Consider the following 1,153,433-nt stretch of genomic DNA (forward strand, 5'->3'; position numbering starts at 1 on the left):
GGGTCACCGCCACTACAGGGGTCAGCACCACTACAGGGGTCAGCACCGCTACAGGGGTCAGCACTACTACAGGGGTCAGCACCACTACAGGGGTCAGCACCACTACAGGGGTCACCGCCACTACAGGGGTCACCGCCACTACAGGGGTCAGCACCACTACAGGGGTCAGCACCACTACAGGGGTCAGCACTACTACAGGGGTCAGCACCACTACAGGGGTCAGCACCTCTACAGGGGTCAGCACCACTACAGGGGTCAGCACCGCTACAGGGGTCAGCACCGCTACAGGGGTCAGCACCTCTACAGGGGTCAGCACCACTACAGGGGTCACCGCCACTACAGGGGTCACCGCCACTACAGGGGTCAGCACCACTACAGGGGTCAGCACCGCTACAGGGGTCAGCACCACTACAGGGGTCAGCGCCACTACAGGGGTCAGCACCACTACAGGGGTCAGCACCGCTACAGGGGTCAGCACCTCTACAGGGGTCAGCACCACTACAGGGGTCAGCGCCACTACAGGGGTCAGCACCACTACAGGGGTCAGCACCACTACAGGGGTCAGCACCGCTACAGGGGTCAGCACCTCTACAGGGGTCAGCACCACTACAGGGGTCAGCACCGCTACAGGGGTCAGCACCACTACAGGGGTCAGCGCCACTACAGGGGTCAGCACCACTACAGGGGTCAGCACCGCTACAGGGGTCAGCACCTCTACAGGGGTCAGCACCACTACAGGGGTCACCGCCACTACAGGGGTCACCGCCACTACAGGGGTCAGCACCACTACAGGGGTCACCGCCACTACAGGGGTCAGCACCACTACAGGGGTCAGCACCACTACAGGGGTCAGCACCGCTACAGGGGTCAGCACCGCTACAGGGGTCAGCACCACTACAGGGGTCAGCACCGCTACAGGGGTCAGCACCACTACAGGGGTCAGCACCACTACAGGGGTCAGCACTACTACAGGGGTCAGCACCGCTACAGGGGTCAGCACCGCTACAGGGGTCAGCACCACTACAGGGGTCAGCACCACTACAGGGGTCAGCACTACTACAGGGGTCAGCACCACTACAGGGGTCACCGCCACTACAGGGGTCACCGCCACTACAGGGGTCAGCACCACTACAGGGGTCAGCACCAGAGGGGGCGCTGCGGCAGGGGTCAGCACCACTACAGGGGTCAGCACCACTACAGGGGTCAGCACCACTACAGGGGTCAGCACCGCTACAGGGGTCACCGCCACTACAGGGGTCAGCACCACTACAGGGGTCACCGCCACTACAGGGGTCAGCACCACTACAGGGGTCAGCACTACTACAGGGGTCACCGCCACTACAGGGGTCAGCACCACTACAGGGGTCACCGCCACTACAGGGGTCACCGCCACTACAGGGGTCAGCACCAGAGGGGGCGCTGCGGCAGGGGTCAGCACCGCTACAGGGGTCAGCACTACTACAGGGGTCAGCACCACTACAGGGGTCAGCACCACTACAGGGGTCAGCACCGCTACAGGGGTCAGCACCACTACAGGGGTCAGCACCACTACAGGGGTCAGCACCACTACAGGGGTCAGCACCGCTACAGGGGTCAGCACCACTACAGGGGTCAGCACCACTACAGGGGTCAGCACCAGAGGGGGCGCTGCGGCAGGGGTCAGCACCGCTACAGGGGTCAGCACCACTACAGGGGTCAGCACCACTACAGGGGTCACCGCCACTACAGGGGTCAGCACCACTACAGGGGTCAGCACCGCTACAGGGGTCAGCACTACTACAGGGGTCAGCACCACTACAGGGGTCAGCACCACTACAGGGGTCACCGCCACTACAGGGGTCACCGCCACTACAGGGGTCAGCACCACTACAGGGGTCAGCACCACTACAGGGGTCAGCACCACTACAGGGGTCAGCACTACTACAGGGGTCAGCACCACTACAGGGGTCAGCACCACTACAGGGGTCAGCACCGCTACAGGGGTCAGCACTACTACAGGGGTCAGCACCACTACAGGGGTCAGCACCACTACAGGGGTCACCGCCACTACAGGGGTCACCGCCACTACAGGGGTCAGCACCACTACAGGGGTCACCGCCACTACAGGGGTCAGCACCACTACAGGGGTCAGCACCACTACAGGGGTCAGCACCGCTACAGGGGTCAGCACCGCTACAGGGGTCAGCACCACTACAGGGGTCAGCACCGCTACAGGGGTCAGCACCACTACAGGGGTCAGCACCACTACAGGGGTCAGCACTACTACAGGGGTCAGCACCACTACAGGGGTCAGCACCGCTACAGGGGTCAGCACCACTACAGGGGTCAGCACCACTACAGGGGTCAGCACTACTACAGGGGTCAGCACCACTACAGGGGTCACCGCCACTACAGGGGTCACCGCCACTACAGGGGTCAGCACCACTACAGGGGTCAGCACCAGAGGGGGCGCTGCGGCAGGGGTCAGCACCACTACAGGGGTCAGCACCACTACAGGGGTCAGCACCACTACAGGGGTCAGCACCGCTACAGGGGTCACCGCCACTACAGGGGTCAGCACCACTACAGGGGTCAGCACCACTACAGGGGTCACCGCCACTACAGGGGTCAGCACCACTACAGGGGTCAGCACTACTACAGTGGTCACCGCCACTACAGGGGTCAGCACCACTACAGGGGTCACCGCCACTACAGGGGTCACCGCCACTACAGGGGTCAGCACCAGAGGGGGCGCTGCGGCAGGGGTCAGCACCGCTACAGGGGTCAGCACTACTACAGGGGTCAGCACCGCTACAGGGGTCAGCACCACTACAGGGGTCAGCACCACTACAGGGGTCACCGCCACTACAGGGGTCAGCACCACTACAGGGGTCAGCACCGCTACAGGGGTCAGCACTACTACAGGGGTCAGCACCACTACAGGGGTCAGCACCACTACAGGGGTCACCGCCACTACAGGGGTCACCGCCACTACAGGGGTCAGCACCACTACAGGGGTCAGCACCACTACAGGGGTCAGCACCACTACAGGGGTCAGCACTACTACAGGGGTCAGCACCACTACAGGGGTCAGCACCACTACAGGGGTCAGCACCGCTACAGGGGTCAGCACTACTACAGGGGTCAGCACCACTACAGGGGTCAGCACCACTACAGGGGTCACCGCCACTACAGGGGTCACCGCCACTACAGGGGTCAGCACCACTACAGGGGTCACCGCCACTACAGGGGTCAGCGCCGCTACAGGGGTCAGCACCACTACAGGGGTCAGCACCGCTACAGGGGTCAGCACCGCTACAGGGGTCAGCACCACTACAGGGGTCAGCACCGCTACAGGGGTCAGCACCACTACAGGGGTCAGCACCACTACAGGGGTCAGCACTACTACAGGGGTCAGCACCACTACAGGGGTCAGCACCGCTACAGGGGTCAGCACCACTACAGGGGTCAGCACCACTACAGGGGTCAGCACCACTACAGGGGTCACCGCCACTACAGGGGTCAGCACCACTACAGGGGTCAGCACCACTACAGGGGTCAGCACCACTACAGGGGTCAGCACTACTACAGGGGTCAGCACCACTACAGGGGTCAGCACCGCTACAGGGGTCAGCACCACTACAGGGGTCAGCACCACTACAGGGGTCAGCACCGCTACAGGGGTCACCGCCACTACAGGGGTCAGCACCACTACAGGGGTCAGCACCACTACAGGGGTCACCGCCACTACAGGGGTCAGCACCACTACAGGGGTCAGCACTACTACAGGGGTCACCGCCACTACAGGGGTCAGCACCACTACAGGGGTCACCGCCACTACAGGGGTCACCGCCACTACAGGGGTCAGCACCAGAGGGGGCGCTGCGGCAGGGGTCAGCACCGCTACAGGGGTCAGCACTACTACAGGGGTCAGCACCACTACAGGGGTCAGCACCACTACAGGGGTCAGCACCGCTACAGGGGTTAGCACCACTACAGGGGTCAGCACCACTACAGGGGTCAGCACCGCTACAGGGGTCAGCACCACTACAGGGGTCAGCACCGCTACAGGGGTCAGCACCACTACAGGGGTCAGCACCACTACAGGGGTCAGCACCAGAGGGGGCGCTGCGGCAGGGGTCAGCACCGCTACAGGGGTCAGCACCACTACAGGGGTCAGCACCACTACAGGGGTCACCGCCACTACAGGGGTCAGCACCACTACAGGGGTCAGCACCGCTACAGGGGTCAGCACTACTACAGGGGTCAGCACCACTACAGGGGTCAGCACCACTACAGGGGTCACCGCCACTACAGGGGTCACCGCCACTACAGGGGTCAGCACCACTACAGGGGTCAGCACCACTACAGGGGTCAGCACCACTACAGGGGTCAGCACTACTACAGGGGTCAGCACCACTACAGGGGTCAGCACCACTACAGGGGTCAGCACCGCTACAGGGGTCAGCACCACTACAGGGGTCAGCACCACTACAGGGGTCAGCACCACTACAGGGGTCACCGCCACTACAGGGGTCACCGCCACTACAGGGGTCAGCACCACTACAGGGGTCACCGCCACTACAGGGGTCAGCACCACTACAGGGGTCAGCACCACTACAGGGGTCAGCACCGCTACAGGGGTCAGCACCGCTACAGGGGTCAGCACCACTACAGGGGTCAGCACCGCTACAGGGGTCAGCACCACTACAGGGGTCAGCACCACTACAGGGGTCAGCACTACTACAGGGGTCAGCACCACTACAGGGGTCAGCACCGCTACAGGGGTCAGCACCACTACAGGGGTCAGCACCACTACAGGGGTCAGCACTACTACAGGGGTCAGCACCACTACAGGGGTCACCGCCACTACAGGGGTCACCGCCACTACAGGGGTCAGCACCACTACAGGGGTCAGCACCAGAGGGGGCGCTGCGGCAGGGGTCAGCACCACTACAGGAGTCAGCACCACTACAGGGGTCAGCACCACTACAGGGGTCAGCACCGCTACAGGGGTCACCGCCACTACAGGGGTCAGCACCACTACAGGGGTCAGCACCACTACAGGGGTCACCGCCACTACAGGGGTCAGCACCACTACAGGGGTCAGCACTACTACAGGGGTCACCGCCACTACAGGGGTCAGCACCACTACAGGGGTCACCGCCACTACAGGGGTCACCGCCACTACAGGGGTCAGCACCAGAGGGGGCGCTGCGGCAGGGGTCAGCACCGCTACAGGGGTCAGCACTACTACAGGGGTCAGCACCACTACAGGGGTCAGCACCACTACAGGGGTCAGCACCGCTACAGGGGTCAGCACCACTACAGGGGTCAGCACCACTACAGGGGTCAGCACCACTACAGGGGTCAGCACCGCTACAGGAGTCAGCACCACTACAGGGGTCAGCACCACTACAGGGGTCAGCACCAGAGGGGGCGCTGCGGCAGGGGTCAGCACCGCTACAGGGGTCAGCACCACTACAGGGGTCAGCACCACTACAGGGGTCACCGCCACTACAGGGGTCAGCACCACTACAGGGGTCAGCACCGCTACAGGGGTCAGCACTACTACAGGGGTCAGCACCACTACAGGGGTCAGCACCACTACAGGGGTCACCGCCACTACAGGGGTCACCGCCACTACAGGGGTCAGCACCACTACAGGGGTCAGCACCACTACAGGGGTCAGCACCACTACAGGGGTCAGCACTACTACAGGGGTCAGCACCACTACAGGGGTCAGCACCACTACAGGGGTCAGCACCGCTACAGGGGTCAGCACTACTACAGGGGTCAGCACCACTACAGGGGTCAGCACCACTACAGGGGTCACCGCCACTACAGGGGTCACCGCCACTAAAGGGGTCAGCACCACTACAGGGGTCACCGCCACTACAGGGGTCAGCACCACTACAGGGGTCAGCACCACTACAGGGGTCAGCACCGCTACAGGGGTCAGCACCGCTACAGGGGTCAGCACCACTACAGGGGTCAGCACCGCTACAGGGGTCAGCACCACTACAGGGGTCAGCACCACTACAGGGGTCAGCACTACTACAGGGGTCAGCACCACTACAGGGGTCAGCACCGCTACAGGGGTCAGCACCACTACAGGGGTCAGCACCACTACAGGGGTCAGCACTACTACAGGGGTCAGCACCACTACAGGGGTCACCGCCACTACAGGGGTCACCGCCACTACAGGGGTCAGCACCACTACAGGGGTCAGCACCAGAGGGGGCGCTGCGGCAGGGGTCAGCACCACTACAGGGGTCAGCACCACTACAGGGGTCAGCACCACTACAGGGGTCAGCACCGCTACAGGGGTCACCGCCACTACAGGGGTCAGCACCACTACAGGGGTCAGCACCACTACAGGGGTCACCGCCACTACAGGGGTCAGCACCACTACAGGGGTCAGCACTACTACAGGGGTCACCGCCACTACAGGGGTCAGCACCACTACAGGGGTCACCGCCACTACAGGGGTCACCGCCACTACAGGGGTCAGCACCAGAGGGGGCGCTGCGGCAGGGGTCAGCACCGCTACAGGGGTCAGCACTACTACAGGGGTCAGCACCACTACAGGGGTCAGCACCACTACAGGGGTCAGCACCGCTACAGGGGTCAGCACCACTACAGGGGTCAGCACCACTACAGGGGTCAGCACCACTACAGGGGTCAGCACCGCTACAGGGGTCAGCACCACTACAGGGGTCAGCACCACTACAGGGGTCAGCACCAGAGGGGGCGCTGCGGCAGGGGTCAGCACCGCTACAGGGGTCAGCACCACTACAGGGGTCAGCACCACTACAGGGGTCACCGCCACTACAGGGGTCAGCACCACTACAGGGGTCAGCACCGCTACAGGGGTCAGCACTACTACAGGGGTCAGCACCACTACAGGGGTCAGCACCACTACAGGGGTCACCGCCACTACAGGGGTCAGCACCACTACAGGGGTCAGCACCACTACAGGGGTCAGCACTACTACAGGGGTCAGCACCACTACAGGGGTCAGCACCACTACAGGGGTCAGCACCGCTACAGGGGTCAGCACTACTACAGGGGTCAGCACCACTACAGGGGTCAGCACCACTACAGGGGTCACCGCCACTACAGGGGTCACCGCCACTACAGGGGTCAGCACCACTACAGGGGTCACCGCCACTACAGGGGTCAGCACCACTACAGGGGTCAGCACCACTACAGGGGTCAGCACCGCTACAGGGGTCAGCACCGCTACAGGGGTCAGCACCACTACAGGGGTCAGCACCACTACAGGGGTCACCGCCAGTACAGGGGTCACCGCCACTACAGGGGTCAGCACCACTACAGGGGTCACCGCCACTACAGGGGTCAGCACCACTACCGGGGTCAGCACCACTACACGGGTCAGCACCACTACAGGGGTCAGCACCACTACAGGGGTCAGCACCACTACAGGGGTCAGCACCGCTACAGGGGTCAGCACCGCTACAGGGGTCAGCACCGCTACAGGGGTCAGCACCACTACCGGGGTCAGCACCACTACACGGGTCAGCACCACTACAGGTGTCAGCACCACTACAGGGGTCAGCACCACTACAGGGGTCAGCACCACTACAGGGGTCACCGCCACTACAGGGGTCAGCACCACTACAGGGGTCAGCACCACTACAGGGGTCAGCACTACTACAGGGGTCAGCACCGCTACAGGGGTCAGCACTACTACAGGGGTCAGCACCACTACAGGGGTCAGCACTACTACAGGGGTCAGCACCGCTACAGGGGTCAGCACTACTACAGGGGTCAGCACCGCTACAGGGGTCAGCACCGCTACAGCTTCCTGCCTGAGCCCGGAGCCGCCTGCAGAGGGGGTCAGCACCAGAGGGGGCGCTGCGGCAGGGGTCAGCACTACTACAGGGGTCAGCACCACTACAGGGGTCAGCACCACTACAGGGGTCACCGCCACTACAGGGGTCAGCACCACTACAGGGGTCACCGCCACTACAGGGGTCAGCACCACTACAGGGGTCAGCAATACTACAGGGGTCAGCACCACTACAGGGGTCAGCACCACTACAGGGGTCAGCACCACTACAGGGGTCAGCAATACTACAGGGGTCAGCACCACTACAGGGGTCAGCACCGCTACAGGGGTCAGCACCAGAGGGGGCGCTGCTACAGGGGTCACCACCACTACAGGGGTCAGCACCACTACAGGGGTCACCACCACTACAGGGGTCAGCACCACTACAGGGGTCAGCACCACTACAGGAGTCAGCACAGCTACAGGGGTCAGCACCGCTACAGGGGTCAGCACTATTACAGGGGTCAGCACCACTACAGGGGTCAGCACCACTACAGGGGTCAGCACCACTACAGGGGTCAGCACTACTACAGGGGTCAGCACCACTACAGGGGTCAGCACCGCTACAGGGGTCAGCACTACTACAGGGGTCAGCACTACTACAGGGGTCAGCACTACTACAGGGGTCAGCACCACTACAGGGGTCAGCACCGCTACAGAGGTCAGCACCACTACAGGGGTCAGCACCACTACAGGGGTCAGCACCGCTACAGGGGTCAGCACCACTACAGGGCTCAGCACCACTACAGGGGTCAGCACCGCTACAGGGGTCAGCACCACTACAGGGGTCAGCACCACTACAGGGGTCAGCACCACTACAGGGGTCAGCACCGCTACAGGGGTCAGCACTACTACAGGGATCAGCACTACTACAGGGGTCAGCACCGCTACAGGGGTCAGCACCGCTACAGGGGTCACCGCCACTACAGGGGTCAGCACCGCTACAGGGGTCACCACCGCTACAGGGGTCAGCACCGCTACAGGGGTCAGCACTATTACAGGGGTCAGCACCACTACAGGGGTCACCACCACTACAGGGGTCACCACCACTACAGGGGTCAGCACCACTACAGGGGTCAGCACCGCTACAGGGGTCAGCACCGCTACAGGGGTCACCGCCACTACAGGGGTCAGCCCCACTACAGGGGTCAGCACCGCTACAGGGGTCACCACCGCTACAGGGGTCAGCACCGCTACAGGGGTCAGCACCGCTACAGGGGTCACCACCGCTACAGGGGTCAGCACCGCTACAGGGGTCAGCACTGCTACAGGGGTCAGCACCACTACAGGGGTCAGCACCACTACAGGGGTCAGCACCACTACAGGGGTCAGCACCGCTACAGGGGTCAGCACTACTACAGGGATCAGCACTACTACAGGGGTCAGCACCGCTACAGGGGTCAGCACCGCTACAGGGGTCACCGCCACTACAGGGGTCAGCACCGCTACAGGGGTCACCACCGCTACAGGGGTCAGCACCGCTACAGGGGTCAGCACTATTACAGGGGTCAGCACCACTACAGGGGTCACCACCACTACAGGGGTCACCACCACTACAGGGGTCAGCACCACTACAGGGGTCAGCACCGCTACAGGGGTCAGCACCGCTACAGGGGTCACCGCCACTACAGGGGTCAGCCCCACTACAGGGGTCAGCACCGCTACAGGGGTCACCACCGCTACAGGGGTCAGCACCGCTACAGGGGTCAGCACCGCTACAGGGGTCACCACCGCTACAGGGGTCAGCACCGCTACAGGGGTCAGCACTGCTACAGGGGTCAGCACCGCTACAGGGGTCAGCACCACTACAGGGGTCAGCACCACTACAGGGGTCAGCACCGCTACAGGGGTCACCGCCCCTACAGGGGTCAGCACCACTACAGGGGTCAGCACCACTACAGGGGTCAGCACCACTACAGGAGTCAGCACCGCTACAGGGGTCAGCACCACTACAGGGGTCAGCACCACTACAGGAGTCAGCACCGCTACAGGGGTCAGCACCGCTACAGGGGTCACCACCGCTACAGGGGTCAGCACCACTACAGGGGTCAGCACCGCTACAGGGGTCAGCACCGCTACAGGGGTCAGCACTATTACAGGGGTCAGCACCACTACAGGGGTCAGCACCACTACAGGGGTCAGCACCGCTACAGGGGTCAGCACCACTACAGGGGTCAGCACCGCTACAGGGGTCACCGCCACTACAGGGGTCAGCACCACTACAGGGGTCAGCACTACTACAGGGGTCAGCACCACAACAGGGGTCAGCACCACTACAGGGGTCAGCACTACTACAGGGGTCAGCACCACTACAGGGGTCAGCACCACTACAGGGGTCAGCACCACTACAGGGGTCAGCACCACTACAGGGGTCAGCACCACTACAGGGGTCAGCACCACTACAGGGGTCAGCACTACTACAGGGGTCAGCACCGCTACAGGGGTCACCGCCACTACAGGGGTCAGCACCACTACAGGGGTCAGCACTACTACAGGGGTCAGCACCACTACAGGGGTCAGCACCACTACAGGGGTCAGCACCACTACAGGGGTCAGCACCACTACAGGGGTCAGCACTACTACAGGGGTCAGCACCACTACAGGGGTCAGCACCGCTACAGGGGTCAGCACTACTACAGGGGTCAGCACTACTACAGGGGTCAGCACCACTACAGGGGTCAGCACCACTACAGGGGTCAGCACCACTACAGGGGTCAGCACCACTACAGGGGTCAGCACTACTACAGGGGTCAGCACCACTACAGGGGTCAGCACCGCTACAGGGGTCAGCACTACTACAGGGGTCAGCACCACTACAGGGGTCAGCACTACTACAGGGGTCAGCACCGCTACAGGGGTCAGCACTACTACAGGGGTCAGCACCACTACAGGGGTCAGCACCGCTACAGGGGTCAGCACTACTACAGGGGTCAGCACCACTACAGGGGTCAGCACCGCTACAGGGGTCAGCACCCCTACAGGGGTCAGCACTACTACAGGGGTCAGCACCACTACAGGGGTCAGCACCGCTACAGGGGTCAGCACCACTACAGGGGTCAGCACTACTACAGGGGTCAGCACCACTACAGGGGTCAGCACCGCTACAGGGGTCAGCACCAGAGGGGGCGCTGCGGCAGGGGTCAGCACCACTACAGGGGTCAGCACCGCTACAGGGGTCAGCACTACTACAGGGGTCAGCACCACTACAGGGGTCAGCACCGCTACAGGGGTCAGCACCCCTACAGGGGTCAGCACTACTACAGGGGTCAGCACCACTACAGGGGTCAGCACCGCTACAGGGGTCAGCACCACTACAGGGGTCAGCACCACTACAGGGGTCAGCACTACTACAGGGGTCAGCACCACTACAGGGGTCAGCACCGCTACAGGGGTCAGCACCACTACAGGGGTCAGCACCACTACAGGGGTCAGCACTACTACAGGGGTCAGCACCACTACAGGGGTCACCGCCACTACAGGGGTCACCGCCACTACAGGGGTCAGCACCACTACAGGGGTCAGCACCAGAGGGGGCGCTGCGGCAGGGGTCAGCACCACTACAGGGGTCAGCACCACTACAGGGGTCAGCACCACTACAGGGGTCAGCACCGCTACAGGGGTCACCGCCACTACAGGGGTCAGCACCACTACAGGGGTCAGCACCACTACAGGGGTCACCGCCACTACAGGGGTCAGCACCACTACAGGGGTCAGCACTACTACAGGGGTCACCGCCACTACAGGGGTCAGCACCACTACAGGGGTCACCGCCACTACAGGGGTCACCGCCACTACAGGGGTCAGCACCAGAGGGGGCGCTGCGGCAGGGGTCAGCACCGCTACAGGGGTCAGCACTACTACAGGGGTCAGCACCACTACAGGGGTCAGCACCACTACAGGGGTCAGCACCGCTACAGGGGTCAGCACCACTACAGGGGTCAGCACCACTACAGGGGTCAGCACCGCTACAGGGGTCAGCACCACTACAGGGGTCAGCACCGCTACAGGGGTCAGCACCACTACAGGGGTCAGCACCACTACAGGGGTCAGCACCAGAGGGGGCGCTGCGGCAGGGGTCAGCACCGCTACAGGGGTCAGCACCACTACAGGGGTCAGCACCACTACAGGGGTCACCGCCACTACAGGGGTCAGCACCACTACAGGGGTCAGCACCGCTACAGGGGTCAGCACTACTACAGGGGTCAGCACCACTACAGAGGTCAGCACCACTACAGGGGTCACCGCCACTACAGGGGTCACCGCCACTACAGGGGTCAGCACCACTACAGGGGTCAGCACCACTACAGGGGTCAGCACTACTACAGGGGTCAGCACCACTACAGGGGTCAGCACCACTACAGGGGTCAGCACCGCTACAGGGGTCAGCACCACTACAGGGGTCAGCACCACTACAGGGGTCACCGCCACTACAGGGGTCAGCACCACTACAGGGGTCAGCACCACTACAGGGGTCAGCACCGCTACAGGGGTCAGCACCGCTACAGGGGTCAGCACCACTACAGGGGTCAGCACCGCTACAGGGGTCAGCACCACTACAGGGGTCAGCACCACTACAGGGGTCAGCACTACTACAGGGGTCAGCACCGCTACAGGGGTCAGCACCGCTACAGGGGTCAGCACCGCTACAGGGGTCAGCACCACTACAGGGGTCAGCACTACTACAGGGGTCAGCACCACTACAGGGGTCACCGCCACTACAGGGGTCACCGCCACTACAGGGGTCAGCACCACTACAGGGGTCAGCACCAGAGGGGGCGCTGCGGCAGGGGTCAGCACCACTACAGGGGTCAGCACCACTACAGGGGTCAGCACCACTACAGGGGTCAGCACCGCTACAGGGGTCACCGCCACTACAGGGGTCAGCACCACTACAGGGGTCAGCACCACTACAGGGGTCACCGCCACTACAGGGGTCAGCACCACTACAGGGGTCAGCACTACTACAGGGGTCACCGCCACTACAGGGGTCAGCACCACTACAGGGGTCACCGCCACTACAGGGGTCACCGCCACTACAGGGGTCAGCACCAGAGGGGGCGCTGCGGCAGGGGTCAGCACCGCTACAGGGGTCAGCACTACTACAGGGGTCAGCACCACTACAGGGGTCAGCACCACTACAGGGGTCAGCACCGCTACAGGGGTCAGCACCACTACAGGGGTCAGCACCACTACAGGGGTCAGCACCACTACAGGGGTCAGCACCGCTACAGGGGTCAGCACCACTACAGGGGTCAGCACCACTACAGGGGTCAGCACCAGAGGGGGCGCTGCGGCAGGGGTCAGCACCGCTACAGGGGTCAGCACCACTACAGGGGTCAGCACCACTACAGGGGTCACCGCCACTACAGGGGTCAGCACCACTACAGGGGTCAGCACCGCTACAGGGGTCAGCACTACTACAGGGGTCAGCACCACTACAGGGGTCAGCACCACTACAGGGGTCACCGCCACTACAGGGGTCACCGCCACTACAGGGGTCAGCACCACTACAGGGGTCAGCACCACTACAGGGGTCAGCACCACTACAGGGGTCAGCACTACTACAGGGGTCAGCACCACTACAGGGGTCAGCACCACTACAGGGGTCAGCACCGCTACAGGGGTCAGCACTACTACAGGGGTCAGCACCACTACAGGGGTCAGCACCACTACAGGGGTCACCGCCACTACAGGGGTCACCGCCACTACAGGGGTCAGCACCACTACAGGGGTCACCGCCACTACAGGGGTCAGCACCACTACAGGGGTCAGCACCACTACAGGGGTCAGCACCGCTACAGGGGTCAGCACCGCTACAGGGGTCAGCACCACTACAGGGGTCAGCACCGCTACAGGGGTCAGCACCACTACAGGGGTCAGCACCACTACAGGGGTCAGCACTACTACAGGGGTCAGCACCACTACAGGGGTCAGCACCGCTACAGGGGTCAGCACCACTACAGGGGTCAGCACCACTACAGGGGTCAGCACTACTACAGGGGTCAGCACCACTACAGGGGTCACCGCCACTACAGGGGTCACCGCCACTACAGGGGTCAGCACCACTACAGGGGTCAGCACCAGAGGGGGCGCTGCGGCAGGGGTCAGCACCACTACAGGGGTCAGCACCACTACAGGGGTCAGCACCACTACAGGGGTCAGCACCGCTACAGGGGTCACCGCCACTACAGGGGTCAGCACCACTACAGGGGTCAGCACCACTACAGGGGTCACCGCCACTACAGGGGTCAGCACCACTACAGGGGTCAGCACTACTACAGGGGTCACCGCCACTACAGGGGTCAGCACCACTACAGGGGTCACCGCCACTACAGGGGTCACCGCCACTACAGGGGTCAGCACCAGAGGGGGCGCTGCGGCAGGGGTCAGCACCGCTACAGGGGTCAGCACTACTACAGGGGTCAGCACCACTACAGGGGTCAGCACCACTACAGGGGTCAGCACCGCTACAGGGGTCAGCACCACTACAGGGGTCAGCACCACTACAGGGGTCAGCACCACTACAGGGGTCAGCACCAGAGGGGGCGCTGCGGCAGGGGTCAGCACCGCTACAGGGGTCAGCACCACTACAGGGGTCAGCACCACTACAGGGGTCACCGCCACTACAGGGGTCAGCACCACTACAGGGGTCAGCACCGCTACAGGGGTCAGCACTACTACAGGGGTCAGCACCACTACAGGGGTCAGCACCACTACAGGGGTCACCGCCACTACAGGGGTCACCGCCACTACAGGGGTCAGCACCACTACAGGGGTCAGCACCACTACAGGGGTCAGCACCACTACAGGGGTCAGCACTACTACAGGGGTCAGCACCACTACAGGGGTCAGCACCACTACAGGGGTCAGCACCGCTACAGGGGTCAGCACTACTACAGGGGTCAGCACCACTACAGGGGTCAGCACCACTACAGGGGTCACCGCCACTACAGGGGTCACCGCCACTACAGGGGTCAGCACCACTACAGGGGTCACCGCCACTACAGGGGTCAGCGCCACTACAGGGGTCAGCACCACTACAGGGGTCAGCACCGCTACAGGGGTCAGCACCGCTACAGGGGTCAGCACCACTACAGGGGTCAGCACCGCTACAGGGGTCAGCACCACTACAGGGGTCAGCACCACTACAGGGGTCAGCACTACTACAGGGGTCAGCACCACTACAGGGGTCAGCACCGCTACAGGGGTCAGCACCACTACAGGGGTCAGCACCACTACAGGGGTCAGCACTACTACAGGGGTCAGCACCACTACAGGGGTCACCGCCACTACAGGGGTCACCGCCACTACAGGGGTCAGCACCACTACAGGGGTCAGCACCACTACAGGGGTCAGCACCACTACAGGGGTCAGCACTACTACAGGGGTCAGCACCACTACAGGGGTCAGCACCGCTACAGGGGTCAGCACCACTACAGGGGTCAGCACCACTACAGGGGTCAGCACCGCTACAGGGGTCACCGCCACTACAGGGGTCAGCACCACTACAGGGGTCAGCACCACTACAGGGGTCACCGCCACTACAGGGGTCAGCACCACTACAGGGGTCAGCACTACTACAGGGGTCACCGCCACTACAGGGGTCAGCACCACTACAGGGGTCACCGCCACTACAGGGGTCACCGCCACTACAGGGGTCAGCACCAGAGGGGGCGCTGCGGCAGGGGTCAGCACCGCTACAGGGGTCAGCACTACTACAGGGGTCAGCACCACTACAGGGGTCAGCACCACTACAGGGGTCAGCACCGCTACAGGGGTCAGCACCGCTACAGGGGTCAGCACCACTACAGGGGTCAGCACCGCTACAGGGGTCAGCACCACTACAGGGGTCAGCACCGCTACAGGGGTCAGCACCACTACAGGGGTCAGCACCACTACAGGGGTCAGCACCAGAGGGGGCGCTGCGGCAGGGGTCAGCACCGCTACAGGGGTCAGCACCACTACAGGGGTCAGCACCACTACAGGGGTCACCGCCACTACAGGGGTCAGCACCACTACAGGGGTCAGCACCGCTACAGGGGTCAGCACTACTACAGGGGTCAGCACCACTACAGGGGTCAGCACCACTACAGGGGTCACCGCCACTACAGGGGTCACCGCCACTACAGGGGTCAGCACCACTACAGGGGTCAGCACCACTACAGGGGTCAGCACTACTACAGGGGTCAGCACCACTACAGGGGTCAGCACCACTACAGGGGTCAGCACCGCTACAGGGGTCAGCACCACTACAGGGGTCAGCACCACTACAGGGGTCAGCACCACTACAGGGGTCACCGCCACTACAGGGGTCACCGCCACTACAGGGGTCAGCACCACTACAGGGGTCACCGCCACTACAGGGGTCAGCACCACTACAGGGGTCAGCACCACTACAGGGGTCAGCACCGCTACAGGGGTCAGCACCGCTACAGGGGTCAGCACCACTACAGGGGTCAGCACCGCTACAGGGGTCAGCACCACTACAGGGGTCAGCACCACTACAGGGGTCAGCACTACTACAGGGGTCAGCACCACTACAGGGGTCAGCACCGCTACAGGGGTCAGCACCACTACAGGGGTCAGCACCACTACAGGGGTCAGCACTACTACAGGGGTCAGCACCACTACAGGGGTCACCGCCACTACAGGGGTCACCGCCACTACAGGGGTCAGCACCACTACAGGGGTCAGCACCAGAGGGGGCGCTGCGGCAGGGGTCAGCACCACTACAGGGGTCAGCACCACTACAGGGGTCAGCACCACTACAGGGGTCAGCACCGCTACAGGGGTCACCGCCACTACAGGGGTCAGCACCACTACAGGGGTCAGCACCACTACAGGGGTCACCGCCACTACAGGGGTCAGCACCACTACAGGGGTCAGCACTACTACAGGGGTCACCGCCACTACAGGGGTCAGCACCACTACAGGGGTCACCGCCACTACAGGGGTCACCGCCACTACAGGGGTCAGCACCAGAGGGGGCGCTGCGGCAGGGGTCAGCACCGCTACAGGGGTCAGCACTACTACAGGGGTCAGCACCACTACAGGGGTCAGCACCACTACAGGGGTCAGCACCGCTACAGGGGTCAGCACCACTACAGGGGTCAGCACCACTACAGGGGTCAGCACCACTACAGGGGTCAGCACCGCTACAGGGGTCAGCACCACTACAGGGGTCAGCACCACTACAGGGGTCAGCACCAGAGGGGGCGCTGCGGCAGGGGTCAGCACCGCTACAGGGGTCAGCACCACTACAGGGGTCAGCACCACTACAGGGGTCACCGCCACTACAGGGGTCAGCACCACTACAGGGGTCAGCACCGCTACAGGGGTCAGCACTACTACAGGGGTCAGCACCACTACAGGGGTCAGCACCACTACAGGGGTCACCGCCACTACAGGGGTCACCGCCACTACAGGGGTCAGCACCACTACAGGGGTCAGCACCACTACAGGGGTCAGCACCACTACAGGGGTCAGCACTACTACAGGGGTCAGCACCACTACAGGGGTCAGCACCACTACAGGGGTCAGCACCGCTACAGGGGTCAGCACTACTACAGGGGTCAGCACCACTACAGGGGTCAGCACCACTACAGGGGTCACCGCCACTACAGGGGTCACCGCCACTAAAGGGGTCAGCCCCACTACAGGGGTCACCGCCACTACAGGGGTCAGCACCACTACAGGGGTCAGCACCGCTACAGGGGTCAGCACCGCTACAGGGGTCAGCACCACTACAGGGGTCAGCACCGCTACAGGGGTCAGCACCACTACAGGGGTCAGCACCACTACAGGGGTCAGCACTACTACAGGGGTCAGCACCACTACAGGGGTCAGCACCGCTACAGGGGTCAGCACCACTACAGGGGTCAGCACCACTACAGGGGTCAGCACTACTACAGGGGTCAGCACCACTACAGGGGTCACCGCCACTACAGGGGTCACCGCCACTACAGGGGTCAGCACCACTACAGGGGTCAGCACCAGAGGGGGCGCTGCGGCAGGGGTCAGCACCACTACAGGGGTCAGCACCACTACAGGGGTCAGCACCACTACAGGGGTCAGCACCGCTACAGGGGTCACCGCCACTACAGGGGTCAGCACCACTACAGGGGTCAGCACCACTACAGGGGTCACCGCCACTACAGGGGTCAGCACCACTACAGGGGTCAGCACTACTACAGGGGTCACCGCCACTACAGGGGTCAGCACCACTACAGGGGTCACCGCCACTACAGGGGTCACCGCCACTACAGGGGTCAGCACCAGAGGGGGCGCTGCGGCAGGGGTCAGCACCGCTACAGGGGTCAGCACTACTACAGGGGTCAGCACCACTACAGGGGTCAGCACCACTACAGGGGTCAGCACCGCTACAGGGGTCAGCACCACTACAGGGGTCAGCACCACTACAGGGGTCAGCACCACTACAGGGGTCAGCACCGCTACAGGGGTCAGCACCACTACAGGGGTCAGCACCACTACAGGGGTCAGCACCAGAGGGGGCGCTGCGGCAGGGGTCAGCACCGCTACAGGGGTCAGCACCACTACAGGGGTCAGCACCACTACAGGGGTCACCGCCACTACAGGGGTCAGCACCACTACAGGGGTCAGCACCGCTACAGGGGTCAGCACTACTACAGGGGTCAGCACCACTACAGGGGTCAGCACCACTACAGGGGTCACCGCCACTACAGGGGTCAGCACCACTACAGGGGTCAGCACCACTACAGGGGTCAGCACTACTACAGGGGTCAGCACCACTACAGGGGTCAGCACCACTACAGGGGTCAGCACCGCTACAGGGGTCAGCACTACTACAGGGGTCAGCACCACTACAGGGGTCAGCACCACTACAGGGGTCACCGCCACTACAGGGGTCACCGCCACTACAGGGGTCAGCACCACTACAGGGGTCACCGCCACTACAGGGGTCAGCACCACTACAGGGGTCAGCACCACTACAGGGGTCAGCACCGCTACAGGGGTCAGCACCGCTACAGGGGTCAGCACCACTACAGGGGTCAGCACCACTACAGGGGTCACCGCCAGTACAGGGGTCACCGCCACTACAGGGGTCAGCACCACTACAGGGGTCACCGCCACTACAGGGGTCAGCACCACTACCGGGGTCAGCACCACTACACGGGTCAGCACCACTACAGGGGTCAGCACCACTACAGGGGTCAGCACCACTACAGGGGTCAGCACCGCTACAGGGGTCAGCACCGCTACAGGGGTCAGCACCGCTACAGGGGTCAGCACCACTACCGGGGTCAGCACCACTACACGGGTCAGCACCACTACAGGTGTCAGCACCACTACAGGGGTCAGCACCACTACAGGGGTCAGCACCACTACAGGGGTCACCGCCACTACAGGGGTCAGCACCACTACAGGGGTCAGCACCACTACAGGGGTCAGCACTACTACAGGGGTCAGCACCGCTACAGGGGTCAGCACTACTACAGGGGTCAGCACCACTACAGGGGTCAGCACTACTACAGGGGTCAGCACCGCTACAGGGGTCAGCACTACTACAGGGGTCAGCACCGCTACAGGGGTCAGCACCGCTACAGCTTCCTGCCTGAGCCCGGAGCCGCCTGCAGAGGGGGTCAGCACCAGAGGGGGCGCTGCGGCAGGGGTCAGCACTACTACAGGGGTCAGCACCACTACAGGGGTCAGCACCACTACAGGGGTCACCGCCACTACAGGGGTCAGCACCACTACAGGGGTCACCGCCACTACAGGGGTCAGCACCACTACAGGGGTCAGCAATACTACAGGGGTCAGCACCACTACAGGGGTCAGCACCACTACAGGGGTCAGCACCACTACAGGGGTCAGCAATACTACAGGGGTCAGCACCACTACAGGGGTCAGCACCGCTACAGGGGTCAGCACCAGAGGGGGCGCTGCTACAGGGGTCACCACCACTACAGGGGTCAGCACCACTACAGGGGTCACCACCACTACAGGGGTCAGCACCACTACAGGGGTCAGCACCACTACAGGAGTCAGCACAGCTACAGGGGTCAGCACCGCTACAGGGGTCAGCACTATTACAGGGGTCAGCACCACTACAGGGGTCAGCACCACTACAGGGGTCAGCACCACTACAGGGGTCAGCACTACTACAGGGGTCAGCACCACTACAGGGGTCAGCACCGCTACAGGGGTCAGCACTACTACAGGGGTCAGCACTACTACAGGGGTCAGCACTACTACAGGGGTCAGCACCACTACAGGGGTCAGCACCGCTACAGAGGTCAGCACCACTACAGGGGTCAGCACCACTACAGGGCTCAGCACCGCTACAGGGGTCAGCACCACTACAGGGGTCAGCACCACTACAGGGGTCAGCACCGCTACAGGGGTCAGCACCACTACAGGGGTCAGCACCACTACAGGGGTCAGCACCACTACAGGGGTCAGCACCGCTACAGGGGTCAGCACTACTACAGGGATCAGCACTACTACAGGGGTCAGCACCGCTACAGGGGTCAGCACCGCTACAGGGGTCACCGCCACTACAGGGGTCAGCACCACTACAGGGGTCACCACCGCTACAGGGGTCAGCACCGCTACAGGGGTCAGCACTATTACAGGGGTCAGCACCACTACAGGGGTCACCACCACTACAGGGGTCACCACCACTACAGGGGTCAGCACCACTACAGGGGTCAGCACCGCTACAGGGGTCAGCACCGCTACAGGGGTCACCGCCACTACAGGGGTCAGCCCCACTACAGGGGTCAGCACCGCTACAGGGGTCACCACCGCTACAGGGGTCAGCACCGCTACAGGGGTCAGCACCGCTACAGGGGTCACCACCGCTACAGGGGTCAGCACCGCTACAGGGGTCAGCACTGCTACAGGGGTCAGCACCGCTACAGGGGTCAGCACCACTACAGGGGTCAGCACCACTACAGGGGTCAGCACCGCTACAGGGGTCACCGCCCCTACAGGGGTCAGCACCACTACAGGGGTCAGCACCACTACAGGGGTCAGCACCACTACAGGAGTCAGCACCGCTACAGGGGTCAGCACCACTACAGGGGTCAGCACTATTACAGGGGTCAGCACCACTACAGGGGTCAGCACCACTACAGGAGTCAGCACCGCTACAGGGGTCAGCACCGCTACAGGGGTCACCACCGCTACAGGGGTCAGCACCGCTACAGGGGTCAGCACCGCTACAGGGGTCAGCACTATTACAGGGGTCAGCACCACTACAGGGGTCAGCACCACTACAGGGGTCAGCACCGCTACAGGGGTCAGCACCACTACAGGGGTCAGCACCGCTACAGGGGTCACCACCGCTACAGGGGTCAGCACCGCTACAGGGGTCAGCACCACTACAGGGGTCAGCACCACTACAGGGGTCAGCACCACTACAGGGGTCAGCAATACTACAGGGGTCAGCACCGCTACAGGGGTCAGCACTACTACAGGGGTCAGCACCGCTACAGGGGTCAGCACTACTACAGGGGTCAGCACCACTACAGGGGTCAGCACTACTACAGGGGTCAGCACCGCTACAGGGGTCACCACCACTACAGGGGTCAGCACCGCTACAGGGGTCAGCACTACTACAGGGGTCAGCACCGCTACAGGGGTCAGCACTACTACAGGGGTCAGCACCGCTACAGGGGTCAGCACCAGAGGGGGCGCTGCTACAGGGGTCACCACCACTACAGGGGTCAGCACCGCTACAGGGGTCAGCACCAGAGGGGGCGCTGCTACAGGGGTCAGCACCACTACAGGGGTCAGCACCACTACAGGGGTCAGCACCAGAGGGGGCACTGCTACAGGGGTCAGCACCACTACAGGGGTCAGCACCGCTACAGAGGTCAGCACCACTACAGGGGTCAGCACCACTACAGGGGTCAGCACCGCTACAGGGGTCACCGCCCCTACAGGGGTCAGCACCACTACAGGGGTCAGCACCACTACAGGGGTCAGCACCGCTACAGGGGTCAGCACCACTACAGGGGTCAGCACCACTACAGGAGTCAGCACCGCTACAGGGGTCAGCACCGCTACAGGGGTCACCACCGCTACAGGGGTCAGCACCACTACAGGGGTCAGCACCGCTACAGGGGTCAGCACCGCTACAGGGGTCAGCACTATTACAGGGGTCAGCACCACTACAGGGGTCAGCACCACTACAGGGGTCAGCACCGCTACTGGGGTCAGCACCACTACAGGGGTCAGCACCGCTACAGGGGTCACCACCGCTACAGGGGTCAGCACCGCTACAGGGGTCAGCACCACTACAGGGGTCAGCACCACTACAGGGGTCAGCACTACTACAGGGGTCAGCACCGCTACAGGGGTCAGCACTACTACAGGGGTCAGCACCGCTACAGGGGTCAGCACTACTACAGGGGTCAGCACCGCTACAGGGGTCAGCACCAGAGGGGGCGCTGCTACAGGGGTCACCACCACTACAGGGGTCAGCACCGCTACAGGGGTCAGCACCAGAGGGGGCGCTGCTACAGGGGTCAGCACCACTACAGGGGTCAGCACCACTACAGGGGTCAGCACTACTACAGGGGTCAGCACCGCTACAGGGGTCACCACCACTACAGGGGTCAGCACCGCTACAGGGGTCAGCACTACTACAGGGGTCAGCACCGCTACAGGGGTCAGCACTACTACAGGGGTCAGCACCGCTACAGGGGTCAGCACCAGAGGGGGCGCTGCTACAGGGGTCACCACCACTACAGGGGTCAGCACCGCTACAGGGGTCAGCACCAGAGGGGGCGCTGCTACAGGGGTCAGCACCACTACAGGGGTCAGCACCACTACAGGGGTCAGCACCAGAGGGGGCACTGCTACAGGGGTCAGCACCACTACAGGGGTCAGCACCGCTACAGAGGTCAGCACTACTACAGGGGTCAGCACCGCTACAGGGGTCAGCACCTCTACAGGGGTCAGCACCACTACAGGGGTCAGCACCACTACAGGGGTCAGCACTGCTACAGGGGTCAGCACCACTACAGGGGTCAGCACCACTACAGGGGTCAGCACTGCTACAGGGGTCAGCACCACTACAGGGGTCAGCACCACTACAGGGGTCAGCACCACTACAGGGGTCAGCACAGCTACAGGGGTCAGCACTACTACAGGGGTCAGCACCACTACAGGGGTCAGCACAGCTACAGGGGTCAGCACTACTACAGGGGTCAGCACTACTACAGGGGTCAGCACCAGAGGGGGCGCTGCTGCAGGGGTCAGCACCACTACAGGGTTCAGCACTACTACAGGGGTCAGCAATACTACAGAGGTCAGCACTACTACAGGGGTCAGCACTACTACAGGGGTCAGCACCACTACAGGGGTCAGCACAGCTACAGGGGTCAGCACTACTACAGGGGTCAGCACCACTACAGGGGTCAGCACAGCTACAGGGGTCAGCACCACTACAGGGGTCAGCACAGCTACAGGGGTCAGCACTACTACAGGGGTCAGCACCACTACAGGGGTCAGCACCACTACAGGGGTCAGCACAGCTACAGGGGTCAGCACTACTACAGGGGTCAGCACCACTACAGGGGTCAGCACAGCTACAGGGGTCAGCACCACTACAGGGGTCAGCACAGCTACAGGGGTCAGCACCACTACAGGGGTCAGCACCACTACAGGGGTCAGCACCACTACAGGGGTCAGCACTACTACAGGGGTCAGCACCACTACAGGGGTCAGCACCACTACAGGGGTCAGCACCGCTACAGGGGTCAGCACCACTACAGGGGTCAGCACCACTACAGGGGTCAGCACTACTGCAGGGGTCAGCAATACTACAGGGGTCAGCACCGCTACAGGGGTCAGCACCACTACAGGGGTCAGCACTACTACAGGGATCAGCACCGCTACAGGGGTCAGCACCAGAGGGGGCACTGCTACAGGGGTCAGCACCGCTACAGGGGTCAGCACCACTACAGGGGTCAGCACAGCTACAGGGGTCAGCACCACTACAGGGGTCAGCAATACTACAGGGGTCAGCAACACTACAGGGGTCAGCACCACTACAGGGGTCAGCAATACTACAGGGGTCAGCACCACTACAGGGGTCAGCACCACTACAGGGGTCAGCACCGCTACAGGGGTCAGCACCACTACAGGCGTCAGCACCGCTACAGGGGTCAGCAATACTACAGGGGTCAGAAATACTACAGGGGTCAGCACCACTACAGGGGTCAGCAATACTACAGGGGTCAGCACCACTACAGGGGTCAGCAATACTACAGGGGTCAGCACTACTACAGGGGTCAGCACCACTACAGGGGTCAGCACTACTACAGGGGTCATCACCACTACAGGGGTCAGCACCACTACAGGGGTCAGCACCACTACAGGGGTCAGCACCGCTACAGGGGTCAGCACTACTACAGGGGTCAGCACCACTACAGGGGTCAGCACTACTACAGGGGTCATCACCACTACAGGGGTCAGCACCACTACAGGGGTCAGCACCGCTACAGGGGTCAGCACCACTACAGGGATCAGCACCGCTACAGGCGTCAGCACCACTACAGGGGTCAGCACTACTACAGGGGTCAGCAATACTACAGGGGTCAGCACCGCTACAGGGGTCAGCACCAATACAGGGGTCATCACCACTACAGGGGTCAGCACCCCTACAGGGGTCAGCACCGCCACAGGGGTCAGCACCGCTACAGGGGTCAGCACCACTACAGGGGTCAGCACCACTACAGGGGTCAGCACCACTACAGGGGTCAGCACAGCTACAGGGGTCAGCACCACTACAGGGGTCAGCACAGCTACAGGGGTCAGCACCACTACAGGGGTCAGCACCACTACAGGGGTCAGCACAGCTACAGGGGTCAGCACCACTACAGGGGTCAGCACCACTACAGGGGTCAGCACAGCTACAGGGGTCAGCACCAGTACAGGGGTCAGCACCACTACAGGGGTCAGCAATACTACAGGGGTCATCACCACTACAGGGGTCAGCACCACTACAGGGGTCAGCACCACTACAGGGGTCAGCACTACTACAGGGGTCATCACCACTACAGGGGTCAGCACCACTACAGGGGTCAGCACCGCTACAGGGGTCAGCACCACTACAGGGGTCAGCACCGCTACAGGGGTCAGCACCACTACAGGGGTCAGCACTACTACAGGGGTTAGCAACACTACAGGGGTCAGCACCGCTACAGGGGTCAGCACCAATACAGGGGTCATCACCACTACAGGGGTCAGCACCACTACAGGGGTCAGCACCGCTACAGGGGTCAGCACCACTACAGGGGTCAGCACTACTACAGGGGTCAGCACCGCTACAGGGGTCAGCACCACTAAAGGGGTCAGCACCACTACAGGGGTCAGCACCACTACAGGGGTCAGCACTACTGCAGGGGTCAGCAATACTACAGGGGTCAGCACCGCTACAGGGGTCAGCACCACTACAGGGGTCAGCACCGCTACAGGGGTCAGCACCACTACAGGGGTCAGCACCACTACAGGGGTCAGCACTACTACAGGGGTCAGCACCACTACAGGGGTCAGCACCACTACAGGGGTCAGCACTACTACAGGGGTCAGCAATACTACAGGGGTCAGCACCACTACAGGGGTCAGCACAGCTACAGGGGTCAGCACCGCTACAGGGGTCAGCACCACTACAGGGGTCAGCACAGCTAGAGGGATCAGCACCACTACAGGGGTCAGCACCACTACAGGGGTCAGCACCACTACATGGGTCAGCACCGCTACAGGGGTCAGCACTACTACAGGGGTCAGCACCACTACAGGGGTCAGCACCACTACATGGGTCAGCACCGCTACAGGGATCAGCACCACTACAGGGGTCAGCACCACTACAGGGGTCAGCACTACTACAGGGGTCAGCACCACTACAGGGGTCAGCACCACTACATGGGTCAGCACCGCTACAGGGGTCAGCACTACTACAGGGGTCAGCACCACTACAGGGGTCAGCACCACTACATGGGTCAGCACCGCTACAGAGGTCAGCACTACTACAGGGGTCAGCACCACTACAGGGGTCAGCACCACTACAGGGGTCAGCACCAGAGGGGGCGCTGCTACAGGGGTCAGCACCACTACAGGGGTCATCACCACTACAGGGGTCAGCAATACTACAGGGGTCAGCACTACTACAGGGGTCAGCACCGCTATAGGGGTCAGCACTACTACAGGGGTCAGCACTACTACAGGGGTCAGCACCACTACAGGGGTCAGCACCAGAGGGGGCGCTCTTACAGGGGTCAGCACCACTACAGGGGTCAGCACAGCTACAGGGGTCAGCACCACTACAGGGGTCAGCACCACTACAGGGGTCATCACCACTACAGGGGTCATCACCACTACAGGGGTCAGCACCGCTACAGGGCTCAGCAATTCTACAGGGGTCAGCACCACTACAGGGGTCATCACCACTACAGGGGTCAGCACCACTACAGGGGTCAGCAATACTACAGGGGTCAGCACCGCTACAGGGGTCAGCACCACTACAGGGGTCATCACCACTACAGGGGTCAGCACCACTACAGGGGTCAGCACCGCTACAGGGGTCAGCACCGCTACAGGGGTCAGCACCACTACAGGGGTCAGCACTACAGGGGTCATCACCACTACAGGGGTCAGCACCACTACAGGGGTCAGCAATACTACAGGGGTCAGCACCACTACAGGGGTCATCACCACTACAGGGGTCAGCACCGCTACAGGGGTCAGCACCACTACAGGAGTCAGCAATACTACAGGGGTCAGCACCGCTACAGGGGTCAGCACCACTACAGGGGTCAGCACCACTACAGGGGTCATCACCACTACAGGGGTCAGCACCACTACAGGGGTCATCACCACTACAGGGGTCAGCACCACTACAGGGGTCAGCAATACTACAGGGGTCAGCACCACTACAGGGGTCAGCAATACTACAGGGGTCAGCACCACTACAGAGTTCAGCACCACTACAGGGGTCAGCAATACTACAGGGGTCAGCACCACTACAGGGGTCAGCAATACTACATCCCTTAGTAATCTTCAGGTATAAAAGCCATTGATTGCTGAAGAAGTATCATTGATATCCAGGAGGATAATAAAAAAAAACACATCACAGCAATAAAAGGGAAAAGATTACCTGACAAGTGCTGACAAATCCCTATACAATACAGATTGTGCATTTGTAACTAAATAGAGCAAAACTCAGATTTATTCTCAATAAAATAATATAACTATTATAATACTGCCCCTATGTACAAGAATATAACTACTATAATACTGCCCCTATGTACAAGAATACAAGTACTATAATACTGCCCCTATGTACAAGAATATAACTACTATAATACTGCTCCTATGTACAGAATATAACTACTATAATACTGCCCCTATGTACAAGAATATAACTACTATAATACTGCCCCTATGTACAAGAATACAACTACAATAATACTGCTCCTATGTACAAGAATATAACTACTATAATACTGCTCCTATGTACAGAATATAACTACTATAATACTGTGCCTATGTACAAGAATATAACTACTATAATACTGCCCCTATGTACAAGAATATAACTACTATAATACTGCCCCTATGTACAAGAATACAACTACTATAATACTGCCCCTATGTACAAGAATATAACTACTATAATACTGCTCCTATGTACAGAATATAACTACTATATTACTGCTCCTATGTACAAGAATATAACTACTATAATACTGCCCCTATGTACAAGAATATAACTACTATAATACTGCCCCCTATGTACAAGAATATAACTACTATAATACTGCCCCTATGTACAAGAATATAACTACTATAATACTGCTCCTATGTACAAGAATATAACTACTATAATACTGCCCCCTATGTACAAGAATATAACTACTATAATACTGCCCCTATGTACAAGAATATAACTACTATAATACTGGCCCTATGTACAAGAATACAACTACTATAATACTGCCCCTATGTACAAGAATATAACTACTATAATACTGCTCCTATGTACAGAATATAACTACTATAATACTGCCCCTATGTACAAGAATATAACTACTATGATACTGCCCCTATGTACAAGAATACAACTACTATAATACTGCTCCTATGTACAAGAATATAACTACTATAATACTGCTCCTATGTACAGAATATAACTACTATAATACTGTGCCTATGTACAAGAATATAACTACTATAATACTGCTCCTATGTACAGAATATAACTACTATAATACTGCCCCTATGTACAAGAATACAACTACTATAATACTGCTCCTATGTACAGAATATAACTACTATAATACTGCCCCTACGTACAAGAATATAACTACTATAATACTGCCCCTATGTACAAGAATATAACTACTATAATACTGCCCCCTATGTACAGAATATAACTACTATAATGCTGCCCCTATGTACAAGAATATAACTACTATAATACTGCTCGTATGTACAGAATATAACTACTATAATACTGCCCCTATGTACAAGAATATAACTACTATAATACTGCCCCTATGTACAAGAATATAACTACTATAATACTGCCCCTATGTACAAGAATATAACTACTATAATACTGCCCCCTATGTACAAGAATATAACTACTATAATACTGCCCCTGTGTACAAGAATATAACTACTATAATACTGCCCCTATGTACAAGAATACAACAACTATAATACTGCCCCTATGTACAAGAATATAACTACTATAATACTGCCCCCTATGTACAAGAATATAACTACTATAATACTGCCCCTATGTACAAGAATATAACTACTATAATACTGCCCCTATGTACAAGAATACAACTACTATAATACTGCCCCTATGTACAAGAATATAACTACTATAATACTGCTCCTATGTACAGAATATAACTACTATAATACTGCCCCTATGTACAAGAATATAACTACTATGATACTGCCCCTATGTACAAGAATACAACTACTATAATACTGCTCCTATGTACAAGAATATAACTACTATAATACTGCTCCTATGTACAGAATATAACTACTATAATACTGCTCCTATGTACAAGAATATAACTACTATAATACTGTGCCTATTTACAAGAATATAACTACTATAATACTTCTCCTATGTACAGAATATAACTACTATAATACTGCCCCTATGTACAAGAATACAACTACTATAATACTGCTCCTATGTACAAGAATATAACTACTATAATACTGCCCCCTATGTACAGAATATAACTACTATAATACTGCCCCTATGTACAAGAATATAACTACTATAATACTGCTCCTATGTACAGAATATAACTACTATAATACTGCCCCTATGTACAAGTATATAACTACTATAATACTGCCCCTATGTACAAGAATATAACTACTATAATACTGCCCCCTATGTACAGAATATAACTACTATAATACTGCCCTATGTACAAGAATATAACTACTATAATACTGCTCCTATGTACAGAATATAACTACTATAATACTGCCCCTATGTACAAGAATATAACTACTATAATACTGCCCCTATGTACAAGAATATAACTACTATAATACTGCTCCTATGTACAGAATATAACTACTATAATACTGTGCCTATGTACAAGAATATAACTACTATAATACTGTCCCTATGTACAAGAATATAACTACTATAATACTTCCCCTATGTACAAGAATATAACTACTATATTACTGCTCCAATGTACAAGAATATAACTACTATAATACTGCTCCTATGTACAGAATATAACTACTATAATACTGCTCCTATGTACAAGAATATAACTACTATAATACTGTGCCTATTTACAAGAATATAACTACTATAATACTTCTCCTATGTACAGAATATAACTACTATAATACTGCCCCTATGTACAAGAATACAACTACTATAATACTGCTCCTATGTACAAGAATATAACTACTATAATACTGCCCCCTATGTACAGAATATAACTACTATAATACTGCCCCTATGTACAAGAATATAACTACTATAATACTGCTCCTATGTACAGAATATAACTACTATAATACTGCCCCTATGTACAAGTATATAACTACTATAATACTGCCCCTATGTACAAGAATATAACTACTATAATACTGCCCCCTATGTACAGAATATAACTACTATAATACTGCCCTATGTACAAGAATATAACTACTATAATACTGCTCCTATGTACAGAATATAACTACTATAATACTGCCCCTATGTACAAGAATATAACTACTATAATACTGCCCCTATGTACAAGAATATAACTACTATAATACTGCTCCTATGTACAGAATATAACTACTATAATACTGTGCCTATGTACAAGAATATAACTACTATAATACTGTCCCTATGTACAAGAATATAACTACTATAATACTTCCCCTATGTACAAGAATATAACTACTATATTACTGCTCCAATGTACAAGAATATAACTACTATAATACTGCCCCTATGTACAACAATATAACTACTATAATACTGCTCCCTATGTACAAGAATATAACTACTATAATACTGCCCCTATGTACAAGAATATAACTACTATAATACTGCTCCCTATGTACAAGAATATAACTACTATAATACTGCCCCTATGTGCCAGAATATAACTACTATAATACTGCCCCATGTACAAGAATATAACTACTATAATACTGCCCCCATGTACAAAAATATAACTACTATAATACTGCTCCCTATGTACAAGAATATAACTACTATAATACTGCTCCCATGTACAAGAATATAACTACTATAATACTGTCCCTATGTACAAGAATATAACTACTATAATACTGCCCCTATGTACAAGAATATAACTACTATAATACTGCCCCCATGTACAAGAATATAACTACTATAATACTGCTCCTATGTACAAGAATATAACTACTATAATACTGCCCCTATGTACAAAAATATAACTACTATAATACTGCTCCCTATGTACAAGAATATAACTACTATAATACTGCTCCTATGTACAAGAATATAACTACTATAATACTGTCCCTATGTACAAGAATATAGCTACTATAATACTGCCCCTATGTGCAAGAATATAACTAATATAATACTGCCCCCATGTACAAGAATATAACTACTATAATACTGTCCCTATGTACAAGAATATAACTACTATAATACTGTCCCTACGTACAAGAATATAACTACTATAATACTGCTCCTATGTACAAGAATATAACTACTATAATACTGTCCCTATGTACAAGAATATAACTACTATAGTACTGTCCCTACGTACAAGAATATAACTACTATAATACTGTCCCTATGTACAAGAATATAACTACTATAATACTGTCCCTATGTACAAGAATATAACTACTATAATTCTGTCCCTATGTACAAGAATATAACTACTATAATACTGTCCCTACGTACAAGAATATAACTACTATAATACTGTCCCTATGTACAAGAATATAACTACTATAATACTGTCCCTATGTACAAGATTATAACTACTATAATACTGCCCCCATGTACAAGAATATAACTAATATAATACTGCCCCCATGTACAAGAATATAACTACTATAATACTGCCCCTATGTACAAGAATATAACTACTATAATACTGTCCCTACGTACAAGAATATAACTACTATAATTCTGTCCCTATGTACAAGAATATAACTACTATAATACTGTCCCTATGTACAAGAATATAACTACTATAATACTGCCCCTATGTGCAAGAATATAACTAATATAATACTGCCCCCTATGTACAAGAATATAACTACTATAATACTGTCCTTATGTACAAGAATATAACTACTATAATACTGCTTCCTATGTACAAGAATATAACTACTATAATACTGCCCCTATGTGCAAGAATATAACTACTATAATACTACCCCTATGTACAAGAATATAACTACTATAACACTGCTCCCTATGTACAAGAATATAACTACTATAATACTGCCCCTATGTACAAGAATATAACTACTATAATACTGCTCCTATGTATAAGAATATAACTACTATAATACTACCCCTATGTACAAGAATATAACTACTATAATACTGCTCCCTATGTACAAGAATATAACTACTATATTAGTGCCCCTATGTACAAGGATATAACTACTATAATACTGTCCCTATGTACAAGAATATAACTACTATAATACTGCTCCTATGTACAAGAATATAACTACTATAATACTACCCCTATATGCAAGAATATAACTACTATAATACTACAACTATGTACAAGGATATAACTACTGTAATACTGCTCCTATGTACAAGAATATAACTACTATAATACTACCCCTATGTGCAAGAATATAACTACTATAATACTACCCCTATGTGCAAGAATATAACTACTATAATACTGCCCCCTATGTACAAGAATATAACTACTATAATACTGCTCCTATGTACAAGAATATAACTACTATAATACTGCCCCCTATGTACAAGAATATAACTACTATAATACTGCTCCTATGTACAAGAATATAACTACTATAATACTACCCCTATATACAAGAATATAACTACTATAATACTACCCCTATGTGCAAGAATATAACTACTATAATACTGCCCCCTATGTACAAGAATATAACTACTATAATACTGCTCCTATGTACAAGAATATAACTACTATAATACTGCCCCCTATGTAATAGAATATAACTACTATAATACTGCCCCTATGTACAAGAATATAACTACTATAATACTGCCTCTATGTACAAGAATATAACTACTATAATACTGCTCCTATGTACAAGAATATAACTACTATAATACTGCCCTTATGTACAAGAATATAACTACTATAATACTGCCCTTATGTACAAGAATATAACTACTATAATACTGCCCCCTATGTAAAAGAATATAACTACTATAATACTGCCCCTATGTACAAGAATATAACTACTATAATACTGCCTCTATGTACAAGAATATAACTACTATAATACTGCTCCTATGTACAAGAATATAACTACTATAATACTGCCCCTATGTACAAGAATATAACTACTATAATTCTGCCCTTATATACAAGAATATAACTACTATAATACTGCCTCTATGTACAAGAATATAACTACTATAATACTGCCCTTATGTACAAGAATATAACTACTATAATACTGCCCTTATGTACAAGAATATAACTACTATAATACTGCCCCCTATGTAAAAGAATATAACTACTATAATACTGCCCCTATGTACAAGAATATAACTACTATAATACTGCCTCTATGTACAAGAATATAACTACTATAATACTGCTCCTATGTACAAGAATATAACTACTATAATACTGCCCTTATATACAAGAATATAACTACTATAATACTGCCCTTATATACAAGAATATAACTACTATAACACTGCTCCTATATACAAGAATATAACTACTATAATACTGCCCCCCCACGTACATGATAGTCTATGTATCCGGTGTGGGGCTTCTGATTCTCTACTGATTTTGTGTCTTTTTCCTCTTTCTGAAGAAGGTTATTAACCCCTTAGTGACAGAGCCAATTTGGTACTTAATGACCGGAGCCAATTTTTGCAATTCTGACCACTGTCACTTTATGAGGTTATAACTCTGGAACGCTTCAACGGATCCCGCTGATTCTGAGATTGTTTTTTCGTGACATATTGTACTTCATGTTAGTGGTAACATTTCTTCGATATTACTTGTGATTATTTATGAAAAAAACGGAAATATGGTGAAAATTTGTAAAATTTTGCAATTTTCAAACTTTGTATTTTTATGCCCTTAAATCAGAGAGATATGTGATGAAAAATAGTTAATAAATAACATTTCCCACATGTCTACTTTACATCAGCTCAATTTTGGAAACAAAATTTTTTTTGTTAGGGAGTTATAAGGGTTAAAAGTTGACCAGCAATTTCTCATTTTTACAACATAATTTTTTTTTAGGGACCACATCACATTTGAAGTCATTTTGAGGGGTCTATATGATAGAAAATGACGAAGTGTGACCCCATTCTAAAAACTACACCCCTCAAGGTTCTCAAAACCACATTCAAGAAGTTTATTAACCCTTTACGTGCTTCACAGGAACTGAAACAATGTGGAAGGAAAAAATGAACATTTAACTTTTTTTTGCAAACATCTTAATTCAGAACCATTTTTTTTATTTTCACAAGTGTAAAAACAGAAATGTAACCATAAATTTTGTTATGCAATTTCTCCTGAGTACGCTGATACCCAATATGTGGGGGTAAACCACTTTTTGGGCGCACCACAGAGCTTGGAAAAGAAGGAGCGCCGTTTGACTTTTTCAATGTAGAATTGGCTGGAATTGAGATTGGACGCCATGTCGCATTTGGAGAGCCTCTGATGTGCCTAAACAGTGGAAACCCCCCACAAGTGACCCCATTTTGGAAACTAGACCCCCATGGAACTTATCTAGATGTGTGGTGAGAACCTTGAATGCCCAAGTGCTTCACAGAAGTTTATAATGCAGAGCCGTGAAAATAAAAAATATTTTTTTTTTCCACAAAAAATATTTTTTAGCCCCCAAGTTTTTATTTTCACAAATGTAACAAGAGAAATTGGACCCCAAAAGTTGTCCAATTTGTCCTGAGTATGCTGGTACCCCATATGTGGGGGTAAACCACTGTTTGGGCGCACGGTAGAGCTCGGAAGGAAGGAGCGCCGTTTTGGAATGCAGACTTTGATAGAATGGTCTGCGGGTATTATGTTGCGTTTGCAGAGCCCCTGATGTACCTAACCAGTAGAAACCCTCCACAAGTGACCCCATTTTGGAAACTAGACCCCCCAAGGAACTTATCTAGATGTGTGGTGAGAACTTTGAATGCCCAAGTGCTTCACAGAAGTTTAGAATGCAGAGTCGTGAAAATAAAAAATATTTTTTTTTCCACAAAAAAGATATTGTAGCCCCCAAGTTTTTATTTTCACAAGGCTAACAGGAGAAATTGGACTGCAATAGTTGTTGTCCAATTTATCCCGAGTACGCTGATGCACCATATGTTGGGGTAAACCACTGTTTGGGCGCACGGCAGAGCTCGGAAGGGAAGGAGCGCCTTTTTGGAATGCAGACTTTGATAGAATGGTCTGTGGGCATTATGTTGAGCGCAAAATTGGCTGTCGTGTTTGGAGACCCCCTGATGTACCTAAACAGTGGAAACCCCCCAATTCTAGCTCCAACCCTAACCCCAACACACCCCTAACCCTAATCCCAACCTGACCCATAATCCTAATCACTAACCCTAACCATAATCACAACCCTTACCCCAAAACAACCCTAATGTCAACCCTAACCATAACCCTAATCAAAACCCTAAATCCAACACACCCCTAATCCTAATCTCAACCCTAACCTCAAACCTAACCCTAATCCCAATATACCCCTAATCACAACCCTAACCTTAACCCTAATCCCAAACCTAACCCTAATCCCAAGCGTAACCCTAATGCCAACCCTAACCCTAATACCAACCCTAATCCAAACCATAACCCTAATCCCAGCTCTAACCCTAACTTTAGCCCCAACCCTAGCCCTAACTTTAGCCCCAACCCTAACCCTAACCCTAAGGCTACTTTCACACTTGCGTCGTTTGGCATTCCGTCGCAATCCGTCGTTTTGGACAAGAAACGGATCCTGCAAATGTGCCCGCAGGATGCGTTTTTTGCCCATAGACTTGTATTGCCGACGGATCGTGACGGATGGCCACACGTCGCGTCCGTCGTGCACTGGATCAGTTGTGTTTTGGCGGAGCGTCGGCACAAAAAAACGTTCAATGAAACGTTTTTTTGTACGTCGCATCCGCCATTTCTGACCGCGCATGCGTGGCCGTAACTCCGCCCCCTCCTCCCCAGGACATAGATTGGGCAGCAGATGCGTTGAAAAACTACAGCACAATTTTCACAACGTGCGTCGGTATGTCGGGCCGACGCATTGCGACGGCCCCATACCGACGTAAGTGTGAAAGAAGCCTAACCCTAAATTTAGCCCCAACCCTAACCCTAAATTTAGCCCCAACCCTAACCCTAAATTTAGCCCCAACCCTAGCCCTAACCCTAGCCCTAACCCTACCCCTAACCCTAACCTAACCCTACCCCTAACCCTACCCCTAACCCTACCCCTACCGCTAACCCTACCCCTAACCCTACCCCTACCCCTAACCCTACCCCTAACCCTACCCCTAACCCTAACCCTACCCCTAACCCTACCCCTAACCCTAACCCTAACCCTACCCCTAACCCTAATTTTAGCCCCAACTGCTGTTCTCCTGCCGGCCGGCAGATGGAGACAGATGGCGGGCGCACTGGGCACGCGCCCGCCATTTTCTTCTGCCGGCGGCCAGGAGGAACAGGAAGAGGATCCAGGGACACAGGTGAGTATTGTAGAGTCCCCGAATCCCCCTATTTCTCTGTCCTCTGATGTGCGATCACATCAGAGGACAGAGAATTACACTTTACTTTTTTTTTTTTTTTGCGGTCGCCGGTAAACAGTTAATTACCGGCGATCGCAAAACAGGGGTCGGTAAAACCGACCCCGATCATGCTCTTTGGGGTCTCGGCTACCCCCGGCAGCCGAGACCCCAAAGATTCTCCCGGTGCCGGCCGGCGGGTGCACTGCGCATGCGCCTGCCATTTTGAAGATGGCGGCGCCCACCGGGAGACACGAGGAGCATCGGGGGAGATAGGTAAGTATTGGGGGGCCACCTGGGACCCCTTTTCTCTGTCCTCCGATGTGCGATCACATCGGAGGACAGAGAAATTAAAAAGAGATCGCTTTTTTTTTTTTTTTTTTGCGATCGCCGGTAAACGGTTAATTACCGGCGATCGCAAATGCGGGGTGGGTTAAAAACCCCCGAATCATGTTCTCTGGGGTCTCGGCTACCCCCGGCAGCCGAGACCCCGGAGAAAATCGGCCTCTGGGGGGCGCTATTGACTTTTTCCACAGCGCCGTTAATTAACGGCACTGTGGTTTAAGTACCCTTAGCGGCCGCCGTTAAAAGGCGTATCGGCGGTCGCTAAGGGGTTAATATTTCCAGGAATCCTTCAGGCAGAGGATGGAGATTTGCTGTCTGCCGCATGGTGTTGTCTCTTTTCCTAATTAGATATATTTCCTTTGTTTTCATTGAAAAATATTAATAATATAAAAATGCTAATAAGAAGATGTTGGGGACTGACCCGCCCCCAGTATGATCAGTAAAAACCCCGTGACCCTGTTAGGGTGCAGCCCCAGCGAGGGTCCGGCTCTTGGTTGCACCGTGCTGCCTCCATTTCCTTCTCTACAGGACATGTATATGTCTTCCATGATAAGCCCTGAAGTGTTATTTTCAGGAAGCACATTTTGTTAATTCATCAGAAAGCCCTGAGTGCAGCGAGCGCCTGCGACAATGAAAGTGAATGAACCATTCAGAGACACGCGGGGTGCAAATCCTCCCCGTATAAACATTATTTAAAGGGTACCTCTACTTACGAGGGGCGATCCAAAAGTAATGATAATCAATACTAAACACAATGAATATAGTCAAAAAATAAATTTATTTTTCTACATAGTCTCCTAACAAGTCTATACATTTAGTCCATCTCTTTTCTAAACTTAGAATTCCCTTCGAAAAAAATTCTTGATCTTGACCCTCAAAAAAATCCCCAACAGCGGTTATCACGTCGCTATTGTTGTCATATTTCTTGCCCCGGAGGTGTTCCTTGAGTCAAGGAAAGACAAGGAAGTCACTGGGGGCTAGATCTGGCCAATAGGGGGGTGTTCCACCAGTTCAAAGCCCGCTTCTTGAATGGTAGCCATGGCAACTGCAGCTTTGTGAGCCGGCGCGTTATCTTGGTGAAACAACACTCCAGCCCGCAGTTTGCCGCGCCTTTTCTCCTTGATAGTCTCCCGCAATCTTCTTATTTGTTCTGCGTAGTAGGAGCCCGTAATAGTGGCTCCCTTCTCCAAATAGTCCACCATAATAATTCCTTCATCGTCCCAAAAAATGGACGCCGTAACCTTCCCTGCTGAGCTTGACACTTTGAATTTCTTTGGCGTTGGTTCGTCGGCTCGTTTCCATGTCATCGATTGTTGTTTAGTTTCGGGATCAAAGTGGTGGATCCAGGTCTCGTCCATGGTCAAAAAAGTGACAAAAAAATTTCCTTGCTATTGAAATGTCAACTCGTTTCTTCTTTTGTTCGTCGCTTAACATTTTTGGCACCCAACGCGCGGAGACCTTTCTCATATGCAATTCTTTTGCAAGGATTCTTTGAATACTGCCATATGAGATCCCTGTGACCTCAGCTACATGCCTGATAGTCACTCTTCCATCTGCCAATACAACTTCTTCAACTTTTTTCACGTTTTCTTCATTGAGGGACGTGGATGGGCGTCCTTCACGATGTTCAACTTCCGTCGATGTTCTTCCCAGCTTAAATTCCTTGGCCCAGCGTGCAACTGTGGAATATGGAGGAGAAGAGTCCCCCAATGTTTCCACCAAGTCGCTGTGTATGTCTTTGGTAGTCATTTTTTTCAAGCAGAGGTATTTGATGACAGCTCTGAGCTTGTTTTTTTCCATTTTGATGTTCACTCCTCGGCAGTTCATATTCAAATGAATGTAGCTCCTGGGAATCGTGGTCTATTTAAGTGATTTTTTTTTCCTGGACTAGTGGGTACCTAAGAGAGAAGAAAACATTTTATTTTAATTTCTGTGTGCAATAGAAATAACCGATTATCATTACTTTTGGATCGCCCCTCGTAAAATATAGAAACCCCCATTCAATCTCTTTGTAGAGCTTGTTTCTTTTATATCACTTGCCAGTAAATTAGTTTGAGAACATTAAGGATCAAACAGCCTCATGAAAACCAAGGAGCCCACCAGACAGGTCAGGGACAAAGTTGCGGAGAACGGTAAAGCAGGGTTAGGTTATAATAAATAGACCAAGCTCTGAACATGTCACGGAGCACTGATCAATCCAACATCCAAAAACCTACCAAGACATGGCCGTCCACAACCTGACATCTAAAGCAAGGAGAACACTAAAGTGAGAAGGTTCATGGTCTCTGGAGGAGCTCAGGGGGAGGATCTCTCCACAGTACAATGATGAGGGTATGTGCCACAATCTGGAGTCGCTGCTGTGTACTTATGCTGCGTCAAACCCGCAGCAGCCAGCTGTGGCAGAAAGCCCATATGCACCATGCGTCCACAGACGCCCGCGGAGACGAATGCGCAGCGTTTCCTTCCAGACCGCAGCATCTCCGCAAGAAAAATGTCATGAATAGAATGCATTGAATGCGGTGAATCCACACGGTTCAGTGATCACCTGCAGATTCACCTGTGTTCAATAGACGGCAGCGCTCTGGACGCAGTGAACATGTCCTGCATCCATAGTGCTGCATGTTCCGGATTATGGGCACCCGACCTTGGTGGTACACTCCACAAATCTGGTCTTTATGGAAGAAAGACATTTCTGAAAGCCATAAAAAGTCCAGCTTGCATTTGAATAAAACCCTGTGACACAGCGAAGAAGGGGATCTGGTCAGATGAGACCAAAGAAGAACTTTTTGGGCTGAATGCAAAATGCTGTATGTGGAAGAAAACTAACCCTGCACATTAACCTGAAAACACCATCCCCACCATCACACATGATGGTGGCAGCATCCTGCTGTGGGGAGGCTTTTCTTCAGCAGGGGCAGGGAAGCTGGTCAGAGGTGATGGAAAGCTGGATTGAGCTAAATACAAGGGAATCCTGGAGGAAAGGCTATAAGAGGCTGTAGAAGAATTGAGCCGGGGGCGTATTTTTACCTTCCAGCAGGACAACGACCCTAAACATCCTGCCAGAGCCACAATGGTGGGTTTATATCAGAGCATATTCCTGTGTGTGAACGGCGCAGTCACCGGCCAGACCCGAACCCCAGAGAATCTGTGACAAGACGTGAAAATTACTGATCACAGACGTCTCCATCCAATGTCACTAAGCGAGAGCGAGGGTGCAAAGAAGAAGGGGCAAAATGTCACCTCTAGGTGTACAAACCCAGACCCCAAAAGACTGCAGAGAAAGGAGGGAGAGACAGACCCCAAAAGACTGGAGAGAAAGGTGGAGAGACAAACTCGAAAAGACAGCAGAGAAAGGTGGAGAGACAGACCCCAAAAGACTGGAGAGAAACGTGGAGAGACAGACCCCAAAAGATTGCAGAGAAAGGAGGAGAGACAGACCCCAAAAGACTGCAGAGAAAGGAGGAGAGACAGACCCCAAAAGACTGGAGAGAAAGGTGGAGAGACAAACTCGAAAAGACAGCAGAGAAAGGTGGAGAGACAGACCCCAAAAGACTGGAGAGAAACGTGGAGAGACAGACCCCAAAAGATTGCAGAGAAAGGAGGAGAGACAGACCCCAAAAGACTGCAGAGAAAGGAGGAGAGACGGACCCCAAAAGACTGCAGAGAAGGGTGGAGAGACAGACCCCAAAAGACTGCAGAGAAAGGAGGAGAGACGGACCCCAAAAGACTGCAGAGAAGGGTGGAGACAGACCCCAAAAGACTGCAGAGAAAGGTGGAGAGACCCCAAAAGACTGCAGAGAAAGGTGGAGAGACAGACCCCAAAAGACTGCAGAGAAAGGAGGAGAGACAGACCCCAAAAGACTGCAGAGAAAGGTGGAGAGACAGACCCCAAAAGACTGCAGAGAAGGGTGGAGAGACAGACCCCAAAAGACTGCAGAGAAAGATGGAGAGACAGACCCCAAAAGACTGCAGAGAAAGGAGGAAAGACAGACCCCAAAAGACTGCAGAGAAAGGTGGAGAGACAGACCCCAAAAGACTGCAGAGAAAGGTGGAGAGACAGACCCCAAAAGACTGCAGAGAAAGGTGGAGACAGACCCCAAAAGACTGCAGAGAAAGGTGGAGAGACAGACCCCAAAAGACTGCAGAGAAAGGAGGAGAGACAGACCCCAAAAGACTGCAGAGAAAGGTGGGAGAGACAGACCCCAAAAGACTGCAGAGAAAGGAGGGAGAGACAGACCCCAAAAGACTGCAGAGAGAGGTGGAGAGACAGACCCCAAAAGACTGCAGAGAAAGGTGGAGATACAGACCCCAAAAGACTGCAGAGAGAGGTGGAGAGACAGACCCCAAAAGACTGCAGAGAAAGGTGGAGAGACAGACCCCAAAAGACTGCAGAGAAAGGTGGAGAGACAGACCCCAAAAGACTGCAGATAAAGATGGAGAGACAGACCCCAAAAGACTGCAGAGAAAGGTGGAGAGACAGACCCCAAAAGACTGCAGAGAAAGGAGGGAGAGACAGACCCCAAAAGACTGCAGAGAAAGATGGAGAGACAGACCCCAAAAGACTGCAGAGAAAGGTGGAGAGACAGACCCCAAAAGACTGCAGAGAAGGGTGGAGAGACAGACCCCAAAAGACTGCAGAGAAAGGTGGAGAGACAGGACCCCAAAAGACTGCAGAGAAAGGTGGAGAGACAGGACCCCAAAAGACTGCAGAGAAAGGAGGAGAGACAGACCCCAAAAGACTGCAGAGAAAGGTGGAGAGACAGACCCCAAAAGACTGGAGAGAAAGGTGGAGAGACGTACCCCAAAAGACTGCAGAGACAGGTGGAGAGACAGACCCCAAAAGACTGCAGAGAAAGGAGGAGAGACAGACCCCAAAAGACTGCAGAGAAAGGTGGAGAGACAGACCCCAAAAGACTGCAGAGAAAGGAGGAGAGACAGACCCCAAAAGACTGCAGAGAAAGGTGGAGAGACAGACCCCAAAAGACTGCAGAGAAAGGAGGAGAGACAGACCCCAAAAGACTGCAGAGAAGGGTGGAGAGACAGACCCCAAAAGACTGCAGAGAAGGGTGGAGAGACAGACCCCAAAAGACTGCAGAGAAAGGTGGAGAGACAGGACCCCAAAAGACTGCAGAGAAAGGTGGGAGAGACAGACCCCAAAAGACTGCAGAGAAAGGAGGAGAGACAGACCCCAAAAGACTGCAGAGAAAGGTGGAGAGACAGACCCCAAAAGACTGCAGAGAAAGGTGGAGAGACAGACCCCAAAAGACTGCAGAGAAAGATGGAGAGACAGACCCCAAAAGACTGCAGAGAAAGGTGGAGAGACAGATCCCAAAAGACTGCAGAGAAAGGTGGGAGAGACAGACCCCAAAAGACTGCAGAGAAAGGAGGAGAGACAGACCCCAAAAGACTGCAGAGAAAGGTGGAGAGACAGACCCCAAAAGACTGCAGAGAAAGGAGGGAGAGACAGACCCCAAAAGACTGCAGAGAAAGGTGGAGAGACAGACCCCAAAAGACTGCAGAGAAAGGTGGGAGAGACAGACCCCAAAAGACTGCAGAGAAAGGAGGAGAGACAGACCCCAAAAGACTGCAGAGAAAGGAGGAGAGACAGACCCCAAAAGACTGCAGAGACAGGTGGAGAGACAAATCCCAAAAGACTGCAGAGAAAGGAGGAGAGACAGACCCCAAAAGACTGCAGAGACAGGTGGAGAGACAAACCCCAAAAGACTGCAGAGAAAGGAGGGAGAGACAGACCCCAAAAGACTGCAGAGAAAGGTGGAGAGACAGACCCCAAAAGACTGCAGAGACAGGTGGAGAGACAAACCCCAAAAGACTGCAGAGAAAGGAGGAGAGACAGACCCCAAAAGACTGCAGAGAAAGGAGGAGAGACAGACCCCAAAAGACTGCAGAGACAGGTGGAGAGACAGACCCCAAAAGACTGCAGAGAAAGGAGGAGAGACAGACCCCAAAAGACTGCAGAGAAAGGAGGAGAGACAGACCCCAAAAGACTGCAGAGAAAGGAGGAGAGACAGACTCCAAAAGACTGCAGAGAAAGGAGGAGAGACAGACCCCAAAAGACTGCAGAGAAAGGAGGAGAGACAGACTCCAAAAGACTGCAGAGAAAGGAGGAGAGACAGACCCCAAAAGACTGCAGAGAAAGGAGGAGACAGACCCCAAAAGACTGCAGAGAAAGGTGGAGAGACAGACCCCAAAAGACTGCAGAGAAAGGTGGAGAGACAGACCCCAAAAGACTGCAGAGAAAGAAGGAGAGACAGACTCCAAAAGACTGCAGAGAAAGGAGGAGAGACAGACCCCAAAAGACTGCAGAGAAAGGAGGAGACAGACCCCAAAAGACTGCAGAGAAAGGTGGAGAGACAGACCCCAAAAGACTGCAGAGAAAGGTGGAGAGACAGACCCCAAAAGACTGCAGAGAAAGAAGGAGAGACAGACCCCAAAAGACTGCAGAGAAAGGAGGAGAGACAGACTCCAAAAGACTGCAGAGAAAGGAGGAGAGACAGACCCCAAAAGACTGCAGAGAAAGGAGGAGACAGACCCCAAAAGACTGCAGAGAAAGGTGGAGAGACAGACCCCAAAAGACTGCAGAGAAAGGTGGAGAGACAGACCCCAAAAGACTGCAGAGAAAGAAGGAGAGACAGACCCCAAAAACTGCAGAGAAAGGAGGAGAGACAGACCCCAAAAGACTGTAGAGAAGGGTGGGGGAGACAGACCCCAAAAGACTGCAGAGAAGGGTGGGGGAGACAGACCCCAAAAGACTGCAGAGAAGGGTGGAGAGACAGACCCCAAAAGACTGCAGAGAAAGGTGGAGAGACAGACCCCAAAAGACTGCAGAGAAAGGTGGAGAGACAGACCCCAAAAGACTGCAGAGAAAGGAGGGAGAGACAGACCCCAAAAGACTGCAGAGAAGGGTGGGGGAGACAGACCCCAAAAGACTGCAGAGAAAGGTGGAGAGACAGACTCCAAAAGACTGCAGAGAAAGGAGGAGGGACAGACCCCAAAAGACTGCAGAGAAAGGAGGAGACAGACCCCAAAAGACTGCAGAGAAAGGAGGAGAGACAGACCCCTAAAGACTGCAGAGAAAGGTGGAGAGACAGACCCCAAAAGACTGCAGAGAAAGGAGGGAGAGACAGACCCCAAAAGACTGCAGAGAAAGGAGGGAGAGACAGACCCCAAAAGACTGCAGAGAAGGGTGGGGGAGACAGACCCCAAAAGACTGCAGAGAAAGGAGGAGAGACAGACCCCAAAAGACTGCAGAGAAGGGTGGGGGAGACAGACCCCAAAAGACTGCAGAGAAAGGTGGAGAGACAGACTCCAAAAGACTGCAGAGAAAGGAGGGAGAGACAGACCCCAAAAGACTGCAGAGAAGGGTGGGGGAGACAGACCCCAAAAGACTGCAGAGAAAGGTGGAGAGACAGACTCCAAAAGACTGCAGAGAAAGGAGGGAGAGACAGACCCCAAAAGACTGCAGAGAAAGGTGGAGAGACAGACCCCAAAAGACTGCAGAGAAAGGTGGAGAGACAGACCCCAAAAGACTACGGAGAAAGGAGGAGAGACAGACCCCAAAAGACTGCAGAGAAAGGAGGAGAGACAGACCCCAAAAGACTGCAGAGAAAGGAGGAGAGACAGACTCCAAAAGACTGCAGAGAAAGGAGGAGAGACAGACTCCAAAAGACTGCAGAGAAGGGTGGGGGAGACAGACCCCAAAAGACTGCAGAGAAAGGTGGAGAGACAGACCCCAAAAGACTACGGAGAAAGGAGGAGAGACAGACCCCAAAAGACTGCAGAGAAAGGAGGAGAGACAGACTCCAAAAGACTGCAGAGAAAGGAGGAGAGACAGACTCCAAAAGACTGCAGAGAAAGGAGGAGAGACAGACCCCAAAAGACTACGGAGAAAGGAGGAGAGACAGACCCCAAAAGACTGCAGAGAAGGGTGGGGGAGACAGACCCCAAAAGACTGCAGAGAAAGGTGGAGAGACAGACCCCAAAAGACTACGGAGAAAGGAGGAGAGACAGACCCCAAAAGACTGCAGAGAAAGGAGGAGAGACAGACCCCAAAAGACTGCAGAGAAAGGAGGAGAGACAGACTCCAAAAGACTGCAGAGAAAGGAGGAGAGACAGACCCCAAAAGACTGCAGAGAAGGGTGGGGGAGACAGACCCCAAAAGACTGCAGAGAAAGGTGGAGAGACAGACCCCAAAAGACTACGGAGAAAGGAGGAGAGACAGACCCCAAAAGACTGCAGAGAAAGGAGGAGAGACAGACCCCAAAAGACTGCAGAGAAAGGAGGAGAGACAGACTCCAAAAGACTGCAGAGAAAGGTGGAGAGACAGACCCCAAAAGACTGCAGAGAAAGGAGGAGAGAGACCCCAAAAGACTGCAGAGAAAGAAGGAGAGACAGACCCCAAGAGACTGCAGAGAAAGGAGAGACAGACCCCAAGAGACTGCAGAGAAAGGAGAGACAGACCCCAAGAGACTGCAGAGAAAGGAGAGACAGACCCCAAAAGACTGCAGAGAAAGGGGGAGAGACAGACCCCAAAAGACTGCAGAGACAGGTGGTCCTACATAGTACTGACTCGGGGGCTAAATACAAATGCAGGGAACAATGTTCAGATTTATATTGGTAGAATAATTATAAATTGTATCATTTCCTTTCTGTCACTAATCTTGTTACTTTGTGTCACTGTTTGTAGCTGTCTCTCTGGGGATGTTATTGTGACCGTTGTCATTGTCTATAATGGGAAGACTCGGGCTTAGTGCCTTGATGCGGCAGTGAATATTATGGGATCACTATATGGCGGTGTATTCCTGCCTGGTTGTTGGGGAATTGCTATTTGTGCGGTTTCCCTTGACTTATAATAGATCAGAACACCCATTTCTTCATACATTGGGGGGGGGGGGCGCGTTTACAATCCTCATGTGACTCTCACTCGCTGTAACAAAATGTATCTGACTGTTAGAAACATATTTTCTTGGAAGGAACGTCAGTGATTCCCATGGCTGTCGGGGTCCGCGCTGCAAGTTAGAGGGAATGGCTCTTATGTTATCAGGCCGGTCTCAGGAGGATTTATGCGGATTGTGTGAAATTAGAGGGTTATTCCCATAATATCCAGCTTTCCCCTATTGGCTATTTCTGGCAGTCCCGTAGACAATGAATGGAGTGAAGGTCGGGCAGTTCCGTGTAGGACCAGTCTGCAGCAGTCAGATCTCCGGGGTTAGAAGAGTTCCACTATCTGGTCGATATGGGACAACTTGATTTTTGGATGTTGCGGAGGGTTAGGGGTAATGGGAGTAATACAACCCCTGGCAAAAATAATGGAATCACCGGCCTTGGAGGATGTTCATTCGGAATGGAGCCAAAGAGGTCCCAAAGTGCAATGCACCATGGGAAAACCACACAGCTCTCACTGTGTCATCATTTTTCCCGCATAATTGAGTGATTCCATAATATTTCCCCTATGCTTGGTTTAAAAAAGTAATCATTACCGACTGCCACATTTGTTGTTCTTGATTTCTTTTTTTCTTAAAGCCAGAAAGTTGCCGTGTGAAATGACGTTTGTGTTTTGTGCGATGCGTAAAATTCACCTAAAATGTAAAGTGCTGCGGAATACGTTGGTGCTATAGAAATCAAATTATTATTATTCAGCAAACAGCAGATGAGGACGTCCATGTGTCACACTGAGGGTGAGATTGTGTCCCACAAAGCCGCAACAATGTTACTAATTCATCTACAGAGCCCTGTACTGTATATGGGGGGCAATGATGATGAGCGCAGGGTCACGGTGCACCACCCGCCGTCCTGCGGTGCACCGTGAGCCCATAGACATATGCCGGAGTCTGACGAATTCTATATCCCTTGGCTGAATCCGTTTACAGAAGTTGCTTCCTCCCCGGGGAGTTCCGCTTTCTGGGACAAAGAAACCCACACCAAAAAGTCAGCGACACCACGCTTAAAGGGGAACTCCACATCAAGAGCGTGCTTTACAAACCGCCCCCTCCACTATTTAGCTCCCATTCATCACATGGTATTTTTGACACCCTTTCTCAAGATTTGGATGTGAAACGGTAATTCTGCAAGGGTTAATAGGACTCACATCCAACGGTCCATAGAGAAGAGGTCCGGGGTGGACTAATATCGCAGGGCTTTACAGCAGCCTACTGACGCTATTATCACACATTGTATATAGGACATAAATCACACAGATCAGCCGCACTCCGCACAGAATGGAGCCAAAGAGGTCCCAAAGGGCAATGCACCATGGGAAAACCACACAGCTCTCGCTGTGACTGGAGCAGAAGCAGTCATGTGACCTCAGCTCCGACTAATGTAACGTTATTCCCTTCTATAAATAGGATATAAATCTATAGAATAAATCTATCAATTAATTCACCTGGATAAAATAGAATGCAGAATGTGAAAATAGTAAAGGAACAGATGGAAAGTCCATTACTGCTGTGTATGGGGGTCTAGGGCTGGATAGTGCTGTGTATGAGGGGTCTAGGGCTGGATAGTGCTGTGTATGGGGGTCTAGGGCTGGATAGTGCTGTGTATGAGGGGTCTAGGGCTGGATAGAGCTGTGTATGAGGGTCTAGGGCTGGATAGTGCTGTGTATGGAGGTCTAGGGCTGGATAGTGCTGTGTATGAGGGTCTAGGGCTGGATAGTGCTGTGTATGAGGGTCTAGGGCTGGATAGTGCTGTGTATGGGGGTCTAGGGCTGGATAGTGCTGTGTATGAGGGTCTAGGGCTGGACAGTGCTGAGTATGGGGGATCTAGGGCTTGATAGTGCTGTGTATGGGGGTCTAGGGCTGGATAGTGCTGTGTATGAGGGTCTAGGGCTGGATAGTGCTGTGTATGAGGGGTCTAGGGCTGGATAGTGCTGTGTATGAGGGTCTAGGGCTGGATAGTGCTGTGTATGGGGGTCTAGGGCTGGATAGTGCTGTGTATGAGGGGTCTAAGGCTGGACAGTGCTGAGTATGGGGGATCTAGGGCTTGATAGTGCTGTGTATGGGGGTCTAGGGCTGGATAGTGCTGTGTATGAGGGTCTAGGGCTGGATAGTGCTGTGTATGAGGGGTCTAGGGCTGGATAGTGCTGTGTATGAGGGTCTAGGGCTGGATAGTGCTGTGTATGAGGGGTCTAGGGCTGGATACTGCTGTGTATGAGAGTCTAGGGCTGGACAGTGCTGTGTATGGGGGTCTAGGGCTGGATAGTGCTGTGTATGAGGGGTCTAGGGCTGGATAGTGCTGTGTATGAGGGGTCTAGGGCTGGATAGTGCTGTGTATGAGGGGTCTAGGGCTGGATAGTGCTGTGTATGAGGGATCTAGGGCTGGATAGTGCTGTGTATGAGGGTCTAGGGCTGGATAGTGCTGAGTATGAGGGTTCTAGGGCTGGATAGAGCTGTGTATGAGGGTTCTAGGGCTGTATAGTGCTGTGTATGGGGGTCTAGGGCTGGATAGTGCTGTGTATGAGGGTTCTAGGGCTGGATAGTGCTGTGTATGAGGGGTCTAGGGCTGGATAGTGCTGTGAATGAGGGATCTAGGGCTGGATAGTGCTGTGTATGAGGGATCTAGGGCTGGATAGTGCTGTGTATGAGGGTTCTAGGGCTGTATAGTGCTGTGAATGAGGGATCTAGGGCTGGATAGTGCTGTGTATGAGGGTCTAGGGTAGGATAGTGTTGTGTATGAGGGTCTAGGGTAGGATAGTGCTGTGTATGAGGGTCTAGGGCTGGATAGTGCTGTGTATGGTGGTCTAGGGCTGGATAGTGCTGTGTATGAGGGGTCTAGGGCTGGATAGTGCTGTGTATGAAGGATCTAGGGCTGGATAGTGCTGTGTATGGAGGGTCTAGGGCTGGATAGTGCTGTGTATGGGGGTCTAGGGCTGGATAGTGCTGTGTATGTGGGGTCTAGGGCTGGATAGTGCTGTGTATGAGGGGTCTAGGGCTGGATAGTGCTGTGTATGGAGGGTCTAGGGTAGGATAGTGCTGTGTATGGAGGATCTAGGGCTGGATAGTGCTGTGTATGGAGGGTCTAGGGCTGGATAGTGCTGTGTATGGGGGTCTAGGGCTGGATAGTGCTGTGTATGAGGGGTCTAGGGCTGGATAGTGCTGTGTATGAGGGGTCTAGGGCTGGATAGTGCTGTGTATGAGGGTCTAGGGTAGGATAGTGCTGTGTATGGAGGATCTAGGGCTGGATAGTGCTGTGTATGGAGGGTCTAGGGCTGGATAGTGCTGTGTATGGGGGTCTAGGGCTGGATAGTGCTGTGTATGAGGGGTCTAGGGCTGGATAGTGCTGTGTATGAGGGGTCTAGGGCTGGATAGTGCTGTGTATGAGGGGTCTAGGGCTGGATAGTGCTGTGTATGGGGGTCTAGGGCTGGATAGTGCTGTGTATGGAGGGTCTAGGGCTGGATAGTGCTGTGTATGAGGGGTCTAGGGCTGGATAGTGCTGTGTATGAGGGGTCTAGGGCTGGATAGTGCTGTGTATGAGGGGTCTAGGGCTGGATAGTGCTGTGTATGGGGGTCTAGGGCTGGATAGTGCTGTGTATGAGGGGTCTAGGGCTGGATAGTGCTGTGTATGCGGGATCTAGGGCTGGATAGTGCTGTGTATGAAGGGTCTAGGGCTGGATAGAGCTGTGTATGAGGGGTCTAGGGCTGGATAGTGCTGTGTATGAGGGATCTAGGGCTGGATAGTGCTGTGTATGGGGGTCTAGGGATGGATAGTGCTGTGTATGGGGGATCTAGGGCTGGATAGTGCTGTGTATGGGGGTCTACGGTTGGATAGTGCTGTGTATGAGGGATCTAGGGCTGGATAGTGCTGTGTATGGGGGTCTAGGGCTGGATAGTGCTGTGTATGAGGGATCTAGGGCTGGATAGTGCTGTGTATGGGGGTCTAGGGCTGGATAGTGCTGTGTATGAGGGATCTAGGGCTGGATAGTGCTGTGTATGGGGGTCTAGGGATGGATAGTGCTGTGTATGGAGGGTCTACGGTAGGATAGTGCTGTGTATGAGGGATCTAGGGCTGGATAGTGCTGTGTATGGGGGTCTAGGGCTGGATAGTGCTGTGTATGAGGGTCTAGGGCTGGATAGTGCTGTCTATGGGGGTCTAGGGCTGGATAGTGCTGTGTATGGGGGTCTAGGACTGGATAGTGCTGTGTATGAGGGTCTAGGGCTGGATAGTGCTGTGTATGAGGGGTCTAGGGCTGGATAGTGCTGTGTATGAGGGATCTAGGGCTGGATAGTGCTGTGTATGGGGGTCTAGGGCTGGATAGTGCTGTGTATGGGGGTCTAGGGCTGGATAGTGCTGTGTATGAGGGTCTAGGGCTGGATAGTGCTGTGTATAAGGGTCTAGGGCTGGATAGTGCTGTGTATGGGGGTCTAGGGCTGGATAGTGCTGTGTATGGGGATCTAGGGCTGGATACTGCTGTGTATGAGGGGTCTAGGGCTGGATAGTGCTGTGTATGAGGGGTCTAGGGCTGGATAGTGCTGTGTATGGGGGGTCTAGGGCTGGATAGTGCTGTGTATGAGGGTCTAGGGCTGGATAGAGCTGTGTATGAGGGTCTAGGGCTGGATAGTGCTGAGTATGAGGGTCTAGGGCAGGATAGTGCTGTGTATGAGGGGTCTAGGGCTGGATAGAGCTGTGTATGAGGGTCTAGGGCTGGATAGTGCTGAGTATGGGGGATCTAGGGCTGGATAGTGCTGTGTATGAGGGGTCTAGGGCTGGATAGTGCTGTGTATGAGGGATCTAGGGCTGGATAGTGCTGTGTATGGGGGTCTAGGGCTGGATAGTGCTGTGTATGGGGGTCTAGGGATGGATAGTGCTGTGTATGGAGGGTCTACGGTTGGATAGTGCTGTGTATGAGGGATCTAGGGCTGGATAGTGCTGTGTATGGGGGTCTAGGGCTGGATAGTGCTGTGTATGAGGGTCTAGGGCTGGATAGTGCTGTGTATGAGGGTCTAGGGCTGGATAGTGCTGTGTATGGGGGTCTAGGACAGGATAGTGCTGTGTATGAGGGGTCTAGGGCTGGATAGTGCTGTGTATCAGGGTCTAGGGCTGAATAGTGCTGAGTATGGGGGATCTAGGGCTTGATAGTGCTGTGTATGAGGGGTCTAGGGCTGGATAGTGCTGTGTATGAGGGATCTAGGGCTGGATAGTGCTGTGTATGGGGGTCTAGGGATGGATAGTGCTGTGTATGGAGGGTCTACAGTTGGATAGTGCTGTGTATGGGGGTCTAGGGCTGGATAGTGCTGTGTATGAGGGATCTAGGGCTGGATAGTGCTGTGTATGGGGGTCTAGGGATGGATAGTGCTGTGTATGGAGGGTCTACAGTTGGATAGTGCTGTGTATGAGGGATCTAGGGCTGGATAGTGCTGTGTATGGGGGGTCTAGGGCTGGATAGAGCTGTGTATGAGGGTCTAGGGCTGGATAGTGCTGAGTATGGGGGATCTAGGGCTGGATAGTGCTGTGTATGAGGGGTCTAGGGCTGGATAGTGCTGTGTATGAGGGATCTAGGGCTGGATAGTGCTGTGTATGGGGGTCTAGGGCTGGATAGTGCTGTGTATGGGGGTCTAGGGATGGATAGTGCTGTGTATGGAGGGTCTACGGTTGGATAGTGCTGTGTATGAGGGATCTAGGGCTGGATAGTGCTGTGTATGGGGGTCTAGGGCTGGATAGTGCTGTGTATGGGGGTCTAGGACTGGATAGTGCTGTGTATGAGGGTCTAGGGCTGGATAGTGCTGTGTATGAGGGGTCTAGGGCTGGATAGTGCTGTGTATGAGGGATCTAGGGCTGGATAGTGCTGTGTATGGGGGTCTAGGGCTGGATAGTGCTGTGTATGAGGGTCTAGGGCTGGATAGTGCTGTCTATGGGGGTCTAGGGCTGGATAGTGCTGTGTATGGGGGTCTAGGACTGGATAGTGCTGTGTATGAGGGTCTAGGGCTGGATAGTGCTGTGTATGAGGGGTCTAGGGCTGGATAGTGCTGTGTATGAGGGATCTAGGGCTGGATAGTGCTGTGTATGGGGGTCTAGGGCTGGATAGTGCTGTGTATGGGGGTCTAGGGCTGGATAGTGCTGTGTATGAGGGTCTAGGGCTGGATAGTGCTGTGTATAAGGGTCTAGGGCTGGATAGTGCTGTGTATGGGGGTCTAGGGCTGGATAGTGCTGTGTATGGGGATCTAGGGCTGGATACTGCTGTGTATGAGGGGTCTAGGGCTGGATAGTGCTGTGTATGAGGGGTCTAGGGCTGGATAGTGCTGTGTATGGGGGGTCTAGGGCTGGATAGTGCTGTGTATGAGGGTCTAGGGCTGGATAGAGCTGTGTATGAGGGTCTAGGGCTGGATAGTGCTGAGTATGAGGGTCTAGGGCAGGATAGTGCTGTGTATGAGGGGTCTAGGGCTGGATAGAGCTGTGTATGAGGGTCTAGGGCTGGATAGTGCTGAGTATGGGGGATCTAGGGCTGGATAGTGCTGTGTATGAGGGGTCTAGGGCTGGATAGTGCTGTGTATGAGGGATCTAGGGCTGGATAGTGCTGTGTATGGGGGTCTAGGGCTGGATAGTGCTGTGTATGGGGGTCTAGGGATGGATAGTGCTGTGTATGGAGGGTCTACGGTTGGATAGTGCTGTGTATGAGGGATCTAGGGCTGGATAGTGCTGTGTATGGGGGTCTAGGGCTGGATAGTGCTGTGTATGAGGGTCTAGGGCTGGATAGTGCTGTGTATGAGGGTCTAGGGCTGGATAGTGCTGTGTATGGGGGTCTAGGACAGGATAGTGCTGTGTATGAGGGGTCTAGGGCTGGATAGTGCTGTGTATCAGGGTCTAGGGCTGAATAGTGCTGAGTATGGGGGATCTAGGGCTTGATAGTGCTGTGTATGAGGGGTCTAGGGCTGGATAGTGCTGTGTATGAGGGATCTAGGGCTGGATAGTGCTGTGTATGGGGGTCTAGGGATGGATAGTGCTGTGTATGGAGGGTCTACAGTTGGATAGTGCTGTGTATGGGGGTCTAGGGCTGGATAGTGCTGTGTATGAGGGATCTAGGGCTGGATAGTGCTGTGTATGGGGGTCTAGGGATGGATAGTGCTGTGTATGGAGGGTCTACAGTTGGATAGTGCTGTGTATGAGGGATCTAGGGCTGGATAGTGCTGTGTATGGGGGGTCTAGGGCTGGATAGAGCTGTGTATGAGGGTCTAGGGCTGGATAGTGCTGAGTATGGGGGATCTAGGGCTGGATAGTGCTGTGTATGAGGGGTCTAGGGCTGGATAGTGCTGTGTATGAGGGATCTAGGGCTGGATAGTGCTGTGTATGGGGGTCTAGGGCTGGATAGTGCTGTGTATGGGGGTCTAGGGATGGATAGTGCTGTGTATGGAGGGTCTACGGTTGGATAGTGCTGTGTATGAGGGATCTAGGGCTGGATAGTGCTGTGTATGGGGGTCTAGGGCTGGATAGTGCTGTGTATGAGGGTCTAGGGCTGGATAGTGCTGTGTATGAGGGTCTAGGGCTGGATAGTGCTGTGTATGGGGGTCTAGGACAGGATAGTGCTGTGTATGAGGGGTCTAGGGCTGGATAATGCTGTGTATCAGGGTCTAGGGCTGAATAGTGCTGAGTATGGGGGATCTAGGGCTTGATAGTGCTGTGTATGAGGGGTCTAGGGCTGGATAGTGCTGTGTATGAGGGATCTAGGGCTGGATAGTGCTGTGTATGAGGGGTCTAGGGCTGGATAGTGCTGTGTATGAGGGATCTAGGGCTGGATAGTGCTGTGTATGGGGGTCTAGGGATGGATAGTGCTGTGTATGGAGGGTCTACAGTTGGATAGTGCTGTGTATGGGGGTCTAGGACTGGATAGTGCTGTGTATGAGGGTCTAGGGCTGGCTAGTGCTGTGTATGAGGGGTCTAGTGCTGGATAGTGCTGTGTATAAGGGATCTAGGGCTGGATAGTGCTGTGTATGGGGGTCTAGGGCTGGATAGTGCTGTGTATGGGGGTCTAGGGCTGGATAGTGCTGTGTATGAGGGTCTAGGGCTGGATAGTGCTGTGTATGGGGGTCTAGGGCTGGATAGTGCTGTGTATGGGGGTCTAGGGCTGGATAGTGCTGTGTATGGGGATCTAGGGCTGGATACTGCTGTGTATGAGGGGTCTAGGGCTGGATAGTGCTGTGTATGGGGGGTCTAGGGCTGGATAGTGCTGTGTATGGGGGGTCTAGGGCTGGATAGTGCTGTGTATGAGGGTCTAGGGCTGGATAGAGCTGTGTATGAGGGTCTAGGGCTGGGTACTGCTGAGTATGAGGGTCTAGGGCAGGATATTGCTGGGTATGAGGGGTCTAGGGCTGGATAGAGCTGTGTATGAGGGTCTAGGGCTGGATAGTGCTGAGTATGGGGGATCTAGGGCTGGATAGTGCTGTGTATGAGGGGTTTAGGGCTGGATAATGCTGTGTATGAGGGATCTAGGGCTGGATAGTGCTGTGTATGGGGGTCTAGGGCTGGATAGTGCTGTGTATGGGGGCCTAGGACTGGATAGTGCTGTGTATGAGGGTCTAGGGCTGGATAGTGCTGTGTATGAGGGGTCTAGGGCTGGATAGTGCTGTGTTTGAGGGATCTAAGGCTGGATAGTGCTGTGTATGGGGGTCTAGGGCTGGATAGTGCTGTGTATGGGGGTCTAGGGCTGGATAGTGCTGTGTATGAGGGTCTAGGGCTGGATAGTGCTGTGTATGGGGGTCTAGGGCTGGATAGTGCTGTGTATGAGGGGTCTAGGGCTGGATAGTGCTGTGTATGCGGGATCTAGGGCTGGATAGTGCTGTGTATGGGGGTCTAGGGCTGGATAGTGCTGTGTATGGGGGTCTAGGGCTGGATAGTGCTGTGTATGAGGGTCTAGTGCTGGATAGTGCTGTGTATGGGGGTCTAGGGCTGGATAGTGCTGTGTATGAGGGTATAGGGCTGGATAGTGCTGTGTATGAGGGGTCTAGGGCTGGATAGTGTTGTGTATGGGGGTCTAGGGCTGGATAGTGCTGTGTATGAGGGTCTAGGGATGGATAGTGCTGTGTATGGGGGATCTAGGGCTGGATAGTGCTGTGTATGAGGGGTCTAGGGCTGGATAGTGCTGTGTATGAGGGGTCTAGGGCTGGATAGTGCTGTGTATGGGGGTCTGGGGCTGGATAGTGCTGTTTATGAGGGTCTAGGGCTGGATAGTGCTGTGTATGAGGGGTCTAGGGCTGGATAGTGCTGTGTATGGGGTCTGGGGCTGGATAGTGCTGTGTATGAGGGTCTAGCGCTGGATAGTGCTGTGTATGAGGGGTCTAGGGCTGGATAGTGCTGTGTATGAGGGGTCTAGGGCTGGATAGTGCTGTGTATGAGGGGTCTAGTGCTGGATAGTGCTGTGTATGAGGGGTCTAGGGCTGGATAGTGCTGTGTATGAGGGGTCTAGGGCTGGATAGTGCTGTGTATGAGGGGTCTAGGGCTGGATAGTGCTGTGTATGGGGGTCTATGGCTGGATAGTGCTGTGTATGAGGGGTCTAGGGCTGGATAGTGCTGTGTATGGGGGTCTAGGGCTGGATAGTGATGTGTATGGGGGTCTAGGGCTGGATAGTGCTGTGTATGAGGGTCTAGGGCTGGATAGAGCTGTGTATGGAGGGTCTAGTGCTGGATAGTGCTGTGTATGAGGGGTCTAGGGCTGGATAGTGCTGTGTATGAGGGTCTAGGGCTGGATAGTGCTGTGTATGAGGGGTCTAGTGCTGGATAGTGCTGTGAATGAGGGGTCTAGGGCTGGATAGTGCTGTGTATGGGGGTCTAGGGCTGGATAGTGATGTGTATGGGGGATCTAGGGCTGGACAGAGCTGTGTATGGAGGGTCTAGTGCTGGATAGTGCTGTGTATGAGGGGTCTAGGGCTGGATAGTGCTGTGTATGAGGGTCTAGGGCTGGATAGTGCTGTGTATGAGGGTCTAGGGCTGGTAGTGCTGAATATGGGGGTCTAGGGCTGGATAGTGCTGTGTATGAGGGTCTAGGCCAGGATAGAGCTGTGTATGAGGGTCTAGGGCTGAATGGTGCTGTGTATGAGGGATCTAGGGAAGGATAGTGCTGTGTATTGGGGGTCTAGGGCTGGATACTGCTGTGTATGGGGGTCTAGGCCTGGATAGTGATGTGTATGAGGGGTCTAGGGCTGAGTAGTGCTGTGTATGAGGGATCTAGCTCTGGATAGTGCTGTGTATGAGGGGTCTAGGGCTGGATAGTGCTGTGTATGGAGGTCTAGGACTGGATAGTGCTGTGTATGAGGATCTACGGCTGGATAGTGCTGTGTATGAGGGGTCTAGGGCTGGATAGTGCTGTGTATGAGGGGTCTAGGGCTAGATAGTGCTGTGTATGAGGGTTCTAGGGCTGGATAGTGCTGTGTATGAGGGTCTAGGCATGGATAGTGCTGTGTATGGAGGGTCTACGGTTGGATAGTGCTGTGTATGGGGGTCTAGGGCTGGATAGTGCTGTGTATGAGGGGTTTAGGGCTGGATAGTGCTGTGTATGAGGGTTCTAGGCATGGATAGTGCTGTGTATGGAGGTCTACGGTTGGATAGTGCTGTGTATGGGGGTCTACGGCTGGATAGTGCTGTGTATGAGGGGTCTAGAGCTGGATAGTGCTGTGTATGGGGGTCTAGGGCTGGATAGTGATGTGTATGGGGGATCTAGGGCTGGATAGAGCTGTGTATGGAGGGTCTAGTGCTGGATAGTGCTGTGTATGAGGTGTCTAGGGCTGGATAGTGCTGTGTATGAGGGTCTAGGGCTGGATAGTGCTTTGTATGAGGGGTCTAGTGCTGGATAGTGCTGTGTATGAGGGGTCTAGGGCTGGATAGTGCTGTGTATTGGGGTCTAGGGCTGGATAGTGATGTGTATGGGGGATCTAGGGCTGGATAGAGCTGTGTATGGAGGGTCTAGTGCTGGATAGTGCTGTGTATGAGGGGTCTAGGGCTGGATAGTGCTGTGTATGAGGGTCTAGGGCTGGATAGTGCAGTGTATGAGGGTCTAGGGCTGGTAGTGCTGAATATGGGGGTCTAGGGCTGGATAGTGCTGTGTATGGAGGGTCTAGGGCTGGATAGTGCTGTGTATGAGGGTCTAGGCCAGGATAGAGCTGTGTATGAGGGATCTAGGGCTGAATAGTGCTGTGTATGGGGGTCTAGGGCTGGATAGTGCTGTGTATGAGGGATCTAGGGCAGGATAGTGCTGTGTATGGGGGGTCTAGGGCTGGATAGTGCTGTGTATGGGGTCTAGGGCTGGATAGTGCTGTGTATGAGGGGTCTAGGGCTCTATAGTGCTGTGTATGGGGGGTCTAGGCCTGGATAGTGATGTGTATGAGGGGTCTAGGGCTGAGTAGTGCTGTGTATGAGGGATCTAGGGCTGGATAGTGCTGTGTATGGAGGTCTAGGACTGGATAGTGCTGTGTATGAGGGGTCTAGGGCTGGATAGTGCTGTGTATGAGGGGTCTAGGGCTGGATAGTGCTGTGTATGAGGGGTCTAGGGCTAGATAGTGCTGTGTATGAGGGTTCTAGGGCTGGATAGTGCTGTGTATGGGGGTCTAGTGTTATGAAAGGCAATTCAGAATCACAATGGACATGGAGGTCAGAGCACATACAGTGATCTGACAAAAACCCAAAATAATAGAACGAGCTCTGAGACGTGGGAACTCTGCAGACCGCAATCCCTGATCCTATCAAACCACACTAAAGGTAGCCGTGGAGCGCTCCTGACCAGAACCTAGGCGCCTCGTCACAGCCTGAGAAACTAGCTAGTCCTGAAGATAGAAAAATAAGCCTACCTTGCCTCAGAGAAATTCCCCAAAGGAAAAGGCAGCCCCCCACATATAATGACTGTGAGTAAGATGAAAACACAAACATAGAGATGAAACAGATTTAGCAAAGTGAGGCCCGACTAGCTGAATAGAACGAAGATAGGAAAGATAACTTTGCGGTCAGCACAAAAACCTATAAATAACCATGCAGAGGGGACAAAAAGACCCTCTGCACCGACTAACGGTACAGAGATGGTCCCTCTGTGTCTCAGAGCTTCCAGCAGGCGAGAAAAACCAATAAGCAAGCTGGACTGAAAAATAGCAACAAAATAACATAAGCAAACTTAGCTTTGCAGAGCAGCAGGCCACAGGAATGATCCAGGGAAAAACAAGTCCAACACTGGAACATTGACAGGAAGCATAGATCAAAGCATTAGGTGGAGTTAAGTAGAGAAGCACATAACGAGCTCACCAGATCAGCTGAGGAAGGAAACTCAGAAGCAGCCGAAGTACCACTTGTGACCACAGGAGGGAGCTTTGCCACAGAATTCACAACAGTACCCCCCCCTTGAGGAGGGGTCACCGAACCCTCACCAGAGCCCCCAGGCCGACCAGGATGAGCCACATGAAAGGCACGAACAAGATCGGGAGCATGGACATCAGAGACAAAAACCCAGGAATTATGTTCCTGAGCATAACCCTTCCATTTAACCAGATACTGGAGTTTCCGTCTTGAAACACGAGAATCCAAAATCTTCTCCACAGTATACTCCAACTCCCCCTCCACCAAAACCGGGGCAGGAGGGTCAACAGATGGAACCATAGGTGCCACGTATCTCCGCAACAATGACCTATGGAATACGTTATGTATGGAAAAAGAATCTGGAAGGGTCAGACGAAAAGACACAGGATTAAGAACCTCAGAAATCCTATATGGACCAATGAAACGAGGTTTAAACTTAGGAGAGGAAACCTTCATAGGAATATGACGAGAAGATAACCAAACCAGATCCCCAACACGAAGTCGGGGACCCGCACAGCGTCTGCGATTAGCAAAACGTTGAGCCCTCTCCTGGGACAAGGTCAAATTGTCCACTACATGAGTCCAAATCTGCTGCAACCTGTCCACCACAGTATCCACACCAGGACAGTCCGAAGACTCAACCTGTCCTGAAGAGAAACGAGGATGGAACCCAGAGTTGCAGAAAAATGGCGAAACCAAGGTAGCCGAGCTGGCCCGGTTATTAAGGGCGAACTCAGCCAAAGGCAAAAAGGACACCCAATCATCCTGATCAGCAGAAACAAAACATCTCAGATATGTTTCCAAGGTCTGATTGGTTCGTTCGGTCTGGCCATTAGTCTGAGGATGGAAAGCCGAGGAAAAAGACAAGTCAATGCCCATCCTACCACAAAAGGCTCGCCAAAACCTCGAAACAAACTGGGAACCTCTGTCAGAAACGATATTCTCTGGAATGCCATGTAAACGAACCACATGCTGGAAAAACAATGGCACCAAATCAGAGGAGGAAGGCAATTTAGACAAAGGTACCAAATGGACCATCTTAGAAAAGCGATCACAGATCACCCAAATGACTGACATCTTTTGAGAAACGGGAAGATCTGAAATAAAATCCATAGAGATATGTGTCCAAGGCCTCTTCGGGACCGGCAAGGGCAAAAGCAACCCACTGGCACGAGAACAGCAGGGCTTAGCCCGAGCACAAATCCCACAGGACTGCACAAAAGTACGCACATCCCGCGACAGAGATGGCCACCAAAAGGATCTAGCCACCAACTCTCTAGTACCAAAGATTCCAGGATGACCAGCCAACACCGAACAATGAACCTCAGAGATAACTTTATTCGTCCACCTATCATGGACAAACAGTCTCTCCGCTGGACAACGATCAGGTTTATTAGCCTGAAATTTTTGCAACACCCGCCGCAAATCAGGGGAGATGGCAGACACAATTACTCCTTCCTTGAGGATACCCACTGGCTCAGACAAACCCGGAGAGTCGGGCACAAAACTCCTAGACAGAGCATCCGCCTTCACATTTTTAGAGCCCGGAAGGTACGAAATCACAAAGTCAAAACGGGCAAAAAACAGCGACCAACGAGCCTGTCTAGGATTCAACCGCTTGGCAGACTCGAGATAAGTCAGGTTCTTATGATCAGTCAAGACCACCACGCGATGCTTAGCACCTTCAAGCCAATGACGCCACTCCTCGAATGCCCACTTCATGGCCAGCAACTCTCGGTTGCCCACATCATAATTTCGCTCAGCAGGCGAAAACTTCCTGGAAAAGAAAGCGCATGGTTTCATCACTGAGCAATCAGAACCTCTCTGCGACAAAACAGCCCCTGCTCCAATCTCAGAAGCATCAACCTCGACCTGGAATGGAAGAGAAACATCTGGTTGACACAACACAGGGGCAGAAGAAAAACGACGCTTCAACTCTTGAAAAGCTTCCACAGCAGCAGAAGACCAATTGACCACATCAGCACCCTTCTTGGTCAAATCGGTCAATGGTTTAGCAATACTAGAAAAATTGCAGATGAAGCGACGATAAAAATTAGCAAAGCCCAGGAACTTTTGCAGACTTTTCAGAGATGTCGGCTGAGTCCAATCATGGATGGCTTGGACCTTAACAGGATCCATCTCGATAGTAGAAGGGGAAAAGATGAACCCCAAAAATGAAACCTTCTGCACACCAAAGAGACACTTTGATCCCTTCACAAACAAAGAATTAGCACGCAGGACCTGAAAAACCGTTCTGACCTGCTTCACATGAGACTCCCAATCATCCGAGAAGATCAAAATGTCATCCAAGTATACAATCAGGAATTTATCCAGGTACTCTCGGAAGATGTCATGCATAAAGGACTGAAACACTGATGGAGCATTGGCAAGTCCGAACGGCATCACGAGATACTCAAAATGACCCTCGGGCGTATTAAATGCAGTTTTCCATTCATCGCCTTGCTTAATTCGCACCAGATTATACGCACCACGAAGATCTATCTTTGTGAACCAACTAGCCCCCTTAATCCGAGCAAACAGATCAGATAACAATGGCAAGGGGTACTGAAATTTAACCGTGATCTTATTAAGAAGGCGGTAATCTATACAAGGTCTCAGCGAACCATCCTTCTTGGCTACAAAAAAAGAACCCTGCTCCTAATGGCGACGATGACGGGCGAATATGCCCTTTCTCCAGGGATTCCTTCACATAACTGCGCATAGTGGTGTGCTCAGGTACGGATAAATTAAACAATCGACCTTTTGGGAATTTACTACCAGGAATCAAATTGATAGCACAATCACAATCCCTATGCGGAGGTAGGGTATCGGACTTGGGCTCATCAAATACATCCCGGTAATCAGACAAGAACTCTGGGACCTCAGAAGGGGTGGATGAAGAAATTGACAGAAATGGAACATCACCATGTACCCCCTGACAACCCCAGCTGGACACAGACATGGATTTCCAATCTAATACTGGATTATGGACTTGTAGCCATGGCAACCCCAACACGACCACATCATGCAGATTATGCAACACCAGAAAGCGAATAACCTCCTGATGTGCAGGAGCCATGCACATGGTCAGCTGGGTCCAGTACTGAGGCTTATTCTTAGCCAAAGGCGTAGCATCAATTCCTCTCAATGGAATAGGACACTGCAAGGGCTCCAAGAAAAACCCACAACGCTTAGCATATTCCAAGTCCATCAAATTCAGGGCAGCGCCTGAATCCACAAATGCCATGACAGAATACGATGACAAAGAGCAGATCAAGGTAACGGACAGAAGAAATTTTGACTGTACTGTACCAATGGTGGCAGACCTAGCGAACCGCTTAGTGCGCTTAGGACAATCAGAGATAGCATGAGTGGAATCACCACAGTAGAAACACAGCCCATTCAGACGTCTGTGTTCTTGCCGTTCAACTCTGGTCAAGGTCCTATCACACTGCATAGGCTCAGATTTAAACTCAGGTAATACCGCCAAATGGTGCACAGATTTACGCTCACGCAAGCTTCGACCGATCTGAATGGCCAAAGACATAGACTCATTCAAACCAGCAGGCATAGGAAATCCCACCATGACATCCTTAAGGGCTTCAGAGAGACCCTTTCTGAATATTGCTGCCAGCGCAGATTCATTCCATTGAGTGAGCACTGACCACTTTCTAAATTTCTGACAATATACCTCTATCTCATCCTGAGCCTGACAAAGAGCCAGCAAATTTTTTTCTGCCTGATCCACTGAATTAGGCTCATCGTACAGCAACCCAAGCGCCAGGAAAAACGCATCGATATTACTCAATGCAGGATCTCCTGACGCAAGAGAAAATGCCCAGTCCTGAGGGTCGCCGCGCAAAAAAGAAATGACGATCCTAACCTGTTGAACTGGGTCACCAGAGGAGCGAGGTTTCAAAGCCAGAAATAGTTTACAATTATTTTTGAAACTCAGAAATTTAGTTCTATCTCCAAAAAACAAATCTGGAATAGGAATTCTCGGTTCTAGCAAAGAGTTCTGAACCACAAAATCTTGAATATTTTGAACTCTTGCCGTGAGCTGATCCACACATGAAGACAGACCTTTAATGTCCATTGCTACACCTGTGTCCTGAACCACCCAAATGTCTAGGGGAAAAAAAAGACAAAACACAGTGCAGAGAAAAAAAAAATGGTCTCAGAACTTCTTTTTTCCCTCTATTGAGAATCATTAGCACTTGGGGCTTCCTGTACTGTTATTAAAGGCAATTCAGAATCACAATGGACATGGAGGTCAGAGCACATACAGTGATCTGACAAAAACCCAAAATAATAGAACGAGCTCTGAGACGTGGGAACTCTGCAGACCGCAATCCCTGATCCTATCAAACCACACTAAAGGTAGTCGTGGAGCGCTCCTGACCAGAACCTAGGCGCCTCGTCACAGCCTGAGAAACTAGCTAGTCCTGAAGATAGAAAAATAAGCCTACCTTGCCTCAGAGAAATTCCCCAAAGGAAAAGGCAGCCCCCCACATATAATGACTGTGAGTAAGATGAAAACACAAACATAGAGATGAAACAGATTTAGCAAAGTGAGGCCCGACTAGCTGAATAGAACGAAGATAGGAAAGATAACTTTGCGGTCAGCACAAAAACCTATAAATAACCACGCAGAGGGGACAAAAAGACCCTCCGCACCGACTAACGGTACGGAGGTGGTCCCTCTGCGTCTCAGAGCTTCCAGCAGGCGAGAAAAACCAATAAGCAAGCTGGACTGAAAAATAGCAACAAAATAACATAAGCAAACTTAGCTTTGCAGAGCAGCAGGCCACAGGAATGATCCAGGGAAAAACAAGTCCAACACTGGAACATTGACAGGAAGCATAGATCAAAGCATTAGGTGGAGTTAAGTAGAGAAGCACCTAACAAGCTTACAAGATCAGCTGAGGAAGGAAACTCAGAAGTAGCCGAAGTACCACTTGTGACCACAGGAGGGAGCTTTGCCACAGAATTCACAACAGTCTAGGGCTGGATAGTGCTGTGTATGAGGGGTCTAGGGCTGGATAGTGCTGTGTATGGGGGGTCTAGGGCTGGATAGTGCTGTGTATGGGGGTCTAGGGCTGGATAGTGCTGTGTATAGGGGTCTAGGGCTGGATAGTGCTGTGTATGAGGGGTCTAGGGCTGGATAGTGCTGTGTATGAGGGATCTAGGGCTGGATAGTGCTGTGTATGAGGGGTCTAGGGCTGGATAGTGCTGTGTATGAGGGGTCTAGGGCTGGATAGTGCTGTGTATGGGGGTCTAGGGCTGGATAGTGCTGTGTATGGGGGGTCTAGGGCTGGATAGTGCTGTGTATGAGGGGTCTAGGGCTGGATAGGGCTGTGTATGAGGGGTCTAGGGCTGGATAGTGCTGTGTATGAGGGGTCTAGGGCTGGATAGTGCTGTGTATGAGGGGTCTAGGGCTGGATAGTCCTGTGTATGAGGGATCTAGGGCTGAATAGTGCTGTGTATGGGGGGTCTAGGGATGGATAGTGCTGTGTATGGGGGTCTAGGGATGGATAGTGCTGTGTATGGAGGGTCTACGGTTGGATAGTGCTGTGTATGAGGGGTCTAGGGCTGGATAGTGCTGTATATGAGGGGTCTAGGGCTGAATAGTGCTGTGTATGGGGGACTAGGGATGGATAGTGCTGTGTATGGGGGTCTAGGGCTGGATAGTGCTGTGTATGAGGGTCTAGGGCTGGATAGTGCTGTGTATGGGGGTCTAGGGCAGGATAGTGCTGTGTATGGGAGTCTAGGGCTGGATAGTGCTGTGTATGGAGGGTCTAGGGCTGAATAGTGCTGTGTATGAGGGGTCTAGGGCTGAATAGTGCTGTGTATGAGGGGTCTAGGGCTGGATAGTCCTGTGTATGAGGGATCTAGGGCTGAATAGTGCTGTGTATGGGGGGTCTAGGGATGGATAGTGCTGTGTATGGGGGTCTAGGGATGGATAGTGCTGTGTATGGAGGGTCTACGGTTGGATAGTGCTGTGTATGAGGGGTCTAGGGCTGGATAGTGCTGTATATGAGGGGTCTAGGGCTGAATAGTGCTGTGTATGGGGGTCTAGGGATGGATAGTGCTGTGTATGGGGGTCTAGGGCTGGATAGTGCTGTGTATGAGGGTCTAGGGCTGGATAGTGCTGTGTATGGGGGTCTAGGGCTGGATAGTGCTGTGTATGGGGGATCTAGGGCTGGATAGTGCTGTGTATGGGGGTATAGGGTTGGATAGTGCTGTGTATGGGGGTCTAGGGATGGATAGTGCTGTGTATGGGGGTCTAGGGATGGATAGTGCTGTGTATGGAGGGTCTACGGTTGGATAGTGCTGTGTATGGGGTCTAGGGCTGGATAGTGATGTGTATGAGGGGTCTAGGGCTGGATAGTGCTGTGTATGGGGGTCTAGGGCTGGATAGTGCTGTGTATGAGGGGTCTAGGGCTGGATAATGCTGTGTATGGAGGTCTATGGCTGGATTGTGCTGTGTATGGGGGGTCTAGGGCTGGATAGTGTTGTGTATGGGGTCTAGGGCTGAATAGTGCTGTGTATGGGGGGTCTAGGGCTGGATAGTGCTGTGTATGGAGGACTAGGGCTGGATAGTGCTGTGTATGAGGGATCTAGGGCTGGATAGTGCTGTGTATGAGGGATCTAGAGCTGGATAGTGCTGTGTATGAGGGGTCTAGGGCTGGATAGCGCTGTGTATGGGGGTCTAGGGCAGGATAGTGCTGTGTATGGGGGTCTAGGGCTGGATAGTGCTGTGTATGGGGGTCTAGGGCTGGATAGTGCTGTGTATGGAGGGTCTAGGGCTGAATAGTGCTGTGTATGAGGGGTCTAGGGCTGGATAGTCCTGTGTATGAGGGATCTAGGGCTGAATAGTGCTGTGTATGGGGGGTCTAGGGATGGATAGTGCTGTGTATGGGGGTCTAGGGATGGATAGTGCTGTGTATGGAGGGTCTACGGTTGGATAGTGCTGTGTATGAGGGGTCTAGGGCTGGATAGTGCTGTATATGAGGGGTCTAGGGCTGAATAGTGCTGTGTATGGGGGTCTAGGGATGGATAGTGCTGTGTATGGGGGTCTAGGGCTGGATAGTGCTGTGTATGGAGGGTCTACGGTTGGATAGTGCTGTGTATGGGGGTCTAGGGCAGGATAGTGCTGTGTATGAGGGGTCTAGGGCTGGATAGTGCTGTGTATGGGGGTCTAGGGATGGATAGTGCTGTGTATGGAGGGTCTACGGTTGGATAGTGCTGTGTATGGGGGTCTAGGGCAGGATAGTGCTGTGTATGAGGGGTCTAGGGCTGGATAGTGCTGTGTATGAGGGGTCTAGGGATGGATAGTGCTGTGTATGGGGGTCTAGGGATGGATAGTGCTGTGTATGGAGGTCTACGGTTGGATAGTGATGTGTATGGGGGTCTAGGGCTGGATAGTGCTGTGTATGGGGGATCTAGGGCTGGATAGTGATGTGTATGGGGGTCTAGGGCTGGATAGTGCTGTGTATGGGGGATCTAGGGCTGGATAGTGCTGTGTATGTGGGTATAGTGCTGGATAGTGCTGTGTATGAGGGGTCTAGCGCTGGATAGTGCTGTGTATGGGGGTCTAGGGATGGATAGTGCTGTGTATGGGGGTCTAGGGCTGGATAGTGCTGTGTGTGAAGGGTCTAGGGCTGGATAGTGCTGTGTATGAGGGTCTAGGGCTGGATAGTGCTGTGTATGGAGGTCTAGGGCTGGATAGTGCTGTGTATGAGGGGTATAGGGCTGGATAGTGCTGTGTTTGAGGGGTCTAGGGTTGGATAGTGCTGTGTATGAGGGTTCTACGGCTGGATAGTGCTGTGTATGGGGTCTAGGGCTGGATAGTGATGTGTATGAAGGGTCTAGGGCTGGATAGTGCTGTGTATGGGGGTCTAGGGCTGGATAGTGCTGTGTATGAGGGGTCTAGGGCTGGATAGTGCTGTGTATGAGGGATCTAGGGCTGGATAGTGCTGTGTATGAGGGGTCTAGGGCTGGATAGTGCTGTGTATGGGGGTCTAGGGCTGGATAGTGCTGTGTATGAGGGGTCTAGGGCTGGATAGTGCTGTGTATGAGGGATCTAGGGCTGGATAGTGCTGTGTATGAGGGGTCTAGGGCTGGATAGTGCTGTGTATGGGGGTCTAGGGCTGGATAGTGCAGTGTATGGGGGTCTAGGGCTGGATAGTGCTGTGTATGAGGGGTCTAGGGCTGGATAGTGCTGTGTATGGGGGTCTAGGGCTGGATAGTGCTGTGTATGAGGGGTCTAGGACTGGATAGTGCTGTGTATGAGGGATCTAGGGCTGGATAGTGCTGTGTATGAGGGATCTAGGGCTGGATAGTGCTGTGTATGAGGGGTCTAGGGCTGGATAGTGCTGTGTATGGGGGTCTAGGGCTGGATAGTGCAGTGTATGGGGGTCTAGGGCTGGATAGTGCTGTGTATGAGGGGTCTAGGTCTGGATAGTGCTGTGTATGAGGGATCTAGGGCTGGATAGTGCTGTGTATGCGGGTCAATGGCTAGATAGTGCTGTGTATGAGGGGTCTAGGGCTGGATAGTGCTGTGTATGGAGGTCTATGGCTGGATAGTGCTGTGTATGGGGGGGTCTAGGGCTGGATAGTGTTGTGTATGGGGTCTAGGGCTGAATAGTGCTGTGTATGGGGGGTCTAGGGCTGGATAGTGCTGTGTATGGGGGTCAATGGCTAGATAGTGCTGTGTATGAGGGGTATAGGGCTGCATAGTGCTGTGTATGGAGGTCTATGGCTGGATTGTGCTGTGTATGGGGGTGTCTAGGGCTGGATAGTGTTGTGTATGGGGTCTAGGGCTGAATAGTGCTGTGTATGAGGGATCTAGGGCTGAATAGTGCTGTGTATGGGGGGTCTAGGGCTGGATAGTGCTGTGTATGAGGGTCTAGGGCTGGATAGTGCTGTGTATGAGGGATCTAGGGCTGGATAGTGCTGTGTATGAGGGGTCAAGGGCTGGATAGTGCTGTGTATGGGGGTCTAGGGCTGGATAGTGCTGTGTATGGGGGTCTAGGGCTGGATAGTGCTGTGTATGAGGGATCTAGGGCTGAATATTGCTGTGTATGGGGGGTCTAGGGATGGATAGTGCTGTGTATGGGGGTCTAGGGATGGATAGTGCTGTGTATGGAGGGTCTACGGTTGGATAGTGCTGTGTATGGGGGTCTAGGGCTGGATAGTGCTGTGTATGAGGGGTCTAGGGCTGGATAGTGCTGTGTATGGGGATCTAGGGCTGGATACTGCTGTGTATGAGGGTTCTAGGGATGGATAGTGCTGTGTATGAGGGGTCTAGTGCTGGATAGTGATGTGTATGGGGGTCTAGGGATGGATAGTGCTTTGTATGGAGGGTCTACGGTTGGATAGTGCTGTGTATGGGGGTCTAGGGCTGGATAGTGCTGTGTATGAGGGGTCTAGGGCTGGATAGTGCTGTGTATGGAGGGTCTAGGGCTGAATAGTGTTGTGTATGAGGGTCTAGGGCTGGATAGTGCTGTGTATGGAGGTCTACGGTTGGATAGTGATGTGTATGGGGGTCTAGGGCTGGATAGTGCTGTGTATGGGGGATCTAGAGCTGTATAGTGCTGTGTATGAGGGGTCTAGGGCTGGATAGTGCTGTGTATGGGGGTCTAGGGCAGGATAGTGCTGTGTATGGGGGATCTAGGGCTGGATAGTGCTGTGTATGGGGGTATAGGGTTGGATAGTGCTGTGTATGGGGGTCTAGTGCTGGATAGTCCTGTGTATGAGGGATCTAGGGCTGGATAGTGCTGTGTATGAGGGGTCTAGGGCTGAATAGTGATGAGGATGGAGGGTCTAGGGCTGAATAGTGCTGAATATGGAGGGTCTAGGGCTGGATAGTGCTGTGTATGAGGGGTCTAGGGCTGAATAGTGCTGTGGATGGAGGGTCTAGAGCTGAATAATGCTGAGGATGGAGGGTCTAAGGCTGTATAGAGCTGTGTATGAGGGGTCTAGGGCTGGATAGTGCTGTGTATGAGGGGTCTAGGGCTGGATAGTGCTGTGTATGGAGGTTTACGGATGGATAGTGATGTGTATGGGGGTCTAGGGCTGGATAGTGCTGTGTATGGGGGATCTAGGGCTGGATAGTGATGTGTATGGGGGTCTAGGGCTGGATAGTGCTGTGTATGAGGGGTCTAGGGCTGGATAGTGCTGTGTATGGAGGTCTACGGTTGGATAGTGATGTGTATGGGGGTCTAGGGCTGGATAGTGATGTGTATGGGGGTCTAGGGCTGGATAGTGCTGTGTATGGGGGATCTAGGGCTGGACAGTGCTGTGTATGGGGGTATAGGGTTGGATAGTGCTGTGTATGGGGGTCTAGTGCTGGATAGTCCTGTGTATGAGGGATCTAGGGCTGGATAGTGCTGTGTATGAGGGGTCTAGGGCTGAATAGGCTGAGGATGGAGGGTCTAGGGCTGGATAGTGCTGAATATGGAGGGTCTAGGGCTGGATAGTGCTGTGGATGGAGGGTCTAGGGCTGAATAGTGCTGAGGATGGAGGGTCTAGGGCTGTATAGAGCTGTGTATGAGGGGTCTAGGGCTGGATAGTGCTGTGGATGGAGGTCTAGGGCTGGATAGTGCTGTGGATGGAGGGTCTAGGGCTGGATAGTGCTGTGGATGGAGGTCTAGGGCTGGATAGTGCTGTGGATGGAGGGTCTAGGGCTGGATAGTGCTGTGTATGGGGGGTCTAGGGCAGGATAGTGCTTTGTATGAGGGTCTAGGGCTGGATAGTGCTGTGTATGAGAGTCTAGGGCTGGATAGTGCTGTGGATGGAGGGTCTAGGGCTGGATAGTGCTGTGTATGAGGGGTCTAGGGCTGGATAGTGCTGTGGATGGAGGGTCTAGGGCTGGATAGTGCTGTGTATGGGGGGTCTAGGGCTGGATAGTGCTGTGTATGGGGTTCTAGGGCTGGATAGTGCTGTGTATGAGGGATCTAGGGCTGGATAGTGCTGAGTATGAGGGGTCTAGGGCTGGATAGTGCTGTGTATGGGGGTCTAGGGCTGGATAGTGCTGTGTATGAGGGATCTAGGGCTGGATAGTGCTGTGTATGAGGGGTCTACGGCTGGATAGTGCTGTGTATGAGGGGTCTAGGGCTGGATAGTGCTGTGTATGAGGGTCTAGGGCAGGATAGTGCTGTGTATGGGGGTCTAGGGCTGGATAGTGCTGTGTATGAGGGATCTAGGGCTGGATAGTGCTGTGTATGAGGGGTCTAGGGCTGGATAGTGCTGTGTATGAGGGGTCTAGGGCTGGATAGTGCTGTGTATGAGGGTCTAGGGCAGGATAGTGCTGTGTATGAGGGGTCTAGGGCTGGATAGTGCTGTGTATGAGGGTCTAGGGCAGGATAGTGCTGTGTATGGGGGTCTAGGGCTGGATAGTGCTGTGTATGAGGGATCTAGGGCTGGATAGTGCTGTGTATGAGGGATCTAGGGCTGGATAGTGCTGTGTATGAGGGGTCTAGGGCTGGATAGTGCTGTGTATGAGGGGTCTAGGGCTGGATAGTGCTGTGTATGAGGGTCTAGGGCAGGATAGTGCTGTGTATGAAGGGTCTAGGGCTGGATAGTGCTGTGTATGAAGGGTCTAGGGCTGGATAGTGCTGTGTATGAGGGGTCTAGGGCTGGATAGTGCTGTGTATGAGGGGTCTAGGGCTGGATAGTGCTGTGTATGAGGGGTCTAGGGCTGGATATTGCTGTGGATGGAGGGTCTACGGTTGGATAGTGCTGTGTATGGGGGTCTAGGGCTGGATAGTGCTGTGTATGAGGGGTCTAGGGATGGATAGTGCTGTGTATGGAGGGTCTACGGTTGGATAGTGATGTGTATGGGGGTCTAGGGCTGGATAGTGCTGTGTATGGGGGTCTACGGATGGATAGCGCTGTGTATGGAGGGTCTACGGTTGGATAGTGCTGTGTATGGGGGTCTAGGGCTGGATAGTGATGTGTATGGGGGTCTAAGGCTGGATAGTGCTGTGTATGGGGGATCTAGGGCTGGATAGTGCTGTGTATGGGGGTATAGGGTTGGATAGTCCTGTGTATGGGGGTCTAGTGCTGGATAGTCCTGTGTATGAGGGATCTAGGGCTGGATAGTGCTGTGTATGAGGGGTCTAGGGCTGAATAGTGATGAGGATGGAGGGTCTAGGGCTGGATAGTGCTGAATATGGAGGGTCTAGGGCAGGATAGTGCTGTGGATGGAGGGTCTAGGGCTGAATAGTGCTGAGGATGGAGGGTCTAAGGCTGTATAGAGCTGTGTATGAGGGGTCTAGGGCTGGATAGTGCTGTGTATGAGGGGTCTAGGGCTGGATAGTGCTGTGTATGGAGGTCTACGGTTGGATAGTGATGTGTATGGGGGTCTAGGGCTGGATAGTGCTGTGTATGGGGGATCTAGGGCTGGATAGTGATGTGTATGGGGGTCTAGGGCTGGATAGTCCTGTGTATGAGGGATCTAGTGCTGGATAGTCCTGTGTATGAGGGATCTAGGGCTGGATAGTGCTGTGTATGAGGGGTCTAGGGCTGAATAGTGCTGAGGATGGAGGGTCTAGGGCTGGATAGTGCTGAATATGGAGGGTCTAGGGCTGGATAGTGCTGTGGATGGAGGGTCTAGGGCTGAATAGTGCTGAGGATGGAGGGTCTAGGGCTGTATAGAGCTGTGTATGAGGGGTCTAGGGCTGGATAGTGCTGTGGATGGAGGTCTAGGGCTGGATAGTGCTGTGGATGGAGGGTCTAGGGCTGGATAGTGCTGTGGATGGAGGTCTAGGGCTGGATAGTGCTGCGGATGGAGGGTCTAGGGCTGGATAGTGCTGTGTATGGGGGGTCTAGGGCAGGATAGTGCTGTGTATGAGGGTCTAGGGCTGGATAGTGCTGTGTATGAGAGTCTAGGGCTGGATAGTGCTGTGGATGGAGGGTCTAGGGCTGGATAGTGCTGTGTATGGGGGGTCTAGGGCTGGATAGTGCTGTGTATGGGGGTCTAGGGCTGGATAGTGCTGTGTATGAGGGATCTAGGGCTGGATAGTGCTGAGTATGAGGGGTCTAGGGCTGGATAGTGCTGTGTATGAGGGGTCTAGGGCTGGATAGTGCTGTGTATGAGGGGTCTAGGGCTGGATAGTGCTGTGTATGAGGGATCTAGGGCTGGATAGTGCTGTGTATGAGGGGTCTAGGGCTGGATAGTGCTGTGTATGAGGGGTCTAGGGCTGGATAGTGCTGTGTATGAGGGTCTAGGGCAGGATAGTGCTGTGTATGGGGGTCTAGGGCTGGATAGTGCTGTGTATGAGGGATCTAGGGCTGGATAGTGCTGTGTATGAGGGATCTAGGGCTGGATAGTGCTGTGTATGAGGGGTCTAGGGCTGGATAGTGCTGTGTATGAGGGGTCTAGGGCTGGATAGTGCTGTGTATGAGGGTCTAGGGCAGGATAGTGCTGTGTATGAGGGGTCTAGGGCTGGATAGTGCTGTGTATGAAGGGTCTAGGGCTGGATAGTGCTGTGTATGAGGGGTCTAGGGCTGGATAGTGCTGTGTATGAGGGGTCTAGGGCTGGATAGTGCTGTGGATGGAGGGTCTACGGTTGGATAGTGCTGTGTATGGGGGTCTAGGGCTGGATAGTGCTGTGTATGAGGGGTCTAGGGATGGATAGTGCTGTGTATGGAGGGTCTACGGTTGGATAGTGCTGTGTATGGGGGTCTAGGGCTGGATAGTGCTGTGTATGGGGGTCTACGGATGGATAGTGCTGTGTATGGAGGGTCTACAGTTGGATAGTGCTGTGTATGGGGGTCTAGGGCTGGATAGTGCTGTGTATGGGGGTCTAGGGCTGGATAGTGCTGTGTATGAGGGGTCTAGGGCTGGATAGTGCTGTGTATGGAGGGTCTAGGTCTGAATAGTGCTGTGTATGAGGGTCTAGGGCTGGATAGTGCTGTGTATGGAGGTCTACGGTTGTATAGTGATGTGTATGGGGGTCTAGGGCTGGATAGTGCTGTGTATGGGGGTCTAGTGCTGGATAGTCCTGTGTATGAGGGATCTAGGGCTGGATAGTGATGTGTATGGGGGTCTAGGGCTGGATAGTGCTGTGTATGAGGGGTCTAGGGCTGAATAGTGATGAGGATGGAGGGTCTAGGGCTGGATAGTGCTGAATATGGAGGGTCTAGGGCAGGATAGTGCTGTGTATGAGGGTCTAGGGCTGGATAGTGCTGTGGATGGAGGGTCTAGGGCTGAATAGTGCTGAGGATGGAGGGTCTAAGGCTGTATAGAGCTGTGTATGAGGGGTCTAGGGCTGGATAGTGCTGTGTATGAGGGGTCTAGGGCTGGATAGTGCTGTGTATGGAGGTCTACGGTTGGATAGTGATGTGTATGGGGGTCTAGGGCTGGATAGTGCTGTGTATGGGGGTCTAGGGCTGGATAGTGCTGTGTATGGGGGGTCTAGGGCAGGATAGTGCTGTGTATGAGGGTCTAGGGCTGGATAGTGCTGTGTATGAGAGTCTAGGGCTGGATAGTGCTGTGGATGGAGGGTCTAGGGCTGGATAGTGCTGTGTATGGGGGGTCTAGGGCTGGATAGTGCTGTGTATGGGGGTCTAGGGCTGGATAGTGCTGTGTATGAGGGATCTAGGGCTGGATAGTGCTGAGTATGAGGGGTCTAGGGCTGGATAGTGCTGTGTATGAGGGGTCTAGGGCTGGATAGTGCTGTGTATGAGGGGTCTAGGGCTGGATAGTGCTGTGTATGAGGGATCTAGGGCTGGATAGTGCTGTGTATGAGGGATCTAGGGCTGGATAGTGCTGTGTATGAGGGGTCTAGGGCTGGATAGTGCTGTGTATGAGGGGTCTAGGGCTGGATAGTGCTGTGTATGAGGGTCTAGGGCAGGATAGTGCTGTGTATGGGGGTCTAGGGCTGGATAGTGCTGTGTATGAGGGATCTAGGGCTGGATAGTGCTGTGTATGAGGGATCTAGGGCTGGATAGTGCTGTGTATGAGGGGTCTAGGGCTGGATAGTGCTGTGTATGAGGGGTCTAGGGCTGGATAGTGCTGTGTATGAGGGTCTAGGGCAGGATAGTGCTGTGTATGAGGGGTCTAGGGCTGGATAGTGCTGTGTATGAAGGGTCTAGGGCTGGATAGTGCTGTGTATGAGGGGTCTAGGGCTGGATAGTGCTGTGTATGAGGGGTCTAGGGCTGGATAGTGCTGTGGATGGAGGGTCTACGGTTGGATAGTGCTGTGTATGGGGGTCTAGGGCTGGATAGTGCTGTGTATGAGGGGTCTAGGGATGGATAGTGCTGTGTATGGAGGGTCTACGGTTGGATAGTGCTGTGTATGGGGGTCTAGGGCTGGATAGTGCTGTGTATGGGGGTCTACGGATGGATAGTGCTGTGTATGGAGGGTCTACAGTTGGATAGTGCTGTGTATGGGGGTCTAGGGCTGGATAGTGCTGTGTATGGGGGTCTAGGGCTGGATAGTGCTGTGTATGAGGGGTCTAGGGCTGGATAGTGCTGTGTATGGAGGGTCTAGGTCTGAATAGTGCTGTGTATGAGGGTCTAGGGCTGGATAGTGCTGTGTATGGAGGTCTACGGTTGTATAGTGATGTGTATGGGGGTCTAGGGCTGGATAGTGCTGTGTATGGGGGATCTAGGGCTGGATAGTGATGTGTATGGGGGTATAGGGTTGGATAGTGCTGTGTATGGGGGTCTAGTGCTGGATAGTCCTGTGTATGAGGGATCTAGGGCTGGATAGTGATGTGTATGGGGGTCTAGGGCTGGATAGTGCTGTGTATGAGGGGTCTAGGGCTGAATAGTGATGAGGATGGAGGGTCTAGGGCTGGATAGTGCTGAATATGGAGGGTCTAGGGCAGGATAGTGCTGTGTATGAGGGGTCTAGGGCTGGATAGTGCTGTGGATGGAGGGTCTAGGGCTGAATAGTGCTGAGGATGGAGGGTCTAAGGCTGTATAGAGCTGTGTATGAGGGGTCTAGGGCTGGATAGTGCTGTGTATGAGGGGTCTAGGGCTGGATAGTGCTGTGTATGGAGGTCTACGGTTGGATAGTGCTGTGTATGAGGGTCTAGGGCTGGATAGTCCTGTGTATGAGGGATCTAGGGCTGGATAGTGCTGTGTATGAGGGGTCTAGGGCTGAATAGTGCTGAGGATGGAGGGTCTAGGGCTGGATAGTGCTGAATATGGAGGGTCTAGGGCTGGATAGTGCTGTGGATGGAGGGTCTAGGGCTGAATAGTGCTGAGGATGGAGGGTCTAGGGCTGTATAGAGCTGTGTATGAGGGGTCTAGGGCTGGATAGTGCTGTGGATGGAGGTCTAGGGCTGGATAGTGCTGTGGATGGAGGGTCTAGGGCTGGATAGTGCTGTGGATGGAGGTCTAGGGCTGGATAGTGCTGTGGATGGAGGGTCTAGGGCTGGATAGTGCTGTGTATGAGGGTCTAGGGCAGGATAGTGCTGTGTATGAGGGTCTAGGGCTGGATAGTGCTGTGTATGAGAGTCTAGGGCTGGATAGTGCTGTGGATGGAGGGTCTAGGGCTGGATAGTGCTGTGTATGAGGGGTCTAGGGCTGGATAGTGCTGTGTATGAGGGATCTAAGGCTGGATAGTGCTGTGTATGGGGGTCTAGGGCTGGATAGTGCTGTGTATGAAGGGTCTAGGGCTGGATAGTGCTGTGTATGAGGGTCTAGGGCAGGATAGTGCTGTGTATGAGGGTCTAGGGCTGGATAGTGCTGTGTATGAGAGTCTAGGGCTGGATAGTGCTGTGGATGGAGGGTCTAGGGCTGGATAGTGCTGTGTATGAGGGGTCTAGGGCTGGATAGTGCTGTGTATGAGGGGTCTAGGGCTGGATAGTGCTGTGGATGGAGGGTCTAGGGCAGGATAGTGCTGTGTATGGGGGTCTAGGGCTGGATAGTGCTGTATATGGGGGGTCTAGGGCTGGATAGTGCTGTGTATGGGGGTCTAGGGCTGGATAGTGCTGTGTATGGGGGGTCTAGGGCTGGATAGTGCTGTGTATGGGGGTCTAGGGCTGGATAGTGCTGTGTATGGGGGGTCTAGGGCTGGATAGTGCTGTGTATGGGGGGTCTAGGGCTGGATAGTGCTGTGTATGAGGGGTCTAGGGCTGGATAGTGCTGTGGATGGAGGGTCTAGGGCTGGATAGTGCTGTGTATGGGGGGTCTAGGGCTGGATAGTGCTGTGTATGAGGGGTCTAGGGCTGGATAGTGCTGTGGATGGAGGGTCTAGGGCTGGATAGTGCTGTGTATGAGGGGTCTAGGGCTGGATAGTGCTGTGTATGAGGGGTCTAGGGCTGGATAGTGCTGTGTATGAGGGTCTAGGGCTGGATAGTGCTGTGTATGAGGGGTCTAGGGCTGGATAGTGCTGTGTATGAGGGTCTACGGCAGGATAGTGCTGTGTGTGAGGGGTCTAGGGCTGGATAGTGCTGTGTATGAAGGGTCTAGGGCTGGATAGTGCTGTGTATGAGGGGTCTAGGGCTGGATAGTGCTGTGTATGAGGGGTCTAGGGCTGGATAGTGCTGTGGTTGGAGGGTCTAGGGCTGGATAGTGCTGTGGATGGAGGGTCTAGGGCTGGATAGTGCTGTGGTTGGAGGGTCTAGGGCTGGATAGTGCTGTGGATGGAGGGTCTAGGGCTGGATAGTGCTGTGGATGGAGGGTCTAAGGCTGACTAATGCTCTGCATGGGTGTTATGAGGAGCATCTTCCCCATACCCTCTTTCTTGGCCCGTGTCTCGGAGGACGCGCGTCGATCATTAGTGTAGTTGATCAGTGGTGGTCACGTGGCCACAAGGGCCTCCTGTGATTGGTCCTGTGCTGACATCAGTTCTCTGTGTGTTACATAGTATCAGGAATGACGGCCACAAGGACAAAGACTGACGGGGAAATGAATATCAGTGAACCAGTTGTAGGGAATCTTTAGTCATCTGTGTGCAGTCTGTAGTGGGGTCTCTGTGTGCGGGGTCCCATCGGCCGCCCTTTATACCTTGTGTATCACTCTGTTAGGAATTGCCGTTTATTATGGAATTTGTGACATTCTCAGAATTCCCGGGAACCACCGGGGGGGGGGGGAATGAGGAGAAATGCCTCCGCTCCACCAGCGCCCCCTAAGGTTTGGGTCTGGTAATGAGATCTCTGCGCTTATAGAAATGTGCGGTCACTCCAGTGGGGTCTCTGCCCTCTGTGACTGGTAATAGTGGGGTCCCCAGTGAGGGATAACGGGAAGTTCTGCTGATTTTTGACTTCACGTTTCGTTTTCCCTTATTTCCTTCCAGATCTCTGAATTCTGACAGTGAATGGAATCCCCTGACCTGACCATGGAGTGCGCACAGCAGAAGGTTTGTTACTGTGTATTCAGGTGACACCTCAGCAGCACAATCCTCGCTCCTGTCCTATGAGTTTGTTACAATGTATCAGTGCAGGTGACAATCTGGAGATCGGAAGTTTCGTTCACAGGAGTTGGGAAACATTTAATTTATTGTCACTTTTTACTTCTAGTGATTTTGTTCACATTTTGCATTTTTGCTGTTTTTTTTCTGTAGGCAAAATCAGCTCAACGCTGCAACAAAAAAATAGTAGGTTTTGCTGGATTTATTTGCGGCATTTTTGCTGTGTCTCGTGCAACGCTGATAAAGTTTATTGGCCAGAAAAAATTCATGATGCAACTTCCTTGAGTTTTTTGCACCAAAAACGCAGCAAAAAACCTGATACCTGTGATTTTTGCTGCATTTGTACTGCGTTTTTGCACTAACGCATTGTTTTCATGGGTGAAAAAACACTGAAAGAGGTGACATGCTGCAGTTTTCAAACTCACAGCAGTTTTGTAAATCAGTCAGGAAAATAAACCCAATGTGTGCGCAGACTTCTGAAATCTCATAGACTTTGCTGTTACTATAAAACGCAGCTTAATATTTGCTTTAAAAAAAGCAACAGAATGCAACGTGTGAACACGGCCTTAACGTGTCCATAATCTGCACAAATCCAGAAATATCTGACATCATTTTGAAGGGCAAATAAATATTTACAATTAAAATACTGTGGTTGCATAAGTGTGAGCACCCTCTATAATTAGGGGTGTATTGTGTTCAGAATCACATTCCCCCATGCTACATAGTAGTCAGCGCTCGGCCACCGTCATGTTCAGTGATTCTGATTAACCCCAGAGAAAGTGTCGCTGCTCCAGAACGATTTTCCTGACATTTTTTGGTCTGTAAACAGCTGACAACACAGCAAAAGGATCTGATTGAGGAAAGTTGTCAGTAAGGAGAAATATAAAAAATAATTTCCAATTAATTTAGATCTAGCATAGTCACCGTGAAGACGTCATCAAGTAGGGAGTGAAATTTTGGCCCAACAGTAACATGCATTACATAGAACTGGTGCCAGAGCCAGAGAACAACAATAAAGGAGCTGCAGGAATTTCTGACCAGCTCCGGTTGTGTCCTGCTTGTGACAACAATCTCCCGTATTTTTCATATGTCCGGCCCGTGGGGTCGGGGGCAAGACGGAAACCTTACTAAGCAAAATATCCCGTCCGGCGATGTGTTTCTGCTTTATGAGACCTAGGGGGAACTTTTATGGCTATAATTCCAAAAGGTACAAATCCAACACTGCGCACCACCATTAATGTAAGGGTGTGAAAATTAATACATTTGTATTATTTTAGGTGTTTTTTTTTCCCTAACCGAAGAGATTTTAGTTTATTTCTCAATTAATTAGTGCAGATGGTTAACATTAACGGCGCAAAAAGTTCTCAAATGGTTTCTTATCGGTAGGATTTGTTTCCAGGGGCATGTTGAGTTTTCATATCCGCCATATGCTCTGTAAAGCTGGGTCATATTGGCACAATGTAATGTGTCTGGTGCAGGTGCAATATTATGTGGTCACTGTATGGCTGTATAGTGTCGGGTTCACATGGCGGTATTATCTCACTGCAAACATCCAGTGACAGGCCGTGTTTTGTGCGCACTTTATGACGGCGTCATGTGGACATCATAGGGCAGCGATGTTTGGGCGCCGTATGGAGGAGTTTTGGGGCAAGGAATGACTGTATTTTTTGGACGTTATATGGCAGTATTATTATATATGACAGTATATGGAGTATTGTGTGGATATTATATGGGAGTATTTATAAGGCGGTGTCACGTGGGGCACAATATCCGGAGGGGACCGGCCCTATGTGCTGATGACTATCGCTATGGACGGCGCCTGATATGGAGCTAAGTAGCGGTCATCAGTGAGATGTGTATATACCCTGATGAGCCTCATATACACATATCTCTATGAACCTCTAATTACTGTATACACATACAGTGGGGCATAATGTTGAATGAGGGGTTGATAATAGATGTGAAGCATTGTCTTTAGATAACCCTTTGTCTCAAGGAGGTGGAGGTGGAAGGCGCCATATATGAATTATCAATCAGTACCTATGTATCATTATTAATGCTGTATCGTATGGTTACAATTGTCTGAAGCCCAATCTTTCCTGCATTGCCCTTGCAGGCCTTGCTGTCCCTGCACTGTAGCGCTTTATATCCCTCTGTAGGGTCAGCCCTAGGGCTAGCCGTCGAGTATTGGGGCGCCAACCCCCGCTGTGACATAGGGTCGGAATATAGGGTCAGCATTTACCCTTCCTGGCCCTGAACAATCTTTATCCACTACATTGATTTTATTGATTCTTTTTCTTCCTTACCCGTTGTCCCATAGGGATTTTAAGATTAGAAACGACAACTGACGGTGAGTGTGGGCGCCACGGCGTAGGTTGTAGGGTGAGTGGGGGCGCCATGGCATAGGTTGTAGGGTGAGTGGGGGCGCCATGGCATAGGTTGTAGGGTGAGTGTGGGCGCCACGGCGTAGGTTGTAGGGTGAGTGGGGGCGCCACGGCGTAGGTTGTAGGGTGAGTGGGGGCGCCACAGCGTAGGTTGTAGGGTGAGTGGGGGCGCCACGGCGTAGGTTGTAGGGTGAGTGGGGGCGCCACGGCGTAGGTTGTAGGGTGAGTGGGGGCGCCACGGCGTAGGTTGTAGGGTGAGTGGGGGCGCCACGGCGTAGGTTGTAGGGTGAGTGGGGGCGCCACAGCGTAGGTTGTAGGGTGAGTGGGGGCGCCACGGCGTAGGTTGTAGGGTGAGTGGGGGCGCCACGGCGTAGGTTGTAGGGTGACTGGGGGCGCCACGGCGTAGGTTGTAGGGTGAAAACCTCCGCTGCTAGGTAGGGTGAGGATTAGATTACAGGGTCAGCCACCTCCTAAGGTCTCTAGCAGTTTCTCTATTAATGTTTTTCTTGTGTTGGTGATGGTTTTGTGAGCACCAGTTTTTATAATAATGAATAATAAAAAGGTAATTATTCAATATTGGGGTTTTTCTGTGACTTAGTCTAATAAATCTACATTTACTGTGAACAGCAGAATAGTGACTGCAGCTCTGGGGGTGAGTGGAGTGCCCGGTGTGGTGACAGTCTCTTTTCACAGAGAAAAAATATAAACTTGGGTATAAGTACAAAAGCTCACAGAAAAATCCCAAGAATTAAAAAAATTAACCTTTATTAATATAATCTTATAAAAAGTATTAGATGCCAACTATGTGCACAACCACACCATCACCAAGATTAACAACATCCCATAGGAAAGGCCAAGTTGGTGCCAATCCCTACACTAAACTACAATGACCCTACCTGACCAGCGGAGGTTGGCACCCTATAACACCTGCGCAATGGCGCCCCCGCTCCTCGTCGACTCTCCCTGCTAACCCTAGTGGGCCCTACTGGGGTCAGGGAACCGAAAACGACAAGTATACAGTGCAAATCAGAAATGATGGGTCAATAGCAGTTACCCAGAAACCCTATTTTGCTAGCTGCACTACACCTTCCTAGTCGCAGGGGTCGACACCCTAATTGCCAATGGTGCCCCCGCTCCACGATGGCTACACTTATCTTACCCTATAATAACAACATGAAGGGCAGGCAGGATGTTAAACAAAAATTTAGAGGCATATATCCCGAGGATATGCGATGTCTGTTTGATAATGGGGTGTACTTCCTCTCCTTATACCTATAGACCGTGCTGATCATTCATACTCCATATATTCCAAAGTCATCTGAATTTAGCATATACATAGATCAATACCAAAACAAAACAATAAATAATACAAGAGATCATAAAGTTCAATGACTTCCAAGTAACATGACCTCTCACATTGCAGATGTTAAAGGTATAAGTAAAAGACAACAATAATCCTAGAGTATGAGCACATACTGGAAAGACACAATCCTCCTACGGCCTAAACCACATCAGTATGGTCAATAGAACATAAATAACCATGATACCCCCTTTTTAATGAACTCAACGCGTTTCCCCTCCGCATATAACCGGAGGTTCATCAGGATTTTATCAAATAAAACATAGGGTTACTTAGCTTCCTTCATAGATGGTGCCGGTGAATGAAATGATCTGTATCACCATCAGGCCAATCCCTCGTGGATGAACTCCTGATGAACCTCCGGTTATATGCAGAGGGGAAACGCGTTGAGTTCATTAAAAAGGGGGTATCATGGTTATTTATGTTCTATTGACCATACTGATGTGGTTTAGGCCGTAGGAGGATTGTGTCTTTCCAGTATGTGCTCATACTCTAGGATTATTGTTGTCTTTTACTTATACCTTTAACATCTGCAATGTGAGAGGTCATGTTACTTGGAAGTCATTGAACTTTATGATCTCTTGTATTATTTATTGTTTTGTTTTGGTATTGATCTATGTATATGCTAAATTCAGATGACTTTGGAATATATGGAGTATGAATGATCAGCACGGTCTATAGGTATAAGGAGAGGAAGTACACCCCATTATCAAACAGACATCGCATATCCTCGGGATATATGCCTCTAAATTTTTGTTTAACATCCTGCCTGCCCTTCATGTTGTTATTATAGGGTAAGATAAGTGTAGCCATCGTGGAGCGGGGGCACCATTGGCAATTAGGGTGTCGACCCCTGCGACTAGGAAGGTGTAGTGCAGCTAGCAAAATAGGGTTTCTGGGTAACTGCTATTGACCCATCATTTCTGATTTGCACTGTATACTTGTCGTTTTCGGTTCCCTGACCCCAGTAGGGCCCACTAGGGTTAGCAGGGAGAGTCGACGAGGAGCGGGGGCGCCATTGCGCAGGTGTTATAGGGTGCCAACCTCCGCTGGTCAGGTAGGGTCATTGTAGTTTAGTGTAGGGATTGGCACCAACTTGGCCTTTCCTATGGGATGTTGTTAATCTTGGTGATGGTGTGGTTGTGCACATAGTTGGCATCTAATACTTTTTATAAGATTATATTAATAAAGGTTAATTTTTTTAATTCTTGGGATTTTTCTGTGAGCTTTTGTGGTGACAGTCTCCCGGTGTCCGCGCTGGTTTCTCGGTGTTTCTTTCTCAGGTCCTGATGTCGGTGTCGGTCCTGGCGGCGCTTTCTTTGCTCAGCATTAGTCCCGCAGACAATGAGTCCCGCAGTCTCCACCGCGGTAATGACAATAATGCAGATAATCTGCTGCTGAACCCTCGGAGTGCAGAAGCCGAGGAGCGGGGAGACCTCACCGGCCCGGGGGCCACAGGCTCCACTGCGCCACCACACGAGGGAGGGGAATCAGGGACACAACATGACACAGCTGATAACAGAGAACAACACACACTCTGTATCCGTCTGTCTCTCTCTCTCTCTCTGTCACTATCTCTGTCTATATATCTCTCGCTCTCTTTCTCTCTCGCTCTCTTTCTCTCTCGGTCTCTGTCTCTATCTCTGTATCTCTCTGTCTCTCAAATTCAAATGAGCTTTATTGGCAGGACTAAGTACATGTTAGCATTGCCAAAGCATATGGTAAAAATACGGGGGTGGGGGAGGGGGGCATATAGAGGTCCAGGGAATATCAAATTCCTTTTAGAGGATAGGGGATGTTTCCAGGGTGGGGTATAGGAGTCCATGACATATCAGGCTCTTTAGTCGGGGGATAGGGACGTGTCCAGTGTTGGGGTACGGGAGTCCATGACATATCAGGCTCTTTAGTCGGGGGATAGGGATATGTCCAGTGTTGGGGTACGGGAGTCCATGACATATCAGGCTCCTCTTAGTCTGTGGCAGGCACTGACATATTCCGCTGCTACGGCCGCTGCACTTTCCTCTTCCCCCAGTATTATCGGCAGTTTCTCTTCCTCCTCCTTGGAGGTGAAGTCTGGGAGGAGATCAGACAGCCTCTTGAAGTGAGTGTCCCTCACTGCGGAGTATTTGGGAAGTGGGACTCATCCTCCACGGCCTCCTGGGGGCACTGCTGGCAGAGTCTGTTCTCTCGGGGCTTGTAGTTCTGTCGGTGCCGCCCGGATTCGATGAGTAGGCTGTGGGCGCTCAGTCTGTACCGGCTCAGGATCTGTCGATCTTTGGGGTTTTCTAGTTTCTCTAGATATGGGGCCAGTTTGTACTCCCTCTGTAGATTCCGGTATATTGTCAGTTTCTGGGATTTGTTTATGTCATTCCTCCAGATGCTGAGATATTCCTCTTTGACTTTGTGGATCATTTTCTGGATTTCACCTTTTGTCAGGCCATGGAGGTTGATGGCTTGGTCAGACTGGCTTTGGGTACTTTTTCTTGGGAGGCTTCCTGAGGCTTCCTGGTGTAGGAGGGCTTTGTGATGGTAGGAGCTGGGACTGCTACTTTGTAGATGAGCCTTGAATGACAGCGCCTTCTTCCTTATTGCGATGTGTAGTGGGAATCTGCCCAGCTCTGCTCAGCAGGCGCTATTTGATGTGCTCCGATGGACTTGGAGAAGATGCTTGCAGAACTCTAGGTGGAATATTTCTGTCGGCCCAGCGTCCCACTTTGACCAGTTTGGGTATGAGACTGGGCCCCAGACCTCACTACCGTATAGAAGAATTGGGGCAATGATGGAGTCAAAAATTTTTAGCCATACGGTTACTGGTGCCTTGAGGTGGTACAGACGCCTTCTGATGGCATAGAAGGCTTTGGATGCCTTGTCTTTTAGTGACTCTATGGCTTGCTTGAAGCTCCCTGACTGGCTGAGTTCTAGGCCCAGGTAGGTGTACCTGTTGGGTTCAGTAAGTGGACGGTTGTCTATCGTAAAGGTAGGATTGCCAGTGGGTTTCTGCTTTCTTTTCTGGAACACCATGATATTAGTTTTTTTCTCCTTGATTGGCAGTGCCCATGTGCTGCTGAAGGTCTCTAGGATTTTCAGATGATCTTGGAGGCCTTTCTCAGTTGGTGATAACAGCGAGGTCATCTGAATACAGCAGAAATTTCACCTGGGTGTCATGGAGGGTGAGTCCTGGTGCTGAGGAGGACTCTAGGGCCACCGCCAGCTCATTGATGTAGATGTTAAAGAGCGTTGGACTGAGGCTGCAGCCCTGTCTCACTCCTCGACTTTGTTGGAAATAGGCCGTCCTCCTTCCGTTCACCTTCACACTGCAACTGTTCTCTGTGTAGGAGCTTCGGATGACATCATATGTTTTGCCTCCTATTCCGCTCCCCAGCAATTTTAGGAATAGTCCTGGGTGCCACACTGAGTCGAAGGCCTTCTTGAAGTCCACAAAACAAGCGTATATCTTCCCGTTCTTTGTATTGTGGACGTGGCTCTTGATGAGGCTGTGCAGAGTGTAGATGTGGTCAGTGGTGCGGTGGTTTGGCATGAACCCTGCTTGGCTCTTGCTGAGGATGTTGTGCTCGGTGAGGAAGGTGAGGATCCTCTTGTTCAGGATGCAGTTGAAGAGTTTACCCAGGTTGCTGCGGACACATATCCCTCGGTAGTTTGCTGGGTCGTACTTGTCCCCATTTTTGTGTATAGGGGTTATGAGGCCTTGGTTCCAGTTTTTGGGGAAGCAGCCGGCCTGCAGTACAATATTAAATAGTTTTGTTATCGCAGCCTGGATGTCTGGAGGGCTGTATTTCAGCATTTCTGGAAGGATCCCATCTGGACCACTGGCTTTTTTACCTTTTATCTGTGTGATCCTTTCTGTTATTTCTGTCAGTGTGATTGGTGTATCCAGAGGATTTTGGAAATCTTTGAACTTTTCCTCCATATCTTTCAGTTTTTTCACAAGCTCTTTTTGTGCCAAGTTCAGGTCTTCACTTGGGATGTCATTGTAGAGGTCCTTGAAGTACTGGAGCCAGATGTTGCCGCTCTGGATGTGGAGGCTGTTGCTTTTCTGGTTGGATCCAAGGTGATTCCACAGTTCCCAAAATTTGTTGTCTTCAAGGGCATCTTGAGTTGGAGGAGTTTGGTAGAGATATCGTTTTGCTTTTTCTTTCTGAGGGTGGCTTTGTAATTTCGTTGTACGGTGTGGTAGGCTTCTCTCAGAGTGGGGTTATTGGGGTCTCTGTGTTTTTTATTTGAGGCCATTCTTAGGGCCTTCCGTATGGTCTTGCATTCTTTGTCGAACCAATTGTTGGGATTTTGTTTACTCGGTCTCTTGTTGATGCTTCTTTTCAGGTCAGACATTTCTGCCATGGCATATAGAATGTCGTTAAGGTCTCTTACCGCTAGGTGTACTCCTTCTGGGTTGAGTTCATACACGTTATTATGGAAACATTGGAGCTTCTCCTTGATCTCTGGTCTGTTGATGGCATCTTTGTATTTTGGGGCCGACATCTTGGACCATTTGAAGGATGGTGGCAGGCTAAAGAGGCCGGTCATTTGCGGGGTTTGTGAGGGTGATTTCTTTGTGAATTTGATGTATAGGAGCAGTTGGTTATGGTCTGACAGATGTGTTTGTGGGGTGACTATAAGGGCGCCAATATTTGTAGGGTCCATATCTGTCATGGCATAGTCTATCACACTGCTGCCCACATGGGAGTTTAGGGTATGTCTTCCCAGTGAGTCTCCCTTGGTGCGGCCATTGAGGATACGAAGTCCAAGGCTTCGGCATAGGTTCAACAGCGTTCTGCCACTTTTATTAACTGTGCAATCATAGCTGTTCCTGTCGGTGTGTACTGGGTTGTCACAGTCGGTATCTGCTCCAAGTATATAGATGTTTCCATCAGTGGTCAGGTAGTCACTTTCTCTTCCCGTTCTTGCGTTGAGGTCTCCGTAGATGAGAACGTTCCCAAGAGTCTGGACATAGGCAGCTTCAGTCTTTAGGGTCTCAAAGCTGTCTGGGTTGAAGTATGGAGACTCTGGAGGAGCTACGTACACTGCACAGAGGTAGATGTCGGCCACGGATGTGAGGATGGAGCAGCTTATTCTTATCCAGATATGGCTGTCTCCTCTCTTCACTGCTCTGATATGTTCATGGAGCTCTTCTTTGTACCATACTAATATTCCTCCTGAGCTCCGGCCCTGTTTGATGTTTTTGTTTTTCAGGGCGGAGACAGAGAATTCCCTGTATCCGATGGGGACATAGGATTCATTATTGGCCTTAGTCCATGTTTCAAGGAGGATCTGTATATCTCTCTCTGTCTCTATCTCTATATCTCTGTCTCTCTCTGTCTCTATCTCTCTCTCTCTGTCTCTCTGTCTCTATCTCTCTCTCTCTCTGTATCTCTATCTCTCTCTCTCTCTCTATCTCTGTATCTCTGTCTCTATCTCTCTCTCTCTGTATCTCTGTCTCTATCTCTCTCTGTCTCTCTATCTCTGTATCTCTGTCTCTATCTCTCTCTCTCTCTCTGTATCTCTGTCTCTATCTCTCTCTGTCTCTCTGTATCTCTGTCTCTATCTCTCTCTCTCTCTCTGTATCTCTGTCTCTATCTCTCTCTCTATCTCTGTATCTCTGTCTCTATCTCTCTCTCTCTGTATCTCTGTCTCTATCTCTCTCTCTCTATCTCTGTATCTCTGTCTCTCTCTATCTCTGTATCTCTGTCTCTCTCTCTATCTCTGTATCTCTGTCTCTCTCTCTATCTCTGTATCTCTGTCTCTCTATCTCTGTATCTCTGTCTCTATCTCTGTCTCTATCTCTGTATCTCTCTGTATCTCTCTGTCTCTCTCTCTCTGTCTCTATCTCTGTATCGCAGTCTCTATCTCTCTCTGTCTCTATCTCTGTCTCTCTGTCTCTATCTCTTTATCTCTGTCTCTCTGTCTCTGTATCTCTGTCTCTCTCTGTCTCTATCTCTGACGTGGATCTCTGTCTCTATCTCTATATCTTTGTCTCTATATCTCTGTCTTTATCTCTCTCTGTCTGTCTCTATCTCTCTCTATCTGTATCTCTGTCTCTATCTCTGTATCTCTCTCTCTGTATCTCTGTCTCTCTCTGTCTCTATCTCTGTATCTCCCTGTCTCTATCTCTCTCTGTCTTTCTGTCTCTGTGTCTCTATCTCTGTATCTCTCTCTGTCTCTATCTCTGTATCTCTGTCTCTATCTCTCTGTCTTTATCTCTCTCTCTGTCTCTATATCTGTCTCTATCTCTCTCTCCGGTCTCTATCTCTCTCTATCTCTATATATCTGTCTCTATCTCTCTCTGTCTCTCTCTCTCTCTGTATCTCTGTCTCTCTCTATGTCTGTATCTCTGTCTCTATCTCTCTGTCTGTCTCTCTCTCTCTGTCTCTATCTCTCTCTCTCTGTCTCTCTCTCTGTCTTTATCTCTCTCTGTCTCTATCTCTCTCTGTCTGTCTCTATCTCTCTCTGTCTGTATCTCTGTCTCTATCTCTCTCTCTCTATCTCTCTCTCAGTCTCTATCTCTCTCTGTCTCTATCTCTCTCTGTCTCTATCTCTCTCTCTCTGTCTCTATCTCTCTGTCTTTATTTCTCTCTGTCTGTCTCTATCTCTGTCTTTATCTCTCTCTGTCTGTCTCTCTCTCTCTGTCTCTATCTCTCTCTGTCTCTGTCTCTCTGTCTCTATCTCTGTATCTCTGTCTCTATCTCTCTCTGTCTCTATCTCTCTCTCTGTCTCTATCTCTCTCTGTCTCTATCTCTCTCTGTCTCTATCTCTGTCTCTCTGTCTCTATCTCTCTGTCTCTATCTCTATCTCTCTCTGTCTCTATCTCTGTATCTGTCTCTCTCTGTCTATCTCTCTCTCTGTCTCTATCTCTGTATCTGTCTCTCTCTGTCTATATCTCTCTCTGTCTCTATCTCTCTGTCTTTATCTCTCTCTGTCTTTATCTCTCTCTGTCTGTCTCTATCTCTCTCTGTCTATATCTCTCTCTATCTCTCTCTCTGTCTCTCTCTCTCTCTCCGGTCTCTATCTTTCTTTCTCTATCTCTGTCTCTCTCTCTCTCTCTCTCCAGGTCTCTATCTCTGTATCTCGGTCTCTGTCTCTATCTCTCTCTCTTTCTCCGGTCTTTATCTCTCTCTCTGTATCTCTGTCTCTCTCTGTCTCTATCTCTCTGTATCTCTCTCTCTCTGTCTCTCTCTCAGTCTCTATCTCTCTCTCAGTCTCTATCTCTCTCTCTAGGTATCTCTCTCTCTCTCTCTCTCTGTCTCTTTCTCCCTTGGAGACATTTACTCTGTTTGTCTTCTCGATTTTAGCAACTTTACTTTGCAAAGAAAGTCTCTCTCTCCGGTCTCTATCTCTCTCTGTCTCTATCTCTGTATCTCTGTCTCTATCTCTCTCTGTCTCTCTCTCTCTCTGTATCTCTGTCTCTCTCTCTGTCTGTATCTCTGTCTCTATCTCTCTGTCTTTATCTCTCTCTGTCTGTCTCTATCTCTCTCTGTCTGTATCTCTGTCTCTATCTCTCTCTCTCTGTCTCTCTCTCTGTCTGTCTCTATCTCTCTCTCTCAGTCTCTCTCTCTCTCTGTCTCTCTCTGTCTCTATCTCTCTCTGTCTCTATCTCTCTCTCTCTGTCTCTCTCTCTGTCTGTATCTCTGTCTCTATCTCTCTGTCTTTATCTCTCTCTGTCTGTCTCTATCTCTCTCTGTCTGTATCTCTGTCTCTATCTCTCTCTCTCTGTCTCTCTCTCTCTGTCTGTCTCTATCTCTCTCTCTCAGTCTCTATCTCTCTCTATCTCTCTCTCTCTCTCTCTATGTCTCTCTCTCTGTCTGTCTCTATCTCTCTCTCTCAGTCTCTATCTCTCTCTGTCTCTATCTCTCTGTCTCTATCTCTCTCTCTCTGTCTCTATCTCTCTGTCTTTATCTCTCTCTGTCTGTCTCTATCTCTGTCTTTATCTCTCTCTGTCTGTCTCTCTCTCTGTCTCTATCTCTCTCTCTGTCTCTCTCTCTGTCTCTATCTCTGTCTCTCTGTCTCTATCTCTGTATCTCTGTCTCTATCTCTCTCTGTCTCTATCTCTCTGTCTCCAGCTCTATCTCTCTCTGTCTCTATCTCTGTATCTGTCTCTCTCTGTCTATATCTCTCTCTGTCTCTATCTCTGTATCTCTGTCTCTATCTCTCTGTCTTTATCTCTCCCTGTCTGTCTCTATCTCTCTCTGTCTTTATCTCTCTCTGTCTGTCTGTCTCTATCTCTCTCTGTCTCTATCTCTCTCTGTCTATATCTCTCTCTATCTCTCTCTCTGTCTCTCTCTCTCTCTCCGGTCTCTATCTCTCTGTCTCTATCTCTGTCTCTCTCTCTCTCTCTCTCTCTCTCTCCAGGTCTCTATCTCTGTATCTCGGTCTCTGTCTCTATCTCTCTCCAGTCTCTATCTCTCTCTCTGTATCTCTGTCTCTCTCTGTCTCTATCTCTCTCAGTCTCTATCTCTCTCTCTGTCTCTCTCTCTCTCTCTCTCTCTCTCTCGGTATCTCTCTCTATCTGTCTCTGTCTCTTTCTCCCTTGGAGACATTTACTCTGTTTGTCTTCTCGATTTTAGCAACTTTACTTTGCAAAGAAAATCCAAATACAGATCGCCACCTGGAGGCGAACACAAGAAGTGCACATGGTTACTTGTTAATAATCCATACACTGTAACAGAAGTTTAGTAAATGACCACATGCAAAATATCACACGGTATTAAACAAAGTATCACGCCGTATAATAGAATGTATCACGCGGTTTTATATAAAGTATCACACGGTATAATAGAATGAATCACATGGTATAATAGAATGTATCACGCGGTATTATACAAAGTATCACGCGGTATAATAGAATGTATCACGCGGTATTAAACAAAATATCACGCCGTATAATAGAATGTATCACGCGGTATTATACAAAGTATTACACTGTATAACAGAATGAATCACGCGGTATTATACAAAGTATCACGCGTATAATAGAATGTATCAAGCGGTATAATAGAATGTATCACGCGGTATTATACAAAGTATCACACACTATTATACAAAGTATCACGTGGTATAATAGAATGTATCATGCGGTATTATACAAAGTATCACGCGGTATACAAAGTATCACGCAGTATTATACAAAGTATCACGCGGTATAATAGAATGTATCACGTGGTATTATACAAAGTATTAAGCGGTATAATAGAATGTATCACGTGGTATTATACAAAGTATCACGCGGTATAATAGAATGTATCAAGCGGTATTATACAAAGTATCACGCGGTATAATAGAATGTATCACGCGGTATTATACAAAGTATCACACGGTATAATAGAATGTATCACGCGGTATTATACAAAGTATCACGTGGTATAATAGAATGTATCACGCGGTATTATACAAAGTATCACACAGTATAATAGAATGTATCACGCGGTATTATACAAAGTATCAAGCGGTATAATAGAATGTATCAAGCGGTATTATACAAAGTATCACGCGGTATAATAGAATGTATCAAGCGGTATTATACAAAGTATCACGCGGTGTCACGATATGGTATGAAATATCATATAAGTTTAGTTGCTCTTCAGCTCATGAGGTGGGCTAAACCCCCCCTTCACTAGCTGACTCTCCTTGTTTCTCTCTGGGCTACGGACTGTATGCTAGAAGGGGGTTTTATTGCCCTGGGGTCATAAATTCCAGGCTCGGAGGAAAGTCCCTCGCCCCTCCCACCTGCACTAGTTGGAACTGGAAAAGTGGCTCCAAAATTCATGAAAGATTCTTTGTTTGGTTTTTATACGATATTATGCACCATGTTTACGGTAAGAACACGAAAATATATATTCGTATTCCCACTCGGTGTATGTACCCATCCCTTGAAACTCGGGCTTCTAACTCCGTCTGGTAAAGAAGTAGGGTTTTCTCTGTAAATATGTATCCCAGATAGGACATATTTGATCTCATTAGAATGCTCACGTTAATCCGAGATGATTGATGGGTTTGTTAGAACTATGACGTGTTTTGTAGTGAAGTTATAGAAATTAGAGAAAATAGTTTAAAGTTTACTCAGAATGTAGAGAGAGGAGGGTCTAGATAAGCCAGCCTTTCTGTGATGTCACAGCCTTAAGGTATTAAGTTTGTGGCAGGCTTCCCCAGCTCAGATTGCTTCCTGACTTCTTGTCTTCTCCTGAAGCCAGCAGCACATCCAATGAGTTGGGACGTATGGAAAACTGCCCTAGCCTGGTTGCCTGTCATTCTGTGAACATGTAAGTGTTATCTTTTCTCCTTTATTCCCTTTATGTTATAATTACCCTTGTACATATTTGCAATTGTCTCATTTGTAACTTCTTTATAAAATATTTTTGATAAAGCACTGCCTAATTATTTTTATGGGATATAATATTTAATATTAGTTCATTCATCCTGCTCTAAACTTACCCTGTCTTCTGAAGGGAAATACGCTACTGTGTTGGGTTAGCTTCGGACCCGTTTAATCGAAGCTGGTGGCAGTGATACCGATAGTGTGCAGACTTTTGGGTTATGTTGTAGCGGCTGCGGCGTTAATAATTATTGTTCCTGCCTGAGTGGGAGTAGTTATCGCGTCGCTGCAGCGTGCCCAATAGCCAGTACATAGCAGGTAGTCTGTCTGGCGACTAATTACCCAGGGTGCAGTACCTAATCTGACCTGAGAGTAAGGGGGCGCCAGAGAGCTGCAAGTGTTAAGTGGTACCAGGCTCGGACTGGCCCACCGGGGAACCGGAGGATCCTCCGGTGGGCCCTGGCACTGACACCTACTGGCAGGGCCCCCACTGCTCCAGGGCCCCCTCCCCCCGCTCCAGGGCCCCACCCCACCCCCGCTCCAGGGCCCCCCCCGCCGCCCGCCTTGAATACTCACCCTGTTCCAGCGATGGTCTCGGCGTCTGCACTGCAGCTCGTCCTGAACGAGCGGTCACGTGACACCGCTCATTAAGATCATGAATATGCGCATATTCATGATCTTAATGAACGGTGTCACATGACCGCTCAAGCAGGAAGAAGCTGCTGCGCCGGCGCCGCCGCCTGGAGTTGGGACAGAGCGCGAGGGATGTCGGCACGGCCGTGCAGTGGAACAGGTGAGTATGAGGGACGGGGGGTACGGAGGGGATGAAGGAGGACATAAGCCGGTGCGCCGAGCAGGAGCGGGTGCTGGTGCAGAGAGATAAGCCGCCATGCAGGGGGAAATATGAGCCATACAGGGGGGAATATAAGCCATGCAGGGAGGAATATAAGCCATACAGGGGGGAATATAAGCCATACAAGGGGGAATATAAGCCATGCAGGGGGGAATATAAGCCATACAGGGGGGAATATAAGCCATACAGGGGGGAATATAAGCCATGCAGGGGGGAATGTAAGCCATGCAGGGGGGAATATAAGCCATGCAGGGGGGAATATAAGCCATGCAGGGGGGAATATAAGCCATGCAGGGGGGAATATAAGCCATGCATACAGGGGGGAATATAAGCCATACAGGGGGGAATGAGCCATGCATACAGGGGGGAATGAGCCATGCATACAGGGGGGAATATGAGCCATACAGGGGGGAATATAAGCCATGCTTACGGGGGGGGAATATGAGCCATACAGGGGGGAATGAGCCATGCATACAGGGGGGAATGAGCCATGCATACAGGGGGGAATATGAGCCATACAGGGGGGAATATAAGCCATGCTTACGGGGGGGAATATGAGCCATACAGGGGGGAATATAAGCCATACAGGGGGGGAATATAAGCCATACAGGGGGGAATATAAGCCATACAGGGGGGAATATAAGCCATACAGGGGGGAATATAAGCCATACAGGGGGGAATATAAGCCATACAGGGGGGAATATGAGCCATGCAGGGGGAATATAAGCCATACATTATACAGGGGGGGTAATATGAGCTATGTATATGGGATAGGAGGGAGATGAGCCATGCATACAGGAGGGGGGTCATTATACAGTATTCAGCATCATGTGTGGCCGTTATACAGTATGGAGCATCATGTGTGGCCAATGGACCTAATACAGTATGGAGCATCATTTGTGGCCATTATACAGTATTGAGCATTATGTGGGATCATTATACAGTATGGAGCACTGTCTGGCCATTATACAGTATGGAGCAATGTGTGGCCATTATACACTATGGAGCATCATGTGTGGCCATTATACAGTATGAAGAACTGTGTGTGGCCATTATACAGTATGCAGCATCATGTGTGGCGATTATACAGTATGGAGCATCATGTGTGGTGGCCGTTATACAGTATTGAGCATCATGTGTGGCCATTATACAGTATGGAGCACTGTGTGGCCATATTTTTGTTTTATATACAATAATTATAAGCAAACAGTGTGATCAGCAGTGCTAAACGGCTGCGGTTGGGACGTGGATATGGGTGTGACTAGTTGTGAGATGGGTGTGGTCAGAGGCGTGGCCTAAAATTTGCTGCGGCGCACTACGCGCGCCGGAAACGTTATACCTCCTTCCCTTCTTCAAAAGTTGAGGGGTATGGTACCACATTTGCAAGATCACGGCAAGTGCCGCAAATCCCATAGGGAATGAATGAGGCCGAACGCAGTGTTGCCGTAAGTGATCCGGTACGCGGCAGATGCAGAAAAACTGTAGGATCTGCTGCAAAAGGCGACTTTCACATCAGCGATTCTTGCCAAAGTCACTGCCGATAGTGTCATACTCACCAAAAGGGGAGGCAGCGCCAAAAGTGCCTAGGGCAGCAGAAACTCTAAATACGGCCCTGGGGGGCTACATTATATTCTGTGGGGGGACTGCATTATACTCAAGGTACTACATTATATTATGGGGGGCTACATCATACTATATGAGGGGTTACAGTATACTCTATGGGGGGCTGTATTATATTCTGTGGTGGAACTGCATTCTCTCGGGACTACATTATATTCTGTGGTGGGTGGCATTATACTACATGGGGGGGCTGCATTATACCCTATGGGGTGCTACATTATATTCTATGGTGGGGACTGCGTCATACCTGAGAGGGTTGCATTATATTTTGTGGGGTGCTGCATTATATTCTATGAGAGGGGACTGCATTATATTTTATGAGGGGGCTACATTATATTCTGTGAGGGGGCTACCCCAACCCTTGCTACATTATTAAGACGTGAACTACCTTATATTATACCCTGATAATAGCGCTTTTTACCGCACAATTGGTGGTCTTGTATCTATTTCTATGTAGCTACATAGTGGGCCCCAAGAATGATTTTCTCTGGTGGGCCCAAGGTGCTCCAGTCCGACGCTGAGTGGTACTGTAAGTGGGATATACATAAATCCCTGCAGTTCGTGGTATATAGAAAAGCAGTGGGATACCTAGAATAAGCCCCTGCTGTAAACTAAGAGGTCAATAGCCTTGTGTGTGGTTTTTCATCACATCATGGAGTGGAGGGATAACTAAGATAAGCCCCCCTGCACATGTGATAGCCGTCTGTTGGCCTAAAGTCACCTCAATCCGTGACGTAGGGGTGACGGTCACGGTGGGAATCCTGACCAATTGGTGACAGCGGTCAGGGGATTTGTGACATTTGGTGGCAAGGCGGTGGGATATCTTAGAGCATTAGTGATTTGGTTTGAGTAATCATTCCTCTCACTAAAAACTTGCAGAAAGTTCTTGCGAGGACTCTGCGCAAATAAGTTTGGAGAACGAACTCAGTGTTTTATTAGTCTTGAGACAATTGTGTACGGGTAATTATCCCTTCCCTTTCTCTTCATTTTTCTATCCTATCTTTTATTTGGCAACCATGGTTGTGCGGGGAGAAACCTTCTATGAGCAGCAGACAAGAGACATCCTTGTTGCCTTATGCAAGTCACAGCACATTGACTTTGCGGGCAAAAACAAAGCCCAACTGGTCGCAGTTCTGGTGCAATGGGAAGCCGACCAAGCCAGGTCACAGAGCCCAGAGGCCGCAGAAGCCAGCACCAGCGAACATGGTGCTGTAGCAGAGGTCCAACCACTGAATGCTGGCCCTGTTAGCAATCCGGGCGAATTGGACCCCCACCTGCAGGCGGCCTTGAAAGAATTCCCCACTGACGACCATGAGGGACGTCGGCAGCTGATTCAGCAATACCGGCAGGAGGCCCAGGCCCAGCAAGCCGAGAGAGAGGCCCGAGCTGAGCGAGAGGCCCAGGCCCAGCGAGCCGAGCGGGAGGCTGAGAGAGCAGAGCGGGAGGCTGAGAGAGCCGAGCGCCAAGCCCAGCGAGAACATGAACTGGAGATGCTCCGGCAGGGGGGGATGCCCTCCACCGCCCAGAGACGTGAGCCCAGCAGCGCTCAGATACCTAAGCCCCAGCCCGATCACTTTCCTGTTATGGAGAAGGACGGGGACTTGGACACTTTTCTGCGGGCCTTTGAGAAAGCCTGCAGACAGTACCGGCTGCCTATAGATGAATGGGCCCGATACCTGACACCAGGGCTGAGAGGTAAAGCTCTGGAGGCGTTTGCTGCCCTCCCTCAAGAACAAGATGGTGACTATGAGGCCATCAAGCAGGCTCTGATAGCCAAGTACCAGCTTACACCCGAAGTGTACCGTAGAAAGTTCAGGACCCTCCAACGTGGCCCACACGATAGTTACAGTGATGTGGTGCATGGACTGGGGATCCACTTTGACCAGTGGACCCAAGGACTGTCAGTGACCACCTTTGCACAGCTGCGAGACCTGATGATCAAAGACCAGTTCTTTCATCTTTGCCCAGCTGAGGTGCGACAGTTCATGATGGACAGAGAACCCAAAGACGTGACGAAAGCAGCGCAGATTGCCGATGCCTATGAGGCCAACCGTAGATCGGAAGTGCAGAAGCCAGTCACCACCAGCTGGAGAGGGGGTAAGCCTGCAACCAACGCCAGTACCCCTGCCAGCCAGCACACCAGAGGTCCTGTCCCCGTGGCCAACAGCGCCAGACCTACCACCGAACCTCGCAAGTGTTACCACTGCAATCAGACTGGTCATATCAGTACCTACTGCCCAGCCAAGCAGAAGAACACCCCAGCCAAGGCCCCAGGGCCAAATGCAGCAGTTCTTTTGGTGGGTGGTGTGGTTGGGAGGGTGTGTGACAACGTACAGCCCGTCACTGTGGGAGGCCATGTTGCTACAGGCCTCAAGGACACCGGGGCTGAACGAACCCTCATCCGACCCAAACTGGCGGCCCCTGAAGAAATCATTCTGGGGAAAACCCTAACTGTCACTGGGATTGGGGGCATCAGCTGTCCCTTACCGATGGCCCGGGTTTTTATTGATTGGGGTGCCGGGAGCGGGGTGAAGGAAGTGGGGCTGTCTGATAATTTGCCCACTGATGTTTTGTTGGGGACTGATTTGGGGAGGTTGGTTGCATACTACATCACTGATACCCCTCCCCAATCTACTAATAAGGGTAATGTTAACCCTGATGATGATGATGATGGGAGATCGCATGTGTTACCTGACCATGCTTTATCTTGTAATGATGCATCTATTAACCATTTTTTTCCTAGGATTGATGGTGAAAATGTTGTACCTGTGCCAGCTGAACCTGATAATGATTTTTCTGTGAAGGTTAATGTGTCCATAGGTACAGGCGTGCCCAGCCACGTCGCTCTGCGGAGTGAGACGGCTGAGGAACCCCTAACAGGGGCAAGTGTCGGTGCTACAGGAAATGGGGAGATGCATGGGAACCGTGAGGGAGGTGATGCCATGAAAGTGACCAGTGCCACCGAGGAAGGTAACTGGCCCATAAGTAGCACTGCCCCTGAAGTGTTGGGGGTGGATGGGGAGGTAGAGCCCATAGCAGCGCCGGCTGATTTGTCTGTAGAAACCCCCGGGGAGACAGCCTACGTAGCTGCTGTCACCCGCAGTCAGAGTGCCCGGAACACAGATAACTGTCTGCCTTCCGGACCCTCCTCAGTCATCACTGTGACTGAACCAGAGGTGGACCCAGAGCAGGTCCAAGAGGGTTCCCGTGGGGAAGGGACCCTGACGTCGCTTCTGGCTTCCCCTAGCCAGGAGTTTCAGGCCGCTCTGCACACAGATGCGAGCCTAGAGAGTTTGAGACAACTCGCCGGGACGCCCTTCTCCGAGACTGATAAGGAGAAGGTGTTCTGGGAACGAGGAAGCTTGTACCGGGAGACAGTACCCGGAGAATCACAAAAGGAGTGGTTGGGGGAAAGACAGCTGGTCGTCCCGCAGCAATTCCGGGGTGAGTTGTTGCGGATTGCCCATGAGATCCCGCTAGCTGGACACTTGGGAATCAGCAAAACTAAGGCCCGGCTGTCTCAACACTTCTATTGGCCTAAGATGGGGACAGATGTGTCAAACTACTGCCGCTGCTGTATCACTTGTCAAAGAGTGGGGAAGGCGGGGCCTGCTCTTAAGGCTCCCCTGATCCCTTTACCAGTGATAGAGGAGCCTTTCCAGAGGATCGCGGTGGACATTGTGGGCCCGCTGGCCGTCCCCAGCAGCTCTGGAAAGCAATATATCCTTACTGTGGTAGACTACGCTACCCGGTACCCAGAGGCAGTAGCTCTGTTGTCAACTAGGGCAGATAAGGTGGCGGATGCCCTGTTGGCTATCTTTTCACGTGTAGGGTTTCCCAGGGAAATGCTTACTGATCAAGGGACCCAATTTATGTCTCGCCTAATGGAGGCTCTCTGTAAGAGAATGCAGGTGAAGCACCTGGTATCGAGTGCGTATCACCCACAGACCAATGGCTTGTGTGAACGCTTCAATGGTACCCTCAAACAGATGCTACGCATGCTGGTTGAGACTCAAGGGCACGACTGGGAGCGGTACCTCCCACACCTGCTGTTCGCTTACCGAGAGGTTCCGCAGGCCTCGACGGGGTTATCCCCCTTCGAGCTCCAGTACGGCAGGCAAGTCCGGGGACCCCTTGGGTTGGTAAGAGAATCCTGGGAAGAGGAGCCGAACCCTTCTGAAGTGTCCATAGTGGAGTATGTCATGCGCTTCCGTGACAAGATGCAGACCTTGACGCAGTTGGTGCATGACAACATGACGCAGGCTCAGGCTGATCAGAAGCACTGGTACGACCAGAACGCCCGGGAGCGGACATACCACGTGGGTCAAAAGGTGTGGGTGCTGGTCCCCGTACCAACGGATAAGCTTCAGGCAGCCTGGGAGGGCACGTACGTCGTCCACCATAAGCTCAACCCGGTCACTTACGTGGTCACGCTTGACCATGCTCGGGGTAGGCGAAAGGCCTTTCACGTCAACATGATGAAGGCTCATCACGAACGTGAACCTTTCGTCCTACCGGTCTGCAGCTTGCCCGAAGACGGTGAGGAAGACACCCTCCTGGACATGCTGGCCCAAGCCAAGGCCAATGGGTCCATTGAGGACGTGGAGGTAAGCGCCTCGTTAACTGAATCCCAGCGGTTGCAGTTGCAAACCACACTGGAATCCTTCCGGGTCGTGTTCTCCAACCGACCTGGGAGGACTCAGTTAGCAGTCCATGAGGTGGACACCGGGAATCACGCCCCACTACGGCGAACACCCTATCGAATCTCTGACCAGGTGCAGCAGACTATGCGCCAAGAGATCGATGAGATGTTACAGCTGGGGGTGATTCGACGGTCAAAGAGCGTGTGGGCATCACCTGTAGTTCTCATGCCAAAGAAGGACCGGACCACCCGGTTCTGCGTGGACTACAGGGGGCTCAACGCCATCACAGCCTCGGATGCGCACCCAATGCCGCGCATCGAGGAGCTGCTTGAGAAGTTAGCTGGCGCAGATTACCTAACAATAATGGATCTGAGTTGAGGATACTGGCAGATTCCCCTGAGCCCCGAGGCGCAGGAGAAGTCCGCCTTTATCACACCCTTTGGACTGTACGAGTCCACGGTCATGCCCTTCGGCATGAAGAATGCCCCTGCCACTTTCCAGCGGATGGTCAACCTCCTGCTTCAGGGACTGGAGACGTACGCCGTGGCGTACTTGGATGACATTGCCATCTTCAGTCCCTCCTGGAAGGAACACCTGCAGCATCTCGAGGAGGTGCTCAGGCGAATTCACCAAGCAGGACTGACTATCAAGCCGGGAAAGTGTCAGATGGGCATGAGGGAGGTTCACTACCTGGGGCACCGGGTAGGCGGGAACACCCTGAAGCCAGAGCCTGACAAAGTGGGAGTGATCGTGAACTGGCCCACTCCCGTGACCAAGAAACAGGTGATGTCCTTCTTGGGCACTGCAGGGTACTATAGGCGCTTCGTACAGCACTATAGTAGCTTGGCAAAACCTTTGACGGACCTCACCAGGAAGAAGCTACCCCACATCGTCAACTGGACAGATGGCTGTGAGGGGGCCTTCCAGGCGTTGAAAACCGCACTGTGCAACGCCCCTGTGTTGAAAGCAGTCGACAGCAGTCGACCGTACTTGGTGCAGACCGACGCCAGCGAGTTTGGCCTTGGTGCTGGGCTCAGCCAGGTTGACTCGGAGGACCAAGAGCACCCCGTGTTATACCTGAGCCGGAAGCTTTTGCCGAGGGAAGTGACCTACTCCACCATCGAGAAGGAGTGCCTGGCCATAGTCTGGGCCCTGCAGCGCTTGCAGCCCTACTTTTACGGTCGCACCTTCACTGTGGTGACCGACCACGACCCTCTGCGCTGGCTAAACACCATGTGTGGAACCAATGGCAGGTTGCTACACTGGAGCCTTGCCCTTCAGCAGTTTGACTTCACCATTGAACACAAAACGGGCAAAGAGCATGGGAATGCAGATGGACTCTCCCGCCAGGGTGAACCTACTGAGGTGCCCATGAAGGCGTACCGTGGGGTACTGCCTCCCTAGCGCACACCAAAAGGGGGAGGTGTCACGATATGGTATGAAATATCATATAAGTTTAGTTCTTCAGCTCATGAGGTGGGCTAAACCCCCCCTTCACTAGCTGACTCTCCTTGTTTCTCTCTGGGCTACGGACTGTATGCTAGAAGGGGGTTTTATTGCCCTGGGGTCATAAATTCCAGGCTCGGAGGAAAGTCCCTCACCCCTCCCACCTGCACTAGTTGGAACTGGAAAAGTGGCTCCAAAATTCATGAAAGATTCTTTGTTTGGTTTTTATACGATATTATGCACCATGTTTACGGTAAGAACACGAAAATATATATTCATATTCCCACTCGGTGTATTTACCCATCCCTTGAAACTCGGGCTTCTAACTCCGTCTGGTAAAGTAGTAGGGTTTTCTCTGTAAATATGTATCCCAGATAGGACATATTTGATCTCATTAGAATGCTCACGTTAATCCGAGATGATTGATGGGTTTGTTAGAACTATGACGTGTTTTGTAGTGAAGTTATAGAAATTAGAGAAAATAGTTTAAAGTTTACTCAGAATGTAGAGAGAGGAGGGTCTAGATAAGCCAGCCTTTCTGTGATGTCACAGCCTTAAGGTATTAAGTTTGTGGCAGGCTTCCCCAGCTCAGATTGCTTCCTGACTTCTTGTCTTCTCCTGAAGCCAGCAGCACGTCCAATGAGTTGGGACATATGGAAAACTGCCCTAGCCTGGTTGCCTGTCATTCTGTGAACATGTAAGTGTTATCTTTTCTCCTTTATTCCCTTTATGTTATAATTACCCTTGTACATATTTGCAATTGTCTCATTTGTAACTTCTTTATAAAATATTTTTGATAAAGCACTGCCTAATTATTTTTATGGGATATAATATTTAATATTAGTTCGTTCATCCTGCTCTAAACTTACCCTGTCTTCTGAAGGGAAATACGCTACTGTGTTGGGTTAGCTTCGGACCCGTTTAATCGAAGCTGGTGGCAGTGATACTGATAGTGTGCAGACTTTTGGGTTATGTTGTAGCGGCTGCGGCGTTAATAATTATTGTTCCTGCCTGAGTGGGAGTAGTTATCGCGTCGCTGCAGCGTGCCCAATAGCCAGTACATAGCAGGTAGTCTGTCTGGCGACTAATTACCCAGGGTGCAGTACCTAATCTGACCTGAGAATAAGGGGGCGCCAGAGAGCTGCAAGTGTTAAGTGGTACTGTAAGTGGGATATACATAACTCCCTGCAGTTCGTGGTATATAGAAAAGCAGTGGGATACCTAGAATAAGCCCCTGCTGTAAACTAAGAGGTCAATAGCCTTGTGTGTGGTTTTTCATCACATCGTGGAGTGGAGGGATAACTAAGATAAGCCCCCCTGCACATGTGATAGCCGTCTGTTGGCCTAAAGTCACCTCAATCCGTGACGTAGGGGTGACGGTCACGGTGGGAATCCTGACCAATTGGTGACAGCGGTCAGGGGATTCGTGACACGCGGTATAATAGAATGTATCAAGCGGTATAATAGAATGTATGACGCGAATTGTTAATGTTGTACTCTGTATTGTACTTAGGTTTGTATTTAGGGTGAATGTGGTGGTGTAAAGGGGGCTGTAAGGTGAGGCAGTGGGACCAGCAGGGTTTTGTTGTGTTTGTGGTGTTGTATAGTGTTTGGTTTAGTATAATGTGTTTATAGTGTATATATTGTATATAATATTGTATATAGGACGGGGTGAATGTAGCTGGGGTTGTATATAGTAGTATGAATGAAGCTGGGTGGGGGTCTTACATGATTTTATACTATTTTTTATAATTTTTACAGGTATTCACGTAAGTTATGAGTATTTTGTTTGTTGTCTTTTAGTTTTGCTTTCTTTATTTTATTGGAATTTGTCTTTCTTGTTCCTGATTTGTAGGTCATGAACTTTCTCCATTTTGTTTCCGTTTCTGGTTTATTTCTTTGTGATTTGTGTCGTTTGTCATGTGATTGGAGTTTTGTTCTTGTTTTGTTCTGTTGTGTTTTATTTTGTAATGTATCACAGTTGTGTCACGTGAAGAATTTTATATAATAAAAAAGACCTACAATGTATCACGCGGTAGTATACAAAGTACCACGATGTATAATACAATGTAGCATACGGTATTATACAATGTATCATATGGTAATATACAAGATATCACAGTGTTATAAATGACTGGGTATTATATGACATAACAGAATTATATACAATGTATCACACGGTAATATAAATGACTGGGTATTATACGACATAACATAGTATTATATATGATGATATCACACGGTATTATACATTATATTACACGTTATTCTGGCTATTTTTATGATGATTTTTTTTTGCCACAGAGTCTCCACTAATGATTACTCCCCGTACTCGACGCCCCGGCAGAATCCTCGCGAGCCTGTGATGTGCTGCCAGGAGCCTGGGAAGCTATATTCTCCTCCGGAGGGACCGGCCCGTGCCAGGACTCTGCCGTCAGCTGCTGCCATCTGCCTCCACTCAGTGATCATATAAGGCAAAAAGAAGCCAGATGGAGGCCGGTGACATCAGGACCGTCTCCAAGCAGAAGAACACAACGGGCCAGAAGGTCCTCGCTGCTGCAGAACCTCCCTGGATTGGGGTCTTCACCCTCCGGAACACTGAAGGGATAATAATAATAATAATCTTTATTTATATAGCGCCAACATATTCCACAGCGCTTTACAGTTTAACAGTTTCAAACACAACAGTCATAAGTAACAACGTTAACAATACAATAATTAAAGCGAAATAAGCCGCCCCTGCTCGTGAGAGCTTACAATCTACAATGAGGTGGGGGAGATACAAAGTACAGGTGTGTATTTACAATGATGTATTTACAATGAGGGTCCGGCCATCTTCAGGGGGTGGGGGATAGATGGGGATAGTGAATGGGCTACACATACACAAACATAAAATGACTTTGATTAGTGAACGTGATAGGCCGCTCTGTACAAATGTGTTTTGAGCGAGCGCCTAAAACTATGCAAATTGTGGATGGTCCTAATATCTTGGGGTAGAGCATTCCAGAGGATTGGCGCAGCACGGGAGAAGTCTTGGAGTCGGGAGTGGGAGGTACGGATTAGTGCAGAGGTTAGTCGGAAGTCGTTTGCTGGGGGAGATCTGTGCGGATCATGATGCCATATGAAGGAAGGGTCTTCTGTAAGGGTCGGAGCAGTCAAAGGGTCCAAGGTTTATTTCCAAGAAAAAGAAGTTTGAAATTGTCCTGTAAGACTGACGGAGAGGACAATTCAGGGGAAATACATTTTGAACTGTTTCAAATAAATTTGAGCTTTGTGGAACCTATGAGGACATGGTGGGTGGGAGACAGGGTCCTCCTGATTCCACCAAGGGTCCAAGCTCATTTACTGCACGTCTGCCTAAAGCTCCCCCCGTACACGAGATGAAAGTTATCTAATGAGAATGTGGCAGACGGGACAGAAACGGATCGGAAAAGTGAAGTTTAAAGCCTGAGCCTTTTGATTTTCTGAAAGATAATTGGCCCCTATTGGAATCTGGAGGGGACAGAGGTGGCTAGAGGCTACAGAGAGGTGTGGAGGAGGAATCAAAGGTGTCTGGAGAGGACAGAGGGGTCTGAAGGGGACAAAGATGTCTGTAGGAGGGCAGAGGTGTCCGAAAGGGACAGTGGGGTCTGGAGGAAGTGACAGAGGAGTCTGTAAGGGACAGAGGGGTCTGAAGGAGACAAAGATGTCTCTAGGACCGCAGAGGGTTCTGTAAAGGATGGAGGGGTCTGAAGGAAGTGACAGAGGAGTCTGTAAGGGACAGAGGAGTCTGGAGGAGACAAAGATGTCTGTAGGATGGCAGAGGGTTCCGTAAAGGATGAAGGGGTCTGGAGGAAGTGACAGAGGAGTCTGTATGGGACAGAGTAGTCTGGAGGAGACAAAGATGTCTGTAGGATAGCAGAGGGTTCCGTAAAGGATGGAGGGGTCTGGAGGAAGTGACAGAGGAGTCTGTAAGGGACAGAGGGGTCTGAAGGAGACAAAGATGTCTGTTTGACCGCAGAGGGCTCTGTAAAGGATGGAGGGGTCTGGAGGAAATGACAGAGGAGTCTGTAAGGGACAGAGGAGTCTGGAGGAGACAAAGATGTCTGTAGGATGGCAGAGGGTTCTGTAAAGGATGGAGGGGTCTGGAGGAAGAGACAGAGGAGTCTGTAAGGGACAGAGGGGTCTGAAGGAGACAAAGATGTCTGTAGGACGGCAGAGGGTTCAGTAAAGGATGGAAGGGTCTGGAGGAAGTGACAGAGGAGACTGTAAGAGACAGAGGAGTCAGTAAGGGACAAACAAGTCTGGAGGAGGATGGTGACTTTTTTAAAGGAACAGCGGGATGATAGGTTCGGTAGCCGCTTCCTCCCCTCCCCATCTTTAGGTATTAGTGGTTGAGATGCTGAACATCACCTTGGCCAAAACCATATACCGTAATCTGTTCTGGAACCTTTTGTACCCTTTTGCGAGACTCTTCTCTTTCTTACGAATCCATATTTTGTGAAATTGGCAGAGATTGGCTCACCTAAGGCGGAGTATTAGAAAAGTGGAGAAGAGCTTCCAATCCCGCAGAAGATGAGTCTCGTATGGACCGGCCACGAGGATTCTCATCAACAATAGAAACATTTTGGATTTTCTGGACACTAATAATGGCCATCATGTGATTTCAGGCTTGGGAGGTCCTGGTGGTCTTGTGAGGTCAATCATCGTTACACTTGTCTCTTTCTCCACGATTGTAACCATTGCTGTAAATAAAGAGGCGTCTTGCAGCGACATTCCATTAGACACTGCTCCTCGCAGATCCGTGCGTCGCTCACGGGCAGGAAGCGATTGTCACCATTTACACTAAAGTGGTCCTGGGAGACGTTTTCTCTGTCAATTCCCCCTTAGAGCCGTGCTGGATTATTGGCTTTGTGCAATGTGTATTGATCCCAAGAGTAAACCATCGAGGAAGCTTCTCAGGACTGACCTTACCACTGTGTACTTTACACTTGATCCCATCATAACTTCTCCTCAACAAATAGGAAAAGACAATTATCCTATAAAACAATGTGTAATATTGAAGCATTAACATCATTCACGTCTTCATCTCCCACAGAGAAGGAAATTGAGATGAAATGTGCAAAAGTATTCGGCGAGATGTTTACTCTGATGGGGGAAAGCTTTCTGGTTGACATCACAAAAGGCTCCTGGACTTTCTCTGGGAAACCGATAAAATCTGTAATAAAAGAATAAACCAGATGGAGTAATGATTGTTGGCGGCAGGAGGTAAGAACATTTCTAAAACAATCCACAGTGAGGAGATTGGAACAAAACAAAATCCTCTAAACTGCATGCTCGCAAACGCCAGAAGCCTGACAAACAAGATGGAAGAACTAGAAGCAGAAATATCTACAGGTAACTTTGACATAGTGGGAATAACCGAGACATGGTTAGATGAAAGCTATGACTGGGCAGTTAACTTACAGGGTTACAGTCTGTTTAGAAAGGATCGTAAAAATCGGAGAGGAGGAGGGGTTTGTCTCTATGTAAAGTCTTGTCTAAAGTCCACTTTAAGGGAGGATATTAGCGAAGGGAATGAGGATGTCGAGTCCATATGGGTTGAAATTCATGGAGGGAAAAATGGTAACAAAATTCTCATTGGGGTCTGTTACAAACCCCCAAATATAACAGAAAGCATGGAAAGTCTACTTCTAAAGCAGATAGATGAAGCTGCAACCCATAATGAGGTCCTGGTTATGGGGGACTTTAACTACCCGGATATTAACTGGGAAACAGAAACCTGTGAAACCCATAAAGGCAACAGGTTTCTGCTAATAACCAAGAAAAATTATCTTTCACAATTGGTGCAGAATCCAACCAGAGGAGCAGCACTTTTAGACCTAATACTATCTAATAGACCTGACAGAATAACAAATCTGCAGGTGGTCGGGCATTTAGGAAATAGCGACCACAATATTGTGCAGTTTCACCTGTCTTTCACTAGGGAGACTTGTCAGGGAGTCACAAAAACACTGAACTTTAGGAAGGCAAAGTTTGACCAGCTTAGAGATGCCCTTAATCTGGTAGACTGGGACAATATCCTCAGAAATAAGAATACAGATAATAAATGGGAAATGTTTAAGAACATCCTAAATAGGCAGTGTAAGCGGTTTATACCTTGTGGGAATAAAAGGACTAGAAATAGGAAAAACCCAATGTGGCTAAACAAAGAAGTAAGACAGGCAATTAACAGTAAAAAGAAAGCATTTGCACTACTAAAGCAGGATGGCACCATTGAAGCTCTAAAAAACTATAGGGAGAAAAATACTTTATCTAAAAAACTAATTAAAGCTGCCAAAAAGGAAACAGAGAAGCACATTGCTAAGGAGAGTAAAACTAATCCCAAACTGTTCTTCAACTATATCAATAGTAAAAGAATAAAAACTGAAAATGTAGGCCCCTTAAAAAATAGTGAGGAAAGAATGGTTGTAGATGACGAGGAAAAAGCTAACATATTAAACACCTTCTTCTCCACGGTATTCACGGTGGAAAATGAAATGCTAGGTGAAATCCCAAGAAACAATGAAAACCCTATATTAAGGGTCACTAATCTAACCCAAGAAGAGGTGCGAAACCGGCTAAATAAGATTAAAATAGATAAATCTCCGGGTCCGGATGGCATACACCCACGAGTACTAAGAGAACTAAGTAATGTAATAGATAAACCATTATTTCTTATTTTTAGTGACTCTATAGCGACAGGGTCTGTTCCGCAGGACTGGCGCATAGCAAATGTGGTGCCAATATTCAAAAAGGGCTCTAAAAGTGACCCTGGAAATTATAGGCCAGTAAGTCTAACCTCTATTGTTGGTAAAATATTTGAAGGGTTTCTGAGGGATGTTATTCTGGATTATCTCAATGAGAATAACTGTTTAACTCCATATCAGCATGGGTTTATGAGAAATCGCTCCTGTCAAACCAATCTAATCAGTTTTTATGAAGAGGTAAGCTATAGGCTGGACCACGGTGAGTCATTGGACGTGGTATATCTCGATTTTTCCAAAGCGTTTGATACCGTGCCGCACAAGAGGTTGGTACACAAAATGAGAATGCTTGGTCTGGGGGAACATGTGTGTAAATGGGTTAGTAACTGGCTTAGTGATAGAAAGCAGAGGGTGGTTATAAATGGTATAGTCTCTAACTGGGTCGCTGTGACCAGTGGGGTACCGCAGGGGTCAGTATTGGGACCTGTTCTCTTCAACATATTCATTAATGATCTGGTAGAAGGTTTACACAGTAAAATATCGATATTTGCAGATGATACAAAACTATGTAAAGCAGTTAATACAAGAGAAGATAGTATTCTGCTACAGATGGATCTGGATAAGTTGGAAACTTGGGCTGAAAGGTGGCAGATGAGGTTTAACAATGATTAATGTAAGGTTATACACATGGGAAGAGGGAATCAATATCACCATTACACACTGAACGGGAAACCACTGGGTAAATCTGACAGGGAGAAGGACTTGGGGATCCTAGTTAATGATAAACTTACCTGGAGCAGCCAGTGCCAGGCAGCAGCTGCCAAGGCAAACAGGATCATGGGGTGCATTAAAAGAGGTCTGGATACACATGATGAGAGCATTATACTGCCTCTGTACAAATCCCTAGTTAGACCGCACATGGAGTACTGTGTCCAGTTTTGGGCACCGGTGCTCAGGAAGGATATAATGGAACTAGAGAGAGTACAAAGGAGGGCAACAAAATTAATAAAGGGGATGGGAGAACTACAATACCCAGATAGATTAGCGAAATTAGGATTATTTAGTCTAGAAAAAAGACGACTGAGGGGCGATCTAATAACCATGTATAAGTATATAAGGGGACAATACAAATATCTCGCTGAGGATCTGTTTATACCAAGGAAGGTGACGGGCACAAGGGGGCATTCTTTGCGTCTGGAGGAGAGAAGGTTTTTCCACCAACATAGAAGAGGATTCTTTACTGTTAGGGCAGTGAGAATCTGGAATTGCTTGCCTGAGGAGGTGGTGATGGCGAACTCAGTCGAGGGGTTCAAGAGAGGCCTGGATGTCTTCCTGGAGCAGAACAATATTGTATCATACAATTATTAGGTTCTGTAGAAGGACGTAGATCTGGGTATTTATTATGATGGAATATAGGCTGAACTGGATGGACAAATGTCTTTTTTCGGCCTTACTAACTATGTTACTATGTTACTATGTTACTATGATTATTAGTCTTTTACCTGATTTAATGGATATCAGTTTTGAAGTCCACAAGATGGTGGCACATGGATGAAGACACCAAACCAAGAGCAAAGAACCGAGGCTGCCGACTATATTTCAGAAACTGGAGACGATGAAGTGCTCTCATTTATACCTCAGAGGTTTAAGTGATCGGAGGTATAGAGACAAAGCTGGAAAACTATGGTCAAAATCAGTATAGAGTCCAAGGGCAAACACACGAGATGATAGACAAGAACAAGTCAAGGTGTAATGTCACAGAGGAGATCATAGGCTAAAACAAGTCAAGGTCTTGATTAAAGGCATTAGACCATGGTCAAGAACACTCCATCCAGAGAAAGACAAGAGAATATAGTCAGGAACCAACCGAGGTCACAGTAAGCAGATGATAACCAAAAACTAGTCAACGTCTGGAGTAAAGGCAGTAGACCACGGTCAAGGACACATCATCCAGAGAAAGACATGAGATTATAGTCATGAACCAACCGAGGTCACAGTAAGCAGATGATAACCAAAAACTAGTCAATGTCTGGAGTAAAGGCAGTAGACCACGGTCAAGGACACATCATCCAGAGAAAGACATGAGACTATAGTCATGAACCAACCAAGGTCACAAAAAGCAGATGATAGCCAAAAACAAGTCAAAATGTCAAGTAAAGGCATTAGACCACGGTCAAGGACACATCATCCAGAGAAAGACATGAGATTATAGTCATGAACCAACCGAGGTCACAAAAAGTAGATGATAACCAAAAACAAGTCAAGGTGTCAAGTAAAGGCATTAGACCATGGTCAAGAACACTCCATCCAGAGAAAGACATGGGAATATCGTCATGCACAAACCGAGGTCACAGTAAGCAGATGATAGCCAAAAACTAGTCAATGTCTGGAGTAAAGGCAGAAGACCATGGTCAAGAACACTCCATCCAGAGAAAGACATGAGAATATAGTCATGCACCAACCGAGGTCACAAAAAGCAGATGATGGCCAAAAACTAGTCAATGTCTGAAGTAAAGTCAGTAGACCATTGTCAATTACACTTTATCCATAGAAAGACATGAGACTATAGCCATGAACCACCCGAGGTCACAAAAAGAAGATAATAGCCAAAACTAGTTAAGATCTGAAATAAAGGCAGTAGTCCACAGTCAAGGACACTGCATCCAGAAAAAGACATGAGCTTATAGTAATGTACCAAACGAGGTCACAGAAAGAAGATGATAGCCAACAACTAGTCAAGATCTCGAGTAAAAAAACACCAAAACATAGGCAAAGATGCTTACCTGTCAAAGCCTCTAAACAAATGCACTATGAGGGTGCAGCGGAGCGAGTAAAGATGGCGACTACACAGGTGCAGTAATATCGATGAGGCAGCCCGCCTACAATCAGGGATTGGCCACTTGGCACACCATGCTAACAACAGAAGAGATGCAGAGCACCTGGCTCACAGCCTATTAATGACGCCCTATGGCGGGCTGACCAGTGCTAACTATAATGCGTCCTGTGTGAACAGAGGGCACAGTTTACAGAACTATCTGGGCCCATCTACACCCCGAAAAATAAAGTGCACAAAAACACTTAACAATATACGTATATGTAAGGTATTAGTTGACATTATGGCCACAACGCGTAAACTGGCAGCCCACGTCAAGGGTCCTCACACTTGCCAGTCCTACTCTAACAACAAAAACACAAAGCTCCTCATGTGGCCATAGGTAGGAGCGTTTAATGGTGAAGTTGTCGAGAAGACAAAGGACAAGATGTAAAGATTATGGCTGAAAAGAGGATTAAGTCTGATGTCCAGAAGACCAAAACCCAGATGTAAGGTTCCAGACGGGAGACCATAACCACCAAGATGAGTCTAGAGTCACAAGACTTTGCACGATGAAACTGCTCTGCCCAGGATCCAACCTGCAGAACCTAGAAGAAAAGCATTAAAATTTCCAATAACACTGACACTAAAAACTATTCAGAATAGAATACAAGTTCTAGAAATGTTTGTGGAATTCTGGATCATCTTTGATGATGGTGGGCACCATATGCAGACCACAGAAGGTGCAAACACTTTGTTGTTAGGAGACATGATCTTTTTCGATTGTGCCTAAGTGGAGCAAATTCAAGGCAGGCAGACAACGTAGGAAACGTAAAGTCCTTACAGGAAATCTGTCTCCAGGTTTTTGCTATCTTGTCTGAAAACAACTTGATGTAGGGGCAGAGCACCCAATTCTAAAAATGTATCAATTACTAGGTTGCAATTTTAATAAAATCACAGTTTTCTCTGCTGCAGATCTGGCAGTTCTCTGAATGCTAAACTCTGCATAACCCCACCCACACCAGTGATTGGCTGATATCTGTATACACTGTGCATAAGCAGAAAGCTGCCAGTCAGTGGTGAGCAGGAGGACTGCATGGCAGCAGGGTTACTGGCCCTCCAGTAATAATCTCCTGCTGTTAAAACTGTAATTTTATCAAAACTATAGCAAGCAGCCCGGTAAGTGACACATTGCTGGAATCAGGGTCTCTGCACCTACATTATGCTGCTCTAAAATTAGATGGCAAAACTGATGACTAATTCTCTTTAAGATGTTCATCAGCATGAAAAAATCCTCTCTGATCTTCAATTCTGACCAATGATAAGATTGGCTTCAGAAGAAGAACCTTAACATGTGTCCAGAAGCAATGAATTTTAATGAAATGCGAAATTCAGGGCAAAACAAGCACATTTCTTAAAAAAAAATAAAAATAAAAAATAGAAACAGTCTTAAGCAATGTAGATGTTTTTTTCAGAGACATGGCCTCATCAGTTCCATGGAAGGTCAGTGGGGATCATATATAGTATGGCACATTTAGACTCGACAATTACCATCATGGTTCATTATAATGAAGATTGTAAATCAAGATGTTTCCAGCCACAGACAAGTGGGAAATTGTGGTCACGGTCTCTACAGATCAACTCAACCAGGGGAATTTAATGATAAGGAATCTAAGGCAGAAGATTTTAGGCAAGAATATTACAAGATTTAAGGTCACAAACAGGTGATCATATCCAAGAAGAAGGGCAAGTCTAATGTCCAAAAATACTATGGCCAATAAGAAGATTAAATGTAATATCTAGTAAACTATGACCAAGAATATAAAGCCCATCATCAAGGTCAATCCAAGGTCTAAGATCACAGATGGAATCATGACCAAGAAGATAAAGCCCATGATCAAGGTCTAAGATCATAGACGAGATCATGACCAGCCCATGATCAATGTCAATCCAAGATCTAAGATCACAGACAAGAGATCATGACCAAGAAAATAAAGCCCATGATCAAGGTCAAACCAAGGTCTAAGATCATAGACGAGATCATGACCAGTCCATGATCAATGTCAATCCAAGATCTAAGATCACAGACAAGAGATCATGACCAAGAAAATAAAGCCCATGATCAAGGTCAAACCAAGGTCTAAGATCATAGACGAGATCATGACCAGTCCATGATCAATGTCAATCCAAGATCTAAGATCACAGACAAGAGATCATGACCAAGAAAATAAAGCCCATGATCAAGGTCAAACCAAGGTCTAAGATCATAGACGAGGTCATGACCAGTCCATGATCAATGTCAATCCAAGATCTAAGATCATAGACAAGAGATCATGACCAAGAAGATGATAATGTCTAAGGTGTAGAAGACTGTGGCAAAGAAGATAAAACCTAATTGTTAGGAACTCACATGGTGAGGTGGATTCCTTAACCCCCTGGTCAAAGTAAACAACTTTAACCAAAGGTGGTGGAGCAGCGGAGCCGAACAGGGAATTTGCAGGGTACAAAGGACAACAGGTGGACAAGGGGAGCACAAAACACCAGAAGGCACAAAGGCAAGAGTGTGGATATACGCAGGAACCGTAGATTGGACTCGCAGCAGACAAATGGTTACTGGTAGCTGTATGCTTTCGGCAGATATCTCTGACATATACAGTACAGACCAAAAGTTTGGACACACCTTCTCATTTAAAGATTTTTCTGTATTTTATTGACTATGAAAATTGTACATTCACACTGAAGGCATCAAAACTATGAATTAACGCATGTGGAATTATATACTTAACAAAAAAGTGTGAAACAACTGAAATTATGTCTTATATTCTGGGTTCTTCAAAGTAGCCACCTTTTGCTTTGATGACTGCTTTGCACACTCTTGGCATTCTCTTGATGAGCTCCAAGAGAAATGTACAATTTTCACATAGAAATGACAGAAAAACGACTGGCACATCCAAACTAGTGTGAATATGTGCATACCAGGAGCAGCTACCTCCGTATACAAAAAAAGGTTGCACTCTATCGTGCCAAAGCATGTCGAATACGAAATACATGAAATATGAATAGCAAAATGGCTTTTTGAACATTAGGAAAAAATATTTATGAAACGCTTTGCACAGATGTAATTAAAAGCCACATGGTGAAGGGAGGAGTGCTTAGTTTTTAATTACATCTAATCACACTTGGTTCCGGCCAACCCATATGTAGGCTTTGCTGAGAGAGGTGTCCATATTCACCCATGCATTCAGACTTTAGCCTTTGGTAAGTGTTCACAATTGGACAGGGAGGTCAGGGATCCATCAGATTAATGAGACCACTTTGACGATGGTTGATGGGCTCACACTATTTGGCCAAATTGTGCGCAAAGCGTCTCATAAATATTTTTCCTAATGTTCAAAAAGCCATTTTGCTATTCATATTTCATGTATTTCATATTCAACATGCTTTGGCATGATAGAGTTCAACTTTTTTTGTGTATAGTGTACAATTTTCACAGTCATGAAAATACAGAAAAATCTTTAAATGAGAAGGTGTGTCCAAACTTTTGGTCTGTACTGTATGCAATCAGCGGCAGTGATGAACACTCACGATACAGCAGATTCTTGATTGCAGAGATGATTGCTTGTTGTTACGCCGCACCAGAAATAGGAAAGAAGAGGTTGTTATGTGTACTATGGCCAAGAACTCTCAAAGAACACAAGTAATCGACCAGGGATCATAGCAAAGAACGTGCCATGGTCTAGAGCAGTGTTCCCCAAGTTCCATCCTCAAGAGCCTCCAACAGGTCATGTTTTCAGGATTTCCTTAGTATTGCCCAGGTGAGAATTCCATCACCTAGACAGGCAGCAAGTCCATCACCTGGGCCATACTAAGGAAATCCTGAAAACACAACCTGTTGGGTGGCTCTTGAGGACCGGAGTTGGGGAACACTGGTCTAGAGTCACAAGCAGTACATTATGCTCAAGAAAAAAGGCACTGATGGGGCTCCTCCATTTTGATCATGAAGAAGAAAAAGGTCAACCTTTTTTAAGCAGGGAAATTGTAGTCAAGAAATGGTGACAAGAAATTTTCCAAAATCAAGTGAGGAACAATCGATGGTCGAGAATGACAAACAGATCTGACAGTCGGCCCACTTAGCTCTTGAGCCCCTTTGCGGCTGCACATGTTGCACCAATGATACATCGATCCGTGATTGTCATTTATGGCTTCATAAAGGCCCTATGTGGCCAAAAAGTTGCATGTAATTGTTACCCTGTGTATGCTGTAACTAATAAAGTAATTCATTGGAGGAGAACATGTGGTAAGTTGGATTTTGGAATCTTAGTGAGAGTTGCATCAAGATGGCACAGACTAGAGTGGTGACTGGGAGCAAAATGACATCAAGCCTCTCATGCAGGAGACTATGCAGGAGTAAGACATCTTGGCGGCTAAGGAAGAGGTAGTCCTCAGAAATACTCATCTCTTGCTTTGGTGAGACCATCGGCCTTTTCAATAAATGTTGCGATGTCATTAAGTTGGCGACACAATCTACATGAAGAATAAAGAAGGTGGTGGACACAAAGATGGGAGGACATGTAGACGCCTGTATGTGGATGTATGGCCTGATGAAATGGATTGTCCATGAAGGGCTTTTTATGATAATATCCAGTTGAGTTTCATTTCGATTTCATCTTTATGGCCTAATTTTGAATTTACTAAAGCACCAAGAAGATTCTTGCAGGTTCGTTCAGAGTTATCGATCCCAAAAAAGACAACAGTAAGACATCAGCCGGCTTCCCAGAAGACGCGGTAATTGGAATGAAGGTTTCCCTTTTCTACAATCCATCTCTCATTAGCGGGGTGAGGAGGACTCAGAAATTCTCACTTCACTCATCTTCCCGAAATGAGCTAGAAATGACTTTCCAAGTAAAGACCTCGTTGGCCGTTAATATTAATGAGGCCTCGAGATGCTCTGAAACGGGACCGGAGGTGAAAAGCAAAAGAGGAAGAAACACACATGGGATGAAACTCTGGAAAATATAACATAATTACAAGTCGTCAGTCCAGGAGGTGACCACTGATGGCCAACAGGTCCATAGACTCCGGAATGGATTAAGGCATGGTAGGAGGTGGCCATATAGTTAGGACATATGGTTCGACCAGGTAATAGCTGGATATTTATACGGTGTCCTCCCTCATATCCATGACCTCACCATCAATTACTTAAGTCGTTCACTTTCATCTCGATGGATATTGGTCATTTCGGCCACTATACGGCACAAGTATTTAGCCAACATATTGCACGGCACTAATATTTCCTAGCAACATTATTTGGACTTGTGATGGCACAGTATAGCAGTATTATTTTTCCCCCTCTACGGTAACATAATTCGAGCTTCGGATGGCGAGATCAGTACATAGTATAGCAGTGGTTTTTTTCAGCACTGCACGGTATCATTATATGAGTATGAGTATATTATTTGGGCACTATATGGTACACTACTTTAGTTTGGAAGATGGTAGGATTTCGGCAGAGCTCGGCAGTATTCTAAGAAATGTATGCTAGAGTTTTTTAAACATTATAAGCTAACTTCACTTTGGTAGTATTTGGCGACATTTGGCCTTGGGAAGGCAGTATACATGTAAGGTATAGCAATATTACATATTAGCACCATACGGAAATATCTCAGCATGCTAGGTTATGGAATTGGTCCTGCACAGGCTGGGCTGGATATGGTTTGGCATGGTATAACAATATCACTTTGAGCATTGTTTGGCGACACAACATTATGTGAGTATGGAGAGATAATTAGACATAGTATGGTGGGATTGAAGCATGACATAACGGCATTATTTGTGTATTGCACAGCGCAAGACTTTCATGGTATCAGTATTTGCAGTATGTAAGAAGCGCGGACAGTCCGGCTGTTCTTACCATGTGACTTATATATACAACCACGAGCGACTCGATATGTCCGATCACCACTATCGATAGACAGAAATCATACATTATTATATTGGCCTAGAATAACCTCAATTTTCCAGAAACGATTTATCAATCTGAGCACAGGGCTGGTGAGTGGGCGGATATTCTGGGAGTGAAGACACAGATGCTCCAGATCTATAATTTATGAGATAAAAAAGCATTTCTGCCGTCATTAGTCTTTTTCCAAATCTTTATTATTTTATAGCAGAATGTGAACCGATCTTACTTATACAAGAAGAAAAACAAGAAATGAATTATTATCCGTCTCTGGGGGATAGATAGGAGATACAGACAGCAAACATCTGGATAGATAATAGATACATAATAGATAGATAATACACAAATAATACATAGATAATAGATAGATAATAGATACATAATAGATAGATAATACACAAATAATACATAGATAATAGATAGATAGATAGATAATAGATACATAATAGATAGATAATACATAAATAATACATAAATAGATAGATAATAATAGATAGATAGATACATAATAGATATATATAGGTAGATACATGATAGATGTCCACACGGCCAAAAGTACCAATACCTGGTTTATAAACAGCAGTATCACTATGTTTGGTAGCAAACTCGCCTGACCTTAACCCCATAGAGAATCTACGGGGTATTGTCAAGAGGAAGATGAGAGACACCAGACCCAATAATGCAGACGAGCTGAAGGCTGCTATCAAAGCAACCTGGGCTTCCATAACCCCTCAGCAGTGTCACAGGCTGATCGCCTCCATGCCACGCAGCATTGATGCAGTAATTGATGCAAAAGGAGCCGCGACCAAGTACTGAGGGCATTTACTGAACATACATTTCAGTAGGACAACATTTCCAATTATAAAATAATTTTTCAAGCCGGTGTTATAAAGTATTCTAATTTACTGAGATAATGACTATTGGGTTTTCATTGGCTGTAAGCCATAATCATCAACATTAACAGAAATAAACATGTGAAATAGATCACTCTGTCTGTAATATCTATAGAATATGAGTTTCACTTTTTGTATTGAAGAACTGAAATAAATTAACTTTTTGATGATATTCTAATTTTGTGAGAAGCAACTGTAGATAATAGATAATAGGAAAAAACAGAGCAGAGAGCAGAACCTGAACAATAAGCAGTAGTTGGGTGCAGGGCTTCACAGGTACATACCAGTCCTTATATTAGAAAAATCAAAGAAGCAGCAGCATCATTTTACTGCAAAAAAAAGCTGTTTTAATAGCTGATTTATGTGAGTGCTGGAGAAAGGCTCATATACAGAGCCGAAATATCGCGCTCAAATGGGCTAGTAAAATAGCTTTTTTCCACTAAAATGATGGTGTGCTGCTTTGATTTTTCTTAGATAGATAATAGATAGATAATGGATAGATAATGGATAGATTATAGATAGATAATATATAAATGATAGATAATAGATAGATGATAGATAATAGATAGATGATAGATAGATAGATAGATAGATAGATAGATAGATAGATAGATAGATAGATAGATAGATAGATAGATAGATAATGGATAGATGATAGATAATACACTGGGGAACACAATTTTTTAAGAGTTAGGTCAGACAACTGTTCTTAATTAATTTTTGGATGCTGAATCCAGAAATGATCTCAGTTTTTCTCTATCACGTCAAGTTTTTGAACTATAGGATTTTTGTCTTCTCAAAACTATGTAAACTACTGTACCTAAAAAGTGTTTTTTTTTAATAGTACAAATATGAACAAAAAATGAAATATATAAGAAATAGGCATGACAAAGTTGTGACTACTCTTACAAGTTGCCACGTAGCTCTATATGAGTCGAATTGTAATCAGATAACAAGTCTTATTACAGATATCAGTGCAATTGTGCTTCTCTGGCAGGTAAGTTGTGGAGGAAAAACTTGACGTGCTAGAAAAAAACTGACTACATTTTTGGAATCAGCATGCCAATTTTAGTATAAATCAGCTCAAAAACCTAACTCAACAGAAAATGTTTTTCAAATTGTTCCCCTGTGAATAGATAATAGATAGATAGATAGATAGATAGATAGATAGATAGATAGATAGATAGATATAGATAATAGAGAATATATAAATGATAGATAATAGGATGATAGATAGAAGATAGATAGATGATATAGATAATATATAGATAATATATAAATGATAGATAATAGGATGATAGATAATAGATAGATGATAGATAATAGATAGATGATAGATAGATAGAGAATAGATGATAGATAGATAATAGATAGATAACATGATAGATAATAGATAGATAATAGACAGATAATAGATAGATAATGGATAGATAATAGACAGATAATAGATAGATAATGGATAGATTATAGATAGATAATATATAAATGATAGATAATAGATATAGATAATATATAAATGATAGATAATAGGATGATAGATAGAAGATAGATAGTTAGATAGATAATAGATGATAGATAGATAGATAGATAATAGATAACATGAGAGATAATAGATAGATTAATAGATGATGGATAATAGACAGATAATAGATAGATAATAGATGATAGATAATAGATAGATAGATAGATAATTTCTTCTGAGATGTATGAACACATTACTTCTGTATTATAATCCAGAGCAGCCATTACACTGTGCAGCCTGGATTTCGATGTGGACATTATGGGCCCCTGGGGACTGAAGGGCCCATATTCTGCTCACCCAGCTAATTGCCTCTGCCTGTAATGGGTCTGAGACTGGGGCAATAAATCTCCGGCACTTATCTGCTGAGCTCCATGTAGCGCATATTGTATCTGTGTGTGATGGTCATCAGGAGACCCCCGGAGCGCCGCCGCTCCGTGTCCGCAGCCGCCACACACTGGAAACTATAGATCGATGGAACAATGTGAGGTCAGCGTCTCACAAAAGAGAGAACATGAATCCATCCCGAACATACTAATGATATACGTCTCCCCTCTCCGCCATACTGCTCCGGAGCCCGGGAAGGAGACAACCCTGCGAGAGCAGTCGTGGCCAACCAAGAGGTTGATACCTAGCTTTAGATCTCGGCTGTGCCACCGCTTACTGATCAGGACCCCACTGATCCTTAGGATGATTGGGGTTGCAGCACTTCTTCCACTATTTCAGGAAGAGCGTGTATGGAGCAAGCTGAGCAGCTGAGCGAGCGCCATACCGGGCAGATGTTAGCTGTGTTATGCAGCCGGCACCTGCCTCTAACTGCAGCGACTGGCGTCAGCTCTGATCGCTGCTGTCAATCTATGACTGAAGAATTTAAGGAGCACGATCTTGGATGTCGAACTTGAGATGACCTGGAAGGATATAATTAAACCGTGTGATTGGGATTAAGGATCTAGAGCCCTTGAGGATGCCTGGCTGGGCGAAACTGGTTCAGTCAGAGTAAGAGCCACACCAGAGACAGGCATGAAGCGGTTTTTCTCCTGTTTATTTTGTATGTACAGTAAATAAAGTAGGTTGGAAGCTGTTTTATATAGACCTACGCGGCTTCTTCCTAACTCACACAGGCGGTATTTGCACATCCATTTGTGGTCTTTTTTTTCTCGGACAGAACAGGAACGTAGAGTTTATTACACATGTAAGGAGAAGGAGAACCAGGCTGCACGTACCTGTATTAAGCCGGGTCTGGAACTGTTGAGGCTGCATCCTCTGTTCCCAGGGGGAAGCAATAGCAAGCTGGACCTTCCTCCTGACCAAGGGGGCGGGGATATAAAAGGGGAAAGCTGCGCACCAGTGGTTGTCGGAGCTTCAGTCTTGGCAGGAGCCGGCAGCGCGCAGCATAGAGAGAAGAATGCAGCGCGCCCCATAGCTGACAGAGATCGAGGTGCCGTGTGCTCCATGACCGCGAGTACAGCGCATCGGGTACTGGACAGACTTGTGTAACCCACCTTACCAGCATATACTGTACTTTCCCGCTCACGGGAGACCCTGCCTTTGCCAGTTTATATTTGCAGAGCCACGTTGGTCTCGTACAGGACTGTGGCCCGCACCCTTGTCAGCCACTGCAGCATACAGACTAGGGGCAGCGAAAGGTATCGGACACCGATTGGGGAACGTGGCCGAAGCCGGGAGGATTTGTGAAAAGGTTTACTGAAATGAACAACCTCGAGCCCTTGAGGATGCCTGGTTAGGCGAAACTCGTTTGGGCAGAATAACAATCAGACCAGAGACTTGTGTGGATTTGTTGCTTTTAATCTGTTCAATTAATAAGGAAATATTGTCAAATAGGGAAGAGTCTGTTTTGTATGGACATACGCATTGTTTTCTTATCATTTGCTCATCCGTGTGCTTTTTTTTTTTTACATTCCGTGCACCCAGGAGTTTCGCTAACAACTTTTTCCACCAAATTCTTCAAAATGTCGTACGAAGTTCTTGAATTTTGTGCAAAATTTTAAAAAATATATATATTTTTTCTCAAAATATTTAGAATTGAGAGCCCTCCGTGGTTGATACCCTTTAATGGCTAACTGAAAAGATGGTAACAAATTGCAGCTTTGGGGACTACACAGGTCTCTTCATCAGGCAAAGACTAAAAGAAATTCTGAAGAATCACATATTTATGCACAACATAGCACAGAAAAAAAAACATGGATAAGGTAGGTGACATGAGGCAGAATTACCATGAGTGATAAACAGTTATGTCCATAAATATTGGACCAGTTCTTAGATAAGGAATGTTTTATTGTCCTCTGATTAGGGTCTCTGTTATGATGACCCCACACGGACTGAGGAGCAAATTCCTTAGTTAATGTAAAAATACATAAATCCATGCGACACATTCATTCCTGCACTGAGAGTGTCAAAAGGTCGTCAGCAGTTTATATTCCCAAACTCTTCTGTCTCTCTGAGATTTGAAGTTACCTTTTAACACAAGTAATTTCATGTCCATAATGTTATGATTTGGCAGACAGAAATGTATTGCCACAGGTAGATCCATTCTTTTTTTCTCTTATTGTGTGGCAGTGAGAATTCATTCTTGTTCTAAGCTTTTGCCCTGTCTCCCCCACATACAGACCCCCAGTTGGACATTTAGTACAAATAATTAGGTACACCACATTAGAAGTGACGCAGCTGAAGGTAACTGGGATCTTGTAGTCCTAATGTGAGTTGGGGATCTTTATCTTGTCCGTGGTCATTATAAATGGACAGGTTTTACATTTTTTCTGGTTGCAAGGAAAGGTTCATGCAGCTGTTGGAGAGGACAGGGAGCTTCTGACAATGATGCTTCTTAGATTTGGGGGCTGCCTAAAACACAGTAGTGGGGGATCTGGAAAAATGGATTGTAATCGGCATCTTTTTGTAGTAAAGGTTGTAATTTCCGTGCAGCTCCCCTTAGCACCTCCAGATTTGGATTATTGGTGACCACTAGAGGTACCCGGTTATTTTCTTCTTTAGCTTTGTAATGTGGCAGGTGATTCCTTGATATTCTGGTGGCTCTTGTAATGTGGTTTTCAATTGTTCTTGGATTTCAAGTTGGTATCTTCTTGTCTGCCCGACGAATCCATAAGAGCCGATGACCTGATACCAGAAAGTCCAAGAACAGGGACATTCTACCTGCTTCCCAAAATCCACAAATCTGGAAACCCAGGAAGACCAATTATCTCATGTGTGGGCACCTTACTGAGCAGGTATCTGGATGGGTAGAGGGTATTCTTAAACCCCTGGTAAAGGATACACCCAGCTTCATTCAGAACACAACTGACCTATTGAATAAACTATCAGCAATAGGTCTTCTACCAGAAGGAACCATCCTGGCCACCATGGATGTGGAATCTCTGTACTCCAATATCCCACACCAGGATGGATTAAATGGCTGCAAATTCTTCCTGGAAAACACAGGGACTGATGCGGATTCTGTGGTGAAACTTATAAAATTCATCCTCACCCACAATTACTTTGAGTTTGACAAGAAGATCTATCTACAGGAGACTGGTAGAGCGATGGGAAGTAAAATGGCCCCACAGTATGAAAATCTTTTCATGGCCAAGCTTGAAAGTGACTTTCTGTCCTCATGTCCCATCAGGCCTCTGGCGTACTACCGCTACATTGATGACATTTTAATCATCTGGACGGAGTCTGAGCCGCAGCTAAAGACGTTCCATGAACAGTTTAATCAATTTCATCCCACCATCAACTTGACACTCAAGAGACATCCCTGTATCAGAAGCCAATCGACCGCCCAACATACCTTAAACGGGACAGTTTCCATCCAAAACACATATAAAACTCCATTGTCTACAGCCAAGCCATCAGATACAATCGTATATATTCCAACCCAATGGATAGAGATGAACACCTTGGTCGCCTTAGAAAGACCTTTTTGAATCAGGGCGACCATCCAAGAACAATTGAAAACCAGATCACAAGAACCACCAGAATATACCGGATTACGTACCGGTAATGCTCTTTTATAGAGCCCACGACAGCACCCACTAGAGAGAGGGGATCCGCCCCTAGGAACAGGAAACCTACAGAGAGATAAAATGGGCGGCCCCCCCTCGCTCCTCAGTTGTTTTACAGAGAATAGGAGGAACCGCCGCCAAGTTTTAGTTAACAGGTTCAGGTATATACATATATACACATATTTACAACCTCATATTATATCTTTCTAATATTTACACCTCACCAAACAAGCACCATGTGCAACTATATACAGAAAAGGGAGGGATGTGAACGGGTGCTGTCGTGGGCTCTATAAAAGAGCATTACCGGTACGTAATCCGGTATTTTCTATTCGCCACGACAGCACCCACTAGAGAGAATTGCAGAGACTATAGACTGGGTGGGTTTACTGAGTCAAGGACCGATACACCAAAAGTTAGATCAGAAGCAGAGGATAGATCTAATCTATAATGCTTATAGAAGGTATTTGGTGAAGACCAAGTTGCAGCCTTACATATAAGGTCTATTGGCACATTCGCCCTTTCTGCCCAGGAAGTCGACAAGGCTCTTGTAGAGTGCGCTCCCACATGCATTGGAGGATCTTTCCCTCCAGCTTTATACGCCAAGATTATGGCCTCTCTGATCCAGCGAGATAATGTGTTCTTTGTGACTCCGGCACCCTTGGTTTTACCCTGGAAAGACACAAAGAGAGCCCTACTCTTCCTCCAGTCCCTAGTTCTCTCTAAATAGGCTAGGACAGACCTTTTTACATCTAGGGTGTGAAGTCTTTCTTCTTCTGGAGTTGAGTGGTTCTCATAAAAGGTGGGTAACAAGATCTCCTGGGATCTATGAAAGGTAGAAGCCACCTTAGGGAGATAACAAGGATCTGTTTTTAAAAGTATCCTATCTGATGTTACCGTTAAAAAGGGAGGATCTATAGATAATGCATGGAGATCGCTCACTCTTCTGGCAGAGACTAATGCCACTAGCAAAACAGTCTTCAAAGAAATGTTCTTTAGTGAGGCTGTATGGAGAGGCTCAAAAGGTGGTTGTGTTAATGCATTCAAAACTATCGAAAGATCCCACTGAGGAACCCGAGGAATGTTAATTGGTTTTGATCTTTCACAAGCGGATATAAACCGGGATATCCATTTATTTCCTGCAATGTCATGATTAAAAAGAGCTCCTAATGCTGAAACCTGCACCTTCAGAGTGCTCACGGAGAGCCCTAATTCCAGCCCTTTTTGTAGAAATTCTAATATTTGAAATATAGGAATCTCAGAGGAAAATTGTGTAGTATGAAATTGAAGGAATTTCCTCCAAATTCTAACATAAATCCTGGTAGTTGAAGGTTTTCTGCTCTTCATAAGAGTATCGATTAACCCATTAGAAAACCCCCTGAGATTTAGTAACCGCCTCTCAAACTCCAGGCAGTTAAGTTCATGCCCTTTGCCTGAGGATGGAGGAATGGACCCTGAGAGAGCAGGTCCTTGGACTGAGGCAGAATCCATGGATCTGACACTGACATCGCCCTCAGCCATGAGAACCATGGCCTCTTGGGCCAAAATGGGGCTATCAACAGAACTTTTGCGCCCTCCTCCCTTATTTTTCTTATTACTATAGGTAATAGATTCCATGGAGGGAAAGCATAGGCCAGATCGAATGTCCATGGCGTCTGGAGGGCATCGAGTATGTCTGGCTTGTCCTCCCTGTTTAGAGAGGCAAACATCTTGACTTGACGGTTGGCTCTTGTGGCAAACAAGTCTATTTGAGGAACACCCCATCGAGCTGTTATTGCCTTGAAAATCTTCCTGCTCAGCATCCATTCCCCTTGATGAAGAGTATGACGGCTCAGGAAATCGGCACGAAAGTTGTCTGTGCCTCTGATGTGTACTGCCGATAGTGATAGTAGATGACGTTCGGCTAATTCCATGATGTCTGATGCCACCTCCCTGAGTTTGTCCGACCTTGTACCTCCCTGATGGTTCAGATACGCCACCGCAGTGGTGTTGTCGGAGAATACTCTTGTATGAGAGCCGCTGAGCTGGGGAAGAAAGTGGAGAAGGGAGTAATATACCGCCCTCAACTCCTTGACATTCGAGGAATTATTAAGATCTGAGCTGGACCAAAGATCCTGAACCCATTGATCCTGAAAATGTGCCCCCCAGCCTTCAGGACTAGCATCTGTGGTCACAACACTAGAAGGAGTGATTACCCATAGAACCCCCTTTGAAAGATTATTCTGATCCAACCACCACCTAAGGCAGTGTAATACTTCCGATGTTAGAAAAACTGTTCTATCCAGACATCCTCTATTCTTAATGTCCTCCTCCAATACAAATTTTTGTAGCTGCCTAGTATGGAACTGTGCCCACTGTACCACAGGAATGCACGATGTTAGAGAGCCTAGCAATGACATGACCTGTCTTAGTGACATACTACGTCTTTTTATTGCTGAGGACACCTTATCAACTATGGAGAATTTCTTATCCTCAGGCAGTTTACAAATCTGGTCAACGGAATCCAGAAGGAGCCCAAGGAATCTTTGACACGTTACAGGCTGAAGTCTAGATTTTTCCCAATTAACTAGCCAACCCAGGGATTGTAAGGATATGACTACTTCCCGTAATCTCTGCTCACACTGTAGGGGGCTCTTTCCTACAATCAACAGGTCATCTAGATATGGAATGACCAAAGTATCCTTTACCCGTAAAAAGGACATTACTTCTGATAGTAACTTAGTAAAAATCCTTGGGGCCATAGATAACCCGAAGGGCATTGCTCTATATTGTAAATGACGAATTTGCCCCTCTATACAAACTGCTACCCGAAGAAATTGTTGGTGTGAATTATGAATGGGAATATGGTAGTAAGCATCTTTTAGATCCAATACTACCATGTAACAATTTGGAAATAGATTTTTTATAGCTGAACGAATGGATTCCATTTTGAATGTTTTAGGTTTTATAAAGGAATTCAGCTTCCTCAAATTGATTATAGTTCTGAAAGAGCCATCCGGCTTACTAATCAGGAACAAGGGAGAGTAAAAACCTCTCCCTATCTGAGAAGATGGAACCTCTACTAGGACATGTTTGCGTAGGAGGGTTTTAACCTCGGTTTCAAGTGCCTCTTGCTGAGGCTTGGATCTTAAGGTGGTAAGAAGGAAAGAATCCGGAGGAGTTTTAATAAAGTCTAGTGTGAGGCCTGAGGATGTTAATTTAATAGCCCATTGATTAGTTGTTATTTCTTTCCATTGATGACTGAATTGTTTTAGTCTTCCCCCCACCGGAGAAATATCACTGATGGAATTTATCGGTTGGCTTGAAGGGGCGTTTATTAAACAGATTTCCTTTTTGTTTGAAATCCTTATTATTCCACCTGTCTCTGAAGCCTCCCTTTCTTCCGAATGGTGGCTTCCTGAACGCCCTTCTGTAAGACGGAATAAAGGGATTAGGGAATCCTTTCTTCCTCTCGCCCGCCTTAGTGAGAATATCATCAAGGACTGTGCCAAACACGTACTCACCCTGACAGGGTATGGAACATAATTTGGATCTTGACTGGGCATCCCCCTTCCAGTTTTTTAACCATAAAGCCCGCCGAGCCGTATTAGCGAGATTAGCTGTCCTGGCCGCCAGGCGGAGGGAATCAATTGAGGCATCTGAAATAAAAGCCGCAGCACCTTTAATCAAAGGGATAGATGCCCTTAATTTTTCTCTAGATACGCCACTTTTAATCTTCTGATCCAGCTGATCCAGCCAGACTAGCATTGATCTGCCAGTACATGTGGCTGAAATAGCCGGCTTGAATGCCGTGACACAGGCCTCCCACGATTTTTTAAGGAGTGCGTCTGATTTCCGGTCCATAGGATCTGATAGGGAACCTGCATCCTCTACTGGTAAGGAGAAACGGCGAGATGTAGACGCAACTGCCACATCGACTTTTGGTATCTTGGCCCAGGTATTCAAATCCTCATCATCAAAGGGGTAGCGCCTCTTACAGGATATTGGGACCAACCCCTTTTGACCTCTACTCCATTCTTTTTTAACGAGATCTTTTATGGCCTGATTTATTGGAAATACGTGGTCTTTCTTCTGAGAAAGACCAGCGAACATAACTTCTTGTGGCGTCTGGGGTTCTTTTGATTCAGACACCCCCATCGTATTTCTCACTGATTTTACTAGGTTGTTTATGCCCTCAGTTGGAAAACAGACGAAGTCCTCTTCCTCTGAGGAATTAGATTGCTGAGAAATATCAGAGTCGACCTCCCCACTCTCCGCTGATGTGTCAGCTCTAGGAGAGGATGTTTTCCTCCTTCGTTTCTCCATATTTACTGAAGAAGTAGAACCACCTCCCAACGACTGGAGTTCTTCCCGAATTATGAGACGTATCTCATTCATTTTAACCGATTCCTCCTGCCGTAAGGTGTTGTCTATACATGCCTGACACAGACTTTTAAGATAGGAGTCAGGCAGGGGTTCGGTACATATGGCACATTGTTTGTGCTTACTCTTCCCCGTCCTCTTTGCCTAGAAATAATATAAGCAAAGGAATCAATATAAGCTTCCGTGAAGCTATATACGCACTCACCCAGCGTAATATTTATACCGGCTGCGGAGATGCCTTAGCTTGGGGTGTGGAACGGGAGGATTTTCTTCCTGATTTATCAGTGGAGTCACTTATTTTAGAGTGTCCACTATTCCTTTTCCTGGCTTCACCACTAGGGACTAATCGCTCTTCCATAGGGTGCACCCTGACCTCCTCTTGGGACGACATAATGGCACACTGACTGCCTTAACTGACTACACTTTATAGTGTAGTAATGTACACACCCCTTGCTTTGTCTCCACTTTTTTTTTTTTTTTTTTTTGTTAACTTACAGATCCGGCGTTTAGAGTAATGGCACCACATGGGGGAATCCAATATGGCGGTTCCCCCGGAAATGACCTCCAACACCGTGCCCCGGAAGTTCCTCTCCATTTCCGGGACGCCGACGCTACTGCGCATGCGCCCGCGTCCTGTATGCCGGGAGACGCCGCTGCCTGCTGCATCCCACCATGTCACCTCTTACCTTGGAGGGACAGGAGGGCCTCGTATCGTGGAACCGTCTCACCGCTGCCCAGACGCACACCGGAGGACGTCGCACCAGGTACCCGCACTGTCGGCGTCTCCACAACGGTGTCCCAGCAGGGAGACCGTTGGATAACTTCAGGCTGCCTGTCAGCCGCACCAGATGAGGGGGGAGCCCGCAGGATCATTCCCCCGACTCTGTCTACCTGCTTCTGGAACCCCTGCCGCTCAGCAGAGTCGTACAGGCGGTAGTCCAGGCAGGTCTTCCTCTTCCTATCCATAGAGTCTTCTCTGTGGGTCTCCATCTAGGAACAGGAAACCAACTGAGGAGCGAGGGGGGGCCGCCCCTTTTATCTCTCTGTAGGTTTCCTGTTCCTAGGGGCGGATCCCCTCTCTCTAGTGGGTGCTGTCGTGGCGAATAGAAAATCAAGGAATCACCTGCTACATTACAAAGCTAAAGAAGAAAATAACCGGGTACCTCTAGTGGTTACCTACAATCCAAAATCTGGAGGTGCTGAGGGGAGCTGCACGGAAATTACAACCTTTACTACAAAAAGATGCCAATTACAATCCATTTTTCCAGATCCCCCACTACTGTGTTTTAGGCAGCCCCCAAATCTAAGAAGCATCATTGTCAGAAGCTCCCGGTCCTCTCCAACAGCTGCAGGTACATTTCCTTGAAACCAGAAAAAATGTAAAACCTGTCCATTTATAATGACCACGGACAAGATAAAGATCCCCAATTCACATCAGGACTACAAGATCCCAGGAACTTTAAGCTGCGTCACTTCTAATGTGGTGTACCTAATTATTTGTACTAAATGTCCAACTGGGGGTCTGTATGTGGGGGAGACAGGGCAAAAACTGAGAACAAGGATGAACTCTCATCGCCACACAATAAGAGAAAAAAGAATGGATCTACCTGTGGCAATACATTTCTGTCTCCCAAATCATAACATTATGGACATGAAATTACTTGTATTAAAGGGTAACTTCAAATCTCAGAGAGACAGAAGAATATGGAAATACAAACTGAGGATAATCTTTGACACTCTCAGTGCAGGAATGAATGTGTCGTATGGATTTATGTCTTTTTACATCAACTAAGGAACTGTTTATCACTCATTGTAATTCTGCCTCATGTCACCTGTCATCCATGGTTTGTTTTTTTTCTATACTATGTTGTGTATTAATAAGTGATTCTCCAGAATTTCTTTTAATCTTTGCCTGATGAAGAGACATGAGTAGTCTTGAAAGCTGCGATTTGTTACCATTGTTTCAGTTAGGCCGGGTTCACATTGCATTAATGGCGTCCGTTAGACGGACTACGTTACACCGTTGCATAATGCGTTGTAAACGCAGTCCGTTAACGCCGCCATTAATTCCTATGTCGGACGCATCACTAGCACACGCCCACAATGCGTGTGCGCTAGGGATGTGCCGTCATTGAGTGACGGACCCTGAAACGCGGGATGCAGCGTTTCTGGGTCCGTCACTGCTAGCGCAGATAGAGCTAGCAGATGCTCTATCTGCGCTAGCGCGAAGGAATGTCGGCACTTGCATTAACAGCAGCCCGTTAACGTATGTGTTGAACGGGCTGCTGTTAACGCAATGTGAACCATAACAACCAGCGCACAGCTTTTATTTTATCACAGCAACCAGCGCACAGCTTTCATTTTACCATAACAACCAGCGTAGTTTTCATTTAACATAGCAACCAGGGCGAAGCTTTCATTTTACCATAATAACCACAGCACAGCTTTCATTTTACCACAACAACCAGAGCACACCTTTCAATTTACCATAGCAACCAGAGCACAGCTTTCATTTTACCATAGCAACTAGCACACAGATTTTATTTAACCATAGCAACCAGCGCACAGCTTTTTTCCATAGCAACCAGCTCAAACCACCTTCATTTTATCATAATAACCAGAGCACACCTTTCAATTTACCATAGCAACCAGAGCAGAGCTTTCATTTTACCATAGCAACTAGTACACAGTTTTCATTTTACCGCAGAAGTATAGCTAGGGTTTTGGTTCAGGGGGGGCGAAACTTCTGAGTGGGCCCCTAACCAGGTAACCTTGATTACAACTGGGTGACGCACCCTAATAGTGGAGGAGAACCTCAGCAGATGACCGCGCTGTTACTGAAGATAATGTCTTACCGCTGACGTCCTTTCTGATGGAATCGTTTATTTTTCCCGTCTTTTCCATCTGGCCCAGACCGACATGACAACTTCTGCCAGCAACGACTCACCTGCAGAGATTACAACAAAGACACATTCCAACCCCATCATCATCATCTATTCCAAACCTGCACAAACTCCTCATCCTACTGATACTCCAATACTGAGCCTCTGCTGCCGTGTGTGTCCCCATTACTACCCCTGATACCCCAATACTGAGCCGCTGCTGCCGTATGTGTCCCTATTACTGCACCTGATACCCCAATACTGAGCCGCTGCTGCCGTATGTGTCCCTATTACTGCCCCTGATACCCCAATACTGAGCCGCTGCTGCCGTATGTGTCCCTATTACTGCACCTGATACCCCAATACTGAGCCGCTGCTGCCGTATGTGTCCCTATTACTGCACCCGATACCCAATACTGAGCCACTGCTGCCGTGTGTGTCCCCATTACTACCCCTGATACCCCAATACTGAGCCGCTGCTGCCATATGTGTCCCTATTACTGCCCCTGATACCCCAATACTGAGCCGCTGCTGCCGTACGTGTCCCTATTACTGCCCCTGATACCCCAATACTGAGCCGCTGCTGCCGTACGTGTCCCTATTACTGCCCCTGATACCCCAATACTGAGCCGCTGCTGCCGTATGTGTCCTTATTACTGCCCCTGACACCCCAATACTGAGCCGCTGCTGCCGTATGTGACCCTATTACTGCACCTAATACCCCAATACTGAGCCTCTGCCGTATGTGTCCCTATTACTGCACCTGATACCCCAATACTGAGCCTCTGCCGTATGTGTCCCTATTACTGCCCCTGATACCCCAATACTGAGCCGCTGCTGCCGTACGTGTCCCTATTACTGCCCCTGATACCCCAATACTGAGCCGCTGCTGCCGTACGTGTCCCTATTACTGCTCCTGATACCCCAATACTGAGCCGCTGCTGCCGTATGTGTCCCTATTACTGCACCTGATACCCCAATACTGAGCCGCTGCTGCCGTATGTGTCCCTATTACTGCCCCTGATACCCCAATACTGAGCCGCTGCTGCCGTATGTGTCCCTATTACTGCACCTGATACCCCAATACTGAGCCGCTGCTGCCGTATGTGTCCCTATTACTGCCCCTGATACCCCAATACTGAGCCGCTGCTGCCGTATGTGTCCCTATTACTGCACCTGATACCCCAATACTGAGCCGCTGCTGCCGTATGTGTCCCTATTACTGCACCTGATACCCCAATACTGAGCCACTGCTGCTGTATGTGTCCCTATTACTGCACCTGATACCCCAATACTGAGCCGCTGCTGCCGTATGTGTCCCTATTACTGCACCTGATACCCCAATACTGAGCCGCTGCTGCCGTATGTGTCCCTATTACTGCACCTGATACCCCAATACTGAGCCGCTGCTGCCGTATGTGTCCCTATTACTGCTCCTGATACCCCAATACTGAGCCGCTGCTGCCGTATGTGTCCCTATTACTGCACCTGATACTCCAATACTGAGCCGCTGCTGCCCTATGTGTCCCTATTACTGCACCTGATACCCCAATACTGAGCAGCTGCTTCCGTATGTGTCCCTGTTACTGCACCCGATACCCCAATACTGAGCCGCTGCTGCCGTATGTGTCCCTATTACTGCACCTGATACCCCAATACTGAGCCACTGCTGCCGTATGTGTCCCTATTACTGCTCCTGATACCCCAATACTGAGCCGCTGCTGCCGTATATGTCCCTATTACTGCACCTGATACCCCAATACTGAGCCGCTGCCGTATGTGTCCCTATTACTGCTCCTGATACCCCAATACTGAGCCGCTGCTGCCATATGTGTCCCTATTACTGCCCCTGATACCCCAATACTGAGCTGCTGCTGCCGTATGTGTCCATATTACTGAACCTGATACCCCAATACTGAACCGCTGCTGCCGTATGTGTCCCTATTACTACACCTGATACCCCAATACTGAGCCGCTGCTGCCGTATGTGTCCCTATTACTGCACCTGATACCCCAATACTGAGCCGCTGCTGCCGTATGTGTCCCTATTACTGCACCTGATACCCCAATACTGAGCTGCTGCCGTATGTGTCCCTATTACTGCACCTGATACCCCAATACTGAGCTGCTGCCGTATGTGTCCCTATTACTGCTCCTGATACCCCAATACTGAGCCGCTGCTGCCATATGTGTCCCTATTACTGCCCCTGATACCCCAATACTGAGCTGCTGCCGTATGTGTCCCTATTACTGCTCCTGATACCCCAATACTGAGCCTCCGCTGCCGTATGTTTCCCTATTACTGCCCCTGATACCCCAATACTGAGCTGCTGCCGTATGTGTCCCTATTACTGCTCCTGATACCCCAATACTGAGCTGCTGCTGCCGTATGTGTCCCTATTACTGCACCTGATACCCCAATACTGAGCTGCTGCCGTATGTGTCCCTATTACTGCTCCTGATACCCCAATACTGAGCCGCTGCTGCCGTATGTGTCCCTATTACTGCACCTGATACCCCAATACTGAGCTGCTGCCGTATGTGTCCCTATTACTGCTCCTGATACCCCAATACTGAGCTGCTGCTGCCGTATGTGTCCCTATTACTGCACCTGATACCCCAATACTGAGCTGCTGCCGTATGTGTCCCTATTACTGCTCCTGATACCCCAATACTGAGCCGCTGCTGCCGTATGTGTCCCTATTACTGCACCTGATACCCCAATACTGAGCTGCTGCCGTATGTGTCCCTATTACTGCTCCTGATACCCCAATACTGAGCCGCTGCTGCCGTATGTGTCCCTATTACTGCACCTGATACCCCAATACTGAGCTGCTGCCGTATGTGTCCCTATTACTGCTCCTGATACCCCAATACTGAGCTGCTGCTGCCGTATGTGTCCCTATTACTGCCCCCGATATCCCAATACTGAGCCGCTGCTGCCATATGTGTCCCTATTACTACACCTGATACCCCAATACTGAGCCGCTGCTGCCGTATGTGTCCCTATTTCTTCCTCCGATACCCCAATACTGAGACGCTGCTGCCATATATGTCCCTATTACTACACCTGATACCACAATACTGAGCCGCTGCTGCCATATGTGTCCCTATTACTGCACCTGATACCCCAATACTGAGCCGCTGCTGCCGTATGTGTCCCTATTACTACACCTGATACCCCAATACTGAGCCGCTGCTGCCGTATGTGTCCGTATTTCTTCCCGATACCCCAATACTGAGACGCTGCTGCCATATGTGTCCCTATTACTACACCTGATACCCCAATACTGAGCCGCTGCTGCCATGTGTCCCTATTTCTTCCCCTGATACCCCAATACTGAGCCGCTGCTGCCGTATGTGTCCCTATTACTGCACCTGATACCCCAATACTGAGCCGCTGCTGCCCTATGTGTTCCTATTACTGCACCTGATACCCCAATACTGAGCCGCTGCTGCCGTATGTGTCCATATTACTGCACCTGCTGTGTGCCCTCTAAATTCTAAAGCAACTCTCTATAATATAGTAATGCCAGGTGCAAGTGCCCTAGAAAACAGTGCCAATATTTTGCCCCTAGAAAGTAATATTGCCCTGTGTGCCCCTTTGATAGCCACAGTAACCCGAGTTCCCCTATAACAATAAGTGCCCACTTTACATTTAATAATGTCCCGAGTCTCCCCCTGTACAGCTCCTGTATACACAGCATGATGCTCTCTTATACACAGTATAATGCACCCACACAGTATACTGACGCCTTAGTAGCCCCCAAACTGTTTGATGGCTCCAACAATGTATAATGACCCCCACACTGTAAACTCCATACTGTATGATGGCCCCCTAGATAGCCTCCATATACAGTAGCATAATGCACCAAATAGTCCAAAATTTTGCACAGTCACACGTCTGGACCCCGAGAGCGTCATAGGCTATGTTGTGAGGTGAAATTTTAACCCCGCGCTTTCCAATTCACCAATTTTGCCCCTATCTACATAATGGGGAAAAAAGTGAAAGGAAAAGTGTTGGAGGCAAATTGACAGCTGCCAGATGTGAACAAGGGGGACTTAAAGAGTGAGAGCGATGGCGCCAAAGAGTATATACCGTACAGATGCTAAGGTGGGGCCCCGACATGGGATACTCACCACACACGGGGATATGAACACACACACAAAATGCACCACACACTACCACGTGCTTGAATACATATACCATCCTCAGCACATATTTCACCACACATACACCAACCTCGCCACATAGAAGTCAAAACACAAAAGTCGCCACTCAAAACTCGCCACGCGCAAAATACGTCACATGCAAAACTTGCCACATGTGCAAAACTCACCTCATGGAAAACATGCCATGCGGAAAAATTACCACATGCACAAAAGTTGCAACACATGCAAAAGTTGCCTCACACAAAACTTGCATACTCAAAACGCACCACACATAAAACTCGCCATGTGCAAAACTTGCTGCACACAACTTGCTACACTAACCTGTCACATGCAACTCGACACACAAAAAGTCGCTACGTGCATGTCGCCACACGCAACTCAACACACAACTTGACACACGAAACGCGCCCTAAAACACACACAAGTCTGGTATCCTTCAAAAATAAAAATCTGATTAATAAGCAGACAAACTACAAGAGCAACAAATGTACCATATAGGAAATACGGCAGCTGTCAGTCACATGACCTGTCTATTATGTGTATGTGTGAGCTAATATATACTGCCAGGGGGGAGGGCTTCCTGTTGGCGGGGGATTTATCAGGCTGCCAATAGCAACCAATCACAGCTCAGCTTCTATTTTGCTACAGTTAATTAATCTGAGCTCTGATTGGTTAATATAGGCAACAAAGGACATCCTCAGTATAACATAGCTTGTGTGAGGTAATAGCATGTCAGTTAGGGTGTGTTGGTGGAAAGGCTGATGTCAGTCACATTACCTCTATGTGAGAGGATATAGAAACTGCCAGTTAGACTATTTTTACCACAATAATGCCTCATAAGAAAAGGAATTCCATGGCACGAATGTCAGCTGATGCAAAAAAAAAGCGGCATTACGGGCCAATGAAAAATGTTAAGACCGAGAAACAAGGCTGACACATGAGAACAGCAGCTGCTTCCTCAAGGGCCAATGAACTTTCTGAGCAGAGGGAAGAGGCTTGCGGACAAGAGAACAAGAGCTGCTTCCTCAAGAGCCAATGAAGCAGTTATTAACCCGAGTGAAGCTGGGTAGTACAGCTAGTATAGTATAATGCACTCCCCATAGGCAGACTCTGTAATAAGGCAGCACCCCCATAGTCAGGCCCTATAGTAAGGCAGTCCCCCATAGGCAAACCCTGTAATAAGGCAGCAGCACCCATTAAAAAAAATTCAATACTCACCTCTCTTCTCCCTGGTTCCTGCGCTGCTCCTGCTGTTCTCCTGACGTCATCGCGCCCGCTGTCAGTGTTGGCGACGTCAGACGCCGGCACTGACAGGGGGATGATGGGAGGAGCGCAGCGCTCCTTCTCCCCTCATTGCTATCAGCTGTATCGGCTAAATGCAGGTACAGCTGATCTTCCGATGACGGCGGGGGGCCACTGCTGGCATCGGCCCCCACCCCGCCTGCTCAGGGGCCCCATAGCGGCCGGCGGCAGAGAAGGGAGATCAATTCTCAATGCTCTGCCGCAGAATGCAACTGTATCAGCCCGCTGCACGCCTATACAGTTACAGTAGCAAAGCTCTGGGTGGGCCCCCTCAGAGCACCGGGCCCGGGGCGCCCGCACCCTCTGCCTCCCCGGTAGCTACACTACTGATTTTACCATAGCAACCAGAGCCCAGCTTTCATTTTACCATAGCAACCAGAGCACAGCTTTCATTTTACCATAGGAACCAGAGCCCAGCTTTCATTTTACCACAGCAACCAGAGCACAGCTTTGATTTTACCACAGCAACCAGCGCACAGCTTTCATTTTACCATAGCAACAGCACACAGCTTTCATTTTACCACAGCAACCAAAGCACAGCTTTCATTTTACCACAGCAACCAGCGCACAGCTTTCATTTTACCATAGCAACCAGCGCACTGCTTTCATTTTACCATAGCAACCAGTGCACAGCTTTCATTTTACCATAGCAACCAGCGCACAGCTTTCATTTTAACACAGCAAACAGCGCACAGCTTTCATTTTACCACAGCAACCAGCGCACAGCTTTCATTTTACCATAGCAACCAGCGCACAGCTTTCATTTTACCATAGCAACCAGTGCACAGCTTTCATTTTACCATAGCAACCAGTGCACAGCTTTCATTTTACCATAGCAACCAGCGCACAGCTTTCATTTTACCACAGCAAACAGCGCACAGCTTTCATTTTACCACAGCAACCAGCACACAGCTTTCATTTTACCACAGCAACCAGAGCACAGATTTCATTTTACCACAGCAACCAGAGCACAGATTTCATTTTACCATAGCAGCCAGAGCATAGCTTACATTTTAGTGTCTGTCAGCCATATCCTCCTTCTTCACCTCTCGCTTCCTAAAACAATGTAGACAAAACCGAACTCATCATCTTTCCTCCCATCTCGTGTATCCACGCTACCTGACTTGTCTATTATGGTAAATGGCATCACGCTCTCTCCCACACCTGGAATCCGCTGCCTCGGGGCAACTCTCCACTCTGCCCTGTCCTTCAAACCGCACGTCCAAATTCTTGCCACCTCCTGTCACCTCCATCTCAAAAATATCTCCAGAATTCGTTCCTTCCGCAGCCCACAATCTACTAAAACTCTTGCGCCCTTCATCATCTCCCGCCTCGACTACTGCAACACCCTCCTCTGTGGCCTCCCCGCTAACTCTCTTGCACCACTCCAGTCTGTCCTCAACTCTGCTGCCCGGCTAATCCACCTCTCTCCTCGCTACTCCCCTGTTTCACCCCTCTGCAAATCCCAACACTGGCTCCCATCGCCACCGCCAGAGCTGCCCCTTCACCAACCACCCGAGCCGCTGCCGCCTCACTACCACCAGAGCTGCAGCCTCACCAACCACCCGAGCTGCCGCTTCACCATCCCCAGAGGTGCAGCACCGCTCTCCCCTCTGTATCAGGCTGTCATTGTAAATTTGCTTAATGTAAATGATATCTATAACTCTGTACGTAACCCCTTTTCTCATTTACAGCACCATGGAATTAATGGTGCTATATAAACAATAATAATAATAGTAATGATTTTACCACTGTAATCAGTGCACAGCTTTCATTTTACCATAGCAACCAGTGCACAGCTTTCATTTTACCATAGCAACCAGTGCACAGCTTTTATTTTACCATAGCAACCAGTGCACAGTTTACCATAGCAACCAGTGCACAGCTTTCATTTTACCATAGCAACCAGTGCACAGCTTTTATTTTACCATATAACCAGTGCAGTTTTCTTTCATTTTACCATAGCAACCAGCGCACAGCTTTCATTTTACCATAGCAACCAGTGCACATCTTTTATTTTACCATAGCAACCAGTGCACAGCTTTCATTTTACCATAACAACCAGTGCACAGCTTTCATTTTACCACTGTAACCATTGTGCAATTTCACTTTAGAGCATGTAGCTCATTTTACGTCATTGGTGTGAGGGGTTTCATGAGGCCCATTGTCAGTTGCGCCCTCACCCCCACCGTCGTTGCAGGTAAAGAATATAAACAGCCCAGAGAAATCAAGGTGAATATCACCGCTGGCGCACGTCAGCGGGACAACATGGCGGCACACTGTCCTCCTGTAGAAATCTCATCCGCTCACTACACAGAATAACACATGATGACGCCCGCCCATCTGCGGCGCAGCACATCGCACCCGCGGGTGATAATCTGATTTACACTTACACAACCAGAATACATTAGTATAATGAGGGAAGAAATCCGCGGATGTGAAGGAAGACGACCTCCATTATCCAAATCACCAGCTGTAGCTCGATGAATCTGATCCAGCGTCCTACGCTCCAGTCACAGCCGGAGCTGCATGCACACTTTTGCTCAGCGAGCCCCCGTAATGCGCTGCACTCTTATCCATCGTCTGGATGGCAGGAACACGACATCCTCCATGATGCTGTGCGGCAGCGCTAATCAGACCAACTACCCGCAGCTACGGACTGTACAATTATCACTAATCCGATGCTACACGAGACACCGAAAAGAGGACGAGGCAATAATAAAAAGAAGAGCTTTATGGTAATGATAAAGTGCAAACCCGCCTCGCCGCCCCACCCCCGAGCTGTGAATGGCTATCAGAGGTTAGATTATAGAAAGGGGAGGAGCATAGACTCAGCCACACCCACTGGACTACTCGTAGGGGTCATGAGGACACAGGAGAGAAATCCTAACACTTGGCCTAACGAGACAGAGCCGATTGTGACACCACGTGTTATCTGTTACATGGGACTGCAGGTAATATCTAGTCTATTATCTGTGCTCCAACGTATCTTTGCGTAGGTACAGATCATGTGTGTAACCTGCAGTCCCATGTAACACGTTCAGCTCTGCTACATCAGTTACAGTTATAAAGGCAGATATCCGGTCCAGGGTCTGGTGGGCGGCCAGTCCTGGGAGCAGTAAATGCCGGGCATCCGCGGGTCGGTGCGGTTGCCCAATGTCCGATCTGGTTGCCCGATGTCCGGTCGGGTTGCCCAATGCCTGGTTGGTAGCAGGATTCATACAGCAGGAACAGGAAGCCATCGTCAAAGGCGACAACAAGATCCAGGGCGTCCAGGTGTCGTGTAGGTCCTCAGTATTCACTCCACAAGACGGCCTTCTTCCCACGGTCCACGCTGACCACGTATTCCCCGGACACAGACCAGGCCACGGCGTTCACGGCCACACTGCGGGGAGAAAGCACAGGATAAATCACTATCTAGAATGTGATAGAAGGCGGTCCTGAAATACATGAAGACATGGGCCGGAGCACGGTGGCTCAGTGGTTAGCACGGTGTGGTGGCTCAGTGGTTAGCACGGTGGCTCAGTGGTTAGTACTGCAGCCATGCAGCGCTGGGGTCCTGGGTTCAAATCCCACCAAGGAAAACATCAGCAAAGAGTTTGTATGTTCTCTCCGTGTTTGTGTGGGTTTCCTCTGGGTTCTCCGGTTTCCTCCCACATTCCAAAGACATACTGATAGGGAATTTAGATAGTGAGCCCCATCGGGGACAGTGATGATAATGTGTGCAAACTGTAAAGCGCTGCGGAATATGTTAGCGCTATATAAAGATTATTATTATTAAATACTCTGTGCTGCTGGTGGGCCGTGACACCATCACACCATCACGTGACCCACATCTAAGCAGAGCCAACCGCAGACCCCCCACACAACAGTGTAATGGAATAAAATCTGCTGTTCTCTGTTATCACCCATTTCAGGCTGACCAGAAGCTGAGCAATCCTGATCATACTGCTCCAACTTGACATCATGGAATCTGCAGCTCTGGAAGTGACTGGAGGATAAGACATGATGTAACAGCAGAATAGTGACTGCAGCTCTGGAGGTGACTGGAGGATAAGACACGATGTAACAGCACTAGTATAGTGACTGCAGCTCTGGAGGTGACTGGAGGATAACGCTATGTATCTGTACATTTAGAACTGCAGCTCTTGCTGTGACTAGAGGATGGTGGTGATCTCACCTGTGCTCCCCAGTCAGACTCCGCTCCAGGACTCCAGTCCGTGTGCTCCAGATGAAGATGGTCCCATCGGAGGAGCCGGCCATACTGTAACTGGCGTCTGGGCTGCGGAGATAAAGGAGCGGCGGTGTTCATGAAGGAGACGGGCGTCACATTTAGTCACAAGTTCCTGGGATCAGAGGATCCGCTGACTTCTGCATTACCGCGCTGCGCTCACCTCAGGATCGCCTTGGTCCAGTCGCAGCCACATTTGAACCCGTCAGCTCTGCACAATGAAGAAAGGCCATTATAGTATTATTACAGGTGTGATAGAATCACAATCCCCCACAATCCTCTATTGTACATTCAGTTTATTGGTAACATTCCAGAACATTCTGCAGTGTGCAATAAGCAAAGAATGTAAATATCTAAACAACTCACAACAAGTGGTGGCTCCAAATTTTGCACAAAATGCCACTTTTAGTGACTCCGGCAGTTACAGGATTCAGCCCTTCATAACCAATGTCTTTAGCACTTAGTAGAGCACCTCTGGCTGATATGACCTGCTCTGCTGCCCCTCTGGCTGATATGACCGGCTCTGCTGCCCCTCTGGCTGATATGACCGGCTCTGCTGCCCCTCTGGCTGATATGACCGGCTCTGCTAGCCCTCTGGCTGATATGACCGGCTCTGCTAGCCCTCTGGCCGATATGACCGGCTCTGCTGCCCCTCTGGCCGATATGACCGGCTCTGCTAGCCCTCTGGCTGATATGACCGGCTCTGCTGCCCCTCTGGCCGATATGACCGGCTCTGCTAGCCCTCTGGCCGATATGACCGGCTCTGCTGCCCCTCTGGCCGATATGACCGGCTCTGCTACCCCTCTGGCCGATATGACCGGCTCTTCTACCCCTCTGGCCGATATGACCGGCTCTTCTACCCCTCTGGCCGATATGACCGGCTCTGCTAGCCCTCTGGCCGATATGACCGGCTCTGCTGCCCCTCTGGCCGATATGACCGGCTCTTCTACCCCTCTGGCCGATATGACCGGCTCTGCTAGCCCTCTGGCCGATATGACCGGCTCTGCTGCCCCTCTGGCCGATATGACCGGCTCTGCTGCCCCTCTGGCCGATATGACCGGCTCTGCTGCCCCTCTGGCCGATATGACCGGCTCTTCTACCCCTCTGGCTGATATGACCGGCTCTTCTACCCCTCTGGCCGATATGACCGGCTCTGCTAGCCCTCTGGCTGATATGACCGGCTCTGCTACCCCTCTGGCCGATATGACCGGCTCTTCTACCCCTCTGGCCGATATGACCGGCTCTGCTAGCCCTCTGGCCGATATGACCGCCTCTGCTAGCCCTCTGGCCGATCTGACTGGCTCTGCAAGCCCTCTGGCCGATATGACCGCCTCTGCTAGCCCTCTGGCCGATATGACCGCCTCTGCTAGCCCTCTGGCCGATATGACCGCCTCTGCTAGCCCTCTGGCTCATATGACCGGCTCTGCTGCCCCTCTGGCTGATATGACCGGCTCTGCTGTGTCCTCATGACCCCTACGAGTAGTCCAGAGGGTGTGGCCAAGTCTCTGCCCCTCCCCTTTATATAATCTAACCTCTGACGGCCGTTCACAGCTCAGGGGTGGGGCGGCGAGGCGCGGGGTTTGCACTTTATCATTACCATAAAGCTCTTCTTTTTATTATCGCCTCGTCCTCTTTTCGGCGCATCGGATTAGTGATAATTGTACAGTCCGTAGCTGCGGGTAGTTGGTCTGATTAGCGCTGCCGCACAGCATCATGGAGGATGTCGTGTTCCTGCCATCCAGACGATGGATAAGAGTGCAGCGCATTACGGGGGCTCGCTGAGCAAAAGTGTGCATGCAGCTCCGGCTGTGACTGGAGCGTAGGACGCTGGATCAGATTCATCGAGCTACAGCTGGTGATTTGGATAATGGAGGTCGTCTTCCTTCACATCCGCGGATTTCTTCCCTCATTATACTAATGTATTCTGGTTGTGTAAGTGTAAATCAGATCATCACCCGCGGGTGCGATGTGCTGCGCCGCAGATGGGCGGGCGTCATCATGTGTTATTCTGTGTAGTGAGCGGATGAGATTTCTACAGGAGGACCGTGTGCCGCCATGTTGTCCCGCTGATGTGCGCCAGTGTCTATACATCGTCCCCCCCGATCCTCCGTCTATAACGTCCCCCCCGATCCTCCGTCTATAACGTCCTTCCAGATCCTCCGTCTATAACGTCCTTCCAGATGCTCCATCTATAATGTCTCCCCGATCCTCCGTCTATAACGTCCCCCCCGATCCTCCGTCTATAACGTCCCCCCGATCCTCCGTCTATAACGTCCCCCCCGATCCTCCGTCTATAACGTCCCCCCCGATCCTCCGTCTATAACGTCCCCCCCGATCCTCCGTCTATAACGTCCCCCCCGATCCTCCGTCTATAACGTCCCCCCGATCCTCCGTCTATAACGTCCCCCCCGATCCTCCGTCTATAACGTCCCCCCCGATCCTCCGTCTATAACGTCCCCCCGATCCTCCATCTATAACGTCCCCCCGATCCTCCATCTATAACGTCCCCCCGATCCTCCATCTATAACGTCCCCCCGATCCTGGGAGAAGCCAACACACGATTGTCACGGATGCGGAGCCCTCCGTATCTACAGAGAATGTCGGGTGAGGTCTATAGACTGACAAAGACCATGGAGGTCAGAACGGCGTCTTCTGGAGGAATCCAAGAATTAAAGATTCTCTACTTTCCCAGACCCCTGCATGGGCAGCGCGGCTGTTACACTGCGTGGATATCTACCACAGGGATGCCGCCACCACCAGTGATCTGTGGACAGTGTTAGTGATGCCTGGCCACACACCTGAAGAACATCCTCCTCATGGGCTATGGCTCCAGATCACTAATATTCCGGGATTTGCTGCAGCCGCTTTCTTCACGTGACAAAGATTTTCACCTCTTTACAGACAGGAAACATTTTCTCCAAGGATTCCCTGACGCGGAATTCAATTCATCTTCCCATCCACATGCTGCAGGTTTCCAGTGCCTTATCTTTGCCGAGCACCCGCCGTGCTTTACCCTAGGCAGCAGCGAGCCCCCGCCGTGCTTTACCCTAGGCAGGGCCGAGCTCCCGCCGTGCTTTACCCGAGGCAGCGCCGAGCCCCCGCCGTGCTTTACCCTAGGCAGGGCCGAGCCCCCGCCGTGCTTTACCCTAGGCAGCAGCGAGCCCCCGCCGTGCTTTACCCTAGGCAGCGCCGAGCTTTACCCTAGGCAGCAGCGAGCCCCCACCGTGCTTTACCCTAGGCAGGGCCGAGCTCCCGCCGTGCTTTACCCGAGGCAGCGCCGAGCCCCCGCCGTGCTTTACCCTAGGCAGGGCCGAGCTCCCGCCGTGCTTTACCCGAGGCAGCGCCGAGCCCCCGCCGTGCTTTACCCTAGGCAGGGCCGAGCCCCCGCCGTGCTTTACCCTAGGCAGCAGCGAGCCCCCGCCGTGCTTTACCCGAGGCAGCGCCGAGCCCCCGCCGTGCTTTACCCGAGGCAGCGCCGAGCCCCCGCCGTGCTTTACCCGAGGCAGCGCCGAGCCCCCGCCGTGCTTTACCCGAGGCAGCGCCGAGCCCCCGCCGTGCTTTACCCGAGGCAGCGCCGAGCCCCCGCCGTGCTTTACCCTAGGCAGCAGCGAGCCCCCGCCGTGCTTTACCCTAGGCAGCAGCGAGCCCCCGCCGTGCTTTACCCGAGGCAGCAGCGAGCCCCCGCCGTGCTTTACCCGAGGCAGCAGCGAGCCCCCGCCGTGCTTTACCCTAGGCAGCAGCGAGCCCCCGCCGTGCTTTACCCTAGGCAGCAGCGAGCCCCCGCCGTGCTTTACCCGAGGCAGGGCCGAGCTCCTGCCGTGCTTTACCCGAGGCAGCGCCGAGCCCCCGCCGTGCTTTACCCTAGGCAGGGCCGAGCCCCCGCCGTGCTTTACCCTAGGCAGCAGCGAGCCCCCGCCGTGCTTTACCCTAGGCAGCGCCGAGCTTTACCCTAGGCAGCAGCGAGCCCCCACCGTGCTTTACCCTAGGCAGGGCCAAGCTCCCGCCGTGCTTTACCCGAGGCAGCGCCAAGCCCCCGCCGTGCTTTACCCGAGGCAGCGCCGAGCCCCCGCCGTGCTTTACCCTAGGCAGCGCCGAGCCCCCGCCGTGCTTTACCCTAGGCAGCGCCGAGCCCTCGCCGTGCTTTACCCGAGGCAGCGCCGAGCCCCCGCCGTGCTTTACCCTAGGCAGCGCCGAGCCCCCGCCATGTACTTCACTGGTCTGAGCGTATTGGATCTGATGTTTCTTGTGCTTCGGGTCAGGAGAGGCGACATCTTGGAGTTTGACCGTGTAGACTTTCAGCACTTCGTATGTGGCTTACGGTGTATACAGAACCCGCAGCGTCAGCCGCCACCAGATCTCCTGCAGGTCTTTAGGGGTTACTCGAGGACTGCTCCGGGATCTGGTGGCAGCCGGTGACAGCGCCCTCCTCCTGCCACGTCCAGGTATCCACCAGTCTCCAGCCGCAGCATACAAGTAGCCCCTAATGGGACTCCAGCACCTCATGAAATATTTCCTCTCCTTGCCTTTCTACTATGAGTAAGGTTTGATAAAGATCCAGTGGGTCGAAACGTTACCTTATACCATTGGAATAACTTATTGTCTCAACTGCAGTGAATCATTTCATTTTGGCGTTTTGAAAATAAAATTCTAAATTGTTTGCGACTTAAAAGAATTCTGAGTGCGACACAGGGGCAGCTAGTTACGACAGCCAGGGGGGCGGCTGGTCACGACAGCCAGGGGGACGGCTGGTCATAACAGCCAGAGGTGCTCTGCTAAGTACTAAAGATGCTGCTCACATAGGGGTGAATTCTGACTCTGCAGTAGTAGCATTGTGCTGAATCACAACACACGGGGTCCACAGACGATACCTGAACACCAGGCGAACACTTCCCATCCGCAGGTCGATCAGGCTGAGCGCATCGTCCCGGGAGCAGCTCAGAAGCTGCGTCTGCTCCGGCTCCATGAACAGAGATGTCACCTTCTCCTCCAGCGTCACCTCCCGGATACAGTGCTGAGACCTGGAGACATAAAACATTCCTCAATGACAGCTGGCAGCTCCGGCTGTGACTGGAGATGTTGTAACCTGACATCACACTGAGGAGCAGAGGTCGGGCAGCAGAGATCAGAGGAGGTTGGGCAGCAGAGATCAGCGGCTGTCGAGCAGCAGAGATCAGCAGCAGTCGGGCAGCAAAGATCAGAGGAGGTAGAGCAGCAGAGATCAGCGGCGGTCGAGCAGCAGAGATCAGCGGCGGTCGGGCAGCAGAGATCAGCGGCGGTCGGGCAGCAGAGATCAGCGGCGGTCGGGCAGCAGAGATCAGCGGATGTCAGGCAGCAGAGATCAGCGGCGGCTCATTACCTGCTGTCCCAGAAGCGGATCTTCTTGTCATGATGTCCGCTGACCATATAGGAGTCGGAGCAGACGACGTCGCTGCAGTACGAGGGCACCGGGATCCGCCTGATACCTGTAACCACAACAGGGTGACACTGGCGCCAGCCAGGAAACATGGCGGACGGGGTCAAGTGACTGCGAGCAACAAACACAGGCACTGGATGGAGTACATGGTGATGGACGGCACTCTGGCCACTGGGGGGCGCCATGATGTGCGTCAACAACACCTAATAATCCAGATAATCTGCTGTTACCGGCATATATAGAATAGGATTCCAGACCACTGGGTGCCGGACTATCAGAATTTAGTGGAACATAGTATATAACTCCAACTACCGGATTATCAGACGTTACCGGTATAAACACTACATAGCCATGCGATTCCAGATTACTGGATGCCAGATTATCTGAATTTATTGATAAAGATAGTATACAGCCTTATAATTCCAAACTACTGGATTATCAGACGTTACTGGTATACAGACATGTGATTCCAGACTACTGGGTGCCGGATTATCAGAGGGGTCAGCATATGGGCATATAATGGAATACCGCTGGGTGCCGGATTATCAGAGGTGTCAGCATATGGGCATATAATGGAATACCGCTGGGTGCCGGATTATCGGAGGTGTCAGCATATGGGCATATAATGGAATACCGCTGGGTGCCGGATTATCGGAGGTGTCAGCATATGGGCATATAATGGAATACCGCAGGGTGCCGGATTATCAGAGGTGTCAGCATATGGGCATATAATGGAATACCGCTGGGTGCCGGATTATCGGAGGTGTGAGCATATGGGCATATAATGGAATACCGCTGGGTGCCGGATTATCGGAGGTGTGAGCATATGGCCATATAATGGAATACCTCTGGGTGCCGGATTATCGGAGGTGTCAGCATATGGGCATATAATGGAATACCGCTGGGTGCCGGATTATCAGAGGTGTCAGCATATGGGCATATAATGGAATACCGCTGGGTGCCGGATTATCGGAGGTGTGAGCATATGGCCATATAATGGAATACCTCTGGGTGCCGGATTATCAGAGGTGTCAGCATATGGGCATATAATGGAATACCGCTGGGTGCCGGATTATCAGAGGTGTCAGCATATGGGCATATAATGGAATACCGCTGGGTGCCGGATTATCAGAGGTGTCAGCATATGGGCATATAATGGAATACCGCTGGGTGCCGGATTATCAGAGGTGTCAGCATATGGGCATATAATGGAATACCTCTGGGTGCCGGATTATCAGAGGTGTCAGCATATGGGCATATAATGGAATACCGCTGGGTGCCGGATTATCGGAGGTGTGAGCATATGGCCATATAATGGAATACCGCAGGGTGCCGGATTATCAGAGGCGTCAGCATATGGGCATATAATGGAATACCGCTGGGTGCCGGATTATCGGAGGTGTGAGCATATGGCCATATAATGGAATACCGCTGGGTGCCGGATTATCAGAGGTGTCAGCATATGGGCATATAATGGAATACCGCTGGGTGCCGGATTATCAGAGGCGTCAGCATATGGGCATATAATGGAATACCGCAGGGTGCCGGATTATCAGAGGTGTCAGCATATGGGCATATAATGGAATACCGCAGGGTGCCGGATTATCAGAGGTGTCAGCATATGGGCATATAATGGAATACCTCTGGGTGCCGGATTATCAGAGGCGTCAGCATATGGGCATATAATGGAATACCGCAGGGTGCCGGATTATCAGAGGCGTCAGCATATGGGCATATAATGGAATACCGCAGGGTGCCGGATTATCAGAGGCGTCAGCATATGGGCATATAATGGAATACCGCAGGGTGCCGGATTATCGGAGGTGTCAGCATATGGGCATATAATGGAATACCGCTGGGTGCCGGATTATCGGAGGTGTGAGCATATGGGCATATAATGGAATACCTCTGGGTGCCGGATTATCAGAGGTGTGAGCATATGGGCATATAATGGAATACCGCTGGGTGCCGGATTATCAGAGGTGTCAGCATATGGGCATATAATGGAATACCGCTGGGTGCCGGATTATCGGAGGTGTCAGCATATGGGCATATAATGGAATACCGCTGGGTGCCGGATTATCGGAGGTGTCAGCATATGGGCATATAATGGAATACCGCTGGGTGCCGGATTATCAGAGGTGTCAGCATATGGGCATATAATGGAATACCGCTGGGTGCCGGATTATCAGAGGTGTGAGCATATGGGCATATAATGGAATACCGCTGGGTGCCGGATTATCAGAGGTGTCAGCATATGGGCATATAATGGAATACCGCTGGGTGCCGGATTATCGGAGGTGTCAGCATATGGGCATATAATGGAATACCGCTGGGTGCCGGATTATCGGAGGTGTCAGCATATGGGCATATAATGGAATACCGCTGGGTGCCGGATTATCAGAGGTGTCAGCATATGGGCATATAATGGAATACCGCTGGGTGCCGGATTATCAGAGGTGTCAGCATATGGGCATATAATGGAATACCGCTGGGTGCCGGATTATCAGAGGTGTCAGCATATGGGCATATAATGGAATACCGCTGGGTGCCGGATTATCGGAGGTGTCAGCATATGGGCATATAATGGAATACCGCTGGGTGCCGGATTATCAGAGGTGTCAGCATATGGGCATATAATGGAATACCGCTGGGTGCCGGATTATCAGAGGTGTCAGCATATGGGCATATAATGGAATACCGCTGGGTGCCGGATTATCAGAGGTGTCAGCATATGGGCATATAATGGAATACCTCTGGGTGCCGGATTATCGGAAGTCACCTGTGTATGTAACGTGATAGGGGCCGATACTACGGTGATTACGGGGATGCGGAGATCACTCACACGTGATGTCTGATGAGTGACTGGACGATCGGCCGCACCGTCTCACCCGTCCTCTGAATCAGGCGAAGCAATAAAGTAAAGAGGAAACTAAATATCAGCCGCACAGTGCACATCACAGACCAGCATGGGAGGAGTGACCAGGGTCCAGCCCACCCACAGGTATATTAGGTGGACTTCCCCTTTAAGGAATGAACACGGATCACGACGCTCTGAATACATTGTTTCTTCTGAGAATATTCCCTATGGGTCCACGTCCCCCGGGGGGCGCCAGCAGCTGCCCCCGAGCCCCCCGCAGTAAGGCGTCACCTACAGGCGGCTGCGTGCAGATCCCACTCCATGACGCTGCGGTCCATGCTGCTGGTGACCGCGCGGGACGTCGACATCTTGAACCTGGCGGCCGTCACCTTCCTCGTGTGACCGGTCATCTTCACCTGCAGATGAGGGGAGTCAGGTTCAATAACAGAGACCCCAAAATCATCTGCGTCCCCGAACCCCTGCTGCCTGTACACGAGGACGAGCGGCTCCAGACAACGACCGGGATCTCTGCTTGCTGTCAGGGAATGGAGACTTCACAGATCACATCATAGTCCTGAGAGACTGTGACATCTCTATGTAGACACGTTCCCTGCACCGATACATTGTACCAAAAAGTCAGCACAGCAAATATGTTCCTACTGCCATGTAGCAATAGCTGGGTGCAGCCCCAGACCCCCGGCTACAAGGTAGCAGCCCCCCGGATAACACGGTGATACCAGACAACTCACTGCACATAGACCGACAGAGCGGACGACAGAGCGGACGTACGCTGGATTTACTGCCCAGATTCCACAGATGAGCAGAGCCATCATACGAGGCGGCCAAGACCTGAGCACCCTGAAAAGAAAGGAAAAGGGGTCCGATAAGACCCTCGAAACTCATCACAGCAGCCGGGACTGAGGAAGCAACAGTCAGACAGGTGCATGGCTCTACTGCCACCTACAGGAGGAACGCAGAACTACAAGAACGTCCGACACCGGGAGCACCCCGACACTGGGGGCACCCCGACACTGGGGGCACCCCGACACTGGGAGCACCCCGACACTGGGAGCACCCCGACACTGGGAGCACCCCGACACTGGGAGCACCCCGACACTGGGAGCACCCCGACACTGGTCACTATCAGGCAGCCACCCCCTCAGCCCAGCCTGGACTGGCTGATAACAGAGAGTAATATGTCAATAGACAGGAGACTACAATCTATTACTCCCTGTTATCAGCCATTGCCGCAGGGCAGGTGAGTACAGTCAGGTTCTACAGCTTGGAACGGCTGATAACAGAGAGCAATTGTCTGCACTGATCAGCTCTCTATGACGTCACATACGCACCGAGGGGTCGAGTTCGATGCTGGTGATCCCCCCGTTACTTCCGTGTAACACCTGCCGGCACTGGAGCTGTCCTAGGAGGAAACAAAGGAGAAAATTAAATGAATGAAAAAAATGTCTAAAGGACGACAAATAAAAAGGAGCATTAACCCCCGGCCTGCCATGGAGGATGCTCATCCATTTATTGATGCACTTCCTCGGGAAGCTTTAGGTTAACCCTGTAGGTGACAGCTGGGACGAGGCACTGCCTCCACCACCCCCCCCCCCCAGCACATCTCCTCCACAGCACACCGAGCTAATACCAGGAAAGGGTTAACTGAACACCTGGACACATTGTATCTGACCGTCCCACAGGAAAGGGTTAAAGGAACGCCTGGATACATTATATCCGACCATCCCGCAGGAAAGGGTTAAAGGAACGCCTGGATACATTGTATCCGACCGTCCTGCAGGAAAGGGTTAAAGGAACGCCTGGATACATTGTATCTGACCGTCCCGCAGGAAAGGGTTAAGGGAACGCCTGGACACATTGTATCCGACCGTCCTGCAGGAAAAGGTTAAAGGAACGCCTGGATACATTGTATCTGACCGTCCCGCAGGAAAGGGTTAAGGGAACGCCTGGACACATTGTATCTGACCGTCCTGCAGGAAAAGGTTAAAGGAACGCCTGGATACATTGTATCTGACCGTCCCGCAGGAAAGGGTTAAGGGAACGCCTGGACACATTGTATCTGACCGTCCCACAGGAAAAGGTTAAAGGAACGCCTGGACACATTGTATCCGACCGTCCTGCAGGAAAGGGTTAAAGGAACGCCTGGACACATTGTATCTGACCGTCCCTCCTGCTGGTCCTCAGGGCAGACCTCAGGCTTTACTTTCCTCCCATGATCCTCACCTCCAACAATGTCCCAGATCTTCACCACCCGGTCGGCCCCTCCGGTGGCCACAATCCTGGAGTTTGGGCTAAACTTCACCGCATCAATTTCAGACTCATGAACTTCCTGAAATAAAAAAAAAAAAAATCAACAGGATAAACATCATTGATTGGCTGACCCTCACTCTTAAAGGGGTTTTGGCACAAGACAACCCCTTTAAGGAGGGAATAAACTAGCAGTGATACTCAGGAAGTAAATGGTTAATATTTAGATAAATCATCTTCATGAGAAGTAAGTGACCCCCTGAGTCTATATAGAGTATTCCATAAGTATACGGCTGGGGGTCTCACCTTGCTGCAGAGCGCTCTATTAGGTGGGCTGCAGAAGACGCAGACGGAGGAGGGGTGGTACCAGTCACTGTTCACACCACAATCATCCGGCCGCCTCCGAAGCCTAAGAAAAAAGATGCATTATAACCAATGAGAAGCCCACCACCAAAAAGAGGGAGAGACCACCAGAGACAACTGGACATGTTTACAAAGAATGAATATTTCACTGCAGAAAAATGTATAAAATGTCTCCAACTACAGAATGCCGAATATAGTGAGACCCCCCATAAGTCACAGCACGAGGATCTCTGATATCTGTGACCACCAACAACCTACACACAGATCAGTCATCTTACACGACTCGCTGCGGAGACCCCAGAAAATGCACAAATAGACCACTATACTATACTCACTCAAACAAGCTTCTTAATGTTTCCAAGACCCTCGAAGGACCTAAAGCAATCATAGACTGCGACCTGCAAGACAGAGCGAGACCGAGGAAGAGAATATACAGAATCCTCTATATACAGCAGTATATAGCAGTTATAGTACTGTACGTAGGGGCAGTATTATAGAAGTTATATTATTGTGCATAGGAGCAGTATTATAGCAGTTATATTCTTGTACATAGGGGCAGTATTAAAGTAGTTATATTCTTGTACACAGGAGAAGTATTATAGTAGTTATATTCTTGTACATAGGAGCAGTATTATAGTAGTTATATTCTTGTACATAGGAGCAGTATTATAGTAGTTATATTCTTGTACATAGGGGCAGTATTATAGTAGTTATATTCTTGTACATAGGGGCAGTATTAAAGTAGTTATATTCTTGTACATAGGGGCAGTATTAAAGTAGTTATATTCTTGTACATAGGAGCAGTATTATAGTAGTTATATTCTTGTACATAGGAGCAGTATTATAGTAGTTATATTCTTGTACATAGGGGCAGTATTATAGTAGTTATATTCTTGTACATAGGGGCAGTATTAAAGTAGTTATATTCTTGTACACAGGAGAAGTATTATAGTAGTTATATTCTTGTACATAGGAGCAGTATTATAGTAGTTATATTCTTGTACATAGGGGCAGTATTATAGTAGTTATATTCTTGTACATAGGGGCAGTATTATAGTAGTTATATTCTTGTACATAGGAGCAGTATTATAGTAGTTATATTCTTGTACATAGGGGCAGTATTATAGTAGTTATATTCTTGTACATAGGGGCAGTATTAAAGTAGTTATATTCTTGTACATAGGGGCAGTATTAAAGTAGTTATATTCTTGTACACAGGAGAAGTATTATAGTAGTTATATTCTTGTACATAGGAGCAGTATTATAGTAGTTATATTCTTGTACGTAGGAGCAGTATTATAGAAGTTATATTATTGTATATAGGAGCAGTATTATAGTAGTTATATTCTTGTACATAGGGGGCAGTATTATAGTAGTTATATTCTTGTACATAGGAGCAGTATTATAGTAGTTATATTCTTGTACATAGGGGGCAGTATTATAGTAGTTATATTCTTGTACATAGGGGCAGTATTAAAGTAGTTATATTCTTGTACATAGGAGCAGTATTATAGTAGTTATATTCTTGTACATAGAGGACAGTATTATAGTAGTTATATTCTTGTACATAGGGGTAGTATTATAGTAGTTATATTCTTGTACATAGGAGCAGTATTATAGTAGTTATATTCTTGTACATAGGGGCAGTATTAAAGTAGTTATATTCTTGTACATAGGGGCAGTATTAAAGTAGTTATATTCTTGTACACAGGAGAAGTATTATAGTAGTTATATTCTTGTACATAGGAGCAGTATTATAGTAGTTATATTCTTGTACGTAGGAGCAGTATTATAGAAGTTATATTATTGTATATAGGAGCAGTATTATAGTAGTTACATTCTTGTACATAGGGGGCAGTATTATAGTAGTTATATTCTTGTACATAGGAGCAGTATTATAGTAGTTATATTCTTGTACATAGGGGGCAGTATTATAGTAGTTATATTCTTGTACATAGGGGCAGTATTAAAGTAGTTATATTCTTGTACATAGGAGCAGTATTATAGTAGTTATATTCTTGTACATAGAGGACAGTATTATAGTAGTTATATTCTTGTACATAGGGGTAGTATTATAGTAGTTATATTCTATTACATAGGGGCAGTATTATAGTAGTTATATTCTTGTACATAGGGGCAGTATTAAAGTAGTTATATTCTTGTACATAGGAGCAGTATTATAGTAGTTATATTCTTGTACATAGAGGACAGTATTATAGTAGTTATATTCTTGTACATAGGGGTAGTATTATAGTAGTTATATTCTTGTACATAGGAGCAGTATTATAGTAGTTATATTCTTGTACATAGGGGCAGTATTATAGTAGTTATATTCTTGTACATAGGAGCAGTATTATAGTAGTTATATTCTTGTACATAGGGGCAGTATTAAAGTAGTTATATTCTTGTACATAGGGGCAGTATTAAAGTAGTTATATTCTTGTACACAGGAGAAGTATTATAGTAGTTATATTCTTGTACATAGGAGCAGTATTATAGTAGTTATATTCTTGTACGTAGGAGCAGTATTATAGAAGTTATATTATTGTATATAGGAGCAGTATTATAGTAGTTACATTCTTGTACATAGGGGGCAGTATTATAGTAGTTATATTCTTGTACATAGGAGCAGTATTATAGTAGTTATATTCTTGTACATAGGGGGCAGTATTATAGTAGTTATATTCTTGTACATAGGGGCAGTATTAAAGTAGTTATATTCTTGTACATAGGAGCAGTATTATAGTAGTTATATTCTTGTACATAGAGGACAGTATTATAGTAGTTATATTCTTGTACATAGGGGTAGTATTATAGTAGTTATATTCTATTACATAGGGGCAGTATTATAGTAGTTATATTCTTGTACATAGGGGCAGTATTAAAGTAGTTATATTCTTGTACACAGGAGAAGTATTATAGTAGTTATATTATCGTATATAGGAGCAGTATTATAGTAGTTATATTCTTGTACGTAGGAGCAGTATTATAGAAGTTATATTATTGTATATAGGAGCAGTATTATAGTAGTTATATTCTTGTACATAGGGGGCAGTATTATAGTAGTTATATTCTTGTACATAGGAGCAGTATTATAGTAGTTATATTCTTGTACATAGAGGGCAGTATTATAGTAGTTATATTCTTGTACATAGGGGCAGTATTAAAGTAGTTATATTCTTGTACACAGGAGCAGTATTATAGTAGTTATATTCTTGTACATAGGAGCAGTATTATAGAAGTTATATTATTGTATATAGGAGCAGTATTATAGTAGTTATATTCTTGTACGTAGGAGCAGTATTATAGAAGTTATATTATTGTACATAGGAGCAGTATTATAGTAGTTATATTCTTGTACATAGGAGCAGTATTATAGTAGTTATATTCTTGTACATAGGGGGCAGTATTATAGTAGTTATATTCTTGTACATAGGGACAGTATTATAGTAGTTATATTCTTGTACATAGGGGCAGTATTATAGTAGTTATATTCTTGTACATAGGAGGCAGTATTATAGTAGTTATATTCTTGTACATAGGGGCAGTATTATATAGGAGCAGTATTATAGTAGCTATATTCTTGTACATAGGGGCAGTATTATAGTAGTTATATTCTTGTACATAGGAGCAGTATTATAGTAGTTATATTCTTGTAGATAGGGGCAGTATTATAGTAGTTATATTCTTGTACATAGGAGCAGTATTATAGTAGTTATATTCTTGTACATAGGGGCAGTATTATAGTAGTTATATTCTTGTACATAGGGGCAGTATTATAGTAGTTATTTTCTTGTACATAGGGGCAGTATTATAGTAGTTATATTATTGTATATAGGAGCAGTATTATAGTAGTTATATTCTTGTACATAGGGGGCAGTATTATAGTAGTTATATTCTTGTACATAGGGGGCAGTATTATAGTAGTTATATTCTTGTACATAGGAGCAGTATTATAGTAGTTATATTCTTGTACATAGGGGGCAGTATTATAGTAGTTATATTCTTGTACATAGGGGCAGTATTATAGTAGTTATATTCTTGTACATAGGGGCAGTATTATAGTAGTTATATTCTTGTACATAGGAGGCAGTATTATAGTAGTTATATTCTTGTACATAGGGGCAGTATTATATAGGAGCAGTATTATAGTAGCTATATTCTTGTACATAGGGGCAGTATTATAGCAGTTATATTCTTGTACATAGGAGCAGTATTATAGTAGTTATATTCTTGTAGATAGGAGCAGTATTATAGTAGCTATATTCTTGTACATAGGGGCAGTATTATAGTAGTTATATTCTTGTACATAGGAGCAGTATTATAGTAGTTATATTCTTGTACATAGGGGCAGTATTATAGTAGTTATATTCTTGTACATAGGGGCAGTATTATAGAAGTTATATTATTGTATATAGGAGCAGTATTATAGTAGTTATATTCTTGTACATAGGGGGCAGTATTATAGTAGTTATATTCTTGTACATAGGAGCAGTATTATAGTAGTTATATTCTTGTACATAGGGGCAGTATTATAGTAGTTATTTTCTTGTACATAGGGGCAGTATTATAGAAGTTATATTATTGTATATAGGAGCAGTATTATAGTAGTTATATTCTTGTACATAGGGGGCAGTATTATAGTAGTTATATTCTTGTACATAGGAGCAGTATTATAGTAGTTATATTCTTGTACATAGGGGGCAGTATTATAGTAGTTATATTCTTGTACATAGGGGCAGTATTATAGTAGTTATATTCTTGTACATAGGGGCAGTATTATAGTAGTTATATTCTTGTACATAGGGGCAGTATTATAGTAGTTATATTCTTGTACATAGGGGTAGTATTATAGTAGTTATATTCTATTACATAGGGGCAGTATTATAGTAGTTATATTCTTGTACATAGGGGCAGTATTATATAGGAGCAGTATTATAGTAGCTATATTCTTGTACATAGGGGCAGTATTATAGTAGTTATATTCTTGTACATAGGAGCAGTATTATAGTAGTTATATTCTTGTAGATAGGAGCAGTATTATAGTAGCTATATTCTTGCACATAGGGGCAGTATTATAGTAGTTATATTCTTGTACATAGGATCAGTATTATAGTAGTTATATTCTTGTACATAGGGGCAGTATTATAGTAGTTATTTTCTCGTACATAGGGGCAGTATTATAGTAGTTATATTCTCGTGCATAGGGAGCAGTATTATAGTAGTTATATTCTCGTACATAGGAACAGTATTATAGTAGTTATATTCTAGTACATAGAGGACAGTATTATAGTAGTTATATTCTTGCACATAGGGGCAGTATTATAGTAGTTATATTCTTGTACACAGAGCAGTATTATAGTAGTTATATTCTAGTACATAGAGGACAGTATTATAGTAGTTATATTCTTGTACATAGCGGCAGTATTATAGTAGTTATATTCTTGTACATGGGAGCAGTATTATAGTAGTTATATTCTTGTACATAAGGGCAGTATTATAGTAGTTATATTCTTGTACATAGGGGCAGTATTATAGTAGTTATATTCTCGTACATAGGGGCAGTATTATAGTAGTTATATTCTCGTACATAGGGAGCAGTATTATAGTAGTTATATTCTCATACATAGGAACAGTATTATAGTAGTTATATTCTTGCACATAGGGGTAGTATTATAGTAGTTATATTCTTGCACATAGGGGCAGTATTATATTAGTTATATTCTTGTACACAGAGCAGTATTATAGTAGCTATATTCTTGTACATAGGGGCAGTATTATAGTAGTTATATTCTTGTACATAGGGGCAGTATTATAGTAGTTATATTCTTGTACATAGGGGCAGTATTATAGTAGTTATATTCTTGTATATAGGAGCAGTATTATAGTAGTTATATTCTTGTACATAGGGGCAGTATTATAGTAGTTATATTCTTGTATATAGGAGCAGTATTATAGTAGTTATATTCTTGTATATAGGAGCAGTATTATAGTAGTTATATTCTTGTACATAGGAGCAGTATTATAGTAGTTATATTCTTGTACATAGGGGCAGTATTATAGTAGTTATATTCTTGTACATAGGAGCAGTATTATAGTAGTTATATTCTTGTACATAGGGGCAGTATTATAGTAGCTATATTCTTGTACATAGGGGCAGTATTATAGTAGTTATATTCTTGTACATAGGAGCAGTATTATAGTAGCTATATTCTTGTACATAGGGGCAGTATTATAGTAGTTATATTCTTGTACATAGGAGCAGTATTATAGTAGTTCTATTCTTGTACATAGGGGCAGTATTATAGTAGTTATATTCTTGTACATAGGAGCAGTATTATAGTAGTTCTATTCTTGTACATAGGAGCAGTATTATAGTAGTTATATTCTTGTACATAGGAGCAGTATTATAGTAGTTATATTCTTGTACATAGGGGCAGTATTATAGTAGTTATATTCTTGTACATAGGAGCAGTATTATAGTAGTTATATTCTTGTACATAGGAGCAGTATTATAGTAGTTATATTCTTGTATGTACATAGGGGCAGTATTATAGTAGCTATATTCTTGTACATAGGAGCAGTATTATAGTAGCTATATTCTTGTACATAGGGGCAGTATTATAGTAGTTATATTCTTGTACATAGGAGCAGTATTATAGTAGCTATATTCTTGTACATAGGGGCAGTATTATAGTAGTTATATTCTTGTACATAGGGGCAGTATTATAGTAGTTATATTCTTGTACATAGAGCAGTATTATAGTAGCTATATTCTTGTACATAGGAGCAGTATTATAGTAGTTATATTCTTGTACATAGGGGCAGTATTATAGTAGCTATATTCTTGTACATAGGGGCAGTATTATAGTAGCTATATTCTTGTACATGGGGCAGTATTATAGTAGTTATATTCTTGTACATAGGAGCAGTATTATAGTAGCTATATTCTTGTACATAGGGGCAGTATTATAGTAGTTATATTCTTGTAGATAGGAGCAGTATTATAGTAGTTATATTCTTGTAGATAGGAGCAGTATTATAGTAGCTATATTCTTGTACATAGGGGCAGTATTATAGTAGTTATATTCTTGTACATAGGAGCAGTATTATAGTAGTTATATTCTAGTACATAGGGGCAGTATTATAGTGGTTATATTCTTGTACATAGGAGCAGTATTATAGTAGTTATATTCTTGTACATAGGAGCAGTATTATAGTAGTTATATTCTTGTATATAGGGGCAGTATTATAGTAGTTATATTCTTGTAGATAGGAGCAGTATTATAGTAGCTATATTCTTGTACATAGGGGCAGTATTATAGTAGTTATATTCTTGTACATAGGGGCAGTATTATAGTAGTTATATTCTAGTACATAGGGGCAGTATTATAGTAGTTATATTCTTGTACATAGGAGCAGTATTATAGTAGTTTTAGTCTTGTACATAGGAGCAGTATTATAGTAGTTATATTCTTGTAGATAGGAGCAGTATTATAGTAGCTATATTCTTGTACATAGGGGCAGTATTATAGTAGTTATATTCTTGTCCATAGGGGCAGTATTATAGTAGTTATATTCTTGTACATAGGAGCAGTATTATAGTAGTTATATTCTTGTACATAGGGGCAGTATTATAGTAGTTATATTCTTGTACATAGGGGCAGTATTATAGTAGTTATATTCTTGTACATAGGGGCAATATTATAGTAGTTATATTCTTGTACATAGGGGCAGTATTATAGTAGTTATATTCTTGTACATAGGGGCAGTATTATAGTAGTTATATTCTTGTACATAGGGGCAGTATTATAGTAGTTATATTCTTGTACATAGGGGCTGTATTATAGTAGTTATATTCTTGTACCTGGGAGCAGTATTATAGTAGTTATATTCTTGTACATAGGGGCAGTATTATAGTAGTTATATTCTTGTACATAGGGGCAGTATTATAGTAGTTATATTCTAGTACATAGGGGCAGTATTATAGTAGTTACGTATATTCTTGTACATAGGGGCAGTATTATAGTAGTTATATTCTTGTACATAGGAGCAGTATTATAGTAGTTATATTCTTGTACATAGGGGCAGTATTATAGTAGTTATATTCTTGTACATAGGGGCAGTATTATAGTAGTTATATTCTTGTACATAGGGGCAGTATTATAGTAGTTATATTCTAGTACATAGGGGCAGTATTATAGTAGTTATATTCTTGTACATAGGAGCAGTATTATAGTAGTTATATTCTTGTACATAGGGGCAGTATTATAGTAGTTATATTCTTGTACATAGGGGCAGTATTATAGTAGTTATATTCTTGTACATAGGGGCAGTATTATAGTAGTTATATTCTTGTACATAGGGGCAGTATTATAGTAGTTATATTCTTGTACATAGGGGCAGTATTATAGTAGTTATATTCTTGTACATAGGGGCAGTATTATAGTAGTTATATTCTAGTACATAGGGGCAGTATTATAGTAGTTATATTCTTGTACATAGGAGCAGTATTATAGTAGTTATAGTCTTGTACATTGGAGCAGTATTATAGTAGTTATATTCTAGTACATAGGAGCAGTATTATAGTAGTTATATTCTTGTACATAGGGGCAGTATTATAGTAGTTATATTCTTGTACATAGGAGCAGTATTATAGTAGTTATATTCTTGCACATAGGAGCAGTATTATAGTAGTTATATTCTAGTACATAGGGGCAGTATTATAGTTGTTATATTTGTTTTTTCGCTCTTTGCTCACCTGGATTTCTTTGGTGCTGGTTTCTCCATTTTATGGCCCTCGGTCATCTCCAGACTTTTAGAGTCATGCCCATCTGTGTTTCGCCAGCTACTGAAATCCCTAGGACCAGACACAGATGTAAGTATCCGCCTGTGATATACGGTCGGTCTCACTCCATCAGTCGTGTGATCGGTGAGCAGCTTGTTGTCTCTTTTAGGATTAGACATTAATTTTTGACGATTAACTAGAAGAAACTTCCAGAATGATCTGATGTTGGGGCCTCCGGCACTGATGGTTGGGCTCCCACAATATGACCCCTGACTACGGTCCCCGGGTTGTCAGTCAGACCTTTTCATTAATTGAGGGGGTGGGGAAGTTTATTCTACAATCACAGGTCACAGAAAACCCATCGGGCAGTAATGTAAATCTCCAATATTCGGGCATTACAGCTGCACCGTAGGACGAGTCTGAAAACCGAGGCCGGATAACAGTGCGACCATATGGATAGGAGGATGGTCAACACCGCCAGAAAGGTCTGCGGGGAGCGGCCGGCCGCTAATCTGCCAGGAAAGCCATCAGAAACATTCAGTGCACACCGCAACCTGTCCTGACCCGTTGTAGACCCTGTATTATCCTCCAGTCACCTCCAGAGCTGCGGTCACTATTCTGATGGATGTCACCCAGTTTCTGTTAGCAGCCTTAAGATCCTGCCAGGCAGGCATTATGGATGCAGCTTTGGATGTGACTGGAGTACATGGTCTTGTTTTTATGTTTTCTTTTCTTGTTGTTAGTGACATTTTGTTTCATCGCAATGTACTAAAAAAGAGGAAAAAACTTTAAGTTCTGTAAAAAAAAAACCCTGTGATTGTGCTGTTGGGTTTTGTGGTGTTTGTGATCTGTGTGTGGTGACCGCCATTCTCCGGGTACAGGGTGGGGGGTGCGCCATTCTCCAGATACGGGGGTGGTGGCGGGGGGGGGGGGGGGAAGGGGTGTTCCATTCTCCGGGTACAGGGGGGGCGCCATTCTCCAGGTACGGGGGGGGGGGGGGGTTGGAATTCTCTGGGTAGAGGGGGGGGGGGGGGGTGGGGGGGTGCCATTCTCCAAGTACGAGGGCCGCCATTCTCCGGGTCCATTACCGGGGTCCTCGCACTTCACTTCTTTCTCCTTCATTTGTTCTGCGCTGATCAGGTCAAAGAATTGAAATGCAGAAAAGATAAACAACGTTCATTCTATTCTATTCTTTTTAAAGGGACAAAGACGAGAATCTAAGGTTTATATTTCTCTCTTTTTGTTGCCCTTCGGGGGCTGGATCCTGCGATTCTCTGACAAATCACAGACCGGACCCCTATGGAGGCGCCGAAGAGCCGGACTGCGCTCACACTGCACAGCTCTGACCATGGCATCTAAGTGGTTATCCAGCAGAGATCAGAGCGGCCCCCGTCGCTGCCGGCGGTGAATCTGAGCCGCTCCACAATCATCCACAGGTCGGGAAAGGGTTAAAGAGCAGGAAAGGAGAAGAAGGACGGGGGAAGATTCGGGGCCGGTGGCGGCACTCACCCCTCGGCGCTGAGCGTCTTGCAGAGCGCGGTCCTCACCATGCGGGAAAACATCTCCCCCCTCCGCCTGCAAAAAAGACCAGGATGTGATAAGTGGAGAGCACGGGGGTCCGGGAGCGGGGGGGACGGTACTGGATGTGGAGCACTGGGTTCCAGGAGCGGGGGGACAGTACTGGATGTGGTGCACGGGGGTCCCGGAGCGGGGGGGACGGTACTGGATGTGGAGCACTGGGGTCCCAGAGCGGGGGGACGGTACTGGATGTGGTGCACGGGGGTCCCGGAGCGGGGGGGACGGTACTGGATGTGGTGCACGGGGGTCCCGGAGCGGGGGGGACGGTACTGGATGTGGTGCACGGGGGTCCGGGAGCGGGGGGGACGGTACTGGATGTGGTGCACGGGGGTCCGGGAGCGGGGGGACGGTACTGGATGTGGTGCACGGGGGTCCCGGAGCGGGGGGGACGGTACTGGATGTGGAGCACTGGGTTCCGGGAGCGGGGGAACGGTACTGGATGTGGAGCACTGGGTTCCAGGAGCGGGGGGACAGTACTGGATGTGGTGCACGGGGGTCCCGGAGCGGGGGGACGGTACTGGATGTGGAGCACTGGGGTCCCGGAGCGGGGGGACGGTACTGGATGTGGTGCACGGGGGTCCCGGAGCGGGGGAACGGTACTGGATGTGGTGCACGGGGGTCCCGGAGCGGGGGGGACGGTACTGGATGTGGTGCACGGGGGTCCGGGAGCGGGGGGGACGGTACTGGATGTGGTGCACGGGGGTCCGGGAGCGGGGGGACGGTACTGGATGTGGTGCACGGGGGTCCCGGAGCGGGGGGGACGGTACTGGATGTGGAGCACTGGGTTCCGGGAGCGGGGGAACGGTACTGGATGTGGTGCACGGGGGTCCCGGAGCGGGGGGGACGGTACTGGATGTGGTGCACGGGGGTCCGGGAGCGGGGGGGGACGGTACTGGATGTGGTGCACGGGGGTCCCGGAGCGGGGGGGACGATACTGGATGTGGTGCACGGGGGTCCGGGAGCGGGGGAACGGTACTGGATGTGGAGCACTGGGTTCCGGGAGCGGGGGAACGGTACTGGATGTGGTGCACGGGGGTCCCGGAGCGGGGGGGACGGTACTGGATGTGGTGCACGGGGGTCTCGGAGCGGGGGGACGGTACTGGATGTGGAGCACTGGGTTCCGGGAGCGGGGGAACGGTACTGGATGTGGTGCACGGGGGTCCCGGAGCGGGGGGGACGGTACTGGATGTGGTGCACGGGGGTCCGGGAGCGGGGGGGACGGTACTGGATGTGGTGCACGGGGGTCCGGGAGCGGGGGGGACGGTACTGGATGTGGTGCACGGGGGTCCCGGAGCGGGGGGGACGATACTGGATGTGGTGCACGGGGGTCCGGGAGCGGGGGAACGGTACTGGATGTGGAGCACTGGGGTCCCGGAGCGGGGGGACGGTACTGGATGTGGTACATGGGGGTCCCGGAGCGGGGGGACGGTACTGGATGTGGAGCACTGGGTTCCAGGAGCGGGGGGACGGTACTGGATGTGGTGCACGGGGGTCCCGGAGCGGGGGGGACGATACTGGATGTGGTGAACGGGGGTCCGGGAGCGGGGGAACGGTACTGGATGTGGAGCACTGGGGTCCCGGAGCGGGGGGACGGTACTGGATGTGGTACATGGGGGTCCCGGAGCGGGGGGACGGTACTGGATGTGGAGCACTGGGTTCCAGGAGCGGGGGGACGGTACTGGATGTGGAGCACTGGGTTCCAGGAGCGGGGGGATGGTACTGGATGTGGAGCACTGGGTTCCAGGAGCGGGGGGACGGTACTGCATGTGGTGCACGGGGGTCCCGGAGTGGGGGTCCGGTACTGGATGTGGTGCAGGGGGGTCCCGGAGTGGGGGGACGGTACTGGATGTGGTGCACGGGGGTCCCGGAGCGGGGGGACGGTACTGCATGTGGTGCACGGGGGTCCCGGAGTGGGGGTCCGGTACTGGATGTGGTGCAGGGGGGTCCCGGAGTGGGGGGACGATACTGCATGTGGTGCACTGGGGTCCCGGAGCGGGGGGACGGTACTGCATGTGGTGCACGGGGGTCCGGGAGCGGGGGGACGGTACTACATGTGGTGCACAGGGGTCCCGGAGCGGGGGAAGATACTGGAGGTGGTGCACTGGGGTCCCGGAGCGGGGGGACGGTACTGGAGGTGGTGCACTGGGGTCCCCCGCCCGCTCCGCACCTCTCGTTGACGTTGTTCTGCCGTTCCGCCTCCAGCGCTTTCTTCTTGGTCAGTTCCTCTAGGAGCTCCCGCCCCTGCTCCTCCGCGATATGCAGCCGCCCCTCCACAAGGCGGCGCCGCGCCAGCAGCCGGTCATAGTCCTCCTTCACGTCAGCGTTGGCGCACAACATCTGGGCCACCGCACTCTCCAGGCGCTGACACTGCCGCCCGTGATCCTCCGCCAGGGCCGACAGGAAGGAGACGCTGCAGAGAGAGAAGAGCTAAGAAAGGCCGACACCGGGGACGGGCAACAGAGAGAAGAGCAGCAGTGTAAAGCACGGAGGAGACTGGGGGGGGGAACATGCCGGACCCTCAGACCAAAGGAATCTCTGCTCAGGGTTGTGCTGTAATATTAATAATACTAATAATAATAGAGCAGCGCTGCAGTGTAAAGCATGGCGACGGCCGCACCTGCTCCTCTGCTGCCTCAGCTCCTCGTCCCTCCTCTGCGCCTCCTTCTTCAGCTCGCAGGCTTGAAAGGCCAACTGTAAAGACAAGACGATCACAGAGTAATGGAGGGCCGCGGTGCCGGAGTATCGGAGAGACCAGAGTATCAGAATATCCATCATATACAAGAGGGCGGAGCCTCAGTCCCAGAGGCCGCAGCACTCACCTCCCCGTTATAGGCCCGCAGCTCCGCGATCTGTACAGTGGGAGGAGCCTCCGACCCCGCGGTACACAGCGACCCCGCCGGCACCCTGCAGTACCAACACAGAACACCAGGGGGTGAGATACACAGCTCAGCAGTATCACACAGGAGAGGATTAGATACACGGCTCAGCAGTATCACACAGGAGAGGATTAGATACACAGCTCAGCAGTATCACACAGGAGAGGATTAGATACACAGCTCAGCAGTATCACACAGGAGAGGATTAGATACACGGCTCAGCAGTATCACACAGGAGAGGATTAGATACACAGCTCAGCAGTATCACACAGGAGAGGATTAGATACACGGCTCAGCAGTATCACACAGGAGAGGATTAGATACACAGCTCAGCAGACAGTATCACACAGGAGAGGATTAGATACACGGCTCAGCAGACAGTATCACACAAGAGAGGATTAGATACACGGCTCAGCAGACAGTATCACACAGGAGAGGATTAGATACACGGCTCAGCAGACAGTATCACACAGGAGAGGATTAGATACACGGCTCAGCAGACAGTATCTCACAGGATAGGATTAGATACACAGCTCAGCAGACAGTATCTCACAGGATAGGATTAGATACACGGCTCAGCAGACAGTATCACACAGGAGAGGATTAGATACACAGCTCAGCAGTCAGTATCACACAGGATAGGATTAGATACACAGCTCAGCAGACAGTATCACACAGGATAGGATTAGATACATGGCTCAGCAGACAGTATCACACAGGATAGGATTAGATACACTGCTCAGCAGTATCACACAGGATAGGATTAGATACACAGCTCAGCAGTCAGTATCACACAGGAGAGGATTAGATACACAGCTCAGCAGTCAGTATCACACAGGAGAGGATTAGATACACGGCTCAGCAGACAGTATCACACAGGAGAGGATTAGATACACAGCTCAGCAGACAGTATCACACAGGATAGGATTAGATACACGGCTCAGCAGTATCACACAGGATAGGATTAGATACACAGCTCAGCAGACAGTATCACACAGGAGAGGATTAGATACATGGCTCAGCAGACAGTATCACACAGGATAGGATTAGATACACTGCTCAGCAGTATCACACAGGATAGGATTAGATACACAGCTCAGCAGTATCACACAGGATAGGATTAGATACACAGCTCAGCAGTCAGTATCACACAGGAGAGGATTAGATACACAGCTCAGCAGTCAGTATCACACAGGATAGGATTAGATACACAGCTCAGCAGACAGTATCACACAGGAGAGGATTAGATACACGGCTCAGCAGACAGTATCACACAGGAGAGGATTAGATACACAGCTCAGCAGACAGTATCACACAGGAGAGGATTAGATACACAGCTCAGCAGACAGTATCACACAGGAGAGGATTAGATACACAGCTCAGCAGACAGTATCACACAGGAGAGGATTAGAACACAGCTCAGCAGACAGTATCACACAGGATAGGATTAGATACACTGCTCAGCAGTATCACACAGGATAGGATTAGATACACTGCTCAGCAGTATCACACAGGATAGGATTAGATACACAGCTCAGCAGTCAGTATCACACAGGAGAGGATTAGATACACAGCTCAGCAGTCAGTATCACACAGGAGAGGATTAGATACACGGCTCAGCAGTCAGCATCACACAGGATAGGATTAGATACACGGCTCAGCAGACAGTATCACACAGGAGAGGATTAGATACACGGCTCAGCAGTCAGTATCACACAGGATAGGATTAGATACACTGCTCAGCAGTATCACACAGGATAGGATTAGATACACAGCTCAGCAGTCAGTATCACACAGGAGAGGATTAGATACACAGCTCAGCAGTCAGCATCACACAGGATAGGATTAGATACACGGCTCAGCAGTCAGCATCACACAGGAGAGGATTAGATACACGGCTCAGCAGACAGTATCACACAGGATAGGATTAGATACACGGCTCAGCAGTCAGTATCACACAGGATAGGATTAGATACACAGCTCAGCAGTCAGTATCACACAGGAGAGGATTAGATACACAGCTCAGCAGTCAGTATCACACAGGAGAGGATTAGATACACGGCTCAGCAGTCAGTATCACACAGGATAGGATTAGATACACGGCTCAGCAGACAGTATCACACAGGATAGGATTAGATACACGGCTCAGCAGACAGTATCACACAGGATAGGATTAGAACACAGCTCAGCAGACAGTATCACACAGGAGAGGATTAGATACACGGCTCAGCAGTATCACACAGGATAGGATTAGATACACGGCTCAGCAGACAGTATCACACAGGAGAGGATTAGATACATGGCTCAGCAGACAGTATCACACAGGATAGGATTAGATACACAGCTCAGCAGTATCACACAGGATAGGATTAGATACACAGCTCAGCAGTCAGTATCACACAGGAGAGGATTAGATACACAGCTCAGCAGTCAGTATCACACAGGAGAGGATTAGATACACAGCTCAGCAGACAGTATCACACAGGAGATGATTAGATACACAGCTCAGCAGACAGTATCACACAGGAGAGGATTAGAACACAGCTCAGCAGACAGTATCACACAGGATAGGATTAGATACACTGCTCAGCAGTATCACACAGGATAGGATTAGATACACGGCTCAGCAGACAGTATCACACAGGAGAGGATTAGATACATGGCTCAGCAGACAGTATCACACAGGATAGGATTAGATACACAGCTCAGCAGACAGTATCACACAGGAGAGGATTAGATACACGGCTCAGCAGACAGTATCACACAGGAGAGGATTAGATACACAGCTCAGCAGACAGTATCACACAGGAGATGATTAGATACACAGCTCAGCAGACAGTATCACACAGGAGAGGATTAGAACACAGCTCAGCAGACAGTATCACACAGGATAGGATTAGATACACTGCTCAGCAGTATCACACAGGATAGGATTAGATACACGGCTCAGCAGACAGTATCACACAGGAGAGGATTAGATACATGGCTCAGCAGACAGTATCACACAGGATAGGATTAGATACACTGCTCAGCAGTATCACACAGGATAGGATTAGATACACAGCTCAGCAGTATCACACAGGATAGGATTAGATACACAGCTCAGCAGTCAGTATCACACAGGAGAGGATTAGATACACAGCTCAGCAGTCAGTATCACACAGGAGAGGATTAGATACACAGCTCAGCAGACAGTATCACACAGGAGAGGATTAGATACACGGCTCAGCAGACAGTATCACACAGGAGAGGATTAGATACACAGCTCAGCAGACAGTATCACACAGGAGAGGATTAGATACACAGCTCAGCAGACAGTATCACACAGGAGAGGATTAGATACACAGCTCAGCAGACAGTATCACACAGGATAGGATTAGATACACGGCTCAGCAGTATCACACAGGATAGGATTAGATACACGGCTCAGCAGACAGTATCACACAGGATAGGATTAGATACACTGCTCAGCAGTATCACACAGGATAGGATTAGATACACTGCTCAGCAGTATCACACAGGATAGGATTAGATACACAGCTCAGCAGTCAGTATCACACAGGAGAGGATTAGATACACAGCTCAGCAGTCAGTATCACACAGGAGAGGATTAGATACACGGCTCAGCAGACAGTATCACACAGGAGAGGATTAGATACACGGCTCAGCAGTCAGCATCACACAGGATAGGATTAGATACACGGCTCAGCAGACAGTATCACACAGGAGAGGATTAGATACACGGCTCAGCAGTCAGTATCGCACAGGATAGGATTAGATACACTGCTCAGCAGTATCACACAGGATAGGATTAGATACACTGCTCAGCAGTATCACACAGGATAGGATTAGATACACAGCTCAGCAGTCAGTATCACACAGGAGAGGATTAGATACACAGCTCAGCAGTCAGTATCACACAGGAGAGGATTAGATACACGGCTCAGCAGACAGTATCACACAGCAGAGGATTAGATACACAGCTCAGCAGTCAGCATCACACAGGATAGGATTAGATACACGGCTCAGCAGTCAGTATTACACAGGATAGGATTAGATACACGGCTCAGCAGACAGTATCACACAGGATAGGATTAGATACACGGCTCAGCAGTCAGTATCACACAGGAGAGGATTAGATACACAGCTCAGCAGTCAGTATCACACAGGAGAGGATTAGATACACAGCTCAGCAGTCAGTATCACACAGGAGAGGATTAGATACACGGCTCAGCAGTCAGTATTACACAGGATAGGATTAGATACACGGCTCAGCAGACAGTATCACACAGGATAGGATTAGATACACGGCTCAGCAGTCAGTATCACACAGGAGAGGATTAGATACACAGCTCAGCAGTCAGCATCACACAGGATAGGATTAGATACACGGCTCAGCAGTCAGTATCACACAGGATAGGATTAGATACACGGCTCAGCAGACAGTATCACACAGGATAGGATTAGATACACGGCTCAGCAGTCAGTATCACACAGGAGAGGATTAGATACACAGCTCAGCAGTCAGTATCACACAGGAGAGGATTAGATACACAGCTCAGCAGTCAGTATCACACAGGAGAGGATTAGATACACGGCTCAGCAGTCAGTATCACACAGGAGAGGATTAGATACACAGCTCAGCAGTCAGTATCACACAGGAGAGGATTAGATACACAGCTCAGCAGTCAGTATCACACAGGAGAGGATTAGATACACAGCTCAGCAGTCAGTATCACACAGGAGAGGATTAGATACACGGCTCAGCAGTCAGCATCACACAGGATAGGATTAGATACACGGCTCAGCAGTCAGTATCACACAGGATAGGATTAGATACACGGCTCAGCAGACAGTATCACACAGGATAGGATTAGATACACGGCTCAGCAGTCAGTATCACACAGGAGAGGATTAGATACACAGCTCAGCAGACAGTATCACACAGGAGAGGATTAGATACACAGCTCAGCAGACAGTTTCACACAGGATAGGATTAGAACACAGCTCAGCAGACAGTATCACACAGGAGAGGATTAGATACACGGCTCAGCAGTCAGTATCACACAGGAGAGGATTAGAACACAGCTCAGCAGACAATATCACACAGGATAGGATTAGATACACGGCTCAGCAGTATCACACAGGATAGGATTAGATACACGGCTCAGCAGACAGTATCACACAGGAGATGATTAGATACACAGCTCAGCAGACAGTATCACACAGGAGAGGATTAGAACACAGCTCAGCAGACAGTATCACACAGGATAGGATTAGATACACGGCTCAGCAGTATCACACAGGAGAGGATTAGATACATGGCTCAGCAGACAGTATCACACAGGATAGGATTAGATACACTGCTCAGCAGTATCACACAGGATAGGATTAGATACACTGCTCAGCAGTATCACACAGGATAGGATTAGATACACAGCTCAGCAGTCAGTATCACACAGGAGAGGATTAGATACACAGCTCAGCAGTCAGTATCACACAGGAGAGGATTAGATACACGGCTCAGCAGTCAGCATCACACAGGATAGGATTAGATACACGGCTCAGCAGTCAGTATCACACAGGAGAGGATTAGATACACGGCTCAGCAGACAGTATCACACAGGATTAGATACACGGCTCAGCAGACAGTATCACACAGGATAGGATTAGATACACGGCTCAGCAGTATCACACAGGATAGGATTAGATACACGGCTCAGCAGACAGTATCACACAGGAGAGGATTAGATACATGGCTCAGCAGACAGTATCACACAGGATAGGATTAGATACACTGCTCCGCAGTATCACACAGGATAGGATTAGATACACAGCTCAGCAGACAGTATCACACAGAATAGGATTAGATACACGGCTCAGCAGTCAGTATCACACAGGAGAGGATTAGATACACGGCTCAGCAGTCAGTATCACACAGGAGAGGATCAGATACACGGCTCAGCAGACAGTATCACACAGGATAGGATTAGATACACGGTTCAGCAGTCAGTATCACACAGAATAGGATTAGATACACGGCTCAGCAGTCAGTATCACACAGGATAGGATTAGATACACGGCTCAGCAGACAGTATCACACAGGATAGGATTAGATACACGGTTCAGCAGTCAGTATCACACAGAATAGGATTAGATACACGGCTCAGCAGTCAGTATCACACAGGAGAGGATTAGATACACGGCTCAGCAGTCAGTATCACACAGAATAGGATTAGATACACGGCTCAGCAGTCAGTATCACACAGGATAGGATTAGATGCACGGCTCAGCAAACAGTATCACACAGGATAGGATTAGATGCACGGCTCAGCAAACAGTATCACACAGGATAGGATTAGATGCACGGCTCAGTCAGTATCACACAGAATAGGATTAGATACACGGCTCAGCAGTCAGTATCACACAGAATAGGATTAGATACACGGCTCAGCAGACAGTATCACACAGGAGAGGATTAGATACACGGCTCAGCAGTCAGTATCACACAGGATAGGATTAGATACAGGGCTCAGCAAACAGTATCACACAGGATAGGATTAGATACACAGCTCAGCAGTCAGTATCACACAGGATAGGATTAGATGCACGGCTCAGCAGTCAGTATCACACAGAATAAGATTAGATACACGGCTCAGCAGTCAGTATCACACAGGAGAGGATTAGATACACGGCTCAGCAGACAGTATCACACAGCATAGGATTAGATACACGGATCAGCAGACAGTATCACACAGGAGAGGATTAGATACACGGCTCAGCAGACAGTATCACACAGGATTAGATACACGGCTCAGCAGACAGTATCACACAGGATAGGATTAGATACACAACTCAGAAGTCAGTATCACACAGGATTAGATACACGGCTCAGCAGACAGTATCACATAGGATTAGATACACGGCTCAGCTGTCAGTATCACATAGGATTAGATACACGGCTCAGCAGACAGTATCACACAGGATTAGATACACGGCTCAGCAGACAGTATCACATAGGATTAGATACACGGCTCAGCTGTCAGTATCACATAGGATTAGATACACGGCTCAGCAGACAGTATCACATAGGATAGGATTAGATACACGGCTCAGCAGTCAGTATCACACAGGATTAGATACACGGCTCAGCAGACAGTATCATACAGGATAGGATTAGATACACGGCTCAGCAGACAGTATCATACAGGATAGGATTAGATACACGGCTCAGCAGTCAGTATCACACAGGATTAGATACACGGCTCAGCAGACAGTATCACATAGGATTAGATACACGGCTCAGCTGTCAGTATCACATAGGATTAGATACACGGCTCAGCTGTCAGTATCACATAGGATTAGATACACGGCTCAGCTGTCAGTATCACATAGGATTAGATCACGGCTCAGCAGACAGTATCACATAGGATTAGATACATGGCTCAGCAGTCAGTATCACACAGGATTAGATACACGGCTCAGCAGACAGTATCACATAGGATTAGATACACGGCTCAGCAGTCAGTATCACACAGGATTAGATACACGGCTCAGCAGACAGTATCATACAGGATAGGATTAGATACACGGCTCAGCAGTCAGTATCACACAGGATTAGATACACGGCTCAGCAGTCAGTATCACACAGGATAGGATTAGATACACGGCTCAGCAGACAGTATCATACAGGAGAGGATTAGATACACGGCTCAGCAGTCAGTATCACACAGGATTAGATACACGGCTCAGCAGACAGTATCACACAGGATTAGATACACGGCTCAGCAGACAGTATCACATAGGATTAGATACACGGCTCAGCAGACAGTATCACATAGGATTAGATACACTGTCTCGGTCCCCGCAGACCCTCCGCTCACCCTGCAGCATGGCGGCCGGCCGGTAATATCATGGGGTCAGTCTGGATCTTCTCAGTCAGATCCTTCAGGAACACGGATTTCTCCAGAAGTTTATTGTCTGGAAAAAAAATCATCAGATCAGAGAATATCGGAGCGGAGACCCCCGAATGAGGGCAGGAGAGGTCTGGGGGGAGTGAAGGCCGCACACAACACACCTGCCAATCTGACAACCCACAAGATGGTGGCGAGACCCCTGGGCTGAGCCATAGACTCCGGCATACCCCCATAATGTACCATAACGAGTGATTGGGGAGACCTCCGGAGCTGCGATCATCCACGGACCCCCCGCCCCACTCAGCTGCCAAAATGACAGAAGTTCAAGGCCAGAAACAAACACTGAGCAAAACTGCAGCGGGGGAGGGGCGTCCAGAATACAGGGATCACAATGGGGCAGGAGAAGCGCAGACAGGAGCCCACACAGGACGAGGCGACGAGCTGTGCTACTGGGGGGCGCAGAAGCCCACCCCGCCCTGCACGGAGCCGGGGAAATCTCCGGTCCAACCGCCGGCTACACTCATCTCATACACAACAGGCACATCCAGAGCAGCATTCAGAATTCTGCTGTCAATCACACTACAGAGTAACACATGCACTGTACAGCAGGGGGCAGCAGAGAGCACAAGAGCATCAAGGAAAGCAGCAGAATAGTGAGCGCAGCTCTGGAGGTGACTGGAGGATAAGACACAATGTAACAGCAGAATAGTAAGCGCAGCTCTGGAGGTGACTAGAAGATAATACATGATGTAACAGCAGAATAGTGTGCGCAGCTCTGAAAGTGACTGGAGGATAAGACACGATGTAAAAGCAGAATAGTGAGTGCAGCTCCTGGAGGTGACTGGAGGATAACACACGACGTAACAGTAGAATAGTGAGTGCAGCTCTGGAGGTGACTGGAGGATAAGACAGGATGTAAAAGCAGAATAGTGAGTGCAGCTCCTGGAGGTGACTGGAGGATAACACACGACGTAACAACAGAATAGTGAGCGCAGCTCTGGAGGTGACTGGAGGATAAGACACGATGTAACAGCAGAATAGTGAGTGCAGCTCTGGAGGTGACTGGAGGATAAGACACGATGTAACAGCAGAGTAGTGAGTGCAGCTCTGGAGGTGACTGGAGGATAAGAGACGATGTAACAGCAGAGTAGTGAGTGCAGCTCTGGAGGTGACTGGAGGATAAGACACGATGTAACAGCAGAGTAGTGAATGCAGCTCTGGAGGTGACTGGAGGATAAGACACCATGTAAGAGCAGTATAGTAACCGCAGCTCTGGAGGTGACTGGAGGATAAGACACCATGTAACAGCAGATTAATGAGTGCAGCTCTGGAGGTGACTGGAGGATAAGAGACGATGTAACAGCAGAGTAGTGAGTGCAGCTCTGGAGGTGACTGGAGCATAAGAGACGATGTAACAGCAGAATAGTGAGTGCAGCTCTGGAGGTGACTGGAGGATAAGAGACGATGTAACAGCAGAGTAGTGAGTGCAGCTCTGGAGGTGACTGGAGGATAAGAGACGATGTAACAGCAGAGTAGTGAGTGCAGCTCTGGAGGTGACTGGAGGATAAGACACGATGTAACAGCAGAGTAGTGAGTGCAGCTCTGGAGGTGACTGGAGGATAAGACACGATGTAACAGCAGAGTAGTGAGTGCAGCTCTGGAGGTGACTGGAGGATAAGACACGATGTAACAGCAGAGTAGTGAGTGCAGCTCTGGAGGTGACTGGAGGATAAGACACCATGTAACAGCAGTATAGTAACCGCAGCTCTGGGGGTGACTGGAGGATAAGACATGATGTAACAGCAGATTAGTGACCGCAGCTCTGGGGGTGACTGGAGGAAAAGACACCATGTAACAGCAGTATAGTAACCGCAGCTCTGGAGGTGACTGGAGGATAAGACATGATGTTACAGCAGAGTAGGGAGTGCAGCTCTGGAGGTGACTGGAGGAGTTCTCTCGGAGGTGATGGGGTCTCCTCCTCGCGTCTCTCCGGACACTCAGGTGTGACATTCCCCATCAGGGCTCCGGCGCTCCCGGCCTCGGTGTCCGGTGTTGTGGCAGTAGATGGCTGATAACAGAGAGCGCTAGTTGTCAGCCGGTGGATGGAGCGGACTCGTGCAGCTTCCTCCCCCGGTGCAGAGTCCGCGGGCATCTACCGTGCAACACACACACACACACACACACACACACACACACACACACACACACACACACACTCGTCTTTGCTACTGTCTGTGGACACCCGTCACAAGCAGCTGTAGAACTACAACTCCCGGCATGCACAGAGCCCCCTCTTGCGCTGGACTGATTGGAGCCTGCTGGGATTTGTAGTCCGCCGCCGGTACTCACAGGACTGGATGAGCTCCAGGAAGGCGCCGTGCTGGGAGCGGTCCCGGTGCCGCAGCTGCCGGATGATGTGCAGCTTCCAGGCCGCTCTCCCCCCTGCGGCTCCGCGCTCCACAGCCTCCTCCATCCCGCCGCGACCGGAGCCACCGCCGGGGGCGGGGCCACACGTCACTAGCTGAGCCCCGCCCCGCCTTGCCCCGCCCCGCCTTGCCCCGCCCCGCACGTCACATGACCCGAGAAGTGATACATTGTGTCCGGGACTTCCGCTCTGTTATCAGCTGATGTCTGACAGGAGGAGGAAGAAACGGTGGGAGCGGCTGAGGGGCCACACCGGGGTCCTAACGTTATACCGGCAGGGGCCACACACCGGGGGTCCTAACATTATACCGGCAGGGGCCACACTCCGGGGTCCTAACGTTATACCGGCAGGGGCCACACACCGGGGGTCCTAACATTATACCGGCAGGGGCCACACTCCGGGGGTCCTAACATTATACCGGCAGGGGCCACACACCGGGGGTCCTAACATTATACCGGCAGGGGCCACACACCGGGGGTCCTAACATTATACCGGCAGGGGCCACACTCCGGGGGTCCTAACATTATACCGGCAGGGGCCACACACCGGGGGTCCTAACATTATACCGGCAGGGGCCACACCGGGGTCCTAACGTTATACCGGCAGGGGCCACACACCGGGGGTCCTAACATTATACCGGCAGGGGCCACACACCGGGGGTCCTAACATTATACCGGCAGGGGCCACACACCGGGGGTCCTAACATTATACCGGCAGGGGCCACACTCCGGGGGTCCTAACATTATACCGGCAGGAGGCCACACACCGGGGGTCCTAACATTATACCGGCAGGGGCCACACACCGGGGGTCCTAACATTATACCGGCAGGGGGCCACACACCGGGGGTCCTAACATTATACCGGCAGGAGGCCACACTCCAGGGGTCCTAACATTATACCGGCAGGAGGCCACACTCCAGGGGTCCTAACATTATACCGGCAGGAGGCCACACTCCAGGGGTCCTAACATTATACCGGCAGGAGGCCACACTCCGGGAGTCCTAACATTATACCGGCAGGAGGCCACACACCGGGGGTCCTAACATTATACCGGCAGGAGGCCACACACCGGGGGTCCTAACATTATACCGGCAGGGGCCACACACCGGGGGTCCTAACATTATACCGGCAGGGGCCACACACCGGGGGTCCTAACATTATACCGGCAGGGGCCACACTCCGGGGGTCCTAACATTATACCGGCAGGGGCCACACTCCGGGGGTCCTAACATTATACCGGCAGGAGGCCACACACCGGGGGTCCTAACATTATACCGGCAGGGGCCACACACCGGGGGTCCTAACATTATACCGGCAGGGGGCCACACACCGGGGGTCCTAACATTATACCGGCAGGAGGCCACACTCCAGGGGTCCTAACATTATACCGGCAGGAGGCCACACTCCAGGGGTCCTAACATTATACCGGCAGGGGCCACACACCGGGGGTCCTAACATTATACCGGCAGGGGGCCACACACCGGGGGTCCTAACATTATACCGGCAGGGGCCACACTCCGGGGGTCCTAACATTATACCGGCAGGGGCCACACACCGGGGGTCCTAACATTATACCGGCAGGGGGCCACACACCGGGGGTCCTAACATTATACCGGCAGGGGCCACACTCCGGGGGTCCTAACATTATACCGGCAGGGGCCACACTCCGGGGGTCCTAACATTATACCGGCAGGGGCCACACTCCGGGGGTCCTAACATTATACCGGCAGGGGCCACACTCCGGGGGTCCTAACATTATACCGGCAGGGGCCACACACCGGGGGTCCTAACATTATACCGGCAGGGGCCACACACCGGGGGTCCTAACATTATACCGGCAGGGGCCACACACCGGGGGTCCTAACATTATACCGGCAGGGGCCACACCGGGGGTCCTAACATTATACCGGCAGGAGGCCACACACCGGGGGTCCTAACATTATACCGGCAGGAGGCCACACTCCGGGAGTCCTAACATTATACCGGCAGGAGGCCACACACCGGGGGTCCTAACATTATACCGGCAGGAGGCCACACACCGGGGGTCCTAACATTATACCGGCAGGAGGCCACACACCGGGGGTCCTAACATTATACCGGCAGGGGCCACACCGGGGGTCCTAACATTACACCGGCAGGAGGCCACACACCGGGGGTCCTAACATTATACCGGCAGGAGGCCACACACCGGGGGTCCTAACATTATACCGGCAGGGGCCACACCGGGGGTCCTAACATTATACCGGCAGGAGGCCACACACCGGGGGTCCTAACATTATACCGGCAGGAGGCCACACACCGGGGGTCCTAACATTATACCGGCAGGAGGCCACACACCGGGGGTCCTAACATTATACCGGCAGGGGCCACACTCCGGGGGTCCTAACATTATACCGGCAGGAGGCCACACACCGGGGGTCCTAACATTATACCGGCAGGGGCCACACTCCGGGGGTCCTAACATTATACCGGCAGGGGCCACACTCCGGGGGTCCTAACATTATACCGGCAGGGGCCACACACCGGGGGTCCTAACATTATACCGGCAGGGGCCACACACCGGGGGTCCTAACATTATACCGGCAGGGGCCACACACCGGGGGTCCTAACATTATACCGGCAGGGGCCACACCGGGGGTCCTAACATTATACCGGCAGGAGGCCACACACCGGGGGTCCTAACATTATACCGGCAGGAGGCCACACACCGGGGGTCCTAACATTATACCGGCAGGGGCCACACCGGGGGTCCTAACATTATACCGGCAGGAGGCCACACACCGGGGGTCCTAACATTATACCGGCAGGAGGCCACACACCGGGGGTCCTAACATTATACCGGCAGGAGGCCACACACCGGGGGTCCTAACATTACACCGGCAGGGGCCACACACCGGGGGTCCTAACATTATACCGGCAGGGGGCCACACACCGGGGGTCCTAACATTATACCGGCAGGAGGCCACACACCGGGGGTCCTAACATTATACCGGCAGGGGGCCACACACCGCGGGGGTCCTAACATTATACCGGCACGAGGCCACACACCGCGGGGTCCTAACATTATAGCGGCAGGGGGCCACACACCGGAGGTCCTAACATTATACCGGCAGGGGGCCACACACCGCGGGGGTCCTAACATTATACCGGCACGAGGCCACACACCGCGGGGTCCTAACATTATAGCGGCAGGGGGCCACACACCGGGGGTCCTAACATTATACCGGCAGGGGCCACACACCGCGGGGTCCTAACATTATAGCGGCAGGGGGCCACACACCGCGGGGTCCTAACATTATAGCGGCAGGGGCCACACACCGCGGGGTCCTAACATTATAGCGGCAGGAGGACACACTCCGGGGGTCCTAACATTATACCGGCAGGGGCCACACACCGGGGGTCCTAACATTATACCGGCAGGGGGCCACACACCGGGGGTCCTAACATTATACCGGCAGGGGGCCACACACCGCGGGGTCCTAACATTATACCGGCAGGGGGCCACACACTCCGAGCGTCCTAACATTATACCGGCAGGGGGCCACACACCTCGGGGTCCTAACATTATACCGGCAGGGGGCCACACACTCCGAGCGTCCTAACATTATACCGGCAGGGGCCACACACCGGGGGTCCTAACATTATACCGGCAGGGGGCCTCACACCGCGGGGTCCTAACATTATATCGGCAAGGGGCCACACTCCAGGGGTCCTAACATTATACCGACAGGGGGCAACACAACGCGGGGTTCCTAGCATTATACCAGCAGGGGGCCACACAACCCGGGGGTCCTATCATTTTAACGGCAGGGGGATAGCAGAGGGCCACACAGATATAGGGGAGCCAAAGCACCTGCAGGGGGGCATCAGGGGGCCAAACTCCTAACATTATTCTGGCAGAGGTATATTAGGGGGTCACACACCCCGCGAGGCCTCACAGCACCTGCAGGGGGATATCAGGGGGCCACACAGCACCTGCAGGGGGATATCAGGGGGCCACACAGACCCCTGGGGGTCCGAACATCAATGGCAGGGGGATATCATGGGGCCATACACATACCAGCGAGTCTCAACTCACCGGCGCATCTCCCCCTGATGAAGATGCTTCGATAGCATTGATACGCGTGGGGCGTGTTATCCCCTTTGGAACAGGGCATGGGTAACCCACTTTTGCACATGTTGTAAGACCGTCCTGGTATATTGTTTTATGGCTGCATTTTGTGTTCATGCTTCATGATGTCTGGTGTAGACCCCTGTATGGGGATTTGGTGTACACATATAGGCTGACTCACTAGGTAGGACGCCACAGTATTGCTATATCATTTCTTTCTGGTGGGGAATTTTTAGATCATAATATGTGCGGGTTGTTTACATTCTTTTCGACCTGTATGTGTACATGTCATGAAATGCTGCATTATTGGTGAACACAGTGTGCACTTGTGTGGGTTACTCTTACGGGCTGTTTTTTTCATTTTCTCATGGGGCAGTTGACAGCAAAAATTTGGTATTAGTGCTGATATATATATAATCTTTTTCAACTTGCCGTGTGACAATGTTTACAAACTTGATCGATATTTTGTAACCCGTCCTGGTTATTGTCTAATGGGGATTTTTTTCATGGCTCCTTTACCCTTTTGGTGTGTTTTTAAATGGTCTTAATTGTGTGTTTTGCTCTGTCTTTTTTGCATTTATTATATCTAATAAAAATTATTGAAGGTTGATCCCATTACATAGTTACTACATTTATTATTATTATTATTATTATTTATTGTTATAGCGCCATTTATTCCATGGCGCTTTACATGTGAGGAGGGGTATACATAATGAAAACAAGTACAATAATCTTAAACAATACAAGTCATAACTGGTACAGGAGGAATGAGGACCCTGCCCGCGAGGGCTCACAATCTACAATACATAGTTATTAAGGTTGAAGGAAGACTTTAAGTCCATCTAGTTCAACCCATAGCCTAACCTAACATGCCCTAACATGTTGATCCAGAGGAAGGCAAAAAAAACCATGTGGCAAAGAGTAAGCTCCACATTGGGGAAAAAAATCCTTCCCGACTCCACATACGGCAATCAGACTAGTTCCCTGGATCAACACCCTATCAGGGAATCTAGTGTATATACCCTGTAACATTATACTTTTCCAGAAATGTATCCAGTCCCCTCTTAAATGTAAGTAATGAATCACTCATTACAACATCATACTGTTATTATGCTTAAACCTTCTTTCCCCAGATTACCGGCTTTTGCTTTCTCCTTCCTAAACCCGACATGATATGAGACATGATTACATACAGTAAACCATCTCATATCCCCATTTTTTTTGCATATTCCACACTACTAATGTCAGTAGTGTGAATATGCAAAATTTGGCCGTTCTATCTACTAAATTAAAGAGTTAAATGGCAGAGAAAATTTGCGTGGGCATCCGCACAATTTTCTCCGCCAGAGTAGTAAAGCCAGTGACTGAGGGCAGATATTAATAGCCTGGAGAGGGTCCATGGTTATTGCCCCCCCCGGCTAAAAACATCTGCCCCCAGCCACCCCAGAAAAGGCACATCTGGAAGATGCGCCTATTCTGGCACTTGGCCTCTCTCTTCCCATTCCCGTGTAGCGGTGGGATATGGGGTAATGAAGGGTTAATGCCACCTTGCTATTGTAAGGTGACATTAAGCCAAATTAATAATGGAGAGGCGTCAATTATGACACCTATCCATAATCCAATAGTAGTAAAGGGTTAAAAAAAAAACACACATTATTAAAAATTATTTTAATGAAAAAATCACAAAGGTTGTTGTAGTAATTTATTCTACGCTCAATCCACTCACTGAAGACCCTCGATCTGTAACATAGTAACATAGTAACATAGTAACATAGTTAGTAAGGCCGAAAAAAGACATTTGTCCATCCAGTTCAGCCTATATTCCATCATAATAAATACCCAGATCTACGTCCTTCTACAGAACCTAATAATTGTATGATACAATATTGTTCTGCTCCAGGAAGACATCCAGGCCTCTCTTGAACCCCTCGACTGAGTTCGCCATCACCACCTCCTCAGGCAAGCAATTCCAGATTCTCACTGCCCTAACAGTAAAGAATCCTCTTCTATGTTGGTGGAAAAACCTTCTCTCCTCCAGACGCAAAGAATGCCCCCTTGTGCCCGTCACCTTCCTTGGTATAAACAGATCCTCAGCGAGATATTTGTATTGTCCCCTTATATACTTATACATGGTTATTAGATCGCCCCTCAGTCGTCTTTTTTCTAGACTAAATAATCCTAATTTCGCTAATCTATCTGGGTATTGTAGTTCTCCCATCCCCTTTATTAATTTTGTTGCCCTCCTTTGTACTCTCTCTAGTTCCATTATATCCTTCCTGAGCACCGGTGCCCAAAACTGGACACAGTACTCCATGTGCGGTCTAACTAGGGATTTGTACAGAGGCAGTATAATGCTCTCATCATGTGTATCCAGACCTCTTTTAATGCACGCCATGATCCTGTTTGCCTTGGCAGCTGCTGCCTGGCACTGGCTGCTCCAGGTAAGTTTATCATTAACTAGTGATTACCTTGACACTAGGATCCCCAAGTCCTTCTCCCTGTCAGATTTACCCAGTGGTTTCCCGTTCAGTGTGTAATGGTGATATTGATTCCCTCTTCCCATGTGTATAACCTTACATTTATCATTGTTAAACCTCATCTGCCACCTTTCAGCCCAAGTTTCCAACTTATCCAGATCCATCTGTAGCAGAATACTATCTTCTCTTGTATTAACTGCTTTACATAGTTTTGTATCATCTGCAAATATCGATATTTTACTGTGTAAACCTTCTACCAGATCATTAATGAATATGTTGAAGAGAACAGGTCCCAATACCGACCCCTGCGGTCCCCACTGGTCACAGCGACCCAGTTAGAGACTATACCATTTATAACCACCCTCTGCTTTCTATCACTAAGCCAGTTACTAACCCATTTACACACAATTTCCCCCAGACCAAGCATTCTCATTTTGTGTACCAACCTCTTGTGCGGCACGGTATCAAACGCTTTGGAAAAATCGAGATATACCACGTCCAATGACTTACCTTGGTCCAGTCTATAGCTTACCTCTTCATAAAAACTGATTAGATTGGTTTGACAGGAGCGATTTCTCATAAACCCATGCTGATATGGAGTTAAACAGTTATTCTCATTGAGATAATCCAGAATAACATCCCTCAGAAACCCTTCAAATATTTTACCAACAATAGAGGTTAGACTTACTGGCCTATAATTTCCAGGTTCACTTTTAGAGCCCTTTTTGAATATTGGCACCACATTTGCTATGCGCCAGTCCTGCGGAACAGACCCTGTTGCTATAGAGTCACTAAAAATAAGAAATAATGGTTTATCTATTACATTACTTAGTTCTCTTAGTACTCGTGGGTGTATGCCATCCGGACCCGGAGATTTATCTATTTTAATCTTATTTAGCCGGTTTCGCACCTCTTCTTGGGTTAGATTGGTGACCCTTAATATAGGGTTTTCATTGTTTCTTGGGATTTCACCTAGCATTTCATTTTCCACCGTGAATACCGTGGAGAAGAAGGTGTTTAATATGTTAGCTTTTTCCTCGTCATCTACAACCATTCTTTCCTCACTATTTTTTAAGGGGCCTACATTTTCAGTTTTTATTCTTTTACTATTGATATAGTTGAAGAACAGTTTGGGATTAGTTTTACTCTCCTTAGCAATGTGCTTCTCTGTTTCCTTTTTGGCAGCTTTAATTAGTTTTTTAGATAAAGTATTTTTCTCCCTATAGTTTTTTAGAGCTTCAATGGTGCCATCCTGCTTTAGTAGTGCAAATGCTTTCTTTTTACTGTTAATTGCCTGTCTTACTTCTTTGTTTAGCCACATTGGGTTTTTCCTATTTCTAGTCCTTTTATTCCCACAAGGTATAAACCGCTTACACTGCCTATTTAGGATGTTCTTAAACATTTCCCATTTATTATCTGTATTATTAGTTCTGAGGATATTGTCCCAGTCTACCAGATTAAGGGCATCTCTAAGCTGGTCAAACTTTACCTTCCTAAAGTTCAGTGTTTTTGTGACTCCCTGACAAGTCCCCCTAGTGAAAGACAGGTGAAACTGCACAATATTGTGGTCGCTATTTCCTAAATGCCCAACCACCTGCAGATTTGTTATTCTGTCAGGTCTATTAGATAGTATTAGGTCTAAAAGTGCTGCTCCTCTGGTTGGATTCTGCACCAATTGTGAAAGATAATTTTTCTTGGTTATTAGCAGAAACCTGTTGCCTTTATGGGTTTCACAGGTTTCTGTTTCCCAGTTAATATCCGGGTAGTTAAAGTCCCCCATAACCAGGACCTCATTATGGGTTGCAGCTTCATCTATCTGCTTTAGAAGTAGACTTTCCATGCTTTCTGTTATATTTGGGGGTTTGTAACAGACCCCAATGAGAATTTTGTTACCATTTTTCCCTCCATGAATTTCAACCCATATGGACTCGACATCCTCATTCCCTTCGCTAATATCCTCCCTTAAAGTGGATTTTAGACAAGACTTTACATAGAGACAAACCCCTCCTCCTCTCCGATTTTTATGATCCTTTCTAAACAGACTGTAACCCTGTAAGTTAACTGCCCAGTCATAGCTTTCATCTAACCATGTCTCGGTTATTCCCACTATGTCAAAGTTACCTGTAGATATTTCTGCTTCTAGTTCTTCCATCTTGTTTGTCAGGCTTCTGGCGTTTGCGAGCATGCAGTTTAGAGGATTTTGTTTTGTTCCAATCTCCTCACTGTGGATTGTTTTAGAAATGTTCTTACCTCCCTTCTGAGTATGTTTTCCTGGGTCGTCTTTGTTCGAGTCTAATGTTTTTCTTCCCGTCCCCTCTTCTTCTAGTTTAACGCCCTCCTGATGAGTGTAGCGAGTCTTCTGGCGAATGTGTGTTTCCCAGGTTTGTTGAGGTGTAGTCCGTCTCTGGCGAGGAGTCCATCATACCAGTAATTCACACCGTGGTCCAGGAATCCAAATCCTTGTTGTCTGCACCATCGTCTTAGCCAGTTGTTTGCATCAAGGATCCTGTTCCATCTCCTGGTGCCATGCCCGTCTACTGGAAGGATAGAAGAAAAAACTACCTGTGCATCCAGTTCCTTTACTTTCTTCCCCAACTCTTCAAAGTCCTTGCAGATTGTCGGTAGGTCCTTCCTTGCCCTGTCATTGGTGCCAACATGTATCAGAAGAAATGGGTGGACGTCCTTGGAGCTGAAGAGCTTTGGTATCCTATCGGTCACATCCTTGATCATCGCACCTGGAAGGCAGCATACTTCTCTTGCAGTTATGTCCGGTCTGCAGATGGCTGCTTCGGTGCCTCTCAGTAGTGAGTCTCCCACCACCACCACTCTTCGTTGCTTCTTGGCTGTACTTTTTGCTGTCACTTGTTGCTGTGTGCCCTTTTCTTTTTTGCTTGCTGGTATTGCTTCATTCTTAGGTGTGCCATCTTCATCCTCTACAAAGATTTGATATCGGTTCTTCAGTTGTGTGGTTGGTGATTTCTCCATGGTCTTCTTGCTTCTTTTGGTCACATGCTTCCACTCATCTGCTTTTGGAGGTTCTCTGACACTTTTTGCACCTTCTGTGACCAGTAGAGATGCTTCTGTTCTGTCTAGAAAGTCTTCATTCTCTTTGATGAGTTTCAAAGTTGCTATTCTTTCTTCCAGACCCCGCACCTTTTCTTCTAAAAGGGCCACTAGTCTACACTTCTGACAGGTGAAATTGGATTCTTCTTCTGGTCGATCTGTGAACATGTAGCACATGCTGCAGCTCACCATGTAGGTTGTCACATCTGCCATGTTGCTCCTAGATCCTGCTGACTTGCTGTGTGTTTTCCTTCTTGTGTAATCTACTCAGCCAAGCTCTCTTGCAATAATGTCCTACAGGCAAAAATTCTTACGGCGCGCGGTTTGGTGATGCTTTCGAAGCAGCTGGTCCCGGCTGTACCCAACGATCTTCTAGCTTAGGGAGACTTCGCTTCTCCCAGAAGGCACCTGGAATATGCAAATTAGCCTCCTGACGCTTGAATCCCTGGTTTGGTGATGCTTTCGAAGCAGCTGGTCCCGGCTGTACCCAACGATCTTCTAGCTTAGGGAGACTTCGCTTCTCCCAGAAGGCACCTGGAATATGCAAATTAGCCTCCTGACGCTTGAATCCCTGGTTTGGTGATGCTTTCGAAGCAGCTGGTCCCGGCTGTACCCAACGATCTTCTAGCTTAGGGAGACTTCGCTTCTCCCAGAAGGCACCTGGAATATGCAAATTAGCCTCCTGACGCTTGAATCCCTGGTTTGGTGATGCTTTCGAAGCAGCTGGTCCCGGCTGTACCCAACGATCTTCTAGCTTAGGGAGACTTCCTTCTCCCAGAAGGCACCTGGAATATGCAAATTAGCCTCCTGACGCTTGAATCCCTGGTTTGGTGATGCTTTCGAAGCAGCTGGTCCCGGCTGTACCCAACGATCTTCTAGCTTAGGGAGACTTCGCTTCTCCCAGAAGGCACCTGGAATATGCAAATTAGCCTCCTGACGCTTGAATCCCTGGTTTGGTGATGCTTTCGAAGCAGCTGGTCCCGGCTGTACCCAACGATCTTCTAGCTTAGGGAGACTTCGCTTCTCCCAGAAGGCACCTGGAATATGCAAATTAGCCTCCTGACGCTTGAATCCCTGGTTTGGTGATGCTTTCGAAGCAGCTGGTCCCGGCTGTACCCAACGATCTTCTAGCTTAGGGAGACTTCGCTTCTCCCAGAAGGCACCTGGAATATGCAAATTAGCCTCCTGACGCTTGAATCCCTGGTTTGGTGATGCTTTCGAAGCAGCTGGTCCCGGCTGTACCCAACGATCTTCTAGCTTAGGGAGACTTCGCTTCTCCCAGAAGGCACCTGGAATATGCAAATTAGCCTCCTGACGCTTGAATCCCTGACAAAGTCAAAATAATAAACCAACAATATACATACCTTCCGAAGAGCTGTAATTTCCAACGATGTAAATCCATCTGAAGGGGTTAAAATATTTTGCAGCCACGAGCTTTGCTAATGCAACGTTGTTCGTGGCTGCAAAACCCCGGAGAATGAAGGTAAAGTAGGTCAATGACCTATATTTACCTTCATTTGCGGTGAGGCGCCCTCTGCTGGTTGTCCCTAGATCGTAGGAACTTTCCTAGAAAGCTCCCAGGCTCGAGTTCATATGACGACAACCAGCAGAGGGCGCCCTCTTATGAACTCGAGCCTGGGAGCTTTCTTTGTGCGTGAGGTTTCTGAAATCTCATACACTTTGCTGAAACTGTAAAATGCAGCTAAAATTTGCATTAATAAAATGCAATGTGTGAACGTAGCCTGATTATTTTTCTGTCCCTCACACTTAGTCATCATCATATCTCCTTGGTCTGACACCTTGTTTTTGGGCCGCATGTCCGTGGGACTCAGGTGGAACCTCCCCCCGATGGGGTCATTGACGTTGACCAGTTGCATGTAGTCGCTCTGTGCACTCTCGCCTCCGTTTTGCATCTGTTTTTTAAAATGGAGGATCAGTTAATAACTGATGGAGAAATTCAGTAAAAGTTTTTTCTCATCGATCCGAATTCGTCTTAGGCTGTGTTCACACAGCGGTTTTTCTCAGAATGAAGTCACATTCCCTTCTGATCATTTACACCATCCTGCTCAAAATGGTAACAATGGACGGCCAGAAAACTGCAGCAAATCCTATCAAGTCTGACCTCAGTAGACAGAACATGACGCCTAGAATATGTCACTAAATGTTCTTATTGGTAGAAAAACGTCTTGCAGTAAAAGTTCAAGACCATGAAAATCCCATAGAACATCATTTCTCTTCAGGCACATTGTGTGTTAACTGCCATTAATCTGTGAAAAAAATGCTAAAAAAATATACGGTAAATCATTTTAGAAAAAAACAAATTAAAATCCTGTACCTAGATAGGTATTAGAGGGGTGAAGGCAAACAATCATGAAGTGATGTGAGAAGTAGCTCATCATTCTGGGTGAACAAAACATTTAAGAACTGTGCACTGGTCTCAAGGGGGAATTAATGCTAATTGGTTTAAGAACACATGGAAAAGCTGCAGTTCTGCTAAGGTAACAGACCATAGGAAGAAGAAGATGCCATCTATGCATCTCCACCACCTCAAAGCCTGGCCAAAATGGTGAGACAAACATGCTGGCACCATGCTAGTACCCATGGCGGTACCACATGCCTGTAAATTGTAATAATCTCCAAATAAAAATAATTGTCTCAGAACAGTCTCAAGAAGTGTAATCAAAAGATCATTTATCTTATTTATCTTATATTCAAGTCTCTTTTTTATTTGTCTGTTTTCTATAGATCTATAAAAAGAAATAACATCAAATGATGCCATACAGCTTAATTTCTTAGCTGTACCTGCTGTAATTTAAATAGGAATTTTGTCATATCCTTCAATATTTCACCAAGAAAAATCCCAATTGTATCGACCTAATAGAGTCCATTTTTTTGCACAAGATAATTTATTTGAGTCCTGCCTCTTTTTATAAGACTTTTCTTCTTTAGTATATGTCTTGGAGGCATGCCACCCTGAATTGGTATAACCTATTTCTGCTTCACTATCTGTTGTCTATTATCTATTATCCATCGATCTATTATCTATTCATTTATTGTCTATTATCTATTTATTATCTATCTAATATCTATCATCTAGCTATTTATCATCCATCATCCATCCTATTATCTATCGATATATATCTATCTATTATCTATCTAATATCTATAATTTATTATCTGTCATCTATTATCTATCAATTATCTAATTTATCTATTATCTAATCTATCTTATATATCTTCTATTTATCTATCATCTATCTATTATCTATCTATATATTATCTAACTATAATTTATCTATTATCTGTCTATTATCTATCTATCTATCAATCACTTGCATGACATTATGTAACCTGATGAGCTGATATGAGTAGTAACCGTGCTGTAACTGAGGGATGTTACGGTGTTATTTCCCAGTACACAGGTACCTGGTGCCGCGCCGCCTGGTCACCGCTTCCTGGTGCTCGCGCTCTGGTACAACGACCACTTCCTCCTCCCGGATGAGCAGCGATGATTTAAAAAAACAGAATCCTACAATCTGTGAAAATGTCTGATGAAGGTCTGGCCTGAGAATCTATGAGAATGTCATCTGGATGTGAGATGTAACAGAAATATTTGCTGCCATTCAGCTGCAGATTACTGGGTGCCGGATTACCTCCATCTCTGGCTCATTCTCTGCTCGCCGTGACATCATAGTTACATAGTTATTAAGGTTGAAGGAAGACTTTAAGTCCATCTAGTTCAACCCATAGCCTAACCTAACATGCCCTAACATGTTGATCCAGAGGAAGGCAAAAAAAAACCCATGTGGCAAAGAGTAAGCTCCACCTTGGGGAAAAAAATTCCTTCCCGACTCCACATACGGCAATCAGACTAGTTCCCTGGATCAACACCCTATCAAGGAATCTAGTGTATATACCCTGTAACATTATACTTTCCCAGAAATGTATCCAGTCCCCTCTTAAATTTAAGTAATGAATCACTCATTACAACATCATACGGCAGAGAGTTCCATAGTCTCACTGCTCTTACAGTAAAGAACCCGCGTCTGTTATTATGCTTAAACCTTTTTTCCTCCAAACGCAGAGGATGCCCCCTTGTCCCTGTTTCAGGTCTATGATTAAAAAGATCATCAGAAAGGTCTTTGTACTGTCCCCTCATATATTTATACATTAACATAAGATCACCCCTTAGTCTTCGTTTTTCCAAACTAAACAGCCCCAAGTGTAATAACCTATCTTGGTATTGCAGACCCCCCAGTCCTCTAATAACCTTGGTCGCTCTTCTCTGCACCCGCTCCAGTTCAGCTATGTCTTTCTTATACACCGGAGACCAGAACTGTGCACAGTATTCTAAGTGTGGTCGAACTAGTGACTTGTATAGAGGTAAAATTATGTTCTCCTCATGAGCATCTATGCCTCTTTTAATGCATCCCATTATTTTATTTGCCTTTGTAGCAGCTGCCTGACACTGGCCCCTGAATATGAGTTTGTCATCCACCCATACACCCAGATCTTTTTCATTGACGGTTTTGCCCAGAGTTTTAGAATTAAGCACATAATTATACATCTTATTACTTCTACCCAAGTGCATGACCTTACATTTATCCCCATTAAAGCTCATTTGCCATTTATCAGCCCAAGCTTCTAGTTTACATAAATCATCCTGTAATATAAAATTGTCCTCCTCCGTATTGATTACCCTGCAGAGTTTAGTGTCATCTGCAAATATTGAAATTCTACTCTGAATGCCCCCTACAAGGTCATTAATAAATATGTTAAAAAGAAGAGGGCCCAATACTGACCCCTGTGGTTCCCCACTGCTAACCGCTACCCAGTCCGAGTGTGCTCCATTAACAAACACCCTTTGTTTCCTATCCCTGAGCCAGCTCTCAACCCACTTGCACATATTTTCCCCTATCCCCATTATTCTCATTTTATGTATCAACCTTTTGTGTGACACCGTATCAAAAGCTTTTGAAAAGTCCATATACACTACATCCACTGGGTTCCCTTGGTCCAATCCGGAACTTACCTCTTCATAGAAACTGATCAGATTAGTCTGACATGACCGGTCCCTAGTAAACCTGTGCTGATACTGGGTCATGAGGTTATTCCTCTTCAGATACTCCAGTATAGCATCCCTTAGAATGCCCTCCAGGATTTTACCCACAGTAGAGGTTAAGCTTACTGGCCTATAATTTCCGAGTTCAGTTTTTGTCCCCTTTTTGAATATTGGCACCACATTTGCTATACGCCAGTCCTGTGGTACAGACCCTGTTATTATGGAGTCTTTAAAGATTAAAAATAATGGTCTATCAATGACTGTACTTAATTCCTGCAGTACTCGAGGGTGTATCCCATCCGGGCCCGGAGATTTGTCAATTTTAGTGATTTTTAGACGCCGCCGCACTTCCTGCTGGGTTAAGCAGGTGACATTTAATTGGGAATTTTTATCACTAGACATTTTGTCTGCCATGGGATTTTCTTGTGTAAATACTGATGAAAAAAAGTCATTTAGCATATTGGCTTTTTCCTCATCCTCATCCACCATTTCACCCAGACTATTTTTAAGGGGGCCAACACTATCATTTTTTAGTTTCTTACTATTTATGTAGTTAACCCCTTTACCCCCAAGGGTGGTTTGCACGTTAATGACCGGGCCAATTTTTACAATTCTGACCACTGTCCCTTTATGAGGTTATAACTCTGGAACGCTTCAAAGGATCCTGGTGATTCTGACATTGTTTTCTCGTGACATATTGTACTTCATTATAGTGGTAAAAATTCTTTGATAGTACCTGCGTTTATTTGTGAAAAAAACGGAAATTTGGCGAAAATTATGAAAATTTCGCAATTTTCCAACTTTGAATTTTTATGCAATTAAATCACAGAGATATGTCACACAAAATACTTAATAAGTAACATTTCCCACATGTCTACTTTACATCAGCACAATTTTGGAACCAACATTTTTTTTTGTTAGGGAGTTATAAGGGTTAAAAGTTGACCAGCAATTTCTCATTTCTACAACACCATTTTATTTTAGGGACCACATCTCATTTGAAGTCATTTTGAGGGGTCTATATGATAGAAAATACCCAAGTGTGACACCATTCTAAAAACTACACCCCTCAAGGTGCTTAAAACCATATTCAAGAAGTTTATTAACCCTTCTGGTGCTTCACAGGAATTTTTTGAATGTTTAAATAAAAATGAACATTTAACTTTTTTTCACAAAAAATTTAATTCAGCTCCAATTTGTTTTATTTTACCAAGGGTAACAGGAGAAAATGGACCCCAAACATTGTTGTACAATTTGTCCTGAGTATGCCAATACCCCACATGTGGGGGTAAACCACTGTTTGGGCGCATGGCAGAGCTCGGAAGCGAAGGAGTGCCATTTGACTTTTCAATGCAAAATTGACTGGAATTGAGATGGGAAGCCATGTTGCGTTTGAAGAGCCACTGATGTGCCTAAACATTGAAACCCCCCACAAATGACACCATTTTGGAAAGTAGACCCCCTAAGGAACTTATCTAGAGGTGTGGTGAGCACTTTGACCCACCAAGTGCTTCACAGAAGTTTATAATGCAGAGCCGTAAAAATAAAACAACATTTTTTTCCCACAAAAATTATTTTTTTAGCCCCCAGTTTTGTATTTTCCTGAGGGTAACAGGAGAAATTCGACCCCAAAAGTTGTTGTCCAATTTGTCCTGAGTACGCTGATACCCCGTATGTTGGGGGAAACCACCGTTTGAGCGCATGGCAGAGCTCGGAAGGGAAGGAGCGCCATTTGGAATGCAGACTTAGATGGAATGGTCTGCAGACGTCACATTGAGTTTGCAGAACCCCTAATGTACCTAAACAGTAGAAACCCCCCACAAGTGACCCCATATTGGAAACTAGACCCCCCAGGAAACTAATCTAGATGTGTTGTGAGAACTTTGAACCCCCAAGTGTTTCACTACAGTTTATAACGCAGAGCCGTGAAAATAAAAAATCTTTTTTTTCCCACAAAAAATATGTTTTAGCCCCGAGTTTTGTATTTTCCCAAGGGTAACAGGAGAAATTGGACCCCAAAAGTTGTTGTCCTATTTGTCCTGAGTACGCTGATACCCCATATGTGAGGGTAAACCCCTGTTTGGGCACACGGGAGAGCTCGGAAGGGAAGAAGCACTGTTTTACTTTTTCAACGCAGAATTGGCTGGAATTGAGATCGGACGCCATGTCGCGTTTGGAGAGCCCCTGATGTGCCTAAACAGTGGAAACCCCCCAATTATAACTGAAACCCTAATCCAAACACATCCCTAACCCTAATCCCAACAGTAACCCTAACCACACCTCTAACCCAGACACACCCCTAACCCTAATCCCAACCCTATTCCCAACCGTAAATGTAATCTAAACCCTAACTGTAACTTTAGCCCCAACCCAAACTGTAGCCCTAGCCCTAACCCTAGCCCTAACCCTAATCCTAACCCTAGTCCTAACCCTAGTCCTAACCCTAGTCCTAACCCTAGCCCTAACCCTAGCCCTAACCCTAGCCCTAACCCTAGCCCTAACCCTAGCCCTAACTCTAACCCTAGCCCTAATGGGAAAATGGAAATAAATACATTTTTTAAATTTTTCCCTAACTAAGGGGGTGATGAAGGGGGGTTTGATTTACTTTTATAGCGGGTTTTTTAGCGGATTTTTATGATTGGCAGCCGTCACACACTGAAAGACGCTTTTTATTGCAAAAAAATATTTTTTGCGTTACCACATTTTGAGAGCTATAATTTTTCTATATTTTGGTCCACAGAGTCTTGTGAGGTCTTGTTTTTTGCGGGACGAGTTGACGTTTTTATTGGTAACATTTTCGGGCACGTGACATTTTTTGATCGCTTTTTATTCCGATTTTTGTGAGGCAGAATGACCAAAAACCAGCTATTCATGAATTTCTTTTGGGGGAGGCGTTTATACTGTTCCGCATTTGGTAAAATTGATAAAGCAATTTTATTCTTCGGGTCAGTACGATTACAGCGACACCTCATTTATATCATTTTTTTATGTTTTGGCGCTTTTATACGATAAAAACTTTTATAGAAAAAATAATTATTTTGGCATCGCTTTATTCTCAGGACTATAACTTTTTAATTTTTTTGCTGATGATGCTGTATGGCGGCTTGTTTTTTGCGGGACAAGATGACGTTTTCAGCGGTACCATGGTTATTTATATCTGTCTTTTTGATCGCGTGTTATTCCACTTTTTGTTCGGCGGTATGATAATAAAGCGTTGTTTTTTGCCTCGTTTTTTTTTTTTTTTTCTTACGGTGTTTACTGAAGGGGTTAACTAGTGGGCCAGTTTTATAGGTCGGGCCGTTACGGACGCGGCGATGCTAAATATGTGTACTTTTATTGTTTTTTTTTTTATTATTTAGATAAAGAAATGTATTTATGGGAATAATATTTTTTTTTTTTCATTATTTTGGAATATTTTTTTTTTATTTTTTTTTACACATTTGAAAATTTTTTTTTTTACTTTTTTACTTTGTCCCAGGGGGGGACATCACAGATCAGTGATCTGACAGTTTGCACAGCATTCTGTCAGATCACTGATCTGACATGCAGCGCTGCAGCCTTCACAGTGCCTGCTCTGAGCAGGCTCTGTGAAGCCACCTCCCTCCCTGCAGGACCCGGATCCGCGGCCATCTTGGATCCGGGGCTCGAGCAGGGAGGGAGGGAGGTAAGACCCTCGCAGCAACGCGATCACATCGCGTTGCTGCGGGGGGCTCAGGGAAGCCCGCAGGGAGCCCCCTCCCTGCGCGGTGCTTCCCTGCACCGCCGGCACATCGCGATCATCTTTGATCGCGGTGTGCCAGGGGTTAATGTGCCAGGGGCGGTCCGTGACCGCTCCTGGCACATAGTGCCGGATGTCAGCTGCGATAGGCAGCTGACACCCGGCCGCGATCGGCGGCGCTCCCCCCGTGAGCGCCGCCGATCGCGCTGGACGTACTATCCCATCCATGGTCATAGGGGCCCACCCCACATGGACGGGATAGTACGTCCGATGTCAGAAAGGGGTTAAAGAATATTTTGGGATTATTTTTACTCTCTCTGGCAATGAGTCTCTCTGTCTCAATCTTTGCTGCCTTGATTTGCTTTTTACAGAATTTATTTAATTTTCTGTATTTATTTAATGCCTCCTCACTACCTACTTCCTTTAATTCTCTAAATGCTTTCTTCTTGTCACTTATCGCGCCCCTTACAGCTCTATTTAGCCATATTGGTTTCCTCCTATTTCTAGTATGTTTATTCCCATACGGTATATACTGAGCACAGGTCCTATCCAGGATGCTAATAAACGTCTCCCATTTTCTTTGTGTATTTTTGTGTCTCAGGATATCGTCCCAGTTAATTGCACCAAGATCCTCTCTCATCCGTTGGAAATTTGCCCTCCTGAAGTTTAGTGTCCTTGTAACCCCTCTACTACACATCTTTTTAAAAGATACATGAAAACTTATTATTTTGTGATCGCTATTTCCCAAGTGACCCCCAACCCTTATATTTGCTATGCGGTCTGGCCTGTTGGTTAATATTAGGTCTAGCAGTGCCCCCCTTCTTGTTGGGTCCTGAACCAGTTGTGAAAGGTAATTGTCTCTCATAGTTGTCAGACACCGATTACCTTTGCTGGAACTGCAGGTTTCTGTTCCCCAATCTATTTCAGGGTAGTTGAAGTCCCCCATAATAATGACTTCTCCTTGAGTCGCAGCTTCATCTATTTGCTTTACGAGGATATTCTCCGTTGCTTCCATTATTTTTGGAGATTTATAACAAACCCCTATCAGTAATTTATTATTTTTTCCCCAAAACTTTTTTCCCCCAAACATCACCACTGTGCTCTGCTTTACGGCCGGCGCTGACACAGTCAGTGCAGGGAAACTCTCGGCAGCAGCACGTGCATTAGCAGCGCTCTTGCCGAAAGCAGTTTTAACCCTGTGGACGCCGGCGGGGGACGTGACAGACATCAGAATGTGAGTATGTAGTGTTTTTTTTTTTTTACTTTTACAATGGTAACCAGGGTAAATATCGGGCCCTGCACTTAGTAACCCGATGTTTACCCTGGTTACCCGGGGACTTCGGCATCGTTGAGGACAGTTTCAATGATGCCGAAGTCGTTCCCCTGATCGTTGGTCGCTGGAGAGAGCGGTCTGTGTGACAACTCCCCAGCGACCACACAGTGACTTACCAACGATCACGGCCAGGTCGTATCACTGGTCGTGATCGTTGGTAAGGTGTTTAGTGTAACGGTACCTTTACACCTTCCTTCCATCAGATAAGATCTACACTGATCCCAGTCATGGATATGCAACAGTGAGTTTTAACTACAATGCACCAAATGAATTATACCGATGAATTAGCAAACACATTAAATTATGCTTCTAGATGGTGAAGCAGCAAATGACTGACAGCAAGCAGAGGTGGGAAGTTATACCATAAGAGTCTATTGCAGCAGACTATTAATATCAGCCTGCAGCGGCCTGCATAGCCTTTGCTGGTTATTAATTATAGAGGGACCCCACGTCATTTTAATAGCAAGAAAGGCTAATTATACAGCTGTGAACTGATGTTAATAGCATGGGAAGCTCCATGGGTATTGCCCCTTTTCCAGGGTATAAACATTGGCCCCCACCCGTAGGCTTTCCCTCTGCTGGTTGCAAAAATTGTGCGGGATAATAATCTTTTAGTAATTAAATACATGTCCTCTAAGCTGCACACACACTGAACTAATTGTATATGTCACAAACATCTATATATCTATCTATTCTAGGTGTATTTACTGTATGTAATCCATCTCTTCTATCGTGTTGGCTCTTGCAGTGATTTTACACTACCCGGCACATGAATTACCATCTTTTCTATCTATGTAATATAAATACATATATATATATATATATGTGTGTGTGTCACTGACATCTTTATATATATTCTATGTGTATATATCCATTCTATCTATTCTAACCTGTCAGTGTGATTTTACTGCATGCAGCACATGAATTGACGGCTTGGTCCGATTTTTTTCTCACAGCCATAGGCTTGCATTGGCGAGTCTCGGCGACAGTCGCAGCATGATGCGATTTTACATGCACACTGAATACGCCCGAGAAAATAAACGCTGATGTGAGCTGCCCCATAGATTAACACTGGGCCGAGTGCTGTGATGTTTTCTCACATAGCACTCGCACGTATTCTACGGTAGTGTGACCCCGGCCTAAGCTGCAATGCTCCTCTGGGAAAAAATGCAATTTGTCACTAGGACTCTAGTGCCACCTATAGGAAGTAGTCATGTAACAAGGCTCGTTAAAGGGTCGACATTGACTTTTAGGATTGCTACTTCCTATAGGGGGCACTAGAGTTCTCGTCCTCTTCCTCTCTGAAGAGACAATTTGCATTTTTATAGGATCTAGAATGCTACAATGACCCTTACATCTCGCCAGCATGAAGGTGGGGACCAGGCCGAACCTTTGCCCCAGCCCATAGGACTCTGGTTACTGCAGCAGGTCCTTGCTGCTCATCATGGAGACACAGATCTGTAGCTGTGGACAAAGAAATTGTGTTGCTTCATTCCTTATAGCGTACCTGAGGTGTGTACAGGGGCGGATTACGAGTTGCCAGGGCCCGGGCAGTTTGGAAGATGTGATGCCACTTACATTTTTCTCTTATGTACAGAATATAGCGCTATATATAATAGCTCCAGCCGCAGACCCCAGACAGTCGCAAGTCCCCCGAGATCCAGGTCCTGAAGCTACGGGCGGAGGACTTCCCCCCTGCTGGACCAAGGAGGGGACTTGAACACTTTCTTGCTGGATTTTGAAAATCTTGCCATCAGTACCGTCTGCCGGAAGATCAATGCGTCCCTGAGCTATGAGGACATCAAGCAGGCTCTGGTCCAGCAGTAGAAGCTCCGCAGTCTGCAGCGGGGTCCTGCAGATAGCTGGGCCGACCACATGCGGGCCTTACTGAGAGCAGTTGACCAATGGACCACAGGACTGGAGCTCACCACTGTCCAGCAGCTGAAGGAGCTCATCGCGACTGAGCAGTTTGTGTGGAACTGTCCTCAGGACCTCCAGCAGTATCTCTATGACCAGAAGCCAAAGGAGGCGACTACAGAGACAGCTACACTTGCCGACAAGGACTCCAACAACCAGACTCTAGAGGCCAAGAAACCTGCCAGCTGGAGAGGGAGTAAGACGAACATGGAGCCTTCTGTCCGGACCCCAAGGCCAAGGTGGCACCTGACCATACTTCCCTCTCCATGTCGGTGGGGGAACTCCAACTATGTCACCTTTCCAGACAGCCAGGACACTTCAAAGCCATGTTTCCCTAGCATCAGAAGTGCCCGTCTCCGTCCCAGAAACTGTCCACTGTTTTGTGTGTGGGTGGTGGGGGGTCCCTTGACAACTTTTTGATTGTCACCATAGGCCAGGCCATGGGATTATGGGACAGCGGCACTGAGATGACCATTGGGTGGCCTAAGCTGGTGTCCCCACAGAATTTGGTAACCGGGAAATCACCATCTCTAGGATTGGAGGCGTCGAAGCAGCGCTGCCCATCGCCAAGGTGTATTTGGACTGGGGTGCCAGGAAGCGAGTGCTGGAGGTGGGGGTAACCTCGAGTATTCCCACAAGTGTTTTACTTGGGACGGCTAGTGTCCCATCCTCCAGATAACCTAATGTCCAGCCCTGTTGATGTCAGCCATTAACATGCCTACTGATGGAGATGCAAGGTGTCCATCTCCTTTCGTAGGGAGATCAATCAAGCCCGCTGTAATAATGCCTCAGAATGTGGCCAGCCGGCACACTGGAACCAATTGTCCTGTGAGGTGGTCCCAGAAGGGACAGATATGGGGCAGACAGCTACGGAGAGGAGCGTGAAATTGAGGGCATGGCTCCCAGGTAAGGCTTCATTGCAGGGTTCCTCCATGAACGGGATGTCAGAGGGCCAGGTTAGTCAGTCTGGACTGGCAATGTGGCCGGAAGTAGAGAAATCACCAACCACACAACTAAAGAACCGATATCAAATCTTTGTAGAGGATGAAGATGGCACACCTAAGGATGAAGCAATACCAGCAAGCAAAAAAGAAAAGGGCACACAGCAACAAGTGACAGCAAAAAGTACAGCCAAGAAGCAACGAAGAGTGATGGTGGTGGGAGACTCACTACTGAGAGGCACAGAAGCAGCCATCTGCAGACCGGACATAACTGCAAGAGAAGTATGCTGCCTTCCAGGTGCGATGATCAAGGATGTGACCGATAGGATACCAAAGCTCTTCAGCTACAAGGACGTCCACCCATTTCTTCTGATACATGTTGGCACCAATGACACGGCAAGGAAGGACCTACCGACAATCTGCAAAGACTTTGAAGAGTTGGGGAAGAAAGTAAAGGAACTGGATGCACAGGTAGTTTTTTCTTCTATCCTTCCAGTAGACGGGCATGGCACCAGGAGATGGAACAGGATCCTTGATGCAAACAACTGGCTAAGACGATGGTGCAGACAACAAGGATTTGGATTCCTGGACCACGGTGTGAATTACTGGTATGATGGACTCCTCGCCAGAGACGGACTACACCTCAACAAACCTGGGAAACACACATTCGCCAGAAGACTCGCTACACTCATCAGGAGGGCGTTAAACTAGAAGAAGAGGGGACGGGAAGAAAAACATTAGACTCGAACAAAGAAGACCCAGGAAAACATACTCAGAAGGGAGGTAAGAACATTTCTAAAACAATCCACAGCGAGGAGATTGGAACAAAACAAAATCCTCTAAACTGCATGCTCGCAAACGCCAGAAGCCTGACAAACAAGATGGAAGAACTAGAAGGAGAAATATCTACAGGTAACTTTGACATAGTGGGAATAACCGAGACATGGTTAGATGAAAGCTATGACTGGGCAGTTAACTTACAGGGTTACAGTCTGTTTAGAAAGGATCGTAAAAATCGGAGAGGAGGAGGGGTTTGTCTCTATGTAAAGTCTTGTCTAAAGTCCACTTTAAGGGAGGATATTAGCGAAGGAAATGAGGATGTCGAGTCCATATGGGTCGAAATTCATGGAGGGAAAAATGGTAACAAAATTCTCATTGGGGTCTGTTACAAACCCCCAAATATAACAGAAACCATGGAAAGTCTACTTCTAAAGCAGATAGATGAAGCTGCAACCCATAATGAGGTCCTGGTTATGGGAGACTTTAACTACCCGGATATTAACTGGGAAAGTGAAACCTGTGAAACCCATAAAGGCAACAGGTTTCTGCTAATAACCAAGAAAAATTATCTTTCACAATTGGTGCAGAATCCAACCAGAGGAGCAGCACTTTTAGACCTAATACTATCGAATAGACCTGACAGAATAACAAATCTGCAGGTGGTTGGGCATTTAGGAAATAGCGACCACAATATTGTGCAGTTTCACCTGTCTTTCACTAGGGGGACTTGTCAGGGAGTCACAAAAACACTGAACTTTAGGAAGGCAAAGTTTGACCAGCTTAGAGATGCCCTTAATCTGGTAGACTGGGACAATATCCTCAGAAATAAGAATACAGATAATAAATGGGAAATGTTTAAGAACATCCTAAATAGGCAGTGTAAGCGGTTTATACCTTGTGGGAATAAAAGGACTAGAAATAGGAAAAACCCAATGTGGCTAAACAAAGAAGTAAGACAGGCAATTAACAGTAAAAAGAAAGCATTTGCACTACTAAAGCAGGATGGCACCATTGAAGCTCTAAAAAACTATAGGGAGAAAAATACTTTATCTAAAAAACTAATTAAAGCTGCCAAAAAGGAAACAGAGAAGCACATTGCTAAGGAGAGTAAAACTAATCCCAAACTGTTCTTCAACTATATCAATAGTAAAAGAATAAAAACTGAAAATGTAGGCCCCTTAAAAAATAGTGAGGAAAGAATGGTTGTAGATGACGAGGAAAAAGCTAACATATTAAACACCTTCTTCTCCACGGTATTCACGGTGGAAAATGAAATGCTAGGTGAAATCCCAAGAAACAATGAAAACCCTATATTAAGGGTCACCAATCTAACCCAAGAAGAGGTGCGAAACCGGCTAAATAAGATTAAAATAGATAAATCTCCGGGTCCGGATGGCATACACCCACGAGTACTAAGAGAACTAAGTAATGTAATAGATAAACCATTATTTCTTATTTTTAGGGACTCTATAGCGACAGGGTCTGTTCCGCAGGACTGGCGCATAGCAAATGTGGTGCCAATATTCAAAAAGGGCTCTAAAAGTGAACCTGGAAATTATAGGCCAGTAAGTCTAACCTCTATTGTTGGTAAAATATTTGAAGGGTTTCTGAGGGATGTTATTCTGGATTATCTCAATGAGAATAACTGTTTAACTCCATATCAGCGTGGGTTTATGAGAAATCGCTCCTGTCAAACCAATCTAATCAGTTTTTATGAAGAGGTAAGCTATAGGCTGGACCACGGTGAGTCATTGGACGTGGTATATCTCGATTTTTCCAAAGCGTTTGATACCGTGCCGCACAAGAGGTTGGTACACAAAATGAGAATGCTTGGTCTGGGGGAAAATGTGTGTAAATGGGTTAGTAACTGGCTTAGTGATAGAAAGCAGAGGGTGGTTATAAATGGTATAGTCTCTAACTGGGTCGCTGTGACCAGTGGGGTACCGCAGGGGTCGGTATTGGGACCTGTTCTCTTCAACATATTCATTAATGATCTGGTAGAAGGTTTACACAGTAAAATATCGATATTTGCAGAGGATACAAAACTATGTAAAGCAGTTAACACAAGAGAAGATAGTATTCTGCTACAGATGGATCTGGATAAGTTGGAAACTTGGGCTGAAAGGTGGCAGATGAGGTTTAACAATGATAAATGTAAGGTTATACACATGGGAAGAGGGAATCAATATCACCATTACACACTGAACGGGAAACCACTGGGTAAATCTGACAGGGAGAAGGACTTGGGGATCCTAGTTAATGATAAACTTACCTGGAGCAGCCAGTGCCAGGCAGCAGCTGCCAAGGCAAACAGGATCATGGGGTGCATTAAAAGAGGTCTGGATACACATGATGAGAGCATTATACTGCCTCTGTACAAATCCCTAGTTAGACCGCACATGGAGTACTGTGTCCAGTTTTGGTCACCGGTGCTCAGGAAGGATATAATGGAACTAGAGAGAGTACAAAGGAGGGCAACAAAATTAATAAAGGGGATGGGAGAACTACAATACCCAGATAGATTAGCGAAATTAGGATTATTTAGTCTAGAAAAAAGACGACTGAGGGGCGATCTAATAACCATGTATAAGTATATAAGGGGACAATACAAATATCTCGCTGAGGATCTGTTTATACCAAGGAAGGTGACGGGCACAAGGGGGCATTCTTTGCGTCTGGAGGAGAGAAGGTTTTTCCACCAACATAGAAGAGGATTCTTTACTGTTAGGGCAGTGAGAATCTGGAATTGCTTGCCTGAGGAGGTGGTGATGGCGAACTCAGTCGAGGGGTTCAAGAGAGGCCTGGATGTCTTCCTGGAGCAGAACAATATTGTATCATACAATTATTAGGTTCTGTAGAAGGACGTAGATCTGGGGATTTATTATGATGGAATATAAGCTGAACTGGATGGACAAATGTCTTTTTTCGGCCTTACTAACTATGTTACTATGTTACTATGTTACTAGAGAAGTGGGCAGTACCCATGGTTGCTGTGGCCATGGCCACTGTAAAATGCAGTGGAAACACCCGGGCCCCAGGTTTCCCTCCGGAGTCCGATGGCTTCCTTCCTTTCGACCATGTGGCTGCCGGGTCAGATAGAGGCAAGGAGACAGAACTGGCAAAAGACGTGGCGGTCTCGTCTATTCTTGCCACATCCAGTCAGGGGTTTCAGGCAGCATTGGAAGCTGACGACAGCCTAAAAGCTCTCAAGGAGCAGGTGACACAGCCTCCCTCGGACTCAGACCCCGAGCGGGCGGTCTGGGACCAAGGGCGGCTGTTCCAGGTAACGGTCAAGCAGGGCCTAGGGACTGATGTTTAGTGGTACCCTATCCGCTCAGGGTGGAGTTGTGGATTGCACACGAGATTCTGATGGCCGGACACCTAGAGAACACCAAGACCAAGGCCAGGCTATCCCAGTATTACTACTGGCCAAGGATAGGGGCCGATGTACAACAGCAGTCAGAGGTTGGGGTAGGCAGGGCGGCCTCCCAAAGCCCCACTGGTAACTCTACCCATCATTGGTGTGGGTTGTGGCCCCCGTACCCCAAGACAAGCTTCAGGTGGCCTGGGAGGGCCCGTATTTCGTGCACCAGCAGCTCAACGCTGTAACATACCTGGTCACCCTGGACTACACCTGGGGATGGCGGGAGGCCTGTGCAATCCCCTTATGCAAAATACTAGAAGAGGGAGAGGCAGAGACCCTCCCGGATATGCTTGTCTAGCCTAGTGCGGGTCGGACCATCAAGGACGTGAAGGTTTGCAATCAGCTCCTGTAGGACCAGCGTTCTCAGCTGTGGACAACCCTACACCCCTTCCAGGAGTTGTTCACCAACAAGCCGGGAAGGACTAAGTCGGCCATCTATCATGTAGACACCATGGGATCAGCCCCGCAATCCGGCGTTCAGCATTTCGGGTCTCCCTAGAGGTAATGCAGCACCTTTGCCAGGAGATTGACAAAATGTTGAAGCTGGGGGTCATCCAAACATCCAGAAGCTCTTGGACCTTGTCCGTAGTCCTCGTCCCAAAGAAGGACTCGTCAACCCGATTCTGCATGGATTACAGGGGGCTCAACGCTGTCACCGTCACTGATGCATACTCAAAGCCGTACATCGATAACCTGCTGGATCACGCTACTCAAGGCACGTGAAGGGTACACAGCTGCATACCTCCTGGATGACATTGTCATCTTGAGTCTCTCCTGGGAAGATCATTATGATTTAAAAAATAGATAACACAGTAGTTTGACAATAAATGGCTTCACCCAACCACTAACCATGAGTGGAGAAAAAGTTTTGGTGTTATCATTCATTTTCTCTGAAAAAAGGCCAAGAAAGCAAACATTCTGCTGAGGCATGTAAACTTTTGAGCACAATTGTACGTATTGATGGTGGTTCTGGTGCTGAATTCATGTAGTGATGGTGGTTCTGGCACTGCATTCATGTACTGACTGTGGTTCTGGTGCTGCATACATGTACTGACGGTGGTCCTGATGCTGCATACATGTACTTGACCGGTGGTCTTGATGCTGCATTCATGTACTGACGGTGGTCTTAATGCTGCATTCATGTACTGACGGTGGTTCTGGTGCTGCATACATGTACTGACGGTGGGCCTGATGCTGCATACATGTACTTAACCGGTGGTCTTGATGCTGCATTCATGTACTGACGGTGGTCTTGATGCTGCATTCATGTACTGACTGTGGTTCTGGAACTGTATTCATGTACTGACGGTGGTCCTGATGCTGCATACATGTACTGACGGTGGTCTTGATGCTGCATTCATATACTTACAGTGGTTCTGTTGATGTTTGCATGTACTTAGGGTGGTTCTGATGCTGCATTAATTTACTGATGGTGGTTCTAACAATGCATGCATGTACGGACGGTGTTTTATTTTTTAAATATACAGTATGTAATCTCACATCACATCCCGGAAAAAAATGTAGAAGCAACTTCAGCGTATGAAATTTATTAGGAAACAAGAAAAATAAAAACAGACTTTGCCCTGTTCCTCTTCATCAGACGACATCAGAAGTGACGCTATTAGCCGAAATTCACACATTAGCGGATAGGCTCCTACGATCACACTGCTTTACATCATCTACAATTATATACACACAGTGAACACACAGCAACGGCGACACCAGGCGCGCTCCGTCCTCTGGCCGATGTCCAGGCTCCGCCCCTGCTTATGATACGCCATTATCCGGGGTCTCACCCACTGCACCAGGTCCACACAACATACAGTGATATCAACAAGTGGTTATGTCCATAGAGTAAAAGGTATTATTAAAAATAGATTCCATCCGACTGTAAAAATGAGGACATTGTATCTCCCTAGCAGTAAAATGGTTAAAACCTGGATTAAAAAAGGGCATGCTGGGAAATGTAGTTCCACAATATCTGCAGAGTCATAATGGTGTAAATACGAAAGATCATGAACTGTATTATGTCTTCACCTTCAGTCATATCATCAATCTGAAAAAGCTGGTACTGCACCTTTAAGATAAAATATCAAAAGTAACAAAATGTTGCCAGTGGGTGCAGAAAAAGGAGAAGGGGGTGGGGCGATGTCCTGCGGTCTCCCTCACTGTTCATGGTATAGAGATGTCGAAAAATGTCCGTCAACTGGAGGGACGAGCGATGTTACAAAGTATAAAGTACAGAATTCACAGCCCCCAACACCGGGTGTCACATTAGAAAGAGCTGAGTCACATTGTAAATAAATCACAACATTCCATCCATGGATTCTCAGCAACGTCCAGTGTTATCCACAACGAGGGACGAGCCGAACCAATCTCTATGTCAAAGTTCAGATCGGCTACCAGAAATGTACCAGAACCAGAACCCGAAACCCGTTGAAAATAATGGGAACCCGAAGTTTAGAGCTGGAAAAACTCTCTCTCCTCCCGGAACTCCGAACATCGCGACAGTTCAGGGAAAAGTCCAGCTGTCTGGTACGAACCCCCAACTGTTAAATTTGGGTTCACTCATCTCTATACATAACCCAGAGCTGCACTCACTATTCTGCTGGTGCAGTCACTGTGTACATACATTACATTACTGATCCTGAGTTACCTCCTGTATTATACTCCAGAGCTGCACTCACTATTCTGCTGGTGCAGTCACTATGTACATACATTACATTACTGATCCTGAGTTACCTCCTGTATTATACTCCAGAGCTGCACTCACTATTCTGCTGGTGCAGTCACTGTGTACATACATTACATTACTGATCCTGAGTTACATCCTGTATTATACCCCAGAGCTGCACTCACTATTCTGCTGGTGCAGTCACTGTGTACATACATTACATTACTGATCCTGAGTTACCTCCTGTATTATACCCCAGAGCTGCACTCACTATTCTGCTGGTGCAGTCACTGTGTACATACATTACATTACTGATCCTGAGTTACATCCTGTATTATACTCCAGAGCTGCACTCACTATTCTGCTGGTGCAGTCACTGTGTACATACATTACTGATCCTGAGTTACATCCTGTATTATACTCCAGAGCTGCACTCACTATTCTGCTGGTGCAGTCACTGTGTACATACATTACATTACTGATCCTGAGTTACCACCTGTATTATACCCCAGAGCTGCACTCACTATTCTGCTGGTGCAGTCACTGTGTACATACATTACATTACTGATCCTGAGTTACATCCTGTATTATACCCCAGAGCTGCACTCACTATTCTGCTGGTGCAGTCACTGTGTACATACATTACATTACTGATCCTGAGTTACCTCCTGTATTATACCCCAGAGCTGCACTCACTATTCTGCTGGTGCAGTCACTGTGTACATACATTACATTACTGATCCTGAGTTACATCCTGTATTATACTCCAGAGCTGCACTCACTATTCTGCTGGTGCAGTCACTGTGTACATACATTACTGATCCTGAGTTACATCCTGTATTATACTCCAGAGCTGCACTCACTATTCTGCTGGTGCAGTCACTGTGTACATACATTACATTACTGATCCTGAGTTACCACCTGTATTATACCCCAGAGCTGCACTCACTATTCTGCTGGTGCAGTCACTGTGTACATACATTACATTACTGATCCTGAGTTACCTCCTGTATTATACTCCAGAGCTGCACTCTCTATTCTGCTGGTGCAGTCACTGTGTACATACATTACATTACTGATCCTGAGTTACATCCTGTATTATACCCCAGAGCTGCACTCACTATTCTGCTGGTGCAGTCACTGTGTACATACATTACATTACTGATCCTGAGTTACCTCCTGTATTATACCCCAGAGCTGCACTCACTATTCTGCTGGTGCAGTCACTGTGTACATACATTACATTACTTATTCTGAGTTACATCCTGTATTAGGCTGGGTTCCCATTGCGTTATGGGACCGCGTTAAACGGACAGCGTTGCACGGCGAAATTAACGCTGTGCAACGCGTCCGTTAACGCGCCCATTCACGCTAATGTGAACGCGCTACACTAGCGCGTGCCATGTTCGGCACGCGCTAGCGACGCGCCGGAGATTCCTGGCGCGCCGCGGACGCTGCTTGCAGCGTCTGAGGCGCGCCCGCGGTCCGTTCCCCGCTCTCGCAGATCGGGGATCTGCGAGAGCGGGGACGTTACCGCGACCCCGAACGCGGCCCCATAAAAAACATTGCGTTAGCGCAATCCGCTAGCGCTAGCGTTAAACGGATTGCACTAACGCAATGTGACCCTAGCCTTATACCCCAGAGCTGCACTCACTATTCTGCTGGTGCAGTCACTGTGTACATACATTACATTACTGATCCTGAGAGTTACATCCTGTATTATACTTCAGAGCTGCACTCACTATTCCATGGGGCCTCGATGCAAAATTTGGACCTGGGCCCCCCACCTGCATATTAGTCAGATGTATGGGCCCTTGAATAACATCCTGGTATAATGCTTCCATTCTGGCCCATTATTTAATAATGTCCCCATCCTAGACTCCTTCCTGTGATGATGTCCCCAATCCTGGGCCACTTCCTGTATTATTGTCCTCCATCTTAGCCCCTTCAATAATGTCCGCCATCCTGGGCCATATCTTATAATAATGTCCTGCGTCCTGGCCCCTTTATTTAATAATGTCCTCTGTGATGGGCCCCTTCCTATAAAATAATGCCACCCATCCTGGTATCATGTCCCCATTCTGGCCCTTTCCTCTAATAATGTTCCTCATCCTATAGATGTGTCCTCCATCCTGGCACCATCTCCTAGGAATGTTTCCCATTCTAGGCCCCTTTATTCTCCATCCTGGCCACCTCCAGTAATAATGTCCTTCATCCATCGCCCTTTCTGGTAATAATGCTCCCCCATCCTGGACCCTTCCTATAATAATGTCCCCCATCCTGGACCCTTCCTATAATAATGTCCCCCATCCTGGACCCTTCCTATAATGTCCTCCATCCTGAGCTCCTTCCTACAATGTCCTTCATCCTAGGCCCCTTCCTGTAATAATGTCTGCCATTCTGGGCCCGTTCCTGTAATGTCTCCCATCCTGGGCCCCTTCCTATAATAATGTCCCACATCCTGAACCTTTCCTATAATAATTTCCTCCATCCTGAGCTCCTTCCTACAATAATGTCCTTCATCCTTGGCCATTTCCAGTAATAATGTCTGCCATTCTGGGCCCCTTCCTATAATAATGTCCCCCATCCTGAACCCTTCCTATTATGTTTCCCATCCTGGGCTTCTTCCTATAGTAATGTTGGCCATCGTAAGCCACTTCCAGTATAATGTCTCCTATCCTGGGCCCCTTCCAATATAATGTCCCCCATCCCAGACCCTTCCAATAATAATTTCTTCCATCCTGAACCCTTCCTATAATAATGTCTCATATCCTGGGCACCTTCCTATAGTAATGCTGGCCATTCTAGGCCCCTTCCAGTATAATGTCTCTCATCCTGAGCCCCTTCCAGTAATAATACCTGTTGTGAATTCCGCTCTTGGGCTCCCTCCGGTGGTTGTAAGTGGCACTTTTGTGAGTTCTGCTCTTCGGCTCCCTCTTGTGGTTTCTAGTGGTATGGCTGCTCCTTGGAGTTAGCTGTCATCAGCTGCCTCCACTTATCGTCTCTTCTGCTCGGCTATTTAAGTCTGGCTCTTTCCTTCAGCCAGTGCCACTTGTAAATGGTTCCTGGTTGGATTCACATCTCTTTGGAGTTCCCTGTTATCCTGACCAGTTCAGCAAAGCTAAGTTTTTGCTTGCGCTTTTCTGTTCACAGGTTGTGGACTTATCTGTTCTGTGCTTTCTATGTTTGTCCAGCTTATCAGTGTGAATTCATTCTGTCTTGCTGGAAGCTCTGGGAAGCAGATTTTCCCTCCACACCTTTAGTCAGGTGTGGAGATTTTTTTTGTAAACTCTGCGTGGATTTTTGTAGTGTTTTATACTGACCGCACAGTATTCCATCCTGTCCTATCTATCAAGCTAGACTGGCCTCCTGTGCTCATCCTGGTTTCATTCTGTGTATGTCTTTTCCCTCTCCACTCACAGTCATTATTTGTGGGGGGCTAATCTATCCTTTGGGGATTTTCTCTGAGGCAAGATAGCTTCCTGCTTCTTTCTTTAGGGGTAGTTAGATCTTAGGCTGTGACGAGGTGCCTAGGGAGAGTTAGGAGCATTCCACGGCTACTTCTAGTGTTGTGTTGAGCTTAGGGACTGCGGTCAGTACAGTTACCACTTCCTTCAGAGCTCGTTCCATGTTGCTCCTAGACCACCGCATCATAACAAATACCCCCATCATGGACCCTTCCTATAATAATGTCTCCTATCCTGGGCCCCTTCCTATAGTAATATCCTCTGTCCTTACCACTTCCAGTAATAATATCCCCCATCATAGACCCTTCCTATAATAATATCCCCCATCCTGGGCCCCTTCTTATAGTAATGTCAGTCATCCTAAGCCCCTTCCAGTATAAAGTCTCTCATTCTTAGCCCCTCCCTATACTAATGTCCTCTTTTCTTGCCCCTTCCAGTAATAATATCCCCCACTTCTTCTATAGCCGGTGCAGGAGCCGGCAGATGACTTCAGCGCCCTCCATTGGTAGAGTCACCGCCATGCACGGCCCGTGAAAGGCACGCCGACGTCAGCTGCCTGCCCCTGATTGGGGGAGGGCAGGGATCCGATGGATCTCCACACTGCGATGCATTTCAGCTGAATGTGCATCTGAAGAGTGTCGCTGATGGACCCCTGGATCGGTGCCGGCCCGGGGCTAACGATGGTCATAATTTACTGCCCTAGAATCATTGACCATCGCCATCATCCAACCTGCTGACTGTCTCCATCACTGTAATCAGCCTCTGCAGGAAATTTCTCATTGTGTCCAGCACTAAAAAGGTTAATCCTTCAGTGGATTAAAGGAAACCAGCAAATGTAATTCTTCTCTTATACTGATCTTAAAGGGGTTGTCCATGTATTAAGTACTGGTGAGCGGTGGGATCGGTGGGGCTCCGACACCCGGCCCCCTGACAACAGAGACAACAGCTCCACTCCATGTGCAGAGGCCGCCGCAGGTACTGCAGCACATCGCGCATTCTCCAGTGTACTCTTCACTAGGAGACGTCCTGCAGTACCTGCGGCGGCCACTACACGCTGAGTGGCGCTGTGCTTAGTAGCTCTGTTCAGTGTGCGCATTTAGTGGCTGCTGATCAGTGGGGGTGTCAGAGCCCCTCCAATCCCAGGGATCGGTTAGCATAATGTTCTGCCTGGAAAACCCTTTTAAGTTCCATCAAGTCTTCTACTCCAACCACAGCAAGAGCTGCAATGAAAACTCTACTGTTCTGCCATGTCATAATCACCTACAGAGCTGCAACGACAGCTCAACTCTTCTATCGCCTATTCTCCAATCCCAGCCAGAGCTGGAACGACAGCTCATCACTACTCCATCATATTATACTCCAGTCACACCCAGATCTGTTATCATATCTGATCCTCCAATCCCAACCAGAGCTGCACCGACAGCTCAACTCTTCTACCACCTATTATTTTCCAATCCCGGCCAGAGCTGCATTGACAGCTCCATTCTTCTACCACCTATTATACTCCAATCCCAGACAGAGCTGCATCGACAGCTCCATTCCACTACCACGTATTATACTCCAATCCCAGCCAGAGCTGCTTCGACAGCTCAACTCTTCTATCACATATTACACTCCAATCGCAGCCAGAGCTGCATCGACAGCTCATCACTACTCCATCATATTATACTCCAATCACACCCAGATCTGCTGTCATATCTCATCCTCCAATCCCAGCCAGAGCTGTGTCTTCTCTCCAACCTCCCCTGGTTCAGTGTCCTGCATTGTGGTGTTTTTTTTTCTGGCACACAGAGAATCTGGATAAATTATAACCAAGAGAATAGTGAATGCAGCTTTGGCTGTGACTGGAGACGAGATGGAACGCTGAACCCAAAGTATAAAAGTGTCAAATATTTACAAAGATACTCAACATTATAACCGGTGTCGGGGGTGCGGTCCGGTCAGCAGCGGGGACCCCGGATAATGACTTACATGAAAAAAAAAAAAATCCCAACATTCAGTTCAGGAAAAATCTGCAGCAAGTATCCGCCCCCGCGAAGTTCTGCGCCTGCGGGGGCGCTGGGTGTGAATTTGAGGCGAGGCGCGCAGGAAGGATCGGTCCGCGGCTCCACAGCGCCATCTGGTGTAACATACATTGCACTGCACACTGACGGCAAAACAACCCGGAGCACGGCGCACAATCGACGGTCCTGACGCGGGACGTACAGATATGTGTGTGTACAGAGGGTCCGCGCGGCGTGGGGTCACTCCGCCTCCAGGGAGCCGTTCACCCCGTTCAGTCTGTTGTAGTCGTCGTCCAGGCTCTCCTGAATGTCGTACTCCTCGTCCAGGAAGTCCAGCGAGTTGTTACTGGGCAGACCCCGGATGGTGAACTTGTGGGAGACACGATTCCACTTCACGCGGTTAGAAGCCACGATCTCGTAGAGCTCCGCCGATCGCGGGAACAGGTCCTTCAGCAGCCTGGACACAGACAGAAGCGGGGATATAAAAAGTCTACACACCCCAGCAAGATCCTGCCTAGAAAACGCATTTCAGAACTCCCCCCCCCCCCCCAAGCTGTTGCCCGTAATCTGTACAAATCCATCGAGAAACAAACTTCAATCTCTTCAGATGGGAAAAGAAAGGAGTAAAATAATGTGGTTGCGTAAATCTGCACACCCTTATACTATTACTTATCTGACATTCAGTGTTTTAGGGTCGGGGTCTATCGCTGGGCCCATCTAGGACTGATGATATTTGCCAACTCCTCATGGCAGCAGCTCCACATCTGTCAGATTGCGGGGACATCTCCTGTGTACGGCGGCCTCTTCAGGACACCACAGATTGCGGGGACATCTCCTGTGTACAGCGCCCTCTTCAGGTCACCACAGATTGCGGGGACATCTCCTGTGTACAGCGTCCTCTTCAGGTCACCACAGATTGCGGGGACATCTCCTGTGTACAGCGTCCTCTTCAGGACACCACAGATTGCGGGGACATCTCCTGTGTACAGCGCCCTCTTCAGGGCCCACAGATTGCGGGGACATCTCCTGTGTACAGCGCCCTCTTCAGGACACCACAGATTGCGGGGACATCTCCTGTGTACAGCGTCCTCTTCAGGTCACCACAGATTGCGGGGACATCTCCTGTGTACAGCGCCCTCTTCAGGGCCCACAGATTGCGGGGGCATCTCCTGTGTACAGCGCCCTCTTCAGGTCACCACAGATTGCGGGGGCATCTCCTGTGTACAGCGCCCTCTTCAGGTCACCACAGATTGCGGGGACATCTCCTGTGTACAGCGTCCTCTTCAGGTCACCACAGATTGCGGGGGCATCTCCTGTGTACAGCGTCCTCTTCAGGTCACCACAGATTGCGGGGGCATCTCCTGTGTACAGCGTCCTCTTCAGGTCACCACAGATTGCGGGAGCATCTCCTGTGTACAGCGTCCTCTTCAGGTCACCACAGATTGCGGGGGCATCTCCTGTGTACAGCGCCCTCTTCAGGTCACCACAGATTGCGGGGTCATCTCCTGTGTGCAGCGCCCTCTTCAGGTCACCACAGATTGCGGGACATCTCCTGTGTACAGCGTCCTCTTCAGGTCACCACAGATTGCGGGGGCATCTCCTGTGTACAGCGCCCTCCTCAGGTCACCCCAGATTGCGGGGACATCTCCTGTGTACAGCGCCCTCCTCAGGTCACCCCAGATTGCCCCTTGGGTTCAGGTCTGGAGTTCGGCTTTTCCAGAACATCCATCTTCTCCTGGAGCCGTTCTTTTGCTGACCTGATCACTTAGGGTCGTTGTTGTGCTGAAAGATGAAATTCCTCCTCATCTCCAGCTTTTCAGCAGATACCTGAAAGTTTTCATACAACATTGACTGATATTTGAAGCTGTTCATAATTCTCCCCTCCTCACTAAAGTCCCAGTTGCAGTTTCTGAAAAACAGCCCCAAAGCACAATGTTGCCTCCACCATGCCTCACTGTGGGGATGGTGATCTTCTGGTGATGCAAAATGCTGCCCTCACCATGACTCACTATGGGGATGGTGATCTTCTGGTGATGCACAATGCTGCCCTCATCATGCCTCACTGTGGGGATGGTGATCTTCTGGTGATGCACAATGCTGCCCTCATCATGCCTCACTGTGGGAATGGTGATCTTCTGGTGATGCACAATGCTGCCCTCATCATGCCTCACTGTGGGGATGGTGATATTCTGGTGATGCACAATGCTGCCCTCATCATGCCTCACTGTGGGGATGGTGATCTTCTGGTGATGCACAATGCTGCCCTCATCATGCCTCACTGTGGGGATGGTGATCTTCTGGTGATGCACAATGCTGCCCTCATCATGCCTCTCTGTGGGGATGGTGATATTCTGGTGATGCACAATGCTGCCCTCATCATGCCTCACTGTGAGGATGGTGATCTTCTGGTGATGCACAATGCTGCCCTCATCATGCCTCACTGTGGGGATGGTGATCGTCTGGTGATGCACAATGCTGCCCTCATCATGCCTCACTGTGGGGATGGTGATCTTCTGGTGATGCGCAGTGTTAGTTTCTCACCATACATACCTTTTAGAATAATCGTCAGAACACATTTCCTGATTTTGGTAAAATGATGGAAGTTTTGGTAACACATTGACGGGCCTGGATATTTTTCTTTGTAAGGCTTTCGTCTTGACCCCGACACCACGGGCCGGATATATGAAGAATACAGGAGATTGTTGTGACATGCAGGACACAACCAGAACTGGTTAAAAATTCCTGCAGCTCCTTTACTGTTGCTGTCGGCCTCTTCTCATTTTCCTGGACCAATTTTCTTCTCGACTTTTCATTTGTTTTTGAGGGACGTCCACTTCTAGGTGATGTTACTGTTGGACCAAATTTCAGTCACTACTTGATGACATCTTCACAGTGTCCATGGTAGATCTAACGCCTTGGAAATTATTTTTTATCTTTGTCCTTTCTGACAACTTTCCACAATCAGATCCTTTGCTGTGTTATCAGCTGTTTACAAACGAGAAAATGTCAGGAAAATCGTCCTGGAGCAGCGACACTTTCTCTGGGGTTAATCAGAATCACTGTACATGACAGTGGCCGAGCGCTGACTACTATGTAACATGGGGGAATGTGATTGGATGCTTCTCAGCACAACCACAGCCCCGATTAAAAGAGGGTGCTCACACTTATGCAACCACAGCATTGTACTTTTGGTATTTGTATTTTTTTTTCCTCAATGGATTTGTACAACAACAAAAGGGGGAAAAAGTAGATGCAGACCATCCTGATAACACAGCTGAGGACATATCATCTTCACATCTAATACTCTAGTTACAGCCAGAGCTGCATTTTATTTCCAATGTAATTTTTCTATTCCGCTGTGATGCTTTGTGGTAATGCTGCAGAACCAAGCGTGCCATGCATATACACAGCCAGCAGGAGCAGCAGTGAGACATTCAGATGGCTTATGGTAAGAAGCTGAAGTATGAATGCAGCTCTGGATGTGACTAGAGATAACACATGATGTTAATCAAAGCAAATAATTACAAGGGGCTCATTGGTGCTAGTTGACACCCCTAGATCACTTCCTTGACTGCTGGGATAATCCCCTACACCCACTACTCTGGGCCGATCATCATGCTGCGGCTGCGACGCTCACTTGTAGATGGGCATGGCGATGTGCTCCATGAAGCTGATCTGCAGCTCGGGGATGTACGCCTTCTCCCGGTCCATCATCTCGCTCGGCCGGTTCCCCATGGCTTTCTCCTGCGGGCGAAGCAAAGTAAAGAGGTGACAAGTCAATAAGCAGGTGAGGAATGTCTACCAGCATCGTCTGCACATGGGATGCAGGTGGAGGTCGTGTATGTGCCGTACATGTGGTGGAGGTCGTGTATGTGCCGTACATGTGGTGGAGGTCCTGTATGTGCCGTACATGTGGTGGAGGTCGTGTATGTGCCGTACATGTGGTGGAGGTCCTGTATGTGCCGTACATGTGGTGGAGGTCGTGTATGTGCCGTACATGTGGTGGAGGTCGTGTGTATGTGCCGTACATGTGGTGGAGGTCGTGTGTATGTGCCGTACATGTGGTGGAGGTCCTGTATGTGCCGTACATGTGGTGGAGGTCGTGTATGTGTCGTACATGTGGAGGTCGTGTATGTGTCGTACATGCGGTGCAGGTCGTGTATGTGCCGTACATGTGGTGGAGGTCGTGTATGTGCCGTACATGTGGTGGAGGTCCTGTATGTGCCGTACATGTGGTGGAGGTCGTGTATGTGCCGTACATGTGGTGGAGGTCGTGTGTATGTGCCGTACATGTGGTGGAGGTCGTGTGTATGTGCCGTACATGTGGTGGAGGTCCTGTATGTGCCGTACATGTGGTGGAGGTCGTGTATGTGTCGTACATGTGGAGGTCGTGTATGTGTCGTACATGCGGTGGAGGTCGTGTATGTGCCGTACATGTGGTGGAGGTCGTGTATGTGCCGTACATGTGGTGGAGGTCGTGTACGTGCCGTACATGTGGTGGAGGTCGTGTATGTGTCGTACATGTGGTGGAGGTCGTGTATGTGTCGTACATGCGGTGGAGGTCGTGTATGTGCCGTACATGTGGTGGAGGTCGTGTATGTGCCGTACATGTGGTGGAGGTCGTGTGTATGTGCCGTACATGTGGTGGAGGTCGTGTATGTGTCGTACATGTGGTGGAGGTCGTGTATGTGCAGAACATGTGGTGGAGGTCGTGTGTATGTGCCGTACATGTGGTGGAGGTCGTGTGTATGTGCCGTACATGTGGTGGAGGTTGTGTATGTGTCGTACATGTGGTGGAGGTCCTGTATGTGCCGTACATGTGGTGGAGGTCGTGTATGTGCCGTACATGTGGTGGAGGTCCTGTATGTGCCGTACATGTGGTGGGGGTCGTGTATGTGCCGTACATGTGGTGGAGGTCGTGCATGTGCCGTACATGTGGTGGAGGTCCTGTATGTGCCGTACATGTGGTGGAGGTCGTGCATGTGCCGTACATGTGGTGGAGGTCCTGTATGTGCCGTACATGTGGTGGAGGTCGTGTATGTGCCGTACATGTGGTGGAGGTCCTGTATGTGCCGTACATGTGGTGGGGGTCGTGTATGTGCCGTACATGTGGTGGAGGTTGTGTATGTGTCGTACATGTGGTGGAGGTCCTGTATGTGCCGTACATGTGGTGGAGGTCGTGCATGTGCCGTACATGTGGTGGAGGTCCTGTATGTGCCGTGCTCGTGGAGTCACTCACCAGGTCTCCCTGAGAGAAGAATTCTTTGTAAATCAGCTCCTGAAACCACAGAATATTTTCAGTCTCTTTTATACAAGTTCTAGCAAATTCTAACCACTAATAAGAAGCAGAAACCGCAGCGTCACAGAGGATTTCAGGAGCGGACACTCACAGCAATCTTTCTGGTGGTTTTCCAGCCTTTGGTTTGATCAGAGAGGTCACATGAGGTCATGAGGAGGCAGAGCAGAAGGTCGTGGTGGTGCTTGTTTTTGGGATCATAACCGTCTGCAATACACACACATATCAACAAACAAAGAAAGAAGTGGGGGAGATGAAATGGGGTCTTCTCGTCTACTGGAGGTCGCAGGGTAATTTTGTCTCAACATTCAACTGGGATTACAGGCTGCATCCTCCAGACATGCTCTTGACAGCATCCTGAATTATACCCCAGAGCTGCACTCACTATTCTGCTGGTGCAGTCACTGTGTACATACATTACATTACTGGTCCTGTATTATACCCCAGAGCTGCACTCACTATTCTGCTGGTGCAGTCACTGTGTACATACATTACATTACTGATCCTGAGTTGCATCCTGTATTATACTCCAGAGCTGCACTCACTATTCTGCTGGTGCAGTCACTGTGTACAAACATTACTGATCCTGAGTTACATCCTGTATTATCCTCCAGAGCTGCACTCACTATTCTGCTGGTGCAGTCACTGTGTACATACATTACATTACTGATCCTGAGTTACCTCCTGTATTATCCTCCAGAGCTGCACTCACTATTCTGCTGGTGCAGTCACTGTGTACATACATTACATTACTGATCCTGAGTTACCTCCTGTATTATCCTCCAGAGCTGCACTCACTATTCTGCTGGTGCAGTCACTGTGTACATACATTACATTACTGATCCTGAGTTACCTCCTGTATTATACTCCAGAGCTGCACTCACTATTCTGCTGGTGGAGTCACTGTGTACATACATTACTGATCCTGAGTTACATCCTGTATTATCCTCCAGAGCTGCACTCACTATTCTGCTGGTGCAGTCACTGTGTACATACATTACATTACTGATCCTGAGTTACCTCCTGTATTATCCTCCAGAGCTGCACTCACTATTCTGCTGGTGCAGTCACTGTGTACATACATTACATTACTGATCCTGAGTTACCTCCTGTATTATACCCCAGAGCTGCACTCACTATTCTGTTGGTGCAGTCACTGTGTACATACATTACATTACTGACCCTGAGTTACATCCTGTATTATACCCCAGAGCTGCACTCACTATTCTGCTGGTGCAGTCACTGTGTACATACATTACATTACTGATCCTGAGTTACCTCCTGTATTATACTCCAGAGCTGCACTCACTATTCTGCTGGTGCAGTCACTGTGTACATACATTACATTACTGATCCTGAGTTACCTCCTGTATTATACTCCAGAGCTGCACTCACTATTCTGCTGGTGCAGTCACTGTGTACATACATTACATTACTGATCCTGAGTTACATCCTGTATTATACTCCAGAGCTGCACTCACTATTCTGCTGGTGCAGTCACTGTGTACATACATTATATTACTGATCCTGAGTTACATCCTGTATTATTCTCCAGAGCTGCACTCACTATTCTGCTGGTGCAGTCACTGTGTACATACATTACATTACTGATCCTGAGTTACATCCTGTATTATACTCCAGAGCTGCACTCACTATTCTGCTGGTGCAGTCACTGTGTACATACATTACTGATCCTGAGTTACATCCTGTATTATACTCCAGAGCTGCACTCCCTATTCTGCTGGTGCAGTCACTGTGTACATACATTACATTACTGATCCTGAGTTACATCCTGCATTATACCCCAGAGCTGCACTCACTATTCTGCTGGTGCAGTCACTGTGTACATACATTACATTACTGATCCTGAGTTACATCCTGTATTATACTCCAGAGCTGCACTCACTATTCTGCTGGTGCAGTCACTGTGTACATACATTACATTACTGATCCTGAGTTACATCCTGTATTATTCTCCAGAGCTGCACTCACTATTCTGCTGGTGCAGTCACTGTGTACATACATTACATTACTGATCCTGAGTTACATCCTGCATTATACCCCAGAGCTGCACTCACTATTCTGCTGGTGCAGTCACTGTGTACATACTTTACATTACTGATCCTGAGTTACATCCTGTACTATACTCCAGAGCTGCACTCACTATTCTGCTGGTGCAGTCACTGTGTACATACATTACATTACTGATCCTGAGTTACATCCTGTATTATACCCCAGAGCTGCACTCACTATTCTGCTGGTGCAGTCACTGTGTATATACATTACATTACTGATCCTGAGTTACATCCTGTATTATACTCCAGAGCTGCACTCACTATTCTGCTGGTGCAGTCACTGGGTACATACATTATAGTAGTGATAGTATGATAAATCCAAGACCTGTGAAAATATATATGTGCGAACATAGGCAAACAGGAAAAAAAAAAAAAAAAAGGATCTACTCGCTAGGAAATAGACAAACTCGAATATATGCATACAATGGCTAATTACCCTGTAAAAGCGATACACAAATTGCTGGGTATGAAAGGTATAAACCCGAAAGCTGAAACATTAACAACTCATATTACTAGCACTAAAATAGGTCACGGGAAATAGAATCTGAACAAGGGAAAGCCAGATGATCACATATACCCAGCGGCGCAATGCCGAGCATGAGTGGGCCAACAAGCGCATACGTAGCGCACGAACACGCAGAAGGCACACGGGAACACAAGGTACATATAAGGAGCAACAGGACTAATAGAAAAGCATGATATCTTTCTTTATGTTCAGGCCATTTGGTGTTCTGGTTCCCAATTTGAATATCCACCATGTCTCTCTATTTCTCAAAGTTACCTCAATGTCCCCCCCTCTAAAAGGTCTATGCGTTTTTTCAATTGCATAGACTCTGAGGGAATCAAGATTGGATTGATGGAGATTGATAAAATGTTGTGATACTTGCGATATGTTTCTGTGGATATTGACATTATCAATATCATAGATATGCTCGCGTATTCTAGTTTTTAATGGACGTATGGTGCTTCCCACGTATTTGAGATGACAAATCGTGCATTCCATAATGTAAACTACGTTGTTAGTATTACAATGAAGAAATGTTTTAATTTGACATGTATTCTGGTCATTCGCATCTGTAAAATTAGAACGCTTTTGTGCATATTTACAAGTTTTGCAAACTGAGGCACCGCATTTATGAAAGCCCTTTGTGCTAAGCCAGTTGTGCATAAGACTTATTGAGCGAGCTGGGAGAGACTATCACCTAGAGATGGCGCTTTTCTACATACAATTCTACATCCATATTTAAGTACAGCAGCGATGTCAGGATCCTCTCTTAATATGGTAAGATTATTTCTGATCAACTGGCTAATGGGAGCAAACTGATTACTATATTGGAGAACCAGAGTGATGGGATTAATGGCAGATGTTATTTTATTTTGTTGGGGTTTAAACCGAGATTTCTTTTCAACTATTTTTTCTGCCCTATGTAAGCACCATTTGCTATAGCTTCTCTGTGTGAGTCTCCCTTTGATCTCGGACATTGTTATTGTAGAGAATTATTATCGTTGCATAAATATATATATATGTAATGAGTTTTGTTATGTTCCACATTTTTCTATGTACAGCCAAAGTATACATGTGTGTTTTGTTTTGTTTTTTCTTTTGCTGCCTGTTCCGTGAATTTTTTATCTTTAGATGTCCAATTGGTGGTTCACATTCACCATCAGGTGTTTTCACCTTCAGCAGATTACCCTCCTCTGATTATTGCACCGGTTTTTACCGGGTGCCAATATAAAAAGCACGGAACAGGCCTTACACTAGATATCATGATTAAGGGTGCTTTGCCACCTGAAACGCGTAGATAGTGTTTTTATTACCTTGTGCTGATGTTTTATCCTCTGCTTCCAATATGAAGTGAATAAAGTACTCAATTTTACTTTTCACTGCCTCGTTGAGCTGGATTTTCCTTTTTTTGCAGTCACTGTGTACATACATTACATTACTGATCCTGAGTTACATCCTGTATTATACTCCAGAGCTGCACTCACTATTCTGCTGGTGCAGTCACTGTGTACATACATTACATTACTGATCCTGAGTTACATCCTGTATTATACTCCAGAGCTGCACTCACTATTCTGCTGGTGCAGTCACTGTGTACATACATTACATTACTGATCCTGAGTTACATCCTGTATTATACTCCAGAGCTGCACTCACTATTCTGCTGGTGTAGTCACTGTGTACATACATTACATTACTGATCCTGAGTTACATCCTGTATTATACTCCAGAGCTGCACTCACTATTCTGCTGGTGCAGTCACTGTGTACATACATTACATTACTGATCCTGAGTTACATCCTGTATTATACCCCAGAGCTGCACTCACTATTCTGCTGGTGCAGTCACTGTGTACATACATTACATTACTGATCCTGAGTTACATCCTGTATTATACCCCAGAGCTGCACTCACTATTCTGCTGGTGCAGTCACTGTGTACATACATTACATTACTGATCCTGAGTTACATCCTGTATTATACCCCAGAGCTGCACTCACTATTCTGCTGGTGCAGTCACTGTGTACATACATTACATTACTGATCCTGAGTTACATCCTGTATTATACCCCAGAGCTGCACTCACTATTCTGCTGGTGCAGTCACTGTGTACATACATTACATTACTGATCCTGAGTTACATCCTGTATTATACTCCAGAGCTGCACTCACTATTCTGCTGGTGCAGTCACTGGAGATTGTACTTTTGCATCTCTGCACCATTTATAACTGGTAATTTTTTCTTCTTTTGCGGTTCTCCTTTTTGTCACTAGAGGGCAGCATTTAACAACACAGCAGAAGTTCCTCCTCTTCCTCCTCTGACCTTCCTGAGATTTTGCAGATCACATTGGGACATTACATTGTGGATAAAGTGGAGTAACAGTAATATATCACTCAGTCCAGCTGTGATAATCTCTGCGCTGCCAATATCACACATTAATAATCCCCTCCTTATCGTGTATTATGGGGTGTGACACGTTCCTCCTTTCTCTGCACAGAGACGTCTCGTCTACGACTGTAGGACAAAATGACGACTTTGTTATTGGGGTGAGAACCGGATTTAGATCTTTTGTGCATAAAATGATCCTTAAACTGAGTGAGTCTTCATCATCTGCCTTTGCTGGTGGTGGAGAATGCGGGCAAATCTGCGGAGCATCTGTCAATCAAAGTGTCGGACGCGGTTACCTCCATAGTGCGCCAACTGTCAGCACTGACTGTGATAGCCGCCGGCATCATGGCTGAACGCTGCCAACTCCCGGCAGGAATAAAGGGAGGTTTGCCTCTGACTCCTGCCTCCAACTCCTGCCTCCAACTCCTGCCTCTAAAGGAAGGTTTACCTCTAACTCCTGCCTCTAACTCCTGCCTCCGACTCCTGCCTCTAAAGAGAGCTTTACCTCCTACTCCTGCCTCTGACTCCTGCCTCTGACTCCTGCCTCTGACTCCTGCCTCTGACTCCTGCTTCTGACTCCTGCCTCTGACTCCTGCCTCTGACTCCTGCCTCTGACTCCTGCCTCCAACTCCTGCCTCTAAAGGAAGGTTTACCTCTAACTCCTGCCTCTAACTCCTGCCTCCGACTCCTGCCTCTAAAGGGAGCTTTACCTCCTACTCCTGCCTCTGACTCCTGCCTCTGACTCCTGCCTCTGACTCCTGCCTCCGACTCCTGCCTCCGACTCCTGCCTCCGACTCCTGCCTCTAAAGGGAGCTTTACCTCCTACTCCTGCCTCTAACTCCTGCCTCTAACTCCTGCCTCCAACTCCTGCCTCCGACTCCTTCCTCTAAAGGGAGCTTTACCTCCGACTCCTGCCTCCGACTCCTGCCTCCGACTCCTGCCTCCGATTCCTGCCTCTTAAGGGAGCTTTACCTCCTACTCCTGCCTCTAACTCCTGCCTCCGACTCCTGCCTCCGACTCCTTCCTCTAAAGGGAGCTTTACCTCTAACTCCTGCCTCCGACTCCTGCCTCCGACTCCTTCCTCTAAAGGGAGCTTTACCTCCGACTCCTGCCTCCGACTCCTGCCTCCGACTCCTGCCTCCGATTCCTGCCTCTTAAGGGAGCTTTACCTCCTACTCCTGCCTCTAACTCCTGCCTCCGACTCCTGCCTCCGACTCCTTCCTCTAAAGGGAGCTTTACCTCTAACTCCTGCCTCCGACTTCTGCCTCCGACTCCTTCCTCTAAAGGGAGCTTTACCTCCTACTCCTGCCTCTAACTCCTGCCTCTGACTCCTGCCTCTAAAGGGAGCTTTACCTCCTACTCCTGCCTCTAACTCCTGCCTCTAACTCCTGCCTCTAACTCCTACCTCTGACTCCTGCCTCTGACTCCTGCCTCCGACTCCTGCCTCCGACATCTGCCTCCGACTCCTGCCTCCGATTCCTGCCTCTAAAGGGAGCTTTACCTCCTACTTCTGCCTCTAACTTCTGCCTCTAACTTCTGCCTCTAACTCCTGCCTCTAACTCCTGCCTCTAAGTCCTGCCTCTAACTCCTGCCTCTAACTCCTGCCTCCGACTCCTGCCTCTAAAGGGAGCTTTACCTCCTACTCCTGCCTCCGACTCCTGCCTCTAACTCCTGCCTCTGACTCCTGCCTCTGACTCCTGCCTCTAAAGGGAGCTTTACCTCCGACTCCTGCCTCCGACTCCTGCCTCCGACTCCTGCCTCCGACATCTGCCTCCGACTCCTGCCTCCGACTCCTGCCTCTAAAGGGAGCTTTACCTCCTACTCCTGCCTCTAACTCCTGCCTCTAACTCCTGCCTCTAACTCCTGCCTCTGACTCCTGCCTCTGACTCCTGCCTCTGACTCCTGCCTCTGACTCCTGTCTCTAAAGGGAGCTTTACCTCTAACTCCTGTTTCCGACTCCTGCCTCCGACTCCTGCCTCTAAAGGAAGGTTTACCTCTAACTCCTGCCTCTAACTCCTGCCTCTAAGTCCTGCCTCTAACTCCTGCCTCTAACTTCTGCCTCCGACTCCTGCCTCTAAAGGGAGCTTTACCTCCTACTCCTGCCTCCGACTCCTGCCTCTAACTCCTGCCTCTGACTCCTGCCTCTAAAGGGAGCTTTACCTCCGACTCCTGCCTCCGACTCCTGCCTCCGACATCTGCCTCCGACTCCTGCCTCCGACTCCTGCCTCTAAAGGGAGCTTTACCTCCTACTCCTGCCTCCGACTCCTGCCTCTAACTCCTGCCTCTGACTCCTGCCTCTGACTCCTGCCTCTGACTCCTGTCTCTAAAGGGAGCTTTACCTCTAACTCCTGTTTCCGACTCCTGCCTCCGACTCCTGCCTCTAAAGGAAGGTTTACCTCTAACTCCTGCCTCCAACTCCTGCCTCCGACTCCTGCCTCTGACTCCTGCCTCTAAAGGAAGGTTTACCTCTAACTCCTGCCTCCAACTCCTGCCTCCGACTCCTGCCTCTAAAGAGAGGTTTACCTCCTACTCCTGCCTCCGACTCCTGCCTCTAAAGGGAGCTTTACCTCTAACTCCTGCCTCCGACTCCTGCCGCCGACTCTTGCCTCTAAAGGGAGCTTTACCTCTAACTCCTGCCTCCGACTCCTGCCTCTGACTCCTGCCTCCGACTCCTTCCTCCGACTCCTTCCTCCGACTCCTGCCTCCGACTCCTGCCTCCGACTCCTGCCTCCGACTCCTGCCTCCGACTCCTGCCTCCGACTACTGCCTTCGACTCCTGCCTCCGACTCCTGCCTCCGACTCCTGCCTTCGACTCCTGCCTCCGACTCCTGCCTCTAAAGGGAGGTTTACCTCCTACTCCTGCCTCCTACTCCTGCCTCTAAAGGGAGGTTTACCTCCTACTCCTGCCTCCAGCTCCTGCCTCCAACTCCTGCCTCTAAAGGAAGGTTTACCTCTAACTCCTGCCTCCGACTCCTGCCTCCGACTCCTGCCTCTAAAGGGAGCTTTACCTCCTACTCCTGCCTCCGACTCCTGCCTCCGACTCCTGCCTCTGACTCCTGCCTCTGACTCCTGCCTCTGACTCCTGCTTCTAAAGGAAGGTTTACCTCTAACTCCTGCCTCTGACTCCTGCCTCTGACTCCTGCCTCTGACTCCTGCCTCTGACTCCTGCCTCTGACTCCTGCCTCTAACTCCTGCCTCTAACTCCTGCCTCTAACTCCTGCCTCTAAAGGGAGGTTTACCTCCTACTCCTGCCTCCAGCTTCTGCCTCCTACCCTCGCCTCTAACTCTTTTTAGTTTTTATTGGTAACATGTATTAGAAACATATTTTTTATTTCATATGTGAAGAACAGAAATTTCCATCTCCATAAACAGTGATGGGGCAGAGTGACCTCCGGGGGGCAGCAGTGCTGGGGCTGACTGCAGCCTGTGTCTGTGCAGTGTAAGATGTGGGGGGATGTGGTGACAGTGCGCCCCCTAGTGGGCAGAAGACGACACTTATCTGGCGCTGCGCTGCGCTCACCGGACGCCATTTTCTGAAGCTCTTTAAAGATACGCAGATGATGCGCCAAATCTGTGGCCAAGATGATTTCTCGCATGAGGTCCAGCATCCTCTGATAATCCTGTAGGGGGGACACAAGAAGAATGGCATCGCTGCTTACATCAGGACATAAAGGGGGCAGTATCCCCCCGCTGAGACCCACGAGGATTTCACGGGTTCATCATCCGCACTTTTATTCACCTTTCTGGAAAACTGTTCGAAGATGTTACACCCCTGTGAGTTGAGGATGGCGATGGCCTGAGCAAAGTGATGTCTCTGCCGGGAGGAAGACAGAATCCTCATTATGGTTCATATCATGACTCCAGTCACACCCAGAGCTGCAGCCAGAATTCTGCTGCTTTCCTATAACTCTCGGTTTGCAGGTCTCACATCTGGTTGCTGCCATTGACATCTCTGACAATGCAGAACCGCAGTGACCTGTGCATTATGGCATAGCAATGTGGATGCAGCTTTGGATGTGACTAGAGTAAAGCACAGCATTTAACTCAGCATTATAATGTGCCCTATAGGACTCATTACTGGGAGGGTTGCAGCCTACTCACCTCCATTACGGAGCCCTCGGAGCTGTACAAAGCCGCCAGAACCGATTTCTGGATGCAAAGAAGGAAATAATATTCGGTGAGATGTAGACACCGGCCAGGAGGACTCCGCTACGAGGAGCGAGCCCGAAAACTTACCGAGGCCACCTGGAAGGAATTGTTAGTCCCCCTGTGATCCAGATCGTGGCACATACACGACACAAACAAGGCAAAAATTTCAATATCCCTGAAAAAAGTAAAAAGAAAATCAGAGGAAAAAAAACAAGAAATCATGAAAATGACAAATAAATGGTAAAAAGCGGCATGTGCCACAGCGCCACCTAGTGGGACCTCTAGAATAACACTGTACAATGGCGCCATCTAGTGGTAGTACAGTATGTGTCACCTCTGGGATAATACAGCACTATGGCTCCATCTAGTGGTAGTACAGTGTGTGTCACCTCTGGGATAATACAGCACTATGGCTCCATCTAGTGGTAGTACAGTGTGTGTCACCTCTGAGATAATACAGCACTATGGCTCCATCTAGTGGTAGTACAGTGTGTGTCACCTCTAGGATAATACAGCACTATGGCTCCATCTAGTGGTAGTACAGTGTGTGTCACCTCTAGGATAATACAGCACTATGGCTCCATCTAGTGGTAGTACAGTGTGTGTCACCTCTGGGATAATACAGCACTATGGCTCCATCTAGTGGTAGTACAGTGTGTGTCACCTCTGGGATAATACAGCACTATGGCTCCATCTAGTGGTAGTACAGTATGTGTCACCTCTAGGATAATACAGCACTATGGCTCCATCTAGTGGTAGTACAGTGTGTGTCACCTCTGGGATAATACAGCACTATGGCTCCATCTAGTGGTAGTACAGTATGTGTCACCTCTAGGATAATACAGCACTATGGCTCCATCTAGTGGTAGTACAGTATGTGTCACCTCTGGGATAATACAGCACTATGGCTCCATCTAGTGGTAGTACAGTGTGTGTCACCTCTAGGATAATACAGAACTATGGCTCCATCTAGTGGTAGTACAGTGTGTGTCACCTCTGGGATAATACAGCACTATGGCTCCATCTAGTGGTAGTACAGTATGTGTCACCTCTGGGATAATACAGCACTATGGCTCCATCTAGTGGTAGTACAGTGTGTGTCACCTCTGGGATAATACAGCACTATGGCTCCATCTAGTGGTAGTACAGTATGTGTCACCTCTAGGATAATACAGCACTATGGCTCCATCTAGTGGTAGTACAGTATGTGTCACCTCTGGGATAATACAGCACTATGGCTCCATCTAGTGGTAGTACAGTATGTGTCATCTCTAGGATAATACAGCACTATGGCTCCATCTAGTGGTAGTACAGTATGTGTCACCTCTGGGATAATACAGCACTATGGCGCCATCTAGTGGTAGTACAGTATGTGTCATCTCTGGGATAATACAGCACTATGGCTCCATCTAGTGGTAGTACAGTGTGTGTCACCTCTGGGATAATACAGCACTATGGCTCCATCTAGTGGTAGTACAGTGTGTGTCACCTCTAGGATAATACAGCACTATGGCTCCATCTAGTGGTAGTACAGTGTGTGTCACCTCTGGGATAATACAGCACTATGGCTCCATCTAGTGGTAGTACAGTGTGTGTCACCTCTGGGATAATACAGCACTATGGCTCCATCTAGTGGTAGTACAGTATGTGTCACCTCTAGGATAATACAGCACTATGGCTCCATCTAGTGGTAGTACAGTGTGTGTCACCTCTGAGATAATACAGCACTATGGCGCCATCTAGTGGTAGTACAGTATGTGTCATCTCTGGGATAATACAGCACTATGGCTCCATCTAGTGGTAGTACAGTGTGTGTCACCTCTAGGATAATTCAGCACTATGGCTCCATCTAGTGGTAGTACAGTATGTGTCACCTCTAGGATAATACAGCACTATGGCTCCATCTAGTGGTAGTACAGTGTGTGTCACCTCTAGGATAATACAGCACTATGGCTCCATCTAGTGCTAGTACAGTATGTGTCACCTCTGGGATAATACAGCACTATGGCTCCATCTAGTGGTAGTACAGTGTGTGTCACCTCTGGGATAATACAGCACTATGGCTCCATCTAGTGGTAGTACAGTGTGTGTCACCTCTGGGATAATACAGCACTATGGCTCCATCTAGTGGTAGTATAGTGTGTGTCACCTCTGGGATAATACAGCACTATGGCTCCATCTAGTGGTAGTACAGTGTGTGTCACCTGTAGGATAATACAGTACTATGGCTCCATCTAGTGGTAGTGCAGTGTGTGTCACCTCTGGGATAATACAGCACTATGGCTCCATCTAGTGGTAGTACAGTGTGTGTCACCTCTAGGATAATACAGCACTATGGCTCCATCTAGTGGTAGTACAGTATGTGTCACCTCTAGGATAATACAGCACTATGGCTCCATCTAGTGGTAGTACAGTGTGTGTCACCTCTGAGATAATACAGCACTATGGCTCCATCTAGTGGTAGTACAGTGTGTGTCACCTCTAGGATAATACAGCACTATGGCTCCATCTAGTGGTAGTACAGTGTGTGTCACCTCTAGGATAATACAGCACTATGGCTCCATCTAGTGGTAGTACAGTGTGTGTCACCTCTGGGATAATACAGCACTATGGCTCCATCTAGTGGTAGTACAGTATGTGTCACCTCTAGGATAATACAGTACTATGGCTCCATCTAGTGGTAGTACAGTGTGTGTCACCTGTAGGATAATACAGTACTATGGCTCCATCTAGTGGTAGTACAGTGTGTGTCACCTCTAGGATAATACAGCACTATGGCTCCATCTAGTGGTAGTACAGTGTGTGTCACCTCTGGGATAATACAGCACTATGGCTCCATCTAGTGGTAGTACAGTGTGTGTCACCTCTGGGATAATACAGCACTATGGCTCCATCTAGTGGTAGTACAGTGTGTGTCACCTCTAGGATAATACAGCACTATGGCTCCATCTAGTGGTAGTACAGTGTGTGTCACCTCTAGGATAATACAGCACTATGGCTCCATCTAGTGGTAGTACAGTGTGTGTCACCTCTAGGATAATACAGCACTATGGCTCCATCTAGTGGTAGTACAGTGTGTGTCACCTCTAGGATAATACAGCACTATGGCTCCATCTAGTGGTAGTACAGTGTGTGTCACCTCTAGGATAATACAGCACTATGGCTCCATCTAGTGGTAGTACAGTGTGTGTCACCTCTGAGATAATACAGCACTATGGCTCCATCTAGTGGTAGTACAGTGTGTGTCACCTCTGGGATAATACAGCACTATGGCTCCATCTAGTGGTAGTATAGTGTGTGTCACCTCTGGGATAATACAGTACTATGGCTCCATCTAGTGGTAGTACAGTATGTGTCACCTCTAGGATAATACAGCACTATGGCTCCATCTAGTGGTAGTACAGTATGTGTCACCTCTAGGATAATACAGCACTATGGCTCCATCTAGTGGTAGTACAGTATGTGTCACCTCTAGGATAATACAGCACTATGGCTCCATCTAGTGGTAGTACAGTATGTGTCACCTCTAGGATAATACAGTACTATGGCTCCATCTAGTGGTAGTACAGTATGTGTCACCTCTAGGATAATACAGCACTATGGCTCCATCTAGTGGTAGTACAGTGTGTGTCACCTCTGAGATAATACAGCACTATGGCTCCATCTAGTGGTAGTACAGTGTGTGTCACCTCTGGGATAATACAGCACTATGGCTCCATCTAGTGGTAGTATAGTGTGTGTCACCTCTGGGATAATACAGCACTATGGCTCCATCTAGTGGTAGTACAGTGTGTGTCACCTGTAGGATAATACAGTACTATGGCTCCATCTAGTGGTAGTGCAGTGTGTGTCACCTCTAGGATAATACAGCACTATGGCTCCATCTAGTGGTAGTACAGTATGTGTCACCTCTGGGATAATACAGCACTATGGCTCCATCTAGTGGTAGTACAGTGTGTGTCACCTCTAGGATAATACAGCACTATGGCTCCATCTAGTGGTAGTACAGTATGTGTCACCTCTAGGATAATACAGCACTATGGCTCCATCTAGTGGTAGTACAGTGTGTGTCACCTCTGAGATAATACAGCACTATGGCTCCATCTAGTGGTAGTACAGTGTGTGTCACCTCTAGGATAATACAGCACTATGGCTCCATCTAGTGGTAGTACAGTGTGTGTCACCTCTGGGATAATACAGCACTATGGCTCCATCTAGTGGTAGTACAGTGTGTGTCACCTCTAGGATAATACAGCACTATGGCTCCATCTAGTGGTAGTACAGTGTGTGTCACCTCTGGGATAATACAGCACTATGGCTCCATCTAGTGGTAGTACAGTATGTGTCACCTCTAGGATAATACAGTACTATGGCTCCATCTAGTGGTAGTACAGTATGTGTCACCTCTAGGATAATACAGCACTATGGCTCCATCTAGTGGTAGTACAGTGTGTGTCACCTCTGAGATAATACAGCACTATGGCTCCATCTAGTGGTAGTACAGTGTGTGTCACCTCTAGGATAATACAGCACTATGGCTCCATCTAGTGGTAGTACAGTATGTGTCACCTCTGGGATAATACAGCACTATGGCTCCATCTAGTGGTAGTACAGTGTGTGTCACCTCTGGGATAATACAGCACTATGGCTCCATCTAGTGGTAGTACAGTGTGTGTCACCTCTGAGATAATACAGCACTATGGCTCCATCTAGTGGTAGTACAGTGTGTGTCACCTCTGGGATAATACAGCACTATGGCTCCATCTAGTGGTAGTATAGTGTGTGTCACCTCTGGGATAATACAGCACTATGGCTCCATCTAGTGGTAGTACAGTGTGTGTCACCTCTGGGATAATACAGTACTATGGCTCCATCTAGTGGTAGTACAGTGTGTGTCACCTCTGGGATAATACAGCACTATGGCTCCATCTAGTGGTAGTACAGTGTGTGTCACCTCTAGGATAATACAGCACTATGGCTCCATCTAGTGGTAGTACAGTGTGTGTCACCTCTAGGATAATACAGCACTATGGCTCCATCTAGTGGTAGTACAGTGTGTGTCACCTCTAGGATAATACAGCACTATGGCTCCATCTAGTGGTAGTACAGTGTGTGTCACCTTTAGGATAATACAGCACTATGGCTCCATCTAGTGGTAGTACAGTATGTGTCACCTCTGGGATAATACAGCACTATGGCTCCATCTAGTGGTAGTACAGTGTGTGTCACCTCTGGGATAATACAGCACTATGGCTCCATCTAGTGGTAGTACAGTATGTGTCACCTCTAGGATAATACAGCGCTATGGCTCCATCTAGTGGTAGTACAGTGTGTGTCACCTCTGGGATAATACAGCACTATGGCTCCATCTAGTGGTAGTACAGTGTGTGTCACCTCTAGGATAATACAGCACTATGGCTCCATCTAGTGGTAGTACAGTGTGTGTCACCTCTGGGATAATACAGCACTATGGCTCCATCTAGTGGTAGTACAGTATGTGTCACCTCTAGGATAATACAGTACTATGGCTCCATCTAGTGGTAGTACAGTATGTGTCACCTCTAGGATAATACAGCACTATGGCTCCATCTAGTGGTAGTACAGTGTGTGTCACCTCTGAGATAATACAGCACTATGGCTCCATCTAGTGGTAGTACAGTGTGTGTCACCTCTGGGATAATACAGCACTATGGCTCCATCTAGTGGTAGTACAGTGTGTGTCACCTTTAGGATAATACAGCACTATGGCTCCATCTAGTGGTAGTACAGTATGTGTCACCTCTAGGATAATACAGCACTATGGCTCCATCTAGTGGTAGTACAGTGTGTGTCACCTCTGAGATAATACAGCACTATGGCTCCATCTAGTGGTAGTACAGTGTGTGTCACCTCTGGGATAATACAGCACTATGGCTCCATCTAGTGGTAGTACAGTGTGTGTCACCTCTGGGATAATACAGCACTATGGCTCCATCTAGTGGTAGTACAGTGTGTGTCACCTTTAGGATAATACAGCACTATGGCTCCATCTAGTGGTAGTACAGTATGTGTCACCTCTGGGATAATACAGCACTATGGCTCCATCTAGTGGTAGTACAGTGTGTGTCACCTCTGGGATAATACAGCACTATGGCTCCATCTAGTGGTAGTACAGTATGTGTCACCTCTAGGATAATACAGCGCTATGGCTCCATCTAGTGGTAGTACAGTGTGTGTCACCTCTGGGATAATACAGCACTATGGCTCCATCTAGTGGTAGTACAGTGTGTGTCACCTCTGGGATAATATAGCACTATGGCTCCATCTAGTCGTAGTACAGTGTGTGTCACCTCTACGATAATACAGTACTATGGCTCCATCTAGTGGTAGTACAGTGTGTGTCACCTCTAGGATAATACAGCACTATGGCTCCATCTAGTGGTAGTACAGTGTGTGTCACCTCTAGGATAATACAGCACTATGGCTCCATCTAGTGGTAGTACAGTGTGTGTCACCTCTAGGATAATACAGCACTATGGCTCCATCTAGTGGTAGTACAGTGTGTGTCACCTCTGGGGTAATACAGCACTATGGCTCCATCTAGTGGTAGTACAGTATGTGTCACCTCTGGGATAATACAGCACTATGGCTCCATCTAGTGGTAGTACAGTGTGTGTCAGCTCTGGGATAATACAGCACTATGGCTCCATCTAGTGGTAGTACAGTGTGTGTCAGCTCTGGGATAATACAGCACTATGGCTCCATCTAGTGGTAGTACAGTGTGTGTCACCTCTAGGATAATACAGCACTATGGCTCCATCTAGTGGTAGTACAGTGTGTGTCACCTCTAGGATAATACAGCACTATGGCTCCATCTAGTGGTAGTACAGTGTGTGTCACCTCTGGGATAATACAGCACTATGGCTCCATCTAGTGGTAGTACAGTGTGTGTCACCTCTAGGATAATACAGCACTATGGCTCCATCTAGTGGTAGTACAGTGTGTGTCACCTCTAGGATAATACAGCACTATGGCTCCATCTAGTGGTAGTACAGTGTGTGTCACCTCTAGGATAATACAGCACTATGGCTCCATCTAGTGGTAGTACAGTGTGTGTCACCTCTAGGATAATACAGCACTATGGCTCCATCTAGTGGTAGTACAGTGTGTGTCACCTCTAGGATAATACAGCACTTTGGCTCCATCTAGTGGTAGTACAGTGTGTGTCACCTCTAGGATAATACAGCACTATGGCTCCATCTAGTGGTAGTACAGTGTGTGTCACCTCTGGGATAATACAGCACTATGGCTCCATCTAGTGGTAGTACAGTGTGTGTCACCTCTAGGATAATACAGCACTATGGCTCCATCTAGTGGTAGTACAGTGTGTGTCACCTCTAGGATAATACAGCACTATGGCTCCATCTAGTGGTAGTACAGTGTGTGTCACCTCTAGGATAATACAGCACTATGGCTCCATCTAGTGGTAGTACAGTGTGTGTCACCTCTGGGATAATACAGCACTATGGCTCCATCTAGTGATAGTACAGTATGTGTCACCTCTAGGATAATACAGCACTATGGCTCCATCTAGTGGTAGTACAGTGTGTGTCACCTCTGGGATAATACAGCACTATGGCTCCATCTAGTGGTAGTACAGTGTGTGTCACCTCTAGGATAATACAGCACTATGGCTCCATCTAGTGGTAGTACAGTGTGTGTCACCTCTGGGATAATACAGCACTATGGCTCCATCTAGTGGTAGTACAGTGTGTGTCACCTCTGGGATAATACAGCACTATGGCTCCATCTAGTGGTAGTATAGTGTGTGTCACCTCTGGGATAATACAGCACTATGGCTCCATCTAGTGGTAGTACAGTGTGTGTCACCTCTGGGATAATACAGTACTATGGCTCCATCTAGTGGTAGTACAGTGTGTGTCACCTCTAGGATAATACAGCACTATGGCTCCATCTAGTGGTAGTACAGTGTGTGTCACCTCTGGGATAATACAGCACTATGGCTCCATCTAGTGGTAGTACAGTGTGTGTCACCTCTAGGATAATACAGCACTATGGCTCCATCTAGTGGTAGTACAGTATGTGTCACCTCTGGGATAATACAGCACTATGGCTCCATCTAGTGGTAGTACAGTGTGTGTCACCTCTGGGATAATACAGTACTATGGCTCCATCTAGTGGTAGTACAGTGTGTGTCACCTCTGGGATAATACAGCACTATGGCTCCATCTAGTGGTAGTACAGTGTGTGTCACCTCTGGGATAATACAGCACTATGGCTCCATCTAGTGGTAGTACAGTGTGTGTCACCTCTGGGATAATACAGCACTATGGCTCCATCTAGTGGTAGTACAGTATGTGTCACCTCTAGGATAATACAGCGCTATGGCTCCATCTAGTGGTAGTACAGTGTGTGTCACCTCTGGGATAATACAGCACTATGGCTCCATCTAGTGGTAGTACAGTGTGTGTCACCTCTGGGATAATACAGCACTATGGCTCCATCTAGTGGTAGTACAGTATGTGTCACCTCTAGGATAATACAGCACTATGGCTCCATCTAGTGGTAGTACAGTATGTGTCACCTCTGGGATAATACAGCACTATGGCTCCATCTAGTGGTAGTACAGTGTGTGTCACCTCTGGGATAATACAGCACTATGGCTCCATCTAGTGGTAGTACAGTGTGTGTCACCTCTACGATAATACAGCACTATGGCTCCATCTAGTGGTAGTACAGTGTGTGTTACCTCTAGGATAATACAGCACTATGGCTCCATCTAGTGGTAGTACAGTGTGTGTCACCTCTAGGATAATACAGCACTATGGCTCCATCTAGTGGTAGTACAGTGTGTGTCACCTCTAGGATAATACAGCACTATGGCTCCATCTAGTGGTAGTACAGTGTGTGTCACCTCTAGGATAATACAGCACTATGGCTCCATCTAGTGGTAGTACAGTGTGTGTCACCTCTGGGGTAATACAGCACTATGGCTCCATCTAGTGGTAGTACAGTGTGTGTCACCTCTGGGATAATACAGCACTATGGCTCCATCTAGTGGTAGTACAGTGTGTCACCTCTGGGATAATACAGCACTATGGCTCCATCTAGTGGTAGTACAGTGTGTGTCACCCCTGGGGTAATACAGCACTATGGCTCCATCTAGTGGTAGTACAGTGTGTGTCACCTCTGGAATAATACAGCACTATGGCTCCATCTAGTGGTAGTACAGTGTGTGTCACCTCTAGGATAATACAGCACTATGGCTCCATCTAGTGGTAGTACAGTGTGTGTCACCTCTGGAATAATACAGCACTATGGCTCCATCTAGTGGTAGTACAGTGTGTGTCACCTCTAGGATAATACAGCACTATGGCTCCATCTAGTGGTAGTACAGTGTGTGTCACCTCTGGGATAATACAGCACTATGGCTCCATCTAGTGGTAGTACAGTGTGTGTCACCTCTGGGATAATATAGCACTATGGCTCCATCTAGTGGTAGTACAGTGTGTGTCACCTCTACGATAATACAGTACTATGGCTCCATCTAGTGGTAGTACAGTGTGTGTCACCTCTAGGATAATACAGCACTATGGCTCCATCTAGTGGTAGTACAGTGTGTGTCACCTCTAGGATAATACAGCACTATGGCTCCATCTAGTGGTAGTACAGTGTGTGTCACCTCTAGGATAATACAGCACTATGGCTCCATCTAGTGGTAGTACAGTGTGTGTCACCTCTGGGGTAATACAGCACTATGGCTCCATCTAGTGGTAGTACAGTGTGTGTCACCTCTAGGATAATACAGCACTATGGCTCCATCTAGTGGTAGTACAGTGTGTGTCACCTCTGGGATAATACAGCACTATGGCTCCATCTAGTGGTAGTACAGTGTGTCACCTCTGGGATAATACAGCACTATGGCTCCATCTAGTGGTAGTACAGTGTGTGTCACCCCTGGGGTAATACAGCACTATGGCTCCATCTAGTGGTAGTACAGTGTGTGTCACCTCTGGAATAATACAGCACTATGGCTCCATCTAGTGGTAGTACAGTGTGTGTCACCTCTAGGATAATACAGCACTATGGCTCCATCTAGTGGTAGTACAGTGTGTGTCACCTCTGGAATAATACAGCACTATGGCTCCATCTAGTGGTAGTACAGTGTGTGTCACCTCTAGGATAATACAGCACTATGGCTCCATCTAGTGGTAGTACAGTGTGAGTCACCTCTGGAATAATACAGCACTATGGCTCCATCTAGTGGTAGTACAGTGTGTGTCACCCCTGGGGTAATACAGCACTATGGCTCCATCTAGTGGTAGTACAGTGTGTGTCACCTCTGGAATAATACAGCACTATGGCTCCATCTAGTGGTAGTACAGTGTGTGTCACCTCTAGGATAATACAGCACTATGGCTCCATCTAGTGGTAGTACACTGTGTGTCACCTCTGGAATAATACAGCACTATGGCTCCATCTAGTGGTAGTACAGTGTGTCACCTCTGGGATAATACAGCACTATGGCTCCATCTAGTGGTAGTACAGTGTGTGTCAGCTCTGGGATAATACAGCACTATGGCTCCATCTAGTGGTAGTACAGTGTGTGTCACCTCTAGGATAATACAGCACTATAGCTCCATCTAGTGGTAGTACAGTGTGTGTCATCTCTAGGATAATACAGCACTATGGCTCCATCTAGTGGTAGTACAGTGTGTGTCACCTCTGAGATAATACAGCACTATGGCTCCATCTAGTGGTAGTACAGTATGTGTCACCTCTAGGATAATACAGCACTATGGCTCCATCTAGTGGTAGTACAGTGTGTGTCACCTCTAGGATAATACAGCACTATGGCTCCATCTAGTGGTAGTACAGTGTGTGTCACCTCTGGAATAATACAGCACTATGGCTCCATCTAGTGGTAGTACAGTGTGTGTCACCTCTAGGATAATACAGCACTATGGCTCCATCTAGTGGTAGTACAGTGTGAGTCACCTCTGGAATAATACAGCACTATGGCTCCATCTAGTGGTAGTACAGTGTGTGTCACCCCTGGGGTAATACAGCACTATGGCTCCATCTAGTGGTAGTACAGTGTGTGTCACCTCTGGAATAATACAGCACTATGGCTCCATCTAGTGGTAGTACAGTGTGTGTCACCTCTAGGATAATACAGCACTATGGCTCCATCTAGTGGTAGTACACTGTGTGTCACCTCTGGAATAATACAGCACTATGGCTCCATCTAGTGGTAGTACAGTGTGTCACCTCTGGGATAATACAGCACTATGGCTCCATCTAGTGGTAGTACAGTGTGTGTCAGCTCTGGGATAATACAGCACTATGGCTCCATCTAGTGGTAGTACAGTGTGTGTCACCTCTAGGATAATACAGCACTATAGCTCCATCTAGTGGTAGTACAGTGTGTGTCATCTCTAGGATAATACAGCACTATGGCTCCATCTAGTGGTAGTACAGTGTGTGTCACCTCTGAGATAATACAGCACTATGGCTCCATCTAGTGGTAGTACAGTATGTGTCACCTCTAGGATAATACAGCACTATGGCTCCATCTAGTGGTAGTACAGTGTGTGTCACCTCTGGGATAATACAGCACTATGGCTCCATCTAGTGGTAGTACAGTGTGTGTCACCTCTAGGATAATACAGCACTATGGCTCCATCTAGTGGTAGTACAGTGTGTGTCACCTCTGGGATAATACAGCACTATGGCTCCATCTAGTGGTAGTACAGTGTGTGTCACCTCTAGGATAATACAGCACTATGGCGCCATCTAGTGGTAGTACAGTATGTGTCTCCTCTGGGATAATACAGCACTATGGCTCCATCTAGTGGTAGTACAGTATGTGTCACCTCTAGGATAATACAGCACTATGGCTCCATCTAGTGGTAGTACAGTGTGTGTCACCTCTGAGATAATACAGCACTATGGCTCCATCTAGTGGTAGTACAGTATGTGTCACCTCTGGGATAATACAGCACTATGGCTCCATCTAGTGGTAGTACAGTATGTGTCACTTCTAGGATAATACAGCACTATGGCTCCATCTAGTGGTAGTACAGTGTGTGTCACCTCTGGGATAATACAGCACTATGGCTCCATCTAGTGGTAGTACAGTGTGTCACCTCTGGGATAATACAGCACTATGGCTCCATCTAGTGGTAGTACAGCATGTGTCACCTCTAGGATAATACAGCACTATGGCTCCATCTAGTGGTAGTACAGTGTGTGTCACCTCTGGGATAATACAGCACTATGGCTCCATCTAGTGGTAGTACAGTGTGTGTCACCTCTGGGATAATACAGCACTATGGCTCCATCTAGTGGTAGTACAGTGTGTGTCACCTCTGGGATAATACAGCACTATGGCTCCATCTAGTGGTAGTACAGTATGTGTCACCTCTAGGATAATACAGCACTATGGCTCCATCTAGTGGTAGTACAGTGTGTGTCACCTCTGGGATAATACAGCACTATGGCTCCATCTAGTGGTAGTACAGTGTGTGTCACCTCTAGGATAATACAGCACTATGGCTCCATCTAGTGGTAGTACAGTGTGTGTCACCTCTGGGATAATACAGCACTATGGCTCCATCTAGTGGTAGTACAGTGTGTGTCACCTCTGGGATAATACAGCACTATGGCTCCATCTAGTGGTAGTACAGTGTGTGTCACCTCTAGGATAATACAGCACTATGGCTCCATCTAGTGGTAGTACAGTGTGTGTCACCTCTGGGATAATACAGCACTATGGCTCCATCTAGTGGTAGTACAGTGTGTGTCACCTCTAGGATAATACAGCACTATGGCTCCATCTAGTGGTAGTACAGTGTGTGTCACCTCTAGGATAATACAGCACTATGGCTCCATCTAGTGGTAGTACAGTATGTGTCACCTCTGGGATAATACAGCACTATGGCTCCATCTAGTGGTAGTACAGTGTGTGTCACCTCTGGGATAATACAGCACTATGGCTCCATTTAGTGGTAGTACAGTGTGTGTCACCTCTAGGATAATACAGCACTATGGCTCCATCTAGTGGTAGTACAGTGTGTGTCACCTCTAGGATAATACAGCACTATGGCTCCATCTAGTGGTAGTACAGTGTGTGTCACCTCTGGGATAATACAGCACTATGGCTCCATCTAGTGGTAGTACAGTGTGTGTCACCTCTGGGATAATACAGCACTATGGCTCCATCTAGTGGTAGTACAGTGTGTGTCACCTCTAGGATAGTACAGCACTATGGCTCCATCTAGTGGTAGTACAGTGTGTGTCACCTCTGGGATAATACAGCACTATGGCTCCATCTAGTGGTAGTACAGTGTGTGTCACCTCTAGGATAATACAGCACTATGGCTCCATCTAGTGGTAGTACAGTGTGTGTCACCTCTGGGATAATACAGCACTATGGCTCCATCTAGTGGTAGTACAGTGTGTGTCACCTCTGGGATAATACAGCACTATGGCTCCATCTAGTGGTAGTACAGTATGTGTCACCTCTGGGATAATACAGCACTATGGCTCCATCTAGTGGTAGTACAGTGTGTGTCACCTCTGGGATAATACAGCACTATGGCTCCATCTAGTGGTAGTACAGTGTGTGTCACCTCTGGGATAATACAGTACTATGGCTCCATCTAGTGGTAGTACAGTGTGTGTCACCTCTGGGATAATACAGCACTATGGCTCCATCTAGTGGTAGTACAGTGTGTGTCACCTCTGGGATAATACAGCACTATGGCTCCATCTAGTGGTAGTACAGTGTGTGTCACCTCTGGGATAATACAGCACTATGGCTCCATCTAGTGGTAGTACAGTGTGTGTCACCTCTGGGATAATACAGCACTATGGTTCCATCTAGTGGTAGTACAGTGTGTGTCACCTCTGGGATAATACAGCACTATGGCTCCATCTAGTGGTAGTACAGTATGTGTCACCTCTGGGATAATACAGCACTATGGCTCCATCTAGTGGTAGTACAGTGTGTGTCACCTCTGGGATAATACAGCACTATGGCTCCATCTAGTGGTAGTACAGTATGTGTCACCTCTGGGATAATACAGCACTATGGCTCCATCTAGTGGTAGTACAGTGTGTGTCACCTCTAGGATAATACAGCACTATGGCTCCATCTAGTGGTAGTACAGTGTGTGTCACCTCTGGGATAATACAGCACTATGGCTCCATCTAGTGGTAGTACAGTATGTGTCACCTCTGGGATAATACAGCACTATGGCTCCATCTAGTGGTAGTACAGTGTGTGTCACCTCTAGGATAATACAGCACTAAGGCTCCATCTAGTGGTAGTACAGTGTGTGTCACCTCTAGGATAATACAGCACTATGGCTCCATCTAGTGGTAGTACAGTATGTGTCACCTCTGGGATAATACAGCATTATGGCTCCATCTAGTGGTAGTACAGTGTGTGTCACCTCTGGGATAATACAGCACTATGGCTCCATCTAGTGGTAGTACAGTATGTGTCACCTCTGGGATAATACAGCACTATGGCTCCATCTAGTGGTAGTACAGTGTGTGTCACCTCTAGGATAATACAGCACTATGGCTCCATCTAGTGGTAGTACAGTATGTGTCACCTCTGGGATAATACAGCACTATGGCTCCATCTAGTGGTAGTACAGTATGTGTCACCTCTGGGATAATACAGCACTAGGGCTCCATCTAGTGGTAGTACAGTGTGTGTCACCTCTAGGATAATACAGCACTATGGCTCCATCTAGTGGTAGTACAGTGTGTGTCAGCTCTGGGATAATACAGCACTATGGCTCCATCTAGTGGTAGTACAGTGTGTCACCTCTAGGATAATACAGCACTATGGCTCCATCTAGTGGTAGTACAGTGTGTGTCATCTCTGAGATAATACAGCACTATGGCTCCATCTAGTGGTAGTACAGCGTGTGTCACCTCTGGGATAATACAGCACTATGGCTCCATCTAGTGGTAGTACAGTATGTGTCACCTCTGGGATAATACAGCACTAGGGCTCCATCTAGTGGTAGTACAGTGTGTCACCTCTAGGATAATACAGCACTATGGCTCCATCTAGTGGTAGTACAGTGTGTGTCACCTCTGGGATAATACAGCACTAGGGCTCCATCTAGTGGTAGTACAGTGTGTCACCTCTAGGATAATACAGCACTATGGCTCCATCTAGTGGTTGTACAGTGTGTGTCACCTCTGGGATAATATAGCACTATGGCTCCATCTAGTGGTAGTACAGTGTGTGTCACCTCTAGGATAATACAGTACTATGGCTCCATCTAGTGGTAGTACAGTGTGTGTCACCTCTAGGATAATACAGCACTATGGCTCCATCTAGTGGTAGTACAGTGTGTGTCACCTCTGGGATAATACAGCACTATGGCTCCATCTAGTGGTAGTACAGTATGTGTCACCTCTGGGATAATACAGCACTATGGCTCCATCTAGTGGTAGTACAGTATGTGTCACCTCTAGGATAATACAGCACTATGGCTCCATCTAGTGGTAGTACAGTATGTGTCACCTCTGGGATAATACAGCACTATGGCTCCATCTAGTGGTAGTACAGTATGTGTCACCTCTGAGATAATACAGCACTATGGCTCCATCTAGTGGTAGTACAGTATGTGTCACCTCTGAGATAATACAGCACTATGGCTCCATCTAGTGGTAGTACAGTGTGTGTCACCTCTAGGATAATACAGCGCTATGGCTCCATCTAGTGGTAGTACAGTATGTGTCACCTCTGGGATAATACAGCACTATGGCTCCATCTAGTGGTAGTACAGTGTGTGTCACCTCTAGGATAATACAGCACTATGGCTCCATCTAGTGGTAGTACAGTGTGTCACCTCTGGAATAATACAGCACTATGGCCCCATCTAGTGGTAGTACAGTGTGTGTCACCTCTGGGATAATACAGCACTATGGCTGCATCTAGTGGTAGTACAGTGTGTGTCAGCTGTGGGATAATTCAGCACTATGGCTCCATCTAGTGGTAGTACAGTGTGTGTCACCTCTAGGATAATACAGTACTATGGCTCCATCTAGTGGTAGTACAGTGTGTGTCACCTCTAGGATAATACAGTACTATGGCTCCATCTAGTGGTAGTACAGTATGTGTCACCTCTGGGATAATACAGCACTATGGCTCCATCTAGTGGTAGTACAGTGTGTGTCACCTCTAGGATAATACAGCACTATGGCTCCATCTAGTGGTAGTACAGTGTGTGTCACCTCTGGGATAATACAGTACTATGGCTCCATCTAGTGGTAGTACAGTGTGTGTCACCTCTAGGATAATACAGCACTATGGCTCCATCTAGTGGTAGTACAGTGTGTGTCACCTCTAGGATAATACAGCACTATGGCGCCATCTAGTGGTAGTACAGTATGTGTCACCTCTGGGATAATATAGCACTATGGCTCCATCTAGTGGTAGTACAGTGTGTGTCACCTCTGGGATAATACAGCACTATGGCTCCATCTAGTGGTAGTACAGTATGTGTCACCTCTGGGATAATACAGCACTATGGCTCCATCTAGTGGTAGTACAGTGTGTCACCTCTAGGATAATACAGCACTATGGCTCCATCTAGTGGTAGTACAGTATGTGTCACCTCTGGGATAATACAGCACTATGGCTCCATCTAGTGGTAGTACAGTGTGTGTCACCTCTAGGATAATACAGCACTATGGCTCCATCTAGTGGTAGTACAGTGTGTCACCTCTGGAATAATACAGCACTATGGCCCCATCTAGTGGTAGTACAGTGTGTGTCACCTCTGGGATAATACAGCACTATGGCTGCATCTAGTGGTAGTACAGTGTGTGTCAGCTGTGGGATAATTCAGCACTATGGCTCCATCTAGTGGTAGTACAGTGTGTGTCACCTCTAGGATAATACAGTACTATGGCTCCATCTAGTGGTAGTACAGTGTGTGTCACCTCTGGGATAATACAGCACTATGGCTCCATCTAGTGGTAGTACAGTATGTGTCACCTCTGGGATAATACAGCACTATGGCTCCATCTAGAGGAAGTAAAGTATGTGTCACCTCTGGGATAATACAGCACTATGGCTCCATCTAGTGGTAGTACAGTGTGTGTCACCTCTAGGATAATACAGCACTATGGCTCCATCTAGTGGTAGTACAGTGTGTGTCACCTCTGGGATAATACAGCACTATGGCTCCATCTAGTGGTAGTACAGTGTGTCACCTCTAGGATAATACAGCACTATGGCTCCATCTAGTGGTAGTACAGTGTGTGTCACCTCTGGAATAATACAGCACTATGGCTCCATCTAGTGGTAGTACAGTGTGTGTCACCTCTGGGATAATACAGCACTATGGCCCCATCTAGTGGTAGTACAGTGTGTGTCACCTCTGGGATAATACAGCACTATGGCTCCATCTAGTGGTAGTACAGTGTGTGTCACCTCTAGGATAATACAGCACTATGGCTCCATCTAGTGGTAGTACAGTGTGTGTCACCTCTAGGATAATACAGCACTATGGCTCCATCTAGTGGTAGTACAGTGTGTGTCACCTCTGGGATAATACAGTACTATGGCTCCATCTAGTGGTAGTACAGTGTGTGTCACCTCTAGGATAATACAGCACTATGGCTCCATCTAGTGGTAGTACAGTGTGTGTCACCTCTAGGATAATACAGCACTATGGCCCCATCTAGTGGTAGTACAGTGTGTGTCACCTCTGGGATAATACAGCACTATGGCTCCATCTAGTGGTAGTACAGTGTGTGTCACCTCTGGGATAATACAGCACTATGGCTCCATCTAGTGGTAGTACAGTATGTGTCACCTCTAGGATAATACAGCACTATGGCTCCATCTAGTGGTAGTACAGTATGTGTCACCTCTGGGATAATACAGCACTAGGGCTCCATCTAGTGGTAGTACAGTGTGTGTCACCTCTAGGATAATACAGCACTATGGCTCCATCTAGTGGTAGTACAGTATGTGTCACCTCTGGGATAATACAGCACTATGGCTCCATCTAGTGGTAGTACAGTGTGTGTCACCTCTGGGATAATACAGCACTATGGCTCCATCTAGTGGTAGTACAGTGTGTGTCACCTCTAGGATAATACAGCACTATGGCTCCATCTAGTGGTAGTACAGTGTGTGTCACCTCTGGGATAATACAGCACTATGGCTCCATCTAGTGGTAGTACAGTATGTGTCACCTCTGGGATAATACAGCACTATGGCTCCATCTAGTGGTAGTACAGTATGTGTCACCTCTGGGATAATACAGCACTAGGGCTCCATCTAGTGGTAGTACAGTATGTGTCACCTCTGGGATAATACAGCACTATGGCTCCATCTAGTGGTAGTACAGTGTGTCACCTCTAGGATAATACAGCACTATGGCTCCATCTAGTGGTAGTACAGTGTGTGTCACCTCTGGGATAATACAGCACTATGGCTCCATCTAGTGGTAGTACAGTGTGTCACCTCTAGGATAATACAGTACTATGGCTCCATCTAGTGGTAGTACAGTGTGTGTCAGCTCTGGGATAATTAAGCACTATGGCTCCATCTAGTGGTAGTACAGTGTGTGTCACCTCTGGGATAATACAGCACTATGGCTCCATCTAGTGGTAGTACAGTATGTGTCACCTCTGGGATAATTCAGCACTATGGCTCCATCTAGTGGTAGTACAGTATGTGTCACCTCTAGGATAATACAGCACTATGGCTCCATCTAGTGGTAGTACAGTGTGTGTCACCTCTGGGATAATTCAGCACTATGGCTCCATCTAGTGGTAGTACAGTATGTGTCACCTCTAGGATAATACAGCACTATGGCTCCATCTAGTGGTAGTACAGTATGTGTCACCTCTAGGATAATACAGCACTATGGCTCCATCTAGTGGTAGTACAGTGTGTGTCACCTCTGGGATAATACAGCACTATGGCTCCATCTAGTGGTAGTACAGTGTGTGTCACCTCTGGGATAATACAGCACTATGGCTCCATCTAGTGGTAGTACAGTATGTGTCACCTCTGGGATAATACAGCACTATGGCTCCATCTAGTGGTAGTACAGTGTGTGTCAGCTCTGGGATAATACAGCACTATGGCTCCATCTAGTGGTAGTACAGTGTGTGTCACCTCTAGGATAATACAGCACTATGGCTCCATCTAGTGGTAGTACAGTGTGTGTCACCTCTGGGATAATACAGTACTATGGCTCCATCTAGTGGTAGTACAGTGTGTGTCAGCTCTGGGATAATACAGCACTATGGCTCCATCTAGTGGTAGTACAGTGTGTCACCTCTAGGATAATACAGCACTATGGCTCCATCTAGTGGTAGTACAGTGTGTGTCATCTCTGAGATAATACAGCACTATGGCCCCATCTAGTGGTAGTACAGTGTGTGTCACCTCTGGGATAATACAGCACTATGGCTCCATCTAGTGGTAGTACAGTATGTGTCACCTCTGGGATAATACAGCACTAGGGCTCCATCTAGTGGTAGTACAGTATGTGTCACCTCTGGGATAATACAGCACTATGGCTCCATCTAGTGGTAGTACAGTATGTGTCACCTCTGGGATAATACAGCACTAGGGCTCCATCTAGTGGTAGTACAGTATGTGTCACCTCTGGGATAATACAGTACTATGGCTCCATCTAGTGGTAGTACAGTATGTGTCACCTCTGGGATAATACAGCACTAGGGCTCCATCTAGTGGTAGTACAGTGTGTCACCTCTAGGATAATACAGCACTATGGCTCCATCTAGTGGTAGTACAGTGTGTGTCACCTCTGGGATAATACAGCACTAGGGCTCCATCTAGTGGTAGTACAGTGTGTGTCACCTCTAGGATAATACAGCACTATGGCTCCATCTAGTGGTAGTACAGTGTGTGTCACCTCTAGGATAATACAGCACTATGGCTCCATCTAGTGGTAGTACAGTGTGTGTCACCTCTGGGATAATACAGCACTATGGCTCCATCTAGTGGTAGTACAGTGTGTGTCACCTCTGGGATAATACAGCACTATGGCTCCATCTAGTGGTAGTACAGTGTGTGTCACCTCTAGGATAATACAGCACTATGGCTCCATCTAGTGGTAGTACAGTGTGTGTCACCTCTGGGATAATACAGCACTATGGCTCCATCTAGTGGTAGTACAGTATGTGTCACCTCTGGGATAATACAGCACTATGGCTCCATCTAGTGGTAGTACAGTGTGTGTCACCTCTAGGATAATACAGCATTATGGCTCCATCTAGTGGTAGTACAGTGTGTGTCACCTCTGGGACAATATAGCACTATGGCTCCATCTAGTGGTAGTACAGTGTGTGTCACCTCTAGGATAATACAGTACTATGGCTCCATCTAGTGGTAGTACAGTGTGTGTCACCTCTGGGATAATACAGCACTATGGCTCCATCTAGTGGTAGTACAGTGTGTGTCACCTCTGGGATCATATAGCACGATGGCTCCATCTAGTGGTAGTACAGTGTGTGTCACCTCTAGGATAATACAGTACTATGGCTCCATCTAGTGGTAGTACAGTGTGTGTCACCTCTGGGATAATATAGCACTATGGCTCCATCTAGTGGTAGTACAGTGTGTGTCACCTCTAGGATAATACAGCACTATGGCTCCATCTAGTGGTAGTACAGTGTGTGTCACCTCTAGGATAATACAGCACTATGGCTCCATCTAGTGGTAGTACAGTGTGTGTCACCTCTAGGATAATACAGCACTATGGCTCCATCTAGTGGTAGTACAGTGTGTGTCACCTCTGGGATAATACAGCGCTATGGCTCCATCTAGTGGTAGTACAGTGTGTGTCACCTCTAGGATAATACAGCACTATGGCTCCATCTAGTGGTAGTACAGTGTGTGTCACCTCTGGGATAATACAGCACTATGGCTCCATCTAGTGGTAGTACAGTGTGTGTCACCTCTGGGATAATACAGCGCTATGGCTCCATCTAGTGGTAGTACAGTGTGTGTCACCTCTGGGATAATACAGCACTATGGCTCCATCTAGTGGTAGTACAGTGTGTGTCACCTCTAGGATAACACAGCACTATGGCTCCATCTAGTGGTAGTACAGTGTGTGTCACCTCTGGGATAATACAGCGCTATGGCTCCATCTAGTGGTAGTACAGTGTGTGTCACCTCTGGGATAATACAGCACTATGGCTCCATCTAGTGGTAGTACAGTGTGTGTCACCTCTGGGATAATACAGCGCTATGGCTCCATCTAGTGGTAGTACAGTGTGTGTCACCTCTAGGATAATACAGCGCTATGGCTCCATCTAGTGATAGTACAGTGTGTGTCTCCTCTGGGATAATACAGCACTATGGCTCCATCTAGTGGTAGTACAGTATGTGTCACCTCTAGGATAATACAGCACTATGGCTCCATCTAGTGGTAGTACAGTGTGTGTCACCTCTAGGATAATACAGCACTATGGCTCCATCTAGTGGTAGTACAGTGTGTGTCTCCTCTGGGATAATACAGCACTATGGCTCCATCTAGTGGTAGTACAGTATGTGTCACCTCTAGGATAATACAGCACTATGGCTCCATCTAGTGGTAGTACAGTGTGTGTCACCTCTAGGATAATACAGCACTATGGCTCCATCTAGTGGTAGTACAGTGTGTGTCACCTCTAGGATAATACAGCACTATGGCTCCATCTAGTGGTAGTACAGTGTGTGTCACCTCTGGGATAATACAGCACTATGGCTCCATCTAGTGGTAGTACAGTATGTGTCACCTCTAGGATAATACAGCACTATGGCTCCATCTAGTGGTAGTACAGTGTGTGTCACCTCTAGGATAATACAGCACTATGGCTCCATCTAGTGGTAGTACAGTGTGTGTCACCTCTGGGATAATACAGCACTATGGCTCCATCTAGTGGTAGTACAGTGTGTGTCACCTCTGGGATAATACAGCACTATGGCTCCATCTAGTGGTAGTACAGTGTGTGTCACCTCTGGGATAATATAGCACTATGGCTCCATCTAGTGGTAGTACAGTGTGTGTCACCTCTAGGATAATACAGCACTATGGCTCCATCTAGTGGTAGTACAGTGTGTGTCACCTCTAGGATAATACAGCACTATGGCTCCATCTAGTGGTAGTACAGTGTGTGTCACCTCTGGGATAATACAGCGCTATGGCTCCATCTAGTGGTAGTACAGTGTGTGTCACCTCTAGGATAATACAGCACTATGGCTCCATCTAGTGGTAGTACAGTGTGTGTCACCTCTGGGATAATACAGCACTATGGCTCCATCTAGTGGTAGTACAGTGTGTGTCACCTCTGGGATAATACAGCGCTATGGCTCCATCTAGTGGTAGTACAGTGTGTGTCACCTCTAGGATAATACAGCACTATGGCTCCATCTAGTGGTAGTACAGTGTGTGTCACCTCTAGGATAATACAGCACTATGGCTCCATCTAGTGGTAGTACAGTGTGTGTCACCTCTGGGATAATACAGCACTATGGCTCCATCTAGTGGTAGTACAGTGTGTCACCTCTAGGATAATACAGCACTATGGCTCCATCTAGTGGTAGTACAGTGTGTGTCACCTCTGGGATAATACAGCACTATGGCTCCATCTAGTGGTAGTACAGTATGTGTCACCTCTGGGATAATACAGCACTATGGCTCCATCTAGTGGTAGTACAGTGTGTGTCACCTCTAGGATAATACAGCACTATGGCTCCATCTAGTGGTAGTACAGTGTGTGTCACCTCTGAGATAATACAGCACTATGGCTCCATCTAGTGGTAGTACAGTGTGTGTCACCTCTGGGATAATACAGCACTATGGCTCCATCTAGTGGTAGTATAGTGTGTGTCACCTCTGGGATAATACAGCACTATGGCTCCATCTAGTGGTAGTACAGTGTGTGTCACCTGTAGGATAATACAGTACTATGGCTCCATCTAGTGGTAGTACAGTATGTGTCACCTCTAGGATAATACAGCACTATGGCTCCATCTAGTGGTAGTACAGTGTGTGTCACCTCTAGGATAATACAGCACTATGGCTCCATCTAGTGGTAGTACAGTATGTGTCACCTCTAGGATAATACAGCACTATGGCTCCATCTAGTGGTAGTACAGTGTGTGTCACCTCTAGGATAATACAGCACTATGGCTCCATCTAGTGGTAGTACAGTATGTGTCACCTCTGGGATAATACAGCACTATGGCTCCATCTAGTGGTAGTACAGTATGTGTCACCTCTAGGATAATACAGCACTATGGCTCCATCTAGTGGTAGTACAGTGTGTGTCACCTCTGAGATAATACAGCACTATGGCTCCATCTAGTGGTAGTACAGTGTGTGTCACCTCTAGGATAATACAGCACTATGGCTCCATCTAGTGGTAGTACAGTGTGTGTCACCTCTGAGATAATACAGCACTATGGCTCCATCTAGTGGTAGTACAGTGTGTGTCACCTCTAGGATAATACAGCACTATGGCTCCATCTAGTGGTAGTACAGTGTGTGTCACCTCTGAGATAATACAGCACTATGGCTCCATCTAGTGGTAGTACAGTGTGTGTCACCTCTAGGATAATACAGCACTATGGCTCCATCTAGTGGTAGTACAGTGTGTGTCACCTCTGGGATAATACAGCACTATGGCTCCATCTAGTGGTAGTACAGTGTGTGTCACCTCTGGGATAATACAGCATTATGGCTCCATCTAGTGGTAGTACAGTATCTGTCACCTCTAGGATAATACAGCACTATGGCTCCATCTAGTGGTAGTACAGTGTGTGTCACCTCTGGGATAACACAGCACTATCGCTCCATCTAGTGGTAGTACAGTGTGTGTCACCTCTGGGATAATACAGCACTATGGCTCCATCTAGTGGTAGTACAGTATGTGTCACCTCTGGGATAATACAGCACTATGGCTCTATCTAGTGGTAGTACAGTATGTGTCACCTCTAGGATAATACAGCACTATGGCTCCATCTAGTGGTAGTACAGTGTGTGTCACCTCTGGGATAATACAGCACTATGGCTCCATCTAGTGGTAGTACAGTGTGTGTCACCTCTGGGATAATACAGCACTATGGCTCCATCTAGTGGTAGTACAGTGTGTGTCACCTCTAGGATAATACAGCACTATGGCTCTATCTAGTGGTAGTACAGTATGTGTCACCTCTAGGATAATACAGCACTATGGCTCCATCTAGTGGTAGTACAGTGTGTGTCACCTCTGGGATAATACAGCACTATGGCTCCATCTAGTGGTAGTACAGTGTGTGTCACCTCTGGGATAATACAGCACTATGGCACCATCTAGTGGTAGTACAGTGTGTGTCACCTCTAGGATAATACAGCACTATGGCTCCATCTAGTGGTAGTACAGTGTGTGTCACCTCTGGGATAATACAGCACTATGGCTCCATCTAGTGGTAGTACAGTGTGTGTCACCTCTGGGATAATACAGCACTATGGCTCCATCTAGTGGTAGTACAGTGTGTGTCTCCTCTGGGATAATACAGCACTATGGCTCCATCTAGTGGTAGTACAGTGTGTGTCACCTCTAGGATAATACAGCACTATGGCTCCATCTAGTGGTAGTATAGTATGTGTCACCTCTAGGATAATACAGTACTATGGCTCCATCTAGTGGTAGTACAGTGTGTGTCACCTCTGGGATAATACAGCACTATGGCTCCATCTAGTGGTAGTATAGTATGTGTCACCTCTAGGATAATACAGTACTATGGCTCCATCTAGTGGTAGTACAGTATGTGTCACCTGTAGGATAATACAGCACTATGGCTCCATCTAGTGGTAGTACAGTATGTGTCACCTCTAGGATAATACAGCACTATGGCTCCATCTAGTGGTAGTACAGTGTGTGTCACCTCTGGGATAATACAGCACTATGGCTCCATCTAGTGGTAGTACAGTGTGTGTCACCTCTAGGATAATACAGCACTATGGCTCTATCTAGTGGTAGTACAGTGTGTGTCACCTCTGGGATAATACAGCACTATGGCTCCATCTAGTGGTAGTACAGTGTGTGTCACCTCTAGGATAATACAGCACTATGGCTCTATCTAGTGGTAGTACAGTGTGTGTCACCTCTGGGATAATACAGCACTATGGCTCCATCTAGTGGTAGTACAGTGTGTGTCACCTCTGGGATAATACAGCACTATGGCTCCATCTAGTGGTAGTACAGTGTGTGTCACCTCTAGGATAATACAGCACTATGGCTCCATCTAGTGGTAGTACAGTATGTGTCACCTCTAGGATAATACAGCACTATGGCTCCATCTAGTGGTAGTACAGTGTGTGTCACCTCTAGGATAATACAGCACTATGGCTCCATCTAGTGGTAGTACAGTGTGTGTCACCTCTGGGATAATACAGCACTATGGCTCCATCTAGTGGTAGTACAGTGTGTGTCACCTCTAGGATAATACAGCACTATGGCTCCATCTAGTGGTAGTACAGTATGTGTCACCTCTAGGATAATACAGCACTATGGCTCCATCTAGTGGTAGTACAGTGTGTGTCACCTCTGGGATAATACAGCACTATGGCTCCATCTAGTGGTAGTACAGTATGTGTCACCTCTAGGATAATACAGCACTATGGCTCCATCTAGTGGTAGTACAGTGTGTGTCACCTCTGGGATAATACAGCACTATGGCTCCATCTAGTGGTAGTACAGTGTGTGTCACCTCTAGGATAATACAGCACTATGGCTCCATCTAGTGGTAGTACAGTGTGTGTCACCTCTGGGATAATACAGCACTATGGCTCTATCTAGTGGTAGTACAGTGTGTGTCACCTCTGGGATAATACAGCACTATGGCTCCATCTAGTGGTAGTACAGTGTGTGTCACCTCTGGGATAATACAGCACTATGGCTCCATCTAGTGGTAGTACAGTGTGTGTCACCTCTGGGATAATACAGCACTATGGCTCCATCTAGTGGTAGTACAGTATGTGTCACCTCTAGGATAATACAGCACTATGGCACCATCTAGTGGTAGTACAGTGTGTGTCACCTCTAGGATAATACAGCACTATGGCTCCATCTAGTGGTAGTACAGTATGTGTCACCTCTAGGATAATACAGCACTATGGCTCCATCTAGTGGTAGTACAGTGTGTGTCACCTCTAGGATAATACAGTACTATGACTCCATCTAGTGGTAGTACAGTGTGTGTCACCTCTGGGATAATACAGCACTATGGCTCCATCTAGTGGTAGTACAGTATGTGTCACCTCTAGGATAATACAGCACTATGGCTCCATCTAGTGGTAGTACAGTGTGTGTCACCTCTAGGATAATACAGTACTATGGCTCCATCTAGTGGTAGTACAGTGTGTGTCACCTCTGGGATAATACAGCACTATGGCTCCATCTAGTGGTAGTACAGTATGTGTCACCTCTAGGATAATACAGCACTATGGCTCCATCTAGTGGTAGTACAGTGTGTGTCACCTCTAGGATAATACAGCACTATGGCTCCATCTAGTGGTAGTACAGTGTGTGTCACCTCTAGGATAATACAGCACTATGGCTCCATCTAGTGGTAGTACAGTATGTGTCACCTCTGGGATAATACAGCACTATGGCTCCATCTAGTGCTAGTACAGTATGTGTCACCTCTAGGATAATACAGCACTATGGCTCCATCTAGTGGTAGTACAGTGTGTGTCACCTCTGGGATAATACAGCACTATGGCTCCATCTAGTGGTAGTACAGTGTGTGTCACCTCTAGGATAATACAGCACTATGGCGCCATCTAGTGGTAGTACAGTGTGTGTCACCTCTGGGATAATACAGCACTATGGCTCCATCTAGTGGTAGTACAGTGTGTGTCACCTCTGGGATAATACAGCACTATGGCTCCATCTAGTGGTAGTACAGTGTGTGTCACCTCTGGGATAATACAGCACTATGGCTCCATCTAGTGGTAGTACAGTATGTGTCACCTCTAGGATAATACAGCACTATGGCTCCATCTAGTGGTAGTACAGTGTGTGTCACCTCTAGGATAATACAGCACTATGGCTCCATCTAGTGGTAGTACAGTATGTGTCACCTCTGGGATAATACAGCACTATGGCTCCATCTAGTGGTAGTACAGTGTGTGTCACCTCTGGGATAATACAGCACTATGGCTCCATCTAGTGGTAGTACAGTGTGTGTCACCTCTAGGATAATACAGCACTATGGCTCCATCTAGTGGTAGTACAGTGTGTGTCACCTCTGGGATAATACAGCACTATGGCTCCATCTAGTGGTAGTACAGTGTGTGTCACCTCTGGGATAATACAGCACTATGGCTCCATCTAGTGGTAGTACAGTGTGTGTCACCTCTGGGATAATACAGCACTATGGCTCCATCTAGTGGTAGTACAGTGTGTGTCACCTCTGGGATAATACAGCACTATGGCTCCATCTAGTGGTAGTACAGTGTGTGTCACCTCTAGGATAATACAGCACTATGGCTCCATCTAGTGGTAGTACAGTGTGTGTCACCTCTAGGATAATACAGCACTATGGCTCCATCTAGTGGTAGTACAGTGTGTGTCACCTCTGGGATAATACAGCACTATGGCTCCATCTAGTGGTAGTACAGTGTGTGTCACCTCTAGGATAATACAGCACTATGGCTCCATCTAGTGGTAGTACAGTGTGTGTCACCTCTAGGATAATACAGCACTATGGCTCCATCTAGTGGTAGTACAGTGTGTGTCACCTCTAGGATAATACAGCACTATGGCTCCATCTAGTGGTAGTACAGTGTGTGTCACCTCTAGGATAATACAGCACTATGGCTCCATCTAGTGGTAGTACAGTGTGTGTCACCTCTAGGATAATACAGCACTATGGCTCCATCTAGTGGTAGTACAGTGTGTGTCACCTCTGGGATAATACAGCACTATGGCTCCATCTAGTGGTAGTACAGTGTGTGTCACCTCTGGGATAATACAGCACTATGGCTCCATCTAGTGGTAGTACAGTGTGTGTCACCTCTAGGATAATACAGTACTATGGCTCCATCTAGTGGTAGTACAGTGTGTCACCTCTGGGATAATACAGCACTATGGCTCCATCTAGTGGTAGTACAGTGTGTGTCACCTCTGGGATAATACAGCACTATGGCTCCATCTAGTGGTAGTACAGTGTGTGTCACCTCTAGGATAATACAGCACTATGGCTCCATCTAGTGGTAGTACAGTGTGTGTCACCTCTGGGATAATACAGCCCTATGGCTCCATCTAGTGATAGTACAGTGTGTGTCACCTCTGGGATAATACAGCACTATGGCTCCATCTAGTGATAGTACAGTGTGTGTCACCTCTAGGATAATACAGCACTATGGCTCCATCTAGTGGTAGTACAGTGTGTGTCACCTCTAGGATAATACAGCACTATGGCTCCATCTAGTGGTAGTACAGTGTGTGTCACCTCTAGGATAATACAGCACTATGGCTCCATCTAGTGGTAGTACAGTGTGTGTCACCTCTAGGATAATACAGTACTATGGCTCCATCTAGTGGTAGTACAGTGTGTCACCTCTGGGATAATACAGCACTATGGCTCCATCTAGTGGTAGTACAGTGTGTGTCACCTCTGGGATAATACAGCACTATGGCTCCATCTAGTGGTAGTACAGTGTGTGTCACCTCTAGGATAATACAGCACTATGGCTCCATCTAGTGGTAGTACAGTGTGTGTCACCTCTAGGGTAATACAGTACTATGGCTCCATCTAGTGATAGTACAGTGTGTGTCACCTCTAGGATAATACAGTACTATGGCTCCATCTAGTGGTAGTACAGTGTGTGTCACCTCTAGGATAATACAGTACTATGGCTCCATCTAGTGGTAGTACAGTATGTGTCACCTCTGGGATAATACAGCACTATGGCTCCATCTAGTGATAGTACAGTGTGTGTCACCTCTAGGATAATACAGTACTATGGCTCCATCTAGTGGTAGTACAGTGTGTGTCACCTCTAGGGTAATACAGGACTATGGCTCCATCTAGTGGTAGTACAGTGTGTGTCACCTCTAGGATAATACAGCACTATGGCTCCATCTAGTGGTAGTACAGTGTGTGTCAGCTCTGGGATAATTCAGCACTATGGCTCCATCTAGTGGTAGTACAGTATGTGTCACCTCTGGGATAATACAGCACTATGGCTCCATCTAGTGGTAGTACAGTGTGTGTCACCTCTGGGATAATACAGCACTATGGCTCCATCTAGTGGTAGTACAGTATGTGTCACCTCTGGGATAATACAGCACTATGGCTCCATCTAGTGGTAGTACAGTGTGTGTCACCTCTGGGATAATACAGCACTATGGCTCCATCTAGTGGTAGTACAGTATGTGTCACCTCTGGGATAATACAGCACTATGGCTCCATCTAGTGGTAGTACAGTGTGTGTCACCTCTGGGATAATACAGCACTATGGCTCCATCTAGTGGTAGTACAGTATGTGTCACCTCTGGGATAATACAGCACTATGGCTCCATCTAGTGGTAGTACAGTGTGTCACCTCTGGGATAATACAGCACTATGGCTCCATCTAGTGGTAGTACAGTATGTGTCACCTCTAGGATAATACAGCACTATGGCTCCATCTAGTGGTAGTACAGTGTGTGTCACCTCTGGGATAATACAGCACTATGGCTCCATCTAGTGGTAGTACAGTGTGTCACCTCTGGGATAATACAGCACTATGGCTCCATCTAGTGGTAGTACAGTGTGTGTCACCTCTAGGATAATACAGCACTATGGCTCCATCTAGTGGTAGTATAGTATGTGTCACCTCTAGGATAATACAGCACTATGGCTCCATCTAATGGTAGTACAGTGTGTGTCACCTCTAGGATAATACAGCACTATGGCTCCATCTAGTGGTAGTACAGTGTGTGTCACCTCTAGGATAATACAGCACTATGGCTCCATCTAGTGGTAGTACAGTGTGTGTCACCTCTAGGATAATACAGCACTATGGCTCCATCTAGTGGTAGTACAGTGTGAGTCACCTCTGGGATAATACAGCACTATGGCTCCATCTAGTGGTAGTACAGTGTGTCACCTCTGGGATAATACAGCAGTATGGCTCCATCTAGTGGTAGTACAGTGTGTGTCACCTCTGGGATAATACAGCACTATGGCTCCATCTAGTGGTAGTACAGTGTGTGTCACCTCTAGGATAATACAGCACTATGGCTCCATCTAGTGGTAGTACAGTGTGTGTCACCTCTAGGGTAATACAGTACTATGGCTCCATCTAGTGGTAGTACAGTGTGTGTCACCTCTGGGATAATACAGCACTATGGCTCCATCTAGTGGTAGTACAGTGTGTGTCACCTCTAGGGTAATACAGTACTATGGCTCCATCTAGTGGTAGTACAGTGTGTGTCACCTCTGGGATAATACAGCACTATGGCTCCATCTAGTGGTAGTACAGTGTGTGTCACCTCTGGGATAATACAGCACTATGGCTCCATCTAGTGGTAGTACAGTGTGTGTCACCTCTAGGATAATACAGCACTATGGCTCCATCTAGTGGTAGTACAGTGTGTGTCACCTCTAGGGTAATACAGTACTATGGCTCCATCTAGTGGTAGTACAGTGTGTGTCACCTCTAGGATAATACAGTACTATGGCTCCATCTAGTGGTAGTACAGTGTGTGTCAGCTCTGGGATAATTCAGCACTATGGCTCCATCTAGTGGTAGTACAGTGTGTGTCACCTCTGGGATAATACAGCACTATGGCTCCATCTAGTGGTAGTACAGTATGTGTCACCTCTGGGATAATACAGCACTATGGCTCCATCTAGTGGTAGTACAGTATGTGTCACCTCTGGGATAATACAGCACTATGGCTCCATCTAGTGGTAGTACAGTGTGTGTCACCTCTGGGATAATACAGCACTATGGCTCCATCTAGTGGTAGTACAGTATGTGTCACCTCTAGGATAATACAGCACTATGGCTCCATCTAGTGGTAGTACAGTGTGTGTCACCTCTGGGATAATACAGCACTATGGCTCCATCTAGTGGTAGTACAGTGTGTGTCACCTCTGGGATAATACAGCACTATGGCTCCATCTAGTGGTAGTACAGTGTGTGTCACCTCTGGGATAATACAGCACTATGGCTCCATCTAGTGGTAGTGCAGTGTGTGTCACCTCTAGGATAATACAGCACTATGGCTCCATCTAGTGGTAGTACAGTGTGTGTCACCTCTGGGATAATACAGCACTATGGCTCCATCTAGTGGTAGTACAGTGTGTCACCTCTGGGATAATACAGCACTATGGCTCCATCTAGTGGTAGTACAGTGTGTGTCACCTCTAGGATAATACAGCACTATGGCTCCATCTAGTGGTAGTATAGTATGTGTCACCTCTAGGATAATACAGCACTATGGCTCCATCTAGTGGTAGTACAGTGTGTGTCACCTCTAGGATAATACAGCACTATGGCTCCATCTAATGGTAGTACAGTGTGTGTCACCTCTAGGATAATACAGCACTATGGCTCCATCTAGTGGTAGTACAGTGTGTGTCACCTCTAGGATAATACAGCACTATGGCTCCATCTAGTGGTAGTACAGTGTGTCACCTCTGGGATAATACAGCACTATGGCTCCATCTAGTGGTAGTACAGTGTGTGTCACCTCTAGGATAATACAGCACTATGGCTCCATCTAGTGGTAGTATAGTATGTGTCACCTCTGGGATAATACAGCACTATGGCTCCATCTAGTGGTAGTACAGTGTGTGTCACCTCTAGGATAATACAGCACTATGGCTCCATCTAATGGTAGTACAGTGTGTGTCACCTCTAGGATAATACAGCACTATGGCTCCATCTAGTGGTAGTACAGTGTGTGTCACCTCTGGGATAATACAGCACTATGGCTCCATCTAGTGGTAGTACAGTATGTGTCACCTCTGGGATAATACAGCACTATGGCTCCATCTAGTGGTAGTACAGTGTGTGTCACCTGTAGGGTAATACAGCACTATGGCTCCATCTAGGGGTAGTACAGTGTGTGTCACCTCTGGGATAATACAGCACTATGGCTCCATCTAGTGGTAGTACAGTGTGTCACCTCTGGGATAATACAGCACTATGGCTCCATCTAGTGGTAGTACAGTGTGTGTCACCTCTAGGATAATACAGCACTATGGCTCCATCTAGTGGTAGTATAGTATGTGTCACCTCTAGGATAATACAGCACTATGGCTCCATCTAATGGTAGTACAGTGTGTGTCACCTCTAGGATAATACAGCACTATGGCTCCATCTAGTGGTAGTACAGTGTGTGTCACCTCTGGGATAATACAGCACTATGGCTCCATCTAGTGGTAGTACAGTATGTGTCACCTCTGGGATAATACAGCACTATGGCTCCATCTAGTGGTAGTACAGTGTGTGTCACCTCTGGGATAATACAGCACTATGGCTCCATCTAGTGGTAGTACAGTGTGTGTCACCTGTAGGGTAATACAGCACTATGGCTCCATCTAGTGGTAGTACAGTGTGTGTCACCTCTAGGATAATACAGCACTATGGCTCCATCTAGTGGTAGTACAGTGTGTGTCACCTCTGGGATAATACAGCACTATGGCTCCATCTAGTGGTAGTACAGTATGTGTCACCTCTGGGATAATACAGCACTATGGCTCCATCTAATGGTAGTACAGTGTGTGTCACCTCTGGGATAATACAGCACTATGGCTCCATCTAGTGGTAGTACAGTGTGTGTCACCTCTAGGATAATACAGCACTATGGCTCCATCTAGTGGTAGTACAGTGTGTGTCACCTCTGAGATAATACAGCACTATGGCTCCATCTAGTGGTAGTACAGTGTGCGTCACCTCTAGGATAATACAGCACTATGGCTCCATCTAGTGGTAGTACAGTGTGTGTCACCTCTGGGATAATATAGCACTATGGCTCCATCTAGTGGTAGTACAGTGTGTGTCACCTCTAGGATAATACAGCACTATGGCTCCATCTAGTGGTAGTACAGTGTGTGTCACCTCTGGGATAATACAGCACTATGGCTCCATCTAGTGGTAGTACAGTATGTGTCACCTCTGGGATAATACAGCACTATGGCTCCATCTAATGGTAGTATAGTATGTGTCACCTCTAGGATAATACAGCACTATGGCTCCATCTAGTGGTAGTACAGTGTGTGTCACCTCTAGGATAATACAGCACTATGGCTCCATCTAGTGGTAGTACAGTGTGTGTCACCTCTAGGGTAATACAGCACTATGGCTCCATCTAGTGGTAGTACAGTGTGTGTCACCTCTGGGATAATACAGCACTATGGCTGCATCTAGTGGTAGTACAGTATGTGTCACCTCTAGGATAATACAGCACTATGGCTCCATCTAGTGGTAGTACAGTATGTGTCACCTCTAGGATAATACAGCACTATGGCTCCATCTAGTGGTAGTACAGTGTGTGTCACCTCTAGGATAATACAGCACTATGGCTCCATCTAGTGGTAGTACAGTATGTGTCACCTCTAGGATAATACAGCACTATGGCTCCATCTAGTGGTAGTACAGTGTGTCACCTCTAGGATAATATAGCACTATGGCTCCATCTAGTGGTAGTACAGTGTGTGTCACCTCTAGGATAATACAGCACTATGGCTCCATCTAGTGGTAGTACAGTGTGTGTCACCTCTGGGATAATACAGCACTATGGCTCCATCTAGTGGTAGTACAGTGTGTGTCACCTCTAGGATAATACAGTACTATGGCTCCATCTAGTGGTAGTACAGTGTGTGTCTCCTCTGAGATAATACAGCACTATGGCTCCATCTAGTGGTAGTACAGTGTGTGTCACCTCTAGGATAATACAGCACTATGGCTCCATCTAGTGGTAGTACAGTATGTGTCACCTCTAGGATAATACAGCACTATGGCTCCATCTAGTGATAGTACAGTATGTGTCACCTCTAGGATAATACAGCACTATGGCTCCATCTAGTGGTAGTACAGTGTGTGTCACCTCTGGGATAATATAGCACTATGGCTCCATCTAGTGGTAGTACAGTATGTGTCACCTCTGGGATAATACAGCACTATGGCTCCATCTAGTGGTAGTACAGTATGTGTCACCTCTAGGATAATACAGTACTATGGCTCCATCTAGTGGTAGTACAGTGTGTGTCACCTCTGGGATAATATAGCACTATGGCTCCATCTAGTGGTAGTACAGTGTGTGTCACCTCTAGGGTAATACAGCACTATGGCTCCATCTAGTGGTAGTACAGTGTGTGTCACCTCTGGGATAATACAGCACTATGGCTCCATCTAGTGGTAGTACAGTGTGTGTCACCTCTAGGATAATACAGTACTATGGCTCCATCTAGTGGTAGTACAGTGTGTGTCACCTCTGGGATAATACAGCACTATGGCTCCATCTAGTGGTAGTACAGTATGTGTCACCTCTAGGATAATACAGCACTATGGCTCCATCTAGTGGTAGTACAGTATGTGTCACCTCTAGGATAATACAGCACTATGGCTCCATCTAGTGGTAGTACAGTGTGTGTCACCTCTGGGATAATACAGCACTATGGCTCCATCTAGTGGTAGTACAGTGTGTGTCACCTCTGGGATAATACAGCACTATGGCTCCATCTAGTGGTAGTACAGTATGTGTCACCTCTGGGATAATACAGCACTATGGCTCCATCTAGTGGTAGTACAGTGTGTGTCACCTCTAGGACAATACAGCACTATGGCTCTATCTAGTGGTAGTACAGTGTGTGTCACCTCTGGGATAATACAGCACTATGGCTCCATCTAGTGGTAGTACAGTGTGTGTCACCTCTGGGATAATACAGCACTATGGCTCCATCTAGTGGTAGTACAGTGTGTGTCACCTCTAGGATAATACAGCACTATGGCTCCATCTAGTGGTAGTACAGTGTGTGTCACCTCTAGGATAATACAGCACTATGGCTCCATCTAGTGGTAGTACAGTGTGTGTCACCTCTGGGATAATACAGTACTATGGCTCCATCTAGTGGTAGTACAGTGTGTGTCACCTCTGGGATAATACAGCACTATGGCTCCATCTAGTGGTAGTACAGTATGTGTCACCTCTAGGATAATACAGCACTATGGCTCCATCTAGTGGTAGTACAGTATGTGTCACCTCTAGGATAATACAGCACTATGGCTCCATCTAGTGCTAGTACAGTGTGTGTCACCTCTGGGATAATACAGCACTATGTCTCCATCTAGTGGTAGTACAGTATGTGTCACCTCTGGGATAATACAGCACTATGGCTCCATCTAGTGGTAGTACAGTATGTGTCACCTCTAGGATAATACAGCACTATGGCTCCATCTAGTGGTAGTACAGTATGTGTCACCTCTAGGATAATACAGCACTATGGCTCCATCTAGTGCTAGTACAGTGTGTGTCACCTCTGGGATAATACAGCACTATGTCTCCATCTAGTGGTAGTACAGTATGTGTCACCTGTAGGATAATACAGCACTATGGCTCCATCTAGTGGTAGTACAGTATGTGTCACCTCTAGGATAATACAGTACTATGGCTCCATCTAGTGGTAGTACAGTGTGTGTCACCTCTGGGATAATACAGCACTATGGCTCCATCTAGTGGTAGTACAGTATGTGTCACCTCTAGGATAATACAGCACTATGGCTCCATCTAGTGGTAGTACAGTATGTGTCACCTCTAGGATAATACAGCACTATGGCTCCATCTAGTGGTAGTACAGTGTGTGTCACCTCTAGGATAATACAGCACTATGTCTCCATCTAGTGGTAGTACAGTGTGTGTCACCTCTGGGATAATACAGCACTATGTCTCCATCTAGTGGTAGTACAGTGTGTGTCACCTCTGGGATAATACAGCACTATGGCTCCATCTAGTGGTAGTACAGTATGTGTCACCTCTAGGATAATACAGCACTATGGCTCCATCTAGTGGTAGTACAGTGTGTGTCACCTCTAGGATAATACAGCACTATGGCTCCATCTAGTGGTAGTACAGTGTGTGTCACCTCTGGGATAATACAGCACTATGGCTCCATCTAGTGGTAGTACAGTGTGTGTCACCTCTGGGATAATACAGCACTATGGCTCCATCTAGTGGTAGTACAGTATGTGTCACCTCTGGGATAATACAGCACTATGGCTCCATCTAGTGGTAGTACAGTGTGTGTCACCTCTAGGATAATACAGCACTATGTCTCCATCTAGTGGTAGTACAGTGTGTGTCACCTCTGGGATAATACAGCACTATGGCTCCATCTAGTGGTAGTACAGTGTGTGTCACCTCTAGGATAATACAGCACTATGGCTCCATCTAGTGGTAGTACAGTATGTGTCACCTCTGGGATAATACAGCACTATGGCTCCATCTAGTGGTAGTACAGTGTGTGTCACCTCTAGGATAATACAGCACTATGGCTCTATCTAGTGGTAGTACAGTATGTGTCACCTCTAGGATAATACAGCACTATGGCTCCATCTAGTGGTAGTACAGTGTGTCACCTCTGGGATAATACAGCACTATGGCTCCATCTAGTGGTAGTACAGTGTGTGTCACCTCTAGGATAATACAGCACTATGGCTCCATCTAGTGGTAGTATAGTATGTGTCACCTCTAGGATAATACAGCACTATGGCTCCATCTAATGGTAGTACAGTGTGTGTCACCTCTAGGATAATACAGCACTATGGCTCCATCTAGTGGTAGTACAGTGTGTGTCACCTCTGGGATAATACAGCACTATGGCTCCATCTAGTGGTAGTACAGTATGTGTCACCTCTGGGATAATACAGCACTATGGCTCCATCTAGTGGTAGTACAGTGTGTGTCACCTGTAGGGTAATACAGCACTATGGCTCCATCTAGGGGTAGTACAGTGTGTGTCACCTCTGGGATAATACAGCACTATGGCTCCATCTAGTGGTAGTACAGTATGTGTCACCTCTGGGATAATACAGCACTATGGCTCCATCTAATGGTAGTACAGTGTGTGTCACCTCTGGGATAATACAGCACTATGGCTCCATCTAGTGGTAGTACAGTGTGTGTCACCTCTAGGATAATACAGCACTATGGCTCCATCTAGTGGTAGTACAGTGTGTGTCACCTCTGAGATAATACAGCACTATGGCTCCATCTAGTGGTAGTACAGTGTGTGTCACCTCTAGGATAATACAGCACTATGGCTCCATCTAGTGGTAGTACAGTGTGTGTCACCTCTGGGATAATATAGCACTATGGCTCCATCTAGTGGTAGTACAGTGTGTGTCACCTCTAGGATAATACAGCACTATGGCTCCATCTAGTGGTAGTACAGTGTGTGTCACCTCTGGGATAATACAGCACTATGGCTCCATCTAGTGGTAGTACAGTATGTGTCACCTCTGGGATAATACAGCACTATGGCTCCATCTAATGGTAGTATAGTATGTGTCACCTCTAGGATAATACAGCACTATGGCTCCATCTAGTGGTAGTACAGTGTGTGTCACCTCTAGGATAATACAGCACTATGGCTCCATCTAGTGGTAGTACAGTGTGTGTCACCTCTAGGATAATACAGCACTATGGCTCCATCTAGTGGTAGTACAGTGTGTGTCACCTCTAGGATAATACAGCACTATGGCTCCATCTAGTGGTAGTACAGTGTGTGTCACCTCTAGGGTAATACAGCACTATGGCTCCATCTAGTGGTAGTACAGTGTGTGTCACCTCTGGGATAATATAGCACTATGGCTCCATCTAGTGGTAGTACAGTGTGTGTCACCTCTAGGATAATACAGCACTATGGCTCCATCTAGTGGTAGTACAGTGTGTGTCACCTCTAGGATAATACAGTACTATGGCTCCATCTAGTGGTAGTACAGTGTGTGTCACCTCTAGGGTAATACAGCACTATGGCTCCATCTAGTGGTAGTACAGTGTGTGTCACCTCTGGGATAATATAGCACTATGGCTCCATCTAGTGGTAGTACAGTGTGTGTCACCTCTAGGATAATACAGCACTATGGCTCCATCTAGTGGTAGTACAGTGTGTGTCACCTCTAGGATAATACAGTACTATGGCTCCATCTAGTGGTAGTACAGTGTGTGTCACCTCTGGGATAATACAGCACTATGGCTCCATCTAGTGGTAGTACAGTGTGTGTCACCTCTAGGATAATACAGCACTATGGCTCCATCTAGTGGTAGTACAGTATGTGTCACCTCTGGGATAATACAGCACTATGGCTGCATCTAGTGGTAGTACAGTATGTGTCACCTCTAGGATAATACAGCACTATGGCTCCATCTAGTGGTAGTACAGTATGTGTCACCTCTAGGATAATACAGCACTATGGCTCCATCTAGTGGTAGTACAGTGTGTGTCACCTCTAGGATAATACAGCACTATGGCTCCATCTAGTGGTAGTACAGTATGTGTCACCTCTAGGATAATACAGCACTATGGCTCCATCTAGTGGTAGTACAGTGTGTGTCACCTCTAGGATAATACAGCACTATGGCTCCATCTAGTGGTAGTACAGTATGTGTCACCTCTAGGATAATACAGCACTATGGCTCCATCTAGTGGTAGTACAGTGTGTCACCTCTAGGATAATATAGCACTATGGCTCCATCTAGTGGTAGTACAGTGTGTGTCACCTCTAGGATAATACAGCACTATGGCTCCATCTAGTGGTAGTACAGTGTGTGTCACCTCTGGGATAATACAGCACTATGGCTCCATCTAGTGGTAGTACAGTGTGTGTCACCTCTAGGATAATACAGTACTATGGCTCCATCTAGTGGTAGTACAGTGTGTGTCTCCTCTGAGATAATACAGCACTATGGCTCCATCTAGTGGTAGTACAGTGTGTGTCACCTCTAGGATAATACAGCACTATGGCTCCATCTAGTGGTAGTACAGTATGTGTCACCTCTAGGATAATACAGCACTATGGCTCCATCTAGTGATAGTACAGTATGTGTCACCTCTAGGATAATACAGCACTATGGCTCCATCTAGTGGTAGTACAGTGTGTGTCACCTCTGGGATAATATAGCACTATGGCTCCATCTAGTGGTAGTACAGTATGTGTCACCTCTGGGATAATACAGCACTATGGCTCCATCTAGTGGTAGTACAGTATGTGTCACCTCTAGGATAATACAGTACTATGGCTCCATCTAGTGGTAGTACAGTGTGTGTCACCTCTGGGATAATATAGCACTATGGCTCCATCTAGTGGTAGTACAGTGTGTGTCACCTCTAGGGTAATACAGCACTATGGCTCCATCTAGTGGTAGTACAGTGTGTGTCACCTCTGGGATAATACAGCACTATGGCTCCATCTAGTGGTAGTACAGTGTGTGTCACCTCTAGGATAATACAGCACTATGGCTCCATCTAGTGGTAGTACAGTGTGTGTCACCTCTAGGATAATACAGTACTATGGCTCCATCTAGTGGTAGTACAGTGTGTGTCACCTCTGGGATAATACAGCACTATGGCTCCATCTAGTGGTAGTACAGTATGTGTCACCTCTAGGATAATACAGCACTATGGCTCCATCTAGTGGTAGTACAGTATGTGTCACCTCTAGGATAATACAGCACTATGGCTCCATCTAGTGGTAGTACAGTGTGTGTCACCTCTGGGATAATACAGCACTATGGCTCCATCTAGTGGTAGTACAGTGTGTGTCACTTCTGGGATAATACAGCACTATGGCTCCATCTAGTGGTAGTACAGTATGTGTCACCTCTGGGATAATACAGCACTATGGCTCCATCTAGTGGTAGTACAGTGTGTGTCACCTCTAGGATAATACAGCACTATGGCTCTATCTAGTGGTAGTACAGTGTGTGTCACCTCTGGGATAATACAGCACTATGGCTCCATCTAGTGGTAGTACAGTGTGTGTCACCTCTGGGATAATACAGCACTATGGCTCCATCTAGTGGTAGTACAGTGTGTGTCACCTCTGGGATAATACAGCACTATGGCTCCATCTAGTGGTAGTACAGTGTGTGTCACCTCTAGGATAATACAGCACTATGGCTCTATCTAGTGGTAGTACAGTGTGTGTCACCTCTGGGATAATACAGCACTATGGCTCCATCTAGTGGTAGTACAGTGTGTGTCACCTCTGGGATAATACAGCACTATGGCTCCATCTAGTGGTAGTACAGTATGTGTCACCTCTAGGATAATACAGCACTATGGCTCCATCTAGTGGTAGTACAGTATGTGTCACCTCTAGGATAATACAGCACTATGGCTCCATCTAGTGGTAGTACAGTATGTGTCACCTCTAGGATAATACAGCACTATGGCTCCATCTAGTGGTAGTACAGTATGTGTCACCTCTAGGATAATACAGCACTATGGCTCCATCTAGTGGTAGTACAGTGTGTGTCACCTCTAGGATAATACAGCACTATGGCTCCATCTAGTGGTAGTACAGTGTGTGTCACCTCTAGGGTAATACAGCACTATGGCTCCATCTAGTGGTAGTACAGTATGTGTCACCTCTGGGATAATACAGCACTATGGCTCCATCTAGTGGTAGTACAGTGTGTCACCTCTAGGATAATACAGCACTATGGCTCCATCTAGTGGTAGTACAGTATGTGTCACCTCTGGGATAATACAGCACTATGGCTCCATCTAGTGGTAGTACAGTGTGTGTCACCTTTGGGATAATACAGTACTATGGCTCCATCTAGTGGTAGTACAGTGTGTGTCACCTCTGGGATAATACAGCACTATGGCTCCATCTAGTGGTAGTACAGTGTGTGTCACCTCTGGGATAATACAGCACTATGGCTCCATCTAGTGGTAGTACAGTATGTGTCACCTCTAGGATAATACAGCACTATGGCTCCATCTAGTGGTAGTACAGTATGTGTCACCTCTAGGATAATACAGCACTATGGCTCCATCTAGTGCTAGTACAGTGTGTGTCACCTCTGGGATAATACAGCACTATGTCTCCATCTAGTGGTAGTACAGTATGTGTCACCTGTAGGATAATACAGCACTATGGCTCCATCTAGTGGTAGTACAGTATGTGTCACCTCTAGGATAATACAGTACTATGGCTCCATCTAGTGGTAGTACAGTGTGTGTCACCTCTGGGATAATACAGCACTATGGCTCCATCTAGTGGTAGTACAGTATGTGTCACCTCTAGGATAATACAGCACTATGGCTCCATCTAGTGGTAGTACAGTATGTGTCACCTCTAGGATAATACAGCACTATGGCTCCATCTAGTGGTAGTACAGTGTGTGTCACCTCTAGGATAATACAGCACTATGTCTCCATCTAGTGGTAGTACAGTGTGTGTCACCTCTGGGATAATACAGCACTATGTCTCCATCTAGTGGTAGTACAGTGTGTGTCACCTCTGGGATAATACAGCACTATGGCTCCATCTAGTGGTAGTACAGTATGTGTCACCTCTAGGATAATACAGCACTATGGCTCCATCTAGTGGTAGTACAGTGTGTGTCACCTCTAGGATAATACAGCACTATGGCTCCATCTAGTGGTAGTACAGTATGTGTCACCTCTGGGATAATACAGCACTATGGCTCCATCTAGTGGTAGTACAGTGTGTGTCACCTCTAGGATAATACAGCACTATGTCTCCATCTAGTGGTAGTACAGTGTGTGTCACCTCTGGGATAATACAGCACTATGGCTCCATCTAGTGGTAGTACAGTATGTGTCACCTCTAGGATAATACAGCACTATGGCTCCATCTAGTGGTAGTACAGTGTGTCACCTCTGGGATAATATAGCACTATGGCTCCATCTAGTGGTAGTACAGTGTGTGTCACCTCTAGGATAATACAGCACTATGGCTCCATCTAGTGGTAGTACAGTGTGTGTCACCTCTAGGATAATACAGCACTATGGCTCCATCTAGTGGTAGTACAGTGTGTGTCACCTCTAGGATAATACAGCACTATGGCTCCATCTAGTGGTAGTACAGTGTGTGTCACCTCTGGGATAATACAGCACTATGGCTCCATCTAGTGGTAGTACAGTATGTGTCACCTCTAGGATAATACAGCACTATGGCTCCATCTAGTGGTAGTACAGTGTGTGTCACCTCTAGGATAATACAGCACTATGGCACCATCTAGTGGTAGTACAGTGTGTGTCACCTCTAGGATAATACAGCACTATGGCACCATCTAGTGGTAGTACAGTGTGTGTCACCTCTAGGATAATACAGCACTATGGCTCCATCTAGTGGTAGTACAGTATGTGTCACCTCTAGGATAATACAGCACTATGGCTCCATCTAGTGGTAGTACAGTGTGTGTCACCTCTAGGATAATACAGTACTATGACTCCATCTAGTGGTAGTACAGTGTGTGTCACCTCTAGGATAATACAGCACTATGGCTCCATCTAGTGGTAGTACAGTGTGTGTCACCTCTGGGATAATACAGCACTATGGCTCCATCTAGTGGTAGTACAGTGTGTGTCACCTCTGGGATAATACAGCACTATGGCTCCATCTAGTGGTAGTACAGTGTGTGTCACCTCTGGGATAATACAGCACTATGGCTCCATCTAGTGGTAGTACAGTGTGTGTCACCTCTAGGATAATACAGCACTATGGCTCCATCTAGTGGTAGTACAGTGTGTGTCACCTCTAGGATAATACAGCACTATGGCTCCATCTAGTGGTAGTACAGTGTGTGTCACCTCTGGGATAATACAGCACTATGGCTCCATCTAGTGGTAGTACAGTGTGTGTCACCTCTAGGATAATACAGCACTATGGCTCCATCTAGTGGTAGTACAGTGTGTGTCACCTCTAGGATAATACAGCACTATGGCTCCATCTAGTGGTAGTACAGTGTGTGTCACCTCTAGGATAATACAGCACTATGGCTCCATCTAGTGGTAGTACAGTGTGTGTCACCTCTAGGATAATACAGCACTATGGCTCCATCTAGTGGTAGTACAGTGTGTGTCACCTCTAGGATAATACAGCACTATGGCTCCATCTAGTGGTAGTACAGTGTGTGTCACCTCTAGGATAATACAGTACTATGGCTCCATCTAGTGGTAGTACAGTGTGTCACCTCTGGGATAATACAGCACTATGGCTCCATCTAGTGGTAGTACAGTGTGTGTCACCTCTGGGATAATACAGCACTATGGCTCCATCTAGTGGTAGTACAGTGTGTGTCACCTCTAGGATAATACAGCACTATGGCTCCATCTAGTGGTAGTACAGTGTGTGTCACCTCTGGGATAATACAGCCCTATGGCTCCATCTAGTGATAGTACAGTGTGTGTCACCTCTGGGATAATACAGCACTATGGCTCCATCTAGTGATAGTACAGTGTGTGTCACCTCTAGGATAATACAGCACTATGGCTCCATCTAGTGGTAGTACAGTGTGTGTCACCTCTAGGATAATACAGCACTATGGCTCCATCTAGTGGTAGTACAGTGTGTGTCACCTCTAGGATAATACAGCACTATGGCTCCATCTAGTGGTAGTACAGTGTGTGTCACCTCTAGGATAATACAGTACTATGGCTCCATCTAGTGGTAGTACAGTGTGTCACCTCTGGGATAATACAGCACTATGGCTCCATCTAGTGGTAGTACAGTGTGTGTCACCTCTGGGATAATACAGCACTATGGCTCCATCTAGTGGTAGTACAGTGTGTGTCACCTCTAGGATAATACAGCACTATGGCTCCATCTAGTGGTAGTACAGTGTGTGTCACCTCTAGGGTAATACAGTACTATGGCTCCATCTAGTGATAGTACAGTGTGTGTCACCTCTGGGATAATACAGCACTATGGCTCCATCTAGTGATAGTACAGTGTGTGTCACCTCTAGGATAATACAGTACTATGGCTCCATCTAGTGGTAGTACAGTGTGTGTCACCTCTAGGGTAATACAGGACTATGGCTCCATCTAGTGGTAGTACAGTGTGTGTCACCTCTAGGATAATACAGCACTATGGCTCCATCTAGTGGTAGTACAGTGTGTGTCAGCTCTGGGATAATTCAGCACTATGGCTCCATCTAGTGGTAGTACAGTATGTGTCACCTCTGGGATAATACAGCACTATGGCTCCATCTAGTGGTAGTACAGTGTGTGTCACCTCTGGGATAATACAGCACTATGGCTCCATCTAGTGGTAGTACAGTATGTGTCACCTCTAGGATAATACAGCACTATGGCTCCATCTAGTGGTAGTACAGTGTGTGTCACCTCTGGGATAATACAGCACTATGGCTCCATCTAGTGGTAGTACAGTGTGTCACCTCTGGGATAATACAGCACTATGGCTCCATCTAGTGGTAGTACAGTATGTGTCACCTCTAGGATAATACAGCACTATGGCTCCATCTAGTGGTAGTACAGTATGTGTCACCTCTAGGATAATACAGCACTATGGCTCCATCTAGTGGTAGTACAGTATGTGTCACCTCTAGGATAATACAGCACTATGGCTCCATCTAGTGGTAGTACAGTGTGTGTCACCTCTGGGATAATACAGCACTATGGCTCCATCTAGTGGTAGTACAGTGTGTCACCTCTGGGATAATACAGCACTATGGCTCCATCTAGTGGTAGTACAGTGTGTGTCACCTCTAGGATAATACAGCACTATGGCTCCATCTAGTGGTAGTATAGTATGTGTCACCTCTAGGATAATACAGCACTATGGCTCCATCTAATGGTAGTACAGTGTGTGTCACCTCTAGGATAATACAGCACTATGGCTCCATCTAGTGGTAGTACAGTGTGTGTCACCTCTAGGATAATACAGCACTATGGCTCCATCTAGTGGTAGTACAGTGTGTCACCTCTGGGATAATACAGCAGTATGGCTCCATCTAGTGGTAGTACAGTGTGTGTCACCTCTGGGATAATACAGCACTATGGCTCCATCTAGTGGTAGTACAGTGTGTGTCACCTCTAGGATAATACAGCACTATGGCTCCATCTAGTGGTAGTACAGTGTGTGTCACCTCTAGGGTAATACAGTACTATGGCTCCATCTAGTGGTAGTACAGTGTGTGTCACCTCTGGGATAATACAGCACTATGGCTCCATCTAGTGGTAGTACAGTGTGTGTCACCTCTAGGGTAATACAGTACTATGGCTCCATCTAGTGGTAGTACAGTGTGTGTCACCTCTGGGATAATACAGCACTATGGCTCCATCTAGTGGTAGTACAGTGTGTGTCACCTCTAGGATAATACAGCACTATGGCTCCATCTAGTGGTAGTACAGTGTGTGTCACCTCTAGGGTAATACAGTACTATGGCTCCATCTAGTGGTAGTACAGTGTGTGTCACCTCTGGGATAATACAGCACTATGGCTCCATCTAGTGGTAGTACAGTGTGTGTCACCTCTAGGGTAATACAGTACTATGGCTCCATCTAGTGGTAGTACAGTGTGTGTCACCTCTAGGATAATACAGCACTATGGCTCCATCTAGTGGTAGTACAGTGTGTGTCACCTCTAGGGTAATACAGTACTATGGCTCCATCTAGTGGTAGTACAGTGTGTGTCACCTCTAGGATAATACAGTACTATGGCTCCATCTAGTGGTAGTACAGTGTGTGTCAGCTCTGGGATAATTCAGCACTATGGCTCCATCTAGTGGTAGTACAGTGTGTGTCACCTCTGGGATAATACAGCACTATGGCTCCATCTAGTGGTAGTACAGTGTGTGTCACCTCTGGTATAATACAGCACTATGGCTCCATCTAGTGGTAGTACAGTGTGTGTCACCTCTGGGATAATACAGCACTATGGCTCCATCTAGTGGTAGTACAGTGTGTGTCACCTCTAGGATAATACAGCACTATGGCTCCATCTAGTGGTAGTACAGTGTGTGTCACCTCTAGGATAATGCAGTACTATGGCTCCATCTAGTGGTAGTACAGTGTGTGTCAGCTCTGGGATAATTCAGCACTATGGCTCCATCTAGTGGTAGTACAGTGTGTGTCACCTCTGGGATAATACAGCACTATGGCTCCATCTAGTGGTAGTACAGTGTGTGTCACCTCTAGGATAATACAGCACTATGGCTTCATCTAGTGGTAGTACAGTGTGTGTCACCTCTGGGATAATACAGCACTATGGCTCCATCTAGTGGTAGTACAGTATGTGTCACCTCTGGGATAATACAGCACTATGGCTCCATCTAGTGGTAGTACAGTATGTGTCACCTCTGGGATAATACAGCACTATGGCTCCATCTAGTGGTAGTACAGTGTGTGTCACCTCTGGGATAATACAGCACTATGGCTCCATCTAGTGGTAGTACAGTGTGTGTCACCTCTGGGATAATACAGCACTATGGCTCCATCTAGTGGTAGTACAGTGTGTGTCACCTCTGGGATAATACAGCACTATGGCTCCATCTAGTGGTAGTACAGTGTGTGTCACCTCTGGGATAATACAGCACTATGGCTCCATCTAGTGGTAGTACAGTGTGTGTCACCTCTGGGATAATACAGCACTATGGCTCCATCTAGTGGTAGTACAGTGTGTGTCACCTCTGGGATAATACAGCACTATGGCTCCATCTAGTGGTAGTACAGTATGTGTCACCTCTGGGATAATACAGCACTATGGCTCCATCTAGTGGTAGTACAGTGTGTGTCACCTCTGGGATAATACAGCACTATGGCTCCATCTAGTGGTAGTACAGTGTGTGTCACCTCTGGGATAATACAGCACTATGGCTCCATCTAGTGGTAGTACAGTGTGTGTCACCTCTGGGATAATACAGCACTATGGCTCCATCTAGTGGTAGTGCAGTGTGTGTCACCTCTAGGATAATACAGCACTATGGCTCCATCTAGTGGTAGTACAGTGTGTGTCACCTCTGGGATAATACAGCACTATGGCTCCATCTAGTGGTAGTACAGTGTGTGTCACCTCTAGGATAATACAGCACTATGGCTCCATCTAGTGGTAGTATAGTATGTGTCACCTATAGGATAATACAGCACTATGGCTCCATCTAATGGTAGTACAGTGTGTGTCACCTCTAGGATAATACAGCACTATGGCTCCATCTAGTGGTAGTACAGTGTGTGTCACCTCTGGGATAATACAGCACTATGGCTCCATCTAGTGGTAGTACAGTGTGTGTCACCTCTAGGATAATACAGCACTATGGCTCCATCTAATGGTAGTACAGTGTGTGTCACCTCTAGGATAATACAGCACTATGGCTCCATCTAATGGTAGTACAGTGTGTGTCACCTCTAGGATAATACAGCACTATGGCTCCATCTAGTGGTAGTACAGTATGTGTCACCTCTAGGATAATACAGCACTATGGCTCCATCTAATGGTAGTACAGTGTGTGTCACCTCTAGGATAATACAGCACTATGGCTCCATCTAGTGGTAGTACAGTATGTGTCACCTCTGAGATAATACAGCACTATGGCTCCATCTAGTGGTAGTACAGTGTGTGTCACCTCTGAGATAATACAGCACTATGGCTCCATCTAGTGGTAGTACAGTGTGTGTCACCTCTAGGATAATACAGCACTATGGCTCCATCTAGTGGTAGTACAGTGTGTGTCACCTCTAGGATAATACAGCACTATGGCTCCATCTAGTGGTAGTACAGTGTGTGTCACCTCTGGGATAATACAGCACTATGGCTCCATCTAGTGGTAGTACAGTGTGTGTCACCTCTGGGATAATACAGCACTATGGCTCCATCTAATGGTAGTATAGTATGTGTCACCTCTAGGATAATACAGCACTATGGCTCCATCTAGTGGTAGTACAGTGTGTGTCACCTCTAGGATAATACAGCACTATGGCTCCATCTAGTGGTAGTACAGTGTGTGTCACCTCTAGGATAATACAGCACTATGGCTCCATCTAGTGGTAGTACAGTGTGTGTCACCTCTAGGGTAATACAGCACTATGGCTCCATCTAGTGGTAGTACAGTGTGTGTCACCTCTGGGATAATATAGCACTATGGCTCCATCTAGTGGTAGTACAGTGTGTGTCACCTCTAGGATAATACAGCACTATGGCTCCATCTAGTGGTAGTACAGTGTGTGTCACCTCTAGGATAATACAGTACTATGGCTCCATCTAGTGGTAGTACAGTGTGTGTCACCTCTGGGATAATACAGCACTATGGCTGCATCTAGTGGTAGTACAGTATGTGTCACCTCTAGGATAATACAGCACTATGGCTCCATCTAGTGGTAGTACAGTATGTGTCACCTCTAGGATAATACAGCACTATGGCTCCATCTAGTGGTAGTACAGTGTGTCACCTCTGGGATAATACAGCACTATGGCTCCATCTAGTGGTAGTACAGTGTGTCACCTCTGGGATAATACAGCACTATGGCTCCATCTAGTGGTAGTACAGTGTGTGTCACCTCTAGGATAATACAGCACTATGGCTCCATCTAGTGGTAGTACAGTATGTGTCACCTCTAGGATAATACAGCACTATGGCTCCATCTAGTGGTAGTACAGTGTGTGTCACCTCTAGGATAATACAGCACTATGGCTCCATCTAGTGGTAGTACAGTATGTGTCACCTCTAGGATAATACAGCACTATGGCTCCATCTAGTGGTAGTACAGTGTGTGTCACCTCTAGGATAATACAGCACTATGGCTCTATCTAGTGGTAGTACAGTATGTGTCACCTCTAGGATAATACAGCACTATGGCTCCATCTAGTGGTAGTACAGTGTGTCACCTCTAGGATAATATAGCACTATGGCTCCATCTAGTGGTAGTACAGTGTGTGTCACCTCTAGGATAATACAGCACTATGGCTCCATCTAGTGGTAGTACAGTGTGTGTCACCTCTGGGATAATACAGCACTATGGCTCCATCTAGTGGTAGTACAGTGTGTGTCACCTCTAGGATAATACAGTACTATGGCTCCATCTAGTGGTAGTACAGTGTGTGTCTCCTCTGAGATAATACAGCACTATGGCTCCATCTAGTGGTAGTACAGTGTGTGTCACCTCTAGGATAATACAGCACTATGGCTCCATCTAGTGGTAGTACAGTATGTGTCACCTCTAGGATAATACAGCACTATGGCTCCATCTAGTGGTAGTACAGTATGTGTCACCTCTAGGATAATACAGCACTATGGCTCCATCTAGTGGTAGTACAGTGTGTGTCACCTCTGGGATAATATAGCACTATGGCTCCATCTAGTGGTAGTACAGTATGTGTCACCTCTGGGATAATACAGCACTATGGCTCCATCTAGTGGTAGTACAGTATGTGTCACCTCTAGGATAATACAGTACTATGGCTCCATCTAGTGGTAGTACAGTGTGTGTCACCTCTGGGATAATATAGCACTATGGCTCCATCTAGTGGTAGTACAGTGTGTGTCACCTCTAGGGTAATACAGCACTATGGCTCCATCTAGTGGTAGTACAGTGTGTGTCACCTCTGGGATAATACAGCACTATGGCTCCATCTAGTGGTAGTACAGTATGTGTCACCTCTGGGATAATACAGCACTATGGCTCCATCTAGTGGTAGTACAGTGTGTGTCACCTCTGGGATAATACAGCACTATGGCTCCATCTAGTGGTAGTACAGTGTGTGTCACCTCTAGGATAATACAGCACTATGGCTCCATCTAGTGGTAGTACAGTGTGTGTCACCTCTGGGATAATACAGCACTATGGCTCCATCTAGTGGTAGTACAGTGTGTGTCACCTCTAGGATAATACAGCACTATGGCTCCATCTAGTGGTAGTACAGTATGTGTCACCTCTAGGATAATACAGCACTATGGCTCCATCTAGTGGTAGTACAGTATGTGTCACCTCTAGGATAATACAGTACTATGGCTCCATCTAGTGGTAGTACAGTGTGTGTCACCTCTGGGATAATACAGCACTATGGCTCCATCTAGTGGTAGTACAGTGTGTGTCACCTCTAGGATAATACAGCACTATGGCTCCATCTAGTGGTAGTACAGTGTGTGTCACCTCTAGGATAATACAGCACTTTGGCTCCATCTAGTGGTAGTACAGTATGTGTCACCTCTAGGATAATACAGCACTATGGCTCCATCTAGTGGTAGTACAGTATGTGTCACCTCTAGGATAATACAGTACTATGGCTCCATCTAGTGGTAGTACAGTGTGTGTCACCTCTGGGATAATACAGCACTATGGCTCCATCTAGTGGTAGTACAGTGTGTGTCTCCTCTGAGATAATACAGCACTATGGCTCCATCTAGTGGTAGTACAGTGTGTGTCACCTCTAGGATAATACAGCACTATGGCTCCATCTAGTGGTAGTACAGTATGTGTCACCTCTAGGATAATACAGCACTATGGCTCCATCTAGTGGTAGTACAGTGTGTGTCACCTCTGGGATAATATAGCACTATGGCTCCATCTAGTGGTAGTACAGTGTGTGTCACCTCTGGGATAATACAGCACTATGGCTCCATCTAGTGGTAGTACAGTGTGTGTCACCTCTAGGATAATACAGCACTTTGGCTCCATCTAGTGGTAGTACAGTATGTGTCACCTCTAGGATAATACAGCACTATGGCTCCATCTAGTGGTAGTACAGTGTGTGTCACCTCTGGGATAATACAGCACTATGGCTCCATCTAGTGGTAGTACAGTGTGTGTCACCTCTAGGATAATACAGCACTTTGGCTCCATCTAGTGGTAGTACAGTATGTGTCACCTCTAGGATAATACAGCACTATGGCTCCATCTAGTGGTAGTACAGTGTGTGTCACCTCTGGGATAATACAGCACTATGGCTCCATCTAGTGGTAGTACAGTGTGTGTCACCTCTAGGATAATACAGCACTATGGCTCCATCTAGTGGTAGTACAGTGTGTGTCACCTCTAGGATAATACAGCACTATGGCTCCATCTAGTGGTAGTACAGTGTGTGTCACCTCTAGGATAATACAGCACTATGGCTCCATCTAGTGGTAGTACAGTGTGTGTCACCTCTGGGATAATACAGCACTATGGCTCCATCTAGTGGTAGTACAGTGTGTGTCACCTCTGGGATAATACAGCACTATGGCTCCATCTAGTGGTAGTACAGTGTGTGTCACCTCTGAGATAATACAGCATTATGGCTCCATCTAGTGGTAGTACAGTGTGTGTCACCTCTAGGATAATACAGCACTATGGCTCCATCTAGTGGTAGTACAGTGTGTGTCACCTCTGGGATAATACAGCACTATGGCTCCATCTAGTGGTAGTACAGTGTGTGTCACCTCTAGGATAATACAGTACTATGGCTCCATCTAGTGGTAGTACAGTGTGTGTCACCTCTAGGATAATACAGCACTATGGCTCCATCTAGTGGTAGTACAGTGTGTGTCACCTCTAGGATAATACAGCACTATGGCTCCATCTAGTGGTAGTACAGTGTGTGTCACCTCTAGGATAATACAGCACTATGGCTCCATCTAGTGGTAGTACAGTGTGTGTCACCTCTAGGATAATACAGCACTATGGCTCCATCTAGTGGTAGTACAGTATGTGTCACCTCTGGGATAATACAGCACTATGGCTCCATCTAGTGGTAGTACAGTGTGTCACCTCTGGGATAATACAGCACTATGGCTCCATCTAGTGGTAGTACAGTGTGTGTCACCTGTAGGATAATACAGCACTATGGCTCCATCTAGTGGTAGTACAGTGTGTGTCACCTCTAGGATAATACAGTACTATGGCTCCATCTAGTGGTAGTACAGTATGTGTCACCTCTAGGATAATACAGCACTATGGCTCCATCTAGTGGTAGTACAGTGTGTGTCACCTCTGAGATAATACAGCACTATGGCTCCATCTAGTGGTAGTACAGTGTGTGTCACCTGTAGGATAATACAGCACTATGGCTCCATCTAGTGGTAGTACAGTGTGTGTCACCTCTGAGATAATACAGCACTATGGCTCCATCTAGTGGTAGTACAGTGTGTGTCACCTGTAGGATAATACAGCACTATGGCTCCATCTAGTGGTAGTACAGTGTGTGTCACCTCTAGGATAATACAGTACTATGGCTCCATCTAGTGGTAGTACAGTATGTGTCACCTCTAGGATAATACAGCACTATGGCTCCATCTAGTGGTAGTACAGTGTGTGTCACCTCTGAGATAATACAGCACTATGGCTCCATCTAGTGGTAGTACAGTGTGTGTCACCTCTAGGATAATACAGTACTATGGCTCCATCTAGTGGTAGTACAGTATGTGTCACCTCTAGGATAATACAGCACTATGGCTCCATCTAGTGGTAGTACAGTGTGTGTCAGCTCTGGGATAATACAGCACTATGGCTCCATCTAGTGGTAGTACAGTGTGTGTCACCTCTAGGATAATACAGCACTATGGCTCCATCTAGTGGTAGTACAGTGTGTGTCACCTCTGGGATAATACAGCACTATGGCTCTATCTAGTGGTAGTACAGTGTGTGTCACCTCTGGGATAATACAGCACTATGGCTCCATCTAGTGGTAGTACAGTGTGTGTCACCTCTGGGATAATATAGCACTATGGCTCCATCTAGTGGTAGTACAGTGTGTGTCACCTCTAGGATAATACAGCACTATGGCACCATCTAGTGGTAGTACAGTGTGTGTCACCTCTAGGATAATACAGCACTATGGCTCCATCTAGTGGTAGTACAGTGTGTGTCACCTCTAGGATAATACAGCACTATGGCTCCATCTAGTGGTAGTACAGTGTGTGTCACCTCTGGGATAATACAGCACTATGGCTCCATCTAGTGGTAGTACAGTGTGTGTCACCTCTGGGATAATATAGCACTATGGCTCCATCTAGTGGTAGTACAGTGTGTGTCACCTCTAGGATAATACAGCACTATGGCTCCATCTAGTGGTAGTACAGTGTGTGTCACCTCTAGGATAATACAGCACTATGGCACCATCTAGTGGTAGTACAGTGTGTGTCACCTCTAGGATAATACAGCACTATGGCTCCATCTAGTGGTAGTACAGTGTGTCACCTCTAGGATAATACAGCACTATGGCTCCATCTAGTGGTAGTACAGTGTGTGTCACCTCTGGGATAATACAGCACTATGGCTCCATCTAGTGGTAGTACAGTGTGTGTCACCTGTAGGATAATACAGCACTATGGCTCCATCTAGTGGTAGTACAGTATGTGTCACCTCTAGGATAATACAGCACTATGGCTCCATCTAGTGGTAGTACAGTATGTGTCACCTCTGGGATAATACAGCACTATGGCTCCATCTAGTGGTAGTACAGTGTGTGTCACCTGTAGGATAATACAGCACTATGGCTCCATCTAGTGGTAGTACAGTGTGTGTCACCTCTAGGATAATACAATACTATGGCTCCATCTAGTGGTAGTACAGTATGTGTCACCTCTAGGATAATACAGCACTATGGCTCCATCTAGTGGTAGTACAGTATGTGTCACCTCTGGGATAATACAGCACTATGGCTCCATCTAGTGGTAGTACAGTGTGTGTCACCTCTGAGATAATACAGCACTATGGCTCCATCTAGTGGTAGTACAGTGTGTGTCACCTCTGGGATAATACAGCACTATGGCTCCATCTAGTGGTAGTACAGTGTGTGTCACCTCTGGGATAATACAGCACTATGGCTCCATCTAGTGGTAGTACAGTGTGTGTCACCTCTGAGATAATACAGCACTATGGCTCCATCTAGTGGTAGTACAGTGTGTGTCACCTCTAGGATAATACAGCACTATGGCTCCATCTAGTGGTAGTACAGTATGTGTCACCTCTGGGATAATACAGCACTATGGCTCCATCTAGTGGTAGTACAGTATGTGTCACCTCTAGGATAATACAGCACTATGGCTCCATCTAGTGGTAGTACAGTATGTGTCACCTCTGGGATAATACAGCACTATGGCTCCATCTAGTGGTAGTACAGTGTGTGTCACCTCTAGGATAATACAGTACTATGGCTCCATCTAGTGGTAGTACAGTATGTGTCACCTCTAGGATAATACAGTACTATGGCTCCATCTAGTGGTAGTACAGTATGTGTCACCTCTAGGATAATACAGCACTATGGCTCCATCTAGTGGTAGTACAGTGTGTGTCAGCTCTAGGATAATACAGCACTATGGCTCCATCTAGTGGTAGTACAGTATGTGTCACCTCTGGGATAATACAGCACTATGGCTCCATCTAGTGGTAGTACAGTGTGTGTCACCTCTGGGATAATACAGTACTATGGCTCTATCTAGTGGTAGTACAGTGTGTGTCACCTCTGGGATAATACAGCACTATGGCTCCATCTAGTGGTAGTACAGTGTGTGTCACCTCTAGGATAATACAGCACTATGGCTCCATCTAGTGGTAGTACAGTGTGTGTCACCTCTAGGATAATACAGCACTATGGCTCCATCTAGTGGTAGTACAGTGTGTGTCACCTCTGAGATAATACAGCACTATGGCTCCATCTAGTGGTAGTACAGTGTGTGTCACCTCTAGGATAATACAGCACTATGGCTCCATCTAGTGGTAGTACAGTGTGTGTCACCTCTAGGATAATACAGCACTATGGCTCCATCTAGTGGTAGTACAGTGTGTGTCACCTCTGAGATAATACAGCACTATGGCTCCATCTAGTGGTAGTACAGTGTGTGTCACCTCTAGGATAATACAGTACTATGGCTCCATCTAGTGGTAGTACAGTGTGTGTCACCTCTGAGATAATACAGCACTATGGCTCCATCTAGTGGTAGTACAGTGTGTGTCACCTCTGAGATAATACAGCACTATGGCTCCATCTAGTGGTAGTACAGTGTGTGTCACCTCTAGGATAATACAGCACTATGGCTCCATCTAGTGGTAGTACAGTGTGTGTCAGCTCTGGGATAATACAGCACTATGGCTCCATCTAGTGGTAGTACAGTGTGTGTCAGCTCTGGGATAATACAGCACTATGGCTCCATCTAGTGGTAGTATAGTGTGTGTCACCTCTAGGATAATACAGCACTATGGCTCCATCTAGTGGTAGTACAGTGTGTGTCACCTCTAGGATAATACAGCACTATGGCTCCATCTAGTGGTAGTACAGTGTGTGTCACCTCTAGGATAATACAGCACTATGGCTCCATCTAGTGGTAGTACAGTATGTGTCATCTCTAGGATAATACAGCACTATGGCTCCATCTAGTGGTAGTACAGTGTGTGTCACCTCTGGGATAATACAGCACTATGGCTCCATCTAGTGGTAGTACAGTGTGTGTCACCTCTAGGATAATACAGCACTATGGCTCCATCTAGTGGTAGTACAGTGTGTGTCACCTCTAGGATAATACAGCACTATGGCACCATCTAGTGGTAGTACAGTGTGTGTCACCTGTAAAATAATACAGCACTATGGCTCCATCTAGTGGTAGTACAGTGTGTGTCACCTCTAGGATAATACAGTACTATGGCTCCATCTAGTGGTAGTACAGTGTGTGTCAGCTCTGGGGTAATACAGCACTATGGCTCCATCTAGTGGTAGTACAGTGTGTGTCAGCTCTGGGATAATACAGCACTATGGCTCCATCTAGTGGTAGTACAGTGTGTGTCACCTCTGAGATAATACAGCACTATGGCTCCATCTAGTGGTAGTACAGTGTGTGTCACCTCTGAGATAATACAGCACTATGGCTCCATCTAGTGGTAGTACAGTGTGTGTCACCTCTAGGATAATACAGTACTATGGCTCCATCTAGTGGTAGTACAGTGTGTGTCACCTCTGAGATAATACAGCACTATGGCTCCATCTAGTGGTAGTACAGTGTGTGTCACCTCTGAGATAATACAGCACTATGGCTCCATCTAGTGGTAGTACAGTGTGTGTCACCTCTAGGATAATACAGCACTATGGCTCCATCTAGTGGTAGTACAGTGTGTGTCAGCTCTGGGATAATACAGCACTATGGCTCCATCTAGTGGTAGTACAGTGTGTGTCAGCTCTGGGATAATACAGCACTATGGCTCCATCTAGTGGTAGTATAGTGTGTGTCACCTCTAGGATAATACAGCACTATGGCTCCATCTAGTGGTAGTACAGTGTGTGTCACCTCTAGGATAATACAGCACTATGGCTCCATCTAGTGGTAGTACAGTGTGTGTCACCTCTAGGATAATACAGCACTATGGCTCCATCTAGTGGTAGTACAGTATGTGTCATCTCTAGGATAATACAGCACTATGGCTCCATCTAGTGGTAGTACAGTATGTGTCACCTCTGGGATAATACAGCACTATGGCTCTATCTAGTGGTAGTACAGTATGTGTCACCTCTGGGATAATACAGCACTATGGCTCCATCTAGTGGTAGTACAGTATGTGTCAGCTCTAGGATAATACAGCACTATGGCTCCATCTAGTGGTAGTACAGTGTGTGTCACCTCTGGGATAATACAGCACTATGGCTCCATCTAGTGGTAGTACAGTGTGTGTCACCTCTGGGATAATACAGCACTATGGCTCCATCTAGTGGTAGTACAGTATGTGTCACCTCTAGGATAATACAGCACTATGGCTCCATCTAGTGGTAGTACAGTGTGTGTCATCTCTGAGATAATACAGCACTATGGCTCCATCTAGTGGTAGTACAGTATGTGTCACCTCTAGGATAATACAGCACTATGGCTCCATCTAGTGGTAGTACAGTATGTGTCACCTCTAGGATAATACAGCACTATGGCTCTATCTAGTGGTAGTACAGTGTGTGTCACCTCTGGGATAATACAGCACTATGGCTCCATCTAGTGGTAGTACAGTGTGTGTCATCTCTGAGATAATACAGCACTATGGCTCCATCTAGTGGTAGTACAGTATGTGTCACCTCTAGGATAATACAGCACTATGGCTCCATCTAGTGGTAGTACAGTATGTGTCACCTCTGGGATAATACAGCACTATGGCTCCATCTAGTGGTAGTACAGTGTGTCACCTCTAGGATAATACAGCACTATGGCTCCATCTAGTGGTAGTACAGTGTGTCACCTCTAGGATAATGCAGCACTATGGCTCCATCTAGTGGTAGTACAGTGTGTGTCACCTCTGGGATAATACAGCACTATGGCTCCATCTAGTGGTAGTACAGTGTGTGTCACCTCTGGGATAATACAGCCCTATGGCTCCATCTAGTGGTAGTACAGTGTGTGTCACCTCTAGGATAATACAGCACTATGGCTCCATCTAGTGGTAGTACAGTATGTGTCACCTCTAGGATAATACAGCACTATGGCTCCATCTAGTGGTAGTACAGTGTGTGTCACCTCTGGGATAATACAGCACTATGGCTCCATCTAGTGGTAGTACAGTATGTGTCACCTCTGGGATAATACAGCACTATGGCTCCATCTAGTGGTAGTACAGTGTGTGTCACCTCTGGGATAATACAGCACTATGGCTCCATCTAGTGGTAGTACAGTATGTGACACCTCTAGGATAATACAGCACTATGGCTCCATCTAGTGGTAGTACAGTATGTGTCACCTCTAGGATAATACAGCACTATGGCTCCATCTAGTGGTAGTACAGTGTGTGTCACCTCTGGGATAATACAGCACTATGGCTCCATCTAGTGGTAGTACAGTGTGTGTCACCTCTGGGATAATACAGCACTATGGCTCCATCTAGTGGTAGTACAGTATGTGTCACCTCTGGGATAATACAGCACTATGGCTCCATCTAGTGGTAGTACAGTGTGTGTCACCTCTGGGATAATACAGCACTATGGCTCCATCTAGTGGTAGTACAGTGTGTGTCACCTCTAGGATAATACAGCACTATGGCTCCATCTAGTGGTAGTACAGTGTGTGTCACCTCTAGGATAATACAGCACTATGGCTCCATCTAGTGGTAGTACAGTGTGTGTCACCTCTAGGATAATACAGCACTATGGCTCCATCTAGTGGTAGTACAGTATGTGTCACCTCTGGGATAATACAGCACTATGGCTCCATCTAGTGGTAGTACAGTGTGTGTCACCTCTGGGATAATACAGCACTATGGCTCCATCTAGTGGTAGTACAGTGTGTGTCACCTCTAGGATAATACAGCACTATGGCTCCATCTAGTGGTAGTACAGTGTGTGTCACCTCTAGGATAATACAGCACTATGGCTCCATCTAGTGGTAGTACAGTATGTGTCACCTCTAGGATAATACAGCACTATGGCTCCATCTAGTGGTAGTACAGTGTGTGTCACCTCTAGGATAATACAGCACTATGGCTCCATCTAGTGGTAGTACAGTGTGTGTCACCTCTGGGATAATACAGCACTATGGCTCCATCTAGTGGTAGTACAGTATGTGTCACCTCTAGGATAATACAGCACTATGGCTCCATCTAGTGGTAGTACAGTATGTGTCACCTCTAGGATAATACAGCACTATGGCTCCATCTAGTGGTAGTACAGTGTGTGTCACCTCTGGGATAATACAGCACTATGGCTCCATCTAGTGGTAGTACAGTGTGTGTCACCTCTAGGATAATACAGCACTATGGCTCCACCTAGTGGTAGTACAGTATGTGTCACCTCTGGGATAATACAGCACTATGGCTCCATCTAGTGGTAGTACAGTGTGTGTCACCTCTGAGATAATACAGCACTATTGCTCCATCTAGTGGTAGTACAGTGTGTGTCACCTCTGGGATAATACAGCACTATGGCTCCATCTAGTGGTAGTACAGTGTGTGTCACCTCTGAGATAATACAGCACTATTGCTCCATCTAGTGGTAGTACAGTGTGTGTCACCTCTGGGATAATACAGCACTATGGCTCCATCTAGTGGTAGTACAGTATGTGTCACCTCTAGGATAATACAGCACTATGGCTCCATCTAGTGGTAGTACAGTATGTGTCACCTCTGGGATAATACAGCCCTATGGCTCCATCTAGTGGTAGTACAGTGTGTGTCACCTCTGGGATAATACAGCACTATGGCTCCATCTAGTGGTAGTACAGTATGTGTCACCTCTGGGATAATACAGCACTATGGCTCCATCTAGTGGTAGTACAGTGTGTGTCACCTCTGGGATAATACAGCCCTATGGCTCCATCTAGTGGTAGTACAGTGTGTGTCACCTCTAGGATAATACAGCACTATGGCTCCATCTAGTGGTAGTACAGTGTGTGTCACCTCTAGGATAATACAGCACTATGGCTCCATCTAGTGCTAGTACAGTGTGTGTCACCTCTGGGATAATACAGCACTATGGCTCCATCTAGTGGTAGTACCGTGTGTCACCTCTAGGATAATACAGCACTATGGCTCCATCTAGTGGTAGTACAGTGTGTGTCACCTCTGGGATAATACAGCACTATAGCTCCATCTAGTGGTAAGTACAGTGTGTGTCACCTCTGGGATAATACAGCACTATAGCTCCATCTAGTGGTAGTACAGTATGTGTCACCTCTGGGATAATACAGCACTATGGCTCCATCTAGTGGTAGTACAGTTTGTGCCACCTCTGGGATAATACAGCACTATGGCTCCATCTAGTGGTAGTACAGTGTGTGTAACCTCTGGGATAATACAGCACTATGGCTCCATCTAGTGGTAGTATAGTGTGTGTCACCTCTGGGATAATACAGCACTATGGCTCCATCTAGTGGTAGTACAGTGTGTGTCACCTCTAGGATAATACAGCACTATGGCTCCATCTAGTGGTAGTACAGTGTGTGTCACCTCTGGGATAATACAGCACTATGTCTCCATCTAGTGGTAGTACAGTGTGTGTCACCTCTGGGATAATACAGCACTATGGCTCCATCTAGTGGTAGTACAGTATGTGTCACCTCTGGGATAATACAGCACTATGGCTCCATCTAGTGGTAGTACAGTGTGTGTCACCTCTAGGATAATACAGCACTATGGCTCCATCTAGTGGTAGTACAGTGTGTGTCACCTCTGGGATAATACAGCACTATGGCTCCATCTAGTGGTAGTACAGTGTGTGTCACCTCTGAGATAATACAGCACTATGGCTCCATCTAGTGGTAGTACAGTGTGTGTCACCTCTAGGATAATACAGCACTATGGCTCCATCTAGTGGTAGTACAGTGTGTGTCACCTCTAGGATAATACAGCACTATGGCTCCATCTAGTGGTAGTACAGTGTGTGTCACCTCTGAGATAATACAGCACTATGGCTCCATCTAGTGGTAGTACAGTGTGTGTCACCTCTGGGATAATACAGCACTATGGCTCCATCTAGTGGTAGTACAGTGTGTGTCACCTCTAGGATAATACAGCACTATGGCTCCATCTAGTGGTAGTACAGTGTGTGTCACCTCTGGGATAATACAGCACTATGGCTCCATCTAGTGGTAGTACAGTGTGTGTCACCTCTGGGATAATACAGCACTATGGCTCCATCTAGTGGTAGTACAGTGTGTGTCACCTCTGGGATAATATAGCACTATGGCTCCATCTAGTGGTAGTACAGTGTGTGTCACCTCTGGGATAATACAGCACTATGGCTCCATCTAGTGGTAGTACAGTGTGTGTCACCTCTGGGATAATACAGCACTATGGCTCCATCTAGTGGTAGTACAGTATGTGTCACCTCTGGGATAATACAGCACTATGGCTCCATCTAGTGGTAGTACAGTGTGTGTCACCTCTAGGATAATACAGCACTATGGCTCCATCTAGTGGTAGTACAGTATGTGTCACCTCTGGGATAATACAGCACTATGGCTCCATCTAGTGGTAGTACAGTGTGTGTCACCTCTAGGATAATATAGCACTATGGCTCCATCTAGTGGTAGTACAGTGTGTGTCACCTCTGGGATAATACAGCACTATGGCTCCATCTAGTGGTAGTACAGTGTGTGTCACCTCTGGGATAATACAGCACTATGGCTCCATCTAGTGGTAGTACAGTATGTGTCACCTCTGGGATAATACAGCACTATGGCTCCATCTAGTGGTAGTACAGTATGTGTCACCTCTAGGATAATACAGCACTATGGCTCCATCTAGTGGTAGTACAGTATGTGTCACCTCTGGGATAATACAGCACTATGGCTCCATCTAGTGGTAGTACAGTGTGTGTCACCTCTGGGATAATACAGCACTATGGCTCCATCTAGTGGTAGTACAGTGTGTGTCACCTCTGGGATAATACAGCACTATGGCTCCATCTAGTGGTAGTACAGTGTGTGTCACCTCTAGGATAATACAGCACTATGGCTCCATCTAGTGGTAGTACAGTATGTGTCACCTCTGGGATAATACAGCACTATGGCTCCATCTAGTGGTAGTACAGTGTGTGTCACCTCTAGGATAATACAGCACTATGGCTCCATCTAGTGGTAGTACAGTATGTGTCACCTCTAGGATAATACAGCACTATGGCTCCATCTAGTGGTAGTACAGTATGTGTCACCTCTAGGATAATACAGCACTATGGCTCCATCTAGTGGTAGTACAGTGTGTGTCACCTCTGAGATAATACAGCACTATGGCTCCATCTAGTGGTAGTACAGTGTGTGTCACCTCTGAGATAATACAGCACTATGGCTCCATCTAGTGGTAGTACAGTGTGTGTCACCTCTAGGATAATACAGCACTATGGCTCCATCTAGTGGTAGTACAGTGTGTGTCAGCTCTGGGATAATACAGCACTATGGCTCCATCTAGTGGTAGTACAGTGTGTGTCAGCTCTGGGATAATACAGCACTATGGCTCCATCTAGTGGTAGTATAGTGTGTGTCACCTCTGAGATAATACAGCACTATGGCTCCATCTAGTGGTAGTACAGTGTGTGTCACCTCTAGGATAATACAGCACTATGGCTCCATCTAGTGGTAGTACAGTATGTGTCACCTCTGGGATAATACAGCACTATGGCTCCATCTAGTGGTAGTACAGTATGTGTCACCTCTAGGATAATACAGCACTATGGCTCCATCTAGTGGTAGTACAGTATGTGTCACCTCTGGGATAATACAGCACTATGGCTCCATCTAGTGGTAGTACAGTGTGTGTCACCTCTAGGATAATACAGTACTATGGCTCCATCTAGTGGTAGTACAGTATGTGTCACCTCTAGGATAATACAGCACTATGGCTCCATCTAGTGGTAGTACAGTGTGTGTCACCTCTAGGATAATACAGCACTATGGCTCCATCTAGTGGTAGTACAGTGTGTGTCACCTCTGAGATAATACAGCACTATGGCTCCATCTAGTGGTAGTACAGTGTGTGTCACCTCTAGGATAATACAGTACTATGGCTCCATCTAGTGGTAGTACAGTGTGTGTCACCTCTGAGATAATACAGCACTATGGCTCCATCTAGTGGTAGTACAGTGTGTGTCACCTCTGAGATAATACAGCACTATGGCTCCATCTAGTGGTAGTACAGTGTGTGTCACCTCTAGGATAATACAGTACTATGGCTCCATCTAGTGGTAGTACAGTATGTGTCACCTCTAGGATAATACAGTACTATGGCTCCATCTAGTGGTAGTACAGTATGTGTCACCTCTAGGATAATACAGCACTATGGCTCCATCTAGTGGTAGTACAGTATGTGTCACCTCTGGGATAATACAGCACTATGGCTCCATCTAGTGGTAGTACAGTGTGTGTCACCTCTGGGATAATACAGTACTATGGCTCTATCTAGTGGTAGTACAGTGTGTGTCACCTCTGGGATAATACAGCACTATGGCTCCATCTAGTGGTAGTACAGTGTGTGTCACCTCTAGGATAATACAGCACTATGGCTCCATCTAGTGGTAGTACAGTGTGTGTCACCTCTAGGATAATACAGCACTATGGCTCCATCTAGTGGTAGTACAGTGTGTGTCACCTCTGAGATAATACAGCACTATGGCTCCATCTAGTGGTAGTACAGTGTGTGTCACCTCTAGGATAATACAGCACTATGGCTCCATCTAGTGGTAGTACAGTGTGTGTCACCTCTAGGATAATACAGCACTATGGCTCCATCTAGTGGTAGTACAGTGTGTGTCACCTCTGAGATAATACAGCACTATGGCTCCATCTAGTGGTAGTACAGTGTGTGTCACCTCTAGGATAATACAGTACTATGGCTCCATCTAGTGGTAGTACAGTGTGTGTCACCTCTGAGATAATACAGCACTATGGCTCCATCTAGTGGTAGTACAGTGTGTGTCACCTCTGAGATAATACAGCACTATGGCTCCATCTAGTGGTAGTACAGTGTGTGTCACCTCTAGGATAATACAGCACTATGGCTCCATCTAGTGGTAGTACAGTGTGTGTCAGCTCTGGGATAATACAGCACTATGGCTCCATCTAGTGGTAGTACAGTGTGTGTCAGCTCTGGGATAATACAGCACTATGGCTCCATCTAGTGGTAGTATAGTGTGTGTCACCTCTAGGATAATACAGCACTATGGCTCCATCTAGTGGTAGTACAGTGTGTGTCACCTCTAGGATAATACAGCACTATGGCTCCATCTAGTGGTAGTACAGTGTGTGTCACCTCTAGGATAATACAGCACTATGGCTCCATCTAGTGGTAGTACAGTATGTGTCATCTCTAGGATAATACAGCACTATGGCTCCATCTAGTGGTAGTACAGTGTGTGTCACCTCTGGGATAATACAGCACTATGGCTCCATCTAGTGGTAGTACAGTGTGTGTCACCTCTAGGATAATACAGCACTATGGCTCCATCTAGTGGTAGTACAGTGTGTGTCACCTCTAGGATAATACAGCACTATGGCACCATCTAGTGGTAGTACAGTGTGTGTCACCTGTAAAATAATACAGCACTATGGCTCCATCTAGTGGTAGTACAGTGTGTGTCACCTCTAGGATAATACAGTACTATGGCTCCATCTAGTGGTAGTACAGTGTGTGTCAGCTCTGGGGTAATACAGCACTATGGCTCCATCTAGTGGTAGTACAGTGTGTGTCAGCTCTGGGATAATACAGCACTATGGCTCCATCTAGTGGTAGTACAGTGTGTGTCACCTCTGAGATAATACAGCACTATGGCTCCATCTAGTGGTAGTACAGTGTGTGTCACCTCTGAGATAATACAGCACTATGGCTCCATCTAGTGGTAGTACAGTGTGTGTCACCTCTAGGATAATACAGTACTATGGCTCCATCTAGTGGTAGTACAGTGTGTGTCACCTCTGAGATAATACAGCACTATGGCTCCATCTAGTGGTAGTACAGTGTGTGTCACCTCTGAGATAATACAGCACTATGGCTCCATCTAGTGGTAGTACAGTGTGTGTCACCTCTAGGATAATACAGCACTATGGCTCCATCTAGTGGTAGTACAGTGTGTGTCAGCTCTGGGATAATACAGCACTATGGCTCCATCTAGTGGTAGTACAGTGTGTGTCAGCTCTGGGATAATACAGCACTATGGCTCCATCTAGTGGTAGTATAGTGTGTGTCACCTCTAGGATAATACAGCACTATGGCTCCATCTAGTGGTAGTACAGTGTGTGTCACCTCTAGGATAATACAGCACTATGGCTCCATCTAGTGGTAGTACAGTGTGTGTCACCTCTAGGATAATACAGCACTATGGCTCCATCTAGTGGTAGTACAGTATGTGTCATCTCTAGGATAATACAGCACTATGGCTCCATCTAGTGGTAGTACAGTATGTGTCACCTCTGGGATAATACAGCACTATGGCTCTATCTAGTGGTAGTACAGTATGTGTCACCTCTGGGATAATACAGCACTATGGCTCCATCTAGTGGTAGTACAGTATGTGTCAGCTCTAGGATAATACAGCACTATGGCTCCATCTAGTGGTAGTACAGTGTGTGTCACCTCTGGGATAATACAGCACTATGGCTCCATCTAGTGGTAGTACAGTGTGTGTCACCTCTGGGATAATACAGCACTATGGCTCCATCTAGTGGTAGTACAGTGTGTGTCATCTCTGAGATAATACAGCACTATGGCTCCATCTAGTGGTAGTACAGTATGTGTCACCTCTAGGATAATACAGCACTATGGCTCCATCTAGTGGTAGTACAGTATGTGTCACCTCTAGGATAATACAGCACTATGGCTCTATCTAGTGGTAGTACAGTGTGTGTCACCTCTGGGATAATACAGCACTATGGCTCCATCTAGTGGTAGTACAGTGTGTGTCATCTCTGAGATAATACAGCACTATGGCTCCATCTAGTGGTAGTACAGTATGTGTCACCTCTAGGATAATACAGCACTATGGCTCCATCTAGTGGTAGTACAGTATGTGTCACCTCTGGGATAATACAGCACTATGGCTCCATCTAGTGGTAGTACAGTGTGTCACCTCTAGGATAATACAGCACTATGGCTCCATCTAGTGGTAGTACAGTGTGTCACCTCTAGGATAATGCAGCACTATGGCTCCATCTAGTGGTAGTACAGTGTGTGTCACCTCTGGGATAATACAGCACTATGGCTCCATCTAGTGGTAGTACAGTGTGTGTCACCTCTGGGATAATACAGCCCTATGGCTCCATCTAGTGGTAGTACAGTGTGTGTCACCTCTAGGATAATACAGCACTATGGCTCCATCTAGTGGTAGTACAGTATGTGTCACCTCTAGGATAATACAGCACTATGGCTCCATCTAGTGGTAGTACAGTGTGTGTCACCTCTGGGATAATACAGCACTATGGCTCCATCTAGTGGTAGTACAGTATGTGTCACCTCTGGGATAATACAGCACTATGGCTCCATCTAGTGGTAGTACAGTGTGTGTCACCTCTGGGATAATACAGCACTATGGCTCCATCTAGTGGTAGTACAGTATGTGACACCTCTAGGATAATACAGCACTATGGCTCCATCTAGTGGTAGTACAGTATGTGTCACCTCTAGGATAATACAGCACTATGGCTCCATCTAGTGGTAGTACAGTGTGTGTCACCTCTGGGATAATACAGCACTATGGCTCCATCTAGTGGTAGTACAGTGTGTGTCACCTCTGGGATAATACAGCACTATGGCTCCATCTAGTGGTAGTACAGTATGTGTCACCTCTGGGATAATACAGCACTATGGCTCCATCTAGTGGTAGTACAGTGTGTGTCACCTCTGGGATAATACAGCACTATGGCTCCATCTAGTGGTAGTACAGTGTGTGTCACCTCTAGGATAATACAGCACTATGGCTCCATCTAGTGGTAGTACAGTGTGTGTCACCTCTAGGATAATACAGCACTATGGCTCCATCTAGTGGTAGTACAGTGTGTGTCACCTCTAGGATAATACAGCACTATGGCTCCATCTAGTGGTAGTACAGTATGTGTCACCTCTGGGATAATACAGCACTATGGCTCCATCTAGTGGTAGTACAGTGTGTGTCACCTCTGGGATAATACAGCACTATGGCTCCATCTAGTGGTAGTACAGTGTGTGTCACCTCTAGGATAATACAGCACTATGGCTCCATCTAGTGGTAGTACAGTGTGTGTCACCTCTAGGATAATACAGCACTATGGCTCCATCTAGTGGTAGTACAGTATGTGTCACCTCTAGGATAATACAGCACTATGGCTCCATCTAGTGGTAGTACAGTGTGTGTCACCTCTAGGATAATACAGCACTATGGCTCCATCTAGTGGTAGTACAGTGTGTGTCACCTCTGGGATAATACAGCACTATGGCTCCATCTAGTGGTAGTACAGTATGTGTCACCTCTAGGATAATACAGCACTATGGCTCCATCTAGTGGTAGTACAGTATGTGTCACCTCTAGGATAATACAGCACTATGGCTCCATCTAGTGGTAGTACAGTGTGTGTCACCTCTGGGATAATACAGCACTATGGCTCCATCTAGTGGTAGTACAGTGTGTGTCACCTCTAGGATAATACAGCACTATGGCTCCACCTAGTGGTAGTACAGTATGTGTCACCTCTGGGATAATACAGCACTATGGCTCCATCTAGTGGTAGTACAGTGTGTGTCACCTCTGAGATAATACAGCACTATTGCTCCATCTAGTGGTAGTACAGTGTGTGTCACCTCTGGGATAATACAGCACTATGGCTCCATCTAGTGGTAGTACAGTGTGTGTCACCTCTGAGATAATACAGCACTATTGCTCCATCTAGTGGTAGTACAGTGTGTGTCACCTCTGGGATAATACAGCACTATGGCTCCATCTAGTGGTAGTACAGTATGTGTCACCTCTAGGATAATACAGCACTATGGCTCCATCTAGTGGTAGTACAGTATGTGTCACCTCTGGGATAATACAGCCCTATGGCTCCATCTAGTGGTAGTACAGTGTGTGTCACCTCTGGGATAATACAGCACTATGGCTCCATCTAGTGGTAGTACAGTATGTGTCACCTCTGGGATAATACAGCACTATGGCTCCATCTAGTGGTAGTACAGTGTGTGTCACCTCTGGGATAATACAGCCCTATGGCTCCATCTAGTGGTAGTACAGTGTGTGTCACCTCTAGGATAATACAGCACTATGGCTCCATCTAGTGGTAGTACAGTGTGTGTCACCTCTAGGATAATACAGCACTATGGCTCCATCTAGTGCTAGTACAGTGTGTGTCACCTCTGGGATAATACAGCACTATGGCTCCATCTAGTGGTAGTACCGTGTGTCACCTCTAGGATAATACAGCACTATGGCTCCATCTAGTGGTAGTACAGTGTGTGTCACCTCTGGGATAATACAGCACTATAGCTCCATCTAGTGGTAAGTACAGTGTGTGTCACCTCTGGGATAATACAGCACTATAGCTCCATCTAGTGGTAGTACAGTATGTGTCACCTCTGGGATAATACAGCACTATGGCTCCATCTAGTGGTAGTACAGTTTGTGCCACCTCTGGGATAATACAGCACTATGGCTCCATCTAGTGGTAGTACAGTGTGTGTAACCTCTGGGATAATACAGCACTATGGCTCCATCTAGTGGTAGTATAGTGTGTGTCACCTCTGGGATAATACAGCACTATGGCTCCATCTAGTGGTAGTACAGTGTGTGTCACCTCTAGGATAATACAGCACTATGGCTCCATCTAGTGGTAGTACAGTGTGTGTCACCTCTGGGATAATACAGCACTATGTCTCCATCTAGTGGTAGTACAGTGTGTGTCACCTCTGGGATAATACAGCACTATGGCTCCATCTAGTGGTAGTACAGTATGTGTCACCTCTGGGATAATACAGCACTATGGCTCCATCTAGTGGTAGTACAGTGTGTGTCACCTCTAGGATAATACAGCACTATGGCTCCATCTAGTGGTAGTACAGTGTGTGTCACCTCTGGGATAATACAGCACTATGGCTCCATCTAGTGGTAGTACAGTGTGTGTCACCTCTGAGATAATACAGCACTATGGCTCCATCTAGTGGTAGTACAGTGTGTGTCACCTCTAGGATAATACAGCACTATGGCTCCATCTAGTGGTAGTACAGTGTGTGTCACCTCTGGGATAATACAGCACTATGGCTCCATCTAGTGGTAGTACAGTGTGTGTCACCTCTAGGATAATACAGCACTATGGCTCCATCTAGTGGTAGTACAGTGTGTGTCACCTCTGGGATAATACAGCACTATGGCTCCATCTAGTGGTAGTACAGTGTGTGTCACCTCTGGGATAATACAGCACTATGGCTCCATCTAGTGGTAGTACAGTGTGTGTCACCTCTGGGATAATATAGCACTATGGCTCCATCTAGTGGTAGTACAGTGTGTGTCACCTCTGGGATAATACAGCACTATGGCTCCATCTAGTGGTAGTACAGTGTGTGTCACCTCTGGGATAATACAGCACTATGGCTCCATCTAGTGGTAGTACAGTATGTGTCACCTCTGGGATAATACAGCACTATGGCTCCATCTAGTGGTAGTACAGTGTGTGTCACCTCTAGGATAATACAGCACTATGGCTCCATCTAGTGGTAGTACAGTATGTGTCACCTCTGGGATAATACAGCACTATGGCTCCATCTAGTGGTAGTACAGTGTGTGTCACCTCTAGGATAATATAGCACTATGGCTCCATCTAGTGGTAGTACAGTGTGTGTCACCTCTGGGATAATACAGCACTATGGCTCCATCTAGTGGTAGTACAGTGTGTGTCACCTCTGGGATAATACAGCACTATGGCTCCATCTAGTGGTAGTACAGTATGTGTCACCTCTGGGATAATACAGCACTATGGCTCCATCTAGTGGTAGTACAGTATGTGTCACCTCTAGGATAATACAGCACTATGGCTCCATCTAGTGGTAGTACAGTATGTGTCACCTCTGGGATAATACAGCACTATGGCTCCATCTAGTGGTAGTACAGTGTGTGTCACCTCTGGGATAATACAGCACTATGGCTCCATCTAGTGGTAGTACAGTGTGTGTCACCTCTGGGATAATACAGCACTATGGCTCCATCTAGTGGTAGTACAGTGTGTGTCACCTCTAGGATAATACAGCACTATGGCTCCATCTAGTGGTAGTACAGTATGTGTCACCTCTGGGATAATACAGCACTATGGCTCCATCTAGTGGTAGTACAGTGTGTGTCACCTCTAGGATAATACAGCACTATGGCTCCATCTAGTGGTAGTACAGTATGTGTCACCTCTAGGATAATACAGCACTATGGCTCCATCTAGTGGTAGTACAGTATGTGTCACCTCTAGGATAATACAGCACTATGGCTCCATCTAGTGGTAGTACAGTGTGTGTCACCTCTGGGATAATACAGCACTATGGCTCCATCTAGTGGTAGTACAGTGTGTGTCACCTCTAGGATAATACAGCACTATGGCTCCATCTAGTGGTAGTACAGTATGTGTCACCTCTAGGATAATACAGCACTATGGCTCCATCTAGTGGTAGTACAGTGTGTGTCACCTCTGGGATAATACAGCACTATGGCTCCATCTAGTGGTAGTACAGTATGTGTCACCTCTAGGATAATACAGCACTATGGCTCCATCTAGTGGTAGTACAGTGTGTGTCACCTCTAGGATAATACAGCACTATGGCTCCATCTAGTGGTAGTACAGTATGTGTCACCTCTGGGATAATACAGCACTATGGCTCCATCTAGTGGTAGTACAGTATGTGTCACCTCTAGGATAATACAGCACTATGGCTCCATCTAGTGGTAGTACAGTGTGTGTCACCTCTAGGATAATACAGCACTATGGCTCCATCTAGTGGTAGTACAGTGTGTGTCACCTCTGGGATAATACAGCACTATGGCTCCATCTAGTGGTAGTACAGTGTGTGTCACCTCTGGGATAATACAGCACTATGGCTCCATCTAGTGGTAGTACAGTATGTGTCACCTGTAGGATAATACAGCACTATGGCTCCATCTAGTGGTAGTACAGTATGTGTCTCCTCTGGGATAATACAGCACTATGGCTCCATCTAGTGGTAGTACAGTGTGTCACCTCTAGGATAATACAGCACTATGGCTCCATCTAGTGGTAGTACAGTGTGTGTCACCTCTGGGATAATACAGCACTATGGCTCCATCTAGTGGTAGTACAGTATGTGTCACCTCTAGGATAATACAGCACTATGGCTCCATCTAGTGGTAGTACAGTGTGTGTCACCTCTAGGATAATACAGCACTATGGCTCCATCTAGTGGTAGTACAGTATGTGTCACCTCTAGGATAATACAGCACTATGGCTCCATCTAGTGGTAGTACAGTGTGTGTCACCTCTGGGATAATACAGCACTATGGCTCCATCTAGTGGTAGTACAGTGTGTGTCACCTCTGGGATAATACAGCACTATGGCTCCATCTAGTGGTAGTACAGTATGTGTCACCTGTAGGATAATACAGCACTATGGCTCCATCTAGTGGTAGTACAGTGTGTGTCACCTCTGGGATAATACAGCACTATGGCTCCATCTAGTGGTAGTACAGTGTGTGTCACCTCTGGGATAATACAGCACTATGGCTCCATCTAGTGGTAGTACAGTGTGTGTCACCTCTGGGATAATACAGTACTATGGCTCCATCTAGTGGTAGTACAGTATGTGTCACCTCTAGGGTAATACAGCACTATGGCTCCATCTAGTGGTAGTACAGTATGTGTCAGCTCTAGGATAATACAGTACTATGGCTCCATCTAGTGGTAGTACAGTGTGTGTCACCTCTAGGATAATACAGCACTATGGCTCCATCTAGTGGTAGTACAGTGTGTGTCACCTCTGGGATAATACAGCACTATGGCTCCATCTAGTGGTAGTACAGTATGTGTCACCTCTGGGATAATACAGCACTATGGCTCCATCTAGTGGTAGTACAGTATGTGTCACCTCTGGGATAATACAGCACTATGGCTCCATCTAGTGGTAGTACAGTGTGTGTCACCTCTGGGATAATACAGTACTATGGCTCCATCTAGTGGTAGTACAGTATGTGTCAGCTCTAGGATAATACAGTACTATGGCTCCATCTAGTGGTAGTACAGTGTGTGTCACCTCTAGGATAATACAGCACTATGGCTCCATCTAGTGGTAGTACAGTGTGTGTCACCTCTGGGATAATACAGCACTATGGCTCCATCTAGTGGTAGTACAGTGTGTGTCACCTCTGGGATAATACAGCACTATGGCTCCATCTAGTGGTAGTACAGTGTGTGTCACCTCTGGGATAATACAGCACTATGGCTCCATCTAGTGGTAGTACAGTGTGTGTCACCTCTGGGATAATACAGCACTATGGCTCCATCTAGTGGTAGTACAGTGTGTGTCACCTCTAGGATAATACAGCACTATGGCTCCATCTAGTGGTAGTACAGTGTGTGTCACCTCTAGGATAATACAGCACTATGGCTCCATCTAGTGGTAGTACAGTATGTGTCACCTCTGGGATAATACAGCACTATGGCTCCATCTAGTGGTAGTACAGTATGTGTCACCTCTAGGATAATACAGCACTATGGCTCCATCTAGTGGTAGTACAGTGTGTGTCACCTCTGGGATAATACAGCACTATGGCTCCATCTAGTGGTAGTACAGTGTGTGTCACCTCTGGGATAATACAGCACTATGGCTCCATCTAGTGGTAGTACAGTGTGTGTCACCTCTGGGATAATACAGCACTATGGCTCCATCTAGTGGTAGTACAGTGTGTGTCACCTCTGGGATAATACAGCACTATGGCTCCATCTAGTGGTAGTACAGTGTGTGTCACCTCTGGGATAATACAGCACTATGGCTCCATCTAGTGGTAGTACAGTATGTGTCACCTCTAGGATAATATAGCACTATGGCTCCATCTAGTGGTAGTACAGTGTGTGTCACCTCTAGGATAATACAGCACTAGGGCTCCATCTAGTGGTAGTACAGTGTGTGTCACCTCTGGGATAATACAGCACTATGGCTCCATCTAGTGGTAGTACAGTGTGTGTCACCTCTGGGATAATACAGCACTATGGCTCCATCTAGTGGTAGTACAGTGTGTGTCACCTCTAGGATAATACAGCACTATGGCTCCATCTAGTGGTAGTACAGTATGTGTCACCTCTGGGATAATACAGCACTATGGCTCCATCTAGTGGTAGTACAGTATGTGTCACCTCTAGGATAATACAGCACTATGGCTCCATCTAGTGGTAGTACAGTGTGTGTCACCTCTGGGATAATACAGCACTATGGCTCCATCTAGTGGTAGTACAGTGTGTGTCACCTCTAGGATAATACAGCACTATGGCTCCATCTAGTGGTAGTACAGTGTGTGTCACCTCTAGGATAATATAGCACTATGGCTCCATCTAGTGGTAGTACAGTATGTGTCACCTCTAGGGTAATACAGCACTATGGCTCCATCTAGTGGTAGTACAGTGTGTGTCACCTCTAGGATAATACAGCACTATGGCTCCATCTAGTGGTAGTACAGTATGTGTCACCTCTGGGATAATACAGCACTATGGCTCCATCTAGTGGTAGTACAGTATGTGTCACCTCTAGGGTAATACAGCACTATGGCTCCATCTAGTGGTAGTACAGTGTGTGTCACCTCTAGGATAATACAGCACTATGGCTCCATCTAGTGGTAGTACAGTATGTGTCACCTCTGGGATAATACAGCACTATGGCTCCATCTAGTGGTAGTACAGTGTGTGTCACCTCTGGGATAATACAGCACTATGGCTCCATCTAGTGGTAGTACAGTGTGTGTCACCTCTAGGATAATACAGCACTATGGCTCCATCTAGTGGTAGTACAGTGTGTGTCACCTCTGGGATAATTCAGCACTATGACTCCATCTAGTGGTAGTACAGTGTGTGTCACCTCTAGGATAATACAGCACTATGGCTCCATCTAGTGGTAGTACAGTGTGTGTCACCTCTAGGATAATACAGCACTATGGCTCCATCTAGTGGTAGTACAGTGTGTGTCACCTCTAGGATAATACAGCACTATGGCTCCATCTAGTGGTAGTACAGTATGTGTCACCTCTGGGATAATACAGCACTATGGCTCCATCTAGTGGTAGTACAGTGTGTGTCACCTCTGGGATAATACAGCACTATGGCGCCATCTAGTGGTAGTACAGTATGTGTCACCTCTGGGATAATATAGCACTATGGCTCCATCTAGTGGTAGTACAGTGTGTGTCACCTCTGGGATAATACAGCACTATGGCTCCATCTAGTGGTAGTACAGTATGTGTCACCTGTAGGATAATACAGCACTATGGCTCCATCTAGTGGTAGTACAGTGTGTGTCACCTCTGGGATAATACAGCACTATGGCTCCATCTAGTGGTAGTACAGTGTGTGTCACCTCTGGGATAATACAGCACTATGGCTCCATCTAGTGGTAGTACAGTATGTGTCACCTCTGGGATAATACAGCACTATGGCTCCATCTAGTGGTAGTACAGTGTGTGTCACCTCTGGGATAATACAGCACTATGGCGCCATCTAGTGGTAGTACAGTATGTGTCACCTCTGGGATAATATAGCACTATGGCTCCATCTAGTGGTAGTACAGTGTGTGTCACCTCTGGGATAATACAGCACTATGGCTCCATCTAGTGGTAGTACAGTGTGTGTCACCTCTGAGATAATACAGCACTATGGCTCCATCTAGTGGTAGTACAGTATGTGTCACCTCTGGGATAATACAGCACTATGGCTCCATCTAGTGGTAGTACAGTGTGTGTCACCTCTAGGATAATACAGCACTATGGCTCCATCTAGTGGTAGTACAGTGTGTGTCACCTCTGAGATAATACAGCACTATGGCTCCATCTAGTGGTAGTACAGTATGTGTCACCTCTGGGATAATACAGCACTATGGCTCCATCTAGTGGTAGTACAGTGTGTGTCACCTCTAGGATAATACAGCACTATGGCTCCATCTAGTGGTAGTACAGTGTGTGTCACCTCTGGGATAATACAGCACTATGGCTCCATCTAGTGGTAGTACAGTGTGTGTCACCTCTGGGATAATACAGCACTATGGCTCCATCTAGTGGTAGTACAGTGTGTGTCACCTCTAGGATAATACAGTACTATGGCTCCATCTAGTGGTAGTACAGTGTGTGTCACCTCTGGGATAATACAGCACTATGGCTCCATCTAGTGGTAGTACAGTGTGTGTCACCTCTAGGATAATACAGCACTATGGCTCCATCTAGTGGTAGTACAGTGTGTGTCACCTCTAGGATAATACAGCACTATGGCTCCATCTAGTGGTAGTACAGTATGTGTCACCTCTGGGATAATACAGCACTATGGCTCCATCTAGTGGTAGTACAGTGTGTGTCACCTCTGGGATAATACAGCACTATGGCTCCATCTAGTGGTAGTACAGTATGTGTCATCTCTAGGATAATACAGCACTATGGCTCCATCTAGTGGTAGTACAGTATGTGTCACCTCTGGGATAATACAGCACTATGGCTCCATCTAGTGGTAGTACAGTGTGTGTCACCTGTAGGATAATACAGCACTATGGCGCCATCTAGTTATAGTATAGTGTGTGTCACCTCTAGGATAATACAGCACTATGGCTCCATCTAGTTATAGTATAGTGTGTGTCACCTCTAGGATAATACAGCACTATGGCTCCATCTAGTGGTAGTACAGTATGTGTCACCTCTAGGATAATACAGCACTATGGCTCCATCTAGTGGTAGTACAGTGTGTGTCACCTGTAGGATAATACAGCACTATGGCTCCATCTAGTGGTAGTACAGTGTGTGTCACCTCTAGGATAATACAGCACTATGGCTCCATCTAGTTATAGTATAGTGTGTGTCACCTCTAGGATAATACAGCACTATGGCTCCATCTAGTGGTAGTACAGTATGTGTCACCTCTGGGATAATACAGCACTATGGCTCCATCTAGTGGTAGTACAGTGTGTGTCACCTCTGGGATAATACAGCACTATGGCTCCATCTAGTGGTAGTACAGTGTGTGTCACCTCTAGGATAATACAGCACTATGGCTCCATCTAGTGGTAGTACAGTGTGTGTCACCTCTAGGATAATACAGCACTATGGCTCCATCTAGTGGTAGTACAGTGTGTGTCACCTCTAGGATAATACAGCACTATGGCTCCATCTAGTGGTAGTACAGTGTGTGTCACCTCTGGGATAATACAGCACTATGGCTCCATCTAGTGGTAGTACAGTATGTGTCACCTCTAGGATAATATAGCACTATGGCTCCATCTAGTGGTAGTACAGTGTGTGTCACCTCTAGGATAATACAGCACTAGGGCTCCATCTAGTGGTAGTACAGTGTGTGTCACCTCTGGGATAATACAGCACTATGGCTCCATCTAGTGGTAGTACAGTGTGTGTCACCTCTGGGATAATACAGCACTATGGCTCCATCTAGTGGTAGTACAGTGTGTGTCACCTCTAGGATAATACAGCACTATGGCTCCATCTAGTGGTAGTACAGTATGTGTCACCTCTGGGATAATACAGCACTATGGCTCCATCTAGTGGTAGTACAGTATGTGTCACCTCTAGGATAATACAGCACTATGGCTCCATCTAGTGGTAGTACAGTGTGTGTCACCTCTGGGATAATACAGCACTATGGCTCCATCTAGTGGTAGTACAGTGTGTGTCACCTCTAGGATAATACAGCACTATGGCTCCATCTAGTGGTAGTACAGTGTGTGTCACCTCTGGGATAATACAGCACTATGGCTCCATCTAGTGGTAGTACAGTATGTGTCACCTCTAGGATAATATAGCACTATGGCTCCATCTAGTGGTAGTACAGTGTGTGTCACCTCTAGGATAATACAGCACTAGGGCTCCATCTAGTGGTAGTACAGTGTGTGTCACCTCTGGGATAATACAGCACTATGGCTCCATCTAGTGGTAGTACAGTGTGTGTCACCTCTGGGATAATACAGCACTATGGGTCCATCTAGTGGTAGTACAGTGTGTGTCACCTCTAGGATAATACAGCACTATGGCTCCATCTAGTGGTAGTACAGTATGTGTCACCTCTGGGATAATACAGCACTATGGCTCCATCTAGTGGTAGTACAGTATGTGTCACCTCTAGGATAATACAGCACTATGGCTCCATCTAGTGGTAGTACAGTGTGTGTCACCTCTGGGATAATACAGCACTATGGCTCCATCTAGTGGTAGTACAGTGTGTGTCACCTCTAGGATAATACAGCACTATGGCTCCATCTAGTGGTAGTACAGTGTGTGTCACCTCTGGGATAATTCAGCACTATGACTCCATCTAGTGGTAGTACAGTGTGTGTCACCTCTAGGATAATACAGCACTATGGCTCCATCTAGTGGTAGTACAGTGTGTGTCACCTCTAGGATAATACAGCACTATGGCTCCATCTAGTGGTAGTACAGTGTGTGTCACCTCTAGGATAATACAGCACTATGGCTCCATCTAGTGGTAGTACAGTATGTGTCACCTCTGGGATAATACAGCACTATGGCTCCATCTAGTGGTAGTACAGTGTGTGTCACCTCTGGGATAATACAGCACTATGGCGCCATCTAGTGGTAGTACAGTATGTGTCACCTCTGGGATAATATAGCACTATGGCTCCATCTAGTGGTAGTACAGTGTGTGTCACCTCTGGGATAATACAGCACTATGGCTCCATCTAGTGGTAGTACAGTATGTGTCACCTGTAGGATAATACAGCACTATGGCTCCATCTAGTGGTAGTACAGTGTGTGTCACCTCTGGGATAATACAGCACTATGGCTCCATCTAGTGGTAGTACAGTGTGTGTCACCTCTGGGATAATACAGCACTATGGCTCCATCTAGTGGTAGTACAGTATGTGTCACCTCTGGGATAATACAGCACTATGGCTCCATCTAGTGGTAGTACAGTGTGTGTCACCTCTGGGATAATACAGCACTATGGCGCCATCTAGTGGTAGTACAGTATGTGTCACCTCTGGGATAATATAGCACTATGGCTCCATCTAGTGGTAGTACAGTGTGTGTCACCTCTGGGATAATACAGCACTATGGCTCCATCTAGTGGTAGTACAGTGTGTGTCACCTCTGAGATAATACAGCACTATGGCTCCATCTAGTGGTAGTACAGTATGTGTCACCTCTAGGATAATACAGCACTATGGCTCCATCTAGTGGTAGTACAGTGTGTGTCACCTCTGGGATAATACAGCACTATGGCTCCATCTAGTGGTAGTACAGTATGTGTCATCTCTAGGATAATACAGCACTATGGCTCCATCTAGTGGTAGTACAGTGTGTGTCACCTCTAGGATAATACAGCACTATGGCTCCATCTAGTGGTAGTACAGTGTGTGTCACCTCTAGGATAATACAGCACTATGGCTCCATCTAGTGGTAGTACAGTGTGTGTCACCTCTGGGATAATACAGCACTATGGCTCCATCTAGTGGTAGTACAGTGTGTGTCACCTCTGGGATAATACAGCACTATGGCTCCATCTAGTGGTAGTACAGTGTGTGTCACCTCTAGGATAATACAGTACTATGGCTCCATCTAGTGGTAGTACAGTGTGTGTCACCTCTGGGATAATACAGCACTATGGCTCCATCTAGTGGTAGTACAGTGTGTGTCACCTCTAGGATAATACAGCACTATGGCTCCATCTAGTGGTAGTACAGTGTGTGTCACCTCTAGGATAATACAGCACTATGGCTCCATCTAGTGGTAGTACAGTATGTGTCACCTCTGGGATAATACAGCACTATGGCTCCATCTAGTGGTAGTACAGTGTGTGTCACCTCTGGGATAATACAGCACTATGGCTCCATCTAGTGGTAGTACAGTGTGTGTCACCTCTAGGATAATACAGCACTATGGCTCCATCTAGTGGTAGTACAGTATGTGTCACCTCTGGGATAATACAGCACTATGGCTCCATCTAGTGGTAGTACAGTGTGTGTCACCTCTGGGATAATACAGCACTATGGCTCCATCTAGTGGTAGTACAGTATGTGTCATCTCTAGGATAATACAGCACTATGGCTCCATCTAGTGGTAGTACAGTGTGTGTCACCTCTAGGATAATACAGCACTATGGCTCCATCTAGTGGTAGTACAGTATGTGTCACCTCTGGGATAATACAGCACTATGGCTCCATCTAGTGGTAGTACAGTATGTGTCACCTCTAGGATAATACAGCACTATGGCTCCATCTAGTGGTAGTACAGTATGTGTCACCTCTGGGATAATACAGCACTATGGCTCCATCTAGTGGTAGTACAGTGTGTGTCACCTCTAGGATAATACAGCACTATGGCTCCATCTAGTGGTAGTACAGTGTGTGTCACCTCTAGGATAATACAGCACTATGGCTCCATCTAGTGGTAGTACAGTATGTGTCACCTCTGGGATAATACAGCACTATGGCTCCATCTAGTGGTAGTACAGTGTGTGTCACCTCTAGGATAATACAGCACTATGGCTCCATCTAGTGGTAGTACAGTATGTGTCACCTCTGGGATAATACAGCACTATGGCTCCATCTAGTGGTAGTACAGTATGTGTCACCTCTAGGATAATACAGCACTATGGCTCCATCTAGTGGTAGTACAGTATGTGTCACCTCTGGGATAATACAGCACTATGGCTCCATCTAGTGGTAGTACAGTGTGTGTCACCTCTAGGATAATACAGCACTATGGCTCCATCTAGTGGTAGTACAGTATGTGTCATCTCTAGGATAATACAGCACTATGGCTCCATCTAGTTATAGTATAGTGTGTGTCACCTCTAGGATAATACAGCACTATGGCTCCATCTAGTGGTAGTACAGTATGTGTCACCTCTAGGATAATACAGCACTATGGCTCCATCTAGTGGTAGTACAGTATGTGTCACCTCTAGGATAATACAGCACTATGGCTCCATCTAGTGGTAGTACAGTATGTGTCACCTCTGGGATAATACAGCACTATGGCTCCATCTAGTGGTAGTACAGTGTGTGTCACCTCTAGGATAATACAGCACTATGGCTCCATCTAGTGGTAGTACAGTGTGTGTCACCTCTAGGATAATACAGCACTATGGCTCCATCTAGTTATAGTATAGTGTGTGTCACCTCTAGGATAATACAGCACTATGGCTCCATCTAGTGGTAGTACAGTATGTGTCACCTCTAGGATAATACAGCACTATGGCTCCATCTAGTGGTAGTACAGTGTGTGTCACCTGTAGGATAATACAGCACTATGGCTCCATCTAGTGGTAGTACAGTGTGTGTCACCTCTAGGATAATACAGCACTATGGCTCCATCTAGTTATAGTATAGTGTGTGTCACCTCTAGGATAATACAGCACTATGGCTCCATCTAGTGGTAGTACAGTATGTGTCACCTCTGGGATAATACAGCACTATGGCTCCATCTAGTGGTAGTACAGTGTGTGTCACCTCTGGGATAATACAGCACTATGGCTCCATCTAGTGGTAGTACAGTGTGTGTCACCTCTAGGATAATACAGCACTATGGCTCCATCTAGTGGTAGTACAGTGTGTGTCACCTCTAGGATAATACAGCACTATGGCTCCATCTAGTGGTAGTACAGTGTGTGTCACCTCTGAGATAATACAGCACTATGGCTCCATCTAGTGGTAGTACAGTGTGTGTCACCTCTGGGATAATACAGCACTATGGCTCCATCTAGTGGTGACAGCATGATGAGTACATTACAGGGGACAGTACTTACTCCAGATAATTGATGAGTTCCAGATTCTTGTAGAGCAGGTAGCAGAAGTGCGATACAGAGAATGCGTGCATCCAGTTGTGATACGGGGGGTCTCTGTACCCCTTCTTCACCATAAGGCAAAATCTAAAGACATAAAGATGTCCAATCATTAATCAACTGTCAAGCAGCATCAAACAGTAGACAGAGGAGAGTGTCCTGACCGTTCTCCTGGCCGCTCTCCTCACCCTCACCATTCTCCTCACAGTTTCTCATGATTGTTCTCATGACCGTTACATTGACAGTTCCCCTCACAGTTCTGCAGTCTGTTCTCCTGGCCGTTCTCCTCACCCTCACCATTCTCCTCACAGTTTCTCATGATTGTTCTCATGACCGTTACATTGACAGTTCCCCTCACAGTTGTGCAGTCTGTTCTCCTGACCGCTCTCCTCACAGTTACCCTGACAGTTGTCCTGACATGTCGGTACAGTACAGACCTGATCAGTGTCATCCGGTCGATCTTGTAGTTGCTGATGAAGCCCATGTCTTCGAACATGCTGAGAGTGGCCTGCAGGGGGCGACAAGAACATATAATAATCCATAGAAGACAGACCTGTACAGTCACGGTGTCACATATGACGGAGAACTGACCCAACAACTGGCAATCTAATAACCTGAGAAACCGTGCAATGCTAAAGCAACACGCGGGGGCAGACCCGTGAAACATCCGTCCCGCGGACAACAGGGGAGCAAAATTATTGGAGCACAGTATGGTGGTGTTATATGGGTATAGCACATAGTGCATAGTAATAGTACCACTTATTTGTGCATTTAATGGCGGTATTATCTGTGCAGTTTATAGTACTACTAGATTGTGGCCCGATTCTAACGCATCGGGTATTCTACAATATGCATGTCCCCGTAGTATATGGACAATGATGATTCCAGAATTCGCGGCAGACTGTGCCCGTCGCTGATTGGTCGAGGCAACCTTTATGACATCATCGTCGCCATGGCAACCATTATGACATCTACGTCGATACTGTGCCCGTCGCTGAATCAGAAACGTGGGATTTCTACGTCCTTTATGACATCATCGTCGCTGTGCCCGTCGCTGATTGGTCGAAGCCTGGCGGCCTCGACCAATCAGATACGCGGGATATCTACGTCCTTTATGACATCATCGTCGCTGTGCTTGTCGCTGATTGGTCGAGGCCGCCAGGCCTCGACCAATCAGAGACGCGGGATTTCTACGTCGATGCTGTGCCCGTCGCTGATTGGTCAAGGCCTGGCGGCCTCAACCAATCAGAGAGGTGGGATTTCCAGGACAGACAGACAGAAAGACAGACAGAACTAAAGACAGAGACAGACAGACGGAAAAACCCTTAGACAATTATATATATAGATACTGTGTCTACTGGATACCACTGATATTCAACACTTTATGCCCCTATATCGTATTTTATGCATTATATTCTATACACTGACATTGGACACTTTATAGTGGTATTATTTGCATTCTACACAGTATTGTTATGTGTGCACTCTATAGCGCTGATATTGGACACATTCTTGGGCACTTTATAGCATTTTTATGTGATATTAATAAATTATAATGACTAGTGAAGTTTGGAGGATTTCCACGAGGGGGCGATGCTGTATTCTTTGGTTATCTATATATATAATTGTCTAAGGGGTACTTCCGTCTGTTTGTCTGTCTGTAACTAACTTCCGTAATGGAAATCCCGCGTCGCTGATTGGTCACAGCCGGCCGCGACCAATCAGCAACCGGCTTAGTCCAGCCGCGAATTGGCCCCTCCCTACTCTCCTCCAGTCAGTGCCAGTGCGTCGTCCCATCCCGGACCAACTTTTTACTATTGATGCTGGCTATGCAGCCTGTGTGGCCTGTGCTATATACTACATGGCTGTGCTATATAGTACGTGGGCTGTGTTATATTCTATGTGGGTTGTGTTATATACTACGTCGGCTGTGTTATATACTACGTCGGCTGTGTTATATACTGCGTGGGCTGTATTATATACTGCCTGGCTGCTATATACTACGTGGGCAGTTATATACTGCATGGGCTGTGCAATATACTATGTGGGCTGTGCTATATACTACATGGCAGGTGCGGGCTGCCACGGGGCTCTCTCTACGGTTAGTATCCCACTGTATCTCATCTCTCTTTTGGTCATTATGACACTTTGTCTCTTTATGATGTATATTTATTAGTGAAAGACACAGATATATATGGGCATATTAGGGTATATTACTAACATTATACTCTATGTGTATTTTTTGATATGATGATACCCCCTAGTTTCTGGCTCATAGCTATATTGGGCATAAATATGCATACTATGGCTTTATAAACTGCTTTGGCACTTTATTGCACTATGACACTTTTGATTTATGGGTCTTATTCTTAATCTACCGTAATTTTAACATATATACTATGATGATACTATTGACCCATATAAATCCATCCCTCACTGCAATTTTTTGCACATTAGCTTTGTATAATTTTTGAGCCACGCTGCCCTTTAGTCACACAAGATCCTGTGTCTACTTTATGTGGGTATCTATATATATGAATTTTTATATGTTCTAGTGTTCCGTATATATATATATATATATATATATATATACATACATACATATATTTTCTCAGTATTCACAAATTATGATAGACTTTAATATGGGTCATTATGAACTATATATATTGTGATTAGTCCCTGTGTCATCTCGTTTTTATCCATCTGCTTTTGTTTTCCCTTATATTATGGATTGTGTTATGTTTTTATGATTAAATAAAATTACGTTAATTATAATTGCTGGAGTCGTGCATTATATTGTAGGTATATACTACATGGCCTGTGTTATATACTGCGTGGGTTGTGTTTATATACTACGTGGGCTGTGCTATATACTACGTGGGCTGAGGGTGTCCTGGTTATATATGGGGATGTACTGTTTATAGATGAGGGTGTATTGGTTATATATGGAGTTGTACTTGTTATTTATTGGGGTGTATTGGTTATATATGAGGGTGTACTGGTTATTTATGGTGATGTACTGGTTTTATATAGATTGTCCTGGTTATATATGGGGTTGTACTTGTTATTTATGGGGGTGTACTGGTTATATATGTGGTGTACTGGTTATTTATGGGGTACTGGTTTTATATGGGGTGTGCTGGTTATTTATGGGAGTGTACTTGTTATTTATGGGGGTGTACTGGTTATATATGAGGGTGTACTGGTTTTATATGGGATTGTACTTGTTATTTATGGGGGTGTACTGGTTATATATGGGGGTGTACTGGTTGTATATGTGGTGTACTGGTTATTTATGGGGGGTACTGGTTTTATATGGGGTTTTACTTGTTATTTATAGGGGTGTACTGGTTATATATGAGGGTGTACTGGTTGTTTATTAGGTTGTACTGGTTATTTATGGGGGTGTACTGGTTTTATACCAAGGTGTACTGGTTATTTGTGGGGGTGTACTGGCTATTTATGGCCCCCGGGTGTACTGATTGTATATGGGGGTATATTGGTTGTATATGGGGTGTACTGGTTATTTATGGGGGGTACTGGTTTTATATGAGGATGTACTGGTTTTATATGGGGTGTACTGGTTATATATGAGGATGTACTGGTTTCATATGGGGTGTACTGGTTATATATGGATGTGTACTGGTTATTTATGGGGGTGTACTAGTTTTATATGGGGTGTACTGGTTATTTATGGGGGGGGGGTACTGGTTTTATATGGGGTGTACTGGTTACACGCAGCGATCGCCTTGCTGGTTGTGTTCCCCCCTGACTCACCACAGCTGTGTCATCGTCGGGGAGGGATCGGGGGGTATAGCTGAAATTAGCAAAATTTGGATCGATTGTGGCGACACTGGGAATCCCGTCACTCTCCAGTTTCTTGGCTTCTTCATCACAGACCTGGAACAGATAACGACGGATAATTATGTGACGAGGAGCGAACGTGTCGCCGAAGACCCCACAGAACGTTCCCACTGATGATGTCACTGCTCCTCCTGCACAGGTCATGTGACCCGATGACATCACCACCGCCAAGTATCCCCGAAACCTTACAGTGCAGCGGACTGGTGCGTCCTAGGGACCCCTCCATCACATAAGCAGACCCCTGTTTTATAAATGGCACATGGTGGGTGCGGACCCCCGTACAGATCCTGCACTGACCGCTGTGTACACACAGGAGGTCTCTGTATGGCCGACTCGTGGCTCGGAGTCTCCCCGGGTCCTCCAGGGACCACAGGGCACTGTTATCTGACACAATCAGACCTGGCACCACCCAGCAGACATTCGCTCTGCCCATTACAGTAGAAGGGTCGTGACAATGTCAGGAGGCCGTAAATGCAAAGTACGACCCCTACCCGAAATACTGAGACCAAAAGTGACATTCTCTATTATAGCGATCTGGGTTTTATATTAATGATACTTAATTGCTGTTTAGTTGAAAAGTTTTGCAACTTTAGAATAAACTTTTTTAATTTCAGCCCAATTTTCTAGATCTCTGTGACTTGTCAGAGAAATTAATCCTGAACACAGCTGAGAAGTTGGTACAATTGTATCAGTGCAGACAATGCTCTGTAGACTCCGCACTGATACACTGCAACAATCCAGCAGAGATTAGAGCCACTGCGGTGGATGTGTTTAGCTCACAGAGCATTGTACAACTGTATCCAAGATGAGCTGTGGACAGGATTACTGGCTCTGAATGGAAACAGGAGAGTTCTCATTCACTGACAGCAACGGACCCTGGAGCAGCCGTGAGCCGGACCCTGGAGCAGCCGTGAGCCGGACCCTGGAGCAGCCGTGAGCCGGACCCTGGAGCAGCCACGAGCCGGACCCTGGAGCAGCCACGAGCCGGACCCTGGAGCAGCCGTGAGCCGGACCCTGGCGCAGCCACGAGCCGGACCCTGGAGCAGCCGTGAGCCGGACCCTGGAGCAGCCGTGAGCCGGACCCTGGAGCAGCCGTGAGCCGGACCCTGGAGCAGCCGTGAGCCGGACCCTGGAGCAGCCGTGAGCCGGACCCTGGAGCAGCCGTGAGCCGGACCCTGGAGCAGCCGTGAGCCGGACCCTGGAGCAGCCGTGAGCCGGACACTGGAGCAGCCGTGAGCCGGACCCTGGAGCAGCCGTGAGCCGGACCCTGGAGCAGCCGTGAACCGGACACTGGAGCAGCCACGAGCCGGACACTGGAGCAGCCGTGAGCCGGACCCTGGAGCAGCCGTGAGCCGGACCCTGGAGCAGCCGTGAACCGGACCCTGGAGCAGCCGTGAGCCGGACCCTGGAGCAGCCGTGAGCCGGATCCTGGAGCAGCCGCGAACCGGACCCTGGAGCAGCCGTGAGCCGGACCCTGGAGCAGCCGTGAGCCGGACCCTGGAGCAGCCGTGAGCCGGACCCTGGAGCAGCCGTGAGCCGGACCCTGGAGCAGCCGTGTGCCGGACCCTGGAGCAGCCTTGAACCGGACCCTGGAGCAGCCGTGAGCTGGAGCAGCCGTGAGCCGGACCCTGGAGCAGCCGTGAACCGGACCCTGGAGCAGCCACGAGCCGGACCCTGGAGCACCTGTGAGCCGGACCCTGGAGCAGCCGTGAGCCGGACCCTGGAGCAGCCGTGTGCCGGACCCTGGAGCAGCCTTGAACCGGACCCTGGAGCAGCCGTGAGCTGGAGCAGCCGTGAGCCGGACCCTGGAGCAGCCGTGAGCCGGACCCTGGAGCAGCCGTGAGCCGGACCCTGGAGCAGCCGGGAGCCGGACCCTGGAGCAGCCGCGAGCCGGACCCTGGAGCAGCCGCGAGCCGGACCCTGGAGCAGCCGCGAGCCGGAGCCTGGAGCAGCCGCGAGCCGGACCCTGGAGCAGCCGCGAGCCGGACCCTGGAGCAGCCGCGAGCCGGACCCTGGAGCAGCCGCGAGCCGGACCCTGGAGCAGCCGCGAGCCGGACCCTGGAGCCGCCGCGAGCCGGACCCTGGAGCATCCGCGAGCCGGACCCTGGAGCAGCCGCAAGCTGGACTGTTGTGAATTCTGTTGTCGAGCTCCCTCCTGTGGTCATGAATGGTACTTCGGTGAGTTCGGTCCGTGGGCTCCCTCTGGTGGCTGTGAGTGGAGCTGCTGCTTCTGAGGTTCCTTACACAGGTGACGTGGTTTATCCTTTGGTTGGCTTCTCTATTTAACTCCACTCAGATCGTTTCTCCATGCCAGCTGTCAATGTTTTAGCATTGGTTCAGTTCGCTCCTGGATCTGTCTGGTGTCCTGTCTTCTCCTGCAGAAGCTAAGTTCCTGATTGTTATTATTGTTCTTGTTTCTTTGTCCAGCTGGTTTTCTTGATTTTGTCTTGCTAGCTGGAAGCTCTGGGATGCAGGGTGGCACCCCCGCACCGTGAGTCGGTGCGGAGGACCCTTTTGCACACTCTGCGTGGTCTTTTGTAGGTTTTTGTGCTGACCGCAAAGATTCCTTTTCTATCCTCTGTCTATTTAGTAAGTCGTGCCTCCCTTTGCTGAAACCTATCTCATTTCTGCGTTTGTGACTTTCATCTTTACTCACAGTCATTACATGTGGGGGGCTGCCTATTCCTTTGGGGAATTTCTCTGAGGCAAGGTAGGCTTTATTTTCTTCTCTAGGGCTAGCTAGCTCTTAGGCTGTGACGAGGCGCATAGGGAGCGTCAGGAGCGCTCCACGGCTATTTCTAGTGTGTGCGATAGGATTAGGGCTTGCGGTCAGCAGAGCTCCCACATCCCAGAGCTTGTCCTGTATGAGTTTAACTATCAGGTCGGGTGCTCCTAACCACCAGGTCATAACACCGGACCCTGGAGCAGCCACGAGCCGGACCCTGGAGCAGCCACGAGCCGGACCCTGGAGCAACCCGTGAGTCGGAGCCTGGAACACCCGTGAGCCGGACCCTGGAGCAGCCTTGAGCCGGACCCTGGAGCAGCCACGACCCGGACCCTGGAGCAGCCACGAGCCGGACCCTGGAGCACCTGTGAGCCGGACCCTGGAGCAGCCTTGAACCGGACCCTGGAGCCGCCGTGAGCCAGACCCTGGAGCAGCCGCGAGCCGGACCCTGGAGCAGCCACGAGCCGGACCCTGGAGCAGCCACGAGCCGGACCCTGGAGCAGCCACGAGCCGGACCCTGGAGGAGCAGCCACGAGCCGGAGCCTGGAACACCCGTGAGCCGGACCCTGGAGCAGCCGTGAGCCGGACCCTGGAGCAGCCGTGAGCCGGACCCTGGAGCAGCCGTGAGCCGGACCCTGGAGCAGCCGTGAGCCGGACCCTGGAGCAGCCGTGAGCCGGACCCTGGAGCAGCCGTGAGCCGGACCCTGGAGCAGCCGTGAGCCGGACCCTGGAGCAGCCGTGAGCCGGACCCTAGAGCAGCTGTGAACCGGACCCTGGAGCAGCCACGAGCCGGACCCTGGAGCAGCCGTGAGCCGAACCCTGGAGCACCTGTGAGCCGGACCCTGGAGCAGCCACGAGCCGGACCCTGGAGCAGCCGTGAGCTGAACCCTGGAGCACCTGTGAGCCGGACCCTGGAGCACCTGTGAGCCGGACCCTGGAGCAGCCATGAGCCGGACCCTGGAGCAGCCGTGATACTGCACAATGGCTGCAAGTTCTGTAATTGTCCCTCTTGAGTCTTACAGTTGCTACTTCTCATTACTTTGGTGATATCTAGAAACAGTAAGGTGCCACCTAACGGGCATGGGCGATAGTAAATAACTTGGCAGCTTATATATAAAGTAGTAATGTAGTTGCGACATCCGGTGGCCACTTCTGGTACTGCAGTACCTTCATGTGATACATCATCATCTCGTTGGCCAGGTGACTCCTGAACTGAGCTTCATGGACCTGTTTATACAGCAGCGACTGATGGAAGGAAAGGGGACAGATTAGTACCAGCGAAATGCTTGAGATGTTCGTACATCGCAGAGATCGGATCTTACATGAGCGATGCTGATCCCACAGTAAATGGAGAAGGCAGTCGCCAAATCTTCATCGAATTTGGTGAATCCGGGACCGTTAATTTTGTTGACCAATTCCGCCACTCCGATGACCTCTGCGGGACAAGGGAATGGTTAGCAATTTTCTATAGTTCCATGGCAGGATATCTAAAGGCCTTAACCCTTCAGAGGAGAAAACTGGGGGTAGTAGTGGTTTCACACACCATTACTCTCATTCTTAATGGGGAAACACAGGATATTTCTGGTCCTGAATCCGGTGCTGTCGTCCACTCCGCGGTAAAACAAGGGATGTGAATAAGCATCTTTAATGTTCAGGATTTGGCCGGTTGTTGCTACGTGTCCGGCGATGCCCTGATCCGCTGGGATCCTTATCTCGTAGCTCTGGAAACAGAATGTAGAAAGGAATACTCTCATCATTGTCCTTAGGACCATACATTGAAGTAAGAATGCTAGGGCTCATCCTCATCTAAAGGGGGCGCTTTTACAATCAATGACGGATAATAGACAGATTGTATTATATCATCTGTACGCACCTCATCATCCACAACTCCTCCATCAAAGACCTTGGCAACGAGTTCATGGCTGTGTCTCTCGAGAAGGAAAACGGAACATCTACAGGAAGAGAGAAGTTATAATGCAAGGAAATCATCCCCCGATCCTTCATCATTGCAATCCAGGAGGGTTTTACTAGAAGCAGATCAACAGGGACCAGTCTGCAAGGACAGATTCCAATCCAGGTCGAGATTTATGAGACTGAACCATGTAAACATCTAAACTAATCGTCCAGGACAAGGTGGACGAGACCGATCCTGGACCAGATCTTCAAAAATGAACCTGGATGGGATATAGAAGGCTGATTCTACACTAGGTCTATGAGATTAATCTAAGCTAAGACTGGAGTGACCCCAGATGAGGCTGAACCCGGATGAGGTCCAAGAGGCCAAGCCAAGACGAGGTCCAAGAGGCCAAGCCCCGACAAGGTTCCAGAGGCCAAGCCCAGACAAGGTTCCAGAGGCCAAGCCCGGACAAGGTTCCAGAGGCCAAGCCCGGACAAAGTTCCAGAGGCCAAGCCCGGACGAGGTTCCAGAGGCCAAGCCCAGACGAGGTTCCAGAGGCCAAGCCCGGACAAGGTTCCAGAGCCCAAGTCCGGACAAGGTTCCAGAGGCCAAGCCTGGACGAGGTTCCAGAGGCCAAGTCTGGACGAGGTTCCAGAGGCCAAGTCTGGACGAGGTTCCAGAGGCCAAGCCCGGACGAGGTTCCAGAGGCCAAGCCCGGACGAGGTTCCAGAGGCCAAGCCCGGACGAGGTTCCAGAGGCCAAGCCCGGACAAGGTTCCAGAGGCCAAGCCCGGACAAGGTTCCAGAGGCCAAGCCCGGACAAGGTTCCAGAGGCCAAGCCCGGACAAGGTTCCAGAGGCCAAGCCCGGACGGGGTTCCAGAGGCCAAGCCCGGACGAGGTTCCAGAGGCCAAGCCATGACAAGGTCTATGAGACTCAACCCGAACAAGATTTACAAGATTGAGCCTAGGCAATGTCTACAAGAGATCTGGTCAGTTTTTAATGGAAGACCCTTAAGAAGTCCTAGTATACTGAGATGGGGCTAAGAGGCAAAATCCAAAACAAGACCTCCAAGCATGTATCCTGGAGGACGTCTACAAGACTAACTTATGACCAGTCTTAAAGATGAGATCTTAAGCCAAGCCTAGAAAACTAAACCCTGAGAGCTAAGCCTAGAAAACTAGACCCTGAGATCACATCCTAGTCAAGCCCCGCAAAACCAGATCCTGAATCAGGATTTGCAAGCACAAATCCAAAGCCATGACTATGAGACAAGATAATAGACCAGACTTAATAAACAGATTTTGGATAAGATCTTCGAGGTCGGATTCTGAGATAAGATCCTAGGTAAGATCTACAATACTAGATCTTGGATAAGGATCCGAGAACCAAATAATGGGCTAAATCTGCAAATCCAAATCCCTGATGAGGTCTACAAAAATTAACGAACCTCAACCCTGGACAAGATAAAGTTAAACTCAGGGCAACTTCCGCAAGACAAATTCATCGGGATCCTAGAAAGATCTACAAATGTTCTTGCGACACCTGGTAGTGGCAAAGGACAGAGGGGCCTGAGTGGATCACAGGGTCTACCGGACGATCGCGGCTGGAGCAGTACGTACATTTCCGCATTGCTGAGATTTCGAGCTTCTGTTATAATTTCCTGGAGTAGAACCGATACGTCATCTGGAAAATAAAGAAACTAAAATGTGTGACATCATCATTAACAGTGACAGCATCATGAACAGTGACATCATCAGTGTGTGAGGATCGCCTCCATTAATTTTCACAATCCATAATGGATCCACTCAAAATGTTACCATGCCCCAAACTCTAGCTGGAGTTATCGGATGGGATGCCCCAGTCAAGGTTGGCGCGGTTCAATTTAATAAGATTTATTTGGTCTATTCACAAACCAAAAATAACAGCTCCGAGCCAGAAATGTGCCGAATGTGCCACGAGTGGTTGTCATCTGCCCTCCCTCACGCTTCATATAGGGACCCTGAAGCTGTAAGATAATGTCACCAAATATCAGGGCCAGGAGAGTAAATGGATGAGTTGGGGAACCCTCGTGGGACGTGTCACCCCAGATCTTGACCGCAGCCAAGAAAGGTCTAATGCTTGTGGTGGAAAACCATTAAAGAGAACCGATGAAATCAAATGTAAGTGTGTGCAAGTGAGAAGAATCCTTACACAAATTACCCCCTTGAAAACAACTGGAAATAAAAAACTACAAACAAGTTACTATTTTCATTGAGAAAAATCATAAAAAAATAAATAAATCACAAAATCTAATATAAATAGACAAAGTGAAAAAAAGGTTAAAAAAATCATTAATTGGATATAAAAAAAATATAAAAAGTCAAACCGAAATCTCACTTTGTAAAGACGTGTTTTTGGGTGTTTGCCCCTCATCATGCAAAACATGAGATCGGATTTGGCTGTATGAGACACTAAGGAGGGGCAAACACCCCGGAACATGTGTCTGCATATTGAGATTCTGCTTTGACTTTTATCTTAAGTCATGTTAAGGCGTGTTAAAAGGGTCGTTATTGACTTTTAATATTCCTACTTCCAGTAGGCGGAAATAGAGTTCAAATCCTCTTCCTCATTGCATGGCCTATAAGTCTCCTTACACTGGCATGCCAGGCCTGTCACTCTCCAAAATGAGAGACGTTACCCTTTAAATTGTGTTGAAGATTTCTAGTCTGTCATGTCAGGTGGGCTTTGCTGCATCATGAAGCTTAAAAACCGGCAATGTCTCAGCTTACGAACCCTCCCCCCAAACTGCTGAGATTCCCCTTTAAGAACCCAAATTATTCAAATATGAGAAATGCCTCCTACGTGACGGACGTGGTGCGAATACCGGATATTTCCCCTAAAGACATATGTGCGCCCCGACCCTCCGCAGCTGCAGATCGCACGTCACACGGGAAGATCCCACCGGATTTATGTGGGAACTGGATCTAGGAAAGCTCCTCAGAAAATGTCAGTAATTGTCTTAAATTACAGGTGAGACAACGTGTTCTGTTTAGGAACTCTTCTTATCAGACAACTCTGCTCAGGGTCCAGGTTTACAGCTTTGTGTTTCCTGGTGCAGAGCTCCAGATCTTCTGCTTCCCTTCACGATGCCATGAACACACTTGACAAACTTTGGAAAGTCGGTGGTCATGAGAGGGTTATCCCTGCAGGTATATCCCGCCATAAACTTTTGGCACTGACCAGTTCACACCCGTCCAAGACTGTTCTCCACCTCCTCAACGCCCGAAACACAAGAAGCCTTCTACAATTGCTGATTCGTGGAAGGATTCGTTGGGCCGTAGAGGAGAGGAGATTTGCTCACACTTCCAGGAGTCCATGACCCTCTCGAATAGTTTTGGAGAACTGGGTCATATGAAGTTGTTGGATCAGTGCTGCACAGTCCTGTCCACCTCTTGGTGAAGATGCTTCATCCTTCATGGCCATGGCGGGACCTTGGGCCTTGGGATGATGCTGAAGAGGTGCCAACGGATGGGTAATGACCCCGCTACATGTCAGCGGTGGTGCCTTGCTATATCCCCAGTCTAAGTCCCATCCAAGTGGTGCAGGCGATGATGGATGACTCGGTTGCCGGACTGGTAGATGAGCTGCCAGGACATATTATGGTGGACCTGTTCCCCCGGGTGTCTTGACAATGACTGGACTGGGTGACACGATGTGGGAGGACAGGGAATCCGATGGCCTTGCTCCATTCCCCCACCACGTGTATATGTGACCAGCGAGGCCTACAAGCCTCAGAGGGGTCTTCCTACTGACTTCACCGGTGAGCCAGAACTTTTATTTTTGTCCTGGATTTCAGGCTCTGTCCTGGAGGGAGGTCTACAGAAGTCCTCCTGAAGTCTGAAGTCCTCTCTTGCTCTTTTACCGTCAGACTCAGACCCAGTTTTGGGCTTTCAGAAAATTCCTTTAAGTCACTCATGACTTCAAGTGGCCAATCACGAGCCACAATGACACACGACAGGTGTTCTCCAGGTGTTGTAGTGCAGACCTCGGTGAGGAGCATTCTCCTCGGTGTGAGCGCAGCTCCGGTATGTGACACGCTACCATAAAGCCGAGCAGCGGTGTATGAGGAGCGGAGGCTGAAGGCTCATTACACCGAGAGCTGAAAACCAAACATCAGCTCAGATTAAACTTTTCCAATAAACTGTAGACTGCAGAGCAAATAACAACCTCCAATGAGGGCGTCGGAGAGCAGCCGCGGCCGGCAGAGCGTCGGGAAGTGTGAAGGACATCGGAGCCTCCATGCGACCGTCAATAACGAGAAGCTCCGTGTGTGAAAGGTCAAATCTCCACAAGTTACTCCATCATTAGTCACATCATTGTCTTATACTCCAGTCACTGCCAAAGCTGCACCGATGACTCTGCTACTATATTATGTCTACACTCCAGCTCTTGTGTAATCACTGTTATGTTTGCTAATGACAGGTGTTATGAAGGCAATCCAGAGACACAGTGTGCCTAGCGATCAGAGCGCACACAGTGATCTGACAAATACCCAAAAATACAAGAACGAGCTCTGAGACGTGGAAACTCTGTAGACTGCACACCTGATCCTATCCTAAACACAACTAAAAGTGGCTGTGGATTGCGCCTAACAACTACCTAGGCAACTCGGCACAGCCTAAGAAACTAGCTAGCCTGAAGATAGAAAAATAGGCCTGACTTGCCCCAGAGAAATTCCCCAAAGGAAAAGGCAGCCCCCCACATATAATGACTGTGAGTAAGATGAAAAGACAAAACGTAGGGATGAAATAGATTCAGCAAAGTGGGGCTCGATATTCTAGGACAGAGCGAGGACAGTAAAGCGAACTTTGCAGTCTACAAAAAAACCCTAAAGCAAAAACCACGCAAAGGGGGCAAAAAAAACCCACCGTGCCGAACTAACGGCACGGCGGTACACCCTTTGCGTCTCAGAGCTTCCAGCAAAAACAAAAGACAAGCTGGACAGAAAAAAAAAGCAACAAAATAGCAAAAAGCACTTAGCTATACAGAGCAGCAGGTCACAGGAACAATCAGGAGAAGCTCAGATCCAACACTGAAACATTGACAAGGAGCAAGGATAGCAGCATCAGGCGGAGTTAAGTAATGAAGCAGTTAACGAGCTCACCAGAACACCTGAGGGAGGAAGCTCAGAAGCTGCAATACCACTTGTGACCACAGGAGTGAATTCAGCCACAGAATTCACAACAGTACCCCCCCCTTGAGGAGGGGTCACCGAACCCTCACCAGAGCCCCCAGGCCGACCAGGATGAGCCGCATGAAAGGCACGAACAAGATCGGAAGCATGAACATCAGAGGCAAAAACCCAGGAATTATCTTCCTGAGCATAACCCTTCCATTTAACCAGATACTGGAGTTTCCGTCTAGAAACACGAGAATCCACCCAAATGACTGACATCTTTTGAGAAACGGGAAGGTCAGAAATAAAATCCATCGAAATATGTGTCCAAGGCCTCTTTGGGACCGGCAAGGGCAAAAGCAACCCACTGGCACGAGAACAGCAGGGCTTAGCCCTAGCACAAATCCCACAGGACTGCACAAAAGTACGTACATCCCGTGACAGAGATGGCCACCAGAAGGATCTAGCCACTAACTCTCTGGTACCAAAGATTCCAGGATGACCAGCCAACACCGAACAATGAAGTTCAGAGATAAGTTTATTAGTCCACCTATCAGGGACGAACAGTTTCTCCGCTGGACAACGATCAGGTTTATTCGCCTGAAATTTTTGCAGCACCCGCCGCAAATCAGGGGAGATGGCAGACACAATGACTCCTTCCTTGAGGATACCCGCTGGCTCAGATAAACCCGGAGAGTCGGGCACAAAACTCCTAGACAGAGCATCCGCCTTCACATTTTTAGAGCCCGGAAGGTACGAAATCACAAAGTCGAAGCAGGCAAAAAATAACGACCAACGGGCCTGTCTAGGATTCAAGCGCTTGGCAGACTCGAGATAAGTCAAGTTCTTATGATCAGTCAATACCACCACGCGATGCTTAGCTCCTTCAAGCCAATGACGCCACTCCTCGAATGCCCACTTCATGGCCAGCAACTCTCGATTGCCCACATCATAATTACGCTCAGCGGGCGAAAACTTCCTGGAAAAGAAAGCACATGGTTTCATCACTGAGCAATCAGAACCTCTCTGTGACAAAACCGCCCCTGCTCCAATCTCAGAAGCATCAACCTCGACCTGGAACGGAAGAGAAACATCTGGCTGACACAACACAGGGGCAGAACAAAAACGACGCTTCAACTCCTGAAAAGCTTCCACAGCAGCAGAAGACCAATTAACCAAATCAGCACCCTTCTTGGTCAAATCGGTCAATGGTTTGGCAATGCTAGAAAAATTACAGATGAAGCGACGATAAAAATTAGCAAAGCCCAGGAACTTTTGCAGACTTTTCAGAGATGTCGGCTGAATCCAATCCTGGATGGCTTGGACCTTAACTGGATCCATCTCGATAGTAGAAGGGGTAAAGATGAACCCCAAAAATGAAACTTTCTGCACACCGAAGAGACACTTTGATCCCTTCACAAACAAAGAGTTAGCACGCAGGACCTGAAAAACCATTCTGACCTGCTTCACATGAGACTCCCAATCATCTGAGAAGATCAAAATGTCATCCAAGTACACAATCAGGAATTTATCCAGATACTCACGGAAGATGTCATGCATAAAAGACTGAAACACAGATGGAGCATTGGCAAGTCCGAACGGCATCACTAGATACTCAAAATGACCATCGGGCGTATTGAATGCAGTTTTCCATTCATCTCCTTGCCTGATTCTCACCAGATTATACGCACCACGAAGATCTATCTTAGTGAACCAACTAGCCCCCTTAATCCGAGCAAACAAGTCAGATAACAATGGCAAGGGGTACTGAAATTTAACAGTGATCTTATTAAGAAGGCGGTAATCAATACACGGTCTCAGCGAACCATCCTTCTTGGCTACAAAGAAGAACCCTGCTCCCAGTGGTGATGACGATGGGCGAATATGTCCCTTCTCCAGGGATTCCTTCACATAACTGCGCATAGCGGCGTGTTCGGGCACGGATAAATTAAATAATCGACCTTTAGGGAATTTACTACCAGGAATCAAATTGATAGCACAATCACAATCCCTATGCGGAGGTAGAGCATCGGACTTGGGCTCTTCAAATACATCCTGATAATCAGACAAGAACTCTGGGACCTCAGAAGGGGTGGATGACGAAATCGACAAAAATGGAACATCACCATGTACCCCCTGACAACCCCAGCTGGATAATCTCGTTATAAATGTACAAAAAATTCAAGATACTATTGATCAGAAATCTATGTTAGAACCAAGAATTCCTATTCCTGATTTGTTTTTTGAAGATAGAAAAATAGGCCTGACTTGCCCCAGAGAAATTCCATCCTGGTCTGCTTTGTTCAGAAAGGGGGCTCCTTGTACTGTTATGTTTGCTAATGACAGGTGTTATGAAGGCAATCCAGAGACACAGTGTGCCTAGCGATCAGAGCGCACACAGTGATCTGACAAATACCCAAAAATACAAGAACGAGCTCTGAGACGTGGAAACTCTGTAGACTGCACACCTGATCCTATCCTAAACACAACTAAAAGTGGCTGTGGATTGCGCCTAACAACTACCTAGGCAACTCGGCACAGCCTAAGAAACTAGCTAGCCTGAAGATAGAAAAATAGGCCTGACTTGCCCCAGAGAAATTCCCCAAAGGAAAAGGCAGCCCCCCACATATAATGACTGTGAGTAAGATGAAAAGACAAAACGTAGGGATGAAATAGATTCAGCAAAGTGGGGCTCGATATTCTAGGACAGAGCGAGGACAGTAAAGCGAACTTTGCAGTCCACAAAAAAACCCTAAAGCAAAAACCACGCAAAGGGGGCAAAAAAAACCCACCGTGCCGAACTAACGGCACGGCGGTACACCCTTTGCGTCTCAGAGCTTCCAGCAAAAACAAAAGACAAGCTGGACAGAAAAAAAAAAGCAACAAAATAGCAAAAAGCACTAAGCTATACAGAGCAGCAGGTCACAGGAACAATCAGGAGAAGCTCAGATCCAACACTGAAACATTGACAAGGAGCAAGGATAGCAGCATCAGGCGGAGTTAAGTAATGAAGCAGTTAACGAGCTCACCAGAACACCTGAGGGAGGAAGCTCAGAAGCTGCAGTACCACTTGTGACCACAGGAGTGAATTCAGCCACAGAATTCACAACAAATCACCGACCAATGACGTCTCCATGTGCTCGATGAAGACAAGTCAAGAGACGCTGAACGCCAGCTCCTGTGTAATCACCGACCAATGACGTCTCCATTGTGCTCGATGGAGACAAGATGGGATATGCTGCCGGCAGCTCCTGTGTAATCACCGACCAATGATGTCCCCCCATGTGCTCAATGGAGACAAGTCCTGAGATGCTCCTGGCAGCTCCTGTGTGATCACCGGCCAATGACGTCCCTGATGTGCTCGATGGTGGCAAGTCCGGAGATGCTGCCAGCAGCTCCCGTGTAATCACTGACCAATGACATCCCCCATGAGCTTGATGGAAGACAAGTCCGGAGATGCTGCCGGCAGCTCCTGTGTAATCACCGACCAATGATGTCCCTGATGTGCTCGATGGAGACAAGTCAGGAGGCTCTGCAGTGAGCTCCTGTGTAATCACTGACCAATAACGTCCCTGATTTGATCGATAGGAAACAAGAACAATGGAAACAAGTCTGGAGCCACTGCAGCCACGGGAGCAGGTTCAGGTCACACAGGCTGCTCACAGTTGTATGAGGAACATGCGTCCTGGGGTGTCAAATGGAAACACGGCTCCTAGGACACTTTGCATCACTGAATCCACCACCAAATTGAGCTGTTAGTGACCTGGAATGAAGACACGAGGAGTATGCCTCTCTACATGATTACACAGGAGCTGCCGGCAGCATCTCCGGACTTGTCTCCATCGAGCACATCATGGACGTCATTGGTCGGTGATTACACAGGAGCTGCCGGCAGCATCTCCGGACTTGTCTCCATTGAGCGCGTCATTGGTTGGCGATTACCCAGGAGCTGCCGGCAGGGTCTCCTGACTTCTCTCCACCGAGCACATAGGGGATGTCAATGGTCGGTGTTTACACAGGAGCTGCCGGCAGCATCTCCGGACTTGTCTCCATTGAGCGCGTCATTGGTCGGCGATTACCCAGGAGCTGCCGGCAGGGTCTCCTGACTTCTCTCCACCGAGCACATAGGGGATGTCAATGGTCGGTGTTTACACAGGAGCTGTCAGTAGCGGATCGTACGTTCAGTGGCAGAATCTTCTTCAGACGACCATTAATGACCTCAGGTGCCGGGATTTTGGCACGTGGCTGAGACTCCGGACTGATCTGGGAAGTCTCCATCCTGAGATTTCCATCGTTCGCCATTTTCGTTCTTGGTGCTAGTCTCAATGTTGAGGAGAGCATCTGCACCTGTGACTAAATAATATTACCGCCATATAGAAATCACACCACTCTACGGCTGAAGACTCTCGGTCCCGGCAGATCCAGCGCCCCCTCTAGTGAGTGCTCTGCTATGTTTGCAGACCTCTTAAAGAGACAGCGCCTCGTTTAGAAGGGGCCTCGTTTTCTTGCCTCCCTAATATTCGGTAATTGCTGATATTTTGCTTGTGACAAAGTGCAGTTTAATCACTGGGAGAACGGTTATTATATGTCAGGAGCGGCGCTGACAGCGGCATTTGCTCCTGATAAAGCGGTTTGGCGTCTCCAGAAATAATTTCAGCCCGGAGTAATTTTTCCTCTTTTATGAGGCTGGATTCATATTTGTGATGGATTCTCGCAGCGTCGGAAGGTAAAGAGCAGACGACACCGTCCTGATGACTGGCGCTAATTATTTCCATCCTTCAGCGGATAAATACAAAGCAACGAGCAGCCGCTAATCATCAGTCTGCCAGGGGCTGAGGGTGGGGGCACGGGACACAGGGTGGAGGGGTCAGTAACGGGGGGGACACAGGGTGGAGGGGACAGTAAGGGGGGGCATAGGGTGGAGGGGTCAGTAAGGGGGGGGACATAGGGTGGAGGGGTCAGTAAGGGGGGGACATAGGGTGGAGGGGTCAGTAAGGGGGGGGCACAGGGTGGAGGGGTCAGTAAGGGGGGGGGACATAGGGTGGAGGGGTCAGTAAGGGGGGACGACATAGGGTGGAGGGGTCAGTAAGGGGGGGGACATAGGGTGGAGGGGTCAGTAAGGGGGGGACATAGGGTGGAGGGGTCAGTAAGGGGGGGACATAGGGTGGAGGGGTCACTAAGGGGGGGGGACATAGGGTGGAGGGGTCAGTAAGGGGGGGACATAGGGTGGAGGGGTCAGTAAGGGGGGGGACATAGGGTGGAGGGGTCAGTAAGGGGGGGACATAGGGTGGAGGGGTCAGTAAGGGGGGGACACAGGATGGAGGGGTCAGTAAGGGGGGGACATAGGGTGGAGGGGTCAGTAAGAATGGGGACACAGGGTGGATGGGTCACTAAGGGGGGGGACATAGGGTGGAGGGGTCTGTGAGGAGGGGGGACACAGGGTGGAGGGGTCTGTGAGGAGGAAGGACATAGGGTGGAGGGGTCTGTGGGGAGAGGGGACATAGGGTGGAGGGGTCTGTGGGGAGAGGGAGACACAGGGTGGAGGGGTCTGAGGAGGGGGGACACAGGGTGGAGGGGTCAGTAAGGGGGGGACATAGGGTGGAGGGGTCAGTAAGGGGGGGGACATAGGGTGGAGGGGTCAGTAAGGGGGGGACATAGGGTGGAGGGGTCAGTAAGGGGGGGCACAGGGTGGAGGGGTCTGAGGAGGGGGGGACACAGGGTGGAGGGGTCAGTAAGGGGGGGGGACACAGGGTGGAGGGATCAGTAAGGGAGGACACAGGGTGGAGGGGTCTGTGAGGAGGGGGGGGGAACACAGAGTGGTGGGGTCAGTAAGGGGGGGACACAGGGTGGACAGGTCTGTGTGGAGAGGGGGAAACAGGGTGGAGGGGTCTGTGAGGAGAGGGGGACACGGTGGAGGGGTCTGTGAGGAGAGGGGGACACGGGGTTGAGGGGTCTGAGGAGGGGGGGACACAGGGTGGAGGGGTCTGTGAGGAGGGGGGACACAGGGTGGAGGGATCTGTGAGGAGGAAGGACACAGGGTGGAGGGGTCTGAGGAGGGGGGACACAGGGTGGAGGGGTCTGTGAGGAGGAAGGACACAGGGTGGAGGGGTCTGAGGAGGGGGGACACAGGGTGGAGGGGTCTGTGAGGAGGAGGGACACAGGGTGGAGGGGTCTGAGGAGGGGGGGACACAGGGTGGAGGGGTCTGTGAGGAGGGGGGACACAGGGTGGAGGGGTCTGAGGAGGGGGGACACAGGGTGGAGGGGTCTGAGGAGGGGGGACACAGGGTGGAGGGGTCTGTGAGGAGGAAGGACACAGGGTGGAGGGGTCTGAGGAGGGGGGGACACAGGGTGGAGGGGTCTGTGGAGGGGGACACAGGGTGGAGGGGTCTGAGGAGGGGGGGACACAGGGTGGAGGGGTCTGTGAGGAGGGGGGACACAGGGTGGAGAGGTCTGAGGAGGGGGGACACAGGGTGGAGGGGTCTGAGGAGGGGGGACACAGGGTGGAGGGGTCTGTGAGGAGGAAGGACACAGGGTGGAGGGGTCTGAGGAGGGGGGACACAGGGTGGAGGGGTCTGTGAGGAGGAAGGACACAGGGTGGAGGGGTCTGAGGAGGGGGGGACACAGGGTGGAGGGGTCTGAGAGGGGACACAGGGTGGAGGGGTCTGTGAGGAGGGGGGGACACAAAGGAGGGGTCTGAGGAGGGGGGACACAGGGTGGAGGGGTCTGTAAGAAGATGAGTACATTTCAAAAACCTGACCTGCACATCCAAACATAAACTGAGTGTGAACAGGTGCTGAACCCAGAGTCGCCAACTCGTATATAGTTAAGTAAATAGGGCAGCACACTGCAGCGCCAAAACATGCAAACTTGAAAACACGAAATTTGAACTGCATTACTGCACTAGAAATATGAAAAATGAGAGCTTTTAGCGCATAAAAATGGCCAATTTTATGTGTACCTGGTAGCCCCGTTACGGCATCTCTCTTATACCAGGTCCTACGCTTGCCTTACCTCCACAGAGAGAGAGAATTTTAGTCTAGGAAGAGGTTTTCACATGTACCCATTCAGATGGAGACGTTTATTCTCAGCGAGGTAGGTCAAGCGTAGGACCTGGTATAAGAGAGATGCCGTAACGGGGCTACCAGGTACACATAAAATTGGCCATTTTTATGCGCTAAAAGCTCTCATTTTTCATATTTCTAGTGCAGTAATGCAGTTCAAATTTCGTGTTTTCAAGTTTGCATGTTTTAGCGCTGCAGTGTGCTGCCCTGTTCACTTAGCTGTAAGAAGATGAGGACACAGGGTGAGTAGTAATCCTGTACGCTGTGTGCAGGGTCCTCTCCCCTCTGCTCACTTTATGTACAGCATGTAGCATGGATACAATTTGTGTGATATCATCACAACAGAGACCCCAATCACAGGACAATAAAACATTCCTTATCTAAGAACTGGTCCAATATTTATGGACGTAACTGTTTATCACCCATGGTAATTCTGCTTCATGTCACCTGGCTTATCCATGGTTTTTTTCCCATCTTTTTTTTCCTGTGCTATGTTGTGCATAAATATGTGATTCTTCAGAATTTCTTTTAGTCTTTACCTGATAGAGACCTGTGTAGTCTCGAAAGCTGCAATTTGTTCCCATCTTTTCAGTTGGCCATTAAAAGGCATCAACCACTGAGGACTCTCAATTCTAAATATTTTTCTACAACTTGTGTATAATTTGTACGTCGCCTGCTTCACATTTGCCGCTCAATGGAATTAATGGGGTTAAAAAAAAATTATTAATAATAATAATAACAACAACACAGAACTCACCTAAATGTGTGAAGAGGTTTTTGGCAACTTGCAGCAGCGCCTGTGATTGGAGAACAGCTCATGAATATTGATGATGACATTTACATAACTCTGGATTAGTTGACACTTTATATAAACATCACATCTATATGGAGGAGGACAACACAAACTGTCTGCAGCCCCTGCACACAGGCTGACCACTAGGGGGAGACATACACCACTCATCAGCCTGTCACACGGGTGCCCACTAGGGGGAGACATACACCACTCATCAGCCTGTCACATGGGTGTCCACTAGGGGGAGACATACACCACTCATCAGCCTGTCACACGGGTGCCCACTAGGGGGAGACATACACCACTCATCAGCCTGTCACACGGGTGCCCACTAGGGGGAGACATACACCACTCATCAGCCTGTCACACGGGTGCCCACTAGGGGGAGACATACACCACTCATCAGCCTGTCACACGGGTGCCCACTAGGGGGAGACATACACCACTCATCAGCCTGTCACATGGGTGCCCACTAGGGGGAGACATACACCACTCATCAGCCTGTCACATGGGTGCCCACTAGGGGGAGCTGTGACTCCACTGCAGCACACAAGCTCTGGCACTGAGACTTGTTCTGCTCACAGACTATTGTCTGGACTGGATACATTGTAACAAACCTTCAGCAGTGAGAAGTAGTAAGCCAGGACAGTCTCTGCTCTATTCACTGTCAGCAAGCAGAGATCTTGAAGCTGTTGAGGGATTCTGGGGCTCTACTCCTGCAGCGGGCGCTCCCCCCGGGGTCATCTCCCATTAAAGGAGCATTATCTGGTTGCCGGCATATAATCGGTGTGAATCACTTCCTCGTTAATCTCCAGCTCCGCGCGTTTTAATTACTTTCCATTAATACCTTGATTAGAAAACTTTCCGCCATCGTTGTCTTTCTCTTTTTTTTTTTCACCTTCGCACTTTGAAATCACCTTACCTAGAAACAGCGCCGAAAGCTGAAAAGCTGAGGTCGGCGGAGTTAATTAGATAGAGACTTATGGTGCGTGGTGCGGCCTCGTATTCAACAGGTGTCGGGAAAAGGCAAAAACCACAACCCCCATCATCTTGTTTACATGCTCAACTAATTAACCAGAAATGTAGAGTAATCAGGGAGACGCTCGTTACTGGGGATATTAACCCGTCTGGTCCACGCGCAAAGTTATAGGAGACGCTGCAAACTTCACAGCTGGACAGCGGTTATAGGAGGTTCTGCAGGCCGGGCATTCACAACCGCCATGTCCTGACACTGTATCGGCGCCATGTACTGACACTGTGTACGAGCGCCATGTCCTGACACTGTGTATGAGCGCCATGTACTGACACTGTGTATGAGCGCCATGTACTGACACTGTGTATGAGCGCCATGTACTGACACTGTGTATGAGCGCCATGTACTGACACTATGTATGAGCGCCATGTACTGACAGTGTGTATGATCGCCATGTCCTGACACTGTGTATGAGCGCCATGTACTGACACTATGTATGAGCGCCATGTACTGACACTGTGTATGAGCGCCATGTACTGACACTATGTATGAGCGCCATGTACTGACACTGTGTATGACCGCCATGTACTGACACTATGTATAAGCGCCATGTCCTGACACTGTGTATGAGCGCCATGTCCTGACACTGTGTATGAGCGCCATGTCCTGACACTGTGTATGAGCGCCATGTCCTGACACTGTGTATGAGCGCCATGTCCTGACACTGTGTATGAGCGCCATGTGCTGACACTGTGTATGAGCGCCATGTGCTGACACTGTGTATGAGCGCCATGTCCTGACACTGTGTATGAGCGCCATCTACTGACACTGTGTACGAGCGCCATGTACTGACACTATGTATGAGCGCCATGTCCTGACACTGTGTATGAGCGCCATGTCCTGACACTGTGTATGAGCGCCATCTACTGACACTGTGTACGAGCGCCATGTACTCACACTATGTATGAGCGCCATGTCCTGACACTGTGTATGAGCGCCATGTACTGACACTGTGTATGACCGCCATGTACTGACACTGTGCATGAGCGCCATGTACTGACACTGTGTATGAGCGCCATGTGCTGACACTGTGTATGATCGCCATGTCCTGACATGGTGTATGAGCGCCATGTACTGACACTGTATGAGCGCCATGTCCTGACACTGTATGAGCGCCATGTCCTGACACTGTGTATGAGCGCCATGTACTGACACTGTGTATGACCGCCATGTCCTGACAGTGTGTATGACCGCCATGTACTGACACTGTGTATGATCGCCATGTACTGACACTATGTATGAGCGCCATGTCCTGACACTGTGTATGAGCGCCATGTACTGACACTGTGTATGAGCGCCATGTACTGACACTGTGTATGAGCGCCATGTACTGACACTGTGTATGAGCGCCATGTACTGACACTGTGTATGAGCGCCATGTACTGACACGGTGTATGACCGCCATGTGCTGACACGGTGTATGACCGCCATGTACTGACACTGTGTATGGGTGCCATGTCCTGATAGTGTGTATGACCGCCATGTACTGACACTGTGTATGACCGCCATGTCCTGACAGTGTGTATGATCGCCATGTCCTGACACGGTGTACGAGCGCCATGTGCTGACACTGTGTATGATCGCCATGTCCTGACACTGTGTATGATCGCCATGTCCTGACATGGTGTATGAGCGCCATGTACTGACACTGTATGAGCGCCATGTCCTGACACTGTATGAGCGCCATGTCCTGACACTGTGTATGAGCGCCATGTACTGACACTGTGTATGAGCGCCATGTACTGACACTGTATGAGCGCCATGTACTGACACTGTATGAGCGACATGTCCTGACACTGTGTATGAGCGCCATGTACTGACACTGTATGAGCGCCATGTCATGACACTGTATGAGCGCCATGTCCTGACACTGTGTATGATCGCCATGTACGGACACTGTGTATGATCGCCATGTACGGACACTGTGTATGATCGCCATGTACTGACACTGTGTATGAGCGCCATGTACTGACACTGTGTATGAGCGCCATGTCCTGACACTGTGTATGAGCGCCATGTACTGACACTGTGTATGAGCGCCATGTCCTGACACTGTGTATGAGCGCCATGTGCTGACACTGTGTATGATCGCCATGTACGGACACTGTGTATGATCGCCATGTACTGACACTGTGTATGAGAGCCATGTACTGACACTGTGTATGAGCGCCATGTCCTGACACTGTGTATGAGTGCCATGTACTGACACTGTGTATGAGCGCCATGTCCTGACACTGTGTATGAGCGCCATGTGCTGACACTGTGTATGATCGCCATGTACGGACACTATGTATGATCGCCATGTACTGACACTGTGTATGAGCGCCATGTACTGACACTGTGTATGAGCGCCATGTACTGACACTGTATATGACCGGCATGTGCTGACAGTGTGTATGACCGGCATGTGCTGACAGTGTATATGTACACCATAAACTGACGCTGTATATCATAGAATGTTAGAGTTGGAAGGGACCTCCTGTGTCATCGTGTTCAACCCCTGCTCACTAACCCTTCTCAGACAGATGTCTGTCCAGCCTCTGTGTGAAGACTTCCATTGAAGGAGAACTCACCACCTCTCGTGTTCCACTCATTGATCACCCTAACTGTCAAAAAGTTTTTTCTAATATCTAATCTGTATCTTCTTTCTTTCCATTTCATTCCATTGCTTCTCTTGTTTCCTTGTTGAAATGAGAATAATGATGATCCCTCTACACTGTGACGGCTCTTCAGATATTTGTAGACAGCTATTAAGTCTCCCCTTAGCCTTTTCTTTTACAAGCTAAACATTCCCAGATACTCTAACCATTCGTCATATGACATACTTTGCAGTCCACTCACCATCCTGGTCGCTTTTCTCTAACCTTGCTCCAGTTTTTCTGTTTCTTTTTCACACGTGCTGTTGCTTAGTTCTATTCCTTCCATTCTGTAGATGTAACTTTTGTTTTTCTTGCCCAGATGCAGACTCTTGCATTTCTCCTTGTTATTAAATACCATTCTATTACCGGCTGCCCATTGTAGAAGCTTATCTAGCTCCTCCTGAATCATTTCTGTCTTCTCTAGTGTTAGCTATACCTCCTAGCTTTGCATCATCTGCAAATTTCATTAGTTTACCTTAAGTTCCCTTATCTAGATCATTTATAAAATTGTTGAACAACACTGGGGCCAGGACAGAGCCTTGTGGTACCCACTTCTAAAACTGGGGCCAGGCAGGGCCTTGTGGTCCCCCACTTGAAACACTTTTCCAATTGGATGTGCAACCATTTATTACCACTCTTTGAGTACGATCACTGAGCCAGTTATGAATCCACCTAACCGTAGCCTTGTCAATCCCATACTTGGTCATTTTTTTTCAATAAAGATAGTATGAGATCCTTTATCAAATGCTTTGCTGAAGTCGAGATATACTAAATCTACTGCATTTCCCTGATCCACCCAGTCAGTGATTCCATTATAGAAGGACATGGCATGTCTTGTTTGCTACAAACCCATGCTGGCTCTGGTTAATTACTGTATTCTTATCCAAGTACTTACATACATGCTGTTTAATAATCTGTTCACAGATCTTTCCTGGTATAGAAGTAAGGCCCACTGGCCACTAATATACTCCAATATATGAGCGTCGTGTAATGACACTGTATATGACCAGTATGTATTAACCCTGTATATGAACGCCATGTACTGACACTGTATATGAACCCTATGTACTGACACTGTATATGAATGCCATGTACCCACACTGTGTATGATTGTAATTGTAAGACTCATGCTGGTGTGGTAGATGGAGGCAGGTATATCTCGCCCAGGTGTTTGTCCTATGTGAATTAGGCCACTCAGTATCTTCAGGGTGCTAATGGGTTAATAAGTGCAGGAATAAAAGATGACCAGCTGGGTGTTTCCAGTGTCTGCCTGGGGCACACAGATTGCCTGCCTGTGTGAGACAAACGTGAGTGAAGAGCTGTGCTCAAGATCTGTGTAATGTTAGCTGGGTGGGAGAAGCCCCCCTATTTGTTGAGATAGCAACGTATTTGTTTAGTTAGCGCCGGACAGGCTAGGATTTATTTTTATGTTTTGTTTTTCTATGTTGCTTTCACGTTAATAAATCTGACCTGAGGTCAGCCTGCTCAGAAACCTGCTGTACGCCTCAGATTCAATGCACAAACCACGTGTCCTTTGACCCCAGCAAAGGCGATCCCAGAGTGTTTCGTCACATTGTGGTGGAGAACGCGGGCATACCGTGGCACAGGCGACAGCATGGAAGACGTGGTGAAAGCCTTAGTACAGTCCACTGCCGTACAGCAGCAGGCCACTGCCGCACAGCACGAAGCTAATCGCTTGATGGCGGCACAGCTGAAGGAGTTAGTGGACATGACGGTTGCAGACCGCCAACTTCTCCAACAGGTGGCGCAGCGCCTGGTGAGCATGCCTGACGCTGACCCGGAAGCAGAGTCCAGAAGGATCCATGTGAGTCGATACTGGCAAAAGCTGACTGCAGAAGATGACGTCGAGGCATATCTGACAACTTTTGAGCGGACGGCATTGAGAGAGAAGTGGCCGAAGGCACGATGGGCCGATTTGATTGCCCCGTTTCTCTCCGGCGAGGCCCAAAAAGCTTACCATGATTTGGACCCGGAGGTCGCTCAGGACTTTGAGAAGCTGAAAGCTGAGATCCTGGCCCGGCTGGGTGTGACGACGGCTGTGCGGGCACAGAGGGTACATCAGTGGACATACCAGCAAGATAAACCAGCGCGGTCTCAGATGTTCGACCTGATCTACTTGACAAAGAAATGGCTGCAACCCGAGGTACTGACAATACCCGAAATAATCCAGCGGGTTGTGCTGGACAAGTACCTGAGAGTACTACCCCCAGCGCTGAAAAGGTGGGTAAGCCAAGGAAATCCCACGACAGCGGATCAACTTGTGGAGTTGGTCGAGCGTTATTCCGTGGCAGAAGGACTTCCCGACGACATCGCCAACCCCCGGTCTGTGCCTCCTCCTCGTGGAACCGGTAAGACTGTTCCAGGGACCACGGGTGAAGGAAAATCGCTTAAAACTGTGGGGGAGGAACCCGGGACTGCTCGCACGCCGAGACCAAGAGTATTGGACGGTGGTCTCAGTAGGGGACATGTTAGGTGTTTCCGCTGCCATGAGAAGGGTCATGTTTCTGCGAACTGTCCTGTTACCGCTGAACCCATGCAGTGCGACGTTATAGACTCTAGAAAACGCATGTCTTTGGTTAAACAGCTAGTGAGTGTGAATGCGGGTCAAAATGATACAGTGAAACACCTGTGTGAATTATCTGTTGATGGGAAAAATGTTGTGGCATTACTAGACTCTGGGAGTGTGGTGACTCTGGTGAAAGCTAGTCTGGTGGCACGTCCGTCTGGTCCGTCTGACAAGTTTTCTGTGACGTGTGTGCATGGTGACACCCGCTCGTACTTAACAGCGGTCATATGGATTTCCACTCCCTATGGGTCAGTGCAGCACAAAGTGGGACTCGTTCCCGCATTGTTACATGATGTAATCCTGGGCAGGGATTTTCCCTATTTCTGGCAGTTGTGGGAGAATCAGTTACTCCTTCACAGTAGCTGTACCCGTGAATCTTCTCCCATGCCATCTGGAGGTCCCGAGTCCCTAGAGGAGACCCCACAGGAAGATGTTGCTGGGGAGGTTAGTGAATCTAACCTTCAGTAACCTTCAGTTGGGCGGCACGGTGGCGCAGTGGTTAGCACAGCAGCCTTGCAGCGCTGGGGTCCTGGGTTCTAATCCCACCCAGGACAACATCTGCAAAGAGTTTGTATGTTCTCTCCGTGTTTGCGTGGGTTTCCTCCGGGCACTCCGGTTTCCTCCCACATTACAAACACATACTGATAGGAATTTAGATTGTGAGCCCCATCGGGGACAGTGATGATAATGTGTTCAAAACTGTAAAGCGCTGCGGAATATGTTAGCGCTATATAAAAATAAAGATTTATTATTATTATTCAGTACCCCTTCTCCGTCATGGCGGGGGAAACAGAGGAAACTGAGGAACCTCAGCGAGAGGCGGAGGCAGACAGCCATCCGGCACCCTGCCTGCCAGATTTGGGAGTCCAGGTGGATGACTTCCACAGCGAGCAAATGAAAGATCCTACCTCGACTCCGGCTAGGAAAAATGTAAAAATGATAGATGGGGTACCCGTAGAACCTGACACTAGGCTAGCGTACCCGTATATGGTTCTTGAAAATGATTTGCTCTACCAGGTAGAAAAAAAAGGGGAAGACACAGTGCAACGGTTAGTGGTACCCAAACCTTATCGGCGGAAGGTACTGGACTTGGCCCACGGACATATAATGGGGGGACATCTGGGGGTACAGAAAACCACAGAAAGGATATTGCATTGTTTTGTGTGGCCTGGAATACATTGTGATGTGCGTAACTATTGTGAGTCCTGTCCAGAGTGCCAAATCGCGGCCCCTAAATCTCAGTTCCGTAGCCCTTTGGTACCCCGTCCTATCATCGGGGTCCCTTTTGAGAGAATTGAGATGGATTTGGTTGGGCCCCTTCCCCGATCCGCACGTGGGCACCAACATATCCTCGTCATCGTGGACTATGCCACTCGTTACCCGGAAGCCGTCCCTTTACGTAACACAGCTACCAAGACGATCGCCAAGGAATTGGTACAAGTGTTTAGTCGGGTGGGAATTCCAAAACAGATACTCACCGACCAGGGGACTCCCTTTATGTCGAGGGTAATGAAGGAGCTCTGCAGGCTCTTACAAATAGACCCGTTGCGTACGTCTGTCTATCACCCTCAAACAGATGGCCTGGTTGAGCGCTTCAACAAAACCTTAAAACAGATGCTCCGGAAGGCGATAGACAAAGATGGGAAGAACTGGGATTACTTGTTACCCTATTTGCTGTTTGCCATTAGGGAAGTTCCCCAGTCTTCCACAGGATTTTCGCCTTTCGAACTGTTGTATGCCCGTCGTCCCCGGGGACTGCTGGACGTCGCAAAAGAAACCTGGGAAGGTCAAGTCACTCCCTTTAAAACGGTGATCGACCATGTAACACAAATGCAGGATCGTATTGCCGCTGTCATGCCCATTGTTAGGGACCATATGTTACAGGCCCAGGGAGCCCAGAGGCAAAGTTATGATAGAGGCGCTAAAGTCCGTACATTTGCACCCGGCGATAGGGTGTTGGTCCTAATCCCTACGGTGGATAGTAAATTCCTGGCGAAATGGCAGGGCCCATTTGAGGTCCGAGAAAGAGTTGGTGAAGTGAACTATAAAGTGTACCAGCCGGGTAAGAGAAAACCGGAACAGATTTATCATGTGAATCTGATAAAATCCTGGAAAGACCGCTCTGCCCTAACGGCGGATCTGCCCCGTCCGGTTTGTTCACCTACTGTACCAGAGGTGCAGGTTGCTGAGACTCTCTCAGAACGACAAAAATCTGAGGTTAAGCAATTTTTGTTACAGAACCGACAGTTTTTCTCCGAAAAACCTGGCCGGACGAAGTTGGTGAAACATGAGATTGTCACAGAGCCTGGCGTCACTGTTCATGTGAAGCCCTACCGGATTCCGGAAGCCCGCCGTGAAGCCGTCTCCCCGGTGTAACAGGCCAGATTATACCCCCAGGCCAGACTATACCCGGGGTTAAAGTGGCCTAGGCTAGATTATACCCCGGGTATACTTTGGCCTAGGCCAAACTATACCCCGGGGTATAAAATAGCCTAGGCCAAAGTATACCCCTCCAGGCCAGATTATACCCCCCAGGGTAAGCTGAGGGAAAGCTGCTCATTCTTCTAGGTAACAGCTCCCCCTCCCATCGGGCACTGCTCCTTTTCAAGCTCCTCCACCTCTGGTGACGCCAGGGATCTCCCTTTCTAAGCCCCACCCCCTCCCTATAGTCACATGTGACATGAAATCTTCAGCCCTGCTCGGGCCAGCTCGTTGTCTTGGCGCCTTGGATATGCTTGGAAAAGGGCTTTGTATACCTAGGGGGCACTGACGAGCACTGAGGGGTGGGTGGGGAACCCCTTTACTGGTTGCTATGGGATATAGCATGATCACTCTATCCTAGCAACACCTTGGATACGCTTGGAAAAGGGGTTTATCTATCTTGGGGGCACCATTGCAGCACTGCGGGTGGGTGGGGAAACCTTTTACTGGTTGCTATGGGATTTTACATGACCAATTTATCCTAGCAACGCCTTGTATACGCTTGGAAAAGGGGTTAATCTACCTTGGGGGCACTCTCGCAGCACTTAAGGATAGGTGGTTAACCCCTTAGGTGGTTGCTATGGGATTTTACATGACCACTTTATCCTAGCAACGGCTTGTATACGCTTGGAAAAGGGGTTTATCTACCTTGGGGGCACCCTTGCAGCACTGCGGGTGGGTGGGGAAACCTTTTACTGGTTGCTATGGGATTTTACATGATCACTCTATCCTAGCAACGCCTTGAATACGCTTGAAAAAGGGGTTTATCTACCTTGGGGGCACTCTCGCAGCACTTAAGGATAGGTGGTTAACCCCTTAGGTGGTTGCTATGGGATTTTACATGACCACTTTATCCTAGCAACGGCTTGTATACGCTTGGAAAAGGGGTTTATCTACCTTGGGGGCACCCTTGCAGCACTGTGGGGAAGCCGGGGAACCCTTTTACTGAGGAAGGAAACAGCACAAAAATTCAAAAGCTGACTTAGGCCATAGTATACCCCCGGGGGATAAACTTTATACCAGGGGGTATAAAATAGTTTTTATAGTATTTCTCTAGGCCATAATGTTATCACTTCACTGTTTTTCTCACCCTATTGCTTATTTGTTGAAAAGTGTGCAGATCTGAACTGACAGTAGATGGCGCTGTCCTGTCAGTGCATAGTTAATGATAACTTGTTTTGTATGTTCTCTATGACACCTCTCTGCTCTCTATGACACCAAATCTTTTCCAATTTTGACAACCATGGAAGATCAATTGTATGACCAGCTTTTGAGATTCTACACTGCAACAGAACAAAGGTACCCTCAGTATACCTACGATCTACCTCCTGAGAAACGTGCAAATGCCAAGTCCCAGTTTAGACAAACAGCAAAGCCATATCGAACCCAAGGAGGAATTGTTTATCATAGGGAAAAGGAGGTTCTTACTAAAAGTCGACTGCCAAATATCCTGAAGGCCTGTCATGACAACCCAATATCTGGGGGCCATTTTGGCAGAGATAAAACTTTAGCCAAAATCTCTGACCGGTTTTACTGGAAGGGAATGAAAAATGACGTTCACCAGTATGTGAAAGCCTGTCAAAAATGTTTTGTTATAAATCCCAAAATCACAAAGGAAGCTCCACCACTCAACAGTATATCAGTGCCTGGAAAAGTATGGAGCTTAGTTGGGATTGATATGATTGGCCCTCTTCAGGAAACATCAAATGGCAACAAATATATAGTTGCTGCCACTGATCATTTCTCCAAATGGACTGAAGCAACAGCTGTCCCAGATAAGAGTGCCAAGTCAGTGGCAAATTTTTTGTACTCCGTTATCTGTCGCCTTGGCTGTATGGAGACTCTGATTAGCGACCAGGGACGAGAGTTTGTAAACTCGATCATTGACAACCTGATGGAACATTTTCAAACAGATCACCGTATTTCATCTGCATACCACCCACAAACAAATGGCCAGCGGGAACGTGATAATCGGACACTTAAAGAAGCTCTTAGTAAGCTTGTCAATGACCAAGGAAACAACTGGGATCAATTCATCCCTGGTGTTCTGTTTGCCTATCACACATCTGTGCATGCTTCAACCAAGGTTACTCCATTTGAGGTCATGTATGGACGGAAGGCCAAGCTTCCCATGGACCTTAATCCCTCAAAAGATGATACGGTGGATCCCATGCCCATTTCAGATCATGCCACCCCTGATGTGCTAAATACACTGTCAAGCATTCTTAAAAAGCTGCACTCAGACGTCAGTACCAACATCCACTCTGCTCAAGAACACCAGAAGTGTGCCTTTGATCGCCGACACAAAAGTAACAAAGAAATCACTGCTGGTACCATAGTTTATATCAAGAATCAGCGCCGTATTCAACGCATAGGTTCAAAGATGGAACCACGCTGGATTGGACCTTATTTAGTTGTGGAATCCTTGACCAAGGGACGAGTAAAACTTAAGAACAACAAAACTGGCAAGATATTAAGCAACACATACCACACCAGCAACCTAAAGATTTACCAGGATAAAGAGGCTTCTCCACCATCCGATGATGATTATTCCAGTGACTCTGCCACACAGAAAAATAAGCAAACTAAGGCTTTCAACCTACTACCAAGTTCAAGAAGGAAGTATCTTAGCACCACTCTTGGCCTTACGTTTAGTAAGGTTGTATACTGTGGATGCAGACGAGACCTTGAACAACCACGGCGTACATATAAAACCAAAGGTGATGGAAACTGCTTCTTCCGGGCCATCAGCTACATCTTGACAGGAACAGAGGACAACCATTCCCTTCTCAGAGATAAAGTCATCCACCATATGAAAACTGACTTGACAAAAAAACTACAGGACTACTTGAACCAAAATGTGAATGAATATGTGAACATCTCTGGAATCTCTCGTGATGGAGTCTGGGCAACTGATGCAGAGATCATGACCACGGCGAATCTGTTGAGTTGCGACATAATAATCTACACAAACGTCGGTGACTCCATGGATTGGTTGACATATCCTGCAAGCTTCAATCTGCAGTCAACAACTGAACATGCACTGTATCTTGAAAATAAGCACGATCATTTCAATGTTGTTATCAGTGTTTAGCTTTAAACATTAATTTGGTAGCAAGGACATGCTAGACTAAATGTCATAATACACAGAATGACTGTTGGGCGATTTGTTGCCCCAGATAATTGCATTGCATGATAAGTGACTTATAGCTAATGAGAAATTATTGCCCCCCCTCCCAAAAGTTTTGTATAGTGGGAGGTACTCTTTAAGAATTGTCAGTTTGGTTTCTCAATAAAATGTTGAAGCATTAAGTAATTCTTGTGTATATCACTCAATGCAAATGATTTCATTGGGGTATAATATGAGCTGAGAGGTATAAATTGGGCTAGGCAACTTTAACCCCAGATTAGTTACATAATCTGGCCTGGAGGGGTATAGTTTTTTTTCCAAGCGTATACAAGGCGTTGCTAGGATAAATTGGTCATGTAAAATCCCATAGCAACCAGTAAAAGGGTTCCCCGGCTTCCCCACAGTGCTGCAAGGGTGCCCCCAAGGTAGATAAACCCCTTTTCCAAGCGTATACAAGCCGTTGCTAGGATAAAGTGGTCATGTAAAATCCCATAGCAACCACCTAAGGGGTTAACCACCTATCCTTAAGTGCTGCGAGAGTGCCCCCAAGGTAGATAAACCCCTTTTTCAAGCGTATTCAAGGCGTTGCTAGGATAGAGTGATCATGTAAAATCCCATAGCAACCAGTAAAAGGTTTCCCCACCCACCCGCAGTGCTGCAAGGGTGCCCCCAAGGTAGATAAACCCCTTTTCCAAGCGTATACAAGCCGTTGCTAGGATAAAGTGGTCATGTAAAATCCCATAGCAACCACCTAAGGGGTTAACCACCTATCCTTAAGTGCTGCGAGAGTGCCCCCAAGGTAGATTAACCCCTTTTCCAAGCGTATACAAGGCGTTGCTAGGATAAATTGGTCATGTAAAATCCCATAGCAACCAGTAAAAGGTTTCCCCACCCACCCGCAGTGCTGCAATGGTGCCCCCAAGATAGATAAACCCCTTTTCCAAGCGTATCCAAGGTGTTGCTAGGATAGAGTGATCATGCTATATCCCATAGCAACCAGTAAAGGGGTTCCCCACCCACCCCTCAGTGCTCGTCAGTGCCCCCTAGGTATACAAAGCCCTTTTCCAAGCATATCCAAGGCGCCAAGACAACGAGCTGGCCCGAGCAGGGCTGAAGATTTCATGTCACATGTGACTATAGGGAGGGGGTGGGGCTTAGAAAGGGAGATCCCTGGCGTCACCAGAGGTGGAGGAGCTTGAAAAGGAGCAGTGCCCGATGGGAGGGGGAGCTGTGACCTAGAAGAATGAGCAGCTTTCCCTCAGCTTACCCTGGGGGGTATAATCTGGCCTGGAGGGGTATACTTTGGCCTAGGCTATTTTACACCCCGGGGTATAGTTTGGCCTAGGCCATTTTATGCCCGGGTATAGTTTGGCCTAGGCCAGTTTATACCCCGGGGTATACTCTGGCCTAGGCCAAATTATACCCGGGGTTAATCTGGGACGGGGTTACTTTGGCCTGTTACACCGGAAATGATGGCAATGTTGGACTTAGGAGTCATTGAGGAGTCACACAGCGCCTGGTCCAGTCCAATTGTGTTGATACCTAAACCGGATGGCTCCATCCGGTTTTGTAATGACTTTAGGAAACTGAATGCAGTTTCTAAATTTGATGCGTACCCTATGCCCCGGGTCGATGAGTTGATCGACCGGCTTGGTAAAGCCCGATACATTACGACCCTGGATTTAACAAAGGGGTACTGGCAGATTCCTCTGGCCGAGGCGGCCAGAGAGAAGACGGCATTTGCTACACCGGAAGGTCTGTTCCAGTATGTCTATATGCCGTTTGGACTTCACGGAGCTCCCGCAACGTTCCAGAGATTGATGGATCGAGTCTTGAGGCCTCACAGACAGTACGCTTCTGCCTACCTGGATGACATCGTAATTTACAGCATGGACTGGGAAACTCATCTCCAGAAGGTACAAGCGGTGATTGATGACCTGCGAGATGCAGGTTTAACGGCAAACCCCAAGAAATGCCACATCGGGCTTGAAGAAGCCCGATACTTGGGCTACGTGATTGGCCGAGGAGTGGATAAACCCCAGATCGACAAAATACAGGCAATTCAGGGCTGGCCACAACCAGTGAACAAGAAACAAGTGCAGGCTTTCCTGGGGATTGCCGGCTATTATCGCCGGTTCATACCCAATTTTGCAGCCATGGCTACTCCCTTGACGGATCTTACCAAGGGGAAGGGTTCCGTCATGGTAAAATGGACCTCAGCTGCTGAAGAGGCCTTCCACAGCCTGAAACGGGCTTTGTGCTCTCAGCCCGTACTAGTGACTCCTGATTTCAGCAGCGAGTTTGTGGTACAAACTGATGCCTCTGATACTGGTGTCGGAGCTGTACTTTCCCAGGTGAGGGACGGAGTCGAACACCCGGTCCTCTATCTCAGTCAGAAACTGAATGTACATGAGCAGAGGTATGCCGTGGTTGAAAAAGAGTGCCTAGCCATTAAATGGGCTCTCGACTCCCTCAAGTATTACCTGGCCGGTAGGAAGTTTAGGCTGGTCACAGACCATGCCCCTCTCAAGTGGATGCACCTCCACAAGGACCGTAATAGTCGGGTAACCCGGTGGTTCCTTGCCCTGCAGGCTTACTCTTTTACGGTGGAGCACCGACCTGGGGTGCAGATGGGGAACGCCGATGCCCTATCCCGAGTGCACTGTTTCAAAAGCGTTCTTGCTCGACCGGAGTGGTCTGAGCAAGGGGGGGGGATATGTAAGACTCATGCTGGTGTGGTAGATGGAGGCAGGTATATCTCGCCCAGGTGTTTGTCCTATGTGAATTAGGCCACTCAGTATCTTCAGGGTGCTAATGGGTTAATGATTGCAGGAATAAAAGATGACCAGCTGGGTGTTTCCAGTGTCTGCCTGGGGCACACAGATTGCCTGCCTGTGTGAGACAAACGTGAGTGAAGAGCTCTGCTCAAGATCTGTGTGATGTTAGCTGGGTGGGAGAAGCCCCCCCAGTTGTTGAGATAGCAACGTATTTGTTTAGTTAGTGCCGGACAGGCTAGGATTTATTTTTATGTTTTGTTTTTTGTGTTGCTTTCACGTTAATAAATCTGACCTGAGGTCAGCCTGCTCAGAAACCTGCTGTACGCCTCAGATTCAATGCACAAACCACGTGTCCTTTGACCCCAGCAAAGGCGATCCCGGAGTGTTTTGTCACATAATGTACTGACCGTGTGTATGAGCACCATGTACTGAAACTGTATATGAGCGCCATATACTAACACTCTGTATGATTGCTATGTACTGACACTGCATATGAACCCCATATAGAGAGTGGTGGTGCCCCATCTATGATGTCAGGTCCAAGCATTCCTACATGAACAGTTTCCTGGAAAGTGGATTGGTTGTCGTGGGCCAGTTGAATGGCCACGAAGGTCTCCTGATCGGACCCCCTTCGACTTTTATCTTTGGGGTCATCTGAAGGCAATTGTCTATGCTGTGAAGATACGAGATGTGCAGCATCTGAAACAACGTATACTGGAAGCCTGTGCTAGCATTTCTTCTGAGGTGCTGCCATCAGTGAGTCAAGAGTGGGAGAAGCGGGTTTGCATTGACAATCCAACACAATGGGCAGCACTTTGAACACATTTTATACGTGGTCATAAACTTGTAAATAACTCATGAAGAAATACAGTTACGTTAAAACCAAGCACACCTTTGTTTTTCTTGTGAAATTCTCAATAAGTTTGACGTGTCACATGACCCTCTTCCCATTGAAAAAAATAAAGTCGGATCCAAAATGGCCAACTTCAAAATGGCCTCCATGGTCACCACCCATCTTTAAAAGTTTTCCCCTCCCATATACTAATGTGCCACAAACAAGAAGTTGATGTCACCAACCATTCCCATTTTATTTAGGTGTATCCATATAAATGGCCCACCCTGTATATGAGGGTCGTGTGCCTGGCACTGTATATGAGGGTGTCACGAATCTCACCGCATATGTCAGGGATCCCACCAATATGTCTCGATTCACGGGGAAGATATCTTTATCATCCCCACCACTCACACCAATTTGTCACGAACCGGGGTTGTTTGGTTGCCCCTGGTTCCTTCTGAAGGGGATTTATCTATATCCCACTACCCAGTACTGGTTTGGAACTTGCAGCTCTCTAGTGCCCCCTTACCCTCAGGTCAGTCAGGGTACTGCACCTAGGGTAATTAGTCGCCAGAAGGGCTGCCTGCTATGTACTGGCTATTGGGCATGCTGCAGCAAGGGCGATATAACTAGTCTCACTCAGGCGGGAACAATAATTATCAACGCCGCTGATCGCTATAAAGTCTCCCAATTGCACAGGACAAATTCTGCTGCCACCAGCTCCGATTTGAAAAGTATTAACGGGTCCTGAGCCAACCCAAATCAGTAGTGTAATTCACCTCAGAGGACGCGACAGTTCGTTATAGAGCATGGAGAGACAAGCTAGTAGTTTTATGTTTTACTCCAGAAAAAGGTAGGCAGTATTTACAGAGGTATAAAAAGATATTATAAAGGCGACAAATCATATGTACAGTACAATTACAAATAAAATGGGATTAAAATTGAAAAGAACACACACAGGTCGTTATATCATTGCATCATCATGGCTGGCAGTGTGCTCAGGAGACACATCAAGATACATATCACATCTGTAAAACAGCTAGAACCCAGACAAAAGACACAGAGGACTCCTGCTTCACACAGTTATTTCCTAGCCTAAAACCAAAGCCCTCCCACTATGGTGACCTCACTTAGAGGCTGAAACCTCCCCTTTACTTAGAAATATGAAAACTATTTTTATACTTAGCTTGCTGTATGAATCTCATATACGAAAGACACGATGATTAGAACGTGCCCCACATCATGGGGATTCTTTTAAGTGTAAACATGGAGTAATTACATGAACCGCTTATAGAGAAAGCAACGCTTTGCACTCATTGCGTTTAGCTGCTAGCGGTTTCGGTGAGTTATAGATCTATCGAGGGACATCCGGAAGATATAATTCTTATATCTCTAGCTTGGATCGGTGCCCCTATATATCACTTTAATAGAATAGAAGCTCATGGTCTCTCCACTAGTTTCAAGCAGTACCAGGTGGGAGGGGGGAACGAGTAGATTAGGAAGACTGGTCTGCCCGCAGCATAGAACCATATAAATTCTTGCGGGAGGGGTGAAATGAGGGGTTTAGGATTCACACACACACACACACACACACACACACACACACACGCAGAGTGAGAAGGGGGGTCGGAATGGCCCACATCGTGTGTCTGCCATGGAACCTTCTGGAACTAAACTCACAATATGACATTTTTACATTATCATTACAGAAGGCTGTGTCTGGCGCTGTATATGAGGGTCGCGCGGTGACTGTATTTGCGGTGCGGACACGAGCTGTATGTAAATCCTGGCGTGTTGTGTGTTATTTACTGCGGCTCCATCATTATCAGACGCTGTGGAGCGTTTGCTGGTATAATGGGGGCACTTGTTAATAAGATTTCCCCACGTGTCCTCTTCTCAGCCTTCATTAGACTCTTCTCTAACATCACCTAATTATATTCCGCCACCTAATTTGCATTTAAGGAAACGAAGGCATTAAAGGCACAGTAACCTGGCGGGTTTTGTAGATCATTAGGTAAATTCCTGCTGATGCCTCACAGGACTGCCAGCAGAACTGTGGAAGTATCGAGCCCCGTACATATCAATCACTGATAAATGTCAATGAAAGAAACCACCCCAAAGAGGTTCTGCAGCAGCTGCAGTCATTTTTGTGAGGAGCTTTTTTTCTCCATGTGATTGTGGCCGTATACCATTTCTCTCACTTTCTGCTGTTCTCAGGGTGTTTATTCCTATTCCCAGTGCCCCCATCAGTTTGCAATCAGCAGTGAGACCCCCGGGGTTTATGTGAGATGTGATCTAATTAATCCCTCTGCTGATCTGATCATTTCCAGCTACCGTGGAAGCAGCGGGGCTGGGGGTAGTTTGCTGCCAGTGATGGTCTTAGGGGGCTGGTGACAGTCTGTGATGTTCAGGTATCGGGGGTCTGATCATCACCCATCAGTATCTGGATGGCAGGTGGAGAGCAAGGGGTTAAACATGTCTGGGGGCCTTATGTACAGGCAAAATCAGAATTATTCACCTCCCTGCTCCAAATTCAGTTCAAGAAAGAATTTACACATTTCTGTTCTCTGCAATAAACTAATGAAACAAGAACAATGTAAGTTACTGAACAAAACTAACAGAACTGGGGGATTCTCTACATTCAGCACAAAAAGCCACAGTCACTGACTCCTGCAGTCTTGAGATTACCAACCTTCCATGACCAGCGTCTCTAGACCTTAGTAGAGCCCCTCTAACGGTTATAACCTGCTGCCCCTCTGGATGTTATAACCTGCTGCCCCTCTAACGGTTATAACCTGCTGCCCCTCTGGCTGTTATAACCTGCTGCCCCTCTGGCTGTAATAACCTGCTGCCCCTCTGGCTGTTATAACCTGCCGCCCATCTAACTGTTATAACCTGCTGCCCCTCTTGCTGTTATAACCTGCTGCCTCTCTTGCTCTTATATCCTGCTGCCCCTCTGGCTGCTATAACCTGCTTCCCCTATTGCTGTTATAACCTGCTGCACCTCTAGCTGTTATAACCTGCTTGCCTTCTGGCTGTTATAACCTGCTGCCCCTCTGGCTGTTATAACCTGCTGCCCCTCTGGCTGTTATAACCCGCTTGCCTTCTGGCTGTTATAACCTATTTGCCTTCTGGCTGTCATAACCTGCTGCCCAGGCTCGGACTGGCCCACAGGGTAACAGGGGAATCCCCTGGTGGGCCCCTGTGCAGGTCTGGGCCCCCAACCCCACTGTATGGGCAATAGTTGTCATAATTCACTTGATTCTCTCTGTACCGAAAAAATCAGCATCCCATCATTCATTAACCAAAATACCCAGCTTATTATTATATAGAGATATAGATAAAATTGTGAACCAGGGTCATGTAATATTTGCATGAAGGTGAAAAGTGGGCCCCCACAGTCATTGTTACTGGTGGGCCCTTGGCATCCCAGTCTGACACTGCTGCCCCTCTGGCTGTTATAACCTGCTGCCCCTCTGGCTGTTATAACCTGCTTGCCTTCTGGCTGTTATAACCTGCTGCCCCTCTGGCTGTTATAACCTGCTTGCCTTCTGGCTGTTATAACCTGCTGCCCCTCTGGCTGTTATGACCTGCTTGCCTTCTGGCTGTTATAACCTGCTGCCCCTCTGGCTGTTATGACCTGCTGCCCCTCTGGCTGTTATAACCTGCTGCCCCTCTGGCTGTTATAACCTGCTTGCCTTCTGGCTGTTATAACCTGCTTGCCTTCTGGCTGTTATAACCTGCTGCCCCTCTGGCTGTTATGACCTGCTTGCCTTCTGGCTGTTATAACCTGCTGCCCCTCTGACTGTTATAACCTGCTGCCCCTCTGACTGTTATGACCCGCTGCAGACATGAAGCGTCACCAGACACCAGATTTCGGCAGCAATCGTAAGGAATTTTATCCCGTCAGAAAAGTGAGTTGTCCAAAAAGTTAAGAGAAAAGATCATTGTACAAACAAGGAAGAGGACACTAAATGTTCCTGGAGATACAGGTGGACGCAGAACTCACATAGGAGCTCCGGCTGCAGTACTTGGATGTGGCAGGAGGAGGGCGCTGTCGCCGGCTGTCACCAGATCCCGGTTATGGCCGGTACTCGGAATCTCTCGAGTGTTGAGGAGGATTGAGGCAGTAGTGGATGCGAGGTGCAGGCGGACGGAGGTGCCGAGCCCCAGGAATACTCACCGCACACTCTTGTATCCAGTGCGATTTCTTTAATTTCAAGAACCAGGTGCAGGAAGACAAAGGCTCAGAAAACCATATTGTGCAGGACATCAGGGCGACCTAGGGAAGGTTCTGAGTAGTCCTGGGTCTTGTTCACACAGTGGCTCTTAGTATAGGAAGCTTCTTGTCCATCAGGAGGTTGTGAAACATTTGTAGCCCCAAGGCGCACACACGAGAGGCGCGGGAGTGCTCGAGACCCTGCTGGACCTTTGGCTTCGCCCCAGCGGGGGCAGATGTCCGAGCACATGTCTACCTGCACCGGGATTTGGAAATAAAAAGAAATCGCTTTTGACACAAAAGTCTGCGGTGAATATTCCTGACATGACTACAAAAAGGTGACTGCAAAGACCTGCAGCGAGGTCTGGTGACAGCAGGAGCTGAGGGGTCAGTTCGGTCAGAAAGAGACCTACTAAATACTGAAGGGGTGCCTTCCATGTCCGAACTCCAAGATGTCATCTACTGAGCAAAAGCACCAGAAAAGTTACCTCCAATATGCTCTAACCGTAAAATGACGAGAGATGTTCTGAGATTCTGTTCTGTGGGGCAAAGAAACAAAACTGGAACTTTCCAGACCTATAGATCAGAGGTATACGTTTAGGGAAAGATTGAATCATATCCTTAAAGAAATACCCTGCCTACAGTGAAGCATGGGAGGGGGCTCAATGATATCTACAGTAAAGTACGGCAGGGCCTCAGTGCCATCTGCAGTAAAGCAAGGTGGGGGCTCAGTGCTGTCTACAGTGAAACATGATAGGGGTTCGGTGGTGTCTACAGTGAAGCAGGGTGGGGATCATTGATGTCTATAGCATGATGGGAGCTTGGGAATGTCTACAGTGAAGCATGGTGGAGGCTCAGTGATGTCTATGGTGAAGTAGGGTGAGAGCTCAGTGAAATCTACAGTGTAGCATAAAGGGGGGATGGTGATATATACAGTGAAGCATAGGAAGGGCTCGATGATATCTACAGTGAGGCATGGCAGGGGCTCAGTGATGTCTACAGTGAATCACAATGGGGGCTTGGTGATGCCTCCAGTGAAGCATGGTGGGAGCTCAGTGATGTTCAGCAGCTGCTTGGCTTCTACTGAAACTGGAAACCTGTGGAGGACAAGATGGATTTAATAAAGAATCAGGAAATCCTGGAAAACATAATGCCTTCTGTGAGGAAGGTCCAGGCGTCTTTGGACTTTTCAACTGGACAATGATTCCAGCACCTTACAGTCCACAGGGTCTGGTTTCAAAAGATGTTCTGGAAGATTCCAGAGCGGCCGTCACCGTCAACTGACTTAACTCCAAAGAAAACCTTTGGTGGAATGCGAAGAAGGCGGCTGCCACCAATCCAAGAATATTAGTGACCTTGAGACATTGCACATGAGGATTTGGCTAAGATTTCTGAAGAACGCTACCAGAGGGGCAGCAGGTTATAACAGCCAGAGAGGCAGCCGGTCATAACAGCCAGAGGGGCAGCAGGTCATATCAGCCAGAGGGGCAACAGGTTATAACAGCCAGAGAGGCAGCAGGTCATAGCAGCCAGAGGAGCAGCAGGTTATAACAGCCAGAGGGGCAGCAGGTTCTAACAGCCAGAGGGGCTCTACTAAGTCCTGAACATCTGGTCATGAAGTGGTGAATAATCCTGAGGCTGCAGAATTCAGAGCCACCACTTGTTCTATTCCTCGTGTTCAGCGATTTCCATTGTTCTTGTTTCATTGTTCTTTGTTGTGAATGTTCCTAAAGTCTAATGTACAACGGGGGAGGGGGATTTATCGCAGATGTATGAGATTTCCTCAGTAATAAGACTCCATGGATCCATCTATGACACCAGGACGGCTGACACGATGATTGATACATTGTATCACTGCTGCCATATTGGCCCAATGTTTATCACCGCGCTGCTGCGCCACATTCTGTCAGTGACGGGAAGGTTTGTGTTTAAGCCGATGCAGGCAGTGCGGCGATTTGTCCGGACGGCGTCCGCTTCGCCCTTGGAAACGTTTATTAAGACTGATGGTGTTTTGCATATTAAGAAGTAGGTTAATGAGACGAAAATGAGGAAAATCCATCAGAAGTGAGAGCAGCAGCTGGAAGAGGAGGATCTACAGAGCATCGCTCCTGACAGATACATAGTGATACATCATGCAGACTATTACACCGCTGACCTGTCCAGAGTCTGCAGAGCATCGCTCCTGACAGATACATAGTGATACATCCTGCAGACTATTACACCGCTGACCTGTCCAGAGTCTGCAGAGCATCACTCCTGACAGATACATAGTGATACATCCTGCAGACTATTACACCGCTGACCTGTCCAGAGTCTGCAGAGCATCACTCCTGACAGATACATAGTGATACATCATGCAGACTATTACACCGCTGACCTGTCCAGAGTCTGCAGAGCATCGCTCCTGACAGATACATAGTGATACATCATGCAGACTATTACACCGCTGACCTCTCCGCAGTCTGCAGAGCATCGCTCCTGGCAGATACACAGTGATACATCCTGCAGACTATTACACCACTGGCCTCTCCACAGTCTGCAGAGCATCACTCCTGACAGATACATAGTGATACATCATGCAGACTATTACACCGCTGACCTGTCCAGAGTCTGCAGAGCATCACTCCTGACAGATACATAGTGATACATCATGCAGACTATTACACCGCTGACCTGTCCAGAGTCTGCAGAGCATCACTCCTGACAGATACATAGTGATACATCATGCAGACTATTACACCGCTGACCTGTCCAGAGTCTGCAGAGCATCACTCCTGACAGATACATAGTGATACATCATGCAGACTATTACACCGCTGACCTGTCCAGAGTCTGCAGAGCATCGCTCCTGACAGATACATAGTGATACATCATGCAGACTATTACACCACTGGCCTCTCCGCAGTCTGCAGAGCATCGCTCCTGGCAGATACACAGTGATACATCCTGCAGACTATTACACCACTGGCCTCTCCACAGTCTGCAGAGCATCACTCCTGACAGATACATAGTGATACATCATGCAGTCTATTACACCGCTGACCTGTCCAGAGTCTGCAGAGCATCGCTCCTGACAGATACATAGTGATACATCAAGCAGACTATTACACCGCTGACCTCTCCGCAGTCTGCAGAGCATCGCTCCTGGCAGATACACAGTGATACATCCTGCAGACTATTACACCACTGGCCTCTCCACAGTCTGCAGAGCATCACTCCTGACAGATACATAGTGATACATCATGCAGACTATTACACCGCTGACCTGTCCAGAGTCTGCAGAGCATCACTCCTGACAGATACATAGTGATACTTCATGCAGACTATTACACCGCTGACCTGTCCAGAGTCTGCAGAGCATCGCTCCTGACAGATACATAGTGATACATCATGCAGACTATTATACCACTGACCTCTCCACAGTCTGCAGAGCATCGCTCCTGACAGATACATAGTGATACATCCTGCAGACTATTACACCGCTGACCTGTCCAGAGTCTGCAGAGCATCACTCCTGGCAGATACATAGTGATACATCCTGCAGACTATTATACCACTGACCTCTCCGCAGTCTGCAGAGCATCGCTCCTGGCAGATACACAATGATACATCCTGCAGACTATTATACCACTGACATCTCCGGAGTCTGCAGAGCATCGCTCCTGGCAGATACATAGTGATACATCATGCAGACTATTACACCGCTGACCTGTCCAGAGTCTGCAGAGCATCACTCCTGGCAGATACATAGTGATACATCCTGCAGACTATTATACCACTGACCTCTCCGCAGTCTGCAGAGCATCGCTCCTGGCAGATACACAATGATACATCCTGCAGACTATTATACCACTGACATCTCCGGAGTCTGCAGAGCATCGCTCCTGGCAGATACATAGTGATACATCATGCAGACTATTACACCACTGACCTCTGCAGAGCATTGCACAATGAGTGTTGTAGGATTAGGACTCACTTGACATTCGCACTTGAGCTTCTGCTCCTTCTGGAAGGCCAGCGTGCTGGTGAGGACCGTGGACGTGTAGCAGAAGCAGTGCTGGATCTTGTGCTCATCCACCTCCGTGTAGCTGGAAACAGACAAGCGGTGGTCAGTATAACCCAGGAAGGGACCCAGGAAGGGACATGGTACATAGTAACAGAAGTCCTAGGTAGCAATGATCAGAGCGCCACCCCCGTGTACAGGTTGTGTCTGGTATTGCAGTTAAGTTCCATTGCACTGAATAGAGATTTTCTGCAGTACCAGACTCAACCTGTGGACTGGCGTGGCGCTGTTTTTGAAAGAAAGTAAGATAGCAGTCATGTTTTTCAAATTCTGGACAGCCCCTTTAAGAAATGAGAGCTCGGCTAAGGATAAGGCTCCTGCTGCCAGGACAGAACTAGTTTCCAGTGGCAGACAAGAGACGGGAGAATGCAGCTTTGGATGTGAGCAGAGAACAAAGATCAGCGACAAGCTGGGAAAATCCGAAGAGTCCAAGAATGAAAGGTGAAAGTAAAAAGCCGGCGGTGAGAGGGCACAGGACAGCCACTGCTGAGCACTCCCCGAGGCGAAACATCTGCGGCACCAACAGGGCAGAAGCAGATGAACATCTGCAGCTTCTGCCACAGCCGGACCGTCCATCCGGAGGACCGGGCGACCTGCTGGAGCGGCCCGGCAGATGGAGAGGAGGCAGTGACGGCGGAGATTCACGTATATAAAAGGTCAACGCTGCGCAAATATGCAGATAGCCGGGAAATACCACAGCAATGACAGCCCAGTGCTTCCTGTGTGGCAGCAATTCACATTATAACATTTGGACACGATGCTGCTTTATTTCCTATGGCAGCGGGCCGCGATGGCTGTCACCTGCCTGTCACCCAGACATATATGGGGTGACGAGCCCTATGGCAGCGGGCCATGCTTGTTGTCACCTGCCTGTCACCCATACATATGTGAGGTGACGAGCCCTATGGCAGCGGGCCGTGATGGCTGTCACCTGCCTCTCACCCAGACGTATGTGAGGTGACAGGCCCTATGGCAGTGGGTCGCCCTGGTTGTCACCCAACTGTCTCCCAGACATATGTGAGGTGACAGGGCCTATGGCAGCGGGCCGTGCTGGTTGTCACCCACCTGTCACCCCATACATATGTGAGGTGACAAGCCCTAAGGCAGCGGGCCGCGATGGCTGTCACCCACCTGTCACCCAGACATATGTGAGGTGACGAGCCCTATGGCAGCGGGCCGTGCTGGTTGTCACCCACCTGTCACCCAGACATATGTGAGGTGACAAGCCCTAAGGCAGCGAGCCGCGATGGCTGTCACCCGCCTGTCACCCAGACATATGTGAGGTGACGAGCCCTATGGCAGCAGGCCGTGCTGGTTGTCACCTGCCTGTCACCCAGACATATGTGGGGTGACGAGCCCTATGGCAGCGGGCCGTGTTGATTGTCACCCGCCTGTCACCCAGACATATGTGAGGTGACAAGCCCTATGGCAGCGGGCCGTGTTGATTGTCACCCGCCTGTCACCCAGACATATGTGGGGTGACGAGCCCTATGGCAGCGGGCCGTGTTGATTGTCACCCGCCTGTCACCCAGACATATATGGGGTGACGAGCCCTATGGCAGCGGGCCGTGCTGGTTGTCACCCATCTGTCACCCAGACATATGTGGGGTGACGAGCCCTATGGCAGCGGGCCGTGCTTGTTGTCACCCACCTGTCACCCAGACATATGTGAGGTGACGAGCCCTATGGCAGCAGGCCGTGCTTGTTGTCACCCATCTGTCACCCAGACATATGTGGGGTGACGAGCCCTATGGCAGCGGGCCGTGCTGGTTGTCACCCGCCTGTCACCCATACATATATGGGGTGACGAGCCCTATGGCAGCGGGCCGTGCTTGTTGTCACCCACCTGTCACCCAGAAATATGTGAGGTGACGAGCCCTATGGCAGCAGGCCGTGCTTGTTGTCACCCATCTGTCACCCAGACATATGTGGGGTGACGAGCCCTATGGCAGCAGGCCGTGCTTGTTGTCACCCATCTGTCACCCAGAAATATGTGAGGTGACGAGCCCTATGGCAGCGGGCCGTGCTTGTTGTCACCCATCTGTCAACCAGACATATGTGAGGTGACGAGCCCTATGGCAGCAGGCCGTGCTTGTTGTCACCCATCTGTCACCCAGACATATGTGGGGTGACGAGCCCTATGGCAGCAGGCCGTGCTTGTTGTCACCCACCTGTCACCCAGACATATGTGGGGTGACGAGCCCTATGGCAGCAGGCCGTGCTTGTTGTCACCCATCTGTCAACCAGACATATGTGAGGTGACGAGCCCTATGGCAGCAGGCCGTGCTTGTTGTCACCCATCTGTCACCCAGACATATATGGGGTGACGAGCCCTATGGCAGCAGGCCGTGCTTGTTGTCACCCACCTGTCAACCAGACATATGTGAGGTGACGAGCCCTATGGCAGCAGGCCGTGCTTGTTGTCACCCATCTGTCACCCAGACATATATGGGGTGACGAGCCCTATGGCAGCAGGCCGTGCTTGTTGTCACCCACCTGTCACCCAGACATATATGGGGTGACGAGCCCTATGGCAGCGGGCCGTGCTTGTTGTCACCCACCTGTCACCCAGACATATATGGGGTGACGAGCCCTATGGCAGCGGGCCGTGCTTGTTGTCACCCACCTGTCACCCAGACATATATGGGGTGACAAGCCCTATGGCAGCGGGCCGTGCTTGTTGTCACCCGCCTGTCACCCAGACATATGTGGGGTGACGAGCCCTATGGCAGCGGGCCATGCTTGTTGTCACCCGCCTGTCACCCAGATATATGTGGGGTGACGAGCCCTATGGCAGCGGGCCGTGCTGGTTGTCACCCATCTGTCACCCAGATATATGTGGGGTGACGAGCCCTATGGCAGCGGGCCATGCTTGTTGTCACCCGCCTGTCATCCAGACATATGTGGGGTGACGAGCCCTATGGCAGCAGGCCGTGCTTGTTGTCACCCGCCTGTCATCCAGACATATGTGGGGTGACGAGCCCTATGGCAGCAGGCCGTGCTTGTTGTCACCCGCCTGTCACCCAGACATATGTGGGGTGACGAGCCCTATGGCAGCAGGCCGTGCTTGTTGTCACCCGCCTGTCACCCAGACATATGTGAGGTGACGAGCCCTATGGCAGCAGGCCGTGCTTGTTGTCACCCGCCTGTCATCCAGACATATGTGGGGTGACGAGCCCTATGGCAGCGGGCCGTGCTTGTTGTCACCCACCTGTCACCCAGACATATGTGGGGTGACGAGCCCTATGGCAGCGGGCCGTGCTTGTTGTCACCCGCCTGTCACCCAGACATATGTGGGGTGACGAGCCCTATGGCAGCAGGCCGTGCTTGTTGTCACCCGCCTGTCACCCAGACATATGTGGGGTGACGAGCCCTATGGCAGCAGGCCGTGCTTGTTGTCACCCGCCTGTCACCCAGACATATGTGGGGTGACGAGCCCTATGGCAGCAGGCCGTGCTTGTTGTCACCCGCCTGTCATCCAGACATATGTGGGGTGACGAGCCCTATGGCAGCGGGCCGTGCTTGTTGTCACCCACCTGTCACCCAGACATATGTGGGGTGACGAGCCCTATGGCAGCGGGCCGTGCTTGTTGTCACCCGCCTGTCACCCAGACATATGTGGGGTGACGAGCCCTATGGCAGCGGGCCGTGCTTGTTGTCACCCAAACATATAGAAGGAATCAGTGGGGCTGTAAATCACAGAAGATGGCGGCTGCCGTGAAAAGTTTGGATTTTGCTCCTTCGGAAGGAGCGAAGCGTCAGCTCTGTGACAACTCGGATCCATCATGAGTGAGGACATGAGGTTGGAGCATAATCCGGGGTAAACCAACCCATCACCATAAACCAGATCCGTGTCTGCGGAAAGTCAGCCCGAGACACAAGGTCGGAGTCTCCGCTGTTCCCCTAATTATTTCAGTCAGCGACTAGACGTCTGCGTTTGATGAAGACTCGAGACATCTCCGCAGCCCAGAGAGGAGCTCACCCCCCAAATCCTAGAATCACTTCTCACAACTTCGCTGATCCTTCGGGATTAGGCGCATGCAAATTCCCAATCAGCGCCGGAGACAGAGCAGAGACAAGATCTCGTCTACTGAGACTCAGGAGGACACCACAAGTCACAGACCAAGGAGATGATCTAGGTCTACGTAGGAGATGCATCCCAATATGCCACCCACCCCTCCACCACCACGTGTCAGGTAACTTTCCAAAATAAGCTGTCCTGCGTGTACAAGAGGAATAACACTATTTCTGGCTGTTATGTGACCTCTATCTTACTTTATTCCTCAGTTTTATGCAGATGTTATCTCTGATTTCCAGTTGTCTCTGAGCTAGTGGGTGGAACCCAGCTGCTATGATGTTTCCCATACACAGTGCATGCAGACAGGAGTTCCTGCTTTTCTGTCTCCAGCTAGCTGCTCAGAAGCAGCATGGAGGGTGTTATACAGCAGAACTGAGCAGTATAGCTGTGAATCCAGCACTAGAGTGAGATAAGACACTTATAGGAAGCTGCATAATCATGGAGTATATTGTATAGCAGCATCAACAAGTGTAGCTGTGAATCCAGAACTTGGGTGAGATAGGAAACATATATCGGAAAGCTGCATGAGCATTGCGCATGTTATACAGTAGTATTGAACAGTGTAGCTGTGAATCCAGCACTAGAGCGAGATAAGACTATTATAGGAAAGCTGCATGAGTATCAGTATCGAGGATGATATACAGCAGTATCAGTGCAGTGTAGATGTGAACCCAGCACTAGGGTGAGATAAGACACTTCTAGGAAGCTACATAAGAATGGAGGATATTATGTAGCAGTATTGACAGTGTAGCTATGAAACCAGCTCTATGGTTTGATAAAACGCTTACTAGAAAGCAGCAGCAAGGATGAATTTCTACAGCACAATTCAACAGTATAGCTGTAAATCCAGCACTGTGATGAAATAAAAACACTTACTACAAAGCAGGAGCATGGGAAAAATAATACAGCAATATAACTGTGAACCAATCACTTAGATGAGATAAATACTCAGGAGAAAGCAGCAGCAGCATGGGGACATTATATAGCAGTACTGAGCAGTGTAGTTGTGAATCCAGCACTTGTGAGAGAAAATACTTCCTAAAAAGCAGCAGCATAGGGGAAATTAAATAGTACGGAGCAGTGTGGCTGAGATAAACTGTCACGCTCACGCCCTATCATAACGATTAACAGGACACACAGGACAGGGGTCTCCTTACTTACCTTCCCCCCTGTTTGTTGAATGCACAGGCGAGGGCGACCACCTGTGACGTTGCCCGACTTATCACTGGGACACAAAGCATCGAACGAACCTCAAAGCCCAACATGTTATTCAGCTGCTTGTGCTCCTCCTGGAAGAGAAGTGACAAAGAATCGGTCACACGTCCAAAAGGTAAATGTGGAGATCACAGGTTATATCACGAAGATTAGACACTGGTACACTGCAGCGCAAGAACCGGCACGGTAATGACACTGACGCTGGGGGTACAGGATAATGACACTGACACTGGGGGTACAGGATAATGACGCTGACACTGGGGGTACAGGATAAATACGCTGACACTCGGGGTACAGTATAACGACACTGACACTCGGGGTACAGGATAATGACGCTGACACTCGGGGTACAGGATAATGACACTGACACTCGGGGTACAGGATAATGACACTGACACTCGGGGTACAGGATAATGACGCTGACACTGGGGGTGCAGGATAATGACACTGACACTCGGGGTACAGGATAATGACGCTGACACTCGGGGTACAGGATAATGACACTGACACTCGGGGTACAGGATAATGACACTGACACTCGGGGTACAGGATAATGACGCTGACACTGGGGGTACAGGATAATGACGCTGACACTGGGGGTACAGGATAATGACGCTGACACTGGGGGTACAGGATAATGACGCTGACACTCGGGGTACAGGATAATGACGCTGACACTCGGGGTACAGGATAATGACACTGACACTCGGGGTACAGGATAATGACACTGACACTCGGGGTACAGGATAATGACGCTGACACTGGGGGTACAGGATAATGACACTGGGGATGCAGGATAATGACACTGACACTCGGGGTACAGGATAATGACACTGACACTCGGTGTACAGGATAATGACACTGACACTCGAGGTACAGGATAATGACACTGACACTCGGGGTACAGGATAATGACACTGACACTCGGGGTACAGGATAATGACGCTGACACTGGGGGTACAGGATAATGACGCTGACACTGGGGGTACAGGATAATGACGCTGACACTGGGGGTACAGGATAATGACGCTGACACTCGGGGTACAGGATAATGACGCTGACACTCGGGGTACAGGATAATGACACTGACACTCGGGGTACAGGATAATGACGCTGACACTCGGGGTACAGGATAATGACGCTGACACTGGGGGTACAGGATAATGACACTGACACTCGAGGTACAGGATAATGACGCTGACACTCGGGGTACAGGATAATGACACTGACACTCGGGGTACAGGATAATGACGCTGACACTGGGGGTACAGGATAATGACGCTGACACTGGGGGTACAGGATAATGATGCTGACACTGGGGGTACAGGATAATGACGCTGACACTGGGGGTACAGGATAATGACGCTGACACTCGGGGTACAGGATAATGACGCTGACACTCGGAGTACAGGATAATGACACTGACACTCGGGGTACAGGATAATGACGCTGACACTGGGGGTACAGGATAATGACACTGACACTCGGGGTACAGGATAATGACACTGACACTGGGGGTACAGGATAATGACGCTGACACTGGGGGTACAGGATAATGATGCTGACACTGGGGGTACAGGATAATGACGCTGACACTGGGGGTACAGGATAATGACGCTGACACTCGGGGTACAGGATAATGACGCTGACACTCGGAGTACAGGATAATGACGCTGACACTGGGGGTACAGGATAATGACGCTGACACTGGGGGTACAGGATAATGACACTGACACTCGGGGTACAGGATAATGACGCTGACACTGGGGGTACAGGATAATGACACTGACACTCGGGGTACAGGATAATGACACTGACACTGGGGGTACAGGATAATGACACTGACACTCGGGGTACAGGATAATGACGCTGACATTGGGGGTACAGGATAATGACGCTGACACTCGGGGTACAGGATAATGACGCTGACACTCGGGGTACAGGATAATGACGCTGACACTCGGGGTACAGGATAATGACACTGACACTCGGGGTACAGGATAATGACGCTGACACTCGGGGTACAGGATAATGACGCTGACACTCGGGGTACAGGATAATGACGCTGACACTCGGGGTACAGGATAATGACGCTGACACTCGGGGTACAGGATAATGACACTGACACTCGGGGTACAGGATAATGACGCTGACACTCGGGGTACAGGATAATGACACTGACACTCGGGGTACAGGATAATGACACTTGGGGTACAGGATAATGACACTCGGGGTACAGGATAATGACACTGACATTCGGGGTACAGGATAATGACGCTGACACTCGGGGTACAGGATAATGACACTGACACTCGGGGTACAGGATAATGACACTGACACTCGGGGTACAGGATAATGACGCTGACACTCGGGGTACAGGATAATGACGCTGATATGAGCAGCTTGGACGTAGAGATAATTGAAGCTTCCGCGGTGACAGTTCTATAAAAATCTTGACAATATAAAATCGTCAGCTAATTACCGCGTCCTGAACGTCTCACAGCCGGGAGCGATTCCTGCACAATCCTGATAATTAATGAGGTCATTTGTAAATCAGTCTAAAGAGGCCAAAACCTCCTCACCTAATGGAAAGTCTCCGACTGCAGAATCCAGCGCAGCACATAGAGTGTTTTGCATTAAGCCCAACATGTCTCCTTTGGTCTCATCTGACCAGAGCCCCTTCTTCCCCAGGCTCGATGTGTCCCCCACATGGCTTTTTGCAAACTACAAACTGGACTTTTTACGGCTTCCAAAAATGTCTTTATCGTCGCTCTCCCAGATTTGTGGAGTGTACGATTAATAATTGTCCCACCTGAGCAGTGGATCTCGGCAGCTCCTCCAGTGACCATGAGCTTCTTGGCAGCTTTTCTCATTAGCGCTCTCCTTGCTTGGGATGTCAGGTTAGGTGGACAGCCATGTCTTGGTAGGTTTGTAGTTCTGCCATACTCCGTCCATTTATCGATGATCGATTGAACAATGCTCCGTGAGATGTTCAGAGCTCAAGCTATTTATTACAACCTAACCCTGCTTTACTGTTTTCCACAACTTTATCCCTGACCTGTCTGGTGAGCTCCTTGGTTTTCACACAAACCTCTGAGGCCTTCACAGAACAGCTGTAGTTTTACTGAGAAGAAATCACACCCAGGTGGAAACAATGTACTAATTATGTGACTTCTGGGGCGATTGGTCTCTCAAGATTTTATTTAGGGGCATCGGACCACAGGGGGCGAATACAAATGCACCTTACAATTATCAGATTTATAGTTTTACAATATTAAGAAAACCCTGTATCATTTCCTTTACATGTCACACATACTTGCTACATTGTAAATAAAATACATTTAAGCTTGTTTATGTTGCCTGAAAAAAAAATGTGGAAAATTTCGCGGGGTATGAATACTTTTACAAGGCACTGTATATTCTTGTCCATGCTGTAGGGCGCGGTGATACGGCAGCATAGGCAGGTATAGTCACTTTTCTCCATTCTTAGGCTCAGTTATAGCAATATCTCCGTGTAGTAAGTCGTGATGATAAGTAGTAATAATTCCAGCACATTTCTTCTTATTTTCCGACTTCTTTCTTGGTGGATACACTGAATCTTCTCTGTTTGCTGTTTTTATCAGATAAGTGCAGGTGTTATTGGGATGGAGCAGATGCTTTCCTCCATAACTGCTTATTATAATCCCTTATTGATATCTTCTTTATATAGAATCTTCTTTCTGTTCCTTTTGGCTTCGGCTCTGTGCAGCCTCCCCTCCCCCCCGCTGCTCCTTATCTCCCTGCTCACAGCTTTGCCGGGGGTCACATCATTCATGGTCAGAGCTATTAAACCTTCGGTATCTGCCGACTTTTCCAACTTCGCTCATTTCAAAGCGCCAATTTACTGACATTTTTATCGGAAATATTCACATACGGCGCAGGAGACGTTCTACAAGCCGGAGGGCGAAGGGGGGGGATATGTGAGCGGCTCGGCTGCCGGCGGCACGCTGTATAGAACGTTGCGGCTCGTAACTTTGTTGGAATGTGAACTGACTTGATTTCGTGCAATAAGAGCGGTACGATCTGTGATTTGGGAGTAGAATTTAGCGTTGCACCATTTTAATATACAGATTGCCGGATATTTGACATTTCCAGTGATGTGAGCGGTGAGCCGGCAAATGTGACGGGTGCAGACGGGCAATATCCTGGTGACACTTTTAATATTTTACTTTTTTATTTTTCCGTCGCTATCGCCATCATATCGCTGAATGACACCTTTAATTTTACAGTAAAATGTACTGAAAAATGGGGAAAAAATCCAAAAAGGGTTAAACTCCATTTCTTCCATTATTTTTTTTTTTAATTTTCACATCGTTCATAAAACTGACGGATAACGCGATTCTCCTGGCGCCAAACTCATAGTTATTTATTTTTTAATTTTAATAGAAATTTGAAAATAATAATTTATTTCTCTGCGCCATTTTCTGAGTCCCAGAGTTTTTTTTTTTACATTTTTCTATTGATGGAGCTGGACGAGGGCTTGTGTTATGACCTGGTGGTCAGGACAATAATGGACCTGGTGGTTAAGAGCACACGGAATTACCTGATAGTTACTGATAATAAAGGACGAGCTCTGGGACGTGGGAACTCTGCTGACCGCAATCCCTAATCCTATCACACACACTAGAAATAGCCGTGGATTGCTCCTAACGCTCCCTATGCAACTCGGCACAGCCTAAGAAACTAGTTAGCCCTGAAGATAGAAAAATAAAGCCTACCTTGCCTCAGAGAAATTCCCCAAAGGAAAAGGCAGCCCCCCACATATAATGACTGAGTAAAGATGAAAATACAAACACAGAGATGAAATAGATTTAGCAACGTGAGGCCCGACTTACTGAACAGACTGAGGATAGGAAAGGTTGCTTTGCGGGCAGCACAAAAACCTACAAAAAGACCACGCAGAGGGCGCAAAAAGACCCTCCGCACCGACTCACGGTGCGGAGGCGCTCCCTCTGCGTCCCAGAGCTTCCAGCAAGCAAGACAACAATCAAAATAGCAAGCTGGACAGAAAAATAGCAAATCAAAGAAAAACAAGCAGTAACTTAGCTTCTGCTGGGAAGAAAGGTCACAAGAACGATCCAGGAGTGAACAAGACCAATACTGGAACATTGACAGGTGGCATGGAGCAAAGATCTAAGTGGAGTTAAATAGAGCAGCCAGCTAACGAATTAACCTCGTCACCTGTGGAAGGAAACTCAGAAACACCCACAGTCACCAGAGGAAGCACATGGACAGAACCAGCCGAAGTACCATTCATGACCACAGGAGGGAGCCCGACAACAGAATTCACAACAGTACCCCCCCCCCCTTGAGGAGGGGTCACCGAACCCTCACCAGAGCCCCCAGGCCGACCAGGATGAGCCAAATGAAAGGCACGAACCAGATCTGCAGCATGAACATCAGAGGCAAAAACCCAGGAATTATCTTCCTGACCATAACCCTTCCACTTGACCAAGTACTGGAGTTTCCGTCTCGAAATACGAGAATCCAAAATCTTCTCCACCACATACTCCAACTCCCCCTCAACCAACACCGGGGCGGGGCAGGAGGATCAACGGATGGAACCACAGGCGCCACGTATCTCCGCAATAACGACCTATGGAACACATTATGGATGGCAAAAGAAGCAGGAAGGGCCAAACGAAATGACACAGGATTGATAACCTCAGAAATCTTATACGGACCAATGAAACGAGGCTTAAACTTAGGAGAGGAAACCTTCATAGGAACATAACGAGACGACAACCAAACCAAATCCCCACCATGAAGTCGGGGACCCACACAGCGCCGGCGGTTAGCGAAACATTGAGCCTTCTTCCTGGGACAATGTCAAATTGTCCACCACATGAGTCCAAATCTGCTGCAACCTATCCACCACAGTATCTACACCAGGACAGTCCGAAGACTCAACCTGCCCTGAAGAGAAACGAGGATGGAAACCAGAATTGCAGAAAAACGGCGAAACCAAAGTAGCCGAGCTGGCCCGATTATTAAGGGCGAACTCAGCCAACGGCAAAAAGGACACCCAATCATCCTGAGCAGCAGAAACAAAGCATCTCAGATATGTTTCCAAAGTCTGATTAGTTCGTTCGGTTTGGCCATTTGTCTGAGGATGGAAAGCCGAGGAAAAAGACAAATCAATGCCCATCCTAGCACAAAAGGATCGCCAAAACCTCGAAACAAACTGGGAACCTCTGTCAGAAACAATGTTCTCCGGGATACCATGTAAATGAACCACATGCTGGAAAAACAATGGCACCAAATCAGAGGAGGAAGGCAATTTAGACAAAGGTACCAAATGGACCATCTTAGAAAAGCGATGACAAACCACCCAAATGACCGACATCTTTTGAGAGACGGGGAGATCCGAAATAAAATCCATAGAAATATGCGTCCAGGGCCTCTTCGGGACCGGCAAGGGCAAAAGCAACCCACTGGCACGAGAACAGCAGGGCTTAGCCCGAGCACAAGTCCCACAGGACTGCACAAAAGAACGCACATCCCGTGACAAAGACGGCCACCAAAAGGATCTAGCCACCAAATCTCTGGTACCAAAGATTCCAGGATGCCCAGCCAACACTGAACAATGAACCTCAGAGATAACTCTACTCGTCCATTTATCAGGGACAAACAGTTTCTCTGCTGGGCAACGGTCAGGTCTATCAGCCTGAAATTTTTGCAGCACCCGCCGCAAATCAGGAGAGATGGCAGACAAAATTACCCCCTCTTTGAGAATACCCGCCGGCTCAGGAACACCCGGAGAGTCAGGCACAAAACTCCTTGACAGGGCATCAGCCTTCACATTCTTAGAGCCCGGAAGGTACGAAACCACAAAATCAAAACGGGAGAAAAATAACGACCATCGAGCCTGTCTCGGATTCAACCGTTTGGCAGACTCAAGATAAGTCAAATTCTTGTGATCTGTCAAGACCACCACGCGATGCTTGGCTCCTTCCAGCCAATGACGCCACTCCTCGAATGCCCACTTCATGGCCAACAACTCTCGATTACCAACATCATAATTGCGCTCAGCAGACGAAAACTTTCTAGAAAAGAAAGCACATGGCTTCATCACCGAGCCATCAGAACTTCTTTGCGACAAAACAGCCCCTGCTCCAATCTCAGAAGCATCAACCTCAACCTGAAACGGAAGCGAAACATCTGGTTGGCACAACACAGGGGCAGAAGAAAAACGACGCTTCAACTCCTGAAAAGCCTCTACAGCTGCAGAAGACCAATTGACCACATCAGCACCCTTCTTGGTCAAATCAGTCAACAGTTTAGCAACACTAGAAAAATTAGCGATGAAGCGCCGATAAAAATTAGCAAAGCCCAGGAACTTTTGCAGGCTCTTCACAGATGTCGGCTGAGTCCAATCGTAAATGGCCTGGACTTTAACAGGGTCCATCTCGATAGTAGAAGGGGAAAAAATGAACCCCAAAAATGAAACCTTCTGAACTCCAAAGAGACACTTTGACCCCTTCACAAACAAGGAATTCGCACAAAGGACCTGGAACACCATTCTGACCTGCTTCACATGAGATTCCCTATCATCCGAAAAGACCAAAATATCATCCAAATACACAATCAGAAATTTATCCAGGTATTCTCGGAAGATGTCATGCATAAAGGACTGAAATACTGATGGAGCATTGGAAAGCCCGAATGGCATAACCAGGTACTCAAAATGGCCCTCGGGCGTATTAAATGCTGTTTTCCATTCATCGCCTTGTTTAATACGCACAAGATTATACGCCCCTCGAAGATCTATCTTGGTGAACCAACTAGCCCCCTTAATACGAGCAAACAAATCAGACAGCAACGGCAAAGGGTACTGAAATTTGACTGTAATTTTATTAAGAAGGCGGTAATCAATACAAGGTCTCAAAGAACCATCCTTCTTGGCCACAAAAAAGAACCCCGCTCCTAACGGTGATGACGACGGGCGAATATGGCCTTTCTCCAAGGATTCCTTTATATAACTCCGCATAGCGGCGTGTTCTGGCACAGATAAATTGAACAGTCGGCCCTTAGGAAACTTACTACCAGGAATCAAATTAATTGCACAATCGCAATCCCTATGAGGAGGTAGGGCACTGGATTTGGGGTCTTCAAATACATCCCGGTAATCTGACAAAAACTCAGGGACTTCAGGAGTGGAAGGCGAAATTGACAACAATGGAACAACCCCAGCTGGACACAGACATAGATTTCCAGTCCAATACTGGATTATGAACCTGTAGCCATGGCAACCCCAAAACGACCACATCATGCAGATAATGCAACACCAGAAAGCGGATATCCTCCTGATGTGCAGGAGCCATGCACATGGTCAATTGGGTCCAGTACTGAGGCTTATTCTTGGCCGAAGGTGTAGCATCAATTCCTCTCAATGGAATAGGATACTGCAAGGGCTCCAAGAAAAAACCACAGCGCCTAGCATACTCCAAGTCCATCAAATTCAGGGCAGCGCCTGAATCCACAAATGCCATAACAGAATAGGACGACAAAGAGCAAATCAGAGTAACGGACAATAGAAATTTAGACTGTACCGTACCAATGGTGGCAGACCTAGCGAACCGCTTAGTGCGCTTAGGACAATCGGAGATAGCATGAGTGGAATCACCACAGTAAAAACATAGCCCATTCCGACGTCTGTGTTCTTGCCGTTCAGCTCTGGTCAAAGTCCTATCACATTGCATAGGCTCAGGCCCATGCTCAGATAGTACCGCCAAATGGTGCACAGCTTTACGCTCACGCAAGCGTCGATCGATCTGAATGGCCAAAGACATAGACTCATTCAGACCAGCAGGCGTGGGAAATCCCACCATGACATCCTTAAGGGCTTCAGAGAGACCCTTTCTGAAGATTGCTGCCAGGGCACATTCATTCCACTGAGTGAGCACAGACCACTTTCTAAACTTCTGACAATATATCTCCGCTTCATCCTGACCCTGACACAGAGCCAGCAAGATTTTCTCTGCCTGATCCACTGAATTAGGTTCGTCATAAAGCAATCCAAGCGCCAGAAAAAAAGCATCAACATCACGCAATGCCGGATCTCCTGGCGCATGGGAAAATGCCCAGTCTTGAGGGTCACCACGTAACAAAGAAATAATGATCTTTACTTGTTGAACAGGGTCACCTGAGGAGCGAGGTTTCAAGGCAAGAAACAATTTACAAATATTTTTGAAATTCAAGAACTTAGATCTATCACCAAAAAACAAATCAGGAATTGGAATCCTAGGCTCTGACATCGGATTCTGAACCACAAAATCTTGAATGTTTTGTATCCTTGCAGTGAGATTATCCATCCAAGAGGGCAGACCTTGAATGTCCATGTTTACACCAGTGTCCTGAACCACCCAGAGGTAAAGGGGAAAATAGAGACAAAACACACTGCAAAGAAAAAAAAATGGTCTCAGAACTTCTCTTATCCCTCTGAGATGCATTAATACTTTGGGCCACCTGTACTGTTATGACCTGGTGGTCAGGACAATAATGGACCTGGTGGTTAAGAGCACACGGAATGACCTGATAGTTACTGATAATATAGGACGAGCTCTGGGATGTGGGAACTCTGCTGACCGCAATCCCTAATCCTATCACGCACACTAGAAATAGCCGTGGATTGCTCCTAACGCTCCCTATGCAACTCGGCACAGCCTAAGGAACTAGCTAGCCCTGAAGATAGAAAAATAAAGCCTAACTTGCCTCAGAGAAATTCCCCAAAGGAAAAGGCAGCCCCCCACATATAATGACTGTGAGTAAAGATGAAAATACAAACACAGAGATGAAATAGATTTAGCAAAGTGAGGCCCGAATTACTGAACAGTCAGAGGATAGGAAAGGTTGCTTTGCGGTCAGCACAAAAACCTACAAAAAGACCACGCAGAGGGCACAAAAAGACCGTGAGTCGGTGCGGAGGCGCTCCCTCTGCGTCCCAGAGCTTCCAGCAAGCAAGACAACAATCAAAATAGCAAGCTGGACAGAAAAATAGCAAATCAAAGAAAAACAAGCAGTAACTTCTGCTGGGAAGACAGGTCACAAGAACGATCCAGGAGTGAACAAGACCAATACTGGAACATTGACAGGTGGCATGGAGCAAAGATCTAAGTGGAGTTAAATAGAGCAGCCAGCTAACAAATTAACCTCGTCACCTGTGGAAGGAAACTCAGAAACACCCACAGTCACTAGAGGAAGTCCATGGATAGAACCAGCCGAAGTACCATTCATGACCACAGGAGGGAGCCCGACAACAGAATTCACAACAGGCTTTTTCTCTATGGGAAGAGTGGATGATTTTATTAATACCTTTTTTGGGGTACATACTGCTAGAATGACATTCGTCTTTGCAGCGTACATAGGCTGGGATCTTTTTTTTCCCTTAAATGCATGTATTTTGGGTTAAAAATCAGTTTTGGAATTCTGTCTCATTAAAAATGTAGCACCGTTTTTCTTCTACATCCTTTTTGTCTCCTTGCACATTTAACATTGAGGTGGTCTGTGGTCATAAATCAGCTGAGAGGAGCTCAGAAAAAAACAGACAAGGGTTACAAATTTTCCCCTTACATGTCAGAAAGAGCTCACTGATGGAACCTTAGTTAACTCCTTCTGCAGCCAGCAACGCACAGGCTATAGAAGGTAGATTGTATAACTGCAAAAAATTATTTTTAAGTAATAAAATAAAACAAAATGATCCCAAATTCTTATTGAATTATTCACTGGAGGAAAATTGTAATTGTGTAAGAATAAGACTATTGATACATATGAGGCAATGTACGTTCCGAAGTGTCCACCTACCGAACTGATGTCCTGGAGCGTGATGGATTTCTTTTTATCCACAACCTGTCCCAAATGTCCGAAGGTCAACTGCAAAGAATCCAAGAATGCATGACTAATTATTATTATTATTATTACTATTAATGTGGATGCAGCAGAGCCTGGCTTATTACTCGGCTTCTAGGACATCACTGCAGACATCACACAGACTCGGCTCTGCTACATCCGTAATGTAATCTGTTATCTCTTACCGGGAAACTGATCTCCTCTTCTAGAACTTTATCTCCAACAACCTGAAAAGATGAAAAGATGAATGATCCATCCAGCCAGAGGGAAGAAATGATACTTCTCTTAATAAAGTGACCTGTCTCTTCACAACCATTGCTGCTCCGCTTCACCAAACAGTAACATTGTCTAAATATCGGAATAATGAGAAGTTTTGCAACTTTCTAATGTGTCTTGTTTCTCAGTTTCCCACTATTTTGCTGTCAGTGGATGGAAACATTGTTGCTGCTCACATCTAGGCTGGTCTGGCTGAACCTCCCGCCTGTGACATGCTGCTGCACTGTGCACTGTCTGCTGCCTCTCCTGGGCCTTTCCCCTTATTTCATTGCTTCTTTCTGGATTTTACCTCCTTCTTGTGACATGCTGCTGCACTGTGCACTGTCTGTTGCCTCTCCTAGGCCTTTCCCCTTATTTCATTGCTTCTTTCTGGATTTTACCTCCTTCTTGTGACATGCTGCTGCACTGTGCACTGTCTGTTGCCTCTCCTGGGCCTTTCCCCTTATTTCATTGCTTCTTTCTAGATTTTACCTCCTGCTTGTGTTATTCTGCTGCACTGTGCACTGTCTGCTGCCTCTCCTGGGCCTTTCCCCTCATTTCATTGCTTCTTTCTGGATTTTACCTCCTGCTTGTGACATGGTTCTGCACTGTGCACTGTCTGTTGCCTCTCCTGGGCCTTTCCCCTCATTTCATTGCTTCTTTCTGGATTTTACCTCCTGCCTGTGACATGCTTCTGCACTGTGTACTGTCTGCTGCCTCTCCTGGGCCTTTCCCCTCATTTCATTGCTTCTTTCTGGATTTTACCTCCTGCCTGTGACATGCTTCTGCACTGTGTACTGTCTGCTGCCTCTCCTGGGCCTTTCCCCTCATTTCATTGCTTTTTTCTGGATTTTACCTCCTGCTTGTGACATGGTTCTGCACTGTGCACTGTCTGTTGCCTCTCCTGGGCCTTTCCCCTTATTTCATTGCTTCTTTCTGGATTTTACCTCCTTCTTGTGACATGCTGCTGCACTGTGCACTGTCTGTTGCCTCTCCTAGGCCTTTCCCCTTATTTCATTGCTTCTTTCTGGATTTTACCTCCTTCTTGTGACATGCTGCTGCACTGTGCACTGTCTGTTGCCTCTCCTGGGCCTTTCCCCTTATTTCATTGCTTCTTTCTAGATTTTACCTCCTGCTTGTGTTATGCTGCTGCACTGTGCACTGTCTGCTGCCTCTCCTGGGCCTTTCCCCTCATTTCATTGCTTCTTTCTGGATTTTACCTCCTGCCTGTGACATGCTTCTGCACTGTGCACTGTCTGCTGCCTCTCCTGGGCTTGTTCTTTCATTAGCTCCTTCCCAAATAATATATCCCCCCATGTTCATTTCTACCCCTCCCTTCAGGATCTGGGTGTATCCACTGCCCACGACATGCTACATGCCGCTGCCCGCCGCGCACAGCCTGCTGCCTCTCCTGGGCTTTCTCCTCCATTTGTGTCTCCTTCGTCCTGCTCACTTTTTGGAATCATCTATGTAACTGCACCATCTCCCTATGTGATCAATGGTGAAGACATGATGGTAAGCTCTTTCCACAACTGAGGTGGCAGACGGGGGGGGGGGGGCCGCCTATTAGAGGCCAAATATCGCTAACTGCACTGATTGTCAGCGGTAAAATCTGTCCATCCCTGCGGGACGGACCGGGACAGAAGATGACCCATGTGCAAGGACATCATGTGGACATAATTACTTTGGGACTGGTAGTGGCCCCCTCACCTCTTGGGCCCCCGTGCGGTTGCGCAGGTTACACCAATGCTATGTCCGCCCCGTGTCTAAGTTTGGTAGAAAAGTAAGAAATGCTCAGATTTCTCCTCCTCATTTCTCGTCTCCCAGAATGAAGCGTCAGTTTCCTGAAGACGCGGCTCCTCCGTGAATATGATCAGTATGTAACCGCCGCGACGACGCGCTGCGCGGAGAGACCACAGCCGGCTGACCTTTCCTCCTCAGATCTCCGGCATCTAACGCCGCTATAAACACTTCACGGAACATCAAAATGAATTTTTCGGCGACGTCCCGGAGGGCGAACGTTTCAAGTCGCGCAAATAATGTCAGAAAGAGAAGAAATATTATGTGGCTTATGGTTCCAAATGCAAAATTTCAAAGCCTGACATTTAACAGAAACGAAAGAGCTGACGATAAATGGATATTATGTATCACGTATAAATAACGTCGACGCTCCAGATCTGATACGTGCGTCTGCCGTACAGTGCGCTGCCTCTCTGCTCTGCACAGGCTTGTTTCCGTCCCTCCCACCCAGCGAGGATGAAAACAAGCAGGTGCAGGAGGAGCGATTGTTAGTTATGTGCCATAGTGAGACAATGCCACCGCCCGGCACGTTCCACCAGACAACCAGCTCCCACCATCTGCGGCCGCGCGCGTCTTCATGAAGCGTGGCATCGCGCCAGCAACACAAGGAGCCTTTAATGAGGGTCTGATTAGCCCTTGAGTCCTCGATGGAGAAGCAACTAGTGAATAAAATTAGGGAGGATTTCAACGAGTCTCCCAAAATAACAGAGAATGCGGGGGAGGGGGTAATGGAAACCATCAGGGTCACAGCATCATACCCCCTTACCCATGGCAGGCTGGCAGCACGTGCCCCCTATAGGAGAATGTGGCCATGTACAGGCTCATTAGCAGTACCACGACAGTTAACCCCTTCATGATTTGCAGTTTTTCCATTTTTTCTTCCCCTTCTACCAAGAGTCATAACTTTTTTTTTCCCCATCAATATCAACAGGACATATGACGTAAATGTACGTCATGTGTCATGAAGGCATTAAAGGGGCTTCTACTTAGATATTGCTAAATAAATCATCAATATAAGACTGGTGGGGATCGGACATCCCACACCTCCACTGATCGCATGTTGAGCTCCGTACGCCGAGTAGTGGCTGATCTTGGTACTGCAGCCCAGATCACCTGCACTTCAATAGGAGCCGAGCTGCAGTACCGATATCGACCACTATAGGGTGTACGGAGCTGTGCGATTCAGGATCATACACTGTATATATCCAGGTGCCTGTGCAAACACCGTATCAGCGGACTCCCACCGATCTGATGTTGATGACCTAGTCTAAGGAAATTATTATTATTTATTATTATAGCGCCATTTATTCCATGGCGTTTTACATGTGAAATGCCATTAATATCCAGGTAGTGGACAACCCCATTAAGTGAAGTCTTTAATAAAATAAGAAAAAGAAGCATATTTACCCCCCGCACCGGCTCCTACACCACTGCTGCCACCTGGTGAGCGCTGCAGCCCATCGGCAACCACTGATAGGCTGCAGCGCTCATGTGACATAAACAATGAGATCACCGGGAGATACAGAGCTTAGTGCGGAGCCGCTGCGGGCAGTCACTGGGGGCGCTCAAAAAAAGTTGTGCAGAGATCGACAAACCCTTACAGTATTCCATAAGGCAGATGTCCTAAATACTAAACGCTGCAGGCAATCAGTGACCACTGATCGACTGCAGCGGTCAAGTAATATAACAATGTCATGTGACGAAACAGCTTGGCGACGATCCAGGAGGTAAATACGAGAAGAACTTGAAGAGATTATGGAGAACCCCCTTTTGTGTCAATTTTAAAGATCCATTGTAATCGAATAAAATGACATAATAAAACATGGGAAAGCATCCAAGATGTGGAGAGGAGAGCGCTGCCACAGTCACCGGCACAAAGTAACGCGGCCGAGCAGTGAGAAGTGTCAGCGCCTGCTGACGGATGTGTGAAGTTCATTGTTGGCCGCTGACAGCAGCAGATTGATTCCCTGGATGACTGTTCCGCTGTCCAACCATTTATCAGGAGGAGATTAAAGATCGCGCCGCTCTGGACATCAATTCACATCAAATCTGAGCACCATGGCGGGAATAATGATCCGCAGGAGCCGTCAAATGTGGCCGGGGCGTTAATCACCCTCAGATCAGACATCTCCAGGCTCCCATTTGGCTCGCATTGAAAATTAAACATTTAATAAGCAAAAGCGACACTAAAACAATGGAAACAATTCAGAAAAAAAGTCAAATGTTTCTATGTATTGAAATGACTAAGACAAATCCTAAAATAAAGATGATAAAAGTGACCTATGCTGCAGGAAGTACATGGCTCTAGTAATGGAAACGTAGGACATTAAGGACACAAGGATTTCCTGCAGGGACACAGAAGGAAGGGTCTGACAAAGAGGAGGGTCTGACAAAGAGGAGGGGTCTGACAAAGAGGAGGGGTCTGACAAAGAGGAGGGGTCTGACAAAGAGGAGGGGTCTGACAAAGAGGAGGGTCTGACAAAGAGGAGGGGTCTGACAAAGAGGAGGGGTCTGACAAAGAGGAGGGTATGACAAAGAGGAGGGTCTGACAAAGAGGAGGGGTCTGACAAAGAGGAGGGTCTGACAAAGAGGAGGGGTCTGACAAAGAGGAGGGGTCTGACAAAGAGGAGGGTATGACAAAGAGGAGGGTCTGACAAAGAGGAGGGGTCTGACAAAGAGGAGGGGTCTGACAAAGAGGAGGGTCTGACAAAGAGGAGGGGTCTGACAAAGAGGAGGGTCTGACAAAGAGGAGGGGTCTGACAAAGAGGAGGGGTCTGACAAAGAGGAGGGGTCTGACAAAGAGAAGGGTCTGACAAAGAGGAGGGGTCTGACAAAGAGGAGGGTCTGACAAAGAGGAGGGGTCTGACAAAGAGGAGGGGTCTGACACATGGTCGAGATGAGGAAGGAGGAGTCTGAGAAAAAGAAGGGATGACGAAGAAAAAGAAAGGATAAAGAAGGAGGGGTCTGACAAAGAGGAGGGGTCTGACACATGGTGGAGATAAGGAAGGAGGGGTCCGAGAAAAAGAAGGGATGACGAAGAAAAATAAGGGATAAAGAAGGAGGGGTCTGAAAGAGAAGGGGTCTGACACATGGTAGAGATGAGGAAGGAGGGGTCTGAGAAAAAGAAGGGATGAAGAAAGAGGGGTCTGACACACAGAAGAGAAAAAGAAGGAGGAGTCTGAGAAAAAGAAGGGATGAAGAAGGAGGAGTCTGAGAAAAAGAAGGGATGAAGAAGGAGGAGTCTGAGAAAAAGAAGGGATGAAGAAGGAGGAGTCTGAGAAAAAGAAGGGATGAAGAAGGAGGAGTCTGAGAAAAAGAAGGGATGAAGAAGGAGGAGTCTGAGAAAAAGAAGGGATGAAGAAGGAGGAGTCTGAGAAAAAGAAGGGATGAAGAAGGAGGAGTCTGACATAGAAGAGATGACAAAAGATAAGTCTGACATAGAAGAGATGAGGAAGGAAGGGTCTTCAGGCTTCCAGTCTAGGTATTAGTTTCGTACTGATTAGTCTTCCATTGAACAAGTGTCGCCCCCCAGGAAGAACTCACCTGACAGAAGAGCTGGTGACTGTCCTCAGACACCAGGAGGAGGCAGCAGCTCGGGGACTGTGTCTGCTCTTCCAGCTGAAAGAGATAAGAAAGAATTGAAAAGTCAAAGAAAAGCAGTCAGAACTTTTTCAGATAAAAGCCACGTATTTCAATGATGGACATTCAGTTGGCCGTCTGCAGGTGATCACAACAGTGCGGGAAGACGCTGGGACACAAACAATGTAAAGGAAAATAAAAACCCCGAGCAGCCGGGAATCAGGAAGAAAACAAAGAGCTAAAGAGAAAGGAAAAAGGCCGAGAAACAAATCCATCTAAGAGGAGCGAGACGGAACAAAAGGCCACTGTCCAAACTATAGAGAAGGAGGTAAAAATAGCAAAATGCCATTGAGAAGTGTCTGATTCTAAATGATAGAAATTCTACCTCGGTCACATAACGGAGACGTGAAGAAGCCCTGCTAGAGCCAGTGGGGTCCATTATGTGACGCACCCGGCACTGCTATTACTTTAAGACATTTGATCCAATTATCAAGACACAGGAATCACAAACTCAATTCATCTGCTGCAGCTGTTGCCTAAATGGGTGTATACATTGTACCCCGGTCCTAGCGACTACGGGGTCTTGCACGGACCGACTTTCATTATCCGGCCAGTCAGTCTGTCTGATTTTATACTTGTTATGTCTGTCTGCAAATTGCTGCTTGTGAGTCCTGCACAGCTATGAATTAGGGAAGGGTCTGGGGATACAGCTGTATTCTTTGCTTTTTAGCTCCTAGGGGGTGGGGCTAAAACACCAAATTATCAAAAGACCCTCCCCTGCATTCCGAAAATGACATACAAAATGAAGATGTATTGCTCCACTGCTGATACAGCCCGGACTCCTCTGTGACCCCCGAGATACCGGCACATTCCTTCCAACGCTGGATCTATTACTGATTTCAGCAGGGCCGGGTGGCATTGGGAATTCCCTGGACACTTCTTGGCTTCTATCATCATTAGTCATTGGGGTCTGGAACGTACGGTGTAAATAATTCTATTCATCCCATAACATTGTCATTCTTATTTTTTGCCCGTATGCCAGCTTTCTATTTTACATGCAAAAACAAATTGCTTAAAACTTGTAATAAGCTCCTCGCCCAAAATACCGGGATTGTATTGGAGCAATAATCTGGTACCAACACAAAAAAAAAATAACACCAGACAAGGCCGACCCAATGATATCGTCAGGATCATACGACAGTGTAATTTGTACAGGGCACCCTGACATCTTCCATACAAACTGTACAATATTATAGTAGTTATATTCTTGTACATAGGAGCAGTATTATAGTAGTTATATTCTTGTACATAGGAGCAGTATTATAGTAGTTATATTCTTGTACATAGGGGCAGTATTATAGTAGTTATATTCTTGTACATAGGGGCAGTATTATAGTAGTTATATTCTTGTACATAGGAGCAGTATTATAGTAGTTATATTCTTGTACATGGGGGCAGTATTATAGTAGTTATATTCTTGTACATGGGGCAGTATTATAGTAGTTATATTCTTGTACATAGGAGCAGTATTATAGTAGTTATATTCTTGTACATAGGGGCAGTATTATAGTAGTTATATTCTTGTACATAGGAGCAGTATTATAGTAGTTATATTCTTGTACATAGGGGCAGTATTATAGTAGTTATATTCTTGTATATAGGGGCAGTATTATAGTAGTTATATTCTTGTACATAGGGGCAGTATTATAGTAGTTATATTCTTGTACATAGGAGCAGTATTATAGTAGTTATATTCTTGTACATAGGGGCAGTATTATAGTAGTTATATTCTTGTACATAGGGGCAGTATTATAGTAGTTATATTCTTGTACATAGGACCAGTATTATAGTAGTTATATTCTTGTACATAGGGGCAGTATTATAGTAGCTATATTCTTGTATATAGGGGCAGTATTATAGTAGTTATATTCTTGTACATAGGAGCAGTATTATAGTAGTTATATTCTTGTACATAGGAGCAGTATTATAGTAGCTATATTCTTGAACATAGGGGCAGTATTATAGTAGCTATATTCTTGTACATAGGAGCAGTATTATAGTAGTTATATTCTTGTACATAGGACCAGTATTATAGTAGTTATATTCTTGTACATAGGGGCAGTATTATAGTAGCTATATTCTTGTATATAGGGGCAGTATTATAGTAGTTATATTCTTGTACATAGGAGCAGTATTATAGTAGTTATATTCTTGTACATAGGAGCAGTATTATAGTAGCTATATTCTTGAACATAGGGGCAGTATTATAGTAGCTATATTCTTGTACATAGGAGCAGTATTATAGTAGTTATATTCTTGTACATAGGACCAGTATTATAGTAGTTATATTCTTGTACATAGGGGCAGTATTATAGTAGTTATATTCTTGTACATAGGAGCAGTATTATAGTAGCTATATTCTTGTACATAGGAGCAGTATTATAGTAGTTATATTCTTGTACATAGGACCAGTATTATAGTAGTTATATTCTTGTACATAGGGGCAGTATTATAGTAGTTATATTCTTGTATATAGGGGCAGTATTATAGTAGTTATATTCTTGTACATAGGAGCAGTATTATAGTAGTTATATTCTTGTACATAGGACCAGTATTATAGTAGTTATATTCTTGTATATAGGGGCAGTATTATAGTAGTTATATTCTTGTATATAGGGGCAGTATTATAGTAGTTATATTCTTGTACATAGGAGCAGTATTATAGTAGTTATATTCTTGTACATAGGAGCAGTATTATAGTAGCTATATTCTTGAACATAGGGGCAGTATTATGGTAGTTATATTCTTGTACATATGAGCAGTATTATAGTAGTTATATTCTTGTACATAGGAGCAGTGTTATAGTAGTTATATTCTTGTATATAGGAGCAGTATTATAGTAGCTATATTCCTGTACATGGGGGCAGTATTATAGCAGTTATATTCCTGTACATAGGGGCAGTATTATAGTAGTTATATACTTGTATATAGGGAGCAGTATTATAGAAGTTATATTCTTGTACATAGGGGCAGTATTATAGTAGTTATATTCTTGTACATAGGAGCAGTATTATAGCAGTTATATTCTTGTACATAGGGGCAGTATTATAGTAGTTATATTCTTGTACATATGAGCAGTATTATAGTAGTTATATTCTTGTACATAGGGGGCAGTATTATAGTAGTTATATTCTTGTACATATGAGCAGTATTATAGTAGTTACATTCTTGTACAGAGGGGCAGTATTATAGTAGTCATATTCTTGTACATAGGGGCAGTATTATAGTAGTTATATTCTTGTACATAGGGGCAGTATTATAGTAGTTATATTATTGTACATATGAGCAGTATTATAGTAGTTATATTCTTGTACATAGGGGGCAGTATTATAGTAGTTATATTCTTGTACATAGGGGCAGAATTATAGAAGTTATATTCTTGTATATAGGGAGCAGTATTATAGTAGTTATATTCTTGTACATAGGAGCAGTATTATCGTAGTTATATTCTTGTACATAGGGGCAGTATTATAGTAGTTATATTCTTGTACATAGGAGCAGTATTATAGTAGTTATATTCTTGTACATAGGAGCAGTATTATAGTAGTTATATTCTTGTACATAGGGGCAGTATTATAGTAGTTATATTCTTGTATATCGGGGCATAATTATAGTAGTTATATTCTTGTACATAGGAGCAGTATTATAGTAGTTATATTCTTGTACATAGGAGCAGTATTATAGCAGTTATATTCTTGTACATAGGAGCAGTATTATAGTAGTTATATACTTGTATATAGGGAGCAGTATTATAGTAGTTATATTCTTGTACATAGGGGCAGTATTATAGTAGTTATATTCTTGTACATAGGAGCAGTATTATAGCAGTTATATTCTTGTACATAGGGGCAGTATTATAGTAGTTATATTCTTGTACATAGGAGCAGTGTTATAGTAGTTATATTCTTGTACATAGGGGGCAGTATTATAGTAGTTATATTCTTGTACATATGAGCAGTATTATAGTAGTTACATTCTTGTACAGAGGGGCAGTATTATAGTAGTCATATTCTTGTACATAGGGGCAGTATTATAGTAGTTATATTCTTGTACATAGGGGCAGTATTATGGTAGTTATATTATTGTACATATGAGCAGTATTATAGTAGTTATATTCTTGTACATAGGGGGCAGTATTATAGTAGTTATATTCTTGTACATAGGGGCAGAATTATAGTAGTTATATTCTTGTATATAGGGAGCAGTATTATAGTAGTTATATTCTTGTACATAGGAGCAGTATTATCGTAGTTATATTCTTGTACATAGGGGCAGTATTATAGTAGTTATATTCTTGTACATAGGAGCAGTATTATAGTAGTTATATTCTTGTACATAGGAGCAGTATTATAGTAGTTATATTCTTGTACATAGGGGCAGTATTATAGTAGTTATATTCTTGTATATCGGGGCATAATTATAGTAGTTATATTCTTGTACATAGGAGCAGTATTATAGTAGTTATATTCTTGTACATAGGAGCAGTATTATAGCAGTTATATTCTTGTAGATAGGGGCAGTATTATAGTAGTTATATTCTTGTATATAGGGAGCAGTATTATAGTAGTTATATTCTTGTACATAGGAGCAGTATTATAGTAGCTATATTATTGAACATAGGGGCAGTATTATGGTAATTATTCTTGTACATAGGAGCAGTATTATAGTAGTTATATTCTTGTACATAGGAGCAGTGTTATAGTAGTTATATTCTTGTATATAGGAGCAGTATTTTAGTAGCTATATTCCTGTACATAGGGGCAGTATTATAGTAGTTATATTCCTGTACATAGGGGCAGTATTATAGTAGTTATATTCTTGTACATAGGAGCAGTATCATAGTAGTTATATTCTTGTATATAGGAGCAGTAATATAGTAGTTATATTCCTGTACATAGGGGCAGTATTATAGTAGTTATATTCCTGTACATAGGGGCAGTATTATAGTAGTTATATTCTTGTACATAGGGGCAGTATTATAGTAGTTATATTCTTGTACATAGGAGCAGTATTATAGTAGTTATATACTTGTATATAGGGAGCAGTATTATAGAAGTTATATTCTTGTACATAGGGGCAGTATTATAGTAGTTATATTCTTGTACATAGGAGCAGTATTATAGCAGTTATATTCTTGTACATAGGGGTAGTATTATAGTAGTTATATTCTTGTACATATGAGCAGTATTATAGTAGTTATATTCTTGTACATAGGGGGCAGTATTATAGTAGTTATATTCTTGTACATATGAGCAGTATTATAGTAGTTACATTCTTGTACAGAGGGGCAGTATTATAGTAGTCATATTCTTGTACATAGGGGCAGTATTATAGTAGTTATATTCTTGTACATAGGGGCAGTATTATAGTAGTTATATTATTGTACATATGAGCAGTATTATAGTAGTTATATTCTTGTACATAGGGGGCAGTATTATAGTAGTTATATTCTTGTACATAGGGGCAGAATTATAGTAGTTATATTCTTGTATATAGGGAGCAGTATTATAGTAGTTATATTCTTGTACATAGGAGCAGTATTATCGTAGTTATATTCTTGTACATAGGGGCAGTATTATAGTAGTTATATTCTTGTACATAGGAGCAGTATTATAGTAGTTATATTCTTGTACATAGGAGCAGTATTATAGTAGTTATATTCTTGTACATAGGGGCAGTATTATAGTAGTTATATTCTTGTATATCGGGGCATAATTATAGTAGTTATATTCTTGTACATAGGAGCAGTATTATAGTAGTTATATTCTTGTACATAGGAGCAGTATTATAGCAGTTATATTCTTGTACATAGGAGCAGTATTATAGTAGTTATATACTTGTATATAGGGAGCAGTATTATAGTAGTTATATTCTTGTACATAGGGGCAGTATTATAGTAGTTATATTCTTGTACATAGGAGCAGTATTATAGCAGTTATATTCTTGTACATAGGGGCAGTATTATAGTAGTTATATTCTTGTACATAGGAGCAGTGTTATAGTAGTTATATTCTTGTACATAGGGGGCAGTATTATAGTAGTTATATTCTTGTACATATGAGCAGTATTATAGTAGTTACATTCTTGTACAGAGGGGCAGTATTATAGTAGTCATATTCTTGTACATAGGGGCAGTATTATAGTAGTTATATTCTTGTACATAGGGGCAGTATTATAGTAGTTATATTATTGTACATATGAGCAGTATTATAGTAGTTATATTCTTGTACATAGGGGGCAGTATTATAGTAGTTATATTCTTGTACATAGGGGCAGAATTATAGTAGTTATATTCTTGTATATAGGGAGCAGTATTATAGTAGTTATATTCTTGTACATAGGAGCAGTATTATCGTAGTTATATTCTTGTACATAGGGGCAGTATTATAGTAGTTATATTCTTGTACATAGGAGCAGTATTATAGTAGTTATATTCTTGTACATAGGAGCAGTATTATAGTAGTTATATTCTTGTACATAGGGGCAGTATTATAGTAGTTATATTCTTGTATATCGGGGCATAATTATAGTAGTTATATTCTTGTACATAGGAGCAGTATTATAGTAGTTATATTCTTGTACATAGGAGCAGTATTATAGCAGTTATATTCTTGTAGATAGGGGCAGTATTATAGTAGTTATATTCTTGTATATAGGGAGCAGTATTATAGTAGTTATATTCTTGTACATAGGAGCAGTATTATAGTAGCTATATTATTGAACATAGGGGCAGTATTATGGTAATTATTCTTGTACATAGGAGCAGTATTATAGTAGTTATATTCTTGTACATAGGAGCAGTGTTATAGTAGTTATATTCTTGTATATAGGAGCAGTATTTTAGTAGCTATATTCCTGTACATAGGGGCAGTATTATAGTAGTTATATTCCTGTACATAGGGGCAGTATTATAGTAGTTATATTCTTGTACATAGGAGCAGTATCATAGTAGTTATATTCTTGTATATAGGAGCAGTATTATAGTAGTTATATTCCTGTACATAGGGGCAGTATTATAGTAGTTATATTCCTGTACATAGGGGCAGTATTATAGTAGTTATATTCTTGTACATAGGGGCAGTATTATAGTAGTTATATTCTTGTACATATGAGCAGTATTATAGTAGTTATATTCTTGTACATAGGGGCAGTATTATAGTAGTTATATTCTTGTACATAGGGGCAGTATTATAGTAGTTATATTCTTGTACATAGGGGCAGTATTATAGTAGTTATATTCTTGTACATAGGAGCAGTATTATAGCAGTTATATTCTTGTACATAGGGGCAGTATTATAGTAGTTATATTCTTGTACATATGAGCAGTATTATAGTAGTTATATTCTTGTACATAGGGGGCAGTATTATAGTAGTTATATTCTTGTACATATGAGCAGTATTATAGTAGTTACATTCTTGTACATAGGGGCAGTATTATAGTAGTTATATTCTTGTACATAGGGGCAGTATTATAGTAGTTATATTCTTGTACATAGGGGCAGTATTATAGTAGTTATATTCTTGTACATAGGAGCAGTATTATAGTAGTTATATTCTTGTACATCGGAGCAGTATTATAGTAGTTATATTCTTGTACATAGGGGCAGTATTATAGTAGTTATATTCTTGTACATATGAGCAGTATTATAGTAGTTATATTCTTGTACATAGGGGGCAGTATTATAGTAGTTATATTCTTGTACATAGGGGCAGTATTATAGTAGTTATATTCTTGTATATAGGGAGCAGTATTATAGTAGTTATATTCTTGTACATAGGAGCAGTAATATAGTAGTTATATTCTTGTATATCGGAGCAGTATTATAGTAGTTATATTCTTGTACATAGGGGCAGTATTATAGTAGTTATATTCTTGTACATATGAGCAGTATTATAGTAGTTATATTCTTGTACATAGGGGGCAGTATTATAGTAGTTATATTCTTGTACATAGGGGCAGTATTATAGTAGTTATATTCTTGTATATAGGGAGCAGTATTATAGTAGTTATATTCTTGTACATATGAGCAGTATTATAGTAGTTATATTCTTGTACATAGGGGCAGTATTATAGTAGTTATATTCTTGTACATAGGGGCAGTATTATAGTAGTTATATTCTTGTACATAGGAGCAGTATTATAGCAGTTATATTCTTGTACATAGGGGCAGTATTATAGTAGTTATATTCTTGTACATATGAGCAGTATTATAGTAGTTATATTCTTGTACATAGGGGGCAGTATTATAGTAGTTATATTCTTGTACATATGAGCAGTATTATAGTAGTTACATTCTTGTACATAGGGGCAGTATTATAGTAGTTATATTCTTGTACATAGGGGCAGTATTATAGTAGTTATATTCTTGTACATAGGGGCAGTATTATAGTAGTTATATTCTTGTACATAGGAGCAGTATTATAGTAGTTATATTCTTGTATATCGGAGCAGTATTATAGTAGTTATATTCTTGTACATATGAGCAGTATTATAGTAGTTATATTCTTGTACATAGGGGCAGTATTATAGTAGTTATATTCTTGTACATAGGGGCAGTATTATAGTAGTTATATTCCTGTACATATGAGCAGTATTATAGTAGTTATATTCTTGTACATAGGGGGCAGTATTATAGTAGTTATATTCTTGTACATAGGAGCAGTATTATAGCAGTTATATTCTTGTACATAGGGGCAGTATTATAGTAGTTATATTCTTGTACATAGGGGCAGTATTATAGTAGTTATATTCTTGTACATAGGGGCAGTATTATAGTAGTTATATTCTTGTACATAGGAGCAGTATTATTATAGTTATATTCTTGTATATAGGGAGCAGTATTATAGTAGTTATATTCTTGTACATAGGGGCAGTATTATAGTAGTTATATTCTTGTATATAGGGAGCAGTATTATAGTAGTTATATTCTTGTACATAGGGGCAGTATTATAGTAGTGATATTCTTGTATATAGGGAGCAGTATTATAGTAGTTATATTCTTGTACATAGGGGCAGTATTATAGTAGTTATATTCTTGTACATAGGGGCAGTATTATAGTAGTTATATTCTTGTACATAGGAGCAGTATTATAGCAGTTATATTCTTGTACATAGGGGCAGTATAATAGTAGTTATATTCTTGTACATATGAGCAGTATTATAGTAGTTATATTCTTGTACATAGGGGGCAGTATTATAGTAGTTATATTCTTGTACATATGAGCAGTATTATAGTAGTTACATTCTTGTACATAGGGGCAGTATTATAGTAGTTATATTCTTGTACATAGGGGCAGTATTATAGTAGTTATATTCTTGTACATAGGAGCAGTATTATAGTAGTTATATTCTTGTACATAGGAGCAGTATTATAGTAGTTACATTCTTGTACATATGAGCAGTATTATAGTAGTTACATTCTTGTACATAGGGGCAGTATTATAGTAGTTATATTCTTGTACATAGGGGCAGTATTATAGTAGTTATATTCTTGTACATAGGGGCAGTATTATAGTAGTTATATTCTTGTACATAGGGGCAGTATTATAGTAGTTATATTCTTGTACATAGGAGCAGTATTATAGCAGTTATATTCTTGTACATAGGGGCAGTATTATAGTAGTTATATTCTTGTACATATGAGCAGTATTATAGTAGTTATATTCTTGTACATAGGGGGCAGTATTATAGTAGTTATATTCTTGTACATATGAGCAGTATTATAGTAGTTACATTCTTGTACATAGGGGCAGTATTATAGTAGTTATATTCTTGTACATAGGGGCAGTATTATAGTAGTTATATTCTTGTACATAGGGGCAGTATTATAGTAGTTATATTCTTGTACATAGGAGCAGTATTATAGTAGTTATATTCTTGTACATCGGAGCAGTATTATAGTAGTTATATTCTTGTACATAGGGGCAGTATTATAGTAGTTATATTCTTGTACATATGAGCAGTATTATAGTAGTTATATTCTTGTACATAGGGGGCAGTATTATAGTAGTTATATTCTTGTACATAGGGGCAGTATTATAGTAGTTATATTCTTGTACATAGGAGCAGTATTATAGTAGTTATATTCTTGTACATAGGGGCAGTATTATAGTAGTTATATTCTTGTATATCGGGGCATAATTATAGTAGTTATATTCTTGTACATAGGAGCAGTATTATAGTAGTTATATTCTTGTACATAGGAGCAGTATTATAGCAGTTATATTCTTGTAGATAGGGGCAGTATTATAGTAGTTATATTCTTGTATATAGGGAGCAGTATTATAGTAGTTATATTCTTGTACATAGGAGCAGTATTATAGTAGCTATATTATTGAACATAGGGGCAGTATTATGGTAATTATTCTTGTACATAGGAGCAGTATTATAGTAGTTATATTCTTGTACATAGGAGCAGTGTTATAGTAGTTATATTCTTGTATATAGGAGCAGTATTTTAGTAGCTATATTCCTGTACATAGGGGCAGTATTATAGTAGTTATATTCCTGTACATAGGGGCAGTATTATAGTAGTTATATTCTTGTACATAGGAGCAGTATCATAGTAGTTATATTCTTGTATATAGGAGCAGTATTATAGTAGTTATATTCCTGTACATAGGGGCAGTATTATAGTAGTTATATTCCTGTACATAGGGGCAGTATTATAGTAGTTATATTCCTGTACATAGGGGCAGTATTATAGTAGTTATATTCTTGTACATAGGGGCAGTATTATAGTAGTTATATTCTTGTACATATGAGCAGTATTATAGTAGTTATATTCTTGTACATAGGGGCAGTATTATAGTAGTTATATTCTTGTACATAGGAGCAGTATTATAGCAGTTATATTCTTGTACATAGGGGCAGTATAATAGTAGTTATATTCTTGTACATATGAGCAGTATTATAGTAGTTATATTCTTGTACATAGGGGGCAGTATTATAGTAGTTATATTCTTGTACATATGAGCAGTATTATAGTAGTTACATTCTTGTACATAGGGGCAGTATTATAGTAGTTATATTCTTGTACATAGGGGCAGTATTATAGTAGTTATATTCTTGTACATAGGAGCAGTATTATAGTAGTTATATTCTTGTACATAGGAGCAGTATTATAGTAGTTACATTCTTGTACATATGAGCAGTATTATAGTAGTTACATTCTTGTACATAGGGGCAGTATTATAGTAGTTATATTCTTGTACATAGGGGCAGTATTATAGTAGTTATATTCTTGTACATAGGGGCAGTATTATAGTAGTTATATTCTTGTACATAGGGGCAGTATTATAGTAGTTATATTCTTGTACATAGGAGCAGTATTATAGCAGTTATATTCTTGTACATAGGGGCAGTATTATAGTAGTTATATTCTTGTACATATGAGCAGTATTATAGTAGTTATATTCTTGTACATAGGGGGCAGTATTATAGTAGTTATATTCTTGTACATATGAGCAGTATTATAGTAGTTACATTCTTGTACATAGGGGCAGTATTATAGTAGTTATATTCTTGTACATAGGGGCAGTATTATAGTAGTTATATTCTTGTACATAGGGGCAGTATTATAGTAGTTATATTCTTGTACATAGGAGCAGTATTATAGTAGTTATATTCTTGTACATCGGAGCAGTATTATAGTAGTTATATTCTTGTACATAGGGGCAGTATTATAGTAGTTATATTCTTGTACATATGAGCAGTATTATAGTAGTTATATTCTTGTACATAGGGGGCAGTATTATAGTAGTTATATTCTTGTACATAGGGGCAGTATTATAGTAGTTATATTCTTGTACATAGGAGCAGTATTATAGTAGTTATATTCTTGTACATAGGGGCAGTATTATAGTAGTTATATTCTTGTATATCGGGGCATAATTATAGTAGTTATATTCTTGTACATAGGAGCAGTATTATAGTAGTTATATTCTTGTACATAGGAGCAGTATTATAGCAGTTATATTCTTGTAGATAGGGGCAGTATTATAGTAGTTATATTCTTGTATATAGGGAGCAGTATTATAGTAGTTATATTCTTGTACATAGGAGCAGTATTATAGTAGCTATATTATTGAACATAGGGGCAGTATTATGGTAATTATTCTTGTACATAGGAGCAGTATTATAGTAGTTATATTCTTGTACATAGGAGCAGTGTTATAGTAGTTATATTCTTGTATATAGGAGCAGTATTTTAGTAGCTATATTCCTGTACATAGGGGCAGTATTATAGTAGTTATATTCCTGTACATAGGGGCAGTATTATAGTAGTTATATTCTTGTACATAGGAGCAGTATCATAGTAGTTATATTCTTGTATATAGGAGCAGTATTATAGTAGTTATATTCCTGTACATAGGGGCAGTATTATAGTAGTTATATTCCTGTACATAGGGGCAGTATTATAGTAGTTATATTCCTGTACATAGGGGCAGTATTATAGTAGTTATATTCTTGTACATAGGGGCAGTATTATAGTAGTTATATTCTTGTACATATGAGCAGTATTATAGTAGTTATATTCTTGTACATAGGGGCAGTATTATAGTAGTTATATTCTTGTACATAGGGGCAGTATTATAGTAGTTATATTCTTGTACATAGGGGCAGTATTATAGTAGTTATATTCTTGTACATAGGAGCAGTATTATAGCAGTTATATTCTTGTACATAGGGGCAGTATTATAGTAGTTATATTCTTGTACATATGAGCAGTATTATAGTAGTTATATTCTTGTACATAGGGGGCAGTATTATAGTAGTTATATTCTTGTACATATGAGCAGTATTATAGTAGTTACATTCTTGTACATAGGGGCAGTATTATAGTAGTTATATTCTTGTACATAGGGGCAGTATTATAGTAGTTATATTCTTGTACATAGGGGCAGTATTATAGTAGTTATATTCTTGTACATAGGAGCAGTATTATAGTAGTTATATTCTTGTACATCGGAGCAGTATTATAGTAGTTATATTCTTGTACATAGGGGCAGTATTATAGTAGTTATATTCTTGTACATATGAGCAGTATTATAGTAGTTATATTCTTGTACATAGGGGGCAGTATTATAGTAGTTATATTCTTGTACATAGGGGCAGTATTATAGTAGTTATATTCTTGTATATAGGGAGCAGTATTATAGTAGTTATATTCTTGTACATAGGAGCAGTAATATAGTAGTTATATTCTTGTATATCGGAGCAGTATTATAGTAGTTATATTCTTGTACATAGGGGCAGTATTATAGTAGTTATATTCTTGTACATATGAGCAGTATTATAGTAGTTATATTCTTGTACATAGGGGGCAGTATTATAGTAGTTATATTCTTGTACATAGGGGCAGTATTATAGTAGTTATATTCTTGTATATAGGGAGCAGTATTATAGTAGTTATATTCTTGTACATATGAGCAGTATTATAGTAGTTATATTCTTGTACATAGGGGCAGTATTATAGTAGTTATATTCTTGTACATAGGGGCAGTATTATAGTAGTTATATTCTTGTACATAGGAGCAGTATTATAGCAGTTATATTCTTGTACATAGGGGCAGTATTATAGTAGTTATATTCTTGTACATATGAGCAGTATTATAGTAGTTATATTCTTGTACATAGGGGGCAGTATTATAGTAGTTATATTCTTGTACATATGAGCAGTATTATAGTAGTTACATTCTTGTACATAGGGGCAGTATTATAGTAGTTATATTCTTGTACATAGGGGCAGTATTATAGTAGTTATATTCTTGTACATAGGGGCAGTATTATAGTAGTTATATTCTTGTACATAGGAGCAGTATTATAGTAGTTATATTCTTGTATATCGGAGCAGTATTATAGTAGTTATATTCTTGTACATATGAGCAGTATTATAGTAGTTATATTCTTGTACATAGGGGCAGTATTATAGTAGTTATATTCTTGTACATAGGGGCAGTATTATAGTAGTTATATTCCTGTACATATGAGCAGTATTATAGTAGTTATATTCTTGTACATAGGGGGCAGTATTATAGTAGTTATATTCTTGTACATAGGAGCAGTATTATAGCAGTTATATTCTTGTACATAGGGGCAGTATTATAGTAGTTATATTCTTGTACATAGGGGCAGTATTATAGTAGTTATATTCTTGTACATAGGGGCAGTATTATAGTAGTTATATTCTTGTACATAGGAGCAGTATTATAGTAGTTATATTCTTGTATATAGGGAGCAGTATTATAGTAGTTATATTCTTGTACATAGGGGCAGTATTATAGTAGTTATATTCTTGTATATAGGGAGCAGTATTATAGTAGTTATATTCTTGTACATAGGGGCAGTATTATAGTAGTGATATTCTTGTATATAGGGATCAGTATTATAGTAGTTATATTCTTGTACATAGGGGCAGTATTATAGTAGTTATATTCTTGTACATAGGGGCAGTATTATAGTAGTTATATTCTTGTACATAGGAGCAGTATTATAGCAGTTATATTCTTCTACATAGGGGCAGTATAATAGTAGTTATATTCTTGTACATATGAGCAGTATTATAGTAGTTATATTCTTGTACATAGGGGGCAGTATTATAGTAGTTATATTCTTGTACATATGAGCAGTATTATAGTAGTTACATTCTTGTACATAGGGGCAGTATTATAGTAGTTATATTCTTGTACATATGGGCAGTATTATAGTAGTTATATTCTTGTACATAGGGGCAGTATTATAGTAGTTATATTCTTGTACATAGGAGCAGTATTATAGTAGTTATATTCTTGTACATAGGAGCAGTATTATAGTAGTTACATTCTTGTACATATGAGCAGTATTATAGTAGTTACATTCTTGTACATAGGGGCAGTATTATAGTAGTTATATTCATGTACATAGGGGCAGTATTATAGTAGTTATATTCTTGTACATAGGGGCAGTATTATAGTAGTTATATTCTTGTACATAGGGGCAGTATTATAGTAGTTATATTCTTGTACATAGGAGCAGTATTATAGCAGTTATATTCTTGTACATAGGGGCAGTATTATAGTAGTTATATTCTTGTACATATGAGCAGTATTATAGTAGTTATATTCTTGTACATAGGGGGCAGTATTATAGTAGTTATATTCTTGTAGATATGAGCAGTATTATAGTAGTTACATTCTTGTACATAGGGGCAGTATTATAGTAGTTATATTCTTGTACATAGGGGCAGTATTATAGTAGTTATATTCTTGTACATAGGGGCAGTATTATAGTAGTTATATTCTTGTACATAGGAGCAGTATTATAGTAGTTATATTCTTGTACATCGGAGCAGTATTATAGTAGTTATATTCTTGTACATAGGGGCAGTATTATAGTAGTTATATTCTTGTACATATGAGCAGTATTATAGTAGTTATATTCTTGTACATAGGGGGCAGTATTATAGTAGTTATATTCTTGTACATAGGGGCAGTATTATAGTAGTTATATTCTTGTATATAGGGAGCAGTATTATAGTAGTTATATTCTTGTACATAGGAGCAGTAATATAGTAGTTATATTCTTGTATATCGGAGCAGTATTATAGTAGTTATATTCTTGTACATAGGGGCAGTATTATAGTAGTTATATTCTTGTACATATGAGCAGTATTATAGTAGTTATATTCTTGTTCATAGGGGGCAGTATTATAGTAGTTATATTCTTGTACATAGGGGCAGTATTATAGTAGTTATATTCTTGTATATAGGGAGCAGTATTATAGTAGTTATATTCTTGTACATATGAGCAGTATTATAGTAGTTATATTCTTGTACATAGGGGCAGTATTATAGTAGTTATATTCTTGTACATAGGGGCAGTATTATAGTAGTTATATTCTTGTACATAGGAGCAGTATTATAGCAGTTATATTCTTGTACATAGGGGCAGTATTATAGTAGTTATATTCTTGTACATATGAGCAGTATTATAGTAGTTATATTCTTGTACATAGGGGGCAGTATTATAGTAGTTATATTCTTGTACATATGAGCAGTATTATAGTAGTTACATTCTTGTACATAGGGGCAGTATTATAGTAGTTATATTCTTGTACATAGGGGCAGTATTATAGTAGTTATATTCTTGTACATAGGGGCAGTATTATAGTAGTTATATTCTTGTACATAGGAGCAGTATTATAGTAGTTATATTCTTGTATATCGGAGCAGTATTATAGTAGTTATATTCTTGTACATATGAGCAGTATTATAGTAGTTATATTCTTGTACATAGGGGCAGTATTATAGTAGTTATATTCTTGTACATAGGGGCAGTATTATAGTAGTTATATTCTTGTACATATGAGCAGTATTATAGTAGTTATATTCTTGTACATAGGGGGCAGTATTATAGTAGTTATATTCTTGTACATAGGAGCAGTATTATAGCAGTTATATTCTTGTACATAGGGGCAGTATTATAGTAGTTATATTCTTGTACATAGGGGCAGTATTATAGTAGTTATATTCTTGTACATAGGGGCAGTATTATAGTAGTTATATTCTTGTATATAGGGGGCAGTATTATAGTAGTTATATTCTTGTACATAGGGGCAGTATTATAGTAGTTATATTCTTGTATATAGGGAGCAGTATTATAGTAGTTATATTCTTGTACATAGGGGCAGTATTATAGTAGTTATATTCTTGTATATAGGGAGCAGTATTATAGTAGTTATATTCTTGTACATAGGGGCAGTATTATAGTAGTTATATTCTTGTATATAGGGAACAGTATTATAGTAGTTATATTCTTGTACATAGGGGCAGTATTATAGTAGTTATATTCTTGTACATAGGGGCAGTATTATAGTAGTTATATTCTTGTACATAGGAGCAGTATTATAGCAGTTATATTCTTGTACATAGGGGCAGTATAATAGTAGTTATATTCTTGTACATATGAGCAGTATTATAGTAGTTATATTCTTGTACATAGGGGGCAGTATTATAGTAGTTATATTCTTGTACATATGAGCAGTATTATAGTAGTTACATTCTTGTACATAGGGGCAGTATTATAGTAGTTATATTCTTGTACATAGGGGCAGTATTATAGTAGTTATATTCTTGTACATAGGGGCAGTATTATAGTAGTTATATTCTTGTACATAGGAGCAGTATTATAGTAGTTATATTCTTGTATATAGGAGCAGTATTATAGTAGTTACATTCTTGTACATAGGGGCAGTATTATAGTAGTTATATTCTTGTACATAGGGGCAGTATTATAGTAGTTATATTCTTGTACATAGGGGCAGTATTATAGTAGTTATATTCTTGTACATAGGAGCAGTATTATAGTAGTTATATTCTTGTACATATGAGCAGTATTATAGTAGTTATATTCTTGTACATAGGGGGCAGTATTATAGTAGTTATATTCTTGTACATATGAGCAGTATTATAGTAGTTACATTCTTGTACATAGGGGCAGTATTATAGTAGTTATATTCTTGTACATAGGGGCAGTATTATAGTAGTTATATTCTTGTACATAGGGGCAGTATTTTAGTAGTTATATTCTTGTACATAGGAGCAGTATTATAGTAGTTATATTCTTGTATATCGGAGCAGTATTATAGTAGTTATATTCTTGTACATAGGGGCAGTATTATAGTAGTTATATTCTTGTACATATGAGCAGTATTATAGTAGTTATATTCTTGTACATAGGGGGCAGTATTATAGTAGTTATATTCTTGTACATAGGGGCAGTATTATAGTAGTTATATTCTTCTATATAGGGAGCAGTATTATAGTAGTTATATTCTTGTACATAGGAGCAGTATTATAGTAGTTATATTCTTGTATATCGGAGCAGTATTATAGTAGTTATATTCTTGTACATAGGGGCAGTATTATAGTAGTTATATTCTTGTACATATGAGCAGTATTATAGTAGTTATATTCTTGTACATAGGGGGCAGTATTATAGTAGTTATATTCTTGTACATAGGGGCAGTATAATAGTAGTTATATTCTTGTATATAGGGAGCAGTATTATAGTAGTTATATTCTTGTACATATGAGCAGTATTATAGTAGTTATATTCTTGTACATAGGGGCAGTATTATAGTAGTTATATTCTTGTACATAGGGGCAGTATTATAGTAGTTATATTTTTGTACATAGGAGCAGTATTATAGCAGTTATATTCTTGTACATAGGGGCAGTATTATAGTAGTTATATTCTTGTACATATGAGCAGTATTATAGTAGTTATATTCTTGTACATAGGGGGCAGTATTATAGTAGTTATATTCTTGTACATTTGAGCAGTATTATAGTAGTTACATTCTTGTACATAGGGGCAGTATTATAGTAGTCATATTCTTGTACATAGGGGCAGTATTATAGTAGTTATATTCTTGTACATAGGGGCAGTATTATAGTAGTTATATTATTGTACATATGAGCAGTATTATAGTAGTTATATTCTTGTACATAGGGGGCAGTATTATAGTAGTTATATTCTTGTACATAGGGGCAGTATTATAGTAGTTATATTCTAGTATATAGGGAGCAGTATTATAGTAGTTATATTCTTGTACATAGGAGCAGTATTATCGTAGTTATATTCTTGTACATAGGGGCAGTATTATAGTAGTTATATTCTTGGACATAGGAGCAGTATTATAGTAGTTATATTCTTGTACATAGGAGCAGTATTATAGTAGTTATATTCTTGTACATAGGGGCAGTATTATAGTAGTTATATTCTTGTATATAGGGGCATAATTATAGTAGTTATATTCTTGTACATAGGAGCAGTATTATAGTAGTTATATTCTTGTACATAGGAGCAGTATTATAGCAGTTATATTCTTGTAGATAGGGGCAGTATTATAGTAGTTATATTCTTGTACATATGAGCAGTATTATAGTAGTTATATTCTTGTACATAGGGGGCAGTATTATAGTAGTTATATTCTTGTACATATGAGCAGTATTATAGTAGTTACATTCTTGTACATAGGGGCAGTATTATAGTAGTTATATTCTTGTACATAGGGGCAGTATTATAGTAGTTATATTCTTGTACATAGGGGCAGTATTTTAGTAGTTATATTCTTGTACATAGGAGCAGTATTATAGTAGTTATATTCTTGTATATCGGAGCAGTATTATAGTAGTTATATTCTTGTACATAGGGGCAGTATTATAGTAGTTATATTCTTGTACATATGAGCAGTATTATAGTAGTTATATTCTTGTACATAGGGGGCAGTATTATAGTAGTTATATTCTTGTACATAGGGGCAGTATTATAGTAGTTATATTCTTCTATATAGGGAGCAGTATTATAGTAGTTATATTCTTGTACATAGGAGCAGTATTATAGTAGTTATATTCTTGTATATCGGAGCAGTATTATAGTAGTTATATTCTTGTACATAGGGGCAGTATTATAGTAGTTATATTCTTGTACATATGAGCAGTATTATAGTAGTTATATTCTTGTACATAGGGGGCAGTATTATAGTAGTTATATTCTTGTACATAGGGGCAGTATAATAGTAGTTATATTCTTGTATATAGGGAGCAGTATTATAGTAGTTATATTCTTGTACATATGAGCAGTATTATAGTAGTTATATTCTTGTACATAGGGGCAGTATTATAGTAGTTATATTCTTGTACATAGGGGCAGTATTATAGTAGTTATATTTTTGTACATAGGAGCAGTATTATAGCAGTTATATTCTTGTACATAGGGGCAGTATTATAGTAGTTATATTCTTGTACATATGAGCAGTATTATAGTAGTTATATTCTTGTACATAGGGGGCAGTATTATAGTAGTTATATTCTTGTACATTTGAGCAGTATTATAGTAGTTACATTCTTGTACATAGGGGCAGTATTATAGTAGTCATATTCTTGTACATAGGGGCAGTATTATAGTAGTTATATTCTTGTACATAGGGGCAGTATTATAGTAGTTATATTATTGTACATATGAGCAGTATTATAGTAGTTATATTCTTGTACATAGGGGGCAGTATTATAGTAGTTATATTCTTGTACATAGGGGCAGTATTATAGTAGTTATATTCTAGTATATAGGGAGCAGTATTATAGTAGTTATATTCTTGTACATAGGAGCAGTATTATCGTAGTTATATTCTTGTACATAGGGGCAGTATTATAGTAGTTATATTCTTGGACATAGGAGCAGTATTATAGTAGTTATATTCTTGTACATAGGAGCAGTATTATAGTAGTTATATTCTTGTACATAGGGGCAGTATTATAGTAGTTATATTCTTGTATATAGGGGCATAATTATAGTAGTTATATTCTTGTACATAGGAGCAGTATTATAGTAGTTATATTATTGTACATAGGAGCAGTATTATAGTAGCTATATTCTTGAACATAGGGGCAGTATTATGGTAGTTATATTCTTGTACATATGAGCAGTATTATAGTAGTTATATTCTTGTACATAGGAGCAGTGTTATAGTAGTTATATTTTTGTATATAGGAGCAGTATTTTAGTAGCTATATTCCTGTACATAGGGGCAGTATTATAGTAGTTATATTCCTGTACATAGGGGCAGTATTATAGTAGTTATATTCTTGAACATAGGAGCAGTATCATAGTAGTTATATTCTTGTATATATGAGCAGTATTATAGTAGTTATATTCCTGTACATAGGGGCAGTATTATAGTAGTTATATTCCTGTACATAGGGGCAGTATTATAGTAGTTATATTCTTGTACATAGGGGCAGTATTATAGTAGTTATATTCTTGTACATATGAGCAGTATTATAGCAGTTATATTCTTGTACATAGGGGCAGTATTATAGTAGTTATATTCTTGTACATAGGGGCAGTATTATAGTAGTTATATTCTTGTACATAGGAGCAGTATTATAGCAGTTATATTCTTGTACATAGGGGCAGTATTATAGTAGTTATATTCTTGTACATATGAGCAATATTATAGTAGTTATATTCTTGTACATAGGGGGCAGTATTATAGTAGTTATATTCTTGTACATATGAGCAGTATTATAGTAGTTACATTCTTGTACATAGGGGCAGTATTATAGTAGTTATATTCTTGTACATAGGGGCAGTATTATAGTAGTTATATTCTTGTACATAGGGGCAGTATTATAGTAGTTATATTCTTGTACATAGGAGCAGTATTATAGTAGTTATATTCTTGTATATCGGAGCAGTATTATAGTAGTTATATTCTTGTACATAGGGGCAGTATTATAGTAGTTATATTCTTGTACATATGAGCAGTATTATAGTAGTTATATTCTTGTACATAGGGGGCAGTATTATAGTAGTTATATTCTTGTACATAGGGGCAGTATTATAGTAGTTATATTCTTGTATATCGGAGCAGTATTATAGTAGTTATATTCTTGTACATAGGGGCAGTATTATAGTAGTTATATTCTTGTACATAGGAGCAGTATTATAGTAGTTATATTCTTGTACATAGGGGGCAGTATTATAGTTATATTCTTGTACATAGGGGCAGTATTATAGTAGTTATATTCTTGTATATAGGGAGCAGTATTATAGTAGTTATATTCTTGTACATATGAGCAGTATTATAGTAGTTATATTCTTGTACATAGGGGCAGTATTATAGTAGTTATATTCTTGTACATAGGGGCAGTATTATAGTAGTTATATTCTTGTACATAGGAGCAGTATTATAGCAGTTATATTCTTGTACATAGGGGCAGTATTATAGTAGTTATATTCTTGTACATATGAGCAGTATTATAGTAGTTATATTCTTGTACATAGGGGGCAGTATTATAGTAGTTATATTCTTGTACATATGAGCAGTATTATAGTAGTTACATTCTTGTACATAGGGGCAGCATTATAGCAGTTATATTCTTGTACATAGGGGCAGTATTATAGTAGTTATATTCTTGTACATAGGGGCAGTATTATAGTAGTTATATTCTTGTACATAGGAGCAGTATTATAGTAGTTATATTCTTGTATATCGGAGCAGTATTATAGTAGTTATATTCTTGTACATATGAGCAGTATTATAGTAGTTATATTCTTGTACATAGGGGCAGTATTATAGTAGTTATATTCTTGTACATAGGGGCAGTATTATAGTAGTTATATTCTTGTACATAGGAGCAGTATTATAGCAGTTATATTCTTGTACATAGGGGCAGTATTATAGTAGTTATATTCTTGTACATATGAGCAGTATTATAGTAGTTATATTCTTGTACATAGGGGGCAGTATTATAGTAGTTATATTCTTGTACATAGGAGCAGTATTATAGCAGTTATATTCTTGTACATAGGGGCAGTATTATAGTAGTTATATTCTTGTACATATGAGCAGTATTATAGTAGTTATATTCTTGTACATAGGGGGCAGTATTATAGTAGTTATATTCTTGTACATATGAGCAGTATTATAGTAGTTATATTCTTGTACATAGGGGGCAGTATTATAGTAGTTATATTCTTGTACATAGGAGCAGTATTATAGCAGTTATATTCTTGTACATAGGGGGCAGTATTATAGTAGTTATATTCTTGTACATATGAGCAGTATTATAGTAGTTACATTCTTGTACATAGGGGCAGTATTATAGTAGTTATATTCTTGTACATAGGGGCAGTATTATAGTAGTTATATTCTTGTACATAGGGGCAGTATTATAGTAGTTATATTCTTGTACATATGAGCAGTATTATAGTAGTTATATTCTTGTATATAGGGGGCAGTATTATAGTAGTTATATTCTTGTACATAGGGGCAGTATTATAGTAGTTATATTCTTGTATATAGGGAGCAGTATTATAGTAGTTATATTCTTGTACATAGGAGCAGTATTATCGTAGTTATATTCTTGTACATAGGGGCAGTATTATAGTAGTTATATTCTTGTACATAGGAGCAGTATTATAGTAGTTATATTCTTGTACATAGGGGCAGTATTATAGTAGTTATATTCTTGTATATAGGGGCATAATTATAGTAGTTATATTCTTGTACATAGGAGCAGTATTATAGTAGTTATATTCTTGTACATAGGAGCAGTATTATAGTAGTTATATTCTTGTATATAGGGAGCAGTATTATAGTAGTTATATTCTTGTACATATGAGCAGTATTATAGTAGTTATATTCTTGTACATAGGGGGCAGTATTATAGTAGTTATATTCTTGTACATAGGAGCAGTATTATAGCAGTTATATTCTTGTACATAGGGGGCAGTATTATAGTAGTTATATTCTTGTACATATGAGCAGTATTATAGTAGTTACATTCTTGTACATAGGGGCAGTATTATAGTAGTTATATTCTTGTACATAGGGGCAGTATTATAGTAGTTATATTCTTGTACATAGGGGCAGTATTATAGTAGTTATATTCTTGTACATATGAGCAGTATTATAGTAGTTATATTCTTGTATATAGGGGGCAGTATTATAGTAGTTATATTCTTGTACATAGGGGCAGTATTATAGTAGTTATATTCTTGTATATAGGGAGCAGTATTATAGTAGTTATATTCTTGTACATAGGAGCAGTATTATCGTAGTTATATTCTTGTACATAGGGGCAGTATTATAGTAGTTATATTCTTGTACATAGGAGCAGTATTATAGTAGTTATATTCTTGTACATAGGGGCAGTATTATAGTAGTTATATTCTTGTATATAGGGGCATAATTATAGTAGTTATATTCTTGTACATAGGAGCAGTATTATAGTAGTTATATTCTTGTACATAGGAGCAGTATTATAGTAGTTATATTCTTGTATATAGGGAGCAGTATTATAGTAGTTATATTCTTGTACATAGGAGCAGTATTATCGTAGTTATATTCTTGTACATAGGAGCAGTATTATAGTAGTTATATTCTTGTACATAGGAGCAGTATTATAGTAGTTATATTCTTGTACATAGGGGCAGTATTATAGTAGTTATATTCTTGTATATAGGGGCATAATTATAGTAGTTATATTCTTGTACATAGGAGCAGTATTATAGTAGTTATATTCTTGTACATAGGAGCAGTATTATAGCAGTTATATTCTTGTACATAGGGGCAGTATTATAGTAGTTATATTCTTGTACATAGGGGCAGTATTATAGTAGTTATATTCTTGTACATAGGGGCAGTATTATAGTAGTTATATTCTTGTACATAGGAGCAGTATTATAGTAGTTATATTCTTGTATATAGGGAGCAGTATTATAGTAGTTATATTCTTGTACATAGGGGCAGTATTATAGTAGTTATATTCTTGTATATAGGGAGCAGTATTATAGTAGTTATATTCTTGTACATAGGGGCAGTATTATAGTAGTTATATTCTTGTACATAGGGGCAGTATTATAGTAGTTATATTCTTGTACATAGGAGCAGTATTATAGTAGTTATATTCTTGTACATATGAGCAGTATTATAGTAGTTATATTCTTGTACATAGGGGGCAGTATTATAGTAGTTATATTCTTGTACATATGAGCAGTATTATAGTAGTTACATTCTTGTACATAGGGGCAGTATTATAGTAGTTATATTCTTGTACATAGGGGCAGTATTATAGTAGTTATATTCTTGTACATAGGGGCAGTATTATAGTAGTTATATTCTTGTACATAGGAGCAGTATTATAGTAGTTATATTCTTGTATATCGGAGCAGTATTATAGTAGTTATATTCTTGTACATAGGGGCAGTATTATAGTAGTTATATTCTTGTACATATGAGCAGTATTATAGTAGTTATATTCTTGTACATAGGGGGCAGTATTATAGTAGTTATATTCTTGTACATAGGGGCAGTATTATAGTAGTTATATTCTTGTATATAGGGAGCAGTATTATAGTAGTTATATTCTTGTACATAGGAGCAGTATTATAGTAGTTATATTCTTGTATATCGGAGCAGTATTATAGTAGTTATATTCTTGTACATAGGGGCAGTATTATAGTAGTTATATTCTTGTACATATGAGCAGTATTATAGTAGTTATATTCTTGTACATAGGGGGCAGTATTATAGTAGTTATATTCTTGTACATAGGGGCAGTATTATAGTAGTTATATTCTTGTATATAGGGAGCAGTATTATAGTAGTTATATTCTTGTACATAGGAGCAGTATTATCGTAGTTATATTCTTGTACATAGGGGCAGTATTATAGTAGTTATATTCTTGTACATAGGAGCAGTATTATAGTAGTTATATTCTTGTACATAGGAGCAGTATTATAGTAGTTATATTCTTGTACATAGGGGCAGTATTATAGTAGTTATATTCTTGTATATAGGGGCAGTATTATAGTAGTTATATTCTTGTACATAGGGGGCAGTATTATAGTAGTTATATTCTTGTACATAGGGGCAGTATTATAGTAGTTATATTCTTGTATATAGGGAGCAGTATTATAGTAGTTATATTCTTGTACATAGGAGCAGTATTATAGTAGTTATATTCTTGTATATCGGAGCAGTATTATAGTAGTTATATTCTTGTACATAGGGGCAGTATTATAGTAGTTATATTCTTGTACATATGAGCAGTATTATAGTAGTTATATTCTTGTACATAGGGGGCAGTATTATAGTAGTTATATTCTTGTACATAGGGGCAGTATTATAGTAGTTATATTCTTGTACATAGGGGCAGTATTATAGTAGTTATATTCTTGTACATAGGAGCAGTATTATAGTAGTTATATTCTTGTACATAGGAGCAGTATTATAGTAGTTATATTCTTGTACATAGGGGCAGTATTATAGTAGTTATATTCTTGTATATAGGGGCAGTATTATAGTAGTTATATTCTTGTACATAGAAGCAGTATTATAGCAGTTATATTCTTGTACATAGGAGCAGTATTATAGTAGCTATATTCTTGAACATAGGGGCAGTATTATAGTAGTTATATTCTTGTACATAGGAGCAGTGTTATAGTAGTTATATTCTTGTATATAGGAGCAGTATTATAGTAGCTATATTCCTGTACATAGGGGCAGTATTATAGTAGTTATATTCCTGTACATAGGGGCAGTATTATAGTAGTTATATTCTTGTACATAGGAGCAGTATTATAGTAGTTATATTCTTGTACATAGGAGCAGTATTATAGTAGTTATATTCTTGTATATCGGAGCAGTATTATAGTAGTTATATTCTTGTACATAGGGGCAGTATTATAGTAGTTATATTCTTGTACATATGAGCAGTATTATAGTAGTTATATTCTTGTACATAGGGGGCAGTATTATAGTAGTTATATTCTTGTACATATGAGCAGTATTATAGTAGTTATATTCTTGTACATAGGGGGCAGTATTATAGTAGTTATATTCTTGTACATAGGGGCAGTATTATAGTAGTTATATTCTTGTATATAGGGAGCAGTATTATAGTAGTTATATTCTTGTACATAGGAGCAGTATTATCGTAGTTATATTCTTGTACATAGGGGCAGTATTATAGTAGTTATATTCTTGTACATAGGAGCAGTATTATAGTAGTTATATTCTTGTACATAGGAGCAGTATTATAGTAGTTATATTCTTGTACATAGGGGCAGTATTATAGTAGTTATATTCTTGTATATAGGGGCAGTATTATAGTAGTTATATTCTTGTACATAGGGGGCAGTATTATAGTAGTTATATTCTTGTACATAGGGGCAGTATTATAGTAGTTATATTCTTGTATATAGGGAGCAGTATTATAGTAGTTATATTCTTGTATATCGGAGCAGTATTATAGTAGTTATATTCTTGTACATAGGGGCAGTATTATAGTAGTTATATTCTTGTACATATGAGCAGTATTATAGTAGTTATATTCTTGTACATAGGGGGCAGTATTATAGTAGTTATATTCTTGTACATAGGGGCAGTATTATAGTAGTTATATTCTTGTATATAGGGAGCAGTATTATAGTAGTTATATTCTTGTACATAGGAGCAGTATTATCGTAGTTATATTCTTGTACATAGGGGCAGTATTATAGTAGTTATATTCTTGTACATAGGAGCAGTATTATCGTAGTTATATTCTTGTACATAGGAGCAGTATTATAGTAGTTATATTCTTGTACATAGGGGCAGTATTATAGTAGTTATATTCTTGTATATAGGGGCAGTATTATAGCAGTTATATTCTTGTACATAGAAGCAGTATTATAGCAGTTATATTCTTGTACATAGGAGCAGTATTATAGTAGCTATATTCTTGAACATAGGGGCAGTATTATAGTAGTTATATTCTTGTACATAGGAGCAGTGTTATAGTAGTTATATTCTTGTATATAGGGAGCAGTATTATAGTAGTTATATTCTTGTACATAGGAGCAGTGTTATAGTAGTTATATTCTTGTATATAGGGAGCAGTATTATAGTAGTTATATTCTTGTACATAGGAGCAGTATTACAGCAGTTATATTCTTGTACATAGGGGCAGTATTATAGTAGTTATATTCTTGTACATATGAGCAGTATTATAGTAGTTATATTCTTGTACATAGGGGGCAGTATTATAGTAGTTATATTCTTGTACATATGAGCAGTATTATAGTAGTTACATTCTTGTACATAGGGGCAGTATTATAGTAGTTATATTCTTGTACATAGGGGCAGTATTATAGTAGTTATATTCTTGTACATAGGGGCAGTATTATAGAAGTTATATTCTTGTACATAGGAGCAGTATTATAGTAGTTATATTCTTGTACATAGGGGCAGTATTATAGTAGTTATATTCTTGTACATAGGGGCAGTATTATAGTAGTTATATTCTTGTACATAGGAGCAGTATTATAGTAGTTATATTCTTGTACATAGGGGCAGTATTATAGTAGTTATATTCTTGTACATAGGGGCAGTATTATAGTAGTTATATTCTTGTACATAGGGGCAGTATTATAGTAGTTATATTCTTGTACATAGGGGCAGTATTATAGTAGTTATATTCTTGCACATAGGGGCAGTATTATAGTAGTTATATTCTTGTACATAGGAGCAGTATTATAGTAGTTATATTCTTGTATATCGGAGCAGTATTATAGTAGTTATATTCTTGTACATAGGGGCAGTATTATAGTAGTTATATTCTTGTACATATGAGCAGTATTATAGTAGTTATATTCTTGTACATAGGGGGCAGTATTATAGTAGTTATATTCTTGTACATATGAGCAGTATTATAGTAGTTACATTCTTGTACATAGGGGCAGTATTATAGTAGTTATATTCTTGTACATAGGGGCAGTATTATAGTAGTTATATTCTTGTACATAGGGGCAGTATTATAGTAGTTATATTCTTGTACATAGGAGCAGTATTATAGTAGTTATATTCTTGTACATATGAGCAGTATTATAGTAGTTATATTCTTGTACATAGGGGGCAGTATTATAGTAGTTATATTCTTGTACATATGAGCAGTATTATAGTAGTTACATTCTTGTACATAGGGGCAGTATTATAGTAGTTATATTCTTGTACATAGGGGCAGTATTATAGTAGTTATATTCTTGTACATAGGGGCAGTATTATAGTAGTTATATTCTTGTACATAGGAGCAGTATTATAGTAGTTATATTCTTGTATATCGGAGCAGTATTATAGTAGTTATATTCTTGTACATAGGGGCAGTATTATAGTAGTTATATTCTTGTATATAGGGAGCAGTATTATAGTAGTTATATTCTTGTACATAGGAGCAGTATTATAGTAGTTATATTCTTGTATATCGGAGCAGTATTATAGTAGTTATATTCTTGTACATAGGGGCAGTATTATAGTAGTTATATTCTTGTACATATGAGCAGTATTATAGTAGTTATATTCTTGTACATAGGGGGCAGTATTATAGTAGTTATATTCTTGTACATAGGGGCAGTATTATAGTAGTTATATTCTTGTACATAGGGGGCAGTATTATAGTAGTTATATTTTTGTACATATGAGCAGTATTATAGTAGTTATATTCTTGTACATAGGGGGCAGTATTATAGTAGTTATATTCTTGTACATATGAGCAGTATTATAGTAGTTACATTCTTGTACATAGGGGCAGTATAATAGTAGTTATATTCTTGTACATAGGGGCAGTATTATAGTAGTTATATTCTTGTACATATGAGCAGTATTATAGTAGTTATATTCTTGTACATAGGGGGCAGTATTATAGTAGTTATATTCTTGTACATAGGAGCAGTATTATAGTAGTTATATTCTTGTACATAGGGAGCAGTATTATAGTAGTTATATTCTTGTACATAGGAGCAGTATTATAGTAGTTATATTCTTGTACATAGGGGGCAGTATTATAGTAGTTATATTCTTGTACATATGAGCAGTATTATAGTAGTTACATTCTTGTACATAGGGGCAGTATAATAGTAGTTATATTCTTGTACATAGGGGCAGTATTATAGTAGTTATATTCTTGTACATATGAGCAGTATTATAGTAGTTATATTCTTGTACATAGGGGGCAGTATTATAGTAGTTATATTCTTGTACATAGGGGCAGTATTATAGTAGTTATATTCTTGTACATATGAGCAGTATTATAGTAGTTATATTCTTGTACATATGAGCAGTATTATAGTAGTTATATTCTTGTACATAGGGGGCAGTATTATAGTAGTTATATTCTTGTACATATGAGCAGTATTATAGTAGTTACATTCTTGTACATAGGGGCAGTATTATAGTAGTTATATTCTTGTACATAGGGGCAGTATTATAGTAGTTATATTCTTGTACATAGGGGCAGTATTATAGTAGTTATATTCTTGTACATAGGAGCAGTATTATAGTAGTTATATTCTTGTATATCGGAGCAGTATTATAGTAGTTATATTCTTGTACATAGGGGCAGTATTATAGTAGTTATATTCTTGTACATATGAGCAGTATTATAGTAGTTATATTCTTGTACATAGGGGGCAGTATTATAGTAGTTATATTCTTGTACATAGGGGCAGTATAATAGTAGTTATATTCTTGTACATAGGGGCAGTATTATAGTAGTTATATTCTTGTACATATGAGCAGTATTATAGTAATTATATTCTTGTACATAGGGGGCAGTATTATAGTAGTTATATTCTTGTACATATGAGCAGTATTATAGTAGTTACATTCTTGTACATAGGGGCAGTATTATAGTAGTTATATTCTTGTACATAGGGGCAGTATTATAGCAGTTATATTCTTGTACATAGGGGCAGTATTATAGAAGATATATTCTTGTACATAGGAGCAGTATTATAGTAGTTATATTCTTGTACATAGGGGCAGTATTATAGTAGTTATATTCTTGTACATAGGGGCAGTATTATAGTAGTTATATTCTTGTACATAGGAGCAGTATTATAGTAGTTATATTCTTGTACATAGGGGCAGTATTATAGTAGTTATATTCTTGTACATAGGGGCAGTATTATAGTAGTTATATTCTTGTACATAGGGGCAGTATTATAGTAGTTATATTCTTGCACATAGGGGCAGTATTATAGTAGTTATATTCTTGTACATAGGAGCAGTATTATAGTAGTTATATTCTTGTATATCGGAGCAGTATTATAGTAGTTATATTCTTGTACATAGGGGCAGTATTATAGTAGTTATATTCTTGTACATATGAGCAGTATTATAGTAGTTATATTCTTGTACATAGGGGGCAGTATTATAGTAGTTATATTCTTGTACATATGAGCAGTATTATAGTAGTTACATTCTTGTACATAGGGGCAGTATTATAGTAGTTATATTCTTGTACTTAGGGGCAGTATTATAGTAGTTATATTCTTGTACATAGGGGCAGTATTATAGTAGTTATATTCTTGTACATAGGAGCAGTATTATAGTAGTTATATTCTTGTACATATGAGCAGTATTATAGTAGTTATATTCTTGTACATAGGGGGCAGTATTATAGTAGTTATATTCTTGTACATATGAGCAGTATTATAGTAGTTACATTCTTGTACATAGGGGCAGTATTATAGTAGTTATATTCTTGTACATAGGGGCAGTATTATAGTAGTTATATTCTTGTACATAGGAGCAGTATTATAGTAGTTATATTCTTGTATATCGGAGCAGTATTATAGTAGTTATATTCTTGTACATAGGGGCAGTATTATAGTAGTTATACTCTTGTACATATGAGCAGTATTATAGTAGTTATATTCTTGTACATAGGGGGCAGTATTATAGTAGTTATATTCTTGTACATAGGGGCAGTATAATAGCAGTTATATTCTTGTACATAGGGGCAGTATTATAGTAGTTATATTCTTGTACATATGAGCAGTATTATAGTAATTATATTCTTGTACATAGGGGGCAGTATTATAGTAGTTATATTCTTGTACATATGAGCAGTATTATAGTAGTTACATTCTTGTACATAGGGGCAGTATTATAGTAGTTATATTCTTGTACATAGGGGCAGTATTATAGTAGTTATATTCTTGTACATAGGGGCAGTATTATAGAAGTTATATTCTTGTACATAGGAGCAGTATTATAGTAGTTATATTCTTGTACATAGGGGCAGTATTATAGTAGTTATATTCTTGTACATAGGGGCAGTATTATAGTAGTTATATTCTTGTACATAGGAGCAGTATTATAGTAGTTATATTCTTGTACATAGGGGCAGTATTATAGTAGTTATATTCTTGTACATAGGGGCAGTATTATAGTAGTTATATTCTTGTACATATGAGCAGTATTATAGTAGTTATATTCTTGTACATATGAGCAGTATTATAGTAGTTATATTCTTGTACATAGGGGGCAGTATTATAGTAGTTATATTCTTGTACATAGGGGCAGTATTATAGTAGTTATATTCTTGTATATAGGGAGCAGTATTATAGTAGTTATATTCTTGTACATAGGAGCAGTATTATCGTAGTTATATTCTTGTACATAGGGGCAGTATTATAGTAGTTATATTCTTGTACATAGGAGCAGTATTATAGTAGTTATATTCTTGTATATCGGAGCAGTATTATAGTAGTTATATTCTTGTACATAGGGGCAGTATTATAGTAGTTATATTCTTGTACATATGAGCAGTATTATAGTAGTTATATTCTTGTACATAGGGGGCAGTATTATAGTAGTTATATTCTTGTACATAGGGGCAGTATTATAGTAGTTATATTCTTGTATATAGGGAGCAGTATTATAGTAGTTATATTCTTGTACATAGGAGCAGTATTATCGTAGTTATATTCTTGTACATAGGGGCAGTATTATAGTAGTTATATTCTTGTACATAGGAGCAGTATTATAGTAGTTATATTCTTGTACATAGGAGCAGTATTATAGTAGTTATATTCTTGTACATAGGGGCAGTATTATAGTAGTTATATTCTTGTATATAGGGGCAGTATTATAGTAGTTATATTCTTGTACATAGGAGCAGTATTATAGTAGTTATATTCTTGTACATAGGAGCAGTATTATAGCAGTTATATTCTTGTACATAGGAGCAGTATTATAGTAGTTATATTCTTGTACATAGGAGCAGTATGATAGCAGTTATATTCTTGTACATAGGGGCAGTATTATAGTAGTTATATTCTTGTATATAGGGAGCAGTATTATAGTAGTTATATTCTTGTACATAGGATCAGTATTATAGTAGCTATATTCTTGAACATAGGGGCAGTATTATGGTAGTTATATTCTTGTACATAGGAGCAGTGTTATAGTAGTTATATTCTTGTATATAGGAGCAGTATTATAGTAGCTATATTCCTGTACATAGGGGCAGTATTATAGTTGTTATATTCCTGTACATAGGGGCAGTATTATAGTAGTTATATTCTTGTACATAGGAGCAGTATTATAGTAGTTATATTCTTGTATATAGGAGCAGTATTATAGTAGTTATATTCCTGTACATAGGGGCAGTATTATAGTAGTTATATTCCTGTACATAGGGGCAGTATTATAGTAGTTATATTCTTGTACATAGGGGCAGTATTATAGTAGTTATATTCTTGTACATATGAGCAGTATTATAGTAGTTATATTCTTGTACATAGGGGCAGTATTATAGTAGTTATATTCTTGTACATAGGAGCAGTATTATAGTAGTTATATTCTTGTATATAGGGAGCAGTATTATAGAAGATATATTTTTGTACATAGGCGCAGTATTATAGTAGTTATATTCTTGTACATAGGAGCAGTATTATAGCAGTTATATTCTTGTACATAGGGGCAGTATTATAGTAGTTATATTTTTGTACATATGAGCAGTATTATAGTAGTTATATTCTTGTACATAGGGGGCAGAATTATAGTAGTTATATTCTTGTACATATGAGCAGTATTATAGTAGTTACATTCTTGTACATAGGGGCAGTATTATAGTAGTTATATTCTTGTACATAGGGGCAGTATTATAGTAGTTATATTCTTGTACATAGGGGCAGTATTATAGTAGTTATATTCTTGTACATATGAGCAGTATTATAGTAGTTACAGTGGGGCAAAAAAGTATTTAGTCAGTCAGCAATAGTGCAAGTTCCACCACTTAAAAAGATGAGAGGCGTCTGTAATTTACATCATAGGTAGACCTCAACTATTGGAGACAAACTGAGAAAAAAAAATCCAGAAAATCACATTGTCTGTTTTTTTAACATTTTATTTGCATATTATGGTGGAAAATAAGTATTTGGTCAGAAACAAACAATCAAGATTTCTGGCTCTCACAGACCTGTAACTTCTTCTTTAAGAGTCTCCTCTTTCCTCCACTCATTACCTGTAGTAATGGCACCTGTTTAAACTTGTTATCAGTATAAAAAGACACCTGTGCACACCCTCAAACAGTCTGACTCCAAACTCCACTATGGTGAAGACCAAAGAGCTGTCAAAGGACACCAGAAACAAAATTGTAGCCCTGCACCAGGCTGGGAAGACTGAATCTGCAATAGCCAACCAGCTTGGAGTGAAGAAATCAACAGTGGGAGCAATAATTAGAAAATAGAAGACATACAAGACCACTGATAATCTCCCTCAATCTGGGGCTCCACACAAAATCCCACCCCGTGGGGTCAGAATGATCATAAGAACGGTGAGCAAAAATCCCAGAACCACGCGGGGGGACCTAGTGAATGAACTGCAGAGAGCTGGGACCAATGTAACAGGGCCTACCATAAGTAACACACTACGCCACCATGGACTCAGATCCTGCAGTGCCAGACGTGTCTCACTGCTTAAGCCAGTACATGTCCGGGCCCATCTGAAGTTTGCTAGAGAGCATTTGGATGATCCAGAGGAGTTTTGGGAGAATGTCCTATGGTCTGATGAAACCAAACTGGAACTGTTTGGTAGAAACACAACTTGTCATGTTTGGAGGAAAAAGAATACTGAGTTGCATCCATCAAACACCATACCTACTGTAAAGCATGGTGGTGGAAACATCATGCTTTGGGGCTGTTTCTCTGCAAAGGGGCCAGGACGACTGATCCGTGTACATGAAAGAATGAATGGGGCCATGTATCGTGAGATTTTGAGTGCAAACCTCCTTCCATCAGCAAGGGCATTGAAGATGAAACGTGGCTGGGTCTTTTAACATGACAATGATCCAAAGCACACCGACAGGGCAACGAAGGAGTGGCTTCGTAAGAAGCATTTCAAGGTCCTGGAGTGGCCTAGCCAGTCTCCAGATCTCAACCCTATAGAAAACCTTTGGAGGGAGTTGAAAGTCCGTGTTGCCAAGCGAAAAGCCAAAAACATCACTGCTCTAGAGGAGATCTGCATGGAGGAATGGGCCAACATACCAACAACAGTGTGTGGCAACCTTGTGAAGACTTACAGAAAACGTTTGACCTCTGTCATTGCCAACAAAGGATATATTACAAAGTATTGAGATGAAATTTTGTTTCTGACCAAATACTTATTTTCCACCATAATATGCAAATAAAATGTTAAAAAAACAGACAATGTGATTTTCTGGATTTTTTTTTCTCAGTTTGTCTCCCATAGTTGAGGTCTACCTATGATGTAAATTACAGACGCCTCTCATCTTTTTAAGTGGTGGAACTTGCAGTATTGGTGACTGACTAAATACTTTTTTGCCCCACTGTATATTGTTGTACATAGGGGGCAGTATTATAGTAGTTATATTCTTGTACATAGGGGCAGTATTATAGTAGTTATATTCTTGTATATAGGGAGCAGTATTATAGTAGTTATATTCTTGTACATAGGAGCAGTATTATCGTAGTTATATTCTTGTACATAGGGGCAGTATTATAGTAGTTATATTCTTGTACATAGGGACAGTATTATAGTAGTTATATTCTTGTACATAGGAGCAGTATTATTGTAGTTATACTCTTGTACATAGGGGGCAGTATTATAGTAGTTATATTCTTGTATATAGGAGGCAGTATTATAGTAGTTATATTCTTGTACATAGGAGCAGTATTATAGTAGTTATATTCTTGTACATAGGAGCAGTATTATAGTAGTTATATTCTTGTATATAGGACAAGTATTATAGCAGTTATATTCTTGTACATAGGGGCAGTATTATTGTAGTTATATTCTTGTACATAGGAGCAGTATTATAGTAGTTATATTATTGTATATAGGAGGCAGTATTATAGTACATATATTCTTGTACATAGGGGCAGTATTATAGCAGATGTATTCTTGTACATAGGGGCAGTATTATAGTACTTATATTCTTGTACATAGGGGCAGTATTATAGTAGTTATATTCTTGTACATAGGAGCAGTATTATAGTAGTTATATTCTTGTACATAGGAGCAGTATTATAGCAGATGTATTCTTGTACATAGGGGCAGTATTATAGTACTTATATTCTTGTACATAGGGGCAGTATTATAGTAGTTATATTCTTGTACATAGGAGCAGTATTATAGTAGTTATATTCTTGTACATAAGGGCAGTATTATAGTAGTTATATTCTTGTACATAGGAGCAGTATTATAGTACTTATATTCTTGTACATAGGGGCAGTATTATAGTAGTTATATTCTTGTACATAGGAGCAGCATTATAGTAGTTATATTCTTGTACATAAGGGCAGTATTATAGTAGTTATATTATTGTACATAGGAGCAGTATTATAGTAGTAATATTCTTGTACATAGGGGGCAGTATTATAGCAGTTATATTCTTGTACATAGGAGCAGTATTATAGTAGTTATATTCTTGTACATAGGGGCAGTATTATAGTAGTTATATTCTTGTACATAGGGGCAGTATTATAGCAGTTATATTCTTGTACATAGGAGCAGTATTATAGCAGTTGTATTCTTGTACATAGGAGCAGTATTATAGCAGTTGTATTCTTGTACATAGGGGCGGTATTATAGTAGTTATATTCTTGTACATAGGGGCAGTATTATGGTAGTTATAATCTTGTACATAGGGGCAGTATTATAGTAGTTATATTCTTGTACATAGGAGCAGTATTATAGTAGTTATATTCTTGTATATAGGGGCAGTATTATAGTAGTTATATTCTTGTACATAGGGGCAGTATTATAGTAGTTATATTCTTGTGCATAGGATCAGTATTATAGTAGTTATATTCTTGTACATAGGAGCAGTATTATAGTAGTTATATTCTTGTACATAGGGGGAGTATTATAGTAGATATATTCTTGTACATAGGGGCAGTATTATAGTAGTTATATTCTTGTACATAGGGGCAGTATTATAGTAGTTATATTCTTGTACATAGGAGCAGTATTATAGTAGTTATATTCTTGTACATAGGGGGCAGTATTATAGTAGTTATATTCTTGTACATAGGAGGCATTATTAAAGTAGTTATATTCTTGTACATAGGAGCAGTATTATAGTAGTTATATTCTTGTACATAGGGGGCAGTATTATAGTAGTTATATTCTTGTACATTAGGAGCAGTATTATAGTAGTTATATTCTTGTACATAGGTGCAGTATTATAGTAGTTATATTCTTATATATAGGGAGCAGTATTATAGTAGTTATATTCTTGTACATAGGGGCAGTATTATAGTAGTTATATTCTTGTACATAGGAGCAGTATTATAGTAGTTATATTCTTGTACATAGGAGCAGTATTATAGTAGTTATATTCTTGTACATAGGGGCAGTAGTATAGTAGTTATATTCTTGTATATAGGAGCAGCATTATAGTAGTTATATTCTTGTACATATGAGCAGTATTATAGTAGTTATATTCTTGTATATAGGGAGCAGTATTATAGTAGTTATATTCTTGTACATAGGAGCAGTATTATAGTAGTTATATTCTTGTACATAGGAGCAGTATTATAGTAGTTATATCCTTGTACATAGGGGTAGTATTATAGTAGTTATATTCTTGTACATAGGGGCAGTATTATAGTAGTTATATTCTTGTACATAGGAGCAGTATTATAGTAGTTATATTCTTGTACATTGGAGCAGTATTATAGTAGTTATATTCTTGTACATAGGAGCAGTATTATAGTAGTTATATTCTTGTACAAAGGGGCAGTATTATAGTAGTTATATTCTTGTACATAGGGGCAGTATTATAGTAGTTATACTCTTCTATATAGGGAGCAGTATTATAGTAGTTATATTCTTGTACATAGGAGCAGTATTATAGTAGTTATATTCTTGGACATAGGGGGCAGTATAATAGTAGTTACAATTTCACCGATGGTACACCCATAGTATAAGATATATGTTCCATCTAGAGAACCAGTATAATGCTATAAGATGTAGAGCGGTTTCTGTAACACGTTTGGACCTCGTGTTTCCGTCTTGTTTTCTGCACTTGGGTTGATGGCGGCTGCCTTCGCTCTTTCAGGTAATGACACTGCAAGAACTTAAAGAGAAATCATGAGTCCGATTCTCCATTGTTCGATTCAAAGCCGTAAGCTGCAGAACAATGGAGTCTCGGTGTGTTGGCGGCGTAAGGAAACAATTCATGGCTTAATGGCGGGGAGGGAGAAAATAACACTTGAGATGTCTGTTTGCACGGCTCTGGAGATCGGCAGAACATCCTGGGGTCGGTCCATTAAAATGAGAAACTTTAGACTGTAACAATAGCAATTTCAGGTGAATAGCAGCAAATTGCACTAACAGATGCATCAGCCGCCGCGGGAACGTTCAGCTTTTTAATCCCAAGATATTAATTTGACATTATGTAAAGAAGAAAAGAATGAATAGACGTTCAGAGAGGGGCGCAATAGTGATTTATGTGATTGGCAGTTTTCAGGCGCTGGGTCCTCGCTCAGAACATTCTGTGATAGGAACTCCCATGGAGCAAGACCGGATTTCGACAGGTACCGAGATCTCATGGAGCACAATCGATCGCGTTCTTATTGGTTTTTTTTAATAAAAATATAATTATTCAGAAATGTTAATTGGTAATAAATTTAAGAAACCCCATCATTCTCCTAACAAAGTCTCATTTTTAGGGCAGGACTAATGAGCAGCAGGAAGGATCGGATTAATGTTTGGGGAAAGACGTCACTAATTCATAATGTGAAGTTGGAATTAAAAATTCAATCCCGTAATTTTAACTCCACATTGCCCAAGTCTTCTCAGGGGCTGAAAAACAATCCTGATCTAAGATTGCTCATGGCTGAGGCTTTGCTACAATTGCATCTTCTCTAGAGAATGTGTGAGCCTAACAGCTGATACATCACACTTGTACTGATACAATGTAACAAACGGTCAAGAAAGGAGAAAACAATTCTGCTGCTGTTGAGAATACGATCACACAAAGCACAGTCTAATCTGGACACAAATGTAACAAACCCTCAGCTGGGAAAAGTATTAGGTCTCACCAAGTTTTCAATCTCTGGGAGAAATAAATCGTTCTACCCAATGAAGGCCACAAGATTCCATGGAAGTGTTGAGGAATAGACGCACAAAATATATTGGAAAGTTGTAGAACTCAGAAAAAATGAAAAACTTTAAAGGGGTTTTCTCGACGCGAGTTCTCAGTAACAAATGGATACAACAGTTTTATTTTTTTTCCACATGTCCTAATAATAATTGTGATGTGGGGAGCAGAGGGAGAGGGAGCACCCACATCCTGGGCTCAAAGGGGTCCACATTGGTCCAGTGTAGAGGGGGTCACTGCGTTTTACATGACAACTCTGACAAGGAGCCTAAGAGAACAGATTATTGTCAGCGTTCAGGTCATGGAAAGATCAGACCGAGGATCCAAAAACCCGGCTGTTATCACTGGAGAAAATATCTGACCATTCGCTCCATTACAGACCAGGAGAACTCCAGAGCGGAATATGTTCACCGATGAGAGGAGGATAATCCAAGAGGACAGTTACACAGCAATACAATAAGAAAACTTATGGGCACAGTATCCATGGAGATATGGGATGTGTATCCATGCAACTAAAGAGGCAATACGGAAGTAACCATAGAAATGCACAAAATCGGAGCTCTAAATTATGTAGTTTTATGTCTTTTGTTTAACATGTTGTGAAAAGGATTCTAATTGATTTCTTATAGTTTTTAGAATATATCAGTCAGATAGTTATCTGTTACAGAATTAGAAATTCACTTTATGGACATAGAGCTAACAAGATAAGATTCTGTCTGCAGCCACCACTAGGGGGAGCTCCCTGTATACATAGATAAATGATAAGATCCTGTCTGCAGTCACCACTACGGGGAGCTCCCTGTATACAGAGATACATGATAAGATCCTGTCTGCAGCCACCACTAGGGGGAGCTCCCTGTATACAGAGATACATAAGATTCTGTCTGCAGCCACCACTAGGGGGAGCTCCCTGTATACAGAGATACATAAGATCCTGTCTGCAGTCACCACTAGGGGGAGCTCCTTGTATACAGAGATACATGATAAGATCCTGTCTGCAGCCACCACTAGGGAGAGCTCCCTGTATACAGAGATACATGATAAGAACCTATCTGCAGTCACCACTAGGGGGAGCTCCCTGTATACAAAGATACATGATAAGATCCTGTCTGCAGCCACCACTAGGGGGAGCTCCCTGTATACAGAGGTACATGATAAGATCCTGTCTGCAGCCACCACTAGGGGGAGCTCCCTGTATACAGAGATACATGATAAGATCCTGTCTGCAGCCACCACTAGGGGGAGCTCCCTGTATACAGAGGTACATGATAAGATCCTGTCTGCAGTCACCACTAGGGGGAGCTCCCTGTATACAAAGATACATGATAAGATTCTGTCTGCAGTCACCACTAGGGGGAACTCCCTGTATACAGAGATATATGATAAGATCCTGTCTGCAGCCACCACTAGGGGGAGCTCCCTGTATACAGAGATACATGATAAGATTCAGTCTGCAGCCACCACTAAGGGGAACTCCCTGTATACAGAGATATATGATAAGATCCTGTCTGCAGCCACCACTAGGGGGAGCTCCCTGTATACAGAGATACATGATAAGATCCTGTCTGCAGTCACCACTAGGGGGAGCTCCCTGTATACAGAGATATATGATAAGATCCTGTCTGCAGTCACCACTAGGGGGAGCTCCCTGTATACAGAGATACATGATAAGATCCTGTCTGCAGTCACCACTAGGGGGAGCTCCCTGTATACAGAGATATATGATAAGATCCTGTCTGCAGTCACCACTAGGGGGAGCTCCTTGTATACAGAGATACAAGATAAGATTCTGTCTGCAGCCACCACTAGGGGGAGCTCCCTGTATACAGAGATACATGATAAGATCCTGTCTGCAGTCACCACTAGGGGGAGCTCCTTGTATACAGAGATACAAGATAAGATTCTGTCTGCAGCCACCACTAGGGGGAGCTCCCTGTATACAGAGATACATGATAAGATTCAGTCTGCAGCCACCACTAGGGGGAGCTCTCTGTATACAGAGATACATGATAAGATCCTGTCTGCAGTCACCACTAGGGAGAGCTCCCTGTATACAGAGATACATGATAAGATCCTGTCTGCAGTCACCACTAGGGGGAGTTCCCTGTATACAAAGATACATGATAAGATCCTGTCTGCAGCCACCACTAGGGGGAACTCCCTGTATACAGAGATATATGATAAGATCCTGTCTGCAGTCACCACTAGGGAGAGCTCCCTGTATACAAAGATACATGATAAGATCCAGTCTGCAGCCACCACTAAGGGGAACTCCCTGTATACAGAGATATATGATAAGATCCTGTCTGCAGCCACCACTAGGGGGAGCTCCCTGTATACAGAGATACGTGATAAGATCCTGTCTGCAGTCACCACTAGGGGGAGCTCCCTGTATACAGAGATACATGATAAGATCCTGTCTGCAGTCACCACTAGGGAGAGCTCCCTGTATACAGAGATACATGATAAGATCCTGTCTGCAGTCACCACTAGGGGGAGTTCCCTGTATACAAAGATACATGATAAGATCCTGTCTGCAGCCACCACTAGGGGGAACTCCCTGTATACAGAGATATATGATAAGATCCTGTCTGCAGCCACCACTAGGGGGAACTCCCTGTATACAGAGATATATGATAAGATCCTGTCTGCAGCCACCACTAGGGGGAGCTCCCTGTATACAGAGATATATGATAAGATCCTGTCTGCAGTCACCACTAGGGGGAGCTCCCTGTATACAGAGATACATGATAAGATCCTGTCTGCAGTCACCACTAGGGGGAGTTCCCTGTATACAAAGATACATGATAAGATCCTGTCTGCAGCCACCACTAGGGGGAACTCCCTGTATACAGAGATATATGATAAGATCCTGTCTGCAGTCACCACTAGGGGGAGCTCCCTGTATACAGAGATACATGATAAGATCCTGTCTGCAGCCACCACTAGGGGGAACTCCCTGTATACAGAGATATATGATAAGATCCTGTCTGCAGTCACCACTAGGGAGAGCTCCCTGTATACAAAGATACATGATAAGATCCAGTCTGCAGCCACCACTAAGGGGAACTCCCTGTATACAGAGATATATGATAAGATCCTGTCTGCAGCCACCACTAGGGGGAGCTCCCTGTATACAGAGATACGTGATAAGATCCTGTCTGCAGTCACCACTAGGGGGAGCTCCCTGTATACAGAGATACGTGATAAGATCCTGTCTGCAGTCACCACTAGGGAGAGCTCCCTGTATACAGAGATACATGATAAGATCCTGTCTGCAGTCACCACTAGGGGGAGTTCCCTGTATACAAAGATACATGATAAGATCCTGTCTGCAGCCACCACTAGGGGGAACTCCCTGTATACAGAGATATATGATAAGATCCTGTCTGCAGCCACCACTAGGGGGAACTCCCTGTATACAGAGATATATGATAAGATCCTGTCTGCAGCCACCACTAGGGGGAGCTCCCTGTATACAAAGATACATGATAAGATCCAGTCTGCAGCCACCACTAAGGGGAACTCCCTGTATACAGAGATATATGATAAGATCCTGTCTGCAGCCACCACTAGGGGGAGCTCCCTGTATACAGAGATATATGATAAGATCCTGTCTGCAGTCACCACTAGGGGGAGCTCTCTGTATACAGAGATACATGATGAGATCCTGTCTGCAGTCACCACTAGGGGGAGTTCCCTGTATACAAAGATACATGATAAGATCCTGTCTGCAGCCACCACTAGGGGGAACTCCCTGTATACAGAGATATATGATAAGATCCTGTCTGCAGTCACCACTAGGGGGAGCTCCCTGTATACAGAGATACATGATAAGATCCTGTCTGCAGCCACCACTAGGGGGAACTCCCTGTATACAGAGATATATGATAAGATCCTGTCTGCAGTCACCACTAGGGGGAGTTCCCTGTATACAAAGATACATGATAAGATCCTGTCTGCAGCCACCACTAGGGGGAACTCCCTGTATACAGAGATATATGATAAGATCCTGTCTGCAGTCACCACTAGGGAGAGCTCCCTGTATATAGAGATACATGATAAGATCCTGTCTGCAGCCACCACTAGGGGGAGCTCCCTGTATACAGAGATACATGATAAGATCCTGTCTGCAGTCACCACTAGGGAGAGCTCCCTGTATACAAAGATACATGATAAGATCCTGTCTGCAGCCACCACTAGGGGGAACTCCCTGTATACAGAGATATATGATAAGATCCTGTCTGCAGTCACCACTAGGGGGAGCTCTCTGTATACAGAGATACATGATAAGATCTTGTCTGCAGCCACCACTAGGGGGAGCTCCCTGTATATAGAGATACATGATAAGATCCTGTCTGCAGCCACCACTAGGGGGAGCTCCCTGTATACAGAGATACATGATAAGATCCTGTCTGCAGTCACCACTAGGGAGAGCTCCCTGTATACAAAGATACATGATAAGATCCTGTCTGCAGCCACCACTAGGGGGAACTCCCTGTATACAGAGATATATGATAAGATCCTGTCTGCAGTCACCACTAGGGGGAGCTCTCTGTATACAGAGATACATGATAAGATCTTGTCTGCAGCCACCACTAGGGGGAGCTCACTGTATACAGAGATACATGATAAGATCCTGTCTGCAGTCATCACTAGGGGGAGCTCTCTGTATTCAGAGATACATGATAAGATCCTGTCTGCAGCCACCACTAGGGGGAGCTCTCTGTATTCAGAGATACATGATAAGATCGTGTCTGCAGTCACCACTAGGGGGAGCTCTCTGTATACAGAGATACATGATAAGATCCTGTCTGCAGTCATCACTAGGGGGAGCTCCCTGTATACAGATATACATGATAAGATCCTGTCTGCAGCCACCACTAGGGGGAGCTCCCTGTATACAGAGATACATGATAAGATCCTGTCTGCAGCCACCACTAGGGGGAGCTCCCTGTATACAGAGATAAATGATAAGATCCTGTCTGCAGCCACCACTAGGGGGAGCTCCCTGTATACAGAGATACATGATAAGATTCTGTCTGCAGTCACCACTAGGGGGAGCTCCCTGTATACAGAGATACATGATAAGATCCTGTCTGCAGCCACCACTAGGGGGAGCTCCCTGTATACAGAGATAAATGATAAGATCCTGTCTGCAGCCACCACTAGCGGGAGCACCCTGTATACAGAGATACATGATAAGATCCTGTCTGCAGCCACCACTAGGGGGAGCACCCTGTATACAGAGATACATGATAAGATCCTGTCTGCAGCCACCACTAGGGGGAGCTCCCTGTATACAGAGATAAATGATAAGATCCTGTCTGCAGCCACCACTAGGGGGAGCTCCCTGTATAGAGAGATACATGATAAGATCCTGTCTGCAGCCACCACTAGGGGGAGCTCCCTGTATACAGAGATACATGATAAGATCCTGTCTGCAGCCACCACTAGGGGGAGCTCCCTGTATACAGAGATAAATGATAAGATCCTGTCTGCAGCCACCACTAGGGGGAGCACCCTGTATACAGAGATACATGATAAGATCCTGTCTGCAGCCACCACTAGGGGGAGCACCCTGTATACAGAGATACATGATAAGATCCTGTCTGCAGCCACCACTAGGGGGAGCTCCCTGTATACAGAGATAAATGATAAGATCCTGTCTGCAGCCACCACTAGGGGGAGCTCCCTGTATACAGAGATACATGATAAGATTCTGTCTGCAGCCACCACTAGGGGGAGCTCCCTGTATACAAAGATACATGATAAGATCCTGTCTGCAGTCACCACTAGGGGGAGCTCCCTGTATACAGAGATACATGATAAGATCCTGTCTGCAGCCACCACTAGGGGGAACTCCCTGTATACAGAGATACATGATAAGATCCTGTCTGCAGCCACCACTAGGGGGAGCTCCCTGTATACAGAGATACATAAGATCCTGTCTGCAGTCACCACTAGGGGGAGCTCCCTGTATACAGAGATACATGATAAGATCCTGTCTGCAGCCACCACTAGGGGGAGCTCCCTGTATACAGAGATACATGATAAGATTCTGTCTGCAGTCACCACTAGGGGGAGCTCCCTGTATACATAGATACATGATAAGATCCTGTCTGCATCCACCACTAGGGGGAGCTCCCTGTATACAGAGATACATGATAAGATCCTGTCTGCAGCCACCACTAGGGGGAGCTCCCTGTATACAGAGATACATGATAAGATTCTGTCTGCAGTCATCACTAGAGGGAGCTCTGTGTATACAGATACATATGATAAGATTCTGTCTGCAGTCACCACTAGGGAGAGCTCCCTGTATACAGAGATATGTGATAAGATCCTGTCTGCAGCCACCACTAAGGGGAGCTCCCTGTATACAGAGATACATGATAAGATCCTGTCTGCAGCCACCACTAGGGGGAGCTCCCTGTATACAGAGATACATGATAAGATTCTGTCTGCAGTCACCACTAGGGGGAGCTCCCTGTATACAGAGATACATGATAAGATCCTGTCTGCAGCCACCACTAGGGGGAGCTCCCTGTATACAGAGATACATGGTAAGATCCTGTCTGCAGCCACCACTAGGGGGAGCTCCCTGTATACAGAGATACATGATAAGATCCTGTCTGCAGCCACCACTAGGGGGAGCTCCCTGTATACAGAGATACATGGTAAGATCCTGTCTGCAGTCACCACTAGAGGGAGCTCTCTGTATACAGAGATACATGATAAGATTCTGTCTGCAGTCACCACTAGGGGGAGCTCCCTGTATACAGAGATACATGATAAGATCCTGTTTGCAGTCACCACTAGGGGGAGCTCTCTGTATACAGAGATACATGATAAGATTCTGTCTGCAGTCACCACTAGGGGGAGCTCCCTGTATACAGAGATACATGATAAGATCCTGTCTGCAGTCACCACTAGGGGGAGTTCCCTGTATACAGAGATACATGATAAGATCCTGTTTGCAGTCACCACTAGGGGGAGCTCCCTGTATACAGAGATACATGATAAGATCCTGTCTGCAGTCACCACTAGGGGGAGTTCCCTGTATACAGAGATACATGATAAGATCCTGTCTGCAGCCACCACTAGGGGGAGCTCCCTGTATACAGAGATACATGATAAGATCCTGTCTGCAGTCACCACTAGGGGGAGCTCCCTGTATACAGAGATACATGATAAGAGCCTGTCTGCAGTCACCACTAGGGGGAGCTCCCTGTATACAGAGATACATGATAAGATCCTGTCTGCAGCCACCACTAGGGGGAGCTCCCTGTATACAGAGATACATGATAAGATCCTGTCTGCAGTCACCACTAGGGGGAGCTCCCTGTATACAGAGATACATGATAAGAGCCTGTCTGCAGTCACCACTAGGGGGAGCTCCCTGTATACAGAGATACATGATAAGATCCTGTCTGCAGCCACCACTAGGGGGGGCTCCCTGTATACAGAGATACATGATAAGATCCTGTCTGCAGTCACCACTAGGGGGAGCTCCCTGTATACAGAGATACATGATAAGATCCTGTCTGCAGCCACCAGTAGGGGGAGCTCCCTGTATACAGTGATACATGATAAGATCCTGTCTGCAGTCACCACTAGGGGGAGCTCCCTGTATACAGAGATACATGATAAGATCCTGTCTGCAGTCACCACTAGGGGGAGCTCCCTGTATACAGAGATACATGATAAGATCCTGTCTGCAGCCACCACTAGGGGGAGCTCCCTGTATACAGAGATACATGATAAGAGCCTGTCTGCAGTCACCACTAGGGGGAGCTCCCTGTATACAGAGATACATGATAAGATCCTGTCTGCAGCCACCACTAGGGGGAGCTCCCTGTATACAGAGATACATGATAAGATTCTGTCTGCAGTCACCACTAGGGGGAGCTCCCTGTATACAGAGATACATGATAAACTCCTGTCTGCAGCCACCACTAGGGGGAGCTCCCTGTATACAGAGATACATGATAAGAGCCTGTCTGCAGTCACCACTAGGGGGAGTTCCCTGTATACAGAGATACATGATAAGATCCTGTCTGCAGCCACCACTAGGGGGAGCTCCCTGTATACAGAGATACATGATAAGATTCTGTCTGCAGTCACCACTAGGGGGAGCTACCTGTATACAGAGATACATGATAAACTCCTGTCTGCAGCCACCACTAGGGGGAGCTCCCTGTATACAGAGATACATGATAAGAGCCTGTCTGCAGCCACCACTAGGGGGAGCTCCCTGTATACAGAGATACATGATAAGAGCCTGTCTGCAGTCACCACTAGGGGGAGTTCCCTGTATACAGAGATACATGATAAACTCCTGTCTGCAGCCACCACTAGGGGGAGCTCCCTGTACACAGAGATACATGATAAGAGCCTGTCTGCAGTCACCACTAGGGGGAGTTCCCTGTATACAGAGATACATGATAAGATCCTGTCTGCAGTCACCACTAGGGGGAGCTCCCTGTATACAGAGATACATGATAAGATCCTGTCTGCAGTCACCACTAGGGGGAGCTCCCTGTATACAGAGATACATGATAAGAGCCTGTCTGCAGTCACCACTAGGGGGAGCTCCCTGTATACAGAGATACATGATAAGAGCCTGTCTGCAGTCACAACTAGGGGGAGCTCCTTGTATACAGAGATACATGATAAGATCCTGTCTGCAGCCACCACTAGGGGGAGCTCCCTGTATACAGAGATACATGATAAGATCCTGTCTGCAGCCACCACTAGGGGGAGCTCCCTGTATACAGAGATACATGATAAGATCCTGTCTGCAGTCACCACTAGGGGGAGCTCCCTGTATACAGAGATACATGATAAGATCCTGTCTGCAGTCACCACTAGGGGAGTTCCCTGTATACAGAGATACATGATAAGATCCTGTCTGCAGCCACCACTAGGGGGAGCTCCCTGTATACAGTGATACATGATAAGATCCTGTCTGCAGTCACCACTAGGGGGAGCTCCCTGTATAAAGAGATACATGATAAGATTCTGTCTGCAGCCACCACTAGGGGGAGCTCCCTGTATACAGAGATACATGATAAGATCCTGTCTGCAGCCACCACTAGGGGGAGCTCCCTGTATACAGAAATACATGATAAGATTCTGTCTGCAGCCACCTCTAGGGGGAGCTCCCTGTATACAGAGATACATGATAAGATCCTGTCTGCAGCCACCACTAGGGGGAGCTCCCTGTATACAGAGATACATGATAAGATCCTGTCTGCAGTCACCACTAGGGGGAGCTCTCTGTATACAGAGATACATGATAAGATTCTTTCTGCAGTCACCACTAGGGGGAGCTCCCTGTATACAGAGATACATGATAAGATCCTGTCTGCAGTCACCACTAGGGGGAGCTCTCTGTATACAGAGATACATGATAAGATTCTGTCTGCAGTCACCACTAGGGGGAGCTCCCTGTATACAGAGATACATGATAAGATCCTGTCTGCAGTCACCACTAGGGGGAGCTCTCTGTATACAGAGATACATGATAAGATTCTGTCTGCAGTCACCACTAGGGGGAGCTCCCTGTATACAGAGATACATGATAAGATTCTGTCTGCAGTCACCACTAGGGGGAGCTCCCTGTATACAGAGATACATGATAAGATCCTGTCTGCAATCACCACTAGGGGGAGTTCCCTGTATACAGAGATACATGATAAGATCCTGTCTGCAGCCACCACTAGGGGGAGCTCCCTGTATACAGAGATACATGATAAGATCCTGTCTGCAGTCACCACTAGGGGGAGCTCCCTGTATACAGAGATACATGATAAGAGCCTGTCTGCAGTCACCACTAGGGGGAGCTCCCTGTATACAGAGATACATAAGATCCTGTCTGCAGCCACCACTAGGGGGAGCTCCCTGTATACAGAGAAACATGATAAGATCCTGTCTGCAGTCACCACTAGGGGGAGCTCCCTGTATACAGAGATACATGATAAGAGCCTGTCTGCAGTCACCACTAGGGGGAGCTCCCTGTATACAGAGATACATGATAAGATCCTGTCTGCAGCCACCACTAGGGGGAGCTCCCTGTATACAGAGATACATGATAAGATCCTGTCTGCAGTCACCACTAGAGGGAGCTCCCTGTATATAGAGATACACGATAAGATCCTGTCTGCAGCCACCACTAGGGGGAGCTCCCTGTATACAGTGATACATGATAAGAGCCTGTCTGCAGTCACCACTAGGGGGAGCTCCCTGTATACAGAGAAACATGATAAGATCCTGTCTGCAGCCACCACTAGGGGGAGCTCCCTGTATACAGAGATACATGATAAGAGCCTGTCTGCAGTCACCACTAGGGGGAGCTCCCTGTATACAGAGATACATGATAAGATCCTGTCTGCAGCCACCACTAGGGGGAGCTCCCTGTATACAGTGATACATGATAAGATCCTGTCTGCAGTCACCACTAGGGGGAGCTCCCTGTATACAGAGATACATGATAAGATCCTGTCTGCAGTCACCACTAGGGGGAGTTCCCTGTATACAGAGATACATGATAAGATCCTGTCTGCAGCCACCACTAGGGGGAGCTCCCTGTATACAGAGATACATGATAAGATCCTGTCTGCAGTCACCACTAGGGGGAGCTCCCTGTATACAGAGATACATGATAAGAGCCTGTCTGCAGTCACCACTAGGGGGAGCTCCCTGTATACAGAGATACATGATAAGATCCTGTCTGCAGCCACCACTAGGGGGAGCTCCCTGTATACAGAGAAACATGATAAGATCCTGTCTGCAGTCACCACTAGGGGGAGCTCCCTGTATACAGAGATACATGATAAGAGCCTGTCTGCAGTCACCACTAGGGGGAGCTCCCTGTATACAGAGATACATGATAAGATCCTGTCTGCAGCCACCACTAGGGGGAGCTCCCTGTATACAGAGATACATGATAAGATCCTGTCTGCAGTCACCACTAAGGGGAGCTCCCTGTATACAGAGATACATGATAAGATCCTGTCTGCAGCCACCACTAGGGGGAGCTCCCTGTATACAGTGATACATGATAAGATCCTGTCTGCAGTCACCACTAGGGGGAGCTCCCTGTATACAGAGATACATGATAAGATCCTGTCTGCAGTCACCACTAGGGGGAGCTCCCTGTATACAGAGATACATGATAAGATCCTGTCTGCAGCCACCACTAGGGGGAGCTCCCTGTATACAGAGATACATGATAAGAGCCTGTCTGCAGTCACCACTAGGGGGAGCTCCCTGTATACAGAGATACATGATAAGATCCTGTCTGCAGCCACCACTAGGGGGAGCTCCCTGTATACAGAGATACATGATAAGATTATGTCTGCAGTCACCACTAGGGGGAGCTCCCTGTATACAGAGATACATGATAAGATCCTGTCTGCAGCCACCACTAGGGGGAGCTCCCTGTATACAGAGATACATGATAAGATTATGTCTGCAGTCACCACTAGGGGGAGCTCCCTGTATACAGAGATACATGATAAACTCCTGTCTGCAGCCACCACTAGGGGGAGCTCCCTGTATACAGAGATACATGATAAGAGCCTGTCTGCAGTCACCACTAGGGGGAGTTCCCTGTATACAGAGATACATGATAAGATCCTATCTGCAGCCACCACTAGGGGGAGCTCCCTGTATACAGAGATACATGATAAGATTCTGTCTGCAGTCACCACTAGGGGGAGCTCCCTGTATACAGAGATACATGATAAACTCCTGTCTGCAGCCACCACTAGGGGGAGCTCCCTGTATACAGAGATACATGATAAGAGCCTGTCTGCAGTCACCACTAGGGGGAGTTCCCTGTATACATAGATACATGATAAGATCCTGTCTGCAGCCACCACTAGGGGGAGCTCCCTGTATACAGAGATACATGATAAGAGCCTGTCTGCAGTCACCACTAGGGGGAGTTCCCTGTATACAGAGATACATGATAAACTCCTGTCTGCAGCCACCACTAGGGGGAGCTCCCTGTACACAGAGATACATGATAAGAGCCTGTCTGCAGTCACCACTAGGGGGAGTTCCCTGTATACAGAGATACATGATAAGATCCTGTCTGCAGTCACCACTAGGGGGAGCTCCCTGTATACAGAGATACATGATAAGAGCCTGTCTGCAGTCACCACTAGGGGGAGCTCCCTGTATACAGAGATACATGATAAGATCCTGTCTGCAGCCACCACTAGGGGGAGCTCCCTGTATACAGAGATACATGATAAGATCCTGTCTGCAGCCACCACTAGGGGGAGCTCCCTGTATACAGAGATACATGATAAGATCCTGTCTGCAGCCACCACTAGGGGGAGCTCCCTGTATACAGAGATACATGATAAGATCCTGTCTGCAGTCACCACTAGGGGGAGCTCCCTGTATACAGAGATACATGATAAGAGCCTGTCTGCAGTCACCACTAGGGGGAGCTCCCTGTATACAGAGATACATGATATGATCCTGTCTGCAGCCACCACTAGGGGGAGCTCCCTGTATACAGAGATACATGATAAGATCCTGTATGCAGCCACCACTAGGGGGAGCTCCCTGTATACAGAGATACATGATAAGATCCTGTCTGCAGCCACCACTAGGGGGAGCTCCCTGTATACAGAGATACATGATAAGAGCCTGTCTGCAGTCACCACTAGGGGGAGTTCCCTGTATACAGAGATACATGATAAGATCCTGTCTGCAGTCACCACTAGGGGGAGCTCCCTGTATACAGAGATACATGATAAGAGCCTGTCTGCAGTCACCACTAGGGGGAGCTCCCTGTATACAGAGATACATGATAAGATCCTGTCTGCAGCCACCACTAGGGGGAGCTCCCTGTATACAGAGATACATGATAAGATCCTGTCTGCAGCCACCACTAGGGGGAGCTCCCTGTATACAGAGATACATGATAAGATCCTGTCTGCAGCCACCACTAGGGGGAGCTCCCTGTATACAGAGATACATGATAAGATCCTGTCTGCAGTCACCACTAGGGGGAGCTCCCTGTATACAGAGATACATGATAAGAGCCTGTCTGCAGTCACCACTAGGGGGAGCTCCCTGTATACAGAGATACATGATATGATCCTGTCTGCAGCCACCACTAGGGGGAGCTCCCTGTATACAGAGATACATGATAAGATCCTGTATGCAGCCACCACTAGGGGGAGCTCCCTGTATACAGAGATACATGATAAGATCCTGTCTGCAGCCACCACTAGGGGGAGCTCCCTGTATACAGAGATACATGATAAGATCCTGTCTGCAGTCACCACTAGGGGGAGCTCCCTGTATACAGAGATACATGATAAGATTCTGTCTGCAGTCACCACTAGGGGGAGCTCCCTGTATACAGAGATACATGATAAGATTCTGTCTGCAGCCACCACTAGGGGGAGCTCCCTGTATACAGAGATACATGATAAGATTCTGTCTGCAGTCACCACTAGGGGGAGCTCCCTGTATACAGAGATACATGATAAACTCCTGTCTGCAGCCACCACTAGGGGGAGCTCCCTGTATACAGAGATACATGATAAGAGCCTGTCTGCAGTCACCACTAGGGGGAGTTCCCTGTATACAGAGATACATGATAAGATCCTATCTGCAGCCACCACTAGGGGGAGCTCCCTGTATACAGAGATACATGATAAGATTCTGTCTGCAGTCACCACTAGGGGGAGCTCCCTGTATACAGAGATACATGATAAACTCCTGTCTGCAGCCACCACTAGGGGGAGCTCCCTGTATACAGAGATACATGATAAGAGCCTGTCTGCAGTCACCACTAGGGGGAGTTCCCTGTATACAGAGATACATGATAAGATCCTGTCTGCAGCCACCACTAGGGGGAGCTCCCTGTATACAGAGATACATGATAAGATCCTGTCTGCAGTCACCACTAGAGGGAGCTCCCTGTATACAGAAATACATGATAAGATCCTGTCTGCAGTCACCACTAGGGGGAGCTCCCTGTATACAGAGATACATGATAAGATCCTGTCTGCAGTCACCACTAGGGGGAGCTCCCTGTATACAGAGATACATGATAAGATCCTGTCTGCAGCCACCACTAGGGGGAGCTCCCTGTATACAGAGATACATGATAAGATCCTGTCTGCAGTCACCACTAGGGGGAGCTCCCTGTATACAGAGATACATGATAAGATCCTGTCTGCAGCCACCACTAGGGGGAGCTCCCTGTATACAGAGATACATGATAAGATTCTGTCTGCAGTCACCACTAGGGGGAGCTCCCTGTATACAGAGATACATGATAAGATTCTGTCTGCAGTCACCACTAGGGGGAGCTCCCTGTATACAGAGATACATGATAAGATCCTGTCTGCAGCCACCACTAGGGGGAGCTCCCTGTATAAAGAGATACATGATAAGATCCTGTCTGCAGCCACCACTAGGGGGAGCTCCCTGTATACAGAGATACATGATAAGATCCTGTCTGCAGCCACCACTAGGGGGAGCTCCCTGTATACAGAAATACATGATAAGATTCTGTCTGCAGCCACCACTAGGGGGAGCTCCCTGTATACAGAGAAACATGATAAGATCCTGTCTGCAGACACCACTAGGGGGAGCTCCCTGTATAGAGATACATGATAAGATCCTGTCTGCAGCTACCACTAGGGGGAGCTCCCTGTATACAGAGATACATGATAAGATCCTGTCTGCAGCCACCACTAGGGGGAGCTCCCTGTATACAGAGATACATGATAAGATCCTGTCTGCAGACACCACTAGGGGGAGCTCCCTGTATACAGAGATACATGATACGATCCTGTCTGCAGCCACCACTAGGGGGAGCTCCCTGTATACAGAGATACATGATAAGATCCTGTCTGCAGCCACCACTAGGGGGAGCTCCCTGTATACAGAGATACATGATAAGATCCTGTCTGCAGCCACCACTAGGGGGAGCTCCCTGTATACAGAGATACATGATAAGATCCTGTCTGCAGCCACCACTAGGGGGAGCTCCTTGTATACAGAGATACATGATAAGATTCTGTCTGCAGCCACCACTAGCGGGAGCTCCCTGTATACAGAGATACAGTGGGGCAAAAAAGTATTTAGTCAGTCAGCAATAGTGCAAGTTCCACCACTTAAAAAGATGAGAGGCGTCTGTAATTTACATCATAGGTAGACCTCAACTATGGGAGACAAACTGAGAAAAAAAATCCAGAAAATCACATTGTCTGTTTTTTTAACATTTTATTTGCATATTATGGTGGAAAATAAGTATTTGGTCAGAAACAAAATTTCATCTCAATACTTTGTAATATATCCTTTGTTGGCAATGACAGAGGTCAAACAATTCTGTAAGTCTTCACAAGGTTGCCACACACTGTTGTTGGTATGTTGGCCCATTCCTCCATGCAGATCTCCTCTAGAGCAGTGATGTTTTTGGCTTTTCGCTTGGCAACACGGACTTTCAACTCCCTCCAAAGGTTTTCTATAGGGTTGAGATCTGGAGACTGGCTAGGCCACTCCAGGACCTTGAAATGCTTCTTATGAAGCCACTCCTTCGTTGCCCTGGCGGTGTGCTTTGGATCATTGTCATGTTGAAAGACCCATCCACGTTTCATCTTCAATGCCCTTGCTGATGGAAGGAGGTTTGCACTCAAAATCTCACGATACATGGCCCCATTCATTCTTTCATGTACCCGGATCAGTCGTCCTGGCCCCTTTGCAGAGAAACAGCCCCAAAGCATGATGTTTCCACCACCATGCTTTACAGTAGGTATGGTGTTTGATGGATGCAACTCAGTATTCTTTTTCCTCCAAACACGACAAGTTGTGTTTCTACCAAACAGTTCCAGTTTGGTTTCATCAGACCATAGGACATTCTCCCAAAACTCCTCTGGATCATCCAAATGCTCTATAGCAAACTTCAGACGGGCCCGGACATGTACTGGCTTAAGCAGTGGGACACGTCTGGCACTGCAGGATCTGAGTCCATGGTGGCGTAGTGTGTTACTTATGGTAGGCCTTGTTACATTGGTCCCAGCTCTCTGCAGTTCATTCACTAGGTCCCCCCGTGTGGTTCTGGGATTTTTGCTCACCGTTCTTGTGATCATTCTGACCCCACGGGGTGGGATTTTGCGTGGAGCCCCAGATCGAGGGAGATTATCAGTGGTCTTGTATGTCTTCCATTTTCTAATTATTGCTCCCACTGTTGATTTCTTCACTCCAAGCTGGTTGGCTATTGCAGATTCAGTCTTCCCAGCCTGGTGCAGGGCTACAATTTTGTTTCTGGTGTCCTTTGACAGCTCTTTGGTCTTCACCATAGTGGAGTTTGGAGTCAGACTGTTTGAGGGTGTGCACAGGTGTCTTTTTATACTGATAACAAGTTTAAACAGGTGCCATTACTACAGGTAATGAGTGGAGGAAAGAGGAGACTCTTAAAGAAGAAGTTACAGGTCTGTGAGAGCCAGAAATCTTGATTGTTTGTTTCTGACCAAATACTTATTTTCCACCATAATATGCAAAAAAAATGATAAAAAAACAGACAATGTGATTTTCTGGATTTTTTTTTCTCAGTTTGTCTCCCATAGTTGAGGTTTACCTATGATGTAAGTTACAGACGCCTCTCATCTTTTTAAGTGGTGGAACTTGCACTATTGCTGACTGACTAAATACTTTTTTGCCCCACTGTACATGATAAGATCCTGTCTGCAGCCACCACTAGGGGGAGCTCCCTGTATACAGAGATACATGATAAGATCCTGTCTGCAGTCACCACTAGGGGGAGCTCCCTGTATACAGAGATACATGATAAGATCCTGTCTGCAGTCACCACTAGGGGGAGCTCCCTGTATACAGAGATACATGATAAGATCCTGTCTGCAGCCACCACTAGGGGGAGCTCCCTGTATACAGAGATACATGATAAGATCCTGTCTGCAGTCACCACTAGGGGGAGCTCCCTGTATACAGAGATACATGATAAGATTCTGTCTGCAGCCACCACTAGGGGGAGCTCCCTGTATACAGAGATACATGATAAGATTCTGTCTGCAGCCACCACTAGGGGGAGCTCCCTGTATACAGAGATACATGATAAGATCCTGTCTGCAGCCACCACTAGGGGGAGCTCCCTGTATACAGAGATACATGATAAGATCCTGTCTGCAGTCACCACTAGGGGGAGCTCCCTGTATACAGAGATACATGATAAGATTCTGTCTGCAGCCACCACTAGGGGGAGCTCCCTGTATACAGAGATACATGATAAGATCCTGTCTGCAGCCACCACTAGGGGGAGCTCCCTGTATACAGAGATACATGATAAGATCCTGTCTGCAGCCACCACTAGGGGGAGCTCCCTGTATACAGAGATACATGATAAGATTCTGTCTGCAGCCACCACTAGGGGGAGCTCCCTGTATACAGAGATACATGATAAGATCCTGTCTGCAGCCACCACTAGCGGGAGCTCCCTGTATACAGAGATACATCATAAGATTCTGTCTGCAGCCACCACTAGGGGGAGCTCCCTGTATACAGAGATACATGATAAGATCCTGTCTGCAGCCACCACTAGGGGGAGCTCCCTGTATACAGAGATACATGATAAGATCCTGTCTGCAGCCACCACTAGGGGGAGCTCCCTGTATACAGAGATACATGATAAGATCCTGTCTGCAGTCACCACTAGGGGGAGCTCCCTGTATACAGAGATACATGATAAGATCCTGTCTGCAGTCACCACTAGGGGGAGCTCCCTGTATACAGAGATACATGATAAGATCCTGTCTGCAGTCACCACTAGGAGGAGCTCCCTGTATACAGAGATACATGATACGATCCTGTCTGCAGCCCCCACTAGGGAAACACTACAACAATACTGCCCCCTATGTGTAAAGATATCATTAGTATAGTACTGCCCCTATGGGTGATGTTGTGTATTGCGGGTTGTCAGCAGTGAAGCAGTTAAGGTTGGGTGCTCTGTGATGTTCTGCCACAAGCTGAGCGCAGATTATAAATATCCTGACACCATTATAGGGAGATTAATGCTGCGCCGCTCTCGCTCTTCCTCCCGTACGATGCCCGTCTCTCTGCCGCGGCTCCGTACTCTCCGGCTATTTTTGCTATAGATAAAGCAGATTTTCAATTTCATTTAGTGACGCTCCAATCCCTTGTAATTGTCATCGTCCTGATTCTGCCTTGAACCAAATCTGGATTTTTTTTTTTTAGCTTCTATTGTCCTTTTTTACAATACGGTAAAAATAATCGCGTCTCGTGCCGCTTTGTCCTCCCTCTGATGCGCGGGCGACGTCGTCCTCTTTCTTTTTAAGATAATCTAAATTGTTTCTGCCGGAGAAGCGTCGAGCTGAACCCGGAGATTGTAGGAACCAGAATGAGAGAAATTCCTTTCTTGTGAAAATAAATATAATAAAGAAAATGTAGAAATCTGTATCCGCACAGAACGCTGATCTATCTCCACCGGATGGCGCCATCCTCCTGAACCCGCGGTGATACTGTACCGTCTGATACTGGGATACGTATCATGACATCACAGGATGGCGCCGGTTATCCGCGGGCGCACAGTCACCGGTCACAGCAATTCTTTACTATTGGTTTCTAATTTCACATTGTATATTTCACATTGTTTTCAAGATTTCTGCTTACTGTCAATTAAATATAAATAAATATACTGATTTTTATATTTATTTACTCAGGACTTCTTAGCTGATGCAATGTTTAATTTATTATATATATATATATATATATATATATATATATATATATATATATATATATATATATATATTTATATTTATTTTGGATATATTTATTTATATTTACTTTATAAATTTATTTATTTAGGACTTCTTAGCAGATGCAATATATATGTATATATATATATATATATATATATATATATATATATATATATATATATATATTTATTTAGATTTATTTTAGATATATTTATTTATTCAGGACTTCTTACCAGATGCAATATTCCAAGGAAAATGTCATGAAAATTGTTATTAAAAAATGTAGTGGTTTATTTTCCACTAAAAAAAAGTAATTGCAGCAAAATATAAAATGGACAATATAGTTACAAAGCAATTGTCCATTTGTCCTTCATTATCTCATTAGATTAGTTGCTAGACCATGAGTGTCCATCCAAGTTACAGTGGGTTGTAGTCGCACGTTTCAGCCGCTTACCCCGGATATTGTAGCCTCCGCGTGGGAAGGACGTGATCAACCGGATCATTAAAGTGGTTGTGTCCCACCTGGATAATTATGATACATAGATAGGACGTCCTATAGATCTTGTGTACGTTGCCCCATCGCCATCAGTTACTATAGGAGTGGTAAAATTGGGGCCATATTCTCAAGAATGGGGGGTCATGTGTAATCAAAAAAATGCTCCAGATGGGACACCCCCCTTCAAATAACAATTTTTGGGGAGAGATTGTTTTTTGGGAATACGGGCACAAGGGCCGAGCATGTGCTGTGCCGGTTTCGATATATAGATGATCTTTTATTTTTGTGGCGTGGAACTGTGCAGCAGCTTTGAGGATTTGATGGCTTTTCTCAACTTCAATTCGTATAATCTAAGTTTACCCTATAGATGTGATTTGAGAAAAATGGACTTTCTGGACATCGGCCTGGAGGTGGATGACCACTCGTTCATGCAGACTGAGGTCTATCGAAAGGAGACGTCAGTAAACGCTTTGATCGATGCGAAATCAGCTCACAACCAAGCCACCATTTGGGCCGTCCCTTTTGGAGAGTTCCTAAGGATGGGGCGGATATGCTCCTCGGATGATAGATTTGAAATACAAGCGGATGATCTCAAGGCCCAGTTTGAACAAAGGGGCTATAGTCGGAGGTCTATATGCCCCGCGATGCTCAGCGGCCCGGCGTGTTTCCGCTCATTCATACTGTGGCGCTACTGGGAGCGGTGTTGGCTGGCCGGGAGCGGTGTTGGCTGGCCGGGAGCGCACGTTTCGTTACATTGCTGCCGCATATGAACATGGTCACATGGAACCCTTGTGACAGAATATTAGGGATACATAAAGGTCCCATCGGGGAGTGTCACAATACCTCCCCGTATTGAACAAGCAAAACGCGCACTGGGGTTGTTAATTCCCGTGTGACCCCCCCATCCTCTTGAAGTGAGAAAAGAAGTTTCCGTCTATTGTGCATCCAACAAATGTTAAACAATTTCGGTCCACGATTGGACCTTCATCAGAACTATGAGACGCAGCGTTTCAATATTCCCTATAGAGGAACCCTGTGGTGTATACTGTCAATATTCCAGGTGAGGATTAAGTTGCCCGGATGCCGGAATGGAACCTGAATGGGGTTTCGAGTAAGTCAGCGCATGCGAGGAACGCGACCGCCGTCGCTAGGGAGAAGCGGATACTGATCCCGTCTGATACTGACATCCCCGGATCGCGTTGGTTATCAGGTCACAGCAATACTTTACCATTAGCTCCTAATTTCAAGATCTCCGCTTACTGTCAATTAATGGAAACGGTTAAATATACCGATTTTGTATGTTTATTCAGGACTTCTTACAAGATGCGATACTCCAACAATTAAAATATTGAAACAATTATATATGTTGTCTTTATTAATTATTATTTCTTTGCTATTAATAATAAAAGGCAAACCATAATAATAATAATAATAATGCAAAATTATTCACTGGAAATATGATCTCTGCTTGCTTTCAGTGATTTAAATATTTTAAAATAATTATTACTATTACGCTATTTAAAAACGTTTTAATTTATTGAAACCAAGCAGAGATCATGTTTTCAGCGACTGGATCCACATCTATTGTCCACTTGTGATATGTCCCATTGATGTGCTGGAGAAATTTCAAACCGGACAATCCCTTTAAATAATAATACTAGAAATGGGATGTTTCCATTCGCTGTGAGTAAGCAGACATCTTGCATACACTGGAGGCTTATTCTGCGTCCTATTGATGCTATACATGGGACAGATGACGCCTTTAAGTAATAAATGTAAAAGGGATGTTTCCATTCACTGCCAGCGAGCAGAGATCTTGGAAACAATGAGGATGTTTTTTGTTATTGTACATGTTTCCACTAACTCCATAATAGAATTCTTTTTTTCTAAATTGTGGGCAAAAAAAAACTAAAAAAATTCCTAGAAATGTGATGAAAACGTAGAAGTGGCCAACAGCGGCCTCCGCTCCCACCACCCCATTAAGGGCGCGTTCACATGACATATTGCTGGTCGTGTTTTGCAGCTGCTTGGTTCATGAAATACATTGGATTGGTTTTACAAGTACGATCTACACGGCCGCAAACCGCGGCAAAACACGGGAAAAACCGCGTGCATTTGTTAATATGTCCAGTGCAAGATGCGCAGCTTAAAGGGACAGTCCGGTCTCCTGTAAACAGAGCCGTGCGATGAAAGTGTCTACAACCTCCCCGCAGACTGCGGACGCGGCTCATCTGCGCTTTTGCGTCTTTTTTTCTGGAGTAAAAATTCTTGAACACAGGGAAAAAAAAACAATGAACAAGTAAAAGATAGGAAAAACAAAAACTTGAGAAATGTAGCGATGAATCGGCCCCTAAATGTTTCACTTCGAAAAAAAAAAAAGGAGCAAAAAATAGAAACAAATAGAACAAGATGAAAAAAAAAGAAAGTCACATAAAATGCAAATGATGAATCCGGGCCTTTGGGTTTCAATTAATCATCATCATTTTCAGGATCTCTGCCTGCTGTCAAGGAATAAAAACACCGTCAAGTCCAATCCTGAGCGGAGAGCTTCCCTCCAGCCAGAGCCTCACACTGATACATTGTATCTATATTGTACACAGATCTGGCCATGCACCGATACATTGTATCCACATTGTATCTACTTTGTATCTACATTGTATCTATATTGTATCTACATTGTATCTATATTGTATCTCTGTAGTCTCTACACTGTATCTATATTGTATCTACATTGTATCTATATTGTATCTATATTGTATCTACATTGTATCTATATTGTATCTACATTGTATCTACATTATATCTATATTGTATCTACATTGTATCTACATTGTATCTATATTGTATCTACATTGTATCTATATTGTATCTATATTGCATCTCCGTTGTCTCTACATTGTATCTATATTGTATCTATATTGTATCTACATTGTATCTATATTGTATCTACATTGTATCTACATTGTATCCATATTGTATCTACATTGTATCTATATTGTATCTCTGTAGTCTCTACACTGTATCTACACTGTATCTACATTGTATCTACATTGTATCTACATTGTATCTATATTGTATCTACATTGTATCTATATTGTATCTATATTGTATCTATATTGCATCTCCGTTGTCTCTACATTGTATCTATATTGTATCTATATTGTATCTACATTGTATCTATATTGTATCTACATTGTATCTATATTGTACCTATAGTGTATCTATATTGTATCTACATTGTCTCTACATTGTATCTATATTGTATCTCTGTAGTCTCTACACTGTATCTATATTGTATCTACATTGTATCTACATTGTATCCTGTAGTCTCTACATTGTATCTATATTGTATCTACATTGTATCTATATTGTATCTACATTGTATCTATATTGTATCTCCATTGTCTCTACATTGTATGTATATTGTATCTATATTGTATCTACATTGTATCCATATTGTATCTACATTGTATCCTGTAGTCTCTACATTGTATCTATATTGTATCTACATTGTATCTACATTGTATCTATATTGAATCTACATTGTATCTATATTGTATCTATATTGTATCTACAGTGTATCTATATTGTATCTACATTGTATCTCCGTAGTCTCTATATTGTATCTACATTGTATGTATATTGTATCTACATTGTATCTACATTGTATCTATATTGTTGCATGACAAACATAAAGATTGGAACAGCACCAGGGCTCGCCTTCTGGTTCTATGCCCCTTTGCTTATTTCACCGATATATACCAATTGCGTTTTCCAGATAAAGCTACTGGATACGGTGCTCTGCTCAATAAGTAACAGTAATCTTCATATCTCATCAAAGGATAATAAAAGAAGCGGCACTCACCAGTTTGCTGAAAAAAGTGTCTTTAATGCAGCCTTAATCCATGCTTACAGGCTATTCAGACACGTTGCAGGTGATTGTGAGGGTGCGGGGAGTGAAGGAGGACTTTTATTATCCTTTGATGAGGTATCTATATTGTATCTACATTGTATCCATATTGTATCTACATTGTATCTACATTGTATCTATATTGTATCCATATTGTATCTATATTGTATCTACATTGTATCTATATTGTATCCATATTGTATCTTCATTGTATCCATATTGTATCTATATTGTATCTACATTGTATCTATATTGTATCCATATTGTATCTTCATTGTATCCATATTGTATCTATATTGCATCTACATTGTATCTACATTGTATCCATATTGTATCTATATTGCATCTACATTGTATCTACATTGTATCTACATTGTATCCATATTGTATCTACATTGTATCTATATTGTATCCATATTGTATCTACATTGTATCCATATTGTATCTATATTGTATCTATATTGTATCCATATTGTATCCACATTGTATCTATATTGTATCCATATTGTATCTACATTGTATCCATATTGTATCTATATTGCATCTACATTGTATCTACATTGTATCCATATTGTATCCACATTGTATCTATATTGTATCTACATTGTATCCATATTGTATCTACATTGTATCCATATTGTATCTATATTGTATCTATATTGTATCTCTGTAGTCTCTACACTGTATCTACATTGTATCCATGTTGCATCTATATTGTATCTACATTGTATCTATATTGTATCTATATTGTATCTATATTGTATCTCTGTGGTCTCTACATTGTATCTATATTGTATCTACATTGTATCTACATTGTATCTATATTGTATCTACATTGTATCTATATTGTATCTACATTGTATTCATATTGTATCTACATTGTATCTATATTGTATCTACATTGTATCCATATTGTATCTACATTGTATCTATATTGTATCTACACTGTATCCATATTGTATCTACATTGTATCTATATTGTATCTACATTGTATCTACATTGTATCTACATTGTATCTACATTGTATCCATATTGTATCTATATTGTATCTATATTGTATCTCCATTGTATCCATATTGTATCCATATTGTATCTCCGTTGTCTCTACATTGTATCTACATTGTATCTACATTGTATCTACATTGTATCTATATTGTATCTACATTGTACCTATATTGTATCTACATTGTATCTATATTGTATCTACATTGTATCTATATTGTATCTGCATTGTATCTATATTGTATCTACATTGTATCTACATTGTATCTATATTGTATCTACATTGTATCCATATTGTATCTACATTGTATATATTGCATCTACATTGTATTCATATTGTATCTACATTGTATCTATATTGTATCTACACTGTATCCATATTGTATCTACATTGTATCTATATTGTATCTACACTGTATCCATATTGTATCTACATTGTATCTATATTTTATCTACATTGTATCTATATTGTATCTCTGTGGTCTCTACATTGTATCTACATTGTATCCATATTGTATCTACATTGTGTATATATTGTATCTACATTGTATTCATATTGTATCTACATTGTATCTATATTGTATCCATATTGTATCTACATTGTATCTATATTGTATCTACACTGTATCCATATTGTATCTACATTGTATCTATAGTGTATCTACATTGTATCTCCATTGTACCCATATTGTATCTATATTGTATCTATATTGTATCTACATTGTATCCATATTGTATCTATATTGTATCTATATTGTATCTCTGTAGTCTCTACACTGTGTCTACATTGTATCCATGTTGTAGCTATATTGTATCTACATTGTATCTACATTGTATCTATATTGTATCTATATTGTATCCATATTGTAGCTATATTGTATCTACATTGTATCTATATTGTATCTATATTGTATCTACATTGTATCTACATTGTATCTACATTGTATCCATATTGTATCCACATTGTATCTATATTGTATCTACATTGTATCTACATTGTATCTATATTGTATCTACATTGTATCTATATTGTATCCATGTTGTATCTACGTAGTCTCTGCATTGTATCTATATTGTATCTACATTGTATCCATATTGTATCTACATTGTATCCATATTGTATCTATATTGTATCTATATTGTATCTCTGTAGTCTCTACATTGTATCTATATTGTATCTACATTGTATCTATATTGTATCCATATTGTATCTACATTGTATCTATATTGTATCTACATTGTGTCTATATTGTATCCATGTTGTATCTACGTAGTCTCTGCATTGTATCTATATTGTATCTACATTGTATCTACATTGTATCCATATTGTATCTATATTGTATCCATATTGTATCTACATTGTATCTATATTGTATCTACATTGTATCTATATTGTATCTATATTGTATCTACATTGTATCTATATTGTATCTACATTGTATCTATATTGTATCCATATTGTATCTACATTGTATCTATATTGTATCTATATTGTATCTACATTGTATCTATATTGTATCTATATTGTATCTACATTGTATCTACATTGTATCTACATTGTATCTACATTGTATCCATATTGTATCTACATTGTATCTACATTGCATCTACATTGTATATATATTGTATCTACATTGTATCCATATTGTATCTACATTGTATCTATATTGTATCTACATTGTATCCATGTTGTATCTACGTAGTCTCTGCATTGTATCTATATTGTATCTACATTGTATCCATATTGTATCTACATTGTATCCATGTTGTATCTACGTAGTCTCTGCATTGTATCCATATTGTATCTACATTGTATCTATATTGTATCTACATTGTATCTATATTGTATCTACATTGTATCTACATTGTATCTATATTGTATCCATATTGTATCTACATTGTATCTACATTGTATCCATATTGTATCTACATTGTATCTATATTGTATCTACATTGTATCCATATTGTATCTACATTGTATCTATATTGTGTCTACATTGTATCCATATTGTATCTACATTGTATCTATATTGTATCTACACTGTATCCATATTGTATCTACATTGTATCTACATTGTATCTACATTGTATCTACATTGCATCTATATTGTATCTACATTATATATATTGTATCTACATTGTATCCATATTGTATCTATATTGTATCTACATTGCATATATATTGTATCTACATTGTATTCATATTGTATCTACATTGTATCTATATTGTATCTACATTGTATCCATATTGTATCTACATTGTATCTATATTGTATCTACACTGTATCCATATTGTATCTACATTGTATCTACATTGTATCCATATTGTATCTATATTGTATCTATATTGTATCTCCATTGTATCCATATTGTATCTACATTGTATCTATATTGTATCTCTGTGGTCTCTACATTGTATCTACATTGTATCCATATTGTATCTATATTGTATCTATATTGTATCTACATTATATATATATTGTATCTACATTGTATCCATGTTGTATCTATATTGTATCTATATTGTATCTCTGTAGTCTCTACACTGTATCTACATTGTATCCATGTTGTATCTATATTGTATCTACTTTGTACCCATATTGTATCTACATTGTATCTATATTGTATCTACATTGTATCCACAGTGTATGGAGGTCAGGCTCAGGTGCCATCCGGTGACAGCCGGCAGAGATCCCACAATGCACCGGGCTTATTAGGAAGTTGCAGAACTTTTGGCCGCATTACTCACGTAGTGAATGACTTTGATCTGCAGAGACGCCGCGTCCAGGTCGTAGAGTTCACCTGAGGACGAGACACAGGTTTATATCAAGTCCCTAAAGGGAACCCGGACCCAAAGAGCGGTGGAATCTTTCTCAGCTTTACAACAGGCACAAAGCTGTGTCGGTGTCAGCCGTCACTGTAGTTGTAAAATTCTATTCATGAAACAGGAGGCACAGGATGAACAGTAGCTTCGCGTACCACATAACTGCAGGATCTTCCTGTCCAGCTCATCGTAACTTTCATTGGGAGCGGGTTCGGATTTGACCAGTGATCTTTCTGAGGAGCCCGTTGACAGACTGACTTGGGGCCACGGCTGTAACTTCTGCACGGCCAGCACCCGCTTACACGCCACCACCATCTGCGGAACAAGAAAGGAGCGTTACACGATGGATCCGTCCACCAGCCAAGAGCGGCGCCTTATCTGAACCATCCCCACCTGCAATACCGGGTGCCACCACTAGGCTGCGCTGCACCGTCACTGACACCGGGTATTGCCACAAGTCAGTTGTAGACCACCAGGGAAAGCTTCAGGGGCATCAATCAGCTCTCCAGGGATGTGATAACCTACCCTAGACCACCAGGGACACTAGATATTAACCCCTGAACTACTTTACACTTCCAGGAATTTTCTATATTAGCCCCTGTACTTCCCTAGACCACCAGGGATATTAGATATTAACCCCTGAACTACTTTACACTTCCAGGAATATTCTATATTAGCCCCTGGACTTCTCTAGACCACCAGGGATATTAGATATTAACCCCTGAACTACTTTAGACTTCCAGGAATTTTCTATATTAGCCCCTGGACTTCTCTAGACCACCAGGGATATTAGATATTAACCCCTGAACTTCTTTACACTTCCAGGAATTTTCTTTATTAGCCCCTGGACTTCTCTAGACCACCAGGGACACTAGATATTAACCCCTGAACTACTTTACACTTCCAGGAATATTCTATATTAGCCCCTGTATTTCCCTAGACCACCAGGGATATTAGATATTAACCCCTGAACTACTTTAGACTTCCAGGAATATTCTATATTAGCCCCTGTACTTCCCTAGACCACCAGGGACACTAGATATTAACCCCTGAACTACTTTACACTTCCAGGAATATTCTATATTAGCCCCTGGACTTCTCTAGACCACCAGGGATATTAGATATTAACCCCTGAACTTCTTTACACTTCCAGGAATTTTCTTTATTAGCCCCTGGACTTCTCTAGACCACCAGGGACATTAGATATTAACCCCTGAACTTCTTTACACTTCCAGGAATATTCTATATTAGCCCCTGGACTTCTCTAGACCACCAGGGATATTAGATATTAACCCCTGAACTTCTTTACACTTCCAGGAATATTCTATATTAGCCCCTGGACTTCTCTAGACCACCAGGGATATTAGATATTAACCCCTGAACTACTTTACACTTCTAGGAATATTCTATATTAGCCCCTGTACTTCCCTAGACCACCAGGGATATTAGATATTAACCCCTGAACTACTTTAGACTTCCAGGAATATTCTATATTAGCCCCTGTACTTCCCTAGACCACCAGGGACACTAGATATTAACCCCTGAACTACTTTACACTTCCAGGAATATTCTATATTAGCCCCTGGACTTCTCTAGACCACCAGGGATATTAGATATTAACCCCTGAACTACTTTAGACTTCCAGGAATATTCTATATTAGCCCCTGGACTTCTCTAGACCACCAGGGATATTAGATATTAACCCCTGAACTTCTTTACACTTCCAGGAATATTCTATATTAGCCCCTGGACTTCTCTAGACCACCAGGGATATTAGATATTAACCCCTGAACTTCTTTACACTTCCAGGAATATTCTATATTAGCCCCTGGACTTCTCTAGACCACCAGGGATATTAGATATTAACCCCTGAACTTCTTTACACTTCCAGGAATATTCTATATTAGCCCCTGGACTTCTCTAGACCACCAGGGATATTAGATATTAACCCCTGAACTACTTTACACTTCCAGGAATATTCTATATTAGCCCCTGGACTTCTCTAGACCACCAGGGATATTAGGTATTAACCCCTGAACTACTTTACACTTCCAGGAATATTCTATATTAGCCCCTGGACTTCTCAAGACCACCAGGGATATTAGATATTAACCCCTGAACTACTTTACATTTCCAGGAATATTCTATATTAGCGCCTGGATATTAACCCCTAGATATTAACCCCTAAACTTCTTTAGACTTCCAGGAATATTCTATATTAGCCCCTGGACTTCTCTAGACCACCAGGAATATTAGATATTAACCCCTAAACTTCTTTAGACTTCCAGGAATTTTCTTTATTAGCCCCTGGACTTCTCTAGACCACCAGGGATATTAGATATTAACCCCTAAACTACTTTACACTTCCAGGAATATTCTATATTAGCGCCTGGATATTAACCCCTAGATATTAACCCCTAAACTTCTTTAGACTTCCAGGAATATTCTATATTAGCCCCTGGACTTCTCTAGACCACCAGGGATATTAGATATTAACCCCTAAACTTCTTTAGACTTCCAGGAATTTTCTTTATTAGCCCCTGGACTTCTCTAGACCACCAGGAATATTAGATATTAACCCATGAACTTCTTTACACTTCCAGGAATATTCTATATTAGCCCCTGGACTTCTCTAGACCACCAGGGATATTAGATATTAACCCCTGAACTACTTTACATTTCCAGGAATATTCTATATTAGCCCCTGGACTTCTCTAGACCACCAGGGATATTAGATATTAACCCCTAAACTACTTTACACTTCCAGGAATATTCTATATTAGCGCCTGGATATTAACCCCTAGATATTAACCCCTAAACTTCTTTAGACTTCCAGGAATATTCTATATTAGCCCCTGGACTTCTCTAGACCACCAGGGATATTAGATATTAACCCCTAAACTACTTTACACTTCCAGGAATATTCTATATTAGCGCCTGGATATTAACCCCTAGATATTAACCCCTAAACTTCTTTAGACTTCCAGGAATATTCTATATTAGCCCCTGGACTTCTCTAGACCACCAGGGATATTAGATATTAACCCCTAAACTTCTTTAGACTTCCAGGAATTTTCTTTCTTAGCCCCTGGACTTCTCTAGACCACCAGGGATATTAGATATTAACCCCTGAACTACTTTAGACTTCCAGGAATATTCTATATTAGCCCCTGGACTTCTCTACACCACCAGGGATATTAGATATTAACCCCTAAACTTCTTTAGACTTCCAGGAATATTCTTTATTAGCCCCTGGACTTCTCTAGACCACCAGGGATATTAGGTATTAACCCCTGAACTACTTTACACTTCCAGGAATATTCTATATTAGCCCCTGGACTTCTCTAGACCACCAGGGAAATTAGATATTAACCTCTGAACTTCTTTAGACTTCCAGGAATATTCTATATTAGTCCCTGGACTTCTCTAGACCACCAGGGGCACTGAGAGTCTCCCCAAAGCTTTATGGACATTAATGAAGAATTATCCTAGCTCTCCAGGGAAATGACTACTAACCTATACCAACAGGAATATTAGAAATTATGCTGTGAACGCCTCTAGACCAAGAGAAATATCTAAACATATTCACCCCAGAGCTTTATGAACATCAGACATTAAATTAACCAAGGATTACCCTAGCTCTCCAGAGATATGACTATTAAAATACCCTGGACCACCAGGAATATTACCCTAAAATTAACCTGTCCAAGACCACAGACATTAATTGATAATCTCTGAACCCCTCCAGACCACCAGGGATATTAAATATCTAACTACACTTACTTCAGAGCTTTAGGTATATTAGATATTAACCTACAATTACCTTATATCTCTGGGAAAAGGAATATTAACTTGTCCAAGACCCCCACAGACATTAGGTAATAATCTCTGAACCCCTCCAGACCACCAGGGATATTAAATATCTAAGTACACTTACTCCAGAGCTTTAGAGGTATTAGATATTTTCCCACAATTGCTGTAGACCTCTAGGGATATTACTGCAGACAGTGGATATTAAGCTCTAATTACTAGATATTGGCATACAATTATGCTAGCCCTCCTGGGATAATACTGTTATCCTACCCTAGACCCCGACCATTATTAGTTGTTAACCCTTAAACCTTTGTATACCACCAGTGAAAACAGATATTCACCCAGAGTCTCCCTAGAGCTTCAGTAATATTAATAGTAAGCCACCACTGACCGTTCTCCCCTGGAATCTGACCACCACAGATATTAGATGTTAACCCCAAAGAAATTCTTCGTAGCATTCTATATCCTATAAAGTCATGCTTATAAGTGTCCCCATCATAGCACCTACCTGTAATAACATCGTCCATTCTGGGCCCCTTCCTGTAATAATGTCTCCATCCTGGCCTTTTACTGTAATAATGTCCCCATCATAGCACCTGCCTGTAATAATGTCCACCATCATGGCCCCTTCCTGTAATAATGTCAGCCATCCTTGCCCTTTACTGTAATAATGTCCCCATCCTGGTCCTTTTCTGTAATAATATTGTCCATTTTGGGCCCCTTCCTGTAATAATGTCCCCCATCTACATCCATTTTCTGTAATAATGTCTCCCACCCATGGCTCTTTTCTGTAATAATGTCCCTCATCATGGCCCCTACCTGTAAAAATGTCCCCCATCATGGCTCCTACCTGTAATAATGTCCCCCATCATGGCCCCTACCTGCAATAATGTCCCCCATCCTGGCCCTTATCTGTAATAATATCCCCCATCATGGTGCCTTCCTGTAATAATATCCCCCATCATGGTGCCTTCCTGTAATAATATCCCCCATCATGGTGCCTTCCTGTAACAATGTCCCCCAACCTGGGCCATTTTCTGTAATAATGTCCCCCATCCTGGCCCTTATCTGTAATAATATCCCCCATCATGGTGCCTTCCTGTAATAATATCCCCCATCATGGTGCCTTCCTGTAACAATGTCCCCCAACCTGGGCCATTTTCTGTAATAATGCCACGTACTGTAGTAATGTTAATGTCTCACAACCTGAGCCCCTTTCTGTAATAATGTCCCACGTCTGGACCTTCATCCTGTAATAATGTCTCTCCTGCTAAGCCTCTTCCTGTAATAATGTCCCCCAACCTGGGCCCTTTTGTTATGACCTGGTGGTTAGGAGCACCCGAAAAGACCTGATGGTTAAACCAACAAAGGACAAGCTCTGGGAAGTGGGAGCTCTGCTGACCGCAACCCCTAATCCTATCACACACACTAGAAATAGCCGTGGAGCGTTCCTGACTCTCCCTAGACGCGTCTTCACAGCCTAAGAGCTAACTAGAGATAGAAAATAAAGCCTACCTTGCCTCAGAGAAATTCCCCAAAGAAAAAGGCAGCCCCCCACATATATTGACTGTGAGTTAAGATGAAAGTCACAAACACAGAAATGAAACAGGTTTCAGCAAAGGGAGGCCAGACTTACTAAACAGACAGAGGATAGGAAAGGTATCTTTGCGGTCAGCACAAAAAACTACAAAAAGACCACGCAGAGTGTGCAAAAAGACCTCCGCACCGACTCACGGTGCGAAGGTGCCACTCTGCATCCCAGAGCTTCCAGCTAGCAAAGCAAAATCATGATAGCAAGCTGGACAAAAAAACAAAGAACAAATAATAAACTAGCAGGGACTTAGCTTCTGCTGGAGTAGACAGGACACCCGACAGATCCAAGAGCGAACTGAACCAGTACAAGAACATTGACAGCTGGCATGAAGTAACGATCTGAGTGGAGTTAAATAGAGCAGCCAGCCAAAGAATAAACTACGTCACCTGTGGAAGGAACCTCAGAAGCAGCAGCTCCACTCACAGCCACCAGAGGGAGTCCATGGACAGAACTCGCCGAAGTACCATTCATGACCACAGGAGGGAGTTCGATAACAGAATTCACAACAGTACCCCCCCTTGAGGAGGGGTCACCGAACCCTCACCAGAGCCCCCAGGCCGATTAGGAAGGGCCAAATGAAAGGCACGAACTAGATCGGCAGCATGAACATCAGAGGCAAAAACCCAGGAATTATCTTCCTGACCATAACCCTTCCACTTGACCAGGTACTGGAGTTTCCGTCTCGAAATACGAGAATCCAAAATCTTTTCCACCACATACTCCAACTCCCCCTCGACAAACACCGGGGCAGGAGGATCAACGGAGGGAGCCATAGGCACCACGTATCTCCACAATAACGACCTATGGAACACATTATGGATGGCAAAAGAAGCTGGAAGGGCCAAACGAAATGACACAGGGTTGAGAACTTCAGAAATCTTATACGGACCAATGAACAGAGGCTTAAACTTAGGAGAGGAAACCTTCATAGGAACATAACGAGACGACAACCAAACCAAATCGCCAACACGAAGTCGGGGACCAACACAGCGCCGGCGGTTAGCGAAACGTTGAGCCTTCTCCTGGGACAATGTCAAATTGTCCACCACATGAGTCCAAATCTGCTGCAACCCGTCCACCACAGTATCCACACCAGGACAGTCCGAAGGCTCAACCTGCCCTGAAGAGAAACGAGGATGAAAACCAGAATTACAGAAAAACGGCGAAACCAAAGTAGCCGAGTTGGCCCGATTATTAAGGGTGAACTCAGCCAAAGGCAAGAAGGACACCCAATCATCCTGATCAGCAGAAAAAAAGCATCTCAGATATGTTTCCAAAGTCTGATTAGTTCGTTCGGTTTGGCCATTTGTCTGAGGATGGAAAGCCGAAGAAAAAGACAAATCAATGTCCATCTTAGCACAAAAGGATCGCCAAAACCTCGAAACAAACTGGGAACCTCTGTCCGAGACGATGTTCTCCGGAATGCCATGCAAACTAACCACATGCTGGAAAAACAATGGCACCAAATCAGAGGAGGAAGGCAACTTAGACAAGGGTACCAAATGGACCATCTTAGAGAAGCGATCACAAACCACCCAAATGACCGACATTCTTTGAGAGACGGGGAGATCCGAAATAAAATCCATGGAAATATGCGTCCAGGGCCTCTTCGGGACCGGCAAGGGCAAAAGCAACCCACTGGCACGAGAACAGCAGGGCTTAGCCCGAGCACAAGTCCCACAGGACTGCACAAAAGAACGCACATCCCGTGACAAAGAAGGCCACCAAAAGGATCTAGCCACCAAATCTCTGGTACCAAAGATTCCAGGATGACCAGCCAACACCGAACAATGAACCTCAGAGATAACTCTACTAGTCCATCTATCAGGGACAAACAGTTTCTCCGCTGGACAACGGTCAGGTCTCTCAGCCTGAAACTTCTGCAACACCCGCCGCAAATCAGGGGAAATTACCCCCTCTTTGAGAATACCCGCCGGCTCAGGAACACCCGGAGAGTCAGGCGCAAAACTCCTTGACAGGGCATCAGCCTTCACATTCTTAGAGCCCGGAAGGTACGAAACCACAAAATTAAAACGGGAGAAAAACAGCGACCATCGAGCCTGTCTAGGATTCAACCGTTTGGCAGACTCGAGATAAGTCAAATTCTTGTGATCTGCCAAAACCACCACGCGATGCTTGGCTCCTTCAAGCCAATGTCGCCACTCCTCGAATGCCCACTTCATGGCCAACAACTCTCGGTTGCCAACATCATAATTGCGCTCAGCAGGCGAGAACTTTCTAGGAAAGAAGGGACATGATTTCATCACCGAGCCATCAGAACTTCTTTGCGACAAAACAGCCCCTGCTCCAATCTCAGAAGCATCAACCTCGACCTGAAACGGGAGCGAAACATCTGGCTGGCACAACACAGGGGCAGAAGAAAAACGACGCTTCAACTTCTGAAAAGCCTCTACAGCCGCAGAGGACCAATTGACCATATCAGCACCCTTCTTGGTCAAATCAGTCAACGGTTTAGCAATACTAGAAAAATTAGCGATGAAGCGACGGTAAAAATGAGCAAAGCCCAGGAACTTCTGCAGGCTCTTCACAGATGTCGGTTGAGTCCAATCATAAATGGCCTGAACTTTAACAGGGTCCATCTCGATAGTAGAAGGAGAAAAAATAAAACCCAAAAAATGAAACCTTCTGAACTCCGAAGAGACATTTAGACCCCTTCACAAACAAGGAATTTGCGCGAAGGACCTGGAACACCATTCTGACCTGCTTTACATGAGACTCCCAATCATCCGAAAAGACCAAAATATCATCCAAATACACAATCAGGAATTTATCCAGGTACTCTCGGAAGATGTCATGCATAAAGGACTGAAATACAGATGGAGCATTAGAAAGCCCGAATGGCATAACCAGGTACTCAAAATGGCCCTCGGGCGTATTAAATGCTGTTTTCCATTTATCGCCCTGTTTAATACGCACAAGATTATACGCCCCTCGAAGATCTATCTTGGTGAACCAACTAGCTCCCTTAATCCGAGCAAATAAATCAGACAGCAGCGGCAAAGGGTACTGAAATTTGACAGTGATCTTATTAAGAAGGCGGTAATCAATACAAGGTCTCAAAGAACCATCCTTCTTGGCCACAAAAAAGAACCCTGCTCCCAACGGTGATGACGACGGGCGAATAAGACCTTTTTCCAAGGATTCCTTTATATAACTCCGCATAGCGGCGTGCTCTGGCACAGATAAATTGAACAGTCGGCCCTTAGGAAACTTACTACCAGGAATCAAATTAATAGCACAATCGCAATCCCTATGAGGAGGTAGGGCACTGGATTTGGGCTCATCAAATACATCCCGGTAATCCGACAAAAATTCAGGGACTTCAGAAGCAGTGGAAGGCGAAATTCACAGCAATGGAACATCACCATGTACCCCTTGACAACCCCAGCTGGACACAGACATAGATTTCCAATCCAACACTGGATTATGAACCTGTAGCCATGGCAACCCCAAAATGACCACATCATGCAGATTATGCAACACCAAAAAGCGAATATCCTCCTGATGTGCAGGAGCCATGCACATGGTCAATTGAGTCCAGTACTGAGGCTTATTCTTGGCCAAAGGCGTAGCATCAATTCCTCTCAATGGAATAGGATACTGCAAGGGTTCCAAGAAAAAACCACAGCGCCTGGCAAACTCCAAGTCCATCAAATTCAGGGCAGCGCCTGAATCCACAAATGCCATAACAGAATAGGACGACAAAGAGCAAATCAGAGTAACGGACAAAAGAAATTTCGACTGTACCGTACCAATGGTGGCAGACTTAGCGAACCGCTTAGTGCGCTTAGGACAATCGGAGATAGCATGAGTGGAATCACCACAGTAGAAACACAGCCCATTCTGACGTCTGTGTTCTTGCCTTTCAGCTCTGGTCAAAGTCCTATCGCACTGCATAGGCTCAGGTTTATGCTCAGATAATACCGCCAAATGGTGCACAAATTTACGCTCACGCAAGCGTCGACCGATCTGAATGGCCAAAGACATAGACTCATTCAGACCAGCAGGCATAGAAAATCCCACCATGACATCCTTAAGGGCTTCAGAGAGACCCTTTCTGAAAATAGCTGCCAGCGCACATTCATTCATTTGAGTGAGCACGGACCACTTTCTAAACTTCTGACAATAAATCTCTATCTCATCCTGACCCTGACACAGAGCCAGCAAATTTTTCTCTGCCTGATCCACTGAATTAGGTTCGTCGTACAGCAATCCGAGCGCCAGAAAAAACGCATCAATATTACATAATGCAGGATCTCCTGGCGCAAGGGAAAATGCCCAGTCTTGAGGGTCGCCACGTAATAAAGAAATAATGATCTTAACTTGTTGAACTGGGTCACCAGAGGAGCGGGGTTTCAAAGCCAGAAATAGTTTACAATTATTTTTAAAATTCAAAAACTTAGCTCTATCTCCAGAAAATAACTCAGGAATAGGAATTTTAGGTTCTAACATAGGATTCTGAACCACTAAATCTTGAATGTTCTGTACACTTATAGTGAGATTATCCATCAAAGAGGACAGACCCTGAATGTCCATGTCCACACCTGTGTTCTGAACCACCCTGATGTAAAGGGGAAAAGAAAGACAGAACACAGTGCAAAGAAAAAAAAATGGTCTCAGAACTTCTCTTTTCCCTCTATTGAGAAGCATTAGTACTTTGGGCCTCCAGTACTGTTATGAACAGGTAATTCAGAACCACAATGGACCTTGAAGTTCAGAGCACACAAAGTGACCTGACATTTACAAAAAACATAGGACGAGCTCTGAGACGTGGAAACTCTGCTGACCGCAATCCCTAATCCTATCACACCACACTAGAGGTAGCCGTGGATTGCGCCTAACGCTCCCTATGCAACTCGGCACAGCCTGAGAAACTAACTAGCCCTGAAGATAGAAAAATAAGCCTACCTTGCCTCAGAGAAATTCCCCAAAGGAAAAGGCAGCCCCCCACATATAATGACTGTGAGTAAAGATGAAAATACAAACACAGAGATTAAATAGATTTAGCAAAGTGAGGCCCGACTTACTGAATAGAAATAGGAATAGGAATAGGAAAGATAGCTTTGCGGTCAACACAAAAACCTACAAACAACCACGCAGAGGGGCAAAAAGACCCTCCGCACCGACTAACGGTACGGAGGTGCTCCCTCTGCGTCTCAGAGCTTCCAGTAAGCAAGAAAAACCAATATAGCAAGCTGGACAGAAAATATAGCAAACAAAAGTAACACAAGCAGAACTTAGCTTATGCAGGAAAGACAGGCCACAGGAACGATCCAGGAGGAAGCAAGACCAATACTAGAACATTGACTGGAGGCCAGGATCAAAGCAGCAGGTGGAGTTAAATAGAGCAGCACCTAACGACTTAACCTCATCACCTGAGGAAGGAAACTCAGAAGCCGCAGTACCACTCTCATCCACCAAAGGAAGCTCATAGACAGAACCAGCCGAAGTACCACTCACGACCACAGGAGGGAGCTTGGCCACAGAATTCACAACAACTTACTAAACAGACAGAGGATAGGAAAGGTAACTTTGCGGTCAGCACAAAAAACTACAAAAAGACCACGCAGAGTGTGCAAAAAGACCTCCGCACCGACTCACGGTGCGGAGGTGCCACTCTGCATCCCAGAGCTTCCAGCTAGCAAAGCAAAATCATGGTAGCAAGCTGGACAAGAAAACAAAGAACAAATAATAAACTAGCAGGGACTTAGCTTCTGCTGGAGTAGACAGGACACCCGACAGATCCAAGAGCGAACTGAACCAGTACAAGAACATTGACAGCTGGCATGGAGTAACGATCTGAGTGGAGTTAAATAGAGCAGCCAGCCAAAGAATAAACTACGTCACCTGTGGAAGGAACCTCAGAAGCAGCAGCTCCACTCACAGCCACCAGAGGGAGTCCATGGACAGAACTCGCCGAAGTACCATTCATGACCACAGGAGGGACTTCGATAAAAGAATTCACAACACCCTTTCCTTGTATAATAACGTCCATCATTGACCCCACTGGTATAATGACCCCCATCTTGAGCCCCATTCTGGTATACTGACCCCGATCCTGAGCCCCACTCTGGTATAATGACCCCCATCCGGAGCCCCATTCTGGTATAATGACCCCCATCCTGAGCCCCATTCTAATATAATGACCCCCATCCTGAGCCCCATTCTGGTATAATGACCCCCATCCTGAGCCCCATTCTAATATAATGACCCCCATCCTGAGCCCCATTCTGGTATAATGACCCCCATCCTGAGCCCCACTTTTGTATAATGACCCCCATCCAGAGCCCCATTCTGGTATAATGACCCCCATCCTGAGGCCCATTCTGGTATAATGACCCCCATCCTGAGCCCCATTCTGGTATAATGACCCACATCCTGACCCATTTTCCATGTATAATGACCCCTATCCTGAGCCCCATTCTGGTATAATGACCCACATCCTGACCCATTTTCCATGTATAATGACCCCCATCCTGAGCCCTACTCTGGTATAATGACCCCCATCCTGAGCCCCTTTCTGGTATAATGAGCCCCATCCTGACCCATTTTCTATGTATAATGACCCCCCATCCTGAGCCCCATTCTGGTATAATGACCCCCATCCTGAGCCCCACTCTGGTATAATGACCCCCATCCTGAGCCCCATTCTGGTAAAATGACCCCCATCCTGAGCCCCACTCTGGTATAATGACCCCCATCCTGAGCCCCATTCTGGTATAATGACCCCCATCCTGAGCCCCACTCTGGTATAATGACCCCCCATCCTGAGCCCCACTCTGGTATTATGACCCCCATCCTGAGCCCCACTCTGGTATAATGACCCCCATCCTGAGCCCCACTCTGGTATAATGACCCCCATCCTGAGCCCCATTCTGGTATAATGACCCCCATCCTGAGCCCCACTCTGGTATAATGACCCCCATCCTGAGCCCCACTCTGGTATAATGACCCCCATCCTGAGCCCCATTCTGGTATAATGACCCCCATCCTGAGCCCCACTCTGGTATAATGACCCCCATCCTGAGCCCCACTCTGGTATAATGACCCCCCATCCTGAGCCCCACTCTGGTATAATGACCCCCATCCTGAGCCCCACTCTGGTATAATGACCCCCATCCTGAGCCCCACTCTTGTATAATGACCCCCATCCTGAGCCCCATTCTGGTATAATGACCCCCATCCTGAGCCCCATTCTGGTATAATGACCCCCCATCCTGAGCCCCACTCTGGTATAATGACCCCATCCTGAGCCCCACTCTGGTATAATGACCCCCATCCTGAGCCCCACTCTGGTATAATGACCCCCCATCCTGAGCCCCACTCTGGTATAATGACCCCCCATCCTGAGCCCCACTCTGGTATAATGACCCCCATCCTGAGCCCCACTCTGGTATAATGACCCCCATCCTGAGCCCCACTCTTGTATAATGACCCCCATCCTGAGCCCCATTCTGGTATAATGACCCCCCATCCTGAGCCCCACTCTGGTACAATGACCCCATCCTGAGCCCCACTCTGGTATAATGACCCCCATCCTGAGCCCCATTCTGGTATAATGACCCCATCCTGAGCCCCACTCTGGTATAATGACCCCCCATCCTGAGCCCCACTCTGGTATAATGACCTCCCATCCTGAGCCCCACTCTGGTATAATGACCCCCCATCCTGAGCCCCACTCTGGTATAATGACCCCCATCCTGAGCCCCACTCTTGTATAATGACCCCCATCCTGAGCCCCATTCTGGTATAATGACCCCCATCCTGAGCCCCATTCTGGTATAATGACCCCCATCCTGAGCCCCACTCTGGTATAATGACCCCCATCCTGAGCCCCACTCTGGTATAATGACCCCCCATCCTGAGCCCCACTCTGGTATAATGACCCCCCATCCTGAGCCCCACTCTGGTATAATGACCTCCCATCCTGAGCCCCACTCTGATATAATGACCCCCCATCCTGAGCCCCACTCTGGTATAATGACCCCCATCCTGAGCCCCACTCTTGTATAATGACCCCCATCCTGAGCCCCATTCTGGTATAATGACCCCCATCCTGAGCCCCATTCTGGTATAATGACCCCCATCCTGAGCCCCACTCTGGTATAATGACCCCCATCCTGAGCCCCACTCTGGTATAATGACCCCCCATCCTGAGCCCCACTCTGGTATAATGACCCCCCATCCTGAGCCCCACTCTTGTATAATAACCAGTCAAACATCCAACTGAAGCCGGCGTTGGTAAGACACTATCTGACACGGCTCGCATCTAATCACTGCACATATCATATATTAACCCTTAAACGTCTGTGGGCCACAATGGAAACCAGATACTTGCCCATAGATGGTCCTGTTGACCTTCCGCAGACCAGCACAGATATTGTCAATGACTCCTGAACCTATACAGACCACCAAGCATAATCAATATTTAACCATTGCTACCCCTGAACTTTTGGGGTATTACGTACTCTGCAGCTTAAAAGTTTGTGGACCCTTGAGAATTTTCTATATTTCTGCATAAATTTGACCTAAAACTACATCATAATTTCATATAAGTTCTAGAAGTAGATAAAGAACCTAAATCAAACAAAGGAGTCAGAAATATGGGAGTCTGCACATTGTTTTTATTGTAGAAACTGATCCAATATCAGGTCTGTGAGTGGTAAAAGTAAGTGAACCCTTAGTATTAACAGATAATTAACGAGATGACAATCAAGTGTGAGTGGACGACTCGTTTTATTTAAAGAACGGGAATCTCTCATAGTCTGAACTTGAAGTTGTTAAGGATATCATGGCAGGAACAAAGGAGATTTCTACGGACCACAGAAGAAGGGCTCTCGATGTTCATCAAGCTAACAAAAAGTTACAAAACCATCTCTAAAAAGTTTGGACCACAGTCAGACAGATTATGCAAAAAATAGAGGAAATTCAACACGGTTATTACAATTCCTGGGAGTGGTTGACCGAAAGCAAGGCATATAATAGTCAGTGAGGTAACAAAGAAACCCAAGGTCGCCGCTAAGCATCCAAAGGACTCACTCACATTAGCTAATGTTAATATTTATGATTCTACCATCAGGAGAACACTGAAGACACAGAAGGACACGGCAGGATTGCAGACAGAAAGCCACTGCTCTCCAAAAAAAAACATGGCTGCCAATCTGCAGTTTGGTGAAGATCATGTGGACCAGCCAGAATGCTCCGGAACAATGTTTATGGAAGGATGAAACCATAACAGAGCTCAATGGCTTAAATGAGAAGTGCTATGTTGGGTGAAAAAAAAAACAGCATGAAAACCTCCTACCATCTGTGAGGCATGGTGGTGGAGGTAGTCATTGGGCGTGTTTTGCTGAATCTGGGCCAGGACGGCCGCTATCATTAATGGAACAAAGAATTCTGAATTTTATCTGCAAATTCTAAAGGAAAATGTCCGGGGACGTCTGTGTATGAGCTGAATCTCAAGAGAATGTGGATCCTGCAGCACGACAACAACCCCCCCAAAAAAAACAAGTAATTCCACAAACGAATAACGAGGAAGTTCTTGAGCAAACGGGTCACAGCATGGACCTCAATCCTAGAAATTCTGTGTAAGAGCCTGAAGAGAACAATTTATTGAGAAAATCACCAACGGGACAGAGCTGAGAATCGGGAAAATTCCGCCATCCAATGTGCAGGAATAATCAACAATTACTGGAAAGTGTAAAACTACCGTAAGTAATGGTCACACCAGATACTGAAGGCAAAGGTTCACATACTTTTGCAACTTGCAGAAATGTAATATTGGACTATTTTCCTTAATAGAAAAAAAAAAACACAAAGAACAGAAAATCTGACATTGTTACTCATTTGGTTCTTTATTTTGTGTCAAAATACGATGCCGTTTTAGATCAAATTTATGCAGAAATCTAGAAAATTCTAAAGGATTCGCAAACTTTCAATCATTACCCTGCAATGACCTGTGATACATCGATTGATCTGCTATGGACTATTAAAGATATTAGTCATCGTCTCTGAACCTCTAGATCACCAGGGAGGCATCTGGGAATCATCACTAACCTCTAGACCCTCTATGTAATAAAACATAATGCAGCCTGTCCCAAAGATACTCCCGCCGAAGCTACCCAAGGATTTCTTTCTTTTCTCTCAGATTCCAATTGGAGAGGCGGCAGATAAGAGAATAAACCGCGCAATCTCTTATTACAAATGTAGCCCGTTTCGCCCTAGTGCCGCTACCTGTGGGGGATGGGCTGCCCCTATCAGACTGAGTAAGTCCCCACATCCCCCAATCCCTACGCTCATTTGATTAACCTGTCAATCTGCTTTGTTGCAGTGGAAATGATTAATCTTATGACGTTTCTACAGAGACATTCCATCCTTCATTGCCGTTGATCACACAGATTTGGGAAACAATGACAAATAAGTGATGGGTGTGGCAAAATAAGAAGGAAGCCTAAAAAGGGCCGGTACTGATTACTTCATGATGACATGGGCATTACAATGCTAATCATGGCGATTAAGATGACGTATCAACCACTTCTGGGTGACAGTTACTGTTACCGTTATTAAAGATCAACGACGCCACTGATGAGTGACGACGCTGGAGGCGCTATTACATCGACTTCTATGGGAGGATTAAATAAACAGAAAACCACAATTCTCAGAGGAAGCAATTCATTTTAATCAGCAAAGTAGCACAATAATAAAAAAGCAACTTCCCTTTACGACGGGACACAAGTTAACAAACACAATTCATGTGTCTCCAAGGGTTAGAAAAAGTAGACCTTTAATTGAATATCTGTTACCTCCTGATACACATTTATCACTTACGTGTCTCTCCAGCGTCCTCAGGTTCTGCTCATCGTAATCGCTCAGCTGACTGCAGTGCATCTAAGATAAGAGAGGAAAGAACGGGAATATTAATAATAAGGCGAGTGATACACGGGAAAAGTGTCCAACAAAACAGGACAAGACCGGACATCTTACATTGTTGTACATAGGGACAGTTTTATAGTAGTTATATTCTAGTACATAGGTGCAGTATTATAGTAGTTATATTCTTGTACATAGGAGCAGTATTATAGTAGTTATATTCTTGTACATAGGAGCAGTATTATAGTAGTTATATTCTTGTACATAGGAGCAGTATTATAGTAGTTATATTCTTGTACATAGGAGCAGTATTATAGTAGTTATATTCTTGTACATACGAGCAGTATTATAGTAGTTATATTCTTGTACATAGGAGCAGTATTATAGTAGTTATATTCTTGTACATAGCTGCAGTATTATAGTAGTTATATTCTTGTACATAGGGACAGTATTATAGTAGTTATATTCTTGTACATAGCTGCAGTATTATAGTAGTTATATTCTTGTACATAGGAGCAGTATTATAGTAGTTATATTCTTGTACATAGGAGCAGTATTATAGAAGTTATATTCTTGTACATAGGGGGCAGTATTATAGTAGTTATATTCTTGTACATAGGGGCAGTATTATAGTAGTTATATTCTTGTACATAGGGACAGTATTATAGTAGTTATATTCTTGTACATAGGGGCAGTATTATAGTAGTTATATTCTTGTACATAGGTGGAGTATTATAGTAGTTATATTCTTGTACATAGGGAGCAGTATTATAGTAGTTATATTCTTGTACATAGGGGCAGTATTATAGTAGTTATATTCTTGTACATAGGGGGCAGTATTATAGTAGTTAAATTCTTGTACATAGGGGCAGTATTATAGTAGTTATATTCTTGTATATAGGAGCAGTATTATAGTAGTTATATTCTTGTACATAGGGGCAGTTGTTATGAACAGGTAATTCAGAACCACAATGGACCTTGAAGTTCAGAGCACACAAAGTGACCTGACAATTACCAAAAACATAGGACGAGCTCTGAGACGTGGGAACTCTGCTGACCGCAATCCCTAATCCTATCCAACCACACTAAAGGTAGCCGTGGAGCGCTCCTGACCAGTCCTATGCGCCTTGAGCACAGCCTGAGAAACTAGCTAGCCCTAAGAAAGAAAAATAAGCCTAGCTTGCCTCAGAGAAATACCCCAAAGGAAAAGGCAGCCCCCACATACAATGACTGTGAGTTGAGATGAAAATACAAACGCAGAGATGAAATAGATTTAGCAAAGTGAGGCCCAACTTACTGAACAGACCGAAGATAGGAAAGATTGCTTTGCGGTCAACACAAAACCCTACAAACAACCACGCAGAGGGGCAAAAAGACCCTCCGCACCGACTAACGGTACGGAGGTGCTCCCTCTGCGTCCCAGAGCTTCCAGCAAGCAAGAAAAACCAATATAGCAAGCTGGACAGAAAAAATAGCAAACAAAAATAACACAAGCAAAACTTAGCTTATTCAGGATAGACAGGCCACAGGAACGATCCAGGAGAAAGCAAGACCAATACTAGAACATTGACTGGAGGCCAGGATCAAAGCACTAGGTGGAGTTAAATAGAGCAGCACCTAACGACTTCACCACACACCTGAGGAAGGAAACTCAGAAGCCGCAGTACCACTTGTGACCACAGGAGGGAGCTCTGCCACAGAATTCACAACAGGCAGTATTATAGCAGTTATATTCTTGTACATAGGGGCAGTATTATAGCAGTTATATTCTTGTACATAGGGGACAGTATTATCTATATATATAATTGCCTAAGGGTTTTTCCGTCTGTCTGTCTGTCTGTCTGTCCGGGAAATCCCGGCTCTCTGATTGGTCGAGGCCGCCAGGCCTCGACCAATCAGAGACCGGCACAGCATCGACGTAGAAATCCCGCGTCTCTGATTGGTCGAGGCCGCCAGTCTGATTGACACTTCTATATTGTCAGTCCTCCTGACACTTCTATATTGATCAGTCCTCCTGACACTTCTATATTGATCAGTCCTCCTGACACTTCTATATTGATCAGTCCTCCTGACACTTCTATATTGATCAGTCCTCCTGATACCTCTATATTGATCACTCCTCCTGACACTTCTATATTGATCAGTCCTCCTGACACTTCTATATTGATCAGTCCTCCTGACACTTCTATATTGATCAGTCCTCCTGACACTTCTATATTGATCAGTCCTCCTGACACTTCTATATTGATCAGTCCTCCTGACACTTCTGTATTGATCAGTCCTCCTGATACCTCTATATTGATCAGTCCTCCTGACACTTCTATATTGATCAGTCCTCCTGACACTTCAATATTGATCAGTCCTCCTGAGACTTCTATATTGATCAGTCCTCCTGACACTTCTATATTGATCAGTCCTCCTGACACTTCTATATTGATCAGTCCTCCTGACACTTCTATATTGATCAGTCCTCCTGACACTTCTGTATTGATCAGTCCTCCTGACACTTCTGTATTGATCAGTCCTCCTGACACTTCTATATTGATCATTCCTCCTGACACCTCTATATTGATCAGTCCTCCTGACTCTTCTATATTGATCAGTCCTCCTGACACCTCTATATTGATCAGTCCTCCTGACATTCTACATTGATCAGTCCTCCTGACACCTCTATATTGATCAGTCCTCCTGACACTTCTATATTGATCAGTCCTCCTGACACTTCTATATTGATCAGTCCTCCTGACACTTCTATATTGATCAGTCCTCCTGACACCTCTATATTGATCAGTCCTCCTGACACCTCTATATTGATCAGTCCTCCTGACATTCTACATTGATCAGTCCTCCTGACACCTCTATATTGATCAGTCCTCCTGACACTTCTATATTGATCAGTCCTCCTGACACTTCTATATTGATCAGTCCTCCTGACACTTCTATATTGATCAGTCCTCCTGACACTTCTATATTGATCAGTCCTCCTGACACTTCTATATTGATCAGTCCTCCTGACACTTCTATATTGATCAGTCCTCCTGACACTTCTATATTGATCAGTCCTCCTGACACTTCTGTATTGATCAGTCCTCCTGATACCTCTATATTGATCAGTCCTCCTGACACTTCTATATTGATCATTCCTCCTGACACTTCAATATTGATCAGTCCTCCTGACACTTCTATATTGATCAGTCCTCCTGACACTTCTATATTGATCAGTCCTCCTGACACTTCTGTATTGATCAGTCCTCCTGACACTTCTATATTGATCAGTCCTCCTGACACTTCTATATTGATCATTCCTCCTGACACTTCTATATTGATCAGTCCTCCTGACTCTTCTATATTGATCAGTCCTCCTGACACTTCTATATTGATCAGTCCTCCTGATACCTCTATATTGATCAGTCCTCCTGACACTTCTATATTGATCAGTCCTCCTGACACTTCTATATTGATCAGTCCTCCTGACACTTCTATATTGATCAGTCCTCCTGACACTTCTATATTGATCAGTCCTCCTGACACTTCTATATTGATCAGTCCTCCTGACACTTCTATATTGATCATTCCTCCTGACACTTCTATATTGATCAGTCCTCCTGACTCTTCTATATTGATCAGTCCTCCTGACACTTCTATATTGATCAGTCCTCCTGACACTTCTATATTGATCAGTCCTCCTGACACTTCTATATTGATCAGTCCTCCTGACACTTCTATATTGATCAGTCCTCCTGACACTTCTATATTGATCAGTCCTCCTGACACTTCTATATTGATCAGTCCTCCTGACAATTCTATATCGATCAGTCCTCCTGACACTTCTATATTGATCAGTCCTCCTGACACTTCTATATTGATCAGTCCTCCTGACACCTCTATATTGATAAATCCTCCTGACACTTCTATATTGATCAGTGAGACCGGCACAGCATCGACGTAGAAATCCCGCGTCTCTGATTGGTCGAGGCCGCCAGTCTGATTGACACTTCTATATTGATCAGTCCTCCTGACACTTCTACATTGATCAGTCCTCCTGACACTTCTATATTGATCAGTCCTCCTGACACTTCTATATTGATAAGTCCTCCTGACACTTCTGTATTGATCAGTCCTCCTGATACCTCTATATTGATCAGTCCTCCTGACACTTCTATATTGATCAGTCCTCCTGACACTTCTATATTGATCAGTCCTCCTGACACTTCTATATTGATAAGTCCTCCTGACACTTCTGTATTGATCAGTCCTCCTGATACCTCTATATTGATAAGTCCTCCTGACACTTCTGTATTGATCAGTCCTCCTGATACCTCTATATTGATCAGTCCTCCTGACACTTCTATATTGATCAGTCCTCCTGACACTTCTATATTGATCAGTCCTCCTGACACTTCAATATTGATCAGTTCTCCTGACACTTCTATATTGATCAGTCCTCCTGACACTTCTATATTGATCAGTCCTCCTGACACTTCTATATTGATCAGTCCTCCTGACACCTTTATATTGATAAGTCCTCCTGACACTTCTATATTGATCAGTCCTCCTGACACTTCTATATTGATCATTCCTCCTGACACCTCTATATTGATCAGTCCTCCTGACACTTCTATATTGATCAGTCCTCCTGACACTTCTATATTGATCAGTCCTCCTGATACCTCTATATTGATCAGTCCTCCTGACACTTCTATATTGATCAGTCCTCCTGACACTTCTATATTGATCAGTCCTCCTGGCACTTCTATAATGATCAGTCCTCCTGACACTTCAATATTGATCAGTCCTCCTGACACTTCAATATTGATCAGTCCTCCTGACACCTCTATATTGATCAGTCCTCCTGACACTTCTATATTGATCAGTCCTCCTGACACTTCTATAATGATCAGTCCTCCTGACACTTCTATATTGATCAGTCCTCCTGACACTTCTATATTGATCAGTCCTCCTGACACTTCTATATTGATCAGTCCTCCTGACACTTCAATATTGATCAGTCCTCCTGATACCTCTATATTGATCAGTCCTCCTGACATTCTACATTGATCAGTCCTCCTGACACTTCTATATTGATCAGTCCTCCTGACACCTCTATATTGATCAGTCCTCCTGACATTCTATATTGATCAGTCCTCCTGACACTTCTATATTGATCAGTCCTCCTGACACTTCTATATTGATCAGTCCTCCTGACACTTCTATATTGATCAGTCCTCCTGACACTTCTATATTGATCAGTCCTCCTGACACTTCTATATTGATCAGTCCTCCTGACACTTCTATATTGATCATTCCTCCTGACACTTCTATGTTGATCAGTCCTCCTGACACCTCTATATTGATTAGTCCTCCTGACTCTTCTATATTGATCAGTCCTCCTGACACTTCTATATTGATCAGTCCTCCTGACACTTCTATATTGATCATTCCTCCTGACACTTCTATATTGATCAGTCCTCCTGACACCTCTATATTGATCAGTCCTCCTGACTCTTCTATATTGATCAGTCCTCCTGACACTTCTATATTGATCAGTCCTCCTGATACCTCTATATTGATCAGTCCTCCTGACACTGCTATATTGATCAGTCCTCCTGACACTTCTATATTGATCAGTCCTCCTGACACTTCTATATTGATCAGTCCTCCTGACACTTCTATATTGATCAGTCCTCCTGACACTTCTATATTGATCAGTCCTCCTGACACTTCTATATTGATCAGTCCTCCTGACACTTCTATATTGATCAGTCCTCCTGACACTTCAATATTGATCAGTCCTCCTGACACTTCAATATTGATCAGTCCTCCTGACACCTCTATATTGATCAGTTCCTCCTGACACTTCTATATTGATCAGTCCTCCTGACACTTCAATATTGATCAGTCCTCCTGACACCTCTATATTGATCAGTCCTCCTGATACCTCTATATTGATCAGTCCTCCTGACATTCTACATTGATCAGTCCTCCTGACACTTCTATATTGATCAGTCCTCCTGACACCTCTATATTGATCAGTCCTCCTGACATTCTACATTGATCAGTCCTCCTGACACCTCTATATTGATCAGTCCTCCTGACACTTCTATATTGATCAGTCCTCCTGACACTTCTATATTGATCAGTCCTCCTGACACTTCTATATTGATCAGTCCTCCTGACACCTCTATATTGATCAGTCCTCCTGACACCTCTATATTGATCAGTCCTCCTGACATTCTACATTGATCAGTCCTCCTGACACCTCTATATTGATCAGTCCTCCTGACACTTCTATATTGATCAGTCCTCCTGACACTTCTATATTGATCAGTCCTCCTGACACTTCTATATTGATCAGTCCTCCTGACACTTCTATATTGATCAGTCCTCCTGACACTTCTATATTGATCAGTCCTCCTGACACTTCTATATTGATCAGTCCTCCTGACACTTCTGTATTGATCAGTCCTCCTGATACCTCTATATTGATCAGTCCTCCTGACACTTCTATATTGATCATTCCTCCTGACACTTCAATATTGATCAGTCCTCCTGACACTTCTATATTGATCAGTCCTCCTGACACTTCTATATTGATCAGTCCTCCTGACACTTCTGTATTGATCAGTCCTCCTGACACTTCTATATTGATCAGTCCTCCTGACACTTCTATATTGATCATTCCTCCTGACACTTCTATATTGATCAGTCCTCCTGACTCTTCTATATTGATCAGTCCTCCTGACACTTCTATATTGATCAGTCCTCCTGACACTTCTATATTGATCAGTCCTCCTGACACTTCTATATTGATCAGTCCTCCTGACACTTCTATATTGATCAGTCCTCCTGACACTTCTATATTGATCAGTCCTCCTGACAATTCTATATCGATCAGTCCTCCTGACACTTCTATATTGATCAGTCCTCCTGACACTTCTATATTGATCAGTCCTCCTGACACCTCTATATTGATAAATCCTCCTGACACTTCTATATTGATCAGTGAGACTGGCACAGCATCGACGTAGAAATCCCGCGTCTCTGATTGGTCGAGGCCGCCAGTCTGATTGACACTTCTATATTGATCAGTCCTCCTGACACTTCTATATTGATCAGTCCTTCTGACACTTCTATATTGATCAGTCCTCCTGACACTTCTATATTGATCAGTCCTCCTGATACCTGTGTCAAGGTAAAAATATATGTCTTTATACCCTTTTGTACTTTTATATATTCTTATGCTGTGAAACAATAAGTTTTTCCCCTTTGCTTGCTAAATGCAAATTTAACTGTATTTAAGATGGCTGCCAGTGTTCACTTTTGCCTTAGTTTTTGTACTTGCCAAGAATCTACTTTCGTTTCTGAAGCTGAAGTATCGTCCCTGGAGAAATGGAAACTTAACAAGATGTGGACAAAGGAAGATTCATCAGATGATGTCATAGCCAATCAGAGGGACTGAATACTAGATACATTGCTTAAACCCCGCCTAACCCCGCCCTCTGCACACCTTCCCCCAATGGACTATATAATGTTATGTATATGAAATAAACAGTTCAGTTGCTGTGACGTTACACACGAGCGTGCAATGAGTTTGAACCAGCATTGTGTCTGACTCATTCTTATCCGGTACCAACATGCTCCTAATCTGATTTGGAATGACTGGTGGATGAAGGGTATTGTCGTGACGACCCCGACAATTTGGCGCCCAACGTGGGGCGTGGCCCGCGATCCGAGACCCCCTGGACCCATGCCTGGACGTCCGTGGACGACACCCGTAGTGGCTGACCTCGAGGACTGATCACCCTCCAAACACGGTAAGTGGAGATCGCATACTATGTATGTGTCACACTTGCTAGTGTTTCAGCCATTATTGGTTAGTCTGTGGTCTCCTTGGGTCTGGGGAGTGACTGGTCGAGTGGTGAGACCGAGCGCGATCCCGTGCCACGCTTCGAACCAGCAACTGAGAGACGTCGCACTCTGCGCGTCCTCGTGTACACCACACCTCCTCCACCGGTCATTGTACTCCATTCAACCACCCTACCCGTGACTGTTGCCTAGTAGTGATAGAGTGAAAGATTGAGAAGTTTGTGGATTGGGATAGGAGACGTAGCCTCTGTGATATTGCACGCACATACATCGGTAATTAAGACGTCCCAAGAGGGGGACCACCAGAAACACAGTGGAGGGGTCTCACTAGGAGACAGCCTCCCAACGTTTAGAATATCGTGACAGGACAGACTGTAATCACTGGTGTTCAGGTTAGGGAAAAATATTGAGCGCGAGGCTCTTTATTCATAACACGTGGAGCGCGAGGCTCCGTGTTAGGACACACGTGTTGCTGTCGCTGTCAGCGGCCTACTGCAGAAGGGCGTAGTATTCTGTGAGTCATGTTACGTCTCTTAAAGAAGAAGTCCGTGCCCCACGAGTTAGATGAGGATGCTGTGGAAGTCAAGACAATAGTAGAGTCACGGGAGGGCAAGAAGGCAGTCAAGAATGTCGAGAAGGTGTACGAGTATGTAGGATTGCCCTCGACAGGGAGATTGCAGCTGTCTACATGGCACCATCTCATAAAGAACGAGCAAAAAGGTTGATGGAGAGGAAAGATGAAAGGATGCAGAGCCCGTGTTTGGCTATAAAATACCTCAATCATTAGTTTTTCTAGGGTGTTCTGGCAAATGAGTTGTGTGAAGGTTTTGTAGAAATTAATTGAGTCTGAGAACTGCTGTATTTTGTCACTCTGTGTGGTTTTCCGAGACACCCAATGGGAGGGTGGAGTCAAATAGCTGCGTTATTGTCTTCTTTTGTGTTAAGGAATGCTGTAAATTCTTGTCTGTGTGTTCTGTGGCCGATGGGAGGGGTGAACCCCTGCGCGAATTTTTTTTTTTTTTTTTTTTGACTTCTCCTCTTTGTGCTGCCGGCCAGAGAAAGGGGGGCCAAAGTTTCCAGAAGAACTTAACCCAGTCTGTATCAGCAGCTGCAGCGATCCTCACTCGCTCTCTAGTCCCCCTCCCCTCGCAGCTTCAAGGACACAACTCGCAGCTCGCTTCCTTATCAGTGGCCCAAGAAGCAGAAGACTTCAGCTCCAGCTCCCCCTCCCTTACACAAATCTAGTCTCATATTCCAATATTCATTTTAACCCTGTGTCTGGAAATCTCTCTCGCCATGTTAATTCTCAGACCAAGATAGGACAGATGGATTTGTAAATATTGCGGTCAGACAAACCCAGACTGGAGAAATACTTGTATAATCTGTGCTGCAACCTAAGTGAATTACACTGATTCCTGTCCAGATAAGATCACATGTAGTGATAAGCTGACACAGGATAGTGGGTAGTGGGGACATTAATTTTGGGAGTAAGCTGACAGTAATCCTTTTGGGAAGGAGCTGTAGACCAGCATGTCATGTCACCCCCAACCGGTCATCTAGTCACCCCCACCATCAGAGAACCAACCACACCAGGTAGTGTAAGACAGATACAGGAGTATTATCCCTGAAAGCCCTCTGAATAATTGGCTGACCCTGAGAACAAACCTTTCCCATTATACAGACAAAGAGAATATGATGGACGTATAAGTGCACCTGAGCAGACCTAGAGAGTTGGTGAGCCAAGATGATGGTCAGATGGTATTTATGTTATATAACCCCTATGTAGATGAGTATAATGAGATGTATATCTTACATGCCCTTTCCACGGTTATGATGGCCCTGATAGGCCCAGATCCACCCTCAATAATGCCTGTAGAAAAAAAAAAAAATAGGGGGGATAGTGTCTCTAACCCTGTCAGTTAGAATATGCCTATGTCACGTTACTTCAGTATGTGGGTAATTTTTTTGTTTTTTTGTTGTGTACACAGACAGAGCAGGAAGCCATTGTTGCCACTGTTAGTTTTCGCAAGTATCTGGCAGATCTGAACTGTCGGGCTTCGGCCTTGAAACTTCGGTTCTGCCTTGGTCAAGTGATATTTTTGGGTCACTGTCTCCTTCAGGGTGCCAGACACCTCACAGAAGAAAGAAAAAAAATAGCCGTCAGCTCCCTTCCATTCCCAAAAGATGAGACTGAACTCCAGCGTTTTCTTGGACTATGTACTTATTGTTGTCAGTGGATACCGGACGCATCCCGCATAATGCAACCTCTCTACAAGGCCCTGAAAGACTGTTCAAGATATGGTGATGATTTTGGCAGATTTCACACATGATACGCTGTTACTACGGAAGACACTGTAGTGCACGGAGCTGCACTCACTCCCTTCCACCCTGTCAGCGCAAGAAGCAGAATGTCAGGATCTGTCTACTACATGTACTTTGGCCAAGGACAGGCGGGCTAATAAATACACAGACTCACAGTATGCATTTGGTATTGTTCATGATTTCGGAGCCCTATGGGCCAATCAAGGATTTGTTACTACTGCCGGGACTCAGTGAAGAATGTTGAAGCTGTTAAAGCCCTCATGGACTCAATCGAATTACCTACTCAAGTGGCCATTATCAAAGTTAGCACGGTACTATGGAACAGTCCACAGACTGTTGGTAATGCCTCTGCGGATATGCAAGTAAAAGCCGCTGCTCTCCTACCCGTTGAACTGACCATACCAGCTATGGTGACCACACGCTCTCAGTGTAAACAGTTACAAGAAACACTGACTCTACAGGAACCTGATGATCTATGCCAGACTGAGGTTTTCTGCCGGACCCTGCGAGACCGCTTAATGACGATGCAGAGAATGTCTCCAAAGGAAGAAGTGAAGCAGTGGAAAGCTGATGGAGCACGTATGGACAATGGTCGCTGGAAAAAGGACCAACTTGTGTGTCTCCCTAAGCAGATGTACCCTGCTATTGTCACGTGGGCGCATGGTCCCACACATCGAGGTATCTGTCAGACCTGCTAACCCGGTCAACTTCAACGTGTACCCCCGAAGCATCTTGCTAAGCCCGATTATCATTTCCAAAAGCTCCAGGTGGACCTCATCATGTTGCCGAAGTCTGGAAGGTATGAATATTGTCTGGTGGTTGTCGACATGTTCTCCAGTTGGCCAGAAGCATTCCCCGTTACCAACGTGACTGCAAAGACCACAGCAAAGAAACTGGTGATGAAAGTTATATGCAGATATGGGGTTCCAGAAGTTGCTGAAAGTGACCAAGGCCCGGACTTTCCTTCTCGTGTATCAGGAGGTTCTGACAATGCTTGGATCCACTGTAGCCCTCCATACTCCATACTCTCCACAATCCAGTGGGAAAGTTAAGAGGCTGAGGGGACAATTGACCAAAATGATGCAGGAGACTACGGCTCCATGGCCAGGGCTCTTACACATTCGTACTACCCTATTGCAAAATATGGCCTGTCCCCATATGAGATATTGTTTGGTGCTAGGTTCTCAGTTGCAAATTTTCAGTCTCAGTAGTTGTCAGAAGAAACTGACCGTGCTGTTCAATATGTTATTCAGTTTAGTAGAAATGTTGCTAACACCCATGTTTTAGTTTCTTTTTCCCTTCCAGATTCAGCAGAAACCGATATTGGTCACAATTTGATGCCTGGTGGTTTTATGGTCGTGAAAAGCTATGTCAGTAAAACTTGAAGGAAAGAGCACCTGGATCTACGCTTTACACTGCAAAAGAGACCGGACCAGCGCTTAGTCACAGTGGTGATCGAAGGAAAATGTTGCTGTTGTTTTTGGTCCTGAGGCTGGGGGCCATCCTCGCCCCTACCTCCCCGGCCCCTATTGTAAATAAGAATTCCGGTGCCACTATTCTCTGGGTAAATCTAACGGCCCCGGTAAATATCTGGTGATTTGATTTCTGCAATGTAGTCAAGTGCCCCAAGACTCAGCGGGTGGTAGAGGGAATCATTCAATATTATATATGTGTTACCAGAGATAACAATTGTGCTGGGAAGATATTTTCATAATGTGTTTAATAGTGGATACTATGGGAATTTAGGCCATATACAGCTCCAGGATATTAGCTTCAGACCAACCAAGGCCCCCGTTACCAGTACAGCTAAAACAGGCCCAGGTGAACGTTTGCAAAATATAGTTAACGAAGTAATCCCCATTCCAGGTCTTAGTTGGCAAGAAGTCTTCTCCATAGAAACACAAACAGCCCCAAGGACAAATTTATGGTTAGAATGGGTAAGATACAATGTAAGAGTCCAGAATATCTCTATAGGATGTGTTGCTTGTGCTGCAGCGAATACACATCTATACACACATGCATTGTTTTTTCCTGATGACAATACCACTGTCTGTGTTATGAATCTGTTGAAGGGTCTAAAGCCCACTGATTGCTCAGATTATGTCTCACTAATTCATGAAGCACCTAAATTAAAGGTCCCAGGAGGGATAACCGTATTAGCTGATAATTATACCTGCTATAATTCCCATGACACTACAGGTACATCAGTAGGGGTCTTCAAGACAGGTTTGTGTAAAGAGAACAGTTCCCTGGGTACTGATTTCCTAACTAAACATACACAGTACATGTACGACATTTATTGGTTATGTGGAGATGGTAAGCTCCGTCCTAGGTTGCCTAATGCCTGGACAGGTCAATGCACCCTTGTTAAACTAGCTGTGCAGTTCAAGATTTTACCTTGGGATCCAGAGACACCTGATGAATATACCAGAATGAGGAGAAGTCTCGATCAGCTCCACATGAGTTATGAAGAAAATCCATTGTTATATGTCGATGGCGTTGGAGTGCCAAGGGGGGTGCCTGACCAATTTAAAGCCCAGAACCAGATCTATGCTGGCTTTGCTTCTATAATCCCACAGGTGCAGATTAATAAAAATGTTGATGGGATCAATTACACATATTACAGTGAACAAAGGTTTGTCAATTTTACCTGTGATGCTTTCCAGGGTATAGTTGAGGAGTTGCGCCCTAACACTAGAATGACCCTCCAAAACCGACTAGCCCTTGATATGATTTTAGCTGAGAAAGGAGGAGTCTGTGGGATGGTGGGAGAGGAGTGTTGTACCTATATCCCTCAGAACTCTGGGGTAAATGGAAAGACCATGATAGCCCTTAAGAAGATAAATGGGTTAGTAGCAGAATTAAAATCTAATACTGGAGTAGACACATCTTTCTTTTCCGGTTGGTTGGGTGGGCTCAAAGGATTCCTTCAACAAGCTTGTCTAGTACTGATTGCCCTTCTTGTAGTTGGATCGATAATCCTCTGTTGTGTTATTCCCCTGTATAAAAAGGTTATCACTGAGGCAACTCCGACTGGCACCTTCCTCAACCAAGAAGTAGACCCACCAGAGTGCGATGGCACTGATCCAGGGGAGATCCCTAAGTACGTCCCCCTCAAGAAGATAGCACCTGAGAGTAAGGGGTATTGTCTAAGAGATTTAGTTTAGGGACAGCAGGAGAACTCCATGTGAAGCTAGTGAAGGGTTCAGCTGCCTGGAGGCCTCTCACAAGGGGAGAGCTTCTGAGGTGTCTGGATGAAGAAATCCACCTCCCCTTTCCCCATCACATGGACAGTCTCGAAGGATCTTTCTTCTTAGGGAAAAACTTAGTGTTTAGGGGGGATTGTCAAGGTAAAAATATATGTCTTTATACCCTTTTGTACTTTTATATATTCTTATGCTGTGAAACAATAAGTTTTTCCCCTTTGCTTGCTAAATGCAAATTTAACTGTATTTAAGATGGCTGCCAGTGTTCACTTTTGCCTTAGTTTTTGTACTTGCCAAGAATCTACTTTCGTTTCTGAAGCTGAAGTATCGTCCCTGGAGAAATGGAAACTTAACAAGATGTGGACAAAGGAAGATTCATCAGATGATGTCATAGCCAATCAGAGGGACTGAATACTAGATACATTGCTTAAACCCCGCCTAACCCCGCCCTCTGCACACCTTCCCCCAATGGACTATATAATGTTATGTATATGAAATAAACAGTTCAGTTGCTGTGACGTTACACACGAGCGTGCAATGAGTTTGAACCAGCATTGTGTCTGACTCATTCTTATCCGGTACCAACATGCTCCTAATCTGATTTGGAATGACTGGTGGATGAAGGGTATTGTCGTGATGACCCCGACACCTGCATATTGATCAGTCCTCCTGACACTTCTATATTGATCAGTCCTCCTGACACTTCTATATTGATCAGTCCTCCTGACACTTCTATATTGATCAGTCCTCCTGACACTTCTGTATTGATCAGTCATCCTGACACTTCAATATTGATCAGTCCTCCTGACACTTCTATATTGATCAGTCCTCCTGACACTTCTATATTGATCAGTCCTCCTGACACTTCTATATTGATCAGTCCTCCTGACACTTCTGTATTGATCAGTCATCCTGACACTTCAATATTGATCAGTCCTCCTGACACTTCTATATTGATCAGTCCTCCTGACACTTCTATATTGATCAGTCCTCCTGACACCTGCATATTGATCAGTCCTCCTGACACCTCTATATTGATCAGTCCTCCTGACACTTCAATATTGATCAGTCCTCCTGACACTTCTATATTGATCAGTCCTCCTGACACTTCTATATTGATCAGTCCTCCTGACACTTCAATATTGATCAGTTCTCCTGACACTTCTGTATTGATCAGTCATCCTGACACTTCTATATTAATCAGTCCTCCTGACACCTCTATATTGATAAATCCTCCTGACACTTCTATATTGATCAGTCCTCCTGACACTTCTATATTGATCAGTCCTCCTGACACCTCTATATTGATCAGTCCTCCTGACACTTCTGTATTGATCAGTCCTCCTGACACTTCTATATTGATCAGTCCTCCTGACACTTCTATATTGATCAGTCCTCCTGACACTTCTATATTGATCAGTCCTCCTGACACTTCTATATTGATCAGTCCTCCTGACACTTCTATATTGATCAGTCCTCCTGATACTTCTATATTGATCAGTCCTCCTGACACCTCTATATTGATCAGTCCTCCTGACACTTCTATATTGATCAGTCCTCCTGACACTTCTATATTGATCAGTCCTCCTGACACTTCTATATTGATCAGTCCTCCTGACACCTCTATATTGATCAGTCCTCCTGACACTTCTATATTGATCAGTCCTCCTGACACTTCTATATTGATCAGTCCTCCTGACACTTCTATATTGATCAGTCCTCCTGACACTTCTATATTGATCTGTCCTCCTGACACTTCTATATTGATCTGTCCTCCTGACACTTCTATATTGATCAGTCCTCCTGACACCTCTATATTGATCAGTCCTCCTGACACTTCTATATTGATCAGTCCTCCTGACACTTCTATATTGATCAGTCCTCCTGACACCTCTATATTGATCAGTCCTCCTGACACTTCTATATTGATCAGTCCTCCTGACACTTCTATATTGATCAGTCCTCCTGACACTTCTATATTGATCAGTCCTCCTGACACTTCTATATTGATCTGTCCTCCTGACACTTCTATATTGATCAGTCCTCCTGACACTTCTATATTGATCAGTCCTCCTGACACCTCTATATTGATCAGTCCTCCTGACACCTCTATATTGATCAGTCCTCCTGATATCTCTATATTGATCAGTCCTCCTGACACTTCTATATTGATCAGTCCTCCTGACACTTCTATATTGATCTGTCCTCCTGACACTTCTATATTGATCAGTCCTCCTGACATTCTATATTGATCAGTCCTCCTGACACCTCTATATTGATCAGTCCTCCTGATATCTCTATATTGATCAGTCCTCCTGACACTTCTATATTGATCAGTCCTCCTGACACTTCTATATTGATCAGTCCTCCTGATACCTCTATATTGATCAGTCCTCCTGACACCTCTGTATTGATCAGTCCTCCTGACTCTTCTATATTGATCAGTCCTCCTGACACTTCAATATTGATCAGTCCTCCTGACACTTCTATATTGATCAGTCCTCCTGACACTTCTATATTGATCAGTCCTCCTGACACTTCTATATTGATCAGTCCTCCTGACACTTCTATATTGATCAGTCCTCCTGACACTTCAATATTGATCAGTCCTCCTGACACCTCTATATTGATCAGTCCTCCTGATACCTCTATATTGATCAGTCCTCCTGATACCTCTATATTGATCAGTCCTCCTGACATTCTACATTGATCAGTCCTCCTGACACCTCTATATTGATCAGTCCTCCTGACACCTCTATATTGATCAGTCCTCCTGACACTTCTATATTGATCAGTCCTCCTGACTCTTCTATATTGATCAGTCCTCCTGACACTTCTATATTGATCAGTCCTTCTGACACTTCTATATTGATCAGTCCTCCTGACACTTCTATATTGATCAGTCCTCCTGACACTTCTATATTGATCAGTCCTCCTGACACTTCTATATTGATCAGTCCTCCTGACACTTCTATATTGATCAGTCCTCCTGACACTTCTGTATTGATCAGTCCTCCTGATACCTCTATATTGATCAGTCCTCCTGACACTTCTATATTGATCAGTCCTCCTGACTCTTCTATATTGATCAGTCCTCCTGACTCTTCTATATTGATCAGTCCTCCTGACACTTCTATATTGATCAGTCCTCCTGACACTTCTACATTGATCAGTCCTCTTGACACCTCTATATTGATCAGTCCTCCTGACACTTCTATATTGATCAGTCCTCCTGACTCTTCTATATTGATCAGTCCTCCTGACTCTTCTATATTGATCTGTCCTCCTGACACTTCTATATTGATCAGTCCTCCTGACACTTCTATATTGATCAGTCCTCCTGACACTTCTATATTGATCAGTCCTCCTGACACTTCTGTATTGATCAGTCCTCCTGACACTTCTATATTGATCAGTCCTCCTGACACCTCTATATTGATCAGTCCTCCTGACTCTTCTATATTGATCAGTCCTCCTGACACTAATATATTGATCAGTCCTCCTGATACCTCTATATTGATCAGTCCTCCTGACACTTCTATATTGATCAGTCCTCCTGACACTTCTATATTGATCAGTCCTCCTGACACTTCTATATTGATCAGTCCTCCTGATACCTCTATATTGATCAGTCCTCCTGATACCTCTATATTGATCAGTCCTCCTGATACCTCTATATTGATCAGTCCTCCTGATACCTCTATATTGATCAGTCCTCCTGACACTTCTATATTGATCAGTCCTCCTGACACTTCTATATTGATCAGTCCTCCTGACACTTCTATATTGATCAGTCCTCCTGACACTTCTATATTGATCAGTCCTCCTGATACCTCTATATCGATCAGTCCTCCTGACACCTCTATATTGATCAGTCCTCCTGACACTTCTATATCGATCAGTCCTCCTGACACTTCTATATCGATCAGTCCTCCTGACACTTCTATATTGATCAGTCCTCCTGATACCTCTATATTGATCAGTCCTCCTGATACCTCTATATTGATCAGTCCTCCTGATACCTCTATATTGATCAGTCCTCCTGACACTTCTATATTGATCAGTCCTCCTGACTCTTCTATATTGATCAGTCCTCCTGACTCTTCTATATTGATCAGTCCTCCTGACTCTTCTATATTGATCAGTCCTCCTGACTCTTCTATATTGATCTGTCCTCCTGACACTTCTATATTGATCAGTCCTCCTGACACTTCTATATTGATCAGTCCTCCTGACACTTCTATATTGATCAGTCCTCCTGACACTTCTATATTGATCAGTCCTCCTGACACTTCTATATTGATCAGTCCTCCTGACACTTCTGTATTGATCAGTCATCCTGACACTTCAATATTGATCAGTCCTCCTGACACTTCTATATTGATCAGTCCTCCTGACACTTCTATATTGATCAGTCCTCCTGACACCTGCATATTGATCAGTCCTCCTGACACCTCTATATTGATCAGTCCTCCTGACACTTCAATATTGATCAGTCCTCCTGACACTTCTATATTGATCAGTCCTCCTGACACTTCTATATTGATCAGTCCTCCTGACACTTCAATATTGATCAGTTCTCCTGACACTTCTGTATTGATCAGTCATCCTGACACTTCTATATTAATCAGTCCTCCTGACACCTCTATATTGATAAATCCTCCTGACACTTCTATATTGATCAGTCCTCCTGACACTTCTATATTGATCAGTCCTCCTGACACCTCTATATTGATCAGTCCTCCTGACACTTCTGTATTGATCAGTCCTCCTGACACTTCTATATTGATCAGTCCTCCTGACACTTCTATATTGATCAGTCCTCCTGACACTTCTATATTGATCAGTCCTCCTGACACTTCTATATTGATCAGTCCTCCTGATACTTCTATATTGATCAGTCCTCCTGACACCTCTATATTGATCAGTCCTCCTGACACTTCTATATTGATCAGTCCTCCTGACACTTCTATATTGATCAGTCCTCCTGACACTTCTATATTGATCAGTCCTCCTGACACCTCTATATTGATCAGTCCTCCTGACACTTCTATATTGATCAGTCCTCCTGACACTTCTATATTGATCAGTCCTCCTGACACTTCTATATTGATCTGTCCTCCTGACACTTCTATATTGATCTGTCCTCCTGACACTTCTATATTGATCAGTCCTCCTGACACCTCTATATTGATCAGTCCTCCTGACACTTCTATATTGATCAGTCCTCCTGACACTTCTATATTGATCAGTCCTCCTGACACCTCTATATTGATCAGTCCTCCTGACACTTCTATATTGATCAGTCCTCCTGACACTTCTATATTGATCAGTCCTCCTGACACTTCTATATTGATCAGTCCTCCTGACACTTCTATATTGATCTGTCCTCCTGACACTTCTATATTGATCAGTCCTCCTGACACTTCTATATTGATCAGTCCTCCTGACACCTCTATATTGATCAGTCCTCCTGACACCTCTATATTGATCAGTCCTCCTGATATCTCTATATTGATCAGTCCTCCTGACACTTCTATATTGATCAGTCCTCCTGACACTTCTATATTGATCTGTCCTCCTGACACTTCTATATTGATCAGTCCTCCTGACATTCTATATTGATCAGTCCTCCTGACACCTCTATATTGATCAGTCCTCCTGATATCTCTATATTGATCAGTCCTCCTGACACTTCTATATTGATCAGTCCTCCTGACACTTCTATATTGATCAGTCCTCCTGATACCTCTATATTGATCAGTCCTCCTGACACCTCTGTATTGATCAGTCCTCCTGACTCTTCTATATTGATCAGTCCTCCTGACACTTCAATATTGATCAGTCCTCCTGACACTTCTATATTGATCAGTCCTCCTGACACTTCTATATTGATCAGTCCTCCTGACACTTCTATATTGATCAGTCCTCCTGACACTTCTATATTGATCAGTCCTCCTGACACTTCAATATTGATCAGTCCTCCTGACACCTCTATATTGATCAGTCCTCCTGATACCTCTATATTGATCAGTCCTCCTGATACCTCTATATTGATCAGTCCTCCTGACATTCTACATTGATCAGTCCTCCTGACACCTCTATATTGATCAGTCCTCCTGACACCTCTATATTGATCAGTCCTCCTGACACTTCTATATTGATCAGTCCTCCTGACTCTTCTATATTGATCAGTCCTCCTGACACTTCTATATTGATCAGTCCTTCTGACACTTCTATATTGATCAGTCCTCCTGACACTTCTATATTGATCAGTCCTCCTGACACTTCTATATTGATCAGTCCTCCTGACACTTCTATATTGATCAGTCCTCCTGATACCTCTATATTGATCAGTCCTCCTGACACTTCTATATTGATCAGTCCTCCTGACACTTCTATATTGATCAGTCCTCCTGACACTTCTATATTGATCAGTCCTCCTGACACTTCTGTATTGATCAGTCCTCCTGATACCTCTATATTGATCAGTCCTCCTGACACTTCTATATTGATCAGTCCTCCTGACTCTTCTATATTGATCAGTCCTCCTGACTCTTCTATATTGATCAGTCCTCCTGACACTTCTATATTGATCAGTCCTCCTGACACTTCTACATTGATCAGTCCTCTTGACACCTCTATATTGATCAGTCCTCCTGACACTTCTATATTGATCAGTCCTCCTGACTCTTCTATATTGATCAGTCCTCCTGACTCTTCTATATTGATCTGTCCTCCTGACACTTCTATATTGATCAGTCCTCCTGACACTTCTATATTGATCAGTCCTCCTGACACTTCTATATTGATCAGTCCTCCTGACACTTCTGTATTGATCAGTCCTCCTGACACTTCTATATTGATCAGTCCTCCTGACACCTCTATATTGATCAGTCCTCCTGACTCTTCTATATTGATCAGTCCTCCTGACACTAATATATTGATCAGTCCTCCTGATACCTCTATATTGATCAGTCCTCCTGACACTTCTATATTGATCAGTCCTCCTGACACTTCTATATTGATCAGTCCTCCTGACACTTCTATATTGATCAGTCCTCCTGATACCTCTATATTGATCAGTCCTCCTGATACCTCTATATTGATCAGTCCTCCTGATACCTCTATATTGATCAGTCCTCCTGATACCTCTATATTGATCAGTCCTCCTGACACTTCTATATTGATCAGTCCTCCTGACACTTCTATATTGATCAGTCCTCCTGACACTTCTATATTGATCAGTCCTCCTGACACTTCTATATTGATCAGTCCTCCTGATACCTCTATATCGATCAGTCCTCCTGACACCTCTATATTGATCAGTCCTCCTGACACTTCTATATCGATCAGTCCTCCTGACACTTCTATATCGATCAGTCCTCCTGACACTTCTATATTGATCAGTCCTCCTGATACCTCTATATTGATCAGTCCTCCTGATACCTCTATATTGATCAGTCCTCCTGATACCTCTATATTGATCAGTCCTCCTGACACTTCTATATTGATCAGTCCTCCTGACACTTCTATATTGATCAGTCCTCCTGACACCTCTATATTGATCAGTCCTCCTGACACTTCTATATTGATCAGTCCTCCTGACACTTCTATATCGATCAGTGAGACCGGCACAGCATCGACGTAGAAATCCCGCGTCTCTGATTGGTCGAGGCCGCCAGTCTGATTGACACTTCTATATTGATTAGTCCTCCTGACACTTCTGTATTGATCAGTCCTCCTGACACCTCTATATTGATCAGTCCTCCTGACACTTCTATATTGATCAGTCCTCCTGACACTTCTGTATTGATCAGTCCTCCTGACACCTCTATATTGATCAGTCCTCCTGACATTTCTGTATTGATCAGTCCTCCTGACACTTCTGTATTGATCAGTCCTCCTGACACTTCTATATTGATCAGTCCTCCTGACACTTCTATATTGATCAGTCCTCCTGACACTTCTGTATTGATCAGTCCTCCTGACACTTCTGTATTGATCAGTCCTCCTGACACCTCTATATTGATCAGTCCTCCTGACACTTCTATATTGATCAGTCCTCCTGACACTTCTGTATTGATCAGTCCTCCTGACACTTCTATATTGATCAGTCCTCCTGACACTTCTATATTGATCAGTCCTCCTGACACTTCTATATTGATCAGTCCTCCTGACACTTCTATATTGATCAGTCCTCCTGATACCTGCATATTGATCAGTCCTCCTGACACTTCTGTATTGATCAGTCCTCCTGACACTTCTATATTGATCAGTCCTCCTGACACTTCTATATTGATCAGTCCTCCTGACACCTCTATATTGATCAGTCCTCCTGACACCTCTATATTGATAAATCCTCCTGACACTTCTATATTGATCAGTCCTCCTGACACTTCTATATTGATCAGTCCTCCTGACACTTCTATATTGATCAGTCCTCCTGACACCTCTATATTGATCAGTCCTCCTGACACTTCTATATTGATAAATCCTCCTGACACTTCTATATTGATCAGTCCTCCTGACACTTCTATATTGATCAGTCCTCCTGACACTTCTATATTGATCAGTCCTCCTGACACCTCTATATTGATCAGTCCTCCTGACACTTCTATATTGATAAATCCTCCTGACACTTCTATATTGATCAGTCCTCCTGATACCTCTATATTGATCAGTCCTCCTGACACCTCTATATTGATAAATCCTCCTGACACTTCTATATTGATCAGTCCTCCTGACACTTCTATATTGATCAGTCCTCCTGATACCTGCATATTGATCAGTCCTCCTGACACTTCTGTATTGATCAGTCCTCCTGATACCTCTATATTGATCAGTCCTCCTGACACCTCTATATTGATAAATCCTCCTGACACTTCTATATTGATCAGTCCTCCTGACACTTCTATATTGATCAGTCCTCCTGACACTTCTATATTGATCAGTCCTCCTGACACTTCTATATTGATCAGTCCTCCTGACACTTCTATATTGATCAGTCCTCCTGACACTTCTATATTGATCAGTCCTCCTGATACCTGCATATTGATCAGTCCTCCTGACACTTCTGTATTGATCAGTCCTCCTGACACTTCTATATTGATCAGTCCTCCTGACACTTCTATATTGATCAGTCCTCCTGACACCTCTATATTGATCAGTCCTCCTGACACCTCTATATTGATAAATCCTCCTGACACTTCTATATTGATCAGTCCTCCTGACACTTCTATATTGATCGGTCCTCCTGACTCTTCTATATTGATCATTCCTCCTGACACCTCTATATTGATCAGTCCTCCTGACACCTCTATATTGATAAATCCTCCTGACACTTCTATATTGATCAGTCCTCCTGACACTTCTATATTGATCAGTCCTCCTGACACTTCTATATTGATCAGTCCTCCTGACACTTCTATATTGATCAGTCCTCCTGACACTTCTATATTGATCAGTCCTCCTGATACTTCTATATTGATCAGTCCTCCTGACACTTCTATATTGATCATTCCTCCTGACACCTCTATATTGATCAGTCCTCCTGACACCTCTATATTGATAAATCCTCCTGACACTTCTATATTGATCAGTCCTCCTGACACTTCTATATTGATCAGTCCTCCTGACACTTCTATATTGATCAGTCCTCCTGACACTTCTATATTGATCATTCCTCCTGACACCTCTATATTGATCAGTCCTCCTGACACCTCTATATTGATAAATCCTCCTGACACTTCTATATTGATCAGTCCTCCTGACTCTTCTATATTGATCAGTCCTCCTGACACTTCTATATTGATCAGTCCTCCTGACACCTCTATATTGATAAATCCTCCTGACACTTCTATATTGATCAGTCCTCCTGACACCTCTATATTGATCAGTCCTCCTGACACTTCTATATTGATCATTCCTCCTGACACCTCTATATTGATCAGTCCTCCTGACACCTCTATATTGATCAGTCCTCCTGACACTTCTATATTGATCAGTCCTCCTGACTCTTCTATATTGATAAATCCTCCTGCCTCTTCTATATTGATCAGTCCTCCTGACACTTCTATATTGATCATTCCTCCTGATACCTCTATATTGATAAATCCTCCTGACACTTCTATATTGATCAGTCCTCCTGACACTTCTATATTGATCAGTCCTCCTGACACTTCTATATTGATCAGTCCTCCTGACACCTCTATATTGATAAATCCTCCTGACACTTCTATATTGATCAGTCCTCCTGACACTTCTATATTGATCAGTCCTCCTGACACTTCTATATTGATCAGTCCTCCTGACACCTCTATATTGATCAGTCCTCCTGACACTTCTATATTGATCAGTCCTCCTGATACCTCTATATTGATAAATCCTCCTGACACTTCTATATTGATCAGTCCTCCTGACACTTCTATATTGATCAGTCCTCCTGACACCTCTATATTGATCAGTCCTCCTGACACTTCTATATCGATCAGTCCTCCTGAGATTCTATATTGATCAGTCCTCCTGACACTTCTATATTGATCAGTCCTCCTGACACTTGACGATGATGTCATAAAGGACGTAGATATCCCGCGTCTCTGATTCAGCGACGGGCACAGTATCGACGTAGATGTCATAATGGTTGCCTCGACCAATCAGCGACGGGCACAGTCTGCCGCGAATTCTGGAATCATCATTGTCCATATACTAAGGGGACATGCATATTCTAGAATACCCGATGCGTTAGAATCGGGCCACAATCTAGTAGTAGTTATATTCTTGTACATAGGGGCAGTATTATAGTAGTTATATTCTTGTACATAGGAGCAGTATTATAGTAGTTATATTCTTGTACATAGGAGCAGTATTATAGTAGTTATAATCTTGTACATAGGGGCAGTATTATAGTAGTTATATTCTTGTACATAGGGGGCAGTATTATAGTAGTTATATTCTTGTACATAGGGGCAGTATTATAGTAGTTATATTCTTGTACATAGGAGCAGTATTATAGTAGTTATATTCTTGTACATAGGGGCAGTATTATAGTAGTTATATTCTTGTATATAGGAGCAGTATTATAGTAGTTATAATCTTGTACATAGGGGCAGTATTATAGTAGTTATATTCTTGTACATAGGGGGCAGTATTATAGTAGTTATATTCTTGTACATAGGGGCAGTATTATAGTAGTTATATTCTTGTACATAGGAGCAGTATCATAGTAGTTATATTCTTGTACATAGGGGCAGTATTATCTATATATATAATTGCCTAAGGGTTTTTCCGTCTGTCTGTCTTTCTGTCTGTCTGTCTTTCTGTCTGTCCAGGAAATCCCGCGTCTCTGATTGGTCGAGGCCGCCAGGCCTCAACCAATCAGCGACGTGCACAGTATCGACATAGAAATCCCGCGTCTCTGATTGGTCGACCAATCAGCGACGGGCACAGCGACGATGATGTCAAAAAGGACGTAGACATCCCGCGTCTCTGATTGGTCGAGGCCGCCAGGCCTTGACCAATCAGCAACGGGCACAGCGATGATGATGTCATAATGATGTCATAAAGGACATAGAAATCCCACGTTTCTGATTCAGCGACGGGCACAGTATCGACGTAGATGTCATAATGGTTGCCATGGCGATGATGATGTCATAAAGGTTGCCTCGACCAATCAGCGACGGGCACAATCTGCCGCGAATTCTGGAATCATCATTGTCCATATATTACGGGCACATGCATATTCTAGAATACCCGATGCGTTAGAATCGGGCCACAATCTAGTAGCAGTTATATTCTTGTACCTAGGGGCAGTATTATAGTAGTTATATTCTTGTACATAAAGGATGTATTATAGTAGTTATATTCTTGCACATAGGGGCAGTATTATAGTAGTTATATTCTTGTACATAGGAGCAGTATTATAGTAGTTATATTCTTGTATATAGGAGCAGTATTATAGTAGTTATATTCTTGTACATAGGGGCAGTATTATAGTAGTTATATTCTTGTACATAGGGGCAGTATTATAGTAGTTATATTCTTGTACATAGGAGCAGTATTATAGTAGTTATATTCTTGTACATAGGGGGCAGGATTATAGTAGTTATATTCTTGTACATAGGAGCAGTATTATAGTAGTTATATTCTTATACATAGGAGCAGTATTATAGTAGTTATATTCTTGTACATAGGGGGCAGGATTATAGTAGTTATATTCTTGTACATAGGAGCAGTATTATAGTAGTTATATTCTTGTACATAGGGGCAGTATTATAGTAGTTATATTCTTATACATAGGAGCAGTATTATAGTAGTTATATTCTTGTACATAGGGGGCAGGATTATAGTAGTTATATTCTTGTACATAGGAGCAGTATTATAGTAGTTATATTCTTATACATAGGAGCAGTATTATAGTAGTTATATTCTTGTACATAGGGGGCAGGATTATAGTAGTTATATTCTTGTACATAGGAGCAGTATTATAGTAGATATATTCTTGTACATAGGGGCAGTATTATAGTAGTTATATTCTTGTACATAGGGGCAGTATTATAGTAGTTATATTCTTGTACATAGGGGCAGTATTATAGTAGTTATATTCTTGTACATAGGGGCAGTATTATAGTAGTTATATTCTTGTACATAGGAGCAGTAGTATAGTAGTTATATTCTTGTACATAGGGGGCAGTATTATAGTAACATAGTAACATAGTTAGTAAGGCCGAAAAAAGACATTTGTCCATCCAGTTCAGCCTATATTCCATCATAATAAATACCCAGATCTACGTCCTTCTACAGAACCTAATAATTGTATGATACAATATTGTTCTGCTCCAGGAAGACATCCAGGCCTCTCTTGAACCCCTCGACTGAGTTCGCCATCACCACCTCCTCAGGCAAGCAATTCCAGATTCTCACTGCCCTAACAGTAAAGAATCCTCTTCTATGTTGGTGGAAAAACCTTCTCTCCTCCAGACGCAAAGAATGCCCCCTTGTGCCCGTCACCTTCCTTGGTATAAACAGATCCTCAGCGAGATATTTGTATTGTCCCCTTATATACTTATACATGGTTATTAGATCGCCCCTCAGTCATCTTTTTTCTAGACTAAATAATCCTAATTTCGCTAATCTATCTGGGTATTGTAGTTCTCCCATCCCCTTTATTAATTTTGTTGCCCTCCTTTGTACTCCCTCTAGTTCCATTATATCCTTCCTGAGCACCGGTGCCCAAAACTGGACACAGTACTCCATGTGCGGTCTAACTAGGGATTTGTACAGAGGCAGTATAATGCTCTCATCATGTGTATCCAGACCTCTTTTAATGCACCCCATGATCCTGTTTGCCTTGGCAGCTGCTGCCTGGCACTGGCTGCTCCAGGTAAGTTTATCATTAACTAGGATCCCCAAGTCCTTCTCCCTGTCAGATTTACCCAGTGGTTTCCCGTTCAGTGTGTAATGGTGATATTGATTCCCTCTTCCCATGTGTATAACCTTACATTTATCATTGTTAAACCTCATCTGCCACCTTTCAGCCCAAGTTTCCAACTTATCCAGATCCATCTGTAGCAGAATACTATCTTCTCTTGTATTAACTGCTTTACATAGTTTTGTATCATCTGCAAATATCGATATTTTACTGTGTAAACCTTCTACCAGATCATTAATGAATATGTTGAAGAGAACAGGTCCCAATACTGACCCCTGCGGTACCCCACTGGTCACAGCGACCCAGTTAGAGACTATACCATTTATAACCACCCTCTGCTTTCTATCACTAAGCCAGTTACTAACCCATTTACACACATTTTCCCCCAGACCAAGCATTCTCATTTTGTGTACCAACCTCTTGTGCGGCACGGTATCAAACGCTTTGGAAAAATCGAGATATACCACGTCCAATGACTCACCGTGGTCCAGCCTATAGCTTACCTCTTCATAAAAACTGATTAGATTGGTTTGACAGGAGCGATTTCTCATAAACCCATGCTGATATGGAGTTAAACAGTTATTCTCATTGAGATAATCCAGAATAACATCCCTCAGAAACCCTTCAAATATTTTACCAACAATAGAGGTTAGACTTACTGGCCTATAATTTCCAGGTTCACTTTTAGAGCCCTTTTTGAATATTGGCACCACATTTGCTATGCGCCAATCCTGCGGAACAGACCCTGTCGCTATAGAGTCACTAAAAATATAGTAGTTATATTCCTGTACATAGGGGCAGTATTATAGTAGTTATATTCTTGTACATAGGGGCAGTATTATAGTAGTTATATTCTTGTACATAGGAGTAGTATTATAGTAGTTATATTCCTGTACATAGGAGCAGTATTATAGTAGTTATATTCTTGTACATAGGGGGCAGTATTATAGTAGTTATATTCCTGTACATAGGGGCAGTATTATAGTAGTTATATTCTTGTACATAGGAGCAGTATTATAGTAGTTATATTCCTGTACATAGGGGCAGTATTATAGTAGTTATATTCTTGTACATAGGGAGCAGTATTATAGTAGTTATATTCTTGTACATAGGGGCAGTATTATAGTAGTTATATTCCTGTACATAGGGGCAGTATTATAGTAGTTATATTCTTGTACATAGGGAGCAGTATTATAGTAGTTATATTCTTGTACATAGGAGCAGTATTATAGTAGTTATATTCTTGTACATAGGGGGAGTATTATAGTAGTTATATTCTTGTACATAGGAGCAGTATTATAGCAGTTATATTCTTGTACATAGGGGCAGTATTATAGTAGTTATATTCTTGTACATAGGGGCAGTATTATAGTAGTTATATTCTTGCACATAGGGGCAGTATTATAGTAGTTATATTCTTGCACATAGGAGCAGTATTATAGTAGTTATATTCTTGTACATAGGAGCAGTAGTATAGTAGTTATATTCTTGTACATAGGGGGCAGTATTATAGTAGTTATATTCCTGTACATAGGGGCAGTATTATAGTAGTTATATTCTTGTACATAGGGGCAGTATTATAGTAGTTATATCCTTGTACATAGGAGCAGTATTATAGTAGTTATATTCCTGTACATAGGAGCAGTATTATAGTAGTTATATTCCTGTACATAGGAGCAGTATTATAGTAGTTATATTCTTGTACATAGGGGGCAGTATTATAGTAGTTATATTCCTGTACATAGGGGCAGTATTGTAGTAGTTATATTCTTGTACATAGGGGCAGTATTATAGTAGTTATATTCTTGTACATAGGAGTAGTATTATAGTAGTTATATTCCTGTACATAGGAGCAGTATTATAGTAGTTATATTCTTGTACATAGGGGCAGTATTATAGTAGTTATATTCTTGTACATGGTGCTGGGACATCATCAGTAGCTCGTATATTTCAGACTGATCACTATTCCAGATATAACGTCAGTAATATTTTTTGTGTCTATCAATATGTTTGTGAACATTCATTACATGAGGTTAATTATACTTTAGAAAGCTCTTCTCGGAGTGATTGCTATTACACTGGGTTCATTGCAATGTTTGCGGCGCAGCCGAGTCCCATTTGCCGTTAATAAAGACGATGAATTAGATGCACGGAGATTGGTGCCGCGCCAGAGACGTCTGTGTTATTACCCTGCGATCATAAAACTGGAGATATCAGGCATCGCTGGGAGATGATGGGAGATTTGTTTTCTTTTGAACAAATTGCTCATTAGGAAAACTCAGAAGCGTTTTTCCGTGTGGTCGTTATGTGCTGTGATTAATTTACACTGTATCGGATTTCCTGCTGATTGGTAAATAGTGGAAATATTCTACAAGTGTTATACAGCGGCGGATCACGGTGGCGGCAGAAAATGTCTCGTCCATAAGCACCAAATCTCTGTATGGGACCGAGTCTGAAAGAAATGTTTGAAAAAACAAGTGCGAGAAGTCTTTCTTACAGATTAAATCTACTTACAATGTTGTAAATCACGTCCTATCAGGTTAATTACACACAGCTGGACTCCAATGGAGGAGGAGATCCATCTCACGGAGGATCACAAGGAAATGGACAGTGTCTGAGCAAAGGGGCTGAAGACTTATGAAAATGTGATCGTATATAGTGGGCAACATTGGAGTCCTGGGTTCAAACCCCACCAAGGACAATATCTGCAAGGAGTTTGTATGTTCTCTCCGTGTTTGCGTGGGGTTTCCTCCGGGTTCTCCAGTTTCCTCCCACATTCCAAAGACATACTGATAGGGATTCTAGATTGTGAGCCCCATCGGGGACAGCGATGATAATGTGTGCAAACTGTAAAGCGCTGCGGAATATGTTAGCGCTATATAAAAATAAAGATTATTATTATTATGTGATATTTCAGTTTTCTTTTTTATTAAATTTGCAAAAATGTCTACATTTCTGTTTTTTTTTCAGTGAAGATGGGGTGCAGAGTGAACATTAATGAGGAAAAATGAACTTTTTTTTGAATTTACCAAATGGCTGCAATGAAACAAGGACAGCTTTCGAGACTACTCAGGTCTCTTCATCAGGCAAAGACTAAAAGAAATTCTGAAGAATCACATATTTATGCACAACCCATCACATAAATAATGCCATAGACAAGACAGGTGATGTGAAGCAGAATTACCATTACGTGAGTGATAAACAGTTATGTCCATAAATATTGGAAGAGTTCGTAGATGAGGATTGTTTTATTGTCCTCTGATTGGGGTCTGGTTCTGTTGTGATGACCCCACATGGTCTGAGGAGCAAATTCCTTAGGTAATGTAAAAAGACATAAATCCATGTGACACATTCATTCCTGCACTGAGACTGTCAAAGATCATCATCAGTTTATATTCCCAGACTCTTCTGTCTCCCTGAGATTTGAAGCTACCTTTTAATACAAGTAATTTCATGTCCATAATGTTATGATTGGCGAGACAGAAATGTATTGCCACAGGTAGATCCATTGTTTTTACTCTTATTGTATGGCGATGAGAGTTCATCCTTGTTCTCAGTTTCTGCCCTGTCTCCCCCACATACAGACCCCCAGTTGGACATTTAGTACAAATAATTAAGTACACCACATTAGAAGTGACGCAGCTGAACTAAGGAATTTGCTCCTCAGACTATGAGGGGTCATCACAACAGAACCAGACCCCAATCAGAGGACAATAAAACATTCCTTATCTACGAACTGGTCCAATATTTATGGACACAACTGTTTATCACTCACATAAAGGTAATTCTACTTCATGTCACCTGTCTTGTCTATGGCATTATTTCTGGGCTTTGTTGTGCATAAATATGTGATTCTTCAGAATTTCTTTTAGTCTTTGCCTGATGAAGAGACCAGTGTAGTCTCTAAAGCTGCAATTTGTTACCATCTTTTCAGTTCACCATTAAAAGGTATCAACCACTGAGGACTCTCAATTCTAAATATTTTTCTATCCACTGGCTAACACGGTACCAAGATATATATCTTTCCTGTATCAACTATATGAATTGGCAGCCAAATGAAAGCAATGTTTACGGCTCTGTCAATCAATCTCTGAAGAGACACAGAACCATTACAACACCACGAGATTGTGGAGCTTCCAAACTGACAGGAAATAATATAAATTATAGGAACAAGATAGAAAACGGAATCCTATAAATACCCAATGAGGTTGTTGTTAGTGGGAATTCTAATAGATGGATGAACACCGGTCATTAAGGGAAGAAAACCTCACATTCTCTTATCTCTAGTACATGCGCAATTCCTAGAATCCATCGTACGCTCCCTGGGAACTGATGTGATGGACAGAGGCAAATTATTATTCTCGTGAAAATTCATACCGAGTAATTCAGAGGAGATTGATACAAGAATAAATATGGTAATATTGTTCCTGCATACAAGAATATAACTATTATAATACTGCTCCTACGTACAAGAATATAACTACTATAATACTGCCCCTATGTACAAGAATATAACTACTATAATACTGCCCCTATGTACAAGAATATAACTACTATAATACTGCCCCTATGTACAAGAATATAACTACTATAATACTGCCCCTATGTACAAGAATATAACTACTATAATACTGCCGCTATGTACAAGAATATAACTACTATAATACTGCTCCTATGTACAAGAATATAACTACTATAATACTGCCCCTATGTACAAGAATATAACTACTATAATACTGCCCCTATGTACAAGAATATAACTACTATAATACTGCCCCTATGTACAAGAATATAACTACTATAATACTGCCCCTATGTACAAGAATATAACTACTATAATACTGCCCCTATGTACAAGAATATAACTACTATAATACTGCCGCTATGTACAAGAATATAACTACTATAATACTGCTCCTATGTACAAGAATATAACTACTATAATACTGCCCCTATGTACAAGAATATAACTACTATAATACTGCCCCTATGTACAAGAATATAACTACTATAATACTGCTCCTATGTACAAGAATATAACTACTATAATACTGCCCCTATGTACAAGAATATAACTACTATAATACTGCCCCTATGTACAAGAATATAACTACTATAATACTGCCTCCTATGTACAAGAATATAACTACTATAATACTGCTCCCTATGTACAAGAATATAACTACTATAATACTGCCCCTATGTACAAGAATATAACTACTATAATACTGCTCCTATGTACAAGAATATAACTACTATAATACTGCTCCTATGTACAAGAATATAACTACTATAATACTGCTCCCTATGTACAAGAATATAACTACTATAATACTGCTCCTATGTATAAGAATATAACTACTATAATACTGCTCCTATGTACAAGAATATAACTACTATAATACTGCTCCTATGTATAAGAATATAACTACTATAATACTGCTCCTATGTACAAGGATATAACTACTTTAATGCTGCCCCTATGTACAAGAATATAACAACTATAATACTGCCCCTATGTACAAGAATAAATCTACTATAATACTGCCCCTATGTACAAGAATATAACTACTATAATACTGCCCCTATGTACAAGAATATAACTACTATAATACTGCTCCTATGTACAAGAATATAACTACTATAATACTGCTCCTATGTACAAGAATATAACTACTATAATACTGCTCCTATGTACAAGAATATAACTGCTATAATACTGCTCCTATGTACAAGAATATAACTACTATAATACTGCTCCTATGTACAAGAATATAACTACTATAATACTGTTCCTATGTACAAGAATATAACTATTATAATACTGCTCCTATGTACAAGAATGTAACTATTATAATACTGCTCCTATGTACAAGAATATAACTACTATAATACTGCCCCTCACGTACTGGAATATAACTACTATAATACTGCCCCTCACGTACTGGAATATAACTACTATAATACTGCCCCTCACGTACTGGAATATAACTACTATAATACTGCTCCTATGTACAAGAATATAACTACTATAATACTGCTCCTATGTACAAGAATATAACTACTATAATACTGCTCCTATATACAAGAATATAACTACTATAATACTGCTCCTATGTACAAGAATATAACTACTATAATACTGCTCCCTATGTACAAGAATATAACTACTATAATACTGCTCCTATGTACAGGAATATAACTACTATAATACTGCTCCTATGTACAAGAATATAACTACTATAATACTGCTCCTATGTACAAGAATATAACTACTATAATACTGCTCCTATATACAAGAATATAACTACTATAATACTGCTCCTATGTACAAGAATATATCTACTATAATACTGCTCCTATGTACAAGAATATAACTACTATAATACTGCTCCTATATACAAGAATATAACTACTATAATACTGCCCCCTATGTACAAGAATATAATTACTATAACACTGCCCCTATGTACAAGAATATAACTACTATAATACTGATCCTATGTACAAGAATATAACTACTATAATACTGCCCCTATGTACAAGAATACAACTACTATAATACTGCTCCTATGTACAAGAATATAACTACTATAATACTGCTCCTATGTACAAGAATACAACTACTATAATACTGCTCCTATGTACAAGAATACAACTACTATAATACTGCTCCTATGTACAAGAATATAACTACTATAGTACTGCTCCTATGTACAAGAATACAACTACTATAATACTGCTCCTATGTACAAGAATACAACTACTATAATACTGCTCCTATGTACAAGAATATAACTACTATAATACTGCTCCTATGTACAAGAATATAACTACTATAATAGTGCCCCTCACGTACAGGAATATACTCGAGTATAAGCCGAGATTTTCAGCCCAAAATTTGGGGCTGAAAGTGCCCCTCTTGGCTTATATTCGAGTCACGGTGGGTGGCAGGGTCGGCGGGTGAGGGGGAGAGGGCGCTGAGGCATACTCACCTAGTCCCGACGCTCCTGACTCTCCCTCTGCCCGTCCCACGGTCTTCGGTGCCGCAGCTCTTCACCTGTTCAGCAGTCACGAGGGACCGCTGATTAGAGAAATGAATATGCGGCTCCACCCCTACGGGTACCGGCGGTGCCGGTGACCGCTGATAGAGGAAGAGGCTGCGGCACAGAAGACCGTGTGACGGGCAGAGGGAGCGGGTAAGTATGTAATATTCACCTGTCTGCGTTCTACACGCCGGGCGCCGCTTTGTCTTCGCATCCTCTTGCACTGACTGTGCAGGTCAGAGGGCGCGATGACGTATATAGTGTGCGCGCCGCCCTCTGCCTGATCAGTCAGTGCGGAGAGATGTCGGGACCGGATGCTGGGGAGTTGCAAGCAAGAAAGGTGAATATGGCATTTTTTTTTTATTGCAGCAATGGCAGAGCTTTATATGGCACAGCTTTATATGGCACAGCTATGGAGCAATAATGAACTGTGCAGAGCACTATATGGCACAGCTATGGGGCAATAATGAACGGTGCAGAGCACTATATGGCACAGCTATGGGGCAATAATGAACGGTGCAGAGCACTATATGGCACAGCTATGGGGCAATAATGAACGGTGCAGATCACTATATGGCACAGCTATGGGGCAATAATGAACGGTGCAGAGCACTATATGGCACAGCTATGGGGCAATAATGAACAGTGCAGAGCTCTATATGGCACAGCTATGGGGCAATAATGAACGGTGCAGAGCTCTATATGGCACAGCTATGGGGCAATAATGAACGGTGTAGAGCACTATATGGCACAGCTATGGGGCAATAATGAACGGTGCAGAGCACTATATGGCACAGCTATGGGGCAATAATGAACGGTGCAGAGCACTATATGGCACAGCTATGGGGCAATAATGAACAGTGCAGAGCTCTATATGGCACAGCTATGGGGCAATAATGAACGGTGCAGAGCTCTATATGGCACAGCTATGGGGCAATAATGAACGGTGCAGAGCACTATATGGCACAGCTATGGGGCAATAATGAACAGTGCAGAGCACTATATGGCAGAGCTATGGGACAATAATGAACGGTGCAGAGCACTATATGGCACATCTATGGGGCAATAATGAACGGTGCAGAGCACTATATGGCAGAGCTATGGGGCAATAATGAACGGTGCAGAGCTCTATATGGCACAGCTATGGGGCAATAATGAACAGTGCAGAGCACTATATGGCACAGCTATGGGGCAATAATGAACGGTGCAGAGCACTATATGGCACAGCTATGGGGCAATAATGAACGGTGCAGAGCACTATATGGCACAGCTATGGGGCAATAATGAACAGTGCAGAGCACTATATGGCAGAGCTATGGGACAATAATGAACGGTGCAGAGCACTATATGGCACAGCTATGGGGCAATAATGAACGGTGCAGAGCACTATATGGCACAGCTATGGGACAATAATGAACTGTGCAGAGCACTATATGGCACAGCTATGGGACAATAATGAACTGTGCAGAGCACTATATGGCACAGCTATGGGACAATAATGAACTGTGCAGAGCACTATATGGCACAGCTATGGGGCAATAATGAACTGTGCAGAGCACTATATGGCACAGCTATGGGACAATAATGAACTGTGCAGAGCACTATATGGCACAGCTATGGGACAATAATGAACTGTGCAGGGCACTATATGGCACAGCTATGGGACAATAATGAACTGTGCAGAGCACTATATGGCACAGCTATGGGGAAATAATGAACGGTGCAGAGCACTATATGGCACAGCTATGGGGCAATAATGAACGGTGCAGAGCACTATATGGCACAGCTATGGGGCAATAATGAACGGTGCAGAGCACTATATGGCACAGCTATGGGGCAATATGAACGGTGCAGAGCACTATATGGCACAGCTATGGGGCAATAATGAACGGTGCAGAGCACTATATGGCACAGCTATGGGGAGATATGAACGGTGCAGAGCACTATATGGCACAGCTATGGGGCAATAATGAATGGTGCAGAGCACTATATGGCACAGCTATGGGGCAATAATGAACGGTGCAGAGCACTATATAGCACAGCTATGGGGCAATAATGAATGGTGCAGAGCACTATATGGCACAGCTATGGGGCAATAATGAACGGTGCAGAGCACTATATGGCACAGCTATGGGGCAATAATGAACGGTGCAGAGCACTATATGGCACAGCTATGGGGCAATAATGAACGGTGCAGAGCACTATATGGGGCACAGCTATGGGGCAATAATGAACGGTGCAGAGCACTATATGGCACAGCTATGGGGCAATAATGAACGGTGCAGAGCACTATATGGCACAGCTATGGGGCAATAATGAACGGTGCAGAGCACTATATGGCACAGCTATGGGGCAATAATGAACGGTGCAGAGCACTATGTGGCACAGCTATGGGGCAATAATGAACGGTGCAGAGCACTATATGGCACAGCTATGGGGCAATAATGAACGGTGCAAAGCACTATGTGGCACAGCTATGGGGCAATAATGAACGGTGCAGAGCACTATATAGCACAGATATGGGGCAATAATGAACTGTGCAGAGCACTATGTGGCACAGCTATGGGGAAATAATGAACGGTGCAGAGCACTATATAGCACAGCTATGGGGCAATATGAAAGGTGCAGAGGACTATATGGCACAGCTATGGGGCAATAATGAACAGTATGGAGCATCTATTTTTATTTTTGAAATTCACCGGTAGCTGCTGCATTTTCCACCCTAGGCTTATACTCGAGTCAATAAGTTTTCCCATTTTTTTGTGGCAAAATTAGGGGGGGTCGGCTTATACTCAGGTCGGCTTATACTCGAGTATATACGGTAAGTACTGTGAGACGACATTATATAGTCTTTGCACAGGACATACAACCCCTGTCTCAGCAGTGTCCGTGCTGCAGTATTTGCGGCATCCAGTCCCTCTTGTGCTAGCTGTTTTCCATTCGACACTACACATGATATAATTCATCTTTTTGCGCTCAGATATGGGAATGTCTCTCATTCACGGTGTTATTGTTCTTACCAGTATGACGCAGAGAACTCGTCCACTGTCCTGTTCCAGCAGTGGGAGAATCAACACTGGAAATAAATAGGAGACAGGTGTGATCATTTCAGACTGGACATCATGGGGCCGCACATCCAGTTATTGGAGTCTTTGATATTTGACAACAGTTTGTGTTAGAAATGTTACATTTTTATTTATTAACCTGAAACACTAAATTGATGGTGACGTGAGATTTTGTAGGACCCAGCCATGGCTGGAAAATGAAGTATGGACCAGTAAGTTTCAGTGTTTCTGGTTAGGAACGTGACTTTGCTTAGATTATATTTAATTTATACTGAATGCAACCTGAGAGTTCACAGTGTGGCGGCATATTACTCACTGTTGTAGACCTTTCTTTTCTAACTACAGATGCCTAACATTTCATCACTGAAACTAGCAATGTGGATACCATGCCTGATCTCCTGATGTGCAGTTATCAAACTTTGCATAAGTCAACAGTAGAAGTAAGTATAAGATCTGGATTCACAGCTACACTGTTTAATAGTGCTGTCTATTGTCGCCCATGCTAATGCTGTTTTGAAGTATATGTTTTATCTCAGCACAGAGCGGCTAAGTAGTGTTGTATAATATCATCAATGATTCTACAAATACAAAATCATTATATACTCACCTTCCGTCGCGTTTTTTTCGCTCCTCAAGACGCTCCAGTCAATGCATTGCGGTCTCACGAGATGATGACTTGGTGGTCTCGCGAGACCGCTACATCATCATCTCGTGAGAAAGCAATGCATTCTTGGGACCGGAGCGTCGCGAGGAGGATCGCTAAACGCCTGGCCTGTATCTGGGGGCCGACGGAAGGCGAGTATATATCTATTTTTTATTTTAATTCTTTTTCTGTAACAGGGATATGATGCCCACATTGCTATATACTACGTGGGCTGTGTTAAATACTGCGTGGCCTGTGTTATATACTACGTGGGCTGTGTTATATACTATGTGGGTTGTGCTATATATTACGTGGCTGTGCTATATACTATGTGGCCTGTGTTATATACTGCATGGGCTGTGTTATATACTACGTCTCTATGCTATATATTACGTGGCTGTGCAATATATTACATGGCTGGGCAATAAACTACGTGTCTGTGCTATATACTACGGGGGCTGTGTTATATACTACGTGGGCTGTGCTATATACTACGTGGGCTGTGCTATATACTATGTGGCCTGTGTTATATACTGCATGGGCTGTGTTATATACTACGTCTGTGCTATATACTACGTGGCTGTGCAATATATTACATGGCTGGGCAATATACTGCGTGGCTGGGCAATATACTACGTGTCTGTGCTATATACTACGTGGGCTGTGTTATATACTATGTGGGCTGTGTTATATACTATGTGGGCTGTGTATTATACTATGTGGGCTGTGTTATATACTATGTGGGCTGTGACATATACTATGTGGGCTGTGTTAAATACTATGTGGGCTATGTTATATGCTACTTGGCTGTGCTATATTTCTCTGCTGTATCTGTGCATCATGAATCGTGGCATGTGTTAAAGAGGGGGGCCCACAGAGTCTTTCGCCCGGGGCCCTCAAAAACCTTGAGCCGGCCCTGGCTTCACTAATTGTTCGCAGCCGGCCGTGACCAATCAGCGACAGGCGCAGTCCGGCCGCGAATTGTCGTGGAATTTGAACCACGCTTCGCTAATTGGTCGCGCCCGGACAGCCGAATCCTGTGTATAAATTGCATTATTCTGAAAACTTCATAAATGAACTACATACATATTCTAGAATACCCGATGCGTTAGAATCGGGCCACCATCTAGTAGAATAATATTGAATTTTGCTTGTAATACCACTTCTGACCACTTGGTGTGCAGTTACATGCTAGTTACAACTGATTCTTCATACCTTTTCTTTCCACATGGTGCACTACTACCTATTAATAACAATTCACTTTTACTTGTAATACCACTTTTGACCACATGGTGTGCTGGTACATTTTACTAACAATTGAATTTTACGTGTAATGCCTTTCCTTACCACATGGTGCACTGTTATACGTTAATAACAATTGACTTTTACTTGCAATACCTTTCCTTACCACATGGTGCGCTGTTACATTAGTAAAGATTGATTTTTTGCTTGTGATACTACTTCTGAACACTTGGTGTGCTGTTACATGCTAGTAGCAATAGTCCTGTTATACAGTTAGGTCCATATATATTTGGACAGACACAACATTTTTCTATTTTTGGTTATAGACATTACCACAATGAATTTTAAACAAAACAATTCAGATGCAGTTGAAGTTCAGACTTTCAGCTTTCATTTGAGGGTATCCACATTAAAATTGGATGAAGGGTTTAGGAGTTTCAGCTCCTTAACATGTGCCACCCTGTTTTTAAAGGGACCAAAAGTAATTGGACAATTGACTCCAAGGCTATTTCATCGACAGGTGTGAGCAGTCCCTTCGTTATGTCATTCTCAATTAAGCAGATAAAGGGCCTGGGGTTGATTTGAGGTGCGGTGCTGCATTTGGAAGGTTTTGCTGTGAAGTAAACATGCGGTAAAGGAGCTCTCCGTATAGGTGAAACAAGCCATCCTTAAGCTGCGAAAACAGAAAAAACCCATCCGAGAAATTGCTACAATATTAGGAGTAACAAAATCTACAGTTTGGTACATCCTGAGAAAGAAAGAAAGCACTGGTGAACTCATCAATGCAAAAAGACCTGGGCGCCCACGGAAGACAACAGTGGTGGATGATCGCAGAATAATCTCCAAGGTGAAGAGAAAACCCTTCACAACAGCCGACCAAGTGACCAACACTCTCCAGGAGGTCGGCGTATCAATATCCAAATCTACCATAGAGAAGACTGCATGAAAGTAACTACAGAGGGTTCACTGCACGGTGCAGCCACTCGTAAGCATCAAGAAGAAAAAGGCTAAAAAACATCTAAAAAAGCCGCACAGTTCTGGAAGAACATTCTATGGACAGATGAAACCAAGATCAACCTCTACCAGAATGATAGAAAGAGAAAAGTATGGTGAAGGCGTGGTACAGCTCATGATCCAAAGCATACCACATCATCTGTAACACCCGGCGGAGGCAGTGTGATGGCGCGGGCATGCATAAACCCGGCGGAGGCAGTGTGATGGCGCGGGCATGCATGGCTGCCAGTGGCGCTGGTCACTAGTGTTTATTGATGATGTGACACAGGACAGAAGCAGCCGAATGAATTCTGAGGTCTTCAGAGCCGCCATACTGTGTGCTCAGATCCAGCCAAATGCAGCCAAACTGATTGGTCGTCGCTTCATACTACAGATGGACAATGACCCAAAACATAAAGCCAAAGCAATCCAGGAGTTTATTAAAGCAAAGAAGTAGAATATTCTGGAATGGCCAAGTCAGTCACCTGATCTCAACCCAATTGAGCAGCATTTCACTTGTTAAAGACTAAACTTCAGACAGAAAGTCCACAAACAAACAGCAACTGAAAACCACCGCAGTGAAGGCCTGGCAGAGCATCAAAAAGGAGGAAACACAGCGTCTGGTGATGTCCATGAGTTCAAGACTTCAGGCAATCATTGCCTACAAAGGGTTTTCAACCAAGTACTAAAAATGAACATTTTATTTAAAATTATTGAACCTGTCCAATTACTTTTGGTCCCTTTAAAAACAGGGTGGCACATGTTAAGGAGCTGAAACTCCCAAACCCTTCATCCAATATTAATGTGGATACCCTCAAATGAAAGCTGAAAGTCTGAACTTCAACTGTATCTGAATTGTTTTGTTTAAAATTCATTGTGGTAATGTCTATAACCAAAATTAGAAAAATGTTTTGTCTGTCCAAATATATATGGACCTAACTGTACCTTTCCTTTCCACATGGTGTGCTGTTATCTGTTAATAACAATTGACTTTTACTTGTAATACCACTTTTGACCACATGGTGTGCTCTTTCCTATTAGTAACAATTGACTTTCACCTGTAATACCACTTTTGACCACATGGTGTGCTCTTTCCTATTAGTAACAATTGACTTTCACCTGTAATACCACTTTTGACCTTATGGTGTGCTGTTACATTTTATTAACAATTGACTTTTAAGTGCAATGCCTTTCTTTACCACATGGTGCGCCGTTACATCAGTAATTATTGACTTTTGCTTGCAACACCCCTTCTGTGGACAGTGTGCGCTAATTAAGCAATGCAGCACACAGGTTAGGCGAGTCGATCCTCGGATATCTGGCTGTGTAGGACGCCGGCAGGATCTGGTTATCGCACCGTGGACTCATTATTGCATTGTATCAGGCAGTCGCTTATATTGCAATTCCTATTGGCCTTGTGATCTCCTCTCGGTCTCATTACTGACAGGTGGCAGTATACGGATACGTATCCAGTCTGATGACTGTTATTACCGCAGTGGACGCCCGCGCTTTGCGAGCGAGGAGCATCACGCGGTGATTATGGGGTCTGCAGCCAGGAGATTGGCACCCGGCCCTTAATCGGCAGCACCAGGCATCTGGGCTCTGCTACCCACCTTGTTTGTCCGGGGGAAGCGGCGCTGCCAAACTGCTCATCCGCTGGCCCAAGAGCTCGGACGGGGTCAGTCCACTGCATTCAATTCTCTTCCGGAGCAGAACAGAATCCCTAAAATTAAACACAAGAGTCAATCCAAAGCTCAGAATCATCACAGAGGTTATTACATGTTCTATTGGGTCATTTCCTCGTTTCTCAGAAAGCTGTGACAAGAAAAGTGACCATCACCCAGCTTTCCTAGAGTCCGGAATGGCACACAAACGACTTCCTTATCTAGCGCCGATAGAGGATTGTATCCATTATTAATCCTGATAATCCATTCATCTCCACAATTCCAGTTACATTACATCCTACAGTCACATCCAGAGCTGCATTCATAATTCTGTTCTTACATAACGTCATTCAGCCGAAATTAAAAAAAAAAAAAAAATTGGGCAGAAGTTTAAAACATTAATGAAAAAAAAAGAATGAAATGATCTTTGAATCTCTTGTAGCCATATTTTATTCACAGCAGAACATGGAACAGATCAGAAGTTGAACATTGGACATTTTTCCATTCATCTGAATTAATTAATAACCGATGGCAGCGACCCATCTCAAGAAGGTTGGATAAGGTTTAAAAAAAAAGGCTGAAAAAGTCATAATAATGAAAATCAGCTGGAGAGTCACAAGACTGAGGATAAACAGTGGGTGTTAGAGAGGCAGAGTCTCTCAGAAGCAAAGATGGTCGGAGGTCCCCAATCTGTGAACAACTGAGGCTATAATGGTGGAAGAGTTTCAGAAAAATGTTCCTCAATGTAAAATTGCAAAGACTTTGAATATCGTCCATATACAGGACATAACATCCAACGATTCAGAGATAGTGGAAAAATCTATGTGCACAAGGGACAAGACTGTCAATCAGTACTGGAGGCTCCTGATCTCTGGGCCCTTAGGCCACACTGCGTTAGAAACAGGCATAATCCAGTCGTGCAAATCAGTGCATGGGCAAATCATTGTCTGCGATCACAGGTCACTGTACAATCCAAAACTGTAAGTGACAGCTCCATCATGCAAGGAAGAAGCCAAATATCAGCACAATCCAGAAATGCTTCTCTGGGCCAAAGCTCTTTATAATGGAAGGAGGCAAAATGGAAACAATTCTGTGGTCGGAGGAAGCAAAATGTGAAATTTTTTAAGGAACCAATCTACCTTGTTACCAAGTGGAGGGACCATCCAGCTTATTATCGAGGGCAGGGACCATCCAGCTTATTATTGAAGAGGGAGACCATCTAGCTTGTTTTTGAGGAGATGAACCATCCAGCTTATTATCAAGGAGAGGGACCATCCAGCTTGTTATCGAGGAGAAGGACCATCCATTTTGTTATTCAGGACAGGGACCATGCAGCTTGTTATCGAGGAGAGGGACCATAGAGCTTATTATGATGGAGAGGGACCATCCAGCTTGTTATGGAGAAGAGGGACCATCCAGCTTGTTATCGAGGAGAAGGACCATCCATTTTGTTATTCAGGAGAGGGAACATTCAGCTTATTATCAAGAAGAGGGACCATCCAGCGTATTATCAAGGAGAGGGACCATCCAGCTGGTTATCGAGGATGGATCATTTGCCTGCAGTAAAGACCTTTTAGTAACAGAAAACATTTGCTGCATTATAAGAAGAAAATCCGGCAAAGACCCTGAAATGAGGAGCAGCAAGAATCCAACCTCAGACAAGAAGGAGACAATGGGTTAAACGGCCCGGGCACAATGAGGGACACAGCCTGGGCTTATCGGTGGAGACGGCCAGGGCACAATTGTGGAGATGGCCTGGGTATAATAGTGGACACAGTGATGGTACACTGGTGGACACGGCCTGGGAACAATGAGGACATGGCCCAGGCACAATGGGGGACACGGCTCAGACACAATGGGGGACATAGCCCAGGCTCAAAGGTGGAGACGGCTAAAGCACAGTGGTGGCCACAGCCCAGGCACAAAGTTTTTGAGATTTGTTGCTGCCATGAATTTCAAATGAAATAGAAGATCCAAGAAGTATCGTTTCTCCTTGCAGAGAGTGAAATGATAAGCATGTCGAGGGGAGGAGACTTAAAGCCGCAATGCTCCTCTGGGAAATATGCAAATTGTCTCTTCAGAGAGGAAGAGGGCTAGAACTCTAGTGCCACCTATTGGAAGTAGCGATCCTAATTACTTCCAATAGGTGGCACTAGAGTTCTAGTTCTCTTCCTCTCTGAAGAGACAATTTGCACATGAAATAGAAAAATGTTGAACCTTCAACTTATCATCTGTTCTACAATGAATAAAATATGGTGATAAGAGATCTCCAGATTATTGCACTTTTGCTTCCTTTATATTTAACACAGCAGCTCAACTTTTTTTTGGCACTAGGGTTCTATACTCCAGTCACATTCAAAGCAGCAAGTCACAATTTGTTATCACCGCATGTCTTGTACTGCAGTAACATCCTGAGCTACGGTCACAATTCTGCTGTTACATCGCGTCTTATTTTGCAGTCACATCTAGAGCTGCATTCACAATTCTGCTGAAAATTGATATGTTGCACTGCAATTACATCAAGAGCTGCATTCACAATTCTGCTGTCACCTGATATATTGCACTGCAGTTACATCAAGAGCTGCATTCACAATTCTTCTGGCAATTGATATATTGTACTGCAGTTACATCAAGAGCTGCATTCACAATTCTGCTGAAAATTGATATGTTGTACTGCAGTTACATTAAGAGCTGCATTCACAATTCTGCTGAAAATTGATGTATTGTACTGCAGTTACATCAAGAGCTGCATTCACAATTCTGCTGACAACTGATATGTTGTACTGCAGTTACATTAAGAGCTGCATTCACAATTCTGCTGAAAATTGATATATTGTACTGCAGTTACATCAAGAGCTGCATTCACAATTCTGCTGAAAATTGATATGTTGTACTGCAGTTACATTAAGAGCTGCATTCACAATTCTGCTGAAAATTGATGTATTGTACTGCAGTTACATCAAGAGCTGCATTCACAATTCTGCTGACAACTGATATGTTATACTGCAGTTACATCAAGAGCTGCATTCACAATTCTGCTGAAAACTGATATGTTATACTGCAGTTACATCAAGAGCTGCATATACAATTCTGCTGAAAATTGATGTATTGTACTGCAGTTACATCAAGAGCTGCATTCACAATTCTGCTGAAAATTGATATGCTGTACTGCAGTTACATCAAGAGCTGCATTCACAATTCTGCTGAAACTGATATGTTATACTGCAGTTACACCAAGAGCTGCATTCACAATTCTGCTGAAAATTGATGTGTTGTACTGCAGTTACATTAAGAGCTGCATTCACAATTCTGCTGAAAATTGATGTATTGTACTGCAGTTACATCAAGAGCTGCATTCACAATTCTGCTGAAAATTGATATGCTGTACTGCAGTTACATCAAGAGCTGCATTCACAATTCTGCTGAAAACTGATATGTTATACTGCAGTTACATCAAGAGCTGCATATACAATTCTGCTGAAAATTGATGTATTGTACTGCAGTTACATCAAGAGCTGCATTCACAATTCTGCTGAAAATTGATATGCTGTACTGCAGTTACATCAAGAGCTGCATTCACAATTCTGCTGAAACTGATATGTTATACTGCAGTTACACCAAGAGCTGCATTCACAATTCTGCTGAAAATTGATATGTTGTACTGCAGTTACATTAAGAGCTGCATTCACAATTCTGCTGAAAATTGATGTATTGTACTGCAGTTACATCAAGAGCTGCATTCACAATTCTGCTGACAACTGATATGTTATACTGCAGTTACATCAAGAGCTGCATATACAATTCTGCTGAAAATTGATGTATTGTACTGCAGTTACATCAAGAGCTGCATTCACAATTCTGCTGAAAATTGATATGCTGTACTGCAGTTACATCAAGAGCTGCATTCACAATTCTGCTGAAACTGATATGTTATACTGCAGTTACACCAAGAGCTGCATTCACAATTCTGCTGAAAATTGATGTGTTGTACTGCAGTTACATTAAGAGCTGCATTCACAATTCTGCTGAAAATTGATGTATTGTACTGCAGTTACATCAAGAGCTGCATTCACAATTCTGCTGACAACTGATATGTTATACTGCAATTACATCAAGAGCTGCATTCACAATTCTGCTGAAAATTGATGTATTGTACTGCAGTTACATCAAGAGCTGCATTCACAATTCTGCTGACAACTGATATGTTGTACTGCAGTTACATCAAGAGCTGCATTCACAATCTGGTTTCCTATGGGAAATTGTAGACATTGAACAGAGGCTAAAGATGGTCCTGAGCAAAAATATGACTTTTTTTTAAATGAAATTAATCTCCACCATTTCGGTGCTGCCGTCGTCTCGCTCTCTGCGCCATTGATACATTGCGCTTTCATCAGCTGTAAATCGTGGACGTTGCGGCCGTGAGGGAGCAGAGTTAATTAACATTACGCCCGTTGCGGCGCGCAGTTCGTCCCTGCGTATTATGTAACGAGGTTGTGATCTCATATATTTAATGGCCCTGAGTTTGGATAATTTGTCACTGACATTAAAAGGCCACGACTGGAGCCGGCGGCGCTCGCACAGGAAATCGCCATATTAAATATTACAATGTCTGGCGCGCGCTGATCTATTGTGGGGGCTACAGACTGGTGCACAGGTGGGAAATGTTTAGCACCTCAGCTTGATACTTCCCTGATCTCTGCTTAATGGTGCGAATGGCGGAAAACAAAACGCGGCTTAGTCATCTGTACGGGGTAAAGGCGAAACGTCAGCATGGATTATATTCTCAGAAATGAGCCAGAAGAAGACACGGAAGGAGGACAGAAAGTACTGACCTCCAAGAAGTAGGAATACAGAAAAAAAAATCAATAAAGAATATAAATAAAATAATACAGTGTCTTGAAAAAGTCTTCACACCCCGGGATCTTTTCCACATTCAGCCCCCTGTAGTCTGATAACCATAAATAAAATCCTGAATGACCAATCGCCTCCAGAAGTCACATAATTAGTACATTGTGTCCCCCTGGGTGTGATTTCTTCTCAGTATAACTACAGCTGTTCTGTGAAGGCCTCAGAGGTTTGTGTGAGAACATCATGAAAACCAAGGAGCTCACCAGACAGGTCAGGGATAAAGCTGTGGAGAAAGCAAGGTTAGGTTATAATAAATAATAAATAGGCCAAGCTCTGAACATGTCACAGAGCTCTATTCAATCCATCAACCAAAAATGGAAGGAGTATGGCACAACTACAAACCTACCAAGACATGGCCGTCCACCTAACCTGATATCCAAATCAAGGAGAGAACTAAAAGGAGAAGCAGTCAAGACAAGAGGCCCATGGTTACTGTGGAGGAGCTGCAGAGATCCACAGGTCAGGTGGGAGAATCTGTCCATAGGAAAACTGTTAGTTGCATATTCCACAAATCTGCCCTTTATAGGAGAGGGACAAGAAGAAAGACATTTTTGAAAACCGCCATACAAAGTAACATTTGCAGCTTTCAAAAAGTCATGCATGGCGCACAGCTGGCATGTGGAAGAAGGGGATCTGGTCAGATGAGACCAAAGGAGAACGTTTTGGGCTAAACGCAAAAACACTATGTGTGGCAGAAAACTAGCACTGCACATTACTCTGAAAACACCATCCCCACCGTCAAACATAGTGGTGACAGCATCTTGCTGTGAGGAGGCTTTTACTCAGCAGTGGCAGGGAAGCTGGTTAGAGGTGATGGGAAGATGGATGGAGCCAAATACAAGGCAATCCTGGAGGAAAACCTGTTAGAGACTGCAAAAAACTTTAGATTGGGGCATAGGTTCACCTTCCAGCAGGACAATAACCCTCAACATCCTGCCAGAGCCACAATGGAGGGTTGAGATCAGAGCATATTCCTGCGTGTGAACAGCTCAGTCACCGTCCAGACCCAAATCCCAGAGAATCTGTGACAAGAGGTGACCTACAAAAGGACTGGCAAATGGCAGCTGGGGTGAAGTTCACGGCAAGAACAGTTCGTAACAGTCTCCTAGAGGCAGGACTCAAGTCATGTAAAGCTAGAAAAAAAGTCTTTCATCAATGAGAAGTAAAGGAGAGCCAGGCTGAAGTTTGCCAAAGACCATAAGAATTGGACCATAGAGGACTGGAGTAAGGTAATCTTCTCTGATGAGTCTAATTTTTAGCTTTGCCCAACACCTAATGGTTAGACGGAGACCTGGAGAGGCGTGTACAAGCCACAATGTCTTGTATCCACTGTGAAATTTGGTGGAGGATCGGTGATGATCTGGGGATGCTTCAGCAAGGCTAAAATTGGACAGGTTATTCTTTGTGAAGGACATATGAATCAAGCCGCATACAAGGTTATCCTGGAAAAACAGCTACTTCCTTCTGCTCAGGCAATGTTCCCCAACTCTGAAGACTGTTTTGTCCAGCAGGACAATGTGCCATGACACACAGCTAGGTCAGTCAAGGTGTGGATGAAGGACCCCCACATCAAATCCCTGTCATGGCTGCCCAATCTCCAGAGATAGTCACAAGCCATCAAACAAAGAAGAACTGCTTACATTATTGTACCAGGAGCGGCATAAGGTCACCCAGAAGCAGTGTGAAAGACTGGTGGAAAGCTACCAAGACGCAGGAAAGCTGGGATTAACAATCATGGTTATTCCACAAAATATTGATTTCTGAACTCTCCCTGAGTTACAACATTAGTATTGTCGTTTCTAAATGATTATGAACTTGTTTTTTTGCATTATTTCAGGTCTGCAAGCAATGCATTTTTTTCTTATTTTGACCATTTCTCATTTTCATAAAATAAAAATGAAATTTATTGCTTGGAACTTCGGAGACATGTTGTCAGTAGTTTATAGAATTAAAGAACAGTTTACATTTTACTCAAAAGTATAAAGAGGAAATTCAGACAAACTGAACATTTTGCAGTGGTCTCTTAATTTTTGCCAGAGCTGTATAGTGCAGACTCTCGGGTGGATGTTAGTTGTGCGCTGTTATGTAACATGAGGGGTGAGCGACTCTCGGGTGGATGTTAGTTGTGTGCTGTTATGTGACATGAGGGGTGAGCGACTCTCGGGTGGATGTTAGTTGTGTGCTGTTATGTAACATGAGGGGTGAGCGACTCTCGGGTGGATGTTAGTTGTGTGCTGTTATGTGACATGAGGGGTGAGCGACTCTCGGGTGGATGTTAGTTGTGTGCAGTTATGTGACATGAGGGGTGAGCGACTCTCGGGCGGATGTTAGTTGTGTGCAGTTATGTGACATGGGGGGTGAGCGACTCTCGGGTGGATGTTAGTTGTGCGCTGTTATGTAACATGAGGGGTGTGCGACTCTCGGGTGGATGTTAGTTGTGTGCTGTTATGTGACATGGGGGGTGAGCGACTCTCGGGTGGATGTTAGTTGTGTGCTGTTATGTGACATGAGGGGTGAGCGACTCTCGGGTGGATGTTAGCTGCATGCTGTTATGTGACATGAGGGGTGAGCGACTCTCGGGTGGATGTTAGTTGTGTGCTGTTATGTGACATGAGGGGTGAGTGACTCTCGGGTAGATGTTAGTTGTGCGCTGTTATGTAACATGAGGGGTGTGCGACTCTCGGGTGGATGTTAGTAGTGTGCTGTTATGTGAAATGAGGGGTGAGCGACTCTCGGGTGGATGTTAGTTGTGTGCTGTTATCTGACATGAGGGGTGAGCGAATCTCGGGTGGATGTTAGTTGTGTGCTGTTATGTGACATGAGGGGTGAGCGACTCTCGGGTAGATGTTAGTTGTGCGCTGCTATGTAACATGAGGGGTGAGCGACTCTCGGGTGGATGTTAGTTGTGCGCTGTTATGTGACATGAGGGGTGAGCGACTCTCGGGTAGATGTTAGTTGTGCGCTGCTATGTAACATGAGGGGTGAGCGACTCTCGGGTGGATGTTAGTTGTGCGCTGTTATGTGACATGAGGGGTGAGCGAATCTCGGGTGGATGTTAGTTGTGTGCTGTTATGTGACATGAGGGGTGAGCGACTCTTGGGTGGATGTTAGTTGTGCGCTGTTATGTGACATGAGGGGTGAGCGAATCTCGGGTGGATGTTAGTTGTGCGCTGTTATGTGACATGAGGGGTGAGCGACTCTCAGGTGGATGTTAGTTGTGTGCTGTTATGTGACATGAGGGGTGAGCGACTCTCGGGTAGATGTTAGTTGTGCGCTGTTATGTAACATGAGGGGTGTGCGACTCTCGGGTGGATGTTAGTAGTGTGCTGTTATGTGAAATGAGGGGTGTGCGACTCTCGGGTGGATGTTAGTTGTGTGCTGTTATGTGACATGAGGGGTGAGCGACTCTCGGGTAGATGTTAGTTGTGTGCTGTTATGTAACATGAGGGGTGAGCGACTCTCGGGTGGATGTTAGTTGTGTGCTGTTATCTGACATGAGGGGTGAGCGAATCTCGGGTGGATGTTAGTTGTGCGCTGTTATGTGACATGAGGGGTGAGCGAATCTCGGGTGGATGTTAGTTGTGCGCTGTTATGTGACATGAGGGGTGAGCGACTCTCAGGTAGATGTTAGTTGTGCGCTGTTATGTGACATGAGGGGTGAGCGACTCTCGGGTGGATGTTAGTTGTGTGCTGTTATGTGACATGGGGGGTGAGCGACTCTCGGGTGGATGTTAGTTGTGCGCTGTTATGTGACATGAGGGGTGAGCGACTCTCGGGTGGATGTTAGTTGTGTGCTGTTATGTGACATGGGGGGTGAGCGACTCTCGGGTGGATGTTAGTTGTGTGCTGTTATGTGACATGGGGGTGAGCGACTCTCGGGTGGATGTTAGTTGTGTGCTGTTATGTGACATGAGGGGTGAGCGACTCTCGGGTGGATGCTAGTTGTGTGCTGTTATGTGACATGGGGGGTAAGCGACTCTTGGGTGAACCCCACTTGTACTTTCTTCTGCTGGTTTGTCCTCTGGGATGAGGACAGTTGACTCATTCTGTGTTGTCAGATCAGACGGATGCGGGGGGAGCGCGACATCTCGGATACTGATCACATAAAACAGATGATTCTCTCTCCTGACCAAATGATATGAGAAGCAGCGTCTGCTTCCTCTCCTCTCGCTGCATCCATCACACCAACGAGACATAATTGTATTCTAGGAAATCAATTCCATTCAGTGACGGCAGAATTGAGCTGGAAATAACAGCGCTCAGGACGCCACAATACACATCGGGGCCACAGGTGCCCGCTGGTCACTCAGACTCCTGCACGCTGGTGTCGCACTGTATATATATAGAAAGGCACAAGCTCTGAGATCCCAATACAATCCAGGCACGTTAGACACTCATGGGTGCAATGTAAATTAAGTGACACAATTCAATAATAATTATAATTAATATGTTCATATTAATATTGAGCAGAATTAATTTCAGCCTTTTTGTTCGGCCTCTGCAATAGTCACAGTCTCTCATGTGGCTCCTCAGGAAAATTAATTGCCCATTCTTGCACTATAGAGTTCACACTGAGTACACACAGATATATAAAGCCCCCACTAAGGGGAACTCAGCAGAGTGAGTACACTGCATACGGATATAGACAGTCACCACTAGTGGGAGCTTACCACATACAGATTTATACAGTCACCACTAGGGGGAGCTCACTACATACGGATGCATACAGTCACCACTAGGGGGAGCTCACCACATACAAATTTATACAGTCACCACTAGGGGGAGCTCACTATATACAGATTTATACAGTCACCACTAGGGGGAGCTCACTACATACGGATGCATACAGTCACCACTAGGGGGAGCTCACCACATACAAATTTATACAGTCACCACTAGGGGGAGCTCACCACATACAGATTTATACAGCCACCACTAGGGGGAGCTCACTACAGATTTATACAGCCACCACTAGGGGGAGCTCACTACATACAGATTTATACAGTCACCACTAGGGGGAGCTCACTACATACAGATTTATACAGTCACCACTAGGAGGAGCTCACTGCATACAGATTTATACAGTCACCACTAGGAGGAGCTCACTATGTACAGATTTATACAGCCACCACTAGAGGGAGCTCACTACATATAGATTTATACAGTCACCACTAGGGGGAGCTCACTGCATACAGATTTATACAGCCACCACTAGGAGGAGCTCACTACATACAGATTTATACAGTCACCATTAGAGGAGCTCACTACATACAGATTTATACAGCCACCACTAGGGGGAGCTCACTGCATTAAGATTTATACAGTCACCACTAGGAGGAGTTCACTGGTTACAGATTCATACAGTCACCACTAGGAGGAGCTCACTGCATACAGATTTATACTGTCACCACTAGGAGGAGCTCACTACATACAGATTTATACAGTCACCACTAGAGGGAGCTCATTACATACAGATTTATACTGTCACCACTAGGGGGAGCTCACTACAGATTTATACAGCCACCACTAGGGGGAGCTCACTACATACAGATTTATACTGTCACCTCTAGGGGGAGCTCACTACATACAGATTTATACAGTCACCATTAGAGGAGCTCACTACATACAGATTTATACAGCCACCACTAGGGGGAGCTCACTACATATAGATTTATACAGCCACCACTAGGGGGAGCTCACTGCATTAAGATTTATACAGTCACCACTAGGAGGAGTTCACTGGTTACAGATTCATACTGTCACCTCTAGGGGGAGCTCACTACATACAGATTTATACAGCCACCACTAGGGGGAGCTCACTGCATTAAGATTTATACAGTCACCACTAGGAGGAGTTCACTGGTTACAGATTCATACAGTCACCACTAGGAGGAGCTCACTACATACAGATTTATACTGTCACCACTAGGAGGAGCTCACTACATACAGATTTATACTGTCACCACTAGGGGGAGCTCACTACAGATTTATACAGCCATCACTAGGGGGAGCTCACTACATACAGATTTATACAACCACCACTAGGGGGAGCTCACTACATACAGATTTATACTGTCACCTCTAGGAGGAGCTCACTACATACAGATTTATACAGCCACCACTAGGGGGAGCTCACTACATACAGATTTATACTGTCACCACTAGGAGGAGCTCACTACATACAGATTTATACTGTCACCACTAGGAGGAGCTCACTACATACAGATTTATACTGTCACCACTAGGGGGAGCTCACTACAGATTTATACAGCCACCACTAGGAGGAGCTCACTACATACAGATTTATACTGTCACCTCTAGGAGGAGCTCACCACATACAGATTTATACTGTCACCACTAGGAGGAGCTCACTATATACAGATTTTTATATTACAGGAGATATGACTGTTTCTGTCATTCTTGTAGCATACAAGCACAGTATTGGCTGTTCTTACCAATTGCTGACTTTTAAAAGTAGGGTGACATGTGCCAACGTAATACCCAGCAACAGCATGATAGGTTCTTGGCCTCCTCTTATTGAACGCTTATCCACAGATCAAGAGTTACTTATCCCCAATACAATTTGCACATAGACCGATCATTTGCAGCCGCGTCTGATTTCCGTTATCTGCGGTGAAGTGCGCCGCGGCATAAATACCAATTAAGGGGCCGACGAGTTGTGTGAACATCTCTGAACACGTATCTGATGAGGAAACATTTCACCCTTTTAACGGGCGCGGAATACAGATGTCTGACGCCCGACTACCAAGCAGCAGCGGAAACGAAACACGAAGTGCGAAGAGACGAGAGGAAAACCGACGGTGATAATGCGATGCGCAATCATTGTGGCATAGAACGGATCTCACGATCTCTGCTTGCTGTCAGTAAATAGAAACAAGGGCTAAAAATCTGCCCTGAGCGTCTTTCTCACCACCTGTGGTCACCGCGTGGTACAGCAGCGTGTTTATTCTTGGCTTCATTAGTAGTCAGGTAGGTCGCTCGTTAGCTTTAATCTTTGCTCCTAGACAATAATTCCGGACCCTTAATCCCCGCAGCCCCTCCACCAATTGTATGCGGCAGAGCCATTGTGTGGTCTGCTACCTGCACTGCGCTAATAGGGAGCAGTATATTACAGGATTATCCGATTTACTGCTCCTTTTATTTCCTGCTTATTAGGGGATTAGCTGTAGAAGATTCTTCATGATTTCCTGATGCCTCCAGGAAAACAGAAATTATTTATTTATAGAATAAATCCCCCCCGCAGGAAAAAAAAACTGAAATTAAAGGGGATCCAGAACGAGAGCGAAACGGCTCCCCCCTGCGTGGTGGTTGTGTGTGGTATTACAGCGCACCGGGATTCTCTTAAAGGGATTCTGTCACCTGAATTTGGCGGGCTCTGTTAACGGGCCGATGGGCGGTGTTTTCTGTTCTTTCATGCACCCCTTCCTTTCCCGCTGGCCACAATATTGTCTTGAATGTGATTCTGTTTCCTTCGTAGTACACGCCTTGCGCACGCGCAGTATGCTTTGCCCAACTGCGGGCAAAGCCGAAAAGCATTAGTGCGCATGCGCCGGCGAACTATGTCTTGGAAGTAATTAGCTGTGTTCCGGGATATAGTGCGCCAGTGCATGCGCACTAATGGTTTTCAGCTTTGCCCGCAGTTGGGCAAAGCATACTGCGCGTGCGCAAGGCGAGATTGCATTGCGCACGCGTGTACCACGGAGGAAACAGAATCACATTCAAGACAATATTGCGGCCAGCGGGAAAGGAAGGGTTGCATGAAAGAACAGAAAACACCGCCCATCGGACCGTTAACAGAGCCCTCCAAATTCAGGTGACAGAGTCAATTTAAGCATGCATGACCTGCAATACCAGGGATAACCATGAACAAGGGTGGCGCTGCCCTGGATTTTGTATTTTTATTAACACAGACAAGCCCTTAAAAAATGATTCACCTCCTGTCCTAGGTGCAGATGTTCCAGTCGCTCCGCAATCTAGTCCAGTGTGATACAATGTATCACTGCAGATCATATGGAGCAGTGAACTTGGCTGATGAATGTGAGATCGGGGGGGCTTCAACTGCTGGGAAAGCGCTTGATCATTAGAAACCCCCCCCCCCCCCACCATTACATGGCCGCAGGTAGGAGTGCAGCGGTGGCCGAGGACGTGTGCAGCGGTGGCCGAGGAAGTGTGCCGCTCCGCCCTTCATGGAAAGTGGGTGCAGTGATTGCGCCAAGTAGTGGATGGGTGGTAAATATTTTGGCTGATGTATCCCTTTAAATCCAGACGAACCGATCCCGGTATGATATAAAGTCTTCCCTGGGCGCAGATGCCCGCGGCCAACGCTCCGAGGAGCCTCAGATGAGTGATTACAGCTCTGGCAGGAGCAGAGCTCAGACTGTGGAGACTCAAGACTTTCCTCGCTGACTTCTCATTAAATCATAGACTTATTGATCTCGTCTCTGCACCACAAAGTCTGTGCCCAGGAGGAGGCAGCGCCACACAGATATGATATGGACAGTCACGGTCCAAAGTGTTGGCACCCTTGAAATTGATCCAGAAAATGGAGTATTTCTCCCAGGAAATTATTACAGTTTCCCATGTTTTGTTATACACATGATTATTTCTTTTGTGTGTGTTGGAAAAACACAAAAACAGAGAAGAAAGCGCAAATTGGACAAAATTTCACACAAAACCCCCCAAAAATGGGCCGGACAAAATTGTTGACACCCACAACTTAATATTTGGTTGAACCCTTTGGAATAAACAATTACAATCAGTCACTTCCTATAACCATAACGAGCTTCTTCCTCCTCTCAGCCGGGATCCTGGACGATTCTTCTTACAATCTGCTCCCGATCTCTCATACTTCGCCTTCCCCCAACATCGATTGTGAGATCTCTCCACAGGTGATCAGTGGGGTTTACATCCGGACTCATTGCTGACACCCCAAGACATCTTTGACCCTCCACCATAATTTACTGTAGGTATTATGTTGTTTTCCTCATTCCGTTTTTGGTGAACAGTAGAATGATGTGTGTTACCAGAAAGTTTTATCTTGGTCTCATCTGTCTACAAGACACTTTCCCAGAAGGTATTGGTCTTGCTCATGTACTTATTGGCAAACTGTAGTCTAGCTTTTTTACGTCTCTGTGTCAGCAGTGGGGTCCGCCTGTCATTGCGTTTCATTTCATTCACATGTGGATGGATAGTTTGCGCTGAGACTGATGCCCCCTAAACCTGCACAAAAGCTTGGATTTCTTTGGAACTTGATTGGGGCTTATCCTCCATCTGGACTATCCTGCGTTCAACCTTTCATCAATTTTTCTCTGCCGTCCACATCAAAGAAGATTAGCTACAATGCCATGGGTTGTAAACCTCTTGATTATGTTGTGCATCGTTAATAAAGGAGCATAAAGATCTCACATGTAAAGCGCCATGGAATAAATGGCGCTATAACAATAAATAATAATAATCTCTGGAGATGGACTTGTAACCTTAAGATCAGTGATATTTTTCAACAATTTTGGTTCTCAAGTCCTCGGACAGTTCTCTTCCCCTCCTTCTGTTCTCTATGCTTAGTGTGACACAGACAGACACACAATGCAAAGATTGATTCACCTTCTCCCCTAATTATCTGGCTTCAGGTGTGATTTTCATATTTCCCACACCTGTTACTTGCCACAGGTGAGTATGGACGAGCATCACATGCTTGTAACATAGTTGTTTGCCTAAAATATTGGAAAGGTGCCAACAATTTTGTGCGGACCATTTTGGATTTTTTTGGAGATTAAATTATTCCCAATTTGCTGTTGTTTTTTTTTTTGCTTTGCTCAAATACACACAAAAATTTTTAAAAAAAACTGTGTATAACAAAACATGTGTAAATACAATAATTTTCTAGGAGAAATTCTTCATTTCCTGGAACAATTTCACCCGTGCCAAAACTTTTGGTCATCATAACTGTATATAACATATATATTAGAGTTAGCAAATTAAAAAAATCAGTTTGATTTGTGCAGATAGCAAAAAAAAATGGCCCATTGTCATCTCACAGAAAGCAGAAGACTGCGTCAGCCAGAGAAGGCTCAAATGCGCGAGCTTCCTCATAACAACTTGTAGCTATCACATCATATAGTAAAGCACAGCCAGGTGGGCCTTTATAAAAGCAGAGGCAGGAAAGCACATGATGAAGCATGTTAGGCGAAACGAACCTTGGGTACTTTCCATAGCACTGCCTGTATGTACTTTATTTTACCTTCATCTTCTTGATGATTACTTGGCTTATTTGCAGTGGTTATTAGTGATGAGCGAGGGTACTCGTTGCTCGGGTGGTCTCTGAGTATTTTTTAGTGCTCGGAGATTTAGTTTTCATCGCCACAGCTGGATGATTTACAGCTACTAGACAGCTTGATTACATGTGGGTATTCCCTAGCAACCAGGCAACCCCCACATGTATTCAGCCTGGCTAGTAGCTGTAAATCATTCAGCTGCTACGATGAAAACTAAATCTCCGAGCACTAAAAAATACTCGGAGACCACCCGAGCAACGAGTACCCTCGCTCATCACTAGTGGTTATCTTTGCTACGGATATTAATTACTATCTATTACTAATATTTATAACTTTGCCGATTACATATTATATCTGCAATGTGTACCTTCTTGTGATGCTACCGTTACATGCCTCCAGCCTTGCATACATAGCCAGAGGGAGGATTAATCTTTATATTTTGTATTCAGATTTTATAAATACATTTTGTAACTTTTCTTTTGCCTCATTCAGCTGAAGGTTTGTGCATTTATTGTAAAACTACTCAACACTGAAAACTGAAACACCTGTCCTGAAAGCTGCAAAGTGGTATCCTGGAGACCAAAATGGTCTCACAAAAGATTGTCCGGACTGGAAAGATTCATTGCCCTATATAAGAGTCTGATAAAGCACAACTATATTATCCTACATAGTGTTACTGTGATAGTATCACACAGGAGTACTGTTATATCACTGCAGAGCACGACTATATTATCCTCCTTTCAGTCTTTGTGAAAACTACTCCTTCCCCCCTCCCATCTAGTACTAGTTGGAACTGGTGTAAAGCTCTGAGTTTCTTTGTTCGATTAATAAAGTTATATATGGCGGAACCAATTTGGGCTAGAGAGATAAAAATTATATATTCCGGATGTCCATCGGTAGATCTATCACCCACTGAAAGAGCTAGGAGCTTGACACAATAAGTGCAAAGTGCGGATTTCTCAGTAAGCGGTTCACGTAATTGCTCCGTGTTCACACTTAAAGGAACGCCCCTGACTTGGGGAACATCATGAGCATGGTGTCGTACTCATGAGAGGTTCACATAGCAAGTTATGCATAAAATATAGTTTTCATACCCTAAGTCAAGGGGAGGTGTCAGCCTCTAAGTGATGTCACCACAGGGGGAGTGCCTGGGTTTTGGGCTAAGAATATCTAAGGCTACTTTCACACTAGCGTCGGTACGGGGCTGTCGCCATGCGTCGGCCCAACGTACCGACGCAAACTGCGAAAAAAATGAACAACGGGGGCAGCAGATGCAGTTTTACAACGCATCCGCTGCCCCATTGTAAGGTCCGGAGAGGAGGGGGCGGAGTTACGGCCGTGCATGCGCGGTCGGAAATGGCGGACACGACGCACAAAAAAACGTTACATGCCACTTTTTTGTGCCGACGGTCCGCCAAAACACAACGCATCGACGGATGTGACGTGTGGCCATACGTCGCAATGCGTCGCTAATGCAAGTCTATGGAGAAAAACGCATCCTGCGGCCAACTTTACAGGATGCGTTTTTTCTCCAAAACGACGCATTGTGACGTACGTCACATGACGCTAGTGTGAAAGTAGCCTTAGTGAGACAGCATTCCAGCAGCTTTTGTGTCCGGGGTCCAGCTGCACTCTACATGTGTGTTATGCATCTAGATGTTTTCATCCTCCTAAGCCACAGGCCAGCCAAGATGATACCATGACATAACGACCTGTAAGTGTTCTTTTCAAGTTTAATCCCATTTTATTTGTAATTTGTATTGTACACAGGATTTTGTCTTCTTTATAATATCTTTTATACTTTGCAAAAACTGCCTACCTTTTTATGGAGTAAAATATATAATTTACTAGCTTGTCTCTCCCTGCTCTATAAACGAACTGTCGCTTCCTCTGAAGTGAATTACTCTACTGATTTGGGTTGGCTCCGGACCTGTTAATCCTTAGGAAATCGGAGCTGGTAGCAGCATACTTTGTTCTGTGCAACTAGGAAACTTTGTAGTGACGGTGGCGTTGATAATTATTGTTCCCGCCTGCGTGGGAGTAGTTACATCGCCCTTGCTGCAGCGTGCCCAATAGCCAGTACATAGCAGGCAGCCTTTCTGGCGACTAATTATCATAGGTGCAGTATATAATCTGACATGAGGGTAAGGGGGGCGCCAGAGAGCTGCAAGTTCCAAACCGGAATTGGGACGTGGAATATAGATAAATCCCCTTCAGAAGGAACCAGGGGCAACCAAACAACCCCGATTCGTGACAAATTGAGTAGTGGGGATGATAAAGATATTCTCCCCGGAATCCCTGACATATTGGTGGGATCCGTGACATATTGTTGGCAGCACGGTGTGAATCTTGACACTGTGATATTACTTTAGTATTACTGTGATATTACTTTAGTATTACTGTGATATTACTTTAGTATTTTGATATTACTTTAGTGTTACTGTGATATTACTTTAGAATTATTGTGATATTACTTTAGTATTATTTTCATATTACTTTAGTATTACTGTAATATTATTTTAGTGTTACTGTGATATTATTTTAATGTTACTGTGACATTACTTTAGTATTACTGTGATATTATTTTAGTGTTACTGTGATATTACTTTAGTATTTTGATATTACTTTAGTATTACTGTGATATTTTAGTATTATTGTGATATTACTTTAGTATTATTTTGATATTACTTTAGCATTACTGTGATATTATTTTAGTATTATTTTTATATTACTTTAGCATTACTGCGATATTACTTTAGAATTATTTTGATATTATTTTAGTATTATTTTGATACTACATTAGTATTAGTGTGATATTATGATACTTGTGCTACTTAGTGGATGATCCCTACCGATCCCCTCTGGAAAGGTCACCTCCCCCGCCGCCCGCGCCTCTTTATTTTTGGATCAGTGGAGTAACCTGGGAGATATATCGGACCCGCAGATCTATTATTTTCGCCTCAGGTTCGGTGGAAGCTTTAGAATTCATCGCTATAGCAACCTGTTATTCACTGGTCTCCTCCATTATCGGCGACGCACATTGTAGGAGTTTATGTTCTGGAAAAGTTATAATATCCGTAAGGTTAGAGCAGCGATGTCTGTTCTTACACATTCCACCGTTCTATTCGCCTCCTCCGCACATTGTACGCCCCCGCAGCACCGCCATTGCCTCCATCGCCGGGCCCGGCGGCCCGCTCGCAGTAAGTGCCTTTTAGATATGTCCATATTATGTGTCATTAGGAACCTTGAGGCCATGAAACAGTAATCAGTGACCAAGGAAACGCGGCGATACTGTGTCTGTAGAACGTGGCCTCATAAAAGGGGCCTGGACAACCACCATGGACTCCTGAGTAATGAAGGGGTCTCCTTCTCACAGCCCATTGGGTCAGTGCAGACGATCGTTTGGTGAACCAAGTGACAGTGTGGCCCCTCACCCCTCTTTGGGGTGATACCTAAACTAAATGATCACTTTAATGGCGCCATCTATGGGTTGTCCAACCTTTAATATAATATTTGGTGGTAGATGAAGAATATAAAACCCCACATATACTCAGCCTCCCAGTTCTTGGTGGTCAAATTAAAGTATTGGTGGGCCGCGTCTGCTCTGCAGACAGTTAAAGGGACGATCTCACAATGTCCATCATCACTCAGCGGCTTAAAAACCTAAAACAGATAAAGTTGTCAAATACAATCAATTTAAAAAAAATGCTCGCTGCTCAGGATATCGCCCCCTGAAAAGCCGCCTGTCAGAGGCTTCTGCCAACCTCGTCACCCATGGATACGTCCTGCAGTTCTCCCAAGACTGGTCGCACATGCTCAGTAGATACGGGCGACTCCATGTAGTTTGAAAGCCACTGATCCACCAATGGGTTCACTCATTAATGGCAGGGCTATTTCTGTTGGTATTTATTTATTAGAATGAGGCTTATAAATACAATATAAAGGGGCAACATTTATCAATATCATCTAAAAATGAAGCCTTCTTTGTTGTCTACGACAGCCAATCAGAGCGCAACTTTCATTTATTAAACAGAGCTGGGAAAATTAAACCTCAACAGTGATTGGTTGTTGTGGTAAAATGGAAGCTGAGCTGTGATTGGTTGTTCCAGTAAAATGAAAGCTGAGCTGTGATTGGTTGTTCTGGTAAAATGAAAGCAAAGCTGAGAAGAGATTGGTTTTTCTCGTAAAATGGAAGCCGAGTTGTGGAACATGTAGTTGACACTGGTCACATGGGCAGCACTGAGGGACCGCCCACTTCTTACGGAGCGGAGACTCCGGTGAGTAGTCAGTGAGTATCTGGCGGCACTACTGAGTCACGTTAACAGACCACAGGGGAAGAACCCCTGCATTTCAGTCAGAAAACCTCTCACAATCCAGTGTAACCTTATTATCAGGAGGTCTCCATGTCACCTTCCCACACATCCATCTGACCCAGGTCACCCCATCCCCACCTCTTCCAATGCTCATAGTGGTAGGTATGTAACCCACCCGTCACCCTATGCCCACCTCTTGGGTTTTGGGTAATAAATCCACCCATTCATTTATATGAGAAGTACGGTGTAACAACTCTGATGGCATCACGGCATGGCCTCCAGTCCCTCACACACCATCTTACCCACTGCTCCAGGTCATGTTGTGTTCTGTCTGTTGCCGGCTCCATGTTCTGTGTCTCTGCTCTCTGCATGCTTCCTGGCTGTGTGCATAAGGGGGCGGCGCCTGAACTCTCTGGTTCTTATAGAATCAGGGTGCACCTGTTTAATCTGTTCCTGACCAATTACCAAGAGGCCTCCAGTGTTTAGGGCAGCTCCACCCTGTGGACTCACTGGGCCCGTGCAATGTCTAAACTCATTGATTTGCTTCTGAGCTGCCAGGCCTTGCTCTGTGTTCCTCCTTCTCTGGAGGCTCTACTCTTAGCTTTGCCTTGTTGGTCTGCCATCCAGGAGGCTGTATATCCTGTTCTCAGTGTCTGTGTCCTTGCTTTGCTTTGGTCTGTCCGCCCTCCAGGAGGCAGAATATCCTGGTCCCTGTCTCTTTGTTCTTGTGCCTTGTCTCGTTCCATTACCTTGTCTGAACTTAGTCCTCTCTCTGTCTCCTTGTCTGTGACTTCCTTCCCTGCTGTGTCTTTCCTTGTGTCCTCTCTTTTTGCTTATGCTCCGCACTCTTGCGGCTCTGCCTGCTCTGTACCCTTGTGACATTGCCTGGGCTCCGCTCTCTTGCAGCTTTACCTCTGCTCCGCACTCCTGCGGTTCTGTTCTCTTTCAGCTCTGCTTTGCTCCTCCTGCTGCAGAACCTCTTGCTGCAGCTCTTCTCCGCATACCTTGCGGTTCAGCTCTGCTTTGTTCCTGCTACTGCAGAACCTCTTGCTGCAGTTTCTCTCCGCTTACCTTGCGGTTCTGTTCTGCTTAGGCCCTGCTCCTGCAGAACCTCTTGCTGCAGCTCTTCTCCGTATACCTTGCGGTTCAGCTCTGCTTTGTTTCTTCTTCTGCAGAACCTCTTGCTGCTCTACAGCTCTTCTCCGCAGCCTTGCAGTTCTCCTCCTGTGTGAACAGGTCTCTACCTGTTTCTCCATTTACCATTCCTTTCTATCAGTACCAGTACCTGCACCCGCTGTGTGTACCGGATCCTACCTTATTCATACACCATTTCTGCCCTGTGTCTCAGCCGTGCCTGCCTGCCCTGGTTGTGATGGTGTGATATGCTATGCGAGTATCATTTTGGTGTATATTTCTATTTTACTTATTTTCATGGTGTTCTCTTGTAGGATGAGTTATGTGCTAATTGATGAATGGCTGTTGCTGCCATCTGATATCAGCCCCCACAGTCCTGTATTGTTTGCTAATATGCTAATGACATATTGACCTCGCTTGTTGAAACAATGATCCCCTGCAACCTTCCCCCTCCTGACCTGTGAATGAGGAGAGGGACTTGTAAATATCAGGGAGGTGAGACACAGATAAGTCCTGTGGAATGATGATGTGTTCAGAGCATCTCAGAGAGAAAGAAGAGTATATGGACTATGCTATCCTCTGTGCTGGATTGTTGGACTTTTATTCTGTTACTTAACTGCATTCGGGTTCTGGACTATTTTATCCTTTGTGTGGTGGATTATATATGGACCTTTCGTATTTTTGCCTAAATAAAGGTCTTGGGATTTTTCGCTCTTCTTTTGCTCTGTTGATTGTGTGATACCGGAGAAGGACCCCGTGACACCGTATCTCAGCCATGCCTGCCTGCCCCGTGTCTCGGCCGTGCCTGCCCCGCGTCTCGGCCGTGCCTGCCCCGCGTCTCGGCCGTGCCTGCCTACCCCGCGTCTCGGTCGTGCCTGCCTGCTCCGCGTCTCGGCCGTTCCTGCTTGCCCCGTGTATCAGCCGTGCCTGCTTGCCCCGTGTCTCAGCCGTTCCTGCTTGCCCCGTGTCTCAGCCGTTCCTGCTTGCCCAGTGTCTCAGCCGTGCCTGCTTGCCCCGTGTCTCAGCCGTGCCTGCTTGCCCCGTGTCTCAGCCGTGCCTGCTTGCCCCGTGTCTCAGCCGTGCCTGCTTGCCCTGTGTCTCAGCAGTGCCTGCTTGCCCACTCGTCCATATTTCAGCAGTGCTCATCTGCCAGTCCTGCATGTCGCCCGCACCTGTCCTACTGTTCCTGTCTCCCAAGTAGGATCAGCAGCCACAGCCAGACACCACCCTGGAGTAGCACCTAGCAGCTGCCTGCCGCACAAGCCTGACCTCATTATCAGAGGCTCCAGAGAAGACCAAGGCAGCTGTCCTAGTCACGCCCCTTCCAGGGTAGTTTTTTGCGTGGCACAGTGGGTCTACAAACCCCCTGGCTCACGCCCACCAGTCAGGGCGCGACATACGGGACCTCTTGGGTTTTGGGTAAGAAATCCACCCATTCATTTATATTAGAAGTACGGGGGTGCATTGTAATACTGAGGACCCCCTGGTGGTAACGGCATGGGCCCAGTGTGTCAGCCCTTCTCCACCTCTTGGGTTTTAGTTAGGAAACCACCCATTCATTTATATTAGAAGGGGGGTGACCTGTAATACTGAGGACCCCCTCGTAGTAAAGGCATGGACCCGGTATGTCAGCCCTTCTTCACCTCTTGGGTTTTGGGTAAACAATCCACCCATTCATTTATATTAGAAGTACGGGGTGCACTGTAATACTGGGGACCCCCTGGTGGTAACGGTATAGACCCGGTATGTCAGCCCTTCTTCACCTCTTGGGTTTTGGGTAAGAAATCCACACACTAATATATATTTTAATAAATATAGGGAGTGCAATGTAATACTGTGGACCCTCTGGTGGTAACGGCATGACCCAGTATGTCAGCCCTTCTCCACTTCTTGGGTTTGGGTAAGAAATCCACCCATTAATAAATATTAGAAGTACAGGGGGAGCTCTGTAATACTGTGGACCCCCTGGTGGCCCAGACATGGGACGAATCTGTCACCCCTTTTTCATGTTTTGGCTTTCATTTTGGAACCCACGACATCTAGCTCAGCAGTGCAGGCGCTCATCACTAGTCTGGACTCTCGCATCGACTTCCAGACTTCAGAATTTTCCATTCCGGCACAAACGTACTGGACGTAGCCCCCCACTGCAGAAGTCTCAGGGCAAGACATGCTGAACCCCTAGGCAGTAATTACCATGGGCAGAAGATGTCGCCTGCCACAGTGACCGCGGCTGTTTCTGGCGGTGCAAAGGTCGACCGGCAGACAAACTTCGTTTTGACAGCAGCGCTGTTCCCCTGAAGAAGCCAATTAAAAAGTCGGAGCACACAAGGTGACATGACTGAGAAAGCGGGGATGTCACCGAGGGGAGGATAATGTAGACGAGGGGTTAATGACCTGCGCTCTCCTTCTGAGAGGCGACAGAGACAACAAGCGACGCCGTCACCTGTTTACTATTTATTTCGTGCGGCGTCTTGTGTGTTTTCTTCTCTTCAAACGCTCAACAGACAGATCCGGCCTTATTAGTGCCGGCGAAATAGGACAAAGTCACAGGAGGGAGAGGGTTACATCATGTCTGATGCTCCAGTCACATCCAGAGCTGCACTCACAATTCTGCTGTTACATTATGTCTTATCCTCCAGTCACATCCAGACCTGCACTCACTATTCTGCTGTTACATCGTGTCTTATCCTCCAGGTCTTTTATTAAATAAAATAAAAATACTTTAAATGACAATAGCTGTGATACATTACAAATAAAACACAACAGAACAGAACATAAGAACAAAGCTCCAATCAGATGACAACAAACGACAAAAGCCACAAAGTAATAAACCGGAAATGGAACAAAAATGGAGAAAGTTCATGACCTACAAATCAAGGACGTGAAAGAAAAATTCCAATAACATAAAAAAAACAAAACTAAAAGACAACAAACAAAATACTCATAACTTACGTGAATACCTGTAAAAAATTATAAATAATAAATAGTATAAAATCATGTAAGACCCCCGGCCCAGCTTCATTCATACTACTATATACAACCCCAACTATATTCACACCGTCCTATATACAATATTATATACAATATATACACTATAAACACATTATACTAAACCAAACACTATACAACACCACAAACAACAAAACCCTGCTGGTCCCACTGCCTCACCTTACAGCCCCCCTTACACCACCACATTCACCCTACAACAAACCGAAACACAACACAGTGTACAACATTAACATTTGTTGTTTTTTTTTTTTAAATATATATACACACACCTACTTTAACTATCCCGCCACCCCTGATCCAGCTCTGGCCACAAAGTTCAGGAATCATCCGAGCTAGGATCAGGCCCCAAAGTTTTTCCCCAGGCGGGGCCAGGCCAGATCAGTCTCTTATCACCGCCGTTGAACCCCCCAATCCCCCCACCCAACCTAACTAAGACCCTCTATTAGGCCGGGATCACACACAGCGAGATACGGCCGAGTCTCGCAGGTTAAAACCAAGCTCTGGCACCTGCACTCCGGAGCGGAGCGTGCGGCCGCATAGCAATACATGGAGCTGCACGCTCCGCTCCGGAGTGCCGGCGCCAGAACTTGTTTTTAACCTGCGAGACTCCGCCGTATCTCGCTGTAGTGTGACTCCGGCCTTATACACACTATATACAATATATACAATACACTATATACAATATATACATAAACCAACATCATAGAACACAACCTACATTCTCACCACCCGAGGCTCAAGTTCGATGCCTGCAAACCTTCTATTCAGGGAACAGAAATAGAAAACAAAAATCTAGGGTGTAAAGACATCAGCCCACCACCAGGATATAGGAGCGCTAACGGACTAAGGCACCCTGAAGGAGAAACCCCTCCAGAGATGGGCCGCCCTCCGGGCACCCAGTCTTTCGCACTCCAGAGAACGCACCTTCACCAGGGCAACTAGGATGCTGCTACAAACTTCATCTACATGGAGGATTTTACTCTGCGTCGAAACTAAAACTCGTGCGTTCCACGTGAAATACCTGACCACTGCGCTGACTAAGAATAAAGTGGCTCGGTCCCTTCTCCCGAGGTCTCTGAACGCTCCATAGGCCCACTCGGCATAGGACAGAGTGGCCAGCCGCGGCCAACCAATGGAAGCGCCCACCCCGTTGTACACCTCTGTATTAAAGGGACAATGAAGCAGGAAGTGCTCCATGCTTTCCAGCATGGTAGCGCAAGCCTCACGGGGACAATTCCTGTCCACGGAGCTCCTGTGCTTCAAATTGTCCCTCACATACAACTTACCTTGGAAGCAGTGCCAAGTCAAGTCCCAATACTTCTTGGGGATCCTGCTAGAATTTAACAAACTCAACCCAACCTCTAGATCCCGACTTGGGCAGTCCTTGAGGACCAATGGTCTCTGAAAATGCGAAAGCAAGACTTCCCACATTCCCAGACCCCACCGGCGCATCATTTTCAGAACCGGGGTAACATAAGCCGGGAGATGCCCGTGGGGTGTGCGAAGATCCCTCAATCTTCCCCCTGTCTCCCATTCCTGGAAGAAAGGCTGAAACCATCCTTTGCAGGAGAATACCCATGGAGGAGCCCTCTCTTTCCAGAGGTTTGCCACGTTAACTTTCAAAAAGGTGTTCACTAGAAACACCACGGGGTTCACCATATTCAACCCCCCTAGTCTCCTCGTGCGATAAGTGACCTCCCGTTTGACTAGGTTTAGTCTATTCCCCCATAACATCTGGAAGAACAGACTGTACACCCGTGTCCAGAGAGGCTCCGGCAAGACACAGACGCTGCCCAGGTAGATTAGCAAGGGGAGCAGGAAAGCTTTGCACAGGTCAACCCTTTCCCTCAGGGTCAAAGACCAACCCTTCCATTGGTCCACTCTTTGGGCGACAACTTTGATTCTGCCTTCCCAGTTTTTCGTGGGGTAATCACCCTGGCCAAATTCGATGCCTAGGACTTTGGCATGTTGTTGGGGTTCAGGGAGGGTGTCTGGAAGATCAAACGTGGGATCCCCGCCTCCCAGCCAGAGACTCTCACACTTGTCATGGTTGAGCTTGGACCCGGATGCCTCCGAGTAGCTCTCCACTTCTGACATCACCACCATCGCCTCCTCTTGCGAAGAAACAAAGACGGTAACGTCGTCGGCGTAGGCCACTACCCTCAGGATAGCCTCTGGCGCCAACCCACCCATCCTCATCCCCGCCAACGGTCCACAATCGACCCTTCTGAGGAAGGGATCGATCGCAAACGCGTAAAGCAAAGGGCTAAGAGGGCAGCCCTGGCGGACACCAGATCCCACCCCGAAAGGTTGTCCAATCCACCCGTTTACCAGAGGGAAAGTCTCAGCCCGTGCATATAAGGTCTTAAGCCAGTCCACAAACCCTCCAGGCAGACCATACCTCAAAAGAGTGGACCAGAGGTACTCGTGGTCGACCCGATCAAAGGCTTTTGCCTGATCCAGGGTTAGCAAGAACCCCTTCCAAAGGCCTGCCCTGCCCCGCTCCACGGCCTCCCGGACACCCAGAACAGCACTGAAAGTGCTACGGCCAGGAACGCAACAGTGCTGGGCCCCAGAAAGGAGCCGTGGCGCAAACTTCACCAGCCTGTTGAAGAGTATCTTAGCCAAAACCTTCCTGTCCACATTGAGAAGTGATATGGGACGCCAATTCTCAATGCGTGATGGATCCTTACCCTTTGACAAAATGATCAAAGCCGACCTCCTTAATGATCTCGGCAAAGTGCCCGAGGAGAGACACTCATTAAACACCTGAGTCAAGAGGGGGACCAAGGAGTCCCTAAAGGTCTTAAAGAACTCGGATGTTAAGCCATCCGGACCTGGCGATTTTTTGGGCCGGAGCCCATCGATTGCCAGTCTCACTTCCTCTTCCTTGATCGCTTCTGTCAAACCACCCAGCGAGAGGTCAGCCCCTGGCTCTGGAACAGCTTCAGCCAGGAAAGCCGACATCCTGTCACGATCCAGTTCCTTCCTTCCCAAGAGGTGCGAGTAGTATGAACTGACAACCTCCAAGATCCCTGATCTGGACCTTCTCAGGGATCCCGTACTGTCCATCAGCCCTGTCACTATCTTACTATTCACTGACATCTTGCAGCTTCTGTAAGGGTCGGGTGAGTAGTACTTCCCGTAGTCCCTCTCAAAAACCAAAGATGCGTGCCTATCGTACTGACACCTCTTTAGCAAGGATTTCACACTGGAGATCGCCTCGCGGCTACCCCCAGTCGAGACAAGATGCTCGAGTTTCCTCCTCAGGCTCTGATACAGGCGATCCCTGTTCAGGCTTCTGAGGTTCGAGAGTTGCCGGAAGAATCTCGCCACCCGATGTTTGAACATCTCCCACCACTCAGACTTAAGGTACCTTCACACATAACGATATCGTTAACGATATCGTTGCTTTTTGTGACGTAGCAACGATATCGTTAAGGAAATCGTTATGTGTGACAGCGACCAACGATCAGGCCCCTGCTGGGAGATTGTTGGTCGCTGAGGAAAGTCCAGAACTTTATTTCGTCGCTGGACTCCCTGCAGACATCGCTGAATCGGCGTGTGTGACACCGATCCAGCGATGTCTTCACTGGTAACCAGGGTAACCATCGGGTTACTAAGCGCAGGGCCGCGCTTAGCAACCCGATGTTTACCCTGGTTACCAGCGTAAAAGTAAAAAAAACAAACAGTACATACTTACCTACCGCTGTCTGTCCCCGGCGCTCAGCTTCTCTGCACTCCTCCTGCACTGACTGTGAGCGTCGGTCAGCCGGAAAGCAGAGCGGTGACGTCACCTCTCTGCTTTCCGGCTGCTGTGCTCACAGTCAGTGCAGGAGGAGTGCAGAGAAGCTGAGCGCCGGGGACAGACAGCGGTAGGTAAGTATGTACTGTTTGTTTTTTTTACTTTTACGCTGGTAACCAGGGCAAACATCGGGTTACTAAGCGTGGCCCTGCGCTTAGTAACCCGATGTTTACCCTGGTTACCCGGGGACCTCGGGATCGTTGGTCGCTGGAGAGCTGTCTGTGTGACAGCTCTCCAGCGACCAAACAGCGACGCTGCAGCGATCGACATCGTTGTCGGTATCGCTGCAGCGTCGCTAAATGTGACAGTACCCTTAGTGTTACTTAGGCCCAGCAGCGGTACCTGGCTCTGAAGAAATTCCTCAAAGGACCGTCTTACAGCTTCTTCCTCAAGGAGTGACGAATTCAGCTTCCAATAACCTCTTCCCATCCGAGGAGTCTCTGTAACGCTCAGAGAAAACATAATCAAACAGTGATCGGAGAATTCCACCTCCACAACCGACAACGGCGAGGAGACGGCCTCCTCCTTCAAATAAAACCTGTCTATCCTAGACCTGCACTGACTACCTCTAAAAAAGGTGAACCCCGCGTGGCTTGTGTTGTGCCGGATGTGGACATCCACCAGGCGTGCCTCACTTACTATCCTATTTAGCGCGACGCAATCGTAAGCCAGCCGGTCTCCGGAACCTCCCCTATCACAGGGTCTCGTGACGTTGTTGAAATCCCCTCCAAAGACCACCTGCCGGCTCAAAAATAAGAAAGGTTTGATCTTCATGAAGAAACACTTGCGGTCCCACTTGGACTGGGGACCGTAGATGTTAATGAGCCGAAGCTCCTGTCCCCCCATGGAGACATCTAGGATCAAGCATCTCCCCATTTCTAACTCGATCAATCGTCTGCATTCAACCGCTGCGGTCTTAAAAAGGACCGCCACCCCGCTATACGGCTCGGCCGCAAGAGACCAGTAGGAGGGCCCGTGCCTCCACTCCCGCCTTGCCTTATGCATGGTTGATAGGTCGGTCAACCTGGTCTCCTGCAAAAACAAAATGTTGGCATCAAGTTGGCCGAGAAAATGAAAGGCCATGTACCTTGCCGCTTCTGACTTTATGCTGGCAACATTAATGGTTGCCAGCGTCAACGGGGTGGGTGCCGCCATCATGATTGATTGAATTAGATAGCCTTTTTCTTCCCTCCCCCAACAGTTTCACCCTCTTCCTCTGACAATGATGAGTTTTTAGTGCGCTTAAGACAAACAGACTCATCCATTCTCTCCTTACATACACTCTGGCCCTTGTCTGGTGGTCCTGAGGTAGTCCCCCTCTCAGAAGGCTTTGTGTTTGCCCCCTGAGAAGAAGACCCAGCGACCTCCTGAGCCCCAACAACCTTGTCCGCAACCTCCGGCCCCGGGTCCCCATTGCCCCCCTCTGGAGAGGAGTCCTGGAGGGCCCGAAACCGGTTAGAGAGATCCACCAGAGGGGGGGGCGGCTGGACCTTCCAATGGCACCTGGATCAGGGCTATGGAGTCAGAGGGGTCGCACTCCAAGGAGGAGGCTCGAGGCCCGGACCCCCTCTTATCCTTAGTTGTTTTCCTGTTACCCTTTTTCTTTTGCTGTGACCACTCGCCCTCTCCCTCATCCAGACTGTCACCGGATGAAGGTTCCTGGGCAGACATGGCGTCCTTTTGCTCCTCCCTTTCAAGTCTCTTGACTTCCTCGCTCAATTCGCTGTCTTTAGGATCCTGAGCTGCAAGTGAAGCACCCGGGTCAGAGTTTAGGGTCATTACTCCCTGCCCCCTGTTCCCATGGCGCTGCTCCTGCCGCCTGATATTGGATGGCGGCAGCCTGCTCCTCACCCGTTCCCTGCCTCCTCCGCCTCTGCTGGTCCCTTCACCGGCGAGATTGGTCCCGGCTTTCGCCTGTCCCGCACTCGCCGCTTTCAGGACCGCATTGGCGAAGGAACGCGGACAGCGACTGAACGGGTGACCGAGGTCACCACACAAGTTACACCTAATCCTGCCACAGGTGGCAGCAAGATGGCCGAGGTCCCCACACAGTGCGCATTTCTGGGTGGTACACTGCGCACTGAAGTGTGTGGGGCTGCCGCACCTGTGACAGACCTTAGGCTGCCCCCGGTAGAAAATCAAGATCCTGTCCCTCCCCAAAAATGTTGAGGAAGGGATATAGGTAACAGTGTTTCCTGAAACCTTCAATTTCACCATGAAGGTCCAGGCCCCTGACCAGATACCATGCTCATCGAGGGTCTTCTCGGGAATACCGACGATGTCGCCGTATCGTCCAACCCAGGTAGAAATGTCAACACAGGAAAGTGACTCATTACTGGTCAAAACGGTCAACTTCCTGACTGAGTTCTGGCGGGATATTGCTACAGCGAGGAAACCCCGCCATTCGGGGCAACACCGAGCCAGCTCGTGGCGAGACCAGAAAAGCTCAAGGCCCTCCGGTCTCACGAAGCTGACATCGAAGTAGGAGGTCCCATAGGGATGGATCAAGGCAAAGATGTCATATGCCGCGAAGCCCATCCCCAGCAGGAGCTCAGCAACCTTCCACTGATCAGGACAGGCATCCTTGCTTACCCACTGGAGACGGGCCACGTTCCTACGGTTACTCCTCTGCCCCGGTGTCGGCAGAGACCAGACAGTCTCTGCCCCTCTATCTCGGAAGGCGGAAAGACCGTGTCTCTCTATCCAGAAAGACAGATCAACCTCCCTCCCCTCTACATTGATGGAACTCTCCCCTCTCCTCAGGGCGTCCAGGAAGCGCTGCTGCAAGTCACCATCCTCAGGGTCACCAGACAAGGGCGCACTACTACCCCCAGCAGCTCCTGAATAGCTTGGGGCTGAAGCCCCCGCCACCACTGGGGGGGCAGCGGGACCACTACCTGCCTCCCCTCCACCAGTAACTCTCTCCACCACTACTCCCACCATTCACTCCACCACTACTCCCACCATTCACTCCACCACTACTCCCACCATTCACTCCACCACTACTCCCACCATTCACTCCACCACTACTCCCACCATTCACTCCACCACTACTCCCACCATTCACTCCACCACTACTCCCATCATTAACTCCACCACTACTCCCATCATTCACTCCACCACTACTCCCATCATTTGCAACACCACTACTCCCACCATTCACTCCACCACTACTCCCACCATTCACTCCACCACTACTCCCACCATTCACTCCACCACTACTCCCATCATTCACTCCACCACTACTCCCACCATTCACTCCACCACTACTCCCACCATTACCTCCACCACTACTCCCATCATTCACTCCACCACTACTCCCATCATTCACTCCACTACTACTCCCATCATTCCCCTTACCATTGCCACCACTTCCCGTCACTTTATTACCAGTATTCTCACCACCATTTGTCCCAGTGTTCTCTGCACCTTCCACAGTCACATCCATTCCTTCCTCACTTGTGTCTGGCTTCTCTGCACTCACACCTGCTGGACCGGGGGAGGGGTGCAGCACCACACCCGGTTTTCCTTGATTGGTGCTGTGTTGTGTCTCTGGAGCACCTTGCCCCCCACTGCAGCAGTTTGTATTTTATTATCATGGGCCTGCTGCTTGTTGGGGGGCACCGCCTGCCCCGCACCCACAGACTTCGGGGTCCTGGTGTCACTTTGGGCGCTGGAGCGCTCTGTCCTCCTGTCACTGCAGGGCGCCCAGTGTTCCCTGCAGATGATTTTTCCTGCTTTTTCTGTGCTTTTTGGACACGCTGCTCTCCTGTCGCAGCCGCATGCCTCTTCTCTACTGAGGCGCACTGCGCCCCTGTCACAACAGTGCGCCCCCCTTTCGCCGCACCAAGTTTCTCGGACCTGCCCCCCACAGCCCCGGCGTCGGCCGGCTCAGCCGTAGTGAGCAGGGATGGAGTCTGCCCACACCATCCCCCTTTCGCAACGGCGTGGACATCCCCCTCGCCCCCCTCAGCCCCGGTGAGAACCGGCTTAGCCGCAGAGGGCAGGGAGGGAAACTCCTCGGGGTCCCCTATGTCCGGCGCCGTGAGTACCACCACAGCCTCGCCTCCTGCACTGTTCCCCGCACAGACGGCAGCACCGCCGGACGTCCTCCTCCTCTCCCCACCTTGCCTATGCCCCGGACCCACTGCAGAGCCCGTGCCTTTAGGTTTGGTGGGGTTTACACAGGAGGCGGTAGGTGTAACATCATCCATCAGTACATATCTGTAACTCACCACCTCCCGTGCGGTCTCCTTCGTCGTCTTCTTCCTCTTCTTGGTTTCCTCTGCTGGGTCGTCCTCACCAAAGGAAAAGCGGTGCAGGTTCACTGGAGACTCCAGCTGTCGGATCTCCTCTAGCAGACCGCCCTCCTCCTCTTCCTCCTCTAGCAGACCGCCCTCCTCCTCTTCCTCCTCTAGCAGACCGCCCTCCTCCTCTTCCTCCTCTAGCAGACCGCCCTCCTCCTCTTCCTCCTCTAGCAGACCGCCCTCCTCCTCTTCCTCCTCTAGCAGACCGCCCTCCTCCTCTTCCTCCTCTAGCAGACTGCCCTCCTCTTCTTCCTCCGCTGACACTACAGCCTGTGCTGTCGGAGTCCTCTGCCGTGCCGGGAGGCCGCTCCCCTGTTGTCGGCTCTGCGACTCACTCTCCCGGCTGGTTCCAGCTTGTAGGACTCCAGTCACAGCCACGTCGTCCTCCTCCTCCTCGCTTAGGACGCCGGCTGGCGGCTCTCCTGAGGTATTTAACCCCTTCATTTCTGAGAACCGCCGCTGGTTCTTAAACCTCTCCAGGAAGGGACCTGCGCTTTTCTCAATCCCCTCCCGGAGGAGCACTAACCGGACCATCTCATCTCTGAGGGCTCTGAACCTCTGGGAGGTCGCGGGTTTCTCTTTGTTAGAGGTTTGGGTGTTCAGGACCCGAGCCACCCGCAGCTCCTCCTTCAGCCCGGTCAGTGCTTTGCCGGCGTCCTCGTACTCACGTAGCATGGCGACCACTCGGGAGGAGAAGGTACTCGTGGACTCGCCGGAACTCGTCTCCCCCCAGGATGTTCCTGGGCTCTCCTTCCTGGGGCCTGGGGCGCCCCTGTCTCCCTCTCTGGGCGGACGATGAGCCGTCTCAGGGTTGGTGTAGGTGGGTATGGTTCTTCTCACCCGTCCCGACCTCCTCAGTCCCTCTTGGGCCGGTTGCTGCTGCTGCTCTCTGTCCCCCGCCGGCATAGACCGGGGAACAGAAGCCTGGGAAGCCATGCCGGCCTCCCAGGAAGCCTGCCTCTCCCTGGGGAGAAGAGAGGCCGACTCTGGGCCTCCTGCTGGAAGTGCTGGAGCTCACAAGACAGGTGCTGCTCCTAGCAGGGTGTGACTGATTGTGGGCACCTGTCCTCCAGTCACCTCCAGAGCTGCAGTCACTATTCTACTGTTACATTGTGTCTCATCCTCCAGTCACCTCCAGAGCTGCACTCACTATTCTGCTGTTATATAATGTCTTATCCTCCAGTCATCTCCAGAGCTGCAGTCACTATTCTTCTGTTACATCATGTCTGATCCTCCAGTCACCTCCAGAGCTGCAGTCACTAGTCTGCTGTTACATCATGTCTGATCCTCCAGTCACCTCCAGAGCTGCAGTCACTATTTTGCTGTTACAAAATGCCTTATCCTCCAGTCACCTCCAGAGCTGCAGTCACTATTTTGCTGTTACATCGTGTCTTATCCTCTAGTCTTTGTGGGTGTTGAACAGTCGCGAGGACTCAAACATGTTTTTTCAGCACGCTGAAGACTCAGCACCCGAGCATGCTCATATAACACCTTTTCCGAGGACGTTCGCTCATCACTAGTGTCTATGGATCATTAGGAGAGATAATTGATCCCTGAAACAGCTGCCTAGAGATGGCAATATCATCAAATGGAAAGAACGTGGTACCATGGTGCCAAGAGAGAGGGCTCACACCAAAACTCTCAGCCTGGACAAGGAGGGCATTAATCACGGAGGCAGCAAAGACAACAAGGTAAATTCAATGTCTGGCGCCAAACGAAAACAGCCCATCAGACCAGAACACCATCCCCACAGAGAAATATGGTGGTGGCAGCATCAAGCTGTGGGGATGATTTTTGGCAGTAGGGACAGGGAAAATGGTCCGAGTCGAGGGGAAGATGGATGGTGTGAAATACAGGGATATTCTTGAGCAAAAACTGTTTCATTCTGTCAGTGATGTGAGACTGGAACGGAGGTTCACCTGCCAACAAATGACCCAAAGCATACTGCTAAAGCAACACTCGAGTGGTTTATGGGGAAACGCGTAAATGTTCTGGAGTGGACGAGTCACAGCCCAGACCTTAATCCAATGGAGAATCTGTGGTCAGACGTGAAGATCGCTGTTCACCAGAAGAAACATCTCACATGAAGCGGCCGGAGCAGTTTTACCTTGAGGAATGAGGAAAAATCCCAGTAGAAAAATGTGGAAAGCTCATAGAGACTTATCCAAAGCGATTTGCAGCTGTAAATGCCACAAAAGGAGGCTCCACAAAGTACCGACTTTAGGGGGTGAATAGTTACGCACACTGAAGATTTCAGTTATTTTGTCCTATTTGTTGTTTGCTTCACAATAAAAAGAAAACCAAATGTTCACAGCTGTTGGCAAGTTCTTTACATGAACTGATACAAACCCTAAAAATAAAATGTTTATGAATATTTTCACAAGTCACTGTACTTCTGCTAACTTCTTGCTGATGGACCCCCGATTGGCAGCCAGCAGAATCTAGATGCAGCTCTCTGTGTGACTAGAGTGTGCAAAATAGGCAGTAGACAGAAAAGGAATCCGACAGTTAAGTTATTAAAGGGGAACTTGAATATTGTTGCATGTGAACTCCAGGGGAGGAAAAGATGTCCTGTAAACCTGTGTATACTGTGCGCAGCCTTGTGGTTAATTTTATTTAGATGGAACTTGGCTTACAAACATTATATTAGAGCATCTGCCACGTAAACCCCAGTAGATGCCCCCTCTTACACCTTACCTGTTAATTATAAGACTCACATATTTACATTAGGGCAAAGCAAGTGGTGTGAAAAAACCTGTAGTATATGATAAGATCCATCCTGACATTCTGATTGGCTGAAAGTGTTCAATAACAGTTCATGAATATCAGACTCCACCCACGAGGAGCTCCTAAACCTAACTTCAAGCAAAGGGTCCCCATACAATGCAGAAATCCATCATTACGTCTAATATTCACATATATAGAATATCACAGAATAAGCAACAAGTCGTCATCTGCGCTGATAACGCTATCATGTATTAGCAGCCCGCAGTCCGCCACTTAATATTCCATCTCACAGCTCCGCCAACAAATGTAAAAAATCCATTTTCAAGTTTCACACTCGCCTACTAGGCTTTGTGGAAGTGATAAGACGACGGCGGCGAAACACTCCACAATTATGGGCGATGCGGTCACATGATTGGTGCGAGGACGAGTCTTATAACGGCACAATGTATCAGTTCAGAAGAGTGTTCTGTATTATTCTACACGCGGAAGATTCGCTGCTCGCGCCAATATGTCTCCATTGTTATAAGTTATCAGCTAGGGGACAATGAGCCTGACAATAATTAGAGCCATTCGCTTCCCCAGAGAGTAAGAGACCATGAACAACCATCTACACACAGAGGGTATTATCATTGTAAAGAAGAATTACACTTGTAATTGACTACATTTAAAGGCACGGTGCCCGCAGAACAGAAATGTCCGCAGGAATCCAGGCATTTACGGAAATAAAGCTTAGATGACTGTCGGAAGAAACAAGAACGATCAGTTGGCCGGCAGCTGTCTGGGTCACCTATCCCATACTCCGGAGCGCTCGCTTGTCCTCATCTGTCAGGGCCCCATACACATTAGACTATGTGCAGAATCCATCAGTATCCGCAAGTTCAGACGACATTTATCCAATTTGTAAGGGAGGTTTATACTTTACAGTGAAGAAAAGCAGGGTCTTAGTGATGCCTACAGTGACATACAGCGAGGGCTCTGTGATGTCTACATCGAAGAACAACAGGGGCTCGGTGATGTCTACAGTGAAGAACGGCGGGGGATCGGTGATGTCTACATCGAAGAACAACGGGGGCTTGGTGATGTCTACGGTGAAGAATGGCGGGAATTCGGTGATGTCAACAGTGAAGAACGGCGGGGGCTCGGTGATGTCTACAGTGAAGAACGGCGGGGGATCGGTGATGTCAACAGTGAAGAACGGCGGGGGATCGGTGATGTCTACATCGAAGAACAACGGGGGCTCGGTGATGTCTACAGTGAAGAACGGCGGGGGATCGGTGATGTCTACATCGAAGAACAACGGGGGCTTGGTGATGTCTATAGTGAAGAATGGCGGCGATTCGGTGATGTCAACAGTGAAGAACGGCGGGGGCTCGGTGATGTCTACATCGAAGAACAACGAGGGATCGGTGAGGTCAACAGTCAAGAATGGCGGGGATTCGGTGATGTCTACAGTGAAGAACGGCGGGGGATCGGTGATGTCAACAGTGAAGAACGGCGGGGGCTCAGTGATGTCTACAGTGAAGAACAGCGAGGGCTCGGTGATGTCTACATCGAAGAACAACAGGGGGTCAGTGATATCTACAGTGAAGAACGGTGAGGGCTCAGTGATGTCTACAGTGAAGAACGGCGGGGGCTCAGTGATGTCTACAGTGAAGAACGGCAGGGGCTCAGTGATGTCTACAGTGAAGAACGGCGGGGGCTCGGTGATGTCTACAGTGAAGAACGGCGGGGGATCGGTGATGTCAACAGTGAAGAACGGCGGGGGATCGGTGATGTCTACATCGAAGAACAACGGGGGCTCGGTGATGTCTACAGTGAAGAACGGCGGGGGATCGGTGATGTCTACATCGAAGAACAACGGGGGCTTGGTGATGTCTATAGTGAAGAATGGCGGCGATTCGGTGATGTCAACAGTGAAGAACGGCGGGGGCTCGGTGATGTCTACATCGAAGAACAACGAGGGATCGGTGAGGTCAACAGTCAAGAATGGCGGGGATTCGGTGATGTCTACAGTGAAGAACGGCGGGGGATCGGTGATGTCAACAGTGAAGAACGGCGGGGGCTCAGTGATGTCTACAGTGAAGAACAGCGAGGGCTCGGTGATGTCTACATCGAAGAACAACAGGGGGTCAGTGATATCTACAGTGAAGAACGGGGGGGCTCGGTGATATCTACAGTGAAGAACGGCGGGGGATTGGTGATGTCAACAGTGAAGAACGGCGGGGGCTCAGTGATGTCTACAGTGAAGAACAGCAAGGGCTCGGTGATGTCTACATCGAAGAACAACGGGGGCTCAGTGATATCTACAGTGAAGAACGGGGGGGCTCGGTGATATCTACAGTGAAGAACGGGGGGGATCGGTGATGTCAACAGTGAAGAACGGCGGGGGCTCAGTGATGTCTACAGTGAAGAACGGCGCAGGCTCGGTGATGTCTACAGTGAAGAACGGTGGGGGCTCAGTGATGTCTACAGTGAAGAACGGCGGGGGCTCAGTGATGTCTACAGTGAAGAACGGCGGGGGCTCAGTGATGTCTACAGTGAAGAACGGCGGGGGCTCGGTGATGTCTACAGTGAAGAACAGCGGGAGCTCGGTGATGTCTACAGTGAAGAACAAGGGGGATCGGTGATGTCTACAGTGAAGAACAAGGGGGCTCAGTGATGTCTACAGTGAAGGACAGCGAGGGATCAGTGATGTCTACAGTGAAGTACGAGGGGGGATCGGTGATGTCTACAGTGAAACATGGTGGGGGCTCAGTGATGTCTACAGGTGAAGGAGGAGGGGGGATCGGTGATGTCTAGAGTGAAGAACGGTGAGGGCTCAGTGATGTCTACAGTGAAGAACGGCGGGGGCTCAGTGATGTCTACAGTGAAGAACGGCAGGGGCTCAGTGATGTCTACAGTGAAGAACGGCGGGGGATTGGTGATGTCTACAGTGAAGAACGGTGGGGGCTCTGTGATGTCTACAGTGAGGCACAGCGGGGGCTCTGTGATGTCTACAGTGAAACATGGTGGGGGCTCAATGATGTCTACAGTGAAGCACGGTGAGGACTCGGTGATGACTACAGTGGAGCATGGCTGGAGCTTGGTGATGTCTACAGAAAGTCATGGAGAGTGCTCATTGATGCTCTTGGGCTGCTTTCTTTCTTCTGTCACTGGAAACCTACAACCTGTAGATCGAGTCAATCAAGTATCAGGAAATTCTAAGCTAAAATTTCATGTCCTCTAAAGAAACTGAATCTGAGGCATCACTGGACCTTCCAATAGGACAAGGCTTTTATACGGGAGCAGTCCTGGAAGATTCAGGAGTGCCACATTCGCTTGACTGGACCTTCATAGAACTTCTTTGGTGGGATTTGAGGAAAGTATTTGCAGCACAAAACGAAAGAATATTAGTGACTTGGAGGCCATTGCTCATGAGGAAGGGATAAGATTCTTCAGAAACGCTGCCAGAAGCTGGAGACTGACCATGCATCGAGTCTGCAGCAGGTGATAACAGTCAGAGGGGCAGCAGGTCGTAACAGCCAGAGGGGCAGCAGGTGATAACAGCCAGATGGGCAGCAGGTGATAACAGCCAGAGGGGCAGCAGGTCACAATAGCCAGAGGAGGAGCAGGTTGTGACAGGCAGAGGGGGAGAAGGTGATAACAACCAGAGGGGCAGCAGGTGATAACAGCCAGAGGGGCAGCAGGTCACAATAGCCAGAGGAGCAGCAGGTCGTAACAGTCAGAGGTGGAGCAGGTGATAACAGCCAGAGGGGCAGCAGGTGATAACAGCCAGAGGGGCAGCAGGTCGTAACAGTCAGAGGGGCAGCAGGTGATAACAGCCAGAGCTCTACTAAGTACTAAAGATGTGTCTTGAAGTAGTGAATAATCCAAAGGTGCATCCTGCCTCTATAGAGTAGATTCTTGGAGATTCTTGATGTAATGAAACTTATAAGAGAATTGCATGTTGTGCGCGAGTCGTCCTGACAGATCACTGTGTTGGCGCGCTCCCAGCGGACAGCGCGGCTCCCTCACATGTCCTGTCCTATTCCATCATCAGCGTCTTTTTCCCCGACTCAGAAACTCAGATCCCAGATTCAATATGACACAACAAGCTTCGCAGACGCACGGCCAGAGCTGTCTGTGACATGAAGAACCCGACTGTGGGACTGGAGAAAGGAGGGAGGTAGCCGTGCAGCATGTCATGGCGCACTGCGCTCAGCACACAGCTCCTGTCCGACTTCATTAGACGATAACTGCAGGGAATGGTCTGAGGTCGACGATATCTACAACTTGTCTGTTAAGGATCAAATGCCCCCCTGAGACCGGACTGACACGATGGGACTTCACTGAGCTCAGATCTCGTTATAGGGATCCATCAAGTACAGAACGGTGAAGGAGACAAAACATCACTCATAAGACATGAAATAAAACTACTAGAACACTGACCTCTATGTACATGGATACACAGTGCCTAGAAAAAGTCTTCATACCCTGTGAACATTTCCACATTTTTATCTCATTTTTTTAAAAACTTATTTTATTTGTATTTCCAGTGACACCAACACTAAGTAGCAAGTAATTATGACGTGTGAAGGAAATGATCCAAAGTGTTCTAATTATTTTGAAACTATAAATCTGAGAATTGTTCCGTGCATTAGTATTCAGCCCCCTGTAGTGTGAGACCACTAAATAAAAGCCTGAGTGACCGATCGCCTTCAGAAGTCACAGAATTAGTACATTGTGTCCTCCTGGGTGTGATCTCTTCTCAGTATAACTACAGCTGTTCTGTGAAGGCCTCAGAGGTTTGTGTGAGCATTAAAGCCAAAGAGCCCACCAGACAGGTCAGGGATCAAGTTGTGAAAAACAAAGCTTGATTCGGTGTAAAAAATATCCAAAGCTCTGAACATCTCATAAAAAAAACTTTTCAATCTATCATCAAAAAACTGAAGCAGTATGGCACAACTGCAGACCTACAGAGACATGGCCGTCCACCTAACCGGACATCCCAAGCAAGAGCATTGATTAGAGAAGAGGCCCAAGGTCACTGTGGAGCTGCAGAGATCCTCAGCTCAGAGGTGAGAATCTGTCCACACTATAACTATTAGGTCTCCTACTCACTTGCGCGAGACTCGGATGAGTCTCGCACGGCAATACCCGGCGCTGCTGCCGTCATTCGGATCGGAGCGTGCGGCCGCACGCTCCGCTCCTCTATGCCAGGTGCAGTGCCGGGTATTGCCGTGCAAGACTCATCCGAGTCTCGCGCAAGTGAGTAGGAGACCTTAGTCATAGGCTCCATAGATACGGCCTTTACGAAAGAGCGACAACAAGAAAGGCACTTTTTGAAAGCCATAACAAGTCCTGTTTTCAGTTTACAGCCATGTAGGGGACACAGTGAGCATATGGAGGAAGGGGCACTGGTCAGATGAGACCAAACTAGAACTTTTTGGGCTAAATGCAAAACACTATATGTGGAGGAAGACTAACACGGCACATTAATCTGAATACATCATCCCCACCATTACACGTGGTGGCAGCATCATGCTGTCAGGAGACTTTTCTTCAGCAGGGGCAGGGAAGCTGATCAGAGGTGATGGGAAAATGATGGAGCTTAAAACAGGGCACCCCATGTACAACAATATAACTACTATAATACTGCCATTATGCACAACAATATAACTACTTTAATACTGCCCCCTGTGTACAAGAATATAACTACTATAATACTGCTCCTATGTACAATAATATAACTACTATAATACTGCTCCTATGTACAAGAATATAACTACTATAATACTGCTCCTATATACAAGAATATAAATACTATAATACAGCCCCTATGTACAAGAATATGACTACTATAATACTGCTCCTATGTACAAGAATATAACTACTATAATACTGCTCCTATGTACAAGAATATAACTACTATAATACTGCTCCTATGTACAAGAATATAACTACTATAATACTGCTCCTATGTACAAGAATATAACTACTATAATACTGCTCCTATGTACAAGAATATAACTACTATAATACTGCCCCTATGTACAAGAATATAACTACTATAATACTGCTCCTATGTACAAGAATATAACTACTATAATACTGCCCCTATGTACAAGAATATAACTACTATAATACTGCTCCTATGTACAAGAATATAACTACTATAATACTGCTCCTATGTACAAGAATATAACTACTATAATACTGCTCCTATGTACAAGAATATAACTACTATAATACTGCCTCCTATGTACAAGAATATAACTACTATAATACTGCCCCTATGTACAAGAATATAACTACTATAATACTGCCCCTATGTACAAGAATATAACTACTATAATACTGCCCCTATGTACAAGAATATAACTACTATAATACTGCTCCTATGTACAAGAATATAACTACTATAATACTGCTCCTATGTACCATAGTCTGCCCTGTATATAAATTCCTGACTCTCGGCAGATGTTACACAATACGTTTTGTCTTCTCTGATGTAGGAATCTTTAGTTTGCACTTTTTCCTTTTACCCTCCGGCTCTTTTCAGACAGAATGATGTTATTTTCTTCAGTCTTCTCAGTCATTGTTGTAAATCTTTTAGATGCCTGGAAACAGCTTGTGTCAGTGACTGATTCACATGGGAGCATCTGTGTCCTGTGGCTCAGAATCAGCAGTGGATCAGCCAGGATTTAACAATCCCTCTGATAATTTAATCATTATTATTATTTATAGTGTCTATCTACCTGGCGGTTTCCCATGAGTCCAGATAGTGATAGGAAACGTACCTGCTATGTCCATCTAACCTGCCGCCAGCACATTCCCTTCTTTACCAGACTCTGACCTGAGCTTGGAAGTTGTAGAGATCATAACTGAAGTGATGGCAGCAAAAAGTCCACCTGAGAGCAAACAGGAAGCCAGTAGACATAGTAATGTTTCCATAGTCTCCTACACTGACCTTATATCTCCTACATAGTGAGATGAATCTACTTTGGTTGATAAAGGTTAGGCATAAAAACTTTTTTTCACTTTAGTATATTTCATGTAATGAGAATCTAATAATTCAAGGAGCTCCCCCTAGTGGTGGCTGCAGACAGGATCTTATCATGTATCTCTGTATACAGGGAGCTCCCCCTAGTGGTGGCTGCAGACAGGATCTTATCATGTATCTCTGTATACAGGGAGCTCCCCCTAGTGGTGGCTGCAGACAGGATCTTATCATGTATCTCTGTATACAGGAAGCTCCCCCTAGTGGTGGCTGCAGACAGGATCTTATCATGTATCTCTATATACAGGGAGCTCCCCCTAGTGGTGGCTGCAGACAGGATCTTATCATGTATCTCTGTATACAGGGAGCTCCCCCTAGTGGTGGCAGCAGACAGGATCTTATCATGTATCTCTGTATACAGGGAGCTCCCCCTAGTGGTGGCTGCAGACAGGATCTTATCATGTATCTCTGTATACAGGGAGCTCCCCCTAGTGGTGGCTGCAGACAGGATCTTATCATGTATCTCCGTAAACAGGGAGCTCCCCCTAGTGGTGGCTGCAGACAGGATCTTATCATGTATCTCTGTATACAGGGAGCTCCCCCTAGTGGTGGCTGCAGACAGGATCTTATCATGTATCTCTGTATACAGGGAGCTCCCCCTAGTGGTGGCTGGAGACAGGATCTTATCATGTATCTCTGTATACAGGGAGCTCCCCCTAGTGGTGACTGCAGACAGGATCTTATCATGTATCTCTGTATACAGGAAGCTCCCCCTAGTGGTGGCTGGAGACAGGATCTTATCATGTATCTCTGTATACAGGGAGCTCCCCCAAGTGGTGGCTGGAGACAGGATCTTATCATGTATCTCTGTATACAGGGAGCTCCCCCTAGTGGTGGCTGCAGACAGGATCTTATCATGTATCTCTGTATGCAGGAGCTCCCCCTAGTGATGGCTGCAGACAGAATCTTATCATGTATCTCTGTATACAAGGAGCTCCCCCTAGTGGTGGCTGCAGACAGGAACTTATCATGTATCTCTGTATGCAGGGAGCTCCCCCTAGTGGTAGCTGCAGACAGGATCTTATCATGTATCTCTGTATACAGGGAGCTCCCCCTAGTGGTGTCTGCAGACAGGATCTTATCATGTGTCTGTATACAGGGAGCTCCCCCTAGTGGTGGCTGCAGACAAGATCTTATCATGTATCTCTGTATACAGGGAGCTCCCCCTAGTGGTGGCTGCAGACAGGATCTTATCATGTATCTCTGTATACAGGGAGCTCCCCCTAGTGGTGGCTGCAGACAGGATCTTATCATGTATCTCTGTATACAGGGAGCTCCCCCTAGTGGTGGCTGCAGACAGGATCTTATCATGTATCTCTGTATACAGGGAGCTCCCCCTAGTGGTGGCTGCAGACAGAATCTTATCATGTATCTCTGTATACAGGGAGCTCCCCCTAGTGGTGGCTGCAGACAGGATCTTATCATGTATGTCTGTATACAGGGAGCTCTCCCTAGTGGTGGCTGCAGACAGGATCTTATCATGTATCTCTGTATACAGGGAGCTCTCCCTAGTGGTGGCTGCAGACAGGATCTTATCATGTATCTCTGTATACAGGGAGCTCCCCCTAGTGGTGACTGCAGACAGGATCTTATCATGTATCTCTGTATACAGGGAGCTCCCCCTAGTGGTGACTGCAGACTGGATCTTATCATGTATCTCTGTATACAGGGAGCTCCCCCTAGTGGTGGCTGCAGACAGGATCTTATCATGTATCTCTGTATACAGGGAGCTCCCCCTAGTGGTGACTGCAGACAGGATCTTATCATGTATCTCTGTATACAGGGAGCTCCCCCTAGTGGTGACTGCAGACAGGATCTTATCATGTATCTCTGTATACAGGGAGCTCCCCCTAGTGGTGGCTGCAGACAGGATCTTATCATGTATCTCTGTATACAGGGAGCTCCCCCTAGTGGTGACTGCAGACTGGATCTTATCATGTATCTCTGTATACAGGGAGCTCCCCCTAGTGGTGACTGCAGACAGGATCTTATCATGTATCTCTGTATACAGGGAGCTCCCCCTAGTGGTGGCTGCAGACAGGATCTTATCATGTATCTCTGTATACAGGGAGCTCCCCCTAGTGGTGGCTGCAGACAGGATCTTATCATGTATCTCTGTATACAGGGAGCTCCCCCTAGTGGTGGCTGCAGACAGGATCTTATCATGTATCTCTGTATACAGGGAGCTCCCCCTAGTGGTGGCTGCAGACAGGATCTTATCATGTATCTCTGTATACAGGAAGCTCCCCCTAGTGGTGGCTGCAGACAGGATCTTATCATGTATCTCTGTATACAGGGAGCTCCCCCTAGTGGTGGCTGCAGACAGGATCTTATCATGTATCTCTGTATACAGGGAGCTCCCCCTAGTGGTGGCAGCAGACAGGATCTTATCATGTATCTCTGTATACAGGGAGCTCCCCCTAGTGGTGGCTGCAGACAGGATCTTATCATGTATCTCTGTATACAGGGAGCTCCCCCTAGTGGTGGCTGCAGACAGGATCTTATCATGTATCTCCGTAAACAGGGAGCTCCCCCTAGTGGTGGCTGCAGACAGGATCTTATCATGTATCTCTGTATACAGGGAGCTCCCCCTAGTGGTGGCTGCAGACAGGATCTTATCATGTATCTCTGTATACAGGGAGCTCCCCCTAGTGGTGGCTGGAGACAGGATCTTATCATGTATCTCTGTATACAGGGAGCTCCCCCTAGTGGTGACTGCAGACAGGATCTTATCATGTATCTCTGTATACAGGAAGCTCCCCCTAGTGGTGGCTGCAGACAGGATCTTATCATGTATCTCTGTATACAGGGAGCTCCCCCTAGTGGTGGCTGCAGACAGAATCTTATCATGTATCTCTGTATACAAGGAGCTCCCCCTAGTGGTGGCTGCAGACAGGAACTTATCATGTATCTCTGTATGCAGGGAGCTCCCCCTAGTGGTAGCTGCAGACAGGATCTTATCATGTATCTCTGTATACAGGGAGCTCCCCCTAGTGGTGTCTGCAGACAGGATCTTATCATGTGTCTGTATACAGGGAGCTCCCCCTAGTGGTGGCTGCAGACAAGATCTTATCATGTATCTCTGTATACAGGGAGCTCCCCCTAGTGGTGGCTGCAGACAGGATCTTATCATGTATCTCTGTATACAGGGAGCTCCCCCTAGTGGTGGCTGCAGACAAGATCTTATCATGTATCTCTGTATACAGGGAGCTCCCCCTAGTGGTGGCTGCAGACAGGATCTTATCATGTATCTCTGTATACAGGGAGCTCCCCCTAGTGGTGGCTGCAGACAGAATCTTATCATGTATCTCTGTATACAGGGAGCTCCCCCTAGTGGTGGCTGCAGACAGGATCTTATCATGTATGTCTGTATACAGGGAGCTCTCCCTAGTGGTGGCTGCAGACAGGATCTTATCATGTATCTCTGTATACAGGGAGCTCTCCCTAGTGGTGGCTGCAGACAGGATCTTATCATGTATCTCTGTATACAGGGAGCTCCCCCTAGTGGTGACTGCAGACAGGATCTTATCATGTATCTCTGTATACAGGGAGCTCCCCCTAGTGGTGACTGCAGACTGGATCTTATCATGTATCTCTGTATACAGGGAGCTCCCCCTAGTGGTGGCTGCAGACAGGATCTTATCATGTATCTCTGTATACAGGGAGCTCCCCCTAGTGGTGACTGCAGACAGGATCTTATCATGTATCTCTGTATACAGGGAGCTCCCCCTAGTGGTGGCTGCAGACAGGATCTTATCATGTATCTCTGTGTACAGGGAGCTCCCCCTAGTGGTGGCTACAGACAGGATCTTATCATGTATCTCTGTATACAGGGAGCTCCCCCTAGTGGTGACTGCAGACAGGATCTTATCATGTATCTCTGTATACAGGGAGCTCCCCCTAGTGGTGGCTGCAGACAGGATCTTATCATGTATCTCTGTATACAGAGAGCTCCCCCTAGTGGTGACTGCAGACAGGATCTTATCATGTATCTCTGTATACAGGGAGCTCCCCCTAGTGGTGGCTGCAGACAGGATCTTATCATGTATCTCTGTATACAGGGAGCTCCCCCTAGTGGTGGCTGCAGACAGGATCTTATCATGTATCTCTGTATACAGGGAGCTCCCCCTAGTGGTGGCTGCAGACAGGATCTTATCATGTATCTCTGTATACAGGGAGCTCCCCCTAGTGGTGGCTGCAGACAGGATCTTATGTATCTCTGTATACAGGGAGCTCCCCCTAGTGGTGGCTGCAGACAGAATCTTATCATGTATCTCTGTATACAGGGAGCTCCCCCTAGTGGTGGCTGAAGACAGGATCTTATCATGTATCTCTGTATACAGGGAGCTCCCCCTAGTGGTGGCTGCAGACAGGATCTTATCATGTATCTCTGTATACAGGGAGCTCCCCCTAGTGGTGGCTGCAGACAGGATCTTATCATGTACCTCTGTATACAGGGAGCTCCCCCTAGTGGTGGCTGCAGACAGGATCTTATCATGTATCTCTGTATACAGGGAGCTCCCCCTAGTGGTGACTGCAGACAGGATCTTATCATGTATCTCTGTATACAGGGAGCTCCCCCTAGTGGTGACTGCAGACAGGATCTTATCATGTATCTCTGTATACAGGGAGCTCCCCCTAGTGGTGGCTGCAGACAGGATCTTATCATGTATCTCTGTATACAGGGAGCTCCCCCTAGTGGTGGCTGCAGACAGGATCTTATCATGTATCTCTGTATACAGGGAGCTCCCCCTAGTGGTGGCTGCAGACAGGATCTTATCATGTATCTCTGTATACAGGGAGCTCCCCCTAGTGGTGGCTGCAGACAGGATCTTATCATGTATCTCTGTATACAGGGAGCTCCCCCTAGTGGTGGCTGCAGACAGGATCTTATGTATCTCTGTATACAGGGAGCTCCCCCTAGTGGTGGCTGCAGACAGAATCTTATCATGTATCTCTGTATACAGGGAGCTCCCCCTAGTGGTGGCTGCAGACAGGATCTTATCATGTATCTCTGTATACAGGGAGCTCCCCCTAGTGGTGGCTGCAGACAGGATCTTATCATGTATCTCTGTATACAGGGAGCTCCCCCTAGTGGTGGCTGCAGACAGGATCTTATCATGTACCTCTGTATACAGGGAGCTCCCCCTAGTGGTGGCTGCAGACAGGATCTTATCATGTATCTCTGTATACAGAGAGCTCCCCCTAGTGGTGACTGCAGACAGGATCTTATCATGTATCTCCGTATACAGGGAGCTCCCCCTAGTGGTGACTGCAGACAGAATCTTATCATGTATCTCTGTATACAGGGAGCTCCCCCTAGTGGTGGCAGCAGACAGGATCTTATCATGTATCTCTGTATACAGAGAGCTCCCCCTAGTGGTGGCTGCAGACAGGATCTTATCATGTATCTCCGTATACAGGGAGCTCCCCCTAGTGGTGACTGCAGACATAATCTTATCATGTATCTCTGTATACAGGGAGCTCCCCCTAGTGGTGGCTGCTGACAGGATCTTATCATGTATCTCTGTATACAGGGAGCTCCCCCTAGTGTTGGCTGCAGACAGGATCTTATCATGTATCTCTGTATACAGGGAGCTCCCCCTAGTGGTGGCTGCAGACAGGATCTTATCATGTATCTCTGTATACAGAGAGCTCCCCCTAGTGGTGACTGCAGACAGGATCTTATCATGTATCTCTGTATACAGGGAGCTCCCACTAGTGGTGGCTATAGACAGGATCTTATCATGTATCTCTGTATACAGGGAGCTCCCCCTAGTGGTGACTGCAGACAGGATCTTATCATGTATTTCTGTATACAGGGAGCTCCCCCTAGTGGTGGCTGCAGATGGACTGAAATGTATCATGCATGTTTCTGCAGAATATTGGAACTTTAGCTTCAATGTAAGTTACTACCTTGTGATATACAAGAAGTGAGAGATAAAGTTATGTTTGTGATCGGTAAGATGAAAATGAATTGCTGTGGATTGATTAACACTTTCCTGCAGTGAGAGTGAATCAATGTACACACAGAAGGTGATTGGAGCTGATCGACCTAGGAGCACAAGCGCAGCTTCAGTATAACATATCCTGAACAGGTCCAGGGCTGCGGTCAATAACAATCTGATTGCACTGAATAATAAATCTCTACAATTAATAATGATGTCACCGGCTCCAGAGCTGCGCTCATGAGTCACTTCATCACATCTCGGAGAAGTGGAGCATTACTCTCAGAATTTAGTTGGAGACATTGCTCTTAGAGATCGGGTCCCACTGAAGGAAAGGTCTTCAATATGGGGTCTTATCGGAGGAAGGGTTTTGTATATGGGTTCTCAGAGGATGTGGACACCTAAATATGGGTTATCAGTGGAGAACCTTCTTCTACATGTTTCTCATTAATGACAAGTAGGAATGGGCGGACCCATGGATGTGAATGGGGGGCCTGAACAGCCAGTGGTTCCCACGTTGTCCTCTGTGTGTCAGCATGGAAAACAGCGGCTGTGACCGGCGGTATCCTTACTGAAGTCACCGCTGGTCACAGCCGCTGGGTATCGCGGACCGCTGCGGGTTCCCACACTGCCACAGAGTGACCGCGTGTGAAGTAGCAGCTGTGACCGGTGGTGATAAATTTACCACCGGTCAGGCCCCAGCTGTGGAATACTACTCTCATCAGCTGGCTGATAGCAGTGACAGCAGGCTATGCTGATGAGAGTGCTCATCAGCCAGCGCCAGCTTTACTGCTATCCACAGGTGCCGGAGACAAAGAAGATGAACATGGATTACTTTGCGAGATCACTTGATTAATAAATTTGTGAATGACGGATAGTGTCCTGGAGTCTTTAGTCAAATAAAGTTTTATTTTGTGAGTGTGTGTTTATTTTAACTACTGCGTTAGTAATGGGGGTATCAGACTGACAGCTTTCCATTATTAACCCCAAAAACAAATACCCTGATATGCCATTTCTGGGGCGGCTGCAGGCTGATATTTGCAGGGTGGGATTGGCCCAATAACCATGGGCAATTCTAGCTTATTAATATCAGTACAAAGTTGTCTATTTTCCCTTAACTGACTATTAAAAATAGGGGGGAACCCGGGCTGTTTTTTCATTTATTTATTTAAATGAAAAAAAAAATAAATGAATAATACTAAATAAATTAATAAATTAAAAAATAAAACATGTTGGGTCCACCCCTTTTTAATAGCCAGCAAAGGTAAAGCAGACAGCAGCGGGACAGTCTTATTATACTGGGAAGAGGCCAATAAACCACGGCCCTTTCCAGCCTATTAATATCAGCTCACAGCTGTCTGCTTTGCCTTTGCTGGTTATTAAAAATAGGGGGGACCTGTTAATAAAGAATTTTTTTTCTGTGTTTTTTTTCAAATTTATTTCCCTGCTCTTTTTTTCTCTTTTAACTTACAGGGTTAGTAATGGGGGTGTGTCACGGACACCTCCCCTTTAGTAGCCTCTGGGCATGAGATCACCAGACAATTCACAGATGACATCAACCACAAACCAGGTCAAGCGGGATGAGCCGGGCAAAGAGGTAGTATAGTCACATCTAATGGATGCGCCTATTCTGAGGTGGCCGTGGGTTGCTATTTTTAGGCTGGGAAGGGCCAAATAACCATGGTACTTCTCAATTTGAGAATACGAGCCTTCAGCTGTCTGCTTTACCTTGGCTGTTTATCAAAAATGGGGAGACCGCACGCCATTTTTTTAAAATAATTTTTTTTAAAAAAGCTTGGGATCTCCCCTCTTTTTTTGATAACCAGTCAAGATAAAGCAGACAACTTGAGGCCTGCAGTCCGCAGCTGTCTGCTTTACTTGAACTTGTTTTTAAAATTAGAGGGTGTGAGGAGTTGGCCACTTACTAAAGACTTCAGGACGAATGGACATAGAGCAGAGTCCACAGCTCTACGGCATGCACACTTTTACCCCCCCGCACAGAGCAATGGTTGCGTCAATATTATTGTATTTTATTCCAGATTTGCTTGCTGTTTTATTGGTGATTTGCTTGCTTGTCAGTTTAGCCTCAGGAATCAATGTTTTCATTCAGTGACAGTAAGCAGTGAAAGACATGCATGCTAGATCGTATGCCTACATAAGGCCAAACCCAAGAGTAGTAACCAAGAAACTCAATAATTCCATTGTTCCATTTTGTGGATGAGGATTGTAAAACCAGGGGAGCCATCACCACAGGGGTTCTAGGATACAATCACGGGTGATGGGATGCAGGGAATATGCTTCATTGGGCTAAAAGCAAATGTTTAAGGGGGTGGGAGTTGTTGGAGTGATGTCAAAGAGAGAGGATTGAGTATGACGTCATGGAGGACATGTATGGATGGACTATGGACTTTGGCGATCGGTTGCCAGCTGGGCTGAACACATGTGCTACTGTTGAGGGATTTGTCGTCCGGATTTCAGGAACTTTCTGAAGGACTGTTGCTGCTGGATACATGGGCTTTGGGTGTGTTACCTGTCATTTGGAGGAGCCTGGACTGTGACTACGGACTATACTGGTGGGAGATACGAAATATGTGGGCCAACCTAAAGTTAGGAGTATCGCCTGATACGGGGGCAGTGGGACCATAGGCCCTGGGGATGGGATCTTTAGTACTGAGAACATTGTATTTTGGCCATCTATCTGGATTTGTTGTACAACCATGGATGTATGGAACAAAAAATAGCTGCATCGTTAACCTGCCTAAGCGATTATTATAACCCACAACCTCAGATCTTAACAAGTGGTGGCAGCAGGTGGGATCACCCATCTCTGGACAGCATACAAGGGAAAATTACTGAGCGGTGACTTGGCAGAAGAGATGGCAGGCTCCATCTACAGAATAAGGAGCTGAGACCGCTTTGCTCTGAAAGAGAAATTGAGTGGTTGTTTGAGGACATCCGGGCAACCCTAATACAATGCTTGGCCAACTGGGACCGTGAACAACCACATGAGGAGGGACCACAGCTTAGGGCCTTCATCCAGGTGGATGAAGATCGACTGGCATAGCTAAGGCTCTCGTTGGAGGACGTCTCATATATGGGCTCTGATTGGAGGATGTCTGATATAAGGGCTCTCACTGGAGAAAGTCTCATATGTGGGCTGTTATTGGAGGACGTCTCATACATGGGCTCTGACTGGAAGACATCTCATATATGGGCTCTCGTTGGAGAACATCTCATGCATGGGCTCTCATTTGAGAACATCTCATGCATGGGCTCTCGTTGGAGAACATCTCATGCATGGGCTCTCGTTGGAGGACATCTCATACGGGCTCTCACTGGATGATGTCTCATTCATGGGCTGTCATTGGAGGACGTCTCATATATAGGCTCTCACTGGAGGACGTCTCATATATGGGGTGTCATTGGAAGACGTCTCATATATAGGCTCTTACTGGAGGACGTCTCATATATAGGCTCTCACTGGAGGACGTCTCATATATGAGGTGTCATTGGAGGACGTCTCATATATAGGCTCTCACTGGAGGACGTCTCATATATGGGGTGTCATTGGAGGACGTCTCATATACAGTGGGGCAAAAAAGTATTTAGTCAGTCAGCAATAGTGCAAGTTCCACCACTTAAAAAGATGAGAGGCGTCTGTAATTTACATCATAGGTAGACCTCAACTATGGGAGACAAACTGAGAAAAAAAAATCCAGAAAATCACATTGTCTGTTTTTTTATCATTTTTTTTGCATATTATGGTGGAAAATAAGTATTTGGTCAGAAACAAACAATCACGATTTCTGGCTCTCACAGACCTGTAACTTCTTCTTTAAGAGTCTCCTCTTTCCTCCACTCATTACCTGTAGTAATGGCACCTGTTTAAACTTGTTATCAGTATAAAAAGACACCTGTGCACACCCTCAAACAGTCTGACTCCAAACTCCACTATGGTAAAGACCAAAGAGCTGTCAAAGGACACCAGAAACAAAATTGTAGCCCTGCACCAGGCTGGGAAGACTGAATCTGCAATAGCCAATCAGCTTGGAGTGAAGAAATCAACAGTGGGAGCAATAATTAGAAAATGGAAGACATACAAGACCACTGATAATCTCCCTCGATCTGGGGCTCCACGCAAAATCCCACCCCGTGGGGTCAGAATGATCACAAGAACGGTGAGCAAAAATCCCAGAACCACGCGGGGGGACCTAGTGAATGAACTGCAGAGAGCTGGGACCAATGTAACAAGGCCTACCATAAGTAACACACTACGCCACCATGGACTCAGATCCTGCAGTGCCAGACGTGTCCCACTGCTTAAGCCAGTACATGTCCGGGCCCGTCTGAAGTTTGCTAGAGAGCATTTGGATGATCCAGAGGAGTTTTGGGAGAATGTCCTATGGTCTGATGAAACCAAACTGGAACTGTTTGGTAGAAACACAACTTGTCATGTTTGGAGGAAAAAGAATACTGAGTTGCATCCATCAAACACCATACCTACTGTAAAGCATGGTGGTGGAAACATCATGCTTTGGGGCTGTTTCTCTGCAAAGGGGCCAGGACGACTGATCCGGGTACATGAAAGAATGAATGGGGCCATGTATCGTGAGATTTTGAGTGCAAACCTCCTTCCATCAGCAAGGGCATTGAGGATGAAACGTGGCTGGGTATTTCAACATGACAATGATCCAAAGCACACCGCCAGGGCAACGAAGGAGTGGCTTCGTAAGAAGCATTTCAAGGTCCTGGAGTGGCCTAGCCAGTCTCCAGATCTCAACCCTATAGAAAACCTTTGGAGGGAGTTGAAAGTACGTGATGCCAAGCGAAAACATCACTGCTCTAGAGGAGATCTGCATGGAGGAATGGGCCAACATACCAACAACAGTGTGTGGCAACCTTGTGAAGACTTACAGAAAACGTTTGACCTCTGTCATTGCCAACAAAGGATATATTCCAAAGTATTGAGATGAAATTTTGTTTCTGACCAAATACTTATTTTCCACCATAATATGCAAATAAATTGTTAAAAAAACAGACAATGTGATTTTCTGGATTTTTTTTTCTCAGTTTGTCTCCCATAGTTGAGGTCTACCTATGATGTAAATTACAGACGCCTCTCATCTTTTTAAGTGGTGGAACTTGCACTATTGCTGACTGACTAAATACTTTTTTGCCCCACTGTATAGGCTCTCACTGGAGGACGTCTCATATATGGGCTCTCGTTGGAGAACATCTCATGCATGGGCTCTCATTTGAGAACATCTCATGCATGGGCTCTCGTTGGAGAACATCTCATGCATGGGCTCTCGTTGGAGGACATCTCATACGGGCTCTCACTGGATGATGTCTCATTCATGGGCTGTCATTGGAGGACGTCTCATATATAGGCTCTCACTGGAGGACGTCTCATATATGGGGTGTCATTGGAAGACGTCTCATATATAGGCTCTTACTGGAGGACATCTCATATATAGGCTCTCACTGGAGGACGTCTCATATATGAGGTGTCATTGGAGGACGTCTCATATATAGGCTCTCACTGGAGGACGTCTCATATATGGGGTGTCATTGGAGGACGTCTCATATACAGTATAGGCTCTCACTGGAGGACGTCTCATATATGGGGTGTCATTGGAGAACGTCTCATATATGGGATCGCACTGGAGGATGTCTCATATATGGGCTGTCATTGGAGGACATCTCATATATGGGCTCTTACTGGAGGACGACTCATTAATGGGTCCTGACTGTAAGATGTCTCAAATATGGACTCTCACTGGAGCAAATCTCACATTTGGGCTCTCACTGGAGGACATCTCGTATATGGGCTCTCACTGGAAAACATCTCATGCTTGGGCTCTGATTGGAGGACGTTTCATATATGGGCTCTGATTGGAGGACGTCTCATAAGGGCTCTCACTGGAGGACGACTCATTAATGGGTCCTGACTATAAGACGTCTCATATATGGACTCTCACTGGATGAAATCTCACATTTGGGCTCTCAATGGAGGACGACTTATATATGGGCTCTCACTGGAGGACGTCTTATGTATTCTCTTATGGCAGGCAGGATATTGTACACACTCTGCAGTGGTCTTGTAGGATTTTGGACAGCACTCAGCTGAAGGGAACGCTCTCAGAGTAAGACGCTAAGGCCGGAGTCACACTAAGCTTATGAAAAATTGCTCTTAGTCTCCCTGCCGAGAGTTGCACGAGTGTAATGCACGTGCCGTCAGACAGGTCCTGGGAGTTCACAGCCAATGAACTCTCTTCACATATGTGACGTCAGCAAGAGCACGGTGGGAAATGTTCCCACGGTGCACGCGATGACGTCAGAAAGGTAAAATGAGTTCATTGGCTGTGAACTCGCAGGACCTGTCAGACGGCACCGCGAGCAGGGGAATTTTCTCACACTCGCTGTGCCCTCAGACAGGGAATAGGAGTTCACAGGGAGACACTGAGCACACGCTGCTCAGTGTCTGCTGGATGACAGGCTGTATGGTCACATCAAGCAACCAAGCAGCCTGCCATCTAGATGTAGCACAGCTGGACACGTAGAGGGACTAATGGATTACCAGCATCTCTGCGGAAAGGTAAGGAATATTGTTAATTTTTTTTTTTGCTTTTTTTTTTTACTTTTTTCAGATGACAATGGCGTTGGTGGAATGGGCAAGGTCGTAAGTATGGTCTAATTAAGATTTATTAAAAGAGTCTGTGTTATTCTTTCAATTAAAGGTCTTTTTTCAGGGTGTCTTTGTTTTCTTACAATGTGACTATGGGGTTAGTAATGGGGGTGTCTTATTAACGCCTCTCCATTACTAACCTCAGGGCTTGGAGTCACCTGACAATACAAAGGTGACATCAACCCCCCCAACTATCACCCCACTTTCCACCGCTACAGGGCATGTAGGAAGATTGAGGCTAAGTGCCAGAATTGGCGCATCTTAGAGATGCGCCTTTTTGGGGGCGGCTGAGAGCTGATATTTTTAGCCTGGGAAAGGGGGGCAGTATTCATGGCCCCTTCCTAGGCTATTAATATCAGCCTGCAGCTGTCTGCATAAACTTTGCTGGTTATTAATTATAGGGGGACCCTACGTCATTTTTTTTTAGGGTCCCCCATTTTAATAGCCAGCAAAGGCTAATTATACAGCTGTGAGCTGATATTAATAGCCTGGGAAGCTCCATGGGTATTACCCCCTTCCCAGGATATCAACACTGGGCCCCAGTCACCAGCTTTCCCTCTGCTGGTTACGAAAATTACGAGGGAGCCCACGCAATTTTTTTCCAAAAAAGAATCTTTTATTAATTAAATACATGTTGAGTAAGCTGCAGACACAATGTACTAATTGTATATGTCCCTGACATCTGTACATCTACCTATTCTATGTGTATTTACTGTATGTAATCCATCTCTTCTATCCTGTCGGCTCCTGCTGTGATTTTACAGTACAAGGCAGATGAATTGTCGGCTTTTCTTCTATCTATGTAATATACTGTATATATATACATACATATATGTGCCACTGACATCTATATATCTATCTATTCTATGTGTATATATCTATTCTAACCTGTCCGTGTGATTTTACTGTATGCAGCACATGAATTGCTGACTTGTCAAAGAACACCGGTGCTTAAAAATCAGACAGCAATCGCATGGTCCGAGTGCTGTGCGATTTTTTTTCTCGTACCCATAGGCTTGCATTGGCGAGTCTTGGCGACAATCGCAGCATGCTGAATACGCCCAAGAAAAAAGGTGATGTGAGCTGCTCCATAGATTAACGTTTGTCCGAGTGCTGTGCGATGTTTTCTGGCATAGCACTCGCCCGTATTCTACGGTAGTGGGACCCCGGCCTTAGAGGGAAACGCTCAGCAGGAATCCTGCCTAGAAGACCCCATGTGTAAGGAGTCGGTGTAGGGAGCGACTGTCCGCAGGCGATGGAGCCTCTGATACACAGTATACGGGAGAACGACATCCCAGGGTCCTTACAGGCGGCTCCGGATCCTCCACGAGTCACACATCAGCGCTGCCGATAACTGGGGAAATCAATGTCATCAGGCTCCAATCAGGAAAAGTGATTTATTCCAGGAGGAGGGCGAGAGGGACAAAGAAGCACAGCCCCAACCCCCCCCCCCCAGGACCAGCACACCGCGGGGGGCTCCCACAGACCAGGGCCCATCTCATGGTGACCTCAAACATAAGAGGGACCAAGTAAAATTATGTGAAACCCCCCCCCGGTGCTGGACATTGTAGGATTAGATACACGGCTCAACTGTCAGTCTCACACAGGAGAGGATTAGATACACGGCTCAGCAGACAGTATCAGACAGGAGAGGATTAGATACATGGCTCAGCAGTCAGTATCACACAGGATAGGATTAGATACATGGCTCAGCGGTCAGTACCACACAGGAGAGGATTAGATACACGGCTCAGCAGACAGTATCAAACAGGAGAGGATTAGATACACGGCTCAGCAGTCAGTATCACACAGGATAGGATTAGATACATGGCTCAGCGGTCAGTATCACACAGGAGAGGATTAGATACACAGCTCAGCAGACAGTATCACACAGGATGAGATTAGATACACGGCTCAGCAGTCAGTATCACACAGGATAGGATTAGATACACGGCTCAGCAGACAGTATCAAACAGGAGAGGATTAGATACACGGCTCAGCAGTCAGTATCACACAGGATAGGATTAGATACATGGCTCAGCGGTCAGTATCACACAGGAGAGGATTAGATACACGGCTCAGCGGTCAGTACCACACAGGATAGGATTAGATACATGGCTCAGTGGTCAGTATCAAACAGGAGAGGATTAGATACACGGCTCAGCAGTCAGTATCACACAGGATAGGATTAGATACATGGCTCAGCAGTCAGTATCACACAGAATAGGATTAGATACACAGCTCAGCAGTCAGTATCACACAGGATAGGATTAGATACACGGCTCAGCAGACAGTATCACAGGAGAGGATTTGATACACGGCTCAGCAGACAGTATCACACAGGATAGGATTAGATACACAGCTCAGCGGTCAGTATCACACAGGAGAGGATTAGATACACGGCTCAGCAGTCAGTATCACACAGGATAGGATTAGATACATGGCTCAGCGGTCAGTATCACACAGGAGAGGATTAGATACATGGCTCAGCAGTCAGTATCACACAGGAGAGGATTAGATACACAGCTCAGCAGACAGTATCACACAGGATAGGATTAGATAAATGGCTCAGCAGACAGTATCACACAGGAGAGGATTAGATACACGGCTCAGCAGACAGTATCACACAGGATAGGATTAGATACACAGCTCAGCGGTCAGTACCACACAGGGTAGGATTAGATACACGGCTCAACTGTCAGTCTCACACAGGAGAGGATTAGATACACGGCTCAGCAGACAGTATCAGACAGGAGAGGATTAGATACATGGCTCAGCGGTCAGTATCACACAGGAGAGGATTAGATACACATCTCAGCAGTCAGTATCACACAGGATAGGATTAGATACACGGCTCAGCAGACAGTATCAAACAGGAGAGGATTAGATACACGGCTCAGCAGTCAGTATCACACAGGAGAGGATTAGATACACGGCTCAGCAGACAGTATCACACAGGAGAGGATTAGATACACAGCTCAGCGGTCAGTATCACACAGGATAGGATTAGATACATGGCTCAGCGGTCAGTATCACACAGGAGAGGATTAGATACACATCTCAGCAGTCAGTATCACACAGGATAGGATTAGATACACGGCTCAGCAGACAGTATCAAACAGGAGAGGATTAGATACACGGCTCAGCAGTCAGTATCACACAGGAGAGGATTAGATACACGGCTCTGCAGACAGTATCACACAGGAGAGGATTAGATACACATCTCAGCAGTCAGTATCACACAGGATAGGATTAGATACACGGCTCAGCAGACAGTATCAAACAGGAGAGGATTAGATACACGGCTCAGCAGTCAGTATCACACAGGAGAGGATTAGATACACGGCTCAGCAGTCAGTATCACACAGGATAGGATTAGATACACGGCTCAGCAGACAGTATCACACAGGAGAGGATTAGATACACAGCTCAGCGGTCAGTACCACACAGGAGAGGATTAGATACATTTAGATACGAGGCTTCTTGGGATTATTTGATATTATTTTCATGTGTCACCAGATTAGTAATAATAAAACATTTTGTGTTTTTATAATTTATTTTATCTTTTTTATTAATGGAAAATGAATTAGAATTCACACAAGTGACAGAAACGTCAAATACAGAGTTCCATTAAATTCTAAAATTATTCAAAAGGGAAAAATAGATTCATTTATTGAGATGTTAAGTATATAAGTTTTCTCTAAATGCATTTCAAGGCCTCAAGGGAAATGGAATATTAAATGTCCTATGAGGGGGGCGGGGGCTTTTCTCCTGTTTTCCATTTTGCATATAAAATAAGACTAAAAGGCTCAGACGATGCGATCCGACTCCTGATATACTGTATTATCACATCCCAGCACCAATGTCAAAAAGAAATGTAGATAAATAGAGGAATATTGCCACCTTGCAGTACACCATCTCGTACACTAGAGGGCAATATATATGTACATTTATTCTCTGTGTGCACATCTGTCTGTATGTATGTGCTCTGTGTATAAATGTGTGTATGTGCTCTGTTTAAACATGTGTATATGAACACCTGGTATAACCTGGGTATCTCCTGCATATAATTATATATGAACACCTGGAATAACCTGGGTATCTGCTGTATATAATTATATATGTACAGCCGGTATAACCTGGGCATCTCCTGTATATAATTATATATGTACAGCCGGTATAACCTGGGCATCTCCTGTATATAATTATATATGTACAGCCGGTATAACCTGGGTATCTCCTGTATATAATTATATATGTACAGCCGGTATAACCTGGGCATCTCCCGTATATAATGATATATGTACAGCCGGTATAACCTGGGCATCTCCCGTATATAATGATATATGTACAGCCGGTATAACCTGGGCATCTCCTGTATATAATGATATATGTACAGCTGGTATAACGTGGGCATCTCCTGTATATAATGATATATGTACAGCCGGTATAACCTGGGCATCTCCCGTATATCATTATATATGTACAGCTGGTATAACCCGGGCATCTCCTGTATATAATTATATATGTACAGCCGGTATAACCTGGGCATCTCCTGTATATAATTATATATGTACAGCTGGTATAACCTGGACATCTCCTGTATATAATTATATATGTACAGCTGGTATAACCTGGGCATCTCCTGTATATAATTATATATGTACAGCTGGTATAACCTGGGCATCTCCTGTATATAATTATATATGTACAGCTGGTATAACCTGGGCATCTCCTGTATATCATTATATATGTACAGCCGGTATAACCTCGGTATCTCCTGTATATAATTATATATGTACAGCTGATATAACCTGGGCATCTCCTGTATATAATTATATATGTACAGCCGGTATAACCTGGGCATCTCCTATATATAATTATATATGTACAGCCGGTATAACCTGGGCATCTCCTGTATATAATTATATATGTACAGCTGATATAACCTGGGCATCTCCTGTATATAATTATATATGTACAGCTGGTATAACCTGGGTATTTTCTACACATACTGTAATTATGTATGTACATATGATATAAAATAAGCATGCAGATTTATCTTCCTTGCTCCTCTTATTTTTCTGCTTGTGGGGATTCGGCTCAGAAACCATAAAATCACCAACCTCTCCCTAACTTCTATGAACTCAATTAAATCCCTGAGACGCCATCCAGCTGCTTAACAGATCGTGATATTGAGTTCATCCAAAAAGACAGGTAAGAGCAGGAGCAGTGAGCAAGAGCGCAGCTCCAATTACACGAGGCCGAGGGTAAGTGCCCGCCAGGGAAAGATATTCAACAGACCCTACTGCAGATTAACATGCCCAGAGAGACGCTGCGTAATTACACGAGGCCGGGGCAGTTATACTCCAGTAATATCTCAGGAAAGGAAAGACACAAAACAATTATTATGTAAAATTTCATGTCTTCTACAGAGCGGTACATTCATCTAGAAAGTCACCGCTATACACAGTACGTATAAATAAACATGAAAAGCACAGTCAGAAGTGGCATCATCACATCAGATCCTGCATCATCATCACCATAAACTACTATAATACTGCCCCTATGTAAAATAATATAACTACTATAATACTGCCCATATATACAAGAATATAACTACTATAATACTTCCCCTATGTGCAAGAATATAACTACTATAATACTGCCCCTATATACAAGAATATAACTACTATAATACTGCTCCTATGTACAAGAATATAACTACTATAATACTTCCCCTATGTGCAAGAATATAACTACTATAATACTGCCCATATATACAAGAATATAACTACTATAATACTTCCCCTATGTGCAAGAATATAACTACTATAATACTGCTCCTATGTACAAGAATATAACTACTATAATACTGCTCCTATGTACAAGAATATAACTACTATAATACTGCCCCTATGTACAAGAATATAACTACTATAATACTGCCCCTAAGTACAAGAATATAACTACTATAATACTGCTCCTATGTACAAGTATATAACTACTATAATACTGCTCCTATGTATAAGGATATAACTACTATAATACTGCTCCTATGTACAAGAATATAACTACTATAATACTGCCCCTATGTACAAGAATATAACTACTATAATACTGCTCCTATGTACAAGAATATAACTACTATAATACTGCCTCTATGTACAAGTATATAACTACTATAATACTGCCCCCTATGTACACGTATATAACTACTATAACACTGCCTCTATGTACAAGTATATAACTACTATAATACTGCCCCTATGTACAAGAATATAACTACTATAATACTGCCTCTATGTACAAGAATATAACTACTATAATACTGCTCCTATGTACAAGAATATAACTACTATAATACTGCCCCTATGTACAAGAATATAACTACTATAATACTGCCCCTATGTACAAGAATATAACTACTATAATACTTCCCCTATGTGCAAGAATATAACTACTATAATACTGCCCATATATACAAGAATATAACTACTATAATACTTCCCCTATGTGCAAGAATATAACTACTATAATACTGCTCCTATGTACAAGAATATAACTACTATAATACTGCTCCTATGTACAAGAATATAACTACTATAATACTGCCCCTATGTACAAGAATATAACTACTATAATACTGCCCCTAAGTACAAGAATATAACTACTATAATACTGCTCCTATGTACAAGTATATAACTACTATAATACTGCTCCTATGTATAAGGATATAACTACTATAATACTGCTCCTATGTACAAGAATATAACTACTATAATACTGCCCCTATGTACAAGAATATAACTACTATAATACTGCTCCTATGTACAAGAATATAACTACTATAATACTGCCTCTATGTACAAGTATATAACTACTATAATACTGCCCCCTATGTACACGTATATAACTACTATAACACTGCCTCTATGTACAAGTATATAACTACTATAATACTGCCCCTATGTACAAGAATATAACTACTATAATACTGCCTCTATGTACAAGAATATAACTACTATAATACTGCTCCTATGTACAAGAATATAACTACTATAATACTGCCCCTATGTACAAGAATATAACTACTATAATACTGCCCCTATGTACAAGAATATAACTACTATAATACTGCTCCTATATACAAGAATATAACTACTATAATACTGCTCCTATATACAAGAATATAACTACTATAATACTGCTCCTATATACAAGAATATAACTACTATAATACTGCTCCTATATACAAGAATATAACTACTATAATACTGCTCCTATGTACAAGAATATAACTACTATAATACTGCCCTATGTACAAGAACATAACTACTATAATACTGCCCCTATGTACAAGAACATAACTACTATAATACTGCTCCTATGTACAAGAATATAACTACTATAATACTGCTCCTATGTACAAGAATATAACTACTATAATACTGCCCCTATGTACAAGAATATAACTACTATAATACTGCCCCTATGTACAAGAATATAACTACTATAATACTGCCCCTATGTACAAGAATATAACTACTATAATACTGCCCCCTATGTACAAGAATATAACTACTATAATACTGCTCCTATGTACAAGAATATAACTACTATAATACTGCTCCTATGTACAAGAATATAACTACTATAATACTGCTCCTATGTACAAGAATATAACTACTATAATACTGCCCCTATATAGAAGTATACACATAATTCATATCTATAGGACGTGTATTCGTGGTATTTTCTTCTTTCCATGCTACTTTTCACCTGCGCTTATAATTTATTGTCACCGAGTTTGATATTCTGGAGTTCAGTTGTGGATCCGTATAAAACTTTGCTGGACCCCGATGAGGCGGCGCAGTCGGACCCCGGCTCTGCACAATTACCGCTGGGAGTCGGACAACCTGTCACAGGTGATAATGAGATTCAGCAACAGCCGAGAATTACACCGAGACTCCGGGGAAGTAGAGATTATCTCACGTCTGACAACCTGGGGACGGATCTCATCATTAGAGACGATAATATCCGCAGAGGAGCCGGATGCCATCAGCGCGAGTCATGGACGGACCCCAATGTGCGTATTTCATTTGCAGCCCCCCTTAGATTGCCCAGTAGCCAGGCCGTCCTCGTATAACCAGCACACATCCATGTAATCCCCGCTATAACATAGACATCTCCTGCCCATGTCTGCGGCAAATGTTTCTTACGAACAGATTTGTTATATTTTGGTGTCTTTATGGTCGGCCCATTGCATTAGTATTCACCCCCTTGTTACCCCTCTGCCCCTGAAGCCTTCGGGCACTGGATAATGGAGATCTCAGAACATGCCGGTCTCCTCACCTGAGTTTTCCTTCCTGAGGCAGCTCGTGGTACGGGTCATCGCACACCAGCCGGCCCTCTGTGTCCAGCAGGTAGATGAAGGCATTGTCCTGAAATACAGAAGATCCGGGTGAGGAACGAAGAAGGACAGGAACTACGACAGCCAGAAAAATAACTGTAAACTACTGACAACACGACTCTGAAATTCAAAGCTAAAAAAATTTGTATTTTTTTGCAGCAAATGAAAAATCATCAAAATAATAAAAAAGAAACAGTGTTTTCAGACCTCAAACAATGCAAAGAAAACAAGTTCATAATCATTTAGAAACAACAATACTGATGTTTTAACCCGGGAAGAGTTCAGAAATCAATATTGTGTGGAATAACCATGATTGTTAATCACAGCTTTCATGAGTCTTGGCAGCTTTCCACCAGTCTATCACACGGCTCCTGGGACAATAATGTAAACCATTCTTCTTTGTTGGATGGCTTGTGACTATCCATCATCCTCTCGATTACATTCCAGAGGTTTTCAATGGGGTTCAGGTCTGGAGATTGGGCGGCCATGACAGGGATTTGATGTGGTGATCTCTTAATTTTTGCCAGAGTTGTAATAGTGTCATGATATCACCCATATAGCAGAGCTATGATATCACCCATATAGCAGAGCTATGATATCACCCATATAGTAGAGCTATGATATCACCCATATAGCAGAGCTATGATATCACCCATATAGTAGAGCTATGATATCACCCATATAGCAGAGCTATGATATCACCCATATAGCAGAGTTATGATATCACCCATATAGCAGAGTTATGATATCACCCATATAGCAGAGTTATGATATCACCCATATAGCAGAGCTATGATATCACCCATATAACAGAGCTATGATATCACCCATATAGTAGAGCTATGATATCACCCATATAGCAGAGCTATGATATCACCCATATAGCAGAGTTATGATATCACCCATATAGCAGAGCTATGATATCACCCATATAGCAGAGCTATGATATCACCCGTACAGCAGAGCTATGATATCACCCGTACAGCAGAGCTATGATATCACCCATACAGCAGAGCTATGATATCACCCATATAGCAGAGCTATGATATCACCCATATAGCAGAGTTATGATATCACCCATATAGCAGAGTTATGATATCACCCATATAGCAGAGCTATGATATCACCCATATAGTAGAGTTATGATATCACCCATATAGCAGAGTTATGATATCACCCATATAGCAGAGTTATGATATCACCCATATAGCAGAGCTATGATATCACCCATATAGCAGAGCTATTATATCACCCATATAGTAGAGTTATGATATCACCCATATAGTAGAGTTATGATATCACCCATATAGCAGAGCTATGCTATCACCCATATAGCAGAGCTATGATATCACCCATATAGCAGAGCTATGATATCACCCATATAGCAGAGCTATGATATCACCCATATAGCAGAGTTATGATATCACCCATATAGCAGAGTTATGATATCACCCATATAGCAGAGCTATGATATCACCCATATAGTAGAGTTATGATATCACCCATATAGCAGAGCTATGATATCACCCATATAGCAGAGCTATGATATCACCCATATAGCAGAGCTATGATATCACCCATATAGCAGAGCTATGATATCACCCATATAGCAGAGCTATGATATCACCCATATAGCAGAGCTATGATATCACCCATATAGCAGAGCTATGATATCACCCATATAGCAGAGCTATGATATCACCCATATAGCAGAGCTATGATATCACCCATATAGCAGAGCTATGATATCACCCATATAGCAGAGCTATATCACCCATACAGCAGAACTATGATATCACCCATACAGCAGAACTATGATATCACCCATATAGCAGAGCTATGATATCACCTATACAGCAGAGCTATGATATCACACATATAGTAGTTATGATATCACCCATATAGTAGAGCTATATCACCCATATAGTAGAGTTATGATATCACCCACATAGTAGAGCTATGATATCACCCATTCAGTAGAGGTATGACATCGTCCATAGAGTAGAGCTATAATATCGCCCATAGAGTAGAGATATATCACCCATATAGTAGAGCTATATCACTCATATAGTAGAGTTATGATATCATTCATATAGTAGAGTAGTGTTCCCCAACTCCGGTCCACATAAGCCACCAACAGGTCATGTTTTCAGGATTTCCTTAGTATTGCACAGGTGATAATTGCATCACATGGATAGGCCAGCATTCATTAACCTGTGCAATACTAAGGATATCCTCAAAACATGACCTATTGTTGGCTCTTGAGGACCGGAGTTGGGGAACACTGTAGTAGAGCTATGATATCACCCATATAGTAGAGCTATGATATCACCCATACAACAGTGTCATGATATCACCCATACAGTAGAGCTATGATATCACTCATATGGTAGTTATGATATAACCCATATAGCAGAGTTATATTACCCATATAGTAGAGTTATGATATCACCCATATAGCAGAGCTATGATATCACCCATACAGTTGAGCTATGATATCACCCGCACAACAGTGTCATGATATCACTCATACAGTAGAGCTATGATATCACTCATATAGTAGTGACATGACATTGCGCTTATAGTAGTACCATGATATCATACAGTAGAAGTATGATATCGACTATACAGTAGAGCTATGATATCGCCCATATAGTAGTGACATGACATTGCCCTTATAGTAGTGCCGTGATATCATACAGTAGAAGTATGATATCGACTATACAGTAGAGCTATGATATCGCCCATATAGTAGTGCCATGACATCGCTCTTATAATAGTGCCATGACATCACCCATATAGTAGAGCTATGATATCGCCCATATAGTAGAGCTATGATATCGCCCCTACAATAGTGTCATGATATCATTCATACAGTAGTACCATATCACCCATATAGCAGAGCTATGATATCACCCATATAGTAGAGCTATGATATCACCCATATAGTAGAGCTATGATATCACTCATATAGTAGTGCCATGATATCGCCCATACAACAGTGCCATGATATCGCCCTTATAGTAGTGCCATGATATCGCCTGTACAGTAGTAGCATGATAATACTCATACATATAGTAGTGCCATGATATCGCCCATATAGTAGAGCCATGATTTGACCTACATAGTAGTGACACCTAGCATTCACAGTGCCTATACAATGGTACTTACCACCAGTCAGTACTCAAAGGTCAGAGAGTTCTGCCAAAACTCAGACAAGTTGCAGGAACATGGTGCAGAGCGTAGGTAACTACAGAGAACCTGGAGGCCATCCGGTAGTCAGAACAAACCAAGAGTACAATGAGTCAACCAGAAGATCAGCCTTAAGGCTAAAAACCATGCAAGAGCTGGGGAAAGCCCTGAAGAATTGTGGTGTACTGGTAGTGCTGGGTGCTTCAGCAATGGACCTCAATGAAAAGGAAGACCAGTAGGGGGTGCTAAACTGGAGGATGTGGCAACGGCTAAATGTTGATTTCCCACATTAGTGTCATCCCTGTGTGACGGGGTCCTTCTCCGATACCACACAATCAACAGAGCGAGGGAAGTGTGAACAATCCCAGACCACCTTTATTATAGGTGTGATGGTGTGATATGTTATGTGGGTATCATTTTGTGTATATTTATATTTTACTGATTATCATGGTGTCCTCTTGTAGGATGAGTTGTTATTTGCCATCTGATATCAGCCCCACAGTCCTGTACTGTTATCTCTCCACAGGGTCAGTGAATAATGTTGTTTGTTAATATGCTAATGACGTATTGAACTAGCTTGTTGAAACAATGAGCCCCTGCGACCCACCCACCTAACCTGTGAATGAAGAAAGGGACTTGTAAATATCAGGGAGGTGACACACAGCCAGTCCTGTGTGGAATGATGATGTGTTCACAGCATCTCAGAGAGAAAGAAGAGTATATGGACTATGCTATCCTCTGTCTGCTGGATTGTTGGACTTTTATCCTGTTACTGAACTGCATTCGTTGTTACTGAACTGCATTCCTGTTCTGGACTATTTATCCTTTGTGTGTTGGATTGTTTATGGACCGTTCGTATTTTTGCCTAAATAAAGGTCTTGGAATTGTTTACTATACTCTTGCTCTGTTGATTGTGTGGTACCGGAGAAGGACCCCGTGACAATAGGCAAAACTAAAAGGTCCATAAACAATCCACCACACTGAGGATATAATAGTCCAGAACACGAATGCAGTTCAGTAACAGGATAAAATGTCCAAGGAGATGAAAGTCCAATAATCCAGCAGAGGATAAAAAATCCATATGCTTCCCTCTGTGACTTGCTGTGTTCACACCATCCTCACCACACAGGAACTGAATTTTTCAGCTCCTGTCCTCCTCCTCATGTCCAGGGGTATTCAGACAGGTTGGGGTGGTTTTCACGCCTCCCAGACCTGACAAAGGTGCCTCAGGGATTAAGGCACTACAGGGTGTCATCAAAGGGCATAGATACAGTCAGGCTGCAGACAGTAAAGGTACCTTCACACATAACGATATCGTTAACGATATCGTTGCAACGTCACGCTTTTGGTGACGTAGCAACGATCCCGCTAACGATCTCGTTATGTGTGACAGCGACCAACGATCAGGCCCCTGCTGGGAGATCGTTGGTCGCTGTGGAATGATCAGGACCTTTTTTTGGTCGCTGATCACCCGCTGTCATCGCTGGATCGGCGTGTGTGACACCGATCCAGCGATGTGTTCACTTGTAACCAGGGTAAATATCGGGTTACTAAGTGCAGGGCCGCGCTTAGTAACCCGATATTTACTCTGGTTACCATTGTAAAAGTTAAAAAAAAGTACATACTCACATTCCGATGTCTGTCTTTTCCCCCGCCGTCAGCTTCCCACACTGACTGTCAGAGTGCTGGCCGTAAAGCAGAGCACAGCGGTGACGTCACCGCTCTGCTTTACGGCCGGCGCTTACACAGTCAGTGTGGGAAGCTGACAGCGGGGGAAAAGACAGACATCGGAATGTGAGTATGTACTTTTTTTTAACTTTTACAATGGTAACCAGGGTAAATATCGGGTTACTAAGCGCGGCCCTGCACTTAGCAACCCGATGTTTACCCTGGTTACCCGGGTGCTGCAGGGGGACTTCGGCATTGTTGAAGACAGTTTAAACGATGCCGAAGTCTTTCCCCTGATCGTTTGTCGCTGGAGAGAGCTGTCTGTGTGACAGCTCCCCAGCGACCACACAACGACTTACCAACGATCACGGTCAGGTCGTATCGCTGGTCGTGATCATTGGTAAGTCGTTTAGTGTAACGGTACCTTAAGAGAGCTAATTCAATTATCAGCCTTTTGGATGGTAATTGAGACTCTAGACAATGTGGGGAATACGCGGAACGATACAGGGCAATAAGAGAACACTATGAAAATCCGTAAAATATAAATATACACAAAATGATACCCACATAACATATCACACATGTATTGTATTCCAGCGTAGAACATATCATCCCTCAGAGACGTTGCTCTGTCTCCTCACTCCCAGACATCTCATCGACTCGGTCAATAGTTTGGATCAGAGGTTATTGCATTCAGCTTATTATCTTCTGACAGAGGAAAGAACAATCCTTGGCTACAATCGATTTGGACTTGGGTTAAGCTGATTTGTATTTCTCGCCCGGCTCTACCAAAGAAGATGCAATCAGGCATTACCTCAGGAAACAGCCTTCCTTTTCCGATATTCGCCCACCGGTCACAGCTATGGGCCATCATACGTGGCGGGTTATCGATAAAACAGTGGGCTGTCAGTGGTTTTTAAAATCTTTCCATGTTCCTCAATGTGAGACGTAGTGAATGACGGGCACAAATCTATAGGTCAGGGTCAGAGGTTACTGCTAAAAATTACTTAATCTCATCAAGAAACGAAAATGAAGGCATCAAGTATCGTCTACACGGTCACATCCATCGCGATCCATTGTGTCCCTGTCCATGGTGCTGAAAGGTCCTAATGTCTGCATCCAGCACTGAGATCTCTCCGTATCCACTCCTTAGTGGGATTCTGCCCCACAGAACCCCTTTTCATCACTGCCGGGAGAGTCACCTGATGAAGGCGGTATTCAGCTGGCGAAACACGTTGTGTGTTCAGCATTTTAAAGGTTTATACATTTTATAACCTTCTGTCCTTATCTATATGCCCAGTGCTATGCCTGACAGCATATTCTTTCCTTCTTGTCATCCGATAGGACCGCCATCTACGTCAGAGATATAAAGAGATGCCTAAATTGTCATGGGGTTAATGAAACCTAGGGCTGAGTCTACCGAGGAACCCATGGAGTTGGGAGGATGACTTATTTTAATGGTCCTCCTGCAGTTCAGTGCAAAGAGGGAGTGTTCTGTGGTCATTTTGTTGGTACTTGTTCATCTATACGTAACCGCAAACAGCCGGCGGAAAACTAAGGAGCCCAGGTTGCAGGGAGGTTAACAACCCGAGTGTATATATATACATATATATATCTCCTGAGGGTAGGTCACAATTCTTTTTACCGGCCGAGATCCATTTTGGAGAAAGTAAGGTGGTTATTTCAGCCTTTTTGCACAGTGGGGAGGGGGTTTCAATTGATTGACACACGATTTATTCAGGACCTCAATCCTCACAAATTGTCCTGATCGATACCTATAAGCGCTATTCATTTTGCATCCTTGCGCCAGGGGTATTTTATTGAGGTCATTCGAGGGATACGTCGGCAAGTAGGGGCCGCGCACTTGGAATCAATCGATTGTTACAAGCTAGAGGGCTTGCTCTCTCCTGTGGTTCTTGGATTACCTTGGCTGACGTTGCACCATCCCATGGTGGACTGGCAGACTCGGGAGGTGGAGCGAGTACTATGAAAGACACTGCTTGCTCACCCATTTAGCCAGGGTCAATATCCGATATGTGATGGAATACCTGTCGGATTTTGAGGTTGCGTTCTATGAACAGGGATGTCAGGAAATTCCTTTTCATCATCCTTATGATTGCGCCATTAATTTAATTTTTGGGGTCAAATTTCGTAAGAGCAGGTTATATAATATATCAGGTTTGGAGAGGCAGCCCATGAAGGACTATATCAAAGAAAGTCTGGCTAAGGGCCATGTCAGACCTTCCTCGTCTCCAGTTGCAGAAGGGATTTTCTTTGTTTCTTTGTGTAATGTCCGCTGACATCAAGACAACGGGTTAGTAATGGAGAGGGATCTATCAGACACACCCATTACTAATGCAGTAAGTAAAAATAGAGGAAAACACCCCCCCCAAAAAAAATCTAAATTTGAAAAGAAACACCCCAACAAGGGTCCGCTGTAATCCAGTATATGGAGATCCCACGACGATCCCAGTCTTCTTCATCCAGTCTATGGAGCTCCGCTCAGAGAAGGTAGCTCCATAGACTGGAGCAGCAGCCACTGCTGGGCCTCGCACTGCGCTCCGCGACACCCGGCTCCTGTGAAACAAGGTGACTTCAGTAATGTTATCAAGAGCAGCACCACTGTGAACTGAGGTAACCTTACTGATGTTACCTCAGTTCACAGCAGCCAGTTCTCACGATGGTAGCCGGACTAATGAGCAATCGCGAATCTAGCACTCATCAATCCAGTACTCGAGCTGCTGCGAGACCCACTGGCTGTGAACGCTGGTAACCTTAGTTCACAGCCTCCAGATGTTCTAGAATCTGGGAACTCCAGTAACTTTAAAGTCTCCCTTAAAGGAAGTAACAAAGTGAGGAGAAGGAGGCAGACTTTGAAAAATCCCATCGCTATCAGCGCCAACACCTACCATCTCAGCCCATGTTCAGAGGACCGTAACCACCCTGGGCACAGAAAAAAAGAAGACACTGGAACCCAAAACCCTGTTCAGGCAAAGGAGAAAGAATGCCTTGGCGCCAAAGCTCCCCAAGTGGCTGGTGCAGGTTCTAACATTTGCCTGACCGGCAATGCTTTGGCACAGGTCTTTGTTTCAGGTACTGGTTTGCTTGAGAACGGCCAGGAGAGACAGCATCATCCAGACCAACCGTGGAGGTGGGACTGACCACCATCTCCTATTACCTGGGAAGCCTTGAAAACGAAGATAAAGTGAAAGGACATTTCCAGGTTTTCTCAGGTTCTCCTCTTTTCTTGTTTTCTTCTTCCAAAATGGCTGAGGTTCCATGGCAGTTTGCCAAGTACTGGGTCACCAGAGTGATTCCAATGTTTTCAGTTGCAATAGTTTGTTGCTACATGGAGTAGGCTACTCTATTTATAAAGGACATAGACACCTGGGGTCATGCAGCCTAAGGCCTCTTTCACACTTCCGTCGGTACGGATCCGTCGCAATGCGTCGGACCGACGTACCGACGGACGTTGTGAAAGTTTTGCATGATGTGGGCAGCGGATGCAGTTTTTTGACACATCCGATGCCTATCCTGTAGTCCGGAGAGAAGGGGGCGGAGTTTCGGCCGCGCAAGCGTGGTCGAAAATGGCGGACGCAACAGACAAAAAAACGTTGCATTGAACGTTTTTTTGTGACGACGGTCCACCAAAACACAACGGATCTGTCGCACGAAGGACGCAACATGTCGCGATCCGTCGCTAATACAAGTCTATGGGCAAAAAACACATCCTGCGAGCAGATTTGCAGGATCCGTTTTTTGCCCGCAAGACGGATTGCGACGGATGCCAAACGACAGAAATGTGAAAGAGGCCTAAGCAAACACAGTTTCCAACCAATGAGGACGTCATACACAGGAGATTAACAGAGGGGTGTAACAACTCTGCTGGCTTCACGGCATGGCCTCTCATCTCTCACACTATCTTACCCACTGCTCCAGGTCATGATGTGGCTTCTGTTTCTTGCCAGCTCCATATTCTGTGCCTCTGCATGCTTCCTGGATGTGTGCACAGGGGGGCGGTGCCTGAACTCTCTGGTTCTTATAGGAATCAGGTGCACCTGTCTAATCTGTTCCTGACCAATTACCAAGAGGCCTCCAGTATTTAGTGCAGCTCCACCCAGTGGACTGGGCCTGTGCAATGTGTTAGCTCAGTTTGTGTTTAGCTTCTGAGTTTGCCAGGCCTTGCTCTGTGTTACTCCCTCTCTAGAGGCTTTTCTCAGTGTTCTTGACTTGATCTTGTTGTCCACCCTCCAGGAGGCAGAATATCCTGGTCCCTGTGTCTTTGTTCTTGTTCCTTGTCTTGTTCCATTGCCTTGTCTGTACTTTGTTTTATCTCGGTCTCCTTGTCTGTGGCTTCCTTCCCTGTTGTGTCTTTCCTTGTGTTCTCAGTCTGCTCATGCTCCGCACTCTTGCGGCTCTGCCTGCTCTGTACCTTTGTGGCTTTACCTCTGCTCTTCACTCCTGCGGTTCTGCTCCGTTCTACTCTGCTCTGCTCCTGTTGCTGCAGGAATCTCTTGCTGCAGCTCCTCTCCGCATTCCTTGTGGTTTTGCTCTGCTTTGCTGCTGCAGAAACCTCTTGTTGCAGCTCCTCTCCGCATTCCTTCTGGCTCCGCTCTGCTTAGCTTCTGCTGCTGCAGTATTCTCTTGCTGCAGCTCCTCTCCACATTCCTTGTGGCTCCACTCTGCTTAGCTTCTGCAGAAATCTCTTGCTGCAGCTCCTCTCCGCATTCCTTGCGGTTCTGCTCTGCTTAGCTTTTGTTGCTATGCTATCTCTTGCTGCAGCTCCTCTTCGCATTCCTTGCGGTTCTGCTCTGCTTAGCTTTTCTTGCTATGCTATCTCTTGCTGCTCTTCCGCTCCTATCTGCAGCCTTGCACTTCTCTTCCTGTGTGAACAGGTCCCAACCTGTTCCTTCATTCTCCTTTCCTTCAGGCTTGTTTCCGTACCTGCATCTCCTGTGTGAACAGGTCCCAACCTGTTCCTTCATTCTCCTTTCCTTCAGGATTGTTTCCATACCTGCACCTCCAGTGTGAACAGTTCCCTACCTGTTCCTTCAAACTACATATCCGTACCTGCACCTCCAGTGTGAACAGGTCCCTACCTGTTCCTTCATACACCAAACCAACCTGCCCTGTGTCTCTGCCTTTCCTGCCAGCCCTGTATCTCTGCCGTTCCTGCCAGCCCTGTGTCTCTGCCGTTCCTGCCAGCCCTGTGTCTCTGCCGTTCCTGCCTGCCCTGTGTCTCTGCCGTTCCTGCCTGCCCTGTGTCTCTGTTGTTCCTGCCTGCCCTGTGTCTCTGCCATTCCTGCCAGCCCTGTGTCTCTGCCATTCCTGTCAGCCCTGTGTCTCTGCCATTCCTGTCAGCCCTGTGTCTCAGCCGTGCCCACCAGCCCTGTGTCTCAGCTGTGCCTGCCAGTCCTGTGTCTCTGTCGTTCCTGCCAGCTCTGTGTCTCAGCCGTGCCAGCCTACTCGTCTGAATCTCATCCATGCTCATCAGCTAGTCCTGCCTGATGCCCGCACCAATCCTGGTGCTCCTGATTCCCAAGTAGGATAAGCAGCCACAGTCAGACACCACCCTGGAGTAGCACCTGGCAGCTGCCTGCTGCACAAGCCTGACCTCACCAACAGAGGCTCCAGTGAAGACCAAGGCAGCTGTCATAGTTACACCCCTTCCAGGGTAGCCTGGTTTGTGGCACAGTGGGGCAACAAACCCCCCGAGCTCACGCCCACCAGCCAGGGCTTGAGCGTGACAAGGGGTTTGGACTGTTTATTTTGAAGTTTTAATGTGTGATTTTGCTTACAGAGTTACATGGTCGTGGACGACCATCATTTGCCGTGAGAACATGTAGGGGGTTAGAAGAAGACGTTGAGTTAAGTTAATGTGAACAGTAACGAATATGAATGTTTTTATTGTTATCTGCTTTTAAGAAAGTATTTGTATTTTATCCTAATGGTCGATTTGCGTCTTGGTTTTCCTAGAGGTTTTACATCAAGGACATTCCTGGGAATTGGGGAGGTTTGTCCATAAGGGAATCATTACAGGGCATAGGGATACAGTTGCACCGGTTTGAGTAAGAAACATTTAATAGCTTGGGATTAACCCACATATGGGAGGGGTTAGATCTGATAAAAAATTGAAGCACATCCTAGTTAGAAAGGAATGTGAGGGAGTTCAATCAGTGAAAGTCTCAGACAGTGTGGAGATTCAAGTTCAAGTACAAACAGCGATGGGCCATAACAGTACCAAACTTCCATCCAGCAGGAGGGCGCACCGAAAGTCTAGCATGTATTCCAGGATGGTCCGAGACCTAGGACCCAGAAGAAGCATTGAAGTGCATGCCTTGCTCTCTCCTAAGAGGAAGGGGCCTGTCAGGGAAGAGCCAGAGAAAGCGGTGGCGAGACTCAGGAAAGCGGGGTGGCTGAACATGGAGTTGCTGGAATCAACAGAGGTGGGGCAGGTTGCGGCAGAACAAAGGCAAGAACTATTAGCATAGCAGGCAAAGGGAACATCACTTAAAGGGGACTCGGTCTCATACTCAGGTACGGACTGGGGATGAAATTCAGCCCTTGCATTTCAAATCACACCCATGTTGTCCCCGTCCCCAAGCACCAGATGGGATATATTACTAATATTACCCTGGATGGAGGAAAGGAAGATTTACTACAAGACAAATATATCTAATGATACCAATGGCCTGCTGGGGTAAGTGACGGAGCCAGCAAAATTGTGCTCCTACACAACTCTTGACAGTATGGGTATCTTGAGAACAGCGATTCTGTTAACAACGTAGCAGACAAGGCAGCCCATGACCAGACAGGCCCTTCTGGCATTTGCCAGAATTGCCGAATGGCCAGTCCAGCCCGGCTCATACTGTATGCCACAGCTGAATGTACAGAACTGTACAATAACCAACCAAACCTGTTGAACCAGAAGCCAGGTCTCCTGTCATGTGTCCAACTCTATCTGGTCCCATGAACGGGGAGATAACAAGGGCTCCTGAACTGATAAGTGAGTACAGAATGCATTCCTGTTTAGAAAAGGGGTCACAGGGCAAAAAGACCTCAGTTCTGGCCCACAGCAGCCAGTCCTGTCCCCCCTTCAGTACAAGGACCATGATACTGACACTTGGGGTACAGGAGAATGACACTGATAGTTGGGGTGCCTCTACATCCTGCACATCACAAATATCAATAAAGATACTCGTGCTCCCGGAAGTCTTTAATCTCGGCATGGTCCATCATATGGTATGTCGTCTATTGCCTTTTAAGTGTTTTTTTCTGTCTTTTTTGTATATTTACTCCTTTAATTGATTTGTTCTGCAGGAGATCCCTTTGAATTTCCATTCTTCTTTTGTTCTTTTTTCCCCTTTACTTGGTATTTGCTAAGTATGTGCTGGACTGATTCCGAGCTAATAGCGGCGCCAGTGGCCACTTTGTTAGAAATCGTCCATACAGTAAATTTTGAACACTGATCTATAGGTTCTGGTCAAAGGTTAGGACAAAAAAGAGGCAATACAGTAATAATAATAATAATAATAATAATTTTTATTTATATAGCGCCAACATATTCCGCAGCGCTTTACAAATTATAGAGGGGACTTGTACAGACAATAGACATTACAGCATAACAGAAATACAGTTCAAAAACAGATACCAGGAGGAATGAGGACCCTGCTCGCAAGCTACAAACTATGAGGAAAAGGGGAGACACGAGAGAAGAAGCTGAACCTCCGCATGGATCTCATGGCCATCCTGTCATCTTTGGACATTCTTCAGTACGTCTCTCTCCAAGGTGCTGAAAGAAGTGAGTTCTTTTATTGAACATGGTGACCCAAATATGTTCCCTGTCACCTGTAGAGAGGCTCCGGGTGGGTGGAAGCAGAACACCAGGGGTCAGAGAACAGAAGGACAAGGACAGAAGGACCTCTGCTTCCTCTCAGGTCTGGGATTGGGCAGAACAATATTTCCACCACATCTCAGTTCTGTATTAAGCAGCGCAGTCTCCAAAATTTCCCAACCTCCTTCTTCTCTCGCCCATCACACGGCTCCATGTGGTTCTCATGGTCTATAGGTGAAGACCCTTCTGGCATCTTTGGCCTCTTTTTCTCATGTCTCTGTCCAGGGTTCGGATTCTTCTCACTCCCGAGGTTGTGCTCATTTCCGCAGCCTGTTTCTAGGTTTCTGCACCCTCCAGATTTGCAAAAGGTAAACATAATAAAAGGAAACGTTTTATGAACAACTCCAGTTGGCAGCTGTTCTAGTTTACCGAGAACTGACCATAAGACGGGTTATTGGAACACATTTCCTAATTTGGTCTTTAGCTTCTTAAATTCACCAAATAGTGCCAATTTTTGTGCATTTGACAAGTCCCCTTTGGTAGATTGATCCCAATATGACTATATGAACATATGTAATTCCCCTGCAGTGCGCCCACAGCAGTGATGAAGCATTACACAGGGTCCTCCCGATGTCAGACACTGCAACCACTATTCTCTGAGGCTAAAAGGTCAGGGTTCTGAATTGGACCCCAAGACATGCTGAACACGGGCGTTCTAAACTGGAGGCTTGGTGACGTTCTCACCTCCATGGCTCCACCTTGATTGTTGGGTCTCCAGAACAGAAGTAATTGTGGTTGACAGCGTCTTCTCTGATGAAGGGTCTGCAGGGACCTGATGGTGAGATGTTCCTACCAGACGTTCTCCTTTCTGAAGATGTTGGAAGACTATGAGCTTTTGATCCGTGTCCTGGGAGCATTGCTCATTCCACCAAGAACCCTACAACTACAGAATGACAACGACTACACAGGGCTCTGACGGAGGGACATCCAGACACTTTCATCAGTCTCTCCTGATCAGTCAGCACCCGACATGACTTGTGAGAGATGGAGGACGTTACATCTTCAGCTACAAGTTCAGTTTGTTAAACCAAAACCTATTCTCCTTATTAAATAATTATCATAGTCGCCGGGTGATGTGTCCCCCCGCGAGGACATAAAAATAATATCCAGTGGCCTGGTGAAGTGTCCTGCAGCCCCCGCGAAGCCATAAAAATAACATCCAGTGGCAGGGTGATGTGTCCTGCACCTTCCGCGAGGACATAAAAATAATATCCAGTGGCCTGGTGACGTGTCCTGCACTCCATGTGAGGAGATATACAACCACATGTAATCTAGGGGTAAGACATGGAATATTGTATAAAACATCTAGAATAGGGAAACTAGGAAATGTACGAAGCTGAAAATAATGTCTGAGGGGCTGACTCTTGGGGTGCAGGACATGACACTGGCTATTGGGGTGCAGGAGATGACACTGACCCTTGGGTTGCAGGACATGACACTGACCCATGGGGTGCAAGACATGACATTCACCTTTGGGGTGCAGGACATGACACTGACCCTTGGGTTGCAGGATCTGACACTGACCCTTGGGTTGCAGGACATGACACTAACCCTTGGGTTGCAGGATCTGACACTGACTCTTGGGTTGCAGGACATTACACTGACCCTTGAGGTGCCGGACATAACACTGACCCTTGGGCTGCAAGATCTGACACTGACCCTTACGGTTCAGGACATGACACTGACCCTTGGGTTGAAGGACATGATACTGACCCTTACGGTTCAGGACATGACACTGACCCTTGGGGTGCAGTACATGACACTGACCCTTGGTTTGCAGGACATGACACTGACCCTTGGGGTGCAGTACATGACACTGACCCTTGGTTTGCAGGACATGACACTGACCCTTGGGGTGCAGTACATGACACTGACCCTTGGTTTGCAGGACATGACACTGACCCTTGGGGTGCAGTACATGACACTGACCCTTGGTTTGCAGGACATGACACTGACCCTTGGAGAGCAGTACATGACACTGACCCTTGGTTTGAAGGACATGATACTGACCCTTGGAGTGCAGTACATGACACTGACCCTTGGGTTGAAGGTTATGATACTGACCCTTACGGTTCAGGACATGACACTGACCCTTGGTTTGCAGGACATGACACTGACCCTTGGTTTGCAGGACATGACACTGGCTGGTCGTGAATTTTCTGGTGATTTCTACACTGAAGGTCGACACTAATGATCTTTGGATGCTGGACAGATAGAGCAGGGTTTATTTTTCGTCGGTGCTGAGCGTTTTCCATCGTTCTCAGCCTCCTCCTTTCTAGAACAGTTGATCCCAATTTCATGCTCAATAAACCTCCCTTATAAAATGTAATGACATCGGGAGCAGAGAATTCTCCTTCTGTCCTTTGTTTCCGGCTCGGCCATCTGCAGCACAACCAGTGAGATGAAATCAGCGCTAACCACCCGCCACTTCACCCACATAATCAGTGCCAGGCACCAAAGCGGAAAATGACTGGTTGGATGTTGAGGCTCCCGTAGTCTGATACCGACCAGTGTTGTCCCCATCAGTGTATGGGAGCAAGATACGAGAGGCTTGATCCGTGCACAGTGACCTCTCCAGGGTCTGGACTATCACTACGGATTCTCTGTAGAGCGCCTCTGGATGGACAAGTCTGGTACTGAGGGTGGGGTAGAGTTACTATTGCTGAACCAATAGTTCTACACATTTGATGGTTGGTCACTCATCTGGTCCCAGTAACACCAGTTTGATCCTTCTTATCGTCTCTGTCTCTATCTGGGACGGGCGCGGGGTGAGGAGCCGCTGAGCACAATCTAGGACGCGCGATCTAGGACACAACAGACAAAGTTTCCGTTCTACTAAAACTTGCAGGTACCTGGGGAGGTTCTCCTCGCCGCGTGGAAAGGATGTCCGTGCCATGAGAGCGTCTTTTTATCCCAACCTCAGCAGCTACATCTGCAACTCCCCAAACACCGCACCCCAAGCAATTAGCGAGGCTCCAGCTGTTTTTGGCTAGGGCGAGTCGGGTCTGCAGCACGTGGCTAATTCCAAATTCTGCTTCTCCGCAGAACATTACATCCCCCCGGGGTCCGCAGAGGACATCGCTCTGTTCACACAGCCTGTTTTCATAGGAGAAATCCCAACAGACGCGTTGTTCTCATTAATGTTTTACTGTCCTCATTCACGCAAAGTAAGCAATTAGCAATCGGGCGAACGGTCGCGAGAAAGCAAAAACTGACATAAGATCCCTCTTGATCATGATATCAAAGGACGTCCAACCACGAGGGTCGATGGTAAAAAGATAACTGCTGGGGCTACAGCATGGAAGCGGGAAGAGGCAACAGTCAGGATGTCACATGGCAGCAATGATACCCAGGCGGTATTACAGCTGCGGTGCGTTATTGGGGCGTAAGGGTGCGGAGTGCAGAAAAGATGCAACATCCCTGAGACATCACTATACCCATATCATCCGGTAGGGGAGAGAAGAGGAGAATAGGGGAGAAGGGGAGAGAAGAGGGGAAATGGAGTGAGAAGGGGAGAAGAGGAGAGAAGTGGTGAGAAGGGGAAAGAAGAGGGGAGAAAAGGAAAGAAGGGGAGAGAAGAGGGGAGAGAAGAGGGGAGAAGGGAGGAGAAGGGGTGAGAAGAGGGGAAATGGAGTGAGAAGGGGAGAAGAGGGGACAAGGGGAGAGAAGGGAGAAGAGGAGAGAAGGGGAGAAGAGGGAAGAAGAGAGGAGGAGTGTACCAGGGGAGAGAAGAGGAGAGAAGGGAGGAGAAGGGGTGAGAAGAGGGGAAATGGAGTGAGAAGGGGAGAAGAGGAGAGAAGAGGGGACAAGGGGAGAGAAGAGGGGAGAAGAGGAAAGAAGGGGAGAGAAGAGGGGAGAAGGAGTGAGAAGGGGAGAGAAGGGGAGAGAAGAGGGGAGAAGGAGGGAAAAGGGAAGAAAAGGGAAGAGGAGACAAGATAAGGGGAGAGAAGGGGTGAAAAGGGTTAGATAAGTAGGGAGAAGGCGAGAGAAGGGAAGGGGAGAGAAGAGGTGAGAAAGATACAATGGAAGAGAAGAGGGGAGAAGGGGAGAAGAGGAGAGTATGGGGTGAGAAGACGGGAGAAGGGGTGAGAAGACGGGAGAAGGGGTGAGAAGGAGAGAGAAGAGGGGAGAAAGGGAGAGAAGGGGAGAAGAGTGAACCAGGGGAGAGAAGAGGGGATAGGGAGTGAGAAAGGGAGAGAAAAGGGGATAGAAGTGGGGAGAAGATTAAAGAAAGGGAGAGAAGAGGGGAGAAGGTGTGACAAGAGGAGAAAAGGGGAGAACAGGGAAGAAGAGAGGAGAAGAGTGTACCAGGGGAGAGAAGGAGGGAGATGGGAGTGAGAAGGGGAGAGAAGGGAGAAGAAGAGGGGAGAAGGGGAAAAGAAGAGAGAAGAGTGTACCAGGGGAGAGAAGGGGAGAAGAGGAGAGAAGGGGAGAAGAGGGAAGAAGAGAGACGAGTGTACCAGGGGAGAGGGAGTGAGAAGGGGAGAGTAGGGAAGACAAGAGGGGAGAAGGGAGGAAAAGTAGTGAGAAGGGGGAGAAGAGGAAATAAGGGGAGAGAAGAGGGGAGAAGAGGGACAAGGGGAGAGAAGGGGGGATAAGGGAAGAGAAGAGGGGAGAAAATAAGGGGAGAGAAAGGGTGAAAAGGGTTAGAGAAGTAGGGAGAAGGGAACAGAAGGAAGGGGAGAGAAGGGAAGGGGAGAGAAGAGGTTAGAAAGGGATAGAAGGGAAGAGAAGAGGGGAGAGGAAGAGGTGAGAAGGGGAGAAGGGATGAGAGGGGATGATAAGGAGAGGGGGGAAGGAGGGGAGGAAATGGGTGAGAGGGGAAGAGAAGGAAGGAGAAGGATAGAGAAGGGAAGAGAAGGGCAGAGAAAGGAAGAGAAAAAAGGAGAAGAGGTGATAATTGGAGAAGAGGTGAGAAGGGAGGAGAATAGGTGAAAAGAAAAGAGAAGAGGAGATTAGGGGGAGAAGGAGAGATAAGGGGAGAATAGAGGGGAGAAGGGAGGTGAAGAGGTGAAAAAGGGACAGAAGTGGAGAGAAGGAGATGGGGAGAAGGGGTGAGAAGAGGGGAGAAGGGGAATGAAGGGGAGAAAAGGGAAGAGAAGGGGTAAGAAGGGGAGAGAAGGGGAATGAAGGGGAGAAAAGGGAAGATAAGGGGTGAGAAGAGGGGAGAAGGGGAATGAAGGGGAGAAAAGGGAAGAGAAGGGGTAAGAAGGGGAGAGAAGGGGAATGAAGGGGAGAAAAGGAAGAGAAGGTGAGAGAACGGTTGAGAAGAGAAGTTAAGAGAAGGTGGGAGAGGGGAAGAGAAGGGTAGAGCAGGGAAGCCCCATACATGAAATAAGTGGAGATACATCTACATCAGCTGCTCCTGACAACTCCACACAAGTCATGGAGATACAGCTCTGCCTGCTCCAATGGAAAGGACTGAGCTTTCTGCACATAAAGAGCAAGAAGAAGCTAAGGAGACATTGAAGACCCCAACGAAGAGCAATAAATACTACAGTAAGATCTCATGTTACATTGTCACAACCCACAGAACCTAAGATAAAAACAACATGAGCAAATCCCCAATAGTAAGTAAATAGTATTAATACATGTAAATAACACAGGAGATTTACTTAATATTGTTTTGATTAAAAAAAAAATCATAACAGTCATCCCAATATTTACACCATGGAATTTATATATAGAAGCAAGCGCCAGAAACAATCAATCATCAAATACATGCATTATCTGTATTATACCCCAGAGCTGCACTCACTATTCTGCTGGTGCAGTCACTGTGTACATACATTACATTACTGATCCTGAGTTACATCCTGTATTATACTCCAGAGCTGCACTCACTATTCTGCTGGTGCAGTCACTGTGTACATACATTACTGATCCTGAGTTACATCCTGTATTATACTCCAGAGCTGCACTCACTATTCTGCTGGTGCAGTCAATGTGTACATACATTACATTACTGATCCTGAGTTATATCCTGTATTATACTCCAGAGCTGCACTCACTATTCTGCTGGTGCAGTCACTGTGTACATACATTACATTACTGATCCTGAGTTACATCCTGTATTATACTCCAGAGCTGCACTCACTATTCTGCTGGTGCAGTCACTGTGTACATGCATTACATTACTGATCCTTAGTTACATCCTGTATTATACCCCAGAGCTGCACTCACTATTCTGCTGGTGCAGTCACTGTGTACATACATTACTGATCCTGAGTTACATCCTGTATTATACCCAGAGCTGCACTCACTATTCTGCTGCTGCAGTCACTGTGTACATACATTACATTACTGATCCTGAGTTACATCCTGTATTACACCCCAGAGCAGCACTCACTATTCTGCTGGTGCAGTCACTGTGTACATACATTACATTACTGATCCTGAGTTACATCCTGTATTATACCCCAGAGCTGCACTCACTATTCTGCTGATGCAGTCACTGTGTACGTACATTACATTACGGATCCTGAGTTACATCCTGTATTATCCTCCAGAGCTGCACTCACTATTCTGCTGGTGCAGTCACTGTGTACATTACATTACTGATCCTGAGTTACGTCCTGTATTACACCCCAGAGCTGCACTCACTATTCTGCTGGTGCAGTCACTGTGTACATACATTACATTACTGATCCTGAGTTACATCCTGTATTATACCCCAGAGCTGCACTCACTATTCTGCTGATGCAGTAACTGTGTACGTACATTACATTACGGATCCTGAGTTACATCCTGTATTATACCCCAGAGCTGCACTCACTATTCTGCTGGGACAGTCACTGTGTACATACATTACATTACTGATCCTGAGTTACATCCTGTATTATACTCCAGAGCTACACTCACTATTCTGCTGGTGCAGTCACTGTGTACATACATTACATTACTGATCCTGAGTTACATCCTGTATTATACTCCATAGCTGCACTCACTATTCTGCTGGTGCAGTCACTGTGTACATACATTACATTACTGATCCTTAGTTACATCCTATATTATACTCCAGAGCTGCACTCACTATTCTGCTGGTGCAGTCAATGTGTACATACATTACATTACTGATCCTGAGTTACATCCTGTATTATACTCCAGAGCTGCACTCACTATTCTGCTGGTGCAGTCACTGTGTACATACATTACATTACTGATCCTGAGTTACATCCTGTATTATACTCCAGAGCTGCACTCAATATTCTGCTGGTGCAGTCAATGTGTACATTCATTACATTACTGATCCTGAGTTACATCCTGTATTATCCTCCAGAGCTGCACTCACTATTCTGCTGGTGCAGTCACTGTGTACATACATTACATTACTGATCCTGAGTTACATCCTGTATTATACCCCAGAGCTGCACTCACTATTCTGCTGGTGTAGTCACTGTGTATATACATTACATTACTGATCCTGAGTTACATCCTGTATTATACCCCAGAGCTGCACTCACTATTCTGCTGGTGCAGTCACTGTGTACATACATTACATTACTGATCCTGAGTTACATCCTGTATTATACTCCAGAGCTGCACTCACTATTCTGCTGGTGCAGTCACTGTGTACATACATTACATTACTGATCCTGAGTTACATCCTGTATTATACTCCAGAGCTGCACTCACTATTCTGCTGGTGCAGTCACTGTGTACATACATTACATTACTGATCCTGAATTACATTCTGTATTATCCTCCAGAGCTGCACTCACTGCTCTGTTGATTTGTTATGTTATCCCTTATCTGAATGTCTGCTGACTATATCCATAAACAAGAAGAGACAGCAGAATTATGAGCGCTGCAGTTGAGTATAATTCTGTCTTTCGTTTGCGTTGCTCGATGTTACACAGAACTCACCACTTTTGGCAAAACAGAAGTAATGGCATCTTTGATGGCTTCCCGGAGGCGAGGGATGTCGATGGCGGAACCAAGTGTCAGCAAAGCGTCCTGCGGAGAGAGAAGACAGAAGTGAATGCAGGTGACCACAGACGCTGCACCTTTCTGGCAGTTTTGTGATGATACAACGTGATACTGGTCATTCTCAGAGCTGAGGGTTTGTTACAGTTGTATCCAGTCCAGACTACAGTAACTTCTGAGTCCTTTTCCCTGCACTGATACATTGTAACAAGCGGTAACCTGGCAGGAACCTGCGGCTGCTCCATTATCATTTCCAATATCCTGAGAAATAGCAGTAAGTGTTCTGCGGATCACGCGGATGATTGGTGCTCGCACGCCGCCGTTCTAGGAAGAGATGTTCCTCCACGGTTATTTCATTTTTCATTATTATTTCTCAGGATTTCAATTTTGTTTATAATAAAATATGAGATGAAGATAAAATGAGAAAATCCTCCCCCTCCCCCGCACTCCCCGAGCTCCGGTCACTCGCCCCCCACACGTGGCACACACTTCTGCCCGGACATGGATACCCAGCCTACACTGACAGCATTGTCCATTCAGCCATCTTATCAGATCCAAGAGAGTGTGCTGCAGTGTAAAGCACAGGTGACTCAGATCCATCACCTCTGCAGACTACTGAGCCACATTTGTGAGGGCTCAAATGGGGCATTATTAGTGGTGAGGGCACAAATGGGGCACTATTAGTGGTGAGGGCACAAAGGGAGCACTATTAGTGGTGGCACAAATGGGGCACGATTAGTGGTGAGGGCACAAATGGGGCACTATTAGTGGTGGCACAAATGGGGCACGATTATTGGTTAGGGCACAAAGGAGGCACTATTAGTGTTGAGGTCACAAAGGGGGCAATGTTAGTGGTGAGGGCACAAAGGGGGCGCTATTAGTGATGGGGGCACAAAGGGGGCAATATTAGTGGTGAGGGCAAAAAGGGGGCAATATTAGTGGTGAGGGCACAAAGGGGGCAATATTAGTGATGAGGGCACAGAGGGGGCACTATTAGTGGTGAGGGCACAAAGGGGGCACTATTAGAGGTGAGGGCACAAATGGGGCACTATTAGTGGTGAGGGCACAAAGGGGGCAATATTAGTGGTGAGGGCACAGAGGGGGCACTATTAGTGGTGAGGGCACAAAGGGGACACTATTAGAGGTGAGGGCACAAATGGGGCACTATTAGTGGTGAGGGCACAAAGGGGGCAATATTAGTGGTGAGGGCACAGAGGGGGCACTATTAGTGGTGAGGGCACAAAGGGGGCACTATTAGTGATGGGGGCACAAATGGGGCACTAATTGTGGTGAGGGCACTATTAGTGGTGAGGGCACAAAGGGGGCACTATTATTGATGGGGGCACAAAGGGGGCACTATTAGAGATGAGGGCACAAATGGGGCACTAATTGTGGTGAGGGCACTATTAGTGGTGTGGGCACTGTTATTCTAGGGGAAACGACAGGAAGATACTATTAATATTGTATGTAGGGCACCAGGGGGGATTCTTACAGGTTATAGGACTATGGAGTAGAAGGAATCAGCAGATGAGAAGTGGAAGTCTTCACGGTGGTCTGGGACGGAGGGAGAATAGAAAATGAAGAGAGGTCTGCTGGGAGTCACTGGATTTACCTATAATTCCTTCAGAGCTGGTATCTACCACTATACGGTCACTGTTTGGCTGTAATATTGGACTGCAGTGTCCAGTGTGTTTAGTTCCTTATAATATGAAGCTGTTATGGCGGTATTATATTATTATATGCCACAACTAGCGCAGCATTACTGGCAATATAAGCCTCGGAAAACTAGGATTTGTTCAGCAATAGTATGGCGGTATTATTTAGTCATATCTATGTATTCTGGTAATTTGGTCATGGTGTGGCAGAATTATTTGTCCCTTATACAGCAGTATTATTGGTAATACTGATATACATGCTATATTAATTATATACAGTGCTTAGAATAATACTACAAAATACTACCACAAACGTCAGCCATTGATTGCAAACAAAGATTTGTTATTTTGCACCCAAAAAAGTTTTTTTCCTGACAAATTCATACAAGACCATGTTGCAAAAATTAGTACACCCCAATGAAAATCCTAGGGGGTAAAGTTTAGACTGCACAGTTCAAATGACCAAAAATGCACCCAGAGATAAGTCTAATTACACTGGTGTCCAGCAGACCGGGGACTATAAAAGGGCGATACCTACCGTAATCCGTTTCCATTACATGCAGTCAGCAATGGCACCACATGGAAGAGAAATGACCGGCACCACATGGAAGAGAAATGACCAACACCACGAAAGAAAAGAAAATGACTTCTTTATGCAAAAAATGGTGACAGCTACAAGAAGATCAGAAAATCTTAACTTATCAGTCAGACACTGGAGCGAAAGTGATAGAAAATGTAACAAAGATGGAGCTGCAGCATCTCACAGAGACGTCCAGGGACCACGAAAGTCGTCACCTAAACAGGAGCATCTCCTGGTGAGAAGGGAAGAAAATCCACATGTAAGTTCCCTGCAGTTATCTAAAGATGTATGAAGCTGGGACACAATCCGGGGCACATCGCAGAGGAGCGGCAGCATGGGGCGCGTCCAGGAGGAAGCCGTTCCTAAAGCCCAAACACAAAAAAGCCGCCTACAATGGGACCCAGGCTGAAAAACTGTGATGAGAAGCACAAAGAGAGATGCCTGGTGACTCCAGGGAGACCTGGTGGTGCTCGTGTCCTTATGTGGGGACCATGAGCTGGTGGTGTCGGGGAGCACATGAGCTGCTGATATTGGGGGGCTACATGTCATTGATTGGATGACAAAGTCATAGAAGCCCTTCTCTATAGTGGCAGAGAAGATTCCATCAGTCCGGACCCTCGGTAGACAAGCATTTCTCCCACAAGACAATGATACAAAACTCACATCTGCTGCATTTCTGAAGATCAGGTGACAGTGACTCAGTGGCCAAGTGTCTCTTGATTAGTGATGGGCGGACCCCTGGCTGTTCCAATTCGGCCGAAGAGTTAAAAAAAAGTTTGGTTCGGGTACCAGAACAGTACCCGAACCCGGACTCCATTCAAATGAATGGGGGGCCCTAACATCCAGTGTTTGCCACGCTGTTACGTGCATCATCATTACGGCAGGTCAGAGCCCAGCGGCTCCCACGCGTCGGCTAATGACAGAGTACTACTCCCATCAGCCTACAACTGCTGTTGCTGATAACAGTGAGAGCAGGCGGCGACTGATGGGAGTATTCATAGCCTGCGCTATGAATAAATAATTTTTAAAAGGAGTGGGGTTCCCCTCTATTTTTGATAACCAGCTAAGCAAAACTGACAGCTGCGGGCTGCATCCCTCAGCTGTCAGCTTCAGCAAGGTTGGTTATCAAGAATAGAGGGGTGCCCACAGCATTTTTTTTAAATTATTCATAGAAATAATTTTAAAATATTGTGTGAGCCTCCTCCAATGTTGACAACCAGCCAAGCTAAAGGAGACAGCTGAGGGCTGATATTATGAGGCTAGAAAGGGGCCATGGATATTGCTCCCCAGCCTACAAATAGCAGCCCGCAGCCACCCAGAAAAGGTGCATATAGTAGATATTATATTTTACCCGACTTTTCCCACTTTCCCTATAGCAGTGGTTCATATTTGTGGGGTTTGTGTCACCTTTGTATTGTCCGCTGACCTGAAGCCCACAGGTTAGTAATGGAGAAGCATCTATAAGACACCTATCCATTACTAACCCCATAGTCAGATTGTAAATAAACACGCAGCCAGGATGAAGTCCTTTATTTGAACTAAAAATACTCAATGTTTTACTTTTTATATAAAAGTAAAAAAGACACAGCTATACTCACCTAATGCCCATTTCATTGAATCCCTGGTCCTCCGTAAAAAACTCAGAAAATAATAAACCTTAATAATACTCACCTAACACCCATTCCTTTGAAGCCCTGGTCTCCTGTAAATAAACAAAAATAAACAGTAACCATATCCCTGACCTATACGACATACTATCCTTTGCCATAATCCATGTCTGCGATAAGTGGTTTTCAACCTGGATGGTGCCAAGATGAGACCATCCAGGCTCAAACCGATGGTGAATGAGCTGTTGCGAGTGCAGCATCAGTGAGTAACGGTGATGTCATCGAGGTTATCGCAGGTCACTGAGGCTGTGTTCCCTTAGCTGTAAACTGGGCTGATGAATTGCGGTGACCTCAGTGAGATCACCACTAGCACCATGAGAAAAAGTCTCACGGTGCAGTGCTGAGCTCAGTGAGTTCACCGCAGTTCACCCTAAGAAATTTCTCATGATCGCTATTTTTCATTTTTGCTTTTTTTTTTTACAAGAGACTAGGGGTTCAATTGAATGGGCGTTAGGTGAATATATCTTTGTTTTTTTATTTTTAAATGTGTGTTTTGTATTTTTATTTCAAATAAAGGACTTTATTCCCACTGTGTGTTTATTTACAATCTGACTATGGGGTTAGTAATGGATAGGGGTCGTATAGACGCCTCTCCATTACTTACTTGTGGGCTTGATGTAAGCGTCAGCTGTTTTATGTCCGCTTACATCAAACCCACAAATATGAACCCCACTTGCCGCCACCACCACAGGGCAAGTGGGAAGAGACAGGTAAAGCGCCAGAATTGGGGCATCTAATGGATCTGATCTGAAAACCAGACACCTAATGGGAGCTCTGAAGAGACAAATTGTCACCACTCTCCATCCGGTATCCAGGCTCTAGAGCTCATCCTGAAGAACAGAGATAGAAGGACGATGTAATTTGTCACCAACTTGTTCCTTTCAGCTATATATATATATATATATATATATATATATATATATATATATATATATATTTATTTATATATATATATATATATATATATACACATACACACATGTATCTTAGCGGTAGCACCGGGGCAGCCAAGCAGTAAGCTGGTGGTGACGGTGGTTTGGAGCCAGAAGTTGCCCTGAGCCCACAGGACTCCAGTTTTGCCCATCTTCTGGTGTCACAATCCTCAGGCCGTGAGTTGTGGCGAATATTTTTGAGACTGATACAAATTTTGGTTTTCACAGTTTGCTGCTTCATTTTTTATAGTGGCAATCTGCAACTTTGAAATTCCTTCTTGACTACCTATTGATAGGCCCCATAGTAGGAAAGAAAAAGTCCTGGGGATCCCCTATAATCCTAGATTATGAACAGTGATGAGATGAATCGCATCATCCATCATCCTTTGCCATGAAATGTAACTTCCCCCTAAAAACTCCATTTCCACTGAATTTCAGCCCTGTAATATAATGACTTGTTACACAATTCCAGTGATCTTCTTGTTAGCTCAAGAGAAAGTGTTAATGAGGACAAGGCAGCTGATATCGCCCTGTCAGGCTGAATAATAAGAGCAGACTGGTGGTTTTAAAAGAGACTAGGGCTTCAAATCATTGTCTTCTTCTGTTAACAATGGTTACCTCCAAAGAATTGTGTAAACTCACTGCATTGTATCAAACAGGCTTTACAGGCAAGGACATTGCTGCTTGTAAGATTACCCCTAAATCAACCATTTATTGGATCATCAAGTACATTGTAGCTGGGGCCCCATTATCTCTGTGCATTGTAGGTGGGGCCGCATTATCTCTGTACATTGTATCTGGGGCCCCGACCTCTCTGTACATTGTAGCTGGGGCCCCGTCCTCTAGGCATATTGTATCTGGGGCCCTGTCCTCTCTACATACTGTAGCTGGGGCCCCGTTCTCTCTAGACATTGTATCTGGGGCCCCGTCCTCTCTACATATTGTAGCTGGGGCCCCGTTCTCTCTAGACATTGTATCTGGGGCCCCGTCCTCTCTACATATTGTAGCTGGGGCCCGGTTCTCTCTAGACATTGTATCTGGGGCCCCGTCCTCTCTGTATATTGTAGCTGGGGCCCCGTTCTCTCTGTATATTGTAGATGGGGCCCTGTTATTTTATTCCTTGTCTTCTTCGCCGTCGTTAAGTGTACACAGCCCTCCTGTCGTCTCTCTTTCTTGTTCATATTGCAGTTTGGATTAATAACATGCAGAAAATAAAATCCTTCTCGAGGTGTGGGGCGGCCGGGACGTGTCAGAGGACGTGTTGGGTCCGGGAGCCTCCTCCTCGGCTCCTGACCTTTCTCGATGAGTGATGATTTTGGTGCCTCCTGAAAATGTCACAAAACGCATGAGCAAAGGCCACGCATAGACTGACAGGTACAAGATGGAGGACGGCGGATCAGGGGACCGGTGACTGTAGTATAAGGGGCACCGCGTCACGTTATTACATCAAAGGTGTCATATCCAAGGGGTGCGGCTGACAACCTCAGGCCGGTTGTCAGTAACAGGGAGGAAGGGCTGACATCTTCTTATAGTGACACTATGGAAGCTGATGTTCCGTATTTGGCTTCCCAGATAAACATCTGATTCATCTTTTCGGGAGGAACGTCGTCCATGCAGAAGCGGAGGCTGAAGCCAGTCCTGACAACCATGAGATCCGGAGGATTAGGAAGTGTGATGGAGGCGAGGACGGTTGAAGGAGACTGATAAGCGGCTGAGAGGGGAGGAATGGTGGACGATAAGAAGAGAGGTCACAGGCGTGAAGGGGAAAGTGTAAAACTGAGGAATAATAGGAAACTCCAGGACGACGTCTAATTGAGTCCTCCCAGTAATGAGGTATTGATCCCACAGCACGGCTTCTAGCTGATCAATGAGAATGGGGGAAGGGCAGCGACACGGCGGAGACTCATCACCCACAAAATATATCCCATCAATAGGTTCCCTAAAGATGGAAAACAAACAATTAGGAGCAGGGGACGGACACGTAAAAGACTTTACTGCACTGCTACACACAAGAGGCAGCAGAGACCGGGAACAGCTCCGACTTAAAGGGGCATTCCACGTTTAACTGGCCGATCTAGACTGATGCAAATAACGATCAATCAGTTTATATGTGAATTTTCTGCAACTTCCTAATTGACTCGTGTTTCTACAGCTCATCATCCTCAAGAGCTGCAAGGGGGAAGCAAGAAAGTAGCTACAAAGGGTAAGATGACGAGTACACGAGTGCCGAGGATACAATGCCTTTGTTCTCATCTTTTCAGTATCTGGAAGGACTTGGGGTTCCTACTGCAGGTAGCCCGCCTCCTACCTAAATGTGGGGGTGAAGGATGGCACCAGAGCGTTCACACAGAACTGCCACCACATGTGATGAACCTGCACCTCGTCACCCCGCCTGACGTCCTTATTTCATCAGACGGATCATGTACTGCGGTCTCCCCACTATCACCAACGTGACGTTCTGCACACAATAGGGACACTTAAAGTTAGCTTGGTACAGTTTTACACCTGGTCAGCCCAGTAGGACTGCCGCCAGTTTCTCCTTAGATATAAGCCCGGTCCATTAATGGGATTATACTGGGCCAGAAACCAGCCCCGGTAGCATGGAAAGTTAAACCGAGAAACGGACTAGTGGATTTGTGGATCGAGATAAAAGAGCAGCCCAATGTTAAATTATATATTTAATCGCCTGAAGGGCACACTGGTCAATATGCTATAAACACTATATACACGATGGTTACATGTATACAATGGTCAGACATTCAAATACAGATAGGAAGGACAAAAGATATAAGCAGATTATATGGGTCAGTTACCAGTTGATGAAAGGCCTGGCTGCCACATGGGAGGCTTGTGGTCCCCTCTGCTCCTAGACTTCTCCCTACCCGATATATCGTCGTTACCTCGCTAGAGAAAAAGCCATAGGCCACACTTTACACGAGCATTTATCCCCTTTAGATCAATACCCTCCTGCACTCTGGGCAGAACCTAAATATCCTCCATTGCCATTGTCAGCTAAAAACTCCAAAATCTAAGATAAGTCATAACTCTTTTATGGACTGTCCTAGGGAATCGATTTTGGCGCCATCGGATCCTGCTGGGCCCCTGTCATGTGTTAAGACCAAACATAGCTTTGCTATTTGGTTTCTACTGGCTGTTCTATGTAGCTCCTGGGTGCTAATACAAGTCAAGACCCAAGCGCGTGTTCGCCATGTCCCGAGGAACTCGGAAATATAAACGATGTATGGCTATGACATATAATATCCCCACAATTCCTTATGGAATCATAGCAGACTCAACAAAGCAGTTTAGACAGCATGGTTTGGATCCACGTGGCAAGCAAGAATTTTGTACTGAGCTTAGCTGGCTCAAGGTGTGAGATTTGTCACTCACAGCCTTTTGAGGCTTGACCCCTTCCTGCAGCTGCCAGCTTCACACTGAACGGAGTCTCTGTGTTCTGTTACAGCTGCACACTGAAGGGGGTTTTACAATCCCATGCCTCATAGGATACAAATGACATGAAATTATATCTCCCATATTCTTCCCCGTGGGTTATAGCCTTATATGAGATGTAGCTGATAAATACAGTGGGGAAAATAGGTATTTGATACACTGCGGATTTTGCAAGACAGAATCTAAAAATAAAATCCAGAAAATCACATTGTATGATTATCACAAAATCAATTTGCATTTTTTTGCATGAGATAAGTATTTGATAAAAATAGAATAACAGAACTTAATATTTGGTCCAGAAACCTTCGTTTGCAATTACAGAGGTCAAACGTTTCTTGTAGTTCTTGACCAGATTTGCGCACACTGCAGCAGGGATTTTGGCCCCCTCCTCCATACTGAGGATCCAGATCTCTCAGGTTTCAGGGCTGTCGCTGGGCAACACTGAGTTTCATCTCCCTCTAAAGGTTTTCTATTGGAATCAGGCCTGGAGATTGGCTAGGCCACTGCAGGACCTTGAAATGCTTCTTAAGGATCCACTCCTTAGTTGTCCTGGCTGTGTGTTTCAGGTCATTGTCATGCTGCAAGATCCATCCATGATCTATCTCCAATGCTCTTACTGAGGGAAGGAGGTTGTTAGCAAAAATCTCGTGATACATGACCCCGTCCATCCTCCCTTCAATACGGTGCAGTCGTCCTGTCCCCTTTGAAGAAAAGCACTCCCAAAGTATATTTCCTCCACTATGCTTCACTGTTGGGATGGTGTTCATAGAATCATAATATGATAGAGTTGGAAGGGACCTCAAGGGTCATCGAGTCCAACCCCCCTCTCAGTGGAGGAGTCACTAAACCATCTCAGACAGATGTCTGTCCAGCCTCCAGTGTTCTTGATCTTCCAAACACAGCGAGTAGAGTTGTTACCCAAAAGTTCTATTTTGGTCCCATCTCACCACATGATCTTCTCCCATGCCTCGTCTGGATCATCCAGATGGTCATTGGTGAACTTCAAAAGAGCCTGGACATGTTCTGGTGTGAGCAGGGGGACCCTGCGTGCCCTGCAGGACTTTAATCCATGACGGCGTAGTGTTACTAACGGTAATGTTTGAGACTGTGGTCCCAGCTCTCTTCAGGTCACTGACCAGGTCCTCCAGTGTAGTTCTCTGCTGATTCCTCACCTTTCTCAGAATCATTCTTACCCCATGAGGTGAGATCTTACATGAAGTCACAGACCGAGGAAGATTGATAGTCATCTTGTGTTTCTTCCATTTTCCAATAATTGTGTCAACGGCTGTTGTCTTCTCACCAGGCTGCTTGCCTATTGTCCTGTAGCCTATCCCAGCCTTGTGCAGGTCTACAATTTTGTCCCTGGTGTCCTTAGACAGCTCTTAGGTTTTGGCCATGGTGGAGAGGTTGGAGTGTGATTGAGTATGTGGACAGGTGTCATTTATACAGGTAACGAGGTCAGACAGGTGCAATTAATCCAGGTAATGAGTGCACAGTAGGAGGCTTCTTACAGAGAAACTAAGAGATCTGTGAGAGTAGATTTCTTGCTGGTTGGTCGCTGATCAATACTTATTTCATGCAATAAAATGTAAATTAATTATTAAAAATCATACAATGTGATTTTCTTTTCTTTTTTTTTTTTTTCGATTCTGTCCCTCACAGGTGAAGTGCACATACGATAAAAATTACAGACCTCTCCATTCTTTGTAAGTGGGAAAACTGGCAAAATGGGCAGAGAAACAAGCGAGAAAGAAGAAAAGCACAAAGAAGAAGAAAAAGGAAAGGAAGAAGAAGAAAGCATGAGGAGGAGGGGAAAGATGGAAAAAGAAATCAAGAAAGGTGTAAGAATGGAAGAAAAATGAGAAAAATGTAAGAAGAAATTGATGAAGAAAAAAGGGAATATACAACAAAAAGATGGAAAAAGAAGAACTCAAAAGAGAAGAAAAAAATCAAAAAGAAGAATTAGTAAAACAAGTTTTGAAAAAGCAGAAAGGAGGAAGAAGATGGAGAAGTAAAATATCAATAAGAGGAAAAGTAAAAAAGAGAGAATGAAGAAGAGGAGGGAAAAGGAAATGAATAACAGAGAGCAAGCAAGAGGAAAAGAGAGAAACAAAAAGAAAGAAAGAAATGAAAACAAAAGAAACAATTACATTTTTGACCGTTTTTTTCATCAATAACTCACAATTTAGTTCAGTTTTCTGCTTTTTACATCATTGTGGCTTTTTCAGATGTTCTTGAATGATTTATGAAATTAGACTGTTCTAAAAAAAGATGCAGAATTTGGCGCAAAATATGTTAAGTCTTAAATGGTTAAATGGTTAAAGACAAAAAAAGACAACTCTAGGGCTTTCCATAAAATCCATGAATGTTCTGCTCCATTTTGTCGAATTTGGCACAAAAATATGTCTGCGAAAACCAAGAGTAATAAAAGAAAAATGACTTAAAAAAAACTTGCAAATGATTATTCAGGAGCAACGTGGAGAAAAAAGAAGAAGAAGAGGAACAAGGAGGAAGTGGAAGAAAATGATGAAGTAAAACAATAGAAAAGGCGAGAATAAAGAGAAAAGGGGTTGGGATAGAGACGAAGAAGAGTAAAGAAATAAGATGATAAAAAATGGGAAATAAGGAGAAGAAAAGGCAGCAGAAGAGAGGAAAAGAAAAGGTGGAAGAGGGGATAATCAGAAGTAAAAGAATAAATAGGATAAAGAAATATGGAAAATATAAGAGATACAAGAGGAAAGAAGAGATGAAAAGGAAGAAAAGAAAAAGGAGAACAAGAATCAGGAGGAAAATGAATGACGACGAGAAAGAAGCAGAAAAAGAAGAGAAATAAGGGGAAGAAAGAAGAGGAAGAAAAGTAGATGAAAAGAAATGGGAGGATAAAAAGAAGAAGAAACAGATGAAAAAAGACGAGGAAGAAAAAGAGAAGAAAAAAAAGAGGAAAGAGGGGAAAAGATGGATATGAAGAAAATGAGGAAGGAGGAGGGAAGAAGAGACAATAAGAGACCAGAAAAGCTTGATGCCCCGGATTGCTCTGAGGTGTCGCGGGGTCTCCCCCTCGTTTGAGTCTTTGGAGATGTTACAGGTTTACGGCTGAGAAGAGGTTATGTCTGGAAATAAAACACTATTTCGATTTGGGAGCGGCGGTGGAGCGCGGGGATGTTCTGCATTACTGCTAATGAGTGGCGCGGACTCAACGGGTGTCAGGACAATCACTGCTAAAATACTCCACCTGCCGAGCGCAAGACGCGCAAATGTCAATGAGGCCAGCGCTAAATGTGTTCTCTGCAGACGAGGCCCCGATCCAGAGGAATGTAATATAACGTACAGTGCTACAATGTAACAGAATATAATGTAGAAATGTCATCATGTGATACCACATACTAGAGCTCCACAATGTAACAATGTACCGTACACACATTATATATGACATCATTTACACTGTACATTGTTATATACACTTTATACCTTCGCCTATAACATACTATAACATACTGGAAAATGAGAGATTTCTCCAAATATTACTTCTCAGCGGAGCGCCCCTTATCCATAGTCATGCATTACTGCAGCCTCGCAGTTACTAATCCCAGTTGTGCCCATGAAGAAGCGCAGGCCACAAGGTTGTGGGAATATACAACAGCTGCAGGCTTGTGTTGGAGCAGATGATGCTGAAGGGAAACGGTCCGGTCGGAAAACGTAATTAACCAGTAGATAAGAGGTTAATCTGCAGGTGAATAACACTATGAAGGTGCCCGGTCGCTGTAAAGGGCGCCAGTGCCCGGCCGCTTTAAAAGGCACCGACGCCCGGCCGCATTAAAAGACGCCACCCGGGCGAAAATGAACTTTATTGTTCGCTGGAACTGGCGACTTTCAGCCGTAAAACCTTACCAGGGCGGCTAGAGTCATCGCTCAGTGCACTGTGAGCGGCGGCTAAAACCACATCCCGACACAATGACTGACAGCTTTCTCTGTACTGATGCGCTGCAGAGCCGGCTGTCAGTCAAAGTGCTGGGGCGAGGTTACAGCTACCGCTCACTGACTTTAAGCGCAATTAACCCTATATTGGTAGGTTCATAGTATTATCCAGGGTGGCAGGTTCCCTTTAGCTCTGTGCTGTATGACCTCTCTCTTCTCTTCTTGTGTGCTCGCTTCCTGTATCCTCCATGTTTGGATCATGTAGATAATGGTTGGAGTAACTTCCAAGAAAAACGATGACTCTGCTGAAATAGGCAACAGAATATGGACCCAGACAAAAAGGATGAGCACAGCAGAGAAAAGCACAGCACAACACGTCAGAGCACAGTACAGAACAATACAGAACAGCACACACAGCACAGCAGAGTATAGAACAAAACACGCAGCAGAGAAGAGTACAGCACAGCAGAGCACAGGACAACACACACAGCAGAGCAAAGAACAGCAAAGCACAGCAGAGCACAGAACTGCGCACACAACAGAGCAGAGTACAGCACAACACACATAGCAGAGCAGAGTACAGCGCAATACAGGACAGCACACACAGCACAGCAGAGTATAGAACAACACATACAGCAGAGCACAGGACAACACACACAGCACAGCAGAGTACAGCACAATCCAAGACAACACACACAGCAGAGTACAGCACAGCAGAGAACAGGGAAACACACACAGCGCAGTAGAGTACAGCACAGAACAGCAGAGTACAGAACAACACACACAGCAGAGCAATGTACAGCACAACAGAGCACAGGACAACACACACAGCAGAGCAAAGAACAGCAAAGCACAGCAGAGCACAGAACTATACACACAACAGAGCAGAGTACAGCCCAACACACATAGCAGAGCAGAGTACAGCACAACAAAGGACAACACAAACAGCACAATACAGAACAACATAAAAAGCAGAGTACAGCACAGTAGAACATAGCACAACACTGCACAGCACAACACAGCAGAGTACAGAACTACAGAGCACAGCACAAAAGAATAGAACAGAACATAGGACAACAGAGCATAGCATAGCACTACACAGCACAGTCCAACACAGCACAAAACAACATAGCACAGCACAAATTGGTGAATGGACTGATACACAGAGTCTTCCAGAGATTCTCATCTCCCATAAGTAGGAAATTCTATATAGAGAGAGAGAGAAAAAAATGGCTGGAGCTCAAAGCGTGAGCTTACAGTGGCCGAAATGAATAATGATAGTGACCAGGAATGGAGGATTACTGGAGAAATGTTATTCTCTGCAGATGACTTGTGGGGGTCCGTACTAAAAAGAGACCACAGACGGGCAATGTTCACGTGTTCAGTAATCATGCACTAAAACAGATCTAGCACCAATCCGTTGATAAAAAAAACTTGTGGAAACATAACTTTTCTGTCCGGCAAAAAAAAAAACTGGATAGTTTTTCTTAGGCTTGAAGTCTATGACAAATGGATCTATTAATTTGCCATGCGTTTTTCTTTCATTTGAAAAGGATCCATTCTTTGCTTATTGGATCAGTTTCAAATGGAAGAAAACGAACGGCTATTGGTTTTCATCCTAACTCGTATGGCAAAGCTCAATACTGACTTTTAGGATTCCTGCTTCCAATCGGCTGCGCTACAGTGCACGTCCTCTTCCTCTGTGAAGAAGTAATTCGCATATAGAGATACAGTAACGCATTTGGAAGTGATCACACAACTGAGATCAGCGGGTGAGGATATAAAAGACGATCATGTTGCTGCCATATTGCTATGCAGTTTACCTAACACAGATTATCGCACAAGAGACAAGACCTGCGATGAAGCAGACACTAGAATTTGTTAACACCAGAGTAATAGATAACTACTAGCAAAGAATGGAACTTGTGCAGAACACCACAGACTTTACCAGCAAAGTATACAATGACACACATGACTGAAACTAATATTGCTAATAATTAATAAAGGCTGAACAGAAACAATTGACAAAAGGGACTAAAAAAAAAGTAATATCTAACCAGTAAAAGACGTGGTGTACATTCCCAGACTAGAAGGATTAGTATCTGTAAAGAAGATCACAGATAAACCTCTCACTAAGGTGAGGAGCAGGCGCTAAACCATCAGAAAGCATAAAAAAGAACTGAATAATAACACTGTAAGTTAGATGTAAATGCTACATTAAATCCAAGGATATGAGGGCATCATTTCTTAAAGAGAAAACTGACAGTGATCAAGCGACTTCTGAAGAAAAGTCGAAAGTCATCGAAACACCAAACACAACAAGTGAGCTGATACAGCCGAACCTATAAAAGAATCTCAGCGCCCTGTTATACATAGTGTTGCACTTTTCTACTCTAAGTAGCGTTATTATTAATAATTAAGTTTTTCTTACATAGCGCCATCATATTCCGCACCGTTTTATACACGTTGTCATCATCAGTCTCTGCCGTCACTGATACAGAGAACAAATCATAGATTGTGGGAATCCAATAGTGAATATAACCTGAAGCATAAAGAGATCCACAGCGAAACCACGCTTCCTCTGCAGTCCTAACCCCCTATATAAAGGCTAGAGCCGCCAGGGCACTGTTTGTCCTTGATTAGCCTTTGATAAAGCCTGCTGCGGTGAAACATGTTGGTAGGTCTAACAATCACACTGACTGGCTGATGAACCGCTCTCTTATAAATCTACTGTGCTGTAGTAAAATGTGACTGATATCAGCTGTACTGTAATAAGAGATTATTATGGGTCTTGTTCCGCAGGCCGGTGTCTCAGGGGTGCACAGCGCAGAGATCAGTCTCTATACTAAAGATCTGTGATGTCTTTGCTCCATGTCGCACATGATTGCGGCATTTTTGTTGCTGTTTACTCTCCAGCGCTTTTTTTCTATCCATTTCTGGGGGCTTCTTGGGGTCAATGTCCTGCTGGAAGACCCCTGACCTAGGACACAAACCCAGCTGACACTGAGCACTACATTGTGACCCAAAACCTTTGGTAATCTTCAGATTTCATAATTTCTTGTACACAGTCAAGGCACCAAGTGTCTGAGGCAGCAAAACAAGCCCATAACATCTGTGACCCTCCACTATATCTGACTGTAGGTACTGTGTTCTTTTCTTTGTAGGCCTTATTTAATTTTTGGTAAACAGTAGAATTATATGCTTTACCAAAAAGCTCTATCTTGGTCCCATATGTCCACAAGACTCTTCCAGAAGGATATTTGGATTACTCACTTACATTTTGGAAACTGCAGTCTACCTTTTTTATGTCTATGTGTCAATAGTGGGGTCCTCCTGGGTCTCCTGCCATAGCATTTCATTTCATTCACATGTGAATGGCTATTTCACGCTGACACTGATGCACCCTGAGCCTGCAGGACAGCATGAATTTGTTTTGACCTTGATTGGGGATGCTGATACTCCGGACTATCCTGTGTTGCAACCTTCCATCAATTTTTCTCTGCCGTCCACGTCCAGGGAGATTAGCTACAGCGCCATGGGTTGTAAACTACTTGATTATGTTGCACCATGGACAAAGGAACATCAAGATCTCTGGAGATGGACTTGTAATCTTGAGATGATTCATATTGTTCAACAATTTTGATTCTTGTGTCCTCAGACCATTCTCTTCTCCTCTTTCTGTTCTCCATGCTTAGTGTGGCATACACAGACACACAATGCAAAGACTGAGTAAACTTTCCCCCTTTGACTCTTGAAAATGATGCTTGTGAATTGTTGAATGGCTGCTGTTTACCTCTTATATCAGCTCCTATGTCTATGTCCTATGTCTGCTATGTTTGTAAAAAAGGGAAGCATGGTCATTGAATAATCGATGTTTGCTAATATGATGATTACCCATTGTATAAGACCATGTAGCTTGTTGACCTGCAAAACAGTGGAGGACAAACTATGCAGATTGATTAAATACTCAATGAGAGTTGACCTCCTTCCACCTTCTCCCAATCCTGAGGAAAAATGCCTGAATAAGAGCTGTGAATTATAAAAGGGGGATATGCCTCTGTTTAAAAAAAAAAGACTCTACAGAGCAACAGCCAAGGCACCATGACCAAGGGAACACAGATTTGACATTCTACAGGATGCCAGCTTAAGGGGCCATGGCCCTAGCTGGAAAAATACAGATGTGCTCCATTGACCATTAGTGAACCCATGGAGATGTTTAGGGAATCCAGATTAGGACCCTTGGGTCATCTAACCCCATGGAAACTTCTGGAGAAGGCAAGTTGGGACCCTTCGGTCACCTGGCTCCATGGAGACGTTCCGAGAAGCCACGTTGGTACCATCCGGTCACCTGGCTACGTGTCTCAATGGACTGTCATCTTCCTAAATTTGTCGCTACTTCCTCTCTGAGGGTGCAAGCCAAAAGAAAGGTGTCAGTGGTTGGGTAGTCGGCCCTGAAAGCCCCGAAGTCTCTTATCCCGGTGAGTCAGTGGAAGGGTGAAGCTCTGTAATTTTGCACCATCTTGGGTATCTTGCTGGGGCAGTTCTATATTAACTATGTCATTGTTAGTTTGCTGGTTCAGTAAAGTATTGCCACACTGTTTTACCCTCGCCCTGTGTTGTTTGAGTAGTATTATGACCCTCGTGTCTCCACATTCACCTGAACAGGTTATGTTCAGGCACAACGTCTATGAAGCTGTGCTGCTGCTGCCTCGTGGCTGAGGCTTGGACGATATCGGGCTGCGCTACTGTAATGAAGAATCCTTAGCACTAAGAGGACTTGAATGATTTTTATTTCCACAACGCGTTTCAATTCTGGACTAGCGTCTTTTTCAAGTGAAAAAACAATTGCAACTTTTTACTTATTTATTTACTATAGGGTATATGCTCATTTTGCTGTTTTCTTGGATTTAGACATCAGTAAGCAGTCACGTAATAACTTTCCTTGCATGCTCAGGTGAGCAATGGAGATACGAGCACTGGAGACATGGGTACTGGAGACACAAGCACTGGTGATATGAGCATGGAGATACAAGCACTGGAAATACGAGCACTGGAAACATGAGTACTGGAGATACTGGCACTGGTGATACAAAAACTGGAGATACGAGCACTGGAGATATGAGCACTGGTGATATGAGCATGGAGATACAAGCACTGGAAATACGAGCACTGGAGATATGAGCACTGGAGATACAAAAACTGGAGATACGAGCACTGGAGATACGAGCACTGGAGATACGAGCACTGGAGATACGAGCACTGGAGATACGATCACTGGAGACATGAGTACTGGAGATACGAGCACTGGAGATACGAGCACTGGAGATATGAGCACTGGAGATACAAGCACTGGAGATACGAGCACTGGAGATACGAGCACTGGAGATACGATCACTGGAGACATGAGTACTGGAGATACGAGCACTGGAGATACGAGCACTGGAGATACAAGCACTGGAGATACGAGCACTGGAGATACAAGCACTGGAGATACGAGCACTGGAGACATGAGTACTGGAGATACGAGCACTGGAGATACGAGCACTGGAGACATGAGTACTGGAGATACGAGCACTGGAAATACGAGCACTGGAGACATGAATACTGGAGATACTGGCACTGGTGATACAAAAACTGGAGATACAAGCACTGGAGATACAAGAACTGGAGATACAAGCACTGGAGATACAAGCATGGAGTTACGAGCACTGGAGATACGAGCACTGGAGATACGAGCACTGGAGATACGAGCACTGGAGATACGAGCACTGGAGATACGAGCACTGGAAATACGAGCACTGGAGACATGAGTACTGGAGATACTGGCACTGGTGATACAAAAACTGGAGATACAAGAACTGGAGATACAAGCATGGAGATACTAGCACTGGAGATACGAGCACTGGAGATACGAGCACTGGAGATACAAGCACTGGAGATACAAGCACTGGAGATACAAGCACTGGAGATACGAGCACTGGAGATACGAGCACTGGAGATACAAGACCTGGAGATACGAGCAATGGAGATACAAGCACTGGAGATACGAGCACTGGAGATACGAGCACTGGAGATACGAGCACTGGAGATACGAGCACTGGAGATACGAGTACTGGAGATACAAGCACTGGAGATACGAGCACTGGAGATACAAGCACTGGAGATACGAGCACTGGAGATACGAGTACTGGAGATACAAGCACTGGAGATACGAGCACTGGAGATACGAGCACTGGAGATACAAGCACTGGAGATACAAGCACTGGAGATACAAGCACTGGAGATACGAGCACTGGAGATACGAGCACTGGAGATACGAGCACTGGAGATACGAGCACTGGAGATACAAGCACTGGAGATACAAGCACTGGAGATACAAGCACTGGAGATACGAGCACTGGAGATACGAGCACTGGAGATACGAGCACTGGAGATACGAGCACTGGAGATACGAGCACTGGAGATACGAGCACTGGAGATACGAGCACTGGAGATACGAGCACTGGAGATACGAGCACTGGAGATACAAGCACTGGAGATACAAGCACTGGAGATACGAGCACTGGAGATACGAGCACTGGAGATACGAGCACTGGAGATACAAGCACTGGAGATACGAGCACTGGAGATACGAGCACTGGAGATACGAGTACTGGAGATACAAGCACTGGACATACGAACACTGGAGATACGAGCACTGGAGATACAAGCACTGGAGATACAAGCACTGGAGATACGAGCACTGGAGATACGAGCACTGGAGATACAAGCACTGGAGATACGAGCACTGGAGATACAAGCACTGGAGATACAAGCACTGGAGATACGAGCACTGGAGATACGAGCACTGGAGATACGAGCACTGGAGATACGAGCACTGGAGATACGAGCACTGGAGATACGAGCACTGGAGATACGAGCACTGGAGATACGAGCACTGGAGATACGAGCACTGGAGATACAAGCACTGGAGATACAAGCACTGGAGATACGAGCACTGGAGATACGAGCACTGGAGATACGAGCACTGGAGATACAAGCACTGGAGATACGAGCACTGGAGATACGAGCACTGGAGATACGAGTACTGGAGATACAAGCACTGGACATACGAACACTGGAGATACGAGCACTGGAGATACAAGCACTGGAGATACAAGCACTGGAGATACGAGCACTGGAGATACGAGCACTGGAGATACAAGCACTGGAGATACGAACACTGGAGATACAAGCACTGGAGATACGAGCACTGGAGATACGAGCACTGGAGATACAAGCACTGGAGATACGAGTACTGTAGATACAAGCACTGGAGATACGAGTACTGTAGATAGGGGCACTGGTTGTTATTCCAACAGAGATGTATCTCCAGCTTCTCAATACCACTGGAGACACATGCACTGTAGAATACACCCAAGCCACACAATGTTCTCTTCTAGGTACTTCCAGGTCTTCCTCAGTCTTCCAAGTAGGTGAACGCGCCAAGAAGTCAATTCTATTCCCCAAAATATGTAGATGCCATTGGATTGGAATATAAATATGAAATAGATAGATAATAGATAGATAATAGATAGATAATACAGTAGATAGATAATAGATAGATAATAGATGATAGATAATAGATAGACACATAATAAATAGATAACAATAGATCATTGATAATAGATAGATAGATAATAGATGATAGATAGTTACTAGATAGCTTCAGCCCTGCTATGTGTAGCAAAAATAATGTTCTCCTACGAACGTCAGCCTTGAGCCGGCGCTCACAGGAGAATAACAGTGACAGGCACGGGGGTCTCCTGCAGATCCTCCATACACCAGCGGCTGTTAAAAGCACTTGACAACTGATTAAATCACTCATCAAGTGAGGGGAAAGATGGCAGCTCAGCGCCAAAGCCTGCATCACAGGCAAGGACACGGCCTAAGACTTCAATATATGGCATCGGTCATGAAGGGTTAAGCACTACACCGTGTGCAGAATTATTAGGCAAGTTGTATTTTGATCCCATGATCCTTTTTATACTTGTTGTCCTACTCCGAGCTGTTCAGGCTTCAGAGCCAACTACCAATTAAGTAAATCCGGTGATGTGCATCTCTGTAATGAGGAGCGGTGTTGTCCAATTACATAAAACCCTATATAAGGTGTGCTTAATTATTAGGCAACTTCCTTTCCTTTGGCAAAATGGGTCAGAACAGAGATTTGACGGCTCTGATAAGTCCAAAATTGTGAGATGTCTTGCAGACGGATGCAGCAGTCTTGAAATTGCCAAACTTTTGAATCTTGACCACCGAACAATCAAGCGTTTCATGGCAAATAGCCAACAGGGTTGCAAGAAGCGTGTTGGGCAAAAAAGGCGCAAAATAACTGCCCATGAATTGAGGAAAATCAAGCATGAAGCTGCCAAGATGCCATTTGCCACCAGTTTTGCCATATTTCAGAGCTGCAACGTTACTGGAGTAACAAAAAGCACAAGGTGTGCGATACTCAGGGACATGGCCAAGGTATGGAAGGCTGAAAAACGACCACCTCTGAACAGGGCCATATTTAGAGTTTCTGCTGCCCTAGGCACTTTTAGTGCTGCCTCCCACTTTGGTGAGTAAGACACTATCGGCAGTCGCCTTTTGCAGCAGATCGGGCAGTTTTTCTGCATCTGCCGCGTACCGGATCACTTACGGCAACACTGTGTTCAACCTCATTCATTCCCTATGGGATTTGCGGCACTTGCCATGATCTGGCAAATGTGGTACCATACCTCCCAACTTTTGAAAAAGGGAAGGAGTTATGAAGTTTGCGGCGCACACAGTGCGCCGCGGCAAATTTTAGGCCACACCTCTGACCACACCCATTTCACAACTAGTCACACCCATATCCACGTCCCAACCACAGCCATTTAGCACTGCTGATCACACTGTTTTATATACAATAATTATAAACAAAAAAAATATGGCCACACAGTGCTCCATACTGTATAATGGCCACACATGATGCTCAATACTGTATAATGGCCATTGGCCACACATGATGCTCCATCCTGTATAATGGCCACACATGATGCACCATCCTGTATAACGGCCACACATGATGCTCCATCCTGTATAACGGCCACACATGATGCTCCATCCTGTATAACGGCCATACATAGTAACATAGTAACATAGTTAGTAAGGCCGAAAAAAGACATTTGTCCATCCAGTTCAGCCTATATTCCATCATAATAAATCCCCAGATCTACGTCCTTCTACAGAACCTAATAATTGTATGATACAATATTGTTCTGCTCCAGGAAGACATCCAGGCCTCTCTTGAACCCCTCGACTGAGTTCGCCATCACCACCTCCTCAGGCAAGCAATTCCAGATTCTCACTGCCCTAACAGTAAAGAATCCTCTTCTATGTTGGTGGAAAAACCTTCTCTCCTCCAGACGCAAAGAATGCCCCCTTGTGCCCGTCACCTTCCTTGGTATAAACAGATCCTCAGCGAGATATTTGTATTGTCCCCTTATATACTTATACATGGTTATTAGATCGCCCCTCAGTCGTCTTTTTTCTAGACTAAATAATCCTAATTTCGCTAATCTATCTGGGTATTGTAGTTCTCCCATCCCCTTTATTAATTTTGTTGCCCTCCTTTGTACTCTCTCTAGTTCCATTATATCCTTCCTGAGCACCGGTGCCCAAAACTGGACACAGTACTCCATGTGCGGTCTAACTAGGGATTTGTACAGAGGCAGTATAATGCTCTCATCATGTGTATCCAGACCTCTTTTAATGCACCCCATGATCCTGTTTGCCTTGGCAGCTGCTGCCTGGCACTGGCTGCTCCAGGTAAGTTTATCATTAACTAGGATCCCCAAGTCCTTCTCCCTGTCAGATTTACCCAGTGGTTTCCCATTCAGTGTGTAATGGTGATATTGATTCCTTCTTCCCATGTGTATAACCTTACATTTATCATTGTTAAACCTCATCTGCCACCTTTCAGCCCAAGTTTCCAACTTATCCAGATCCATCTGTAGCAGAATACTATCTTCTCTTGTATTAACTGCTTTACATAGTTTTGTATCTCCATACTGTATAATAGCCGCACGTGATGCTCCATACTGTATAATGACCACACATGATGCTCAATACTGTATAATGACCGCACATGATGCTCAATATTGTATAATGACCGCACATGATGCTCCATACTGTATATTGGCAGCACATGATGCTCCATACTGTATAACAGCCACACATGATGCTCCATACTGTATAATGGCCGCACATGATGCTCCATACTGTATAATGGCCACATGATGCTCCATACTGTATAATGGCCACACATGATGCTCAATACTGTATTATGGCCACACATGATACTACATACTGTATAATGACCCCCCTCTTGTATGCATGGCTCATATTCCCCACCCTCCTATATGCATGGCTCATATTCCCCACCCCCCTGTATGAATGGCACATATTCCACCCCCCCTGTATGCATGGCTCATATTCCCCACCCCCCTGTATGAATGGCACATATTCCACCCTCCCTGTATGCATGGCTCATATTCCACCCCCCCCCGTATGCATGGCTCACATTCCACCCCCCCCCCCCCCCCCGTATGCATGGCTCATATTCCACTCCCCCCCGCATGCATGGCTCACATTCCACCCCCCCCCCGTATGCATGGCTCATATTCCTCCACCCCCCCCCCCCTCGTGTGCATGGCTCATATTCCTCCACCCCCCACACCTGTATGCATGGCTCATATTCCTCCACCCCCCATCTTGAATGGCGCGGCTTACCGTCCTCCTTCTTCCCCCCTCCCCTGTCCCATCCCTCATACTCACCTGCTCCTCACCGCGCGGCTGCGACGTCCCTCTGGCTGTCCCGACTCCCGGCGCGCTGCACCTTCTTCCTGCGTGAGCGGTCAGGTGATACCGCTCTGCTCATTAAGGTCATGAATATGCGCATTCTGCTCATTAAGGACGAGCTCCAGACGCCGAGACCAGGCATCGCTGGAGCAGCAGGGTGAGTATTGTCTTCAAGGAGGGCGGGTGGGAGGCGGGAGGGCGGGTGGGAGGGAGGATGGGCGGCCAGTTGGGGCGGGGGGGGGCGGGGTCGTTCGGGAGGTGACCCAGCTTTAAAAAAAAAAAAAACCTTGCTCAGGTGCTGCCCCCTGCATTGTCCCCGCCCTAGGCACGTGCCCTCACATGCCTAGTGGCAAATACGGCCCTGCCTCTGAACAAGAAACATAAGATAAAACGTCAAGACTGGGCCAAGAAATATCTTAAGACTGACTTTATGGACTGATGAGATGAGAGTGACTCTTGATGGGCCAGATGGATGGGCCAGAGGCCGGATCAGTAAAGGGCAGAGAGCTCCACTCCGACTCAGACGCCAGCAAGGTGGAGGTGGGGACTGGTATGGGCTGGGATCATCAAAGATGAACTTGTGGGACCTTTTCGGGTTGAGGATGGAGTGAAGCTCAACTCCCAGATCTACTGCCAGTTTCTGGAAGACTTCTTCAAGCAGTGGTACAGGAAGAAGTCGGTATCGTTCAAGAAAAACATGATTTTCATGCAGTACAATGCTCCATCACAGCCTCCAACTACTCCAGAGCGTGGCTGGCCAGTAAAGGTCTCCAAGAAGAAAAAATAATGACCTGGCCCCTTGTTCACCTGATCTGAACCCCAGAGAACCTGTGAGATCTACAGGGAGGGAGCACAGTCCACCTCTCGGAACAGTGTCTGGAGGCTGTGGTGGCCGCTGCACCAATGTTGGTCGTAAACAGATCAAGCAGCTGACAGAATCTATGGATGGAGGCTGCCGAGTGTCATCAGAAAGAAAGGGGGCTATATTGGGCACTAATTTTTTGGGGGTTTTGTTTTTGCATGTCAGAAATGTTTATTTCTATATTTTGTGCACTTATATTGGTTTACCTGGTGAAAATAAACAAGTGAGATGGGAATATATTTGTTTTTTATTAAGTTGCCTAATAATTCTGCACAGTAATAGTGACCTGCACAAACAGATATCCTCCTAAGAGCCAAATCTAAAAAAAAAAACCCAACTACCAAAAATATTAAGCTTTGATATTTATGAGTCTTTTGGGTTGATTGAGAACATAGTTGTTGATCAATAATAAAAATAATCCTCTGAAATACAACTTGCCTAATAATTCCGCACACAGTGTATATGTTTCCTTGTGAAAGCTGAATACTCTATATATTTAGGCAGAATGTCAGGACTGTGGGAAAGTTGGAAACTATAGAAGCCCTATTGGTTGTCACCTGCTCCCTGGATCCCGAATGTTCAGTCTGCCTGACATGGGTGACCCTTTTGATGGAATATTAGCCATATTGACACTCAGCCTCTTCAGACTCCTGAACATCTAATCTGTCCGGTCTCGTTACTTAGAGGAGATAATATTATACATCCAGGAACATTTCCCATTCAGGACTCTGGGGAAGCTGTGTGCCAACCTCTCTGAGAGGGAACTGTGATGATGGCGGGTTTGTCACCCAGCTTTCCTAGAAACAAATAGAGGCTGGAAAAAAACATTCTCTGGTGAAAATTTAGATGAGCCAGGTGAGAGCACAGCGTGGAGGGGGCTGAAGGGAAAGAGCACTGGGGAGAGGGGCATGAGGGCGGAGGGCACTGGGGAGAGGGGCATGAGGGCGGAGGGCACTGAGGAGAGAGGGATGAGGGCGGAGGGCAATGAGGAGGAAGGGGCTGAAGGGAAAGAGCACTGGGGAGAGGGGCATGAGGGCGGAGGGCAATGAGGAGGAAGGGGCTGAAGGGAAAGAGCACTGGGGAGAGGGGGATGAGGGCGGAGGGCACTGGGGAGAGGGGGATGAGGGCGGAGGGCACTGGGGAGAGGGGGATGAGGGCGGAGGGCACTGAGGAGGAAGGGGCTGAAGGGAAAGAGCACTGGGGAGTGGGGCATGAGGGCGGAGGGCACTGGGGAGAGGGGGATGAGGGCGGAGGGCACTGGGGAGAGGGGGATGAGGGCGGAGGGCACTGAGGAGGAAGGGGCTGAAGGGAAAGAGCACTGGGGAGTGGGGCATGAGGGCGGAGGGCAATGAGGAGGAAGGGGCTGAAGGGAAAGAGCACTGGGGAGAGGGGCATGAGGGCGGAGGGCAATGAGGAGGAAGGGGCTGAAGGGAAAGAGCACTGGGGAGAGGGGGATGAGGGCGGAGGGCACTGGGGAGAGGGGCATGAGGGCGGAGGGCACTGGGGAGAGGGGGATGAGGGCGGAGGGCACTGGGGAGAGGGGGATGAGGGCGGAGGGCACTGAGGAGAGAGGGATGAGGGCGGAGGGCACTGAGGAGGAAGGGGCTGAAGGGAAAGAGCACTGGGGAGTGGGGCATGAGGGCGGAGGGCAATGAGGAGGAAGGGGCTGAAGGGAAAGAGCACTGGGGAGAGGGGCATGAGGGCGGAGGGCACTGGGGAGAGGGGCATGAGGGCGGAGGGCACTGGGGAGAGGGGGATGAGGGCGGAGGGCACTGGGGAGAGGGGGATGAGGGCGGAGGGCACTGGGGAGAGGGGGATGAGGGCGGAGGGCACTGGGGAGAGGGGCATGAGGGCAGAGGGCACTGGGGAGAGGGGGATGAGGGCGGAGGGCACTGGGGAGAGGGGGATGAGGGCGGAGGGCACTGGGGAGAGGGGCATGAAGGTGGAGGGCACTGAGGAGAGAGGTATGAGGGCGGGGGGCACTGGGGAGAGGGGGATACTGATAGAAGGCACTGGGAAGGAGGGCTAGGCGCAGAAGGCACTGGCGACAAAGGGACTATGAGTGAAGGGCACTGGGGAGGTGGGCTACAGGCAGAGGGGACTGAGCAGAAGGGGACTATGGGCAGAGGGCACTGGGGAGGAGGGGACTTTGGGAAGAGGGCATTGGGGAAGAGGGCTATGAGCAGAGGTACAGTGGTAGTGGGCACTGTGGTGGAGGGTACTGTGATTCAGGGTACTATGGCAGTGGGCTCTGTGGTGGGGTCACTGTGGCAGTGGGCACTGTGGTGGGGTTACTATGGCAGTGGGCTCTGTGATGGGGTTACTGTGGCAGTGGGCACTGTTGTGGGGTTACTGTGGCAGAGGGCACTGTGATGGTACTGTGGCAGTGGGCACTGTGATGGGGTTACTGTGGCAGTGGGCACTGTGGTGGGGTTACTGTGGCAGAGGGCACTGTGGTGGGGTTACTGTGGCAGTGGGCACTGTTGTGGGGTTACTGTGGCAGTGGGCACTGTGGTTGGGTTACTGTGGCAGAGGGCACTGTGATGGGGGTACTGTGGCAGTGGGCACTGTGGTGGGGTTACTGTGGCGGTGGGCACTGTGGTGGGGTTACTGTGGCAGTGGACACTGTGGTGGGGTTACTGTGGCAGAGGGCACTGTGGTGCGGTTACTGTGGCAGTGGGCACTGTGGTGGGGTTACTGTGGCAGTGGGCACTGTGGTGGGGTTACTGTGGCAGTGGGCACTGTGGTGGGGTTACTGTGGCAGAGGGCACTGTGGTGGGGGTACTGTGGCAGTGGGCACTGTGGTGGGGTTACTGTGGAGGGGGCACTGTGGTGGGGTTACTGTGGCAGAGGGCACTGTGGTGGGGTTACTGTGGCAGTGGGCACTGTGGTGGGGTTACTGTGGCAGTGGGCACTGTGGTGTGGTTACTGTGGCAGTGGGCACTGTGGTGGGGGTACTGTGGCAGTGGGCACTGTGGTGGGGTTACTGTGGCAGTGGGCACTGTGGTGGGGTTACTGTGGCAGAGGGCACTGTGGTGGGGTTACTGTGGCGGTGGGCACTGTGGTGGGGTTACTGTGGCAGTGGGCACTGTGGTGGGGTTACTGTGGCGGTGGGCACTGTGGTGGGGGTACTGTGGCAGTGGGCACTGTGGTGGGGTTACTGTGGCAGAGGGCACTGTGGTGGGGTTACTGTGGCAGTGGGCACTGTGGTGGGGGTACTGTGGCAGTGGGCACTGTGGTGGGGTTACTGTGGCAGTGGGCACTGTGGTGTGGTTACTGTGGCAGTGGGCACTGTGGTGGGGGTACTGTGGCAGTGGGCACTGTGGTGGGGTTACTGTGGAGGGGGCACTGTGGTGGGGTTACTGTGGCAGAGGGCACTGTGGTGGGGTTACTGTGGCAGTGGGCACTGTGGTGGGGTTACTGTGGCAGAGGGCACTGTGGTGGGGGTACTGTGGCAGTGGGCACTGTGGTGGGGTTACTGTGGAGGGGGCACTGTGGTGGGGTTACTGTGGCAGAGGGCACTGTGGTGGGGTTACTGTGGCAGTGGGCACTGTGGTGGGGGTACTGTGGCAGTGGGCACTGTGGTGGGGTTACTGTGGAGGGGGCACTGTGGTGGGGTTACTGTGGCAGTGGGCACTGTGGTGGGGGTACTGTGGCATTGGGCACTGTGGTGGGGTTACTGTGGAGGGGGCACTGTGGTGGGGTTACTGTGGCAGAGGGCACTGTGGTGGGGTTACTGTGGCAGTGGGCACTGTGGTGGGGTTACTGTGGCAGAGGGCACTGTGGTGGGGGTACTGTGGCAGTGGGCACTGTGGTGTGGTTACTGTGGCAGTGGGCACTGTGGTGGGGGTACTGTGGCAGTGGGCACTGTGGTGGGGGTACTGTGGCAGTGGGCACTGTGGTGGGGTTACTGTGGAGGGGGCACTGTGGTGGGGTTACTGTGGCAGTGGGCACTGTGGTGGGGGTACTGTGGCAGTGGGCACTGTGGTGGGGTTACTGTGGCAGTGGGCACTGTGGTGGGGTTACTGTGGCAGTGGGCACTGTGGTGTGGTTACTGTGGCAGTGGGCACTGTGGTGGGGGTACTGTGGCAGTGGGCACTGTGGTGGGGTTACTGTGGCAGTGGGCACTGTGGTGGGGTTACTGTGGAGGGGGCACTGTGGTGGGGTTACTGTGGCAGAGGGCACTGTGGTGGGGTTACTGTGGCAGTGGGCACTGTGGTGGGGTTACTGTGGCAGTGGGCACTGTGGTGGGGTTACTGTGGCAGTGGGCACTGTGGTGGGGGTACTGTGGCAGAGGGCACTGTGGTGGGGTTACTGTGGCAGTGGGCACTGTGGTGGGGTTACTGTGGCAGAGGGCACTGTGGTGGGGGTACTGTGGCAGTGGGCACTGTGGTGTGGTTACTGTGGCAGTGGGCACTGTGGTGGGGGTACTGTGGCAGTGGGCACTGTGGTGGGGGTACTGTGGCAGTGGGCACTGTGGTGGGGTTACTGTGGAGGGGGCACTGTGGTGGGGTTACTGTGGCAGTGGGCACTGTGGTGGGGGTACTGTGGCAGTGGGCACTGTGGTGGGGTTACTGTGGCAGTGGGCACTGTGGTGGGGTTACTGTGGCAGTGGGCACTGTGGTGTGGTTACTGTGGCAGTGGGCACTGTGGTGGGGGTACTGTGGCAGTGGGCACTGTGGTGGGGTTACTGTGGCAGTGGGCACTGTGGTGGGGTTACTGTGGAGGGGGCACTGTGGTGGGGTTACTGTGGCAGAGGGCACTGTGGTGGGGTTACTGTGGCAGTGGGCACTGTGGTGGGGTTACTGTGGCAGTGGGCACTGTGGTGTGGTTACTGTGGCAGTGGGCACTGCTGCTCAGCATTTATCCGGGGGCTCTGACATCCCACCATCCTGGGAGATCCTGATCCTGACATATTACTCGCTGTAAGCCGAGCTGCCAGGGGGACTGGCAGGGGCTCGGTGACAGCTGTTGGGCACCTGCCTCTTGCTGAGCGGCATGAGACCATATTTTCCATTTTGTTGACAAGCCTGAAATCTGTCAGCAGCGGCGACGGCAGCGACTAACCACAAATTGCTCTAAGTGTGAAGAGCAAGTGGCGGAAAGTGAATTAACCACAAACACAAGCATGGTGCTGGGGGCGCCACTCACCTACCCCCTAATAATGGGGTAACGCAGTCATGGTCGCTGGAGGAGCTGCAGAGATCCACAGCTCAGGGGGAGAATCTGCCCCCAGGACAATTATCAGTCATAGGCTCCACAGATCAGGCCTTTACGGAAAAGTGGAAAAAAAATGAATTTTTGAGAGCCATAAGAAGTCCCATTTGCAGTTTGCAAAAAGTCATGTAGGGGACACAGCGAATATGTGGAAGAAGGGGCACTGGTTAGATGAGACCAAAGGAGACATTTATAGGCTGAATGCAAAATGCTATGTGTGACAGAATACTAACTGTGCATCATCCTGAAATCACCATCCGCACAGTCACACATGGTGGTGGCAGCATCCTGCTGTGGGGAGGGTATTTTAAGCAGGGGCAGGGAAGCTGGTCAGAGGTGATGAGAAGATGGGTGGAACTAAATTCAAGGTAATCAGGGAGGAAAACCTTTTAGAAGCTGCAAAGACTGGGGTGCAGATACACCTTCCAGCAGGACAACGACCCTAAACATCCTGCCGGAGCCACAATGGAGGGTGTAGATCAGAGCATATTCCTGTGTGTGAGCGGCGCAGTCGCCGTCCAGACCCGAATCCCAGAGAATCTGTGACAAGATGTGAAAATTACTGATCACAGACGTCTCCATCAATGTCACTAAGCGAGAGCGAGGGTGCAAAGAAGAAGGGGCAAAATGTTACCTCTAGATGTACAAAGCTGGAGAGACAGACCCCAAAAGACTGCAGAGAAAGGAGGAGAGACAGACCGCAAAAAACTGCAGAGAAAGGAGGAGAGAGACCCCAAAAGACTGCAGAGAAAGGAGGAGAGACAGACCCCAAAAGACTGCAGAGAACGGTGGAGAGACAGACCCCAAAAGACTGCAGAGAAAGGAGGAGAGACAGACCCCAAAAGACTGCAGAGAAAGGTGGAGAGACAGACCCCAAAAGACTGCAGAGAAAGGTGGAGAGACAGACCCCAAAAGACTGCAGAGAAAGGTGGAGAGACAGACCCCAAAAGACTGCAGAGAAAGGTGGAGAGACAGACCCCAAAAGACTGCAGAGAAAGGTGGAGAGACAGACCCCAAAAGACTGCAGAGAACGGTGGAGAGACAGACCCCAAAAGACTGCAGAGAAAGGTGGAGAGACAGACCCCAAAAGACTGCAGAGAAAGGTGGAGAGACAGACCCCAAAAGACTGCAGAGAAAGGAGGAGAGACAGACCCCAAAAGACTGCAGAGAACGGTGGAGAGACAGACCCCAAAAGACTGCAGAGAACGGTGGAGAGAGACAGACCCCAAAAGACTGCAGAGAAAGGGGGAGAGACAGACCCCAAAAGACTGCAGAGAAAGGAGGAGAGACAGACCCCAAAAGACTGCAGAGAAAGGTGGAGAGACAGACCCCAAAAGACTGCAGAGAAAGGTGGAGAGACAGACCCCAAAAGACTGCAGAGAAAGGTGGAGAGACAGACCCCAAAAGACTGCAGAGAAAGGTGGAGAGACAGACCCCAAAAGACTGCAGAGAAAGGTGGAGAGACAGACCCCAAAAGACTGCAGAGAAAGGTGGAGAGACAGACCCCAAAAGACTGCAGAGAACGGTGGAGAGACAGACCCCAAAAGACTGCAGAGAAAGGTGGAGAGACAGACCCCAAAAGACTGCAGAGAAAGGTGGAGAGACAGACCCCAAAAGACTGCAGAGAAAGGTGGAGAGAGACAGACCCCAAAAGACTGCAGAGAAAGGTGGAGAGACAGACCCCAAAAGACTGCAGAGAAAGGAGGAGAGACAGACCCCAAAAGACTGCAGAGAAAGGTGGAGAGACAGACCCCAAAAGACTGCAGAGAGAGGTGGAGAGACAGACCCCAAAAGACTGCAGAGAAAGGAGGAGAGACAGACCCCAAAAGACTGCAGACAAAGGTGGAGAGACAGACCCCAAAAGACTGCAGAAAAAGGTGGAGAGACAGACCCCAAAAGACTGCAGAGAAAGGGGGAGAGACAGACTCCAAAAGACTGCAGAAAAAGGTGGAGAGACAGACTCCAAAAGACTGCAGAGAAAGGAGGGAGAGACAGACCCCAAAAGACTGCAGAGAAAGGAGGAGAGACAGACCCCAAAAGACTGCAGAGAAAGGTGGAGAGACAGACCCCAAAAGACTGCAGAGAGAGGTGGAGAGACAGACCCCAAAAGACTGCAGAGAAAGGAGGAGAGACAGACCCCAAAAGACTGCAGACAAAGGTGGAGAGACAGACCCCAAAAGACTGCAGAAAAAGGTGGAGAGACAGACTCCAAAAGACTGCAGAGAAAGGGGGAGAGACAGACCCCAAAAGACTGCAGAGAAAGGAGGGAGAGACAGACCCCAAAAGACTGCAGAGAAAGGGGGAGAGACAGACCCCAAAAGACTGCAGAGAAAGGAGGGAGAGACAGACCCCAAAAGACTGCAGAGAAAGGTGGAGAGACAGACCCCAAAAGACTGCAGAGAAAGGTGGTCCTACATAGTACTGATTCAGGGGCTGAATACAAAAACGCGGAATCATTTTTACATTTATCATTTCCTTTACACCTCACAAATATGCGCTTGTTTGTGTTGGTATTACAGAAAATCCCCTAAAAATGCGTGTCAGTTTGTGGGTGTAACGAGAGAAAATTTCAAAAATGTCACGGGATATGAAGACTTATTCACTGTATAAAGTGTTCTATCCCCAACAAATCGATTTGTGAATAACTCGGCAGTTCAGATGTCCAGGAGTCTCAGAAAGCTGGGTGACTGGTAATATCCCGATTACACAGCCTGACACTCAGTCATCCGCAGATTTGCAGTTTGATAGGTGAATCTGCTGGTGGTTATTCTGATTTTCTGACACTCAACACCAGGAAGATCTGACATTCAGTCCCAGCGGGTGAGGAAGGGGACGAAAAGAACTTCTCTTCTGTGAAAATTCATCTCTATGAGTCCTTGGCTGCAGACTGATACAATGTAACTTTCTAGCATATTTCTGTTTTATCTGACTACTTCTGGGATAGCAGCACCCGCCCGCGACAGATGGCCGCGTTCTCCGTACGGCTGGTGCGCTGTATCCCAGCAACGTAGAACGGAGGAATTCTGTTTACTAATCTCAGAGCTGTTTATATAGTTATTAGTGAGCAGAAATATTATGTGTCACCCCCAACCTATGCCACCATCACCGGCGACCACGTCGCTGACCCCACTCAGATCCTAAGGAATTGTAGCAGTAAGTAAACCAGGAGTAAGGCTATGTGCACACGTTGCGGATTAGCCTTAGGAATTTCTGGCGCGGATTCTGCCTCTCCTGGCAGAAAACGCACCTGCGGATTTGTCACGTTTTTTGTGCGGTTCCGCAGCGTTTTTTGTGCATTCTTGCTGCGGTTTTCTTGCGGATTTGCTGCGGTTTTTACCCCTGCGGTTTTCTATAATGGAATGGGTACAAAAACGCTGCAGATTCACAAAAAAGAAGTGACATGCTACTTCTTTTGAACCGCAGCATTTCCGCAGCGGATTTTTCGCAAAGTGTGCACAGCATTTTTTTTTCTCATTGATTTACATTGTACTGTAAATCAATTGCGGATCTGCAGCGTTTCTGCACCGCAAAAAAATGCTGCAGATCCGCAGAGAATCCGCAATGTGTGCACATACCCTTAGAAAGTAAAAGTGTCCATGTAACATTAGATGTATCCACTAATATTCACTCATTGTATATAGCAGGGGAAAGAGGAGCTCAAGAAATTGGTGCCGAAACCCGGGAGTCAGGAAGTTAGCGAACTCATGTAACATTACATCCTCTGCACAGCTTCCAGGGTCTGATATGTAAGGATACGTCTGAGGGGTCTTATGTGTTTCACCCCCCACCATGGAGAAGGTGAAAAATAAAACAGAGCCCCAAAGTAGCAGAAAGTATTTCTCGGATCTGTCAGCTGTTCCTGTAGAAGGTCAGGTAATCAGCAGCACAGATCACTTCATGTATTTATCATGAGTGAGGAGGCTGAAAGTGGAAATGGCAAGGTGACCAGCAGCACAGAGTATTTCAGGGAGGGAGTGTGCCGATATTGTAGAAGGGGAAGCACATAGTAGAGGTACTCGGCAGTACAGGGCACCTGAGGTGATAAGTGCACTTAGTAGTAGGGTGACCAGCAGCACAGAGTATTTCAGGGAGGGAGTGTGCTGATATTGTAGAGGGGAAGCACATAGTAGAGGTACTCGGCAGTACAGAGCACCTGGGGTGAGAAGAGCACTTAGTAGGGGTGACCAGCAGCACAGAGTATTTCAGGGAGGGAGTGTGCTGATATTGTAGAGGGGAAGCACATAGTAGAGGTACTTGGCAGTATAGGGCACCTGAGGTGATAAGAGCACTTAGTAGTAGGGTGACCAGCAGCACAGAGTATTTCAGGGAGGGAGTGTGCTGATATTGTAGAGGGGAAGCACATAGTAGAGGTACTCGGCAGTACAGAGCACCTGAGGTGATAAGTGCACTTAGTAGTAGGGTGACCAGCAGCACAGAGTATTTCAGGGAGGGAGTGTGCCGATATTGTAGAGGGGAAGCACATAGTAGAGGTACTCGGCAGTACAGAGCACCTGGGGTGATAAGTGCACTTAGTAGTAGGGTGACCAGCAGCACAGAGAATTTCAGGGAGGGAGTGTGCCGATATTGTAGAGGGGAAGCACATAGTAGAGGTACTCGGCAGTACAGGGCACCTGGGGTGGTAAGTGCACTTAGTAGTAGGGTGACCAGCAGCACAGAGTATTTCAGGGAGGGAGTGTGCTGATATTGTAGAGGGGAAGCACATAGTAGAGGTACTCAGCAGTACAGAGCACCTGGGGTGATAAGTGCACTTAGTAGTAGGGTGACCAGCAGCACAGAGTATTTCAGGGAGGGAGTGTGCTGATATTGTAGAGGGGAAGCACTTAGTAGAGGTACTCGGCAGTACAGAGCACCTGGGGTGAGAAGAGCACTTAGTAGGGGTGACCAGCAGCACAGAGTATTTCAGGGAGGGAGTGTGCTGATATTGTAGAGGGGAAGCACATAGTAGAGGTACTCGGCAGTATAGGGCACCTGAGGTGATAAGAGCACTTAGTAGTAGGGTGACCAGCAGCACAGAGTATTTCAGGGAGGGAGTGTGCTGATATTGTAGAGGGGAAGCACATAGTAGAGGTACTCAGCAGTACAGAGCACCTGGGGTGATAAGTGCACTTAGTAGTAGGGTGACCAGCAGCACAGAGTATTTCAGGGAGGGAGTGTGCCGATATTGTAGAGGGGAAGCACATAGTAGAGGTACTCGGCAGTACAGGGCACCTGGGGTGGTAAGTGCACTTAGTAGTAGGGTGACCAGCAGCACAGAGTATTTCAGGGAGGGAGTGTGCTGATATTGTAGAGGGGAAGCACATAGTAGAGGTACTCGGCAGTACAGGGCACCTGGGGTGATAAGTGCATTTAGTAGTAGGGTAACCAGCAGCACAGAGAATTTCAGGGAGGGAGTGTGCTGATATTGTAGAGGGGAAGCACATAGTAGAGGTACTCGGCAGTACAGAGCACCTGAGGTGATAAGTGCACTTAGTAGTAGGGTGACCAGCAGCACAGAGTATTTCAGGGAGGGAGTGTGCTGATATTGTAGAGGGGAAGCACATAGTAGAGGTACTCGGCAGTACAGAGCACCTGAGGTGATAAGTGCACTTAGTAGTAGGGTAACCAGCAGCACAGAGTATTTCAGGGAGGGAGTGTGCTGATATTGTAGAGGGGAAGCACATAGTAGAGGTACTCGGCAGTACAGAGCACCTGAGGTGATAAGTGCACTTAGTAGTAGGGTGACCAGCAGCACAGAGTATTTCAGGGAGGGAGTGTGCTGATATTGTAGAGGGGAAGCACATAGTAGAGGTACTCGGCAGTACAGAGCACCTGAGGTGATAAGTGCACTTAGTAGTAGGGTGACCAGCAGCACAGAGTATTTCAGGGAGGGAGTGTGCTGATATTGTAGAGGGGAAGCACATAGTAGAGGTACTCTGCAGAACAGAGCACCTGAGGTGATAAGTGCACTTAGTAGTAGGGTGACCAGCAGCACAGAGTATTTCAGAGAGGGAGTGTGCTGATATTGTAGAGGGGAAGCACATAGTAGAGGTACTCTGCAGTACAGGGCACCTGGGGTGATAAGTGCACTTAGTAGTAGGGTGACCAGCAGCACAGAGTATTTTATGAGCGGTGTGTTCTGATCTTGTAAGAGGTCAGAGACATAGTGGAAGAGTCAGGGTTCTCCCAGCAGCACAGAGTATTTCAGAAGATCTGTGTCCTTATATTGTGGAAGGCAACAAACATAATGAAATAAGCAAGGTAAGCAGAAGCACAGAGTATTTCAGAGGATGCTAGAGCTTGTGAGAGACCATGGACAGCAGATGTGTTCCCTCATGTGTGCGGCAGGCTGATATTTATCAGAACACTATAAATCTTGTGCCCTCACGTTGTGCCATCTGTACCCAGCGATCCACATAAAAATCCAAGAAAATTCTTGTTTATGAACCTGAAATGTGATCACAATCCCATAAATCAGAAGCGTGAAACGTTCCGACAATAACCTGATCCGGAAAAATCACCATGAAAAGCGGAAATATGGTGGGACTGAAATCAGCAGATCGGGCAGGAAACCTCCCAATGTGGTCGAACTACAAGAACTAGCAGAATGGAGGCCCCCCCCAACATCAGAGACCGACCCCACAAATGGGGAGGAAAAGGCAAAAAATTCCCCCAAAATTTTGTAGAAACTCTTCCCAGCAAAGTGGAAGCTCCAAATGAGGACAAACTCCATAAGAATGTCTCTGGATGTAGGGTGGTAGGTCAGAGATGCTCCTGGAGGTGGAGGGGGCACTTACTTTCTCCATATAGTGTATGAGTCAAATGGAAGTTGTGCAAATATATAAATAGGAGAAATCTGGAAATTCCTCCAGGTAAAATAAGTTGAGATGTTTCTTCAGATTCATATAATGTTGCAATATTCAAATTATTAGAACTCGGATTATTGTGCACAGAGACCTCTTCCTCCAGAAGGACAGTTGTCTCTCTAGCGCCACCCACAGGAGGTAGCACCTAAAAATCAACTGGACCCTATCAGAAGCCTCCCACCAAGTCACAAAGGGCACGGACCCCCAAACAGCTGTCTGTAGGTAAGTATGGGTCGCTGCAGCCATTGCTTGTACTGTCTGCAGCACATGGTGGTCCCCACATAGAGAAATGTCCCCCTTCTAGATGCACCGAATACCTGCATGAGGGAGGGTTGCATTACATGGCTGAATATTGCAGCGCTGCAACAGTCGCTCCGAATCTTCTCGTTTTATCGCCTAAAACCTGCAGAGCCGCTGGGAAGTAATGGAAAAAAATTAAAAGTGAACTGTTCGGCATCCGCCATATTTAGTAACTTTATTCTGCAATATCTATAGGGATTAGCGGATTTATTCAAGTGGAGACTGGAGTTGAATTAGACTCAAGAGTTTACAAAAATCCACATTTTTCAGAAAAATGTGAGAAGATCAGCAAAGTGGTGGCCAACTACATCCCCCATACTGCTGAAATGTGGAGGGTCAGCAAAAAGCTACAGAGATCCCTAATAATTCCCTCACCGATCCGCTGCCACCGTCAGAGTCGCGCATCGGAGTCTTCACTCTAGAGCAGGCCGCACAGGTCAAAGGTTGTCATCACGCCATAATGACGCGCCGCGGCCCCCGAAGTCTGGTGCAGCCGCCGGAGATCCTGTTCTAGAGTGAAGACTCCAAAAGTTGTATGTGGAAAGAAAAGGCCTTGAGGACCAGAGACAACAGTAAGTTGAGGCAGGGGGCAACAGGGAGCCAGAACAGGGGGCAACAGGGAGCCGGAACAGGGGGCAACAGGGAGCCGGAACAGGGGGCAACAGGGAGCCGGAACAGGGGGCAACAGGGAGCCGGTACAGGAGGCAACAGGAAGCCGGTACAGGAGGCAACAGGGAGCCGGAATAGGGGGCAACAGGGAGCCGGTACAGGAGGAAACAGGGAGCCGGAACAGGGGGCAACAGGGAGCCGGAACAGGGGGCAACAGGAAGCCGGTACAGGAGGAAACAGGAAGCCGGAACAGGGGGCAACAGGGAACCAGGACCAGCGACAACAGTAAGCTGAGTCAGGGGGCAACAGGGAGCCAGAACAGGGGGCAACAGGGAGCCAGAACAGGGGGCAACAGGGAGCCGGTACAGGAGGCAACAGGGAGCCGGGACAGGAGGCAACAGGAAGCCGGAACAGGAGGCAACAGGGAACCAGGACCAGCGACAACAGTAAGCTGAGTTAGGGGGCAACAGGGAGCCGGAACAGGGGGCAACAGGGAGCCGGACCAGGGGGCAACAGGGAACCGGGACCAGTGACAACAGGGAGCTGGGACAGGAGGCAACAGGGAGTCGGGACAGGAGGCAACAGGGAGCCGGGACAGGAGGCAACAGGGAGCCGGAACAGGAGGCAACAGGGAACCGGGACCAGTGACAACAGGGAGCCTAGACAGGAGGCAACAGGGAGCCGGTACAGGAGGCAACAGGGAGCCGGGACAGGAGGCAACAGGAAGTCGGGACAGGAGGCAACAGGGAGCTGGGACAGGAGGCAACAGGGAGCTGGGACAGGAGGCAGCAGGAAGTTGGGACAGGAGGCAACGGGAAGTCGGGACAGGAGGCAACAGGAAGTCGGGACAGGAGGCAACAGGTAGTCGCGACAGGAGGCAACAGGAAGCCGGAACAGGAGGCAACAAGGAGCCGGGACAGGAGGCAACAGGGAACCAGGACCAAAGACAACAGGGAGCTGGGACAGGAGGCAACAGGGAGCCGGGACAGGGGACAACAGGGAGCTGTGACATAGGGCAACAGACAGTCGGGACAGGAGGCAACAGGGAGCCGGGACAGGGGCAACAGGGAACTGCAACAAGAGGCAACAGGGAGCCAGGACAGGGGGCAACAGGGAGTTGGGACAGGAGGCGCTATTATTACTTCTTACATCTTATGTACAGTACAGATCAAAAGTTTGGACACCTTCTTATTTAAAAAAATTTCTGTATTATCATGACTATGAAAATTGTAAATTCACACTGAAGGCATCAAAACTATGAATTAACACATGTGGAATTATATACTTAACAAAAAAGTGTAAACAACTGAAAATATGTTTTATATTCTAGGTTCTTCAAAGTAGCCACCTTTTGCTTTGATGACTGCATTGCACACTCTTGGCATTCTCTTGATGAGCTACAAGAGGTAGTCACCGGGAATGGTTTTCACTTCACAGGTGTGCTCTGTCAGGTTTAATAAGTGGGATTTCTTGCCTTATAAATGGGGTTGGGACCATCAGTTGTGTTGTGCAGAAGTTTGGTGGATACACAGCTGATAGTCCTACTGAATAGACTGTTAGAATTTGTATTATGGCAAGAAAAAAGCAGCTAAGTAAAGAAAAATGAGTGGCCATCATTACTTTAAGAAATGAAGGTCAGTCAGTCTGAAAAATTGGGCAAACTTTGAAAGTGTTCCCAAGTGCAGTGGCAAAAACCATCAAGCGCTACAAAGAAACTGGCTCACATGAGGACCGCCCCAGGAAAGGAAGACCAAGAGTCACCTCTGCTTCTGAGGATAAGTTTATCCAAGTCACCAGCCTCAGAAATCGCAGGTTAACAGCAGCTCAGATTAAAGACCAGGTCAATGCCACACAGAGTTCTAGCAGCAGACACATCTCTACAACAACTGTTAAGAGGAGACTTTGTGCAGCAGGCCTTCATGGTAAAATAGCTGCTAGGAAACCACTGCTAAGGACAGGCAACAAGCAGAAGAGACTTGTTTGGGCTAAAGAACACAAGGAATGGACATTAGACCAGTGGAAATCTGTGCTTTGGTCTGAGTGATGAGTCCAAATTTGAGATCTTTGGTCCCAACCACCGTGTCTTTGTGCGACGCAGAAAAGGTGAACGGATGGACTCTACATGCCTGGTTCCCACCGTGAAGCATGGAGGAGGAGGTGTGATGGTGTGGGGGGGCTTTGCTGGTGACACTGTTGGGGATTTATTCAAAATTGAAGGCATACTGAACCAGCATGGCTACCACAGCATCTTGCAGCGGCATGTTATTCCATCCGGTTTGCGTTTAGTTGGACCATCATTTATTTTTCAACAGGACAATGTCCCCAAACTCACCTCCAGGCTGTTTGACCAAGAAGGAGAGTGATGGGGGGATACTCCAGATGACCTGGCCTCCACAGTCACCAGACCTGAACCCAATCGAGATGGTTTGGGGTGAGCTGGACCGCAGAGTGAAGGCAAAAGGGCCAACAAGTGCTAAGCATCTCTAGGAACTTCTTCAAGATTGTTGGAAGACCATTCCCAGTGACTACCTCTTGAAACTCATCAAGAGAATGCCAAGAGTGTGCAAAGCAGTCATCAAAGCACAAGGTGGCTACTGTGAAGAACCTAGAATATAAGACATGATTTCAGTTGTTTCACACTTTTTTGTTAAGTATATAATTCCAGGTGTGATAATTCATAGCTTTGATGCCTTCAGTGTGAATGTACAATTTTCATAGACATGAAAATACAGAAAAATGTTTAAATGAGAAAGTGTGTCCAAACTTTTGATTTGTACTGTATATTGTGCTCTGGGTCTCAAATCAAAGTTGGAACATCCGGCTTCTCCTACACTGCTTCAGTTGATTGACAGGTCTCTTACATATTTGTACAAGTGATGCACTTGCTCCATGTTTAGCGATGAACTTGCTCCATGTTTAGAGATGCACTTGCTCCATGTTTAGCGATGCACTTGCTCCGTGTTTAGCGATGCACTTGCTCTGTGTTTAGCGATGCACTTGCTCCGTGTTTAGCGATGCACTTGCTCCGTGTTTAGCGATGCACTTGCTCCGTGTTTAGCGATGCACTTGCTCCGTGTTTAGCGATGCACTTTCTCCGTGTTTAGTGATGCACTTGCTCCATGTTTAGTGATGCACTTGCTCCATTTTTAGCGATGCACTTGCTCCATGATTAGTGATGCACTTGCTCTGTGATTAGTGATGCACTTTCTCCTGGTTTAGAGATGCACTTGCTCCATGTTTAGCGATGCACTTGCTCCATGTTTAGCGATGCACTTGCTCCAAGTTTGGCGATGCACTTGCTCTGTGATTAGTGATGCACTTTCTCCTGGTTTAGAGATGCACTTGCTCCATGTTTAGTGATGCACTTGCTCCATTTTTAGCGATGCACTTGCTCCATGATTAGTGATGCACTTGCTCTGTGATTAGTGATGCACTTTCTCCTGGTTTAGAGATGCACTTGCTCCATGTTTAGCGATGCACTTGCTCCGTGTTTAGCGATGCACTTGCTCCGTGTTTAGCGATGCACTTGCTCCGTGTTTAGCGATGCACTTGCTCCATGTTTAGCGATGCACTTGCTCCGTGTTTAGCGATGCACTTGCTCCGTGTTTAGCGATGCACTTGCTCCGTGTTTAGCGATGCACTTGCTCCTTGTTTAGCGATGCACTTGCTCCGTGTTTAGCGATGCACTTGCTCCGTGTTTAGCGATGCACTTGCTCCGTGTTTAGCGATGCACTTGCTCCGTGTTTAGCGATGCACTTGCTCCATGTTTAGTGATACACTTGCTCCGTGTTTAGCGATGCACTTGCTCCATGATTAGTGATGCACTTGCTCCATGTTTAGCGATGCACTTGCTCCATGTTTAGTGATGCACTTGCTCCGTGTTTAGCGATGCACTTGCTCCATGATTAGTGATGCACTTGCTCCATGTTTAGCGATGCACTTGCTCCATGTTTAGCGATGCACTTGCTCCGTGTTTAGCGATGCACTTGCTCCATGTTTAGCGATGCACTTGCTCCGTGTTTAGCGATGCACTTGCTCCATGTTTAGCGATGCACTTGCTCCGTGTTTAGCGATGCACTTGCTCCATGATTAGTGATGCACTTGCTCCATGTTTAGCGATGCACTTGCTCCATGTTTAGCGATGCACTTGCTCCGTGTTTAGCGATGCACTTCGCCATAATTATGCAGACCCATGAATCCACATAGTGCGAGTAATAACAAGACTAATAATAATCCCATGACTCAAGCGTCGCCAGACCTGGAGATTAAAATTACCGGCAGCGTCGTCCCACTATTCTGGGCGCCGTCCACGTGTACAATTTACAGAGTTCGGAGAAAATATGTCACATTTATAGATGATTAGGAATTCACAGAAGACGAAAGCGGCGCAGTCTGTCATTCATCAGGGAGACGATTAGTCCTGCAGATGTCGGCAGAGCCGCCTGCCAAGAGACGCCGCGCAACAAATCCACCGTCCTGTAATCCGCCACTCAACAGTCCAGGAGATCAATTGCTCTAGATTAATCTGGAATCTCATGCAAGACCCCAGGGAAGATTTAGCCACAGACCCCAAGGGGCCCCGTTATGTCGGCCATTAGTCCCAATCTCTTTACCAAATACCCACAGAGACTCGCGCTTCCTCCATGTTCCACACGAAGGATCAGCGACATTTTTCCTGAACCTCCCGAGGGTCCTCCAGCTCCCATCACTCCCCCTCCATTGTCGGAGTCTGTGCCTACAAACAAATTGAGGAAATCCTGTGGAGCAGCGACAAATCTGTCCAGGAATAAAGACACGGAGAAGGCGGAATTCTAGCGATAAGAACGTGTTTAATGGTGAGTGGCCGCGGTGTTATCTCTCCGGCCGCTGCTCAGGATGTTATAACCCGCTCCTCCATGAGATCAATGCACCAGCGATGAGATGGAAAGTGTCCAAGGACCGGAGACGAGAGCCGCCGAAAATAGCCGAAAACCGCGAGAAACAGAACATTTATAGCGCAAAGCATCGTCATTACCACAGCCATGATACTGAGGAGGAAGATTATACAATCATCCTCCCTAAAAATCTGTAATCAGCGTAAAATCATGGACAGTAGGGGGCAGTATTATAGTAGTTATATTCCTGACCAAAGGAGCAGTATTATAGTAGTTATATTCCTGTACATAGGGGCAGTATTATAGTAGTTATATTCCTGTACATAGGGGCAGTATTATAGTAGTTATATTCTTGTACATAGGAGCAGTATTATAGTAGTTATATTCCTGTACATAGGGGCAGTATTATAGTAGTTATATTCTTGTACATAGGGGGCAGTATTATAGTAGTTATAATCTTGTACATAGGAGCAGTATTATAGTAGTTATATTCCTGTACATAGGGGCAGTATTATAGTAGTTATATTCTTGTACATAGGAGCAGTATTATAGTAGTTATATTCCTGTACATAGGGGCAGTATTATAGTAGTTATATTCTTGTACATAGGGGGCAGTATTATAGTAGTTATATTCTTGTACATAGGAGCAGTATTATAGTAGTTATATTCTTGTATATAGGAGCAGTATTATAGTAGTTATATTCTTGTACATAGGGGGCAGTATTATAGTAGTTATATTCCTGACCAAAGGAGCAGTATTATAGTAGTTATATTCTTGTACATAGGAGCAGTATTATAGTAGTTATATTCTTGTACATAGGAGCAGTATTATAGTAGTTATATTCTTGTACATAGGAGCAGTATTATAGTAGTTATATTCTTGTACATAGGAGCAGTATTATAGTAGTTATATTCTTGTACATAGGGGCAGTATTATAGTAGTTATATTCTTGTACATAGGAGCAGTATTATAGTAGTTATATTCTTGTACATAGGAGCAGTATTATAGTAGTTATATTCTTGTACATAGGAGCAGTATTATAGTAGATATATATTCTTGTACATAGGAGCAGTATTATAGTAGTTATATTCTTGTACATAGGGGCAGTATTATAGTAGTTATATTCTTGTACATAGGAGCAGTATTATAGTAGTTATATTCTTGTACATAGTGGCAGTATTATAGTAGTTATATTCTTGTACATAGGAGCAGTATTATAGTAGTTATATTCTTGTACATAGGAGCAGTATTATAGTAGTTATATTCTTGTACATAGGAGCAGTATTATAGTAGTTATATTCTTGTACATAGGGGCAGTATTATAGTAGTTATATTCTTGTATATAGGAGCACTATTATAGTAGTTATATTCTTGTACATAGGAGCAGTATTATAGTAGTTATATTCTTGTACATAGGAGCAGTATTATAGTAGTTATATTCTTGTACATAGGAGCAGTATTATAGTAGTTATATTCTTGTATATAGGAGCAGTATTATAGTAGTTACAGTATATTCTTGTACATAGGGGCAGTATTATAGTAGTTATATTCTTGTACATAGGAGCAGTATTATAGTAGTTATATTCTTGTACATAGGAGCAGTATTATAGTAGTTACAGTATATTCTTGTACATAGGGGGCAGTATTATAGTAGTTTATTCTTGTACATAGGAGCAGTATTATAGTAGTTATATTCTTGTACATAGGGGCAGTATTATAGTAGTTATATTCTTGTACATAGGAGCACTATTATAGTAGTTATATTCTTGTACATAGGGGCAGTATTATAGTAGTTATATTCTTGTACATAGGGGCAGTATTATAGTAGTTATATTCTTGTACATAGGGGCAGTATTATAGTAGTTATATTCTTGTACATAGGAGCAGTATTATAGTAGTTATATTCTTGTACATAGGAGCAGTATTATAGTAGTTATATTCTTGTACATTGGGGCAGTATTATAGTAGTTATATTCTTGTACATAGGGGCAGTATTTTAGTAGTTATATTCCTGACCAAAGGAGCAGTATTATAGTAGTTATATTCCTGTACATAGGGGGCAGTATTATAGTAGTTATATTCCTGTACATAGGGGCAGTATTATAGTAGTTATATTCTTGTACATAGGAGCAGTATTATAGTAGTTATATTCTTGTACATTGGGGCAGTATTATAGTAGTTATATTCTTGTACATAGGAGCAGTATTATAGTAGTTATATTCTTGTACATAGGAGCAGTATTATAGTAGTTATATTCTTGTACATAGGAGCAGTATTATAGTAGATATATTCTTGTACATAGGGGGCAGTATTATAGTAGTTATATTCCTGTACATAGGGGCAGTATTATAGTAGTTATATTCTTGTACATAGGAGCAGTATTATAGTAGATATATTCTTGTACATAGGGGGCAGTATTATAGTTGTTATATTCTTGTACATAGGAGCAGTATTATAGTAGTTATATTCTTATACATAGGAGCAGTATTATAGTAGTTATATTCTTGTACATAGGAGCAGTATTATAGTAGATATATTCGTGTACATAGGGGGCAGTATTATAGTTGTTATATTCTTGTACATAGGAGCAGTATTATAGTAGTTATATTCTTGTATATAGGAGCAGTATTATAGTAGTTATATTCTTGTATATAGGAGCAGTATTATAGTAGTTATATTCTTGTACATAGGAGCAGTATTATAGTAGATATATTCTTGTACATAGGGGGCAGTATTATAGTTGTTATATTCTTGTACAGAGGAGCAGTATTATAGTAGTTATATTCTTGTACATGGGGCAGTATTATAGTAGTTATATTCTTGTACATAGGAGCAGTATTATAGTAATTATATTCTTGTACATAGGGAGCAGTATTATAGTAGTTATATTCTTGTACATAGGGGCAGTATTACAGTAGTTATATTCCTGTACATAGGGGCAGTATTATAGTAGTTATATTCTTGTACATAGGAGCAGTATTATAGTAGTTATATTCTTGTACATGGGGACAGTATTATAGAAGTTATATTCTTGTACATAGGGACAGTATTATAGTAGTTATATTCTTGTACATAGAGGCAGTATTATAGTAGTTATGTTCTTGTACATAGGAGCAGTATTATAGTAGTTATATTCTTGTACATAGGAGCAGTATTATAGTAGTTATATTCTTGTATATAGGGGCAGTATTATAGTAGTTTTATACTTTATGCTCAGAAACTGGTTTCAGATCACTTCTCTTTTTCAGGTCGGTTTATGGATCTAGATAACATTGATCAGAGAATTACACAGTCGCTCCCCATTGATAGGAGTCGCCCTCCTTACAGAGCTGTGGTGCCGGTGTCCTCACTGTCCCATACACCACACATGGTCCTTTATTTCTGCGTTTCGCCTGCGGACGTGGAACAGGAGACGCGTGCCCGGCTATGACACATCTGACAGCGTCCTGCAGCAGATGACGCCTTCGCAGCCGTTTCGGATGTCACTAATGTAACACTCGACCTCTTCAGGCCACAATCTGTAATCAAGTGTCCTCAGCTATTTTCAGAGTTCATGAAATGTCACCGGATCATGAAATAAATAGCGGCATGACACTTGTCAGTCAGGACGCTGCGACGCGCCATAGTGACTCACTTGGAGCAGGGGGAACATAGTGAGACATTAGACAGATGCCTGTGACTTCCGCACGCCCGGATCTGGTGGCTCAGTGGGCACAACATTCACAGACGGGATATACATTACATTGTTTATACACCTACACACAGAAAGAATTACCACCAAAGCATCTAGCGAAACGCGTGGTGGCACAGCTGTCATTTGTCATGCTCCGTGCATGAGATGGTGTGAGGATTGGGGCTTGCGCCATTTATTATTCCGCTGCGTATTAAGATTTTACTCCGTATTAATCGTTTATAATGTAACGTACTGGTAGGCAGAGGACGCGGCATATCAGATTTTCTCTGTCGATCCGATATGTCGCTGCCGATCCCGTACGATGCTGCCGATCCCATAAGTCGCTGCTGATCCCTTACGTTGTTACCAATCCCGTACATCGCTGCTGATCTCATATGTCGCTGCCGATCCCATATGTCACTGCCAATTCCGTACGTCGCTGCTGATCCAATACGTCGCTGCCGATCCCGTACATCACTGCCGATCCCATACGATGCTGCCGATCCCATATGTCACTGCCAATTCCGTACGTCGCTACCAATCCCATATGTCGCTGCCGATCCCGTACATCACTGCCGATCCCGTACGACGCTGCCGATCCCATACGTCGCTGCCGATCCCTTACATCACTGCCAATCCCATACATCGCTGCCGATCCCATACATCGTTACCAATCCCGTACATCGCTGCTGATCTCATATGTCGCTGCCGATCGCATGTCACTGCCAATTCCGTACGTCGCTGCTGATCCCATACGTCGCTGCTGATCCCTTACGTCGTTACCAATCCCGTACATCGCTGCTGATCTCATATGTCGCTGGCGATCCCACATGTCACTGCCAATTCCGTACGTCGCTACCAATCCCATACGTCGCTGCCGATCCCATACATCACTGCTGATCCCTTACGATGCTGCCGATCCCATACATCACTGCCGATCCCTTACGATGCTGCCGATCCCATACATCACTGCCGATCCCATACATCGCTGCTGATCCCTTACGTCATTACCAATCCCGTACATCGCTGCTGATCTCATATGTCGCTGCCGATTCCATATGTCACTGCCAATTCCGTACGTCGTTGCCAATCCCGTACATCACTGCCGATCCCGTACGATGCTGCCAATCCCATACGTCGCTGCTGATCCCTTACGTCGTTACCAATCCCGTACATCGCTGCTGATCTCATATGTCGCTGCCGATCCCATATGTCACTGCCAATTCCGTACGTCGCTGCCGATCCCATACTTCGCTGCCCATCTCAAATGCCACTGCAGATATTATATGCCACTGCAGATATTATATGCCGCTTCTGATCTCGTACGCCGCTGCCGATTACATACATTGTTGTCGATTCCCTACTCCACTGTCGACTTGCACGGTGCTGCTGATCCCCTATGTTGCTGTTGATCCCATACGTGGCTGTCCGATCTTATAAGTTGCTGCCGATCCCATACCTAGCGGCTGATTACATACGTTGCTGCTGATCCCCTGCTCTGCTGTCCATCCTGTACGTCGCTGCCGATTTCATACGACACTGCCAATCTTATACGCCACTGCCGATCCCATATGACACTACAAATCTTATACGCCACTGCGGATCCCATACGTCGCTGCCGATCTTATACACCACTGACGATTACAAACTTTGCTGCCAATCCACCGCACCGCTGCCGATCCCATACGCCACTGCCGATCCCGTATGTTGCTGTCATATTAGGCCGCTACCGATCCCACATGGCACTGCTGATCAGATATGCCCCTGCCAATGCCATATAATGCTGCCGATCACATATGCCTCTGCTGATCCCGTATGTCGCTGCATACGCTGCTGCCAATCACGTCGCTGCTGATCCAAAACTTCACTGACGATCCCATAAATCAGAGTTCTGCAGATTCTCCTAGAACTGGGGTCCCCAACAAGCAGACAGTGAGCCAAATTGTTACTTGATAAAAGCCATTCCGGGTATTAGTGCTTTATAAATAAAACAGTAATTGTTATAAAGGGAACGTTGGGCATTTTTACTTTATTAGTGGGGGCACTTTGAGGAATATAACTGAAAAAAGATTTACACTCGGGGCAGTTTTACATTTTAATAGGTACTTGTGGCATTATTAATTTTTAAGGGGCACCATTAATTCCTAAGGGCTTTCAGGCCATTATTACTTTATAAGGGGGGATTTTGGCCAGCACTATTTGATACGGGGGGCACTGGGGAGGTTTGTAATCTTCATGGCTGGCTTCTAACGTTTGTCGGCTCACAATCCCCTTTCAGACAAGGACTCTTGGACTTTCAGTAGAAAAATTACATTTTACAGTCTCCTGAGAGACTAATATCTTAGGACTTTAGTAAGAATCTTATCTGGGTCAGATTGGGTTTTTAAAGGATTCCAAAACTAAGGAGCATTTTTTTACGGAACGTTTTTGTTTGTTTTTTTTGCAGGGTTTTCCCACATTTTTTTGTGATGTCTTTTTTTTACGGGTTTGTACTCACTGTGTTAGAAGTTGAAGCAGCCACCGACTTTTCCAACATGAAGCCACTTCAGGAAGCAGCCGGCAGCTCTTGTCGTCTTTCCCTCTCTACATATGATCAGAGAGTTGTTTTTTACATAGAATTGAACATGTTCATTCTTTTTTTTAGCATTCTCTGATACATTTTCAGGCAGTTTCCTTGGTTTGAATTACAATTACACAGTTTTCTTCATTCTTAATGCACTAGAAAGCAGCAGCAAGCCAAAGAAAAAGAAATCTGAACTCTGTGTCAGTCAGAGACAGCGTGTTGGAAATCACAAGCGATTACACTGAGTTTTGGCATTTCTTCTGCATTCATCTTTGTTAAGGGGGAACAATTTCATTGTTTTCAAAACAACAGAAAATTCTCCAAAATCTGTGACAGTCTACCTCATAAGTTGCCTGTGTCCCAAATAGTTTTTTGTATTTTTTCACAAATTTTACACATCACACCAATACAATGTACTGCTGCAGGTGTTGTATTTTTGGTCATGTACTTACTTCACATGTGCCATTATGTCATTTTTTAAGAGTGGGCCGAATTTTATTTAAAAACAAAACAAAATAGAAAAACATTTTAAAAAATGTCTGTGTCACGCCATAAGCGGCGTTAAAGGGGCAGGACGGCGAACTGGGACCCGCACCTGTCCCTACCACTTTAATGGGGCCCTAGCTTTCCCTTATCTCGGGGGTACCTATGATGGTTAGGAGACCTGAGCTGCCAGCGTATCCCTGTCTCCTGTGCAGGCCCTATAAGTGGCCCCCTCGTCCCCCAGGGAGGTGGACTGCACCAGTGTAATAATACAACAAATAGCAGGGTAAACAGACAAGGTAACTAAAAGTCTCAAACTCACCAAATGCTCACACAACCACAGAGGAGACACAGAGAAGGGAAGAGAAGGAATAAACTAGGAAGGAAAACAAGTTAAACATGCAACCAAAACAGCAGACACCAATCTCTGTAAATAAACCTCCAATACCAACACTACGCTCCTTCAACCTCAAAGCCAGGCAGTAGAACTGATCACTGACAATAGCTGAAGTCAGGACTGGGTCTATATAGAGGATCAGATTACAAAATCCACTTCAGCTGAGAGACCCAGCTCTCAGCAACTCAGCAATAAGGTTAACTCCTGCACTGCTGGCACAAAGCAGCCAGGTCAGAATACAGGTGAAGAGCTTCTGTTCACTGTGTGCGAACGAGGCCCAGAGCGCTGCGGTTCTCTGGAACCTCTCTGTCGCGGTAGCCCCGTGACAGTCTGATTTTGCAGCCCTGTTTTTTTTAGTCCAATTTAAAAAAATTGGCAAAAGGCAATTATAGTGAACAAAATGTATAGTAAAAGTAAATACGGCAGTGACAACGGTCCATATAACGTAGAAGAAAAATCCAATTTCACGTCTCAGAATAGGGGGCCACTACTAGCCGCAGTCTCCTTTGCAAATGTATCAGTGGGGAGGAAGATGAGGGAGTAATGGAATTTAGGACATACTCCTTTTAGTGACAGCAGGGTGATGTTACCTGTTATGATCAGGTGGCCTTGGAGCAGCATGAAATGACCTTCGCTGGAGCAGTGGTAACTATACTGACCGCAAACCCTGATCCTATCACCGCAACTAGAAGTAGCCGTGGGGTGTGCCTAACCAGACCTAGACACCTCGACACAGCCTAAGGACTAAATATCCCTAAAGGTGGAAATAGGAAAACTCTCTTGCCTCAGAGTAGACCCCCAAAGGACAGGTAGCCCCCCACAAATAATGACTGTGAGTAGGAGAGGAAAAGACACACGCAGACAGAAAACAGGGATAAGCAAAGGAGGCCACTTCTACCTAGATAGGAAAGGATAGTACAGGATACTATGCGGTCAGCATAAAACACTACAAAATATCCACAGCAGAAAAATACAAAAACTCCACCACCTAACTAAAGATGTGGAGAGTATATCTGCGACTCCAGCGAGTCCAACTAGACTGAGAAAAACATCAGGCACAGTCTAGCAGGAACAAAATAGAAACAAGATAAGCACAGAAAATAAACACACAGCAGTGTGTCTAAAAAAAATGAAGCAAACACTTATCTTAGCTGAATTGGCAGCAAGAAGGAGAGGCCAGGCAGACGACCAACACTTCCAAAGGAACATTGTCTACTGGCAAGGACTAATGAGCCCGGCACAGCTAAATATCCCAGTCCGAGTTGCAATTGGCAGAAACACCTGTCCAAGACTGCTGCTCAGGAATAACTGCATTACCATCAACAACCACCGGAGGGAGCCCAAGAGCAGAATTCACAACAGTTACCTCTGTCAGCGACACCGTCAGTGTTTTGCACAGAACATTCAGCCGAATCATAAAGGAGGGATACGTTTTCAGTGTTGCAGAAATCTTTTCAGGACAATAGGAGGCTTTGCAGTCTTACAATTTGAGGCAAATGTATTCGCTACAAATAGAATTATTTGGAAAAATTAATGGAACCTGACAAATTCAAATTTCAAAAGATTCTATCATTTCTAATAGCAATTATAAGATAACATCTACGTTCTCCTGGCATGGAAGGGGTCACAGGAGGACGTTGGTGCTACGAGATCCGGGGTAATGGTCTGTGTATAATTGAGGCGAAGGGCTGCGGGCAGGAACAATAGGTTATTAGTGAAGGGAACGTCGCTTTACGTCGCACAGAGTTCTAATAGACATTTTTATGGGAAACTTATTTTTCTATCGGGGGTAATGGCCCAGAACTGGGTAATGGCTGCCGCCAGTTTATGGAGCAGACGATCGTCTCACCCCGAGAACTCACAAAGACAAATCTCTCCATGGTGAAGCGGCAGATAATCCATCTCTCAGGGTTCAGTGCGTCTGCAGGTCGGCGTTACAGCACTTTCATGACATTCCATCGAGAATGCACTAAGTAGGTTGCTTTGTTTCCCATTTTTCGTGCCACCAGGGGGCGCTATCAGTACAATTACAGCACATTTAAAGGGGAACTGCACTTTCAGCAAACTTTGCATAAATCAATATTACAGGTGAATAGAAGAAAGTTTGTAAAGTATCTTATCAGATAATTCTGCTTCCTTCCCCATTTATAAGTCTTCCCCTCTTCTCTCCCTTCTGAACTTGTTATGCCCTCAACCTCCATCTTACATTGCCCCATACAGACTGCCAGCACAGTGAGGCGTCAGGTTACAGCTCCTATTATTCTCTATAATGAGGGGACGAGGTAGAGAGACAATAGTGAGAAAACAGTTGGAGGGAGACACAGAAAGATCGTGCTGAGCTTCATAAAATGCTTTAACCTCACCCCTGAGCTGGATTCACATCCACACTCCTCAGTACTGCTGCACAATTTCCTACATGTCTTTTCTGTCTGTCTGCTAACTAAGGAATGAAAAGTAGGAATCAATCTCTGTATTTAGGAGACATCACCACATCCACAAGGTATACATTAAAGGGGTGGTCAACCACTGGACAGTCCTTTATTTTTTGCTTAAGTGCAATAAAGTGTTAAAAAAAAAAAAAAACATTTTCCCAGCTGCCAGACCAGCGCTGTTTCAGCTGCGATTCCCAGTGGGCTCGTGATATTGTCATGTGACCACTGCAGCCAATGAGCAGCTGCGGACAGGCAGCGGATGTCTGCTTTGACGGAATAGTGAAGGCTGCAGACGATCGGTAAATGCAACAATGTCACTCGCCTGCCGGAAACTGCAGTACAGAAATCTTTGGAACCTCGCTAGTCTGGCTGGTGCCAATGGTTGGCAATCCCTTTAAGAGATAGGACCTGGTGAAAATGCAGGAAAGAAGTAGTTACATAATAGACAGTAATAGTGTTATTGCTCATGCAATGTTCGGGGGCCCCGTTGGAGCTTTTGCATTGGGGCCTACGAGTGTCGTTTCGCCCTTGGTACTGATGCGCTTACCCGCATGAACCCCTTCATGCCCTACTGGAATGACTGTCGTCTAATAACGGTGGTGGTCTCGCATCTCATCTTATCGGGGGCAGGAGGAGAGCTGTATATTACACTCCAGGCCACAATTCGCACGTCTTTCTCTTGATAAACAGAGAAATGATCCATTTCAAGGAATTGTCCACCAATAATCTCTTATTTTTGACCGCGTCCGCAGTCGTCATCATGGAGGCCAGGAAAGCGGCCGGCGCGGTAATAGCTGGGGAAACGGGCCGCTCCAGCCTCATCCTGCTGATTAAGGGACGGGATGTGGCAGCGTCACCTCTATTTGTTGCTCCTACTAAGTGATTGTCTGATTAATAACTTCCTGACCAAGTGAAAACGCGCGATCCGATCATGTGATGACAAGAGGTCGCCCCGCACCCGCTCCCTGCCATGTGCTGCAATCACAAAAAAAATCCCAAAAGTCAAAAACACGAGAAAGCAGAATAAATCCTGTGTCCTCACAATTCTATTTTGTAAATACTTATTGTTACTGTGCTACATTGTTACAGTGATACTTTATTCCACAGATCTGCCGCTCTCGGCCCCCCGGGAGGTGCGATGTGCTGCGGGGACTTAATGGATTCTTTATTTCCTGCGGCTGTAAATGTTTTATCCAGAGATTTATGGAGGAGCCGGAATATGATCCGATACCAGCGCCGGTGATAGATGCTCCACCCAGGGTCGCCCTCTTGTAGCCCCAGGGGCCGAATTGTTCTACATTGGTAATAAAAGCCCTGCGCAGCCCAATCGTAAAGTGAAAAGTTCTGCAACTTTCTAATATACTTTTCGCCAGATTCATCGTTTGTGCTTTTTTTCACGTTCCTTTTGTTTTTCGGCTTCTGGGATTTGTTGCCATTTCTTGCAATAAATTCCTTTAGATTGCTAATTTGGGTTCATGAACTTTACGCAAAATATGCGAGGGGTTGTACTGTATATAGGAGGCTATGTGGGGGCTTGTACTGTATATAGGAGACTGTGGGGGTTTATACTGTATATAATAGGCTATATAGGGGCTTATACTGTATATAGGAGGCCATGTGGGACTTACACTGTATATAGGAGACTATACAGGGGCTTATACTGTATATAGGAGGCTATGTGGGGTCATGTACTGTATATACAGTAGTAGGCTATGTGGGAGCTTATACTGTATATATTAGGCTATGTGAGGGCTCATACTGTATATAGGAGGCTATGTGGGGCCTTTACTGTATATAGAAGGCTATGCGAGGGCTTGTACTGTATATAGGAAACTATGAAGGGGGTTATACTGTATATAGGAGGCTATGTGAGGGCTTATACTGTATATAGGAGGCTATGTGGGGCCTTTACTGTATATAGAAGGCTATGCGAGGGCTTGTACTGTATATAGGAGGCCATGTAGGGGCTTGTACTGTATATAGGAGGCTATGTGAGGGCTTATACTGTATATAGGAGGCTATGTGGGGCCTTTACTGTATATAGAAGGCTATGCGAGGGCTTGTACTGTATATAGGAGGCCATGTAGGGGCTTGTACTGTATATAGGAGGCTATGTGAGGGCTTATACTGTATATAGGAGGCTATGTAGGGGCTCATACTGTGTATAGAAGACTATGTGAGGGCTCATACTGTATAAAGGAGGCTATGTGGAGGCTTATACTGTATATAGGAGGCTATGTGTGGGCTTATACTGTATATAGGAGGCTATGTAGGGGCTTATACTGTATAAAGGAGGCAATGTGGGGGCTTATACTGTATATAGGAGGCTATGTGAGGGCTTATATTGTATATAGGAGGCTATGTGAGGGCTTATACTGTATATAGGAGGCTATGAAGGGGCTTATACTGTATATAGGAGGCCATGTAGGGGCTTGTACTGTATATAGGAGGCTATGCGAGGGCTTGTACTGTATATAGGAGGCTATGTAGGGGCTTATACTGTATATAGAAGGCTATGTAGGGGCTTATACTGTATAAAGGAGGCTATGTGGGGGCTTATACTGTATATAGGAGGCTATGTAGGGGCTTATACTGTATATAGGAGGTTATGTGAGGGCTTATACTGTATATCGGAGGCTATGCGGGGGCTTATACTGTATATAGGAGGCTATGCGGGGGCTTATGCTGTATATGAGCTTATGTGAGGGCTTGTACTGTATATAGGAGGCTATGTGGGGCTTATACTGTATATAGGAGGCTATGTGAGGGTTATACTGTATATAGGAGGCTATGTGAGGGCTTATACTGTATAAAGGAGGCTATGTGGGGGCTCACACTGTATATAGGAGGCTATGTGGGGGCTTATACTGTATATAGGAAGCTATGTGAGGGCTTATACTGTATATAGGAGGCTATGTGAGGGCTTATACTGTATATAGGAAGCTATGTGAGGGCTCATACTGTATATGGGGGGCTCTGTGTGGGCTCATACTGTATATAGGAGGCTATGTGTGGGCTCATTCTGTATATAGGAAGCCATATGGGGGCTTATACTGTATATAGGAGGCTATGCGGGGGCTTATACTGTATATAGGAGGCTATGCGAGGGCTTGTACTGTATATAGGAGGCCATGTAGGGGCTTGTACTGTATATAGGAGGCTATGTGAGGGCTTATACTGTATATAGGAGGCTATGTAGGGGCTCATACTGTGTATAGAAGACTATGTGAGGGCTCATACTGTATAAAGGAGGCTATGTGGAGGCTTATACTGTATATAGGATGCTATGTGTGGGCTTATACTGTATATAGGAGGCTATGTAGGGGCTTATACTGTATAAAGGAGGCAATGTGGGGGCTTATACTGTATATAGGAGGCTATGTGAGGGCTTATATTGTATATAGGAGGCTATGTGAGGGCTTATACTGTATAAAGGAGGCTATGAAGGGGCTTATACTGTATATAGGAGGCTATGAAAGGGCTTATACTGTATATAGGAGACCATGTAGGGGCTTGTACTGTATATAGGAGGCTATGCGAGGGCTTATACTGTATATAGGAGGCTATGTGGAGGCTTATACTGTATATAGGAGGCTATGTGGAGGCTTATACTGTATATAGGAGGCTATGTGGGGGCTTATACTGTATATAGGAGGCTATGTAGGGGCTTATACTGTATATAGGAGGCTATGTAGGGGCTTATACTGTATAAAGGAGGCTATGTGGGGGCTTATACTGTATATAGGAGGCTATGTGAGGGCTTATACTGTATAAAGGAGGCTATGTGGGGGCTCACACTGTATATAGGAGGCTATGTGGGGGCTCATACTGTATATAGGAAGCTATGTGAGGGCTTATACTGTATATAGGAGGCTATGTGAGGGCTTATACTGTATATAGGAAGCTATGTGAGGGCTCATACTGTATATAGGAGGTTATGTGATGGCTTATACTGTATATCGGAGGCTATGCGGGGGCTTATACTGTATATAGGAGGCTATGCAGGGGCTTATGCTGTATATGAGGCTATGTGAGGGCTTGTACTGTATATAGGAGGCTATGTGGGGCTTATACTGTATATAGGAGGCTATGTGAGGGCTTATACTGTATATAGGAGGCTATGTGAGGGCTTATACTGTATAAAGGAGGCTATGTGGGGGCTCACACTGTATATAGGAGGCTATGTGGGGGCTTATACTGTATATAGGAAGCTATGTGAGGGCTTATACTGTATATAGGAGGCTATGTGAGGGCTTATACTGTATATAGGAAGCTATGTGAGGGCTCATACTGTATATGGGGGGCTCTGTGTGGGCTCATACTGTATATAGGAGGCTATGTGTGGGCTCATTCTGTATATAGGAAGCTATGTGGGGGCTTATACTGTATATAGGAGGCTATGTGGGGGCTTATACTGTATATAGGAGGCTATGTGAGGGCTTATACTGTATAAAGGAGGCTATGTGGGGGCTCACACTGTATATAGGAGGCTATGTGGGGGCTTATACTGTATATAGGAGGCTATGTGAGGGCTTATACTGTATAAAGGAGGCTATGTGGGGGCTCACACTGTATATAGGAGGCTATGTGGGGGCTTATACTGTATATAGGAAGCTATGTGAGGGCTTATACTGTATATAGGAGGCTATGTGAGGGCTTATACTGTATATAGGAAGCTATGTGAGGGCTTATACTGTATATAGGAGGCTATGTGAGGGCTCATACTGTATATGGGGGGCTCTGTGTGGGCTCATTCTGTATATAGGAAGCTATGTGGGGGCTTATACTGTATATAGGAGGCTATGTGGGGGCTTATACTGTATAAAGGAGGCTATGTGGGGGCTCACACTGTATATAGGAGGCTATGTGGGGGCTTATACTGTATATAGGAAGCAATGTGAGGGCTTATACTGTATATAGGAGGCTATGTGGGGGATTATACTGTATATAGGAGGCTATGTGGGGCTTATACTGTATATAGGAGGCTATGTGAAGTTTTGTGCTGTATATAGAGGCTATGTGAGGGCCTGCATTGTATATAGGAGATTATGGGGGAACTCACACTGTATATAGGAAGCTATGTGGGGGCTCACACTGTATATAGGGATGTCAGCATAATTAATTTTGCTCAATATTAAGTGATACAATAAATAATAATAATATGTTAATATTAATATTGAGCAGAATTAATTTTGTCACAGTTTCTCAAATGGCCCCTTGAGAACATTACTTGCCCACCCCTGCTGTAGTCATCATATCCGAATGGACAATTGTGCTAACACAGCTTGTAGTTTGCTCCAGTCACATCAAAAGCTGCATTTACAGCGATGCTCTCCTATCTGTTCTGCGCTGACACCGCGGCCATCACATCGGGTCTAATACTTCAGTCTCAACCAAAGCTGCACAATTCTGCCGCTATACCATGTCTTGTGCTCCACTCACATCCAGAGCTGTGCTCAGAGTCTGGATGGCACATTCTCATCCTTGATTTATGATCAGACCCAGCTTTCCCGCACTCCTGAATGTCCTTCCTGCCTTGATAACAGGATCCCGGGGGTCTGCAGAGTCCGGTACTGAGACCAAGATGTCCCCACCGGGATCCTCCGTAGTAACCTTGACCTAGTTTGTGCCCAGTCCATGCGCCGCTCCAGGGCCCGTGTCACTGCCATCACACATCACCATCCGGCAGCTGCTGACAGGAGACGACAGCAGGGAGAAAAGACCCCGAAACGGTGTCCAAACCGCCCCGCCGGGCGAGGGGCAACACGACAGCACAAATCCCACTGACCAACCATTATAAATCACCTTGTACTGCACAGCTATGTAATATGTCACTGTATCTAATCCTCTCCTGTGTGATACTGACTGCTGAGCCGTGTATCTAATCCTATCCTGTGTGATACTGACTGCTGAGCCGTGTATCTAATCCTCTCCTGTGTGATACTGACTGCTGAGCCGTGTATCTAATCCTATCCTGTGTGATACTGACTGCTGAGCTGTGTATCTAATCCTCTCCTGTGTGATACTGACTGCTGAGCCGTGTATCTAATCCTATCCTGTGTGATACTGTCTGCTGAGCCGTGTATCTAATCCCCTCCTGTGTGATACTGTCTGCTGAGCTGTGTATCTAATCCTATCCTGTGTGATACTGTCTGCTGAGCCATGTATCTAATCCTCTCCTGTGTGATACTGACTGCTGAGCCGTGTATCTAATCCTCTCCTGTGTGATACTGTCTGCTGAGCTGTGTATCTAATCCTATCCTGTGTGATACTGACTGCTGAGCTGTGTATCTAATCCTCTGCTGTGTGATACTGTCTGCTGAGCTGTGTATCTAATTGTATCCTGTGTGATACTGACTGCTGAGCCGTGTATCAAATCCTATCCTGTGTGATACTGGCTGCTGAGCCGTGTATCTAATCTTCTCCTGTGTGATACTGTCTGCTGAGCCGTGTATCTAATCCTCTCCTGTGTGATACTGACTGCTGAGCCGTGTATCTAATCCTCTGCTGTGTGATACTGTCTGCTGAGCCGTGTATCTAATCCTCTCCTGTGTGATACTGGCTGCTGAGCCGTGTATCTAATCCTCTGCTGTGTGATACTGTCTGCTGAGCCGTGTATCTAATCCTCTCCTGTGTGATACTGTCTGCTGAGCCGTGTATCTAATCCTCTCCTGTGTGATACTGGCTGCTGAGCCGTGTATCTAATCCTCTGCTGTGTGATACTGTCTGCTGAGCCGTGTATCTAATCCTCTCCTGTGTGATACTGTCTGCTGAGCCGTGTATCTAATCCTCTGCTGTGTGATACTGTCTGCTGAGCCGTGTATCTAATCCTCTCCTGTGTGATACTGACTGCTGAGCCGTGTATCTAATCCTCTCCTGTGTGATACTGACTGCTGAGCAGTGTATCTAATCCTCTCCTGTGTGATACTGTCTGCTGAGCCGTGTATCTAATCCTCTCCTGTGTGATACTGTCTGCTGAGCCGTGTATCTAATCCTCTCCTGTGTGATACTGACTGCTGAGCCGTGTATCTAATCCTCTCCTGTGTGATACTGACTGCTGAGCAGTGTATCTAATCCTCTCCTGTGTGATACTGTCTGCTGAGCCGTGTATCTAATCCTCTCCTGTGTGATACTGTCTGCTGAGCCGTGTATCTAATCCTCTCCTGTGTGATACTGACTGCTGAGCCGTGTATCTAATCCTCTCCTGTGTGATACTGACTGCTGAGCAGTGTATCTAATCCTCTGCTGTGTGATACTGTCTGCTGAGCCGTGTATCTAATCCTCTCCTGTGTGATACTGGCTGCTGAGCCGTGTATCTAATCCTCTGCTGTGTGATACTGTCTGCTGAGCCGTGTATCTAATCCTCTCCTGTGTGATACTGGCTGCTGAGCCGTGTATCTAATCCTCTGCTGTGTGATACTGTCTGATGAGCCGTGTATCTAATCCTCTCCTGTGTGATACTGACTGCTGAGCCGTGTATCTAACCCTCTCCTGTGTGATACTGACTGCTGAGCTGTGTATCTAATCCTCTCCTGTGTGATACTGTCTGCTGAGCTGTGTATCTAATCCTCTCCTGTGTGACACTGTCTGCTGAGCCGTGCATCTAATCCTCTCCTGTGTGATACTGACTGCTGAGCCGTGCATCTAATCCTCTCCTGTGTGATACTGACTGCTGAGCCGTGTATCTAATCCTCTCCTGTGTGATACTGACTGCTGAGCCGTGTATCTAATCCTCTCCTGTGTGATACTGTCTGCTGAGCCGTGTATCTAATCCTCTCCTGTGTGATACTGACTGCTGAGCCGTGTATCTAATCCTCTCCTGTGTGATACTGTCTTCTGAGCCGTGTATCTAATCCTCTCCTGTGTGATACTGTCTTCTGAGCCGTGTATCTAATCCTCTCCTGTGTGATACTGTCTTCTGAGCCGTGTATCTCATCCTCTCCTGTGTGATACTGTCTGCTGAGCCGTGTATCTAATCCTCTCCTGTGTGATACTGTCTTTTGAGCCGTGTATCTAATCCTCTCCTCTGTGATACTGTCTGCTGAGCCGTGTATCTAATCCTCTCCTGTGTGATACTGTCTGCTGAGCCGTGTATCTAATCCTCTCCTGTGTGATACTGTCTTCTGAGCCGTGTATCTAATTGTATCCTGTGTGATACTGACTGCTGAGCCGTGTATCTAATCCTCTCCTGTGTGATACTGGCTGCTGAGCCGTGTATCTAATCCTCTCCTGTGTGATACTGGCTGCTGAGCCGTGTATCTAATCCTCCGCTGTGTGATGCTGTCTGCTGAGCCATGTATCTAATCCTCTCCTGTGTGATACTGTCTGCTGAGCTGTGTATCTAATCCTCTCCTGTGTGATATTGTCTTCTGAGCCGTGTATCTAATCCTCTCCTGTGTGATACTGTCTGCTGAGCCGTGTATCTAATCCTCTCCTGTGTGATACTGTCTGCTGAGCCGTGTATCTAATCCTCTCCTGTGTGATACTGTCTTCTGAGCCGTGAATCTAATTGTATCCTGTGTGATACTGACTGCTGAGCCGTGTATCTAATCCTCTCCTGTGTGACACTGACTGCTGAGCTGTGTATCTAATCCTCTCCTGTGTGATACTGTCTGCTGAGCTGTGTATCTAATCCTCTCCTGTGTGACACTGTCTGCTGAGCCGTGCATCTAATCCTATCCTGTGTGATACTGACTGCTGAGCCGTGCATCTAATCCTCTCCTGTGTGATACTGACTGCTGAGCCGTGTATCTAATCCTCTCCTGTGTGATACTGTCTGCTGAGCCGTGTATCTAATCCTCTCCTGTGTGATACTGACTGCTGAGCCGTGTATCTAATCCTGTCCTGTGTGATACTGTCTGCTGAGCCGTGTATCTAATCCTCTCCTGTGTGATACTGTCTTCTGAGCCGTGTATCTAATCCTCTCCTGTGTGATACTGTCTGCTGAGCCGTGTATCTAATCCTCTCCTGTGTGATACTGACTGCTGAGCCGTGTATCTAACCCTCTCCTGTGTGATACTGACTGCTGAGCTGTGTATCTAATCCTCTCCTGTGTGATACTGTCTGCTGAGCTGTGTATCTAATCCTCTCCTGTGTGACACTGTCTGCTGAGCCGTGCATCTAATCCTCTCCTGTGTGATACTGACTGCTGAGCCGTGCATCTAATCCTCTCCTGTGTGATACTGACTGCTGAGCCGTGTATCTAATCCTCTCCTGTGTGATACTGACTGCTGAGCCGTGTATCTAATCCTCTCCTGTGTGATACTGACTGCTGAGCCGTGTATCTAATCCTCTCCTGTGTGATACTGTCTTCTGAGCCGTGTATCTAATCCTCTCCTGTGTGATACTGTCTTCTGAGCCGTGTATCTAATCCTCTCCTGTGTGATACTGTCTTCTGAGCCGTGTATCTCATCCTCTCCTGTGTGATACTGTCTGCTGAGCCGTGTATCTAATCCTCTCCTGTGTGATACTGTCTTTTGAGCCGTGTATCTAATCCTCTCCTGTGTGATACTGTCTGCTGAGCCGTGTATCTAATCCTCTCCTGTGTGATACTGTCTGCTGAGCCGTGTATCTAATCCTCTCCTGTGTGATACTGTCTTCTGAGCCGTGTATCTAATTGTATCCTGTGTGATACTGACTGCTGAGCCGTGTATCTAATCCTCTCCTGTGTGATACTGGCTGCTGAGCCGTGTATCTAATCCTCTCCTGTGTGATACTGGCTGCTGAGCCGTGTATCTAATCCTCCGCTGTGTGATGCTGTCTGCTGAGCCATGTATCTAATCCTCTCCTGTGTGATACTGTCTGCTGAGCCGTGTATCTAATCCTCTCCTGTGTGATATTGTCTTCTGAGCCGTGTATCTAATCCTCTCCTGTGTGATACTGTCTGCTGAGCCGTGTATCTAATCCTCTCCTGTGTGATACTGTCTGCTGAGCCGTGTATCTAATCCTCTCCTGTGTGATACTGTCTGCTGAGCCGTGTATCTAATCCTCTCCTGTGTGATACTGTCTGCTGAGCCGTGTATCTAATCCTCTCCTGTGTGATACTGTCTTCTGAGCCGTGAATCTAATTGTATCCTGTGTGATACTGACTGCTGAGCTGTGTATCTAATCCTCTCCTGTGTGATACTGTCTGCTGAGCTGTGTATCTAATCCTCTCCTGTGTGACACTGTCTGCTGAGCTGTGTATCTAATCCTCTCCTGTGTGATACTGTCTGCTGAGCTGTGTATCTAATCCTCTCCTGTGTGACACTGTCTGCTGAGCTGTGTATCTAATCCTCTCCTGTGTGACACTGTCTGCTGAGCCGTGCATCTAATCCTCTCCTGTGTGATACTGACTGCTGAGCCGTGTATCTAATCCTCTCCTGTGTGATACTGACTGCTGAGCCGTGTATCTAATCCTCTCCTGTGTGATACTGTCTTCTGAGTGTAGACTAGTGGCCCTTTTAGAAGAAAAGGTGCGGGGTCTGGAAGAAAGAATAGCAACTTTGAAACTCATCAAAGAGAATGAAGACTTTCTAGACAGAACAGAAGCATCTCTACTGGTCACAGAAGGTGCAAAAAGTGTCAGAGAACCTCCAAATGCAGATGAGTGGAAGCATGTGACCAAAAGAAGCAAGAAGACCATGGAGAAATCACCAACCACACAACTAAAGAACCGATATCAAATCTTTGTAGAGGATGAAGATGGCACACCTAAGGATGAAGCAATACCAGCAAGCAAAAAAGAAAAGGGCACACAGCAACAAGTGACAGCAAAAAGTACAGCCAAGAAGCAACGAAGAGTGGTGGTGGTGGGAGACTCACTACTGAGAGGCACAGAAGCAGCCATCTGCAGACCGGACATAACTGCAAGAGAAGTATGCTGCCTTCCAGGTGCGATGATCAAGGATGTGACCGATAGGATACCAAAGCTCTTCAACTCCAAGGACGTCCACCCATTTCTTCTGATACATGTTGGCACCAATGACACGGCAAGGAAGGACCTACCGACAATCTGCAAAGACTTTGAAGAGTTGGGGAAGAAAGTAAAGGAACTGGATGCACAGGTAGTTTTTTCTTCTATCCTTCCAGTAGACGGGCATGGCACCAGGAGATGGAACAGGATCCTTGATGCAAACAACTGGCTAAGACGATGGTGCAGACAACAAGGATTCGGATTCCTGGACCACGGTGTGAATTACTTGTACGATGGACTCCTCGCCAGAGACGGACTACACCTCAACAAACCTGGGAAACACACATTCGCCAGAAGACTCGCTACACTCATCAGGAGGGCGTTAAACTAGAAGAAGAGGGGACGGGAAGAAAAACATTAGACTTGAACAAAGAAGATCCAGGAAAACATACTCAGATGGGAGGTAAGAACATTTCTAAAGCAATCCACAGCGAGGAGATTGGAACAAAACAAAATCCTCTAAACTGCATGCTCGCAAACGCCAGAAGCCTGACAAACAAGATGGAAGAACTAGAAGCAGAAATATCTACAGGTAACTTTGACATAGTGGGAATAACCGAGACATGGTTAGATGAAAGCTATGACTGGGCAGTTAACTTACAGGGTTACAGTCTGTTTAGAAAGGATCGTAAAAATCGGAGAGGAGGAGGGGTTTGTCTCTATGTAAAGTCTTGTCTAAAGTCCACTTTAAGGGAGGATATTAGCGAAGGGAATGAGGATGTCGAGTCCATATGGGTTGAAATTCATGGAGGGAAAAATGGTAACAAAATTCTCATTGGGGTCTGTTACAAACCCCCAAATATAACAGAAAGCATGGAAAGTCTACTTCTAAAGCAGATAGATGAAGCTGCAACCCATAATGAGGTCCTGGTTATGGGGGACTTTAACTACCCGGATATTAACTGGGAAACAGAAACCTGTGAAACCCATAAAGGCAACAGGTTTCTGCTAATAACCAAGAAAAATTATCTTTCACAATTGGTGCAGAATCCAACCAGAGGAGCAGCACTTTTAGACCTAATACTATCTAATAGACCTGACAGAATAACAAATCTGCAGGTGGTTGGGCATTTAGGAAATAGCGACCACAATATTGTACAGTTTCACCTGTCTTTCACTAGGGGGACTTGTCAGGGAGTCACAAAAACATTGAACTTTAGGAAGGCAAAGTTTGACCAGCTTAGAGATGCCCTTAATCTGGTAGACTGGGACAATATCCTCAGAAATAAGAATACAGATAATAAATGGGAAATGTTTAAGAACATCCTAAATAGGCAGTGTAAGCGGTTTATACCTTGTGGGAATAAAAGGACTAGAAATAGGAAAAACCCAATGTGGCTAAACAAAGAAGTAAGACAGGCAATTAACAGTAAAAAGAAAGCATTTGCACTACTAAAGCAGGATGGCACCATTGAAGCTCTAAAAAACTATAGGGAGAAAAATACTTTATCTAAAAAACTAATTAAAGCTGCCAAAAAGGAAACAGAGAAGCACATTGCTAAGGAGAGTAAAACTAATCCCAAACTGTTCTTCAACTATATCAATAGTAAAAGAATAAAAACTGAAAATGTAGGCCCCTTAAAAAATAGTGAGGAAAGAATGGTTGTAGATGACGAGGAAAAAGCTAACATATTAAACACCTTCTTCTCCACGGTATTCACGGTGGAAAATGAAATGCTAGGTGAAATCCCAAGAAACAATGAAAACCCTATATTAAGGGTCACCAATCTAACCCAAGAAGAGGTGCGAAACCGGCTAAATAAGATTAAAATAGATAAATCTCCGGGTCCGGATGGCATACACCCACGAGTACTAAGGGAACTAAGTAATGTAATAGATAAACCATTATTTCTTATTTTTAGGGACTCTATAGCGACAGGGTCTGTTCCGCAGGATTGGCGCATAGCAAATGTGGTGCCAATATTCAAAAAGGGCTCTAAAAGTGAACCTGGAAATTATAGGCCAGTAAGTCTAACCTCTATTGTTGGTAAAATATTTGAAGGGTTTCTGAGGGATGTTATTCTGGATTATCTCAATGAGAATAACTGTTTAACTCCATATCAGCATGGGTTTATGAGAAATCGCTCCTGTCAAACCAATCTAATCAGTTTTTATGAAGAGGTAAGCTATAGGCTGGACCACGGTGAGTCATTGGACGTGGTATATCTCGATTTTTCCAAAGTGTTTAATACCGTGCCGCACAAGAGGTTGGTACACAAAATGAGAATGCTTGGTCTGGGGGAAAATGTGTGTAAATGGGTTAGTAACTGGCTTAGTGATAGAAAGCAGAGGGTGGTTATAAATGGTATAGTCTCTAACTGGGTCGCTGTGACCAGTGGGGTACCGCAGGGGTCAGTATTGGGACCTGTTCTCTTCAACATATTCATTAATGATCTGGTAGAAGGTTTACACAGTAAAATATCGATATTTGCAGATGATACAAAACTATGTAAAGCAGTTAATACAAGAGAAGATAGTATTCTGCTACAGATGGATCTGGATAAGTTGGAAACTTGGGCTGAAAGGTGGCAGATGAGGTTTAACAATGATAAATGTAAGGTTATACACATGGGAAGAAGGAATCAATATCACCATTACACACTGAATGGGAAACCACTGGGTAAATCTGACAGGGAGAAGGACTTGGGGATCCTAGTTAATGATAAACTTACCTGGAGCAGCCAGTGCCAGGCAGCAGCTGCCAAGGCAAACAGGATCATGGGGTGCATTAAAAGAGGTCTGGATACACATGATGAGAGCATTATACTGCCTCTGTACAAATCCCTAGTTAGACCGCACATGGAGTACTGTGTCCAGTTTTGGGCACCGGTGCTCAGGAAGGATATAATGGAACTAGAGAGAGTACAAAGGAGGGCAACAAAATTAATAAAGGGGATGGGAGAACTACAATACCCAGATAGATTAGCGAAATTAGGATTATTTAGTCTAGAAAAAAGACGACTGAGGGGCGATCTAATAACCATGTATAAGTATATAAGGGGACAATACAAATATCTCGCTGAGGATCTGTTTATACCAAGGAAGGTGACGGGCACAAGGGGGCATTCTTTGCGTCTGGAGGAGAGAAGGTTTTTCCACCAACATAGAAGAGGATTCTTTACTGTTAGGGCAGTGAGAATCTGGAATTGCTTGCCTGAGGAGGTGGTGATGGCGAACTCAGTCGAGGGGTTCAAGAGAGGCCTGGATGTCTTCCTGGAGCAGAACAATATTGTATCATACAATTATTAGGTTCTGTAGAAGGACGTAGATCTGGGGATTTATTATGATGGAATATAGGCTGAACTGGATGGACAAATGTCTTTTTTTCGGCCTTACTAACTATGTTACTATGTTACTATGAGCCGTGTATCTAATCCTCTCCTGTGTGATACTGTCTGCTGAGCCGTGTATCTAATCCTCTCCTGTGTGATACTGTCTTCTGAGCCGTGTATCTAATCCTCTCCTGTGTGATACTGTCTTCTGAGCCGTGTATCTAATCCTCTCCTGTGTGATACTGTCTTCTGAGCTGTGTATCTAATCCTCTCCTGTGTGATACTGTCTTCTGAGCTGTGTATCTAATCCTCTCCTGTGTGATACTGACTGCTGAGCTGTGTATCTAATCCTCTCCTGTGTGATACTGTCTGCTGAGCCGTGTATCTAATCCTCTCCTGCGTGATACTGTCTTCTGAGCCGTGTATCTAATCCTCTCCTGCGTGATACTGTCTGCTGAGCCGTGTATCTAATCCTATCCTGCGTGATACTGTCTGCTGAGCCGTGTATCTAATCCTATCCTGCGTGATACTGTCTGCTGAGCCGTGTATCTAATCCTATCCTGCGTGATACTGTCTGCTGAGCCGTGTATCTAATCCTATCCTGCGTGATACTGACTGCTGAGCCGTGTATCTAATCCTCTCCTGCGTGATACTGACTGCTGAGCCGTGTATCTAATCCTATCCTGCATGATACCATCTGCTGAGCAGCTGAGCCGTGTATCTAATCCCATCCTGTGTGATACTGTCTGCTGAGCCGTGTATCTAATCCTATCCTGCATGATACCATCTGCTGAGCCGTGTATCTAATCCTCTCCTGTGTGATACTGACTGCTGAGCTGTGTATCTAATCCTCTCCTGTGTGATACTGACTGCTGAGCTGTGTATCTAATCCTCTCCTGTGTGATACTGTCTGCTGAGCTGCTCAGAGCAATGTAACTTCTCATCCTCCTCTTCTCTTCATACACACACTACATTACCCAGCAGGGGGCGACCATGAGCCCAGGAAAAAATCTCCTCCCACTGCAATAAAATGGAATGGAGCTCCGCCTCCATCCTGGAGCATGATGGGACAGTGCAGAAAATAAAGGGATACAGTAAAAATGAAAATTCACAAGACATCTCCGGGGTAGGGAGAAGAGCTGACAATGTAATCTCCTTTTGGAAGTACAGTAGGCCTTTACATGGAACAGATAGGAAAGTGAGAGAAAGTAATTAAAACAAGGGAAATAGGGAGAGAGATAAAACTTTAACCTCTTTTGAAACAGAGAACACCTGCAGTGGGGAGGTAATTACACAGGAAAGGTCTTCTTTGGGAAAAGTCAGAAAGTCTGAGATGAATGTACAAGTGGCAGATACGTGGAAAATCTAACACCCAGAGGTAACTCTTGTTCTCTTCAGAGGTGACTGGACATCAGCAGCTAGATCTTCGGCGTCAGCGGTCAGATATTGGGGCTTGTATAGATCTGATATTTATGGGATATAGATATTCTGCATCGTATCGATAGGACAGATGTGACACATTCACTCATGTCGCCGTGGGGCCACGAAAATCCCTCCAATTGAATAACAGCTGATAGATGATGCTATACCTGTCAAATTTGGTTTCTACGTAACTGTACAATCATGATAAAAAATATGTATATATATATATATATATATATATATATATATATATATATATATATATATATATATATATATATATATATATATATATATATACTGCTCAAAAAAATAAAGGAGACACTGAAATACTACATCCTAGATACCACTGAATGAAATATTTCAGTTGCAAATCTTTATTCATTACATAGTAAAATGTGTTGAGAACAGTAAAATCAAAAAATGATCAATGTAAATTAAAATGAATATTCCCACAGAGGGCTGGAGTTGGAATGATGCTCAAAATCAAAGTGGAAAATCAAATTACAGGCTTGAGTGGAAATGCCTCAAGACAAGGAAATGATGCTCAGTAGTGTGTGTGGCCTCCACGTGCCTGGACATGCGCCTGATGAGGCGGCAGATGGTCTCGTGAGGGATCTCCTCCCAGACCTGGACTAAAGCATCCGCCAACTCCTGGACAGTCTGTGGTACAACGTGACGGTGAATGGAGCGACACATGATGTCGGATTCAGGTCTGGACAACGGGCGGGCCAGTCCATAGCTTCAAAGCCTTCATCTTGCAGGAACTGCTGACACACTCCAGCCACATGAGGTCTGGCATTGTCCTGCATTAGGAGGAACCCAGGGCCCAGCGCACCAGCATACGGTCTCACAAGGGGTCTGAGGATCTCATCTCGGTACCTAATGGCAGTCAGGCTACCTCTGGCGAGCACATGGAGGGCTGTGTAGCCCTCCAAAGAAATGCCACCCCACACCATTACTGACCCACTGCCAAACCAGTCATGCTGCAGGATGTTGCAGGCAGCAGATCACTCTCCACGGCGTCTCCAGACTCTGTCACGTCTGTCACATGTGCTCAGTGTGAACCTGCTTTCATCTGTGAAGAGCACAGGGCACCAGTGGCGAATTTGCCAATCCTGGTGTTCTGTGACAAATGCCAAGCGTCCTGCATGGTGTTGGGCTGTGAGCACAACCCCCATCTGTGGATGTCGGGCACTCAGACCATCCTCATGGAGTCGTTTCTAACCGTTTCTGCAGACACATGAACATTTGTGGCCTGCTGGAGGTCATTTTGCAGGGCTCTGGCAGTGCTCCTCCTGTTCCTCCTTGCACAAAGGCTGAGGTAGCAGTCCTGCTGCTGGGTTGTTGCCCTCCTACGGCCCCCTCCACATCTCCTGGTGTACTGGTCTGTCTCCTGATAGCGCCTCCAGCCTCTGGACACTACGCTGACAGACACAGTAAACCTTCTTGCCAAAGCTCGCATTGATGTGCCATCCTGGATGAGCTGCACTACCTGAGCCACTTGTGTGGGTTGTAGAGTCCGTCTCATGCTACCACAAGTGTGAAAGCACAACCAACATTCAAAAGTGACCAAAACATCATTACCCTTTATTTTTTGAGATATATATACACACACACACACACATTCCATGAGTTGGAATCAGACGTTTTAGTTCCCCAATAACCGGCCCATTGTTGGGAGCAGCTGCAGCTCGGTAATGATATCATTAATGGCTGGAGCCCCCCTTTAAAGCTTGGGCTTCATGGACATGTTGCGACTAAAAACCATCTGCTGCACGACTTGTGTGTGAACTGTTGCCGAGCCACTATTTTATTGATGTGAAATAATCGCAGACAGGTTGAGTCGCGTGTGACCGGAGAAAGAATCCACCACATTGGGAAACATCTGCGGAAAACGCAACACGACACCATAGGAAATTACTGTATGCGATCCTGGTGCCATGTGACACACCGCCATGCTGCTGCCACCTTCTGTAGAGATGCCGCACTCCCGGGTCCTGGCCCCACTCCGCCGGTCTCTACGGAATATTTTGCAGATTATACATATTACATGTGCCGGACATGGATGACTGCCCCACAACATCCCATGGCATCAGCTCCTCGGAACAGCTGCCTCCTGCTGTGTCCTCTGCATGAAAGCAGATGGCATGGGCACAATATGCAAAGAGGGGGCTGAGATCCTTTAGATATGCTCATCCTGAGCCTCCTGGTGCCATGCTGGAATGATGATGGCACCCTAAGATATCACATGTGTAGAAGGTGCTCAGCGCCAGATCTGCGCCCATCTGTGCGTCCTGTGCGGCTCGGTCTAATCCTCTAGTCACAGCTGAAGCTGTAACATGAGACATTATCGTATGGGGCGGCCCTGGACGAAAACTCTGAGAATTTGGCACCAATTTATAATGAAGTGGCCGTGCTGACGGATTATGTCCCCAACAGAAAACTCCAGGAAGAGGGTCCAATAACCCCCACCAGACAGCGGGCATGGGGTCTGCCGGTGAATAGGATCAGGGAGGGCAGATGGAGTGGAATTAGCAGCAGCGTTTGTGCATAAATATTCACTAGATCTCCCACCGGGCGCAATATACCCACACTCATTTATTCTGAAGTAATGAGAGCGCAAGACCACGGTCCAGTCGTCTATTGAGCACCGGAGCACTGACCACCGAGCACTGACCACCGAGCAATACCCACCAGGCGCTGAGCACTGAGCACCGGGCACTGACCACCGAGCAATACCCACCAGGCACTGAGCACCGGGCACTTACAACCGAGCACTGAGCACCAGGCACTTACAACCGGGCACTGACCACCAGGCACTGAACACCGGGCACTTACAACCGAGCACTGAGCACCGAGCACCAGGCACTTACAACCGAGCACTGAGCACCAGGCACTGAACACCGGGCACTGACCACCAGGCACTGAACACCGGGCACTTACAACCGAGCACTGAGCACCGAGCACTGAGCACCAGGCACTTACAACCGAGCACTGAGCACCAGGCACTGAACACCGGGCACTGAGCACCAGGCACTGACCACCGGGCACTGAGCACCAGGCACTGACCACCAGGCACTGAGCACCAGGCACTGAACACCGGGCACTGAGCACCAGGCACTGACCACCGGGCACTGAGCACCAGGCACTGACCACCAGGCACTGAGCACCAGGCACTGACCACCAGGCACTGAGCACCAGGCACTGAGCACCAGGCACTGAGCACCAGGCACTGAGCACCAGGCACTGAGCACCAGGCACTGAGCACCGAGCACCGGGCACTGACCACCAGGCACTGAGCACCAGGCACTGAGCACCAGGCACTGAACACCGAGCACCGGGCACTGACCACCAGGCACTTACAACCGAGCACTGAGCACCAGGCACTGAACACCGGGCACTGAGCACCAGGCACTGAGCACCAGGCACTGAGCACCGAGCACCGGGCACTGACCACCAGGCACTGAGCACCAGGCACTGAGCACCAGGCACTGAACACCGAGCACCGGGCACTGACCACTAGGCACTTACAACCGAGCACTGAGCACCAGGCACTGAACACCGGGCACTGAGCACCAGGCACTGACCACCGGGCACTGAGCACCAGGCACTGACCACCAGGCACTGACCACCAGGCACTGACCACCAGGCACTGAGCACCAGGCACTGACCACCGGGCACTGAGCACCAGGCACTGAACACCAGGCACTGAGCACTGAGCACCAGGCACTGACCACCGGGCACTGAGCACCAGGCACTGAACACCAGGCACTGAGCACTGAGCACCAGGCACTGAACACCGGGCACTGAGCACCAGGCACTGACCACCGGGCACTGAGCACCAGGCACTGACCACCAGGCACTGAGCATCGGGCACTGAGCAATGAGCACCAGGCACTGACCACCAGACACTGAGCACCAGGCACTGAGCACCAGGCACTGAGCACCAGGCACTGAGCACCAGGCACTGAGCATCGGGCACTGACCACTGACTACCGAGCACCGGGCACTGACCACCGAGCTCCGGGCACTGACCACCAGGAACGGAGCATCGGGCACTGACCACCGAGCACTGAGCACCAGGCAGTGACCACCAGGCACTGAGCACCGGGCACTGAGCACCAGGCACTGACCACCAGGCACTGACCACCAGGCACTGACCACCGAGCACTGAGCACCAGGCACTGACCACCAGGCACTGACCACCGAGCACTGAGCACCAGGCACTGACCACCAGGCACTGACCACCAGGCACTGACCACCAGGCACTGAGCACCGGGCACTGAGCACCAGGCACTGACCACCGAGCACTGAGCACCAGGCACTGACCACCAGGCACTGACCACCGAGCACTGAGCACCAGGCACTGACCACCAGGCACTGACCACCAGGCACTGAGCACCGGGCACTGAGCACCGGGCACTGAGCACCGGGCAATAATTGTATCATACAATAATTAGGTTCTGTAGAAGGACGTAGATCTGTGGATTTATTATGATGGAATATAGGCTGAGCTGGATGGACAAATGTCTTTTTTCGGCTTTACTAACTATGTTACTGAGCACCAGGCACTGAGCACCGGGCACTGAGCACCGGGCACTGACCACTGAGCACTGAGCACTGGGCACTGAGCACCGAGCACTGAGCACCGAGCACCGGGCACTGAGAACCGGGCACTGGGCACCAGACACTGAGCACCGAGCACGGACCACCGAGCACTGACCACCAGGCACTGAGCAACGGGCACCGCGCACGGAACACCGAGCACTGAGCAATGGTACTGACCACTAAGCACTGAGCAGCCCTGCAAATACACGGCAATTTTATAACAGAATAGTGAGGAACTCTCGTCTCGTCCCTAGTATTGTTTATCTGTCAGATTCCACAGCGATGATAGGAAGGAGATCCACAGAATGAGGAAGGAATGAATTATCCTCCACAAACAGCCAAAGGATACAGCCTCCAACCTCTGGTCTTCCAGAGATGCCCAAAAACAGTAATGATAAGCAGACATGGATTTTTAAATAAAACCCCAAATCAAACAGAAAAGGTGAAAATAAAACTACTATAATACTGCTCCTATGTACAAGAATATAACTACTATAATACTGCTCCTATGTACAAGAATATAACTACTATAATACTGCTCCTATGTACAAGAATATAACTACTATAATACTGCCCCTATGTACAAGAATATAACTACTATAATACTGCTCCTATGTACAGGAATATAACTACTATAATACTACCCCTATGTACAAGAATATAACTACTATAATACTGCCCCTATGTACAAGAATATAACTACTATAATACTGCCCCTATGTACAAGAATATAACTACTATAATACTGCTCCCTATGTACAAGAATATAACTACTATAATACTGCCCCCTATGTACAAGAATATAACTACTATAATACTGCTCCTATGTACAAGAATATAACTACTATAATACTGCCCCTATGTACAAGAATATAACTACTATAATACTGCTCCCTATGTACAAGAATATAACTACTATAATACTGCTCCCTATGTACAAGAATATAACTACTATAATACTGCTCCTATGTACAAGAATACAACTACTATAATACTGCTCCTATGTACAAGAATATAACTACTATAATACTGCCCCTATGTACAAGAATATAACTACTATAATACTGCCCCCTATGTACAAGAATATAACTACTATAATACTGCTCCTATGTACAAGAATATAACTACTATAATACTGCCCCTATGTACAAGAATATAACTACTATAATACTGCTCCCTATGTACAAGAATATAACTACTATAATACTGCCCCCAATGTACAAGAATATAACTACTATAATACTATCCCTATGTACAAGAATATAACTACTATAATACTGCTCCTATGTACAATAATATAACTACTATAATACTTCTCCTATATACAAGAATATCACTACTATAATACTGCCCCTATGTACACGAATATAACTACTATAATACTGCTCCTATGTACAAGAATATAACTACTATAATACTGCTCCTATGTACAAGAATATAACTACTATAATACTATCCCTATGTACAAGAATATAACTACTATAATACTGCTCCTATGTACAATAATATAACTACTATAATACTTCTCCTATATACAAGAATATCACTACTATAATACTGCCCCTATGTACACGAATATAACTACTATAATACTGCTCCTATATACAAGAATATAACTACTATAATACTGCTCCTATATACAAGAATATAACTACTATAATACTGCCCCTATGTACAAGAATATAACTACTATAATACTGCTCCTATATACAAGAATATAACTACTATAATACTGCTCCTATATACAAGAATATAACTACTATAATACTGCCCCTATGTACAAGAATATAACTACTATAATACTGCTCCTATATACAAGATTATAACTACTATAATACTGCTCCTATATACAAGAATATAACTACTATAATACTGCTCCTATATACAAGAATATAACTACTATAATACTGCCCCTATGTACAAGGATATAACTACTATAATACTGCTCCTATGTACAAGAATATAACTACTATAATACTGCCCCCTATGTACAAGAATATAACTACTATAATACTGCCCTCTGTGTACAAGAATATAACTACTATAATACTGCTCCCTATGTACCTGAATATAACTACTATAATACTGCTCCCTATGTACAAGAATATAACTACTATAATACTGCCCTCTGTGTACAAGAAAATAACTACTATAATACTGCTCCTATGTACAAGAATATAACTACTATAATACTGCTCCTATGTACAAGAATATAACAACTATAATACTGTTCCTATATACAAGAATATAAATACTATAATACTGCCCCCTGTGTACAAGAATATAACTACTATAATACTGCTCCTATGTACAAGAATATAACTACTATAATACTGCTCCTATGTACAAGAATACAACTACTATAATACTGCCCCCTATGTACAAGAATATAACTACTATAATACTGCTCCTATGTACAAGAATATAACTACTATAATACTGCTCCTATGTACAAGAATATAACTACTATAATACTGCCCCCTATGTACAAGAATATAACTACTATAATACTGCTCCTATGTACAAGAATATAACTACTATAATACTGCCCCCTATGTACAAGAATATAACTACTATAATACTGCTCCTATGTACAAGAATACAACTACTATAATACTGCCCCCTATGTACAAGAATATAACTACTATAATACTGCTCCTATGTACAAGAATATAACTACTATAATACTGCCCCTATGTATAAGAATACAACTACTATAATACTGCTCCTATGTACAAGAATATAATTACTATAATACTGCCCCCTATATACAAGAATATAACTACTATAATACTGCCTCTATGTACAGGAATATAACTACTATAATACTGCTCCTATGTACAAGAATATAACTACTATAATACTGCCCCCTATATACAAGAATATAACTACTATAATACTGCCTCTATGTACAGGAATATAACTACTATAATACTGCCCCTATGTACAAGAATATAACTACTATAATACTGCTCCTACGTACAAGAATATAACTACTATAATACTGCCCCTATGTACAAGAATATAACTACTATAATACTGCCCCTATGTACAAGAATATAACTACTATAATACTGCCCTATGTACAAGAATATAACTACTATAATACTGCCCATATGTACAAGAATACAACTACTATAATACTGCTCCTATGTACAAGAATATAACTACTATAATACTGCCCCTATGTACAAGAATATAACTACTATAATACTGCTCCTATGTACAAGAATATAACTACTATAATACTGCCCCCTATGTACAAGAATATAACTACTATAATACTGCTCCTATGTACAAGAATACAACTACTATAATACTGCCCCCTATGTACAAGAATATAACTACTATAATACTGCTCCTATGTACAAGAATATAACTACTATAATACTGCCCCTATGTACAAGAATACAACTACTATAATACTGCTCCTATGTACAAGAATATAACTACTATAATACTGCCCCCTATATACAAGAATATAACTAATATAATACTGCCTCTATGTACAGGAATATAACTACTATAATACTGCTCCTATGTACAAGAATATAACTACTATAATACTGCCCCCTATATACAAGAATATTACTATAATACTGCCTCTATGTACAAGAATATAACTACTATAATACTGCCCCTATGTACAAGAATATAACTACTATAATACTGCTCCTACGTACAAGAATATAACTACTATAATACTGCCTCTATGTACAAGAATATAACTACTATAATACTGCCTCTATGTACAAGAATACAACTACTATAATACTGCCCCCTATGTACAAGAATATAACTACTATAATACTGCCCCCTATGTACAAGAATATAACTACTATAATACTGCTCCTATGTACAAGAATATAACTACTATAATACTGCTCCTATGTACAAGAATACAACTACTATAATACTGCCCCCTATGTACAAGAATATAACTACTATAATACTGCTCCTATGTACAATAATATAACTACTATAATACTGCTCCTATGTACAAGAATACAACTACTATAATACTGCCCCTTATGTACAAGAATATAACTACTATAATACTGCTCCTATGTACAAGAATATAACTACTATAATACTGCCCCCTATGTACAAGAATATAACTACTATAATACTGCCCCTATGTACAAGAATATAACTACTATAATACTGCCCCTATGTACAAGAATATAACTACTATAATACTGCCCTGTCTCTCCAGCTTTCTCGGTAATCCTGACGTTTGTGGTTCGGCTGCAGATTTATGTGGCGGTTTGCAGAGACTTAGCTCATTGGTACGGCATTATGAGGTCCGTAGACCGCTCTCGGCTCCGGGGTTCGCGGTTCCTTCTTCTCACTGGAGATGCTGCCAATCATAAATATTAACGACGGTTGAGGAAAGCTTCGGCCATTAGTTTTATGAGGCTTTGCATTATTGCCACCTCTCTGGTAGTAAATCCAGAAACGATGCACAAGTGGCTTCTGAACGCATTGTCTTAAGTGTGTCGCCCCCGGATCAGCTCGGCGTACATGTATACCACTGCCCCATATACAGCACCAGACATGGCGGACAGTAGAAAGCCTTATGTTCACGGTTCTTCCTTTAATTGATGTTGACTCCTTTCAGAATCTCCTCAGAATGAGGACATGGATTGGAAAGATATTAATGGGTTAGAATCCTGGTGGCCTGGAGGTAGAAGATGGAACAGGAACTGAGACCCATGATGGGGAAACATCTACTAGGACACTCAGAGACGCAGAACATGACTAAAGCTGCACAGAAAGGATACATAGAACTATGTATTGGAGATTAGAGTCCTGGTGGTCCTGAGGTTTTGAATAGAAGCCAGAAATTAGACCCATGGTGGCTTTTTCTGTATACTCAGTATTTTAGAAAATCATAACTAATAACACTAAACAAGGTGGAGTTGATGGGCCCGAGTTGATATCTTTATGGTCAAGGCTGGACTATAGAAGGAACCAAAGGAAGAGTCTACCGATTCAGGACTATTCAGAGGTTTAGAGGTTGGAGAAAGTGAGACTATGATTTATCTGCTCTGATAAACAGCTACAGGATTAGGTATTGGACCAGTATTAGACTTGTTTGGAAACACACAAAAAATGAGAATCCTGTTGGTCTGGAGGTAAGTAATAGGAGCAGGAGATGAGTGGCATTACCAAGCTGTATACCATGTATTTCTTATTGGCTATGAATGTCTATAATCTCCACAGAATTGCGCAGTGAATTGTTTTATGATTATAAAGAAACAGAAAGATTGGAATCCTGGTCTAAAGATGCAAAATAGAATCTCTACAATATCAAGCCATTTTATATAGATTTTAGGGTCCTGGTGGTCCAGAGGTATGAGAAAATAACAGGGTACTTGACTTATGGTAGCTTTACCCAGTTATATACCCATGTAAGAATTAATAATACTAAAGTTGGAAAGATATAAGAAGATTTAAGCCCTGGTGGTCCTGAGGTATGAGATGGGAACTGGAGATGTGACTGGTGATGGTTTTAATTAGCTGTATACTCAATATACCCTCCGTTCACAGCTAATAACGCTAAGGTTGGATAGACACAAGGAGATTGGGATCCTGGTGGTCTGTAGGTATGCTATAGGAACATGGATGTGCGCTAAGGTGGCTTTATCCAACTGTTTTTATAGGTGGGAACTTATAATACAATCGTTGGAAAAACACAAGAAGGCTAAGAAGACTGCAGTCCTGGTGTTCTGGTGGTGTCAGATGGGAACAAGATATGTGACCCATGGTGTCTTTATCAGCTGTCAATCAAGTATGTTTTACGGGTGAGAACTTGCAATTTGAAAAACACAAGAAAAATAGAGCCCTGGTGCTCTGGAGGCATGAGGTGAAAATAGGAGATATGACATGTGATGATTTTACTTAGTTATGATCCAAATATTTCCATAAGACTGAGATATTATCACTGAGGGCGGAAACACAGCATGAGATTGTAGTCCTGGTGGTCCGAGATAGGATTTTTGCAGCGGTATATCCAATATTTCAATATAACTAATAGTATTAAAGTGGGAAAGACACAAGGAGATTGGGTTCCTGGTGGCCTGGAGGTTTGGCAAAGACACTGTCAGTTAACAGCTGCTAATGTTAGTCATCTGTGCTTTATAACTATGCCGGAGGTGAGACCCGGAGATCAGGGCTGTATCCTTACATCTCACACACTGAGAAACCTGCTGTAAGCTGTGGTGGGGGCGTGTTCTTTCTCCAGTGTGTTTCTGCCTGCTTATGATTGGTCAGCATCAAACAGGGGGTAGAAGGACACGCCCACAGTGAGAACTCTCCAATAACTCTTAAGAAAAATTAGCTCATTGGGGCTCAAATACTTTGATCACTAATATCTCTACAAAAGAGGTGAAATAAAAAAATTAAAAAAAACCTTTATTATGCTCTGCAGCCACTAATACATTGTGTGTCTAGTTCAACCTGAAAAATATGGTGATAATAAGGTCCTCAGTTTTTCAGGAAGTGTTGTTATAGTGACACAGATGTAGGGGAGCAGAAGGCTTTTGTTCCTATCCACGCCATTTAAGAGCAGTTTTCTTCTGGAAGACCCAGTTTACAAATCCGCTGTCTACTGATATTGAGTTATCGTTATGTTATTGTCACATTCAGAGCTGAAATCATACTTCTGCTTTTTGTTTAGTCATATACTCCAGACACTTCCAGAGCTGCACTCATTGTTCCGCTGGCTGCTTTTGCAGCTTTGGGTGTGACAGGAGTATAGGAGACCCCGGAGGGGAGACACCATCAGGAGTGGCCGCTGGCGGGATGATACGATGATGTCATAAACCGGCCCTCGCTGGGCTCTGCCGTCAGTCGCGGCTCCTGCCACTTCCATGAGGCCAAATAGATGAGACGGCGGCTCCGGCCGTGTCACGGACGCTTCCTGTTGATGTCCTATTGTTACACCGCACAAGCAGAGCCATGGAAATATCCGCCCTCCGCTTCCCTCTGTCCACAGCTCCGACACCACGGAGCACAGGAAATGGCAGGTACCGGGGCGGATTGGCTGCACCGCGACCTTGAACCCGGAGAAAAGCAAGAAAGTATCAGAGTGGAGAATAATAGCAGGAAGCGGCAGTTCACACTTACACCGCCGCGTGCAAGAAGGCAGAAACCATTGATAGCAAGATTCCCGAGTCGCGGGAAGGGGAAGGTCTGGCTTCCATGGAGTAAAAAAACCAATGGCAGCAATGAGCTGCAGTCACAGGTTGTTAGTATAGTCACCGCAGCTCTGCTCATACTGAGCCTCCTGGTTCATGGATAGAATGACATCAGGAGAGGGGGTGGCGAGGACTGTACCTAGGTACAATGGCACCATTATGTAGGGTGACGAGACGCGCGTGGGGCAAGATGGTGGGGCCCCTCTCCCGATCATTGGAGCCCATTGCATCTGAATTCACATGCAGCCTAGAACACAAACCCTGCATAAACAGTCTGTGCAGCGGGTTACAGGAGACAGGAGCCGGCTGCTGCGGCTAAAGCCTGTGCGCACTGCTAAAGACAAATGAATATAGACTGCTCCCCACGCCCATGGGTGTGGAGAGCAGTGAATATTTATTTCACATTAATAGCAGGCAGTGTTAGCCGCAGCCGCCGGTTCCAACAGTAGCTGGGCAATCACGTGTGCCCCCTACTAAAGAGAGTGAATATTAACTGCTCTCCACGCCCATGGGAGCGAAGAGCAGTGAATAATCATTAACACTGCCCACTATCAGGGCCGGCATTAGGGGCAGTCAGACTAGGGACCCCCATCCAGTGGTCTCTATGGGGCCCATGAGCAAGGGGAGCCCAGCGCTGCCCCCCAGGACACGCCACAATCAACTGTATCAACATCATAGATGCAATAATAGAGGAGATGACGCTCCCTGCTCCATCATTGCCCTCTGCCTCTGACACAGCCGGTGCCCAATGACGTCACTTCAGTGCTCACCATACTGTGTGCCGGGCAGATGACAGTGCAGCTGCTGAGACCAGAGCAGAAGCAGGATCTGTGGGGGAACGAGGAGGAGAGGTGAGGATTGTGGATTTTATAATCTATATATATAATTGTCTAAGGGTTTTTCCGTCTGTCTTTCTGTCTGTCTGTCTGTCTGTGTGTCCTGGAAATCCCGGCTCTCTGATTGGTCGAGGCCGCCAGGCCTCGACCAATCAGAGACCGACACAGCATCGACGTAGAAATCCCGCGTCTCTGATTGGTCGAGGCCGCCAGGCCTCGACCAATCAGCAACGGGCACAGCGACGATGATGTCATAAAGGACGTAGACATCCTGCGTCTCTGATTGGTCAAGGCCGCCAGGCCTCGACCAATCAGCAACGGGCACAGCGACGATGTCATAATGGTTGCCATGGCGACGATGATGTCATAAAGGTTGCCTCAACCAATCAGCAACGGGCACAGTCTGCCACGAATTCTGGAATCATCATTGTCCATATATTACAGGGACATGCATATTCTAGAATACCCGATGCGTTAGAATCGGGCCACAATCTAGTTATATATATATATATTTATATCAGTGAGTACTGGTGGCAATAATACTGTAGAATTGTGGGGCTACATTATATTCTATGAGGGGGTACAGTATATTCTATGGAGGGGGCTACGTTATACCCAATGGGGAGCTGCATTATACCCTAGGAGGGGCTACATTATTCTCTAGAAGCGTCTACATTATATTCTATGGGGGCGCTAGATTATATTCTATGAGGGGGCTGCATTATACTATATGAGGGGGCTACAGTATATTCTATGGGGGCTACATTATATTCTATGAGGGGGCTACAGTATACCATAAGGAGGGGGCTGCATTATATTCTATGAGGGGACTACATTATATTCTATGGGGGGCTGCATTATACTCTATGGGAGGGCTGCTTTATACTATTTTAGGGGGGCTGCATTATATTCTCTGGGGAGGGCTGCATTATACTATATGAGGGGGGCTGCATTATATTCTATGGGGGCTGCAATATTCTATATGAGGTGGGCTGCATTATACTCTATGGGAGGGCTGCTTCATACTATTTTAGGGGTGCTTAATTATATTCTCTGGGGAGGGCTGTATTATACTATATGAGGGGGGCTACAATATACTATATGGAGTGGGCTGCATTATACTCTATGGTAGGGCGGCTTCATACTATTTTAGGGGTGTTGCATTATATTCTCTGGGGAGGGCTGCATTATACTATATGGGGGGCTGCATTATATTCTATGGGGGCTGCATTATACTATATTGAGGTGGGCTGCATTATACTCTATGGGAGGGCTGCTTCATACTATTTTAGGGGTGCTGCATTATATTCTCTGGGAGGGCTGCGTTATACTATATGAGGGCTACATTATGTTCTATGAGGAGGGCTACCCCAACCTCTGCTATATCATTAAGACCGTTAATCAATAAATACAATAGAAGTACACCTGAGTATCCCAAAAATGATGCATACTGAGAGATAAAATATACTGTAAGTAACTATTAATAATATTACCAGGTGTACTGCAAGAAAAAAGTGGAAATCACTCTATTGAAGTCAAAAAAGGAACTATCCCCAACTTAAAGGGAACCTGTCACCCCGTTTTTTCAGATTGAGATAAAAATACTGTTAAATAGGGCCTGCGCTGTGCGTTACAATAGTGTATGTAGTGTACCCTGATTCCCCACCTATGCTGCGAAATACAATACCAAAGTCGCCGTTTTCGCCTGTCAATCAGGCTGGTCAGGTCAAGTGGGCGTGGTGACATCGCTGTTTCTTCCCCAGCTTTCCGTTGGTGGCGTAGTGGTGTGCGCATGTCCAAGTTCCAAATCCACTGCGCGCAGGTGAGGAAAAAGCGCGCGATCTGTGCTATTACCCTTGTCATCGGTGGGGGCGGCCATCTTCCTGAGGCCGCGCGTGCGCAGATGGAGTGCTCTGATGCACGGGGCTTCAGGAAAATGGCCGCGGGATGCCGCGCATGCGCAGATGGAGATCGCGGCGGCCATTTTCCCAAAGCCGGGTTTGCATCTCGGCTTCAGGAAAATGGCCACTGCGATCTCCATCTGCGCACGCGCGGCATCCCGCGGCCATTTTCCTGAAGCCCCGTGCATCAGAGCACTCCATCTGCGCATGCGCGGCCTCAGGAAGATGGCCGCCCCCACCGATTACAAGGGTAATAGCGCAGATCGCGCGCTTTTTCTTCACCTGTGCGCAGTGGATTCGGAACTTGGACATGCGCACACCACTACGCCACCAATGGAAAGCTGGGGAAGAAACAGCGATGTCACCACGCCCACCTGACCTGACCAGCCTGATTGACAGGCGAAAACGGCGACTTTGGTAATGTATTTCGCAGCATAGGTGGGGAATCAGGGTACACTACATACACTATTGTAACGCACAGCGCAGGCCCTATTTAACAGTATTTATATCTCAATCTGAAAAAACGGGGTGACAGGTTCCCTTTAAGGACGAAAATATAAATACAGGACCACAGAAAATTAAAATAAAAATACATTTATACATACGGCAAAGATAGTATTAATAGAATAATGAAAAGCAAGTGCCTGTGCACGGGTAAAAACCAGGTAAAAAAATATATTAATAATTCAGCAACAATGTGCACTTATGACGGACCAAAAGGTACAAGGTGTAAAATGAATACTGTATAGTTTAGATACAAGATCCCAAGAGAATTATTTAAAAAAATATATATATCTAATAAATTAAAAATGTGTGAATAACTATAACACATAAAAGCCAATGTGTGAATTGGGATAATTGCTTAATCAGCAAGGTGCAAGGTGTAGGAAAAAGTCACACAAGGTGAGAGCCAAAAAAAAAGTGACCAAATGCAGCTGGGATCAGTATCTATGGCTTGTACCCTGAAGTCGCGTCACCGCCCTGGCACAGCACACTCCCCGACGCGCGTTTCAGAATTACTTCCTTCGTCAGGAGCCTTCAGGGTACATACCATAGATACTGATCCCAGCTGCATTTGGTCACTTTTTTTTGGCTCTCACCTTGTGTGACTTCTTCCTACACCTTGCTGATTAAGCAATTATCCCAATTCACACATTGACTTTTATGTGTTATAGTTATTCACACATTTTTAATTTATTAGATATATTTTTTTTTAATAATTCTCTTGGGATCTTGTATCTAAACTATACAGTATTCATTTTACACCTTGTACCTTTTGGTCCGTCATAAGTGCACATTGTTGCTGAATTGTTAATATATTTTTTTACCTGGTTATTACCCGTGCACAGGCACTTGCTTTTCATTATTGTATTAATACTATCTTTCCCGTAAGTATAAATAACGGTATTTGTATTTTCTGTGGTCCGGTATTTATATTTCAGTCCTTAAGTTGGGGATAGTTCCTTTTTTCATATCATTAGGTGTCATCTGCTGCCGCCACTCGCAGGTGTCAGCCCGGGCGGCTTCTGACGGTTGATGATGTATGTGACCCCCACACGCCTGCTGCTGATTGCTGCCACTGTACCGGGCTCCTCCCCCGCACTCAGTGATACAATGTAACAGTTCTTTCTGTTTATTTTGAATTTGTCAGACTCCTCCCCTTTTGTGTCACATAACATATTAGCTCCTCCCAGAATACAGAATATTGGAAACCCAACAATCGGTGATGATGCATCATGGGACGACGAGATGATAAAGAACGACCAATGAGAGCAATGCGCTCAGTACAGAACGAACATCAGTGAGCAGGGAGGATCATGGGAACATCAGGCCCAGAAAGACGGGAAGTCAGCTACTTCCTGTGTCACTGAGGATCTGCTGAACCTCACAGTGTTGCATGGAGCAGAGCGTCTGCCGTTACCGGGAATACCGGACAGGAAACGTGCATTAGACCCGCGCTGCCGCAAGAATCAGGGTCCAAATTATGTGGTTTATTCAACGCGTTTACCGTGAGGGAGACACAGACACCTGATAAAGATTCAATATGGAACATATCTGCAGAGAGGAGAGGAGGAGCCGAGGAGAGGAGCCGAGGAAAGGAGGAGCTAAGGGAGGAAGAGCCAAGGGGAGGAGCCGAGGGAGGAGTCGAGGGAGGAAAAGTCGAGGAAAGGAGGAGCCGAAGAAAGGAGGAGCAAAGGAAAGGAGGAGCCGAGGGAGGAGCTGAGGGAGGTTGAGCCTAGGAAAGGAGGAGTTAAGGGAGGAAGAGCCGAGGGGAGGAGCCGAGGGAGGAGAAGCCGAGGAAAGGAGGAGCTGAGGGAGAAGGAGCTGAGGAAAGGAGGAGCCGAGGGAGGAGATGAGGGAGGTGGAGCCGGGAAAAGGAGGAGCTAAGGGAGGAAGAGCCGAGGGGAGAAGCCGAGGAAAGGAGGAGCTGAGGGAGGAGCTGAGGGAGAAGGAGCTGAGGAAAGGAGGAGCCGAGGGAGGAGATGAGGGAGGTGGAGCCGAGGAAAGGAAGAGCTAAGGGAGGAGGAGCCAAGGAAAGGAGGAGTGAAGGGAGGAGGAGCTGAGTAAAGGAGGAGCTGAGGGAGGTAGAGCCAAAGGAAGGAGGAGCTGAGGGAGGTAGAGCTGAGGAAAGAAGGAGCTAAGAGAGAAAGAGCCGAGGGGAGGAGCCGATGAAAGGAGGAGCCGAGGAAAGGAGGAGTCGAGGGATGTGCTGAGGGAGGTGGAGCCAAGGAAAGGAAGAGCTAAGAAAGGAAGAGCCGAGGGAGGAGAAGCCGAGGGAGGGGCCGAGGAAAGGAAGAGCCGAGGAAGGGAGGAAGAGCTGAGGGGAGGAGCCAAGGAAAGGAGGAAAGGAGGAGCCAAGGGGTAGGAGCCAAGGGGGAGGAACTGAGCTAAGGAAGAGCCAAGGGAGGAGGAGCCAAGGGGAGGAGCTGAGTGAGGTGGAGCTGAGGAAAGGAGGAGCAGAGGGAAGGAGGAGCAGAGGGAAGGAGGAGCAGAGGAAAAGATGAGCCGAGGAAGGAGCCAAGGAAAGAAGGAGCCAAGGGAGGAGAAGCAGCTGAGGGAGGAGCTGAGGGAGGTGGAGCCTAGGAAAGGAGGAGCGGAGGAACCGAGGGAGGTGGAGCTGAGGAAAGGAGCTGAGGGAGCAGCCGAGGAAAGGAGGAGCCAAGGGAGGAAGAGCCGAGAGTGATGTAGCAGAGGAAAGAAGGAACCGAGGGAGGAGGAGCTGAGGGAGGAGGAACCGAGGAAAGAAGGTGCCGAGGAAAGAAGGCGCTGAGGAAAGAGGCGCTGAGGAAAGGAGGTGCCGAGGGAGAAGGAGTCAAGGAAAAGCAGGAGCAGAGGGGGAGGAGCCTAGGAAAGGAGCTGAGGAAGGAGAAGCCGAGGAAAGGAGGAGTCGAAGGAGGAGCCAAGGAAAGGAGGAACCAAGGGAGGTGGAGCCCAGGAAAGGAGGAGCCGAGTGAGGAGCTGAAGGAGGTGGAGCAGAGGAAAGGAGCCAAGGGAGGAGGAGCTGAGGGAGGAACTGAGGAAAGGAGAAATCGATTGAGGTGGAGCAGAGGAAAGGAGGAGCTGAAAGAGGAGCAGCCAAGGAAAGGAGGAACCAAGGGAGGAGGAGCTGAAGAAAGGAGGAACCAAGGGAGGAGGAGCCGAGGAAAGGAGGAGCTGAGGGAGGTGGAGCCAAAGGAGGAGAAGAGGAGCGCAGAGGAGGAAGAGACTGCACACCGTGACCGCAGAGGAGGAAGAGATTGTATACGGTGACCGCAGAGGAGGAAGAGACTGCACATGGTGACTGCAGAGGAGGAAGAGACTGCACACGATGACCGCAGAGGAGGAAGAGACTGCACACGATGACCGCAGAGGAGGAAGAGACTGTATATGGTGACCACAGAGGAGGAAGAGACTGCACATGGTGACTGCAGAGGAGGAAGAGACTGCACATGGTGACTGCAGAGGAGGAAGAGACTGCACATGGTGACTGCAGAGGAGGAAGAGACTGCACACGGTGACCGCAGAGGAGGAAGAGACTGCATACAGTGACTGCATTGGAAGAGACTGCACACGGTGACTGCTCAGGAGGATGAGACTGTGAGGAGCCCTTTCATGAACTGAATACAGATTTCTTTCTGTCGGGAATGAGACGAGCGCGGCCCCCTCCCCAGAACCCCGGATCCCCCCGAGAATCTGCGGCTGTCAGTCGGTTTTCCACATCAAAGTGCAGAATGTGGACGGCGGTAATGAAGTCCGATCCCATCACACGGCGCGGCGGATCCCAGCAGCTTTCCAGGGCCCTGAGCGGCAGATCTGCACCACATCTACCTGCAGGGGTCAGGAAAGAGGCATGAGTGGGTGCGGCGGATAGCCAGTGGTGGGGATAGCGCCTGCTGGGACTTGTAGTTCTGTGCAGTAACTTAGGGTCCCGCAGCTGTGTCGGGGCCCCTCATTGTCCGCTTATTAGCAGTAATGATGTCAGTCTCACCCACTGCTGGAGACAGACTGGCAGCTCAGCGCAAAATCAGGGGGTCCGCAGTGTCCCCCAAATCCTACACCAATGGGGCTACAGACCCTCTGCCAACACCGTCATCAGATCACCCCTTATGTCTGTAAATATGACCCTGTACTGTATATACAGGAGGAGCAGAATGTATTGTATGACCCTGTACTGTATATACAGGAGGAGCAGAATGTATTGTATGACCCTGTACTGTACATACAGGAGGAGCAGAATGTATTGTATGACCCTGTACTGTACATACAGGAGGAGCAGAATGTATTGTATGACCCTGTACTGTATATACAGGAGGAGGAGAATGTATTGTATGACCCTGTACTGTATATACAGGAGCAGAATGTATTGTATGACCCTGTACTGTATATACAGGAGGAGCAGAATGTATTGTATGACCCTGTACTGTACATACAGGAGGAGCAGAATGTATTGTATGACCCTGTACTGTATATACAGGAGGAGCAGAATGTATTGTATGACCCTGTACTGTATATACAAGAGGAGCAGAATGTATTGTATGACCCTGTACTGTATATACAGGAGGAGGAGAATGTATTGTATGACCCTGTACTGTATGTACAGGAGGAGGAGAATGTATTGTATGACCCTGTACTGTATATACAGGAGGAGCAGAATGTATTGTATGACCCTGTACTGTATATACAGGAGGAGAATATATTGTATGACCCTGTACTGTATATACAGGAGGAGCAGAATGTATTGTATGACCCTGTACTGTATATACAAGAGGAGCAGAATGTATTGTATGACCCTGTACTGTACATACAGGAGGAGGAGAATGTATTGTATGACCCTGTACTGTATATACAGGAGGAGCAGAATATATTGTATGACCCTGTACTGTATATACAGGAGGAGCAGAATGTATTGTATGACCCTGTACTGCATATACAGGAGGAGAATGTATTGTATGACCCTGTACTGTATATACAGGAGGAGCAGAATGTATTGTATGACCCTGTACTGTATATACAGGAGGAGGAGAATGTATTGTATGACCCTGTACTGTATATACAGGAGGAGCAGAATGTATTGTATGACCCTGTACTGTATATACAGGAGGAGCAGAATGTATTGTATGACCCTGTACTGTATATACAGGAGGAGAATGTATTGTATGACCCTGTACTGTATCTACAGGAGGAGGAGAATGTATTGTATGACCCTGTACTGTATATACAGGAGGAGGAGAATGTATTGTATGACCCTGTACTGTATATACAGGAGGAGGAGAATGTATTGTATGACCCTGTACTGTATATACAGGAGGAGGAGAATGTATTGTATGACCCTGTACTGTATATACAGGAGGAGGAGAATGTATTGTATGACCCTGTACTGTATATACAGGAGGAGCAGAATGTATTGTATGACCCTGTACTGTATCTACAGGAGGAGGAGAATGTATTGTATGACCCTGTACTGTATATACAGGAGGAGCAGAATGTATTGTATGACCCTGTACTGTATATACAGGAGGAGCAGAATGTATTGTATGACCCTGTACTGTATATACAGGAGGAGCAGAATGTATTGTATGACCCTGTACTGTATATACAGGAGGAGGAGAATGTATTGTATGACCCTGTACTGTATATACAGGAGGAGGAGAATGTATTGTATGACCCTGTACTGTATATACAGGAGGAGGAGAATGTATTGTATGACCCTGTACTGTATATACAGGAGGAGAATGTATTGTATGACCCTGTACTGTATATACAGGAGGAGCAGAATGTATTGTATGACCCTGTACTGTATATACAGGAGGAGCAGAATGTATGTATGACCCTGTACTGTATATACAGGAGGAGCAGAATGTATTGTATGACCCTGTACTGTATATACAGGAGGAGCAGAATGTATTGTATGACCCTGTACTGTATATACAGGAGGAGGAGAATGTATTGTATGACCCTGTACTGTATATACAGGAGGAGAAAGTATTGTATGACCCTGTACCGTATATACAGGAGGAGAATGTATTGTATGACCCTGTACCGTATATACAGGAGGAGAATGTATTGTATGACCCTGTACCGTATATACAGGAGGAGCAGAATGTATTGTATGACCCTGTACCGTATATACAGGAGGAGGAGAATGTATTGTATGACCCTGTACCGTATATACAGGAGGAGAATGTATTGTATGACCCTGTACCGTATATACAGGAGGAGCAGAATGTATTGTATGACCCTGTACCGTATATACAGGAGGAGCAGAATGTATTGTATGACCCTGTACTGTATATACAGGAGGAGAATGTATTGTATGACCCTGTACTGTCTATACAGGAGGAGCAGAATGTATTGTATGACCCTGCACTGTATATACAGGAGGAGGAGAATATTGTATGACCCTGTACTGTATATACAGGAGGAGAATGTATTGTATGACCCTGTACTGTATATACAGGAGGAGGAGAATGTATTGTATGACCCTGTACTGTATATACAGGAGGAGAATGTATTGTATGACCCTGTACCGTATATACAGGAGGAGGAGAATGTATTGTATGACCCTGTACCATATATACAGGAGGAGCAGAATGTATTGTATGACCCTGTACTGTATATACAGGAGGAGAATGTATTGTATGACCCTGTACTGTATATACAGGAGGAGGAGAATGTATTGTATGACCCTGTACTGTATATACAGGAGGAGCAGAATGTATTGTATGACCCTGTACTGTATATACAGGAGGAGAATGTATTGTATGACCCTGTACTGTATATACAGGAGGAGCAGAATGTATTGTATGATCCTGTACTGTATATACAGGAGGAGGAGAATGTATTGTATGACCCTGTACCGTATTTATTATGGGTATTTATTATGATGGAATATAGGCTGAACTGGATGGACAAATGTCTTTTTTCGGCCTTACTAACTATGTTACTATGTTACTATACAGGAGGAGAATGTATTGTATGACCCTGTACTGTATATACAGGAGGAGAATATATTGTATGACCCTGTACTGTATATACAGGAGGAGCAGAATGTATTGTATGCCCCTGTACTGTATATACAGGAGGAGAATGTATTGTATGACCCTGTACTGTATATACAGGAGGAGGAGAATGTATTGTATGACCCTGTACTGTATATACAGGAGGAGGAGAATGTATTGTATGACCCTGTACTGTATATACAGGAGGAGGAGAATGTATTGTATGACCCTGTACTGTATATACAGGAGGAGCAGAATGTATTGTATGACCCTGTACTGTATATACAGGAGGAGCAGAATGTATTGTATGACCCTGTACTGTATATACAGGAGGAGGAGAATGTATTGTATGACCCTGTACTGTATATACAGGAGGAGGAGAATGTATTGTATGACCCTGTACTGTATATACAGGAGGAGCAGAATGTATTGTATGACCCTGTACTGTATATACAGGAGGAGGAGAATGTATTGTATGACCCTGTACTGTATATACAGGAGGAGCAGAATGTATTGTATGACCCTGTACTGTATATACAGGAGGAGCAGAATGTATTGTATGACCCTGTACTGTATATACAGGAGGAGAAGAATGTATTGTATGACCCTGTACTGTATATACAGGAGGAGCAGAATGTATTGTATGACCCTGTACTGTATATACAGGAGGAGGAGAATGTATTGTATGACCCTGCACTGTATATACAGGAGGAGCAGAATGTATTGTATGATCCTGTACTGTATATACAGGAGGAGAATGTATTGTATGACCCTGTACTGTATATACAGGAGGAGGAGAATGTATTGTATGACCCTGTACTGTATATACAGGAGGAGGAGAATGTATTGTATGACCCTGTACTGTATATACAGGAGGAGCAGAATGTATTGTATGACCCTGTACTGTATATACAGGAGGAGAATGTATTGTATGACCCTGTACTGTATATACAGGAGGAGGAGAATGTATTGTATGACCCTGTACTGTATATACAGGAGGAGCAGAATGTATTGTATGACCCTGTACTGTATATACAGGAGGAGAATGTATTGTATGACCCTGTACTGTATATACAGGAGGAGCAGAATGTATTGTATGATCCTGTACCGTATATACAGGAGGAGGAGAATGTATTGTATGACCCTGTACCGTATATACAGGAGGAGAATGTATTGTATGACCCTGTACTGTATATACAGGAGGAGCAGAATGTATTGTATGACCCTGTACTGTATATACAGGAGGAGGAGAATGTATTGTATGACCCTGTACTGTATATACAGGAGGAGGAGAATGTATTGTATGACCCTGTACTGTATGTACAGGAGGAGAATGTATTGTATGACCCTGTACTGTATATACAGGAGGAGAATGTATTGTATGACCCTGTACTGTATATACAGGAGGAGAATGTATTGTATGACCCTGTACTGTATATACAGGAGGAGAATGTATTGTATGACCCTGTACTGTATATACAGGAGGAGAATGTATTGTATGACCCTGTACTGTATATACAGGAGGAGAATGTATTGTATGACCCTGTACTGTATATACAGGAGGAGCAGAATGTGTTGTATGACCCTGTACCGTATATACAAGAGGAGAATGTATTGTATGACCCTGTACCGTATATACAGGAGGAGCAGAATGTATTGTAAGACCCTGTACTGTATATACAGGAGGAGGAGAATGTATTGTATGACCCTGTACTGTATATACAGGAGGAGGAGGAGAATGTATTGTATGACCCTGTACTGTATATACAGGAGGAGAATGTATTGTATGACCCTGTACTGTATATACAGGAGGAGCAGAATGTATTGTATGACACTGTACTGTATATACAGGAGGAGCAGAATGTATTGTATGATCCTGTACTGTATATACAGGAGGAGCAGAATGTATTGTATGACCCTGTACTGTATATACAGGAGGAGAATGTATTGTATGACCCTGTACTGTTATGGCCGGCAATCAGGCAACACAGCGTGCAGTAATCAGCGCACATACAGAGATCTGGCAATAACCAAAAACAATAGGACGAGCTCTGAGACGTGGAATCTCTGTAGACTGCAGTACCTGATCTATCCTCACACAACTATAAGCAGCAGTGGATTGCGCCTATCACTACCTATGCAACTCGGCACTGCCTGAGGAGCTGACTAGCCTGAAGATAGAAATACAAGCCTGACTTACCTCAGAGAAATACCCCAAAGGAATAGGCAGCCCCCCACATACAGTGGGGCAAAAAAGTATTTAGTCAGTCAGCAATAGTGCAAGTTCCACCACTTAAAAAGATGAGAGGCGTCTGTAATTTACATCATAGGTAGACCTCAACTATGGGAGACAAACTGAGAAAAAAAAATCCAGAAAATCACATTGTCTGTTTTTTTAACATTTTATTTGCATATTATGGTGGAAAATAAGTATTTGGTCAGAAACAAAATTTCATCTCAATACTTTGTAATATATCCTTTGTTGGCAATGACAGAGGTCAAACGTTTTCTGTAAGTCTTCACAAGGTTGCCACACACTGTTGTTGGTATGTTGGCCCATTCCTCCATGCAGATCTCCTCTAGAGCAGTGATGTTTTTGGCTTTTCGCTTGGCAACACGGACTTTCAACTCCCTCCAAAGGTTTTCTATAGGGTTGAGATCTGGAGACTGGCTAGGCACTCCAGGACCTTGAAATGCTTCTTACGAAGCCACTCCTTCGTTGCCCTGGTGGTGTGCTTTGGATCATTGTCATGTTGAAAGTCCCAGCCACGTTTCATCTTCAATGCCCTTGCTGATGGAAGGAGGTTTGCACTCAAAATCTCACGATACATGGCCCCATTCATTCTTTCATGTACCCGGATCAGTCGTCCTGGCCCCTTTGCAGAGAAACAGCCCCAAAGCATGATGTTTCCACCACCATGCTTTACAGTAGGTATGGTGTTTGATGGATGCAACACAGTATTCTTTTTCCTCCAAACACGACAAGTTGTGTTTCTACCAAACAGTTCCAGTTTGGTTTCATCAGACCATAGGACATTCTCCCAAAACTCCTCTGGATCATCCAAATGCTCTCTAGCAAACTTCAGACGGGCCCGGACATGTACTGGCTTAAGCAGTGGGACACGTCTGGCACTGCAGGATCTGAGTCCATGGTGGCGTAGTGTGTTACTTATGGTAGGCCTTGTTACATTGGTCCCAGCTCTCTGCAGTTCATTCACTAGGTCCCCCCGTGTGGTTCTGGGATTTTTGCTCACCGTTCTTGTGATCATTCTGACCCCACGGGGTGGGATTTTGCGTGGAGCCCCAGATCGAGGGAGATTATCAGTGGTCTTGTATGTCTTCCATTTCCTAATTATTGCTCCCACTGTTGATTTCTTCACTCCAAGCTGGTTGGCTATTGCAGATTCAGTCTTCCCAGCCTGGTGCAGGGCTACAATTTTGTTTCTGGTGTCCTTTGACAGCTCTTTGGTCTTCCCCATAGTGGAGTTTGGAGTCAGACTGTTTGAGGGTGTGCACAGGTGTCTTTTTATACTGATAACAAGTTTATACAGGTGCCATTACTACAGGTAATGAGTGGAGGAAAGAGGAGACTCTTAAAGAAGAAGTTACAGGTCTGTGAGAGCCAGAAATCTTGATTGTTTGTTTCTGACCAAATACTTATTTTCCACCATAATATGCAAATAAATTGTTAAAAAAACAGACAATGTGATTTTCTGGATTTTTTTTTCTCAGTTTGTCTCCCATAGTTGAGGTCTACCTATGATGTAAATTACAGACGCCTCTCATCTTTTTAAGTGGTGGAACTTGCACTATTGCTGACTGACTAAATACTTTTTTGCCCCACTGTATAATGACTGTTAGCAAGATGAAAAGACAAACGTAGGAATGAAATAGATTCAGCAAAGTGAGGCCCGATATTCTAGACAGAGCGAGGATAGCAAAGAGAACTATGCAGTCTACAAAAAACCCTAAAACGAAAACCACGCAAAGGGGCAAAAAGACCCACCGTGCCGAACTAACAGCACGGCGGTGCACCCCTTTGCTTCTCAGAGCTTCCAGCAAAAGTTAATAGCAAGCTGGACAGAAAAAACAGAAAACAAACTAGAAGCACTTATCTAGCAGAGCAGCAGGCCCAAGGAAAGATGCAGTAGCTCAGATCCAACACTGGAACATTGACAAGGAGCAAGGAAGACAGACTCAGGTGGAGCTAAATAGCAAGGCAGCCAACGAGCTCACCAAAACACCTGAGGGAGGAAGCCCAGAGACTGCAATACCACTTGTGACCACAGAAGTGAACTCAGCCACAGAATTCACAACACTGTACCGTATATACAGGAGGAGGAGAATGTATTGTATGACCCTGTACTGTATATACAGGAGGAGGAGAATGTATTGTATGACCCTGTACTGTATATACAGGAGGAGCAGAATGTATTGTATGACCCTGTACTGTATATACAGGAGGAGGAGAATGTATTGTATGATCCTGTACTGTATATACAGGAGGAGCAGAATGTATTGTATGACCCTGTACTGTATATACAGGAGGAGGAGAATGTATTGTATGACCCTGTACTGTATATACAGGAGGAGGAGAATGTATTGTATGACCCTGTACTGTATATACAGGAGGAGGAGAATGTATTGTATGACCCTGTACTGTATATACAGGAGGAGCAGAATGTATTGTATGACCCTGTACTGTATATACAGGAGGAGGAGAATGTATTGTATGACCCTGTACTGTATATACAGGAGGAGGAGAATGTATTGTATGACCCTGTACTGTATATACAGGAGGAGGAGAATGTATTGTATGACCCTGTACTGTATATACAGGAGGAGAATGTATTGTATGACCCTGTACTGTATATACAGGAGGAGAATGTATTGTATGACCCTGTACTGTATATACAGGAGGAGAATGTATTGTATGACCCTGTACTGTATATACAGGAGGAGCAGAATGTATTGTATGACCCTGTACTGTATATACAGGAGGAGGAGAATGTATTGTATGACCCTGTACTGTATATACAGGAGGAGGAGAATGTATTGTATGACCCTGTACTGTATATACAGGAGGAGGAGAATGTATTGTATGACCCTGTACTGTATATACAGGAGGAGGAGAATGTATTGTATGACCCTGTACTGTATATACAGGAGGAGGAGAATGTATTGTATGACCCTGTACTGTATATACAGGAGGAGGAGAATGTATTGTATGACCCTGTACTGTATATACAGGAGGAGAATGTATTGTATGACCCTGTACTGTATATACAGGAGGAGGAGAATGTATTGCAGTGACAGCGCCGGTCACCTGTATGACGTAGGCGGCGGAGGTTCGGTGACAGGTGGAGAAGGATGGATGACAGCCACCGTGTCCACCTTAGAGACCCAACAATAGGGGAGCAGAGGGAATACGGGCAACGAATGGTTAAACATTCTGGTATTAACCCTTCAATCATCAGCCCTGGAATATTAAAGTATCAGAAGAATCTTCTATTAGTGAGAAGTGCAGCTCAGGATTCCTCACCGAGTGCAGCTCTGCTTCCTGTCAGTGATGGAGTCTGATCAATGTCCCCATAGAACCCTTCACCTACAGGACAAACACACAGAACCGCACACTTATATAACGCCCCAATCCTGAATGCACAGCGCCATGATTACCGACCATCTCAGCAGTTTACTCACCAACAGGACAGAGAAACACTGCACTATAAGGAGAGCATAAAAACCACCAGCAGCTGCCGAGACCAGGATCAGTCACCACCGATTGTAAGCTCTGGGGTCAGACATGGTCTACTGGAGACCCCCAGATCAAGAAACCAGCAAGGAAAGTCCTCCCTGTCTGATGGCCATCATATTACTGATCCTGAGTTACCTCCTGTATTATACCCCAGAGCTGCACTCACTATTCTGCTGGTGCAGTCACTGTGTACATACATTACATTACTAATCCTGAGTTACATCCTGTATTATACCCCAGAGCTGCACTCACTATTCTGCTGGTGCAGTCACTGTGTACATACATTACATTACTAATCCTGAGTTACATCCTGTATTATACTCCAGAGCTGCACTCACTATTCTGCTGGTGCAGTCACTGTGTACATGCATTACATTACTGATCCTGAGTTACCTCCTGTATTATACCCCAGAGCTGCACTCACTATTCTGCTGGTGCAGTCACTGTGTACATACATTACATTACTGATCCTGAGTTACATCCTGTATTATACCCCAGAGCTGCACTCACTATTCTGCTGGTGCAGTCACTGTGTACATACATTACATTACTGATCCTGAGTTACATCCTGTATTATACCCCAGAGCTGCACTCACTATTCTGCTGGTGCAGTCACTGTGTACATACATTACATTACTGATCCTGAGTTACATCCTGTATTATACTCCAGAGCTGCACTCACTATTCTGCTGGTGCAGTCACTGTGTACATACATTACATTACTGATACTGTACTGATCCCGAGTTACATCCTGTATTATACTCCAGAGCTGCACTCACTATTCTGCTGGTGCAGTCACTGTGTACATGCATTACATTACTGATCCTGAGTTACCTCCTGTATTATACCCCAGAGCTGCACTCACTATTCTGCTGGTGCAGTCACTGTGTACATACATTACATTACTGATCCTGAGTTACATCCTGTATTATACCCCAGAGCTGCACTCACTATTCTGCTGGTGCAGTCACTGTGTACATACATTACATTACTGATCCTGAGTTACATCCTGTATTATACTCCAGAGCTGCACTCACTATTCTGCTGGTGCAGTCACTGTGTACATACATTACATTACTGATCCTGAGTTACATCATGTATTATACCCCAGAGCTGCACTCACTATTCTGCTGGTGCAGTCACTGTGTACATACATTACATTACTGATCCTGAGTTACATCCTGTATTATACCCCAGAGCTGCACTCACTATTCTGCTGGTGCAGTCACTGTGTACATACATTACTGATCCTGAGTTACATCCTGTATTATACTCCAGAGCTGCACTCACTATTCTGCTGGTGCAGTCACTGTGTACATACATTACATTACTGATCCTGAGTTACATCCTGTATTATACTCCAGAGCTGCACTCACTATTCTGCTGGTGCAGTCACTGTGTACATACATTACATTACTGATCCTGAGTTACATCCTGTATCTCTTTTTATTATAAAAGTACAAAACAAAACTTACAGGCAAAGCTTACAGACAAACTCAAAACAAATTATTTACAATCCCCAAAAAGTCCAATGTCCAGCAGATTTATACAAACAAAATGTTCCTCCATTTCATTAATACCCCCAGCAAGGGAAGAGACCTCAACCTATATCCTTTTTCCCCCTCATACACACATACTCACGCATTCATCCCTAGAAAAATAAACAAGTCGGCCAACTGCCCTAAACAAAGTAAATAGGCCACCTGGCCGAAACGTAATCATATTTTTTTATATATTTTTTTGTTTTATATATTTTTTTTATAATATTTTTTTTTTCCTCCTAAACTATACCACCACCATTCCCCCAAAGGTCCCACGAAAGTTTGTGGCCTATCACACCAGGTCCCACGAGAGTTTGTGGCCTATCACACCAGGTCCCATGAGAGTTTGTGGTCTTTCCTATACAGCAAGGTCCATAAAAGTTTATAGCCTTTTTTTTTTCCTCTTCTTGGCATCCCGCCGGACGTCCATTCTCCAAAACCCATTCCCCCACCCCCCAAGAAACCCCCCACCCCACCTAAACTAAATCCCCCTACACGCATCATAGTACACATGTAACATATGTATACAACCTTATAATAACATATCAATAATAACATAATAATAATAACCACTACACACCTTAACCATGACCAAAGAACAGGCCCAAGTTCAATGCTTGCAAGCCCTATACCCAGGTTACCAATTACAAAACAAAAATCTGTAAGTGAGGGTTACAGCCCACCACCAGGAACTGGAGACCAGAGGCTCTCACCCTAATCTACCGCACATCACCCTGACCCTCCCTAACAACACAAAAGAGAAAATCCTGTCCCTACAACCCTACCAATCTCACCCTACCTGCCCCTATCTGTCCCTCACTGACCCTCACTACCAACCTAATACTACCTGTCCCTAAAGACTGTCCCTATCTGTCCCTCCCTGTCCCTACACATCTATCTGACCCTACAAAATAAAAATAAAAAGATAAAAAAGACTAACTCAACGCTATCACAGGCACACAGAACCTAACTCTCCCTAGGGCACATTAAAGGAGAAACCCCTCCATAGAAGAGAGGCCCTCCCTGCACCCAGCCTCTCAAACTCCAGCACGCGCACTTTTGCCAGGTCACCCAGGATGTTCCTAATCACCTCTTCCCTGGGGAGGACTTTACGCTGAGTAGACACTAGACACCGTGCATTCCACGTGTGGAACCTAGTTACTAAACTAACTAAGAAAACAATGCCCCGATCTCGGCCACCAAGGGACCTGAATGCCCCATAGGCCCACTCCGCATAGGAAAGGCCTGCCAGCCTGGGCCAGCCAATGGAAGCACCCACCCTGCTATAGACCTCTGTATTAAAGGGACACCGAAGCAGGAAATGCTCCATGCTTTCAAGCATGCCGCCACACTCCTCGCGGGGACAATCCCGGTCATCAGAGTGTCTGCACTTCAGGTTGTCCCTCACATACAGCTTCCCATGGAAGCAGCGCCAAGTCAAGTCCCAAAACTTCAAGGGGATCCGCTTAGAGTTCAATAACCCGAGCCCCACCTCCAGATCCCAGCTTGGGCAATCCCTGAGCGCCAGGGGCTTCTGAAAGTGGGTCAACAGGACCCTATTGTCAAGAAACCTTCTCAACATGGTCCTGATCTCCCACACTCCCAGACCCCACCGACGGATCACCTTCAGAACTGGGGTAGCATAAGCCGGAAGATGCCCATGAGGTGTACGAAGGTCCTTCACCTGCCCTCCTGTCTCCCATTCCTGGAAGAAAGGCCGAAACCACCCCCTACAGGAGAATACCCACAGAGGAGCCCTCTCTAACCAGAGGTTGGCGATGTTTGCCTTAAGAAAGGTGTTTACTAGAAACAACACTGGATTGACCATACCCAACCCTCCTAGTCTCCTCGTGCAGTACGTGACCTCCCTCTTGATTAGGTTCAGCCTATTTCCCCATAATAATTGGAAAAACAGGCTGTAGACCCGTGTCCAAAGAGGCTCTGGCAAGATGCAGAGGCTGCCCAGATATATTAGCAAAGGAAGCAAATAGCCCATGGCAAGACTAACCCTTTCCCTTAGGGTCAAAGACCAACCCTTCCACTGATTCACCTTCTGGGCGGCAATCTTAAGTCTGCCCTCCCAGTTTTGCTGAGGATAGTCCCCCGGGCCGAAACTGATGCCTAATATTTTTGCTGTGGCCTGAGGCCCTGGAAGGGTGTCCGGGAGATCAAAACTTGGATCTCCCCCTCCCAGCCAGAGACTCTCACACTTGTCCAGGTTGATTATGGATCCGGATGCCACCGAGTAGCGTTCAACCTCAGACATCACCCAATCTGCCTCCTCTCTCGAGGATACAAAAAGGGAAACATCGTCAGCATACGCCACTACCCTCAAGGCGGCCTCAGGATCCGCCTGGTCCATCCCGACTCCCACCAACGGTCCACGCTCCACCCTCCTTAAAAGGGGGTCGATCACAAACACGTATAACAGTGGGCTCAGAGGACAGCCCTGGCGGACACCAGACCTCACCTCAAAAGGGTGTCCGACCCAACCGTTCACGAGCGGAAAAGTTTCTGCCCCATTGTATAAAACTCTCAACCAATCATCAAACCTCCCAGGCAGACCATACCTCAGAAGGACGGACCAGAGGTACTCATGGTTAACCCGGTCAAAGGCCTTCGCCTGGTCTAAGGACAGCAAGTACCCCTTCCAGTGACCTGCCCTGCCCTGCTCCACTGCCTCCCGGACACCGAGCACAGCACTAAATGTACTGCGGCCTGGAACAGAGCAGTGCTGGGCCCCCGAAAGGAGCCGGGACGTAAACTGCACCGACCGATTAAAAAGCACCTTTGCCAGAACCTTTCGGTCCGTATTGAGAAGCGCTATGGGACGCCAATTCTCAATACGGGACGAGTCTTTACCCTTTGACAGGATAATCAGGGCTGACTTCCTCATTGAACTCTTCCCTGATTGCTTCTGTCAAAACATGAAGAGAGGGGTCATCCCCTGGCTCAGGGATGGTTTTAGTCAGGAAAGACGACATCTAATCTCGATCAGAAAGTTGCAAGTAGAAGGATCTGACCACCTCCAGGATCGCTGATTTGGATCTGTTCAGGGACCCCGTACTGTCAATCAGTCCTCTCACCATCTTACAATTCACTGACAACCTGCAGTTTCTGTAAGGGTCGGGCGAGCGGTACCTACCGAAATCCCTCTCAAAAACCAAGGATGTGTGCCTATCATACTGGCACCCCTTGAGCAAGGTCTTCACCCTGGAGATTTCCTCTCGGTCCCCTCCAGTCGAGACGAGCTGCTCGAGTTTCCTCCCCAGCTCCCGATACAGGCGGTACCTGTTCAGGCCCCTGAGGCTCGAGAGCTGACGGAAGAACCTTGCGACCCTTCTTTTGAAGATCTCCCACCACTCAGACTTACTGCTACAAAGACCCAAGAGAGGTACCTGGCTCTGAAGAAATTCCTCAAAGGACTGTCTTACTTCCGCCTCTTCCAGAAGGGACGAATTCAGCTTCCATAGGCCTCACCCCATCCGGGGGGTCTCTGTAACATTCAAAGTTAAAAAAATGAAACAGTGATCGGAGAACTCCACCTCAACAGCGGACACTGCCGAAGAGACGGCTTCCTCCTTTAAAAAAAAACTATCTATCCTAGACCTACTGCTTCCCCTAAAAAAGGTGAAACCCCCGTGACCTGGGGTGTGCCGGATGTGGACATCCACCAGGCGAGCTTTGCTTACTATGCTATTCAAGGCTACGCTAAAAAGATAGGGCTTGATCCTCGGAAGAGACATTTACGGTCCCACTTAGATTGCGGGCCATAGATATTGATGAGCCGAAGCTCCTGTCCCCTCATGAAGACGTTAAGGACCAAACATCTCCCCAATTCTACCTCGATCACCCGTCTGCATTACACCTCTGCTGTCTTAAAAAGGACCGCTACCCCGCTATACGGCTCAGCCGCAAGAGACCAGTATGAGGGCCCACTCCTCCATTCCCTGTTTGCTTTGTAGATGGACCCCAGGTCCGTTAGTCTGGTCTCCTGCAAAAATAAAATATCAGCCTCAACCCGGGTGAAAAAAATCAAAGGCCGTAAATCTAGCCGTATCTGACTTTATGCTGGCGGCCAGAGTCAACGGGGTAGGTTCCGCCATCATGGGTGATTGAATTAGATGGCCTGTTTTTTAACCGTACCCCCTGATTTCCTCTCCCCCTCTGAGGAGGAGCCCGACTCACCCCTCCTCTTTAAAGACACCGAGGTGTCCATATCCTCCTTTACAGCACAGGACTTCCCAGAAATAGATTCCTCGCCCCTGGACCCCGAGGTAGTCCCCCCTCCAGAGGAGTGTGAATCCCCCGGAGGACAGACCTCACCACTTGGAACCGATTGGAGAGGGGGATCAGAGGGGAGTCGGTGAGCCCTTCCGTAGGCACCCTAGTGGCCGGGGAAGGGGCTTAGATTTTTTAGCCTTGTTCTTCCTCTTCTTCCGACTCTTACCGGTACGATTGTCACCCGTTTTTTTAGGCTGCTCCACCACCTCTTCATCTAGACTTTCATACTGGGAAGAGTTATCAGAAGCAGCCAACTCCTCCCTCTCCATCCTCCGGATCTCCTCGCTCACCGCCTTCTCCCCCAGGGCCTCAGAGGCTTCGGCTGCCGCGTCCAGGCTGGGGGCAGTCATCACCCCAGTTGCCTGAGGCTTATCCTGCCCCCTGCCCTTACGGCGCCTCACCTGTTGCCACTGGAGGGCAGATGTACCAGCCTCGCCTTTCCTCACTGACCCCTCAGCTCCCCTCAAGCCTCCACCCTCAGCCCCAGCAGAAGCTGCACCACCAGGGACCCCCCCGGGGCTCCCCCCTGCCGGGCCAGAGATGGTGCTGGAAAAGGAACGGGGGCAGCGGCTATACGGGTGACCTAGGTCACCACACAGGTGACACCTAATGTCACCACAGGCTGCGGCAAGATGGCCTACCCCACCACACAAGGCACATTTCTGCACCTTGCAGCCTGCGCTGAAGTGGCGGGGGATCACCGCACCTGTGGCAGACCTTCGGTTGCCCCTGGTAGAAGATCTGGATTCTGTCCCTCCCCAGAAATGCTGAGGAGGGGATGTGGGTGACCGTACCTCCTGAAACCTTCAACTTTACCATGAAGGTCCAGCCCCCTGACCAAATGCCAAACTCGACCCTATTTTTCTTAGGGACCTCGGTGACTTCCCCATAACGGGAAAGCCACGTCATTATGTCGACCCCAGAGAGTGACTCGTTACTTGTCAGAACGGTCACCCTCTTTACACTATTTTGACGAGACACCGCCTGCACGGCAAAGTCTCGCCAGCCGGGCTCCCCCTTTGCCGGTTCAAAATTCGACCAGAAAAGCTCCAAGCCCTCCGGCCGAACAAAACTGACATCGAAGAAGGAGGTGCCAAACGGATGAATCAGGGCAAAGATGTCCGTTGCCCTGAAGTCCATCTTCAGAAGGAGCTCCACAACCCTTGCCCTTGGCGGGCACGCTTCACTGCCCCTCCACCGAAGACGGACCACATTCCGCCTGGCCACCCCCTGCCCAGCTGTCAGTAGGGACCAAAACGTTTCCCCTTCCCTTTTATCTTGGAAGGCAGCCAGGCCGTGTCTATCCAGCCAAAAGGCCAAGTCCACCACTCTTCCCTCTACTTCGATCGTCCGTTCTCCCTTTTTGAGGGCCTCCAGGAAACGGTGCCGCAAGACGCTATCCCTGAGGTCCAGAGGCGAGGAAACCCCCTGACTAGACCCCGAGGCTCCAGCCACCACCCCCGAATAACTCAGAGAGCCTGTGGCTGGGGGGGCAGATGGATCGGCCCCCTCCCCCCTTCTCCCACTACCATCAGACACCGTACTCAAACTTGCCACCCTATTCACACTTGCCACCTTAGACGCACTGCCACTCGCATCCTCAACCACAGACACTTCCATACCCGCACCCTCCTCATCCACTCCATCAGTCACAACACTCTCACTCACATGCACACTGGGGTCAGTATTATTTTGCCTCACCTTTTGGGTATTTCCAGGTTTTGTTTTCCCACTGCTACCGCCATTACTGGTGCAGTCCCGCCTCCAGCTCCATCCTGCCTTGTGGCCGGAGCCCCCACCGCAGGTAAGCCCCCCGACACAGGGGACCCCGCCAGGCAGGCGCCCTTGCTGCTGTCTGCTGCAGCTGCAGTTCCTGCTCCATTGCTGACCGCAGCTAAGACCATTTTTTTTTCTTTTGCTTTGGAAGCCACACCCCCAGCCTTCAGCTGCACAGCACAGCTATCCAAAGCTGCTCCTACATGGGCAGCGGGTGCCGAGGAGGCCACGCCCCCTGAGACCGGCCGCAGCGGGACCCCCAGAGCCGATCCAGAGCTGGATCCACCCCCAGGAATCCCCCCAGCGACAGCACCCCCCACCACCACACCCTGGGCCACAAACAGCCTGGCCACAGCAACTCCAGCGGATGGCCCCAGGCTAGGCCACTCCCCCTCAGCATCCACCAGCGGCGGTGCGCCCAATGCAGGAGACCCCGACTTCACCGCAGACCCCACCATGGGAGCCTCCACCATTTTCTTTTTATGAGCCTGTTTAGCCGGAGCCGCAGGCCCCTCACCCTTTACTAGGTGCCTGGGTCCCCAGAAGCGATCCAGTTTTAACGGATCTGTAAGTGGGGGATCCGGACACCTCAGCGCTCACCGCCGGAGATGCGGTCCCGGCTGTCACTCTCCTGCCCACCACTGGGCCACCCTCCACATCATGCTCCATATCAGACACATCACTACCCCCTCCGTTACCACAAACAGAGGCAGCGCCCTGCGTGTCATGGCCTGTAATCTCCCCGCTCCCTCGCTGCGGACCCACAACAGAGCCCGAGCCGGGGTGGGTAGCGGGTGCCGCACAGCGGGACCGGGGGGCCCCAGAGTGGGGGACATACACGAATTTCTGCACAGTAGATGTTTTCTTCTTATTCCTTTTCTTGGCCTTTCTCTTCATCCCCCTCCTGGTTGCCTCGTCCTCGCAGATCTCATCCCCGAACCTCAGCTGGTTAAAACGGATCGGGGACTCGATCTGCCGGATCTGCTGCATGACGAGGCTGCTACTACTACCACCATCCTCCCCCTCGCTCCCGCTGTCCCCTGAAGGGCCAGAATCTGACGGGAGAGCCACCTGCTCGGGGGCTATCCCGCTATGCGACGCCTGAGATCTCTTACCAGGCCACCAGGCGGTGGGTAGGGCACGACCTCCTCCTCACATTCCTCTTCCTCATCATCCTCCTCCACCACCTGGCCGGAGCTCCGTGACCCCTCCAGAGCCCCACCGGCTCTGAACCGGTCATCATTCTCCAGCTTTTCACGGAAGGGCCCGCTACCATACAAGATTTCACATCTCCGGCTTACCAGGTCTGGTATGGATTTTTTGATCTTCTTGACCGCGGCGGATAGCTCGGCCTTCTTATTGCCGGAGGCCCTGTCAGACCTCTCCTTAGCTACCCTCAACTCCCCCCAGAGGGATTTTAGCTTCCTTGAGGTGTCCTCATACTCGCAGAGGTGGCATGGATGCGGGAACCATAGACCAGGGCGGATTCTTTAGCCACCTTGGTGCCCCAACCAAGAGGCACGGCCTACCTCCGGGGGAAGGAGCTGCCGCGGCCTCAGGGGTCCTACGGGTCTTCATGCTGGATCCTTGGCCAGATCTTGTGACAGGAGCCGGAGTTGGAGTCCTCCCACCCCCCGCCGGCTTGGACCGGGAGGTGGGAGCCGGGGGCCAAGCTCCGGAGGCCAGTCCCAAAATGAACCTTCTTTCCTGGGAAGGGGGCAGACAAAAAGTCCTGGATGGAAAACTTTACCTCCCTTCCCAGGAGCTCTCTCTAGGCAGCACACAGAGCACACGGCAAACAGGCTCCGCCTCTTCCTGTATGACACTCCAGAGCTGCACTCACTATTCTACTGGTGCAGTCACTGTGTACATACATTACATTACTGATCCTGAGTTACATCCTGTATTATACCCCAGAGCTGCACTCACTATTCTACTGGTGCAGTCACTGTGTACATACATGACATTACTGATCCTGAGTTACCTCCTGTATTATACCCCAGAGCTGCACTCACTATTCTGCTGGTGCAGTCACTGTGTATAAACATTACATTACTGATCCTGAGTTACATCCTGTATTATACTCCAGAGCTGCGCTCACTATCCTGCTGGTGCAGTTACTGTGTACATAAATTACATTACTGATCGTGAGTTACATCCCGTATTATACCCCAGAGCTGCACTCACTATTCTGCTGGTGCAGTCACTGTGTACATACATTACATTACTGATCCTGAGTTACATCCTGTATTATACTCCAGAGCTGCACTCACTATTCTGCTGGTGCAGTCACTGTGTACATACATTACATTACTGATCCAGAGTTACCACCTGTATTATACTCCAGAGCTGAACTCACTATTCTGCTTGTGCAGTCACTGTGTACATACATTACATTACCGATCCTGAGTTACATCCTGTATTATACTCCAGAGCTGCACTCACTATTCTGCTGGTGCAGTCACTGTGTACATACAGATTACTGATCCTGAGTTACATCCTGTATTATACCCCAGAGCTGCACTCACTATTCTGCTGGTGCAGTCACTGTGTACATACAGATTACTGATCCTGAGTTACATCCTGTATTATACTCCAGAGCTGAACTCACTATTCTGCTGGTGCAGTCACTGTGTACATACATTACATTACCGATCCTGAGTTACATCCTGTATTATACCCCAGAGCTGCACTCACTATTCTGCTGGTGCAGTCACTGTGTACATACATTACATTACTGATCCTGAGTTACCTCCTGTATTATACCCCAGAGCTGCACTCACTATTCGGCCGGCTTCACACTTGCGAGTTTTACGGACGTAAGAGCGCAGAAACTACGTCCGTAAAACTCGCAAAAAATACGGCACAATTATTCTCTATGCCCCTGCTCCTATCTGCCGTATTTTACTGATCAGTATTATACGGCTTTCTACGGCCGTACAAAATCGCAGCATGCTGCGTTTGTCACCGTACTGCGCAAGAAATACGCCAATGAAAGTCTATGGAAGCGTGAAAAATACGGATTACACACGGACCAGCAGTGTGACTTGCGAGAAATACGCAGTGCTGTTACAGAGAAAAGCCGGTAATTCAGTGCGGTGTACAGTAAAATCACACTGACAGCTTACAGTAGAATAGGTAGAATAAATGTGTACACATAGAATAGGTATATATATATATATATATGTCATTAGACACATATATGTATATATATTAATATTTATTCCAGCGCTATACAGCTTGAAAGCCGGTAATTCAATTATCGGCTTTTTCTTTCTCCTTCCTAAAACCCGACATGATATGACACATGATTACATACAGTAAACCATATCTTCTCTCCATTTTTTTTGCAGATTCCACACTACTAATGTCAGTAGAGTGTATCTGCAAAATTTGGCCGTTCTAGCTCTTAAAATAAAGGGTTAAATGGCGGAAAAAATTGGCGTGGGCTCCCGCGCAATTTTCTCCGCCAGAGTAGTAAAGCCAGTGACTGAGGGCAGATATTAATAGCCTGGAGAGGGTCCACGGTTATTGGCCCCCCCTGGCTAAAAATATCTGCCCCCAGCCACCCCAGAAAAGGCACATCTGGAAGATGCGCCTATTCTGGCACTTGGCCACTCTCTTCCCATTCCCGTGTAGCGGTGGGATATGGGGTAATGAAGGGTTAATGCCACCTTGCTATTGTAAGGTGACATTAAGCCTAATTAATAATGGAGAGGCGTCAATTATGACACCTATCCATTATTAATCCAATTGTAGTAAAGGGTTAAATAAAACACAAACACATTATTTAAAATTATTTTAATGAAATAAAAACAATGGTTGTTGGAGTATTTTATTCTACGCCCAATCCAGTCACTGAAGACCCTCGTTCTGTGAAAGAAAAAACATAATAAACCAACAATATACTTACCCTCCGCAGATCTGTAACGTCCAACGATGTAAATCCTTCTGAAGGGGTTAAAACATTTTGCAGCAAGGAGCTTTGCTAATGCACGCTGCTCCTCGCTGCAAAACCCCGGGGAATGAGTCTAAATATAGGTCAATGAGCTATATTTAGCTTCATTTGCGGTGAGGCGCCCTCTGCTGGCTGTTTATAGATCGTGGGAACTTTCCTAGAAAGCCTGGGAGCTTTCCACACGGGAATGGGAAGAGAGTGGCCAAGTGCCAGAATAGGCGCATCTTCCAGATGTGCCTTTTCTGGGGTGGCTGGGGGCAGATGTTTTTAGCCGGGGGGGGGGGGGGGTAATAACCGTGGACCCTCTCCAGGCTATTAATATCTGCCCTCAGTCACTGGCTTTACTACTCTGGCGGAGAAAATTGCGCGGGAGCCCACGCCAATTTTTTCCGCCATTTAACCCTTTATTTTAAGAGGTAGAACGGCCAAATTTTGCAGATAGACACTACTGACATTAGTAGTGTGGAATCTGCAAAAAAAATGTAGAGAAGACCTGGTTTACTGTATGACATTTCAGCGTATTACGGCCGTAATATACGGACCGTATTTTCATACGCTGAGTGTGAAGCCGGCCTTCTGCTGGTGCAGTAACTGTGTACATAAATTACATTACTGATCCTGAGTTACCTCCTGTATTATACCCCAGAGCTGCACTCACTATTCTGCTGGTGCAATCACTGTGTACATACATTACATTACTGATCCTGAGTTACCTCCTGTATTATACCCAGAGCTTCACTCACTATTCTGCTGGTGCAATCACTGTGTACATACATTACATTACTGATCCTGAGTTACATCCTGTATTATACTCCAGAGCTGCACTCACTATTCTGCTGGTGCAGTCACTGTGTACATACATTACATTACTGATCCTGAGTTACCTCCTGTATTATACTCCAGAGCTGCACTCACTATTCTGCTGGTGCAGTCACTGTGGAGTATAATACAGGAGGTAACTCAGGATCAGTAATGTAATGTATGTACAGAGCTGCACTCACTATTCTGCTGGTGCAGTCACTGTGTACATACATTACATTACTGATCCTGAGTTACATCCTGTATTATACTCCAGAGCTGCACTCACTATTCTGCTGGTGCAGTCACTGTGTACATACATTACTGATCCTGAGTTACCTCCTGTATTATACCCCAGAGCTGCACTCACTATTCTGCTGGTGCAGTCACTGTGCACCGATCACATTACTGATCCTGAGTTACCTCCTATATTATACTCCAGAGCTGCACTCACTATTCTGCTGGCGCAGTCACAGTACGATGGTTTCCATCTTGGCATGTTCAGTATTTGTCAGCACACAGTGATTTATGTGCATGTTGCGGTGAACGTTGCTCTTTATCACATGCGTTATATTGCGGCACTGTATATGGGGGCACTCTTTCATATTTGGTGGCTGGTTTATAAGTTATAGATGCTTCTAGGATACAATGTTACATAAGGGGCTTGAACACTTTTGCAAAATTCATTTTTAATATTTTTCGGAGCTTTGGTGATACACACTGATTGGGTTGAGTTGTTGGTTTGGGATCCACTCCTTGCCGTGATCCTGTTATAAATGATGATGGCGCCCGCTTCTCACCAGCCGCGCAAATTGTCATTTTAATCACACTTGATGGCTTAATTAGTCGGTGGCTTGGTGCCCATCAGGCAGAGCGCAGGGTATCTGGATCCAGGGACGACGCAGCACCTGGCAGGAGTCTGCGAGAACTGGCAGCGCCGAGCCGGCCCCATACTGCTGAGAGCGCTGATCTCCACTGCTGGACACAGCCTGACATTCTCCAAAGGGTAAATCAGCAGCTCAGGAAACACAGGATAAAGGGAACATTCCGGATACAAATGTGTCTGATTCTATTAACCCCACCGCTGACAAACGCTACATGTGCCTGCGTGATATGGACAGATGGAGCTAGGAGTTTTCACGTGATTGTTCTACGTACAGTGGGGAAAATAAGTATTTGGTCACCTAAAAACATGCAAGATTTCTGGTTCTCACAGACCTGTAACTTCTTCTTTAAGAGGCTCCTCTGTCCTCCACTTATTACCTGTAGTAATGGCACCTGTGTGAACTTCTTATCAGTATAAAACACAACCGTCCACAACCTCAAACAGTCTGACTCCAAACTCCATTATGGTGAAGACCAAAGAGCTGTCGAAGGACACCAGAAACAAAATTGTACCCCTGCACCAGGCTGGGAAGACTGAATCTGCAATAGCCAACCAGCTTGGAGTGAAGAAATCAACAGTGGGAGCAATAATTAGAAAATGGAAGACATACAAGACCACTGATAATCTCCCTCGATCTGGGGCTCCACGCAAAATCCCACCCCGTGGGGTCAGAATGATCACAAGAACGGTGAGCAAAAATCCCAGAACCACACGGGGGGACCTAGTGAATGAGCTGCAGAGAGCTGGGACCAATGTAACAAGGCCTACCATAAGTAACACACTACGCCACCATGGACTCAGATCCTGCAGTGCCAGACGTGTCCCACTGCTTAAGCCAGTACATGTCCGGGCCCGTCTGAAGTTTGCTAGAGAGCATTTGGATGATCCAGAGGAGTTTTGGGAGAATGTCCTATGGTCTGATGAAAACAAAGTAGAACGGTTTGGTAGAAACAAAACTCATTGTGTTTGGAGGAGACAGAATGCTGAGTTGCATCCAAAGAGCACCATACCTACTGTGAAGCATGGGGGTGGCAACATCATGCTTTCCTGGGGCGGTCTTCATGTGAGCCAGTTTCTTTGTAGCGCTTGATGGTTTTTGCCACTGCACTTGGGGACACTTTCAAAGTTTTCCCAATTTTTCGGACTGACTGACCTTAATTTCTTATAATGATGGCCACTCGTTTTTCTTTCCTTAGCTGCTTTTTTGTTGCCATAATACAAATTCTAGCAGTCTATTCAGTAGGACTATCAGCTGTGTATCCACCAGACTTCTGCACAACACAACTGATGGTCCCAACCCCATTTATAAGGAAAGAAATCCCACTTATTAAACCTGACAGGGCACAACTGTGAAGTGAAAACCATTTCCGGTGACTACCTCTTGAAGCTCATCAAGAGAATGCCAAGAGTGTGCAAAGCAGTCATCAAAGCAAAAGGTGGCTACTTTGAAGAACCTAGAATATAAGACATAATTTCAGTTGTTTCACACTTTTTTGTTAAGTATATAATTCCACATGTGTTAATTCATAGTTTTGATGCCTTCAGTGTGAATGTACAATTTTCATAGTCATGAAAATACAGAAAAATCTTTAAATGAGAAGGTGTGTCCAAACTTTTGCTCTGTACTGTATATATACAGTATATACACTGCACAGTAGCACTTCACTTGCTGGGTGTATCGCTCAGCACCTGAGCCTGCCTGTATATTATCATTACCAATAATCAGTATCCTGCAGTAGGGTAATGTGGCAGGTGATAGTAGCTGTCATGGAGAAGCACAATAAAACAATAGCATCTCCCCAACGACCTTCCTCTACAATTACCTTGTAGACTCATGTGTGGATTATATTCTGAGATCTCTGATTTGTCCTGACAGCTCCACAATGAGGGAGAAGACGCCGAACTGCAAACTGGGGATAGGAAGAAACAGCAGAGGAAAGAAACTATATTGAAGATGAAGAGATAGATTCAGCAGGTACGGAAAGTATTCAGACCCCTTTACATTTTTCACTCTTTGTTTCATTGCAGCCATTTGGTAAATTCTATAAAGTTCATTTTCTCTCATTAATGTTCACTCTGCACCCCATCTTTACTGGAAAAAAAACAGAAATGTAGAAATTTTTGCAAATGTATTAAAAAAGAAAACCTGAAATCTCCCATGGTCATAATTAGTAACATAGTAACATAGTAACATAGTTAGTAAGGCCGAAAAAAGACATTTGTCCATCCAGTTCAGCCTATATTCCATCATAATAAATACCCAGATCTACGTCCTTCTACAGAACCTAATAATTGTATGATACAATATTGTTCTGCTCCAGGAAGACATCCAGGCCTCTCTTGAACCCCTCGACTGAGTTCGCCATCACCACCTCCTCAGGCAAGCAATTCCAGATTCTCACTGCCCTAACAGTAAAGAATCCTCTTCTATGTTGGTGGAAAAACCTTCTCTCCTCCAGACGCAAAGAATGCCCCCTTGTGCCCGTCACCTTCCTTGGTATAAACAGATCCTCAGCGAGATATTTGATATTGATTTGAATATTTGATATTCTTCAGACCCTTTGCTCAGTATTGGGTAGAAGCCCCTTTTGAGCTCGTACAGCCATGAGTCTTCTTGGGAATGATGCCACAGGTTTTCCCCCCTGGATTTGGGGATCCTCGGCCGTTCTTCCTGGCAGATCCTCTCCAGTCCCGTCAGGTTGGATGGTGAACGTTGGTGGACGCCATTTTTAGGTCTCTCCAGAGATGCTCTGTTGGGTTTAGGTCAGGGCTCTGGCTGGGCCGGTCAGGAATGGTCACAGAGTTGTTCTGAAGCCGCTCCTTTGTTATTTTAGCTGTGTGCTTAGGGTCATTGTCTTGTTTAAAGATGAACCTTCGGCCAAGTCTGAGGTCTAGAGCTCTCTGGAAGAGGTTTTCATCCAGGATATCTCTGTACTTGGACGCATTCATGTTTCCATCAATGACAACCAGTCGTCCTGTCCCTACAGCTGAAAAACACCCCCATAGCATGATGCTGCCTCCACCATGTTTCACTGTGGGGATTGTATTGGGCAGGTGATGAGCAGTGCCTGGTTTTCTCCACACATACCCCTTAGAATTATCACCATAAAGGTCTATCTTCATCTCATCAGACCAGAGAATCTTATTTCTCATAGTCTGGGAGTCCTTCATGTGTTTTTTTAGCAAACTCTATGCGGCTTTCATATGTCTTGCACTGTGGAGAGGCTTCCGTCGGGCCACTCTGCCATAAAGGCCCGACTGGTGGAGGCTGCAGTGATAGTTGACTTTGTGGAACTTTCTCCCATCGCCCTACTGCATCTCTGGAGCTCAGCCACAGTGATCTTGAGGTTCTTCTTTACCTCTCACCAAGGCCCTTCTCCCATGATTGCTCAGTTTGGCTGGACAGCCGGGTCTAGGAAGACTTCTGGTGGTCCCAAACTTCCTCCATCTAAGGATTATGGAGGCCACTGTGCTCTTAGGAACCTTGAGTCCTGCAGAAACTCTGCTGTAACCTTGGCCAGATCTGTGCCTTGCCACAATTCTGTCTCTGAGCTCCTTGGCCAGTTCCTTTGGCCTCATGATCCTCATTTGGTCTGACATGCACTGTGAGCTGTGAGGTCTTATACAGACAGGTGTGCGCCGCTCCAAATCACGTCCTATCAGTGTAAGTACACACAGCTGGACTCCAATGAAGGAGCAGAACCATCTGAAGGAGAATCGCAAGGAAATGGACAGCATGTGAGCAACGGGGCTGAAAATTTATGATCATGTGATATTTCATTTTTTTTTTTTTTTTAATTAAATTTGCAAAAATTCCTATATTGCTGTTTTTTTCAGTGTAGATGGGGTGCAGAGTGAACATTAATTATAAAAAAAATGAGCTTTATTGAATTTACCAAATGGCTGCAATGAAACAAAGAGTGAAAAATTTAAAGGGGTCTGAATAATTTCGGTATCCACTGTAAATAGATAATAGATCGGTAATAGATATATGATAGAATAGATGGATAATAAAGGGATAATAGAGAGATAAACGATAGATCCATAGATTTTCACGTACACACTTGATAAAAATAAGGTCACCTTGGGTAAAGGTCGTACATGAATTGATCAGTTTGTGCACTTTGTAGCGCCATTGTATAAGTATAATCTAAATAATATATCTATATATAATAAATATTGCAGTATTGCAATTTACATTTCTTATTTTCATCGTCTCTACATATGATGGAGAATAAAAGTGTTTTTGCAGCAGCCAAAAGATTTGGGACTGATACAAATGTTCACAATGTTTGCTGCTTTAGATCTTTTAGTTGGATATTTCTTTGGCTACTGAAGTACAAATATAAACATTTCATAAGTTGTTACAGTTTTATGAATAAACACAAAATTTATGCAAAGTTGTTACAAACTGTCTTTTGGGAGCCTCAGAGAAAAACACTTTTGCAAAAAATATCCGGATTGGACTGAGTACAGGGATAAAGTTATTTTCTAGGATGAAGGTCAAGTCAGGGTTTTGGGACATCTAGAAGGATGGTTGTGTGGAGAAAAGATGGTGACTGATGGTGACTGCCATGAGTCGGCCGATGGGAGAACAATGCAATCGGCAGCCAAAAATCACACATGCCCGATAATCATCTCTCCCTACCATCAATCCACCAGCGGCCCCATACACATTAGATCTATTAATTTCAGGGGGTTGAGACAACACTAGAATCCACGACCAGGAAAATCCCAAGATCTCAACCTCGTTGAGAACCTGCGGTCGATCCACAAAAAGTGGAAGGACAAGAAAAACAGAAACTGTGAAAAAGGGCGGCCAGCTGTCAGGATCTGTCCAGATGCCCATATACAGCTGCCGGGGAGAAGGGCTGAAGTCTGGAGAATAAGGGGCAGAAGTCTGGAGAATAAGGGCAGCAGGAGTGTGGAGAATAAGGGGCAGGAGTCTGGGGAATAAGGGGCGGGAATCTGGGGAATAAGGGGCGGGAGTCTGGAGAATAAGGGGCAGGAGTCTGGAGAATAAGGGGCAGAAGTCTGGAGAATAAGGGCAGCAGGAGTGTGGAGAATAAGGGGCAGGAGTGTGGAGAATAAGGGGCAGGAGTGTGGAGAATAAGGGGCAGGAATGTGGAGAACAAGGGGCAGGAGTCTGGAGAACAAGGGGCAGGAGTGTGGAGAATAAGGGGCAGGAGTGTGGAGAATAAGGGGCAGAAGTGTGGAGAATAAGGGGCAGGAGTGTGAAGAATAAGGGGCAGAAGTCTGGAGAATAAGGGGCAGGAGTGTGGAGAATAAGGGGCAGAAGTCTGGAGAATAAGGGGCAGGAGTCTGGAGAATAAGGGCAGCAGGAGTGTGGAGAATAAGGGGCAGGAGTGTGGAGAATAAGGGGCAGGAGTGTGGAGAATAAGGGGCAGGAATGTGGAGAACAAGGGGCAGGAGTCTGGAGAACAAGGGGCAGGAGTGTGGAGAATAAGGGGCAGGAGTGTGGAGAATAAGGGGCAGAAGTGTGGAGAATAAGGGGCAGGAATGTGAAGAATAAGGGGCAGAAGTCTGGAGAATAAGGGGCAGGAGTCTGGAGAATAAGAGGCAGTAGTGTGGAGAATAAGGGGCAGGAATGTGAAGAATAAGGGGCAGAAGTCTGGAGAATAAGGGCAGGAGTCTGGAGAATAAGGGGCCGGAGTCTGGGGAATAAGGGGCCGGAGTCTGGGGAATAAGGGGCCGGAGTCTGGGGAATAAGAGGCAGGAGTGTGGGGAATAAGGGGCAGGAGTCTGGGGAATAAGGGGCCGGAGTCTGGGGAATAAGGGGCCGGAGTCTGGGGAATAAGGGGCCGGAGTCTGGGGAATAAGAGGCAGGAGTGTGGGGAATAAGGGGCAGGAGTCTGGGGAATAAGGGGCAGGAATCTGGGGAATAAGGGGCAGGAATCTGGGGAATAAGGGGCAGGAGTCTGGAGAATAAGGGGCAGAAGTCTGGAGAATAAGGGCAGGAGTCTGGGGAATAAGGGGCAGGAATCTGGGGAATAAGGGGCAGGAGTCTGGAGAATAAGGGGCAGGAGTCTGGAGAATAAGGGGCAGGAGTGTGGGGAATAACGGGGCTGGAGTCTGGAGAACAAGGAGTAGTGCTGGGAATATTGAGACTTTACAGAAACTTCATGTATTTGTGAATACAATGTAACAAAGTACTGAATGTTTATAATTGTACCCCAGTAACCATAGAAACAATGAATAAAAGGGCGAAAAACACTGACGAGGGAACATGTGAGAACCAAATCTGTGTCAGTGTGAGAACTTTTGGCCACGACTGAACGAATGTTGCGCTTTTTAGCATGTAAATAGTTAGACAGACACATGTGACCCGTATATTATATTTACGCCCTCGCCCGCTTTTCCTTCGTTCGTTGCCATTTGAAGCTTGGACAATTCTGATTCTTTACACAATGGCCGCGACTTTCCCCTCATTGTTTGGTGGAGACGAGGAGATTCCCTGTGGGGTGATAGTCACTGATACATGGGGCCGTGCGCGTCTGCCGACGTCATGGGTAGTTTTACTACGGTGGGTGCGAGAGGGGTCCGGCTGCCATAGTGCCAGTCATAGAAAGTCATCACATGCCAAGAAAACTACCCAGAGTCAGGCCATGCGCCGTCAGTGTTATCATAGGGTCGAAAACTAAGTTCACCTATCAGTTGTTTTGGATAAGGGATAAGTGCGGCGGACAACAGATTTGTTTGGTTGCTATCATTACAGTGAGCTTCCAATGCAGGGTCAAGGAGTGTTGTCATAGGGCCACAAGCAAAAGTAGCTTTACTAATCAGTGTGTGAAACCTGCGATATCTCAGCACATAACTGAATATTAAAAGACTCCGTATGTCAAGCAAACCAGTAGAAGTTTTAGGAAATAAATGCTACCGTTCACCGACTGCAAGCAGAGATCTTGAAATACTGTATACTATACAATGTATATCACAAAGTTCCGGAGCGGATCTGGAGAACTCTGCAGCCATAACGGGGTCTTAGGTGCCTGCCAAGGAAATGAGCCCCCCACCCCGGCTGTAGAGATCTAGTATACTGACAAGTGCCCCCAATAATGGAAGGAATGGAGGGGCCGCAATGACAGAGTTACGGACGCAGCATTTCCTGAGCTACTTAGGCTGCTGACAGGACGTCTTGTGAGATGCCCCCAGCCCCGGTCAGGGGTGCAGGGCCAGGCGCTTCCTGTGCTTTAGGATTTCCTGGACAATTCTGAAATGATAAATAGGGACGGTCACTGCGGCAAGAGGGACAGAGGAGGAGCGGGCCGCGCCAGGGACGGGCGACAGCGTCATGTGCACACGTTTCGGGGGAATTCTTATACATTTTTCCCAAAAAAGGACGAAGGTCCAAAAATGATTGCGGATTCATTTCATTTTTGCTCCCAAAAACACAGGAGTGCTAATAAAAGTAAAAGAATCTACTGTCACCAGGAGGAAGAGTAAACTATCGTATTGCATATATAGGTCAGGGGGGGGGGGTGTAAATATATACAAAATACAAATATACATAGAGATATAATTCTATATCTGCCAGAGATATAAATATATGTATTTTTATTTATTATTTATTTATTTTACTCACTTATAGAGCGCCATCGATTTCACAGCACTTTACAGACGTTATTATATGTATATACAGTGGGGCAAAAAAGTATTTAGTCAGTCAGCAATAGTGCAAGTTCCACCACTTAAAAAGATGAGAGGCGTCTGTAATTTACATCATAGGTAGACCTCAACTATGGGAGACAAACTGAGAAAAAAAATCCAGAAAATCACATTGTCTCTTTTTTTATCATTTTATTTGCATATTATTGTGGAAAATAAGTATTTGGTCAGAAACAAAATTTAATCTCAATACTTTGTAATATATCCTTTGTTGGCAATGACTGAGGTCAAACGTTTTCTGTAAGTCTTCACAAGGTTGCCACACACTGTTGTTGGTATGTTGGCCCATTCCTCCATGCAGATCTCCTCTAGAGCAGTGATGTTTTTGGCTTTTCGCTTGGCAACACGGACTTTCAACTCTCTCCAAAGGTTTTCTATAGGGTTGAGATCTGGAGACTGGCTAGGCCACTCCAGGACCTTGAAATGCTTCTTACGAAGCCACTCCTTCGTTGCCCTGGCGGTGTGCTTTGGATCATTGTCATGTTGAAAGACCCAGCCACGTTTCATCTTCAATGCCCTTGCTGATGGAAGGAGGTTTGCACTCAAAATCTCACGATACATGGCCCCATTCATTCTTTCATGTACCCGGATCAGTCGTCCTGGCCCCTTTGCAGAGAAACAGCCCCAAAGCATGATGTTTCCACCACCATGCTTTACAGTAGGTATGGTGTTTGATGGATGCAACTCAGTATTCTTTTTCCTCCAAACACGACAAGTTGTGTTTCTACCAAACAGTTCCAGTTTGGTTTCATCAGACCATAGGACATTCTCCCAAAACTCCTCTGGATCATCCAAATGCTCTCTAGCAAACTTCAGACGGGCCCGGACATGTACTGGCTTAAGCAGTGGGACACGTCTGGCACTGCAGGATCTGAGTCCATGGTGGCGTAGTGTGTTACTTATGGTAGGCCTTGTTACATTGGTCCCAGCTCTCTGCAGTTCATTCACTAGGTCCCCCCGCGTGGTTCTGGGATTTTTGCTCACCGTTCTTGTGATCATTCTGACCCCACGGGGTGGGATTTTGCGTGGAGCCCCAGATCGAGAGAGATTATCAGTGGTCTTGTATGTCTTCCATTTTCTAATTATTGCTCCTACTGTTGATTTCTTCATCCCAAGCTGGTTGACTATTGCAGATTCAGTCTTCCCAGCCTGGTGCAGGGCTACAATTTTGTTTCTGGTGTCCTTTGACAGCTCTTTGGTCTTCACCATAGTGGAGTTTGGAGTCAGACTGTTTGAGGGTGTGCACAGGTGTCTTTTTATACTGATAACAAGTTTAAACAGGTGCCATTACTACAGGTAATGAGTGGAGGAAAGAGGAGACTCTTAAAGAAGAAGTTACAGGTCTGTGAGAGCCAGAAATCTTGATTGTTTGTTTCTGACCAAATACTTATTTTCCACCATAATATGCAAATAAAATGATAAAAAAACAGACAATGTGATTTTCTGGATTTTTTTTTCTCAGTTTGTCTCCCATAGTTGAGGTCTACCTATGATGTAAATTACAGACGCCTCTCATCTTTCTAAGTGGTGGAACTTGCACTATTGCTGACTGACTAAATACTTTTTTGCCCCACTGTATTTTTATAAGGTGTCACGGGGTTGTGAAATGATATATCTGCCGTATATATAACAAGAATAGTAATAATAATTTTTATTTATATAGCACTAACATATTCCACAGAACTTTACAATTATATATATATATATATATATACAGTTAGGTCCATATATATTTGGACAGAGACAACATTTTTCTAATTTTGGTTATAGACATTACCACAATGAATTTTAAACAAAACAATTCAGATACAGTTGAAGTTCAGACTTTCAGCTTTCATTTGAGGGTATCCACATTAAAATTGGATGAAGGGTTTGGGAGTTTCAGCTCCTTAACATGTGCCACCTTGTTTTTAAAGGGACCAAAAGTAATTGGACAGATTCAATAATTTTAAATAAAATGTTCATTTTTAGTACTTGGTTGAAAACCCATTGTTGGCAATGACTGCCTGAAGTCTTGAACTCATGGACATCACCAGACGCTGTGTTTCCTCCTTTTTGATGCTCGGCCTTCACTGCGGTGGTTTTCAGTTGCTGGTTGTTTGTGGCCTTTCTGTCTGAAGTTTAGTCTTTAACAAGTGAAATGCTGCTCAATTGGGTTGAGATCAGGTGACTGACTTGGCCATTCAAGAATATTCCACTTCTTTGCTTTAATAAGCTCCTGGGTTGCTTTGGCTTTATGTTTTGGTCATTGTCCATCTGTAGTATGAAACGACGACCAATCAGTCTTGCTGCATTTGGCTGGATCTGAGCACACAGTATGGCGGCTCTGAAGACCTCAGAATTCATTCGGCTGCTTCTGTCCTGTGTCACATCATCAATAATCACTAGTGACCCAGTGCCACTGGCAGCCATGCATGCCCGCGCCATCACACTGCCTCCGCCGGGTGTTACAGATGATGTGGTATGCTTTGGATCATGAGCTGGACCACACCTTCGCCATACTTTTCTCTTTCTATCATTCTGGTAGAGGTTGATCTTGGTTCCATCTGTCCAAAGAATGTTCTTCCAGAACTGTGCGGCTTTTTTAGATGTTTTTAGCCTTTTTCTTCTTGATGCTTATGAGTGGCTTGCACCGTGCAGTGAACCCTCTGTAGTTACTTTCATGCAGTCTTCTCTTTATGGTAGATTTGGATATTGATACGCCGACCTCCTGGAGAGTGTTGGTCACTTGGTCGGCTGTTGTGAAGGGGTTTCTCTTCACCATGGAGATTATTCTGCGATCATCCATCACTGTTGTCTTCCGTGGGCGCCCAGGTCTTTTTTCAGTGATGAGTTCTCCAGTGCTTTCTTTCTTTCTTGGGATGTACCAAACTGTAGATTTTGACACTCCTAATATTGTAGCAATTTCTCGGATGGGTTGTTTCTGTTTTCGCAGCTTAAGGATGGCTTGTTTCACCTGCATGGAGAGCTCCTTTGACCGCATGTTTACTTCACAGCAAAACCTTCCAAATGCAGCACCACACCTCAAATCAACTCCAGGGCTTTTATCTGCTTAATTGAGAATGACATAACGAAGGGATTGCCCACACCTGTCCATGAAATAGCCTTGGAGTCAATTGTCCAATTACTTTTGGTCCCTTTAAAAACAGGGTGGCACATGTTAAGGAGCTGAAACTCCTAAACCCTTCATCCAATTTTAATGTGGATACCCTCAAATGAAAGCTGAAAGTCTGAACTTCAACTGCATCTGAATTGTTTTGTTTAAAATTCATTGTGGTAATGTCTATAACCAAAATTAGAAAAATGTTGTCTCTGTCCAAATATATATGGACCTAACTGTATATATACTGTATATATATAAGTCAGATATATAATTTCACAACCCCACGAGACAATATAAAATTGTACCCTTTGGTGCCATTTAAGTGGAGCTCATTGTTCTGCTTTGTAGTAGCCGAATAAATAAATAAATGTCCGGCTCCCTTCTATGTTTGATAACCAGCATAGGTAAAGCAGACAGCTGTGGGCTTATATCATCAGGCTCGGAAGGTCCCTGGTTATTGGCCCTTCCCAGCCTAAAAATACCAGCCCGTAGTCGCCCCAGAACTGGAGCATCACATGCGATGCACTTTGACGTCGCTCTTCCCGTTTGCCCTGACCTAAGCATGGACCTTACCAGCCTGATAATATCAGCTCACAGCTTTCTGCTTTACCTTGGCTGGTTACCAAAATTAAGGGGGAGCCCACGTCATCTTTTTCATTTATTTATTAGGTTAATAGATGAACAATAAGCTACACGCTCAAGACACTAGTATGTCGTGGAGCTGTGAAATGATATATCTGCCGGATATCTATCTATTATCTAATTTTCAAGATCCAGAGGATCATAATTACTTACAACACCTTTCATGCGGCTTATGGAAACATTGCGTCTTTATTATTTCCTCCTCATTACTGCATTTTCAGTAGCTCCCCTATTATTACATCATCTATTTAGTCTATTGAGCCTTCAGTATTTTATCATCTTAGGACGACCAATCCAAAAAACGCAAACTCAGCTCCGATGACGTCATCCTGATTACAGTGACATCACCTACTGTTATAAAAGCTCTCTGTGTAAGGTATACAGTTTTAGGATGTCTTAGCATGTTGACATGTATATGTTTTTTCAGACTCGTTCTTGCATTAACAAAGCGGAGAGTTTGGCTCCATATGAAGAGAAGTCACTTTTGGGTCACAAAGATGAAACGGAACTACCATTGTCACATCGTAAGCGGCGTTAAAGGGGTAGGACGACGTACTGGAACCCGCACCTGTCCCTACCACTTTAATGGGGCCCTAGCTTTCCCTTATCTCGGGGGTACCTATGATGGTTAGGAGGCCCAAGCCGCCAGCGTATCCCTGTCTCCTGTGCAGACCCTATCAGGGGCCCCCTCTCCCCCCAAAGGAGGTGGAGTGCACCCGTGTAATAATACAACAAATAACAGGGTATACAGACAAGGTAACTAAAAGTCTCAAACTCACCAAATGCTCACACAACCACAGAGGAAACACAGAGAAGGGAAGAGAAGGAATAAACTAGGAAGGAAAACAGGTTAAACATGCAACCAAAACAGCAGACACCAATCTCTGTAAATAAACCTCCAACACCATCGCTACACTCCTTCAACCTCCAAGCCAGGCAGTAGAACTGATCACTGACAATAGCTGAAGTCAGGACTGGGTCTATATAGAGGATCAGATTACAAAATCCACTTCAGCTGAGAGAGACCCAGCTCTCAGCAACTCAGTAATAAGGTTAACCCCTGCACTGCTGGCACAAAGCAGCCAGGTCAGAATACAGGTGAAGAGCTTCTGTTCACTGTGTGTGAACGAGGTCCAGAGCGCTGCGGTTCTCTGGAACCTCTCTGTCACGGTAGCCCTGTGACAACCATGATAAGGAAAGCCTACAACCTGCATTTTGGCTGCGGATTAGGAGATCAGGACAAGAGTTGGGCTCCCTGCATGTCACATCAGATGCATTCCTATCTAGACTTCCTGCAAACTGCGGAAGAAAATGGAAAAATATCAATGCTCACAGATTACTGCTGGACGATCGTTATGAGATGATCCGATGCAGGAGTACAAGAGACAAGCAAAAGAGGAGTCATCACTGAATGCGGAGCAGATGTTGTAGAGCAATTCGTGTAACTGTTACTTACTGGAATTGCTGCTCAGTTTGCTCTAATTAAATATCAGAAGATTGGCATAAGAAAGTATCCTGCATCTTTAGATTTCCACGAATAATATTTCAAAGTACTGAAACTTTTATGCATTAATTATATGTAGCAGTAAAAGGAAAACTCTTTGATGTCATAAAAACAAGAGAGAACTAAACAGGTTGATGAATTCAGGAGGTGGAAATCGTTAAGAAATGGCTCGTTTCATGACTGAACCTGACAACTTTTGAAAATAAGTAGCACAGCGTCCAGACCAAGTCAGAGTATATAAATAATATCAGAGTGCGGTATATAAATATTGATTACAGCTGTGGTCTAACGAAGCAGCGCTGCAGGGTAAAGCATGAGGAGGCCTGGCTGCATAGGCTTCTCTTACTTGTGACATAGTGATCCTGAACTCGTGCATCCCGCACATCTTGGCCAATAAAACAATTAGCTCATTTAAATAAATATAGTTATTACACTGATTATCTAAAACAATTCATCATTTCTGCTCCAGATTATTTACTAAAACATCTTTTATTTTTAATTCAACAATGAATTTTTCATTAAAAAAGAGGAAGCACCAATGGGATCCAGGTTCTCACCATCCCTCGGGGAGGGAAGAATACTTTATTCTCACAATAAAGCCTTTTCTGTCTGACATGGTTTGGTATGGCCGCTACATTGATGATCTCATCATTAAAGGCAAATTGGACAAAGCCCTAAAAATTGGCCAGACGAAATTGTAGGTAAACGACTTTGTTTCCAAGTTTGGATGCTCGTTCAGACTCGCCTGTGGCAAGTAACAGGTGTGGGCAATATGAAAAACACACTTGAAACCGGATAAAAAGGGGAGAAGTTGTTTCAATCTTACCATTGTGTGCCACACTAAGCATGGAAAACAGGAAGAGCAGAAGAGAACGGTCTGAGGACTTGAGAACCAAAATTGTTGAACAATATGAACAATCTCAAGGTTACAAGTCCATCTCCAGGGATCTTGATGTTCCTTTTGGCCATGATGTGTAGCATAAACAAAAAGGTTTACAACCCATGGCACTGTAGCTGATCTCCCTGGAAGCAGATGGCAGAGAAAATTGTAACGCAGGATAGTCCGGATGGTGGATAAGCCCCAATCAAGGTCCAAAGAAATTCAAGCTGTTCTGCCGGCTCGGGGGCATCAGTGTCAGCGTGAAATAGCCGTTCATATTTGAATGAAATGAAACACTATGGTAGGAGACCCAGGAGGACCCCACTGCTGACACAGAGACAGAAAAAAACTAGACTGCAGTTTGCCAAAATGTATATGAGTAAGCCAAAATCCTTCTGGGAAAGCGTTTTGTGGACAGATCAGACCAAGAGAGAACTTTCTGGTAAAGCACATCATTCTACTGTTCACTGCAAACGGAATGAGGCCTACAAAGAAAAGAACACAGTACCTACAGTCAGATATGGTGGAGGCTCACAGATGTTTTGGGGTTGTTTTGCTGCCTCTTGCACTCGGGGCCCTGACTGTGTACAAGGTGTCATGAAATCTGAAGATTACCAACATTTTGGGAGGCAATGTAGTGCCCCGTGTTGAAAGCTGGGCTTGTGTCTTAGGTCATGGGACAATGACCCAAAATATACTTCAAGAAGCCCCCAGAAAAGGATGGAAACAAAGTGATGAAGAGTTCAGAAGTGTCAGCGATATAAATCCCACTGATCACCTGTGGAGAGATCTCACAATCGATGTTGGGAGAAGGCGAAATCTGAGAGATCGGGAGCAGATTGTAAGAAGAATCGTCCAGGATCCCGGCTGAGAGGAGGAAGAAGCTTTTTTGTGCTGTTCCAATAGACACAAAGGAAATAATCCTGCCTATAACAAAACCTGAGGAATTTTAATAATTTTCTGGGAGAAATATTTTATTTTCTGGGACAATTTCAAGCCATGGTTCTAATACACTAACATTTACAAAAGAAAGTGATCAAATAAATAGTGGATAAAAGGACAAAAACATAGAACAATCCTACAAAAAAGCCGCGAACATAACCCGAACATTAGGAAATCTTGTGTCTCTCAGTTTGTATAAAGATCATAAAATAAAAAAAAAACACAGTTGTCAGCAAAAGCGCAATTCAGAATATATAGACGAGAGTAAAAAAATGCGATAACACGGAATCGGGGGGAGACGAACAGTCGGGCACTCAGGAACAGTGCTGAAGGCTAGAACAGTTCTGGGACAGAAAGGGTTACAAGTCCCGAAAGGGAAGAAGAGAGAAAAACGTTTCATAGGAGAGATGATTGGATTCTATTGATGAAATGATCGGAACGACACAATGTATCAACGCTTTATCCTTAGGAATTAGACAAGCGGTTCTAGACCTTGTACAGTGTTATTAGGTCTCACGTGATTGGTGGATTTACACAGTTCCATGATAAGAGCAGGATATCGTGAGCGCGTCAGACGCAACTTGTTACCAAAGTACCAATAAAGACTCTTCTTTGGAAGAGGCAACTATTCGTCTACACCTGGCTGCAGAAACTTCTGAGGCCGATACTACGCAATGATAGCGCAACTGGTGGTGGAAGGGTAGAAACGAACATGAGTGACTCCAGTACAACAAGGGGCAACATCTGGAGAAAAGAAAGACCCCTATGTCTCAGGCATGTAAATTCTGTCAGGTCTCTGTACGTCATGGACGGGGGGGAGGTAACGTCCACGTGTGGAAAATGATATTTGTCTGTTACTCTCCTGCGCCCTGGGAAAAGTAAGGGAAGGTAAATACGGGAGACAGGAAACCATCAGCCCCTCACAGCACAGAGACCACCGCACCTGTGTCATGTGACCAAGGAAAAAGACAAATGGATACAATGTAACATTCAATCTCCAGAGCAACCAATCACAGAGCAGCTTTTAATTTTACCATTGTAGGGAAATAATGAACGCTGCAATCTGATTGGTTACTATGAACCACACACTAATAATCACAATAGTGCCCCGGTCTTGTGACAATCGCGCATCTGTGCTGCGAGTCAGGACCGCTATACAAACACTAATGACGTATGTCGTAAGACACAACCAAGAAGGATCATATCATCCACAGTCAAGAGGTCATAAAGTACTGCCTATGTCACCCCAAATCACATCTGACAGGCCTTCAACTGTTAGATTCAGGTTGGGTTGAGGACTTGAAGTGTAGGACTCAGTTTTGGGTTAAGCCTTGAAGTGAGGGATTCAGGTTGGGGCTAGGCTTTAAACTATGGGTGTCACGCCTCTGTTGTCGGGTGTCCCGGGACCAGGGGCTTCTTCCTAGTCCCTAATGCTAGGGGCACCCTAGCTCGCCCTGTTCCCCAGATTACTTCTGATGGTAAAGATGCCGGGGCCATGTACCTTGCCTTATCTCAGTCTGTATACTTACCCCACCCAGGGAAGAGAGGTGTAGTAACGCACCATAATACACTAACCAGACGAACAAGGTAATACGAATAGGGATAAAGGAAAATATCAATCATACAAATAATACTCACATATATAACAGAGAAATGCCCTGGAGAATGGAGGATGGGGTTAAACCAAAGTAGGCGAAGAAAGGTAATTATCACACACTCAAAACCTAGAAACAGTCACAGATAAATCCACCATACGCCTTCTCCAATAATAACCACCAACAACCTCCAGCCATGCAGCATAAGCTAGCTCTGACAATAAGTGATAGACAAGGCCCAGATTATATAGGAGATGGGAGAGGCTAACCCTGAACAGCTGAGAGCGTTAATGCACGAAAGCTTCCAGGAGCTCTCGACCAAGCAGATTAACCCCTGCACTGCTAAAAGAAACCTGCACAGTTTAATATGAAGATGAAGTGCTTCTAATCATTGCAGGAGTAAAAGAAATCAGACGCTGCACTCTTCTGGCTCCTCACTGTCCATGACAGTAGAATTAAGGTAGTGTTAGGCTTTGAATTGTGGGATCTAAGTTGGATTAAGGCCTTTAAGAGTGGGATTCAGGCTGGGTTAAAGCCTTGAAGTGTAGGATTCAGGTTGGGGTTAGGCCTTGAAGTGTGGGGTTCAGGATTGGGTTAGGCTTTGAAGTGTGGGATTTAGGTTGGGTTTAGGCTTTGAAGTGTGGGGTTCAGGATTGGGTTAGGCTTTGAAGTGTGGGATTTAGGTTGGGTTTAGGCTTTGAAGTGTGGGGTTAAGGATTGAGTTAGGCTTTGAAGTGTGGGATTTAGGTTGGGTTTAGGCTTTGAAGTGTGGGGTTCAGGATTGGGTTAGGCTTTGAAGTGTGGGATTTAGGTTGGGTTTAGGTTTGAAGTGTGGGGTTAAGGATTGGGTTAGGCTTTGAAGTGTGGGATTTAGGTTGGGTTTAGGCTTTGAAGTGTGGGGTTCAGGATTGGGTTAGGCTTTGAAGTGTGGGATTTAGGTTGGGTTTAGGCTTTGAAGTGTGGGGTTCAGGATTGGGTTAGGCTTTGAACTGTGGGATTTAGGTTGGGTTTAGGCTTTGAAGTGTGGGGTTCAGGATTGGGTTAGGCTTTGAAGTGTGGGATTTAGGTTGGGTTTAGGCCTTGAAGTGTGGGATTTCTGTAGAGTTTAGGCCTTGAAGTGTGGGATTCAGGTTGGCTTTAGATTCTTGGGGAACACATTTCATGTTTAGTTTTGAGGTACGTGATTCAGGTCAGGTAAGGGCTTTCAGGAGATACGATTTTTTTTTTTTTTACAATTACACTGGTCTCTATACCAAATCACACCAAGGACACAACCAGCTGGCTTATTTAGGATTAATGAAAAGTTTCCACTGGGCAAAATATGTCTGTGTTAAAAAGTATGTGCCCCCTAAGCTCTGGGTCAGAAAGTAGCCCTTGTCCAGAAAATCAGGCCTCAAGATCATCTCATCGACTACAAAAAAAAATAGGTGTAAGATGACGACCACAATCATGGAAGCCCCAAGCACCAGGTCTGGTATCTGCTGTGCCGTTCTACAAGAGCTCGTGCCAAATGACGCAGGTTATCAGCGTCTATTAAAAACCTCACATTTTCTAAACAGGTAAATTAAAAAATAGCCCAAAATCTTCAAGGGCAGCAGCTCTAATACACAATATCCGTCACACACAGCGCCCTGTGCCGTCCGCGACGCCTGCAGTGGGGCACAGACAAAGCCGAAAATAACCACAAAGAGATGAAAAGAGCCTAAAATAAGCACAAAACTCAAAGCAGGAGACAACTGCAACATTGTATCACATCCACATTGTATCTCATCCACATTGTATCTCATCTACATTGTATCTCATCTACATTGTATCTCATCTACATTGTATCTCATCCACATTGTATCTCGTCCACATTGTATCTCGTCCACATTGTATCTTATCTACATTGTATCTCATCTACATTGTATCTCATCTACATTGTATCACATCCACATTGTATCACATCCAGAACGTATTACATCTACATTGTATCTAATCTACATTGTATCACATCTACATTGTATCTCATCTACATTGTATCTCATCCACATTGTATCTCATCCACATTGTATCTCATCCACATTGTATCTCATCCACATTGCATCTCATCTACATTGTATCTCATCCACATTGTATCTCATCTACATAGTATCTCACCTACATTGTATCACATCCATATTGTATCACATCCAGAAAGTATCACATCTACATTGTATCTCATCTACATTGTATCACATCTACATTGTATCACATCCAGAAAGTATCACATCTACATTGTATCTCATCTACATTGTATCTCATCCACATTGTATCTCATCCACATTGTATCTCATCTACATTGCATCTCATCTACATTGTATCTCATCCACATTGTATCTCATCTACATTGTATCACATCCATATTGTATCACATCCAGAAAGTATCACATCTACATTGTATCTCATCTACATTGTATCACATCTACATTGTATCACATCCAGAAAGTATCACATCTACATTGTATCTCATCTACATTGTATCACATCCATATTGTATCTCATCTACATTGTATAACATCCACATTGTATCACATCCAGAAAGTATCTCATCTACATTGTATCTCATCTACATTGTATCACATCCACATTGTTTCTCATCTACATTGTATCACATCCATATTGTATGAATTCTACATTGTATCTCACCCACACTGTATCTAATCCACACTGTATCTAATCCACACTGTATCTAATCCACACTGTATCTCATCCACATTGTATCACATCCACACTGTATCTCATCTAGATCATTTCTCGATCTGTCCCGCTGCATAATTCAGTCCAGGGAAGGATTCCATTTGATACAGTCCCCATAGCAGGCACTTGTGACGAGGGTCCCCGAGACCCCCAGCAGACCCCCACCTTCCCCTCACACCCCCCGGACCGCAGTTACCTGCAGGTCTATGGAGGCTCCGCATCCCATCATCGTCCCCTGACAGCCGCTGTCAGCAGCGTGTGGTGTCCATGAGTGACTGGATGTGACAGCGGAGAGGAGAGGAAGGTGAAGCTGAGCACACACAGGAAAAAGGCGGAGGACATTGCTGCCGGAGCAGGGTCCATCTGGGAGCGCTCAGCCCCTGACAGGGACCTTACATTGGACCTGACCTCCATTGTCCCCAGCGAGGACATGACACTGGAGAGCACAAGGCAGCCCCCCAAAGCTACAGGCGATATCCCCAGCGAGGACATGACACTGGAGAGCACAAGGCAGCCCCCAAAAGATACAGGCGATATCCCCAGCGAGGACATGACACTGGAGAGCACAAGGCAGCCCCCCAAAGCTACAGGCGATATCCCCAGCCAGGACATGACACTGGAGAGCACAAGGCAGCCCCCCAAAGCTACAGGCGATATCCCCAGGGAGGACATGACACTGGAGAGCACAAGGCAGCCCCCAAAAGATACAGGCGATATCCCCAGCGAGGACATGACCCTGGAAAGCACAAGGCAGCCCCCCAAAGCTACAGGCGATATCCCCAGGGAGGACATGACACTGGAGAGCACAAGGCAGCCACCCAAAGCTACAGGCGATATCCCCAGGGAGGACATGACACTGGAGAGCACAAGGCAGCCCCCCAAAGCTACAGATGATATCCCCAATGAGGACATGACACTGGAGACCACAAGGCAGCCCCCCAAAGCTACAGGCGATATCCCCAGGGAGGACATGACACTGGAGAGCACAAGGCAGCCCCGCAAAGCTACAGGCGATATCCCCAGCCAGGACATGACACTGGAGAGCACAAGGCAGCCCCCCAAAGCTACAGGCGATATCCCCAGGGAGGACATGACACTGGAGAGCACAAGGCAGCCCCCCAAAGCTACAGGTGATATCCCCAGCGAGGACATGACACTGGAGAGCACAAGACAGCCCCCCAAAGCTACAGGTGATATCCCCAGCCAGGACAAGACACTGGAGAGCACAAGGCAGCCCCCCAAAGATACAGGCGATATCCCCAGCGAGGACATGACACTGGAGAGCACAAGGCAGCCCCCCAAAGCTACAGGCGATATCCCCAGCCAGGACATGACACTGGAGAGCACAAGGCAGCCCCCCAAAGCTACAGGCGATATCCCCAGGGAGGACCTGACACTGGAGAGCACAAGGCAGCCCCCAAAAGATACAGGCGATATCCCCAGCGAGGACATGACCCTGGAAAGCACAAGGCAGCCCCCCAAAGCTACAGGCGATATCCCCAGCCAGGACATGACAGTGGAGAGCACAAGGCAGCACCCCAAAGCTACAGGCGATATCCCCAGGGAGGACATGACACTGGAGAGCACAATGCAGCCCCCCAAAGCTACAGGCGATATCCCCAGCGAGGACATGACACTGGAGAGCAAAAGGCAGCCCCCCAAAGCTACAGGCGATATCCCCAGGGAGGACATGACACTGGAGAGCACAAGGCAGCCCCCCAAAGCTACAGGCGATATCCCCAGGGAGGACATGACACTGGAGAGCACAAGGCAGCCCCCCAAAGCTACAGGCGATATCCCCAGGGAGGACATGACACTGGAGAGCACAAGGCAGCCCCCCAAAGCTACAGGTGATATCCCCAGGGAGGACATGACACTGGAGAGCACAAGGCAGCCCCCCAAAGCTACAGACGATATCCCCAGCCAGGACATGACACTGGAGAGCACAAAGCAGCCCCCCAAAGCTACAGACGATATCCCCAGCCAGGACAAGACACTGGAGAGCACAAGGCAGCCCCCCAAAGATACAGGCGATATCCCCAGCGAGGACATGAACCTGGAGAGCACAAGGCAGCCCCCCAAAGCTACAGGCGATATCCCCAGCCAGGACATGACACTGGAGAGCACAAGGCAGCCCCCCAAAGCTACAGGCGATATCCCCAGCGAGGACATGACACTGGAGAGCACAAAGCAGCCCCCCAAAGCTACAGACGATATCCCCAGTGAGGACATGACACTGGAGAGCACAAGGCAGCCCCCCAAACCTACAGGCGATATCCCCAGCGAGGACATGACACTGGAGAGCACAAGGCAGCCCCCCAAAGCTACAGATGATATCCCCAGCCAGGACATGACACCGGAGAGCACAAGGCAGCCCCCCAAAGCTACAGGCGATATCCCCAGGGAGGACATGACACCAGAGAGCACAAGGCAGCCCCCCAAAGCTACAGGAGATATCCCCAGTGAGGACATGACACTGGAGAGCACAAGGCAGCCCCCCAAAGCTACAGGCGATATCCCCAGGGAGGACATGACACTGGAGAGCACAAGGCAGCCCCCCAAAGCTACAGGCGATATCCCCAGCGAGGACATGACACTGGAGAGCACAAGGCAGCCCCCCAAAGCTACAGGCGATATCCCCAGGGAGGACATGACACTGGAGAGCACAAGGCAGCCCCCCAAAGCTACAGGCGATATCCCCAGGGAGGACATGACACTGGAGAGCACAATGCAGCCCCCCAAAGCTACAGGCGATATCCCCAGCGAGGACATGACACTGGAGAGCACAAGGCAGCCCCCCAAAGCTACAGGCGATATCCCCAGGGAGGACATGACACTGGAGAGCACAAGGCAGCCCCCCAAAGCTACAGGCGATATCCCCAGGGAGGACATGACACTGGAGAGCACAAGGCAGCCCCCCAAAGCTACAGGCGATATCCCCAGGGAGGACATGACACTGGAGAGCACAAGGCAGCCCCCCAAAGCTACAGGCGATATCCCCAGGGAGGACCTGACACTGGAGAGCACAAGGCAGCCCCCAAAAGATACAGGCGATATCCCCAGCGAGGACATGACCCTGGAAAGCACAAGGCAGCCCCCCAAAGCTACAGGCGATATCCCCAGCCAGGACATGACAGTGGAGAGCACAAGGCAGCACCCCAAAGCTACAGGCGATATCCCCAGGGAGGACATGACACTGGAGAGCACAATGCAGCCCCCCAAAGCTACAGGCGATATCCCCAGCGAGGACATGACACTGGAGAGCAAAAGGCAGCCCCCCAAAGCTACAGGCGATATCCCCAGGGAGGACATGACACTGGAGAGCACAAGGCAGCCCCCCAAAGCTACAGGCGATATCCCCAGGGAGGACATGACACTGGAGAGCACAAGGCAGCCCCCCAAAGCTACAGGCGATATCCCCAGGGAGGACATGACACTGGAGAGCACAAGGCAGCCCCCCAAAGCTACAGGTGATATCCCCAGGGAGGACATGACACTGGAGAGCACAAGGCAGCCCCCCAAAGCTACAGACGATATCCCCAGCCAGGACATGACACTGGAGAGCACAAAGCAGCCCCCCAAAGCTACAGACGATATCCCCAGCCAGGACAAGACACTGGAGAGCACAAGGCAGCCCCCCAAAGATACAGGCGATATCCCCAGCGAGGACATGAACCTGGAGAGCACAAGGCAGCCCCCCAAAGCTACAGGCGATATCCCCAGCCAGGACATGACACTGGAGAGCACAAGGCAGCCCCCCAAAGCTACAGGCGATATCCCCAGCGAGGACATGACACTGGAGAGCACAAAGCAGCCCCCCAAAGCTACAGACGATATCCCCAGTGAGGACATGACACTGGAGAGCACAAGGCAGCCCCCCAAACCTACAGGCGATATCCCCAGCGAGGACATGACACTGGAGAGCACAAGGCAGCCCCCCAAAGCTACAGATGATATCCCCAGCCAGGACATGACACCGGAGAGCACAAGGCAGCCCCCCAAAGCTACAGGCGATATCCCCAGGGAGGACATGACACCAGAGAGCACAAGGCAGCCCCCCAAAGCTACAGGAGATATCCCCAGTGAGGACATGACACTGGAGAGCACAAGGCAGCCCCCCAAAGCTACAGGCGATATCCCCAGGGAGGACATGACACTGGAGAGCACAAGGCAGCCCCCCAAAGCTACAGGCGATATCCCCAGCGAGGACATGACACTGGAGAGCACAAGGCAGCCCCCCAAAGCTACAGGCGATATCCCCAGGGAGGACATGACACTGGAGAGCACAAGGCAGCCCCCCAAAGCTACAGGCGATATCCCCAGGGAGGACATGACACTGGAGAGCACAATGCAGCCCCCCAAAGCTACAGGCGATATCCCCAGCGAGGACATGACACTGGAGAGCACAAGGCAGCCCCCCAAAGCTACAGGCGATATCCCCAGGGAGGACATGACACTGGAGAGCACAAGGCAGCCCCCCAAAGCTACAGGCGATATCCCCAGGGAGGACATGACACTGGAGAGCACAAGGCAGCCCCCCAAAGCTACAGGCGATATCCCCAGGGAGGACATGACACTGGAGAGCACAAGGCAGCCCCCCAAAGCTACAGGCGATATCCCCAGGGAGGACATGACACTGGAGAGCACAAGGCAGCCCCCCAAAGCTACAGGCGATATCCCCAGCCAGGACATGACACTGGAGACCACAAGGCAGCCCCCCAAAGCTACAGGCGATATCTCCAGTGAGGACATGACACTGGAGAGCACAAGGCAGCCCCCCAAAGCTACAGGCGATATCCCCAGGGAGGACAAGACACTGGAGACCACAAGGCAGCCCCCCAAAGCTACAGGCGATATCCCCAGTGAGGACATGACACTGGAGAGCACAAGGCAGCCCCCCAAAGCTACAGGCGATATCCCCAGTGAGGACATGACACTGGAGAGCACAAGGCAGCCCCCCAAAGCTACAGGCGATATCCCCAGCCAGGACATGACACTGGAGACCACAAGGCAGTCCCCCAAAGCTACAGGCGATATCCCCAGTGAGGACATGACACTGGAGAGCACAAGACAGCCCCCCAAAGCTACAGGCGATATCCCCAGCGAGGACATGACACTGGAGAGCACAAGGCAGCCCCCCAAAGCTACAGGCGATATCCCCAGCGAGGACATGACACCGGAGAGCACAAGGCAGCCCCCCAAAGCTACAGGCGATATCCCCAGTGAGGATATGACACTAGAGAGCACAAGGCAGCCCCCCAAAGCTACAGGCGATATCCCCAGCCAGGACATGACACTGGAGACCACAAGGCAGTCCCCCAAAGCTACAGGCGATATCCCCAGTGAGGACATGACACTGGAGAGCACAAGACAGCCCCCCAAAGCTACAGGCGATATCCCCAGCGAGGACATGACACCGGAGAGCACAAGGCAGCCCCCCAAAGCTACAGGCGATATCCCCAGTGAGGATATGACACTAGAGAGCACAAGGCAGCCCCCCAAAGCTACAGGCGATATCCCCAGCCAGGACATGACACTGGAAAGCACAAGGCAGCCCCCCAAAGCTACAGGCGATATCCCCAGCCAGGACATGACACTGGAGAGCACAAGGCAGCCCCCCAAAGCTACAGGCGATATCCCCAGGGAGGACATGACACTGGAGAGCACAAGGCAGCCCCCCAAAGCTACAGGTGATATCCCCAGCGAGGACATGACACTGGAGAGCACAAGGCAGCCCCCCAAAGCTACAGGCGATATCCCCAGTGAGGACATGACACTGGAGAGCACAAGGCAGCCCCCCAAAGCTACAGGCGATATCCCCAGGGAGGACATGACACTGGAGAGCACAAGGCAGCCCCCCAAAGCTACAGGCGATATCCCCAGGGAGGACATGACACAGGAGAGCACAAGGCAGCCCCCAAAAGCTACAGGCGATATCCCCAGTGAGGACATGACATCGGAGAGCACAAGGCAGCCCCCCAAAGCTACAGATGATATCCCCAGTGAGGACATGACACTGGAGAGCACAAGGCAGCCCCCCAAAGCTACAGGCGATATCCCCAGTGAGGACATGACACTGGAGAGCACAAGGCAGCCCCCCAAAGCTACAGATGATATCCCCAGCCAGGACATGACACCGGAGAGCACAAGGCAGCCCCCCAAAGCTACAGGCGATATCCCCAGTGAGGACATGACACCGGAGAGCACAAGGCAGCCCCCCAAAGCTACAGGCGATATCCCCAGTGAGGACATGACACTGGAGAGCACAAGGCAGCCCCCCAAAGCTACAGATGATATCCCCAGTGAGGACATGACACTGGAGAGCACAAGGCAGCCCCCCAAAGCTACAGGCGATATCCCCAGTGAGGACATGACACTGGAGAGCACAAGGCAGCCCCCCAAAGCTACAGATGATATCCCCAGCCAGGACATGACACCGGAGAGCACAAGGCAGCCCCCCAAAGCTACAGGCGATATCCCCAGTGAGGACATGACACTGGAGAGCACAAGGCAGCCCCCCAAAGCTACAGATGATATCCCCAGCCAGGACATGACACCGGAGAGCACAAGGCAGCCCCCCAAAGCTACAGGCGATATCCCCAGTGAGGACATGACACTGGAGAGCACAACGCAGCCCCCCAAAGCTACAGGCGATATCCCCAGGGAGGACATGACACTGGAGAGCACAAGGCAGCCCCCCAAAGCTACAGGCGATATCCCCAGCCAGGACATGACACCGGAGAGCACAAGGCAGCCCCCCAAAGCTACAGGCGATATCCCCAGTGAGGACATGACACTGGAGAGCACAAGGCAGCCCCCCAAAGCTACAGGCGATATCCCTAGTGAGGACATGACACTGGAGAGCACAAGGCAGCCCCCCAAAGCTACAGGCGATATCCCCAGTCAGGACAAGACACTGGAGAGCACAAGGCAGCCCCCCAAAGCTACAGGCGATATCCCCAGTGAGGACATGACACTGGAGAGCACAAGGCAGCCCCCAAAGCTACAGGCGATATCCCCAGTGAGGACATGACACTAGAGAGCACAAGGCAGCCCCCAAAGCTACAGGCGATATCCCCAGGGAGGACATGACACTAGAGAGCACAAGGCAGCCCCCCAAAGCTACAGGCGATATCCCCAGTGAGGACATGACACTGGAGAGCACAAGGCAGCCCCCCAAAGCTACAGGCGATATCCCCAATGAGGACATGACACTGGAGAGCACGAGGCAGCCCCCCAAAGCTACAGGCGATATCCCCAGTGAGGACATGACACTGAAGAGCACAAGGCAGCCCCCCAAAGTTACAGATGATATCCCCAGCCAGGACATGACACCGGAGAGCACAAGGCAGCCCCCCAAAGCTACAGGCGATATCCCCAGTGAGGACATGACACCGGAGAGCACAAGGCAGCCCCCCAAAGCTACAGGCGATATCCCCAGTGAGGACATGACACTGGAGAGCACAAGGCAGCCCCCCAAAGCTACAGGCGATATCCCCAGGGAGGACATGACACTGGAGAGAACAAGGCAGCCCCCCAAAGCTACAGGCGATATCCCCAATGAGGACATGACACTGGAGAGCACAAGGCAGCCCCCCAAAGCTACAGGCGATATCCCCAGTGAGGACATGACACCGGAGAGCACAAGGCAGCCCCCCAAAGCTACAGGCGATATCCCCAGTGAGGACATGACACTGGAGAGCACAAGGCAGCCCCCCAAAGCTACAGGCGATATCCCCAATGAGGACATGACACTGGAGAGCACGAGGCAGCCCCCCAAAGCTACAGGCGATATCCCCAGTGAGGACATGACACTGAAGAGCACAAGGCAGCCCCCCAAAGTTACAGATGATATCCCCAGCCAGGACATGACACCGGAGAGCACAAGGCAGCCCCCCAAAGCTACAGGCGATATCCCCAGTGAGGACATGACACCGGAGAGCACAAGGCAGCCCCCCAAAGCTACAGGCGATATCCCCAGGGAGGACATGACACTGGAGAGCACAAGGCAGCCCCCCAAAGCTACAGGCGATATCCCCAGCGAGGACATGACACTGGAGAGCACAAGGCAGCCCCCCAAAGCTACAGGCGATATCCCCAGGGAGGACATGACACTGGAGAGCACAAGGCAGCCCCCCAAAGCTACAGGCGATATCCCCAGGGAGGACATGACACTGGAGAGCACAAGGCAGCCCCCCAAAGCTACAGGCGATATGCCCAGTGAGGACATGACACTGGAGAGCACAAGGCAGCCCCCCAAAGCTACAGGCGATATCCCCAGCCAGGACATGACACTGGAGACCACAAGGCAGCCCCCCAAAGCTACAGGCGATATCCCCAGTGAGGACATGACACTGGAGATCATAAGGCAGCCCCCCAAAGCTACAGGCGATATCCCCAGTGAGGACATGACACTAGAGAGCACAAGGCAGCCCCCCAAAGCTACAGGCGATATCCCCAGCGAGGACATGACACTGGAGAGCACAAGGCAGCCCCCCAAAGCTACAGGCGATATCCCCAGGGAGGACATGACACTGGAGAGCACAAGGCAGCCCCCCAAAGCTACAGGCGATATCCCCAGTGAGGACATGACACTGGAGAGCACAAGGCAGCCCCCAAAGCTACAGGCGATATCCCCAGGGAGGACATGACACTGGAGAGCACAAGGCAGCCCCCCAAAGATACAGGCGATATCCCCAGCCAGGACATGACACTGGAGATCATAAGGCAGCCCCCCAAAGCTACAGGCGATATCCCCAGTGAGGACATGACACTAGAGAGCACAAGGCAGCCCCCCAAAGCTACAGGCGATATCCCCAGCGAGGACATGACACTGGAGACCACAAGGCAGCCCCCCAAAGCTACAGGCGATATCCCCAGCCAGGACATGACACTGGAGACCACAAGGCAGCCCCCCAAAGCTACAGGCGATATCCCCAGCGAGGACATGACACCGGAGAGCACAAGGCAGCCCCCCAAAGCTACAGGCGATATCCCCAGCCAGGACATGACACTGGAGAGCACAAGGCAGCCCCCCAAAGCTACAGGCGACATGGGGAGGAAACGTGACAAAATATTCTGCACTGAAAACTGCTCCATTTATCTGAATGTCGATGATTTCTGCAAGAACCATCACTAACACTGGACTGGGAGATGTTTGTGGATCCAAATAAAGAGACATTAAAATAAAATCTGGGTGACCCCATTCAGAAAGTCAGCAGGTGGGAGGCTTTATCGGTGTTATGTCACGCTGTGGCCACTAGGTGCGCTGTTGTCTATTTGTTCTTCTTGTAACTATTGCAGTCCAAGTTGCACTATGTTTCTCACAGTAGTCACCTACACTCGACAAGCAATGGTTGCTAGGTTACCGGAAACCCCAAATTGTGTAAAATACACCAAACAGATGGGGAAAAAAAGACAAAGACACCGAAAAGGTTTATACTATGCAAGGTATAAGGAATTACTGCAGCAAACGATTTAAAGGGGATCTGACTCTTATGTTACCAAATCATCTGATCCATAAAAAATGTAGATATCGTAGGCGGACATAGGCCTAAAGCTTGTATAAAACTACAGGTATGCGCTGTCAGCAGCTGGCTAAGTAAGCTGAGACTTGTAGTGCTCTAGAGGCGCAATATTTCCAAAGCTATAATAGGACACTTGTCACTCTTCCTCCAAACATACAGAGCAGCTGTCAGACATATATAAAGCAGAGAGGATTCACATTCTTCCAGCCGGAGCTTTACAAGATTCCTAAAGCAACAGCAGCGCCGGGATCTTCACATACACTCTACCAGAGCTATACATATTCTCCCAAAATCCAGAGAACGTAACTATTATCATACCAACCCTGTGTACAAGAAAATACTGCTACTATACCACTGCACTGTGTACAAGAATATAACTGCTATAATACTGCTCCCATGTACAAGAAAATACTGCTACTATACCACTGCACTGTGTACAAGAATATAACTGCTATAATACTGCTCCCATGTACAAGAAAATACTACTACTATACCACTGCACTGTGTACAAGAATATAACTGCTATAATACTGCTCCCATGTACAAGAAAATACTACTACTATACCACTGCACTGTGTACAAGAATATAACTGCTATAATACTGCTCCTATGTACAAGGATATAACTACTATAATACTGCTCCTATATACAAGAATATAACTACTATACCACTGCACTGTGTACAAGACTATAACTGCTATAATACTGCTCATATGTACAAGAATATAACTACTATAATACTGCCCCTATGTACAAGAATATAACTGCTATAATACTGCTCCTATGTACAAGAATATAACTACTATAATACTGCCCCTATGTACAAGAATACAACTACTATAATACTGCCCCTATGTACAAGAATATAACTACTATAATACTGCCCCTATGTACAGGAATATAACTACTATAATACTGTCCCTATGTACAAGAATATAACTACTATAATACTGCCCCTATGTACAAGAATATAACTACTATAATATTGAATCTATATATAGGAATATAACTACTATAATACTGCCCCTATGTACAAGAATATAACTACTATAATACTGCCCCTATGTACAAGAATATAACTACTATAATATTGAATCTATATATAGGAATATAACTACTATAATACTGCCCCTATGTACAGGAATATAACTACTATAATACTGTCCCTATGTACAAGAATATAACTACTATAATACTGCCCCTATGTACAAGAATATAACTACTATAATATTGAATCTATATATAGGAATATAACTACTATAATACTGCTCCTATGTACAAGACTATAACTACTATAATACTGGCCCCTATGTACAGGAATATAACTACTATAATACCGTCCCTATGTACAAGAATATAACTACTATAATACTGCCCCTATGTACAAGAATATAACTACTATAATATTGAATCTATATATATGAATATAACTACTATAATACTGCCCCTATGTACAAGAATATAACTACTATAATACTGCCCCTATGTACAAGAATATAACTACTATAATACTGCCCCTATGTACAGGAATATAACTACTATAATACTGTCCCTATGTACAAGAATATAACTACTATAATACTGCTCCTATGTACAGGAATATAACTACTATAATACTGTCCCTATGTACAAGAATATAACTACTATAATACTGCCCCTATATACAAGAATATAACTACTATAATACTGCCCCTATGTACAAGAATATAACTACTATAATATTGAATCTATATATAGGAATATAACTACTATAATACTGCTCCTATGTACAAGAATATAACTACTATAATACTGTCCCTATGTACAAGAATATAACTACTATAATACTGCTCCTATGTACAAGAATATAACTACTATAATACTGCCCCATGTACAAGAATATAACTACTATAATACTGCTCCTATATACAAGAATATAACTACTATAATACTGCCCCTATGTCCAAGAATATAACTACTATAATACTGCTCCTATGTACAAGAATATAACTACTATAATACTGCTCCTATGTAGAAGAATATAACTACTATAATACTGTCCCTATGTACAAGAATATAACTACTATAATAGTGCTCCTATGTACAAGAATATAACTACTATAATACTGCCCCTATGTACAAGAATATAACTACTATAATACTGCTCCTATATACAAGAATATAACTACTATAATACTGCCCCTATGTACAAGAATATAACTACTATAATACTGCTCCTATGTACAAGAATATAACTACTATAATAGTGCTCCTATGTACAAGAATATAACTACTATAATACTGCCCCTATGTACAAGAATATAACTACTATAATACTGCTCCTATATACAAGAATATAACTACTATAATACTGCCCCTATGTACAAGAATATAACTACTATAATAGTGCTCCTATGTACAAGAATATAACTACTATAATACTGCCCCTATGTACAAGAATATAACTACTATAATACTGCTCCTATATACAAGAATATAACTACTATAATACTGCCCCTATGTACAAGAATATAACTACTATAATACTGCTCCTATGTACAAGAATATAACTACTATAATACTGACCCTATGTACAAGAATATAACTACTATAATACTGCTCCTATGTACAAGAATATAACTACTATAATACTGCCCCTATGTACAAGAATATAACTACTATAATACTGCCCCCTATGTACAGGAATATAACTACTATAATACTGCCCCTATGTACAAGAATATAACTACTATAATACTGCCCCTATGTACAAGAATATAACTACTATAATACTGCTCCTATGTACAAGAATATAACTACTATAATACTGCTCCTATGTACAAGAATATAACTACTATAATACTGCTCCTATGTACAAGAATATAACTACTATAATACTGCTCCTATGTACAAGAATATAACTACTATAATACTGTGCAGAGAATTCTCTTTTTTCCTTCCTCTGTGTTCTGTATTGTGTTTTCGCACATCATCAGGGCAGCATTATACAATCAGAAAACACTGGATTTCCAGACAAATAAAATACATAATGGAGAGAAGTGATCAGAGCTGTAATCCACTCCGCGTCTCCGCTCATCAGCCGCCGGTCCTGTGGATTAGAGTTAGATTTTCCCATCCGACTTTCCTCTTTTATACAGAATAATAGTATATGATGATGACAGTAAAGATCAGCCCTCCTCGGGGAGTTGGCAATTTCATCTCTCCATCAGATCTGTACAATCTGGAATTATTACCAGTAATGTCGGGAGTTTTACAAGCTGCAGTTAATGTATCACAATGAGACTTTAGACAACCCATTGGTTATGACAATAAGTTATCAGATGATAAAACAACCCTGTCATGAAGGAGTCGCGGAGTAAGAAGATGATCGCCGCTTCCCTGTGGCACTGGAATGAGTTAATTAAGTGTCAGTATGACATCAGAATTGGAAGTCTTGCACTAATTAGATTACAGTAATTATCCTACCTTAGGCAAGCAGCCACTAATGAGGAAGAGTGGAAGTAAATAAGATGGAACTAATTAATGGTAACTAGCTAGTGGAAAAGGCTACAGTGTTCACTGCTCTTAATGTGCTCCCTTTGAGGAGACCCTTCTCTGGGGCCACTAATTTCATTCTTGGTCCTCATCGTTCATTATACTCATTTATCCCATCCCTAGTCCTCTTCCTTCACTAGTCACATTCATCCAATTTCTGATCATCTTTCTCCTGTTTCTCATCATTCTATAGGTTTTTTATCCCATTCCTGGCCCTCAACCTTCACTAGAATCATTCTTCCCATTCCTGGTTGTCATGCTTCATTAGACCCATTCATTCCATCATTAGTCCTCATCCTTCACTTGATGCACACATCCCATTCCAGGTCCTCATCCTTCTCTAGACTTGTTCGTCCGATTCCTTGTTCTTATTCTTTACCAGACTCATTCATCCCATTCCTGGTCCACAGTCTTCTCTAGACTCATTCATCCCATCCCTGGTCCTCACCTGTTCCTCATCCTTATTTATCACTAGACCCATTTATCCCATCCTTGCTCCTCATTCTCCATTCCTTCACTAGACTCGTTCTTCTCATTCCTGGTTTTCATCATTCCATAGACTTATTCTTCCCATACTTGGTCCTCATCTTTCACTAGGCTCATTCATCCCATTCCCGGTCTTAATCCTTCTTTATACTTAGTCTTCCCATTCCTGGTTCTCATCTTTCACCAAACTCATTCATCCCATTCCTTCTCTGGGCTCATTCATTCCTGGTCCTCACTCATTGCTAGTACGTATTAATCACGAGACCCGTTTATCCCATCCTTGCTCCTCATCCTTCAGTAGACTTATTTATCCCATTCTTGGTTATCATCATTCATTAGACTTATTCATCCCATCTTTAATCCTCATCCTTCAATAGACTCATGTTTCCCATTCTTGGTCGTCAACTTTGACTGCACTTATTCATCCCATTCCTGGTTGTTATTCGTCTTTAGAATCAATATCCTATTCCTGGTTCTCATCTTTTTTTAGTCCTTATTTACAACTAGACCCATTCTTCCCATCCTTTCTCCTCATCCATCAATAGACTCATTCATGCATTCCTGGTCCTCACCCATTCCTTGCCCTTATTTATCACTGAACTCATTCATCCCATCCTTGCTCCTCATACTTAACTAGACTTATCCCATTCTTGGTCCTCATCCTTCTCTAGATCCATTCATCCCATCCTTGCTCCATATTCTTCACTAGACTCATTTATCCCATCCCTCATCCTCAATCTTCAATAAACTTGTTCCTCCCATTTATGGTTCTCAACGTTCACTAGTCTCATTCATCACATTCAGAGTCATGCAGTATTCTAAGAGACATCACTTAAAATTATTCAACCAATTACCCATGCCTCACTAAGACCGTCCAGATGGATCCATCTCGTTGTTCTCCTAATTATTTTGGTCCTTACCATTCTTTGGGCCTTTTAAATTCTTTCCTTTACTCATATTTATTATGTCTAGTACTTTTAGGTCCCTAAAGCATATTGGGAACATTTACATATTTTTGATTCTACATCCGTTGGAGGTATCAATCAGTTCAAAGTTCACAATCATCTCAGGTTTAATCAGCATCTCCACGATCACAAATTATAAATGTGATGATTCGGCTGAGTTCTGGTTCTTTCTATAGAGTTTACAGATGGTTAATTCCTATTTCTTCACTGAGAGAGTTCACTTGAGCTTTATTCATTGAGTACATTTCTTATATGATCTTTATTCATGAGGATTTTTTTTACATAATTCCCGTTTCATTGGAAAGGATCAAATGGTCATTTTTCACTGGGAAAGTTTTATTAGTCCTTGTATGTTGGGAGAATTCCCATGGTCCTTATAAATTGGGAGAGTTCCCATGGTCCTTATATATTGGGAGAGTTCCCATAGTCCTCATATATTGGGAGAGTTCCCATGGTCTTTATATATTGGGAGAGTTCCCATGGTCCTCATATATTGGGAGAGTTCCCATGGTCCTCATATATTGGAAGAGTTTCCATGGTCCTTATATATTGGGAGAGTTCCCATAGTCCTCATATATTGGGAGAGTTCCCATGGTCCTTATACATTGGGAGAGTTCCCATGGTCTTTATATATTGGGAGAGTTCCCATGGTCCTTATATATTGGGAGAGTTCCCATGGTCCTTATATATTGGGAGAGTTCCCATGGTCCATATATTGGGAGAGGTCCCATGGTCTTTATATATTGTGGAAGTTCCCATGGTCCTTATATATTGGTAGAGTTCCCATGGTCCTTATATATTGTGGGAGTTCCCATGGTCCTTATATATTGGGAGAGTTCCCATGATCCTCATATATTGGGAGAGTTCCCATGGTCTTTATATATTGGGAGAGGTCCCATGGTCCTTATATATTGTGGAAGTTCCCATGGTCTTTATATATTGGTAGAGTTCCCATGGTCCTTATACAGGGTGGAGCGCGGTAATTTGCTGATTTGGGAATGAAATAAAAAAATTATGATCATTAGAAAAAATTATTTTATATTTTAATTATACTGAACAGTAATGGAATTTTTAAATTACATGGTTTTAAATAGTGTATCTGGCAAATGTCGACCTTCGCTATCCACACACTGCTGCATACGTTTTCTGAAGTTTTCATGAACTCTAACAAGCATGTCCACTGGTATTCTGCCAATTTCAGCTTCAATATTGTTCCTTAGGTCTTCCAAGGTGTTGGGACGGTTGATATACACCTTAGACTTCAGGTAACCCCAAAGGAAAAAATCTCATGGGGCTAAATCTGGTGAGCGTGCTGGCCAGTTCACATCTCCCCTCAAAGAGATAAGCCGTCCAGGAAACATTTGCCTCAAACAATTCATGGTAACCCTCGCTGTGTGTGCAGTGGCACCATCCTGTTGGAACCATGTATCCTCTAGTTCCATTGCCTCAAGAGCCGGCTGAAAATAATCCTGTATCATAGACAAGTACCGTTCGGAGTTCACAGTTATGGCACGACCATTATCCTGAAAAAAGTAAGGACCAATGATGCCTACTCGTGATATGGCGCACCACACAGTGACGCGGTCCGAATGCAGAGGTCTCTCGTGAACTTCTCTGGGGTTTGTTTCACTCCAGTAACGCATATTTTGTTTGTACACATGACACATTCCCTGCTGTTCTGAATGCATTCACCCAATTTACAATTGATTGCCGTCCAGGAACACGTCCGCGTGGAGGAACAGCGAATTGTAAACGAAAAGCACGCTGCACTGCAATGATCGAGTGGGCATTTGAAAAATACGCTTCAACACAAAATGACCTCTCCTCACGTGTCCACTGCATGATGGCAACTGAAAGGCAGAGGAATACAAATCTCCCATCAGCCACTGTAAGCCACACCCACTCTCCCCTCTCTTCGACCGACAGTGCCGCCACAGCATGCAGTGCAAAAAAGCAAATTACCGCGCTCCACCCTGTATATTGTGGAAGTTCCCATGGTCTTTATATATTGGGAGAGTTCCCATGGTCATTATATCTTGTGGAAATTCCCATGGTCCTTATATATTGGGAGAGTTCCCATGGTACTTATATATTGGGAGAGTTCCTATGGTCCTAATATATTGGGAGAGTTCCTATGGTCCTTATATATTGGGAGAGTTCCCATGGTCATTATATATTGGGAGAGTTCCCATGGTCTTTATATATTGGGAGAGTTCCCATGGTCATTATATCTTGTGGAAATTCCCATGGTCCTTATATATTGGGAGAGTTCCCATGGTACTTATATATTGGGAGAGTTCCTATGGTCCTAATATATTGGGAGAGTTCCTATGGTCCTTATATATTGGGAGAGTTCCCATAGTCATTATATATTGGGAGAGTTCCCATGGTACTTATATATTGGGAGAGTTCCTATGGTCCTAATATATTGGGAGAGTTCCCATGGTCATTATATATTGGGAGAGTTCCCATGGTCATTATATATTGGGAGAGTTCCCATGGTACTTATATATTGGGAGAGTTCCTATGGTCCTTATATATTGGGAGAGTTCCTATGGTCCTTATATATTGGGAGAGTTCCTATGGTCCTTATATATTGGGAGAGTTCCTATGGTCCTTATATATTGGGAGACTTCCCATGGTCCTTATATATTGGGAGAGTTCCCATGGTCATTATATCTTGTGGAAGTTCCCATGGTCCTTATATACTGGGAGAGTTCCCATGGTCCTTATATATTGGGAGAGTTCCTATGGTCCTTATATATTGGGAGAGTTCCCATAGTCCTTATATATTGGGAGAGTTCCTATGGTCTTTATATATTGGGAGAGTTCCCATGGTCCTTATATATTGGGAGAGTTCCTATGGTCCTTATATATTGGGAGAGTTCCTATGGTCCTTATATATTGGGAGAGTTCCCATAGTCCTTATATATTGGGTGAGTTCCCATGGTCATTATATATTGGGAGAGTTCCCATGGTCCTTATATATTGGGAGAGTTCCTATGGTCCTTATATATTGGGAGAGTTCCCATAGTCCTTATATATTGGGAGAGTTCCCATGGTCATTATATATTGGGAGAGTTCCCATGGTTCTTATATATTGGGAGAGTTCCTATGGTCCTTATATATTGGGAGAGTTCCCATAGTCCTTATATATTGGGAGAGTTCCCATGGTCATTATATATTGGGAGAGTTCCCATGGTCATTATATATTGGGAGAGTTCCCATGGTCATTATATATTGGGAGAGTTCCCATGGTCATTATATATTGGGAGAGTTCCCATGGTCATTATATATTGGGAGAGTTCCCATGGTTCTTATATATTGGGAGAGTTCCTATGGTCCTTATATATTGGGAGAGTTCCCATGGTCATTATATATTGGGAGAGTTCCCATGGTTCTTATATATTGGGAGAGTTCCCATGGTCATTATAACATAGTAACATAGTTATTAAGGTTGAAGGAAGACTTTAAGTCCATCCAGTTCAACACATAGCCTAACCTAACATGCCCTAACATGTTGATCCATGTGGAAGTTTCCATGGTCCTTATATATTGGGAGAGTTCCCATGGTCATTATATCTTGTGGAAGTTCCCATGGTCCTTATATATTGGGAGAGTTCCCATGGTCCTTATATAATGGGAGAGTTCCCATGGTCTTTATATATTGGGAGAGTTCCCATAGTCCTCATATATTGGGAGAGTTCCTATGGTCCTTATATCTTGTGGAAGTTCCCATGGTCCTTATATATTGGGAGAGTTATCATGGTCCTTATATATTACATAGTAACATAGTAACATAGTTAGTAAGGCCGAAAAAAGACATTTGTCCATCCAGTTCAGCCTATATTCCATCATAATAAATCCCCAGATCTACGTCCTTCTACAGAACCTAATAATTGTATGATACAATATTGTTCTGCTCCAGGAAGACATCCAGGCCTCTCTTGAACCCCTCGACTGAGTTCGCCATCACCACCTCCTCAGGCAAGCAATTCCAGATTCTCACTGCCCTAACAGTAAAGAATCCTCTTCTATGTTGGTGGAAAAACCTTCTCTCCTCCAGACGCAAAGAATGCCCCCTTGTGCCCGTCACCTTCCTTGGTATAAACAGATCCTCAGCGAGATATTTGTATTGTCCCCTTATATACTTATACATGGTTATTAGATCGCCCCTCAGTCGTCTTTTTTCTAGACTAAATAATCCTAATTTCGCTAATCTATCTGGGTATTGTAGTTCTCCCATCCCCTTTATTAATTTTGTTGCCCTCCTTTGTACTCTCTCAAGTTCCATTATATCCTTCCTGAGCACCGGTGCCCAAAACTGGACACAGTACTCCATGTGCGGTCTAACTAGGGATTTGTACAGAGGCAGTATAATGCTCTCATCATGTGTATCCAGACCTCTTTTAATGCACCCCATGATCCTGTTTGCCTTGGCAGCTGCTGCCTGGCACTGGCTGCTCCAGGTAAGTTTATCATTAACTAGGATCCCCAAGTCCTTCTCCCTGTCAGATTTACCCAGTGGTTTCCCATTCAGTGTGTAATGGTGATATTGATTCCCTCTTCCCATGTGTATAACCTTACATTTATCATTGTTAAACCTCATCTGCCACCTTTCAGCCCAAGTTTCCAACTTATCCAGATCCATCTGTAGCAGAATACTATCTTCTCTTGTATTAACTGCTTTACATAGTTTTGTATCATCTGCAAATATCGATATTTTACTGTGTAAACCTTTTACCAGATCATTAATGAATATGTTGAAGAGAACAGGTCCCAATACTGACCCCTGCGGTACCCCACTGGTCACAGCGACCCAGTTAGAGACTATACCATTTATAACCACCCTCTGCTTTCTATCACTAAGCCAGTTACTAACCCATTTACACACATGTTCCCCCAGACCAAGCATTCTCATTTTGTGTACCAACCTCTTGTGCGGCACGGTATCAAACGCTTTGGAAAAATCGAGATATACCACGTCCAATGACTCACCGTGGTCCAGCCTATAGCTTACCTCTTCATAAAAACTGATTAGATTGGTTTGACAGGAGCGATTTCTCATAAACCCATGCTGATATGGAGTTAAACAGTTATTCTCATTGAGATAATCCAGAATAACATCCCTCAGAAACCCTTCAAATATTTTACCAACAATAGAGGTTAGACTTACTGGCCTATAATTTCCAGGTTCACTTTTAGAGCCCTTTTTGAATATTGGCACCACATTTGCTATGCGCCAGTCCTGCGGAACAGACCCTGTCGCTATAGAGTCACTAAAAATAAGAAATAATGGTTTATCTATTACATTACTTAGTTCTCTTAGTACTCGTGGGTGTATGCCATCCGGACCCGGAGATTTATCTATTTTAATCTTATTTAGCCGGTTTCGCACCTCTTCTTGGGTTAGATTGGTGACCCTTAATATAGGGTTTTCATTGTTTCTTGGGATTTCACCTAGCATTTCATTTTCCACCGTGAATACCGTGGAGAAGAAGGTGTTTAATATGTTAGCTTTTTCCTCGTCATCTACAACCATTCTTTCCTCACTATTTTTTAAGGGGCCTACATTTTCAGTTTTTATTCTTTTACTATTGATATAGTTGAAGAACAGTTTGGGATTAGTTTTACTCTCCTTAGCAATGTGCTTCTCTGTTTCCTTTTTGGCAGCTTTAATTAGTTTTTTAGATAAAGTATTTTTCTCCCTATAGTTTTTTAGAGCTTCAATGGTGCCATCCTGCTTTAGTAGTGCAAATGCTTTCTTTTTACTGTTAATTGCCTGTCTTACTTCTTTGTTTAGCCACATTGGGTTTTTCCTATTTCTAGTCCTTTTATTCCCACAAGGTATAAACCGCTTACACTGCCTATTTAGGATGTTCTTAAACATTTCCCATTTATTATCTGTATTCTCATTTCTGAGGATATTGTCCCAGTCTACCAGATTAAGGGCATCTCTAAGCTGTTCAAACTTTGCCTTCCTAAAGTTCAATGTTTTTGTGACTCCCTGACAAGTCCCCCTAGTGAAAGACAGGTGAAACTGTACAATATTGTGGTCGCTATTTCCTAAATGCCCAACCACCTGCAGATTTGTTATTCTGTCAGGTCTATTAGATAGTATTAGGTCTAAAAGTGCTGCTCCTCTGGTTGGATTCTGCACCAATTGTGAAAGATAATTTTTCTTGGTTATTAGCAGAAACCTGTTGCCTTTATGGGTTTCACAGGTTTCTGTTTCCCAGTTAATATCCGGGTAGTTAAAGTCCCCCATAACCAGGACCTCATTATGGGTTGCAGCTTCATCTATCTGCTTTAGAAGTAGACTTTCCATGCTTTCTGTTATATTTGGGGGTTTGTAACAGACCCCAATGAGAATTTTGTTACCATTTTTCCCTCCATGAATTTCAACCCATATGGACTCGACATCCTCATTCCCTTCGCTAATATCCTCCCTTAAAGTGGACTTTAGACAAGACTTTACATAGAGACAAACCCCTCCTCCTCTCCGATTTTTACGATCCTTTCTAAACAGACTGTAACCCTGTAAGTTGACTGCCCAGTCATAGCTTTCATCTAACCATGTCTCGGTTATTCCCACTATGTCAAAGTTACCTGTAGATATTTCTGCTTCTAGTTCTTCCATCTTGTTTGTCAGGCTTCTGGCGTTTGCGAGCATGCAGTTTAGAGGATTTTGTTTTGTTCCAATCTCCTCACTGTGGATTGTTTTAGAAATGTTCTTACCTCCCTTCAGAGTATGTTTTCCTGGGTCGTCTTTGTTCGAGTCTAATGTTTTTCTTCCCGTCCCCTCTTCTTCTAGTTTAACGCCCTCCTGATGAGTGTAGCGAGTCTTCTGGCGAATGTGTGTTTCCCAGGTTTGTTGAGGTGTAGTCCGTCTCTGGCGAGGAGTCCATCATACCAGTAATTCACACCGTGGTCCAGGAATCCGAATCCTTGTTGTCTGCACCATCGTCTTAGCCAGTTGTTTGCATCAAGGATCCTGTTCCATCTCATATTGTGGAAGTTCCCATGGTCCTTATATATTGTGGAAGTTCCCATGGTCCTTATATATTGTGGAAGTTCAGATGGTCCTTATATATTGTGGGAGTTCAGATGGTCCTTATATCTTGTGGAAGTTCCCATGGTCCTTATATATTGGGAGAGTTCCCATGGTCATTATATCTTGTGGAAGTTCCCATGGTCCTTATATATTGGGAGAGTTATCATAGTCCTTATATATTGTGGAAGTTCCCATGGTCCTTATATATTGTGGAAGTTCCCATGGTCCTTATATATTGTGGAAGTTCAGATGGTCCTTATATATTGTGGGAGTTCAGATGGTCCTTATATCTTGTGGAAGTTTCCATGGTCCTTATATATTGGGAGAGTTCCCATGGTCATTATATCTTGTGGAAGTTCCCATGGTCCTTATATATTGGGAGAGTTCCCATGGTCCTTATATAATGGGAGAGTTCCCATGGTCTTTATATATTGGGAGAGTTCCTATGGTCCTTATATATTGTGGAAGTTCCCATGGTCATTATATCTTGTGGAAGTTCCCATGGTCCTTATATATTGGGAGAGTTCCCATGGTCCTTATATATTGTGGAAGTTCCCATGGTCCTTATATATTGTGGAAGTTCCCATGGTCCTTATATATTGTGGAAGTTCAGATGGTCCTTATATATTGTGGGAGTTCAGATGGTCCTTATATCTTGTGGAAGTTCCCATGGTCCTTATATCTTGTGGAAGTTCCCATGGTCCTTATATATAGTGGGAGTTCGGATGGTCTTTCTTCACGGGGGGTGTTCACATGGTCCATATCTTATCCAGGATCCTTCAGACCATTCTTTGATTCCAGGTCCTTAATGTTCGATGTAACCCTTCATGAACCATCGTCCTTTAGACTCCAAATTTCCTTACCCCAATAATTCATTAGAACCTTCCATGTGGCTCAGATTTGTCTTCAATCTTCACTGGGAACATTTTGACAATTTGGAATCAGAAATTCTTTTTCTGAAGCCATTTAACCTGATACTTATTTTACCTTTTTTTCTTTCTCTTCCAGACTGTGACCGCGACCATTGCCAAGAATGATCAGACCCGAATCCTCAGATTCGCCCAGAGAAAAGGACAGGTGTGTGCAGTCCGCCTTCATGAAGATTAATGGGGCCATCACACGCGGCCAAATGAGGTCAATACGCTGTTTCCGACACTCATTCATCTCTATGGAGAAGCGCAACACATTACTGTCTTCGTGTCTGGTCAAGAATAAGGATTTGGTGAAACTTGTTCTTGGCACTGGTGGGAATTACAAAGTTCTGACCCCCAAACCTGAATGACAGGACATAGAGGGGTCTCCATAGAAAGTTCCAGGCGGACATTACAGAAAGGTTGTCAAATCATCTCCCATTTATTAGAAGCTTTGAGAATTAACAACAACAATAATAATAATAATAATAATAATAATAATAATAATATAATGTTAATATAAAATTAAACAAATTCTCTTTTCAGCAGTAAAACTAAACTTAGCACAAAAGATACAAAAATAAGGAATATTACAGAATTGTCTAATAGATTTATTCCTCTATAGTTTTATAAAAAAGAATAGTGGAAAATATATGATTTTAATTCCCAGGGCAAGAACATATAGAGAATTCATTTTTCGAAGTAATACAATTGCCACAGACATGACTAACGAGACAAGTGTCAGATGCCGGATGAAATGGGACCCCAGCAATGAGTGATGACTGTGCGGATAATTGCATTGTACAGAGAATGTTTGTTGTACGGGAGTCAGGAATCCTATGTACGAAGGACAGAACCCAAACTAATCAATACTTTGCCCAGAAGTAATTGAATTAGGCTTAAGAGGGTAACAGGTGACTGACAATGGAGACGTATACAAAATACAGAATATACAGAGAATGTATAGGAAGAATGAAATGATACTGAAGGCGGAGAAAAAAATAGGACAACAAAATAAATCCAGAAAATGTAAATTACTAACTTGTAAGTACAATAATATAACTACTATAATATTGCCGCTATGTACAAGAATATAACTACTATAATACTGCACCTATGTACATGAATATAACTACTATAATACTGTCTCTATGTACAAGACTATAACTACTATAATACTGCTCCTATGTACAAGAATATAACTACTATAATACTGCTCCTATGTACAAGAATATAACTACTATAATACTGCTCCTATGTACAAGACTATAACTACTATAATGCTGCTCCTATGTACAAGAATATAACTACTATAATACTGCTCCTATGTACAAGACTATAACTACTATAATGCTGCTCCTATGTACAAGAATATAACTACTATAATACTGCACCTATGTACAAGAATATAACTACTATAATACTGCTCCTATGTACAAGAATATAACTACTATAATACTGCTCCCTATGTACAAGAATATAACTACTATAATACTGCTCCTATGTACAAGAATATAACTACTATAATACTGCTCCTATGTACAAGAATATAACTACTATAATACTGCCCCTATGTACAAGAATATAACTACTATAATACTGCTCCTATGTACAAGAATATAACTACTATAATACTGCCCCTATGTACAAGAATATAACTACTATAATACTGCTCCTATGTACAAGAATATAACTACTATAATGCTGCTCCTATGTACAAGAATATAACTACTATAATACTGCCCCTATGTACAAGAATATAACTACTATAATACTGCTCCTATGTACAAGAATATAACTACTATAATACTGATCCTATATACAAGAATATAACTACTATAATACTGCTCCTATATACAAGAATATAACTACTATAATACTGCTCCTATATACAAGAATATAACTACTATAATACTGCTCCTATATACAAGAATATAACTACTATAATACTGCTCCTATATACAAGAATATAACTACTATAATACTGCCCCTATGTACATGAATATAACTACTATAATACTGTCTCTATGTACAAGACTATAACTACTATAATACTGCTCCTATGTACAAGAATATAACTACTATAATACTGCTCCTATGTACAAGACTATAACTACTATAATGCTGCTCCTATGTACAAGAATATAACTACTATAATACTGCACCTATGTACAAGAATATAACTACTATAATACTGCTCCTATGTACAAGAATATAACTACTATAATATTGCTCCCTATGTACAAGAATATAACTACTATAATACTGCTCCTATGTACAAGAATATAACTACTATAATACTGCCCCTATGTACAAGAATATAACTACTATAATACTGCTCCTATGTACAAGAATATAACTACTATAATGCTGCTCCTATGTACAAGAATATAACTACTATAATACTGCCCCTATGTACAAGAATATAACTACTATAATACTGCTCCTATGTACAAGAATATAACTACTATAATACTGCTCCTATATACAAGAATATAACTACTATAATACTGCTCCTATATACAAGAATATAACTACTATAATACTGCTCCTATATACAAGAATATAACTACTATAATACTGCTCCTATATACAAGAATATAACTACTATAATACTGCTCCTATGTACAAGAATATAACTACTATAATACTGCCCCTATGTGCAAGAATATAACTACTATAATACTGCCCCTATGTACAAGAATATAACTACTATAATCCTGCCCCTATGTACAAGAATATAACTACTATAATACTGCCCCTATGTACAAGAATATAACTACTATAATCCTGCCCCTATGTACAAGAATATAACTACTATAATACTGCTCCTATGTACAAGAATATAACTACTATAATACTGCTCCCTATGTACAAGAATATAACTACTATAATACTGCCCCTATGTACAAGAATATAACTACTATAATACTGCCCCTATGTACAAGAATATAACTACTATAATCCTGCCCCTATGTACAAGAATATAACTACTATAATACTGCTCCTATGTACAAGAATATAATTACTATAATACTGCTCCTATGTATAAGAATATAACTACTATAATACTGCTCCTATGTACAAGAATATAACTACTATAATACTGCTCCTATATACAAGAATATAACTACTATAATACTGCTCCTATATACAAGAATATAACTACTATAATACTGCTCCTATATACAAGAATATAACTACTATAATACTGCTCCTATATACAAGAATATAACTACTATAATACTGCTCCTATATACAAGAATATAACTACTATAATACTGCCCCTATGTACATGAATATAACTACTATAATACTGTCTCTATGTACAAGACTATAACTACTATAATACTGCTCCTATGTACAAGAATATAACTACTATAATACTGCTCCTATGTACAAGACTATAACTACTATAATGCTGCTCCTATGTACAAGAATATAACTACTATAATACTGCACCTATGTACAAGAATATAACTACTATAATACTGCTCCTATGTACAAGAATATAACTACTATAATACTGCTCCCTATGTACAAGAATATAACTACTATAATACTGTTCCTATGTACAAGAATATAACTACTATAATACTGCCCCTATATACAAGAATATAACTACTATAATACTGCTCCTATGTACAAGAATATAACTACTATAATGCTGCTCCTATGTACAAGAATATAACTACTATAATACTGCCCCTATGTACAAGAATATAACTACTATAATACTGCTCCTATGTACAAGAATATAACTACTATAATACTGCTCCTATATACAAGAATATAACTACTATAATACTGCTCCTATATACAAGAATATAACTACTATAATACTGCTCCTATATACAAGAATATAACTACTATAATACTGCTCCTATATACAAGAATATAACTACTATAATACTGCCCCTATGTACAAGAATATAACTACTATAATACTGCCCCTATGTACAAGAATATAACTACTATAATCCTGCCCCTATGTACAAGAATATAACTACTATAATACTGCTCCTATGTACAAGAATATAATTACTATAATACTGCTCCTATGTATAAGAATATAACTACTATAATACCGTTCCTATGTACAAGAATATAACTACTATAATACTGCCCCTATGTACAAGAATATAACTACTATAATCCTGCCCCTATGTACAAGAATATAACTACAATAATACTGCTCCTATGTACAAGAATATAATTACTATAATACTGCTCCTATGTATAAGAATATAACTACTATAATACCGTTCCTATGTACAAGAATATAACTACTATAATACTGCTCCTATTTACATGAATATAACTACTATAATACTGTCTCTATGTACAAGACTATAACTACTATAATACTGCTCCTATGTACAAGAATATAACTACTATAATACTGCTCCTATGTACAAGAATATAACTACTATAATACTGCCCCTGTGTACAAGAATATAACTACTATAATACTGCTCCTATGTACAAGAATATAACTACTATAATACTGCCCCTATGTACAAGAATATAACTACTATAATACTGCTCCTATATACAAGAATATAACTACTATAATACTGCTCCCTATGTACAAGAATATAACTACTATAATACTGCTCCTATGTACAAGAATATAACTTGCTGTGAATTCTGTGGCTGAATTCACTCCTGTGGTCACAAGTGGTATTGCAGTCTCTGGGCTTCCTCCCTCAGCTGTTTTGGTGAGCTCGTTGGCTGCCTTGCTATTTAGCTCCACCTGAGTCTGTCTTCCTTGCTCCTTGTCAATGTTCCAGTGTTGGATCTGAGCTACTGCATCTTTCCTGTGGCCTGCTGCTCTGCTAGATAAGTGTTACTTTGTTTTTGTTTCCGTTTTTTCTGTCCAGCTGTGCGATTCTCTTTTGCTGGAAGCTCTGAGACGCAAAGGGTGCACCGCCGTGCCGTTAGTTCGGCATGGTGGGTCTTTTTGCCCCCCTTTGCGTGGTTCTGCTTTAGGGTTTTTTGTAGACTGCATAGTTCTCTGCTATCCTCGCTCTGTCTAGAATATCGGGCCTCACTTTGCTGAATCTATTTCATTCCTACGTTTTGTCTTTTCATCTTGCTAACAGTCATTATATGTGGGGGGCTGCCTATTCCTTTGGGGTATTTCTCTGAGGCAAGTCAGGCTTGTATTTCTATCTTCAGGCTAGTCAGCTCCTCAGGCAGTGCCGAGTTGCATAGGTAGTGATAGGCGCAATCCACTGCTGCTTATAGTTGTGTGAGGATAGGTTCAGGTATTGCAGTCTGCAGAGATTCCACGTCTCAGAGCTTGTTCTATTGTTTTTGGGTTATTGCCAGATCTCTGTATGTGCGCTGATTACTGCACGCTGTGTTGCCTGATAGCACAGCATAACAATAACTACTATAATACTGCCCCTATGTACAAGAATATAACTACTATAATACTGCTCCTATGTACAAGAATATAACTACTATAATACTGCTCCTATATACAAGAATATAACTACTATTATACTGCCCCTATGTACAAGAATATAACTACTATAATACTGCTCCTATTTACAAGACTATAACTACTATAATACTGCTCCTATGTACAAGAATATAACTACTATAATACTGCCCCTATGTATAAGAATATAACTACTATAATACTGCCTATATGTACAAGAATATAACTACTATAATACTGCCCCTATGTACAAGAATATAACTACTATAATACTGCCCCTATGTACAATAATATAACTACTATAATCCTGCCCCTATGTACAAGAATATAACTACAATAATACTGCTCCTATGTACAAGAATATAATTACTATAATACTGCTCCTATGTATAAGAATATAACTACTATAATACCGTTCCTATGTACAAGAATATAACTACTATAATACTGCTCCTATTTACAAGAATATAACTACTATAATACTGCCCCTATGTACAAGAATATAACTACTATAATACTGCTCCTATGTACAAGAATATAACTACTATAATACTGCTCCTATATACAAGAATATAACTACTATAATACTGCTCCCTATGTACAAGAATATAACTACTATAATACTGCTCCTATGTACAACAATATAACTACTATAATACTGCCCCTATGTATAAGAATATAACTACTATAATACTGCCTATATGTACAAGAATATAACTACTATAATACTGCCCCTATGTACAAGAATATAACTACTATAATACTGCCCCTATGTACAAGAATATAACTACTATAATCCTGCCCCTATGTACAAGAATATAACTACAATAATACTGCTCCTATGTACAAGAATATAATTACTATAATACTGCTCCTATGTATAAGAATATAACTACTATAATACCGTTCCTATGTACAAGAATATAACTACTATAATACTGCTCCTATTTACAAGAATATAACTACTATAATACTGCCCCTATGTACAAGAATATAACTACTATAATACTGTTCCTATGTACAAGAATATAACTACTATAATACTGCCCCTATGTACAAGAATATAACTACTATAATACTGCCCCCTATGTACAAGAATATAACTACTATAATACTGCTCCTATGTACAAGAATATAACTACTATAATACTGCTCCCTATGTACAAGAATATAACCTGCTCCTGTGTACAAGAATATAACTACTATAATACTGCCCCTATGTACAAGAATATAACTACTATAATCCTGCCCCTATGTACAAGAATATAACTACAATAATACTGCTCCTATGTACAAGAATATAATTACTATAATACTGCTCCTATGTATAAGAATATAACTACTATAATACCGTTCCCATGTACAAGAATATATCTACTATAATATTGCTCCTATTTACAAGAATATAACTACTATAATACTGCCCCTATGTACAAGAATATAACTACTATAATACTGTTCCTATGTACAAGAATATAACTACTATAATACTGCCCCTATGTACAAGAATATAACTACTATAATACTGCTCCTATATACAAGAATATAACTACTATAATACTGCCCTCTATGTACAAGAATATAACTACTATAATACTGCCCCTATGTACAAGAATATAACTACTATAATACTGCCCCTATGTACAAGAATATAACTACTATAATACTGCTCCTATTTACAAGACTATAACTACTATAATACTGCTCCTATGTACAAGAATATAACTACTATAATACTGCCCCTATGTACAGGAATATAACTATTATAATACTGCTCCTATATACAAGAATATAACTACTATAATACTGCCCCTATGTACAGGAATATCACTATTATAATACTGCTCCTATATACAAGAATATAACTACTATAATACTGCCCCTATGTACAGGAATATAACTATTATAATACTGCTCCTATATACAAGAATATAACTACTATAATACTGCTCCTATGTACAAGAATATAACTACTATAATACTGCCCCTATGTACAAGAATACAACTACTATAATACTGCTCCTATGTACAAGAATATAACTACTATAATACTGCTCCTATGTACAAGAATATAACTACTATAATACTGCCCCTATGTACAAGAATATAACTACTATAATACTGCCTATATGTACAAGAATATAACTACTATAATACTGCCCCTATGTACAAGAATATAACTACTATAATACTGCCCCTATGTACAAGAATATAACTACTATAATCCTGCCCCTATGTACAAGAATATAACTACAATAATACTGCTCCTATGTACAAGAATATAATTACTATAATACCGCTCCTATGTATAAGAATATAACTACTATAATACCGTTCCTATGTACAAGAATATAACTACTATAATACTGCTCCTATTTACAAGAATATAACTACTATAATACTGCCCCTATGTACAAGAATATAACTACTATAATCCTGCCCCTATGTACAAGAATATAACTACTATAATACTGCTCCTATGTATAAGAATATAACTACTATAATACCGTTCCTATGTACAAGAATATAACTACTATAATACTGCTCCTATTTACAAGAATATAACTACTATAATACTGCCCCTATGTACATGAATATAACTACTATAATACTGTCTCTATGTACAAGACTATAACTACTATAATACTGCTCCTATGTACAAGAATATAACTACTATAATACTGCCCCTATGTACAAGAATATAACTACTATAATACTGTCTCTATGTACAAGAATATAACTACTATAATACTGCTCCTATGTACAAGAATATAACTACTATAATACTGCCCCTATGTACAAGAATATAACTACTATAATACTGCTCCTATGTACAAGAATATAACTACTATAATGCTGCTCCTATGTACAAGAATATAACTACTATAATACTGCTCCTATATACAAGAATATAACTACTATAATACTGCTCCCTATGTACAAGAATATAACTACTATAATACTGCTCCTATGTACAAGAATATAACTACTATAATACTGCCCCTATGTACAAGAATATAACTACTATAATACTGCCCATATGTACAAGAATATAACTACTATAATACTGCCCCTATGTACAAGAATATAACTACTATAATACTGCCCCTATGTACAAGAATATAACTACTATAATCCTGCCCCTATGTACAAGAATATAACTACAATAATACTGCTCCTATGTACAAGAATATAATTACTATAATACTGCTCCTAAGTATAAGAATATAACTACTATAATACCGTTCCTATGTACAAGAATATAACTACTATAATACTGCTCCTATTTACAAGAATATAACTACTATAATACTGCCCCTATGTACAAGAATATAACTACTATAATACTGTTCCTATGTACAAGAATATAACTACTATAATACTGCCCCTATGTACAAGAATATAACTACTATAATACTGCCCCCTATGTACAAGAATATAACTACTATAATACTGCTCCTATGTACAAGAATATAACTACTATAATACTGCTCCCTATGTACAAGAATATAACTACTATAATACTGCTCCTATGTACAAGAATATAACTACTATAATACTGCCCCTATGTACAAGAATATAACTACTATAATCCTGCCCCTATGTACAAGAATATAACTACAATAATACTGCTCCTATGTACAAGAATATAATTACTATAATACTGCTCCTATGTATAAGAATATAACTACTATAATACCGTTCACATGTACAAGAATATATCTACTATAATATTGCTCCTATTTACAAGAATATAACTACTATAATACTGCCCCTATGTACAAGAATATAACTACTATAATACTGTTCCTATGTACAAGAATATAACTACTATAATACTGCCCCTATGTACAAGAATATAACTACTATAATACTGCCCCCTATGTACAAGAATATAACTACTATAATACTGCTCCTATGTACAAGAATATAACTACTATAATACTGCTCCCTATGTACAAGAATATAACTACTATAATACTGCTCCTATGTACAAGAATATAACTACTATAATACTGCCCCTATGTACAAGAATATAACTACTATAATACTGCCCCTATGTACAAGAATATAACTACAATAATACTGCTCCTATGTACAAGAATATAATTACTATAATACTGCTCCTATGTATAAGAATATAACTACTATAATACCGTTCCCATGTACAAGAATATATCTACTATAATATTGCTCCTATTTACAAGAATATAACTACTATAATACTGCCCCTATGTACAAGAATATAACTACTATAATACTGTTCCTATGTACAAGAATATAACTACTATAATACTGCCCCTATGTACAAGAATATAACTACTATAATCCTGCCCCTATGTACAAGAATATAACTACAATAATACTGCTCCTATGTACAAGAATATAATTACTATAATACTGCTCCTATGTATAAGAATATAACTACTATAATACCGTTCCTATGTACAAGAGTATAACTACTATAATACTGCCCTCTATGTACAAGAATATAACTACTATAATACTGCCCCTATGTACAAGAATATAACTACTATAATACTGCTCCTATGTACAAGAATATAACTACTATAATACTGCTCCTATGTACAAGAATATAACTACTATAATACTGCCCTCTATGTACAAGAATATAACTACTATAATACTGCCCCTATGTACAAGAATATAACTACTATAATACTGCTCCTATGTACAAGAATATAACTACTATAATACTGCTCCTATGTACAAGAATATAACTACTATAATACTGCCCCTATGTACAAGAATATAACTACTATAATACTGTTCCTATGTACAAGAATATAACTACTATAATACTGCTCCTATGTACAAGAATATAACTACTATAATACTGCCCCCTATATACAAGAATATAACTACTATAATACTGCCCCTATGTACAAGAATATAACTACTATAATACTGCCCCTATATACAAGAACATAACTACTATAATACTGCTCCTATGTACAAGAATATAACTACTATAATACTGCTCCTATATACAAGAACATAACTACTATAATACTGCTCCTATGTACAAGAATATAACTACTATAATACTGCCCCTATGTACAAGAATATAACTACTATAATACTGCCCCTATATACAAGAACATAACTACTATAATACTGCTCCTATGTACAAGAATATAACTACTATAATACTGCCCCTATATACAAGAACATAACTACTATAATACTGCTCCTATGTACAAGAATATAACTACTATAATACTGCTCCTATGTACAAGAATATAACTACTATAATACTGCCCCCTATATACAAGAATATAACTACTATAATACTGCCCTTATGTACAAGAATATAACTACTATAATACTGCTCCTATGTACAAGATTATAACTACTATAATACTGCTCCTATGTACAAGAATATAATTACTATAATACTGCCCCCTATATACAAGAATATAACTACTATAATACTGCCCCTATGTACAAGAATATAACTACTATAATACTGCTCCTATGTACAAGAATATAACTACTATAATACTGCCCCTATATACAAGAATATAACTACTATAATACTGCCCCTATATACAAGAATATAACTACTATAATACTGCTCCTATGTACAAGAATATAATTACTATAATACTGCCCCTGTGTACAAGAATATAACTACTATAATACTGCCTATATGTACAAGAATATAACTACTATAATACTGCCCCTATGTACAAGAATATAACTACTATAATACTGCCCCTATGTACAAGAATATAACTACTATAATACTGCTCCTATGTACAAGAATATAACTACTATAATACTGCTCCTATGTACAAGAATATAACTACTATAATACTGCCCCTATATACAAGAATATAACTACTATAATACTGCCCCTATATACAAGAATATAACTACTATAATACTGCCCCTATGTACAAGAATATAACTACTATAATACTGACTCCTATGTACAAGAATATAACTACTATAATACTGCTCCCTATGTACAAGAATATAACTACTATAATACTGCCCCTATGTACAAGAATATAACTACTATAATACTGCTCCTATGTACAAGAATATAACTACTATAATACTGCCCCCTATATACAAGAATATAACTACTATAATACTGCCCCTATGTACAAGAATATAACTACTATAATACTGCCCCTATGTACAAGAATATAACTGATATAATACTGCTCCTATGTACAAGAATATAACTACTATAATACTGCTCCTATGTACAAGAATATAACTACTATAATACTGCCCCTATATACAAGAACATAACTACTATAATACTGCTCCTATGTACAAGAATATAACTACTATAATACTGCCCCTATATACAAGAACATAACTACTATAATACTGCTCCTATGTACAAGAATATAACTACTATAATACTGCTCCTATGTACAAGAATATAACTACCGTATATACTCGAGTATAAGCCGAGATTTTCAGCCCAAATTTTAGGGCTGAAAGTGCCCCCCTCGGCTTATACTCGAGTCACGGTAGCGGTGGGGTCGGCAGGTGAGGGGCTGAGGGCGCTGAGGTATACTTACCTAGTCCCAGCGATCCTCGCGCTGTCCCTGCCGTCCCACGGGCTTCGGCGCTGCAGTTTCTTCCTCTCTTCAGCGGTCACGTGGGACCGCTCATTACAGAAATGAATAAGCGGCTCCACCTCCCATAGGGGCGGAGCCGCTTATTCATTTCTCTAATCAGCGGTGCCGGTGACCGCTGATAGAGAAAGAAGCTGCGGCACCGAAGACAGGAGGGGACAGCGCGAGGATCGCCAGGACTAGGTGAGTATAGCATATTCACCTGTCCTCGTTCCAGCCGCCGGGCGCCGATCCATCTTCCCGGTCGGCGCCTCCATCTTCCCGGCGTCTCTGCTCTCTGACTGTTCAGGCAGAGGGCGCGATGACGCATACAGTGTGCGCGGCGCCCTCTGCCTGATCAGTCAGAGCAGAGACGCCGGGAAGATGGAGGCGCCGGAACGAGACGCCGGGAGCTGCAATCAAGGGAGGTGAGTATGTGGTTTTTTTTCTTTATTGCGGCAGCGGCGGCACAAATTTATGTGGAACATCTATGGGGCACAGTGAACGGTGCAGAGCACCGTATATGGCACAGCACAGCTATGGGGCACAGTGAACGGTGCAGAGCACCGTATATGGCACAGCACAGCTATGTATGGGGCACAGTGAACGGTGCAGAGCACCGTATATGGCACAGCACAGCTATGGGGCACAGTGAACGGTGCAGAGCACCGTATATGGCACAGCACAGCTATGGGGCACAGTGAACGGTGCAGATCACCGTATATGGCACAGCACAGCTATGGGGCACAGTGAACGGTGCAGATCACCGTATATGGCACAGCACAGCTATGGGGCACAGTGAACGGTGCAGAGCACCGTATATGGCACAGCACAGCTATGGGGCACAGTGAACGGTGCAGATCACCGTATATGGCACAGCACAGCTATGGGGCACAGTGAACGGTGCAGAGCACCGTATATGGCACAGCACAGCTATGTATGGGGCACAGTGAACGGTGCAGAGCACCGTATATGGCACAGCACAGCTATGGGGCACAGTGAACGGTGCAGAGCACCGTATATGGCACAGCACAGCTATGGGGCACAGTGAACGGTGCAGAGCACCGTATATGGCACAGCACAGCTATGTATGGGGCACAGTGAACGGTGCAGAGCACCGTATATGGCACAGCTATGGGGCACAGTGAACGGTGCAGAGCACCGTATATGGCACAGCTAGGGGGCACAATGAACGGTGCAGAGCACTATATGGTTCACACCTATGGGGAAATATGAACGGTGCAGAGCACTATATGGCACAGCTATGGGGAAATAATGATCTATTTTTATTTTTGAAATTCACCGGTAAATGCTGCATTTCCACCCTAGGCTTATACTCGAGTCAATAAGTTTTCCCAGTTTTTTGTGGCAAAATTAGGGGGGTCGGCTTATACTCGGGTCGGCTTATACTCGAGTATATACGGTACTATAATACTGCCCCCTATATACAAGAATATAACTACTATAATACTGCCCTTATGTACAAGAATATAACTACTATAATACTGCTCCTATGTACAAGAATATAACTACTATAATACTGCTCCTATGTACAAGAATATAATTACTATAATACTGCCCCCTATATACAAGAATATAACTACTATAATACTGCCCCTATGTACAAGAATATAACTACTATAATACTGCTCCTATGTACAAGAATATAACTACTATAATACTGCCCCTATATACAAGAATATAACTACTATAATACTGCCCCTATATACAAGAATATAACTACTATAATACTGCTCCTATGTACAAGAATATAATTACTATAATACTGCCCCTGTGTACAAGAATATAACTACTATAATACTGCCTATATGTACAAGAATATAACTACTATAATACTGCCCCTATGTACAAGAATATAACTACTATAATACTGCCCCTATGTACAAGAATATAACTACTATAATACTGCTCCTATGTACAAGAATATAACTACTATAATACTGCCCCTATATACAAGAATATAACTACTATAATACTGCCCCTATATACAAGAATATAACTACTATAATACTGCCCCTATGTACAAGAATATAACTACTATAATACTGACTCCTATGTACAAGAATATAACTACTATAATACTGCTCCCTATGTACAAGAATATAACTACTATAATACTGCCCCTATGTACAAGAATATAACTACTATAATACTGCTCCTATGTACAAGAATATAACTACTATAATACTGCCCCCTATATACAAGAATATAACTACTATAATACTGCCCCTATGTACAAGAATATAACTACTATAATACTGCCCCTATGTACAAGAATATAACTGCTATAATACTGCTCCTATGTACAAGAATATAACTACTATAATACTGCTCCTATGTACAAGAATATAACTACTATAATACTGCCCCTATGTACAAGAATATAACTACTATAATACTGCTCCTATGTACAAGAATATAACTACTATAATACTGCCCCTATGTACAAGAATATAACTACTATAATACTGCTCCTATGTACAAGAATATAACTACTATAATACTGCTCCTATATACAAGAATATAACTACTATAATACTGCCCCTATGTACAAGAATATAACTACTATAATACTGCTCCTATGTACAAGAATATAACTACTATAATACTGCTCCTATATACAAGAATATAGCTACTATAATACTGCCCCTATGTACAAGAATATAACTACTATAATACTGCCCCTATGTACAAGAATATAACTACTATAATACTGCCCCCTATATACAAGAATATAACTACTATAATACTGCCCCTATGTACAAGAATATAACTACTATAATACTGCCCCCTATGTACAAGAATATAACTACTATAATACTGCTCCTATGTACAAGAATATAACTACTATAATACTTCCCCTATATACAAGAATATAACTACTATAATACTGCTCCTATGTACAAGAATATAACTACTATAATACTGCCCCCTATGTACAAGAATATAACTACTATAATACTGCCCCTATATACAAGAATATAACTACTATAATACTGCCCCTATGTACAAGAATATAACTACTATAATACTGCCCCCTATGTACAAGAATATAACTACTATAATACTGCCCCCTATGTACAAGAATATAACTACTATAATACTATAGCTCTGGCTCACAGTAGTCTCAGGAATATTTTACAGGATTACTTATTAATTACAAATTGCCCCATTAAGAATTTAGTGTGATAAAATGTTCCTTCCGATTGGTGCGCAGGGTGTTGCTGTGAAGGACGAGGCTCTGACACTGTAGTAGCGGGCGAGGGGTGAGAGCGGTTAATTTGTGATACTGCTCCTATGTACAAGAATATAACTACTATAATACTGCCCCTATATACAAGAATATAACTACTATAATACTGCTCCTATGTACAAGAATATAACTACTATAATACTGCCCCTATATACAAGAATATAACTACTATAATACTGCCCCTATATACAAGAATATAACTACTATAATACTGCCCCTATATACAAGAATATAACTACTATAATACTGCCCCTATGTACAAGAATATAACTACTATAATACTGCCCCTATATACAAGAACATAACTACTATAATACTGCTCCTATGTACAAGAATATAACTACTATAATACTGCTCCTATATACAAGAACATAACTACTATAATACTGCTCCTATGTACAAGAATATAACTACTATAATACTGCCCCTATGTACAAGAATATAACTACTATAATACTGCCCCTATATACAAGAACATAACTACTATAATACTGCTCCTATGTACAAGAATATAACTACTATAATACTGCTCCTATGTACAAGAATATAACTACTATAATACTGCCCCCTATATACAAGAATATAACTACTATAATACTGCCCTTATGTACAAGAATATAACTACTATAATACTGCTCCTATGTACAAGAATATAACTACTATAATACTGCTCCTATGTACAAGAATATAATTACTATAATACTGCCCCCTATATACAAGAATATAACTACTATAATACTGCCCCTATGTACAAGAATATAACTACTATAATACTGCTCCTATGTACAAGAATATAACTACTATAATACTGCCCCTATATACAAGAATATAACTACTATAATACTGCCCCTATATACAAGAATATAACTACTATAATACTGCTCCTATGTACAAGAATATAATTACTATAATACTGCCCCTGTGTACAAGAATATAACTACTATAATACTGCCTATATGTACAAGAATATAACTACTATAATACTGCCCCTATGTACAAGAATATAACTACTATAATACTGCCCCTATGTACAAGAATATAACTACTATAATACTGCTCCTATGTACAAGAATATAACTACTATAATACTGCCCCTATATACAAGAATATAACTACTATAATACTGCCCCTATGTACAAGAATATAACTACTATAATACTGACTCCTATGTACAAGAATATAACTACTATAATACTGCTCCCTATGTACAAGAATATAACTACTATAATACTGCCCCTATGTACAAGAATATAACTACTATAATACTGCTCCTATGTACAAGAATATAACTACTATAATACTGCCCCCTATATACAAGAATATAACTACTATAATACTGCCCCTATGTACAAGAATATAACTACTATAATACTGCCCCTATGTACAAGAATATAACTGCTATAATACTGCTCCTATGTACAAGAATATAACTACTATAATACTGCTCCTATGTACAAGAATATAACTACTATAATACTGCCCCTATATACAAGAACATAACTACTATAATACTGCTCCTATGTACAAGAATATAACTACTATAATACTGCTCCTATGTACAAGAATATAACTACCGTATATACTCGAGTATAAGCCGAGATTTTCAGCCCAAATTTTAGGGCTGAAAGTGCCCCCCTCGGCTTATACTCGAGTCACGGTAGCGGTGGGGTCGGCAGGTGAGGGGCTGAGGGCGCTGAGGTATACTTACCTAGTCCCAGCGATCCTCGCGCTGTCCCTGCCGTCCCACGGGCTTCGGCGCTGCAGTTTCTTCCTCTCTTCAGCGGTCACGTGGGACCGCTCATTACAGAAATGAATAAGCGGCTCCACCTCCCATAGGGGCGGAGCCGCTTATTCATTTCTCTAATCAGCGGTGCCGGTGACCGCTGATAGAGAAAGAAGCTGCGGCACCGAAGACAGGAGGGGACAGCGCGAGGATCGCCAGGACTAGGTGAGTATAGCATATTCACCTGTCCTCGTTCCAGCCGCCGGGCGCCGATCCATCTTCCCGGTCGGCGCCTCCATCTTCCCGGCGTCTCTGCTCTCTGACTGTTCAGGCAGAGGGCGCGATGACGCATACAGTGTGCGCGGCGCCCTCTGCCTGATCAGTCAGAGCAGAGACGCCGGGAAGATGGAGGCGCCGGAACGAGACGCCGGGAGCTGCAATCAAGGGAGGTGAGTATGTGGTTTTTTTTCTTTATTGCGGCAGCGGCGGCACAAATTTATGTGGAACATCTATGGGGCACAGTGAACGGTGCAGAGCACCGTATATGGCACAGCACAGCTATGGGGCACAGTGAACGGTGCAGAGCACCGTATATGGCACAGCACAGCTATGTATGGGGCACAGTGAACGGTGCAGAGCACCGTATATGGCACAGCACAGCTATGGGGCACAGTGAACGGTGCAGAGCACCGTATATGGCACAGCACAGCTATGGGGCACAGTGAACGGTGCAGATCACCGTATATGGCACAGCACAGCTATGGGGCACAGTGAACGGTGCAGATCACCGTATATGGCACAGCACAGCTATGGGGCACAGTGAACGGTGCAGAGCACCGTATATGGCACAGCACAGCTATGGGGCACAGTGAACGGTGCAGATCACCGTATATGGCACAGCACAGCTATGGGGCACAGTGAACGGTGCAGAGCACCGTATATGGCACAGCACAGCTATGTATGGGGCACAGTGAACGGTGCAGAGCACCGTATATGGCACAGCACAGCTATGGGGCACAGTGAACGGTGCAGAGCACCGTATATGGCACAGCACAGCTATGTATGGGGCACAGTGAACGGTGCAGAGCACCGTATATGGCACAGCTATGGGGCACAGTGAACGGTGCAGAGCACCGTATATGGCACAGCTAGGGGGCACAATGAACGGTGCAGAGCACTATATGGTTCACACCTATGGGGAAATATGAACGGTGCAGAGCACTATATGGCACAGCTATGGGGAAATAATGATCTATTTTTATTTTTGAAATTCACCGGTAAATGCTGCATTTCCACCCTAGGCTTATACTCGAGTCAATAAGTTTTCCCAGTTTTTTGTGGCAAAATTAGGGGGGTCGGCTTATACTCGGGTCGGCTTATACTCGAGTATATACGGTACTATAATACTGCCCCCTATATACAAGAATATAACTACTATAATACTGCCCTTATGTACAAGAATATAACTACTATAATACTGCTCCTATGTACAAGAATATAACTACTATAATACTGCTCCTATGTACAAGAATATAATTACTATAATACTGCCCCCTATATACAAGAATATAACTACTATAATACTGCCCCTATGTACAAGAATATAACTACTATAATACTGCTCCTATGTACAAGAATATAACTACTATAATACTGCCCCTATATACAAGAATATAACTACTATAATACTGCCCCTATATACAAGAATATAACTACTATAATACTGCTCCTATGTACAAGAATATAATTACTATAATACTGCCCCTGTGTACAAGAATATAACTACTATAATACTGCCTATATGTACAAGAATATAACTACTATAATACTGCCCCTATGTACAAGAATATAACTACTATAATACTGCCCCTATGTACAAGAATATAACTACTATAATACTGCTCCTATGTACAAGAATATAACTACTATAATACTGCCCCTATATACAAGAATATAACTACTATAATACTGCCCCTATATACAAGAATATAACTACTATAATACTGCCCCTATGTACAAGAATATAACTACTATAATACTGACTCCTATGTACAAGAATATAACTACTATAATACTGCTCCCTATGTACAAGAATATAACTACTATAATACTGCCCCTATGTACAAGAATATAACTACTATAATACTGCTCCTATGTACAAGAATATAACTACTATAATACTGCCCCCTATATACAAGAATATAACTACTATAATACTGCCCCTATGTACAAGAATATAACTACTATAATACTGCCCCTATGTACAAGAATATAACTGCTATAATACTGCTCCTATGTACAAGAATATAACTACTATAATACTGCTCCTATGTACAAGAATATAACTACTATAATACTGCCCCTATGTACAAGAATATAACTACTATAATACTGCTCCTATGTACAAGAATATAACTACTATAATACTGCTCCTATGTACAAGAATATAGCTACTATAATACTGCCCCTATGTACAAGAATATAACTACTATAATACTGCCCCTATGTACAAGAATATAACTACTATAATACTGCCCCCTATATACAAGAATATAACTACTATAATACTGCCCCTATGTACAAGAATATAACTACTATAATACTGCCCCCTATGTACAAGAATATAAATACTATAATACTGCTCCTATGTACAAGAATATAACTACTATAATACTTCCCCTATATACAAGAATATAACTACTATAATACTGCTCCTATGTACAAGAATATAACTACTATAATACTGCCCCCTATGTACAAGAATATAACTACTATAATACTGCCCCTATATACAAGAATATAACTACTATAATACTGCCCCTATGTACAAGAATATAACTACTATAATACTGCCCCCTATGTACAAGAATATAACTACTATAATACTGCCCCCTATGTACAAGAATATAACTACTATAATACTATAGCTCTGGCTCACAGTAGTCTCAGGAATATTTTACAGGATTACTTATTAATTACAAATTGCCCCATTAAGAATTTAGTGTGATAAAATGTTCCTTCCGATTGGTGCGCAGGGTGTTGCTGTGAAGGACGAGGCTCTGACACTGTAGTAGCGGGCGAGGGGTGAGAGCGGTTAATTTGTGATACTGCTCCTATGTACAAGAATATAACTACTATAATACTGCCCCTATATACAAGAATATAACTACTATAATACTGCTCCTATGTACAAGAATATAACTACTATAATACTGCCCCTATATACAAGAATATAACTACTATAATACTGCCCCTATATACAAGAATATAACTACTATAATACTGCCCCTATATACAAGAATATAACTACTATAATACTGCCCCTATGTACAAGAATATAACTACTATAATACTGCCCCCTATGTACAAGAATATAACTACTATAATACTGCCCCCTATGTACAAGAATATAACTACTATAATACTGCCCCCTATATACAAGAATATAACTACTATAATACTGCCCCTATGTACAAGAATATAACTACTATAATACTGCCCCCTATGTACAAGAATATAACTACTATAATACTGCCCCTATGTACAAGAATATAACTACTATAATACTGCCCCCTATGTACAAGAATATAACTACTATAATACTGCCCCCTATATACAAGAATATAACTACTATAATACTGCCCCTATGTACAAGAATATAACTACTATAATACTGCCCCCTATGTACAAGAATATAACTACTATAATACTGCTCCTATGTACAAGAATATAACTACTATAATACTGCCCCTATATACAAGAATATAACTACTATAATACTGCCCCTATATACAAGAATATAACTACTATAATACTGCCCCTATGTACAAGAATATAACTACTATAATACTGCCCCCTATGTACAAGAATATAACTACTATAATACTGCCCCCTATGTACAAGAATATAACTACTATAATACTGCCCCTATGTACAAGAATATAACTACTATAATACTGCTCCTATGTACAAGAATATAACTACTATAATACTGCTCCTATGTACAAGAATATAGCTACTATAATACTGCCCCTATGTACGAGAATATAACTACTATAATACTGCCCCTATATACAAGAATATAACTACTATAATACTGCTCCTATGTACAAGAATATAACTACTATAATACTGCCCCCTATGTACAAGAATATAACTACTATAATACTGCCCCTATGTACAAGAATATAACTACTATAATACTGCCCCCTATGTACAAGAATATAACTACTATAATACTGCCCCCTATATACAAGAATATAACTACTATAATACTGCCCCTATGTACAAGAATATAACTACTATAATACTGCCCCCTATGTACAAGAATATAACTACTATAATACTGCTCCTATGTACAAGAATATAACTACTATAATACTGCCCCTATATACAAGAATATAACTACTATAATACTGCCCCTATATACAAGAATATAACTACTATAATACTGCCCCTATGTACAAGAATATAACTACTATAATACTGCCCCCTATGTACAAGAATATAACTACTATAATACTGCCCCCTATGTACAAGAATATAACTACTATAATACTGCCCCTATGTACAAGAATATAACTACTATAATACTGCTCCTATGTACAAGAATATAACTACTATAATACTGCTCCTATGTACAAGAATATAGCTACTATAATACTGCCCCTATGTACGAGAATATAACTACTATAATACTGCCCCTATATACAAGAATATAACTACTATAATACTGCTCCTATGTACAAGAATATAACTACTATAATACTGCCCCCTATGTACAAGAATATAACTACTATAATACTGCTCCTATGTACAAGAATATAACTACTATAACACTGCTCCTATGTACAAGAATATAACTACTATAATACTGCTCCTATGTACAAGAATATAGCTACTATAATACTGCCCCTATGTACGAGAATATAACTACTATAATACTGCCCCTATATACAAGAATATAACTACTATAATACTGCTCCTATGTACAAGAATATAACTACTATAATACTGCCCCCTATGTACAAGAATATAACTACTATAATACTGCTCCTATGTACAAGAATATAACTACTATAATACTGCTCCTATGTACAAGAATATAGCTACTATAATACTGCCCCTATGTACGAGAATATAACTACTATAATACTGCCCCTATATACAAGAATATAACTACTATAATACTGCTCCTATGTACAAGAATATAACTACTATAATACTGCCCCCTATGTACAAGAATATAACTACTATAATACTGCTCCTATGTACAAGAATATAATTACTATAATACTGCCCCTATGTACGAGAATATAACTACTATAATACTGCCCCTATATACAAGAATATAACTACTATAATACTGCTCCTATGTACAAGAATATAACTACTATAATACTGCCCCTATGTACAAGAATATAACTACTATAATACTGCCCCTATGTAGAAGAATATAACTACTATAATACTGCCCCCTATGTACAAGAATATAACTACTATAATACTGCTCCTATGTGCAAGAACATAACTAATATAATACTGCACCTATGTACTAGAATATAACTACTATAATACTGCCCCTATGTACAAGAATATAACTACTATAATACTGCCCCTATGTACAAGAATATAACTACTATAATACTGCCCCCTATGTACAAGAATATAACTACTATAATACTGCTCCTATGTGCAAGAACATAACTAATATAATACTGCACCTATGTACTAGAATATAACTACTATAATACTGCTCCTATGTACAAGAATATAACTACTATAATACTGCCCCTATGTACTAGAATATAACTACTATAATACTGCTCCTATGTACAAGAATATAACTACTATAATACTGCTCCTATGTACAAGAATATAACTACTATAATACTGCCCCTATGTACAAGAATATAACTACTATAATACTGCCCCTATATACAAGAATATAACTACTATAATACTGCCCCCTATGTACAAGAATATAACTACTATAATACTGCCCCTATATACAAGAATATAACTACTATAATACTGCCCCCTATGTACAAGAATATAACTACTATAATACTGCTCCTATGTGCAAGAACATAACTAATATAATACTGCACCTATGTACTAGAATATAACTACTATAATACTGCTCCTATGTACAAGAATATAACTACTATAATACTGCCCCTATGTACTAGAATATAACTACTATAATACTGCTCCTATGTACAAGAATATAACTACTATAATACTGCTCCTATGTACAAGAATATAACTACTATAATACTGCCCCTATGTACAAGAATATAACTACTATAATACTGCCCCTATATACAAGAATATAACTACTATAATACTGCCCCCTATGTACAAGAATATAACTACTATAATACTGCCCCTATATACAAGAATATAACTACTATAATACTGCCCCCTATGTACAAGAATATAACTACTATAATACTGCTCCTATGTGCAAGAACATAACTAATATAATACTGCACCTATGTACTAGAATATAACTACTATAATACTGCTCCTATGTACAAGAATATAACTACTATAATACTGCCCCTATGTACTAGAATATAACTACTATAATACTGCTCCTATGTACAAGAATATAACTACTATAATACTGCTCCTATGTACAAGAATATAACTACTATAATACTGCCCCTATGTACTAGAATATAACTACTATAATACTGCCCCTATATACAAGAATATAACTACAATAATACTGCCCCCTATGTACAAGAATATAACTACTATAATACTGCTCCTATATACAAGAATATAACTACTATAATACTGCCCCTATGTACAAGAATATAACTACTATAATACTGCTCCTATGTACAAGAATATAACTACTATAATACTGCCCCTATGTACAAGAATATAACTACTATAATACTGCTCCTATGTACAAGAATATACCTACTATAATACTGCCCATATGTACAAGAATGTAACTACTATAATACTGCTCCTATATACAAGAATATATCTACTATAATACTGCCCCTATGTACAAGAATATAACTACTATAATACTGCCTCCTATGGACAAGAATATAACTACTATAATACTGCCCCTATGTACAAGAATATAACTACTATAATACTATAGCTCTGGCTCACAGTAGTCTCAGGAATATTTTACAGGGTTACTTATTAATTACAAATTGCCACATTAAGAATTCAGTGTGATAAAACGTTCCTTCCGATTGGTGCGCAGGGTGTTCCTGTGGAGGACGAGGCTCTGACACTGTAGTAGCGGGCGAGGGGTGAGAGCGGTTAATTTGTGATACTCACCTGGGGCAAAGCAGTTGACTCAGTCACAGCAAACCTGGAAAATGTCCTCGCTCCATAAAGTTACCAATTAACTGTGAATATGAAGCGCCGGCCGCTCGTTTCTCTGCCCCCGGGAAAGTCAGCGGATTCATCTGCTCTGTGCCAGGAACACGCGGAGCCGAAGAGATCGCTGGAGATAAACCAAGATGGCAGCTCAACCTCATCACCTGCTGCAAAGAGCGAGGAGGACAGTGCTGCCTGATAACAGAGAATAATAGCAGGTCGGACTCTCCCATCACTCTCATATAACAGGACAGGTCGGATTCTCCCATCACTCTCATATAACAGGACAGGTCGGATTCTCCCATCACTCTCATATAACAGGACAGGTCGGACTCTCCCATCACTCTCATAACAGGACATGCGAGTGCTGGCTGATTTTTACGCACCGGTGTCCTTTGAAAAGACGGTAATTCATATGCAGCTACTGTAAAATCACACTGACAGGTTATATTAGAAAAGATAAAATAGATATATACACATAGAATAGGAGTATATACAGTACAGACCAAAAGTTTGGACACACCTCAGTTAAAGATTTTTCTGGATTTTCATGACTATGAAAATTGTACATTCACACTGAAGGCATCAAAACTATGAATGTGGAATTACCGTATATACTCGAGTATAAGCCGAGATTTTCTGGCCTTCACAGTCACCAGACCTGCGATGTGCCGTCATTTGAGTGACGGACTGCGAACGCTGCTTGCAGCTGCGCTAGCGGGATTGGCAAACGCGATCTCTTTCGGGACATTGCGTTGGCACATTCCGTAGCGCTATGCGCTAAACGGACTGCCCTAAAGCAATGTCACCCTAGCCTAAGACATGATGTAACAGCAGAATAGGGACTGCAGCTCTGGAGGTGACTGGAGGATAAGACATGATGTAACAGCAGAATAGTGACTGCAGCTCCGGAGGTGACTGGAGGATAAGACATGATATAACAGCAGAATAGTAACTGCAGCTCTGGACGTGACTGGAGGATAAGACATAATGTAACAGCAGAATATTGACTGCAGCTCCGGAGGTGACTGGAGGATAAGACATGATGTAACAGCAGAATAGTGAGTGCAGCTCTGGAGGTGACTAGAGGATAAGACATGATGTAACTGCAGGCCCCTGCAGATAGATGTGAATGGTAATGGCAGAAATCATTGGCTGCAGTGATGGGGCCTGTGCACTTTCACCCGATTCGCTAATTGTGTGATCGGGGTCCACAGCCCCCCGGGAGGTCACACTAGGAGACTCATCCTCATACATAACTTTCCATATGAGGCTCAGCAGAATCCCAGATGTGTCGCAGACACAAGATTAAGGCGATGACGGCGTAAATAAATATTTTTAGCTCCCTGATCCCCAGATGCTGGACATGAAGCGTATGGGAACACGGTGGAAACCATCGCCCTCTTCATCGGCAGCTGCGTCCAGGGGGAGGGGAGTGATACATTGTATCAGTGTAAATAGTCAACATTCTGGAGTTCTCATAGAGCACCTGGAATAAAGGGAAACAAGGACCCTCTGCCCAATATCCGCCAGGTGACCTCACCTGACTGCTCCAGGTATGGCCAAGCTTTCTCAACCCTTTAAAGACAGGCCCTTTAAGGACAAGTTCTTTCTTATGTAAATTAAGGGTAATAATTGTACCATTATAAAAAGTCAGGAAACTTCCCATTAGAGGTTGAGCTTTGATTCCTCGTCATTTACGATATCTCTGTTCGCTGTCAGAAGATGAGAAGATTCTTCTTTACATCCAGAAAGTGAAAAACGATCCTGATCACGTCCAACTGACCCAGCGTCAAACAAAGCATGTCATGGAATGTACTTAGCCCATGATGGTTTCCATTCACTGACAGTAAGCATAAAATGGGGATGAAGTAACACTAATGCTTTCCCCACTTATGAGACTTTTCCCCCGCCACCTCTCAGTTTCATCATGTTCTCTGAAGAACTGCTAAAATCTGTCCTGCTCAAGTTAGACTGGGAGCTCACTGACAGATTAGATTACAGCTGCCCATTGAAGGCTATAGAGAGGACAGTGTGAACAACAGAGGCAGAGGCATATAGAGACTATGCTGCTTTCTAGTGTTTTTTTTTTTCTAATTAAAGAGCTGGATGCATAGCTGCACTACTCAGTACTGCAGAACAATGTCTTGTATGCTCTTACAGTTTTTAGCATTTGTTTTATCTTACTCTATTGCTGGATTCATAGCTACACTGCTCAGTACTGCAGTATAATATATATGTTCATGCAGCTTTTCAGCAGCTGATTTATCTCACACTACTGCTGCACTCATAGCTGCACTACTCAGTACTGCTGTATAATGTCTTCTATGCTCTTACAGCTTTCAGCATTTGTCTTATCTTACTCTAGTGCTGGATTCATAGCTACACTGCTCAGTACTGCTGTATAATATATATGTTGTGGCAGCTTTTCACCAGCTGATTTATCTCACAATAGTGCGGGATTCATAGCTGCACTACTCAGTACTGCTGTATAATGTCTTCTATGCTCTTACAGCTTTCAGCATTTGTCTTATCTTACTCTAGTGCTGGATTCATAGCTACACTGCTCAGTACTGCTGTATAATATATATGTTCTTGCAGCTTTTCAGCAGCTGATTTATCTCACACTACTGCTGGACTCATAGCTGCACTACTCAGTACTGCTGTATAATGTCTTCTATTCTCTTACAGCTTTCAGCATTTGTTTTATCTTACTCTAGTGCTGGATTCATAGCTACACTGCTCAGTACTGCTGTATAATATATATGTTCTTGCAGCTTTTCACCAGCTGATGCATCTCATAATAGTGCAGGACTCATAGCTGCACTACTCAGTACTGCTGTATAATGTCTTCTATTCTCTTACAGCTTTCAGCATTTGTCTTATCTTACTCTAGTGCTGGATTCATAGCTACACTGCTCAGTACTGCTGTATAATATATATGTTCTTGCAGCTTTTCAGCAGCTGATTTATCTCACACTACTGCTGGACTCATAGCTGCACTACTCAGTACTGCTGTATAATGTCTTCTATTCTCTTACAGCTTTCAGCATTTGTTTTATCTTACTCTAGTGCTGGATTCATAGCTACACTGCTCAGTACTGCTGTATAATATATATGTTCTTGCAGCTTTTCACCAGCTGATGCATCTCACAATAGTGCAGGACTCATAGCTGCACTACTCAGTACTCCTGTATAATGTCTTCTATGCTCTTACAGCTTTTCAGTAACTGCTGTATCTCACTCTAGTGCTGGATTCATAGCTGCACAGCTCAGTACTGCTGCAAAATGTCTTCTATGCTCTTACAGCTTTTCAGTAACAAGTTCATCTCACTCTAGTGCTGGATTCATAGTTACATTGCATAGTACTGCTGGAAAAAAGTCTTCTATGCTTTTTTTAGCTTTTTAGCAACTGTTTTATCTATCAACAGCCCTGGATTCATAGCTTCATTGGTCAGTACTACTATATAATATCTTCGATATTCTTGAAGCTTTCAGGTAACTATTTTGTCTCGCACTAGTACTGGACTCATATCTGCACTGCACAGTACTGCTTTATCGTGTCTTCTATATTCTTAAAGCTTTTCAGTAACTGTTGTATCTCACCTTAGGGCTGGATTCATAGCTACTCTGCTAAGTACTGATACATAATGTCTTCTATGCGCTTGATGTTTTTCAGTAACTGTTTTAATTCACTCTAGTGCTGGATTCATAACTACACTGCCCAGTACTGCTGTATAACGTCTTCTATGCTCTTGTAGATTTTTAGTAGTGGTTTTATCTCACTTTAGTGCTGGATTCATAGCCACAATGCTCAGTCCTGATGTATAATTTAATCTATGCGCTTGCAGCTTTTCAGTAAGTGTTTTATCTCACCCTAGTGCTGGATTCATAACCACACTGCTCAGTACTTATGCAGAATGTCCTCCATTCTGCTGCAGTTTTCTTGTAAGCGTTTTATGTCACCCTAGCAACAAATTTCCATCTCTACTGCTCGGTACTGCTGTACAATACCCTCTGGGGTGTTGCTGCTACTCTGAGACAGGAGAGCAGGAATGTCTGAATGTTTTGTGTCAGGGAGACGTCACAGCAGCTGTTCCTTACCCACTGGCTCAGGGACAACTGAATATTACGGAGTGAGCCTGCAGAGGGGAAAGTGGTGATAACTGCGGGATATAAGGGCCAGAAATCGTGTATTTCACACATGGACACACATGAACGCTTGTTCCAAAAAGTCATGTGAAACAACAGGTACACTGTAAGGCCTGGGCTACGGTGTGGGGTCCGGATGTAGAGCTAAGATCTGAACTTATAGGACTTGGACAAGGTTTGAGTGGGGTCTAGGGTTACTGCTGGGATCTAGGGTCCCGGGGGCTACAAAGTAAATGATGGCTGAGCCAAACTCCATGGGAAATAAGCCCCTGAAGGTGACAGAAGAGATTATTTTGGGCAAAGTTTTCCTTTGAATATTCCACCATTTACTGCCCTGGAATCCACAATGTCTCCATCATAATGAATCCAGAGAGTAAACTACATCCCATAAAGATCAAAAGTCGGCGAAACGCGTGAACCACTGAGTGCATTGTGCGAGTAAAGAGGGATCAGTGAGCGGAGGATGTGACTCCAGTGACCCCACATTGTCTGAAGGAGGAGGGAAGGAAGAATTCACTGGAATCGGCGCCTACAAAGGTTCATTCCCGACATTGCATCCTAGTAGTAAACAAGCTGAAGCCTTAACCCCTCCACTGCCGACGAGGCCGGGCATCGATGGTAGTAGAAAAAAAGTATGGAAGCATACTGTAACTACATATCGCATTTTCTCTACCCCCGTCCGACCATCACACAGAGATCACACAGATTTGGGGATTGCTTCTCGATTTTCTCACCAGTAGGTGTCGCCATTTTCAATAAATTTTGATGGTAACAGCGCCATCTACAGGACACATCAAGTACTGCAAGCCATTACACAAAATCATGGGAAAGGCGAGGAATCCATAACACAGTATCAAACCACTACTATCACATGACCCCATCACATGGCAGCTGGACGTGAGACCACATTCAACCATTTATATGGAGGATACAACAAGTCTACACACCCCTGTTAAAATGCCAGGATTTGTCATGTAGGAATATCCTACCAAGAAGAATCATTTCAGAACCTTTTCCCCCATTTGGTTTCACCTATACTCTATACAAATCCACTGAGAAACAAACTTTTTTGGGTGGAAAAATAAAAACTAAAATAATGTAATTGCATAAATTTGCACACCCTAATCTAATACTTTGTTGCAGTCCCCTGTGATTTTCACAGGCACCTCCTGTGTACAGCGCCCTCTTCAGGTCACCACCTTGGGTTCAGATCTGGGCTCGGCCGTTTCAGAACTTCCACCTTCTTTTGGAAAAGCCATTCCTTTGCAGATATGGAGGTCGCTTACGGTCGTTTTCTCCTACAAGATAAAATTCATCTTCAGTTTTATAGCACAGGCATGAAGGTTTTGATACAAAAGTTGTTGATATTTGAAGCTGTTCAGAATTCCCTCCACTTTGACTAAAGAACAGAACACAATGCTGTCCCCACCATGCCTCACTGTGGGGATGGTGATTTTCTGGTGATACGCAGTATTTGTTCCCCAAAAAGTTCCCCTTTGGTCTCAGATATAACACGTTCTCCACATGCTTTTGGCTGATGTCATGGAGGTTTTGGTAACACACAGCCAGCAGACTTGGATGTTTTTCTTTCTAAGGAAGGCTTCCCTGTTGCCATCCTTCCCCCACAGGCCGGACATACGAACATATGAGAGATGCTGAACACAACCAAGACTGTCCAGAAATTCATGCAGCTCCTTTAATGTTGCTGTTGTCCTCTTGGCCGCCTCCTTTACAAATTTTTAAATTTTTCACGGGACGTCCAGTTCCAGTTCTTCTTGATGACATCTTCACAGTGGCTATGGTAGATATAATGCCTTGGAAAGGTTTTTGTATCTTCTCCTTCCTGACAACATTCCACAATCAGATCCTTTGCTGTGTTGTCAGCTGTTTACAGACCAGAAAATGTCAGAAAATCCTTCAAGAAGGGCAACACTTTCTCTGGGGTTAATTAGAATCACTGTACATGACAGCAGCCGAGCACTAACTACTATGTAACATGGGGGAATGTGATTGGCTGATTCTGAGCACAACCACAGCCCTGGGACGTAATACAGGTGAACACCTATGTGCAGAACATCATGCAGCCACTAGAGGCGCCACAGTCACCATTACCTTTAACCCTTTCCGCCAAGGACAATTTATGTTTTTGCCCTTTTGTCTTTTCTTCCTCGTTTTCCAAAAGCCAGAACTTATTTATTTTTTCCATCAACAAATGAGGGCTTGTTTTTTGCGGCACAAGATTTAGCTTTATGTGACACCATTCGTTTTACGATACAGCGCACAAAAACGGGGAAAAAAAATCCAAATGCTGGTAAATAATGGAAAAAAAAATGTTTTGGCCATTATTTTTTTTTGGAGGGCGTCCCTTTAATTATAAAGCTGCCGTGCCGCGATTCTCCAGGTCGGTGCGATCCGGCGACACCAAACTTATATTGGGATTTTAGGGATTTTTAGTCTTCAGATTTTAATGGTAAAAAAAAGTCAGAACTCATTAATGTTTTTATAGGGGGGGTTGATATTTGTCACCGGAAGCATCAGACACTCGGCTCCGAGACGACCAGGAATAATCCGCCATCAACGGCAACACGAGCTAATGTGTGTGCACAGCACAGGCCGAGCGAAGCTACACAATGTAACGAAAACATGATAAAGTGGCCATAAAAAGAGGAATAAGACGATATTATGACCGGCAGTGGAGATGATAGATGGCCGAACACTACAGGAGAGTGGCCTTTATAGGCAGAGGTGGGAGGTAATGGCACCAGAGCGGAGGATGAGGGGGGTAATGGCACCAGAGCGGAGGATGAGGGGGGTAATGGCACCAGAGCGGAGGATGAGGGGGGTAATGGAACCGGAGCGGAAGATGAGGGGGGTAATGACACCAGAGCGGAGGATGAGGGGGGTAATGGCACCGGAGCGGAGGATGAGGGGGGTAATGACACCAGAGCGGAGGATGAGGGGGGTAATGGAACCGGAGCTGAGGATGAGGGGGGAAATGACACCAGAGCGGAGGATGAGTGGGGTAATGACACCAGAGCGGAGGATGAGGGGGGTAATGGAACCGGAGCTGAGGATGAGGGGGGAAATGACACCAGAGCGGAGGATGAGTGGGGTAATGGCACCAGAGCGGAAGATGAGGGGGGTAATGGCACCGGAGCGGAGGATGAGGGGGGTAATGACACCAGAGCGGAGGATGAGGGGGGTAATGGCACCGGAGCGGAGGATGAGTGGGGTAATGGCTCCAGAGCGGAGGATGAGGGGGGTAATGACACCAGAGCGGAAGATGAAGGGGGTAATGGCACCAGAGCGGAGGATGAGGGGGGTAATGGAACCGGAGCGGAAGATGAGGGGGGTAATGACACCAGAGCGGAGGATGAGTGGGGTAATGACACCAGAGCGGAGGATGAGGGGGGTAATGGAACCGGAGCGGAAGATGAGGGGGGTAATGACACCAGAGCGGAAGATGAAGGGGGTAATGGCACCAGAGCGGAGGATGAGGGGGGTAATGGAACCGGAGCGGAGGATGAGGGGGGTAATGGCACCGGAGCGGAGGATGAGGGGGGTAATGACACCAGAGTGGAGGATGAGGGGGGTAATGGCACCGGAGCGGAGGATGAGGGGGGTAATGGCTCCAGAGCGGAGGATGAGGGGGGTAATGGCACCAGAGCGGAAGATGAGGGGGGTAATGGAACCGGAGCGGAAGATGAGGGGGGTAATGACACCAGAGCGGAGGATGAGGGGGGTAATGGAACCGGAGCGGAAGATGAGGGGGGTAATGACACCAGAGCGGAGGATGAGTGGGGTAATGACACCAGAGCGGAGGATGAGGGGGGTAATGGCACCAGAGCGGAAGATGAGGGGGTAATGGAACCGGAGCGGAAGATGAGGGGGGTAATGACACCAGAGCGGAGGATGAGGGGGGTAATGGAACCGGAGCGGAAGATGAGGGGGGTAATGACACCAGAACGGAAGATGAGGGGGGTAATGGCACCGGAGCGGAAGATGAGGGGGGTAATGGAACCGGAGCGGAAGATGAGGGGGGTAATGACACCAGAGCGGAGGATGAGGGGGGTAATGGCACCAGAGCGGAGGATGAGGGGGGTAATGGAACCGGAGCGGAAGATGAGGGGGGTAATGACACCAGAGCGGAGGATGAGTGGGGTAATGGAACCGGAGCGGAAGATGAGGGGGGTAATGACACCAGAACGGAAGATGAGGGGGGTAATGACACCAGAGCGGAGGATGAGGGGGGTAATGGAACCGGAGCGGAAGATGAGGGGGGTAATGACACCAGAGCGGAGGATGAGTGGGGTAATGGAACCGGAGCGGAAGATGAGGGGGGTAATGACACCAGAACGGAAGATGAGGGGGGTAATGACACCAGAGCGGAGGATGAGTGGGGTAATGACACCAGAGCGGAGGATGAGGGGGGTAATGACACCAGAACGGAAGATGAGGGGGGTAATGGCACCGGAGCGGAAGATGAGGGGGGTAATGGCACCGGAGCGGAGGATGAGTGGGGTAATGACACCAGAGCGGAGGATGAGTGGGGTAATGACACCAGAGCGGAGGATGAGGGGGGTAATGGCACCAGAGAGGAGGACGAGGGGGGTAATGGAACCGGAGCGGAAGATGAGGGGGGTAATGGCACCGGAGCGGAGGATGAGTGGGGTAATGACACCAGAGCGGAGAATGAGGGGGGTAATGACACCAAAGCGGAAGATGAAGGGGGTAATGGCACCAGAGCGGAGGATGAGGGGGGTAATGGAACCGGAGCGGAGGATGAGGGGGGTAATGACACCAAAGCGGAGGATGAGGGGGGTAATGGCACCGGAGCGGAGGATGAGGGGGGTAATGGCACCAGAGCGGAGGATGAGGGGGGTAATGGCACCAGACTGGAGGATGAGGGGGGTAATGACACCGGAGCTGAGGATGAGGGGGGTAATGGCACCAGAGCGGAGGATGAGTGGGGTAATGGCACCAGAGCGGAGGATGAGGGGGGTAATGGCCCCGGAGCGGAAGATGAGGGGGGTAATGGCACCGGAGCTGAGGATGAGGGGGGTAATGACACCAGAGCGGAGGATGAGGGGGGTAATGGCACCGGAGCCGAGGATGAGGGGGGTAATGGCACCAGAGCGGAGGATGAGGGGGGTAATGGCACCAGACTGGATGATGAGGGGGGTAATGACACCAGAGCGGAGGATGAGGGGGGTAATGGCACCAGAGCAGAAGATGAGGGGGGTAATGGCACCAGAGCAGAGGATGAGGGGGGTAATGACACCAGAGCGGAGGATGAGGGGGGTAATGGCACCAGAGCAGAAGATGAGGGGGGTAATGGCACCAGAGCAGAGGATGAGGGGGGTAATGACACCAGAGCGGAGGATGAGGGGGGTAATGGCACCGGAGCGGAGGATGAGGGGGGTAATGACACCAGAGCGGAGGATGAGGGGGGTAATGGCACCAGAGCGGAGGATGAGGGGGGTAATGGCACCAGAGCGGAGGATGAGGGGGGTAATGACACCAGAGCGGAAGATGAGGGGGGTAATGGCCCCAGAGCGGAGGATGAGGGGGGTAATGGCACCAGAGCGGAGGATGAGGGGGGTAATGACACCAGAGCGGAAGATGAGGGGGGTAATGGCACCAGAGCGGAAGATGAGGGGGGTAATGGCACCAGAGCAGAGGATGAGGGGGGTAATGACACCAGAGCGGAGGATGAGGGGGGTAATGGCACCGGAGCGGAGGATGAGGGGGATAATGACACCAGAGCGGAGGATGAGGAGGGTAATGACACCAGAGCGGAGGATGAGGGGGGTAATGGTCCCAGAGTGGAGGATGAGGGGGTAATGGCACCAGACTGGATGATGAGGGGGGTAATGACCCCAGAGCGGAAGATGAGGGGGTAATGACACCAGAGAGGAGGATGAGGGGGGTAATGGCACCAGAGCGGAGGATGAGGGGGGTAATGACACGGGAGCGGAGGATGAGGGGGGTAATGACACCAGAGCAGAGGATGAGGGGGGTAATGACACCAGAGCGGAGGATGAGGGGGTAATGACACCAGAGCAGAGGATGAGGGGGGTAATGACACCAGAGCGGAGGATGAGGGGGTAATGACACCAGAGCAGAGGATGAGGGGGGTAATGACACCAGAGCGGAAGATGAGGGGGGTAATGGCACCAGAGCGGAGGATGAGGGGGGTAATGGCACCAGAGCGGAGGATGAGGGGGGTAATGACATCGGAGCGGAAGATGAGGGGGGTAATGGCACCAGAGCAGAGGATGAGGGGGGTAATGACACCGGAGCGGAAGATGAGGGGGGTAATGGCACCAGAGCAGAGGATGAGGGGGTAATGACAACGGAGCGGAGGATAAGACACGATGTAACAGTAGAATAGTGAGTGCAGCTCTGGCTGTGACTGGAGGATAAGACACGATGTAACAGTAGAATAGTGAGTGCAGCTCTGGCTGTGACTGGAGGATAAGACACGATGTAACAGCAGAATAGTGAGTGCAGCTCTGGCTGTGACTGGAGGATAAGACACGATGTAACAGCAGAATAGTGAGTGCAGCTCTGGCTGTGACTGGAGGATAAGACACGATGTAACAGCAGAATAGTGAGTGCAGCTCTGGCTGTGACTGGAGGATAAGACACGATGTAACAGCAGAATAGTGAGTGCAGCTCTGGCTGTGACTGGAGGATAAGACATGATGGAACAGTAGAATCGCAGGACTGTGTGGCTGGAGGTGAATATTAAATATTCTCTGACAAGTACTTGTTATACCCAGGTTTCCTCCTTCATTTATGAGCGGTCGGCATTGAGGGGCTCGTTAGTGGGCGGCGGGTGCAGAGGTGTGAGCGGCCCAGTTGTCACTCTTTAATTCCTGTGTTATTACAATGTAGCAGATTTGTGTCTTTATTTAGAACCTTGGAGAGTTCCAACATTCCTGGGGGGGTGGGGGGGGGGAGGGGAGTGGAATGATGGGATGGATTCTTAATTCCCAGTCCCCCTCCAGGTCCTCCTCTCCTGCAATGTTACTGCATTAATATTAGTCTCTGGTGAGTCCAGAACCAGTGAGTCCCCCCAGCATCTCCGGCAGCAGGAACCACTACTGCGGCCACTGATTGGTGGACTAGCTCTGACTCCAGTCTCCCAGTGTCAGTCCCCCAGTGTCAGTGTACCAGTATCATTCCACCAGAGTCAGTCTCCCAATGTCAGTCTCCCGGTGTCAGTCTCCCGGTGTCAGTCTCCCGATGTCAGTCTCTCGGTGTCAGTCTCCCAGTGTCAGTCTCCCGGTGTCAGTCTCCCAGTGTCAGTCTCCCAGTGTCAGTCTCCCGGTGTCAGTCTCCCGGTGTCAGTCTCCCGATGTCAGTCTCTCGGTGTCAGTCTCCCAGTGTCAGTCTCCCAGTGTCAGTCTCCCAGTGTCAGTCTCCCAGTGTCAGTCTCCCGATGTCAGTCTCTCGGTGTCAGTCTCCCGGTGTCAGTCTCCCGGTGTCAGTCTCTCGGTGTCAGTCTCCCGATGTCAGTCTCTCGGTGTCAGTCTCTCGGTGTCAGTCTCCCAGTGTCAGTCTCCCAGTGTCAGTCCCCCAGTGTCAGTCTCCCAGTGTCAGTCTCCCAGTGTCAGTCTCCCAGTGTCAGTCTCCCAGTATCAGTCCCCCAGTGTCAGTCTCCCAGTGTCAGTCCCCCAGTGTCAGTCTCCCAGTGTCAGTCTCCCAGTGTCAGTCTCCCAGTATCAGTCTCCCAGTGTCAGTCCCCCAGTGTCAGTCTCCCAGTGTCAGTCTCCCAGTGTCAGTCTCCCAGTATCAGTCTCCCAGTGTCAGTCCCCCAGTGTCAGTCTCCCAGTGTCAGTCCCCCAGTGTCAGTCCCCCAGTGTCAGTCCCCCAGTGTCAGTCTCCCAGTGTCAGTCTCCCAGTGTCAGTCCCCCAGTGTCAGTCCCCCAGTATCAGTCTCCCAGTATCTCAGTGTCCCAGTGTCAGTCTCCCAGTGTCAGTCCCCCAGTGTCAGTCCCCCAGTGTCAGTCTCCCAGTGTCAGTCCCCCAGTATCAGTCCCCCAGTGTCAGTCTCCCAGTGTCAGTCTCCCAGTATCAGTCTCCCAGTGTCAGTCTCCCAGTGTCAGTCTCCCAGTGTCAGTCCCCCAGTGTCAGTCCCCCAGTGTCAGTCCCCCAGTGTCAGTCTCCCAGTGTCAGTCCCCCAGTGTCAGTCTCCCAGTGTCAGTCCCCCAGTGTCAGTCTCCCAGTGTCAGTCTCCCAGTGTCAGTCTCCCAGTGTCAGTCTCCCAGTGTCAGTCCCCCAGTGTCAGTCCCCCAGTGTCAGTCCCCCAGTGTCAGTCTCCCAGTGTCAGTCTCCCAGTGTCAGTCCCCCAGTGTCAGTCTCCCAGTGTCAGTCTCCCAGTATCAGTCTCCCAGTATCAGTCTCCCAGTGTCAGTCCCCCAGTGTCAGTCTCCCAGTGTCAGTCTCCCAGTGTCAGTCCCCCAGTGTCAGTCTCCCAGTGTCAGTCTCCCAGTATCAGTCTCCCAGTATCAGTCTCCCAGTGTCAGTCCCCCAGTGTCAGTCTCCCAGTGTCAGTCTCCCAGTGTCAGTCCCCCAGTGTCAGTCTCCCAGTGTCAGTCCCCCAGTGTCAGTCCCCCAGTGTCAGTCCCCCAGTATCAGTCTCCCAGTGTCAGTCTCCCAGTGTCAGTCCCCCAGTGTCAGTCTCCCAGTGTCAGTCCCCCAGTGTCAGTCTCCCAGTGTCAGTCTCCCAGTGTCAGTCTCCCAGTGTCAGTCCCCTGTGTCAGTCCCCCAGTGTCAGTCCCCCAGTGTCAGTCCCCCAGTGTCAGTCTCCCAGTGTCAGTCTCCTGTGTCAGTCCCCCAGTGTCAGTCCCCCAGTATCAGTCTCCCAGTGTCAGTCCCCTGTGTCAGTCCCCCAGTGTCAGTCCCCCAGTATCAGTCTCCCAGTGTCAGTCCCCCAGTGTCAGTCTCCCAGTGTCAGTCCCCCAGTGTCAGTCTCCCAGTATCAGTCCCCCAGTGTCAGTCTCCCAGTGTCAGTCTCCCAGTATCAGTCTCCCAGTGTCAGTCTCCCAGTGTCAGTCTCCCAGTATCAGTCTCCCAGTGTCAGTCTCCCAGTGTCAGTCTCCCAGTGTCAGTCTCCCAGTGTCAGTCTCCCAGTGTCAGTCTCCCAGTGTCAGTCCCCCAGTGTCAGTCCCTTGTGTCAGTCCCCCAGTGTCAGTCTCCCAGTGTCAGTCTCCCAGTGTCAGTCTCCCAGTGTCAGTCTCCCAGTGTCAGTCTCCCAGTGTCAGTCTCCCAGTGTCAGTCCCCCAGTGTCAGTCTCCCAGTATCAGTCTCCCAGTGTCAGTCCCCCAGTGTCAGTCTCCCAGTGTCAGTCTCCCAGTATCAGTCTCCCAGTGTCAGTCCCCCAGTGTCAGTCCCCCAGTGTCAGTCCCCCAGTGTCAGTCTCCCAGTGTCAGTCCCCCAGTGTCAGTCTCCCAGTGTCAGTCCCCCAGTGTCAGTCTCCCAGTGTCAGTCTCCCAGTGTCAGTCTCCCAGTGTCAGTCCCCCAGTGTCAGTCTCCCAGTGTCAGTCCCCCAGTGTCAGTCTCCCAGTGTCAGTCTCCCAGTGTCAGTCTCCCAGTGTCAGTCCCCCAGTGTCAGTCTCCCAGTGTCAGTCCCCCAGTGTCAGTCTCCCAGTGTCAGTCTCCCAGTGTCAGTCCCCCAGTGTCAGTCTCCCAGTGTCAGTCTCCCAGTGTCAGTCCCCCAGTGTCAGTCTCCCAGTGTCAGTCTCCCAGTGTCAGTCCCCCAGTGTCAGTCTCCCAGTGTCAGTCCCCCAGTGTCAGTCTCCCAGTATCAGTCCCCCAGTGTCAGTCTCCCAGTGTCAGTCCCCCAGTGTCAGTCTCCCAGTATCAGTCTCCCAGTATCAGTCCCCCAGTGTCAGTCTCCCACTGTCAGTCCCCCAGTGTCAGTCTCCCAGTGTCAGTCCCCTGTGTCAGTCTCCCAGTATCAGTCTCCCAGTATCTCAGTGTCTTGTACCTGTTGTCCCAGAGTATAAAACCCAATGCTGCAGTGTGTGATCACCATTCTAACCAGTGCGGTCACGTCCCTCCAGTACAGAATCCCAGTGCCCCTGTGCGGTGTCCCAGTGCTGGGGTATAAGCCCAGTGACCGTGTGACAGTGACACTGAGATTTTTCTACATTCCGGCTCCTTTAAATAGGATTTCTTCTCATCACTTTGCATCCTATTCTGCCTCAATAACTAATGACTGAGTCCTCATTTAAAGGGATGGTCAAGAAGCAACGACCCAAAGATCAGGCGATCACTGAGGGTCTCACAGTCAAGAGGGAGGAGAAACTCAGGCAGCACATGACTTATTAAAATCAGTGATCGCCGCATTCACCCCTTAAGTCCAAAAGTAGAGAATTCCTTTAACTTTGCTCTGTGTGGTGTCCTTCGCAGATAGCGGCGGCCATGCTTCATCCCCCGAAGTACAGAGAATCATTAATAAGACGATTATCGACAGACCAGGAGCAGCGGCGCATGATCACCCCCAGACCCCCCACATTCCAGGAGGAAAGCTATCCCCGATACCTATAAAGCGTTAAAGCCCCTGATCCCCCCCTCCCCCCCTCACAGCATGCGAAGTATTGACAAATCTGCAAAGAGAAGTTAATTGCAGCATTTATCTATACAACAAGGCCGGCGAGAAGCAGAACGCTGCAATTAACGACGCCCCACAGCGCAGAGCCAATGACTAAATCATGAGAGCGCGGAGACCTGGGGACACAAAGCAGCAGTTATACTCCTGACCACAGGGGGCAGTATTATAGTAGTTATATTCCTGACAACAGGGGGCAGTATTATAGTAGTTATATTCTTGTACATAGGAGCAGTATTATAGTAGTTATATTCTTGTACATAGGAGCAGTATTATAGTAGTTATATTCTTGTACATAGGGGCAGTATTATAGCAGTTATATTCTTGTACATAGGGGCAGTATTATAGCAGTTATATTCCTGACCACAGGGGGCAGTATTATAGCAGTTATATTCCTGACAACAGGGGGCAGTATTATAGTAGTTATATTCTTGTATATCGGAGCAGTATTATAGTAGTTATATTCTTGTATATCGGAGCAGTATTATAGTAGTTATATTCTTGTACATAGGAGCAGTATTATAGTAGTTATATTCTTGTACATAGGAGCAGTATTATAGTAGTTATATTCTTGTACATAGGGGGCAGTATTATAGTAGTTATATTCTTGTACATAGGAGCAGTATTATAGTAGTTATATTCTTGTACATAGGAGCAGTATTATAGTAGTTATATTCTTGTACATAGGGGGCAGTATTATAGTAGTTATATTCTTGTACATAGGGGGCAGTATTATAGTAGTTATATTCTTGTATATAGGAGCAGTATTATAGTAGTTATATTCTTGTACATAGGGGCAGTATTATAGCAGTTATATTCCTGACCACAGGGGGCAGTATTATAGCAGTTATATTCCTGACCACAGGGGGCAGTATTATAGCAGTTATATTCCTGACCACAGGGGGCAGTATTATAGCAGTTATATTCCTGACCACAGGGGGCAGTATTATAGTAGTTATATTCCTGACCACAGGGGGCAGTATTATAGTAGTTATATTCTTGTATATAGGAGCAGTATTATAGTAGTTATATTCTTGTACATAGCAGTATTATAGTAGTTATATTCTTGTACACAGGAGCAGTATTATAGTAGTTATATTCTTGTACATAGGAGCAATATTATAGTAGTTATATTCTTGTACATAGGAGCAGTATTATAGTAGTTATATTCTTGTACATAGGAGCAATATTATAGTAGTTATATTCTTGTACATAGGAGCAGTATTATAGTAGTTATATTCTTGTACATAGGGGCAGTATTATAGTAGTTATATTCTTGCACATAGGAGCAGTATTATAGTAGTTATATTCTTGTACATAGGAGCAGTATTATAGTAGTTATATTCTTGTACATAGGGAGCAGTATTATAGTAGTTATATTCTTGTACATAGGGGCAGTATTATAGTAGTTATATTCTTGCACATAGGAGCAGTATTATAGTAGTTATATTCTTGTACATAGGAGCAGTATTATAGTAGTTATATTCTTGTACATAGGGAGCAGTATTATAGTAGTTATATTCTTGTACATAGGGACAGTATTATAGTAGTTATATTCTTGCACATAGGAGCAGTATTATAGTAGTTATATTCTTGCACATAGGAGCAGTATTATAGTAGTTATATTCTTGTACATAAGGGCAGTATTATAGTAGTTATATTCTTGTACATAGGAGCAGTATTATAGTAGTTATATTCTTGTACATAGGGGCAGTATTATAGTAGTTATATTCTTGTACATAGGAGCAGTATTATAGTAGTTATATTCTTATACATAGGGGCAGTATTATAGTAGTTATATTCTTGTACATAGGAGCAGTATTATAGTAGTTATATTCTTGTACATAGGAGCAGTATTATAGTAGTTGTATTCTTGTACATAGGGGCAGTGTTATAGTAGTTATATTCTTGTACATAGGGGCAGTATTATAGTAGTTATGTTCTTGTACATAGGGGCAGTATTATAGTAGTTATATTCTTGTACATAGGAGCAGTATTATAGTAGTTATATTCTTGTACATAGGGGGCAGTATTATAGTAGTTATATTCTTGTACATAGGGGCAGTATTATAGTAGTTATATTCTTATACATAGGGGCAGTATTATAGTAGTTATATTACATATTTTATTATGATTGCGGTGAATACTGTGTAGTGACAGTCAGGGCAGAATAGATGATTCGGGGATAGTTATTCTGTATACCATTTATTGATTTGCTATTAATTACAGGGCATTTATGATAGGATATCCTATATTAATTTTAATATCCTATATTAATGGTATATTATGAATTCTTCCTTCTTACATATTACAGGCTGATATTATTACATGCGCCACAAGCCGGAGACGTCCCCAAATTAAAAGAGACAAATATTTTGAATGCGAATAATTGGATTTTTTTTGTTGTCGGACTCCGCACCCCGAGGATTCCTCAATGACAAACTTAATACTCGGCCAAAACGTCCTGATTGGCGAAGTTTTCAGTTTTCGCCTCTCCGCTTTCCAGCAGATATAACATTTTTATTTTCTGATCTGTTTTATGGGGCACAAATTATATTGGGTTTTTTCTGTAACGCTCTTTAGGAGGCATGCAGTATAATGTAAGTATTTTGTGATGTAAATGCATACATAAATAAGTGTTGTTGTTTTTTTTTGTTTCGTTTCTTAAGAGTTTCTTCACTGTTTACATTTACACAAAATGACGCACTGAATCGATTTTCCAGGAAATTACCGACGTGTGGTCGATAATGTAGGTAGTTTTTTGTTATAGCTATATCAATATGTATATATATATATATATATATATATATATATATATATATATATATATATACACACACACCTTTTTGCAGTTTGTTCTGCAAAATATTTTATAAATTTTGCTCTACTTTTTACATAAGTTTTCCATGAAGACATCACTAATTTTGTTGGGGTAAGATATGTAAATGTATTTTTTCTATGGTGCATTTTTTCCATACCACCGCTCCGACATCTGAGCCTGCAGAATGGGATAATAATGGGGGTCTGTGCCGAGGCACTCATGATAACGAACCATTTCTCTCCGCTCAATCACCCGTCGGTCCGGCAGCCTTATTACCACGTCCTCATCGCTCTGCTGCGGCAAGTTCTCCAGGAGGTCAGCATGAGAAAGCGACAATCGATAAGGGGTCCGGACGGTCAATCATTTAAAGTGACCATTGCCGCGGAGTGCACTGATAGATAATCAATAGCTTTTATAATGCACAGGCAACAACGGGTGACAGACAGGGGCCCCCACAAAGCCAAGGACCCAGAGGTGGGAGGAAAAAAAAAATCACTCTCTCAATTCTCAGGTATTGATTATTGCTTTCATAAAACTCCAAAGGATTCAAAACCCAAAGCGGCTTCTTCTGGGCCTAAAAGTATCACCAGAAAGAACCGTTCCCTCGGCAGTGTCAGTGCGAGCTCACCGGAATAACCGTGTAATCAGAAGCCTCAGATCACATGATTCTGTATAATAAAGGTAGAATTATATTCCGGGGCCGCTCTCGCTCCCTCCCTTCTGACATATTACAGACTGATATTATTACACGCGCCACAAGCCGGAGACGTCCCCAAATTACCAGAGACAAACATTGTGGCTGCCAGTAATTGGATTTTGCTGTTGTCGGGCTCCGCTTTTCCTCCGTGTAAGTGGAGTGCAGCGAGGAGTCCTCCATGACAAAGTCTGCCAAGTGGCGCTCATTAGCTCCCGGGAAGAGGTGCGCAGCAGCCGCAGACTCCACGGACTGTAGGCTCCTTGGGTTAGATGTACACACACAGGGGAAATGTCAGTGAAGCACTGACTTGCGGCAACAAACTGATTTCCTCCCGTTCAGGTTTCTTTCCATATATCACTATTTCCATTTGCCTAAACTGAACACTGTCCATGAATAAGTTGAGCGCCCTTTAATGGTGGAAACTAGTGAACACTAATGAAGACCAGTGAGGACTGGTGGAAACTAGTGAACACTAATGAAGACCAGTGAGGACTGGTGGAAACTAGTGAATACTAATGAAGACCAGTGAGGACTGGTGGAAACTAGTGAATACTAATGAAGACCAGTGAGGACTGGTGGAAACTAGTGAATACTAATGAAGACCTGTGAGGACTGGTGGAAACTAGTGTTCACTAGTTTCCACCAGTCCTCACTGGTCTTCATTATTGTTCACTAGTTTCCACCAGTCCTCACTGGTCTTCATTATTGTTCACTAATGAAGACCAGTGAGGACTGGTGGAAACTAGTGAATACTAATGAAGACCAGTGAGGACTGGTGGAAACTAGTGAATACTAATGAAGACCAGTGAGGACTGGTGGAAACTAGTGAACGCTAATGAAGACCAGTGAGGACTGGTGGAAACTAGTCAACGCTATTGAAGACCAGTGAGGACTGGTGGAAACTAGAGAACACTAATGAAGACCTGTGAGGACTGGTGGAAACTAGTCAACACTATTGAAGACCAGTGAGGACTGGTGGAAACTAGTGAACACTAATGAAGACCAGTGAGGACTGATGGAAGCTAGTTAACAATAATGAATACCAGTGAGGACTGATGGAAGCTAGTGAACAATAATGAAGACTGGTGGAAACTAGTGAACACTAATGAAGACCAGTGAGGACTGATGGAAGCTAGTGAACAATAATGAAGTCCAGTGAGGACTGATGGAAACTAGTGAACAATAATGAAGACCAGTGAGGACTGATGGAAGCTAGTGAACAATAATCAAGACCAGTGAGGACTGGTGGAAACTAGTGAACACTAATGAAGACCTGTGAGGACTGGTGGAAACTAGTGAACACTACTGAAGACCAGTGAGGACTGGTGGAAACTAGTGAATACTAATGAAGACCTGTGAGGACTGGTGGAAACTAGTGAACACTACTGAAGACCAGTGAGGACTGGTGGAAACTAGTGAACGCTAATGAAGTCCAGTGAGGACTGGTGGAAACTAGTCAACACTATTGAAGACCAGTGAGGACTGGTGGAAACTAGTGAACACTAATGAAGACCAGTGAGGACTGATGGAAACTAGTGAATACTAATGAAGACCTGTGAGGACTGGTGGAAACTAGTGAACACTACTGAAGACCAGTGAGGACTGGTGGAAACTAGTGAACGCTAATGAAGACCAGTGAGGACTGGTAGAAACTAGTCAACACTATTGAAGACCAGTGAGGACTGGTGGAAACTAGTGAACACTAATGAAGACCAGTGAGGACTGGTGGAAACTAGAGAACACTAATGAAGACCAGTGAGGACTGGTGGAAACTAGTCAACACTATTGAAGACCAGTGAGGACTGATGGAAACTAGTGAACAATAATGAAGACCAGTGAGGACTGATGGAAGCTAGTGAACAATAATGAAGACCAGTGAGGACTGGTGGAAACTAGTGAACACTAATGAAGACCAGTGAGGACTGATGGAAGCTAGTGAACAATAATGAAGACCAGTGAGGACTGATGGAAGCTAGTGAACAATAATGAAGACCAGTGAGGACTGGTGGAAACTAGTGAACACTAATGAAGACCAGTGAGGACTGGTGGAAACTAGTGAATACTAATGAAGACCAGTGAGGACTGGTGGAAACTAGTGAATACTAATGAAGACCTGTGAGGACTGGTGGAAACTAGTGAACAATAATGAAGACCAGTGAGGACTGGTGGAAACTAGTGAACACTAATGAAGACCAGTGAGGACTGGTGGAAACTAGTGAATACTAATGAAGACCAGTGAGGACTGGTGGAAACTAGTGAATACTAATGAAGACCAGTGAGGACTGGTGGAAACTAGTGAACACTACTGAAGACCAGTGAGGACTGGTGGAAACTAGTGAACGCTAATGAAGACCAGTGAGGACTGGTGGAAACTAGTCAACACTATTGAAGACCAGTGAGGACTGGTGGAAACTAGTGAACACTAATGAAGACCAGTGAGGACTGGTGGAAACTAGAGAACACTAATGAAGACCAGTGAGGACTGGTGGAAACTAGTCAACACTATTGAAGACCAGTGAGGACTGGTGGAAACTAGTGAACACTAATGAAGACCAGTGAGGACTGATGGAAGCTAGTGAACAATAATGAAGACCAGTGAGGACTGATGGAAGCTAGTGAACAATAATGAAGACCAGTAAGGACTGGTGGAAACTAGTGAACACTAATGAAGACCAGTGAGGACTGATGGAAGCTAGTGAACAATAATCAAGACCAGTGAGGACTGGTGGAAACTAGTGAACACTAATGAAGACCTGTGAGGACTGGTGGAAACTAGTGAACACTACTGAAGACCAGTGAGGACTGGTGGAAACTAGTGAATACTAATGAAGACCTGTGAGGACTGGTGGAAACTAGTGAACACTACTGAAGACCAGTGAGGACTGGTGGAAACTAGTGAACACTAATGAAGACCAGTGAGGACTGATGGAAACTAGTGAATACTAATGAAGACCTGTGAGGACTGGTGGAAACTAGTGAACGCTAATGAAGACCAGTGAGGACTGGTAGAAACTAGTCAACACTATTGAAGACCAGTGAGGACTGGTGGAAACTAGTGAACACTAATGAAGACCAGTGAGGACTGATGGAAACTAGTGAATACTAATGAAGACCTGTGAGGACTGGTGGAAACTAGTGAACGCTAATGAAGACCAGTGAGGACTGGTAGAAACTAGTCAACACTATTGAAGACCAGTGAGGACTGGTGGAAACTAGTGAACAATAATGAAGACCAGTGAGGACTGGTGGAAACTAGTGAACACTAATGAAGACCAGTGAGGACTGGTGGAAACTAGTGAACACTAATGAAGACTACTGAGGACTGATGGAAGCTAGTGAACAATAATGAAGACCAGTGAGGACTGGTGGAAACTAGTGAACACTAATGAAGACCAGTGAGGACTGGTGGAAACTAGTGAACACTAATGAAGACTAGTGAGGACTCATGGAAGCTAGTGAACAATAATGAAGACCAGTGAGGACTGGTGGAAACTAGTGAACAATAATGAAGACCAGTGAGGACTGGTGGAAACTAGTGAACAATAATGAAGAACAGTGAGGACTGGTGGAAACTAGAAAACACTAATGAAGACCAGTGAGGACTGATGGAAACTAGTGAACAATAATGAAGACCAGTGAGGACTGGTGGAAACTAGAGAACACTAATGAAGACCAGTGAGGACTGGTGGAAACTAGTGAACACTAATGAAGACCAGTGAGGACTGGTGGAAACTAGTGAACACTAATGAAGACCAGTGAGGACTGATGGAAGCTAGTGAACACTAATGAAGTCCAGTGAGGACTGGTGGAAACTATTAAACACTAATGAAGACCAGTGAGGACTGGTGGAAACTAGTGAACACTAATGAAGACCAGTGAGGACTGGTGGAAACTAGTGAACACTAATGAAGTCCAGTGAGGACTGGTGGAAACTAGTGAACACTAATGAAGACCAGTGAGGACTGGTGGAAACTAGTGAACACTAATGAAGACCAGTGAGGACTGGTGGAAACTAGTGAACACTAATGAAGTCCAGTGAGGACTGGTGGAAACTAGTGAACACTAATGAAGTCCAGTGAGGACTGGTGGAAACTATTAAACACTAATGAAGACCAGTGAGGACTGGTGGAAACTAGTGAACACTAATGAAGACCAGTGAGGACTGGTGGAAACTAGTGAATACTAATGAAGACCAGTGAGGACTGGTGGAAACTAAAAAACACTAATAAAGACCAGTGAGGACTGGTGGAAACTAGTTAACAATAATGAAGACCAGTGAGGACTGGTGGGAACTGATAGGGACTGGTGGAGGCTGATAGGGACTGGTGAATACTGATAGGGACTGGTGGAGGTTGATAGGGACTGGGGAAGGCTGATGGGGACTGGTGGAGGCTGATGGGGACTGGTGGAGGCTGAGAGGGACTGGTGGAGGCTGAGAGGGACTGGTGGAGGCTGATAGGGACTGGTGAATACTGATAGGGACTGGTGGAGGTTGATAGGGACTGGGGAAGGCTGATGGGAATGGTGGAGGCTGATAGTGACTGGTGGAGACTGATAGGGACAGGTGAATACTGACAGGGACTGGTGGAGGCTGATAGGGACTGGTGGAGGCTGAGAGGGACTGCTGGAGGCTGATAGGGACTGGGGAAGGCTGATGGGACTGGTGGAGGCTGATAGGGACTGGTGGAGGCTGAGAGGGACTGCTGGAGGCTGATGGGGACTGGTGGAGGCTGATGGGGACTGGTGGAGGCTGAGAGGGACTGGTGGAGGCTGAGAGGGACTGGTGGAGGCTGAGAGGGACTGGTGAATACTGATAGGGACTGCTGGAGGCTGATGGGGACTGGTGAAGGCTGATGATAGGGACTAGTGAAGACTGATAGGGACTGGTGAAGGCTATCAGGGACTGGTGGAGACAAATGGGGACTGGTGGAGACTGATAGTGATGGATAAAGATGGGTGAAGACTCATGACCACACCTTTCTCAGTGGCTCCTCCGACTAACCCTTCTCTGACTCTTCTCCTCAGAGTATCTCCACCCTCACTCTTTGCTCTCTGTAGCTCCACCCTCCTTCCTCACTCTGTAGCTCCACCCTCTCTGCTCTCACTGTAGCTCCACCCTCTCTTCTCACTCTGTAGCTCCACCCTTTCTGCTATCTCTCTGTAGCTCCACCCTCTCTGCTATCTCTCTGCAGCTCCACCATACCTGCTGTCTCATTAGCTCCACCCTCTCTTCTCTCTGTAGCTCCACCCTCTCTGCTCTCTCTCTGTAGCTCCACCCTATTTGCTATGTCTCTGTAGCTCCACCCTCTCTGCTCTCTCTCTCTCTGTAGCTCCACCATATCTGCTGTCTCATTAGCTCCACCCTCTCTGCTCTCTCTGTAGCTCCACCCTCTCTGCTCTCTCTCTGTAGCTCCACCCTATTTGCTATCTTTGTAGCTCCACCCTTTCTGCTCTCTGTAGCTCCACCCTCTTTCATCTCTATGTAGCCCCGCCCCTGCACTGTAGCTCCTCCCCTGAGGAGTCTTGCTTATCCCAGTAGTGAGATTATTTTTCAGCCTGTGACCTGTGTGAAGCTTTGTGTCCATTCCGCGTCCTTGCTCCTGGCGCTGGGACGGGGTGGGGGGCGCAGGAACTTTTTTTTGGCAGCCGGAGATGCGTTTGCTGAGAGTTAATTTTAGTTTGCAGAGTTTATTCCGGAGGATTCCAGGACCATGAATGAGCGGCCAGTGGCTGCCATCGTCCCGCTGCCATCAGAGCGGCTGCCAACTGCTGCACGGCTGTCACTCACGGGGAACAGAATAATAAGTCTGGGCCCCTGGTGAGGAGCCGTGCGGGGCCCCGGGGCGTCATCAGAGGCCCTCACTGCACAGCAGGCGGCACCATGACATCACCGCTAAGATTAAGAGGGGTCCGACCGCTGGGGATTAGGAAGCGTCCCTGGGAACCCAGTGCGCGGCCCCCCGGGGGCTAGGAGGGTACTGTCAATTAGGGCGAGGTCAGTCCCAGGTTACACAGTGGGATCCTGAAAAGAGAAAGATCCCGACTACAACAGTTACATAGGACTGCAGGTGACATCTACTACATTATCTGTACTCAGAGAGTTATCACTGTGTTATCTGTGGTGTTACATAGGACTGCAGGTGACATCTACTACATTATCTGTACTCAGAGAGTTATCACTGTGATATCTGTGGTGTTACATAGGACTGCGGGTGACATCTACTACATTATATGTACTCAGAGAGATATCACTGTGTTATCTGTGGGGTTACATAGGACTGCAGGTGACATCTACTACATTATCTGTACTCAGAGTTATCACTGTGGTATCTGTGGTGTTACATAGGACTGCAGGTGACATCTACTACATTATCTGTACTCAGAGAGTTATCACTGTGTTATCTGTGGTGTTACATAGGACTGCAGGTGACATCTACTACATTATCTGTACTCAGAGAGTTATCACTGTGATATCTGTGGTGTTACATAGGACTGCAGGTGTCATCTACTACATTATCTGTACTCAGAGAGGTATCACTGTTATCTGTGGTGTTACATAGGACTGCAGGTGACATCTACTACATTATCTGTACTCAGAGAGTTATCACTGTGGTATCTGTGGTGTTACATAGGACTGCAGGTGACATCTACTACATTATCTGTACTCAGAGAGTTATCACTGTGATATCTGTGGTGTTACATAGGACTGCAGGTGTCATCTACTACATTATCTGTACTCAGAGAGGTATCACTGTTATCTGTGGTGTTACATAGGACTGCAGGTGACATCTACTACATTATCTGTACTCAGAGAGATATCACTGTGTTATCTGTGGGGTTACATAGGACTGCAGGTGTCATCTACTACATTATCTGTACTCAGAGAGGTATCACTGTTATCTGTGGGGTTACATAGGACTGCAGGTGTCATCTACTACATTATCTGTTCTCAGAGAGGTATCACTGTTATCTGTGGTGTTACATAGGACTGCGGGTGTCATCTACTACATTATCTGTACTCAGAGAGATATCACTGTGTTATCTGTGGGGTTACATAGGACTGCAGGTGTCATCTACTACATTATCTGTACTCAGAGAGGTATCACTGTTATCTGTGGTGTTACATAGGACTGCGGGTGACATTCCTCCATTATTTCTGGCCCCTGTAGTATAATATATTCCGTTACTTTGTATATTACTTTATATTCTGCATTTTCACATTAGTACAACAACCTCCATCATTGTCGCTCCTGCTGATCCCTGTGACACCAGATACAATATTTTCCAGATAATTTCATACAATTTCGTTCCAATCAATAATTGATGACAGAACATTCTGCAAACCCCCTGGTCTGGAGACTGAGCAGCACATGCTGGGAGTAGTAGTGCCCCACCTGCTGACCTCCGCTGTCCATGGCTTTATCGCCATCGGAGACGTCACAATGTATCAAAATAACAACATGAAAATAAACAAAGATTTCTCAGCCACAACCTGCAGCACAAGGCGGCGGCTCCGGCTGCCCCCAATAATCAGAATGGTCAGACCCCACAGTGTGAGGAGCCCAGCGGAGAGCAGACATTGGCCAGTGGCCCCATCACACCAGCGCCCAGATCCTGCCAGCTGTCACCAGTGTGAACCCCTCAGCTCATAGAGGGGCAGAAATAACTACAACTCCCAGCCGCCCCTGTGGTGGTGACCTCTCACACCTGGGGGAACTGGCTGCAACTTAATGCCACATCCCCCATGGGTGCAGGACGGCCCATGTGCGGCCACCACTCAGGTGCCCCCTGCTCTAAGGTGGGCACAACATTCTGACAAGCATGGGGGGATACTGTGCAACGAGGAGCCGGCACCTTCTACCCAAATCCTACCAGTCCATTATAGCATCGGCACAGGGTGCAACCAAAAACTGCTGCCCCTGCCCACCCTGCTGCCAGGTGATGGTGCTGCCCACCCTGCTGCCAGGTGACAGTGCTGCCCACCCTGCTGCCAGGTGATGGTGCTGCCCACCCTGCTGCCAGGTGACGGTGCTGCCCACCCTGCTGCCAGGTGACGGTGCTGCCCACCCTGCTGCCAGGTGACGGTGCTGCCCACACTGCTGCCAGGTGACGGTGCTGCCCACCCTGCTGCCAGGTGACGGTGCTGCCCACACTGCTGCCAGGTGACAGTGCTGCCCACCCTGCTGCCAGGTGATGGTGCTGCCCACCCTGCTGCCAGGTGATGGTGCTGCCCACCCTGCTGCCAGGTGACGGTGCTGCCCCTGCCCACCCTGCTGCCAGGTGATGGTGCTGCCCACCCTGCTGCCAGGTGACGGTGCTGCCCCCTGCTGCCAGGTGACGGTGCTGCCCCTGCCCACCCTGCTGCCAGGTGATGGTGCTGCCCACCCTGCTGCCAGGTGACGGTGCTGCCCACCCTGCTGCCAGGTGACGGTGCTGCCAGGTGACGGTGCTGCCCCCCTGCTGCCAGGTGACGGTGCTGCCCCCCTGTTGCCAGGTGACGGTGCTGCCCCCCTGCTGCCAGGTGACGGTGCTGCCCCCCTGCTGCCAGGTGACGGTGCTGCCCACCCTGCTGCCAGGTGACGGTGCTGCCAGGTGACGGTGCTGCCCCCCTGCTGCCAGGTGACGGTGCTGTCCCCCTGCTGCCAGGTGACGGTGCTGCCCCCCTGCTGCCAGGTGACGGTGCTGCCCCCCTGCTGCCAGGTGACGGTGCTGCCCCCCTGCTGCCAGGTGACGGTGCTGCCCCCCTGCTGCCAGGTGACGGTGCTGCCCCCCTGCTGCCAGGTGACGGTGCTGCCCCCCTGCTGCCAGGTGACGGTGCTGCCCCCCTGCTGCCAGGTGACGGTGCTGCCCCCCTGCTGCCAGGTGACGGTGCTGCCAGGTGACGGTGCTGCCCCCCTGCTGCCAGGTGACGGTGCTGCCAGGTGACGGTGCTGCCCCCCTGCTGCCAGGTGACGGTGCTGCCAGGTGACGGTGCTGCCAGGTGACGGTGCTGCCCCCCTGCTGCCAGGTGACGGTGCTGCCTCTTACCTGTAGGGCTTCGGAGCATCCTCCTCCTCCCGGAGCGGCGGAGTCTTCAGCCTTCAGGAAAACCTGCTGCCCCCGTCTAAAGAAATGGAGAAGGGCAGTGAGAATGTGGTGCAGGATGAGGACCATGCTGCCGCCGCCGGCCGCACCGCACACCGCGCACTACATGGATGGTGGGCACACGGCAGTCCTGGGGGGCGGCACGTCCTCGGTGCACGGTGCCCCTCCCCGGTGCCATCCCTCGCTCCCACCCCGGGCCCCGAACCACGAGGGGAGACGCACCTGCTGCCGCCCAGAGCGACGGGGCAAGCGGAGCGCAGGATCCACATAGTGCGGTACCGGAGCCGCGGCCACAGGCGGGGAGCGAGCAGCGACTGTGCGGGAGCCTGCGCCGCTCCCCGGGACACACCGGGTCCTAGTGCCGCCAGCTGCAGCACAGGCAGCCAACAGCTGGGGGGCCGCACCGGCCGGGGGTCTGCACCCACCGGGGTCTGCACACACCTGCTGCCGGGACTGAGGGGCGAGCACCGGGGGAGGCAAGAGGACGGAGACCCGGAGAATGGGGAGAGAGAGAGAGAGATGATAGATAGATCGATAGATAATAAATAATAGATAGATAGATTATAGATAGATAATAGATAGATAGATAGATGATAGATAATAGATAGATAATAGATAGATAGATAATAGATAGATAGATAGATGATAGATAATAGATAGATAATAGATAGATAATAGATAGATAGATAATAGATAGTAGATAATTGATGATAGATAATAGATAGATAATAGATATATAGATAATAGATAATAGATAGATAGAAGCAGTAGATGACGGCCGGGTGTATCAGTGCTGACGTCTGTACTCACTATCTGACACCCGGATACATTACGGTTACATAGAATGTTCTTCTATACAGGGATTTTGAGCACAAATTGGCCGGTTCCTTTGCCCCCATCAGCCCTGACATGGTGACCTTTATTTGATGAGAGCTTAGACCTAATCTTTATCGCACAGGCGTCTCCCGGGCTATAAAGAGCAGGTAGGATCCAGCATTAAATGAACGCCACCTCAGGCTGATGGGCAGAGCTCGCGTGCAGCCGCCTGTTTATGCGCTAAGTCCCTTCGTTCTATAGATATATTCTATATAGCGGTGATGCCGCTCATGATTCTTATCTTCAGTGCTCGCACACAGGCGGCTCTATTCTCTTGTGACATGTTCAGAGCTTGGGCTATTTATTATAACCTAACCCGGCTCTCCTCTTCTCCACAGCTTTATCCCTGACCTGTCTGGTGAGCTCCTTGGTTTTCATGATGTTCTCACACAAACCTCTGAGGCCTTCACAGAACAGCTGTAGTTATACTGAGAAGAAATCACACCCAGGCAGTGGCGTAGGAAGGGGGGTGCGGGGGGGGCGGTCCGCCCCGGGCGGCACAATGCTGGGGGCGGCCGGCGCTGCAGGAGAAGAAGATGGAAAAAAAAAAAAAAGACGCCCCTTTAAATCTTCGGGCGGCGCCGTCCGCCGCCACGACCAGGGCCAGCTCCCCCCACCCCCGGGTCCCGCCCCCGCCCCCGCCCCCGCCCCCCCCGCTCTATACTCACCTCTCCTGGTTCCTGCGGCGCCGGCAGCTGCAGCGTCCTCTGACTCTGCGACGTCTCAGAGCAGAGGGCGCGATGACGTCACTACTGTGCGCGCCGCTCTGCCTCTCTGTCCTGAGCGTCGCAGAGCCGGAGAGACGCTGACTGCACCGGACCTGCGCTGGGAACGGGAGAGGTGAGGATTTTACTTTTTTTTTTTTTTTCTTTATGTCTGACTGTCTGGGGCTGGGGCAATGCTGGACACACTGGGGCAATACTGGAGACCATGGGGCAGATTGCTGGACACACTGGGGCAGTACTGGAGACCATGGGGCAGAATGCTGGACACACTGGGGCAATGCTGGAGACCATGGGGCAGATTGCTGGACACACTGGGGCAGTACTGGAGACCATGGGGCAGATTGCTGGACACACTGGGGCAATACAGGAGACCATGGGGCAGAATGCTGGACACACTGGGGCAATACAGGAGACCATGGGGCAGATTGCTGGACACACTGGGGCAATACAGGAGACTATGGGGCAGATTGCTGGACACACTGGGGCAATACAGGAGACCATGGGGCAGATTGCTGGACACACTGGGGCAATACAGGAGACTATGGGGCAGATTGCTGGTCACACTGGGGCAATACTGGAGACCATGGGGCAGAATGCTGGACACACTGGGGCAATACTGGAGACCATGGGGCAGAATGCTGGACACACTGGGGCAATACTGGAGACCATGGGGCAGAATGCTGGACACACTGGGGCAATACTGGAGACCATGGGGCAGATTGCTGGACACACTGGGGCAATACTGGAGACCATGGGGCAGATTGCTGGACACACCGGGGCAATACTGGAGACCATGGGGCAGAATGCTGGACACACTGGGGCAATACAGGAGACCATGGGGCAGATTGCTGGACACACTGGGGCAATACTGGAGACCATGGGGCAGAATGCTGGACACACTGGGGCAGTACAGGAGACTATGGGGCAGAATGCTGGACACACTGAATACTGGAGACCATGGGGCAGATTTCAGGACACATTGAGGCAATGCTGGAGACCCTGGGGCAGACTTCTGGACATACTGGGGCAATACTGGAGACCATGGGGCAGATTGCTGGACACACCGGGGCAGTACTGGAGACCATGGGGCAGATTGCTGGACACACTGGGGCAATACAGGAGACCATGGGGCAGAATGCTGGACACACTGGGGCAATACAGGAGACCATGGGGCAGATTGCTGGACACACTGGGGCAATACAGGAGACTATGGGGCAGATTGCTGGACACACTGGGGCAATACAGGAGACCATGGGGCAGATTGCTGGACACACTGGGGCAATACTGGAGACCATGGGGCAGAATGCTGGACACACTGGGGCAATACTGGAGACCATGGGGCAGATTGCTGGACACACTGGGGCAATACTGGAGACCATGGGGCAGATTGCTGGACACACCGGGGCAATACTGGAGACCATGGGGCAGAATGCTGGACACACTGGGGCAATACAGGAGACCATGGGGCAGATTGCTGGACACACTGGGGCAATACTGGAGACCATGGGGCAGAATGCTGGACACACTGGGGCAGTACAGGAGACTATGGGGCAGAATGCTGGACACACTGAATACTGGAGACCATGGGGCAGATTTCAGGACACATTGAGGCAATGCTGGAGACCCTGGGGCAGACTTCTGGACATACTGGGGCAATACTGGAGACCATGGGGCAGATTGCTGGACACACCGGGGCAGTACTGGAGACCATGGGGCAGATTGCTGGACACACTGGGGCAATACAGGAGACCATGGGGCAGAATGCTGGACACACTGGGGCAATACAGGAGACCATGGGGCAGATTGCTGGACACACTGGGGCAATACAGGAGACTATGGGGCAGATTGCTGGACACACTGGGGCAATACAGGAGACCATGGGGCAGATTGCTGGACACACTGGGGCAATACAGGAGACTATGGGGCAGATTGCTGGTCACACTGGGGCAATACTGGAGACCATGGGGCAGAATGCTGGACACACTGGGGCAATACTGGAGACCATGGGGCAGAATGCTGGACACACTGGGGCAATACTGGAGACCATGGGGCAGAATGCTGGACACACTGGGGCAATACTGGAGACCATGGGGCAGATTGCTGGACACACTGGGGCAATACTGGAGACCATGGGGCAGATTGCTGGACACACCGGGGCAATACTGGAGACCATGGGGCAGAATGCTGGACACACTGGGGCAATACAGGAGACCATGGGGCAGATTGCTGGACACACTGGGGCAATACTGGAGACCATGGGGCAGAATGCTGGACACACTGGGGCAGTACAGGAGACTATGGGGCAGAATGCTGGACACACTGAATACTGGAGACCATGGGGCAGATTTCAGGACACATTGAGGCAATGCTGGAGACCCTGGGGCAGACTTCTGGACATACTGGGGCAATACTGGAGACCATGGGGCAGATTGCTGGACACACCGGGGCAATACTGGAGACCATGGGGCAGAATGCTGGACACACTGGGGCAATACAGGAGACCATGGGGCAGATTGCTGGACACTGGGGCAATACTGGAGACCCTGGGGCAGATTGCTGGACACACTGGGGCAATACTGGAGACCCTGGGGCAGATTTCTGGACACATTGAGGCAATGCTGGAGACCCTGGGGCAGACTTCTGGACACACTGGGGCAATGCTGGACACTGGGGCAGATTGCTGGACACACTGGGGGTAATATACTGGACACACTGGGGCAATGCTGGACACTGGGGGTAATATGCTGGACACACTGGGGCAGACTGCTGGACACACTGGGGAAAGGCTGGACACTGGGGCAGATTGCTGGACACACTGAGGGCAGATTGCTGGACACACTGGGGGTAATATGCTGGACATACTGGGGCAGATTGCTGGACACACTGGGGGTAATATGCTGGACACACTGGGGCAGATTGCTGGACAACATGGGGGTAATATGCTGGACACACTGGGGCAGATTGCTGGACAACATGGGGGTAATATGCTGGACACACTGGGGGCAGGACTTGAGGCATGGGCAGAATGTAGATACGGGGCATGATTGGAGACACGGGGCAGGATTGGATCATGGGGCAGGACGGATACGATGGAGGCTGGTGGGGCAGGATGGGGAGATCATATGGGGTAGAATGGATACTCATGAGGGCAGGATACGACAACATATGGCTGGAGCCAGGAATGAGATAAACGGGGCCAGGGTGGGGAATATTATTACCATAGGGGATAATTAAGGGATATTATTACTGCAGTGATGTATTTATTTTATTTTTTGAGTATACTGTTTTAAATGGGGGGGCGGTCCTGTTACTGTGCAGAGTGACACTATATCACCTTTTTTTCTTCATGTGGTGTAATGTAGAAGTTGTGAAAAATTAAGTAATGTGTTCTGCAAGCGGAGCTCGAGATAACTGTGTTATTTCCTGCAGAAACGAGTCCTGGCTGGAAGGAATGATGGCGGTCTGTGCTGGATGAAAGATGAAGGACTTCACCTAGAGACGTCACTGGTGAGTCAGTGTTACCTATACACTGACACTATACACTGTATACTATATAGAGGTCCTGTGTATAATGTCACCAGTGATCTCTGTATTACCTCTACACAGACACTGCATACTAAGTACAGATCTCCTGTGAATACTGGCACTTATGGTGATAGTATTGTGGTTTTTTTTTATTACTGATCAGTATTGTAGTATTCAGTCACTGTGGTGGTAATATGTGGTCTGGAAATGGTGCGGTGGTATTTGTCCCTTGTATGTAGTATTATTCGGTCACTATGTGGCCTGGTCATGGTGTGGTGGTATTAAGTCACAGGTGTGGCATGTGGGGGTGACACCATTAGGCCCAGTTTAAGTTCTACAAAACAGGAAAACCATTTTTGGTAACCTTTGTCTGTATTGAGCTGGGGGAGGGGGGGAGGGGGGGGGGGGGGGCGCCAAACTCGGGATCAGCCCCGGGCGGCAAAAGCTCTAGCTACGCCTCTGCACCCAGGGGGACACAATGTACTAATTCTGTGACTTCTGGAGGTGATTGGTCATTCAGGATATTATTTAGGGGCATCAGACCACAGGGGGCTGAACACTAATGCACAGAACAATATTCAAATGTATATTTTGTAAACAATTAGTAAATCTCATATCATTTCCCTTACACATCACTGATACTTCTTACTTTAGTTGATGTCACATAAAGTCCCAATAAAATACATTTGAGTTTGTGTAAAGGGCAAATATGTGGAAAAGATCCGGGGTGTGAAGACATTTTTAAGGCTCCGTATACCCTGCTCAGCACCACTTCTCCTGTCCTGTATACTGGGTGGAATTCTCAGAATCTGATCTGTGTTGTTACATAGGACTGCAAGTGTATTATTAAACGTGGACAATATCATTGGTCCCTTCTAGTAAAGTAAGGACACCCCCACTGGGGACAGAAATAACCGGTGACAAGAGATTTTCAGGAGAGATTTCCTGAATATCAATAATGAGAATCAGATTTCGCTTTTTTGCTTCTGAATTTTGGTTCAACAGAAAAATAAAACCGAAGAAACGAATGAGAGTAATAATAATAGGACTGCAGGTGACATCTACTACATTATCTGTACTCAGAGATATCACTGTTATCTGTGGTGTTACATAGGACTGCAGGTGACATCTACTACATTATCTGTGGTGTTACATAGGACTGCAGGTGACATCTACTACATTATCTGTACTCAGAGAGTTATGACTGTGTTATCTGTGGTGTTACATAGGACTGCAGGTGACATTTACTACATTATCTATACTGAGAGAGTTATCACTGTGTTATCTGTGGTGTTACATAGGACTGCAGGTGTCATCTACTATATTATCTGTACTCAGAGAGTTATCACTGTGTTATCTGTGGTGTTACATAGGACTGCAGGTGTCATCTACTATATTATCTGTACTCAGAGAGCTATCACTGTGTTATCTGTGGTGTTACATAGGACTGCAGTTGTAATCTACTATATTATCTTTACTCAGAGAGTTATCACTGTGTTATCTGTGGTGTTACATAGGACTGCAGGTGACATCTACTACATTATCTGTACTCAGAGAGTTATCACTGTGTTATCTGTGGTGTTACATAGGACTGCAGGTGACATCTACTACATTATCTGTACTTAGAGAGATATCACTGTGCTATCTGTGGTGTTACATAGGACTGCAGGTGACATCTACTACATTATCTGTACTCAGAGAGTTATCACTGTTATATGTGGTGTTACATAGGACTGCAGGTGACATCTACTACATTATCTGCACTCAGAGAGTTATCACTGTGTTATCTGTGGTGTTACATAGGACTGCAGGTGACATCTACTACATTATCTGTACCCAGAGAGTTATCACTGTGCTATCTGTGGTGTTACATAGGACTGCAGGTGACATCTACTACATTATCTGTACCCAGAGAGTTATCACTGTGTTATCTGTGGTGTTACATAGGACTGCAGGTGACATCTAGTGCATTATCTGTACCCAGAGAGTTATCACTGTGTTATCTGTGGTGTTACATAGGACTGCAGGTGACATCTAGTGCATTATCTGTACCCAGAGAGTTATCACTGTGCTATCTGTGGTGTTACATAGGACTGCAGGTGACATCTAGTGCATTATCTGCACTCAGAGAGTTATCACTGTGTTATCTGTGGTGTTACATGGGACTGCAGACTGCCCTTCCAGTGTTAGGAGCACTTACTGTCCGTTTCCTGTTTGCCTTACTTGTGTGTTCTGTATTTTCCGGGTTATTTCATATATTGCACATGATGTAACGACGCTTCCAGGACGGTTTACCCCGGGATTAGACTCCTCAGCTCACTGGAAATAATCGTCTGGCAGTTATATAGCAATGAGCATTATAGCAGAGACTTCCTATTCCACTAGAGGGCGCCAGCTACATCTCAGCCCTAGTGGTCACAGTGAGGAACTGCAGGGGTGCAACTATTAACTCCTTGTTTACTGGAGAGTCACATGAAGTGAAATGTAACATAACATTGTATAAAGTTTTCATACCCGACAAAGAGAAGGACGGACGTCCTCCCCAGACCTGGTCCATGATAGGACGAGACGTTTGGTTCTCTGAGATTGTATCACACAGTATTGGATTAGCTGCACGGCTCAGCAGTCAGTATCACATGTTAGGATTAGATACAGCAGCACGATGAGCTGCCAGTGACTACAAGTCTGTATGCTGCACCCAGGGTGCAGGGTTATTATAAGGAAGCGCTCCCAGCGAGGACGCCATATGAAATTAGTGTTATACGAGGGTCCGGTGTGGGCTCTAGAGACACCAAGTGTCCTGCACAAATCTGCTGCTACTTTGTGACAATGTGTCAGACTGGAGTCCGGACTGTGTGGCTGACATTGTTCACACTAGATACATTGTATCCACTTCTCAACTGAGAGCAGGACTGGAAACATGATAACAATTGTGTTCTGACACTGGCACAAGTTCTATGGTTACAATTATAAACATTCCATAAATTGTTACATTGTATTGATGCCTTAATATTCCAGCACTGATCTTCATTCTCTACACTCCTGCCCCTCATTCTCCACACTCCTGCCCCTCATTCTCCACACTCCTGCCCTTATTCTCCAGACTTCTGCCCCTTATTCTCCAGACTTCTGCCCCTCATTCTCCAGACTCCTGCCCCTCATTCTCCAGACTTCTGCCCCTCATTCTCAAGATTCCTGCCCCTCATTCTCCACACTTCTGCCCCTTATTCTCCACACTCCTGCCCTTCATTCTCCACACTCCTGCCCTTATTCTCCACACTCCTGCCCTTATTCTCCAGACTCCTGCCCCTCATTCTCCAGACTCCTGCCCCTTATTCTCCAGACTTCTGCCCCTCATTCTCCAGACTCCTGCCCCTCATTCTCCAGACTCCTGCCCCTCAGTCTCCAGACGTCCGCCCCTCATTCTCCACACTCCTGCCCCTCATTCTCCACACTCCTGCCCTTATTCTCCAGACTTCTGCCCCTCATTCTCCAGACTCCTGCCCCTCATTCTCCACACTCCTGCCCCTCATTCTCCACACTCCTGCCCCTCATTCTCCACACTCCTGCCCCTCATTCTCCACACTCCTGCCCTTATTCTCCAGACTTTTGCCCCTCATTCTCCAGACTCCTGCCCCTCATTCACCAGACTCCTGCCCCTCATTCTCCAGACTCCTGCCCCTCATTCTCCAGACTCCTGCCCTTCATTCTCCAGACTCCTGCCCTTCATTCTCCAGACTCCTGCCCCTCATTCTCCAGACTCCTGCCCCTTATTCTCCAGATGTCCGCCCCTCATTCTCCACACTTCTGCCCCTTATTCTCCACACTCCTGCCCCTTATTCTCCGCACTCCTGCCCCTTATTCTCCGCGCTCCTGCCCCTTATTCTCCAGACTTCTGCCCCTTATTCTCCAGACTTCTGCCCCTCATTCTCCACACTCCTGCCCTTATTCTCCAGACTTCTGCCCCTTTTTCTCCAGACTTCTGCCCCTTTTTCTCCAGACTCCTGCCCCTCATTCTCCAGACTCCTGCCCCTCATTCTCCAGACTCCTGCCCCTCATTCTCCAGACTCCTGCCCCTTATTCTCCACACTCCTGCCCATTATTCTCCAGACTCCTGCCCGTTATTCTCCAGACTCCTGCCCCTTATTCTCCAGACTTCTGCCCCTTATTCTCCAGACTCCTGCCCCTTATTCTCCAGACTCCTGCCCATTATTCTCCAGACTCCCGCCCCTTATTCTCCAGACTCCCGCCCCTTATTCTCCAGACTCCCGCCCCTTATTCCTCAGACTCCTGCCCCTTATTCTCCACACTCCGGCCCCTTATTCTCCAGACTCCTGCCCCTTATTCTCCACACTCCTGCCCCTCATTCTCCACACTCCTGCCCCTCATTGTCCACACTCCTGCCCCTCATTCTCCACACTCCTGCCCTCATTCTCCACACTCCTGCCCTTATTCTCCAGACTTCTGCCCCTTATTCTCCAGACACCTGCCCCTCATTCTCCAGACTCCTGCCCCTCATTCTCCAGACTCCTGCCCCTCATTCTCCAGACTCCTGCCCCTCATTCTCCAGACTCCTGCCCCTCATTGTCCACACTCCTGCCCCTCATTCTCCACACTCCTGCCCTTATTCTCCAGACTTCTGCCCCTTTTTCTCCAGACTTCTGCCCCTTTTTCTCCAGACTCCTGCCCCTCATTCTCCAGACTCCTGCCCCTTATTCTCCAGATGTCCGCCCCTCATTCTCCACACTTCTGCCCCTTATTCTCCGCACTCCTGCCCCTTATTCTCCGCACTCCTGCCCCTTATTCTCCGCGCTCCTGCCCCTTATTCTCCAGACTTCTGCCCCTTATTCTCCAGACTCCTGCCCCTCATTCTCCAGACTCCTGCCCCTCATTCTCCAGACTCCTGCCCCTCATTCTCCAGACTCCTGCCCCTCATTCTCCAGACTCCTGCCCCTCATTGTCCACACTCCTGCCCCTCATTCTCCACACTCCTGCCCTTATTCTCCAGACTTCTGCCCCTTTTTCTCCAGACTCCTGCCCCTCATTCTCCAGACTCCTGCCCCTCATTCTCCAGACTCCTGCCCCTCATTCTCCAGACTCCTGCCCCTCATTCTCCAGACTCCTGCCCCTCATTCTCCAGACTCCTGCCCCTCATTCTCCAGACTCCTGCCCCTCATTCTCCAGACTCCTGCCCCTCATTCTCCAGACTCCTGCCCCTCATTCTCCAGACTCCTGCCCCTCATTCTCCAGACTCCTGCCCCTCATTCTCAAGACTCCTGCCCCTTATTCTCCACACTCCTGCCCCTCATTGTCCACACTCCTGCTCCTCATTCTCCACACTCCTGCCCTTATTCTCCAGACTTCTGCCCCTTATTCTCCAGACTTCTGCCCCTCATTCTCCACACTCCTGCCCCTCGTTCTCCAGACTCCTGCCCCTCATTCTCAAGACTCCTGTCCCTTATTCTCCACACTCCTGCCCCTTATTCTCCAGATGTCCGCCCCTCATTCTCCACACTCCTGCCCCTTATTCTCCACACTCCTGCCCCTTATTCTCCACACTCCTGCCCTTCCCTGGGCAACTGGATATCATTCTACCAGATATCCCATGCAGTCTGCAGGGGCTTCATCAGAGAAATAACTCCCCTCCACCCTCCTCTGCAGTCCAATCCCTGCCATGCAATGTCAATTTGTCCTTGATGTTCTTCTTGGAGAGAAGTGACTTCTTTGCCGCCCTTCTTACACCAGGCAGTCTCCAGAAGCCCTGACCTCGCTGTGTGCAGATGCACTGACACCTGCCTGCTGCCATTCCTGAGCAAGCTCTGCACTGGTGGTGAAGTCATCCCTTAGCTGAATTCTCTTTAGGAGATTGTCCTGGCACTTGCTTCACTTTTTTGGGTGCCTTGAAGACTTCTCCACAACAATTAATCCTTTCTCTTTGAAGTTCTTGATCTGTTAAATGGTTGATTTGAAGAGAAATCGTACAAGCTGCAATATCCTTGTCAGTAAAGCCCTTTTGCGGCAAGGGAATGATGACTACATGTGTAATCTTTGAGGGAACCATTGTGTACAGTTGAAAACGATGATCTGAAGCACCAGCGCCTTCTAAAGCCACCAGTCTGCTCTTGGAATCCACCCAGCATGACAGAGCGATATCAGCTGCCTTGTTCTTGTTAATGCTTTCTCCTGAGCTAATGAGAGGATCACTAACATGATGGGAGCTGGTAATTCAGTGGATGATGTACTTGATAATGATTTTTCAGAAAATGCCGAGAGTAAGGCTGGAGTCACACTCAGCGTAAGACAATACGGTCCGTATATTACGGCCGTAATACGCTGAAAAGTCCCCAAAATAGTGGTCCGTAGCTCCTCCGTAGGCATCCTCCGTATGTAATCTGTATGGCATCCGCACTGCGTGTTTTTCTCGCAGGCTTGCAAAACCGACATACGGCTATACAAGGGATCCATGAGTAAAAAAAAAAAACAAAAAAACATATACATATATATATATATATGTCAGTAGACACATATATGTATATATATTATTACTTCATACAGCGCTAGATAGCTTTAAAGCCGGTAATTCAATTACCGGCTTTTGCTTTCTCCTTCCTAAACCCGACATGACATGAGACATGGTTTATATACAGTAAACCATCTCATATCACCTTTTTTTTTGCATATTCCACACTACTAATGTTAGTAGTGTGTATGTGCAAAATTTGGCCGTTCTAGCTATTAAATGAAAGGGTTAAATGGCGGAAAAAATTGGCGTGGGCTCCCGCACAATTTTCTCCGCCAGAGTAGTAAAGCCAGTGACTGAGGGCAGATATTAATAGCCTGGAGAGGGTCCATGGTTATTGCCCCCCCCTGGCTAAAAACATCTGCCCCCAGCCACCCCAGAAAAGGCACATCTGGAAGATGCGCCTATTCTGGCACTTGGCCACTCTCTTCCCATTCCCGTGTAGCGGTGGGATATGGGGTAATGAAGGGTTAATGCCACCTTGCTATTGTAAGGTGACATTAAGCCAAATTAATAATGGAGAGGCGTCAATTATGACACCTATCCATTATTAATCCAATAGTAGTAAAGGGTTAAAAAAACACACACATTATTAAAAATTATTTTAATGAAATAAAAACAAAGGTTGTTGTAATAATTTATTCTTCGCTCAATCCAATCACTGAAGACCCTCGATCTGTAACAAAAAAAAAAAAATAGACCAACAATATCCATACCCTCCGCAGATCTGTAACGTCCAACGATGTAAATCCATCTGAAGGGGTTAAAATATTTTGCAGCCACGAACTCTGCTAATGCAACGTTGTTCCTGACTGCAAAACGCCGGGGAATGAAGGTAAAGTAGGTCAATGACCTATATTTACCTTCATTTGCAGTGAGGCGCCCTCTGCTGGTTGTCCCTAGATCGTGGGAACTTTCCTAGAAAGCTTTCCTAGAAAGCTCCCAGGCTCGAGTTCATAAGAGGCGCCCTCTGCTGGTTGTCCTCATATGAACTCGAGCCTGGGAGCTTTCTAGGAAAGTTCCCACGATCTAGGGACAAACAGCAGAGGGCGCCTCACCGCAAATGAAGGTAAATATAGGTCATTGACCTACTTTACCTTCATTCCCCGGGGTTTTGCAGCCAGGAACAACGTTGCATTAGCAGAGTTTGTGGCTGCAAAATATTTTAACCCCTTCAGATGGATTTACATCGTTGGACGTTACAGATCTGCGGAAGGTATGGATATTGTTGGTTTATTTTTTTATTTTTTGTTACAGATCGAGGGTCTTCAGTGATTGGATTGAGCGAAGAATAAATTATTACAACAACCTTTGTTTTTATTTCATTAAAATATTTTTTAATAATGTGTTTGTGTTTTTTTTAACCCTTTACTAGTATTGGATTAATAATGGATAGGTGTCATAATTGACGCCTCTCCATTATTAATTTGGCTTAATGTCACCTTACAATGGCATTAACCCTTCATTACCCCATATCCCACCACTACACGGGAATGGGAAGAGAGTGGCCAAGTGCCAGAATAGGCGCATCTTCCAGATGTGCCTTTTCTGGGGTGGCTGGGGGCAGGTGTTTTCAGCCGGGGGGGGGGGGGGGCAATAACCATGGACCCTCTCCAGGCTATTAATATCTGCCCTCAGTCACTGGCTTTACTACTCTGGTGGAGAAAATTGTGCGGGAGCCCACGCTAATTTTTTCCGCCATTTAACCCTTTAATTTAATAGCTAGAACGGCCAAATTTTGCACATACACACTACTAACATTAGTAGTGTGGAATATGCAAAAAAAAATGGGGATATGAGATGGTTTACTGTATGTAACCAGGTCTCATATCATGTCGGGTTTAGGAAGGAGATAGCAAAAGCCGGCAATTGAATTACCGGCTTTAAAGCTATCTAGCGCTGTATGAAGTAATAATATATATATACATATATGTGTCTACTGATTATATATATATATATATATATATATATATATACCTATTCTATGTGTACACATTTATTCTACCTATTCTACTGTAAGCTGTCAGTGTGATTTTACTGTACACCGCACTGAATTACCGGCTTTTCTCTCTAACACCGCTGCGTATTTTTCGCAAGTCACACTGCTGGTCCGTGTGTAATCTGTATTTTTCTGGCTTCCATAGACTTTCATTGGCGTTTTTTTTGCGCAATACGGTGACAAACGCAGCATGTTGCGATTTTCTACGGCCGTAGAAAGTCGTATAACACTGATCAGTAAAATACGGCAGATAGGAGCAGGGGCATAGAGAATAATTGGGACGTTTGTTAGGCGTGTTTTACGGACGTATTTTCTGCACTCATACGTCCGTAAAACTCGCTAGTGTGACTCCAGCCTAAAACTGGAGAAGCGGATGATGAACATATGCATGTTTTACCCGATAACCATTTTTTTCCTAGGAATCATGTGTTCACAGGTGCAGGAGTGCTCAGCCACGTCGCTCTGCGGGATAGGATGGCTGAGGAACCCCTTACAGTAGCAAGCAATGGTGCTCAGGGAAATGGTGAGTGTTATGACGTGGTGGTTAAGAGGCCACACTGAAATGACCTGGTGGCTAAAACGCAACATGGAACGAGCTCTGAGAAGGTGGTATCTCTACTGACCGCAGTCCCTAATCCTAACAACACAACTAGAAATAGCCGTGGGATGTTCCTGACTCTCCCTAGACACCTCTTCACAGCCTAAGTTATAACTACCCCTAAAGAAGGAAATAGAAAGCTATCTTGCCTCAGAGAAAACCCCAAAAGGAAAGATAGCCCCCCACAAATATTGACTGTGAAAGGAGAGGGAAATGACGAACACAGAAATGAAATTAGAATTCAGCAAAGGGGAGGCCAATACTAAACTAGATAGACAGAGAGCAAAGGATACTGTGCGGTCAGTATTAAAAACTACAAAATCCACGCAGAGTTTACAAAAATGAACTCCACACCAACTCACGGTGTGGAGGGGCAAATCTGCTTTCCCAGAGCTTCCAGCTAGCCTAAAACAGGCATAGTGACAAGCTGGACAAAAGAGACAAAATGCAAAGCAATAGAGTCCAAACAAATGGACAAACAAACTAGCAAAACTTATCTTTTGCAGACAAGGACTGGCCATATGAGAAATCCAAGGGAATAATCAAATCCAACCAAGAACATTGACAGCAGGCATGGACTAAAGCCCAGAGCAGGTTTAAATAACAAACCCAGGCAAGGCGATTAGTGAAGGCAGCTGCTACAGCTACCTAACGGAGCAGCGGTTCCAGTCGAAACCACCAGAGGGAGCCCAAGGGCAGAACTCGCAAACACACCATTAGCAACCACAGGAGGGAGCTCCAGAACGGAACTCACAACAGGTGAGATGCATGGGAACCGTGAGGAAGGTGATGCCGTGCAATTGACCAGTGCCACAGAGGAAGGTAACTGCCCCATAAGTAGCACTACTCCTATGATGTTGGGGGTGCATGGGAAGGTAGTACCCATAGCAGCGCCGGCTGATGGGTCTGTGCCAATCCCCGGGGAGACAGCCTACATAGCTGCTGTCACCCACAGTCAAGAGTGCCCGGAACGCAGATAACGTTCTGCCTTCTGGACCCTCCTCGGTCACAGACGTGACCGAACCAGAGGTGGACCCAGAGCAGGTCCCAGAGGGTTCCCGTTGGGAAGGGACCCTGACGTCGCTTCTGGCTTCCCCTAGTCAGGAGTTTCAGGCCGCTCTGCGCACAGATGCGAGCCTAGAGAGTTTGAGATAACTTGCCGAGACACCCACCTCTGTGACTGATAAGGAGAGGGTGTTCTGGGAACGAGGGAGGTTGTACCGGGAGACAGTACCCGTAAAATCGAAAAAATGTGGTTGAGGGAAAGACAGCTGGTCATCCCGTACCAATTCAGGGTTGAGTTGTTGCGGATTCCCCATGAGATCCCGCTCGCTGGACACTTGGGGATCAGCAAAACAAAGGCCCGGCTGTCTCAACACTTCTATTGGCCTAAGATGGGGACAGATGTGTCAAACTACTGCCGCTCCTGTATCACTTGTCAAAGAGTGGGGAAGGCGGGCCGGCTCTTAAGGCTCCCCTGATCCCTTTACCAGTGATAGAGGAGCCTTTCCAGAGGATCACGGTGGATATTGTGGGCCCGCTGGCCATCTCCAGCAGCTCTGGAAAGCAATACATCCTCACTGTGGTAGTCTACACTACCCGGTATCCAGAGGCAGTGGCTCTGTCCTCAACTAGGGCAAATAAGGTGGCGGATGCCCTGTTGGCCGTCTTTTCACGGGTAGGATTTCCCAAGGAGATGCTTACTGATCAAGGGACCCAACTCATGTCTCGCCTAATGGAGGCTCTCTGTAAGAAAATGCAGGTGAAGCGTCTGGTATCGAGTGCGTATCACCCACAGACCAATGGCTTGTGTGAGTGCTTCAATGGTACCCTCAAACAGATGCTACGCATGCTGGTCGAGACCCAAGAGAGCAACTGGGAGCGGTACCTGCCACACCTGCTATTCGCTTACCGAGAGGTTCCGCAGGCATCGACGGGGTTCTCCCCCTTCAAGCTCCTGTATGGCAGGTGAGTCTGGGGACTCCTTTGGTTGATAAGGGAATCCTGGGAATAGGAGCCTAACCCTTCTGAAGTGTCCATAGTGGAGTATGTCATGCGCTTCCGTGACAAGATGCAGACCTTGACGCAGTTGGTGCATGACAACATGACGCAGGCTCAGGCTGATCAGAAGCACTGGTACAACTAGAACACCCGGGAGCGGACATACCACGTGGGTCAAAAGGTGTGGGTGCTGGTCCCCGTACCAAAGGATAAGCTTCAGGCAGCCTGGGAATGCCCATACGTCATCTACCATCCATGAAGGTTCATCACGAACATGAATCTTACGTCCTACCAGTCTGCAGCTTGCCCAAAGATGGGGAGGAAGACCCCCTCCTAGACATGTTGGCCCAAGCCAATGCCGGTGGGTCCATTGAGGATGTGGAGGTAAGTGCCTTGTTAACCGAACCCCAGTGGTCGCAGTTGCAGACCACGCTGGAACCCTTCCGGGCCGTGTTCTCCAACCAACCTGGAAGGACGATGTTAGCGGTCCATGAGGTGGACACCGGGAATCATGCCCCACTACGGCGAACACCCTATCGGATCTCCGATGAGGTGCAACAGGTTATGCGCCAGGAGATTGATGAGATGTTACAGCTGGGGGTGATTCAATGATCAAACAGCGTGTGGGCCTCACTTGTAGTTCTTGTGCCAAAGAAGGATCGAACCACCCAGTTCTGCGTGGACTACAGGGTGCTCAACGCCATCACTGCCTCTGATGCACACCCAATGCCGTGCATTGAGGAGCTGCTTGAGCAGTTAGCTGGCGCAGAATATCTGACCATAATGGATCTGGATCTGAGTCGAGGATACTGGCAGATTACCCTGAGCCCGGAGGTGCAGGAGAAGTCCGCCTTTATCACACCCTTTGGACTGTATGAGTCGCTATACTTGTAAAAGTAGTTTTGTGGTGTACATCCTGAGCTGCCCATGTGGTCTTTACTACGTAGGAGAGACCACGATGGAGGTCAAGGCTAGGATCTCAAAGCACAAAAGTACGATTAGAAAAAAACTCATTGACCTTCCAGTACCCCGACATTTCCATGATCGGGGTCATTCGATCAATCAGCTCAGATATCGTGTTATAGACGATGTACCTCCACTTAGACGTGGGGGTGATCGGATCTCTCTTCTCAAGAGGAAAGAGTTAAAGTGGATATATGAGTTAGATACACTTTCCCCAAAGGGTTTGAATATTGACTATCCACAAAGTTGTCTTCTATAAACATTCTATGGGTTCGTTGCGGCTTCTTCGTCGGTGTAATTTTGTTTTTAATCCGAGTTGTATGACATTTTATTGCATTATTTTGATCGGCCCCCTGTTTACGATATCATTCCCTATGGATGGATATGTATGTAAATAGTACCCGTGTTTGGAAATATATATAGAGGGAGTAATGTATGATTGCTATTTGTTAATGGCCACATTGAGCTAAATGTGCCTGTCCCCGTCAGATCGTAAATGCTAAGCAGCTTGAGGCTAGGCAAGTGCTAGCATGGGAGACTGGCTGGGAATTCTTGTTAGGCAGTCATTATATATGTATAAGCCACTATGGGGATTAATATGAGAGGAGAATGTTATTTGTTTAAAATCGTTTAGAGTCCATATCCCTCGTATTGTTGAGGAAACATCTGCTATATGTGTTCTTTTGATTGTTGTTTTCTCCCCTTTTTCTGTGTTTTCTCATTTCAGGTCCATATGGAATGGTTGAGATCCGACAGGGTTGTGACATCCTTGCATGTGGACCTGAGATGTTGAAGCACTGTGGGGTTTTAAGATCGTTACCTTAAGTGGATATCACCTTGCTCCATTATTTTGTCGGGATATGTTTTATTGCCCGATGATAGTCTGCGACAGAATGCGTCAGTGTATCAGATTTGTTCCAGCGTACCAAGGGTGCTGGAGCACCGGATTGTGACTTGCGCATTAAGAGAGTTGAGGAGGACGACGCTATGGACATGCGCATTGTGTAATGAATGCTCTGGAGACTCCATGGATATGAGCGGTGCAAGGCTGGCTGGACACATGACGTTTAAGTCACATGAGGACTCTGAGGCTGTAATTGGACTAGCGCCGTTATTGACACACCTAGTTATGATGTCAGGGAAATCTGGGGGAGGTGATTGGATGGTTGGAGCTTTTGGATACGCCCCGACGCCCCGTTGCTATGAACACGGCTGATGCTCCATGTGGATTGGTGCGATCTTTGTTTACTAATAGAACATGTGGGTTGCATATTAGGTTGTGTTTTGGGGTGGATTCAATTAGAAGGAGCGATCAGGGTGGATATTATCCCACTAAAAGTTAGGATACATGGTGGGCCGTTCATATGATGTGGTTTTTAGTTAAAATTACATATGTATATGTTTTCTGATTATACTGAACTCTCCCATTGGTTACTAGTTAATTAAGGGGGGAGGGATAAATGGTATTTAATGGTGGTTGGATTGTTTGTGTATTATGCTTGACAAAGGTCTTAAGGACCGAAACGTTGCAAGAGGTGGAATAAACAAGTGGTTCTTTTTTCACAACTGCTGTGGTGCTGTCCCTCTTTTTTACATTTGGACTTGGATTTGGACACCGGGATGGATCCCCTGGTAAGGACGTGCACCATATTATCCATAAAGATAGCACATGTTTAGGGTGCGGCTGGACTACTATTCTGTGGAGTGTTGTATGAGTCCATGGTCATGACCTTCAGCATGAAGAATGGCCTTGCCACTTTCCAGTGGATGGTCAACCACCTGCTTCATTGACTGGAGAAGTACGCGATGGCGTACCTGGATGACATTGCCATCTTCAGTTCCTCCTGGCGTGAACATCTGCAGCATCTTGAGGAGGAGCTCAGGCGAATTCGCCGACCCGGTCTGACCATCAAGCCGGGAAAGTGCCAGATGGGCATGACAGAGGTCCACTACCTGGGGCATCGGGTAGGCGTGGGCTCCATAAAGCAAGAGCCTTGAAAAGTAGACGCGATCACATTCTGGACCACCCCCAGGACCAAGAAACAGGCGATGTCCTTCCTGGGCACTGCAGGATACTATAGGCGCTTCGTACAGCACTATAGTAGCCTGGCAAAACCCTTGACGGACCTCACCAGTAAGAAGCTACCCCACATAGTTGACTGGACCGACGGCTGTGAGGGGGCCTTCAAGGCGTTGAAAACAGCACTGTGCAATGCTTGTGTTGAAAGAAGTCAACAGCAGTCAACCTTTCTTGGTGCAGACCGACACCAGCCAGATTGGCCTTGGTGCAGTGCTCAGCCAGCTCGACTTGGAGAACCATGAGCACCCCGTGTTGTATCTGAGCCAGAAGCTTCTGCTGAGGAACGTGGCCTATTCCAACATCAAGAAGGAGTTCCTGGCCATAGTCTGGGTTCTACCTGTATGGGTGCACCTTCACTGTGGTGATGGACCACAACCCTCTGCGCTGGCTACAAGCCATGTATGGAACCAATGGAAGGTTGCTACGCTGGAGCCTTTGCCTCCAGCAGTACGACTACCATTGAACACAAAACGGGCAGGGAGCATGGCAATGCAGATGGGTTGTCCCACCAGGGTGAGTGCGCATGGAGGAATACAGAGAGGTTCTACCTCCGCAATCCAAAAGGGGGAGGTGTCACGATAATGTAAAAACGACATTTTGTGAGTTTAGTTTCAGAAGGTTACATGGCTTTACAGATACGTTGTGGGCCATTCGGACCCCCCCTCTTCTCACTTTGCCTGCTGCCTATGTGTATAATTCAAAACCCTCACTAGAATCACTGATGTTTTATGGCTGTTAGCTGCAAATACCAGTCTCTGTGAAAACTACTCATTTCCCCCTCTAACATAGTACTAGTTGAAACTGGTGTAGCCACCGTGAGATTCTTTGTTCTATTAAAGTGACATATTCTGGCACCGATCTGGGCTACAGATATAAAAATTGAATATTCCGGATGTCCATCGATAGATCTATCACTCCCTGAAACCACCAGCAGCTAAACACAATGAGGGCAAAGTGCGGATTTCTCAGTAAATGGTTCAGGAAATTGCTCTGTGCTTACACTTGAAAGAATCGCCCCGACGTGGTGCACCTCGGAAACCTGGTGTATTTTGTATATGAGATTCATACAGCGAGATATGCGTAAAAATAGTTTTCATATTCTAAGTAAAGGGGAGGTGTCAGCCTCTAAGTGATGTCACCACAGGAGGAGTGCCTGGGTTTTGGGCTAAGAATGACTTAGTGAGACAGCATTCTTGCAGTCTTTGTGTCTGGGGTTCAGCTTCTTTACAGATGTGACATGCATCTAGATGTGTGCATCCTACAAAGCCCACAGGCCAGCCATGATGATATGAAATGATCTGAATGCTATGTAACTGCTTTTTCAATTTTAATCCTTCTTTTATTTGTAATTGTATTGTACACATGATTTGTCTTCTTTATAATATCTTTTTATACTTTGTAAACACTGCCTACCTTTTTTGGAGTAAAATATAAAATTAGTAGCTTGTCTCTCCATGCTCTAAACGAACTTTTGCATCCTCTGAAGTGAATTACGCTACTGATTTGGGTTGGCTCCGGCCCCATTAATCCTAGGAAATCAGAGCTGGTGGCAGTTTACTTTGTTCTGTGCGTTTGGGAGGCTTTGTAGCAACGGTAGCGTTGATAATTATTGTTCCTGCCTAAGTAAGAGTGATTATATCGCCCTGTCTACAGCGTGCCCAGTAGCCAGTAGATAGCAGGCAGCCTTTCTGGCGACTAATTACCCTAGGTGCAGTACCCTGACTGACCTGAGGGTAAAGGGGGCACCAGACAGCTGCAAGTTCCAAACCGGAACTGGGAAGTGGGATATAGATAAATCCCCTTCAGAAGGAACCAGGGGCAACCAAACAACCCAGGTTTGTGACAAATTGGTGTGAGTGGTGGGGATGATAAAGGTATCTTCCCTGTAAACCATGACAGATTGGTAGCAGCACGGTAGGATCCGTGACAGGGAGGAGTACAGAGAGATTACTGCAGGTATCGAGGGAGTACAGAGTGATTTTCTGCCGGTATCAGGGGGGAGTACAGAGTGATATACTGCAGGTATCGGGGGGAGTACAGAGTGATATACTGCAGGTATCGGGGGAGTACAGAGTGATGTACTGCAGGTATCGGGGAGTATAGTGATATACTGCAGGTATCGGGGGAGTACAGAGTGATATACTGCAGGTATTGGGGGGGTACAGAGTGATATACTGCAGGTATTGGGGGTACAGAGTGATATACTGCAGGTATCGGGGGAGTACAGAGTGATATACTGCAGGTATCAGGGGAGTACAGAGTGATATACTGCAGGTATCGGGGGGTACAGAGTGATATACTGCAGGTATCGGGGGGTACAGAGCATTATACTGCAGGTCTCGGGGGGTACAGAGTATTATACTGCAGGTATCGGGGGGTACAGAGTGATATACTGCAGGTATCGGGGGGTACAGAGTGATATACTGCAGGTATCGGGGGGTACAGAGTATTATACTGCAGGTATCGGGGGAGTAGAGAGAGTATTATACTGCAGGTATCGGGGGTACAGAGTGATATACTGCCGGTATCGGGGGTACAGAGTGATATACTGCAGGTATCGGGGGGTACAGAGTATTATACTGCAGGTATCGGGGGTACAGAGTGATATACTGCAGGTATCGGGGGGTACAGAGTGATATACTGCAGGTATCGGGGGATACAGAGTGATATACTGCAGGTATCGGGGGGCACAGAGTGATATACTGCAGGTATCGGGGGGTACAGAGTGATATACTGCAGGTATCGGGGGGTACAGAGTGATATACTGCAGGTATCTAGGAGTACAGAGTGATATACTGCAGGTATCGGGGGGTACAGAGTATTATACTGCAGGTATCGGGGGGTACAGAGTGATATACTGCAGGTATCGGGGAGTACAGAGTGATATACTGCAGGTATCTAGGAGTACAGAGTGATATACTGCAGGTATCGGGGGGTACAGAGTATTATACTGCAGGTATCGGGGGGTGCAGAGTGATATACTGCAGGTATCGGGGAGTACAGAGTGATATACTGCAGGTATCTAGGAGTACAGAGTGATATACTGCAGGTATCGGGGGGTACAGAGTATTATACTGCAGGTATCGGGGGTACAGAGTATTATACTGCAGGTATCGGGGGGTACAGAGTATTATACTGCAGGTATTGGGGGGTACAGAGTGATATACTGCAGGTATCGGGGGTACAGAGTATTATACTGCAGGTATCGGGGGGTACAGAGTATTATACTGCAGGTATCGGGGGGCACAGAGTGATATACTGCAGGTATCGGGGGTACAGAGTGATATACTGAAGGTATCGGGGGCACAGAGTATTATACTGCAGGTATCGGGGGGTACAGAGTGATATACTGCAGGTATCGGGGGGTACAGAATATTATACTGCAGGTATCGGGGGGTACAGAGTATTATACTACCCTCAGTACTCGGTAGATGCAGAGTATTCGTCTGCAGGACCCCGGGAAGTTTTCCGTGGGATATATGGGGTGCAGGACTGCGCTCCTGTCTCAGGTGTGAGGAGTTCAGCTCTTGGCTCATGATGACTCTTTTATACTGATATTATTTTCCAAGATTACACAAAGCTATTTCCTTTCACTGAGCCGCCATTACGCCGCAGGTATCCGCGTCTGGTCCTCTGGGGGTCGTGTACATAAACGTTACTCATTACGGTATATTTATACAATGTAGCAATCACACGTCTGATTGTTACCACATAGCGTTCCTTTATTATTATTACCCAAATGATGGGGACTAAAGGCTCAGCGGCGCACGAAGCGAGCGACCACATGATCAGGAGGATTATTCTCCGTTACGCTGAGTGTTTTCTGGAGCAGAGCAGGCGCGGAACCTTTATAGTTATTGCATCTATAACATGTGATAAAGGTCCAACAACTGGATACAATTCTGACTGTCCAGCTAACATAGCTGAGAAATCACTAAACTAGTGTGAGGCAGCGCGGAGAATCCTATACGAGGGTCTCTATGTGTCCCCCAGATGCACTGAACCTACTGGAGAGCATTGTGATTACAGACACTTCTGTGGTTACAATGGGAGATAAAACACAGTGGATTTTGTAAAATTATCTGAGCAAGTCGGATTTAAGAAAAAGTATCATGAGCTGTTATTTTTTGAGAGATCTCTCCTCCACTCAGGGTCTTCAGAGTGGCCCTTGTCCACGATTCCCATTTAAACTTTCAGCTGAGGTTTGGGTTTGTTAGTGCTTGGTTTGCAAGTAGCATAGTAGGAGCTCTATGCAGGATAAGTCTGTGTGAGTCTAAACTCAGGATAGAGAACGCACAGCTACTGACGCACCCACGAGTGATACAGTGGTGCAGTTCCCCACGGTAACAACTGATACGGACGCTTCAGCTGCGAACCGGAGGGTAAAACTTCTCGTCCTAGTGGTGACTGCACACAGGATCTTATCATGTATCTGTATACACAGAGTTCCCCCTAGTTGTGGCTGCAGACAGGATCTTATCATGTATCTGTATATACGGAGCTCCCCCTAGTGGTGGCTGCAGACAGGATATTATCATGTATCTCTGTGTACAGTGAGCTTCCCCTAGTGGTGACTGCAGACAGGATCTTATCATGTATCTCTGTATACAGGGAGCTCCCCCTAGAGGTGGCTGCAGACAGAATCTTATCATGTATCTCTGTATACAGGGAGCTCCCCCTAGTGGTGACTGCAGACAGGATCTTATCATGTATCTCTGTATACAGAGAGCTCCCCCTAGTGGTGGCTGCAGACAGGATCTTATCATGTATCTCTGTATACAGGGAGCTCCCCCTAATGGTGGCTGCAGACAGGACCTTATCATGTATCTCTGTATACAGGGAGCTCCCCCTAGTGGTGGCTGCAGACAGAATCTTATCATGTATCTCTGTATACAGGGAGCTCCTCCTAGTGGTGGCTGCAGACAGAATCTTATGTATCTCTGTATACAGGGAGCTCCCCCTAGAGGTGGCTGCAGACAGAATCTTATCATGTATCTCTGTATACAGGGAGCTCTCCCTAGTGGTGGCTGCAGACAGGATCTTATCATGTATCTCTGTATACAGGGAGCTCCCCCTAGTGGTGGCTGCAGACAGAATCTTATCATGTATCTCTGTATACAGGGAGCTCCTCCTAGTGGTGGCTGCAGACAGAATCTTATGTATCTCTGTATACAGGGAGCTCCCCCTAGAGGTGGCTGCAGACAGAATCTTATCATGTATCTCTGTATACAGGGAGCTCCCCCTAGTGGTGGCTGCAGACAGAATCTTATGCATCTCTGTATACAGGGAGCTCCCCCTAGAGGTGGCTGCAGACAGAATCTTATCATGTATCTCTGTATACAGGGAGCTCCCCCTAGTGGTGGCTGCAGACAGGATCTTATCATGTATCTCTGTATACAGGGAGCTCCTCCTAGTGGTGACTGCAGACAGAATCTTATCATATATCTCTGGATACAGGGAGCTCCCCCTAGTGGTGGCTGCAGACAGAATCTTATCATGTATCTCTGTATACAGGGAGCTCCCCCTAGTGGTGACTGCAGACAGGATATTATCATGTATCTCTGTATACAGGGAGCTCCCCCTAGTTGTGGCTGCAGACAGGATCTTATCATGTATCTCTGTATACAGGGAGCTCCCCCTAGTGGTGACTGCAGACAGGATCTTATCATGTATCTCTGTATACAGGGAGCTCCCCCTAGTGGTGGCTGCAGACAGGATCTTATCATGTATCTCTGTATACAGGGAGCTCCCCCTAGTGGTGGCTGCAGACAGAATCTTATCATGTATCTCTGTATACAGGGAGCTCCTCCTAGTGGTGGCTGCAGACAGAATCTTATGTATCTCTGTATACAGGGAGCTCCCCCTAGAGGTGGCTGCAGACAGAATCTTATCATGTATCTCTGTATACAGGGAGCTCTCCCTAATGGTGGCTGCAGACAGGATCTTATCATGTATCTCTGTATACAGGGAGCTCCCCCTAGTGGTGGCTGCAGACAGAATCTTATCATGTATCTCTGTATACAGGGAGCTCCTCCTAGTGGTGGCTGCAGACAGAATCTTATGTATCTCTGTATACAGGGAGCTCCCCCTAGAGGTGGCTGCAGACAGAATCTTATCATGTATCTCTGTATACAGGGAGCTCCCCCTAGTGGTGACTGCAGACAGAATCTTATGTATCTCTGTATACAGGGAGCTCCCCCTAGAGGTGGCTGCAGACAGAATCTTATCATGTATCTCTGTATACAGGGAGCTCCCCCTAGTGGTGGCTGCAGACAGGATCTTATCATGTATCTGTGTATACAGGGAGCTCCCCCTAGTGGTGACTGCAGACAGGATATTATCATGTATCTCTGTATACAGGGAGCTCCCCCTAGTTGTGGCTGCAGACAGGATCTTATCATGTATCTCTGTATACAGGGAGCTCCCCCTAGTGGTGACTGCAGACAGGATCTTATCATGTATCTCTGTATACAGGGAGCTCCTCCTAGTGGTGACTGCAGACAGAATCTTATCATATATCTCTGGATACAGGGAGCTCCCCCTAGTGGTGGCTGCAGACAGAATCTTATCATGTATCTCTGTATACAGGGAGCTCCCCCTAGTGGTGACTGCAGACAGGATATTATCATGTATCTCTGTATACAGGGAGCTCCCCCTAGTGGTGGCTGCAGACAGGATCTTATCATGTATCTCTGTATACAGGGAGCTCCCCCTAGTGGTGACTGCAGACAGGATCTTATCATGTGTCTCTGTATACAGGGAGCTCCCCCTAGTGGTGGCTGCAGACAGGATCTTATCATGTATCTCTGTATACAGGGAGCTCCCCCTAGTGGTGGCTGCAGACAGGATCTTATCATGTATCTCTGTATACAGGGAGCTCCCCCTAGTGGTGACTGCAGACAGGATCTTATCATGTGTCTCTGTATACAGGGAGCTCCCCCTAGTGGTGACTGCAGACGGGATCTTATCATGTATCTCTGTATACAGGGAGCTCCCCCTAGTGGTGGCTGCAGACAGAATCTTATCATGTATCTCTGTATACAGGGAGGGAGCTCCCCCGAGTGGTGGCTGCAGACAGGATCTTATCATGTATCTCTGTATACAGGAAGCTTATCCTAGTGGTGGCTGCAGACAGGATCTTATCTGTTATGAATAGGTAATTCAGAACCACAATGGACCTTGAAGTTCAGAGCACACAAAGTGACCTGACAATAAGCAAAAAACATAGGACGAGTTCTGAGACGTGGAAACTCTGCTGAACGCAATCCCTAATCCTATCACACCACACTAGAGGCAGCCGTGGATTGCGCCTAACGCTCCCTATGCAACTCGGCACAGCCTGAGAAACTAGCTAGGCCTGAAGATAGAAAAATAAGCCTACCTTGCCTCAGAGAAATTCCCAAAAGGAAAAGGCAGCCCCCCACATATAATGACTGTGAGTTAAGATGAAAGTACAAACACAGAGATGAAATAGATTTAGCAAAGCGAGGCCCGACTTACTGAATAGACCGAGGATAGGAAAGATAGCTTTGCGGTCAACACAAAAACCTACAAACAACCACGCAGAGGGGCAAAAAGACCCTCCGCACCGACTAACGGTACGGAGATGCTCCCTCTGCGTCTCAGAGCTTCCAGCAAGCAAGAAAAACAAATTAAAGCAAGCTGGACAGAAAATATAGCAACAAAAGTAACACAAGCAGAACTTAGCTTATGCTGAGCAGACAGGCCACAGGAACGATCCAGGAGGAAGCAAGACCAATACTAGAACATTGACAGGAGGCCAGGATCAAAGCACTAGGTGGAGTTAAATAGAGCAGCACCTAACGACTTAACCTCATCACCTGAGGAAGGAAACTCAGAAGCCGCTCTACCACTTGTGACCACAGGAGGGAGCTTGATCACAGAATTCACAACAGTACCCCCCCCCTTGAGGAGGGGTCACCGAACCCTCACCAGAGCCCCCAGGCCGACCAGGATGAGCCATATGAAAGGCACGAACAAGATCGGCAGCATGGACATCAGAGGCAAAGACCCAGGAATTATCTTCCTGACCATAACCCTTCCACTTAACCAGATACTGGAGTTTCCGTCTCGAAACACGAGAATCCAAAATCTTCTCCACTATATACTCCAACTCCCCCTCCACCAAAACCGGGGCAGGAGGATCAACAGATGGAACCATAGGTGCCACGTATCTCCGCAACAATGACCTATGGAATACGTTATGGATGGAAAAAGAATCTGGAAGGGTCAAACGAAAAGACACAGGATTAAGAACCTCAGAAATCCTATACGGACCAATGAAACGAGGCTTAAACTTAGGAGAGGAAACCTTCATAGAAATATAACGAGATGACAACCAAACCAAATCCCCAACACGAAGTCGGGGACCCACACAGCGTCTGCGATTAGCGAAACGTTGAGCCTTCTCCTGGGACAAGGTCAAATTGTCCACTACATGAGTCCAAATCCGCTGCAACCTGTCCACCACAGTATCCACACCAGGACAGTCCGAAGACTCAACCTGCCCTGAAGAGAAACGAGGATGGAACCCAGAATTGCAGAAAAATGGCGAAACCAAGGTAGCCGAGCTGGCCCGATTATTAAGGGCGAACTCAGCCAACGGCAAAAAGGAAACCCAATCATCCTGATCAGCAGAAACAAAACATCTCAGATATGTTTCCAAGGTCTGATTGGTTCGTTCAGTCTGGCCATTTGTCTGAGGATGGAAAGCCGAGGAAAAAGACAAATCAATGCCCATCCTAGCACAAAATGCTCGCCAAAACCTCGAAACAAACTGGGAACCTCTGTCAGAAACGATGTTCTCTGGAATGCCATGTAAACGAACCACATGCTGGAAGAACAACGGCACCAAATCAGAGGAGGAAGGCAATTTAGACAAGGGTACCAAATGGACCATCTTAGAGAAGCGATCACAAACTACCCAAATGACCAACATTTTTTGAGAGACGGGGAGATCCGAAATAAAATCCATAGAGATATGTGTCCAAGGCCTCTTCGGGACCGGCAAGGGCAAAAGCAACCCACTGGCACGAGAACAGCAGGGCTTAGCCCGAGCACAAATCCCAAAAGAACGCACATCCCGCGACAGAGACGGCCACCAAAAGGATCTAGCCACTAAATCTCTGGTACCAAAGATTCCAGGATGACCAGCCAACACCGAACAATGAACCTCAGAGATAACTTTATTCGTCCACCTATCAGGGACAAACAGTTTCTCCGCTGGGCAACGATCAGGTTTATTAGCCTGAAATTTTTGCAGCACCCGCCGCAAATCAGGGGAGATGGCAGACACAATTACTCCCTCTTTGAGAATACCCGCCGGCTCAGGCAAACCCGAAGAGTCGGGCACAAAACTCCTAAACAGGGCATCCGCCTTCACATTTTTAGAGCCCGGAAGGTACGAAACCACAAAATCAAAACGGGAGAAAAACAGCGACCAACGAGCCTGTCTAGGATTCAACCGTTTGGCAGACTCGAGATAAGTCAAGTTCTTGTGATCAGTCAAGACCACCACGCGATGCTTAGCTCCTTCAAGCCAATGACGCCACTCCTCGAATGCCCACTTCATGGCCAGTAACTCTCGATTGCCAACATCATAATTTCGCTCAGCAGGCGAAAACTTCCTGGAAAAGAAGGCGCATGGCTTCATCACCAAGCAATCAGCACCTCTTTGCGACAAAACAGCCCCCGCTCCAATTTCAGAAGCATCAACCTCAACCTGGAACGGAAGCGAAACATCTGGTTGACACAACACAGGGGCAGAAGAAAAACGACGCTTCAACTCTTGAAAAGCTTCCACAGCAGCAGAAGACCAATTGACCACATCAGCACCCTTCTTGGTCAAATCGGTCAATGGTTTAGCAATACTAGAGAAATTACAGATGAAGCGACGATAAAAATTAGCAAAGCCAAGGAACTTTTGCAGACTCTTCAGAGATGTCGGCTGAGTCCAATCATAAATGGCCTGGACCTTAACAGGGTCCATCTCGATAGAAGGGGAAAAAATGAACCCCCAAAATGAAACCTTCTGAACACCAAAGAGACACTTTGATCCCTTCACAAACAAAGAATTAGCACGAAGGACCTGGAACACCATTCTGACCTGCTTCACATGAGACTCCCAATCATCCGAGAAGACCAAAATATCATCCAAGTATACAATCAGGAATTTATCCAGGTACTCTCGGAAGATGTCATGCATAAAGGACTGAAATACTGATGGAGCATTGGCAAGTCCGAATGGCATAACTAGGTACTCAAAATGGCCCTCGGACGTATTAAATGCAGTTTTCCATTCATCGCCCCGTTTAATACGCACAAGATTATATGCACCACGAAGATCTATCTTGGTGAACCAACTAGCCCCCTTAATCCGAGCAAACAAATCAGATAGCAGCGGCAAGGGGTACTGAAATTTGACCGTGATTTTATTTAGAAGGCGGTAATCAATACAAGGTCTCAGCGAACCATCCTTCTTGGCCACAAAAAAGAACCCTGCTCCCAATGGCGATGACGACGGGCGAATATGACCCTTCTCTAAAGACTCTTTTACATAACTCCGCATAGCGGCGTGCTCAGGTACAGATAAATTAAACAGTCGGCCTTAGGAAACTTACTACCAGGAATCAACTCGATAGCACAATCACAATCCCTATGCGGAGGTAGGGCATTGGACTTGGGCTCATCGAATACATCCCGGTAATCAGACAAGAACTCTGGGACCTCAGAAGGGGTGGATGATGAGATAGACAGAAATGGAACATCACCATGTACCCCCAGACAACCCCAGCTGGACACAGACATTGATTTCCAATCTAATACTGGGTTATGGACTTGTAGCCATGGCAACCCCAACATGACCACATCATGCAGATTTTGCAACACCAGAAAGCGGATATCCTCCTGGTGCGCAGGAGCCATGCACATGGTCAATTGGGTCCAGTACTGAGGCTTATTCTTGGCCAAAGGCATAGCATCAATTCCTCTCAATGGAATAGGACACTGCAAGGGCTCCAAGAAAAACCCACAACGCCTAGCATACTCCAAGTCCATCAAATTCAGGGCAGCGCCTGAATCCACAAATGCCATGACAGAATAGGAAGACAAGAGCAGATCAAAGTAACGGACAAAAGAAATTTCGACTGTACCGTACCAATGGTGGCAGACCTAGCGAACCGCTTAGTGCGCTTAGGACAATCGGAGATAGCATGAGTGGAATCACCACAATAGAAACACAGCCCATTCTGACGTCTGTGTTCTTGCCTTTCAGCTCTGGTCAAAGTCCTATCGCACTGCATAGGCTCAGGTTTATGCTCAGATAATACCGCCAAATGGTGCACAGATTTACACTCACGCAAGCGTCGACCGATTGGAATGGCCAAAGACATAGACTCATTCAGACCAGCAGGCATAGGAAATCCCACCATGACATCCTTAAGGGCTTCAGAGAGACCCTTTCTGAAGATTGCTGCCAAAGCACATTCATTCCATTGAGTGAGCACAGACCACTTTCTAAACTTCTGACAATAAATCTCTATCTCATCCTGACCCTGACACAGAGCCAGCAAATTTTTCTCTGCCTGATCCACTGAATTAGGTTCATCGTACAGTAATCCGAGCGCCAGAAAAAACGCATCAATATTACATAATGCCACGTAATAAAGAAATAATGATCTTAACTTGTTGAACTGGGTCACCAGAGGAGCGAGGTTTCAACGCCAGAAACAGTTTGCAATTATTTTTGAAACTCAGAAATTTAGCTCTATCTCCAGAAAACAAATCAGGAATAGGAATTCTTGGTTCTAACATAGAATTCTGAGCCACAAAGTCTTGAATATTTTGTACTCTTGCAGTGAGATGATCCACACATGAAGACAGACCTTTAATGTCCATCACCACACCTGTGTCCTGAACCACCCAAATGTCTAGGGGGAAAAAAAGGCAAAACACAGTGCAAAGAAAAAAAAAATGGTCTCAGAACTTCTTTTTTCCCTCTATTGAGAAGCATAGTACTTTGGGCCTCCAGTACTGTTATGAATAGGTAATTCAGAACCACAATGGACCTTGAAGTTCAGAGCACACAAAGTGACCTGACAATAAGCAAAAAACATAGGACGAGCTCTGAGACGTGGAAACTCTGCTGACCGCAATCCCTAATCCTATCACACCACACTAGAGGCAGCCGTGGATTGCGCCTAACGCTCCCTATGCAACTCGGCACAGCCTGAGAAACTAACTAGCCTGAAGATAGAAAATAAGCATACCTTGCCTCAGAGAAATACCCCAAAGGAAAAGGCAGCCCCCCACATATAAATGACTGTGAGTTAAGATGAAAGTACAAACACAGAGATGAAATAGATTTAGCAAAGCGAGGCCCGACTTACTGAATAGACCGAGGATAGGAAAGATAGCTTTGCGGTCAACACAAAAACCTACAAACAACCACGCAGAGGGGCAAAAAGACCCTCCGCACCGACTAACGGTACGGAGATGCTCCCTCTGCGTCTCAGAGCTTCCAGCAAGCAAGAAAAACAAATTAAAGCAAGCTGGACAGAAAATATAGCAACAAAAGTAACACAAGCAGAACTTAGCTTATGCTGAGCAGACAGGCCACAGGAACGATCCAGGAGGAAGCAAGACCAATACTAGAACATTGACAGGAGGCCAGGATCAAAGCACTAGGTGGAGTTAAATAGAGCAGCACCTAACGACTTAACCTCATCACCTGAGGAAGGAAACTCAGAAGCCGCTGTACCACTTGTGACCACAGGAGGGAGCTTGATCACAGAATTCACAACACTTATCATGTATCTCTGTATACAGGGAGCTCCCCCTAGTGGTGGCTGCAGAGAGGATCTTATCATGTATCTCAGTATACAGGGAGATCCTCCTAGTGGTGGCTGCAGACAGGATCTTATCATGTATCTCTGTATACAGGAAGCTTATCCTAGTGGTGACTGCAGACAGTATCTTATCATGTATCTCTGTATACAGGGAGCTCTCCCTAGTGGTGGCTGCAGACAGGATCTTATCATGTATCTCTGTATACAGGAAGCTTATCCTAGTGGTGACTGCAGACAGTATCTTATCATGTATCTCTGTATACAGGGAGCTCTCCCTAGTGGTGACTGCAGACAGGATCTTATCATGTATCTCTGTATACAGGGAGCTCCCCCTATTGGTGGCTGCAGACAGGATCTTATCATGTATCTCTGTATACAGGGAGCTCCCCCTAGTGGTGGCTGCAGACAGGATCTTATCATGTATCTCTGTATGCAGGGAGCTCCCCCTAGTGGTGGCTGCAGACAGGATCTTATCATGTATCTCTGAATACAGGGAGCTCCCCCTAGTGGTGGCTGCAGACAGGATCTTATCATGTACAATACAGTCCAAAAGTTTGGACACACCTTCTCATTCAAAGATTTTTCTGTATTTTCATGGCTATGAAAATTGTACATTCACACTGAAGGCATCAAAACTATGAATTATCACATCTGGAATTATATACTTAACAAAAAAGTGTGAAGCAACTGAAAATATGTCTTACATTCTAAGTTCTTCAAAGTAGCCACCTTTTGCTTTGATTACTGCTTTGCACACTCTTGGCATTCTCTTGATGAGCGTCAAGAAGTAGTCACCAGAAATGGTTTTCACTTCACAGGTGTGCCGTGTCAGGTTTAATAAGTGGGATTTCTTGCCTTATAAATGGGGTTGGGACCATCAGTTGTGTTGTGCAAAAGTCTGGTGGATACACAGCTGATAGTCCTACTGAATAGACTGTTAGAATTTGTATTATGGCAAGAAAAAAGCAGCTAAGTAAAGAAAAACGAGTGGCCATCATTACTTTAAGAAAAATTGGGAAAACTTTGAAAGTGTCCCCAAGTGCAGTTGCAAAAACCATCAAGAGCTACAAAGAAACTAGCTCACATGAGGACCGCTGTTATGATAAGGTAATTCAGTACCACAATGGACATAGAGGTCAGAGCACATACAGTGACCTGACAATAACCCAAAAACATAGAACGAGCTCTGAGACGTGGGAACTCTGCTGACCGCAATCCCTAATCCTCTCCAACCACACTAGAGGCAGCCGTGGATTGCGCCTAACGCTCCCTATGCAACTCGGCACAGCCTGAGAAACTAGCTAGCCTGAAGATAGAAAATAAGCCTACCTTGCCTCAGAGAAATACCCCAAAGGAAAAGGCAGCCCCCACATATAATGACTGTGAGTTAAGATGAAAAGACAAACGTAGAGATGAAATAGATTTAGCAAAGTGAGGCCCAACTTTCTGAACAGAGCGAGGATAGGAAAGGTAACTTTGCGGTCAACACAAAACCCTACAAAAACCATGCAAAAGGGGCAAAAAGACCCTCCGTACCGAACTAACGGCACGGAGGTACACCCTCTGCGTCCCAGAGCTTCCAGCAAGCAGGAAAAAACAAATAGACAAGCTGGACAGAAAAAAACAGCAAACAAAATAGCAAAGCAGAACTTAGCTATGCAGAGCAGCAGGCCACAGGAACGATCCAGGAGGAAACAGGTCCAATACTAGAACATTGACTGGAGGCCAGGATCAAAGCACTAGGTGGAGTTAAATAGAGCAGCACCTAACGACTTCACCACATCACCTGAGGAAGGAAACTCAGAAGCCGCAGTACCACTTTCCTCCACCAACGGAAGCTCACAGAGAGAATCAGCCGAAGTACCACTTGTGACCACAGGAGGGAGCTCTGCCACAGAATTCACAACAGACCGCCCCAGGAAAGGAAGAGCAAGAGTCACCTCTGCTTCTGAGGATAAGTTTATCCGAGTCACCAGCCTCAGAAATCGCAGGTTAACAGCAGCTCAGATTAGAGACCAGGTTAATGCCACACAGAGTTCTAGCAGCAGATACATCTCTACAACAACTGTTAAGAGGAGACTTTGTGCAGCAAGCCTTCATGGTAAAATAGCTGCTAGGAAACCACTGCTAAGGACGGGCAACAAGCAGAAGAGACTTGTTTGGGCTAAAGAACACAAGGAATGGACATTAGACCAGTGGAAATCTGTGCTTTGGTCTGATGAGTCAAAATTTGAGATCTTTGGTTCCAACCTCCGTGTCTTTGTGCGACGCAGAAAAGGTGAACGGATGGACTCTACATGCCTGGTTCCCACCGTGAAGCATGGAGGAGGAGGTGTGATGGTGTGGGGGTGCTTGGCTGGTGACAATGTTGGGGATTTATTCAAAATTGAAGGCATACTGAACCAGCATGGCTACCACAGTATCTTGCAGCGGCATGCTATTCCATCCGGTTTGCGTTTAGTTGGACCATCATTTATTTTTCAACAGGACAATGACCCCAAGCACACATCCAGGCTGTGTAAGGGCTATTTGACCAAGAAGGAGAGTGATGGGGCGCTACGCCAGATGACCTGGCCTCCACAGTCACCAGACCTGAACCCAATCAAGATGGTTTGGGGTGAGCTGGACCGCAGAGTGAAGGCAAAAGGGCCAACAAGTGCTAAGCATCATGGGAACTCCTTCAAGATTGTTGGAAGACCATTCCCGGTGACTACCTCCTGAAGCTCATCAAGAGAATGCCAAGAGTGTGCAAAGCAGTCATTAAAGCAAAAGGTGGCTACTTTGAAGAACCAAGAATATATGACATAACAAAAAAGTGTGAAACAACTGAAATTAAGTATATAATTCCATGTGTTAATTCATAGTTTTGATGCCTTCAGTGTGAATGTACAATTTTCATAGTCATGAAAATACAGAAAAATCTTTGAATGAGAAGGTGTGTCCAAACTTTTCGTCTGTACTGTATCTCTGTATACAGGGAGCTCCCCCTAGTGGTGGCTGCAGAGAGGATCTTATCATGTATCTCTGTATACAGGGAGCTCCCCCTAGTGGTGGCTGCAGAGAGGATCTTATCATGTATCTCTGTATACAGGGTGCTCCCCCTAGTGGTGGCTGCAGATAGGATCTTATCATGTATCTCTGTATACAGGGAGCTCCCCCTAGTGGTGACTGCAGACAGGATCTTATCATGTATCTCTGTATACAGGGATCTCCCCCTAGTGGTGACTGCAGACAGGATCTTATGTATCTCTGTATACAGGGAGCTCCCCCTAGTGGTGACTGCAGACAGGATCTTATCATGTATCTCTGTATACAGGGAGCTCCCCCTAGTGGTGACTGCAGACAGGATCTTATCATTTATCTCTGTATACAGGGAGCTCTCCCTAGTTGTGGCTACAGACAGAATCTTATCATATATCTCTGTATACAGGGAGCTCCCCCTAGTGGTGGCTGCAGACAGGATCTTATCATGTATCTCTGTATACAGGGAGCTCCCCTGTTATGACCTGGTGGTTAAGAGGCCACCCTGAAATGACCTGGTGGCTAAAATGCAACATGGAACGAGCTCTGAGAAGGTGGTATCTCTACTGACCGCAGTCCCTAATCCTAACAACACAACTAGAAATAGCCGTGGGATGTTCCTGACACTCCCTAGACACCTCGTCACAGCCTCAGATATAACTACCCCTAAAGAAGGAAATAGAAAGCCATCTTGCCTCAGAGAAACCCCCAACAGGAAAGACAGCCCCCCACAAATATTGACTGTGAAAGGAGAGGGAAATGACGAACACAGAAATGAAATTAGATTCCAGCAAAGGGAGGCCAAAACTAAACTAGATAGAGAGCAAAGGATACTGTGCGGTCAGTATTAAAAACTACAAAATCCACGCAGAGTTTACAAAAATGAACTCCACACCGACTCACGGTGTGGAGGGGCAAATCTGCTTTCCCAGAGCTTCCAGCTAGCCTGAATAAGACATAGTGACAAGCTGGACAAAAGAGACAAAATGCAAAGCAATAGAGTCCAAGCAAATGGACAAACAAAACTAGCAAAACTTATCTTTTGCAGACAAGGACTGGCCATATGAGAAATCGAAGGGAAGAAACAAATCCAACCAAGAACATTGACAGCAGGCAATAACTAAAGCCCAGAGCAGGTTTAAATAACAAACCCAGGCAAGGCGATTAGTGAAGGCAGCTGCCACAGCTACCTAACGGAGCAGCGGTTCCACTTGAAACCACCAGAGGGAGCCCAAGGGCAGAACTCGCAAAAATACCATTAGCAACCACAGGAGGGAGCTCCAGAACGGAACTCACAACAGTACCCCCCCTTGAGGAGGGGTCACCGAACCCTCCCCAGAGCTCCCAGGCCGATCAGGACGAGCCAAATGGAAAGCATGAACCAAATCGGGAGCATGAACATCGGAGGCAACAACCCAAGAATTATCCTCCTGGCCATATACCTTCCACTTGACCAGATACTGAAGCTTCCGCCTCGAAAAACGAGAATCCAAAATCTTCTCTAACACATATTCCAATTCCCCCTCAACCAACATCGGAGCAGGAGGATCAACGGAGGGAACCATAGGTACCAAATATCTCCTCAACAAGGATCTATGGAACACATTATGAATGGAAAAGGAAGCTGGAAGGGCCAAACGAAAAGACACTGGATTGATAATTTCAGAAATCTTATAAGGCCCAATAAAGCGAGGCTTGAACTTAGGGGAAGAAACCTTCACAGGAACATGACGAGAAGACAACCAGACCAAATCCCCAACACGAAGCCGGGGACCAACACACCGACGACGGTTAGCAAAATGCTGAGCCTTCTCCTGAGACAACGTCAAATTGTCCACCACATGAGTCCAAATTTGCTGCAACCTGTCCACCACGGAATCCACACCAGGACAGTCAGAAGGCTCAACCTGCCCCGAAGAAAAACGAGGATGAAAACCAAAGTTACAATAAAAAAGGCGAAACCAAGGTAGCCGAACTAGCCCGATTATTAAGGGCAAACTCGGCCAACGGCAAAAAGGTCACCCAATCATCCTGCTCAGCAGACACGAAGCATCTCAAATAGGTTTCCAAGGTCTGATTGGTTCGCTCCGTTTGGCCATTTGTCTGGGGATGGAATGCAGAAGAAAAAGACAAATCAATGCCCATTCTAGCACAAAAGGCTCGCCAAAACCTAGAAACGAACTGGGAACCTCTGTCAGACACAATATTCTCTGGAATACCATGCAAACGAACCACATGCTGAAAAAATAATGGAACCAAATCAGAAGAGGAAGGCAACTTAGGCAACGGCACCAAATGGACCATCTTAGAAAACCGGTCACAAACCACCCAGATGACAGACATCTTCTGAGAAACAGGAAGATCAGAAATAAAATCCATGGAAATATGCGTCCAGGGCCTCTCAGGAATAGGCAAAAGCAACCCGCTGGCACGGGAACAGCAAGGCTTAGCCCGAGCACAGGTCCCACAGGACTGCACAAACGAACGCACATCCCGCGACAAGGAAGGCCACCAAAAGGACCTAGCAACCAAATCTCTGGTACCGAAAATCCCAGGGTGACCAGCCAACACCGAACAATGAACCTCAGAAATTACCCTACTAGTCCATCTATCAGGAACAAACAATTTCCCCACAGGACAGCGGTCAGGTTTATCAGCCTGAAACTCCTGAAGTACCCGCCGTAAATCAGGGGAGATGGCAGAAAGAATCACCCCCTCCTTGAGGATCCCAGCCGGCTCAAGAACTCCCGGAGAATCAGGCAAAAAACTCCTAGAAAGGGCATCAGCCTTCACATTCTTAGATCCAGGAATATACGAGACCACAAAATCAAAACGTGAGTAAAACAAAGACCACCGAGCCTGTCTAGGATTCAACCGCTTAGCAGACTCGAGGTAAATCAGATTCTTGTGATCAGTCAAGACCACCACGCGATGCTTGGCTCCCTCAAGCCAATGTCACCACTCCTCAAATGCCCACTTCATGGCCAACAACTCCCGATTGCCGACATCATAATTACGCTCAGAAGATGAAAATTTTCTGGAGAAGAAGGCACAAAAAAACGAATATTTTCCTGATGTGCTGGAGCCATGCACATGGTTAACTGTGTCCAGTACTGAGGTTTATTCTTGGCCAATGGCGTAGCATCAATCCCCCTCAAGGGAATAGGACTCTGCAAAGGTTCCAAGGAAAAACCACAGCGCTTGGCAAATTCTAAGTCTATTAAGTTCAGGGCAGCGCCAGAATCCACAAATGCCATAACAGAAAAGGACGACAATGAGCAAATCAGGGTAACAGACAAGAGAAATGTAGGCTGTACAGTACTAATGGTAACAGAGCTAGGGACCCTCGTAGTACGCTTAGGGCAGTCAGAAATAACATGAGCAGAATCACCACAGTAAAAACACAGCCTATTCTGACGTCTGAATTTCTGCCTTTCTGCTCTAGTCAAAATCCTATCACATTGCATAGGCTCAGGACTTCGCTCAGAGGACACTGCCATATGGTGCACTGCCTTGCGCTCATGCAAGCGCCGATCAATCTGAATAGCTAGAGACATAGATTCGCTCAAACCGGTAGGCGTAGGAAAGCCCACCATAACATCTTTAAGGGTTTCAGAAAGACCTTTTCTGAAAATAGCAGCCAGCGCCTCTTCATTCCATTTAGTGAGCACAGACCATTTTCTAAATTTCTGTCAGTATAATTCTGCCGCTTCCTGACCCTGACACAGGGCCAACAGTGTTTTCTCAGCATGCTCTACAGAGTTAGGTTCGTCATGCAACAATCCGAGCGCCTGAATGAATGCGTCTACATTCAATAATGCCGGATTCCCTGTTTCAAGAGCAAATGCCCAGTCTTGAGGATCCCCACGCAGGAAGGATATGATGATTTTCACTTGCTGAATAGGATCACCAGAAGAATGGGGTTTCAAAGCAAAAAACAATTTGCAGCTATTTTTAAAGTTCAAAAACTTGGATCTGTCCCCAAAAAACAAATCAGGAGTAGGAATTCTTGGCGCTAGAGCCGGAGTCTGAACAACATAATCTTGGATACTCTGGACTCTTGCAGCAATTTGATCCACACGAGAAAACAAACCCTGAACCTCCATGCCAGAGCATATATCCAGCACCACCCAGATATCAAGAGGAAAAAGAAGACAGAACAGAGCACAGTAAAAAAAAAATGGTTCAGAACTCTTCTCTTTTCCTTCTTTTGAGATGCATTCAATTCATTCTTGGCCTGCTGTACTGTTATGACCTGGTGGTTAAGAGGCCACACTGATATGACCTGGTGGCTAAAACGCAACATGGAACGAGCTCTGAGAAGGTGGTATCTCTACTGACCGCAGTCCCTAATCCTAACAACACAACTAGAAATAGCCGTGGGATGTTCCTGACACTCCCTAGACACCTCGTCACAGCCTCAGATATAACTACCCCTAAAGAAGGAAATAGAAAGCTATCTTGCCTCAGAGAAACCCCCAAAAGGAAAGACAGCCCCCCACAAATATTGACTGTGAAAGGAGAGGGAAATGACGAACACAGAAATGAAATTAGATTTCAGCAAAGGGAGGCCAAAACTAAACTAGATAGACAGAGAGCAAAGGATACTGTGCGGTCAGTATAAAAAACTACAAAATCCACGCAGAGTTTACAAAAATGAACTCCACACCGACTCACGGTGTGGAGGGGCAAATCTGCATTCCCAGAGCTTCCAGCTAGCCTGAATAAGACATAGTGACAAGCTGGACAAAAGAGACAAAATGCAAAGCAATAGAGTCCAAGCAAATGGACAAACAAAACTAGCAAAACTTATCTTTTGCAGACAAGGACTGGCCATATGAGAAATCCAAGGGAAGAAACAAATCCAACCAAGAACATTGACAGCAGGCATGGACTAAAGCCCAGAGCAGGTTTAAATAACAAACCCAGGCAAGGCGATTAGTGAAGGCAGCTGCCACAGCTACCTAACGGAGCAGCGGTTCCACTTGAAACCACCAGAGGGAGCCCAAGGGCAGAACTCGCAAAAATACCATTAGCAACCACAGGAGGGAGCTCCAGAACGGAACTCACAACACTCCCCCTAGTGGTGGCTGCAGAGAGGAGCTTATCATGTATCTCTGTATACAGGGAGCTCCCCCTAGTGGTGGGTGCAGAGAGGATCTTATGTATCTCTGTATACAGGGAGCTCCCCCTAGTGGTGGCTGCAGACAGGATCTTATCATGGAACTCTGTATACAGGGAGCTCCCCGTAGTGGTGGCTGCAGACAGGCTCTTATCATGTATCTCTGTATACAGGGAGCTCCCCCTAGTGGTGGCTGCAGACAGGATCTTATTATATATCTCTGTATACAGGGAGCTCCCCCTAGTGGTGACAGCAGACAGGATCTTATCATGTATCTCTGTATACAGGGAGCCCCCTAGTGGTGGCTGCAGACAGGATCTTATCATGTATCTCTGTATACAGGGAGCTCCCCCTAGTGGTGGCTGCAGACAGGATCTTATCATGTATCTCTGTATACAGGGAGCTCCCCCTAGTGGTGGCTGCAGACAGGATCTTATCATGTATCTCTATATAGGGAGCTCCCCCTAGTGGTGACTGCAGACAGGATCTTATCATGTATCTCTGCATACAGGGAGCTCCCCCTAGTGGTGACTGCAGACAGGATCTTATCATGTATCTCTGTATACAGAGAGCTCCCCCTAGTGGTGACTGCAGACGGGATCTTATCATGTATCTCTGTATACAGGGAGCTCCCCCTAGTGGTGACTGCAGACAGGATCTTATCATGTATCTCTATACAGGGAGCTCCCCCTAGTGGTGACTGCAGACTGGATCTTATCATGTATCTCTGCATACAGGGAGCTCCCCCTAGTGGTGACTGCAGACAGGATCCTATCATGTATCTCTGTATACAGGGAGCGTCCCCTAGTGGTGGCTGCAGACAGGATCTTATCATGTATCTCTGTATACAGGAAGCTCCCCCTAGTGGTGACTGCAGACAGAATCTTATGTTTCTCTGTATACAGGGAGCTCCCCCTAGTGGTGGCTGCAGACAGGATCTTATCATGTATCTGTGTATACAGGGAGTTCCCCCTAGTGGTGGCTGCAGACAGGATCTTATCATGTATCTCTGTATACAGGGAGCGTCCCCTAGTGGTGGCTGCAGACAGGATCTTATCATGTATCTCTGTATACAGGAAGCTCCCCCTAGTGGTGACTGCAGACAGAATCTTATGTTTCTCTGTATACAGGGAGCTCCCCCTAGTGGTGGCTGCAGACAGGATCTTATCATGTATCTGTGTATACAGGGAGTTCCCCCTAGTGGTGGCTGCAGACAGGATCTTATCATGTATCTCTGTATACAGGGAGCTCCCTCTAGTGGTGACTGCAGACAGGATCTTATCATGTATCGCTGTATACAGGGAGCTCCCCCTAGTGGTGGCTGCAGACAGGATCTTATCATGTATCTGTGTATACAGGGAGCTCCCCCTAGTGGTGGTTGAAGACAGAATCATATCAAGTATATTATGACTAATTATCTACTTTCATGTTTTGTATTCTTTGTAGTTTTGAGTATTTTATAGATATTATTATGATATTGGAAAATAAGTAGAGTTAAGAACAGATATGCATTTAGGTTACGTGGAAGAAGTGTGGTTATAACGAGGGATAGCAGCACACAAATTACACAGGGGAACAATTTGAAAAAAAATTTCTGTTGAGTTTTTGACTGATTTATACTAAAATTGGCATGCTGATTCCAAAAATGTAGTCAGTTTTTTTCTAGCACGTCAAGTTTTTCATCCACAACTTACCTGCCAGAGAAGCACAATTGCACTGATATCTGTAATATGACTTGTTATCTGATTACAATTCGACTCATATAGAGCTACGTGGCAACTTGTAATAGTAGTCACAACTTTGTCATGCCTATTTCTTATATATTTCATTTTTTGTTCATATTTGTACTATTTAATTAAAAAAAAACACTTTTTAGGTACAGTAGTTTACATAGTTTTGAGAAGACAAAAATCCTATAGTTCAAAAACTTGACGTGATAGAGAAAAACTGAGATCATTTCTGGATTCAGCATCCAAAAATTAATGAAGAACAGTTGTCTGACCTAACTCCTAAAAAATCGTGTTCCCCAGTGTTATAGTACGAGAAGATAACACTGAAGGATTTGGAATTATCCTTATAATTTATGATTGGAAAAACAATGGATGTAATAGAATTAGAAAGAAATAATGCAGCACAGAATGTGAGATTATCTAGTAGGGAGAGAACGCAGGGTGTAGGATTATTTTATAGGAACTTTTTGGGATTATGTACCTGGAAAAATTACTTGAGATTCCGGGATTAATAAATGAGTGCAGTAATTGAGGTTATCAGGTTAGAATATTGGTGTGAGATTAAGATTAGTAAAGTCAGGAAAGTGCAAGGAGTAAATGACCGAACAATTAGTGAAATTGGATTATAAATCAGGTACTGCATGTGGATTACAAAGTGGGACAATCTGGATTATCACAGCGCTTCGCAGGAATTAGGATTAAGATGCAGAATTCCAAATTTCAAAAAAGAATCAGTATTATTATGTTTTGCAAAGGGCGAGAGATTAGGAATCACCCAACCAAGAGAGAGGACACTGATCAATGAGGATTAACTAATGGGATTAAGTGTTATTTTGTTAGGGAATCCGTCACCACAATGATAATAAAGCGGAAGAAGCGCGGAATTAGGGATGAAGTGCAGAGGAGATAGGATTATCATGTCATATAATAAAATGATACAAATGGATGGGAAGCGTCCCAGACAGAGCAGGACGGGGACGGGGACGGCGGATTATTCCCTCGTCACGGTTCACACCAGGACAGATGTGCAGGAAATAGAACCAAAGTGCGACTGGGAGAAATACGATTTCTTCTAAAATAAATGTTCTGAAATTCTGTGAAATCTCCGTAGTGGTGGAGGATGGAAGTCACTAGAGGAGCAAGGACGCGGGATAACAGCAGGAATTAGGATTAGGAGGGATGACTTGGGGACAATCTCTGTGGATATCCGGATTATCACCCAGAGGTGTGAACCTCCACAGCTGGACGGACCGGGGATTTGTGGAGAAACCTTTCTGGAATTTGTCTTCTTAGCCGGGATAAAGCATTCTGAGATGCGAGACCCCCAGGACGGCCCCCGAGGAGGATTACAGCCCCAGGAATTAGGCTTCTCAGGCCGGATTAACGGGACAGAATGAGGGGATTGCTGCAGGATAAGGCGGAGGATTCTGATACACAAAGATCCTGGCTACAGGAAAATCTACATATCAGTCATGGAATCATCATGGCTCCTCACTCACCAGGGTGGCAAACGGTAGATTACATGTGCACTGTATGGCAGTATTACATGTGCACTGTATGGCACTATTATATGTGCACAATATGACAGTATTATATGTGCACTGTATGGCAGTATTGTATGTGCACTGTATGGCAGTATTATATGTGCACTATATGACAGTATTATATGTGCACTGTATGGCAGTATTATATGTGGACTGTATGGCAGTATTATATGTGGACTGTATGACAGTATTATATGTGCACTGTATGGCAGTATTATATGTGGACTGTATGGCAGTATTATATGTGCACTATATGACAGTATTATATGTGCACTGTATGGCAGTATTATATGTGGACTGTATGGCAGTATTATATGTGGACTGTATGGCAGTATTATATGTGGACTGTATGGCAGTATTATATGTGGACTGTATGGCAGTATTATATGTTGACTGTATGGCAGTATTATATGTGGACTGTATGGCAGTATTTCATGTGCACTGTATGGCAGTATTACATGTGCACTGTATGGCAGTATTATATGTGGACTGTATGGCAGTATTATATGTGCACTGTATGGCAGTATTATATGTACACTGTATGGCAGTATTGTATGTGCACTGTATGGCAGTATTATATGTGCACTATATGACACTATTATATGTGCACTGTATGGCAGCATTATATGTGGACTGTATGGCAGTATTGTATGTACACTGTATGGCAGTATTGTATGTGCACTGTATGGCAGTATTATATGTGCACTGTATGGCAGTAATATATGTGCACTGTATGACAGTATTATATGTGCACTGTATGGCAGTATTATATGTGGACTGTATGGCAGTATTATATGTGCACTGTATGGCAGTATTGTATGTGCACTGTATGGCAGTATTATATGTGCACTGTATGGCAGTATTATATGTGCACTGTATGGCAGTATTATATGTGCACTGTATGGCAGTATTATATGTGCACTATATGGCAGTATTACACATGGGCTCTATGGCAGTATTACATGTGGATTATATGGCAGTATTATATATGGACTGTATGGCAGTATTATATGTGCACTGTATGGCAGTATTATATGTGCACTGTATGTCACTATTATATGTGCACTGTATGGCAGTATTATATGTGCACTGTATGTCAGTATTATATGTGCACTGTATGGCAGAATTATATGTGCACTGTATGGCAGTATTATATGTGCACTGTATGGCAGTATTATATGTGCACTATATGACAGTATTATATGTGCACTGTATGGCAGTATTATATGTGGACTGTATGGCAGTATTATATGTGCACTATATGACAGTATTATATGTGGACTGTATGACAGTATTATATGTGCACTGTATGGCAGTATTATATGTACACTGTATGGCAGTATTGTATGTGCACTGTATGGCAGTATTATATGTGCACTGTATGACAGTATTATATGTGCACTGTATGGCAGTATTATATGTGGACTGTATGGCAGTATTATATGTGGACTGTATGGCAGTATTATATGTGGACTGTATGGCAGTATTATATGTGGACTGTATGGCAGTATTATATGTGCACTGTATGGCAGTATTTCATGTGCACTGTATGGCAGTATTACATGTGCACTGTATGGCAGTATTACATGTGGACTGTATGGCAGTATTATATGTGCACTGTATGGCAGTATTATATGTACACTGTATGGCAGTATTGTATGTGCACTGTATGGCAGTATTATATGTGCACTGTATGACAGTATTATATGTGCACTGTATGGCAGCATTATATGTGGACTGTATGGCAGTATTATATGTACACTGTATGGCAGTATTGTATGTGCACTGTATGGCAGTATTATATGTGCACTGTATGGCAGTATTATATGTGCACTATATGACAGTATTATATGTGCACTGTATGGCAGTATTATATGTGGACTGTATGGCAGTATTGTATGTGCACTGTATGGCAGTATTGTATGTGCACTGTATGGCAGTATTATATGTGCACTGTATGGCAGTATTATATGTTCACTATATGACAGTATTATATGTGCACTGTATGGCAGTATTATATGTGCACTATATGGCAGTATTACACATGGGCTCTATGGCAGTATTACATGTGGATTATATGGCAGTATTATATATGGACTGTATGGCAGTATTATATGTGCACTGTATGGCAGTATTATATGTGCACTGTATGTCACTATTATATGTGCACTGTATGTCAGTATTATATGTTCACTGTATGTCAGTATTATATGTGCACTGTATGGCAGAATTACATGTGCACTGTATGGCAGTATTATATGTGCACTGTATGGCAGTATTATATGTGCACTATATCACAGTATTATATGTGCACTGTATGGCAGTATTATATGTGCACTGTATGGCAGTATTATATGTGCACTATATGACAGTATTATATGTGCACTGTATGGCAGTATTATATGTGCACTATATGGCAGTATTACACATGGGCTCTATGGCAGTATTACATGTGGATTACATGGAAGTATTATATATGGACTGTATAGCAGTTTTACACATGGACTCTATGGCAGTATTACATGCGGACTTTAGGGCAGTATTATATGTTGACTGTATGGCAGTATTCAGAGAAGAAATAAGGAATCCAGCTCAACGAGGTAGTGAAAAATATCAACGCGATTCTGGTGGTCAAGCATCCTTTATCATGATTAAGGGGTGCTTGACCACCAGAAACGTGTTGATATCGCATTTTATTCTTTGTAATTGCTGATGTTTTTATCCTCTACTGAACATATTTTTCAAGTGAATAAAGAAAAGGGTTTTTTTTCACTACCTCGTTGAGCTGGATTCCTTATTTCTTCTCTGACTTCTCCACGCCTTGACACAGCAGTTCATTGCTCCGAGTTTCCAAGGATATCGATCATGGTGAGCTGGACTTTGTTTGATTTTGTATGGCAGTATTACATGTGGACTTTATGGCAGTATTATATGTGGACTATAGGGCAGTATTATATGTGGACTATATGACAGTATTATATATGGACTGTATGGCAGTATTACACGTGGACTCTATGGCAGTATTACATGTGGACTATAGGGCAGTATAATATGTGGACTGTATGGCAGTATTACATGTGGACTATATTTCAGTATTACATGTGGACTTTAGGGCAATATTATATGTGGATTGTATGGCAGTATTACCTGTGGAGTCTATGGCAGTATTATATGTTGACTGCATGGCAGTATTATATGTGGAGTATATGGCAGTATTACATGTGGTCTCTATGGCATCATTACATGTGGACTATATCGCAGTATTACATGTGAAGTCTATGGCAGTATTATATGTGGAGTCTATGGCAGTATTATATGTAGACCTTATTGCACTATTATATATGGACTCTATGGCGGTATTATATGTGCAGTCTATGGCACTATTATATGTAGACCCTATTGCACTATTATATATGGACTTTATGGCGGTATTATATGTGGACCCAATGGCACAATTACAAGTGGACTCTATGGCACTCTATACAGTGAGTACAGAAAGTATTCAGACCCCTTTACATTTTTCACTCTTTGTTTCATTGCAGACATTTGGTAAATTCTATAAAGTTCATTTTTCCTCATTAATGTTCACTCTGCACCCCATCTTGTCTGAAAAAAACATTTTTGCAAATTTATTGAAAAAGGAAAACTGAAATATAACATGGTCATAAGTCTTCAGACCCTGTCAGGAATCCCACCGTGCTGCCACCAATATGTCACGGATCGGGGGTGACCTTTGGCCAACAGACGGCTATCACATGTGCAGGGCGCTTATCTTAGTTATCCCTCCACTGCTACAATGTGATGAAACCACAAACAAGGCTATTGACCTATCAATTTACCGCAGGGGCTTATTTTATTAGTTATTATTATTATTATTATTAGTTTATTATTAGTTATCCCACTGCTGCTACAATATCAAACTGCAGGGATTTATGTATATCCACTTCGGAACTTGCAGCTCTCCGGCACCCCCCTTACCCTCAGGTCAGTCAGGGAACTACACCTGGGATAATCTGTCTCCGGACTGGCTGCTTCACTGTGGACTGGCTAGCAGGCACACTGCAGCGAGGGAATTATAAATGCTCAGGCCGCAGCCAGACAATAGCTTATAAAACCCCGTTCCGTCGCTGCCAGCGGCACCCACCTAGCCCAGAACACACTTCGCTGCCACCAGCTCATATTTCTCCTCAGAGAGGTTCGAGCCAACTTTTATAACTTTTACTCCATAAAAAGATTAGGCAGTGTTTAAAAAAGGTATATCATTATTATATCAAGATTTTACAAGATGAGACAATTTAAAGTATGTACAGCAATTATAAAAAAGCAGGGATTAAAACAGAAAGTCAGGGTATGTGCACACGTATTCTTGGCCACTGCGGATTTTTCAGCAGCAGATTTGATAAATCTGCAGGGCAAAAACACTGCGTTTTTGCTGCAGATTTATCGCGGATTTACTGTGGTTTTTCTGCGGTTTTCACTGCGGTTTTACAACTGCAGTTTTCCATAGGGGCAGCTGTAAAACCGCTGTGGAATTAGCAGAAAGAAGTGACATGCTGCGGAATGTAAACCGCTGCGTTTCCGCGCGTTTTTTTCCACAGCATGTGCACAGCGTTTTTGGTTTCCCATGGGTTTACATTGAACTGTAAACTCATGGGAAACTGCTGTGGATCCGCAGCTGCGGAAACGCTGTGGATTCGCAGCAAAATCTGCAACGTGTGCACATACCCTCACACTCACATGTGCTTAGATCATTTCAGCTAACCAGGCTGGTGGGCGGAGCCAAATGTCCCAGTTCATCAGAGGGACTTGCTGTAACAGCTCCTCAGGCAAGACTGAAGGTTGGGTTGAGTGTCGTGCCTTATACTTGCAGGCTTGTGACATCACTAAAGGGGCTGGCTTACATACACCCTCCCCTAGCTGCCAGGGTGGACATTTTGGTACGAAAACTTATAAAACACCTAGATGTGCTTGCGAACCTAGCAGAATCACAGCACACACATCCCTCATCTTATATTGAAATTAGCTTTCTATTGAATCCAAACGTGGTCTGGCTATTCCGCTCTGTTTAGGAGAAATCCACAATTTGTACTTGTTGCGTTTAGCTGCTAGCGCTTACAGTAGTTGAAAGATCTACCAATGGAAATTCGCAATATGTAATCATTATTTTTCTAGCCCAAATCGGTGGCCCAATATCTTACTATAATAGAACAAAGAACCTCATGTCTTTTGAGAGAGACTATACCAGTTTTAGCTGGTACTAGATGGGAGAATTGTCTACAATAAACATTCTTTTGGTGGGAGGGAATGAGAGGTTTGGGATTCACACACACACACACACACAAACAGACGGCAGCAGAGGCGAAGAGAGGAGGGGTCAGAGCCCACAGCATGTGTGATAACGGGGAAAATGAAAAATCCTACTCCATTTTATACATTAATGTCACAGACTCTTTGCTCAGACAGTCATATTTAAGTCACATGTTGTCCATTTCCTTGTGATTCTCCTTGAGATGGTTCTACTCCTTCATTGGAGGCCAGCTGTGTGTAATTACACTGATAGGACATGATTTGGAGCAGCGCACACCTGTCTATATAAGACCTCACAGCTCACAGTGCATGTCAGACCAAATGAGAATCATGAGGTCAAAGGAACTGATCAAGGAGCTCAGAGACAGAATTGTGGCAAGGCACAGATCTGGCCAAGGTTACAGCAGAATTTCTGCAGGACTCAAGGTTCCTAAGAGCACAGTGGCCTCCATAATCCTTAAATGGAAGGAGTTTGGGACCACCAGAAGTCTTCCTAGACCTGACCGTCCAGCCAAACTGAGCAATCATGGGAGAAGAGCCTTGGTGAGAGGTAAAGAAGAACCCCAAGATCACTGTGGCTGAGCTCCAGAGATGCAGTAGGGAGATGGGAGAAAGTTCCACAAAGTCACCTATCACTGCAGCCTCCACCAGTTGGGCCTTTATGGCAGAGTGACCGATGGAAGCCTCTCCTCAGTGCAAGACATAAGGTACCGTCACACTGAACGATATCGCTAGCGATCTGTGACGTTGCAGCGTCCTGGCTAGCAATATCGTTGTGTTTGACACGCAGCAGCGATCAGGATCCTGCTGTGATGTCGTTGGTCGGAGCAGAAAGTCCAGAACTTTATTTCGTCGCTGGACTCCCGCAGACATCGCTGAATCGGCAGGGCCGCGCTTAGTAACCTGATGTTTACCCTGGTTACCAGCGTAAACGTAAAAAAAAACAAAACACTACATGCTTACATTCCGGTGTCTGTCCCCCGGCGCTGTGCTTCTCTGCACTGTGTAAGCGCCGGCCGGAAAGCAGAGCACAGCGGTGACGTCACCGCTCTGCTTTCCGGCTGGCGCTCACAGTCAGTGCAGAGTAGCACAGCGCCGGGGGACAGACACCGGAATGTAAGTGTGTAGTGTTTGGGTTTTTTTACGTTTACGCTGGTAACCAGGGTAAACAACGGGTTACTAAGCGCGGCCCTGCGCTTAGTAACCCGATGTTTACCCTGGTTACCAGGGGACTTCGCATAGTTGGTCGCTGGAGAGCTGTCTGTGTGACAGCTCTCCAGCGACCACACAGCGACGTTGCAGCGATCGGGATCGTTGTCTAGATCGCTGCAGCGTCGCTAAATGTGACGGTACCTATATGAAAGCCGCATAGAATTTGCTAAAAAAAACACATGAAGGACTTCCAGACTATGAGAAATAAGATTCTGTGGTTTGATGAGATGAAGATAGACCTTTCTGGTGATAATTCTAAGGGGTATGTGTGGAGAAAACCAGGCACTGCTCATCACCTGCCCAATACAATCCCCACAGTGAAGCATGGTGGAGGCAGCATCATGCTATGGGGATGTTTTTCAGCTGCAGGGACAGGATGACTGGTTGTCATTGATGGAAACATGAATGCCGCCAAGTCCAGAGATATCCTGGATGAAAACCTCTTCCAGAGTGCTCTGGACCTCAGACTTGGCCGAAGGTTCACCTTCCAACAAGACAAGGACCTTAAGCACACAGCTAAAATAACAAAGGAGCAGCTTCAGAACAACTCTGTGACCATTCCTGACCGGCCCAGCCAGAGCCCTGACCTAAACCCAACTAAGCATCTCTGGAGAGACCTGAAAATTGCGTCCACCAACGTTCACCATCCAACCTGACGGAACTGGAGAGGATCTGCAAGGAAGAATGGCCGAGGATCCCCAAATTCAGGGGGGGAAACTTGTGGCATCATTCCCAAGAAGACTCCTGGCTGTACGAGCTCAAAAGGGGCTTCTACTCAATACTGAGCAAAGGGGCTGAAGAATTATGGCCATGGGATATTTCAGGTTTTCTTTTTTAATAAATTTGCAAAAATTTCTATATTTGTTTTTTTTCCAGTAAAGATGGAGTGGAGAGTGAACATTAATGAGAAAAAATGAACTTTATAGAATTTACCAAATGGCTGCAATGAAACAGAGTGAAAAATGTAAAGAGGTCTGAATACTTTCCGTACCCACTGTATGTGGACACTATGGCACTATTATATGTAGACCCTATTGCACTATTATATGTGGACTCTATGGCACTATTATATGTGGACTCTATGGTACTATTATATGTGGACTCTATGGCACTATTATATGTGGACACTATGGCACTATTATATGTGGACTCTATGGTACTATTATATGTGGACTCTATGGCACTATTATATGTGGACTCTATGGCACTATTATATGTGGACTCTATGGCACTATTATATGTGGACCCTATGGCACTATTATATGTGGACTCTATGGCACTATTATATGTGGACCCTATGGCACTATTATATCTAGACCCTATTGCACTATTATATGTGGACCCTATGGCACTATTATATGTGGACCCTATGGCACTATTATATGTGGACTCTATGGTACTATTATATGTGGACTCTATGGCACTATTATATGTGGACCCTATGGCACTATTATATGTGGACTCTATGGCACTATTATATGTGGACCCTATGGCACTATTATATGTGGACTCTATGGCACTATTATATGTGGACTCTATGGCACTATTATATGTGGACCCTATGGCACTATTATATGTAGACCCTATTGCACTATTATATGTGGACTCTATGGCACTATTATATGTGGACTCTATGGCACTATTATATGTGGACCCTATGGCACTATTATATGTGGACTCTATGGCACTATTATATGTGGACCCTATGGCACTATTATATGTAGACCCTATTGCACTATTATATGTGGACTCTATGGCACTATTATATGTGGACCCTATGGCACTAGTATAAGTGGACCCTATGGCACTATTATATGTGGACCCTATGGCACTATTATATGTGGACTCTATGGCACTATTATATGTGGACCCTATGGCACTATTATAAGTGGACCCTATGGCACTATTATATGTGGATCCTATGGCACTATTATATGTGGACTCTATGACACTATTATATGTGGACCCTATGGCACTATTATATGTGGACCCTATGGCACTATTATATGTGGACTCTATGGTACTATTATATGTGGACTCTATGGCACTATTATATGTGGACTCTATGGCACTATTATATGTGGACCCTATGGCACTATTATAAGTGGACCCTATGGCACTATTATATGTGGACCCTATGGCACTATTATATGTGGACTCTATGACACTATTATATGTGGACCCTATGGCAGTATTATATGTGGACTCTATGGCACAATTATATGTGGACCCTGTGGCACTATTATATGTGGACTCTATGGCACTATTATATGTGGACCCTATGGCACTATTATAAGTGGACCCTATGGCACTATTATATGTGGACCCTATGGCACTATTATATGTGGACTCTATGACACTATTATATGTGGACCCTATGGCAGTATTATATGTGGACTCTATGGCACTGTTATATGTGGACCCTATGGCAGTATTATATGTGGACTCTATGGCACTATTATATGTGGACCCTGTGGCACTATTATATGTGGACCCTATGGCACTATTATAAGTGGACCCTATGGCACTATTATATGTGGACCCTATGGCACTATTATATGTGGACTCTATGACACTATTATATGTGGACTCTATGGCAGTATTATATGTGGACTCTATGGCACTATTATATGTGGACCCTGTGGCACTATTATATGTGGACTCTATGGCACTATTATATGTGGACTCTATGACACTATTATATGTGGACCCTATGGCACTATTATATGTGGACCCTATGGCACTATTATATGTGGACTCTATGGCACTATTATATGTGGACTCTATGGCACTATTATATGTGGACTCTATGGCACTATTATATGTGGACTCTATGACACTATTATATGTGGACCCTATGGCACTATTATATGTGGACCCTATGGCACTATTATATGTGGACTCTATGGCACTATTATATGTGGACCCTATGGCACTATTATATGTGGACTCTATGGCACTATTATATGTGGACTCTATGGCACTATTATATGTGGACCCTATGGCACTATTATATGTGGACCCTATGGCACTATTATATGTGGACTCTATGGCACTATTATATGTGGACTCTATGGCACTATTATATGTGGACCCTATGGCACTATTATATGTGGACCCTATGGCACTATTATATGTGGACTCTATGGCACTATTATATGTGGACCCTATGGCACTATTATATGTGGACCCTATGGCACTATTATATGTGGACTCTATGGCACTATTATATGTGGACCCTATGGCACTATTATATGTGGACTCTATGGCACTATTATATGTGCTCTGTATGATGCTATTATTTCTACTGTATATAGCACAATTACTTGCTGCGCGCAGTGCCGGTCACTATTTCTATCATTGCTGATGATGTGGTTGGCATTGTTGTTGTACTGAGCCATCTTGTCTGTCACTGTTATTTTATCATTGTGGTTGGGTAGTATTTCTATGTGGGCACTATTAATGGCATTATTATGGGGGCACTGTCTGTGGAAGTCACTGAAGGATTTCTGGATGTCACTGTTTTGGGGCACTGTGGCTATCAATGTTGTTCGTGTTATGATTATGTTGCTATAAGGTCGCTGTGATTAGCATTGCTACAAGGGCACTTTGGTTGGCATTGTAATGGGGGCATTGTAGATAGCATTGTTATGGAGGCACTGTGGCCGGTATTGTTATGGGGCACCGTGGCTGATATTGTTATGGGGCACTGTGGCTGATATTGTTATGGGCACTATAGCCGGTATTGTTATGGGCACTATGGCCGGTATTGTTATGGAGCACTGTGGCCGGTATTGTTATGGGCACCGTGGCTGATATTGTTATGGGGCACTGTGGCTGATATTGTTATGGGCACTATAGCCGGTATTGTTATGGGGCACTATGGCCGGTATTGTTATGAGGCACTATGGCCGGTATTGTTATGGGGCACTGTGGCTGATATTGTTATGGGGGCACTGTGGCTGATATTGTTATGGGGCACTATGGCCGGTATTGTTATGGGGCACTGTGGCCGGTATTGTTATGGGGCACTGTGGCCGGTATTGTTATGGAGCACTGTGGCTGATATTGTTATGGGGGCACTGTGGCTGATATTGTTATGGGGGCACTGTGGCTGATATTGTTATAGGGGCACTGTGGCCGGTATTGTTATGGGGCACTATGGCCGGTATTGTTATGGGGCACCATGGCCGGTATTGTTATGGGGCAGTGTGGCCGTATTGTTATGGGGCACTGTGGCTGATATTGTTATGGGCACTATGGCCGGTATTATGGGGCACTATGGCCGGTATTTTTATGGGGCACTATGGCCGGTATTGTTATGGGGGCACTGTGGCTGATATTGTTATGGGCACTATGGCCGGTATTGTTATGGGGCACCGTGGCTGATATTGTTATGGGACACTGTGGCTGATATTGTTATGGGGCACTATGGCCGGTATTGTTATGGGGCACTGTGGCCGGTATTGTTATGGGGCACTGTGGCTGATATTGTTATGGGCACTATAGCCGGTATTATGGGGCACTGTGGCCGGTATTGTTATGCGGCACTGTGGCCGGTATTGTTATGGGGCACTGTGGCCGATATTGTTATGGGGGCACTATGGCCGGTATTATGGGGCACTGTGGCCGGTATTGTTATGGGGGCACTGTGGCTGATATTGTTATGGGCACTATGGCCGGTATTGTTATGGGGCACCGTGGCTGATATTGTTATGGGACACTGTGGCTGATATTGTTATGGGGCACTATGGCCGGTATTGTTATGGGGCACTGTGGCCGGTATTGTTATGGGGCACTGTGGCTGATATTGTTATGGGCACTATAGCCGGTATTATGGGGCACTGTGGCCGGTATTGTTATGCGGCACTGTGGCCGGTATTGTTATGGGGCACTGTGGCCGATATTGTTATGGGGGCACTATGGCCGGTATTATGGGGCACTGTGGCCGGTATTGTTATGGGGGCACTGTGGCTGATATTGTTATGGGCACTATAGCCGGTATTGTTATGGGGCACTATGGCCGGTATTGTTATGGGGCACTATGGCCGATATTATGGGGCACTGTGGCCGGTATTGTTATGGGGGCACTATGGCCGGTATTGTTATGGGGCACTATGGCCGATATTATGGGGCACTGTGGCCGGTATTGTTATGGGGGCACCGTGGCTGATATTGTTATGGGGGCACTGTGGCTGATATTGTTATGGGCACTATAGCCGGTATTGTTATGGGGCACTATGGCCGGTATTGTTATGGGGCACCGTGGCTGATATTGTTATGGGGCACTATGGCCGGTATTATGGGGCACTGTGGCCGGTATTGTTATGGGGCACTATGGCAGGTATTGTTATGGGGGAACTATGGCCGGTATTGTTATGGGGGCACTATGGCCGGTATTGCTATGGGGGCACTGAGCTTTTATTGCCTGTCCTTCCCATTTGCAGTGTTCCTGCGGACTGATCCAGGCCCTTCCACTGCCCATATAAGACGGCTGCTGTCACTTCTACATCCCTCGGTGACTCAGGAGGACAGAAGAATTCATTGTATTCTAGATATTCACTCTCACATCTCCCACCCCGGCCCACCCGGCCCCCTGTCCTAATGTTACCCCGTCCTGCGCTATTCTGGGCAGTCAGACAGGTCGGGTGTCTATTACCCTCTGGGATCCGCTGGCGATGAATCTCCGGGATTCCGATAGATGGAAGTGACGGCAGCGGCCAGCACTGGGGGTCTCCGGGGGGTCACATGCCCCCATGGCTCCCTCCGGTCACAGAACAGATCAGATGTTCACACTTACTAAATTCTATAAATGAACTTCCTCCAATCACCGTAACATTCTGGTCATTATATCATTATATCGTCTTCCCCAAAATATGTGACCCCCCACAAAACGAGCGGTCAGAGGTGTCAGTAAAAGAACCCAATGAGCACACAGCACCTCCGGGCGGACTCAGTGCTGCCCCCTGCAGTCCGGGTTCCAGAATGCTCACTACAATGTAACAGTCTCCAGTTATCCCAGTATACAATGTATCCTCCTCTCCACAGACGTTACCTGGAGCCGGACCCCATCGCCCGACCACTGCCGCCTTCCGACTACTCCACCCACCATCCCCCCCGCAGGTGATAGTGATCAGGTGTCTCACGTCTGCGGCATGTGGCGGGCGGTCTCGTGTTATGTGACGTGTCACCTGTTACGTGACGTGTCACCTGTTACGTGGCGTGTCACCTGTTACGTGGCGAGTCACCTGTTACGTGGCGAGTCACCTGTTACGTGGCGTGTCACCTGTTACGTGGCGTGTCACCTGTTACGTGGCGTGTCACCTGTTACGTGGCGTGTCACTTGTTACGTGGCGAGTCACCTGTTATGTGGCGAGTCACCTGTTACGTGGCGAGTCACCTGTTACGTGGCGTGTCACCTGTTACGTGGCGTGTCATCTGTTACGTGGCGTGTCACTTGCGTCACTGACATGTATGACAAGCGGGAATTCCAAACATTATGTAAACAAAGTAATAGTTTTGCACAGCCTTAAAGGGCTACACACCTCTTTTTTTTTTCACACGCCGTTTTCTGTGCCCTTGTGACTAATATTGGATCTGATCTCCCCGATGTCTCAGCCTCCATCCTTCTCTAACCACAATGAGCCGAGTTTCTCCTTCCTGTGACCCATAAACATCCAGTTAATGCAGAAGACGACACAGATGAAAAGCAGAAAACAGATATTTCCATTCACTGACAGCAATCTAAAGTGGAATTGATACATAGGGAAAACACTGGCCACTTCATAGACAAACCCTGTACAGCGCCATCCTGACACTTGTGGACGTGCCTGGTACTGCAGCTCAGCCACAGTCATTGAATGCTCTGCAGTACCACTGGGATAGACTGGCTGCCTCCTCCTTATTCTGCAGACTGACCGGGGTCCCAGGAGGTCGGTCATCGATGCTGTATAGTCCTGGAACGTCATTTCCCATAATCCGACCTTAGATTGAGTAACTGTTATACAATCTGCACACCGAGTGGTCAGGTATTGTATCACTAGAATATAACAGCACACCGTGTGGTCAGGTGTGGTATCACTAGAATATAACAGCACACCGTGTGGTCAGGTATGGTATCACTAGAATATAACAGCACACTGTGTGGTCAGGTATGGTATCACTAGAATATAACAGCGCACCGTGTGGTCAGGTATGGTATCACTAGAATATAACAGCACACCGTGTGGTCAGGTATGGTATCACTAGAATATAACAGCACACCGTGTGGTCAGGTATGGTATCACTAGAATATAACAGCACACTGTGTGGTCAGGTGTGGTATCACTAGAATATAACAGCGCACCGTGTGGTCAGGTATGGTATCACTAGAATATAACAGCACACCGTGTGGTCAGGTATGGTATCACTAAAATGTAACAGCACACCGTGTGGTCAGGTATGGTATCACTAGAATATAACAGCACACCGTGTGGTCAGGTGTGGTATCACTAGAATATAACAGCACACCGTGTGGTCAGGTATGGTATCACTAAAATGTAACAGCACACCGTGTGGTCAGGTATGGTATCACTAGAATATAACAGCACACCGTGTGGTCAGGTATGGTATCACTAGAATATAACAGCACACCGCGTGGTCAGGTATGGTATCACTAGAATATAACACCACACCGTGTGGTCAGGTATGGTATCACTAGAATATAACAGCACACCGTGTGGTCAGGTATGGTATCACTAGAATATAGCAGCACACCGTGTGGTCAGGTGTGGTATCACTAGAATATAACAGCACACCGTGTGGTCAGGTGTGGTATCACTAGAATATAACAGCACACCGTGTGGTCAGGTGTGGTATCACTAGAATATAACAGTGCACCGTGTGGTCAGGTATGGTATCACTAGAATATAACAGCACACCGTGTGGTCAGGTATGGTATCACTAGAATATAACAGTGCACCGTGTGGTCAGGTATGGTATCACTAGAATATAACAGCACACCGTGTGGTCAGGTATGGTATCACTAGAATATAACAGCGCACCGTGTGGTCAGGTATGGTATCACTAGAATATAACACCACACCGTGTGGTCAGGTATGGTATCACTAGAATATAACAGCACACCGTGTGGTCAGGTATTGTATCACTAGAATATAACAGCACACCGTGTGGTCAGGTATGGTATCACTGGAATATAACAGCACACCGTGTGGTCAGGTATGGTATCACTAGAATATAACAGCACACCGTGTGGTCAGGTATGGTATCAGTAGAATATAACAGCGCACCGTGTGGTCAGGTATGGTATCACTAGAATATAACACCACACCGTGTGGTCAGGTATGGTATCACTAGAATATAACAGCACACCGTGTGGTCAGGTATGGTATCACTAGAATATAACAGCACACCGTGTGGTCAGGTATGGTATCAGTAGAATATAACAGCACACCGAGTGGTCAGGTGTGGTATCACTAGAATATAACAGCACACCGTGTGGTCAGGTATGGTATCACTAGAATATAACAGCACACCGTGTGGTCAGGTATGGTATCACTAGAATATAACAGCACACCGTGTGGTCAGGTATTGTATCACTAGAATATAACAGCACACCGTGTGGTCAGGTATGGTATCACTAGAATATAACAGCGCACCGTGTGGTCAGGTATGGTATCGCTAGAATATAACAGCACACCGTGTGGTCAGGTATGGTATCACTAGAATATAACAGCACACCGTGTGGTCAGGTATGGTATCACTAGAATATAACAGCGCACCGTGTGGTCAGGTATGGTATCACTAGAATATAACAGCACACCGTGTGGTCAGGTGTGGTATCACTAGAATATAACAGCACACCGTGTGGTCAGGTATGGTATCACTAGAATATAACAGCGCACCGTGTGGTCAGGTGTGGTATCACTAGAATATAAGAGCACAACGTGTGGTCAGGTATGGTATCACTAGAATATAACAGCACACGGTGTGGTCAGGTATGGTATCACTAGAATATAACAGCGCACCGTGTGGTCAGGTGTGGTATCACTAGAATATAACAGCACACCGTGTGGTCAGGTGTGGTATCACTAGAATATAACAGCACACCGTGTGGTCAGGTATGGCATCACTAGAATATAACAGCACACCGTGTGGTCAGGTATGGTATCACTAGAATATAACAGCGCACCGTGCGGTCAGGTATGGTATCACTAGAATATAACAGCGCACCGTGCGGTCAGGTATGGTATCACTAGAATATAACAGCGCACCGTGCGGTCAGGTATGGTATCACTAGAATATAACAGCGCACCGTGCGGTCAGGTATGGTATAACTAGAATATAACAGCGCACCGTGCGGTCAGGTATGGTATCACTAGAATATAACAGCGCACCGTGTGGTCAGGTATGGTATCACTAGAATATAACAGCACACCGTGTGGTCAGGTATGGTATCACTAGAATATAACAGCACACCGTGTGGTCAGGTGTGGTATCACTAGAATATAACAGCGCACCGTGTGGTCAGGTGTGGTATCACTAGAATGTAACAGCGCACCGTGTGGTCAGGTATGGTATCACTAGAATGTAACAGCACACCGTGCGGTCAGGTATGGTATCACTAGAATATAACAGCATACCGTGCGGTCAGGTATGCTATCACTAGAATATAACAGCACACCGTGCGGTCAGGTATGCTATCACTAGAATATAACAGCACACCGTGTGGTCAGGTATGCGATCACTTGAATATAACAGCACACCGTGTGGTCAGGTATGGTATCACTAGAATATAACAGCACACCGTGTGGTCAGGTATGGTATCACTAGAATATAACAGCACACCGTGTGGTCAGGTATGGTATCACTAGAATGTAACAGCGCACCGTGTGGTCAGGTATGGTATCACTAGAATATAACAGCGCACCGTGTGGTCAGGTATGGTATCACTAGAATATAACAGCACACCGTGTGGTCAGGTATGGTATCACTAGAATATAACAGCACACCATGTGGTCAGGTATGCTATCACTAGAATATAACAGCACACCGTGTGGTCAGGTGTGGTATCACTAGAATATAACAGCACACCGTGTGGTCAGGTATGCTATCACTAGAATATAACAGCACACCGTGTGGTCAGGTGTGGTATCACTAGAATATAACAGCACACCGTGTGGTCAGGTATGGTATCACTAGAATATAACAGCACACCGTGTGGTCAGGTATGCTATCACTAGAATATAACAGCACACCGTGTGGTCAGGTGTGGTATCACTAGAATATAACAGCACACCGTGTGGTCAGGTATGCTATCACTAGAATATAACAGCACACCGTGTGGTCAGGTGTGGTATCACTAGAATATAACAGCACACCGTGTGGTCAGGTATGGTATCACTAGAATATAACAGCACACCGTGTGGTCAGGTATGGTATCACTAGAATATAACAGCACACCGTGTGGTCAGGTATGGTATCTCTAGAATATAACAGCACACCGTGTGGTCATGTATGGTATCACTAGAATATAACAGCGCACCGTGTGGTCAGGTATGGTATCTCTAGAATATAACAGCACACCGTGTGGTCAGGTATGGTATCACTAGAATATAACAGCACACCGTGTGGTCAGGTATGGTATCTCTAGAATATAACAGCGCACCGTGTTGTCAGGTATGGTATCACTAGAATATAACAGCACACCGTGTGGTCAGGTATGGTATCACTGGAATATAACAGCACACCGTGTGGTCAGGTATGGTATCACTAGAATATAACAGCACACCGTGTGGTCAGGTATGGTATCTCTAGAATATAACAACGCACCGTGTGGTCAGGTATGGTATCACTGGAATATAACAGCACACCGTGTGGTCAGGTATGGTATCACTAGAATATAACAGCACACCGTGTGGTCAGGTATGGTATCACTAGAATATAACAGCACACCGTGTGGTCAGGTATGGTATCTCTAGAATATAACAGCACACCGTGTGGTCATGTATGGTATCACTAGAATATAACAGCGCACCGTGTGGTCAGGTATGGTATCTCTAGAATATAACAGCACACCGTGTGGTCAGGTATGGTATCACTAGAATATAACAGCACACCGTGTGGTCAGGTATGGTATCTCTAGAATATAACAGCGCACCGTGTTGTCAGGTGTGGTATCACTAGAATATAACAGCACACCGTGTGGTCAGGTATGGTATCACTAGAATATAACAGCGCACCGTGTGGTCAGGTATGGTATCACTAGAATATAACAGCACACCGTGTGGTCAGGTATGGTATCACTAGAATATAACAGCACACCGTGTGGTCAGGTATGATATCACTAGAATATAACAGCACAACGTGTGGTCAGGTATGGTATCACTAGAATATAACAGCACACCGTGTGGTCAGGTATGATATCACTAGAATATAACAGCACACCGTGTGGTCAGGTATGGTATCACTAGAATATAACAGCGCACCGTGTGGTCAGGTATGGTATCACTAAAATATAACAGCACACTGTGTGGTCAGGTATGGTATCACTAGAATATAACAGCAAACCGTGTGGTCAGGTATGGTATCACTAGAATATAACAGCACAACGTGTGGTCAGGTATGGTATCTCTAGAATATAACAGCGCACCGTGTGGTCAGGTATGGTATCACTAAAATATAACAGCACACTGTGTGGTCAGGTATGGTATCACTAGAATATAACAGCACACCGTGTGGTCAGGTATGGTATCACTAGAATATAACAGCACACCGTGTGGTCAGGTATGGTATCTCTAGAATATAACAGCGCACCGTGTGGTCAGGTATGGTATCACTAGAATATAACAGCACACCGTGTGGTCAGGTATGGTATCACTAGAATATAACAGCACACCGTGTGGTCAGGTATGGTATCAGTAGAATATAACAGCACACCGTGTGGTCAGGTATGGTATCACTAGAATATAACAGCACACCGTGTGGTCAGGCATGGTATCACTAGAATGTAACAGCACACCGTGTGGTCAGGTATGGTATCACTAGAATATAACAGCACACCGTGTGGTCAGGCATGGTATCACTAGAATGTAACAGCGCACCGTGTGGTCAGGTATGGTATCACTAGAATATAACAGCACACCGTGTGGTCAGGTATGGTATCACTAGAATATAACAGCACACCGTGTGGTCAGGTATGGTATCACTAGAATATAACAGCACACCGTGTGGTCAGGTATGGTATCACTAGAATATAACAGCACACCGTGTGGAAAGGTATGGTATCACTAGAATATAACAGCACACCGTGTGGTCAGGTATGGTATCACTAGAATATAGCAGCACACCGTGTGGAAAGGTATGGTATCACCAGAATATAACAGCACACCGAGTGGTCAGGTATGGTATCACTAGAATATAACAGCACACCGAGTGGTCAGGTATGGTATCACTAGAATATAACAGCACACCGTGTGGTCAGGTATGGTATCACTAGAATATAACAGCACACCGTGTGGTCAGGTATGGTATCACTAGAATATAACAGCGCACCGTGTGGTCAGGTATGGTATCACTAGAATATAACAGCACACCGTGTGGTCAGGTATTGTATCACTAGAATATAACAGCACACCATGTGGTCAGGTGTGGTATCACTAGAATATAACAGCACACCATTTGGTCAAGTGTGGTATCACTAGAATATAACAGCACACCGTGTGGTCAGGTATGGTATCACTAGAATATAACAGCGCACCGTGTGGTCAGGTATGGTATCACTAGAATATAACAGCACACCGTGTGGTCAGGTATTGTATCACTAGAATATAACAGCACACCATGTGGTCAGGTGTGGTATCACTAGAATATAACAGCACACCATTTGGTCAAGTGTGGTATCACTAGAATATAACAGCACACCATGTGGTCAGGTGTGGTATCACTAGAATATAACAGCACACCGTGTGGTCAGGTGTGGTACCACTAGAATATAACAGCACACCGTGTGGAAAGGTATGGTATCACCAGAATATAACAGCACACCGAGTGGTCAGGTATGGTATCACTAGAATATAACAGCACACCGAGTGGTCAGGTGTGGTATCACTAGAATATAACAGCACACCGTGTGGTCAGGTATGGTATCACTAGAATATAACAGCACACTGTGTGGTCAGGTGTGGTATCACTAGAATATAACAGCACACCGTGTGGTCAGGTATGGTATCACTAGAATATAACAGCGCACCGTGTGGTCAGGTATGGTATCACTAGAATATAACAGCACACCGTGTGGTCAGGTATTGTATCACTAGAATATAACAGCACACCATGTGGTCAGGTGTGGTATCACTAGAATATAACAGCACACCATTTGGTCAAGTGTGGTATCACTAGAATATAACAGCACACCATGTGGTCAGGTGTGGTATCACTAGAATATAACAGCACACCGTGTGGTCAGGTGTGGTACCACTAGAATATAACAGCACACCGTGTGGTCAGGTGTGGTACCACTAGAATATAACAGCACACCGTGTGTTCAGGTATGGTATCACTAGAATATAACAGCACACCGAGTGGTCAGGTGTGGTATCACTAGAATATAACAGCACACCGTGTGGTCAGGTATGGTATCACTAGAATATAACAGCACACCGTGTGGTCAGGTATGGTATCACTAGAATATAACAGCACACCGAGTGGTCAGGTGTGGTATCACTAGAATATAACAGCACACAGTGTGGTCAGGTATGGTATCACTAGAATATAACAGCACACCGTGTGGTCAGGTATGGTATCACTAGAATATAACAGTGCACCGTGTGGTCAGGTGTGGTATCACTAGAATATAACAGCACACCGTGTGGTCAGGTGTGGTACCACTAGAATATAACAGCACACCGTGTGTTCAGGTATGGTATCACTAGAATATAACAGCGCACAGTGTGGTCAGGTATGGTATCACTAGAATATAACAGCACACCGTGTGGTCAGGTGTGGTATCACTAGAATATAACAGCACACCGTGTGGTCAGGTATGGTATCACTAGAATATAACAGCACACCGTGTGGTCAGGTATGGTATCACTAGAATATAACAGCGCACCGTGTGGTCAGGTGTGGTATCACTAGAATATAACAGCACACCGTGTGGTCAGGTATGGTATCACTAGAATATAACAGCGCACCGAGTGGTCAGGTATGGTATCACTAGAATATAACAGCGCACCGTGTGGTCAGGTGTGGTATCACTAGAATATAACAGCACACCGTGTGGTCAGGTATGGTATCACTAGAATATAACAGCACACCGTGTGGTCAGGTATGGTATCACTAGAATATAACAGCGCACCATGTGGTCAGGTATGGTATCTCTAGAATATAACAGCACACCGTGTGGTCAGGTATGGTATCACTAGAATATAACAGCACACCGTGTGGTCAGGTATGGTATCACTAGAATATAACAGCGCACCATGTGGTCAGGTATGGTATCTCTAGAATATAACAGCACACCGTGTGGTCAGGTGTGGTATCACTAGAATATAACAGCAAACCGTGTGGTCAGGTATGGTATCACTAGACTATAACAGCACACCGTGTGGTCAGGTATGGTATCACTAGAATATAACAGCACACCGTGTGGTCAGGTATGGCATCACTAGAATATAACAGCACACCGTGTGGTCAGGTATGGTATCACTAGACTATAACAGCACACCGTGTGGTCAGGTATGGTATCACTAGAATATAACAGCACACCGTGTGGTCAGGTATGGTATCACTAGAATATAACAGCACACCGTGTGGTCAGGTATGGTATCACTAGAATAAAACAGCACACCGTGTGGTCAGGTATGGTATCTCTAGAATATAACAGCACACCATGTGGTCAGGTATGGTATCACTAGAATATAACAGCACACCGTGTGGTCAGGTATGGTATCACTAGACTATAACAGCACACCGTGTGGTCAGGTATGGTATCACTAGAATATAACAGCACACCGTGTGGTCATGTATGGTATCACTAGAATATAACAGCACACCGTGTGGTCAGGTATGGTATCACTAGAATATAACAGCACACCGTGTGATCAGGTATGGTATCACTAGAATATAACAGCACACCGTGTGGTCAGTTGTGGTATCACTAGAATATAACAGCACACCGTGTGGTCAGGTATGGTATCACTAGAATATAACAGCACACCGTGTGGTCAGGTATGGTATCACTAGAATATAACAGCACACCGTGTGGTCAGGTATGGTATCAGTAGAATATAACAGCACACCGTGTGGTCAGGTATGGTATCACTAGAATATAACAGCACACCGTGTGGTCAGGTATGGTATCACTAGAATGTAACAGCGCACCGTGTGGTCAGGTATGGTATCACTAGAATATAACAGCACACCGTGTGGTCAGGTATGGTATCACTAGAATATAACAGCACACCGTGTGGTCAGGTATGGTATCACTAGACTATAACAGCACACCGTGTGGTCAGGTATGGTATCACTAGAATATAACAGCACACCGTGTGGTCAGGTATGGTATCACTAGAATATAACAGCACACCGTGTGGTCAGGTATGGTATCACTAGAATATAACAGCACACCGTGTGGTCAGTTGTGGTATCACTAGAATATAACAGCACACCGTGTGGTCAGGTATGGTATCACTAGAATATAACAGCACACCGTGTGGTCAGGTATGGTATCACTAGAATATAACAGCACACCGTGTGGTCAGGTATGGTATCAGTAGAATATAACAGCACACCGTGTGGTCAGGTATGGTATCAGTAGAATATAACAGCGCACCGTGTGGTCAGGTATGGTATCACTAGAATATAACAGCGCACCGTGTGGTCAGGTATGGTATCACTAGAATGTAACAGCGCACCGTGTGGTCAGGTATGGTATCACTAGAATATAACAGCGCACCGTGTGGTCAGGTATGGTATCACTAGAATATAACAGCGCACCGTGTGGTCAGGTATGGTATCTCTAGAATATAACAGCACACCGTGTGGTCAGGTATGGTATCAGTAGAATATAACAGCGCACCGTGTGGTCAGGTATGATATCACTAGAATATAACAGCGCACCGTGTGGTCAGGTATGGTATCACTAGAATATAACAGCACACCGTGTGGTCAGGTATGGTATCACTAGAATATAACAGCACACCGTGTGGTCAGGTATGGTATCTCTAGAATATAACAGCACACCGTGTGGTCATGTATGGTATCACTAGAATATAACAGCACACCGTGTGGTCAGGTATGGTATCTCTAGAATATAACAGCACACCGTGTGGTCAGGTATAGTATCACTAGAATATAACAGCACACCGTGTGGTCAGGTATGGTATCACTAGAATATAACAGCACACCGTGTGGTCAGGTATGGTATCACTAGAATGTAACAGCGCACCGTGTGGTCAGGTATGGTATCACTAGAATATAACAGCGCACCGTGTGGTCAGGTATGGTATCACTAGAATATAACAGCACACCGTGTGGTCAGGTATGGTATCACTAGAATATAACAGCACACCGTGTGGTCAGGTATGGTATCACTAGAATATAACAGCACACCGTGTGGTCAGGTATGGTATCACTAGAATATAACAGCACACCGTGTGGTCAGGCATGGTATCACTAGAATGTAACAGCGCACCGTGTGGTCAGTTATGGTATCACTAGAATATAACAGCGCACCGTGTGGTCAGGTGTGGTATCACTAGAATATAACAGCACACCGTGTGGTCAGGTATGGTATCACTAGAATATAACAGCGCACCGAGTGGTCAGGTATGGTATCACTAGAATATAACAGCGCACCGTGTGGTCAGGTGTGGTATCACTAGAATATAACAGCACACCGTGTGGTCAGGTATGGTATCACTAGAATATAACAGCACACCGTGTGGTCAGGTATGGCATCACTAGAATATAACAGCGCACCGTGTGGTCAGGTATGGTATCACTAGAATATAACAGCGCACCGTGTGGTCAGGTATGGTATCACTAGAATGTAACAGCACACCGTGTGGTCAGGTATGGTATCACTAGAATATAACAGCGCACCTTGTGGTCAGGTGTGGTATCACTAGAATATAACAGCACACCGTGTGGTCAGGTATGGTATCACTAGAATATAACAGCACACCGTGTGGTCAGGTATGGTATCACTAGAATATAACAGCACACCGTGTGGTCAGGTGTGGTATCACTAGAATATAACAGCACACCGTGTGGTCAGGTATGGTATTACTAGAATATAACAGCACACCGTGTGGTCAGGTATGGTATCACTAGAATATAACAGCACACCGTGTGGTCAGGTGTGGTATCACTAGAATATAACAGCACACCGTGTGGTCAGGTATGGTATTACAATCACATAACAGCACACCGTGTGGTCAGGTATTGTATCACTAGAATATAACAGCACACCGTGTGGTCAGGTATGGTATTACAATCACATAACAGCGCACCGTGTGGTCAGGTATTGTATCACTAGAATATAACAGCGCACCGTGTGGTCAGGTATGGTATCACTAGAATATAACAGCACACCGTGTGGTCAGGTATGGTATCACTAGAATATAACAGCACACCGTGTGGTCAGGTATGGTATCACTAGAATATAACAGCACACCGTGACCGTGTGGTATCACTAGAATATAACAGCACACCGTGTGGTCAGGTATGGTATCACTAGAATATAACAGCACACCGTGTGGTCAGGTGTGGTATCACTAGAATATAACAGCACACCGTGTGGTCAGGTATGATATCACTAGAATATAACAGCACACCGTGTATGGTATCACTAGAATATAACAGCACACCATGTGTTCAGGTATGGTATCACTAGAATATAACAGCGCACCGTGTGGTCAGGTATGGTATCACTAGAATATAACAGCACACCGTGTGGTCAGGTATGGTATCACTAGAATATAACAGCGCACCCTGTGGTCAGGTATGGTATCACTAGAATATAACAGCGCACCGTGTGGTCAGGTATGGTATCACTAGAATATAACAGCACACCGTGTGGTCAGGTGTGGTATCACTAGAATATAACAGCACACCGTGTGGTCAGGTATGGTATCACTAGAATATAACAGCACACCGTGTGGTCAGGTATGGTATCACTAGAATATAACAGCGCACCGTGTGGTCAGGTGTGGTATCACTAGAATATAACAGCACACCGTGTGGTCAGGTGTGGTATCACTAGAATATAACAGCGCACCGTGTGGTCAGGTGTGGTATCACTAGAATATAACAGCACACAGTGTGGTCAGGTATGGTATCACTAGAATATAACAGCACACCGTGTGGTCAGGTATGGTATCACTAGAATATAACAGCACACAGTGTGGTCAGGTATGGTATCACTAGAATATAACAGCACACCGTGTGGTCAGGTATGGTATCACTAGAATATAACAGCACACAGTGTGGTCAGGTATGGTATCAGTAGAATATAACAGCACACAGTGTGGTCAGGTATGGTATCAGTAGAATATAACAGCACACAGTGTGGTCAGGTATGGTATCACTAGAATATAACAGCACACCGTGTGGTCAGGTATGGTATCAAGAGAATATAACAGCACACCGTGTGGTCAGGTATGGTATCACTAGAATATAACAGCACACTGTGTGGTCAGGTATGGTATCACTAGAATATAACAGCACACTGTGTGGTCAGGTATGGTATCACTAGAATATAACAGCACACAGTGTGGTCAGGTATGGTATCACTAGAATATAACAGCACACCGTGTGGTCAGGTATGGTATCACTAGAATATAACAGCACACCGTGTGGTCAGGTATGGTATCACTAGAATATAACAGCACACTGTGTGGTCAGGTATGGTATCACTAGAATATAACAGCACACAGTGTGGTCAGGTATGGTATCACTAGAATATAACAGCACACCGTGTGGTCAGGTATGGTATCACTAGAATATAACAGCACACAGTGTGGTCAGGTATGGTATCACTAGAATATAACAGCACACCGTGTGGTCAGGTATGGTATCACTAGAATATAACAGCACACCGTGTGGTCAGGTGTGGTATCACTAGAATATAACAGCGCACCGTGTGGTCAGGTGTGGTATCACTAGAATATAACAGCACACCGTGTGGTCAGGTATGGTATCACTAGAATATAACAGCACACAGTGTGGTCAGGTATGGTATCACTAGAATATAACAGCACACCGTGTGGTCAGGTATGGTATCACTAGAATATAACAGCACACCGTGTGGTCAGGTATGGTATCACTAGAATATAACAGCACACCGTGTGGTCAGGTATGGTATCACTAGAATATAACAGCACACCGTGTGGTCAGGTGTGGTATCACTAGAATATAACAGCGCACCGTGTGGTCAGGTGTGGTATCACTAGAATATAACAGCGCACCGTGTGGTCAGGTATGGTATCACTAGAATATAACAGCACACCGTGTGGTCAGGTGTGGTATCACTAGAATATAACAGCACACGGTGTGGTCAGGTATGGTATCACTAGAATATAGCAGCACACCTTGTGGTCAGGTATGGTATCACTAGAATATAACAGCACACCGTGTGGTCAGGTATGGTATCACTAGAATATAACAGCACACCGTGTGGTCAGGTATGGTATCACTAGAATATAACAGCACACCGTGTGGTCAGGCGTGGTATCACTAGAATATAACAGCACACCGTGTGGTCAGGTGTGGTATCACTAGAATATAACAGCACACCGTGTGGTCAGGTATGGTATCACTAGAATATAACAGCGCACCGTGTGGTCAGGTGTGGTATCACTAGAATATAACAGCATACCGTGTGGTCAGGTGTGGTATCACTAGAATATAACAGCGCACCGTGTGGTCAGGTATGGTATCACTAGAATATAACAGCGCACCGTGTGGTCAGGTATGGTATCACTAGAATATAACAGCACACCGTGTGGTCAGGTATTGTATCACTAGAATATAAGAGCACACCGTGTGGTCAGGTGTGGTATCACTAGAATATAACAGCACACCGTGCGGTCAGGTATGGTATCACTAGAATATAACAGCACACCGTGAGGTCAGGTATGGTATCACTAGAATATAACAGCACACCGTGTGGTCAGGTATGGTATCACTAGAATATAACAGCACACCGTGTGGTCAGGTATTGTATCACTAGAATATAAGAGCACACCGTGTGGTCAGGTGTGGTATCACTAGAATATAACAGCACACCGTGCGGTCAGGTATGGTATCACTAGAATATAACAGCACACCGTGAGGTCAGGTATGGTATCACTAGAATATAACAGCACACCGTGTGGTCAGGTGTGGTATCACTAGAATATAACAGCACACCGTGCGGTCAGGTATGGTATCACTAGAATATAACAGCACACCGTGAGGTCAGGTATGGTATCACTAGAATATAACAGCACACCGTGTGGTCAGGTATGGTATCACTCGAATATAACAGCACAACGTGTGGTCAGGTGTGGTATCACTAGAATATAATAGCACACCGTGTGGTCAGGTATGGTATCTCTAGAATATAACAGCACACCGTGTGGTCAGGTATGGTATCACTAGAATATAACAGCACACCGTGTGGTCAGGTATGGTATCACTAGAATATAACAGCACACCGTGTGGTCAGGTGTGGTATCACTAGAATGTAACAGCACACCGTGTGGTCAGGTATAGTATCACTAGAATATAACAGCGCACCGTGTGGTCAGGTATGGTATCACTAGAATATAACAGCACACCGTGTGGTCAGGTATGGTATCACTAGAATATAACAGCACACCGTGTGGTCAGGTGTGGTATCACTAGAATATAACAGCACACCGTGTGGTCAGGTATTGTATCACGAGAATATAACAGCACACAGTGTGGTCAGGTATGGTATCACTAGAATATAACAGCACACCGTGTGGTCAGGTATGGTATCACTAGAATATAACAGCGCACCGTGTGGTCACGTATGGTATCACTAGAATATAACAGCACACCGTGTGGTCAGGTATGGTATCACTAGAATATAACAGCGCACCATGTGGTCAGGTATGGTATCACTAGAATATAACAGTGCACAGTGTGGTCAGGTATGGTATCACTAGAATATAACAGCACACCGTGTGGTCAGGTATGGTATCACTAGAATATAACAGTGCACCGTGTGGTCAGGTATGGTATCACTAGAATATAACAGCACACCGTGTGGTCAGGTATTGTATCACTAGAATATAACAGCGCACCGTGCGGTCAGGTATGGTATCACTAGAATATAACAGCACACTGTGTGGTCAGGTGTGGTATCACTAGAATATAACAGCACACCGTGTGGTCAGGTATGGTATCACTAGAATATAACAGTGCACCGTGTGGTCAGGTATGGTATCACTAGAATATAACAGCACACCGTGTGGTCAGGTATGGTATCACTAGAATATAACAGCGCACCGTGTGGTCAGGTATGGTATCACTAGAATATAACAGCACACCGTGTGGTCAGGTATGGTATCACTAGAATATAACAGCACACCGTGTGGTCAGGTATGGTATCACTAGAATATAACAGTGCACCGAGTGGTCAGGTATGGTATCACTAGAATATAACAGCACACCGTGTGGTCAGGTATGGTATCACTAGAATATAACAGCGCACCGTGTGGTCAGGTATGGTATCACTAGAATATAACAGCGCACCGTGTGGTCAGGTATGGTATCACTAGAATATAACACCACACTGTGTGGTCAGGTGTGGTATCACTAGAATATAACAGCACACCGAGTGGTCAGGTATGGTATCACTAGAATATAACAGCGCACCGTGTGGTCAGGTATGGTATCACTAGAATATAACAGCACACTGTGTGGTCAGGTGTGGTATCACTAGAATATAACCGCACCGTGTGGTCAGGTATGGTATCACTAGAATATAACAGCACACTGTGTGGTCAGGTGTGGTATCACTAGAATATAACAGCACACAGTGTGGTCAGGTATGGTATCACTAGAATATAACAGCACACTGTGTGGTCAGGTGTGGTATCACTAGAATATAACAGCACACCGTGTGGTCAGGTATGGTATCACTAGAATATAACAGCACACTGTGTGGTCAGGTGTGGTATCACTAGAATATAACAGCACACTGTGTGGTCAGGTGTGGTATCACTAGAATATAACAGCACACAGTGTGGTCAGGTATGGTATCACTAGAATATAACAGCACACTGTGTGGTCAGGTGTGGTATCACTAGAATATAACAGCACACTGTGTGGTCAGGTGTGGTATCACTAGAATATAACAGCACACAGTGTGGTCAGGTATGGTATCACTAGAATATAACAGCACACTGTGTGGTCAGGTGTGGTATCACTAGAATATAACAGCACACCGTGTGGTCAGGTATGGTATCACTAGAATATAACAGCACACAGTGTGGTCAGGTATGGTATCACTAGAATATAACAGCACACCGTGTGGTCAGGTATGGTATCACTAGAATATAACAGTGCACCGTGTGGTCAGGTATGGTATCACTAGAATATAACAGCACACTGTGTGGTCAGGTGTGGTATCACTAGAATATAACAGCACACCGTGTGGTCAGGTATGGTATCACTAGAATATAACAGCGCACCGTGTGGTCAGGTGTGGTATCACTAGAATATAACAGCACACCGTGTGGTCAGGTATGGTATCACTAGAATATAACAGCACACCGTGTGGTCAGGTATGGTATCACTAGAATATAACAGCACACCGTGTGGTCAGGTATGGTATCACTAGAATATAACAGCACATCGTGTGGTCAGGTATGGTATCACTAGAATATAACAGCACACCATGTGGTCAGGTATTGTATCACTAGAATATAACACCACACTGTGTGGTCAGGTATGGTATCACTAGAATATAACAGCGCACCGTGTGGTCAGGTATGGTATCACTAGAATATAACAGCACACCGTGTGGTCAGGTATGGTATCACTGGAATATAACAGCACACCGTGTGGTCAGGTGTGGTAGCACTAGAATATAACAGCACACCGTGTGGTCAGGTATGGTATCACTAGAATATAACACCACACTGTGTGGTCAGGTATGGTATCACTAGAATATAACAGCACACCGTGTGGTCAGGTATGGTATCACTAGAATATAACAGCACACCGTGTGGTCAGGTATGGTATCACTGGAATATAACAGCACACCGTGTGGTCAGGTGTGGTAGCACTAGAATATAACAGCACACCGTGTGGTCAGGTATGGTATCACTAGAATATAACAGCACACCGTGTGGTCAGGTGTGGTAGCACTAGAATATAACAGCACACCGTGTGGTCAGGTATGGTATCACTAGAATATAACAGCACACCGTGTGGTCAGGTATTGTATCACTAGAATATAACAGCACACCATGTGGTCAGGTATGGTATCACTAGAATATAACAGCACACCGTGCGGTCAGGTATGCTATCACTAGAATATAACAGCACACCGTGCGGTCAGGTATGCTATCACTAGAATATAACAGCACACCGTGTGGTCAGGTATTGTATCACTAGAATATAACAGCGCACCGTGTGGTCAGGTGTGGTATCACTAGAATATAACAGCACACCGTGTGGTCAGGTATGGTATCACTAGAATATAACAGCACACCGTGTGGTCAGGTATGGTATCACTAGAATATAACAGCACACCGTGTGGTCAGGTATTGTATCACTAGAATATAACAGCACACTGTGTGGTCAGGTGTGGTATCACTAGAATATAACAGCGCATCGTGTAGTCAGGTATGGTATCACTAGAATATAACAGCGCACCATGTGGTCAGGTATTGTATCACTAGAATATAACACCACACTGTGTGGTCAGGTATGGTATCACTAGAATATAACAGCACACCGTGTGGTCAGGTATTGTATCACTAGAATATAACAGCACACCGTGTGGTCAGGTATTGTATCACTAGAATATAACAGCGCACCGTGTGGTCAGGTATGGTATCACTAGAATATAACAGTGCACCGTGTAGTCAGGTATGGTATCACTAGAATATAACAGCACACCATGTGGTCAGGTATTGTATCACTAGAATATAACACCACACTGTGTGGTCAGGTAAGGTATCACTAGAATATAACAGCGCACCATGTAGTCAGGTATGGTATCACTAGAATATAACAGCGCACCGTGTGGTCAGGTATTGTATCACTAGAATATAACAGCACACCGTGTGGTCAGGTATGGTATCACTAGAATATAACAGCGCACCGTGTGGTCAGGTATTGTATCACTAGAATATAACAGCGCACCGTGTGGTCAGGTATGGTATCACTAGAATATAACAGCACACCGTGCGGTCAGGTATGCTATCACTACAATATAACAGCGCACCGTGTGGTCAGGTATGGTATCACTAGAATATAACAGCGCACCGTGTGGTCAGGTATTGTATCACTAGAATATAACAGCGCACCGTGTGGTCAGGTATTGTATCACTAGAATATAACAGCACACCGTGTGGTCAGGTATGGTATCACTAGAATATAACAGCGCACCGTGTGGTCAGGTATGGTATCACTAGAATATAACAGCGCACCGTGTGGTCAGGTATGGTATCACTAGAATATAACAGCACATCGTGTGGTCAGGTATGGTATCACTGGAATATAACAGCACACCGTGTGGTCAGGTATGGTATCACTAGAATATAACAGCGCACCGTGTGGTCAGGTGTGGTATCACTAGAATATAACAGCGCACCGTGTGGTCAGGTGTGGTATCACTAGAATATAACAGCACACCGTGTGGTCAGGTATTGTATCACTAGAATATAACACCACACTGTGTGGTCAGGTGTGGTATCACTAGAATATAACAGCGCACCGTGTGGTCAGGTATTGTATCACTAGAATATAACAGCACACCGTGTGGTCAGGTATGGTATCACTAGAATATAACAGCACACCGTGCGGTCAGGTATGGTATCACTAGAATATAACAGCACACCGTGCGGTCAGGTATGATATCACTAGAATATAACAGTGCACCGTGTGGTCAGGTATGGTATCACTAGAATATAACAGCGCACCGTGTGGTCAGGTATGGTATCACTAGAATATAACACCACACTGTGTGGTCAGGTGTGGTATCACTAGAATATAACAGCGCACCGTGTGGTCAGGTATTGTATCACTAGAATATAACAGCACACCGTGTGGTCAGGTATGGTATCACTAGAATATAACAGCACACCGTGTGGTCAGGTGTGGTATCACTAGAATATAACAGCACACCGTGTGGTCAGGTATGGTATCACTAGAATATAACAGTGCACCGTGTGGTCAGGTATGGTATCACTAGAATATAACAGCGCACCGTGTGGTCAGGTATGGTATCACTAGAATATAACAGCACACCGTGTGGTCAGGTATGGTATCACTAGAATATAATAGCGCACCGTGTGGTCAGGTGTGGTATCACTAGAATATAACAGCGCACCGTGTGGTCAGGTAAGCTATCACTAGAATGTAACAGCACACCGTGTGGTCAGGTATGGTATCACTAGAATATAACAGCGCACCGTGTGGTCAGGTAAGCTATCACTAGAATGTAACAGCACACCGTGTGGTCAGGTATGGTATCACTAGAATATAACAGCGCACCGTGTGGTCAGGTAAGCTATCACTAAAATGTAACAGCACACCGTGTGGTCAGGTATGGTATCACTAGAATATAACAGCACACCGTGTGGTCAGGTATGGTATCACTAGAATATAACAGCACACCGTGTGGTCAGGTATGGTATCACTAGAATATAACAGCACACCGTGTGGTCAGGTGTGGTATCACTAGAATATAACAGCGCATCGTGTGGTCAGGTATGGTATCACTAGAATATAACAGCACACCGTGTGGTCAGGTAAGCTATCACTAGAATGTAACAGCACACCGTGTGGTCAGGTATGGTATCACTAGAATATAACAGCGCACCGTGTGGTCAGGTAAGCTATCACTAGAATGTAACAGCACACCGTGTGGTCAGGTATGGTATCACTAGAATATAACAGCGCACCGTGTGGTCAGGTAAGCTATCACTAGAATGTAACAGCACACCGTGTGGTCAGGTATGGTATCACTAGAATATAACAGCACACCGTGTGGTCAGGTATGGTATCACTAGAATATAACAGCACACCGTGTGGTCAGGTATGGTATCACTAGAATATAACAGCACACCGTGTGGTCAGGTGTGGTATCACTAGAATATAACAGCACACTGTGTGGTCAGGTATGGTATCACTAGAATATAACAGCGCACCGTGTGGTCAGGTATGGTATCACTAGAATATAACAGCACACCGTGTGATCAGGTGTGGTATCAGTAGAATATAACAGCACATCGTGTGGTCAGGTATGGTATCACTAGAATATAACATCACACCGTGTGATCAGGTGTGGTATCACTAGAATATAACAGCACATCGTGTGGTCAGGTATGGTATCACTAGAATATAACAGCGCACCGTGTGGTCAGGTATGGTATCACTAGAATATAACAGTACACCGTGTGGTCAGGTATGGTATCACTAGAATATAACAGCACACCGTGTGATCAGGTGTGGTATCACTAGAATATAACAGCACACCGTGTGGTCAGGTATGGTATCACTAGAATATAACAGCGCACCGTGTGGTCAGGTGTGGTATCACTAGAATATAACAGCGCACCGTGTGGTCAGGTATGGTATCACTAGAATATAACAGCACACCGTGTGGTCAGGTATGATATCACTAGAATATAACAGCGCACCGTGTGGTCAGGTATGGTATCACTAGAATATAACAGCACATCGTGTGGTCAGGTATGGTATCACTAGAATATAACAGCATACCGTGTGGTCAGGTGTGGTATCACTAGAATATAGCAGCACACCGTGTGGTCAGGTGTGGTATCACTAGAATATAACAGCGCACCGTGTGGTCAGGTATGGTATCACTAGAATATAACAGCACACCGTGTGGTCAGGTGTGGTATCACTAGAATATAACAGCGCACAGTGTGGTCAGGTGTGGTATCACTAGAATATAACAGCACACCGTGCGGTCAGGTATGGTATCACTAGAATATAACAGCACACCGTGCGGTCAGGTATGGTATCACTAGAATATAACACCACACTGTGTGGTCAGGTGTGGTATCACTAGAATATAACAGTGCACCGTGTGGTCAGGTATGGTATCACTAGAATATAACAGCACACCGTGTGGTCAGGTATGGTATCACTAGAATATAACAGCACACCGTGCGGTCAGGTATGGTATCACTAGAATATAACAGCACACCGTGCGGTCAGGTATGGTATCACTAGAATATAACAGCACACCGTGTGGTCAGGTATGGTATCACTAGAATATAACAGTGCACCGTGTGGTCAGGTATGGTATCACTAGAATATAACAGCGCACCGTGTGGTCAGGTATGGTATCACTAGAATATAACAGCACACCGTGTGGTCAGGTATGGTATCACTAGAATATAACAGCGCACCGTGTGGTCAGGTGTGGTATCACTAGAATATAACAGCGCACCGTGTGGTCAGGTAAGCTATCACTAGAATGTAACAGCACACCGTGTGGTCAGGTATGGTATCACTAGAATATAACAGCGCACCGTGTGGTCAGGTAAGCTATCACTGGAATGTAACAGCACACCGTGTGGTCAGGTATGGTATCACTAGAATATAACAGCGCACCGTGTGGTCAGGTAAGCTATCACTAGAATGTAACAGCACACCGTGTGGTCAGGTATGGTATCACTAGAATATAACAGCACACCGTGTGGTCAGGTATGGTATCACTAGAATATAACAGCACACCGTGTGGTCAGGTATGGTATCACTAGAATATAACAGCACACCGTGTGGTCAGGTGTGGTATCACTAGAATATAACAGCACACCGTGTGGTCAGGTATGGTATCACTAGAATATAACAGCGCACCGTGTGGTCAGGTATGGTATCACTAGAATATAACAGCACACCGTGTGGTCAGGTAAGCTATCACTAGAATGTAACAGCACACCGTGTGGTCAGGTATGGTATCACTAGAATATAACAGCGCACCGTGTGGTCAGGTAAGCTATCACTAGAATGTAACAGCCCACCGTGTGGTCAGGTATGGTATCACTAGAATATAACAGCACACCGTGTGGTCAGGTATGGTATCACTAGAATATAACAGCACACCGTGTGGTCAGGTATGGTATCACTAGAATATAACAGCACACCGTGTGGTCAGGTGTGGTATCACTAGAATATAACAGCACACCGTGTGGTCAGGAATGGTATCACTAGAATATAACAGCGCACCGTGTGGTCAGGTATGGTATCACTAGAATATAACAGCACACCGTGTGATCAGGTGTGGTATCACTAGAATATAACAGCACATCGTGTGGTCAGGTATGGTATCACTAGAATATAACAGCGCACCGTGTGGTCAGGTATGGTATCACTAGAATATAACAGCGCACCGTGTGGTCAGGTATGGTATCACTAGAATATAACAGCACACCGTGTGGTCAGGTATGGTATCACTAGAATATAACAGCACACCGTGTGGTCAGGTATGGTATCACTAGAATATAACAGCACACCGTGTGATCAGGTGTGGTATCACTAGAATATAACAGCACATCGTGTGGTCAGGTATGGTATCACTAGAATATAACAGCGCACCGTGTGGTCAGGTATGGTATCACTAGAATATAACAGCGCACCGTGTGATCAGGTGTGGTATCACTAGAATATAACAGCACATCGTGTGGTCAGGTATGGTATCACCAGAATATAACAGCACACCGTGTGATCAGGTGTGGTATCACTAGAATATAACAGCGCACCGTGTGGTCAGGTATAGTATCACTAGAATATAACAGCGCACCGTGTGGTCAGGTGTGGTATCACTAGAATATAACAGCACACCGTGTGGTCAGGTATGGTATCACTAGAATATAACAGCACACCGTGTGGTCAGGTGTGGTATCACTAGAATATAACAGCACACCGTGTGGTCAGGTATGTATGTTATCACTAGAATATAACAGCACACCGTGTGGTCAGGTATGGTATCACTAGAATATAACAGCACACCGTGTGGTCAGGTATGGTATCACTAGAATATAACAGCACACCGTGCGGTCAGGTGTGGTATCACTAGAATATAACAGCACACCGTGTGGTCAGGTATGTATGTTATCACTAGAATATAACAGCACACCGTGTGGTCAGGTATGGTATCACTAGAATATAACAGCACACCATGTGGTCAGGTATGGTATCACTAGAATATAACAGCACACCGTGTGGTCAGGTATGGTATCACTCGAATATAACAGCACACCGTGTGGTCAGGTATGGTATCACTAGAATATAACAGCACACCGTGTGGTCAGGTGTGGTATCACTAGAATATAACAGCGCACCGTGTGGTCAGGTATGGTATCACTAGAATATAACAGCACACCGTGCGGTCAGGTGTGGTATCACTAGAATATAACAGCACACCGTGTGGTCAGGTATGGTATCACTAGAATATAACAGCACACCGTGCGGTCAGGTATGGTATCACTAGAATATAACAGCACACCATGTGGTCAGGTGTGGTATCACTAGAATATAACAGCACACCGTGTGGTCAGGTGTGGTATCACTAGAATATAACAGCACACCATGTAGTCAGGTATGGTATCACTAGAATATAACAGCACACCGTGTGGTCAGGTGTGGTATCACTAGAATATAACAGCACACCTTGTGGTCAGGTATGGTATCACTAGAATATAACAGCGCACCGTGTGGTCAGGTATGGTATCACTAGAATATAACAGCACACCGTGTGGTCAGGTATGGTATCACTAGAATATAACACCACACTGTGTGGTCAGGTGTGGTATCACTAGAATATAACAGCACACCGTGTGGTCAGGTATGGTATCACTAGAATATAACAGCACACCGTGTGGTCAGGTATTGTATCACTAGAATATAACACCACACTGTGTGGTCAGGTGTGGTATCACTAGAATATAACAGCACACCGTGTGGTCAGGTATTGTATCACTAGAATATAACACCACACTGTGTGGTCAGGTGTGGTATCACTAGAATATAACAGCACACCGTGTGGTCAGGTGTGGTATCACTAGAATATAACAGCGCACCGTGTGGTCAGGTATGGTATCACTAGAATATAACAGCACACCGTGTGGTCAGGTGTGGTATCACTAGAATGTAACAGCGCACCGTGTGGTCAGGCATGGTATCACTAGAATGTAACAGCGCACCGTGTGGTCAGGCATGGTATCACTAGAATATAACTGCACACTGTGTGGTCAGGTATGGTATCACTAGAATATAACAGCGCACCGTGTGGTCAGGTATGATATCACTAGAATATAACAGCACACCGTGTGGTCAGGTATGGTATCACTAGAATATAACACCACACTGTGTGATCAGGTGTGGTATCACTAGAATATAACAGCACACCGTGTGGTCAGGTGTGGTATCACTAGAATATAACAGCACACTGTGTGGTCAGGTATGGTATCACTAGAATATAACAGCACACCGTGTGGTCAGGTATGGTATCACTAGAATATAGCAGCACACCGTGTGGTCAGGTATGGTATCACTAGAATATAACAGCACACCGTGTGGTCAGGTATGGTATCACTAGAATATAACAGCACACCGTGTGGTCAGGTATGGTATCACTAGAACATAACAGCACACCGTGTGGTCAGGTATGGTATCACTAGAATAAAACAGCACACCGTGTGGTCAGGTGTGGTATCACTAGAATATAACAGCACACCGTGTGGTCAGGTATGGTATCACTAGAATATAACAGCACACCGTGTGGTCAGGTATGGTATCACTAGAATATAACATCACACCGTGTGGTCAGGTATGGTATCACTAGAATATAACAGCACACCGTGTGGTCAGGTATGGTATCACTAGAATATAACATCACACCGTGTGGTCAGGTATGGTATCACTAGAATATAACAGCACACCGTGTGGTCAGGTATGGTATCACTAGAATATAACAGCACACCGTGTGGTCAGGTGTGGTATCACTAGAATATAACAGCACACCGTGTGGTCAGGTATGGTATCACTAGAATATAACAGCACACCGTGTGGTCAGGTGTGGTATCACTAGAATATAACAGCACACCGTGTGGTCAGGTATGGTATCACTAGAATATAACAGCACACCGTGTGGTCAGGTGTGGTACCACTAGAATATAACAGCACACCGTGTGGTCAGGTATAGTATCACTAGAATATAACAGCACACCGTGCGGTCAGGTATGGTATCACTAGAATATAACAGCGCACCGTGTGGTCAGGTGTGGTATCACTAGAATATAACAGCACACCGTGCGGTCAGGTATGGTATCACTAGAATATAACAGCGCACCGTGTGGTCAGGTGTGGTATCACTAGAATATAACAGCACACCGTGTGGTCAGGTATGGTATCACTAGAATATAACAGCACACCGTGTGGTCAGGTATGTATGTTATCACTAGAATATAACAGCACACAGTGTGGTCAGGTATAGTATCACTAGAATATAACAGCACACCGTGTGGTCAGGTATGGTATCACTAGAATATAACAGCACACCGTGTGGTCAGGTGTGGTAGCACTAGAATATAACAGCACACCATGTGGTCAGGTATGGTATCACTAGAATATAACAGCACACCGTGTGGTCAGGTATGGTATCACTAGAATATAACAGCACACCGTGTGGTCAGGTATGGTATCACTAGAATATAACAGCACACCGTGTGGTCAGGTATGGTATCAGTAGAATATAACAGCGCACCGTGTGGTCAGGTATGGTATCACTAGAATTTAACAGCACACCGTGTGGTCAGGTATGGTATCACTAGAATATAACAGCACACCGTGTGGTCAGGTATGGTATCACTAGAATATAACAGCACACCGTGTGGTCAGGTGTGGTATCACTAGAATATAACAGCACACCGTGTGGTCAGGTGTGGTAGCACTAGAATATAACAGCACACCATGTGGTCAGGTATGGTATCACTAGAATATAACAGCACACCGTGTGGTCAGGTATAGTATCACTAGAATATAACAGCACACTGTGTGGTCAGGTATGGTATCACTAGAATATAACAGCACACCGTGTGGTCAGGTGTGGTATCACTAGAATATAACAGCACACCGTGTGGTCAGGTATGGTATCTCTAGAATATAACAGCACACCGTGTGGTCAGGTATGGTATCACTCGAATATAACAGCACACCGTGTGGTCAGGTATGGTATCACTAGAATATAACAGTGCACCGTGTGGTCAGGTGTGGTATCACTAGAATATAACAGCACACCATGTGGTCAGGTATGGTATCACTAGAATATAACAGCACACCGTGTCGTCAGGTATGGTATCACTAGAATATAACAGCGCACCGTGTGGTAAGGTATGGTATCACTAGAATATAACAGCACACCGTGTGGTCAGGTATGGTATCACTAGAATATAACAGCACACCGTGTGGTCAGTTATGGTATCACTAGAATATAACAGCACACCGTGTGGTCAGGTGTGGTATCACTAGAATATAACAGCACACCTTGTGGTCAGGTATGGTATCACTAGAATATAACAGCGCACCGTGTGGTCAGGTATGGTATCACTAGAATATAACAGCACACCGTGTGGTCAGGTATGGTATCTCTAGAATATAACAGCACACCGTGTGGTCAGGCATGGTATCACTAGAATATAACAGCACACCGTGTGGTCAGGTATGGTATCACTAGAATATAACAGCGCACCGTGTGGTCAGGTGTGGTATCACTAGAATATAACAGCACACCGTGTGGTCAGGTATGGTATCACTAGAATATAACAGCGCACCGTGTGGTCAGGTATGGTATCACTAGAATATAACAGCACGCCTTGTGGTCAGGTATGGTATCACTAGAATATAACAGCGCACCGTGTGGTCAGGTGTGGTATCACTAGAATATAACAGCACGCCTTGTGGTCAGGTATGGTATCACTAGAATATAGCAGCACACCGTGTGGTCAGGTGTGGTATCACTAGAATATAACAGCACGCCTTGTGGTCAGGTATGGTATCACAAGAATATAACAGCACACCGTGTGGTCAGGTGTGGTATCACAAGAATATAACAGCGCACCGTGTGGTCAGGTATGGTATCACTAGAATATAACAGCACACCGTGTGGTCAGGTATGGTATCACTAGAATATAACAGCACACCGTGTGGTCAGGTATGGTATCACTAGAATATAACAGCACATCGTGTGGTCAGGTATGGTATCACTAGAATATAACAGCACACCGTGTGGTCAGGTATTGTATCACTAGAATATAACAGCACACCGTGTGGTCAGGTGTGGTATCACTAGAATATAACAGCACACCGTGTAGTCAGGTATGGTATCACTAGAATATAACAGCGCACCGTGTAGTCAGGTGTGGTATCACTAGAATATAACAGCGCACCGTGTGGTCAGGTGTGTTATCACTAGAATATAACACCACACTGTGTGGTCAGGTGTGGTATCACAAGAATATAACAGCACACTGTGTGGTCAGGTATGGTATCACTAGAATATAACAGCACACCGTGTGGTCAGGTGTGGTATCACAAGAATATAACAGCACACCATGTGGTCAGGTATGGTATCACTAGAATATAACAGCACACCATGTGGTCAGGTATGGTATCACTAGAATATAACAGCACACCGTGTGGTCAGGTATGGTATCACTAGAACATAACAGCGCACCGTGTGGTCAGGTATGGTATCACTAGAATATAACAGTGCACCGTGTGGTCAGGTATGGTATCACTAGAATATAACAGCACACCGTGTGGTCAGGTATGGTATCACTAGAATGTAACAGCACACCGTGTGGTCAGGTGTGGTATCACTAGAATATAACAGCACACCGTGTGGTCAGGTATGGTATCACTAGAATGTAACAGCACACCGTGTGGTCAGGTATGGTATTACTAGAATATAACAGCACACCGTGTGGTCAGGTATGGTATCACTAGAATATAACAGCGCACTGTGTAGTCAGGTGTGGTATCACTAGAATATAACAGCACACCGTGTGATCAGGTATTGTATCACTAGAATATAACACCACACCGTGTGGTCAGGTATGGTATCACTAGAATGTAACAGCACACCGTGTGGTCAGGTGTGGTATCACTAGAATATAACAGCACACCGTGTGGTCAGGTGTGGTATCACTAGAATATAACAGCACACCGTGTAGTCAGGTATGGTATCACTAGAATATAACAGCGCACCGTGTAGTCAGGTATGGTATCACTAGAATATAACAGCACACCGTGTGATCAGGTATTGTATCACTAGAATATAACACCACACTGTGTGGTCAGGTGTGGTATCACTAGAATATAACAGCACACCGTGTGGTCAGGTATGGTATCTCTAGAATATAACAGCGCACCGTGTGGTCAGGTATGGTATCACTAGAATATAACAGCACACCGTGTGGTCAGGTATGGTATCACTAGAATATAACAGCACACCGTGTGGTCAGGTGTGGTATCACTAGAATATAACAGCGCACCATGTGGTCAGGTATGGTATCACTAGAATATAACAGCACACCGTGTGGTCAGGTATGGTATCACTAGAATATAACAGCACACCGTGTGGTCAGGTATGGTATCACTAGAATATAACAGCACACCGTGTGGTCAGGTGTGGTACCACTAGAATATAACAGCGCACCATGTGGTCAGGTGTGGTATCACTAGAATATAACAGCACACCGTGTGGTCAGGTGTGGTACCACTAGAATATAACAGCGCACCGTGTGGTCAGGTATGGTATCACTAGAATATAACAGCGCACCGTGTGGTCAGGTATGGTATCACTAGAATATAACAGCGCACCGTGTGGTCAGGTGTGGTATCACTAGAATATAACAGCGCACCATGTGGTCAGGTATGGTATCACTAGAATATAACAGCACACCGTGTGGTCAGGTGTGGTATCACTAGAATATAACAGCGCACCATGTGGTCACGTGTGGTATCACTAGAATATAACAGCACACCGTGTGGTCAGGTGTGGTACCACTAGAATATAACAGCGCACCGTGTGGTCAGGTATGGTATCACTAGAATATAACAGCGCACCGTGTGGTCAGGTATGGTATCACTAGAATATAACAGCACACCGTGCGGTCAGGTATGGTATCACAAGAATATAACAGCACACCATGTGGTCAGGTATGGTATCACTAGAATATAACAGCACACCATGTGGTCAGGTATGGTATCACTAGAATATAACAGCACACCGTGTGGTCAGGTGTGGTATCACAAGAATATAACAGCACACCATGTGGTCAGGTATGGTATCACTAGAATATAACAGCACACCATGTGGTCAGGTATGGTATCACTAGAATATAACAGCACACCGTGTGGTCAGGTATGGTATCACTAGAACATAACAGCGCACCGTGTGGTCAGGTATGGTATCACTAGAATATAACAGTGCACCGTGTGGTCAGGTATGGTATCACTAGAATATAACAGCACACCGTGTGGTCAGGTATGGTATCACTAGAATGTAACAGCACACCGTGTGGTCAGGTGTGGTATCACTAGAATATAACAGCACACCGTGTGGTCAGGTATGGTATCACTAGAATGTAACAGCACACCGTGTGGTCAGGTATGGTATTACTAGAATATAACAGCACACCGTGTGGTCAGGTATGGTATCACTAGAATATAACAGCGCACTGTGTAGTCAGGTGTGGTATCACTAGAATATAACAGCACACCGTGTGATCAGGTATTGTATCACTAGAATATAACACCACACCGTGTGGTCAGGTATGGTATCACTAGAATGTAACAGCACACCGTGTGGTCAGGTGTGGTATCACTAGAATATAACAGCACACCGTGTGGTCAGGTGTGGTATCACTAGAATATAACAGCACACCGTGTAGTCAGGTATGGTATCACTAGAATATAACAGCGCACCGTGTAGTCAGGTATGGTATCACTAGAATATAACAGCACACCGTGTGATCAGGTATTGTATCACTAGAATATAACACCACACTGTGTGGTCAGGTGTGGTATCACTAGAATATAACAGCACACCGTGTGGTCAGGTATGGTATCTCTAGAATATAACAGCGCACCGTGTGGTCAGGTATGGTATCACTAGAATATAACAGCACACCGTGTGGTCAGGTATGGTATCACTAGAATATAACAGCACACCGTGTGGTCAGGTGTGGTATCACTAGAATATAACAGCGCACCATGTGGTCAGGTATGGTATCACTAGAATATAACAGCACACCGTGTGGTCAGGTATGGTATCACTAGAATATAACAGCACACCGTGTGGTCAGGTATGGTATCACTAGAATATAACAGCACACCGTGTGGTCAGGTGTGGTACCACTAGAATATAACAGCGCACCATGTGGTCAGGTGTGGTATCACTAGAATATAACAGCACACCGTGTGGTCAGGTGTGGTACCACTAGAATATAACAGCGCACCGTGTGGTCAGGTATGGTATCACTAGAATATAACAGCGCACCGTGTGGTCAGGTATGGTATCACTAGAATATAACAGCGCACCGTGTGGTCAGGTGTGGTATCACTAGAATATAACAGCGCACCATGTGGTCAGGTATGGTATCACTAGAATATAACAGCACACCGTGTGGTCAGGTGTGGTATCACTAGAATATAACAGCGCACCATGTGGTCACGTGTGGTATCACTAGAATATAACAGCACACCGTGTGGTCAGGTGTGGTACCACTAGAATATAACAGCGCACCGTGTGGTCAGGTATGGTATCACTAGAATATAACAGCACACCGTGTGGTCAGGTGTGGTATCACTAGAATATAACAGCACACCTTGTGGTCAGGTATGGTATCACTAGAATATAACAGCGCACCGTGTGGTCAGGTATGGTATCACTAGAATATAACACCATACTGTGTGGTCAGGTGTGGTATCACTAGAATATAACAGCACACTGTGTGGTCAGGTGTGGTATCACTAGAATATAACAGCGCACCGTGTGGTCAGGTATGGTATCACTAGAATATAACAGTACACCGTGTGGTCAGGTGTGGTATCACTAGAATATAACAGCACACCTTGTGGTCAGGTATGGTATCACTAGAATATAACAGCGCACCGTGTGGTCAGGTATGGTATCACTAGAATATAACACCATACTGTGTGGTCAGGTGTGGTATCACTAGAATATAACAGCACACTGTGTGGTCAGGTGTGGTATCACTAGAATATAACAGCGCACCGTGTGGTCAGGTGTGGTATCACTAGAATATAACAGCGCACCGTGTGGTCAGGTGTGGTATCACTAGAATATAACAGCGCACTGTGTGGTCAGGTATGGTATCACTAGAATATAACAGCACACCGTGTGGTCAGGTGTGGTACCACTAGAATATAACAGCGCACCGTGTGGTCAGGTATGGTATCACTAGAATATAACAGCGCACCGTGTGGTCAGGTATGGTATCACTAGAATATAACAGCACACCGTGTGGTCAGGTGTGGTATCACTAGAATATAACAGCACACCTTGTGGTCAGGTATGGTATCACTAGAATATAACAGCGCACCGTGTGGTCAGGTATGGTATCACTAGAATATAACACCATACTGTGTGGTCAGGTGTGGTATCACTAGAATATAACAGCGCACTGTGTGGTCAGGTATGGTATCACTAGAATATAACAGCACACCGTGTGGTCAGGTATGGTATCACTAGAATATAACACCATACTGTGTGGTCAGGTGTGGTATCACTAGAATATAACAGCACACCGTGTGGTCAGGTATGGTATCACTAGAATATAACAGCACATCGTGTGGTCAGGTATGGTATCACTAGAATATAACAGCACACTGTGTGGTCAGGTGTGGTATCACTAGAATATAACAGCGCACCGTGTGGTCAGGTGTGGTATCACTAGAATATAACAGCGCACTGTGTGGTCAGGTATGGTATCACTAGAATATAACAGCACACCGTGTGGTCAGGTATGGTATCACTAGAATATAACAGCACACTGTGTGGTCAGGTGTGGTATCACTAGAATATAACAGCACACCGTGTGGTCAGGAGTGGTATCACTAGAATATAACAGCACACCGTGTGGTCAGGTGTGGTATCACTAGAATATAACAGCACACCGTGTGGTCAGGTATGATATCACTAGAATATAACAGCACACTGTGTGGTCAGGTGTGGTATCACTAGAATATAACAGTGCACCGTGTGGCCAGGTATGGTATCACTAGAATATAACAGCACACTGTGTGGTCAGGTGTGGTATCACTAGAATATAACAGCACACCGTGTGGTCAGGAGTGGTATCACTAGAATATAACAGCACACCGTGTGGTCAGGTGTGGTATCACTAGAATATAACAGCACACCGTGTGGTCAGGTATGATATCACTAGAATATAACAGCACACTGTGTGGTCAGGTGTGGTATCACTAGAATATAACAGCGCACTGTGTGGTCAGGTATGGTATCACTAGAATATAACAGCACACTGTGTGGTCAGGTGTGGTATCACTAGAATATAACAGCACACGGTGTGGTCAGGTGTGGTATCACTAGAATATAACAGCGCACTGTGTGGTCAGGTATGGTATCACTAGAATATAACAGCACACTGTGTGGTCAGGTGTGGTATCACTAGAATATAACAGCACACCGTGTGGTCAGGTATTGTATCACTAGAATATAACACCACACTGTGTGGTCAGGTGTGGTATCACTAGAATATAACAGCACACCGTGTGGTCAGGTGTGGTATCACTAGAATATAACAGCACACCGTGTGGTCAGGTGTGGTATCACTAGAATATAACAGCACACCGTGCGGTCAGGTATGGTATCACTAGAATATAACAGCACACCGTGTGGTCAGGTGTGGTATCACTAGAATATAACAGCACACCGTGTGGTCAGGTGTGGTATCACTAGAATATAACAGCACACCGTGTGGTCAGGTGTGGTATCACTAGAATATAACAGCACACCGTGCGGTCAGGTATGGTATCACTAGAATATAACAGCACACCGTGTGGTCAGGTATGGTATCACTAGAATATAACAGCGCACCGTGCGGTCAGGTATGGTATCACTAGAATATAACAGCACACCGTGCGGTCAGGTATGGTATCACTAGAATATAACAGCACACCGTGTGGTCAGGTATGGTATCACGAGAATATAACAGCGCACCTTGTGGTCAGGTGTGGTATCACTAGAATATAACAGCACACCGTGTGGTCAGGTATGGTATCACTAGAATATAACAGCACACCGTGTGGTCAGGTGTGGTATCACTAGAATATAACAGCACACCGTGTGGTCAGGTATGGTATCACTAGAATGTAACAGCGCACCGTGTGGTCAGGTGTGGTATCACTAGAATATAACAGCACACCGTGTGGTCAGGTGTGGTATCACTAGAATATAACAGCGCACCGTGTGGTCAGGTATGGTATCACTAGAATATAACAGCACACCGTGTGGTCAGGTATGGTATCACTAGAATATAACAGCGCACCGTGTGGTCAGGTATGGTATCACTAGAATGTAACAGCACACCGTGTGGTCAGGTATGGTATCACTAGAATATAACAGCACACCGTGTAGTCAGGTGTGGTATCACTAGAATATAACAGCGCACCGTGTGGTCAGGTGTGTTATCACTAGAATATAACACCACACTGTGTGGTCAGGTGTGGTATCACAAGAATATAACAGCACACTGTGTGGTCAGGTATGGTATCACTAGAATATAACAGCACACCGTGTGGTCAGGTGTGGTATCACAAGAATATAACAGCACACCATGTGGTCAGGTATGGTATCACTAGAATATAACAGCACACCATGTGGTCAGGTATGGTATCACTAGAATATAACAGCACACCGTGTGGTCAGGTATGGTATCACTAGAATATAACAGCGCACCGTGTAGTCAGGTGTGGTATCACTAGAATATAACAGCGCACCGTGTGGTCAGGTGTGTTATCACTAGAATATAACACCACACTGTGTGGTCAGGTGTGGTATCACAAGAATATAACAGCACACTGTGTGGTCAGGTATGGTATCACTAGAATATAACAGCACACCGTGTGGTCAGGTGTGGTATCACAAGAATATAACAGCACACCATGTGGTCAGGTATGGTATCACTAGAATATAACAGCACACCATGTGGTCAGGTATGGTATCACTAGAATATAACAGCACACCGTGTGGTCAGGTATGGTATCACTAGAACATAACAGCGCACCGTGTGGTCAGGTATGGTATCACTAGAATATAACAGTGCACCGTGTGGTCAGGTATGGTATCACTAGAATATAACAGCACACCGTGTGGTCAGGTATGGTATCACTAGAATGTAACAGCACACCGTGTGGTCAGGTGTGGTATCACTAGAATATAACAGCACACCGTGTGGTCAGGTATGGTATCACTAGAATGTAACAGCACACCGTGTGGTCAGGTATGGTATTACTAGAATATAACAGCACACCGTGTGGTCAGGTATGGTATCACTAGAATATAACAGCGCACCGTGTAGTCAGGTGTGGTATCACTAGAATATAACAGCACACCGTGTGATCAGGTATTGTATCACTAGAATATAACACCACACCGTGTGGTCAGGTATGGTATCACTAGAATGTAACAGCACACCGTGTGGTCAGGTGTGGTATCACTAGAATATAACAGCACACCGTGTGGTCAGGTGTGGTATCACTAGAATATAACAGCACACCGTGTAGTCAGGTATGGTATCACTAGAATATAACAGCGCACCGTGTAGTCAGGTATGGTATCACTAGAATATAACAGCACACCGTGTGATCAGGTATTGTATCACTAGAATATAACACCACACTGTGTGGTCAGGTGTGGTATCACTAGAATATAACAGCACACCGTGTGGTCAGGTATGGTATCTCTAGAATATAACAGCGCACCGTGTGGTCAGGTATGGTATCACTAGAATATAACAGCACACCGTGTGGTCAGGTATGGTATCACTAGAATATAACAGCACACCGTGTGGTCAGGTGTGGTATCACTAGAATATAACAGCGCACCATGTGGTCAGGTATGGTATCACTAGAATATAACAGCACACCGTGTGGTCAGGTATGGTATCACTAGAATATAACAGCACACCGTGTGGTCAGGTATGGTATCACTAGAATATAACAGCACACCGTGTGGTCAGGTGTGGTACCACTAGAATATAACAGCGCACCATGTGGTCAGGTGTGGTATCACTAGAATATAACAGCACACCGTGTGGTCAGGTGTGGTACCACTAGAATATAACAGCGCACCGTGTGGTCAGGTATGGTATCACTAGAATATAACAGCGCACCGTGTGGTCAGGTATGGTATCACTAGAATATAACAGCGCACCGTGTGGTCAGGTGTGGTATCACTAGAATATAACAGCGCACCATGTGGTCAGGTATGGTATCACTAGAATATAACAGCACACCGTGTGGTCAGGTGTGGTATCACTAGAATATAACAGCGCACCATGTGGTCACGTGTGGTATCACTAGAATATAACAGCACACCGTGTGGTCAGGTGTGGTACCACTAGAATATAACAGCGCACCGTGTGGTCAGGTATGGTATCACTAGAATATAACAGCGCACCGTGTGGTCAGGTATGGTATCACTAGAATATAACAGCGCACCGTGTGGTCAGGTATGGTATCACTAGAATATAACAGCACACCGTGTGGTCAGGTGTGGTATCACTAGAATATAACAGCACACCTTGTGGTCAGGTATGGTATCACTAGAATATAACAGCGCACCGTGTGGTCAGGTATGGTATCACTAGAATATAACACCATACTGTGTGGTCAGGTGTGGTATCACTAGAATATAACAGCGCACTGTGTGGTCAGGTGTGGTATCACTAGAATATAACAGCGCACCGTGTGGTCAGGTGTGGTATCACTAGTATATAACAGCACACCGTGTGGTCAGGTGTGGTATCACTAGAATATAACAGCACACCGTGTGGTCAGGTGTGGTATCACTAGAATATAACAGCACACCGTGTGGTCAGGTATGATATCACTAGAATATAACAGCACACTGTGTGGTCAGGTGTGGTATCACTAGAATATAACAGCACACTGTGTGGTCAGGTGTGGTATCACTAGAATATAACAGCACACGGTGTGGTCAGGTGTGGTATCACTAGAATATAACAGCGCACTGTGTGGTCAGGTATGGTATCACTAGAATATAACAGCACACTGTGTGGTCAGGTGTGGTATCACTAGAATATAACAGCACACCGTGTGGTCAGGTATTGTATCACTAGAATATAACACCACACTGTGTGGTCAGGTGTGGTATCACTAGAATATAACAGCACACCGTGTGGTCAGGTGTGGTATCACTAGAATATAACAGCACACCATGTGGTCAGGTGTGGTATCACTAGAATATAACAGCACACCGTGCGGTCAGGTATGGTATCACTAGAATATAACAGCACACCGTGTGGTCAGGTATGGTATCACTAGAATATAACAGCACACCGTGTGGTCAGGTGTGGTATCACTAGAATATAACAGCACACCGTGTGGTCAGGTGTGGTATCACTAGAATATAACAGCGCACCGTGCGGTCAGGTATGGTATCACTAGAATATAACAGCACACCGTGCGGTCAGGTATGGTATCACTAGAATATAACAGCACACCGTGTGGTCAGGTATGGTATCACTAGAATATAACAGCACACCGTGTGGTCAGGTATGGTATCACTAGAATATAACAGCACACCGTGTGGTCAGGTGTGGTATCACTAGAATATAACAGCACACCGTGTGGTCAGGTATGGTATCACTAGAATGTAACAGCGCACCGTGTGGTCAGGTGTGGTATCACTAGAATATAACAGCACACCGTGTGGTCAGGTGTGGTATCACTAGAATATAACAGCGCACCGTGTGGTCAGGTATGGTATCACTAGAATATAACAGCACACCGTGTGGTCAGGTATGGTATCACTAGAATATAACAGCGCACCGTGTGGTCAGGTATGGTATCACTAGAATGTAACAGCACACCGTGTGGTCAGGTATGGTATCACTAGAATATAACAGCGCACCGTGTGGTCAGGTGTGGTATCACTAGAATATAACAGCACGCCTTGTGGTCAGGTATGGTATCACTAGAATATAGCAGCACACCGTGTGGTCAGGTGTGGTATCACTAGAATATAACAGCACGCCTTGTGGTCAGGTATGGTATCACTAGAATATAACAGCGCACCGTGTGGTCAGGTGTGGTATCACTAGAATATAACACCACACCGTGTGGTCAGGTGTGGTATCACAAGAATATAACAGCACACCGTGTGGTCAGGTATTGTATCACTAGAATATAACACCACACTGTGTGGTCAGGTGTGGTATCACTAGAATATAACAGCACACCGTGTGGTCAGGTATTGTATCACTAGAATATAACAGCACACTGTGTGGTCAGGTGTGGTATCACAAGAATATAACAGCACACCGTGTGGTCAGGTATGGTATCACTAGAATATAACAGCACACCGTGTGGTCAGGTATGGTATCACTAGAATATAACAGCACACCGTGTGGTCAGGTATGGTATCACTAGAATATAACAGCACACCATGTGGTCAGGTATGGTATCTCTAGAATATAACAGCACACCGTGTGGTCAGGTATGGTATCACTAGAATATAACAGCACACCGTGTGGTCAGATATGGTATCACTAGAATATAACAGCACACCGTGTGGTCAGGTATGGTATCACTAGAATATAACAGTGCACCGTGTGGTCAGGTGTGGTATCACTAGAATATAACAGCACACCTTGTGGTCAGGTATGGTATCACTAGAATATAACAGTGCACCGTGTGGTCAGGTGTGGTATCACTAGAATATAACAGCACACCTTGTGGTCAGGTATGGTATCACTAGAATATAACAGCGCACCGTGTGGTCAGGTATGGTATCACTAGAATATAACAGCACACCGTGTGGTCAGGTATTGTATCACTAGAATATAACACCACACTGTGTGGTCAGGTGTGGTATCACTAGAATATAACAGCACACCGTGTGGTCAGGTATGGTATCACTAGAATATAACAGCACACCGTGCGGTCAGGTATGGTATCACTAGAATATAACAGCGCACCGTGTGGTCAGGTATGGTATCACTAGAATATAACACCACACCGTGTGGTCAGGTGTGGTATCACTAGAATATAACAGCACACCGTGTGGTCAGGTGTGGTATCACTAGAATATAACAGCACACCATGTGGTCAGGTGTGGTATCACTAGAATATAACAGCACACCGTGCGGTCAGGTATGGTATCACTAGAATATAACAGCACACCGTGTGGTCAGGTATGGTATCACTAGAATATAACAGCACACCGTGTGGTCAGGTATGGTATCACTAGAATATAACAGCACACTGTGTGGTCAGGTGTGGTATCACTAGAATATAACAGCACACCGTGTGGTCAGGTGTGGTATCACTAGAATATAACAGCACACCGTGTGGTCAGGTATGGTATCACTAGAATATAACAGCACACCGTGTGGTCAGGTATGGTATCACTAGAATATAACAGCGCACCGTGTGGTCAGGTATGGTATCACTAGAATATAACAGCACACTGTGTGGTCAGGTGTGGTATCACTAGAATATAACAGCACACCGTGTGGTCAGGTATGGTATCACTAGAATATAACAGCACACCGTGTGGTCAGGTATGGTATCACTAGAATATAACAGCGCACCGTGTGGTCAGGTATGGTATCACTAGAATATAACAGCACACCGTGTGGTCAGGTATGGTATCACTAGAATATAACAGCACACTGTGTGGTCAGGTATGGTATCACTAGAATATAACAGCACACCGTGTGGTCAGGGATGGTATCACTAGAATATAACAGCACACCGTGTGGTCAGGGATGGTATCACTAGAATATAACAGCACACCGTGCGGTCAGGTATGGTATCACTAGAATATAACAGCACACCGTGTGGTCAGGTATGGTATCACTAGAATATAACAGCACACCGTGTGGTCAGGTATGGTATCACTAGAATATAACAGCACACCGTGTGGTCACGTATGGTATCACTAGAATATAACAGCACACCGTGTGGTCAGGTATGGTATCACTAGAATATAACAGCACACTGTGTGGTCAGGTATGGTATCACTAGAATATAACAGCGCACCGTGTGGTCAGGTGTGGTATCACTAGAATATAACAGCACACCGTGTGGTCAGGTATGGTATCACTAGAATATAACAGCACACCGTGTGGTCAGGTGTGGTATCACTAGAATATAACAGCACACCTTGTGGTCATGTATGGTATCACTAGAATATAACAGCACACCTTGTGGTCATGTATGGTATCACTAGAATATAACAGCACACCGTGTGGTCAGGTGTGGTATCACTAGAATATAACAGCACACTGTGTGGTCAGGTATGGTATCACTAGAATATAACAGCACACCGTGTGGTCAGGTATGGTATCACTAGAATATAACAGCACACCGTGTGGTCAGGTATGGTATCACTAGAATATAACAGCACACCGTGTAGTCAGGTGTGGTATCACTAGAATATAACAGCGCACCGTGTGGTCAGGTATGGTATCACTAGAATATAACAGCACACCGTGTGGTCAGGTATGATATCACTAGAATATAACAGCGCACCGTGTGGTCAGGTATGGTATCACTAGAATATAACAGCGCACCGTGTAGTCAGGTGTGGTATCACTAGAATATAACAGCGCACCGTGTGGTCAGGTGTGGTATCACTAGAATATAACAGCGCACCGTGTGGTCAGGTATGGTATCACTAGAATATAACAGCACACCGTGTGGTCAGGTATGGTATCACTGGAATATAACAGCACACCGTGTGGTCAGGTATGGTATCACTAGAATATAACAGCACACCGTGTGGTCAGGTATGCTATCACTAGAATATAACAGCACACCGTGTGGTCAGGTATGATATCACTAGAATATAACAGCACACCGTGTGGTCAGGTGTGGTATCACTAGAATATAACAGCGCACCGTGTGGTCAGGTATGGTATCACTAGAATATAACAGCACACCGTGTGGTCAGGTATGATATCACTAGAATATAACAGCACACCGTGCGGTCAGGTATGGTATCACTAGAATATAACAGCACACCGTGTGGTCAGGTATGGTATCACTAGAATATAACAGCACACCGTGTGGTCAGGTATGGTATCACTAGAATATAACAGCACACCGTGCGGTCGGGTATGGTATCACTAGAATATAACAGCACACCGTGTGGTCAGGTATGGTATCACTAGAATATAACAGCACACCGTGTGGTCAGGTATGGTATCACTAGAATATAACAGCACACCGTGTGGTCAGGTATGGTATCACTAGAATATAACAGCACACCGTGTGGTCACGTATGGTATCACTAGAATATAACAGCACACCGTGTGGTCAGGTATGGTATCACTAGAATATAACAGCACACTGTGTGGTCAGGTATGGTATCACTAGAATATAACAGCACACCGTGTGGTCAGGTATGGTATCACTAGAATATAACAGCACACCGTGTGGTCAGGTGTGGTATCACTAGAATATAACAGCACACTGTGTGGTCAGGTATGGTATCACTAGAATATAACAGCACACCGTGTGGTCAGGTATGGTATCACTAGAATATAACAGCACACCGTGCGGTCAGATATGGTATCACTAGAATATAACAGCGCACCGTGTGGTCAGGTATGGTATCACTAGAATATAACAGCACACCGTGTGGTCAGGTATGGTATCACTAGAATATAACAGCGCACCGAGTGGTCAGGTATGGTATCACTAGAATATAACAGCACACCGTGTGGTCAGGTATGGTATCACTAGAATATAACAGCACACCGTGCGGTCGGGTATGGTATCACTAGAATATAACAGCACACCGTGTGGTCAGGTATGGTATCACTAGAATATAACAGCACACCGTGTGGTCAGGTATGGTATCACTAGAATATAACAGCACACCGTGTGGTCCGGTATGGTATCACTAGAATATAACAGCACACCGTGTGGTCACGTATGGTATCACTAGAATATAACAGCACACCGTGTGGTCAGGTATGGTATCACTAGAATATAACAGCACACTGTGTGGTCAGGTATGGTATCACTAGAATATAACAGCACACCGTGTGGTCAGGTATGGTATCACTAGAATATAACAGCACACCGTGTGGTCAGGTGTGGTATCACTAGAATATAACAGCACACTGTGTGGTCAGGTATGGTATCACTAGAATATAACAGCACACCGTGTGGTCAGGTATGGTATCACTAGAATATAACAGCACACCGTGCGGTCAGATATGGTATCACTAGAATATAACAGCGCACCGTGTGGTCAGGTATGGTATCACTAGAATATAACAGCACACCGTGTGGTCAGGTATGGTATCACTAGAATATAACAGCACACCGTGTAGTCAGGTGTGGTATCACTAGAATATAACAGCGCACCGTGTGGTCAGGTATGGTATCACTAGAATATAACAGCACACCGTGTGGTCAGGTATGATATCACTAGAATATAACAGCGCACCGTGTGGTCAGGTATGGTATCACTAGAATATAACAGCACACCGTGTGGTCAGGTATGGTATCACTAGAATATAACAGCACACCGTGTGGTCAGGTATGGTATCACTAGAATATAACAGCACACCGTGTGGTCAGGTATGGTATCACTAGAATATAACAGCACACCGTGTAGTCAGGTGTGGTATCACTAGAATATAACAGCGCACCGTGTGGTCAGGTATGGTATCACTAGAATATAACAGCACACCGTGTGGTCAGGTATGATATCACTAGAATATAACAGCGCACCGTGTGGTCAGGTATGGTATCACTAGAATATAACAGCGCACCGTGTGGTCAGGTATGGTATCACTAGAATATAACAGCACACCGTGTGGTCAGGTATTGTATCACTAGAATATAACAGCACACCGTGTGGTCAGGTATTGTATCACTAGAATATAACAGCACACCGTGTGGTCAGGTATGGTATCACTAGAATATAACAGCACACCGTGTAGTCAGGTGTGGTATCACTAGAATATAACAGCGCACCGTGTGGTCAGGTATGGTATCACTAGAATATAACAGCGCACCGTGTAGTCAGGTGTGGTATCACTAGAATATAACAGCGCACCGTGTGGTCAGGTGTGGTATCACTAGAATATAACAGCGCACCGTGTGGTCAGGTATGGTATCACTAGAATATAACAGCACACCGTGTGGTCAGGTATGGTATCACTGGAATATAACAGCACACCGTGTGGTCAGGTATGGTATCACTAGAATATAACAGCACACCGTGTGGTCAGGTATGATATCACTAGAATATAACAGCACACCGTGTGGTCAGGTGTGGTATCACTAGAATATAACAGCGCACCGTGTGGTCAGGTATGGTATCACTAGAATATAACAGCACACCGTGTGGTCAGGTATGTATGTTATTACTAGAATATAACAGCACACCGTGTGGTCAGGTATGGTATCACTAGAATATAACAGCACACCGTGTGGTCAGGTATGGTATCACTAGAATATAACAGCACACCGTGCGGTCAGGTATGGTATCACTAGAATATAACAGCACACCGTGTGGTCAGGTATGGTATCACTAGAATATAACAGCACACCGTGTGGTCAGGTATGGTATCACTAGAATATAACAGCACACCGTGTGGTCAGGTATGGTATCACTAGAATATAACAGCACACCGTGTGGTCACGTATGGTATCACTAGAATATAACAGCACACCGTGTGGTCAGGTATGGTATCACTAGAATATAACAGCGCACCGTGTGGTCACGTATGGTATCACTAGAATATAACAGCACACCGTGTGGTCAGGTATGGTATCACTAGAATATAACAGCACACCGTATGGTCAGGTATGGTATCACTAGAATATAACAGCACACCGTGTGGTCAGGTATGGTATCACTAGAATATAACAGCACACCGTGTGGTCAGGTATGGTATCACTAGAATATAACAGCACACCGTGTAGTCAGGTGTGGTATCACTAGAATATAACAGCACACCGTGTGGTCAGGTATGATATCACTAGAATATAACAGCGCACCGTGTGGTCAGGTATGGTATCACTAGAATATAACAGCACACCGTGTAGTCAGGTGTGGTATCACTAGAATATAACAGCGCACCGTGTGGTCAGGTATGGTATCACTAGAATATAACAGCGCACCGTGTAGTCAGGTGTGGTATCACTAGAATATAACAGCGCACCGTGTGGTCAGGGATGGTATCAGTAGAATATAACAGCACACCGTGTGGTCAGGTATGGTATCACTGGAATATAACAGCACACCGTGTGGTCAGGTATGGTATCACTAGAATATAACAGCACACCGTGTGGTCAGGTATGCTATCACTAGAATATAACAGCACACCGTGTGGTCAGGTATGATATCACTAGAATATAACAGCACACCGTGTGGTCAGGTGTGGTATCACTAGAATATAACAGCGCACCGTGTGGTCAGGTATGGTATCACTAGAATATAACAGCACACCGTGCGGTCAGGTATGGTATCACTAGAATATAACAGCACACCGTGTGGTCAGGTATGTATGTTATTACTAGAATATAACAGCACACCGTGTGGTCAGGTATGGTATCACTAGAATATAACAGCACACCGTGTGGTCAGGTATGGTATCACTAGAATATAACAGCACACCGTGCGGTCAGGTATGGTATCACTAGAATATAACAGCACACCGTGTGGTCAGGTATGGTATCACTAGAATATAACAGCACACTGTGTGGTCAGGTATGGTATCACTAGAATATAACAGCACAATGTGTGGTCAGGTATGGTATCACTAGAATATAACAGCACACCGTGTGGTCACGTATGGTATCACTAGAATATAACAGCACACCGTGTGGTCAGGTATGGTATCACTAGAATATAACAGCGCACCGTGTGGTCACGTATGGTATCACTAGAATATAACAGCGCACCGTGTGGTCAGGTATGGTATCACTAGAATATAACAGCACACCGTGTGGTCAGGTATGGTATCACTAGAATATAACAGCACACCGTGTGGTCAGGTGTGGTATCACTAGAATATAACAGCACACTGTGTGGTCAGGTGTGGTATCACTAGAATATAACAGCGCACCGTGTGGTCAGGTATGGTATCACTAGAATATAACAGCGCACCGTGTGGTCAGGTGTGGTATCACTAGAATATAACAGCACACTGTGTAGTCAGGTGTGGTATCACTAGAATATAACAGCACACCGTGTGGTCAGGTATGGTATCACTAGAATATAACAGCACACCGTGTAGTCAGGTGTGGTATCACTAGAATATAACAGCACACCGTGTGGTCAGGTATGATATCACTAGAATATAACAGCGCACCGTGTGGTCAGGTATGGTATCACTAGAATATAACAGCACACCGTGTAGTCAGGTGTGGTATCACTAGAATATAACAGCGCACCGTGTGGTCAGGTATGGTATCACTAGAATATAACAGCGCACCGTGTAGTCAGGTGTGGTATCACTAGAATATAACAGCGCACCGTGTGGTCAGGTGTGGTATCACTAGAATATAACAGCGCACCGTGTGGTCAGGTATGCTATCACTAGAATATAACAGCACACCGTGTGGTCAGGTATGGTATCACTAGAATATAACAGCACACCGTGCGGTCAGGTATGATATCACTAGAATATAACAGCGCACCGTGTGGTCAGGTATGGTATCACTAGAATATAACAGCACACCGTGTAGTCAGGTGTGGTATCACTAGAATATAACAGCGCACCGTGTGGTCAGGTGTGGTATCACTAGAATATAACAGCGCACCGTGTGGTCAGGTATGCTATCACTAGAATATAACAGCACACCGTGTGGTCAGGTATGCTATCACTAGAATATAACAGCACACCGTGCGGTCAGGTATGATATCACTAGAATATAACAGCGCACCGTGTGGTCAGGTATGGTATCACTAGAATATAACAGCACACCGTGTAGTCAGGTGTGGTATCACTAGAATATAACAGCGCACCGTGTGGTCAGGTATGGTATCACTAGAATATAACAGCGCACCGTGTAGTCAGGTGTGGTATCACTAGAATATAACAGCGCACCGTGTGGTCAGGTGTGGTATCACTAGAATATAACAGCACACCGTGTGGTCAGGTATGCTATCACTAGAATATAACAGCACACCGTGTGGTCAGGTATGATATCACTAGAATATAACAGCGCACCGTGTGGTCAGGTATGATATCACTAGAATATAACAGCACACCGTGTGGTCAGGTGTGGTATCACTAGAATATAACAGCACACCGTGTGGTCAGGTATGGTATCACTAGAATATAACAGCGCACCGTGTGGTCAGGTGTGGTATCACTAGAATATAACAGCGCACCGTGTGGTCAGGTGTGGTATCACTAGAATATAACAGCACACCGTGTGGTCAGGTATGGTATCACTAGAATATAACAGCACACCGTGTGGTCAGGTATGCTATCAGTAGAATATAACAGCACACCGTGTGGTCAGGTATGCTATCACTAGAATATAACAGCACACCGTGTGGTCAGGTATGCTATCACTAGAATATAACAGCGCACCGTGTGGTCAGGTATGATATCACTAGAATATAACAGCACACCGTGTGGTCAGGTATGTATGTTATTACTAGAATATAACAGCACACCGTGTGGTCAGGTATGGTATCACTAGAATATAACAGCACACCGTGTGGTCAGGTATGTATGTTATTACTAGAATATAACAGCACACCGTGTGGTCAGGTATGGTATCACTAGAATATAACAGCACACCGTGTGGTCAGGTATGGTATCACTAGAATATAACAGCACACCGTGCGGTCAGGTATGGTATCACTAGAATATAACAGCACACCGTGCGGTCAGGTATGGTATCACTGGAATATAACAGCACACCGTGCGGTCAGGTATGGTATCACTAGAATATAAAAGCACACCGTGCGGTCAGGTATGGTATCACTAGAATATAACAGCACACCGTGCGGTCAGGTATGGTATCACTAGAATATAACAGCACACCGTGTGGTCAGGTATGGTATCACTAGAATATAACAGCACACCGTGTGGTCAGGTATGGTATCACTAGAATATAACAGCACACCGTGTGGTCAGGTATGGTATCACTAGAATATAACAGCACACCGTGTGGTCAGGTATGGTATCACTAGAATATAACAGCACACCGTGTGGTCAGGTATGGTATCACTAGAATATAACAGCACACCGTGTGGTCAGGTATGGTATCACTAGAATATAACAGCACACCGTGTGGTCAGGTATGATATCACTAGAATATAACAGCACACCGTGTGGTCAGGTATGGTATCACTAGAATATAACAGCACACTGTGTGGTCAGGTATGGTATCACTAGAATATAACAGCACACCGTGTGGTCAGGTATGGTATCACTAGAATATAACAGCACACCGTGTGGTCAGGTATGGTATCACTAGAATATAACAGCACACCGTGTGGTCAGGTATGGTATCACTAGAATATAACAGCACACCGTGTGGTCACGTATGGTATCACTAGAATATAACAGCACACCGTGTGGTCAGGTATGGTATCACTAGAATATAACAGCGCACCGTGTGGTCACGTATGGTATCACTAGAATATAACAGCACTCCGTGTGGTCAGGTATGGTATCACTAGAATATAACAGCACACCGTGTGGTCAGGTATGGTATCACTAGAATATAAAAGCACACCATGTGGTCAGGTATGGTATCACTAGAATATAACAGCGCACCGTGTGGTCAGGTATGATATCACTAGAATATAACAGCACACCGTGTGGTCAGGTATGGTATCACTAGAATATAACAGCACACTGTGTGGTCAGGTATGGTATCACTAGAATATAAAAGCACACCGTGTGGTCAGGTATGGTATCACTAGAATATAACAGCACACCGTGTGGTCAGGTATGATATCACTAGAATATAACAGCACACCGTGTGGTCAGGTATGGTATCACTAGAATATTACAGCGCACCGTGTAGTCAGGTGTGGTATCACTAGAATATAACAGCACACCGTGTGGTCAGGTATGGTATCACTAGAATATTACAGCGCACCGTGTGGTCAGGTATGGTATCACTAGAATATAACAGCACACCGTGCGGTCAGGTATGGTATCACTAGAATATAACAGCACACCGTGTGGTCAGGTATGGTATCACTAGAATATAACAGCACACCGTGTAGTCAGGTGTGGTATCACTAGAATATAACAGCACACCGTGTGGTCAGGTATGGTATCACTAGAATATTACAGCGCACCGTGTAGTCAGGTGTGGTATCACTAGAATATAACAGCGCACCGTGTGGTCAGGTATGGTATCACTAGAATATAACAGCACACCGTGTGGTCAGGTATGGTATCACTGGAATATAACATCACACCGTGTGGTCAGGTATGGTATCACTAGAATATAACAGCGCACCGTGTGGTCAGGTATGGTATCACTAGAATATAACAGCACACCGTGTGGTCAGGTATGGTATCACTGGAATATAACAGCACACCGTGTGGTCAGGTATGGTATCACTAGAATATAACAGCGCACCGTGTGGTCAGGTATGGTATCACTAGAATATAACAGCACACCGTGCGGTCAGGTATGGTATCACTAGAATATAACAGCACACCGTGCGGTCAGGTATGGTATCACTAGAATATAACAGCACACCGTGCGGTCAGGTATGGTATCACTAGAATATAACAGCACACCGTGCGGTCAGGTATGGTATCACTAGAATATAACAGCACACCGTGCGGTCAGGTATGGTATCACTAGAATGTAACAGCGCACCGTGCGGTCAGGTATGGTATCACTAGAATATAACAGCACACCGTGCGGTCAGTTATGGTATCACTAGAATATAACAGCACACCGTGCGGTCAGGTATGGTATCACTAGAATGTAACAGCACACCGTGTGGTCAGGTATGGTATCACTAGAATATAACAGTGCACCGTGTGGTCAGGTGTGGTATCACTAGAATGTAACAGCACACCGTGTGGTCAGGTATGTATGTTATCACTAGAATGTAACAGCACACCGTGTGGTCAGGTATGGTATCACTAGAATATAACAGCGCACCGTGTGGTCAGGTATGGTATCACTAGAATATAACAGCACACCGTGTGGTCAGGTATGGTATCACTAGAATATAACAGCACACCGTGTGGTCAGGTATGGTATCACTAGAATATAACAGCACACCGTGTGGTCAGGTATGGTATCACTAGAATATAACAGCACACCTTGTGGTCAGGTATGGTATCACTAGAATATAACAGCACACCGTGTGGTCAGGTATGGTATCACTAGAATATAACAGCACACCGTGTGGTCAGGTATGGTATCACTAGAATATAACAGCGCACCGTGTGGTCAGGTATGGTATCACTAGAATATAACAGCACACCGTGTGGTCAGGTATGGTATCACTAGAATATAACAGCGCACCGTGTGGCCAGGTATGGTATCACTAGAATATAACAGCACACCGTGTGGTCAGGTATGGTATCACTGGAATATAACAGCACACCGTGTGGTCAGGTATGGTATCACTAGAATATAACACCACACCGTGTGGTCAGGTATGGTATCACTAGAATATAACAGCACACTGTGTGGTCAGGTATGGTATCACTAGAATGTAACAGCACACCGTGTGGTCAGGTATGGTATCACTAGAATGTAACAGCACACCGTGTGGTCAGGTATGGTATCACTAGAATATAACAGCACACCGTGTGGTCAGGTATGGTATCACTAGAATATAACAGCACACCGTGTGGTCAGGTATGGTATCACTAGAATATAACAGCACACCGTGTGGTCAGGTATGGTATCACTAGAATATAACAGCACACCGTGTGGTCAGGTATGGTATCACTAGAATATAACAGCACACCGTGTGGTCAGGTATGGTATCACTAGAATATAACAGCACACCGTGTGGTCAGGTATGGTATCACTAGAATATAACAGCACACCGTGTGGTCAGGTATGGTATCACTAGAATATAACAGCACACCGTGTGGTCAGGTATGGTATCACTAGATTATAACAGCACACCGTGTGGTCAGGTATGGTATCACTAGAATATAACAGCGCACCGTGCGGTCAGGTATGGTATCACTAGAATATAACAGCACACCGTGTGGTCAGGTATGGTATCACTAGAATATAACAGTGCATCGTGTGGTCAGGTATGGTATCACTAGAATATAACAGCACACCGTGTGGTCAGGTGTGGTATCACTAGAATATAACAGCGCACCGTGTGGTCAGGTATGGTATCACTAGAATATAACAGCACACCGTGTGGTCAGGTATGTATGTTATTACTAGAATATAACAGCACACCGTGTGGTCAGGTATGGTATCACTAGAATGTAACAGCACACCGTGTGGTCAGGTATGGTATCACTAGAATATAACAGTGCACCGTGTGGTCAGGTGTGGTATCACTAGAATGTAACAGCACACCGTGTGGTCAGGTATGGTATCACTAGAATATAACAGCACACCGTGTGGTCAGGTATGGTATCACTAGAATATAACAGCACACTGTGTGGTCAGGTATGGTATCACTAGAATATAACAGCACACCGTGTGGTCAGGTATGGTATCACTAGAATATAACAGCACACCGTGTGGTCAGGTATGGTATCACTAGAATATAACAGCACACCATGTGGTCAGGTATGGTATCACTAGAATATAACAGCACACCGTGTGGTCAGGTATGGTATCACTAGAATGTAACAGCACACCGTGTGGTCAGGTATGGTATCACTAGAATTTAACAGCACACTGTGTGGTCAGGTATGATATCACTAGAATATAACAGCACACCGTGTGGTCAGGTATGGTATCACTAGAATGTAACAGCACACCGTGTGGTCAGGTATGGTATCACTAGAATATAACAGCACACCGTGTGGTCAGGTATGGTATCACTAGAATATAACAGCACACCGTGTGGTCAGGTATGGTATCACTAGAATATAACAGCACACCATGCGGTCAGGTGTGGTATCACTAGAATATAACAGCGCACCGTGCGGTCAGGTATGGTATCACTAGAATATAACAGCACACCGTGTGGTCAGGTATGGTATCACTAGAATATAACAGCGCACCGTGTGGTCAGGTATGGTATCACTAGAATATAACAGCACACCGTGTGGTCAGGTATGGTATCACTAGAATATAACAGCACACCGTGTGGTCAGGTATGGTATCACTAGAATATAACAGCACACCGTGTGGTCAGGTGTGGTATCACTAGAATATAACAGCGCAAAGTGTGATCAGGTATTGTATCACTAGAATATAACAGCGCACCGTGTGGTCAGGTATGGTATCACTAGAATATAACAGCGCAAAGTGTGATCAGGTATTGTATCACTAGAATATAACAGCACACCGTGTGGTCAGGTATGGTATCACTAGAATATAACAGCGCACCGTGTGGTCAGGTGTGGTATCACTAGAATATAGCAGCACACCGTGTGGTCAGGTATGTTATCACTAGAATATAACAGCACACCGTGTGGTCAGGTGTGGTATCACTAGAATATAACAGCACACCGTGTGGTCAGGTATGGTATCACTAGAATATAACAGCACACCGTGTGGTCAGGTATGGTATCACTAGAATATAACAGCGCACCGTGTGGTCAGGTATGGTATCACTAGAATATAACAGCACACCGTGTGGTCAGGTATGTTATCACTAGAATATAACAGCACACCGTGCGGTCAGGTATGGTATCACTAGAATATAAAAGCACACCGTGCGGTCAGGTATGGTATCACTAGAATATAACAGCACACCGTGCGGTCAGGTATGGTATCACTGGAATATAACAGCACACCGTGTGGTCAGGTATGGTATCACTAGAATATAACAGCACACCGTGTGGTCAGGTATGGTATCACTAGAATATAACAGCACACCGTGCGGTCAGGTATGGTATCACTAGAATATAACAGCACACCGTGTGGTCAGGTGTGGTATCACTAGAATATAACAGCACACCGTGTGGTCAGGTATGTATGTTATCACTAGAATATAACAGCACACCATGTGGTCAGGTATGTATGTTATCACTAGAATATAACAGCACAACGTGTGGTCAGGTATGGTATCACTAGAATATAACAGCACACCATGTGGTCAGGTATGTATGTTATCACTAGAATATAACAGCACACCATGTGGTCAGGTATGTTATCACTAGAATATAACAGCACACCATGTGGTCAGGTATGTATGTTATCACTAGAATATAACAGCACACCGTGTGGTCAGGTATGGTATCACTAGAATATAACAGCACACCGTGTGGTCAGGTGTGGTATCACTAGAATATAACAGCACACCGTGTGGTCAGGTATGGTATCACTAGAATATAACAGCACACCGTGTGGTCAGGTATGGTATCACTAGAATATAACAGCACACCGTGTGGTCAGGTATGGTATCACTAGAATATAACAGCACACCATGCGGTCAGGTGTGGTATCACTAGAATATAACAGCGCACCGTGCGGTCAGGTATGGTATCACTAGAATATAACAGCACACCGTGTGGTCAGGTATGGTATCACTAGAATATAACAGCGCACCGTGTGGTCAGGTATGGTATCACTAGAATATAACAGCACACCGTGTGGTCAGGTATGGTATCACTAGAATATAACAGCACACCGTGTGGTCAGGTATGGTATCACTAGAATATAGCAGCACACCGTGTGGTCAGGTATGTTATCACTAGAATATAACAGCACACCGTGTGGTCAGGTGTGGTATCACTAGAATATAACAGCACACCGTGTGGTCAGGTATGGTATCACTAGAATATAACAGCACACCGTGTGGTCAGGTATGGTATCACTAGAATATAACAGCGCACCGTGTGGTCAGGTATGGTATCACTAGAATATAACAGCACACCGTGTGGTCAGGTATGTTATCACTAGAATATAACAGCACACCGTGCGGTCAGGTATGGTATCACTAGAATATAAAAGCACACCGTGCGGTCAGGTATGGTATCACTAGAATATAACAGCACACCGTGCGGTCAGGTATGGTATCACTGGAATATAACAGCACACCGTGTGGTCAGGTATGGTATCACTAGAATATAACAGCACACCGTGTGGTCAGGTATGGTATCACTAGAATATAACAGCACACCGTGCGGTCAGGTATGGTATCACTAGAATATAACAGCACACCGTGTGGTCAGGTGTGGTATCACTAGAATATAACAGCACACTGTGTGGTCAGGTATGGTATCACTAGAATATAACAGCACACCGTGTGGTCAGGTATGGTATCACTAGAATATAACAGCACACCGTGTGGTCAGGTATGTATGTTATCACTAGAATATAACAGCACACCATGTGGTCAGGTATGTATGTTATCACTAGAATATAACAGCACAACGTGTGGTCAGGTATGGTATCACTAGAATATAACAGCACACCGTGTGGTCAGGTGTGGTATCACTAGAATATAACAGCACACCGTGTGGTCAGGTATGGTATCACTAGAAAATAACAGCACACCATGTGGTCAGGTATGTATGTTATCACTAGAATATAACAGCACACCGTGCGGTCAGGTATGGTATCACTAGAATATAACAGCACACCGTGTGGTCAGGTATGGTATCACTAGAATATAACAGCACACCGTGTGGTCAGGTGTGGTATCACTAGAATATAACAGCACACCGTGTGGTCAGGTATGGTATCACTAGAATATAACAGCACACCGTGTGGTCAGGTGTGGTATCACTAGAATATAACAGCACACCGTGTGGTCAGGTGTGGTATCACTAGAATATAACAGCACACCTTGTGGTCAGGTATGGTATCACTAGAATATAACAGCACACTGTGTGGTCAGGTATGGTATCACTAGAATATAACAGCACACCTTGTGGTCAGGTATGGTATCACTAGAATATAACAGCACACCGTGTGGTCAGGTATGGTATCACTAGAATATAACAACACACGTGTGGTCAGGTATGGTATCACTAGAATATAACAGCACACCGAGTGGTCAGGTATGGTATCACTAGAATATAACAGCGCACCGTGTGGTCAGGTGTGGTATCACTAGAATATAACAGCACACCGTGCGGTCAGGTATGGTATCACTAGAATATAACAGCACACCGTGTGGTCAGGTATGGTATCACTAGAATATAACAGCACACGTGTGGTCAGGTATGGTATCACTAGAATATAACAGCACACCGTGCGGTCAGGTATGGTATCACTAGAATATAACAGCACACCGTGTGGTCAGGTATGATATCACTAGAATATAACAGCGCACCGTGTGGTCAGGTATGGTATCACTAGAATATAACAGCACACCGTGCGGTCAGGTATGGTATCACTAGAATATAACAGCACACCGTGTGGTCAGGTATGGTATCACTAGAATATAACAGCACACCGTGTGGTCAGGTGTGATATCACTAGAATATAACAGCACACCGAGTGGTCAGGTGTGGTATCACTAGAATATAACAGCACACTGTGTGGTCAGGTGTGGTATCACTAGAATATAACAGCGCACCGTGTGGTCAGGTATGGTATCACTAGAATATAACAGCACACCGTGTGGTCAGGTATGGTATCACTAGAATATAACAGCACACTGTGTGGTCAGGTATGGTATCACTAGAATATAACAGCGCACCGTGTGGTCAGGTATGGTATCACTAGAATATAACAGCACACCGAGTGGTCAGGTGTGGTATCACTAGAATATAACAGCACACTGTGTGGTCAGGTGTGGTATCACTAGAATATAACAGCACACCGTGTGGTCAGGTGTGGTATCACTAGAATATAACAGCACACCGTGTGGTCAGGTATGGTATCACTAGAATATAACAGCACACTGTGTGGTCAGGTATGGTATCTCTAGAATATAACAGCACACTGTGTGGTCAGGTGTGGTATCACTAGAATATAACAGCACACCGTGTGGTCAGGTGTGGTATCACTAGAATATAACAGCACACCGTGTGGTCAGGTATGGTATCACTAGAATATAACAGCGCACCGTGTGGTCAGGTATGGTATCACTAGAATATAACAGCGCACTGTGTGGTCAGGTGTGGTATCTCTAGAATATAACAGCACACTGTGTGGTCAGGTGTGGTATCACTAGAATATAACAGCACACCGTGTGGTCAGGTGTGGTATCACTAGAATATAACAGCACACCGTGTGGTCAGGTATGGTATCACTAGAATATAACAGCACACCGTGTGGTCAGGTATGGTATCACTAGAATATAACAGCACACCGTGTGGTCAGGTATGGTATCACTAGAATATAACAGCACACCGTGTGGTCAGGTATGATATCACTAGAATATAACAGCACACCGTGTGGTCAGGTATGGTATCACTAGAATATAACAGCACACCGTGTGGTCAGGTATGGTATCACTAGAATATAACAGCACACCGTGTGGTCAGGTATGGTATCACTAGAATATAACAGCGCACCGTGTGGTCAGGTATGGTATCACTAGAATATAACAGCGCACCGTGTGGTCAGGTATGGTATCACTAGAATATAACAGCGCACCGTGTGGTCAGGTATGGTATCACTAGAATATAACAGCACACCGTGTGGTCAGGTATGGTATCACTAGAATATAACAGCACACCGTGCGGTCAGGTATGGTATCACTAGAATATAACAGCACACCGTGTGGTCAGGTATGGTATCACTAGAATATAACAGCACACCGTGTGGTCAGGTATGTATGTTATTACTAGAATATAACAGCACACCGTGTGGTCAGGTATGGTATCACTAGAATATAACAGCACACCGTGTGGTCAGGTGTGGTATTACAATCACATAACAGCACACCGTGTGGTCAGGTATGGTATCACTAGAATATAACAGCACACTGTGTGGTCAGGTATGGTATCACTAGAATATAACAGCACACCGTGTGGTCAGGTATGGTATCACTAGAATATAACAGCGCACCGTGTAGTCAGGTATGGTATCACTAGAATATAACAGCACACCATGTGGTCAGGTGTGGTATCACTAGAATATAACAGCGCACCGTGTGGTCAGGTATGGTATCACTAGAATATAACAGCGCACCGTGTGGTCAGGTATGGTATCACTAGAATATAACAGCGCACCGTGTAGTCAGGTGTGGTATCTCTAGAATATAACAGCACACCATGTGGTCAGGTGTGGTATCACTAGAATATAACAGCGCACCGTGTGGTCAGGTATGGTATCACTAGAATATAACAGCACACCGTGTGGTCAGGTATGGTATCACTAGAATATAACAGCACACCGTGTGGTCAGGTATGGTATCACTGGAATATAACAGCACACCGTGTGGTCAGGTATGGTATCACTAGAATATAACAGCACACCGTGTGGTCAGGTATGGTATCACTAGAATATAACAGCACACCGTGTGGTCAGGTATGGTATCACTAGAATATAACAGCACACCGTGTGGTCAGGTATGGTATCACTGGAATATAACAGCACACCGTGTGGTCAGGTATGGTATCACTAGAATATAACAGCACACCGTGTGGTCAGGTATGGTATCACTAGAATATAACAGCACACCGTGTGGTCAGGTATGGTATCACTAGAATATAACAGCACACCGTGTGGTCAGGTATGGTATCACTAGAATATAGCAGCACACCGTGTGGTCAGGTATGGTATCACTAGAATATAACAGCACACCGTGTGGTCAGGTATGGTATCACTAGAATATAACAGCACACCGTGTGGTCAGGTATGGTATCACTAGAATATAACAGCACACCGTGTGGTCAGGTATGGTATCACTAGAATATAACAGCACACCGTGTGGTCAGGTGTGGTATCACTGGAATATAACAACGCACCGTGTGGTCAGGTATGGTATCACTAGAATATAACAGCACACCGTGTGGTCAGGTATGGTATCACTGGAATATAACAGCACACCGTGCGGTCAGGTATGGTATCACTAGAATATAACAGCACACCGTGTGGTCAGGTATGGTATCACTAGAATATAACAGCACACCGTGTGGTCAGGTATGGTATCACTAGAATATAACAGCGCACCGTGTGGTCAGGTATGGTATCACTGGAATATAACAGCACACCGTGTGGTCAGGTGTGGTATCACTAGAATATAACAGCACACCGTGTGGTCAGGTGTGGTATCACTAGAATATAACAGCACATCGTGTGGTCAGGTATGATATCACTAGAATATAAAAACGCACCGTGTGGTCAGGTATGGTATCACTAGAATATAACAGCACATCGTGTAGTCAGGTATGGTATCACTAGAATATAACAGCACACCGTGTGGTCAGGTATGGTATCACTAGAATATAACAGCACATCGTGTGGTCAGGTATGATATCACTAGAATATAACAACGCACCGTGTGGTCAGGTATGGTATCACTAGAATATAACAGCACACCGTGTGGTCAGGTATTGTATCACTAGTATATAACAGCACACCTTGTGGTCAGGTGTGGTATCACTAGAATATAACAGCACACCGTGTGGTCAGGTATGGTATCACTAGAATATAACAGCACATCGTGTGGTCAGGTATGATATCACTAGAATATAACAACGCACCGTGTGGTCAGGTGTGGTATCACTAGAATATAACAGCACACCGTGTGGTCAGGTGTGGTATCACTAGAATATAACAGCACATCGTGTAGTCAGGTATGGTATCACTAGAATATAACAGCACACCGTGTGGTCAGGAGTGGTATCACTAGAATATAACAGCGCACCGTGTGGTCAGGTATGGTATCACTAGAATATAACAGCACACCGTGTGGTCAGGTATGATATCACTAGAATATAACAACGCACCGTGTGGTCAGGTATGGTATCACTAGAATATAACAGCACACCGTGTGGTCAGGTATGGTATCACTAGAATATAACAGCACAACGTGTGGTCAGGTATAGTATCACTAGAATATAACAGCACACCGTGTGGTCAGGTATGGTATCACTAGAATATAACAGCACACCGTGTGGTCAGGTATGATATCACTAGAATATAACAGCGCACCGTGTGGTCAGGTATGATATCACTAGAATATAACAGCACAACGTGTGGTCAGGTATGGTATCACTAGAATATAACAGCACACCGTGTGGTCAGGTATGGTATCACTAGAATATAACAGCACACCGTGTGGTCAGGTATGATATCACTAGAATATAACAGCACAACGTGCGGTCAGGTATGGTATCACTAGAATATAACAGCGCACCGTGCGGTCAGGTATGGTATCACTAGAATATAACAGCACACCGTGCGGTCAGATATGGTATCACTAGAATATAACAGCACACCGTGTGGTCAGGTGTGGTATCACTAGAATATAACAGCACACCGTGTGGTCAGGTATGGTATCACTAGAATATAACAGCACACCGTGCGGTCAGGTATGGTATCACTAGAATATAACAGCACACCGTGTGGTCAGGTATGGTATCACTAGAATATAACAGCACACCGTGCGGTCAGGTATGATATCACTAGAATATAACAGCGCACCGTGTAGTCAGGTATGGTATCACTAGAATATAACAGCACACCGTGTAGTCAGGTATGTATGTTATCACTAGAATATAACAGCACACCGTGTGGTCAGGTATGGTATCACTAGAATATAACAGCACACCGTGTGGTCAGGTATGGTATCACTAGAATATAACAGCACACCGTGCGGTCAGATATGGTATCACTAGAATATAACAGCACACCGTGCGGTCAGGTATGGTATCACTAGAATATAACAGCACACCGTGCGGTCAGGTATGGTATCACTAGAATATAACAGCACACCGTGCGGTCAGATATGGTATCACTAGAATATAACAGCACACCGTGCGGTCAGGTATGGTATCACTAGAATATAACAGCACACCGTGTAGTCAGGTATGTATGTTATCACTAGAATATAACAGCGCACCGTGTAGTCAGGTATGTATGTTATCACTAGAATATAACAGCACACCGTGTGGTCAGGTATGGTATCACTAGAATATAACAGCACACCGTGTGGTCAGGTATGGTATCACTAGAATATAACAGCACACCGTGCGGTCAGGTATGGTATCACTAGAATATAACAGCACACCGTGCGGTCATGTATGGTATCACTAGAATATAACAGCACACCGTGCGGTCAGATATGGTATCACTAGAATATAACAGCGCACCGTGTGGTCAGGTATGGTATCACTAGAATATAACAGCGCACCGTGTGGTCAGGTATGGTATCACTAGAATATAACAGCGCACCGTGTGGTCAGGTGTGGTATCACTAGAATATAACAGCGCACCGTGTGGTCAGGTATGGTATCACTAGAATATAACAGCACACCGTGTGGTCAGGTATGGTATCACTAGAATATAACAGCGCACCGTGTGGTCAGGTATGGTATCACTAGAATATAACAGCACACCGTGCGGTCAGATATGGTATCACTAGAATATAACAGCGCACCGTGTGGTCAGGTATGGTATCACTAGAATATAACAGCACACCGTGTGATCAGGTATGGTATCACTAGAATATAACAGCACACCGTGCGGTCAGATATGGTATCACTAGAATATAACAGCACACCGTGCGGTCATGTATGGTATCACTAGAATATAACAGCACATCGTGTGATCAGGTATGGTATCACTAGAATATAACAGCACACCGTGCGGTCAGATATGGTATCACTAGAATATAACAGCACACCGTGCGGTCAGATATGGTATCACTAGAATATAACAGCACACCGTGCGGTCATGTATGGTATCACTAGAATATAACAGCACACCGTGTGATCAGGTATGGTATCACTAGAATATAACAGCACACCGTGCGGTCAGATATGGTATCACTAGAATATAACAGCACACCGTGCGGTCATGTATGGTATCACTAGAATATAACAGCACACCGTGCGGTCAGATATGGTATCACTAGAATATAACAGCGCACCGTGTGGTCAGGTATGGTATCACTAGAATATAACAGCGCACCGTGTGGTCAGGTATGGTATCACTAGAATATAACAGCGCACCGTGTGGTCAGGTGTGGTATCACTAGAATATAACAGCGCACCGTGTGGTCAGGTATGGTATCACTAGAATATAACAGCACACCGTGTGGTCAGGTATGGTATCACTAGAATATAACAGCACACTGTGTGGTCAGGTATGGTATCACTAGAATATAACAGCACACCGTGTGGTCAGGTATGGTATCACTAGAATATAACAGCGCACCGTGTGGTCAGGTATGGTATCACTAGAATATAACAGCACACCGTGCGGTCAGATATGGTATCACTAGAATATGACAGCGCACCGTGTGGTCATATATGGTATTACATGCACATACCAGCACACCATACAACCACAAACTGTACAACATAGAAGTAATTAGGGCAATTAATAGTAAAAAGAAAACATTTACTCTAGTAAAGCAGGATGGCACCGCTGAAGCTCTGAAAAACTATAGGGAGAAAAATACTTTATCTAAAAATTAATTAAAGCTGCCAAAAAGGAAACAGAGAAGCACATTGCTAAGGAGAGTAAAACTAATCCCAAACTGTTCTTCAACTATATCAATAGTAAAAGAATCATAAGTGAAAGTGTAGGAAAGAATGGTTGTAGATGACGAGGAAAAAGCTAACATATTAAACACCTTCTTCTCCACGGTATTCACGGTGGAAAATGAAATGCTAGGTGAAATCCCAAGAAACAATGAAAACCCTATATTAAGGGTCACCAATCTAACCCAAGAAGAGGTGCAAAACCGGCTAAATAAGATTAAAATAGATAAATCTCCGGGTCCGGATGGCATACACCCACGAGTACTAAGAGAACTAAGTAATGTAATAGATAAACCATTATTTCTTATTTTTAGGGACTCTATAGCGACAGGGTCTGTTCCGCAGGACTGGCGCATAGCAAATGTGGTGCCAATATTCAAAAAGGGCTCTAAAAGTGAACCTGGAAATTATAGGCCAGTAAGTCTAACCTCTATTGTTGGTAAAATATTTGAAGGGTTTCTGAGGGATGTTATTCTGGATTATCTCAATGAGAATAACTGTTTAACTCCATATCAGCATGGGTTTATGAGAAATCGCTCCTGTGAAACCAATCTAATCAGTTTTTATGAAGAGGTAAGCTATAGGCTGGACCACGGTGAGTCATTGGACGTGGTATATCTCGATTTTTCCAAAGCGTTTGATACCGTGCCGCACAAGAGGTTGGTACACAAAATGAGAATGCTTGGTCTGGGGGAAAATGTGTGTAAATGGGTTAGTAACTGGCTTAGTGATAGAAAGCAGAGGCTGGTTATAAATGGTATAGTCTCTAACTGGGTCGCTGTGACCAGTGGGGTACCGCAGGGGTCGGTATTGGGACCTGTTCTCTTCAACATATTCATTAATGATCTGGTAGAAGGTTTACACAGTAAAATATCGATATTTGCAGATGATACAAAACTATGTAAAGCAGTTAATACAAGAGAAGATAGTATTCTGCTACAGATGGATCTGGATAAGTTAGAAACTTGGGCTGAAAGGTGGCAGATGAGGTTTAACAATGATAAATGTAAGGTTATACACATGGGAAGAAGGAATCAATATCACCATTACACACTGAACGGGAAACCACTGGGTAAATCTGACAGGGAGAAGTGTCATGATTCCAATGGCAGGGAATCACAAAAGGACAAGCACCAACGAGCTCTAGGGTGATGGAACCTGAGCTGACCGCGACCCTAAACCTGAACATACAAATAACAATAGCCGGGGGACGTGCCTACGTTGATCCTAGACGTCTCGCACCAGCCGAAGATCTAACTTCCCCTATTAGAAGAAACACAGATCTCTCTTGCCTCCAGAGAAATACCCCACAGAAATAGCAGCCCCCCACATATAATGACGGTGAAATGAGAGGAAGGCACATACACAGTATGAAAACAGATTCAGCAAAATGAGGCCCGCTAAAACTAGATAGCAGAGGATACAAAAGTAAACTGCGCGGTCAGCAAAAAACCCTTCAAAAAACCATCCTGTAATTACTTGAACTCATGTTCCAACTCATGGAACATGAGGAGCAATTACAGCCCACTAAAGCAACCAGCAGCAAAGAGACAATTATATGCAAGCTGGACAAGACAAAAATAAAGCAAAACGTGGAACAAGAAAATCAAAACTTAGCTTGTCCTGAAGATTACTGAAGCCAGAAGCTGAGGTAACAAAACACTCTGATAACCTTGATAGCCGGCGGGGAAATGACAAGAAAGCCCGGTTAAATAGGAAACTCCCAAATCCTAATAGAACAGGTGGACACCAGAGACAGCAGAACACAAATCACCCAGTACCATCAGTAACCACCAGAGGGAGCCCAAAAACAGAACTCACAACAGTACCCCCCCCTTGAGGAGGGGTCACCGAACCCTCACGAGAACCACCAGGGCGACCAGGATGAGCCCTATGAAAAGCGCGGACCAAATCATCAGCATGAACATCAGAGGCAACCACCCAAGAATTATCCTCCTGACCATAACCCTTCCACTTGACCAAATATTGGAGTTTCCGTCTGGAAACACGAGAATCCAAGATCTTCTCCACAACATACTCCAATTCTCCCTCCACCAGCACCGGAGCAGGAGGCTCAAGCGAAGGAACAACAGGTACCTCATACCTCCGCAACAACGACCGATGGAACACATTATGAATAGCAAACGATGCCGGGAGATCCAAACGAAACGACACAGGGTTAAGAATTTCCAAGATCCTATAAGGACCGATGAACCGAGGCTTGAACTTAGGAGAAGAGACCTTCATAGGAACAAAACGAGAAGACAACCACACCAAGTCCCCAACACGAAGTCGAGGACCCACGCGGCGACGGCGATTAGCAAACTGCTGAGCCTTCTCCTGGGACAACTTCAAATTGTCCACCACATGACTCCAAATCCGATGCAACCCATCCACCACCATGTCCACTCCAGGATAATCAGAAGGCTCCACCTGACCAGAGGAAAAACGAGGATGAAACCCCGAATTACAAAAGAAAGGAGAAACCAAGGTAGCAGAACTAGCCCGATTATTAAGGGCAAACTCGGCCAGCGGCAAAAAGGTAACCCAGTCATCCTGATCAGCAGAAACAAAACACCTCAAATAAGTTTCCAAGGTCTGATTAGTTTGCTCCGTCTGGCCATTCGTCTGAGGATGGAATGCAGACGAAAAGGACAAATCAATGCCCATCTTAGCACAGAACGTCCGCCAAAATCTAGACACAAACTGGGATCCCCTGTCAGAAACGATGTTCTCCGGAATCCCATGCAAACGAACCACGTTCTGGAAAAACAGAGGGACCAACTCAGAGGAGGAAGGCAACTTAGGCAAGGGTACAAGATGAACCATTTTAGAAAAGCGGTCACACACAACCCAGATGACAGACATTTTTTGAGAGACAGGGAGATCCGAAATAAAGTCCATGGAAATGTGCGTCCAAGGCCTCTTCGGGATAGGCAAAGGTGACAACAATCCACTGGCTCGAGAACAGCAAGGCTTAGCCCGAGCACAAACCTCACAAGACTGCACAAAAGAACGCACATCCCTCGACAAGGAAGGCCACCAAAAAGACCTGGCCACCAAGTCTCTAGTACCAAATATTCCAGGATGACCTGCCAACGCAGAAGAATGGACCTCGGAGATGACTCTACTGGTCCAACTATCCGGAACAAACAGTCTCTCAGGCGGACAACGATCAGGTTTACCCGCCTGAAACTCCTGCAAAGCACGTCACAAGTCTGGGAAGACGGCCGACAAAATCACCCCATCCCTAAGGATACCAGTGGGCTCAGAATTTCCAGGGGAGTCAGGCACAAAACTCCTAGAAAGAGCATCCGCTTTCACATTCTTTGAACCTGGCAGGTATGAAACCACAAAATTGAAACGAGAGAAAAACAGCGACCAACGAGCCTGTCTAGGATTCAGACGCCTGGCAGACTCAAGGTAAATCAGATTTTTGTGATCAGTCAAGACCACCACACGATGTCTAGCACCCTCCAGCCAATGACGCCACTCCTCAAATGCCCACTTCATGGCCAAAAGTTCCCGATTACCCACATCATAATTCCGCTCAGCGGGCGAAAATTTTCTAGAAAAGAACGCACATGGCTTCATCACCGAGCAATCGGAGCTTCTCTGTGACAAAACCGCCCCCGCTCCAATCTCGGAAGCATCAACCTCAACTTGGAAAGGAAGTGAAACATCAGGCTGACGCAACACAGGAGCAGAAGAAAACCGGCGTTTAAGTTCCCGAAAGGCCTCCACAGCCGCAGGAGACCAATCAGCAACATCAGCACCCTTCTTAGTCAAATCCGTCAAAGGCTTAACAACACTAGAAAAATTAGTTATAAAACGACGATAGAAATTAGCAAAGCCCAAGAACTTCTGCAGACTCTTAAGAGATGCAGGCTGCGTCCAGTCACAAATAGCCCGAATCTTGACGGGATCCATCTCAATAGTAGAAGGGGAAAAAATATACCCCAAGAAAGAAATCTTCTGGACTCCAAAGAGACACTTTGAGCCCTTTACAAACAAGGAATTAGCCCGCAGGACCTGAAACACCTTCCTGACCTGCTGAACATGAGACTCCCAGTCATCAGAAAAAACCAAAATATCATCCAAATACACAATCATAAATTTATCCAGATATTCACGGAAAATATCGTCTATAAAGGACTGGAAGACTGAAGGAGCATTAGAAAGTCCGAAAGGCATTACCAAATACTCAAAATGGCCCTCAGGCGTATTAAATGCGGTTTTCCACTCATCACCTTGCTTTATTCGTATAAGATTATACGCACCCCGAAGATCAATCTTAGTGAACCATTTAGCCCCCTTAATGCGAGCAAACAAATCAGTCAACAAAGGCAAAGGATACTGATATTTGACCGTAATCTTATTCAAAAGACGATAATCTATACAAGGCCTCAAGGACCCATCCTTTTTGGCCACGAAAAAAAAACCTGCTCCCAAAGGGGACGAAGATGGACGGATATGTCCCTTTTCCAAGGACTCCTTAACATAATCCCGCATAGCAGTATGCTCTGGCACTGACAGATTGAACAAACGACCTTTAGGAAATTTACTACCAGGAATTAAATCTATAGCACAATCGCAATCCCTGTGAGGAGGAAGCGAACTGAGCTTAGGCTCCTCAAAAACATCCCGATAATCAGACAAAAATACAGGAACCTCAGAAGGAGTAGATGAAGCGATAGAAATCGGAGGTGCATCATCATGAACCCCCTGACATCCCCAGCTTAACACAGACATTGTTTTCCAGTCAAGGACTGGATTATGAGTTTGTAACCATGGCAGACCAAGTACTAGAACATCATGTAAATTATACAACACCAGGAAGCGAATCACCTCCTGATGAACGGGAGTCATACGTATGGTCACTTGTGTCCAGTACTGAGGTTTATTCATAGCTAAAGGTGTAGAGTCAATTCCCTTCAAAGGAATAGGGACTTCCAGAGGCTCAAGACTAAACCCACATCGCTTGGCAAATGACCAATCCATAAGACTCAGGGCAGCGCCTGAATCTACATAGGCATCGACGGAAATGGATGATAATGAGCAAATCAGAGTCACAGACAGAATGAACTTAGACTGTAACGTACTAATGGCAACAGACTTATCAACCTTTTTTGTGCGTTTAGAGCATGCTGATATAACATGAGCTGAATCACCACAATAAAAGCACAACCCATTTTTCCGCCTATAGTTTTGCCGTTCACTTCTAGACTGAACTCTATCACATTGCATTGTCTCAAGTGCCTGTTCAGAAGACACCGCCAAATGGTGCACAGGTTTGCGCTCCCGTAAACGCCGATCAATCTGAATAGCCATAGTCATAGACTCATTCAGACCCGTAGGCGCAGGGAACCCCACCATAACATCTTTAATGGCCTCAGAAAGGCCATCTCTGAACTTTGCAGCCAGGGCGCACTCATTCCACTGAGTAAGCACTGACCATTTCCGAAATTTTTGACAATATATTTCTGCTTCATCTTGCCCCTGAGAGAGAGCTAATAAAGCTTTTTCAGCCTGAATCTCCTGGTTAGGTTCCTCATAGAGCAAACCCAATGCCAGAAAAAACGCATCCACATTAAGCAACGCAGGATCCCCTGGTGCCAATGCAAATGCCCAATTTTGAGGGTCACCCCGCAGGAAAGATATAATAATCTTAACCTGCTGAGCAGGGTCTCCAGAAGAGCGAGATTTCAAAGAAAGGAACAGCTTGCAATTGTTCCTAAAATTCAGAAAACTAGATCTATCTCCAGCAAAGAACTCTGGAATAGGAATTCTAGGTTCAGACATAGGAGCATGTACAACAAAATCTTGTATATTTTGAACCTTAGCAGCAAGATTATTCAAGCTGGAAGCTAAACTCTGGACGTCCATGATAAACAGCTAAGGTCAGAGCCATTCAAGGATTAAGAGGAGGAAAAAAAAAAAAAAAAATCAGCCTGGCTGCAATTAAGGCTAGGCAGCAACCTCAGAGGAGAGAGAGAGAAAAAAAAAAACTTCCTCAGACTACTTTTCCTCCTACTTCAGCCCAAACATTTTGGCCGGCTATACTGTCATGATTCCAATGGCAGGGAATCACAAAAGGACAAGCACCAACGAGCTCTAGGGTGATGGAACCTGAGCTGACCGCGACCCTAAACCTGAACACACAAATAACAACAGCCGGGGGACGTGCCTACGTTGATCCTAGACGTCTCGCACCAGCCGAAGATCTAACTTCCCCTATTAGAAGAAACACAGACCTCTCTTGCCTCCAGAGAAATACCCCACAGAAATAGCAGCCCCCCACATATAATGACGGTGAAATGAGAGGAAGGCACATACACAATATGAAAACAGATTCAGCAAAATGAGGCCCGCTAAAACTAGATAGCAGAGGATACAAAAGTAAACTGCGCGGTCAGCAAAAAACCCTTCAAAAAACCATCCTGTAATTACTTGAACTCATGTTCCAACTCATGGAACATGAGGAGCAATTACAGCCCACTAAAGCAACCAGCAGCAAAGAGACAATTATATGCAAGCTGGACAAGACAAAAATAAAGCAAAACGTGGAACAAGAAAATCAAAACTTAGCTTGTCCTGAAGATTACTGAAGCCAGAAGCTGAGGTAACAAAACACTCTGATAACCTTGATAGCCGGCGGGGAAATGACAAGAAAGCCCGGTTAAATAGGAAACTCCCAAATCCTAATAGAACAGGTGGACACCAGAGACAGCAGAACACAAATCACCCAGTACCATCAGTAACCACCAGAGGGAGCCCAAAAACAGAACTCACAACAGAGAAGGACTTGGGGATCCTAGTTAATGATAAACTTACCTGGAGCAGCCAGTGCCAGGCAGCAGCTGCCAAGGCAAACAGGATCATGGGGTGCATTAAAAGAGGTCTGGATACACATGACGAGAGCATTATACTGCCTCTGTACAAATCCCTAGTTAGACCGCACATGGAGGACTGTGTACAGTTTTGGGCATCAGTGCTCAGAACGGATATAATGGAACTAGAGCAAGTACAAAGGAGGGCAACAATTAATAAAGGGGATGGGGGAACTACAATACCCAGAGAGATTAGCAAAATTAGGATTATTTAGACTAGAAAAAAGACGACTGAGGGGTGATCTAATAAGAATGCATAAGTATATAAGGGGAAAACACCAAGGTTACTTACCGGTAGCCGGTTTTTCCGGAACCCATGACGGCACACCTGAGAAAGGGGATCCGCCCAGTCAGGACAGGAAACCCTACTGAAAATAAAAGGGCAGTACCTCTCTGTCGCTTCAGTTGGTTTTCAGAGCATGAGAGGCCCCCCTGGTTAGTACACATGGCAAATCCATCACCACATCATATGAACTAAAAACACCGAAAACTATAGTGCACACCGAAGGGGTGATAAAGGGGGGGAATATACCGGTGCCGTCATGGGTGCCGGAAAAAACGCCTACCGGTAAGTAACCTTGGTGTTTTCCCTTCCCCCATGACTGCACACCTGAGAGACTTTTGTAGAATGAAACCTTAGGGAGGGACCACCGCCGCTGTTGTGTGAGGTGGCAAATAAGTCTATTTCTGGTGTACCCCAGGCTTGTATTTTTTGTTGGCACACCTCGGGGTTCAAGGACCATTCCCTGTCTCAGACCTCTGCGACTCAGAAAGTCTGCCTGTGTGTTTTCTACACCCCTTATGTGTAGTGCCGTGAGGGACGACAGGTGTTGTTCTGCCAACTGGAAAAGTAAATTTGACACCTCCATGAGGCCCGGGGACCTCGTCCCCCCTTGGTGATTGACATAAGCCACCACTGCTCGATTGTCCGTCATGATTCGAGTATGGCGGCCCTGGAGCAAGGGGGGGGAAATGTTTCAAGGCCTTTTCCACTGCCCATAGTTCTTTTTCGTTTGAGCCATGATTCCTTTCTTAGAAGGACCAGGCTCCTTGTACTGAATGAGACGTCAGGTGAGAGCCCCCCAACCTAAACTGCTTGCATTGGTCGTGATGATATCTTCGACCGGTTTCTGCCACTGGACCCCCATAGGGAGATGTTCCTTCACAGTCCACCAAATTAGGGAATCTCTTACGCCCTGAGAAAGACATAGATTTCCTTCCAAATGCCCTTGTAACAGTTTCTGAGCTGACAGAACTTCCCACTCCAGTTGTCTCAGGTGAAATTGTGCCCATCCTATAGCCAGAATGCAAGATGTTAATGAGCCTAGTAGGGACATTGCTTTTCTTAGGGTCATCGCTAGCTGATGTATTGCTGTACTGGTTAGGTTCATTATTTTGGCCACTTTGTTCTCCGGAAGGAGTTCAGTATTATTCCTTGGAAGGACTACACTTTTACTGGTACTAATCTTGATTTGGGGGGTATTTATTATCCATCCCAGCTCTATTAGAGTTGATGTTACCACTGTTACTTGATGGGAGCAAAGGGTCTCTGTCCTCCCTACCACAAGGAAGTCGTCCAGGTATGGGACAACCACTACATCCCGGGATCGGAGGTATGAAATTACCTCTACCATCTCCTTGGTGAAGACCCTGGGAGCTGTAGATAGGCCGAATGGAAGGGCTGTATATTGGTAATGTTTTATTTGGTTTTGTATGTAGAGTGCTAATCTCAAGTATTTCCGATATTCCTTATGTATTGGGATATGATAATACGCATCATTTAAGTCTATTACTGCCATGAAGCAGTGAGGGACCAGAAGTTTTCTGGTCGTGTTGATGGACTCCATCTTGAAGGAGTAGTTCTCTACTGATTGATTGAGCTTCCTTAGATTGACTATGGTTCTCCAGGAGCCATCCGGTTTTTGTATCAGAAAGAGGGGGGAGTAAACCCCCTTCCTACCTCCCGAGTTGGGACTTCTTGCAAGACATTTTTGTGAACAAGTCCGAGGACTTCTGTTTCCAGAGCAGATTGCTCCTGCTGGGACTTCCCCCGGGAAGTTATTACAAAATTGTGGCTGGGTGGACGGATGAATTTTATTTTTAGGCAGTCTTTGATAATGTTTAAAACCCAGGTGCTGGGGGAGATGTTTATCCAGGCCGGGAAGAAGAGGGAGAGCCTTCCTCCAACTTCTGATGTAATGTCATTGGGGGGATTTTTTTGCTGATGTAGAGGGCCCTTTGAACATGGAGCCCGATCCCCTTTTATCTTTAAAGTCCCAATTTCTCCTATCTCCTGGTGGGCGACCTCTGTTAAATCTTCTCCTCCGAAAGAAAGGTTCTCAAGGATATCATTTCTAGGTACTTTATCCCTTAGCTGATCTTCTATCTGTTGTAGCCAGACCATGAGAGCACGGGCCGTACATGTCCCCGCTTCCCACATGTGTCTCAAAAAACTATCTGCTTTTTTGTCAAGCGGGTCTTTTAGGACACCTGAATCTTCTAATGGAAGGGACGATTTTTTCAAAGACTTGGCCACCGCACCGTCAATTTTAGGGATTTTTTCCCAGGATTCGGAGTCTTTTTGCACAAAAGGATATCTCCATTTTGATGAAGTAGGCAAGGTACCCAGTTTCTCTTGTTTTTTCCATTCTTTTTCAATCAATGCTTTGATTTTTGTATTGACCGGAAACATACGTTTGCTTTGTTCCTCTAACCCGCCAAACATCCTCAGGTGACCTAGGTGTCTTCTCCTCTTTCAGACCCATTGCAGACCTGACCACTTTGACTAGTTTTTCTACATCCTCAGTTGGAAAACATGGTCGACCCCCTGTATCACTGTCTGAGGAGGAATCTGAGGACTGGATAGAGGCAGAGGAGGTAGAGGAAGACAGGGATGATTTATAACCCTCCTGTATCTGAGAGGCATCGGAATCCGTAGACACCTTGCGGCTTTTTCTCCTTGGTTTTTTAAGGGCCAGTTTTAAGGAGTCTTTTATCCCTGCCTGTATTATGGCTATAAGGCTGGTGGCGAAATTAGGGGTCTCTTCCTGTATAGTTTTATTAATGCAGTCAGTGCAGAGGTCCTTCTGCCACTGAACGGCAAGCGGGACTTTACAAAGGGCACATTCTCGGTTCCTCGACCCCTAGTGATCAAACAGAAAAAATGGACCCTGTTACCATAAGGGTGACATTCACGTAGATCACTCACCAGCGCTGACAGTCAAGGTTACCGGTTTCGGAGCCTGGACAGATGCATGTGCAGCGTCTATTCTGGACGCCGAAGAGTCTTGCCGGACAGGATGACTGCTGCTCCTACCACTTGAGCGGCTGCTCCTGGTCTGCTGGTGGCTCGGCAAGGCATCTGGCGAGAGCTCCTGATGCTGCTGCTGCACCTGTTGCCCCACTTCCATGATGAAGCTTTTGGGTATGGGCGCGTCTTCTGTGGTCAACCACCTTTTATCAGGGATCCACTGCACTCCCCGCCTCCTCCGATGACCAATGGTGGTCCCTCCCTTCCTCTGCCGCGCCGCCGGAGTCCTTTTCCACTGGCCGGCGTTTTCTTCATGGGCGCCGCCATCTTGGATCCGGCGCCCACCTCTGACGTCACGCGGGCACGCCCATTCCCAGCGTGCCTTGCGCGTGACGTCAGACGGGCAACCCAGAAGCGGCCGCCGCACCTGGACGCCAGCAGAGAGAGGAGGGCGGAAGGAAGGAGCCCGGCTATCCGACCGTGCTGCACGGACGCCCGCTCGCATGCAGAGCCCTGGAGGACCTGTGGACGGCGCATCCAGGACCCGAATTCCGATGTACAGGCGCTGCCTGTTCTTCCACGCCGGGACGGGTCCTGGGTAAGTGGAAACTTCCGCCGTGTTCAGCACGAGGGTCCCTGTCAGGACAGGAAACCCAACTGAAGCGACAGAGGTACCGCCCTTTTATTTTCAGTAGGGTTTCCTGTCCTGACTGGGCGGATCCCCTCTCTCAGGTGTGCCGTCATGGGGGAAGGGACAATACAAATATCTCTCCGAGGATCTGTTTATACCAAGGAAGGTGACGGTCACAAGGGGCATTCTCTGCATCTGTAGAAGGTTTCTCCACCAACATAGAAGAGGATTCTTTACTGTTAGAGCAGAGAGAATCTTGAATTGCTTGCCTGAGGAGGTGGTGATGGTGAACTCAGTCCAGGGGTTCAGGAGAGGCCTGGATGTCTTCCTGGAGCAGAACAATATTGGATCTTACAATTATTAGGTTCTTTAGAAGGACGTAGATCTGGGGATTTATTCTGACAGAATATCGGCTGAACTGGATGGACTCGTGGCTTTTTTAGACCTTACTAACTATGTTACTATAGGTTCATGAATACAATGCTAGAAGCTCAGTACAGACAATAGAGAGAGGAGACGCGGCAGAGCAGACTGTCAGGGATGATGGCGGCTCCTCACTGTCAGAGATTGGACAGAACTTTATTCTTTTCCAAGGACTGGCGCCCAGATAATCCGGAACATGCGGGGGGCGCAGGAGCCTTTATGTGGAGCAGGGGGCCAAGGACTCGCGTGGGAGAAGGTTTTATATTCAGTGAGATCTGGATTGTGTTTTATGTTCACCAAGGACGATTCAACAACAATCACTGCCGGTGACAGCGCCGAGAACAGCGAGACTGACAGATGGAGCGCGGCGGAGCGGAGAGCGGGCACAGATGCTGAGCATGATGCCGGTCTACAGAATAGTGACATCCAGATGTAAGGAGGAAAGGGAGAGGCTGAGGGGGAAAAGAAGACCAGGTTATACTGGCTGTACATATATAATTATATACAGGAGATATCCAGGTTATACCGGCTGTACATATACCATTATATACAGGAGATGCCCAGGTTATACCGGCTGTACATATATAATTATATACAGGAGATGCCCAGGTTATACCAGCTGTACATATATAATTATATACAGGAGATACCCAGGTTATACCGGCTGTACATATATAATTATATACAGGAGATGCCTGGGTTATACCAGCTGTGCATATATAATTATATACAGGAGATGCCCAGGTTATACCGGCTGTACATATATAATTATATACAGGAGATGCCCAGGTTATACCGGCTGTACATATATAATTATATACAGGAGATGCCCAGTTTATACCGGCTGTACATATATAATTATATACAGGAGATACCCAGGTTATACCGGCTGTACATATATAATTATATACAGGAGATGCCCAGGTTATACCGGCTGTACATATATAATTATATACAGGAGATGCCCAGGTTATACCGGCTGTACATATATAATTATATACAGGAGATGCCCAGGTTATACCGGCTGTACATATATAATTATATACAGGAGATGCCCAGGTTATACCGGCTGTACATATATAATTATATACAAGAGATGCCCAGGTTATACCGGCTGTACATATATAATTATATACAGGAGATGCCCAGGTTATACCGGCTGTACATATATAATTATATACAGGAGATGCCCAGGTTATACCAGCTGTACATGTATAATTACAGTGGGGGAAATAAGTATTTGATCCCTTGCTGACTTTGTAAGTTTGCGCACTGACAAAGACATGAACAGTCTATAATTTTAAGGGTAGGTTAATTTTAACATTGAGAGATAGAATATCAAAAATGTCATTGTCAGTGCGCAAACTTACAAAATCAGCAAGAGATCAAATACTTATTACCCCCACTGTAGACAATTATATACAGGAGATGCCAAAGATATATTAGCTGTACATACAGTGCCATGAAAAAGTATTCATATCCCACGAACATTCCTACATTTTTTTTCATGTTACACCCAAATTGAAATGTACCGTATATACCTGAGTATAAGCCAACCCCCTAATTTTGCAACAAAAAACTGGGAAACTTAATGACTCAAGTATAAGCCTAGGGTGGAAAATGCAGCAGCTACCGGTAAATGTCAAAAATAAAAATAGATACCAATAAAAGTAAATTTAATTGAGACATCAGTAGGTTAAGTGTTTTTGAATATCCATATTGAATCAGGAGCCCCATATAATACTCCATGCAGTTCTTTATGGCCCCATAAATTACCCATATAATGCTCCATGCAGTTCTTTATGGCCCCATAGATGCTCCATATAATGCTCCATGCAGTTCTTTATGGCCCCATAGATGCTCCATATAATGCTCCATGCAGTTCTTTATGGCCCCATAGATGCTCCATATAATGCTCCATGCAGTTCTTTATGGCCCCATAGATGCTCCATATAATGCTCCATGCAGTTCTTTATGGCCCCATAAATGCCCCATTTAATGCTCCATGCAGTTCTTTATGGCCCCATAGATGCCCCATATAACGCTCCATACAGTTCTTTATGGCCCCATAAATGCCCCATATAATGCTCCATGCAGTTCTTTATGGCCCCATAGATGCCCCATATAACGCTCCATACAGTTCTTTATGGCCCCATAAATGCCCCATATAATGCTCCATACAGTTCATTATGGCCCCATAGATGCTCCATATAATGCTCCATGCAGTTCTTTATGGCCCCATAAATTCCCCATATAATGCTCCATGCAGTTCTTTATGGCCCCATAGATGCCCCATATAATGCTCCATGCAGTTCTTTATGGCCCCATAGATGCCCCATATAATACTCCATGCAGTTCTTTATGGCCCCATAGATGCCCCATATAATGCTCCATGCAGTTCTTTATTGCCCCATAGATGCCCCATATAATGCTCCATGCAGTTCTTTATGGCCCCATAGATGCTCCATATAATGCTCCATGCAGTTCATTATGGCCCCATAAATGCCCCATATAATGCTCCATGCAGTTCTTTATGGCCCCATAGATGCCCCATATAATGCTCCATACCGTTCTTTATGGCCCCATAAATGCCCCATATAATGTTCCATGCAGTTCTTTATGGCCCATAGATGCTCCATATAATGCTCCATGCAGTTCTTTATGGCCCCATAGATTCTCCATATAATGCTCCATGCAGTTCATTATGGCCCCATAAATGCCCCATATAATGCTCCATGCAGTTCTTTATGGCCCCATAGATGCCCCATATAATGCTCCATGCAGTTCTTTATGGCCCCATAGATGCCCCATATAATGCTCCATGCAGTTCTTTATGGCCCCATAGATGCTCCATATAATGCTCTATGCAGTTCTTTATTGCCCCATAGATGCCCCATATAATGCTCCATGCAGTTCTTTATGGCCCCATAGATGCCCCATATAATGCTCCATGCAATTCTTTATGGCCCCATAGATGCTCCATATAATGCTCCATGCAGTTCTTTATGGCCACATAAATGCCCCATATAATGCTCCATACAGCTCATTATGGCCCCATAGATGCTCCATATAATGCTCCATGCAGTTCTTTATGGCCCCATAGATGCTCCATATAATGCTCCATACAGTTCTTTATGGCCCCATAGATGCTCCATATAATGTTCCATGCAGTTCTTTATGGCCCTATAAATGCCCCATATAATTCTCCATTCAGTTCTTTATGGCCCCATAGATGCTCCATATAATGCTCCATACAGTTCTTTATGGCCCCATAGATGCTCCATATAATGCTCCATACAGTTCTTTATGGCCCCATAGATGCTCCATATAATGCTCCATGCAGTTCTTTATGGCCCTATAAATGCCCCATATAATGCTCCATTCAGTTCTTTATGGCCCCATAGATGCTCCATATAATGCTCCATGCAGTTCTTTTTGGCCCCATAGATGCTCCATATAATGCTCCATGTAGTTTTTTATGGCCCCATAGATGTCCCATATAATGCTCCATGCAGTTCTGTATGGCCCCATAGATGCTCCATATAATGCTCCATGCAATTCTTTATGGCCCCATAGATGTCCCATATAATGCTCCATGCAGTTCTGTATGGCCCCATAGATGCTCCATATAATGCTCCATGCAGTTCTTTATGGCCCCATAGATGCCCCATATAATGCTCCATGCAGTTCATTATGGCCCCATAGATGCCCCATATAATGCTCCATGCAGTTCTTTATGGCCCCATAGATGCCCCATATAATGCTCCATGCAGTTCATTATGGCCCCATAGATGCCCCATATAATGCTCCATGCAGTTCTGTATGGCCCCATAGATGCTCCATATAATGCTCCATGCAGTTCTTTATGGCCCCATAGATGCCCCATATAATGCTCCATGCAGTTCATTATGGCCCCATAGATGCCCCATATAATGCTCCATGCAGTTCTTTATGGCCCCATAGATGCTCCATATAATGCTCCATGCAGTTCTTTATGGCCCCATAGATGCTCCATATAATGTTCCATGCAGTTCTTTATGGCCCCATAGATGCCCCATATAATGCTCCATGCAGTTCTTTATGGCCCCATAGATGCTCCATATAATGTTCCATGCAGTTCTTTATGGCCCTATAAATGCCCCATATAATGCTCCATTCAGTTCTTTATGGCCCCATAGATGCTCCATATAATGCTCCATGCAGTTCTTTTTGGCCCCATAGATGCTCCATATAATGCTCCATGTAGTTCTTTATGGCCCCATAGATGTCCCATATAATGCTCCATGCAGTTCTGTATGGCCCCATAGATGCTCCATATAATGCTCCATGCAGTTCTTTATGGCCCCATAGATGCCCCATATAATGCTCCATGCAGTTCATTATGGCCCCATAGATGCCCCATATAATGCTCCATGCAGTTCTTTATGGCCCCATAGATGCTCCATATAATGCTCCATGCAGTTCTTTATGGCCCCATAGATGCTCCATATAATGTTCCATGCAGTTCTTTATGGCCCTATAAATGCCCCATATAATGCTCCATTCAGTTCTTTATGGCCCCATAGATGCTCCATATAATGCTCCATATAATGCTCCATACAGTTCTTTATGGCCCCATAGATGCTCTATATAATGTTCCATGCAGTTCTTTATGGCCCTATAAATGCCCCATATAATGCTCCATTCAGTTCTTTATGGCCCCATAGATGCTCCATATAATGCTCCATGCAGTTCTTTTTGGCCCCATAGATGCTCCATATAATGCTCCATGTAGTTCTTTATGGCTCCATAGATGTCCCATATAATGCTCCATGCAGTTCTTTATGGCCCCATAGATGCTCCATATAATGCTCCATGCAGTTCTTTATGGCCCCATAGATGCCCCATATAATGTTCCATGCAGATCTTTATGGCCCCATAGATGCTCCATATAATGCTCCATGCAGTTCTTTATGGCCCCATAGATGCTCCATATAATGCTCCATGCAGTTCTTTATGGCGCCATAAATGCCCCATATAATGCTCCATACAGTTCTTTATGGCCCCATAGATGCTCCATATAATGCTCCATACAGTTCTTTATGGCCCCATAGATGCTCCATATAATGCTCCATGCAGTTCTTTATGGCCCCATAGATGCCCCATATAATGCTCCATGCAGTTCATTATGGCCCCATAGATACCCCATATAATGCTCCATGCAGTTCTTTATGGCCCCATAGATGCTCCATATAATGCTCCATGCAGTTCTTTATGGCCCCATAGATGCTCCATATAATGCTCCATGCAGTTCTTTATGGCCCCATAGATGCCCCATGTAATACTCCATGCAGTTCATTATGGCCCCATAGATACCCCATATAATGCTCCATGCAGTTCTTTATGGCCCCATAGATGCTCCATATAATGCTCCATACAGTTCTTTATGGCCCCATAGATGCTCCATATAATGCTCTATGCAGTTCTTTATGGCCCCATAGATGCCACATATAATACTCCATGCAGTTCATTATGGCCCCATAGATACCCCATATAATGCTCCATGCAGTTCTTTATGGCCCCATAGATGCTCCATATAATACTCCATGCAGTTCATTATGGCCCCATAGATACCCCATATAATACTCCATGCAGTTCATTATGGCCCCATAGATACCCCATATAATGCTCCATGCAGTTCTTTATGGCCCCATAGATACCCCATATAATGCTCCATACAGTTCTTTATGGCCCCATAGATGCTCCATATAATGCTCCATACAGTTCTTTATGGCCCCATAGATGCTGAATATAATGCTCCATGCAGTTCTTTATGGCCCCATAGATGCCCCATATAATACTCCATGCAGTTCATTTTGGCCCCATAGATACCCCATATAATGCTCCATGCAGTTCTTTATGGCCCCATAGATGCCCCATATAATACTCCATGCAGTTCATTATGGCCCCATAGATACCCCATATAATGCTCCATGCAGTTCATTATGGCCCCATAGATACCCCATATAATGCTCCATACAGTTCTTTATGGCCCCATAGATGCTCCATATAATGCTCCATACAGTTCTTTATGGCCCCATAGATGCTCCATATAATGCTCCATACAGTTCTTTATGGCCCCATAGATGCCCCATATAATGCTCCATGCAGTTCTTTATGGCCCCATAGATGCTCCATATAATGCTCCATGCAGTTCTTTATGGCCCCATAGATGCCCCATATAATGCTCCATGCAGTTCATTATGGCCCCATAGATGCCCCATATAATGCTCCATACAGTTCTTTATGGCCCCATAGATGCCTCATATAAGGCTCGGTTCACACTGCGTTAGCAGCAGCCAGTTCAGCACATACGCTAACGGGCTGCTGCTAGCGCAAGTGCCGACGTGCCATCTGCGCTAGCAGTGACGGACCCGGAAACGCTGCAGTCCGCGTCTCGGTTCCGTCACTCAATGACGGCACATCGCTAGCGCACGCCCATTGTGGGCGTGCGCTAGTGATGCATCCGCCATAAACAGTAATGGTGGCGTTAACGGACTACGTTACACCGCGTTATGCCGCGGTGTAACGTAGTCCGTTAAACGGGTCACACTAATGCAGTGTGAACCCAGCCTAATGCTCCATGCAGTTCTTTATGGCCCCATAGACGCTCCATATAATGCCCCATATAATGCTCCATGTAGTTCTTTATGGCCCCATAGATGCCCCATATAATGCTCCATGCAGTTCTTTATGGCCCCATAGATGCCCCATATAATGCTCCATGTAGTTCTTTATGGCCCCATAGATGCCCCATATAATGCTCCATGCAGTTCTTTATGGCCCCATAGACGCTCCATATAATGCCCCATACAGTTCTTTATGGCCCCATAGACGCTCCATATAGCATTGTGCCACATGTACTGCTGCTGCTGCACTAAAAAAAAAATGACATACTCACCTATCGTCGCTGCTCCTCAGAGTCCTGTATCTCCGCACTGACTGTTCAGGCAGAGGGCGGCGCGCACACTAATACGTCATCACGCCCTCTGACCTGAACAGTCAGTGCTGAGGACGCGGAAGACGAGGTGGCGGTGGAACGAAGGAAGGTGAATATAAAATACTCACCTGCTCCCGGCGCTCCTGACACGGTCCCTGCATATCCCACGGTCTTCGGGTGCGGCAGCTTCTTCCTATACTGAGCGGTCACGTGGTACCGCTCATTACAGTAATGAATATGCGGCTCCACCCCTATGGGAGTGGACTCCATATTCATTACTTTAATGAGCGGTACCAGTGACCGCTGAACAGGGGAAGAAGCTGTCGCTCCCGAAGACCGTGGGACATGAAGGGAGTGCCGGGAGCAGGTGAGTATTTGACAGGCGTCGCTCCCCCTCACCCGCTGACCCCCCCATCTTCCATGACTCGATTATAAGCCGGGAGGGGCACATTCAGACCTTTTTTTGGGCTGAAAATCTCGGCTTATACTCGAGTATATACGGTATTTTATTGACATTTTACAGTTTTCTAAATATTTTAATAATATAAATCTGAACATTGTCACATGGTGCATTCGTATTCAGGCCCTGAGTCAGTACTTTGTAGGACCACCTTTCTCTGTAATTACTGCTGCAGTCTTTTGGGGTCTGTCTCTCCTCCTTTCGCTGCAGTCTTTTGGGGTCTGTCTCTCCACCTTTCTCTGCAGTCTTTTGGGGTCTGTCTTTCCTCCTTTCTCTGCAGTCTTTTGGGGTCTGTCTCTCCTCCTTTCTCTGCAGTCTCTTGGGATCTGTCTCTCCTCCTTTCTCTGCAGTCTTTTGGGGTCTGTCTCTCCTCCTTTCTTTGCAGTCTTTTGGGGTCTGTCTCTCCACCTTTCTCTGCAGTCTTTTGGGGTCTGTCTCTCCACCTTTCTCTGCAGTATTTTGGGGTCTTTCCCACATTTCTCTGCAGTCTTTGGGGTCTGTCTCTCCAGCTTTGTACATCTAGAGGTGACATTTTGCCCCTTCTTCTTTGCACACTCGCTCTCGCTCAGTGACATTGGATGGAGACGTCTGTGATCAGTAATTTTCCTGTCTTGTCACAGATTCTCTGGGGTTCGGGTCTGGATGGTGACTGAGCCGTTCACACACAGGAATATGCTCTGATATAAACCCACCATCGTAGCTCTGGCAGGATGTTTAGGGTCATTGTCCTGCTTGAGGGTGAACCTAGGCCCCAGTGTCAAGTCTTGCAACTTCTAACAGGTTTTCCTCCAGGAATGCCCTGTATTTTTCCATCCATCTTCCCATCACCTCTGACCAGCTTCCCTGCCCCTGCTGAAGAAAACCCTCCCCACAGCAGGATGCTGCCACCACCATGTGTGATGGTGGGGATGGTGTTTTCAGGGTGATGTGCAGGGTTAGTTCTCCAACACACAGTGTTGGAGTTGTGCTCAAAAGTTTACATACCCCGGCAGAATTTTTGATTTCTTGGCTTTTTTTCAGAGAATATGAATGATAACACCAAAACCTTTTCTCCACTCATGGTTAGTGGTTGGGTGAAGCCATTTATTGTCAAACTACTGTGTTTTCTCTTATTAAATCTTAATGATAACTCAAAACATCCAAATGACCCTGACCAAAAGTTCACACACCCTGGTGATTTTGGCCTGATAACCTGCAGAGAAGTTGACACAAATGGGTGTGACTAGCTACTAAAGGGAACATCCTCACCTGTGACCTGTTTGCTTGTAATCAGTGTGTGTGCATAAAAGCTGAGTGAGTTTCTGGGATCCAGACAGACTCCTGCATCTTTCATCCAGCCACTGACATTTGTGGATTGTGAGTCATGGGGAGAGCAAAAGAATTGTCAATGGATCTACGAGAAAAGGTAGTTGAACTGTATAAAACAGGGATACAAAAAGATTTCCAAGGAATTGATAATGCCAGTCAGCAGCGTTCACACTGCGATTAACAAATGGATTTCAGAGGCTCTGTAAAAACAAAACCACGGTCAGGTACACCAACAAAAATGTCGTCCACAACTGCCAGGAAAATTGTTCGGGATCCAAATTAAACCCCACAAATAACATCAGCTGAAATACAGGACTCTCTGAAAACTAGCGATGTGGCTGTTTCAAGATGCACAGTAAGGAGGCAGAAAAATGGCCTGCATGGTCACCAGAAGAAAGCCATTACTGCGCAAATGTCACAAAGTATCTCACCTACAATATGCAAAACATCACAGAGACAAGCCTCAAAACTTCTGGAACAATGTAATTTGGGGTGATGAGACCAAAATTGCACGTTTTGGCCACAACCATAAATGTTACATTTGGAGAGAGGTCAACAAGGCCTATGATGAAAGGAACACCATTCCTACTGTAAAGCACGGAGGTGGATTGCTGATGTTTTGGGGATGTGTGAGCTACAAAGGCACAGGAAACTTGGTCAAATACTGGAGGCAAATTTGCACTCATCAACCTGGAAGCTGCGCATGGAATGTACTTGGATGTTCCAACATGACAACGATCCAAAACACAAAGCCAAGTCGACCTGTCATTGGCTACAGCAGATAAAGTGAAGGTTCTGAAGTGGCCATCTTAGTCTCCTGACCTCAATATCATTGAGCCACTCTGGGGAGATCTCAAGAGCACAGTTCATGCTAGACAGCCCAAGAATTTACAGGAACTGGAGGCTTTTTACCAAGAAGAGTGGGCAGCTTTACGATTGGAGAAAATAAAGATTCTAATCCACAACTACAACAAAAGACTTCAAGCTGTCATTGATGTTAGAGGGGGCAATACACGGTATTAAGAAATGGGGTATGTGAACTTTTGATCAGGGTCATTTGGATGTTTTAGGTTGTCATCATGATTTAAAAAGAGAAAACACAGTAGTTTAACAATAAATGGCTTGACCCAACCACTAACCATGAGTGGAGAACAAGTTTTGGTGTTATCATTCATATCCTCTGAAAAAAGGACAAGAAAGCCAAAATTCAGCCGGGGTGTGTAAACTTTTGAGCATAACTGTAATAGTTATCTCTGGTCACTTTACGTCATCTGATCTAATAAAACATGGCTCCTCCGTCAGTCAGCAATTGTGTGCTCCTGTTGTGGCGGGGCACTGCATTACCCGCTGCGCCCGGCTTTGTAATTTCGGCATCTCCTGCTCTGTGTTGCCCGCTGCGCCCGGCTGGGTAATTTCGGCATCTCTTGCTGTGCTTTGTCCTCTGCACCTTGCTGGGTGATTTCGGCATCTCCTGCTCTGTGTTGCCCGCTCCGCCCGGCTGGGTATTTTCGGCACCTCCTGCTCTGCATTGCCTGGTGCACCCGGCTGGGTAATATCATCAGTCTCTTGCTCTGCTTTACCTGCTGCACCCAGCTGGGTAACTTCGGCATCTCCTGGTCTGTTTTGCCCGCTGCGCCCGACTGGGTAATTTTGTCAGTCTCCTGCTCTGTGTTGCCCACTGCCCCTGACTGGGAATTTCGTCAGTCTCCTACTCTGCATTGCCCACTGTGCCTGGCTGGGTGATTTCGGCATCTCCTGCTCTGTGTTGCCCGCTGCGCCTGGCTGGGTGATTTCGGCATCTCCTTGTCTGTGTTGCCCGCTGCACCTGGCTGGGTAATTTCGGCATCTCCTGCTCTGCGTTGCCTGCTGCGCCCGGCTGGGTAATTGTGGCATCTCCCGCTGTGCGTTGCTTGCAGCGCCCAGCTGGGTGATTTCGGCATCTCCTGCTCTGTGTTGCCCACTGCGCCTGGCTGGGTAATTTCGGCATTACCTGCTCTGCGTTGCCCTCTGCCCCCGGCTGCGTGATTTTGGGATCTGCTGCTCTGTGTTGCCCGCTTTGCCCGGCTGGGTGATTTTGGCATCTCCTGCTCTGTGTTGCCTGCTGCAACCGGCTGGGTATTTTCGGCATTTCCTGATCTGTGTTGCCCGCTGCGCCTGGCTGGGTATTTTCGGCATCTCCTGCTCTGCATTGCCCGCTGGCCTGGCTGGTTATTTTTGGCACCTCTTGCTCTGCCTTGCCGCTGCACCTGGCTGGGTAATTTCGGCATCTCCTGCTCTGCATTGCCCGCTGGCCTGGCTGGGTATTTTTGGCACCTCTTGCTCTGCCTTGCCCGTTGCGCCTGGGTGGGTAATTTCGGCATCTCCTGCTCTGCGTTGCCCGCTGCGCCTGGCTGGTAATTTCGGAATCTCCTGCTCTGCGTTGCCCGCTACGCCTGGCTGGGTAATTTCGGCATCTCCTGCCCTGCGTTGCCCGCTGCGCCTGGCTGGTAATTTCAGCATCTCCTGCTCTGCGTTGCCCGCTGCGCCTGGCTGGGTAATTTCGGCATCTCCTGCTTGCGTTGCCCGCTGCGCCTGGCTGGGTAATTTCGGCATCTCCTGCTCTGTGTTACCCGCTACGCCTGGCTGGTAATTTCGGCATCTCCTGCTCTGCGTTGCCCGCTATGCATGGCTGGTAATTTTGGCATCTCCTGCTCTGCGTTGCCCGCTGCGCCTGGCTGGGTAATTTTGGCATCTCCTGCTCTGTGTTGCCTGCTGCGCCCGGCTGGGTAATTGTGGCATCTCCCGCTGTGCGTTGCTTGCAGCGCCCAGCTGGGTGATTTCGGCATCTCCTGCTCTGTGTTGCCCGCTGCGCCTGGCTGGGTAATTTCGGCATTACCTGCTCTGCGTTGCCCTCTGCCCCCGGCTGCGTGATTTTGGGATCTGCTGCTCTGTGTTGCCCGCTTTGCCCGGCTGGGTGATTTTGGCATCTCCTGCTCTGTGTTGCCTGCTGCAACCGGCTGGGTATTTTCGGCATTTCCTGATCTGTGTTGCCCGCTGCGCCTGGCTGGGTATTTTCGGCATCTCCTGCTCTGCATTGCCCGCTGGCCTGGCTGGTTATTTTTGGCACCTCTTGCTCTGCCTTGCCGCTGCACCTGGCTGGGTAATTTCGGCATCTCCTGCTCTGCATTGCCCGCTGGCCTGGCTGGGTATTTTTGGCACCTCTTGCTCTGCCTTGCCCGTTGCGCCTGGGTGGGTAATTTCGGCATCTCCTGCTCTGCGTTGCCCGCTGCGCCTGGCTGGTAATTTCGGCATCTCCTGCTCTGCATTGACCGTTGCGCCTGGCTAGGTAATTTCGGAATCTCCTGCTCTGCGTTGCCCGCTACGCCTGGCTGGGTAATTTCGGCATCTCCTGCCCTGCGTTGCCCGCTGCGCCTGGCTGGTAATTTCAGCATCTCCTGCTCTGCGTTGCCCGCTGCGCCTGGCTGGGTAATTTCGGCATCTCCTGCTTGCGTTGCCCGCTGCGCCTGGCTGGGTAATTTCGGCATCTCCTGCTCTGTGTTACCCGCTACGCCTGGCTGGTAATTTCGGCATCTCCTGCTCTGCGTTGCCCGCTATGCATGGCTGGTAATTTCGGCATCTCCTGCTCTGCGTTGCCCGCTATGCCTGGCTGGTAATTTTGGCATCTCCTGCTCTGCGTTGCCCGCTGCGCCTGGCTGGGTAATTTTGGCATCTCCTGCTCTGTGTTGCCCACTGCGCCTGGCTGAGTAATTTCGGCATCTCCTGCTCTGCGTTGCCCGCTGCGCCTGGCTGGTAATTTCGGCATCTACTGCTCTGCGTTGCCTGCTGCGCCTGGCTGGTAATTTTGGCATCTCCTGCTATGCGTTGCCCGCTACGCCTGGCTGGTAATTTCGGCATCTCCTGCTCTGCGTTGCCCGCTACGCCTGGCTGGTAATTTCGGCATCTCCTGCTCTGCGTTGCCTGCTATGCCTGGCTGGTTTCGTCAGTCTCCTGCTCTGAGTTGCCCGCTACGCCTGGCTGGGTAATTTTGGCATCTCCTGCTCTGCATTGCCCATTGCACCAGGCTGGGTAATTTTGGCATCTTCTGCTCTGTGTTGCCCGCTGCGCCCGGCTGGGTAATTTTGGCATCTCCTGCTCTGTGTTGCCCGCTGCACCCGGCTGGGTAATTTTGGCATCTCCTGCTCTGTGTTGCCCGCTGCACCCGGCTGGGTAATTTTGGCATGTCCTGCTCTGTGTTGCCCGCTGCGCCCGGCTGGGTAATTTTGGCATCTCCTGCTCTGTGTTGCCCGCTGCGCCCGGCTGGGTAATTTTGGCATCTCCTGCTCTGTGTTGCCCGCTGCGCCCGGCTGGGTAATTTTGGCATCTCCTGCTCTGTGTTGCCCGCTGCACCCTGCTGGGTAATTTTGGCATCTCCTGCTCTGTGTTGCCCGCTATGCCTGGCTGGGTAATTTCGGCATCTCCTGCTCTGTGTTGCCCGCTATGCCTGGCTGGGTAATTTCGGCATCCCCTGCTCTGCGTTTCCCGCTATGCCTGGCTGGTAATTTTGGCATCTCCTGCTCTGCGTTGCCCGCTACGCCTGGCTGGGTAATTTCGTCGATCTCCTGCTCTGTGTTGCCCGCTGCGCCTGGCTGGTAATTTCGGCATCTCCTGCTCTGCGTTGCCCGCTATGCCTGGCTGGGTAATTTCGGCATCCCCTGCTGTGTTGCCCGCTATGCCTGGCTGGGTAATTTCGGCATCTCCTGCTCTGCGTTGCCTGCTACGCCTGGCTGGTTTTGTCAGTCTCCTGCTCTGCGTTGCCCGCTACGCCTGGCTGGGTAATTTCGTCGGTCTCCTGCTCTGTGTTGCCCGCTGCGCCTGGCTGGTAATTTCGGCATCTCCTGCTCTGCGTTGCCCGCTATGCCTGGCTGGGTAATTTCGGCATCCCCTGCTCTGTGTTGCCCGCTATGCCTGGCTGGGTAATTTCGGCATCTCCTGCTCTGCGTTGCCCACTATGCCTGGCTGGGTAATTTCAGCATCTCCTGCTCTGTGTTGCCCGCTATGCCTGGCTGGGTAATTTCGGCATCTCCTGCTCTGTGTTGCCCGCTGTGCCTGGCTGGGTAATTTCGGCATCTCCTGCTCTCTGTTGCCCGCTATGCCTGGCTGGGTAATTTCGGCATCTCCTGCTCTGTGTTGCCCGCTATGCCTGGCTGGGTAATTTCGGCATCTCCTGCTCTGTGTTGCCCGCTATGCCTGGCTGGGTAATTTCGGCATCTCCTGCTCTGTGTTGCCCGCTATGCCTGGCTGGGTAATTTCGGCATCTCCTGCTCTGTGTTGCCCGCTATGCCTGGCTGGGTAATTTCGGCATCTCCTGCTCTCTGTTGCCCGCTATGCCTGGCTGGGTAATTTCGGCATCTCCTGCTCTCTGTTGCCCGCTATGCCTGGCTGGGTAATTTCGGCATCTCCTGCTCTGTGTTGCCCGCTATGCCTGGCTGGGTAATTTCGGCATCTCCTGCTCTGTGTTGCCCGCTATGCCTGGCTGGGTAATTTCGGCATCTCCTGCTCTCTGTTGCCCGCTATGCCTGGCTGGGTAATTTCGGCATCTCCTGCTCTGTGTTGCCCGCTATGCCTGGCTGGGTAATTTCGGCATCTCCTGCTCTGTGTTGACTTTGTATTTATTTTACGTTTTTGTAGAATTAGCAATGTTTAATCCCATTTTCCCAGTGCTGGCCGCCAACAGAGAGCAAACTGGGACAAATTTTCACCTTTCCTGCCTCAGCGTGAAGAATCAGTGGGTGAGCGGAGATCTGCCCATCGCCCGCGGCTCGGAGGAGGCATCAGCCATATGATGTGCAGCATGTATCCGCTCTGTGCCAGCTGTGCCTGAGGAATCTCATTTCTTTTTTTCCACAGTTTTGGATAAGCTCGGCTCATAAAACAGTATACAGCCCGGGTAAAGTGTCGCTATATGTGCCCCCCACCAGCATTACGCCCCCCTGGCACCTATACTGCCCTCACTGGTTACACAGCGGTACTGCATGGTGCACCTTGTGGCATTAAACACAAGATGTGGCAAAGTAATCCCCACTTTACTGACACATTGACCAGCTCCATCTCGTTATACCACGGGATCACCAGGGAGTAAGAAGCAATTCTTTTACTGGTTTATTACAGTAGGTCATCAGGCACTGGGGAACAAGGAAACCGCATTATACACATCAAGAATATAGTACCACCGGATCACCAGGGACAGAAGAATATGGTACCACTGGATCACCAGGGACAGAAGACTATGATACAACTGGATCACCAGGGATAGAAGAATATAGTACCAACGGATCACCAGGGACAGAAGGATATGGTGCCATTGGATCACCAGGGACAGAAGACTATGGTACAACTGGATCACCAGGGATAGAAGAATATAGTACCAACGGATCACCAGGGACAGAAGGATATGGTACCATTGGATCACCAGGGACAGAAGACTATGGTACAACTGGATCACCAGGGATAGAAGAATATAGTACCAACGGATCACCGGGGACAGAACAATATAGTACCAAGGGATCACCAGGCACAAAAAAATATAGTAGCACCAGATCACCAGGGAGAGAGGAATATAGTACCACCGGATCACCAGGGACAGAACAATATAGTACCACCAGATCACCAGGGACAGACGAATATAGTACCACCAGATCACCAGGGACAGAAGAATATAGTACCACCGCATCACCAGGGACAGAGGAATATAGTACCACCAGATCACCAGGGACAGAAGAATATGGTGCCACCGGATCACCAGGGACAGAAGAATATAGTACCTCCAGAATCCCAGGGACAGAGGAATATAGTACCACTGATCACCAGGGACAGAACAATATAGTAACACTGGATCACCAGGGACAGAAGAATATAGTACCACCAAGGACAGAGGAATATAGTACCACCAGATCACCAGGGACAGAAGAATGTAGTGCAAATGAATCACCGGGGACAGAAGAATATAATACCACCAGATCACCAGGGACAGAACAATATAGTACCAAGTAATCACCAGGCACAGAAAAATATAGTAGCACCAGATCACCAGGGACAGAGGAATACAGAACCACTGGATCACCAGGAACAGAAGAATATAGTACCACCAGATCACCAGGGACAGAGGAAAGTATGTACCACCAGATCACTGGAAGCAGAGGAATGTATGTACCACCGGATCACTTGGGGCAGAGAAATGTATGTACCACTTGATCACCAGGGGCAGAGAAATGTTGGTGTAAGTTACCAATGGATCACTATGGACAGACCGGATCACCATGGACAGAGGAATGTATGTACCACCGGATCGCCGAGGGCAGCAGAATGTATGTACCACCAGATCATCGGAGACAGACGAATGTATGTACTACCGGATCACTAGGGGCAGAGGAATGTATGTACCCCCGGATCACTAGGGGCAGAGGAATGTATGTACCACCGGATCACCAAGGGCAGAGGAATGTATGTACCACCAGATCACTGGAGACAGAGGAATGTATGTACCACTGGATCACCAGGGCATTTATTTAATACCCTTTATTTCTATGTAGTAACTGAACTCACATCTTGCACATTATCGGGGGTAATTCCCCTCTATTCTCGTTATTTCTGGGTTATTGGTGATAATATGTAACATTTCATTATTAAGAAATTACAAATAATGAATCAATTTTTTCAGGAATTTTCCATTCAGGAAAGTCTATGGCTGCAGGCTAGAACAGTAACAACAAGTTATAAAGTCACTTGTAACATTTATAGAGGCTGATATATTTGTAGGAGTATATACAGATTCTGTACATTACTGGTAGTGGGGGATGGGACCCTTTCAGCACAATGTAATAGACATGGTAGAAATATTACTGCCGGGGATTATTGATTTCTATAAGGCTCATGTTATTACACGGTATCAGGATCGATGGGTCATGTACCATCCATCGCCTGTAAACTCTGCGGCAATCAGATCTCATTGTAAAACATGGAATGTTTCCAGCTGTAAATGACAAGAAAATGCGCACAAAAAGCACGGAAAACCGTCACGGGCAGCTCCGCACCGCCAGGCGTCACTACCCGGAGGAGACTCCTCAGCACTGGAGTGATGACTTCACATGGTGACCATTAGCCTATGCAAGAAAAGAAAAAAGAAAAAAAAAAAAAAAAAAAAAAAAAAAAGAAAAAAAGGCTAGATCCTAATAATGGGGATCACCACAGTACGGAAATGACACTAGCTTTATTTGGCAACATATATAAATCACAACAAGGACACAAACATTAAAAACATTTAAAAAGCATAGTCATGCTATAGACACCAGCCCTTAATACGGCAGTAACTCACATAGGACTCAAAGGTATTTAAACAAATACAGTGTGTAATCATGGAACCAAGGTGGCAGAAATCCAATACACATAAGTTGTAGTATCTTGGCACTCCCCCAGATAATTTGACAAAGTAAATAAAATATATGCGACTAAATAACAAAATATAAGGCTTCCATTGACATGTTAATCCGTATACCTACAGTCCGGAGATAGGGGACCACACAGGACAAGCCTGCCTCAAGTTACAAAAACACATATATATATGCGTAGAAACAATGACGAGATAACAAGATCAGTGAACGAACAATGCAGTAACTTATAATAAGTGGCCTGTAGTATACCACCATAAGATAAAGAAGCGCAAGGAGAGTTTCAAGGCCCCATGAGAACCAACAGGCAAAAGGTTATATATAAATAAATCCTGCCAATCTAAGGGTTAATATTACCACAGCCTGTAAAGCCCTCCATAAGAGTCCCAATGTGAGCTACACAGCAACCCAAGATGGTGACCATTAGCCATCATCTTTCTCCAGTGGAGAAACCTCGCTCCCGTGAAATCCTGATGTTACTGCATCACTTGTAGTATTATATAATATAGTGACCGGCGCAGATCAGCAATGCTGGACATTTTCTCCAGAGATCTGTGTGTGTGCACTGCATGCGACATGCTGCGTGCAGCTGCCCGAAGCCCAGCCTGTTGCCTCTCCTGTGCATTTCCAGCCTGTCCCCTCTCCTGTGCGTTCCCAGCCTGTCGCCTCTCCTGTGCATTCCCAGCTTGTCGCCTCTCCTGTGCATTCCCAGCCTGTCTCCTCTCCTGTGCATTCCCAGCTTGTCGCCTCTCCTGTGCGCTCCCAGCCTGTCGCCTCTCCTGTGCGTTCCCAGCCTGTCGCCTCTCCTGTGCGATCCCAGCTTGTTTCCCCTCTCCTGTCCGTTCCCAGCCAGTCGCCCCTCTCCTGTGCTTTCCCAGCCTGTATCCCCTCAACTGTGCGTTCCCAGCCTGTATCCCCTCTCCTGTGCGTTCCCAGCCTGTCACCTCTCCTGTGCGTTCCCAGCCTGTATCCCCTTTCTGTGCATTCCCAGCCTGTTGCCTCTCCTGTGCGTTCCCAGCCTGTCACCTCTCTTGTGCGTTCCCAGCCTGTATCCCCTTTCTGTTCATTCCCAGCCTGTCGCCTCTCCTGTGCATTCCCAGCCTGTATCCCCTTTCCTGTGCGTTCCCAGCCTGTCGCCTCTCCTGTGCGTTCCCAGCCTGTCGCCTCTCCTGTGCATTCCCAGCCTGTATACTTTACTGTGCATTCCCAGCCTGATGCCTCTCCTGTGCGTTCCCAGCCTGTCGTCTTTCTTGTGCATTCCCAGCCTGTCTCCCCTCTCCTGCGCGTTCCCAGCCTGTATCCTCTCTCCTGTGAGTTCCCAGCCTGTCGCCTTTCCTGTGCATTCCCAGCATGTCGCCTCTCATGTGCATTCCCAGCCTGTATCCCCTCTCCTGTGCTTTCCCAGCCTGTATCCCCTCTCCTGTGTGTTCCCAGCCTGTCGCCTCTCCTGTGCGTTCCCAGCCTGTATCCCCTCTCCTGTGCATTCCCAGCCTGTCGCCTCTCCTGTGCATTCCCAGCCTGTATTCCCTCTCCTGTGTGTTCCCAGCCTGTCACCTCTCCTGTGCATTCCCAGCCTGTCGCCTCTCCTGTGCATTCCCAGCCTGTATCCCTTTACTGTGCATTCCCAGCCTGACGCCTGTCCTGTGCGCTCCCAGCCTGTCATCTTTCTTGTGCATTCCCAGCCTGTATCCCCTCTCCTGCGCGTTCCCAGCCTGTATTCTCTCTCCTGTGCGTTCCCAGCCTGTTGCCTTTCCTGTGCATTCCCAGCCTGTCGCCTCTCCTGTGCATTCCCAGCCTGTATTCCCTCTCCTGTGTGTTCCCAGCCTGTCACCTCTCCTGTGCATTCCCAGCCTGTCGCCTCTCCTGTGCATTCCCAGCCTGTATCCCTTTACTGTGCATTCCCAGCCTGACGCCTTTCCTGTGCGCTCCCAGCCTGTCATCTTTCTTGTGCATTCCCAGCCTGTATCCCCTCTCCTGCGCGTTCCCAGCCTGTATTCTCTCTCCTGTGCGTTCCCAGCCTGTTGCCTTTCCTGTGCATTCCCAGCATGTCGCCTCTCATGTGCATTCCCAGCCTGTATCCCCTCTCCTGTGTGTTCCCAGCCTGTCGCCTCTCCTGTGCGTTCCCAGCCTGTATCCCCTCTCCTGTGTGTTCCCAGCCTGTCGCCTCTACTGTGCATTCCCAGCCTGTATCCCCTCTCCTGTGTGTTCCCAGCCTGTCGCCTCTCCTGTGCATTCCCAGCTTGTCGCCTCTCCTGTGTGTTCCCAGCCTGTCTCCTCTCCTGTGAGTTCTCAGCCTGTATCCCCTCTTCTGTGCATTCCCAGCCTGTCTCCTCTCCTGTGCATTCCCAGCCTGTCTCCTCTCCTGTGCGTTCCCAGCCTGTCTCCTCTCCTGTGCGTTCCCAGCCTGTCGCCTCTCCTGTCCGTTCCCAGCCTGTATCCCCTCTCTTGTGCGTTCCCAGCCTGTATCCCCTCTCCTGTGCGTTCCCAGCCTGTATCCCCTCTCTTGTGCGTTCCCAGCCTGTATCCCCTCTCCTGTGCGTTTCCAGCCTGTATCCCCTCTCCTGTGCGTTCCCAGCCTGTCATCTTTCTTGTGCGTTCCCAGCCTGTATCCCCTCTCCTGTGCGTTCCCAGCCTGTATCCCCTCTCCTGTGCGTTCCCAGCCTGTATCCCCTCTCCTGTGCGTTTCCAGCCTGTATCCCCTCTCCTGTGCGTTCCCAGCCTGTCATCTTTCTTGTGCGTTTACAGCCTGTATCCCCTCTCCTGTGCGTTCTCAGCCTGTATCCCCTCTCCTGTGCGTTCCCAGCCTGTATCCCCTCTCCTGTGCGTTCCCAGCCTGTATCCCCTCTCCTGTGCGTTTCCAGCCTGTATCCCCTCTCCTGTGCGTTCCCAGCCTGTCATCTTTCTTGTGCGTTTACAGCCTGTATCCCCTCTCTTGTGCATTCCCAGCCTGTATCCCCTCTCTTGTGCATTCCCAGCCTGTATCCCCTCTCCTGTGCGTTCCCAGCATGTCGCCTCTCATGTGTGTTCCCAGCCTGTATCCCCTCTCTTGTGCGTTCCCAGCCTGTATCCCCTCTCATGTGCGTTCCCAGCCTGTCGCCTCTCCTGTGTGTTCCCAGCCTGTATCCCCTCTCCTGTGCGTTCCCAGCATGTCGCCTCTCATGTGCGTTCCCAGCCTGTATCCCCTCTCCTGTGCGTTCCCAGCCTGTATCCCCTCTCCTGTGTGTTCCCAGCCTGTATCCCCTCTCCTGTGCGTTCCCAGCCTGTCGCCTCTCCTGTGTGTTCCCAGCCTGTATCCCCTCTCCTGTGCGTTCCCAGCATGTCGCCTCTCATGTGCGTTCCCAGCCTGTATCCCCTCTCCTGTGCGTTCCCAGCCTGTATCCCCTCTCCTGTGTGTTCCCAGCCTGTATCCCCTCTCCTGTGCGTTCCCAGCATGTCGCCTCTCATGTGCATTCCCAGCCTGTATCCCCTCTCCTGTGCGTTCCCAGCCTGTATCCCCTCTCCTGTGCGTTCCCAGCCTGTATCCCCTCTCCTGTGTGTTCCCAGCCTGTATCCCCTCTCTTGTGTGTTCCCAGCCTGTATCCCCTCTCCTGTGCGTTCCCAGCCTGTATCCCCTCTCTTGTGCGTTCCCAGCCTGTATCCCCTCTCCTGTGTGTTCCCAGCCTGTATCCCCTCTCCTGTGTGTTCCCAGCATGTCGCCTCTCATGTGCGTTCCCAGCCTGTATCCCCTCTCCTGTGCGTTCCCAGCCTGTATCCCCTCTCCTGTGTGTTCCCAGCCTGTATCCCCTCTCTTGTGCGTTCCCAGCCTGCATCCCCTCTCCTGTGTGTTCCCAGCCTGTATCCCCTCTCCTGTGCGTTCCCAGCCTGTATCCCCTCTCTTGTGCGTTCCCAGCCTGTATCCCCTCTCCTGTGTGTTCCCAGCCTGTATCCCCTCTCCTGTGTGTTCCCAGCATGTCGCCTCTCATGTGCGTTCCCAGCCTGTATCCCCTCTCCTGTGCGTTCCCAGCCTGTATCCCCTCTCCTGTGTGTTCCCAGCCTGTATCCCCTCTCTTGTGCGTTCCCAGCCTGCATCCCCTCTCCTGTGTGTTCCCAGCCTGTATCCCCTCTCTTGTGCATTCCCAGCCTGTATCCCCTCTCCTGTGCGTTCCCAGCCTGTATCCCCTCTCCTGTGCGTTCCCAGCCTGTATCCCCTCTCCTGTGTGTTCCCAGCCTGTATCCCCTCTCTTGTGCGTTCCCAGCCTGTATCCCCTCTCTTGTGCGTTCCCAGCCTGTATCCCCTCTCCTGTGTGTTCCCAGCATGTCGCCTCTCATGTGCGTTCCCAGCCTGTATCCCCTCTCCTGTGTGTTCCCAGCCTGTATCCCCTCTCTTGTGCGTTCCCAGCCTGTATCCCCTCTCCTGTGCGTTCCCAGCCTGTATCCCCTCTCCTGTGCGTTCCCAGCCTGTATCCCCTCTCCTGTGCGTTCCCAGCCTGTATCCCCTCTCCTGTGCGTTCCCAGCCTGTATCCCCTCTCCTGTGCGTTCCCAGCCTGTATCCCCTCTCCTGTGCGTTCCCAGCCTGTATCCCCTCTCCTGTGCGTTCCCAGCCTGTATCCCCTCTCTTGTGCGTTCCCAGCCTGTATCCCCTCTCTTGTGCGTTCCCAGCCTGTATCCCCTCTCCTGTGCGTTCCCAGCCTGTATCCCCTCTCCTGTGCGTTTCCAGCCTGTATCCCCTCTCCTGTGCGTTCCCAGCATGTCGCCTCTCATGTGCATTCCCAGCCTGTATCCCCTCTCCTGTGTGTTCCCAGCCTGTATCCCCTCTCCTGTGCGTTCCCAGCATGTCGCCTCTCATGTGCATTCCCAGCCTGTATCCCCTCTCCTGTGCGTTCCCAGCCTGTATCCCCTCTCCTGTGCGTTCCCAGCCTGTATCCCCTCTCCTGTGTGTTCCCAGCCTGTATCCCCTCTCTTGTGTGTTCCCAGCCTGTATCCCCTCTCCTGTGCGTTCCCAGCCTGTATCCCCTCTCTTGTGCGTTCCCAGCCTGTATCCCCTCTCCTGTGTGTTCCCAGCCTGTATCCCCTCTCTTGTGCGTTCCCAGCCTGTATCCCCTCTCTTGTGCGTTCCCAGCCTGTATCCCCTCTCCTGTGCGTTCCCAGCCTGTATCCCCTCTCCTGTGTGTTCCCAGCCTGTATCCCCTCTCCTGTGTGTTCCCAGCCTGTATCCCCTCTCCTGTGTGTTCCCAGCCTGTCGCCTCTCCTGTGTGTTCCCAGCCTGTATCCCCTCTCCTGTGCGTTCCCAGCCTGTATCCCCTCTCTTGTGCGTTCCCAGCCTGTATCCCCTCTCTTGTGTGTTCCCAGCCTGTATCCCCTCTCCTGTGCGTTCCCAGCATGTCGCCTCTCATGTGCATTCCCAGCCTGTATCCCCTCTCCTGTGCGTTCCCAGCCTGTATCCCCTCTCCTGTGTGTTCCCAGCCTGTATCCCCTCTCCTGTGTGTTCCCAGCCTGTATCCCCTCTCCTGTGTGTTCCCAGCCTGTCGCCTCTCCTGTGTGTTCCCAGCCTGTATCCCCTCTCCTGTGCGTTCCCAGCCTGTATCCCCTCTCTTGTGCGTTCCCAGCCTGTATCCCCTCTCTTGTGTGTTCCCAGCCTGTATCCCCTCTCCTGTGCGTTCCCAGCATGTCGCCTCTCATGTGCATTCCCAGCCTGTATCCCCTCTCTTGTGTGTTCCCAGCCTGTATCCCCTCTCCTGTGCGTTCCCAGCATGTCGCCTCTCATGTGCATTCCCAGCCTGTATCCCCTCTCTTGTGCGTTCCCAGCCTGTATCCCCTCTCCTGTGCGTTCCCAGCATGTCGCCTCTCCTGTGCGTTCCCAGCCTGTATCCCCTCTCCTGTGCGTTCCCAGCATGTCGCCTCTCATGTGCGTTCCCAGCCTGTATCCCCTCTCTTGTGCGTTCCCAGCCTGTATCCCCTCTCCTGTGCGTTCCCAGCATGTCGCCTCTCATGTGCGTTCCCAGCCTGTATCCCCTCTCCTGTGCGTTCCCAGCCTGTATCCCCTCTCCTGTGTGTTCCCAGCCTGTATCCCCTCTCCTGTGTGTTCCCAGCCTGTCGCCTCTCCTGTGTGTTCCCAGCCTGTATCCCCTCTCCTGTGCGTTCCCAGCCTGTATCCCCTCTCCTGTGTGTTCCCAGCATGTCGCCTCTCATGTGCATTCCCAGCCTGTATCCCCTCTCCTGTGCGTTCCCAGCCTGTATCCCCTCTCCTGTGTGTTCCCAGCCTGTATCCCCTCTCCTGTGTGTTCCCAGCCTGTCGCCTCTCCTGTGTGTTCCCAGCCTGTATCCCCTCTCCTGTGCGTTCCCAGCCTGTATCCCCTCTCCTGTGCGTTCCCAGCATGTCGCCTCTCATGTGCGTTCCCAGCCTGTATCCCCTCTCCTGTGTGTTCCCAGCCTGTATCCCCTCTCCTGTGTGTTCCCAGCCTGTATCCCCTCTCCTGTGCGTTCCCAGCATGTCGCCTCTCATGTGCGTTCCCAGCCTGTATCCCCTCTCTTGTGCGTTCCCAGCCTGTATCCCCTCTCTTGTGCGTTCCCAGCCTGTATCCCCTCTCCTGTGCGTTCCCAGCCTGTATCCCCTCTCCTGTGCGTTCCCAGCATGTCGCGTCTCATGTGCATTCCCAGCCTGTATCCCCCTCTTGTTCCACGCACAGGAAAGCCTAATCTTGATGATTGGTTCATTAGGATCTCTCTTCCCAGTAGCCTCGGAGTGTCCGCTCACACATCAGCGGCAGTTACTCCAGTCATCATGGCTTCACCTTCTGCGGTCAGAGCGTCAGCCATCGACACTTTCTCCTCCTCGCCGGTCAATTCCTAAAAACTTCCCAGACTGATTAATGGCAATTTCATGATAATGTGACTTCTGCAGCCGGTGGAGGCTTCTAATTAAAAACATTATTAAAGTCATAGATCAGACGGATAGGAAAAGTAATAAGACTTCTGATTCTCAGAAAACCACAGTCTCGCTAATCGCACTGTACAAAGAAGTGTGTTTAATGGTGGAAAAGAGGCGCGCACGTCAATCCTAGGGAGGGAGGAAGGGATGATCTTACAGAAGGGACAAATCCGGTGTACATAATAAAAATGTAGCTGGGATCAGCGGTTCTAATATCTCATACAAAAGATAATGCCTGTCACAACATTCTCTATTGCAAGAGGTCTTCCCTGTAATATTGAGACTAACCGCATGGTGCTCTGTTATGTGGAGAAAACCATTGATACATTGTAATACCACATCTGACCACATGGTGTGCTGTTATATGGATAAAAATCAGTGATACATTGTAATACCACATCTGACCACATGGTGTGCTGTTATAGGGATAAAACCAATGATACATTGTAATACCACATCTGACCACATGGTGTGCTGTTATATGGATAAAAATCAGTGATACATTGTAATACCACATCTGACCACATGGTGTGCTGTTATATGGATAAAACCATTGATACATTGTAATACCACATCTGACCACATGGTGTGCTGTTATATGGATAAAACCAGTGATACATTGTAATACCACATCTGACCACATGGTGTACTGTTATATGGATAAAAAACAGTGATACATTGTAATACCAGATCTGACCACATGGTGTACTGTTATATGGATAAAAAAACAGTTGTACATTGTAATACCGCATCTGACCACATGGTGTGCTGTTATGTGGATAAAACCATTGATACATTGTAATACCACATCTGACCACATGGTGTGCTGTTATATGGATAAAAAACAGTGATACATTGTAATACCATATCTGACCACATGGTGTGCTGTTATATGGATAAAATCAGTGATATATTGTAATACCACATCTGACCACATGGTGTGCTGTTATATGGATAAAACCAGTGATACATTGTAATACCACATCTGACCACATGGTGTGCTGTTATATGGATAAAACCATTGACATGATCAGATGAGACCGGGTTCCACGTCCCACAGTGGGTGGAGCTGAGGTTTTTCAATGACCGGCGTCTTGACAAACTTTTTCACTCTGGCGTCCTGCTTCTATCAATCTACAACTTAATGCACATAATGCTATGCCTACTTTAGAAGGACTAGAATCAACTCCTAGGATCATACGTTAAATAAAAGGCCGATCTGCTCAGGATATCGGGGCATTAGGCATGCGCTATGATCTGGGGAATATATGGGCAGTGGTGCGATTGGTTTAGCAGTGGAGTCTGCACTGGTGATGGATTTATAGTGCAGAGTTACATTGGACGTATACAGACAATGGCCCTCACCTCAGTGATGGAGCTCATGGACCTGGACACATTGTAGCACTGCAGGGAATGCTGGAGGCAAACGATACGGTCCTTTAGTGTCAGCTCCACTACTGGCTAGTCAGAGGTGACATGTGAAATATGAAGATATCACCCTTATGTATGCACATTAGGTATCAATTAGTTACAATCTGGGCTATGCTGTTATATGGATGACTATATGGTGACTGCCCCTTATCTCAGTAGGCTGTGTGCGAGGATAGTGTGTCTGTGGCCATAGACTTTCAATAGAATAGTTTATATTGTCTCCTGATGAGTCGCAAAACAAAGAACGATGAAATGCATTGAGACAAAAGACAGAAACTTTTTTTGTGTATCACTTTAGTGAGTTGTGGGGTTTATGTTTTAGTGTTGTTAGTCCAGTCATTGCCTGTAGATAAAACCATTGATATGTTCTAATGCCACATCTAACCACATGGAGCGCTGTTATGTGGATAAAATCGATATATTGTACTTGTTATACCACATCTGACCACATGGAGCGCTGTTATGTGGATAAAATCGATATATTGTACTTGTTATACCACATCTGACCACATGGAGCGCTGTTATGTGGATAAAATCGATATATTGTACTTGTTATACCACATCTGACCACATGGAGCGCTGTTATGTGGATAAAATCGATATATTGTACTTGTTATACCACATCTGACCACATGGAGCGCTGTTATGTGGATAAAATCGATATATTGTACTTGTTATACCACATCTGACCACATGGGGCGCTGTTATGTGGATAAAATCGATATATTGTACTTGTTATACCACATCTGACCACATGGAGCACTGATGTGTAGATAAAACCAATAATATATTGTAATTGTAATACCACATCTGACCACATGGGGCGCTGATGTGTAGATAAAACCAATAATATATTGTAATTGTAATACCACATCTGACCACATGGGGCACTGTTATGTAGATAAAACCAATGATATATTGTAATTGTAATACCACATCTGACCACATGGGGCACTGTTATGTGGATAAAATATCGATATATTGTACTTGTAATACCACATCTGACCACATGGGGCACTGATGTGCAGACAAAACCAATGATATATTGTACTTGTAAAACAACATCTGACAACATGGAGCGCTGTTATGTGGATAAAACCAATGATGTATTGTAATACCACAGCTGACCACAAGTTGTGCTGTTATGTGGATAAAACCAATGATATATTGTAATACCACATCTGACCACATGGAGCGCTGTTATGTGAATAAAATTGTTGATATATTGTAATTGTAATACCACATCTGACCACATGGGCGCTGTTATGGGTATAAAACCAATGATATATTGTTATACCACATCTGACCACATGGGGCACTGATGTGCAGATAAAACCAATGATATATTGTAATTGTAATACCACATCTGACCACATGGGCGCTGTTATGGGTATAAAACCAATGATATATTGTTATACCACATCGGACCACATGGGGCACTGATGTGCAGATAAAACCAATGATATATTGTAATTGTAATACCACATCTGACCACATGGGCGCTGTTATGGGTATAAAACCAATGATATATTGTTATACCACATCTGACCACATGGGGCACTGATGTGCAGATAAAACCAATGATATATTGTAATTGTAAAACAACATCTGACCACATGGAGCACTGTTATGGGGATAAAACCAATTAAATATTGTAATTGTAAAACCACATCTGACCACATGGGGTGCTGTTATGGGGATAAAACCAATTATATATTGTACTAGTAATACCACATCTGACCACATGGAGCGATGAAATGTGGCTAAAACCAATTATATATTGTAATACCACAGCTGACCACATGGAGCACTGTTATGTGGATAGAATTGTTGATATATTTTAATTGTAATACCACATCTAACCACATGGAGCGCTGTTATGGGGATAAAACCAATGATACATTGTTCTAGTAATACCACATCTGACCACATGGGGCGCTGTTATGGGGATAAAACCAATGATATATTGTAATACCACATGTGACCACATGGTTTACTGCTACCCAGATTAAATCATTGAAAGACTTTTCTTGCATTACTCCTGACAGCAGTCGGCTCTTATTTGACTTAATCCACTAAAAAATGTTTACTTGCACTGCCATATCTGACCACATAATCTCCTTTTATTTTGATGAAACCACGATTTTTAAGTATTTACTAATTCTTACATGATGGGTTGTAACAAATTTCACATGCAATACCCCAAATGACCACATGGCATGCTGTTAGGTATGCGAGACCCCTTTCCAGTTACACCTGTAATACCACTGCTGGCCAATTGGTGCGCTGTTCAAGTAGTTCAACACTTTACGTCGCCATCTAGTGGTAACAATTTTCTTTTTCTGCTCAGCAAAAATTATATCACTAAAACTAACCCAAGTAGTGTACAATCAGCACTCCAGATCAGAGCCTTGGGATCTCTTCATTGTGCCGCCGCCGCCACGTTCAGAGGGTTTGATGACACAAAGGATGATTTGCCGACACGGAGATGAGGATAATACGCCCCCAGAATTAATCTCTGCTGGGATCACAAATCTTTTGTGGCGACACTTGATATTTTTCTTGCAAAGAATTGTGCAGAATATAAATCTCCGCTATTTCCTGGGAAGTCTTAATCTGTAACTTAAAGCAACAGTGACTTTTTCTTAATCTGTAACTTAAAGCAACAGTGACTTTTCAGCTGTACCCCAAAATATAAGCCACTATGGAATAATGATTGCTACAGTGAGGGGGTCTGCACTGGATAAATAAACTAACATGCAAGAAAGACCCAATACATTTTTTTAAAGGGGACAGAGTTATCTAAAAAATGACATCCCCTTTAAATTTTTTATTCTTTTTTTTTTTTAAAGTGTAATTTATATAGCGTGTATACTTCTACAAATGTTTTTAATTGTATAAATGCATAAAGAAAAATGAAAAAAGAGAAAGGGCCGAAAATGAGTCCCCTACACTCGCAATAAATGGACTCTGTGCCTCCTGAACCCCCTTAGACCGGTCACTGTCCAGGACAGAGACGTCCTTCGTGCCCAGTTTGGTTGGGTACAGAATATAATGAATATGTCTGTATTTGTAGCTTTTTGTTGCGAGTGTGTGATGGGACAGAATCAGTCATACGCCAACACGGAAAAGCATCCCTGCTCTAACGATGTCTAGGCAGTCTGGAACAAAGTGGTGGATAGTGAGTCTGATTAGCAGTGATGATTGCTCTGTGTCCTCATGGGTTAATGAAAACACAAAAAAGCACAGTAAAACCAAAAACACACTGTTGCAAAAAAATCACAGTGGACAGCAAGTGCTAGTAAAAAGATGGAAAAAACAGGGTATTTGGTTGATACGTTTTTTGCAAAAAATGTATATTAAGCCGCTCTACCAAACGTCAAGGTATACCCATATCAGAGCAGTCCTAACTAATGTATGTAATCCCTATCTGATGTATTTAAAACCTGGTCATATGTACAATACCTGTATGAGCAGGATTCAGAAAAGGAATGTCCATGTGGACACGCTGGACAGAACGGCTCCTGTGCGCACAGCTCAAAAAAAGAGGGGTGGAGGCCTCCCCAGTCTTGTGGACACAAGAAAACAATTATATGAAACCAGAACACATGAGCTGCGCGCACATTGGTTGGCTGTGTAAATTTAGAAACTAATCCGCAGCATTGCACGCTTGGCGATTCCAAGCGCTGTGGATTAGACAGGGGTGGAAAGAGATGATTTGCATAGCTCCGCCTACTGCAAAGGATTCTGGGTAAACCTGCTATTCTTTGTATTATGCTGCTTGCAAGTACTTTCCGTTTCAGGAAAGCATCCACTATGTATTTCCTTTAAGTAGAGGGCTTTTCGGTCTCTTTCGTCCCGCTACATTTAGCCCAACTTGGGTCTCTCCCTAAGGTGGCTAGCATGTATGTATCGCTTGCTCACCGAGCCCCACTCCATACAGCCAACCAATTCCAGCCCTGTGCTGATGAGGGCCTAAAGCCCGAAACACGTGTCCACAGGTAGGAATTGGTTGGCTGTGTAAATTTAGAAACTAATCCGCAGCATTGCACGCTTGGCGATTCCAAGCGCTGTGGATTAGACAGGGGTGGAAAGAGATGATTTGCATAGCTCCGCCTACTGCAAAGGATTCTGGGTAAACCTGCTATTCTTTGTATTATGCTGCTTGCAAGTACTTTCCGTTTCAGGAAAGCATCCACTATGTATTTCCTTTAAGTAGAGGGCTTTTCGGTCTCTTTCGTCCCGCTACATTTAGCCCAACTTGGGTCTCTCCCTAAGGTGGCTAGCATGTATGTATCGCTTGCTCACCGAGCCCCACTCCATACAGCCAACCAATTCCAGCCCTGTGCTGATGAGGGCCTAAAGCCCGAAACACGTGTCCACAGGTAGGAATTGGTTGGCTGTGTAAATTTAGAAACTAATCCGCAGCATTGCACGCTTGGCGATTCCAAGCGCTGTGGATTAGACAGGGGTGGAAAGAGATGATTTGCATAGCTCCGCCTACTGCAAAGGATTCTGGGTAAACCTGCTATTCTTTGTATTATGCTGCTTGCAAGTACTTTCCGTTTCAGGAAAGCATCCACTATGTATTTCCTTTAAGTAGAGGGCTTTTCGGTCTCTTTCGTCCCGCTACATTTAGCCCAACTTGGGTCTCTCCCTAAGGTGGCTAGCATGTATGTATCGCTTGCTCACCGAGCCCCACTCCATACAGCCAACCAATTCCAGCCCTGTGCTGATGAGGGCCTAAAGCCCGAAACACGTGTCCACAGGTAGGAATTGGTTGGCTGTGTAAATTTAGAAACTAATCCGCAGCATTGCACGCTTGGCGATTCCAAGCGCTGTGGATTAGACAGGGGTGGAAAGAGATGATTTGCATAGCTCCGCCTACTGCAAAGGATTCTGGGTAAACCTGCTATTCTTTGTATTATGCTGCTTGCAAGTACTTTCCGTTTCAGGAAAGCATCCACTATGTATTTCCTTTAAGTAGAGGGCTTTTCGGTCTCTTTCGTCCCGCTACATTTAGCCCAACTTGGGTCTCTCCCTAAGGTGGCTAGCATGTATGTATCGCTTGCTCACCGAGCCCCACTCCATACAGCCAACCAATTCCAGCCCTGTGCTGATGAGGGCCTAAAGCCCGAAACACGTGTCCACAGGTAGGAATTGGTTGGCTGTGTAAATTTAGAAACTAATCCGCAGCATTGCACGCTTGGCGATTCCAAGCGCTGTGGATTAGACAGGGGTGGAAAGAGATGATTTGCATAGCTCCGCCTACTGCAAAGGATTCTGGGTAAACCTGCTATTCTTTGTATTATGCTGCTTGCAAGTACTTTCCGTTTCAGGAAAGCATCCACTATGTATTTCCTTTAAGTAGAGGGCTTTTCGGTCTCTTTCGTCCCGCTACATTTAGCCCAACTTGGGTCTCTCCCTAAGGTGGCTAGCATGTATGTATCGCAAGCCCATAGAGACATGTTCACACCACCAAGAGACTTGAAAACACAAAAAAGCACAGTAAAACCAAAAACACACTGTTGTAAAAAAATCACAGTGGACAGCAAGTGCTAGTAAAAAGATGGAAAAAACAGGGTATTTGGTTGATACGTTTTTTGCAAAAAATGTATATTAAGCCGCTCTACCAAACGTCAAGGTATACCCATATCAGAGCAGTCCTAACTAATGTATGTAATCCCTATCTGATGTATTTAAAACCTGGTCATATGTACAATACCTGTATGAGCAGGATTCAGAAAAGGAATGTCCATGTGGACACGCTGGACAGAACGGCTCCTGTGCGCACAGCTCAAAAAAAGAGGGGTGGAGGCCTCCCCAGTCTTGTGGACACAAGAAAACAATTATATGAAACCAGAACACATGAGCTGCGCGCACAGTGAACAAGCCCATAGAGACATGTTCACACCACCAAGAGACTTGAAAACACAAAAAAGCACAGTAAAACCAAAAACACACTGTTGCAAAAAAATCACAGTGGACAGCAAGTGCTAGTAAAAAGATGGAAAAAACAGGGTATTTGGTTGATACGTTTTTTGCAAAAAATGTATATTAAGCCGCTCTACCAAACGTTTGGACTGCAAATATGGATGTATGCACACCCATTGTATTCAATGTGAAAAACCAACAGATATGTCAAGGTTTTTTTTGCTCAGCATGGACAAAATGAGTGCTGCACATATGCACACTGGTGTGTCATCAGCGTGACACGTACCGGCACCTGGGACAAAGCAGTACAGTTCACGCTCATCCCAAGAGCCGGCCGACTGCTGAAGGCAGCTCTCATCATTGTCGCTTGATCTGCCTGAGATCAGTGCGACCGGGAGATGATGATGGGAGTTGTATTCAGCACCCACTGTGTCCCTCCTTTGTAAAATTAAAAATTAAATAAAAAATATGGCGTGGGCTGCCAGATAATCTTCATAACCAGCAGAGGGAAAGCTGACGGCTAGGGGCTGATGTTAATAATCTAGGGAAAGGGACAATATTCCATAAGGTTCCCAGGCTATTAACAGCTCACAGCTGTTTGCTTCTCTTTTACTGGTGAATTTACGGGGACCCCAGAAAAATGACTCAGGGTCCCCATATGAATTCAAACCAGTAAACACTAAACAGACAGCTGTGGGTTGATATTAATAGCCTGGGAAAAAGCCAGAGATATTGGTCTCCCTCCCAGGCTACCAACATCAGCCCTCAGCCGCTCCATAAATGGCACAACCATAAGATGCTGCGAATCTGGCGCTTACGGTAGTTCACTCTTCCTACTTGCTCTGTGGCATTGGCAAGTGAGGTAATAGGGTTGGGATTGATGTCAGCTTTGTATTGTCAGCTGACATCAAGCCTAGGGGTTAGTAATGGAGAAGCGTCTGTAAGACATCCCCATTACTAACCTCATAGTAAGTTTTAATATAAACACAGAGCAAGAATAAAAACCTTTATTTGAAATAAAACAAAACACCCTATTTTACACATTTATTAAAAGATAAAAAACAAAGTTATACTCAATTTTCTGCTTAAAATCCATTGAAGCCCTCATCCCCTGTAAAAAAAAATAAAAATAAAAATAATAAACAATAATATTCCTCACCTTCACAATAGCTCAGTGACAAAATTCCCACAATGCTAGCAGTGATCTCATGGAGGTCACTGTAGTTCATTGTCCTGGCTCACAATGAACAGACCTAGCTTCAGTGAGCGGCAGTAACCTCTATGACATCACCGCTCATCACTGAAGCTGCGTTCTCAGCAGGACATTATCTCCTGGTTTTCAGCCTGAATGGCCGCATCATGCCATCATTCAATTTGAAAACCAGATGTAGCAGAGATGGGTTACAGCGTGGGACAGTATGGATTATCTTCTCGTCGGACAGATGAAGGATATGGTTGTTTATTATTTTTGTTTTTTAACGGGAGACGAGGGCTTCAATGGGGTGTTAAGGTAAGTATAACATTTTTTTTTATTTTTTAATAAATGTGTCAAAGAGGGTGCTTTGCTTTATTTCAAATGAAGGATATTATTATATTTCAAAACTTACTATGGGGTTAGTAATGGGGGCGTCTTATAGACAGAGGAGGGAGGCCTTAAAGTGTGCTGACCCAAGAGAACAAGTGGGGAGCTATCCTGAGGGTTGTACCGGAGAGAAGCTCATTCCTGTGAATGAAGAATGGCATTGTAGTGAAGATTAGCGGCCATAAGGGCAAGGAGTTGGGTGGAAAGTGTGAAAATCTGAAGATACGGAGAATTACTAAGGCAGAGACAAGTGTCTGTGTGTGAGAGACTGCGACTGATCGAGAGTGCAAAGTGCCAGACAAGTGGCAGCCGAGAAGTGACAGTGACGAGGGGCCATCACCAATGTGAGAGACAGCGAGACCGTGCCAGACTGAAGGAGGCCATAGTGAGGAGCTGCAGGCCAGACAAGGAGTCACCAGTGTCCGCACTCTTGTGCTGCCAACTGTCTAATTTATTCAAGCCTTGTAAGTCCCTGACACCATCAAGCCCATTGCCTCCCAGTGAGGAACATTCTGGGACTGTTTCCTGCACCCACCCGAGCCAAGGACCTACCACCAATACTACCAATGTGAAATCGCCTAATATAAGGGGTCTCCACTGCTGACCACCACCAGGGTGGCGTGAGAACCCTGAGAATGTCCATCCTCCTCCCTGTAGGCGGATGGAAGGAGCGCCTTGTGTCTGCACGGTCAGACGATAACTAGGGTTTGAGGGAAGCCTGTAGCCACATAGTTCTGCATGGGAGCTGAAGACACAAAACGGTTAAAAAATAGTTTTTCTCTTTGCAAGTATTGAAATATGGATGTAATATATCTACCCTTTAAAGAAACAGTCAAAAACTGACGACTTTTCCAAAGTGTGGGCATCCTGGTGATGTGAGGCGGCCATTGATCCCCCAAATGCATCCTTAAGACGTGGTCCATATTCGTAGAACTTATATCCTCGTAAAGCTTATCAGAGACGTTGCCCAAAAGGGAGAATCCGATAAATGATTTATTGATACATTATCGGTTCATGAACGTTTAGCGGAATCGTCCATTCTTGACACAATGTTATCTTCTATTTTATTGACCATTTTCATTACCATTGTCTCCTGTCAATCTGGACGTTATCATGTGGTGGGAGGCCATGAGGGTCAGGTGTCCTGGAGCTTCTTCACCCCTGGTCAGAGGTTTATGTGACTCCATTCATCTGGAGATACATCGATGATTTCCCTGGAGCTTTCGCGCACACGCCTGACACCATGCTGCCGGAATCAATGAGGCTTCCAGAAGTTTGTGACGGAGACTGAGAAATATGGAAGTCTCCAACCATCATTAGGCAGCACAGCCCCCTCATTATGATCCCCCCAGGTTCTCCTGGAGACCCCCATGAAGCCTCTGTGGTGCAGGAATGCAATGTTATTCCATAACTTTATAAAGCGTGGAAAGAGTTAAACCCGTGACAGGCGACAGCGCCAAAGTTGTGTCGGTGACGGTCAGTGCATTACTGAACTATAGGGGCTGTAAGGGGGAGACACAACGGATAATGGTCGTCGTGGAAACACGACGATTCCATGGCAGCACCTGTGAGATGGGAGGATTATTGCGGTAATGATAGGTGCGTGCGGCAGGCGGAGGCCATCACATCGCTCATTGTTCGGCTCCTTTGTGCCTTTTACAATGTATCAGGGATTAGAAACTTGTTTAAAAGTGTTTGTAACTCAGCTGTGAAAGGGTTAAGGAGAAGGCTTAAATGCAACAATGTATCCGGACGGTGAAAGAGCCAGAACCTAGGAAGACCCCCAGAATCAGAAAAAGGGGTCTCAGGCAGCTGATTGCACGGGCAGCAGATTGTAAAATTAGGAAAACTCTATAGCATAAGAATGGATACAATGAATCACAGCAAAAAAAGACCAAAAAGATAAACTAAGTGGTACTGTGCAGTGTATATATACAGGAGGAGTGGTACTGTGCAGTGTATATATACAGGAGGAGTGGTACTGTGCAGTGTATATATACAGGAGGAGTGGTCCTGTGCAGTGTATATATACAGGAGGAGTGGTACTGTGCAGTGTATATATACAGGAGGAGTGGTACTGTGCAGTGTATATATACAGGAGGAGTGGTACTGTGCAGTGTATATATACAGGAGGAGTGGTACTGTGCAGTGTATATATACAGGACAGGAGGAGCGGTACTGTGCAGTGTATATATACAGGAGGAGTGGTACTGTGCAGTGTATATATACAGGAGGAGTGGTACTGTGCAGTGTATATATACAGGACAGGAGGAGTGGTACTGTGCAGTGTATATATACAGGACAGGAAGAGTGGTACTGTGCAGTGTATATATACAGGACAGGAGGAGTGGTACTGTGCAGTGTATATATACAGGACAGGAGGAGTGGTACTGTGCAGTGTATATATACAGGAGGAGCGGTACTGTGCAGTGTATATATACAGGACAGGAGGAGTGGTACTGTGCAGTGTATATATACAGGAGGAGCGGTACTGTGCAGTGTATATATACAGGAGGAGTGGTACTGTGCAGTGTATATATACAGGAGGAGCGGTACTGTGCAGTGTATATATACAGGAGGAGTGGTACTGTGCAGTGTATATATACAGGAGGAGTGGTACTGTGCAGTGTATATATACAGGAGGAGTGGTACTGTGCAGTGTATATATACAGGAGGAGTGGTACTGTGCAGTGTATATATACAGGAGGAGTGGTACTGTGCAGTGTATATATACAGGACAGGAGGAGCGGTACTGTGCAGTGTATATATACAGGAGGAGTGGTACTGTGCAGTGTATATATACAGGAGGAGTGGTACTGTGCAGTGTATATATACAGGACAGGAGGAGTGGTACTGTGCAGTGTATATATATACAGGAGGAGTGGTACTGTGCAGTGTATATATACAGGACAGGAGGAGTGGTACTGTGCAGTGTATATATACAGGACAGGAAGAGTGGTACTGTGCAGTGTATATATACAGGACAGGAGGAGTGGTACTGTGCAGTGTATATATACAGGACAGGAGGAGTGGTACTGTGCAGTGTATATATATACAGGAGGAGTGGTACTGTGCAGTGTATATATACAGGACAGGAGGAGTGGTACTGTGCAGTGTATATATACAGGACAGGAAGAGTGGTACTGTGCAGTGTATATATACAGGACAGGAGGAGTGGTACTGTGCAGTGTATATATACAGGACAGGAGGAGTGGTACTGTGCAGTGTATATATACAGGAGGAGCGGTACTGTGCAGTGTATATATACAGGACAGGAGGAGTGGTACTGTGCAGTGTATATATACAGGAGGAGCGGTACTGTGCAGTGTATATATACAGGAGGAGTGGTACTGTGCAGTGTATATATACAGGAGGAGCGGTACTGTGCAGTGTATATATACAGGAGGAGTGGTACTGTGCAGTGTATATATACAGGAGGAGCGGTACTGTGCAGTGTATATATACAGGAGGAGTGGTACTGTGCAGTGTATATATACAGGAGGAGTGGTACTGTGCAGTGTATATACAGGAGGAGTGGTACTGTGCAGTGTATATATACAGGACAGGAGGAGTGGTACTGTGCAGTGTATATATACAGGAGGAGTGGTACTGTGCAGTGTATATACAGGACAGGAAGAGTGGTACTGTGCAGTGTATATCATCGCTCATTGTTCGGCTCCTTTGTGCCTTTTACAATGTATCAGGGATTAGAAACTTGTTTAAAAGTGTTTGTAACTCAGCTGTGAAAGGGTTAAGGAGAAGGCTTAAATGCAACAATGTATCCGGACGGTGAAAGAGCCAGAATCTAGGAAGACCCCAGAATCAGAAAAAGGGGTCTCAGGCAGCTGATTGCACGGGCAGCAGATTGTAAAATTAGGAAAACTCTATAGCATAAGAATGGATACAATGAATCACAGCAAAAAAAGACCAAAAAGATGAACTAAGTGGTACTGTGCAGTGTATATATACAGGAGGAGTGGTACTGTGCAGTGTATATATATAGGAGGAGTGGTACTGTGCAGTGTATATATACAGGAGGAAAGTACTGTGCAGTGTATATATACAGGAGGAGTGGTACTGTGCAGTGTATATATACAGGAGGAGTGGTACTGTGCAGTGTATATATACAGGAGGAGTGGTACTGTGCAGTGTATATATACAGGAGGAGTGGTACTGTGCAGTGTATATATACAGGAGGAGTGGTACTGTGCAGTGTATATATACAGGACAGGAGGAGCGGTACTGTGCAGTGTATATATACAGGAGGAGTGGTACTGGGCAGTGTATATATACAGGAGGAGTGGTACTGTGCAGTGTATATATACAGGACAGGAAGAGTGGTACTGTGCAGTGTATATATACAGGAGGAGGAGCGGTACTGTGCAGTGTATATATACAGGAGGAGTGGTACTGTGCAGTGTATATATACAGGAGGAGTGGTACTGGGCAGTGTATATATACAGGAGGAGTGGTACTGTGTAGTGTATATATACAGGACAGGAGGAGCGGTACTGTGCAGTGTATATATACAGGAGGAGTGGTACTGTGCAGTGTATATATACAGGAGGAGTGGTACTGGGCAGTGTATATATACAGGAGGAGTGGTACTGGGCAGTGTATATATACAGGAGGAGTGGTACTGTGCAGTGTATATATACAGGACAGGAGGAGCGGTACTGTGCAGTGTATATATACAGGAGGAGTGGTACTGTGCAGTGTATATATACAGGAGGAGTGGTACTGGGCAGTGTATATATACAGGAGGAGTGGTACTGTGCAGTGTATATATACAGGACAGGAAGAGTGGTACTGTGCAGTGTATATATACAGGACAGGAGGAGTGGTACTGTGCAGTGTATATATACAGGAGGAGTGGTGCTGTGCAGTGTATATATACAGGAGGAGTGGTACTGTGCAGTGTATATATACAGGAGGAGTGGTGCTGTGCAGTGTATATATACAGGAGGAGTGGTACTGTGCAGGGTATATATACAGGAGGAGTGGTACTGTGCAGTGTATATATACAGGAGGAGTGGTACTGTGCAGTGTATATATATACGAGGAGTGGTACTGTGCAGTGTATATATACAGGAGGAGTGGTACTGTGCAGTGTATCTATACAGGAGGAGTGGTACTGTGCAGTGTATATATACAGGAGGAGTGGTACTGTGCAGTGTATATATACAGGAGGAGTGGTACTGTGCAGTGTATATATACAGGAGGAGTGGTACTGTGCAGTGTATATATACAGGAGGAGTGGTACTGTGCAGTGTATATATACAGGAGGAGTGGTACTGTGCAGTGTATCTATACAGGAGGAGTGGTACTGTGCAGGGTATATATACAGGAGGAGTGGTACTGTGCAGTGTATATATACAGGACAGGAGGAGTGGTACTGTGCAGTGTATCTATACAGGAGGAGTGGTACTGTGCAGTGTATATATACAGGAGGAGTGGTACTGTGCAGTGTATATATACAGGAGGAGTGGTACTGTACAGTGTATATATACAGGAGGAGTGATACTGTGCAGTGTATATACAGGAGGAGTGGTACTGTGCAGTGTATATACAGGAGGAGTGGTGCTGTGTAGTGTATATATACAGGAGGAGTGGTACTGTGCAGTGTATATATACAGGAGGAGTGGTACTGTGCAGGGTATATATACAGGAGGAGTGGTACTGTGCAGTGTATATATACAGGAGGAGTGGTACTGTGCAGTGTATATATACAGGACAGGAGGAGTGGTACTGTGCAGTGTATATATATATACGAGGAGTGGTACTGTGCAGTGTATATATACAGGAGGAGTGGTACTGTGCAGTGTATATATACAGGAGGAGTGGTGCTGTGCAGTGTATATATACAGGAGGAGTGGTACTGTGCAGTGTATATATACAGGAGGAGTGGTACTGTGCAGTGTATATATATACAGGAGGAGTGGTACTGTGCAGTATATATATATATATGAGGAGTGGTGCTGTGCAGTGTATATATACAGGAGGAGTGGTACTGTGCAGTGTATATATACAGGAGGAGTGGTACTGTGCAGTGTATATATACAGGAGGAGCGGTACTGTGCAGTGTATATATATACAGGAGGAGTGTTACTGTGCAGTATATATATATATACGAGGAGTGGTGCTGTGCAGTGTATATATACAGGAGGAGTGGTACTGTGCAGTGTATATATACAGGAGGAGTGGTACTGTGCAGTGTATATATACAGGAGGAGTGGTACTGTGCAGTGTATATATACAGGACAGGAGGAGTGGTACTGTGCAGTGTATATATACAGGAGGAGTGGTACTGTGCAGTGTATATATACAGGAGGAGCGGTACTGTGCAGTGTATATATACAGGAGGAGTGGTACTGTGCAGTGTATATATATACGAGGAGTGGTACTGTGCAGTGTATATATACACGAGGAGTGGTACTGTGCAGGGTATATATACAGGAGGAGTGGTACTGTGCAGTGTATATATACAGGACAGGAGGAGCGGTACTGTGCAGTGTATATATACAGGAGGAGTGGTACTGTGCAGTGTATCTATACAGGAGGAGTGGTACTGTGCAGTGTATCTATACAGGAGGAGTGGTACTGTGCAGTGTATATATATACGAGGAGTGGTACTGTGCAGTGTATATATACAGGAGGAGTGGTACTGTGCAGTGTATCTATACAGGAGGAGTGGTACTGTGCAGTGTATATATACAGGATGAGTGGTACTGTGCAGTGTATATATACAGGAGGAGTGGTACTGTGCAGTGTATATATACAGGAGGAGTGGTACTGTGCAGTGTATATATACAGGAGGAGTGGTACTGTGCAGTGTATATATACAGGAGGAGTGGTACTGTGCAGTGTATATATACAGGAGGAGTGGTACTGTGCAGTGTATCTATACAGGAGGAGTGGTACTGTGCAGGGTATATATACAGGAGGAGTGGTACTGTGCAGTGTATATATACAGGACAGGAGGAGTGGTACTGTGCAGTGTATCTATACAGGAGGAGTGGTACTGTGCAGTGTATATATACAGGAGGAGTGGTACTGTGCAGTGTATATATACAGGAGGAGTGGTACTGTGCAGTGTATATATATACGAGGAGTGGTACTGTGCAGTGTATATATACAGGAGGAGTGGTACTGTGCAGGGTATATATACAGGAGGAGTGGTACTGTGCAGGGTATATATACAGGAGGAGTGGTACTGTGCAGTGTATATATACAGGAGGAGTGGTACTGTGCAGTATATATATATACGAGGAGTGGTACTGTGCAGTGTATATATATACGAGGAGTGGTACTGTGCAGTGTATATATACACGAGGAGTGGTACTGTGCAGGGTATATATACAGGAGGAGTGGTACTGTGCAGTGTATATATACAGGAGGAGTGGTACTGTGCAGTGTATATATATACGAGGAGTGGTACTGTGCAGAGTATATATACAGGAGGAGTGGTACTGTGCAGTGTATATATACAGGAGGAGTGGTACTGTGCAGTGTATATATACAGGACAGGAGGAGTGGTACTGTGCAGTGTATCTATACAGGAGGAGTGGTACTGTGCAGTGTATATATACAGGAGGAGTGGTACTGTGCAGAGTATATATACAGGAGGAGTGGTACTGTGCAGTGTATATATACAGGAGGAGTGGTACTGTGCAGTGTATATATACAGGACAGGAGGAGTGGTACTGTGCAGTGTATATATACAGGAGGAGCGGTACTGTGCAGTGTATATATACAGGAGGAGTGGTACTGTGCAGTGTATATATATATACGAGGAGTGGTACTGTGCAGTGTATATATACAGGAGGAGTGGTACTGTGCAGTGTATATATATATATACGAGGAGTGGTACTGTGCAGTGTATATATATATACGAGGAGTGGTACTGTGCAGTGTATATATACAGGAGGAGTGGTACTGTGCAGTGTATATATACAGGACAGGAGGAGTGGTACTGTGCAGGGTATATATACAGGAGGAGAGGTGCTGTGCAGTGTATATATACAGGAGGAGTGGTACTGTGCAGTGTATATATACAGGAGGAGTGGTACTGTGCAGTGTATATATACAGGAGGAGTGGTACTGTGCAGTCTATATATACAGGAGGAGTGGTACTGTGCGGTGTATATATACAGGAGGAGTGGTACTGTACAGTGTATATATACAGGAGGAGTGGTACTGTGCGGTGTATATATACAGGAGGAGTGGTACTGTACAGTGTATATATACAGGAGGAGTGGTACTGTGCAGTGTATATATACAGGAGGAGTGGTACTGTGCAGTGTATATATACAGGACAGGAGGAGTGGTACTGTGCAGTGTATATATACAGGAGGAGTGGTACTGTGCAGTGTATATATACAGGAGTAGTGGTACTGTGCAGTGTATATATACAGGAGGAGTGGTACTGTGCAGTGTATATATACAGGAGGAGTGGTACTGTGCAGTGTATATATACAGGAGGAGTGGTACTGTGCAGTGTATATATACAGGAGGAGTGGTACTGTGCAGTGTATATATACAGGAGGAGCGGTACTGTGCAGTGTATATATACAGGAGGAGTGGTACTGTGCAGTGTATATATACAGGAGGAGCGGTACTGTGCAGTGTATATATACAGGAGGAGTGGTACTGTGCAGTGTATATATACAGGAGGAGTGGTACTGTGCAGTGTATATATACAGGAGGAGTGGTACTGTGCAGTGTATATATACAGGAGGAGTGGTACTGTGCAGTGTATATATACAGGAGGAGTGGTACTGTGCAGTGTATATATACAGGAGGAGCGGTACTGTGCAGTGTATATACAGGAGGAGTGGTACTGTGCAGTGTATATATACAGCAGGAGTGGTACTGTGCAGTGTATATACACAGGAGGAGTGGTGCTGTGCAGTGTATATACAGGAGGAGTGGTACTGTGCAGTGTATATATACAGCAGGAGTGGTACTGTGCAGTGTATATATACAGGAGGAGTGGTACTGTGCAGTGTATATATACAGGAGGAGTGGTACTGTGCAGTGTATATATACAGGAGGAGTGGTACTGTGCAGTGTATATATACAGGAGGAGTGGTACTGTGCAGTGTATATATACAGGAGGAGTGGTACTGTGCAGTGTATATATACAGGAGGAGTGGTACTGTGCAGTGTATATATACAGGAGGAGTGGTACTGTGCAGTGTATATATACAGGAGGAGTGGTTCTGTGCAGTGTATATATACAGGAGGAGTGGTGCTGTGCAGTGTATATATACAGGAGGAGTGGTTCTGTGCAGTGTATATATACAGGACAGGAGGAGGAGTACTGTGCAGTGTATATATACAGGAGGAGTGGTTCTGTGCAGTGTATATATACAGGAGGAGTGGTACTGTGCAGTGTATATATACAGGAGGAGTGGTACTGTGCAGTGTATATATACAGGAGGAGCGGTACTGTGCAGTGTATATATACAGGAGGAGTGGTACTGTGCAGTGTATATATACAGGAGGAGTGGTACTGTGCAGTGTATATATACAGGAGGAGTGGTACTGTGCAGTGTATATATACAGGAGGAGTGGTACTGTGCAGTGTATATATACAGGAGGAGTGGTACTGTACAGTGTATATATACAGGAGCAGTGGTGCTGTGCAGTGTATATATACAGGAGGAGTGGTTCTGTGCAGTGTATATATACAGGAGGAGTGGTACTGTGCAGTGTATATATACAGGACAGGAGGAGGAGTACTGTGCAGTGTATATATACAGGAGGAGTGGTACTGTGCAGTGTATATATACAGGAGGAGTGGTACTGTGCAGTGTATATATACAGGAGGAGTGGTACTGTGCAGTGTATATATACAGGACAGGAGGAGGAGTACTGTGCAGTGTATATATACAGGAGGAGTGGTACTGTGCAGTGTATATATACAGGAGGAGTGGTTCTGTGCAGTGTATATACACAGGAGGAGTGGTACTGTGCAGTGTATATATACAGGAGGAGTGGTTCTGTGCAGTGTATATATACAGGAGGAGTGGTACTGTACAGTGTATATATACAGGAGCAGTGGTGCTGTGCAGTGTATATATACAGGAGGAGTGGTTCTGTGCACTGTATATATACAGGAGGAGTGGTACTGTGCAGTGTATATATACAGGGGAGAGGTACTGTGCAGTGTATATATACAGGAGGAGTGGTACTGTGCAGTGTATACATACAGGACAGGAGGAGTGGTACTGTGCAGTGTATATATACAGGAGGAGCGGTACTGTGCAGTGTATATACAGGAGGAGTGGTACTGTGCAGTGTATATATACAGCAGGAGTGGTACTGTGCAGTGTATATACACAGGAGGAGCGGTGCTGTGCAGTGTATATACAGGAGGAGTGGTACTGTGCAGTGTATATATACAGCAGGAGTGGTACTGTGCAGTGTATATATACAGGAGGAGTGGTACTGTGCAGTGTATAAATACAGGAGGAGTGGTACTGTGCAGTGTATATATACAGGAGGAGTGGTACTGTGCAGTATATATACAGCAGGAGTGGTACTGTGCAGTGTATATATACAGGAGGAGTGGTACTTTGCAGTGTATATATACAGGAGGAGTGGTACTGTGCAGTGTATATATACAGGAGGAGTGGTACTGTGCAGTGTATATATATAGGAGGAGAGGTACTGTGCAGTGTATATACAGGAGGAGTGGTACTGTGCAGTGTATATATACAGCAGGAGTAGTACTGTGCAGTGTATATATACAGGAGGAGTGGTACTGTGCAGTGTATATATACAGGACACGAGGAGTGGTACTGTGCAGTGTATATATACAGGAGGAGTGGTGCTGTGCAGTGTGTATATACAGGAGGAGTGGTACTGTGCAGTGTATATATACAGCAGGAGTGGTACTGTGCAGTGTATATATACAGGAGGAGTGGTACTGTGCAGTGTATATATACAGGAGGAGTGGTACTGTGCAGTGTATATATACAGGACAGGAGGAGTGGTACTGTGCAGTGTATATATACAGGAGGAGTGGTACTGTGCAGTGTATATATACAGGAAGAGTGGTTCTGTGCAGTGTATATATACAGGAGGAGTGGTGCTGTGCAGTGTATATATACAGGAGGAGTGGTTCTGTGCAGTGTATATATACAGGAGGAGTGGTACTGTGCAGTGTATATATACAGGAGGAGTGGTGCTGTGCAGTGTATATATACAGGACAGGAGGAGGAGTACTGTGCAGTGTATATATACAGGAGGAGTGGTACTGTGCAGTGTATATATACAGGACAGGAGGAGTGGTACTGTGCAGTGTATATATACAGGACAGGAGGAGTGGTACTGTGCAGTATATATATACAGGAGGAGTGGTACTGTGCAGTGTATATATACAGGAGGAGCGGTACTGTGCAGTGTATATACACAGGAGGAGCGGTACTGTGCAGTGTATATATACAGGAGGAGTGGTACTGTGCAGTGTATATATACAGGAGGAGCGGTACTGTGCAGTGTATATACACAGGAGGAGCGGTACTGTGCAGTGTATATACAGGAGGAGTGGTACTGTGCAGTGTATATATACAGCAGGAGTAGTACTGTGCAGTGTATATATACAGGAGGAGTGGTACTGTGCAGTGTATATATACAGGACAGGAGGAGTGGTACTGTGCAGTGTATATATACAGGAGGAGTGGTACTGTGCAGTGTATATATACAGGAGGAGTGGTGCTGTGCAGTGTGTATATACAGGAGGAGTGGTACTGTGCAGTGTATATATACAGCAGGAGTGGTACTGTGCAGTGTATATATACAGGAGGAGTGGTGCTGTGCAGTGTATATATACAGGACAGGAGGAGGAGTACTGTGCAGTGTATATATACAGGAGGAGTGGTACTGTGCAGTGTATATATACAGGACAGGAGGAGTGGTACTGTGCAGTGTATATATACAGGACAGGAGGAGTGGTACTGTGCAGTGTATATATACAGGAGGAGTGGTACTGTGCGGTGTATGTATACAGGAGGAGCGGTACTGTGCAGTGTATATATACAGGAGGAGTGGTGCTGTGCAGTGTATATATACAGGAGGAGTGGTACTGTGCAGTGTATATATACAGGAGGAGTGGTACTGTGCAGTGTATATATACAGGAGGAGTGGTACTGTGCAGTGTATATATACAGGAGGAGTGGTACTGTGCAGTGTATATATACAGGAGGAGTGGTACTGTGCGGTGTATGTATACAGGAGGAGCGGTACTGTGCAGTGTATATATACAGGAGGAGTGGTGCTGTGCAGTGTATATATACAGGAGGAGTGGTACTGTGCAGTGTATATATACAGGAGGAGTGGTACTGTGCAGTGTATATATACAGGAGGAGTGGTACTGTGCAGTGTATATATACAGGAGGAGTGGTACTGTGCAGTGTATATATACAGGAGTGGTACTGTGCAGTGTATATATACAGGAGGAGTGGTTCTGTGCAGTGTATATATACAGGAGGAGTGGTGCTGTGCAGTGTATATATACAGGAGGAGTGGTTCTGTGCAGTGTATATATACAGGAGGAGTGGTACTGTGCAGTGTATATATACAGGAGGAGTGGTGCTGTGCAGTGTATATATACAGGACAGGAGGAGTGGTACTGTGCAGTGTATATATACAGGACAGGAGGAGTGGTACTGTGCAGTGTATATATACAGGACAGGAGGAGTGGTACTGTGCAGTGTATATATACAGGACAGGAGGAGTGGTACTGTGCAGTGTATATATACAGGACAGGAGGAGTGGTACTGTGCAGTGTATATATACAGGAGGAGCGGTACTGTGCAGTGTATATATACAGGAGGAGTGGTACTGTGCAGTGTATATATACAGGAGTGGTACTGTGCAGTGTATATATACAGGAGGAGTGGTACTGTGCAGTGTATATACAGGAGGAGTGGTACTGTGCAGTGTATATATACAGGAGTGGTACTGTGCAGTGTATATATACAGGAGGAGTGGTACTGTGCAGTGTATATACAGGAGGAGTGGTACTGTGCAGTGTATATATACAGGAGAAGTGGTACTGTGCAGTGTATATATACAGGAGGAGTGGTACTGTGCAGTGTATATATACAGGAGGAGTGGTACTGTGCAGTGTATATATACAGGAGTGGTACTGTGCAGTGTATATATACAGGAGGAGTGGTACTGTGCAGTGTATATACAGGAGGAGTGGTACTGTGCAGTGTATATATACAGGAGAAGTGGTACTGTGCAGTGGATATATACAGGAGGAGTGGTACTGTGCAGTGTATATATACAGGAGGAGTGGTACTGTGCAGTGTATATATACAGGACAGGAGGAGTGGTACTGTGCAGTGTATATATACAGGAGGAGTGGTACTGTGCAGTGTATATATACAGGACAGGAGGAGTGGTACTGTGCAGTGTATATATACAGGAGGAGTGGTTCTGTGCAGTGTATATATACAGGAGGAGTGGTACTGTGCAGTGTATATATACAGGAGGAGTGGTACTGTGCAGTGTATATATACAGGAGGAGTGGTACTGTGCAGTGTATATATACAGGAGGAGTGGTGCTGTGCAGTGTATATATACAGGAGGAGTGGTACTGTGCAGTGTATATATACAGGACAGGAGGAGTGGTACTGTGCAGTGTATATATACAGGAGGAGTGGTACTGTGCAGTGTATATATACAGGACAGGAGGAGTGGTACTGTGCAGTGTATATATACAGGAGGAGTGGTACTGTGCAGTGTATATATACAGGAGGAGTGGTTCTGTGCAGTGTATATATACAGGAGGAGTGGTACTGTGCAGTGTATATATACAGGAGGAGTGGTACTGTGCAGTGTATATATACAGGACAGGAGGAGTGGTTCTGTGCAGTGTATATATACAGGAGGAGTGGTACTGTGCAGTGTATATATACAGGAGGAGTGGTTCTGTGCAGTGTATATATACAGGAGGAGTGGTACTGTGCAGTGTATATATACAGGAGGAGTGGTACTGTGCAGTGTATATATACAGGACAGGAGGAGTGGTACTGTGCAGTGTATATATACAGGAGGAGTGGTTCTGTGCAATGTATATATACAGGAGGAGTGGTATTGTGCAGTGTATATATACAGGAGGAGTGGTACTGTGCAGTGTATATATACAGGAGGAGTGGTACTGTGCAGTGTATATATACAGGAGAAGTGGTACTGTGCAGTGTATATATACAGGACAGGAGGAGTGGTACTGTGCAGTGTATATATACAGGAGGAGTGGTTCTGTGCAGTGTATATATACAGGAGGAGTGGTACTGTGCAGTGTATATATACAGGAGAAGTGGTACTGTGCAGTGTATATATACAGGAGGAGTGGTACTGGGCAGTGTATATATACAGGAGGAGTGGTACTGTGCAGTGTATATATACAGGACAGGAGGAGGGGTACTGTGCAGTGTATATATACAGGACAGGAGGAGTGGTACTGTGCAGTGTATATATACAGGAGGAGTGGTTCTGTGCAATGTATATATACAGGAGGAGTGGTATTGTGCAGTGTATATATACAGGAGGAGTGGTACTGTGCAGTGTATATATACAGGAGGAGTGGTACTGTGCAGTGTATATATACAGGAGAAGTGGTACTGTGCAGTGTATATATACAGGACAGGAGGAGTGGTACTGTGCAGTGTATATATACAGGAGGAGTGGTACTGTGCAGTGTATATACAGGAGGAGTGGTACTGTGCAGTGTATATATACAGCAGGAGTAGTACTGTGCAGTGTATATATACAGGAGGAGTGGTACTGTGCAGTGTATATATACAGGACACGAGGAGTGGTACTGTGCAGTGTATATATACAGGAGGAGTGGTGCTGTGCAGTGTGTATATACAGGAGGAGTGGTACTGTGCAGTGTATATATACAGCAGGAGTGGTACTGTGCAGTGTATATATACAGGAGGAGTGGTACTGTGCAGTGTATATATACAGGAGGAGTGGTACTGTGCAGTGTATATATACAGGACAGGAGGAGTGGTACTGTGCAGTGTATATATACAGGAGGAGTGGTACTGTGCAGTGTATATATACAGGAAGAGTGGTTCTGTGCAGTGTATATATACAGGAGGAGTGGTGCTGTGCAGTGTATATATACAGGAGGAGTGGTTCTGTGCAGTGTATATATATACAGGAGGAGTGGTACTGTGCAGTGTATATATACAGGAGGAGTGGTGCTGTGCAGTGTATATATACAGGACAGGAGGAGGAGTACTGTGCAGTGTATATATACAGGAGGAGTGGTACTGTGCAGTGTATATATACAGGACAGGAGGAGTGGTACTGTGCAGTGTATATATACAGGACAGGAGGAGTGGTACTGTGCAGTATATATATACAGGAGGAGTGGTACTGTGCAGTGTATATATACAGGAGGAGCGGTACTGTGCAGTGTATATACACAGGAGGAGCGGTACTGTGCAGTGTATATATACAGGAGGAGTGGTACTGTGCAGTGTATATATACAGGAGGAGCGGTACTGTGCAGTGTATATACACAGGAGGAGCGGTACTGTGCAGTGTATATACAGGAGGAGTGGTACTGTGCAGTGTATATATACAGCAGGAGTAGTACTGTGCAGTGTATATATACAGGAGGAGTGGTACTGTGCAGTGTATATATACAGGACAGGAGGAGTGGTACTGTGCAGTGTATATATACAGGAGGAGTGGTACTGTGCAGTGTATATATACAGGAGGAGTGGTGCTGTGCAGTGTGTATATACAGGAGGAGTGGTACTGTGCAGTGTATATATACAGCAGGAGTGGTACTGTGCAGTGTATATATACAGGAGGAGTGGTGCTGTGCAGTGTATATATACAGGACAGGAGGAGGAGTACTGTGCAGTGTATATATACAGGAGGAGTGGTACTGTGCAGTGTATATATACAGGACAGGAGGAGTGGTACTGTGCAGTGTATATATACAGGACAGGAGGAGTGGTACTGTGCAGTGTATATATACAGGAGGAGTGGTACTGTGCGGTGTATGTATACAGGAGGAGCGGTACTGTGCAGTGTATATATACAGGAGGAGTGGTGCTGTGCAGTGTATATATACAGGAGGAGTGGTACTGTGCAGTGTATATATACAGGAGGAGTGGTACTGTGCAGTGTATATATACAGGAGGAGTGGTACTGTGCAGTGTATATATACAGGAGGAGTGGTACTGTGCAGTGTATATATACAGGAGGAGTGGTACTGTGCGGTGTATGTATACAGGAGGAGCGGTACTGTGCAGTGTATATATACAGGAGGAGTGGTGCTGTGCAGTGTATATATACAGGAGGAGTGGTACTGTGCAGTGTATATATACAGGAGGAGTGGTACTGTGCAGTGTATATATACAGGAGGAGTGGTACTGTGCAGTGTATATATACAGGAGGAGTGGTACTGTGCAGTGTATATATACAGGAGTGGTACTGTGCAGTGTATATATACAGGAGGAGTGGTTCTGTGCAGTGTATATATACAGGAGGAGTGGTGCTGTGCAGTGTATATATACAGGAGGAGTGGTTCTGTGCAGTGTATATATACAGGAGGAGTGGTACTGTGCAGTGTATATATACAGGAGGAGTGGTGCTGTGCAGTGTATATATACAGGACAGGAGGAGTGGTACTGTGCAGTGTATATATACAGGACAGGAGGAGTGGTACTGTGCAGTGTATATATACAGGACAGGAGGAGTGGTACTGTGCAGTGTATATATACAGGACAGGAGGAGTGGTACTGTGCAGTGTATATATACAGGACAGGAGGAGTGGTACTGTGCAGTGTATATATACAGGAGGAGCGGTACTGTGCAGTGTATATATACAGGAGGAGTGGTACTGTGCAGTGTATATATACAGGAGTGGTACTGTGCAGTGTATATATACAGGAGGAGTGGTACTGTGCAGTGTATATACAGGAGGAGTGGTACTGTGCAGTGTATATATACAGGAGTGGTACTGTGCAGTGTATATATACAGGAGGAGTGGTACTGTGCAGTGTATATACAGGAGGAGTGGTACTGTGCAGTGTATATATACAGGAGAAGTGGTACTGTGCAGTGTATATATACAGGAGGAGTGGTACTGTGCAGTGTATATATACAGGAGGAGTGGTACTGTGCAGTGTATATATACAGGAGTGGTACTGTGCAGTGTATATATACAGGAGGAGTGGTACTGTGCAGTGTATATACAGGAGGAGTGGTACTGTGCAGTGTATATATACAGGAGAAGTGGTACTGTGCAGTGGATATATACAGGAGGAGTGGTACTGTGCAGTGTATATATACAGGAGGAGTGGTACTGTGCAGTGTATATATACAGGACAGGAGGAGTGGTACTGTGCAGTGTATATATACAGGAGGAGTGGTACTGTGCAGTGTATATATACAGGACAGGAGGAGTGGTACTGTGCAGTGTATATATACAGGAGGAGTGGTTCTGTGCAGTGTATATATACAGGAGGAGTGGTACTGTGCAGTGTATATATACAGGAGGAGTGGTACTGTGCAGTGTATATATACAGGAGGAGTGGTACTGTGCAGTGTATATATACAGGAGGAGTGGTGCTGTGCAGTGTATATATACAGGAGGAGTGGTACTGTGCAGTGTATATATACAGGACAGGAGGAGTGGTACTGTGCAGTGTATATATACAGGAGGAGTGGTACTGTGCAGTGTATATATACAGGACAGGAGGAGTGGTACTGTGCAGTGTATATATACAGGAGGAGTGGTACTGTGCAGTGTATATATACAGGAGGAGTGGTTCTGTGCAGTGTATATATACAGGAGGAGTGGTACTGTGCAGTGTATATATACAGGAGGAGTGGTACTGTGCAGTGTATATATACAGGACAGGAGGAGTGGTTCTGTGCAGTGTATATATACAGGAGGAGTGGTACTGTGCAGTGTATATATACAGGAGGAGTGGTTCTGTGCAGTGTATATATACAGGAGGAGTGGTACTGTGCAGTGTATATATACAGGAGGAGTGGTACTGTGCAGTGTATATATACAGGACAGGAGGAATGGTACTGTGCAGTGTATATATACAGGAGGAGTGGTTCTGTGCAATGTATATATACAGGAGGAGTGGTATTGTGCAGTGAATATATACAGGAGGAGTGGTACTGTGCAGTGTATATATACAGGAGGAGTGGTACTGTGCAGTGTATATATACAGTAGAAGTGGTACTGTGCAGTGTATATATACAGGACAGGAGGAGTGGTACTGTGCAGTGTATATATACAGGAGGAGTGGTTCTGTGCAGTGTATATATACAGGAGGAGTGGTACTGTGCAGTGTATATATACAGGAGAAGTGGTACTGTGCAGTGTATATATACAGGAGGAGTGGTACTGGGCAGTGTATATATACAGGAGGAGTGGTACTGTGCAGTGTATATATACAGGACAGGAGGAGGGGTATTGTGCAGTGTATATATACAGGAGGAGTGGTTCTGTACAGTGTATATATACAGGAGGAGTGGTACTGTGCAGTGTATATATACAGGAGGAGGGGTACTGTGCAGTGTATATATACAGGAAGAGTGGTACTGGGCAGTGTATATATACAGGACAGGAGGAGTGGTACTGTGCAGTGTATATATACAGGAGGAGGGGTACTGTGCAGTGTATATACAGGAGGAGTGGTACTGTGCAGTGTATATATACAGCAGGAGTGGTACTGTGCAGTGTATATATACAGCAGGAGTGGTACTGTGCAGTGTATATATACAGGAGGAGTGGTACTGTGCAGTATATATACAGCAGGAGTGGTACTGTGCAGTGTATATATACAGGAGGAGCGGTACTGTGCAGTGTATATATACAGGAGGAGTGGTACTGTGCAGTGTATATATACAGGAGGAGTGGTACTGTGCAGTATATATACAGCAGGAGTGGTACTGTGCAGTGTATATATACAGGAGGAGTGGTACTGTGCAGTGTATATATACAGGAGGAGTGGTACTGTGCAGTGTATATATACAGGAGGAGCGGTACTGTGCAGTGTATATATACAGGAGGAGGGTACTGTGCAGTGTATATATACAGGAGGAGTGGTACTGTGCAGTGTATATATACAGGAGGAGTGGTACTGTGCAGTGTATATATACAGGAGGAGTGGTACTGTGCAGTGTATATATATACATGAGGAGTGGTACTGTGCAGTATATATACAGCAGGAGTGGTACTGTGCAGTGTATATATACAGGAGGAGTGGTACTGTACAGTGTATATATACAGGAGGAGTGGTACTGTGCAGTGTATATATACAGGAGGAGTGGTACTGTGCAGTGTATATATACAGGAGGAGTGGTACTGTGCAGTGTATATACAGGAGGAGTAGTACTGTGCAGTGTATATATACAGGAGGAGTGATACTGTGCAGTGTATATATACAGGAGGAGTGGTACTGTGCAGTGTATATACAGGAGGAGTAGTACTGTGCAGTGTATATATACAGGAGGAGTGGTACTGTGCAGTATATATACAGCAGGAGTGGTACTGTGCAGTGTATATATACAGCAGGAGTGGTACTGTGCAGTGTATATATACAGGAGGAGTGATACTGTGCAGTGTATATATACAGGAGGAGTGGTACTGTGTAGTGTATATATACAGGAGGAGTGGTACTGTGCAGTGTATATATACAGGAGGAGTGGTACTGTGCAGTGTATATATACAGTAGGAGTGGTACTGTGCAGTGTATATATACAGGAGGAGTGGTACTGTGCAGTGTATATATACAGGAGGAGTGGTACTGTGCAGTGTATATATACAGGGGCAGTGGTACTGTGCAGTGTATATATACAGGAGGAGGGGTACTGTGCAGTGTATATATACAGGAGGAGTGGTACTGTGCAGTGTATATATACAGGAGGAGCGGTACTGTGCAGTGTATATACAGGAGGAGTGGTACTATGCAGTGTATATATACAGCAGGAGTGGTACTGTGCAGTGTATATATACAGGAGGAGGGGTACTGTGCAGTGTATATATACAGGAGGAGTGGTACTGTGCAGTGTATATATACAGGAGGAGTGGTACTGTGCAGTGTATATATACAGGAGGAGTGGTACTGTGCAGTGTATATACAGGAGGAGTGGTACTGTGCAGTGTATATATACAGCAGGAGTGGTACTGTGCAGTGTATATATACAGGAGGAGTGGTACTGTGCAGTGTATATATACAGGAGGAGTGGTATTGTGCAGTGTATATATACAGCAGGAGTGGTACTGTGCAGTGTATATATACAGGAGGAGTGGTACTGTGCAGTGTCTATATACAGGAGGAGTGGTATTGTGCAGTGTATATATGCAGGAGGAGTGGTACTGTGCAGGGTATATATACAGGAGGAGTGGTACTGTGCAGTGTATATATACAGGAGGAGTGGTACTGTGCAGTGTATATATACAGGAGGAGTGGTACTGTGCAGTGTATATATATACAGGAGGAGTGGTACTGTGCAGTATATATACAGCAGGAGTGGTACTGTGCAGTGTATATATACAGGAGGAGTGGTACTGTGCAGTGTATATATACAGGAGGAGTGGTACTGTGCAGTGTATATATACAGGAGGAGCGGTACTTTGCAGTGTATATATACAGGAGGAGTGGTACTGTGCAGTGTATATATACAGGAGGAGGGTACTGTGCAGTGTATATATACAGGAGGAGTGGTACTGTGCAGTGTATATATACAGGAGGAGTGGTACTGTGCAGTGTATATATACAGGAGGAGTGGTACTGTGCAGTGTATATATACAGCAGGAGAGGTACTGTGCAGTGTCTATATGCAGGAGGAGTGGTACTGTGCAGTGTATATATACAGGAGGAGTGGTACTGTGCAGTGTATATATACAGGACAGGAGGAGTGGTACTGTGCAGTGTATATATACAGGAGGAGAGGTACTGTGCAGTGTATATATACAGGAGGAGTGGTACTGTGCAGTGTATATACAGGAGGAGTGGTACTGTGCAGTGTATATATACAGCAGGAGTGGTACTGTGCAGTGTATATATACAGGAGGAGTGGTACTGTGCAGTGTATATATACAGGACAGGAGGAGTGGTACTGTGCAGTGTATATACACAGGACAGGAGGAGTGGTACTGTGCAGTGTATATATACAGGAGGAGTGGTATTGTGCAGTGTATATATACAGCAGGAGTGGTACTGTGCAGTGTCTATATGCAGGAGGAGTGGTACTGTGCAGTGTATATATACAGGAGGAGTGGTACTGTGCAGTGTATATATACAGGAGGAGTGGTACTGTGCAGTATATATACAGCAGGAGTGGTACTGTGCAGTGTATATATACAGGAGGAGTGGTACTGGGCAGTGTATATATACAGGAGGAGTGGTACTGTGCAGTGTATATATATACAGGAGGAGTGGTACTGTGCAGTATATATACAGCAAGATTGGTACTGTGCAGTGTATATATACAGGAGGAGTGGTACTGTACAGTGTATATATACAGGAGGAGTGGCACTGTGCAGTGTATATATACAGGAGGAGTGGTACTGTGCAGTGTATATATACAGGAGGAGTGGCACTGTGCAGTGTATATATACAGGAGGAGTGGTACTGTGCAGTGTATATATACAGGAGGAGTGGTACTGTGCAGTGTATATATACAGGAGGAGCGGTACTGTGCAGTGTATATATACAGGAGGAGTGGTACTGTGCAGTGTATATATATACAGGAGGAGGGTACTGTGCAGTGTATATATACAGGAGGAGTGGTACTGTGCAGTGTATATATACAGGAGGAGTGGTACTGTGCAGTGTATATATACAGGAGGAGTGGTACTGTGCAGTGTATATATACAGGACAGGAGGAGTGGTACTGTGCAGTGTATATATACAGCAGGAGAGGTACTGTGCAGTGTATATATACAGGACAGGAGGAGTGGTACTGTGCAGTGTATATATACAGCAGGAGAGGTACTGTGCAGTGTCTATATGCAGGAGGAGTGGTACTGTGCAGTGTATATATACAGGAGGAGTGGTACTGTGCAGTGTATATATACAGGACAGGAGGAGTGGTACTGTGCAGTGTATATATACAGGAGGAGAGGTACTGTGCAGTGTCTATATGCAGGAGGAGTGGTACTGTGCAGTGTATATATACAGGAGGAGGGGTACTGTGCAGTGTATATATACAGGAGGAGTGGTACTGTGCAGTGTATATATACAGGAGGAGTGGTACTGTGCAGTGTATATATAGGAGGAGTGGTACTGTGCAGTGTATATATACAGCAGGAGTGGTACTGTGCAGTGTATATATACAGGAGGAGTGGTACTGTGCAGTGTATATATACAGGAGGAGTGGTACTGTGCAGTGTATATATACAGGAGGAGTGGTACTGTGCAGTATATATACAGCAGGAGTGGTACTGTGCAGTGTATATATACAGGAGGAGTGGTACTGTGCAGTGTATATATACAGGAGGAGTGGTACTGTGCAGTGTATATATACAGGAGGAGTGGTACTGTGCAGTATATATACAGCAGGAGTGGTACTGTGCAGTGTATATATACAGGAGGAGTGGTACTGTGCAGTGTATATATACAGGAGGAGTGGTACTGTGCAGTGTATATATATACTGGAGGAGTGGTACTGTGCAGTATATATACAGCAGGAGTGGTACTGTGCAGTGTATATACAGGAGGAGTGGTACTGTGCAGTGTATATATACAGGAGGAGTGGTACTGTGCGGTGTATATATATATACTGGAGGAGTGGTACTGTGCAGTATATATACAGCAGGAGTGGTACTGTGCAGTGTATATATACAGGAGGAGTGGTACTGTGCAGTGTATATATACAGGAGGACTGGTACTGTGCAGTGTATATATACAGGAGGAGCGGTACTGTGCAGTGTATATATACAGGAGGAGTGGTACTGTGCAGTGTATATATACAGGAGGACTGGTACTGTGCAGTGTATATATACAGGAGGAGCGGTACTGTGCAGTGTATATATACAGGAGGAGGGTACTGTGCAGTGTATATATACAGGAGGAGGGTACTGTGCAGTGTATATATACAGGAGGAGTGGTACTGTGCAGTGTATATATACAGGAGGAGTGGTACTGTGTAGTGTATATATACAGGACAGGAGGAGTGGTACTGTGCAGTGTATATATACAGGAGGAGTGGTACTGTGTAGTGTATATATACAGGACAGGAGCAGTGGTACTGTGCAGTGTATATATACAGGAGGAGTGGTACTGTGCAGTGTATATATACAGGAGGAGTGGTACTGGGCAGTGTATATATACAGGAGGAGTGGTACTGTGCAGTGTATATATACAGGAGGAGTGGTACTGTGCAGTGTATATATACAGGACAGGAGGAGTGGTACTGTGCAGCGTATATATACAGGAGGAGTGGTACTGTGCAGTGTATATATACAGGAGGAGTGGTACTGTGCAGTGTATATATACAGGACAGGAGGAGTGGTACTGTGCAGCGTATATATACAGGAGGAGTGGTACTGTGCAGTGTATATATACAGGAGGAGTGGTACTGTGCAGTGTATATATACAGGACAGGAGGAGTGGTACTGTGCAGCGTATATATACAGGAGGAGTGGTACTGTGCAGTGTATATATACAGGAGGAGTGGTACTGTGCAGTGTATATATACAGGAGGAGTGGTACTGTGCAGTGTATATATACAGGAGTGGTACTGTGCAGTGTATATATACAGGAGGAGTGGTTCTGTGCAGTGTATATATACAGTACAGGAGCAGTGGTACTGTGCAGTGTCTATATGCAGGAGGAGTGGTACTGTGCAGTGTATATATACAGGAGGAGTGGTACTGTGCAGTGTATATATACAGGAGGAGTGGTACTGTGCAGTGTATATACAGGAGGAGTGGTACTGTGCAGTGTATATATACAGGAGGAGTGGTACTGGGCAGTGTATATATACAGGAGGAGTGGTACTGTGTAGTGTATATATACAGGACAGGAGGAGTGGTACTGTGCAGTGTATATATACAGGAGGAGTGGTACTGTGCAGTGTATATATACAGGAGGAGTGGTTCTGTGCAGTGTATATATACAGGACAGGAGGAGTGGTACTGTGCAGTGTATATATACAGGAGGAGTGGTACTGTGCAGTGTATATACAGGAGGAGTGGTACTGTGCAGTGTATATATACAGGAGGAGTGGTACTGTGCAGTGTATATATACAGGAGGAGTGGTACTGGGCAGTGTATATATACAGGAGGAGTGGTACTGTGAAGTGTATATATACAGGACAGGAGGAGTGGTACTGTGCAGTGTATATATACAGGAGGAGTGGTACTGTGCAGTGTATATATACAGGAGTGGTACTGTGCAGTGTATATATACAGGAGGAGTGGTTCTGTGCAGTGTATATATACAGGACAGGAGGAGTGGTACTGTGCAGTGTATATATACAGGAGGAGTGGTACTGTGCAGTGTATATATACAGGAGTGGTACTGGGCAGTGTATATATACAGGAGGAGTGGTACTGTGAAGTGTATATATACAGGACAGGAGGAGTGGTACTGTGCAGTGTATATATACAGGAGGAGTGGTACTGTGCAGTGTATATATACAGGAGCAGTGGTACTGTGCAGTGTCTATATGCAGGAGGAGTGGTACTGTGCAGTGTATATATACAGGAGGAGTGGTACTGTGCAGTGTATATATACAGGAGGAGTGGTACTGTGCAGTGTATATACAGGAGGAGTGGTACTGTGCAGTGTATATATACAGGAGGAGTGGTACTGGGCAGTGTATATATACAGGAGGAGTGGTACTGTGTAGTGTATATATACAGGACAGGAGGAGTGGTACTGTGCAGTGTATATATACAGGAGGAGTGGTACTGTGCAGTGTATATATACAGGAGGAGTGGTTCTGTGCAGTGTATATATACAGGACAGGAGGAGTGGTACTGTGCAGTGTATATATACAGGAGGAGTGGTACTGTGCAGTGTATATACAGGAGGAGTGGTACTGTGCAGTGTATATATACAGGAGGAGTGGTACTGTGCAGTGTATATATACAGGAGGAGTGGTACTGGGCAGTGTATATATACAGGAGGAGTGGTACTGTGAAGTGTATATATACAGGACAGGAGGAGTGGTACTGTGCAGTGTATATATACAGGAGGAGTGGTACTGTGCAGTGTATATACAGGAGGAGTGGTACTGTGCAGTGTATATATACAGGAGGAGTGGTACTGTGCAGTGTATATATACAGGAGGAGTGGTACTGGGCAGTGTATATATACAGGAGGAGTGGTACTGTGTAGTGTATATATACAGGACAGGAGGAGTGGTACTGTGCAGTGTATATATACAGGAGGAGTGGTACTGTGCAGTGTATATATACAGGAGGAGTGGTACTGTGCAGTGTATATACAGGAGGAGTGGTACTGTGCAGTGTATATATACAGGAGGAGTGGTACTGTGCAGTGTATATACAGGAGGAGTGGTACTGTGCAGTGTATATATACAGGAGGAGTGGTACTGTGCAGTGTATATATACAGGAGGAGTGGTACTGGGCAGTGTATATATACAGGAGGAGTGGTACTGTGTAGTGTATATATACAGGACAGGAGGAGTGGTACTGTGCAGTGTATATATACAGGAGGAGTGGTACTGTGCAGTGTATATATACAGGAGGAGTGGTACTGTGCAGTGTATATACAGGAGGAGTGGTACTGTGCAGTGTATATATACAGGAGGAGTGGTACTGTGCAGTGTATATACAGGAGGAGTGGTACTGTGCAGTGTATATATACAGGAGGAGTGGTACTGTGCAGTGTATATATACAGGAGGAGTGGTACTGGGCAGTGTATATATACAGGAGGAGTGGTACTGTGTAGTGTATATATACAGGACAGGAGGAGTGGTACTGTGCAGTGTATATATACAGGAGGAGTGGTACTGTGCAGTGTATATATACAGGAGGAGTGGTTCTGTGCAGTGTATATATACAGGACAGGAGGAGTGGTACTGTGCAGTGTCTATATGCAGGAGGAGTGGTACTGTGTAGTGTATATATACAGGAGGAGTGGTACTGTGCAGTGTATATATACAGGAGGAGTGGTACTGTGCAGTGTATATATACAGGAGGAGTGGTACTGTGCAGTGTATATATACAGGAGGAGTGGTACTGTGCAGTGTATATACAGGACAGGAGGAGCGGTACTGTGCTGTGTATATATACAGGAGGAGTGGTACTGTGCAGTGTATATATACAGGAGGAGTGGTACTGTGCAGTGTATATATACAGGAGGAGTGGTACTGTGCAGTGTATATATACAGGAGGAGTGGTATTGTGCAGTGTATATATACAGGAGGAGTGGTACTGTGCAGTGTATATATACAGGAGGAGTGGTACTGTGTAGTGTATATATACAGGAGGAGTGGTACTGTGCAGTGTATATATACAGGAGGAGTGGTACTGTGCAGTGTATATATACAGGAGGAGTGGTACTGTGCAGTGTATATATACAGGAGGAGTGGTACTGTGCAGTGTATATACAGGACAGGAGGAGCGGTACTATGCTGTGTATATATACAGGAGGAGTGGTACTGTGCAGTGTATATATATAGGAGGAGTGGTACTGTGCAGTGTATATATACAGGACAGGAGGAGTGGTACTGTGCAGTGTATATATACAGGAGGAGTGGTACTGGGCAGTGTATATATACAGGAGGAGTGGTACTGGGCAGTGTATATATACAGGACAGGAGGAGTGGTACTGTGCAGAGTATATATACAGGAGGAGTGGTACTGTGCAGAGTATATATACAGGAGGAGCGGTACTGTGCAGTGTATATATACAGGAGGAGTGGTACTGTGCAGTGTATATATACAGGAGGAGTGGTACTGTGCAGTGTATATATACAGGAAGAGTGGTACTGTGCGGTGTATATATACAGGAGGAGTGGTACTGTGCAGGGTATAAAAACAGGAGGAGTGGTACTGTGCAGTGTATATATACATGACAGGAGGAGTGGTACTGTGCAGTGTCTATACAGGAGGAGTGGTACTGTGCAGTGTATATATACAGGAGGAGTGGTACTGTGCAGTGTATATACAGGAGGAGTGGTACTGTGCAGTGTATATATACAGGAGGAGTGGTACTGTGCAGTGTATATATACAGGAGGAGTGGTACTGTGCAGTGTATATATACAGGACAGGAGGAGTGGTACTGTGCAGTGTCTATATACAGGAGGAGTGGTACTGTGCAGTGTATATATACAGGAGGAGTGGTACTGTGCAGTGTATATATACAGGAGGAGCGGTACTGTGCAGTGTATATATACAGGAGGAGTGGCACTGTGCAGTGTATATATACAGGAGGAGTGGTACTGTGCAGTGTATATATACAGGAGGAGTGGTACTGTGCTGTGTATATATACAGGAGGAGCGGTTCTGTGCAGTGTATATATACAGGAGGACTGGTACTGTGCAGTGTGTATATACAGGAGGAGTGGTACTGTACAGTGTATATATACAGGACAGGAGGAGTGGTACTGTGCAGTGTATATATACAGGACAGGAGGAGTGGTACTGTGCAGTGTATATATACAGGAGAAGTGGTACTGTGCAGTGTATATAACTTTCACCACCCAATCCCCCCTCACAACTCATGTACATCAGCTCCTCTCTCCTTCTCTCTCCCATATACAGCTCCCATGCACTTCTCACCTTCCTGAAAAACCTCAGTCCATCTTGCCCAAACACTCTTCACAAAAAAACTTCATGCAATTCCAAAAACTACTTGCTTTTTATCTTCCTACTCCTACTGATTTCAGGGGACATCTTCCCCAATCCTGGACCACCATCCACCAACCTCAACCCCTACCCTACCTCACATAGAAACCTTAATAATCTTACTAATATTACTTGCACTCCTTCATCTCTTTCTTTAATTGTACCCTTTGGAATCCACGGTCTGTATGTAACAAGCATCCTTTCCTACACAATTACTTTCTGAAAAACTCTCTGAATCTGTTGGCCCTCACGGAAACCTGGATTTGGGATTCTGACAGTCTCCCCCACTGCCATTTCCCATGGTGGCCTACAATTCTCCCTTTCCCCGAGACCCACAAACAGACATGGTGGTGGAGTCGGCATACTTCTCTCCCCACAATGCACCTTCCAGGTCATCCCCCCAGTTCCATCACTGTCAATCCCTTCTTTTGAAGTCCATACCATCAGGCTCTTTCGTCCCCTCTACCTCAGATTAGCGGTCATATACCGGCCCCCAGGCTCACCCACCCACTTCCTGGACCATTTCTCCTGGCTGCCACACTTCATGTCCTCAGAACTCCCAAACCTTATCCTGGGAGACTTCAACATCCCCATAAACAACCCCACTTCCACATCTGCATCCCAGCTTCTATCACTAACCACTTCTCTAGGCCTCTCACAGCTCTCAACCTCTGAAAAACACAGAGACGGTAACACCCTGGACCTGGTCTTTGTCCGGCTGTGTTCAATCTCCTACCTAGACAACTCACCGCTTCCCCTCTCTGACCACAACATTCTCTCCTTCATGCTCACAAATCCTCGCTCACCCCAGTACCCTCCTACCTACCACACATTCAGAAATCTACAAGCCATTAACCCTCATACACTTTCAGACTCCCTACACTCATCATTGTCCCCAATCTTTTCTTTTTCCTGTCCTGATCTGGCCGTACATCACTACAATGACACTCTTAGAAGCACCCTTGACCAAGTAGCTCCCCTCACCCTCAGAACCTCCAAACACAGAGTGAAACAGCCCTGGCTCACATCTCAAACCCGATTTCTCCAGCGATGCTCTAGGAGTGCTCAACACTTATGGAGGAAAACTCGCACACCAGAAGACTTCATACACTTCAAATTTATGTTAAGGACCTATAACTCTGCCCTTCACCTCGCCAAACAGGCCTACTTCACCACCCTGATCTCCTCACTATCCAACAACCCCAAGAAACCTTTTGACACCTTTCACTCCCTCCTCAGGCCAAAAGCACAAGCCCCTATCACAGACATTTGTGCTGATGACCTGGCCTCCCACTTTATAGAGAAAATAGACAATATCCATCAGGAAATCCACTCCCAGACACCAAGCGCAGCAACTCCCATGCCTTCCTGCGTCTTCCCTGGCTCACTCTCCACATTTGATCCCATCACAGAAGAAGAAGTCTCCAGGCTCCTCTCTTCTTCTCGTCCGACTACATGCACTACCGACCCCATTCCCTCACATCTCCTCCAGTCTCTCTCTCCAGTCATCACAACTTACCTAACTACAATCTTTAATCTCTCCCTCTCCTCTGGCATTTTCCCCTCCTCCTTCAAACACTCTATCATTACTCCATTACTAAAGAAACCCGCCCTCGACCCATCCTGCACAAACAACTACAGACCGGTCTCCAATCTCCCCTTCATCTCTAAACTCTTGGAGCGCCTAGTCTACTCCCGCCTTACCCGTTACCTCTCCATTCACTCCCTCCTAGACCCTTCACAGTCCGACTTCCGCCCCCTACATTCGACTGAAACTGCACTCATCAAAGTGACCAATGACCTTCTGACAGCAAAACGTAATGGTGACCACTCTCTGCTCATTCTTCTCGACCTTTCTGCAGCTTTCGACACTGTTGACCACCCTCTCCTGCTCTCTAGGCTCCAGTCACTAGGCATTAAGGACACTGCTCTCTCCTGGTTCTCCTCCTATCTTTCTGACGGCTCCTTCAGTGTTCTGTTCTCTGGCTCCACTTCATCTCCTCTTCCTCTCGCTGTCGGGGTACCTCAAGGCTCAGTCCTTGGCCCCCTTCTCTTCTCCCTCTACACGGCCCCAATTGGACAGACCATCAGCAGATTTGGCTTTCGGTACCATCATTATGCTGATGACACAACTATATACGTCATCCCCTGATCTTACCCCCGCTGTACTACAGAACACCACTGACTGTCATGTCCGTTTTCTATCTGAAACTCAACCTCTCCAAAACTGAACTTCTTCTGCTCCCACCATCTACTAACCTTCCTAAACCTGACGTTTCCCTCTCTGTGGGTGGCACCATAATAACACCCCGGCAGCAGGTGCGCTGTCTGGGTGTTATGTTTGACTCCGATCTCTCCTTCACCTCCCATATACAATCTCTTGCCCGCTCGGCCGCTTACACCTATAGAACATCTCTAGAATCCGCCCTTTTCTCACCATGGAGACAACTAAAACCCTCACTGTCGCCCTGATCCACTCTCGCCTGGACTACTGTAACGCTCTATTAATTGGCCTCCCCCTCACTCGACTTTCCCCTCTCCAGTCTATCCTTAATGCAGCAGCCAGGGTCGTCCATCTGGCTAATCGTTACTCGGACGCGTTCGCTCTTCGCCAGTCGTTACACTGGCTGCCCATTCATTACAGGATACAATTCAAAGCACTTGTTCTCATCCACAAAGCTCTCCACAGTGCGGCACCCCCTTACATATCCTCCCTCATTTCTGTCTATCGGCCTAACCGACCGCTGCACTCTGCAAACGACTTTCGATTAACCTCTGCCATAATCCGTACCTCCCACTCCCGACTCCAAGACTTCTCCCGTGCTGCACCAATCCTCTGGAATGCTCTACCCCAAGATATTAGGACCATCCACAATTTGCATAGTTTTAGGTGCTCGCTCAAAACACATTTGTTCAGAGCGGCCTATCACGTTCACTAATCAGTCATTTTATGTTTGTGTGTGTGTAGCCCATTCACTATCCCCATCTATCCCCCACCCCCTGAAGATGGCCGGACCATCATTGTAAATACATCATTGTAAATACACACCTGTACTCTGTATCTCCCCCACCTCATTGTAGACTGTAAGCTCTCACGAGCAGGGGCGGCTTATTTCGCTTTAATTATTGTATTGTTAACGTTGTTACTTATGACTGTTGTGATTGAAACTGTTAAACTGTAAAGCGCTGCGGAATATGTTGGCGCTTTACAGTTTAACAGAATAAATGAAGATTATTATTATTATTATACACAGTGCCATCTCATGGAATATAAGCAGAAAAAAAGAAGAAACTATTTGCTATTTTTTAATTCTGTAACAGTTTCCTGTTGACTCAATTCTCCCATCTGCGGCACAAGATGCAGCCGACATCAGACCAATGTAAGAGGAATCAGTGAGATTTAAGTCTTGTATTAATAGTGATGGAACCACAGTGTTTGCGCCCTGTGATTTGTCTTGTTCCTACGTTTCAGCGTCTGAGGCTTCCTCGCGCCCTTGTATTGTCCTAATGTGTTTCATGCTGGAATTTTCTGCAGATGAAGCTCCGGAGGTGACAGGTATTTATTTTTTCCTACCTTCTTAGGGCACAAGATAAAGAAGACATCATAAAAACAAAAGAGCATCAATCCCTGTTTCTTACTTACAGCTGGAGTCCTGGTTCACAGCCGAGCAAACAGATCGCTGCCTCAGAATAATATCACCATCGACTACTGTACTGTAAGGAGGCAACGTACTGCGCTAGGTCTGTCCGTAGATTGTACATGGAATTGTCTATAATCCCACAGCTCTGCATTTCTCATTCACAGCTTCAAGCATGAAATGGTCATCCGGACACTGTACAGTGTTCATTTTAGGACATGGACACATATCAAAGTCAAACATCAGAAATACTCTGTCTGATACCTGATTCTGATCCCTGAGTCTGATGCCTGAGTCTGATACTTGAATCTGATACCTGACTCTGATACCTGACTCTGATACCTGACTCTGATACCTGACTCTGATATCTGACTCTGATACCTGTCTCTGATATCTGACTCTGATACCTGTCTCTGATATCTGACTCTGATACTTGACTTTGATACCTGACTTTGATACCTGACTCTGATACTTGAGTCTGATACCTGACTTTGATACCTGACTTTGATACTTGACTCTGATACTTGAGTCTGATACCTGACTTTGATACCTGACTCTGATATTTGAGTCTGATACCTGACTCTGATACTTGAGTCTGATACCTGACTTTGATACCTGACTCTGATACTTGAGTCTGATACCTGACTCTGATACTTGACTTTGATACCTGACTTTGATACCTGACTCTGATACTTGAGTCTGATACCTGACTTTGATACCTGACTCTGAAACTTGAGTCTGATACCTGACTCTGATACTTGAGTCTGATACCTGACTTTGATACCTGACTCTGATACTTGAGTCTGATACCTGACTCTGATACTTGACTTTGATACCTGACTTTGATACCTGACTCTGATACTTAAGTCTGATACCTGACTTTGATACCTGACTTTGATACTTGACTCTGATACTTGAGTCTGATACCTGACTTTGATACCTGACTCTGATACTTGAGTCTGATACCTGACTCTGATACTTGAGTCTGATACCTGACTTTGATACCTGACTCTGATACCTGTCTCTGATATCTGACTCTGATACTTGACTTTGATACCTGACTTTGATACCTGACTTTGATACCTGACTCTGATACTTGAGTCTGATACCTGACTCTGATACCTGTCTCTGATACCTGACTTTGATACCTGACTCTGATACCTGACTTTGATACTCGAGTCTGATATCTGACTTTGATACTTGACTCTGATACTTGAGTCTGATACATGAAACATTCAAACATCAGATTCAGAAGGTTATTTAGATTCCCTCCATACAGTATGTGAATGGTTAATCTCATAAAATTAGTACCTGGTATCACTTGAGCTTGTGGTGCAATGGTAAGGCTGACGGCTGTAGTCTCTAGACTTAGGCTGCTTTCACACATCAGGTTTTTGAAAAAAACTGATCCGTTTTTTTCCGCCGGATCGTTTTTTTCTGCCGGATCAGTTTTTTTCTGATGGATCCGTTTTTTTCCGCCTGATCCGTATTTTTCCGGCGGATCTGGTTTTTTTCTGCCGGATCCGTTTTTTCCACCGGATCCGTTTTTTTTCTGCCAGATCCGTTTTTTTTTCCGCAGGATCCAGTTTCTTCTGCCGGTTCCGATTTTTTTCTGCTGGTTCCAATTTTTTTCTGCCGGATCCGTTTTTTTCCGCAGAATCCGTTTTTTCCGCCGATCCGTTTGTTTTCCGCCTAATCCGTATTTTTCCCGCCTGATCCGTATTTTTTATGTAATCTTATCATGTATCTCTGTATACAGGGAGCTCCCCCTAGTGGTGGCTGCAGACAGGATCTTATCATGTATCTCTGTATACAGGGAGCTCCACCTAGTGGTGACTGCAGACAGGATCTTATCATGTATCTCTGTATACAGGGAGCTCCCCCTAGTGGTGGCTGCAGACAGGATGTTATCACGTATCTCTGTATACAGGGAGCTCCCCCTAGTGGTGGCTGCAGACAGGATGTTATCAAGTATCTCTGTATACAGGGAGCTCCCCCTAGTGGTGACTGCAGACAGGATCTTATCATGTATCTCTATATACAGGGAGCCCCCCTTAGTGGTGACTGCAGACAGGATCTTATCATGTATCTCTGTATACAGGGAGCTCCCCCTAGTGGTGGCTGCAGACAGGATCTTATCATGTATCTCTGTATACAGGGAGCTCACCCTAGTGGTGGCTGCAGACAGAATCTTATCATGTATCTCTGTATACAGGGAGCTCCCCCTAGTGGTGGCTGCAGACAGGATCTTATCATGTATCTCTGTATACAGGGAGCTCCCCCTAGTGGTGGCTGCAGACAGGATCTTATCATGTATCTCTGTATACAGGGAGCTCCCCCTAGTGGTGGCTGCAGACAGGATCTTATCATGTATCTCTGTATACAGGGAGCTCCCCCTAGTGGTGACTGCAGACAGGATCTTATCATGTATCTCTATATACAGGGAGCCCCCCTTAGTGGTGACTGCAGACAGGATCTTATCATGTATCTCTGTATACAGGGAGCTCCCCCTAGTGGTGGCTGCAGACAGGATCTTATCATGTATCTCTGTATACAGGGAGCTCACCCTAGTGGTGGCTGCAGACAGAATCTTATCATGTATCTCTGTATACAGGGAGCTCCCCCTAGTGGTGGCTGCAGACAGGATCTTATCATGTATCTCTGTATATAGGGAGCTCCCCCTAGTGGTGGCTGCAGACAGGATCTTATCATGTATCTCTGTATACAGGGAGCTCCTCCTAGTGGTGGCTGCAGACAGAATCTTATCATGTATCTCTGTATACAGGGAGCTCCCCCTAGTGGTGGCTGCAGACAGGATCTTATCATGTATCTCTGTATACAGGGAGCTCCCCCTAGTGGTGACTGCAGACAGGATCTTATCATGTATCTCTGTAGACAGGGAGCTCCCCCTAGTGGTGACTGCAGACACGGTCTTATCATGTATCTCTGTATACAGGGAGCTCCCCCTAGTGGTGGCTGCAGACAGGATCTTATCATGTATCTCTGTATACAGGGAGCTCCCCCTAGTGGTGGCTGCAGACAGGATCTTATCATGTATCTCTGTATACAGGGAGCTCCCCCTAGTGGTGGCTGCAGACAGGATCTTATCATGTATCTCTGTAGACAGGGAGCTCCCCCTAGTGGTGACTGCAGACACGGTCTTATCATGTATATCTGTATACAGGGAGCTCCCCCTAGTGGTGGCTGCAGACAGGATCTTATCATGTATCTCTGTATACAGGGAGCTCCCCCTAGTGGTGGCTGCAGACAGGATCTTATCATGTATCTCTGTATACAGGGAGCTTCCCCTAGTGGTGGCTGCAGACTGGATCTTATCATGTATCTCTGTATACAGAGAGCTCCCCCTAGTGGTGACTGCAGACAGGATCTTATCATGTATCTCTGTATACAGGGAGCTCCCCCTAGTGGTGGCTGCAGACAGGATCTTATCATGTATCTCTGTATACAGGGAGCTCCCCCTAGTGGTGGCTGCAGACAGGATCTTATCATGTATCTCTGTATACAGGGAGCTCCCCCTAGTGGTGACTGCAGACAGGATCTTATCATATATCTCTGTATACAGGGAGCTCCCCCTAGTGGTGGCTGCAGACAGGATCTTATCATGTATCTCTGTATACAGGGAGCTCCCCCTAGTGGTGGCTGCAGACAGAAGCTTATCATGTATCTCTGTATACAGGGAGCTCCCCCTAGTGGTTATATAAAGTTTGTAATATGATATCTCTCACCCTTTAGATAAGTTAGACTTATAGTAGTGACAGGTTTGTCCCTCCAGCATTTTTGTTCAGGTTTTTTGTTTCTTCTTGTTTATCAGTGCTGATTTTTATAAGGTAAATTTCCCCTTTAAGAGATAAGTAATGTCCTGTCTGTAGTTGTGTCCTGCATGTACAGTATATAATGGGTCCTGTCCCATCTACACTATATATGTATTATATCTGTAGCTGGGGGCAGTCAGTGCAGTCAGGGGCTCGCGGTTAATCAGCCAGCTCTAATCCTTTATTCAGCAATTCTGAAATGACTAATTAGCGGAGGATTGTGCTGCATTAAGCAGATGACGAGATATTGATGGCTGTATCGATTGGTGCTGCACGGCAGGAGCGGGCAATGGCCTGACTGCTGTAGAGACCCTCGGGGGCACAACCCGTCACTTACCATGTACAAGACCCCAAATAATGACAGATGCTAAACTGATCCAGAATGTTCGGTATCAGATGAGCCCCCCAGCGTATTTATGGCGAGTGTCCGCCAACCATCAGCAAGGTGCACATGCCCATCTGTTAGATGCTGGGGTCCCTGGTGACTCCGCCACCTCTGCCACATGGAGGAATGGAGGTGCAGAGGCGACGTCATCACAGGTCCTGCGCTCATACCAACCCTGGGACCGGAAGCTGCCGTGGACTACAAGGGGCCCTCGGAAAGGTGAGTATATGTTTATTTTTTATTTTTTCACCTGTGACAAACCTGGCTGGGCAATATACTACGTGGCTGTGCAATATACTACGTGGTTGGGCAATATACTACGTGACTGGGCAATATACTACGTGGCTGGGCAATATACTACGTGGCTGGGCAATATACTACGTGACTGGGCAATATACTACGTGGCTGGGCAATATACTACGTGGCTGGGCAATATACTACGTGACTGGGCAATATACTACGTGGCTGGGCAATATACTACGTGGCTGGGCAATATACTACGTGGCTGGGCAATATACTACGTGACTTGGCAATATACTACGTGACTGGGCAATATACTACGTGGTTGGGCAATATACTATGTGACTGGGCAATATACTACGTGGCTGGGCAATATACTACGTGACTGGGCAATATACTACGTGGTTGGGCAATATACTACGTGACTGGGCAATATACTACGTGACTGGGCAATATACTACGTGACTGGGCAATACACTACGTGACTGGGAAATATAATACGTGGCTGGGCAATATACTACGTGACTGGGCAATATACTACGTGACTGGGCAATATACTACGTGACTGAGCAATATACTACGTGGCTGGGCAACATACTACGTGACTGGGCAATATACTACGTGGCTGGGCAATATACTACGTGGTTGGGCAATATACTACGTGACTGGGCAATATACTACGTGGCTGGGCAATATACTACGTGACTGGGCAATATACTACGTGGTTGGGCAATATACTACGTGACTGGGCAATATACTACGTGACTGGGCAATATACTACGTGACTGGGCAATATACTACGTGACTTAGCAATATACTACGTGACTGGGCAATATACTAGGTGGCTGGGCAATATACTACGTGACTGGGCAATATACTACGTGGCTGGGCAAAATACTACGTGACTGGGCAATATACTACGTGGTTGGGCAATATACTACGTGACTTGGCAATATACTACGTGGCTGGGCAATATACTACGTGACTGGGCAATATACTACGTGGCTGGGCAATATACTACGTGACTGGGCAATATACTACGTGACTGGGCAATATACTACGTGGTTGGGCAATATACTACGTGACTGGGTAATATACTACGTGACAGGGCAATATAATATGTGACTGGGCAAAATACTACGTGTCTGGGCAATATACTAGGTGGCTTTGCAATATACTACGTCACTGGGCAATATACTACGTGGCTGGGCAATATACTACGTGGCTGAGCAATATACTACGTTACTTGGCAATATACTACGTGGCTGGGCAATATACTACGTAGCTGGGTAATATACTACGTCACAGGGCAATATACTATGTCGCTGAGCAATATACTACGTGACTGGGCAATATACTACGTGACTGGGCAATATACTACGTGACTGGGCAATATACTACGTGGCTGGGCAATATACTACGTGGCTGGGCAATATATTACGTAGCTGGGCAATATACTACGTGTCTGGGCAATATACTACGTGGCTGGGCAATATACTACGTGGCTGGGCACTATACTACGTAGCTGGGCAATATACTACGTCACTGGGCAATATACTATGTGGCTGGGCTATATACTATGTGGATGGGCAATATACTACGTCGCTGGGCAATATATTACGTGACTGGGCAATATACTACGTGACTGGGCAATATACTACGTTGCTGGGCAATTTACTACGTGGCCTGGCAATATACTACGTGGATGGGCTATATACTACTTGGATGGGCAATATACTATGTCGCTGGGCAATACACTACGTCACTGGGCAACATACTACGTGGCTGGGCAATATACTACGTGACTGGGCAATATACTACGTAGCTGCGCAATATACTACGTGGCTCGGCAATATACTATGTGACTGGGCAATATACTATGTGAGTGGGCAATATACTACCTGACTGGGCAATATACTACATGACTGGGCAATATACTACGTTGCTGGGCAATATACTACGTCACTGGGCAATATACTATGTGACTGGGCAATATACTACGTGGCTGGGCAATATACTACGTGGCTCTGTGCTGTATACTACGTCGCTGGGCAAAATACTACGTGAATGGGCAATATACTACGTGACTGGGCAATATACTACGTGACTGGGCAATATACTACGTGGCTGGGCAATATACTACGTGACTGGGCAATATAGTACGTGGCTGGGCAAAATACTACGTGACTGGGCAATATACTACGTGGCTGGGCAATATACTACGACACTGGGCAATATACTACGTGACTGAGCAATATACTACGTGACTGGGCAATATACTACGTGACTGGGCAATATACTACGTGGCTGGGCAATATACTACGTGACTGGGCAATATACTACGTGACTGGGCAATATACTACGTGGCTGGGCAATATACTACGTGGACATGCATATTCTAGAATACCCGATGTGTTAGAATTGTGCCACCATCTAGTCTTTAATATTCAGCTGCAAACTATTTCAATATGTTCTGACTTGAAGACTTTTTGAACTTACAATTTGATGTCAAAGAAATCTGCACATTTCTCTCTAAAAATTATAAAATCTGAGCGCAGCAACGGCAAATCAATGAGACGTGAACTGTGACCGATCACAGCTGTCGCCATATTAACACGATCAATGATTTATTTATTATTCCAGCTTATTGTCATTTCAGTAATGAAGAAAAGATAAAGACAGAAACTGACAGATCCCAGAGCAGAGAACCGAGAGTGACAGCATAAATAGCTGCTATAACCTGGGCATCTCCTGTATATAATTATATATGTCCAGCCGGTATAACCTGGGCATCTCCTGTATATAATTATATATGTACAGCTGGTATAACCTGGGCATCTCCTGTATATTATTATATATGTACAGACAGTATAACCTGGGCATCTCCTGTATATAATGATATATGTACAGCCGGTATAACCTGGGCATCTCCTGTATATAATTATATATGTACAGCCGGTATAACCTGGACATCTCCTGTATATAATTATATATGTACAGCCGGTATAACCTGGGCATCTCCTGTATATAATTATATATGTACAGCCGGTATAACTGGGCATCTCCTGTATATAATTATATATGTACAGCTTGTATAACCTGGGCATCTCCTGTATATAATGATATATGTCCAGCCGGTATAACCTGGGCATCTCCTGTATATAATGATATATGTACACCCGGTATAACCTGGGTATCTCCTGTGTATAATTATATATGTACAGCCGGTATAACCTAGGCATCTCCTGTATATAATTATATATGTACAGCCGGTATAACCTGGGCATCTCCTGTATATAATTATATATGTACAGCCGGTATAACCTGGACATCTCCTGTATATAATTATATATGTACAGCCGGTATAACCTGGGCATCTCCTGTATATAATTATATATGTACAGCCGGTATAACTGGGCATCTCCTGTATATAATTATATATGTACAGCTTGTATAACCTGGGCATCTCCTGTATATAATGATATATGTCCAGCCGGTATAACCTGGGCATCTCCTGTATATAATTATATATGTACAGCCGGTATAACCTGGACATCTCCTTTATATAATTATATATGTACAGCCGGTATAACCTGGGCATCTCCTGTATATAATTATATATGTACAGCCGGTATAACCTGGGTATCTCCTGTATATAATTATATATGTACAGCCAGTATAACCCGGACATCTCCTGTATATAATTATATATGTACAGCCGGTATAACCTGGGCATCTCCTGTATATAATTATATATGTACAGCCGGTATAACCTGGGTATCTCCTGTATATAATTATATATGTACAGCCAGTATAACCCGGGTATCTCCTGTATATAATTATATATGTATAGCCGGTATAACCCGGGCATCTCCTGTATATAATTATATATATACATCCGGTATAACCTGGGCATCTCCTGTATATAATTATATATGTACAGCCGGTATAACCTGGGCATCTCCTGTATATCATTATATATGTACAGCCGGTATAACCTGGGCATCTCCTGTATATCATTATATATGTACAGCCGGTATAACCTGGGCATCTCCTGTATATCATTATAGATGTACAGCCGGTATAACCTGGGCATCTCCTGTATATAATGATATATGTACAGCCGGTATAACCTGGACATCTCCTGTATATAATTATGTATGTACAGCCGGTATAACCTGGGCATCTCCTGTATATAATTATATATGTACAGCCGGTATAACCTGGACATCTCCTGTATATAATTATATATGTACAGCCGGTATAACCTGGGCATCTCCTGTATATCATTATATATGTACAGCCGGTATAACCTGGGCATCTCCTGTATATCATTATATATGTACAGCCGGTATAACCTGGGCATCTCCTGTATATCATTATATATGTACAGCCGGTATAACCTGGGCATCTCCTGTATATCATTATAGATGTACAGCCGGTATAACCTGGGCATCTCCTATATATAATTATATATGTACAGCCGGTATAACCCGGGCATCTCCTGTATATAATTATATATGTACAGCTGGTATAACCTGGGCATCTCCTGTATATAATGATATATGTACAGCCGGTATAACCTGGACATCTCCTGTATATAATTATGTATGTACAGCCGGTATAACCTGGGCATCTCCTGTATATAATTATATATTGTAGCATGGCTAAAGGGTTTGTAGTCGATGGGAGGTATGTGCCACATAAGTGCCCGGTTGCTGTAATGTAGCCCGGAGTATTCCTTTCTTGCACATAATCTTGTATATGTGTTTCAGGACCTGTGGTAATGTCAGACCACATGGCTAATCATGTGATGGGTTACTGGGTGGGGTTAGCTCTTTATAATACTGGCTAATCCTTTACACAGCAGAGATGTGTGGAGGTGAAACCCTCCTGAGTGTGTTACGGCTTCGGGACTGAGCCGGATGAACTGGACACTTGCTTTTCTTTGCCTGAACCAAAGGCCCATTTTGCTTTCTGTTATTTGCCACATGGTTTATGAAGCAATAAACCCAGTGAACTTTAAAGGAACACGTCTCCTGAGTGTCAGCCGTCGCAGCTGAGTGAGTGAAATCCTTACAATTGGTGGTAGACGTGCGAGCAGCGTTCCCAGCGGAGACGTGAGTTTATTTTTGAATGTCCTGGGTCAAGGCTGTTGCAAGCCAGCAAGCATTGCCGGAGAAAATGGAGGACCTGCTGAAACACTTGGTCCAGATGCAGTCACAGCAGGAGAAAAGGCAGAGCCAGCAGGAGCAAAGGCAGCAAGAGACCAACAGGCTGTTGATGCAGCAGATACAACAGAGCCAGCAGGAGCAACGGCAGAGTCAGCAGGAGCAACGGCAGAGTCAGCAGGAGCAACGGCAGCAGATGCAGCAGAGCCAGCAGGAGCATCAGCAGCAGATGCAGCTTCTGGCAACCGCCATCCAGGGCAAGGCGAGCGCCCCAACCCCAGGTGTGGCTGATGACACCCACGTCCGGAAAACGGTAAGACGCGCATTGCAGAAAATGACTCCCGGGGATGATGTTGAGGCCTTCCTGACGGTGTTTGAGAGGGTCGCTGAGAGGGAAAAACTTCCGCTAGAGCAGTGGGCAGAGGTACTTGCGCCATACCTGACGGGAGAACCCCAGAAGGCGTACTATGATTTGACCTTGCAGGATGCCAAAGAGTATCACAAATTGAAAGCCGAGATTCTCGCACGTTTGGGGGTGACACTGACTGTCAGGGCACAGCGAGTTCACTCCTGGGGCTATCACCGGGACAAACCACCTCGTTCCCAAATGTTTGATCTGTTGCACCTGGTCCAGAAATGGCTGCAGCCAGAATCCTCTGCGCCTGCACAGATGGTAGAACGGGTGATGATGGATCGGTTTGTCCATTCCCTCCCGAGGCCTATACAGTCTTGGGTTGCCCAGGGTGATCCCCAGAATGCCGACGAGCTGATCGGACTGGTTGAGAGATACCAAGGGTTGGAAGGCTCCTTCGGGAGGCAGCCCATGCCGTACTGGGGGTCCCAGAAGGCAGCTGAGTCCCAAAAAGGGGTGGTGCGTCCAAGGTCACAAAGGGCGGGGGAGGTGGTGCCCAAGGTCCCCACGGGTGATATTATTTGTTGGAGGTGCCACAAGCCAGGACATATAGCTGCCTGTTGTTCCCAAACCACTGAGCAGATGGACTGCAGCATGGGACGCCGTTGTTCATACTATGCGTATCCAGCCTGTAGCGTGAACTCTCCATCCAACGAGGGACCTCAAGCGTGTCCCGTAAAAGGTGAACGGTCGAGCAGTAACGGCACTGTTAGACTCGGGGAGCCTAGTGACCCTGGTGAGGGCCACTTTTCCTCTCCACCTGCTCCCAGGAAAGAAGGTCGGAGTGCGGTGCATACATGGTGATGCAAAGGACTACCCTATGGCCAGGGTGGACATTGAAACGGCATGTGGCACTGAGTCCCACATAGTCGGCGTGGTTCAGGACTTGTTGCACCCTATAATTATTGGCCGGGATTTCTGTTTGTTTTGGGATTTGTGGGGAAATGGTTCTGAGCTCCCTGGCAGGGAACCAGTGAACCCTGGAAGGGTATCGCCACACCCAGAGGCAGACAGTTTTCCTTTTTGTGTTCTGGTTGGGGATGAGGAGGAAGTATCCCCTACATCTGACATTCTGGAGTTAGAAGTTACCGGTGAAAATTTTGGGACTGCCCAACATAGGGACCCCACTCTGAGGGAAGCCTTTAATAATGTCACAGTTATTGACGGGGTGGTACAGGAGCCGGGGGCAGACACAAGATTTCCCCATTTTCTGTTGAGGGGGGAGTTGTTGTACCGTGTCACGAAAATACGGGAGGAGTTGGTAGAGCAGTTGATAGTGCCGGGCCCGTATAGACGGAAAGTGTTGGACATGGCCCATTCACACATCTTGGGTGGACACCTGGGGGTGGAAAAAACGCAGGAACGGGTTGTGCAGAGGTTCTATTGGCCTGGGTGTCACCGGGAAATAGTGAACTATTGCAGGTCCTGCCCTACATGTCAGCTAACTGCTCCTACTCCTCATTTCCGGAACCCCCTTGTGCCACTGCCCATTATTGAGGTACCGTTCGAGAGAATTGCCATGGACTTGGTCGGTCCCTTAGTTAAATCAGCTCGGGGCCATCAGTATATATTAGTCATCCTGGACTATGCCACACGCTATCCTGAGGCAATTCCCTTGAGAAATTCTTCCTCAAAAAGCATAGCCCGCGAGTTGGTCCATGTCTTTTCCGGGACAGGTCTGCCAAAGGAGATCCTGACTGACCAGGGTACACCTTTCATGAGCAAGGTGATGAGGGAGTTATGCAAAGCCCTGAAGATCTCCCAGTTGAGGACCTCGGTGTACCATCCCCAGTCAGATGGCCTTGTTGAGAGGTTTAACAAGACACTAAAGAGCATGCTGAGAAAAGCTATAGAGAAAGACGGTAGAGACTGGGATTGTCTCTTACCCTATCTGATGTTTTCCATTCGTGAAGTTCCACAGGCCTCCACAGGGTTCTCACCGTTTGAGCTTCTATATGGCCGACATCCACGAGGACTCCTGGATATAGCCAAGGAAACCTGGGAGGCCGAAGTCACACCCCACAGAAGCGTCATTGAGCATGTGGCCCTGATGCAGCAGAGGATTGCAAAGGTGATGCCTATCGTGAAAGAACACCTTCTCCAAGCACAAGAAGCTCAAGCCAGGGTCTACAACCGGTCTGCAAGAGTGAGGCAGTTCAATCCGGGAGACCGAGTTCTTGTGTTAGTTCCAACGGTGGAAAGCAAGTTCTTGGCCAAATGGCAAGGGCCATATGAGGTTGTCGAGAAACTTGGTGAGGTAAATTATAAAATTCACCAACCAGGAAGACGGAAACCATTCCAAGTTTACCATGTCAACCTCATCAAGCCATGGCAAGATAGAGAGCTGACAGCAACTCCATCATTGTTAAGCAACCCAGAAGGTGAGGTTGGAGCGGTTACTATAGCAGAGACGCTATCAAAGACCCAGAAACAGCAGTGCCGGGAGTTACTCCAGAAAAACAGGGACCTGTTTTCAGAATTGCCAGGATACACGAAGGTCATAGAGCACGAGGTCCTAACAGAGCCACATGTGCGGGTGAATGTGAAACCTTATCGTATTCCTGAGGCTCGTCGAGAAGTTATCTCCAAGGAAGTGGAGCGTATGTTGAGGCTTGGGGTCATTGAGGAATCCAAGAGCGGTTGGTCGAGCCCAATTGTCCTGGTCCCAAAACCTGATGGAGAGTGGAGGTTTTGCAACGACTATCGGAAGTTGAATGAAGTCTCCAAGTTCGACGCTTATCCCATGCCCCGTATTGATGAGCTCATCGAAAGGCTTGGGCATGCCAGATATATATCCACCTTGGATTTGACAAAGGGGTATTGGCAGATCCCCATGGCACAGGAAGCCAAGGAGAAGACGGCCTTTTCGACACCTGATGGATGCTTCCAATATGCCCGGATGCCGTTTGGCCTACAGGGAGCTCCGGCGACCTTCCAGAGGGCTATGGATAGTCCTTGCACCCCATAAGGCCTACGCTGCTGCGTACCTAGATGATATCGTCATCTTTAGCCCGGACTGGGAGAGTCATCTGGAGAAAGTCCAAGCGGTGTTGGATGCTATAAGAGAGGCCGGATTTACTATAAACCCGAAGAAGTGCGCCTTGGGTAAAGAAGAAGCTAAATACCTTGGATACATAGTGGGTCATGGAGAAATAAAACCCCAAATCAATAAAGTGGAGGCAATCCAAACATGGCCAAAACCAGTTTCCAAGAAACAAGTTAAAGCCTTCCTGGGAATCGTGGGATATTACAGGAGGTTCATCCCAAACTTCGCCACGATGGCTGCGCCTCTGACTGACCTGCTAAAAGGGACAAAATCAGTAATGGTTAAGTGGTCCGAAGAAACAGAGTCAGCCTTCCAAGAAATGAAAAACGCTTTGTGTAAGCAACCCGTTCTGATGGCCCCAAACTTCAAGAAAGAGTTTATTCTTCAGACAGATGCCTCAGATGTTGGGGTGGGAGCAGTCCTTTCCCAAGAACTACATGGGGAGGAGCATCCTGTTCTCTATCTGAGTAGGAAGCTGTCCTCATCTGAAAAGAACTACTCAGTCGTTGAGAAGGAGTGCTTGGCCATAAAATGGGCAGTGGACACATTGCGGTACTATCTGCTGGGACGTAAATTTAGACTGGTATCTGACCATGCCACGCTTAGGTGGATGAGAGAAACGAAAGGAAGAAATGCTAGAGTCACCCGTTGGTTCTTAGCCCTGCAGGACTTCAGTTTCCATGTGGAACATAGGGCCGGAAAACTGCACGGTAATGCGGATGCCCTATCGAGAATCCCTTATTTAGTGGGGGAAAGTGCCAAGCCCCACGGCTTTAGGCAGAGGGGGGAGGTATGTAGCATGGCTAAAGGGTTTGTAGTCGATGGGAGGTATGTGCCACATAAGTGCCTGGTTGCTGTAATGTAGCCCGGAGTATTCCTTTCTTGCACATAATCTTGTATATGTGTTTCAGGACCTGTGGTAATGTCAGACCACATGGCTAATCATGTGATGGGTTACTGGGTGGGGTTAGCTCTTTATAAGACTGGCTAATCCTTTACACAGCAGATATGTGTGGAGGTGAAACCCTCCTGAGTGTGTTACGGCTTCAGGACTGAGCCGGATGAACTGGACCCTTGCTTTTCTTTGCCTGAACCAAAGGCCCATTTTGCTTTCTGTTATTTGCCACATGGTTTATGAAGCAATAAACCCAGTGAACTTTAAAGGAACACGTCTCCTGAGTGTCAGCCGTCGCAGCTGAGTGAGTGAAATCCTTACAATATGTACAGCCGGTATAACCCGGGCATCTCCTGTATATAATTGTATATGTACAGCCGGTATAACCTGGGCATCTCCTGTATATAATTATATATGTACAGCCGGTATAACCTCGGTATGTCTTGTATATAATTATAGATATACAGCTGGTATAACCTGGGTATTTACTGTATTTAATTACATAATCCCTTACTGTAGGGCTTTTGGAAAAACCTGGACATCTGCCTATAATACTTTCTGCATAAACTATATGGATAATAATCAATCATCTTCAGATATGATGTTCGATGGCTGCACTCAGGCCGGACTGCACTATTCAAATGACTGGAGAAAGACGGTGGCAGATCGGGAGCAATCAGGAGTCAGGAGAAGGGTGAAGTAAGAGGAACCCAAATGGGACCAAACTGCGGATGTAGCCCGAGATGGAACGTGTTGCCTGCCAGGAGCGGTCCACCATGGGATCTGCCGACAGCTAAAGGCAGCTGCATGAGGCGAGGTGACGCAATGCCACACCATGGAATTATAGGTCCTGAGGAAACAAGTGAAGAAGCCTAGCACACCTAGCAGCCGGAGACTGTGATGGGAATGAAATTTGTGAAGAAAAAAAATAAGGATAATGAGGTACAGTAAATCAAGGAGGCTAACATGTGAACTAATACTTCAAATACCCTCAACCAGGAAGTTTAATATTGTGGATTGATGGTAACGATATCAAATACACCCTAAATAGCCCTAACGGACCCCGTTTGCACCCTTCCTTGCGGTGGAGGTTGGCACCCTAAAAACTTGAACGCAACATGGAGCCCCCGCTCACCGTCGGCTTTTCCTGAATGAAGCCTAACAATCCTAAATAAAGTATTCAAACACAACGAACAAGATATTCAATGCTCGGTGAAAAGGAAGGATCAGAAGAGAAGATCTGTAGGTCCTGCACATGGTCAAAAGACCGGACGAGATCAGTTTTCATCTCACTGGTAAAGAATGGCAATGCCAGGGACTATGCCAACTATAGACTGGTCTCCCTGATCCCCCATGTCATCAATGATCTAAAGATCATTCAGAAGCTTAATCGAGAACTTCCAGATTCCCAAGATGGATTATGTAAGGGCAGAAGGACTCAAGATCACATTGCAAACCTGTGGTGGATCATAGAAAAGGTGAGGGAGCACCAGAGGAAGCTCTACCTGGGCTTCATTGACTACACCAAGGCTCAGCATGGGAAGCTTTGGGAAGCTCGGAGTGAGGTCAGAATGCTGCCGACACACCAGATTAGATTATCAGCTCCCTCTACTATGATCAAGAAGCTACAATGGGAGCCAGGTATGGAGATACAAAATGGTTCAAGGTCAGAAAAGGGCATAAGACAAGGATGACTCCTCTCTCCTTATATTTTCAATCTCTATGTGGAAATAATCATGAGGAAGCTGGACTAAGATGGTTTGAGTGTTGGGTTGAAAATTGGTAGAAGACCCAAACCATCAACAATCTCAGATAGGCAAGTGATAAAACCCTACAGGGTGAAAGTGAGAAGGACCTGAAGAAGAAAGCGAGAAGATGGGACCTCAACTGAACATCAGGAAGACCAACATGACTACAACCAAAGAGGAAATCAACATAATGATCATCAATGAACAATTAGAGGTGGTCTTCAGCTTCATTTTTGTTGGGTCCCTCATTAATCGCAGTGGCAGTACGACAGAGCAACCTGTGCTGGATATATTTGATTAAGGCAAATTCACTAGAAAGGAAGGTGTGATGCGGAATGGTCAGTGGTAAAAGGAAACAGGAGATTGGAGACCATCAAGAATAACGGGAAAAAACAGCAAGCACCTGAAAGAAGACGTGGACATCAGGGAGGAAGGCGAGAAAGGGTCTATGTAGTGTCCAAGAGTCAGAGACGACTGGACGGATAGAATCAGAATCATTACAGTGGATAAATGCTGGTATAACTTGGGCATTTTCACATTGTTGCATATTTATAGAATGCGGTTGCGTTTGATACATTGTTGTTCTGGTCACATGACATGTCACGCTCTCGGTGACTATATCTGTGTCTGCGGTTACTCCCACTGCTCAGAGTTACCATAAGTAATTGAATCCTTTCTACAATGTGATCTCATTACCGGTAGCTGAGGGGAATAAACAATCTCCTGTAATGGTTGGGTGAGATATTTATGGCCGCGCTAAATTTATTGTTTCTAAAGGCAAATCCTCCAGCTTACAGACACGGGGTTAATCGGATTTCTTGTTGGATATTACCATTCTTGCTGCCTTTTTCTGGCCGGCGAGCTCCATGACTATGATTGGCGTTTCTGGACGCTCTCGTGATGTGACCTCACCGTTCATGGTCCTGGACAGTCGGGAGCCTCTTGTACCCCAAATATGTTCTCAATAGTTAGACAATATATGAGGTGGGATGACAAACTAATAAAAATGTCCAGGACAATAATGACGGTTTCCCTAGAAAAGAATTTGACCATAGTGACCTTGAGAGGTGAAAAGTAGTCAATGTGCTGTTTGTTATCATGGTGTGTATTCCCAGAACACGGGAAAAGCAGTGACTGTGCTGTTTGTTATCATGGTGTGTATTCCCAGAACACGGGAAAAGTAGTCACTGTGCTGTTTGTTATCATGGTGTGTATTCCCACAAGAGGAAAACTGGTGACAAATTGGAGAGATGGATAATACAAAGGGGAACTACAGAGCCCAGAACAACTATCTGAGAGATTAGAGGAGAACTCCAAGGCCCAGGTCCGTCAGTGTCAGGTCGCACCATCCGGCAATGTCCGGGCCAAAGTGGACTTCATGGAAGATGACCAAGGAGGAAACCATAGCTGAAAGCAAATCATAAACAGTGACACTAAAATCTGCCACAATTCACACTGACAGCCACGAAGCTCCCGGAGATCGTCCTGTGGACGAAGGAGACAGAACTGGAGCCTTTTGGGGTCACATCAGCTCTATGTTCCCAGACATAGAAATGAGGCAAAGAGCAGAACATTGCACCGGCCGTGACACATGGAGGAGCTCGGGGATGTCGGAGGCTTCTGAAGAGGCTTCTGTGACTCTGATCCAGAAGGACATCAGTGGACGGAGCTGAGACCTGCAGTCTGGAGAAGACGTCTCCACACCTGAGCCACGAGGAGCCATCTGCTCACAAGGAGCCAAAATCCCTGTGGACGGAGGCAGAAGTGTCACCGAGAGGCGCAGAAATCGTCTGTCTGCAGCGGTCGCCTCAAAGGTCGTGCAACAAAACACAAAGAGAAGGAAACATCTATGTGTCCAGGACGTTCTCATTAGTTTGTTGGGTTTTAGTTTTCATTAGAACCAAAAGAACGACGAGAAGCAATGGAATGAAATGGAAAGGGAGAAGATACAGATTAGATATTAGAAAAAACATTTTGACAGTGAGTGTGATCAATGAGTGGAACAGGCGGCCACAAGAGGTGGTGAGTTCTCCATCAATGGAAATCTTCACACAGAGGCTGGACAGACATCTGCCTGAGATGGTTTAGTGACTCCTGCCTTGAGCAGGGGGTTGGACATGATGATCCAGGAGGTCCCTTCCAACTCTTTGATTCTATGAAAATTCAACAGCAAAAAAGCAAAATCTGATTCGCATTTTTGATATTCAGGAAATTTACATTGAAAATTACTTTTTGTCAGTTTCAAGTTATTTCAGTTACCAGTGGGGGTGTCCTTACTTTACCAGAAAGATACCAACAGTTTTGTCACTGTCTGTATCTCCTAGCCGTGCAGATCCTTCTCCCCTCTCACAGCACAGTCACAGATAAAGTGTGCAGCTGCACCTCCCTCCTCCCCCTCTCACTGCATTCGCTGTGTTACTCACACATTGCACCTCAGTGGTGGAGACTAGAGGAAAGGTTAGCAGTGGTTTTGCTCCATTTTGCCTCTGCGCACTCATGCATTTTTTTGAACCATAGATGAATCTTATGCTGCGACGCTTCCTGCGACATTTGCGCCATTTTTTTTTTGCATACCGTGCTGGAGATCAGTCATCTCTGGGGATAATGTATATGTCATTTTCCAATGAACTGTGGCTTCCGGTGACATTTCCTAATCTGTTTTCACCCGGGAGGAGGTGATTGTGACATCACGACCATAATATTATACTCCAGGGAAGCGGCGCGGTATTACATTGTGTCACTGTGATGCATTGTATCCGGCTACAGGCGAGCGCTGATTCATGTCAGGAAGGTAGAAATGCGAAATGAGCAGAATATTTATCATGGACAACATGTCAGGGGCCACGAAATAAAGAGACGTTGGGGGTGATAGTCAATATATCCGGGGCGCTGATCTCTTTATTAAAGAGCATTTACCCTGGAACCAAAAAATCCTCCGTGCAAAGAATTCATTTACTAAGAAAGTTTGATGATTTGCAGCCGTTTATTAACCATTTTGCTTCCTTATTCCTAAATTATCTGCAACACTGGACGCATTGTAACGAACCCTCAGCTGTGAGAGGTACGAGGTCAGGGCAGGTTATCAGCCTCTAAATTAAACAAGAGGAGATCTTGTCTGTCGAATTGTTGATAAATATTTAAGGATTATTGACGTCGCTTGCCTCGCAGCGCGGACACGTTATTATGTGCAGAGCCGCAGGTCTCATTCATGGTAATGTCATTAGCTCCGCGCTCGTCCCTAATTATCAGAGCTCGTTAATTACGTCACCGCCATTATCCAATTATATCGAGTAAGTGAGAGAAATACGACAGCAAACGAGAAACGCTCACACAGGTAATGGGGCTCCCATCATCAGATCACACATCAGCTCCTGTTCTCCACTCACATCCAAAGCTGCTTTCAAAACTCCACCAGAAACTGTAGATTTCATTTTCTGTCACTCCCCTGCTGTCAGAAATGTGAACAGCTCAGCTCCAAGTCACTGTCACCGGAGACAAGCGGCATGATCCATGCAGCTTTGGAGGTGACTGGAGTATATAACATAACACCACTCTCAGAATCAACGAAGAGGAATAAAGCAAAGAACTTTGCATTGGTGCCCCCTCTGGTGCTGGGGGTCCGGTGGTGCAGTGGGGGTTGCGTGCACCTGGGACAGTGTCTTTTTTGTCCCATAATAGAGCTCCCGCAATCACTTCCATCAGCAAATAATAATAATCTTTATTTTTATATAGCGCTAACATATTCCGCAGCGCAGCACATACATTGTATTTTCAGAAGATGCTGATGTCATTAGAGTTTTCCCACGGACCACCAGTTCTTTTTTCCAGCTTATTGCTGAAATCTGATATCAATTTTTTTTTTTAACTTTTAGCATTCTTTCTTTCTTTAATTTTTTTTTTTACATTTCAATTTTTTATTCCCCGTTTTCATATAAATATTTTAACTCTAGCCCTATCCCTAAAACTAAACCTATCCCTAGCCCTGTTCCAAAGCGAAAGCCTAGCCCTAACACGAAGGGCTCATGCAGAAGTCTGTGGATCTCGGTTCGATCACGGACCACAATGCACAGACTGGCCGCGGGACTACCAAAATCAGTGTGACCGCCTCAAAGAATGAAAATATATGAAGCTGTCATGCTCCTGTCGAGAGAGCCGTGGCCAGTCCGTGATAGGACCGAGGTCCACGGACATCTGAATGAACCCTTAGCCTAACCCGAATGTGGAGACACGGGGGCTCTAGCCTGCTGGCTCGAGACCGCAAGGACCAGGGATCATCCCACCGAACGCCCAGGCTCCTTTTACCGTGAGCATAATACTACTCAGACAATACAGGGCGAGGGTAAAACAGTGCGGCAATATTTTATTGAACCACAAACAGACCCAGCAAATACCCAAGATGGTGCAAATTACAGAGTCTCACCCATCTACTGATTTTCCAGGATAAGAGCAGCTATTATTTCAGAGCTTCCAGGGCCAAGTATCCAACCTGTGGCACCAGTGGCGTAACTACAAAGTTATGGGCCCCGGTGCGAACTTTCAAATGGGGCCCCCCACCATGCCAAAATATTTTCCACCCAAATTCACATTTTCCCTATTAATATTGCACACTATAGCTTTATTGCAAAGTTGTATAGTGTGACCTCAGTTGCATAACTATCCAGGGCCCCATCCTGGCATATATTTGTCCCCCGTACTGCCATTGTTATGTAATGTATAAAAGAAAATAAACCATTATACTCATCAGGGGCTAACATAGAAGTCATGGGGATCCATATGAGAAGTATAATGCACCCCCATAGTACTCCTTATAGTATAATACACTCCCCATAATCTCCCATATAGTATTGTACACTCCACAGTCCTCCATATAGTATAATACACTCCTCCGTATATTAAAATACACTCCTCATAGTCCTCCATATAGCATAATACACTCTTGGTAGTGCTCCATATAGTATAATACACTGCTCAGTCCTCCATATAGTATAATACACTCCTCCGTATATTAAAATACACTCCACATAGTCCTCCATATATTAAAATACACTGCTCAGTCCTCCATATAGTATAATACACTGCTCATAGTCCTCCATATAGTATAATACACTCCTCAGTCCTCCATTTAGTATTATACACTCCACATAGTCCTCCATATATTAAAATACACTGCTCAGTCCTCCATATAGTATAATACACTCCTCATAGTGCTCCATATAGTATAATGCACCACCATCGTCATCCATGTTGTACAATTCACTTCCCATAGTATGATGGACCATAGTTCTTCATATAGTATAATATATTCCCCATAGTCCTCAATTCAGTATAATGCAGCCCACATATAGTATAATACAGCCACCTCACAGAGTATACTGCAGCCCTGCCATACAATACAATGTAACCCCCATAGAATATAATGCAGCCCCCCTCACAGTGTAAAGACATGAGCAAATGGTGACTAGGGGGCAGGGGACAAGGACACAAGGGGAGTAGGGGAGACAGGCACAATGGTATCATAGGGGGTCTAGGGAGCAAGGAAGACAGGCACAAGGGGACACATGGGGGCTAGGAGGCAGGGGAGAAGGTTACAAGGGGACTAATGGGCAAGGGAGACTGACACAAGGGGACAAGGGAGACTGGCACAAGGGGACACACAGGGACTAGTTGGCCAGGGAGACTGAGAAGGGGACACACAGGGACTAATGGGCAAGGAAGACTGGCACACAGGGACAAGGGACAAAAGCATAAGGGGACAAGGGAGACAGGTGCAAGGGGACACACAGGGACTAGTGGGCAAGGGACACTGACACAAGGCTACACACGGGGACAAGGGATAGAAGCACAAGGGGACTCATAGGGACTAAGAGGAAGGAGAGAAGGGCACAATGGGACACACGGGGACTAGGGTGCAATGGAGACAGGTACAAGAGGACACAAGGGGACTCCGAGGGCAGAGTAGATAGGGATGCAAGGGCTGCAAGGGGACAGAGGAAGATGGGGGGGGGGGGGAAATGGGAGGGAAGAAGGGGTCACAGGGATTACAAGGACAGGGTAGATGGAGAACACACGGTGAGAAAGGGGACAGGGGGGACTTGAGAGCAGGGCAGATGAGTCACACGGGGACAAGGGGCAGGGAATGGATGGGGGGTGCAGGAGGACTCAGGGCATGGGAGATGAGGAGCATTGGGAGACCAGGGGAGGAGGAACAAGGTGTGTACGGGGAGCCCAGAGGAGCACCATGACCTGAACCTGGGGACCTACTAGGACATGGGGCACGGGACAGCAGGGACGAAACAGGGCTGGTGTCACAGGGGGCCAGGGACACTGGGGGCCGAGACGGCGACACACGGGCAGCAGACACACCTCACTTCCGCCGGTCCCGTACACCTCCATGTTCATCCCCGGATCCTCCATATGGCTGAGCCGCTGCGGCATCCCCCTCCTGGGCGGCTTGGTCCACGTGCCCCCCACTAGCTCCGGAACCGCCTGTTCCCGGTCCCAGCAGCCGCCACAGGCTTTGCCAATATGGCGGCCACCATCACCTGTGCAGATGCTGCACTGCCTGGGCCCCACACACAGCGGGTGCGCGATGAAGTGATGTCATCACGCACCCGCAGTGTCAGAGGCAGAGGGGAATGATGGGAGAGGGAGCATCAGCTGACGCTCTCTCCTCCATCATTGCTTTGAACTGTACCGGCATCATAAACGCCGGTATAGTTCACTGCGGCGGCTGCGACGGGGGCAGTCGGGTGCCTCTGACCTATCAGGCCCCTGACTTGCCAGTCTGTCATAGTTACGCCCCTGCCTCACACACACTACAGATATCACACACACACTTCAGATATCACACACACACACACACACTACAGATATCACACACACTACAGATGTCATACACACACTACATATATAACACATGCACTACAGATATCACACACACTACAGATGACACACACACACTACAGATATCACACACACACACACACACTACAGATATCACACACACTACAGATATCACACACACACACTACAGATATCACACACACACACTACAGATATCACACACACACTACAGATATCACACACACACTACAGATATCACACACACACACACTACAAATGTCATACACAAACTACATATATAACACACACACACACACACACACACACTATAGATATCACACACAAACACACCAGCTCATACACACATCTCACACTCCTCTCTGGTAAAGGGGAGGCTGATATTAACCTGCAGCTCCTCAGCTTCTCCTGCTTGCACACCGCTGTCATGTCCCGCCCCTCCCCCGCTCCCCTTCAGTCCCGGGGCTCAGAGCAAGAGACGCTGTCACAGTCTCACAGTGCTGACTGGAGCTGCTTCCAAGTTCCTCTCTCATACCCCGGCTGCCCCCTCCCCCTAGATACGCCTGGGACTGCTGCCGTGCGGGAGGGATCTCCTCCTGCACTGCAACATGGTGTCGGCCAGTGCCTCTGACTTGCCGAGCGGAGGGCCCCTGACCAGCTGGGCCCCGTCGCAATGGCGACCGCTGCGACCGCGGTAGTTACGCCACTGTGTGGCACACACACAGAGGAGGTAACAAGCGTAGGGAGGTGACAGTCCATTCAGTACAAGGCCAGGTTACCGGAGGGTCACAACCTGGCTTCTACGAACATATCCATGGAGCCAGGTGACCAGTAGGTCCCAATGCTGGCCTTCCCAAACATATCCATAGGGCTCAGGTGACCGGTGGGTCGAAATCCTGACTACCCCAAACGTATCCATGGGTTCAGTGATGGTCAATGGAACAGATCTGTATTCTCTCAGCTGGGGTCGTGGTTCCCTAAGCTGGCATCCTTTAGAATTGCAAATCTGTGTCCCTTGTGATGGAGCCATGATCTGGCAGCTATCTTGTAGAGTGTTGCTGGCTGTAGTTTTGTAAAGTCTCTGGTAGTAATGAGTGAGTGTACTCATTGCTCGGGTGGTCTCCGCGTATTTGTTAGTGCTCGGAGATTTAGTTTTCATCGCCGCAGCTGGATGAGTAACAGCTACTGGACAGCTTGATTACATATGGGGATTCCTTAGTAACCAGGCAACACACACACACATGTACTCAGGCTGGCTAGTAGCTGTAAATCCTTCAGCTGCATCGATGAAAACTAAATCTCCGAGCAGTCACAAATACTAGGAGGTCACCCGAGCGTGCTCTGGAAAATCCGAGCAACGAGTACACTCGCTCATCACTATTCTCTGGTTCTTCAGATTTCTGGGTCTCTTGGATGTCTGGATGTATCTTCTTACATAGGCGCATATCCCCTTTTTATAGTTCACAACTTCAAGTTATTATTCACAGGTCAAGGGGAAGGGGTCATGAGATGAACTTGCATTGTTTTATTATTTAGTTTATCCTTCAATGTTTGCAAGTCAACAAACTGCATGGAATGGTATAATGTGTAATCAGCATATCGACAATTATCATTGTTCAATAACCCAGCATCCCTGTTTTGCAAAGATAACAGTACAATAAACTGTAGGAGCTGATAGTAGAGGTAAATAACAACCATTCATCAATTTACAAATATCAATTTAACCACAAGAAGAGTCAACATTTCAGACTCTTGACCAATGAAGAAAGAAGCACATACATTCAAAATTCAATATATAGATAACAGTCTATTCCTCCTGGCTTACTGAAAATACACATCTGGTTAATTTAAGATAAAATGCTGAGTCGTCACACCTAAAACTAGCCCTTTTCTTGACCAGAAGTTTCACTGTAGCCTTAGGCCTAGCTCAGCTTAGAAGAAGTGAATGGCAGACGCGGTACTGATTAAGGTACACGTCTCTGACTGGGGAGCACACAGAGAGCTGCACGTAAAGGTGGTCTGTGCCATTTCCCCCCTAGCATCACTCCCCCTTAGTGATGCACTAATTGGAAGACCCCCAGCTGGCCAGTGGGCACTAGAGGGGAGGGGTCCTACGGCCACTCCTACAGGGGTTAAATCCAGGTGTCCGGCCGGGAACTTTCTCTTTCACTCTCGGCAGGACACCTGGAAGCTTTTGTCCCTGCAGTCGTGATGTCGGACCCCCTGATCGAGGCCTTACAGAAGAGAGCGGCACAGAGAGGTGAGAACTGGCTTCGGTCCGTTTTTACCGACATCAGGGCTCAGCTTTCTGTGCCCTCTCCCGACCCCCTGCTCACACCCCCCTTATCTTGTCTGGCCTCGTCCTCCCTCATGCCTGCTCCCCCGGGGCCCCTGATGGCAAGCTCACCTTCCACGCTGGCCTGCTCGCCAGCTGGGGGCCGTCCCGTGCAGCGTTCATGCGGTCCAGGGTTTGATTTGGTGCTGCCCCTCTCTCCCGCCCTACGGGCTGAGGGTATCCCAGCCGCAGACGTTGTGAGGTCCTCCAGGAGGCGGCGGGGGAGGGCCGGGCGCCGCACTCATCGCAAACGAAGGGTAGTCCCCCCGGGCATTGCGGGCCGCGGCGTGCAGCTGGCAGGGTCGCCTCCTCCCCCTGTGCCTCCGGTGGCCGGTGGTGAGCTGGCTAGCGGCGCCGGGCGGCATGAGGCTTCGCCTCCTTCCCTGGCCGCTCCGGCGGGTACCGCGGCTGTGCGGGGGGGAAGGCGGTCTGCCCGCCTACCCCGCGCCCCGGAGCTGCTCCAGGTCGGAGAAGGGGCGGCCTCGCCGTCTCGCAGCGGCCGGCGTCCTCGGGCACCGCACGCTGCAGCGGTCCGACGCTCGGTGGAAGCTCCGCCCACCGACTTCCTGTCTCCGCCCGCCCACTTCCGGTCCCCTCATTTCAGCAGCGCTGGTTAGAGCGCCGGACAATCCTCCATTACCTTCCCTGCGGGCACATATATGCCGCCCACAGGGGGTAACCTGGAGGCTGCCAATAGCGCCCCACGGTCCCCAGAGCGCGCTGATCGGTCAGACCAGACCGATCAGCGCGCTGATTTCTCACCTGGTCTGACCTCCTGCCCACCCCCGGCAGACGCCGCACTGATGCCTGCTCGGGGGTATCAGGGGTCAGGACGAAGCGGTCACAGCGCGGCTGAAGAGCGCATTGTTCGGTCCCATAGGACCGATCAAGGCGCTCAACAGCTGCACAACGGGAATCACTGCGTAATATCAAGAAACGCACCAAGCACGGACATATTTACACCTCCCCCCATTGCCCAATTTCCTAATAAAAATTATCCGTCAACTGCCGCCCCGTTAAATCCCAGCAACGAGGCTGAATACAGTTACCGCCTGACTCCCCCCCTTCTAAGTAGCACTACAGGACCGTATACCTCCAATATTCACCCCCATAATACCGCTAGAACCCCCCCCATTACACCGCTGAGCAACGGCGGACGAAGGCGTAGACGCCACACGTCCTCCCAATCCTCATCAGATAACTCCCATCACCATTCCCGTTACCCCTCTAAACGCCCCTCCCGTCACCGTCGCAGATGCAGCTCCCATAGGAGCCGCCGCAGATCTCAGACAACATCTGAGGGATCCGAACTATCGCAGAGTCCGGATAGAAGTCGCGCACGTGGCAAATCATCTAAATCGCGGGCACCCTCTAGGGCTATCAGCCGGGGAGAACAATCCCCCGCGGCTTCCAGCCACAACAACCACCACGCAGTCGCGGAAGACAGAGCCAACAATCCGCCACTACGTGGTAGTAATCGGGCTCCATCGCAAGATACTCAGCATCAATCCCTCGCTGTAGCGGGAGCCAGAGTTTCCCCGTCCTGCGACATCACCCCGTCAACATCTGCGGGGGTTCCTCCAGGATCGGTGTACACTCGTCCAGAGTCACACAGCGGTGAGTGTTCCAAGGATAGCGAGGAAACGTTACGCTACTGGGTTAATGTAAAGGAAATGGAGCTAACTTCAGCGTTAAAGGAGATAATCCTACAATTATCTCAGGCAAGGGGAAATGTGGTGAACAATTCAACACCACAGTCCGCTAATCTACACATAGACGCCTTCTTCTGCGGGATCAGCCCGCTAGGCGCTCATATAGATCAGGAAACTAGACAGAAGATATGGAACAACGATTATATTGACATATGGTCGCTGTTATCAGCCGACCAACAAACGGTGGATAGAGCTAACAATAGGGGTTTCGATAGGGGGATGTTGTGAGTTCTGTTTTTGGGCTCCCTCTGGTGGTTACTGATGGTACTGGGTGACTTGTCTTTCCTGGGTTTCTGGGTTCCACCTGTTCCATCAGCATATGGGAGTTTCCTATTTAACCTGGCTTTGCTGGCATTTCCTCGCCGGTTATCAATGTATCCAGTGTGTCTTGTTACCTCTGCTCCCTGCTCCTAGAACCTTCTGGACAAGCTAAGTTTGGATTTTCCTGTTTTGTGTTTTGCTTAATTTGGTTTTTAGTCCAGCCTGCAGATATGTGATTCTCTGCTGCTGGTTGCTCTAGTGGGCTGAAATTGCTTTTCATGTACCATGAGTTGGCACATGAGTTCAAGTAATTTCAGGATGGTTTTTTGAAGGGTTTTTCGCTGACCGCGCAGTTCACAATTGTATCCTCTGCTATCTAGCTTTAGCGGGCCTCATTTTGCTGAAACTGTTTTCATACTACGTATGTGCTTTCCTCTCATTTCACCGTCATATGTGGGGGGCTGCTATTTGCTGTGGGGTATTTCTCTGGAGGCAAGAGAGGTCTGTGTTTCTTCTGATAGGGGAAGTTAGATCTTCGGCTGGAGCGAGACGTCTAGGATCATCGTAGGCACGTTCCCCGGCTACTTTTATTTGTGTGTTAGGTTCAGGGTCGCGGTCAGCTCAGGTTCCATCGCCCTAGAGCTTGTTTGTATCTGTGCTTGTCCTTTTTGTGATCCCCTGCCATTGGGATCATGACAGTATAACCGGCCCACAAAGTGTTAATTGTATTGGCTGAAGTAGGAGGATAAGTAGTCTGAGGAAGTTTTTTTTTTTTTTTTTTTCCCCTCAGAGTTTGCTGCCTAGCCTTATTGCAGCCTGGCTACTTCCTCCTCCTCTTAATCTTTGAATGGCTCTGATCTCAGCTGTTTATCATGGACGTCCAGAGTTTGGCTTCCAGCCTGAATAATCTTGCCACTAAGGTTCAAAATATACAGGATTTTGTTGTACATGCTCCTATGTCTGAACCTAGAATTCCTGTCCCAGAGTTTTTTTCTGGAGATAGATCTCGTTTTCTGAATTTTAGGAACAATTGCAAGTTGTTTCTTTCTTTATAATAATAATAATAATAATTTTTATTTATATAGCGCCAACATATTCCGCAGCGCTTTACAAATTATAGAGGGGACTTGTACATACAATAGACATTACAGCATAACAGAAATACAGTTCAAAACAGATACCAAGAGGAGTGAGGGCCCTGCTCGTAAGCTTACAAACTATGAGGAAAAGGGGAGACACGAGAGGTGGATGGTAACAATTGCTATAGTTATTCGGACCAGCCATAGTGTAAGGCTTGGGTGTTCATGTAAAGCTGCATGAACCAGTTAATTAATTTTTTTTTTTTTTTTTTTAATATAGGCCACACAGGGATCGTTAGGTTAATGCATTGAGGCGGTAGGCCAGTCTGAACAAATGAGTTTTTAGGGCACGCTAAATCTTTGAAATCTCGCTCCTCTGGAGACCCTGCTCAGCAAGTCAAGATAATTATATCTTTCCTGCGGGGTGACCCTCAGGATTGGGCATTTGCATTGGCACCAGGGGACCCTGCGTTGCTTAATGCAGATGCGTTTTTTCTGGCATTGGGTTTGCTCTATGAGGAACCTAACAAAGAGATTCAGGCTGAAAAAGCTTTGTTGGCCCTCTCTCAGGGGCAAGATGAAGCAGAAATTTATTGTCAAAAATTTCGGAAGTGGTCGGTACTTACTCAGTGGAATGAGTGCGCTCTGGCTGCAAAGTTTAGAGATGGCCTTTCTGAGGCCATTAAAGATGTTATGGTGGGGTTCCCTGCGCCTGCTGGTCTGAATGAGTCTATGACTATGGCTGTTCAGATTGATCGGCGTTTACGGGAGCGCAAACCTGTGCATCATTTGGCGGTGTCGTCTGAACCGTCACCTGAGATAATGCAATGTGATAGAATTCAGTCCAGAAGTGAACGGCAAAAGTATAGGCGGAAAAAAGGGTTGTGCTTTTATTGTGGTGATTCAGCTCATGTTATATCAGCATGCTCTAAACGCACAAAAAAGGTTGATAAGTCTGTTGCCATTAGTACTTTACAGTCTAAGTTCATTCTGTCTGTGACTCTGATTTGTTCATTATCGTCCATTTCCGTCGATGCCTATGTGGATTCAGGCGCTGCCCTGAGTCTTATGGATTGGTCATTTGCCAATCGCTGTGGGTTTAGTCTGGAGCCTCTGGAAGTCCCTATTCCTTTGAAGGGAATTGACTCTACACCTTTGGCTATGAATAAACCTCAGTACTGGACACAAGTGACCATGCGTATGACTCCCATTCATCAGGAGGTGATTCGCTTCCTGGTACTGTATAATTTGCATGATGTTCTAGTACTTGGTCTGCCATGGTTACAATCTCATAATCCAGTCCTTGACTGGAAATCAGTGTCTGTGTTAAGCTGGGGTTGTCAGGGGGTTCATGATAATGCACCTCCGATTTCTATCGCTTCATCTACTCCTTCTGAGATTCCTGTGTTTTTGTCTGACTATCGGGATGTTTTTGAGGAGCCTAAGCTCAGTTCGCTTCCTCCTCACAGGGATTGCGATTGTGCTATAAATTTAATTCCGGGCAGTAAATTTCCTAAAGGTCGTTTGTTCAATCTGTCAGTGCCAGAGCATACTGCTATGCGGGATTATGTTAAGGAGTCCTTGGAAAAGGGACATATCCGTCCATCTTTGTCCCCTTTGGGAGCAGGTTTTTTTTTCGTGGCCAAGAAAGATGGTTCCTTGAGGCCTTGTATAGATTATCGTCTTTTGAATAAGATTACCGTAAAATATCAGTATCCTTTGCCATTGTTGACTGATTTGTTTGCTCGCATTAAGGGGGCTAAATGGTTCACTAAGATTGATCTTCGGGGTGCGTATAATCTTATACGAATAAAGCAAGGTGATGAGTGGAAAACCGCATTTAATACGCCTGAGGGCCATTTTGAGTATTTGGTAATGCCTTTTGGACTTTCTAATGCTCCTTCAGTCTTCCAGTCCTTTATGCACGATATTTTCCGTGAATATCTGGATAAATTTATGATTGTGTATTTGGATGATATTTTGGTTTTTTCTGATGACTGGGAGTCTCATGTTCAGCAGGTCAGGAAGGTGTTTCAGGTCCTGCGGGCCAATTCCTTGTTTGTAAAAGGCTCAAAGTGTCTCTTTGGAGTCCAGAAGATTTCTTTCTTGGGGTATATTTTTTCCCCTTCTACTATTGAGATGGATCCCGTCAAGGTTCAGGCTATTTGTGACTGGACGCAGCCTACATCTCTTAAGAGTCTACAGAAGTTCTTGGGCTTTGCTAATTTCTATCGTCGTTTTATAACTAATTTTTCTAGTGTTGTTAAGCCTTTGACGGATTTGACTAAGAAGGGTGCTGATGTTGCTAATTGGTCTCCTGCGGCTGTGGAGGCCTTTCAGGAACTTAAGCGCCGGTTTTCTTCTGCTCCTGTGTTGCGTCAGCCAGATGTTTCGCTCCCTTTTCAGGTTGAGGTTGATGCTTCCGAGATTGGAGCGGGGGCGGTTTTGTCACAGAGAAGCTCCGATGGCTCAGTGATGAAGCCATGCGCGTTTTTTTCTAGAAAGTTTTCGCCGGCTGAGCGGAATTATGATGTTGGTAATCGGGAACTTTTGGCCATGATGTGGGCATTTGAGGAGTGGCGTCATTGGCTAGAGGGTGCTAGACATCGTGTGGTGGTCTTGACTGATCACAAAAATTTGATTTACCTTGAGTCTGCCAGGCGTCTGAATCCTAGACAGGCTCGTTGGTCACTGTTTTTCTCTCGTTTCAATTTTGTGGTTTCATACCTGCCAGGTTCAAAGAATGTGAAGGCGGATGCTCTTTCTAGGAGTTTTGTGCCTGACTCCCCTGGAAATTCTGAGCCCACTGGTATCCTTAGGGATGGGGTGATTTTGTCTGCTGTCTCCCCAGACTTGCGACGTGCTTTGCAGGAGTTTCAGGTGGCTAAACCTGATCGTTGTCCGCCTGAGAGACTGTTTGTTCCGGATAATTGGACCAGTAGAGTCATCTCCGAGGTCCATTCTTCTGCGTTGGCAGGTCATCCTGGAATATTTGGTACTAGAGACTTGGTGGCCAGGTCTTTTTGGTGGCCTTCCTTGTCGAGGGATGTGCGTTCTTTTGTGCAGTCTTGTGAGGTTTGTGCTCGGGCTAAGCCTTGCTGTTCTCGGGCCAGTGGATTGTTGTCACCTTTGCCTATCCCGAAGAGGCCTTGGACGCACATTTCCATGGACTTTATTTCGGATCTCCCTGTCTCTCAAAAAATGTCCGTCATCTGGGTTGTGTGTGATCGCTTTTCTAAAATGGTTCATCTGGTACCCTTGCCTAAGTTGCCTTCCTCCTCTGAGTTGGTCCCTCTGTTTTTTCAGAATGTGGTTCGTTTGCATGGGATTCCTGAGAACATCGTTTCTGACAGGGGATCCCAGTTTGTGTCTAGATTTTGGCGGACTTTCTGTGCTAAGATGGGCATTGATTTGTCCTTTTCGTCTGCATTCCATCCTCAGACGAATGGCCAGACTGAACGAACTAATCAGACCTTGGAAACTTATTTAAGGTGTTTTGTTTCTGCTGATCAGGATGACTGGGTTACCTTTTTGCCGCTGGCCGAGTTTGCGCTTAATAATCGGGCTAGTTCTGCTACCTTGGTTTCTCCTTTCTTTTGTAATTCGGGGTTTCATCCTCGTTTTTCCTCTGGTCAGGTGGAACCTTCTGATTGTCCTGGAGTGGACATGGTGGTGGATAGGTTGCATCGGATTTGGAGTCATGTGGTGGACAATTTGAAGTTGTCCCAGGAGAAGGCTCAGCAGTTTGCTAATCGCCGTCGCCGCGTGGGTCCTCGACTTCTTGTTGGTGACTTGGTGTGGTTGTCTTCTCGTTTTGTTCCTATGAAGGTCTCTTCTCCTAAGTTCAAGCCTCGGTTCATCGGTCCCTATAGGATCTTGGAAATTCTTAACCCTGTGTCGTTTCGTTTGGATCTCCCGGCATCGTTTGCTATTCATAATGTGTTTCATCGGTCGTTGTTGCGGAAGTATGAGGTACCTGTTGTTCCTTCTCTTGAGCCTCCTGCTCCAGTGCTGGTGGAGGGAGAATTGGAGTATGTTGTGGAGAAGATCTTGGATTCTCGTGTTTCCAGACGGAAACTCCAGTATTTGGTCAAGTGGAAGGGTTATGGTCAGGAGGATAATTCTTGGGTGGTTGCCTCGGATGTTCATACTGATGATTTGGTTCGCGCTTTTCATAGGGCTCATCCTGGTCGCCCTGGTGGTTCTCGTGAGGGTTCGGTGACCCCTCCTCAAGGGGGGGGTACTGTTGTGAGTTCTGTTTTTGGGCTCCCTCTGGTGGTTACTGATGGTACTGGGTGACTTGTCTTTCCTGGGTTTCTGGGTTCCACCTGTTCCATCAGCATATGGGAGTTTCCTATTTAACCTGGCTTTGCTGGCATTTCCTCGCCGGTTATCAATGTATCCAGTGTGTCTTGTTACCTCTGCTCCCTGCTCCTAGAACCTTCTGGACAAGCTAAGTTTGGATTTTCCTGTTTTGTGTTTTGCTTAATTTGGTTTTTAGTCCAGCCTGCAGATATGTGATTCTCTGCTGCTGGTTGCTCTAGTGGGCTGAAATTGCTTTTCATGTACCATGAGTTGGCACATGAGTTCAAGTAATTTCAGGATGGTTTTTTGAAGGGTTTTTCGCTGATCGCGCAGTTCACTTTTGTATCCTCTGCTATCTAGCTTTAGCGGGCCTCATTTTGCTGAAACTGTTTTCATACTACGTATGTGCTTTCCTCTCATTTCACCGTCATTATATGTGGGGGGCTGCTATTTGCTGTGGGGTATTTCTCTGGAGGCAAGAGAGGTCTGTGTTTCTTCTGATAGGGGAAGTGAGATCTTCGGCTGGAGCGAGGAGATCAAAAATCGGATTAACCATGAATAATTGGCTCCAGGCCTTCGCAGTATTGGGCTGTATTATGGGCCAGAAACATCCGGAACGCTGCTCCGAGTTGTTTATATATCAGGACATGATATATAGTTCGTACAAGTCGCACGGCGGTTCAGCCTGGCGTCGGTACGACGAGGAGTTCCGTAGGCGTCTGGCCCTACAGCCCGATCTAGGCTGGGGGGTGAAAGCGACAGATGTGTGGTTGCGTCTGATGCTGTCCCAAAAGCAGCCCCCCTTTTCAGCCACGACCACTAATTATTCCGCAGCCGCAGGTCAGAACTCGGTGGTCGTGCGAAAACCCGGGGCCTGCTGGCTATATAACGAGGGAAACTGCCGTTTCCACACATCATGCAAATTCAGACATGATTGCTCCGCTTGCGGGGGGGGAAGGGGGAAGGGGGATGGGGCACCCGGGGGGGCACCCAGCATCAAGGTGCACCCGTCAGCTGCACAAAGGGCCTACAAGGCAGAACCCCAGTGAGCTGCGATGGCCCCCTGGCTAAAGCTCTACCCTAATAAGAAAGCGGCTCAGCAGCTGCAGGCAGGATTCTCCGACGGTTTCTTTATCCCCTTTAGGCTAACAAGAACGCCAACCCAATCAGATAACTTAAAATCGGCTCGTGAATTTCCCAAAATTCTCAGACTAAAAATCGAAAAGGAGGTAGAATTGGGTAGGGTAGCCGGCCCCTTTAAATCGCTCCCCTTCAAAAACATGAGAATATCACCGTTAGGCATCATACCAAAAAAGGAATCCGGTAAATACCGCCTAATCCACCATTTATCTCACCCAAAGGGCGATTCGGTTAACGACGCAATTTCCACAGAGGAAGCTTCTGTCTCATACGCGGCGTTCGATAAAGCGGTAGAACTAGTCCGGGCAGCCGGACCCGGCGCCCTGCTAGCCAAATCCGACATAGAATCGGCATTCCGTTTACTACCCGTGCACCCCGAATGTTTCCACCTCCTGGGCTGCAAAGTGGACCAATACTATTACTTCGACATGTGCCTCCCGATGGGATGTTCCATCTCATGTCACTATTTCGAGCTATTCAGCACCTTCCTAGATTGGGTAGTTCGGTACGAAACGGGCAGTAAATCCCTAATTCACTATCTCGACGATTTCCTGTTCGTCGGCCCCAGAAATTCTAAACTCTGCTCCGATCTACTAGAAAAATTCAAATCTATCTCACACAAATTCGGCGTGCCCTTGTCACCGGAGAAAACGGAGGGACAATGTAATGTATTGCCCTTTCTGGGCATTGAAATAGATACCAACATGATGGTGTTCCGCTTACCAGAGAATAAAATACAAAAAACCCAGCAAATGTTGAAAGGCTTCCGCGTAGTTAACAAGGTAACCCTACAGCAAATGCCGATCAGTTGAGGAACATGAACATTCGTTTCCAAACTAAAAATGTGAAAACAGCGAAGAGTTTAAATCAAATGTCTTCTTCATCCTTGCCCATACTCGCTCTCTTGCGACGGCTCGCACTGATATGCCTAGAAAACAATATTTGGTGTAGAGCCACCGTGGTGGTGGCGGAGGTCGACGAGAATATCATTAACCCATTGTTATTTTCCAATTGGCAGGCTTTCAGAATCCAGCAGCCCAACGCGCAACCCCGGGGTATTCTGTGTCCACAGTCCCTGTGGGATACAGTGGCCAATCATTGATGCCCTTAATCCGGACCTGCGTTTCGCCAGCTACCTGGCAGGTGTATGGTAAGGCTTGGGAGGAGTGGTGCTCACTAATTCGGGGTAGGCCAGTCGATAAATGTGACCGAGCATGAAGCGCGGTGACAACCGATTTCCTATTACGGATGAGGGAAGGTGGGGCGTCGGGCACCTCAGCACAACGGAAATTATCGGGGCTAGCAATTTTCTTTCAATTATTGGGATGGGTAGACGTAACTAAGTCCTTCTGCATAAGACAAGCCATAAAAGGTTGGAAAAGGCTTCAGCCAAGCCAAGAATGTCGCCGCCCCATTTCTCTGAGACTATTGCAGGACCTGATTGCGATATCCCCGTCGGTCTGCTTATCGCAATATGAGGCGGCCCTCATATCAGCAGCTTTTGCGACCGTCTTTTTCGGAGCACTGCGTATCAGCGAATTGCTACCGCGGTCAAAAAACGCGTCTGAAGGAGGCCTAATTAATGAGGACATAGTTATATGCAGCGACGCCCTGCGCATCAGGGTTAGGAAATCCAAATGCGATCCCACCGGTAGGGGCACATGGGTCCTGGTTAACTCCACAGAGGGCCCAGCTTGCCCGCTAAAAATGGTTAGAAGATACGCCGGGATAAGACACGCTGGTAGATTTTTCTTCACTCATACAGACGGGTCCCCTCTGACCAAGTACCAATTTCAGGCGATGTTCAAGCTATGCTTGGAAAAAGCCGGGGCAAATCCAAAGGAGTACGGAACACATTCGTTTCGCATAGGTGCAGCCACAGAAGCAGCTAGGGCAGGAGTGTTAGAGGCCGAGGTGCAGAGAATGGGTCGTTGGAAGTCCGCATGCTTCGCCAGATACATAAGACCCGACTTGCTTAATTAACATGTGTTGTCTCTTACAGGGGTGGAAGTTTGGGTGGTAGGAGATTCCTACGTTTACTGGGCCGAAAAGAGGGCCAAACTGCGGCCAGGAGGAGCAAATCTTTACCTCCCGGGCATAAAAGTTAACTGGAGGGGTGTCAGAGGCCTCCAGTGGAGACAGGTGTTTAAAGAGATGGTTGGCATAGCAAGGATGGCGGAACACCCGGTGATAATGGTGGTACACGCGGGTGGCAATGACCTGGGCAAACAAAAGGTGGCCGAATTGTACAAATGGGTGACAACTGATATCGAAAGGTTCAGCTGTCTATTCAGGAACATGATACTGGTGTGGTCGGATATAACACCACGGGCCGTCTGGCGAGGAGCAAGAGATAAAAAAGCCATAGAGCGGACAAGAAGGAAATTCAACGCGCGGATTGGAAAATATGTGAGAGGAAGAGGCGGTATCGTGATCCGTCACCTCCCGCTACAAGGGGATAACACGCCACAATTAAGACCGGACGGAGTTCACCTAACGGACATTGGCCTCGATATTTTTCTGTCTGGTTTACAGGATGGGGTTGAACAGGCCCTAACATTGAGGGGTGGGGTCGGAGTCCCGCGTAGTTAATACACGGGATCCTCCGTGGCGGAAGAAGCGGAGGAGGGCAAAGGTCGTAACCGCTCGTTGGGCCAATTCCCCTGTCGATCACGGACAGGAGCTCGGCGCGAGCCGCTCGTTACGATATGTAATTGCCCTTTCTCTGCTTATTAATTAATAAACTGTGACCGACCTGTTCAACCCACCTAGGACTGTGTGTGTTTCATTACGGGATTGATGGGAGGGGGGAAGGCACTGGTTACGACACCCAGGTCTCCACAGTCTGGCAGACGCGGTACTGAATAAGGTGCGCGTCTCTGACTGGGGAGCACATAGAGAGCTGCACGTAAAGGTGGTCTGTGCCATTTCCCCACTAGCATCACTCCCCCCCTTAGTGATGCACTAATTGGAAGACCCCCAGCCGGCCAGTGGGCACTAGAGGGGAGGGGTCCTACGGCCACTCCTACAGGGGTTAAATCCAGGTGTCCGGCCGGGAACTTTCTCTTTCACTCTCGGCAGGACACCTGGAAGCTTTTGTCCCACCCACCCTCCCTTTTTAAAGGCTAATGATTAAACTAACCCGCAGGAGAATGTAAATGTGTGAATTATGTTGTAAGATTTAAAAAAAAAAAAAATAATAATTTTTTTGCATGTTGATATAACTAACCCTGGTAACCTTTATTAAGTCACAGCGGAAAAAGCGGAGGAGGGCAAAGGTCGTAACCGCTCGTTAGGCCAATTCCCCTGTCGATCATGGACAGGAGCTCGGCGCGAGCCGCTCGTTACGATATGTAATTGTCCTTTCTCCGATTATTTAATTAATAAACTGTGACCGACCTGTTCAACCCACCTAGGACTGTGTGTGTTTCATTACGGGACTGATGGGAGGGGGGAAGGCACTGGTTACGACACCCAGGTCTCCACAGTCTGACATAAAAGCTGCTTTTACTGATGGATGAATCACTAGCTACTGTTCTTCTGTCATCTAAGTTGCTGCCTATGCAGAGCACAGCAGCTGATGACATGGTCATTTCCTATGCGGCTCTCTGCATAGGCATCATCGGGCATGCACTCACTGAAATGCTCAAAGAATAAGGGTCACTTGCTCCTTTAAAGTTGGGATCAATGGGCCAAATGTTGCACTCGGCAGACATCCGTGTCAGGAGCACCCCCCCCCCAGATTTGCTACACATAGTTGGTGTGAGATTACGCTGTGTTGCCCGTGGGTCACAGCGCTGGCCACTGGCACTCAGGGAAGGTGAAGAGAATCTGATGGGATTTGACCTGAGTTCATGGGGTTATAATAATCTCCTGATCTCCATATTATGATCTGAGAACGTCGGAGGCTTCTCTGTTATCTTCTGATAATTGCTAATTATCTCATTCCAAGGGGTGATGACATCATTAACCTCGCGCCGCGCTCCCGCCACAAGATCCAGAATACAAGCAAAGAATAGAAATGGGGACTCGGGAGCAGAGATGGGGGAAAAGGGTGAAGGCAAAAACCTAACACGCCACTTCTCACTCATATGGCCAGAATTAATTCGGGTTGTACTGAAGGAGAACAGTACTGGTAACAGAGACCCGTGAGTATTGGGGCAAGGAGCCGGTCAACCTATCCGGCTCTATACAGCCCCGACCCTAGAGGTTGTTGCCATTCCGCTGAGGTATGGCTGAGCGCATGTCTGCATCATAGGTGACATCACCAAGCTTGAGTGATGTCATTAATCCATTGATGATATAACTAATCCTTTCAAAAGAGAAGAAAACCCAATGCCGACCCTTACCCTAACTGCAGAGCCAATCCCAGATGGCGTCAGAAGAGGTATTGGTCAAGGACACAGCTGTAGAGGGTGCACATGAAGGCCCTACTGCCTGAGGGGGCTGTAAAAGCAAAGAAAGGTACCGACAATGCACAATTACTGCTGTGGGGCACAGTGTCCCATTTGGATCATATATTTTACATGTCTGCAGGATACATGACCATTAGGACCAGGGACAGACATGGAGAACGGGGGTGTCATCGCAAATGTAAAAATGGGGTCCTCCTTGCAGTCCTGCCTTACACCATTATCTCCCTCCACCCAGCAGGACCTGAAGGTTGTTAAGACCAATTAGCCAACACCTTTATATAAAATGAGCATCCAATGAACTGGGGCCATTCCAGAGAGCGGGCGCCCTCCAGGGTCCAGGACCCCAACTGACCAGAGATGGAAGTGATGCTTGTGGTTCTGGTTCCTTCATCTCAGGCAGGTGGTGTTTGGGTTCTTACTCGGTGGTCCCACACTCTCTGCCCCCCTATAGTGACGCCCAGAGGGCTACAGGAGCCCCCGCCATGCAGAGCGTCATTGATATTCAGAGCTTGACGATGTTGAGTTTTGTAAATAATCGCTCATTTATCTTCCATCTAATCTATCCTAAAAACGCTCCGCGCTCCGCGCATGTCCTCGCCGGGGCCACGCCAGCGCACGCTGGGAATTCTCACAAATTGCTGCACATCTGCATTGTGTAAAGACAATTACCAGGAAACATGTCTATTTGTAGAAGAGCAGAACGAGCCCACACAAACAGTAATTGGGTTATAGCGGAGGCGCCAGAGCGAGCGGCCAACTCGCAGCACATCACCGAAGTGTTACCATGAGAAGACAAACCTGGTATAACCTGGGCATCTCCTGTATAGAATTATATATGTACAGCCGGTATAACCTGGGCATCTCCTGTATATAATTATATATGTACAGCTGGTATAACCTGGGCATCTCCTGTATATAATTATATATGTACAGCTGGTATAACCTGGGCATCTCCTGTATATAATTATATATGTACAGCTGGTATAACCTGGGCATCTCCTGTATATAATTATATATGTACAGCCGGTATAACCTGGGTATCTCCTGTATATAATTATATATGTACAGCCGGTATAACCTGGGCATCTCCTGTATATAATTATATATGTACAGCCGGTATAACCTGGGCATCTTCTGTATATAATTATATATGTACAGCCGGTATAACCTGGGCATCTCCTGTATATAATTATATATGTACAGCTGGTATAACCTGGGCATCTCCTGTATATAATTATACATGTACAGCTGGTATAACCTGGGCATCTCCTGTATATAATTATACATGTACAGCCGGTATAACCTGGGCATCTCCTGTATATAATTATATATGTACTGCCAGTATAACCTGGGTATCTCCTGTATATAATTATATATGCACAGCCGGTATAACCTGGGTATCTCCTGTATATAATTATATATGTACAGCTGGTATAACCTGGGCATCTCCTGTATAGAATTATATATGTACAGCTGGTATAACCTGGGCATCTCCTGTATAGAATTATATATGTACAGCTGGTATAACCTGGGCATTTCCTGTATATAATTATATATGCAAAGCCCGCATAGTATATAGCACAATCCGCATAGTATATAGCAAAGCCCGCATAGTATATAGCACAACCCACATAGTATACAGCACAACCCGCATAGTATACAGCACAACCCGCATAGTATATAGCACAACCCACATAGTATATAGCACAACCTGCATAGCATATAGCACAACCCACATAGCAGATAACACAGCCCACACAGTAGTATACAGCACAACCCACGTAGTAGTATACAGCACAGCCCACGTAGCAGTATACAGCACAGCCCACGTAGCAGTATACAGCACAGCCCACGTAGCAGTATACAGCACAGCCCACGTAGCAGTATACAGCACAGACAACGTAGCAGTATACAGCACAACCAACGTAGCAGTATACAACACAGCCCACATAGTAGTATAAAGCACAGCCCACGTAGTATACAGCACAGCCCACGTAGTAGTATACAGCACAGCCCACACAGTAGTATAGAGCACAACCCACATAGTAGTATACAGCACAGCCCACGTAGCAGTATACAGCACAGCCCACGTAGCAGTATACAGCACAGCCCATGTAGCAGTATACAGCACAGACAACATAGTAGTATACAGCACAACCAACATAGCAGTATACAGCACAGCCCACGTAGTAGTATAAAGCAAGGCCCACGTAGTAGTATACAGCACAGCCCATGTAGTATACAGCACAGCCCACACAGTAGTATATAGCACAGCCCACATAGTAGTATACAGCACAGTCCACATAGTAGTATATAGCACAGCCAACACAGTGGTATATAGCACAGCCAACATAGTAGTATACAGCACAGCCCGCATCTCTTCACTCCCCCGAGAATGGCCCCGCAGTCCAGTAAAAAAAAAAAAAAACACACTCCTCACCTCTCCTCGTGTCCGCGTTGCTCCCTGCTACTGTCTCGGCGGCTGCCGCTGCACTGCCTGTGACTCAGCGAGTGCGTGCACACCTGCAGTGTCAGAGGCAGAGCGGGGAATGATGGGAGAGGGAGCGTCAGCAGACGCTCTCTCCTCCATCATTGCATTCAACTGTACAGGCGTCATAGATGCTGCCCGATGGCCAGTCCGGCCCTGAGTGAAACTACGTTCATCCCTATGTATCCTGGTATGCTACAGTCAGTATTGATAATATGTAAATAATTAGATTAATAATTGAAAGGTTATATATCTAGAATGCAGCCACATGAAATTCTTCGGTGTTCCTCTGCCCCGACGCGCGTTTTGCAATGCTTCTTTGAGAGGCGTGAGGGTTTAGTAATTATGAGCATTTTTTGTGAATATATAATTATATATGTACAGCCGGTATAACCTGGGCATCTCATGTATATAATTATATATGTACAGCTGGTATAACCTGGGCATCTCCTGTATATAAATATATATGTACAGCTGGTATAACTTGGGCATCTCCTGTATATAATTATATATGTGCAGCCGGTATAACCTGGGCATCTCCTGTATATAATGACATATGTACAGCTGGTATAACCTGGGCATCTCCTGTATATAATGATATATGTACAGCCGGTATAACCTGGGTGTCATGATCCATGTTTGGCTCTGTGGCAGATCTGGCCTCTCAGATTAAAACGTTTTTCCTTTCAGGCTATCGGGGGTTAATGCAGTTTTTAAGCTGGTGGCAGCTTGTGTAATTACTTTGCTGTCTACTTTTCTTTTGCAGGTGGTGACCACTCCCACATTCCTTCAAAAGGTCACCTGATGCATCAGGTGACTGCTGGTTATACAGGTCCTTTTGGAGACCAACCTAGCTGGAGACAGGAGCTTGCTGAGTGTTGTGGTTCTTCAGCTGAATACTGATATCTGGTGCCTTAGGCTACGTTCACATTTGCGTTGTGCGATGTTGCGTCAGAGACGCAACGCACAACGCAAACAAAAACGCAACAAAACGCACGCTAAAACGCAGCATTTTGCGACGCATGCGTCCTTTTTTGCCGAAAATTGGACGCAAAAAAAATGCTGCGTCCTCTGCGCCCCACACTTGCGGCAAAAAAAATGCATGCGTCGCAAAACGCAGCACAACGCATGTCCATGCGCCCCCCATGTTAAATATAGGGGCGCATGACTCATGCGTCGCCTCAGTGGCGCCCGACGCACCACCGCAAGACGCTAATGTGAACGTAGTTCTGCTGTGCGGTGCACTGCCGCAGAGAAAGCTAAGTGTGGAGTTTATTGTTGCTTTGTCCCTTTGTTGTCTGTAGCTTCCCCTGTGTTGTATTAGTGCAGCGGTTGGACCAGTGCTCTCACCTGCCAGTTCCCTACTTATGGATAGGAGCAGGGAAAGTGAGGGATTAGGTATCCTGCTCGGCGATGGGGTGAAAGAACCCATATAGGGATGGTAGTAAGAGCAGGGCACATCCTCAGCTGAGTGCAGGAGGTGTCAATATCCCCGTTCCCTACCGACAGGGCCCATCGTTGTTAAAGTGTTCCCGATGTACCCTTGTGTGTTTCGCTATTTGGTGACCGTCCTTTGCAGTCTCTGCAGTCTTTTGGGGTCTGTCTCCTCCTTTCTCTGCAGTCTCTTGGGGTCTGTCTCTCCACCTTTCTCTGCAGTATTTTGGGGTCTGTCTCTCCACCTTTCTCTGCAGTCTTTTGGGGTCTGTCTCTCCTCCTTTTTCTGCAGTCTTTTGGGGTCTGTCTCTCCACCTTTTTCTGCAGTCTTTTGGGGTCTGTCTCTCCTCCTTTCTCTGCAGTCTTTTGGGGTCTGTCTCTCCTCCTTTCTCTGCAGTCTTTTGGGGTCTGTCTCTCCACCTTTCTCTGCAGTCTTTTGGGGTCTCTCTCCTCCTTTCTCTGCAGTCTTTTGGGGTCTGTCTCTCCACCTTTCTCTGCAGTCTTTTGGGGTCTGTCTCTCCACCTTTCTCTGCAGTCTTTTGGGGTCTCTCTCCTCCTTTCTCTGCAGTCTTTTGGGGTCTCTCCACCTTTCTCTGCAGTCTTTTGGGGTCTGTCTCTCCCCCTTTCTCTGCAGTCTTTTGGGGTCTGTCTCTCCACCTTTCTCTGCAGTCTTTTGGGGTCTCTCCCACTTTTCTCTGCAGTCTTTTTGGGGTCTGTCTCTCCAATCTTTGGGGTTTGTCTCTCCACCTTTCTCTTGTGTTTTGGGGTCTGCCTCTCCAGTGTTGCACATCTAGAGGTGACATTTTGCTCCGTCTTCTTTGCACACTCGCTCTCGCTCAGTGACATTGGATGGAGACGTCTGCAAATGATAATTTTTATGTCTTGTCACAGATTCTCTGGGATTCGGGTCTTGACGGTGACTGACTCGTTCGCACACAGGAGTATGCTCTGATCTAAACCCTCCATTGTGGTTCTGGCAGTATGTTTAGGTTCATTGTGCTGGAAGATGAACCAACACCCCAGTCTAAATTTTTTTTTTGCAGCCTCTAACAGGTTTTCCCTCTAGGATTGCCCAGGATTTAGCTCCATCCATCTTTCCATCACCTCTGACCAGCTTCCTTGTCTATGCTGAAGAAAAGACTCCCCATAGCAGGATGCTACTGCCACCATGTCTAATGGTGGGGATGGTGTTTTTAGGGTGATGTGCAGTGTTAGTTTTCCACCACACATAACTTTTTGCATTGAATCCAGAAAGTTTTCCTTTGGTCTCATCTTACCAGAGCCCCTTCCTCCACATGCTCGCTGTGTTTCTTATATGGCTTTTTGCAATCTTCAAATGGGACATTTATGGCTTAGAAACATGGCTTTCTTCTTGCCTCTCTCCCATAAAGAGCAGATTTATGGAGTGTACAACTAATAATTGTCCTGTGGACAGATTCTCCCACCTAAACTGTGGAACTCTGCAGCTCCTCCAGTGACCATGGGCATTTTGAATGCTGATTAGTTAGTGCTTTTCTTGCTTGGGACGTCAGGTGGTGGACGCCCATGTCTTGGTAGTTTGCTATTGTGCCATACATGGATTGAACAGTGCTCAGTGAGACATTCAGAGCTTAAGTTATCATTTATAACCTAACCCTGTTTTACTGTTCTCTACAACTTTATCCCTGACCTTTCTGGTGGGCTCCTCGGCTTCCATGATGCTGTCTAATCCCTAATGTTCTCACACAAACCTTCACAGGACAGCTGTAGTTATACTGAGAAGTAATCACATCTATGAGGACGCAACGTACTAATTATGTGACTTTGGAAGACAAATTGGTCACTCAAGATTTTATTTTGGGTGATCAGACTACAGGGGGCTGAATATAAATGCACCTCAAAATATTCACATTTATGTTTTTAAAATATAGAGAAAACCCTGTGTCATTTTCTTTACTCTTCACAAATTATTGTAAGTTAGTGTTGGTGTCACAGAAAATCAGAATGAAATTTGTTTACGTTTGGTGGGCGTAACGTGAAAAATGTGGAAAAGTTTATGGGGTAGAATCCTAGAATGTTAGAGATGGAATGGACCTGCAGTGTCGTAATATACAACCCCCTCCTTAATGCAGGAGTCACTAACCCATCTCAGACAGATGTCTGTCCAGCCTCAGTTTGAAGACTTCCATTGAAGGAGAACTCACCACCTCTCATGGCCGCCTGTTCCACTCATTGATCATCTTCACTGTCAAAGAGTTTTTTGTGATCCCACTTGTAACACTGGGTCCAGGACAGAGCCTTGTGGTCCCCACCTGTAACACTTGGTCCAGGACAGAGCCTTGTGGTGCCTACTTGTAACACCGGGGCTAGGACAGAGCCTTGTTCTCCCCACTTGTAACACTGGGTCCAGGACAGAGCCTTGTGGTCCCCACTTGTAACACTGGGTCCAGGGCAGAGCCTTGTGGTCCCCACTTGTAACACTGGGTCCAGTACAGAGCCTTGTGGTACCCCACTTGTAACACTGGGTCCAGGACAGAGCCTTGTGGTCCCCACCTGTAACACTGGGTCCAGTAAAGAGCCTTGTGGTACCCCACTTGTAACACTGGGTCCAGGACAGAGCCTTGTGGTCCCCACCTGTAACACTGGGGCCAGGACAGAGCCTTGTGGTCCCCACTTGTAACACTGGGTCCAGGGCAGAGCCTTGTGGTCCCCACTTGTAACACTGGGTCCAGGACAGAGCCTTGTGGTCCCACTTGTAACACTGGGGCCAGGATAGAGCCTTGTGGTCCCCACTTGTAACACTGGGTCCAGGAAAGAGCCTTGTGGTCCCACTTGTAACACTGGGGCCAGGACAGAGCCTTGTGGTCCCCACCTGTAACACTGGGGCCAGGATAGAGCCTCGTGGTCCCTACTTGTAACACTGGGGCCAGGACAGAGCCTTGTGGTCCCTACTTGTAACACTGGGTCCAGGACAGAGCCTTGTGGTCCCCACTTGTAACACTGGGGCCAGGACAGAGCCTTGTGGTCCCCACTTGTAACACTGGGTCCAGGACAGAGCCTTGTGGTCCCCACTTGTAACACTGGGGCAAGGACAGAGCCTTGTGGTCCCCACTTGTAACACTCTTACAATTGGATGTGTAACCATTTATTACCACTCTTTGAGTCAGATCACTGACTGTATGAAGACTTTTCCAGGCTCTGTATATTCCATGTTCATGTCTAAGATGGCCAGGAAAGTGATTTTCATTTTTTTCATTCCTTTAGCTCATTCTTTCCGGTACGTTCCCCCATCTTCCCGCAGCCAGTGATTGTGATGCCGGGGACACAAGTGGTTGTGGCGCCGGTTATTGATAACGGTGATGGCGACCTGTTTACCTGGAGCGCGTAGAAGACGCAGATTTTCCTCTGAAATTATTACAGCGGCAAATTGTAAATTCACTGATGTTAGGAGAATGGTTTTCATGGTTATGAATTTTGATGACTTATTATGAAATGTAAATCAGAGGTTGTGGCCGGGATGTGGTGCGGGGCCCGGGGCCCCTCGGGAAGGTGACTCATTAATGCTTGTTATCTGCAGACGGCAGTCCATCTCATTGTAATAATTAGCGGCACAGACTCTACACATGGCCACCTTCCACGGTGTAGTGGTGGGGTCAGCCTGCAGAGAGCGCTGCACTGTGATTGTGAGGGATGAGGGAGACTCCATTTTGGATTTATTAATTCAGGCCCCATAGATTATCCAGAAATCTTCCTCCACTCCTGAAGTGATCCCCCACCATTGGAATAAGTACACAAATCCCCAAAAGAACAAACTTCGCCATTTGGACAGAGAACTAGAGGAGAAGCAGAGCTAGGACCCCCTACTGTCTTTTGTGGAAGGTGGCCCACATCAACGGAAAGCTCTAGAAAGAGCATCACCGACATCTAAAGATGAATTATGAGACTATCGTGCGTCTCAGGGTTAGGTCCAACATACCACCAGAACCCTGGGAGCCCTCCGCACGCACCCCTGCATCTCATATTTCTCTAGCGGTCCCATATTTCGAGCTATCAAGACTGGCTCTCCAGAACCTCTTAGCCGACCCAAGTTTGGACTCTCTCTGTCGGTCCAGCCCCAAAGAACCAGTTGAGACGTCAGTTGTTCCGTTTGGACCTCCCCAGGAAGTTGTGACCCATCCTAGATATTGGGAATTATTTCAGCTAGGAGGTCAAGGGAGGAGAATTCAGTCCAACCCAGAGGAGCGGTGACGAATATGGGAGGAGGCGAGTGAGGGGTTAAAAGCTAGCTACACACCTTTAGTTTTTGTCATTGTTCTGCCATGGAAGCCACGTCACGTCACACGTGGAGACGGACCAGAAACTAAGAAGGTGCCTGTGGATACGAGAGCTTCCCTCCATCCACACGTGATAAGGAATGGTAATGTGACGCATAGAGCTAACTGCTATCCCAACCTGTACCCTCCCTTTATCTGTAGTTCTGGCTGTAATATCTGTATATCACTCTGTATATATTTGTAGTATCTAGCACGTCCTTCGGCAATTAAAATATCAATTAATTTTGGGCTGCTCTTTTATCTTTGATTTCCCTGGCTAGTACTTATACGCTACCGGGGGTTAGTTTCTGACCCGATATAAGCTTGTTAATGGACCCGGCTTATATCTAACGAGGAACTGGAGGCAGCATACCATCCTGGTGTTATTGGGGGATCCTGGCAGTGACGGATCGGAGGTATATATATATATATATATATATATATATTCCCCGTCTGAGACTGGTGATATATATACCGCCCTCACTCCGGAGTGCCCCGATAACCAGCACGTGACAGGGCAGCCTCACCGGCGACTACTTATTCTAGGTGCAGTTCACTGACTGACCCGAGGGTAAGGGGGGCGCCAGAGAGCTGTGACTGTGTAAGCTCCGTCACAGATTGGTGACGGCGGGGGGATATCGATATCCCACAGCTCTCCTCTCGCGTGTGTTTACCTTTCAGTGATAATGTGGGATTTACACTCCTCATGATACAGAGATACATTATAGACTTTTCCGAGTTATTAGTGAGGACGGATCGAGACGCATATCGCAGCGAACATTAAACTCGTGGCACCAGATATAGACACATAGTGCGGATGAAAAAAGACACATGTCCATGAAGTTCAACCAGACGTTACCGGGCCGCGACCTTCTTGGTGTTTAGTGGCCATTTGGCGGACAGACCGGTGATCGGCGCAGCGCCTCCTCCTGCGCTTCCCCAACTCTTCTGTAATAATGAATGTAGATAAATGATGGGCGCGGGAATTGTAGAGCAAATGTTCACGTCAGTCTGTGTTATCTCTGCCAATGGGATTAATGGAGCGCGGAGACGACATTTGTAATTTACTGAATGATACAATGTAACAAGACGACTGCCATTTATAATAGAAGACGCAGGAGGACGATGCAAGACGTCTCCGAGCTACAGCCGGGGCAGACACAGGCACAGGGGCCCCCGGAGCAGATGATGGAGGCGGTGGTGGCCCCCTTATCCCCCGGGACCCTGTGTGGCTGCATAGACTACACCAGTGGTATATCTGCTCCTGCCTGTATGTAAACGGAAAATTCCCCAACTTTCCACTGAAATTGCTGTGCTCGCTAATGGCGCAAAATAAGTCAGTAAAATAAATACTTTGTCGGGTTTTGCCAGAATTTTGGAAAGATCAGATACCTAATACATGAGGCAGGACACACCTAGTCCAGTGATAATCTCCTGCTGATAAAACACTGATTTTATTGAAACTGCAACAAGCAGTGTGGTAAGTGACAAATCGCTGGAATAAGGGTCTCTGGCTCTACAGCATGCTGCTCTCATATTACATAGCAGATATAATTCCCTTTATAATAATGCTGCTCCGGTGCCCTAATATGTCATAACTCATGTCAATTGTTACAGGAAGAGATGTTACTGTGCACAAGAAAACTGAGAAAATCACGAGGAGACCGAAAAAGAAACTACAAAGAATCAGAAAAAAAACAGCAACGAATCGAAGATTTCTTCCACTAAAATATAAAGTCTCCGCTATACATCAGAAATAATTCATCACTACAAAGAGAGAGAACAGAAAAGATGGCGAGACATGGAGGATTCTACAGAAATCAGAACACCAGCACGAAAACCGCAGGGAAAAGACAAAATAATCTCTACCTCAATGCCAGCTATAAAAAATATTCTTGTACACAGGGGGCAGTATTATAGTAGTTATATTCTTGAATATAGAGGGCAGTATTATAATAGTTATATTCTTGTACATAGGAGCAGTATTATAGTAGTTATATTCTTGTATATAGGGGCAGTATTATGGTAGTTATATTCTTGTACATAGGAGCAGTATTATAGTAGTTATATTCTTGTACATAGGAGCAGTATTATAGTAGTTATATTCTTGCACATAGGAGCAGTATTATAGTAGTTATATTCTTGTACATAGGAGCAGTATTATAGTAGTTATATTCTTGCACATAGGAGCAGTATTATAGTAGTTATATTCCTGTACGTAGGAGCAGTATTATAGTAGTTATATTCTTGTACATAGGAGCAGTATTATAGTAGTTATATTCTTGTACATAGGAGCTGTATTATAGTAGTTATATTCTTGTACCTAGGGGCAGTATTATAGTAGTTATATTCCTGTACATAGGAGCAGTATTATAGTAGTTATATTCTTATACATAGGAGCAGTATTATAGTAGTTATATTCTTGTACATAGGGGCAGTATTATAGTAGTTATATTCTTATACATAGGGGGCAGTATTATAGTAGTTATATTCTTATACATAGGAGCAGTATTATAGTAGTTATATTCTTATACATAGGAGCAGTATTATAGTAGTTATATTCTTGTACATAGGGAGCAGTATTATAGTAGTTATATTCCTGTACATAGGAGCAGTATTATAGTAGTTATATTCTTATACATAGGAGCAGTATTATAGTAGTTATATTCTTGTACATAGGGGCAGTATTATAGTAGTTATATTCTTATACATAGGGGGCAGTATTATAGTAGTTATATTCTTATACATAGGAGCAGTATTATAGTAGTTATATTCTTATACATAGGAGCAGTATTATAGTAGTTATATTCTTGTACATAGGGAGCAGTATTATAGTAGTTATATTCTTATACATAGGAGCAGTATTATAGTAGTTATATTCTTGTACATAGGAGCAGTATTATAGTAGTTATATTCTTGTACATAGGAGCAGTATTATAGTAGTTATATTCTTATACATAGGGGGCAGTATTATAGTAGTTATATTCTTATACATAGGAGCAGTATTATAGTAGTTATATTCTTATACATAGGGGGCAGTATTATAGTAGTTATATTCTTGTACATAGGGAGCAGTATTATAGTAGTTATATTCTTATACATAGGAGCAGTATTATAGTAGTTATATTCTTGTACATAGGAGCAGTATTATAGTAGTTATATTCTTGTACATAGGAGCAGTATTATAGTAGTTATATTCTTATACATAGGGGGCAGTATTATAGTAGTTATATTCTTATACATAGGAGCAGTATTATAGTAGTTATATTCCTGTACATAGGAGCAGTATTATAGTAGTTATATTCTTGTACATAGGAGCAGTATTATAGTAGTTATATTCTTGTACATAGGAGCAGTATTATAGTAGTTATATTCTTGTACATAGGAGCAGTATTATAGTAGTTATATTCTTGTACATAGGAGCAGTATTATAGTAGTTATATTCTTATACATAGGAGCAGTATTATAGTAGTTATATTCTTGTACATAGGGGCAGTATTATAGTAGTTATATTCTTATACATAGGGGCAGTATCATAGTAGTTATATTTTTGTGCAGTGGAGCTTTATTATAGTAGTTAGTGCATGTGACCCAGTACTATAACAGTTATTTTCTTTCACATTTCCGTTACTTTATGGTGGTGACACATCAGGTGCAGAGGTTTATAATGGGATTCGGATTCTTTATGTTGATCCTCACTGACTCTCATGATAATTGTTAATAAAATATCAGGTTCTGGTTCTGACTGATGAAAGTTCTGTGGGTCTAGAATTACATGTTAGATCTTCGTCATGTCCCAGATTGAAGCGTTTTGTTATTGGAGGATTTACCTAAACAATAAACAGAAAATATAACAGAAATCCGTAAATCCCTCAGGAGGACGATTGTGGGCAGGAGGCAGATTCTGGGAGATCTCCAAACAAGTCCGGGACAGAGTTGTTGAGAAGTAAAAGTCAGAGCGGAGTTATAAATAAAATCTCCCAATCTGTGATGATCCCTGGAGCACCGTCACATCCATTAAAGAACATGGTGCTGCCACAAACCTGCCCAGAGAGGGCGCCCACCAAAACCCTCAGCCCGGGCAAGGAGGCAGCTCAGAGGCCAAAGGTGACCCTGAAGGGGCTGCAGAGTTCTCAAGCAGAGACTGGAATATCTGAAAAACAGTGAAATTCCAAGGGAGTGAATACATTTGCAATCCACTGTAAGGGACCTTTATTCACAATGGCAGTTTTAATGTTTATTGTTTTTAGGCTTTTAGGTTTTCAACATTTTTCACATTTTTGGCTCAATATTGTGGGTAGGACAATTTGGTGACATTTAAAAGCCGTCCCGCCATCTTCGCACTCACTATTTCTCACTTTTTTTTTTCCAGTTTTCTCTCACCCCTGTCTTTTATCTCTTGTCTGCATGGTTCTGAAACCAATTCCAGGAATCTAGGAGTCAACTTTTCGCTCTCCGTTGCATTTATCACTACAGAGAAATGAAGACTTTTGCAATAGAAAATATATACACTGCTCAAAAAAATAAAGGTAACACTAAAATCCCACATCCTGTTCAGAACAATAAAACATAACAACAATGTAAATCACAATTATTACCCCACCGAGGTCTGGAGCTGGAATGATGCTCAAAATCAAAGTGGAAAATGAAGTTACAGGCTGATCCAACTTCAGTGGAAATGCCTCATGACAAGGAAATGATGCTCAGTAGTGTGCGTGGCCTCCACGTGCCTACAATGAATCCCTGTAGTCAGGTCCTGATGCCATGTGTGTCTTGCTCTCTGAGGCGCCGTTCCCAGTCCTGGGGGGTCTTCCTACCCTGGATATAATGAGGGGTTCTAAGGAGGACATGAAAACCGGTGAGATGGAGCCTTTATGAGATGCCGATGCTGAGGACGGCACTCCAGGAAGAGTTGCACTTTGTTATTTTGTAGGGATATCTGATTTTATAGTGACGTCATCCTTGGCACCAGAAGCTCACAATCTAATTCTTACCAAAGTGAATCTAAGCCTCCAAATACAGAAACGTCCAGTGTTGGAGCCGCGAGCAGCGGCCATTGTGTCATTGTGTCGCCCGTCATCAGAAGCCGCTGGACCCCGTAATCTTCAGGAATATCATAAACAAGAGATAAACCTGCCGCCTCCAGGAGAGAAGGAAATGAAAGCAGCGGAATAAAATAAAGACGAAAAGGCCCGACCAGAGAACACGAGATAACGGCGACCAGGAGAAAGAAGAAAAATACTGCAGCTGCTATAACATCAGCACTTCTCTATATGTACAGCTGGTATAACCTGGGTATCTCCTGTATATAATTATATGTGTACAGCTGGTATAACCTGGACATCTCCTGTATATAATTATATATGTACAGCCGGTAAAACCTGGGTATCTCCTGTATATAATTATATGTGTACAGCTGGTATAACCTGGGCATCTCCTGTATATAATTATATGTGTACAGCTGGTATAACCTGGGCATCTCCTGTATATAATTATATGTGTACAGCTGGTATAACCTGGGCATCTCCTGTATATAATTATATGTGTACAGCTGGTATAACCTGGGCATCTCCTGTATATAATTATATATGTACAGCTGGTATAACGTGGGCATCTCCTGTATATAATTATATATGTACAGCTGGTATAACCTGGGCATCTCCTGTATATAATTATATATGTACAGCTGGTATAACCTGGGCATCTCCTGTATATAATTATATATGTACAGCCGGTATAACCTGGGCATCTCCTGTATATAATTATATATGTACAGCTGGTATAACCTGGGCATCTCCAGTATATCATTATATATGTACAGCTGGTATAACCTGGGCATCTCCTGTATATAATTATATATGTACAGCTGGTATAACCTGGGCATCTCCTGTATATAATTATACAGTATATATTATATGTATATAATTATACAGTATATTATATATGTATTATAATTACATATATAATTGTATACAGGAGATGCCCAGGTTATACCGGCTGTACATATATAATTATATATGTACAGCCGGTATAACCTGGGCATCTCCTGTATACAATTATATATGTACAGCCGGTATAACCTGGGCATCTCCTGTATATCATTATATATGTGCAGCTGGTATAACCTGGGCATCTCCTGTATATAATTATATATGTACAGCCGGTATAACCTCAGCATCTCCTGTATATAATGATATATGTACAGCCGGTATAACCTGGGCATTTCCTGTATATAATTATATATGTACAGCTGGTATAACCTGGGCATCTTCTGTATATAATTATATACCGTATATACTCGAGTATAAGCCGACCCGAGTATAAGCCGACCCCCCTAATTTTGCCACAAAAAACTGGGAAAACTTATTGACTCGAGTATAAGCCTAGGGTGGAAATGCAGCAGCTACCGGTGAATTTCAAAAATAAAAATAGATCATTATTTCCCCATAGCTGTGCCATACAGTGCTCTGCACCGTTCATATTTCCCCATAGCTGTGCCCCATATACAGTGCTCTGCACCGTTCATTGTGCCCCATAGCTGTGCCATATACGGTGCTCTGCACCGTTCATTGTGCCCCATAGCTGTGCCCCATATACGGTGCTCTGCACCGTTCACTGTGCCCCATAGATGTGCCATATACGGTGCTCTGCACCGTTCATTGTGCCCCATAGATGTGCCATATACGGTGCTCTGCACCGTTCATTGTGCCCCATAGCTGTGCCCCATATACGGTGCTCTGCACCGTTCACTGTGCCCCATAGATGTGCCATATACGGTGCTCTGCACCGTTCACTGTGCCCCATAGATGTGCCATATACAGTGCTCTGCACCGTTCACTGTGCCCCATAGATGTGTCATATACAGTGCTCTGCACCGTTCACTGTGCCCCATAGATGTGCCATATACGGTGCCCTGCACCGTTCACTGTGCCCCATAGATGCTCCACATAAATCTCTGCCGCCGCTGCTGCTGCTGCAATAAAAAAAAAAAACACATACTCACCTCCCTTGATTGCAGCTCCCGGCGTCTCGTTCCGGCGCCTCCATCTTCCCGGGGCCTCTGTTCTGACTGATCAGGCAGAGGGCGCCGCGCACACTATATGCGTCATCGCGCCCCCTGCCTGAACAGTCAGAGCGCAGACGCCGGGAAGATGGAGGCGCCGGCCGGGAAGATGGAGCGACGCTCGGCGGCTGGAACGAGGACAGGTGAATATGCTATACTTACCTAGTCCTGGCGATCCTCGCGCTGTCCCTCTGCCTGGTCTTCGGTGCCGCAGCTTCTTTCTCTATCAGCGGTCACCGGCACCGCTGATTAGAGGAATGAATAGGCGGCTCCGCCCCTATGGGAGGTGGAGCCGCTTATTCATTTCTGTAATGAGCGGTCCCACGTGACCGCTGAAGAGAGGAAGAAGCTGCAGCACAGAAGACCGTGGGACGGCAGGGACAGCACGAGGATCGCTGGGACTAGGTAAGTATACCTCAGCGCCCTCACCCCCTCACCCGCCGACCCTGCCACCCACCTTGACTCGAGTATAAGCCGAGAGGGGCACTTTCAGCCCAAAATTTTGGGCTGAAAATCTCGGCTTATACTCGAGTATATACGGTATGTACAGCCGGTATAACCTGGGCATCTCCTGTATACAATTATATATGTACAGCCGGTATAACCTGGGCATCTCCTGTATATAATTATGTATGTACAGCTGGTATAACCTGGGCATCTCCTGTATATAATTATATATGTACAGCCGGTATAACCTGGGCATTTCCTGTATATAATTATATATGTACAGCCGGTATAACCTGGGCATCTCCAGTATATCATTATATATGTACAGCTGGTATAACCTGGGCATCTCCTGTATATAATTATACAACCATATATAACCATGTATAAGTATATAAGGGGACAATACAAATATCTCGCTGAGGATCTGTTTATACCAAGGAAGGTGACGGGCACAAGGGGGCATTCTTTGCGTCTGGAGGAGAGAAGGTTTTTCCACCAACATAGAAGAGGATTCTTTACTGTTAGGGCAGTGAGAATCTGGAATTGCTTGCCTGAGGAGGTGGTGATGGCGAACTCAGTCGAGGGGTTCAAGAGAGGCCTGAATGTCTTCCTGGAGCAGAACAATATTGTATCATACAATTATTAGGTTCTGTAGAAGGACGTAGATCTGGGGATTTATTATGATGGAATATAGGCTGAACTGGATGGACAAATGTCTTTTTTCGGCCTTACTAACTATGTTACTATGTTACTATGTACAGCCGGTATAACCTGGGCATCTCCTGTATATAATTATATATGTACAGCTGGTATAACCTGGGCATCTCCTGTATATAATTATATATGTACAGCCGGTATAACCTGGGCATCTCCTGTATATCATTATATATGTACAGCTGGTATAACCTGGGCATCTCCTGTATATAATTATATATGTACAGCCGGTATAACCTGGGCATCTCCTGTATATAATGATATATGTACAGCCGGTATAACCTGGGCATCTCCTGTATATAATTATATATGTACAGCTGGTATAACCTGGGCATCTCCTGTATATAATTATATATGTACAGCCGGTATAACCTGGGCATCTCCTGTATACAATTATATATGTACAGCCGGTATAACCTGGGCATCTCCTGTATATAATTATGTATGTACAGCTGGTATAACCTGGGCATCTCCTGTATATAATTATGTATGTACAGCCGGTATAACCTGGGCATCTCCTGTATATAATTATATATGTACAGCTGGTATAACCTGGGCATCTCCTGAATACAATTATAAATGTACAGCTGGTATAACCTGGACATCTCCTGTATATAAATTATATATGTACAGCCGTAATAACCTGGGCATCTCCTGTATATAATTATATATGTACAGCAGGTATAACCTGGGTATCTCCTGTATATAATTATATATATACAGCTGGTATAACCTGGGCATCTCCTGTATATCATTATATATGTACAGCCGGTATAACCTGGGCATCTCCTGTATATAATTATATATGTACAGCCGGTATAACCTGGATATCTCCTGTATATCATTATATATGTACAGCCGGTATAACCTGTGTATCTCTTATATATAATTATATATGTACAGCTGGTATAACCTGGGCATCTCCTGTATATAGTTATATATGTACAGCTGGTATAACCTGGGCATCTCCCGTATATAATTATATATGTACAGCCGGTATAACCTGGGCATCTCCCGTATATAGTTATATATGTACAGCCGGTGTAACCCGGGCATCTCCTATATATAATTATATATGTACAGCCGGTATAACCTGGGCATCTCCTGTATATAATTATATATGTACAGCCGGTATAACCTGGATATCTCCTGTATATCATTATATATGTACAGCCGGTATAACCTGGGCATCTCCTGTATATAATTATATATGTACAGCCGGTATAACCTGGGCATCTCCTGTATATAATTATATATGTACAGCCGGTATAACCTGGGCATCTCCTGTATATAATTATATATGTACAGCCGGTATAACCTGGATATCTCCTGTATATCATTATATATGTACAGCTGGTATAACCTGTGTATCTCCTTCTAAGATTGCTCTCACTAAGTGTATTGGGGGACACTCGCTTGGCACGGGATTAACATAGTCAGGCACGATTTTTCGCTTAAACACAGTCTATACGGTTTATTAAAGTGTCATAAACCGGGTTGTGCACAGTTCACATTATACATTTCATCAAACACAATAGGCACCAACTGGTGATATTAACTTGCAGCTTTGTCTTAAACACTTCATTTACGGCTTTGTTTCACGGACACTTAACATGCTGGACCTCTCACTTCCCCCAGTTACCATGGGTGTCTGTACGCCGTACACTTCACCAATGTCCCAAGTCACATACACCGCATATGACACTGGGTCGCGGTCTCTAAATACGCCGAACCTCACTCCGTTCAGTCACGGTGGGAGACCTCACAGTTGATGGAACATCAGAAGCACCAACAGTCTGTATAGGTACCTGACGGGAGCTCCTGCTCCACCTGCTGACTCCTTGTCAGTCCACTCCTCCGCGAAAACTGCCTCACAGGGATCACCAACTTGCCTTGGCGGCATATCTTAGTCAGTCCAGACCCATCGAAGGACGGTAGCTTCCCCAACATAGACCATCCAGAACCAGAGTCTTACTGTGCGCTATTCAGGGATCCGGTCCTAGTCCCAGGACCTCCCAACACACCAGCATGTGCTCTTCAGGAAGCCTCCTCCCAGGTCTTCCAACGCAGGTTGCCCAGTGTGCTATTCAGGATCCCTACTCCCAGGAAATCCAACACACTGTCATCTCCTTCTCACATGAACCGCACATGTGCCCTGTCCAGGTGCTATTCAGGACCTCGTCCAATACCCCAGGCATATGACTTGTCCAGGTACTATTCAGGACGTCAGTCCAATACCCCAGGCATACAACCTGTCCAGGTGCTATTCAGGACCTCTGTCCAACACCCCAGGCATATGACCTGTCCAGGTACTATTCAGGACCTCGTCCAACACCCCAGGCATATGACCTGTCCAGGTACTATTCAGGACCTCGTCCAACACCCCAGGCATATGACCTGTCCAGGTGCTATTCAGGATGTCAGTCCAATACCCCAGGCATATGACTGTCCAGGTGCTATTCAGGACCTCTGTCCAACACCCCAGGCATATGAACTGTCCAGGTGCTATTCAGGACATCAGTCCAACACCCCAGGCCACTAGCAAGTCCAAAGCCCCACCATGTGCTCTCCAGGACTCCTATTCCCAGGAAATCCAACACAGGTTGTTCAGTGTGCTATTCAGGATTCCTACTCCCAGGAAATCCAACACATACTTCCAGGACCTTCACCACTCAGGTCCAAACACTGGAACCACACAGGAACATGTGACCCACACCCTGGCCACATTATATACCCTTAACCACTCCCCTGGGTGGGAGTGTGGATGTGTGGCTAGTTTGTCCCTCCCATCTCACACAACTAGCCTACTAAGTCTCCCTTACAACTACACCATACATATACACACTCTTGAGGGACTACAGGTCCCAGAACAACAACATTGCATCAGACTTACCACGCACACTCCCTCTGCGACACATATCGGCCACTCACAATTCTGCCAGTCACTGTTTCACCACCATTATCACAATAGATATGCCTCCATGCACATCCCAAAGAGCAAACACAGTGCCCCCTAGCTGCCACAGGGGTCACTGCATCACACTCCTGTATATAATTATTCATGTACAGCCGGTATAACCTGGGTATATCCTGTATATAATTATATATGTACAGCTGGTATAACCTGGACATCTCCTGTATATAATTATATATGTACAGCCGGTATAACCTGGGCATATCCTGTATATAATTATATATGTACAGCTGGTATAACCTGGGTATCTCCTGTATATAATTATATATGTACAGCCGGTATAACCTGGGCATATCCTGTATATAATTATATATGTACAGCTGGTATAACCTGGACATCTCCGATATATAATTATATATGTACAGCTGGTATAACCTGGGTATCTCCTGTATATAATTATATATGTACAGCTGGTATAACCTGGGCATATCCTGTATATAATTATATATGTACAGCCGGTATAACCTGGGTATCTCCTGTATATAATTATATACAGTTAGGGCCAGAAATATTTGGACAGTGACACAAGTTTTGTTATTTTAGCTGTTTACAAAAACATGTTCAGAAATACAATTATATATATAATATGGACTGAAAGTGCACACTCCCAGCTGCAATATGATAGTTTCCACATCCAAATCGGAGAAAGGGTTTAGGAATCATGGCTCTGTAATGCATAGCGTCCTCTTTTTCAAGGGACCAAAAGTAATTGGACAATGGACTCTAAGGGCTGCAATTAACTCTGAAGGCGTCTCCCTCGTTAACCTGTAATCAATGAAGTAGTTAAAAGGTCAGGGGTGGATTCCAGGTGTGTGGTTTTGCATTTGGAAGCTGTTGCTGTGAGCAGACAACATGCGGTCAAAGGAACTCTCAATTGAGGTGAAGCAGAACATCCTGAGGCTGAAAAAAAAGAAAAAATCCATCAGAGAGATAGCAGACATGCTTGGAGTAGCAAAATCAACAGTTGGGTACATTCTGAGAAAAAAGGAATTGACTGGTGAGCTTGGGAACTCAAAAAGGCCTGGGCGTCCACGGATGACAACAGTGGTGGATGATCGCCGCATACTTAATTTGGTGAAGAAGAACCCGTTCACAACATCAACTGAAGTCCAGAACACTCTCAGTGAAGTAGGTGTATCTGTCTCTAAGTCAACAGTAAAGAGAAGACTCCATGACAGTAAATACAAAGGGTTCACATCTAGATGCAAACCATTCATCAATACCAAAAATAGACAGAAAAACACCTCAAGAAGCCAGCTCAGTTCTGGAAAAGTATTCTATGGACAGATGAGACAAAGATCAACCTGTACCAGAATGATGGGAAGAAAAAAGGGAACGGCACATGATCCAAGGCACACCACATTCTCTGTAAAACATGGTGGAGGCAACGTGATGGCATGGGCATGCATGGCTTTCAATGGCACTGGGTCACTTGTGTTTATTGATGACATAAGAGCAGACAAGAGTAGCCGGATGAATTCTGAAGTGTACCGGGATATACTTTCAGCCCAGATTCAGCCAAATGCTGCAAAGTTGATTGGACGGCGCTTCATAGTACAGACGGACAATGACCCCAAGCATACAGCCAAAGCTACCCAGGAGTTCATGAGTGCCAAAAAGTGGAACATTCTGCAATGGCCAAGTCAATCTCCAGATCTAAACCCAATTGAGCATGCATTTCACTTGCTCAAATCCAGACTTAAGACGGAAAGACCCACAAACAAGCAAGACCTGAAGACTGCGGCTGTAAAGGCCTGGCAAAGCATTAAGAAGGAGGAAACCCAGCGTTTGGTGATGTCCATGGGTTCCAGACTTAAGGCAGTGATTGCCTCCAAAGGATTTGCAACAAAATATTGAAAATAAAAATATTTTGTTTGGGTTATGTTTATTTGTCCAATTACTTTTGACCTCCTAAAATGTGGAGTGTTTGTAAAGAAATGTGTACAATTCCTACATTTTCTATCAGATATTTTTGTTCAACCCTTCAAATTAAACGTTACAATCTGCACTTGAATTCTGTTGTAGAGGTTTCATTTCAAATCCAATGTGGTGGCATGCAGAGCCCAACTCGCGAAAATTGTGTCACTGTCCAAATATTTCTGGCCCTAACTGTATGTACAGCCGGTATAACCTGGGCATATCCTGTATATAATTATATATGTACAGCTGATATAACCTGGGCATCCCCTGTATATAATGATATATGTACGGCCGGTATAACCTGGGTATCTCCTGTATATAATTATATATGTACAGCTGGTATAACCTGGGCATATCCTGTATATAATTATATATGTACAGCTGGTATAACCTGGGCATCTCCTGTATATAATGATATATGTACAGCCGGTATAACCTGGGGATTTCCTGTGTATAATTATATATGTACAGCTGGTATAACCTGGGCATCTCCTGTATATAATTATACATGTACAGCTGGTATAACCTGGGCATCTCCTGTATACAATTATAAATATATACAGCCGGTATAACCTGGGGATTTCCTGTGTATAATTATATATGTGCAGCTGGTATAACCTGGGCATCTCCTGTATATAATTATATATATACAGCCGGTATAACCTGGGCATCTCCTGTATATAATTATATATATACAGCCGGTATAACCTGGGGATTTCCTGTGTATAATTATATATGTGCAGCTGGTATAACCTGGGCATCATAGCTCTTTGATCACCCTTGCTGTGGGGTTATGACATTATTTTGTCTGGATGATGGCCCACACTGATGTTGGCAGGTCGGGGTCTCTCCATTTTTGGGGGGCTGTTAGAAGCTGCTGATGCAGTAATAAGAGAGTGACAATGTCTGGTGCACTACACGTATCTGTGTGACCGGCGTCTTGTCTTGGATTTTGTGTCTTTTGCAGAATTCTCGGTGTTTCCTGATTGTTCCGAGTCTCCGCTGTCATTACTTTCTGCCGCCTGTGACTTCCTGATAAGTTTGTTAATGCTCACGAGATTCACGGCCCGAAGAAGTCATCGAAATGCAAAGAAATGAATGTACCGAGCGAATGTCGACAAATCCGCAGTCATCAGGAGCGACAAAAAGCAGGAAAGCCAAAAGTGCTCACTAACATGCAAAATGCCCATCCCCCACCAGTACTCAGCTGACATCACCCCCAGAATACCAGGTCTGCTCGGACCCCCTGTGCTACGGATCTTGGGGCGTAAACTCTGTGGCCTTAAATAGAAACATTTGTCCCCCAATATTCTGGAATGTTTGATGATCTGGAATCTTTGATGATCTGGTGTCTCTGGTGCCCCTAGTGGTTGGTTAATGGAGTGTCACTCATGCTGGGGATATTTTAGGACGCTTCCCAAATATGCCCTCGCAGATCCCCATCGGCCGCAGTCTCAGAGAGCAGACGGAATGTTTCATTCTTCGCTCTGATACAATGTAGTTTATCTGGCTGCGCGTCGTAAGTAGCTGAATATCTTAAGCTGTTATTAAAATCTCCCAGCCACCAGGAAATGGTGAAACCGGAGCGCTGCATAGACACGTTGCTTGGAAACTGGTAAAGTTACTGATGAAGATTTCCTCTGGGCGACACGTGCCAGTCAGGGGGGGAGTTGGCTTTTCAGAGAAAAGAAGTGTTAATTGAACACCTGTAAGGTAAAGTCTCGGAACAAGTGAGAGCGGATCGGCTTCCCGGGAGATTGTATATGTCCAAAACGCCATTATTCTTAATAAAAAGGCAATCAGGATAAAATAATAATTGTCATCATGGTCTGAGGCTTCTGAGAGGAGCAGAGTGCGGCCGAGCGTCTACCAAATGTTTGGCCAACAAGGTGTCTAGTTAGTATACGGCAAAGAAGGAGAGAGGTCTCCTCAATATCAGCCAAGACGTCTCCTCAATATCAGCCAAGACGTCTCCTCAATATACAGCCAAGAGGTCTCCTCAATATACAGCCAAGAGGTCTCCTCAATATCAGCCAAGACGTCTCCTTAATATCAGCCAAGACCTCTCCTCAATATCAGCCAAGACGTCTCCTCAATATCAGCCAAGACGTCTCCTCAATATACAGCCAAGACGTCTCCTCAATATCAGCCAAGATGTCTCCTCAATATCAGCCAAGACGTTTCCTCAATATCAACCAAGACGTCTCCTCAATATCAGCCAAGACGTCTCCTCAATATCAGCCAAGACGTCTCCTCAATATCAGCCAAGACGTCTCCTCAATATCAGCCAAGACGTCTCCTCAATATCAGCCAAGACGTCTCCTCAATATCAGCCAAGACGTCTCCTCAATATCAGCCAAGACGTCTCCTCAATATACAGCCAAGAGGTCTCCTTAATATCAGCCAAGACGTCTCCTCAATATCAGCCAAGACGTCTCCTCAATATCAGCCAAGACGTCTCCTCAATATCAGCCAAGACGTCTCCTCAATATCAGCCAAGACGTCTCCTCAAATATCAGCCAAGACGTCTCCTCAATATCAGCCAAGACGTCTCCTCAATATCAGCCAAGACGTCTCCTCAATATACAGCCAAGATGTCTCCTCAATATCAGCCAAGATGTCTCCTCAATAAAAGCCAAGATGTTTCCTCAATATCAACCAAGATGTCTCCTCAATATCAGCCAAGAGGTCTCCTCAATATCAGCCAAGACGTCTCCTCAATATCAGCCAAGACGTCTCCTCAATATCAGCCAAGACGTCTCCTCAATATCAGCCAAGACGTCTCCTCAATATCAGCCAAGACGTCTCCTCAATATCAGCCAAGACGTCTCCTCAATATACAGCCAAGAGGTCTCCTTAATATCAGCCAAGACGTCTCCTCAATATCAGCCAAGACGTCTCCTCAATATACAGCCAAGAGGTCTCCTCAATATCAGCCAAGACGTCTCCTCAATATCAGCCAAGATCAGGTTATAGGGAGCGGGATCAGGTTATAGGGGAAGGATCAGGTTATAAGAGGCAGGATCAGGTTATAAGGGGCAGGATCAGGTTATAGAGGCGGGATCAGTTTATAGGGGTGGGATCAGGCTATAGGGGGCAGGATCAGGTTATGGGGACAGGATCAGGTTATAGGGGGCAGGATCAGGTTATAGGGGGCAGGATCAGATTATTGGGGCAGGATCAGGTTATAGAGGCGTGATCAGTTTATAGGGGGCAGGATCAGATTATTGGGGCATGATCAGGTTATAGGGGTCAGGATCAGGTTATAGGGGTCAGGATCAGGTTATAGGGGGTAGGATCAGGTTATAGGGGCGGGATCAGTTTATAGGGGCAGGATCAGGTTATAGGGGGCAAGATTAGATTATTGGGGCAGGATCAGGTTATAGGGGGCAGGATCAGGTTATAGAGGGCAGGATCAGGTTATAGGGGGCAGGATCAGGTTATAGGGGCGGGATCAGTTTATAGGGGCGGGGTCAGGTTATAGGGGCGGGATCAGTTTATATGGGCAGGATCAGGTTATAGGGGGCAGGATCAGATTATTGGGGCAGGATCAGGTTATAGGGGGCAAGATCAGATTATTGGGGCAGGATCAGGTTATAGGGGGCAGGATCAGATTATTGGGGCAGGATCAAGTTATAGGGGGCAGGATCAGATTATTGGGGCAGGATCAGGTTATAGGGGGCGGGATCAGGTTATAGGGGCGGGATCAGTTTATATGGGCAGGATCAGGTTATAGGGGGTGGGATCAAGTTATAGGGGGCAGGATCAGGTTATAGGGGGCAGGATCAGATTATAGAGGCGGGATCAGATTATTGGGGCGGGATCAGATTATTTGGGCAGGATCAGGTTATAGGGGGCAGGATCAGGTTATAGGGGGCAGGATCAGTTTATAGGGGCGGGATCAGTTTATAGGGGCGGGATCAGTTTTTAGAGGCGGGATCAGGTTATAGGGGCAGGATCAGGTTATAGGGGGCAAGATCAGGTTATAGGGGGCAGGATCAGGTTATAGGGGCGGGATCAGTTTATAGGGGCGGGATCAGGTTATGGGGCAGGATCAGGTTACAGGGGGCAGGATCAGGTTATAGGGGGCAGGATCAGATTATTGGGGCAGGATCAGGTTATAGGGGGCAGGATCAGGTTATAGGGGGCAGGATCAGGTTATAGGGGGCAGGATCAGATTATAGGGGCAGGATCAGGTTATAGGGGGCAGGATCAGGTTATGGGGGCAGGATCAGGTTATAGGGGGCAGGATCAGGTTATTGGGGCAGGATCAGGTTATAGGGGGCAGGATCAGATTATAGGGGCAGGATCAGGTTATAGGGGGCAGGATCAGGTTATGGGGGCAGGATCAGTTTATAGAGGCGGGATCAGTTTATTGGGGCGGGATCAGGTTATAGAGGCAGGATCAGGTTATAGGGGGCAGGATCAGGTTATAGGGGGCAGGATCAGTTTATAGAGGCGGGATCAGTTTATTGGGGCGGGATCAGGTTATAGGGGCAGGATCAGGATATATGGGCAGGATCAGGTTATAGGGGCAGGATCAGGTTATAGAGGCGGGATCAGGTTATAGGGGCAGGATCAGGTTATAGGGGCGGGATCAGTTTATAGGGGCAGGATCAGGTTATAGGGGGCAGGATCAGATTATAGGGGCAGGATCAGGTTATAGGGGGCAGGATCAGGTTATGGGGGCAGGATCAGGTTATAGGGGGCAGGATCAGATTATAGGGGCAGGATCAGGTTATAGGGGGCAGGATCAGGTTATGGGGGCAGGATCAGGTTATAGGGGGCAGGATCAGGTTATTGGGGCAGGATCAGGTTATAGGGGGCAGGATTAGGTTATGGGGGCAGGATCAGGTTATAGGGGGCAGGATCAGGTTATTGGGGCAGGATCAGGTTATAGGGGCGGGATCAGTTTATAGGGGCGGGATCAGGTTATAGGGGGCAGGATCAGGTTATGGGGCAGGATCAGGTTATAGGGGGCAGGATCAGATTATTGGGGCAGGATCAGATTATTGGGGCAGGATCAGGCTGAGTCAGGAATATCCAGACTATTGTGCGCACACACTAAGCACAATGCCGCCTGCAGTGCTCACTTCCAATATCCCCCATTTATCAGTGACGACCACCACAGTCTTCACCGAGGTCAGACGACGGCGCCATTTTCAGGACACATTTATCCTCCAGATGCGACATATAAACTTCTAGATACAGTGAAAATTAGTGAAATAACCGGGACACGATAATGATCTTTGTGATTCTATAAATGTAACCTTGCTACATTGTATCTGTATTATTAGTTGCCATAGCAACAAATGCGGAGAAACTTCAGTAGCAGAAAACATCTAAGTTTAAGTTTTATCATTTTTTTATTTTTTTGTCGCTGAGGATTTTTGTGATTTTTGCTGTCACATTAGTCACTCACCTCTGCTGCGCATCCCGGGGTCTTCATTACAGGAACGAAATCTAGAAATCATAGACTCAAGAAAGGAGAAATCTGGGTCCTCGCTGTCCAATCTGTAGCGCGATCCCAAAACCGTCAGAGCCTGAAATTCTGCAGAAGGTGAATGTCGGGTGACAGCCCAGGGTGGGGTGAGCGATCATCTGTCCTAATATAGACAGGACACTGGGGAGAGGATCCTGCTGCAGGCAGCTAATATCCTACAACTGATATCGTCACATACAGAGCTTTCTTTATAGATTTTCCAGCGCATTTTGTGTGGTTAATGTTCATTTAAGACTCGGAAACTAATCATGGAGCAAATACAACCCGTCCAGACCCCAAGATGTCCCAGGGAGACCACTCTGATCTCTGGGCTGCTGCTACATGTGATAAGATTCCTGTTAGAGGAGTTTCTAGGAATATTGATTTGTGGCCATCATGTGGGTTCAGTCAGTATCCGAGCCCCTAGATCATCCACGGAGCAGCAGGCCAAAGAGAGCGGAGCTGCAGTGTAAAGCAGCGACACACCGATGCAAAGGACTGGGCGGTCAGAATGTGGGGCTAATGATCATCTTATTATTAGAGGATTATCATCAGTGGGTGATTATAATGGTCAACTCATTACCAGAATTACAATGACAGGTGAACTTTAATATAAAGCTGGAGGCAGAGAATAGAGCACATTCCTGAAACCCTTTCCTATAGAAATCATTAGATAATGGTCACAGGACACCTCCACCCCCTCCCTACACAATGGCTTCTACAAGGGTATACCCACGACATTCAATCACAGTCAATACATAATGGTCACAGCTTACCTCCTCCTCCTCCCCGCACAATGACCTGCACAGAGCATGCCCACAGCAATGTTTTATATAAGTCAATAGGTGATGTCACAGCTCACCGCCTCACTCTACACAACCATTTCTTCACCTGTCGCAGAGCATGCCCACAACACACTGCCATAGATGTAGATCATTGCTCCCTTCCTGCCCCTTTCTGCACAGATCACAGAGCATGCTCAGAACACTCCACCTGAGTTTTGGAAATTATAGTCCATGGAGCTGCTGTAAGGTATTTATTTAACTAGGACCTTTCACCATCATGTTGAGCTGGACACATGATGTAATAGAGGCTGCAGAGTGGATTTTTTTTTTAATACACCCCTCCATTGTGGAGATATTAGCAATTAAAGTATATGACCCCCAATGAGACACCTGCTCTAAGCTGTGGTGGGGGCGTGTCCTTTCTCCTGTGTGTTGCTGCCTGCTTATGATTGGTCAGCATCCTACAGGGGGAATCAGTACACGCCCCCCAGTGAAAACTATCTGGTAACACCAACTTCTGCTTGAAAAAAAAAGTTAACTCATTAGGTGCCAAATAATGTGATTGCTAATATCTGTACAACGGAGTCATAATTACAAAATAAATGTTTCATTCTAGTCTGCATGGTGAAAGGTCGTCTTTATGCAGAAAATGGAGTAAAAATAAACTATAATAAGAAAATAAATAAGAAAAAAAGAAATCCATTTCCTCTGAGGGGTGAGGACACTGATGCATTTTTCATGCTTTTTTTCCTTTTAGCTTTATCATTCGATCTTCTGGCCGGTAACAATATATCCATTAATTAAAGGAGGACTCCACCCTGGAGGTTTCTCCATCCCCATAGCCCCTCGCGGCTCAGAGAAGCACTTAACAAGTCTGAGTAGAGGGGATGAGAGCATTACCAGCCGCCATCATCGCTGACCCTACGATCGATGTCTCCTGATCATTACACGTCCTGGACTTTACTGGAAGCTGAATTATCCGGGATGAGGCTGCAAAACGGCCGAGGACGGGAATTATCTGGAGCCCCCCCAAAATGTTATGTCATGGAAGAGCCTGAGATGAATGGCGCCGCTGCAGCTTTAATGAGCGATCACGAGATCAAGAAATAAATTGGTTACATTCCGACACTTTCCGTTCAGGTTTTCAGGGTCTTTTGTGTTTTTTTTTTTTTTTTTTAAGTGACTGATATCAACAGACTCCGGCCCCCCACAAATGGGGCGACCGAAACAGCGGCGAGTATTTTTAGAAGGAATCTTTGGATGCCGTCTCCTAGCAACTTGCATCCTCCGTACCGGAGACGCGGGACATGGAGGAGGAGAGGATGGTCCCATGCACTCCTTCATTTATAGGTATTGTGAGAATCATGCATGCCACTGCTGCTGCAGAACCTCTTGTATAAGAAAAGGGCGAGGTGGCTCCTCTAGCGCCACCCACTGATTGACCTGATGACACGGTGAAACCTAAGAGCAAATGACAGAGGAAAATGAATGGATGATGACACAGGAAGAATGGCGGGCGGCGCAGAGGGCAAACTAACCAGTCGCCTGGGCACACCTGCCTGGCACCGGGTGGGCTCCCAGAGGATGGTGCCAGCAGCTCCTGAAGCGTGCCACCGGGATTTGTTTCCCTATACCGCCGGCAGTCCTGAGTTTGCCGCCACCGTCCTATAAGGGGCGCCCCTGCCCAATAGGGGCCAATGCCAGGATTATATGTCCCATCGAGATGCTGGTAAGAACGTGTCTGATGACGGAGGGTCCGATGTCCTGCGCGAGGAACGGTCGAGCAGCGCCTGGAATATTTGCCGCCTCCTCGGATTTCTCAGACGTTTTTCTTTTTCTCCAGCATTCCTGAAGTCTCCAACTTGAAGTTGGACGGTTCTCCGAAACCATAGAATCAAAGGCACAAAGTAAACCTCATGGACCACAGTGGAAAAGCTCCAACCGGACCCCCGACTATCATGGATTCTTAATAGAAGTGTTCTGATATGGGACGCAGGGACTATTGGGGCTCCCAAGAATCCAGGGCCCGGGAGTGACCGCATCCCCAGAACCCACAGTAGGGCAGAGACACGAAAATGCAGGCTCGGACTGGCCACAGGGAAACGGGTGAATCCCCGGGGGCCCACACAGCAGACAGTGTATTGCAGGAGCCCATCATACTATAATCACAGGCAGAACTCTGGACAAGGGTCACACAGCATGGAGCTGACCAGTGGCCCTCAGAATTCATGTCACCGCTGGGCCCCCAGAATCAGTGTCACCGCTGGGCCCCCAGAATCAGTGTAAATGGTGGGCCCCAGAGTAAGTGTCACCGCTGGGCCCCCAGAATCAGTGTCACCGCTGGGCCCCCAGAATCAGTGTAAATGGTGGGCCCCAGAGTAAGTGTCACCGCTGGGCCCCCAGAATCAGTGTCACCGCTGGGCCCCCAGAATCAGTGTCACCGCTGGGCCCCAAGAATCAGTGTCACCGCTGGGCCCCCAGAATAAGTGTAAATGGTGGGCTCCAGAGTAAGTGTCACCGCTGGGCCCCCAGAATCAGTGTCACCGCTGGGCCCCCAGAATCAGTGTCACCGCTGGGCCCCCAGAATCAGTGTCACCGCTGGGCCCCCAGAATCAGTGTCACCGCTGGGCCCCAAGAATCAGTGTCACCGCTGGGCCCCCAGAATCAGTGTCACCGCTGGGCCCCCAGAATCAGTGTCACCGCTGGGCCCCCAGAATCAGTGTCACCGCTGGGCCCCCAGAATCAGTGTCACCGCTGGGCCCCCAGAATCAGTGTCACCGCTGGGCCCCAAGAATCAGTGTCACCGCTGGGCCCCCAGAATCAGTGTCACCGCTGGGCCCCCAGAATCAGTGTCATTGCTGGGCCCCCAGAATCAGTGTCACCGCTGGGCCCCCAGAATCAGTGTCACCGCTGGGCCCCCAGAATCAGTGTAAATGGTGGGCCCCAGAGTAAGTGTCACCGCTGGGCCCCCAGAATCAGTGTCACCGCTGGGCCCCCAGAATCAGTGTCATTGCTGGGCCCCCAGAATCAGCGTCACCGCTGGGCCCCCAAAATCAGTGTAAATGGTGGGCTCCAGAGTAAGTGTCACCACTGGGCCCCCAAAATCAATGTCATTGGTTGGCTCCCAGAATCAGTGTCACCGCTGAGCCCCAAGGACAATGTCACCACTGGGCCCCCAGAATCAGTGTTACTGGTGGACCCCCAGAATCAGTGTCACCGCTGGACCCCCAGAATCAGTGTTACTGGTGGACCCCCAGAATCAGTGTCACCGCTGGACCCCCAGAATCAGTGTCACCGCTGGACCCCCAGAATCAGTGTCACCGCTGGACCCCCAGAATCAGTGTTACTGGTGGACCCCCAGAATCAGTGTCGACGCTGGGCCCCATAACGCCAAATCCTATGGGTATGTTCCCGACACTTATCCCCTGCTGAGGAGCAGGGTGGCGCTTACTGTCAGTGAATGTAAACATTGTTCTCGTGATGTTGCATTTTTGATTCTTTTTTCTGGTGTGCAGCGGTTTTTACAGCTGCGGATTTTACAGCTGCGGATTTTACAGCTGCGGATTTTACAGCTGCGGATGATCCAATCCCAGAAGTGGCGCAGTCTCCGAGCGCGCGCCGAGGCTTCTGCTCTAATTACATCCCATTAAGCTTGTTACATCGTTAAGCACTTCCCTCATTACACGGAATATATAAAGTGGCGATCACGGGGGGGGGATCCCATTACACCGCAAACCCAGCGGAAAGTCGTGGTTAACCCCTGAAGGGCTGGAGACGCATTGAGGATGCCGTCACAGGACGGTCAGCTGGCTTCGTGCTGAGAATTTTTTAAAAAAAATCTCAATACTGACAATTTTCAACATCTCTGTTTGCCGTCGCTGAATACAAATATTTTCAAAAGTGAACACCCCCCTCCCCCCCCCCCCGAGCCCTTCAGTGTTATTGTATCCAGTCCAGACAGATACATTGTAACATTGGGAAAAGAGGTAAAATAAAGAGGTCAACAGGTCCCTGAGACGTCTCCTCCTGAGGGGGCCGGTGGCTTGACTCTTCAGGATATTGTCCCATTGTGTGGGCAGGACGCGGTCTGCGCTGCTCTGCCGGAGCCTCCGGGTGGATTGCATTCACTTTACAGCAAGCAGACATAATGAAAATCAAACCAGATAGCGTTGCAGTATCTGCCATACTACAGACTGCCTCTCCATGCAGCACATACTTGTATTATCGGCTGCACAGGACATGGAGTCTCCACTTGACTTGATTTTTTTGTACAGTACTGTATAGACGTCATCTGCTATACAGTGTTCTGCCTCTTCCTGCTGCAGTTGCACTGGTGTTTTATTTGCTATACTCTAGTTTGTCATCCCATGTTGTACAGACTTCTTCTGCTTTACAGTGGACTGTTTCTCCAAGCTGTCTAGATCCATGTATTATCAGCTGTACAGTAGACCACCCCTCTGTGGCACACATACATGTCATATGCTGCACAGTATGCTGCATATCTATGTTGCACTGCTGTACAATGTACTGCTTCTTTATGATGCACATACATGTATTATCTGAACAGTACACAGCCTCTCCATGCTGCACTGATTTCTATTATCTACTGCACAGCAAACTGACTCTCCATGTTTCACAGACTTGTAATATCTGCTGTACAACAGACTGTCTCATTATTCTGTATTACCTTGTATTGTCTGCGGTTTCCCCATGCTGCAACAGATTGCGTTATCCGCTGTAAAGTAGACTGCTCCACAATGTCACTGTACAAATAACTGCATCTCTATGCTTCACAGACTTTTACTATCTGCTGTATAGTATACTGCCTCTGTATAATGCATACCTCTATTATTTGCTGCACAATTAACTATCTACTTTTGGTGCATATACTAGTATCGCCTGCTCTACAGAATACTGCTCTCCATGCTGCACATGCATGTTTTATCTGCTATACAGCAGACTGCCTCTTTATGGTGCACATATTTGTGCACAGATTTGTATCATTTGCTGTACAGTATATAGCCTCTTTATTGTGCAAATACCTGTATTATTTGCTTTACAGTAGACTGTACTATCAACTGGACAGAGACTGCCTCTCCATGCTGGACAGACTTGCATTTTGCATTGTATGCTGTACAGTAGACTGCTCCAATATGACACATATATGTGAGCTATCTACATGTTGCACAGACTTTTACCATCTGCTGTATAGTGTCTCTATATAGTGCACATACTATCTGTTTATGATGCACATACCAGCATAGTCTGCTCTACAGTAGACTGCCCCTCCATGCTGCACATACTTATTATCTACATTTCGGTAAACAACATCTTAATGCTACACAGACTTGTATCACTTTCTGTTCAGTCTACTGCATCTTTATGGCAGTACTTGTATTATTTGATTTACAGTAGTATTGTCTGCTGAACAATAGACTGCCTCTCAATGCTGAACAGACTTGTTTTATCTGCTGTACATTAGACTGTCTCTTTATTGGGCACATACCTGTACAGTAAACTATATTTATTGGACAGTAGTCTTCCTCTCCATGCTGGAAAAAAACTTGTATGATATGAGTATTATAAGCTGTACAGTAGACTGACTCTCCATGCTACACACAGTGCTCAACATAAATGAGTACACCCCAACAGAGTTGTCAGAAAACCTTTTGCTTCCTTTAAGAACCCACATTATTTGAGGGATGCTGTACTACAAAACACTGCCACAAATGTCGGCCATCGATTGCAAAAAAAAGATTTGTTATTTTCCACCCCCAAAAAAAGTAAGTTTACAAACAAACTCATTCAGGACCATGTTGCAAAAATAAGTACACCCCAATGAACGTTTTAGGAGCATAGCTAAAGTTTGTGCTACAAAATTCTAATTAAAAAGGATTCACCCACAGGTAAGTCTAATTCTTCGTTACACCGGAGTCCAGCACAAAGAAAAACCTGCACGTTACATGCTGTCAGCAATGGCACCACATGGAAGAGAAATGCCACAAGACCAATCAAGAAAATAACTTCTTTATACAAGTAAGGTGAAGGCTCCATGGAGATCAAAAAATCGTTACTTATCAGTCAGATACTGGAGAGAAAGTGACAGAAAATGTAACAACGATGGAGCTCCGGAATCTCACAGAGACGTCCAGGGGCCACGAGAGTCACCACCTAAACAAGTTGCCGTCATCGCTCCGGACCCCGGTAGATTTGTTACCACTTTTCTAACCTGACAATGATGCAAAACACACAATGAGCAAAGAACTCAAGCCGTGCACTGCCAAGCACAAACCTTCACCAATCCCTCCATAATGGATAATGTGCGCCAAGATTGGACACATTTCCACCGCAGCCCAGATACATTGGTGCATGTGGCCCCTGTTAGTGGGGTCCGTGTCACCCGCCACATGTCGATGATGCCGAGGGCAATGGGGGCCCGATTACTGCAGATAAACATGGCGGACGCTTCTGACGGCTGCTCGGGGTAAATACTCCAAGGCCTCACATGGGGAATTTTCTTTATTTCTTTCTCTATAAATCAACAAGACTAATTAATGATGGAACGATTCTCCCGTCGCTACAAGGTAACGTTATCCGCCGCCAACGATCCTGATAGATCTCACTTCTGCCGCTATATTTAGAGAAGGTATTAACTCGGCACAATGCAGCTAATTACCAGGAAGAATGAAAAACGGGGAGACGAGCGATCCGCGCCACTCTCCGCGCCACTCCGGCTCAATGAGGCTCATTAGCTTTTATGGAGACGTTGACATTTGTACTAATGTATGAAGAGACCGGTGGAAGGGCGGGATGATGCCCGGCACCAGCTGGAAGCCGCCGTCACCTGAATGTCAGAGTCGCCTTAAACTTCGCTCTAACGCAATAATCGCAGTTACCGAAGGATTAAAGGGAAGGTGCGACCTGAGGCTCCCCCACTGATGTATAAAGGGGTCCGCCATTAAGGATCTCATCCCCCTAGGGCCGGATCTCTCATATCCAGGTTGTGTCAGGGTGACAGACGCCATTAGATCACTTATCAGGAAGGAATGGCTGCCTCTAGTGCTAAGAACGGGGGAAAGGGAGTAAAGATCTTTATAAGAAACCCCCCCGACAGGACCGTCTGTGATTGATCAGGAGGTGACATCTTGTTACCACTTTTTTTGCAATAATTGAGTATAGCCCCTCCGGATCAGGTCTGCAGGAGAGCGGCCATTAAAGAGAAATTTTCCAAAAATGCACTGTGTGTCAACTGCAAACCCCGCTGCCCGTGAGTGTGCCCCCTCCAGACGAGGGTGACCTGCGCTCGCCGTCTTCAGCCTCGCCGGGGCCTTAGGACCTGTACACATTGGGCAGATTGAATTCCTCTACAACTTGGTTTTCTGTTGCAGATTTGCAAATTTTCAGGGGGGGGGGGGGGGAACTGGAACAGGAAGCTAAATTGTTGCAAAACTACAAAATGCAACAAGATGTAAAATGTGCTGGATTCCTCCAGAGGATGACGAGCCATGTGGTTGTGACAGGAGAGTGAGGCAAGAGTCAACTCATCACTCACAGACTGCACGACGCGATTCCTACAGGACCGAGTCAGGACGGCGTAGATTATTGCGCTTTATTTACGGCTTTTTATCCAGGTGTCTCCTGGGCTTTCTATCTCCAGCAGCTTCTCCTTCCCCTCTGTATCCAGAGTAAATGAGCCAAAGCCAGTTAGTGCACTGAGAACACCTGCTCCATCCCCATAGAGACCGCTCCGCCATTATCCAGCGCGCCTCCGCCAGCAGATCGCTCCATTATAGCAGACAGCTCCGAGAATCCGACCGTAATAATGAAACATTGTATCTCCGCACACTGAATGTGATCATTGTGCAAGTGTCAAAGCACAAAGACATCACACGGATACACCCGGCATTACGCCATTCCGCACAATTAGGATCCAAGAAAACAAAGATCATTCCCAAAAGTAAAATGTAAACAGAAAAAAAGCTCCAACTACAAGTGTTAAAAAATGTGCAAAACCAGAACAAGCAAAAGAGTCATATCTCCTGAAAATGTTATAATTCTGCTGCTATATACAAATATATAACTACTATAATACTGCCCCTATGTACAAGAATATAACTACTATAATACTGCCCCTATGTACAAGAATATAACTACTATAATACTGCCCCTATGTACAAGAATATAACTACTATAATACTGCCCCTATGTACAAGAATATAACTACTATAATACTGCCCCTATGTACAAGAATATAACTACTATAATATTGCTCCTATGTACAATAATATAACTACTATAATACTGCCCCTATGTACAAGAATATAACTACTATAATACTGCCCCTATGTACAAGAATATAACTACTATAATACTGCCCCTATGTACAAGAATATAACTACTATAATACTGCTCCTATGTACAAGAATATAACTACTATAATACTGCTCCTATGTACAAGAATATAACTACTATAATACTGCTCCTATGTACAAGAATATAACTATTATAATACTGCCCCTATGTACAAGAATATAACTACTATAATACTGCCCCTATGTACAAGAATATAACTACTATAATACTGCCCCTATGTACAAGAATATAACTACTATAATACTGCTCCTATGTACAAGAATATAACTACTATAATACTGCCCCTATGTACAAGAATATAACTACTATAATACTGCCCCTATGTACAAGAATATAACTACTATAATACTGCTCCTATGTACAAGAATATAACTACTATAATACTGCTCCTATGTACAAGAATATAACTACTATAATACTGCCCCTATGTACAAGAATATAACTACTATAACACTGCTCCTATGTACAAGAATATAACTACTATAATACTGCTCCTATGTACAAGAATATAACTACTATAATACTGCCCCTATGTACAAGAATATAACTACTATAATACTGCTCCTATGTACAAGAATATAACTATTATAATACTGCCCCTATGTACAAGAATATAACTACTATAATACTGCCCTTATGTAAAAGAATATAACTACTATAATACTGCTCCCTATGTACAAGAATATAACTACTATAATACTGCTCCTATGTACAAGAATATAACTACTATAATACTGCTCCTATGTACAAGAATATAACTACTATAATACTGCCCATATGTACAAGAATATAACTACTATAATACTGCTCCTATGTACAAGAATATAACTACTATAATACTGCTCCTATGTACATGAATATAACTACTATAATACTGCTCCTATGTACAAGAATATAACTACTATAATACTGCCCCTATGTACAAGAATATAACTACTATAATACTGCCCCTATGTACAAGAATATAACTACTATAATACTGCCCCTATGTACAAGAATATAACTACTATAATACTGCTCCTATGTACAAGAATATAACTACTATAATACTGCTCCTATATACAAATATATAACTACTATAATACTGCCCCTATGTACAAGAATATAACTACTATAATATTGCTCCTATATACAAATATATAACTATTATAATACTGCCCCTATGTACAAGAATACAACTACTATAAAACTGCTCCTATATACAAATATATAACTATTATAATACTGCCCCTATGTACAAGAATATAACTACTATAATACTGCCCCTATGTACAAGAATATAACTACTATAATACTGCCCCTATGTACAAGAATATAACTACTATAATACTGCCCCTATGCACAAGAATATAACTACTATAATACTGCTCCTATATACAAATATATAACTACTATAATACTGCCCCTATGTACAAGAATATAACTACTATAATACTGCTCCTATATACAAATATATAATTATTATAATACTGCCCCTATGTACAAGAATATAACTACTATAATACTGCTCCTATGTACAAGAATATAACTACTATAATACTGCTCCTATGTACAAGAATATAACTACTATAATACTGCTCCTATGTACAAGAATATAACTACTATAATACTGCCCCTATGTACAAGAATATAACTACTAAAATACTGCTCCTATATACAAATATATAACTACTATAATACTGCTCCTATGTACAAGAATATAACTACTATAATACTGCTCCTATGTACAAGAATATAACTACTATAATACTGCTCCTATGTACAAGAATATAACTACTATAATACTGCTCCTATGTACAAGAATATAACTACTATAATACTGCTCCTATGTACAAGAATATAACTACTATAATACTGCTCCTATGTACAAGAATATAACTACTATAATACTGCTCCTATGTACAAGAATATAACTACTATAATACTGCTCCTATGTACAAGAATATAACTACTATTACTGGTATGATGGACTCCTCGCCAGAGACGGACTACACCTCAACAAACCTGGGAAACACACATTCGCCAGAAGACTCGCTACACTCATCAGGAGGGCGTTAAACTAGAAGAAGAGGGGACGGGAAGAAAAACATTAGACTCGAACAAAGACGACCCAGGAAAACATACTCAGAAGGGAGGTAAGAACATTTCTAAAACAATCCACAGCGAGGAGATTGGAACAAAACAAAATCCTCTAAACTGCATGCTCGCAAACGCCAGAAGCCTGACAAACAAGATGGAAGAACTAGAAGCAGAAATATCTACAGGTAACTTTGACATAGTGGGAATAACCGAGACATGGTTAGATGAAAGCTATGACTGGGCAGTTAACTTACAGGGTTACAGTCTGTTTAGAAAGGATCGTAAAAATCGGAGAGGAGGAGGGGTTTGTCTCTATGTAAAGTCTTGTCTAAAGTCCACTTTAAGGGAGGATATTAGCGAAGGGAATGAGGATGTCGAGTCCATATGGGTTGAAATTCATGGAGGGAAAAATGGTAACAAAATTCTCATTGGGGTCTGTTACAAACCCCCAAATATAACAGAAAGCATGGAAAGTCTACTTCTAAAGCAGATAGATGAAGCTGCAACCCATAATGAGGTCCTGGTTATGGGGGACTTTAACTACCCGGATATTAACTGGGAAACAGAAACCTGTGAAACCCATAAAGGCAACAGGTTTCTGCTAATAACCAAGAAAAATTATCTTTCACAATTGGTGCAGAATCCAACCAGAGGAGCAGCACTTTTAGACCTAATACTATCTAATAGACCTGACAGAATAACAAATCTGCAGGTGGTCGGGCATCTAGGAAATAGCGACCACAATATTGTGCAGTTTCACCTGTCTTTCACTAGGGGGACTTGTCAGGGAGTCACAAAAACACTGAACTTTAGGAAGGCAAAGTTTGACCAGCTTAGAGATGCCCTTAATCTGGTAGACTGGGACAATATCCTCAGAAATGAGAATACAGATAATAAATGGGAAATGTTTAAGAACATCCTAAATAGGCAGTGTAAGCGGTTTATACCTTGTGGGAATAAAAGGACTAGAAATAGGAAAAACCCAATGTGGCTAAACAAAGAAGTAAGACAGGCAATTAACAGTAAAAAGAAAGCATTTGCACTACTAAAGCAGGATGGCACCATTGAAGCTCTAAAAAACTATAGGGAGAAAAATACTTTATCTAAAAAACTAATTAAAGCTGCCAAAAAGGAAACAGAGAAGCACATTGCCAAGGAGAGTAAAACTAATCCCAAACTGTTCTTCAACTATATCAATAGTAAAAGAATAAAAACTGAAAATGTAGGCCCCTTAAAAAATAGTGAGGAAAGAATGGTTGTAGATGACGAGGAAAAAGCTAACATATTAAACACCTTCTTCTCCACGGTATTCACGGTGGAAAATGAAATGCTAGGTGAAATCCCAAGAAACAATGAAAACCCTATATTAAGGGTCACCAATCTAACCCAAGAAGAGGTGCGAAACCGGCTAAATAAGATTAAAATAGATAAATCTCCGGGTCCGGATGGCATACACCCACGAGTACTAAGAGAACTAAGTAATGTAATAGATAAACCATTATTTCTTATTTTTAGTGACTCTATAGCGACAGGATCTGTTCCGCAGGATTGGCGCATAGCAAATGTGGTGCCAATATTCAAAAAGGGCTCTAAAAGTGAACCTGGAAATTATAGGCCAGTAAGTCTAACCTCTATTGTTGGTAAAATATTTGAAGGGTTTCTGAGGGATGTTATTCTGGATTATCTCAATGAGAATAACTGTTTAACTCCATATCAGCATGGGTTTATGAGAAATCGCTCCTGTCAAACCAATCTAATCAGTTTTTATGAAGAGGTAAGCTATAGGCTGGACCACGGTGAGTCATTGGACGTGGTATATCTCGATTTTTCCAAAGCGTTTGATACCGTGCCGCACAAGAGGTTGGTACACAAAATGAGAATGCTTGGTCTGGGGGAAAATGTGTGTAAATGGGTTAGTAACTGGCTTAGTGATAGAAAGCAGAGGGTGGTTATAAATGGTATAGTCTCTAACTGGGTCGCTGTGACCAGTGGGGTACCGCAGGGGTCAGTATTGGGACCTGTTCTCTTCAACATATTCATTAATGATCTGGTAGAAGGTTTACACAGTAAAATATCGATATTTGCAGATGATACAAAACTATGTAAAGCAGTTAATACAAGAGAAGATAGTATTCTGCTACAGATGGATCTGGATAAGTTGGAAACTTGGGCTGAAAGGTGGCAGATGAGGTTTAACAATGATAAATGTAAGGTTATACACATGGGAAGAGGGAATCAATATCACCATTACACACTGAACGGGAAACCACTGGGTAAATCTGACAGGGAGAAGGACTTGGGGATCCTAGTTAATGATAAACTTACCTGGAGCAGCCAGTGCCAGGCAGCAGCTGCCAAGGCAAACAGGATCATGGGGTGCATTAAAAGAGGTCTGGATACACATGATGAGAGCATTATACTGCCTCTGTACAAATCCCTAGTTAGACCGCACATGGAGTACTGTGTCCAGTTTTGGGCACCGGTGCTCAGGAAGGATATAATGGAACTAGAGAGAGTACAAAGGAGGGCAACAAAATTAATAAAGGGGATGGGAGAACTACAATACCCAGATAGATTAGCGAAATTAGGATTATTTAGTCTAGAAAAAAGACGACTGAGGGGCGATCTAATAACCATGTATAAGTATATAAGGGGACAATACAAATATCTCGCTGAGGATCTGTTTATACCAAGGAAGGTGACGGGCACAAGGGGGCATTCTTTGCGTCTGGAGGAGAGAAGGTTTTTCCACCAACATAGAAGAGGATTCTTTACTGTTAGGGCAGTGAGAATCTGGAATTGCTTGCCTGAGGAGGTGGTGATGGCGAACTCAGTCGAGGGGTTCAAGAGAGGCCTGGATGTCTTCCTGGAGCAGAACAATATTGTATCATACAATTATTAGGTTCTGTAGAAGGACGTAGATCTGGGTATTTATTATGATGGAATATAGGCTGAACTGGATGGACAAATGTCTTTTTTCGGCCTTACTAACTATGTTACTATGTTACTATGTTACTATAACACTGCTGCTATGTACAAGAATATAACTACTATAACACTGCTCCTATGTATAAGAATATAACTACTATAATACTGCCCCTATGTACAAGAATATAACTACTATAATACTGTTCCTATGTACAAGAATATAACTACTATAATACTGCTGCTATGTACAAGAATATAACTACTATAATACTGCCTCTATGTACAAGAATATAACTACTATAATACTGCCCCTATATACAAGAATATAACTACTATAATACTGCCCCTATGTACAAGAATATAACTACTATAATACTGCCTCTATGTACAAGAATATAACTACTATAATACTGTTCCTATGTACAAGAATATAACTACTATAATACTGCTCCTATGTACAAGAATATAACTACTATAATACTGCCTCTATGTACAAGAATATAACTACTATAATACTGCTCCTATATACAAGAATATAACTATTATAATACTGCCCCTATGTACAAGAATATAACTACTATAATACTGCCCTTATGTACAAGAATATAACTACTATAATACTGCCCATATGTACAAGAATATAACTACTATAATACTGCCGCTATGTACAAGAATATAACTACTATAATACTGCCACTATGTCCAAGAATATAACTACTATAATACTGCTCCTATGTACAAGAATATAACTACTATAATACTGCTCCTATGTACAAGAATATAACTACTATAATACTGCTCCTATATACAAATATATAACTACTATAATACTGCCCCTATGTACAAGAATATAACTACTATAATATTGCTCCTATATACAAATATATAACTATTATAATACTGCCCCTATGTACAAGAATACAACTACTATAAAACTGCTCCTATATACAAATATATAACTATTATAATACTGCCCCTATGTACAAGAATATAACTACTATAATACTGCCCCTATGTACAAGAATATAACTACTATAATACTGCCCCTATGTACAAGAATATAACTACTATAATACTGCCCCTATGCACAAGAATATAACTACTATAATACTGCTCCTATATACAAATATATAACTACTATAATACTGCCCCTATGTACAAGAATATAACTACTATAATACTGCTCCTATATACAAATATATAATTATTATAATACTGCCCCTATGTACAAGAATATAACTACTATAATACTGCCCCTATGTACAAGAATGTAACTACTATAATACTGCCCCTATGTACAAGAATATAACTACTATAATACTGCTCCTATGTACAAGAATATAACTACTATAATACTGCTCCTATGTACAAGAATATAACTACTATAATACTGCTCCTATGTACAAGAATATAACTACTATAATACTGCTCCTATGTACAAGAATATAACTACTATAATACTGCCCCTATGTACAAGAATATAACTACTAAAATACTGCTCCTATATACAAATATATAACTACTATAATACTGCTCCTATGTACAAGAATATAACTACTATAATACTGCTCCTATGTACAAGAATATAACTACTATAATACTGCTCCTATGTACAAGAATATAACTACTATAATACTGCTCCTATGTACAAGAATATAACTACTATAATACTGCTCCTATGTACAAGAATATAACTACTATAATACTGCTCCTATGTACAAGAATATATCTACTATAATACTGCTCCTATGTACAAGAATATAATTACTATAATACTGCTCCTATGTACAAGAATATAACTACTATAATACTGCTCCTATGTATAAGAATATAACTACTATAATACTGCTCCTATGTACAAGAATATAACTACTATAATACTGCTCCTATGTACAAGAATATAACTACTATAATACTGCTCCTATGTACAAGAATATAACTACTATAATACTGCTCCTATGTACAAGAATATATCTACTATAATACTGCTGCTATGTACAAGAATATAACTACTATAACACTGCTCCTATGTATAAGAATATAACTACTATAATACTGCTCCTATGTACAAGAATATAACTATTATAATACTGCTCCTATGTACAAGAATATAACTACTATAATACTGTTCCTATGTACAAGAATATAACTACTATAATACTGCTGCTATGTACAAGAATATAACTACTATAATACTGCCTCTATGTACAAGAATATAACTACTATAATACTGCCCCTATATACAAGAATATAACTACTATAATACTGCCCCTATGTACAAGAATATAACTACTATAATACTGCCTCTATGTACAAGAATATAACTACTATAATACTGTTCCTATGTACAAGAATATAACTACTATAATACTGCTCCTATGTACAAGAATATAACTACTATAATACTGCCTCTATGTACAAGAATATAACTACTATAATACTGCCCCTATATACAAGAATATAACTACTATAATACTGCCCCTATGTACAAGAATATAACTACTATAATACTGCTCCTATGTACAAGAATATAACTACCATAATACTGCCTCCTATGTACAAGAATATAATTACTATAATACTGCTCCTATGTACAAGAATATAACTACTATAATACTGCTCCTATGTACAAGAATATAACTACCATATACCAACTACCATATACCAAATATCGATATTTGCAGATGATACAAAACTATGTAAAGCAGTTAATACAAGAGAAGATAGTATTCTGCTACAGATGGATCTGGATAAGTTGGAAACTTGGGCTGAAAGGTGGCAGATGAGGTTTAACAATGATAAATGTAAGGTTATACACATGGGAAGAGGGAATCAATATCACCATTACACACTGAACGGGAAACCACTGGGTATATCTGACAGGGAGAAGGACTTGGGGATCATAGTTAATGATAAACTTACCTGGAGCAGCCAGTGCCAGGCAGCAGCTGCCAAGGCAAACAGGATCATGGGGTGCATTAAAAGAGGTCTGGATACACATGATGAGAGCATTATACTGCCTCTGTACAAATCCCTAGTTAGACCGCACATGGAGTACTGTGTCCAGTTTTGGGCACCGGTGCTCAGGAAGGATATAATGGAACTAGAGAGAGTACAAAGGAGGGCAACAAAATTAATAAAGGGGATGGGAGAACTACAATACCCAGATAGATTAGCGAAATTAGGATTATTTAGTCTAGAAAAAAGACGACTGAGGGGCGATCTAATAACCATGTATAAGTATATAAGGGGACAATACAAATATCTCGCTGAGGATCTGTTTATACCAAGGAAGGTGACGGGCACAAGGGGGCATTCTTTGCGTCTGGAGGAGAGAAGGTTTTTCCACCAACATAGAAGAGGATTCTTTACTGTTAGGGCAGTGAGAATCTGGAATTGCTTGCCTGAGGAGGTGGTGATGGCGAACTCAGTCGAGGGGTTCAAGAGAGGCCTGGATGTCTTCCTGGAGCAGAACAATATTGTATCATACAATTATTAGGTTCTGTAGAAGGACGTAGATCTGGGTATTTATTATGATGGAATATAGGCTGAACTGGATGGACAAATGTCTTTTTTCGGCCTTACTAACTATGTTACTATGTTACTATGTTACCATAATACTGCCTCCTATGTACAAGAATATAACTACTATAATACTGCTCCTATGTACAAGAATATAACTACTATAATACTGCTCCTATGTACAAGAATATAACTACCATAATACTGCTCCTATGTACAAGAATATAACTACTATAATACTGCTCCTATGTACAAGAATATAACTACTATAATACTGCTCCTATGTACAAGAATATAACTACTATAATACTGCTCCTATGTACAAGAATATAACTACCATAATACTGCTCCTATGTACAAGAATATAACTACTATAATACTGCTCCTGTGTACAAGAATATAACTACTATAATACTGCCTCCTATGTACAAGAATATCACTACTATAATACTGCCCCCTATGGACAAGAATATAACTACTATAATACTGCCTCCTATGTACAAGAATATAACTACTATAATACTGCTCCCTATGTACAAGAATATAACTACTATAATACTGCCCCCTATGGACAAGAATATAACTACTATAATACTGCTCCTATGTACAAGAATATAACTACTATAATACTGCCTCCTATGTACAAGAATATAACTACTATAATACTGCCCCTATGTACAAGAATATAACTACTATAATACTGCCTCCTATGTACAAGAATATAACTACTATAATACTGCTCCTATGTACAAGAATATAACTACTATAATACTGCCTCCTATGTACAAGAATATAACTACTATAATACTGCCTCCTATGTACAAGAATATAACTACTATAATACTGCCTCCTATGTACAAGAATATAACTACTATAATACTGCCTCCTATGTACAAGAATATAACTACTATAATACTGCCCCTATGTACAAGAATATAACTACTATAATACTGCTTCTATGTACAAGAATATAACTACTATAATACTGCCCCCTATGTACAAGAATATAACTACTATAATACTGCCTCCTATGTACAAGAATATAACTACTATAATACTGCCCCTATGTACAAGAATATAACTACTATAATACTGCTTCTATGTACAAGAATATAACTACTATAATACTGCCCCCTATGTACAAGAATATAACTACTATAATACTGCCTCCTATGTACAAGAATATAACTACTATAATACTGCCCCTATGTACAAGAATATAACTAGTATAATACTGCTCCTATGTACAAGAATATAACTACTATAATACTGCTCCTATGTACAAGAATATAACTACTATAATACTGCTCCTATGTACAAGAATATAACTACTATAATACTGCTCCTATGTACAAGAATATAACTACTATAATACTGCCCCTATGGACAAGAATATAACTACTATAATACTGCTCCCTATGTACAAGAATATAACTACTATAATACTGCTCCTATGTACAAGAATATAACTACTATAATACTGCTCCTATGTACAAGAATATAACTACTATAATACTGCTCCTATGTACAAGAATATAACTACTATAATACTGCTCCTATGTACAAGAATATAACTACTATAATCCTGCTCCTATGTACAAGAATATAACTACTATAATCCTGCTCCTATGTACAAGAATATAACTACTATAATACTGCTCCTATGTACAAGAATATAACTGCTATAATACTGCCTCCTATGTACAAGAATATAACTACTATAATACTGCTCCTATGTACAAGAATATAACTACTATAATACTGCTCCTATGTACAAGAATATAACTACTATAATACTGCTCCTATGTACAAGAATATAACTACTATAATACTGCCTCCTATGTACAAGAATATAACTACTATAATACTGCTCCTATGTACAAGAATATAACTACTATAATACTGCTCCTATATACAAGAATATAACTACTATAATACTGCCCCTATATACAAGAATATAACTACTATAATACTGCTCGTATAGTACAGGCGGTCCGCTCCTGCATTTTCTTTTATTCCAGCTGTCTGTAGTGATTGGATGATACATGAATCTTAGTTATGTAATAACCTGATATCGCACTTTTCGTATTCTCAGACTCCATCATGTAATAATTAGTAATGTCTGGATTAGCGCCTGTATATAACATAATCATCCTGTGGAATATTCTTATAGCCGGAATGTTCCGTGATGACGGAGCCCTCCGTACATGAGCCGCTCTTCCAGGACGCGCTTTCTCACTGTCTCGGGGTCAGGGGTCACTTGCGCATCAAACCTTCTCTGCGGCTGAGATCAAATCGTTCTTTTACTCTTCAGTCGCCAATTAAAACTAATCGCGAGTCCTGAGACGCTCGTCAATGAGGGAACCGCAGGAGATCGTCTGATCCGGGGATGTGAGCAGCAAAGTGCCGGCCCTCCGAGCTCTCCTCCTCGCTCCCTCCATGGTCATAGTGAGCGATGCTACTGTTAAACATGTCAGGCAAATATCTGCTCACTTATTGCATTAATGCAGCGCTGCTCGTATAACCAGGTGGAGTGCTCGCTCTCAGTTCACATTTTATATCAGTCATATAAGGGACATTGGTAACTTCTGAGGGTCACAAGCTATTTTTGGTTTTCTCGAAGAAGCAATTTTTGGGGGGGATTTTCATTTCCAGCTTTTTTCGTTACATATTGGTGGAGAGGAGGGGAGTTTTTAGAGAAATGTAACAAGACCCTTCTTTACGAATCTCCGGCATTCTCTCCTTCCATATAAATACATCTGTACAGAGAGGCAGAGATGACACAGACTCCGTCTCTTGTGCACTGGTACTGATACAGTGGCTTGCGAAAGTATTCACCCCCTCTGGTTTTTACCTATTTTGTTACATTACAACCTGCATGGAAATATTTTTGTAACCTGATTTCTGTGTGATGTATCAGCACTAAATAGTCTAATATGGTGAAGTGAGAAAAATGTAGGCATAAATTAAATTTATTTGATCAAATAAGTAAAAATTGGCATGTGCATATGTATTCACCCCTTTTGCAATGAAGGCCCTAAAAATTTCTGGTGCCAGCAATTCCCTTTATTAGTTCCATGGTTAGTGATAGGATGTTTCACTGTGTGTGATCTAAGTGTCACATGTCTGTCAGTATATACACTTTACCTTTTCTGAAAGGGCACAGAGGCTGCAACACCATTAACAAGAGGCACCATTAACCAAACACCATGAAGACCAAGGAGATCTCCAAACAACACCACAAAGACCTAGTAGATCTCCAAACAACACCACAAAGACCTAGTAGATCTCCAAACAACACCACAGACACCTAGTAGATCTCCAAACAACACCATGAAGACCAAGGAGATCTCCAAACAACACCATGAAGACCAAGGAGATCTCCAAACAACACCACAAAGACCAAGGAGATCTCCAAACAACACCACAAAGACCAAGGAGATCTCCAAACAACACCACAAAGACCAAGGAGATCTCCAAACAACACCATGATGACCAAGGAGATCTCCAAACAACACCACAAAGACCTAGTAGATCTCCAAACAACACCACAAAGACCTAGTAGATCTCCAAACAACACCACGAAGACCAATGAGATCTCCAAACAACACCACAAAGACCAAGGAGATCTCCAAACAACACCACGAAGACCAAGGAGATCTCCAAACAACACCACGAAGACCAAGGAGATCTCCAAACAACACCATGAAGACCAAGGAGATCTCCAAACAACACCATGAAGACCAAGGAGATCTCTAAACAACACCACAAAGACCTAGTAGATCTCCAAACAACACCACAGACACCTAGTAGATCTCCAAACAACACCACAGACACCTAGTAGATCTCTAAACAACACCACAAAGACCAGGGAGATCGCCAAACAACACCACAAAGACCAAGGAGATCTACAAACAATTCAGGGACAAAGTTGTGAAGTACAAGTCTGTACACATGTGCTACATGTTCACAGATCGACCAGAAGAAGAATCCAATTTCACCTGTCAGAAGTGTAGACTAGTGGCCCTTTTAGAAGAAAAGGTGCGGGGTCTGGAAGAAAGAATAGCAACTTTGAAACTCATCAAAGAGAATGAAGACTTTCTAGACAGAACAGAAGCATCTCTACTGGTCACAGAAGGTGAAAAAAGTGTCAGAGAACCTCCAAAAGCAGATGAGTGGAAGCATGTGACCAAAAGAAGCAAGAAGACCATGGAGAAATCACCAACCACACAACTGAAGAACCGATATCAAATCTTTGTAGAGGATGAAGCTGGCACACCTAAGGATGAAGCAATACCAGCAAGCAAAAAAGAAAAGGGCACACAGCAACAAGTGACAGCAAAAAGTACAGCCAAGAAGCAACGAAGAGTGGTGGTGGTGGGAGACTCACTACTGAGAGGCACAGAAGCAGCCATCTGCAGACCGGACATAACCGCAAGAGAAGTATGCTGCCTTCCAGGTGCGATGATCAAGGATGTGACCGGTAGGATACCAAAGCTCTTCAACTCCAAGGACGTCCACCCATTTCTTCTGATACATGTTGGCACCAATGACACGGCAAGGAAGGACCTACCGACAATCTGCAAAGACTTTGAAGAGTTGGGGAAGAAAGTAAAGGAACTGGATGCACAGGTAGTTTTTTCTTCTATCCTTCCAGTAGACGGGCATGGCACCAGGAGATGGAACAGGATCCTTGATGCAAACAACTGGCTAAGACGATGGTGCAGACAACAAGGATTCGGATTCCTGGACCACGGTGTGAATTACTTGTACGATGGACTCCTCGCCAGAGACGGACTACACCTCAACAAACCTGGGAAACACACATTCGCCAGAAGACTCGCTACACTCATCAGGAGGGCGTTAAACTAGAAGAAGAGGGGACGGGAAGAAAAACATTAGACTCGACCAAAGAAGACCCAGGAAAACATACTCAGAAGGGAGGTAAGAACATTTCTAAAACAATCCACAGCGAGGAGATTGGAACAAAACAAAATCCTCTAAACTGCATGCTCGCAAATGCCAGAAGCCTGACAAACAAGATGGAAGAACTAGAAGCAGAAATATCTACAGGTAACTTTGACATAGTGGGAATAACCGAGACATGGTTAGATGAAAGCTATGACTGGGCAGTTAACTTACAGGGTTACAGTCTGTTTAGAAAGGATCATAAAAATCGGAGACGAGGAGGGGTTTGTCTCTATGTAAAGTCTTGTCTAAAGTCCACTTTAAGGGAGGATATTAGCGAAGGAAATGAGGATGTCGAGTCCATATGGGTCGAAATTCATGGAGGGAAAAATGGTAACAAAATTCTCATTGGGGTCTGTTACAAACCCCCAAATATAACAGAAACCATGGAAAGTCTACTTCTAAAGCAGATAGATGAAGCTGCAACCCATAATGAGGTCCTGGTTATGGGGGACTTTAACTACCCGGATATTAACTGGGAAACAGAAACCTGTGAAACCCATAAAGGCAACAGGTTTCTGCTAATAACCAAGAAAAATTATCTTTCACAATTGGTGCAGAATCCAACCAGAGGAGCAGCACTTTTAGACCTAATACTATCTAATAGACCTGACAGAATAACAAATCTGCAGGTGGTTGGGCATCTAGGAAATAGCGACCACAATATTGTACAGTTTCACCTGTCTTTCACTAGGGGGACTTGTCAGGGAGTCACAAAAACACTGAACTTTAGGAAGGCAAAGTTTGACCAGCTTAGAGATGCCCTTAATCTGGTAGACTGGGACAATATCCTCAGAAATAAGAATACAGATAATAAATGGGAAATGTTTAAGAACATCCTAAATAGGCAGTGTAAGCGGTTTATACCTTGTGGGAATAAAAGGACTAGAAATAGGAAAAACCCAATGTGGCTAAACAAAGAAGTAAGACAGGCAATTAACAGTAAAAAGAAAGCATTTGCACTACTAAAGCAGGATGGCACCATTGAAGCTCTAAAAAACTATAGGGAGAAAAATACTTTATCTAAAAAACTAATTAAAGCTGCCAAAAAGGAAACAGAGAAGCACATTGCTAAGGAGAGTAAAACTAATCCCAAACTGTTCTTCAACTATATCAATAGTAAAAGAATAAAAACTGAAAATGTAGGCCCCTTAAAAAATAGTGAGGAAAGAATGGTTGTAGATGACGAGGAAAAAGCTAACATATTAAACACCTTCTTCTCCACGGTATTCACGGTGGAAAATGAAATGCTAGGTGAAATCCCAAGAAACAATGAAAACCCTATATTAAGGGTCACCAATCTAACCCAAGAAGAGGTGCGAAACCGGCTAAATAAGATTAAAATAGATAAATCTCCGGGTCCGGATGGCATACACCCACGAGTACTAAGAGAACTAAGTAATGTAATAGATAAACCATTATTTCTTATTTTTAGTGACTCTATAGCGACAGGGTCTGTTCCGCAGGACTGGCGCATAGCAAATGTGGTGCCAATATTCAAAAAGGGCTCTAAAAGTGAACCTGGAAATTATAGGCCAGTAAGTCTAACCTCTATTGTTGGTAAAATATGTGAAGGGTTTCTGAGGGATGTTATTCTGGATTATCTCAATGAGAATAACTGTTTAACTCCATATCAGCATGGGTTTATGAGAAATCGCTCCTGTCAAACCAATCTAATCAGTTTTTATGAAGAGGTAAGCTATAGGCTGGACCACGGTGAGTCATTGGATGTGGTATATCTCGATTTTTCCAAAGCGTTTGATACCGTGCCGCACAAGAGGTTGGTACACAAAATGAGAATGCTTGGTCTGGGGGAAAATGTGTGTAAATGGGTTAGTAACTGGCTTAGTGATAGAAAGCAGAGGGTGGTTATAAATGGTATAGTCTCTAACTGGGTCGCTGTGACCAGTGGGGTACCGCAGGGGTCAGTATTGGGACCTGTTCTCTTCAACATATTCATTAATGATCTGGTAGAAGGTTTACACAGTAAAATATCGATATTTGCAGATGATACAAAACTATGTAAAGCAGTTAATACAAGAGAAGATAGTATTCTGCTACAGATGGATCTGGATAAGTTGGAAACTTGGGCTGAAAGGTGGCAGATGAGGTTTAACAATGATAAATGTAAGGTTATACACATGGGAAGAGGGAATCAATATCACCATTACACACTGAACGGGAAACCACTGGGTAAATCTGACAGGGAGAAGGACTTGGGGATCCTAGTTAATGATAAACTTACCTGGAGCAGCCAGTGCCAGGCAGCAGCTGCCAAGGCAAACAGGATCATGGGGTGCATTAAAAGAGGTCTGGATACACATGATGAGAGCATTATACTGCCTCTGTACAAATCCCTAGTTAGACCGCACATGGAGTACTGTGTCCAGTTTTGGGCACCGGTGCTCAGGAAGGATATAATGGAACTAGAGAGAGTACAAAGGAGGGCAACAAAATTAATAAAGGGGATGGGAGAACTACAATACCCAGATAGATTAGCGAAATTAGGATAATTTAGTCTAGAAAAAAGACGACTGAGGGGCGATCTAATAACCATGTATAAGTATATAAGGGGACAATACAAATATCTCGCTGAGGATCTGTTTATACCAAGGAAGGTGACGGGCACAAGGGGGCATTCTTTGCGTCTGGAGGAGAGAAGGTTTTTCCACCAACATAGAAGAGGATTCTTTACTGTTAGGGCAGTGAGAATCTGGAATTGCTTGCCTGAGGAGGTGGTGATGGCGAACTCAGTCGAGGGGTTCAAGAGAGGCCTGGATGTCTTCCTGGAGCAGAACAATATTGTATCATACAATTATTAGGTTCTGTAGAAGGACGTAGATCTGGGGATTTATTATGATGGAATATAGGCTGAACTGGATGGACAAATGTATTTTTTCGGCCTTACTAACTATGTTACTATGTTACACTCCATAGAAGTGGCCTTTATTGAAAATTGGGTAGAAAAAAGCCTTTACTCACCAAAAGTATGGAGGAAGGTGCTGTCGTCAGATGAGACCAAAATTGAACATTTTGGCTACCAAGGTAAACACTGTCTGGCTCCAACTCAACACAGCCCACCACCCCAAAAACACCATCCCCACAGTGAAACATGGTGATGGCAGCATCATGCTGAGGGGATGTTTTGCGACAGCCCCCGGACACAGCGGACAGCCCCCGGACACAGTGGACAGCCCCCGGATACAGAGAACAGCCCCTTGATACAGAAGAGAGCCTGCGCATACAGAGTGCAGCCTCCGAAAGCAAAGGACAGCCCCAAACGCAACAGACAGCTCTGGGATAGAGCAGACAGTCCCTGATCACAGCGGACAGCCCCCAGATACAGCAGACAGTCCCCGGATACAGCAGACCACCCCAAGATACAGAGGACAGCCCCCGAATGCAACGGACAGCCCTGGATAGAGCGGACTGCCCCCGGGCACAGCGGACAGCCCCAGGACACAGCAGACAGCCTCCAGATACAGCGGACAGCCCCCAGATACAGTGGACAGCCCCCAGATACAGCGGACAGCCCCTGGACACAGCGGACAGCCCCCGGACACAGAACACAGCCTCCAGATACAGTGGACAGCCCCCAGATAGAGTGGACAGCCCCCAGACACAGTGGACAGCCCCCAGATACAGTGGACAGCCCCCAGATCCAGTGGACAACCCCCAGATACAGTGGACAGCCCCCAGATACAGTGGACAGCCCCCGGACACAGCAGACAGCCCCAGATACAGTTGACAGCCCCCGGATACAGAGGGCAACCCCAGATACAGTGAACAGCCCCCAGATACAGCAGAAAGCCCCCAGACACAGTGGACAGCCCCCGGATACAGTGGAGAGCTCCCAGACACAGTGGAGAGCTCCCAGACACAGTGGACAACACCCAGGTACAGTGGACAGCCCCCAGATACAGTGGACAACCCCCAGATACAGTGGACAGCCCCCAGATACTGCGGACAGCCCCCAAATACAGTCGACAGCCCTCAGATGCAGTGGACAGCCCCTGGACAGAGCGGACAGCCCCCAGATACAGTGGACAGCCCCCAGATACAGTGAACAGCCCCCAGATACAGGGACAGCCCCCAGATACAGTGGACAGCCCCCAGATACAGGGACAGCCCCCAGATACAGTGGACAGCCCCCAGATACGTGGACAGCCCCCAGATACAGTGGACAGCTCCCGGATTCAGTGTACAGCCCTCAAATGCAGTGGACAGCCCCTGGACACAGCAGACAGCCCCCAGATACAGTGGACAGCCCCCAGATACAGTGGACAGCCCCCGGATACAGAGGGCAACCCCCAGATACAGTGGACAGCCCCCAGATACAGCAGAAAGCCCCGGACACAGTGGTCAGCCCCCAGATACAGTGGAGAGCCCCCACAGTGGACAACCCCCAGATACAGTGGAGAGCCCCCACAGTGGACAACCCCCAGGTACAGTGGACAGCTTCCAGATACAGTGGACAACCCCCAGATACAGCGGACAGCCCCCAGATACAGCAGAAAGCCCCGGACACAGTGGTCAGCCCCCAGATACAGTGGAGAGCCCCCACAGTGGACAACCCCCAGATACAGTGGAGAGCCCCCACAGTGGACAACCCCCAGGTACAGTGGACAGCTTCCAGATACAGTGGACAACCCCCAGATACAGCGGACAGCCCCCAGATACAGTGGACAGCCACCGGACACAGCAGACAGCCCCCAGATCCAGTGGACCGCCCCCAGATACAGTGGACAGCCACCAGATATAGTGGACAGCCCCTGAACACAGTGGACAGCCCTCAGATCCAGTGGACAGCTCCCAGATACAGTGGACAGCCGCCGGACACAGCAGACAGCCCCCAGATCCAGTGGACCGCCCCCAGATACAGTGGACAGCCACCAGATATAGTGGACAGCCCCTGAACACAGTGGACAGCCCTCAGATCCAGTGGACAGCTCCCAGATACAGTGGACAGCCGCCGGACACAGCAGACAGCTCCCAGATACAGTGGACAGCCACCAGATACAGTGGACAGCCACCAGATATAGTGGACAGCCCCTGAACATAGCGGACAGCCCCCAGATCCAGTGGACAGCCCTCAGATCCAGTGGACAGCCCCCAGATACAGTAGACAGCCCCCAGATCCAGTGGACAGCCCCCAGATACAGTAGACAGCCCCCAGATACAGTGGACAGCCCCCAGATACAGCGGACAGCCCCCAGTTCCAGTGGACAGCCACCAGATATAGTGGACAGCCCCTGAACACAGCGGACAGCCCTCAGATCCAGTGGACAGCCCCCATATCCAGTGGACAGCCCCCATATCCAGTGGACAGCCCCCATATCCAGTGGACAGCCTCGGGATAGAGCGAACAGTCCTGGATTTGGGTCTAAGCCTTGCAGTTTCAGGCATCTGCTGAATTTCCCCCACTACCAGCGCCAGTATGACAAGTCCTCCTGCAAGAGGAGAAATAAATGGTAAACGGGTGTGGATCTGGGTGTGACCGAAGCGTGGCCATAATTTGGGGGCTGGGATAAGCACTTGGGTGTATGGGCACAGTCCAGCATTAGGTCTGATATCACGGGAACGGACATCACCCGTCTCTGCCATATACTGACTGCAGACCCTTCGGCATCGGTGACACATCACGTCTCGCCTGCATTAAACACAAAGACTAGGAGAAACGATTGAGCATCAGGGCAGACCCCCAGCGGCTCCTCACTGTGTACGGCCCCTCAGGGCCCCTTCTAGCAAACCTACAGAGCCGAGCGCGCCTCTCATGACATCGCAGAAGCCTTTTATTTTCGGCCTTTGATAACTTCTATTTTTATATGTGACAAATACGCGTTCTGCATCTTGTTTTCCGCACTGACAAAGGCTCAGATAATCCCAGAGTTGAAATATGCAAAGTGCAGCCATCTTTGATTAGGCTTAATGAGAAGACGAAGCATGGAGGAGCGGCGGCTACAAATAGCGGAGGCTTGTTCAGACTTAATGGAGGGCCGCTATTAACTCTAATTCCCTCCCCCCGCTGAGCCGCTCATAAATACCACATTATTGACAATCATGACTCCATATTTCAATTAGCAGCTCTGCTGTAGTAATATGTAAATCTGCGCAAAAAACAAATGAAGGTCCGGGGTGAGTACAGGGGTGTCCAGAGTGCATAGCACACCCCACCGTCCTCCACCATAGTCTACTAAAACATCTCCAGCCAAACTCTATCTCTGACCTCATTATATCAGTAATCCTCCTAGTTTCCAAAGAAACTCACTGTCTTCATGCAACAGTCCGGGTAATTACCCTATCTACAGCAACCACTAGGGGGAGCTACCTGAATACAGAGATACATGATAAGATCCTGTCTACAGCAACCACTAGGGGGAGCTCCCTGTATACAGAGATACATAATAAATAATAATAATAATTTTATTTATATAGCGCCAACATATTCCGCAGCGCTTTACAAATTATAGAGGGGACTTGTACAGACAATAGACATTACAGCATAACAGAAATACAGTTCAAAACAGATACCAGGAGGAGTGAGGGCCCTGCTGCTCGCAAGCTTACAAACTATGGGGAAAAGGGGAGACACGAGAGGTGGATGGTAACAATTGCTTTAGTTATTCGGACCGGCCATAGTGTAAGGCTCAGGTGTTCATGTAAAGCTGCATGAACCAGTTACCTGCCTAAGTATGTAGCAGTACAGACACAGAGGGCTAATACTGCATAAAGTGTATGAGAACATGATGCGAGGAACCTTTTTTTTTTATTATTATAAATAGGCCACACAGGGATCGTTAGGTTAATGCATTGAGGCGGTAGGCCAGTCTGAACAAATGAGTTTTTAGGGCACGCTTAAAACTGTGGGGATTGGGGATTAATCGTATTAACCTAGGTAGTGCATTCCAAAGAATCGGCGCAGCACGTGTAAAGTCTTGGAGACGGGAGTGGGAGGTTCTAATTATTGAGGATGCTAACCTGAGGTCATTAGCGGAGCGGAGGGCACGGGTAGGGTGGTAGACTGATACCAGGGAGGAGATGTAGGGTGGTGCTGAGCCATGGAGTGCTTTGTGGATGAGGGTAGTAGTTTTGTACTGGATTCTGGAGTGGATGGGTAACCAGTGTAATGACTGGCACAGGGTAGAGGCATCGGTGTAACGGTTGGTGAGGAATATGATCCTGGCTGCAGCATTCAGGACAGATTGGAGCGGGGAGAGTTTTGCAAGAGGGAGACCGATTAGTAGAGAGTTACAATAGTCCAGACGAGAATGAATAAGTGAAACAGTCAGAGTTTTTGCAGAGTCGAAAGTAAGAAAAGGGCGAATTCTAGAAATGTTTTTGAGATGCAGGTAAGAAGAGCGAGCCAGTGATCGGATGTAGGGGGTGAATGATACATGATAAGATCCTGTCTGCAGCCACCACTAGGGGGAGCTCACTGTATACAGAGATATATGATAAGATCCTGTCTGCAGCCACCACTAGGGGGAGCTCCCTGTATACAGAGATACATGATAAGATCCTGTCTGCAGCCACCACTAGGGGGAGCTCCCTGTATACAGAGACACATGATAACATCCTGTCTGCAGCCACCACTAGGGGGAGATCCCTGTATACAGAGATACATGATAAGATCCTGTCTGCAGTCACCACTAGGGGGAGCTCCCCGTATACAGAGATACATGATAAGATCCTGTCTGCAGCCACCACTAGGGGGAGCTCCCTGTATACAGAGATACATGATAAGATTCTGTCTGCAGCCACCACTAGGGGGAGCTCCCTGTATACAGAGATACATGATAAGATCCTGTCTGCAGTCACCACTAGGGGGAGCTCCCTGTATACAGAGATACATGATAAGATCCTGTCTGCAGCCACCACTAGGGGGAGCTCCCTGTATACAGAGATACATGATAATATTCTGTCTGCAGCCACCACTAGGGGGTGCTCCCTGTATACAGAGATATATGATAAGATCTTATCTGCAGACACCACTAGGGAGAGCTCCCTGTATACAGAGATACATGATAAGATCCTGTCTGCAGCCACCACTAGGGGGAGCTCCCTGTATACAGAGATACATGATAAGATCCTGCCTGCAGCCACCACTAGGGGGAGCTCCCTGTATACAGAGATACATAAGATTCTGTCTGCAGCCACCACTAGGGGGAGCTCCCTTTATGCAGAGATACATGATAAGATCCTGTCTGCAGTCACCACTAGGGGGAGCTCCCTGTATACAGAGATACATGATAAAATCCTGTCTGCAGTCACCACTAGGGGGAGCTCCCTGTGTACAGAGATACATGATAAGATCCCGTCTGCAGCCACCACTAGGGGGAGCTCCCTGTATACAGAGATACATGATAAGATCCTGTCTGCAGCCACCACTAGGGGGAGCTCCCTGTATACAGAGATACATGACAAGATGCTGTCTGCAGCCACCACTAGGGGGAGCTCCCTATATACAGAGATACATGATAAGATCCTGTCTGCAGTCACCACTAGGGGGAGCTCCCTGTATACAGAGATACATGATAAGATCCTGCCTGCAGTCACCACTAGGGGGAGCTCCCTGGATACAGAGATACATGATAAGATCCTGTCTGCAGTCACCACTAGGGGGAACTCCCTGTATACAGAGATACATGATAAGATCCTGTCTGCAGCCACCACTAGGGGGAGCTCCCTGTATACAGAGATACATGATAAGATCCTGTCTGCAGCCACCACTAGGGGGAGCTCCCTGTATACAGAGATACATGATAAGATCCTGTCTGCAGCCACCACTAGGGGGAGCTCCCTGTATACAGAGATACATGATAAGATCCTGTCTGCAGCCACCACTAGGGGGAGCTCCCTGTATACAGAGATACATGATAAGATCCTGTCTGCAGCCACCACTAGGGGGAGCTCCCTGTATACAGAGATACATGATAAGATCCTGTCTGCAGCCACCACTAGGGGGAGCTCCCTGTATACAGAGATATATGATAAGATCCTGTCTGCAGCCACCACTAGGGGGAGCTCCCTGTATTATGTGTATACATCTCTCAGCTAATGTCCTCTGTAAACTCTTGAGCTCCCGTGGTGATGAATATGTAATATTATTTGATGTCATGTCATATTTTGAAGTTAAAATATAGTAAGATAACGTAATAAACTGTATTATTTCATTTTGTATTATGTTTTACAGTAAATGATGTTACGATATTACCATAGTGACATACTTATTCTATCTTTGCACTTTTATGTTGTGTAATACTTATTATATGATGTTCTGGTTTTATCATTTCTCTGTTCTTTTATTGTGTGTTACACATTGTACATCATATACGCTGGTGTTGCGGTATTTTACACCATCTTATATATTCTTCTATCTTATGTGCTGATTGCACTTGGTCGCGGCTCAGGTATTAGAAGAATTCGTGGACGTCACGTAGAGTAGACGGATATATATAATATTCATGTGTCGGTGATCCAGCAGCCGGGGGTCTGGGGAAGAAATCCATAATTGATGGCGTTTAGCCGCTGGTGTCCCTCGCACTTCCTGCGCCCCGGGGGACACAGCAGACGCGGCGTACATGGGGGCACCTGATAAGTCAGCGCCTGTGACGGATCTGCGAGCCCTGATGTTACTGATTCTTCCTTACGCCAGTAATTAAGAGATGAATAATCCGCAATGTGGGCGGAGCTGATTGATCGAAGGACGATCAGCGTCAATTATTAACGAGGCGCCGGATCCCTGAGTGCTGGAAATATTGGATCTCTGTTCTGCGACTAATATTGTAATTTAACTGAGCGGTGACGACAGAGCGAGGAGACGCCGCCATTATCCCAGGCTTCGGATCAAGTGTCAGTCATTGCACGAGTCAACTACACTTTCCTCTGGGGCGGCTTTAGTTGTGTGAGACTTGTAAGATTGCACAGGGAGCATCCCCGGCCCCTACTGATGGGGGCGCCACATGACGCCTGGTATCGGTGGCTTGTCATCACAATGCATCTGGCAATTTTTTTTCTTTACTTTTAAGGCTATTATTGTGTCACTATATGGCGGTATTATTTGTGCATTTTATGGCGGTATTATTTGGTCACTATAAGGTGGTATTATTCAAGTCATTAGAAGGCGGTATTATTTGATCACTAGAAGGTGGTGCTATTTGGTTACTATATGGCAGTATTATTTGTGCACTATATGCTGGTATTATTTGGTTACTATAAGGCGGTATTATTTGGTCACTACAAAGCTGCATTATTTGGTCACCATAAGGTGGTATTATTTAGTCACTATATGGCGGTATTATTTGTGCACTATACAGTTGTGCTCAAAAGTTTACATACCCCGGCAGAATTTTTGCTTTCTTGGCCTTTTTTCAGTTAATATGAATGATAACACCAAAACTTTTCCTCCACTCATGGTTAGTGGTTGGGTGAAGCCATTTATTGTCACTACTGTGTTTTCTCTTTTTACATCACAATGACAACACAAAACATCCAAATGACCCTGATCAAAAGTTCACACACCCTGGTGATTTTGGCCTGATAACATGCACAAAAGTTGACACAAATGGGTGTGACTGGCTAGTAACGGTACTGTAACATCCTCACCTGTGACCTGTTTGCCTGTAATCAGTGTGTGCATAAAAGCTGAGTGAGTTTCTGGGATCCAGACAGACTCTTGCATCTTTCATCCAGCCACTGATGTTTCTGGAGTGTGAGTCATGGGGAAAGCAAAAGAATTGTCAGCGGATCTACGGGAAAAGGTAGTTAAATTGTATAAAACAGGAAAGGGATACAAAAAGATATCCAAGGAATTGATAATGCCAGTCAGCAGCGTTCACACTGTGATTAACAAATGGAAAATCTGGGGCTCTGTAAAAACAAAACTACGGTCAGGTAGACCAACAAAAATGTTGTCCACAACTGCCAGGAAAATTGTTCGGGATGCAAAGAAAACCCCACAAATAACATCAGCTGAAATACAGGACTATCTGAAAACTAGCGGTGCGGCTGGATCAAGATGCACAATAAGGAGGCACTTGAAGAAAAATGGGCTGCATGGTCGAGTAACCAGAAGAAAGCCATTACTGCACAAATGCCACAAAGTATCTCACCTACAATATGCAGAACAGCACAGAGACAAGCCGCAAAACTTCTGGAACACGGTAATTTGGAGTGATGAGACCAAAATTAAACTTTTTGGCCACAACCATAAACGTTACATTTGGAGAGAGGTCAACAAGGTCTATGATGAAAGGAACACCATTCCTACTGTAAAGCACGGAGGTGGATCACTGATGTTTTGGGGAAGTGTGAGCTACAAAGGCACAGGGAACTTGGTCAAAGTTGAAGGAAAGATGAATGCAGCAAGGTATCAGCAAATACTGGAGGAAAATGTGCACTCATCAGCCCGGAAGCTGCACTTGGGACGTTCTAACATGACAACGATCCAAAACACAAGGCCAAGTCGACCTGTCATTGGCTACAGCAGAACACAGTGAAGGTTCTGGAGTGGCCATCTCAGTCTCCTGACCTCAATATCATTGAGCCACTCTGGGGAGATCTCAACTGCGCAGTTCATGCTACACAGCCCAGGAATTTACAGGAACTGGAGGCTTTCTACCAAGAAGAGTGGGCAGCTTTTCCATCTGAGAAAATAAAGAACCTCATCCACAACTACCACAGAAGACTTCAAGCTGTCATTGATGTTAGAGGGGGCAATACATGGTATTAAGAAATGGGGGATGTGAACTTTTGATCAGGGTCATTTGGATGTTTTGGGTTGTCATTATGATTTATAAAGAGAAAACACAGTAGTCTGAGAATAAATGGCTTCACCCAACCACTAACCACGAGTGGGGGGAAAGTTTTGGTGTTATCATTCATATTCTCCGAAAAAAGGCCAAGAAAGCAAAATTCTGCTGGGGTGTGTAAACTTTTAAGCACAACTGTATGCTGGTATTATTTTGTCACAATATGGCGGCATTATTTGTGCACTCTATGGTGGTACTTTCCATATTATTTATGGTGGTATTTATATGGATGGTTTTGCTATGTCGGCACCGTACAGTATAATATTTTTGCATTGTATAATGGCTTCTATATGAGCATATATTAAAGTCACTTCTCCTCCATCCTATGGAGTAATTGGACCCTTTTTCTCCATCCTATGGGATAATCAGACCCTTCTCCTCCATCCTAAGGCGTAATTGGACCCTTCTCCTCCATCCTATGGAGTAATTGGACCCTTCTCCTCCATCCTAAGGCGTAATTGGACCCTTCTCCTCCATCCTATGGAGTAATCAGACCCTTCTCCTCCATCATATGGAGTAATCAGACCCTTCTCCTCCATCCTATGGGGTAATCAGACCCTTCACCTCCATCCTATGGAGTAATCAGACCCTTCTCCTCCATCCTATGGAGTAATCAGACCCTTCTCCTCCATCATATGGAGTAATCAGACCCTTCTCCTCCATCATATGGAGTAATCAGACCCTTCTCCTCCATCCTATGGGGTAATCAGACCCTTCTCCTCCATCCTATGGGGTAATCAGACCCTTCACCTCCATCCTATGGGGTAATCAGACCCTTCTCCTCCATCCTATGGGGTAATCAGACCCTTCTCCTCCATCCTATGGGGTAATTGGACCCTTCTCCTCCATCATATGGGGTAATCAGACCCTTCTCCTCCATCATATGGAGTAATCAGACCCTTCTCCTCCATCATATGGGGTAATCAGACCCTTCACCTCCATCCTATGGAGTAATCAGACCCTTCTCCTCCATCCTATGGGGTAATTGGACCCTTCTCCTCCATCATATGGGGTAATCAGACCCTTCTCCTCCATCATATGGAGTAATCAGACCCTTCTCCTCCATCCTATGGGGTAATCAGACCCTTCTCCTCCATCCTATGGGGTAATCAGACCCTTCTCCTCCATCCTATGGGGTAATCAGACCCTTCACCTCCATCCTATGGAGTAATCAGACCCTTCTCCTCCATCCTATGGGGTAATCAGACCCTTCTCCTCCATCCTATGGGGTAATCGGACCCTTCTCCTCCATCATATGGAGTAATCAGACCCTTCTCCTCCATCATATGGAGTAATCAGACCCTTCTCCTCCATCCTATGGGGTAATCAGACCCTTCTCCTCCATCCTATGGGGTAATCAGACCCTTCACCTCCATCCTATGGGGTAATCAGACCCTTCTCCTCCATCCTATGGGGTAATCAGACCCTTCTCCTCCATCCTATGGGGTAATTGGACCCTTCTCCTCCATCATATGGAGTAATCAGACCCTTCTCCTCCATCATATGGAGTAATCAGACCCTTCTCCTCCATCCTATGGGGTAATCAGACCCTTCTCCTCCATCCTATGGGGTAATCAGACCCTTCTCCTCCATCCTATGGAGTAATCAGACCCTTCTCCTCCATCCTATGGGGTAATCAGACCCTTCTCCTCCATCCTATGGGGTAATCAGACCCTTCTCCTCCATCCTATGGAGTAATCAGACCCTTCTCCTCCATCCTATGGGGTAATCAGACCCTTCTCCTCCATCCTATGGAGTAATCAGACCCTTCTCCTCCATCATATGGAGTAATCAGACCCTTCTCCTCCATCATATGGAGTAATCAGACCCTTCTCCTCCATCCTATGGGGTAATCAGACCCTTCACCTCCATCCTATGGGGTAATCAGACCCTTCACCTCCATCCTATGGGGTAATCAGACCCTTCTCCTCCATCCTATGGGGTAATCAGACCCTTCTCCTCCATCCTATGGGGTAATCAGACCCTTCTCCTCCATCCTATGGAGTAATCAGACCCTTCTCCTCCATCCTATGGGGTAATCAGACCCTTCTCCTCCATCCTATGGAGTAATCAGACCCTTCTCCTCCATCATATGGAGTAATCAGACCCTTCACCTCCATCCTATGGGGTAATCAGACCCTTCACCTCCATCCTATGGAGTAATCGGACCCTTCTCCTCCATGCTATGGAGTAATCAGACCCTTCTCCTCCATCCTATGGGGTAATCAGACCCTTCACCTTCATCCTATGGAGTAATCAGACCCTTCTCCTCCGTCCTATGGAGTAATCAGACCCTTCTCCTCCATCATATGGAGTAATCAGACCCTTCTCCTCCATCCTATGGGGTAATCAGACCCTTCTCCTCCATCCTATGGGGTAATCAGACCCTTCTCCTCCATCCTATGGGGTAATCAGACCCTTCTCCTCCATCCTATGGAGTAATTGGACCCTTCTCCTCCATTATATATAGAGTAATCAGACCCTTCTCCTCCGTCCAATGGGGTAATCAGACCCTTCTCCTCCATCCTATGGAGTAATCAGACCCTTCTCCTCCGTCCTATGGAGTAATCGGACCCTTCTCCTCCATCCTATGGAGTAATCGGACCCTTCTCCTCCGTTCTATGGAGTAATCGGACCCTTCTCCTCCATCCTATGGGGTAGTCAGCTCCTTCTCCTCCATCCTGTGGGGTAATCGGACCTTTCTCCTCCATCCTATGGGTTAGTCAGGCCCTTCTCCTCCGTCCTATGGGGTAATCGGACCCTTTTCCTCCATCCTATGGGGTAATGAGACCCTTCTCCTCCATCCTATGGGGTAGTCAGGCCCTTCTCCTCCGTCCTATGGAGTAATCGGACCCTTCTCCTCCGTCCTATGGGGTAATCGGACCCTTCTCCTCCATCCTATGGGGTAGTCAGGCCCTTCTCCTCCGTCCTATGGAGTAATCGGACCCTTCTCCTCCGTTCTATGGGGTAATCGGACCCTTCTCCTCCGTTCTATGGGGTAGTCAGGCCCTTCTCCTCCGTCCTATGGAGTAATCGGACCCTTCTCCTCCGTTCTATGGGGTAATCGGACCCTTCTCCTCCGTTCTATGGGGTAATCGGACCATTCTCCTCCGTCTTATGGAGTAATCGGACCCTTCTCCTCCGTCCTATAGGGTAATCGGACCCTTCTCCTCCGTTCTATGGAGTAATCGGACCCTTCTCCTCCGTCCTATAGTGTAGTCAGGCCCTTCTAATCGTCCCATCACCTACATTGGAGCAGAGTGTTATTAGCCTCGGCTCCTCCTGACAACGTGTATAGAAATCCGCGGATTCACAATGGCGCCTCGGGCGTTCTTAGCTCATTAGCCCGGAACAGAGCTGACAAGTCGTCTACTGATAACAGATGTGTAGAAATAGTCTCATCACTGCTGCTATATATATACCTGAGCAATGGAGGCGGAGGGGAAGCGTCCGACCTGGAAGATCCTGAAATCCCACAATATTACCATAGCATGGCGTCAAAACAGCATAAAAAGCCGAAATAATGCCAGTGTACGACACAAAAATAATACTGTGGTATGGCGTTAAAACAACGGCGCCATAAAATGCCGAAATAATGCCGGTGTACAACACAGAAATAATACTGTTATATGGTGTCAAAACAACGGCGCCATAAAATGCCGAAATAATGCCAGTGTACGACACAAAAATAATACTGTTGTATGGCGTCAAAACAGCATAAAAAGCCGAAATAATGCCAGTGTACGACACAAAAATAATACTGTGGTATGGCGTTAAAACAACGGCGCCATAAAATGCCGAAATAATGCCAGTGTACAACACAGAAATAATACTGTTGTATGGCGTTAAAACAACGGCGCCATAAAATGCCGAAATAACGCCAGTGTACAACACAGAAATAATACTGTTATATGGCATCAAAACAACGGCGCCATAAAATGCTGAAATAATGCCAGTGTACGACACAGAAATAATACTGTTATATGGCGTCAAAACAACGGCGCCATAAAATGCTGAAATAACGCCGGTGTACGACACAGAAATAATACTGTTATATGGCGTCAAAACAACGGCGCCATAAAATGCTGAAATAATGCCTGTGTACGACACAGAAATTATACTATTATATGGTGTCAAAACGACGGCGCCATAAAATGCCGAAATAATGCCAGTGTACGACACAGAAATAATACTGTTACATGGCGTCAAAACAACGGCGCCATAAAATGCTGAAATAATGCCAGTGTACAACACAGAAATAATACTGTTATATGGCGTCAAAACAACGGCGCCATAAAATGCCAAAATAATGCCAGTGTACGACACAGAAATAATACTGTTATATGGCGTCAAAACAACGGCGCCATAAAATGCTGAAATAATGCCAGTGTACGACACAGAAATAATACTGTTATATGGCGTCAAAACAACGGCGCCATAAAATGCCGAAATAATGCCAGTGTACGACACAGAAATAATACTGTTATAAGGCGTCAAAACAACGGCGCCATAAAATGCTGAAATAATGCCAGTGTACGACACAGAAATAATACTGTTATTTGGTGTCAAAACAACGGCGCCATAAAATGCTGAAATAATGCCAGTGTACGACACAGAAATAATACTGTTATATGGTGTCAAAACGACGGCGCCATAAAATGCTGAAATAACGCCAGTGTACGACACAGAAACAATACTGTTATATGGTGTCAAAACGACGGTGCCATAAAATGCTGAAATAATGCCAGTGTACGACACAGAAATAATACTGTTATATGGTGTCAAAACGACGGCGCCATAAAATGCTGAAATAATGCCAGTGTACGACACAGAAATAATACTATTATATGGTGCCAAAACAACGGCACCATAAAATGCCGAAATAACACCAGTGTACAACACAGAAATAATACTGTTATATGGCGTCAAAACAACGGCGCCATAAAATGCTGAAATAATGCCAGTGTACAACACAGAAATAATACTGTTATATGGTGTCAAAACAACGGCGCCATAAAATGCCGAAATAACGCCAGTGTACAACACAGAAATAATACTGTTATATGGTGTCAAAACAACGGCGCCATAAAATGCCAAAATAACGCCAGTGTACAACACAGAAATAATACTGTTATATGGTGTCAAAACGACGGCGCCTTAAAATACCGAAATAACGCCAGTGTACAACACACAAATAATACTGTTATATGGTGTCAAAACAACGGCGCCATAAAATGCCAAAATAACGCCAGTGTACGGCACAGAAATAATATTATTATATGGTGCCAAAACAACGGCGCCATAAAATGCCGAAATAACGCCAGTGTACGACACAGAAATAATACTGTTATATGGCGTCAAAACAACGGCGCCATAAAATGCTGAAATAATGCCAGTGTACGACACAGAAATAATACTGTTATATGGTGCCAAAACAACGGCGCCTTAAAATACCGAAATAACGCCAGTGTACAACACAGAAATAATACTGTTATATGGTGTCAAAACAACGGCGCCATAAAATGCCAAAATAACGCCAGTGTACGGCACAGAAATAATATTATTATATGGTGCCAAAACAACGGCGCCATAAAATGCCGAAATAACGCCAGTGTACGACACAGAAATAATACTATTATATGGTGCCAAAACGACGGCGCCATAAAATGCCGAAATAATGCCAGTGTACGACACAGAAATAATACTGTTGTATGGCGTCAAAACAATGGCGCCATAAAATGCTGAAATAATGCCAGTGTACGACACAGAAATAATACTGTTATATGGTGTCAAAACAACGGCGCCATAAAATGCTGAAATAATGCCAGTGTACGGCACAGAAATAATATTATTATATGGTGCCAAAACAACGGCGCCATAAAATGCCGAAATAATGCCAGTGTACGACACAGAAATAATACTGTTATATGGCGTCAAAACAACGGCGCCATAAAATGCTGAAATAATGCCAGTATACGACACAGAAATAATACTGTTATATGGTGTCAAAACAACGGCGCCATAAAATGCTGAAATAATGCCAGTGTACGGCACAGAAATAATATTATTATATGGTGCCAAAACAACGGCGCCATAAAATGCCGAAATAACGCCAGTGTACGACACAGAAATAATACTGTTATATGGCGTCAAAACAACGGCGCCATAAAATGCTGAAATAATGCCAGTGTACGGCACAGAAATAATACTGTTATATGGTGTCAAAACAACGGCGCCATAAAATGCTGAAATAATGCCAGTGTACGACACAGAAATAATACTATTATATGGTGCCAAAACGACGGCGCCATAAAATGCCGAAATAATGCCAGTGTACGACACAGAAATAATACTGTTATATGGCGTCAAAACAACGGCGCCATAAAATGCTGAAATAATGCCAGTGTACGGCACAGAAATAATACTGTTATATGGTGTCAAAACAACGGCGCCATAAAATGCCGAAATAATGCCAGTGTACGACACAGAAATAATACTGTTATATGGTGTCAAAACAACGGCGCCATAAAATGCTGAAATAATGTCAGTGTACGACACAGAAATAATACTGTTATATGGTGTCAAAACAACGGCGCCATAAAATGCTGAAATAACACCAGTGTACGACACAGAAATAATACTATTATATCGTGTCAAAACGACGGCGCCATAAAATGCCAAAATAATGCCAGTGTACGACACAGAAATAATACTGTTATATGGTGCCAAAACAACGGCGCCATAAAATGCTGAAATAACACCAGTGTACGACACAGAAATAATACTATTATATCGTGTCAAAACGACGGCGCCATAAAATGCCAAAATAATGCCAGTGCACGACACAGAAATAATACTGTTATATGGTGCCAAAACAACAACGCCATAAAATGAGGAAATAAAGCCAGTGTACAACACAGAAATAATACTGTTATATGGTGTCAAAATGACGGCACCATAAAATGCCGAAATAATGCCAGTGTACAACACAGAAATAATACTGTTATATGGTGTCAAAACAACGGCGCCATAAAATGCTGAAATAATGCCAGTGTAGGACACAGAAATAATACTGTTATATGGCGTCAAAACAACGGCGCCATAAAATGCTGAAATAATGCCAGTGTAGGACACAGAAATAATACTGTTATTTGGTGTCAAAACGACGGCGCCATAAAATGCCGAAATAATGCCAGTGTGCGGCACAGAAATAATACTATTATATGGTGCCAAAACAACGGCGCCATAAAATGCCGAAATAACGCCAGTGTACGACACAGAAATAATGCTATTATATGGTGTCAAAACGACGGCGCCATAAAATGCCGAAATAATGCCAGTGTACGACACAGAAATAATACTGTTATATGGCGTCAAAACAACGGCGCCATAAAATGCTGAAATAATGCCAGTGTACGACACAGAAATAATACTGTTATATGGTGTCAAAACAACGGCGCCATAAAATGCTGAAATAACGCCAGTGTACGACACAGAAATAATACTATTATATCGTGTCAAAACGACGGCGCCATAAAATGCCAAAATAATGCCAGTGTACGACACAGAAATAATACTGTTATATGGTGCCAAAACAACGACGCCATAAAATGAGGAAATAAAGCCAGTGTACAACACAGAAATAATACTGTTATATGGTGCCAAAACAACGGCGCCATAAAATGCCGAAATAACGCCAGTGTACGACACAGAAATAATACTATTATATCGTGTCAAAACAACGGCGCCATAAAATGCCGAAATAACGCCAGTGTACGACACAGAAATAATATTGTTATATGGTGTCAAAGTAACAGCGAAAAAAAATGCCAAAATAATGCCAGTGTACGACACAGAAATAATACTATTATATGGTGTCAAAATGACGGAGGCATAAAATGCCGAAATAATGCCAGTGTACGACACAGAAATAATACTGTTATATGGTGCCAAAACAACGACGCCATAAAATGAGGAAATAAAGCCAGTGTACAACACAGAAATAATACTGTTATATGGTGTCAAAACAACGGCGCCATAAAATGCCGAAATAACGCCAGTGTACGACACAGAAATGATACTATTATATGGTGTCAAAACGACGGCGCCATAAAATGCCGAAATAATGCCAGTGTACAACACAGAAATAATACTGTTATATGGTGTCAAAACAACGGCGCCATAAAATGCTGAAATAATGCCAGTGTAGGACACAGAAATAATATTGTTATATGGCGTCAAAACAACGGCGCCATAAAATGCTGAAATAATGCCAGTGTAGGACACAGAAATAATACTGTTATTTGGTGTCAAAACGACGGCGCCATAAAATGCCGAAATAATGCCAGTGTACGGCACAGAAATAATACTATTATATGGTGCCAAAACAACGGCGCCATAAAATGCCGAAATAACGCCAGTGTACGACACAGAAATAATACTATTATATGGTGTCAAAACGACGGCGCCATAAAATGCCGAAATAATTCCAGTGTACGACACAGAAATAATACTGTTATATGGCGTCAAAACAACGGCGCCATAAAATGCTGAAATAATGCCAGTGTACGACACAGAAATAATACTGTTATATGGTGTCAAAACAAAGGCGCCATAAAATGCTGAAATAACGCCAGTGTACGACACAGAAATAATACTATTATATCGTGTCAAAACGACGGCGCCATAAAATGCCAAAATAATGCCAGTGTACGACACAGAAATAATACTGTTATATGGTGCCAAAACAACGACGCCTTAAAATGAGGAAATAAAGCCAGTGTACAACACAGAAATAATACTGTTATATGGTGCCAAAACAACGGCGCCATAAAATGCCGAAATAACGCCAGTGTACGACACAGAAATAATACTATTATATCGTGTCAAAACAACGGCGCCATAAAATGCCAAAATAACGCCAGTGTACGACACAGAAATAATATTGTTATATGGTGTCAAAGTAACAGCGAAAAAAAATGCCAATATAATGCCAGTGTACGACACAGAAATAATACTGTTATATGGTGCCAAAACAACGACGCCTTAAAATGAGGAAATAAAGCCAGTGTACAACACAGAAATAATACTGTTATATGGTGCCAAAACAACGGCGCCATAAAATGCCGAAATAACGCCAGTGTACAACACAGAAATAATACTATTATATCGTGTCAAAACAACGGCGCCATAAAATGCCGAAATAACGCCAGTGTACGACACAGAAATAATATTGTTATATGGTGTCAAAGTAACAGCGAAAAAAAATGCCGAAATAATGCCAGTGTACGACACAGAAATAATACTGTTATATGGTGCCAAAACAACGGCGCCATAAAATGCCGAAATAACGTCAGTGTACGACACAGAAATAATATTGTTATATGGTGTCAAAGTAACAGCGAAAAAAAATGCCGAAATAATGCCAGTGTATGACACAGAAATAATACTGTTATATGGCGTCAAAACAACGGCGCCATAAAATGACAAAATAACGCCAGTGTACGACACAGAAATAATACTGTTATATGGCATCAAAGTAACAGCGCCATAAAATGCCAAAATAACGCCAGTGTACGACACAGAAATAATACTGTTATATGGCATCAAAGTAACAGCGCCATAAAATGCCAAAATAACGCCAGTGTACGACACAGAAATAATACTGTTATATGGTGTGAAAGTAACAGCGCCATAAAATGCCAAAATAACGCCAGTGTACGACACAGAAATAATACTGTTATATGGTGTGAAAGTAACAGCGCCATAAAATGCCAAAATAATGCCAGTGTATAAGGCAGAAATAATACTGTTATATGGCATCAAAGTAACAGCACCATAAAATGCCTGCGTAATTACAGTATATGATGCAGAAATAATACTAGCTCAGTGGTTAGCTTGCTTGTTCAGTGATTTGATCACTGGCTCAGTGGTTAGCACAGCGGCTCATTGGTTAGTGGGCTGGTTCAGTGGTTAGCACACCAGCTCAGTGGTTAGCACACCAGCTCAGTGGTTAGCTCGCTTGTTCAGTGGTTAGCACACAGGCTCAGTGGTTAGCACACCAGCTCAGTGGTTAGCTCGCTTGTTCAGTGGTTAGCACACAGGCTCAGTGGTTAATACACAGGCTCAGTGGTTACTGGGCTTGTTCAGTGGTTAGCACACTGGCTCAGTGGTTAGCACACCAGCTCAGTGGTTAGCGCACAGGCTCAGTGGTTAGCTCGCTTGTTCAGTGGTTAGCACACAGGCTCAGTGGTTAGTGGGCTGGTTCAGTGGTTAGCACACCAGCCCAGTGGTTAGCACACCAGCTCAGTGGTTAGCTCGCTCGTTCAGTGGTTAGCACACAGGCTCAGTGGTTAGCACACCAGCTCAGTGGTTAGCTCGCTTGTTCAATGGTTAGCACACAGGCTCAGTGGTTAATACACAGGCTCAGTGGTTACTGGGCTTGTTCAGTGGTTAGCACACTGGCTCAGTGGTTAGCACACCAGCTCAGTGGTTAGTGCACAGGCTCAGTGGTTAGCTCGCTTGTTCAGTGGTTAGCACACAGGCTCAGTGGTTAGTGGGCTGGTTCAGTGGTTAGCACACCAGCTCAGTGGTTAGCACACCAGCTCAGTGGTTAGTTCGCTTGTTCAGTGGTTAGCACACAGGCTCTGTGGTTAATACACAGGCTCAGTGGTTACTGGGCTTGTTCAGTGGTTAGCACACTGGCTCAGTGGTTAGCACACCAGCTCAGTGGTTAGCGCACAGGCTCAGTGGTTAGCTCGCTTGTTCAGTGGTTAGCACACAGGCTCAGTGGTTAATACACAGGCTCAGTGGTTACTGGGCTTGTTCAGTGTTAATACACAGGCTCAGTGGTTAGCACACCAGCTCAGTGGTTAGCACATAGGCTCAGTGGTTAGCTCGCTTGTTCAGTGGTTAGCACACCGGCTCAGTGGTTAATACACCGGCTCAGTGGTTAGCACACCGGCTCAGTGGTTAGCACACAGGCTCAGTGGTTAGCACACAAGCTCAGTGGTTAGCTCGCTTGTTCAGTGGTAAGCACACACGCACAGTGGTTAATTCACAGGCTCAGTGGTTAGCACACCAGCTCAGTGGTTAGCACACAGGCTCAGTGGTTAGCACACAGGCTCGGTGGTTAGCACACAGGCTCGGTGGTTAGCTCGCTTGTTCAGTGGTTAGCACACAGGCTCAGTGGTTAATACACAGGCTCGGTGGTTAGCTCGCTTGTTCAGTGGTTAGCACACAGGCTCAGTGGTTAATACACAGGCTCAGTGGTTAGCATAAAGGTTCAGTGGTTAGCACTGTTGGCTTGCAGGGTTTAATTCCCACCAAAGACGACATCTGCAAGGAGTTTGTGTAAGTTTCCTCCGGTTTCCTGCCACACTCCAAACAATCATAGGAAATGTAGATTGTGAGCCCCAATGTGGACAGTGATGATGATGTCTGTACAGCGCTGTGGAATATGAGGGCGCTATATAAGCGAGTAAAATAAATTAATTGCACATATAATACGACCAAATAATGTCTAAATTGCAGTGCTACATACTGTCTAAACAGAACTCCAAAGTGAACTGGAACAATAGTGTTACATTGTGTCCAAATAATAGTATGGAATCAAAACATAACGTATAGGGCCAAGTGCTGTCAGTATATAATGCGTAAAACCATGTTTGAAGACTGGCCGCACGCTGGCTATAATGTACGGTTCACTGGGGGCCGTATGCCCAATGCACTAAGGGGTGAATGACACAATAAATTTGGCGTATCTTCTCACTGGCGGCTCCGCACCACTCATGGACTGGAGTAGAAACTCTGGTTTATAAGTCGTGGCCATTATTGGATGCATTTGATGGGTAGTAGTCCTGCCCCAGCTCTGCCCATTTCATCAGAACTTTTAACCAACTGCCCATTCTGCAAACATGTTGACGACACTTTGATATAAAGCATTTTACCATACAATGCATACATAATACTTAAATTATACTGCTACACACTGCCTAAATAATACCGCTACACACTGCCTAAATACTACTACTACATAGTGTCTAAATAATACTGCTACACACTGCCTGAATAATACCACTACATACTGCCTAAATAATACTGCTACATAGTGTCTAAATAATACTGCTACACACTGCCTGAATAATACCACTACACACTGCCTAAATAATACTGCTAAACAATGCCTGAATAATACCACAACACATTGCCTAAATAATACTGCTAAACAATGCCTAAATAATACTGCTACACACCGCCTGAATAATACCGCAACACATTGCCTAAATACTACTACTACATAGTGTCTAAATAATACTGCTACACATTGCCTAAATAATACTGCTAAACAATGCCTAAATAATACCGCTACACATTGCCTGAATAATATCGCTACACATTGCCTAAATAATACTGCTACACACTGCCTAAATAATACAACTAGACACTGCCTAAATAATTCCGCTAGACAATATCTTAATGATACCGCTAGACACTGCCTAAATAATACTGCCTGACAATGTCCTAATAATACTGTTAGTACGCAAATAATACTGCTAGACAGTGCGTGAAAGTATTGCTAGTCATTGCCTAAATAATTCTGCTAGACAGTACCTAAATATTACTGCTAGACAATGTCTTAATAATACTGCTAGTCAGTGCCTAAATTAAGGGTGAAGAACTTTTTTCTTCCAGGGGCCATTTGGATATTTATTCCATCATTTGGGGGCCATGCAAAATTATCAACTTGCAAATGATCCTACTAAATTTGGTCAAACAATTGCCTCCCCCTTAATGTGAGGGCTGGAGCTGCGTCTCTTTGGTGCGCTGTGATGTTAGGGGTATGGATGATGTTTCTACTCGTAGCTGCTTTTCCTGGTTGGCGTCGGTCTGGAGCACAGTTGACTCTTTGCGATGATAAGAACTTGCAGCAATAAATTATGCTAAACACCAATATACTGTATACTAGATGGTGGCCCGATTCTAACGCATCGGGTATTCTAGAATATGTATGTATGTATGTATATAGCAACCACATAGTATATAGCACAGGCCAAGTAGTATATAGGAGCCATGTAGTATATAGCAGACACGCAGTATATAACACAGCCATGAAGTATATAACACTGCCCACGTAGTATATAACACAACCCACGCAGTATATAACACAGCCCACGCAGTATATAACACAGCCCACACAGTATATAACACAGCCCACGCAGTATATAACACTGCCCACGTAGTATATAATACAAACCACGAGTATATAACAACCACGCAGTATATAACACTGCCCACGTAGTATATAACACAACCCACGCAGTATATAACACAGCCCAAGTAGTATATTACAGCCCACGTAGTATATAACACAGCCCATGTAGTATATAGCACAGCCCACGCAGTATATAACACAGCACACGTAGTATATAACACAGCCACATAGTATATAACACAGCCCACATAATATATAGCACAGCCCACACAGTATATAACACTGCCCATGCAGTATATAACACAGCTCACGTAGTATATAACACAGCCCATGTAGTATATAACACAGCCCACATAGCATATAGCACAGCCACGTAGTATATAACACAGCCCAGGTAATATATAGCACAGCCCACGCAGTATATAACAGCCCACGCAGTGTATAACACAGGCCACGCAGTATATAACACAGCCACGTAGTATATAACACAACCCACGCCGTATATAACACTGCCCACACAGTATATAACACAGCCCACGCAGTATATAACACAGCCCACGTAGTATATAACACAGCCCACGCAGTATATAACACAGCCCACGTAGTATATAACACAGTCCACGTAGTATATAGCAGCCATATAGCATATAACACAGCCCACGTAGTATATAGCAGTGTGGACACCATATCCCTGTTAAAAAAAACAGCGAGACCGCTAAGTCTTCTGGGTAATTTCGTAATGCATCTCTGAGAACGGAAGCTGGCAGCAGCCGCGCGCGCATCGGCGGACGACGAAAGGTGAGAATAGCAGGTTTTTGTTTTTTTATTACTTTTAACATTAGATCTTTTTACTATTGATGCTGCATAGCATCAATAGTAAAAAGTTGGTCACACAGGGTTAATAGCAGCGTTAGCGGAGTGCGTTACACCGCGGCATACTGCAGTCCGTTAACTCTGTCATTAACCCTGTGTCTGCGCTGACTGGAGGGGAGTATGGAGCGGGCGCCGGGCACTGACTGGACGGAGGTAGGGAGGGACTAATTCTCGGCCGGACTGTGCCCGTCGCCAGGCCGCGACCAGTCAGCGACGCGGTATTTCCGTTACAGACAGAAGTATCCCTTAGACAATTATATATATAGACTAGATGGTGCCCCGATTCTAACGCATCGGGTATTCTAGAATATGTATGCAGTTTATTTATGAAGTTTTCAGAATAATGCAATTTATACACAGGATTCAGCCGACCGCGACCAATTAGCGAAGCGTGGTTCATATTTGCGCCAATTCGCGGGCGGACTGCGCCTGTCGCTGATTGTTCGCGGCCGGGCATGAGCTATCAGTGAAGCCAGAGCCGGCTCCAGGTTTTTGAGGGCCCCGAGCAAAAGAGTCTCAGTGGGCCCCCTCTTTAACACATACCACGAATCATGATGCACAGATACAGCAGAGAAATATAGCACAGCCCACGTAGTATATAACACAGCCCATGTAGTATATAACACAGCCACGTAGTATATAGCACAGCCACGCAGTATATAGCACAGCCACGCAGTATATTGCCCAGCAACATAGTATATTGCCCAGCCATGTAGTATATAGCACAGCCCACGTAGTAAATAGCACAGACACGTAGTATATAGCAAAGACACATAGTATATTGCCCAGCCACGTAGTATATTGACCAGCAATGTAGTATATTGCCCAGCCACGTATTCTATTGCCCAGCCACGTAGTATATAGCACAGACACGTAGTATATAGCACAGACACATAGTATATTGCCCAGCCACGTAATATGTTGCCCAGCCACGTAGTATATTGCCCAGCCACGTAATATATTGCCCAGCCACGTAATATATTGCACAGCCACGTAGTATATAGCACAGAGACGTAGTATATAACACTGCCCATGCAGTATATAACACAGGCCACGTAGTATAGAGCACAGCGATGTAGTATATTGCCTAGCCACGTAATTTATACCACAGCCACGTAGTATATAGCACAGCCCACATAGTATATAGCACAGAGATGTAGTATATAACACAGCCCACATAGTATATAACACAGCCCGCGTAGTATATAGCAGTGTGGGCACCATATCCCTGTTAAAAAAAAAAGAATTAAAATAAAAAATAGTTATATACTCCCTCTTCGTCAGACCCCCGGATCCAGGCCAGGCGTTCACCGATGTTCCTCGCGACGCTCCGGTACCAAGAGTGCATTGTGGTCTTGCGAGATAATGACGTAGCGGTCTCGCGAGACCGCTACGTCATCATCTCACGAGACCGCAATGCATGGACTGGTCACCGGAGCGTCGCGAGGAGCGGGAAAGGCCTGGGTTGGATCCGGCGGGCCGACGGAGGGTGAGTAAATAATGATTTTTATTTTTTTAATTTTTTTTAACATTAAATCTTCTTACTATTGATGCCGCATAGGCAGCATTAATAGTAAAAAGTTGGTCGCACAGGGTTAATAGCAGCATTAATGGAGTGCGTTACACCGCGGCATAACGCGGTGTAACGCACCCATTAACCCTGTGTGAGCGCTGACTGGAGGGGAGTATGGAGCGGGCACTGACTACGGGGAGTAGGGAGCGGCCATTTCGCCGCCGGACTGTGCCCATCACTGATTGGTCATGGCCGTTTTGCCGCGACCAATCAGCGACTTGGGATTTCCATGACAGACAGAAAGACGGAAGTGACCCTTAGACAATTATATAGTAGATATTACACTGCAAGTTTCCTCACAGGGGGAAATTCATCACTGCTCACACTGAGATCTATAAATGTAAACAGTGGGGGAGGTTTGCTGTATACACATCACATAGGAGACACTAAGACTGCTGTAGATGCATCACATAGGGGACACTGAAACTGCTGTATACACGTCACATAGGAGACACTGAGACTGCTGTAGATACATCACATAGGGAACACAAACTGCTGTATACACATAGGAGACACTGAGACTGCTGTATATGCATCACATGGGAGACATTGAAACTGCTGTATACACATCACATAGTAGACATTGAGACTGCTGTATACACGTCACATAGGAGACAGAGACTGCTGTAGATACATCACATAGGGGACACTGAAACTGCTGTATATACATCACATAGGAGACATTGAGACTGCTGTATACACGTCACATAGGAGACACTGAGACTGCTGTATATGCATCACATGGGAGACACTGAGACTGCTCTATATACATCACATAGGACACAAAGACTGTTGTGTATATATCACATTGGAGACACCAAGATAGCTGTATATATAACATATGAGACACTGAGACTGCTGTGTATGCATCACATAGGAGACACTGAGACTGCTGTATATACATCATATGGAAGACACCAAAACTGCTGTGTACACGTATCAGATAGGAAACACTGAGACTGCTATATAAACATCACATATTAGAGATCTAGACTGCTGTATATATATCGCATAGGAGACACAGTACATAAATCATATAGGAGACACAGACTGCTGTCTATACACATCACATAGGATACACTGAGACTGTTGTGTATATATCACAGAAGACATGGGGCTGCGGCATAGACATCACAGGAGAGACGGGGGGCTGACGCTACAGACTTTTTTTCCATGGGACAGAAGCGCATTGCGCACTAATTCTGCCCACAAAGTACGTCCTGAGAAATTAAAGGGCCAGCAGCTGTCAAAATGCAGCTGCCGGCTGGAGCACTGCAGTCCCTGGGAATCTGCCCAGGGACTGGAGAAAGGGTAATGAACCGCGGGCCTGAGGTTTCCCACCCCTGGTAATACTGCTAGACAATGTCTTAATATTACCGCTAGACACTGCCTAAATATTACTGCTATTCAGTACCTTAATAATACCGCTCGTCAGAGCCTAAATAAATAGTTGAATGTGGTGGTGGCGGCGCTGTGGGAGGGAAGGGTGAGTCGGCGTGCAGCGGCCCACTACTGGCACCGGCCCTTCTGGCATTTGCCAGAACTGCCCGATGGCCAGTCCAGCCCTGCCAATCGAGATGGTTTGGGGTGAGCTGGACCGCAGAGTGAAGGCAAAAGGGTCAACAAGTGCTAAGCATCTCTGGGAACTCCTTCAAGATTGTTGGAAGACCATTCCCAGTGACTACCTCTTGAAGCTCATGAAGAGAATGCCAAGAGTGTGCAAAGCAGTCATCAAAGCAAAAGGCGGCTACTTTGAAGAACCTAGAATAGAGGATGAGACCTGATGTAACAATTATTGATGCCAGCCTGGGTTTCATGTCTAACCTCTCCTAGGTTCTCTTTACCTGCTTCTCCTCGGATCTGCGGCTCTGCTGCCGCCCGGGTCGCTGTGCTAGTGATAAGTGCGCTGGCACAGCTTCTGAGACCATCTGTGCCAACCACACAAGCGTCTAATTGACATTACTTGCACTTGGCACCGAGCTTCGCTAGAACCAATCTGACTGATATGACTGCCGCGCGGGCTTTACACTACCCTCCTGGCACTGTGCTCACCTGGCAGCTCTAGGATTGAGACTTGGCAGCTCTTAAAGGGTTACGTTATTTCCAGTGGAGACGATTTCCATAAAACACGATATTTCATGCGTGTGGCTGGGCTGGCATCTGTGCGCCAACACGTTGGAGGTTTATTACCTAGTGCTGCATCAAAATGTCAAATCATCTTCAATTAATGGCTGTATGAGGGTGCGGATGTGTCTGTCCCCGAACATTAATCTCCTTATCGCTCACTTACCCAACGCCTCATCTTCAATTAGGTCTCAGCTAATCACCGCCTATTACAACAAGCCCGCAAAATCCAAAGACAAAAACAAACACTGGGACCTATGGAGGGCACGCCGACCCCTGTCAGAGCCGACACCTAGAGGGTGAATGTGCTGGACCATCGGGTACATCGTGTGGGCCCCGTTACTACAGTAACCCCACCAGTTACACACTCTGAACACTCCTGCTTTGGCCATCTTCAGCTGCACATCGCATCACGATATTGTGAATGCTGCAGATATACTGTGCTGTATTGGCGTGCCCCTTTAAGAGTGTGGCCTACGCATTGAACATAGAGGAGTTTTTCCACCCAGGGAAGGTGGAGGGATGCAGTTATACATAGACAACCGTTCAACAACTTTATCCACAGTAGGAAAAGAGCTTGATGGCTACAGAGTTTTACAAGAGCGGTAGTTACTATACAGCAGCTTGCTGGCAATCTCCTCAGCAGCACTTCCTTCACTCTACACTTTCTATGTCTCTCACAATGCAGTACGGTTCACAGTGTGGAGCACGTTCTCCTTACTGTCCACTTGTGTCTCCTCACTTCTTACTTAGTTCCTGCATCTCAGCCCCTCACAATCCTCTCGGTTTCGCTCTGTGGATGCAATCTTCGCCCTCTTTTGTAACAGTAGGACTTTCATTGGTTATTGTAGCATTCACATAGTACAGTAACAGAAGTATACAGTATACAGCATGTATGCTCTGACGCTGACCCCTTTACCATCTATTCTGATGTCTGAATAATTTGGGGGCCTGGTTTGGGGGCTGAATTACGTTGTGGGGACAGCAAGGGAACTCAGGCTAACCTATTGAATCATGGCCCATGAGCTAGCTAATAATAGAGGATGGGTCCTGCACGTTGCATGCAATTCCTCCCTTCCATCTGCACTACTGAGCTCATGTGATTGACACCCAAGTGCACAGATCGTTATAAATACAGTACAGGCAACAGCACTGGAATGAGCAGTGTACCTGTGCATCCTTCTCATGACTGCAATCAGAGATCTGGAAAAGTGCAAGAAATCTATAAAGTATTTTGTAAAACTTTCCATAATGAAAAAATCCAGGTGCTCTCTACTGCCTGTGTGCACTTCTGGACTAGGATAACACTTCCTGTCACTTTTCAGTACACTGGGCGCAGGGTCAGCAGGGATGCGGGGGGCATGGATGATAGGTAATGGGAGGCTCCCGCTCTCTGCACAGTAACTTCTTCGCCTGTCACAGAGCATGCTCACAACGCTCTCCTGCGCGGTGGGTCCGCCGCTGTCTGTCTCCACCCATTGTGCTTATCCCTCTGCATATACTCCAGATTCCCCTGGAATCCCAGATCCTGATCTTCTGCCTTTGCGCTGGATGATCTGTGTGATCCATTGCGTCTCCCCCTTTGTGGTGGATCGATGTCATTCTGCGGCTGCAGATCCGGTGACATCGTGTTATACAAAGTCCTCAGCGCAGGGACATAAAAATGTCACATATATTCAGATAACGGCAAAATAATATGAAGTCCCCGCCACAAGAGGGAATAAAAGGCGAGAGGTTTTATTACATGCGGGAAGAGCCTGGAGCTCCCCGGCCCGAAAATCACTGACCCCCAGCAATTACTGACCCAGCGACAGTCCCAATCTCTGTAAACAGTCCTTCCCCGAGGGACAGGGATTATTCTAACATCACATCATTTTATGCCTATTTTTCATATTTACTTTTTATTATTTGTATTAATCTTATGTATTTTCATATATATATATATATATATATATATATATATATATATATATATAGTTTTGCTGTCATGAGGTCTTGAAGTGAACCTGTTGATTCAGTTGACTTTTCAGAATTACCCGTGGAGCGTGTACTGTACATGAGGAACAACACCATTATTTCTGGCCATTACGTGACTTGTATCCGATATGTATCAGCCTTTTGCATGATCACTCTTTAATTTTCAGTTGTCTCTGAGCTGCTGGATGCAGACTATGATGTATCTCATACACACCACCACACATGGTCCCTCTCCCTAATGCTAGGGGCACCCTAGCTCGCACTGTTCCCTGGATTACTTCTGATGGTGAAGATGCCGGGGCCACACACCTTGCCTTAGTTCCTGATTACGCCATCAGTCTGTACCCTTCATCCAACCAGGGAAGAGGGGAGTAGTATTGTACAGTAATACACCAACCAGATTAACAAGGTAATACGAATAGGGATAAAGGAAAATATCAATCATACAAATATACTCACGCAAACAACAGAGGAATGGAGCGGGATATGGAGGATAGGGTAAAACCAAAGTAGAAGAAAGGGAATTATCACATATTCAAAACCTAGCAACAGTCACAGATAAATACACCAAATGCCTTCTACAATAACAACCACCAACAACCTCCAGCCATGTAGCATAAGCTATCTCTGACAATGAGTGCCAGCCAGGGCCCAGAATAAATAGGGGATAGGAGTGACTAGTAGTGCACAGCTGAGAGCCTACACCTCCAGGAGGTTTCAACAGAGCAGATTAACGCCTGCACTGTTAAAAATAAACCTGCACCATTTAATATGAAGGTGAAGTGATTCTAATCAGTGCAGGAGTCATTTGGCTCCTCTCTGTCACGGTAAACTTGTGACAAGTGTAGTTGCTAGGGTGATAAACATACTAGAAACCAGCAGCAGCATGGAGGATACTACACAACAATACCTAGCAGTGTAGTTGTGAATCCAGCTTTGGGGTTAGAAAAACACTTATTAGAAAGAAAGTAAAATAATCTGATATAGAAACATGGCTCTAATATAACTGGAATTGTAATGCAAAATTCTTCCTAAAATATATATATTTCACTTAGTTTCTACGTGACCATTCTTCGTGTGCTATTGTTATACGGCAACACTGAGCAGTGTTGCAGTGAATCCAGCTCTGGAGTGAGAGGTTATTATGTTTCACTCTTTTTGTTTGTTTGTTTTTGTCACTTATATTTTTCAGAAACAAAATTCAAAAAAGTATTCCTATCCATCAGTAACTTCACCTGAAACATTTCCCTTTGATATTTCTTCATTTGTTTTGATATTTTTGTTTCTTGTCTTTGTTTACTTTTACTATTTTATTTTTATTTATTTTTTGGGTGATTTTACAATGATTATCTGGTTATGTATCATTTAGTGCAGAAATGCTTTAGACTACTAAGTTTAGTAGTGCGTTTTGGGGAGGTTGCACTTGCACACTACTCTCTCCCTTATGGGGACGGTGGGGCCAGCAGTGATGGGCCTGTGACCGGACGGATCTCACACCAACCCTCAATATTCATTAATGGTCACATTGTGCGTCCGGACGAGGTTGGGGGCGATCAGCCGCAGTTTGCACACTGTCGATCACTCATAGACCGTAGGGATCGCTCTGCCCTGCACCTGCCCCTATAGACACTCATTATGGGGGGTACTGTGCAGGGTGCAGCCTGTCCCCTTGGAGTCGCAGCCTTCTCGGCTCCATACCTCTGCATTTATGGCCCGTGTGATTGCCCCATGATCCATTAATGTATTTTTTGCAATTCTCCATAGTTACAAAAGCGCAAGAAAAGCAAAAGGTCCTTCAAGGTCATCCGATTACTTATTATCTAGGGTGACTTCAAAGCAGAGGACGCCCCAGCGGCCCCCACAGTGCCGGACCACCGGTCATTCATTGCTTGATAATCTCCTAGGTAGCACTATTGATCCCAATCACAACAATGGCAGACGCGGTACTGATTAAGGTACGCGTCTCTGACTGGGGAGCACACAGAGAGCTGCACGTAAAGAATGTCTGTGCCAGATCCCCCCTAGCATCACTCCCCCTTAGTGATGCATTAATTGGAAGACCCCCAGCCGGCCAGTGGGCACTAGAGGGGAGGGGTCCTACGGCCACTCCTACAGGGGTTAAATCCAGGTGTCCGGCCGAGAACTTTCTCTTTCACTCTCGGCAGGACACCTGGAAGCTTAATCGGGCTCCAACGCACGATATTCAGTGCATCGGCCAGCACATCGGCCAATCCCTCGCTGTAGCGGGAGCCAGAGTTTCCCCGTCCTGCGACATCCCCCCGTCAACATCTGCGGGGGTTCCTCCAGGATCGGTGTACACTCGTCCAGAATCACGCAGCGGTGAGTGTTCCAAGGGTAGCGAACCAGCCAGGGAAGAACAATCCCCCGCGGCTACCAGCCACGACAACTGCAATGCAGTCGCTGAAGACAGAGCCATTAATCCGCCACTATGTGGTAGTAATCGGGCTCCAACGCACGATATTCAGTGCATCGGCCAGCACATCGGCCAATCCCTCGCTGTAGCGGGAGCCAGAGTTTCCCCGTCCTGCGACATCCCCCCGTCAACATCTGCGGGGGTTCCTCCAGGATCGGAGCACACTCGTCCAGAGTCACACAGCGGTGAGTGTGCCAAGGGTAACGAGGAAATCTTACGCTACAGGGTTAACATAAAGGAAATGGAGCTAACTTCAGCGGTAAAGGAGTTACGCCTACAACTATCACATCCAAACGGATAAGTGGTGAACAAAGATCTGGATCAAAAATAGCTTTAACTATAGATCAGGAAATTAGTCAGAAAATCAGGAGCAACAATTATATTGACATATGGTCGCTGTTATCAGCGGACCAACAAACGGTGGATAAAGCTAACGATAGGGTTTTCGATAGGGGGAGATCAAAAATCGGATTAACCATGAATAATTGGCTCCAGACCTTCGTAGTATTGGGCTGTATTAAGGGTGGCCCCCTGGCTAAATCTCTACCCCAATAAGGAAGCGGCTCAGCAACTGCAATCAGGCTTCTCCGACGGGTTCTTTATTCCCTTTAGGCTAACAAGAACGCCAACCCTATCCGATAACCTATAATCGGCTCGCGAATTCCCAAAATTCTTAGACAAAAATTGGGAAGGAGGTAGAATTGGGTAGAATAGCAGGCCCCTTTAAGTCGCTCCCCTTCAAAAACATTACAATTTCTCCGTTAGGCATCATACCAAAAAAGGAACCCGGTAAATACCGTTTAATCCATCATTTTCACCCAAAGGGCGATTCGGTTAACGATGCTATTTCCCCAGAAAAAGCTTCTGTCTCGTATGTGTCTTTCGATACAGCGGTAGAACTAGTCCGGGCAGCCGGGACCGGCGCCCTGCTAGCCAAATACGACATTGAATCGGCATTCCGTTTACTACCCATGCACCCCGAATGTTTCCACCTTCTGGGCTGCAAAGTGGACCAACACTATTACTTCGACATGTGCCTCCCGATGGGATGTTCCATCTCATGTCACTATTTCGAGCTGTTCAGCACCTTCCTAGATTGGGTAGTTCAGTACGAAACGGGCAGTAAATCCCTAATTCACTACCTCGACGATTTCCTGTTCGTCGGCCCCAGTGATTTTAATCTCTGCTCCGATTTACAAGAAAAATTCAAATCTATCTCACTCAAATTCGGCGTGCCATTGTCACCAAAAAAAAAAAAAAAAAAAAGAGGGTCCATGTAATGTATTGCCCTTCTTGGGCATCGAAATAGATACCAACATGATGGTGTTCCGCTTACCAGAGGATAGAATACAAAAAACCCAACAAATGTTGAAAGGCTTCCGCGAAGTTAAGAAGGTAACCCTACAGCAAATGCAGGCGTTATCGGGTCTACTGACGTTCGCCTGCCGCGTAATGCCGGCCGGCAGAGCATTCTCACGCAGACTATCTTTGGCAACAAAAGGCGCTTCTCAGCACGGCCATAGAATTAGGCTCACTCGTTCGCTAAAAGCTGCTGGTATGGCAGACGTTCCTACAATCGTACAACGGTCACACGTGCGTCATGGTTAGAGAGATCACAAGCAAAGAATTAGGGCTGACATTAGGGTGGAACAAAACAGAGGGTTTTGCAACAATCTATAAAAAACAATGGTGCCATTCTGGTTGGCCAGAGAATTGGACGACAACAAAGTGGGGGCAAGACCCGGCCCTACGGGAATTGTTTGCGGTAGTAGCAGCGTTGGAGATATGGGCCGATCAGTTGAGAAACATGAACATTCGTTTCCAAACTAAAAATACGAAAACAGCGAAGAGTTTAAATCACATGTCTTCTTCATCCTTGCCCATACTCGCTCTCTTGCGCCGGCTAGCGATGATATGCCTTGAAAACAATATCTGGTGTAGAGCCACCGTGGTGGCGGAAGTAGATGATAATATCATTAACCCATTGTTGTTTTCCAATTGGCAGGCTTTCAGAATCCAGCAGCCCAACGCGCAACCCCTGGGTATCCTGTGTCCACTGTCCCTGTGGGATACAGTGGACAATCATTGATGCCCTTAATCCGGGCCTAGCAGGTGTATGGTAAGGCTTGGGAGGAGTGGCGCTCACTAATTCAGCCAGTTCAGCTGATGGCTGAGTGGTTAAGCTCTTTCACTGAAGAGTGGGAAACATGGTTTCTATCCCCAGTAAAAGTAAATTTCTTCTTTATTTATTGGTAGGCCAGTCGACGAATGCGACGGAGCACGAAGCGCGGTTACAAGCGAATTTTTATTACGGAAATTATCGGGGCTAGCATTTTTCTTTCATCTATTGGGATGGGTAGACGTAACCAAGTCCTTCTGCATAAGACAAGCCATAAAAGGTGGGAAAAGGCTTCAGCCAAGCCAGGAATGTCGCCGCCCCATTTCACTGAGACTATTGCAGGAACTGATTGCTGCGTCGGAAGGAGGCCTAATTAATGAGGGCATAGTTATATGCAGCGACGCCCTGCGCATCAGGGTTCGAAAGTCCAAATGCTATCCCACCGGTAGGGGCACATGGGTCCTAGTTAACTCTACAGATGGCCCAGCTTGTCCGCTAAAAATGGTTAGAAGATACGCCGGGATAAGACACGCTGGTAGATTTTTTCTTCACTCATAAAGACATGTCCCCTCTGACCAAGTACCAATTCCAGGCAATGTTCAAGCTATGCTTGGGAAAAACCGGCGCTAATCCAAAGGAGTACGGAACACATTCGTTCCGCATAGGGGCGGCCACAGCGGCAGCTAAGGCAGGAGTGTCAGAGGCCGAGGCGCAGAGAGTGGGTCGCTGGAAGTCCGCATACTTCGCCAGATACATAAGACCCGACTTGCTTAATTAACATGTGTTGTCTCTTACAGGGGTTGAAGTTTGGGTTGTAGGAGATTCCTACGTTTACTGGGCCAAGGAGAGGGCCAAACTGCGGCCAGGAGGAACAAATCTTTACCTCCCGGGCATAAAAGTTAACTGGAGGGGTGTCAGAGGCCTCCAGTGGAAACAGGTGTTCAAGGAGATGGTTGGCATAGCAAGGAGGGCGGAAAGCCCTGTGGTAATGGTGGTACACACGGGTGGCAATGACCTTGGCAAACAAAAGGTGGCCGAATTGTACAAATGGGTGACAACGGATATGGATACAAAAGGTGGCCGAATTGTACAAATGGGTGACAACTGATATGGATTGGTTCAGCTGTCTTTACAGGAACATGATCCTGGTGTGGTCGGATATAACACCACGGGCCGTCTGGCGAAGAGCAAGAGATAAAAGAGCCATAGAACGGACAAGGGGTAAATTCAATGCTCGGATTGGAAAATATGTGAGAGGAAGAGGCGGTATCGTGATCCGGCACCGCCAGCTACAAGGGGATAACACGCCACAATTAAGACCGGACGGAGTTCACCTAACGGACATTGGCCTCGATATTTTTCTGTCTGGTGTACAGGATGGGGTTGAACAGGTCCTAACATCGAGGGGTGGGGTCGGAGTCCCGCGTAGATAATACACGGGATCCTCCGTGGCGGAAAAAGCGGAGGAGGGCAAAGGTCGTAACCGCTCGTTGGGCCAATTCCCCTGTCGATCACGGACAGGAGCTCGGCGCGAGCCGCTCGTTACGATATGTAATTGCCCTTTCTCCGATTATTTAATTAATAAACTGTGACCGACCTGTTCAACCCACCTAGGACTGTGTGTGTTTGATTACGGGATTGATGGGAGGGGGGAAGGCACTGGTTACGACACCCAGGTCTCCACAGTCTGGCAGACGCGGTACTGATTAAGGTGCGCGTCTCTGACTGGGGAGCACACAGAGAGCTGCACGTAAAGAATGTCTGTGCCAGATCCCCCCTAGCATCACTCCCCCTTAGTGATGCATTAATTGGAAGACCCCCAGCCGGCCAGTGGGCACTAGAGGGGAGGGGTCCTACGGCCACTCCTACAGGGGTTAAATCCAGGTGTCCGGCCGAGAACTTTCTCTTTCACTCTCGGCAGGACACCTGGAAGCTTTTGTCCCACCCACCCTCCCTTTTAAAGGCTAATTATGATACTAACCCGCAGGAGAATGTAAATGTGTAAATTATGTTGTAAGTTTAAAAAAAAAAAAAAAAAAAATTATTACGTATGTTGATAGAACTAAACCCTGGTAACCTTTATTAAGTCACAGCGGAAAAAGCGGAGGAGGGCAAAGGTCGTAACCGCTCGTTGGGCCAATTCCCCTGTCGATCACGGACAGGAGCTCGGCGCGAGCCGCTCGTTACGATATGTAATTGCCCTTTCTCCGATTATTTAATTAATAAACTGTGACCGACCTGTTCAACCCACCTAGGACTGTGTGTGTTTCATTACGGGATTGATGGGAGGGGGGAAGGCACTGGTTACGACACCCAGGTCTCCACAGTCTGAGCATTGGCAGAGTCACGGGGGTCCCGAACATCCAATGCCAGGGGCTTCACACTCCCCCTCTTACACCAGGGTCCAAATGACGGCTGCAGCAATGGCGTCACATCCCAATGTAACCTCTATGTATACTGCTGCCAGCACCTGTGTGGGGGGACGCACGCTGGGCAACAGCGCGGAGCCCACAAACCAATAGGGACCCCCAGCAATCACAAGCAGATAATAGCAGCCTGACATTATCAGCGCAGCGCTATGGGGGACATCATGGTCATGTGATGAAAGGTCCTGAGCCCTGGGGGTCCTAGAGGAACTGGACAGCAAGAGACCGCTGTCCTCTATAGTGTGTACGATCTGTGTATACCTGTCTGTGAGAGGTATTTATATACACACGTGTGTGGTATGAATATAGATATCTGTGTGTATGTATGTGCTCTGTGCAGATACATATATACAGTACAGACCAGAAGTTTGGACACATCTCATTTAAAGATTTTTCCGTATTTTCATGACTATGAAAATTGTACATTCACACTGAAGGCATCAAAACTATGAATTAACACACGTGGAATTATATAATTAACAAAAAAGTGTGAAACAACTGAATATATGTCTTATATTCTAGGTTCTTCAAAGTAGCCACCTTTTGCTTTGATGACTGCTTTGCACACTCTTGGCATTCTCTTGATGAGCTTCAAGAGGTAGTCACCGGGAATGGTCTTCCTACAATCTTGAAGGAGTTCCCAGAGATGCTTAGCACTTGTTGGCCCTTTTGCCTTCACTCTGCGGTCCAGCTCCCCCCAAACCATCTCGATTGGGTTCAGGTCTGGTGACTGTGGAGACCAGGTCATCTGGAGTAGCACCCATCACTCTCCTTCTTGGTCAAATAGCCCTTACACAGCCTGGAGGTGTGTTTGGGGTCATTGTCCTGTTGAAAAATAAATGATGGTCCAACTAAATGCAAACCGGATGGAATAGCATGCCGCTGCAAGATGCTGTGGTAGCCATGCTGGTTCAGTATGCCTTCAATTTTAAATAAATCCCCAACAGTGTCACCAGTAAAGCCCCCCCACACCATCACACCTCCTCCTCCATGCTTCACGGTGGGAACCAGGCATGTAGAGTCCATCCGTTCACCTTTTCTGTATCACACAAAGACACGGTGGTTGGAACCAAAGATCTCAAATTTGGACTCATCAGACCAAAGCACAGATTTCCACTGGTCTAATTTCCATTCCTTGTGTTATTTATCCCACACAAGTCTCTTCTGCTTGTTGCCGGTCCTTAGCAGTGGTTTCCTAGCAGCTATTTTACCATGAAGGCCTGCTGCAGAAAGTCTCCTCTTAACAGTTGTTGTTGAGATGTGTCTGCTGCTAGAACTCTGTGTGGCATTGACCTGGTCTCTAATCTGAGCTGCTGTTAACCTGCGATTTCTGAGGCTGGTGACTCGGATAAACTTATCCTCAGAAGCAGAGGTGACTCTTGGTCTTCCTTTCCTGGGGCGGTCCTCATGTGAGCCAGTTTCTTTGTAGCGCTTGATGGTTTTTGCCACTGCACTTGGGGACACTTTCAAAGTTTTCCCAATTTTTCGGACTGACTGACCTTCATTTCTTAAAGTAATGATGGCCACTCGTTTTTCTTTACTCAGCTGCTTTTTTCTTGCCATAATACAAATTCTAACAGTCTATTCAGTAGGACTATCAGCTGTGTATCCACCAGACTTCTGCACAACACAACTGATTGTCCCAACCCCATTTATAAGGCAAGAAATCCCACTTATTAAACCTGACAGGGCGCACCTGTGAAGTGAAAACCATTCCCGGTGACTACCTCTTGTAGCTCATCAAGACAATGCCAAGAGTGTGCAAAGCAGTCATCAAAGCAAAAGGCGGCTACTTTGAAGAACCTAGAATACAAGACATAATTTCAGTTGTTTCACACTTTTTTGTTAAGTATATAATTCCACATTCATAGTTTTGATGCCTTCAGTGTGAATGTACAATTTTTATAGTCATGAAAATACAGAAAAATCTTTAAATGAGAAGGTGTGTCCAAACTTTTGGTCTGTACTGTATATGTATACACAGAGCACATACACACATATATATATATACAGTATATACAGTATATATGGGCCATGTGTGAGTATGCTATATACGGATGTGCATGTAGCATGCGTGTTATATACTGCTATATGTGTGCGTGTTATATACCGCTATATGTGTGCGTGTTGTATACCGCTATATGTGTGTGTGTTATATACCGCTATATGTGTGTGTGTTATATACCGCTATATGTGTGTGTGTGAATCCTTACTGTGTGGGGACAGCGGGATCTGGCAGTGATCGTGAGCCCGTGTACAGACCGGTAATCCAGTGCCGAGGATCATCTGCTGTAAATGGATCCTGAATGTCTCCCTATGATGGGGCGAGATGTTCACATTCGGGGCCCCACTTGTAACATTTTCTCAGGGCCACATTGTGCACTAAACCGGCCCTTGAAACATTGACCTATAACATCGGCATCCACAGATCTTCACCACAGAACCTTGGTCTTATCATCAGATCCAAAAATAAACTGTAGAGAGGACAATGGAAAAACACTGCGCTGGGGGAACTCCCCCGGACAGAGCAGTGCGGACCCCCAACATGGATCGCTGGAATTACAAGTTATAGAGAGTGACAGGTTGGGGGGGAAGTTGGTTAATTCTGCCCTAAGAACATCTCCAGGATCACATTGATTTTCTCCAGTTTAACCAAACAAATCTCACCAGACCCAAAAATCTAGAAAATCAGGAGAAAGTTCTGTATGGAGATGTGTGTAAAAGATAATGTATGTACACAGTGACTGCACCAGCAGAACAGTGAGTGCAGCTCTGGGGTATAATACAGGATGTAACTCAGGATCAGTAATATAATGTATGTACACAGTGACTGCACCAGCAGAATAGTGAGTGCAGCTCTGGAGTATAATACAGGATATAACTCAGGATCAGTAATGTAATGTATGTACACAGTGACTGCACCAGCAGAATTGCGAGTGCAGCTCTGGAGTATAATACAGGATGTAACTCAGGATCAGTAATGTAATGTATGTACACATTGACTGCACCAGCAGAATAGTGAGTGCAGCTCTGGAGTATAATACAGGATGTAACTCAGGATCAGTAATGTAATGTATGTACACAGTGACTGCACCAGCAGAATAGTGAGTGCAGCTCTGGGGTATAATACAGGATGTAACTCAGGATCAGTAATGTATGTACACAGTGACTGCACCAGCAGAATAGTGAGTGCAGCTCTGGGGTATAATACAGGAGGTAACTCAGGATCAGTAATGTAATGTATGTACACAGTGACTGCACCAGCAGAATAGTGTGTGCAGCTCTGGGGTATAATACAGGATGTAACTCAGGATCAGTAATGTAATGTATGTACACAGTGACTGAACCAGCAGAATAGTGAGTGCAGCTCTGGGGTATAATACAGGATGTAACTCAGGATCAGTAATGTAATGTATGTACACAGTGACTGCACCAGCAGAATAGTGAGTGCAGCTCTGGAGTATAATACAGGATGTAACTCAGGATCAGTAATGTAATGTATGTACACAGTGACTGCACCAGCAGAATAGTGAGTGCAGCTCTGGGCTATAATACAGGATGTAACTCAGGATCAGTAATGTAATGTATGTACACAGTGACTGCACCAGCAGAATAGTGAGTGCAGCTCTGGAGTATAATACAGGATGTAACTCAGGATCAGTAATGTAATGTATGTACACAGTGACTGCACCAGCAGAATAGTGAGTGCAGCTCTGGAGTATAATACAGGATGTAACTCAGCATCAGTAATGTAATGTATGTACACAGTGACTGCACCAGCAGAATAGTGAGTGCAGCTCTGGGGTATAATACAGAATGTAAGTCAGGATCAGTAATGTAATGTATGTACACAGTGACTGCACCAGCAGAATAGTGAGTGCAGCTCTGGCGTATAATACAGGAGGTAACTCATGATCAGTAATGTAATGTATGTACACAGTGACTGCACCAGCAGAATAGTGAGTTGTTGTGAATTCTGTGGCAGAGCTCCCTCCTGTGGTCACAAGTGGTACTTCGGCTGGTTCTCTCTGTGAGCTTCCGTTGGTGGAGGAAAGTGGTACTGCGGCTTCTGAGTTTCCTTCCTCAGGTGTAGTGGTGAAGTCGTTAGGTGCTGCTCTATTTAACTCCACCTAGTGCTTTGATCCTGGCCTCCAGTCAATGTTCTAGTATTGGACCTGTTTCCTCCTGGATCGTTCCTGTGGCCTGCTACTCTGCATAGCTAAGTTTCTCTTTGCTATTTGTTTGCTGTTTTTTTCTGTCCAGCTTGTCAATTTGTTTTTTACTGCTTGCTGGAAGCTCTGGGACGCAGAGGGTGTACCTCCGTGCCGTTAGTTCGGTACGGAGGGTCTTTTTGCCCCCTTTGCGTGGTTTTTGTACGGTTTTGTGTTGACCGCAAAGTTACCTTTCCTATCCTCGCTCTGTTCAGAAAGTTGGGCCTCACTTTGCTAAATCTATTTCATCTCTACGTTTGTCTTTTCATCTTAACTCACAGTCATTATATGTGGGGGCTGCCTTTTCCTTTGGGGTATTTCTCTGAGGCAAGGTAGGCTTATTTTCTATCTTCAGGCTAGCTAGTTTCTCAGGCCGTGCCGAGTTGCATAGGGAGCGTTAGGCGCAATCCACGGCTGCCTCGAGTGTGGTTGGAGAGGATTAGGGATTGCGGTCAACAGAGTTCCCACATCTCAGAGCTCGTTCTTGTTTTTTTGGGTTATTGCCAGGTCACTGTATGTGCGCTGACCTCTATGTCCATTGTGGTACTGAATTACCTTTCATAACAGTGAGTGCAGCTCTGGGGTATAATGCAGGATGTAACTCAGGATCAGTAATGTAATGTATGTACACAGTGACTGCACCAGCAGAATAGTGAGTGCAGCTCTGGAGTATAATACAGGATGTAACTCAGGATCAGTAATGTATGTACACAGTGACTGCACCAGCAGAATAGTGAGTGCAGCTCTGGAGTATAATACAGGATGTAACTCAGGATCAGTAATGTAATGTATGTGCACAGTGACTGCACCAGCAGAATAGTGAGTGCAGCTCTGGGGTATAATACAGGAGGTAACTCAGGATCAGTAATGTAATGTATGTACACAGTGATTGCACCAGCAGAATAGTGAGTGCAGCTCTGGGGTATAATACAGGCGGTAACTCAGGATCAGTAATGTAATGTATATACACAGTGACTGCACCAGCAGAATAGGGAGTGCAGCTCTGGGGTATAATACAGGATGTAACTCAGGATCAGTAATGTATGTACACAGTGACTGCACCAGCAGAATAGTGAGTGCAGCTCTGGGGTATAATACATGCGGTAACTCAGGATCAGTAATGTAATGTATGTACACAGTGACTGTACCAGCAGAACAGTGAGTGCAGCTCTGGGGTATAATACAGGATGTAACTCAGGATCAGTAATGTATGTACACAGTGACTGCACCAGCAGAATAGTGAGTGCAGCTCTGGGGTATAATACAGGCGGTAACTCAGGATCAGTAATGTAATGTATGTACACAGTGACTGTACCAGCAGAATAGTGAGTGCAGCTCTGGGGTATAATACAGGATGTAACTCGGGATCAGTAATGTAATGTATGTACACAGTGACTGCACCAGCAGAATAGTGAGTGCAGCTCTGGAGTATAATACATGATATAGCTCAGGATCAGTAATGTAATGTATGTACACAGTGACCGCACCAGCAGAATAGTGAGTGCAGCTCTGGAGTATAATACATGATATAGCTCAGGATCAGTAATGTAATGTATGTACACAGTGACTGCACCAGCAGAATAGTGAGTGCAGCTCTGGAGTATAATACATGATATAGCTCAGGATCAGTAATGTAATGTATGTACACAGTGACTGCACCAGCAGAATAGTGAGTGCAGCTCTGGAGTATAATACAGGATGTAACTCAGGATCAGTAATGTAATGTATGTACACAGTGACCGCACCAGCAGAATAGTGAGTGCAGCTCTGGAGTATAATACATGATATAGCTCAGGATCAGTAATGTAATGTATGTACACAGTGACCGCACCAGCAGAATAGTGAGTGCAGCTCTGGAGTATAATACATGATATAACTCAGGATCAGTAATGTATGTACACAGTAACAGCACCAGCAGAATAGTGAGTGCAGCTCTGGGGTATAATCAGGGCCGCCATCAGGGCATTACAGCCGTGACTGGCGTAAGGGGCCCGGTGAGCAGAGGGGGCCCGCATCGGGCCCCCTCTTACCTGCTCACCGGGCCCCTACCGGCAGCCGCAGGCTGAACCGGGCCCTTAGCGGCGGCCGGCGCTGCAGCTGTACGCTATTGACATGCGGGCCCGCGCCCGCACGTCAATAGTTAACAGCCGCCAGCCGCAGCGTGCAGGTCGCCGGCGTCTGACGTCATTGTCAGTCGCCGGCGAGTGCACAGTGCAGCTGCGTGGAGAGATCAGGAGCGCGGCAGGTAAGTAGAACTTTTTTTTTTTCTATTAAGAGCGGAGAGCGGCGATCGGGGGGGGGGGGGGGGAGGTTTGGTCAGAAGGCTGGACACAGAGGGGGCAGAAGGCAGCTGGACACAGAGGGGGCAGAAGGCAGCTGGACACAGAGGGGGCAGAAGGCAGCTGGACACAGAGGGGGCAGAAGGCAGCTGGACACAGAGGGGGCAGAAGGCAGCTGGACACAGAGGGGGCAGAAGGCAGCTGGACACAGAGGGGGCAGAAGGCAGCTGGACACAGAGGGGGCAGAAGGCAGCTGGACACAGAGGGGGCAGAAGGCAGCTGGACACAGAGGGGGCAGAAGGCAGCTGGACACAGAGGGGGCAGAAGGCAGCTGGACACAGGGGGGCAGAAGGCAGCTGGACACAGAGGGGGCAGAAGGCAGCTGGACACAGAGGGGGCAGAAGGCAGCTGGACACAGGGGGGCAGAAGGCAGCTGGACACAGAGGGGGCAGAAGGCAGCTGGACACAGGGGGGCAGAAGGCAGCTGGACACAGAGGGGGCAGAAGGCAGCTGGACACAGGGGGGCAGAAGGCAGCTGGACACAGGGGGGCAGAAGGCAGCTGGACACAGAGGGGGCAGAAGGCAGCTGGACACAGGGGGGCAGTAAAGCTGGACACAGAGGGAGCAGTAAAGCTGGACACAGAGGGGGCAGAAGGCAGCTGGACACGGGGGCAGAAGGCAGCTGGACACAGAGGGGGCAGAAGGCAGCTGGACACAGGGGGGCAGAAGGCAGCTGGACACAGAGGGGGCAGAAGGCAGCTGGACACAGAGGGGGCAGAAGGCAGCTGGACACAGGGGGGCAGAAGGCAGCTGGACACAGAGGGGGCAGAAGGCAGCTGGACACAGGGGGGCAGAAGGCAGCTGGACACAGGGGGCAGAAGGCAGCTGGACACAGGGGGGCAGAAGGCAGCTGGACACAGAGGGGGCAGAAGGCAGCTGGACACGGGGGGCAGAAGGCTGGACACAGGGGGGCAGTAAAGCTGGACACAGGGGGGGCAGAAGGCTGGACACAGAGGGGGCAGTAAAGCTGGACACAGGGGGCAGTAAAGCTGGACACGGGGCAGTAAATCTGGACACAGAGGGGGCAGTAAATCTGGACACAGGGGGCAGTAAATCTGGACACAGAGGGGGCAGTAAAATTGGACACAGAGGGGGCAGTAAAGCTGGACACAGGGGGGGCAGAAAGCTGGACACGGGGGGGGGCAGAAAGCTGGACGGGGGGGGGGGCAGAAAGCTGGACAGGGGGGGGCAGAAAGCTGGACACGGGGGGGGCAGAAAGCTGGACACGGGGGGGCAGAAAGCTGGACACATGGGGGGCAGAAAGCTGGACACATGGGGGGCAGAAAGCTGGACACGGGGCAGAGTGCTGGACAGAGATGGGGCAGAGTGCTGGACAGAGATGGGGCAGAGTGCTGGACAGAGATGGGGCAGAGTGCTGGACAGAGATGGGGCAGAGTGCTGGACAGAGATGGGGCAGAATGCTGGACAGAGATGGGGCAGAGTGCTGGACAGAGATGGGGCAGAGTGCTGGACAGAGATGGGGCAGAGTGCTGGACAGAGATGGGGCAGAGTGCTGGACAGAGATGGTGCAGGATTGGAAACAGATGGGGCAGGATGGAGACAGATGGGGCAGGATGGGGAGATCATATGGGGTAGAATGGATACTCATGAGGGCAGGATGAGAGAACATATGGCTGGAGCCTGAAATGAGACACACGGTGGCCAGGATGGCGAATATTACCATAGGGGCTAATTAAGGGATATTATTATTGCAGTGATGTATTTATTTTATTTTTTGAGTATACTGTTTTAAATGGGGGGGCGGTCCTGTTACTGTGTAGAGTGATACTATGTTGCCTTCTTCATGTGGTGTAATGTAGAAGTTGGGAAAATTAAGTAATGTGTTCTACAAGCGGAACTCGAGATAACTGTTTTATTTCCTGCAGAGACGAGTCCTGGCTGGATAAAGTGATGGCGGTCTGTGCTGGATGAAAGATGAAGGACTTCACCTAGAGACGTCACTGGTGAGTCAGTGTTACCTATACACTTACACTATACACTGTATACTATATACAGAGGTCCTGTGTACAATGTCACCAGTGATCACTGTATTATCTATGCATTATATACAGAGCTCCTGTGTGTAATGTCACCAGTGATCACTGTATTACCTGTACACAGACACTGCTTACTAATTACAGATCTCCTGTGCATAATGGAACTGATGGTGATAGTATTGTGGGTTTTTTTTGTATTACTGATCAGTATTGTAGTATTCAGTCATTGTTGGTAATATGTGGTCTGGTCATGATGTGGAGGTAATATGTGGTCTGGTCATGGTGTAGCGGTATTTGTTCCTTGTATTTTATATTATTCGATCACTGTGGTGGTAATATGTCATCTGGTCATAGTGCTGTGGTATTTGTTCCTTGTATGTAGTATTATAGGTCATTTTAAAAATTGAAAAATAAATAAAAATATACCTAAATTGTATTGCATATTTTAACAAATATTTAGTAGGTTACAGTAGAGTAGGGCCCGGCCAAAAGTGTCTACCTTGTTGTGGTGGCGGCTTAAAAAATCTTTTGGCCAAAACAAAAGCTGCCGGCTATATGTGTGATCTGGTGATGGGAACTGTTAATGTGTGATAGGTGAGAAGTGGAGATTTTCCAAGAGAGAGCGGTGGGACTGTGGACAGTTCGTGGGGTGGAGCCTGGAGGCGGGGCTGGGGTGGAGCCTGGGCGGAGTTTCAAGGGGGCCCCGAAAATTTTGCCAGTATGGGGCCCCGAAATTTCTAGTGGCAGCCCTGGGTATAATACAGGATGTAACTCAGGATCAGTAATGTAATGTATGTACACAGTGACCGCACCAGCAGAATAGTGAGCGCAGCTCTGGAGTATAATACAGGATGTAACTCAGGATCAGTAATGTAATGTATGTACACAGTGACTGCACCAGCAGAATAGTGAGCGCAGCTCTGGAGTATAATACAGGATGTATAAGATAAGCATTACACTAATATTAGTGGTGTAATGTGTGACATTATGAGGAATGCTCGTCTCCCTCTTTCCGGCTGCTTTGTGTAATCTTTCGCCTCTGCTCGATACTGCAGACAGGATGAAGTGCTCTACGTTTCCCGGCTTCTCACATCTTGATGTTCTGACTATTGAGAAGCTTTTAATTATTCATAAGCTGTGACGGGTGTCGGCGGGGATGATGTGGGGGGCTGTGTATGCCCCATCGCTATTGTACCCCATTACGTTGTGTCTTTTGAGTACTTGGGTCGGACCTCCCTCTTCGTCCCCCAGTAGTTACAGGTGGCGCCGGGCTTCGCTGCCCCACAATTCCCATTATCGTTCCCGGTATCGGCTTTCAGAGGCTTTTTATAGCTCCTTGTTAGCCGGAGTATTACCACAGCAGCGCGTGTTACTTCATATAAGCAGCAGAATCCAACGTAAGGCAAACTGTGTTTAATATATGCAGCTTGAACTGGAACAAAATAAGAAAGCTTTGACAGTAACTACCGATATAATCTAGTCCATGTAACACATGTCTCTCTGTGAAGGAAACAGCAGCAGAATGATGCAATCAGTGAGAGTCCTCTGACCTTTTTGTACAAACTTTAACAATCACAGCATAGCTGACAAATGAACACTCATAGACATTCAATGCAGACTACAACAGGAATGGAGTTGTTGCATTTAAACTTATTCCAACACCCCCACTCAACAACTGCTTATCCTGTTAGTCCCATTGCAGTTCTGAATTCTTCAAACTTGGCTCTTGACAATGGCTTTGTCAAAACATCTGCTAACATCTTGTCAGATTCACAGTAAACAAACTTTAGAACTTCACGCTCTACTAAGTCACGCAAGTGATGATGTTTAACATCAATGTGCTTTGTTCTTGCACTTATCCTTTCACTGCTGGCGAGCTTGATACATCCTTGGTTGTCCTCATAGATAACAGTTGGTTCAGCTAGTGGTTTGCCGAATTCTTCCAAAAGTTGCTTCAACCAAATTAACTCTTGACTTGCATGAGCAGCTGATGTATATTCTGCTTCTGTAGAAGACAATGCAACTGACACTTGTTTTCTACTGGACCATGAGATTGAAGTGTGTCCTAACTTGAACAAGTAACCACTTGTTGATCTTCGATCACTTGAGTCTCCAGCCCAATCTGCATCTACATATCCTCTGAGAATTAGATCTCCTGATGCAGAAATCTTTAGACTTAACTCTTGGGTTGCCTTAAGATACTGAAGAAGTCTCTTAATTGCATTCCAATCTCTTTGGCGTGGCTTGCTTACACGTCGGCAGAGAATTCCCACTGTGGCTGAGATATCTGGACGGGTTGTGGTTGCTATGTATAGAAGTGCCCCCACTGCTTGTCTGTAACTGTCATTTGTGGGTAGCAGATCTTCTTCTCCTTCCAATTTTAGGTAAGATGGATCCATTGGAGTTGATATGCCTTTGGCTTCTGACATTCCAAACTGGTTTAGAACTGTGGAGATTTTAGAATTTTGATTAAGAAGAAAACTTCCATCTTCCTCTCTCTGGATTTGGATTCCCAAATAGTATGTCACATCTCCAAGGTCCTTGGTCTCGAAATGCTTGTTCAGAATTTGACCTAGTTTTGAAATTTCTCTCTCTTCTTGATGCGCTATTATTACATCATCCACATATAGAATAACATACATCCAATCTTGTGATACACCTTTTGTATACAAACATGGATCCGCTTGAGACCTTTTAAATCCTTCGTCGATTAACACTTTGTTCATCTTAGTGTTCCATGCTCTTGCTGATTGCTTAAGGCCGTAGAGAGATTTTTGCATTCTGCAAACAAGGTTCTCTTTACCCCTTTTAACATAGCCTTCTGGTTGAGTCATGTACAGCTCTTCTTCAATGTCTCCATGTAGAAAGGCTGTTTTGATGTCAAAATGTCTTACTTTCATCTGCTGAACAGCAGCTATGGATAATAAAGTTCTGAATGTAGTTTGCTTGGCAACTGGAGCAAAAGTAGCATCATAATCTTCACCATATTTTTGTGAATATCCTTTTGCGACCAATCTTGCTTTAAAACGGTGAACATTACCTTCGGAGTCATATTTGTTCTTAAAGACCCACTTACATCCAATTGCTTTCTTGCCTTGAGGTAGCTCTGTGAGCTCCCATGTTTTGAGCTTATGAAGGGATTCCATTTCTTCATCAGCAGCTTTTATCCATTTTTGCTTCTTATGAATAGGCAGTTTTTGCATTTCCTGCCATGACTGTGGCTCTTCTTCTGGAATTGATCTGACCATATAAGAAAGGCGTTTAGCTGGAATTCCTTTATTTGATCTTTCTGATCTTCTGATCTCCTGAGGTTGGCTTGGTTCTTCTGTTTCTTTTTCAGTACTTTCAGAGCATATCCAGACTTCAGTATTTTCTTTGAGATTCTCTTCAATGTCTGGAATCACTGACTGAAATTCTTGTTCCTTAGGTTGAATTATTTGCGTAACCTCATGAAATTTGAGCGATACTGAGTTTTCATCAATCACTACATCTCTGCTGATTGTTACTGTGTTGGTCTGTGGGTGCAGGATTCTGTATCCTTTCTGAGTTTCACTGTACCCCACAAGAACTCCTTCCTTTGCATGAGATTCCCACTTAGAACGTTTTTCTTTGGGAACATGCACAAAAGTTTTGCTTCCGAATATCCTGAGATGCTTCAGGTTGGGCTTCTCACAGTTCCATAGCTCATATGGAGTTTTACTTGTAGCTTTACTTGGCAGTCGATTTTGAAGATAGGTAGCAGTCATGATGGCTTCTCCCCAATATGTTGTAGGTAGGTTTCCATCAAATAGCATACTTCTTCCACTTTCACAAAGAGTTCGGTTCTTTCTCTCTGCTGTGCCATTCTGCTCTGGGTTGTATGGAACGGTTGTCTGGAACACGATTCCATTCTTTTTCAGGATGGTTTGCACTTTACCACTTGTATATTCAGTTCCATTATCTGCTCGCAGTACCTTTGGTATTCTTCCAAATTTGTTAAGAACTGCAGCAAGATATTCTTCAAGTTTCTGTGGAACTTCATCTTTACTTTGAAGTAGGTAAGTAACAGTATATCTGGAATAATCATCAATGAATGTGAGAAAATATCTCTTCTTGCTGGGAGTAAGAACACTCATTGGACCACACACATCTGTATGTATCAAATCCAGTATCTGTGCAGATTTAGTAGTGCTTACTTTAGGAAACGATTTTCTGGACATTTTCCCTTTTAGGCAACTTGTGCACTTCATTGTTTGATTACACTGGTTGATTGCAATACCATTTGCAAGTTGAGCTAGTTTCTTTACTGCTTCTGGATCTCTGTGGCCTAGGCGTCTGTGCCACACATGAATACAGTCCTTATGAAAATCTTGTCTAGCACTGTAAACAGTTTCATTGCATTTCAGCTGATAAAGTTCATCTTTGATTTTTCCTTCGGCAAGGGTATGACCCTTCTTTGAAATGATGCATCTGTCATCCTTAAATGTAACTATATTTCCCTGTTGTGCAAGCTTCTTTACAGATAAAAGGTTACTTTCAAGTTTGGGAACATACAGCACGTCTTTAACTGGGATTTTTCTGACTTGTGCTGAGGATTGAACTTGACAATGGAGATAACCATCTCCTATTCCTTCTGATGTCATATAGTGACCATTAGCTAAAATTACCTTTTCAGACTTGCTTTCATCTAGATTAATGAAGAAATCTTTATCACGTGTCATGTGAGCAGTCGCTCCAGAGTCAATACACCAAACATGGTTTGCATATGGGCTTGTGCTGACCCCAAATGCAGTCGCAATACATGCATCTTCCTTCTTTACAGCTGTTTTAACCTTTTGATGACTGTCCTGCTTTTTAAACTGATTCATTCTTGCTTTCCACACTCTGCAGTCTGCTTTAAGGTGACCAGGCTTTTTACAGACAAAACATTCACGAGTTTCCTTTAAATGACTCTGAGCTTTAGAAAAGTACTGTGTCTTTAATGCTGCTTCTGCTTTGCATATATTATTGCTAATAGTCTCTGACTTTCTCTTGTATTCATCTGCAAGTTTCCCTTTCACATATTCTAGTGTGAGTTCATCATCTGGTCTGGCATCTAATGCAGTCACAAGCGTGTCATAACTTTCTGGAAGACCACTTAATAGTAATGCAGCAACATGAAAATCTTTAATTTCTTCACCAATACCCCTTAGGCGCTCCACAATCTCTAGGGTGTTTCTGATATAGTCCTGCATATGCTGGCCATCACTTAATTTAGACTGATACAGCTTTCTCATAAGATATAGCTTATTGCTGAGATTTGACCTTTCATGCACTTTCTGTAATTCTTCCCACATTTTCTTTGCAGTATCACATTTGCATACATGTACAATCTGGTTATCATCTATGCTGAGGGAAATAGTGCTTTGTGCTTTCTGATCAGTCTCTAGCCAATCACCCGGTACTGGGTCAGGCACAGGCTGTTCAATACATTTCCATGTACCCTCTCTTATAAGTAACATCTTTACCTTGAATTTCCAGGAGCTGTAATTGTGATTTGTGAGACTTGGCACTGTGTACTTCACTGCATTCCTTTCTGTAGACATTCTTGTCTCTTGTACCTTTTTTTTTTTTTGTTTGTTACTGGCCCTTTAAGCTGCGCTGTCCGGTGCTCTGTACACTGCGGTACCTTTGCGTTCCGGTGTCCTTGTATTCCGGGGGTTCCTCTGTGCTGTCTGCGCTTGGCTCGCTGCTTATTCCGGTGACTGGGCTTTTTACCATTTACTTTCCGGTGGCTGGGCCCATAACCTGTTAGCCGGAGTATTACCACAGCAGCGCGTGTTACTTCATATAAGCAGCAGAATCCAACGTAAGGCAAACTGTGTTTAATATATGCAGCTTGAACTGGAACAAAATAAGAAAGCTTTGACAGTAACTACCGATATAATCTAGTCCATGTAACACATGTCTCTCTGTGAAGGAAACAGCAGCAGAATGATGCAATCAGTGAGAGTCCTCTGACCTTTTTGTACAAACTTTAACAATCACAGCATAGCTGACAAATGAACACTCATAGACATTCAATGCAGACTACAACAGGAATGGAGTTGTTGCATTTAAACTTATTCCAACACTCCTCCTGGAAGCTGAATAGACATTTTCATCTCCGCACTTGTATCTCAATCAGTCATAGTCTTAAAGGGACGCGGTGACCTTGCAGCGCAAACATACAGGTCAAGTGGAAAGTTTAATAGTTATCAGTGCAAACAACAGCACAATGCTCTGCGGGGATCACCGGATGGCACAATATCTGTATGGACATGCACGGTAATGACCCGCATGGAGCTGACCTCAATGACCTCAATGACCTCAAGCCGCAGGTTATTACAAGGCTCAGAATATTCAGCGCGGCACCGACACCAGAACATTATATGCACCATGTGTGTCACTGGGAGCAAGATCATACCAAAGGGGGAGCAATGACGTACAGGAGGGGAGTCATCCATGGGCACCCAGTGTGGCCAAACAACAGTATTCCTGAACCCCCCAGACCTCCCTGTGGAATACTGTAAGAGAGCGTCCCCTGTCCTGGATATCAGCACAGACCCAACAATACAAACTCTGCAGAATACTGTACAGAATCTCTTGTGTCCCTACTGTCCGTACTATCCCTACTGTCCGTACTATCCCTACTGTCCGTACTATCCCTACTGTGACCTCTATCTCACCTGCCGCTCCTATCCTTCCGGTCACTTCTGTCACTTCTATCCCTCCTATCAATTCTATCCTGTGACTTATATCCCCCCACTTGTCCCTCCTGTCAGTTCTGCCTCCATCACATCCGTATTGAAGATGGCATTGCAGGTGGCAACACAAAAATGAAAGTCCTGTCCCTGTCAACAGCAGCTTAGTCCCTTCTGTCCCTGTCAGCAGCAGCTCAGTCCCTCCTGTCACTCCTGTCCCTGTCAGCAGCAGCTCAGTCCCTCCTGACACTCCTGTCCCTGTCAGCAGCAGCTCAGTCCCTCCTGTCACTCCTGTCCCTGTCAGCAGCTCAGTCCCTTCTGTCCCTGTCAGCAGCAGCTCAGTCCCTCCTGTCACTCCTGTCCCTGTCAGCAGCAGCTCAGTCCCTCCTGACACTCCTGTCCCTGTCAGCAGCAGCTCAGTCCCTCCTGACACTCCTGTCCCTGTCAGCAGTAGCTCAGTCCCTCCTGTCACTCCTGTCCCTGTCAGCAGCAGCTCAGTCCCTCCTGTCACTCCTGTCCCTGTCAGCAGCAGCTCAGTCCCTCCTGTCACTCCTGTCCCTGTCAGCAGCTCAGTCCCTTCTGTCCCTGTCAGCAGCAGCTCAGTCCCTCCTGTCACTCCTGTCCCTGTCAGCAGCTTGGTCCCTCCTGTCACTCCTGTCCCTGTCAGCAGCAGCTCAGTCCCTCCTGTCACTCCTGTCCCTGTCAGCAGCAGCTCAGTCCCTCCTGTCACTCCTGTCCCTGTCAGCAGCTCAGTCCCTTCTGTCCCTGTCAGCAGCAGCTCAGTCCCTCCTGTCACTCCTGTCCCTGTCAGCAGCTTGGTCCCTCCTGTCACTCCTGTCCCTGTCAGCAGCAGCTCAGTCCCTCCTGTTATTCCTGCCCTTCTAACATAATGACAGCGCCTTGTGCACTGGGTGTCAGTTGCAGTATATTTTAGCCCAGCTCCATCAGCCGTTCCTCCTGTCACTTCTACCGTCAGCAAAATTCTGTTAGTGTTCTGTGCAATAGATTCCAACAGTCCCATCATCTGTCCCTTATTTCCAGCTCTGAACTAAATGTAGGTGTCCTGGGCACTGGATATGAGCTACATGATTTCAGCACAGTCCCATCAGAAGCAACATCTGTCCTGCAAGCAATACAGTCCTCGTGACAGCCATACAGTCCCCCCGCCGGCCATACAGTTTCCCTGAGGGCCATACAGTCCCCCCGCCGGCCATACAGTTCCCCTGAGGGCCATACAGTCCTCCTGACGGTCTTACAGTCCCCCTGTACATGTTCCACCCAGACCTCCTGACTGCCATACAGTCCCCCTGACGGCCATACAGACCTCCTGACGGCCATACAGTCCCTCTGATGGCCATACAGACCTCCTGACAGCCATACAGTCCTCTTGACGGCCATACAGTCCCCATGATGGCTATACAGTCCCCATGATGGCCATACACACCTCCTGACGGCCATACAGTCCCCCTGACGGCCATACACACCTCCTGACGGTCATACAGTCCCCTGACGGCGGTCATACAGTCCCCCTGACGGCCATACAGTCCCCCTGACGGCCATACAGTCCCCATGACTGTCATACAGTCCCCCTGACGGCCATATAGACCTCCTGACGGTCATACAGTCCCCCTGACAGCCATACAGTCCCCCTGACGGCCATACAGTCCCCCTGACGGCCATACAGTTCCCCTGATGGCCATACAGTCCCCCTGATGGCCATACAGTCTCCTTGATGGCCATACAGACCTCCTGACGGTCAAAAAGTCCCCCTGATGGCCATACAGTCCCCCTGACAGCCATACAGTCCCCCTGACGGCCATACAGTCCCCCTGACGGCCATACAGACCTCCTGACAGCCATAGAGTCCCCCTGACAGCCATAGAGTCCCCCTGACAGCCATACAGTCCCCCTGACAGCCATAGTGTCCCCTTGATGGCCATACAGACCTCCTGACGGCCATACACTCCCCCTGACGGCCATACAGTCCCCCTGACGGCCATACAGTCCCCTTGACAGCCATACAGTCCCCCTGACGGCCATACATACCTCCGGATGGCCATACAGTCCCCCTGACGGCCATACAGTCCCCCTGACGGCCATACAGTCCCCCTGACAGCCATACAATCCCCATGATGGCCATACAGTCCCCCTGAGAGCCATACAGTCCCCCTGACGGCCATACAGACCTCCTGATGGCCATACAGTCCCCCTGACGGCCATACAGACCTCCTGACGGCCATACAGTCCCCCTGACGGCCATACACTCCCCCTGATGGCCATACAGTCCCCCTGATGGCCATACAGTCCCCCTGACAGCCATACAGTCCCCCTGACGGCTATACAGTCCCCCTGACGGCCATACAGTCCCCCTGACGGCCATACAGACCTCCTGACGGCCAAACAATCCCCCTGACGGCCATACAGACCTCCTGATGGCCATATAGTCCCCCTGACGGTCATAAAGACCTCCTGATGGCCATACAGTCCCCCTGAAGGCCATACAGACCTCCTGACGGCCATACAGTCCCCCTGACGGCCATACAGTCCCCCTGACGGCCACACAGACCTCCTGACAGCCATACAGTCCCCTTGACAGTCATACAGACTTCCTGACGGCCATACAGACCTCCTGACGGCCATACAGACCTCCTGACGGCCATACAGACCTCAGGACGGTCATACAGACCTCCTGACGGCCATACAGTCCCCCTGACGGCCATACGGTCCCCCTGACGGCCATACGGTCCCCCTGACAGCCATACAGTCCCCTTGACAGTCATACAGACTTCTTGACGGCCATACAGACCTCCTGACGGCCATACAGACCTCCTGACGGCCATACAGACCTCCTGACGGCCATAAAGACCTCCTGACGGCCATACAGTCCCCCTGATGGCCATACAGCCCCCCTGATGGCCATACAGTCCCCCTGACGGCCATACAGACCTCCTGACGGCCATACAGACCTCCTGACGGCCATACAGACCTCCTGACGGCCATACAGACCTCCTGACCGCCATACAGACCTCCTGACGGCCATACAGACCTCCTGACGGCCATAAAGACCTCCTGACGGCCATACAGTCCCCCTGAAGGCCATACAGTCCCCCTGACGGCCATACAGTCCCCCTGACGGCCATACAGACCTCCTGACGGCCATACAGACCCCCTGACGGCCATACAGACCTCCTGACGGCCATACAGACCTCCTGACGGCCATACAGACCTCCTGACGGCCATACAGACCTCCTGACGGCCATACAGACCTCCTGACGGTCATACAGACCTCCTGATGGCCATACAGTCCCCCTGACGGCCATACAGTCCCCCTGACGGCCATACAGTCCCCCTGACGGCCATACAGACCTCCTGACAGCCATACAGCACCCTTGACAGTCATACAGACCTCCTGACGGCCATACAGACCTCCTGACGGCCATACAGACCTCTTGACGGCCATACAGACCTCCGGACGGTCATACAGACCTCCTGACGGCCATACAGTCCCCCTGACGGCCATACGGTCCCCCTGACAGCCATACAGTCCCCTTGACAGTCATACAGACTTCCTGACGGCCATACAGACCTCCTGACGGCCATACAGACCTCCTGACGGCCATAAAGACCTCCTGACGGCCATACAGTCCCCCTGATGGCCATACAGTCCCCCTGACGGCCATACAGTCCCCCTGATGGCCATACAGCCCCCCTGATGGCCATACAGCCCCCCTGACGGCCATACAGACCTCCTGACGGCCATACAGACCTCCTGACGGCCATACAGTCCCCCTGACGGCCATACAGACCTCCTGACGGCCATACAGACCTCCTGACGGCCATACAGACCTCCTGACGGCCATACAGACCCCCTGCGTATGTGCCATTCAGACACCCTACAAGAGCTGATCTCACCCATGTGCTCTCGGTGGTACTTGCACATTACCCACCACCAGCAGCAGCAATGATGGGGGTTGCCCGTCTCTCCTGCCGCCCTCAGATGTCCCATACAGAAGACAGTACAAAAAAGTTCCCCCATCATGAGTGTGGCACTTACATATCAGATGTGGCCGGCTGGTACTGGTGACTTCTGCACAGGATGGAGTGCCCACAAGCTTGGCCCATCTCTACACATTCTCTCCCCAGGAGAGAGAGGACGATGGGGGTTGTAGTAGCAGCAGAGTCCCAGGTGGAAGGAATGGATGAGGGTTCTGCAGCCGAGTCCCAGGATCCGGCTGAGATGAAGGCTGAGTCCTGTGCTGAGGCTGATCCTTCTCCTGATGATGAGAGGAGGAGAGAGGGAAGCAGCAGCCTGTGGATGTGAGTGTGTGATGTGTCCGCCTCATCATCCTCAGCAGGATGCGGCTCCGCAGTGGCCCCGTACACACCTGCATCACTGACGCCAAGAACTGACTTCTCGCTCCTTTATTATTAATATTTACTTTCTCGCGTCAGTTTTTGCCTGTTTTTACCTCCTTCTTGTTGCACATTTCGTCCCGTCGCTTTCGGCCTTAAAATAAAATAAAAATTAACATTTAGCCCTTAGAACGTCAGAAAAGAAATTTCAAATTTTTTTTTTACGCAGCACAAAAATGGCGTCAGTCACTGTCAGTCTTTTTCGCGGACCCATTTTTTAGAAGTTTGTCTGTAAGATGGACGTCATAGAACGAGCAAACCATCGGCAAATGTGAACAGCTCCATAAACTATACTGCGCCCCCTAGAAAAACTGATAATACAACGGATGAAAAACACGGACGTGGAAATAATCATTGGCCGTATTCAGACCAACACGTGCAAAGTCATCAAAAAAAAGAAAAAAGGATTCTTCATTCTTTATAGCTGTATGGCATCTGATTTATACAACCATTAAAAAATGTTCGAGAGAAAATATCGTTTATATGTTAATAATTGCAATATATCCATAAAAACCAGAAGTCATACAACCGAGCATAATGGGCGACGCCAACAGGCATAGTAACTCATCACTGCCCCAAACACAGGGAGAACCAGCACTAGAACACTATTGATTCCGGCGTCTCAGGAGTTAAACGGCTGGGAACCTCACAATGTAAAGCAGCCGAGATCCAGCCGCAATCTTGTAAGAACAGATAATTATAATGGATATATCCATTACTGTCCATCAACCGGCGTCCTGCTCGTGAGCTACACAAGTGTTCAATGTAGGGGAAGAAACACCAGACACCTTATTATATTGCTTATATTATTTATATCATCATTATTATTACTGCTACTTATCATATTCTTTTCATATCGTATGACTATTATTATTTGTGAAATTGATAATATTAACCTTATATTATTTGTAAAACACACAATTCTGTCTGCAGCCACTACTAGGGGGAGCTCCCTGTATACAGAGATACATGATAAGATCCTGTCTGCAGCCACCACTAGGGGGTGCTCCCTGTATACAGAGATACATGATAAGATTCTGTCTGCAGTCACCACTAGGGGGAGCTCCCTGTATACAGAGATACATGATAAGATTCTGTCTGCAGTCACCACTAGGGGGAGCTCCCTGTATACAGAGATACATGATAAGATCCTGTCTGCAGTCACCACTAGGGGGAGCTCCCTGTATACAAAGATACATGATAAGATCCTGTCTGCAGCCACCACTAGGGGGAGCTCCCTGTATACAGAGATACATGATAAGATCCTGTCTGCAGCCACCACTAGGGGGAGCTCCCTGTATACAGAGATACATGATAAGATTCTGTCTGCAGTCACCACTAGGGGGAGCTCCCTGAATACACAGATACATGATAAGATCCTGTCTGCAGTCACCACTAGGGGGAGCTCCCTGTATACAGAGATACATGATAAGATTCTGTCTGCAGCCACCACTAGGGGGAGCTCCCTGTATACAGAGATACATGATAAGATCCTGTCTGCAGTCACCACTAGGGGGAGCTCCCTGTATACAGAGATACATGATAAGATCCTGTCTGCAGTCACCACTAGGGGGAGCTCCCTGTATACAGAGATACATGATAAGATCCTGTCTGCAGTCACCACTAGGGGGAGCTCCCTGTATACAGAGATACATGATAATATCCTGTCTGCAGCCACCACTAGGGGGAGCTCCCTGTATACAGAGATACATGATAATATCCTGTCTGCAGCCACCACTAGGGGGAGCTCCCTGTATACAGAGATACATGATAACATCCTGTCTGCAGCCACCACTAGGGGGAGCTCCCTGTATACAGAGATACATGATAAGATCCTGTCTGCAGCCACCACTAGGGGGAGCTCCCTGTATACAGAGATACATGATAATATCCTGTCTGCAGCCACCACTAGGGGGAGCTCCCTGTATACAGAGATACATGATAAGATCCTGTCTGCAGTCACCACTAGGGGGAGCTCCCTGTATACGGAGATACATGATAAGATCCTGTCTGCAGTCACCACTAGGGGGAGCTCCCTCTATACAGAGATACATGATAAGATTCTGTCTGCAGTCACCACTAGGGGGAGCTCCCTGTATACAGAAATACATGATAAGACCCTGTCTGCAGCCACCACTAGGGGGACCTCCCTGTATACAGAGATACATGATAAGATCCTGTCTGCAGCCACCACTAGGGGGAGCTCCCTGTACACAGAGATACATGATAAGATCTTGTCTGCAGCCACCACTAGAGGGAGCTCCCTGTATACAGAGATACATGATAAGATCCTGTCTGCAGCCACCACTAGGGGGAGCTCCCTGTATACAGAGATACATGATAATATCCTGTCTGCAGTCACCACTAGCGGGAGCTCCCTGTATACAGAGATACATGATAATATCCTGTCTGCAGTCACCACTAGGGGGAGCTCCCTGTATACAGAGATACATGATAAGATCCTGTCTGCACTCTCCACTAGCGGGAGCTCCCTGTATACAGAGATACATGATAAGATCCTGTCTGCAGTCACCACTAGGGGGAGCTCCCTGTATACAGAGATACATGATAAGATCCTGTGTGCAGCCACCACTAGCGGGAGCTCCCTGTATACAGAGATACATGATAATATCCTGTCTGCAGTCACCACTAGGGGGAGCGCCCTGTATACAGAGATACATGATAAGATCCTGTCTGCAGTCACCACTAGGGGGAGCTCCCTGTATACAGAGATACATGATAAGATCCTGTCTGCAGTCACCACTAGGGGGAGCTCCCTGTATACAGAGATACATGATAAGATACTGTGTGCAGCCACCACTAGGGGGAGCTACCTGTATACAGAGATACATGATAAGATTCTATCTGCAGCCACCACAAGGGGGAGCTCCCTGTATACAGAGAGACATGATAAGATCCTGTCTGCAGCCACCACTAGGGGGAGCTCCCTGTATACAGAGATACATGATAAGATCCTGTCTGCAGTCACCACTAGGGGGAGCTCCCTGTATACAGAGATACATGATAAGATCCTGTCTGCAGCCACCACTAGGGGGAGCTCCCTGTATACAGAGATACATGATAATATCCTGTCTGCAGTCACCACTAGCGGGAGCTCCCTGTATACAGAGATACATGATAATATCCTGTCTGCAGTCACCACTAGGGGGAGCGCCCTGTATACAGAGATACATGATAAGATCCTGTCTGCACTCTCCACTAGCGGGAGCTCCCTGTATACAGAGATACATGATAAGATCCTGTCTGCAGTCACCACTAGCGGGAGCTCCCTGTATACAGAGATACATGATAATATCCTGTCTGCAGTCACCACTAGCGGGAGCTCCCTGTATACAGAGATACATGATAATATCCTGTCTGCAGTCACCACTAGGGGGAGCTCCCTGTATACAGAGATACATGATAAGATCCTGTCTGCAGTCACCACTAGGGGGAGCTCCCTGTATACAGAGATACATGATAAGATCCTGTGTGCAGCCACCACTAGCGGGAGCTCCCTGTATACAGAGATACATGATAATATCCTGTCTGCAGTCACCACTAGGGGGAGCGCCCTGTATACAGAGATACATGATAAGATCCTGTCTGCAGTCACCACTAGGGGGAGCTCCCTGTATACAGAGATACATGATAAGATCCTGTCTGCAGTCACCACTAGGGGGAGCTCCCTGTATACAGAGATACATGATAAGATCCTGTGTGCAGCCACCACTAGGGGGAGCTACCTGTATACAGAGATACATGATAAGATTCTATCTGCAGCCACCACAAGGGGGAGCTCCCTGTATACAGAGAGACATGATAAGATCCTGTCTGCAGCCACCACTAGGGGGAGCTCCCTGTATACAGAGATACATGATAAGATCCTGTCTGCAGTCACCACTAGGGGGAGCTCCCTGTATACAGAGATACATGATAAGATCCTGTGTGCAGCCACCACTAGGGGGAGCTACCTGTATACAGAGATACATGATAAGATTCTATCTGCAGCCACCACAAGGGGGAGCTCCCTGTATACAGAGAGACATGATAAGATCCTGTCTGCAGCCACCACTAGGGGGAGCTCCCTGTATACAGAGATACATGATAAAATCCTGTCTGCAGCCACCACTAGGGGGAGCTCCCTGTATACAGAGATACATGATAAGATCCTGTCTGCAGCCACCACAAGGGGGAGCTCCCTGTATACAGAGAGACATGATAAGATCCTGTCTGCAGCCACCACAAGGGGGAGCTCCCTGTATACAGAGAGACATGATAAGATCCTGTCTGCAGCCACCACTAGGGGGAGCTCCCTGTATACAGAGATACATGATAAGATCCTGTCTGCAGCCACCACTAGGGGGAGCTCCCTGTATACAGAGATACATGATAATATCCTGTCTGCAGTCACCACTAGGGGGAGCGCCCTGTATACAGAGATACATGATAAGATCCTGTCTGCAGTCACCACTAGGGGGAGCTCCCTGTATACAGAGATACATGATAAGATCCTGTGAGCAGCCACCACTAGGGGGAGCTACCTGTATACAGAGATACATGATAAGATTCTATCTGCAGCCACCACAAGGGGGAGCTCCCTGTATACAGAGAGACATGATAAGATCCTGTCTGCAGCCACCACTAGGGGGAACTCCCTGTATACAGAGATACATGATAAGATCCTGTCTGCAGTCACCACTAGGGGGAGCTCCCTGTATACAGAGATACATGATAAGATCCTGTCTGCAGTCACCACTAGGGGGAGCTCCCTGTATACAGAGAGACATGATAAGATCCTGTCTGCAGCCACCACTAGGGGGAACTCCCTGTATACAGAGATACATGATAAGATCCTGTCTGCAGTCACCACTAGCGGGAGCTCCCTGTATACAGAGATACATGATAAGATCCTGTCTGCAGTCACCACTAGGGGGAGCTCCCTGTATACAGAGATACATGATAAGATTCTATCTGCAGCCACCACTAGGGGGAGCTCCCTGTATACAGAGAGACATGATAAGATCCTGTCTGCAGTCACCACTAGCGGGAGCTCCCTGTATACAGAGATACATGATAAGATCCTGTCTGCAGCCACCACTAGGGGGAGCTCCCTGTATACAGGGATACATGATACGATCCTGTCTGCAGCCACCACTATGGGGAGCTCCCTGTATACAGAGATACATGATAAGATCTTGTCTGCAGTCACCACTAGGGGGAGCTCCCTGTATACAGAGATACATGATAAGATCCTGTCTGCAGTCACCACTAGGGGGAGCTCCCTGTATACAGAGATACATGATAAGATTCTATCTGCAGCCACCACTAGGGGGAGCTCCCTGTATACAGAGAGACATGATAAGATCCTGTCTGCAGTCACCACTAGCGGGAGCTCCCTGTATACAGAGATACATGATAAGATCCTGTCTGCAGTCACCACTAGGGGGAGCTCCCTGTATACAGAGATACATGATAAGATTCTATCTGCAGCCACCACTAGGAGGAGCTCCCTGTATACAGAGAGACATGATAAGATCCTGTCTGCAGTCACCACTAGCGGGAGCTCCCTGTATACAGAGATACATGATAAGATCCTGTCTGCAGCCACAACTAGGGGGAGCTCCCTGTATACAGAGATACATGATAAGATCCTGTCTGCAGCCACCACTAGGGGGAGCTCCCTGTATACAGGGATACATGATACGATCCTGTCTGCAGCCACCACTATGGGGAGCTCCCTGTATACAGAGATACATGATAAGATCCTGTCTGCAGCCACCACTAGGGGGAGCTCCCTGTATACTGAGATACATGATAAGATACAGTCTGCAGACACCACTAGGGGGAGCTCCCTGTATACAGAGATACATGATAAGATTCTGTCTGCAGCCACCACTAGGGGGAGCTCTCTGTATACAGAAATACATGATAAGATCCTGTCTGCAGCCACCACTAGGGGGAGCTCCCTGTATACAGAGATACATGATAAGATCCTGTCTGCGGCCACCACTAGTGGGAGCTCCCTGTATACAGAGATACATGATAAGATCCTGTCTGCAGCTACCACTAGGGGGAGCTCCCTGTATACAGAGATACATGATAAGATTCTGTCTGCAGCCACCACTAGGGGGAGCTCTCTGTATACAGAGATACATGATAAGATCCTGTCTGCAGCTACCACTAGGGGGAGCTCCTGTATACAGAGATACATGATAAGATCCTGTCTGCAGCCACCACTAGGGGGAGCTCCCTGTATACAGAGATACATGATAAGATCATGTCTGCAGCTACCACTAGGGGGAGATCTGTTGTGAATTCTGTTATCGAACTCCCTCCTGTGGTCATGAATGGTACTTCGGCGAGTTCTGTCCATGGACTCCCTCTGGTGGCTGTGAGTGGTGCTGCTGCTTCTTAGGTTCCTTCCACAGGTGACGGAGTTTATTCGTTGGCTGGCTGCTCTATTTAACTCCACTCAGATCGTTACTCCATGCCAGCTGTCAATATTCTTGTACTGGTTCAGTTCGCTCTTGGATCTTTCTGGTGACCTGTCTACTCCAGCAGAAGCTAAGTCCCTGCTAGTTTTTATTTGTTCATTGTTTTCTGGTCCAGCTTGCTATCATGATTTTATTTTGCTAGCTGGAAGCTCTGGGATGCAGAATGGCACCTCCGCACCGTGAGTCGGTGCGGAGGTCATTTTGCACACTCTGTGTGGTCTTTTTGTAGTTTTTGTGCTGACCGCAAAGATACCTTTCCTATCCTCAGTCTGTTTAGTAAGTCGGGCCTCTCTTTGCTGAAACCTGTTTCATTTCTGCGTTTGTGACTTTCATCTTTACTCACAGTCAATATATGTGGGGGGCTGCCTTTTCCTTTGGGGAATTTCTCTGAGGCAAGGTAGGCTTTATTTTCTATTTTTAGGGCTAGTTAGCTCTTAGGCTGTGAAGAGGCGTCTAGGCCGTGTTAGGTACGCTCCACGGCTATTTCTAGTTGTGTGATAGGATTAGGGGTTGCAGTCAGCAGAGTTCCCACTTCCCAGAGCTTGTCTTGTGTGAGTTTAACCATCAGGTCGTTCCTGGTGCTCCTAACCACCAGGTCCATAACAGAGATCCCTGTATACAGAGATACATGATAAGATCTTGTCTGCAGCCACCACTAGGGGGAGCCTCTGTACACAGAGATACATGATACGATCCTGTCTGCAGACACCACTAGGGGAGCTCCCTGTATACAGAGATACATGATAAGATTCTGTCTGAAGCCACCACTAGGGGGAGCCTCTGTACACAGAGATACATGATACGATCCTGTCTGCAGACACCACTAGGGGGAGCTCCCTGTATACAGAGATGCACGATAAGATCCTGTCTGCAGCCACCACTAGGGGAGCTCCCTGTATACAGAGATACATGATAAGATCCTGTCTGCAGCCACCACTAGGGGGAGCTCCCTGTATACAGAGATACATGATAAGATTCTGTCTGCAGCCACCACTAGGGGGAGCTTCCTGTATACAGAGATGCACGATAAGATCCTGTCTGCAGCCACCACTAGGGGGAGCTCCCTGTATACAGAGATACATGATAATATCCTGTCTGCAGCCACCACTAGGGGGAGCTCCCTGTATACAGAGATACATGATAAGATTCTGTCTGCAGCCACCACTAGGGGGAGCTCCCTGTATACAGAGATACATGATAGGATCCTGTCTGCAGCCACTACTAGGGGAGCTCCCTGTATACAGAGATACATGATAAGATACTGTCTGCAGCCAACACTAGGGAGAGCTCCCTGTATACAGAGATACATGATAAGACTCTGTCTGCAGCCACCACTAGGGGGAGCTTCCTGTATACATAGATACATGATAAGATCCTGTCTGCAGCCACCACTAGGGGGAGCTCCCTGTATACAGAGATACATAAGATCCTGTCTGCAGCCACCACTAGGGGGAGCTCCCTGTATACAGAGATACATGATAAGATCCTGTCTGCAGCCACCACTTGGGGGAGATCTCTGTATACCAAGATACATGATAAAATTCTGTCTGCAGCCACCACTAGGGGGAGCTCCCTGTATACAGAGATGCATGATAAGATCCTGTCTGCAGCCACCACTAGGGGGAGCTCCCTGTATACAGAGATACATGATAAGATCCTGTCTGCAGCCACCACTAGGGGGAGCTCCCTGTATACAGAGATACATGATAAGATCCTGTCTGCAGCCAATACTAGGGGGAGCTCCCTGTATACAGAGGTACATGATAACATCCTGTCTGCAGCCACCACTAGGGGGAGCTCCCTGTATACAGAGATACATGATAAGATCCTGTCTGCAGCCACCACTAGGGGGAGCTCCCTGTATACAGAGATACATGATAATATCCTGTCTGCAGCCACCACTAGGGGGAGCTCCCTGTATACAGAGATACATGATAAGATCCTGTCTGCCGTCACCACTAGGGGGAGCTCCCTGTATACGGAGATACATGATAAGATCCTGTCTGCAGTCACCACTAGGGGGAGCTCCCTGTATACATAGATACATGATAAGATTCTGTCTGCAGTTACCACTAGGGGGAGCTCCCTGTATACAGAAATACATGATAAGACCCTGTCTGCAGCCACCACTAGGGGGAGCTCCCTGTATACAGAGATACATGATAAGATCCTGTCTGCAGCCACCACTAGGGGGAGCTCCCTGTACACAGAGATACATGATAAGATCTTGTCTGCAGCCACCACTAGCGGGAGCTCCCTGTATACAGAGATACATGATAAGATCCTGTCTGCAGCCACCACTAGGGGGAGCTCCCTGTATACAGAGATACATGATAATATCCTGTCTGCAGTCACCACTAGCGGGAGCTCCCTGTATACAGAGATACATGATAATATCCTGTCTGCAGTCACCACTAGGGGGAGCGCCCTGTATACAGAGATACATGATAAGATCCTGTCTGCACTCTCCACTAGCGGGAGCTCCCTGTATACAGAGATACATGATAAGATCCTGTCTGCAGTCACCACTAGCGGGAGCTCCCTGTATACAGAGATACATGATAAGATCCTGCCTGCAGTCACCACTAGGGGGAGCTCCCTGTATACAGAGATACATGATAAGATCCTGTCTGCAGTCACCACTAGGGGGAGCTCCCTGTATACAGAGATACATGATAAGATCCTGTGTGCAGCCACCACTAGGGGGAGCTACCTGTATACAGAGATACATGATAAGATTCTATCTGCAGCCACCACAAGGGGGAGCTCCCTGTATACAGAGAGACATGATAAGATCCTGTCTGCAGCCACCACTAGGGGGAGCTCCCTGTATACAGAGATACATGATAAGATCCTGTCTGCAGTCACCACTAGGGAGAGTTCCCTGTATACTGAGATACATGATAAGATACAGTCTGCAGACACCACTAGGGGGAGCTCCCTGTATACAGAGATACATGATAAGATTCTGTCTGCAGCCACCACTAGGGGGAGCTCTCTGTATACAGAAATACATGATAAGATCCTGTCTGCAGCCACCACTAGGGGGAGCTCCCTGTATACAGAGATACATGATAAGATCCTGTCTGCGGCCACCACTAGGGGGAGCTCCCTGTATACAGAGATACATGATAAGATCCTGTCTGCAGCTACCACTAGGGGGAGCTCCCTGTATACAGAGATACATGATAAGATTCTGTCTGCAGCCACCACTAGGGGGAGCTCTCTGTATACAGAGATACATGATAAGATCCTGTCTGCAGCTACCACTAGGGGGAGCTCCTGTATACAGAGATACATGATAAGATCCTGTCTGCAGCCACCACTAGGGGGAGCTCCCTGTATACAGAGATACATGATAAGATCATGTCTGCAGCTACCACTAGGGGGAGATCTGTTGTGAATTCTGTTATCGAACTCCCTCCTGTGGTCATGAATGGTACTTCGGCGAGTTCTGTCCATGGACTCCCTCTGGTGGCTGTGAGTGGTGCTGCTGCTTCTTAGGTTCCTTCCACAGGTGACGGAGTTTATTCGTTGGCTGGCTGCTCTATTTAACTCCACTCAGATCGTTACTCCATGCCAGCTGTCAATGTTCTTGTACTGGTTCAGTTCGCTCTTGGATCTTTCTGGTGACCTGTCTACTCCAGCAGAAGCTAAGTCCCTGCTAGTTTTTATTTGTTTATTGTTTTCTGGTCCAGCTTGCTATCATGATTTTATTTTGCTAGCTGGAAGCTCTGGGATGCAGAATGGCACCTCCGCACCGTGAGTCGGTGCGGAGGTCATTTTGCACACTCTGTGTGGTCTTTTTGTAGTTTTTGTGCTGACCGCAAAGATACCTTTCCTATCCTCAGTCTGTTTAGTAAGTCGGGCCTCTCTTTGCTGAAACCTGTTTCATTTCTGCGTTTGTGACTTTCATCTTTACTCACAGTCAATATATGTGGGGGGCTGCCTTTTCCTTTGGGGAATTTCTCTGAGGCAAGGTAGGCTTTATTTTCTATTTTTAGGGCTAGTTAGCTCTTAGGCTGTGAAGAGGCGTCTAGGCCGTGTTAGGTACGCTCCACGGCTATTTCTAGTTGTGTGATAGGATTAGGGGTTGCAGTCAGCAGAGTTCCCACTTCCCAGAGCTTGTCTTGTGTGAGTTTAACCATCAGGTCGTTCCTGGTGCTCCTAACCACCAGGTCCATAACAGAGATCCCTGTATACAGAGATACATGATAAGATCTTGTCTGCAGCCACCACTAGGGGGAGCCTCTGTACACAGAGATACATGATACGAACCTGTCTGCAGACACCACTAGGGGAGCTCCCTGTATACAGAGATACATGATAAGATCCTGTCTGAAGCCACCACTAGGGGGAGCCTCTGTACACAGAGATACATGATACGATCCTGTCTGCAGACACCACTAGGGGGAGCTCCCTGTATACAGAGATGCACGATAAGATCCTGTCTGCAGCCACCACTAGGGGAGCTCCCTGTATACAGAGATACATGATAAGATCCTGTCTGCAGCCACCACTAGGGGGAGCTCCCTGTATACAGAGATACATGATAAGATTCTGTCTGCAGCCACCACTATGGGGAGCTCCCTGTATACAGAGATGCACGATAAGATCCTGTCTGCAGCCACCACTAGGGGGAGCTCCCTGTATACAGAGATACATGATAATATCCTGTCTGCAGCCACCACTAGGGGGAGCTCCCTGTATACAGAGATACATGATAAGATCCTGTCTGCAGCCACCACTAGGGGGAGCTCCCTGTATACAGAGATACATGATAAGATACTGTCTGCAGCCAACACTAGGGAGAGCTCCCTGTATACAGAGATACATGATAAGATTCTGTCTGCAGCCACCACTAGGGGGAGCTCCCTGTATACAGAGATACATGATAAGATACTGTCTGCAGCCAACACTAGGGAGAGCTCCCTGTATACAGAGATACATAATAAGATTCTGTCTGCAGCCACCACTAGGGGGAGCTTCCTGTATACATAGATACATGATAAGATCCTGTCTGCAGCCACCACTAGGGGGAGCTCCCTGTATACAGAGATACATAAGATCCTGTCTGCAGCCACCACTAGGGGGAGGTCCCTGTATACAGAAATACATGATAAGATCCTGTCTGCAGCCACCACTAGGGGGAGCTCCCTGTATACAGAGATACATGATAAGATCCTGTCTGCAGCCACCACTAGGGGGAGCTCCCTGTATACAGAGATACATGATAGGATCCTGTCTGCAGCCACCACTAGGGGGAGCTCCCTGTATACAGAGATACATGATAAGATCCTGTCTGCAGTCACCACTAGGGGGAGCTCCCTGTATACAGAGATACATGATAATATCCTGTCTGCAGCCACCACTAGGGGGAGCTCCCTGTATACAGAGATACATGATAAGATTCTGTCTGCATCCACCACTAGGGGAGCTCCCTGTATACAGAGATACATGATAAGATCCTGTCTGCAGCCACCACTAGGGGGAGCTCCCTGTATACAGAGATACATGGTAAGATCCTGTCTGCAGCCACCACTAGGGGGAGCTCCCTGTATACAGAGATACATGATAAGATTCTGTCTGCAGCCACCACTAGGGGAGCTCCCTGTATACAGAGATACATGATAAGATCCTGTCTGCAGCCACCACTAGAGGGAGCTCCATGTATACAGAGATACATGATAAGATCCTGTCTGCAGCCACCACTAGGGGGAGCTCCCTGTATACAGAGATGTTGTGAATTCTGTGGCAGAGTTCACTCCTGTGGTCACAAGTGGTACTTCGGCTGATTCTCTCTGGGATCTTCCGTTTGTGGAGGAAAGTGGTACTGCAGCTTCTGAGTTTCCTCCCTTAGGTGATCTGGTGAGGTCCTTAGCTTCTTCTCTACTTAACTCCACCTGATGCTTTGATCTATGCTTCCTGTCAATGTTTCAGTGTGGGACTTGTTTTTTTCCCTGGATCATTCCTGTGGCCTGCTGCTCTGCAAAGCTAAGTTTTGCTTATGCTATTTTATTGCTATTTTTCTGTCCAGCTTGCTTTATTGGTTTTTCTCGCCTGCTGGAAGCTCTGAGACGCAGAGGGACCACCTCCGTACCGTTAGTCGGTGCGGAGGGTCTTTTTGTCCCCTCTGCGTGGTTTTTTATAGGTTTTTGTGCTGACCGCAAAGTTATCTTCCCTATCCTCGTTCTGTTCAGCTAGTCGGGCCTCACTTTGCTAAATCTGTTTCATCTCTATGTTTGTGTTTTCATCTTACTCACAGTCATTATATGTGGGGGGCTGCCTTTTCCTTTGGGGAATTTCTCTGAGGCAAGGTAGGCTTATTTTTCTATCTTCAGGATTAGCTAGTTTCTCAGGCTGTGACGAGGCGCCTAGGTTCTGGTCAGGAGCGCTCCACGGCTACCTTTAGTGTGGTTTGATAGGCTTAGGGATTGCGGTCTGCAGAGTTCCCACGTCTCAGAGCTCGTTCTATTATTTTGGGTTATTGTCAGTTCACTGTATGTGCTCTGACCTCCATGTCCATTGTGATTCTGAATTGGTTAACATAACAGTACAGGAAGCCAAAAGTGCTAATGATTCTCAATAGAGGGAAAAAAGAAGTTCTGAGACCATTTTTTTTTCTTTGCACTGTGTTTTGTCTTTTTTTTCCCCTAGACATTTCGGTGGTTCTGGACACAGGTGTAGTAATGGACATTAAAGGTCTGTCTTCATGTGTGGATCAGCTCACGGCAAGAGTTCAAAATATTCAAGATTTTGTGGTCCAGAATTCTTTGCTTGAACCGAGAATTCCTATTCCAGATTTGTTTTTTGGAGATAGAACTAAATTTCTGAGTTTCAAAAATAACTGTAAACTATTTCTGGCTTTGAAACCTCGCTCTTCTGGTGACCCAATTCAACAGGTTAGGATCGTCTTTTCTTTTTTGCGCGGCGACCCTCAGGACTGGGCGTTTTCTCTTGCGCCAGGAGATCCTGCATTGAGTAATATCGATGCGTTTTTCCTGGCGCTCGGATTGCTGTACGATGAGCCTAATTCAGTGGATCAGGCAGAAAAAAATTTGCTGGCTCTTTGTCAGGGTCAGGATGAGATAGAGGTATATTGTCAGAAATTTAGAAAGTGGTCCGTGCTCACTCAATGGAATGAAGGTGCGCTCGCAGCTATGTTCAGAAAGGGTCTCTCTGAAGCCCTTAAGGATGTCATGGTGGGATTTCCTATGCCTGCTGGTTTGAATGAGTCTATGTCTTTGGCCATTCAGATCGGTCGACGCTTGCGTGAGCGTAAACCTGTGCACCATTTGGCGGTATTACCTGAGCTTAAACCTGAGCCTATGCAGTGTGATAGGACCTTGACCAGAGTTGAACGGCAAGAACACAGACGTCTGAATGGGCTGTGTTTCTACTGTGGTGATTCCACTCATGCTATCTCTGATTGTCCTAAGCGCACTAAGCGGTTCGCTAGGTCTGCCACCATTGGTACTGTACAGTCAAAATTTCTTCTGTCCGTTACCTTGATCTGCTCTTTGTCATCGTATTCTGTCATGGCATTTGTGGATTCGGGCGCTGCCCTGAATTTGATGGACTTGGAATATGCTAAGCGTTGTGGGTTTTTCTTGGAGCCCTTGCAGTGTCCTATTCCATTGAGAGGAATTGATGCTACGCCTTTGGCCAAGAATAAGCCTCAGTATTGGACCCAGCTGACCATGTGCATGGCTCCTGCACATCAGGAGGTTATTCGCTTTCTGGTGTTGCATAATCTGCATGATCTAGTCGTGTTGGGGTTGCCATGGCTACAAGCCCATAATCCAGTATTAGATTGGAAATCCATGTCGGTGTCCAGCTGGGGTTGTCAGGGGGTACATGGTGATGTTCCATTTCTGTCAATTTCGTCATCCACTCCTTCTGAGGTCCCAGAGTTCTTGTCTGATTACCGGGATGTATTTGATGAGCCCAAGTCCAATACCCTACCTCCGCATAGGGATTGTGATTGTGCTATCAATTTGATTCCTGGTAGTAAATTCCCAAAAGGTCGATTGTTTAATTTATCCGTACCTGAGCACGCCGCTATGCGGAGTTATGTGAAGGAGTCTTTGGAGGAGGGGCATATTCGCCCGTCGTCGCCATTGGGAGCAGGGTTCTTTTTTGTAGCCAAGAAGGATGGTTCGCTGAGACCTTGTATAGATTACCGCCTTCTTAATAAGATCACGGTTAAATTTCAGTACCCCTTGCCATTGTTATCTAGTAACATAGTAACATAGTTAGTAAGGCCGAAAAAAGACATTTGTCCATCCAGTTCAGCCTATATTCCATCATAATAAATCCCCAGATCTACGTCCTTCTACAGAACCTAATAATTGTATGACACAATATTGTTCTGCTCCAGGAAGACATCCAGGCCTCTCTTGAACCCCTCGACTGAGTTCGCCATCACCACCTCCTCAGGCAAGCAATTCCAGATTCTCACCGCCCTAACAGTAAAGAATCCTCTTCTATATTGGTGGAAAAACCTTCTCTCCTCCAGACGCAAAGAATGCCCCCTTGTGCCCGTCACCTTCCTTGGTATAAACAGATCCTCAGCGAGATATTTGTATTGTCCCCTTATATACTTATACATGGTTATTAGATCGCCCCTCAGTCGTCTTTTTTCTAGACTAAATAATCCTAATTTCGCTAATCTATCTGGGTATTGTAGTTCTCCCATCCCCTTTATTAATTTTGTTGCCCTCCTTTGTACTCTCTCTAGTTCCATTATATCCTTCCTGAGCACCGGTGCCCAAAACTGGACACAGTACTCCATGTGCGGTCTAACTAGGGATTTGTACAGAGGCAGTATAATGCTCTCATCATGTGTATCCAGACCTCTTTTAATGCACCCCATGATCCTGTTTGCCTTGGCAGCTGCTGCCTGGCACTGGCTGCTCCAGGTAAGTTTATCATTAACTAGGATCCCCAAGTCCTTCTCCCTGTCAGATTTACCCAGTGGTTTCCCATTCAGTGTGTAATGGTGACATTGATTCCTTCTTCCCATGTGTATAACCTTACATTTAGCATTGTTAAACCTCATCTGATCTGTTTGCTCGGATTAAGGGGGCTAGTTGGTTCACTAAGATAGATCTTCGTGGTGCGTATAATCTGGTGCGAATTAAGCAAGGAGATGAATGGAAAACGGCATTTAATACGCCCGAGGGTCATTTTGAGTACCTAGTTATGCCATTCGGACTTGCCAATGCTCCATCAGTGTTTCAGTCCTTTATGCATGACATCTTCCGAGAGTACCTGGATAAATTCCTGATTGTGTACTTGGATGACATTTTGATCTTCTCGGATGATTGCGAGTCTCATGTGAAGCAGGTCAGAACGGTTTTTCAGGTCCTGCGTGCTAATTCTTTGTTTGTGAAGGGATCAAAGTGTCTCTTCGGTGTGCAGAAGGTTTCATTTTTGGGGTTCATCTTTTCCCCTTCTACTATCGAGATGGATCCAGTTAAGGTCCAAGCCATCCATGATTGGACTCAGCCGACATCTCTGAAAAGTCTGCAAAAGTTCCTGGGCTTTGCTAATTTTTATCGTCGCTTCATCTGCAATTTTTCTAGTATTGCTAAACCATTGACCGATTTGACCAAGAAGGGTGCTGATGTGGTCAATTGGTCTTCTGCTGCTGTGGAAGCTTTTCAAGAGTTGAAGCGTCGTTTTTCTTCTGCCCCTGTGTTGTGTCAACCAGATGTTTCTCTTCCGTTCCAGGTCGAGGTTGATGCTTCTGAGATTGGAGCAGGGGCTGTTTTGTCGCAGAGAGGTTCTGGTTGCTCAGTGATGAAACCATGCGCTTTCTTTTCCAGGAAGTTTTCGCCTGCTGAGCGAAATTATGATGTGGGCAACCGAGAGTTGCTGGCCATGAAGTGGGCATTCGAGGAGTGGCGTCATTGGCTTGAAGGAGCTAAGCATCGCGTGGTGGTATTGACTGATCATAAGAACTTGACTTATCTCGAGTCTGCCAAGCGCTTGAATCCTAGACAAGCTCGTTGGTCGTTGTTTTTTGCCCGTTTTGACTTTGTGATTTCGTACCTTCCGGGCTCTAAAAATGTGAAGGCGGATGCTCTGTCTAGGAGTTTTGTACCCGACTCTCCGGGTTTATCTGAGCCGGCGGGTATCCTCAAGGAAGGAGTAATTGTGTCTGCCATCTCCCCTGATTTGCGGCGGGTGCTGCAAAAATTTCAGGCTAATAAACCTGATCGTTGCCCAGCGGAGAAACTGTTTGTCCCTGATAGGTGGACGAATAGAGTTATCTCTGAACTTCATTGTTCGGTGTTGGCTGGTCATCCTGGAATCTTTGGTACCAGAGAGTTAGTGGCTAGATCCTTTTGGTGGCCCTCTCTGTCGCGGGATGTGCGTACTTTTGTGCAGTCCTGTGGGATTTGTGCTCGGGCTAAGCCCTGCTGTTCTTGTGCCAGTGGGTTGCTTTTGCCCTTGCCGGTCCCGAAGAGGCCTTGGACACATATCTCTATGGATTTTATTTCTGACCTTCCCGTTTCTCAAAAGATGTCAGTCATTTGGGTGGTCTGTGATCGCTTTTCTAAGATGGTCCATCTGGTACCCTTGTCTAAATTGCCTTCCTCCTCTGATTTGGTGCCTTTGTTCTTCCAGCATGTGGTTCGTTTGCATGGCACTCCAGAGAATATTGTTTCTGACAGAGGTTCCCAGTTTGTTTCGAGGTTTTGGCGAGCCTTTTGTGGTAGAATGGGCATTGACTTGTCTTTTTCCTCGGCTTTCCATCCTCAGACTAATGGCCAGACCGAGCGAACCAATCAGACCTTGGAAACATATCTGAGGTGCTTTGTTTCTGCTGATCAGGATGACTGGGTGTCCTTTTTGCCTTTGGCGGAGTTCGCCCTTAATAATCGGGCCAGCTCGGCTACCTTGGTTTCACCGTTTTTCTGCAATTTTGGGTTCCATCCTCGTTTCTCTTCTGGACAGGTTGAGTCTTCGGACTGTCCTGGTGTGGATACTGTGGTGGACAGGTTGCAGCAGATTTGGACTCAGGTAGTGGACAATTTGACCTTGTCCCAGGAGAAGGCTCAACTTTTCGCTAATCGCAGACGCCGTGTGGGTCCCCGACTTCGTGTTGGTTATCTTCTCGTCATATTCCTATGAAGGTTTCCTCTCCTAAGTTTAAACCTCGTTTTATTGGTCCGTATAGGATTTCTGAGGTTCTTAATCCTGTGTCTTTTCGTCTGACCCTTCCAGATTCTTTTTCCATACATAACGTATTCCACAGGTCATTGTTGCGGAGATACGTGGCACCTATGGTTCCATCTGTTGAGCCTCCTGCCCCGGTTTTGGTGGAGGGGGAATTGGAGTATATTGTGGAGAAGATCTTGGATTCTCGTGTTTCAAGACGGAAACTCCAGTATCTGGTTAAATGGAAGGGTTATGCTCAGGAGGATAATTCCTGGGTTTTTGCCTCTGATGTCCATGCTCCCGATCTTGTTCGTGCCTTTCATGTGGCTCATCCTGGTCGGCCTGGGGGCTCTGGTGAGGGTTCGGTGACCCCTCCTCAAGGGGGGGGTACTGTTGTGAATTCTGTGGCAGAGTTCACTCCTGTGGTCACAAGTGGTACTTCGGCTGATTCTCTCTGGGATCTTTCGTTTGTGGAGGAAAGTGGTACTGCAGCTTCTGAGTTTCCTCCCTCAGGTGATCTGGTGAGCTCGTTAGCATCTTCTCTACTTAACTCCACCTGATGCTTTGATCTATGCTTCCTGTCAATGTTTCAGTGTGGGACTTGTTTTTTTCCTGGATCATTCCTGTGGCCTGCTGCTCTGCAAAGCTAAGTTTTGCTTATGTTATTTTGTTGCTATTTTTCTGTCCAGCTTGCTTTATTGGTTTTTCTCGCCTGCTGGAAGCTCTGAGACGCAGAGGGACCACCTCCGTACCGTTAGTCGGTGCGGAGGGTCTTTTTGTCCCCTCTGCGTGGTTTTTTATAGGTTTTTGTGCTGACCGCAAAGTTATCTTCCCTATCCTCGTTCTGTTCAGCTAGTCGGGCCTCACTTTGCTAAATCTGTTTCATCTCTATGTTTGTGTTTTCATCTTACTCACAGTCATTATATGTGGGGGGCTGCTTTTTCCTTTGGGGAATTTCTCTGAGGCAAGGTAGGCTTATTTTTCTATCTTCAGGATTAGCTAGTTTCTCAGGCTGTGACGAGGCGCCTAGGTTCTGGTCAGGAGCGCTCCACGGCTACCTTTAGTGTGGTTTGATAGGCTTAGGGATTGCGGTCTGCAGAGTTCCCACGTCTCAGAGCTCGTTCTATTATTTTGGGTTATTGTCAGTTCACTGTATGTGTTCTGACCTCCATGTCCATTGTGATTCTGAATTGCCTTTCATAACACAGAGATACATGATAAGATCCTGTCTGCAGCCACCACTAGGGGGAGCTCCCTGTATACAGAGATACATAAGATCATGTCTGCAGTCACCACTAGGGGGAGCTCCCTGTATACAGAGATACATGATAAGATCCTGTCTGCAGCCACCACTAGGGGGAGCTCCCTGTATACAGAGATACATAAGATCATATCTGCAGCCACCACTAGGGGGAGCTCCCTGTATACAGAGATACATGATAAGATCCTGTCTGCAGCCACCACTAGGGGGAGCTCCCTGTATACAGAGATACATAAGATCCTGTCTGCAGCCACCACTAGGGGGAGCTCCCTGTATACAGAGATACATGATAATATCCTGTCTGCAGCCACCACTAGGGGGAGCTTCCTGTATACAGAGATACATGATAAGATCCTGTCTGCAGTCACTACTAGGGGGAGCTCCCTGTATACAGAGATACATAAGATCCTGTCTGCAGCCACCACTAGGGGAGCTCCCTGTATACAGAGATACATGATAAGATCCTGTCTGCAGTCACCACTAGGGGGAGCTCCCTGTATACAGAGATACATAACATCCTGTCTGCAGCCACCACTAGGGGGAGCTCCCTGTATACAGAGATACATAAGATCCTGTCTGCAGCCACCACTAGGGGGAGCTCCCTGTATACAGAGATACATGATAAGATCCTGTCTGTAGCCACCACTAGGGGGAGCTCCCTTTATGCAGAGATACATGATAACATCCTGCCTGCAGTCACCGCTAGGGGGAGCTCCCTGTATACAGAGATACATGATAAGATCCTGTCTGCAGTCACCACTAGGGGGAGCTCCCTGTATACAGAGATACATGATAAGATCCTGTCTGCAGACACCACTAGGGGGAGCTCCCTGTATACAGAGATACATGATAAGATCCTGTCTGCAGCCATCACTAGGGGGAGCTCCCTGTATACAGAGATACATGATAAGATCTTGTCTGCAGTCACCACTAGGGGGAGCTCCCTGTATACAGAGATACATGATATGATCCTGTCTGCAGCTACCACTAGGGGGAGCTCCTTGTATACAGAGATACATGATAAGATCCTGTCTGCAGCCAATACTAGGGGAGCTCCCTGTATACAGAGATACATGATAAGATACTGTCTGCAGCCACCGCTAGGGGGAGCTCCCTGTATACAGAGATACATGATAAGATTCTGTCCGCAGCCACCACTAGGGGGAGCTCCCTGTATACAGAGATACATGATAAGATCCTGTCTGCAGCCACCACTAGGGGGAGCTCCCTGTATACAGAGATACATTATAAGATCCTGTCTGCAGCCACCACTAGGGGCAGCTCCCTGTATACAGAGATACATAAGATCATGTCTGCAGTCACCACTAGGCACAGCTCCCTTTATACAGAGATACATGATGAGATCCTGTCTGCAGCCACCACTAGGGGGAGCTCCCTGTATACAGAGATACATGATAAGAACCTGTCTGCAGCCACCACTAGGGGGAGCTCCCTGTATACAGAGATACATGATAAGAACCTGTCTGCAGCCACCACTAGAGGGAGCTCCCTGTATACAGAGATACATGATAAGATCCTGTCTGCAGTCACCACTAGGGGGAGCTCCCTGTATACAGAGATACATGATAAGATCCTGTCTGCAGTCACCACTAGGGGGAGCTCCCTGTATACAGAGATACATGATAAGATCCTGTCTGTAGCCACCACTAGGGGGAGCTCCCTTTATGCAGAGATACATGATAACATCCTGTCTGCAGTCACCACTAGGGGGAGCTCCCTGTATACAGAGATACATGATAAGATCCTGTCTGCAGTCACCACTAGGGGGAGCTCCCTGTATACAGAGATACATGATAAGATCCTGTCTGCAGCCACCACTAGGGGAGCTCCCTGTATACAGAGAGACATGATAAGATCCTGTCTGCAGCCACCTCTAGGGGGAGCTCCCTGTATACAGAGATACATGATAAGATCCTTTCTGCAGCCACCACTAGGGGGAGCTCCCTGTATACAGAGATATATGATAAGATCCTGTCTGTGGCCACCACTAGGGGGAGCTCCCTGTATACAGAGATACATGATAATATCCTGTCTGCAGCCACCACTAGGGGGAGCTCCCTGTATACAGAGATATATGATAAGATCCTGTCTGTGGCCACCACTAGGGGGAGCTCCCTGTATACAGAGATACATGATAATATCCTGTCTGCAGCCACCACTAGGGGGAGCTCCCTGTATACAGAGATACATGATAAGATCCTGTCTGCAGTCACCACTAGGGGGATCTCCCTGTACACAGAGATACATTCTGTCTGCAGCCACCACTAGAGGGAGCTCCATGTATACAGAGATACATGATAAGATCCTGTCTGCAGCCACCACTAGGGGCAGCTCCCTGTATACAGAGATACATGATAAGATCCTGTCTGCAGCCACCACTAGGGGGAGCTCCCTGTATACAGAGATACATGATAAGATCCTGTCTGCAGTCACCACTAGGGGGAGCTCCCTGTATACAGAGATACATGATAAGATCCTGTCTGCAGCCACCACTAGGGGGAGCTCCCTGTATACAGAGATACATGATAAGATCCTGTCTGCAGCCATCACTAGGGGGAGCTCCCTGTATACAGAGATACATAATAAGATTCTGTCTGCAGCCATTGATCCTATTATTCTTGTATAAATCTTTAATTTTTAGTCTTTCTATATTGTAGTGGTGCGGTGTCCTCGTTGTGTAGTCAAAAGTTCAAAATAAAGTCTTGTTTTATGTACAGCGTACTCACAAACAGAAAGTAAAACGGATCCTCCAGATTGCAGCCGGGAAAACAGAGACAGTTCATAAATGTGTCCTGTTGCTGACGGCAACTGCACCATCGTTTCACGCTGTGGGGTGCCAGGAGTTTGCGCTGCTGGTTCAGTGTTACCTCACACAGACGGAGCTTCTGCAGAGCCGACAGCTCCACAGGTTGCAAACTCCAAACTGACACACTGAAACCTTTCCTGCAGGGCATTTCTCAAAACATGAAACTGTGGCCATGGGCCACTTGCAATATCAGGGCTGGAGGAAACAGACCGGCCTCACTACCTTCCTGCAGTCGATTTAAAAAATAAAAGCCCATACCGGGTTTTGCTGAACAATTCCAGGCGGGCTCAGCGGGTGCTCCAGTAGACGTTTGTGGAGTCGTGTCCCGCCAGGTCTCAGGCCCATGACTTGCTGCAGTTGGTTAAAAAATGGCTCCAGCAAGAGACCTTGAGTCCCTTCCAGATGGTAGAGAGGGTGGTGGTCGACCGGCTGGTGAGGGCTCTGCCATGGGACAAGGGGATCCAGGCACTCTGGAAAAGGTGATTGGACTGGTGGAGCGGTATGCTGGCACTCAGGACTTCATACAGGACACTGCTCAACTTCGGCTGTCACGATAGGCCCCGCAAACTCCTGGCACTCCGCAGTGTGAAACGATGGTGCAGTTGCCGTCGGCAACCGGACACATTTATGAACTGTCTTTGTTTTCCCGGCTGCGATCCGGAGGATCCGTTTTACTTTCTGGTTGTGAGTGCGCTGTACATTAAACAAGACTTTATTTTGAACTTTTAATGGGTCACTGCTTTCTCACTGCAGAGCGAGGACATCGCTGCACTACATATGGTTGGAGAATGTGGAGCAGTGTGAGCTAAGGCATCAGCACAGCTCAAGCCTGCTGACAAAATGGAGGAACTTTTGAAGCAACTGGACCTCGCTCAGCGGTAAGATGAGCAGCCTCGGCAGCAGCTGCAGTGCCTGCAGGAGCAGCAGTATCAGCAACAGCAGCAGATAAATGACCTGTTGATGCAGCAGATCGCGGCTATGGCCCCTTTCACACATCAGTTTTTTGCCGTCAATCACAATCCGTTGGATCAACGGATCCGTTGCAGATTGTGAAAAACTGATGCGACGGATTCGGTTTTTTTTACGGATCCAACTATCGGATCTGGCTAATTGGATCAGAGCATGCTCAGTTTTAGAAAAACGGAATCTGTCGCCGGATTCCGTCATTTGATGATCCGGCCCCATAGGCTTCTATTCTAGCACGGATCCGTCGCTGTCCGTTTTTTTCGACGTAGACAAAAATCATTACTTTGTCCGTCATCTCTGTCCGCCGGGCAAACAATTTTTCGACGGATTCGGCGAACGACGGATAAAATGTGTCGCTAATACAAGTCTATGAGAAAAAAACGGATCCGGCGGCATTAGTCGCCGGATCTTTTTTTTTTTTCAAAATTCGACGGATTGCGACTGATGGCAAAAAAACTGATGTGTGAAAGGGACCTTACTGAGAAGATGACTTACACCACAATTGATACAGATATTGTCAGGCAACGACTGGTGTGATTTGCGAGGGTCGCGATGTGTCCTCCAGGATGCGTTCAGAAGCCCCTGGGCAGAATAAAAGTGTGGACCTGGTTAACCCCCAGTCGGGCGAGGATCTAAGGACCCCGGACTTTGTTCTCCCCCTCAGTTTGTATTATATGCAAATATGTATAAAAACAACTTTTTTTTATTGAATTCTCACAATAATACAGGGATTTGTAACTTTCTGCAAGAAGACAAGATATGTTTGAGCGTTGGCTGGGGAGCGATATGTCGCTGGGAGTGAAGGGACCCTTTATATGGGCACATTATGGCAGTGCTTGGTGCCGCGTGTGCACTGCACCCCTGTGGGCGTAGTGTGGCATTGCGGGCACTCTATGTGGATACTGTGGACATTGCGGCTATATGTCCTTCTGCCGCCTCGTGTAAGAATATCCTTTATATCTGGTACAACAGTATCAATTCTATGTATACACATCAGTCCATAAGCGGGGGGCCGGGGTGCGTGTCTCACATGCTCGGGGGTCTCCTAGGCCCATTGGTCATTGATTAATCTTCTCTTTCTCATTCCAGGACATGATCTCTCCAGAACGTCTCTTGTTTCATATCATTGCCTTTATCTAAATGTCACATCTCCGGGAAAATGTCAGACGTCAGATCTCTGCGGTGTGTGTCCGGGGGTCCTTCCAGAGAAAGATCCTACTGATTGAGCTTTGAGGCTTCCATGAGGAGGTCTCATTTAAATGTGTAAAGATCCTACTATTAAGTGGGGAAATAAAGGGAAACACCATTGTCAGTGCTCCTATATGATGGGGAGTGAGTATGATGACTTGTGAGGGTCCCTCCAACTTTGACATGGCCCCCTGAGATGGACCACCCTGGTGCTGTCTTCTTTATATCATGTGGGCTCGTGGCATGGTGGGCAGTGGATGGCAATACGGAGCCTGCAATAGGCGAGAGTCTGGTGTGTTGGGGTAGAGAGTTCCAGAGTAGGGGGGAAGCACGGGAGAAATCTTGTATACGATTGTGGGAAGAGGAGATAAGAGGGGAGTAGAGTAGGAGATCTTGTGAGGATCGGAGGTTGCGTGTAGGTAAGTACCGGGAGACGAGGTCACAGATGTATGGAGACAGGTTGTGGATGGCTTTGTATGTCATGGTTAGGGTTTTGTACTGGAGTCTCTGTGCAATGGGGAGCCAGTGAAGGGATTGACAGAGGGGAGAGGCCGGGGAATAGCGGGGGGACAGGTGGATTAGTCGGGCAGCAGAGTTTAGAATAGATTGGAGAGGTGTTAGAGGGGAGGCCACAGAGCAGGAGGTTGCAGTAGTCAAGGCGAGAGATGATGAGGGCATGGACTAGGGTTTCTGCAGATTCATGGTTGACGAATGAACGGATCCGTGAAATATTTTTGAGTTGAAGTCGGCAGGAAGTGGAAAGAGCTTGGATATGTGGTTTGAAGGAAAGATCAGTGTCAAGGATTACCCTGAGACAGCGAGCTTGTGGGACTGGGGAGAGTGGGCAGCCATTTACTGAAATGGATAGGTTCGTTGGGGGGGGTCGCGTGAGATGGGGGAAAGATGATGAATTCTGTTTTGTCCATGTTAAGTTTCAGAAATCTAGCGGAGAAGAAGGACGAAATAGTGGACAGACATTGAGGGATTCTGGTTAGTAGGGAGGTGATATCTGGTCCAGAGATGTAGATCTGTGTGTCATCAGCATAGAGGTGATACTGAAAGCCGTGAGATTCTATGAGCTGTCCCAGGCCAAAAGTGTAAATGGAGAAGAGCAGGGGCCCTAGGACTGAACCTTGTGGGACCCCGACAGATAGGGGGCGAGGTGAGGAGGTGGTGTGTGAGTGGGAGACGCTGAATGTCCGGTCTGTTAGGTATGATGAGATCCAGGATAGGGCCAAGTCTGTGATGCCAAGGGATGAGAAGGTCTGTAATAATAGGGAATGGTCCACTGTGTCAAAGGCAGAGGACAGGTCGAGGAGGAGGAGGACAGAGTAGTGTCACTTGCTCTTGGCGGTTAAGAGGTCATTGGTGACTTTAGTTAGGGCAGTTTCAGTGGAGTGGTGTGACCGGAAGCCAGATTGTAAGCGGTCAAAGAGGGAGCAGGAAGAGAGATGGGAGGACAGTTCAAGATGGACGTGTTGTTCCAGTAGTTTTGAGGCATAGGGGAGAAGTGATATAGGGCGATAGCTAGATACAGAGGATGGGTCAAGAGAAGGCTTTTTGAGGATAGGTGTGATGGAGGCATGTTTTAAAGTTTGAGGGGAAAATACCAGTTGTTAGTGATAGGATGAAGAGATGGGTTAGGGTTGGGATGAAGACTGTGGTGAGGTTTGGGATGAAGTGGGATGGGATCGGGTCAAGTGCACAGGTGGTGAGATGGGATCTTGAGAGTAGAGTGGAGAGTCGATCTTCTGTAATGGTGGAGAAGCTGGTTTTGGAGAAGGAGGGCTGAGAAGTTAGGAGGAAGGGCTCTGGGGGGTAACCATGAGTGGAGAAAAGGTTTTGGTGTTATTGAGTCGCCCGCCAGGGCCGTGGGGTACTCTGGTACTTAAAGGGGATGTCACAGTGGCTGCGACCCGGTCTGTGGCCCTGGGAGCCCAAGTAAAAGGGAATGTCCTTAAAGGGATTTGGAATAAAGTTTGTGTTTGTGACGCCACCTGTGGTAATCGGTCAGTGGGGACCGACGCTGCTTAAAAGGGTCCTTAGGGGTGATGTTATGGCAGCTAAGATGATATAACTTCCTACAGGTGAAGTAGGTCCCCGGGGCTCCCGGTGTGCAGATGAGGATGGTGAGTGGTGCAGTAAAGAACTGAGGACACAGGTTTGCAGTCTCTTTACCTGGATTACTGGAGACTTCAGGTATCTACAGTCCAGGGCACCAGATCACAGGTACAGTCAGGGTCCGGCCAGGTTGGAAGCGAGTTCAGAGTCCCCTTTACCAGGTGGAGTTAGAAGCCTCCCTACCAGCACTTTGGTGTATTCCCTTGCTGCCTGTGGCTTCTGTCAAGGTCCTCACAGCTCTCTCTGTCCTCCATAAAGGTTAGGACACAAACCCGTAAGACAGGTGTTTCGAGCCTTTTTTGCAGGGTCCCTATCACGACCCGGGCTCTATACATCACTGTGTCTATTTGTGACTTATTCGCTCAGTTTCAGTCCCCACTGGACCGTGAGACCCCCCCGAGACATACGGCGCCCCCCGTTTGGACAGGGAGATCCTTTCTCCTCACATTCCTTATTGTCCTGAAGGACTGGAGTAACCATTTATTGCCATTGTGCCATAATCCTAAGACTTCAGACGCGGACATCGTGGTTTCGTCTCAGCAGGATCCGCTCTGTGAAGAATCTGCCGATTCATGTGAAGACATCAAAGACCAGAGATTCACAAAGTGGAGAAATCATCAGGAAATGGAGATGATATCGGAACGGCAGAAAACTGCCAGAAATCGTCCCAGACTCTCTGGGGAGCGGGAGCCTCTGATCTCCGGAAAAACGGCAATAATCTCCTAATCACCATCAGTAATCCGTAATAAAGCAGAGGCAAATGTATAATGGAGCGGCACCAGCGGGGGATGGGTCATAGGACGATCCAGGACCTCACTGGTCACAGGGAAGAAAGCAGTAATAAAGTGAACTGCCCCTTTAAGGAAAGGTCCTCCAGCAGGGGGAGATGCCGAGAGGCCTATGACTGATGGGGTCCATAGTGGAGAGAGGACAGATGGAATATAAGGAATATTGTGGGCGGCCATGAGGCTAGGACCCCATCTCAGGTATCACACCTTACAGATGCCTCATTATGCTGACTAGGGGTCCGACTGTGCAGAACAGACCCAGAAATGCCCCCCATAGAGGATGGTACAACACCCCCCACATGTCTCAGCCTATCAGCAGAACCAAGAGGAGTCACATGACACATCCCTGCTGCCCAGACTCCTAAAGAAGAATACAAAAAGTCAGGGGCGGGGCTTATTTTGTATCCTCCTGATTGGCTATAATGGAGATATTGCATTTAGAGGGTACGAGTGCGCCCCCTACATTGACAGACATGACATAGACCGTGCCGGAGACGGGTCCTCAAAATCCATTTCCAGGTGATCAATGAACAAAATATTTACATTTATTACACTTTATTTGTTAATTACAAATTTAGCTAATCAGTCTATGATGGAATCTCAGGGGAAACCTCCCATCCCTGCGCTTCTGGAAACACTGACGGCCGTCCATATGTACCAGCTGTTACTATGAATCAGGCGCTGATGATACAATGTAGCAACCGTTACCATGGGAACGCAACATCCAGCCATGATCGGCGGAGATTTACCACTTTGTTTTGTGATTTACTTTTCACTTTCTCAAGAAGGAGGGGGTCGGGGTCTATCTATGGGGGTGCACTAACTTCTTATAACTGTGAGATGACGATATTATAATGAAGCCGTCACGCGTTGCTGTGATTGGATTGTTTGCTTCTGGCATATTATAGCCCCCACCCCTCCCCCGTCCTCCGTCGTGACCCCCCTCATCACTAGTATTGGGGGGGATTCTACATCAGAACTCATTAGAAGACACGTGAGCGGTCCGGAGCCGTCCGAGCACACGGACCGCCAGCTGAGGTTCAGATCAGCGCTGCGCCAATCACAGACCAAACACTATGTAAAGCAGTTAATACAAGAAAAGATAGTATTCTGCTACAGATGGATCTGGATAAGTTGGAAACTTGGGCTGAAAGGTGGCAGATGAGGTTTAACAATGATAAATGTAAGGTTATACACATGGGAAGAGGGAATCAATATCACCATTACACACTGAACGGGAAACCACTGGGTAAATCTGACAGGGAGAAGGACTTGGGGATCCTAGTTAATGATAAACTTACCTGGAGCAGCCAGTGCCAGGCAGCAGCTGCCAAGGCAAACAGGATCATGGGGTGCATTAAAAGAGGTCTGGATACACATGATGAGAGCATTATACTGCCTCTGTACAAATCCCTAGTTAGACCGCACATGGAGTACTGTGTCCAGTTTTGGGCACCGGTGCTCAGGAAGGATATAATGGAACTAGAGAGAGTACAAAGGAGGGCAACAAAATTAATAAAGGGGATGGGAGAACTACAATACCCAGATAGATTAGCGAAATTAGGATTATTTAGTCTAGAAAAAAGACGACTGAGGGGCGATCTAATAACCATGTATAAGTATATAAGGGGACAATACAAATATCTCGCTGAGGATCTGTTTATACCAAGGAAGGTGACGGGCACAAGGGGGCATTCTTTGCGTCTGGAGGAGAGAAGGTTTTTCCACCAACATAGAAGAGGATTCTTTACTGTTAGGGCAGTGAGAATCTGGAATTGCTTGCCTGAGGAGGTGGTAATGGCGAACTCAGTCGAGGGGTTCAAGAGAGGCCTGGATGTCTTCCTGGAGCAGAACAATATTGTATCATACAATTATTAGGTTCTGTAGAAGGACGTAGATCTGGGTATTTATTATGATGGAATATAGGCTGAACTGGATGGACAAATGTCTTTTTTCGGCCTTACTAACTATGTTACTATGTTACTATTAAAGTGTTTGTAAAGACTAAAACTTCTACCACTTTCTAATGCGCGTCTTCTTTTTCCAGCCCTCTGCTTGCTGTCAGTGAACGATCACACTTGTTTCCAGTCGGAGGCAGAGGATCAGTTGTGTCCAGTGTGGACAATGCTCTATGATCTCCGACGTTCCGGAATGATACAATGTATCAGCCGCACTCTGTGCTGTCGCTGCTGTTCAGCTCACAGAGCATTGTCTGCACTGGACACATTGTATCCACTTCTCAGCTGAGAGTAGGAAAGGGTTAATGCCACTGATTGGACACTGGCGTGATGTCGTGGTTCCGCCACGCTTGTTCTTCCACATTTTCTCAGACATGAAGCACCGATCATCCGGCATATTAATGGTTGGTACAATTCCTCGCGCCCCTCCGTCTCACCCTGGCACAGCTCCTTACCACCAATATTACTAGGATCCGATGCCCCCACCCCATCAGCTTCTCAGTGGCAGCCGGAATGACATGCCCCCACCCCATTAGCTTCTCAGTGGCAGCCGGAATGACATGCGACCACCCCACCCCGTAATCGTCGCCGGTGTCTCCGGCCGCTGCACATTGTTCGGTTCCGTACTTAGTTGTGAAACGAGAAGATTTCTATGATGGAGGAGACGTCGCCGTCACGCGCTGCCTCCTACGCTCACCGCTAATTATCAGACAAATGTCACCAGATCTCGGCGAGGAATCTTATATAACGGAAAGTGACAGCTCCGACTAAAGATCTGAACACTCAGCGAGCGCGAAGAGGAAAGTTACCGAGGAGTTCACTGCACCCCCAGCTATCACTGCCTCCCACCGTCAGCTGACACCGCTCCTGAAATCCTCTGTGCTCCTAGAGGGCTTCACTCCTTCACACTTTACAACTCTCAGTGTTTGACTTCTCACAGCATCAGAACACGTCTCTTCTGAAACACTCTGTGTTGCTGGAAGATCCTGTTCCTTCTGTGATTGAACTCCCACCTGCATTACTTTACCCCACTTGTATTTCTCTGATGATTTTTTCTGCTCAGCAGGAGGACCAGGCTGCTTAATTTAAAGGGAAACTGTCAGCATGTTTTTGCTATGTAATCCGACCGCAGCATGGTGTACAGACAGAGACCCTGATTCCAGCGATGTATCACTTAGTTTTCTGGGTGCAGAAGTTGTGATAGAATCGGAATGCTCGGAATGCTGAGCTCTGATAACCCTGCCCACACCACTGATCGACAGCTGTGTATAACCCCACCCACATCACTGATAGGCAGCTGTGCATAACCCCACCCACACCACCGATTGGCAGCTGTGTATAACCCCACCCACACCACTGACTGGCAGCTGTGCATAACCCCACCCACACCACCGATTGGCAGCTGTGTATAACCCCACCCACACCACCGATTGGCAGCTGTGTATAACCCCACCCACACCACTGATTGACAGCTGTGTATAACCCCACCACACCACTGATTGGCAGCTGTGTATAACCCCACCCACACCACTGATTGGCAGCTGTGCATAACCCCACCCACACCACTGATTAGCAGCTGTGCATAACCCCACCCACACCACTGATTAGCAGCTGTGCATATCCCCACCCACACCACTGATTGCAGCTGTGCATAACCCCACCCACACCACTGATAGGCAGCTGTGCATAACCCCACCCACACCACCAATTGGCAGCTGTGCATAACCCCACCCACACCACTGATTGACAGCTGTGTATAACCCCACCCACACCACTGATTAGCAGCTGTGCATAACCCCACCCACACCACTGATTGGCAGCTGTGCATAACCCCACCCACACCACCAATTGGCAGCTGTACATAACCCCACCCACACCACCGATTGACAGCTGTGTATAACCCCACCCACACCACTGATTAGCAGCTGTGCATAACCCCACCCACACCACCAATTGGCAGCTGTGCATAACCCCACCCACACCACCGATTGACAGCTGTGTATAACCCCACCCACACCACTGATTAGCAGCTGTGCATAACCCCACCCACACCACTGATTGGCAGCTGTGCATAACCCCACCCACACCACTGATAGGCAGCTGTGCATAACCCCACCCACACCACCAATTGGCAGCTGTACATAACCCCACCCACACCACCGATTGACAGCTGTGTATAACCGCACCCACACCACTGATTGGCAGCTGTACATAACCCCACCCACACCACCGATTGACAGCTGTATATAACCCCACCCACACCACCGATTGACAGCTGTGTATAACCCCGCCCACACCAGTGATTGCAGCTGCACATAACCCCGCCCACACCACTGAGTGGCAACTTGCATAACCCCACCCACACCAGTGATTGGCAGCTGTGTAATACCCCACCCACACCACTGATAGGCAGCTGTGCATAACCCCACCCACACCAGTGATTGCAGCTGCGCATAACCCCACCCACACCACGGATTGGCAGCTGTGCATAACTCCGCCCACACCACTGAGTGGCAGCTGTGCATAACCCCACCCACACCACTGAGTGGCAACTTGCATAACCCCGCCCACAGCAGTGATTGGCAGCTGTGTATAACCCCACCCACACTACTGATTGGCAGCTGTGTATAACCCCACCCACACCAGTGATTGGCAGCTGTGTAGAACCCCGCCCACACCACTTACTGGCAGTTTTCTGTGTACACTGTACCTTCTACCAGTTACCTATTCAACTGTGACCTCCTCTCACCAAATAAGCACTTTTCTGTCCTAAAATACTCTGTGCTGCTTGGAAGTTTGCTCCTTATGTTACTATTAGGTTGTGGTCACACCATCAGTATTTGAAAACTAAACTCCTGAACTCATCGTTCACTACTGGCTGCCGACTCACTGAGGGATCAGATTACAGCTGCTTATTAATGTCTATAAGGAGCGGAAGGAGGAGCAGAGGAGGAGAGAGGTGGAAAGATGGTGCTGCAACTTTCTAATAAGTTTTATGATACCCAGAGCTGCATTTACAGTCCCACTACTCAGAGTTGCTGTGTAATGTCCTGCACTCTGCTGTTTTCTAGTAAATGCTTTATCTCACCCTAGCTTTGGATTCACAGCTACACTACTTAATACTGTAGTTTATTGTCCTCCATTCTACTGATTATTCATACCTACATAACTAAATGTGGCTGAGTAATTTCCTCCATGCTGCTGTTTTCTAGTGTTTTATCTTGCTCTGGTGCAGGATTCATAGATACACGACTCAGTACTGTAGAATAATGTATTCCATGTGTAAGATGGCTGCTGGACAGGTCCTTGAGGGGAGATATGTATTATTGAGATTGGTGAACTCGGAAAGCATGCTCCAGCACATATAGTGCTGAGAGTTATATAGGAAGTCCTTATCTTACTCCAGTGCAGGATTCGCATCTACACTGTCAAATACTGCTGCATAATGTTCCCAATGCTGCTGCTTTCTATTCACCCCTTAACCCCCAAGGGTGGTTTGTACGTTAATGACCGGGCCAATTTTTGCAATTCTGACCACTGTCCCTTTATAGGTTATAACTCTGGAACGCTTCAACGGATCCCGATGATTCTGACATTGTTTTCTCGTGACATATTGTACTTCATGATAGTGGTAAAATTTCTTTGATATTACCTGCGTTTATTTGTGAAAAAAAAATGGAACTTTGGTGAAAATTTTGAAAATTTCGCAATTTTCCAACTTTGAATTTTTATGCCCTTAAATCACAGAGATATGTCATGCAAAATACTTAATAAGTAACATTTCCCACATGTCTACTTTACATCAGCACAATTTTGGAACCAACATTTTAATTTGTTAGGGAATTATAAGGGTTAAACGTTGACCGGCAATTTCTCATTTTTACCAAACAATTCTTTTTAGGGACCACATCTCATTTGAAGTCATTTTGAGGGGTCTATATGATAGAAAATAACAAAGTGTGACACCATTCTAAAAACTGCACCCCTCAAGGTGCTCAAAACCACATTCAAGAAGTTTATTAACCCTTCAGGTGCTTCACAGGAATTTTTGGAATGTATAAATAAATGAACATTTAACTTTTTTTCACCAAAAATTTACTTCAGCTCCAATTTGTTTTATTTTACCAAGGGTAACAGGAGAAATTGGACTGCAAAAGTTGGCGCCATTTGACTTTTCAATGCAAAATTGACTGGAATTGAAATGGGACGCCATGTCGCGTTTGGAGAGCCCCTGATGTGCCTTAACATTGAAACCCCCCACAAATGACACCATTTTGGAAAGTAGACCCCCTAAGGAACTTATCTAGATGTGTTATGAGAGCATTTAACCCCCAAGTTTTTCACTACAGTTTATAATGCAGAGCCGTGAAAATAAAAATTCTTTTGTTTTTCCACAAAAAATTATTTTGAAGCCCCCAGTTTTGTATTTTCCCAAGGGTAACAGGAAAAATTGGACCCCAAAACTTGTTGTCCAATTTGTCCTGAGTACGGTGATACCCCATATGTGGGGGTAAACCACTGTTTTGGCGCAAGGCAGAGCTCGGAAGGGAAGGCGCGCCGGTTGACTTTTCAATGCAAAATTGACTGGAATTGAGATGGGATGCCATGTCGCGTTTGCAGAGCCCCTGATGTGCCTAAACATTGAAACTCCCCACAAGTGGCACCATTTTGGAAAGTAGACCCCCTAAGGAGCTTATCTAGATGTGTTATGAGAGCATTGAACCCCCAAGTGTTTCACTACAGTATATAAAGCAGAGCCGTGAAGATAAAATTAATTTTTTTTTCCACAAAAATTATTTTGAAGCCCACAGTTTTGTATTTTCCCAAGGATAACAGGAGAATTTGGATGCTAAGAGTTGTTGTCCAATTTATCCTGAGTATGCCGATACCCAATATGTGGGGGGAAACCACCGTTTGGGCACATGGCAGAGCTCGGAAGGGAAGGAGCGCCGTTTGGAATGCAGACTTAGATGGAATGGTCTGCAGGCGTCACGTTGCATTTGCAGAGCGCCTGATGTACCCAAACAGTAGAAACCCCCCACAAGTGACACCATATTGGAAACTAGACCCCCCCAAGGAACTTATCTAGATGTGTGGTGAGAACTTTGAACCCCCAAGTGTTTCACTACAGTTTATAATGCAGAGCCGTGAAAATAAAAAATAATTTTTTTCCCACAAAAATGTTTTTTTAGCCCCCACATTTTTATTTCTCCAAGGGTAACAAGAGAAATTAGACCCCAAAAGGTAAACCCCTGTTTGGGTGCACGGGAGAGCTCGGAAGGGAAGGAGCACTTTTACTTTTTCAACGCAGAATTGGCTGGAATTGAGATGGGATGCCATGTCGTGTTTGGAGAGCCCCTGATGTGCCTGAACAGTGGAAACTCCCAATTCTAACTGTAACCCTAATCCAAACACACTCCTAACCCTATTCCCAAGGTAACCCTAACAACACCTCTAACCCAGACACACCCCTAACCCTAATCCCAACCCTAACCACACCCTTAACCCGAGCATGCCCCTAATGCTAATCCTAGCCACACCCCTAATCCCAACCACACCCCTAACCCTAATCCCAACCCTAACCCTAACCACATCCCTAACCCTGACACACCCCTAACCCTTATCCCAACCGTAAATGTAATCCAAACCCTAACCCTAACCCTAACTGTAGCTCTAACCCTAACTTTAGCCCCAACCCTAACGGGAAAATGGAAATTAATACATTTATTTAATTTTATTATTTTTCCCTAATTAAGGGGGTGATGAAGGGGGGTTTGATTTACTTTTATAGCGCGTTTTTTAGCGGATTTTTATGATTGGCAGCCGTCACACACTGAAAGACGCTTTTTATTGCAAAAAATAGTTTTTGCATCTCCACATTTTGAGAGCTATAATTTTTCCATATTTGGGTCCACAGAGTCATGTGAGGTCTTGTTTTTTGCGGGACGAGTTGACGTTTTTATTGGTATCATTTTCGGGCGCGTGACATTTTTTGATCGCTTTTTATTCCATTTTTTGTGAGGCAGAATGACCATAAACCAGCTATTCATGAATTTCTTTTGGGGGAGGCGTTTATACCGTTCCACGTTTGGTAAAATTGATAAAGCAGTTTTATTCTTCGGGTCAGTACGATTACAGCGACACCTCATTTATATCTTTTTTTTATGTTTTGGCACTTTTATACGATAAAAACTATTTTATATAAAAATAATTATTTTGGCATCGCTTTATTCTGAGGACTATAACTTTTTTATTTTTTAGCTGATGATGCTGTGTGGAGGCTCGATTTTTTGCGGGACAAGATGACGTTTTCAGTGGTACCATGGTTATTTATATCCGTCTTTTTGATTGTGTGTTATTCCATTTTTTGTTCGGTGGTATGATAATAAAGTGTTTTTTGCCTCGTTTTTTTTTTTTTACCGCGTTCACTGAAGGGGTTAACTAGTGGGACAGTTTTATAGGTCGGGTCGTTACAGACGCGGCGATACTAAATATGTGTACTTTTATTCCTTTTTTCATTATTTAGATAAAGAAATGTATTTATTGGAACGATATTTTTTTTTCTTTATTTAGGAATTATTCTTTTTTTTACAAATGTAAATATATATTTTTTAAGTTTATAACATTGCCCCAGGGGGACATCATGTTATAGTGTCAGATCGCTGATCTGACAATTTCCAGAGCACTGTGTCAGATCAGCGATCTGACAGGCAGTGCTGCAGGCTTGCAAGCCACCTCCTCCAGGACCCGGAAGGAGCCCGCGGCCATTTTGGATCCGGGGCCTGCAGGGAGGAGGAGGTAGGAGACCCTCGGAGCAACGCGATCTCATCACGTTGCACTGAGGGTCTCAGGGAAGCACACAGGGATCCCCCTCCCTGTGCGATGCTTCCCTCTGCTGCCAGAATGCTGCGATCATGTTTGATCACAGTGTTCCGGGGGGTTACTGTGCCAGGAGAGGTCCGTGACTGCTCCCGGCACATAGTGCCGGATGGAGCTGTAATAATCAGCTGACACCCGGTGGCGATCGGCTGCGCTCCCCCCGTGAGCGCGGCTGTTCACCCATGACGTACCATCCCTTCACTGGGAATTAAATCCCAGGTCACCTCGAAGAGATAGTATGTCAAATGGGATTAAGGGGTAAAGTGTTTCATCTTTTTTTGGTGTAGGATTCCCAGCTACAGTTCTCAGTACTGTAGAATAATGTACTCCATACTATTTGTTAATATCAAGTGTTTATCTTACCCCAGTGAAGAATTCAGGTTTACACTAAAAAATACTGCTGCATAATTTACTCCATGCTGCAGTTTTCTAGTAAGTGCTTTATCTTGCTCTGGTGCAGGATTCACAGCTACAGTACTCAGTGTTGTAAAATAATGTACTCCATACTACTGATTTATAGCAAGTGTTTATCTTACCCCTGTACAGGATTCACATTTATACTGCTACGTAATTTCCTCCATGCTGCTGCTTTCTAGTAAGTGTTTTATCTTCCTCTGGTGCAGGTTTCACAGCTACACTGCTCAGTACTGCTATATAGTGTCCTCCCTGCTGCTTCTGAACATGAGCGGCATAGAGACAGGAATTCCTCACGTCCATGTGTTCTGTGCATGAGAGACAGTATAGTAACTAGTCTTCATACACTAGCTCAGAGACAACTGAAAAGTAGAAATAGAACTTGCAGAGGGAAAAACTGGTGGAAAATACAGAACACAAGTCACATAATGGACAGAAATATACTTGTTCCTCATACACACATATATCAGCTCATTCTGCAATATCACTGACAAGCGTCTTCCTCGCTCTCAAGTCTAGATTGCTCCTGTCTCAGCTGTGTACCGCACTCCCAGTGTGAGTCATCGGTCCTAGGAATCCGCATGCAGTCTCATCTTTAAGAGTATGAAACCCCCTCTAATTACAGGTCAGTAGACCCCCGACATAAAGGTAAACACAATAATCACCAGAGGGAAGAGAAAACTGAGCGATACAGCAGGACAGAGGATTTCAGGAGAGGAGTGTGCTGGTCTTGTGAGTGGGCACTGACAGAAAGTTACATGGCGGAGGAAGCCTTGTGTTCCCAGCAGCACAAAGTATTTCAGGACAGCAGTGTGCTAATCTTTTGGGAGATTACAAATTGATTGTAACAGTGATGGACCAATGCCTTCCAAGCAGCACAGAGAATTTCAGCAGTGGCCGGTGCAGATTATGGGGGAGGTTACAAATTGAGAATTAGTGACCGGACCAATGCCTTCCAAGCAGCACAGAGTATTTCAGCAGTGGCCGATGCCGATTATGGGGGAGGTTACAAATTGAGAATTAGTGACCGGACCAATGCCTTCCAAGCAGCACAGAGTATTTCAGCAGTGGTCGATGCAGATTATGGGGGAGGTTACAAATTGAGAATTAGTGACCGGAGCAATGTCTGCCCAGCAGCACAGAGTATTTCAGGAGAGGAGTGCGCTGGAGGGCAGTGATGACAATATCTTTAACGCATCGGATCATGGATATTTTGGCTTCTGCGCTGACATCGAGTGATCCGAGAACGCTGCGCAGCTTCGCCTCTGCTATATCACTCCACACAGTCCCCACGACCGATATAGCAAGTGACTAAGAAAGCAGAAGTGTGGGAGTGAGGAGGACGGAGGACTCGGTGCGCAGTGGGGATGAGTGGGATGTGCGGAGAATGACGGAGAAAAATCGGCGTAATTACATGGAGACGAAGGAAGTATGTCAGGAAGAACACTCCCATCATCCTCAGATGAACCAAACATCTGTGAACCTGTCACCCAATCGCAGCTCAGCTCTCATTCCTTATTCACTCTGGTAGAATGTATTCTGTGCTCTGATTGGCCGCTCCGTAAGATCGTCAGTAATTCCTGATTATTATTCATTATCTCTGTTATCAACGCCGCATAAAATCAGTCTGAAGAACGTCACACAGCTGCTGGAGGCGCCACAGTGTGCCAGCGAAGGATGGATTAAAGGGACGGTTAAGTTTCACCATTGAAAATTTGTAATAGTTTCAATTCCTCACCATTCTCAGGATCTCTGTTTGAGAAAGGGGGCATTCTTTGCGTCTGGAGGAGAGAAGGTTTTTCCACCAACATAGAAGAGGATTCTTTACTGTTAGGGCAGTGAGAATCTGGAATTGCTTGCCTGAGGAGGTGGTGATGGCGAACTCAGTCGAGGGGTTCAAGAGAGGCCTGGATGTCTTCCTGGAGCAGAACAATATTGTATCATACAATTATTAGGTTCTGTAGAAGGACGTAGATCTGGGGATTTATTATGATGGAATATAGGCTGAACTGGATGGACAAATGTCTTTTTTCGGCCTTACTAACTATGTTACTATGTTACTATGTTACTATGTCAGTGACTGAGAATAGTGCTGCTTCTGACAGCTGAGCTTTTGTTGCAATGGTATCCACACTGGACAATCCTCTGTGAGCTCATCACAGGGCTGGGGATCGGGTGATACAATGTATCTGCAGCACTGGAGATCACAGGCCACACTGGACAATCCTCTGTGAGCTCATCACAAGGCTGGGGATCAGATGATACAATGTATCTGCAGCACAGGAGATC

At 45.8% G+C, this 1,153,433-nt stretch overlaps 2 protein-coding genes across 5 annotated transcripts; both read right to left on the reverse strand.

Moving 5' to 3' along the window:
- Window positions 1–136,305: 136,305 nt before the first annotated feature.
- ATG16L2 (autophagy related 16 like 2) lies at window positions 136,306–172,409 on the reverse strand. 2 transcript variants are annotated; one of them, XM_069759484.1, is made up of 18 exons: window positions 172,229–172,408; window positions 169,847–169,943; window positions 161,907–161,991; window positions 161,705–161,778; window positions 161,255–161,497; window positions 159,019–159,084; window positions 157,483–157,581; window positions 149,057–149,119; window positions 148,665–148,767; window positions 148,335–148,440; window positions 147,443–147,513; window positions 146,883–146,951; window positions 146,389–146,509; window positions 143,177–143,282; window positions 142,689–142,838; window positions 137,984–138,031; window positions 137,770–137,871; window positions 136,306–136,974 (listed from the first exon to the last, which is right to left on the reverse strand). In XM_069759484.1, exons 1-18 carry the CDS (start codon window positions 172,350–172,352, stop codon window positions 136,881–136,883), a joined length of 1,821 nt encoding a protein of 606 aa, XP_069615585.1. In that variant the 5' UTR covers window positions 172,353–172,408; the 3' UTR covers window positions 136,306–136,880. The 2 variants fall into 2 exon arrangements, with proteins under 2 accessions (XP_069615585.1, XP_069615586.1); XM_069759485.1 differs by lacking the exon at window positions 146,883–146,951 and having other exon boundaries at window positions 172,229–172,409.
- Window positions 172,410–200,661: 28,252 nt separating this feature from the next.
- PDE2A (phosphodiesterase 2A) lies at window positions 200,662–833,744 on the reverse strand. 3 transcript variants are annotated; one of them, XM_069759489.1, is made up of 31 exons: window positions 833,674–833,744; window positions 777,473–777,548; window positions 576,134–576,223; window positions 555,456–555,544; window positions 492,880–492,989; window positions 488,344–488,399; window positions 451,413–451,472; window positions 435,313–435,472; window positions 435,083–435,135; window positions 369,106–369,180; window positions 363,693–363,734; window positions 363,463–363,531; window positions 352,567–352,694; window positions 347,241–347,352; window positions 323,528–323,567; window positions 312,174–312,237; window positions 310,530–310,608; window positions 310,200–310,377; window positions 309,979–310,091; window positions 309,824–309,901; window positions 305,845–305,967; window positions 302,505–302,575; window positions 302,032–302,154; window positions 221,776–221,863; window positions 221,641–221,688; window positions 221,279–221,353; window positions 221,060–221,159; window positions 212,665–212,777; window positions 212,514–212,552; window positions 210,912–211,018; window positions 200,662–207,731 (listed from the first exon to the last, which is right to left on the reverse strand). In XM_069759489.1, the coding sequence occupies exons 1-31, from the start codon at window positions 833,688–833,690 to the stop codon at window positions 207,515–207,517; spliced, it is 2,793 nt and encodes a 930-aa protein (XP_069615590.1). In that variant the 5' UTR covers window positions 833,691–833,744; the 3' UTR covers window positions 200,662–207,514. The 3 variants fall into 3 exon arrangements, with proteins under 3 accessions (XP_069615590.1, XP_069615589.1, XP_069615587.1); XM_069759488.1 differs by lacking the exon at window positions 833,674–833,744 and adding an exon at window positions 777,752–777,864; XM_069759486.1 differs by lacking the exon at window positions 833,674–833,744 and having other exon boundaries at window positions 777,473–777,598.
- Between the last annotated feature and the right edge of the window lie 319,689 nt (window positions 833,745–1,153,433).

The sequence above is a fragment of the Ranitomeya imitator genome, chromosome 3 (assembly GCF_032444005.1).
Source record: "Ranitomeya imitator isolate aRanImi1 chromosome 3, aRanImi1.pri, whole genome shotgun sequence".
NCBI classification, from domain to species: Eukaryota; Metazoa; Chordata; class Amphibia; order Anura; family Dendrobatidae; genus Ranitomeya; species Ranitomeya imitator.

Bases quoted from the DNA above. Each gene is read 5' to 3' on its own strand.
- ATG16L2 (XM_069759484.1), bottom strand. From the start codon at position 172,352: ATGGAGGAGGCTGTGGAGCGCGGAGCCGCAGGGGGGAGAGCGGCCTGG. The intron at 161,779-161,906 runs GTGAGTGCTGCG...TTGTCTTTACAG, and splicing joins TGCGGGCCTATAACGGGGAG to TTGGCCTTTCAAGCCTGCGA. The intron at 148,768-149,056 runs GTGAGTATAGTA...CTTTTTTCTTAG, and splicing joins ACATTAAGAAGCTTGTTTGA to GCTTCGGAGGCGGCCGGATG.
- PDE2A (XM_069759486.1), bottom strand. From the start codon at position 777,598: ATGGTCCTCATCCTGCACCACATTCTCACTGCCCTTCTCCATTTCTTT. The intron at 369,181-435,082 runs GTGAGTAATGCG...TATCTCTTTCAG, and splicing joins AGATCAAAGTCATTCACTAC to CTGGAAGAGCAGACACAGTC. The intron at 352,695-363,462 runs GTAGGTGGACAC...CTTCTCTTCCAG, and splicing joins CGCTCCAGGACATCAGTTCG to GAGGAGCACAAGCAGCTGAA.